This window comes from Caloenas nicobarica, chromosome 6 (assembly GCF_036013445.1).
Source record: "Caloenas nicobarica isolate bCalNic1 chromosome 6, bCalNic1.hap1, whole genome shotgun sequence".
In the NCBI taxonomy this organism is placed as follows: domain Eukaryota; kingdom Metazoa; phylum Chordata; class Aves; order Columbiformes; family Columbidae; genus Caloenas; species Caloenas nicobarica.
Window position 1 is genome coordinate 12,769,477 of NC_088250.1, and position 1,153,433 is coordinate 13,922,909.

Consider the following 1,153,433-nt stretch of genomic DNA (forward strand, 5'->3'; position numbering starts at 1 on the left):
ATCAGGAGAAATACACATAGAGTCACACACACTGAGGTCTCCCCTCCTCACATTTCTGAAAAATTAGTGTCCTAGCAGTGGAGGAGCAGAGACTGGAAATGCTCCTGATGGGCAACAGTGTCCTAAGCAGCCTGTCTAGTAGCAATCCTGAAGAAGTCAGAACTTTATCATGAGAGGGTATTCTGCAGAAAGAAGTGGATTACCTCCCACACAATCTGCTGGACTTTTTGCCCTTCATTAAGACTCCTCTAGGCTGACAAAGCCTTTGAAAAGGGCATAGGAGTGTTAAGGAAGTTTACAAGTTCTATAAGCAGCAGCATACCAAATAATTCAATAAGCTTCAGCAGTCTATTCCCTAACAGTAGGATTTCCTCATACTAAGACACTGGTGTAATCTACAGACATACTTGCTTTCTCTCTTTCTACTGGGCCTTGCTCCTTACATTTGATGTAAGCTTACACAAAATAATTTCAAATTCTGGCCATCTTACAGTGCAGTGAAGACTGCCACATCTGAACAGCAAACACTACACAGGAAGGTTAACATGACCTGTCCCCAGGCTACGCAGCTTTAAATAATTATTGACTATTCTTAATATGAATTTCTAGAATTGTAACTACTTTACTAACATAATTTAAAGTTTGGAGCATAAAATAAAACTTAAAGGGAAATACCAGCTACAATTCTTTTCCTAATTTCTTTCTCTAAATCCCACTATACTTTTCCGAGTAAAAATCTATTTGCAGAAAAATACAAGCAAATTGTCACTGATGTTTTGCCTGCCAGTAATTCAAAAGCTGCAATCAAGTCCCAAATGAAACCGGAAATAAAAATGATACAAGTAGGTTAATCTGAGGGCTCACCATTTTCATTTCAAAGGCTTTTTTTAACAATAATTCATCCTGAGGCAGAAATGAAATATAGACAAACTGTATTAGATTTTAATTTGCTAAAAGTAGATTACAGGTCTTCTCCACAGAGACAATGAACACTCATTTCTAACAGAAGTGAACTTTTTTGCTGAGCAAAGACGGTAACAGCAGGTGCCTACTGAGAACTGTAAAGGAGTTTTTTGCAAAGGGTTAACCATGTAAAGTCCAATCATTCTGATTCTGAGCCCACAAAATACAACCAGCACAGACAGGTAAGTTTAACAGAGCTGGACCTGAAATAAAAGTTAATTCTGTTTTCGATTAAATGTTTGAATTCAGAGGAAAACTACTTAGTCAATATTTAGGCTGAAAAGATCAAGCTCCCCCTGCCCCACAATCTTATTATTTTAGATGTTCTTCTTGTCCTATTGACTGAGATTTCTCAACTCTGACCAACATACATAAGAACAGAGGGAAGGGTCTCAAGGCCACTGTTGTCTGTCATTAATTAGATTAAAGGACATGCTATTTCCATACTAGGATTTTAAGGCTTGTAACAGATTAATGCTGCAGAAGCCTCTTTATGGAAGGAGGCTTTGAAACCAGAAATGGTAAATTAAACAACCCCAGCGAGAAATCTAGAAGAAAAATGACATATGAGACCTTCAAAGCTCTGCGCCCATGCTCTGTTTCCTGCTGTTCCTTTCAATTGCAAAGAGCTTGTTCCAACTGAAAGCAAAAGTGACACCCAAAACTCATCTCAGAATTGCCCCAGAGGCCAGTTTGCCTGGCGAAGGTTGGGTAGGAAGAAATTTCTTTGCCTTCAGGCTCCCTCCATGCAAGAGTCGTTTTCATGGGACCTTACTGCAAAGGACTCTTCTGTTAGCCTGTGTGGCTGGAAGCAGTTTCTCATGGAACCTTTCATGTGTTTGATTTGAAACAGTAAAGAGAGAAGGAAAGAAATGAATCAGCAGTCAGTCTGACACTGAATACCCATGGAGCAAGTTCATGTACATCATCCCATTATCATCTTCAGCCCTGTGAAGGCTTCCAGGGAATCTGATAAACAGTGGCAAGATTTTACACTACCACATGTCTTTTGCAGAGTTCTGAATGACTGCTGCTGAAAGAGGCCAGATTTATTATTAAACATCAAGAGATTTCAAAATCCTTCACTCAGAATCTGAAAGTGTTTGCTTTAGCTTACTTTCACTGGCAAGGCAATCTGAAAGAAAACAAGTTTCTCCTGGAAACAACACTATTTTTTTCTGAATCACAAATAAGAGGTATTTACGTTTATCTATTAAAAAAAAAAATCCCAAACCTTTTTCACATAATCATTGCATTCACTGCTCTTAGCCACAAAGCAGTGAGTTTTATAGTGATTCTTGCCTTTTCTCCCTTTTTCTTTTTCTGACTGATTTCTTGTGGCTTTTTTCCCTACTCGCTTTGAAATACAGGGCATAGAAACACAAGGCTGTGAAGCAAAAAGTAGAAGTTTTCTCCTTAAGAAAATGAGCTGTTTCCAATTTAGATAAATGAATCATATTACTGTACTATTCTCTCTGCTTCCCTGCAGTTATTATGGAGAACACCTGCTAGATACACTGTGGTCATTATTTGGAGATCCAAGGTAAATGACAGGTTGCTAAGGGCAACCACCTTACAATCAGTTTCTGGAATCACATGTGATTCATGTAAAGTCCTGATTAATAAAAAATTAAACAAGGAGCTGCTTCTATGTGTTCACACGAGAATCTTCAAAAATGTCACCCACAGGAGGGAACAGGAAGGAATCACCATTTTCTCTACAATTATTTGTCCACCTCTTTATGCTTCATAAGTGTTTTCAGATTTAAAAGCCTGCACTCTATCAGCTGCATCTGAAGTAATTCCTGTTGGAAGACTGCTCCTCACTGCCTTGCAGGAGGAGATTTCTAAAATGCTTGTTTTCCTCATCACTTGAGGAATCAATGCTAGACAAAGGCAAGATGCTAACCTGCATATCTGGTTAGTGGAAAAGTGCAATGGAATCACACAATAAAGCAATAAACAAGCTAACAAACAAGTTAAACTGAAAAAGTACAAAATCCAGTAACAGAACCCATTTTAGATACAAGGTAAACCAGAATTAAATAAGAGGGTAGCAGCCCTCCCTGCTCAGCATGTCCTCTCGAGCACATCCTTGATTTCAGTCTTGATTTTGGTCAACCAGTTCTTTCCTGCCTTGCAGCACCACTCTTGCTGGTTCCAAGCATCTCCACTCCTCATCTCTGAAGCCAGCCTGTCTGGTCTCTCTTCTGCTCAGTGGTTTCTCTTGAGCTGCTGTGACTTTCCTTCTCATTCTGCCAGTCCTATCATACACTCTGGACACCTCTTGTCCCTAAATATCCCTCCACCACCCCAAGTTTGCAAAAACACATGGAAAAAGGCAAGTTGTGCCTGAAGAATATGTATATTGAGAGGTGGGACAAAGAAAGTCTACAGTGAAGCAGCATGATAACATGTGACAGTCACTTTATATATAGGATGACATACAACCTCTCCCTAATATTTTATGTAAAAAAAAAACCCAACGTGTTCAGCTGCATCCTCTTTCTAGTATCTACATGCAAGTGAAACCCTGAAACCATACATACATAGTAGAACTGTGAAGAAATTTCTAAAACATTTATAAATTAAGTATAATTTAGATAGTCCGTCCAGGTTTTACTAATATAGGCATAAGACTACAAGCACATGTAGATCACAGGCATTCCGCAAAGAGCTCTGGGTAGGGCACAGTTAGCCCGAGGGCTGCTTCAAATGATACGGAGAAAGGCATTTTAGTGCCTCATCCTGAAACACAGAAGATTTGAGGATGGCATAAAGCCATTGTATCCTTGAGGTGTCACTGGGAAAAAAAATGTTGGAAATCAGGATGGTATCTCCTGTTTGTCCAGTGAATTCAATGCACTGGAGAGTTTTAAAAATCATGCTGTACACAATTCTGGTAGCAGAAGCACACTAGACCTGTCAGACAATGGAAATCTAGGAAACAAAACAAAACCACCCAGAAAAAGAAACCACTGTGCTAAAAGGGAGAGATTATCTCTGGCTTGCAGGACTGATAGGGAGCTGGAATAAGCACTGGCTCTAGGAAGGCCAGTTTTGGGAGACACAGAAAGCAAGAGTAACATCTGGATGGCAGTATTTGCATTTTCGCCTTCGAGGAAACACATGCTATCAAGTTTTCCAGAAGCATATTGGAGTGAAATACGTTCTCTTCAGTAGACCTTGAAGGTAATCTTTGTTCTTCTTTCTTAATATGAAATAGAATTCTGCTAGAAACTACATTTTATTCTTGAAGTATAGGAAACTCCAGCATCAATAAAGCATGCCCAACGAGCAAAGAAGAAATCACTCGGGGAAAAATACCTTTTTTGCTACCTCAGAAGCAAAGTGAGAAGTTATAACATTTGTGCTGGTATATTTATTTCTCAATCATACTACCATCATGCTCAGGGCTGGGTTCGTTATTACAATTCAGACATTTGCTTCAAACACCTGAGTTCCAAATCCAGTTACTAAAGAAACAACAACAAAAAAGGCACCCGCAGCAAATGCTTTGGATCTGAGGAAGACTGCATACCCAATCTTTTAAGTTACTGTATTTTAGCAAGATAAAAATCAGCAGCATGTTGCTGAGATTCCTCTAGTACATCCTATTCTACCTCCGTGTGTCATGGTTTAACACAAGCTAGCAATACAACCATGACAGCTGCTCACTCACACCCTCCCCCTTACCCCTCCCCAATAGGGGAGAGAATGAAAAGGCAAGGAAAAAACTTGGATTGAGATAAACACCGTTTAATAAAATAACAAAATACTAATACACTACTAGTAAGTATGTATATAAAATAGAAATAAAAGATACTCAAGGCAATTCCTTGTGAACTTTGTCCACGAGCAGCCAGTCCCAGGAAGAAACACCCTGGTCACCAACAGCAAAAAAAAGAGGGAAAAGGCAGAAAAGCCCAGAGGCCTCTGCAAAATGGCAAAAGCCGAACTAAATGTCCTGCACCAAAACTCCAGCTCCACGCGCACAAGAGAAAAAAAAATGCGCGAGAGCAAGAACGCTCCAGAGAGAGAGAGAAACTGGAAAGCCTCAACTCCTTAAATATGAAGCATGACACTAATGGGATGGAAAACTCTCATTGATCAGTCTGGCTGTCAGTCAAGCTCTGCCCCATCTCTGCCTCGCACCTGTGGGCAGAGCACTCACAATGTCCTTGGCTCTCAGACCAGAGCAATTAAAAACATTAACTCTGTGGTGGGGTGTTATTTCTTGTTCTCCAACTAAATCCAAATAATGACCATGTTAGCTATGAAAAAGAAAGGTTTCTAACTGCATGAAGAAAATTAACCCATTTTCAGTCAAACCAGCATACCATGTAAAGCTCCCTGATCTTATTTGAAAAAGTTTGTTCCAAAGCCCAGTAAAGCCAATGGAGATCACTCTATGATTTCATTTGTCTTACAGTACAAATGTGAAACTTCTACCACATTATTTCTAAACAAACAAACAAACAAACAAACGAAAAACCCCAAACAATTTAAACCCCAAATATTCGTCTGCGTAACTTGTCAGCCTCACTTCTGGACCTGTCAAAATCATGGAGAAGATTATTCTGGGAGTTACCAAAAAACACCTGAATGCCAACGCAGTCATTGGTCCCAGTCAGCACGAGTTCATGAGGGGAAAGCCTTGCTTAACAAACTTAATTTTGTTCTATGACAAGCTTACCCACCTAGTTGACCAAGGGAAGCCTGTCAATGTGATATTTTTGGATTTCAGTAAAGCCTTTGATACTGTCTTTCACGGTATCCTCCTGGACAAGATGTCCAGCATACAGCTGGGTAAACACACAATGCAGTGGGTGAACAATCGGCTGACAGGCTGGGCTCAAAGGGTTCTAGTAAATGGGGCTATGTCGGGCTGGCGACCAGTCACTAGAGGGTTCCGCAGGGATCCATCCTAGGGCCAACACTCTTCAATGTCTTTATTAATGACTTAAACTCAGGACTTGAGGGATTGCTTAGTAAGTTTGCTGACAACACGAAATTATGGGGAGCTGTCGACACTCTCGAGGGCAGAGAGGCCCTGCAGAGGGATCTGGACAAACTGGAGAACTGGGCAATCACCAACCACATTAAGTTCAACAAGAGCAAGTGACGGATTTTGCACCTGGGACACGGCAACCCTGGCTGTACATACAGACTGGGGGACAAGATGCTGGAAGGCACCTCTGCAGAGAGGGATCTGGGGGTTCTGGTCAATGGCAAGTGGAACATGAGCCAACAGTGTCACTGGCAGCCAAGAGGACCAACCGTGTCCTGGGTGCATCCAGCACAGCATCGCCAGCCGGTCAGGGAGGGGATTGTCCCGCTCTGTTCTGCACTGGTGCGGCCTCACGGGGAGCACTGGGTGCAGCTCTGGGTGCCACAGGATAAAAAGGATATAAAGCTACTAGAGAGTGTCCAGAGGAGGGCTATGAAGTTGGTGAAGGGTTTGGAGAGGAAGCCGTATGAGGAGCAGCTGAAGTCACTTGGTTTGTTCAGCCTGGAGAAGAGGAGACTGAGAGGAGATCTCATGATGGCTACAGCATCCTCACAAGGGGAGGAGGAAGGACAGGTGCTGAACTCTTCTCTTTAGCGACCTAATGACAGAACCTGAGGGAAGAGCAGGAAGATGTGCCAGGGGAGGTTGAGGTTGGATATTAGGAAAAGGCTCTTCACCCAGAGGGTGCTGGAGCACTGGAACAGGCTCCCCAGGGAGGTGTCACGGCCCCAAGCCTGGCAGTGTTCAGGAAGAGACTGGACAACACCCTCAGACACACGGTGTGAGCTGTGGGGTTGTCACATGCAGGGACAGGAGTTGGACTCAATGATCCTTGTGGGTCCCTTACAACTCAGGACATTCTATGATTTATGGAGAACATCAACAAATGGACTAAGGCTTTCAAAGCTATGTAAAAGAGGTGGATTCCTACTAACAATGACAATTTAATAGGAATTAGGTATTTCAATCCCAGAGGTCTCTGAAAATCCTGACCAAAATGCCCAATTCTCCAGTTTTCTCTTTTTATATTTATTATACTTTGTTCATGTTTGTGTATTTCCATCTACTCACAGCCATAATTACACAATAAAGCTAATAGAAATAATTTCTTATTAACAGTGTGCACTGCATTTTCTAACTCTTCACTGCAGATCCCCAGAACTCTCCTAGCTGTGCGTTTAATGTGAGTAAATTACTGAGCTCTGAAGTAACTGTTAAATTAATTTAGCACTGGAAAATGAAAATTGAGACAAGACAGCTATCACCATATAACAGCAGTAGGGCAAAGTTGTTTATTATTTACCTGTAATTATTTGAAAAATGCTTACTAGTTCTTTTTCAGTTTCACTACTTTGCCTGAACATAACACTGTTACCATTTCCTACTAAAGATAAGTTAAAACTTTAACAAGCACACCACTTTTAATTTAAAAACTTATTTCAATACAAGTAATGTAGCCACAAATATCATAATAGTGTAGATTAGCCAGAATATTAGAAGCATAAAGAGGAAATTATGCTAGAATTAAGCAAATGGACATTGGGAGACAGGACTGACACACTACTTATTCTCTAGGTATGGTCTTAGTTAGGCAAGTTCAACAAGAACTTGTTAGGCAAGTTAGGCAAGTTCAACAAGAAAAGAGTCCTCTGAAGTCCAGATTGACTATTTCAGTGAGACTTAGAAGAGACTCTTTGTCACTGAAAACTTGGGTGTCCTGCGGCCATACTTCAGCCATCCTTCCATCTAACAGCCTTTCTTGAACCTTAAAATAAAAAAATTAAAAAAAAAAAAAGACTACCAAAGGGCTTTAATGACATTTGTTGAGTCTTTCTCAGGTTTGCTCCACCCACAGGTAGTGTGTTCCCTGATGAGGACTCCCACAGTTCTTTCAGCTTTGAGGATCCATCTTTCAGCTACACGAGCTATAGCTGCCTGCAGGATGGCTCTAACAAGACACATGATAGCTGAGAGTGAAGTAACAGGACTTGAAGTAACTGCAGCTTCACATGCTACCTTTCCAAAACAATTGGACTTCAGTTAGTCATGTAGGACATATTAAGCCAAAACCAAGATTCTGCATAGTAAAACCAGAGACTTGTATATTCCATCTCATCTAGCAGAATGGGTTCTTGAACTGCAAGTCAGGATACTGGACTTAGGTTCTTGCCATGCCATGAGATCTTGGGCAAATCGCCTCAGTTGTCTGTGCTCTGTTCTTTCTCCAATCATGTTCTGCTTTAGCTATTTAGGTTATAAATTCTTTGGACAAAGAATCCCCTTCCCATGTCTTAAATAATTAACAGAGCCCTAACCTCAGATAGAGCTTACATACTTCATAGTAATAAAAACGATGCTAAGGATGGTTAAAAAAAAAAAGATAACGCACTTGCTTTTCCACAAATTTTCAGTGCTATAGCTTGTTTGCTTCTTTAGTGACTGGAATGATCTGGCAAAACTCTTCCAACCTGCACAGGCTGATTAGATTTAATAGAGCCTTGTGCTGCTGGTGTCTGCTTGTTTGCAGAAAGGGCAGTGGGAAGACAGTGGTCAGGAATTTAAAACAATGTAGAGAGACAAACCGGAATGTGTAGAATACACTCTGGATGTCAATATTTAACTGTCCACACTTTTAATAACCAGAAGAATATGTGCTATTTGAATATTAAATCAGATGGAATATTTCTAAAGAATAATATACTTTACACACCGGATAAGCTTACTGAGCCTTTTTAGATAGTCTGATGAACACTGAGGCTGGGACGGGTGTTGACAGCCTCTGAATAAATTGTCAAATGCTAAAAGCTATTTATTTACTTAATCAGTCACATTAATCCAATTTCTTAATTTATAAGTCAAGCTTGATTAAAATCCTGAGAAGATTTGCACTACAGAGTTCCGAGACAGCTTCAGAAGTCTGTTTTTCACCATTATGTTAGTGAGTATAAACATATTTGTTTGACTTTTTAAACCATTGGGTAATTTCAGTGCTTGTTACATTCTTTACCTTCTCATCTAGACAAATAATGAGATCACAGATGCAAGCAGTGTTTTCTTATGTGTTTCATTATTGGATTGGATAAAAATCAGTGAATAATGCTTAAAAAACGCCTTCCCCCTTCAGTACATTAATAATTCTTGCTGATTTATTATTGATTCAAAGAAAGCACTCCTCTTTGTTATGACAGGTGTCTTGGCTCTTTGGAGGAAAACAGCTGCAAATATTAGGAAACACAAAATTCAAGATAATCTTCCGTTTCCTTTCAGTGCATAGGAATCTGTCAGCTTATCAGAGATAAGAAAAAGTCTTTGATTTGTTGTTGTTGTTGTTGTTGTTTTGGAAACATTTAAGAGGAAATCTTGCGGGAAATAATGGAATCAAAAAAAAAGTCTTGAAGAGCATACTATAACAAAATAACCAAGACATATTGAGGAATAGTTACAGAATTCCACCCGATAACAGAGTACTAAATAGTCCCGTGAGGAGTGGGAAGCTGGACTCAATGATCTTTATGAGCCCCTTCCAACTCGAGATATTCTACAATTCCATGACACAAATTATTTAATAAGACCAAAACAAAACAAAACAAAAAAGCTCCAAAGTCCTATCACTTTCTGACATGACTTCTGTATCTGGTGCTGAAAAATGCAAGCTTACACTTGACAGCTCTGAAGAGGATAGATAGCATGCCACCTGTGATTACTCATCCTTCCCAAGTCCCCTGTCTGGCTTGAATACATCTGATCTTTTCTCCTAGGTGATTTTTTTTTTAATCCTTTAGAAGAGGCACATCTTTGTCTTGCGTTTGTAAAACACTCAGTATGCTGCTCCAGGACCTTCAGAAACATCTGCAGTGCACTTAAATGATTCTATATCCTACCACTGCTTTTACCTTCTATCACAGTACATCAGTTGCTGGTGCCTAAACACAGGACTGCCATCAGCCAGCACCTGGCAAGGCCATGGAAAACTGCCTCTAATGAAGGACCCACAGAGCATTTTGGAACGCAGCATAGCCCAGAGTGCAAGATGGTGTGCAGTGCAGAGTTCACAAGCCCACCACTGTTAGGAGATACTAAAATAAAGCTAATCATGTGGCTTGCAGTTTTGTCTGAGCGTATTCATTTATTGCTTCTGAGCATATGCCAGTTTGCAGCTATGAGGTTCTAAGGACTGGATTGACCGCAAGCATCCTGTTCCCTTGAAACAGGATATCAGGCAAGATAGGATCTGCCCTCTTAGATCAGGCTTAATTATTCCTACTTTTTTACTTCCATCTTCTGACTGGTTTTCCCCCCACTTCACCTCCCGCCTCTCATTTTTGGGTTTTACAGTTTCTTTGCTAATAAACCCCCAGAGCAGGAATACAAACCATGCTGAAGATTATTTGAACAGTTCAGGTAATTAGTCAGCCACCAGAATCAAGCACCTGGTTACTCAGATACACTTTAACTGAAACATAGAAGCAAGTATCTCTACTCTTTCATTGTATTGCTTCAATTCACAAAGGGCAACAAATAATATGATCACTTAAATTGTGGTTTTTAAATTTCCACTCATTTTCCCTGAAGAAAAAATAGAAATCAGAGTGCCTAATGCAGGACAGTGATTCATTCACATATACAAGGTATTTTAATAACAAAATGTATTTTTATCACCTTTGTAGTCTACAGTAAGTACTGCAAATTTTGAAGGAGTTTCTGATTCTTAAAAGTAACCCAAAAAAAAATTAAAAGAAAAAATACAGTGTACTTGGAAACTCTGGATTGATTTTTACTGGGTCACCAAGTTCAGGCTAATGAGGTGCTGCAAAGGAGGAGTTCTCTTCCCTGGTCTCAGATATTCTCTTGTAGGCTGGGGTATCTAACACAGCCTGGTCTAACCTGCTCCATTTCCCTGCATTGGCAATAGAGGAACAAACTGATCACATTGCTTTCCCCAACCGCCAATGAGAAATGCCCAAAACTAGGGATGCCACCCAGAAGTCAGATTCCCCCTCCGTTAGCCCTTCTCTTATGAAGCTCTTTTGACCTGCAAATATTATTGTTATGTTAGGATTGTCTCAAGTGAATAATTGTCAATATCATGTCAAATTACTACACCAGCCAGGGCTGCTCTTACAAGGTAAAAAAGAGTGAATTCTGTATTTTCACTGCAGAGGCCTTTGCTTCACATACAAAAAAAAGTGACAGAATGCTACTTTCTTACCACGAAAGGAATGACTGACTAACACCAGCTTGAGTCTCTTTATCAACTGAGTTTGGAGGTGGATCTGAAATCACACCACCAGCACCAAATACATTTAACCGAAGGCTCATTCAACTTGAAATAAGTCAAGTCATTGCACACAGTCTAGTTCCAAAAAGATTTTTAAAAAATAATCAAGCCTTTAATAGTTTTGTATGTTAGCACTGAGCTGTAATGTGAGTGTTAGCAAGCTTTGACAAGTGTTTCTTGGAGATAAAATTTGAATAATCTACGTGGTTTAATTTAAATAATTTATGCATAAAGCACTGCAGAGTTGTAATTGTAATGTTCAACTCAGTAGTAATGAGGTGCATTTGAAGTTGGATACTGATTGTACTGTATATCTTATGCTCTGAATTTCATTTTGTTTTGAACAAATCCTTTTGAGCACAAGGAGATGGCTCAGAACTTTGCTAAAGTTCCCAGGTGAAGTTTTAGAGTTTCTTTCCTATACTTTTTTATTACTATTATTATTATTTAAAGTCTGAAATCCAATCTTCCATGCTTCTGTGTCATGGCGATAAAGCAAAGGTGGCTGAAAAGTGCCCCTGGTTGGAGAGGAAGGACTTTTTTGCTCTTCTTGTGAAGGAGCAGCTGTTCCTATCAATAATTTCCTGAAGCAATAGGCCTGGAGTGTAAACAACATTTTATACAGATGGCAGTGGAACAGAATATCTTAATTCTGAAGTTTTTGCACTTCACTATGGAAAATGGATTAACCCTGTGTGACATAAGAAATTCAAGTGTTATTTGCTTGGTGTAAATTAAAAGGTTAAAGTATTCTAAAGAGAAAAAAATCGTCTACAACAAAATGGTGTCATCTTAGTAACTTGATCCGTAGAGGGGGAACATTGTGGCATTAGGAGCACTTCAGAAATAGCATGTTAAAGCATGAACAGACAAGGTTTGTTCCCACCATTCATGTTAATACTATTATTTTTCAGCTTGTTAAAATATGCCCATAAACAGATGCTAAGTGTAACAGGCAAATCCCTAACACAGCCCTTCAGGATGTTGGGCAAGTACGAGGGGAATGGACAACAGAAACTTGTGTGCTCTTCCCAGTTAAAATCTACTGCCAGCACTGAAGTTTGAAGGACCATTGTTCTAATTTGGTAGGGCATGGCTTCTTGTGTTGTTTCCAGTAAGATCTAAACAGGTAAGCAATGTTCAATTTCGAGCACTAACTATGGACTCAAAGATCACCACATGTTAAGTCCCTTGAGTAATACTCCCAGGGGCCAAGCTGGAGCAAGAGAACACACTTAGGGATTCTACTGCTTATGAGCTGGTCTTGTAAGAAGCACACAGATATTCAGACAGGCTTTGGGCAGAGACAGTGCGCTACAAAGGTTGGATAAACAACTGTAAAATTTTCATGGGTTAGTGGGGAATGTGCTCCTCAATATCAGGAAGAGGTAAAAGTTTACATCTGCATTCCTTTTCATGTGGAATATGCTGTTCCACACCATTTACTGATGCTTGAAAAGCAGCTCTGGAAGATAATGACATGAATCACTGGCTTACCCTCTGTGCAGGTACTGTATTTTGCTCTTTCCACTTTGTCCAGTGTTACATGTGATGATGGATATCGCATTCATCTCTTGCCTACCCACATCTATAGGAAGTGCAAGGTCAATACACCTTTCCAAAATATGGATTAATACGCAATCTCTTTAAGACATTGTATCTTAAGAATATTACATGTAAAAAAGGCAAGCTAAATTACCAAAGGAAAAAGGTTATGAGAGAAAGAAAGGCAGCTACATTTACTTCAGTATCTTCCTAACAAACTTATTTGAAAGTGTTATAACTACTTGTCGTGGTTTAACCTGAGCTAGCAATACAACCACGATAGCCACTTGCTCACGCCCTCCGCCACCTCCCCAACAGGGGAGAGAATCAAAAAGGAAGGCAGAAACTTGGATTGAGATAAACACAGTTTAATAAAATATCAAAATACTAATACACTACTAGTAAATATATATATATGAAATTAGAAATAAAAGATACTCAAGGCAATTCCAAACAAACTCCATCCACAACTGAGCAGTCAGTCCCATTAAGCTACACCTGGTCCCAAAGCCGATCCCAGAGAGAGAAAAGAGAGGAAAAAAAGGCAGAAAGGCTCAGAGGCCTCTGCAAAATGGCAAAAGGCCAAACTAAATGTCCTGCACCAAAAACTCCCCCAGCTGCACCCCAGAGAGAGAGCGGAAGAGGAGAGCAAGAAACAGGAAGACCACACACTTAAATCTGGAGCATGACACTAATGGGATGGAAAACTCTCATTGATCAGTCTGGATGTCAGTCAAGCTCTGCCCCATCTCTGCCCCCCTTCCTCGCTGCCTCACACCTGTGGGCAGAGTGCTCAGAATGTCCTTGGCGCTCAGACCAGAGCAATTAAAAACATGGACTCTGTGCTGGGGTGTTCTCTCTTGTTCTCAAGCTGAGTCCAAATAGTGAGCATGCTAGCTACAAAAATAAAGGTTTCTAACTGCATGAAGAAAATTAACCCATTTTCAGTCAAACCAGCACGCTACTTAAACCAGACAGCTCCAGAAGCTTAATGTTTCAGCTAAAGAATTACAGGTTAACATATCTTTTGAGGCAGGAAAACGAAGGAAGTACAAGTTTCTTCTACGCTGCTATCATAACATGCAGCCAGCATGTATTAATAAAGGAGCTGTCATTATTCGAGCTAAGCCCTAGAATAAGTTTCTGATCAGAAACTAAAAATAAACCCATTTTTCTCTTCTCTATAACAGCTATGCACTACTGTAATTTTGTTTTAAAACTGGAAGATAATCCATTCTTTGCATTAAATGAGTTCTTGCAACATTAAGTCTGAAACTCAGCTAGTAGGACCTTCCTGCTTCTCCTTTATTTTGAATGACAGTATTTTCCTGGGATGCTGTAGGAAAGGCATTTTAGGTGTTCAGAACAGAACAAAAACCCCAAAAGCCTCAATCTTCAATCAAAATCCTGAAACAACACTGAGATCAAATGATGCGATAAGACCATAAGCAGCACTTGCTCTTTTAGCACATCTTGGTTCTATTGTAAGGTCTCTCCCTTTACTGAATAGCTATACTTCCGAAGAGCAAAGTCTGAGCCAGAAGCCATTTCTAACATATGCAACTATAACAGACAGCCATTTAGGAAATAAATGAGTTTCCCTTCCCAGAATGCCTGTTTGTCACTTCAATTTCCTGGTCAAAGCTGCTGGAGCTGCAGAACCAATGTGTAGAAGAGCAGCCTACAGCCAACCAGCTGAGAAGGAAGGCAAAGGACTAAGGGAAGTGAGGTGCTACCACTACAAACACTGTGAAGACAGTATGGTGGGGTCACAGTGAAGCCATAAGCAATGAAAATGAAGTTGCCAAATCAGTATCATCTCTGTTGTCCGTTAACAGGTCATGCAAAAGACCCAGCTTGAGTTACTCAAGCTATGCAAAGGGTGATTCCACCCAGAAAGTATACTCCTAACTCGCACCAAGGCCAGTAAGTTGGATGTCACAGGGACCTATTGTGTTTAACATCTTTATCAATGACTGAGGTGACATAATGCTTTGTCAAGTTGGCAGATGACATCAAGCTTGGTGGCACGCTTTGACATACTTGAAGGCAGGGCTGCTATTTAGACAGACCTGTAAAAGTCTGGGGAATGGGACAAAAGGGACCTTGTGAAATTCAGCAAAGATGCAAGCAGAGTCATGCATCTGGGAAGGAATAGCTCCTTGCAACAACATAGGCTGGAAACTGAGGAGTAAAGACAGCTCACAGCATCCCAGGCTGTATAACAGGACCATAGCCAGTATATCAGGGGAGAAGATACTCTTTACCCAGTACTTGTTAGAGCATTAGACTGACTTTTGAGGAAAGAGAAACGTCACCAAATGGTAAATCAGCAATAATTTAAAAAAATGCCACATTTAAAAAGAAAGTAGGTGCTAAATGCAACCCATTCTTCCAAAATTAAAGTGCTATGAAGATCTAGATAACAAAACAGCTAGACTGTCATTCCTGGAATTTCATAAATCAAAGCTGATAGATACTGTGCTCTTGATCTCAGATAAGCAGCTTTACTTAAGTAGCCAGTTTGATATACAAGCAACCTGTGAGGAGTTAAAAAAAGAGATCAACCAAGCGAAATCTTCAAAATCATGCTTTGCTTCTTTAGTGGTCGAAGTTACAGCTGCTGTAAGTTTTATACCTTCAAGTTTCCTTCAAATTACTACAAACACACACAACATACATTAACCAGTCATTTAAAAAAAAATGCAGCTCAACTTACAGAGTAATTTTCAGTACAACTGCAATTTTATGTTCATTTTTGCTAAAGAAACATAGTACCAGTCTGCAAATGCTAGCAAGATGTGCCACACCTAAAAGTAAAGACTGTCAGAGAAAAAAAAATTCCTGCTGCTTCAGAAGCTGCAGTCCTTAGTTTTGGAGTTCAAACTCATTGGCACCATGTTTTTCTGGCAATAGTTCAAGACAAACTAGAGAATCTAGCAGTATCAAAATGGTGAGGAAAAAATATTTGATTTGTTTTCAGATGCCACAGTTTAAATGTACAATTATACTTCTCTATTTCCAAACAGATGAATAGTTAAGGTTTAAAATCTGAAGTTAAGGCAGAACAAGATAGTTTAAAAACTAACTGAAAGCAATTACATAGGATTTTGCACCACTTTAACGCATTGTAAGCTTATTTAAATTTTAATGAGTCTTAAAACCAGTGTCTGGCAAGTCCAAATTATTACCACTGATTAAAAAAAAAAAGAGTAGAGTACTCCCTCTCAAGACACACACATCATAGACCACTTGGGGGAAAAAAAGAAAACCAAAAACAACAAACAAACAAAACAAAACCAACCAAACAACAACAAAAAAAACACAACAAAAAACAAACCACCCCAACCTCCCACCCCACCTCCCTTCCTCCCCCAAAAAAACCCAACTCAGTAACATTAAGTAAAGCCTAAGACAACCTGGCCACCTTCCCTTCAACAAAATCCAAGATCATACTGTCCCACAGGAGACCTTGCATGCAGGGCAAAATATGCAAAATAAATCTCTAGAATGAGTTATCCTTGATACTGAACAAAACAATTTTAAACTCCACTCTTCTTTCACTGCTCCAGAAACAATACTGCTTTTGCAGTCCATGATGATGCAAGGCTTCAGCTGTGACTTAGTGATCCCTGCCAATCGAAGTACCCATGTACTTTAAGCAATTTCACTGTGCTTCTGTGAAACTGTCTGAAACACTCCTGCTGTAACAAAGAACCCAACAACTGGAAAGCCATACCAAACAACACAGCTTTAACTGGCTGCAGTAACCCTTGAACTTTAAATGGTCATGATCAAACACAATTACACTGACATATTGAAATGTGAAGTTAAAAAAAAAAAAAAAAAGGAAGAGCATGCATACAGGATTATGCTGGCAGGTCCATTACACATGACAGACTGTCTTAAGCTCTTCTCGCTCACCTGAATATTTCTGTCTACCTGAGCTAGTATATTACATATGTCAAAGATGTCATATTTACCCCCCTCCGACATGATTAAAAATATTGAAGAACCTGACACCTGCAAACAGGACATAAATTCAAGGGTTCAGATTACCTGTAGCACAACTCTCAGAAGAAAGACCTTGTTTTTATTAGTACATACAGCATGTTTGTCCCACAGCAGGCAGCTGTCTCATATCTGATGTCTAATGTAACACTGATTGATGCTGTTTCTCCAATCATTTTCCAAACTTTCCTGTTTAACAAGGTGAACTGCACAATAGCAGTTTATTTACCTGCTGGCAATCCTTTTCTTTGAAGGGTCACTGCTCTTAATTATAGTGGCACCTGCTTACTGCTTTGTTTTAGGTCTGTCAAGGTTTCCATCATAAACCCATTTTCAGATGTTTACTCTGTAATACCCTTCAAGTCCACTATGGATTGAAGCATGGCTCACAAGGTCTTGGCAAGTATTTTTTGTAAGTAATCATGGCTCTCTCGTTCCATCTCCAATAAATCAAGAATGTTCCTTTCTGCTGCTTCTTTGCAAGAAGGTTACACCTACTTTTTCATATGGAAACAAACATTTTGCAGGTAGGAAAAACTTAAACAGAAGGAGTAATCACATTAGAAAGTATGATAATCTTGCAACAAATACTGGCCTGCACTCAAAAAAACCCCAGAGGTTGGTATTCTGCTGTTCTCCTTGGTATTCTCAATTTCCTTGCATCGGTTGGAAGAAGTTCATTTTTGAAGAGCTCAGAAGTTGGTGATCAATGGTGTGAAGTCTGGTTGAAGGCCTGTAGTTAGTGGGGTTCCCCAGGGTAAGTGTTAGGTCCAGCCCTGTTCAACCTGTTCATCATTGACCTGGATGAAGAGACTGAGTGCATCCTCAACAAGTTTGCTGATGATACCAAACTGGGAGGAAGGGCTGATGCACCAGAAGGCTGTGCTGCCATTCAGCAAGACCTGGACAGGCTGGAGGGCTGGGCAGAGAAGAACCTGATGAAGTTTAACAAGGGCAAGCGCAGGATCCTGCACCTGGGGAGGAATAACCACAGTCACCAGTACAGGTTAGGGGAGGACCTGCTGGAAAGCAGCACTGCAGAGAAGGACTTGGGAGTTCTGGTCGACAACAGGTTGACCATGAGCCAGTAATGTGCCTTTGTGGCCAAGAAGGCCAATAGTATCCTGGGGTGCATTAGGAAAAGTGTGACCAGCACGTCAAGGGAGGTTTTCCTCTCCCTCTACTCTGCCCTGGTGAGGCCGCGTCTGGAGTTCTGTGTCCAGTTCTGGGCTCCCCAGTTTAAGAAGGACAAGGAATTACCGGAGGGAGCCCAGCAGCGGGCTACGAAGATTATTACAGGCCTATAGCACCTTTCTTATGAGGAGAGACTGAAAGAGCTGGGTCTGTTCAGCCTGGAGAAGAGAAGGATGAGAGGGGATTTATGCTGATAAGTATCTCAAGGGTAGGTGTCAAGAGGATGGACCAGACTCTCTTCAGTGGTGCCCAGCGATAGGATGATGGGAATGGGCACAGACTGAAGCACAGGAGGTTCCATCTGAATATGACAAGAAACTTCTTTACTGTGAGGCTGCCAGAGCCCTGGAACAGGCTGCCCAGAGAGGCTCTGGAGACATTCAGGACCCACCTGGACACATTCCTGTGTGATCTGCTCTGGTGAACCTGCTTTAGCAGGTGGATTGGACTGGATGATCTCCACAGGTCCCTTCCAACCCTAACCATTTTGTGATTCTGTGATTCTGAGTTGCTTCTCCAACTTGGCTCACCATATTCATTATATGATATTAACTTATTTTCTTCCTCACCTATCTTGCCTATTATTGCAGGCTTGTTGGCATTCCCTTTATCCTGAAGTCAGGAGACACTACTCTTACTGAAGAGATGCTGTCATTCAAGCATGTAGATTACCTACTTCATGTTTCAGATTACATGTGTCTTGTAACATCGAAGACAACAGAATGGAAGGTAGACTAGATATGCTTTCTCATCTGGAACAAGAAAAAATATCAAAGCTAATCACCTGTTGCTCAGTCATGGTAGTGTACACATAAGGAATAGACCATGACAGTGATGAGACTGATCAGATGGTGCAAGTAGGAGAAACCCAACAGATAAGCAGTGAACATAATCAGCTACTTAACAGTAAGCAGACACTGGAAAGTGAGTCATGTATGCAGCGTTACGTGTGATTGAGAAACAAGTGGCATGGAAAAGGTACTCACAATTTTTTGTGGGAATATAATCTAAGCTTCCAGTCTCGCAGCAGCTGCAAATTGCAGGGTCACAATTGCGTGTGCCCACGGCTCATTGGAATCTTGCAGGACAACAAGCAGTTAGACCACAAGCCCAACTAACTGACTGCCCCAACCTCTACCATAGACTGAAGCTCTTAAGATAATGCAAAAACCATACAATAGGACCATAGAAGAAACTATCACTTTGGCATGGAGTTCAGGGTTTCAGCTTTGTCATTAGGGTGGTAACTGCTGTGACAAGAGACAATCCAGCTGTGAGATCTCTTTTTGCAAGTATTTGCTGGGTAAGTTTTCAGAGGAAAAGTGGGAAGGAAAGAAAGTGTTTATACTAGCATTGATAGTTACAGCTTGTGTACACCGCTTTCCTTTCACACTATCATGCGTTTCTGAAATGCAGAAGTATTTTTGCATTTTCTAATCTACTGCTAGTCATGCACTTTCAAACCCCTAATGATTCAGATAAAGATAGCTAAGAGGACTGGGTTGTGGAAGACATAGTATATTCCTTAACATAAAACCTTTCCTGTTAACTCTGATGATGCTTGAAAGAGTTATCCATTAGCCAGGAACAAAAATATCCCATCTTCAAAGTTTTCATCCTCTCCTATATTCCTTTTGCTAAGCTCATCTGAATGACAGACTCTTGCTTCTGAGATGAAATGGGTAATTCAGTAAATCATCCCCATTCAAGTAAGTGGACCTACCACAACAGTTTTAGCATAACAATGACAAATATACAGGATTTCTGATCTTTGACTGTCGAAGAAATGTGCAAATCTACCTCTTCCTCTCACATAGCAAGAGCTCATTGTCTTCTCCTGCGTAAATAAGTTAAATTTCAGTACCATCCAGACTGCAGAAACTGTGAGTTGAGAAGTGACTTCCTAACTAATATAACTATAAATTAAGCAGAAATCTTATGATCTAATTACCACACAGACAGATATTAGCTTCTCTTGGGCATTAGAAGTGTGTTGTTCTTATCTGAATACTAAAACGTCAGAAGCCTGTGTTTCTACTACCATTTATTCTCCTCTATGCCTTATGAGCATTCGAAAAAGCACTGCAAACTGAAAAACACCAGGAAAACCCATGAGTACATATGGTGTAAAAAAAGGTAGACTTACTGGAGAGGTACTACACATACCCCTCAGAAGGGTACAGTCCTAGTCGTATTTCACGTTTCAGTGATGTTCTGTGTTAAAGGCACACCTGATAGATATTAGACTGTTAAGACACTTCCACTCATTTTGAGACATACACTGCATGGCCTGGTCTGCCTGGGGGTCTAAGCTATGGAGTTGCTTGGCAGTGGTGTGACACGTCATTTTCTACACACCCACATTCCACAATCTTCCAGTCCAGACAGCTCTTGTTCCAGGGCAAAACCTGCAAAAGATCTGTCCCACTGATTCATGTCATTCATTTAATCTGAGCTTTTAAAAATTGAGAATATGTAGGAAAGTTAAATAAAACCCTTTCTGTTTTATTGAAAAGCTCTCAAATTTTAAAAACTACAGAAATAGTTATGTAAAGGCTTTATTTTTGGTAGCCTAGCACCAATTATTGCCATCAGTCTGAATGCCTTCCATGTTTCCAGTTTTTTTATTTGTTTGGTTTTTTTAATACTTCCTCCACATGCATGCAGGAACTTACACATTGTAACCAGTTAACTGAACATGGGTTTGTACACAAATGAACTCATTTTACACAACCACAAAGATCAGGCCATGTAAAGAAGACGGGAAGTTTTTGCAGCTCTGATTAAAAGAGCATGTACAAGTGTGCGAACCCCTGTAAAGAGACAAAATGTCTTCCAGGCCTGAATTGCATCTGGTTTTCACTTTCAGCAGACCATCAAAAATTACAAAAAGGATTTTCACTATATTCAAAACAACACAGAAACTATTTAATGCACAGACAACTTTTTGGGAATAGAGAGTATCCTCTCCTTAAAAGTGACACTGAAATTAACATAGAATAAATAGCTTTTTGAGCTCATCATTTTAGGTTTGCAAGGAGGAAAAAAAAAGGAAAGCAGTGGCTTCTTTTGATCTGAATTTAGCATTGCAGTCCCTTGTTAATTCATCTCATCTCAAGAATGAGATGGGAAATGATTAATACCAAGTCTGAAATCTAGACAGGAAAAGTGGGGAAAAAAAACACCTGAAAGGACACATATATTGCAATAAATTTGTTTTGCTCTTAACTTTGAGGTGCTGCAAAGCAGAATTTCTGAGTGTGACAGGATAATGAAAAAAGTTATACATCACCCATTACCATACTTTAAGACATTTTTACTACTTCAGATAAATAACAGTCCTTTCTTTTCCCCCTAGGACTGCCTGAGATACAAGGTGCCTAGCTCTAATTTGGTGCCACTATCATCAGGCTTTCAATGGTCTCAATAGTCTCAGTGGCCCTCACATCGCTCTATATCTCTCTAGAAGTTACTCTAGTACCGTAAGCTACATATCACATTTGAAAGTGACCTTCAAAGGAAAGAAACAGGCTGATCTCCTTTCTTTATAAATTAAGAAGCAGAGAAAAAAAATCTGAAATATTTTGAATTAGATATTTTGGTTCTGCTGCTAAGTTTATTAAATAACTAACCTTATTTTCCCTAATTTTCCCATGTAACTCCCATATGTATTTTACCCAGCTTTAATCGCATTTAAGAGGCAAGTATTTTCCAGCAGGTAACTCAAATTTCTGAGACTAATTTGGGAGATGTGATGCAAGTGTGAGACACAGAAACCCATCGAGATTTTTTTTTCCACTCTTGCTTTTTTTAAGGTGAATTCAGACAACAACTAATCACCACCAAGCAAAAGTCCCCTCCTGCCCCGGCTCTTCTTCACTCAAGGTATCTCTAGATGAGACTGGGGATGCCTGGGACAATATGAAAGATTATTGCTCTCAGCTGTGCACATGCTAGGTTCTCAGTCAGTGAAATTCAGCACTTGCTGTAATTCTCTTGAACTGATATTAAGTGTAGGATAAAAAGGATTCTGAATCTGCCAATGTAGATTGGTTCTCCCAGCTCTCCCACACAACAGGGGACAAAGACCATCTCAAAGATTCTGTGAAGCTGGAGACACTGGATACAGCATTCTGCATATCCACAGACTAACCACTCATTGGCAGCATGGCCTTCACACCTGACACTGATAGGCCCATAAATTCATAATTGCAGTCAAGAATAAGAGTACAGTGAAGTCTTCCAGCTCCCTGGCAAGACAGAAGGAACCCTTAGTCTCTTCACATGTCACATTCTTCCACATGTCTATTTGAGTACATAGTCATAAGCAAACACTGGGATTTTACTATAAAATAAATATGCAAATGAGATTTTAAGTAGACAGACTAAAATACACACCATTCATCAGCATTCCATGTCTTGTTCAGAAGACGTAGGAATGACATTCAATGGTTAAAAAAATGCTCAACCTTTGTGCCAGGTACTATACTTCATTTCAACACTTCACAATCACTAATAAATTAATCCACACGGCACCTATTATTGGTTTATATATTCAACTGATTTTTGATATGTTATGTAACAAACCAGCAAATACCAATTATTTCTTTGAGAAAAATGTGAACTGTGACATCAGCCAACTTCCCAATCACCTTGTGAAATACTGGGCAAGCACATTTAGAAGCAGCAAGTGTTCCTTCTGCATTTTTTTAAACTACTGCTATTTCATACTTTTGCAAATCCTTTAGTGATGAAGAAAGTGATTACAAGGCCTTGTCTCTCACCCTACCACACCAAAAGCTATTCTGGTAAAGAACTTCATACTTTGCATATGCTGAAAATCAATACAGATTTGTTCATGTTACATGTAATGTGTGTTCAACCTTTGATTTACACATTGCAATATGTGAATACTATAATATTCCAACTGATTCTCTGGGTGCTGTTTTTCTGATGTTGGCACATACCGCTGTAATGCTGGAGTTAACTGTAACTGCCCACACGCTAGTGACAACTCTTGTCATTAAAGAGATGTAAAACACTCCAGAAATCAAAACAGAAAAACAGGGTAAGGTTCCTCGTTCTTTTATCCTGTAGTTAAAGCAAATAAATAACGACATACTGTCGAGACTGATGATTTAATCTCACCTTTCTGTCAAGGTTTGACTGCAGGGTGACAATAAACCGTGGCAGGTGTTTCGTTAACTCCCCCTCTCCCCCAGCCCGCCGCAGGCCCAGCCCCAGGACAGGTGATACGAAGGCAAAGAAGAACAAAAAGAGAGAGAGTTGGAAACATTAAAAATGCTTTACTAATGCTACTAATAAAATAGAGAAAATAATACAAAGTATACAAACCCAATCTTGAAAGTCCCGGCAAACCAACACCGGCTGCTCCGATAGCTGTAGAGCAGGCACCCGGAAGTCCTGGGCTGGACTCCGCAGCCAGCCGGAGCTGGATTCAGTCTGTCACTAGGCCTCAGTTCGCAGGGACGACTCGCAAGGTTCTCCCCAGACGCCGGCCGTGGTCGAAGAGGGAAAAAGGGACGAGATCCTCGTGATCTCCCACTTTTATATGAAGTATCACGTGGTTGGGATGGAATACTTAGTTGGTCATTTTTAGTCCCCAGTTCGCTCCTCCTTGCCCCTCTCACGGGACGTGCATCAGCGACCTTGCATCCCATTGCTGTGTCTACCAACACATGCATCCTACCTCAGAAAAGTGCGGTTACTAAGAAGACTTTAGCTGAAAGGAAAATTCACTAAAAGAGAAACTGGCCTTGTTTTTAACAAAACCAGGACAGTTTCATTACAGCTTTCAGAGAAGTGCCATTTTAAAGACAAGATTTTACATATACTTTACAATGTAATCAAATACTACTAGAAATCGACTGCACTTCTGCTATCTACTTCGAAAGTGGAGGAAGAAATTAATGTAATTAACAAAGACATTTCCCCAGGCCGTGATTCTTTCATCTAGCCCGTTACAGCGTGAGCACTGATAGAGGATCTCTCTGAAGATGAGAAGGGTTTTAGTCCATTTTGGCAGAGGGGCAACAGGGCTCCCTAACCTGCACATCACAAGTGTTATTTGTGGTGTTGATAGCTGTAAAGGCCCTCCCATTTCTGGGGAAGAAACAACTGGGGAAAAGGACTAGAAACCACATAAACCCCACTTTTGGTTTCCTGAGGAAATGCGCTGTCAGTCCCTGATAGGCCTCCCTTGCAAATCTTGGCTGATTTCGCACATCTGACAGAGGCAGAAACCTAAAAAAAATACTGCATTCCTGCAAGCATCATCGAAACTGGAATTTTTTTTTCCCTTTTGCCGTATATCAGTATGTTTATAACCCGAACCAGCCAAGTTGCGTGACTGCCCCTGAAAGAGTGAGGCCATACGCAGGGAAAGAGATGGAGTGTTGGCGCCATGGCTGTGGGAAGATCTGAGGACAAAGCTCACATCTTCGCCTAAAATAAGGGTAAGTAATTTTACAAGAGAAAAAACTTGTTCATTTATTCAGAATTAGAACATATATATATGTAACCACATTGAAAATAAGGTCTTAGGGAACTGGTGTGTTTGCATGGAAAGACGTTGTGGAAGGAGGACACTGTACAGTGTGGAAGCGAGGATTGTGCTGTTTCCTCAAGTGCCTGGCAGGCTTTCTGGAAGGAGAACCAAAATGTCTGCAAGACGGACGCTCTGTCAAGTCTGTTTTAACAGGGAGATGTCCAAAACCTACAGTTCCTTTATAGGGTGTCTTTGGTGGTAAATATTTGCCTTCAAGATTTAGAGTAAGTACCAGGACTCTGGTTAGCAGAGACTGAATGCTTTGCTGACTCATACTATATATAATGAAAGCCTAATAAAACAGAATATATCCAGTTCATGAAGTCTCTTGATACCATGTTGTAATTTAGTCCCCCAACAGCCTTTATTTAAAGTTGAATTCCACTAGTCTGTTATAATGAGCTAAAAAGTGCATGGATAAGCAGTTATTTCTGAAAATGTGGCTCCCTATTGATGTATATTTTGCACAGCCTGTATGTCTTAATTGAATTGAAATGAGCATGGGACACTAGGGTTTTTTAGGTCTACTGGGGCATTAAATACTCCAAAAGCACAATAAAACATTAAAAAAACAAACAAACAAACAAAAAAACCCCAAACAAACAAAAAAAAACCAACAAAAAACCAAAAAAAACCACCACAAAACACTTCTCTAAACTATTGAACCTTATGGCTTTAGCTCTGGACACCGCACTCCTACTACCCAGCAAAAATACACAAAAACATTGCTTACAGCCCTTCATAGTCTATACCTGTGGCTTTCATACCTTCATATGTACAATGTTTCTTATCTCCTGCACCTCTGATGCGTCCATCTTTCTGTCTTCAGTGCTCCTGTTGTCTCTTCAAGTTGCATCACATTCTTGCAAGTGCTCATACTTTTTTCATCTTTTCTTTTTGAAGCCTCTCACTCTTTGTCTATTCCTGTATTGACTGGAAACAAACAGTTTTGGCCATAGTGGACCATTGTCCTCTGTGTTCAGATGGGGCTCTGTTTTACTTATTTCCTGTATTGACTGGAAACAAACAGTTTGGCCATAGAGGACCATTGTCCTCTGTGTTCAGATGGGGCTCTGTTTTACTTATTTCCAGGGAAATCTGTCTCCATTGGAGTTTGATTAAGATCATGTAGACATGCCTTGTCAAATTTTTGAATAATTTCTGTTGTGTGCGTGGCTGTATATATCAACATGAATAACAACACTAGCTGTTCTGTGTATTAAATACACAACAAATTGAAGCTGATGCAGAAGAATGATCTAGCTCAAAGTAAATAGCAGGAGCTAAATTCCTTTTCCAAAGTGGATCTTTTAAAAGCTTAAGAGCTGTTTATTTCAAAAACTGTTTGTTTCATCATCATACTTCCTGCCTTGGGCTGATACCAAGTACCAGAGCAAGCCACTGATCAACATATTTTTGACTGAAATTTGGAGACCCCAATGGGTTAGGTAATTAGAACAAAAATCTGAAGTCTTGGACGCTTACCCAAACTGAGCTGAACCTCTGAATGTTTTTGTTCGCCAGTCGTTCTTGAATGATACTATTTACATTGTCACAAAGGGAGTATTATTGATCACCTTCCACTACCTTGGCTGTTATGGTGTCAATCAAAACCAAGCAGCTTGATAACATTTAGACTCCAGCTGTACAAATGTTCTCTTTTTGGGGCTCATTAGTTTGCTCCAGCTGGCATCTTTTCAGCCAGAAAAAAAAAAAACAACAAAAAAACACTGGTGTTTTCCTTCAGTACAAACAAAATTCTATGAAAATATTTTGCATAAACTTGAATCCCAGTTAACTAGATTTCTTTCTTAAAACATAATCAAAAGAACTCTTGTTTAGGCATTAGTACTACAAGTGATGCACTGTCAGGATGTATCTTTTTTATTCTGTATTTCGGTACCCCAACCGAAGATCATTTGCATTGGGTAAAGATGCTGACAAACTGTGGAATAGACTTGAAATCAAAGAATGAAAGATTTCATTATGCTAGAAGGAGTTGTTGCCCACAAATTAAGATATATTAATTCAAGTGCCAAGCAGAATACATTGATGGATTTTGGTGTAGAGCTGGACAAAGAAAGGAATGTCTACTACTATTATGCATTGCTAAATTATTTTCACCTGTAAGGAAAGGAATATTTATTTCATTCGTCTCAATCAGTTGCTAGTATGACTGAAGGCTAGTTCAAATTCAGTGACTTAAGCTGTACAGATGATGGTACAACAAAAGAAATAAGAAAAATATTGTTCTGTTCAAAGCACAAAATGTAGCTCTGATGGTTAGAGTTCCAATATTTAAGGTATAATAGCAGCTAGGAAATAGTTTAGGTGTTGTTAATATTTATAACCTCCAGTCTTTAATATTTTGTTATAAAACATTTAATTGCGTGATCTGGATCTACAATCAGTGACATTAAAACAAATAAACCCTGATTTTCAGGGAAATGTTTTACGGTTCTTCCTACATCATTAATCAAATTACAAGATAACTAGCTCAGCTTGATGTCAGAGCTGAAACCTTATCATTGTAACAGACTCAGATGTTAAATCTTATTTGCAAAAATGCAAAGTAATTTAAACAATTAACTTTATTGAATAAAATATACAGAGCATAGGAGGAATGAGGGAAAAGGAGAAAAAAAAAAAGAAAACAAAGAAGAATGAACAGGAGGGAGAGCCAAAGCTAAGGCAAAGAGCATTACTGGTGGATTTTGTCAAAGAGCAGAAAGGCAGTTTCCATCCAAAGTTCTGTTTTCCTATTATCGGAGCTATGAGTGGAGTTGCTCCCTGCTAAACCAGCGTGGCAGCTGTGCAAACTCCACTTTAAAACCTGATATTTCACATATTCACTTGGCATTTAAGCTTCATGAGGCTCCTCTTGAGTGGATTACTGCATACGCCAAGTAGTTTTCTCTGGAATGGTAAAAGTCCCATAAGGGCCAATACTTATCTTCCAAAGCTTGATTAGATCAGAATTAAAATCTGTAAGTTAAAGCTGATAAAAATGCCATTTGCTGCCATCTTTGTTCACCACATCTCTAGAAAGTATGAAGAGAGTATCTGCCAGAAGGGTCCTGATTATAACTCTGTTTGTGTCAAATTCCCCCCAGAAGTATCTTCACTCCTAGAAATACAAAGGGAAAAAAATAAAGGGAACAGCGTGACTTTAAAAATATTTTTTAGATCATAACTGCAAACATGTCAATTCTGGCCATTGCTTTGTTTTCCAAGTGCATCCCTAACACTTACAGCACATATTAAGAAATCAAATTATTTAAATCTGAAGATTTTTCCATTCCAGATATTTTATTAGGTGCCATCATTTGATCAGCCTCTCAAGTTATGGAAAGAACCAGAACAAATAATAGCTTTCAATGGTATTTATAATTCTGGTTTTGAAAGCGTCATTCTGTAGCTTACTGTCTGTGTCTTCCATTATACTGAAGTCGGTGTTGGCTTGTAGTTCATTGTCAGCTCAGCTGACTGGCTTTTGATGTTGATATCTGTGGTGTTGCATCCTTCTGGGAGTTGTGCTATAGAGAATGCCCATCTATATAGTGTGTAGATTATCTTACAGATGTCGCCAGCACTTCTGCCACAGTTTACTGAATTGCTTATCCTGGAAAAGCCAAAGTCACTGGGAGAAAGTATTTACTCAGACAATGCTTATTAAGTCAACAATGAAAGTCTCTGATTAACACCGCAGCACTGTGTTCTTTTGAATATTCTGCATTCTCAAATTCGGTTGTTGCTCATAGAGATTCCAGTTTTGATTAAACCACGAAAAAGGCCTCCGTTGCTTTGCTAAACAGGACCTGGGCAGTCAGCCTGCAGCTGTCATCCAGCTGAATTCGCTAGATGTTGGCAAAAGACCAAGCAGGCGAAAGAAAGTTTCTCAAGCCCATGCAAGAGTAATTTCCTTTCCATCTGCCATTGTGGAACATGGTTTGCTTTTCCCAGCCAGCAAGTTGTATCAGTCCCTGGAAAAATTAAGCCTTCCTAGTAGCACTTGGCCTATGGTTCTTCTGAGACCATTAGCAGCATGCTTGTCAGGAGCTTTTAGTCCAGCCAGTTCCTTCAGAAGTTCCACCATAATTTTTAGCGCTGCTGGTTGTCCAGTGTAGAATGAAAAAGCCAATGTAGTTATCTAAAGCAGTTGGCTGAGATGCTAATTTGAGATACTAGTTTGAGTTATAAAATTCATAGGTTCTTAGGACACCCAGTTTGGACAGCAGTATGACTTCTTCATCAGTATGAGCAGTTCTTTCTTACAGCTTTGTTTTGCCCTTCCTTTGCCTTCACACCCAAAAACCATGAGACGGCTGTATCAGCTGTTCAGTCAGTCCTCCAGTCTGACAAGGTTAAGACGATTTAACTCAATTGGCTCAGGAATGTGTGATCTGGCCTGAAGAGGAAGTTTACTTTTTTTTTTTTTTTGGTATTTTCATATGATCAGGTAATGGAGAACTAAAAAATATCTCTTTTAAAAACAGTCAAATGAAAACTGAGTGGAGAATTGTTTTGTTTGTAGCTACGCCAGGGAAACAGAATTGTGGCATTGGCCAAAGACCACCTTTATACTGGAGCAAATGGCCATGAATACATTTAGGAATATATTAAAAGAAGGTTTCTAATCTTCAGAAGGATCAGGTGTGAGAACAGCTTTCTAATAAAGCTTTATAATAAACCGAAGATATTAAGCTTGATGGGTTTATGATCATGGTTAGTTACAATAGCTGAGACTGACTTGATATTTAGGGGACACCTTCCAGAACAGAATCCTGTATTGCCATTTCTATATGATGAGGTCCTTGACAAAACAGAATTTCCAAGCAAAAAATTATACAGGAAATCACATATTAAATCTGATCTTTTGACTACGTGTTCTCCTTCGCAAACACAAATACGCAGCTGTCTGTGCATATGCAAGCCATATGTCACTGTTCACATTTATCTATCTATTCTAACAACAGAAATCAAGGCTAATTCTAGGCCTTCATGGCACCAGACATCTTCTGTCTCACACACAACATCCAACATGAAGTCTGAGTCCTGTTTAAACATATCAACAAAACATCTTGCAATTAAATGAAAGAGATCAATGCTGTGCACCTTGGGATGTGATTTCTGTGTTTCTGCAATGCAGCTGCAGCAGCCTTTCAGTTTAACACATTTAGTGTGGATTCCCGGGAAGAACAGCTGTGGTCCTTCTCTAGATATGTTCTTATTTCAACCGGAAACGTAAACAATTGCAGGAAGATTCAACACTAACAGATACATTATAACTAACAATGCCTTACTGTTAGAATTATTTATTGTGCTGATACAATGCCACTTTTTTGGATTATAGTCTTCATTGTTATTTAATTTTCTGTTCTGTACCTCTTTAGACAAGTATTTAGAAAAAAAAGTAGAGCATCGTAGACAGATATACCTCCTTTGATTACTTCTCATTTTTCTGTTGTAAAGGATTTGCTTAGGCAATGAGCAGTGCTTTCTTTTGTGTTATCCTCTTTGTATGCCATTGTGGCAGTGGCTATTTCTTATGATTAATTTCTACAGTACCTGGCACATCATCGGTGCTCTTGGAATCAAGTTAATGAACTGTCCAATGGTAGTAAGAAAAACAGTAATAATAATACTTAATAATTTTTTTGTTAGAAACAAGAAATATTTTGCAAAATTCATTGTACTCCATCTGTACAGTATACTCGACAGTAAGTTAGTTGAGTTTTAATCGCGTGTTCTTACTTTGTTCCATAGCTAACATATTTGAAAGTCCAGTCAATTTCTCAAGCTATATTAGTTTAATGAGGCATATATAGGCCCCCATAGTCTTTGCACTTATATGGCAATTTTGTGATTAATACTAATTAATGACACATCAGTGCATATTTGAAGTGAATGATGAAAATTATCATTCAACCCTGATTAATGAATATGCTGAAGTAACATTCAAGCAAAGCATCAGAGAGGAAGAATTTAGATAAACTTGCCTCCATTTTCTGCTGTGGTATGTTGAAATCAAATAATATTTGTTTTTCACATTGTAGAAGGCCCCAAACAGATTTTAAACCTCCCTCCTCAGTGATGTATAGAGTGAGTAAAGGTGTTAGAAAGATGGGAAATGCAGATAATCACAGTCCATCAGAAAAGGATATTCTACATCTGTCCATAGATCAGTGGTTTAAAGACCACATTAGAATATATTCAACCTTTCATCCTTCTCTTTTCTCAAACTGATGATAAAGGGATGGGACGACAGATTTGATGAGATTTGTTCAGAGGGAAGTGGTCAGGCATGGAGTCTGAGCCAGAAACCATAGCAGGATTTCAGAAATAAGAGCTCCTGTTCCTCTGCCTTCTCTTTAGATAATCTGTTGTTCCTATTCTTGTACTGTTGCTTTGAATTGTGTTCATGTAAAAATAATAGACACAGTAATGGTACATTGTACTTCTGTCAAACATTTCAGCCAAGGACCTCAAAGCACCTTCAAAATTACTAATTCTTGGCATGTTTCCAGCAGATGTGTTTACACAGGTATGTGGGAGTCTATCTTACACAGCTTATCCTTTGCTACAAGTGCCTGTTGTCATTATGGTGGAAAGATTGGGGAGCATTTGTCAGATGCTTTGTTCTCCCATGAAGAGGTGTGTTATGCACTTTGTAGCTCGGGGTATGGGCACCACTAGAGGATGTATGCCCAACCCTTGTGCCAGTAAGTGGACTTGCCTTCCTTCTCAGGTGGAAGAAGCCTATACTTCGTGGTACAGAAAACCTTAATTTTACTTCCTATTGAGTTATCAGTGGTAGAGAATGTTACATTACCTTCCCATTTCCTTTTGTGTGGTTCTGAGTGTCTGAGAAACGTCATGGGTTTAATAAACATAGAGGAGAGACAAATCCTGATGTCAGGGAGAGAGCCCGACTTTTTATATATCAGAAAGTGATGGGGAGAATGGGCTGAAAATGGGAAGGAATATGCACATTTTGACTGCATAGCTCTGCGGACAACAGAGTGAGAAGAAGCTATTGACAATGATAAACACAGTTATTTAGTTGGATAAATGGTCCCAAACCTGGGAAGCTCTTTAATGCTTTTTAATGGGGTTGCACGATAGCTATACATAAAAAATAAAATAGGCAAACCTTAAGGGGGAAATCATAGCTACTTTGAAGTCAGTAACAAAACTCTAACTTGGATAGGACAGGATTTCGCTTTGAAAAGATCGCAGAATTGTTGGATAAAAGAAGAGGGTAGATTTGGGAAAAGAAAAAATTCCTTACACTAAAATTGAACAGACTGCAAAATCATTTCCTGTGAGAAATATCTGAAGTGCTATTTCATGAGCCGATTAAAATTTTCTTGGACAAAGCAGTTGTGAATATACTGCTACATGTTGGATGAACTAATAGGCCTTCATCTTTTAAATTTTACTACATTGCCATAATAAAGGACACAAAAATCAATTCTTTCCAGTGGTTCAAGAAATTATTTCACTTCACAAAGCTAGAAATGTACCAATTCACTTGGCCATATCCTTTTAAGGCCACACTAATAAAGTGTGTTCAATTATTCCAAGTTTGAAAACTTGTACTATCTTTTTTCTGTATTTGAATGATTTCACACATTTTTGACACAGTTTATCTCATTTTGTATTTTAACTGGTACAGAGCCATGTTTTCTGGATTTCTTTCTGGCTTTCTTGCAATACAACCACAAAGCATGATTATCATGCACAAATTTATTTTTCTTTAATGGGATAATGATATAATGATTGAGACAGGAACCTTGCTTCTGTAGAAGTAATTCTTTTCTTATACACTGTAAATGGAGAATTATGCTGTCTTCTGCTTCTGGTGAATGGAAATTCAAAAGCAAACCTTTCAAAACCCCTTATAGAAAATGCCTGCAAGGCTCAACTTGCACAGCTTGGTGAAATCACAGCTGAGGAGATGTGAATGCTGTCTGCAAATTATAGAGGAGAACTATTAATTTAAGGGGAACCTTAGCACAAGAACTGGTACACACCCAAGCCAGACGACAACTGTGTTCTAAAAGGTAACAGGAGCATGAGCTCTAATAGACATATCTGGGAGAAACTGAGAGAAATACAGAAAGACAACTTTTATGATTGGACTTGATATGCCTAGGGAAGGGGGGAGTATTATATGTATTTATTTTTAGATTTTGTGACTGTGAGGTAAAGACTTTGTTACTCTTGAGGTCTTTTCTGACATTCTGATTTTAAAATACTGTAAACATGAAGGGGGAGGGTTGGACAACAATATGGGTGAAATCCTGGCCCAGTAAAATCAGTTCGAACTGCAGATTTGATGGGGCCAGGATTTTACCTTGAGTAAACTGCAGAGATTCTAAGTGTTCATTTTGCCTGGCAATGCAGAACATCTGGTAGCAGAAACACATATTAAAATATCAAAGCCTTTATTTGCTTTGTACCAGTTCAAAGTACATACTGTGGTTCTAAACACCTCAGTATCACTTTCCTCTGCCAGAGTCAGAGTAGTTTATTTTCTCCAGTAAAGAAGAACTAGTAGTATGCTATGAAGGTAGTGTCATGCTGTCCTAAGTTGCTTGTTCTAGCAAAACAGTAGGTTTTTTTCCTAGCACAAAGAAAATGACTAATTAAAATTTAATTCACATATTGAATGCCCTGGACATTTTTAAAAGAAGAAGTACTTGAAAAGGAATGGCTTTTACTCACAGTTTCTAGTTTTTCCTCCTTTACTGCCAATAAAGAATAATTAGGTAAGCTCAGTTAAAAAAAAAGATAATCCCCATTTTATATTTTATATATAAGAGAGAAAATGTAGTGAGAGGCAGTAAAAGAAAGAGCTGGAAGTAGAAATGCTGATAAAACTTAGAAGGCAATTTACTACAGTGTGAGGCCTGACTTCTGCATGGTTACATCCTTAGTTTTTATGCTCATTCATGCTGAATGACATGCAGAGCTGAAGTGTGTGCCTAAATTCTGATGGTTTCACTGGGACATACAGACAATCCTAAAACTAACAGGTGCCATCAGCAATAAGGATGGACTAAACTAATGTTTTTGAACATGTGTCAAGTCACGGATATTGATGTTCCCTGGAGGACGACATAACTATTCTCTCAGACCAGAGGGCTGAGGAGTGACAAGAAAGACTTTTGCCCACACCTACAGTTGTTCTAGGACTGCACAATTGCAGCAGTATAATTTAAATTCAAGAATGTATTCTAGGAATTTTATTTTTAATCTATTACAAAACCAGCCACATATGAAAACATACTGAACTTAATGGGAGAACAGCTACAGTCAAAAAGCCCTTTAACTTTTCTTCTCACCACCACTGAAAAAGAAATCCTTCCTCCTGTGCTTGTAGGTCACTGACGTATTTAACAGAGTTAAAGCCAATTTCTTCTTACCATTTAGTTCATTCTTATGAGATCTCCTGTACATACCTGTTTTTTATCTGAAGATGAGGTTCACATGCCATGGACCGACAAAGGCAAATATGACCAGTTCTCTGATGCTGTCTTAAGTGTCTCAGGCTCAATGTGGAAAGTCCATTACTGTGTCTTCAAAAGTAATTTCAAAATGCAAATGCACTGGCTAACAGATTCTTGTCTCAGAAAGACAGGCAATTTCCTTGCCCCATGCTCATTTATTTTCCATAAAGAATGAAATATAGGGCAGAGTTTTGTTTGTTGACAGTTATCAGCAGTAACTCAGACTCAACACTGACCTAAATTCTTCATGCTCAGAAGCACTGAAGTAGAAAATAATGAATGGGGTGTTGTTTCTCAAATGCAAAACTCGAAATTGCTGGAATGCCTACAGTTTTACTGTTCAATTTCTTACAGTAAGTTTTTATGTAGAAAAATTTACCTATTTGCTAGGTATTCCTGTACTGAACCAGATATCCTAACATAATAGTTTATCTCTTCCCCTCCCTCCCCCTAAGCCGTTTTTTATAAAAAGATTGTGAATATCATTTATGGAGGAGTGAAAATCCACAATTTGGTGCCCAGTTGTATATTTTTTATTTTTCAAGTGTATGTGGAATTTAGTGCTGAAGCACAACGTTATGGAATATCTGCAACGTGTTGGATGATGATGATGCTGTCTTGTGTGTTGCTCTTTGAAAGTAATCACTTGGCCAAAGTAAATGTTTGGAACTTAAATGTCTTGGTCCTCTGCTGCCTTCTTTACAGGGGGAATATTTTTATGACAGAAAGGATTCTTGTTTATGGCGTTTGGTAGCTTCCTAATGATGTATCATTTTAAGGAACATTTCTTTGAGAAACAACCAAATGACCTCATTAAAACCAGTGTTAGCATGTGTCAGTGCTCCTAACAATCATCACATCAGCAATAGCAGTCTTCATCGGTGACATTTTTATTTTCCTAGAATAAATTACTCCAGCTAATGGTAATTAAAGCTCTGTGCACAGCTTTGACATCTCAGCAGGAAATCCCACCTTTCATCGGAGAGGTTTCAGGGTAAGATATAGATAACAATATGGCAACCTCCCAGTACCCATTGTACCCTCAGGTAGATTGGTAGGCAGCCAGTTGTCTCATATACTGTCTCTGAATGCCAATTTATCTCAAACGTCTTTCTTTTGCTGTTTCTATTCCTTCGTTATATTTACTGTAGTTGGCCAACTACTGATTTCCCTCCAACATTAGGTTGGGGTTTTTTTTATACACAGGGAGCTGTCTACCTGTCAAAGATTTCCTTTCAGTCCCCAGGGGTGAGACAAGCTGAACAGAATGGTTGGAGAAAATAAATTGCTCAGGAGCATTCCCCACTGTGCTGAATCCAATACAGAAATACAAATGAGAGCAGATAGTGTGGCCAAAGACTGCCAGCACTGTGCTGCATGGGATGTCACTACACAGAAGCAGGGGGAAGCTTAATCTCCCTGGCATCCATAAAGGCCATGGACAACCTGTCCTGTCTAGTGTTGTTGCTGATTTAAGGTATGCTATTGCAATGTTCTTTGGCCTTCACCCTGAAAGCGAAAAACAAATGCTATACCTTTAGTTTTACTTCCTGATGTATCTGAAGAAAAATGGAATTTTGTCTTTTTTTTTCCTTTCAGCTTGGTGCTGGAGGATTTTGCAGAATGGGTAGATTTGTGTAGCTGAACCTACTATGGCTCTTAGAGGCAAAGACAGAGACAAAAATGCAGGATATATTAGGAAATAGTCTGTTATTGCTGGAGTTAGTGATGGCCCCTTTGATAGTGTGCAAGTGAGGGAGAAAGTCCATATTGCTTGGTCTAAATGTCCAGTGGTGTTATCCTGCTTCCCAGAGCAAAAGTTACATTTTCTCTGCTTGTTTGGTCTAAGAAATGGATGGTGAAAGCTATATATAATTTTGCTCCTGGTGAGTGCCCTGCTGTCAATAGCTGGGCTGGAGCTAGATGTGAACAATATATTTTATTTCCTCCAAACAGCTACCATATACGAGGAGGCGGCACATGGCTTATGTATGTCTCAGTGTGTGTATCACCAGTGGTAGCCTGTGCATGTTTCATTTCCCATTAAACTGTTGATGCCAACTTCAATAAGATGATGACCTAGCCCTAAGAGGTTCCTCGTGCTACTTCTTCCTTGAAAATAGCTGCTTTGCCATAAGATGTATTTTAGTATAGTTAAATTTGGGAAATATGAGCATTGGTATGTTGCATAAAGTAGGTGGTTTCATATACTGTAGGATATTCTACTAAGAGAAGATGTCACTTTACTAATGTAATTTTGTATTATTCATACTTGCATATTGAATTTTCACTTTTCATATTGCAATTTGTATTTGATCTCATTATAATACTTTCCTAGACTGTCATACCTCACTTGGGAATTGTTACATTGAGTATTTGGTCTAGTTTTATTTTTCTTGTTCCTGCTGTTCCCTTCAGAGGTGTTGTTAAACTGAGAATTTGATGTTCTATATTTTTAATAATTTGTGTACCTCGGAGGGCTCATTAGACCTTGTTATTTGAAAGCGTGTGTGTGTAGATAGATAGACAGATATACATGCATATATATTGTGGTTTATGTTTGCATGTTTGAAGGGGGAAGATAATGAAATTAAGTTCTGCATGTAAAGCAAGAAACTTAAATGTGTCATTGCTAATTAATTAATGTTGAAATTAGAAGGAGCTTATATCCTGAGTTCCTTTGAAAATCTGGCTACTCATATGCTTGCCTATGTTGGAATTAAGGTATTTAAATTCAGATTCTCATGCATGAGTGAACTTCTCTAAATGTAGGCGTGCGTGTATATTAAAAGTTGCATGAACGTATAAATATTTCCACTTCATAGTATATCCATAGTATACAATGTCTATTACAAGGTGCTATTGAATATTGGAAAAGGATGCTCCTGAAAATAATACAATTTATATTTTGAAAATTGTCAGAAATCAATATCCAGACTATAGCATTCTTCTTGGGTTATTATTATTATTATTATTATTATTATTATTATTATTTTATTTTTTATTATTAATTATATTAATAATTATTATATATAATAATATATAAATATATAATATATATAAATAATATATAAAATATATTAATTAATTATAATAATTAATAATAATAATAATAATAATAATAATAATAATAATAATAATAATAATAATAATGTGTCTGCAACACTGGGAAACCTGAACTTCATTTGCAACCCAGTTGAGCTGTCATCATTACAGTGACGAAATAAACAAAATGACTCTTTCATTTTTGTCCTCAACAAAGTTTCAATTTTCTTCTTATTCTCTGGGTAATAATTCTTGGCTGTTCTGTTCTTCTTTTCTTTCCTTGATGACACCTGGAGCATACTTTTAAAGATTGACATCTGCGCAGTAGTACCTGTCTGGTATATTCTCTGGTTTTTTTCTGCCATATTTTTTTTTAGTTTGATTTCCTTCCTCATGTCTGCCATTGCAGGGCCAAAAGTCTAGACCAGCCTTGGCAGAAGGTAACCTGACTTCGTTGAACCGTTCCTCATGGCTCTTCGTGCAGTCTGGTGGGTGGGTTGTTTGTAGTTCTGTTTCCTTCTCAGGAAAACTTCCTGGAAGCCTGAGGTGAGCCTGAGTTCTAATTACACATGAAAAGGCAGATTTTTAATAAGAAGACATTAATTCCATGGGAAATGATACATTAGTTTTCACTACAGGGCTTTCTAGTTACGATAAAAATGACCCTTAAATGGGATAATTCCCCTGTGAACAAAATGAGAAAGCTCTAAGGAGTAATGTTTATGAAAATAGACCATTCATTTTAGACACTTTGCAGGAGTGAAAGACACCATCCAGTCAGGGATGTAATCAATAAACCTCAAAATCTACATGGAAGACATTGTTCCCATTTCATGGATAAGTAAATGTGGGCATTCTGGTGCACTGTGAATTTCACTGAGATGGGTTCCAGCAGGGGAGAAGTCACCTGCTCCAGAGATTGCTATTTTGCTGCCCTGCTTTCCTACTGCAGAAGGAAACGAGCAGAGCAGGTGCCATGCATTTTTTGATCTTCTGCCATTGCATTTAGTATAGAAATGAAATTATGCACCTGGGAAAGAAAGTATAACCAACACTGATTACATTATAAAAGAGACATTTTCCTCCACCACTGCAAATATATTCCTTGTGCAAGAAACTCACTGGAACTCAAATGTAACCCTAGATCAATTTTGTGAACTTCATTGTCAGCCAGCCTGCAGCTTTCTGTCATCTTGGCTTGCTCTCTGTTGTAAAGATGCAGTTCTGTTCATTTGTGTCACAGAAGCAAACATGTTTTGTGTCCTTTGTAGACATTTTGTGATACGATTAGCATGAGTTTTCTTCTCTGGATTGCCTGTGGGCTTTTGATGAGTGCTCTCCAGCAGCCCTGAATGGCTGGATCTGTTGTAGCATGGTACGATGTTCAGGACAACAAAATCAGGAAATAGGTGATGTTTGGTGATAGTTTGAGATCAAAACAGGATGGCTGTTGCTTTCTGCATGGGAATGTTAGCTCTGCAGCACATCTAATACATGAGTGTTTGTGTCTCAGTATTGCCAGATGGGTATAAATCTGGGCTTTCAGGATGTGGAATGCTAAATTTGTCAAGATGGTATTGTGAGAATATTAGTTGCTAGCTGCTAAATTCTCTGTTCACCAAGAAGGCCATTCTTGATGCTTCCTGATAAGCTATGTGAAAAGTCTGTCATTTTTACTTTTTTTTTAAAAAAGTTTCTTGCCAGTGTTCGTCTTGCCTAGGATTTAAAATGACATTTGCTTTAAGCTATGGGAAATAACATGTAAAGAAACAACATAAAAATCAGCTCTGTGATCTAAACAACATTTTCACTAATTAAAACTGTCTCTGTGTTTTCCCATTGTTGTTATACATTTTTTAATGTCTATGGTCTCTTAAGAACAATTATATACATGTATTAATTGTTATTTCTGGTTCTTGAATAGAAGATTTAGCTATAAGCTTTCCACAAAGTCAAGCAAATACGCTTCTCTGTGCTGATTATGCCAGGATGTACAGTAACTACTATCAATTGGTTTATTACCGCTTGTTCTTTCCAAGCTTTTGATTGCAGTCTTAAACCCCAAAAGGACTCATTAAGCTTTTTTCACTTTTATTTCCATGTGCTTGGAGCACTCTTAAAAAAGGAAGGTTTTAACCTAGGTAAAACTTTTTTAACACATTTGGAAAATCAGGCCAGGTCCAAATTGAGCAGAAAGAACTTGTGGTCTTTCAAAAAGGGTACAGCACTCAGAAAACAAGTGAGGATAGCTCTTTGATTGGAGTAGCACTGACGCTGGCTGGTTTTGAATAGAAGCTTATGATGTTAGGTGTAGCTAGAAAGAAAAATTAAACCCAAAACCTAGATTAGAAGATGTGATGCACAGTCTGGAGAAGTTTTCTGACATAAAATAGTTTCTACAGGCAAGAATAATTGGTGGGAAAGGAGGAAAAAATATTATCTAACATGCATTTTGTAGGATGACAGGAATGTGTCTACGTACAATTGTGCTCTCCCTCTTTTTACATCCTCTCCTGAAGTATTTTGTGTTTCATAGTGTTTTCTTTCTCAGTAAACAATACATATTTGGTCAGGAAGTCAGCCAATGTAAACTAGAATAGCTCCATTGAAATGGATGCATTTATGATGATTTCTACCAGTTCAGGACTTTCCTCATGTACCAAGGCTATCCAGTCATTTTAAAAATGAGAGCAATTTTTATTATAGTAACAGAATGCTGTTCTTTGGGCTATGGAAAACAACTCAAGCTTCATACAACATTATGTTCTTCCAAAATATTTGGCACAGAGAGTACGGTGTTGATTTCTCCTACCATGAAAGCAGTCTGACTTCTATAACAGCTTAAATAAATTGCTTGTTAACATTTACAGCTGTTAACTTACTCATCACATCACAATAGATCAGTGCCAGTAGGAGTGAAAATTATGTTAAAGCAACTGGATTTAATAAGACAGAAAAAATTCGTTCAGGAAAGTCGAAACATTTAATTAGATACTGTTTCCTGGGAATGAACCACTTTCTTTGATGTAGCAGTCCAATGACGTTCCCTGGGCTCTGCATGGGCACAGAGATCTGCCTATACAACGTTGTTCTAACAGTAGGACTTTGGTTTAGAAGCAACTTGACCTTGGACATCAATGCCCTGTACAAAGAAGTGTGCAGACATCCTCATTTCAGAGGGACGTTTGAATGCCCATTCCTGTCTTTTGGCCCTGGCATAGAATAGGCTAATGCAGGTCTTAAACTTTGAATCCGGTTCGTTTTCTTGGAGTCTCTGCTTTGAACCTATATTTTATGTTAAAGTGGAAGAATTTCCCCTAGTAATGTATGCAAATTAGTCAAAATTCTTGCTTATTTTATGGCTAAAGTTTTACAGCGACATGAAGATTATTCCTTTTACTGACTATTTAGGAGATAGCATACTTAAAATCCATCATATTCAGCCACATTATATGTGTAATTTACTTCAGTAGGAATGGATTTCAAACGCTGCAGTGACTTCAGAAAGGTAAGGGCTTAATCTATGAAGGCTTCCCTAGTTTAATACATGGCACATAGTTTACTCATTTGGGGGTTTACCCCAAAACATTAACATGTCTTTCTTTTTCTGTGGAGGTAGTTTGATTGTTATGGTAGTTTAATGAAACAAAGAGAGTTTTTAAAAAATAATAATTCTGGAAACCTGTAGTGGCCAAGCAGGGAGCCTTGTAGACAAAATGGGGAACCAAAATTCTGGAAACCCACCATCATCCATTCTCTTGGGTCCAAGGCTTTCAGCTCAGACAGAATTCCCAGGTAACCTCTGCTTAAGCCAAGTCTATACCCCTCCACTATACATTACTGCCTGTTGGCTGACTAAGATACTTAAGAGAAAACACAAAGATCCACAGTTATTTTCAATCAAACAAACAAACAATCAATCAAACAAACAATCAATCAAACAAACAAAAACAACAACAAAACCCACACACACACAAAACCAACCCTGAAAATAATCCCTATTTTTCTATAGCTGAGGCAAACAAAAAAGATCTAGGCTTCTGCACTATGGAGAAATCCTGATGTTTAGAACTCTAGCCAAGTTCCTGGAAATACTGGCTTTTCTTCCCATTTCTTTGGATGAAACTAACCTTTTTTAAACTAAGGGTTCTAAAAAGCCCTCCTTTTTCTTTTCTATTAGAAGAGGTTCATACATATAGGTCTGATACTCGAATGTTAGGGTCTGGTAGAATGGCTCGGTATGATGGTGAGAATAGGCCAGTCTCTAAACAAAGCGTTGTAATATGACTTTTATTGGTGTGCTGTGTTTTAATTGCTATGAAATGCCTAGAATCTGATCAAAATAAATAAGTGAATATTTGATAGTAATGCCAATGTAGTACAGTGCATTCGTAATCTCAGATATAGTTAGCTGCTCAGAGAAAGACAGTATTCTCTATTGCTGATTCAGTATTGTTGCTTTTTTTCTGGATCCGCTTCTATTAACACCGGTCCAAATATAACAGGTGGTTCTACTGTATTTAACTAGAAACTGTTTGCAGGCTGCTCTATTAAAATAGAAAAAAAGGAAACATGGCTTGAATTTTGTCAATGCAAATTAAAAACATGTTAAGAAAAACTCTGATGTTGGTAATGGCCTAATATAACAAGGTTATAAATAAATTGCTTGCTGTTCGCATGTATTTTTAGTAAACAGATTTGGGAATAGCACAACAAATCCCCAATGCCCAATTAAAGTCTCTTAACTAATTTAACAAATGCATTGTAAATGGGTAGCTGGAGATACTTTAAATAAACATACATTTCACAGAGGAACTTTAATAGCCAAACAAATGGAAAATCAGTTCAAATGTTTTAGCTTTCTCAATTGTCCTTAATAAATTACTCATAAGATAAACAAATACAATTAACAAGCACAACCGTCATACTTTTTTTTTTTTAATTCAGATGGCAGCATTTTGCAGTGTCTTTTAAGAATGTCTTAACTGAGAAGCAATTTATAAAGTGTTCAAAGCCTCACTGGAGTCCTTTCTTTTTACCCAGAGTTAAAATTATTTTGATGGGTTTTGCTTGTTTTGCTTTCAAATTCATTCCAAATGGATGGTGAAAAAAACAATTCACCTCAAAATCTGAGGCTGCCAGCTTAGTAGTGAATTAACTCTGGGTCTGATTTAAGAAAAAGGCACAGATCTCTCCTTTCCTCCCTTGGTAAAACCTTGCCAGCCAGCCAACCGATGAAATGAAACATCTGGCTTTCCAGTGGAGATTGCTCTGGCATTTTGCCTGCACAAATTTTGTCCTTGTGGAATCCCTGTAAAGAGTGCAAAATGTGCTTCAATTAAAGAAGACTGAAGGGCACATCCAGCATCTGAGCAGCATGTGTGCTGAGACTGCATTTGATGGGCCGATATTAAGCAGGAAGATCAAGTACAAAGAGAGACAGCTATGGAAAATCTACTAAAAAGCAAATATTTAACAAAAAATTGAGAGGTAGAAAACATCAGTCCAATGTGTCTTGTTTTTCTGAAGCACTTAAGACTCATGGATGGTCACAAAGTCTTTCCCTCTCCTTTCCTCATGATTTAAAAAAAAATTATTTAAGAAAAATCATTATCAGTCAGGTGTCTTCCTTTCATGGTTAGCCACTGCAACTCTATCAATTAAAGAACAGGATTTTCTCCCTTCACTTTGAAAACTTTTCAAACTGGTTATTCCTAGGAACAACCAGGAACATTGTTTGATTATCCCGGTATCAAAATGTAGTAGTCAGGAGGGAATCACCTTGGTCTACAGAAGAATGTAGCATGTTCCTCTGAGTGATATTCTGACTTATACAGCATGTAAAAGAAAAGCAAAACATGACTTAATAATTTGGAAAAGATTGGTATGATATGGCATTTTTAACTCAAACCTTGGAATATTCTGTTGTGATCAAGACGCTAGACTCTCATAAATCATTGAAAAATTGGAGAAGGAGCAAAAAAGAACTGCAAAAATGGTCCTGAAAGCCATACAAAATGTCTTATGATGCCAAACACAAAAACTTGTAGAAATGACTTGATCAAAAGAATGAAAAATGACTTGATCAAGTTCAAAGACAGAATCTTCTGGATAATTTCACAGTCTAACCCAAAAGGATTAGAATTTATGTACATTATTCTCATAACTCAGAAACTGAGATTCGACAGAAAGTGTATGGAAAAAGGTAATTGTGAATACATTTGGGAATAGTGACATCTGAAAAGATTATACTCTGAGACCCCTACCACAACTCCAGCAGGCCACCTTCAGACATGGTTCTGTAGGCACTTCTTCACTTAAATAACATCAGTAATTACAGTGAAGGCTGGCAGGCCTAGTTTTCACATGCAGGTAAGATATAACAGCTTACTACTTCAGATTTATGCATATGCATTGGTGAACTTCCAATACCTATATGCCAATATTAAAAGAAAAAATACTAAAAATATTATTCAGTTGGTGAAGAAAATGTCACAATAACCTGACTATGTCCTAAAATTGGTGGGGTTTATGTATCTTGTGCCTATCTAGATGTGCTGAAAATGTTTCTTAATAGACATTGCTGAACTGGATTTGTTGATCACGTACTGAAGATATGATTCTTTTGGTTGAAACGGCAGCTGCAGCAACAGCAGCAGAATTTCGTTTATTTTCAATACTGCTTTGGGCAAGACACAGAGAACAAGAAAGAGACCAACAAGAAAGCTGAGCAGGTGGCTTGCTGCTCATTATCTAAAACAGTTCTCACATTGTTGTGCGAAATTCCAAGAATTTTTCCAAGGGAAGTTCTACACCTCTGACAATACTACTGAAGGAAAGCACAGTGCCTTCTGCAGAAATGGGAAAAATCTTCAATACTGAGAGGGAACAGTTAACAAATCAGTCGAGATTTTCAGCTTTCACCAAGTTTACATGTGAAAAATACATAGGATGGGCTTATGTCACAAGTCTGATCTGCAGTTCCTAATGCAACACGAAAGAGAGGCATTTGAATATTCAGGTTTAGAAATCCAAACACAGGAATGCAACCCGTCAGATCATTTCCTAATACTTCCTCTCCAGTGATGTCATGAAGTGTGTTTTCCCAAAACAACCTGAGAAGGTACCTCTGGGAACTGGTTTTACTCTTAGCTGTCAGGTCCCTAAACCTTCCAAGCTTAATCTGGTGAGTCTGTTGTTAATTTGTTTTATGTTCCTAATTAATGTCTAATTAAGAAAGCCACTAAAAGTCAATATCGTTAATGGGAAAATCTAAGAAAATGTAATCAAATTATTTCCATTAGGTTAATGTTTCGGACTTTTACTGGATCATCTTAATAAGGCAAACCTATTAAAGAGAGTTTTACACAATTGAAACCAGACCCTAAACCAGCACTGAATGCGATGTCCCCTTCCTCCACACAATCCTTTTCCGTTGCCATTTTTAACACTCTTGGTTTTCTGTGCAACTACAAGCAGCTCTGTGTGTGTAAATTTTGTCCTTCTTTTTTTTCCTCACATAACTTTTTCATTAAATAAAATGCATTGGCTGTGGAGAATGAATTAATATGAGCACGTCAGAAGGAAACAAAGCAATTTTTCCCCTGCCAGTTCTGTCATGACCTATAAGAATCAACATAAGAAAATTCCATCTCAGATTTTTCAGTCCTTTGCCCTTCCTAAGGCTGTCAGTATAGGTACAAATTTGTCCAGTTATTAAGGTGTTTTTGTATAATGGACCAGATTCAAACCTGACAGACTATACCCCAGCACACTGTGAAAATCATACCCCTCCAGAACATTTATCTTATATGACTGATTCTTTAAAATGTGCCCAACCGACCCGTGTAATGTGAGTCCATTGCAAACACCGTTCCGACACTGCTGAGCAGAGTTGGGTTTAAAGCAGAGCTGCTCTGTCTCCTGGTTGCTGTGCAGTGCTCAGATCAGGCTGTTCCTTTACCTGCCTCGCAGGACAAAGCTTAATAATGTTGGATGTCTGCTTAATTAGTTTGGGGAATTCCTCTGAATTTCCTTCACAGAAAATCCAGCCACTGAGGGAGGAATTAAAAGATTCACGTGCACAGTCCTCCTGTGGCCAACACCTTTGTGGTGTCTACCACATCTTCATGCAGCAAAGATTTGAATACTCCATTCTTTCAAAAGATTTCTTCTGGCACAACATTTCATAAAAATTAATAGATTAAGGTGTTTTATTTGCACCCCGGTTACTCTGGGGGCCAAAGTAAAGTAAAATGAATGAGTTGATTTAGGCCGAGCTTTTGGACTGCAGATTTTTATTAGGCATTTGGCATGCATTCAATTGTTCAAGTAGATACATCGTAGTGTTTTGGATACTACTTTAGATGTTAGAAAATGCATTCTGGATATCACAAATAAAGGAGCACAGTTCAGCTTTCACATTCTGTAGAACTAGGAAGTATATCATGCTTCCAAGAAGGCTGGGATGTGTAATTGCATGGAGCTGGCTTTAGTAACAACTACATTTCAAAGGAAATTATGACAGCAGACAGTCATGAAATATTTAGGAAAGCAAACTGCAGTTTATTTTGGTTTTCATTATGCTGAATAATGGAAAAGTTACCAATGTACATGGCATGTTTACCTTTTGTACACCTATTACACAAATTTTATGACTTTGTATTTTTTAATATATTTTATATTTTTTTAGAAGTGAAAAGTGATTTAGAGTAATATCTTTTCACTGGATAGAAATCAGATTTGACCTATCTGACTTATAGACAGCTCATTTATGGTTGAACTGTTTTACAGAGGGAAGAAGGACAAGATTTCTTGCTAATCTATCCAAACCATAACTACCCAGGACTGCTAAAACAGCAGATGATTTCTCATTTGTACTTGTGCTTGAATTTCATGTGGCTTTGTCTGGTCAGATGAGAAAAACTTGGGTTTTCTCTTTGTCATATAAGGCATCCTTTATGCATATTAAATAAATATAAGTTGACTTTATGAAGCTAACAAGATTTTAAAAGTGGCCTTGCATGTTTGTTGTAGTTTCAGAGCAGTAGAAGTATGGTGTCTCATGCAAACCTGCAGGCATTATGCATGCCATGACCTACTGAAGTGTATATATAAGAGGATAATTATATGTAGGGGAAAATATTGCACTGGCAAAGGGCAAACAGCACTAACATACATCCCTGCATGGAAGTATTACTTGGGAAAAAAGGAGGCCCATTAACTTGTCCAGTATTTCTGAATTAGCACTAGTGATTTTTTTTTTTTTTCATTTAAGTCCTTTCTCACAAAGGCAAGTAGTGAGCAGCCTTTACTTGGACATATAGGGAAGCAAATAATTTTAATGTATTGGAAGCCTATAAACAGAGAGGTTCATCATTGTGATCCACAAGATAAGTCTTTGCACGTCTTCTCCGGCTGCTATATTCAGCTACTGTTGCTCAAATTCACAGCCATTGACAGATACCTATTTCTCTCCCAGGCAGAATCCTAAATCTGAAATATGTGTTTTGCTGGGATGAATATGCTTGGGAATCATGCCATGCTTTTTAATACATCTTCAGAGTTATGTGCAAGCCATGATAATAGTAGATTCATGGTTAGTAGGAAGGAAGGAGTAAAGGGGGAAGAAAAAAGACAAACTCCTGACAACTAAGTTCAGCCATCTTTGGTGTTAATGATCTGGGTAGCTGAATGCTTTTTCCAAACTTAAGGTGGGACTCTCATGAAAAACGTGTGCCTGTATTTCCTACTTCTTTTTAGGATGAAAACGGCAGTTCATTTCTTTATTTCAGCTTTGATAAGGAGACATCTCTGCATGAAGACAGTTACTCTCTTTCTGCTCAGTTTCCGTATCTCTCCACTCCCATTCGGGAGAGAAGAGAAAATGAGGAAGAACTGGAAAAGACCTAACATATTTAAGGGAAAAAATCTCTATAGCTATCTGAAACATCATAGCGAATTAGAGGATTTTGGTCCTGGTTTAGAACTGCTGTTATAAAAACTGTTAGCTTTGGCTTTTGTCCATTTTAAACACGCTCTTTTCCTATGCTGTATAGTATTTCTCTATTAGTTAATCAATTAAAGATAAACTTATGTAAAAAGTGGTTTTTTGACCATATTATCAAAGTTCCCAGATGCACACAACAAAAGATTAATTTTGCTTTTTGCTCTCTGTAGGGAGGAGGATATGATTATTTGATATGATTCCAGTTCTGTTTCTCTCCCCTAATTTTCACATGCTAGCGCTTTTGTTTATGTTCTGTTCTTATGGAAGGTGCTACGGGAAATTTATAGTAATCAGCAAATGCAGGGTTTAGAAATAGAAGGATAATTGCCTAAATATGACGGGAAAAGAAACAACAAAATCATCTCAATGTTGTATTGATGAGGCGGGCCTGCCAAATTTCTACAACTGTAGCATCAGGCGCTGTGGAGAGGGTCAAATCTTCATGCATTACGATAATTCATAGTCAAAGGAAGATCATATCTTAATGATACCTCCATGAGTTCTCTCCATCATCTGGCCTGAAGCTTTATTTCAGGCAAGTTTTAAGGCTCCTGGCAGTATCTGCTTAGGGTTAGAATGCCATGTATTTGCTAAAGGCAGCGATCGTATCCCTGCCTCTGAGAACACTCACTGGGTCTGCACACAGTAGCTTTCTCAGTTTCTTCTTTCTTTCCCTGATCAACAAATCCCAGCCCCAAATAAACTTCTATTTCTGTTTTACTTACTCCTTTTCAAATACTTTTACTGTTTTTTCTTTCTTTTTTCCCTCCTTGCCCCCATGGTTCACAGTGTTTTTCTCTACATTCCTCTCCATTATTTAACTTTTCAACTTTTCTTCATGAATCCCTACCAGGACTTGTCATTGTCTTTCTCTTTTTTTCAGGTCTTCCCTTATTCCCTCGTTCCTGCCTTCACATTTGTCTCTTATCTCCTTTTCTTTATTTCTCTTTACAGTTCTGTACCGCATTCCACAAGAGGTAGCCTTACGTTGCTCTTCCCTGTCCCTCCTGACTAACTGCCAGTGTGAAGAGCTTCACAAAGAAATATGAATCTCCCAAAAAGCAGTGTTCTGGAGGCTCTGGCACATGTCTGCTCTTTATAAACCTAGAGAGAGAGAAAGCAACAGAGAAATGTAACGTAGGAAATTGTTAGTCATTTTCTCAGCAAGGGAAATTTCACAGCAGAGACTTAGACCTTTTATTTTGACATATCCCCCCCTAAGTAGACATTTTGTCAAGATATCAGAGCCTGGTATTACCATGTACACTCTTGCCTGTAAAAGAGGTGCTGGAATAAAGTGGGAACAACTCTGATTCAGCCAATGCCTTATACTATGTTAGAAGAAAATAACCTGTTCCGGACCTGCATTGCACAATTTCCCAAATGCATAAGAAAAGAATAAACTATTTTATATCTTCTTCTTTTCCCTTCTCTGCACCACACACCATGAAAATGGAACTTTAATTGGGGCTTGTCTGTTGATCTGAGATCTGCTGTGAATGCACGTGTCCAGGAACACAAGGTAATTGATCCTACAAGAGGGAAAGGATTTGGACGGGATTAAGTGACTGTAGATGGTCAAAGTCAGAGAGAACAAGCAGCAACAGCATGGTGTGAAGAACTGCTCAGCAGGCACCACAGTGAGCAGGGCTGGCATAAAAGCAGTATGCTCATCTGTTACAGGCACCTGCTGTTTTAATGTGTAAATATGCCACTTATGTCTCAACGGTTCTTGGTTTTGTTCACTATGCAGGTGTAAATCCATGCAAAAATAATGTAAGTACCACTGGCAACGCTGCCATCAAACATTCAGGAGGTGGCTGCTGTTTATCAGCACAGCCCACCTATGGGGCTCCTGGGGGTCTGTGAGGTGCTGAGCCTGATTGCAGCCTGTCTCAAAAAACCCCCAGAAAGGTAAAAGGGAGCCCCACCACTCAGACTGCATCTTCCTGTTCATATGATTATTGCTGTGTGCAGAGGCTGGTCAGGGAAAGCAGACAGTCCAAGGTGGCAATGGAAGCAAAGTGTGCTGCTTCCTTGCTTACACCCTATAAAATCCATAAAAATCTTTTATTTTCTAATACAGAACAACTGCTACATCTTCTGTTATTCAAGACTTACAAAAGTGGATCTATCTACTGATCTATAAATATTTCTGGATTTGACTTATATGTAATATAAGAATGGGCCATGATAAATAATTGCTAGACTTCGTTATATTTCTTGTACATAAGCCTCAAAGCATTTTACAAGAGGCCTGGATTAGTGTCCTTCTTTTGCAGATAGAGAAATGAAATGATACATAAATAAAACACCATGAAGAAGACCACATGAAAATCAACTCAGTGGCAGAATTAGACCAATGGCTGTTTTGGTGTATCTAATCACGTTGCCTTCTTCCCCAGATCTGTTGACTCCTACAGTTCAGTGGAAAGACTTATGAAGTGATATCTAGCTACGAAAGACTAAGATTTTAGCTTTACTAAATGAATTCTCAACTCTAAATTCTCAAGATATATTGTAGCTTGGTATATAAACTTCTGCTTAAACAATTGTCCCGGTAGTGAGAGTTATGAGAATTAATGTATCGGGACACACAGGTAATTATGAAGGCTAAAGCAATGAATATTTTTACTCTTATTTGACAGTTTACATCGTCTGTGAAGTGTTCTGTGATTTATTGTCCATACTGGTTGATGAGAGCTGAGTATTTAAACTAACATTTCGTGAGCAACATGTGGCACAGTTGATTTTCCTGCACTGAACTTCTATCACTAATGATTCATTTTCATTTCTATGTAATTGTTGATACTAGAATGAATCTGAGGCAGTCTGAAGAAAAATATTCAGAGTATGTCTTGAAAATAGGCCCTTACAGTTTTCTTTTTCCGTAATAAATATCACTATTGTATTAGCATCATGTTGAAGTTAATTGCTTGGGAAAGGTAATTGTAAACATTTTAGTGCTTTCATAGGCAGTAAGTATTACTGTCATTATATTTCATTACAACTCCATTAAAATCTAAGACATCTGAATATATATCTTGGCCAGGAATCTTGAGCTGAAGTATTGAAAATACTATTGCTAGGTAGCTGCTTTTCAGTAGTTTTATAATTGCTTCTACTTGTATTAGGAAAGGTTTTCAAAGGTGAACATTTATTTTGGGCCCTTTGATTTTTGGAAGGCAGATTTCTTTTGCTTTAGAGCACTTATTTTCAAAGGATGAGAACTCCGCATTTCTGAAGAATCATACATTAACAAAAAGGCACATGTACTGCATGAGCACCAAAAAAAATTATTTTGGTGATTTTCTAAAGAATGGCTTCCCTGTATCTCACTCTGGTTTCACATGACTTGTTCTAATGAACCTCTTTCTTTTACTGGTGAGACTCTTCCTCTAAATAATGAAAAAAAGGTAACTGAAACTAGCTAACAAGTAGTAGGTGGGCAGATATTTGGGGAAAGAAGCTGACTGAATACATGCCCCTGACACATCAGCTTGTGGCACTGGTGATCATTGTGCACTAGGTGTCCAGTGTGTTTTCTGACTCTGCAATAATACTCATTTTTGAATAACAGTACAATTAATACCCTGCTGGTTTATAATTTGGTTTGCAAAGGAGTCCTCTGCCTCATTAAAGTCAAATCACTTCCAATTTAGAGGGTAACAGAAACACAAAAATTTAGCAGTATTGATTATAAATCTTGCTAGACAAGTTATATTGCAAGGGAGGTTGTTTTGGTTTGTTTGGGGGTTTTTTTGTTTGTTTGTTGTTGTTTGGTGGGGTTTTTTGGTTTAGGTCTTTTGTTGTTGTTGTTTCTGTTTTGTTTGGGGTTTTCTGTGTTTTTGTGGTGTTTTTTGTTTGTTTGTTTTTGTTAAATGAAATCAGTACGTGAAAAAACCACAGGAGAGATGTACTTAGGTTTTAGCAAAACACTTGACAGTGATTCCCATGAAAATAGATATAGAATATTAATTTACTTTGTTTCAAATATGGACAATGCTGTGTGGAAAAAACCCATATAATACATCATAACTGAAGGACAATAAGGTGAGCAGTAGGTGTCCTTGCAGGAGCTGCATCTTAACTAACATTTTCATGAATTGTGTGGAAGGAGGAGTAGGCAACATAAAAATGGAGTAGTAAATAACACTAACTTATGAGTATTCAGGACGAGTAATCAAAAAGAAGAAACAAGCATACAATGAAAGAAATTGCAAAGAGGAGCAGAGGATAAGAAAATCAGGCCCAGAGTGGCAAATATAAACTGAGAAATTTGTGAAAAATGTGCATGGAAGAAGATGGCCAGCTAAGGGAAAACAAATGAAAGCTCCAATAAATGCAATATAGATTTTTAATGTCACAATGCAGTTGGAAAAATCAGACATTTTGGGAAGTTTGCACAAAACCATGATGTCACATGAAGGGCCATTGCTATATCCAGGGCTTTTCCTTCTATCTCAACTGTGCTAAACACTTAGTATTTAAGTACAGAGGCACTAGAAAGGTATAATTCAGGAAAATCAGAATCAGGTAGCTAGATAAATAAATTCATTAGAAAACTTTAGATGATCTAGCAAAATATGTCCAAAAAGTTACATCTGGGAATTTGTTGATAGTCTGGAAATATTTGAAGATATTCTGGGTGGAATGGAAATGACCAGTGTGTTACAATTTGATTTGCTGGTCTAGCAGTCAATAGATCCATGCAATTTGTGCACCATAACATTGCAAAATGAAGTGCTGGGGTCTGTATTTCCAAAAAAGGTGTTTTCAGTTGCCACAGATGTGCCCACCTAGCAGGAGGCTGCAGGAGTTAGTAGATATTTAGATGCGGTTGCTTGTGGCTCCATGTACAATTGTCCATTTTTCATGAGGTGCTGCAATAACTGTTCCTCAACTCCTGAAGGCATTCCTACAGTTAATTTTTCCTTTTTAAAATTGGGTTTGTTATGCTAGAAAATGTTGGGTTTCAACTCATAAAAAGCTTCTGTGATACATGGTCTTTTAAAATCCAGCCTTACTTGCTTTTTCAGTTATATCTCTCTTTCTGACAGGCTGCTGGCAATACAGTTATGATGGCACACAGTGTGTCCCATGACTAAAGCACCTGCAGAATTCAGAAACTAGGCTAAATTAGGCTCACAATTTTTAATGAATTTTGAATTATGCAGTTAATCTATTTCTGAGTTTTACAACTCTTTCATTCTGAAAGAAAAAGAAAAACCCAAGGAAAGAGATCCAAACAGACAGTCAAAAAATGATATCTAGTTATTGGGCCACATGTGGTAGAATGCTGAGATTTTATTTTCTTCTGGAACTACTACCTCTTATAAAGCCCATCCATCATATGTAATGAGGGCTGTCAGGAATATTTAGCTGAGAAATAGCTACTTGATATGCTAATGGTGGTCCCTTAGTGAATTCATTTGGTTCTGCTGCCTGACATTAATGGTTTTCATAATCTAATGAATGATGTGTGTAATAGAGGTAAGGCCACAGGGAATGACATTCTGAAACGAAGGGAAGTACTATATATGTATTTTATAAACATATGCATTTTTTATACATATGCACATACACATATATATACTCACAGAGAGAACACAAAGTTGCTTTTCCAAGCTAGATAAAATGAACACCAGCTAGGGAGAAGCTACATAGATGGAGCAAATCTTTGATATTGACATTTTCAACTCCAAATTCTAAAATATCTGTATTCCCAGGACTGCATGAAATATCTAGAAATGTAACAAGCAGGAAAACTCCGTTTGACTTTCACGGCTCTTCCTTGCTCTTATTTCAGAAACCGAGACCTTGTCCCCAGCTCCTGCCCAGGACAACAGCTCACCTTTCCCAGTGGGTCTGCGTGGCTGGGAAGAACCCAGAACCCCCAATAAACACCTGAATCAGGCCAGTCTCCCTCCTGCGAGGCTCCTAGTTGTACCCTCCATCTCTCCTGCTGAACTTACCGTGCTGATCAATGCTTACGACTTCCTAGTGCTGCCCTGTGTTTGCATCTGCCTGTTGTCTTTAACTTTTGGAGGAGACAGGAAATGCAACATCTGATGATCAAGAGCCAAAAACTTCCTTGTGTGCTTATCTTTTGTCTGATATTTGTAGTCACAAACTTTTGTGGCCATCTTTACTTTTCTAAAAAGACAGGGAAAGTAGGTTCTAAGATAATTCTTTAGTCCCTGCTCCTGAAAATCTGGATTGGAAACTTATTTGCTCCTTAGAGAGAAAAGTTTATCAGGTAGTGATGTTCCAAATGCCTGACAACCTCAGCTTTTAGATACAATGGTGCCTTTGCTGCTTTGTGTGTCCGTCCATTTTTTGCGTGTCACAGGTGTGGATGTTTGCAGGATTGATGCCATAATTTGCTCAACACTCTACCAATGCTTCCGTTTCTCTGCAGCTAAACTTTCTGCCTCTTAGGTCTGCAGAGCACCTGACTATGATCTTGATCTTGCAACTATTGATAGCTCCAAACATGACTAGTTACAATGAATTAAGTGGAACAGCAAAGATCTACACCAGGACAGCTTGTATGTGCAGTAGGTTATAGCAAACTCTCCCATACAAATATGTTTGTTCAAAGCATTTGTATAGTTGCAGGTCCAGAAATTCTACCTCTATGTTAGTGTGGGCCTGTCTTCCTCTCAAGCCCTGGTCTCTCCATGAGAGTCTGGGTGGCCTCAGGACGGTGTTTGAGCTGCAGCAGGTACAGGTGGCAGGGTCTCCTCTTGGTGATGGCAGAAAGAGACTACCAGTGTAATTCAACTGTGTAAAGGAGTTAGCCCCCCTCTCCTCCCACCCCAATTTACAAAGTGAGTACTGGTGAAAACCCTCACTGATCTACAGACATAAACAAGAAGTGATTTGGGTTCAGAGAGGATAGAGCCTGTCACTCAAACTCAAGTACTGTTCTTGCAAACAAATTACAGCTTAGGCACTGGGGAGAACATGATAGGTGCAATATGAATTATACGAATTCTTCATCTATCTAAAAATGTGCTCCTGAAGAAACTGGTTTGTGTACGGACATGCAATATACATCAAAATCTGGAAGAAGGATGAACCTCTAAATTATAAAGTAGCAGTGTACAGACTGCTACAAGAATGTTTCTGTGTTTAATTTCATAAGATACTTGTGATAGTTTTTCTAATTATAAAAAGGGCAGAAAAATAAAATTAATGAAATCATAGATGACATTAACTTCTGAAGAGCTGCAAATACCAGAGATCCAAACCAAAGAAAAAAGAGTTTAAAGTATAGACCAAAAATAACAGGCAAGCCTTAGAAGCCTTAGAGACATTGAAAATGAGAGGTGAGTATATCTAGAGGAAATTAATACAAAGGAGATTAAATGGGAAGGAAACACCTAGAACACCATAGCACTACCACAGTTCGGGGAGATAACAGATCAGAAATTAGAGACAATTTTGCAGCATAGCATGAAAAGTTAGGGAAGCATACAGAGTCATGCTGAGGAGCAGAAAAACAAGGTTCCCTTCTGTGGCTTTTTAGATGTAGAGTTGCCTTCCCTGGAGATAAAGATTTTGGAAAACTGAATGAGGTTCAAAGATGAGCAATGGAATCATTATTATAGTTGGAGGGATTTACTTAAGATGAAGACTGAAATTTTGTTTGTTTGGGAGTCAACAAAAGTTGTTAGAATCTAGTAATGCTGAATGTACATGAACAAAATGGAAATGGATTTTTTACAAAGGAATGTGAAGGCATGTGATGAAGAAAATGTTGTTGGGAAAATCTCTAGGATATTAAGATGTATCAGGAAGTAAAGGAATCAATGGAGACCTCATGTTAATGGACACTGCAGAAAATTTCAAACTAGATTATTCCTCATGGACTATTTTACACTGCTTTATACAATCTTGCTGAGGCAGGAAAGTGTCTGGGTTGGAAATGATCTAACTGGTCCTTCTGTCTCACCTTCTGCAAACAATTTTCTTGGTTTCTTCCCACAACTGTATTTTCAGGGAACTGTGCAGATGCGCAGCCCGACTGCATTGTTCATGTTGTCCGAGGATTACTTTATCAAAGAGATGGTACTTTGTGTTTTGAGCTATAGTGAACAGACCTGATTTTTATGAAGAGTTTTGTACAGCAAGATCCTACCTGCTTCCAAAGGTACTATGAGTCCTAGGAACACCCCAAAGAGCAGTCCTCATGACTTACGTGACTTACAACCTCCCTTTACCTTTAGGTTTTTACAGTTGAAGAGCACCTGTTTCACAGGACCTTCAAGGATTCCAGATCCTAAATTGTACTTGTGCTCCTATTTTCTCTTTCGATTGAAATTAAGAGAGTTAGGAACTTGGATAGCCTGTTCCCAGGCTTCTAAATTTACTAAATAAACTAGGAGGTTTCATAAAGTACTGTGGAATTACTTAAGTGTTGTTTAAGTTAATTAGGTGACATATTCCACATTAAGTCTGCTTCTTACACATAAATAATGGCAACAGTATGTTCTGGCTTAAAAAATGTAACGATCTCCATAAATCTAATTTATTTAAAATATTTAACTATTCCCTGAAAGATAATTAATGACTTCGATTTTTATCTGTCCTTCTATCTGACATATGGCACAGTACAGATGGTTCTGCATTGTACCATCAATATTTTTGTTAATTTGAATGAATGCTTTAAATTATACATCATTTCTACACCACATTTTGTCCCTGTTGAATTAATACTCAGGCTTATTATTTAATATATTGTGCAAAAGAAAGAAGCTGCAACAAGTGGAACATCTATTATTTTTCTGATAAAGCCAGTATCATAGCTAATTTCTTAAGGAAAGGTCTGATTTAAAGAGATCCTTCACCATTACAGTAGCCAGGACCCCCTGCTGCAGGATCTGATTTTTGTAATGAGTGGGAGTTTTTTACCAGATTTTGATCTCACAGATAAACAAGGATCCAGGCTTTTCTATAGGCTAGAATATATATTTCTATTTTAGCAGTGACTTAGGAGGAAGTCTTATGTGACAGTGGAAGCATATGATAAGGCTCTGTCACCCACGTGAAAAGACCTACATAGCTGATGAGAAAAAAGTATTCTGGAATAAAAAGTTCTGAACATGTCAGTAGGCAGATTCAAAGAAGAAGGTGCAGCAAAATCAGAAAACTTGAAAGGTAGATAGCAATCCTCATCAGAACAGCTAAGAAATACTAGACTTCCCCAGGGAGGGTGTTCTTTTTTATTTAAAAAGTAATAAATGTAATGGGGCAGTTCTTGCAGGCCGTGTGAAGGGTATGTAATCAGGCCACTTCAGGTCACTCAGTCTTGTGAATCCTCCTCATTAGGCTGGAGCTGAGCAGCCACCGAGATGGCCCTGGCACTACCTGCTGTGCTATAAATTGCTTGAGGGTCAGAACTGCAGCCTTTGATGCCCATATTGACTAATTATTTTGTTTGACTGATATTCTCCTTCTCAAGACAGGGTTTCACATTCTCTTTTGGTGTGACAGAAATGGTTTTAGCAGTAGGTCAGGGCTGGTGTTGATAAAAGTATACAGAGGTTTCTCCTCTGCTTTCTTCCTACAAGAAGGAAGAGGAGAAACCTTTTTGTCCCATCCCCTGATCCTTCCTGGTCATATTCCATCCACTTTTCCATATTCTTAACTGCTCACTCATTTCACCCTCTGCCTATAAATAATGCAAGTATGATTGTACTCTCATGTTCTTCTCCACGCAGCAAATCATTCTTCTGCTTGCCCGGATTTCCAGCTACTTCTCTTTCACATTTAATATCAGGAAACACATTAACTCCTGATTCATCCGTTGCAAGGTCCTTCAGCTGACTCAATTAATCTAAATTTTGCCAGCTCTTATTTACACAAATGCAGCTGCAAATATCTTCCCTACCTTGCCTCTTTTATAATGTCACTTTATTTTTCTTGTGTGTGTGTATGTGTGTGCGTGTGTGTCTTGCATTTACCTTTGTTCTAACTCCTTCCTTGACTAAAAAAAAAAGTGGTTTTATGTCTTTATCACTGGGCACTTTGTTACCTATCTCTATCCTGCCATTTCTTTTTGAGTACTTTAAAATGCTGTCTCCAGACTATGGCATCTATCTACTTTATCTTCTTGCTAAAATCTCAAACAAGCACATTAATGTTTTCTGCCATGCTATGCCCCCAACTTGGAATGAATTTGTCATGAACCATCAAAGATCTTATGTTTATTGGCTTTCCCCGTTCCACAATGCCTTCCAATATCTGACATTAATTTCCTCAGTTTGCAAAGACAGCTGCTTATCTTGCTCTTTAAAATATTACCATGATGTTCTCATGTTCTCCAAATAATTAATTCTCTTTTATGTTTTGATGATAAATGTTAGGGGCAATGTTTGTCTCTTTTTTTTGTGTTTGTACCAAGTCAGCATAATGAAGTAACAGTCCAGACCACTGACCCTGGCTGCTGTGAGAAATATCTGTGTTTAGTTCAACTGTGGTGTAAAATGAATGGCTGTCATTTGACTTCATGCAAAGCTGTAAGTGATAATTTTCCTTTGCCTGCACTGCACACATCTGAGCTATTTCTTCTGATAACCTCCAATATTTGCATGCTAATACTTCCTGACCTTTCAATCGCCAGGTATAATCTAAGCAAAATGACCTCCCAGTTCCATTATTTATTCTAGGATGTTGTTAACTGGTAAAATCCTTTTTCCCCAAACATGCATAAACTAGACTCAATTACGATGAAACTTAGCTGCAGTCAGGAAAGGCATAGCTGGTTCATGCTGTAAAGTATATTATGTGTCAGAGGGGAAAAATGTAAGTTGTGGCATTTGCTTTAAATTCAGATTATTATAAAAATACACAACAATTAATCATAGATGGGTTACATGGGCAAACAGCCCCTGTTGTCATATATACTTTACATTCGCAGAGCCAAAGTGTCACTTGTAAACAATTTAAACAGCAAGTCCCATATGCTGAATTCATGAAGTCATTCCCTAATGGAAGTTAAATGAAAAACCTCATTAATACCCAGTGAGGCAGAGGTGCAGATGAGAGACTCCCACTGCTTGATTTACTATGGCACCTGCCACGGGTATGGAAATTAATATGAGAGTTATTTTCAAGTATACGAGTAGGGAGTAGGTAAAAATTAGGGTAGTGTGCTATCCAGGGGAATTAATACCATCTGCATGCTATGAACAGTTGGGGAAGTTACCTGCATGATTGCAGGCTGGAAGGGATGCTGGGAGTTGACTCTTATAACTCGAAGACTCCCAGTCACTGGGTTGGAAATCTCATTCATAGGATCTGGATAATTTTTTTTGTTATTTGGTTCACATAATTGTAATTAAGAAAAGTCCTTGTCATGCTGTATACTTTGAAGTGTAGTAGGACAGAAAGAGCCATTTCAGTGATCTTATGTACGACAATGCATTTTAGGTTCAGGCCTTCCTAATGCTACACATGGCACCTGCCTGCTATGTGGTAAACACAGTGTTTTGTTAATAAGTAATCTGAAGTTATTCAGCCTCTCTTTGTGCTCACTTGAGTGTAATTGCATACATCTAGGAACTTCTTTAAATGTGACCCTCAGAGATGTAGCCAAGTGATGCTTACCAACAGTAGGTGAACCACCTATAAAATTCACATGCATTGATCTAAATTACACCCTTTGAGTAAAGGAGCTAGTGCTATTTCTTTTAAAGTAGGTTTAGCACTCCGCTGGCTCTTTAATTCACTGCTGGGTGTACTCAAGGAGTACGGCGTTCATCTCTAAAATATGTAGATTGCACTTGACCAGGCGAAAATCCCAAATTAATGTTAATCAGTGTGGCTACTCATTAACAAAGCTTTTTTGCTTTATATGGGTTCTAGATTTGGCTTGGTGACTTCAGGGAAAGCACTTGTGATTAACCTGGACTTAGCTCTCTAAAAGGAGTAAAGGACTGCTACTTCATGCTCAGTATGTTCCTTTACATACATGTTTTGTTTTCCTGGAAAATAAGGAGCATGTGAATGTCACAAGGTTCTAGAGAACTTCACAAAGGCTGCTGCAGCGCCAGCCCTCTCCCATCGCTCCCCAGGCTAAAATGTAAAGCTCCACCGAGGAGATGAAAAATAAGAGCTTTACCTGATAGTAATAAGAATGAGAGCCAGTCCAGACATGAACAAAGGTTGACACATGTAGTGTGAAGAAAATATACTATTACAAAAGAAGTGTCATATATGGTTTCAGAAAGCAAACAAGCAAACAAAACTAACAGCACAGGATATGAATTTGTTATTGCATTCACGGCATTATTGCATGGCTTCCTAAACTAATTTGTTGTTACTTGGTGAAGAGAGAGGGGAAAAAACCTCCTATCTCCAGCATGTCACCTTTCATTAAAATTGTGTGTGTGTGAGATTTCGTTATTTGCAGTTGCTCATCTGTTAAATTAGAAGTTTTAATTCTTCACAGTTTGTCACCTTTTTAATTCTGGTCTGTTGACACACACTTCTCTGCAATGCAGAAAGGGTTGAAAACGAAATTTAAAAGAAAATTAGCTGAGAAGAAGATAACGAAGTGAAGCATTAGTTCTTTGCTTTTTCTCACTAAATGTGAGATGGGTCTGGGAGTCTCAGGTAGATGGATACTGGTGAATGTTGCCACCATGACATTATAGATGTTTCTGGGTAATGAATGATTTCTGCTTTAGGAAAACCTGGTGTCTTACTTTTTGAAAGTTGAGAGTATCGTATCTAAAGCAATGGAGTTAATCTGAACTACACAGTGCTAAAATAAATTCATTCAAGATTATAGCCAGGCTTCCCAAAACAAGGGCATTGATTAGCTCTTGGCTGCAATTTTGGGTTTTGTGTATTTTTCAACTCTAGAGGGAATCAATACAAATTTCTCTGAAGGATAAAAAGCCTTCCTGTCAATTTCAAATGCTTTTCAGACTATGAAAAGGGTATGTCATGTTTTGAGATGTGTCATATTTAGAAAAGTAGGCCTGCTTAATGAGTTTGCATAAGGTAAACGTGTTTCCAATAGAATTATTCATGTAATAGATGTGAGTAAAAATATTACGTATCTGCTGAAAATCCCATCTGACCAAGAGGAACCCCCACCACCAAGAGGAACCCCCATCACCTTTTCCTTTGGCATGGGCCATCTGGCTGCATTGTAGCATCCCCTTTTCTTCAAACTTTAATGACCTTATTGACAAAATTCCACAGAACACTAATTTGTGATCAGAAAGATTCATTTCTGAAAGTCAAGCTAAAACTATTTCTTTATGTCTTTCCATTAAAGCCAGGGAAAGAAAAATAATCCCAATCAGAAATGGGTTTCAGCTAGCTAGATAACCATATGCATAGTTGTGTGAAGTACTTACTAAAAATGGAACTTCTGGGCATAATCGAAATTAATTGTAAGACTATTTCTGACTTAATTGTTGCTCTACTTTTTCTGTCATAATGAGGGATCAGATTACCTTCCTAAAATACATGCTTCTGACAAATACAGAATGGGTCATGCTCACCAGCTGCACTCAAAATGCCCGCGAGGTTTTCAAAATGTGTAAAATATGTGACGGTGGGTAGCCAGATGTTTACTACTGACATTTTAAAAATATGTATATTATATACTAATATGTATTTAGAGTAGTGGAAAAACAGTTATTGTTTCTCCACAAATTTAAAGTTAGAAAATGTGCAAAAATTAAAATATTGAGCTGGATTTATTTTTCTAGATTGATGGCAATTTTTTTCTTTTTACTACAGTTTAAAAGCTAGTATGCAGACAGTAGACTGAAGGAAGAGCTAGTGTAATGATTAAAATGTGTAAATAAAATAAGAATGGCATTACAGGTTTTGATGGCATTTGCTGTACAAACAAGATTCAAAATGTTCATTCAGTAGTTTATCTTGTAATCAAGGGAAAGTGATAGCTGCATGTCCCTTATGGTGGCCTGAATCCCATCTTTACTCTCTTAGTAAACTTGTAGAGGGCAATATACACTTTGCTGATAAATTTCGTCATCTTGATGTTTTTCTTAGTGTTTAAATAAAATCGGTTTCAATGTGTGTAGTTTCTTAAATGGGTGGAATATATACTCTATTTTAATTTTAATATGTCTGTGGTTATGCCACAGTGCTGATAAGATTAAGCAAGAAGCTTCTCCTATGACTCTTGTATTTATTTACTTATTTAGATTTAAAATAATAAATTATGCTTATCCAGGACCTTAGGGACCATAACACATCATTAATATTAAAATAAAATCTCAGCAGTATTAAACTAATCACTCAGTCCGACAGACTCCTACACAGATTCCTTCTCAATCCTTCCTTGTGGGAAGAAAACCCTCAACCCTGCCCCAAAACACTAACAAAAGTTTGAAGTCACCAAAATTGGAGGTAATTTAAAGTGTGGGAAAGAAGTAATTCCAGAAACTGGAAATTTTGTAAAAATTGCTTGCTTATACATTCCTCTGGTCTTTATGGTGAGGAATAGGGTGTGCTGGGACCCCAGTTGTCCACTCTTTAATACTTGCTTTTTCCTTTGAAGTGGGAACGTGAGTCTTTTCCAGGACAGCTTGCTGAGCTAACTGGTCCAACGGCGGGGTTTGCCATGGCTGTGATTGTCTGCTCATCTGTGAGCATCTGCTGCAAGTAGAGGTGTTGTTGGGATGCGTCTGCAGTGTTATTATGTTTCAGTCAACCAGTGTGGAGGTGGTAACAACACCCTGTACCACAGATGGGTACATGCATCCTAAAACTTAGCATGTATTTTGGATATATTTATTATTTTGATTTCATTATACAATTCAGTCAGCAGGAAAGGGTGAGTCATTTTGGGAGTGTTAAATTCCAGCTATTAGTTATGTATATGTCAATTTTTAATTTTCTGAAAAGATAGAAAACCACGGTCAAAGATTAACAGAATTTCATACACAAATCTGTCAAATCCTTGGAAGGCTTGCTAATGTGAAGAGAAAATGAAAGAACGTTTGCAGCTGTTTTAGTGTTCTATATATAGGGACTTTCCCTTTTTATCAGTAAAAAAGTTCAACATGGAAGCTCAGTCGGTATGCTGTTGATTGTTTTAACTATCAAACTGTGCAGGGCGAAGCACAGATAGCCTCACATCTGTTGATTCATCATAAGCATCTTCTTGAATGACGTTTATTGCTTTTATGTGAGTCCGCCAGTTTAGTTGAAATTACGCCAGTAGTTGCTGCAACAAAGAAAATTATACCATAAGGATATGAAGCTAGTATAATTTTTTTCTTCATTTGATACCTTAATGAAGTCTGGAAAAATAAGGATAGCATTTGTGTACTACTTTGCACAACCAAACCACTCTAATTATGACAGGAATTGTTGCATATGTTGATTTTCACAGGAGAGGCTTTCTTCCACACTCACACCCATCTTCCAGTTTAATTTTCTGAGTCAGAGACTAAAAGAATGGGAAAAATCTATAAAAACTATGACAGAACTACGTTTAGATCTCAGTTGTGTTTCCTTAAGCTTGCCATCAGATTGCATTGCCTTGTGGAAACAATTTCAAGAGCTGCAAACATGAAGAAGACAGGACAGAATGATGGCTGCAGATGAGCAGGGTATTCATTAGGGATTCCTTCGAGTCCCACAAAACCTTCTGTCTTTTGTGACAAGCTTTTTGGATTTTGTGCAGATGGGGAGGGTAGCAGGATGAGTTTTTAGTATTAGCCAAATGAAAGAGGATCAGAGAAAATCCAGAAAGAAACTATGCTCTTTCTTCTGAGCTTGCCTGACCATGTCCAGTCCCTTTGGACCCCCACAAGGAGGGACCAGATGGAGACAACCACAGGGTGGTGCTGGTATTTCATTCCTGATACTTGCAGTATTCGATTCCTTTGGAGGCTGTCTCCTCTCAGCATTGGCTAAGTCAGAGCTGTTTTGTTAATCATAATCATCACTAATTTCCTTTCCTGCTGATAGCTGCCTGGTGGTTTTGCTGCTGTCACTCCACAGTAATGAAATGTCATTGCAGGTGGTACAAAATGTGGCAAAGTTAAACAGTTGGGAACAAATGGTCTTCTCAGTTACAGCAGTTCGATGGCATGGATTAATCTGAGAGGAGATGCCTTCCTTTTCTTGGGAAAGTTCCCTTTTGCCCATATTCAAAGAGTGTCGCATAAACGGTTTGTTAATTCTCACCAGTTTGGTCTTTCTGTGGAGGATACGAATTTGTGCCATGCCTGGCTTATCATTCCTTGTTAACATGTTCTTTTCTAGTCACTGAAACCCTCTTCAAAGGAGATGAAAGCGACATGGTTTGCGGAGGCAGCCTGGGCCAGCTGCACCCTGAGAAGGGGTGAGAGAAGGCACTTGGCACCCCCAACTCTTCCTGACCATGTGCCAGGGAAGGGAGAACAGGAGGAGCTGTACCCCGAGTCACAGTCGCACCCCAAGTCACAGCTACTCCCCAAACTGTCTCCTTGTGTGCCAGAGCCTGGATCCGCGCTGCGTCCAACTGCTCCCTTCAGCGCTTGGAGGGTAACTTCAGTTAACAGATGAATTCCAGGCAACCACAATCTGCTCATGGAAAACTGGAGTCCAGGAAGAAAAAAAAGAAAGAAAAGGGAGAAAAAGGGAAAATAAATAAATAAAACTGTGCATTATGAAGATGAAAAACAACAACTGTAGTCCTAATATTAATTCTCTCATCTCAAGTGATTTCCCAAGGTATTTAATTTCTGAAGGAGTCATTCCTATGGCAAGCAATGTTTTAGGGGAGAAATTCACTACACTACCTTTATCATAGTCACCACAGCTCAGAATTATTTCAAGTGAAATTCAAGTGCTGGTTCATCATGGCAGCTGTGGGAATAATATACCAGGGGACTCCACTTCCTCAGCTATATTGCTCAGTAGCTTCTGAGCAGAGAGAATATGCTTCTAATGGTGCTGCAAAAGCCTCCTGGGCCGTTTTATAGAGCCATTGCACTCAATCTGTGCTCCGGAAAATATTGCTCTCTTGCAAAGCAAATAAAACCAGGAAAAAGCTTATAGTGAGACAATATATCTTTTTTTTTTTCCCCCCCAATCTTCTATGCAGATCAATACAAATAGTTCAAGTTGCTTGAATGTTATCACTCCTTGCCCAGTTCAGATGAAAACCATAAAAACTAATGCACTGAGTCACCCAATCTTGCTTTAAGTGTCAAAATTTTTCTCTCATAATGCATTAATTAATCATCCAATCTGGTTGGTAGATAGGAACCATAATTTACATTCCCATTTGCAAAATGTGTGAGAGCTCGCTAGACAAATTCATATCTGATCACTTTCTTGAAGTTTCAATTTGATGGCAGCAGAGCTTGATAGTTCACTTTCTATAGGCTTATGTCAGAGATTACAGCCTCTGTAGGAAATGCATTCTGCACTGTAGCTGGGTTCTACCTTATTGTAGAAGCACTACTGCATGTTCCACATAACCTAGCAAATACAGAACCTTGTCTTTAAAACATTGGTGAAAAGATTAAAAAAAAAAAAATAGATGTGGGCATGTTCAAGAAGTGTCCTGCTTCCTGAGAAAAGGTTCCATTAAAAATCCTAGTTAAAAGCATCTATTAAAAGCTTTCAGGAACAAATGTGCCTTATGTGGCTCCCTGAAGTCTGATGAAGCACACCCCAGTGTCATTTGTAGCTCAGGGCTTCAGAAGCACCACAGTGGATGTTAATTGCCATCATGGCAAAGTTTCTTCCTCTCCTACTTTTTTTTTCTTCATGGTGAACATTTTATGGGCAATGAACCACAGGAAATAACTGCTACTGATTATAATGAAAATGCTGAAACCTCTTAAGTTATGGCATCTGGGAGGAAAAGCACTGATGTAATTACTGTGTTAATGATCAAGTAATATTTAAGTACTCCTGTGTGCTTTTTCTAGTATTTTTTAGTACTCCTCTCTAACGTCCTGCAGCGGGTTTAAGAGCTGTTGCCATTCTCCTGCTGGGTTTCCATGCAGAGAGTTTGATAGCTGCCGCTGGCCCCACTTCGGTCTCGCAGCAGGGACCAGGACTCCTGTTGCTACACTGCTCTTCTTCTCCTACGCCGTGTCGAGGAGTTGCCCCTAATCACCTCGAAGAGCCCCTTGGATCCCTCTGTCGGGATCTGAAGTGGCACCAGCACGGTGATTAGGTTGGGTTTTTTATAGGAGACTGGAAGTCTCTTACTATTCCCTTCTCTGAGTCCTTTTGCACTGCAGGCAGAGTCAGGAGACAAAAGGCAAGGAACCAGGAAGGCCACTTTTGCAAAGGAAACATGGAATAGACATACCCATACTTCTGAACTTCTGCTATGCTACATGCTATTCTTGGCACACCTCTTTCAAAATAGCAGCCGATAGTTTTTACTGTAGAGTATTAATGTATCTAGATACTTTGGGGGAGAAGAAAATTGAATGCAACTGTGTTTCGAGTCTGACAGCTGATTCCCCACTGCCCCTGCTGTGGAGCTGCCTTAACACCAATTGCCCTTCACCTAGCTGACAACTTTGAGCTGGAGGCTAGTAATTATTTGCTGGGAAAGCAAGTGTTATAACACTGTTACTAAAAACTTGTAACGTTTTTATTCAAAGATATTGCCGAAAGTGTGAGGCTGCAGATGTTGTGTTTCTTGGTTCTGGTTTTTTTTTCCTGCTTTTCAGTTTTTATCTGTAGAAGCCATCTCCAGGTCTAGTGATACAGTAATAGCATTGCAACTCCCAAGAGTGAATCTACCACTAGACCACAAGTTAAGGAAGTTCACTTTTAAATTGATGCTGTAAGGTCCTAGACCTGATTTTATTTCAATATTTTTTTTTAGTGCTGGTGACCAGTGATGGATCCAGAACCTCTGTGCTAAGGACATCAAGGCTGTTGGACCACAGTGATGGCAAGAACCTCCTGCACTGGTCACAACTTTCGTTATTATTGGTCACTAGCAAAGCTTTTGCATTACTCCCTAGCACAGAAAATGATCTGTCTTTCCACTTATTTGACTGGAAAAATTAACCCTGAAATTTCCACATGTGATATTTATCCCTTATGTATTCCTTTGTTTTGTGACTATTCTACCTGGGGAACCCGTGCAAGTCGGAAATCTCGTGTGTGTGGAGCTGAGAGGTGTGTGTCACTTGAGGCTGGGCTTGAGGCTGAGGTGGTAGTGCCAGGCTCCTCTCCCTGCCTCCTACATGAATGTCCCCCAAACAAGTCCCATTTGTCTAGGCTTCTGAAGCCATTCAGAGCTTGGCTTGCTGTGACTGTCTCTACAAAGAGTGAAAATAAATTATGAGTGCTGTCCCCAGGCTGAGCAGTCTAGGGAGGTTTATGGCTAATTAACATTAACTGGAAGTACTCCTTGCAAGCTACCCTGCAGCTTTTCTGCCCTTCTTCCTTGGCTGCAACTCTTCTGTCCCTGTTTGCTACAACCACAGCATGTACTGACCTTGGAGGTTCCTAAGCCCTGAGCCCTGAAAAAGGAGTTCTGAGAAATAAGAAACAGAAGGCAGAGAAGAAGACAAAATGACAGGATTAAAGTGTGAGTCAGAAAGATCAATAACATTAACACCAACATGAAAAAGAAAGAAAGAAAGAATCAATAATAATATGTAGGCTTGAAGTTTAAGAGCGGAAAGAGGTTAACTGAGCAGTTTAGGGGCTTAGTGAGAAAAGGATCTAACAGGCTTTCTTAACGCCTTGCATCTGTGAAAGACTGAAAACCTGTACTTTAATAGTTCAGCAAGAACAGTTATTATGTGCCTAAGCCATAAGGCAGAGAATTTGTTCTGAGGCTGGAAAATGTCATTCACACTTCTACCATTCCCACTCAAGTTCAGCAGATGAACAACTCTACCACATCATGTTTTCTTTGTAGAATAAACTTGCTGGAAAAGTACCTGGCTCTTATCATCCATATGCCTGTTTATGGCTCTGCCTCCTTTTATCCAGATTCCTTACGTGTCTTTGACCAATTAGGATTTTGCTAAACCTTTGACATGCTCCATTATGCACCGAAGACACCTTCTCTGATTGTTCTCTTCACATGTGTCAGGTGTACAGAGCTTGGCAGGAATTTCTGAGGAGCGATATGCTCTGCTTATCTGTCCTCTGCAGACCGTTGGAAGCACATCATAGGAGAACAAGTATCCCCAAAAAACAGGTGACTAAAACACCAGACGACAACCAAGATATTTGCAATATTTTCTTACAGGCGAGTAGAAGTACTTTGAGGACAAATATATGAAGATGCTAAATGGCAAGCTGAATTAGTTAGACAACTACATGGCCAACTGCTTACACTAATAATAGATGCTTTCCCCATAAATGCCAATTCAGCAACAGGATTCTTAACTTCCTGTTTGTAACTGTGCATCACTAATTTTGATTTTGTATCAGTAATCTCAGCCTGACCATAGACATATGCATTCCACACACACAAATTCTTGAATCTTCTTGCTCTGTTTTGCAGGAAACAGTTCAGTCCTTTACAATAAACAGATTTTGTAAGGATTTGTTCGGTATTGAAAGGAAAACTATTCTAAGCACTAATCTGAAAACAGAATTTTGCATTTTAACAACACTACAGGAGGTCTATAAGCATATTTCAAATGACATTTTAATAACTGATGCTTAAATACTTTTAAAGCAACACTGTAATTACATGTGTCTCTTTGAACCTTTCAGTTAAATAATTGCATGCTAATGTAAAGAAAAACAGCTTTTCTCTAAACAGTTTTTACATTCATCAGCTGAGATTAATACACTTAATAAGCAGTTGTTATTCAAATAAACATTCAATAATGAGTCATTATAGCTATATTAAATTCTTAGGGCCAAGTGCTGCAGCTTGTGGGCAAAGTTCCCATTGACTGAGTGGAGCTTTGACTGTATATGAATTATTGTAGAACTTGTCTTAAAACTAGTTTGAAAAACTAATAAGGAAAAATTACACTGTACTGAAACTAACTGAATTTTAAAATAGACATTTCATTTCTTACCTATTTTTTTTCCTTAAGCCAGATACTTGCATTACATCTGCATATATTTCTTGCATAATTCATCATCTTCACAACAGCTAAAAAGGGAGCTCCAACTCAATGATGTTCCAAAAATGGTATTTAGATGCCTATTTCACATAAGTAATTCTAAAAGTACTAATGGAACTAAGATACCTCTGAAGATCTTGCTTACTATACTTTTTCCTAATATGATCTAGTTCTTCAATAAGAGTACCATTCTGGTCTAAAAGGATTTTTAAATCACTTTTGAATGAAAAAATCTTTTAAAATGGGCAAAATACTGAGCTCAGTTGACTTAAAAGAGAGACTTCTGTAAAATCTGTCCTCTTAGAGGAGACAGGATCCATTTCCAAAATATATCTATTTTATTCATTTTAAAGAAGTAAAATTAGCATCTTGCCTTTTTTGGTGAACAAAAAAATCTTTAAAACTGATGGTAATCAGGTGAAATAACTTAATTTCTAGCATGAACTTTTACAGTCTTATGGACAAATATTTTCATTCAAAATGCAAACTTGTTCTGCAAAAAACAGCAAATATTCTTCCATACTGTTGAAAACACATTGTTATTACAAAAACCTTTTTAAAAATGGAGAGGTGTCCAAACCGGCTGCAAACACTTCCACTGAATTTTAAGAACAGCATTTTACAATAGCCAAGCAAGTTTAAATGACTGGACAAATATAGAGGAATACCAGTGTGGCATTCCAGTTAACAGAGATCTGTACCAAAGGACTTCACTGGCCAGATGTGATATTTTTATTTAGTGGTTCATGTTGCATCTTCCTTCCATTAAATCTCTTACACTCTCCCATATATGTTTATTTGATCAGTATTAGACATAGGTGTTTCAGGTTTTCTTCTTGTGTATTATTTTTGAGCCATTAAGATGGTGTTTTGACATCCTCTACATCACTCATTAGCAAGCAGTAACTTTTCAGCTTTAAAGCACAAATGTTGTACTTTCTGCTAAAGTTGAAGTGACAAAAATATGCATAGATTTATTATCCTTGTGAGACTTGAAGCTAATAATTTAAATTTGAAAAAAGTGCTCTGTCCCTTTTAAAGTTTAATACTTGTAGTTAAGAACAATTTGGTATAGCAATAGTCCTTGAAATGATCAAATGCTTTGAGACTTGGTCCCTGAATTACCACTTTAAAAAAGGAATTACTCTTCTTTTTTCCTTCAAATAATGTTGTTTGGGAGTTCAGACTGCACTATCCACAAATGCCTCAGTGTGGATCCCAAGTGGAGTTTGTGCTTGTTATTTAAATCAGTGTTTTTGAGCTTGTTATGTAGAGTGGCATTTGAGCTCTCTCAGCCTAGAGCTCTACAAGGTGAATGACTTGCACAACGACTCTATGGCGTTCTTTTCAATTTACCTTCAATCTCCCTCAAGCCTTAAAAAAATCAGTTTCACTATAACAAGAGTTTAGCCTTTAACATGCAAAGCTCACAAGCCCTTAGTCTTCAAAAGGCCAATTTAACAGGAACAAGAAGGAAACTCACAACACAAACTTCTTGTGTTAAGCCTGCAGGCATACTGCATAGTTAGTGGAAATTCTTGATTGTCCCCAAATCTGACATTGGAAGTTTGCACCTAAAAAAGGAAAGGTTAGAGGTTGTTTAGCATCAATGGGTATATTTATATATGAGATTGAGTCATGTCGTGGTGCCCTACGTTCTAGGAATGCCTAATGAGAGAGATTTGACTTTCTAACCATGAAAAGACTTGGACGTCCCTTTTGGTGAAGAAAGGTGCCAAGCACACTGAGTGGATGCATGAAGGAGCGTGCTGTACGATCTCCTGTGGGATTTTGACTGGGTTCACTTAGCAAGGTTGTGGGAAATACCTGACCTCCGGTCCCTAGTAATAAATACTTAATAATAGTTTCTTTAATATGTAACATTAATGGATCTCAATGCACTTCTTGAAGAAAGCAGCTTGCATGTCCTCTGTTACAGAGCAATGGGGAAACTGAGGCCCCAGAGCTGTAGCATACCCAACTGTAGGAAACAATCTTCTTGCCAATATAATAGGCCCAGGCAGGATCTCTCAGCAAGGCATATTTTATTAACGATTTTGCGAGACTGGGTGTTCTACTTAAAGGTAGGCATGTGGAATAGGGCAAAAAGCCCCTGCTTATATCCCCCCAAATCCCGGCCGCAATTTCCCTCCCCTGTTCCCCATTGGTTGGGTACTGCAGGGTTTACAGACCACCCGACACCTGCCTCAGTTTACCTGTCTCATTCATCTAATTCTAACAACCCCCTCCGCTTATTGATTTGTTTAAAATATGGATTCCTGGCTCTTTGGTTACCCTTCCCCCTAGATTAACTTTTTAAATACAGTAATCCGTTTGCATTCCAGGATTAGTTCGAAGAGACTTTGTTTTACATTAAGGATTCATAGTCTGATGTTTCTCAGTCCCTCCCCCTCCCAGCTGCAGTCAGGCACCAGGTCCCCAGTTTTGTAAAAACAACATTCCTTCGTTAAACGTTCCTTACACAACGTAACACAGGCCTGCTATATTCTCATCCAGTGGGTTCCTTGTCAGTCACCCTGTCTTAGTCAAGTCCACTGCTTATTGCAACCATTACTGCTTCTTTGGTAAGGACATTATGCTGGTGTTCCTTAAAAAAGGTGCTCTGTCAGTGTGCTGAAGTACACTAAATTCAGGCTTAAAAGCAACAGCTAGTTCTAATAGTAGATGCTAATTCTCTCTAGTCTCTCTGGTCAAAACTCACAAGCTATTATTCTCGCAATGACTTTGTTAACATTAGGCACTGTAATTCAGAGATAATCTAAAAAAACAAGACACTGTAACTTAACTGTTCAAAGCTGAACACATATCTTCCTTTAGACAACAACTGTAGGACATGCCATAGCACAATAGCTGGAGTAACAGCCAAGTCTGGTTATGCAGTTAAGGTGCGAACTGGATTCAGTTGAGTCTGACTCAGTATCATATGAAGTTTAAAACAGTTTGAAAGAATTACTAGTTAAAATCACAGAAATATAATTAATAAAGTGCACCATTGATTCACCAAAGGCAGCGGTGGTAAAACATGCCTCTGCCTTTGATGAGAAGAATTGCTCTGTGGGATTAGGGAAAATGGTAGACCTAATTTTTCTATGTTCTACTAACACAACTGATACTTATCTCATGAGATTGCGTGGGTTAAGCTGAAGAACTTCACAAGGATAGTAATGAAGGCAAGCTTCTAGCTAATGATAAATCATAAAAAGTGTGAATAACTAGGTTGCAGAGAGGTTATTAGTGGAAGGGTTGACCTTGCATTAGATATCAGTCAATATTTTCATTAATTACATGACAGAAAATGAGAACATGCTATTGGAAGTGCTAATGGTGTGAAGCTGGAAATCTTGATCAACACAAGAAATAAACTTCAGGAGGCTAAGGAATGCACTTAGGAGTTTTTCTATTATGAGAAGCTTTTTCTTCCATCCTAGAGTAAGTTTAGCAAAATCATAGTCTCATTCTGGATTGCTCAGTTTGGTTTTGTATTTGAGATTCATTGCAACAAGGTTCCAGAATCATAAATACTTAAAAGGTCTTTGGCACTAGTATTTTGAAGTACCAGCTCATTTTAAAAGGTCACGATTGTAATGATCTCTGCAGATCTATAAGTACATGCTACCACTGTAAGAATTAGAACATACTTCCTAGGAACCAGGTACAACACTAGTAGCACATTACAGCAGTGAGGGAGGGCGAGCAGCTAAAGAACAGCTTACAGATTGCTTGGCTAAGCAGAAGCATTTTGGCTAGTCAGACTTAGTGTGTTTACAGGCATATTACACGTTTCAGATAATACTAATCCAGCCCAGCCTGCATTTTCTAAGGAGCATAACAGCCTGCAACAACACACAAAGCCTATGAGCAGCTGCACAGCTCAATCCTCCTTACGCTAACTTGAACCAGCAGACCCTCCTTCAACAAGAAGAGAGAACCAGCCTTCTGCTCTCCTGTTTAGGACATAAGCCTAATTAGGTACAGGTCCAGCTGATTGCATTCCTACGGGAAATCTCCAGCTGGAAATCTGAAACCTCTTGCAGTTCTCTAATGGCTGACCCAACAGGCAAAACAATACAGGCTGTGCAATAATTATCTTATAAAAATAATTATAAATTACAATCATACTATCGAAATTTTAAAAACCTTTACAGGTTGTGTAATAAACCTGACGTAGATTAACTGTAATGTTCTGTCACATTCACCTGTGCAAATTAGGGCTGAATGTGATCCATGCAGAGTGAGAGAGACAAATGCCTGGAGAAATATTAGGGTAGAATTACAAACTCACCTGAAAGAATTATTACGTGTTTGTGTGTTGTCAGAGTCTGAGCTTAAGGGCAGAGTTCATTAGAGTATTATCAGACTGCTGCAAGAAAAACACAGCTACTTGAAGCTTTCCACTCAAACCAATGCTTTGAAAATTATTCTTGGCTAGTTTTAAGTTACAACATCAGCCGTGTCTAATATATTGAAAGGTCGGTAAGGGAACTAATAAAAGCCTGTTATTGATCAGGCATGTACCTTGTAATAAGGATCTGCAATAATTTGAGTAGCAATAATAGTTTCTAAGAGAATTGCCACATACATAATGCCAGCGATTTCTAGTATATTCTGCTCCCTGTGGGAGGATGGACATATATTACTGGAATTTGCTGCATAATGATTCACAAGAAAGCCAGTTCATAGTCTCAAATCAATTCCTATCTGTCTTTTTAGGATTAAGACTACATGTGATTAAACTGAGATACGAGAGTATGCTACTCCTCTTAAAATAAAAATATTGCAAAGGCTCTTTAAAGTTATTTGTCAGTGGTTTTATTCTTTCCTTTTCATATTCCCCTTCATATTTTTTTCTTTCTTCTTTGTGTTTAACATGTTAAAGGTGTTCTTCAGTTCATAAAATTTAATAGGAGCTTCTGAAAGAGAAATGAGTGCAGCTTACTTTACTGAGCAGCGAAGTACATCTATACCAATTTATGGGTTAATGTCCGCTCTCACAGTGGGACAAATCTGGAACAAACTAGCTTAAATTGATGAGACTAATATCTGTTTACACTGGGATAACAAAACAGGACTTGGGTTCAACAGTTGCTGATAGCCAGACTGCAAATGAGATGGGGAGAGCGATGTGCACTTGGTGAAAAGGGCACTATGACAGTTACTTAAATTAGGTGCAGATCACAGCTACCACTCATTCCTAAAGAAATCACCATCCTGCATTATATGTTCTGTTTCTTTCATGACAGTTCTCTCTTGAATAGATTTAGACTTCCATGTGATCCTGTGAGCCTTCAAATGATGAAGAAATAAACCAAAAATAGCTAAGTTGTAAACTTAACTATTAGATTGACTATTCTTGCACTGGCAGTGCTGATAAAAAGCCTGCATCTAAAATGAAGTTTGTATATTAAATTAATGATCCAGCTACTGTTCAGCGGTAGCAATGTATTTTAGTTATGGTATTTTTGATTGGCTGAATAAAATAGCTTATTTACTTGTAAATACTTTAATAGAAGCAAAAACATTCTAAATGACTCGTATAATGATCTTTCTCAAGACATGATGGGATATTCACTTCTGAATCTATTCATGGAGAAAAATTAATACAAGTATGACAAGAATGGGTACATTTACCAACAAAATGACAGAAAAAGATTCTAATAAAATAACTAATATTCATAATACTGCTAATTTTCTTATTCTTTCAGAAATATTCCTGAAATACATTATTTGTAGTGTCTTTACTTTTATGGATGTTTTTGTGTCTGATGCACAGACAAAGTTCATTAACTTAACCTCACATTGTGACCGTGCAATGGTTCCAAACTGGCATCCTAACCTTGATTTATGTATTCCCTCATGTATTACATTCACTTGTTTATTCTACATTTATTACACCTGTCTGTATGGTATTTCTTCTGGCCAAGTTACATTTTGCCAAGTAGAAATCACATTTTAATATCTCTTTTTAAAATTGTATGTAGAATTATACATACATATATACATACATATTTTCATATATTAAAAAAAAATGAGAGGTTTCCACTTTGGCTGAGAAATTCCAATAGTTATTTTCTAGACAGTACTCTGACCCTCAAATGACAGTTTGTCGGTGTCTCACAACTGGAGAACCAAATAAATACATTAGAATGCATAAGTTTTATTCTGTTTTGCAAAGTGCTTTTGCATAATTGCAGTCTCCACCCTTCTCAAACCCTTGTGAGCAAGGCACTATGTCCAAATTCCCATGCTTTTCACTGAAAGCAGATCATACTATTTAAACATAGCCCGCAGTGAAGGAGCTGGGGAACAGACCCAGAGAGTCCAGAGTGACCCAGAAGTGTTTTGCAAAGTTGCGTTTCCCTGTCCACAGAGATTACTAACCTAAAACTGGACTTGCTGTGGGATGAGGAATCTTAAAATTGCCCCTGCAATAAAGTTTGGGTATCTATGTATAGATTTGGAGACACTTGGAAATTATTTTAGTTCTTTGACAACCGCCAGGAGATGGAGCTCCAGACTGCGCAGCATAATTTCTTGGTGTTAGAGAAATGAAACAAGTTATTTCTGCACGGTTAAATGCTTCTTTCTTTTCAGCTCATCATTTACAGGATTTCTTTGAATCAGGTCTGTACTTATGGGAATGCTGCTTCTTTGATGCACTATGTTAACCCTGAGGAGCAATTGCTTTCCTTGTTTTCCTTCCTGGATCTACAGTCTAAAGTTAAAAACAACAACAACGACAACAACAAACCAAAAAAACCCAACCCTGTTGGTTAGGGAGAGGTTAGGGAGAAATCAGAAGAGACATCAATTTAGAATAGTTTCTCGGGATAATTCTGGTAGTATACATTAACTATAAATCTATCATCCTCACGGTTTTAATCTGAGTATGTGGAAATGCTCAAAAAAGTAAAATTCCTTGGAAAATACCTGTGAAGATATGGTGTCAGGTACATCCTTACTACCTTTAGAAAAGGAAATCACAGAATTCTTTACATAAAAGCATAGTAGTTAGAAAAGAGAGAAGGAAACAACATGAAAATTCTCTATGATACAGTCTTAATATTCCTTCACAGGGGTTTCAAAAATGCCACATTTTGGGCATTTTAATAATTTAAGTTGTATTTAATCACTTCTGTGAAAAAAAAAGTAATTGATTTTTTTTCAAAGTAGTGAGCTTTCTGTGGAGCTGTCTGAAAAATGGCCAACTCTGGAAGTCTAACCAGACAACTACTCTCATATGTGACCTGAGAACACCGTTCTAATAAATCCCTTTAAAAGTGAACCCTCCACGAAACAAAAATGGTTGAGTTCTGGTTCAGCCTCCCACCTTGTGAGAAGCCTGATACAGTAATTAACTGTGTTTTTAACTGGTGTTTAAGCTTAATGTGTATGCACATGCTTTGATCTCTAATCAGGTTTTTGATACTAATCAGTGAAATTGTGTCCAGCATCCCAGAGCTGCAGGTTTCTCAGAGAGTGTATTGCTATTAATATTTTCCAAGTAAAACAGTTACATGTTGAGAATAAAACTTCTAAAAGATATAAAGAGGCTTAAGAAGAACATAATTCATGCTGACTTTTACTTTTTGTGTAGCTGTGAATATCTTTCCATTAGATCACATTAATTTAAACTGACTTTTTTTCCCTCTGTGCTATGTAAGAGGAGAACAAACAGTAAAAAAACAGATCTTGTATTTATGCTATTGTACTTCAAAACTGCAATATTAGTTCTGGCAAAAAATTTACTACAGAAGAGCTTTATGCTAGTCATAAACTTTCGACATAGGAAATACGTGAAAGACCAATTATGGGCTGCTCAGAAATATCTCATGACATTTTTAGAGTGCAATGTGAGAAGGGTTCACCTATTTAATTATGACTTTTTCAAATAGGGAGCTCCAACTCAATGGGAGTGATTGCACTTACTGTATTATAGTAAGGAAAGATAATATAAAATGTTTATGATGGAGGAAGGGGAAAGAACATATATTTGGGCTGAAATGGTTATCAGTTTTTAGGTCAATCACCCATACACAAGTTTTTCCATTGGTAGCAAGATATTAAGATATTTACAAGCAACATATATCACATTGAATGGATTGTATAGAAGGAAGAAGGAAAATTGGGACTATACTCCACATACAGACTATAGAAATTTTTTAAAAGTCTAAAGTAGGACAACTATTAAGTGATTTATCTCAGACTGTCTCACCAAATATTATAGCATGATGTCCTGCTGTAAGCTTAATATTTTTTTCTCATAGCTTTTAAACTGGACTTGCTAGTATAGTATCAACATTTTATTTTCCTAAAACCGCTCCTCTGTGCTTATGGTCAGATCACTTGCAAATACAAAACAAGAGCAAACAAAACATTAATATTCTCATTCTTGAAATTAATGGAATGAACTGGCTGACTCAGCTCCCAGAATTATGAAAATGAGCTTTATTGTGAAGATCACAGGTTGCTGTCACACCCTTGTTACTATAGCATCCCCTGAGACACATTTTGGTTAAAATTTTCACATGTGATATTGGATGACATTGTCACAAATTCTCTACCCTATTTTCCAGCCTAATAAATACAATATATGTTGCATAATAATAATAATAATAATAATAATAATAATAGTTGTTATTACATACAACATAGAAGCATAAACTTGTAAGTAAAACAGTAACCCCAAATAAGTAGTGAATCTCCTGAAGCATGGAGTCAGGAATCTGGAAACACCCTTAAAGTGCCCTGAGATGTTTCCTTACTGCGTTTTGCAGATAAAGAGCACCACTAGACACTGCATTTCATGTGAGTTTTGAGAAATGCATAGGATTTTTTTTTTTTTACTTGCTGGAAATTTCTAGTGGAAATTTTTTCCACAAAGATTAGCAAAGGCAACCAAATACAAAATTAATAACTGCAAGTATTTGCTCTGGAAATGCAAAGCTGACTGCAGCAATCTCATCTTCAAAGAACAGAAATATGCTCTGTGACCTATACCAGTAAGAAGACCAGACAATTTCAAATCCCTAATATGAAGTTCTTAAAGCAGTGACTAATGAGAGAACATTAAAATATTACTTGAAGTAACCACCCAAGGCTAAAAAAGATGAAATATAGGAAAACTCACTCCAGATGTTAATTCAGAGCCCTGCTCATGGTCTGACATCAACATAGGTAAGGCTTCAGTATACTGGTCTGACACCAGCATCGGTACTGCTTCTGTGTACTTGTCCTCTGGTTCTGCTGATGGGTACTTGCACCTCTGCAGAGCTCAGCTTCCTATTCATCATACTAAATTATGAAACTTCGGGGCTCAAGAAATGCCCCAATCACTATATTTTACTTTAAACGTGTGCAGAGATTCCCCAACTTTGTTCTGTTGTGGGTAAGTGGTCAAAGAAAGATCACTTCTCCCAGTCCTGGCTATTAAGAGGCGGTCAATAAAACATTGCCATAATGACACTACTTCAGATATATTATGCAGCCATGAACGGAAGAAGCCTCTTCTGGACTGCAGAATTGTAAATGCTCTGAATGTGAGAAAAATCTCCATACCAAAATACAGTTAACAATGCAAGACTCTGAGAATTCCTGTTTTGCTGTGATAACAGGATCACAGAAAGTGCTCTTGTTACTTCTAGAGAAGAGGGTGGATATTTATAGAATATGCCTGGTAGCAGCTTCTATAATTAATGTTGAAAAGTAGTTAGCATTGTAACTCCCTGTTTTAAATCACTTCATGAAACACCTCCCTTTTGTGCTGCAATTTTTGTCCTGGATTTATGCCAATGTCAACATTTTGAAGTATGAAGAAAAATTCTTCCATATTCTCAAGAAGACTGAAAATATACACTTACATGAGTGACTGCTCCATGCAGTTCTATGCTCCAGATTGAGCACAGAATGCTCAATTGTAGCTTGAATGCTACAATTTACCAAGGACAGGACAATGCCGAGGTCCATAACTTTGTTCTAGGATAGACTCTTACTGATTTGTTAATGTACATAAAGAACAGCATGTACTGAATGAACATATGCTCAGGGAATTGTTACAAGTGGTTTTTTTTCTCCCCCACATTCCCCACAGGAAGGTTTGTTAGCTAAGGAAGCACAGGTAAAATTTAGAGGCAGAAAGCTCTATGTTCAAGCTCCCAGCTTTCTCTCTTAACTAACCTTAACAGTTGCCTTACAGATCAAGAGTCTTAGTTGCTTATTAGCAGGATGTACTGACACTTAAAAAAAAAAAGCCACAGGCAAAGTTTTCATATCTAGAAAATGCCGCACTCCCACACACCCTTAAGCATTGTCCCCAGTTATAGCAGAAAGAAGAAAAACATTTTTTAGTGTGACCATGGTTTTAATAAAAACATATGAAGTGTAGAATTTTTGATGTGTGTGCAGTCACTAATATGTTTGTTAAGCGTACAGTTTTTGAAGATTGACTAGGATTTTTACATTTCTTGTAATTGCAATCTTTATTCTGCAAGGATAGTAACATTTGGTTTCCCTTAAAGTTAAGCCTTTTGTGGAATGTAGGGAGACAAAAAAATTCCCTCTGTGTCTAAAGCTACAGTTTAATCCATGATAAAATTAAAACTGTTTTGCTTAGTAGCCTGAGAGAACACACGTTGCTCCTTTTTTTTTTGTTAAATTGTTGTAAATGTTGAAAAGAATTTCACTTACCTAAGCACATACTCCCTCTCCCCTGCGCCCCTCCTACCCCACCCCCCCTTTTAAAAAAATTTTACAATCTTTTACCTAGTTCCGAATGTAATTTTCTGATGATCAGCTCAGTTGCTCAATTTTTATGTTAAATGTACCTGATTCCCTCTGCAGCTGCCTGTACTTGGGCATCTTGTAGACTATTCTGGGAGCTTAGACATCGGGCTCCTTCAGCAAAGTCTGAGACTTGCTATTGCAAGTCTGAGATCTAGTGGTTTACAACAATAAATGCCTCAAATAGAGTCTCGCTGACATTGATTATGGTTTCTCCTCTCTGGTTCCTCAGGCATCTCCTAATGATCTTTCCATGTTTAGGATTGGTACGTTTAGCCCAGAAGAACTGGTCAGGAGTCCTTTTGAGCCCACAGTGCAGTTTTCGCTTTGATAAAACAATTGCCAAGTGAAGCAAAACCCACTCGCTTGCCCTAATAAATGTTGTGAGTGGAAACCTGGTCAAATCATAAGACCAAAACCTCAGAACTAAATAGTGGATCCAAAAGGCCATTTGTTCGATAACCTATTGCCAGTCTCCAGGCGAAGAAAGATATCTTTGTCAACATCAGAAAACTTTTAAAGTCAGAACAACAGAGCTTCAGAAAGTGATATTTCCTGTAAATTATACAGCACATCCCCGATGATAGGAAATATGAATCTGTGGAATTAAGTGACAATGCTCAGGAAGATTGCATGTCAGCTGTCTGGGATTGATTTTAGTCAGAGGTTAAGCCAAAGGCTGAACTTGTCTCTACTGAGCAAGAAGCCATATGCATAAGGCTCACATCTGAAGTGTCTAATTACTGTGGTTAGATCAGGTTGAACACTGGACTCTGTGTGTGTTGGCTTTCTCTGACAGCTGTGAGAGAGTGCTAGTGTTAAATTATCCCTTTTAAAATCCTTTTATGGTTATTGATCAGCATTAGTTCAAGAACCTTTCAGGGAGTACTCAAGAGGTTGCATAAATAAGTGGTAAAAAAAACACAAGAGGGAGCCTGATGTGAGTGAGCATCAGCCATTCGGTGGGCTGTATCCTGATTCCACTACTCAAATTGGATAATGGTTCCTTACACAACTGAAGGTGGTGGCCATTGGAATAGGGGGCTTCTGAGCTGACCAAGGGATGAACCCAACAACTGTGTCTTCACACATCTTCAACCCAGTTTAAGGGTGTTGGCTAATATACTTAAACTTGTAAACCTTTCTGTTGCTTGAGGACAGTGGTGGGATTATTATTTGATACGCCATTAGGTCATTGCCTGACAGTTCTGCTTCAGTAGGACGTTTGACCTTTTTCTATTTTTTCTTGCTACCATCAGTAAACAAAGTCCAGCTGAACTCTCAAAGCTTCAACCATTTATTTTCCTCTAATGAATAAGCTACTTAGTTCATTAGAATGATAGCATACTTACACAAGTAGTTTCCACATGGAAGTTAAATGGCATGTGGGTAATTATAATGGTACCTCAAGTTATCCTTTTTGAATGAATTCATTTATTATTATTCTTTCAATTATATGCACAAGACAGGAGGTTAAATACTGTCAGTTTGTCATCACCTTTATATATCAGTATAAGACACTGGAGAATGCCTTATGATGGTGATATTTGCTTCCAAACAGTGATAATGGTTTGCTCTTGATATGGCTGTCATGATGAATGACTCAAGTCATGCTTCCAGCACTATGTTCTGTTACTCAGTGGTAGACATATTCTAGCTCAGGCCCAGTCAACATGGGTTTATGAAAGGCAGGTCCTGTTTGACCAACCTGATCTCCTTCTACGACAAGGTGACCCACCTTGTAGATGAGGGAAAGGCTGTGGATGTTGTGTACTTAGACTTCAGTAAAGCCTTTGACACCGTATCCCACAGCATCCTCCTGGAGAAGCTGCAGCTCATGGCCTGGGTGGGTGTACTCGGCGATGGATAAAGAACTGGCTGGAGGGCCGGGCCCAAAGAGTTGTGGTGAACGGAGCCAAAGCCAGGTGGCGGCTGGTCACGAGTGGTGTTCCCCAGGGCTCAGTATTGGGGCCAGCTCTGTTTAGTCTCTTTATCAATGATCTGGATGAGGGGATCGAGTGCACCCTCAGTAAGTTTGCAGACGACACCAAATTGGGTGGGAGTGTTGATCTGCTGGAGGGTAGGGTGGCCATACAGAGGGATCTGGACCGGCTGGGTCGTTGGGCTGAGGCCAACTGTATGAGGTTTAACAAGGCCAAGTGCAAGAATTTTGTGAGGGAGATACGCATTATAGCTTGCATTTCATGTGCATTTCCAAATTCATTTGTCTCACGTAAGTGTTTTCTAAAAGTCAAGAACTAAAATATAACTAGGAGCAGTTTTCAGAAGTTTTTTACCACAAGTTCTGCTACAGGGAAATGAATAAAATAAAATGTAAATGCTTCTTAATTGCCAATAGTCCCTGTTGATCCAGTTATAGCTTCTGTACCTAATATTACACAAGACTGGTTTAGAGATACCTGTCCAGATTGATCTGAGAAGAAATGCATTAAAATATTTATGTTATTACAATATACACAACATGCATTAAAGTAATGACAGCAGCCTGACAGAAAGCCACAAAATCAGAGACTTTCAGAGTGGAGGTTGAAATGCCATTTTTAACACACCCAACAGAGAGATTACAGCTTTCGTGGAAGATGAAATTACACGCTTTTTTGAGACTCCTGAATAAAGAATCACTTGGGCACATTGTAATGGCTTCAAAATTATATGGTATTATAATCCTTTGCATTTGTCTTTGTATTATGGAAGTTAGATTTCTATCAACATTTCAATATCCTATCTTAGGCAAATTACTATCCTTTCATTACTTTTTCTTTTTCCTAGGAGTAGCAGTATTTGGTATAAACCATCTCAGTTTTCTAGAAACCCTTCTTCTCTGTTTGAGGAAACTAATGGGATTTTTGGTTAAACTTTAGTTCTAGATCAGCACTGAAGTATCTTTTGATACATTATGAAAGGATTTTGAAAATTAGCTCTTGAAAAGTAAAGTCAGCTGAATGACTGTTGGTAACAGTATGAAATTCTAATTACTCCAGACAGAGGTAAGTGTAGATTAATGAGACAACTCCGACCAGGGCAATTCCACTCTCATTTATAATAGTTGATTGTCTTGTTAAAACTTCATAGGCCTGTGTTTCATACTACTTATTAACTTGGTGGAAAAATATAATCAGTATTGCACTTGTGCATGAAAATATATGTAGTAAAATACCTGGTAACAATTGATCACGCAAGGTGTTCATTGAAGCCAAGCCAACTTATGTCTCAGTGTTATCAAACATAATGCAATGTAAAATAGATGAGATCTATCACTTTCTTTGGTGAGGTTAGAAGTGAAAATGGTCACAGATCCTCACCGGTAGCAGTGCTAACATGCATCTAGAACTCCCGGTACAAAGCTTTGAAATTACTTTAATTCCACTAAATACAAGAACAATCTGTTATATGTTATATGGGCCTCTGCACCAATGACTTTATTCAAAACTTTGCACATTCTTCGCTCAGAAGCAGGGTCTCCAGCTGCAAAATCTGTGGTACGTTTAACAATTGCATCAGGAGTACTATTCAGTACTCAGCACAAGCAATCTTACCCCTCCATGTACTCAGAAGTTTTTACTGTCAAAGTAACGATGAGGGATAAGGTGAAGGTCTAATAAATACAGTGGATGAATTGAGAGATATGAGTATTAAATATCAAGGACAAATCTGAGCATTTACATTTTTCTCTAATGCATTTTTTATGTTCATAACCCTTCGCATTGTACTATATTTACTCTCTGAACTAAGAACTTCTGTGTGTCAGAGTAAATGTGAGGGATAAGGTGAAAGTCTAATAAATAAAGTAGATGAGCTGAAAGATATGAGTATTAAACACCAAGGACAAAGCAAACCATTTACATTTTGTACTGAAGCCTTTTTTATATTCAGTCTATTTCACTACTTTCTTATCCTGTCTTTTGGTAAACTATCCAGGCTGTCAATTGTCAATGAATGCTTGAAAGTTTCTAAAAATCATAAAAGAAATACAAACAATTTTTATGACTGAACAGATGTGCTAAAAAATTATTTTGAGATTAGTTCCAGGCTCATCTGGCATCATTTTTCTGGCATATAGATGGGCCTCAGCTCTGATCCAGGGTACGTTATCTACACAGTAGGACTAAGTTGCAGTTGAAGAGATACTAACCCCTTCCCATTTGCCCTACTATTAATTAGCAACCTGAAGAAAAGATTCCATTTTTAAGATCATCACTGTGCAACTTTAAGAAAGCACAAATGATCAGCTCCTTGTTCATGCCTCACATGCCAGGAATAATAAAGGTTTGGTTGTATCCTTTGGCCATTACAGCATGTTGTCTGTGAGAGCTGGCACAGACCTTTTGCCATTGTCACGGGAAGTCAAACACTTATGTGGGAGCTGTGCAACGCAGTTATTTCTGCCTAAGTGGCTGGTCAGAAATGGCAGGTGCTGCTTTCTAGGGAGGACACCACATTCTGATAATGCTCAATTACATCCGGTGCTAGTTCCTAGGAAAAACAGCATTATGCAGAGGCTACATCTATATTTCCATGCTAGTGTAGGTTTCAAATGGTGGCCTATAAAAATTACTACAAGGATAGCTCACTTTTTGGCTCTTGTTCTAGATGAGAGGCTCCAGATAGGGAAACTCAGGTTTGGGATTTCATGCTCTCCTCTGAGGGTGGATGCATCTAGCTTGCATGATTTGACACTGAAAACAGGCTTTGTCTTTAGTATCATCACTGAAAGCAACGCGAATGAAGAAAAGCTTGTGAAAAAAGTCACGCACAGCATGAGTTCAAGTATGGTTCAGAATGATGCATTTGAATTTTTAAAAGCTTTCCTAATGCTCACTTACTGCAAAGATTTTATTGCGGTTCCCCAAACCGAGACACGTTGTTGCCAAAACATACTCAGTTCTTGAGGACTGGTTCAGGATAGGAGCAGCATGGACTATGAAGGACTATAGTTTAAAATAACTGCTGATGAAGAAACTTCTGTGGGAAACTTGCCAGGCTTATAAAAGAAAAAGATACCATAGCAGAATATAAAAACAGATAAATAAATTGCAACTTCGTCTGGAGCTATGGACTGTGCTAGTATTTATAGTTTTGAAAGGTTTTATGGAGAAATGTTTTATTTTTTATGTCTTGAAATATATAGCAACATAAAAATGTAATGGTTGGCTTAACCTATAAAGAGTTTTCTAATCAGTAAGTTCCTGACAGAAGGTGGAATTTGTATCTCAGTGCAGATTTTTTTTTTCTTTTCCTTTTAATTTTCTAAGTCCAGGATGCCATGAAGTTGCTTGACATTATAGGATGAATTTTCAAAGCTCTGTGCAGGAGAGATGCCAACATCAAAAACATCAAGGAAACACTGAGTTATGTTTGTGCATCTCCTGTGTTGTGTTTTCATAATTTCTCCCATATATCTGCATAAAGTTTGAAAATTGAGTGAAATTATAGATCGAGCTGGTTATTGTCCTTCTTCCACGTTATGTGGAAATTAATAAAGTAATTAAATGTTACATTTACTGTTCATTGAATTACTTGTTTTTTTGGTAATTACTAGTGTGATTACAAAGTGACATAAACAACCGTGTGGCTCAAATGTGCAATTATGTTCAATCTATGCTAAGCTGACACACACAGAACATATTTCGCTGATTTTGCAGGCAATTAATAAATGCTCATGCAAAGCAGTTTGTGCAAAGAGCTGTAAATAATGCAACGGAGTCCTTTTTTTGTTCAGCTTGCACTTGTGCTTGCACTGAAGCACACTGCTAGTGAAGCCAAATAAAGACAATTTAACTTGTTCATTGCAAAATGTATTTTCAGTGAAAGATAAAGGCAGTTTTGCTTACTAGTAGCTTACTGTCTTGCTATTTTCTCTCTCCTGCTGGGCCACCTGGATATGTCACATTGTGCTAAGAAAGTGTTAATACTGGGTTGCTGCAGATTTTGAAGATTTATGTGATTATGGCATTTGGTCCTGATTTCTTTCGTAATGTTGCCATGGTTCTGACAAAAAGAAGTTACCTGTGTTTGCACATGGAAATATCCATGTTATTATTTCCTACCCTGTGCTCTTTCTGCTGTAAAATAGGACTATGTCTGACTGGCACTACTGTCTGCTTGTTCTGGTTATAAGAGAGACAGTGTTCTTCCATTTCCTGAAATAATTTTTGAGAAGACAGCAGTTGTTCATCAAAAATGAATGAAGTCATGACTCACAAGGTTGAACCACAGCTACCCCATAAACTATAGCCGTGTAGTATTTTGTAAGAGAGAGGTCAGCCACAACTAAATGCTTTTATGCCAGTCAGCTGGCATGTTATATCATTGCAAGGAACAAATAAACACTCCTACATCATCTTTAAGCATCCGACTGTGAACGTTGAGACTGACTTAACTCTGCTTCATTTTTTGAACTGCACTGTCATTCAGCTTGATTTTGCTAGCTGGGATACATATTAAAGAGCTACTCCAGGTAGCAAATGTGTCAGGAGGACACATTGCCTTCTTTTGAGGTCACTCTAATTATGCAGAGTAAAACAGGCCATCCTGATACTTCATTCCTTCTCCTGCTCCTTCTCCTTTTCCCTCCTACATCTATTCTGCACCGTGATGGGGTTTAATGCTTTTCATTGCAGTGAAGAGTTTGGCAGTTTAAAGCTGCATATAATCCATTCCTATGTCTTGACACAGCAGATATTCTTGCCAGGCTGGTACGGAGTCAAAGAAGAGCAGCATAACACTAGGATCGTACGTGTATGCTACAGACATTTTCTTCCTAAAACTCTGGAACCTTTGGGATCAACTGACCTTGAAGAAAAATCTTCCACCAGTGCCATAGCACAGCAAGCTTGCTTCACTCTAGGCTGATGACTTCAGCTCTGTTTTCTGCATTGGCTCAGTAACGTCTATAAATCTTGCACGTTTTGCTGCTACTGCAGGTCCAGGTGCTACTGCGGCTTTTGGTGTCACTATAGTTATTGCCGTTTCTTTGGTCCCTTTGGCACTTTGAGTTATTTCCTGAAGAGCTTGAGAAGGCTGATTTATGATGGTTCTTGGCTTATGCAGAGAAACAAAGGAGGAAGAAAGAAAGGAAGAAGCTGGGTTATGCGGCCCATGTAGTGAAAAGAATCAGTTCGATTCAATTCCAGGAAAAGCACCCTGATCCCGAGTCTTCCTTTTTAATGTGAATTAAACCACAGTCCATAAATTGCCAGGATTTTAATACTTTGTATGTACTTTAACCTACAGAATTGTGTATCTTTTTTTTTTTTTTTTTACTTATGGCAACAGAGGAGCCTGTGGCAGGTCCCACTCATGACCACAATTGCCCCAACCAGATGGCCTTGCTTTGTCTAGGAGACCATCGAGGAGCCATCATGTGAACACCCTTTCTGTTTGACAGTGGAAATGAGAAATAGAGTTGCTTGCTTGTGATAGAATCATATAGTAAGTCAAATGACTGAAGGAGGAGAATCTCTTCTATGGACAGGGTCTGTGTGGTGTGCTGCACAGAGATCAGAGACCCCTTCGATGCTACACCACTAGGGGTTCCCACCATCTAAAGGGACACAAGATTATTTATGCTAAACTCTATTTATAATGTTAGTTTTAATAAATATCAATAGCATTGTGAATTATACAAAGCCTCAGCGGGTTTCTTATTGCAGTGGTATTCGACCAGCACCTCCTGGTGCAAAACACCCTCATGTTGTGGGATGAAGAGTAAGAAAATGGTGTTCAAATGAGATAACTTGAAAATCCTATATAGTCTTGTATGAACTACTAATCTGCACCATGAATTGACACAATAAACCCTGGGTGAAGATATGCCCTGTGTATTATCGACAGGTACAAGTGAACAAGTATAATGGACTAAGCCAGGTTTTACTGAGTCCGGATTCATTAAGAGGCAGAGTCAGGTAGGATAAAGCAAGGAAGCAGGATAAGCCATGCAGGGCGCAATGCTCAAATTTACTGCCAGGAAGCAGCTTCTGTGAAGACGAAAAGACAACATTCATCCTGACATTTCTCATGCTTTCTGGAATTTTTTTAATATATTGGCAACCTGTGCTATTGGGGGCAGAAAATGGATGGTCTGAGCAGAAAGGGTCTAATAGAAAGGGCCTCTGCTACTGGCCTGTTCTGCCCTGCTGGGTGTGCACAATGTGGCATGGTATTAAATCCTCATGAAGTACCCCTCCTAGGTTCATGGCTTTTTTTGCATGGCTTTTTTTTATAAAATGGTGTGCACACTAACAGTATTTGAACAATACAATCATGCTACTTATCACAGTAGTTATGTAAAGTAGTTTGCAGTCAAGCAATTAGACCAGGGCTGTGGACGAGATTTAAAGAATCACAGTTTTGTCTCTGAATACTGAGAGGGACAGAGGAGAAACTTGTGAAGAAGGAAAATATTGTTAAACTAATATTAACCCAGTTTCTGTTTTCTTTTTCCAATTGCCAAGTTCTTGTTCGTAAAATGCTTAGAAAGGCAGAAACAAAATTCAGTGTTTGCTCTTCTTTCACCCCCTGCCTTGTTTATTTTCTCAGCACTATGGTGTGACACTTCCTGTCTGGTGGCCAGAGACAGGCATGAAAAGCCTCTGATCCAGCTGTTTCTCAAACATGGCAACCACATCCAGTGCTTGGAAGTGTTTGCACTCTGATTCTGACCTATACATCAGGAAATGGAGTCATCATATTGTTTTGCTCATGGGCACACTCTTTCAGCATTTTGGTGATATTGTGTGAACACTTTTCTTAGATCTTTTCTGTGGACCCTGACAAAGCAGTGCCTCGCACTCATAGAATTTCACATGCCTCATACTGAAGATGGGCCCCGTAGACCTTTACCTGCCATCCCAGGTGGGCTTTCTTTCAAGTCGTCTTTCTGTCTTTTTCCATTAGAGGGTCATTCTTCTCTACATTTTACTAAGGTATTTGCAAATATTGTGCCCCCACAGTGGGCTGGTAGAAAAGCAGGGCTTAGCACATGCTTTGAACACTGACCACATCTCTCTCTGGACACCTTTTTTAAAAAAATGCTAGTAAACAGATATGGAAAGGTCAGAGAATAAAATTGTCAGTGGCGTGATGATATCATTTCATGCTGTTGTTTTTTAGTAGATGAAACAATATGGTGTCAGTTTTAGGTGGTTCTTTGATGTACTAAACACCATTTTCTTCCATTAATTTCTGTGGGAATGAAGTGCACTCAGTATAATGTAGATTTGGCATTGGAGTCAATGGGAATGATTTTTTTGACCTCAGTTTGCTCTGGACCAGGTCCATGGTGTCCCTCAGTGAATTTATGGTGCCATCTAAGCCCTGCAGAGTATGCATGAGTCATCTCCATGGTACTGAGGCAATCTCAGTAAATAAGGAGAGACAGCTTCCTTCTCAACAGGTGAACCAAATCCCCAAAGTAAATTTTTTTTTTCCCAAGGAAGCAAAAGGTTAATTTGAAGTGCTCATGGCCTTCCATGAATCAAATGAAGTAATCCCATGCCTGAGTTTTAAAAGCATCCGTAAATTAGAAGTGTGTAGTGTGCAGATCAAAAAAGAGGGTTATCAAAGATTAATAAAAAGAGAGGAGAGAGAGGAAGAGAGACTCTGCTAGAAACTGTCTCATAACTCCAACTAACCTGGAGAGTACAATTCACTTATTGGGGGTCCAGTTAGCACACACTGTACCATAAACCCCAGGGCAACAATATAAAAAATATCACAAGGGAGATATAAAAATAAGATATTTTGAGAATGTGGATAATAAAGTCTGTGAAAAATAAAACGGGGAATGACTTGAATATAGGAGAATATGGAGGGGAAAAAGTAAAAAAATTAAGAAAAAAAACCTCTCAGCTATTTTATCGTGTTTGAACCCTGGTTATTTTTTAATGTCAGCTCTATCTGAAAGGCAGGTCATATAATGAAAAGAAGTACCAGTAGAAAACCAGGATTTTTCTGGAAAAGGTATTCATTAGGTGGAATGAAAAACCGATTTATCATGAAAAAAAATGGTCATGCAAAGGAAAGAGCTTGTATCAGAGAAGGAGTAGCCAAGACTCTGTGAAACCAACTCATTTTGTGTTTTCAAGTGTTGCTGGAATTTTTTCCAGGCCATATTAAATCACCATGCATATGCAGGGAACTGTTTATGCCTCCTAATTTTTAGCTGTTAACTGGTGTCCACTACACTCCCCTATGCTTAGTATTGAACTGTGTGAATTAGTTCATACCATACCATCCAGGGGACTGGATGGTATTTGGAGCTATTGAGTAAGGTGAAGAATGAATAGTGTCACAATGGAGATGTCACAACAGTCTCCAGACTGACAAGGCTTTATTTAATCTTCCAAATTCTTGCATATGCCTTGTTTGGTCCACTTTAGCAGGAGCCATGTTGTCTCATCAAGACAGAATCTTTCAGCCATAATAAGAAACAAAACCAAAACTACAATTATTCTATTGAAATACTGCATTGCAATTACATGGCATGCTTGCCTCTGGTTAAAATTTTATTGAACTGAGCAATCTTTGAGAGCTTATATTTTGCACAGTAATCTGTGTTGCCAAGCAGCAGTTGGAAGAGTAGGAGAAGACAGAGCAGAAAACTGAAAGACAATGTAAAAGCAATTTCAAAACACTGTAGCAAGGTGAGAGAAATGTGATACCTAACTCATTGGTTTTTCATGGATAATTATTTATGATTGGAAAGCGTGGGGAGAAAACATTAACATTTGATTTGGAACAAGCAGACTGAAACTTGCATCTCACAGTGCCTGTAAAAATGCCAACCTGCCAAGACTCCAGCTGCATCAGAGTCCTGGACAGATTGGGGGAGTGTCGGTGGCACTTTGCCCTCAGCTGCTCTGTGCAATGCCATGCCAAGGTGGAGCGGCTGCAGACCAAACACGAAATCTCTGTCTTTCACATCACCACAAACAGGAGCAGAACAGTTTCATAGGAGAGGGAATAGGTGGCAAGAGGGACAAACACACTGCAAAGCTCTGCATATTTCATGGAGTCTCATTTCCAGTGCTGACATTTTTGGGCAGAGGTTGCAAGGGATGCATTCAAGTTAGCAAATCTCCAGCCTAATAGTTTTGCTTTGTTTTCAGTGTATCTTGTAACTTATTACAGATGAAAATTATGCCATGATCCTTACCGTCCATCACTGGAAGTTCTTTCAGTGACCAAGAAAAGGATGGCTTCTCCCTCTTCCAAATCTATTAGTAAAGGCCTGATCTACTGCCTGTGAAAACACGAATGAAGTGTCCTCTTGCTGAAATGAGCATTGGACTGGATCTGAAAGGAGAACTGATCTCACCTCAGCAGCCTGTTTAGGCATCTTTGCTAGTGCCTGCAGGCTGCTGGAAAACCTGGACTGGATAGTTCAACAGTCATAATTGTGCAGATTGAAGTAATGTTGGTGAGTCATCAACTTGATCAGCGAATATGTTCAGATTGTTTCCCTATAATATGATGCTAATTTATTGCTGAAGCATCATATGTGATTGGTTTATGTGTTAATAATTAAAAATAATGATTTGAATAAGAGACCCAATGGTTCAATTAGAAAACTGTATTAGTAGCTGAGGAAACTATAAATATAATGCAGGACGACTGAGTTAACGGGTTATTACTTTTTAAAAATGCACTCGAATCTGTTATTCAGTTGTCCAAAACATGGCGAATAACAAATCAAAACAATTGTCCCTAATCATTACTGTCAAATTGAATTAAAGTCTAAACCAACTTTTTTCTCATCATGGCTATTCTGAAAGCTTTGAAAACTGCTGTATTTCAGCTTTCCCATTCATGTTCTTTGGCTTCTAGAAATTCTTTCATTTCAGAAAACAACCAAAACCTGGAATATAAACCACTATCAACTTTGTGTTCCAAGAAAAAGCCATTTCAAAGTTAATATCTACATTAATCACCAGCCATCAGTTAAATAGCTAAATAGGCCAACTCTAAATACACTGAGATTTCACTGCTGATATTTTGAATGTGCAGTTAAATCACCCTCCACTCCCATTCTATAAGCAAACATATATTATTCCTGTTTTCTGCAGTAAGATGTATTCTTAATTTCTTCTGAGCCTGCACTGAAGCTACGTCCAGCATGATATTCTAGGTCATGCTCTTACAGCCCAGAATCAGAGATGAAACAATTCCTGCTGTATTTTGGATATGATATCATAGCAAGATTCCACCTGCTGGAAGATATCTCTTAGTACAGCAATGGTTCTGTTTATTCTTAGCTCAGGTTTTTCATTGTTCCTAGGCTTTTATTGATTTTTTTTCTCTCAATGTTGTATTTTGATTGCATAAATACATGCTGACCTCAATATGCATCCAGATAGAAGTGTGTGTTATTTAGGCTGCATATGATCACCAATCTAATTATACAATCTCAGTCATCCAGCCAGGGAACAGAAACAGTCTCTCACTAGCTAGAAGCCCATTTATCCAACATGCTGCATTTGTGGGTAAAGCCAGGACCCTCTGAACGGGCACAGGCTGGATTATGCTTTAGGAGTACTTTGTACACCACGGAAGATGCATAAACCATAAGCATCAAGAGTTGCAAGGGGATTGCTCTCCAAAACAGACCCTTCACTCCACCCCACTCCCCTCACACCTGGATTTTTTAGCTGGCTAGTCCAACAGTTGCTGCTTGTACGGCTTTTGTCCTAGAGGCAGATTTGGCATGAGAAAGGCGTCAGCCAGTGCACGGGTTCTGTGGCACGTTTTGCAAATTAAAGAGTCCAATGTCAGTGACCTAAAAATATCCAGTGCGGAAGGCTGGGGTAATATTTTGAGGGAACGTTAATATCATGAGAGCAGAAATAACATTGACATGTAATAGGATTATGTCCTTTTGAAAAAGTGGCTTTTATTGTCAGACATTTAAACAATGTGTGTTTGATGCCAGGGTGCTTCTTAAAGATGTCATTTTACCTTAAATTTTGCCTACATGCCATGAAAAGTTTAGCTCTGAGGTGCCTATAATTATGTTTGAAAATTACATATAAGTACACTTGAAATTTTTACTCTGCAAATCAAGCAGTTTGCAAACGGAATTCTCATCTTTGGAAGTGTTAGTGGGGCCTTTTGTGCAGGAAGTGCTTATGTTTGTCACAGTTGTGGTAACAATGAAATAGAAATCGTCCAGGTGTGGTACAGCATAGAGAAAAACCTTGATTTGACATTCTTAAATATCTCCAATCAACGGGAACATTCAGCACCTTGCAGAATAATCTAATGCTTCATAGTGCGAGTATTGATGAATAACAGCTCACGAATTTGGAGTGACACATCTTCACTCTGATTATAATTGCCACCAACTACCTTTGCAAAGCGCAGACGGTGTGCCTGTGTGTTTGCACACCTGCTGAAGAAATCCAGTGTCTCCACATTGGTTTGCTTAATTGTCTGCACAGCTGAAGCTCATCTTTTACTAAGGAGGGTTTAAATAGTTCCCTGCTCCACAAACTGGGGAGTTGTGGGGTAGGACAGAGTTCATCTGTTTTTGTTGGCTGCCCTAATCCTCTCTGTCTTCACCTGTGAGTTGTGGCTGGTGAGTAACTTAGAGTTCTGCTTACTGCAGAACAATATTTAGATTTCTCAAAGAGAAGTGTGACTTAAAAGAGTTTGGTGGTGGGTTCACTCTGTTACTTACTGCATGGGGGAAATATCCCAAGCTGACCACTGCTTACCTTCTGTCCAGGAGCCTGTACATGTTCATGAAGCAAACTGTCAGGATTCTTCCCTCCCTGATAAGTATTCACTCTAGGGTCTATATTTTTGAACTGCAGTGGCAAACTTTCAGGCAAGGCCTGATAACTGTATGCAGAGCAGAGTTTCAGGAAACAAAATTCTCAGGAAAAAAAATTTAACAGACTAGAATAGCAGGAGGGCTGGCTCAAGCTGGGTACCTGTGTAGAAGTTCCACTCGAGCATAGGAAATCATAGACTTTTATATCTTTACAGACCATTCATACCGTGATTCAGTCTAATAGCAATATTTCACTTTGAGGTCGTCTTACTTGTCATTGGATCCTTTTCACTGATATCACATGTTCAGCTGCAGATGTTGTTTAGAGTCCAGAAATAATCTTGTAGGCAGAACAGCTTTGTCTGAATAAATCCTTTTCTTCTCAGCAAAGTACAAAACAGCCTTATAAGTGTTCAGTGTAGTTTGTAGTTTTGGTGAATATGAGCGGAACTTTACAGTTTAAAATTTCAGCAAATCCAGCTTACTAAGTAACATGAAGCAGTGAGTACATTAAATATCACACAACTTTACACTTCTAGATGATTCATTATATTCAGTATGCATTTACTTAAGCTAAATGATTAATATTAAACTTAAATTGGGCTCATCTGCTGCCCTGTGAGTAGTAAAACCACTGCCATACAGCCAGCTTATTTAGCAGGGAGAGCTCAAAGTGGGCTCATCCAGGCTGTTGTATTTATAGAATAAAGCGGTTGACTCGTAGTCAAGTTGCATTCAGTAGGAAAAGTTTGCAGGAGGGTCCCTGTACCCACAACTTATTGGTGTTTGGTGTGCTGTTGTGCTTCCCTGTGGGTCTCCTGGAAGGAGCTCTTGGCCTGGCTGCAGCTCAGGACTTTCCCTCCTTTGGAGCCTGAACCAAACTGCTGATGGTTTGGCTGGGGTTGGAGGGGGGATCAAGTGCATCTGCCACATAAGGATAATAGTAAGGGCGTACACATAATAATTTTCTAATATGGAATAATTTAAAAATGTATGTGAAAAACCTTAGAAACAGGCGGGGGCTGTTTGTGCCAATGTGTTGTTACCTCTGGAGTAGCTCTTTGTCTTTAGTTAACACGCATTGCATACTTTTGTGTAGATCAATTCTCTGTTTAATATATGGTGTCTAAGTTAATGGCACCTTTTTCCATGAATAAACTTAGCACAAAGAGTTGTGCTGTTCCTCTGTTCACCTCGTGAGCATATGTAGAATCCCAGGAGTCTCTATTGCCGAGTCAGCATTGGTTAATAGGAGTGGCTGTAAACTTTGTTTAGGTTTGGATGAAACATAGACAATTCGTCATGATCTTGGTCTAATGAATTACCATTGCAAATTTTATGTTTTCATCTGTGGATTGAAATCAAACCAGCTGGAATGTGGTTTATACTTAGAAAATGGTTATGTGAGGTAATAGCATGGGGGTTATCTTCTTGGAATTATTTTGATAATAAACCTGTGAAATTCACTTTTCTTTTTAATTACAAGCCCTGGAAAGTCTACATTGAATCCAAAACCATGCTTGCACATTATCATCAGCCACATTAATTCTATGTTTAGAGTTAAAACCTATTTTTTTATGATGAGCTGGAATAGAGTTCAGCATGTTCTTTCATATCATTAATAAATTTTCATTCTAACAGTTAAAAGTTTCTAGTTTTGCAAGAATTTAGGAATTTGCTTTGAGCTGAACATGAACAAAACCAGAATACTCTGAAGTGAACTAAAAAAAAAAAAAGTAACCGAATCTTCAAAATGCTTTATTGCTTTGCATCCTCAGGATTGGAATTTGTCTCCCTTTTTTAACCTTCTGCTACATTTTCTAACAGAGTAAAATACAGTGGTTTTTAAAAGGTTAAAAATAAAGGTGGTTGAAAACTAAACCATTTACTTCTTGTAAAGTTAAAACACTAGCATTCAAAAATGGTAAGAAGTTTATATCTGTCCTGGGCAAAGACGCTGGAAGGCAATTCATAGTGGGTGAATAATTTGAACCAGGTTACGTAGCAATCTTTTATTTTACCCGATGTGACCATTCTCTAGCCTGATTCAAAGGCTGTTCATTTAACCTGGAAAGCTTGCCATGGTTGAATATCTAAAGTGTGCTGGGTAAGTTATTAATTTTATTTGCTCTGGAAAAGAAAACAAGAGTGAATAAATAATCATTCTATCTTAATAAACCTAGCAATAAATCTATTAACTTCTGTTTAAAAGTATACCAACATCTTGAAAGTCCAAAGACAACCTTCTGTGAATTGTGCAAACATGATTCATCCCAAGGTATTGTGCAGCTGAAAGGCTGGGTCTGACCTTGCAACCATAAATCTAGAGATACCCCTTTTGTTATCATTTGCTCTTTTAACAGGAATAATTTGTGCATATGAAGTTCTAGCAAATTGCCTTGCTATCTTTGCTACAGGGAGCGTTCTTCTAAATTACATGCACATGTAGGTTTGGAAAGGTTTACAGTGATTGATGTGGTGCATTGTTTGTGCATCAATAACCCCAGATTGCTACATGTGATTGTTTTATAACAATTATCACAGATAATTTAAGGACAGCTTTTCTTTCTTTTGTGAAATCTAGGCTGGAAAGAGAAGCAGCAGACTTTTAAACAGACCTTATGATTATGAATAAATAATCTTTTCTGAGATGTTTATATTTCAGCTTGCACCTGTTTCTTTTGGGAGAAGCTGGTCTTTCTGTGCTCTGTTTTGGTTTTTGCTTTTCCAGCCTCTGGTCCCTCATTTATATTCACACCCCTCTTACAGGGCAGGGTTTCACCTCGAGCAGAGCGGCCACACAGACTTTCTGGGCTACAAAGGGGACCCATCCCCTGTTTACCTTCTGACACCCTGCAAGCTTTCATGTGGAATTGCTCTCTTGCATCTCCTAGTCGTGCCCTGCCAGAAATGAAATACTTAGCATTCACATTTGTTTCCTTTCTTCCAGGATACTTACTCCCTTGTCACAGAACTGTCACACCTCTCTCAAAGGAAAAGATAAGCCTTGGGGAGTAGAATGGTCTCTTGAGCAAGGAACCCAGGTTTTGAGAGGGTGAGCTGAGCCATTCCCATGCTGGCTCTGGCCACAGGATGCCAAGCTTGCTTTATCCTTTGCAGGAAAGGCAGGGTCTTGCATAGCACCAGGCTTCACTTGTTTTGTCTGTTTGTTGGTTTGTTTTTATTTTTTTTAAAAGTGGTCTTCATTTATTTTTTTTAATGGATTCTTCATGTTGTTTCTGTGATCCTCCAAGCTATTACAGTTTAGCTTAGACCCTACTTTGCTGCAGGTATCTTCTTCAAAGGCTCCTGGGCAGCACTGGCCCAGACACTGGTGACCCCTCAGTTCTCCTTGAATTCAGATCTGCACTAGTACCCCAATTGCTCAAAATCAGAGATAGATCAAAAGACTTACACATATAATTCTGCTTGAGCTTCAGAGGGAAAAGTGTCTATAGAGTTCAGTGAGGGCAGGATTAGGACTGAATATTTGACCATTCTGAAAACAAAATTAATTCCTGTAGAGCTGGCTAGAAAAATATCCCTACATCTTGAGTGACATTGATTTTTCTGCTGTGTGCACACGTATAACCTGCATCTCTTGAGTAAGGAAGAGAGCATCATATTTATTTTATGCCTGGAGAGCAAACCAACCCTGCTGGCTCCTTAAGATGTGTATTACATCTGTCTTCCTCTAGGAATTAATGAAATTCAGGAATTATGATGAATTAGATGGAGTGATTTATGAATGTCCATTGCAGTTAGTTGTTTTGCTTGTTGAGGAGGCTTCCAGGGTTTATGAAGGCTGCTTTTGCAGGTTCATTGCCCCTTATAGATGAACAATAAATGTCCTGTTTCATGCTAGAAAAATGACTTGATTTAAAAAAAAAAAAGGGGGCAATGTCATAAGGAACATTTATAAACAACTTCAGTGTAAAGTTGTGATCTGATAATAGTAATTCAGAAAAAAGAGAAACTGCCATGCTGGGGAGAGGATAGACATTCAGAGAAGAGCAGTGATACATGATAAAAAAAAAACAGTGCTCATGTTGTGGGTTGGAAACCTTCTGCTTGACCCTGCTTGCTATAAAGCTTGATCCTTCAGTCTCTGATCTCTAACAATTGAAGTCAGTGGGAGTTTTTTTGATCCTGTGGTTAAGGATATCACAGGACTTTGCTGGAACTAATCTTTGGCTCTGTGTGTCAAATTAAGCACACGTGTAAAGGGTTGTGAAGGAGTGACAACAGAGGGCACAGAGCCCGCCTGAATTCAAACATTCAGCAGTGAATCATGGAGTGGAACAGCCCTTGTGGTATTTGCTTTTGCTGAGAGATGGATGGCTTTTATAAGCTCTAACTGTTTTCATCCCCAGGTAGGCATTCAGGGATTGCAGTCACATTTGCAGTGTTACACAAGTCTCAAGAAATCCAACCACCCTTGCTTCCACACAATGGATTTTCCCCTGATTTAATGAATCTGGGATTTTAATCCTTTTCTGAGAACTAATCCCAGAAAAAAAGCCCTTGTTGACAAAGTTTCTAGTGATGATCCCTGCTCTATCTAATGATATATTCTGATATATACCTATATATAAAAAATATTTTCTATATATAAGCAAAATACCCTAAATGTCCTGGTTTTCCCTGTGCTGTTTGATGGGGATGTTGGTGTCATTTTTCATCACAGTGACCCTAAATCTTTTGTGGGAGTTACCACCTTCCCGTGACCCTGGTGTGCAGATTTCCATTGACTTGCTCTGCAGTCATTCTCATCTAGAAATAGGTTTCTGAACTGTTTGTCTCATTTACAATGTTCCCAAACTATACATGCTAAATGCACAAAGAGTATTATTGCCCTTATTCAGATTTGGACTGCAGACAGTATCACAAAACAAATACATGAAACAGTTGAACTGTAATGAAAACGCTGTTCTACCTTGCTCGCTTGCTTCCTTTTGATGTAATGGGGGATCATGGTCTGAGGTGCTCTGGGTAGCAGATGTCCCTAAGATATTGTACTGATTACCCTTGCAAGGGAACATGAGGCTTCCTGAGATACCGTTCTCATTTTTATCATAGAGCTTTTGGCACTGCATATTAATTGTTCAAAACATGAGGTTGCATAAAGGCAGATTTAGAAAGTAGCCCTTTTTAAAAAATATATATACACTTTTTTTTTGAGTTTCCTCTCAACCTAATGTCCTTGTGGAAATGAAATGAATTTTTAAATTGCTTGGGATTTGTCTAAGGAGGGATCTGGAGGCTTTGAAAAGATTTACCATTCAGAACACACATTCTCAAAGCCCTGCTCCTGGGAGAGGCAGAGTATGTGAGGACAGCTGATTCCTTCCCACTTTGGAGCCTCTTTTTACACAGTTTGTAGCATTTCTGATGCTTAAGTGGCCAAATCACCTACAGCCTGTGCACCTGCTTGATCTGACTCTGCAAGATTATGTTCTTTGCTTATGCAGTTAACTGTTGTCATCCAAGGAAAGTTAATAAATGCCTAGTGACTGCGTCTGCATCCTAGTTCCTTTAACTCGGTGATTTTTAAAATATATTTCTCTGAATTTTATATTACTTAATGAGAATTACTTTAATAAGGGCCTGCTTTCTAGCATATGGGTTTCTCAGTCCTAGGATCCATTGGAATAAGTAGAAGTGTATATTCATAAAAGCTTACTTTGATTAAAACATTGTGTGAAATTGAGATGCTGTGAGTGGGATCAAATTGGATAAAACCATCCAATAACTGTCTTTTTCTATCATCAAACTCTATGGCTTTGTGGTGTCTGGTTTTGCTCCAAGCTCTAGATTCTGTATAGGGCACTAAGTCAATGAGGCTTAGGAAGGATTTTTTAGATGAAAAAGTCATCTTTAATTCCAGTTATAGTGCCTGTTGATCTCCAGAACAAATATTACCTTCTCTAGAGATGCCATAGCTTTATGAGCAGAAAAGCTCTTCTAAATTACATTATATACTCACATAGTCCTTAATAAGATGGCGTGAAAAGTTAAATATGGATAGTAGCAGAGATCTAGACTCTAGTGTTCATAGCAGACCTATATCTTTTTAATTTTGGTAGTGTTTATGGCTATGTGGTATTCCATGAGCTGGAGGCCTGACAACCTGTGGGTGGAGGGAGCTGTGAATTTTGAAGCTGTGGGGTAGGATCTCTGCCTTTACAACCTAGAAAGAAGTTAAATGTGATTTTGGTCCGTTTTGGGGTTTAGGAATTCCTATGAAACAGGGACCTCATTTAGGAGTCCTAAGACTCAGCCCAGACACAGAGGGGGTGTGACTTGGTGTATATGGACTAAAGCAAACAAGAATGGATGTATTACTGATTTTGTAAGCAGAACACTTCTATTAGTAAGTTCACCAAGCATATTTTTCTACACATATTAAAATCTTGATTCTTCTTGATATCAAGTTTACTGTAATATTCCTGTCAATATTTCTATATTCTGCTGAACTTAAGCTGCAGCTCCTTTAAAAAGGACTTTGTATGTGGGACTATGTCATATTCACCAGAGCAAATTTGTAATGTCTGTATTTTGGGCATTTTCTGTTTTCTTCCATTTTGGTCGTGGTTCTTCATCTTTAAATGAAGAGAGATTTCCCTTACTGCTGTTGAGCAAGAGTGTGAATTATCGTGAGCTGTGTTTTGTAAACTGTAGAACAACATGAGGGGAAGCCTTATTTCTGTCTTAAAATCAGTTTTGGAGGTATAACAACTGCAGGTTGTGTTGTAGCGATGTACAACTGACTGACTAAAGCCCTTTTATTTTAACCTCTTCTGCCTTGCAATTTGTGATCTTTGTGAGCACAAGGTCACTGGAGCTGAAATTCAGACTTTGTTCAGATGGATAATAGTGTATGTGAATTTGTTACCTTCTCATTCACTCACATGCAAGCAGGAGATCCTATTATTGCCATTTCTATATAGTTTTTGATATTTGAAATAGATGTATTTCATGCTGTCAGATGCAGGCTTCTTTTAAGAGAGAAAAGTATAATCAAAGCTACTGTAACTGAAAAGCACAGGCACAAGCCAACCTGCTCAGTAGCAGAAGCAAATTAAAGATGTGGTTAGGTTGCCCTGTGCTGCTTTTGTGAATAGATGCCACTTGCTGAGGTTTCTCATGCAAAAGATTTACTAAACTATTTATTAACTATTGAATTAGTATTGAATTATTGAATAATTTTTCAAAGGAGAAGATCATATTGGTCTGAAAAGAAGTCCAAAGCTTAGAGTATCTGCAAGAAGTTTCAGTCTTAATTTATATATGTGATATAGCAAAAAGTAACCAGAAAATATAACCTTGATGTGTAAATTGGTATCATTTCACTGATGCTAAGAGATCTCTGTTAATTTGCTTTGGTCCTGAATTACAAATCTATATCTATATGCATAAAAGATCTACAGGATGTACAGCTGCTACCTGGTGGGGCCATTGCTGGGTGGACCTGGCTGAGGCTGGAGTATGCTTTCATTAAGCTTTCTAGCTGTTTACAACCAGGTGCTGGGAAAGCCCCTGGCGGGGATCACTGTCACCACTCTGTTCTTCCATTTTTTATGTCCACGCTAGGCAATCTGAAGTGTTCTCAGAAAAACCTTTTCCCAACAGCAGCAGGAAAAAAAGCCAAATCCTTTTAAGATGAGGTTCTGTTTTATTACACATCATCAAGTTGCTTAAAATTACATCTTTGTTTGCCCAGCATTAAGTAAAAGCAGGACTACAGAGCTGGCTTTGTTTGGGACTCTACTTTCTCAAGGCAGTTGTTTGCAATTGTGAAGACTTTAAAAAGTGAATGTAAAATGTTGTACTCTAATGATAAGTCTTGTTCTTTTAGTTTCCAAGTCCCTCATTCTTAGAGAGATGCCCCAAGGTCTGCAATCCTGTAAAATTCGTATCAGAGGTCTAGACTGCAAGTACGCATGGAGAAAGGAGATAAAATAGCATGCATGTGACCTACAGGCTATGCAAACTTGCTGTCAAGGGGCAGTGAGATTAAGCTGATTTAGTCACAAACGATCCGTTATGGTTGCTAATAGGTGTGTTTCTGGATTAATTGCGTATAACCCCCTCAAGGGTCAATAAGGCTCTCATTTGTGCAAAATGCAATTATTCATTATTAAATAACATATGTAAGAGGAGCAAGCTTTATCTGGGCCTCTGGAAATGACAGTAGCACTGTCCTCTCCCTCTATGGTATTTCTATTGCCCAGCAGGTTTATTTGAAAAGCCAAGTAAGGCCCTTCCTGTAGAGGCCAGAAGATGGTGAACCCTGCCCTGAAGGGTTCGTAATGATCTGAGTGACAAAGCATGAAAGGGCAAAGTATAAAATCTGTATTTTCCCATCCCATATTTGGGTCCTCTTTCAAAAAAGCTTGGGCTCCAAGCATGGCAGAAAACCAGTCCTGACTCGCAGGGCTGTCAACCTCAGGGAATTTATCTGTATTTCCACGACCACAATTTAATTGAGTCTAAGTGCAGACTGAAGGGATGGCTCTGTGTCCCTGACCTCTCCTTTGTGCTGCCATTAATGGTTGAAGGACTGTGTGGGGCACCACGTCATGGAGCCAATGCTGAAAACTATCTGGTAATTTTCTGTCAGGTCACTTTTTCATCCAGACTTCTTCCATGATTCAGCTTCCTCCATTATCACTGTGTCTGTTCTACAGAGTGGGCAGGAAACAGCAGGATGGAGTTTCCTTCTTAGTAGCAACCCATACTTAAATGAGATTAACCTGATCATGAGCACACAGCCCAAAACCCCACATCTTACATGTAGGCAGCATCCAGCATGCCTCAGGTACCAACACAGAGTAAATATTAACATGGAGATCACAGAATCACAGAATGGTTGGGGTTGGAAGGGACCTCTGGAGAGTCACCAGAGCAGATGACACAGGAATGCCTCCAGGTGGGTTTTGAGTGTCTCCAGAGAAGGAGACATGGAGGTGCTTTTGGGAGGGGTGCAGGGAGGAGTAGGCCTTGGCTAGTTTTGCAGCCCAGTGAAGGTTAGAGAAGCCCACAGACATCAAATAGCTATCTGGCTTTATCTGTGGTCCCTGGGTGTCTGGTTCAAGGCATTGAGTGATATTAGAAGTCCACTATGTGGAGAAGAGCAATAACACAAGTGTAGGGAAAAAAAAATTAATTCTGGTGAGGTCTGTAGCCGTTGCAGCTGTAGGAGTTCAGATGTGTAACACTGGTGTCCCTCAAAGCCTCAGAAACCTACTTGTAATGGTGTTCAGTGACAAAGATGGCTGATGCCTTTTAAAAAAAGTTTCTGCTTTTTAAAGTCAGATCTGTTGTGCCTGGGATTCCAGCTTATTATACAATTTTTGAACATTTAGGGTGGCAGCAGAGGGAAAAGACCATCTCTAATTTGATTTTTTTTTTTAAAACAAAGCTTGTATTTAGCCTCTGTAATTTGTATTCCTGCCTGAATATAGCTGCAGATCCTGAGCTACCTTCCCAATTCATTCTCCTCCTTGGCTCAGCTGTGTTGACAACTTCATGTTCCCACCCCTCCAGCAGGAGTTTCTTCAGGTTGAGGTCTGTGTCTCTGCCTCCATGGACTGACACCCACCTTGCTGAAGGGTGGGGGATCCTCATGGCCATCACCCCGTGGTTACCACCAGCCTCGCAAGCAGGTGGGAGGAGATCTGAGTTCTCTTAATCACTAGTCTGAGCTTCAGGATGTTTTCCATCATTCAGTATGATGAAAAAGGAGGAAAATATATCACTCTGCTTATTTTTTTTCCTCGACTGCTGTTACAGAATTTTTCTGTTGTCATTAAATAGGCAACTATTCGTTGGGCAAATCTGGTGCTTCTCAAAATACCATAAAAGCTAAATGAAAAAAGATGTAGGAAGATATATGTAACTGTTTGTTTAGTTTATCTTTATGTCCGGAATGACTAATTGATTTTAAGTTGTGTTTTATAGAAATAGTTGATATCCAAAGCAAAAACCTCATGTAACAAATTTCAGCACAGATGGTATTTTGGTTGCAATTAAAAAAAAAGTGGCGTATAGTAAATGAGAAGTAGAGAAGGTTTCAAATCCAATATAGTAAGCCTTGAAAGATGGTTGGGAAAAAACCCAACATTTTATATATTCAGAAATTAGAAAGTTGGCTTCTGGTAGAAATAACACAACTTGGCCTTAAATGTTTAAATCTGCCAAAATGAACTGGTGATACACAGGGTAGGTGTGGGAGTGAACCTTACACAGGCGAGGACAGATAGTAGGCTCTTTTCTGAGTAACAAAAGTAAACCCCTTATTCTATACCTAACAATATTCCTCTTATTTGCCATGTTATGGAACATTTCTGTTGATGAACAATAATGAGATGGTGACAGTGTTGATTTTCCTGGTAAAGGGATGTGGCCAGGCTGATTTTTTTAGGTCATGGAACAAAACATTTTCATGTGTTACAACCTGACTACTTCCAATAGCAATTCTGAATTAGTCTTTCAGGTATATACAGTCTTAGTTCATAAATGTTGAAATACAAAACCGGACCACAATAATAAAGCATAAATTTGTGAGTGCAAATATGCTATGTATAGAAAAATATATGACAAGGAAGAGCAGTACAGAATTAGAAATTAAGACATGGTTAAATAGGCACAACTGGAACATTTGCATAGACAGAACGTGATTACTGCCAACTCTCGTGCAGAGAGGCAGGACTGGTCTTTGTGTAATGTCCTGGGCTAAAAGTCATACTAAAAGCTGAAGGTTTCCATGGCTTAAGGGGAAGACTGGGCACGTTGTGGGAGGGGATGTCCAGCAGATGTGACTAAGCAAAGAAAGCCCACACAGCTCCAGCAGTCCCTGGCTGCAGATGAATGGCAGCCAAGGGACTGCTGGGGAAGTGTCTGACTTCATGCCATGGTCTTCAGCTTTCCCCTGGCCATCTGCCTCCAGCTGCTACTGGAGATAGGTTATTGGGTTGGACAGACCTTTGGTCTGACCCAGCTTGCATGGTCTCCTGTTCAGTGACAGGAGATAAGTGTTGTGAAAGAGCTTAATGGCAACAAGATGTTTAGTGAAAAGGTTTGGTGTCCTTCTGAGGTATGGGCAAGGTTGATGTTTGACAGAACGAGGCAGATGTGTGCAAACTTATCAGGAAATCAACTGAATAATAAATGTAATAAACAAATTCTACCCTTAATGAATAGAAGCATGTTCAGTTTTGGTCTTGGTAGGCATCTACTTTGCACGCAGATGTATGATTGAAAGGATTAGGTTTTGATGGAGAGAAATCAAATTCATTGACTCTAGGTTTAACAATTACATTCTATCATAATATATTCACATTTTATACTGAGTCTCCATTAATTCTATTTCTTTTACTCATTTTGCTGCTGCTGAGGGATATATTATTTTCTGCAAGACTTTGACAGGCACAGACAAGGATCTTGCAGTGGGAAATCCTTCACTCGTTATCTGTAGGTTTCGTTAGCTCTTCTAAACTAAATCTCAGGACAGTCTGAGATTCACATTGCATTCTTATTCTGTATGGATTCTGCAATGAGGCAACAACTAAAGTAGTGTCTGTAATGCTAAGGTTACTGATCTCAAGAAGACAGTTTTCATTTTGGTTTCAGGATCATTTACAACTTCCACGATAATGGATCTGACATCTAAAGTAATTATTCTTCAAATAAATAATTAAACTGACTAAAGCAGGGCAATTTTAAGTATTTATAGGAGGTGTCCCAAAAGACACTAATGGCAATGAATTTTTTCTTTAAGAAAATGGGTTTACAGACTTTCTGCAAGATATTACACAGGAGAAGACAGCAGGGGGTGTCCTGTGCTTTCAACTAGGAGTCCTGAAGAGGCAATAAGTCCTTTTTACTGCAGTTCATACAATCTCAGTGCTTTATGAAAAGGATTAAGGAAGTTGGCAATGTCCAAGCCTTTTCAAGTGACTTCTGCTACTTACACAGAAAATTTTCACCCCTTTCATTAAAGACTACAGATCACTAACAGGTAGCCAATTTGGGCCACTGTTTTACCTTCCACTAGCCTCTCTTTGTATCTATTCAAAGAAAAGGAAAATGTTTTACTTTTTATATCTATAAACTTCTGAGTCCAAAGTTCCATGCTTGACAGGTATATAGAGCTGTAAGAGGAACTCGGGGTCATGATATTCAGTATTTCTGCCTACATCTGAAGCAGTTCTCCAAGGATCTTTGGCATTGGATATCTACTTGTTATCAATTGGTAGAAGTCAGGATATATCTGAGCAAATGTAAACATCTATTTTATTGTAAGATTGCTTGTGCTCTAGACTAATTTACTAGATCTCCACTGAATATAAATGAAGCCCAGGATGAGGACCTTAGATGTAGATATGTATAACAAGAAAGCATAAAATACAGTGATCTGATTCACTGAAGTAAAACAAATATCAGCTTCTAGGAAGACCTGGTTATTTCTGTAAAAACAGCCACATGGATTTTGGCTTGTGTGTAGAAGAGATGTACAGACATCTTAGAATAAATGCAATATAAAATGCACCATTGTGTTCAAGGTTTGTGTAGTAAATTACTTATTTGGAATGCTGCAAGGTGTAATATTTGTATTCCTACCTTATTACATGAAAATTCCAGTTTCAGTCTCTGGGAAGGGGATTTTTGTTGTTGTTATAGACAGTATAGTGGTGCTCTGGGCACTGGTAAAAGGGCAGCCAAGAGTAAAGGCTCCATCATTATGATCTTTAACTTTTCTTGTCATTTACTAACATAGGGAACATTAGAGAAAGTCTGCTAGCTTTTGCTTTTTTTTTTAGGTAAACCATTACTCATTAAATATAATTAGTGTCAAGTAGAAGGAGAAAACTCTTAGTAAAACCAATGTCCTCTTGTTTAATCATGAACACTTTGCCAGGAGTTTCTTCTGAATTACAGCATCTCAGGTTTCAAATTAAATCTGACATCTAACCTAGCATTTGAGACACTAAATATACGACTTTCTCTAGAGAGAAACTGTCTGTTCAGTTAAAGTGCTGCTACACCAGCAGTGACCTACCAGGAGAAGGAAAACTCCTTGGCAGATAGCCACGTTTAAAAGCTGCTTTTTTTAGCATTCGAGAAACGGAAAGTTGTTGATCATGGGAAATGGTTTCAATCTGCTGTTAAAAATGATAAGAGCTGGCAGTGTGGCTCAAAGATTTCCTTGTCTGATATTACAGAGCCCATGTTATCTCTTGGCCATCGGAGTGAATGGTGAGAATGTAACCAGTGGTCGTATTCCAGATAATCCACCTCTGTGAAAGGGTCCAGTCCACTAACTTGTGGAATCATGAGATGCATCTCCTGTGTGCGTCGAACTGCTGCCTACAGTAGAGCCTGGCTTCAAGGCTAACTTGTGGAAAGGGAAAGAAGAGGAATAAGTCCTTTAGGATGCCTAAATATCTTAACTTTCATAGCAAAATTTATGCGAAGTAATAACTCTTACAGGCAACAAGCCTTGCTCCACAAGTTCCAGTAAAATGCTAAACATTGCAACATGCTGTCGAGTGTTTTGCATTTATTTGTTATGTGCCAGAGATGGTCTGAATCAAAGGGACATTTACTGTCTATAAATAGTGTTCACTGTGGTACCTCTCTTGACAGAGAGGTCACAGAGATGTAGAATGTGTTAGGATGGCAAGGAAACATGCAAAAAAAAAGAAGGCTTTTTAAAGACATGCAAGGAGAAATGTGTGTTCTCCTATTAGCCAGCTCACCCCCAGTGCCATGGGGCCATCCCAGACCTGCTCACATATGCTGCACATGGCAAGTACAAAATTAGGATGATAATGTGTGGACTCCCACATGCAGGGAGCCTGTGTGAGGTTGACCTGGCCTCCGACCCAAAGTTTTGCAAGTTAATTTGAAGCTGAAAGGCTTAACTTGCTTTTGAGGAACTACTGTAAAAAGCAGCAGCCATGCAGGTAGGCAGAGCTTTGCATTTCCAGCCTCTTTCACTCTCACAGATGATTTATAAGCAGTTTAACCATTAGAGGTCAGTTATTACTCCCAACTCAATTCTTTTGCAGGTAAGATCATAGTTTTGGGCTAGTAGTTTTCTCCTTTGACTTATTTTGTCAGAACTGGACTGTTAATGAGAGCCAAGGCTTGGCTCCCTTTACTGTGAAATACAATTCTGTTATCAGTGCAACCACATTCTGCACTAGGTGATTTCCACTTTGGCTTTAATTTTTTTTTAATCCCATGAAATAAAAATTGTTTCCTTGGGTAAGCTGGATAGCCCTTTGGTCTAAATAGAGTTCTTTCATTTTGAGATTTCTGATCTGCTAAACCTCTGTGAAAGTTTGATAAAAGGTAACTTTGAGGCTTTTAATTATGTACCAAAAAAGTTGACAGTACTCTACTGGGAGGTGTTCCTAATAATCCATGCATGTAATATAGTGGGAACATTGTTTATAAATATAAATGAATTGGAAGGTTTGTAACCTTGGAACAAAAGAAGATGAGAAATCAAATCACGGCTGGCGACCTCACAATTAAATGTTCTAAGATTAAATGACCTACTTGAAAGCTACAACTTTATCTTTGTTTGCCAGTAAGTAGAGGAAAAATAATCCTTGCAACAACTCCTCTAAGATCTTACTGAGAGCAAAGTGAGAAAATGTTGGTTTTAATATTTCATATCTCTCACAAATGAAAAGACACACTCCTATATTTCAGCTTAGTTGGGAAACCATAGCTTGTATTGGGCTGAAAGAGAGGGGAGAGAAGGGGAAAGAGAAATAAGGTGTTAGTAAACTGGCATGGAGCAGTGGCAAAAGGGAACTGAAAGTCAGATGTAAGCAAAGGAAAAGGGATCACAAAACTGGAAGAGGCTGTATCCAGGGAGAGGGTTAAGAATATTCGCATAGCAAAATGAGTCCAAAGGAAGAAAGGGAAGAACAATGCACAGACCGAATTAACTTCTGTCATCATTGCATTGGGTGGATTAAGAATCCTATTACCATTGGCCAGCATGGATTAAAAAGGAACCCCACCTTATCACCATCAGCATTGCACCCAGTTTTCTTGTGCTGAGCAGCTGCCTCCTGGGGAAGGTACAACAACAGCATGGGATCAGGTCCTGGACAACCAACCACTCCTTTGCAGCTACTGCTTCAGCTCTAACCTGCTGGCATCATTATAAGGAGCATCTGCAACCTGAAAATCACACTTTGTCTATACTTGTTAAGCTTAAAAAGCAGTGCCTTAAGGTTCTCAAAGTCAAACTGGGGAAAAAAATAAAATCTCCTCTTTAATTTCTTTCTCTCAACATCTGACTGCTGCAATGAGAGGCTCAGCTTCTTCACAAGGTTACTGCAGTAAGAAGGGACTTACACATAGCACAAAGTGCCTTGAGATCATTGTGGGGAGAAAACTGCACTAAGCAAACCCCACTTTTCTTCCTGCTGCCCTTTGTTGTGCAGAAATAATAATTTACAGCTGCTCTGCCCCAGCAGCAGAGGTTTGTTGGGCTGCTGGGAGCCAGCGGAGCCCAGCTGGCCCAGTGCCACCCCTACTGGGCACAGCCCCATCCTTCCACTCCTGCCTGGTTTCCTGGAAAGACCCTTAAGCAACTTTTCATCTTTTTAAAAGGCATTAATTTAAAAAGTCAGTGAGCTCCCTTGAGCACTTTCTAGTCTTTGTGACAGCACTGTAAAGCTTGGGAGCTCTGGGGTTACTTTTAAACATTACTTTCCATAGGAGAATCTAAAGAACCCTCCTAAGTTTTTTCAGACATAGAGAACAAAATACTCAACTAACACACTGCTGCCTCCTCTCTTCACTGGCGTGGGCAGCACAGCTGATATGATTTCAAAAGTTCTCCAGACAGCCAAATTCCCAGAAGTCATGTTGTAGTGTTTGCTGCTGCCATGGACTGATGGACTAGCAGAATGGGGAAAAAGCTGTCCTGCTCGGCAAGAACGCCAAATAAAGAACAAAAAATAACTTGTAGCTAACGCTTTAATATGTTCTCAGTGTTTCAGATGGAAATACTCAAGAAAGCTAAATAAAGAATGAAAAAATAACTCATAATTAACACTTTCAAATGTTTTCAGTATTTCAGGTGGAAATACTCATTTAATAAGCAGATGATTTCATGTTTGATTTTTAAAGTAAAGCTCTGTTTGGGATCCATCTCCTCATTTCCATATGAGTTGCAATAAGATGCAAAGCACCAGCAGCACACAGCAGGCTGGAAACGGCAGGTGCCAAGTTAATCTCCAACCCGTCATGATTCCTTTTGCTGCTATGCCTGTTGCTCCCAAGAGATTTTTAACAGGGCTGGCATTACAGCTCATGTTTCAGGGATATAGAGAAACATCTAGGGACAGTGGGCCTCGAAGCTCTTTATGTTTATTTAACAGCTGATTGTTATTTATTTGATTTATTTTTTTTAACGCAACTGTTTGAAGAAAAGTGCCTTGTTTGAGATTTCTGCTTTGGAAACCCAGAGAAAAATGTTTCATGACTATTTTTAACCTTCACATAGGAAAACTGAGAGGCAAATTCGCACTTCAAACTATAGCTGGAACAAAACCACCCACATACAGAGATAATAAAACATTAAAAGGCCTGTGAAATATGCTGGCGTGTGTGTATATATATATTTTAAAAGTGCACAAAATGAAGAAATCTGGAACACACGAAGTTCTTTTCTAGCTGGAGTATTAGTTACAGTGAGCAAAGCACACAATTTTGGTAGTCTCTACCCCAAGCCCAGCTGAAGCAACGTGGTAAAAATGAATGTTTTCTTTGTAATATTCAGATTGCCGAACATAAACATATCTTCTCACAGGAACAGGAATATTGAAAGATGCAAACATTACCCGGCCTCAGTAATTCTATTTGGCCTGAAAATTCCTGTCTTATGCTCTGGGGAAAATATTGAGATATTAGAGTGAAAGTTTTGAAAATGCCTAATGAAAACTTTAGAAACATATTACTCATCTCAAGGCTCAGCTCTGTTGTGTTGGACACAGCAGGAGCTTATTGTCAGCTTCTGCTGGGGTAATGTAGCTGCAGGAGTGGTCCCACAGACACAATTCCCTCTCATAATAACAGAGAAAATTAAACTTCTTCAGGGTGGGGGTGTAGGGAGATTGCCCAGTGCAGAGAGGACCACAGGGCTGGTGGAGACATCCCTGTGCTTCCTCATCTCCTTGGTCAACTATGAACATCTGACTTGCGTTTCTTTTCGACCTTTGCTTTTGATAGGGTTTTGTTTTATTTTACAGATGGCAGAAGTACAGGGTATTAAAGTAAAGGCTGGGAGTTTGGGCAAAATCCTGTACAGCGAGCTGTGCCCCAGCACCTGAGCTCTCATTTTGAGGCAGATCTGTTATCAGACGTGAAGCTGGAAATACCAGCCCCCACTTGAGGGGCTTTTCTTTGGTAGAGGAACAAAGGTACTGAACATGTGTAGCTGATATTCGTTGCTATTTTTATATCAAAGCCTCCTTATCTACTTGGCAAGTGATTCAGGGATTTTCTCTCTCTCCTAGGTGCCCCTGCAATGTGTTTGTTGTAATCTCTCGCATATCCTCATTACACTTTTTGCTCTACATTAATAAAAAATGAAGAAGTCAGGTTGCAATAGTTCTCTTATCTTTGCCAGCACTTTTTAGAATTCCTCTCAAAACCCCTCTTTTCACATGACTTTTTTGTTTCCCTTTTCTACGAGCTTTTCTCCTCCACTCTGTGCTCACTGAATCTCTGCTCTGTGACCTGCACTGACCTCCCCAAAACTTTTAACAAATGGATTAAATATGCTATTGTCAGTGTTCTTATGTGTATGCATGCATAAGCGTTATTCATATACATATACTTCTGCTTAGTTTTTAATCCTTTTATTACTGTTACTTCTTCCTTCCTCCCTGCCTTTTTGTGCCAATGGGTTTGTTTTATCTGTCCCAGCAGATGATGTGGGCTGTGATGGTCTCTCATTAGCACTACTGCCAATATCTACCGGCTGTAGTTGGATCCGTTCTGCTTTCCTGCAACGGCCAACTCTGATGCTTCATTGTGGCTCTGCTGTTGAAAATTATCTAATGCCGATGACTTCAAACGCACAAGAAACAGAGATAGACAGAAGCTGAGATATTTGGATTTGGACTCAGATTTTAAGTTCTACAGAGTTCGGGCTGCCTTGGATCTACCTAGTATGATGATGAAGGTTGCAAGTAAAATAGGAATTTAGGCAAGTCTCATTTCTAATGATCAGGAAACTCAGAAGCATTTAGTTTGGTGCCAGCTGCTTTTTTAAGACACAACTTTATTTCCAATTGACCATTTATCAGTCTTTGAGTCACTGATTAACAAACAGCTTTTGTAACGAGATGAGGAAGGAACACTGCTGAGAGCTGTGTGACTCCTTTGTGAAATTTTAAAATGAGCCCTTTTTGGTCTTCAAAGAGCAAAAAAAGTGATTATGTTTTTCTGTAATATACAACAGTATTTCCAGATGTCTCTGACATGACCCATCCTGGGAAACATTCAAGGCCAGGCTGGACGGGGCTCTGAGCAACCTTATCTGGTTGAAGATGTCCCTGCTCATGGCAGAGCTTGGACTGGATGAGCTTGGAAGGTCCCTTCCAGCCCAGACTATTCTATGATCCCAGAGAACATGTTACCAAAGGAGAAAATATCATCTTTGCTGAAACCCAATGGGCCGAGCACATCCCCTGCACACCAAGATCTTCTGTGGGAGGAAGCCAGGTCGTGTGGGCACAGAGAGAGCAGCGGTGGCCCTGCCTCGTCTGGATCCATGTCCGAAAAGGTCTCTGAAACACCTCAGGATTCATTGCTGTATCATGCCATGGATACCAGAGAGATTTGGTAAGGTGTTGATGCAAAATATCATGGGATAGCCATAACCCGCCATCCTGTAGGTGCCTGAGATGCCAAAAGACAACAGGGAGAGGCTGCAAAGCAGCTTGTCCAAGTGTGGGAGCTCCAGGAGACCCAGAGGAGATGGAGGTGCTGCTCAGAGCAAGAACTGAATATTTTTTCATCTGCTGGCATTGCAGAGACCTACCTGCAAGTGAAAAAGGCACCTTGACAGCCGTAAGCCTTTAAGTCAGGGCTTCCAATTTTCTGAAACAATTCCTCCAAAACTGAGGATTCCCATGTTCATTTTTATGAGCTCTGTTACCAGTTATTATGTGGGTATGTTCTCTGCTCTTTGTGAGCAGGAAAGGGCAAGAATATAAACCGAACTGCTGTTTCTGAGCCTATGCCCTTAGTGAATCAGGTTTTTACATCAGCTTTCTGCCTATTCACTTTTAGATCTTTAAAAAAAATAATATTTTGCTAGGGCTCACACTGAAAAGTTCTCTCCTCTGTTGCTGATGCTTTGGCATAGCCTCCAGCCTCTGCAGTGAATTGTATCTGATGTTGCTTTGATCCACAATATTTCTCCTATCTTGCTTCAGTTGTTCTGCATTTTCTTTTGAATGGCAAGTCAATAATCACCATTCCTGGAAGGTTTTCTTTTATACGTATGCTAAAAGTATGCTTTTAACCAGAGACTTCTGCCCACATGTGCTGTGAAAGACAGCGAAAAAGGGGACAGTCCTTGCAGTGGGGGGGAAATTTTCTCCTCCTTTTCAAGCCCTGCAGGAACATGCTGCCTTGGAGGGATAGTGCTGCCTAATGCTAAGTGGTATGTTGGGTTGGAGGGGTGTGCGCATATTCTTCTGTGTATGTATGTAAAGAAAGATGCTAACCTGACCTTAGCAGCTCTCTAGGAGGAAATCCAGCCACTGCCAATGAGCCTGAACTTCCATCAGTTCATTTTTATACAAAATAAGGTGCAGGTAGGGGAATGGCAAGAACACAGCCTGGTGCTTTGTCCCCTCAGTGCAAGGAGGGGCCAGAAAGGCTGAACAGGGACCGGAGCTGATGGTCGGAGAGCTGTGGCTCCCACCAGCCCTTCCCCCTGCTCCTTTCCTGGTCAGAGGGCTCTGCTCCATGGAGCTGCCAGCAGATCTTCTTCTCCTGGGAGGAATGGATCACTGGTCCTTGGTCTCCCCAAGCACCAGAACTGCAGGGTTTGGGTTTCTCTTCCTGACCCACCCCCTCCCTACTGCCCCCCGGCCCCATATGCAACTTTCAAGTTTGTGCATTAGCTGGGAGAAATTTGAATATGATTTTTCTCATCTTCCTGTTATGCTTATATATGTTATCTACATTCTGACCTTCATTTCTAAACATTATCTATGTAACTGTACCTCCATTACGGTTTTAGTAGTTGCTATAAATGCATAAGCATGTAATCTCATTTAAGTCTCCACTGCTTATCCATGTATACTGCTTCTAAAGACGCTGCTGCTGTCTTTTAATGTATCATAAAATTGCGTTTATATTAAAATAGAAATTTAAATTTTATTCTAAATACCTTTGCAGGTGTTTAAATTGATGTTTTAAATACCAATTCAGCAAGTACTGGAAAGTCTGCCATTCCAGAACAGCATGTTATGAGAACCATGAGCCCCATGCAGGGACTGATGGGAGGGATGTGTGGTGAATCTAAGTGTGTGTGAAATTATATGAGAGAAATTTGGGGTGGCTTTTCCTTTTTGCTGCATGGCCCCACACATACCTTGCTACCAGTTGGTCATCTTCAGCTCTTGCACCTTGCAACTCTCCGAGTGTAAGTTGCTGCTGTTAGGAGAGATAATAAGCTGAGGTATGGTTTATACTCATAGGTGTAAGGCTGCCTCCAGAGGATGGAGAATTTTTGTTTTCCAGGACTTTCCTGGATGGTTTCTCAACTAGGAACATGTGTGTTTAGCAATAAAGGCCCAATCTCCAGACAAAGGAGAGACTCACTCCCAGGGCTGATGTTCCCTCTGTTTGTACAAAAGGAATAGAATAGACAAAATAATTGATTTGAAGGATTTAGGACTACTAGTACCATGCTGAGGTTGCTGGACATTTCCTTTTCATGTAAATATAAACCCTGATGGGAAATGGAAATGTCTATAAGAATGACAGATCAAGAACTTAAACTGTTAACTTCTTTGGTTTACGCCCCCCTTCTCCAACAAGGAAGGGTCACATCATGGATGTGAACAAAGTAAATGTCAAGTAAAGGGAGAAAAATGAGTGAATATTTGTGTATGTACAGAAGAGGAAATCTTGTGCTGTTTTCTTATGGCATTTCTTTGCTCTTGAGATGAGTTTTACATAACAGGAAGTAATTCCTTCTTGGGCTTTCCATAAATGATGATTTATATCTTTTCACCTCAAGTCAATTCCTATGATATATAGTTGAACATGTATCAATATTTGTGCAGATATATCCACTATAGATGATTCATGGTTTATTTATTAAAAATGGATTCTTGGTGTAACCATTTTCTAAAAGTTGTCATGTCCCTCCATTCATCTCCTGCTGCTTCATCCAGTTTTTCCCACTTAACAAGCTGTTTTATTAAAAGAAAATATGTTAGCAAATGCTCTGGGGATTTTTGTTAAATAGTCGAGAGATGATAGTAATAGATTTATGTATTTTTTGTCATTTGAATGTCAACACAAGGATGCAGTTCTGTAGACTAAGTCAGTTCTCAATGAAGCAACAAGTCTAGCAGGAGATTTTAACTTACAAATAAATTGCACAAATAAATCAGACCCAGTAAGACACAGTTATACTGTCTTCTGGAATATACCAAGTCCCAAATGCAGACTTACTCAAGATCTGTACCCTTTCCCTCATTGGAGTGATTTGTGGCAAAGTAGAGTGAATAAAATTAGTTTCTCATACAAAGCTGGTTTTTGACCAGTTGGCAGTCTGGTTTTCAGTTTTCCTTCTCTTTTACATGGGTATTTATAGAAGATTTGCATATTATGCTTCTGTATGCAGTCAAAACTGGACAGTTAAGTGATAACTCTAACATTCAACATTTACTTCTCACTCTTGTGTGATACATAGAAGAGTTGGCTTCCCATTTTCATTAGTTCTGATTATCCAGTCATTTCCAACTGTTAATGAACTAGTGACATCAAATGATTTCTGTAACATTATTTTAAGGCATTGATCAGCATAATTTTAAACTTGGAAGTCATACCCACTTCTGCAGCAACCCCTCAGATGAATGCCGAAGTAATTGGCTCCCTCAGAGATAAACCACAGAAATCAATAACAACCTCATGAGTCCATGTCAGTAAGAACAGAGCACAATCAGCCAAGTTACCTCCTTGCTAGACTGAGATAGTAAAATAAATACCACCATGTAAAAAACTCCTTCTGAAACATGTTTCTGGAAGGCAAGGCCCGGGAATTTTTTGCCTCCCTCAGGTCCTGAGTACCTTTATCTTCAGGAAAAAAATGAAGCCTCACAGGCTGACTGATGTGCTCATAGCAGCGTTGTAGCTATTCCTTAGTGCAGAGCAATCTCCTGAGTAGCTCTGAGCAGATACGCTCTGCAGGGTGGTGAACCCACATTACTTAAGAGAGCGACGGGATATTCGCTGGCAGCCCAAGGAAAGAAGTATAGGCAAGAAAGGCTCCAGAGCAGCATCCTGTGGTTCAGAAAGCTCCTGCGAGTCCCGGGGCACATCTACACTGTGTGATGATGGGTGATGAGAAATGCCTGTGCTGGCATGTGGGTTTGCAGCTGGGAGGGTGGACATGCATGTCCAGATCTGCAAGAGATACTCCTCTTTCTTTTACAGGGTTTCTCTCAAGCTGAGTGTCTCCTGCAGTACATCTGGTGCAGGTGGTCCAAGCTGGGGAGAAGCCCTCCTCATTTGCTTCTCATCCTTCCCACCAGAAGTGGTCAGAATTTTGGCCAGTATTGCATATGTGGGTGATGTGGGGCTCTTCTTGGCTCTATAACACACCCTGGAGCTGTGTCCTTCTAAAAGACACAAGGCTTAGATCCCAGGAGGTCTGTGAACTTTTTTTTTTTTTTTTTTTTTTTTTAGTTTCACAACAAGGAAATGAGAAAATCAAATTTATTTCTAGAACATGAAAACTCAATATTCAGTAGAGGCTGGGCCATCATAATTTTTTTTAGAGAATGACCGATAAAAACTGAATACAATGGTAGAGATAACGCAACGCAACATAGAAGTGAGCAGGCTTGCAAATAGTTTTGTGAAGGAGTCATAGAAAGGAGCAGGAATTCAGTTTTCAAAGGACAGCTTTTGCAACTTGGGAAGTTTCTTACTACTTCTGATGATCAGGTCATGAAGTTTTAGCTGCTTTTCTTCTAAAGGTAACAGAGGAAGAGCTAAAATATACTCTAAATTGAAGCAGAGAACAGGTCTCTGGACTCTTTGTAGGATAGGTATTGCTGTTGTGCATGTGGTAGAACAAACTGTACTTCCATTTTTCTCATTACATGAGCTTTCAGTGATGAACAGACATATGTCTTAAAAACATTGCATTTGCTTCAGTAAAGCTGGATGTAGTGATACCAGAAATATATACTGCAGGCTGTTGAAAAGATGCTTCATTGAAACTGGCAGTCACATTGGGAACCAGCTGTTCGGCTGTAGGTAGATCATTTTAAAGTATTTTAAAATAAGCTAGAGGATAATTCTAAATTTCTATAGCACAAGCCAAGATAATTCCCTGAGTATTCTAACCAACAAAATTGCACAGGTTCTTGACACAGTACTACCAGATGTGATACAGCTTTTGCCTGTGATCCCTTGTATTAGAGAATTGAAGTGTAATGAATTCTGAGTGTGGCTATTGTAATCAGTACGCAGGGTGTGGAAGAAAAAGAAATACAGAATGTGTTTGGTTACACTCTCAGGAAACAGTAAAACCTCCCTGGTTTATGTGTGCCTATGAGGTTGCTCTATTCCAGCTGCCCATCGTAATGATAAAATACATTCTATGTGATCATGGGCAAGTTCTCCCGGTGTGTTGAGCAAATCCCTCTGAGCCTCTACTTTATAGATACAGTTGTATTTATCTACCTAAAAGGTTGTTTGGAGACTCCGAGGTCTTTGTATGAAACTCATTGTTGCAGAAAGCCAAAATATTATTATGCCATCTAAGAATAAAACCTAACTTCCAACTCCCTGGGTATTACTAGCTGAGAGAACTTTACCCAGCTGAATGACATTGAGATGAGTGAAGACAATTCAGCTGATAAGAGTATACAAGCTACCAGCTTTGTGGTCTGAGAAGGATTTAAACCAGTAAACTACCAGCTTTCCCTATTCCAGCCAGTTTAAAGTGAAAGCTGAAGCTGCTCTCTGCATTTCAGGTAAGCCAACAAATAGCGTATTGTGTGTTTCAAGTAACAACTGTTCACAGCTTTGGTAAATTAAATAGACTACCCCTGATTTTGTATGAAACATATTCCACAGGTTTTGGCTCACTAATTAGAAAAAAATGTCTTGATGAATAGCATGGTAGAATAGATAACAGTGAGACTCTATCCTGTTGATAACTATTTAGACACTGGATATGCAGTTATCACCGTCTGGTTTTGCACAAGAGGCTTGAATAGAACTGTAACTCTTCTGTTACACTGTCATGCCAAGAACCAGGGTTGGACTGTACAAGTGCTTTAGAATTAATATTATTTAAAATATCAGTAATAAAAATCAGCAGCAATTACAGATATTATAAAAAAGACTAAATAGAGTTGATGCAAAACAAAACACAATATGAGCTTGATTTTCCAGTTAGGGACTCTGATCTACTGCTTGCTCTGAGTAGGGCTTTTGATTTCTTGTGTTCTTGCATGCCTTGAGCAGGTGTGATGCAGCCAGGAGTGCTATTGTATATATGAAACTATATTTATGGATGCAGATAAATATAGGAAGTTCACATCTCCAACCGCTTTTACTTTTCAGTACAGTAAGCTGCAGCTTTGGCAGACAATCTGCAGCCATTTGTTTGTTCTTATTCACATTTCTGAAGAATTAAGTTCACTAATACAAGTATTAAAGACTTGACTTTTCCTTAAACAACACTTTGAATAGCTTCATAGCTTCCCCTTGCCCCCCAGTGCATCCATCGCAGCTCTTGGTGACTCTGTCCCTGTAACTGCCAAGTTGGTACCTCATGGAAATAAAATAGTGTGACTGTCTGGTACAAGTGGCTGGAGTTGCAGCTCTCTGTTGCATGCTGTGGCAGGGAGATGGATAGGTATGCTCCTGAAGGCCAGGTGTTCTCAAAATAGTACACCTGACAGTAAGCCTGGAGAGACTGATAAACACAAATTGGCAGATGGTGTTTGGTTCAAGAACTTCTGGGGCTTTACAGCATTGGCCACAGAATTCCCACTGTACTGAAACCAAGGATGCCAAGAGGATCTTTGGCACCAAGAGTTGCCTCTCGTTTTTGAGAGCATTCAAAGTGTGTACTAACAATGCTTCAGTAATGACAAAACCCAAAATAATTAACCGCCCTAGACTGTCCCACGCTAACTGTGAATTACAGAGCAGGAGAGCTGAGTGCAGTACTTCAGGGGGAAGGGAATTTTGCCTGCTTTTCTTGTTATTTGGACACAGGAATGTAAAAATACTTGTGGTCGCTGTTACGTACTCCCTACATCGGCCCCAACAAATCTCCAAAGCAAAACACTCATTTTCTTTCTTGTTCTATTCCAGGATCAATTCTGGTGCATAAGACTATCCTTGATGCATAAAAATATAGGCATCCATGTTACATACTTGAATGGCTTTCAAGGAATGAGGACAAATCAGCTATACAACTTTAAATATTTTATTAAGGTGTTGGGGGGCAGAAGAGCTTTTTTTACTTCAGAAGGCAATAGCCTTGGATAATCATTAGAAAAGCGCTAGTCTCACAGTGGGGACTGTGTTTGCTGCCTCCCCTGATTTACTGTGAGACAGGCAAGTCAGGGCAAGTTGCAGAGATTTTTTTTTTTTAATTACTTTCTTTTTTTGGCTGATCACCTATAAACTCACCTGTTCTCCTACCCGATGCCTGTAGGAGAGAGAGGAAATTAGGGCAGAACCATGTCCATGGGGCACTTTCTTTGTCCCTTCCCTTGTTCCCTGAGCATGGTGCTTCCTTTCACTGAGGAATCTTGAAGTTTTTTTAAGAAAGAATTTGGGGAAATGACATCTGAAGTGCACATATGTGAATGAAGATCAGCTGATGGGTATATCTGCACATGGGTCAGCAGATGTTAACAGATCATTCCTACTGCAGACTTGCATCTTTCTGGCAGTTTCTGCCCAAGCCGGACTTTCTTCACCTAGATCTGAACACCCTGTGTTTGCAATTCAGTTCTGTCAGTTTAAAATGGAAGTATAAAGCATAGAAAGTTTCAGCCACTTTTAGCAGACTTACAATGCTTTATCACTGCTCTTTTATCCCAGGACTGCAATCTCATTCTAACACAGGCAAGAGGCATTACACTGCAATCGAAAGAAATTTTTTTTTTTTTTTTTTTTTTAAATTATAGGTATGTGAATTTGGAGTACTTCCAGTGCTCTGTTTCCACTCTTCTCCCCAGCTTTATTCCTCTCAAAGTGAGTTTTAAAAAACAGTTATTAGTTTCAAGCTAAAATGTTTTGGATATGGGCAAGTATTATGGTTATTCTGCTACTCTTATACCAGTGGGAATTGAATATTCCCTTAGAAACCCCACAGGTCAGATGCAGTTAGGGGGAACACACCACTTTCCTGCCTCTTCTGCAGGAAAATAACCTCCTCCATCCCATTTTAGGAGCACTCTGCCACTTGCTGATTCAAAACACTGTGATGACATGTTTTACAAACCTCTTAGTCAAGTTTTTGAGAAGCGTGATAGCATTTGTTAGAGCAGGTGAGAAGGTTTTCCTTGCCCCCTCCCCTGAAAAGTGTCAAATGGCAGTGAGATAGGGATGACTGCCTCCATTCCCAGAAGCTAGTGGACAACCTATGTGAGACACCATCCTGGTTTCCAGCACAAGACTCATCTTCAAAGTCTTCTCAGGAAGTCACTCCAGCTGACAGCACTGGAAAATAAGATATTTTGAAATAGATGGTAGGCAGTGATTTGTATGCAGATGTAGAAGATCATTTCTCTGTAGATTTAATGAAATCCTGTTATTTTACTCAATCCTAAATCAAATGAATCATCTTTTTTATTTTTTAACTTGAGGGGAGATGACATAAACCTGAAAGAACTAAGTACTGCAAAATTTACTCCAACTAGGATCATTCACCAAAAGAGTTAGGGAATTGTTTCTTTGAAAGGTGTAGTCTAAGTAAATACTGATGTTCTTGCTAGAAAGCTCGTTTATTTAGATAGGCTTTCTCATAGAAGTCTAATGTTTGTACATGACCAAGAGATAGTATCCTCAGAATTTAATACAAAAATAGCTCTATGTTTTGAAAGAATAAATTAGGAACTATGGTACAGTAGTAGTCTTCATTTGCATGTGCTAATTAATTTCTACTTTATCCCATCAACATTTGGGAGTAGTGGCCTTATTAGCAGGAATGAATTTGCTTATAGTCTGAAACTAAACACTGAACAAACTCAGCGAAGGTCACCCTTTTTCCTTTCAATTATCAAGGTTAATTATAAAATTAATTAGGTCAATTTGTAACTTTGATTAGGAGAATTTACCTTCTTTCAGCTTTGACACAGAATCTGGATCTGCAGTGAAAGATTTTCCTTTCTGTACTAAGCTCAGTAGTTTTGTGACATCCTTCTTAAACACATTTCCAGGTGTTTGCTGCTCAGATGATGTCAGATGACTGAACTCGAAGTGGGGACTGTGTATTTTTTTTATATTGTCATTAGCCTTTTCCTGATCTAATTCAATGATGAGATCTGGTTTTATAAAATAGTTTAACAGTTTAAAAGGAAACAGATTAAAAATTAATTGGTTTGTGTTTTTTTCATGTACTGTCAGTTATAGTTACAATCATAATCTAAAGTATTTACACCAGTCATCAGGAGAACATTACCTTTGTTTCTGGTTATGTTCAATAGCCTTGCTTTTTCCCATAATTATCTTAAATTCTGTTCTTTGGCTCTTGCAAATAAAACGAGGAATAGCTGAGGACATTTATTTTCCTTAAATTTTCTGCTGCTGTCTGGCACATACTACAAGCGTTACTATGTTTTGATCCCAAATGACATTAAGGCCCTAGCATCATGGATGTGTGCAGTCTAAGCACAGCCATTCTCCTCAAGAACTTGCAATCGAAATAAACGTGGGTTAATTGGCAAATACAAAAAGGTCTGGAGAACAAATAATTATCCCATTTACTTATGGGTAACAGAAATTTTAATTGATTTGCCCCCTGTGACAAATCTGTGCCTGGATCAAGAATTTAATCTTAGTCTGAAATTTGCTGCCTTAATGAGAAGGACATCTTATTTCAGCTGTAATATGACCTTTTCCTGATTACACGGACTGAGACAGCATAAGTTGTTAACTTCTGCAACCTTCTGCCTCGTAGCAATTAACAGAGGGACTAATTCTGCAAGGTAGGGAAGGCTTTCTGGGTAGCAGCAAACATTTCTCTTGCCTTTCATGGCCAAGGAGTTTGAGGTCTTGTCAGGACAAAAAAACCCCCACAACAAGAACACAAACAATTTTGATGTATTGTAAGCTGAAATGTGAGAAATGAAAGTGCTAGGTCAGATAGGCAAGGATTGGTAGTGGTTTGCATCCAGATCATAAAAGATAATTAAGCTGTTGGACTCTACTTTGCCTTTGGGGGGTGTAAAGACATCCTGAAGTGACAGCTTCTAAAGGAAATTTCTGGTTGGTCTCCATTTACCCTGAGGATCTCACTTGACTGCTCCACTCGCACATTATTTAATTGCATTATCATTTCAGACATAGCCTTCTTTTCCTTCTCTGTATTTTCAAAACACTTTGTCTCTAACAGCAATACATCAGCAGGGCAGATGCTTACCCCAACTATCTGCCTCTTCTGTGCAGATCCAGTCTTCAGGACCTGACTGATGCTTTTCTGCAAGTCACGGTCATCAACCTGAACGGGGTGCATCCCACTTCTCCATGCTGTACGAACAAGTCACCTCTCAGCTGGACCTTATATAAGCATGCTTTTTAGCCCCCTCAATCAGAAACTAGTTCAGAGAAGAAAAATGGGCTCTGTTCTTCTCGCGTGATTGGGAGCTCCTAACCCACCAAAACCTGACTCATCATCTACAAAGGCCTTATCAGGTTGTACCTTGATGAACAGCTTCTCTTGTTTAATCTGTCATATCCATTGCAAGAGCACAATGTTTTGTTTTGGTTTTTTATTTAAGCCTGACTGACAGGCAGCTAGCATCCTCATCAACCTCCATCAACTCAGTGCTTCTATTTGAAGATCCATTTGACAGCAACCATGAACCCTTTCAGTGTAACAGAAGTCACTAAAATAGTTAGTATTTTCCCTTAAGCAAAAGAAGCAGTCTAGAAGGCATCAACATTTCTTCCTGGCTATTTGCTTAATAGAAGGTAGGTCCAACTAAATATAGTTGTTCTCCTTATCTTAAGGCTATCGGGGACAGGGACCTTCAGTTATCCTAAACACCGTATCAGTAGGTTTTGCATTTTAAAATAGGAGGTTTATATATATGATTAAAAAAAGCAAAATTACAAAGATACGTTTAAATAGAACTCTTAAAATTTCCTTTTCCCCTTTTCTTTTCTCATCAGCTTTTGCCATATGCAGACTTTTTTTTTTTAAATTAACAGATCATCAAAGTCTTCTTCCCCACTCAAATTATCGTATCTTAGCTAGTCTTTAGCTACTGCACATTCTGCTTTTCCTCTGCCTGCTAGCTTGCTCCTTCTCATTATTTGCTGCTTTCATGTCATTGCTTGATATTTGCACTCCTGTGCGTTCCTGTGGTTTCTCAACTGTCGTGGGTACAACACATGAAAATCCAGTGGCTTCGTCCTTGTCTATTAGAAACTATATACACTATTTCCTTTCAGTGTTAAAAGCAGGACTGTAACAGAATTCAAATGGTTGTTACTTCATCTGAGATGAAGACCAAATAAATACCTCCATAAGTCTGCCCTTATGTTTCATGGCCCATAGTTATAGGTAGTAATGAAAGACAGAGCAAGTTGTTTTGTGAGCAACAGTCAAGAATGTCACCGTCAGAAAAATGTAGCAAAGTGACAGGTACTTGCTTGAAGTTTTGTTGGGGATTATCTCAGATCTACCTTTCTTTATACTGTGACAACAGCCTGTATTATCTGTGCCTGAAGCTCAAGTGATCTGCAGGTGTCCCCCGAGGAATTCAAGCTGAGGAGGCCACACACCGCTTTGGTCCTAATTGTTCTGCTGACCTATTTCCTTTTGCTGGTGGAGATTAGAGTATGCTGGCACACCATGTAATCACAGGACTCTGTCTGTGCAGTACATGTCACAGAAAAGCAGCTTACATTTTCCTTTTATTAAATGAAACTTGTTTAAGCATGTACACTCCCAGCTTGTCAGCTCCCTGCTGCTGTGGCTTAGCTTTTGTGCCTTGCCTTGTTCTCAAATGAGTCCTGAAGGTCACTTACCTGCACACCAAGCAAATGTTTTAAGTATTTCTTAGCAGAATGGGAACCCTTCTGCTAAATCACTGTGTAAACCTTAGAAGTATAGCTAGAGGTGATTAAATAATAATAATTTCAGTCCTTGCTTTATCCTCATACCTGTTGGAGAGCGTCCAGAGGAGGCCACAAAGATGATCAGAGGGCTGGGACGCCTCTGCTGTGAAGACAGGCTGAGAGAGTTGGGATTCTTCGGCCTGGAGAAGGCTCCAGAGAGACCTTATTGTGGCCTTTCCATACTTAAAAGGGACCGATAAGATAGATGGCACGGACTTTTTAGCAGGGCCTGTTGTGATAGGACAAGGGGTGATGATTTTAAGCTACGGATGGGAGATTCAGGATAGACATGAGGAAACACTGGCCCAGGTTGCCCAGAGAGGTGGTGGATGCCCCATCCCTGGAGACATCCCAGGCCAGGCTGGACGGGGCTCTGAGCAACCTGATCTGGGTGAAGATGGCCCTGCTCATGGCAGGGGTGGGACTGGATGAGCTTGGAAGGTCCCTTCTGATGCAAACTGTTCTATGATTCTATTTAGCAAGGGCTTTGAGGCTTAGAAATACTCTTATAGACTCATGGAATTATAGATTCATTGTCTTTCATTGACTATGTCTTGCTGGGATAATCACTTAGAATAGAATCATAGAATCATTTCGGATGGAAGAGACCCTCGGGATCATAGAGTCCAACCATGACCTAACTCTAGCACTACACCATGTCCCTAAGAACCTCATCTAAATGCCTTTTAAACCCTCTCAGGGATGACGACTCCACCACTGCCCTGGGCATGTTCCCTTCTTGCCATGTTCAAAATGCTGGTGAATAGAGGAAGCAAAGCACTTCCAAAACCATAAAAAACAAAACAGCAAAAATGAGCATTTACTGTTATTTATGGAATTGCACTGGGTATATTCCATTTTCCCCATCTACAGATGTAGAGAGTCATGATCACAGTAATACTGCTATGGAGCAAATAGATGCCTATTGACAAGAGAACGGGCACCTCCAGCATCAACTTACAGTGACCAAAACTGGGAACAGATTGGGGTTTGACTGGGAGTGAAGATAAACCAGGTGACTTTGTGTAGCCCTTGCTGGTCACCACCCTATGCCTCTGTGGCATTGCTCACTCTGCAAACGTGACTGAATTTATGTGGGGGGGCAGGGTTGTATGACCAATAGTACATTGGATGACACTGTGAATGAAGTGTATAAACCTCCCAATCATAACCAACTTAGAGTTTTTTTCCTGTAATTATGCCTGTGCTTTATAGTTTATTAACTTGCTGTGCCCACAGAGAGGTGCATTTGAAGGGAAAGCCACAAAAAATTACAACTGTGCAGCTAGAGTGCATTTTTTTTTTAATGCAAATCAAGGTAACTGGATAGTGCATTCTCATTGAAAATTTAATCACCCTGTTCATGGGCTTGATAGCTTGAGCAGAGCTTGTTTCTCTGTTCTTTTATGCTTTCATCTTAGGATGTTGCAGCTTATTATGCAAGAACAGCAGAAATCAGTGCAATAACTTTGGCAATTATTCACAATATTTATTGCACTTCGTGTGAACAAGACAGATTTATATGGGCTGCAAGTAGCATATCCTGTACAGGAGCGGCCTACTAAATTTCATTTCCCCCATGCAAATTCTGGATCAATGCAGCAGACAGAAGGATCTCTACTACCCCAGTATCCTGCATTCGTTCTTTAGGCAGCTTGAAGCTCAAGTCTGCTTCCAGGTACCAAAGAGCTTGTAGCAGATACTGCCCTAGAACATCAGTCTTCCATAAATTCAGTCAGCTGTTTCCTCCTTTTCTGGCTTTCACTGCGAAATGATGACCCACAAGCTCAGAAGTAGCAATGAAGATTTAATCTGCACAGTGACTATTCCATGTTCTTTTGAATATGTATTTTAAAGACAGAAATTAATAGGAAACTTTACAGTGTTTTCCCTAAATTATCATGTCTTAAAACCCATAAGAATTTTTCTTCATGTGAGATACATTGCAAAAATACAGATATTTGCATGACATTCAGTGTCCTTTTTACTATTTCCTCTTGGCTGGCTGCCTTTAGCTGCTTTTCTTTATGACTACTAGAAGGTTCAGACCTTTTATCATTTCACGCCCAGTCTCAGAATTTTTTTTCTTCAGCTCAGAATATTTGTGTGAAAATGGCTTTCCATCTGCTTTTATCAAAAGACTGAGCCCCGCGTCTCCCTGGGACTGGGGTAGCAGCAGATCAGCAACACGAGCTCTCTCTCCTGGCTGGTAGGATGCACCCACCACTCTTCATGCCCTTACCCTTCAACTTGGTGAAAGGGAGACTGTAGAAAACTCCACTAATACACAATTACAGCTTGTTAGGTTTTTGTTGTTCTTGTTTAAAAACAAAAAAAAGGCAAACCAAAGCAACGCAACCTTGTTTGGGGAAACATCAGAAATCAAATGCAGAATGCTTGTCAATTAGCTTCCCTTGGAGCAATACACAGCGATTTGCTTGTTTATTGGTATCATGCTAGTTTTGAGGAATCTTACCCAAGATGATGGCCTTGTTTTTCTGTACAAACACATTAAACAAAGCAAGCTATATTGCAAATGGAGCCGACTGACGCAACATGAGTGCAAAGAAGCCCGGACAACATGGGTCTATGGACAGGAGAGGGGAAAGTAAAGCGACAAACCCAAAGTCACCCTGAGCCTGTGGAAAGGTGGCTACAAGCGTAACCTAGACGTGGTGGTCAAATCAGCCTGTGCATCTGTTGACAAGTTTGGGGGATAAAAATTAATGTACTTAATCTAAAGAGCATAAGCTTTCATCTGTTAGGGAGGACCAGATGTCTTCAATAGGAAAGAAAAACATACCCCAAAATTCTTAACGATCACATCAAGAGAAAAGAATTATAAGGTATTTCTCACTAACCAGTATATTGAGAAGAATTTGTTTTCTGCAACAGAGCCCAGGATGGCTTGTGCTACTTTCTTGTAATGAAATACCATAAAGAAACCAATGGTAATTATGTGTGCTTCCTTTATATGCAGCTGAGAGATACCTTTAAGTACTGCGACAGCTTGCTAATGTACCACTGTATTTGAATAAATACCTGAAGTAAATAGGTTTATGAAACCTCTCATAAACTGCCAGGTGGAGAAGGGACTATTATGAAAATATTGTAACTTGCTCACTTTTCTTTTTGTACAAGCCGTTCCTGACCAGATCTATAGGTGCCTGGATGCAGAGAACAGAGGCAGACACAGCATTCCAAGGAAAAGGGCACTTATTTTCATGAAGCAAATTCACCTACAGTGCACCAGAATATGAACACCAAATACCCCAAGGTAAATACCTGTGAATTGCAATTTAGTTTTCATTATTTATCTGGGACTACTAAAACTATAATCTTCCTCATCAGTTTCCTTGGAGGTCACTGGGAGGCCAGTCTTAAGCACTATCTGCTGCTAACTCAAACATCAACACCTGAAAGTCTTACCATTCAGTTTTAGATGATTATGTGTTTTAAAAGTTATTGCTACCAATTGCAGGCAAAATTCCATGATTTAAAAACCAACCAAACAATAACAACCAAAAAAACCAACAGTCCCAGGATTAAACCTATGCCTTTTAGTTTTAATGGTCTGTACTAATTATGTGGGCAAATAGCACACTACAGCCAGGCTATGCTGTATTTTTTCCTCTCTTCCTCTTAAAGGAACCGGCACTGAATCGAGCACCTTCTGCATTTTTGGGTTTCTCAGAAAATCAAGAATGATCTCAGTCTTCCACTGTCCACCTCCGATGTTGTAGGAATCTTAAAATTTGATGTCTCAAGTCTCATTATCCTTCTGAGAGAGTGACTATTTTTCCATTTTGTGGTAGCTTAAAAGGCAGATTTTTCTTTTTTTTTTTTAAATCCTTTTTTTTTTTGGCATGGACTGCGTGGGGCCAGGCACTCGGCCTCGGCAGGAGGACGTGGTTAGGTAGCTCTGTCAGTGACAGGGTGGCCGGTGGAGCGCGAGCCACGACGCAGCACCGCTTCTCCACCTCCTAATGTGCCATCTCCAAGGTCTCTTCCTATGGTGCCAGCCCTAGCACTCTAAAGCTGGTATAAAACTCAAAATTTTTAGGCAGGTTTTCCTTCAGTTATCTGTCTTCCATTCCTCATGTGCAGATTAGACTTTTTTATTTCTGTTAACATCTTGTATTTAAAACACTTTATCTTGGCATGAGATGTTTGCTTGTTATCTAAACGATCATGGGGCTATGAGTGCTTTCAAAAGAACACTGACCTTTAAGCATACGTACATCTGTAGGAAACAGCTGGAAAACGTATCGGGTGTTTCTTCAAGTAAAAGTGCAAAGTAGTGTTCCTGCAAAGCCTTTTCCAAACCTTTCCACATAATGCAGCACGCAGCAGTGCTATTCATTAAAAGCTGAAAAAAAAATCCTGTGTTGAGCTGAATATTCTAATAGAGGGAATATAAATTTGCACAGCTTCCCATAGGTGAAATTGATAGTGAAAAAAAAAAAAAAGACCAATGAACTTTTTACTACTGCTTTTAGCTTTCAAGCACTCATTTGCTAAATAGCCTCCTTTTTAACATCAATTTTTCTCCCTGCTATGTATGTGGTACTAAAATGGCACCTCCTGACTAATTCCTTGGGCATTTACACATGTTAGCAGGGGTTAAAGCAAGTGGCTGGTAAACTACAGATAATGCCGGCAAACATTCAGAGATTCAGCTGATTATCCAAAATTTAGCCAAACTCATCTCAGTCTCCTTTGGCTAAAACCTAAAAGACTGCACTTACAGTAAGGATTGGCATTTTTTCTTATTTCAGGTTGACCATAAAAGCAGTGGGTTTTTGCTTGTGCTGCTGCCTTTCAGTTTTTCCTTAAGTTACTTTCTATATAGACAAAGGCTTCTTATGTGCACTTTAGATTTTTATGGGCAAGCAGTCTCCCTAAGTAGATGGCAGATTGAGGAGGGACTTTGTTCCCAAGTTTAGGACATCATGTTCTGGATGGGAGCTGGGGCTGTTCAGCCTGGAGAGAAGGAGGCTGAGGGGAGACCTGATCGCTGTCTGCAACTGCCTGAAAGGAGGTTGGAGCATGGAGGGGGTTGGTCTCTTCTCCCAAGTAGCAAGTGATAGGACAAGAGGAAATGGCCTCAAGTTGTGCCAGGGGAGGTTTAGATTGGATATTAGGAAAAATTCCTCATGGAAAAGGTTGTCAGGCATTGGAACAGGCTGCCCAGGGCAGTGGTGGAGTCACCATCCCTGGAGGGGTTTAAAAGGTGTTTAGACGAGGTTCTTAGGGACATGGTTTAGTGCTAGAGTTAGGTTATGGTTGGACTCGATGATGCTGAGGGTCTCTTCCAACCAAAGCGATTCTATGACTTGCTCAGGCAGCTGTCTTAGTGGCCACTGCAAAGTGCCCATAGCTGGGGACACTCACTAGTTTCTCATCCCCTCTGTGCAGCCACTCCAAGAGAATCCACGTTATGCTGGTGCCTGGGCTTACAGCCTTTTTCTTGCAGGATACAGCTTGTAACATGTATGACCCCTGCATGGAGACTAAAACAAGCCAAGGGGAAAGGTCTATGGGTCTGGATGAAACAAGAAGCCTGACCCTCTCCAGCCCCCGTTTATTCTGGTACATTCTTTAGGCTGGGCTGAATAACCAGTAAGTTGTTCAAAATAATGCTTTGCTTTCTGAGGCAATCCTCTCATCTTGCCTTACAAGGTCTCTCTTTAACCTTGCCTAGTATTACACTAAAACTGAACCCCATTACCCAGCTGCAATGCCATTTCCCTGCCCTCCGAGGCTTTTTTGTGTTCCCTGCCCTTCTGTTTTGCTCAGTTGCTGGCACTGAGCAGCCACCTCTCCACCTTTCGATGCTGCTGGGGCGGTGACCAGGCTGCCTGGCTCCTGGGGGGACGTGTGGCTTTGGCTGGGGACCACCAAGCACCGATGTGTCCCTGAACCAGATCTGGCTCAGTGCATCCCCTGTTGCAGCAAGGGCAGGAGAAGCCAGAGCCTGTTTGCTCTGCTGTGAAACATGCCATAAAGCGGAGAGCCTGGGTCAGGTACTCAGTGTATCAGACACACCTTTGCTCCTGCAGCTACAGTGAGGGGAAAGGACAGTGAAGGGTCTGGCAGTCACCTTTAGAAATACACAAGCACTCTTCCTTCCTCCCTTGCCCCTGAACTCCAGGATTGTATTTCCATCACTGAGTGATTGTAGAAAGTTTAACCTGCAAAATTATGAGCTGTAAATGACAAGCATTTTCTTTTCAAGGTGAAAGACTTGGAGATGGAGACGAAAAGGGAGAAAGAGAGGCCCAGTTTCCATGGCAACCCTATGAAACTTACATGCCACAGGAAAATGTCATTTTCTGAAAAAGACAAAACTTCGTGGACAAGTGGTACAGTACATCAGAAAAGGAAAGCGCAGTTTTAAAATGAAAAGCTCATTTGCATTTATGGGTTCGAGTTTCATTTCCTAGTTACAAGACCCAATCGTGCACAATTTAGTGGAGAAAATTATATTCAACATTTCAGGTGAATAACGTAGATTAAGATCAAGTTCAGCGAGAAGTTCATTGTGACAGATTTGGGTTCAGAGAACACAGGGGTGGATGGATTCTGCTTGAGCTGGGTTAATGCTGCTGTGTCAGAGAAGTCGGCTGGCATTTTACACCCTATAATAGACCTTGCAAGGTCAGGATCTGTCCCTAACTGTTGAGATTCCTGCCGCAGCTTGCAATTTTAGCATGTAAAGTTAGACCTTCTAGATTCCATGTTACCTTTGATACCATCAATCACCATCTATTGCAATGCACGTTGCATTGAAGAGCATTTTATGATGAGCATTAGTGTTGTAATATAGCAAAGAGCATTGTTAATGAAGCATGGAAAAAGAATAAATTCAGCTAATGGGTATATGTGTCAAATTTCAATTAGGGCTATGTTGGAAAGTGAAAGAGAGAGATGAGCATACAAATTAAACCTTTGACCTTCAGAGCAAAGGGAGAAAAACCTGAGAGAAAAGGGAGACGTTCAGAGATATTTTCCTTGCTGAATGCCAAAAATTCTGAGCAGAAACTCTGAAGTACTGTTTTCTCTTTAATTACCACTGTGTAAGGAGTGAGTAAAAAAAAAAAAAAAAGCCTGGTTTCATTCAGCTGTTTATTGACAGCTATATTGCTGTTTGTGCTATTTACTGCATGGGGGAGATATAAAGATTGCGAGCATTTTATGGTGATGGAAGAGAAAAATCTCACCTACGTGAAGCGTAGGCAGAGGATATTAAAACTTATACTTCCCTGCATGTGAAATGCTACTGGGAACCACCTCCTTCTCACTCCTCTTAGGCTTTCAAACAGGCCTTAGTTGATTCAAAGCATACTTTAATGCATAATCTGATGATCATGGGTTTTGAATGCAAATAAAACAGTAACAGGAGCGGTTGCAGCAAGAGCACACCTAAGCAAGCTGCAAGGTCCAGTCATAGCCCAAGGCACCTGGGAATTGCTGGTTTACATTTGCTTTGATACTGAAGTGAGCGATGGTTCAGATATGCAGCAGTGGGTTCGTACAGGTGCTATTGCACCCCTGCATGCATGTGATTTAATATCAGTTGTTCTACTAAAACAACGTGGGTTGAATTCAGCTTGAGTTTAATAGGGCAAAATTGTCATTAAAGGTATATATATGTCAGGGTTTAGTTAAACTCATCTGTTTGCATGAGGAGTAAGGAGGTCTTTCCCAGAGCACTGTGGTTCATGGGGAGACTGGTAAGACCTGAACCCGGGAAGAATCAGCCTCCAAAGGAGAGCGGAGTCTTTAGCACTGTTGCCCTTGCAAAAGGTAATGTGCTGATGCCTTTCTGACTTGTTGGCTGCTAGAGAAAAGTGCTTCTCTGGATGTTTGTCCCAAGGAATTTGGCTGCTCCCCATACCCGTAGGTACCCATGGGTGTCTGCTCACTCCTTGCCCCCACCCCAAGGGGACACCTCCAAGTTCTTCATCCAGGGCAGGGCATGGGGATGCTTCCTGCCTCTCATAAGGCCACTGGGTCAAACACACCAAGAAGATGTTTCACACCACTTCTGTGACGGACGCAAGTTTGTATATTAGTTGTAGTCCTGGTCTTCTGCATGGTGCACACCTGAGGGCAGTGCTAGGACAGACACCCCTGCATATGCCCCATCAAATTCAAATGACAGGCAGCACATTGCCCCTCATTGCCAGCCTAGCAAGGAAACAAAATCCATTTGTATTATTTCCTCCCAATCAATTAATACCACTAAGTGCCAAAAATAACTGGAACATTTGGCCAGGAGATCAACCCTCTATAGATCTCAATAGTGCATTCTTGAGTTGTTGCCTTGGGTTTTCATTTCCCACAAAAGCTCATCATCATGAGGATCTCTCGTATCTTGATTTTGCCATCCCTGATCACAAAAGCCTCAGAGTCCTTGATGGTGCAAGGCTCTCCTCTCATCTCCAGACATCCCTCCTGTCATCCCAGGGAGGCCACCTGCTCTGTGGGTACGTGCAGCCAATTTCAGATTTAAACACAGTATGGTGCTCTGAGTCAAATTCAATGCAGGAGGCAAGATTATACTGTTTTCTGCTGTGCAGTAAAACCTTAAAAGGGAAAGAAATCTCTATGTTTTGGGGACATTTCTTTTCAGTGTCAAGCAACCCCAGGCTCACCTGGAGCCCATGTGGGCCTGGAAAGCCCTTGGTGCCCTCTGGCCAACTCTTTCACCCACAGGGTTTGGCTTCCATCTACAGACATAGATTTTTCAATCACAATCCCTGTATGCCAAATGCTGGATTTATAGTAAGTATACATAAATGACTGGTATCAAAAGGATATATTGCATGTAAAATCGTGTTCCTTTTCTTCAAAAGCTTATGAAAAGGCTAGGGAAATGTTGACTTCATCCTTCACTCAGAATTACTAACATTTTTCTTAGTAAATTTTTCCCTGCGACAGGTAGCTCAGAAATATTGGCATGATTATTCTTAGCATTTGATAATGGAAGTATGGAAAGCAAATTATCCTGTTAAGTCATATGATATCACTTCTGTTTCTTGACTGAATGATGTATGTCCCTGTAAGCAGGTAATACAGGAGTACTTTTAAATGATAAACTTTGCTTTGACAAATCCTGCAGCCTGAAAACTTAAATTCTCCTTCTTCCTCATGGCAGTGCATATACAAAACTCTTATTTCCTGCTTTTGTATTTACCTTTATACAATAGTTAGAAAGAAAATATTTTCAGTAGAGTGTCTTCTCTGGTATAATGAACATCTACATGTTTATTTCCAACCATATTGATCGGTTTTAATAGCATAAATAGGTCACATTATTGTTATGAGATAAATACTATACTGTGGAAGCATATTTCCAGTATTAATATTCTCATTTACAGGCTGGAGAAGAAGGAATCTTCTGTGAACCTCCTCCAATATTTACTTTCATCTTCTGTTTAAGTGAACATTCTTGTCAGAAAACTCGTTCAATAGCATATTTGGGGATTGGAAATACAACAAGCAAGCTACAACAGTGAGTAGAATTACATTTCTTTGTCAGGCAGAAATTCATCAGGCTCAGTGTGAAATGAAGAAAGTCAGAAACTGTCCGCGTAGCTGCTTTCAGGACATAGTCACAGTCAAAACAGTTTTATCAATCTCAAATATGAAAAATTAAAATAATTATATTTATTGGGTTTTCGTCCATCTTTTTAATAAATAAGTGTTTTATTTTTAAAGTCACAGTACATTTTAGAGTTTTTATAAGCAGCACCTGGGGTTTCTAGACAGCGATGCACTGACCCCTCCGCATCCGCTTTGTTCTGCCTCCATCTGTGTGCCCAGTGCGGAATTTACTCCTGTACAGGCAGATTCTTTCTCAACAGGCTCAAGCTTCAGATACCTCTTTTTCCTTTCCAGAAGCAGTGGAGATGATCAGCTGAGTGCTACAGGCATCGTCCTGCCAGGCAAAGTGTTCACAACTACAATACTTGCTAAAATGAGTGAGGGACATCTTGAGTCAAAGCTACATCTTATTTCTCACTTGCTAGTGAGGATGGAGATCCGCCCTCCTTGCCAGCTATGGATTTCCTGGCTGATTAGAAACAATATCTAGAGCAATATAAATTTGACATTGGGGTGGTGTCACCAGACACAGAAACATTCCTCAGTACATCAGAAGGAGGAGCTGGGTGAGTCAGAGAAGAAATGAGCCTGCTTTAATTTAGGCCTGGAAAAGCGCACCGCACCAAGAGTTCAGTTCACTCAGAGAGTCAGACAGATCAAACGCAGTAATTTTTCGCCAAGAGAAAGGATTTAAGCACAGTGGGAACATGTTTAAAATTTACATCCCTAACCTTGCCTCTGTTGTGCAGATTTTAAAATTACGTCAGTGAGAAAAGGATGAATATGGCTATCTTCAGGTATAAAATGGAGGGCGTAGGAAATTTAAAAGGTAGAAAAAATGAAAAGTATGAAGAGTCCTTTTATCACTCAAGGAATTTTTCAAGGTCTTCTTGCTATTTGATGCAATATGGATTTCTACCATACACTGTTAGGAGAATGTCATAAAACATAGATTAATGATTGTATTTTCATCCTTTTGATGTGCCATTTAATGAAGTGTATGCTGTTTCATACTTGACATCAAAAAGACAACCACTGGAATTCTTCACATTTACATCAAATGAATTTTTGTGTTAATAGGTATAATAATCTAGGCAAAAGAATGTTGCTTTTATATCAACTGATTTACAGCTGATTGATACAGACTCTCTAGGACTAGTGTTTACTCACTAGAGTAAAATGAAAATGTATATGGAAGTTCTGCAACCCCTGTCCATTCTGCTTCTCAATCCCAAAAGAAAGGGAGCAAGAATTCCCTTTCTGGAAATTAGATTAAGTTTTTAATTTAAAGAATAAATGCCTGGTTATCTAGTACCAGTGAAGATTATTAACTAAAGGTGGTGGAGTATGTTAAAGCTAATGGAAGCAGAGTTTGAGTCGGGCTCATCCATTCACTGCTCTGCCGATACTAGTTATTTCTGTAGCCCTGAAGCATGAGGGCCATGGCCTGTAGCCATGAAGCCCTGAGGACTTACATAGTCCACTGCTTCCACCCCTTTGAGCTTCTGTCGTTCCCTGTGACTTCCCAGGTGAGAATTAAGCATAGTTTATTGACGAGGCATGAAATAGTATGTGTCATCTTTGTCAACATGTGGACACAGCAATTTGACTTTCTTAAACACATCTCGTGTTTGAATATTCAGTAATCCTGCAGTTATTCCTATCCATTGTCCAGCTATTCTGCTGGTATTTAAAAAGAAAGACCATTTTCCCAACCTGTTCTGTGCAGGGAGTAGCACTGACTGGGAGAATGGCTGTGCCTTAAAATACTTCATGGCTAGTGGTCACCATCAGGTTGTTCACATCATAGACTGACATGTCTTCACCATACCAAAAGCATACTGGTTTTACTGACAATCGTAGCTACGGTTTCTTCAAGCCCATACACACACTTTTAAACATCTCCAGCTTACTTTTACTTACCAGCATTTGTAGCTTTCATTTTCATCAATGTCTTCCTCTTCAAAGGGTCCTACTTTTAACAGTCCCAGCTTTTATGATTGTGTCTATAAAGTGAATTGAATTACTCCGAAAGCACTTAGCAAAAAACTTGTTAGGTGGCATGTTGAAAAGGTGTTCAGCTTTTCGTAACAGCTGATTTGCTTCTGCAGGTAACTATCATTTTTAAATAACAGTCACACCACAGGTGTGCAAGTTCTGCAAGTTCTGACTTGCAGAACAAATGACCTCCTAGAAGGACCAGTACATTATCTGGCACTGCTGTTAAAATGGTTTCATTTCACTAGAAACACCATTAAAATACTGGTGTCTCAGTTCAGGCAAGTTTTGCAACTTTTCTCACTGATTATGCCCGTGTACTGGTGCAGACAGCTGTGAGTGTTGGGAGATCATCGAGAAACTTCCTTCCTTCAGGATCCATGTTCTCATTGCCTTCAAGCAGAGTGTTCAACTGTTGGTCACCTACAAGTGCAAGGTCACTGAGCTTCTCAGGTTTTTTTGCACAACTTCATGGTGGTGTTTCGTGGGATTAAGTTATTTACCATCTGGCCATTGTCTCTGGTTTCTTGCCAAGCTTGCTGCCATGGAGGTATTATTCTCTGCCATTTCCATGTGGTTTGAACAAGTGTCCCAGCAGATAGCAGTGTTGCCTAAAATTGTTGGGAATTTGTGTGAAGAAATCTTTCTACTATATATTCTTGAAATTCATGCTATGTTGTAAGACTGTTCATTCAAACACAATATGGGCAAATTGCAGTATGTCTCCCGAAATATAAGCTGTAACGAGTATGGATTTTGACGTTCACTCCTGCACATTTTTGTATTTTATCAACCTGTTCTTCTCTGGGCCACCCAGTCATTTATTGCTTAGAGTCTAAAGACATTTTAGAAGACTCGTGGAATTAGTTTGAAAAAAATAACTAATGAGAGCAAAAGCTCTTTTTTTTTTTTTCAGAAAAACAATTAAAATTATGATTTCCAGTCTCTTTGTAACGATTTGATATGCAAAAGCTCTTTTAAAATTCATTTTCTTTCTCATCCCCAGTGGCAGGCTCAGCTGAAGCAGTTCTCTAAAGAGACACGGGACAGTCCTATGTGCTGTTTTGCAGATACACCATTTTTCTGAACTAAGCTGAAGGTTGGCTTGTATAAAGCTGCATGTGGGTAAGCACAACCATTAGTGCTGGTATACAGTCTGTTCCTGCCATTGTTTCAGGAAACATCGCAAATAGGTTTTTTTGTGTTGTGGGGGTTTTTTTGTTTGTTTTGGTGGGGTTCGTTTTGGTTTGGTTTTTTGGTTGGTTTTTGTTCGTTTTTGGTGAGTTTTGGGTTGTTTTGGTTTTTGGTTTTTTTAGTATCGGGATTACATTAATATATGCCTATTTGTCACTGATTGATTGCTAATCTGTAACTACAGCTTCAGCTCCTACATTTAACTACTGTTTTCCCAAGGTGATAACAGCATGGGGTATATGGTAAAAAAATGCCTTTTGAAACACATTTGTAAATAAAATAAGGCAGATGATCGTTTAGTTATTGCTCAGATATACGTTGCCCCATTTTCTTAACTCTAATTTCAACAAGTCTTTTCACCATGACAGTGTACTTTATATTTTTATATTAATTTATATTTTGTACTTTATATTTTTATATTAATATATATTATATATTTTTATATTAATATATATTATATATTTTTATATTAATATATATTTTATATAATATATATTTATATATATTATATATAATATATATTTATATATATATTATCTATAATATATATATTTATATATAAAGTTTATTGTAAGAAATTTTGAATTAGCTGAAAGCTAATGCTAGTCACAATATTCAAAGCTTTCAGCTCAAAGCCCACTCTTCCCATGGACCTTAGACTGACAGGCGGCCTTGCAAGACTTTTAAAATATAAAATAGTTTTATACCAAAAGGCAAATATACAGTAGCTTCTTCTTTGAAGCTTATCTTTCAATTGCCAATAAATAGTGTATGGCTTGAGGATTTCGGATACAGTTTGGCCTATTTATTCTGTTATACCTGAATGGATTGCTTCAACACACTGTTGAGATGAGCTCCCAGTCTGGAAGATCATTATATGATAATGTATTATCATCTTTTCTTATCCCAGGTACTGAGGCAGAGCTTTCTCAGCCTGCGGGGCTACCAACAGGGGTCTGCAGTGGGAGGGCGGCAGGGAAACGCTTCAGGTGAGGGGCTGCAATCCATGAGGCTCGGGCAGCCAGCAGACCTGTCCTTCCATCAGCCAGGCAGCTGCCTCCTGGGAGGCTGCCATGTTTCTAAAACATATCTTTTCCCTGTGAATTCCGACGGCTGAGATCAACGGTGCGAAGTCCGGTTGGAGGCCTGTAGTCAGTGGGGTTCCCCAGGGGTCAGTGTTAGGTTGAGTCCTGTTCAATCTGTTCATCAGAGACCTGGATGAAGAGACTGAGTGCACCCTCAACAAGTTTGCTGATGATACCAAACTGGGAGGAAGGGCTGACACACCAGAAGGCTGTGCTGCCATCCAGTGAGACCTGGACAGGCTGGAGGGCTGGGCAGAGAAGAACCTGATGAAGTTCAACAAGGGCAAGTGTAGCATCCTGCACCTGGGGAGGAATAACCCCAGGCACCAGTACAGGTCAGGGGAGGACCTGCTGGAAAGCAGCACTGCAGAGAAGGACTTGGGAGTTCTGGTCGACAGCAGGCTGACCATAAGTGCCCTTGTGGCCAAGAAGGCCAACGGTATCCTGGGGTGCATTAAGAAGAGTGTGACCAGCAGGTCGAGGGAGGTTCTCCTCTCCCTCTACTCTGTCCTGGTGAGGCTGCATCTGGAATATTGTGTCCAGTTCTGGGCTCCCCAGTTTAAGAAGGACAAGAAATTGACGGAGTCCAGCAGTGGCCTACAAAGATGCTGAGGGGTCTGGAGCACCTTTCTTATGAGAAGACACTGAGAGAGCTGGGTCTGTTCACCCTGGAGAAGAGAAGCATAGAGGGGATCTCATCAATGTTTATGAATATCTTAAGAATGGATGTCAAGAGGATGGACCAGACTCCTTTCAATGGTATCCAATGATAGGATGAGGGGAATGGGCACAGACTGAAGCATGGGAGATTCCATCTAAATATGAGGAGAAACTTCTTTCCTTTGAGACTGCCAGAGCCCTGGAACAGGCTGCCCAGAGAGGTTGTGGAGTCTCCTTCTCTGGAAACATTCAAACCTGCCTGGACACATTCCTGTGTGATCTGCTCTGGTGAACCTGCTTTAGCAGGTGGGTTGGACTGGATGATCTCCAGAGGTCCCTTCCATCCCCAACATTCTGTGATTCTGTGAGTTTCTACTGCTAACTGCATTGGGAAAGGTGACATTTAAAGCTTCACATATTTTTCTATATTTTTGTTTGAGATATTTTTCTCCTCTTCTCCCCTCCTTTTTAATTTTTTTTTTTAATAAGCACTCTTTATGAATGTTCTCTGAGGCAAAGCAGATTTGAGAGAAAAGCACAGGTTTGGGCTTTGTTTTGTTTTGTGTTTTTGTTTGTTTGTGGGGGTTTTTTGGTTTGCTTGTTGATGTGGTGGGTTGGTTGGTTGGTTGTTTTTCGCTAGGAAGATTATATTGTATAACAACCATATAGAATAATGACTCTAATTCAAAACTTTACCCCATGTTTCACTTCCTAAGTATAAATGAATACTCGGTGAATAAGATGTCTAGCTTGAATTGAATTGAAAATCAGGGTGAATCTTAGGGAGCCAGGTCCTGGGGTTGTGTACTGGTTCAAGTCTGTCATTATTTGATGTCAGTAAAGGAGCTTTAATTCGATATGTGTCCTGAAGAAGACAGTCTGTGGTATTAAGAAATGCCAACTAATACACAGATAACTGAAGGTGACTTGTACATGAATTCCTCTTACACAAAACTCTTCAAACGCTGGCAATAACACAATAATTCTGATAAATAAGCCAAAGAGCAATTACTGAGTAGTGGGATGGTTAGCTACCCCCTGCAGGCATAATTCTAGAAGACAAATGCACATGGACTTTGACAACTGATAAGATGGCAATCTACACAGCAGAAAACTCTCCCCCCTTACCACTTTACAATAACGTTACTTGTTTGATTATTATCATTCATCTTTTGCATTATATGGAAAAAGTAGTTCTAGTGGAGGTAAAACACCTTAGAAATTACCTAACGTGGGTTTTTTTTTTCCTTATAGTACACTTTTGTACAAAATCCTTCTTCTCTGAGACATGAGCCACATCCCAGCTGATCCATAGGGCTCAATTTTCAAGGAGAAGGACAAAGAAAATTTCTGTGGGTGATCTGCCTGATGTTATTACAAGTCCGAAACTGAGCTGGCTGCAGAGGTCTTGCTGGAGCTGAAATTCATCAGGTTTCTTCTGTTTCAGGCTAAGCTGCTGTATCTGATTTAGGAAATAGATAGGCTGGAGGAAAAAAAAAAGTAATGTTCAGCTCGTTTAGATATCACCTATAAATATAGTTAATTTTATACAGGTTAAACATGGTTGTAAGGTGCCAGGAAAGTAGATGATGCATAAAACAGGCTTTACAGAAAACAATCCTACAGTAAATTGTCCTTTTGCTCATAATGAAGCTATATATTACTACACAATGAGGCAAGTCATGCCCACATTGAACCACCGAGTAATGCACCAAACTGGCTATTATTACTTTATTATTCTTGATTCCCTTCTTTCCTACATATTTCTATTGTTTGCCACTTTAAAAATAAGTTATCTTCTGTATTTTAAAAAATACTATGAAGGTCAAGAAAAGTATTATTATGAGTATATACTGCACATAAACGGTATTATTTGTAGTGTCCTTCTGGTCTTACAGAGTAACAGCAGGATCAAGTTTTTAAGATCCATAGATGATTCCCAGAGCGCACATTAGAGAACTGGTGCAACAAACAGAGAAAAGTATGTTGTCTACATCTTACCTTCTGCTTCCTCTTTGGTGGTGGTAAGTTTAAAAAAAAAAAAATATGGAATTTATTATGTAATCTAAGGAGCTGCGTGGATTGACATTCTCCATTTTTGTTCTGTCTCATTGCATGAGAATGAATGAGATCTTAAAGTCTGGCTGGAGAGGGGAAAGGGCTGATCAATGCAACCACTTTGCAATTATTCCTGGTAAGCTCTGTGCCTCCTCGTAGAGAGAAGCTTGATTTTCATAATGTCACGTGGCTACTTATATAACAAAGATTAAAGGCACGTTTTAACAGACATTTGGTTTCTAAACTTGCTTATTAAAAGGAAACAATGGTGCTTTTTCCCAGGTGATATTTTAATATAATGGAAATAATCAAAACGAGCAATCATTTTTTGAGCAGGTGCTTAGCATCATTACCCTTTATTAGGAAACGTAAAGACATGATATGTAAAAATGAATATCTGATGCCACGTACTCTCTAGTAAGTGAAAAATAATTTCAGTCCTGTCAGTTAAGCTTAACCAACATTAAATTAGTGCAAATGAGATCAGAATCAGGCCCTGAGACTATGCAACATATTGAAGAAGAGATGGTGAAGTGCATTATCTATTGTTAAATTAATTTTGTATTTCACTAAGATACTCTTATTGGCATCAAGTACACTGAATGTATTTTAAATATAAATATCAAATTACAAACCTGAGTACTCTTCATTTGTGTAAGCCGTAAGTTCGAACATGCTTTCACTGCTAGAAGTGGCATTAGCAAGGTATTTAAATAAAGGAAAAATGACGGTAAGATTACTAAGGAAAACAGTAGCAAAATATGCATAGCCAGAAGACCTTACATTAAAGAAATAATATACGATAGCAACATATAGTGAAAATGCTTGGTAATTGTTGTGCCTGGAACAATGTGCATTCTGTGAGGAGGCACCATAACTCTTGAAGGCCAAAACCAAATTGTTTTCTTGCTAAATGAAATTCAAACCCAACAATCCTTAAAATCATTTTGATGTAAAGAACATAGTCATACAGAAGTTTATACTCATTCCCAGTGTGTCTGTACGAATGTTCTTGATTTGTGCTTCCCAAGAAATTAATCTTAATAGAAAACAATCAAGTAAATGTCTGTGTGCTCTGAAATCCGTGAGGATTAGAAGTTAAGGTGCCTTTTCATGTGAAAAGCTGCACCCCAGATTACTTTGACACGTAAAAATGTTCCCTATCACATTCCTCATCCAGAACTACTTGGCCAAGACGGTCTTGACTGAAAAACTTTTCTCTCAGAACGGAGTTCTGACTGCGTAAGTACAAGTGCAGCCTCAAGGTTGTTTTTTCTTCGTACTCTTATGACAAGGTGCTAGATCAATTGTTGTAATTAGGAATTCAACACAGTCTAATTTTGGAAAGCAAATAGCATTCTTAGTGCAAACCTTTACTTGGCAAAAAAAGCAACAACAACAAAAACCCCAACAAATCAGCACACTAAGCTATAATTCCCAGAAGTCTTTGAGAGAACATTTTAAAGCTGGCACAGCAGAGATAAGTGCAAAGAAAACACTTTGAAAGCACGTTTCAAGCAAAACATTTCAAAGTGCTACCAATAAAAAGCCAATAATGACTTCCATTACCACATCACAACTGTAAACCTGTGCAAATACTTTTTCTTTAAAAAAAACCCCAAACACCTCCTCTGAGGAGTCACCACCCAAGCAGTCCTGATAGCAGCTCTCTGGGAGTTCACGACTTTAGGTGCAGAATTTAAGAAATCCTGCAACTGCAACTGCTGCCTCACGTCACGCCAAGGTAACTGCAGATGCCCTGAGCAAGGTCCTGCCCTGGACAAAATGGGGAAAAGTCACAGAAATGGGCTGAGGCAGGTTCTGTTTCCCAGTGTCACAGCTACTGGGACAAAATTAACTACCTGTTGGGTTTTAAGCCATTGGTGAAGGGGAAAAAAAACCCCAGCAAAATACACGTACCTCTTGCCAATCAGAGGAAGATGGTATCTGAAAATATGAGAAAGCAAGGCTAAAGAACAACCTGGAAGGCAGATGGAGGAAAGCCCTTTCATTTAGATAGATGCTCTGACTTTTGAAAAATCAGATCTTGTTTTGTCCTCAAATACTGAGGTAAATTTCCTCCCAGATTTACAACAAGCTTGATGAGGGGAGTTACTGATGAAATGCTAATACCAGGCTAAATGGAATTTGTTGAAGAGGTAGCTATGCCATTAATGAACAGAAGCATTACTACACCTTCAATTTACAGGAGAATGTAAAAACTAATGTTTACGGTCAGGATGGTTTTTATAAGGTATTCGACAACAATTTTTAGTCAAAATAGTAGATGAAAATTCTGAGATTCAGTTTTCAATATTATGTTGTTATGAAGTCTGTGTTTGGTCAGAATAAGGGAAAGGATTTGTACTACAGGTTATTTTCTGATCAGCCTGCCATGGGTGTGGGGCCAAGCAGGGCAGGGCCATGTGCAGGGCTTTGGGTTTGCTCCCCAGTTTGGCACCGGTGAGACGGGGTTGGAACTGGGAGCCCAAGAACAGCCCCTGAGATGTTAAGCTGGGGAGGGGGGAGTAAACCGGAGAGATTGAAGAGCAGAAGACTTGCTGGCAATGTGTTTCTTAAGGGAAATTTGCAGGTTTTGTGAGAATCACAACAGTTAAATGGAGCTCGAAAAGGTCACGGAAGTTGAGGCAGCAAAGACAATGCTTCTCTGTGGCACTAAAACTTAGTGTGGAAATTTTTGCAGATGTCTTTCACCTCTCTGAAAAGTAAGGCTGGTAATGAAACTGTGGACATGAGCTTAATGATCCCAGTGTGAAAGGGCTCCTGTAAAATGGTTTCTCCTTTTGTTGGCTGCTTCTAAGCAACACTTTAGAAACACATAAACAACTTACAGCAACAAAGGGCTTTTTTTTCCCCCATGACCCAAATATAATAATTGCTGCATTTAGTTTATGGTTCTCCTTTTGGCTGACCAGAGCAGAGGATACACAGAGCCAAAGGAGATGAGTGACAGATGGTCACGGAATGACCACACAAAGTCATAACATCAGAGATCCTGGAAAGGACTCTGGTCTGGGGAACAAGTAGCATTGCACTGTTTCCAAAAGTTAAGTAGCTACTTTTGCACCATAACTCTAACATCACTCTGAAGTATTTTTAGAACTCCTCAATATTGTGCCTGCGGGGGAAGCTATTTTTTTGTTGTGTTGGCGGCCATTTCAGGGATGAATTTTGGCAAACTCAGCTGAGTTCCCTCACTGCACAGTACATGGTAAAAGTTCATTATAATTATACCAAATACTATTCTATGCAGAATTAAATTTGATCTAATTTTGAGATGAATTCGAAGTCTTTAATTGACCAGGTGCATTCTGGAACCAGAATTTTCTTGGTAATTAGACCACCACTCATTGATGGTTAGTTTTTGAAATTTTGTACAAAACTCTTATTGCATTTTATGTTACTGCTGTTTGTACTGCTAAATATTTTCCATTCAATAGACGGGTCTTCTATTTTTTTTGTTGAAGGCTAAGAAACTGCAACAATGGACCACAAAGATCACTGAGTTTGCTCAGTGCTTTGTTCCTGAAGAAGCAGAAAACCTTTCCAATCTCCAGAGCTGAAGCTGAAGCTCTGGAGAGTTTTGAGCGTTGAAAGTTTCTAATCTTTTATTCTGCCTTACTTATCCGGCAATACATATTCATGAGGAAGGTCATTATAGCAGCACCCAGTAGTGTGGCTCCAGATTCGAGCAGTGGCACTCAGCACTTAACAGCCAAACTCAGAGACAAGCAACGCAGAACTGAACACGGAGGTGGTTAGAAGCAAGCAATTTTCTGAAACCTAATGAAACCAAAAAAGTTTTCACTTACATTATTGGGCTACCGGGGGAAGAAGAGATTTCTAACTTATTTGAGACTGTCTTCCTACAGATTTTAAAATGCCATTTTGCCTTGAGAGTGCTCTGGCAGGGTGCTGCATAATGTATTTTTCAGATTCGAGCGGAGAGCTGCACAGGGCGAGCGAGGACGGTGGGCTGACTGTCATGGATTCAAATAGCCTGGTCACTGAATTTCAGCGAAAAGTGGGCTGAAAAAACTGTGCAAGGATCAGGTTTGTTCTGCTACAGCTGGGCTCTGTGACTACTTGAGATCTTGATGAAAAAAACCACGCTTCTTTCTTGATGAAAAACTTTTGGTGTAAAACAAACTAATTGCCAAGTGAACTTTTGAGATGCAGAAGTGGGAATTTAGGGAAAGCTCCGGGAGTCTCCTTCAGAGCACTCGAGCTCAAAAGAGCTCTGCATGTCCCAGAGTTATCCCAAACCTGTCCGCTGATCCCAAAAGCGAGCACATGCAAATGCAATGTTAGGGCATCCCTTCTGTAACCCGCGTTTCTCAAATTCTTGAACACTCAGGCACTTCTGATATCCTGCCTCACATCAGTCTATTTGTACTCTCAGTATAGTATAAAACTATTTTTCAAGTGATTTACAGTTTCATGATAGTAAAACTGTATGCACATTACTTAAAGACCAGTATAGGCTAGCGAAAATGTTGCTAGCTTTCAAATATGTCCATTTGTTAATATTTCCCAAATCAAGAATGTAATTCAATTTGCTGCCTACATCAATGTCAAAATGCTTCAATGTATATAAGTGTGTGTGTGTTTGGATGAATGGGTGGCGGTAAATATAATACATAACCAATGTATTTCTATACCATGAACTGGATATTACTTTCTTATAAATTGTGTCTTGCCAGAGCATTGGACTCATTAGATTCAAGTACTTATGCACGTATGAGCAGCAAATGACATAGTGACAAAGTGAAGTGAACAAGTGACAAGACAAAGTGAAGGATCCCTGGCCCCCAGCTGTCTACTCCCCTTTCTCTCTAGTCTTCCCTCGCTGACTTTATCTCCTTTTCTCTTCCACGTTCTGCAGATGTGATCTTGATTGCAACATGCAGCATGGAGGAGGAAGGCTATTTCCACCATTTCTTACGGATTTATGCCTCAGCAGGAGGAACAGGCAATGCTAACGTGAGAAGCTGGTGCCATGATGCATTTTCTGCAGGTGACTACAGGAGGAGGTGAAAAGAAAAAAAAAAATCTCAAAGCGGCCCTCAGTCCCTTGTATGCAGCCTGGGGCCAAACAGAGATCTTGCTCCCACTGCCTTTCATTTTGGGATGGGGGGATCAAGTCTGGGTCCTGAGTGTTTTTCCCTTTCTTTAGTGTCAGCTTTTACCTTTGCTGTTGCGTGGGTCTGGCTGGCTCTGCACTGCAGTCACGCTCCTCCACGGTTTTATTTCAGTGATTACAAGGTAAGATTTTTGTTGTGTCCTTATTATTGCTGTGATCCTGGAGACTGCTTCTGTCCCTTGCTTGCACTTACCTGTATCCTGCCCATGATATAGATCTGAAAAATGGTTTCTTCTCCTCTGACCCTCACCTTCCCTCCTCTTGAGTCTGACACATCCCCTCTTGGCCTCCCTGCCTGTCCCTGGCAAACTTTGGGCTGGCAAACTCGGTGCCCCCGCTGCACCCAGCTCCGTGGGGCTGCCAGGCCAGGGATGTTCCTTCAGCTCCAGCTGACCCCATGCTGGCGCGACACGGAGTGTAATTTCACAGCATTGCTCTTTCTTCCTATTTGCAGCGCTTTTGTAGCCAGAAAATGGCCTTCTCTTTCCAGTCATTTTAAAATGGCAACTTTTAAAAATTAAGGTGGTTTTTTTTGAAGAAGTGATTTTCCACAGCTGAGATAACTTTTATCAGAATATTCTTAATATTAAACAACGATGCCATTCATGGAGTTAAAACCACCACCCTCTAGAGACTATTAAAAATTCAGTAACCTTGGCAACAAAATAAAAAGTGATACTGCTTTAGTTGTTTTAAAATGAGGAACATACACCCTTATGTATATGAACATATTGTTAACAGATTGGTTTGGGTTGTTTTTATTTTCCTAATCATATGGCTCAATCCTGCATTTCCTCTTCTTACTTCCTTAAACATTCCAGTTCAGAAAAATACCACTTTTTCTTCATAGAAAACCTGTCCTACATCACAGAGTGACATCTGGTCAGGGAAAAAATAATCTTCTCTCTGAAACAGAACAAGAAAGTTCCCAGAAAGTGGTGCAGGAGCTCACAGACATTCTTGTCAATTGACAATAAACAGAAAATAAAAGTATTCACTCGGGCAACCCGAGTAGCCAATCATTGAAAGATTTGATGTTAAAATAATAGAGAGTGTATAAACTTGCTCTGTTCCAGTTGGAGCGTTTCAGAAATATAGATTTGCGTTTTAAAAGGCTAAAAAGTGCAGAAAGACGTATAGTCTGTGTTTCAGGTTAGGCATCAAGAACAGAAATATTCCCTTCAAGGCCAAAGCCTGATATTGCTCTAGAAGCTGAGCTACAAGTTAAGAGACAAGCTGGTGAGTTTGGACATTGCTGCTGAAAGTGGAAATGACTGGGAATAGTGGGAAAAGAGAGGATGGCTGTGTGCCCCAGCACCCCACATCACCGAGGCTGCTGGTGCTCTGCACCTCTGAGAGGATTCACAGTTGGAAAGTTTTCTTATATTCGGCTGCCTGAGTTTATGTGTGTGCATTTTCTTTTGCGAATTACACCAAAATATCCCCCTCATTCATTTAAGGGGCTTGAGGCGGTGAGCTTAGGCCATCTAACAGCAAACTACAAAAAGTGCTGTATGGGGGTTTTTTTTAAGTTTGTGAAATAATTAGTTTCCCCAAGCTAGTGATAATATGGATTTGGAGCACAGCTTTCCCAGATTTATTTAATAAAAGGTTAGCATTTTTCTTCTAGCAGAAAGAGGCAGAGAAAAGAAACCTATTCTCTTCAACACAATGGAAGGTAGGATTATAGAATAAACACGAGAGAGATAAGGAAGGTGAATCAATTTAAATGACCTTTATTCAAGCTTCATTGAAACAAATGAATAAGAGGATTTATCCCCCAGAATATAAAGCAGAAATAAGAAAATAATTACTAAATAGCAAACTAAAGGAAAAATTCTAATTATATTGAAGGAGATTTGCCAGTGTTTCTTAGTTTAAAATTAAAAATAACTAAGAGCATGTTAAAGCATGTATAAATTAAAGCTGAACAAACATAATAAAACCACTGGGACAGCTAAGCTGGGAGCAAGATATAGTGCAGTGCTTGCAGCTGAGAAATGGCATTGCCTGTTTGCACCATTAACCTTCTAAAATTTAGTCCTCCTACCTTATGGATCAACTGTTTTAGAGATTAATTGGCTCTCTAATCCTGTGAAATCCTGGGTGTTTTTTTTTTATTTCCCACATAGGACAGGACCCTAAATACTCTGTTGAAGAGGTACGCAGAAAAAGCGAGTAAGAGTTTAATGGAGGCACCAAAAATAGGCATGGAGCTCGAAATTCGGCGGGTCAAGTAAACCCTCTCATGGTGAACAGGCTCAGTCTGACATCTGATTTCTCCATTGTGCAGAGCAGAGGCAACCCCAAGGTGAGTCTGAAAGGTAGAAACACCTGTCTTTTTTTTTTTTCCTTTGTTTAGCTTAAAAACTGATATTTTCGCCTCTTTTGGATATGGCAATCAACCAGCTAAAACCATCAATTGCATGGTGATAAACTTCTCTCAGCACACAGAGCCTAGGCTAATAGATTCATGCAAAGTGATGGAATTTGGCAGCTTTCCTTTCCTAGCAAGATTATGCAGTTGCTCCTAAATCCATTGATCCAGTGAGACAGTAATTAGTTAATTTAATGAGAAACAAAGGATTTTAGCCTGCAGAATTTATGGTACTAACAAGACAGGTTATTATTGGAAGCAATTTCCAATAAAAACACTTCAATCAACCAACAAGAATATTGCCCCTTGATTAAAAAAAAAGTGGAGCATCATTTATCGTTATCACCATACGGTTAGGCTAATGCTTAAAAATATCGTATGCTTACACTGGTGGAAATGTGAAGATTGAAATACTTTCTGGCAAAACTTTTCTTATAAATATTTAGAAGGGCATGAACTTCCTGAGGTGTTTATTTAAAAGAATCTTCAATTTACAGCCAGCTCCAGAATCACAGCATATTATCCCCATCGTACAAATAGTACGTCAGTTTACATGTAAATACAACAAGTTTGTCTTTTGTATTTCTCTTTGCTACATAAAATAGCCATTTTAGTATAAAAATATTGTGATCAATTTCAGGAATTAGTTGGCTGAGTACTTAAACAATTCCCCTACCAGAAGAACTATTTAACTGAAACGAGAGTCAATGTCTTCTCTGAGGATGCTTTAAAAGATTATTTAAATCTTGTAAATATTTAAAGGCCTGCATAGAAGCTAATGGATTTTTTAACAAAAACCAAAACAATGTGTTTATGAGAAACAGCATCTTATCTTCTTCTAAACCAATTAAATAAATGAGTAAATCCTAGGTTGTGACTGTGTTTTGAAAATTACCTCCAGTGACCTAGCTTGTATCTCTGTTGAGATACAGTGGGGATTTTGCTGAGAAAAACAAAAACCTATTTCAGTTTAAACAGGTAAAGCCAGCGCTATAGGAGCATCACGTGGCCTTAAAGAACTAATGCAAAGATGCATTTTTCTCATCATGCCCTTCCTTCTCTGCTGCACACAGGCCAGTATCTGATCCCCATGCTCGTTTTAAATTGCGGTTTGCCTGAAGAGTAGGCGTGATGTTTCCGAGGGGCTTAAAAGATAAATTTAAATCTAATTAACTTTGTTATTAAAACTACATGGGGTGCAATCATTCCTTTGTCCCCAACACTGGTGACAGTGCGTGCTCAAGCACATATTTACACAAACCCTTGTGCGTGTGAAGGTGAGAACACATCCTCAAGCATGAGGGGTGGTGTTTGGTTGGATACATCCTCACACTGTGTATCTTGGCCACTCATGAGGAAAGCTCTCTGATTACAGAGTTTTCACAGAAACAAAAATAATCCTTTTTGGGCAAACAAAACACCTGTTTCATTATGGCTCTGTGTGCTAAATGCACATTTTCCACTTGGTTATTAAGCTTGATCATGAAGACAAAAACATGATTTGCACATATTTTGAAGAGAAAATAGCAGTCTGATTTAATTTACTTCAATACAAAGCTGGTGTGCACCATACCCGAGAGGAGAAAAAAGTCTTTGTTAACCATAACTCTTGACTCTGTGGAATGTTTAAAGTGATGTGAGTGGTAGTTTTGTGTTGTTTGGTGGGGTTTTTGTTTGTTTTGGTTTCCTTTTTTTTTTTTTTAAAAAAAATGCTCTGCTTTATTCTCACTGAATGACTTGACAAATGTTAAGATGAACCCTCAGCTGAAGGAGCTCTGCAGAAACACTGTCCCCTTAACAACACCGTTACTAAGCACTAGGAGTACATCAAACCTTATTCCTGTAAAAGACTGTTTGAAAAGAAAACAAGATTTTTTTTTTTTTTAATAAAGATAAGGTGCTTGCAAATGTTTCATGTACCTCTAAATATACTATAAGCACAATTTGAATAGAAGCAGGATTCATAATATAGACTCAGGATAAAGACTGCGGAGCCAAAGCAGATAACTAGTAGAACCACAGATACCGATATTTTCTGTGAAAAGCGTGTTTCCATCGCTATGTACTGGGAGAAACAGAGCATTTGATTTTTATTCCAGAGAAACAGAAGAGGACAATAGCACCCACAAAGGGGAGCTGCTGAGTGGGGAAGACTTGCGGTGGCCTCGGTATCACCCAGACCCTGTAAAGAGAGGTGGGTCACAAAAAAGACAGTCCTGTAAGGAAGCAAAGTGAATAGGGGAAGAAAATTAATCTTTTCACTGGCCAGAGGAATGATGCACTCAGAATAATCTGCCTCTAGAAATAAATCCTCTATCTCCTTTCTCAGAAGCTTACTTAGGACACACAGCTTGCAGGGTATTAAGGACTACAGTGAGATAATGAATATGTGTTGTGTTGGTGCAGTTTACAATTGACTACTAAGCAGCATCCAGCATTTTTTAAAAAATTCTGCTGTATCCTCCAAACTGTTGCTAAGGAAGAATCATATCACCAGCAATCTCTAAGCAAATTATTTTATGACATTGCTTTTAGTGGTTGTATATTTTCCCTTTGTTGATCAAAGTGTGAATTGCTGTATGCTGCAGCGCCTGCCTGTCACCTTGCTTATAAAAACAGTTTCAGTAAGATGCATAGGGTTATATCCTTGTACATTTGGTCACCAGAAAAAAAGGGTTTGTTTCTGTTCTAACAGCACAAATGCATACAAAAAGCAGACTGGCCCGCTGAGAACATAACTAGGGGTCATCTATGCTGCGAAAACTTGGCTGATAACATGGGCAGCCTGTTCCAATGCCCGACAACCCTTTCTGGGAATAAATTTTTCCCAATATCCAATCTAAACCTCCCCTGGTGCAATTTGAGGCCACTTCCTCTCATCCTATCACTTGCTACTTGGGAGAAGAGACCAACCCCCTCCATGCCATAACCTCCTTTCAGGCAGTTGCAGACAGCGATCAGGTCTCTCCTCAGCCTCCTTTTCTCCAGGCTGAACCCCCCAGGTCCCTCAGTTGCTCCCCATCACACTTGTGCTCCAGACCCTTCACCAGCTTCTGCCACATCCCAGGAGCTCAGCCACACCACAGGCCCACAGAAGGAAGAAAAACAAGCCTTAGGGAAAATGTTTTAGGGGTTTTTTTCCCCTGTAAAAAAAGACACTTTCTCTGTAGTCTTTTTTACTCTCCCAGCTGAGCAGACCCAGTGCAGGTGCTGCCCAATGGAGATATTTTGATTTTGCACACCCACATTCACGACAAGTCTCTCTGAAACGACAATGCGCGCTTGCGACAGAGGCTACCAATTATACCGCGTGTCTTACATGGCAACTGTTTACAAGAAAACTAAGTTGTTTATATATTTTTGCTGCAGTTAACAAATTATCTTAAATGTCAAGCTGCTTGATACAGAAATAAGGGAGTTTACTGGATGCTTTAAAGCACTACAATTTTTGGTAAATTGCATTCAGCACAGAATTATAGACATTCAAACACCATTCAGAAGGAAAACACTTTCCCAAGGGATTCATCTGACATCATAAACTATGAAAGTGAAGGCTTAGCAATTTATAAATGTCAGCAGAATAAACCACCCCAACTTTGGAGCACAATTAGTCTCATGCAGTTAACAGTTTAACTAACACTTGCACTGTACTGCTATTGATTTCTTATTGCTTTCCTGAAATGAATTTGGTAGCTGTTCAAATTGTGCTGCGAGCCACAGAGGGGCATGGAGGAGGTCAGCGCATGGAATGGACCCAGGTCTGCAGCATAATGATTACAAGTGAGCTACATCCATCATTCTGCATCTACAAGCCCTCCATAACCATCATCCTTGTCCTCACTGCTGTCTTCTCTGCCACCTGGGCAGCACTTCTAATCAGCTTGGGGCCATTAGGCACTTAAGCCCCTCTCCCTCAGGTCCACTGGCAAGTTGGTGAATTCCAACAACTTCAGAGAACACCTCGGGAGTTTGTTGGTGGTAGGGCTGGCTCACACTGACCTTTTCTCCTCAAGGGTGATCTGCTTTTCAACATCCTTTTTTTTTTTGGTCCTCTTGAAGTCCCCTTTGCTCATGTAATGTCCATGAGGAGATACGGTCTCTCAGTCTGCCTGCAACCCCCACACAGCACCCAAACCCGAGTGCATCGTGGTGAACTGCCCATGGTCAACTGCTGCTTATTTGGGAAAGTGCCACCAGGACTTCACTTTGAATCAAAGATCTGGGTGAAGGAATGCGCCTTTTCTACAATGTGAAGACTGTTTTTGCTATACTTGTGATGAGTAATTAGCTCAGAACTTCAAAGAGCTTAAATAATAGAACTGCCATGTCAAGGATACATTGTTATGGAAAGAAAGAGAAGTCTCATGCATGAAAGACTTTAAAACAGGAAACCCATCATCGTAAAGTAATAGGATAAGGAAGGCTACTGTTTTCCAGCTTTTTTTCTCTGAGCTTTTTATATGGGATACTGTCACAGAAGCACCCCAAAAATCAATTTAGGTCAGCATTAAGGTCCAAACAGACTTTATTCTAATCAGAATTGTTTAGCAGAGTACCATCTAGAAACAGTGTTTATCCAAAATCATTCAGTGTTCTGACAACATTATGAAACACAGATTCAGATACCAGTTAGGAGTTGAACTACTACACAGCCAATTCAGACTCGAGGGATCCCAAAACTTTAGAATGATGATTCAAAATGCACATCTACCCAACTCACAAAAGAGTAAGGACCCAGAAGATACAACCACTCACCAATAAGGCAGGAGGGTGTCTCAGTCCTTGAGGAAACTTCCTTAGACAGCATCCCAGGTCTAAGGAGGAGCATCTTCCACTGCAGACCTGCTGCTCCAAGGACACCAACTCAATGCGGGTATCGGGTGGCTCCATTCTGTGGAATATGAACTTGAGATCATTTATGGTAGTGGTCTAGATACTTCTCTCAACCGAGGCATTTCACTGGTCAAGGGCCCTGTCTGTCAACGAAGGGGCATGTGTATTGCCATAGTGATCCATTGGCCTAGAAGTTTCAGGTGCTTTTAGGAAGGGGCAGGAGGTGCACCTGCCACAGATCCCATCTCATACATCAGATAGCATTTCATTATTTTCCATAGTAATGCCTGAGTCATGTAGCATAATATTTTCTAATAAATCTTAGATGTGCCAGCCTAGTGGAGCATCAATAACATTAACTTTCAAAATACTGCTTTCAGCATCAGATACATAGGGCTACATCTTTCCCTTTTAAAATTTTTTTTCAGTTTATCAAAATGAAACATGACATCCACTGTAAATTACATTCCCATTTAGTGCTTAATGATACATCTGCTTCCCATCATCCCCAAAGTCTGATGGTTTGCTAAACAGATATTTTGTTTAGTTACAACCTGTATGCCAAACTGGGGGTTCGTTAGCTTCAGCCTATCAGCATTGGAAACTGGTGTAATTATGAGTTGGGTCTACAAGCTAAAATGGCTTGATTATTACAATAGAAAAAAAGAGTTTACAGATAGTGGGTTTAACACTGTGCTGACTTCTGGAAAAAAAAAAAAAAAAATCAAGTTTTCAAGTTCGAACTGCCATCAAGTACTGTTATTGCTTTCCATGGTGCTCTGTCAGCAGCAGCTCAACCCAGAAGCTCCCACTACTGGGATGGAAAATATAAGAGGGAACATCATAATATCATTTTGTTAGCTGCTGGTGTACTTGATAAGCCATGTGGGCACATTCAGAATTTCACGGGATTCAGGGGCAAAAGAGCATAGAAAAGCCTATTGCTCCAGTCCCCCACATCGTGTCCTATTTGGCAGTCTTCAGGCTGGGGAGCACCCTCTGCTGCTCAATATGCAACTCAGCAGGGTTAAGTACTGGAGACTTAAGAGTTTCCAAGTATTTTTTGATGCCAGAACATGCAAATTACAGTGGACCTACAGCAAGGTAATTTTTGAAAGTTAAACCATGTGGAAAAAAAAGTTAATTGCAGTTTATTCATTTCTGTCTAGATTAACTTTACATTTTCTTCTTCCTTTTTTTCCCCTCTTTTTTTTTTTTTTCCCCTCCTCTTTTTTTTTTTTTTTTCCTTCCCTCTTAGACTCCAGGCTTCTTTAAAAGAAATTTTCTGAACTTTGACAGAATCAGAATCACATGCATACTTAGCAAAATAAACAAACAAACGCCACAAAAAACCATCACTACCACTACCACCAAACAAAAAGCAAAAATCCAAACACACAGTTAACTTGTGATTGGTATCCTGACTGTACACCCAAGACGCATTACTTATCTTGTTATATCTCATATGAGTGGCTATTGTACTGCTTTCAAAATTATTCTATGGACAATTACACTAAGTTGATTCTGAAAAAGGGGAGACCTGGATTTTTAAGAGTGAGGAAAAATAGTTCTTTTTCCAGATGAAATACTTTCTAAGGCAATCAAAACCTTGTTTGATCAAATAAGAACAGTACGTATTTAAAATATGCTTCTCATGCATCATACATATAATAAAGCTTCTCATAATGATAAATAGGGTGATTTCTATGAACTGATGAGATTTCTACATAATTAGTATAAATTGTTAGCATAGATAAATGGTGATTTCAAAAAGAATCTCAATGGTAGAAGTTCATGCCATGACCTAAAATGGAGCAAGTCCCATGGCCACAGTTACTTTGACCAGCCATAAATTAAAAAGCCAAGCTCTATCTGGTCTGGTTTTAGCACTGAGTCACTAAATCTGCTCAGTATGAGCATTTAAAAGATCAGCAACTAGAAGCCTCTTTCTCATGTTTGTTTCCAAACCATCTGTCCTCACCCTGAGCTTGTCCCTGGAGATTGCATGTCTCTAATTTCAGGACAGCACTCAAGCCAAGTTCCTCCTTTCCTGACATACGTTGCATCCCCGACAAAAATTTGCAAACCACAGATAAGCCAAAATTAACTTCAATTTCCGTTTTTAGCACCAAACCTCCCTCAGCCAGGCGTTGCTTGATATCACCAATTTTAGAGCTGCTTCAAATGGCAGCAAAGTATCCATACCATTATGCATTTGTATTTATTAAAAAGTTACGATTTCATATCCCCAAAGTGACTGTAAGTGATTATAACCATTTACAGGTCAAGAATGGAAGTGACCAATACTTTAACCATGCCTGAGGCCCCAGAACTTCTCGTATGCTCCAACAACGACAATTTATCTGCAGAGAATATGCATCTACAACTCTAGAAAAGAAGGTGTACTAAGGGAAATGAATGTGTACAGAACAGAAAAAAAATTTAAAAAAATTTTTTAAAAAATCTCAATTTTTCTCTCTGGATAGAAGTTCTCCTAAGCTTTTGGCCAGACTGGTGTGCAGGGAAGGGGCATTGCTTCCTTCCACCATTCCACTCACGCTGATGCTCAAACTTGGGAGCAGATGGCTCTCCAGCTGTCACTCAGAAACCTCACCTGTACATTTCTGACAATGCAGCGAGCTGTTCGAGGTTGACCGTGATCCCTAGCATCCCAGAGATGTGGCCTTGTCAAAATAAAGTTGACCTCTAAATGACACTTTAAACATTAAGACATCCGAGGTGCTACTGGGAGAAGGCAGAACGTTAACTCCATGTCAACCTGAGTTTTCAGCCTTTACCACACACACATCAGGTTAAAGGGAGGATATAAAGCAAATAATTATTTTTGATCTTACCTGTCACTCAGTATATTTCCTTCTAAGAAAGCTGATGGTTCAGGAGACATGCCCCAGGTAGCATTTTTTGGCACCTGTCCTAAAGGAGAAAGTAGCAATCCATTATTCTGAAAGACAGTTCAATATTTAATGAATTTGTGGTTTGTTTTTATTTTTTTTTAATATTACTCTTTTTCAAAGTGACAACTCTAGTCACTTGAGGAGACCGTATCTACACCCTTACCTAAAGTCTCTAGTCCTGCAGACTTCTCTTTCTGCCACAACGATCCCTTTTTTCTTGACACCCAGGGGAAAGCTGGGGATGAGGTGGCTGTGGTGAGTGCAGCCATTGCTACACATCCCATCCCAGACTTGAGGCTGAAAGCTGGCTCCTGCATTCCCTCCCACCTGAGCCACCAAACTGGTGCTTACTTCCTCAGACTGCTCCTGCCTTTGTCTCCATAATGACACTCTATTTTTTACAAGGAGGGAGGTGAGACCCTGGCCCAGGTTGTCCAGAGAGGGCCAGGCTGGACGGGGCTCTGAGCAACCTGATCTGGGTGAAGATGGCCCTGCTCATGGCAGGGGTGGGACTGGATGAGCTTGGAAGGTCCCTTCCAACCCAATTATTCTATGATTCTATGCCGCCTGAACATCATCCCTCAGCCCCTGCTCTCCTGCCACCATGCCAGGGTGCAGGGATGCTGCTTGGAACTGAACTACCACACTAACATCTCATTTGCCTTTGTTTTCCACTTGCTCTGCTCCAAACTGGTTTTACTTCATTGAAGGAAGAAAAAAAAAAAAAAAAAGGAAAAGTTCATTATCTTAGGAGTGTCCAACATGATTCCAGTTCTTCACTGCTCCTCTCAGACCCATCCTGGAATTGCACTCAACCCTCTGTGGTTATTAAAGGAAATTCACTTCACACAGACAAAAATCTCCAACTCGGGAGCAGAAGTTACATTAAAAACAGTTTGGCTGTGTAAAGCGCTTGATGAAAGGAAAATGCGATGGCCAAATTGCCTTTTCTCTCATCTGTCTCCCTCCTTGGCCTGGCACAGACTCCATCGAGATGAATGGAAAGACTCCCATTGATGTCAATGGGCTAGGGATCAGGCTGTTGATGTCCGTGCTTTGAGGGACTGAGCAAAAAGCATCTTTTTACCGCATCTGTCTAAGTAATTGTGGCAGTGGAGTGAAACAGCACCTATACCTAAAAGATGGAAAAGGGAAAGTTAACAATGGGCTGTGAAGTGCTGTGAGATATGGGGAACTGCCTTCCAGGGAAGATAATGAGGAGTCTAGGAGATGCGGGATTTTTTTTTTTTTTTTTTTTTTTTTTAAGAGGATATTTAAAAGTTTAGCTTCTGCCTTTTCTCTGTGTAAGTGCAGTGTTGACTTTTGTCAGTGCATGGCTCACTGGTCAGGTATGTCCTTCCTCACAGAGATGCAGTGGAGAACTGTGCTCCTCCCCAGCTCTCCCCATCCCCAGCCAGCAAACCAACCTCTGTTGGACACCACTCCCAACATCTCTGCTCCCAAGAGCAGGATTTGACCATGTCTATCTGCCAGATTTGTCCTCTGAAAGACCCTCTCTCCTGCCCTCTCTGTGCTGAGAGCTTCCCTAGGGATGCAGGGCAATTTCCTATATGAATTGCTCCCACATACATTATCTCCAAGACCGGTCTTGGAGTGCTGCAAGTAAGAAAAGCCTGACGATACAGGGAGCACGTGCCTGGAGGATTAGCAAGGATTTCACACTGTGGGGAGCTGTAACTACTGTAATTTTCCCTCAAGACGGGAGATCCAGTCTATCCTGCTGCTTGATCCTTAAAATAGCCTCTTTATTCTTCTGTTTGCAAACTAGTTCAATTTTCTGAAGATTAAATTCTGTCTACATTAATGATGGAGGCAATCAGCTTTCTTAAAAGAAGTTTCTTTAACATTTCCCTCAGTTACAAACAAATCTAAGCTTTGAGAAGTTGTGTTTTAGTGAGAATGCCTGGGAACTTGAAATGCTTATACTCTTGCTGATATTACAGGTCACTGCCCTTCTCAGCATTTACCAAAGCTGAACAACTAAATAGTTTGTTATTTCTGTTCAGAAATGTGTCTCTGCTTGCACCCACTAGTAACCCTAGTGGAGCAAAGAAAGATTAAACATTCCAGTAATTTAGCTTAGTTCCAGTTCATTTTCAATTAACAGGAGAAAATCCTCTCAGACATAATAAACCCAAACTGAAAATAGCCCATTTTGTTTGTCTGACAAAAGCAAGCATTTAGGCTTACAAGTTAAAAATCACTAATGCTGTTCAAAATATAGTTTATTAAATTTTTTAAAAGCTAAGAAAAAAAGCCAGAAAATTAAAATACTGATTTCAAGAGTATTTTCCCTGTTCAGGATGTTTTAAACACAGTAAATGCTCCAGAATGAATGCCACATAAAACATTTAAAGGAAGAAACTATTGTATTATTATATTTTATATATAAATATATATATATATATTTCCTCATCTTTAACCTTTCTATATGTTTCATTACTGTACTTAAGTGCAAAACCTGCTCCTGCCCAATTTACCACTGTCGGTTTGTCTTCTCTCACACCATTCTTGGCAGTCTTACCCATACCGAGCTGAGAAGTTTTACCCAAATACCTTTCTTCCCTCCCGTATTTGGCAAGAAGATGTCTTTTGAAGATAACTTCCTGACTTCACAGGCAAGGGGAATATGGGTCTGGGGAAATAAGGAGGTTTTCTGGCCAACATATTCCATTGAGGTTGAACACGGTGTGATCAAACAAAAAAAGAAAAAAAATAGCCTCTTCACAAACCGATGTTAATTGTGAGGAAAGTCAAAGTTTCCTCTTTGTGCAGCAAATGAGGTCCAGCAACTTCTATAAGCAGAAGATCAGAAAGTATAAGGGTGAAGAAGAGGATCCTGACTTCAGGATTCTTGGGTCAAATTCCATATATATGGATGCATTTGAAAACACATGCATCTTGGTTTTGCTTCATTCTGATTTTTCTTAAGGAACCATTCTTCTCAAATACTTTTGCCCAAAAAGACCTCAGACTAGAACCTCCTGCTCTCCTCACTCACGAGCTGCTAACTTTTATGCTTTTGGTTTTGTGTTTCTCTCTGTCTTTGAAAAGTTATAGACCCATCTTTTTTTTTTTCCTCAACCCCCCATGGAATCATTTTGTTTTCTGTAGTAGGACAGAAGCTATTGATGAGTGAGATGTATTTGGAAAATCAGAAGGGAAGAAAGCGGACAAGAAAAAAAATCATAAAAATACAGAAAATCCTAGAATATTTTTAAGCTCCCTCATTTGCTTTTGATGTAAACAACTGGCAAGAACTCTGGTAAGGAGTGATGAGAAACTTACAGAGGTACAAGGAATCAGCAGTGCAATGGACACTTGGCAGCTGGGAGAAATGCAGGAAAGTTATGCCATTCTCACTGGAATTGATTCAACAGAATTAAAAATAAATTCTTACACAAAATGAGGAAACATCACAGTCACCTGTCCTCCAGCAGTTCCCATTGAGCAAGCATCTCCTCTTGTCCTCACCCGGTAACAGAGGGAAAAGCTGTGTATCCAGCCCCTCAGAGACACCAACGCTTCAGTTCCAGAGGAACCTGCGTTTAGAAAACCAACTGAAGTGACAAGGAGACCAATAAACATTAGGAACAGTGGGGAGCTAATGATCCTTTTACAGACCAAAGGCACCACAATTACAGTCATCTTTACAGAAGACTGAGAACAGCAGCTCTTAGCCCAAGTGCACATGTGGGCAACCTCCCATGGGAGTGAGCGCTCCTGAGCACCCAAGGTGCCACCATGAAGATGCAGCAGAGAGAAATGTAGGACAGTCACTATATTTGGTGCCATGTTTAAGTTAAACCAACACATCTTCTTGTTTCCATAAAGTATTTTAGTCCTGAAAAGGATACTTTCTTTTCTGACTCACCTGGACATTATTGTGGTGTCTTTATACTTTGCCATCCCCCGCTACAAAATGGAAAGAAGACAAGCCAGAAAAGTGATCAATCTGGGACCTGGCTGGATACATCTAGGAAAAAAAACCCTGTAGCAGGGTGGTGTTTCCTACAGAAAGGTGCCTCGGTGCCCTGTAACCCAGCTCCTCTCTCATTGCCAGCCCAGTCTCTGATAAGGAGCACCGATAAGGTTCAGCTGTGGGGTCAGCAGCCATGGGTCCCAGCAATGCTCTGCTTTCCAAAAAGCTTCAGGAAACAAACATACTGAGATTTAAACAGTTTCCTGTGGCAGAAGTTTGATTTTTCTTTCTTTTAGCAAAGCTATTTAGTCCTTTTCTTCTTTCTTGGCTGTTCTGGATAGATAAACCCCAGCTTGCATCACAGACTTCAGGATTTGCACCTGAGTCAGAAATTTCCCTCCAGTTTTCTAATTTTATCCACATAGCTTTTTATTTTATCCACTTGTTTATCTCCTAAAATCTTCCAGCTCACTTCTGTTTGCTTCGTGATTTGTCTCTTAGCACATTGCTCTTCCACCTTCCTAAAAATAAAAAGTCTTAATTTTCTTAGGGATTGCTCTACCACCTACCACTGTGATTTAAAAAGACCTGTCAGCACATTCAAGCGCCAATCTTCCTCAGTGAACAAGTATCATTCCTTGGTGCTACATGACTTCCTGAAACCTGCAATTCTGCACTAGATCTGATGGACCTGGGCTGGTATATGAAAAATTTGAAGTCAAGACCAGACGGATTGGAAGTAGGCAGCATTTTCCTGGCACCACCTGTATGTCCCACAGACTGATTTTCCTCTCTGCTGTCCCACGATCCACACGCACTCTTTATACAAGACTGTGTCTTTTTTGCGGTTGCAGAAATTGAGTTCCGTAAATAAGTTACCACCTCCCATCTGCCTCTTTCCACAAGTTCATGCAAATAAGAGAAGTTTCTCAGGTTCTTGGCATCTGTTTTCCTCCTTATTCTACTTGCTCAGAGCCTGCCTCCTCCCCCTCAAGCAAAACAACAACAAAAAAACCCAGTGGCATACTTAGCCCAACAGGAAATTTGTATTATTGACTTCAAAGAGCATCAAATATTAATTCAAAGCTGAGTATTAAGCTGCCCCATTCGTGTTGAAAAAATTTCAATTTAGTAACTATTTTACAAAGTGATACTAATATAATTAGCTGGAGCTTTGCCCCCACAATGCTTATATGTAGAACCACAGTTTATGCAGGTACCATGCTAGTCTTCAAAATACAGAATTAAATAGGTAGGTAACCTGTCTTGATGCTGAAACGATCTTTTTTTTTTTTTTTCTTTTCTTATTGACTGAATAAAGACAGATTTGTAGAAATTGTTCACTGCAAAATAAGCAACTGCATTTAAGAATATTCGTCACTCTTTGAACATGTAGGTCATAGAAACTGGTTAAAATTATTATGTCATATCTCTTCTCTCCTTCTAAGACAAATTAAAGTTCAAATACTGGGTTATTTTAAGCAGTGATCAGACTTAACTAGAATTCAGACTGTTTGTCTTTCCTGATCGGGAAAAAAAAAACCCACCCAAACACAAAATCCTATGATAATCACCACTGCAAAGACCCAGTGTTCTGCTTTTGAAAGGAAACAAAATGACCTCTCAGAAAAGAAGATGGGCATCTCAGCAGAACCATTTTAATCTGCAAAATAGCAAGTTGTGTGATTGAGCGCTTATGGTCAAAGCAAAATTTAGGCAGTGAGGACTTCTGGGGACAGCTGGGTCACGCTCTGAATCCAGAGCCCAACTACTGGGACTATTTTCACTTAAATATTCTTTAAAAAAATGACAATCAAACAAACAAAAAACCCCCCTCAAATCTGAGACCAATACCCTAATTTTTCCTTTGTAGGAGGATTTTCTGTGATTGTCTGATTAGTTTTCTCACTTTAAACTTCCCACTGAGTTTCCATCCTTTGATGTCTATTAGACTTTGTACACGGATTACTTTTTCACCGAAATTTAACAATATCCAACTTCATTACAAGTTTTAGGAGAAGAGACTTGAGGTTTCCTTTCACACCTTAAAGAAAGTTCAAGAGGGAGTAAGTCTCAGTCAACCAGCACTCTTCTGTATATGAAGAATTTGAGTCTGATGTTACTCTCATGCTGGAAGAAATATAAAGTCTTTGAAGTCACTCCATCAAAGTCAACCACCACACAATAAAAAAGAAAAAAATGAGCTGTTTATGTCTTTTTGTTTGTTGTTTCTTGCCTTAATCTGAAAAAATAATTAAAATAATCTGATTTATGATTGTTCTTTGTGTATGTACGGCATGACAAATACATTCAAAAATACAGACCAAATACAGTTCTGATAAAAAATTCAGGATTCTTTCCTTTCATTTTCATGGATTGCGTTTCAGCTTTTCATTTTTATTTTCTTTAGAATTCACATTTTCCATTGTGCTGTCCTTTATTTCGTTTATTAATATTTCTCCTGTCAAGAACAGGAATGACAGGGGTTCTGCTGCACTTTTGACATTTAGAATCAAAACCATATATCGAGTCAAAATAAGTGAAGCTCAAAAGTTTCTCTCCACTTTGTTTTTTATGACATCACTGTGAGTTATAACTTCAAAGCAGTGGTGAATTATAACTTTGATGCAGTGGCTGTAAGAAACACATGAACAAAGGAGAAAAATCTCATGTAGGAAATTAAACTCAGAAGAGGACTGAACTAAAATTAATTAACTATTTTTCCTGAGATGAGATTAACTTAATTTTTACAGAAAGAAATGGCAAGTGATTTCAAGTGTATAAATACAATGGTAAAAGTGGAAAATTGGTGTTTTTCTCTAGGATGTTCATCCAAAAAGAAAAAAAAAATCAGGGTATTTAAAGCCTAAGGGTATCTTTTTTTTAATTATGCAAAATTAAATTACGATGATTATGTTGAGAAAAACAAAAGGATGAACAAGACGCACATTTTGGCAGGGGCGGAATGTAGCTGTGCCAAAATTTCTGCACATAAAGATCATGCAAGCAAATTTTTAACTGAGGAAAAATGTCCAAGGGGGCTCCTTTGGCATGTGGTACCAGGGCCGCCCAGCCCAGCACGGGGCAGAGCAGTTCGAAATACTCCAGCCATGCCCTTTCTGAGCTGGTAGAATCATAGAATCATTTTGGTAGGAAAATACCTTTAAGATCATCAAGTCCAACCATTAATCCAACACTGCCAAGTCCACCTCTAAACCATGTCCCTAAGAACCTCCTCCATGCGTCTTGTACACCCCTCCAGGGACGGTGACTCCACCACTGCCCTGGGCAGCCTGTTCCAATGCCCGACAACCCTTTCCAGGAAGAAATTGTTCCCAACATCCAATCTAAACCTCCCCTGGCGCAACTTGAGGCCGTTTCCTCTTGTCCTGTTGCTTGTTACTTGGGAGAAGAGACCAATCCCCTCCATGCCACAACCTCCTTTCAGGCAGTTGCAGAGAGCAAGAAGGTCTCTGCAAGGTTCATCACTAATTTGTTTTCTCCTCCAGTTTTGGTTTGACAGTGAGGCTATCCTTCCTTTCCTTGCTCTACTATTTACGTGTTTACAGTTGAGCATGGAAAAAGCACCTGGAATAGACTCTTCAGTATCTTCTGATGCCTCTGTGGAGGATTACACCCAACTTCCACTGGCTGAAACCTGGCTTTCACTGCCTGAACGCAAATTTCCTTCTCTATGTCATCATGGGGACACCCTTCCTACCTCACAGGGCTGGTATAATTTTTTAAAATCTACCACTAGCAGCAAATTCCCCCCACCATGATGTCTTCAAGGCTTCATGAATGAAGGTATGTGATTTTTTAATTAACAAGATGTCTTTCTCCTACAGAAGAGAGCTGTTCCAGGTATTCTGTGAATTCGAGTGGTTTCCTGCAGTCCCTCATAGCTTTTGACTCCGTCCTCTGTGCCAGGGAGCGCCAGGAGGAACTGTGCAGCCACTGTGGTGGAAGAGAGACTGAGAGACTTTCCCTGTTTCGACCACAGAAAATATTATTTCTCTGGATAAATCATAAATATAGTCTTAGAAACAGCATGAGGAAAACTACAGGTACCGTGGTAGGAAGAAGAGAAGCAACGGAAATGGCAGTGGGTGATGTAATGGCCTAAAATCATGAGGGACCAGACAGTGAGGTGCCAGCACATTTACATGGGACATATCTTCATTTCTGAGGAATCTGTCCCTCTTCAGGGCTCAGCAACACTTGTAGTGCTTGGCACGCTCACCTTAATCAAACTGACTGGAGAAGTCAATTTGCCTTAGCTTGGGTAGGGAAAAGGGACACGTTTTCATATCACAAGTCTCTTTGGGGATCTGAATTAACTTTCTTTCCTTGCAGTCCCAATAAATATGTGTTCATCTCCTACGCCTGTGCACGGCTAGTGGCCCCTGGGGGAAAGGAAAAGATGTTCTCCTCGCTGCCTGGCTGGCGTTTTAGGAGTCCCCAGAGGTGTGTCCCCTTCTGTGCACCCTCAGGAGGGCAACCACCTCGCCTGAGCACGAGTGCATCAGTCACAGGCAGCGCTCAAAAGGAGAGGAACATTGTAAATGATCCTGTCATCATCGCACACAGGTCCTAGAGCAGCTTTTGCCGGGAAGATGCAAACATTACAGCTTTTGGAAGGAAGGAAAGGCACAAAGCAGTCGCACTGAATACAAACATGACACTGGTTCTGCAAAGGGCCGATAGCATAGCAGGAGCAGAAGGAAAAGTGCAAATTTCAGTACTGCTTCTAAAGAAATATTTAATCTAAAGGAAAAAGAGGAGGCAGAAAGTCAAGGAAGTGTCTTAATTATGATAGGGAGAAAGACTATAGCTATATCTGCATGGAAGAAGTAAAACCTTTTTTTGCAAAAAGGATTATTAAAAATTTGAATTCCAAGAACAAAAATATTAAAGAGCCTCTATTTCAAGATTTTCTATAAATAAACTGAGAGGAAGTTTTGTTTAAAAGCATAACGTTTAAGTGCAATATAACTGATACCAGAGTTGATTTCCAAGAACACAAAGGTTAATAAAAAAATAAAAACCCCACAACAATCTCTTAATCCCAAATAGACCTAATGATTTCAAAATTTCCCACATCACCTTCCTGCCTCATCCTCCAGTTTTGATATCAGCAACATATTTGCAAAGGTTATTGAGACTTCAGTGAAATCACCTCCTCTGATCAAAACAAAGGCTTCCCAAGCTTGCCAGGTCTCACTCTATCCACGGTGGTAGCCGCACATTATAAACAGACTGCGCCCTTTAGCTCTCCCTCTCGCTAACTCAAATGCAATCGATACCTCATCATCCTTTCTTCTGTGCAGCAGCCCACAGGTTATTTAGCTTCAAAACATGGCTATTGAGGCTGTCGGTGTCAAAGGAAACAGCAGGATTGTCCTGTGCTAATGTGATTCTGTCCCCAATGTGATGGCCTGTGGAAACAGGTTGCCTTCATCTCGTGCGACGTTCAAACTGCATTTAAGGTGTTACCAATTCCTCCCTCCCTGTCCTGCAATTGTTTTCTTTTGTTTGTGGGAAGTGAAGAGGCTCAATACTCCTTTAATAATCCCTAACTGAAGATCTCCAAGAGTGATTTGGGCAGCTTACGGCTGAGAGAGCTCCTGGTGGGATCTACTCCGCGTGTCACTGCCGGAGCTGTGGCACAGGGAACAGGGATTTGGGGCTCACGTGTCTCCCCCGCTGTGCCCAGAGAAGGCACATGGGAGAGGAGGGTCTGGAGCTCAGACCATTCTTAGAGAGTTTTCTGTGATTTCCCTTCCCTGAAGACTCAGTGTTAATTTTTGTGGTGTGGGGATCGGCAGTACACAGATCATTGTGTGTTGGAAACAAGAGGAAATCTTGCCTTCCCAGTGGTCTGCCCTTGCCTTATTCTCAGTTTAGGGGTCAAGAAGGAATCTCACAGGTGCACTTTTGCTTAGTCTGATTCAAGCTCTTCAAGATTTTCACTAAAGACCAGCTTTGTTGTGCTTCATCTTCAAAAAGAGCTGGCATCTCTGATGTTCAGTGCTATTACACTTTCCTGCAGCTTCTATGTTCTCCAACACATCTGCAAAACAGGCTCTTCTGGTAGTGACCTCTGCAGGCCACATCTTCTTGTCCACAGTGCAGAATATACTTGTCCCCTACACAACTCATGCTCAGAGAATTTCAAAGTTTGCACGATGTCATTATCATACTCTGCAAAGCTGTCAGCAACTGCCAAATACATTTCATTTATATTGAAGTCTGAGAAAAACATAATTAGCACCTCATATTAAAAAGAAAGCAGCATGCTGTTGACAGCAAGCCAGGAAGTTGATAAACACAACTTCCTCAAATTAAATTTTCCTAAAAACCCTAGATGAGGACATAAATTCAGAACAGGCTGGTGTTAGCAGCTGTGCAGAACAGCCACAATTAAACTCCAAACCCTAATGGTATCACTTATTCTTATAATACATCTTGTCAGAAGATTTTCAGATTATATCAAGCAAATATAACATTTTGGGTTGGAGGGCCCCTGAGCAAGGGATGCTTTGCTAGGACAAACACCACTCGAAAAGCATGCAAGTTGCTGAAAAACTCTCACAATTCCAGAGTTGGTTGTCATTCGTATGTTACTGCTCAATTCCAAATGCAGTGCAACTTTCTTTTTGTAGCTATGTGCAAATGTAGATTTGCAAAATAAAAATTCCTTCACTGCCTCATTCCACCCGCTTGCACAGTAGAGGCATTCTTCCCATGCATACCTCTTCCTCCTGGTACAACTCAGTAATTGTTTTTTATCTAATTGTGTTCATTCTTTGGTGTTCATATCCTTCTACTTTATTAGTCCTTTTCTCATTGTGCAGACGTATGTTACACTATAGCAGCTTCTATAATAGCTAATTTTTATGTATTCTGTGCCAAGCTTGCCCTTAATAAATATTAAAAGACCACGCATATATGCTCATAAATCTGAGGGACGCTGAAGAGACTGATTTCTAGAAGCACATCAGAAAGCTGCCTGTTTTCGTTTGCTTGGTCTCAAGTGCTGCCCCCAATTATACCAGGTTATAGTGGGTACAACTGCCTTCACTGATGGCAACTGCCCTGGTAATAGCTGCATTTCTTCTGAAACCAACAGGTGAAAGGAGTGAAAGAAACACCAAGAACAGAAACTCCCATTACCATTCAATCTAGCAATCTTTGTGGGTATCTAGATACACCTGTGATCACGGTGCAGCTCAGCAGTGATTGCACAGAATTGTCTGCTGGCAGTCTGTGCAAAGGGTGAAGAAGGATTTTTCATTTCATGCATCATTTGCAGCTACCTTCAATAATTCAGCAAAGTCAATACACACCCTTGATGCAAAGTTAAGAGAAAAACCCTGAAGCAAACAGACAAAGGTAAGTAATCCAGAGAGTGATTGAGTACAGTTAATTCCTTTTTTGCTTTGTTTCTCCTCACTCCACCCCTTTTTGCTATATACTATATGAGGGCACATAATTTTTTGCACAAAGTTCATTACAGTCATGGAAACTCCTTGAAATAAATCCATGAGGATCCCCTCCCCACCCTGCACCCCGTAGTGATTTCAGGGATTTTGTAGTGTCTATTTTGCTCACACCATGAGAGACCAGAAAGTAGTCTTAGGAGAATATTTAGTCCCCAACAGTAAGAAGAAACTCATTTAGATGTGCTTCTTCACCCTCTCCTCTGCTTCCGCAAATGGAGAGCGAGCGGTCAGGGGTAACACAGAAACCAGAAATCACTGCAGAATGACACCACAACCCATAGTGAGAAGTCAAACAAGTCAGGACTGACGTCCTCAGGACGACCAAAAGCTCCAAATTTGATACCTATCCCACTCTTCACCAGATTCTGGCTACGAGGGGGACATGCCACATAGCCATCCCAGAGCAGACAAAGGGCTGAATCAACACACCCAGACCTCCTGTGAGACAAAGCACTGCTTTATCCTCTGTGGATTTTTTTTTTTTTTTTTTAAATTTAGGAATATGACCTTCAGTCTGCTGTAGCATCAAGTATTAAATAGATAAAATCTTGTGACCTCAACAGACTGCACGGCCCTGCTGGGAAAATGATTAATGTTTCCGACTTACAAAGGGAGACAATCATTCCAGGAACATGAGAAGTAACTCTAGAAACCCCACAAAACGTCTGTGGAGAAGAGGAGAAGCATGTCTGGGACACACATACGGCAGTGGGGTCATCCGGTTGATTAAGTTCGACTTTACCTGACAGCATTTTACCTAATAATGGGTATGGTTGTGGGGACTGGACAACAGGACTAGGACAATTGGTGCTGTGCTGTGTGATCTTTGTGTCTGCATTTATGTGATAAAGCATATTACTTGCCAAAGTAACTGTCTCTTTGGGCACACCATTCCTCTCAGACATGGCACTGGGATGGGAATGCTAGACAATGCTGGAGCTGTGTCCTGCTGCTCTTCAGCATTTGGAAGCCCAGGCTGCAAAAGGAATAGCTGCAAAAGCCACTTCTGTGTGGACAGAAGAGTAAATTTTCTTACTAATCACAGTCCTCCTTAATTATAAATGGCTTTATTCCCAACCTGCTTTCCAGACACTGCTCATAAACCAGTTTCACAGCAGCCTCATGTGTAAGGTAGCCAAGGCACTCACTGCTGGCGCAATAAAAGGGAAAGCTCCGGTGAATCAACTGCAAGCAAGAGGCTGCTGCACTCAAACACTGCTCAAGAACAGACTCTTGCAGAAAAGCATCAACAGTGTTCTGGGGGTTAATTTTTCTCAAAGTTTTCTTTTTGAGAGAAGTTTTGTTTTTGAGAGAGGTTTTCTTTCCTGCTAAGAATTCAGATTTCTTTCAGCTCCTGCTCTGCCTTGCTGCAGCAGAACAGAGCAAACACATTTCATTTCCTTTCCTGCCCAGTGGGACGCTGAGGAGATGTGATCTCCGAATTGGTATACGTTTCAGCTGGCCCATATTTGCAGCAAAATTTATGACACATGCCAGTGCTTCCACTAGCTGATTGGATATGGCCAGGGAAATGGAAAAAGCCTCAACTCGCTGAGCTTCAAAAAATGAACTTCACTTAAATGATGTATTGTTGTTTTGCAGCAAAAAGGAACACCTGGCTTGTACAGTGGGGAAAAAGAACAAAATGCAACATTCATAAAAATGACTGAAAAGCGATGGGAGAATATGGTTATTTTTGCTTTCACAAGACAGAACGTGCCACTAAACAGTGTTTGCAATTATAATCCGGCATATCTGTTGCTTTTGTTTGACTTGATTGCATTGGTATGTCCACTAATTCCGTTTTAATCTTCATTAACATCTCCTGTACTTTACAGAACAGACTCAGACTGTCTGATGCTTCCTATGTCACTTTAAAGAAGCATTAGGAAATTATTATTGCTTTTCTTATGACACTAGATAATTACTTCTTCAGACATAAAAGTCATTTGTACTGTATGAGTGAGATTTTCGTCTTGCTTATCCTATTGCACATCTTCAGAGCAGGTGTGTTGGATATATTCTGAAATAAGGGAGAGTAGAATTGACTCCAGAAAAAAAGATTTTTGTATACAGCTTCAGTGCAAAAAAAGATTTGCAAATATTTTCAAGTAGCTTAGGGTTTAGGATGCTGAATATGGAACACACATTTAAATTCAGCTAAAGTAAGAGCTGACCCCAGTTGTAACTGGGCAGAGGGAAGCAGAGAGGTGTGGGAGGAGAGACAATGACCACGGAGGACCCAAAGGTAATCCTTTAGCTATTGAGCTGCAACAGAGAATATAAAATGCTAAGTCTGCGTGTGGCTGTGTGTAACTGCAAGATAGATGACATCTCTATTTATGTATACATACATAGAAGAAATATATAAACCAAGGGATACATTTTTAGCAACAGGATATCCGACGCTACAACACCCACAAATATGCTTTTTCCTAAATGCTACAGAAAAGCAAATCCTGGAGCAGATTCAGCATGAAGATCTCGATGCCATATCATTCATTAAAGCCACACCAGCCCTTTTCTAATAAGTAAACAAACACAGCTGACTCTGACTCTTATCTACACACAGACTCTTGCACTCTGCACCAACCAGTAAAAATCTGGAGTAATTTTAATGCCTGATGAGTGTGTTAAGAGATCCGAGCACCAACACGAATGAGGTTCCTGTGAGAGCAGAGGTAAGGCATGGCAGTCCATTATAAGCATGTGAAGAAACGGTTCTGGCATGTCAGTGTGGATGCAGAGCTACTGCCTGGGAGCGTTAATAGAGTTAGTGCCTAGCAAGCCTAATTGCAAATGGGCAGCTCCGCCTAATTGGTCCAGCAGTATTAATATAATCAAAGTATCCTCATCTTTGCTGGGAAAACGTGATGCCCGTTTTGGTCTATATTGTTCTTAGAGATATCATCTGAGCCTTTGCTCTTGGGAAGCAGAATCCATTATGATGTATATATTTTAAAGAATAATTACTTGCCAGTAAGTGCTGGTCCCAGAAGAAATATAATCAGAATTGATTAGCGCTCAACCACCCATCCCTCCATAGAGTTAGGGAGTTCTGTAATACCTTCAGCAACTTTTCAATTAGCTTTTGAGTTGGGAGCCTTTTTGCCTCCTGCCATGGAGGGAATTGGCTGGCAGAGAGCAGTGAACAGCGTAAAGGTTCCACAAACCCTCCAAACCCACTGCTGGGGTTTTAAACCCACAGGTTTAAAAACTCCTAATGTGGTATTTTCAAAATAATATGGAAATTAAACAGTGCTGCTACATATACACCATTGCCTGTGTCCCTTGATTTCTAGTTTTAAACATCTGGTACATGGATACCTCAATATTCTGATGCTTGGGGAGGACATGGTCACTCTTGCTGAGATGATTCACTGATTGCAAATATCACCGTTCTCCTATTTGCATGCCTTCAGTTGAGCAATCTGCTAGATAACAATTCCAGAGGCAGCCATGGACAATCCCACGCTGTGCATTATTCTGCTGCTTGGTATAAAATCAGGAGGTGACCAAATTCCTGGCAGTCTGAGCTGCAGGGCCAGTTATTGCAGGGGGGTTATATATGAGCATATCATACTAGTACAGAAAACACACTCGGTTTCAAAGTGATCTCCCAACCACAAAAGGAAATAAATTGTCTAGATATTTATTCACAATAAGTATTACCACCAATTTTACCACTTAATCTCCTCTCTCTCAAAATGGAAGTCTGGAAGAACCAGTGTATCCATGTATATATATTTTTTGAGAAGTATTATACGAGAAATTATCACCATAACATACCGTCAACAAAGCTATGGAAGCTCCTTGCATTTGTATTTCATCTCATATGCAAATTACACAAAAATATAATAACAGTGATTTCTTAGTATTATAGAGAAAACCAAGACCATTTCAAGAGGCAATTTGAAAGTGGGATGCTAGGCACACTGCTTTCATAAAACCCAAAGACTAATTCTTTAACAAAGACCTAGTGGTCAGACCAACAATTGGCTGCTGTTTCATCGTAATAATTATAGTGAGCAACTAGAAAAAAAATCAATACAGGCAAAGAAAATTCCTGAACTGCTGATTCCACAACAGTAGCCTATTTCTGTCTTTTTGAAACAGCAATATGGTGTAGCAGCATTTTCAGGAGAAAAGCCTGTTTCTTTCAAAAGCAATAACAAATCTTCCATTAACTCTAGGAGACAATGAAAACGGACTACTATTTTACCTGTATTTCTATCTCTGTTTTGGTTACAAGAGTTTGTAAAGTCCCTTTCCAATGGGAATAAATGTGTCTAAGTATCATGATTTGTCCCATGATCTTCCTATGGTGTGGATGTATGCAATGATAATAAAGCACACGACACTGGAAAACATTGCCTATGAAACTATCTCCGGATGCTCTTTTATACAAACAGATTATGAGCAGACTATCTTGAAAAGCAGCTTCCTAATTTATTTTAAGTCAGGCTAATTTTGCCTCTGATGTTGTTTATTGATGAACTAGACGCCTGTTTGCATCAGAAGGCAACTCTCTCGAGCGAAACACGTAGAACCACAGTTTGGGCTCCAGGGAAAGCTTCAGTGCTTGCTGACGTTCAGGAGATACTGGACCTGATTTGCATTTCTCCTTGCTAACTCATAGCTCAGTTACACAAATTCTCTCATGTTCTTCAGAAGAAAATGATTTGTGAGAAAATAAATATGACCAAAGCAGCTATTGAATAAGTTGGTTGGTATGGAAGACTGAAAAAAAAAAAAAAATCATAGAATAGTTTGGGTTGGAAGAGACGTTCAAAGCTCACCCAGTGCCACCCCTGCCATGAGCAGGGCCATCTTCACCCAGCTCAGGTTGCTCAGAGCCCCGTCCAGCCTGGCCTGGGATGTCTCCAGGGATGGGGCATCCACCACCTCTCTGGGCAACCTGGGCCAGGGTCTCACCACCCTCAGTGCAAAAAATTCCTTCCTTATGTGTAGGAAGAAGAAAAGAGACACTGGGACTGAATCTCTCACATCCTTGCTCCTGAGAAAGAGCAACACCATGCTGCCTCCTCCTCCTCCAAGCCGTATCTCCAGCAGTGACTGGGGCTGTTTCAGAGGAAGGAACAGGGCAAGTCATGGGCGAGCATTGTCTGAGGAGCTGTGGCAACACCCGTGGGTGACAACGCTCTCAGGGCAGAGAAACTCGAGCAGGGGCAGCACACCATCCCCGTGGGGATGACTCATGTCTCTGTGCCACTGGATGCAAAATTAATGCTACCAGTGCACAGCCCAGGCTCTTACTTAAACATAATTCACATTTGATTTTCTCTGAAACTGAATGATCATTTCCAGGAACAAGCAAACTCGCCCAGGCTGCCCCCAGCAGCTCAGCGAAGCGGTCTCACTACGAGGACATCTCTCAGACCTCAAGCTGCCAGTGTGGGATGCCTTCTGAAGAAGGGCAGGGGAGTTGCTTTTGGCTTTTGTGAAGTGCTGCAGTGGTGATGAAACACAAACCACAGGACTGGGACTACATTCAGCAAATTTCAGTTGTGCGGACACGCAGAAAATAATTTTCTATGAAGCGGCAAACAGCACTTCTGACCCCTGCAAAAGGGCTGCAGTGGAAAGGTCTCTTTTTCACCTTATGGCCGTGGTATGTATGTTCATACGTTGCAAAGAGGGCTTGTTTTATAGGCCAAGGAAACTACAGAGTGGATGCGTGGTGATCACTGACAGCAGTTGTAAAGCAGTTCGTATCTTAATAGCAGGGTGGTGAAGATGTGTCTGGGGATGGTGTATGAGTTTTTTTACATTTGAGGAATGATGAACAACTTGCAAGGTGGTATCTCATGGTGGAATTAGAAAAACATTGAATGCAGATTTCACACAGAATACGAAAAACAACTGTTCCACTTCTGTCACTTAACTAAGAACCTAATCCTGGAATAAAGACATCTTCTTTCATTCCAAACATCAAAATCACAAGATTTGTGATCAGCATATTCTTGGGTTTTTTGGTGGTAGTTGTTCCCCACCAGCCCCTCCTGTGCCCTATGCAGTTGAATTGTTCCTTGGATTACCAAAGCTTTCCTAAGGAAAATATTAAAAGTGCAATAATCAAGATAACTTGTTCTACAAGCAGTGACACAAGGCTTTTTCTCTATTTAGCATTCAGCTTCACAGCCTAATTAATTAGCATTTGTACAGCACTTTGAAAATATGAAATGCAATTGAAGTGCTAAGTATTATTATTAATATGAGCAATAGCACCATTTTGCTCTACTGAATGAATTTTCCAACAGACTTGCTATAGAAAAAAACAGTTAAGCCAGCTGAACTGACGTGCTATAAACTTGAAATGCACTTAGAGCTTCTTCACCATATTTGATTACAGTAAGCCAAATGGCTGAAACATCTGCATAGCTGTGCGAATTTTTTTAGTCTATTAAAAAAAATTGAACCTCATATAGCACAATTTGCTCTCAATCTGTCAGTAAGGTAGATAGATATTGCTTTGCAGGACAATTTTGGGATTGTTTATGAAAAGGATTCTGAGATGCTGGAACGCTGTAGGCTACACCTCTCATTTGGATGTATCCAAATATGCCATCACGAGAAAAAAACACTTCATGAGCTCTTGTAATTGTATCTTTCTCATTTAGCACAGAAACTGCTGATAGTTAAAAGGCACAAACACTCCTAAATAGGCAACTGATCCCTGTTGCCCTCAATTTAAAATGTAGCTGTAACTTGTAAACGCAAGAGCTCCCGGGACATATCTTTCTCAATTTCCATTTTGGTAGATGCTGGGTTTGGCAGTGGCAAGAGGATATCTGGCCTTAACCTCCCGAATCGGTTTTATTTCAAAAATCAATGACTTTTACCCCATGCTGACTATTTGACACTCACATGCTTGCTAACACATGCATGGGTTAGTAGCTGCTTTCCACATTTCTTCACCTGGATGCTTATAACTAACAAATTTTTATTTCCAAGCAAGACAACTATTTCTGCCGGAGGTGGTACATAGTAGGCAAGAGATAAGTAGCACCTGACTGCCTTAGGCCAAAGTGAGACTGCAAATGACTGTGAGACTAAATCACCAACTTTTTGCGGTTTGCTTCTGGTGATGGCCCTGATGACTGTCAACAGAACAGGACACGGACCCGAGACGTCACTAAGTCAGAGCACAGGCTGACCCGGTGCAAACCTGACCACAGAGGAGGGGAGCTGAAGCTGCCAGGTCTTGTGCAGGAGCAGAGAGGGAACAATCTGGAAATCCTTCCTGACAGCCCAGCTAGAGGAGTGGTACCTCCCTCCCAGGGCAGAGCTGACCACTGGCAGCAGTAACTCACTTTGGGGTCAACTTTGGTATCGCAGTCTGTACCTACCTGGGTGTCACAGCGGGAAGCAGAACCCTTGGACTTTCAAGAGATGAACCTCCCAAAGCCCCAGCTAACGTATGCTACTGCAAGAGAAGGCATGAGGAGACAGCAGGGGTCTGAACTGACACCTTTTTGGACATCTAAGGCATGACCGTATCTAAATTGAGTACTGCATATAGCTCTGGAGCCCTCAGTACAGAAAACAATGGACCTGTTGGAGAGGGGCCAGAGGAGGCCACTGAGATGATCTGAGGGCTGAGACACCTCTGGTGTGAGAATAGGCTGAGAGAGTTGAGGTTGTTCAGCCTGGAGAAGAGAAGGCTCCGGGGAGACATTATTGTGGCCTTTTCATACTTAAAAGGGATCTAAAAGAAAGATGGGGACAGACATTTTCGCAGGACCTGTTGCGATAGCATAAGGGGTGATGGTTTTCTTTCAGGGAAGAACACAGGGATCTCATCACCAGGGGAGGTCTAGATTGGATATGAGGAAAAAATTCCTCATGGAAAGGGTTGTCAGGCATTGGAACAGGCTGCCCAGGGAGGCACCATCCCTGGAGGGGTTTAAAAGGCATTTAGACAAGGTTCTTAGGGACATGGTTTAGTGCTAGAGTTAGGTTAGGTTACAGTTGGACTCAATGATCCTGAGAGTCCCTTCCAACTGAAATAATTCTATGATTCTATAAAAGAGAGGAGATTCAGGCAAGACGTGAGGAAGAAATGTTTTACACTGAGGCTGATGAGACCCTGGCCCAGGTTGCCCAGAGAGGTGGTGGATGCCCCATCCCTGGAGACATCCCAGGCCAGGCTGGACGGGGCTCTGAGCAACCTGAGCTGGGTGAAGATGGCTCTGCTCATGGCGGGGGTGGCACTGGGTGAGCTTTGAACGTCTCTTCCAACCCAAACTATTCTGTGATTCTATGACTCTAAATATTTTGCTTATCGTGCTGCAAGAATTTCCCTGCGTATTGACCCCTACCTCATCGCGTATATCTGTTAATTAAAACAATCAAAGTTCAAGTTAATTCCTCTCAGTTCCCTCCTAACCCCAGTTGTTATTGCCATAGTGGTAGGAGAGGGACGTTTCATAGTTGCAAGGAAGTAATCACTGCTGTTTAGTTCAATAACAAAGAAAACAGTGCACCAAGGCAGAAAAACAGGTAATGAGGCTGGAAATCCTGACCCCATGGAAGTCATGGGGCCTGAGATTGCACTCCAGGCTGTAGGAACTGCCTGATGTGTGCACTGGGTGGGTACATGCTCCTGGGAGACGGGTCAAAGAAAAACCAGACTTTTGGGGATCAGTCAGTGAACAGGTACAAGTCCAGGAAGCAGGGAACCTGACCACAGCTGTTTCTCTGAAAGTCTTAAATAGTTGATGGATCACTACAGACAGATAATATCCCAAGAACAGCAATAGAAAACAAAGCAACCTTGAACTCTGAAGAGCTGACAATTTTCATTAAAAACACGGTATTCAGTCATAAAAATATTTTGTGCTTCCGTTTCTTGCAAGCACTTCACCCTCCCCTTCCAAATCCCCTGACAGTGAGATAACACATCCCTTCAAGATGCATAATAGCCGAATAGAAAGATTTTTCAAATTTCAAAGCTGTGTGCTGCAGCGTACAGCCAGCACTAAACTGCTGATGGAGATTTGTCTGATAGTTTCCTGAATGCTGGGGATATTTCCAGTGCCAGAAGACCTATTAGTGAGACTGATTCATAAAGCAAAACCAGCTCCTTTATTCATCTCATGTGCAGGGTTCAAAGGAAAGACCCCAACGAAATGTTGCAAAGTACTAATAATACAAACCTCATGAAAATGAAGTAAAAAGAGAGAATACCCAAGAAACAAAAAGCCTCCAGAAAAATCACATAATAGAACCCAAACCCCACAAAGCTGGCCTTTGAATACAAGATTGGCATAATACATTTCAAATCTTCAGTCATACAAAAATGTCTTTTTGCATATGAAAGGTCTTTGTAATTTTTGCTATCATCACTATAAGCCTCAGATGCATTTGCTTTGATTTAGTAAACAATAAAAAAGGAAGAAAAAATCCTAAGTGTTTTCTACAGATGTGTAAAGATGCTTTAAAAAAAAAATGTTATCGCTGCTTCCCTCATACCAGTTGCAGAGGGAACCGACATCCATGACTGCTTAGTTTTTTTGTTTGTTCTTTTTCCCCCTCTCTTTAAAAAAAAAAAAAAAGCAACACCAGACTCTTAGCCTGATTGACTCAGTCTTTCTTGGGAGGAGGGGAGGATGGAAGGAAAGAGGGACAGAAGAGAAAGGAAGGGTAAAAAAAACCCAGAGGCAGTGGGGTATACTTAATGGGAGCCTATGCATCAAACAAAATTTATAAATTCATTAAAAAAAGCATATGCCACTTCCAAATTCAGCCATGAAGAAGTATTAAGCACATTTTTCAAAGGTACAGTGTTTTGAAACAAGCAGATAAAGCAAGTTTTGTAGGCTCCAAGTTTTTTTCATGGATACGGTATTTTGAAATTACCGATATTTTTAGTTGTTCAATGCTTGTTTTCTGAGGAATTATGCTCCATCTGCTTCTATGCATTTATTGTTTGAAAGACGCATGAAAAGGTTGCCCAGAAGAAAGGCAGTTCAGTTTTGTATTCCTTTGCAGAAGAACCTATAAAGCCGGAGCCTGAACTTCAAGTCCCAGCACCACCGCGCGCCAGGTCCCGGCAACAGGGTCCAGTTGCCTGCGCGCCATGAGCTGCGGGATGCTCCGATCTGCACCCCAGGGCTTCTGCCCGCCTCTTGGCTGGGTAGCAAACGCCATGCTTGTGCAAGACACGAGGGAAGGACTGAAATTCAGATGAAGAGCAGCAAATGTGCCCCATCCTTTCATTCTGCCCAAATGCCATCACCCGGGAGGCCTTCCCTGCGGTATGACAGAAGCTGGACCATAAATACTTTATGGCCAACCACACAAAGTAACTATTATGCTTGTTTAATGTGTTTTTGTTCCTTGATATGATATCTTAAAGCCTACGCAGACTTCAAGAAGCTCATTTAATTTTAACGTATTTTATCCCTCTAACCAGAACATTTTTTTCTTCAATTACCTTTAGCAGAAATCTAATCTAGCAAACAAGAACAGCAACAAAATATGTCATTACAAATGATTTTTACAATTTTGTTGTTACTCTGATTTATTATGGTGTCAAGTTTTTCTAATTTTGTTTGTCGATTGCCCTTTTAGGAAAAAATATTTATTTGAATTTGCAACAATTGCCAGCAACGCCTATGTAAATATTCAGATGTAAAGAGGCAATTTCAATAGCCATTTAAACAGGGTAAAATACCTGCTCAGATACATCGAGTAATGAACTCAGGTCTGTTTACCAATGGTTTACAAAAAATAATACAATGCTCTACAAGACTATTACAATGTATAGCTGATAGCCAGAATTTAAAGTGGGATAAATACTTTCTGGCAAGGTCATAAAAGGAATCAATGCTGGAAATTTAGTCTTTCATCACAGAACTATACAGATTATTGCCAGGCAACAAACAATATGCTGGCAATGACCATTTTTTTCTTTCCTTAAGAGATACAGACGTATCTCCATTTGCAGACATTGCAGGGTAAGAGCAAAGGGTCCATGAAGTAAATAGCTCAAACTGTTTTATCAAACAGATTTATGTTTAGGCTGTGCACTTCTGCCTGGGTTTATCTGGACCTTGAATATGGATGGGTGCTCCTCAGGGACGGGAGGGCATTAGATGCCCTCCTGGACGTCACTTGGCTCTAAAGGGACTCAGGAGGTGCAGCCTCGGCTGTCTGGCAAGGTAACCCAGACTGGGGCAAGAGGGAATGATTTCATAATTTGTTTCAAAAGCACCATTTTGATCCAGAACTGAACATGAAGGAAAGTGCTCCTGCCTGTGGAGCTAACCCTGCCCAGCACAACGGTGCCCAGGTATGATGGGAGAACCACCTCCATGGGTGTCGGCAGCACCCATCTCCGTGGTCCTTCCCAACCCCACCAGCCCTGGGCTGTAAGCACTTTGCTCCCTCGATTGCTCCTTCCAGACATGAGCAGGGATGGAGGATCTCACAGGCATCTCCAACACGTGCCCCCATGCTCAGACACGCAGCCCCATGTGCCACCACCATACACTGAACTGTCTTGGGGACCACTTTGGGGCTCAGGGTGGATGGGTTAACCAGACTGGCACTAAGCTCCTATTGCCCCCAATGTGACCGACAGACTAGAAGCATCTCTCCTCAGGCCAAACACAAACATTTAATTAAAATGAAGACTCCGGTTGCTAGACAGCATCTACTAGAGGTATACATGCAGCTTTGAGGTTTTTTTCTGGCCTTGGTTTCTGTTATTGTATCTCAACACAACTGCACTAAAAATGATGCATTGACTTCCATTTCAGATCCAGAAGACATACAGAATGCAAAAACCTAGATACATCACTTTTTCTTGAGATATAAACTTTGGTTCAAAAATTGATATTGATAAATAGAAAATACTTCATTGTCTGATGGTGTCTGCTTTCACATTTTACACCATGGGAAAAGTTATTTTACATAGAGAACATACAGCAAGGAAGGGGCGAAGGGAAGAATGTGGAAAGCTGCAGGAACCAGTTGCTTCCTCTGAGGGCAGACACCACTTAGCCAGTGCTACCCCTGGACGACACGCAATGCTCACTGGAAAATGCTCTTCTAAAGGATATCCGTTCAATGCCCCAAATTATTTTGCCATTACAGTTGCCTTTTAGCCAGCTTTTGAATTCTTTCAGCTTTATGCTGCCATTCAGCTCAGCTTAACCATGGACAACAGGGGTTCCCAGCCTTTCCAGTATTCAGTTTCCAGTTCACTCCAGTTAACCGCTCAAGTAAAACACAATAAAACAAGAAAATCCTCCGTAGTTTCTTTAAAGTTATTTAATTTTCATGATGGCAAAAGCCAATGAAGAGCAATGCTGTGCCAATTGCTAAAATAAATGTGCAACACTTGCAGCAAATTGCCAGTAAAGAGCAACTCAATTCAATTAAACAAAATCTGGTAATCACTTTTTGGTGACTTTATTGAAGTCCCTTTGTATCAAATAGAAGATCTTTGCCTTGAAAGATTGAGGGAAATGATTAATAAAATCAGCTGGAGCTTGAATTTCTTTATTAAGAAGCTCTTTTGATTTTTATCAGGGCTAAAAAAATCAAAGTTGAAGTCCTATTTCAGAGGAGTCTTTGTGTTTCTGTTTTTAAAATTAAATTAAAATAATGCTTATCAAAATTTTACTTGAAGTGGTTGTCAGGAATTGTCTCTTTTCTTCCTCAGACCTCCAGAGGCAGTTTCTAGTTATCAAAGTTTGGTAAATAAGTTATATAAACAGTTCCAGATAATTTCCTGATGAATATAAATATTTTACATTCTGACAGCTGCTTTTATTTCTAGCCACGTATATCAAGGTCATTTTATTCTGTGCTTGTTCATAAAACATTTGTTACTAGTCACACGGGAGGAGCATTGGTAAGGTAATACCAGAGGCTTTCCAGCAGAAGGAAAAAACAAAAAACCCATAAAGCATCTTAAGCACTTGAGGGTTTCCCTTTTGTTTATTCTTTAAGTGAAAATGTGGGGTTGGAAGCCATGTTTCTTGACTATATACTTATTTTCCTTAAATCAAATGAACACAAAGGCTTGAGGAAATGTTCTTGTAGAAAACAATTTGTCTGCAGTCACCCTGCGCTGTCTGAAAGTTGAAACACATGAGAGAAGGAGGGTGACAGAAGGCCAGGGGATGCACATCGCTTCCCTTTCAGGTTCAGAAAAAGCCTAAACTCAGCTTCTCCAGGGAAAAACAGGAGAAGAGGGTGTTTATACATCACACAAGAGAAAAAGGTAATAGAGTTGTGTTTTCTACAGTCTCCACAATCACCTGGAAAAGTAAGCACACGTTTGGTAAAGTGAAAGAGCCTTTCATGTCCCACTTCTTGGCAATAAAACAGTTTTTCTGCCAAAGTCCTTTATTAGGGCAATTTTTTCACTTCATAAGCAGACGGCCTGAACACAAGGTACCATGTTCTCCAAGGTTCATACATGCACAAGCAATTTAGCAGCTCTCCATAATCAATAAAGACCATTTTAAAATACTTTTTCATGGATATGTGGATTTATTACTCACATGGGCACCTCCCAGGGATGATTTTTAAATCTTCATAGACTAAAAAATTAAAAAGCAACTAGGTGGATTATTTAGAAAACAACAAGAAAATCTAAAGAAATGGTAAGCTGTGGATTCTTACTGCTAGTCTGATGCTGAATTTAACTGCTAAGCAGCAGGAGGGTAGTTTCTGTTTGCAAACCAAGAGCTGGCCATCCTGCTTGGTCCTGCAAATGAGGGATCTGTAGACTTCTTAGCAAAGTAGAGAGTTTTGAGTTAGAGCATCATATCCTTTTTGCAACTAAAAATAATGACAATAAACAACACAGAACCAAGCTTCCAGGTACTCTTTTGTTTCAGCTCAAACGCCAGACAGTGGATGGAAATTTCTACCCACTTCTGAACCTGCTATTCAGCTTCCCAAAGCGAGGTTCAGCATCTCCAGCACTTACTGCCCTGCAGACAGAGAGGCCCCTCGGTGCCTTTTGTCTCTTCCAATTAAGTTACCTGCTGTGGTCCCCACATAAATGCAAGGAAATCAGTTAAAACCACCTCTCCGCTCTGCAGCTTTTCTGGTGCTCTCTGAGCAGCCCTCATGCAGAGAGGGCCATATGTTGGCCCTTTTTCACTAAGCTCAGTTTAATGCTCCCAGTCTTTTCTTAAAATATGCTGAAGAAAGATAGTACAGAGGACATTTGGAAATGCCTTATGGCAAAGTGGGAGTGTTCGATACCCTTCTGCTTCACATCGGGAGCATGTGTGGTATCGATGCCACTCCAAATTACAGATTTCTTTCAGGATGGTTTGTTGGAGGGGGGGAGGTCACATTTTCCTTCCCTGCGCAGTGGTGTTCTTATAAAACAAATACACATGACATGCATAGACTCCCAAATTTAGCAGCACTGCCTATGATCTGCTGTTTAAACAGAGGAAAACAGGCAGAGGCAATGAACATGGAAATATTTATATATTTTTCCTTTCTAAAAGTGATCCGACATTTGTGTAAAGTTTCCCTTGTCACATTTTCAACTATAGTTTGTAGCCTTTGGTGATAACCCTGGCTTCTCCATTTTGCCTAAAGAGAAACCAAATGTTCATGTGTATTTGAACATACTGCATGAAAACTACTAAGATGACCTGAAAGTATTGTGTTTCTTCTAACTAGAGGAACTAAGCCCTGGTGAACGTATATAATGCTAGACTTGATGGGCTGCTGATTTGGGCTTTTTAGTCACAATTCCACTACTCACAGCGAAATGAACTTTTAAGAAAATAATTTCCTTCCAAAACCATATTGAGAAATTGTGGTTTTGAGGGAGAAAAGGCAAAAGAAAGCATAATTGTTATGAGTACTATTATGACATAATGTGACCCAACACATCATAAATTACATAATCATGAAATAGAGTTATGAATTGGGCACTGCGTTTGACATGAGCAATCAATCAGACCTGCTCTGCGAGTACCACATTAGCAAGGCAAACATTCTGGATAAGCTGTGATTTAAATTTCCTGAGAAACAGTTGCAGCATGTCTCAGCCACTATTTTTTTTTTTAAAGATAGTCTACAGGCAGGCTGTAGTAGTGGGTTTTAATGCTATGATTTGAACTTGACAGCCAACTGCCAGGTAAAATGAGAGGAGATTACCTTTTGGCAACTGCCCTCTCCATTTCCTAAACTAAATGACCTTCAACCAGAGCAGCAGTGAGAATCACAGCAGTCTAATCTTAAATGTGAACCCCGTGGTGAAAGAACAGTGGTTCATATTATAAGTAGAACGCATAAATGCTTTGAATCCTCATCAGATTAGATGAAAAATGCCACCATGTTCAAAAAGAGCACCTATTACACCGAGCAATGTAATAGAAAAAGGCTTAACAATGTCACAGACACAGGCTAATGGGTTTCCCCGTTTCTTTCGGATTTGTGAAGATATTGTTTCCCTTGTTCACCTTCTCAATGCAGATAATTTTCTATGGATTATTTTTTCATCTGCTCTAATTAAAAAAAAAATGCATGCATTGACTGCTACTTAAAGGAAAAAGCAATCACTTTAATGCCTGTAAATCAGCTTTGCATCCCACCCCCAGTGATCACCTGTACCTCTCCCATGACATACATCACACGAGTGGAAATAATTTCTATGACATCCTTAAAATCATAGAATCATTTCAGTTGGAAGAGACCCTCAAGATCATCGAGTCCAACCATAACCTAATTCCAGCACTAAACCATGTCCCTAAGAACCTCATCAATGTGTCTTCTACACACCTCCAGGGACGGTGACTCCACCACTGCCCTGGACAGCCTGTTCCAATGCCTGACAACCCTTTCCATGAAGAATTTTTTCCTCATATCCAATCTAAACCTCCCCTGGCTCAACTTGAGGCCATTTCTTCTTGTCCTATCACTTGCTACTTGGGAGAAGAGACCAACCCCCTCCATGCTCCAACCTCCTTTCAGGTAGTTGTAGACAGTGATAAGGTCTCCCCTCAACCTCCTTTTCTCCAGGCTGAACAGCCCCAGTTCCCTCAGCCGCTCCTCATCAGACTTGTGCTCCAGGCCCCTCACCAGCTTCATCGCCTCCTCCACACTCTCTCTAGTATTTCAATGTCCTTATGATGAGGGGCCCAAAACTGAACACATGATTCCAGGTGGGGTCTCACCAGCACCAAGTACAGTGGCACAATCGCTTCTCTAGTCCTGCTGGCCACACTATTCCTGATACAAGCCAGGATGCTGTTGGCCTTTTTGGCCACCTGGGCACACTGCTGGCTCATGTTCAGCCAGCTCTCAGTTAACACCCACAGAATCCCCCTCTGCCAGGCACTTTCCAGCCACTCTTCCCCGAGCCTGTAGCGCTGCCTGGGGTTGTTGTGACCCAAGTGCAGGACCCAGCACTTGGCCTTGTTGGGCCTCATACAGTTGGCCTCAGCCCAACGACCCAGCCGGTCCAGATCCCTCTGTATGGCCATCCTACTCTCCAGCAGATCAACACTCCCACCCAATTTGGTGTCATCTGCAAATTTACTAAGGGTGCACTCGATCCCCTCATTCAGATCATTGATAAAGAGACTAAACAGAGCTGGCCCCAATACTGAGCCCTGGGGAACACCACTCGTGACCAGCCGCCACCTGGCTTTGGCTCCGTTCACCATAACTCTTTGGGCCCAGCCCTCCAGCCAGTTCTTTATCCACCCATCCTTCTTCCAGTTCTCCTGAGTGTCAGTCACAGACAACCACCACCCAGTTTTACCTGCTTGCAAATAAGTTTCAGGGCTTTCACCTGCCACCCTGCATCCATTGATTGTTTCAAGGTAGTAGGAATTTTTGGGTTACCTCTGATCAGTCTGGAAAACAGGAGGGCTCATCCTCCCAGTCTTCCAATCTTTGGGGCACCTAAGCTCTTTGTAGTTGCTGGAAAATTCCACAGTCAGTTGGAAATAGTTTCTCATTTCACTGACTTATAACCCATCCTGCTGTGCAAATGAGGCAGCAGTTCATTATGTTTGTTGCAGTAACTGCAAAAAGCTCCCACGTTACGTGTTTGTGGAGACTAAACCTCTGTGATTTTCTCTCTGCAACTACTGTTAATAAGGCTGGTAACTCTCTATCCCCTTCCCAGTGATAGGTGTGTTTTCCGTATAACAGCCTAAACTAGCAGACCTGATCCTAGTTGGCCAAGCAGAAGTCGTGATCCTACAGCCACCCTCAGGAATTACCAGGGACAGCCGCCTGCATCGTTGCTTTTAAAAGAACAGTTCATTCCTCTTCCAAGTTAAATGATCCCTGTACCTTTGGGGAAATTGGGTTTGAAAGGCAGAGAGCACAGAGTAGCGCTGGGTTCAAGGCCGCAGCCCAAAGCATCCCAGCAGCTGGTGGGTCACTCCTCGCAGCCCTCCCTCCTCAGATGTTTGCCTGCCCGCATCTGCCTCCTGCCTGCAAACTCTGCAGCAAGGGCAGCACTCACCCCTGGCATCCAGGGAACAAATGCCCTTGTCCTTGAGCGTCCCCCCAAACACACCCGCAACACGTCATCAGTCAGAGACTGAGCAAGTTTCTCATGTGAAGGGCAGCACTGGATACCTGAGCGGCTGTTCCTAAAATGAGAAACATGGGGTGGCTGCCTTCTGTTTCCAAATCTCCACTGAACACAAAATACAACAAAATTTTAAAAATGGAAAAGAGATTATTCCAAAGCTTAACTTACAACAGCACATCAAGACTGAACACAGAGAACATGGCAAATCGTTAAAATACTAATGACGCCACTGAAAGACATAAAAACCAAGGATGCCTGTTTTGTGTGTGGTTTAGTGACTGACACATTGATAGAAGTGATGCTGAGAGAAGACTGATGGTGTCTTTTAAATGCCTGGGTTTTTTTGGAGGAGTTTTCTGTTTCTGCTCTACGAAATACAATCTTTGTTGTTTCTGTGCCGTATAATTTCCTCTAAGTCCTCCAGCCCAGAAGACAAAACTTTGGTGAAGCCAAGCAAAGCCTAGCATGAGATGTCATTGGAAACTGAACCGTGCTGAGGATCTGCTGATACCAACTGTATCTCTGGGGAACAGCCATGGCCAGACGGCTGGTGGGACCTCGGAAGCTCCTTACGTTTCCCCACCACCACTCCTCAGAAAGACCAGTCACAAATCCATGCCAAGGCAGGTTGTAAACGGGATAAAAATTCCCATGCAGCCAAAGCGGCAGTGTGAATGCAATAAAAACTGGGAAAATCCCAGATACAAGGCCATTCAAAGCACACTGGCAGTTTGCTGTGAACCCCTGTCTATCAAGCTATTCTTCAACATTACAAAACCAACGCGCCGTTTCAATTTTGCACTGCAAGCAACAGAGAGCACAGCTACTTATCTCTGCACCATCAAGCATTTTTGACTTAATGGCATAGCACCTTCTGCTTGGCACCTGATCTGACGCCACGCTGGTTATACACTTGAGATGAAAGCTCCTTCTGCGAGACTGCCCATTTCTTTAATGCAGGTCACTATATCATGGTCAGCCAATGCATTACTGCCTAATCCATGAGATACACGAGCCTTCTGGCACCCAGAGCAGCCCTTGTCCAGGTGCTGCTGAATGCTTGGAGGAATTCAAGCTCCAATAGAGTCATGGAGAAGCACCAAACAACAGAAAAAGGTGGCAGTAATTCCTTATCCAGTACCTCTGCTACAGTAGACCAGTTGCAGCCCTATTTGCTTGGAAAGCGGTAAAGCAGTAGGGGAGGTCCACTGTGGAAAGGAATAAAAAGCCAGAGAAAAATGACTCAGTTTATTTGTGTACCTCTGGCTATCCTGCTTGCACGTGGGGTGATGGGCGATTAGGGGTGCTCAAGCCCCTGCCCCCTTACAGCAGCACCCACCTTCTCCAGACCTGCACCCGCCACAGTCCCTGCCACTTATGGTGACACCCATTAGATCACCTAATTAAGATGATGTCACCAATTTGTTTGACCCAGACTGAAGGAAGACAGGAATTTTGGTCTCTCTGACCCAGCTGGATTTAAAACAGCAACCTGGTGTCAGGCAAAAATCCTTTAGCTGCAGATAATTGTGGCACTACAGGACTCGCTTTGCACCAAGTCGCCTAAGTGCTTTATTTGTAGGACAAAGAATGAATGCAAAAAGCCTTACTTCCACATACTGATTCCCTGAGAAAATTGCCTCCTAATACTTCTTTATTTTCTTTGAAAGGAATTACATATATTTTTCTTCATTAAAAAGGACTAAATCTTTGTATCCTCCCAGCTTCAGTTAAACTCACTGTTGCGACAACAGATAAAGGATGTTCACAAATTAAAATATGTGGCTTGTATAACTACATAATGAAACAATTGGCAAAACGTTACAAAAATAATATCCCTACTGACAGAATACAGAATTTGAAGTCCCCTTAATAAAACTAAACATTTGGTTTCTACAGAAGAGAAAGCTCCTAAGAGGTTTAACGGCATTAAGAGAATAGACTATTGTTAACTTAATTTACTTTTAAAAAAAGTTAATCCTGCAACAGTCATTTATATTTTTCTGACTCAAAGGTGCTACTATGATTTGCTTTTGTTCCCAACTCCATTTCAGTATAATAGAGTTTAGATGCGCCTATGAGACTGTTGATTTATCAAGCTGTAAATTGCACAGTCTTCATTTTTACAAGCCAATCACTTAAAATCTTTGTGATGATGATCTGTGCTGGGAACGAGTCTAATTTTTTTTTTCCTCTTTTTGGAAAAGCAGAAGAAACCATATGGCAAAACTACACACAAGTCTACCATATCAGTTCCAAAAAGCACAGAGGACTTTTCTCTCACAATCCTTTTAGTTTTTTAGTAATTGTAAAAGAACTGTCAAATCCACTTTCTTAATGCTGTTGCTGAAAACATTACTAGCTTTTCCAAGGATACTTCAGCTGAGCAGCGATTTTTGGCTCCAATTAATTTGGCTTACGAAGACCCACAACCTCCCAAATGTCAATCTTTCTGCTTTTCACAGTCAGAAGTCACAACTAGTGATCATAGATTTTGTCATATTTCAAAGAATGAAATATCATTACAAGATGGATATTCAAACTTGGTGTGTGGCAACAGGCTTCAAAGAGGGGGGAAATATTTTTTGTACTGTTAGATTGACTGCTGCTCCTCACTTTCAGATCGGCTGGAATAAACATCTAGATTGCCCACAGCATGAACTGAAATCATAAATTAAATAGCTTCTATTTACTTCAGCTTAAGCTCCCCATATAGACTCAAAAAATTACCATATTTAAACACAAATTTCTCAAGCTATCCATAAACAGCTTTTAAGAGACACCAAAAGATGCTTTGCGAAAGTCACATGACTTTTCAGAGAAGAATGAAATCTATTCAGTAGAATATAGCTGTTACTACCACCCGACAGACATGCTGCAGCTAACCTAGTTTTGTGCATCTTTGGTAAATCTCTTTCTCTCATTCCCATGTTTTGGGTTGTTTTCCTTTTTTTTTTTTTCTTTTTTTTTTTCCTAATGTCTGCTCTGATTAAAGTGTTGGTAAAACTGTTAGTGCTTTGTTAGATATCCAGACACTAATCAGCATTAAAAGACCCTCAACATACCACATGGTAGATTGGAAAGATACCTCCTCATGAGAGTCTAACTTCCCATTCTCCTGTGCAGAACACCACACCTTGTTGCATGAAGGCACATGCTTCTATATTTTTTTTACCACCAAAACTGCTCGTGCATCTCAGGAGTGTGCAAATCCTGAGTTACTTCATGAATAACTCAGAAAAGCAAGTCACAAAAGAAATAAAATCACCCTTCTAGCACGCCATATGTGAGTATAAGGATCTATCGCCACTAACGATTGCTTCTTCAAGACAAGAGATAAAATACCTTAAAGACACTCGGAGGTTGATCTAAGCTAAAAACAACCCTTGGCTGGGATATGGGAGCTGTTACCACACAGACTGTGGCATTAGGGATCTCTTCTCAGGCTGCACATCTCAGGACCAACACTCAGGAGAAGTTAAGGGGTTTTCCGGGTGGTAGAATTAACAGGAATCCTATGTACATTGTAACACAGCAGGATGTGACACTGCATTCTTGAACTCTGGACAACCATCCCAGAGGTTCCTATTTGCTGATTTACCCTGTCCCACAGGGAAAATGCACTTGGCAATACATCTAGCTCTTACCTCACAATTTCTCTTCGTCCCTTTTTGTCTTACAGAAAGTGTCCTACAACTGAATGAAGTTTCAGAAATGCTGTGTTTGCCCTAACTCTGTTAGGAAGTCTGGGAGCAACATGCCAGCAGAGCAGTGGTCCATTTGTTTCAGTCCTGAATAATGTGTATATATATATTATTTTTTCATCTTTAATAATTTGCCTACAACAAAGAACCTGATATGCGACCTCCACGTGCGCACAGCACAGAGAAAGCGGGAAGACAAAATGATGGTGTGACTCTCATCTTTAAAGAAGAAAAATCAAAATCCCCATATTCAAAGAGCATCTTAAAAGAAGACACAACTCTATCATCACACTGAAAGTTACATGTGCTTTCCTGGAAGGTCTTCTGAACAAGAAGAAGCAGCAAAATGAAACAGTTCAGTGACGACTATGGAAATTAAAAGACTTATAGAAAAGATGGCTCATATATTGTCTTTTGTTTTTGGAAACCATATAACCCCCCCTTCATTTTCAAATGGAGTAGTTTTATACTTTGACAATTGTCGTGGTTTATTAGCCTATTGTGAAAGCAGAGAATGAATAAACGTATGTCACGTCATACCGCGGTTTTGAAGTTTCCAAGATCAGACTCTCCTGATGGACCCCACTTAGCCCCTTTTTGGGTACCCCAGTACTGTGTTCTTCTTCAGATGAGGCTCCCAGCAGAGTCTCTCCCCATGAGGACACTGTAGCTGGACAAGAGACCTGGTGACACTTCAGTGGTGGTCAGGGGAGGGGCACAAGCTGCAGAGGAAAAGCTAACACAGCTCAAACCCACTTGATGGGAGCTCAGATTAATTGCAGTTGAGCTTGTTTACATTATTGAGGACCTAATCCTACAACTTTTGCCAAAATCGACCCACAGCTGCATCAGAAATGGTTTCTTCAGCTGGGTGCATCCCAAGGCTCAGTCCTGGGGAGAGCTGGTCATGCTGCTGTGCTCATGCTCATCTGCCCCACCTGAGTAAAGCAGCAGGGCCTGAGGGACTGGAGTGGGTACCAAAAATCAGCACATCTCTGAGGGCGCTATGTTTATTCCAGGGATTTCAGGCAGCAGGGGATTAGGAAGCCCAAGGGAGGTACACACAGAGCTGTTAGAACTTCCTCTGTAACACCATCCACTTTGGTGACCTCCAAGAGTCTGTTCACAAGTGATTCTATACCTAGCTTGCCTGTATTAAGCAGTTTTTCCCTTTTAAATTACTTTTTAATTTTGATGGGCAGGACAGGCAATAAACTAAGTTGTGCTTAATTTTTACTTGATTTTTTCTGTTTTGTATTTTAATTTGGAATCATAGAATCATTTTGGTTGGAAGTCAAGATCACTGAGTACAACCATTAACCTGTTAGAATCTTCTTGCGGAAAGCACCTTTCTTCTTCCTCACTCCAGAAATGCATTTGTTATTTCAAATAGATAAGTGCTCTTCTGTTCTGGCTTTCTTGGCATGTTTGCTGAAAACTTCAGAATGAAGAATAAATGAATATGACATAGGGTAATGCAACATTTCTAACTCATTTCAGCAGTTCCCCCAGAAGCCCTCAAGTGCTGTCCCCAGGCTGAGGCCACACACTGTGCCAGGTGAAAGCCACCTCAATTCTTATTTCTTGGAACAGAGCTATCTTTACACACTGAAAATTTCATTTTGTTTTAAAGGCCCCTCCCCTGCACCAGCCTCCAGAGAAGATAAGTTTTATCAGTCCAGTGTCAGCAAAGTGATAAAGAAGCGTGCAGAACTGTTCCAGCATGAGCCAGACACCCAGGCTTGCTCAGCGGTGCAGCCAAGTGCTTCAGCAGCTGATGATTGAAAGCAGAAGCTTAGTGGGGTGAATGTGAACAAAGAATTAGAATAAATGCCACCTTTTGAAATAGAAAGCAAGCAACGGCTTGGGTGAGACAGGAAAGCAGATGTAGGGCAGAGAGGCAGTTCTGCAGAGCCAGTCTGGATTTCAGATTAGAGTTGAGTCATGTTTGTCAGGCAGTATGATGACAGCCTCTGTCTGGGTGGCCTCCTGCAGATCAGCAGGTGTGACAGGAAAAAAATAATGCTCGTCTTACAAGATCTGATTTATTTCAGAAAATGGTCACTTTCTGGTCTCTCGAGTAAAGCTTCTTCTAATTAAGCATTTCCCATTAGAACGTGCCACCCCAATTACCTGTACATCATCTACTAATCTTCAGCCTGATATAGATTTAGGCTTCAGTGAGATAAGCGTAATCATCTATGAAAGCTTGTGCCAGATAAAGGAGAAAGAAAGGATTTCATAATTCCACATTTAAACCAATTTCAATGTCTTGGAAGAGATTTTGTGCTGGAGGCAAGTCGAACCATGAGAGTACCACACCAACTCACATCACACGAAGTGGCACAAATATTATGGCATTTTAAGAGAACCGGCACACCGGGCTCTGTACCTCCTTCTGCAGGAGTCCTTACCTGCTGGGACTATCCCCTGACCACCACACCCTTCCTGGGAGAGGAATGAGTTTGATAGACTACCCCTTGAAGTATCCCAATCCAAAGCAAGCGCTGAGCTGGCTCCGAACATGAGGTTAGCACCGGGCTGGCTGCACAGGGCTCAGGAGTGGATGAATTCTCACTGTCTTTGTCAGAGAAGGCTGTAACTTGGCAGGAGGAATGATGGGTTACACTGCCAAGGGAAAGCCCAGGAGAAACCAGGCCCCTGGTGATGGCGGGGTGAGTGCGAGGAGCCTGACCAGCACGTGTCTCAGTGACCTTCATAGACCAGTCACCAGCGTTGGGACGTGACGTTGGGTTTGTGCGGGAGCCTGGAGCACAGGTTGTGGTGCTACCTGAGAAGATGAACCTCTGAACTCCGACCACACAGCAAGGATGAGGCACACAGGCTCTGGCTGTGTCTGGCCACGATGCAGCTGGGACTAACAGGACATAACTAGTGAACTGTCTTCTCTGCCATTTTTCTCCCAGTGGTCTTCTTGTAGAGTGAGTATGATGAATGCGAATAAAGATAAGCCAAGAAGTGAACAGGTCTTTGTGCAGCTTGAGGGCCATCCATGAAAATACTGGACCAAATTTTAGTATAGATGAATGCTTCAGTAGACTTCTTCGTACTTTGCCAACAGAAAATATTTGGCTGCTGTCTCTGGCAGTAAAGGTAGGGGTAGTGCCAGCTGCCATTTCGATAAGGCAGCTACTAATGGATTTCACCATCAAACAACCCTCACTGAAAGCTGTCCAGAGATGTCTGGGTAGACAACATTCATTAGGCAGAAAAGAGGAATTTCTTTGCTGTAAGAGGGGAATGGAAAGCACATCATTCCTACACAGCTGAAGGGAAACAGATACTGCCCTGCTCTGACTGCATCTTCCCTGTCCCCGACGCAGCAGCAGGGATGCTGTCTTGTCTTGGCAGCGTTGACAAGTGCTTGGTAATTATAAATATCTGTCAGACCTTTGGTGTCAATATTTGGAAGTAGCAACCTGACTGCATCTTGAAAACAACAGAGCATGTTCTGTACTTGCCACGTTTTAAAATGCGTTTAAAAAATTCATTTGGGAAACCAAATACGAGTCAAGAGACTGAAGTCAAGTCCAGTCCTTATTAATTATAACACCATTTGACTTGACACAGAGGTGAAATTGCATTCAAATAACTGCCAAATTTGTTTGCAGCATGCATGAATCTAACCAAAATTACTGACATGTGTTTGCATGTTTGAGGAGGGAATTACTGTGTACATACCAATGCCCAGCACAGGTAATATAAAGGCATTCTTTTTAATGGCCAAGTTTATGCAGCTAATTCCTCACATTCAGCACCGAATGTGCAATAATCCTTTTGACAAATGAGTCAAGAGGCAGGGTGCTGCTGAGCATAAAATGCATTATTGCCTTGCAGAGATCTAGGACATGTAGATGAGTGAGGATTAATAGTTACAATTAGAAACGTAAGAGCAGACTGTAGATTGTGAAAATAATTAGCAGATTCTGAAAAGAATTTCCAGCCCCACGAAAATGTTTTAGTGCAGAATACATTTCAAACGGAAACAATAAAAGAGACTTAGCCGTGCTGTTCTCATAATGATACAATTGGGAGTGTTAGGACAGGATTTGAAAGCTCACTGGCTCCTTAACAAGGATGGCTCAATGACCAGAGCCAGCAAGACACTGCTCTTGGACCAGGGCTGCCCTGGGCCTCAGGAAGACAGCGGCTGGAGAAAGCTCCTGTGCTTTGCTGAGTTTCCAGCATCCTAATCTGGTCCTATTGCTAATAAAAGAAAATGTGAACACTCCCCAGGAAATTTAAATAATCCTGAAAATGGATTATAAAGTTATGCTTTTAAAATATAATAATACTAGCTATGTTATCTTTGTTTGAATTTTGTCATTAAAGGAATGTGTTTTCTCCTCTTAACACAAACTCCGAGATGCCCCTATTTGTCAGGAGCGCTGGGTTTCAGCAGAGACTCCCTGGATTCCGAGACTTGCAGTAAGGTGGAGAAGTTAGCAAAATGAGCAATGCAGAAACGCCCAAACTTAATGGCCATGCTGGCAGAGAGGCTGAGCTGCAGGATGCCAGAGCCCACAGCTCAATGCCGAGGTGCCTCTGGAACAGACCCTGGAGCTGCTGATCCCTTCCAGATCCACCACTCTGCTTTAGCAGGTGGGTTGGACTGGATGATCTCCAGAGGTCCCTTCCCACTCCAACCATTCTGTGATTCCATAACATGCCATTAAGAAGATCATGAATCATGGTCACTCAGCAATAGAAAACAAGTCTGATTTGCCTTTCTTTTCCCTGTTTGAAGGTAATAGGTGTCTGGTGCCTATCAAATTCCTTACAAAACTGAAGTCCACAATTTATCTCTCCAGAAAACTGTCCTCTATGGCTATCCTTTCACAATTTCCAGAAGACTGAAATAACAAAGTACGCAGAGAAACCTAGTTAAGAAGATCCAGGTGGGTTTCAGACGGCAGATTTTAACAGCACAATGATGGCCCATTGCCAGTGATTTCACTCAGGTGGACCTTGCTTCTGGCCAGGAGACAACATCCTTCCCAGCTACACACTGAGCGGGGATGATGCCTTCACAAAGTTTGCAAGTCACTAACTTGGTGATGAATAAAAAATTCTGGCAGAAGAGAAGTGTATAATGGTCAAGTGTAATGAAATGGTAATGATACATCTCACCAATCAATAAGCACAGTCTTTGTAAGAACATATTCCTTATTTATAGATCAGCTAGCTTGTGCAGAAGAGGAGATTTAACAGCTTTCAGTCTGGTTTAGGAGAAAGACTAACTGATGATGTGAAATTACCTGAAATACTCAATCACGGAGATCAAGAGGTTGTTCTTTTTTTTTTTCTTTGTGTGTGTAAGTACAGCTTTAAAAATCATATTATTACAATATAATTCCTATTGTTGCTGTCAGTGCAGAGTGTCTAAGTGCCTAATATATCTAACACAGATATGCCAAAGGGCTACAATTAAATCACTCCGCTCTCATCTTCTGCTACCAATCAACTTTTTCTCCTCTTAATGAACAGACACATGCTGTTTTATACAGAGTTTGATTGACTGGTTGATATGAAAACATGAAGTGGTAGGAGCTGGTGAGAAGTATTTGTTATTCTCTCTGGAGCTGCAGTAAAAGTAATTTTTTCTGATCGTGGCAGCCACTCTCGTGCTGACTGATGAGCGCAACAGCACGGGGACAGAGGTTGTATTAGACAGGACGGTAACTCATTCAAGCGACCTTCACAGCAGTTGAAGCACCCCTAATATATTTTGTTTTAAATGGTGCACATGGCTTTGAATTGGTATTTTTCTATATTTTTGGTCCATAGAAGACATGTTCACACCTTTGGCAGACTTCAAAGGAGCTCTAATCCAATATTCTCGCTCAGGAAACAAAGCCTGAGAGAGGCAAAGCAGGTTTCTCAGCACCTTTAGGCAGCAGAGCCAAAATGACCTGTACACTGCAGGAGTCCCTGTCTGTCACACTTGGTACACCATTCACAAGACTCACACTCAAACTGAAGTCCACCCATTGATCTCAATGCTAGAAATAGATTATTTTTTCCAGAGCTCAAAGACGCTGCATCAAAGATGAAGGTTGGTGATAGGACCAGGTAAGGAGTGAACCTCTCATCTGATGAAAGACACCTCCTCAATATCTACATGCTCTAGACGAGATAGTAATGACCACACTGCTGTCCTACAGCTCTACAACCTTTGTGGTCCTCAAGGGCTGGATATACCCATCCTGTTTCTGCATTACTCTTATAATAAACAACACTCTACACTGGCAGAAAGCTGAGTTTGCCTGAGAAAAAGGTTCTATAGCCAGCTGAGGCAGTGCCCATCATCAAAATACCACTTACAGGGTAAAAAGCAGCAGGAAAACACGTTACTGGTGAAGCAAATGAAGACTGTTGACATAGGAGCATGATACTTACTTTGGAGGGAAGGTCAAATTAATTATGGTCCCCAAATGCTATCAAAACCAAAAGCATTCTTTGGAAATACCTGGGAGATTCAGTTGCTTTTTTAAGTTAACACCTCGAAGTGAAAAGTGAACGGGTTCTAATTTGGGCTGGGTCCGAAGGCAGGTGTATCCCAGTGCATACGGATGGGGTGACACGTGCCGACGCTCAACAGGCCTGTGGGAGGGCAGCACATCCCCACGGACACTGGGTTTCTCAACTACGCAAAAGGCAAAACTAAAAAACCAACAAAGCAAACCACACTTTTTCACCCTGAAGGAGCACGAAAGAAAACACTGAAATTGAATCTCAGTGTTGGCTGACCGTATACAATGTAGTTGCAAGTACTTGACTTTCTTTTCCTAAGCAATAATAATAAACTTTCCTTGAGCAAGGCACTCGGAGCAAGTGCTGGAATCAAATTATAAACCCCTGCCTTTCGTAAAAGAATTTAAAAAAATAAAATCCCACTTATAATTGTCATTTGACAACCAGTGGTTCCCATAAAGGCTGCTTTAATACTACGTTGGAATGACACAATTACATTAAATTCCTCAGTAGATAATCATAGTTTTAAATTCGTTTAAAATATTGTTATGTTCTTTGGAGGGCTCTGCAAGTTTAACAGCAATTTTTCAGTGTTGGGTTTTTTTTTTAATCTATTTTTGTTTGTTGATGGGGACTGCCAAAGTTTGTGTAGATATTTAAGCCCAATACGGCATCTTAGCTTAGCCATCTGTGAAAACAAAAACCGAGTAAAAATACAGCTTTGAATAAATGAAGCACTGAGGGAATTTCATACTCGCTATAAATAATTGCAGCTATAGCTTGTTGCTAAGCAGTTAAGAAAAATATTTCTCTTATCCTTGGTGAAGACCCATTTCTTTAAAAGGTTTCACTTTTAAACATGAAGACAAAGAAACATTAATATTTTTCCACCTTCCGCTTCAAGTGTACATGCGAGATCAATGTTTTGCTGCCTAGTTTGATAAAAGTGAGCGCGAAGACTCTGGAGAGAGGCAGCAGAGCCTCCGGCAGCCGATGCTCAGCAACACCAACATTTTCCATGGCCTCAGCCAAAGGCCAGGGGCTTTGGGGCCCCATCCAGTAGAGTTTAACACTAATTGCCCTATGGAAGGACCGAGGATGAGAAACTGAGGCTCCTTCTCTTTTAGATGGGGTAAAGAAAAGCTGTAAGGCATCAACTTCGAAAAAGTGGCACTCACTTCCCAAGTATGGCAAGCAAAGTCACTTTAGAATAAGCACATGGGAAAAACCCTGAGGGCACACAAGAGAAGTGAAAGCAAAGGCAGATCTGGCAGCAACAGTTCTCCTCTCCTTTTTTTTTTCTTTTCCCATTTCACCTCTTGGAAAGTTGCACATTTTGTTGCAGGGCAATACTTACAGACTCATAGAACCATAGTACAGTTTGGGTTGAAAGGGACCTTTAGAGCTCACCCAGTCCCACCCCTGCCATGAGCAGGGCCATCTTCACCCAGCTCAGGTTGCTCAGAGCCCCGTCCAGCCTGGCCTGGGATGTCTCCAGGGAAGGGGCATCCACCACCTCAGCTACTATGCTGCCACCCATTCTGTGTTTCTCGTGGGAATTTTCAGCCCTGATTTCTCCACTGCAGGTCCTCAAGAGCCTTTTCTGATCATTACTTTAGACCAGCTGCGTAACAGGGTTTCATGGCATGTCCATAGCTCTCTTTAGGCCAGAGCTCCCTGCTTGCATGCTTGGAGTGTATACGTGTGTGTGCGTTTATGTATATGTACAGGGGAAACAGCAAAAAAAAGCGATTTCTTCAGTCCCAAGAAAAACTCAACATTTTTTGCCTCCTGTTTATCTTGTTTCCCTAAGAAAAAACATTGGGCTATTTTGTTGAAAGCTGTCATCTTCAACGAAAAGCTGATTATACAGTGGAAGTAAATAATATAATAAAAGCATTATTCCATCTGGTTGCCTGGGCTAAATTCGTGAAAAAAACTCAGCTTGCACTCAATAATTTCCTCTAGAAAACAGTGTTTTCTTAAGGAAATAGTGACAATTTGCCTTGGACCAAATTAGTGAAGATATACTCTGTCTTCATATTGAAGATGTCAAATTTGCATGCAAATAATTATGGCATGAGAACTGGTGGTGTCACACAGTTTTTGTGATGGTTTGCAGTAAAATTCCAAGAGAACAAACACCTGCTCTACAGCTTCTATGGCTTGCCAGCATATTATTATTGGTTCTGACCTTCTAATTGCCTCTTTATTTTCTGCTCCTGGCAGCATGGTGAATAACACAAGTGCTCTTTCAATTCTTACGTGTCCCCCACACACTCCCCCCTTCCTCCTCTCTCTCTCTCAGAAAATAAATAAACTACCAATTTAATGACTAACTAGCTTGTACTCTCGGAAGAATTTCCTGAGCTTTTTGTAAAAGCATGGAGCTTTGAACATTTTTCAAACAGAAATCAGTATTTTCGCTCTTGCTCTTAACTTTCTGTACATGCCAGTAAGGAGCATTTTAATTAGAGTGCTGTCTGCACGACACTACAGCCCACCTGCCTCCTTCCTGCTGGCAGTGGGCAAAATGGAACAGTGGCTGCTAGAGCAGCAAACAGCTTCTCTAACAGGAGGAAGGGTGAAGAGCTGGGTGGCTGCTGGGTCACGCTGGGTACCAGGGATACTGGTGGGCGGGATGCGGGATGATGCTGCGCAGCGCCCAGGGCAGCAGGCACCGGGTCACCCCTCTGCTGAAGGGAGTTGGATGAACTCTTGGGACTGCAGGAAGCACTTCCAAAAAAAAATCGTTGTGTGTGGGAGGGAAGCGGTGGCAGCGGGTCAGTCCCCGGCGCCTGGACCTTGGGGTGTCTGCAACACTGCGGACAGCCATAAGATGTCACTGCTGCCCCAAGCAAAAGCACGTACCAGCTAATTTGTCAGACAGACCAGAAAGACTGAGTGCAGCCACTTCGTGCCCTGCTTTCCGCCCCCCCCCCCCCCCAAAAAAAAAAAACCCTCTCTTGCTTTAGCCCTGGCTCTCTCTCCGTCTCTCCCGCTCAGCCCCAGCAATGTTCCCCATACCCGGTTCTGGAGACATCTCTGCTGTCAATACCTGGGATGCCTTGGTGCAAGTCTGCACAGCAAGGGACATCGTTGAGCAGGTGATGCCTTTTGGTCAGCAAGAGGTGATACAGAAACGTAAGGCTTGCAGCATTGCTAAAGCTCCTATGCTGTCGCTGGCTCATATCACCTCTTTCTGAAAACAGACCACCAAGCTTCACCCGTTTTTCTGAGAGGCTCAAGTGAAAATTGTAGAGCCATTCCCTTCAGATATATAGCCTGACCTATAAATAATATTTAGAAATGTTTACAAGGGATTTTAAGCAGTAGTCTAAAGTACCTGCCATGCCCTGTTTGCTATAACATAGTTTTTATTCTCATCTCAAATCTTCTGACACAGAAAGTAGGTTTTGTAGGAAGAACAGGATCTTCAGCATTATTTTTTGACCTATCTACAGCTAGGCTTGATGCTGTTCAGCTCTTCAGTGTTCAAAATAAATGTAAATGCATGCTAGCAGGGAGAAGACTTAATTTTCTGGTAAGTTAAAAAACTCTGCTTTCCTGTCATATCCCATGTGCTATCCTGAATGAAAAGTTCCATCCGAAGTAACTCAGGGACAAGTGTACCTCGTTTGCACTTAGAAATCCCTCTCTCATCAAACTTTAAACACAATTGCACACTTTTCACCCTAGACAAGGCGGAAAGTAAACGAGGTTTACCCCTGCAGCAAATCCTTTAGCAGACTGGCACCGTCTGCCATGAGATGAGGACTGCAGAGAGACAGATAAGAAAAGCACATCTAGAAAGTAAAGTCTTACTGAGGCATAAAAATATGCCTTGTATTAATAGCTATTTATTAAAACATGTTATAAAATAAATTTTATAAGTTCAGATGAGTGACCACTTTAGCCATTAACATCCCTGGAATATACTTAGATCAAAGTTTTATGACCTCTATTTATTATGGCAGATAGCACTACCTGAAAATGCCCACTTTTAAAATCTTATTTACTGTCAAACTCCTTATACAGGCCAGTGACTTGACATTCTTGCATGAGCAAACATTAAAGTTTTTGCCTTTTTAACTTCCTAATCCTGGTACATAAATCATTTATAACCGATTCTAATCTGTGTGTCTTTTCGGTGGTATTGGATTCTTATCTTTCATTCCGGTCTAGGTTTCTGATTTAATATATTAAAAACTCCAGTTCAGCTGTGCTTTCTTTATTAAGATACAGAAGTAGAAGCTTATAGAGTGCTGAAAGAAAAGCACAATATATAATATTTTTTTAAAAAAAGAAAATTAAAAAGTTTTAGCTTAAAAGGAAGGAAGATTATGCCGTCCTCTCATGTGGCATCCCTTTATGATTGTCGTACAAATGCAGAGAACCACTTCCGATTTTGAGCAGGTACATTTGCGTGCTCTCCCTGCGAGGTCAAGCCCTGCAGCCCCAGTTCTGCTGGTGGGTCTCAGCGAGCTCTGGCTGCTCCAGGCTGCTGCTGCAAGGTCGCTCCCAGGGGACCTGCTGCCAGGATGGAAGGAAGTGGACATAAAATTCTCCATTGCTATCCTATGTTGCTGCCTTCTGCTAGCACTTACACTATAGCACTTTTACTTAAAAAGTAAAATCAGAGCCCATTCCACCAGCAGAAAAACAGCAAACCCAAATCCCTAACTCTAAGTATTCTTACGAGTACCAAAACCACGTAAGTCTCAGAAGTGGCCTACATTAAAGGTTTTCTTATGACAGAGAAGGGCTGACAGCTGGAAAGTTCAAAAGTGATGAGCAAACTGAGGGGACCAGCTTGGTTATAGAGCATTTGTATTCAGAAAAGCCCTGGCTATACCCACTCTAATAGTATGACAGACTAACAGCTACCAGATTAGCTTACAAAAGGCAGGTACAAGCAAAATGCCTAAGGGATGGCTGAACCTGCAACAATAGCAGGAGCACATTGCAAATTAAAAATTCAACCATACAGAATTAGATACTCAAGTCATCACTGGACGTAGAAAGAGGGGTGGTTAAATATACATATTTTTTTGAACAAAGATGAAAGGTATAGCATATAGAGATTTTTATCCACATTTAAATGAAATTGACCTGCTTTAAATCAAAAAAAATCTTGTTCATGCCTGAAGTATACCTGCAATAACATAAATTTGAACATCAGGTAGTCTTCTTTCCCTGTCCCACGGAAGCTGTTGACATTTTTTTTCTTACGTATAAACGCGCACCCTCCTTGTACCCTATATGTCTGTTATATGACTTGCCCACACCATGCTCAAGGACCCTGGCAGCAGACGGAAAGAGCAAGATTGGGCAAACTCATAGTTCATTTTCCACTTGGATGTATGAAGCATAAACCAGACGCAAACAGCAGTGAAGTATTAGTGGCTTACACTTAGACTTAAGTACTGATTTAGCTGAAAGTGATTTGTATTCAGGCTACAGAGAACAAGTAGGTAAATGCTCATTTTTTGTAGCAATAGCTGAAAGATCTGGCCGCTGAGACTGCCAGCGTAAGGTGAGGAGATGGCAGCCGGGTGCCTCTGGGTGTCAGGAAGAAAATCAGTGCATCGCATTGCAATGCCAGCCCCTGTGCTGGGACACAGCCATGCCAACGCTGCCTCATGTATTTTTCTAAGATGGCTTTTAAGAAACTCATGAAATCACTCTGGCAAACCTCCACCAGAACTTTTCAGGTTACCCAACTTATTTTCTGATTTGAGATTCAAGCAAATGAAAAATAAATTTGGAGCACAACTGGGTGACTCTGGGCAACTTCTGAGGGCCCAGGTCCTCTGAAAGGGCTACAGGGGGACACCCGTGTCCCGGGGTGCAGTTTTCCCAGAATGGGACGTGCCCTGAAACCCAACCGCGATCCAATGCAAAAAATGGAATTCTACCAGCTTTGTAGTGCGGCAGACCCAGGGTGGTAAAATCGTGACAGAGCTCACTGTCATTCAGTGTTGTGCTGCTATAATTAATCCCTGGTTCAGCTGCCAGTTATTGCAGATGCCCTTCTGCAGACAAAAGGGGACATCCCTGCCCCGTCCCATCCCATCCTCCCCATTTATTTTTCTGCAACTTCCCTGACCTGGAAACTTGACATTTTCTGGTTCACACTTCCGCACATTTCAGTTCTTCTCCTAGAGTCCTCTTTAGTACCTGTACTGACAGCAAAATGGCACAGACAGCGGAGTGTGCACCCACCCAGAGGAAATGCTAACAACACAACCTTGTCAGGATGCTCAGTATCAGTTTTTCCTCCTTTACTACCTAAATTCATTCATTCCAGCGTCCATTTCAAGTGATTGCTTTTCTATACAACATTTTCTATATGCTACCCAGATCAACAACTGGTCTCTCAGTACAGCAAATAGAAAGATTCCCCCCACTTTACCACCCCTCAAAACAGACACAGAATGCAGCATTAGTTTTCCCTTCCTTCTGCAAAGGGCAAAACATAGGAAGAACATAATCTACAAACTGACAAGCCTGCCTCTGTTCAGAGTGCTGTAGAAACTGCCAAAGAATACTGGATTTTTGGAAAATTGGTATTGCCATGCTGCTGCCAAGGTCAGTCAGCCTCGTGCCCTGGGCTAGCAAGTCAAAGTTACTTACAAAAGTCATGGCCATTGCCAGTCAACTTTAAATTTGGCACACGCTTCTCACCCTCGCCCCAATGTAAAGGGAGAAACATATTAAACTTGTTCTGCCTCAAGCAGGTTTTCCTCACTTGTTTATTTTCTACATCTCTTCCAGCTCGAGATACCCACAACTACTGCTACAAGCATGAAATTCAGCGTTCAGCGAGGGCCCGATGGTTTTCTCTGTTTTCTTTGCAGACCGCTGGGATTTCTATCTCAATGATGGCATAAGGATACCAATAGGAAAGAACATGAAAATAAGTTGCTGCACCACAATCTAATCCTCCAATTTCAATAAGCATGTGTTTCTTGTGTCCACAGAATCACAGAATGGTTTGGGCTGAAGGGACCTCCAAAGCTCATCCAGTGCCACCCCTGCCATGAGCAGGGCCATCTTCACCCAGATCAGGTTGCTCAGAGCCCCGTCCAGCCTGGCCTGGGATGTCTCCAGGGATGGGGCATCCACCACCTCTCTGGGCAACCTGGGCCAGGGTCTCACCCCTCTCAGTGTAAAAAAATTCTTCCTCATGCCAAAACCTGATATTTCATGTTGTTACCAACAGCAGCTGTTGCTTATGGTGGCTGTCACCATAGGGTGAGATGGATTTCTCACATCGTTATCTGGTCTAAACAGAAAGGCAGATAAAATACACGCACCTACCACTTGCAGGGTTACAGCACACGGGGGGGCTGTTGCAGAAAGCCCTGCACCCTCAGGGTGACTGGGGGTGCACTGGGCTGGGCTGGACTGGGGCTCCCAGCACAACGGCAGGTCCATGTGGGTCCCCATCAGGGCCTCCCATCATTGCCAACAATGATTTCCAAACTACAAATTCCCTCTGCCCGGAGATGGCAAGTGGCAAATGAAACAGCAGAGCCAGTGAAAAAGTGGTTAACAAGAGCTTTAGCAAAAGAATAGAAGAATGGGGAAATAAACCCCCGCCATTTCTTACATTATCTGGGAGCTGCTCAGCCATGAATTGTCTGTAATAATTAGCATGAGAATATCTCCTTGATGACATTCATACTGCATAAAAGGGTATGCATTTCCTCCATCAAAGTGCATATTTATGAACTGAATCTCCGAAAGATGGAGCCTTTGATAGTATTATTTTAATATTTTTTGCATATGATTCAGAAGTTTAAACTTCAAGAAGCCCTAATAATAAAAAAGACTATCACATTTCTGAGAGTCACCTCTATTTCTAGTAAACACAAACACATATACGGGAATCACTGTTTAAATATGAAGGTGATAAACTACACAAGACAGAATGACATGAATAAATTTAGTTTTGATCTTTAATGATCCTGGGAATAGTGACTTGAAAAATCCAACCCTGAATGCTGAAGCCATTACATGGCAGACGGTTTTCTCATTTCCCATTCATTCCTTGACCCTGGTGACAGCCTATGCTGAGGCACACTGGAAAAACTTGGTTTTCTGTGTATGTCAATGTGTGCCCATGCTTCTGCCTCTTCACTGTTCAATAACTCTTATTTTACACACCTGATAACTGCAATTCTTCGTAACTTAAGCTTGATCCAAAACTAGACTCATCAAGGGCAGGATTACAGGACTCACGACTCAGGCTGAAAGCGGACCCAGGCGGGGAGTACGTGTATGAAGCTGTGCAAGAGGAGGTGATGGGCCACCAAGGCTGGTGCCATGGGATGCCGGGCTCTTTTTCCCCCAAACCCAAGTCTTCCCCACCTTTTCTGCACTGCCCATTAGAAACGATTCCCCCCATGGCCTGCATCTGCTCCTCCTCTGGTTTGCAACACCTCAATGCCACTGGTGAAGACATTAACCCGCCCACAATGGCTTTGGAGCTGCAGCAGCCCCCCGCAGATCCAGGAATTGCAACGTAACACAGGTTTGTTTTTTCACTAGTTTTTAGAGGCTGCTAATGTAAAGTTTGGAAAGTTGAGGAGAAAATAAAAGGAAATATTAGCGAGGTGTGGTCTCTCTGGGAACAGAGAAGGAACTTTCTGAGTGATATTAAAAACAATGTTTTTCCTACTACACAGCACTGTCTAGAAATCCTTCTATAAGCTTTCCACATGGAGTTATGTTATTTTATTTCAAATTTGACAGTATTAGGCAATTACAATTCCTGTAGCCTTCTTCTTTTGTTAGAAAGCCAACAATTTTAAGTTGCATAATTTCAACATTTATATTATTCAGACAAATCCTTTGACATTTGGCATGCATCTCTAAGGCTCCATTTCTAATATAACTTGTATTATTTAACAATAAATAGTTTGTATTTCATTCATGAATGCAGGTGGCAGTACATTTTATGCACCAACAAAATAATGAGTAGCGCATTTCTTACTCTTAGGGATGAGAATGATCTGGAATGATACCAGGTAAATCTCCTTACTAAAGAAAATAACTAATATATTCTAAACAAATATTATAACTATTCAAGGCATGTCTCTTTTTCTGAAAATTGAACAGAATATTCTGAATAAAAAACAAAATCCAGGAAAAAAATCTCTTCACACTTTATAAAATTCTGCAAATGTTACCATTTTGCCTGGCATGCATATAACTGCTCAAAATAGTAATAACAGTGAATGATTGTATTTGCAGGAAGATGAATAAAATTATCTTCCTTATCTTTCAGCTCTTATTTATCTTCTTAAGATATAAGTAATTTGGTGTATGGATTGACCTTCAGTGGCCAAATATGCACTTGCTCAATATCTCTGAGTATTACGGGAATTAAATTAGTATACAAAAATCTAGTATATTTATACTTGTGCTTCTATAGAAGACAGTATTATAGAGCCCAGGTTCTCATCCCAATGAAGTTAGAAATATTTTTGAAATCTTCAGTGAAGAATGATTGATTTGTCCCAGTATCCCCCACTAGTTGACAGAAGATTTGGCAAAAACCAATTCATTCAATACCGACAGCTGTTCAGAGCTATTCTGATCTTCTGATAAAACACATAGTGAATCTAAGTAAGTATTTCTTAATTAACAAAATAAATAAATTTTATAAAGCATATTTATGATGGGCTTTACAGAATCTGGTCCAGAGACAAACTTAGGCCAATAACATACTATTTTCACGTATCTACTTTGAGGACCATTGAGAGGTTTAAAGACTATATTTCAATTCTGCCATGATTCCACCTTTTTATACACCATGCTACTGTTTTTTAGAAATAACTTTTACCACATCTTTTACATCATCATTCCTTGGTCGAAACCCTCCTGGGGCCCATGGAAGTGAGCCTAGGTGCTCCCAAACGTACCCACTGTGGGGTCCCAACCTGGCCCTCATCACACTAGTGCTGTTCAGATTGGGCATTACTTAGAATAATTTGAAAATGCAGAAATTAAGCACATCTCCATTTTTGTTGTTTTGTTGGGTTTTTGGTTTGTTTGTTTGTCTTTTCCCATGCTACAATAAAATAAGAAATGAATGGGAGGCATCAGTCAGAAAATCGATAAGAAAATGTTAATCTGTACATCCCAAACACAAACACTGTAAAATGTTTGTCTCAATCAGAAAACAACCATAGAATTCAGAATATGCAGAAGTGGCTGGGTATTTTCAAAAAAAGTTAATTAATCACCACCAGAAATTCTTCTGGGGACACACATACCAGTTCTGAAGGATGGTTTTTCTTGGATCTGAGACAAAAAGGGCACATGGGAATCCTCCCCACTCTATTCAAGTCTCCATTTTCCTTCTAAAAGGAAACATAAACATGAATCTCCCAGGTGAACATTTCACCCACTGTCTAATCTGAGATGGGTGAGATGTCACAAGAGAGCTTCGCAGGGTTTTAACTGCATCCTGACTTGCAAGAACATCTTTACTAGCACGAGTTGCCCAGAGAGGTGGTGGATGCCCCATCCCTAGAGACATCCCAGGCCAGGCTGGACGGGGCTCTGAGCAACCTGAGCTGGGTGAAGATGGCCCTGCTCATGGCAGGGCTTGGACTGGATGAGCTTGGAAGGTCCCTTCCAACCCAAACTATTCCATGATTCTATGATCTTTTGGATGCTTGAAAATGTTGCTGTGACATGAGAGGATGTTTTTGGATCCTGGTGCAAGATCCTGCTCCAGCCCACTCCTCTCCTTACCCCTCCTCCCTCTGCCAAGCATACGAGATCCAGGAGCAAGTTCGTAGTCTCATGCTTATAAGGTTATCAGAATGAAAATTCAGCCACACGAAAGGAGAAAAATAAATCCTATTACTCTTTAGGATTCATTTTTAAATCACCATTGGTTTACTCATCATTTTTATTCACAATTCACCTTATAACTAGAAAAGATGAAGGGGAATATGCCCTACTTTTCCCTTTGTGATTTGACAGCACTTCTGTTGAGTGCTTTGCCATGAAAACGGATGTTTGCTCGTTTTCCCCTGCTATGTTTTTGGGTCTTCCGCAACACAAAAGGAAAGAAGAAAATCTGGAAAGGGGGAGGGGGGTGAAGCACAAACAAAACGTCTCAAACAATTATACAGGCCTCAGACCGACTTGTACCAGCCCTTTTCTCACTGTTTGCCTGCAAACTGATCTGCTGACAGTGTCTTTTTCAACTAAAAGGAGGTGTTTGCTCTTATTAATGAGTGGAGGACAAATCTAACCTCTAATGGCTATGACTAATAGCCCAAAGTCCACAGTCTCCACTGAGCAGGAGCCTTCAGAGCACATCAAAAGGAAACAAATGTGAGTCAGAGCTGTGAAGCCAGAGAATGGGGGTGAACTCTTTACTGGCTCGTGTTCTTTCTAGGATCCATTTATCTCCACTAAAGGCATAATCTTTGGAGGTAGCTCTGATGCCTGGGAATGCCAATGTGATTACAGATGCAAACAAGCCATGCACACCCGTATTGCCTCTGCCATCACCACAATTAAATGTCACTCCATCTCCCTCCGCAAACCTTCCAACTCTCCAGCCTCTGCCACACGAGGTGTCTCTGCACAGAGGCAGAGGTCAAACAACAGCACATCGGCGATGGAGATAACCTGTCAAAAAGCCACATCTCTGTTGACTTATTTCTCAGGCAACGTATCAAACAGTGGCTGGGAAACCCTGTTGCCTCCTCAAAGCCTTCCCAGCTTTCTACACTATTGAATAATGCCTCCCGATGAGTTCTGTTTCTGGGGCTTTTGTGTTTGCATTTCCATAGAAATTTCTAAAGAAATTGCTGCTTCTAACAAGTGGGTCTGCTGTACCATTTTTCTGACCCATGAAGTTTTGCTGCTGCTGCTTAGGGCATTTGTGTGTTGGCAGATCCTTGCTGCCCTTGATTTCTTAGGACTTCGCCTGCCTCTTAAGCAGAGATACGATGTCACCTGGAAACCCTTTCCTCAAACCAGTTTATTTAGTCCTGTACTTTGGCAGCTGTGAATAAACATGCTCAGCTGAACAGATCCCACAGCCAGGAAATATCTCCTGACGTGCAGGGAACACCCTCTCTTCTTCTCAGATTATCTTCAGCAGCGAGGCTCAGCTCGTTCTCAACCACCTGTGATATTGTTGCCTGTTTTTCCTATTTGCTGAACCTTTATTTTGTACTTATTTCACTTACATTTTTCTTCAATTACTGAACCATTCCACCTGACAATACTGCTAGTTCAGTTTCTCCCTCTCTGTAATTTCACGTGAATGCTCGCCATACTAAGTAGGATCTATTTTTACAGGTCTTTTGCTCTCTGTTGTTTTCCATTAGCTTCTCTTGTGTATTCTGGTCAAGGGGAATCAAACAAAAAGGCAGATTCTGCTACTTCCTTTTTACTCATGCTGCAAAAGAGCTTATTCAGGGAAGAGCATGCTATAAGGATAAAAATACCAAAAATCTGTGCCTTATAAGGGAATGGTATTTGAACACATGGTACTGGAGCATTTCACACAGTCTGTGTGGTCTAAACCAAGACAACACAGTGAACTGTTAAAATGCAGTTAGTATTGCTGGTTCCTCCTCTTTAAAAAAAAAAAAAATTCCCACTTCTCTGTTGGTGCACAGCAATCGACTAACTCATTTTGATGTCTTGCAGCTAAACCCATCACTTTTATTTTGGTGACCAGTTTCCCAGGCAGGCAGAGTGAAGAATGCACCCAGGAACTCCTTCACCAAGAACTGCTCTCCAGCAGAAATATTTCATAGAATCACAGAATGGTTTGGGTTGAAGGGACCTCCAAAGCTCACCCAGTGCCACCCCTGCCATGAGCAGGGCCATCTTCACCCAGATCAGGTTGCTCAGAGCCCCGTCCAGCCTGGCCTGGGATGTCTCCAGGGATGGGGCATCCACCACCTCTCTGGGCAACCTGGACCAGGATCTCACCACCTTCAGGGTCAAAAAATTTCTTCTTCGTGTTTAGCCTGAATCTCCCCTCTTTTAGTTTAAAACCATTCCTCCTTGTCCTGTCGCAACAGGCCTCGCTAAAAAATCTGTCCCCATCTTTCTTATAGGCCCATTTTAAGCACAGAAATGCCACAATAAGGTCTCCCCAGAGCCTTCTCTTCTGGCTGAACAACCCCAACTCTCTCAGCCTGTCCTCATAGGAGAGGTGATTTTGTAGCACCCCAGTAACCTCAGCAGAAGGAGTATTCGGCAGGCGTGCTGCAAGACACATCTTTCAGCTAAGGTACCAACCAGGCGCTTGGGGCTGAAGATCAGCCCGGCATGGATTACAATCCTGGTGAAGGCCACAACCGCAGCAAGGGGTACAGCATGGTGCATCGTACTCTGTGTCTGCTTTAGCTGCCATGCACACAAATACCAGAGAGCTAAAGACAAGGAACCACAAAAGTTGCCGCTCGCCCACCCCTTAAGCTGTTCATTTGCTGGCCTGTGATCAGCAGCCAGTTTGCAACCATGGCCAGTGAATCGTCCCAACTACACTGAACAGCCAGTGCTGCATCTGCTCTCTGAGATCTCATTTCTCAGCTACTTTGGAAATGTGGCAGAAATAAATTGTCCCTCTGCATATGTGCAGTGACAGGTCCCCTCTCTCCTGCTGAAAGGGTGCTCATCAGCACTTACACAGGTCTGGCTGTAAAGTGCTCGGCAAAACAAGGACCATTGGCATGTAATGACCTATTTCTTTGGTAAATCTAAATCTTACTGTCCTCCTTGTCCTTCAGCTCTCTGAAGTGACGAATTTGGAATGCCCAGTGGCAAAGCAGCATTGCCAAAACTGACCTCAGCCCTGAAAATATTCCAGGCTATCTCCAGACATTGCTTTCCTGGGGCAGAAACGGGTGCTTCTCCACCCGTGCCATACACATTAGCACCACCTAGTCCTGCCAGCCCCTCGTCTGCAGGACTTCCCTCCTCCCACCGAGGGGACCACACTATGCCACGTGGCGTTTGTCCCCTCGGTTTTGGACGCTGCCACTGCGCGCCGCTCTGAGCCCTGCCCAGAGCACGCAGCTCTGCAGCATCACGGCGAGAGATCAGCTCGACGGCTGCTTTTTCCAAATCTTGGTGTATTATCGAAAATCTTTTGAGGAGATATGTACCTAGCTGGTACGTGGGTCTCTCCCACTCTCATCCAAATAACAGATGACACCATTTAACTGCAAGAGCACACAATCCATCATTCCTTGCAACAACCACAGGTCTACCGGCTACACCATATGGCAGCTTCTTATAGCTGAGCAGCCCTTTGCATGCGTTCACAGTAAAGACTATTTATTAATCTGGATTTGGTGTCACATGCTGATGTGCTTAAGACAGGTCAAGTTTTGTCAGCCTCTCCCCACCTGTCATTTTGAAGTCATGGTTTAGGCTTGGCTGATGATCAGCCGTCAGGGGTTTACAGCCTGCATACGCAAAGTTCTAAGCTTTTGTCTGAGCTGCAGCACTAACATTTTAAATGAAAATTAGTGGCAGTAATAAGACTTTTCTCCATTGACTCCAGAAGGTTTTGACACTTTTTCTTAGTGCAGGAACATTTACTCTAGTGATTTTCAGAGTTGGGGGGAGCCAGCTCCATCCTGACCTGTTTTGTGCCCTCACCGTTAATCTAGGTCCAGAGCAGAAGCGGCAGCACCGTGAGGGATGGCACGGTCCTGCACACGGGCTGGAACTAGACCACAACATCATAGAAACAATACTGGTAAAGGCAGCTCTTTATTGGCTGCAGCTTCTGTTCTTCTGGGTTTTATTTAGGACTTCGAAAGAAACTTTTAAACGCCTGCAAGAAGGCCTTGTCCTAGGAGATTGCTGCTCTGCTTTGGAAGTGTTAGGGGATTCAGAAAGCAGTGAGCTCCTGCTCGTCTAGAGCTCCATCCCTGCTACATTCAATTGGAAAAAGATACCTGTTAGATTCACTTTAAAAAAAAAAAACAACCAGACCTCAAAGCAATATTAGTAGATCTGATTTTTTTCCATGGAGACTTAGAATATTCAAGCTTTTAAAACTATTTCTATGTTTCTTTGTGCATTGTGAAATAAATAAGGAGATCGACATATTCCTTTCCTTTTGTCATTCATCTGTGGCCCGCCTCCTTCTTGAAATTTAAAATAAAATTGGGAACTGATCGTCATTTATCGTTTAAGAACAACTTATATTTCCATGATTTAAGCAGCAATCTTCTCTGTGGTTTAGGCACTGACCATAATTCTATGAAAGAATAAAGCAGAGGTGAGCTCTGCTAAAAACCTGAAGATATTTAAAACAAAAAAATTACTTTTCCATTTTGTGGGAGGTCTTTATTAAAGAGAGATTTCCCCTCGTCCTATCCTCTGAAACCTACCAGAATTTTAAACTTTATTTCCACTTTTTTATTTAAGGGACACCTACTTCAACATCTTCAAAGGTATTTGAAGTTCAGATATTAAACATGAATAATTGCCTCCTGGTTTCAGCACATGATGAAAAAAAACCTGACAATGCCTGTCTTCTCACAACATTCACACCCACATCTGCGACAGAGACCTGTAATTTGATGAAAATTAACTTTACTCGGGACTAGAAGGGCAAAGTTTTAAACAGCTTCAGTATCATATTCTGCATCACTTTTCTTCCTTCTGCCATATATGAGACATGGGGTGGTGGGGGAAAAGGAGTAGATGAATAGATGAAATCTAGATGCTTTTTAGTCCTTTATCAGCTTGAAGCATGTCACTGAGCGGAAAGAAAAAGCAAAAAAAGAAAAAAAAAAGAAAATGGATGTCTGAGCATCTTATCACAGAGATCTTTAGAGAAGACAGAAAGTTCTTTAGGAAGACAGAAAGAAGCTCCGTTGATCTTGATCATTCAAAAGTCCAAGTCACTCTGTTAGCTCCTGAAACAATTAGCAAATAAAGTGCAATAACCCTCCCTGAATCTGCCTTCTTCTCTTTCTTGCAGGTTAAGCACTGCTCCTTGAAGAGATGCAAAGCTTGTACTTGGGCAGAAGCACACCTGGGAAGTCCATGCTCTGTTCATGGACAGTGCATGCAACAGAAAAAAACAACAGTGACATTAACTGCATAAATGTCATGAATTATTCATGCCCTTTTGTGAAAATAGTTAAGACCTGTGGGAGTTAAAGGATAGCTACCAAAGTAAGAGTATATTTTAATGAAATATAAATATTAGATGGAATTTTACATCGAAATACTCTGGAGCCTTACACATCATTTCCAGGGAAGGAAAAGGCATATTTTTGAATCTCTTGAGGTGCCAACTCATTAATTAGTATGGATATGAAAGATATGTGCATGCTTACACGCGTCAGTCACGCAATTATTGAGGAAGCATAATTTGAGAGTATAGTCTGGCAACGATAAGTTATTTTTATGCTTATTTATATTCAGGATTTATATAGCAGGATCTAAACAAGTAGAAGCAAAACCTACTGGTGCCAAGAAGACCTGCTTTGGTGAGTGGCTTCCCACGCTTCAGTCCTTGACTGGAGGCACAGAAAGAGCAAGCGGCTCCTGAAGAAAGTCACTAAGGAGTTTGTTTTGGACTGTGGCACATTCTCTCTGCAGAGCCCTGGTGAGGCACGGGCCTTGCTGCACGACCTGCTGCTCCACCACTGTTGCCCAGTGTCCAGATCTCCGGGTGGGAGGCTGGTGGGGGCCAGCCTTTGATGTCCTCATTCCTTGTCTGCTGCTCAGCCAAGCTCTGCTCTCAGGCAGACTATGAGCAAAAAGGTGTTGAGGATGGTAGTGCTGCTGCCATGAGAAGAGTGCTCCTTTTCATGAAAATGTCTTCCTTTGAGATTTGGAGAACTGAGAGTTCCCACATCCTCTAACACCCTCTCTTGCTTCCAGAAAGTCCATATAATAGAGGCTGTGGAAGTCAGGTCAAGCCCTGCTCCCTAAACGCTCTCTACATAATAGCTGTGTAAAAGCAGTATGAGTGGGGGTCATGTCAAGGACTTAGTCTCTATTTCCATCCATGGTCTTCAATCTAAAGTAGCTACTTTAGCTAAAATCTGAATAGGAGAATTTTGATCTATGAAACCTGTTAAGGTCAGAACAGTTCATTTTTTCATTATGTTTGATACACATCATAAATGTCATGCCCACCTTACAGTTACACTTTGTACCAGCTCCTTAGAATTTAGAGTGGTTAATTTGACTGTTTTATTATTATTTCTTCACTGGACATGCTCCAATTTCCACCTAAATTGCTATTTCTTATATGACTGGAATTGAAGAACATTTGTTAAAACCTTTTCCTTGCAGAGGATAAGCCCTTTCCCTAAACGGACCTTTCAAGTGCCATCCATCGCAATGTGGATACGGGATGAAGACAGACATTCACTCCCATTCCCATCAGGATTAGGTCCCCAAGTAGAGACCCATGTGACAATGCCTACATTTTCAGCGTTGGTCAAGTGTGCTGTAAGCTCTGTCCCATCAGAGTGATTTTCCCTTTCAGTTTCTGAAGTGATTTTCCGGGACTTCACCCAACCACCCTTCAGAGCGAGACTGTGCAGTGAAGCGTAGGAATGGGCCTTCCTCGGAGCTCTTTATGTTTTTAGCATTTCATATCGCTTAAAACATGCAGGCTGAGGAGAGTCTGAAACCTCAAAGGCACCTTTTTAATTCAAAACCTTTTGGGGGGCTGTCTTTTTTTTCGTGTGGCTTTGCAAAGAATTCAAATGACTTCTCCCATCGCCTTTTTCCATTCACTGCACATTTCTCCACTCATTTGCTACACACTGATATCGTGATCTCCTTTTTTCTTTGGATACTGATAAACAAGGATCAAAAAGAGGCTTCACAGCAAAGCAGAGTCACGCAAAGCGTCCAACTCTTTGTCGCGTGGCACTTTATTTCATCACCCCTGGCAGGCCGTGGCATCACAGCCAAACGTGAGGCACCATTGTGCCTCGTAACAAATGCAGTAAATGGCTTAATTTTATCTTTAAGCCTCCTCACTGTAAAATGTGGTCGTGTCAGATAAATATCTTGCATTGATTTGTCACTTTCAAAGTCAAGACCACTTCCCAGCTTGTTGTTTTAATAACCTTTTTTAAAAATCTCTACATTTCACATATTCATTTGGAATTTGTCATGCTGTCTCCTCAAGGACCGAAAGTGAAGCATCTTTTGAAACCATACGGCCACTGTTTGCTCTATTTGTGGCTGAGGAGAAAGGTGCTAGAAAGGTGCTCTGGTAGTTTGCGCCTGTGAGCAGATGAGAGTGAATAACCTTAGTTCTGAGGAGGACATCCAACCATTTTCTGGTAAACTTATGGACTCTGAGGTCTGCACTCAGCCTTCTTGCAAAAACAGCTGAAAAGTCTGACAGCGTCACCATAAACCAACAGAATTAGGTCTGGCAATGTCATGAACTGAAACATAGCAAAAGGAAGTATTTTCCCCCCACTCTTCAGGAATATCACACTTGAGGTATGGACTAATTTGGGTCTTTTGTGTCAGACAACCTTTTGTAGTGCTGCACTCAATTTGTATGTGGCTTGTAAGTGCAAAAGGCAATTCAGCCTGCGAAAACTTGGGCAACAGCAGCAGAACACAGCAAGTCCTTCACAGAGGAGAAACTGGGCTCCCCAGGCCTCTCCTGTGCATCCATAACACAATTAAATCCCTATAATGACCTTCATTAGGCCCAGCATGCAAGCCAATACAAACAACTTTCAACTCGGCGGAACATTTTCCCTCTAAAAAGTAACCTTTTGGTTCTATTGCTTTTGTACTGTTTTAGCCATATGCTAAACATTATAATGCCTCATTCTCATTTACCCTTCACATATTAAGGTGAAAACTCTGACCTAGTGCATTCTAATTACTTGGCTTATTAGCTTCACATTATATCATTAATGGTGTGATGGCCAACATAATTAGTAGGACTTGAAAAATTATACTTTGCTGTACTATTTCATGAACTGTGAGACAGTTCTCTTTTCTTAATAACTTTCTTATATAAAGGGTCAACTAGATTTTTCATCTACCTAGACCATTGATCAAATGGATAAATTTTAGACTTCAGCTGCAATTGAGAAATTGCCCCGTACAACTCTGAGGGACACATTTTATATACGAAAATACAGACATCTATCATTCTTTTTTGTGTCTTACTGACAGGCCACCACAATTACATAATTATGACATGCTGTTTGAATGTCATTTTTAGCTTATAAAGCTTAATGAAATTTAGACACTTTCCTTAGGGAAATTATTTTAGACTACTATTTTTGTATTCACTAAAATTCTGGTTTATCTTTTTTGCTAAAAAGCTTCTTTCATTTTCTGGAAGAAAATAGAACCACACCTTTTTCTTGTTTAAGGAAAGGCCCTAATTTTCAATCAAAACCCAGTAGGGCTGGCAATTGTTCACCAGTTAAGTCCAGAAATTGAGTCTGAGAGTTGTTCTGATCCCAAATATATTTTGTTTACAGGATGAAAATACAAAAAAGTCCAGCTCAGGACTTCTGCCTACAGGGGAGAAGCCCCAGCCAGTCTCACCCACGTCCATGTGTCCCTGCAGAGCGGCAACTCTGAGGTTGCTCAAACCTCCTTGTTTCTGGAATATTTGTCCCCAGACTGTGGAAGCAGAGGGTCAGTCATTTTCACTGAAACCATCTCAGAAGTCCCTGGATTGAATTAACGAGCAAAGCATCCCTGGCCTGTTTGTTTGGAAGCAATCACAGAATAACCTCATGGCTTTTGGCAGATGAACTTATACTTTTGCAAAGCTGTGTCAGCTGGAACAGTTTGATGCTGTCTTGACTCAACACATCAGTCAGGAGCTTTCCCTGTCAGGAAATCTATGTGTGTTTTAGGCTTATTTAGTTAGAAAAAGAAATGAAGCTGACTCCCTTCTTGGTTTTTTGTTTGTTCCCCATCACCAATCTTTTTTTCTAAGCAGGAAAAGAAAATACATCATCTTCTTTCATAGCTGCCCAAATGAAATGGAGAGTTGTTGGGAGAGAGACTGCCACGGGACTTTAAGGTTCACTGTAAGAAATTTGCTGAAGGAATTAAACCCTTCAGAGCTCAGCCATTCAACCAGGAGCCAAAGTGGAGCTATGCATCATCACCCATTAATAAAACCCATTCTCCTTGTGCAGCTGTGCAATCAATACCATCTCCCAATTTCAAAACTGCATCTTTAAGCCAAGAGGAGATGGTGTAAAAGTGCCCAGTGATTATTTAATAAATAATAGAAAAATTTTTAACCTAGCAGAGAGCACATGAAAATGTATTCTTCCTGCAACACTTCATGGGGTGCTACTTAATTCTATTGTGCTTGGTGCAATCAGTTTAATAGTTCTGATTTTCCTTGACCTCTCTGCATGACAACATTATTATAAAAGGAAGCACACAAAAAACTTCTAAAGGTAATAGGACAGACAAAAAAAGGTAGGAAGCAGTTTGGGCTTGAATGTGAAGCACCAGAGTTAGTGCAGACCTAGTGCAGACCCACAGGCGGCTTGACACTTGCCTGCATGAGTGATCAGGGCTCAGTTCATGCTGCATTTGAGATTTGTGGAGATATCAAAGCTACAACCCTCGATATTAAGGAGAAGGAGGCGAAAGCAGAGAAATTTCAGTCTCAAATTGGATAAATTTGCCAAGTCTCTGACTGCAGTGCAACACTCATTTATTTGCAGGTGAATTTAATAGACAGGATGTTGAATGAGGAATTACTTCCCAGAGTGGTATATTGGGATTAGGTAGAATCTGCCTAAAGCCAGAACAATAGGTTGCTTTTGTGCTAATTTGTGCTTTAAAATGATTAAATGCACCTGAAATTTTTGGTAATCTTTTGTCTTTAATACGAAACTCAAACTGTGTTCTTGGTGTCCTTTCTTCACTAGCATATGCCTATGGTATAATACACATTGTATAATACATAACTATGTATCTTGTGGTTTCTTGATAATTTAAGCAAGAGAGGCTTTTAAATTAGCTATTAAATTACCATTCAGAGATCTGATCATCTTCTAATTTCCGTACAAAGTTCTCCACAGGGGATAAATCTAGTTTAAATGTTCTCTTCTTCCTATGATTTTCTACCCTGGCTGTAAGACGATATTAAATTTCTGCATTTCTAACTGAAGTACTTTATAACTGCATGAAAGGTTTTAGCTCGGTTTTGTCAAATAAGTCTCTATTTTGACTGTAAATGTATCCAGAACTATGAAGAAAAACATGATTTCTGGCTTTGTTCAGTTCTCTCACCGTAGCCACAGGTGTGATATCCGAGTAATTTAGAAGAACACAAATAGTGGTGGGTTGTGTCTGTCATGACAAATAATGCCGTGCCATCATGTGTGTCCACACTGCTGAAAACAGATAACCCGTGTCCACAGGAGCTATGGAAAAACCTGAAGAATAAAAATGAGCATAGCCCAATTCTTATCTGTTTTGTGAGTTTTGCCTCACGAGGTGCTCTCGATCAATGTTATTTGAGTCCTACTTGCTTCTGCAAAACATCTTCTAGTAATGTTATGTTGGTTACAGAGCCTTAGCCAGGAATTTTGTTTATTCCTCCTTGATAAAATGAATGTAAATAGAAAACAAAATATATCAGAATTGGCCTAGCCTTTAATATTTAAAGTAGTAATGATAAAATCTGAAATACTGTATCTGAAACCCAACTGAACTCAGGCCCTTCTTTTACAGCCTTGTTGAGTGCACTTAGTAAAAATAAATATTTACATTGCTACTAAGTTTTTGAGCCTACAATTGCACTCAACATGGAAGGCCAATATATGCTTTTTCTGGTTCTCATGGGTTTTCAAAACTTAATTCTTTTCATGACACACAAGCTATGCTCCAATACCTGCATTAGCCTAGCAGAACTCTCTCAAGTAATATGATAAAGTTATCATTTTAACTTCGTGTTCCATGGAGTACAAAACAGCATTCAAATACCAGTGGAACAAAACGCTTTTTAAACATGGTTCCTTTCTCGGGGTTTACTGCTCTGTGTTAACATGACCATTCACTGTAGGCATGTGGTCTATTCTTTTTTCATTCCAGCTGCATAAAAATACAATTCTGCAGACCGCAAGTTGGGATCCACTGCTCAAGCAGAAGGATAAGGATGCCTTTGTCTATCTCTATAATGGACTAATCTATTCCTGGGCAGGTTCCAGAGTGTATTTCCAATAAATTCTCACTATCACAAATTGCCCAGACATATGTAACCCCAAAGGATACCATTAATTTTGCTTTGATATAGATTATAGCAGACTAATTATTTGTTCCTCTTCAGGTTCCCACAGATCGGGCACAACTGTATCAATGCTTAAAGGCTGACGTGTGTCTCTCCAAGAAAAGTATTTACCTCTCAAGGCTTCCTTTCCTCCTTTGTTCTTCTGTTGTCCTCTAACACACTCAGAATTTATTGTTATTGGGTACTAATTTAATAAAAATGCAGGAGATTCTGACTGATATGATAACCGTGAAAGCTATTCAATTGTTTTTCTGTGTAACAACTCTGATTGAAATTCTGGTCACAGCAAAGTTGAAGGCAAAATTTCCTTGGCTTCTGTGGGGGATTGGAATTTCATCTAAGGTGAATATTGTTTTTGATTTAGACACAAATATAACAGTTTCTGATTCACAAGTCTCATCTAGCATAATACCACATTAAGCAAGCCAAGAAACCATAATCTAAAGATATTGTCAAGTGGAGGCTGAACATATATTCATTTCAGGTGCTGTACGCTAAATACAAATCTCTTTACCTGGCATGTGATGTCTACCAGGAGATAATGTTATCAGGTATGTCCTGTATGCTGTAGAGATCATCACTTTCCAGGTAGAGAAAGACACCAAAAGGAACAGCAGTGTAGCAGGAGTGAAAGAAGCAGTGAAAGAGGAGAAAAGCTGTGGCAGGAAACACCTTTTAAGTGATACAGAGATACTTCAAAAATACTTGAATACTTTTCTAAGACAGCCCTCCCCGGGAACAGGATCTGTCCTTGCTGACTGACTTTTCAAACAAAATATATGCAAATAATTCCCAGTTTTCCCAATGTGCTTCCCTATGTACCTATGTCAGAAAATGATTGAAATGCTCAAGTTGAACTCACCTAAGGCTAAACCAGCTAGTTAGCTCACAGTATTTCAAGAAACAGGTAACAGAAATCTCTTTTGAATCCACAATATCCTTATAGCAGGAAGAGCTACCTTAATACTACCTTTTAAAGAAAGACATAAAGCAAGATAATATATATACATACATATATATGTGCGTGTATATATGCATGTATCTGCCTACCTATTTATATATTTGGGTTATGTGTGGAGGAAGAGGAGGGCATTTTTCCTGTTCTAAGCAATTATGTACCCTATCAATATGTATGTATTTCGGCACTTGCTTTTTTCTCTCCATTAATTCAGACCTTGGATATACATGTTTATTTTTAAATAATCACAAATTATCCATGAAATGTTAAATAGGATAATGAACTCATTAAGCATTAATCACATCACATAGCTGAAGCATGAAAGAAGGCTATTCACACACATAATTCTGGAGAGTTCTCATGAAACGCACAGCGAATTTGTGGAAACCAGAAAGACCAGAGGTTCGGGTGGTAGCACAGTACCTGGGAGATGACAGTCCAGTTCATCACCCCACTGCAGACATTTCGGGTGCTGCCGCTAAAGGATCCTGCCTCCCTGCACACCATGAGAAGAGTGATAAAACATCTCAGTGGGAGGGGAGGACAATAAAGCGCATTACAGGGCTTGGGGCAACATAAGCTGACACATCTAAGGAAGGCCATTAACAGATCACAGTTAGACTCTCATAGAGCAAGAGAAAAGTCATTAGTCTTTTGGTGTGTCAGCTGGCAGAAAGAGCGTGGAACAAAGTCACTTTTCCTCCAGGATTTGGAATTCACACAGAGGAGAGAAATTAAAGTTCTTTTGTCACCTATCCACGACACGCGAGGGGAGCACTTACAGTCAGCTCTTTGAGAATATAGTCAAAATGCATACCCTTTCTGAAGTTAGGCATATCGGTTTAGGTTAAAATTGCTTAAGCTGAAAAGTCAGTGTAAATTTCTTAAATGTGTTCAGTTTTTCTTTTTTTTTAAAAACTTTAAATTTTGGATCCATAAATAGGTGTGGGAGAAAAATCTTGACAAAATAATGTTATTTCAGGTCAGGTGGGATGTTTTGTTTGATATAAAGCCTTTTTAGGTGAGAAGCATTAAGTGTGATTTTTTTAAAAGTTTTTTTAAAATGGTTAAGCTACATTGAAATTTTCTTTCCATAGTCCTATTAACAGAAAGTGTTTTAATTTCAGCAGAAAGCCCGCATATATTTGGGATCCTAGCATTGCAGACACTTGTGCCAATAGCAAATATTTTGTTAATTCTTGCTTCTTTTGCAAAACTTAGCAAGGTTTTACTTGGCAATTCACTTTTTACTTGGCAGTCTCTGTGAATAAAAATATTCTTTCAAACATTTGTAAAACCAAAAAGAATTATTTTATAATTTAGTTTCTTAACAACCATCTTAAAATAAATTATATTTTGAGTAGCTGTAAGGTAGTATCTTGCTACTAGATAAAACTTGGAGTTTTTTCCAGTATTTCACAAAACAAGGGAGCTAAATGGCCAGTCTCTTACCTTCACTTAAAATCTCCGATATCCTGAAGCCATATTTTCTGTTTTAAGAATGGTGATCTTGTTGCTGTATCCAACATCTCTGTCACAAAGTCGCATCACCCAGAGAAGACCCCTGACAACTTGGAAGGGTGCAAGGTTTGCACTTGTCCGTCGTCATTCAAACCATGACAAACTGGGTCAATCTGTGAACATGGAAATTGGACCCTTTTTGAACTAGGACAATATATTCAATCATATGCACATGAGCACATAGCATCCCACTGCCTAGAGAGGTACGCTGTAAATATAGCTTCTTTCATTTTCAGAAATAGTATGTATTCAGAAATACATGCAATTCATGGATATTTTCATGTTTGTAAAATAAGTAGCAGTGCCTGGGCATTATTTTTTGCAAGCAATAATAGCAGGCTAAATGGGCATTGCCATGGAATTCAGGTTGCTTAATCCTAATTTTACATCTGTCCAAATATCAGAGGTGGTAAAATACAAATCTCTGACGTATAAAAGAGAGCAGCAGGATTGAGTTGCACATCGCCTCCAGCCGGGGGGATAGCTTTAGGTGCCTCTTCTGTCCCAAACAGAAGTGCTGGCACCAGCCAACACTTCAGCTTTATGGATGCTTTACGCTAAGACACCTTGGGAGCGGAACACGAGAGCACTGTTGGACAAGCCCCAGGGCTCTCCTCTCACCGTGATATTCGTGCTCTCGTGCTCCTGTCCTCAGAATGTTTCAATTCAGTCCTGCGCATCAACACACACCTAATTTAAAATTCGTAATTAATAATTAATCCTATTGATCTCAACACTACTGCTCTCGCCCACAGAAAAATTCAGTACCTTGCTGAAATATGGACTTTGCGCCATGATGGCATTAATGATACTGGACCAAACTCTCTAGGGCATCAATCCAGCAGAGGTCAATGCAGTTACTGCAGCGCGCACTGAGCACTCCGCAGTGGACATGCAATGCTCCAAAACCCTCAAATCTCTATATGCAAAAATGTACTGCAACTATGGGGGAGGAAAGAGTGTCAAGCATCAGCAGAAATGTTCTTCATGTCAAGGATTCACAGGTTCCCTGTCGCACTGCACCATGACAGAGAGACGCAAGCTATGACAGGAACAATTATTCACCCTCATGTGGCCTGTAAGGACACTCATACCACAAATAACAAACAAGTCCGCTCCTTCCTCCTGAGGTTCAGCATACTTTCTGGCAATATATTTGGCACATACCCAACAGACTTTAGAATTAAAGATGCTTTTTGATGGTTCCCAGTAGTCAGCGTAAGAAAGGTATTCACTTACGATAAGCAGTGTCAATAACAATACATTTACATCCATAAGGCACCCACAGATTGGAGAATTACACGTTAACTCTTAGCATAAGTACAATTAGAATATAATTTTTAAAAAAATAAGGAACTGGAGTCCAATAAATTCTCTAAGTAGCCAGACACTCCTCCTCACCTCCCTCCAAAAAAAGCAAGCTTAATCATTTACACATAAACTCCCCCTCCCATTGTCCCTTTTCACTTATTCTGAAAAAGTCACCAAAAACATGCATCAAAAGGAATAAGAGATGGATTTTACGCCTAGGTACTTCTCCACAGATGACATTAAATAGTTGTTTGAAATGTTTATTAGGGAGTTTCAGAATAGAGCAACACTGCTTCGTGATTTTGGAGAAACAGACTCATTAAAGAACACTTCCATTAAAATGATTTCGTAATTCTTTCAACATGTCTTAAACCTTCAAAAGCTTCATCATTGAATGAATCACCTAGAGACAGAACATTAGGAAAGTAAATGGTCTATTTTTCTTATTTGCACCAGGGGGTAGAGCTGGAGGAAAGACTGTGGAGCAGAAGAGAACCTGTGTCACCAGAAATGCTGCTTTCTGACCCTTGTATATGCCCAGATGGGTATAAATAAGTGCGGTCAGGAATATCTACTGAGCTATTGAGGTTCCAAGAGCAAAGTAAAAATAGATAAAAACCATCCTTTTCTGTGCCAAAAAGCATAACTGCCTTTCAGTTGCTAAGTTACCCTTTTTACTATTTATCAATCAAATAGCATAGTCCTTCTAACCAGTAACAAGTCATGCCAATCCAGACTGGAGGAAAGTTCTTTAAAACATGTTTAAGTGGCAGGTAGTTCAGCATATTTGTCTTTCACTGAAGGCAAGAAAATATTGCTTCTCTTGTGCTGAGAGTGTGGAACAGTCCAGGTTCTCACTTTGCCTTCAGTTTGCCTCATACAAACATGAACAGGCAGATACTTTATTGACTTGTATCACTCATCTTTTATCTAACGCAAATTGACTAAAAGAGAATGGAATAATAATTTCTTCTAAGACTTGCTGAGACAAGTTGCTTATTTTCTAAAACCCCAAATGAGCCTATTCAAAACTGCACTCGGAATCTGGTGATGCAGATATGCAGATGGCAAATTATTAGTAGTTGTTGGATTGTCCAACCCAACAGTTATGGGGAGGAACTAATCACAAAGAACAGACAGCTTTTCTCAAGCAATTTCCTTCTTTCTTGCTTGCTTTCTCTCTTTCTTTCTTGCTCTCTCTCTGTCTCTCTCTGTTTCTTTCCCACTCCCTCGCCACCCAAGGAATTAATGCAATTCTTCAAAAATACTGAGAAACTGTGAAAACAGCAGTGGCCACAAAAAGATAAAACATACTGCATCTTTCACGATCACAGTGCAACCAAATGGCGATGTTACCAACTGCAACTACGACTAGCTTAATGTGACCTCAGTCACTCAACCTGCTCACTCAAAAATGACAGAACTGATTCCCTTCCGTCCTGCTGTCTTCCATTACTGTAGAACTGGAGCTGCACGTATCAAGTATGGGTCTCTAGTGACCGGTATAAAGAGTACTAGTATACCAGCTGAGACACGACTTGCTGGCATGGTCTTGTGTCCTTTGTAACAAGAGAACAGGCTACGACTGATAAAACACTTGCAAAGAAAGGCACAGCAGCCAGGTTGTCCCATTGTGTTCCCCATACGTTCTTGTAAATGTTCTACCCTCACTTGTAAGTGAATTTATTTCTGTCTACAAAGACAGCTCTCAGTCAGTCCCATCCTCACTGCCCATGGTGACTGAAGGGGCCAGAGAGAACAGGTCCTCTGGCCCCAGACACCCTCTAGGAAGAGATCCTTCGAGAAGAGGCCAGAAGGAAGTCACAGAGAGGTTTTCACTAGAAAGCATTAAAAATGTATCAATCCATCACACCTCCATCCTCTCCCCTCTACGAATCTCGGCCGTATCAAAGACCAGCTCTTAGCGCCTGCACTCAGCTTGCTCAGAAAACTGTCGACAAGAATCGGTTATACTGATAATAGCTCTGTCTGCCATCATCTCTAAAACTGACTGGGAAAAGAGATTACAGAGGCATCATTTAAATGATTGTTTCATGCAACAGATAGCCTATAATTTCTAAGAAAGGGTTGCCCTTGGGTAGCCCAATCTTTGAAGGAATGGATTTGAAACATAAATAGATTGACTAATGAATGTATAATCTTGCTTGAGAAGGAAAGTGGGAAGAGGAAGTCACAATCAACCCTAAAAGGAGTCTTAAACTGTTTGGAATAAAATTATTTTGAATGAAAGACTCAAGCTAGTAAACATACTGAAAGGGGCAGAGAGCAGAGCTCTCCCTCTTGTGGGAAGACAATTTAATGGGGGAGATGAAGACTGGCAGCTGGCTTAGTCCACTTAAGCTTTGCATACTTCAGTGGTTTCAAAATATAAGTATGATCTTAACAATATCAATCCTGTACAAGACATCAGCATACGAATGTATCCCAATAGGAGATTCACGGGTTTCAAAAGACAGCTCATCTTATTGGGGAGACATCATTCAAAACAGCACTTCAACTCGCTGCTGCATCCATTGGGTGGGAAATGGAATAAAAATTATTATTCTAGCTTTACCATTTGTATCTCTACAGTAAAGCTTGTATCAGGACTTATTCCGTAAAAGCAGTATTTTAAAGAGTTTTACTACCACAATGTCAAAAAGCTTTTTTCAGGGTTATATTTGGTTCATACAGCCTCTGCGTGAAAGCAATCCTTATTTCACAAGTTTCAAAGATGCAAAACTGACTTAAGTATAGGTTATGGATTTTAATATTAAATAATTTGACATTTACAGGTTTTGAAGATTGACATGTTACTTTAAATAAATACTGACTTAATAAATCAATTTGTACAATATTTAAGTTACTACCATGGTCTAAATCAGTGTTGATATAAATTAGATAGACCAATATTTATATTACTATGATGCTCTGATTTCTAGTATTACAGCCCAGAAATATGTCAGAAAAAACTCTACAGAAGAACGTAGCAATGACTTCTTAGTTGTCCCTTATTGTAGTCATTCATGCCATTTTCAGCTAAGATGCATCTTTGAGAATGTAGGCATTAATTTAAAAATACATCACACCATGACACTAGGTTCCAAAATGTAATTTTTCATTGAAAAATGTATTCACAATTGTTGACCACTTCAAATCACTATCAAATCCCTAATGTGATAAATTTAAAATAATGACAAAAGTATCTGCCAAAATTAGGGACTGGAGGCGAAACATATTTAGAATGTGTATGGAGCAGACATAATTTCCATGATTTATTTGCTCTGTAGCAGTACCTGTGAGTACCACGACAGTCCTTGCCCCAAGCACTGAACAATTACAGGGCTATTAATGCAAAATGCATCTAAGTAGATGACAGGTCAGGTCTGTGTGGGGCGGCGGGGGGAGTATACTGGATTGTAGCACCCCTCTTAAAAATACTGCTAAAATACTTCCCAGAACACCCTTTGAACCGCAAGGAAAAGCAATACAGTTCTCCCCCAAACCCTCCCCATTGACGGCACACAAACCTCGGAAGTGCACAAGAATAAAGGCCGATACTTGACGTGTTCAGCATTTTCCTAATGCTAATACTAAACTGTTGTATGCCTATGAGGAGACTGATTACTATTTTATCATTTTTTTAGCCACATACTCTTTTATTTATTAAACAACCACCACCTATATTCCCACTTTTTAATTTTCCCGTTGACACTAGACCTTCCTATCCTTGACCATTTATTTTCTGGAATGACCTTTCATAACTTTTATTACCTTGCTGAGAAAGGACATTCTTTCCCTTCAAATATTGTGCAGGCCATCTTCATCCACATTTTTCAAGCAGATTCATATAATCTTAGTAATTTATCAGTCATTCACTGGCAAGTCTGACGGCCTACGAATTTATTGGGCTCATAGCCTGGTCTATGAGTGGCAGAAAAAAAGATACAAGAACCATCTACACAATTTAATACATGGCACATTCAGTACTGCGTTCAATAGCAAGCAGTGGTTTCTAATATTCAACAGGGGGAAAGATGCCAAAATCTAGGAAAGCTTTTTTGGGCACGGTGAGGGACATTGAGCATTTTCCCCCAGTCCCGTACCCGTGTCAGGGATCGTTTGCATCTGCTGAACAAGCCTCTTGCATTGAAGAGTCACCTTAATCACACCTTCAGCTGGCTGGAGCCCTGAGGATATTTGGGAATTCACCGAAACATTTTCTATGGGCTCCCAGGGCTGCTACTAACGAGCTGCACTGCTGGCGGTGTCCAGCTAATGCTGCGTGCCGAGAGACACGCTCGCTCGCTGCCAAGGGTGAGCATTTCTTGGCCCACGCTCTCTGCAAAGATGTCTTTTCTTGTTACTTTTAATTTACTGCAGGAGTGTGAAGTCTTGCTTAATACTCACTTTTTTCATCTCCTTTATTGGCCTGATAAAAATGATTTTTGAAGAGATGCTTCTGTCATCCCAGCCACATCCCCTGCCAGCTTGTACAATTTAGAGTTACTATTTTTGGCTGTGTGTAGATGCCTCCATTCGGAATTAGATTTTTTTCTCCATTAAATATTTTCCAATACAAACTCAAAATTTACTTCAGTGCTTTATTTTTAAAAGTATTTAGTTGTTGTTCTTCCTTCGTGGTAATGCCCCTTATCACACTTCCATCTAAACCGGGTATGTTACAATACTCTTCTATATCTGAGCTGTGCTTGGAGCTTGAATACCATTGGTAATTAAGAGCCATAATTTTTGTATTGGGACAAACAACAGATTGACTTCGGGTATCTCAGCCTTCACTTTTTCCCTTTCAGTCTTTGACATATTTAACTGAAATGATTCACCTCTACCATGAACTGTCAGACACACTTGGCCATGACTTTCTCATTGTCCATAATTTTAGCTTTTTCTTACCATTTTCTCCAAGGGACTGTGTCTTGCTTATATAGCGTGTCCCTTGTGATAGTCAAGTTACTTGCTTATCCAGCAAGCTCGTATAAACTAAATTTATGTGCATACTGGACAGCAATCATACCACTTTTTCCAGGGCAATACTAAAAAACACTAGGAAAAGTACTCCCTCACCTTAATCTCCCACTTTTCACCCAGGACAATAAATTTCAATTGTATACAATATTTTTCAACAAAGTGCAGAACCACAATCTAAAGTAAGACACAGACCGGAATATGAGATTATCAGTCTGTCTAAAATAAATGTATATTTCACGGGTACTAAAAAGAAATCAGCAAAACTCTTTATGATTAAAAGCATTACTTAACATGAACATTTACCTGATATTTTGCTGGTTCCTACACCTGATAATATTAGCTTCAGAAAAGCATCTCCATAGTTACAATACATAACTTCTCATTAAAAAACTGGTAATAATAGGAACATCACAGGGGTATAGTCCTGATATTTTAACATCATTTTTTACTCTAGTTATATTCCTCAGATTTCTGGAAAACTCAAGACTAGACTTCATTGACTTGAACAAAAGCTTTCTAGAAAAAAATCTTCCCTATTTTTTTCATGCATGAAATAGGTTGTCTGATTTTCACTCCTGAAAAACTGAGAATCCATGAAAAGTGCAATTGCACAAAGGTGCAATAAACAAATAACTTCTATATTACTCCTGCATTAAATTGCTGTATTAATTAGTGCTGTCAGTCATTTTCCAGGGTAACTCCTATCAGATAGAAAACTGGCTTCTCTTATTCCATATATGCTGATGCGAACAGACCAAGTGTAATTAATATTCATAAAAAAGAAAAATAAGAGCCTCCTTCCAAGCCCTTGGACAAGATAATAATCTTCAACAAAGGTAATCAAAGGAGCATTTTGCAAATAAATGTATTTTCTATAGGAAAGCAGAAACTCTATAGATGCAGTGTCACTCACAGATAGCAGTATAATGTGTGCAATACTTCTGCAGCTTGTAACGCAGCTGGTAAAGCCTGGAGATACAGTTTCTAGAGAAAAGAAAACAGACTGGGAGTACTGGGTAAACTACCACCCATTAGTCAGTGAATAAACTGGCCAGCAACAGAAAGCAGAATAAGGAATAAGGGTTGAAATGAGATGGTTCAGGCACTTTGTACTTGGGAATAAGGCCGCCTGCTCTCCCAGCTGATGGATAAGCAATAACACAAAGAAGTCTAACGGAGTCTTGCCAAAACTCATCTTTCTAAATGGCAACCTGAAATCTCACTTCACATGAAAAATCAATATATCACTATCCAAGATGAAATACAGTCAACTACCAAACAAACAGAGGCTTTTTTTTTTTTTTAATGTGGGAGATTGTGGTTAAGGAAAATGAAAAGGGAAATAATCTTGCAATAATATATTCTAGGACTAAAGGAAGTTTAACCTTTGACAAAAATAATTATGTAACAGGACAAACCACCAGGACAAACCACCTTCTCTACTTCTTCAGAAAACTTCTTCCTCTGAGTACATTCATAAATATACCATGGTCCGCATTGTTTGCATTGTTTTGCACCTTAGTCCTATTAAGAGGCTGTTGAGACATTTTTTAATTGTGGAAACACTTTTCTAATTCCCAGCATATTTGCGACTGGTCTCTTGCCTGTGCTGCCTGTCACCACAAGAAGCTTCTGCAAGTACCTGATATTTTTATCTCTAAGAGAAGAATTACATCATCTATCAGACCTTTCACTGCCAGGCTAAAGCCCTTTTCTCTAAATCTTTCCACTTCCAGAAGAAGTGCTCCAGATGAACTCCCTGCAGGGTATCATATAGCGCCATCCATATTTTCAGATCTCTGTTGATAAAAATCTCACCCAGCCTATCCCAGTTAACTTGTCTCTTTTCTGAGTTTCATCCAGTCAGGTATGGTCCTGCTGTGATCAGCTTGTCCTGTCTTCTGTTGCTGTCACCAAAAGGCCTCCTGCTCACAGCAAAAACCTCCTACTACGTGTTACTTTGCACTGTGGTTTTTGATCTCACCTCAATAGCATGATCTTCAAAGCTATCTACCTCTTCCTCTACAATAATCTTGTCTCCCTTTCTACTGTCAACCCTCTTCCAGGTCTGGGACAAGAAGCAAGGAACAGAGCACACGAGGAGGTGGCCAGGAGCTCCTCACCACGTGCTTAAGCAGGGCTAGATGCAGGAGGAGCACAATGACCGAGCTTAAAGGAGAAGAGCACGGAGCACAGGCATCCTAGAATGCACAGTGGGCCCTTTGCCGATACGTTATATTGTTCTGGGAGATAAAGAGTTGCACCAATTTTTCTGAGCCAGTTCAATGTGAATCCTTGCCTTTATTGCTGGAAACACAAATTTGTGGGTGCTTTCTGGCCACGGGACTATTCTCAGCCCAACGCTTCAGTGAGTGTTTCCTTATTTTACCCCAGGGTTGGTTTTGCCAATGTCTGATTGCTTCGATGGACGTGACTTTGCAGTATGACCTCCTCTCCTGGAAAGCTGCCCTGGCACACAAGGGAGGGTCCCAGGGCCTCCAGAAGCGGGAGCAGCTCTGACACCAAACCTCCCGTCTCCCTTGGATGTCCTGAGCAAGACCCGGTGGGAACGGTGTCCTGTAAAGCCAGGAGGGTGGGAGCCAGCTCCCGTGGGCATCCGTATCTCCACACAAACCCCCGCTTTTATTTTTCCCCTGTTCTTATAAGGCAAGACCTATGGATGGATGTTTCTGCTTGGATTTGAGCAGGAAGTCCTCTGATGATACATGCTTACTTCTCCCAGACTCGAGATGTTTCTGATAAATACATTTTGGTTTTGTTTCTAATAGGAAAATCTAACCGCTCTTAAGGCTTTGAAGGCAGAGGTGAACTATGTCAAGCTTTATTGTGATTTATAGATAAGACTATTCGGTTTTATCACTGTCTGGTTAGATGGCACTGCAGTATGTGACAGCCTGGTTTGAAATTTTCCCTCACCTCCTAGACAAGCCCAAACTTCCTTTTTTTTTTTTTTTTCCTTGTAGATTGCAGGTGTGAAAGACAGAAAATATAAAATTACTGGGAGCTTGGCACTAAAAAATAACGATCCATTATAGTGACATCATTAACTACTTCTATCTGCCTGTTATGAAACTCCAAAATGCATTTGGACAAAGATGTCTGATATCATTCAGGGCATGTGGAGAGTCTGGAATAATGAGGAGCTGCAATATGAAAACACACAAAAGAGATTTCACCTTTCTTCCAGAGTTAATTATCTCTGACAGAGGAGATGAGCTCAGAAATGCTATTTGCTGTTGTACTCAAGTATTTAATATCTCCTTAAAGAGTCAGCTTTGGGGGGAAAAAAAAAAAGAAAAAGAAAAAAGAAAAAAGTAATTTAACAAAAATAATTATCAGCACTAACTTGGTCTGTAAAATTTCTTTTAAGACATCTAAGTTTATTTGAATTAATTGAGAATGAACATAACACCAGTGAGCGTCATAGGTCCATGGGGGACATCCCAGGTACTGCAGGGTCTGGGCCTTTCTTATCAAGATAATCCTACTGGAGAAGGTCCTACACACAGCTCTTGCAAAGAGGTTATTTGCCCTATTTATACACACTTCTAACCAAGGTAAAAGTCTGGCTATACTTCCTCAAATAGAAAGCAGTAAAATAAGCATGTAATGTCATTACTCAGCTTTCTAATTAATGACTGGCAAGTGTATTTTTAATAAATTTATTACTTTAAGCTGCAGAAACAGCAGGAAGAAATAGTGCCCTAGTTTTTAAACTGCTACCCACACTTTTCTGGTATGTTCATCCATTTATATTCCTGTACATTCCAGAACAGGAGTGTCAAACTCATTTTCACCAGGGGCCAAATCAGCCTCGTGACTGCCTTCAAAGGGCCAAATGTAACTTTAGGACTATTCATACAGTCCTAAAATTACATTTATACAGTCCTAAAATTACATTTGGCCCTTTGAAGGCAACCGTGAGACTGATGTCGCCCCTGGTGAAAAATGAGTTTGACAGCCTTGTTCTAAAAGCTAATCAAATTCTGCCAAAAATGCATTTGTCAGAAATTACTTACAATACTCCAATAAAACATATTAAGTGATGAAGTAATGTAGTCACCAAATACTGTTGGATCAACCTTGCTCAGGATATCTTATTCATTTTTGTCACCTTGGTATTTTGTTTTCTGCTTTCACTCTCACCTTTACTTTCCTGTAACAAAGCACAATGCACTGGAGTCAATAATCTCCTGCCGTATCCTTCCTTTTTTATTTTTTTTTTCCTCTTGCTTTACCACTTTTTTCATCTTTTTATTCTGTCTCTGCAGTGTTGTTTATCTCGCTTTGCTCTCCTTTCTCATCCCATTTCTTCTTTCAGAAGCTTCTCTCAAAATCCTTATTGTCTTTTTCACAACATATCAATCTTCCTTCTGCCTTCTCTTGTCCACATCTGTCCACATTCATGTGTCCCCTGTTAGTTTGTCTTGTTTGTTTTTTTTTTTTTAAGCATTCATACATGAGCTTCAGAAATGCTGGAGCCAGAGCAGCCCTGAGGGAGCATAATCGTTATATATGGTGTACTGCAATTTTCAGAATAACAAAGACCTGTATTTCAGGTCGGATTTTTATTCTTCCTGTATTTTAATTTTTAGGGTCAGAAACAACTGAATCAGCACAGAACAGTGATTTCAACTTTTTTTTTTCCACATCACACATTTGTTTTTATGGTCCTTTCTATTTGACTATGAGTCTGCTCACTGGCCATATGGCAGCCTCTGACTACCCCAGCAAGAGGCCAAAATGCTGTTCAACTCCCAACAGGATCTTTTTTGCACACTATTTATTTTTACCATTGCATTATTTTCTTTCTGCCTTTATTTACACTCCCTGAGCTTGCATAGGCACTTTACTGAGATGTGCTTTGACACTCTGACAGTCAACTTTCTCTGTTATGTCCATTTTTGTTTCGGTTTGTGTTGTTGTGCTGTTGTTGGTTTTGGGTGGTTTGCTTTTTTTTGTTTCTTTTTTTTTTCCCCTCTCCTAGAGCGATTATGGCAGCTTATGCCTGGAACTTGCCATCAATGACATGTCTAATTATTAGGTTGTTTTTCCATGCCCTGATATGACAGGAGGCATAGCTGTCTTTCTCCAGAGCAGATCAGTGACTCTTCCTATCATTTATTTATGCACAAACTGTTGAAGAATAACAATAAAATAGACCTAACAGAGCAGTTTCTGGAAAATGCCAGGATTTCTAGCCCAGTTCCATTCATAGATTCTCCTGTGTATTTTTTTTTCTCTAAATCCATACAGAACATCACCTAAACAAAGGAATATGATTTATTTTTGTATAAATGAATTCCCACCTCAATCAAGGTTAAGTTCCCTCTATGTTAGGCAACACATAGTCATATGGTAAGGACTTGTCTGTGCCTTGAAGATTTTTTTAAATGCAAATAGATTACACAAAGATAGTAGGAGGAGCAAAATATTATTGTCCCCACTATATCTCTCCCTGGGTGAGGAAAAGACCAGGTAGCATGACAGAAATTGTTAAAGGGTTTGGTGGCAGAGGTAAGACCTGCCCTTGGCACCACCAAAATCATCCCCCTCTACAGCTAAAGGAAAACCTATCAGTAATTACATTTGTTTTACCCCATGATAGGAAGCCACTGGCCTGAAATAGCTTTTTTGTCTTATTGTGCCTGCCCTTTCACAGCTGCCCATATTCATCATAAATCTGTCCCCACCGTCCTGACACTGACCTTCTTAAAGCAAATCATCAGCTCTCTAGCTTCTCCATTTTGTTTGATATCCGGCAAGACAATGAACCACTGTGACAAATTACTAACATCAGAAAAACCATCAAGGAATATTGTGACAAATAGAAACTCGGCAGTCACTTCTTTCATAGTCCTCGATATCGTGTCTGCAAGTAGCGCCAATCAGACCATCCCAGATATGACCAGACCGTCCCTGATACCACTTTGCACCCTCCAGATGTGCTTTACTTACGGGGAAGTGTTACTGATTTATATGTAGAACTTTTAATTTTGGATGATCTTTTATTTTTTTCCTGTTTTGTAATCGTGCTCTTTCTGTCATGACAAAATCAGAAAGGCTCTAAGGTGCATCATTTCCATAGGAGAAAAACAAAAGCCCTAAGGGTAGCCCCAAGTAATTTTACTGAACGATATAAAACCGCCCTTTATCATCAATATTATCTATACTTTATTTCCATTAACACTTCTATATCAATCGTGACAGCATATCTAAACAAGATTGCTTTACAAAATAATACACACAATGCTCAAAGAATAAGAAACTATTTGGTAAAATAGTCTACTGTGGTTACTGTATCTTGTGCCAAATATGTTCCATGAAAATTTCAGGAGAAATAATTTTAGATCAATTATAATATTTGAGATACTTATTATAATATCTGATCAAGCATTAAGTAGGTATTCAACTTTTTTAACAAACAACTGAACTATCCTGAAGACACTATATTTTTTAAGTAATGGTCTTATTGTTTATTCCTTCAGAATCCAAAAAACCGCACATTTTTTTGGAAACCATTCAGAGAGCCCTCCATGGAGTTATTTGGGAACTCCTGCATCATCTATGCCACTTTTAAAACATATTATTATTACATAGGAAAGCTGCCTTACTGTTTGTTATACATCCCCACTTGCATGGGACCCACCGTGCCAGACCTACAGATGATCCAAATAGGATCCTGACTTGTTTTATATTAACCTTAACAACAGCACTGAAAACTTTGCAGCTGCTTGTGAAGTCCTGACAGAGCTGCACACCTGCTTGAGAGGCAAGTATGAGCATCACAGCTCCTGCTTCCTCAAAGTGTTAATTTATAACATGAGAATTAAATAATGAAGCTTCAGGGATACAGATCAGGTTTTGTGATGGAACTGTATTAGTGCACAGAGAGGTAAATTTTTCTGCAGTTAGATGTAAAATGAAACAGTTTAAAACTAGTATATGCTGCTAAAATTTGCATAAAGAGAAACCATACTAGTTCTGAGGGTTATTTATTAGTTCAATTCATGTATTTTCTCAATGATCCTATCACACTTCTGGAAGTCAGAACTGTGTAATACTTTAAAAGATGTCAAGGAGTTAAAGCTGAGACAGGTTATCTAATTGATGCTTGGCCATCCCACACCTAGGGTCCATCCAAGACAGTAATTCTGGAATGTCAGGAATCTTCCTGATTTTAGTTTAATAAATAAGCCACACACACTCTGTGCAATGAAAATGAACTGTTGACAAGTGCTATGATGTCAGATGTTCGTTAATTCTCTCACTAAGAATCAACAATACTTTAGACCTCATGAGATGATTGCACCCGTTAATTTTCATCCATCTTATGCTTTGTAATAGAAAACACGCTACAAAAATAACTGGTGAGTTGCTAAAATTCTCTGTATCAAATACAGAAAATCATTTTATGTGAACAAGAACACAGGTTTGCTTCATGTATTTACACTGCATTTCCACTGAGCCAAAACCACTTCAGAGATTTCCAGCTATCAGCTTCTGTCCACCAGAGCTCCCCAGAAAGCTTCGCATGATCATGCCAGAAAGTCAGACCTGTGCTCCTCTACTTGTCAAGACCATCTAACAAAAAAGAAATAAGAAGTGCTAGGTGGTGGGCAATCAACTATGGTTCAAAGAGATTGATGATTTCAGAGCAAAAGTTCATGACATGTCTTTTCAAACCACTGCCACAGACTTGTGGCTAAAGCTCACTTCTGTTTGTGTTGTCCAGAATCATTATAGATTGTTGGCATTCAGTAAGAAACTGCAGTTATCATGAAGGGGGTTGTGCTATCTCACAGGAAAGAGCCCATTGATTATTTTCAGCCTGCTACAACAGCTGCTCTTGAAGTTGCAGAGATTCTTTAATGTGTAAAGATGTCACAGACAACCAGTAATAATTCAAGGAATAATACCTTATGCATTGAGTAACAGCTTACCCACAGCCTAAGATATTGAGGAACAAACCAAGTCAGTGGCTTAACTGAGTGTAACCATTGCATTCTCAGTACATTAAAGCACTTTGCTACAGATCAGGTAGAAGACGTTGGCTGAAAAGGATACGGGAGTATCACGGGATCATTACTTTCACTTGCACCTGGAAAATGAGGGTGTTCTGAACACTATAGGTGTTCAGGAGTAAAGAAACTGGATCGGAAGATTTTAGAAGATGATCCCACTCACAGAGTCACTGAAGCTAGAAGGATGAATCCAGAGCTAAGGGAACAACTCCATCAGTTGGTAGCACTGAAGATCTTTATCCTTCTTATGAGCTTTCAGCAAAGCATGAAAACCTGGTAACTTTTCTCAGGCTTTGTAAGAAAATAACTAGCGTGCAACCGAAACAATTCAAGTATCTTAGATTTATATGGTTATATTGTCAAAAGATTACAAATACTTCTTAATACTGGTAAATCCAAAGATATCTTGGCCTCTCATCACAGGCTGATTTTTCCTTCTCAGACAGAGGAAATTAAGAGGTAGAGGAACACAACAGACTAGAGAGATAAAGCCAAATGATCCAACAGATGACTCGTAAAGCACGATGGTTAGGTAAGAGAAAGATGTGTGGTAATTGCTGTAGTTTAACCCTGTAGGCAGCTAAACACCACACAGCCATTAGTTCACTCCCCCTGCCAGTGGGATGGGGGAGAGAATCAGGGAAAAAAGGCAAAACTCATGGGCTGAGATAAAGACAGTTTAATAGGACAGCAAAATAAAATAAAATAATAATAAAAGAATATACAAAACAAGGAATGCACAATGAAATTGCTCACCACCCGTCTGGTCCCCAAGCAGCTATAAGGCCCCCAGCCAGCTTCCCCTGCTAAGGGGAAAAAAAAAAAATACAAGAGGGATAAAAAAATTAATTCCGGTTCATGTTCTTTTGTGACTGCTCCTGCAGAGCACAATAAACTGACATGCTGCTTTTAATTAGCATTTAGTTAACTGCTCATTTTTGTGCAGAAACTACGCACCAACTCCAGTGAACACAGAGGTGCTGAACAGAGGGTGGGGGGAAGGTTGAGTAGAATTATTTGAAAAAGCAACCATTTAGATTCAGTGCTTGGGCTCTGTCTGATTTCAAACTGTGCAGATAGCAACACTGGAATTTGAACAGAAAGCTAATTATTATTGATAATTCACCTTAGGTAACAAACTTGGAGTCACAATGCATAAAACACAATGGGGTTCTACCACTATAACACCAGAACTACCCAAACCTGAGCTCAACAATCAGTGCTCAAAGTCATGACAAACAAACAGCATCTTCCATGGTAAAAGGACTGTATTTTGAAAGTTGTGATTTCATCAGCACAGTCATTGCTCTTAGTTTTTACTTTTGTCCTCCCTGCCACTCAATAGGATTATCTAGTACAGCCGCTGCACCTTTTTTCAGAAAGAACACAAGACCAGCTTTTGAAAATCAGCCTGTGTAGTTTCAGGAAAGCATTGGCCTCCTGTGAGCCCTAGTCCTTTCTCTACCGCTACTCAGCACCAGGAATCTTGCTATGACATGAGTTTGGAATGAAGAAAATTATTTATTTTGTTACCACAATTTGAGTGAGCTGCTTCTTGAAAAATTAAAGACCGTCTTGGCAAAAAAGGGAACTAATTGAGATGCTGGCTGAATTGATAAACAGGGTAACAGGCCTTCTCTGCAGGCTTGCACATGTGTATTACCACATACACAAATTTGCAAAATGAGCTACAGTGTGTGGAACCTGCACACATCTTCAACTGAGGAAACAAATACAGTTCTTGTCTTTTCTTTCCCAAGCTGGGAAATACTGACATATTTTCTTTTCCTTTCCAAGTTGAAGAAAACAGCGAATGTCACCCTTGTTTGTCCCACCTGCTGTTCTTGGTCAGTGTTCTCCAAACAGGCAACTTAACACAATGGTGAGCTGGATTAGTTGGAAGCCACTTGAATTTTTCCCATACTTTGTCTTGATATCTATCATGGGATATTCAACTACAGAAGCTGTCACATCTTTGAAAAAATGCTTAGGGAGTTCTTCAGGACAGAAACAAGGAATTTATGCTTTTCAACTCCTATGCGACACCAGGTAATTTTTACCATTATTTCATTATTAAAACTGCAGTAGGAACTTCAGTCATGGACCATGAGCCACTTGCATGGCCTTGTGTCTCATTTATGAAAGTCAGAATAACATGGGCCTGTCATAGGGGCGTCCCAGTCAAATTCCCTGTATTCTGTGTTGACCTGCATGGAACCTATTGCTGCAAGCCCAGGAGAGCAGCTTAATTCCTGTGCATAGTTTCAGATGTGTTTACATGGTTAGATATCTCTTTACCTAACAAATGTGCCTAAAGAGACACGAAATGTGCCCCCCAGAACACAATGCATCTAGAGAGGGGGGACTACTTTTTACTGGGCTACTGTAAGAACCGAAGTTTGGCATCACTGTTGTTGCCCCATCCATAGGTGCTGGTGAAGCATCAGCACAGAAGTTGTTAACCCTCTCTCCAGGTACTGCAACAAGACCCTGATAATACTGAATTTGCTAAGGACAGCTTGTTGTACGTGAGAAAGCATGAGCAACCATCATCACTGAATACTTTTCTTTTTTTTTTACATGCCTCGTAAAACCATGTCATTTTTGAGTACTGAAAGGTTGCTGGGAAGTCACTCTGCATTAGCAGGGTATCATTTCATTATCATAAGCTTGTGTTATTTTCATAAAGGAAACAAATGCCAAATGGGGAAAAAAAGGGATGCACTATTGCAGAACAGTAATCATCATAGTTCAAGATATTAATCACACTGAATCCTGTGAGTTTTTGGCAGATAATAAAACGGGTGATAGATTGATCTCTAAAATCACATGCAAATTATGAGCATAATCCTCATTCTAATGGAGGGCCATAGAATTTTACAGTCCCAGAAGCTTGCAAGGTTTCACCTGGAACATCAAAACAATTGCTAAAAGCGCAATAAATTCTACAGCCAGCCATCTGCTTACCCTCCTGACCTTTCAAATCTTATAAAAACCCAAGCTCGTAATTTTTCAGTTTATGAATTTCAACTTTTTTTAAATACAGTATATTCAGAAGTTTACTTCATCTTTTCCATATAATAAAAAAAAATCCATTCCATTTGATAATATTTGGTGGCAATAGAGATTTTTTTCTTGAAAGGACTCTGAGTACTATCACTCAAGCTAATGGTATTGTGAGGCATTGCCAGTTGTTTTATCTGGGTGGAAACGTTTATTTCGAGTCATGCCCTTCCTGTATGGGTTCATTTATCAGACCCTATTGGAAATTACATCCAGCAACTGGTTTGGCGGAAGGTTAAGCAGCACCAGGGCCTGTTTCCTAGGTTAATCTCTGGTATTGTGAATCAGTCTGCTTCGGGTTTCAGAAAGTTGTTAAGGTTTCCTATTTCTCAGCACTGAACTATCATATACTCCCCTGAAATTAATATTTCTTTTGAAGTTAAGAGAATTAGGAATATAAGACCTATCAGTACATCGCTTTAAAAATACTGTACTATGCCAATACTTTTACACGGCCAAAAACCTATACAGTACATGGGGAGTTTCTGAAAAGTAGATTCAGAAGTTCATAAGTAACATATTGCAAAAATGCTCCCTTGACCCAATTAATAGGGGTAAAAAGGAAAACAAACAAACCAACCAACCCTCATAAATACAAAGGAAAACTAAAAATCCTATCTGCAAAGGAAATGGATCAGGGCTTACACATATCAGAGTTGAAGGAAATAAAGCTTAGAAAATGACAGATAGAGCAGATAGAGAATGACAGAAAACCAAGGGACATCTTCGAAACAACCAAAAAGCAGGAGCCAAATCAGGGCAAGGGCGTCAGATCAATATTCTCTGTGTGAAATGCACCAGAAGACAGCACCCTGTCAGGGTAAAGCAGAGCAGTTCTCTGATCATTTCACTGGTAGGAAAATAATGTTCCACACCAGCTTCCTCTGACACCTTTAACAAGCTTAAAGAAGGATTTGTCTCTTTGCTATGGCATTAATTAAAAAAAGATGTCGCAGAAGAGAGACCTGCTGTCCCTCATGGTAGAGTGGCCAAAGCACTGGTTGAGATGGACTCAGATGCTGGAATTTTAAACCTTTCACTAAAAAGTGATCCTCTCATTTCTTTTAGGGGTTGTGTTGTGTTTTTTCCTCTATACCAGGAATAATGATATTATGCATTGCTTCTCATGGAGGTATTAAAGAGACACTAGTTAATATTCATAAATACAAGCAAGGTCAAAAATCTTAATTGTTATTCTCTCAAAATACATTCAATAGTTCTTTCATCAACAAAAGATTTTACATTTATCCTCACCAATGAAAAACTAAAAAAATTGTAATGTCCACACGCAATTCTAAAATCGGTTTGATTTTTCAAAACAGCAAAAAAAATATCTTAGATTAACATTACCAATTCTCCCTTGCCCCAAATTTATTTGGAGTCACATTATTTTCTCCAGTTTCCTGATAAGATGGAATCTATGCAATCTCTCCATATGGCTGTGTCCCCTAACAACCCTTGAACTTCTCGGTCACTTTTAAAAAGGCATGGCTGACAGAGGTGTGAAACTGCTGCAAATATCATGAAAACAGTTGACTACTGAAAAAAAGTTCCAAATTACTGCCTCAGTGGAGAGAAAGATCTTTGCTCATTCTCAGAGATAAGAGCCAACAAATCAGCACACGTGCTGTGAAGGAGCCACAGCAATTTGTCCAGCCAAATAAACTGGGGATGCCAGAGGGAGATAGGCTTGCTGCAAGCAGGAGATTGTCAAGGAATAACAAGAGAACTGGAGGAAACTGGTTGTAACTGGCAGTAGAAACGATTAGGGGACATAAGGCACAAATCATCCACGGGAAGAATGATTTTTAAAACCAGGTTCTGCTCAGAAAACAATGTTTCTTTTTAAAAAAATAATTAGAGTACAGTACATTAGTTCATCTATTTATAAGCTCTTCTTGAAAATACTTCGAAATAAAAGGCATGACTCACAGCGTTTCAAAGAAACGCCAGGAGAATACCTGCCTTTGCACCACACTTCAATGTGCACGAAGGACTGAATAAGAATCTGCTTATGGGAACCACATAGTCAGAATTCGTATCAGGAGAAAAAGCTCTCGTCAAATTACAATACTTGACATATTTGGTGAATTAAGGCAGCCTACGGTTCAGCCTGACAGCAAAAAACCTTTTTGCTAACAAATCTGTCGGTTGCGTTATGTTAGTAAAGTACTAAATACAAACTCTTTTATCTGTGTTTGTGTGTGCGCACTTCCAGGAGCTCTCCCAGTACGGGGGGAGATTGGCACCGGCAGCCGGGGAGATGAGCATGTGAAGAGAACCGGAGTACTCCGGAAGAAGAAACAATGAGTTAAATTAGCATAATTTCCTGTTCCCATTACAGTCAGGGAAACAAAAGACAAACCAGTGTAATGCCGTTTGTGACAAGGCTGAGGTACCCAGCTTCAGTTTATGCTGGTCTCAATGTGATGTGCTCTCAGTTCCTGCAGCCCTTTCATTTTTTATTATTATTTCAGCTGGGAACCTCACTCTTTCCTCACAGTCAATATGGCTGGCGTCAGTACTATTCTAGATATTTCTTACGCCATCTGGCCAAGTCAACACCGCCAAGATGATTTCAGAGCAGTTACATGTGCCATACATAAGGCCCATGCGCACGCAGTACCTGAAGTCACGTTGTGTTTTACCTGCCCCGTTCTTTACTCGTTGCTCTTCTGCAGCTGGAGCTGCATTAATTAGCAGGAGCTGAGATTTGGCCTTTCCTACAATGTCACCGTTCTAAAAACGACATTATTTGCCTCAGTTCAAAACTGATCTATTCGAAAGTTTATTTTCTGCTTGGCTTAAACCTAAGACAGAGGCACAGCATCCTTTCTTGTGTTTCTTTTACTATGCAAAATAAACAGTCAGCCAGTGAAAACTTATGTAGAAACCCTGTTCTCATTTTTGGGGTAAAATTGTGACATGGAAGAAAGTGTAACCAAGCCTAACTTGTACTCTACATTTCAACATGGACGGCTGCTCACGTACTGCGTGGAGGAGTCTGTGGTGACCTGCTTGGTTGAAAGTGAGTACAGCGAGTAGCTCCTACAGGGTACAGACAAAGGTTTTCATTGTCATTTCATTTTTCCATAGTTTAGATTTGCTTATCTCCAGAACATTCATAGGAACCGAACAGGCATTTCTTGGCTTTCTACAACTACCAACAGTTTTCCAGCGTAACTCATTCAGGGCAGAAGACAAATAGAAAAACACTTTTCTAACCTCTTCTCTTCGTGAGTAAAATGCAAAAATCTCATCCTGGGACAGATCCAGCTTGGGGAGAAGGGGTGAAGCCCTCCAGAGCAGGGCAGAAATGACATTTGAGAGGAAGAATCTTTCTTCGAGGAGAACCCAAAACGGATTTAAGGGCCGTATCTCTCACATTATGTCCTTTTTGGTCACACAGCCTTCAGCAAGGAAAAGTGGTGGTTGGGAAAGGACAAGTAGTCCTGGAAATTAATAAACATCTTAAGTATCAGCAGCAGTTGCCATAGCAAGTACAATATCATAAGTAGCATTGCAGGCCACTGTGCTCTTTTGATCTGATCATTACTGACAACGATTTCATCTGGTAATTCTGAAAGACATGGGAAATTGTGTTCTTGAAGAAATACCATTAAAAGTTTAGTAAGGAAGGTTATGAAACCAAGAAGAATGGATACTAATGGTACAGTAATTAAGTAAATCAGAGATGATCAGAGCTAAAGGGAAAATGACATGCTTAAATGAACAGAAAAGGAAACAAATTTCAAGGTATGATCGCCCACATTTTTAATCATTCAACTTTTCATTTGCTCACCTGGGGGCAATAGGTAGCAGTTGAAATTTATTTAATGCCATGAGGAGAAACTGGGCTTCATCTCTTCCTGCACAGCAGATGTGAGCCTGAGATTATTTCTAACATTTATTTCTAATAAAAGAAAACTTTATTCAGGATGCTAAACATAAAAAACACAGACTGGAGGTTCCACTAGCTTTCTAGTGGGAAAAATCCTCCACCAAAACCAAAGTGAGTCTGTCTAATTGAGGTTAAGATTGGGACAGTCACAGGATGGATTGCTGAGCAGAAAAATGATCTCACTGACACCGTGTCAGTGGCCCATTACAGTGGGAGACAGTGGGATAAGCTTGGTTTAACATGAGAATATATTCAGTGTTTGAGGGGCTCTAGTACAGTTTGCTTCAACATGTCTCCCTCACAGGCAGGGTCCCTTTCTGTCCCAGGGGAAAAACTACACTTTTCTCCAGATATATTAAGAACGAAACTTGTACTCACGAAGAAAACAGGGATGCTGCAGCTTTTAGGCATAAACTAACCATGAAAAAGGAGCTCATCAGAATTGCCTGTGTATTAAGTTCATCGTCACATTTAAGATCTGTGTGTACTGGCATTAAAAAGACTTCGGCAAAACATGCTCCATCTGCACCTTTTCATTCTGTGAGACACTCGTCAACCTTGGTAATTCAATCTCATTTGAATCATTCCTGTTCCTCCACACTGAGATCAGGTTTGCCTCATGGAAAAGTATTTTCAATGCAGAGGAGAGAATCATAACTGTTACTCAATCAGAATACAGTTGATTAAATGCAACAAAATAATACCTTGTTATATTGTGAATAAATGCACTATTGTAGCCACATCCCTCAAATCAAAAACGTGTTTTTATGCTTGCTCTATGTAGGCTTCACTATGTTTTCTATTCATATGGGCTTATCCCTCAGTAATGTAATACTTATATACATTGGAATTCATCCTGTAATGTAAGCCACCATATGTAACAAAATCTTGAAGATCGGATTCAGTATCAGAGCCTGACTTCAAGAAATTGTGTCCTTAAAGAGGAAGCAAAAATGAGAATGGAATAAACCATGACAGTGGATGATTATTATTGGAAAAAATAAACATTATTTTTTTCCTTTGGTCTGATTTCTGCTACAGTTGAGAAACTCACCAAAAATCAATACAAATTGTTACTGAATCTAAAGTTTGTGCTTGCAGACTTAACAATAGATGAGTATAGGGGAACAGGACAACAGTATTAATACTCATAGAATATCTTTACATCATCTATAATGACATTCATCCCAAAGGCCAGCAGCAAATTCGCTTTACTTTCTAAGTCCTTGCTCTGTAACCTGTTTCCCTGCACAAAACGATAGTTTGCGCCATCTGCTCCTCTCAACATTTCAAATGGTGTTTGTTCTCTAAGAAAAGAAATGTCAAAAAACAAAGAGAACCATCAAGTTAGGAAAAGATCAGTTTGGGATTGTGGTGGTGTGTTGCTTTTTGGTAGGTTGTGTTGGTTTGGTTTTTTTTTTGGGGGGGGGGGCAGGTTGAGTGACAGGGGAGGGCACAGAATGAGGAACAGGATGGGCTGGAAGTTTGGGGTTTCTTTTTTCGGAAACTTATATTGTTCTAATTTATTTGATTACTTAAACAATTAATGTAAATGAACTACGTACAGTAACAGATTATTACTTAAATGAATTATGGATAGAGAACTGCTATCACTTTTTAAAAAATCTACTTGCAGAATACAGACCTGTAACAAAATTATCAGAATATCTCAATATTTAATAATACATTCCATTCAAGATGTATGTTGCCCCTAGAATGCATATGTATGTGTGAATGAATAGTAGCACTTTTTCACTTTTTCTTTTTTTTTTTTTTTTTTTTTTACACGAACATTTAAGCTATAAAGCTAATATCCTAAGGGTACAGCTGGTGTCTATGCAAGGCAGCACTGCATGACTTTCCGATTTGTGAAAAAGTTGTAAAGGAGAACAAAAGACTTTAAATCTGCTTTAATTCTTGGATCTGTCAGTCTTTATTCAAAATATGTGGAAAAACCCCACACGCTTTGTAGACGATATAATGGTCCAGTCAGACCCAAGAAGAAAAAAGCAGCAGAGATGAACATCGTGATTTAGTGTGTGACAAGTAACATGATCTCCAGGCCAGAGATTTCACTACCTAGAGGTTATGGCACAGCAAGAAGAACCTTGCTCTTCACTTCATAGCTCACACGATTACACCATTTTTAATAGCCAGCAGCAATTAAATTTTCTTCTAAAAGAAATATTTTTCTTTTCCATTGGCTATATTGTCTTATAGTTATTCATTTTCTTTTAACTTGAAAACACATTTCCACTAATCATACAGTTACTCACTTCGAGAAAAGAAAATTCAGTTACAACATTTGCTTGTATTTATTGTTATGCCAAGAGTTTTATGATGACCACAGCGGTCTCCATACCCACCATCAGCCACATCATTACACTATAAATTCTTTCCTCAGTGCTTGACATCTCCGATTAATAAAGTTTAATGACTGTAGATGGCCTCTAATTTCCCAGCCCATGCCTGGTTTTCCTTTGCAAGGATCAAGGTTTTCTGGCTAAATCTTCATGCTCCTCATTTGGTTGTCTTTGGGAAACAGAAGCTGTGAACATCAGACAGCTCATGTTAACTGATAACTGCTTTTTGCAGCCAAAAACTGGCAGGGACTGAATATTCCTAAACTATCTTCCTAATACTATTGTGAAGGGTTTTCCTAGCAGATGTGCAACTATTGCTCTTGCACTTGGTCTTCTCTCAGGCAGCACAGGAGCCACTACTTTCAGTAGCTATTTCTTACCGACCAGCGTCACTAACTGGTAACATCTGCTTTTTCATCTAAAACTCACACTTTCCACCTGGAGTTTCACATGATGAAACCAAATATGTTCTCATCACTTCCTACCACAAGTTGATTACAAATCTCTAGTCAAATATCCTAAAGCAAATCACACTAAAGTCCCTTTTACTCTCATTTGGTCAGGTTTGGTCAATGATATCCTTTTGTACCATTCTAAAGGTTTTCTCTGCTTTTCACGCTTTTCTTTGCACTGCAATAACAACTTGGGTTCTGCTGACACACCTGAGGATGTCAGAGTTGTAAGTTTTCATAATGTGCTGCTAGACATAGAAGTGATGTCCTTGATTTCTGTTTGTCTAAAAGACCACTTTTGGATTATACATAAATGCTGAAGAAACCATTTGATTGCTGCTTTGCATTCACAGTCAGGTTAATTATGACCAAATTGCTTACATCCTTTTTGTTGCTCTAGAGAGCAGGAACGAATACACCATTTCTTCTCATTTAAAGATAAATGCTGAGCATTTTGGAGCTCATTACTTTACATGGACTCTAATTCAGTGTTATTATCCCACAACAAAAATAAGAACAAGGAGAGACAGAGGTGAAGTGGGGGAAATTCCAAGGCAGGACTGAAACATGTACTCGTGTGTGTGTGGAAGGGGCTCACCACATTTGCAGTCTATACAAGCGTTCATAGGACAGACGAGCCTGTGAAGGTTTGTGTGATACCGAGACTTTTAGACTGTTGGAGTCTCCAAAAACCAGTCCACTGTACATGCTGGTTTATTTTACTTGGAAGAAAACTTTGAGCACATCTACATAGCTGTGTGATCAAGCTCCAGGTTCAGCTACGTGTTCTCCCTTCCAACTGCTCTGAACTGTTCCATGCAGATTTTGTTCTGGCTGAGTAGTTCATGTTTTTATTTTGTTTAGAGGCAAGTTGTTGGTCACAATTCAGAGTCATTGCAGCCATTAATGACTCCCACAGGTCAGGAAAGCAAAGACACATTTTCCCCATCAGGTTCCTACTAGAAATTGTGTATGAGAATAACTGAGGCAAGAAGAGTTTGGCATCAACCTGAGTTGAAGCTAACAATCCATCTCAGGAAAGTTAATTTACAATCTTTGATTCAAGAAATTATATCATTAGATTGTTAATTATTTCCCTTCCTCTTCTCCTAAATTTAAACTTCAGAATAACAGTGCTACATCTGGCTTGGGAGTAGATAAATTGAAATTACAACAAATTTTCCAATCAGAGAAAGCAGGAAGTGAAGTTTAAATTCCAAACCAAATGAGAATCTCTTTTGGCTACAAAGATGCCCTCACAGAGAAGGGCAGGACAGCTTGAGCCTTTGTCCAAAATCTTTTAATGAACTGTATTAGCAGAGCTTAAAGTGGCATTACTAATACTGTATGTGTTTACAAATGTTAGAGCATTGACTTCGCTTCCACACTAGTAGCACACCATTCCTTTCTCCTCCCCACAGACAGAGACTACTTGGAATAAACAGTTGTGTGTCACCTTCTTGTGCTTCCCAATTCCCATTGAAAATCCCCGAGGTGAAGGATTTTTTTTTTTTAGGTTCTCTGGGTCAAGGCAGTGTGGGAAGCCTCTATTGTCACCAAATAAGGGTGTTATTTAATTAGAGTTTATTGCTTCTTGCTACAAGGACCCCAAGGGACTTCTTAAGGAGAGAAAAAAAATAATAATGAAAAAAAAAATCTAAAAGAAGAGATAGGTGATGGATTATTCTGAGTGTTTTGTATCCCAGGTATAGACTGCCAGGTTTCCCAGAGCACATTTGAAGCCGATGGGGATGGGTGGTAACAGGTTTTCCCTGCACAGGGATCCGGGAGGAGAAGTACCGCAAGTAGAAGCAGCTCTCTGCCACGACAAATGGCCCAATTTGTTCCTCCTCAGTAACTGCAACAAATTGGTACAGCTTGGCAAATCTGTGTCATTGCTGCTACGAATTGGTTAGTTTAAATGGATCCTCACTTTTCTTAGCGCAAGGCACGGTAAATTGCCTCTAAGTAATTTTGGGTCAGGTACGCCAATTTTTGGTTTAAAGTTGCAATTATTCTTTCCAATTTCCACTTACTCTCATACCGCCTTTGCTCAGTTTAAAGAGAGTCAGCATATGTAATACTTTGCATTGCAAGGAATGCGATACAGCAATTTGAGAGAGGATAAGCGTTTTGGATCAGATTCCTTCCAGTTCCATTCTCCACTGATACTTCTACTGTGGTTATCCCGATCAGACTCTCAACTTCTGCATTTTGCAGAACCCCGGCAGCTTTTCAATTGTCTGACCTTTCAGTAAGCCATGTTTGCTCCAGATGCTAAAATTGAATATAATTTCACTTTATTCAGTATTAATAAAGTGTAAACAACATCATTGCCTATTCTTGGCGAAGTGCCTGAACTAAATAGGTCTCTTAATGTATCTTCTATCTGTATTACAGAGCTATTTAAAAGCAATATGCCAAGTGTAGTGATGATAAAAAGAACCGTTTTCATTTGTTTGTTTTTAAGCCCCGTATATTCCCAGTGAATATTTTCCTTAGCATAAGCAGTTGCCAATATGAGCCTTTGTATTTACAATACATACATCGCTATCTAGGTTTACCAAGAAACTACCATTTTCCTAAGCAAGGTTGTCAACTGTATTTCTTTAGATGCTAGAAGTCCAGGATAAATATTTATGAAGGCAGTGTTTATCTCCATGCTCTAGTGACAAATACCCAATGGACAACTGATGCAACAGTTTTCCTCTGCACTGCTTCTACAGGTCTGATTGCTTTTGGAAAATATCAATCATTATTTATATAGTTGCCCAGGAGATTTTTTTTTTTTTTTTTAAAACTGAACAGCTGTTAGTTAGAAAACTTGGAAGACATTAATATCCAACATTTGTATTAAGTTAATGTTCACTCTAAAAGACGACAACAATAGTCAGCACGCATTCTCATTATTTTATACAGACCATCTATAATAACTGATTAAGTTCATTTATTACAGATTTGTAGTCAGCAGACAGATCTTAATACAGACAAATCCTCAATTCAACATCTTGTGGATATTTTAACTTGAACTCTGAACCTTCTGTTGCCAGTTTCTCCTGTTTGAATGAAGCAGCCACCACACCTTTTATTTCAATACTTAATTAAATTGACTCTAAGAACAAAAAATACTCAGGATTTACAAAATATGTCCCAAAGAATCCTACTTGGGCTATACCAAAAGTATTTTGCTATAGATATATGTGCTATACCATAATTATTTAATAACATTACTGCTATATGTATTTATGTAGAGTCTAAACCAAAGGATCTCCAAGTAACTGTGAATCCATATCAAGATAGTGTGTCATGGGTCAATTTTAGGGGATCTGTTCACTTTCCTTACTATGCTTAAGCTTGCCACTGATACATCCAGGGATGTGCTGAAATAACAAACCAGAGAGATTCAGGTCTGAAGCACAGAGAAGTCTCTTTTCCCACTCAGTTAATAGAATTATCTCAGCAGTGAATTCTCTATTATATATTTAACAGATATTGTGAGGAAAATTGCCAAGCTTGTATCTCGCTGTATCAGGGAGGAAGCAAGAACCACAAAAATTAAGGCTAAGCCCATAACTAGAAAATATTCTGTCTAAAGAGTAGCAGGTGTCTCCTTCTCAACATTAGACGGCTCTGCCAAAAAAAACAACCATGGACCAATCTGGAGTCCAAAGACGTCAACTCTGGAGACCAAAGATACCATTTCAACCCTCTTGTGTCAACAGAGGGGAAATCTTTCTGAAACACTGGGAGCACTTTGCTGCTTCAAAGCTGAGCTTTAACCACAGCTCATAGATTTTGAGTTTCCAGATGTCACCTTGGGAGGACACGAGGCTGGCGTACAACACGTGGAGCACGCCGAAGATTGCCGGGGCTCTTCCTGCAGTGCAGTCACGTCAGTAAGTAATGAAATACCCAGCTGCATCTTCACCCAATAGAATTCCGTACAAATATAGGTGCTGATAATGTAACATTATTTATGGATAGCGGCTGTCATGTTTCCCAGCTGTTTTCCTTGTTGCTTGCTATAACATATGTTAATTTAAACTTTCACCAAATGTCATGGATTGTTTGCAGTGCTCCAGCTGCAGCTTGGCAAATTTTTTCTTTAGGTTTCAGTTGGCTCTGGAAGCAATTACACAGACAGCCCTTAACAACACAAACAAGTCTTGTGTGGCTGCTGAGCTGGTTCCTTAATTCGGCTAAGTGAATGTTTGCTGGGAGAAGCAAAAAACGGATATGCAGTACCTCACTTCATTTTCTGAGGTATTTTTGGATGTTGTTAATAGGGAAACTGCAGGGGACACTGGAGTCAAAGAAATCTTCAAGGAAAAATGCATCATGCACAACATCTTTTCTTTCCTCAATGAGCACGAATTAAAATAAATGAAATCTACATTTCTAGATAAATCATTTTCCAAACAGCATCTCTAGTGAGGTCCTCACTTTGCAAAGGCAACCACAAAAATATTAATTGACTTAAAGCAGTAGGACTGGGTTTTGTGTGACAAACTTTACAACCAATAAAAGGTTGCCATGTAAGGAGGAGATAAGCAAAACCAGCACAAACTGAGTATCACAGTCCGTGCACAGCTTTCAATGCATTGCACAGCAGGAAAAATAATAATTTAAAAAAGCAGCAATGAATAGTATAAATTAGAAAACTGAAGATGGAGACGAAAACACCCTGGGTAGGATGGACAGGACTAGTCAGGCATGTTTGGTTTCTTTCTGATGGGAAACTTTCAGTCAGAATAAATGCCATCTACATGCTGAAGACGAAGGCTGATACGGAGGAACAGCTCTGATTTCTTGTACGCCAGCTCTTCTCTGCCGTGCTGCCTCCTCTGCAGTGGGACACTGGCATTTCTTTGAAACACACAAATGGTAAACACACCTCCTGCTTGCTTTTTCCCCTCTGTTGCCATCAGTTTTCAAAGATGATATTTAAATTACACTAAAGGTCAGCCTTGGCAGACAGAACAACTTATATCTACTTTTCAGAGGAGGGGAAGGATCAATAAACAGAAATAGAACATGCACTTGTGTAAGTGTACAAATGATAAGACGATGCCAACGAGCACAATACAGATATTGATCAATTTAAATATGTGAGTAAATGGAAAAGGAGAAAGCATCATCTGGGGTGACAAACTGACAAAGAGGCTGGCAGCAAATAAAATGGATGGTGAGATGGGAAATCGTTCTTTTTTTTCATTATTTATTTTTCCTTAAATTCATTTTGTATTACTTCTCTGACTTTTCATCCTGTTTTCAAATCACATTTTAAACTTATCACAGAAAAATTTCTCAATATACGGAATATAGTGTTTTAGATTATTATGATGTAGAACCTCTGTAGAAGTAAAGGATAGCAGAGAAACAGAATTCCTATGTTAATCACATTAGAATCAAGATATTTTCTGTAACAAAAGTTGAAGATCAAAGTTGTGTTGCGTTACACTGTGCTACGATTTGCCACAGCCTGGCATTACATATTTTAAGTGATACCTCTGGAAAAAACCAGCTACTCTAGGCATAAGAAGCTTCCATTTCAATTTGGGCAAAACGATGCTCTTGGAATATGCCACAGGCCTCCAACATCGTCCTGTGTAGGCGGCTTTGTGTCACTGACAGAGGTAGAGACCAGCCTGGGGGATTAGGCATGAGAAGTCACATCTGCCTGAGCTACGTCCAGGGACCAAACGTTCCCCGCTCCCTCACTTTGGATTAGGACATTCCTCCACTCACTAAAATATTCCATGACGTTTAATTTTTTTTTCATAAGGATGTTTGCCCTCAATAATTCAGTGTTGATCAATAAATGGAGGGTCAATATCTCTCCATACGGTTACAGACCTCTCTTACATGAACAAGTTCTATAAACGCTACTGAACTGCTCTCAAGTAAAACCTTTCCCTTCAGTGCCATATGCAGAGATCAGAGCACTTAATCCTTCCTTCTCAGCAGCACTTCTCTGCCAAAGTTGCTGAATTAGAGAAGGCTTCTAGCTTGTTGGTATTCTGCCAACTGACACAAAAATTAAATTTTCACCCAGTTGAATCAGCCTCGTTTAGTCAAGGGCCATTTAACAATTTTTTTTTAAAAGCTCTATTTCACCACCACAGTTAAATGCAAGAGCTTATCTCTAATAGAGTTACCATAGCCTTAGTATTGACTTAACCTCTGAGCACAAAGCTTAAGGAATGGATATTATGGAACAGTTACTATACAAAATAATGGTGCAGGAAACTCATTACAAAACTCCCCCCCTTCCCTTTTTTTTTTGTTTGTTTTGCTTTGTTTTTAAATCTTCCTGATTTTAAATCATCCTGAAGGCCAAGTCTGCTTAAATGCCATCTTCACCTTACCTTAGAAGCTTTAAATCTCATAAGATCTGGTTAAAAAAACCCCAAAAACCAAAAAACCAAAGCCAACTAGTTCTGCACTGTGGCACATACTGAATCATGTGATTTTACACACTGAAATTCCTCTCTGCAAGCACAATATACAAGTTCTTTGAAAGTCTACAGACCTTTTCTGAAACCTGGCTCTTGGTCTACATGTAGCTGCATAAATGGAAAGAACCCAAAAGACTTTGGATCAAATACAGAAAGTACGCAGCTCTACTGTGGTGAAAAGGGATAAAATATTTGGTAGTTGTTCTGAATTCACCACAGATTTTCAATAGCACAGCATTAGATAGATATTAAGTTGATGCCTACAGGAAGCAATGAGGTGATCCTTAATTACCTTTTCCACATAATCATGAGCTGCACTTTGAGGTACAGAGTCAAGCTATGAATTCCCTCCACTTTTCCCACTTTCAAGCTCTATCATCTGAATTTTCCACTAGTGAAAGCAGCTGGGGACAAAATTCTAGCAAAATTCAAGTGGTATTTAAAGTTTCTTCTCTTCTAGGTGTTGAGGCTTTCAAGCCAAATATCAAAACGAGGAGGCATACTGCCACCCATTTCACATGCATTTGTTTCTACTTCAGTGTTAAACTCTTTTTTTCATTATTTCTGGATTCATGCCCACGATAAAAATATTACAACTAGTAGAACAAATAATGTAACAGGAAATGACTTCTCCCTGTAGATGCAGTCAATTTAGACTGAATCTAAGCACCTTATTTGCTCCCAGATAAGCATCCCTTAAGAGGTAAAGGCTTCTTTCCAGATTATGCAGGTCCATTTACAAAACACCATGGAAAAGAGGTGAGATTTCATTGATACTATCACTAATGAGACCCAGATAAAGGACAAGAGAGTTTTTGCAACCAGTGTCCACAATAGAGGATTTAAAGAACTCTGTGCTACGCTCCCAGAATAAGCCAAACCTTCACAGTGCTCCTGCTACAGGTCAAGTGTATTTCATTAATTCGCAAAATCTTAATGAAATTTTTTAATATTCAGCTACTTCATCAGAATAGCTTATATAAAAGCACAACGCAAGCACACAAATGTTAATTCGATAAATTATTCCAAGAAAGTATTTATTTTAAAATAGTCTATGCTGAAAGCACTTAAGTAATCTCAGCATGTCTTTAAGGCTGCAGACTATCGTATGGGTTTCAGAAATATGCCATAATTACAGACTTACTCTAAAAAACACAATTTGGCACAACAATCGGGCACTGACACGTTAGTATAATGTAGACATCTTTATAAGAGAATCAATATTCAGTTGAAAAATGGACAAAAAAAAATTACTGACAGAGTTTAAAAAAAAGCATGCGAATGGGGAAGGAAGAACCTCTAAAGGAGTGTGTTATTTTAATTATAAAAAAATAAGAATGTTTGTGAAAGCAGCAGGTGAATTTGCTTGGGTGGGATTGTCAAGAACAGTTCCACCTAAAATCCATTTACTGAAAACCTTCAAGGTATTTCACAAAATACTGCTGGTTAGAGAGGTCTACCGTGGTTATGTTCAGAATACTTGTTATTAGCGTAATGGGAACAAAGAGAGAGACCATATCACTGGAGCTACTTCCATGGGATGATCTCCCACATCTGCCAAACCTTCTACACCTTGCCTGCGTTGCAGGTTATAAGCAATTTATTACTTCTGTCTGTGGAAACTGAGCCACGTTTACTGCTGAACAGGCTCAGGCAGTTAATGCTGGTGGCCAGCATCACTGTCATGAGTTCTCCACGTCTCTCCTAGCATGTGTCAAAGGTGGGGACAGGGACCTCCCTACGACATCCACCACCATCAGCTGGGGCCTTTCAATTCAGCCAAAGCTGCTTAATGATCCACCACTGACAACAGCCAGACTCCTTCAGCCAGTGGGCCCATTGGCCACATATTTACGCTGAAGTTGCTGGATATCTCAGTAGATTTCAGTATTAATTGTGGATGTGCCATCTGAAGAACACTTTGTCTCCCTTTCATTTTTTTAAGCAACCACCCAATGCCACCACTGGCTTGGTTCATTTAAAGCAAGGGCTTCACTTTTTGTGCTCAACTGTGTGATCGCTTTGGACTTGAAATGGAAGAAAAACATTAAGTGGGAAAAAAAAGTGCCATCAGTTTGCTGAGGATTCCTCATTCATTTTTTTTTTCTGCTTCATAAACAATCTGTGCTAAATGCTGGGTGAATATATGGACTTGAATCTCCAACATCTATTTGACCATCTGATAATTCAAGCGATAACCTGCGAGACCTCAAAGACTTCCGCGTCTGGCATTTTAGTCCTTGCAGCCTCAAAGGCACCAATGTGCCCACATATATTACAATAAAACTTCATTTGGTTCTTTGGCTCAGAGTATGCCCTGGGTACAAACCAGAACAGCCTCACTGTTGAACGTCGCAGCCCGGTGTAGAACATCACAGGTGCGCCATGACCATTAGGTTCTGGTAAGCAACAGCCAACGAAGAACACAAATGTCACAGCTCCAGCTAAATACAAGTCCTGATAACCTGCTGCACCAGTGGCCCTGGCCAGTTTGGCCAGTCAGCCCCACACCAAAGCTTACACCGGCTTTCACACTTGCTTGTTTGTTTTCTTCCTTTTCTGGGGAGGAGGCAAAAGGCAATGCTTCAATGATGCACTAAAAAGATGAAAGCAAGCTGAATCCTTACACTGAAGCTGTATCTCAAGTCACATGCTCAAATTCTGCAAAGCCATACCCTTTCCTTGGTAGGAAACCAATAATTAAAAAAAAAAATTAAAAAAAAATCAAACAGCCTTAAGGGTAAGAAAGAATAGAGAAAGACTTCAAAAATTCATATAGGACTCTTCTTTTTTGTGACCATAAAGATACAGATTACATTAAGTTATGCAAAATCATTTAAAAAACATTAAGATAGTCATGTTGGCTCAGCTCTAAGGATGTTTTTTTAAGTAACAGTTGTCTAGAAAAGAGTCAAACAAGAGACACTTCCCCTCTTTTAGTATCTGGAGATACTTAATACGGGCACTCCTGAGCCAAGCTTAGTGTCCTTGTATGATAGAACCACGACCATGTCTCTGCCTGATCACTCACCGAACGAAGGAATAAATTGAATTAATAATGAAACATGCTATACAGACTGCACTATGCAGCCAACAAGAATTTGGTACAGAACATCTGAACTGTTCTTTGGCTTTCTGCAGAAGGTATGAATACACCCTTTTAAGGTCCAAGTTGCAACACATTTATTTTTCAGCTTTCTTCACAGGAACGCACCTTCTCTACAGGTGAGAAATACTGTCGTTCCCAAAAATCCCTTTACATATATAAGTAAGTTTTCAGGACTAATACCTCAGCCCATTTTTCTAGAAAACTCTTGTGTTGAGTACATTATTCAACAAGCCTGACAGCTCCTTGAAGCAGCTTAGATTTTTCTTTTTCCTTCCTAAATAATTTGAAGTAAAATAATTTTAACATTTGTGAATCTTATCTAGGAACTGTTAATGACTAAACAAGTAATTGCTCTCAAGTTGTCCTGATTAAAAAAACCCCCACAAAACACCCCCCTAATCTCATGCAAATACACTAGATGATGAACAGATACAGCATAAATGCAAAAATGCACTGAAAGCCCACTGCATTCTCGATGGTCACTCCCTGTGAGCTCTGTAAAGTTTCCCGATGTTTGAAGATGCCTGAATAATTAATTAACTCCTCGAGCTCACAGTAAGGTGCACCTTATAAAAACATACGGGCTGACACAATCCTCCTCTGTGCCTCTGTAGGTGGTTTCTTATGTTGGCTGAAAGTCTATTTAATATTAAACTATACCCCAAGACTAGATTTTTCCATACTAAATAATTGAGGTTAAATCAAATCACTGCTCCTTTATAGCTCTTGGGATAGTCCAGTTTGTTTCTTCTAAGAGGATAGCAGCAATCTGTGTCAGCTCAGAAGTCAGAAGCAAGATGACAACTGCATCTGGCATCTAAAGAGACATTATACAGGTGAGCAGCAAGGTAAAGCAAATAAATTTAGTTCCGACTTCTGTATCAGTGTCCATGGGGATAAAGGCAGAAATCATGATCCACTGACTCATCAGAAAACACTGAATGGCTTAGATCTAGCGGAAGAAATAAATGGATAGCATCCCAAAAGGATAGAAGAAATAAGTGTAAAAGCTGGTCCAAGCTCCAAAGGTAACCTGATCTTTTGCCTAAAGAGAAAGGCCCCCAAAATGCTTGTGCAAATATCCAAACACTAACCATACTATGAAGTATGTTACTAAAACCCTGTGTGTAACTGCTTCTGAGGTTTTCCAGAGTAAATCTCCTCCTTTTGTTCCCCACAGCACTCTGAACAGAAGCTATAAAGGGTTAAATGCTGAAGCAATTATTCATATTCCTGTATAATTAATTACTCTAAACACTGAGTTTGGTTACTTCTAAAATGTTGTCCCTAGTTTAGCAGCACATTATGACTATTTATTTCAGTGTTCTTTTTGTGCTTTTCCTTTTAACACTGTACATAAAACAGAGGTTTTGAGGATGAATTATTTAGTGCTCTACAGAAAATGTGCTTTAAAATCTTCTTCTTAGGGACACTGAATACATTTATTATCCTGGAAAAATTCAGATCCAGCATCTGTTGTCCTGTGTGTTTTACTGTCTAATGATGAGAGCGCCTGTGGGATTTGTTTACAGCAGGGAGTTTTAGATTTTTTTGTTGTTGTTTATTTTGCTCAGAAAGAAAATAGGAAATTGAAAAACATTATTAATATTAAAATGGAACAACTTACGAGTTTTTGACAACTTATTGATTAATTCAGGTGGTTTGCAAATTGCCCTCCCTAGGAGAACTGCGGTATAAGAAAACTAAAGTTGAGGAAATAAAATATATATTGGTTCCCCAAGCTGCCTATAATCTTATTGTATAGTTTGACTGCTTTGGGACAGGAGTCCTGGCCCATTCTCATAAGCAACCTGATCTGGGTGAAGATGTCTCTGCTCATGGCAGGGGGGTTGGACTAGATGAGCTTTGAAGGTCCCTTACAACCCAAACTATTCTATGATCCTATGATAACTTTCTAGTTCTTGCCTAGGAAAATTTAGTAAAAACCCAATCCACAAAAGAAATAAATAGGTGCTCAGAAGAGTACTGGACACAGGGACATACCAAGTCCTTCTCTCCATGGAAGTGTTTCCACACCCACTTTTCTCTACGGGAGTCAAAATCAAAAGCAGACAGTGCTCAGGACATCACTGTGGATTTTTAAAGTAGCTAAAAGGGATATTGATATGTTTTTTTATTCTTATCATGTACTCCATGATTTTTCAATTTTGGTTCTCACGTTTTCAGATGACTTTGGCTCTTCTCACTGCCTCGTCAGCGGAATGTAACAAATTCTTATTTATTCTTGAAATGAATTCCTTACTCTCACTACAAAATGTTCGTGTTGATCATTTTCTCAATTGCAACTCAGACTACTAATTGTGTTCTAAGCAATATGCAGAAGAATGTGAAAACACTAGGAAAAAAAAATAATCAATGTTATGTCAGTCACATGCATGACATGTACAACCAATGGCTCCATCTAGACCACAGAGTGCAAAAACGCTCTGGAGCTCATCTGCAGATCTTGCCACGGGCAAGAACCTCAACCGCAGGTGCTGCAGTTGGGATCGGGGTCCCGGCAATAGGCACTTCACGATTTGGGAAATCCACTCTGGGGGCGCTGAAACACAGCAAGGTGACAGATTTTAGCATGGATATTTGCCAATTTGTTGCTCTGCTTCAGAAATGGTCTGTACTTCCCACTGAAATCAAAGTGGTGGGGTTTTTTGCTTTGGTTTGGTTTTTGGTTTGGTTGTTGTTTGCTTTTTCTTCTCTTTCTTCTTCTTGTCTCTCCGCTTTACTAGGAAGTAGTTGCAGTACAAATGTCTGAAACAGCACAGAAGAAAAACAGTGGGAAAAAAACCCTGTAAAATAACATAGATCACAGTATACTGTGGGAAAAGATACTAGAAAGAGGTGACCAAGAAGACCTTTCTCACACTACTCACTGCATTTGGAGAGTCCAAAGCCCAAAAACTGTGACTCCAAGATTAAGGAAAATAATTAGCCTTACACTTTCAGTTCACCAACTCTGCTAAATACAAAGATGCAGTCCTATTACTAGAAAGACAGCACAAGATAGACTATTTTATCTGTTAAGTTCATGTTTTTTCAGCAAGCCTACTTGAACAAAGGGAGGCTGTATGTATGCATGTGCGTATTTATGATGAGGTTGTATTTACTATTAAAAATGATCTCTTATACATTGGCTAGGAGCAAATTTTGATTTCTCATTGAAACCAAAAGGTCAGGCTTTCAGAAAATTACACTTTGCATCATTTCACCTCCTGACATAAAAAGGCAAGCAGGATGCTTTGTGTTTTCCAGAGGCTGAGGCACAAGTTTGTTAAAAGAGGTAGTTGCTTTTCTTTTTTCCACACTGGTGCAGCAACCACAGGGCACTGGAGGCAGGTGGGGAGAAGAGCACAGAATGGTCTCAGATCTGGTACCACAACAGTAGGATCCAGCCAGCTGCTGGCAAGCAAGAGGATGCTTGTGCCTCTGTGAAGCCCCATTGGCTTCATGTTTCATTTTTCAAGTTGTTTTGGGTTTTCTAAACCATATTGGACACCTTTCAGCAGTGTTTATGTGAAGAATACCACACTAATTCAGGGAGGAATTTGTTAAATATCCTGCAAATTGAGGCAAACATCTGCACAGCTGAAAACATTTGAATACTACAAATGAATCCAGACTCTAAGACACTCCAGGGCCTTCCAGCTGCTGTGATGATTTTGGTGAAGACGACAAGATCTGGAAATCAAACCACTAAAGTGTGTGTGTATATACATACACACACACACACACAGGGAAAAAGTTTTAAGAAGTTTTGCAGGTTACAGTTGCCAAGGAAACCACTTCGTAGCAGCCATATGGTCAGAAAATCTATTTTCTTTGTTTGGGGGGGGGGGGAGGCGGGAAGAGGTATTTTGGTGCAGAGTAGAAAAAAAACTCCACAAAACCTACAGAGCAAAATACTCACACAGATACACTTAATCACTAATGAGACAAGATAAATGACTTGCCAAACTGAGCTACCAAAATCCAGCACTACCTCAAATGTTAGAAAGGATGCAAGTTCCTTTCTGCTTTGTGTTAGTACCTTGAAATGAGCTGCTTCCCTTGGTATCAAAGCTCTGTGAACTCCACAGACTGAAAGATGATCCCAGCATTGGTTTTAGTTTTCTTTGCCACCGTTTTTCTTGTTTTTCAGGGTGGGCACTGCTCTTGTAGATATGCCTTTTTAAAACATCTGCCTTTCAACCTTTCCTGTCACCAGGTTTGAGCAGAAAACTGAGGGATGGGTGGGGGGGATTTGGCACAGAGAACCCCAATGACCAAAGGGAGACTATGTTTCAACTTAGAAAATTGCACCGCAAGGAACTTTTCCTGTGCAGTGATGCAGAGGAGTCCCAGAGTCCCTGACAGCTCTGCAGAAAGATGATGAACCTGTTCGGCTTGGTTCTTTGCTCATGAATAAAAATATTATTGGACTCGATCTCTTTTGGCTCACAAAAGGTTTCCTAGTGGAACTATCAATATTTTCAACGCTATCCAAAATAAGATGGTTGGAAGAGCTGTGTAGTTCCCCAATACTAACAGCTCAGGAAAAAAGTCTTTGAAAATAATCTGCAAAATGGCAAAGATGTAAATAATCTGTTTTTATTCTGACCATGACTATTCAGTCTCACATTTCAGAAACAGACTGTCCATCTCGTCAAACTATTTGCTTTACTCTCATAGCAATATCAACAGAACTGTTAATAATAACGAATAGTTTCTGCTCATTATTTATAATAGATATTTACCTGCTCTAAATGGTGCTATGTAAATGTTCTCCAAAAATTGGCTTAATTTCAATACATGCCATCACAACTCCTAGTTTAAAATCAGTCTATACTGACTGTGTTACAGATCTACCAAAGAGAAGTCTAAGGCGAAAACAAATGCATACTATACCCCAGATTTATTTCTGATTCTGTTTTCCCCTGTGCCAGGCAGCAATAAATGGCATCCTGACTTTCTTATAAAGATGACGACTATGGGATTTACTGTATCAGTAACATAACAGCAGTCTCTCCTTCTCAAACAGGGGTTTTGGTGTACTACTGTGACACAGTTTTCAGAGAAAGTGATAAAAGGTATGTGGGTACCAGGACACAGGGATTATTTCTATTCACATCTGTAAATGTTTGCAGGAATAGAACAAGTGATGTCAAGGCTTTCAACAAGAAAAGCATATTCCCTTTCCTCTTCTGCTTGTGCTGATATTTAATCCGAGCCCTGCACCAAGCAAACTGCAGTGCTGAGGGCCCAGTGAATTAATCATAGGATGTAAAAGCCTCACGATGCCCTGCTGCAAGACTCTGCTGTTACACCTTAGGAGGGATGCTCAGAGTAGGAAACTTGGGTTCATGATAGAGAGGTACATTCTATGAGCAGGAAAATATTTGTCCACGTTTTCAGAAAAAGGTGACTGGAAATCAGACTGCTTCAGAGACAAGGGATGAGTCTATATTTAATTGAAACTCTGAATTTCTATCTTTTTAAATAAAACATTGCTTTCTTTTTCATGCCATCTGATGTTCCTGGAAATACTCCATCTCAGGCACTGGCAATGTGGCCTTCACCCCAGGAGGTGAGCAGCTCCCAGCCATCCTCAGCACAGCCACTACCACCCATTACACTCTTAGAATAATGACACTAAGAATATTTTTGCTGTACATTCAGATTACAGCTTTGTAAGTAACAAAGCTTCTAGAGGTTATGGTTAGAAGTACTATGTGAAAAAACATCGCTATTTCAAAGAGTTCCCTGGTTAACACTGTCAAAAAGCTAAAGGGATAAGTGAGAATAAGTACCAACCAACAGCAGTGGCAAAATCTTCTAATAAACGATGACCTTGAGTGTCTCCATTATTCACCATACCAGTCACTTCAGTTTCAAAACAAACCTCTTCTACCTACTCAGCCCAGCCTGTTTGCCATGGTTGACCATTCTGCAGCTGAGAACATTAGTTTTCGAAGGGCACAGCTAAAGACCCAGTAGCTACAGTAGGTTTCACTGCCAAATGAGACCACGGATTAGCAAATTGTTGAAATGGTACAGGTACCAAATTTGTTCTTGTTTACTCAGACCTTTCCTCAGGCCTCCTGCCAACCTACCCATTTTGCCAAAGGAGAGGCTTGGCAGTAGGTTTTGGGGTTTTTTGTGGTTGGTTGTTTTTTGGTTTTGGTGGGGTTTTTTTGGTTGTTTTGTTGTTGGTTTGTGGTTTGTTTTTTTTTTTCCCCCACACACCCCTGGGCATTTATTCTGGCAAATTTAGCAACTGATCTCCTATTGCCTGGTGCTTTTGTAATAAAGTCCCAGTTGAGGCTTCCAACTGAGAGCAGTTTGCATAAGTTTCTGAATCTCTGCTTCGCAATCTCTGCATCTCGTTCCCTTTGATGAGCATGAAGAAGATTGCTCCTAGCGATACCTGAACCTAAAATGAACCGAAAAAGTATTACAGCTTTTAAGCTTGCCAGGCAGTGGAGGAGAAATTCACACCAAGCCCAGCTCTCAGAACAGCTGTTGTGACAAGGTGATATTGCTAAGGAGTCTCAAAATAGAAGTCAAGGCAAATACTCTCCCTGTAAGGGTTCTGCTGTGTTTTGCAGTCTCCAGCTGGAATCTAATTGCAATTTAAACCCAGAGCACAAAACCCACAGCATTTTCCAGTTTTAAAATTCTTTTAAGGAATTGGAGAAAATTAAATAGTAAATCATAATCTATATTTTCTTAGAATTAACATGGATTCTCCAGAGATGTGGTAATTCCTTTTTCTATTCAGTTGAAGTTAGTGAAACACTTGTTAAAATAACAAGGTGCCAAGGAAGATAATACATTATTTCATATATTTCCCATGATGCTTTTTTTCCCCCCCAAAAAGATAGTAGATGCCAGGTATAGATGAAAAGCTAACACACATTTTTCCACAGATATACGTTATTTAAAACCATTTCTTATTTCAACTGACAGAATTCCTCCACATCTCTCAGTCAATTATCTCAAATAACATTCTGATAAAGACAATTGACACAATTGTATTTATAGTTGCTGCCTGGCTACATTCCCCTATTAGGGAGTTGAAGGTTGCTGTTAGAGGTACTGTGTGTACAAACTGATTTATGCAAACAATATCCATTTGTCTAGCTTATCCATTTATTTTTAAACCAGGCTCTCTTATTTGCATTCCTCTGTGTTAACAAGGTAGCATCTACACATTTCATCAGGGCTGTTTGATGTTTGTTGAGGAAGGACTGCATGTTTCCCCTTCTTGATTATGTACTGGGGATCATCTGCTCATCCAAGACAAAAACAAAGCAGTTCATTTTTCCTGTCCCAATTCCCCATGCCAAACACAAAGTAAGAGCTACTGGTGGTAGGTGAGGTCTTTGGGTTGGGGAGTTCTTTGTGGACCAGACCACACTTCCCATGTCCATTTTTTAATCTTCTTCCAAGTAGGAATCCAAATGACGTGGCTTTCCCCTGTAAAACAGTATCTATGCAATCTAATATACACTAACATAGATGGTGGGGGAAAAAATAAGATTTTTTTTTTTTAAACATACACCTTTATCAGTATCCAGAAAGAAGACCATAAAATAATCATAAAACCATAACCAATCAGTTAGCATGAAATCTGTTACCCTTCCAGCCTTCCCAAACCATCAAGGTATATGACCCTCTAACATAAACCATCTTTTATTAAGAAAGACTTCAAACATGGGTGGCTAGTTTTTCAACTGTGCTTTTCAAGTACCCTCATCCACAGCACACAGAGTAATGATGGATTTTCAGCTTCCTCTCAACTGAGGCCTTTCTTCCTGCCATGTTGAGCAGGAGACTAAGCTATTTTGGAGACCAAGCTATTTCACAAGAGCAGAAAACATCTGAATAGGTGTGTGGCAGCAGCTGGAGCTGCAGGACAGCAAAGGAAGGCCACCTCAGCTCACTGCAACCTGGGTCTGCAAAAAGAAAATGTCACCACTGGGGAGCAGAGATTCACATGTTAATCTTGCTCAGAGTTTGTCTCAGGAGCACAGCTCAGGCTGCACAGAGGCTTTTCTACGCACACGTGCCCTGACAGGATGTCATTTGGTCTTGACTCATTTTAGCCGTGACAGCCTGACCTTCAGCAATGAGACTGTTAAGAGATCTGCCCATCAAAACGAGGCACAACTTGGAAGAGAAATAAGGCCTTGTATAAACATTTCCTCTTCCTTTGCACAGAATTACAGACATGAGATACTGCTGAGAGAAAGATCACTATCCAGCCTGAAACAGTACAATAAAATCTCTTTTCAGATGAGAGATATTCTGCACTATCTCCTTGAAAGTGTCTTTTGGGAATTTCACCTCTTAGATGTCAAAAAATGGTTTTATTTTAAAGCCCAAACAGTTCTTAAAAAATGATATCTGTAAGGAAACAGCAGCACACAGAGGAGGTTCCCCAGAACTTACCCAATTGTCTTATTTTCTGAGTTTTATCTCCTAGACACTCCTTACTAGGGATATTTACTATAATAGGTGATGACCAAGTCATACTATAAAAGGTGAATGACAACAAATAGTTATATGATCATGATATTATCTGAGGACACAGGAGATCCAGGTAAACTTGAGATCTGACTGTAAAAGTCTCTTCATTCCAGTTTACACTGAATCAAACAGATCTGGGAGTGAGACACTTTGATATTTCCCAGGCCATACACGCTAAACACATTTTCTCTCCTCTTTCCTCTGCAGGCAGAAATACCGAGGTCTGATCTGAAAACATGTATTTCACTATCATTCAGGTTTTGAAGACAGGTCTAAAAATCTCCACTGAAAAAGAACAGAAGTGACTGAAGTCTACAAATTGTTTTTGCTTCAGTGAAACAACATGATTGACAATTTGCTGCAACTAATCCAGCTCGTTCCAGCAACATTAAATATCTCAAAACAAGTTTCTGAAAGAAGGCTCGTTTTAGCTGAGTGAGCTTAATTACCTGTTCTGGATAAATTAAGTATTTAAAGACATCTCAGTTCCCTCTTTCACATAGCTATAGGCATAAAAAAAGTAGAATTCATAATAATGTTGATCCACAAAAGGGACATTTTGTGCTGTGATTATTTTTTTTACCGTTATTTGTAATGAAACATGAGTCTTGATCCCTTGCCTATTATCATGATTGTTATGTTACTTCTCAGAGCTTCACCTGTAACTCTGCTGTTGTACAAGTAACAAATATCACAGAGTGGTAGGAGCAGTAGTTTTGTCAAATACAAGCGCTGTGCTCACATCACAGATTCAGTGGCAGACTAACCTACTTCTGCAATGTAACTCTCCCTTTGATCATGATACATCCTCCAGAGCAGTAGACCACCACCTTTTGCTCTCTTTATGCTCTAATGAGTGCTAACCTCATTTGTATTATTGCATTAATATCATGTCAATGGTAATAGTTTAGTCAATCTGCACCTTTTCTTGACTGGTCACACTAATTCCTTCCCATTCAAATGGATTCTGGGAGTTTAATTAAATCATCAGTTTTTAATGAAGCTTATTAGCCATCTATTTTTACTTCTCCTATAGACTCCCTCCTGAAACTGCCTTTCCAAAAACACCACTGCAGGTAGAAGCAAGTAGAAACAGCGTTTTCAGATTAACAAAAAGATGAAGTTTTTGGAAAGTCAGCTGTGCTCACTTCCAAAGCAATAGGTGATATTGACAACACAAAACTGGGATGAGTTATGCAAACACTGCAACCGTTTCCTTCCCCGTACCCACTCAGTCAGGATTGTTGACTTGTCATATGGATTGAATAAGGAAGCAAACACAAGTGGTGAGGCGCTGACTTGACCCTGGATTTTTATCTGATCCTCAGGATCAGATAGAGACCACCACAGGTTTAGTTCCTCTGAAGAAAGACATATAGTGATAGACAGCTCCTGAGCCCTGACTCCAAATCTCTGCACTGGAGTGCAGAAAAATCAAAGTGTTCAGTGCAAACAAAGGCACTGAGAAGTGGCACGAGGCCAGAGTCCAGCTCGACTCCCCACATCCATTCAGCTAGGTAAGCCTGCACAGGTTTTTCTTTTAATCGAACACATCCCAGTTTTGCTTTAGCCTGTCCTTCAATATATATATTTTTTCCCCTTCAGGATTGTAGTTATTTTTAGCTAACTTGGAGACTGTAGAAATAGGAATAGAAATCCTGAAACACACTGGAGCTTTACGTGACAGGTTCAACAAAGGTTATGGCTCATCTGAACAATAATTACAGGAAAATATACAAATAGGCCTAGATGGGGCCTCAAAGCCACATGGTCCTTTCCTCTGTTTCAAGGCAGGAACATTTTAACCCAGACAAATGGTGACAGGCATTTGAAAGAGCCTCCTCAAAAAGCCTTCTGAACTGATAGCTATTCATATTACTATTCCATCACCTTTCAGATAGAGAGCTTTCCTTAAATCTCTGTAATTTAAACATATGAATGCTTATCCATTACAGACTGGACATAGAGAACACCAGGTTATCTACCTGTTTTTAGCCAGCCTTTAAGTGTTTTGAGAATTACACCTTATTCTTCCTGTCTCCTTTTAGATATTCTTACCTGACAGGAGGACTTATGGCAGAGCAATCAATACTCACATCAAAAACCAGCTATACTCTTGAAAATCCTGCTTTTTCCACCCCCATGCAGCTAATGTATCTCCAAATCCTGCAGTTACTAAAGCAAAGCTAATCTGTACAAAAGACAGTACGTACCGTTCATAAACACTGCATTTTGTAGGCAAAGGTAATATGCAGTGGGCATAAAAAAACCCCACACACAACACCAAAAAACCCCACAACTTCAAAACCAGCATGATCAAATAGATGCAAAGCCAGCAACCCGCACTGCTTTCTCCTTCCCTCAGTGTGTTACTCAAGTGCACACAAAAGGGAGGCTGGAGAGCTGGCAGGAGATAGGGTTTGCCTTAATTTGTGGAAGGAGTCACATCACTGCTTTGGTTACCAGCACAAACATTTAATTCTTAGAGCCTTGTTCAGAGTTTGAAATACAAGGCAGCTGAAGTTGAAGGCCATTTCATAGTCAGCATCAAACAATTTGCTGTGTATTTTTATATATATGCATATGAGGATAATAAGGTTTATTCCCATCACTTTGCATTGCCCATGATCTATCATTTTAATGTGATGGACTGTGACACACATCAAGCAAAAAAGTGCTTGACAGAGTGAACTAGATATTTTGAGATGCCTATAAGTAAAAAACCATGCATCTGACATTTCTAACAACAACATGAAGGTGCTGCTTTGAAAACTGCTCCAAGATTCTGGGACCTCTGGAGCTCAGGGAACTAGATCTGAGCCCTGGACCCATTTGGGGGCAGCAGAAGCCATGCACCTGCTCAGACACAGGACCTTTAACCTGTTCTCTCAAGATGCTGTAATTGATAGATCAAACCCTTTTATTCTGATGGACACACATCCTTGTACCTGGAACATTCCCAGAAGCATTGTCTGTGGCAAGACTTTATTATGATAATTGCAAAGTTACATTAGACTGTGTGGAGTCTGTGTAGCAACGTTAAATTAAATTTCTCATTGGCTTCAAGGCTTGCTATCTGTAATTAGTGGCTTCTGTTCTTTATTACACTGATCAGTAGTGCAGCGCTATTCATCACCACAGTCTTAGTTAATTATCCTTGCTAATGATTTTCACTGTGAAAATAATCTACAGGTCCCATTTGCAAAGATTGCTTTGCATTAAAATTATCTTCTGGTAAGGCACCATCGTGAGCTGACAAGCTGTGGGTAGGGAGCTACTTCTAAGATGGCAGCTTAGTTGACGCAGCCAAGAGAGGAAAGAATTATAATTTCACAACTTGGCATTAAGTTCGTGACTACTATCCGCCAGATGTGAGAGGGTGGGAGCGAGATGTCACAACAGCGTGCTGAGGGGAGCTCGGCTGGAGGCAACAAAAATAGAAAAAGGAAGATTTTAAGCATCTCTGCAGTTTCAAGAAAGCACTGCTAATGATTACTGCTGGTCTTCCCATAACAGCCAAAATGTACACTTACGACTAAATAACCAGACCTGTATGTGACAGAAAGAACAGCATACACTCTCAAGTTTAAAGCAGTGGTTTTCTCTCTGTGCTGAGAGGTTTTTGCTCTGCAGACGGGAAGTTCGGCCAAGGATGTGGTTTGGCAGGCGTGTCTCAGAAAACTCAGATGTGGCCACCCGTTCTCAGGCAATGGGCATGGAGAATAGAGCTGGCAGGGGACAGCCATGCTTTTCTCTTTATACAGATGTGGGTGACAGAAGATCCATGAGAAAAGTCATCTGTCAGAATCAAACAAGTTTTGTTTAACAATTGCTTTTGATTTACCTAAAACTCTTAATAGCTATAGAAATCCAAGGATGAAATATGAAGTTTCTTGTGCAATGCAAATACCAGACTGAAATTAAATGCCAGCACCCTGCCACCTGCCTTCAGCATTTGTGCTGCACTTGGAGATACAAACAGACACCACACACATTAATTTACAGCACACTCAGGACATGCAGCACCCTTAAATAATCAAACTGATGCAGTAAGGGAAGAGGTGAAAGGACTGGCACAGAGCTGATGTCATTTGTCTCTGGAAGATGTTAAAGGAGATACAAAATCATTACAACAGGCTATCAGGAATCATAAACATTGCACTAAGAAAACAATGGAAGAACCTGCTGAGAGGGGAGGAAAAAAAAAGAAAAAAAGGACAAGTCTCAGTGACAGATGCTTTTCAGAAAGAAGGTGTCCCTCCTGTGACTCCACTGAGTAAATGTGAAGTCAGCTGTAAAAATGTATGGATAGGAGCAAGAGGAGGGATAACAGTGGAGCAGAACGGCTCCAACCTCGCCAGCCTCTGTCAAACGAGAGCCCCACGTGGATATCGGATTCTCGTCACATCGCACTTCACAGGTGCTGCCGGGCTGTGGGATGCAGTGTGGATCTTTGTGGGGTGTCACATACTCATTCAATGGCAGGAATCCTACAGACTATAAAATTTGTATCCAGCAGAAATCCCCAGAGCAGCAGCTCTCAGCTCTTTATGGGCAAAAGCTTTTTTTTTTTTTTTTTAATGAAATTGAGTTGCACAAGGTGAATGGTTTAGAACTTGAAGCTGACATAACAATTAACATTTGTTAGTAAACATCATTAAACTCCTCTAAAACTAACCTTTAAAGTTAAAACTACACAGCAAACCTTTTCTATTTCTACTGAGTCCTGCTGCATACACTCATTTGCTTTTTTCTCCCATAAAATCCATTTTCATTCACATACCACATCCACTGCATACAAACTACAAATGCATCCACCATACTGTGGGGTGCCAGCAACCCTGGAGCCCTACCTGAAAATTTAGTGCTCCACAAATACAGGCAGTAAAGGAGCTACATTGCCAGCGAGGCTCTCACTAGCAGAGATGTGCTGAATTCCTGAAATTAGTTATTTTCTTTACTACAGAGCACATCACAGAAAAAATCTCCCTTTCTGCCTCTGAACCCTGAAAATCAGGGATTTTACAGGTTTGGGTGACCACACAACTGTAGTAGCCTCTTTATGGCAAGGAGTAGCTGCAATGGCCCTTTTTTAACTCCCAGGGGTGTTGAAGTCCTTAGAGGAGAGTAATTGCCCCATGCAACTCTGCAGTTTGAGCCTGGAATATGTAGTGACTTGTTCATCCTAGATCTATCTAGTGGCCAAACCAACAGCTTGGCTCAGGTGCTTGGTTTTTGCCTTTGAAAAAATATTCTGAAATAAATATGTTTCTAGTTCTATATGTTTTCTCTCTTCAACTGCTGGGAGCCAAATGAAGTGTGATGTTGATTTCAAACTGCTTTGCATAAAATACACAAAACAGACTTCTGCATTTGCAATGCTGGAAACAGCACCGAGTGAAAACTGCTTTCAGCAGAGTCTCAGAGTCTGCATCTCCCTGGTAACAGGTTTATTGTGTCTTTTTCATGGTAGCAAGCTGACAAGCTTCATTCTCCCTTCTGTGCCAGAGAGCAGCAGCTCAGTCCCTCCTTGCAGACGGCAAAGGTGGGTTGTGCTGCTGCAGCACCATCTGCTCAGGGGTTCTGTGGGTGGGTTAACTCACCCTCTAGTTAAGACAGGTGGATCATACAAACAATGCCAGGTACACCAGAGGTCATCTTCAGTTCAATCAGTCAAGCACACAAAGTGGATTTACACCTTGTTTTAATTATGCTAAACTATCAGTAAGTACTAGTCTGTGTTAGCCCTCTGTATAAGTCAGTCACAGCACCAATATATCACATAATTATTTCTCCATCCTAAAGAGTTAACTGGCGCTTTTTTTCCCCTACCCACAGGTGCTCCTGGAAGCTCCTCTAGAGCTTTTAGGAATGTACCGAGATCCAGCTAGTCCTGTATGTACCAGGATCACCCTAGAACATGCCCTGTCTTCACTCCCCTGGTACTTAACTCACCAGCTCACTTGTACGCAAGCATCACCTTCCCTCCCAGCCTTCTTTTAACTCAGACCTGAAGTTCAGGCTGCAGTAAGTGACCTCTAAAACAGACCCAATGCACAAGAACAACGTCTTCCTACATAGCGTACCTTGGGCAATGTTTGTTAGCAATTCGGAAGTATAGACAGTAAGTCATAGTAATGTGTAGGGGAAGATTTGGAAGTGTTGCAGGTGGCTTGCACAGAGGGGAAAAGGAGCAGTGATAGATGTACTGTAGCTCTAACAGTAATGAATTTCAAGCATGACTTGAGGATGAGCATTTTCAAAATGTTTCTGTTGTGAAGGTGGAAAGAGAGGAACTAGACAAACTATCCAGTGGCTCTATAGTTTGGCAAGAATAAGACAAATACATTATTTTGAGAGTCAAGTAAGACATTTCTGCTTATTACACAAGACATAAAGGCTAACTCCTGGATTATGAAGCTGGGAGTGATACTCTGCAACTGCTTCTGCTTGCAGTGCTATCTAATATCCAGCATATAAGCCTTTTCAACAGCCTTTCCCAAAAAAAGTTAAGGTGCAACATTAAGGAACACAAAAGAAAAAAGGCTCAACAATGCATTTAATAATGCTCAAGTAGTACAGTAGTTAAGTTTCAATATAGCAAGTCCTAAATTCCTGATTTCACTGGATTTGTATCTATACAGCCAAGCAAAAGTTTCACCCAAATCTTAGTATTGTTTCAAATGTTCCCTCCAATTCTTATTTTTCAAACCGAAAAATTGCCTTCTAGTTAAGGATAAGAAGTCCAAAAAGAATAATTATAGATTTCAGGCTGAGCTTACGCCTTCCTGAAGACTTTTATCATTAATAATCCTTTTTATTTCTTGTGTCTCAGGCAGTGTCAAAGATTACAGAGTGTAGTTAAGCCAGAACAACTCAATTCAAAAACTAGCGTAACACGTTCGGCTAGATACCAAAACCTGGATGGTTATGTTACTTGACTCCTTCATAACACGACAAAAACATGATGAATTTTCCTAGTGTCATCTATTTCGTTATTTATTTTGTTTTTCCCTTAGTCAAGATTTTAACTACTCTTTAATATTATACAGGACTAGTACATCTGCTGGAAAGTATACAAATTGCCAGAAGTAATAAAAGAAGGGAAAATGGTATTTAAAATGTTCCTGTTATTTATAGTTAGTTATCAATAAATGGCAGCTATGTATAAATAAAGTAGGTTTGAGCATTTCCAAAGACAACTGGTGGCTTCCATTACCGATAAGTGAAATGAAAGGGATTCTCAGATAGCTAAGATATATTGGGTGAGAAAGTTATTAGCCTTCCTTCCCCCAGTAAGTCACGGGAGGAGGCTGCCACTGACAATACAGCAGATGAAAACATATGAAAGGTGACAAGGTGGAAAAACAGCAAGCAGCCAATGGACAATCAATTCACTGCAGGGGGGCCAGTGACTGTGGCAGTGTTACACATCAAATCACCTAATAAAGTCAGCTTCCACCTACCCGCAGGGAAACGATAACCGTTTTGCCCCCTCCTCTGTTATATCTTTAAGTAGTTAATTTTAAGCTGCCTATAGCATGTAAGATTAAAAGGAGAACAATGGAAGGCAGTTCACATTTAAGCAGAACCAGGGCAATTACAGAATCACAGAATGGTGGAAGTTGGAAGGGACCTCTGGAGATCATCCAGTCCAACCCACCTGCTAAAGCAGGTTCACCAGAGCAGATCGCACAGGAAGGTGTCCAGGCAGGTTTTGAATGTCTCCAGAGAAGGAGACTCCACAGTCTCTCTGGGCAGCCTGTTCCAGGGCTCTGGCACCCACACAGTAAAGAAGTTTCTCTTCATATTCAGATGGAACCTCCTGTGCTTCAGTCTGTGCCCACTGTCCCTCATCCTATTGTTGGATATCAATGAAAGGAGTCTGGTCCATCCTCTTGACATCCACTCTTGAGATATTCATAAATATTGATGAGATCCCCTCTCAGTTTCTCTTCTCCAGGTTGAACAGACCCAGCTCTCTCAGTCTCTCCTCATAAGAAAGGTGCTCCAGACCCCTCAGCATCTTTGTAGCCTGCCACTGGACTTTCTCCAGTAATTCCTCGCCCTTCTTAAACTGGGGAGCCCAGAACTGGACACAATATTCCAGATGCAGCCTCACCAGGACAGAGTAGAGGGAGAGGAGAACCTCCCTCGACCTGCTGGTCACACTCTTCTTAATGCACCCCAGGATACCGTTGGCCTTCTTGGCCACAAGGGCACTCATGGTCAGCCTGCTGTCGACCAGAACTCCCAAGTCCTTCTCTGCAGTGCTGCTTTCCAGCAGGTCCTCCCCTAACCTGTACTGGTGCCTGGGGTTATTCCTCCCCAGGTGCAGGATGCTACACTTGCCCTTCTTGAACTTCATCAGATTCTTCTCTGCCCAGCCCTCCAGCCTGTCCAGGTCTTGCTGAATGGCAGCACAGCCTTCTGGTGTGTCAGCCCTTCCTCCCAGTTTGGTATCGTCAGCAATTAATTAATTTTACTCTGATCATTGCATTCAGCTTAGAAACTCTCTACCACTGCAGCACTCCAGGACTGTTCCAAAACTTGGAAAAAAAACCCCAAACAAACAAAAAACCCACACAAGTCAAAACCAAAGACCCCACCACACAGCAAAAAAATCTCACCACAACACAAACTTGGCAAAGCCAGGAGTTGGACTCAATGATCCTTGTGGGTCCCCCTCCCGACTCGGGACATTCCATGAAAGCAGATGTTCCCCAAGCCCAGTAGTCAGGCAAGACCATTGCTCACCCCCTGTACCCATCCCAGTACTAAGCCCTTCCAACCAGCAGCTCCCCATTTAGGCTGTTTGCTGTGTGAGGGTTCCAGGATGCTCCAGCTGTAGACCCCCACTGAGCTTTGTGACCTGCTGATGAGCCGAAGCAGCCAGACGAAGGGAAGACAATATATGGTAGCAAAGACATTGTGCTTTAAAGGTATCTGGTTTGAATGCTGAAACACATATGAAAATATTGCTAGAGCAAGAAGGGGGAGTCAGACAATGACAAAGTCAAAGTGGAATGTGAACAGGTCAAAGCAGAGTTCACCAAGCCTAAGCTACCTGCTAACTGATACGGCATCAACTCTGCCTAAGAATCGTTAGTGACTCTTGAACTTCTGGCTCAGGAAAAATTGTTAATGTACAGAAATAAGAAAACAAATTGGCATTTTAATCTACTCAACTTCAAAGGGGCAGGAAACCTTGTAGAAAGGAGAACAGACATTCCCACACTTTAACTTTCACTTGCAACTTGGAATTAGAATAAACTTCTGTACATGAAAAAGTACAAACTGGAAACCTGCTTTCATCCTCTGCTGCAGTAAATCTGCACATCCCTGCTGGAGTCAGGGAAACAACGCCAGCTCCCACCAGCTGGAGAGCTGTCCCAGACATTCGCACCCAGGGAAGAACATAGCATGCTGCACTTTAAATAGATTATGCTCCTAAATATTTTATTGGCCTTGAACAGTTCAGCCTCACATTATGTCTGTCTTTGATGCAGAGCTGGTGATGGCAATTATTTTTCCAGCTTCCCATGATACCATAAACTCCCAATTACAACTTCATTGCAAGACTGGCCCATAGGATTGAGATGGCTGTGGAGGGAAGAAGGCTTTACTCATGTCCACATGGGAGGAGATATGGCAAGTTGAATGACAAGACAAGGACACATTTATCATTGCATAAAAGTGTTCCCTGTATTAAGTTTTTTAGAGTACAATCCCCAGCTCAAGTTCTCTGTTCAACAGGAGGAGAGGGTTTCACCCTAGCATGATGAAGGGGTGATAAAGGACCATCTGAGCTCCTGTAAGTGCTGAGCGGTTGTGAGTAACTGAGTTTGGACACAAAGGGACCCGGCAGTGCAACACACCACAAGGTTCCCACACACCAGCCGCTGGGCTGCCACACCGCTCAGCCAGCTTATCAGATGACAGAAACCAAAAAGATTAGAGCATGCTTTTGTTTTGTGCTGCCGCCTGGCTTCCTGAACCTCACCTTCAACCTTTTGAAGGTTTTAGATAAGCATTTATTGGGAGTGTAATTGTTGTTACTGAAGAGCGGTTTAATGCACGTGGAGAAAAACACATGGTAGTCTTTGTAGTGATAAGGTAACAGCATATTTTAGGCAACATTACCAGTTATTAGCATCCCATTAGCTATCTTCTCTTCAAAAAACCTCCAATGCAAAACACTTGCCAACATTAATCCTTCTTATTGTAACATACATTACAAAGAGACATGGGTTCTGCTCTAGTAAATTGTGTTTTGTTACAATTTTCTACTGTGCATGTACCAAATCTATCTATTTTCAAAGTAAAGTATTTTCCTATATAATATTTTCAAAATACACCTTACTAGTGACATGCATCCTTTTAACATGTTACTGGGCTTTTCTGAAGTTACTGATTATAGTGACATTAAAACTTCAAAATGTCTTGACTTGCAAGTCAAGACATCTGGAACTAACATGAGCTTTACGATGGGAACTAATATGCCAGATCTCTTTGCTGGGGAGACAGACCACTCTCACTGCCTCTATGGAACAAGCACAACCATGAAAACTTCAGAGTGACCCACAATTGTATCTACTGGCCATTCAGTTAAAAACAACAGCTGTCTAGTAGATTGCTTAAATAGTTTATGCTTGGTTTCAGAACAAAGTGCTTAAAACGTACATAGAATTCTGTAAGTTAATGTATTTCAAAGTTCTTATCAGAAAAATCAAATTCTTTTTACAATGCTTTTGCCATTTGACTGTTGTACTTTGTTCCCTTGTTTTAGTAAGGCTAGAAAAAAAAAAGGCGAGAAAGGGTAGTAGAGGAAGCCAAGAAATAATTCCCCTCATATATTTAAGTTGAAAGATACAACCCAGTTCATGAGAGACTTTTTCATAGCCTGATTAGCAGGTTTCTCTGCTCTTCTAGGAAATGTGTGCTTCCTCAGTAAATAAAATTATAGGTAATTCTTTCGGATGAATTTGTCATTCTAACAGTGCCAGGAACATTAAAAATCTCTTTTCTCATAAATACCCACAAAAATTCAGAACGGCAGCACCAATAAGAACAACATAGATGTATCTTGCTAGTGAAGTATTTTACTGATCCTAAGATACAAACTTTAAGCAACAGTGATGCTTTCATATCAACATCTGAGAAATGGCATATAATGAGCTGTGCTTTCAGAGATGAAAGAAAAACAAATGTGAGAGGTACTAAATAAAAGGAGGATGACGTAGGAAACTTGTTAATTATTACTTAGCAAGGATGCATTTGTGGTACTTGTATGGATGACACACACATTATCTACTTTGATAGAAGACTCACGTTTATGTTTACCCTGAAAAATCTAAAGGCTTTACCATGTGAGGATACTGATGCACTGCTGACTGGTTTGTAAGAAACCGGTGCTCCTTGAATTCATTGGATACAGAGCAAGTACTAGCATATGTAATAAAAACAAACAAACCACCCACAAAAGAAACCCCACGCACCAAAAAACTCCACCCACCCCACAACTTTACTCAAAGCCCTAGTTTTATTTTCTTTCCTTTTTTATGAAATAGTGCAGGTGTTTGAAAGTGCATCTTATTCCCTTCTGCTTGTTCTTTAGTCAATACTTCCAACTTTCCCCTCCCCATCCTTCCCCAAACATTGATTTTTTGGCCAGGGAAGAAGCAAGCTGCTTTATACGTCCAGCTTTTGTTTTCTGCCCTTAAACTTTTAAGAAGTCTCTTGATTAAATTGGAGTTAAATCTCTAAACATTTGGAGGATCTGAACAACTTTCCAGAGCTGCTTAGAACCGGTACCTAAAGTCTATATATTGAGTGAAAATACAAACCAAAACACATACTAATCGAATACAACAGTGAGATTTTTCTCTCCCCATGGAAGCACAGCATAAACTAAGATAAACCCGAGACAGAGTTCACCACAGATTAAACTGATGTAAACGATCATTTATCTTCTTTAAGTTAGACTGGTGGCCTTTTTTTATCATTTTCCTTACAAGCTTTCTCTCTAGTAGGTTTCCTTGAAGCATTAAAAACCTCCAAAGAGGGCTCTGATCAGCAGCAACCCATAGGGCTCACTCCCATGCTAATTCAGCAAGAGTCGGAAAAACCTCGTGCGACTCCAGCAGCCTGTGACAGCGCAGGATGGGATCAGCCACCGCGTCACCGCTCTGCAGTAAAGCCGGTGAAAACCCACTCACCGGTACTAAAACCTGCCAAGGTCACAAGGCAAGATGGCAAAGTGCAGTTGGAGCTGTAACCCAGTGGCAGTGGTTTTGGAGAAAGCTGTTTCCATTGCCATTAGAGGCAGAGTTTGGAGCAATGGGCATGACATTACCTGTTCAGTGCAAACGTTTCACTGGCCGCAGGGCAAATACTTAATGATCAGGTCTGACAGCAAAGCTCAGATTTGCTCCCCAGACAGCAAGGGGCTGAGGCCGTGACACTGGATTTTTAGTCCTAGGTCATTCATGTCACTATAAACAACCTCCTCAGTGCCAACCTTAGATCAGTACAAGTTTACATACCAAAATAGCTCAATCAAGTCACTCACAGACAGACTTCACTTTTATGGACCAAAAAGAAACAGACTGATTCTCCACTAAGCACTTTGCACTAGCTGAATTTCTTCAGCACTTCAAACATACTGAAGTAGGTGAAGCTGAATAATATTCTATTCACAGACTAAAAATATCTTCATCTTCAATCATTAAGATAATGAAAATGTACCAATTTCCCCTCCCCCCCCCCCCATTAGAAACCATATTTAATACTTAGCAATCAGATACTTGTCTCCTACTGTCACCGTATACCAACAGCGTGCTTTCCTTCTCAGGAAGATGTGAGATTTGAGTGCACAGAGAGCACAAAACCCACACATTCCCAAAAGCAGGGTCCATGCAGCAGGGGCAAGGCTGGCCTCTTCCAAATCTCAATTTCAAAGGAACTAAAGTTCATCCTTTAAAACCAGTCACACCTTCCCTATAAAAACACCTCCCAGCATGGCTCCAGCAGCCTCCCATACATGCTGATCATCACCAATGTTCCTTGTTCACCGGTTTCCATTCTGTCTGCCATTAACTTTTTTTTTAAATTGCTGTGACAAAAAACCCCAAAAAAACCAAACTCAAAACACAAACTGCTTAGCCTGTGAGAGATACACCCACTGCATTGTTATTTGCACATTTTCTTCCATGTACATCTAAGAGAGCAATGTGTTTATTACAATCTTGCTGGATATTATATATTGTTGCCTGAGAGACTGCACTTCTAACTTCTATTAAATTAACAAACACAGCATTAACATGAGTAACCCCTGCCCTGCAAGGTAAAAAGAAATCAGAAGAACAAAAAAACCCATAGCATAGGGTCCTTCCACTCAAAAGCTCATCTTGTTCAGTAAATATAATTCATTTAGAAGTTAGAAATAATGCAACTGTAGAGATAAAAAAATATAGATAAAATATATATGGCATATAATTTGTTCCCCCAAACTCCACATATTTTGTCAGATGCTTAACATTTGGTTTCATAACACATGACAAACATTTGTCTACCTGTGCACATTGAATCGGTGCCACTTTATCATTAAATAAAACCTATTAAAAAAGTGTAGGGATGACAAGCTATCAAAAAAGTTATCATATACCTTTCTGCAATCTTCCGAAGACTTGAATATTACTTCTTCACTACAATAAATAGCTGTCAGATGCTAAATCCTTACTATCATGTGAAAAACGTGGACTACAAATGTATCCTATATGCTGAATTTTGACACAAGATCTGTAGTGTAGAGCAAAACACACAGCTGGCTTGCAGAGCTGGTTATGGTTGGAACATGATCTGTAACCACTGAATTGCTGTAATGAGACCTCAATTTCATTATTGCAAGAAAACCTTCAGCCATTTTAAAGACATAAAATATTGAAATAAAAACCAAAAACTCAAGAACTTTTTCCAGCTTGCTGCAATTGAAGGCTTTTGTGAAGATGAGGATGATCCCGTAACATTTCTTGAATCAATAGAACCTGTCTCCTTCTGAAGGCTTCATAATCCATTTTCACACCTAGAACTAACATGCTCCAGTTTGACACTTTGAAGTTCATTTGGAGAACAGATTTTGATCCAGATTTTAAGTGACTTCAAGTCTTGTTATAATGCATCCTTTTATTTTTCAGTCAATTCTGATTTTTCAACCCCTTTTGCAAAAAAAAAAAATATTCTGAGTTTAATTTTATTTTCCACAAATTCACAGGTGCAAAATATCTATGACTGCAAGCTAAAAAGCTGCAGTGAATAAAGCCAGGAGATGTGCAGAATTACACAACAAACTAAACATTACTGACCCTGCAAGGAAGTTATAATCATCAGGAGAGTTTAAAAGCTGCTGCATAAAGTCAATATGAGTTTTGAACTCTCCATCACAGCAGTATTGGGCAGTCCCAAAAAAAAAAGAGACAGACTTTGAACAAGCCCTTTTTGATAGTCAAATGTAAGAACTTAATAGTCATCTACCCAGCCATCAGTAGGCTTTAGCTCGAGGTTTAAATGCCTAATATGCACATAAAATCTGAATGTGCCATTACTTCACTGAAAGCATCCACTTCATGCAATTGTGCAAAATAGAATGACTTTCTCATGAAGTAACCTCAGATATGATGTTCTATCATTTTCATACATCCACTTGCTTAAAATTTTGCCAATTAAAGGGGTTAAGGGTAAGCCAAGACAAGTTTTGAAGACCAAAGAAAAGAACCGAAGGAGTAGTTGTTTATAAGCATGTCGAATAACAGGAATGTCAATACCCATACTGTGATGATAATGGATTGAGTACAATCTCAGTAAGCACAGTTAGAGCCAAACTTCATCGTGCCAAAATACAGCCTACACAGGGAGGGGAAAAAAAAAAAAAAAAAAAAAAAAAAAAATCAGCTGACTGTCCCATCCACCTGGAAGCAACTGCAGAGATGGCTTTTTAAGCTGGGACTAAGGGAGGCTCTGTTGAAAGCTCTATGTTACTGCCTCCAGCTACGGGTGACATTTTAACAGAACCTGCCCAGGCTTGGTTGATGGTAAGGCTGGGGGTGAAGTGCTCACAGTCAAAGGACGCAGCTCTTAGGCAGAGCTGGTAGATTCCATGTAGGCACTGAATTAAAGACAGCCAGAGCACAGCACAGTAAATACTTAAATTTGCATGAGTAGATTTATTACTAAGCTAGAACTGTTCAGGAAAATGAGCTGCTCTATCACTACTTCAGCTGCTTGAAGGCTGAAGTATCACTTTAAATTTAAACAAACGTGCATTTGTTACACAGGTAAATTCTCTTCCCTATTAAATGTAACGAGAGATGATCAGGACTCTTCATCCCATTAAGTTTTGAATCCCTTTAACCATCTAAAGATTGTATTCTAGCTTAGTTAGAAGTTATGGGCCTCACACAGGAGTCGCTAGGTAAAATTTCTGTGGCATATATACAGCAGAAAGCCTGAGTAGCTGATATGAACAGTCCCTCCTGGCCTCAAATCCCGTGGCATCTCTAAACTCCTGTAATGAGTGCTTGAGTCACGTGCATTTTGTTGTTAGGTTTAAGGGTTCAGTCCCAGGTGCATTCAGCAAGCCTTCCTCAATGTCCTTTATGTACAAATCAGGCGCTGTCAGGCTGGTGACGGGGTTAACGCCTGAGGTGGCACTGCACAACATCATGGCACGGGGCCCCACCCCTGGAGAACAGCCCAGATAACACAGAATTCCAAGACTAAAAGTTCCCATCATCCCTTGTCTTCAGGAGTTATTCTCAGAGCTTTATATACCGTTTGCTTGCTGTTTCTCTCAATCCCTTTGAGCAACTTGGGCCATGGGGAATTGCTACAAACACGTCCTAGCACTGGAGCAAGGCCACCAGGAGACTGTCTTGGCCAGCAACCCCCTCCAAGCAGAAGGTGGGACAGAACAGGACAGGCTGAAGCAGCCCCTTATCTGCAAAACGTGATTTAAGCCAGCAGTGGCTCACACAGAGCTTTTGTTCAGAAACCACTCTTGCCATTTATTTAGAGGCCAAAGCAAACAGAAATGGGATTCCCCCCCTCCCATTTCTTCCAAAAGCTCCCTGAGCCACACAACGCCCTTCTTTCTCTCCCCCAACCCCTCATCTTGATCAGCAACTTAGAATTTTAAGTATCTTTCTTTGTATTTTGATGATAGCGTTGGATTTGGCAAATGAGTACTTAAGTTAAAAACCACTTTTGTTGTGATTTTGATCACTTGCACCCCCAGCAAAGTGCAGTAAAGCAGTGCAGAGGGTTCTTACTCATACAAGCTGTATGTTCAAGTACACCGCCACCCCATGCTCAGGGGGAGCCTATAGGGACAAATCACAGGATTTGACATGTTTGCTACAAGTATAATACTTTGCTTGTGTAAATTGCTTCCTCCATCTCCGTGATACACCGTTTCAGAGCTAAAAACCAAAGATTTTAAAAAAATATTCACTTAGCACAGAATTAGAATCTGACCTTATCATACAGGACTTGATAATTTTATTTTGAACACACATGCATAAAAGATCATTACAAAAGTACTATTCGTGGTTTTCGCACCAACATGTGCTTCAGCTTAACTGCATTCAGACAAGACACTAGTACTTGGTAGATAACATGCTGTACCATGTTGCTAAAACAAATAAAAGCCCCAACATTCTTACAGATACTCCCCAAAAGAGCTAATGGAAAGAATTCCAGCACGTGGGGGAAGGTGAGGGTTCGCTCTTTAATGTGAAGCGTCCCAAAAGACAAAAGCAGTTATCTGTGAGGATAGTAGTTTTAATAACAGCACAGTTTTTCTTAATGTCACTTCTGCTGCATTACTTCCTTTTCATTGCACAAAAAGGTTGATTTTTAAAATTACACTCAGGAAAATAAAATAAGGTTAAAAGTTATGTCTAGCTTCTGATACTCTGTTTAACCACCAATACAAGCTGGTAGAGTTTCATTAAGCAAGAAATAAGAGAAAATGGGGAACAATGCCCAGGAAAGCCTGAGCATGGAAAAAAGATTCAAAAAAAAAATAAAACAAAACCAAAACACAATAAATTGGTCAAATCACATGTAATTAGCATTTAAAAAGGAGAGCATCACAGTAAGTTAAATACAGTGCTGACTTCTATGCAATTAAATGTAGAAATTGCTCAAAACCACTGTTTCCTATTTCTTTCAGTCCAACCGTGACATTAATAATCTTTACTTCTCTCTTGGTTTTGTTGAAGCCCACAAAGAAATTCTACTAGGAAAATAAGAGCTACAAAAATCAAATAGATTCATTATGTCAGGCTTGATTTTCTCCCTTGTGGCACTGGTGAAGGAGTTGTTTACTGGAGTTCTACTAATGCCAAGTGGTGCAAAGGAAAAAAAAGACTTGACCATTTCTGAGTCATCCCATGAAATAAATCAATGACAGAAGGTTTTATTTGATAGAACTTTTTATTTCTCTGTTTTCAACTTGCCTATCATCTGCCTCCACTATCCCTTCTCATTACTTTATAGTCCTGAGCTGCCTTCACTATCGGTTTTGTCATAGCAGTTTTTAGTTATGGCTCCATTTATTCCAATATTTGGAGTCCAATTCTCAGTACCATTTTACATTGCTATAGGCTCAAATTAAGACAGATTGTCACTCTTGCTATTCAGATGCGCTCCTACTCCAGCCTAGATTTGGTGATGTTCTGTAAACACCAAAGCACGTTTTCTTCCTTCTACCAGAATCTTTGGACTGCTCTGTCCTTACCCTGCATTTATCACCTTTATACTTTCTGAAGCTCACAAAAAAAGACAAAAGCCACCCACGGCACTGTATGAATTCCCTTTTTCTTCCTCTTCTGCTTCCCACAGCCTCCTTTCACTTTCATCATTAATATAGTTTCAAACTACTTATCTTGATGACACACTCTAAGATATTCATCCATGGAGAAAAATATTCCTGTTTCTACACATACTAGTTGCCATTATTCATTCAGATTCCCCAGCTTCTTTCATCAAAACAAGTTTCTTCCTTTATCATCTGCCAACCCTAAGAAACTAAGCCCCCGTGGGAGCTCATCTGTTCTGTGAACTGCTGTCTTGGATGTGCCTTTATTCTGTATTTCCACAAAAATAAAAAGTTGCAGGAGCCTTATCAGTGAAAACTCATGAACACTTTAAGCAAAGAGAAAGAAAAAAACCCCCACAAAACGAAACCACCAACTTCCTTGTTAAAATGTTGAAGATGCAACATATGGGCAGTTTTGTTTACAAGATTCTCTCACAGCCTCGCAACAGACTTGCATACAACATACATCTCAAGTTACAGTCCTTTTGTTTAACTAACTATAATCACTGCAGCCCTCACTTTTGCCTCACAAAACCAGGCTTCATTGGATGCTGTGCTTATGTAGCTACATGCAAAAAAACTGACAGAACTGAAAAACCACACACAAACCACAAAAAGATGTATTTAAAACATATTTTTCTTTGGAAGGAGAAATTTAATCTGAATTTCAAGGGTGGCAGAGATAATTAGCTTACAAAAACACATGCTTTCAATATTAAATTTAGCCACAGGATCTGTCAGCAGCATTACCCAAGTGATTTATATGCAGACAGGAACAGGAAAAAATGTCACAGCAAACATCAACAGATTCAACTTACGGATTTCATTCATATGAACAACTATGAGATAAAATATCGTATTCCACAGAAAGGAGCAGACAGGGGAATTGTACCATTTTACTACCTGGTGATGGTCATCTTTGAAGTTCGTGTCACCCCAGACCCCAATCCCAAGTTCATACCTCAGTTTCACCTTCGAAGTTGAATAAAATGCAACCCCCAGAGCCCCCCATGTGATCAGCCCCTTCCCAGAGCCCAGGTGGTGCCGTTAGAGCATGGAGATCACACAGGAAATTCTTCCTGCGCACATTCTACACCGCAAATTTACAGCTCCGCAGCGTTAATTTACTACTAATATTCAACCCTCAGAGGGGTGGGACAAAGTCGCCCAAGGAAGGAAGGGGCAGCAGCAAGGAGGCAGATGAGGAATTGCCATTACAGAGGTGACTTCAGCCAAAAAAAACCAAGATAAGCATATCTTATGTTATCTTCTCTGCAGTTCATTTGCCTGGCAGTCCAAGTTGTCTCCAGGGTGCACAACCACACTAGAGAACCTTTCTGGGTCACAATTGAAAATAAAACCAACAAAACTAGGACAAGAAAGCCCACATTTTCCTTAAAACTTAATACATCTCTATGATATTTTTTCAACATTATCCTGCAAAAGCTAGGAAGTACAAAAGGACTCATTAATGAAATAGCTGTATCAAACTCAAACCTCAGAATCCATAAAATAAAGTGTCAAACTTTAAAAAAACCCCAGCATATCTAAAATAACTGTGTAAAAATACCTTTAAGAAGGCCACAGGTGCTCTTTTCACTGAAAAGATACAGAAGACTTACTGGTTCCTAACTCTTCCATAAAATGCTGTGAGAGCTTTTATTGCTTGGGTGTGATTAGTGAAGTCCTACAGCTGAGGGATGCAGGGAAGGTTTTGGTCTTTGACAGCAGCTGTAGGTAATTGACCATCCACATTAAATGAGAAGCAGAACTGACTTCCCTGCAATCAGGAGAACCAACAAAGAAAGCAGTAAATAGGGTAAATGGTTGGTTGTGCATTTGGGAAAGAGAGCTGGGACTCCATAGCATGGCAGTCCCACAATCAGAGGCAGCCCACAGGTCACGGTCTCCCTTCCCTCCACTGACAAATTTGTTGAGTTTTAGCTATTTCATATGCATAAAGGTAAAAAGATGTTATTTCAACATCGGGATGGCTGCCTCTGGACTGTGAGAAGTGGATAACTATTAGCTTCATCTTTATATTTCTTCTCTATTGAAATTGTAAACTTTTCTCTGCCAGCTTCCCCGTTTGTGTTGTTATCTTCTGTTTCAGATTAGCACTGAGGGCAATAGGTGCCAAATGGAAATTTATATTTGTTGCTATTGGACCACTCACAGTCAGCAACTGCCCTTATTTTGTGGTGACAGCAATAAAATTTTGATGTGGATGCTCATAGCTGCTTTTCCAACTGGTTCTCAGAAGGCACCAGCTGCTCTGAAGGGGCTGGTGAAATATCTGAGGGTAATGATGACCACGATTTCACAGCTGAGATGTCTTCAGCTTTTGCAGCTTCAGGAATTTCAGTTCCTAGCTAGCATAGCAGCCCCAAAGCAGCCTGATCTGGATCATGTGAAAGCCAGCAGAAGATTTCTGCCCCTTATGACATTACAACTTTTTTCTCCCAATATCTATTTCTGTAATTATAAATCTAATTTCTCCACTACAGATTATTTATAAGGTGAGTTTTCCCTTGATTTTCTGTGGGACACAGTGGCAGCCAATTGCTAATTGAAGCACAGTTTCTCTGCTGTAGGAGACCCAGAACTTTTTGCCTTAAGTACAAAACCACTTTATAATTTTATTTTTCTAGAATAATTTATCTCTATCAGATCTACTGTCCTCCTTCACTCACACTGCAGATACATTTGAGCCTTTTGATTTCTTAATAAGTCTAAAAAGGAGACTATATACTGCAATTTTTGGATAGTGATGAATAGCACTAATTCAGCTTCTTAATACACTCTGAGGTGTCAAAAATATTTGGATGTGTGTTTCATTAATAGAGAAATTACGGTCCAGCTTGCAAAGAGACTACGACTAGCAAAGACTGGGATAAGAGTAGTATCTTGCTGTGATAGAAAAACTGTATACTCTGACTTTTATGTTAGACTGAATTGCATCTTCTTTCAAAATATTTTTAGATGTCCGTATTAAAATATATCTTGTGCTCTTCCTGCTCGCCCCCCCTCCTTTTTATTTACTGCTACCTTTTCCAGTATTTGGCTTTTTTCTGCTACATACATGTCTAATTTTTTAAAGGAAAAAATAATTATTTTCTTACTGATTCTAACACAGACAAATGCATTGCCGAACGAGAATCCATCTTTTTCGCAGCAGTTTGCTGGTTTAAATGGCTGTCCATAAGTTTATTTCATAATTTATATTGTAAATGAGCTGAAAACGCTCACATCTTTCTAACCCTGCCAGTTTCTGCTAAGGGATGTTTATTCAGCACCAAAGACCTCTACCAAAAGGCCTTTACTCTCCTTAAGCAGACCAAGTGCTGAAATAATGCTCGGTCTCGAAGGAGCAGATGCGGCTCTGCCTGCAGAAATGAACAGTTCTTTGCTTCCAAATAACTAATTATAACAGCACCTGGCAGCATCACTGGAGATACGGACCTGTCAGCATTTTCTCCAAGCCCTCTCATGGAGAAGTTTATATCTCAGTTTTTTTAAACTTGCTTCAGCCTAAAATTTAATATAAAATTTCTACTGGCACTTTTGTCGGATATGTTTTTTATGGCCAAATTCATTTGTTCTGGACAACTTTTAACAAATTCAGTCCATGCACTAGTGGTTTTGATAAAATTGCAGAGGTGGACTGCAACTGATTATTTTCCTCTTAGTATCTTTAAGGAATAAGAATTGATAATGAATTTGCTGGAGAATAACTGATTTTACATGTGTACCTTTGCTGATATATTCTCTGAAGCTTTTATGAGTTTGAAGGGTTATGAGAAACATCTTGCTCAAAATGACAGGATTATATTTAACATACGTATTTATAAATATTTGTATCAAATAAAACCAAACATAAAATTCCCCAGCAAACAACCCTACCCCATAATCTGACTATACACGTTTTTAGCTCGTGTTATATGAGAAACTACAGAGTAGATCTGACATTTTGCTGTAAAATGGTGCCATTCCAGTGAAGCCCGAGCAACTTTTTCTAACTGGAGGACTGAATCATGGCAGAATTACACATCTTCCCTCCCATATCTACCTTTTAATCTATTTTTTAAAGAAGAAATGGAATGAATTCAATTATCGGGACTATAATCTCTTCCAGACTGATACACTATAATCAATTCAGCCTTCGAGCTTGAAAAGAATTTATGTCATCCAACTTTGCTAAATCCAGCTGACCTCTTCATAACGAGAAAAGATTTTTAACACTACAGAAATGTTCTATAAAAGCTAGATAAGGAAATGCTCCTGACTGGCTTGTTCCTTGTGGTACACCTTGCTAGTTTTGTTTATGTAATTTCTGGTTGTCTTAAAAATAGACAGTATTTCATGTAATTTAGTTCAATGTGCTGATTTAATTGCTTACCAGAGGTTTTCTAATGCCCCACTAGAAAATTAAACAAAGCTGAGAAAAACATTTTTTTTTAAAAAAAGGAGAAATAACACTGTAAAGGTTAAAACTTTTGAACTTCTTCATAAGGTTAACTTTATGTCTAAGCCACTCCTCTAGTACTTCTCTGGCAGTTGTTATCTGTCTAACTCTTGCACCCAGCAATACGTAAACTGTGTGTCAACTATAGAGCTAGCAAATGTCAAAGCAACAACAGGCAAAAATCTCCACTGAAAATAACTCCACAGTTCCAAGCTATGAAAAACAAAAGCAGAGCTTGATTTAAAATTTTTTTTAAAAAGAAAAAAGAAGGGGGAAAAAAAAGAAAAAAAAGAAGAGAGTTGTTATTTTACATAGAAGTATTTGCTTAATTTTTTCTGTTGCCTCAGAATTTGGCAGAATTAGTTTCTTGTGTAATATGTGTGGCATTGCCTTTCAAAAGGAGGGAGAAAGAGGGAAAAATCTTACTGCAGTATGTTTGTGTGTTTTCTTATGAAAAAAGGATCAATGTGCAAAATGACGTAAACATGCAAATTATCCTATAACCTCCAGAAATTTTTAGTAGGCACACTTTAGTAACACTTCATTGCCTCAGTTTCTGGTATCTGAGGAATTAGAGCGAGATGTGGAGGTCAGGCTCACCTGGCTGAAAGGATTTCTTGTAATAGAAGTAAAAGAGACAAACCTGTGACACGAGATGGCCCCTGGAGGTGCCCCTGTCCCACGCTGGTACTGAGGAATGACTCCAGTACAGGTGAGTTTATCTATGAAAATAATGGGAGCCATACTATTTTCAGAGAGCAGTTAAAAGAATTAACCACTTCTGTAAGTAATAAATAAATGAGAAAGTTAGATTGGGTTCTCATGCTGCCAGATGATCAACAAGAAACTGTCTCCATCCCAAAAAGCATAAGTTATGTGGGTGATACTTGAATTATACTTGTTGGTACAAGCTTGATGCTCCTCCAAAGTGTAAAATCCCCTCCATAGGGAAAAGATTCACATTTCTGGAGACAGGGAGAGCTTGTTCCATGGTTTAAAACACGGTGCTCCTTGTAGTTAGGGATTACCCCTGGCTTTCGGGTCACCGCGGCGAGGCTGAGCCCGCCTGCAGCCAGGTGACAGCAGCAGCTCAGCTCCAGGGACCCAGATCCCTCCCAGCAGGATCCAGCACAACCTGGCTGAGCTTGCCCAGGTCTAGCTTAAGAGTCCTGGTGTGACCGGAGTGTACAGGGACAGCAGCCTCTGGAAGAGGATGGGAAGGACCACAGAGAGGGAGAACACATATCGAACGTCTAGTGACTGTTTCCAAGATGATATTGCTCAAGCTCCTCCTAACCCTTCTGGTAACCTCATAACTAACTCTGTATTCCCATTATATGTTTTTTAATTATTAATTCGTTAGGACAGAGGTTAGGGCATTGGAAGATACATCAAAGTCTTCAGCTAAATTGTGACAGAAAAATCACTAGAGTCGTATGTTGCAGCTGTGTGTTTGATTAATTTTTTTTTTTTTTTTTTTTTTTGCTTTTGCCCTGAGGCACAGTCAATTATTTCTCACTAGCAAGATTTTTCTGCTAACCCTGTGGATAAGATTTATTGGATTTGGACCACTGGTTGTTAAGCCCCTGGTCAAGAATCCATCTATCACATTGCTACAGCATGCCTTTCTTATCCCCTTTTAGGCCTCACTCCTTCCCATTGACATCTCTTATTGTCCAACTAAACTCTGCCTCCATCATATTTTTATTTATTCCTGAGTAACAAAATACATTGATTTGAAATTCTATTTCAAATAATATTCTTCTCCCAAACTGATAAACTGCTGGCATATGTCTACAAAGTGCACACTGTTGGTTCTTCCCCATGCAAAACCATGAGTGAGTCGATTAGCTGGATCCAGGGAAGGCATCCACGCTTTTGCATGAGTGCATGACTGGGAGGATGAAGGCTTATTTTTACAGGGAATCATCTTAATATGATTAATTAATATAATAATAACTTTTCATGCACGAACCCCAAATAAAAATGGTAGGAGATCCTGTTTTATAAGGTAACAAATATGAAAAAATGCAGTACATGAAGACCAAAATAAAATGAGCTGCCCGAGTGCTGGTGGGGAGCCCTGGCTGATCCCCGTGAGGAGACATACAGCCTGGGCTTGCCCAGCTCACCTGCCTGCGCTCTACCATCAAGAGATGTTCTCCAAGGCTTCCTTTGTATTTAAACAGCATCACATCCGTCACTTCCAAAGATCAGACTCCCTGTTCCCTCCCTCTGAAATCCAAGAGATCATGAACCAGTGTGGAGCTGCCCAGGAAAGGAGAACAAAAGCACAGACCTTCCAGCCTGGGCTCTGTTCTTTGGCATTCACAGGTACAGCGTTTAGACTCTTGGTGTTTGCATTTTTAAGTACCACTAAGTCCCATGCCTGGTGTTCATTTGCTTTTATCGGATGGTGTGGCTTCTCCAGGCTCCCAGCTCACACTCCGTGTAACGTCGGGTGTCCACAGGGAGGGAAATCTTCTGTGCCACATCTCCACAGATCTGGGTTGCTCAGAAAGCAGCCAGGCCCTTCAAGCACTAACGCATGATAATTAGCAACTCGACCTAGCCCACATGCCAAATTATGTTCCCAAATAATTTCCTAAACCATGTTATTCACGTTTTAGTGAGTCATTAGAAAAGTAAATTAAAACCTCCAGGTGTGAATTCCAAATGAAGGCAGTTAATAGAAAAAGATAGATACCAAGAAATTACCGTCTAATAATAATATTGAGAGAATTCAGTGGTGGAAATTCTTTGAAATCTAAGCCAGAGAACTAGGTGAATTGACATTACCTTTGGCAAGCTGAGCCAGAAGTATGTGTACTTAATAATCCATCTGAATGATGGACAGGACAGTAAATAAATCAGCAGCAGGTGAGCGGCGACAGGGGTGGCTAAGGGAAGGCAAGGGGCGAGGACACGGATCTCCATGGGCAGGAGACCCCAAGGAGCTGCTGCTTCCTATCCCCATGTCAGCACTTATCACAAATCATCCGTAAGTAATGGTGTGTCAAAGAGAGACCAGTGAGCGTAAGTGGAGAACATTGTGAGAAGGATGTAGTAATGTCTCTGTATAACCACTGTGGGAAATGTGTCAAAAGGTATATTTATAAATATATAATATATACGTGCTTATTTTTATGAGTGTTCCTGGCTAGATATTTACCGCCTCAGGTGCTATGTAAATCAGACAAGAAATACAAAGGATTCATGTTCAAGTATACACTTATGTCGACACATGCCAGCACACAAAACACATCTCCATATGGATATATGAGATGTAAAACAAACCAGAAGTGTCCTAGAGAACCAGCACACAAACACATCTCCATATGTATATATGAGATGTAAAACAAACCAGAAGTGTCCTAGAGAACCAGCACACAGTTATCTTCCTTCCTGGTTCATTCAGGAACCAACTGAGCACAGAGACTATATATACATAGGAAAACTGATATATTTTGTTCTGCAGAAAGTTAAAAAAAAAAAAAAAAAGGACATATCCAAGTAACTGCAAAGCAGTTTCTTAAACTCAGTTTAAGTTTTCTCATAGTGGATATTTATTACTCTGTGTCCTCCTGGGAGTATTTGAGTCTACTGCAGCTCTAGAGAGAGTTAACTCAGGGTAAAATGAATAGTGCTTTTAACTTGGGCATCCCCAGTTCAGTCTCCAGGAGGATGGGTATTGCAGATCAAAGGATATAAGTAAGATGGTGTGACTAATGAAGCCAGCGGTGCTGTCCAGATGGTGAGGAATGATTGGAAGTTTTGAGAAGAATCCACAGGCAATAATTTGTTCACTTAAGTGATCTGACAAACAATTATGAATAAGGAATGAAGTAATAAAAGTCACATTCTTCTTATAGATATTTTGTAGAACTGGAAAAAAGGCTAAATTTTTTCAAGAAATGATTTTTTTAGAGACAGTTTGACCAGATGCATATACAAAAAACGAGGTGATACATGACCCCACTGGGTGGCCATTACATGCTAGTGAAGAGCAAATAACACACGCTTACTAGTAAGGTTGGGATCACGTGACAAAAATCTTCATTAAAAATCAGTGCTTAAAGTAAGGAAAAAGTAATTTGCTACATTTAGGTTTAAATAATGGTCCAGTACCAAGCTATATATTGAGATAAAAGTTGTCTGTCTATTTGTTTGCCTTTTCTGGTCATGACCTGCTCTAATGTGTAGATTTCCAAAGTAAAGCATGAAATGCAGCCCTCCAAAACAACTTTTATCAAACTAAAAGCATCCTTCAGACTGGAAAACTACAATGCTGTGACTGGAATGTGAGCTAGAGACCTCAAGCTGACTTAGTCCCTATGCTGATCTGTCACCTTTCTGAGACTGTTTAACATAAAGATGTAACGAAATCTGAAGAGAAACAGTTGGTTAAATAGAATTGCAGGTTTCTAGCATCACTCAGCCCACACTAATAAAACAGAAGTTTACAACCAAAACTCACTTGGTATCATTTTGAAGATGGCTTTCAGGAGAAACCTGCAGCTTTAACATGGGCAGTTAGCCCACAGACACATGCTTGTTCCCCAAGCATTTCTTATCATTCTTTCTTTGAACAACACAAAATAAATCGAACAGCTAAACAAGCTGATAGCAGTGATATAAATGTCTTGCCTTCGCTGAGGGATGCTAAAATCCCCTGAAGAACCTTTATATTGAAAGGTTCGCTCTACCTCAGGTGCATATTTCCACAGCAAAAAGTTTGTTTGGCAAAAACGTTCGGGTTTTGTTTGGTTGTTGCTTTTGTTTGTTGTTGCGTTTGTTTTTACCTGCATCTGTAATGGCATAGAAGAGGCTTAGGAATTAAATTGTTTTCTTGTCTTAGAAAATTCTCCTGAGTATTACCAATGGTTGTTTTTATGCTTCCTGAGGAAGTGAATCTCTTCAACAGAAAACAAGAGAGAAGGTCTCTGTGATTTAGGCACATGCTTTGCCATGGATCCTCTGTTTCCCACATTCAGTCTGAAAGATCTATTCCACTTTGCGTGAATAATTCCGTATGTATGGGGAGAGAGCAATGGCTGCTGGACAGCCTGGTGACATACAGCTTGGGGTGAGGAGCACTATATTAGCTTCCACAGTGCTGCATCTTTGCTATGCCAGGAATTGCTCTAGTTATGAGATGCTTCTGCTGGTTTCTTTCTCCTTCTGTCTTATCTGAAACACCACTTAAGCCGATGGCCACTTTAGCAAGTCACTGTTTTTGGATAAAAGACCACTGACAAAACACCCAACAGCTTTTGCTGAAGATGTAAGTCCCTGTTACTGAGCAAGAATGCTCTGAAAGCCTCTTCTCAGATTCAGTACAAACATATGCTTGCTTTGGGAAGAACTCAGGGCACTCCAGGCGGTTGGAAAAGAAAGCCCTGTGGCCCTTCTTCACAGGGACTGATGAGCTATTAGAAATGGAGAACCCAAAGCAGAAATGCGGGATTGCTCTGACTTCTTTTGAGGACATCAGAAGTGCTACGTTTGCCCCTTAAGGGACTATGGGTAGGCTTGAGCCAAAACTCTAAGCACCAACTTCACAGCGATGCTTTCAAGGGTCACAAATTCCATGTTTCATAAAGGCTGCCTGAGACTTTAATTAACATAGTACAGTTGCCTCCATCAAACATGTTTACTGTCTTTTGCCTCTCAGATTTTTCTTCTAGAGGTTTGTTGAATCTTAAACTAAGGATATTTTTTGTCTTTGAGTCTATACTCTTCAATGAGACATGTTTATCGAATTAATGAGACCATCCTGAAAGTAAGGCCAAGCCCTTTCAGCTGTATAAATTAAATAGGGGTTTCTCTCCATTAGAATAGCAGAGCAGTGACTGTTCTAAAAAGAACGGTTGCAACAAGGGAGAAAAAACTTCAACTGCATCTAGAATCTAATCTAAAAGTTGTGATTAATACCCTTCTCTTCTCATAGCCAGCATGTGACACTTATCTACGTTATACGTTTTTTTAAAGCTATCAACTGCAGAGGTTTTTTCTTCTAGGAGAATTAATCATGTCCCTGAATGCATGGATATAGTTAGAAAAGAATCAGTCCTAACAAGCTCTGAGCATTGGAGTTGTTAGGCTTGGTGGAAGAAAGCCAATCCAGCAAATAAATTCTGTAAAAAAAAAATTAAAAAGCTTGTCATCTCTGCATCTATAGGAAAATTAATCAGAGGCAGAGCTAAATAGAAAACTACATCTAAAAGTAAATGATAAGGAGAAGATGAAGTAACGAATTAATGCAAAAAATTGTACTTTGAATCAATCCCAGAAGAAAAGTTAGGTGTCACTAAGCAATCCTTATTCACATTGTACTACTGCAATGCACCAGGACATATGTACTCTCTCTGTATAATACATAAAATATATATACATGCATGTATTCTCCCTACATATAATTACACAGGTATGTGTACATATTTACATAAAAAATGCAGATATATACACACGTATATCATGATACAGATAGTGTGTACGGTCTATACAGTATAGAGTCCAATTCAGCTCCATACTGAACTCCCCCTCACAGCTTTGTTCTTGTGACAATAAACATCCGAGACAAGGAATACAAGTGGGGTCACAGGATGAGAGAGACAATCCTGTCTTGAGGAGCAACAGCAGGGATTTCCTGCTCCCGCATGTCGCTGTAAACGCACTCCCTGGACTGAAGAGGTGAATTATTCCTTCCTCTGCAGTGACATTTTAGGGTTATTTATATATCCTTCCTCTCTGTGCCACTGTCTGTGTGTAGCCATGGCTCTGGCAGACAACGAAACTGCAGATGGGATCAGAAGCAGAGCACAGAGAACCTAAGAAATCACCTATTGCACTCCTCTGTCTGATGCTAGAGTGGACCAGAAAAAAGTTCACAAGTAATAAGGATGGTAAGGGTGGGTAAACATGTCTAGAAAGCTCTTAGAATATGAATAGGGGATAGTTTTATGAGTAAGGTTATGATATCAAATGATTAACACCTGATTTTGGAGTGACCACAGGCTGGGAGACCTCTGGGTCTCCAAGCGAATGTGCGGGATGAAGGAAACTGGGCAGATGGCAGCAGCAGGGGCAAGATAATAATAATAATAATAATAATGATAATTATTATAATAATAAAAGAAGGAGAAGGAGAAGAAGAAGAAGAAGAGGGAGAAGGAGGCAGCTCTGTGCTTTCATTGTTCCCCACTGTCACCCTCAACCCTCCCTCTGATGCAACTGATGCCTCGAAGATGCTCTGATAAGTAAAACAAGCTGCTAATCCTTTAGCAATGTACTACTGAAACATTCTCAAGAATGTCAGGCACAGCTGAAAAAAAAATTTGTTAATTACTGTCCCGACACCAAGGTACAACTGTGTTTGGACCTGTTGCTGGCTCTGCTGCATGTAAGAGGAACAGTGAAACTTGTTCAGATAAAGAGCTTGCGTTAGAGGCCTTACAGAGGCACAGCTGTCAATTAAATCAATGGCTTATCCCGGGACAGAATGATCTGGCTCTTAGCAAGTATCGACATGAAGAAAAAAAATTTTAGGTTACAATACAATAAACAGTTGGTTAATGAACCGTTTGTTAATTTTATTTGAGTGGGCGCATTTTATTCTATCTGGGAAAGACATGCAAGTACAAAAATACTACAGGAAAAAGTAATCGCACAAAAAAATTCATAAGAAGTATTTACTTCATCAAATTTCTGCATCTCCAATGTAAAGCATGGAGTCTTTAAATAGCGCCCATATTGTGCTTTTGGCTTGACCTCCGGTTAATTTGCTGAGCAGATCGTTCGATGTTGTAGCAGCTCTATAGCATGCTAAGAAGCTGTCTTCACTTAAATATCAAATTCTAGAGACCACTTTAGGATATAAAAGGCCCCAGTAAACAGGCGTTTATGGATCGCTTCCTTCTTCATACAACATACCATTGAGGCTCTTCATGCATCATTTAAACTCTCTCCAAGCTGGCAATGCTCTGTTAATTTCCCTAATTCAGCCGCGTACTCAGAAATGTTCATCTTTTTATTCTGTTTATAAAAACAGAAATGGTCTTCAAATCACCAGTGACTTTGGGGATAGGTGATTTTGGAGGTCTTTTTCCACGTTATCAGTAAATGTTTTGTCTACTGGTTTAACAAATGCTTTTAGTCTGCACAGCAAATTGTAGGGTTTTTTGTCCCCATTGCAATCAGGGAAAATACCACCTTTATCCAGTTAACAATTCTATTACAGGTGCTTCAGGAGTATACTATTGAACTACCAGGCAGGTTCACTTTCCCTCTACAAGAGGTATTTGTATTTTCATTACTGTTTTCTCCCCTTCTTTCAGTAGGATTTTCATTGGGTCTGTTGTGGCATTTGGGATTTATGCCCATTTATTGCCAAACATTCCAGCTTTTACTTCTTCTGGAACAAAGCCAGGACATAAAAACTATGCAGGCACTTTTAGATCCTAATTTTCTGTATATATTAAATGTCACGAAAGGCTAAATTGCATTCTTAGCACTGTGATCATTATTTTCTGATTCCTTCTAGAACACAGAATATGGTCAACACCTACTCGCATGGAAGAACTTCTCCTGTATTCTGTAGGAAATCTTTAACCTCCAATTTACAGAGGAAAGAACAAGTATGAATTAATCATGGAAGACTGGGTATTTGCTTGACTACTTATTGCCCCTGTATCTCATTATGAACACAGATTCAAAAGCATAACATTTAATAGATCAATGAATGAGTTATAAATGTGCTTTTTTGTTGATCTAAAGTTACTCTTCCTGTTCTCCTTATGTCTCCCATGCTCTAGTTTTCTCGCTGCTCAGATGAAGTAAAAGATGTACTAAAGACACTACGGCCTGACAAAAATAGTTAACATCGTTTAAATCTTTAAAAATGCTGCTTCTGTTAATTGATCACGACAGAGAAATATGTGGAAACAAATTAGTGGCATCAGTTCACAAACTAGAAAATGTTTCTTTCTCTAAGGCTCATCATTTTCATAAATGGGTATGTGTGCTGAAAGACTCCTTATTCTTTTCTTCTGAAAGTCACAGTGTGTCAGGGTACGGGGAACGGCAGCATTTAACCAGGACCGAACAAAAAAGAAGAATGACAAAAGGCACTTTATGATTCACTCCAAGCGAATCTCTGTATTTCTAATGCAAATGGAAGCCATTCAAGAAAGTACATTGTTAAAAAGCTTTTTTGAAAGCTTTCTTATCTGCAGAGATGGATCTTTTTTATTGTTGCTGCTTTGGTTTTTGGACTTTTTTTTTGGTAATTTCTAGTAGACTGGTAAGAAAGTTTATATTACTTACTAAAAGCCAAGCGCTGGTGAATTATGGGTGTAGTCACATCAAGTATCCATTTTTCTGTGCTGAGTCTTTGTCTTTAATATCTCACGTGAGTGCTCTTTGATTTGTAATGTGGAATTTTTCTTTGAAAAATAAATTATCCTTCAATTGTAAAGCTTAAGTTTCTCAAATTTACAAGCTCTACAAGAAGTGCCATCACTTCTCTACTAAGCTTTCATGACATGCAAAATTATTTCCAAATAAGCTTTTGCTGCCAGAAACAAAGAAAATAAAAAGTCACAAGTTCAAGGGCTATAATATATCAAAGCTTCATATTACAGGTAAGGTTGATAGATAACTCTCTCAAGCCCCGTCTCAAAGATGCTCCCCTCGTAGACGCTCAAAGGAAAGCTTCAGAAAGCGCCTTTTTAAACTTCAGAGATTTTGAGGAGAAAGTAGGGCTTGAAAGACAATGCCTGAGTACAAAAATTGTTTACAACTCAATCCTGTTCATATAATGCACCAGAATATTCTGACAGCCTTAAGGACTCGAGATCTTGTGGCGTGTTTTCTGTCACGAAGTCCGTGCCAATGACACGCAGCCAAGGCAGAGCTTCTCAAAAACCGGGATGAAACGGAGGGTGAAAATCAGGCGCAAGAAGTGGTGGGGAAAGAGGAGCAGCGAGCCACGCTGGCTTTGGAAGGTGGCCTTGCTTTCCAAGGGGACAGCATGGACAAACAGGCAGGACACCCGTGGTTGCTCCTCTTTCCTTGGTGCCAAGGCACTGGCAGTCTAGACCAGGGCTGTCAAACTCATTTTCACTGGGGGCCACATCACGCTCGCGGTTGCCTTCAAAGGGCCAAATTAGGACTATTTATACAGTCCAAAAATTACATTTATATAGTCCTGGTTTAAAAGGTCTATATAAACTAAATCAAACAGATTTAAGTCTTGCATTTCTGAACGCTAGATCTGGTTTTAATTAACAAAAGAAAATATCTGTAATAATCTACTAGATGTGAAATTGGTTTTGACAGCAACAGGAAAGTAAAAGGCTTTCAGAATAGAATCAGAAATGGTGTGTGGCTTCTTTCCACTCCATGGGAACTCAACAGCACTAGTTTCACCAGTTTCCGTAACACTCGTGGAAACTCAGTAGTTTCCACTCAATAACTGCAATTACATATTAACTAAAAAGGGATAAAACATTCAGGTACTCTTATGCAGTCTTTAGCTTTTTTGATACTTCCCTCCTCTCTGACCCTCCTCATCCTCCAAACTCTTACACATGAACACATCTTCTCATCAGAAATACCATAGAAATTACAGCATACTACTCCTCCACACTTCACCTGAGCAACTTGAAATATTCCTGTTAGCACAAGCAGAAGAGGGAAATGCTGGCATCACATAATAATGCAATATACAGCTGGTAAAATTATAAATACCTCCGAGAAAAACAAACAGAACAAAGTTATTTTAAAAACTATGCTGTGCTCTCTTCTGCAAGGCCCATTTGTTCTGTGCACAGAGAAATCCCAAAAGGTGTTTTCTCTAACCATAACTTCATTGCAATGATAATCCTGTAATGCAGGGGTGTCAAAATAATTCAAACATTTTTTGTTTAAGAACAAGCTCTTGTGCGGACACAAGATCTGTAGCTATGCCGAAAGAGAAGTGAAGTCAACATAAACTTTGGAGAGAATTTAAAACCAGATGGTGGAAGGACTGGTCCAGGACTGAAGAATACAATGCCATGTAGACCAAGTACAAATTAAAGCCACCACCTTTGCTAGTTACTTTTTTTAAAGGAACATATACTTTTGTGCCCTCCCTTGCAACAGTCATCGCAAATAACACTGTAGAGTTTTGTATGGAAATGTCTTTATATATGAGTATAGCACGTATCACATTATTTTATTTATGTGACGAAGACAGAAGATCTGTGATGGTTATATGGCTTAATGTGTTTCCAAAAGATGGCGAGATAACATAGTTGTTTTAGGAAGGCTATATAAGAAATTGAAGAGATTTAATTACAGCAGAATAATTTCTGATATTCCTAATTACTGACATCCTGAATTATTTTATTGTTAAAAATAGTAATTAAATAATAATAATAACACGATCCTGTATTCCCCTTTGTTTTTTATGGTTAGGATAATAATGTAGTTTAAAAAAAAATTTTAGACTGCCACTTACAAACAACTGTGGACAGTAAGCAGCCTGTAATAATAGCCTAGAGGTGTAAAGAAAAGATGAAATAAAAGAAACAAACAAACAAACAAAAACTCCCACAAAACTGGGAACAGTTAAAGTGCAGGAAATGGCATATCATTGTTTTACAGAGGTTTTTACTCATTATTCATTTTTTTGATTTTTTTAAAAATTTCAAATCTATTTTCTACCTCCTCTTTCTAAAGTTATGAATCCTTCCCTTGTTCATTTTGCAAGACTCGACAGAGCTGTCTGGAATTTTTTACTATGCAAGTCACCGTCTCTAGAAGAAGGTTCCTTCCCCATTGCTAAATTCTTATTAAGAAATTCTGGAATAGCACCATTTCTTGTTTTCACATCTCACACTTATCAAGATAAATGTTTTTGATTAGTGCTAGACAGGGCTTTGTTGCAACTGTTCGACATTTGCGTTATCGGTCATTTTACCATCAGTCTTTATACCTCATCAGTTAAAACACGTTTTGTCCCCATGGTGTAATTTCCTGGAGTTTCTTTGCAGCGTTTTTAAGGAACTAAATTAATGAGTTCTACTTGCTAAAAGAAAACACTATATCCACAGCTCCATTTATTTGATGAATCCAACTAAATACAACTCAGCAATTTCACTTGGCTAAATAGTTTCTGACAAGATGTTAGAGTTACAATGAAAGAGGCACGTAGCATGCTGTTGTATCTTCTACCCAGTGCCTGTACAGTGATGGCATCAGTTTGGTTTTTTAACACTGTGTTAATTTTAATAATTCCAACATGGTCAAGAACATTAAAAAGTCATTTTCTGCATATGCTTTTCACTTTCACTAGGCCTTTACAATCTCAAAAAAGGACATTCATATGTCAAGTGATAAAATATCTATACACATGGTGTATGTTTTTCTCAGCCTCACGGTTCTTCTCATTAATTCTTACATAAAACTTCAGAACATTACGTCATTTAAATACCTTGAGTATACTGGTCTCCAATCACCTGCCAAATGGATTATATTAACATGTAAATTTACAGCCTGTGTACAGGTTGTATTATTTATCATACTAATGGAGAGGATTATGATGATATATATGCCTACACAAAGTTTCTCAGTTTAAGTGGCACTATACTGATAAGTAATGTCTCTATCAGCATTGTGTATCTTCCTGTATTTCAAATTTCTGGGGGTTTTGGGGGGTTTGGTTTGTGTGTGTGTGTGTTTGTTTGAGGGACTTTGGGGGTTGTTTGGGGCGTTTTTGTTTGGTGTCTTTTTTTTGTTAGTTTTATTTGTTTGTTTCTTTTTTTCCCAGCAATGGGAATTAGCCTTCTGTATAAATCTGACTTCTTCCTTCTAGTACATCACTCCTGAAGGACAGAAGAATCTTTGGGAGACCTACTGCTTTCAAAAAGTGATGCTCTGAAGGAAGCTCATCTCCTAAAATTGCTCTTCTGTTCCTTTTCCGTGATATTCAGTTCTCATTGAGGGACTGCAAGCTGAGCTAGCTCACCCCAGGCAGCTTTGGATACATTTATACAAATGATCAAATCTGTGAAGTCTTTTAATGAAAAGGCTTTTGAGAATAATCCAGTGTAATGAAAATGGTGCTCTTTACATAATACAGAGTTTGCTATATGATCAAGCAATTATTTTGCTTCAGACTTTGCAGGTGATTTCCAAGAAACTCCTGCTGCCACACTTCGACAAGGTTTTATTTAAAGATTTGCGGAAGATTTTTTTTTCCTTCATAAAATCGGAGTTGGAGATATCCTGCCTGCTTTCACATGGATGGATCAAAGGCGGGTAGGCAAATGACTGAACAGAAGCACGTTGCCACTTTATTTGGCGCAAACACGTAAAAATTTCTAAATAAATGGAAAGATGGCTCTGCAGACTTAGTGCATCACGTGGAAACTTTCTGCCTTGCAAGAGGCATCATGACAGCCTGCGAGAGAACACTTCGGAGAGCTTTGGATTTGAAAAAAAATGACAACGCAGCTTCTTAATGAACCTTCTCAGTCCTTGGTGCTTTCATACCAACCATTATACACAGATTTCTGTTCCCATTTTCCCCACCTTCCAGCTCACTAAAATTCACCCATCACCTTTCCTCAGTTCATTCTTTGTTTTTCATGTGGGTACATACGGCTATTTCAAATATATATTTTAATTCCATAAAGTTCTTTATCCCCTTCATAGCAGCTTATATCTATGGAAGGAACGACTCAGTGATATACCCTCCATACTCACTAGTACAGACACCGCGGTGATGACTTAGTGCTCTCCAAGCAAAAAGACAAAATGTCATATACTCATTCCTGGGCTGTATATTGAGGCTGGAGGGGCCACAAAACTTTCCATTTCAGACCAGGGAAGTGGAGTACATCGAGTTTTCGGGCAGCTGCCATTGCAGGAAGCGATAGCGCTTGCTGTCAGCTGGAGTACTTACACTTAACACAAGGGATGGTGCAAACTCTGTGATTAAATTACCTATTCTGGAAATAGGCTCCTTCGCGGAAACAAAAAGATTTTGTGGAGACTTGTTGCTTTCAGACAAGTGTTTTGGGGAAATAAGACAGAATTAATCCAAATCCAAATCTCAGGCATCCCTTCCCTTTTTCCTGCCCGCTTAGGTGCTTGTTTTGCTACTGTTGACTTTTCATCCTCTGCTGCACAAACCCTTCTGGGGTCTCAGTCTCTTGCCTTCCTGGTACCACCCCTGCCCTTGCAGGCTTCCCTGGGGAAGCAGCAAGTCTCCTCGGTAAAATGTTGAAGTACTCCAAGACTTTCCCATTAATTTTAATTCCCTACATACAGGTCAGATCTCTCTTTGCACAGAACCGCTAATGAACTAAGAAAATATTTTACCTTTTAGGTCCACTGAGAATTCATCACTTGTGATCAGTCCCTCTTGTTCAGGCATTACTATTACGAAGTGATGTGCCACAGGCCAGTAGTAAAAGAAAAGAGCTTCATTAGTACTCACTACAGGCCTTGATAAAAATCCTCTTGATTTATGCAGAAAGCATGCAGAGTTTCCTAAAACCTTTGGGGTCTTTTATTTGTCTTTTTAAGAACACTGAAACTGTAATGCTGGAAAAGGGCAGCCTTTGCTGGTTTTACTGTGTGTACTTTACACCACTGACATTAAGAGTTATGAATAAATGGTAGAGAGGAAATACATATGAATCCAGGATTTAGATGCATCCCTACATACAGCAAAATATGATCTCTCCAGTGGCTGCAGTCATCTAGGTGTTATTTAGTTTCATTTCTCTCACTGATTTTATCCAAAACATGCAGTACGGGATTTCCTACCATGAAATGGCAGCAATGTTTTTTCATTCCATCTTACCTTGTGCTTAAATCACTTGATTTAATAGATGCTATACTAATATTTCTAATTTTCTGCAGCAAATCAGATTAGATTGAATTTGAGGCAAGTATATTTACTTATTCTGCAATAAGACCATACAAAAATCTCTCTCTGCCAGTGTAATATAGCCCACTAAATCATCCCTATGACAACCCTGGCTTTGTTTCTGTGGAGCAGACAGTGTTTCAGGGCTTTCTGTCAATCACAAGAGCATCTGCTTTTCCTTGTGGATATTTTCATCCGCAATTCAGAGGGTGTGTGTTCAGAGATAACGGCTGATCTAATTTCATACAGGAAAATAAATGTATTCAGATAAGGTGAGAGGGGAGTAATTGAGTTAAAGTCTGTCTGGTGTGTGACAGCAGAGATCAGATATACTCTGCATACATTCTGCTAAAATTGTCATTAGTAACTAGGGATGAGTGAGAAATGGACTTTATCTTATTCTTCTCTGAATGGTTCTCCAAGCCCATGAGTTTCACTGCTATTACCTGCCCGGAGCAGGTGTAAGTTCCTTTGTGGTACAGTGGCACCCTCCACAGAAAATAACCTAACTGCGCTTCTGTGAGGTCTAATAAATTGTTCAAATGAAAAAGATGCTGTGGGTTTCTGAAGTGTTGTTTTGCTGCGATACAGGGGTGGACGGAACTTGTTTTGAGCTTTTTCTCACTGATACCAACACATCTAGGTGAGGAACATTCTAGGTTTCCTTTTTTTTTTTCCCCTCAAGATCCTGAGGAAGACAATATGCAATTTACACTTTTTACATTAGTTATTTGAATCTTCCCAACTCTTTGCATTTTATATCCCTTTGCTTCAACCAATGGATTGCAAAATTCTGCAGGTTGTAACACTGGTCTATACCTAGTGATTTATTTCTGTTACCAACTCCAGTAGCCGCAGGGTAGCAGCCAGGTGTGCCTGTCTGGATACCACTGTGCTAGCAACTTTGCCTTATTGCAAAACAGAACTCAAGAGCCGTTGCTGTTCTAACTGGACCGGCTAAGACATCTGTGGTTGTCTGACCACTCTTTTTCAGGTAGGAGGCCAGCACAATGCACAACCACTTTAAAAATGCCAGCCCCCAATGGAGAGGGTGCGCTTGAAGCAGCGGTAGAGCAGAGGAGCAAGAGGCTGTTGTCTGAACCTGCCTGTGCCACCCTGCACAGATGGTGCGATGGAGAGGAGTAATGGGGCAAAACCAGTGCACAGAACATTATGGAATGTGCAGCAATTGTAGAACCATTTTGGTTGGAAGAGAGCCTCAAGATCACTGAGTCCAACCCTTAACCCAACACTGGCATTAAACCATGTCCCTAAGAACCTCATCCACGCGTCTTTTAAACCTCTCCAGGGATGGTGATTCAACCACTTCCCTGGGCAGCCTGTTCCAATGCCCAACGACCCTTTCTGTTAATAAATTTTTCCTAATATCCAATCTAAAATAAGATTCTGCTGGACTGGGACCTCTGAGCGAGGGATAAGCCTCTAGTCAGAAAGTAAAGTCTCATTAAACCTTACAGATCTAACCTGCTCCCATGTATGTTGTTCTGAATCCAAGAAATTCTACACCTAGAATCCTTCTTTAGCATCTACCTCTGGGGGAAAAAACAAACAAGCAAAAACCCAGCCAATCAACAAAAAAACCCCCACCAAAACACTCAGTGCATCTTCTCTCTGTTTTCTGCAACATATACAGGCTGTGGTGTAATTGATTGGAACTAACCTGAACTAACCTTAAGCAAGTTAACTTAGAGCTGACTTCTCGGCAGGGCAAATTCCCACAGATTTCCAAGGACACTTAGCAGGTTCATTTTGGTACCACTGTTATTGTTATTTGCATATAACTCTTGTTTTCCCATGGGATGCAATCCGGTATAAATTCCTAAACTGCAGATTTCAGGAAGCTGCAGAGGACTCAAGACAGAAGTGTGCTGTATACTTGATGTGCTCTTTTGCCCTTTTTGAGGCACCCACCGATTCTTCTCTAGGGCCACTTAAAAGAAAAGATACTGGGCCAGATGGGGCAGGACGGCCATTCCTATGTCAGGTGGAGTGCCGATCTGTTCTTCATCACAGTGTCAATGATCCTGCTCCTTCTGCTTCCCAGGCTCCCTTGAAATCATTTGTCAGAGGTCATACCCTGAGTCAAAGTACAGCTGAGAATAGATACAAAGTCTTGGAACTTCAGTGTCTACCTAATAACAGACTTCTTTTCTTGAAATAATCTCACATTTGAGACTTGGAGGAAATTTTCCTTCTTTGTATTTGGCACACAAAATATTCCTGCCCATTCAGTTTCTGTTATTTTTCTTAAGATAAAATTATTATTACTTTCAAATGCAGCTTTATAAATTTGTTCCATTTGTTAAGTTCTATGAGAACCTGCAAGGGATGATAGAAATATTAATATACGCTAGGAATATTTAAATGTACCTGCAGGTCTAACGATAAGTGCATTTGCATTATCCTGTTTCTTTTCTAACAATACAAAAATTTTATCACCAAAACCTTCACTTGGCAGAGTCTGATTACGGATTCTTTATCTGTGAATATTAGCCCGAACAGCCTCAAACAAACCCAAGAAACATTTGGACCACAGTAAATGTTGACTTCCTTCACTCATCTCTACATCCATCTTTATATGCTTTGGCACATGGCAGACAGCCTGTATAAAAATAACCATCGACATTTTTTAGGTTTACTTCTATGTTTTTCACTGGTGATTAAAAAAAAAAAATCAAAAATTTAGGTTTCCTGGTGGGGTGGTTGTTTCTTTGTTTCTGGAAAGTTAAAGTGGAATCTATTTCTACTTAAGGGTTCAATTTTTTAAGCTGCTTTGTTCCCATTTCACCCTAAATAAGGGAGAGTTCTGCCACATATTTTCCTGAGTTTTGTTTTCATTAATATGTTTGAACAGTAAGATTTTCAGAAACACTTCACGCTGTCCTGACATTGCTACTATAGAGTTCTGATATTTAGACTTTTTAAAAAAATGCACACACGTATTACTTTTGGCTGCAATGTTGGAATATTTAAGAAAAACATTTTACTCTAATATTTTGCACTTCTACAAGTGAATGTAGTTTCTTTCTAATAATAATAATAACTCCATCACTAGTTTAGTGATCTCATAGCAGTTTATGCTATGAATGGGCTAAATCTGTTAAATCCATACCTAGCGAGTATTAGCAATAAACGAAGTAATGATCGTATAATGATACATATATTACACAATAACAGCTTCTTGAATCTTCTTGGATTACATACCCTTTCCTCCTTTCCCAGCCCACACTGAACATTTAATTGTATTTTCCAAAGGCTCCTTACTATTTTACCTTGCTGCTTCTACTTAACTATTCTGTGATAAAACACTTGGCACCAGGTGAATTTTAATTCTTTCTTTGACAGCTTATCTACTCAGGAGCCATTTCAAAGCCTTTTAACACTGCCTCTGCGTTTCACTCCCTGTCCCCGCCACCAGCCCCTCTAATAATCTGTCCCCGAGTCACGACCCCTTCAGCTTCTTCCATGAAGTATGAAACAAAGAAATGAACCCAGGCTCCCAGTGATATCAACCTTATCTCTGTCATTAATGTGTTTTTCAGGACCTCTTGGCCCCCAGTCCTCACAGATGTTGGCCTGGATCTTTGCTACTCATGCTGCTAACATGCTCCTTGTTGCTCACCTTTTGTACTTCCTTTGCTGAATTTATGCACCTTTTCTACCTTAGTTCCTTATCAGGTTTTTACACGGGTTTAGCTTCTATCTTTGTATACCTTTTCTACTCTGCTTCCCATTTTTAATTTCCTCTAAGCTGCTCTCTCCTCTTATAAATCAGCTCACTAAGCTCTTTACTGAGCCGCATAAATCTTTCCGTAGTCATCTTCTCTCTCGTGTGGACTCCTATCCAAACAGCAGCTCCTCAGTGGTGATGGCCACAAGCAGAGGAGTGAAAAGTCCTTGCACATAAATCTGGAGAGGTGGGATTTACAAAGTACATGCATGTGGTTTATCGTACCCGGCTGCAGCGTGACTGTGCAGACTGGTTTTGCAGGCGAGCTTTGTCCTGAGGAATTACATTATGTGACTACAAAGGTTCGTCTGCGTTGAGAAGCTTGGCGCCTTATTATGAAGCAGAGAAGATAAACCTGCCTCCCATGAAGTTTAGCAGGCAAGAGGAACAATTCCAATTCAGAGGCGGTTTAATTCTACGTTTATGGGTTAAAAATGGATGAGAATGGGGAACTTGAATTCCCATGGCATCTGCAAACAGCTCATCTCCAACATGGCTTTTCTGCAGGACGTGGTAGGTGGGTTGGAACAAGACGCAAATGCTGTTGTGGGGTTTCCACTGTTTTGACAGGGAAGGCTGAAACCAAAAATTCCCTCAGGAGGGGCTGGGGAGAGAAGGGCAGGACCTGTTTAGCTACACCTTCTGTAGCTGGCATTACTTTCACCTATGCAATAAAGCTTCTGGTTTTACACCAACTTACTAGAAGTTTCCTCCTCAGCTTCAACCTGCTGTGCAGGCTTGGAAAACCCAGCTTCTAGTATAAGTGGCATAATGAGCAGATCTCAACAGATCTGTATTTTTTACCTTTAATTACCAGATATTTCGCTTGGTATTTTCTCCTGCATCTTCTCCTGTTAGGGAGATTTCTGTTTAAAATAAAAGCTGATGCCAGCCTGACAGGAGAGAAGCCAAATGAATTCATAAAATCCCAGATATCCTGCTGAACGGATTCCAGTGCTGTTCAGCTCCTGCAATCTGTATCACTTACCAACACACTTTAAAGACCAGCAGGTAACTTTTCAACATCGTTGACAAGTCTCAGTTTTGGAAAAATCTTGGCTCCTGCTGGATTGAGAAGTTCTTTTTGATAAATCTAGAATTTCCCTACACTTCATATATGACAAATTTAGAGCAAGCCTAAAAAGTGGGTGGTAAGGTGCTATTTTACTTCCTTGGTTAGACTCAGTGTATTGGGTCTTCTCCCACCTCCGGGTCATGCTGCCTATGCAAGTACAGTCAGTCACCACAGCCTTCTTTAATATTCACAGAACTAAGATTATTAATCTTAATAATCTGTAAACTGAAGTATTGCTGTAGTGCAGTTCAATGCACTGTGAAAATAAATGGGACAAAGCTTTCAATAAACGAAAAGGACTAATTGTGAAAATAGGAAGAGAGGAAGAGAGAACGGAGACTGAATGGAGGAAGAAGTACAGAAAGGGGAAAAAATATACATCAGTAGGGAATGTGACTCTTCCTGGGTGTTTTTTTTCTCCCCCTGTGTTTTAGACCCATGGCAAGAACCCTGTATTTTGATCAGTAAGAAGGCTAGAACTTCTAAAAACTAGAATATATGTAGCACACTGCCCCTTCCTGGTGGTTGCCCTTTTTTTTTCCTTTTATTTTTCCTTTCTTTTTTTAAAAAAAATTTGTACACATCCGGGCAATTAAAGCTCCATTACATGAGTATATTATCTCTTGGGTTGTTAGTGCTTCAGCATGGGAGGAAGTACATATCTGTGTTTCTTTACTGACTTATAGAAGGACTTCCATCCATGGGGATGACCCTTCTATTCTCTCTTTCCCATCTGTTCCTTCTTCATCTTTCCTTTGCTTTTCTCTAGTGCTGATGCTGGCAGACACAGCGGGATGGAAATAAATTAATCTTCACACACTAAAATATGTTTTCGCAGAGTGAAATCTGTGACTTGAAAACCAACTTGACTTAAAAAAGAAAGAAGAACCAAACCCACATACCCAGGAGGTTTTCACAGTTGTCTGATATATTTTTCAAATATTTACTAACCCTTCCTTTCTCCCCATCTTTCTAACAAAATGGACCCCTGTCAGCAGGTAGGCACTAATGAATGGGTCTGGGTGAAAACAAACCTCTCTAAAACGTGGTCCTCTGACAACCAGGTATCTTTTCTAGGCACAACTGTGTGGGTTAACATCCACCTTGGTTAACTGAGCACCTTGTCTGGATCACAGGTTTTGCATTCATTTATAAATAACATTCCTCCTAAAAATACGCGAGGTTTAATTTTTTAGTATTGTTTAAATTTCAGTTGATTTCTTACTTGAAATGGTTGGGTGTTTGTGCCACGACTGCGTAGCCACTGTGTTCCTCTAAGTCTCCCTTGGCTTGGACATCTTTTTTTTTTTTTTAGTTGCCAATATAATGGCACCATTATTTGATTTTATTTTTCTGTGCTGCTAATTTTCAGTTTCCTAAGACGATTATGATATATGCAGAAAGATTATGATTTTTCCATTTTGTTGATACTGATCACTATAGAGTTTTTCCAGAACACTCACTCTCTGTGACTGTGGACTTCTTTTTTTTTTTAATAAACATTTGCACATTGTGTGTTCTGCCCTAATGACTTTTGAACTACTTGGATAATTTCAGTTAAATTTGGCAAAGAGAGAGCATTTTCAAGCATATCAAATTCCTATTAGTTTAATGAAAATAGAGTAGCCAGAACCTATTAGTACTGCTGTTGAGGAAGAGTGAATTAATTCAAGTTAGAGAGAGATTATAGAAGCCTTATGACTTCAGGAAAAATATAATACCAATCCATAGGAAATAAGCTATTCACTGAGCTACCCGTTTTTCTCATGATAGCCAACATTGTTAGGCATTGTTATTTTTTTTGCACTTCTCATGGTTCACACAATAACTCTTATCTACCAAGTAGGATATAAAAATGCATCTGTAGACAAAAAAGAGAACTTTTTTATCCTCCAGACTCTACAACATGCCACCACTGGACAATATAATATCTGTAATGGTTGCATCTGTAAAAAGGGCCAATTTAATCTCCTTTCATGTACTGGCCTTGGGATAACATTTATTCTTAAAAGCTGCTGAAGCCCTTAGTTAGCTGCAGACAGACAGTGTTGCAGCTGGATTGAAATGGAATATCAGCGTGCGGGACACGGTCCTGCTGAGCAGTGCATTAACAGCTGTATCCCAAAAAGCGCCACACGCCCCTCCTTGACTGGCCGCCCCATGGGGGAGCAAGGACAGCAGCTCCTTAACATTGGATGTTCTGAGCATGCACTTTTTCTTTCACATAGTTACCTCAGTATTCACTCTGCAACCACCTTCCCTAGCAGTATTTGCCATAATAGATGCATTAAACCAGCAACAATACCACCTTATCTATTTCTTTTTAATTGACTTTTTCCAACAGTTTTTAGTTTCCCATAGGGGAAGTCCCTTATTCAGCTGCCTACGAAATCACATTTTGTTATTAGCATGCTATTTGTAAGCATGTACTGAGGAATACTTGAAAACCATTGGGTTATGTGTTCAGTATTGCCTTGGATCTTGTAGGTACATCATTGTTTTAGAGTGCCTGATGGTGAGCCAGCACTTCCTCCACAGTTAGTTGGAGTTCGCGTGTCCAGGGACTGCCTAATTGGTATTCAGCTGCAAGCAAATGCCATCATTACAAAAATACAACTGTTTTTTTGTGTATCTTTTCTTATATTTTTACTGCTTTAAATGCTAGAGAATATTAAAATATATATCTGATATAACAAAAAGCTGAGCCAGTACATTTTTCTATTAACTTCTCATCTAAGGGGATATGTGAATGAAATACTTATGGGTTAATGGGAGTGATTTTAAATGTTGAAAACAATGATTCAAATAATCTTTTCAATCATCTGTTATTTATCTGACAATTTCACTGTGAGCACAAAAATGTGTGCACAAACACTACACTGATACACTTCTGATTACTGTCTTCTTTTAAACATACACAGATGCATGTATTTTTAAGGAGGCAGATACATTTATTCTGCATTTTGAATTTCACTTGTGGAGCACTTCAGGTGTACAGATTGCAAGCACATAGTAGTTTTCTGCCTTAGAGCTCCTAAACAAACACAACTGGGAACAGTAACGCACCACAGGGGTGGACCAGGATTTAAAAAGAAAAAAAGAAAAGTTGGAAGAAGAGAGAGCAGATATGAAGACGGGGTGAATTTGATCAGGATTTTGAAGGCAAGGCTACAAAGGTGTCTGTTAGGAAAACCCCTGTATGATACCAAGGCTTGAATTTACTGCTTATTCACAGAAATGGGTTGCTTGCTTTTCTGCTTAGATAAAAGGGAGGTTGATGCACCTTGATAGATACAAAAGATTTAAGTTTCCCAAATTAGAGAACAGAGAAGCAACCGGGTCAGGGGAGAAAGCAGCAGATGAACATTGTATTCGGTCTCTGCTAACAAAATCACATCTCTGAAAGACGGTTTATTCTTTCCTTGTTGTTGCTTTTAACTAGGATTTGTTGTAACATTGGATGAAGAGTACTCATCTATTCGCTAGGATATTAAGGGGATGAAAACAGAGAGGATAAAGACTTGAAGAAATTATTCCTTTACTGATGTCTTTTACTTGCCGTCATTGTCTCCACTCCTTCCTATTTTAATTTCCTGTTACACCTGTTTAACTCACTATGCCACCCACAAAAAGAGACAATAATTTTCTGAGCCTACCCAAACAAAAACCGTGAGGTGTCTGCCTAAAGCTGCATGAAGCTCTTGTGAAAGATGCAAGAACACAGACACAGTGCACAGCATACAACTCAGCTCTGTTACCCAGTTATTTCCCAACACGGGTGTAAATAAAGCAGGGTCTTTAAGTATATCTGAACTGAAAAACCTGAAAGCCAGTAAAAGTCAGAAAAAGTGTTTGTGGTGTAGAATATTGCCTAGACACAACTTTTAGCAGACGTACTGAACATCACTAGGACTAGGTTATGATGAGCTGCAAACACTTCAACTTTTCAAAATAAAAACATCACGGCTAGTGTTATGCAAATTACAACAATGCTGAGGCACTTTCAGCACCATCAAGGGCTTCTGCTTGTAAATGGAAACATCTGCGAAACTAAATTGACAGAATTGTGTGTTTTCTGGTTTTTGGGTGGGTTTTTTTTCAGAAAGCAAACTTGTTCCACTTGCATTAGAAGGTAGCAAAAAAAATGTTACTAACACAGAAAACCAAAAAATAAGCTAAACTATGAATACCTGGCAGCACTCCCCCATGCGGAGTTCAGCTAGACCCAGACTCGCATTTTTGGAGTAAGAAATCCTGAAAGAACTTTACAAAGGTTCAGTGGTTTGGATGTTTTTGGATGTTTTTCCATTCAGTTACAGTCCAAAGGCATCAGCTCATATAACTGTCTTTTCTGACCTGGGCTCATTCAGGGTAATGTTTTCATTAAGAGGGTTTCCCCTCTTTCGTCCACCTGTGCCATTCCGATGGACTTTGGCCATTGACTGAAATGGTGCCAAACAGTGTAAGGTCAAGCATTTTTAAGAATTTTTAAGGGGAGTTTGCAAATATATCAAGAAAGGATTTTCATGCTTTACAGGTTCTCTTTTTTTTTTCACTTCTACTCTCTGATGATGTGAAAAAGAGACACTGAAGGCAGACATATTTTTAAACTCTGATTTCATGCTGTCCTCTGTATTTTGTGGCTCAGACCAATTATTGTTTTATCTTGCTGTATATTTTAATCCCAAACTGGCTTCCATCTACATTTTCTTGTGCTTTTTTTTTAATTTGTGTATTGTGAGTGAATGGAAAAAGCTCACAGAGATGGACATGCAGAAACTTGGGCTGAGCGCTGAGAGTGTGTGGGAAACAGTTATGAGGTCCCTTAAAAAGGTAACGACCTATTTTTTTTTCTGGTTTCCACCATATTATCCTGATAATGAGTAACCTACACTTGTCTTGCTTTGTATAATATTGTTCCCTTAAAGACACAAACACACACACACACGTCTACTGCAAAATTTTCTGTTGAAATCTCCATGAGCTCTTCTTTGCTCTTTCTGCATTTCCATAAATTGGCTTATTTTCCCCAAATAAATTGTCTCAATTATAATGTATGGAAAATAGTTGTCTGGTGTTAGCTTTGTCCTAACAGTATATTGGGTCAGACTGATGGAACCCATGACATTTATTCAGTGTTTTGTTCTTACACATCCCCTCAAGTGTCCCGAAATCATCAGTTTAAACAACTTCTGTCTGGATCATCAGTTGAAACAGATCTCAATGGAGCTGTCCTCCATGAATTTGTTTCATTTGCCTTTTTGTAGAAATTTTCAGCTTCTGTCACTTAAGATAAAAAGTTCTGGAGTTTATCTGCATGTTGCATGCAAATCATAGAATCATATAATTATCATAATTTTATATACAATTGTATAACCATATAATTATAATTTTATTATTATTCTATTAACTGTTTCCATTTCAGCGCAGGAGTCTTTCCTCCTTTTCCCTTCCTCCCTGCTGAGGAAAGGTGACAGAGAGCGGCTCTCTACTGTTTAGCTGCTGCCAAGGGCTAAATGATAACAACATTTAGAATAACATTTTACACAGAAAGTGTGAAACATATAGTTGGATAAAAAAGATGAACCTATAAAATCCTCTTTCTAAAGCAATGGCACATTACACACCACTTAATACTTTTCATAGTGGTGTGTGAGAACCTGACTTGCTGACACCAATGGCATTTCTCCGACTGGCTTTGGAAACATCCAGCATTTTTGGCAAGTGTTAATTTAAGATCATTTGTACCATTAAGTGAAAACTGGGATTGGCTATCATGACTCCATGTTTATTATTATTAAAAAGAAAATCAATGACAAGACTTCTTACTAAAAATGCAAAATAAAATATCCTAATTCTGGAAAGAGTTGAAGTATATTGCGCAAAAGCAAGTAATTATTTAGCTGCTGGCTATTTGATTGTAAGATAATAATTCTGCACTTGTTAATCACATACTTTGTTGTTAATGCCAGATCTACATCGGTCTTGCATGGCAGAGTGCTGACTGATAATTTTTGTCATTTACTTGATTGGAGTCATCAGTGTAGATTGTTACTATATCAAACTGTTATCACTTTTTTTGTTTCTAATGCATTTGTGGTTTATATTTGAAATGGTACAAGAGTTTCATGGTAGTTTCACTGTTTCTCTTTTTTTAAAGAAACCCTGAGGAATTGTTACAAATCTTCAGTCAGACAGATCTGGGTTTATATCTGGTTATGAAATAAATCAGTAACAATCACTTGATATACTAGTCCCAGCCTTTAGCTAGATGTTCATTATTGTACGGATCCACACTCAATTATTTTTAATTTCTTGTAAAACATGAATCCTAAATAAGAAACCACAAAGAATACTTTTAAATGTGAATAATGTCTTGGCCCTGCAAATCCCATTGAACCACTAGGACATGCATTAATGCCTGCAAGTGAAAGCAGAACTGGGCAGTGAATAGCCCTACAAGTCATGGCTATAGCAACGGTCTCTGGATTGTGCCGCTAAGTAGCAGCAACACGAGGTTGCAGCTGGTGGTTCAGTATTCACTTCACACTAACCCTGACAGGTCTGCACTTAAGGCACATTCTTGGCTTGTTGAATAGACGGTAAACACCTCTGAGACTCACAAACATTCAAGTCGTTGGGTAAAATCATTAGGTAATGGAGACTGGCTATCGGATCCTTCAGAGAAAATAAATTCAAACAGAATGAACAGAGCAAATAATAACCGAAGATCTGATGTTCAAATTATTGTTGGTATTTCTAGTTTCTTTTCATTCCAAATTCACCTTAGTTTTGAGTGTAATGTTGGCTCATTTTCCCTAAGAAACAGGTAAAGACAGTAGATAGAAATGTCCTCATACCGAATGTCATGTTTCTGTCTTCCTTGAACTATTGTTTCCACGGCAAACAGTAAAATAATCCTTGTAAGCTTGTTCCACTGTTTTGCAAGCAAACAACTAAATTATTGTACTAAATAATCCAAACCCAAAGTAGAAGGAAGAAGTGCATGGAGTCGCTAAAGAGTGGCACACACACGCACACACACTGTTTTCATATAAACCAGTATTATTTAATGGCTTATTATTGTAGCTAATCCCTTCAAAGCGAATTAACATTAAAAATGCATCAAGTACTATATAAACCAGCAATAAAATGAAGACTCCATAAAGAACAATAACAAACCTTCATAAATAAAAGTGCTCTTTGAATAAACTATAACTAAACATCAATTCTACTGTATTTACTCATACATGTGCGTATATGCATGTAGGTTTGTGTGTGTATATATATACATACGCAATCATATATTTTCCCTGATTAAACTAATCTTGGTGCCCAGTTTTCTGTGCCCACGGAAGTATCTTTTGTACATTTTTGGTATCTTTCTGTGTATTTTAGTAAGCATTGGGAGAAAAGAAATTAATTAAGCAACAAAAGAGTTACTGTGAGGAACAAGCTGAATGCTGCAATGTGATGATTTTGGTGTTATGCTTATCATATTCCTAGAGAGACACTCGATTACTGAATTTCGAGAACATCCAGCAAATACCATGTTGTGAATAAACATTAGCTTTCTTCTTTTTTTTTCCCCGCACAAATGTTATGTTGCGCTTTGTTGAAAAGGTTATAATAGAAACATGTTCTACTGATGTTGAAATCACATTTCTCAAACTGACTATATTAAACCCTTTGCTGGAGAAGAGTTGTACAAATGCAACATGATTAAAGTCATGATAAACAAAAATCAGAACGTGAGGGAATGTACGCAGTATTTATGTACAAGCATTAAACAAGATGCACACACACAAAAAAAAGAATATACTTTTCTTTCCAGCACCATTTCTTGTTTTTTTAAATGCATGAAACCATATACTTGTTTTACACACAGTACTGACTGAGGTATGTCCTTGGATCCTTGGCTCTAGGAATACAGCTTTTACAATTTCTTTCTCAAATACTCTGTGAAAGAGGTAAATATGTGAAAGAGGTAAATACTGCTGTTCCCACTTATAACAGGAATATATTATGTAATATCATTCTGAAGTCTAGATCTAGATCATCATGAAGTCTAGAGCAGACAAAGACTTGAAACTGATTATCAAGACTAATCTTAAGACTTCTGTGGAAATGAACTTTTCTTCTGTCATCCCACTCTGGAGCTTTTAGATGAAAAGTCTCCACATTGTCCTGTGGAAATTCTTCAGAAGGACAAATGGATGGAAACTCTGACAAAAGACCTTTTAGAAAGTGCAAATGACTGAAATGAGGTTGGGCACTGATTTCATCACTCTCCAGTGTAGGATCTGAACGTATGAGGCTGTTTTAAAACCTCTCAGGTCTGTTTCAGAGACGAAGGAGAGAAAAGAACTTGTTTGGCTGTGGGGGGTGGACTGGCCCCAGCCAAGGCTTTGGGGTGGTTTATTTGCCCTTTTCTAGCTCCTTTGCCCCAGGCAGAATTGTGCTAGAGGGAGGGTTACAGAGCCCACTGCGGAGCCAGGGCTCTTGCATCCTGGGGAAGATGACTTCTTGCCTCTCTCCTGTCAGCTGAGGTCTCTTTCCTCAGCACCCTTCATCGTTAATGAGGCTGCTAATGACAACACATGCACTTTTCAGCCATAAGGTACATACGCATACATATGCATATGGTACATCCGCATACATATGCGTACATGGACTCCATGCTACCAACTAATCCCCTATCTCTCCTTTTCTGTACACTTCCATGAAGCGAGTGAGGCAAATCAAGCCTACTGTGCTACTTTATGCTACGGGGACAATAATGAGCAAGGACCTATCTGACACGACCTGAGCCTTTGGGCCCAGCTGACACAACCTCCAGGCCCTGGGTACTTTGGATGGGCACCTGATGAGATTTCCTTGCGGAAAGAGCTGGACAGTGCCTCTCTTGGTGCTCTCCTGACGAGTGCTCTTGCTCTGCTCTCCCCAAGCATCTCCTCCAGGGGAGTAATTACCTCCTGCATCCCTGCTATGAGTATTTAAACACCCATGGTCGGAGCTGAGCGGAGAGATGTAGTAAAATGGCTGGTTTGCTTTTCCAAAGATGTTTTACACATTGATTTGTTCAGACACCCCGCTGTCCCCAAGGACTGTTGGCCCCAGAGAGACTTTGGAATAGATTTCTGGTTAGAATGGGTAGATGAGCTCACTTTTAGGTTTTTTCAGCTTCAGACTGAATGACCGGGGGGAGCCAGGGAGGGAGGAGATAATTTTAGAGGAGAAGTGCAGGCTGTTACCTTGATTGATTGCTAACATGCCTTTGGCTCCCAGAGCTAGGGAAAAACTTGTGGTCTGTGCAGATGGTTCAATTCACAGAATAGATTAGCAGGTGAGGAAAATATCATGTGTTTGTGTTGTATATTACACTTTAAAATGTAGGGCAGTCTCATTCACTCTCAAATGCATGTAGAATCTGCAACATCATCTACAATGTATTACTTTTGTAGGAAGAGAAATGTATTAAGCAGACGTAGAATGGGAGCACCAGAACTGTCTAAAACCACATTTCTGCAACGCTTTTATCTTACAGTACTTTGGCTCAAGTAGACGATCGGCACTTAAAGACATGCAAGAAGAAGTGGCAGTTGATTTCTTAACAAGTTTTGATGCTTTTCTAGTATATTTTAAGTTGACTTTTTTCCTCATAGAATTTATTACTAATGATCACATTGTGTAAAACACGGTCTTAGGGCATTGCCTGGATACCAATGACCATATGACCTTCACTTGTTTTGACACTCTTTAGTTTAGCTGTCTAGCTCCTGAGTGACAGCAACCACTTAGAAATCGGTGCAAACGAGGTGAAAAATAAACTGTTTACACTCTGAGAATGTTCTGTCCTTGCAGAACAAAAGTGCCCCTTAAAGAGAACATTGGACTTGTACAGTAAAAGCCAGTGAAGCGTGGCTCACTGATGTGGTAGATGTTTTTGACTGGGCTATGAATAGGCAATGACCACTGCCCTTTTTGCCCTTTGGTGCTATAAAATAGATTAATTGTAAGGCCGAAGATGATAGAAATCTGAATTAGATCAATTACATGCACACTTTATAAGAATCCTGAACTTAAGGATTCTCCTTAGTACCTACTACATATGAATGAAGCAGTCTTTTCCATTGTAAATTAATCTGATTTCTGTTTGATTCAAGCATTAGAAACAGGACAGTAAGGAGCCTAGAAACGTATAGTCTTCCTAGTCAAAATCAAAGCTCATAATCCTGGGTCAAAATTAAAATATGCACGTATTTTCTAAGGAAAATTTGCTAAGATTTTATTTAGAATTGTTTTTTGGTTGGTTAAACAAGAAGGAAAGAAGCTTCGAGATTTCTTCAGTATTTCCAGAATAATGTATAAGATCTACAGGGTTGCTTCAGGGTTGGATAATGGCTTCAGGTGTTTTGACCTCCCCAGACCTTAGGCCGGGTGAACATACTGCAAATTTTTTATTGCTATTTATTGTTAGTAGGCAACAGACAACCCGTAATTAAGGTGTACTGCAGTGAAGCTGAGGGAATGCTCTCTGCTGCCTGAAGATCTCATGTACAAGAGATCAGATTTTACAGCTTAACGTGGATATGAGTGATAATCAACGTCTGACTTCAGGCTTGGCAAACTCCTGAATCCTGCCCATTAACGTCAGTGGCCATTCACAGATCTGGCACCACACTTCATTTGCTCATTGAGCGCCCAGCACCAGTGTCACTGGAAACATCCTTCTCTATACTTCTACGGATCACATCCTCTTCCATTGCCATTTTACAACTCTGAGAAGTAGTTATAAATGAATACTTCTGGGTACAGCTGTAGGATACGGATGGATATGTAGGCTAGAGATTGATGGCAACCAATGAATTAACGCACTCACAATTTCAGCATCTGTCTGTAGATGCACTAAACGAGAATGCTCTGTGAAAAAAAGGTTTTGCGATACATATGACCTAGGCATGAATTAAGAAAGCACTGTGATTGTTCCTGGCGCTCATATCTGTAAGAATTTATAGATCTTTCTTTATCATGCTAGGTTGCAGGACATGCAAAATCAGACTGCCTAAACTGGCTTAAGCAGCTAACACAGTTTAAGGGTCTGATACCTGCCTCACCTCCCCTCATCCTCATCCTCATTCAGGCTTTCTGGCACCACGCTAGTAAAAACATTTGTATGGCCATGGGAACTTATCCATCAACACAGAAAACTTTCTTTTTCAAAATTATTTTTTAACCTCAAGTATCCCTTGATCTGCTTCACAGCACCACTCAAAGTCACAGCACATGGGCAGAATTGAGTGAGCAGGGGCTTCTGGCACCAAGGTGAGATACGAGTCAAACATCTGCCACTACCACACAGCCTTGATCAGTCTTCTGGCTCAGGATATATGAAAATAGAATCACAGAATATCTCAAGTTGGAAGGGGACACATAAGGATCACCAAGCCCAACTCCCTGCTTCTCGCAGGACTGCCTAAAACTAAGCCATATGACTACGAGCATTGTGCAGATGCTTCTTGAACTTTGTCAGGCTTGGTGCCGGGACCATTCTCCTGGGGAGCCTGTCCAGTGACCTCAGAACCTTCTCCTTATGTCCATTCTGAACATCCCTGACACAGCTTCGTACTATTTCCTCATGTCCTGTCACTGGTCACCAGACAGAGGAGACCAGCACCTCCCGATCCGCTGCCCCCCAAATGTTGTATAGGTATCACTTAAAAGAACTTAAATGAACTTAAATTTACGTGTCCTTTTTTACATCAGTCTCAAACTGTATATTCTGCTTTTTTAACTAATGAAATCCAACTGAACAAAGCTTTAAAAGATCTGAATTTAATCTGGAAAAGTTAACATTAAAAAAACCTTAACATCGCTTCCCTTAGCATGCGGCCCACAACTCAGCTTCTAGAAGTTCATTTTAGTTGCACTTTTTTAAACTTAGTATTTTAGTTGATAGTGAAAGCTTGTCCTAGTTCTTTCTGGGTTGCTCTCCCATAACTAGTCTTGGGAAAGGGAGACAGAAGAGGCAGTGAAGTGTGATGCAGATTACCTGTTTTGGTGAGGAAACCAGAGTCTGGCACAGAAGCAAGGTCAGTTCCAAAGCCCCCTGAAACCAATGAGAATCTCAGAGCAGATTTCAGAGGCTTTGGTCTCAGCCCAGCAGCTGGATGGCCCTGTTTCCTCACAAAACACTGCTGGAGAAGACTTGTCTAGAGGAAGGCAGCCAGAGCTCAAACACTACAAACGAGGACTCCAAGGTGTCCAAGGAAGAGGCAACATAGCTCTTATGGAAAGAACATTTCTGCAGCGCATGGGACCGGCTGTGCTTGCTTGCTTCCTGTGAACGCCGGTGCCAGAAGAGTGATTTATGCGTTTGTTGTGTGAAACTCAAACAATGAGTGCAGGAGACTCAGTCTTTTTCCGTAGGAATTGTTCTAACGACAATCCTTCATGACATGGGAGGATAGCATAGGAGTCGGGAAGACAGCATCCTTTTTAAACAATTCAGACATGAGATGACTGATTTTTTTTTCGTGACACTGTTTTGGAAACATAAACTCGAGTCAGTTTTCTGACATACTGCCAAGCCAACTACAGGCTTAGAAAAGTTTTTGGGAGTTAAGGATGTCTTTTCCCTGCTCTTCATTATATAACTTGCTTTTAGATAAGTATCACAGAATGCCATACAGCAAGAGAGCCAATTATAAGTTAAGGAGAAAAGCAAGATTTTTATGGAGAGAGTTTAAGAGAAGAGGTGATTTATTGTCTCAGAGTGAATAAAGAAAAAGGGAGTTCCAGATAAATGGGGAGAAAAAACCCCAACCACAAATTAAAAAGTGACTTCTGACCTCAGACGCAGGCAAAGGGACAGAACGAGACTGGAGGAAAGATCTCGACTGGATAGGTTCTACTGACTGGTGCTTTTTATTTTAACTATGACCAAAAAACACACCCTAGCCCTCATTATAGGTAAGAAAAGATCTATTATTCTATACATGCTATGTTTCCTAAAGGTAGCAAGTTGCAGAGGGTAAGCTAAATCAACAGTTTCTTTATTTCACGTGTACTACAACGGGTGAGCTACTGTATGTTTTCATCTCTTTGATTGCAAGACTGTATCTGAGTAGCAATGCCCTTTCTTCTAATGCTAACACATTTTGAGAGACTGTCCTGAGCTTTGATTGAATGCTGGGAAGTGTTTGCACTGAGACCTCTTTAAGTGAATGAAAAAAGCAGTTGTAAAGCACTGAATATCAAGTTCTCCTTTGGAGCTTTTTTATTTGAAGTTGTCATGGACATCAAAGATGCTGATAAATCAGTTCTTCAAACACCTTTTCCTTCCATAGGATGTGATTTATGTAGAAAGTAGGAATATGCACAAGAGATATTATTTTTTTCAGACAGCTCATTTATTTAGCGTGGTCACTGAGACATGATGTCTTCAGGTTGTTCAGAAAGAAAAGTTCGTTTTCTTTAGGACTTAAAATGAATAAGGTTTCTTAGGGTTACAGAATCAGACAAAAGTACAGACCTCCAATAAGGTTTATGTTGGGTCAATCTTTGGAAATAGATTTCCAAGAATCCTGAAATCCTGTCACAGTTAGGGACTCACATTTCTGAGGTGCAGCTTTAACCTGATAACTCTTTAGGGAAAAAACCTGGAGAACCTGTAAAAATTCTCACTACACATCCTTTCTTTTTAGAAAAGACATAAGTCATATTTTATAATTTCTTTGATCTCTACCTCCAGTAGTGATCCTTCAGTACTGGGGAGCTCCTAGTATGCTGTTCCTTCATGTTAACATTTGGAATGACTTAACTTTTGCCTTCTGGAATACAATCTTTTAGATGATGCCAGGAGAGGGACTGACGTTATGATAATCGCCCGTGTTTCTGAAAGACGCATTTTTACGTGCTACTGCTATCCTGATGCTATCAGTGCTTCGCTCTGTAAGTCTTATCTCTGTGAAAAGTATATAAAAATCAGGAAAAAAAACCCTTTTTTTTCTAAGAAAAAAAAAAGGGGGGAGGGGGAGAAGAAGCTAGGGAGGCCTGTTGTTTGAAGAAGATCTGTAACTTACTTATATTTACTTATCAGCTTCTTTATTTAATAAAGGACTGGCCACCTGGGACCATAAAAAAGAATAAAAAAATATGGAACAAGAACTGCAAGAAGGGGCAATACAACACAAGGAGAAGTCCTCTTAGTGAAACATGGTTTGAATGAAGTGCTGCTGCAAGAAACTACTTCCAGACATATCTCTCTCATATAAGTTTCCATATGCTATCTCACCCAACGTTTTCTAAAATACTCTCTTAACGGCTCTGAGTCAGAACAGCTTTAATAATCATAAACCAGGGAAGGACAAGTAAGGAAAAAACCCATGTATTTGATCCTTTCACATTTAGCTGCACAGAATGTCTAGTTTGTAGTGTGCGTTTGCACACTATAAAAAGGAAAAAGACTAGAAACACAGAAAGGTGGAAATATGAGAGGTCTCTGAGAGGTTTTATTCTAGTAAAACTCTGAGGGGCTAGCAGTGATGAAAGTTGAAAAAAAGAGCTGAGCATGGCTAGAGTCCAGCACAGCAAATTAGTTTATGTGTAGCATTTCAAAAAGATTGAAGTCTGCAAATCCTACATCGTCAGAATGACAATCCCATCCTGAAATCGTCACACATTTCAGACAGCGGAGCAGGTAACTAACCATAATCAGTCACAAACAGTTAGGGAATTCAGCATGGTCTTTCTGTGAGGTGAGATTCCTTCTTCTGTTGCCAAGACAACTCAATAAATGCTAATAATGTAAGTTTATTTGGCAGCCCTGCTCTACACCACACTGTGGATGTTAATAGGGGGCCTTCAGGCATTCATAAAACATTTAAAATTTTTATTTTTGCCATTTTTTAAAGCAGGCATAATATACACATAGGTATAAAATGAACACTGCTGTCCGTGGAAAATTAATAGTACTGTAAAAGAAAGAAAATGATGGTAATACAAATAAGTCTATAGATCAGGTGAAGGATGGAGTCTGGACCAGAGTGTCTCAGAAAGGCAAGAAAGTGCTCTGTCCTCACGCTTTTTCTCTTTGTAGACTCTCAGTTGCTGGGACACTGACTTTGGTATGCAACCTCAGGATTGTCCTAACACAGTTGTTTCCTCCCCTAGCAATATCCTGGAATTATTCAACCACTGAACAGAGAACAGAAATTCAATGCTGATATTGATAATAGATTGCAAAAAATCAGAGTCATCAGGACAGTAAGCAGCCCAGTCTCACAAATGCTTTTAAGATTTCAAGTGCTTAAGTCCACTTCTCATGTTTACCAAACTCAAAATAAGCCAGCTAAAACACAGCAACATCATATCACAGAATCACGGAATCACAGAATGTTAGGGATTGGAAGGGACCTCAAAGATCATCTAGTCCAATCCCCCTGCCAGAGCAGGAACACCCAGATGAGGTTACGCAGGAAGGCGTCCAGGCAGGTTTTGAATGTCTCCAGAGAAGGAGACTCCACAACCTCCCTGGGCAGCCTGTTCCAGGCTCTGTCACCCTGACTGAGAAGAAGTTTCTTCTCAAATTTAAGTGGAACCTCTTGTGTTCCAGCTTGAACCCATTACCCCTTGTCCTATCACCGGTTGTCACCGAGAAGAGCCTGGCTCCATCCTCGTGACACCCACCCTTTATATATTTATAAACATTAATGAGGTCACCCCTCAGTCTCCTCTTCTCCAAGCTAAAGAGACCCAGCTCCCTCAGCCTTTCCTCATAAGGGAGATGCTCCACTCCCTTCAGCATCTTCATTGCCCTGCGCTGGACTCTCTCCAGCAGTTCCCTGTCCTGCTGGAACTGAGGGGCCCAGAACTGGACACAATATTCCAGATGAGGTCTCACCAGGGCAGAGTAGAGGGGAAGGAGAACCTCTCTCGACCTACTAACCACCCCCCTTCTAATACACCCCAGGATGCCATTGGCCTTCTTGGCCACAAGGGCACAGTGCTGGCTCATGGTCATCCTGCTGTCCACCAGGACCCCCAGGTCCCTTTCCCCTACACTGCTCTCTAATAGGTCATTCCCCAACCTGTACTGGACCCTGGGGTTGTTCCTGCCCAGATGTAAGACTCTACATTTTCCCTTGTTATATTTCATTAAATTTTTCCCCGCCCAACTCTCTAGCCTGTCCAGATCTCGCTGGATGGCAGCACAGCCCTCTGGCGTGTCAGCCACTCCTCCCAGCTTGGTGTCATCAGTAAACTTGCTGATAGTACACTCAATTCCCTCATCCAAGTCATTGATGAATATATTGAATAATACTGGTCCCAGTACCGACCCTTGAGGGTCCACAGTAACGGATTAAAGAAACACGTTCTAGAAAAGAAGAGGTAAGTCATGCTGTGGAGGCAAAGAATATATCCTACAAGAACTGATAGCACCAGCGCACTACAGCACTTTCTTACAATAAACAGAGTGAAAGCTGAAATATATAAAATAAAATCAAATGTAACACTTTCTTTTTTTTCTGAAGGGAAATCTAAAGCAAGGACTACAAATGCATCAGAGAATACATGTTTTAACTATACTTCTTTTAAAACAAGCTTTCAGCTGCCACCAGATACTAAGGTTGGAAACATTTGAAGGATAATGGTTCTGTCCATATGTATTCCTTATTGTTACAGACAAGTATATGTTTCCAGTAGCTAAGTAACCAGACGTACATCCATTTAGCACGTTAGCCTTTGAACCTTTCCTTTCTTTTAAGCAAAGAAGTGGTAAGCAAGAAGAAATTGGGTTAATAGGCAGCCATGGCAAAAAGACATGTGCACGACTTTTTCTCTTGGCTGGTGAGCGTGGCCCTGTGACACAGCCACAGCGTCTGGTGGCCAGGGAAAATCTCTTTGTTCTAGTGTCGGACTGCTTTGGAAGTCTGCTCAGGAAAGTCCTTCACCAAGATTTTCAAAGGCAACAAGTGGGTTCAGCTGCTTGTTTAGTCATTGAAGCATACAGGGAAATGCAACCAGATCCTCAATTTGACCTTGAAAAATGAAATGCTTTGAAGTATACGATTCGTTTCACATCAGAAAAGTAAAAACTGTGTATGCTGGGCTTTAATTTGGTATTGTCTGGAGCTCTTTTATCTTGCCGGATTTCCAAACCACATTTATTTTCAAATCTCTGGGGAAAAGCAACATTATCAATAACATTAGACACCAACAGAAAGATTGTTTTGGAAATAAATCACTAGAAAAAAATTACTTCAAATATACACATCATCTTAAAAAATTCACAGGTATGTCAGTCTATCCTGAAAAAGAAAAAAAGGACATAATTCCCATAGAAACTGGATATCAAATGCACGGGTGACTTTTAATGGTGCATACTGCTTTTCCTTTTTCTGACATTTTTAGGCTGGCCCTATAGGTCCTGTAAGAGGCACTGAAGTAGTTTCTGACCAGAAGCTCAGCAGACATTCTTAGGAGAGCTTTTATCACAGACATACAAAGCTTTTCTTCCCAGACATGGTTTCCAGATCAATGTTGCCAAGCGATCTGTTCAGAGCCCGTAAGTGCCAGTCCTGCCTAGGACTGGAGGAGAGGCAAAGCAGGAGGAGAGGGCTGGTGCAGAGAAGCGAGTGGAGCAGGGAGAGCAGCTGGGCACACGCAGGGGGGCAAGGATTTTTGGAGGTGTGTGTCTGAGAAGGGTAAGGATCCCAGTTATCAAAGGAGTCACGGTCACTGCCTTGACATGTGCCTATGGCCCAACACAAACCCATATGCAGAGACATCGTTGCTGCTGGCAGCCAAATGCTGCCGCACCACCTGCAAGGAGGCATCTTGTGAAGCAATGGGTGCGACAGCCTATCCAAACCTCAACCCGCATGGATTATTTGGACTGTGGGACCTCAGAAGGCTTTGGAGTCTATCTACATAAAACATGAGAACAGCTACCATCATTCCTGCTACAGTAACCTTAGAAACACGGATCTGCTGTATCTCTCTTGTCATGCTGCTGCCTGCCCCTTCGCTGGCCGCAGAGACTCCCAACATCCACTAACGTGTGATAACCTGGTATTTGAGTTTATCAATAATAGGAAACACTGAAAATCTGTTATGCTTTTCTAGAGTGAACTTCTGAAGCCTCAAAACCCTTATTTAAAGGATCTTCATTTTTATCAAATAAATTCAGTTCGTCTGTTTTGTTGCCAGAAGTTAAGAGGAATTCCTCTTGTACAGCACTTAAGGAGTTTGCACATCTCCACATGGTTCTGGCTACTGAAGATGGGAATCTATGCCCCCCTTCCTTATTTTATAATACGCCCTACAAAACATACTGATTTATTTACTTACTGATTATTTTCTTTGGCCTGTGGAGCAAGCAGGCTGAGAAAATTCTGCCTTGGACCAAGAAATGTGCGGTGGACATATGAACTGAAAGAAACGCTGTCTTTAAAACTTCAGGCTGAATGCAAAACTAAAACTCTATCTTGGTCCCTTGGGGTGTGGGTGAAACCACTGATATCCTCGTGCGTGTGTGGAATGATAGAGCCACCAAAAATTATGCTTTTGCAACCCATTTTCTAAGCAGCACTTGAGTCATAAGCAACAAGTAACAAACAGCAGCAAGTAAAAGCCCCATATAATCTGACAGACTCTTTTTCACTGGGAGCACACCAATAGCTCAAGTCTTGCGATGGTCCGCTACAAATAAATAAACAACGAAATTGCATAAAAGACAGCTCAGCTGTTTGAGAAAAGATGGGTCAAATTAGAACGAGGTCTAAATGGAGACTTTCATAACAACTGTGCATGGCATCTCTCACAACTACTGTAAAAAACAGTGTGACAGTAAACGGCTTAACTTCTGTGTGGTCTTGTATTCCAGAGCTACTGCTCTGATCTTTGCACAAATGAATGTGTTGTAATCTATATTATCATCTTTAATTTAAAAAAAAATAACAAAACAAAGGATTCACACTTACACATTTATCACTGGAAGCAGGTAAGGAAATACATACAGGAATTATTTATGCCTATAAAACAATGGATAACATATCTCTCATTTTCAAAAATAGATCCTTTTGTATTGCCTTTCCCCTGAACTAAACTGAAGTGATAAAGAAGTCTGGAATGGTCAATTAAAATGCTCCATTTTTAGTAGTATCTTCTTTCTGTTCAGTACTGGTTTTTATAATTCATTTTTCCTATAAATCATTTTCTCTGTGGTTCTCTAGCTGAACTTTCTAAGGATAAAATATTAATATATTACTAGATTAATATATCATTTTAATGTAATTTCTTGTACATACATGCTCACAAGCACTAGCAAGCAGCCAAACCAAACGGGTAGTAAGTTCTTTAGAATCTCCTCAGAGAACAGAGGTCAGGCTGTAAACTACGTTGCTAGCGGGCTTATTGCTACAACATGCAGAAGTTCCACTTTCTAATTAATCAGGGGTTGTATTTGCCACTAATAGCACAAGGACAGGGGAAGGAAGCAGAGACGTCACCCTTTAGGAGCCTGGCGCTAGCAGCACAAAGTTGTCGTCCGTGTAGTGGGTGGCAAGACGCAATTTAAATGGCAATTAGTATAACACAGCCAGTGATCTTGGCATTGAGAAGTCAAGCTTAGGGGACATGGATTTCCCCTTTGCTGAATTGAGGTCAGGATAACCCCATTCTCATCCCCGCCCAGGCTGCACTTCCAGACAGTCACTCCTTCCCTTTTTCATTTAATTGCACACAGAATAGAAAAGACAAAACAAAATAGTCTGCCTAGTACTTTGTTCCCAGTCCAGCTGTCTTCAAATCAGCATTTCCCAAGGGATCAAAAGATTAAATATCTTTTCCTTGTAACTGAACAGATAAACAACACATCTGACACTCACTGTTATGCTATTAACCACCATCTACATGATACACAGTTTATTTATGTTATATATATTACATATTCTTAACTGTTATCATCAATTGGTTTCTAACTGAAAAGTCCCTTTTTCTGGCACATTTTTTCCATTGTGTTGTCACTAATACTTTCTTGTTTGCTTATTGTTTTGTACTTTATTGAGCAAACCACTCCGAATCCCAGAGGCATTCGATACGCTCTCACTTCCACTGGCACTGATCCTATAGATCCTGTATGGCCCTGAAGCCCAAGAGATGAACGTGGAAAGCGAGTGGGGCTGCGGGGCGCGTCTCGCCGGCACAGACACAGAGAACTGAGCTATATCAGTGCACAGAGTGCTGTGGAAATGCCAGCACGTCAGCCACTGCTGGCTGAAAATTAGTATAATCAACTACAGAGTGCACTTCTGTGCATCTAATATACACAGCTAATTACATTGAGCTATAGTTGCCTAATGCTAATTTGAATGTCATATGGTGAATGAAGCTACGCAGCATGCTAGTGCTGGCTCAAGGTACTCAGAAGATATTATTTCCTTGGGAATCAATAAGAAGTAAAAGCATTGACTCCAGCAATATGTATTAAAAAAAGCAAAGCAAACCAAAACCAAAACCAACAAGCAGCTCATTCTTTCATGCTTTAAGCTGGTACAGATCTCACCAACGTCAGCTGCATATTAGTGCCCAAACTGTTGCAGTAGTACCTATGTCCTTTGTGTGTTTTATAGGTCCTATTTATTTCTTTGATAACTGCAAAAAATATGAATCCCTTAGTTACCGTCAGATATGTTAACTGGAACGCATTGTTCGCGCACATAATTGCTCTATGTATCTTTTCAAAGTAGCAATACAATAGGATATTGACGGTATATGAACTGATGGAAAGAATAAAGGCCGGTTCTGACCAAATCATTGAACTTTGCCGATTCAAGTTTTGATCAACAATGTATTAATTTTGACCCCTGAGCAGAAACCTTTTACCTTTTTTCCATCTCATACTTTCTACCTGTTTTTCTCTTTTCTTTTTTCGGTCTCGTATCTCTCAGCATTTCAAAGGGACCCCGTCATGGTCCTACGCAATGAAATGGAGGCAGTGAAACTGTGAATGGTTACCAAATTGTAACTTTTATATAAAATATGTCATTGTGTTGCTGTGAAAAGACTTTTTAGTTATTGCAAGATATTGGAGAATTGTATGTGAACTTTGGAGCACTCAGCCTCTTATTATCAAACTAACAGCAAACACTATCTTTTCATCTGTTGCCGCCTGCCTTCCCTGACATCCTTCATGTCCCAGTCAGGCTGTAAGATTCTCAGCTCCGGGCGTCCTCTCAGAAATGCTCAGCTATATATTTTTGGACTACTGGATTCTGGAAAATATAATTTCCATCTGATAGCAGCAAATAAAATGTAAGGGAATATGTTAGAGACCATTTTACATGTAACTATGTAATGACTTATTATGGAAATTAACATGAGTCTGTAGTATCTAAAACCACTATTTTTCAATTGTTTTCATGGAAGACGGAGAGATTTTAGAGCGGATATACTTCACTGGGACTTAAGAAATCCTGTATCCTGTATGTCACAAATTCTGTGTGTGACTACATACAAGTCAGTTTGGTTGCCAATTAAGAATGGCCTGGAGAACACGCTTAATCTTAAAAGTATGTCCTTGTTTATTCAAAAGGAGTAATGTGTGCTTAATATCAAACTGCAGCTTCTATACTTCCTGACCAGGAAGGACCCCTACAGTTAGTTATACCGCTTCAGTTCTGGAGTTCATATTATCAATCAGGTCTTTTGTTTTTCTTGCCACTGGAAACGAGGAACTCTGAGTAATTCCCTGCTATGTCTTTCCATTTTGGACTGTAATCTACCTAAGGTTTACAATGTGTTACTATATAATGGAAATGTCATCTAATGTGAGGCAGCCTGGTGCCACTGTAACGCAAGTAATAAACAGCAATAACTCATAATATAATCTAACAGCTTTTTTCTTCTACAAATAAAATCGGTGGCGAGGTCCTATATTAAGGTTCAAAAAGAGAAAAAAATACATCACGGTTCATGTATTTTAATGATTAGTCTCACAATGAACTGCAAACTTGGCCTAATTTATGTGATTACCTGATCAAGTGAAATAGATCTCTTTAAAACCTGTGATCTGTAATTGCTGGAGACAAAGCTACAGTACACTTGCTATACCTACTTTGGCTTGCCAGGCAAGCTCTTACTCATTTTGCACAGAATTAATTATGGTTAGAACAAAATTGGACAAGTGGAAAGGATTCTTTCACACTAAATACCCCATAGCATATGTGTATTTTTAATTAATATTATATTCTTGTAAATACAGTTACAGGTGCAGTTCACTTTGAAGCTAATGGATCTGATCGCAACACACAGCCAGACAAGGCATGTATTTATGTACAAATATCCATATGTGAGATTTTCCTGATCTGGTAGTTATCTTCTCTTTATCATATTTATCTAAAACAGTTTCCAATCTCTAAGTGCAAGAATGAGTCACATTGAGGGCACGGAGAGATGCCTGAAGTATTTTGGTGTTCTGTTTCTGGTCAGAAATACAATTTAAAGTCGATTTTATGAAACATTATGCCAACCACATGCTGGAAGTGGCATTTTCCAGTGAACGCAGTACCCCATGTGTCTGTGTTTGGGAGGAGGTGAAAGCAATTAGTGCAGTTTAAATCCCAAGCCAGACGCTCCAACGTGCCTTGCCACGTTCCAGTGATGTTGGGAATTCACGAACAGGGAGTTGCGTTCATGGAGAGTTGTTTAGTGAAGCTGAGGAGAGGACAAAGCTCATCTATTGACATGACTTCAGAGCACTGATTTCATATATACAATTCCCCCTTTAAAAATAAGAGACTGCTATTTGATTTGAATATAAAATACACAAATTGAAGGAACTGAAAGGGGAGATGGACCTAATCTTAACAACAAAATTTAATGAAGATTTCTCCTGCTGTGGACAGCTGATGGAGGCAGGGGCGGCAGTCAGAGATCCCTCTAGGAAACACCTAACGCTTGGTGTACACTATGCAGTTTGTCGTCCTGGGCTTTTTTTACACCTAACAGCATTTCTACAGAGTGATTCACATGATCTGATTTATAGAGCTCTATTAGGGTGATATGTATCAGGACTATTTCTCTCCACTTTGAGTAAAGTTTGGATATCTCTTTCAATATAAACATAGAAGATGTTGTGCTTGGTCAGATGAACCCAATTTTCCTCTGTGGAAGAGCAGGTATCATTTTTGCTATATCACAAAAGAAAATGAATCACAAGAAAGACCTCCGTAGAGCATTTCATTATCACCTTAGAGCATAATTTACAGAGGTCTGTGTAAGTATTTTAGAAATGTTTTCAAACGCTTTTACTAACTTATGACAGGGTCAACATTCCTGTCTTTGCAATCAAGGCTTCACGCTAATATTAATTCACTCCTGTTTTGCTCTGTTTTGCACTTTATGCCATGCTGAATGTAACATCAGCTGGGTGTTTAGTGCCTTTTGTTTCACCCTGATGGAAATTACAGCTGCCGGGAGGGCTCCTGCAAGCAGAGGGATCTGCTGGACCAGCCTGGGCTTCTGCTGTCCTTCTTTTGGGAGGGAGAAACTGCTCCACGCCATCAGCTTCAGGACCGCCTGCTACGGCCAGTCTTTATTCTCCTGGCCTCTCTGCACTGCTTTAGCTCTGGGCATCAATGCATGAGCCCATCAAAATCCAGCCCTCGCTTTTTACAAGGTATTTTGAGAGCCTAGTACTGAAAGCGTAAAAGAAAAACAGAACATTGCTGCAAAAAAAGCTTGCTATGGGTAAAATTCCACATGGATTGCATGTCGCAAGTATGTAGGAAAAAAAGGTGAAAATGGGTTTTTTTCACCTGTGTGATTTGGTAAATAGGATGCAGTTTGTAACACCTGATAGTGAGTCTGGCTGATACAGAGGGAATGCTGGACAAAGAGATCGCTCGAGAAGTTCAGCTGGCACGCTAATCCCTACATAAAAATCCTTTATTTATTCCATCGCTATTGATTCTATGAAATGCAGAGCACTAGAAAAAATGAGACATACTAAGAAACAAAAAGAGACTGAACGCAAAAGCAAGAAGAGAAATTCAGAGCATGAGAAAAACACTGAAAGATAATAAGATCATTCAATTATATTTTCTTATTATCAGTTGATGTAAATCTACATCTTCTCAGGGTGGGAAGAGGAGGAACAGCCACTGCAAAAACATAATGAAAGCAGAGTTTTTGTGTGAGGTCGACCAGCAGAAAGGCAAAAGTCATCAGAACAAGAGAGGAATCCTTCTTCCTTGTTTTACTGTAAACTATATGATGCCAAGAGGAAGATGACTTACAAACACAAACGTTTTCACCTCTAAAACCAGTGTTCTACTGTAACACCTTGAATTTGGCTTATTCAAGCTCCTAGGAGGCAGTGCGGGATTTACTGAGAAAAACAAACAAACAAAACCAAAACAACAAAAAAACCCCACAGGTGATCAAAACCATTTGCTATTTCAAATAAGAAGTTGTGATCCAGCAAAATGTCACTCCTGCCATCTTAGTTGTTCCTCATCTCTTAATCCTCAGGTCAGCCTTATCTTTTAAGTCATCATGTCAAGTAGATTGGGAAATATTTACTAGCCTTGCCCATTCGAGGAGTACAATTGTAGGGTGAATGCACATCAGACAACTAAGAAACAGAAAAAAACCCCAAAGTATGGCCGGGTAAAAGCTAGGCAAAATTCCAAGATATTTTCTTCCGAAACAACACTGTCCTTAGTCCTCAATTCTGTGAAATGTAGCAGATATACTGCTTTGAATAGTTGTTATTTTACACCTCCAGACATAATCTTGAAAATTGAGTTATTCCTGATTCTTCTGGGTTTTTTTAAAATAATTGGAATCGTAGAGAAGACATGAATATGCTACTGGTATGCAATGAAATCTGAGATTTGAGATAGATTATATATTCCCAGTAGAGAACATTGATTTATTCAAAATGCAACCTATCATTATAAGTCAAGGACTCTTAGAAACATAAGAGTTCTGAATTAAAATGTCAATTTTTTCCTTTAAAAGTAGAAATTAGCCGTCCTTCTTTTCCTATATATGATCAGGATTAATTTCCACAAGATTTATATTAAATAACATACTTTAATGAAGACAGTCACTTGGTAGGATTGTTGTTAACTCATTTTGCCACTGCCCTAGGCAACATTGGCTGTCTCCATTGTTAAAAAAGGCTCTATTTTCTAAGGCAAGAAACTGGCATATTTTATTTTACCTGCAATGATTCTATATACAGAGAATAACTTTTAGAGCAGTCTATGCTTAAATATATATTTATCCCATTTGTATGAGGGGAAGAGTGGACCCATGACAATGGTACTAATTCAAGACTTTTAGAGCCATAGGTTCAGTTTGTTGACTTCTTCGGCTTTACTTACATCACGATTTACAAAAGGGATTGGTGCCCAAAGTGTGACATGGGTACAATTTAGGTGTTGACATCCAGAACAACAATTCTCAAAGTCTTGGCTTCATCTCTGGAGGATCTTCATGTCATTGTTTCAGAAGAAATATTGGGCAAAGGCTACTTTCACCTCTAAGGTTTGTGTCAAATGGTGAATATAGAGAAGTTGGTAATGATCAGAATGCAAGTCCTAGAAAGGAACACACTTTTGGGAGGACTTTCACTGGGAGGTCTAGTAGCATTTTTTAAACAACCAGATAAGAAGATAATTATCTATTTTTGGAATTTGATTTAATTTCAAGTATTTTTTACCCTCTACTAGCATAGCTATTACTTTTCATAAATGAGTATTGTACATTAAATCTTACTTTCAATTATATTTTAGAGATTAATTAGGTTTTTGCACTGATTTTATTTACCACATCTGATTTACTTTTGTAAAAAGTTTTGTTTGGTTTCCTTTGTTAGATATGTTAACATTATTAAGAGATCTTCAATGTATTTCAGTTTTGTGCACCAGAAATGTTATTACTTTAAAAAATTATATTATAAATATTCAGCATCTCCCTCAAATGCTAAGTACTTAGGAGGCTGGATTTGCTTTTCCAAGTACATTATTATGAGACATAATAAATCATAATGAGAATTTTAGTCTAATATATTATTAAAGTACTGCTGCTTAACTGTTCTGGCAAATGCCATTGCTGTTGTCTTGGGTCTTCAATGGGCAGTATCTCAATCTAACGGGCTCCTCATAAACCAGTTAGGAATTTACAATTTATTTCCTTTTGCATTTCCTAAGTAATTTTAAGCTTCTGGTTCTGTGAAGTCAAAGTCTTTTTTACTTTGGTTTTCAGCAAGACACAGTATCCTAACTTGGTTAGGTTATTTTGAACATCCTATCTATGTAGTGTATTTTCCAGAGATTTTTGGTAATAAAGAGTGACGTATACTGAACCAGACATCCATTTTCTCTTGGCTGCTATTCAGAAGTGTAATTGTTTATACAAAATATTTATTTTTCTTTTTTTACTGTGAAGTTTTTAAGGATTTCTTTCACCATATGTAGAGACAAGGAAAGCAAGTAATGCTGACAACTATTGGCCTGTAGAGGTTTATCTCTTTTAGATAAAATGTAAAGCCAGATCTTTCATGCTAACTACAAAGTCCTATTCCCACAGATTTGCCTATTTTCAGTCTTAAATATCAGGTTTTCACTTAAATGCTTGAGCATTTATGCTGAAAAGAAGAAACGTTATGCATACCTCTTGTTGCATTGCATAGGCTGATCTCTCGTTATACACCTCGTTCATTCAGAGCTGATAACACTTCAAGCAAATTCCTATGAAAGATTTTGTACTGCAAGGTCCAAAGAGATTTTTTGTACATTTTGTTTCATGTTCTTACCAATTTCATGTTCCTAAATAATCCTAAAACCCGTGTTGGGATTCCTGTGCTTATTTAATTATACATAAAGTTTTGAGGAATTACGCTCAGATTTTAAACAGAGATCATTATATACCATGTGTTTTGTTTCTCCTTTTGAGATAGCAAATGTCCTGAGGACAAGATGTGAACATACTGCAAATCAAAAGAATTTAAATAGTGATCATGTGTAAAATAGAAGAAAGTTGGGCTGTGTGACATAGAGAAACTGATGGTATTGCAGTCAGGCGGTGAGTATGCATGCGCTTTAGGGAGACAACCAAAATGCAGTCCAAAAAAGGGTATTTCCATTCTAAATTACTTATGCTTCCCTTTACATACATTCTCACACAGTATGCACGACCCCACTGCAAATTCTTTCCACTGCTTTTATTTGTTTTTTATTCACTCTCTTTAATACAGAAAATTCCTCATAGCTGCAAGAAGGAATCGGCACAGATGGCCTCCCCAGGTTGGAGCACGCAGAGCTCAACGAGCTGGGAGAGAGAAGTCCCTTTCATGGGAAGATATAAAATAATAACTAAATAACCAAAAGACATACAGTGTCAGAAAGTATTTAGCATCTCAACAGTGTAGATCTTACACTTCATCTGCACAGATTCTCTTTTAATACTTAACTTTGCATTTTAACCTGTCCTGGTAATTATGTCTCATTATGAATAGTCCACCTTTGATTGATAGGTGGAGCTGACAGTGTTAATTAGGATTTTGACCCCACTTCTTTTAAAGCCAATGACAAAACTCCTATTGACTTCGAATAGCACAGGATAAAGCTTTAAAGAACAAGTCTTCATTGCAGTCATATCAAATAAATTACTAATACCGAGACACTGCTGAAAGTATTTGTGGGGAGATACTGGAAGTCAAACATGCCATGCATTTCAAACTTTTTTCAGTATAGTATACTGAAAAGACACTGCTTTCATAACGCATAGGTTTGTCATTTGAAATAATTGTCAAGTGAAATTAAACAATTTTACAGAGGTATGTTCATTTTCTACTACTATGCATTCCAAAATATCATGGGAATTTTGCTACTGGCTTCAGCACGTCCCCGAATTCATTCCAGAAAAGTGACAGATTTATTGAAAGTAGGTTTCAGTACATCGTTCCCACCCCTACTTCATAGAACAATAATATTGTATTTATAACATCTTGCTTTCTGTATGCACATATTTCCTTTTCCACAGAAGGAAAAAGTCTACAAACAATGCCCTTACTGTGATGTGGATAAGGAAGAACATCAGCACGACAATTAATTCTTCCATGGCAGACATGAAAAAGGAAAAGATGTAAGACTGACGCATAGAGTGCACACTTCCCATCAGGGCAAAACTGCTGGGGGATGTTCAATGGGACTGGGGTGGAAAATACGTTAGTAGGTGCTTTAAAGAGCAGAAAAACTGCAGCCTGGGGTTGCAATAACTTTTTTTTTTCCCCACAACAAAATGGGTACCAAGTCCTAACCCTGTTTTGGCCCATGTCACCATCTTTCCCTCAGTTGTGCTGGTACACTTTTTTGTGGGGTTGTTACGGCACAGTGTCACTCAGAGGTGGGAACAAACAGGGAACTTCTGAGATACCGGAGGAGACAGAGAAAATCTAAAGCAGATTTATTCATGGCAGCATACTTTATAAAGTTCAGAAAAAGAATCATTTCTGCGTAAATCATTGACTCATATAGTTTGCTTATATGAGTTGTATTAAGTGTAATGAATCATGAGTCCTGAAGTGTGAGTCCCCTCACACTCAGAATAGCAACTCTCAGCATCCCAGTCCTAGAATTAATATGCCACCGGTTTTTATGCAAGAGTTACCTTTAAAAGATCAGAATGCTGTGCAAAGTGTTTTAACCCCTTTGGGGTTTGGACCCCTGTTAAATCATGCCTGAAACGAGCCTGGGGGGAAGCATACCTTCAAAAGGGCAGAGAGCTGAGCTGCAGGAGCCAGCAGATAATCCCTTTTCCATGTTGTAGATTTAGCACAGTGGTTTAGCACCTTCACATTTTGCATTCCTCTGTATTTCTCCATTTTTCTCTCTGGCACTGACCACCACACACCTTGTCCAGGGCTGTCAGACCCTTTAGCACCCCACGCATTTAAGAAGAGCATCGACTTCTGCTACGGTTCACATTTCTCTTCTGCAAACAGGCACAGGACCAGCTGCAGAGGGGAGATAGTCGTTACCTCCCACCAGGTGGAAATGATTAAAGAAATAATCATGATCTGCACTGGCCAAGTTATGGCCCTACGCTGCCCAGATGAGTTAAATTAGTACAACTGCAGCCTGACTAAACCATCTCTCTTGCATTTTAATTTTTTTCTGGTGTATCTGGTTCAACCAGGCTCCTTCCAATGGATTCCCATTTCCATTTAGAGTATCACACCAGCCTTGCAGATCAAAGTGGACATTCATCAGAGTCCTTTTAAATGAATAGTTATATTATAATGGGGCTCTCAAAAGCTAATTTAGAATACACCAGCCTACATAGATCCTGTTTGCATAGCAAGTTGCTTTTAAATAAATGTCTGATAATGCCAAGAAAATGAAAAAATTAATCTGCATAAAATGATTTTTTTTAAGTCTGCAAAATCCATACAGAAACATATTTATCTGATGAGATACATGAGAGAACTGGACAAACAAAAAGGTCTCTTCTGTCTGTAAAGATGTATGGTGGTAACCAATTTATGAGAAATTACATATAATGTTACATATATATATTTAGCGATGAGAACATAAGTCAATGATAAAATTACAGTTAAATCTGCATAGATTATTTTTTAGGGACATGTATTGTTGAGTAGGTTTCCACACTACGTAAGCCCATAATGACAACAACGAAGTTGATGAAAATACATATGAAAGGATGTAAAATTACCTTAGAAGGGTGTATGAATGCTTTATTAGGGTCCTGGCCACTTTATTTTAATGGGCTGTTAACCAGTTTTCTAAAAAAAATTAAGCCACACAGGTCAGATTTGAGGGAGTTTTTGTTAGTTTGAAGAAATACACAGCACCAATTATTTACATGTTTAATAGCATGTATAAAAATAAGACAAAAACTATAGCCATAATTCAACGATCATTAGCTTGTTTCTCAAATAGGATAGGGGTTCACCTGAGCTTTGCATGAAGTATGAATCTACTGTAAAAATCTTGGTAAATATGATAAATCACCAATAGGAAGAATATTCAAATGCTACTATGATTAGTTTAGGTCTAAAATAAGCTGAAAAGCGTGCTCCAAGAAAACAAGAGCATCTATTTAAATCGCCCAGATTTAACATATTAACTACAAGCTAATCATAATAGTTTGCCAGAGATGTTAGAAAATACTTTGTTATTGTTATTAATACTACCAAAAATTCAGAAATATTCTCTATTTGCTGTTGTAGAGTTCTGAGTTTTCTATTACATTTCTGTTTCATATCTCAAAACAGGGATAGATTTTCAAAACCAAAAAAATGTAAATTTTTCACAGTTGGCAGATTAACAATAGGTTAGAAATAGTCATGCATGGCTGATTTTAAAATTTATTTTTACCAGTATCGTATTACTACTGCACCCATCTGATGTCTGTTTGCCCTGTGTACTGTCTATAGAGCACCGACAGCTGCTGGGTCTAACCTGGTGGGACTCACCTCCTTGGCTTTTGTAGTCTACAAACCTACTTCTCATGTTATTGTAATCTCTCTATTGAGTCTAACGAAGGAAACAAATGGTTTGCACTTTTTGTCTTACATTTGTTAAGATTAAAGATCACACAGCTTTTTACCATGAGGCTGAAAATCAATTGCACATCTAATAAATCGGTTCAAGCAATTAAAGACAGTCACCTTGACCCAGTCATCCCTCCAACAGAACTGTCACGCACAATAATTTAAAAAATCTACCAAATTCAGCAGAAAAATCCCTTGAAAGGCAGTTTGTGCCATTGTGTTTCTGCCTTGTGTCTGACCAGCAACGCTCGGAGCCATTCAGAATTTATTAGAAACAGAGGATATTCCCAAAAGTATCTGACATAATATTTTCAGACCAGTTGTTTCAAAACAGAGGAAAGTTGTTTTTTTTTTTTCTCCGGTGAGTCACAGATTTAAAAGCTGACTAATGTGTCAGAGAGGATGTGTGAGGTCTGCCTCCTCTGAAGAAGCATCATTTCAGAATAGAAGCATTTGTTGGGTGTTATGGTCAGGCAGCGAACATTACTGAGATAATCTTAAGATCCCCTTGGCCTCTGGCTGAAGTTCACACCTTCCTTCTCACGAATAATACCACACTTTAAAATAACTAGACCTGGCAAGAATCTTATAATAAATTCTTTATCATTTTTGAAATGGCCTCTGGTGCAATATCCTCCAAGACACAGACACATCAATAAATATCTCTCCAACACAACCGCAAGTTTTAAGGGATAATTACATTTGATGACAACTAACTATGCCATATTTGATAAGGACTGCCTTAGGTTAAGCTCTTTGCCTATGAAATGTATAGCACTGAATAATTTGGCTAATTATACTCATACCTTTATATCCAAATTCTCAAGTAATTAAGTCATCCTGTCCTCAACTAATTGAATTGCCACTGGACCGTTCTTCAAATAAGAACAGTTTTCAGAATAAAAATGGAAGATACATCTTTTATGAACCCCAGTAACTTCCTTTTAAGAGAAAGAAAATGAACTACTGGTGAGTTACTTTTTGTTTGCCGGTAGTTACACCCATGAGATCAATTTGGTCTGAGCTAGTTGCACTTATTAGTGCTGGGTACCAGAGCATGTTTCTGTTAGTGAGCTTATAAAGTATGTGTTTCAGGGATACTGAAAAAAATCTATTGCTTGCCTACAATGAATTAGAAGATTTGACTCACAGATACATTCCAAATACACCAGGGAGACTACTAGACATTAGGAAGCAGCTGCTGAAAGTATTTTGAAGCACTCCGCTATACAGATTAATTTCTAATCACATATCTATGCTGTCAGCATAATTTTCCCCTGACCTTTGCCTCTTATGTATACATAAATTAATAATTTAATGTTACTGATATTAGCATCGATGGCATCACTATAACAGTTATACCTGTTACTTCTTCTGCAATTAGGGGATAAACCAAGGTCTTCCAAAGTGACTGGTAAAGCATATTTTGTGATTTTAAGAAGCTTTAAAGAGGTCAGTCCATCAGAGGGTTAATGTTTAACTCTTGAGAAACAGGGCTGTATGAAAGATTACTAAATTAAGCATCCAAAGGAGCACTTGTAATTGTTACTTTTTTTTTTTTCTTCTGCACCCCCCCAAAAAAATATCTTGACCCACATGAAACTGCAGAGTAGATATCATCACAGCTGACAATGCACTATAAATGTGAAGTTCCTGAGCCTCTTGAAAAGTCTGCAAGAGCAGTCACACTTTGTATATTTTACTGGGCAACTTTGCTGTGTACATAGTGATGTACAATACTGAATTGATAATGACATGTTTTTTGCATCTCATTAGTCATGATGCAAAAATAGAGGGAAAAATATATAGTCATAAGAATGAAGTTCCCAACACTAGTTGTATTTCTGTAGATTCAAATTCGATTATTCTTATTTCACATGCAGCAGGAGCATTAAAGCTGAGCTTCCAACAGAAACAAAAGCTGTAAAGGTACATTCCCTCAATATTTACACAAACTTTATCCTAAATTCAGCTTTAATTACAAAGTATTTAATGATAAACTGGTCTTTCTACACGTGTCCAAGCTTACATACACTGAGGTCTAATTTACTCTTTCCTAAGAGCAGTATCTAACCCCGTCAGAACATCTGAGCTGTGCAAGAAATCAGAACTTCTGTTTTCAGACATTATGAGCTGGCATAAAACACTAAGTTAATATTCAGACACTATATTTATTATACATGACAAGAGCTAATAAGGTGTTATTAATACATAATAAGTATCATAGATTAGGAATGTAATGAAGATACAGTCTCTGACTTTAAACCAATTATATCATTCCACTGTTTTATGCTGAAAAATTTGCCTGAATTTTGTTACGAGTTCAAAAGGCATAGAATCAATACTTCCTGAATATTTTCTTTTGTAGTTCTAACCATACTGTTACCAATCTTTCTTGTGAGTCTCAGTAGTATTTTCTAACTGAACTCCTAGAGACACACGAATATATGACAAACCCATCTTTGTCTTTAACAGAAGGATATTTTTGCAAAAGGAAAATGGAATGTGGGACTGTACCTGCAGCCTGGGAGGTCTGAAAGCCAAAAGGTGAATTCAAAGCTACACACACTGCGTACAGATCAGCCTCACAGAAGCCGGATTCATGCAATTTCTGTGCTTGGGAATGGCAATACTGTGGATGAGTTAGAATGCCCCGTTTCCTTACTTCTTATTCCTTGAGTAGATTTTTCAATATTTTCTTTCATTAACCTTTTAATTAAGATTTTAAGACTCCGTAGCTCATTGGAGCAGCTCCAGATTCCAATAGCAGGTAAATATTAATATTATTCATCATTGTCATTCAAGCCCAATATTTTCTCCTACCTCTGTTGTGTGTTCGTATCAAAAAAAGCATCCAATTGAAAGTGTTATATTTAATTAACTAACAAATTTGCTTGTGATAGTTCAAGCTAAATATTGAGAGGAGGATTTATCAAGTCTACTATATTGAAAAGCTGCTGAAAAAGTAGATGCTGCTTGAAGTAAGACCAATAACAAAAACTTGCGATGGGCTAGACTTTGTTGTCAATAATAATTGTTATGACTACACATTAGTATAGCACACAATTTTAAGAACAATTACAACTCCATGACAGGTGTAAAAAGTAGTTTTAGAAAACATGCCACTTCTTTCCAGGGCATACAGATGTGAAATTTAACACACCACAATGAATTTTTCAAAGGTACAATTATTGGACCAATGCAATGTTGTTTTTACACATACTGAGTTCTTTGAGTTTGTCTCTCTCACATAGACAAAGTATTTCCTAACAGTTCCCAGTCCCATAAACATTCCCTAATATCAGGACAGAGAAGCACACATTATTGACCAAAATAAAGGAGGATATCACTTGGTCTGAATAACTTTTAGGCTTTTCCAAACTAATATGATTTTTTTTTTGTTATTTTCATGATGTGGTTTTGCTTCCTTTGGACAAGCAGCACATACTTTGCTGAAAACTACTTTAATCAAATGCAATTGCAGTCTTACAATATATTTCAATAAGAGCTACTCTTTCCTTTGGCATGTTAGATACCCATTGAAAGCCTCTGGACCAATGGTTATTCTTGAAGAGCAAATAAGAAAAGGATGCACAACCTTCGTACACCAGCTTGTTTTTAATATGGATTTATTTTGGTAAATACATCATCTGTACTGATGACAGTGATGTCCTATATTGTGAATTCAAAGCACTTCACCAATGTCAATGAATTAAGGTTCTGAGATACCTGAGTGACAGAAGGCTCTTCAGTTTCAAACAGCTGGGGAGCCACAGAAAAGTTTTACAGACGAAACACTCAAGTGCAACGTGCTGCAACTTGAAAGGTGGTTTAACACTTTCGATCTCTATAGGTGAGTTCTTGTCCCTGCCTTTGCACTGCAGTTCTCCTGACCCTGACAGGATATTTCAGGAGAGGAAGGAACTTGCAGATCTGTCTCAGCCTCAGAGAAACCCTGACATGGGCACGAGAGAAAAAGGTGGCTGAGGCTGTGGGAGCTGGAGCATCTATTCTGGCAACTGGCAGCCAGGCAATCGTTCCACTAATCTGCTCTGACTACGATATCAAACCAAACGCTTGTCCAGTGGCAACTCATCCATTTTGTGTGTTGACCAAGAAATTATAAGACAACTCCAGTCATACCATAGCCACAGTTGAATCCAAACATTACATGAAGACAGAAATCTTGAAAAACCCCAATAATAACAGCAGACTTAAACCCGACCCATCTTCTTTGTTATACATGAGCAGAAACATCTGGATGTGGGGTTCTGTGCATTGGAAAAATCTGTTGGGGCCCCCAAAAGAGTAACTGTCTTATTTCAATTTATACATAGAAACGGAGATGAAGGCAGCCAAAAATGCATCAAATGCCTCAATCCCTCTTTTTTTTCTTTTTTTTTTTTTTTTTCTTTCCTTTCTTTGGGTAGTGGGGGAGGCATTTTCCTTGAGCCATGGGCTGCAGCAGCAGCTCCTCGAACAGACTGGCACTGGTGGGAGGTGAGAGGGGAAAAACAAGAAAACACTGCAAAGCTGCTCCATACCTATGGCAAAGAATCCCATGGCATTTTCTGCCACTGTACCCAACTTCTGTACCTCCTCCTGTACCTACTGCCTAAGATTCTGAAAAAAAAAAGTTAGAAATAAAAACCTGCACTGAGCACAGGCATCTTCAACCCATACTGAAAATGTCCGAGATGTTGCAAAGCTACAGAAAAAGAAATGTGGTAAACAAGCTACGAAAGGAGTACGGAGGGTTTCAAAAGCCTCTCGCAAATCAAAGGTCTCACTCTTCTGAATAGGCTGCTTCCATCAATTTTTTTTCCTACATGATTTTAAAATGAATGAGTCAGCCTATTAAGATCAAACAAGGGAAAGGAGGTACTTAGGTTTAACTTTCTCTGCTGTTTATGTAATTATTAAGCCAGTGAAGAAAATAAAATCTTCACATAACCTACCTGAGGCATACACCAGTCATTAGGCAACAGTATGTTTCAAATTTTTTTTCTTTACCTTTGATTAAAGCTTTTAGCAGAAACATTTTGAATAACTGAATAAATGAAAATTTAACTAATTCCTGAAAGCCATTGTCTTGCATAGACATGGAAAAAGTTTTAAAAGCATGTTAGTGTCTGGATTCTCTAAAACTTCTCTTTTCATGAAAACTGCAATGGCTCTCAGTTGAGTCTATCCACTGAATAGAGTCAAACAGTTCCAGTATCTGCTTTTTCTTCTATTTGTGGAAATAGATGCCTGGGGACAGGTTCTGTCAAGAGAAATAAACCTCACCAGTCAGATAAAACTGGGCAAGCAGGAAGAACATTAAAACCAGCTCCTTGCAGTGTGAAAAGCAAGTGATATGAGCTGATCCTCGCTTTCTATGGCAGACGATATGCCTGGAAACGAGCGTTTGTTAATAACACCTTATCTCATCTCGAGAGAACCTGTCTGGACAATATGACTGGGGTTTTTTTGCTTCATAGCACTGTTATTTTATGTTGTAAAGAAAAAAACAGTTTTCTGCATTGCCAGAGCTTGGGCTCCTCTTGAGATGGAGGTTTGCATCATTGTATTTAAGTAGCAGTTTCATTTCAAAGGGCTTGCATCCATGGGAGGTCCTGCTCCTTCAGGCAAACTCACCCAACCTGGATGGGTACTTGCTGGCTGAAGGCACCGGCCACTGGTACGCTGCTCTGGAAACCCAGCTGTGCTGTTCAGCAAAGGATGCAGGCCACAGCAGTGATTTCTGGATGGCCACCAGTGTTTAAATGGGAAGAAAATCTTAACACCACTTGCACACGGTCAAAGAGCCACCTATCTCCCTGCCACTTACACAGTTATTTTTAAATTGGCACCTTTTGAATACAAAGCCATGGAAATGACATCCAAAGAAACATGGACCGCTGGCTTTGTGTGCCACTGCCAATTTTGAGAGGAATATTTAACATGTTTCAGTTTGAACTGCTGAGACTCTGTACCCTGAGCCAGGGCAGAGGCCCTCCTGCCAGCCTCTTGTGGGAGCCCCATCCACAGACTGCTGCTCCCACACTCTGTGGAGTTTATTCTGGAGTTTCTGAATGATTGGGCTCATAACCCCACTGAAAACATCCTGGAATAACATTATCTCATTTTATAGCACATAGTATATCTAAGAAACAGGCTGCTAGGAACACAGTTTATGTTTTTAACATTGGAAACTGAAGTGGGTTTGCAGTGTTGTCAATAATAACACGTGAAGTATTTTAAAACCATGTCTGGCTTACGTTTGCTTGAGTTTTCCTCTTAGCCCTTTGAAAGAAGCTCCTAGTTGGCAGGCAATGAATGGTGAAGTCGGATGATCAACAGCAACCTTCTCCGGCGCTGAAGTGAACCAAAAGTATATAATGTATGACTAGTCAGGGTGTCTGGCTTTTAAACGGTACCAACTTGAATTATTCCTGCCCCTTTGGAGGGACAGATAACATCATAGCTGAGATCTGTAAATCTATCCCCTGCTCACCCCTCACTGCAATTTGCAGTCTAGACCCTTCTGAGCACAGAGTCCAGCTGGTTGAGCATTAGTCAGCTAATGTCATCCTTGGCTCTGGGGACTGTGTTTTATCTTGAAATGTGTGTGAAAAAGCAGACAGTGTGAGCTAACCTATACTTATCAAGGCTGACAGGACAAGAGGAAATTCTGTTGAAGGAAAACATAGAAATTTAGCATGCAGATGACAGACAAAAGATCTAATAAATTCCTAGGGTTGCGTGGCCAGCGATGTCTCTCTTTCTCTGACAGATTCTCATTTGTTGTTTTGCTTGTTGCCCTTTTGATGGTAATTTGCTGCTTCACGTCGGTCATTCTCAGGCTTTCTGCTGACAGGCACATAAGAAGAAGGGTGCAGAATATTTTTCTTAGCATTTCTAGACTCCTAGGCGCTTCCAAGGAGAAAAGAGTAATGAGAATTCAGCCCTTGGCTTTTTTTCTTCTGAAAGTAGTCCTTGAAACACGAGGTGGAAAAACAACTGACTTTTTTTTTTTTAATTTCACACGCTCTCATATGTGCACACAGACTCACACACACAAAACATATAGAAGGAAGACAGACATGCCTGCAGGGTTCAGGCTGAGTTGAAGAACAAACTATTTTAATGAATATTTTGATCAATCTTGCCAAATTGATTTAGAGTGTGAGTGCAGTCTGGGAATTTTTCTCATTAGTACTGAACTCTATGATAGAGGAACATGGAGTGGTGAGCTCATTAGTACCAGCCTGCCTGTGTCTGAAGGCGTACAGGATGACAGGATGACACAAGTGACAAGAGACAGGGGCTGTGATGCTGCATGTTAAAAATAACCCTCGCAGTGCTGCTCTAAAATATTAATTTTACTAACATAGTTCTTACAATCAGTTATGTCGAATTAAGAGAAGAATGAGGTGATTTTGAAGTATATCCCTAAAAAGCACTATGCCGGCTCCTTCAGCAAAGAGCGAAACAAACACTCTAACATTTGCCTTGCACTAACAGCTCCTCACTTTGAAAAGCGGAATGTGCGCCAGATGTGTTGCATTGGAAATCACAGTTCTTTACTGAGCAGAAAGATACACAGATAGGCTTCACCTCTAATAAATCAGCATTCGCAGGGAAATATTATTGCAGAGAAGTAAATGAACAAGATAATAGCAAGAGCAAAGATGACAGAGGCAGTCCTATGATGTCACAAGCAGACCTACAACGTCACGAGGGACTGGCAGCCCATGTTACTGTCCTTTGCCTGCAGCGAAGGCACAGCAGCAGCTCCAACGAGCCCCAGAGTGGCTGTGACAGAATAACCTGTCAGCCAAAACCATCCCCTCCTCACCTCTGTGCGCCAGTGGTTACCTTATAGCCTGAAGTGTTGGACTTTATGTCCTCTATAAAAGCACTTTCTGCTCTCTACTGTAACATCGTAACTTTGGATTCTACATAAAAAAGTCCACTCTTGCTAAATCCCGCTACATGCTTGGCCTCAATGCCACCCTATGGCAACAAGTCCCACAGGTTAACTATATGCTTTGTAAAAATGTCTTAATACATTTCAAATCTGTGGCTTTTTAATACTTTTGAATATCTTTTTCTTCTTCCATTGTAGGAAAATTTATACAGAAGCATGGCTCTACAATACGCAATACATACATTTATCTCAGCTTTTTCATTTTTCGGTATGCTTGAAATAGCCTCAAACTCATCATGATTTTAATATTTTTAACACGAGTTTCTTAATCGCACTGCTTCTGTCCTGTCTTTGAAACAGGTAGATCACAAATGAGTGTGTCATGCCATGGAAAGCTGTTTATGATAGTCATTTTCATTACAGATATTTTCTAGGTTGTTCCTTGTTTGCTATATCCTAACATTTTTATTTCTTTGTCTTCTCTTACACTGACTATAATACTCACAGCGATCATGAGGATTTTTTTTCCTAAGTAGTTATTTTGAGGTGTGGCTTTATAAAAGGGTATTGAAAAGTGATTTTACCAAGGTTAATGAAGTATATTGTAAATATCTGATCTTTGTGCTACAAGATCAGGAGACACAGGTCTGCAAGATCTGGCTGCTAGTTCTGACATTTTATTTTTCACATAGACAACTGAAAAGCTATAATATTTCTTCTTTTTTTCTGCAATCCAGTTGGCCCAGTAGCAAAGAACAAGGTCTCCTCTGAAGTGCTTTGTTGGGCTTGTGGTCTATTCTGAGGAAATCTATAGAATCACAATGAGATGTGTATGTGTTTGCAACAGAGAAAAATCTCTCCCCAGTTACTTTATGAGATCTTTATATAAAGTATAAATACATATAAACTTTAAAGAGCTATTTAAAATTAAAATTCCAGGTTTTGTTGAAGATATTACATTTTTCTTTATACATTATTGTTTTGCAAAATAGTGTGTCTTTTAGAAAATTATCACATTTCATAAAAACAACCTATCAGTTCAAGGAAGACTGAATGTTTGTTCCAAGTCACAAGAATTGTATTTTTAAACACAGCTCCAGTGTCTGATGAGATTTGCCTTCTCCTCTCATCCTACTCTAGTTCTGCAGCCAGAGCAAGTGATACAGCGATAAATCTCGGCCAAAGAGCCAGGGAAAGGAAGGGATACCTGGAGGTATTATGGGATGGCAGCTTGTGGGTCTCAGCCTGCCTCTGAAGAGAGATTGGGAAATAAGCCCCTGTATTTTCCAATTGGCTGCAACTGAAAAGAAGCTCTTCACCAAGTTTAATTACATTGTTTGGTGGGTAGTGACTTCACACCTGAATGAAATGTCTCCTGCTCTTCCTAAAATAATATTTTTTTACATTCTTAATAATAAAAATTAATTATTGCTACTGAGAGTTCCTTGGAAATTATTCTGATTATATATATAAATATACACATATATATATATAGTTTTCTCACAATTTTCTGTTTTCTCACTGTAATGTTAACAGTTGCCTTCCAAGACCACTGTTTCTGGTGGCTGCAATTCTTGGCAACTGTGAGGACTGGTATCTTACTAGGACTACATTAACAGTAAATGACCTAAAACAAAGAGTGGGAAAACTTAAGAATCACATAAGTGGCAGTACACATAAACTGAAGGTAAACATTTTAAGCAAGAAAAGAGACAGTGGTGAATAATGCTGCATTTACAGATGCTATAGAAAACTTGGCTTCGATTATACATCTGGAACTATTACTCTTTCTGGGGTAAAGTAAATGAACTTCAGAAAAGCAAAATGTTTGGTAATCTCTGTTACATGTCCCTTGCCCAGCCAACTGCACCTCAGCTTGGGCCTTCCAGAAAAGAAGAATGCTTTGCTTTGTAACAAGGAACAAAGAAGGATGTAAATAAATACTGAGCAGACAAGGTCCTGGGCCTTAGATCAAGTAGATCCCTCACACAGTCTGCTCTACCAGCCTGACTCAGAAAAGCACAAGTATTCTACATGTCAGCACCTCACAGCAGAGACAAAATTCAAAGATTTGTTAAACTAAACTATCAAGATTTTTTTTTGTTTCCAGAAGTTGCTGCTGTTAAAGTTATCAACTTCTAAGAAAATGAAGGAGCAGATGCTCACCTAGTATAAATGGCATTAGCTCCGCTGTGGAAGGTCTGAGGCATACAGGTGTTTTCTTCTGCTACCAGGTTTAACAAAACAAAAACGCAGTCTGAGCAAAGGCATGAAATTTAGCCCTTGCAGTCCTGGAGGCTAGCAAAGGCAATTTAAAAAGACACCAGGCCAGGGGAATAAATTCATACATTTTAATTGATTTGTTTACACATCTACATTTGAATTGCTGTACGGCATTAACCTTCTGATCACCCACTGCAAATTATCGATATTACAATTTTTATACTGCTTAGCTGAAAAGCCTGATATTTAACCTCATCTTAGTCAGAATAGTATATGCTATCCAAGCATTTTCTAATATGTGTCCCCTTTGGTGCTCACCTTTGTCTTTAGAACCTAAAAGGAAAGATTTATTTGAGAATCTTAGCTGTTATTTTGCAACTGCGGATTTTGCCCACCCTGCCGAGTTTCAGATGCGGTGACACAGAAGCGAAAGCACTGGTTTGGAGAACCCTCCTGAATTTTTGCAGGTGCTCAGCAGTGCCATTGAGCCACGAGCAGACAAAAGTCAGGATAAATCCACGTATTTTGTTGTAGCGATGTTGCCGCATTGTAACGTGCTGCAGTTTTGCGCTGTTTCACTACTGACACTATTTGTAATTGTTCGTCTCTCAGCAGGTTCTGGTGCGACACCATTTCTACTCCTCTTTGTGACAGACAGCTTTTCCCCCACAGACAAGGTTTTTTTGTGTCTTATTAACTTTGCATTAGACCTGTTTTAAGAGCACCATAAAAAGTTACGTGCTACAGTTTTCAACAGTAAAATATTTATGCACGCTAGAATTATTTATGTGCTGTTAATTGAAGCAAAACAATTTGCAATTCTTTTTTTCATAGGCAAATCGGTAATTATGTTGTAAACAACCAAAATATCTGCACTAATAACTTAAACTTAACTGTACATACTTTTAATGATCAAAGATTTTTTTCATCTGATTTTATTCCCTGTGATTTTAGACACTTGCTTTCAAATACAACCAGGCACAAAAGAACGCACCAATAATTAACTTTGAGGCAGAATACAAAGTGCTCATTAACTTTGATTTATAACTAAAACTATCTGGGTTTAAGAATGTGATATACAGAATGAATCGCTGTTTAATAGAGTATTTCTTTTCCATAAGAAGGTATATTGGATGCATTTTTGCCTACATACTACATCATGTGAAACTATCAGAACAATTTCAGACATGCCGTGCAATCTCCTTTCATCCTGTCAACAGACTAGTCGGTGTGTTTGCTAAATACAGCTGTATCTTTAATCAGGGTAAAAGATGTAACTTGACAGAGTACAATTATTTTAATTGCTGTAGAAAGACAGAGAACTAAGTAAGAGAAATTTGATTTTTCAAACTTAGGTCTGTTCTAGAACTGAAATAAGATTTCAGGCACCTAACAAAATTTTGCACTTTGAGGTTTGTCCTTTCAGAGCTGCAATAACTTTTTTCTGAAAGGACGGATCCAATGAAAAAAGAAATGTTTTTATCTATGTCAACACTGTTAACTTTGAAAAGACTTAGTTTTGAAGCACTTTTAGGGTTTCTGTTGTACAAAATAAATGCCAAGCAGCTTGTTCAGCAACCGTGCAATCTTTTCACTCTTCTTTCTTTACCCTTAAACAGCTTTTGTCATCTATGTTCATTTGACACAAAAATAATTTTCATTGCTGACATTCCTCCCTCCACCCCTCCAAGCTGTCTGAAATTGTCAGAAACAAAACAGAAAATAGAGTCTTTGGGCTTCAGGTTGCAAACAAGCATTATGGCATGGTGGGATTTCTATAATATATAAAATTTACGCCTACTGTAGACTCAGACATGCTGGAGCTTCTGTCAGATAGTCATTGAAAATACATCAAGCTGCCAGTTCATAGATCTTAGCCTAGAAGCATTAATGCCATATCAAAAATGTGGGTCACTTTCTTGTGTTTAATAGGAGCAAACTCATAGTCTCAGAGCCCCTAACTCAAGAGATTTCTCAGGTGTGACTGTTTCTGGCTTGAGTGCCAGCATGTCAAAGCTGAACAAGGCGAGTATTTATACATTTATATACAAATTTATATATAAAATCGCAGCAGTTACCTGCAATTTGCTGGCGGCCAGGCGGCTTCGACACGGCTCTGCCATGCTGATTTGATGACTGATTTTCATGCAGGTATCTCCAAACTTGCGAGCCAGCTACAGTCTTATAAGGACATTTGTGTCATGTTTATGTTCTTATACCGTAAATGAATATGTATTGCTTTCGTTTCTTGACAGCTTAGAAAATCCACAATACAAACTGAAAGACATCCAAACATTCTCAAGACCTTGGAGACTTCTTCCTGAGCACAAATATTTGCTGTGACCTCCTGCTCTCCCCCTGCCCACAGAGGCCCAGATCCTCAGCTTTGGAGCTCGATTTGTTGTCACCATCAGAGGACACAAACAGGGTTTTTTTGTCTTTTCCACACTGTTATAACGTGAAAAGAGAAGCCCTGGGAATATCGTTTGACACGACCAGAAAGGCAGGGGAGGAAGCACTTTGAGGCTCTGCAGCTCATAGTTTAGGCTGTCACTTAGGTCACACAGCTTAGCATCTTTATAGTCTTTTCCTCTGAGGGAATCCTTTATTTGAAAACTCTGCGCTCAGAAATATAAAACAGAAAGAGAAATATACAGGAATCTATCCCAAAGAGCCTATGCCACTCAGTGAAATGGAGTAGACGAGAAATTTTTGCAGTTCTCTTTGACATATTCCCACCTAATTTCATTGATTTATCACCTGTTAATGAGAAGGCTGGGCCTGATATCGCATTATGGCAGGCTGCACAGAATGGAGGTTTACTTGTAAGTAAAGCTGTTACAAATAACCACAGCTAGGAAAACAAAATAAAACAAACAAACAAACAAACCCACGCACACAGACAAAAAAGAAACAGTTTTTTAGATACAATATTCTGTTTTGTTTTGGTTTTTTCCAGCTATAGCTATATCCCTTATCAAGGGCATATACAGAAGAACTGTAATGACTTTACATATTACTCCAGGTAGATAAGCTCCACAAAAGTTCTCACTCTTTCCACAATGCCTAGGACAGAGATGGGCTGCACAAGTAACTTAAAGCCACTTGTGCAGCTGGAGCAGTTTTGCAGCTGTTTGATGATGACTTGGCACAAAGGCTGAGGGAAAAGATGGCACTTTAGTTCAAGTTGCCAAGTGACAGCTGGAATTCTTCGAGAACTAGTTAAAATTAGTTCCACTGCAGATGCCTCCATATGAAAGTGGTTGTTAGAAAAATGGATCATAAACATTGTACATCTTATCCATGCACAGAAAGAGTAACTCTTACAATCATTAGCCCTTAGTTTTTCCCTGCATGCAGACAGCACGGTGACACGGTATCAAACACTGTTAGAGGCCTGAGAACTGTCAAGTCTGTGCCTTGGTGGGAGACAGGAAACATAAATGAGTCAAAATCAGCAGATGGGGGTCCCTATTATTTCTTTAAATCCTCTGTAACATTGATCACCAGCTGGCAAAGAGAAGGCAACTGCTTCCTGAAGGTGACTTTCCAAACTAAGATGCAACAAGCAGACAGGTGGGGGGTTTTAATACTCTGGTATCTTTCATGGAAATAACGATCTTAGATCCTGTGACGGTCTCAATCCCTGGGTGAGGCGTTCCCCTAATTGCTAGGAAAAGCCTCTGTGGAAGAAATTAAACATTAAACACCATCTGTTCAGACCTTAGCAGGGGTGAGTCAGCGTAACTCCCATGAAATGGAGAATTTGCCCTATGACTAATGTTATAGTACAAAAACGTTCCCTTTCTTTACTTTTCCCTGGGCAGTCTTGCACACGCTTTTCTACAGGTCCTCGGCCACCTCCAGCTGAAGCTTAACAAGAATTACAAACGATTTGGGCTGTGATAAAACTTGGTGAAAATGCATCCGTCAGTGAGCACGACAGATTGATGTCAGGACATGACACCCACTTGGGCACCGTCCCGTGACGGCCTGAAACAGCCAATACACTTACATTGCTGCCCCTGCAAGCAGTTTAAAATGGTTCCATTTCTTTCACATATTAACACTGCATTTAAAGCTGCTCAAGCTTACATCATCTTTTATTGAAAGGTTAAATGAGTGACGTGGAAAGATCCCAAGAAATTGTTTATTTCTCTGTATAGTTATGGCATATGAGTTTGCGTTCTTCTCGGTGACAAACAGTGATAAGACAAGGGGTAATGGGTACAAACTGGAACGCAAGAGGTTCCACTTAAATATGAGAAAAAACTTCTTCACAGTGAGAGTGACGGAACACTGGAACAGGCTGCCCAGGGAGGTTGTGGAGCCTCCTTCTCTGGAGACATTCAAACCCCCCTGGACGCCTTCCTGTGTAACCTCATCTGGGTGTTCCTGCTCCTGCAGGGGGATTGGACTGGATGAGCTTTTGAGGTCCCTTTCCATCCCTAACATTCTGTGATTCTGTGTTACCCGACTGTAAGTCTTTCTAAATGTAATTTATTCACAGTGAGTACTCAATGCTTATTGTAACCATTTTTCTCTTTCATTTATGCAAGTCTGCTCAATACTACATCTGCATACATCCTTCCTAATAGCTACTGATCTGTGTGGTGTGCTAGCATTGTAAGACACACAACAGATTTGTTGTTGATTATTCATATAATCTCTTTAAGTCAACTCTTCTGTTGTAAAGATATTCTATAGCAAAACATGTTTTGAACTTTTTTTCAGGCATTAATTTTCCTTTCAGTTTGTGACAAGGCTTTTTAAAATTATGTTGTATCAACCACTTATTTTTCTCTTTCTTGTTTTTGGTGGGGTTTTTGGTGGGGTTTTTTTGTTTGGTTGGTTGGGTTTTTTTGGTTTGCTCTTTTTCCAAATTGTTTCTCCTCTCCAAACAGAGTCTTTTAATTTTAATGACTAACTAAACAATATAGGCCAGGTGAGGAGCTGAAACACATTTTAAAGAAAAGTGCTTTTCTCTCTATCCAGAATGAGAGCAGCTATCTGAGGCCATTCCTTTTTGCCATGCAAAAACTACAAAAGTTGAAGAAACCTGGGAAATAAAGAAAAAACCAGTACAAATTATGAATTAGAGCAAGCTAAAACTCATTATTAAAAAAAAATCCTTCAGTTTTAAAATTCTGAAAAATTATGCTAGGGCTTATTTTTGGGGTAGGTCTCATTTTGGGGGAAAAAGGGTAGATGTATTATTATATTATTAGGTATGTTTTTGAATATATGAGCATGGCTTTCATTTTGAAAGCCTGATTTATCAGATGACAGGAAACAACAGCGCATAAGGGGAAAAATACCAGTTTCTACTTCAATATATCTCATATTGCTGAATTAATTACCCACCACTTGTAACCGGAGAATTTAGAAAAACTCTGAGTATCACTAAAAAAGTCTTGCAGCATGAGGAAGTCATGATTATAAGAATATTCTAGGTAGCAGGGAACTTTTACTTACGTACCAAAATAAGGTGCAAGTTTGAAAGAGATGGTAAATTCAACTAGGACTAGATGAGTGCAGCCTCTGCAAAAGATGCTGTTGCATTTTTATGAGATCTACTGCTGATTTTTTAAAACGAGTGAAACAGAAAGATCTCTTTAAATAAGAGTGGAATTAAATGATGCATATTCATGGCATTGTTTTAAAAACGTGGTCCTCAGCTGCCATTTGAGAAACCCTGGGCAACCCAGGATGCTTGCTCTGTGCTGCAGCAAAAGGCTTGGGCTTAACACCGAGTTCTGGGTTCCCAGTCTGCACTGACTGCTGATGGACGGATATTTGCCAAGTTTTATAAATTAAATTCTCAACAAAAATGTGATGTTTAATCTTTGTGGATTCTTGAACTTGGAATTAAAATTCTCATGTCATTTCTACTCGTAGAGATTCTACTTGTCCCACAGTCAGTGATGTTGTATCACCACATAAAGACATCTTTTACAATTGTATTTTACAAGGCAACTGAGCGCTGGTCTTAACGTGCAGAGCCCCTTGACAATTGTAGAGACATTTTCCTCCAGAATATTGAAATATTCTCTTGTACACGTGCATTTTCCTGGAAAAATCTCCCCAAGAACTTTTAAATCAATGCTCTATTCTGATACCCAAGTGCATGGTTTTGTCATGTGCTATTGTACAGAGTAAGTTCAAAGACACGTGAAAATGTAAATCCTCATCCTGTGAACAAGTGTTCTGTGTGCAGTACGCTAGGACTTGAACTAGTCTACACCGAGACACAACTGAAACCTGTCAGAAAACGGAACAGAACAGATTCTGCAGAGTGGAGTCATTTCCACCCAATCTGCTGCAACATCTTTTTTATACTACATCACTTATAGCTATACACCACCCAATAAATCCCTCATTGTGAGAAGAACTGTGTCATTCCAGAAGATTCCAACACATTAAAAAATTGAACTTAAACTTCACTGCAGATGCCTCTAAATTTGCTTTTTTATTCCGTTGCTTCACCATGATGTTTTCCTAACGATTGCTATATTTTCTTTTACAGCATGTAAAGTAAAGCAGTTTCACTAATCCTATCTCGCGGATTTAGACAAGTATTCTTTTCTTCGCTGAGCAGTTAAATAGGGCGTTAGTTTTCTGCAGGCAGTTCATAATGTATTGGCATTGGAACGATAAGCATTCACTAGATTAGATATTCATAACAATAGTGGATAAATATTAGTAGATACTGGATCAAACTAGGGGTTTATAGGACCTGAGATTCTGTTTCAGATGACTCCACAGAACACTTGGAAAGAAGATAAGAAATAAGCAAGTACAGAACGACAGGAACTCAAACTAGGGGTCACATTCAGACCATTCTGCTACTAGTTAAAAGATGAACAATTTAAAACTGGGCTTCAATAATACCTGACAACAATGAGTTCCACAGTTTAATCACGCTTCAGGATGTAGGGAAACTACTACCTTTCTTTTAATTTGCAGCATGCTAATTTCATGTTCATGCTAATTTCATGTTCTGATGCAAATTTTGAGAAATAATTAAAAAATCTAATTTTTACTGAACTATCAGTTAGTCTATAGCAACAAATCAATACCCACAATTGCAAATACTGCAGGTGTTCAGGAGAGGTTTTTTGTGCAGTCTACAACGCTCTAAGGTTATCTATGTCACTTTCTCCTTTGTGGTACCATAATATTTGCTCCAAATTGAGCAGGATGTATCTCAGAAACTGCAGACGGATAAACAGCAAAATGGATACACAGCAAAAATTCAAGAATAAGGCTTCTCCCCCAACTGTGAAACCACCACACACGTTGTAGATGGTCCAGCCTTTTGAAAGGAACGGGCAGGTTGCCACTCCACTGTAACCAAGACGCAACTGTGACATGAATGGCCAGGATGAAGGCACTGAAGTGCCCTAAGGGCCGCTCAGAAGTAAAAGAGAAAAGTAAACTGTGAATCATCAGGAAAAGAGAAAAAAATACCCAGGTACGTTCATGCACAGGCACACACACTGATATTTCTCAAGGTGGATTGGTTTGATAAAAAATATGACCTTTTTTTCCTTTATCCGATTTTATTTTCCAGTACTAAAAATACTGCGAGTGCCTGAGGCGTAAGTCAGAGCAAAGCTTCATTATCACTCCAGAGACTTGGCACTTGGCTCATTAGGCTCCTTAGGCTCTAACTGAGTGACCTTGTTTGGTGGGAAGGCACAGATGGAGTCTGTCAGTAAATCTTGTTAATGTAACAAGTATTCCTACTGTTAGATGAGGTTTGCACCTCCTAGAAGCATTTCTAGCCCGAGTAAACAACCACCATTCCCTCCTACCAATGTCAGCCCTCTTATTTCATGCCACCAGGTACTTCTGCTTTTGTTTTTACTGTGAATTACCAAAAAAGAACATCTTGCTGTGAGTGTAGGATGATCTTTCTCTCAAAGGCAGTCGTGCACCTTGCTTCTAGACAAAGTGATGTTTGCTTTTAAATGTGGCAGTGTTACCTGCTAAACACCACAGTTTTCTTCTGCTGTAAATCTTTTCCTGAGCTCAAAATGTATTTTTTGGACACGAATGAAGATTTTTCCTAGATTGATTCTCACTCAGTTCTACTACATGATGTGCATACCGAATAATGTAAGATAATAAATAAGTGGTTTATTTATGAAATAATTTAAAGTGGTTTAAAATTTTAGGATATAGCCACTATTTTCTTTCTGTGAGACAATTAATAGCTGGTTTCAAAGTACATTCAGCTTCTAAAAGGCAATGCTACCAAAGTGACACCACTTTAGTTCAATGGACCCCTTTGGGTAAATAAGAGGGATACAACATTAACTGAAATATTTAAGTAAAATTCAATGTTGTGGAAAAACACCACAACCCTGAACACCAGGATAAATCGCATGCTGAAGAAGCAGTCATATTTCCTAAGTGTTTTGCACTGTTAAATCACAGCACCAAAGATAAAAGTGGTTGAATTAGAGACCTCCATTTTTCATTTCTCTTGTCATATTTGTTTGCTAGGTTTCTCAGGCTCTGTACCACCACCTGATGGCTTGGATTGCTGGAAAAGAGAGCGGACAGCCAGAAGAAACCACAATGCTTTTGCTTCTGCCTTTCCACCCCTCATCCCTCTCCTAAAAGTCCCCAAGGTTCCATGTTATAAAGCCAGCACTGTTTACAAATTTACTAAGGGCTATGGTTTATAGCGTCTGTTTCTTCGGTTTTAAATATGTTAATTTACTTTCTTCCACATATATTTTTGCCAAGTTCTCCTTACTTCCTATGTTCAAACACTTTTTGATTAGTTAAAACTTCTCTATGCTACTTGCTACTGTAGAGATTATAAGAAGAAATTAAATTTAGGGCACCAAAGATCATCACAGGCAGAGGAATAAAACCTCCCTGCAAGCTTAATTAAAACAAGATGACAGCCTGATAACAGATAATATGTTGTTAACTACGCACCAAAGGTAGGAACAGGCCTGCAGAAAAGGACAGACTATCATTATTAAAATCTTTTAAGTTGCATGGGAACTGATGTCCAGACCCTGCTGCCACAAGAATGGTAAAGGCTCCTCGAGATCTGATGTGAAAGAAATTATGTTAAGAGTAAGTTAGACATAAAGGGGATAAATACAGATAAATGGGATGGAGGAAGCTATGCTAGGCAGAAATATAATGGAAACACTTGTTTTGAAGCACAGTCCTGGCAAACCATTCTCAACATTGTTATGGATAAGGTTCGAATAACACTGGTTTATCTTGATCTTGGCTTTGCGGTTTTTAACAGAAAACATTCTGCCAAGTACAAGTTCTGTAAATAAAATATTAATTAAAAAAAAAAATTGAAGAAAGCTTCTCTTGAGTGAGCTCTAATTAGGACTTGCAGAACACGTGAAGACCTTCCAAAGCTGTAAGCTGTTACCTGTGGCACTTCTGCATGATGTAGTAAAACGGAAACAATGCAGTTTGCATAAATTAGCTTTATTATTTCTAATATCAATAGGTCAGGATTATCAAGGCCTTCGTTCCACTTGTTCCTGTTCACTCAAGCTATTTTCTTGTTACAGTGGCTCTGTATTGTAGTGATCAGTGCATTCCAGGTCTCCTGTCCTACATTGCTATTACTGTCAGTGCCCGCAGTAATGAAATAGCAAGCCTTAGCAATTCTGTCTTGTAATGGTTTGTTCTCATAGTTAATTGACACAGCCATGGAATTAGAGCCTTAGATTGCCTCTGCCTCACTGCAGACACACTTTCAGAAAAAATATTCCGGTCCTAGGAAAATACCATTCCCCTCAACCAAGAGGCCCTGCAATGAAAGCCTGAGGCAGCTGGAAGAAGTGGAGCCTGAAATTCAGATTGCCCTCATTTTATTAAAGCAAAATTACCTTTTTCCCCAGGTAATTCATAATATATTTCCATTGCTAGCTGATTTTCGCCAATTTGTGGTAAACATTCCAGATTTTTTGGTGAGGTGTTGCCTTTCATTACATTCAAATGCAGTTTGCCCTCATACAAATTCTCTATTTGTACCATCATATTATTGCATTTCTAGTTAACTTGCTAAATTTAGAAATGAAAATATATTCAGCAATGAGTAAACTATTCTGAGACTGAAAACTTTAATGCAAGGACTATATTTTTCTCTCCATGTTGAGTTTCTATGTTGACCTACACTTGGCAAATACTTTAATAATTGAGATGTTGGTTTCACAAACACCAGAGCAAGTTCGCATTGATCACAGTCACCTGCAATTGTCCTGGAGTAATAATTCACCTCACAAGGCTGGGTTTTCTGCTAACAATATAAACTTATTTGCCGTTGGTTTGTTTAAATAACAGTGCTTCCTTCTACAGTTTGGGATTATGACTATTCTATTTCACATCAATATTCTGTGGCTGAAGAAATACCCATAAGGTGATTTCAGATCATTAAAAATACTGCACAAGAAGAACACAGTTATCATGGCTTCATTAACTTAACAGTCATTGTTTTCCTTCCTACATGCCATCGGCAACACCCTTAAAGCAAGATCTGAAAGCAAAGTCTAAGGGTTATTATTTTGGCAATTTTCTGATTTTATTTAAATCCATGCAAATCAACCATTAAAGTGTATGGATAACTGAAAACTTTCCACTGAAACTATTTATCTAAGTGGGAAAAAATAACTTTGACAAAACTTGTTCTCTTACTTAAAAAAAAAAAAGTTCTGATTTCAATGCAAATTTCAACAGAAGTATTTTTCCCATTTAAAAGGCAGAAAAGGATCATTCAGGCAAATTCTAATTTGTACTGGACTCCTGAGACTGGCTTCAGGAGTCCTTCGTCATGCTTTTTATCTGGAGGGATCCAAATGAAGCACTTGCACCTGCTTGTCAGTCTCTGCAGTGTGCATGTGTGTGCCTTTTATACACACATAAATACACAGGATGACATATTTCAGTTTATCACCTCAGGAGAAGAGAGAATTACGTGTGATAGTCTCACAAAAGAACTCAGTTGATAATTAAACTCCATGAATCTCAAGGAGAACTAATATTATTTTTCTGTATTCTCACGATATACAAAATAATCTTACCATGAATCTGGAGCTTAATAGTGATTGGCATCAGCTCCAATGACCTTGGTCTGTGTCATGGCATGGATTATTGCTCCAATCAATACAAAGCAATTTCCAATCAAGGAGAACAACTGTACATTGCTTTGTTCTGATCCTTTTTCAGATAGGGTTTCTACAGCCTCCCATGGATTTGCAGCTGCTCAATTACAGTCTAATTGTGTGACCCCTGTAGATCAAAGCCCAAGGAGTGTTAGTGGTACATGGTGACATTCAGAACAAAGCAAATACGGTGAAGCCTGCAGTTCACACAGGAAGGGAAAACGTACCACATTAAAATAAAGACGGCACATCAAGATGCAGGTGCCTTGCATGTTCTTGTTTACAAAAACTCTATAGAGTATTTGTCTGGCTCTAAAATGCCCACCCCTACCTCCCCATCAACTTATTGTAAGCGATATAGAAATACTCATGCAAAATTGTGTGTTTCTTATTTACAGAAGAAATAATAAAACAAAGGAAAATATCCAGGTGTGGTAGCTTATATATACAGCAATATTCCTGGAGAATTTCCTTGTTACAACTAAGCAGACATGTTTTAGCAATGTTAGCCTACTAGACAGGATCACAAGTCATTGGGGAGACTGGAAGGCACCTTCAGTCTTCTAGATATTGCAGGTCTTGCTCTCAGCCTGTGCTTTTGGGCATCTTGTCTTTCCAGTAGTCATTTTTTTAGTGCTAGAACCTCCACTTCTGCTGATGCATCAGGGAACAAATGTGTTATATCAATGCAACAGTTTATATCAGGACTGTTCAGAAAAGAAAGATATTGTTTCTCTCCAAAGGAGCAGGGGGAAGATAGGTGGGCTAAAGTCATTTCCCAGGGTGAAATTTTCTGTAAGTCTGGAGATTGCTGTCCTAATCCCATGAAAAGTGCGATAATGAACCTGGGTGCCAGGAGAGCTGCTTCAAGTCTCAGCTTAAAAGAGGTCACCCAGTTCTGTGTCAGGACACAAACAAATTCACATGCTCGGGATGTGTTGAGCACTAGCTGGATGTATCAGTCAGACAAATCTCCTCACCCCTGCAAAGAGGCCACAAATTTTGCAATTAATTCTGAGGATTTTTATGGTGAAAAAACTTTTCCTACCATTTTCTTAGAGATGTTTAAACAGTCTCATTTTTTACTATTAGTTAGAATTCCTGAAATTTGGAATAAACTGGAAGGAGTACTGGGTAAACTTAAAGCCATTGTTTGCAGGCTTGCTGGGGATGATGCTCCTGGACTTTGCAACTATCTAGGTGTCAGTAAATCACAATTTGTAAGCCCTCAGTGAAAAGCCAAAATAGCTTCTTCCCAAAGGCCCTTGTTTTATACACTGAAACTTTAACTCTATAAAACCAACCCTTAAATAGGACAGTAAATAGTTAGCATAGAATAATATTGCAATACAGGGATGCAAAGGCCAAACAATTAGCAGGTATATTCAAACCATTTCCACTGAGAACTGAAGAGTCTCTGAGCATTCAGCCCTCAGGGATAATTACAGGCTGGCTACATCACCCCAAGAGTGAACATTCGCTCTTGCTGCTCTGAGGTGCCCTGGCCACAAAGGGAGGTGATGGGCTCCAAAGAAACAATCAGCAATTGACAATTCTAAACCAACTTTTGTAGTGATAAAAGTAGAACATTTTTGTCTGGCCAAGGTTTCACAGGCATTTTCTTAAATAAAATAGTAATAATTAAAGAAAACCCTAAATGTTGGTTGGGTGTATTTGACATCTTGACTTTTAGAACCTGGATGGAATCTGAGAACAGACTTCTAAAGCTTCATGCCAGGAAGAGGCTGAGAGAGGATGCCAGAAGAGATCAGCTAGATTATGGGAATATTCCAACCTAACTGTGGGAAGCTGTCAGGAAAATCATTTCAATAAGGCTAATACCAGAGAAAACTTTATTCATACAGTGGATATGATATATTCATGATGTAATAAATCTGTAGCTCTGATTCACAAAACCCTTGGCTTTTAAACTCATATTTTAACAGAGCATTTGTAATTTAGGACAAAGACCCCCACAGGGTGACACAGAAAACTGCTTTCATTTTAAATCACAGTAAGCCAATTTCTAATAAAGAATTTGCCAATAGTGCCAAATGTAAACCTAGTAATGAAAGTAGCTGGCCAACTAACAGTTACAGTCTTAATTCCCATTTTATACATTCTAATCCATAGCCCATAGCCTTGCAATATTTCCTTAATCTTGGTCAGACCTTATTCTAAGTTTTGTTCTGTTATGGTTTTGTTTTCTCATCATCAAGTTGTATTTAACTGCTGAAATAAAAACATTTCTTTGCTGAACTTTCACTGCTGCGTTTTTGGGAATGAAGGATGGATTTAAATATTTCATTTATTCCGGATATACTTTTTGGGCAAATGAATAACAGCTTATTGTCATGCATATTACTGCTCTTCCTCATGGAGCTACTTTCTCACATTGTAAGGGGTGGACGAAGAGATTCTAATTCTTGGTATGCAGTTTTGAATGGTTTCTAGAAATTTTGATGAAAAGGGCAGCAACTTGCTAAGGCACGACAGCATCATCTAAATTCTCATTATGCCTGTTTAATTTCAGACTTTTTTTTGTGAGAAGATACTATTGTGACAGGTTTTATTATCAATAACGCTGCACTGAGGTGAAAGGCAGTTGTTTTTGCAAGAGCGCAATGCCTCAAAAAAGATCTTTGATAAAATCCTAATTCTGCTGAAACATCAGTGCTGTCCTGAGTTGGCCTCAGAAGTTTTTAATGTTAGGTTTGCATATGCACTAGAACTGTTGTTTTCCTACAAAAGCAACCTTTAATTTTCATGAGTTTGAATTGAAAACTTCAGCTATTGATAATATTCTCCATCTGACACACACCCATTCCTCTAACTCAGAATATTTGATTAAGCATACGTATTAGATGGGATAAGACATAATGTCAGTGACAGCAGATGCCAGCGGGAGCTCTAAGTACAGGGCAAGCCTGGGGTCTGACCAAGCACTCCTCCTTCAAAGTCTTGTCTTTGTTTCTGAATTACTTTATCTTAATTACTTCTCCCAGAGTTCTAACAAACACTATCATATGAATGATGTTTATTTGAGAATACAGTTAAGACTCAATACATGCTTTTCCTTTAATAAGTAAAATTGTTTCTAAGATAAAAATATTAGTAATCTGAATGCAAACAGATGCTTTTTTTTTCCCCAAAGTCATCTGCGCAAAGGATATTAAGGGAAACGTTGGTAAAGCTACTACAACAGATTAAATAAATTCACATTGATATTAGAGTTATTTTTTCCTTAAGGATTAGTTCTCTTTAATAACATTTAGTAAACTAGAAACTGGCAAAAAGCTGCAATTTTATGGCACCTGACCTTTAGACCTCATCATACGCTACCAAATACATCTTGTCCAGGGAACACTCCTTTTTGTCACATGTAATTGTATAGTGGAATTACACGAAATTGGTTGGAGAAAAAACTTCTACCCAGTTCCCAGGTTTGTTTCCTATGACGTTTCAAGTTCAGAGTAAAAATTCCATTTTTTTCCTAGAAAGATGTTGTGACGGCGTCAAAAGGTTTGAAGAATCACGTGAAGAGACTATTTGAATAATTTGCCATTCACTTCTGAACAACTTTTTAATGTACATTTCTTACTACATCCATTTTAAGGAATGTCTAAAAGCAATTATTGTAGCCTACGTATCCAACAAATAATATATAAAAAAGTAATCTATATATAAATAAAAGAAGCCATTAAAGAGTTAAGAATATCATTCCACCAGACTATATCATCCTTTTTCCAGACTAACATCTTAAAAGAGCAACACATGCTTCTTTACGACGATGTTTTTCTACTTGACCAATAAGATCCACCTACATCCTTGGGGCCATTCATGCAATTAGAAGAAACAGGTGAAACACAGAAAGATAGTAGGTAGGGAACAGTCATAGACTGACAGGGAAAGAAGCCGTAAAATGCGGTTGTCAGTCCTCATTACTATCATACTTTCTAACACTGGTCTAATATAGACCATGATTCTTCAAAACATTAACCATAAGCCACATTTTAAGTACGAGCCAATCCTTCTTACTTAGAAAATGAATGTTTATTGCTTTTGGAGTTACTAAAATTCAAGTACACACTTCAGATGCTTTCCTAAGTGAGATTACAGTGGGAAACAGTACATTCTAGAGCTCTTGCTTCAAGTATTTCCACTTCTGATTGTGTTTCCAGTCTCTCTCTTACACAGCCATTATTATTCAGAAATAAATCCCTCCAGAGGGATCGTCGTCACTAGCTCAAGTGAAAAACAAGGACTATATTCTCAGCACAAAAGGCAACCATTTTCTTGGTATTTGGGTATAGTGCAGTTTAAAACTAATGAAGTTATTTATGTAAAAAGCACTAAAATTACATAACTGGAAAAAAATAAAAAGCATACTTTCTCATATGATACTTCCTGAGTAAAACTGGAATTTAAACAAAAATTTAAATTATCTCTATATGGAATATGACCATCCCCAGTGGTGCTGACTACTTCCAGTCAACTAAGTGGTATGGAAAATACAGATAGGATCATGACATCTGCTGCAAAACTGATAAAATATATATAGCATGATTTCTTTTTCCCACATCCTCAGCTTGCAAAAGCTTCAAAACTTCTTAAAACCAGAAATTATGATATGTCTTATTTCCTTCTCAATGTGCAATTAAGCCAGTTTTATTAGCTTATGTGCTTTTGCTTCTTTTCTCCTTGTTTGCAGTGAGGAAGAACGAGGTGTGGCTTACTTGTGGCATGGAAAGAGTTCACAGAAATGTTTTTTCTCCACCTTGACCTTGTTTCTAGAAACAGCCTGTTCCACAGTCACACAGGGAACAAGCCCAGGGTCTCCTTCAGCCCCCAGTGTTTCTGTCTCTTGCCAAGAACTGTGATCACAGCTGAAAGGTTGTAGCACAAGCAGCGAGAGACACTCCCGAACTACAGGTGGAATGTGGGTGCACATTCCTTGTGCAGGATTTTTTACTAGAAGACCTGGTGCAGGGAGCCAAAGACAGATTTGATGTGATGAGACCAAGCTGCTTTGCTAAGCAGCCACTGACTTTTCATGAGGTGCATTGTTGTATTCCTAGTTAGATGAAATTACAATATCTGTGTCTGGAATACCAATGTTTTAACAGACGTACTTCTATCTCATCAGGTTCTGGGGGGCTTTCCCCAAATCACTTGACATTTGCTTTACTCATTCCCATGTAAATGTCCAGGTTAAACCCAGAAAGCGTGAACTTTCAATATCTACCCTGGGAGTACATACAACCCATGGAGATAAGGATCTCTCTTTAAAATTGTACCATGGGTGGGTCAAATGATACACTCCAGATTAATCTTCCTCTATTCATGGGTTAGAGGAGATGTAATTTGACTACTTCCAATTTCAGAAACTTAGCTGGGATCCTAAGTTAGGAGTCCTGAAGCCAGTCCTGAACACTGCTACTGATGAAAACATAAAAATCATGCTGTGTGTCCACGCTGAGAAGAAACTTTGCAGTTCTGTCCAGTGACAGGGAACCCACGGGAGCAGTTCTATCAACTGCATTTGGATGAAGCAGAGGAGCACGACTTCCTGGTGATACACAAGTCATTTATAGCATCCATCTGCTGCTGAACACAGAAACTGGGCTTTAAGCCTTTTGCTCTCTGTAGGGAGCTGGTTCGAATCAGTAGCTTAGGCTCAGATCAAAGGTGTCAAAGTCTGCAGTCCTTTCCACCACTCTTAAGAAACTAGCACCCTGAACCAGCACAGATTTAACATACAGTGCTTCAAGCATGTGTGCAATTCCAGTAATTCCTGTTATTTTGTATAAACACACACTTCCATACCTGTATAAGTCTGGCCTTGACACATCCATTCAGCACTCTGCCTCGTGTTTCCCTAGGCTCTCCCTCCAGCTTTCATAGGCAACACCCGGTCAGACTCCCTGGCATTTCGCACACCCGCGCTCATCGATTGCTGAGTATGTTAGAGTGAGTCTTTTGTTGCTGTAGCTCAGAATAGGCTTTTTTGTTTCCATAATGAAAGTCTCAAAGACAAAAGTTGATTTCTGAGTTTGAAATTGCACTAGATACAGTAGGTATCACAGAAGGTCACCCACTACTGATTAAAGAGCATAGCTTTTCTTCTATGGTATAATTTAATCCATTGTTACTTGCCAGTTCCGTAGCTCTGGTTGCTAAGCCTGCTATAACCTTTTTTCCAACCCTTTTCTACAACCTGGAAGATATCCTTCTGTCTACAGATAGGAATGCAAATACCTCTGCTAATGCCATTGTAAAATTTTCTTATGAATGGGGAAAACATTAAGAACCTTGACATTAGATTTTGAATAATCTACCCACCAATTGCCCAGATGACAGGCTGATAGAAGGCAGAATGTACCTAAATAGTTTAAAATAATACACCTGTCTTAATTAATGCATGAAGACCTAGTCACACAATTCACTATTTTCATAAGCTATTGACAGTTGACCTCCTTTCTCCATGGCATTTTTAAAATGCACCTATTGCATTGCATCCGGTGTGCAACCTTACATTCAATAAATTTTCTATTGCAGATGAAACTCACAAATTTTAATATTTCTTCCAAATAATTAGTCTCGAGGTGTTCTGAGAGAGAGAAAGCACAGGAATAGAATGAGAGACCATTAAGATAACAAATGACTGTGGTACAGAAAGTTATGCTAGTACTAGCTATTATACTTTCCACCAATAAAAAGGATATAAAGGTATTGTACATCTACCACCCCCATTACTACTCCTTTTCATTTATTTGTTTTCCTTTGGCCAGTGGTTTCAGTTTGCTGAGAATAGAGGTAAACTGTATACAGACTGTTTCTGCTTTTTACTAATCCAAATTTTCTAGTGCGAAGTCCATAGCATTTTCTGACTAAGCTGGGTACATGCTTTTAATTACATGAGCAGTAAGAACACAATAGTGTGGACACTGGCAACCCATTTAATTTCAGGTTTGTAAAAAAATACTTGAACATCAGAAGAAAATAGTCTTGCAATCATTTATTGATTTGAACAGGGTAAGTCAGCAGTGATTTCTGCTTCAAAATGGCCATTCCATTAGCGAAACAAAGTACTCATCTGACGGTCAACCAAAGCAAACACAAAAAGATGTTTCGGTATCGGTAAGATGGTCTTTGATTTGTTTTGTTGAGGGTTTTTTTACCTTATCCAATTTACATATGACCACAAAAAGTCCCATATCTATTAAAAATAGTTATGTCTTCCACATGGACCTTGGAAAAATCTTCTAATTACTCTCTGGTACTAATAATAGTAAAGACTTGAGGGATTTTGCCACTCTACCTAGCCTTTTTTCATCTGAAACAAAAAATTTGATGTCAAAAAGGCCGGCATGTACACAGACAATGTGCATGAATCAATCCCACTCATGAAGCTACTTGTGAGGCACAGGTGGGAGCTGAACCTGCTCCTACACGGTCAGTCCAGGCTCTGCCTTGACTTCACAGTCACCTTCAGCCTGTGGGTCTCACCATTATTTTTAAAGCTTTCCTGAGCTGTTATTTGCTGGACATGTTGAGTTTATTTCTATGAGGTGGGCCGACTCATGGCCTGGCTGCTAATCAGGTTTCTGATTTTCAAAAAGTCAGCTTCTTTCCCATCTGTCTCTAGGGGCTGCATTGGTGCTTTGTATTGCCTTTCATGCTTCACAGAGGGATGTTTTTTAACGTGGCCATTAACCCCAAGGCTGGCTTAACATTTGTGGTTTTCTGTGAGGCATGAAGAGCAGCAGGGAAGAGCGAAGCACCTACAGTACCTGGGGACAACCTGGCAGGTGGTGGTAAGACAAATCCTCTGTACACTGAAGTTAAATATCTCAGCTGGAGCAAAAGGACAGATGGAATAAGACAGAAAAGTGGCAGTAATGTTATATAGGATTGAAGGTTGGAAAATAGTGACACAACTTAGCGAGCAGCAATGTCACTGGAGAAAACAGGAGGGACACATGGCAACATTTTAAAGCTATATCCTTGCTCAAACAAAAAAGGTGGTGCAAGTATCTTGAAGCCAGTATTTTTGTGAATTACAACAGTTTTTAAACCTAGCATAGTGAGTTAAACTTAGCTGAAGCAATCAATGGTCAATTTAATCTAATTACATGAATCAAAAATGCTTAATCTACTAGGCATCAGGATTTTATTCTGAGGTGTTTATTTTGATATTAAAATCGAGTGTAATTTTTTATATTAAAAATGACAACACCGAAATTGGGAAGAAAGGCAGCTGGAATTAAACACTGAGTTGTACTTTGCTTCTGAGGAGCGATCCCTAAAGACTAAACATACTGTGCTAGAAACACGTACAGGGTGACGAACCATACCCTGTTATGGCCTGTCAATTGTAGATGATAGGAAACCCATCACCTGCTCCTCACACTGATACCACATTAAGCCATATTATTATGTACAGTGCCACCTGAGAATGAGGGGGGGTCAAAAACCACAGAAAGACCCTCACTGATCTACTCATTGGCAATATGGTATTGGCCGCTGTAGGTAAGCAAGTCTGATTATAAATCAGTATAAATGTCATGAGTCAGCTGTGTCTACAGGAGACAGAAAGGGCTAATATGCAAAACCATAAGCCATTAGAAAAACAGACAGTAATGACTGAAATGTGAAGTATTAGTTAGCAGCAACCCAAGGTGTGATGGAGAAGTGAGATCTGGTTCCCAGCCAGCAACAGCTCTGGAGACTGATAAACTGACATATGGAGACTATGCACTATTTCATAGCCTGAGACTATCTAAGAGACACCAAAAAGGCTCTTTTACCAGGGAATACTGCTGATCACTTTGATCACCTGTTAACTTCTGACAGGTTCTACCAGTGTTCAAGAGGATTTAGAGACCTGTCACACATGGAAACAGAAATGCCTGGAAGAGAGAAAACAGGAAAACTCTCTTCTGCTTACAAAAATCACATGTGCATATTGTACGGACTGCTTCCAAGGTGGGGAAATGAGGCAGTTAAGGTGTCTGGAAAAAATAGTGGTGAAGGACATTCACACAAAGCAAGACCTGGTTACACATATGTGTATGTCCTCCTTTAATTGGACTCCTTTGTGGCTTCAAAATGCATGTCTATGGTGAAGATTATATGTGGCTGCAGTTCAGTGGCGTAGGAGGTGTTACAGGTGAAAGAGAGAGACACTAAAATTCTGTGAAAAAGCCAGACCTTCTCCACGACCCTTCTACAGTGTAAGATGCTGGACAATGGAGAGGGTTGTCATACTAGGGAGAAGTCTGTAGGCTTGTGCGATTGCAACCACGTATGGACAGAAACAAAAAATAAGATTTTCTTGCACCTTGCAATGTTTCACATGATTCAGCAATGATGTGCTACACAAGGGAAAATGAAGAGAATAGGTATTTTGGCCAACACTTTGCCCTCCACATTAATTTTAACTCAGCCTCTCCCACAAGATTTGCTCTTAAAAGCGTATTCATATTGTCATGCAAGTTACCACACACTCTTCATATTGCCCTCCCTGCTCTCTTCTTCGACAGCTTCCTGAACACTTAATAATCCTGACTCTGGACATTTAAGAATCTGTTTTGCTTCAGAAACATGCTAAATCCGCCACACTAATCTCCATCTTACCCACCTCACTGCTCCGTCTCCCACTTACTCTCCAGATGGGTCCTAGAAATGTTTTTTTTGTATTGCCTTTTTTCTTTTTTAGGCTTCCCTCTCTAAGAGAAAAGCAACCATTTTTTTGCCAGGAAAAACTACCCTTTTTTTCCCCAATTTCCAAGTCCCAAACAGTGCCAGATATGATTTTTTAGAAGTACACTGATTTTGCACCATCATGAAGCTATTCTCCAAAGCTGCTGTTCACTTGCTTCTCAAACCTCTACACTTTTTATGGCTTTTCCTCTCAGCTTTTAAAAGTCTGGATGCTTTTTCATAATGTCCTCATTATTATCTAAATTTCTCAGAGACATTCTACGATTCCTCCTCCAGCAAGCACTGGAAGTGGGAAGAGAGAAAAAGCAAAGGCCAGTGCAGCTGTTCCAGCCTCCTGCTGCTCCCTCCCCCGGTGATATTCACACATCCCTCTCTTCAGAGAGGAGACTTTCAAGTCTTTTTTTTCCCAAAATATCATCAGATGGTTGCTTATCCCCAAAAATGCTCTGTGGAGAATCCTATGAGATACACTACAATAACAAATTTATCTATTCTGGGATCTAGAAAGTTTTCCCTGCCTTTAAACACTGTTGAAGCCATGCATCATTTTTGGGTCTATTATAAAAACATCTATGAAAAATATGTGTAATCTCCCGTTACTGAAGACTTGTCTCCTGACTTTCAGATAGCAGGAATCAAGACCAAGATGAATTTTTGCACCATCGCCTTTCAGGATATTTTGTTTTCAATCCATGTCTAAATCCAAACTTGGACTTGTTGAATTTCTATTTTCAAACAGTAAACTCTCATGACTCATTTCAGCATTTTCGTCAGGGAAAAAAAAAAAAAAAAAAAAAAAAAAAAAAAAAAAAAAAAAAAAAAAAGTGAAAAATATTACCTTTCAAAACATTCACACATTAAGATGCCTACTACTTAAGCTGATGTTTTTAATGCTAAAGTGTTATATTTATCTACATGTACATGTCTATGTGTCCATATGTCCATCTACACAGATATGTTTGTGTAAATATAACTATACATGCAGGCACATAGTACAATAGGAGTACTCATTAGGAACTTCTTATTTACTGCTCTTTCCCCAGCAATACCTGGTTAAAGTAGAATATTACAGTGTGCTAGAGTCACCAGACAGGGAGCAGGAGAAGCTGTGTTTTCTGTTGAGGAAGGATTTGTTCCTCTCTTGTTCCTGTTTATTTGGCTTCTCATGTGAGCTGTTATTATTTGGCAGCTTATCTTGATCCTGCCTGAAAACAAGCAAAACTTGTGAAAATGAAAACACAAAAAATTCTCCACAAGTTTCAACATGTTTGCTTATTTGTGCCGCATTGGCTGAGCCAAGTAATTTTTAATTTTGCCAGTGTTTGCAGGCCTACTTCTATATTCGTGTTTTGAAAATACTATTATGAAAAACAATTCACTGGCGATGAACATTTCATCAAAATCTTGCTTTTCAGAAGCAGTTAGTGCATGCCCAGAACTTTATTCCATCCAGCAGGAGCTGGGAAAGGATCAGATTCCAGATTACCAGCTGAAAAACTAAAATATGAACTAGGTACCCATACCATATTTTCAAAGCAATATCAGCGTTTAATTTTTCTCACTGTCCACATCAACTGATTTTATTTTGCTAATATTGTGGACGAATAAAAGCAGTTAACATTGTGTTTTGTACATAGGTCCCTGTCTACTGGACACACACACGGGAAAAGGGCAAATACTGGGGTGATATTTCTGACATTCACTTTGGACCTGCTGTGACTAGTGCGAGGAAGGAAGTGTTCTCACCACACAGTTTAGGAAAAAACAGGAAGGTCACTTTTTATAGGAAAACTCTCGGAGAACAGATGCATGCCCTTCTGTAACTCTTCTAGTTTGGATAATGAAGTTTGTTACCATGTTAAGTGTTCCACTGCCAGTGAGCCCGAAACAAAGGGACTCCTTCCACTAACTTTTCTGGTTAAGCAGCAGTACCATCGCACTAGAAAACTACGTGCCCAGAGCCAGAGAATCCCCTCAGGGTACATCCTAGGCTTCAAAATGTAACTTTGGACTGAGCATATGCTATGGTATAAATATATTATCCTGCTCTTTAAGATACAGAAAAACTTAACTGCTTGTGAGCAGCAACCACTGTTGTGATTTTTTCCCATTGCTTTATATGATTTAACAACCTGGGATTAGCCCCTGCAAATTGCTGCAAGGCAGGCAGGAAAGCTCCTTGCCCTCTGCAGAGTAGTCAGTAGCTGCGAGAGTTGTGCCTCTTCAGCTGTGTGCAGCATAACCAAATCCTCTCTAAACAGCAGTTATTACTTCTTTTAAAATAGGCATGAAATACAGGCTGACATCAGCTCGAGAGAGCTGGCTGCTCTGCATGCCCGCAGTCGCTCTTCTGCTCACATCTCCGATGACGGTCACTCAGGACGGAGCCGCAGCTAGAACAATAAGCCTTAACAGTCTGTCTGTGTAGTGGATATTTGTCTCAATCTGTCTCTGAAATGCAGCTAATATCCAGCTACCTGCCAGGGCTCCAGCGGAGCACAAACAACATAACCACTGTGTTTGTTTTTACACAACTGCACTTATTGTATTCCCAATATAAGGAAGAGGAGCTCAATAAAACCTTTTGGGATGCTCCTCATCTTCATGAACCAATTTTATAGAGATACACAGGCAGTGTGGTGCTGGGACAGCCACTTCAGGTTTGGGAAATATACAGTTGAAAGTTTAAGAAAGGGAAGCCGAACATCATCTTGCATTTAACTATGAAGCATTTGCTAAAAGGTTACCAGGAGATAAGGCTCCATCAAAGTTCTGCATCTACTTTCCTACAGTATATGGAAATTAGTTAAAGATATGTTATCATTTAAGGTAACAAAAAGACTCCTGAATTTCCCATTCTCCCTGACACCAACTAAAGCATTAATAAAAACAGCTTGCTACTGGCACAGCTGAAATCTGCCCTCCTACTGCTGAGTAAATATAAAATATTGCCTGTTTCCTGAGATCAGAGCCTGCTGTAGGCCGCCCTCCCTACACTGCCTGTGTGAAAGCCCACAAGTAAATACAATGAGTAGCCATGTTAGTCTGCCAGCATCAAACCCTTCCCACCAAACCCTCTCAAATGGCAGAAACGGAAGAACGTGGCATACCCTCATTAAATAAAGTCGCAAAGCTCAGGGATTGACTCAAATCTTCCTTTTCCTCCTTGTATTGCATCTACCACAGCAGCTTTCTTCCAAGTAAAAAGGCAAGCAAACAATCCCAGCTGTTGTCAGTGCTCTTTCTGAGTCAGTGAGCAGCAGATGCTGAAAGAGCTGTGTTTCTAAATGCAACGCCTGCTGCTGAGCCTGAATTTCTAAGCTGTAGCATTATACACATATAGAAAGATCAACTGAGTAGGTATGTACCACTAATAGCCACTCTTAGAGTAAAAGCAATGAGAGACAGTCAGCAGGTAATTGTAACTGAAAGCTCTGGAGCCACCAAAAAGATCGCAGTAGTCCAATGGCACGGGAGTTCTTAAAAAAGCATAAGAATTGCAATTATTTCACTTTATTTATTTTATACATTGCTAAACAAGCACTTTGAAGACCACTCTTTTTCTGTGGTGTACCTGTATTTGGATGCTGCTGTGACAGACTCCAAATCCAGTGCTGAGGCAGACATTTCAGAAAAGACTTCTTTTTTGGTTGCAAAAGCAGCATATAAAATAATTAATTCCCTCCTTTATATACATAATTGTTTACACGACAATTATGTAGAGCTGCTCACTGCATAGATTCAGGTATAAAACCAATATTTCTCTACCTTTCTTTTTGGAAGGAGAGGAGGAAATGAAAGATTATTTCTGAAGCGGAATCAATCGATTTGTCTGGCATCCAGTGCAATATCCCAAATTATTGTATTAAATAATGTAGAAGTCAATACTGGCAGAAGAAGGGAACAGCCAGCACAGGCACTGCTTAAAGGGGCTCAGGTTCAAAGCAGACATTTGTAAATCAATGGCCCCAGCTGTACATACTCACGAGGGTCCCACTGCCACCTATATTTGTATGGTGATCACCTGGCACACAGCCTGGGCAGACTTTTCAAGGTGGCTTCTTGTTTCTACTTTTCCAAGTCTTTGTTGGGTTGCGGGATTTTTTTGGTTACAAACCACCACTGCAACCTAATCCTGGCAGCTGTACACATCCAGTGGCTGCTGAACAGAAAGTATTACACAGTACCCAACACAATGTGTCACTACAGCTCAGGAAACAGGGGTGGCTCAAACAAAATACTCCTAATCCTTGGAAAAACGGCTCCTTGTGATCAAAACAGAGGCCAGTGCAGGGACACAGCTATATCTGCTCACCACCTCTCAATACCATGGTCAGCACGCATCTCCTTTTTTTTCTCAACATATTTTCTTCCCAAAATTTATTCCTCATTTTCACTTCTGTCAGGATTTACAAAACCAAGCAGTTCCTAATCTCTGCTTTGATTCTGAATTTCTGTGAGAATGACCATTGATCTTCATTGATGCTCACAGCTTCTCCAAGGAGCACGCTCTCCTCCTTTACCAGTGGCAGCCCGTGGATAGCATGTTCCCACTGTGCTCTCATATATGGCCCATGCTGGATTTACCAGTGGTGGTCTATACGATCGACCCCTCTGCATCTCCCTGCCTTCTGCCAAAACTGAGCTTAAGCTACTGGTGAGCAGGATACACACAGCCAAAGCATTTAAAATTACTCCTATGACTATGGTTTGGGGCCAAACCACTACTTGTTCATAGTCCTTGGAAACCTGATGGAAACATGATTATTTACCAGAATATTCAGTTTCGCTATTTGAATCGTCTCGTTTTCACCTAAATCATATATGTGACAAACTGAAATGCTGCATACCAGTTTCTGCCCAGAGTAGAGTGGAGTATACTTGCTAGCGATTTTGGTAGAAACTGAGCAGAAAAAAAGTGATAAATCCCTAGTCTGTATTGTTTCAGTGTATTTCATAGCTTTTTACACCTGTGTGATATATATGGCAAACAATGCCAAAGGTAAGAAGCTATTTGTGCAAGTGATAACTTTCCACATTCAACATCAGTTCTGATCTGTCTCTGCTAGCGGGGGGGGACTGGGTGTTACAGGTGTAACGAGAACATATATATATACTTGTACTCATGCATACATGCATCTGCAAGAAAACTAATAGAAAAAACAAAACCAAAAAGATAAACATTTTTATCGTGCCTGAATATACTGCATTAACTATTCAAACCCAGATTCCCAGCCAGTGTTAAGGTGGCATCGTAAAACTAAAGTCAAGCAGAATATGCAGAATTTAGCAAAACTTGACATATTTTCCCACTTCTGCACACTGAGGAAACCCCTAACTAACACTCAGCAGGTTTGTCTCCCAGGTGAGTGGTGCGTTTCACCTTTTAATGTCACACAATGCAGAGACATGCCGAAAATTGTAGTGTATCCACGCTTAGTTTTACACTGTCTGAAATACTTTTTGTATGCATCCTGACACAATAACTGTACCAGTTGCTCACACCCGTGGTCTCAAAAAAGAGTGTAGTTTTCTTCTGGGTTTGTTTTTCATGACTGGTTTTCTTTTGGAGTTGGGGTGGGAGGATCTGCTGGCAAGCTAAATAGTGAGTTGATTTCTCCTTTTCACAAAAATTATCACTATAAGCGCATATGAGTTTTTACCAGATTCCTTTCATGCTGTAGCTCAGCTATGTATTCCTAAAACCTGTACCTGGGTTTTTCATTCCATATGCAGCATTAAGTGCAACTAAGGAGTTATGGGGAGAGTTTAAAGATCAAAGCCATACGTTGTAAGACCAATGTAATGAATCTAACTCAAATATTTTAGTGGAAATAAGTCCTTAGTTCTGAGTGCATTTCTCATAGTGATTTCCTTCAGACCGATTTATTAATTCAATTAAAGCAGCCTATATTGTTATTGCCTAAATTCATTTTACTAGTTTCTTTTAGCAGGTTTTTATTGTGTTGCCTACTTACCTTGCAGTAACAAAACCCAGTACTAAGATCACCTGAGGTACCAATTAAAGCTTTATGAAAAGCTAAAGTATGACAGGGCTCATGGGGAAATGTTACTGAATAGAAGACTGGTAATTAATATGCTAACAGTTCAGCTCTCCTGTGAACCTTGAACTTTTGACGGTCTACTGATTCTAAGAAATTATAATACAGCTTAGGAAGCATACCAGGACCAGTCATAATTTAATACAATCTGTGATACGCTCTTGTCTTAGGATATTTTAATGCACTAGATGGTCTCTATGGTAACCAAACCCACAAGGCGTATCCACCAGTACCTGTGGTCCATTACAGTCAGTGTCTATTAAGGCACCTACACTTGCAAACTGAAAAAAGTTGTTTCTATGTGAAAATTACAGCAACAACCCCCCTGCTTCATTGCTGTGCAGCTGTGTTCTCCAATTCCCTTCAAAAATCATGTTCTCTGTACGTTTGAGAAATTATTCCTTCATTGCTTGAGTCAACCTTTATAAAACACATGGAACAATTAATTTGCTAAAAACAAACATACATTATCTTTTCTGCTTCTGCAAGCAGAGAAAAATCAGATGTCATGGATCTGATCTGGAGGCAGCTGGGGAGACAGCAGTTTTAAGCACTTAATCTGACTCTGGCCTTTGAAAAGACATTTTTGAAAGCTGGGCAGAATGTTTATGGCATATCCATAAGCACGGATGTCTATTAAAGCCTTAAGTCTTGCAAAATAGTTAAAAAAGGAGACTAAATTGGGCCTTTTTCATGTATACATGCTAAAGGGAAAAGATAGGAATTTTAGGTGAAGAGACTGGTTTACACAAAAGGTTTAGTAACTGAACAGACCCTCTTTTTCAGTTTTTGCCCAGAGGATCTCAAGTTACACGAAAGCTCCAGTGACCCAAGATGACTTCTACGCTCTCAAGTTCAGGTGCATTTCTCCCCATGCCCCTTCGTGTATCAGCTCCCTTCCCCTGTGCCCTGATTTCCACACTGAAGACTCTCAAACCCATGGGCTGGGGAAGAACAATTTAAAATGGCAGCAAAGTCAGTATTTCCTCCCTGACTTTGCGATGGCTTTGCTGCTATTAGAAGAGAACTTTATGAGCTAAAACTTGCATGTACTGTCTCTTTTAGCCTTCTCTCCTGGGTATGTATGGGTGACTTCTACTGCTGCTGGGAAAGATTTCCTTTTTAGTGAAAAGTCTTCTGATACTTCCACGAAAATCAGTGGTAAATTCAACAGCAGCAGATGAATGTGTCTATATTCTGCAGGCATCAGTAAACCCCACACATTCACAGCTTCAGGTCTGGACACATGAAGATGCAGTGCATTATGTTTCATGGTTTGAAGGTCACTGTGGCTGTGACTATTCCATTTTTTTGGGGTGTTTGTTCCAAACAAATTGTACATTCAATAATTTGCCTTTTTCAAGCCTGGCCAGTGCAACTCTCTAAATGATAATGCAGTAAGAAGACACTTTTTAAGGTAAATTCATTGGCTGTCTTGGGCGAATTCATTACCTTTTAGTTTTAAGAGCACTTTGGGGTTTCTAAACACAACTAAGCCTAAAATCTTTGGCAAATGCAATGATCCAAAACAATCATTTCTACAGACTTTTCATGAACTCCCATACTTCTAACATGTCTCAGCTTATAGAGACATTGCACATTGTTACAAAGGTGACAGTGCCAGTGTGGCTTTTCCCTAAGCATTCTGTCACCCTTTTTGTCAGTTTTAAGGACGTACGGACCTTGGAGTGGCTGCATATGTCTGAATAGGAATGTGCATCTCCACTGGGGCAGCTATAAGGATATCTGATAGATTTTGTTCTGAGTTGCTTAAAAATATGCGTACACAAACAGAAGTTCACAGTGGCGAGCTGTTAGCATCTCTGGTGAGAGCCTCAAGAGAACCACTGGCAGTAAGATTTGTGGAAAAGGGATTTTCTGACATTGGTCCATGACAGCTTACTAATGCTCAGCCTTCTTCTGCACATGAATTTGTGATCAGAGAACACGGGTAATGGAAAGCAATGATACAAATGTTGGATAGGACTGCGCTCATTTTAAAATGGAATGTAATGTTCTTGAAAGGGTCCCTTGGACCACAGCAGAATTGATTCCGCATTAGTGTTTTCCCGTGGTGGGCACAGCTGACAGATCTGTCCAAGAAGGCATATTTCCAATCCTTATGTGTGAAGCAGTTGACATGCAGAGCAGTGACTCTGAAGGGGCAGTGCCATTTGTTCAGACGTGCTTTCTGTGAACACAGTCTGAAGATCCTAGACTAACATCCTAGCAACCAATTCTATTTTTCATCTTTTGGGAAGACACTCTCAATAGTAAAAGCAAAGAACTTGGTATTTATGCCCTTTCCTTGCTCTTCACAAGTAAACAATATTGTGTGATACTGATTATCTCTCTAGAGAGCTTTTGTCATACTGCATATTTTTCATTCTCCAAACCAACTGTCCTACTCTAAGTTGCTTCTGTGTTGTATTTCTCACCAGTACAGCCACAGAGCTTCTTACAAACTTATTCTATGCAGCCCTGTCTCCTCAGCTGTGCGAAGAATCTCAACATGTGCAGAAGGGAAGGCACCTCAGAAGTTACAACAATAAATATCTAGAAAAGAATGTTATTGCAGGAGGTAGTGGCAAAGCTGATGAGAATACGAGAGCCAGGGACTCAGTTCTAAGGATTTGTCTGCAACCATATATTCACAATTTAAAATTCTTAACTGTGTGGCTTCCTTGAGTTTTCTGAGTTTGTTTTGTAGAAACTATGGAGAATTCAGGCTTTTCTGGTCAGGACAAAAATATATTCTTAGGAAACTCTTCTGAGAAAGTTAGGACTTCTTTACACAAGAAAACCTAACAGTTATACTTGAATCTGGTCTGCAAAGTGTCACAATGAAACCAGCTCAAAATCTGCCCATTTTTATTTGGACTCAGCTCATAAGAGATGGAATGAGTTAATCTGCTGCTGCAAGAAAACAAGTAGGTTGGGCTGCTTTAATCACACAAATTCAAGTCTCAAATTACTTCGTACCAAAACATCATTTTATGTAAGACATTAAGTTTTTGTACTTCCCTTTGCAGTTGCACAAAAATTCAAGAAAAAGGCATATTTTTGAATCTTCACATATACAAAAATTTATCCTAAGAGGGCTTCCACACACAAGGTGCGTGATGATGTATGATCTGACTTCTGTCACTTCGGTATTTACAATTCCATGTCTATCCACAGATGTAGAATTTCCAGTAAAGTTTTTAGCAGAAATTTTTAGCAATAAACTAATCTGAGCAACCACTGTCAACACTGAACAGAAAGGTTGATTAAATCTACAAAACTATAGTGCTTTTTTAATTGTACACATTGCTTTTTCAAGTGAATGCAAGTTGGCATGTATCTCTGGATATATAATTTTAGATAAGGAAAATCTATTCCAAAGGAAAGAAAAGCTATAGCCTACCTGAATAACTTGAGGGCTGACATGTGAATAACTTGGTCCTGACTAAGGAGCATAATGAAAAAACAGGACAGATGCAACAGCTTCTGGAACCCATGAAGTCTAGAGACACCATTGCTGTTATAAGAGCTCACAATTGAAGTACTGCACCTTCCAAAGAACTCGAATAAGCTACCTAAAACTCCAGACAGTTGAGACAAAGCTATAAATAAAAATATTGGTATGATTTAGTAGTTATCGTGGGCTCACTTGATTTATTATAATTGGTGCTGTGTTTACAATGACATCTTCTTTCCTAACATAAATCAGCATAGTTATAGTTTATATACTGAGTATCTACCTCACACCATGTGCAACTTCATAAAATTTACTTTTTTTTTTTACACCTTTTCTGATTTTCCCTAATTACTCTGGTCTCCTCCTCCATTTGTAGTAATGTTAGCCATATTATTTCTTCTCTCCTAGCTAGGAACTATGAAGTCACAGTGTATTATGCTGTCAGTAAAACCGTAAATTGTTGTAGAAAGATACAACGTCTTTTGCTAGTTATCAGCCAAAAGATGCCCTTGCAACTATTTGTTTCTTTAATGCTTTTATATACATTATTGCCAGGCTGACTGACAGTAACAAAGATAAAACAACAAAGAAAAGATAAATGACAAGAAACAGAAAATAAAGGAAATTGTTCAAACTCTACTAGGAGCTGCAGTGGACCACAGACTCCCAATGAGGATGATGAATATGATAACCTGAATACAAATGAGTTCCAAAGAATGCTTCCTTGTTGTTCACACTTGCATTTATCTACTTGATTTCAGTAATTTGCATAACTGGAAGGTAATTTCCTGTTAAAAAAAAACATTATAAAATGCTTTGATTGCAGTGTGTGCATCTCCATGCATATGCTGTTCTGGAAAAGTTAGAAGTATGATAATGAAGTAACATTTTGAAGTCTGTGTACCAATAATGAATAAATACAATAATGGAGAAAAAGCACGTGTGAGCACCCCTTTTCAGGAGTCATCCTCTTTAAGAATCCTTGACGAAGTCTACCAGGGTAATGAGTGTAAGTGTGCAAAAAGTGATAGTTCCTGCATCGCAGTGCAACACTTCCTGTAGTTTTGTTACCACAAAACAGGTTTAAAAATCTGCGCAATGTTATCATGTTGTACAGTAATCATTTGATGTGTATAGTTAACATAATTTCTCCTTATTAAGTAAACCTTCCCATGAGTTAGCTTTTAGCACATTAGATTTTGATAGAAAATTCAACAGCATTATATTGTTTTGGAGGAGAGGTAAATCTCCAGTATTTACTCTTCTGTTGAAGTTTGAAAACCATGAGAACTGCTTCTCATCACACCTCAGCACCATTCTTTTTTAAGCTTGAAGCAGGGAGTCTGAAGAATGAGGTGAGTTATAAGTGAGAAAGGAGGAGAAAGAGAATGAATTTATCAGACTGCCTCAGGGCTTAGGAAACATTAGATGGGATTCACTGTGAGGACAAGCTAAGATACTTATTTTATTTCCTGTGAAACTGTACCTGATTTTATTTTATTTACCTGGTTTTTCACGTAAGAAAAATCACTCAAGCACACCTCGCCTCACAGCCACCTGAGTTCACCAGAATCAAAGCAGACTGTTGACTCCATCAGCTACACAGTCATGATAAATAAACAGGATTGCTGCCCACACACTGATGCATTATTCTTACATGCAGTGCAATGAGGTATCACATTGCACATATACAAATAATTTTTTTGCTTCACATTCTTCTGAAATCCCTTACTCAATTGCTCCCTTCTCCTGGGAAGAACAGGGGTTTGAAAACATATCCAACATACTTTTGAGGCCATCCAATGAAGGTAAACAATTATTTTGATATTTCACTTCATTTCTTTGTAAATGAAATGCTATGCTACAACTCACATGAGCACGCTGAGTACACACTGGAGAGCAGAAAGGAAATGTTGCCCTCTTTATTCTTCATAAAAGACTGAATATGATATTTCATGTACGTTACCTTACATTTTTCTCTTTGAAAGACAATCTAGCTAGCCATGCTGTAACACACATTTGAAAGGCCACTATTGCTTCATTTTTATTATACAGACCTACTGGCACCAAACCATCTGTCGGCAACTGGGCTTAAGCTTGGCAGTCTAAGACACAGTTAACATTGCTTAGAAGAAGAAAGAAAATTCTGGAAGAATGCATGCAATAAAGCATATTACTCTACAGTTTAGCTGACGCTAAACAAAATTCCTAATGTTTCATAGGGAGGGCTGTAAACCTGATAGTGCTGCTATTCTATTGCTCAGACAAGTTATACTTTCACCAGTGCTATTTAGGATTGTCTAAAGGGCTGTGACTAGGAGACATGGCCTTGAAAAAAAAAAAGGGAAATTTATAGAAGGCTATTAGGAAACTCCACTGACAGCCAAATCAATTGTTTTGTAAATATGCTGCTGCAGACGCCTTTTCAGATATGTAAAGGAGGAACAGAAAAAAGGATTTGGATTCTAACGAAAGATGCGTTGGCAGAAGGAGAGCCAGTAAGATGAACAGCCTTCAGTTTCTGTGATTCGGAACGAACTGGTTTGCATTTTCTCCTGCACTCAAACACTCGGAAACAAAGGGAGATATCATGGGAAGTTAGGACTCTTCAGTGCACATTTTGCAGGGTTCTGCATATATTAAAATATTCCACTAGTCACCTACATAACTACACAATAGCCATTACATGATACGCTGTAAGTAAAGTATCAACTCTTTTAAGACAAAGTCTGTCTTTGCCACTGACAGTCCCATAGCAGTTGTGAAATGATCGTCTAACAGCTTTTGTGTCCTAGCCAGATTCCAATGGAGGTGATTAACTCTTCACTACCCTAAAATCATTGTGATTTCAATTTGACATGCTCTCACTCAATTCCTTTCAGTGGTGGGTGAAACCATCCCTGCATACGGAGGTTAGAGAGATCTGTGAAAGTGGAAGTACGTTCTGTTATTAGGTTATTTCACCTTAATTTCTTTTTAGTTTTGTTTTGATTTGTTTTGGTTTGTTTGTGTGTTTGTCTGTTTTTGCACAGCACAATACAGTTGAAAACGCTCCTGAAGCAAACTAGGCCTGCAGTATAACTCTAGGAGGAAAATAAAAATTCTAAATAAACTTCTACATCCAGCTATTGAGTTAGAAAACGCTAGGATTACACCTTCTCAGATTTCAGGAAAATGTCTGTTCTGCTTTTCAGGTTCTTATTCCTTCATCATCTAAAACCCCATGCCATTCAAGTACCATTCAATAGCTTTACTCTGTTTTTTTTTTTTTCTCTATTCTCTCCGCATTTTTTGCAGGCTTTTTTTTTGAACCTGATTTTGAAACACTGGTTACGTTGCATAGTCCTTTCTTTTTCTTGTACTTTTCTGAGAAATAAGCAGACAGGATGGAAGTTTCCTTGCGTAAAGACTTCAAAGTAAGCACACAGAACTCTCTTGCAAACAAATAGTATTTAAACCCTATTTTAGAGAGCATACCAAGGGCAACAAATAGAGGAAGGGGGCATGCCCCAAATATTGCTCTCAGTCAATGATTTCTTGCCATCGAGGTTGTAGTGAGACACAATATAAAGCAAACCTGAGGCTATTTCAAATTATATCAATGGCTGGGTTTTAGATGCTTTAGGATCAATGAAGAATAAAGATTAATTCAGATTGCCCTCAAGGACAACCCAGACTCGCTTTAGTATTACATCAGAAAGCAAGGTTCAGCTTTCTGCTGAGGGTCTGGAACTTAAATTGTGTTTAGTTTTAGTTTTCTCTTCCTTCCACAAACTTCTTGGACCACTTTCAGCACATCACCATCTTGCCCCACCTTTCCTCCGTAAACTCAATCTTTTTCAACCTGATCTTGCCCCACACAGCAGTACTTTAATAAAGAAAGGAATGTATGGGTCATTACCACTTGATATTATCTTAAGTTTAGGCCGTTCTTTTTCCCTACTATTTCCGTGCTTGTGTCTTTATTTATTATTAGTCATGGTGTTTTACTTCATTTCATATTATGCAGCTAAATGCTTTTTGCTACCCTAATTGATACCAAACACAGCTAACGAACAGAAATGTGAACTTCTGCAGACTTACTTGTAATTCTTGTAATTTTTGTCATTGCTATTAGCTGAGACATTTTTAACCAGCATTGAAAAGTAGTAACTGGTGTTCAACACTCAGCTCCAGCTCTCACTCCCAGTATGATTGGAGAATGTTTCCACGGACTTATCAAGCTTAATGTGTGCTCATAGAGACTTAGTCCAACTGTAAGATTTGAAAAATCTGAAATAGTTTAATGCAACCTTGGAATTTCTTTAGATCCTTTGTACCTTTTCAAGCCCTATTAAATGTAAGTGATTTCATAATTGTCTTTATAAGGACGTACACAGACGAGGAACATTCAAAACTATGTAATGATTGCTTACTTTAGAGGGAATACACATATATAGAAAGAACAATAGGCAGTGGTTGTGTCAGAATGGAACAATGCTTATACCTAACAGCAAAATGTAATCAAAAGGAACATTTGGTCTTGAGACATTTAGTACATTCTACTGCTAGTGTAAATTAGCATAACTTCATTAAAACCAGTGGAGCTATGTTGATTTAAACTCACTAAGACTCTTGGAGTACTTCAGCTCTTTATGTATCTCGGAAAGAAAGGCAGACCTGGAACCAGCATATCAGTAGCTTGCATGTTAGTATGTTAATATTTGGAAAGCACAAGTGTAGAAAAATGAGCAAATGTTTTATGCTGAATTATATGTCCTTTATAGGAATGTCAGAAAGAAAAGAAAAACATATTTTTAATGCTGGCATTGACAAATAAAAAAAAAAGTTAAAACAGATTAATTTGATTGCAAGCTATATAGCACAAACATTCAACAGTCAAATTACTGGGCGATCTCTGGACAGTTGATACACATTCAGATAACATGGCCATTTCATTTATCCATTTGTTTCTTAATAATCTGTATAATTCTTCAAAAATAGAACATTTAAGAACAAGCGTAACACTTCTGACGGGTTATCTGATCTAGAATCTCCTTCACAGCTTCATTTCTTTCCATCTCTTTCCATCTGCAGTCCCTAAGACTACATGGCGGGGTTGAAGGGGATGGCTTCACCCTTCCAGCTAATGCTGAACCAACCACCCAGGCAAGACAGTCACATAATAACTTCAAAGGTGCAAAAGACTATCGCCATTATCTCACAGATACCTGTCAGGTTAAAGATATTGAGAGAGAGAGAGAGAGAAACGTGGAGAAGGAACTTAAGTAAACACTGGCAAATTCCACCAAAAGCAATACTAAAGTTGTGATTTAATCCTTTTAATAATTTGACCTTTTTACTTTCTTGAGATAAGAGCAACTTTACCATTAGCTCCTGCTGAAGGCTGTGCTTGAAGTCACTGTCTTGCCTTCAACACTTTTTTCTTGTTTCAGTCATTTAAAGCCAGTTAAACAGAGCTTTCAGAGAAACCTGGTTTTATTCATTGCTCAGCGACCGTGTGAAAATTTGCAAACTCTTCTTATAGAGCTGGACATGCTAGTCAGTAAAGCATAGCAAGGGCTTACATGGGGAAGGGTGCAGTTGTACGTGGAAGACCTCTGGAGTCAGGTTAAGTGTGAGGAAGAAAGCAAAATTAAATTATTAAATTAACATCTTCATAGCAGCTTTAGTAACATCAGTAACTTTGGCCTTATTTTTAGCTCTTGAGATACCAGGGGATAAGAAACTATGAGACTTTTTCCACCAGAACAACTTGTAAATCTCCCTTCCCAAATCTTTGTGTGCTTAGGGTCAAATCAGAAGACAAAGAGACCTCTGCTTCATACTTGGAAAGAGCTTGTTCCTCAGTTTACCAGGTTCCTTTCATTCCTATTCATTGCTCAGGAGAACTCTAAATCCAGCAGGCTTTATGGATGCCTTTGCAGTAGGGCTGATATTGTCATCTATGTCCAGATGTTGTCTCAAGCTTACTAAGTGGTCAGTCATTTTCTAAATTCCTCCTTCCAAAATTCTCCTTATTGATTTGGTAAGCCTTCTACCTGGACACTTTTTTCAGCTCCTTGTTTTTTGTGATATCCGCTACCAGGTTTCTGAAAGATGAAGGCAGTTATCCCTTTCTTTGATAGAGTGGATCCCACTGAGTAGAAAAGGTTGAACAGCCAATTTAGATTCTTTTTAAATTCTGCTAGCCCTTTCATCTACAAAACTGTCTGTGACTTAACTCCAGTTTTCCTTTTTACTTGCAGAATCAGCCAAACCGTTTGTCTAAATACTATGAGTCACCTGGGACCTGTTCTCTTTGACCATTCACTGCGAGCTATTTGTACTGTCACATTAGATGACAAGTTTTTATTAAAAGTGAAATAAGATCAACTCCTTTGTTTCATCATAACAGAAGCTTGCCAAGGAGCTGTGTGACATTTGTTCTCATGCTCTTTGAGCACTAAGGGGTTTTTTATGCTTATATGCTTAATGATTTTTTACCAGAAACATTTAAGTGTTTAGTGATAATCCGTAGACCTTTGCTGCAGACCTGCACACAGCCACAGAGTGCTTAAAGAACTCCATGGGCTATCAAACCATGCAAAGGGAGATAGTGACATAACTACTGAGACTTGCAATTGATATAACAGAGTTGGATTTGACTGGGCTTGACTGCAGAGGTTTGGGAAAGGTGGGGTTAGCATTGGGAAGAGAGTTGGATGGAGACCTTTATTTCACTGCTGGCACCATGACAACTATTACAGTGAAGGGATAGCTTCTGGAACTATGCCTGAAACAGGTAACTCTGATTTCTTCCATGCTTTGCTATAATGTTTGGTAATACATTCAACTATGCTGTTTCAGAAGCTGTCACCATCTTAATCTTATCCAAAAAGAAAATCTCCACGTGAGAGGAGTATCCCATGAAAAGCAGTTACCTATGCGCATCAGACAGCACCAGAAGACCTCAGCTGGAATACTGTGGTTGATCTGGGACACTGTAATTTAGATACATGGATCAAAAGGCAAGTTCAAAAGAGAGGCATGAGAAGTCATCAGCAGCCTAGAAACTTTCACTTACGGAGATTAAAAGCCATGAGATTGATCAATATATATATAAAAAAATGAACGGATATGTAACCTGCTGCTGCTAAGAAAAAGTGGAATATTCAACTCTTCATAGCATGTCAGGCAAGAAATAAAAGTACAGACTGGACTTTGGGAAACTCCTCTTGTAAGGATATCTGCGAAGCAGATAGAAAGAGCTCAAAATTTTAATCACAGGAAATTTCAAATTACAAGTAAAACCTGTCAGGATTCACATTCCTTATGTTAACCTGGGGAGGATTGTGTAGCTTATTTCCTGAGACTTTCAACCTTACTTTTGATAATATTTGCAGTATGGTACTGCTAATCATTCCACACTCAGATTCATGACTTTGAGAAAGAGTATGCTCCTATTTTTTAGTTTATTCTGAGAACACTTAGAAGATGGAGAATACAGAAGTTTGTAATTCTTTAGCAAAACAAAAAAGTACTCTTCTACCGCAATGAATAAGAAACATATAGGCAGCATGTATTTCTTCTTTGGCCTTACGTCCTTGTCATTCAGCAGAAAAGCAGAATGAAAACGAGCTGAACACGAGAAAAATTGAAGGACAGAACTAATAAGGAAATTATCTCATGTTTTACTTAGGTCTCAGTGTTTTCTTTGACCTGCTGGAAGCTTTAGTAACAGCAACAGTGCATTTCCTTCTAAGGAAAGTTTTCTTCATAAAACTGCTGAAAAAGAAATTTTCAAAAACTGCTGTAACTTATTTAACGAAATTTTCTTTTCAGAAGACAGAACTAGGCCATTTCTACTCCCAGTTTTGAATCTGCTCTTTTCAATGACATCATTAAATTACTTCCCTTACGTGCGCATCAGTTTCCACATTGTTTGTGCGCTGTATGGAATGCCACAACAATAAATACTGCAAAGACCACAGGATATCCTGCTGAAAGCCAAAAAAAAACTTAGAAAAGCTGTAAGAGTGTGCTGCTACCACAGATAACCAAAGCTTTGCTCATGTATTTCAAGCATGATCTTTTCATCTCTAAGAGAATGCTGTGCTCTGGGAAACTGCAAGGTTTCTCAAGGGCACGAGAAAGCAGCCACCTTAGCTGAATGAAGAAATCCACGAGAACTGTAATCTGGACCATTAACTATTTCTAATACATTAGCAATGTTTCATTGATGCATTTGGGTTTTCCGTTATAAGAGTATCCTCTCCTTACCCCCTCCCCAGGATGTGAAAAATATGTCCTCTTCTGCAGTGATGCGGCTGAGAGGAATAAAAGATGGCTTCAATGATATATACTCTCAATTGCACTAATAACATCTCATTTTTTCCCACCTCACCCTGTTGCCGCTGATAGAAGTGTTTCTGCTACTGCTATGAGGCGTCACTGTGATTATTACTGTTCCCTTAGTGTCTTTTATGCTCTGGGATCCAATCCAGAAAAGCATTCTGTTTCAGGAGATTTACGTGGCCAGATTGCACAAAGAAACATGAGAACATGAACAGCAGCCATTTTTTTTTTTTTTTTTTTTTTTACAAGGACATTTTTACAAGTAAGTCTAAAATATCATGCCAGAAATATCCTTCCTTGTCATACATAGTTCACTACCTCTAGAGCTAGCCCAGCCTTTGGGTTTTCTTAACCCAGAAATCAAAAAGTCCAAATTTGGGTCATAGCTTGAATAACCTATTAGCTACCAAGAAGCTGAAGAACTTTCCAACCAAAAAAAAAAAAAATTTGTTCCATTTATAGAAGTTTTGACCCATTTAAGCTCTCTGCCTCAGCTGGCATAAAAGCCAGTGACCTCCTAGATACACATGATATTTGCTGGAGCACTATTATCACATTTTCTGTGAAGTTACCAGTACAGTTATTATTTTGTGTATTGTGGCCAGTGTCTTAGTAGGAAACAGATAATTTTTAATATCTTTTTTCAAACTTCTAATATTTTTGAGATGTTTTTAAATATTCCCTGACAGTCCTTGTGATTTCATAGTTTGACAGTCTTAAGGGCACATATGGCATTCACCTATATATGTCATTCCACACCTGGCTTCCATTTTTGATCCACATTTTAACTACTGCAGACTGTTTTGCTAAATAATTAAGAGAAATTTCATTCTTCATAAAATGGATGTTCCTTCCTTAAGCACGCACATTACTATTCTTTCTCTAGCCCTTCAGTATTTTTAAGAACTTTCTCTTACCAGTGGGTTGCTACTGGATACCATTTTGTCCTTCAAAAATAATAAACCTCAGTCTTTTTTCATTATTTAATCTGAGACGAAAATATTATCTTGACCAGAATTAGACTATGATCTATATTACAGCTATCAGTGAATAAACACACCTGTAAACCATTTGCTTCTTGCAACTATATTATATATTCCAAGTTCTCATTTTAGTCAAATTGGTCTAAATTACTGTGAACTAAATTGACTGCACCATTCATCATCATTGCCCAATTAATGTCTTTCACTATTGTAAAACAAAAGCAATGACAATAGTCCTTCAGCATTTTATAATTTTGCATAATGGAATAGAAAAGAGAGAGTGCAGCTAGTGTGAATTATGTACTTTATACAATATTGCTTCATCGGATCACCAGTCATACTTTCATGTGTTGTTTTCCCAGGAAATACTAAACTGATACTGGCAAAATCTGGCTACAAAACTGCCGTGATAGCAGTTGGGGTAAAAGAAGGAACAGCTTGTTCATCTAATAGAGTCTTAGTAAATGCAACTAAAGCTGAGGAGCTTAGGAGAGCAAGACCCATATTAAAGCACATAACCATCTGTGGGATTGTTTTCTTCTTTGTCTTCTGCCCTTGTGATACATTAATTGTGCATCTGTATCCTGGCCTCAAGGAAAGATTTTAAATGTTCTGATAAATGCCTGATGACATCCCATTTTTATCACCAATTTTAAATCAGGAGCCTGAAAATGCCCATGATCCTTAACTCACTTTAATATCAAAGCACGTGTTTTACAAAGGTACTAAGGGAGTATATCCTGAAGGACAACAGAATCACAGAATGTCAGGGATTGGAAGGGACCTCGAAAGATCATCCAGTCCAATCCCCCTGCCGGAGCAGGAGCACCTAGGTGAGGTTACACAGGAAGGCGTTCAGGCGGGTTTTGAATGTCTCCAGAGATGGAGAATCCACAACCTCCCTGGGCAGCCTGCTCCAGTGTTCCATCACCCTCACTGAGAAGAAGTTTCTTCTCAAATTTAAGTGGAACCTCTTGTGTTCCAGCTGGAACCCATTACCCCTTGTCCTATCACCGGTTGTCACCGAGAAGAGCCTGGCTCCATCCTCGTGACACCCACCCTTTATATATTTATAAACATTAATGAGGTCCCCCCTCAGTCTCCTCTTCTCCAAGCTCAAGAGACCCAGCTCCCTCAGCCTTTCCTCATAAGGGAGATGCTCCACTCCCTTCAGCATCTTCATTGCCCTGCGCTGGACTCTCTCCAGCAGTTCCCTGTCCTGCTGGAACTGAGGGGCCCAGAACTGGACACAATATTCCAAATGAGGTCTCACCAGGGCAGAGAAGAGGGGAAGGAGAACCTCTCTCGACCTACTAACCACCCCCCTTCTAATACACCCCAGGATGCCATTGGCCTTCTTGGCCACAAGGGCACAGTGCTGGCTCATGGTCATCCTGCTGTCCACCAGGACCCCCAGGTCCCTTTCCCCTACACTGCTCTCTAATAGGTCATTCCCCAACCTGTACTGGACCCTGGGGTTGTTCCTGCCCAGATGCAAGACTCTACATTTTCCCTTGTTATATGTCATTAAATTTTTCCCCGCCCAACTCTCTAGCCTGTCCAGATCTCGCTGGATGGCAGCACAGCCCTCTGGCGTGTCAGCCACTCCTCCCAGCTTGGTGTCATCAGCAAACTTGCTGATAGTACACTCAATTCCCTCATCCAAGTCATTGATGAATATATTGAATAGTATTGGTCCCAGAACTGACCCTTGAGGCACTCCACTAGATACAGGACTCCAACCAGACTCAGCCCCATTGACCACGACAACATGCTTCTTTAATTCGGAAATAGTTTCCAAACTCAGGCAACTGTTGTTTAACTGAGGAATGAAGATGTTTGAAAAGAACGCATCCTGCCCACCAAGCTGACCCGGTGTTTGGCCCAAGCTCTGCTCTGGGGCAGTGAGGCTCCTTCCCACAGTGGGTACCACAGGAGCCATCGGACTCACAAGTTAGCTCTAATTTATAATAAAAGATCTAGGAATTTATGGTAATTAACATTATGTTCACACTCCTGGGAATTGTTATTGCTAATACTGACACAGTTGGAGATCTTTTTTTTCCTGTCCCTAAGTACATGTATTGAATAACTCCTATGACTTACACTGTGACTATAGGTATATACAGAAGCAAATAAAAAAAAAAAATCTAATCATAGAAATCTCTCCCTTCATTCTTCAGGAAGAGACTACATTAACGAATAATTATTCCCCGCTTCCTTTTCCAGAACTAATTCAAATGAAAGCTAATGTGACTAATAAAGTAATTGTAATTGAATGATACATTTCAGGTGTGTCAGTCTTCCCAGAAACTCAGACAATGAGTTCACATTTACGTCTCCACATTTTGAATTACTTCTTTAATTGGATGTGCTACAGCATATCCGATTTGCGGCATATCATTCAGAATGTAATGGGGATGCAGAAACATGTGTGATGGAATTTAAGAGAGCCCTAGAGAAGTGTTCTGCAAAGGGTAGATCAGTGAAGCAGTATAGCACAAATTTATTGCTGTCATACCAGCCTACTCCTCACTCTACCAGCTCCAAGATGCCTAGGGAGCTGTTTCTGAAAGGCAGTACATACCTCCTCAGCTTGTTGGCTAAAGGGCAAATTAAACCGCAACAAAAAAAGTCAAAACCTATTTGTCTTCTAATAGACCAATATCTATATCCTAAATAAAACAATGCAGCTTACCAAAAGGTAGCTAAAGGTTACAGATTTGGAAACCCCCTCCATGGGTACCTATCCTCCGGGATGTTTATTTATACACTTTATCTAGTGACTACATGTGTCCAAAGCACATGAAGCAGTCCACTGAGTAGGAGCAGAACCTGGGACCTTCTCTTGCTTGGAGATCAATCAATTGAAGGTTTCTCACAAGCTCTCCACGAACTTCTCCTGAGACGCCAGAAGGTCTGGGGAGAAAAGGCTCCTTTCTCCAGAGCCTGGAATCATCTGGAGGTTAAAAGTCCTGCTACAGGTGAAGAACTTACTGTGATTCTCCTCAAAGAGAGAATAAGTAATTAATTAAATTCCACACATCCTGGGGAAGTGCTCAGCCAATGCGTTACTGTACAAAACCACAGCAGCAGCAATGCTTCCTCTGGCTGCATTTCAGAGGGGAAAAAGCAGCAACTTCCCACTTCTCCAGTGCTCCTCCCAGCTTTGTTCTCAAAATAAAACCTAATCCCAGTGTTCCTGGAGTCCTAAAATTCCTGGATTAAATTTTATTTGGAGCTTGAAAGTTTTATACTAAACATTGCAGTGCTTAAGTCCCTTATTGGGTCTAATCCTTCATATACCAGCCTTTAGAAAAATAGAAATAATATGTAATATGCTACACAAATGAGAAACTTCTGTAAGCAAAGTCTGACCGGGATGAGCGTAAATCCCAAATTGGTCCAGAAAGGAAGACAAAACAGGTAGTCTAATTCAGTGCTCAGGACTAGTTACCTTTTACTGTTTAATTATACATTTGATTCTGGACCTAATGTAAGATACTGAATGATAAACTTCACTGAAGACACAAGGAAGAAGGGCATGAGAACCTTTACCAAGGTACCAGATAACTTGGGGACCAGGACAAAAGTCTGACAAATGGGACTGGCTATTTCAGGATGATCTACTTAATGGAGCAGAACTATAGGAAATAAATGAAGATGGAGGCCTGAGGGTAAAAATGAGTGATATCAGGAAAATGGAGATAAAATGTGAATTTGGCATGCTCTTACAGGATTAGACTTCAAATGTTAGGGGATCATCTGTTAATCCCTAATTATTCCAGTATGTACATTACCATTTATGCATTAGTTACTGTTGCTATCATTATCTTTTCCATCTGAGTGATTATTTGGACTATCAAGATAACTATTGAAACTGCAGCATCAAATGCAATTTAAAATGGAAGGGCTAAATGAGCAGGTGCTTCAAGTCTTTCTTTCACAGTAACACCTTCATTCCTTACAGGAGGTTTAAAGGAATTAAGATCAATAGCTCAATCTAGAAGATATCATTCAGCCTTGAAAAGTAATGAGCATTTACATCAAGGGAATTCTAGTTACCAGTCTAACATCTCAATTTTACAAACCTTTAAGAATCCACCATTTTCTAGCTGAAAAAATCCAAATAGATGTTCCCTCCTTCTATTTGAAAACATATTATTAACAATCCTGAGATTTTAAGTATTAAAGACATATTCCCTTACTGAAAAAGGAAATGCATGTCACTACAAAACCCATAAAACCAGGCACTTGTTCCTTGTCTTTTATAGATAGGTTGAAGCTAAAATACTTTTGGTTTCAGAAACTAATTTTAAGCCATTTGTAGACATTTCCAAAATGCATTACTTAAAGTGGGTTTCCTGTGCCAGCTTGTATATAGTTACCTACTAAGTAGGAAATTTAAAAAAAAAAAAGTTCACTCCTTTTTATTAATGACCAGTGAACAAAAAAAAAAAAAAAAAAAGATGGCATTAATAATTAAAACTGTTTTCCGTATGTCTCCAAGCAATTACAATAGACTAATTCAAGCATATATATTTTAATATATGTTTGTTATGGTTAGAAGTATGCCACTGTTCATTTTATCGTGTATATGCTTACTGAAATACACAAAAATATGTGCACTTCTATATGCATTGTATAGAATAGCTTATATATTATCCTCAGGAGAATATATTGCTCCAATTAATCTACCTTGGAAGGACTCAATTTATGCATGTATTCCAAGTGCAAAGAAGTATACACTGAACTTGTATATGGTACTAAAGTCCACTAAGGTAGCACAGAATAAATATATAAATGTTATATTTATTTATTTATATATCTATAAATACCATTTCTTTTCATTCCTGTTGCTGAGCCTTACTAGCTATGCAAGCTGGAATGAAAGATACTTCGGGAAAATTGGAGAAAGAATATGACTGTGCAGTCCTTTCTAGCAGGTAGGACCCTAACCTAGAAAAAGAGTCATTCAGGGCTCATATTTTGCTACCTATATCTCATGTCAAATAGTTCCTGGGTAAAATGCAAAATCATGGACTTTGCTGCAGAGTAAAACACTCTTTGGCATGTTTTGAGTTTCTTCTTTTTAAAGACATTGTCACTTCCATCTACTCAATATTATCTATAACTATTAATCTTCTATGTACTGGAGAAGAGATAAAACAAAATATCACAGAGTTCCCTATGTTCCTTCATAGCAAAACATCTCATGACTTTTTTTTTGTTGTTTGTTTTCCCCTCTCGAATTAGCACGTAGCCCTTGGCACACAGAACAAGCTGTAGCTTCTCGGCGCTCTGCTTTGTGCAGGAAAATGGATCCAGAGGCTTTAACACTGTGAAAAAGCCTGTTATAAGAATGCTAAGCTGGGCTTGGTATAAGTTTATTTGCTGTGATCTCATGGGGCAATTGTAGAGAGTATGGTTCCCCTGCAATCTGTGAGGGTCTCTTTCAAACACAAAGAAGGGTAAAAAACTGACCTTTTTTTGTGGAATCAAAATGAAGAAAAGTCAATAGGAAGCTCTTACATACCCTTGAAAGGATGAGGTTTTCCTTTTAAATGTCACAAATTACCTATTCCTTTGAAGTTACTTTAAAAAGAAACCAATGTTTTCTTGAGAAAGTGCTAAGACGTCCTAAGTGTTTGAGCAGTAGAATTGTTAGGAAGCTCACCCTTACACAATGTCTGCAATACAAACTTCTGTTAGTCTAGATATCCAAGTCAGAGCTACAAAAGGGTACGCTCTGAATGATATTATTCTGCAGGCAGAAAGAACCCTGTAGCTACATTTCTTGCTTCTTTATAGCCCTCTTGGAAGGCTGGAAGAAACAGATGGTATTAGTTATACACGATAAAGTAGTTTTGCTAAAATACTCTATGCTAGGAGTGTTTTGCCTAGTTCAGCTAGGGTTGGCTGGATATTAATGTAGATGGTACGTTAAGCCAGTTCAAGGTAATCCTCTAATTTGGTTTAAGGCTTCCAAGTACCGAGCTGGGTGAATACCACAGAAAACTTCTTGTATGTATTTAGTTCATTTAAAACAAAACAAAACCACACCACTTCTGCTCACCTCCCTTTTGCATTGCTTCTCCAGAAAAAGATGTTATTTTTAGTTCCTTGTTGGCCATACGCAACGATTATTTGGAACAGAGATCCTTACAGCTTGATTTGTGCATTCCCACAGTGCAGCGATAACAGTGGTACTGGTACAGATTGAAGCAATTTCTGGCAATTTCAGAGAGGTACCACTTAGGAATTCAAAATAACCTTTATGTATAAGATGATTGATGGATAAACTGCACCTTGTGTCAGGGATAATATGGATACAAGAAGTCTGTACCGAAGTCTGTACTGGAAATATCTAAGCAGCAATGGGTTTGTTTAGGATTAATTAATTAGATCAGAATATGGAGGTACTAGAAAAGGAGAAATTTAGAGTATCTAAACTCAATATTTCTTACAGGTCTATTCCTCTGTACTTTAATGTGTAGCCTCTGTGAGGTACCTCAAGTTTCTTTAAAGCCTCTGATTGAGAATTGTTGCATTTATCTTGCTAGCAAAAAGAAACAAACCTGTTTCATAGCTCATAAAATACGTTTTACCAAAACAGCTCAGGCTTCGACAAGAGTCAGTAGAGCTCTAAGATCTGTTAGTATGTACAACAGGAATAATTGGTCATTATTTTTCAGAAATTATTTTTTTTTCCTTTTGATTAGATCTGAATTTGGACTATCTTCTATTTTGAGTGTGCAGTATGCCTCGCCTAAAGATACCATGGTTACTAAGCAGGACTTCTAGCCACTATCATAATACAAATACTAGCGATACTAATAAGAATGAGAAAAGGTTTTACCTATATTAATTAATTTAATACTCTTACATTAAGACATTAGTAAAAGACTTTAAAAGCATAAGATCTATCTGAAGTTTTAAAGATGAAGCAAGGAGAAAAACTTGACATTATAGTTTAAAAACTAGAGCTTCTCAAATTGATACACTTTTGCCTATCCTCTATGCATTCACAGGTGGGTGTATATACAAACAAACAAAAAACCTCATATATGCAAGATGTGTAGGGAAACCGACAGAACAGAGGTATGTATCTTCTATATTTGGATTCAGTTGTCATTTCTAGACTACTTGCTTGTCCAATCTAGTCCCAGATGACACAAAGAATGACAAATATCTCTCACTGTCAGCAGCAGGACACAAATCTGAATCTTGCAAGTTGCGTGGATGGGTGCATATGTGTCTGCATGGCGGTATGTAATTAAAGGCAATAGTGACTTCCTTGGCAGACTGGCTCCTTAACTCATCCTAAGAGCATGAATCAGGGGCTTTGATTTAATGTAAAGCAGCTTTATACAGAATGCTTTACTTCTAAGACTTCACGTTGTGCTGCTGTCAAAAAAATGCAGAGGAAGATATGCAAGTCCTGAACCAAAGGCGAGATGCTAAGCAGCTGTGTAATCCATCACTTCTGAGATCTCTTCTTGTTAGACTCAATCATAGATGTACTCCTTTGATTTATGACATCCATGGCAGAAGTCTTGCAAAAAAGCCCGATGCAGTGGAGTGGGGTCATCCCTCATGAATTGCATTCTGGTTTCTTAGTAGGCAAATCTGTTCTTTTCCTATGGCCCAATGCTGCCCAAAGGACGCAACTGTTACATCCCCTTTCACTGTTACTGCACAATAACATGACCTGCAGTCTGGAACTATGTTTTTCATTTATCCATAGCAGCTAGACCCTGAACTCACCAAACCAAGTGCCACCAGGCAGGCCTGACACAGACTTAGATTCAAGAAATAGGCTGCTGGCAACTTCTTTGAACCTTTCCTGTTCAAGCTCACCGGTTAGCAGGTACACCAGTAAAGGTATCTGCATTTTTATGACAGAAAACAGGTCATTTTTCATGTCAGTATGGCGCTTTTAAGAAATGAAAGAAGGGCAGAACCGACCTAATCTAAATACTACATTGTTGGTTTAGACTCTGAACCATACAACCATTAGTAAGAAAATATGAAAATTTACTGAGATGATACTTTTCTCAGTTTACATATTATTTCCCATGTCCTCAAATTTATGAAGAAAACCTTGAAAAAGTTGATCTGCATGTACGCCTTGTAGTGTTGTCTGTCTACTGTGCAGACAGAAGCCTGAGTTATGAACTACCTTATTTATTCCAATGGGTGGGTTTTTTGGTTTGGCTGGTTTTGCTTTTTTTTTTTTTTTCCCCACCCAGTTTGAGACCACTAACTTAGAATGTCTGTGTTAGAAACATCAAGTGCTCCTGGTTGATTACTTAAACGGGAAAAAGATAAAATAGTTTTGCCTTGTGATTTAAATTATCTTTCTATTGCTCTAAATACTTCATTATACTTATGCAGAAAAGGCACTTTTAAAAAAGAGAAACTGCACTTTATTTCTGAAGATGAACAAAGCCTTTAGGAGAACTTGTACACGATTTAGTTCAAGCTTGACCATAGGTGATGGCTCATTATCACCCTGAAATACTGATCCTAGGCTTTTAGCCAATGGAGTCCTCCAGGCCTTTAGAAGAAGAAACTGAGACATGAATAAAAAGCAAGTAAAGTGCTTTCAGGTTTCAAAAAGAACAAAAGGAACAATAGTTGTAAAGGCAAAGAGTTTAACTTGCAAAATAAACTTACAGCTTGGAAATGTTTTAGTATCAGTCTAAGTAAGTAGTAGTCGATAGCCTGCTTTGTTTGGTAATGATGAACAACACTAAGCCCCTTTGCCCTTACAGGATTTGAAGCTTCATTTCTGGACTGAACCAACAGACAAAAATCTCAAATCTGCACAAACCCCTGTCCAGTATGCATTACAGTTCAAATACAGCAGGTTTTTCTCTTAGTCATCAACCACATGTTTACACCAGGAACTGCAGACAAAATTGAGAACCATTCCATTCCCAAGCGTAAATCAGGATGGTTGGGCATCTTTCCTCTGCCCCTCCCTGGATCAGAGCAGCTCACGAGATACTGACATTTTTCATCACCCAAACCCAGCTAAAATAGGCAGGTCGAGCCCATGTGATCCTGCCACTCCAGCTACACAAAGCAGAATATATTTTCTGTCCTGTAACTAGAGGACTGGAACAAAAGTTGTAATAATTTGTGGCAACTTTAAATTAAGAACAATGTGAGTTCCCTTTTTTACGTCTACTGTGATTACTTCTCAGATCTCTAGTGTTTATAGTAGAATATAAAGAAATATCAGTCTAGACAGTGCTTAGTGACAGTATATGTAATTGTCTTGAGATCTGAGGAGTTTTAATCTGATCTTTCACTGCTTATAGCATCTGTTGTTATTCTTTTTATTGAATATTATATGGACTCCACAATATAGTTAAATGATCTCAGTCCTCAGCATGATACAGAAGAATTGCAATGAAGAGTTCCTAATCAGAGTTAGGTTCTTCACAGATGCAAAATGAAAGCATTCATATTCAAACAGTAAAATTAAATTGCAGGTTACCAGGGGAATTAATCCTGATTTGCAGCTATTTTTGATAAATAGGATTCAGGATGCTGGTGTCAATGAACTGCTCTTTACTGAAGGGAGAGATAAATATCAGCAGCAGGACTTCAGGAAAATTAGCTACCAGATTTGTTAAAATAACTGAATGATGAGATGCACCAATTAAAAACCATTTAGGAAGTTTGCATACAGGTAACTCACTAGAAGATCAGAGATACTTCAGCTTCACAGGAGCATTTTATCTCTTTGAGGCATATAATAACTAAAATGGCCATTAGTGATAACGGAAATTATTCATACAAATCCTCCCATTCATTTATTTGACATAAATAGATCCCAAAGTCTACATATGTTGTATTTTTTCCTTATTATAACCAACTCTATAAACCTACAAATTATGAAAATATAATTCTTTGAGTTCTGAAAAAGTCAAAGAAAAGCGTTATTTATGTATCATGCCTTTCCATCTTTACAAAAAATTAGGAAGAAAACAGTTTCCAAAATGGAACACAGGACCGCATGGGGATGTGGATATGTGTATGCGTGCCTGTACGTATCTGTGTGCGTATAAATGTACCCGGCTCTTAAAGAAAAGACAGAGGACAGGGAAGTTATATCTAGAGTATGCCTGTAAGATATACCAGCCTGGAAAACAGTACCATATTCTCTAATATGCATGTCTGTTATGTAAGTTAATGGAATGGCTTAATTAAGAGATTCTTACAGGAGATCTATTTATTGTTAACCACAGAGTACTGATATTTTAGACAAATGTATATTAATGAAAAGACGTCTTAAAACATGAAACAATAACAAAACAGATTGGAATATTTTTTAAAAGCTCTTGGTATAGAACAGAGGCTTGAAACCTTAGCCATCTATTGTTCTCATACCTGAAAACATGACAACTTCCATGCCTGAATAAAAAATGTATTTGCCTTCCTTTTATGTCAGGCATTTTTGACACCTAGAATGCTTCTGCTACAACCTATGATAGTATTTGCTTACGACTAGGGGCAGTATTTTACTAGAACACCAAAGCTCAGGGATTTAACAGCCATAAAACTGTTCACCAGATTTTCTCCCATTTGTCTCTGAATTTTTCATGGAACAATAAGTTACAAGTTGATGAACATACCCTTACTAAACAAGCATCTTTAATTTTAAAGAACAATTTTAAGGCAAAACGCAAGGGCTAGATTAACAAATTACCAGGCATCTGGTAAATGACAGTCACAGTACTTCCAGAATGGAGTTCTGTTGGGCAAACACTTGGAAAACTAAGTTTGAATGAGATGAGACTAGAACCAAAATTTTCCACAGCAATCTACACTCAGAGAAGAACTTCTTTCCTCATTAACAGAGTTAAATCAGAGCTGAAAGAACAGCAAAAATGAATGTGTGTGCATGTGTGTATATATGCTCTGGGACATTCCCATAAAAGGCTGTATTTTAAAACATTACCTTATTCAGGTATTTAAGTGAGTTCCTAATTCAAAGCATTGACTACTCCCCTTGAAATAGTATTTTTATTATTGTATCTCTAATTTAATTCTGAGCCCTTCTGTCTTGGGTAGATTGTTTGCAGGTATGCTTAGAAGAAAGAGAATTGCCTGTACAGAGACTTCCATGCCAGAGCTCAACCTGTGAACGCTGTGGCCTTTGGAACACTCACTAATTGCATGACAAAACTTGAAATCTTTCTTCACAGGAGAACGGCTGACAGTTGCTTAAAGGCTACTTGAAAATTCTGGTGGAAGGTTTGCAACTGAGTTAGCAAAGAAACACCCTTTACTGCCTTTGTGAGGAGTAAGAAAAGTCTTAATTGGCAGTCTTTCCCACTTCAAAATAACCTTTGAAACACAGTTAAAACAGAACTTAAAATTATGCAAGCGGTAACAAAATTCAGAGCCAAACCAAACCGTGTTTGTTTAAAATGTGAAAGACCAAGGGGGAAAAGCTGGGGCTACAGTCAAATCTTCTGCTCATAATACAGTAATATTTAATAAACATGAATGAGTTGAAGAAAATATATTATTTGTAATAATATAATATCATATCATTCTTGGGGCTTTGGAGCATTATACACAAAAAATATCCACTAAAGTAAGTGTAAAGCTCATGTAGTGCAGGATTCAGAATAACTTTCCTGTGGGAGAAATTATTGTCCTAAGTTCTGCATGTACATTGAAAGCCATAAACTGAAATTTTCCAACTTGACGATTTCAGTCTTTTTTTTTTTAAATAAAACTTGCCTTTGTTAAGCTTGTCACACGAACAAGATGTTACAAAGAACAAAGCACAGCCTGACAATTTGCAAAAATATCTGTCAGGATTCTGCATATCTCTTCTGCATTAGTCTCTCTTGTTTTGAGCCCCGTTAGGGTCAGGTGAAACTGAAGAAAAACTTGTGCCAGTTCTTTGCCTCAAATAAGACAGAACAAGGTTAAAGAGAATGACAACATCATTTGTTAGCAGAGTGTGTGTACATGCAGGGGTGTGGGCACGAAGAGCAGTTAAAGCTTTTTTAAAGGAAATCTATGGATTGGGTGATGACAGACCTTCTACAAACACAACTAGTTGTCCTATATAAACGTATGTCTATATATACACAAACATATCATATACCCTGATTACAGAAAGATGTAAGTGAAAGGCCTCAGAATGTAGGTGGTGCTGTGCAGATGTCTGTACTGACAAAGCTGCCACTCAAGGGAAATTCTCTGTCCTATGACGACATTTTGACTTTGTTGTGTGTATATAAAATATATATAAACCCCTATATTTTCTGGCAGAAAGACTTTAAAGAATAAACCTGTTTCTCCGGGTGGAGAATACTGATGCCTGATCTCACAAATCATACCCTCTTAGCACAAATCTGCTCTTCCTTTAAAAGCGTGTATCCCAAATAAGATTTTTCGTAAGACCAATACTCTTCTCAGCTCATCAGCAACGAGAACAACACGTCTTCTGTATTCCCTTGCCAAAAAAACAGGACAGGAAGTTCATGGGATTCTGTTGATTACAGGTCATTATTAGATTTGTTTATGTCAATTCCTCTGCCCACTACTTTGCACATTTAATGAGGCTGAAATATTTCTTATTAAAAACTGAATGGGGATTATTTGTTTACAGACTCCTGAGTATTTAAAACTGTCAGACTGACAATTATAATTTCTTTGTACGCTCCAACTTCACCAGTAAAACTAACATTACTTAGAAACCACCTCTAATTTTTCAATTGCACTAGAAAGCTTTTACCTACCCCAGTCCATGCCACAGAATTTTGATGCTGTTCGCAACCAGTACGCAAAGGAAGATTCCAAATTATGATTTATCCTAGTGATCTCTCCCAGTGATATGAAGTAAATACAAGAGATTATATAAAAGAACATAATAATCCTAACAATGCTTTTGTTTCTTTTTTTTTTATTTCACTTCTCATATGACAAAAATACTGGAAGTATCATTATCCTTTTGTACAGTTTCTGCAAGGCTCCTGTGTGTTTGCACACAGTGTAGTAAGTTTATAACTTAGCTTACAGAGTTCAGTTTATCAAATCTCTGCCAGTCCTCATAAACGTTTGGTCAAGGTATTAACTTTCAAAAAATGTTTCTGGTGAGCACAGTTACTAAACCAGAAACTCACATTGCAGCAGTGGCAAAAACATGAAGAAAAACCTAAGTGTTCTGAAAATTTACCATGTAAATATGTTCTCTAAGATTACCAGAGGTTGTCTGGGACTTTGGTTTGGTATTTCCCCTCTTCTGCAAATTATATTATTTTTTATTCATTCCTTGTGTATGAGTTCAGTTTTGCATCACATCTTTCCATAAAACCATATTCAGGTATGGCACTTGCACCATTTTGAGGAACAAAATTAAAATATTGTATCCATACTTCGATTAGCAATTGGCAGAACCACCAACTGTACCAAGGTGCTACCCTTGCTATTGGAGTTACATATACACAGCCAAGAGAACACCTATAGGGCTAGGAGAGTCAAAACAAATAATTTAGTATAGGCGTGGTGTTGAACTTTGACAGGAAGTTGCTAAACACTGCAAAAAGTTAAGTACAGTTAATAATACAAGATTCAGTAGAGTTGGTTTTCTTTTTTTCTTAGGCAAGAGCTGATTAAAAGGAAAGCCTCATCTCTATTGCTCATTAAAGGTTTAATCTTAGCAAAAAGTTCTATCTTTGGCCGGGAGCAGTTTGTCATCTGTTTTGCAATAACAGTTGTGTTTGAAGACCAAGGAACAAAGAACTCTCCCAGAGAAATGTCCTACCTTTTCCAGAAACTTCTATATGGAGTTCACCTAGCAACATTACAGAAATGGCTTGCAAGGGCACCAGATCATGTAAGCATGTTATTTCTGCACACTCACATAAACCAGTTACTGCAAAATTATTTGTATTTCTGTTAAGTATCTACTGAAAATAGATGGGATTTACTATCGGGATTAAACTGCAATGAATACTAGCATAAATACATAATGCAGATACTCACAGAATAGCAAAGGCAAAGTTAAGAATATATGTAGAGATTATTTTCTTTAGTACTACTAACGTACACTTAGAAATAGAAAGGGGAAACAATTCTGTACGCACAGACAGTTGCATTTGAATGACTTCATCAATATTGCAATGTCATATCCATAATGGGTACATATTTTAAAGATATTAATCATTAGTTCTTCATCTCTAAGAAAGAAGAAATAATTCCTTTTAAAACAACAGAAATATATAGTCTAAGGAAACCACATGAGGAAACCTGGACATATTCTGTGTTCAGCTATACTGTCACAAACACACGACAAAATTTTAGTGACCATAAGTTCACGTAATAGAAGCCGAATCTTTATCATATAGATGTGCTGGTTTGACTGAAAATGGGTTAATTCTCTTCATGCAGTTAGAAACCTTTCTTTTTCATAGCTAGCACGCTCATTTGGACTTGGTTGAGAACAGGCAGGTAACACGCTAGCACAGAGTCGATGTTTTTAATTGCTCTGCTCTGACAGCCAAGGACACTCTGAATGCTCTGCCCAAAGAGATGGGGCAGAGCTTGACTGACATCCAGACTGATCAATAAGAGTATTCCATCCCACTAGCATCATGCTAATTATTTAAGGAGAAGTTGGGAACTTCCAATTTTGCTTCTTCCGCTATTCCTTGCTCTTGCTAACAAGCTGTGGGAGTTTCAGTCAGGACATTTAGCTCGGCCTTTTGCCATTTTGCAGAGACCTCTGGGCTTTTCTGCCTTTTTTTTCCTCTCTTTTCTCTCTCTGGGATCGACTGTGGGACCAGGTGCTGATTCCTAGGACTGGCTGCTCAGCATGTTTGTGAGGAATTGCCTTGAGTATCTTTTATTTCTATTTTTTTAATATATATATATATATATATACACACACACACACTAGTAGTGTGTTAGTATTTTGTTATTTTATTAAACTGTGTTTATCTCAATCCAAGTTTCTCCCTTCCCTTTTGATTCTCTCCCCTGCTGGGGGGGGATGGAGGAGGGTGTGAGCAAGTGGCTGTCGTGGTTGTGTTGCTAGCTCGGCTTAAACCGCAACAATAGACTAATAAGGACTTTATAGATACAGTTTATACACATGTGTGGTATATACAAACATATATACATTACACATACATTAATATATAAAACTTTTAAGGAGTGAAGTCCTGTAAGGGAAATTCAAATGTATTTTGTTCATAACTAAAAGAAGATCTAATCCCAGGAGAAACAAGCCTAGGGAGCAACTCAGGAATAGAATGAGGTGTGCTTTGGATAAATTAACTTCATAGTAAAGCAAACTAAGGAAAGTTCAGGAAGAGGCATATGACATTCTAAGATAGCATTGCCACAGATTTTTCTAGTTGAATTCATCACTGATGACTAGCAAAGTGCACTCTCTCTTCTAATATATTCTCCTTAAACTCAAGAATGCCCCACTTTATTTAATGTAATTTTATACATTTGCTTTAGGAATGTGTTTGTCATAAGCAGGAGCTTACCTACACTGCCCATATCTCTAAATCCATAATACTAGGTCTCAGCTACAATGAGTCTGGCAACACTAGAGCTCAAAAGATCCAATGTAGAGCTCCAGGAAAAAAAGAGCCATATTTATGTCTTAATCATGGTCTCATCTACATGGTAAGAAAATTTAATGTTTCCAAGGAATCCTAATCTTTTGCCAAAAAAAGCTACATAAAATATAACATACACTGCATCATGCTATATGAAGACACATGCGAGCTAAAAGTTTATGTGTAGTCACATGAAAGTTTCACAAACCATTTTAGAGCAGTTTTGGTATAACACTGGAACTGGTGTGACAAGACTGGTGAGAGCGCTGAATAAAGTACTATCGATCCTGGGGAAAGAAAACAGAGAATCTTTTACCAAGCAGCTCAGCTCTTGCTCTACGTAGCAGCTAAGAGTGAGATCATGATGTTATATTATTGTGGTGGAAATGAAAGTTCAGGTATGCATGCTGCATGTTAAATTGGCCAGTTATAGCCAGATTTCAGAGCCACAAGTAGCATATGAAAATTTTAAAACAAACCTGCATCTGAATAAGCCCAAATCAAAATGAAATGCTACGCATATTTAGCCTTTAAAATTACATGTTATATTATTTCTCAGATGCACTCAAGGATAAGTTGTAGCTAATGGTCAGGCAGCATTGATTTTACTGATCTATTCCTATCCTGCATTCCCTCGTTGGAATTTTGAAGCAAGAAGAAGGTAATGCAATGTAACTTTAAGCTTTGGATGTGCCTCTACAATAGACACTCAGTTAAGGCCAATTCCAAATGACCATTAATTCAGGAAGGATGTAAACCAAAGGGCTGCTAGTCCTTGTGGTTTTACTACATCAGTGAGAAGCCCATCCTGAAAATGAATTAATATGGATTGGTGATCACATTAACTGCTACCTTGTCTTGCCTTCTGTATTTAGAGATGATTTCTTTAGCAAGAAGTTAAAAAGACTGTATTTTGCTATTGATAGGGAGGCAACTGAGAAGAACTTGCACAAAGTCAGGTAAGTAAGCAGTTCTTTTCCTGAACTAGATTTGCAAAGGTGGACTCACACTCACAGCTGGGATGAATCCTTCTACCCTGGTCAGACCCTGGCTGTGGCTCTTTGCTACTAACAGCACCTGTTTGAGCTCTGTCCCAGATCATTTCATTGAATTTGCAGAAGAAAGTGCTCTATTTCTTCCCTGTCTGCCTTGTTTGATGGGGGAAAGGTCTTGCATAGATTCCCTGGAGATAAATTATCTTTTAGGGAACCAAGATTTTTTTTTTTTTTTTTAAACAGAGAGAAATACCAGACAGGAATAATCTGTCATGTAAAGTGGCTGTCTGTGGGAGGGCTACTTTCATTACAGGTGAGATACAGGATTGGGTCATCCTCTTTCGTGGCAGCAACACTGTTAGTTTACATGTGATCATGTTTATAATTGTCAGTATTCAAGATTCTTTCAATCCTGTTGTGAAGGGGAAGAATCAAACAGCCATAATCCCATCATCGTATAATATGTAATCCCTCAAGAAGGGTCAGAGAGGATAGTGAATTCCTCTGTGTGGAGGTAGACTCTTAACTTGACCAGAAGTTACAGATTGATTAAAAATATGTTTTAATATATGATGGGTGGTAGGCTCTGTGACCTTGAACCTATAGTTAAAACGTAAACCCACAGATTAAATGGCCTGGTGAAGACAGCAGCAGAAAAAAAAAAAAAAAAAGAAAAAACCCCATATATTCATATTCTTACAATCATCCTCAGAGGCAACTTGCATCAGTAATGGCAAAGCAACAGGTACAGAGTGCTGAAGTGGCAGAGACAGTGTATTCAAATACAGACCGTATGCTTATATTTAATAAGCACGGCAGGTGAACAATTGGATTTGAAAGGGAAATTAAATGGGCTGACCTAAGAGCAGAGGCATTTATTGTCTAGCTCTGTGCTTTCTATTCCATGATTACTGCAAAGCTCTTCTGTAAACCAGTATGAAGGAACACATTACTGTGATTGTGCATCAGCTAAGCACGGTAGCCACAGCAGGGAATACAAAAACATTTTAAAAAGTCAAATTCAATCAGCTTTTACCTCCAAGCTTTTATATTTCCTTTTCTTTTAATCTCTTTTCCTGCATGATGCCTGCTTTAAGCCTAACATTTTTTTCATTAGTGCTATTTCTAGATGCCTAATAACACAATAAGGTAGAAAAATTAGCAAAGCGTAAGAGAGAGACAGAACTCATATTCTAACCCTCTCTAAGCTAAACCAGAAATAACTGTTTAGCTGGACCACAAACAGCCAATTAGTCTCAGATTGCAATATTAACTCAAAGGGAAATGCAAGGAACAAGAGTCTTCACAAGTGCTACAATTTGTAACTGATTACAGATTAAAATTAGCTTTATGAGTTGAGACCATCATCATCATACTGAATGTGAAAAAGAGGTGAACAAACTCCAGAAACGAAGCAAATAAATACTTAAACTAAGAAAATATTTATAAAAGTTCTTATGAAAGTGCAAGTGAGTAATTTCATCTTCTCTCCTGAATAAACTATTTGTAGCATTTAGCCTGTGAACCTCACAAATTTTACTGTCCCTAATGCAATTGTTAGAGACTTTCTTGAGAAGCTTCCCAGACGTAAGCCCATGTTTCAAAATGGAATGCAAATCACCGAAACCACAGGTAAAATAAAACAGATTATCTAAGTGAGGAACAGAGGATATGAAAGCAGGACAATGGGTGTCACAGGTAATTATAAAGATGCATCTGGTCCCTAGTTACTTTTGACAAAGCCGTTTTTGTGATTTATGGCAGGTGCTTGTTTATAAACCTATTTCAGCACAGCCACACTGAAGCACATTCATCATTCTGCCTGGTCTTCATTATTGGATAAGCGTCACTTAAACAACTTGAATCCAGACTTCTGCTACCTTGACACAAAAATCAGGATCTCCTATTTGCCTGCATTTATTTATTTATTTCCATTGACCTATGGAGCTGGGTTGTGTTTGACAAAGAGTCTACACTTACCACTCACTTAATTCAACACAGAAAGCAAATGTAAGTGTACTGAAGTTCAGCAAAAAATGCTAGCAAGCAGTACCTCTTTTAATATCAATATCTTTTTGTGTGTGTTTTGCGGAAATGTGGGCTAACCAACGTGCAAGTCTGAAAAACTACAGCTCTGGCAAACAACAAGTATCAGCTGCAGCCTGTCCTTACCCTCAAATTCTGTCCACTGAATAAAACAGGCATCCACCTGGCAACCTGGTCAAGAGAAAAGGAGATAGTTTGGCAGTTGTGGATTTTTTTTTTCTTTGTAGATTGCTAAAGCAAATTCTTAGAGCCCACCTCGCTAGGAAACGTAAAGCTATGTAACGATATTACCTGGGGTTTTTTTAAGTTTGAACTGTCAATAAACAGCTTGACATAGAAAAAGGAAGTTGAACAATTCAGAAATTGTGCACAACACAAACGATATATTGAGGTTTTTTAGGAAAAAGTATGGTGGTAGAGAACATTATTTTTATTGTAGGTTAACTACAGCAACTCTGAGGCAGCATATTTACATGCAAGGAGTGAAAATCTAAGGGAATATAGTTGAATGCCTAAAACTCAACTGCATTTTATTCCTACTGCTGCTCGGCACATCAAATTATAGGTCCAAGTATCTGCCCAACTCTCAACCATTACAGAAATTAAATAAACTTATTAGAGGAAAAAAGATACTAAGGATTCTTTTTGGAAAAGAACAAACAAAAAAGAATTTTGATTACAATTAAGTCTTCAGAAATATTTCATTGTGGAAGTCAAGCCATGCCAATAGTCGCAATCAGATAAAACATACCACAACATTCTTCAAATCAGAGCACCAATTTCAATAAGCAGACTCAAGACACATTTTCTCAAAGGAAACAAAGCTTACCCTAATTACTGTCTGTTATGAACAGAGTTCAGTCATTGAGTGTTTAAAAATCAAAACATTAAGAGAATTTTTAGAAATAGTTACACATTTACAGACCATCCTAAATATGGACTGAACCATCCTAATTATTGACTGGCTGTGGAGCTATTTCACTTGATGCTAACAAATTGTCAAAATGACTACTAGAAACTGACAGAAAATACAAAGAAACTTAAAGAAAATATAAAATAAAAATGAAGGACTTGGTCTTTCATCTCAAAGTAACTCCATGTATTGGACTAATTAAAAAAACAACTAATCCTCTAAGGCTTTACAGAATATGTTATTGGCAACAGTGATGCTAGCTATTTTAAGATGAATTTTTAATCCACCTGGGTCACTTCTTCGTTTCCTATTAAAAACCATACATACAGGTTCAACTGTTACCTCCTTCCTGTAATTCAGTTGCTGAATGCAAGTCAGCTGGAATACTGCTTAACTGTAAATAAGGACATGTAATAATTTCTTGTTTTAGCATCATGAAGTTATTTAGAACATTTGTTAATCATGAAATTGCATATTCAGCACACATATGTATATTTCTAACACTGATCTAATGACAACCCATGCATTTCTCCATAATTTCAAATGTATTTAAAAGGATATTATGTGCTAGCATATATGAACAATTAATTCTTTGCCTATAAGTTGTTATTGTTCAACTTATTATGCATGTTTCGTTTCTGAATTTCACACTAAATCAATATAATTTTGAAGGAACTCAAGGAACTCTCTGCCCCAGCACAGGATTAACTCTATTTATATTGTTCCAGATAGACATTTATTCCACCTGCTTGTAAAGATCTCTAGTGTTGATGTGAAGTGGCCCCAAGCCAAAATTAGTCTCTTCAGGTCAGGCTGCCTTGGCTTTTCATTAAAGAGAGCACACCATCTAGAAGATTATTTCCAATTTCTACTTAAAGGGTTTTTGGTCATTACTATGATTGTCTGGAACAATGTAACCCTTCAGACAGAGAAAACTTAAAAGAAGAGGCTTGAAACAAATCTTTAAGTCCTTTATATCTTTACAAGGTAGGTCTCTCCCTTCAGGTTTGCTTTTAATCCAACAGCCCAATCCTTTCTTGAGCTGTATAGCCTGAAATTAAACTGAGCAGTACACAACTGCTCACCTTGTCCTTCTTCCCCTGTTTAGAGGCAAACATCACAGATGTATATTTTCATTTTTTCACCCCATGCCAATCCTCCACGTGTTCTCAAAAACCACAACTGCAGATCAGAAGTATCCACAGATGAAGTCCATCGGGTTCACCCAATGTAAGAGCAGTTTGTTTTCTGTTTTCTCTTCTTTCCTTAATGAAGACTGAAAGGTTTTCTGGTGGTTGGTTTAGTTGTGGGTTGTTTTTTTGTTTTTGTTTTTCTCCTCTACTTCTGTTCAGTTTACTTTTCAGTAAAGGTTGATTAAAAAAAAAAAAAGAGGCACTGAACACTTTTACTTTCTTACCATCATCTGTCAACAGCCTTCATTCACTGCCAGACGAGTGCACAGATTGCAAATTTGAGTTGGCCACTCCACATGCTGTGCATGGGAAAGGAGGGTTTCTTACTTCGTTACATCCTTCAAAGTGCCAGATAGTCCAGCCAAATTTTACTGACAAATTCTACATGCCAAACTCCCTTTGGCATTACTGGAAGCACAGGAAGGGATGATCTGATTTTTAAATTGCTAACTAAAATTGTATGTGCTCTATAACATTTTAGATAAAGAACAGTAGCAAGATGACCTATTTTCTAACATACAGAAAACCACAGAATGACACAGTTAGAATTCTTACCATGAAATTCTGGTACACAAGCAATTTAGTTGTACATTAAGCATTTATAGATCCTGTTCCTTATATTTTTTCAGAGAGACAGCTATTTTCAGTTATGAAAAAATTGTCTCCAAACAGAATGCCTCACTGCAAAGGACCACATGAATAAAAGCTATAGACCAAAGTCACTACCTGTGATTACCACTTCATTTATCATGACTTTTTTTTTTTTTTTTTTAAGATTTATTCTGCTTGTTTCACTGGATTTTTAAAATTCTCTTTCTTTTCAGATCTTGCTGTAGTGGATACTTCTTCAGGGATTTGAGTTTCTAGGTTACAGAGCAAGCACTCCCCTTTCCTTAAGGTCTCATGTCTATTTTTAAGCCTAACCTCTTTCCAAATATCACATTTTTCACTTTCTGATGTAAGAACCACCTTCTTTCTTTCAGCTTCAGCAATGAAAAACCATTCAAAAGAAAATTCTCTCATCTTTTAGTCATATTTCTGTCCAGAAACAAAGGTTATCTGAATTTTCAACCTATCTTTGACAGCATTCTACTTAGTTTTTAATGAACAAGCTCACCTATTTATTTCTTTGAACACATTAATTTATGGACAAATTCACAAGTGAGTAATAGGGTAGGGAATTACAGTATATCTTCAATGAAGGAAACTACTTAAAAACAATAATGCAATACAGAATATCAGTTCTAAGCTTGACTCCTTGGTTTATTGGGAACTTGTTTAATATTTGAAAGAGCACACAGGCACAAAGAGTTTTCAAATGTCCCTTTACAAATAAACTGCCAGAATTTCCTTTCATTTTCTTTACCCTAAAAAGAAGACTATGAATTCTGAGCTGTCATTAGGATAAGAGTTTTACTTAGTGGGAATGAGGAACACTCAACAGGTTGATTTTAGTTTTCCTGTAGCTTGTGGTATGGAAAAGATACCATTTCCATTGCTAGTAGAACTCAGAATTTATCAGCACAGATCTGATAAACTAGAGAGAGCAGACATGAAACACAGAACAAGGAAAGGATTCACTGTGAATAATATTTATACTAATGAAGGATTTAGGAACTACTGTTTTTCAAGAGATGACTTACATCCCACAGTAATGAACTTTATTCTTTGTGGGTTTTTTATATGAAAGAGTAACAAGATCTCTCCTGATGCATTTTCCATTTCCATGCTGGGCAAAGGACCTTCTGAACATGCTGGGTCTCAACAACATTTCCATGAAAGAGAAATGCCTCTGTGAGGATTCTCTTTAAAAGAATTCTTAAAAAGGTGCTGCTGAACAGAAACTGTTCCCCTGGGCGTGTAAAACACTTGGAAGTTAAATAAAGGAAATGATTTTTATTTTTTGCACTATTCTCAAAGATGAAGATGTTTCTAACAGCCTATTTGATGTTGGCTGACAGAATCCATACTCATACACAACTACATTTTAATAAAAGGGTAATATATGACAACTAAGTTACCAATGACCTATCACAAGCTACTCACAGACCAGTCCGGCCTGTTGACTATTGACTTTGATGTAAATTCTGAGCTGCCCTCTGTTATCTCTAGAATACCTGTAACTCTAAAAAAATAATTAAAAAGAAAAAAGTATCATTAAATATAATTTAAAAAAACCTCAGACCTGAGCACTATGATTTTGGCTTCTGTGATTTCCACAAGGTAAGCTACCTTGCATGGAGAAATAGAAAACGAAAGCTGGGTGCAGCACTGTAACTTTGATGTTTGTAACATAATGGTTTTATTGTACTTTTCAGAACATTCTGCAACACAGAAATACTGTACAATACAGCCAAATTCACCCCAGATGTCTACTTAAACCAAGAATTATCTTTCTTGCACGAATAGTTTGACAGCTATCCATAAAGGAATTTTAAAAAGAAAAAAGGTGCCATTGATTTAATTTCACATTTAATAAAAATGTGAGAATCCATTCTCTTAGGATTATGAAAACAACATTGCTGCGTTACAACATGGCATAGCATTAAGAGGTAGAATTGAAAATAGCCTCGAGTGTCTGATAAGAATAATGTTAAAGTAGAAACAAACCTCTGCTTTCATGTGGTAAACGCAATATTTACTGATCTTTTCCTGTCTTTTCCCACCTTCTTCACTTTGTGTTCATAATAAACCCTTCATCTTTGAAGTCAATTTAACATCCTCCACACAATCAGGAGGGCTGCAGGTAAGAAGTCGAAAGAAGACAGTTGGTCTGTGCTAAACGAGCCTTACATTGATTTAAAAATTGCTGGCTCAAAGACTTTTCTCTAGTTTGTGAGGTTTCAGCTGCACATGCTTTACACTGATCCTGAGGACTGTCCTCCTGCTGCTTATTTGAATTCTGATATAAGGTGCTTCAACACAGATATAAGCTGGATATACTACACTGAAAAGAACGCGAAAATGCATTCTTCTGTGAATGGTTTGTTTGTAAGCATTTTGGTAATGATGGGGTTGCATATTTTCTACACTCGGAAGACCAGAGAAGGAATTGGAGAAGCCTCTGTGGCCTGGGGAACTTTAGAGTATATATAGAAGGATTAGAAGGAGCTGAGAAAAATCTTCATCTATTGACTTAAAATATGAAGATAATAGCTGAGGAATAGCATTACTCAGAACAGTACAATTTATTTGGGGAAGAAAGGGACTAAGTCATTATGAGGACATTACAACTATGGATTTGTTTTTCAAGGTAAGACAGAAGACTGTGCCCATGGATCTTTAGATCCAGGCTGCTCTTATTTGATAAAGTTAGAATTCACAAGACCAAATTTAAATATCTCTAAAAGAGGAAAGTAGACTTTTTATATAGTGTTATCTCAAATCCGTTATGCATTTCCTCTATTTCTGTGTTTTAGATGGTGAGACCAGAAATAGTAATTAAAACACACGTAGCTCAATATTATGACGTGCGTTTCTTTGTATTTAACTTTGCTTTTGTTATTTGTTTCCAAGATTTTACATAGGTTTCTGATGGTCTTAAATAGGATCCTTCTTTAAAACATTAAGAACAGCAAATAAATTATCAGCGTTTTTAAACGCTGATTTAATTTTTTATTTATTTTTTAATTTATTTAATTAATTTAATAAATTAATTTATTAATTATTAATATTTTATTATTAATAAATTAATAATTGATAAATTAATAATTAATGAATTTAATTTATTAACTTAATTTAATTATTTAAATAAAAATAAAAAAACTAAAGCTCAACAGGAAGCAACTCACGGAAAACAGCCTTGGTATTTGGTGATGTCTTAATCCTCCTGTTTAAAACAGGATCACCCAGAAAGCTATGGAGATTCAGCTCGCCTCAGTATGAAGGCATTCGATTTCTAGAAATCCTTTGATTGCATTTTAAGGTCTGAATACTAAAAACCCACCAACCTTGAATTTTTATGATAATTGTTCCTCCTATCCATAGGCAAAGGTCAGGTGCTGTGCAAATTATTTTACTGTAAGCACAAGTTTTCTCACTCAATCAATGCAATTTTAATGATATCCAGTATAGACGATGCGATAATCAGCATGTTTTCACATTTTTGCCTCCATGCTTGACCGTTCAACACAAAGCTAGAAGACAAAGTTCAAGATGTAGTGCACCAATGAACTTTCAATTTTATATCACAATGATTGAACAACTAGTTACATCTACAATTTACCTGCCTTATAGATGCAACTTAAACCTTTTAAGATGGCCAAAAGAGGATGGGTAATTTTATGCAGAAATAATAGAAAATATTTATTACATTTGTGAAATATACCTTTGTAAAATTGCACACACAAGTATACAAATCAGAGTAAATCTGCTCAATATGTGACCTATGAGAACACACTACCATAGCTTAACATACTCTGGCTTTCCCAGAAGTTTCTAAAACCTCTTATACTTCTGCAACAGCAATCATTTTTGTAAGACTCAAACTATTTACAGACCTTCAAGGAGAATGGATCTATCAACTCTAAATCTCAGATACTGGTTTTTACAGAAAACTGCTTTCTGCTGTAACTTGCATTTCAGCAGTGAATGTACATTATCTTAATGGAGAGACCAAATTAGGAAAACAAAAGATACTAACTCAATCTGTTTAAACACATAGAAAGACCTGATTACAAAGGCTTACAAGAAAAGTTTTTTTGTGAAATATCTCTAGATATTTTAGAAGGTTGCTTCTCTTTTCCCCCACCCCAAAAAACCACTGAACCAATCTGAGAAAATTAAAATTAGAATCCTCAGCTGCTGTGTTGATACTCTCATCTTTTTATGAAGAATAATTTGCAAAACTTTTGCAGTTAGCATACACTGATATTTGCAGTCACACTTGTATTTCAAACTAGAATGTCCAGATATAACTCACTTTAACAAATATTCATGTATTGCCAGTCAATGAAGAAAAAAAAAGAGGGTAGAGAGGAGTAGCTGAACCATTAGAAATCTTTTCCCTAAAACAAGCTGTCACCATCTCTTCTTTTGTTTGTTAAGATGTACTACGGAGACATATCTTAAAAATTAGTTTAAAATGTTAATGGAAGTGAAATTGCAAGATAATCTCTGTTGGCCACACCAATTCCTGCCAGCCCCATTGGCAGGATCAGCAACTGAGGATCAAACTGCCTCTGATAACAAAATTAATTTATTTTGAAAATTAGGCTGAATGAACTTTGTGAACTTCAGAATACAGTCCAAATCCTAGCTCCTTTTACGAGCTATCCTGGATGCCCAACCTTAGAATCTAAATAGATACACCTAGAAGGGAGGTTCAAAAGAGAAAGGAAGAGTCAGCTGATAGAAATCTCAATAAAATATACAGTAACTGTAGCTAGACTCATATTATTACAATGGTGTATATTTAGGAGGTTCATTTAAATTTGAGAAGACACTTCTTCACGGTGAGGGTGACAGAGCCTGGAGCAGGCTGCCCAGGGAGGTTGTGGAGTCTCCTTCTCTGGAGACATTCAAACCCACCTGGACACATTCCTGTGTAGCCTCATCTGGGTGTTCCTGCTCTGGTGGGAGGATTGGACTAAATGATCTTTCAAGGCCCCTTCCAATTCCTAACATTCTGTAATTCTGTGAAAACCTTCTGTATTTATAAACCATAGCTTGCAATCAGACATTTTTAAGCTCCATAAATGAGCTATATTGCTAGGAAGCCCCATACAAACTAACAGACTGTGCAAACAGAGCCATGATGCCTTGTGTGCTTCCTTTACAGAAAATTGTTAGAAAATACAGCAAGCTCAGCCTCAAAAACTTTAATAAATGTAACTCCATGGCACCTTAAATAGCCTATTAACAGAAGTAGATCAGAGAAAGCCTTCATGCCAAACGGCCTGTGTGACAGCAACAATACATGCACATGTTCTGAATGCTCATTCGGCTTTGTCATAAACAGCTTGAGGAGGAAAGGGAAGAAAGGTGGTGGGTGAAATCTGCTTATTCCAAGCAGGCACAGCACTAAAACCACATGAAAAACCTGCCTCCAGTAAAACAGCTCACGGAAAACATCATCCACAAGTCAGGGCACGGGATGGAATTTGTATGAAATGCAGTTCGTGCGTGTATACGTGTATTTTACATGGTATTAATAATCGATGTAATATAAAAAATAACTCCAAACTAGCTGTCTAGATTACTATCCCTAAAAGCAATCACAATAAAATAAAATCAGATAATCTTAACTATTCTTGGGCTGCCAGAGAGCTTTATAATTGCTCTATTTAAATGGTTCCATTTCAATTAAATTGAAAAAAAAATAGAATTAAGTGCTTCACCATTTACAGTACTTGAGTGAATACAATTTATGTAATCTGTGTAGGATCCCTATTAGTAGGGTTCATGGTAAGAAACCATAGTGATTAAATCATATCCAGGAAGAGGGAACATTCCCATTGATACAGGAAGCCTTGATGAGTTTTTAAACATCAAGTGCTTTTATGAATAGCAAGGATTCTGAAGGCAGAAAAGGTTTTAAAAATAGGGGGGGGGTTTGTTTGTTGGTTGTAGGTTTTTTGGTTGGTTGGTTGGTTTGCTTTGGTTTTTTGTTTTTGTTTTAAATGATACACTATTTTTACTCTGATATGTTTCACTTTCTCTTTGGTTCATTAACACTGATACAATTGACATCCACTTTCAGTCATTAGGTAGCAGTTCAGCATTTCAAGCTCTGGTCATTAATCTGAATTCATACTGCCTATTCCCTCTGCCCCTCCCTATCTTTTCCTCAAAGAGAGCACCCATTTCAGTAAATGATTCCCAAATCGCTGTTTGGATAACAATTTCTAATTTCCGTGATTACATTCCCCAAAAGAGCTGCTGATGATATAAAAAACACACTCAAGAATCAGTATAGTGTAGCTGCCTCTTATCTTTGATGCTGGTGGGTTTGTGGTTAGAATTTTATTTTTTAAGAGTTTAGTACATCAAACTCAGGGACAGTAAATGCATCCATCAAAATGCAGATCTTATCCAACAGATCTTGAAGACAGTACCTTGTTTCTTTCAACTGGTTTGGAACTATTAGAATACATGGTCAAACGGAAGCTTATCAATAAAACCATATTCCCCAGTGCCTGGCCAATACAAGGGTATCACTGCAAGACTGGGTTGTGGTGTCACTCCAGAAATGAGAATGGCCCCAGCTACAAGAACAGCCATGGTCGCCTTACAGACATGAGGTTATAAAGCAACCTACAGAGTTGTTACTTTTGCAGGATATATTTTATAACACATTAACATATCAGACAGGTATCACACATTTTGATTCAGACTTGACACTACAACTTTCGTTCAAATCAAAAATAGAGGAGTACAACTGATCAAACTAAAGATAAAAGTACATAATAATTTTGTGTAGAGATTTGGTCTTGCATTTTAACATGCTGATTTTATTTAGGATCTTAAATTGTTCCTGCAAAAGTCTGTCTAATTTAACTTTGAGCTTCACCTTTGCCTTTGAAGCTGGGCAGCTGAGGCTTTTGGTCAGCCAGAGTAGAAAGTAAAATATTGCTTAAGCTATCCTTGTAAAAGATCAGGTCAACTCCAGGTTTGCCACAAAAATCATGCAGCTCAATACGATGCATCATATTGAAAACTGCAACATTATTCCAGATGTGCTTGTTGACACAAGAGACAAAAAGCCCCTTTGAAGTGCTCATTGGCTTATGAGGAAATCCTTCCTACTTCATGGATCCTTGACCTGAAAGATAGGTTTATCAGAGAAATACTGAGAAAATCTTTTCCCAGTAGCATAAAAACTCTGCTATAGTTCTAGAGGTACTCTTCAGTCGTCTTGACAAATTCATGGCATTTGAACTTTTAGCTGTTAATAAATAAAAATCTAACAGTGTCACTGATGATTTTTTGCAGAGAAGAATGATATTGTGATTATGTAAAATAAACCTGTAGGAAAGATGCATATAAGAAAATATTTTATTGATGTTTTATAAGAAATTTATTTCCAGCATAGCTGAAGAAGATTCACACCTCCAGCTTCATTAGGAATGGTTCTTCTACTAGAATGAATTAAATCTGATCAGCATTTCCTTTTGCTTAGCAGGAGAGGACTAAGGAAATTATGAAATTTTATGATGTTTTCTTGATTTTCTGTGGCATTGTCTTTTTAAAAATGAGTAGAGAAAAAGGTGATGATATTTTCTCATTAAAACTGCAGATGGCTAGCTGTGGACATCTGTCTGTCTCACGTTGCTCTTCTCCACTTTTCATAATATCCAAGTGACCCTTTTCCAAATATTTAAAAGTTAAGCTCTGAAGATTACTCATCTTTCATGGTTTCAGTCATGGTGAAGACTTGCCGTGCACAAGATGGTAATTCTGAAGCTTCAATTCTCACTATTTTTCTAAAGGCTCTGAAAGCCTCTCCATCTGCAAACTTTGCCTGAACAACATGCTCGACTATCCAGGTGATCTCAGTTGAGGCTCATCTGCTATTTTTTTCTATATTTCAGACAGCATTTTGAAGGACTGGAACTGTCTGACTGCCTCTAATGTATGAACATAAATAAATAATTGTAGACTCTGTCTTATCTCTTCCCAAACAGCCTCACCTAACTGAAATGCTGACATCTTAGTAACCAGGTCTTTCCACCCCTATCCACACCATGAGACTGAGAACTTTGAAAGGACAGATCAAAAAGTAACCGTACCTGTTCTTTGCCCTTGCTTCTACTTCGTGTTCCAAAACCAGATTTATAAGCCACTGTTATATTTTACTATCAGGTCCTCCCCTCCTTTTTTTTTTTTTTATTCCTGTGACAGTCACTGTTCTGGCCTGGTGCTCCCACACATTCCTGTCTTCAACACATGCCCCATTAAGTCATACTGCACTGACTTCATTCTGAACTGCACCTTGGCCAGCAGCAGAATTTAGAAGTTTAACTACAGACAATGCTCTGAAGTCCAAGTGTTGGGATTTCAGCATGCATTTTCTGCATCTATTTGCTCTTCAGAATAAGCCCATAGAGTTCATTATGACTTGCAAAAGTAAAACCTGTCTTGTAACATTGGCAAGTGTCAGCCAGCTTAAGAGCTAGAAAAATCTTGTCCCTTTGATCAGCTCCAACAATAAACTTTCCTCAGTTCTTTTGAAAGAAAAAAAAAAAAAGAAAAAAAGAGGTTTGCACTCCATTGTAAATATTTTCTTTAGAGCATTAAACTACCTAAATTGTTCAAAGCATTTGTCTTTCAAGAGGAGTTTCACAGAGACAGATCTAGGCAGAAAAATATATAAATGGCAACAGAATAACTGCAAATATTGGGAGAAGGGTAAGTTATTTTGCTACAGTTTTGGGAAATCATTCTTAAATCCCTTTATTTAGGAGAAATTAGCTATATTGATGAGACGATTGGCTCCGGTACAAGATTTCAGTATTAGCTAATTAAAGCCTTAGTAGGTTCCATGTATTAGGTAAAAAAAATAAAACCTCTGAGCATTTCCACAGCTGCTTCAATGAAACCAATGCATGTGGAAATGTTCCGGGTGACTCTTTGTAGCAGCTTTGTACAGGTTATGTCACTGCATTCAATAATGCAGGCCTGCGCACTGCAGTGCCCCAGCTGGAAACTTGAGAAATCCCCGTGAATTCAGCCAGACCAGACTGCAAGACTTTTCACAAAGAACAGTGGGATTCTAGCTAAACTACCGCACAAAAGCATATGACAATGTTTAAAAGGTACTCTCCAAAATCTCTGCGCCGATATAGGTATTACGTAGGGTTTGCAGCACTCATTTTCAAATTTATTGGATATTTTTTCTATCAGTTGTCTATACATATTACATATATTTTCCACCTATTACTATCAACTACTGCAGTTTCAAAATATTGTCTCTTCTAAAAAATTTAAGATAGAAAGTTCAGAAAAGTAAAATTAACTTAAGCATTTAATTATTTTGCCGTAACCTCTTTGTCCTATGCATTAACATCTTAAAAAACATTAATGATTTTGTAAATATAGATATTACTAACCTAGTAAAAAAGGCTGTCCCAAATAGAAAATAAAGCCTGTATAAAAATGTAGACAGGTACTCAGGAGAGGTGATACTCACTGATCTCCCAAAAATATGCTCGCCTGTATAAAACACAGCATGGAACACTGCTTTATATGATTCATAAGAGACTACGTGGCCATGAAAATAATGCTTGTAAATGATGCTTTTAGGGAACAGTAAGTTGAAGGTATAATGGTTCCTGCTCGTTTAGAGGTCAGTAAAACAAATACTATCATATTTGCCACATTTGACATAGGGACACCTCGAAAATTCATCCAAATTAACAAGAGGTATCAATTTAAAGTACAATCATTAAACAGTATTAAATCTTGATATTGACACTCTAAGGATTAGAAATATGGTCATGTTACTGCAGCTTAACAAGCTAAACCACAGTAACAAGCTTTGTATGTACTCATGCATTATAAAATATGAGGCAAAATGAATTAATTTAAGCCTCTTAGGTGAATATATTTAATATCACATTTGCTGTGTCCTAAGAGCATATCCACAAATATATATTGCAGCTAAGCTCATGCCTAGGAACTAATTAGTAACTGCCTATCTACAGACTCACTCTGCCCATTGCAATTAACTCTTCTCATACCTCACCTCTAAAATACCTTCCATGTATGAGGATTCCAAGGGCGTAACTTCATATTCCTTACCCTAAAGCTTCTTTCATCTATAAAATTTGTGTTCTCGTGTTGTTTAATAATTGTATATACATGAAATGGATAAACAACCTCACCCCCTCTGCTTTCCAGCATCCACATTTTGATGCTCCTTGAGTCTACTGGTCTCAGGACCAGTGTGCCCTGGTAGAAAGATATGTGGAGTTACCCAATGCCTAATTCAGTTGATTCTGGAATAGTTTTAAATAGTTCATCATTACTTAACATCGCTCCTTGTAAAGTAAGCTGCCTTATAATACAATACTTAAGCTTTAAAAAGAACAAAAAGAATAGTGTGATGATTAACAGTAGAACCAGCAATCAGTTCTGAGCAAATCTATTTTTTAAAATGATTGCACATACAGTATCTCTCAAATGCAATGAAAAGTGAACAAACTGGCACTATGAGCCAAGAGCTATACTCCACTTACAGCAAATCTGAGTCTTTAGTGGGAAAAAGGTAATGTATTAGGGATGAACACCCATCTAAAATAAATCTAAGCAATAAGTTCACAATTCCTTTCTTCAAAAGTAATGGGTTATTTTCATTAAGACCCATCTAGAGGAAAGGAAATATCTTTTTAGAAGTTCTCAGATTTGCTCTTAGGCACACAAAGTTCTAAACATTAAGGGGAAAAAGCAGTTCTAAGCGACTGTTTTGGTTTGTACTGATATGGGCTGATAGCTCTAAGCCTTCCTCAGCCTTTGGTCGTAAAAGGGGGTGAACTGGGCAGATCACAGAATTAAGCCCTTTCCTGGAAACCAACTCAGAGTGGTGAGGCATGCAATCCCTGTGTAGAAGCTCATTGACTTCAACTGGATACAAGATCAGCCCCACAGACTCCATAAGCGATGTTAAGTCAGAGTTTAAGAAGCTTCTGGGAAGACCTAAATCCCGCAGACTGATAAGCATTCTCCTACATCAAAGTTTTTAACCTTTTGTTCTTCTGAGGCTAGTGACACTGCTTAGACCTAAACATCCATCGTGTGCTTGTTGAGGACCAAGAAGTTCAGTAACTTCTGAAGCCATGTTATCACAGATAAAGTTCTGCAGTAAGATTATTTTATTAATTGCTTCTCTTTACGTCATCACACACTGTGCACTGACGAAACAGAAGGTTTTTCTCTTTCATTCAGTATATCCTGGAGGATCTCACCTTCATAGACACACTAAAACCAGATAAAATCAGTTCAAATACCATTATTTGGAAGAAGCAACATCTACTATTTGAATGTAAAATGTTTAATCAAGAGAAACAAGTTTCATTTCAAAGGCTTTCTAATCCATGCTATCACTATATTAGATAAATCAAAACATATCCTATGTAGAATTCATACTATTTGTGTCCTGAAATATTATATCTGTTTCAATTTAATTTGCCATCCTGGCTAAATGGCATGTGTATAACACATTAGACAGATTTGTATAACAGACTACACTAAAAAGCATCCTGGTCACAGAAGATTAACCTAAGCCATTATTTAAAGATTTGAAATGCTTTTCAAAAAAATCTTCTGTAGCCTTCCCATCCTTCGAAATGAAAGTAGAAATTAAGAATTTACTGAGTGAAAAGCAAAAAATATTACAAAGTTTAGTACATTTCACTGGTTGTGTATTTTCAATAGAAATTACTGATACAAGGTCATTCCTAAATTTCTTTCCCATTGCTGGTTATTTACTGAATCAAAATCTTCAAAAATGTCTAAGTGTGATAACTGCTATAGAGTATTCGAGGATTTTTACTGTACTTCCATGATACAAGTAGTCATTTCATCCCAAATCAATACATTTGTTCCCTAACTAGATGACTCACCTCTGCAGACAAAAAGAACCTGGCAAGACCACTGAGAATTGATTCACTCAAGGAGAAAATGAGACTATCAAAGGAAGCTTGAGGGGGGCATGTAAACACAAACAATTAAAAGCAAACAAGTGTTCACATCTTATCAGCATGGGTTTTTCACTCCACATGTAAATCTGCGCTTTCTCCAATAACTACGTTATTTCATAATTCATACAGTGAAATTTCATTAACTGCCAAGAGTAGTCAGCTTCAGAAGACAACACTTTTGCATAGGTTTTCTTAAATTTTGAATTACAATCAAGTGATAAAAGTAACTGATTTATGCTTTTTGATATTAATGTCCAAAACTAATTAAGCAAAAGAAACCTAAGGAAATCAGTATGCTTTACTTACTTCCACACACAAAGCACAACTGACCATCAAACTAATCTGTGCATTTAAAAAAAAAAACCCAACACACCAAAAAACCAACCAAACCAACCCAAAAAACACAGCTTGGGAAGAAATAGGAAGCACTAGTAGAATCACTGTTAAAGAACTACAGAGTCACTTTTAAAGTGCATTGAATTTCTGAACAGCCAGTAACTTTGCTCCATATATAAACAAAATTGGGTTTTGTATACTTTGGAAATTCCACACTTAAGGCAATCTACTTTTCTAATTTAGTTTTATCAAATAAAGAGGTTTAGTTCTAATAGATTCAAATGAAGCCTGAAAATGCTGAGCAATTTGCTTGTCTGAACATTGAGATGATTTCTTCAAAAGAGTAAAAATTAAAACCATGGGAAGTAAAGAGCAGAAAGTAAATCTCAAAATGCAGTCCATTAGCAGAAAATACTAAGAGAAATGAAATTTATAGCTTAAATAGAGCTTTGCCTGAAGATAAGAAACCTGAATTCCACTAGAAATAGGCAGTAGACTAGATATAGACTGAGAAGAAATTAAAGTGAAATATCACCAAAGTAACAGGAAAGGAGTCCACAAGGACAGGCACAGTATAGCACAGAAGAGAGGTCAGACCATAATGTAAAGGCAGAAATGAAAGATCAAGTGTTAAAACAGCACGCACAGAAAAACACAAGCTGTTCCTTTGTACAGAGCAGAGCCCTGGACAGAAGTGCCATTTTGTGAAATTTCAGTGGTAACAGGTTTAACTATGGAAGAAAAGTAATAAAGACGGCAAACGCTTTCACCTGGAAGCCTTAACTAAGAACCACTAAGTTGTAAGGAGTAGGTCACTGGAAAGCACGACAACATCCAACACAGCAAAGGATTGCTTTGTTCAGCTGAGGCTGCTGATCTTCACAGGTACAGATGCCAACGCCAGTTTAGAGTTACCAGCAAAAGGTCAAGTTTCCATACAAGCAGCTGTTCTGGAACACGACATACGGAAAAGCAGGCTCACATTTGCTGACCCAGGCTCTCAAAGCGACCAAACCAAACTCAGCATTTTGTAGCTCCTTTCCATGACCACCACTCCAAGTACACAGCAAAAGACTGACGGTGAACCTGACAGTGTCCATCACTTCTCAATAAACCGGACCAATATTGGAGCAACTGTAGACCTAAACCAGGAACACTTAGACAAACTGTAAGCCTGTAGAAATAGCAGTCTCTGTAGTCATGAAGTAGCCTCACCATAAGCAATCCTCCAAATATAAATGTTTACATACTAACGAGTAATAACCAGTCTAATAAGTATTTTCAAATTGTTCAGAAAAAAAGAACCTTGTTCCACCAAACAAATGGATTTCCCATAGCAAATATAACCAAAGGGATCCTTGCAGCTGGCATTTATCATTACATTTCCATTAACTTCAATGGAGGAACTTCAACTTCCATTACCAGGATCAAATACAGTTAATATACTTGTCATGTCTGATATGTCTCCTATATACCTTTCAGGTAAAAATATTCAGCCCAGACTTCACGTAAAACATGAAAATATCCAGTCTGCAATTATAAAATCAAAACGTAACACTGCAAACGTAACATACAAAAAAATCAAAATAGCTTTAAAAAGGGAAAAACTCTTATAACACAACGTGTAATTAATTAATGTCATGTTTATGAATATAACAAGCAGCAAGAGTAGAAAACATATGGCAGTCTCTTATTTGATAGATGAGAACAGAGAAACAAGCCTGAGCCTTGTTCTTCTGCTGTCATCTTCTCTCATCCAAGGTAAGTCTTGACTTGCTTATCTTTAATTACCATGATGCCAGACAAAAAAAAACCCAACAAAAACCAAAACAACTCAAGACAAGAACAGAGCAAAAGGCAAAGGCAGCAAACCTGTCAAAGCGGCGCCAGAACCCCCAGAAAAGAGAAAAACTCCGCAGAACTCACCCTGGAGATGATCAGCCTTGGGGTGCTTGGGACAGGCACGTAACGCTGTGTCACCTGGAGGAATAAACAAAAAACAAACAGAAAATATGGGCATGCTAAATTAAACTTTATTTTTGTGATAAAACAAACCAGTATTCTAAATGGCTTTGCTATTACTAATCAAAGCAATGTAAAATCTTTCTGCCCACAAAGCAAAGAACTTACTTTTGTTTCTCAGTTCCTTTCCAACAGTTTTTGTTTTAACTTTGGAAAGAACTTAAGATGTTATTCTAAGAAGAACAGGAAGGTGCAGCAGCAAGGCAAGCCCTGTCAGGGCTGAGAGGGGAGCGGGATGCAGGACATGGCGGCCGGGCAGGGCCTGCCCCACAGTACCTGAGTGAGGGAGCAGGGTCCCCGCAGGATAATGGCGGCTGAGGGTGGCCCAGAGTTACGATCCCATCAGCTCCTTGGGTCACAATCAGAGGGGCTGGGGACCAGCACCCTACGGCATGGCTGGGGACAGAGGGCCCCGGGCTGTGCTGAAACAGGGTCCTGTGCGGCGGGCAGGCGGGTCGGGTCAGGGACAGCCAGGCCCAGCGGTGCCCCTGCGCCCCGACACCCCCGCAGCGTGAGGGGAGGGCGAGGCGGGAGGCAGGGCTGTGGGAAACCCCTCAGTGCGGGGCCTGTTTTAAAAACATGCCGTACAGCAAAACCTATTCTGTGGAAAACAGAGAATCTATTATAGAGCCACAGAGTCATTTTGGTTGGAAAAGACCCTCAAGATCATCAAGTCCAACCATTAACCTCACTGGCACTAAACTATGTCCCTAAAAACCTCATCTATACGTCTTTTAAACCCCTCCAGGGATGGTGACTCCACCACTGCCCTGGGCAGCCTGTTCCGATGCCTGACAACCCTTTCCAGGAAGAATTTTTTCCTCATATCCAATCTGAACCTCCCGTGGCACAACTTGAGGCCATTTCCTCTCATCCTGTTCACTTGTCACTTGGGAGAAGAGACCAACCCCCTCCATGCTCCAACCTCCTTTCAGGCAGTTGCAGACAGCGATAAGGTCTCCCCTCAGCCTCCTGTTCTCCAGGCTGAACCCCCAGGTCCCTCGGCTGCTCCCCATCACACTTGTGTTTGCGCCACTCAGGAAACGGAGAAGAACCACGGCCAGGCCAAGCCAAACCAGCGCAGTCGGGGTGTGCCCAGCGCGGGGCTGCCAGCCCTGCCGCGGCCAAGTCCTGTCACACACCGACCCCGCAGCTAAACCCCACAGAGGGCATGGATCATGCTAATAAAAAGAAGTTTCTGAAAACTGTTTCTGAAAGCACTTCAAAAGAATGCAAGAGAAAAAACCACGATTTGTTAGACGCTAACTTCCATTTTATAAGAGGAACAGATGTTTTACTGCAATTAAAACTCATCTTTTTTGTACAAGGTGACTCTTGGAGCATGAATATACTCCAAGTAAACAAATCTACTGTATTGCTTTCATACGAATGTTGATGATCCACAGTTTTCTTGTAAATCTAGCTTATACTCGAAGAATTACTTAAAAAAAAAAAAAAATCTATTTCGGCTCATTTGGCTTTTCATTCTACTGCTTACTCTCCCAGCTAAGCCCTAAATAATTACTTTTACTTAGTATGTCTTGAATATTTATGGAAATTTCCTTCCCATCATACAAAAATGAAGCACAGACATCTGAGATTAGTAAGAAATGAACCCAACGTTGAGTTGATTAAAACCTGCTTAGCAGCAGTGTACCGCATTGTCACACTCATATAAGCAATTTTACATAGTTAGAACCATCCAATTACTATTTCAAATATATTAGTGAAGCGTTGTAAACAGCGCAATGTGCTAGTTTAAACAACACATTGTAAAACATGTATAAAGGTAAGTAAATCACTGTGTCAAGCTCTAGCTCCCTTCTAACAATTATGTCAAAGTCAGCTCGAGGTCAAGTTCAAGTGGGGACTGCAGGTTGTTTCCAAGTGGGAACCCATTGGGTCATGTGCATGAACACAGAAACCTTGTGCAGATGTAGTACAAGAAAGAAACAAAGAATACCACCTCGGAGGGCAACGCTTCTGTCCTACCAGAGAATTTAACAAGAAAAAGAAGGTGCACATTTCTGAATGCTTTATTTCCTCTGAATGTTGAGGCATAGTCTTCTATGTAGACTTTAGATTAACAACTCAACAGGAATTTACGTGCTAACAGAAAAAAAAAAGTAGCAGTACCCTTAATACAGCTCATGTACTGGTGGCAAACTAGCAAGACCTGTTAGGCAAGCTATAAACAACCACACCTGTAGACTAAATGTAACCATCTAACCGGAGCCTATACAGCAAGATAAAGATGCTACTATAATGACACCTGCATGAGAGACAGTAGGAAAAGGAGGCTGATAGGCTTATCACTGAAACTACTAGCAGAATCCCACAAATATACAAATTTCTGGAGCTGTGGCATGCTGACATGGCTTTCCCCGGTTTAGGACAGCCCTGATTATAAGCAATTTTCTGTAGACAGTGTCAATCTGTTGATTAAAACCTACATGTCAGAGAAAGTACAAACTTGACTGTGCACATGTGAGTGATTCATTATCCAGATGAAAGAAGAGCTGCGCTTGACTGGGTACAAACATCACCGACTTGTTTTTTTCAGTCATGACTATCTGACATTCATTTTAGCAAGAAGAGCATAACAAAAACAAGTGGCGTTCTTTCTTTTTCCCCTTTCCTTTTCAGCTGGAAGATGCTGTACATAGCTGACAGTTTTCAAAAGAAGCATTTGTCATGTTTAAGTCAGAGGAACAATGAAGTCAGAACCCAACTTGCTTTTGTGGTAAGTCTTTTACTGATGGGAAAGGAATGGCACTCATTTTATTTGATGGCTTATCTAGAAGAAAAAAAATGCAACAGACCATTACTGTCCAGAAGTCTGTGTCTTAAAACCTTCCTTCTAGTTCTGAATTAGTTGTCAGTCGGAATTTTAGACATCTGAAATTACTTAAATGCTAAAAGACAAAGATACGTTAAATCATAAATATTCCAAGTCAAGCCTTTTTTGTGTGCCTCAGCCTTCTTTCTTCTCATGGACACTGGCTTGATGCAGCCAACTTCAAGACAGTCAGGGTCTTGGCTTTGGCCTCAGTGAATGCTAAGTAAGCTCAGACCAATGCTGCTGCAACTGAAGTGATTTCAAGTGGCTTTACTAATTACTTCTTAATCTAGTTTGGTGGAAGTGTGCATTAAAATAATATTCAGTTCTGGAATTAACATTTCAGAAAGAAATAAATAAAACGTTTAAGTTCAGAGCACAGTAACAAAGGTGACCAACATTTTTACTTATAATGAAAAATTAAAAGAACTAATGAACACAGAGCTCAACTGAGCAATAATTCAGGGGTTATAATGGTAGTATAACTTTTCAATAGCAGTCCTTGGAGAGTGTAAGACAGCAAGGAGGTAATGAAGTATTTAAAGCAGCCAAATCCAGTAGTAATGAGAAAAATCTAACAAAAAGAAATTCAGAGAGAATGCTGTGAAAAAAAAATACTGGTGGTCTCACTCATGCAATAATCTTCTAGGGGAAGGAAGGGGAAAGTGATGGAAACCCCACAGCAATGAAGCTTCTAAAAGTAGGTCTGCAAATAAAGTATAATGAAAAATTCCCTCTCAGTGACATCACCTATTATATCACATCCATATCTAAGTTCCATTGCTAAATACTTAGCTCCACTGTTATTTTAATACCATTAGTCACTGGTATCATAGAGCGTTATGTTGTGGTGTCATTTTTTTAAAACATAACTTTTACAAGTACCTCTGGGAACAACCACCACCAAAATGTTTGCAATTTGCAGTTTAGTGTAAATAGACACCATGAAAAAAAAATAAAAGTCCTTTATTCAAAAATATGAAAAAAAAAAAAAGGTTATCTTCCACTTAAAACTCCAAGCTTTTCTTACTCTCTCAAAATATCTCATTTTTCAACTGCAAAGGAAGGTCAGGACAGGTTGCGTAAAAAGGACAGTAATTTGCTGTATCTTTTAGTGAAACAGAAATTTTAACCACTTCTATGTTGGGCATCTTGTTATTAGTGACTGTGTAAGCACATCTTAATTATAATTATTCTGATCAACGTCATATAGATAACCGCTTTTAGCTTCCAGAACAGCTCACTGAACTACAGAATAATCTCCTAAAATCTCAAGCATTCCAATTCTGATTTTATGCAAGTAGCATAATGCATGCTGTAGGCTGACATATAAGAGCCAGTGTAGGCAAAAAATTTTACAATCAAGATGCACTATACAGAAGCAGGTCTCAGATGAAAGTGTTTTAGAGGTAACGGCTTATTACAAGTCCTCATTAATGCTGAACTCTAATGGAATCCTTATGGAAACTTGTAAAAAAACATTTTAAAATAATTGAATTCAAAGTTATGGGGCACTTAAAGTGTTCTCTAGTAAACCAGGAAACAAGACTATAAGGAAGAATAAAGATCAAACAAGTAGCTTTTTCGCTGCCTTAAGAAGCCATCACCTCTGAACTGGCTTGATCCACTTAAGAATGCTTTTAGCTTGAGAACTGTAAATTGCCAATAATTGCACTAATCCCACCATTTACTGTTAGGAATTTAGTGACAAATGGCAGGCTCAGTGACAAACACACTGCAGCCTTCAAACTGCGTTCAGCTTCACATATTCACGTTAGAATAAAGATTTGGGACAATACTTTTAATATTACTAAAATATAAATGTTAACAGCTATAGCAGATATATGCTCTTCAGACTTTACTCTTCTACAAACGGTGTTACAAAGATTAATGAAATGAAAAGGATTTGACCTGTCTACTTGGAACTTAACTCAAAAATGAACTTTTTCCATATTCTGGTTCTCTTAATTACAAATAAGATAGAGATGATCTGTTAATAACTCCTGGTTATAGTGGAAGGTCTTATATAGGCCTCAAACACATAGGAGTAATAATTCTAATCAAGTTGCTCTGTTCATGGTAAGAGGGACCCATAATAATTTGTGGCTGATGAGAACATGAAGGTACAAAGATGCAAAAGCAAACTCTGCCTTACAGAAGGAAAAAAACTTTTCAGAACCGAAGCTGCCATGTCTCCTCACAAGTGTCTTCAGAAGTCAGATCTGCCAGGGAGAACAGATTTTCGAATTTGTGTCTATGCATTTTGACTTTGGAAAGCAGTATTAAATCATTACTAAATAGTAAGTTTTTCCTATGTAGTTGCATGTCCAGTCACATCACAAACAGAACATTCTGCCTAGTTTATGTGTGGCATGATTAGAGGTGGTCAGGAGACGAGGAGAAGGCTCAAAAATAGGTAGGTTCATAGGGAAACGCACATTCAATAGTAATCCTGTGTTTTATTGTTATTCCAGCACATGGCGGGGGTGTCAGAGACCAGCACGTGCTCTGCAATTTAGCGTTCGGCTGCAGAATAATGGCCCCTGCGGTCAGCAGCTTCACCGCCGGATCATAATAATGGATGATGTCTAACGATCGTCTCCTACCCACTACCCGAATGGCAATTACAGCCATTTCCTCACTGGAAACTGCAATCTCTTCTTTATTTGGCACTAAAATTATTAGCTCTTTTAAAGAGTTGTAACACGGATTAATCAATACAAATGCTGTTTATATAGTCCCGATAATGATCCATTATCTCTTAATCTGATTCTTGAGCTTCCTCAGGGTATGAAGATTTTTTTTTCTTTTTAAATGAATATCATATCTTTAGTAATGGGTACATGGAAAGCCTAAGTAGGCTCTCTCCCCAAGCTATATTACCCAATTCATTTTGTCTTTCAAGACAAGATTCATTTATGGAAAATAATTATATTCAGGAAAGGGAAGTAATAACATAATAGTGTATCTACCTAATACAAACAAGTTTAAAGTGAAATCTGACCTAAGTGTTTGCTGAAACACTAGGATTAAAAAAAAAAAAAACACCACAAAAAAAAGTCTGTTGGGGCATAATAAATCATTCAATTTACTAATATGCCTAAAATAACCTGGGGAGTGTTAGAATCTATTTTTCCTAGGCATAAATGTGTAGAGCATGGCTTGAAATCAATATTATATATGTACTTTGTGATAACTTGAAAATGGTGGTCAACGCCTGGCAGAGTTTGGCTTTTGAGTTCGACTTGATGTTTATTTTATCTTTGCAATTCTATGATTAGTAGTGCCATATGAAATAATAAAATAAACTAAGGAACCACACCCAACCCTCAACACAGCAGGAAAGGAAGAACAAGATGATTAACGAAATAACTACGTGACAGGAATCACACAGAGTGACCTGAGCACACGGTGAGTTCCTGAAGAGCTGCACTGAGCATCTGCAGCTTGGATATCTAGAGATGGCTGTGCAAAGCAAAAAATGTATTGTCATTTAAATTAATGTTGTCATTTCTTTGAGATCCTTCTCATTCCAGTGATACTGTTCTGCTAATTGGAGAAACTACTCAGAGTTTTAGAGGTCTTTGAGCAAAGAAGAACCAGACTTATGTGAACATAACCCTCACTATGATTAAACATTAGAGAAGAGGGGAAGCAGAATGTGAACTATCAATTCTTTCCAGAAACTCAGATCCAAATGACTGCTCAAATCATAAAGAACAGTTTAGTCTTTAAGAACTAACCCAAACAGGAAATGAAAGTACCAGAGCAAATTTTCTTTGTGCTCAGATTCTCACACTTCAAGATTCAGTGCCTCTATATAAAAGCGTAAATATCTCAGACTGAACATTGCTTTGATAAAGAGCATTGGAGGTTACGCATCATAATGTAATGCATGACATAGCCTTGATTTCCCTATTAAAACTCTTTAATTTTTTTTTTTTCTTCACCCCTTCTGTATTTAGCAAAATCAGGCAGGGAGAGGGAAGGAGGAAAGAAACAAATACAATATAGTACAAAACCAAAATGCACCTGAAACCTCACACAGGTAATTTTCAAATAATTTGTTGGCTTAAATATCTTTAATATTTACAGGCTTAATGCTGATGAGATGTGTAATTATCTCTACCTAGTTAATCATAATTTCTTAGAAGAGTCATCTGTTCATTGGAAAGAGCTGCTGTGGGTTTTTGTATGAAGCTGAGTACGAATTGGTAAGTCTCAGAAAAAGCTGTTCAATTCTTGCATTGAGAATGATGAAGGGAACAGGTAGAATAAGCCTTACTTGTGAGAAGCACTTTCTGAATTATCAGCATTTTTTTCAAACACGTAACATTAAAAGCATTTTAATCACAATTTCACAAAATCATCGAATGCTTGAGGTCAGAAGGGACCCTCTGGAGGTCATCTTGTCAGGTCCACCTGAGACAGCACAGCCCCCTAAAGCCAGTTTCTCAGGACCACGTCTAGATGGCTTTTGAGTATCTCCAAGGATGGAGACTCTACAACCTCTGTGAACAACCTGATTCATTGTGCATTTTTTGTTGGTTTGTTTGTTTTTCTAGATCTTTTCTCGTACTATCTACATAGCTTAATTAGAACAAGTGCTTTTTCAGAGGTAGAGAATAAACCCAGGGTTACTAGGGTTCCTATTATCTGTCGATATAGAAAGTGGAGTTAAACCATTTTAACATTAAATATGTAAACATCTGTAACATCATCTGATAAAATCCCCTCTCTTGCCGCACTAAGTAATGTCTTGCAAAACGTGATTCGATGCCTTGTTGTTTTAGGCAACGGCACCAGTACGAAGCGGACAGTATTCCAGAAGCATATTTCTCTGCATTCACATAAGCAGGGTCTAAGCAACTTGCCCACACGCATACATTTACACTCCAAATACCTAAAATTAGGTCAGCTGCATACACTGCAACGGTCAAACGAGACTGAAATAAAATAGCCATACACCTATAGCCTTGCTAAACAACTCCAACATTCACTATAAAACTATTATGGAGACTATATATGTTTACAGGGTTTTATCCACATGAAATTAAGAGACAAGATTAACATGCTTCGATGACTAGAATTAATAAAACATTTCTTATTACGAAGTTTTTACTCTCTACATACTAATACCTTCCTCGCCTGAGAATAAGACAATGGCTGCTGTTACGGGTACCACTTCGGGGAAAGTTATGAAGCACATTTCTCTATTAAGGCAAAAAAGCAAGTTTTTTAAGATTTTACATATTTATTTACTTGCATGTCACATATAAAACAGCAGCCACATTATTATTATTATTATCAGAAGCCAAATAATCCAACATTGAGCACATTCCTTAAAAAACATTTCAGTGATGTAATACACAGCGTTTATTGTTATGGTCACTTATAGAACCTTGCTTCTTTCATCTTAGTTTGACATCCGTTTTCTACCCAAATTCTACCAAGAGTCTGTTCAATGATTTATACACTAGATGAATTAACAATGTATAATTATTTTTAGTGATTATAATCAGCTGTGACTACTGACCAACTCTAGGCATGACTGTATGTCAATAACAAACATGGCGAGACAAAGCCAGAATAATATACTTTGCAGCAAGCAAGATAATAAGAGTTGAGTATCTCAAATCAATTTCTACTAATAGCCACTTTAACAAAAAAATCAAAACTGCTTTGCTTATATTTGGGATTCTATTCTATTAATTTATCACAGATACTGTTGTTTCATAAGCAATGCTTAAGGCTGCCTTCAAAAGGAATGATTTTCAGTGTTCATTTATGCAGTCAGTGTCCATAAAAGTTCACCCACAAACTTCAAAAGACATCTTGAGTTAATTGGTCATGAATTAGACAAAAGGATAGTTCGCTTGCGTAGGGCTTTTCCTAGAAAAAAGAAAAAAGTAGTCAAGGGTAAGAAAATACATCTTCTAAAATCAAGGAAATTCAGCGAGAAGAAACCCTGACTCTGCCAAGACAGTCAAATTCCAAGCATTTGATTTTTGTCTTTCTGATGAAAAAAAAGATTCAGGTGTCCTAAGCATGTTTATACGAGCATAAATGAAATATCCCCTCATTTCTTCCATGAACTACCAATATACGGACCTTAAATATGCAAAAGCCCCACTGGAATCTAAGTCTTGTCTTCTGCTCTCTCTTCATGTCACCATACTCTGGTGGGGCCTTCGTTCAGCGGGGCACAACAGTTTGGGTGGGTTTTCTTCGTAACTGGAGTATTATCGTGTTGTTCTGATTTCCAGTAAGGTACACAAAGATAAGAGATGATTCATGGCAACATATTAAAAGTTTCTCAGTCAGTCCTTGCATCTGAAATTCAGTGATTTTTTTTTTTAAGTTTGGAACTCGGTTGTCCCTCTCTGCTTCACCACGGCAGCATGAAGGAAAACCACACATTAGACACACTGCGGCTGCAGTTCACAGGAAGGGAGATACAGCAAGAGCAAGCGGGAGCAACCGGAAAATAGAATTTTACTTCTGTTTTTAACTGTTGTGCCTCCATGGATACTGCCCAGAGCAAACAAACAAAAGCCAACCTATTTACAGGGGACTCAACAGTTTAGTCTTAAGAGACAAATGATCATTTGCAAGCGTGCCTACTTTTCCAACACTGATGAATCATTAATTATTGTTCCTGGGCCTCTCTGATCTGTCAGTGATTAAGCAGCCAATCCTATTTGCACTATAGAGTGTTTACACTCCTTGGAATGAACAAAATGGTAAATGGTAAAAATGGTGCCGTGCATATTTTATATACATTGTGTCGAGATTATATACGGATTCCCAATAAACGTGGGATGAGATAACTGCTAAACTCGTGCTTTAAAAGTCTAAAGCAACATTTCTTATTGAGGATTCCAAATCAGCAGCATTTATCAAATGGCCACGACAGGATGGCATGAATGTGGGAAGCACTAATTACAATAACTCTAAGCTGGCAATTTTGCAGTTAAGATCTTTCCAGGATCTTTTCTCTATGCAAATAGAGACCATTTCCCTCCAATTCCTACAAAAAATGAATTATTTGGAAAGAAATAAAATATTCCTTCCAAAGTACCTTTCCCAACACCATGGAGATAATTACTTTTCAGAATCAGAAATTTTCTTATTTTATTTATACTGCATCTAAAGAAAACAAGAAAAGATGTTTTTACCCTCAGGTAAGTGAAATAATATTTCGCTTATCCTAAATTCTCAGTCTAATTGCTTGGTGATTTCTGAGGAAGATAAAATTGATATCAGTAAAAATTTGACTTTCCAGTCAATCGTTTCTGCATTTAAAAAAAATTATATATATGTATATATATACAGCCAAAGATTCCAAACTGAATGCACATACATAATCCCTAGGCACGCTATCATCTAGCAGGTAGTATACACTGGGTGAGGTCTGCAGCACTCTCACTATAAATTTAAATTTCACCGAAGTATTTTATTAGGAAATGATCAGCAAAGACTGGAATCGAACAGGACAGAAGGGAAGGAAAAATGAAAGGTTAAAAGAACAATCTAATTGATAAAGTCTGGGAAAAACCACCCAGAAGTGGGATGTAATTTTAGAGAAACATAAGTGGTGGAGATAATGTCAAAGCTTGTTATTGCTTTTTGCACAGCACAGGCGATAGGACAGAAGGCGCACACAGAAAATGGAACTTGGAGCTAGTCAAATTCCAGGGAGAGGAGGCTTTTCATCACTGCGTGTTAATCCGTTTCTGGAAGGTGGAGGTCGCTCTTTTCATTGATTCCCATTTGTTTTTCCTGTTTTTCTCATCAACAATGAGATGCTCTTTGGCAAAAGCAGGCTGCAAACACCAGCTGAAGCGCTCATGAAATCACAATATTGCAGAATTAGGCTCGTCTTAAAACAGAGCACTTTAATGCAACTTGCATCTAGAATCACAGTTCATTTGGAAAACCATTTCCTAAAATTTGCAAATTATTACAGTGGCATTTTGGACACAAGCTACTAGGTTAGGCTTGTTCTGAAACATCACCATTGGGAAAAAAAATACTTAAATATTTGTATGAATTACTTTGTATTTTTGTCCAGGTTTTGGCTGGGACAGGGTTAATTTCCTTCATAGTAGCTGGTGTACTGCTGTGGTTTGCATTTAGTACAACAAGAGTGGTGATAACACACTGATATTTTAGTTGTTGCTGAGCAGTCAAGGACTTTTCAGCTTCTCATACTGACCTGCCAGCAAGGAGGTGGGGGCTGCACAAAAGCAAATGAAGAAGGAGATCAGTTATTCCTTGAAATGCCTTTAGCTCCTCTCCCAGCTCAGCAGCATGTGTTTGGAATGGACATCACAGAAAACCCCCACCGTTTGGAAGAGGCAGCGATGGTCTCATTGAATCAGCTTCTGGCAAAAGCAGGAATAAAATTCTTTTCCAGAAATTACTCTACTGTTTTCTCAGAATATCCAATAGTTCTAACTCATACCCTAAAGCAATTAAAATCTAATTTTATTTCAAAAGTCCTGTTTAGTGTTTTAATATTTACCATTGTAACTGAGTTTTCTTAACATCAACTTGTAAGCTGCTGGGGTTGGGCCTGTACAAACTCTGCTCCGGGTCTCCTTTTCTACTTTTCACCTTGTGCCTTTCTATACGAACTCTGCGTATAGGCTCAATATGTAAAATCCTGCCATGGATCACACCTGTTGAAGCCAATGATACCAGTTAGGATGTATTTGCCTGACAGCAAGCATCTGCCATAAGATCTAAAAGATGCACAGTCTTTGGATATTGCATGCTGGTTTTGTAGAAAGTGCTACAGTAATAACCACAAGACAGAAAACTACCACGTGTTACGATTGACCTTGCTCTTCATTCATCTTTGCCAGTATGTAGGAAAAAAAGTAAAGTATCCAAAGAAAAGGACACTCTGCTAGTTTGATGTACCTGCAACTCTTGATTACATTCCTCTTTAGCTTACAATAATATTTAGATATTATTGGCAGTAACTTTGGGATGAATTTGTAAAGATGAGCTTCATATTTTGTACTTTCAATCTGTTAAGAGTGTTCCTAGAAGAAAAGTTGCCAGAGAAAAAGCCAAGATAAATCTTTATTTAGGACAGAGGTTTTCCAAGTTAAATCAGACAATAATCTACTTTTTAAATTCAATCCTCACTAACAAGCATTTTATTTTAAGCAACATTGTGTTGAGCTTCACACAATGGAAGGTGAAACACTGGATGATGCTGTGATTTATGGTGTAAAGATCAAAGATTAGAACCAGTGATGTTTTTGACACACTGTACAACTCGTGATTCTTTTTTTTAAACCTCTTTAGGAAGTTGAGAATTCTATCTTTATTAGCATTTTAACACACATAGGTGTAGCTCTGTTTTTTTTCCCCAGTGATTTTACTGGAAATACTCCAACTTGATCCACCTCAGAAGATTATTATCAGCAGCTTGATTGATACAGAAGTTGTCTCTAAAGTTTCACCTATTTGTCTTGCTCACAGTGCTGAAAAATCTTTTATTCTAAAAACTGATATACGTAAGATTTTATTTTATAGATAATCTTAGGAAGAAAAATTACATATAGTGAAAGACAATGGAGACTAAGGAGGAACAATTGCGGATTATTCTTTTGCCTTCAACTTTTCCTTTGTGTACCCTAAATATTACTATACCAAGTAGAACTAAACTGAGGAGAATTTAATCCATCAAGTTATTGTTAAACTTGCAGAATCAAACAAGGCATTCTACAAAACAAAGACAGTTCTTGCTCTTTTAAAACAATTTTCTGCTATTCTAGATTTCATTGGTTTTCATAAACTACTTTGATCTCTAAAAATGTAGCCTGCTACATCACATTACCCTGAACAAAAGATATTTAAGAGGCTTGCTTTCTAGTACTTGCTTGGATTATATAGACACATTTTAATTGTATCCCTATCTAAATAAATATAGCTCTAAAACCACAATAATAAAAAAAAAATCTAATACTTATGCCATGTAACCTTCTTATAGGGAAAAAGACCAAACTGTTCTATGATAAACTACCTCTTCTTTAGAAATACATCTGTAAAACCAGAGCTAAACCTGCAGGTCTTCCTACTTGTGGCAGGTAGTCCAATGATATGTTGACATTTTAGGAAAGGTGTTGGTAAAACTTCTGAGTCATTGCTCCTATTTCTTGCAAGTAGGCAATAGGACTTTCTACGACTTATGCATTAAAAACACCACTAAGTTTCTAGAGTTTTCTGCAATTTGAATTGAGGGCGCTGACTCAGCTGTGCCTGAGATGGTGGTATTTCAGGTTTACTGCCCCATGGCAGAAGGCAAAATAGAAACAGGAGTTAAAGTTATGGATTTTTCCTAATGATGGAAAAGATTTGTAGTTATCAAAGAGCTGTCTCTAGTAAAAAGTTCTGTCCTGTATTGATTACTAAAAACAAACAAACAAGACTAATGCAAGACTGAATGTTTACATCCAAAGCAAAAAATTATTTAAGTCCTTAACTGGCCAAACATAATTTTCAATTTACAGAGACATTACTTTAGGGTAATAACAGTGAGTTCTCTAAATAGTTCACTGGGCCTCAGCTGATCAAATTCCTTTTTAACAATTTACTTGGGGTAGGCTGGATCTTTAAAATGAAATAACCAAGCTCTGAGAAGCACAGAAGAGCAACATCTGCTCCAAGAACCTGAGCAGAAGTGTCGCAGCTGCGCTGGTGGCACATGATCCCCTCTGAAAATGGGTTCCACCAGTGACAGCAAAAAGCTTAAACAGCGACAGAAGCATTTTTATAAATCAGATTTCGACAGGCGTATTAAGAGTGAGGTAGATAGCTATATTTCTATATAAACAGAAATATAGGAGAGCGCCTTCTGGCTTGATGTTCCGACAAAGAAGCTCAGAGATCCCATGCTAGGCACTCATTTGAGGGAGATTAAGCCACAGTGTTTGATTAGACAGTAAAACAGGATTCCTAAATTTATCCTGGCACATACAATTACAGTGCTAGCTAGGGCCTAGTTCTGAGTGCTACCAAGCTTTTATCCCCAGTCCAATGCGGTGTCCTCATTGATAACACTGGAGAACCTCAGATGAGGGCTAACCTCAGTATTAGTAGATTTAATATCTTAATAGCAATTAGTGACTACTTTCTCTATCGTCCTGAAAGTGAAAATGCCCAAGTATTTAACTGTAACTGAGATTGTGCTAAATACCTGCACTGTAACTTAATATACAAAGGGTTGCATGAAAGTGCACTTATTCATCGTATACACAGGGCAGCTATGGACTGGAATTTCACTGTGGCATTTGCAGCACAAAATGCATTAAAAAAAAATAGTGACATGTTGGTAACCTGAGGATCAGAGAGACTCGCTAATACCTGTGCATATGGCTGATGTCTGGGTCTGTCTCCTGAGGATCAAGCGCCTCATTGTTGCATGATTAAATGTGACATACAACTAAGCAGTCAGGTACTGTGCTCTGCCTGGGCATTCAGATGCTAGTCAGCAAGACTTCTGTGCTAAAGTTCGATAAAATGAACTTTTATTCTACTTCTATAAATTCCCGAATTGAATATATTTTTTTACAAAACAAAGGTGTGTTGTTTTGGTTTTTTCTTTTGTTTTGTTGGTGGGTTTGGGCTACTAGTCTTCCATTTGCATTTTAAGATAAGCATATGGGGGAAAAGTTTTGATGACTTTAGTGGCAGTGCTCTATTTACATTAGAAACAACTCTTTCCGAGCTCTGAAACACAGAAAAATGTCAACAAATCATAGCTTTTCCATATAACTGAAGGGCAGCAGAACAGGGAGGACCTCAAGGAAGTAATTCACATGGAGGAGGCATTCATCTTAATAGCGCTTAATCAGGAAAACCAGGACAAGCTAAGATTATGCTGCTTTACAAGGTCCTTTTTTAATTTCCTTTGATCTGGTTCACCAGGATAGGGTAATTTAATTTTAAAGGATCAGAGGTTTGGTGAGATAAGTACACTCCTAGATATTTAATAGAAGTAAAAAAACCCAGGTGTATGGAAATTTCTTCCTAGTTCATTCAAAGCGTCTGTAGAAAGTCAGGATGGAAATGTCCAAGTTGGATTTCAATTTATTCTGAAACCACAGAGACTACCAAAATGATTAGGATTAGTGTTCTTGCTCATGAGGAGGGCAGGACAGCCACGCGGCAGATGGCAATGATGCCAATAATTGTCCACAGTGGCCAGAACAGCAAAATTCTAGTGTGAGTACAGAGCAAACCTGGGTTTCACTTGATCAAGCCATTCTTGATGAAGGCACTTTGTACAAAAAGGAGCCACACGTGGGTTTACAAAGGTGGCCACGTTCCTGAAACAGCTCAGAGGTGATGCTGGCAGTTGGCTGTACACGCAGGTTTTTCAGAATTTGCTTGCCAATACAATTTGTGGCCAGGTACTTGCTTCACAGAGCATTGCTACATGCAGTAAAACAGCAAAAAAAACCCACTCAAAAAATACTTCGAGTTCCGAAACAAAGCCCCTAAGTTATACCTGGAGCTTAATTTAGATTAGAAGCTCAGTGTAAGCAGTAAGACTGGGTTCACCGTGGACACAGAGCCCAGCAAAGCACCATGAAGATAGTTAAGGGATTAATTAAAGCACATGTCACATGAGCTGGGGACCCAAGACTTTAGCGTGGCCAAAGGGTCGAAGAAGCAAGAACGAGACGACAGAGCCAGGCTCTTCTCAGCGGTGTCCAGTGACAGGACAAGAGACAATGGGTAGAAACTTGAATACAGTAAGTTTGCTTTAAACATAATCATAGAACCATCTGGAAGGGACCCTCAAGATCGTTGAGTCTGACCATTAACCCAACACTGGCACTAAACCATGTCCTTGAGAACCTCATCTACGCTGGAAGAAGCTTTTCTACTCCAAGGGTGGCCAAGCACAGAGAGACTCTGAAGTTGAGTCTCCATCTCTGGGGATATTCAGACGCCAACTGGAGACAGCCCTGACCCCCCTGCTACAGCTGACCCTGCTCCCAGCGAGGGTGTGGGACAGGGCACGAGGCTCCCAAAAACCTGTTGTGGTTTAAGCCGAGCTAGCAATACAACCACGCCAGCCACTTGCTCACACCCTCCTCCATCCCCCCCTCAACAGGGGAGAGAATGAAAAGGGAAGGGAGAAACTTGGATTGAGATAAACACAGTTTAATAAAATAACAAAATACTAACACACTACTAATAAATATATATATATAATAGAAATAAAAGGTACTCAAGGCAATTCCTCACAAACACGCTGAGCAGCCAGTCCCAGGAAACGGCACCTGGTCCCACAGCCGATCCCAGAGAGAGGAAAAAAAGGAAAAAGGCAGAAAAGCCCAGAGGCCTCTGCGAAATGGCAAAAGGCCGAGCTAAACGTCCTGACTGAAACTCTCCTGGCTCTGAGAAAAAAGAGCAAAGAAAAAAAAATAACATGCATGAGAGAAAGCGCCCGAGGGAGAGAACAAGTGGAAGGCCCAATTCTTCTTATATCTGAAGCATGATGCTAACGGGATGGAAAACTCTTATTGATCAGTCTGGCTGTCAGTCAAGCTCTGCCCCATCTCTGCCCCCCTTCCTCGCTGCCTCACACCTGTGGGCAGAGCACTCACAGTGTCCTTGGCTCTCAGACCAGAGCAATTAAAAACATTAACTCTGTGCCAGGGTGTTCTCTCTTGTTCTCAAACTAAGTCCAAATAATGAGCGTGCTAGCTATGAAAAAGAAAGGTTTCTAACTGCATGAAGGAAATTAACTCATTCTCAGTCAAACCAGCACACCAGCCCAGGGATTCTGATGCTCTGGGAAACTCAAGTGATAGTGCTTTGAAATTCAGGGGAAATAATTTTGAATGCTGAATTAAAAGATACTTTGACATGAGTATGAATCAGACGTTTTCTTTTGGATCTCCCTCAGATAGTCTGATTTTTGTCAAGTTGACCAATCTTATTGAAAACAATCCATGCTGTAGTGTTACCTAAGGTTGTCATGCATGAGACTATTTCCTTCAGACTGATCTACATTAAGCATTAAACGATGCTGTTTCTGTTCTGTTCAAATCTTCCCCATACCTCATTTTTGTTCCTGTGTAAGCTCTACCACAGCTTTTTTTTTTTAAAACCAATATTAGTTTCTCAGTTTGCCCCAAGCCATGAAAAACAAACAACTTCTTACTTTGCCTCTGTTTTCAGGCAGCATCATTTGTATTACAACACAGTTTCTGAATGCTAAGAACTGTTGGACTGCTGTCATAAATCTGGTAGTTTCATGTATATAGCAGTGGGTTAGAGAAGCAACTGCCTGTGAAAAAAGCTAAGTTCTAAATGACACTAGAACAAAGCAGAGTAAGATGAAGTCGGGACTTCAAGGAATTTTGAAAAGGATTACAAGGAGCATTGCCAGAGCGACAATAAACCTTTTTCACAGGCTTCTCACCCAGATCCTCGGCTACATCACTTCAGCTCTCAAATGAAGAAACTCCTGTCTATACCCATTCCCTGCCTCATTTTAGGATGAGAGAAGAGATTTGATTCCAGTACCATCTACTCAGGAATAAGGAAATTACAACAGTCTTACCTGTAAAGAATCTATTTTTTCTGTAAAAGTCAGTTTCTTAACACAAATTCAGCCAAATAAATTATTCTCAAGGGTCTGGCTAGCCATGTCTAATATAAATAGTAGATACACAGAACAAACGTGAAGGCATGAAACAAGACTAAGCTAGTGAGCAAAAACTCTAGTCACTAAGTCTGTGTTTGCTATTTAAATCCTTATTGAAGGCAGGTCTTCAAGATATCTTGAGAAGTAAACATCCAATGAAAAACCCTTTGAACGAAATCCGAAAGAAATATATTGATTCATGAAAATAGAAACTGTGTCAAATTTTAAAATATTTTCATTAAATATGATGATTTTTTAATGCATTTGATGTCATACTGAAGCAAGCATTTTGTTTTTCAGTCCAAATTTTAATTAATCTCATTTATCTTTAGTCATTTCTAAGCAAGACAACATGGCAAAGGGTACAAAAAACTGAGACAAGTTAACATAGGGGAAAAACAAAATGAACGGAAAAAACGAATAAACAGAAAAAAAACCCTGTAATTCTCTCCTTAGAAGCTCTTCCCTACAAATCTCTTCACAGCTGTGGAACTTTTGTTTTCCATTAAGTATTTTTGGCTTTAGGTTAGTTTTTGGGGTGGGTTCTTTTGGTGTGGGTTCTTTTGGTGTTTTTGTTTTGCTGGGTGAGGAAGGTGGCAGGGGTGGGTGTGTTTGCTTTTCTTTCTGGGGGTGAAACAACAGAAAAGAACTTTACAAGCCTCAATTATTTTGTTTTCCTTGTCCATTCGCCCCTTCGATTCAGCAGTAATATTTAGAATTAACACAGGGCTGTCCACACGAACCAGCTTCTTTCTCTTCCCACACCACAGAGTGCTGCTTCCTGGCAAACTGAAGGCACCTGAGCTATATGGTTCCCCCCTCCCCAGGTCTTGCTTCACCTGTGATCAGAGAGCACAGACCAAAAGTCAAAGAAGTTCTACATTCAGACTTTCTGAGCTTGATAAAATACATTTTTCCCGCATCTAACAGCAAAATAATTGTGATTTCCAACTCAAGCAATTGGGTCAAAAGAGAAAACAAAAATATATAAATATGCGAGTCAGAGAATATTTTATTGCTAAAAACTCCCCTCCCCAACTCGGGGGGGGGGAAATCAGACCTTCACCTAGAGTTATATGTGTAGTTGCAGAAAAACCAGTAAACATTAGATTACTACTTCCTAGCAATAATCAACAACAAATATAAGTAATGAATATATTTTATGACATTGCTGCTGTTGCATTCATCTTGGGAGCATTAGAATGTCTACATGAATTTTGCAGTCACGTCTTCATATGAAGAAGTAATTTATGGCCTAGAGAAGAACGTTGAAGAGTATAAAAAGGATCTGGAACCCGTTTAAACTTCATCAGAAGAAACCGCAAGTATTTAGTAGTGCTTAATCTACCACTTTGTGGGTACGCATATGCATTGTTCATTATAGTGGATTAGGATGGAGTTTTACTTTCATATTATCTGTACATACATGTTTTTCCTCCTACATAGTACAGAAGACTTAATTTTGTTGGTGAAGCAGTAATGTTGAAATATATGATTTGGGAATGAATATGTGAACACATCCAATTTATTTTTAGGGAAAGAAATTCAAATGTATTTTCTGTCGTCTTATTGTTAGTGACTTTCACATTCTCTGACAACTACACACAAAGAAAACGCTTTTAGAGGCTATTCTGTGCTCTCATTTTCTCACTCCTATCACTTTGGACAAATAGTGCAAGAGAGATTTGGCTCAGCTTGAGCCACAAACTAACAACAACTGGTTTTGCTGTGTAAATATAATTAAAGCCTTCCAAAGTGACTATTGCGACTTTGTTCTATTTCTTCTGGTTTAGATTCTGCATAGTTCACTCGCATAATTCCTATTTACAGCAGCTTTTGCAGGATAGAATCCCATTTCCCAGCTGCACATAATCCCTATTAACTGGGGTTTTCTCGGGATGGAAATCAAAATACAAAAATTCACTCAATAAAAAAGAGCACAACAGTTAATAGAATATTTGTTTCTCCAGATATCAGGATATAAGGACAGGCTGAGAGAGCTGGGTTTGTTTAGCCTGGAGAAGGCCCCAGTGAGACCTTATTGCAGCCTTTCTGTACTTAAAAGGGGCCAATAAGAACTGGCATTTTAGCAGGACCCGTTGCAATAGGACAAGGGGTGATGGTTTTAAACTAAAGGCTGGACAGGAGCAAGAAATGTTTCACGCTGAGGGTGGTGAGACCCTGGCCCAGGTTGCCCAGAGAGGTGGTGGATGCCCCATCCCTGGAGACATCCCAGGCCAGGCTGGACGGGGCTCTGAGCAACCTGATCTGGGTGAAGATGGCTCTGCTCATGGCAGGGGTGGCACTGGGTGAGCTTTGAAGGTCCTTTCCAACCCAAACTATTCTATGATACATGTATATGCATGTATTTAAGCAAACCATCAGTACCTCCTTGGATAATCATTTGAGCAATAACATGAATATTTTCCACATACACAACATGCTGTCCCTGAGCTTTACCAGGTTCTTACTGATAACATGCATGAATATCCAGCTGCTACTACTCAATTGATGCGTCAGATACCGTACAGCCAGCATACCAGTTATTTCCGAGCAAGCCATCAAAACAGGTTTACTACAGCATTGCTCAGGCTGCCGAGCCCATTCTCCCCCTGCATCACACTGCAATGCACCCTTGCACAGCACAAAACATCTGAGCACCCTCCCCAGAAGGGGCTGCAGTCACTCCCGCCAGAAAGAGCCAGCACTATCAGGAACACTGAACTGCTATTGAGATGGAAATAGTGGAAAATTTTCCTGCCAAATCCTGTGCAGAGCACTGACAGGTCAGTAAAGTCACCAGGAAAATTAACAAGGATTTCTATCTGCCCCAAATGAAACATTAAAAATAGCCCCTCTGCAAATCAGTAAAAAGTAAATTTGGTCTGTACTACTCCATAAACTGTATTATTATTTCATTGCAGCCAGCATTTCTCAGGTTTCTCCATCTTGTACATACTTCAAGTGTGGCAAAAGACACAAATCCGTAACTTTGCATACATTGCCTGAAAAGGCATAAGGTGACAACAGGGCAGTTCTCCTTGTCCCACCCTGCCAGCACAAAGAACCAACCCCACCTCCTCCCTGAAATCCCGGCAGCACAAGGCTCCCCCAAAGCACTGAGAAGGTGAACAGTTGGTTTCGGGCCACAGGTGTCCAGCATTTATACCAGCCACTAAAACACAGGAGTAAAAACCACAGTGCGGAGCCCCAAGCACAGCGATGAACTAACCAGAGATGACATGAAATGGTTGCAGCACTGTTCTGTCCCGAAACATGCCATTCCTGCAAGTGCTACTATTTTTCTCAGAGCCAGCTCGTGTATCTCTGCATGGGGTTTTGTACCGTCATGCAGACACCGGAGCTATCTCAGGACAGATGTGGATGTCTCTAACTCATGTCCTCCCGAGTGACTTCAAGCTGGGCGATGGTGTAGCTGTCCCTGAAGCCAGGGAGTTGTTCTCCACTCAGGGAAAGACCAGTCTGCCCACAGAAGTGCTTTCTCAAAAGCCTTACCTCTCTGTTCCTACCTCCAAATAACCTCCACGGGAGATTCTGGTGTGTAGCAGCAGTAGCCTTCTAATAACCAGTTTTCTCTAGTTTTGTTTCACTGGCTGGTGAACATCAAACCACTCAGCTCATGCTTCTGTTATTTTAGGAATACAACTGCAACTTTGCTTTTTGTCATCCAGGAATTTCACAGTATAGAAAATGGTGAAGGTAGTGGGCCAATAAAGTCAGATGTTACATGAGGCTTGAGGGTTCTCTCATCATCATGGTGAGTTATTATTTTTAAGCATGTTTCATTATTGCCATCACCTCCTGGGGAGTATGCTGGGAAAGAAAAAGAGAATCTGTAGTAATGACCTGCCACTAGTTTTGTTTTCTTTATTGTCTGTTGCCTATCAATATAATTCCTGACCATGACATTTCTTGAAGAGACCCTATTCATTTATGAAGATCTCTGGTGATGGACCCAAAGGACTAAAAAGATTTCTTCTTCCCCTTGGCTACAACACAAAGAGGTAACAGGGGAAATCTACAGCTAATGACATTTGCAGAAAATTAGATTTGAGAGGTACGAGATGATTTTTTTTCTCTAGTTGCAGAAAATGTGGTGGTTTAGCAACTAAAAAAGTAGTAAAGTTTCAGCAACAGCAGCAAATATTACCGATAGCAACAGAAATTTGGACTCTACAGTCAGTCCCGTTTTATCACAGCTACGCTCAACAGGGAGGAAGGGGATTTCATCTCCCCACGCCTGCTGTTGTTGAAGATTTGCTTCATCCTGTCACCAGTTCAGGGGGGAATTCCATCAAATAGCAACAGGCTCCACCGTCAGCACGGACACTGAGGAGTCAGGTTTAGTTCAAGCTTTTCATGAGGCAGATGGTTCCTGTGCTCTCTCCATTTTATTATCTGCTTTAATATGATATAACGCTAGCATTTTACTAACTTTTATAAACTGATTTTATAATAGCACAGTTTTGTAACAATGAAATAGTCGAAAAGGTCTTAACGATGATTCCCTTTTGGAGCCAGGGGAATTGGGTGCTAATTACTTTAGTCACCTTAGGAAATCCCAGTATCAAATGTAACAGCTTGCATCATTTTTTAAAGAGATAAACTAGGGCATTAAAACACTTAAGCCTTCCATCTTCACAGGTTAATGGTTAAGAGTGTCCATGAAACCCTGTGAAAACATACTTCAGATAACCGTATTTATTTTAAATTATAACTCATTATTCATGTATATGAAAAGGAACAAGAAATCAAGTAATCCCATTGTGTTACAATACCAATTCAAGCATTTAACAGGTTAAAGTTCATGGAAGGAAAGCTGTGATTCTCAACATTTAGTTGGCAGTAAGAATTGTGGGAGCAATGAGTGTAATATAACACGGTTTGGGGGTTTGGGATGAGCTGCATCAGGTAACAGAAAATAAGGAGAGATCGAATGATGTCACTGTTGAATCTGTGTTTAGAGAGAAGAGGCAAGAACATACATTACAGGGGCATGGACTGCATAGTAGGAAGCATATATACATATATCGTATCCATATAGAAAAGATTTTATAGTGCTTTGTCTTTCCCTCTGACAGTTCAGTGAAGTTCTATTAATTCACAACAAATTGGCTGACAACCCTGCGCTTTAGGTTTTGTGCCTACTTTTACAGTAGCTATGAATTATATAACAACAATGAACCATAGGCCCTGTCATACCATATTACTTAAGCCTGACATCTAAATCATAAATAAGATATTATTTTTTTGTTGCCCATTGCCACATCCATGGCATACATATTTTGTATTTTTACTTGGCCCTTCACAGCTGGCAAGCAAGTTCAGAGACAATTAACTCTTATCCTGCGGTTAATTCCTCCAGGTTAGTGAAAGGCTTCCTCACTAAGCTGTACCGGAGCTTTTCCTGGGGATATTCCAGCTCATCTCCTGAATGAGCAGTAAAATATATAAACAAGACAAAGTGATACAAAGCTTAGACACCACTTACAGGTCGATGCATACCTTTCAGGCCTCTTCCAAAGTTCCCTTTTATGTCACCTAGCTTCTAATACACAATGATTTTTACAGGTAGTAGGAACAATAGGCCACAATATAAAAATTGTAGCTTTCAAATAAGGAGACTTCAGTGAGTACTCAGAGCAAAAGAAAATGCAGAAGGTTTGAGGATTTATCTGTTGTCTCCATGACAGTTTGGAATCCTGCATTAAGGTTCATCCTTGAAGAATGAAACCACTACTATCGATGTCAAAGCAACTCATGATACAGCTTGGAGAAGTCTACATGAACACAAGCTGCTCTTCTGATAGCAGATTCATGCTGTCATGGAAGTTTACTCTCAAATAATTGACTTTACAGATTTCTTTCAAACATCTTTAAATAAAATCCTAAACAAGACAAAATGAAGCCCCCAAAAATCACGTATGGCAAGAACTAAATTTGCACTAATTAGTATAATCAGCAACTGTCTCTCCCACAGAGATTGTAGAGTCGCCTGCTAATATTATAATACCATAAAGAGCAAGGCCTGTGGTCTTATGGCTATAATACCAATTAATCTAGATGTGTGCCCTGATAGCATGCTGACAGGGGGTGGGCATAGAAGACAGACAACTAAAACAACAGACCACTCCAGTAATGACAATTACTGTGTCACCAGTACATGAACTATGACTGCAGAGCATCTTCAGCTGAGCCTTTTCCAGCTCCACTACAAATGGAGGCTAAACAGAAGAGACGAAAATGGCATTAAAGGTAGACAAATATGATGATAAAAGAGATGAGGAAAAAGGCAAAATGTGAAAAGGAATACAAAAGCATTCTGATAGCAAGAACAGAATCTGTTTCCAGGTAGCTTATTTTGTAATTTTTATTTCCCACCTGATTCACATCTACAGTACACAGATAAAGCTTATCTTGCACCCAGCATCCCTAGAGAACAAACAGTTAGTTAGGGAGGGGAAGGTACAATAACTCATTTGAAATCCTGCTCTCAGATTTATGTCACAAGAAAATGTGTTTACTACCCCCATCATTCCCAGTTTTGAGAACATGATTCAGCCAGGTCTACAAGTAACCCGGCGAGCCCTGCAGGAACTTTCACAGGGTATTGCTGGATTTCTACTACTAAATGGCAAAAAGCAATCCTGACATTAGCAGAACGAATTGTGTGCATCTGGACCCTCCTTTTCAAACAGCTTTTTGGAAGCACAGAGAGATCACATGGATAGCACTAGGGTACACAGACTTTGTCAAAACAGACCTGCCTTCTAAAACATCTTTTCTCTTAGCATAACTTGTCTGAAAATTGTTGTAAGGACTACTCTCTCCCTGTGCCCCACTCAAAAACTCTTACAGCAGTCTGTGACAAATAGCTAAGCTCTTCTTTTATTCTCTGTAGCAGCAACACAAATCTTCTGGTATGCATCACCTAAAATTTGCCTACATTATTCTGCACAGTCTGTATCTAACCCTCCTTTTTATGACAGCCCTGAGAAATTAGCAAAGGAAAATCCATTTAATGTATCACTGAAGGATCCCATGGGTCCAAACAGTAAAGACCTTGTGCACTGAAATTAGGAAGCACTGCCTTTAGAATGGGAGTGCCTCAAGTTTAAGGACAGAACAGAAAGAGCAAAAGAGAAAATTGCCCAGTGCAATCTTGTGATAACGAATAAATAAGTATTGTGGTTGAGAAGTTGAACAAAACAGAGTAAAGCACAGTAAAATGTCTGTGTGCAGTCTGGGGGAAACAGCATTTTTAGAAAAAAACCTGAAAACTTCAGATGTTTTCTCCTGTCAACATTTCTCTAATCCATATGATACTTATTACATTTTCCTATACATGATGCTACATGGTACTTCCTATATGCTAAGAGAATACATGGAATTAGAGTGGTAATCAGACTCCCAGACTACTGTCTGTCACAGAGGAAGAAACTGTGTTGGTCATCTGTGGGAATAACTGCCCTATACTAACTTTCTAATGCCTTTTTACTAGTTGTTGTTTGTCAAAAAAAGAAAAAAGGCAGCTTCTCCAGGTTAAACAGAACAGTGATTCTTTCTCCCACTGTTCACAAGGTAGTACTTAAACTGCGAGGAATGACAGATGTTATTTTGAAGGAAGTATACAGAGAAAAACAAAGGCTTCTTTTAATTTCTTCCACACAATTAAAAAAAAAAAAATAAAAAATTCAAACCCTTTTGCCTTCCAACTGAACAGGTAAATGCCTGTAACTGCAGCCTGTGCCTTAATCATACAATAACAACTGCTCAATACGTTTGAGCTTCAGAAATCAACATATTTTCACCTACTCAAAACACAATTGCTTGTGCATTTATAGTGTTCCTGAGCAAGTATTTCATCATGTTCCTTTCCGTTGGAAAAGGCTGTCCAAAATCTATATTTAGCCATCACAAACACACTAGTCTTAATCTTCTTGGCATAAACGTGGAAGGCTGCCATCTCCTGAGAATCTGCTGGGGTTTTGTCTCAATGTTTTTTCAAGCGATAAAGCAAAACGGTGGCGCCTTATCTAGCACTGAACTAACAGAGCGTTAGCCGCATGGGGAAGAGACTTTAAACATTCATTAATGTTTTAAAAAAGGGTCATGAAATGCAGTCAAATAACTGTGCCTGGGGTTAATTTATGTTTTCACAAGTATATACAGCAGGGTGACTTGATAGTTTGTCTTCACGTCCCGGCTGTGAACACAAATCTGGTGTTTCAGTCTGAAAACGAAGTGCTAGAGTACAACTAAACCACCCAGGCAAAACACAGTATTGAGTACTTCGTGTGCTCAATTAGTACCACTGTCCCCAAAATAAGAAAATTTGAATATGTTGTGCATATTTTCTGCATTTACTGTTCTATTGTATAGTTTTAAGAAAATAATATAGAAAAGCCTGGATTCTCAGTGGAGATAAACTGGCACAGATCCCTTGAGATCACAATTCCACTGTGTTCAGTTGTGCAACACCTATATGACAGCCCACAGCCTCCACGTCCATCAGGTGTAGGTAGGACAACACTTTTGGCCCAAACCTGAAGTGATCAGTAAGAAATACCTGCTGCTGTCTTGAAAACGCACTCTATTTGTGGAAGCAATGTCTAGGAAGAAGTGGTTACATGGGACCTTGTCCATCAGACAGCAGATCTGACAGTGGTGACCAAGCTGAGGGAAGCACACCTTGAGAGCCAGTTCTCTGTTTCTTGGGAGTGGGGAGAGCAGCCAATTTCCTGGCTTACCACACAAGTCTGAGAACACTTACAGCTTTTCTTAACTGCTCTGGTTGCTTTAACTCTCCTTCCTCAGCCCTGTACATTAAAATGTTTCCCTTTCATATTGCTTGTTAGATGCAGAAATACATTCAAAGATTCCCACACTTACCATCTACATCTTTACAAATTGTATCAATATTTATGAATAGGAAACCTCCTTTCCCAAATCATGCACTGCATTATGTCCACCTCAGCACCTGGCTGTCTTTTTCCAGATACCACAAAGCACCCAAAGTTTGCTGAGGCATGATATATCCTGGAGCTACAAGATCTTAAAATCTGTGTAAGAAAGTTGTTTTTCTTAAAAGACACATTTCCGATGCACAGAATACTTTCTGAGGACATTTGTTTTTCAGAGAAAGAGTAGCCTCCTTCAGTTTATCTGAAACTTGATCCTGATCAGCTTAAGGTAAGTCATTCCTAAGATCACGCACAAGTGCAAGCTGGCCTTGCCAACACCAAACTCTGCATGTTTGCCAACACCCCGGCAGATGATCAGCAAGGCAACATAGTCCCCTTCGAGTCATTGACTGCATTCTGGGGACAAGCACTTCTACAGCTGTCAGCATGACCCAGGTGACAATGACAGTGTCCATATGTATCAAACTGTGGGGTGTGCTCTTTCCGAAATGCGATAACCTGCAATGAGCAAAGCCAATCATGAAATGGCAACTAAAATGGCAATGTTTTAATGTCCCTTTACATGAAAGACTAATTTCATTTTCCTCCCAGAAGTTTTCCATTTTTTTGATGCACTTTAAAAAAAAAAAAAAAAAAACACACAAACCCAGCTTCAGAAAAATGTAATCCTTTACAGTATATTGCCCCTGAACTAAGACATGATAATTTATATAGAACATTAAGCAATACAGAAGTTATAATGGGAACTTCTCTTGTCATCTGTTCTATGAAGCTAGAAGACAGTAATTTTAAAAACCCATGAAAGGAAATACTTTTTCTAAAGTGTAATAAGTCTATGAGATCTTACAGAATGAGTATCATTGAGGCCAAAAATCAGTACAATTTTCTAAAAGGGAACAGATGTTAATTTCAATAAAAAGAACTTCTAGAGGTGCTATGAAAAGATTCGTAAAGTAAAATTTTGGAAAGGATTTAATGCATTGTATTGCAAGATATGGTGGCCACAAATATAAAGAGAAGCAGCAGAAAGAAATATTTCCTGTGAAAGCAATTATCACAGTGCTTCTCATATCTTCTCCTAAAGTGCACAGCACTGGCCACTGGCAGAGAAAGATATTAAATTAGATTGATTTTTGTTCTGCTTTAGTACAGCAATTTCTTCATTTTATCTCCCTTCACCTTGTTCAGTACTGTGGATTTACTTTAAAAACCATCTTACTTGCGATAGCTAAATATAACATTAAGCTCCTGTTACTCCTAGTCAAAGGATGTCACAGCTTTGCTAGGGTAGAACACAAATGAACTTTGAGTTTCAAAGAAAAGCATTAAAAAAATAAATCAGATATTAAGAATGATAAATACCAGTGCAGTTTGGCATATTTTTTCTTTTCTGATTTTCCATATGATTAAGGGCTCGTGTGGATTCTGAATTTATCCCTGTGTTATTTTCTGAGATCTTGAATGTTATCCTTCACAACCCAGCATTTCTGGCAAAAGCATTTGTACAGCAGTGCAATAAATTGGACTGGGGCACTGAGTTTATTGTTTTTTGCATTTTTTTTGTTCTGATCACCTTGCTCACCTGGGCCCTGTGCATGGCACCCATGTGGCATTGCTCTGGCAGGCACAGGCAAGGACAGGACCAAGCCTTTCCAGAGCAGCTTTTTCTGGTGGTAGAACATCAGCCACAATGTTACCTTCATATCTTGGTCACATTTAAAAAAAATGTTGGGTTCAGTGGATATTGACGTGCAGCGGCAAATGCATTTATCAGTGCTGCGTGCTGCCTGGTCAACATATTAACACAGGAAGAGCTGAAAGATTGTGGTCAGAAAAGGGAGAGAACTGACCAAAAAAAAAAAAAAAAAAAAATTGATGCTGGTAACAAAAGTTTCCTTCCTTCCCTTCTCCACCCTGAACACAAGATAGCAGCTGTGTACTTCACCTGGCACCTGAGCTCCAGCTGTGCAGCAGCCATGGGAGCCGCTGCCCCGCGGGTACCACAGGCACAGTGCACAGCAGGGAAACCAGGGCTCCCTTCACATCCTACTCGTTCTCTACTGATCCTGCAGAAAAGGGCTGGAAATCACAGGTAACAACACTACTACTCTTCCACAGTTTTGATCCTCAAGTTGTGTTTGCCAGCCAGGGCTTTGAAAACTTTTTTTTTTTTTAAAAACAAAAATGTAATAAAAATATGCCACTTGAGCTTGGACAAAATAAACAACCCTTTTACTTCTGCACCTTTACAACTCAGGGTTATAATGATCAGACCTTAAACTCTTAGAAATTTCTTCAACCCTGTATCCCCTTGGGGCTTCTTTTACATGGAGCCTTTGTGTGGTTGAATACAGTAGCTGAAATCACTCAGACCACAGAGAATAAATATTTTTATTTCAATCTTTCAAAAGGTCAGTAAAACTGATCAGGAGTAAATTACATTGCTAAAAATGCATTGTCTGTCAACACAGCACACCTTCACATCTCCTTTCCTCAGCCTTTGTTATTCAAGACCAGGAATTTTGCTGGGTGGGACACAGAATCACAGAATGTTAGGGATTGGAAGGGACCTCAAAAGCTCATCCAGTCCAATCCCCCTGCCGGAGCAGGAACACCCAGATGAGGTTACACAGGAAGGCGTCCAGGGGGGTTTGAATGTCTCCAGAGAAGGAGAATCCACAACCTCCCCGGGCAGCCTTGTTCCAGTGTTCCGTCACCCTAACTGAGAAGAAGTTTCTTCTCAAATTTAAGTGGAACCTCTTGTGTTCCAGCTTGAACCCATTACCCCTTGTCTTACTGTTGGTTGTCACCGAGAAGAGCCTGGCTCCATCCTCGTGACACCCACCCTTTATATATTTATAAACATTGGTGAGGTCACCCCTCAGTCTCCTCTTCTCCAAGCTAAAGAGCCCCAGCTCCCTCAGCCTTTCCTCACACGGGAGATGCTCCACTCCCTTCAGCATCTTTGTGGCCCTGTGCTGGACTCTCTCCAGCAGTTCCCTGTCCTTCTTGAACTGAGGGGCCCAGAACTGGACACTGGACATTCTTAGGTTTACTTTTTTTTAAACCTTTTCAGGATTTGTGGGAAGCAATGGTGCCTCTCTGGAAAGGGAGACTTCCCCCCTCCTTCAATAATACATAAATATTCTTATATACGGTAATTCTAGTAAAATATTCTATTTCCATTCTGCCTCTCCACCAAATAACAATGTTAAGCAGAGGACCACACCAGTATGGGAAAACCTCTGCAATCAAAACAGAATATAAATCAGCTCCTAGTTCAGTCGGCTCTTAAATACCTGAGAAAGAGCAGAGAGATTGGACTTCCAAGTATTTTCTTTGCAGGGAGATGTTTTCACTCCAAACAGCTGGCTAGCATTGCTATTAAATGTCATCAGTAATGAAAATCAGAGAATTTTTGTTCATCAGTGGAGATCAACCCTTGTTAAAGGGGCTATTTCTGCATGAAAGTGCCTGCGAAGTTGTTGTTTAAAAAAGGCTTTGTTTTGATAGGTCTCTATCTGATAATATATTATTATATATGAGAATTTCTACATTGTCTTACACAAATATATATTGCTAAGGTATGCAGTAACTTACCTTTTAAAGAAAACTAATCAATTATCTATATTGAAACATGAAATTATAAAATTTAAACTTTGTCTCTATGCAAACTTGTACAGAACACTGCAGAAGCAGAGGTTTGAAAAAGGCCCTCAAAAGACCAAAGTGAGCATGTGAATTTTGTCCTCAGATTTATACGGCTATCGCCACATAAACCAGCCACAATAACGTGCATACAAATGCATTTGCTAATTAGCTGCTTCTTTTCCTCCCTAAGCTGCTCTGCTTAAAGGCTGGTACATCCTTTAGACACAGGCAAATTAGAGGATTCACATTCTCACAAAAAAGTGTCTTTGTGTTCATAATACCAAGGCAGTAGATCTGGTCTCCTGCTGCTTCTGCAATATAAAAGGAGTCTAAACCCTCAGTTCGAAAATATCATTCTATTTGCTGTTGTTACAGATATTACTTGAATAAGTAGAAAACCATGAAAAACACCCCAGAGAATTCAACTGTGACCCTTTTATTCATCAGATACCACACAATCTTAGAAATTCATCAGTGGTTGTCGATTCAATATTATATTTTTCTATATAACGCAGGTGCTCGTCATTGCTGGAAGCAGCATACAGAAGAAGCAATACGTGTGTCTAATCTGAGTTCACATCCCTTGGAACACAGTATGCAATATTCGTATGAGAATTCAGGTTGAGAACATGAACATGAGGTCCAGCAGCTCACCTGCAGTCCTAGCATGGAATTTGCATCCCATCCTAGTGGGAAATCACTGCCACCTGGATTCCCAATTCCAAAGTGCCTACTTGCTTTCATCAGTAATAATGTCATTTTACCAACACAAAGAAGAATTTCCTATACCTCAGTCTTGGCATGAGAAAGCAAAACTTCATGGAATCCATGAGCCTATTTGGTTAAAAAAAAAAAAAAGCCTGTGAATATCTGCTGTTTCTACAGATACACATATTTCAAGTTAAATAGGTGGATAAAGTACTTAGTGATAAGCAAAGGCCAAAGGGAGCACCTGACTAGCACTTGAAGTGAAACTTCCTCATTTAATAGCTTAAATAGAACAGAACTCTCCAAAAATGGATCCTCTCTTAGCTATAAATATTTTTATGACATTCCATATTTTGTATTACACAAAGAATTTACATTGTCATCAAGGATATGTGTAGGCTGTCTAGATAAAAGTCCTCTTCTATGCAGGTATTTATTTTGCACAGTAAATTAAGTTAATATACTTTTCCGTTGCTATGCATTACAGAAGAAAAGCTTTTAAGACATGCAAAGGTTTGAGATTTTTTTTTTTTGGTATGTTTGCCCTCTAATGTTTTTAGTAGTGGAGAAATGTGACTTGAAGAATAACATTAAAATATCACTAATCTAATGCTCACATTAATAATGTTTTGTAAATTTATGTTGTCATAAATACTTCAGTATCTCTTTGGCTTTACATGAAAAAAAAAAAAAACAACCCAAAACCACAAACCTTGACATTTTCTGGTGCTATTTCTGAACAAACAGCTCAGCAGCGAGACAGCAGAGTGCCATAGCAAGCAGTAACTAAAGCACATCATCTCCTTCATGATAAAAACAGTAATTGTGGAAAAGCAGTTAATATGTTTTGTAATTCTCACAGCAATAGGATTCGTATAACCCAAATGAATGGGATTGTCAGTGGAAAAGCGAAGCTTAGTGAAAAGCTTTGCTCGGAAGGCAGGTCAGCGGAGGGAAAAGCCCCGTCCTCCAGCAGTGTTTGCTGAGGGCTGTGCAAATGCAGTTAAATTTGTCTATAAGGTCGGTTTGCTGCAGTTGCAGACTGCAGAAATAGCCCACTGACAGTCATCCTTTGAAAGCTGATGTTTGCAGTTTAAACTGAACAAGCAAATCAACTTCTGAAAGTTTTATTCATCTTTGCTTAAGACTATAAAGTGAAAAGAAAAATATATTTCTTTCTAAAGTTTGCTGAGATTTTCTGTTTACGTATAATATTTAGTTCTTATCTGTTCAGTAAACTAATAAGATTCTCTTAAATAAGGATTTAATTGTTTTTACTAGTGCTAGGATGTTTCAACATTCAATAATTTTAAAAGTGCCTTTCACAATAGTTCACAGAATTCCTTAAAATTAATATCACTACTCTCTGGTGAATTGGTGCTGTTAAATTAAAAACTCTTCTGACAATTGCATGCCAGCCCTAGAAACTTGCCTCCTACTTACATGAGAGTAGATAAGGAATAACTTCATTTAATCAAGTTACAGTGGTGTGAAAGAAAAGAGAAATGAGTTCTAAATATTGCTAAAAATGCACCAAGTTTCCATTCTCCAATAGACAGAGAGGCAAAAGTCTTTTTATTACTGCAGATGTAACTGGCTTTTTCACCATCACACCCACTCAAACACTGACATGCTTTGGAAGCTATGACAGACTGTAACAAACACTAAATATATATATTACATACAGACAGCCGAGAAAGGCATCTCAGTTCACAAGTAGGGGACAGATATCTAACACCATTCATCCAAATGTGCCGCAGAACCGGAATAAGGAGCAGATGTTCCAGAGACTAAGGAGGTCCCACACATAACAAAGAGGTTAAAATGGCAGAAGATTTTGACATGTCAGCATTCGCTACTGAAAATGATGTATTGGAACACTGCATCTACACCCATTCTGATGTTTTAGAATGGCTTTTTTCCTGTTTTTAAATGTTTAAGTCATTTTAGCTAATGCATCTATCCCCAGTGCATCAATGTATCTTGCAGCCCAGACACAGCTCCCAGGAAAGACACTGTGATATCTGTCTCTATCTACCTATCTCTCTCTCTCTCTACCTAGCTATATCTCTCTCTCTACCTACCTATCTATATATCTTAATATCTAGTGCAATTCTGGTTCTAGCTAGTGTTCCACAATCTGCATGCTGGCCTTTAATGAAGAACAACACTGGGAAGTGTTTCTACTAGTTTGTCTTCCAGGTGAGCTGCATGAACAGGATGACTGCCCATTTCTCACAAAAGTTTCTCATAACTTTAATATCCTTTCAGGATTTTTTTTAATAAAAAGGTTTCCATTTTATTCAATCTTCTTTTCCATTGTGACCTTCAGAGCTCTTCTTTTTTTCCAGTTCTTTTTTATCTATTCCTAAATATAGCATTTTAAAATGCAAGTCTAATATATGGCTATCTGTGCAAGTCTAATTCAGGCTGCCAAAAGTGTAATAAAAGCCAATTTTAAAAGTTCGGTTTTCATAGCTCCGATATCTTCACATAGCACTTTTTCATTTAGGTGAAATCATGACAAACTACAGAACTCATCATCGGTACGCAGCCTCAGTGGTGACTGGTATTAGAGATGGGCTATACTGATTTTCCCAGCATTGGAATATAAACTTTTTTTTTTAAATTGGAAGAGCAGCATCTTTTATTTAATGTCAGTGGACTTCCACTGTCTCACAAGAACCTAGGCCAGACACAGATTCACATGTGGTTTCTTAGGGATGGAAGAGCACAGTTTAAAGTGTCTGAGCAATGTCTAACTCCAAGGTGTGGGGTTTTTCTTCTGTCTGTAGTTTTTTTAACTGAAGAGCAAGTCAAAAACACATACGTATTTTGGTCATCAACTCATTCTGTAATGCGAGTTTTGTTGTTTCACAGAATAACAGGGACTACGGGTCATTCCAGCAGTTTTTAAGGCTTTCAAAAAGCAACATCTCCACCCACAAGAGCAATTCATCTTGCGTTCCCCTCCTTCCAAAAGAGCCGCCTCATCCTCCCCGATTCCTGGGATTTCTGTCTCTAAAAACCAGATAGGACTGGTGCCGGAGGCAAGTCCAGCAGCCCTTTCTCTCAAACATACGCCCTTCCTGCAAGCCCCAAGCAAGTCCCTTTCTTTCACACCTACAGAAAGAAAATTTGCTACCAATGACATTGGCATCATTTTCGTCTTCAAAGACGCAGTTTCCGATAATTCTAATTGATTACCCACCTGCCTCTTCCTGTTTTCTTTACATCAAGAGAAGTTTTTCAATGCTTCACCTGGTGTCAGCAGCTTCCTACCTACTGCACAGGTAGGTAGGAACAGCAGCTCAGCACAGGCACTGTTTGGTAATACTCCCTTAAATATACATTTATAGGATGGATAAGGAGGCTGGGGCTGATTTAGTGTTCCTACACCCCTTTACACAACCAGAAACTTGGCTCTTGTTGTCTAAACCCATCTACACGTCTCTTAAGGTGGTCTCGGCATTGCCTATGGAGGCCACAGCCTTGCAGCGTCACCCAGCCATGGCTGTGCACAGCACCCCACGAATGTCACCAAAACAGCCCAGCGTGCAGGGTTCTCGCCGCTTCCCAAGCTCTCTTCCATGGGAGCAGACGTGAGGGACCCTCTCTGCTCCAAACTCACACACAGGAATGTGAACAGAGTATAAACATCCAAACTCAATCTGCCCAAGCAAAAGCTAATACAAAGATGAGAGTATTTTTCTAGTTCAAAACTATAGGAAAACAAGAACAGAAGAGTCACCTTGCTCACTATAGTATACCTTATTGTCACTCCATATGGCATACTTCTACTCAGAAAAAAATGTCATTCCCCAGCAAATGGTTGTTCTTTAAGAACAACCATTCAAAGGACTACTGATTAAGCCTGACATCCAATTGCTATGCTCTTTCTTTATCTACCAGCTACATCTTTCCTGGGCCAAAAAACCCCCTTTTCTAATGTACAGTATATGGGTAAAATTTTACATAAGCATTCCTATCATCCCCAATGAATTATCTCTGTATCCATGTGCTGCTATAGTTTCGATCTCCTTGGGGCTGATTAACAGGCTCAGGAGTTTTCCAAAGTATTGCTGTGATTCCGAGTCGCTCCATCAGCCGGATTTGCATACTTACACAGATGTGAGCGTTTTTTCTGCTTTCTTGCTCCTCTTTATAGCTTTCTCACTTCCAGATTGCAGGCAATTGCCCTGTTGTGTGCCAAGCGTTCAATCTCTATAGATACCAATTTTGTGTAATATACACAGAGGGCATCCGTCATGGCTCCTCCATATAAATTACATCTAAATTGTTTGTAGATAGCACATAAATCATTCATGCAAAGAGTCATAGGTGGATAACGGCATAGTACTTGACAGTAATATTTTATTTTTGCTGAAAATTAAGAATATATATTTATATAGTCACCTACCCACAAATGTTTACATCCAAGCCCAGAGTGCAACATTTATTTGGAAACAAAGTAATGTTTGATGTAAATTTAACGCAATGGAACATCAATTTAGTTGTAAGTGCTGTGGATTTTACTGACTGTCACTGCATAAAGGAACTTTTGGGAGCAGTGCATCACTAGGAGAAAGGCAGAAAGCAGTATTCAGAAACAAACGTCATTCCAGACACAGGTAACCAGACTGCTACCAAAGGCAGTGGAACACAAGCTTGGTAAAAAAAACAATTGTATGCTGTAGGAGCATGCGGCAAGACTCTGACCCATGTAGCTGCAATGACATACTGTGGGCAGCGATCTATCAAGGGCAGCAAAGGAGCGCAGTGCTGTGGTGGCGCATCCTTCAGCATCCCAGCAGTCCCCTCCTTGCTGGCCCCTCCTTTCCTGTCCTCCTCGGTCCCCAGATCTGCCATCCCGCTCAGCACTGGCCCAAGCATTTACATGAAAAGAATCTGGATTTCGTCTGCACAGAACCTCCGTGCAAACATTCTGTAGTGGTGAACCTATCCTATTCTTCAGAAGGAATTAAACTCATCCTGTATTTCTTTGGTTTTTTCTTCCATTGGTTGGTTTTGGGTTTTTGTGCCTTTTTTTTTTTTTATTGTTAGGCATCTACTCTTTAAGGTTTGAGCCATAATTAACAGAAGCCTCTCTGATCACCAGTCATATTACCTTTAAAAACCCCATTGGTCAATTGATGTAATCAGAAATCATGTTTAAATATGAAGCACCACTTTGAAACACAGACATTACAAGTGAACACCTGAAGAGACACCATGGCCAACATGATTACCAAATACCTGACACCGCATTTGGCCAAAATCCTTAAGAGAGATGCTGGTTACTTACAACACTCAAGTCATCTGGATTTAATTTCCTAAATAGGTATGAAGATGCCAGCTGATGACTAGCCAAATCTGGCTTGAAAGTCTAAAAACGTTTTCATTACAAGCCATAAATTAGTTCTAAAATTCTTGAGCTAATTATTGAACAATGAGACAAGTTTTCTGCTCCTTTTTTTTCCACATTCATGACCAAACACAAACAGCATTTCAGACAGTGCATTCTAAACAAGCAGCCTGTTTTTCCTTTCATCCTTCACCTTTAACAAAAGAAAAATCCAAAACCCCCAAACCTTTACACATACATAGGCTTCTCTAAATCATCTCATTACTGAGGAACCACACCAATATCCATTACGATTATCAGATCAGGCTTTAATGCTGAAAAACTAGATGTAGCCACCTAGTGCTTAGATTTCTGTGATGTAATCTAATATTATTAGTGCTTGCATTCTCCCTTTCATTCCCTTTCTTCTTTCTTCACTCTTTCTTCTTCTAAAAGTGCCACTTCAAACAAAGATTTAAAATTATAAAAATGCATGTTTGATCTGATTTCCAAAATGAAAAACTTGTGCATATTTAACTGTCCTCATTGTTAAATATGCATCCCTGTTTAATAAAAAAAATAAAGCTACTTTGCTATAAAAAGCATTGTTGTTTGGGTTTTTTTTTTTTTTCCTTTTTTTAATTAACATTTTCCATTCAAGACATGCATCGTCTCCAGTTTTAGAAGCGCTGTGCCACTTCACTGAGCTTACATTCTGCAGGAGCATACACTGTTCATGAGTTAAGTGCTACTTTTTTATTTCTAAAGCCATCAATAATTATTAAACTCTATGAGAATAAATGTCCTTATTAGCATGAAGATTAGAACATCTTAGGTGCAAAAAAAATGTCAGCTGCTTGTCAGAAGTCATTTCGAGTGTGCTCTCTTGACCTATTCCCAATTTAAAGTCTGTTCCTGTGGAACAAGACAGATAATGAGTGCAGCATGGAAACAGCCAGTAAATGAGCAATACAAGAAATTTGTCTTACTAATTGAAAGAGCAGAAGCTAAAATTATAGTACATTAGCTAAGTATCCAAAGTGTTAGAAAATGTCATGAGAAATAAATAAGTTCAACTCAGGCTGTCTTTCTCAGACATACAGAGAACACAGCACTGCAGAAGAAGCAAGGGGAAAAAAGAAGAGTGAAGCTACAGTGAGTTAAGGTCACTTTATTTCTAAGAGAGATGCTAATCTGGTTTGATTTGTTTTAAGGTTTCCCGAATCCTCATGCAGACCAAGTCTTAATTGTTCTTTTATCCAAACAGATTTAGAAATACCAATTTTAAATCAGTCCTCCATAATGGAACTCTGTCATGCTGCCATTTTCAAAGTACTGAGGACCCAACCACTTGAAATGGCATTAAGGAACTTATTTGCTTTGACTTTGTTTTTAAGCTTCAGGAAGGTGTAAAAGTCACAGTATGATGTTTTGTTTTCCTAACAGAACTTTAGTAATAGCAATTCTACTAATGAGGACAGAGCATACACATACTCATTAAATATGACAGGGTTGCATAAGTTAGTGTAGCCGAGGGCAGCTGTAAGATTTGGTGAATATATTACTGTACTATATGACTTTGTTGGAAGAATTAGGCTGCCATTCACTAAAAACAAGTATATGGCCTCCAATAACAGCACTTAAGTACACATTTGAGATTAAAAACAAATAAAAACACTGGTTACATTCTGTGTATTATTTGGGCTTTTACTTTTTAGGATACCCATATAGAAACAAGTGTGGTTGATACTGTAAGAGAAAAAAAACATACCACACATACCTTTTTGAAATGTTATAAATAAATAGGGGAAACACTATTAGAATGACCTCATAATTTGATTTTGTAAATGGAGAAGATTTTGACTAGGACTGCACTGTGGCCACAACAGTTGCAATAAGATACTGCTGTCAGGGAGACATACTGATACAATTATCTTTAAAGTCCTCATCTGTTTCACAGATCTTAAAACTGGGAGGCTCATTGTTCTCTGACACAGATTACAAGGGAGCCTCATCACTTCAGGCTTAGGGAGAACCCTCTGGTCTTGTCCTTACAAACTTCAAATAGTCTTGCATTTTATATTTTTGACATCTGCTTTCTGAAATCGGTCTGAAATAGTTTCCCAGGTGTTTTGAGCATCGCTTCCACAAGATTGTGAAACCTGAAAAGGCGGATGTGTTATTTTCATATGTATTCATACCAGCACCTTATATAAACGTTATTCTGGGATTGAACAAAACACTTCTTCAGTTATGTTGCACAATGTTATGTTTACTTTTAATCTGCCAGCAAACCTGGAAAATCGTTCACTCACCCAGCAGTATCGCTTCAGTGCCCTACCTCATCCCTGCAGCCCATTCATCTTGCGCGAGGCTGACGACATGTCTGCTTTCACTGATACTATCAGATACCGCCTAAAAACACTCCAAGATTCAGCCCAAACAGAGAACACCAGGCAAAAAGTTCTGGGGAAAAAAAAAAAAAAAAAAAATCAATTAAAACCATCACTATCTCTAGCTGACATTCTGAGCAGACAGAGCTGAAAAGACACCGGAAAGAATTGTGTCAAACTCTTTTCTGACAGCTCTGACAAGACTGCCCTGGATACAGGAACTTTTCTAAACTTATTGAGCAATAACTTACTACTTTGACTACAGTATCTGAAAATGCTCAGAGGGGTTCCCAGGGTTGACAAGCTCAGAAGTTCTGCCATCCTTTCTGTAACACAGCTCCTGCTCAGGAGAACATGAGACCTGAATTCACCATTAACATCCAGAAGGCACAGAAGGGAAAGTGCCATGCTTTAATAAAGATAGCTCTTTGCATTGACTCTGCCACAAAGACCACGTAATTTTGTTAGGAATGACTGTCTTCATATCTGACGGCCTCCTCCCCTGCAAGCATGTTTACTCTCAAGCCTCTGTGATAATAACATAGGACTAATGCAAAAAGGTGACCAAGAACTCCAAAGTAATTGAGGAGGTTGTGCTGATGCACAGAAATCTGCATAAATCCCCTTCAAATATGACCACATACAGCTGTTCTACATTTGTTGGTATCTCACTCAGCAAAAGATGTAAGATTCTTTCCCCTAATACTTGGAAATTAGGAAAATATTACAAAATATTTAGGATTAGAGATAGCATTGCTAAAACTTCCTTACCCCTAGCAAAGTCAAAGCTTTCAGAGACATCTGAGATGGCTACTGTTAGATTTACATTTTTAACAGGTCCTTCTTTCATCTCCAGCAACGGCTTCTCAGAAAAAGTGTGACAAGCTACTTGTATGTAACCTCCAGAGCTTCTGTTGCTATTTCAGTCTGTAAAATTACCATTATCCCTGCCAAAATACTACTTTGTTTTACTACTTATTTGTGACTCTTATAATTGCGGTTTTATACCATTGTACCTTCAGACATTTCAGAAGCAACGCCCAAGCCCTTCTCTCGGTACCTGTGTAGGGTACATGCCAGTTTTTTACATGGAGAAATCACTACAAGTACATACTGCCTCAGTAGACTGAAAATACCAGATAAATACCTCTATCCTATTTTTAATTATTTACTGACAGTGGTGCTGTCATTCTGATTTTTTTTCTGTAGGAAGTCCTTTACATTCTTTGAAACTACGTAGCTTTTTTAAGTAGTAAAACTGCCTCTTCCGCGCTGAAGCAATATCATTACACTGACTTTAACAACGCCAAAGAGTAGTGCCTGGCCCAAGCCCACTTCCCTAGTTATTACAAGAGTACATGATATTAATGTGACTGAAACAGACAAGTGTCATGGGTGGATGTGGATGCAGTTTAGTAGAGGACAATAGAATCGTACCAGAGACTCTGGGAACTCACCCTCCAGCAACCAAAGCTAAAGCAGCACTTTGCCAAGCACTCCCTCTGGGGAAAACCCATGCTCACTTATTAGTTCCTTTGCTCTGCACAATAGCATAATCACTTCTCCTCTTGACCTACTTAATATCGCTCCCATATTAGGAACTTATTAATTGTTGATCTAATTTTCAGTAACATCTTCCTCCTCTTTACGAGTGAAGGCAATCACTTCTTAGTCCTGGCTGAATACCTGTGAACTATCACCCTATCATTCCCAGGGTTTTCCCTTCTCTTCCCAGTGTAGATATTCATTAAATGATTGACTCGGACACGAGATAGAATCACAAAATAATTCGGGTTGAAAAGGCCTTTCAAAGGTCACTTAGTCCAATCCCCCAGTTTAGCTGGAAAAGACTTTTAAGACCATCAAGTCCAAGCAGTAACCCAGCACTGCCAAGGCCACCTCTAAACCACATCCCTAAGAATCTCATCTATACGTCTTTTAAACCCTTCCAGGGATGGTGACTCCACCACTGCCCTCGGCAGCCTGTTCCAATGCCTGACAACCCTTGCCGGGAAGAATTTTTTCTTAATATCCAATCTAAACGTCCTCTGGCACAACTTGAGGCCATTTCCTCTTGTCCTATCGCTTGTCACTTGGGAGAAGAAACCAACCCCGTCCATGCTCCATCCTCCTTTCAGGCAGTTGCAGACAGCGATAAGGCCTCCCCTCAGCCTCCTGTTCTCCAGGCTGAACCCCACCTGGTCTCTCAGCCGCTCTCAGACTTGTGCTCCAGACCCTTCATCAGCTCCGTTCCCTTCTCCGAACTTGCTCTAGCACCTCAAGGGCTTTCTTATCTTGAGGGGCCCAAAACAGACCCCAGGATTTGAGGTGCAGCCCCACCATGGGGACAATCACTGCCCTGGTCCTGCATCCTGTATCTTAACAGCAGCTTTTAATGCATTCTTTACTTTCCCACAGGTTATTTTACCTCTTCGGAAATATTAACTACCACGTTCCTGTTGGCAAACACTACCCTCGGTCAAAGTGTCCCACGGCGGGGTCTGTGCTGCCCTGTATTGCCCCAATCCCAACAAGTCTAAGGGACCCCCCGCACCCCTGGGGGCTGCATAGCGAGCAGCGCAAGATTAACGTGTCACTGAGTACATTTCTCTGTATTAAACGTCCAGTTAACAACCAAATGGTTCACTTGCTTTTGTCAGAAAAGCACTTGAAATGGATGATTATCACTAGCATATGAATATCTGAGGATCATTTAAATTGTTACTATTTTTTCCTGGATATGTTTGTTTCTGGAGCTACTGTTTTCCAATGCGATGTGAAACTCAGGACTTCAGCTTAGAGATGCTCGATTTCCTTCAGTTACTTTTAAAATGGATATATCCTAGCCGTAAACTAAGCACATTTCTTTGTAGTAGTTCACCTTAGATTAAGGTGTATTTGTTTGAGGAAACGCCATTCCAAATACATCAAAAGCAACAATAAATTTTATTATATTTTCCTTTAACCATAAGCCTTTATTGTTTTCACATTGTACGTATGTATTCAATAATGGAAATGTTAAATTGCCAAACATTAATTGAACAAGTACTGCATTATATTAAAGAACATTAGTAAATGCCAAAAATCCCAAGGAAATAGTAAGAAATGAATAACTAATGATAATAACAGTACTCACACCACCATTAAGCAGAAACACATCAAAAATAAACCGCAACATAATTACTCATTCATGAAATACTGTCAGTATTTTGGTGTCATAGTAACCATATAGTAATTATCTTAACATTTAAGGTGAATTTCAGTTATTGCATATCTGTTAAAACTGATCCAATCACAATTTTTAAAGCATACACAATTAATATATCACCTAAACCTCTGTTAAAGGGTTGTTAGGAGAGGGAAGTCCATGTCCTTTCAGATAACACCGGCAGTTTTAAAGTAATAACTAAGCCATTTTACAGAGGCTAGCACTTCACATTTACAGAATGCATTATATTCAATCATGCTGGAACTATATAATTACAGGTGATTTTGCAGTTGTTTGTTTCATTTCTCAGACCATGACAGCACTTAGAATAATGTAATTAGTCACCTAATTATATAACATGGTTGTAATAAAGCATTTGGACTGCTCAGCAATGACAGCTGAGAACACCGTTTGAACACGTGTCTATACAACTATGTCATTCTAAAATAAGGAATATTTTTCTCTTAAAGTTATCCACATTTTAATCATCATTAGACATTTGACAAAGACTTAAGAGTGTCATTGACTTAAGTAAAAGCTCAAATCAGACTTTTCCATTTAAAAATATTAATTTTCTATTTTGCTCTATTTGCATTTTCCCCACCCTGACTGATGTTGGGGTTAAACCCTTATAGCTATATACCTGCATCCCCCGTTGGGGCTTACTGATGGCAGAACTCCACCTAGACCTAGGAAAAATTTCAACAAGCTACAGAGGTCTACAAAGGCTCAACTTGGAGAGTTTTGAACTGTGTCATATAGTTATTTTCCTCTAGCATCCCACAAACGCTAATTCTCAGCTCTGCTCAGAAAGGAGATGTTAGACTGGGCAGAATGCCATCATAATGTGCCTATATTGCTTCCACTATCTGCACTAATGTGTTTATTGCACGTTATTCATCCTTAGACAGCCTCGCAACAGTCTGTAGGAGTGGGATTAGAGAATGTGTGTGTTTCCACTTAGCAGGAAGCTTGCTGGTCATACAAAAGGTTTTTTATTCAAAGCTCTTCAATAAATACGAGCACTCTGATCCACCCAGCTACACAAACGGGCCGCATTAATTTGCTTCAACTGCGCAAAGCAGCCTTCAGGGGAAGGCCATGATTGTTATCAGCTCTACAGTTTTCCTTTGGTCCTTCCCTTGACTGCAGAATCTGCAACTATAACCCACGCTTTTCTCAACACACCCTTACAAAAAATACAGGACATGTACCACAATGTTCATCCAACTATATTAATGTATTCATTTTCTGGTTTAAGAGATTGATTATAACCACAGCACCGACCAGGTTCTGTTGGTTAAGCAGGACTTAGAACTTTGAGAGCTTCCTGTACCACACAGTTTGTCCTTGATACACTTAAGTTCATTTTTGAGCAACTAAAACAGCTTTCCGGATCCCCCTTTCTGCTTTCTTACCCATCTTGCTCCCCTTAAAAGTTAACATATATTATGCTAACAAGGGATGAGAAGCTGTGGCTTTGTACACTACAGAGTCCTTTGGGTGGGTTAATCAAGAGTGTAAACAGCATGTAGGACTCGTGTGGTTACTTCATGCATTCCAAAATTTACTAAGCATTTTTAATATGGTTAAACCACAACATGAGAATCCTGTATGTGGTCCCAGTAGACTGAAACCAGTTTAGTCTTGTGTTCAGATTGAAGCTGACCTTGCTGGTTTGCCTCTAGCTCGGTATTTTCTTGTACCGCCTGCTGTGAGTCTTTTGTTTCTTACACTTCTTCGTTTAATGCGAACATCCAAAAAGAGGATTTACACATCTTTTCTGCCAGTTCTCATCAGAACTTTCTATTTTGAAATTTTCATTGATCACAGGAAAAAAAAGAGTCTCCTCAGCCTTCCAGTCTGCTTCTCTACAAAGTATACCTTTGTACTCCTGCCACTGAAATTCGAGACTGCAGTCTGACTAGGAAGTGAAGGCCAAGAAGGGCTTGGTGCAGCATCCTAAACCAACGCAACTCACATGACTCTTCACTACAAAAGGGTATATCAACGATCAGATAATTCTCAGTGATCTCAGGAGAGCAGTATGTGTAACAGGGTTGAGGTGCAAACCATTTCACCTGACAAAGGGCAAGAATATATAGAGCAATATAAGCCATGCGCTGGAAGTTTCAAGTTATCGTATCTGAAGCCTGAGCATCAAGAACATCTTCTGACACCAGGAAAGTAAACATTTTCCTGTAAGTGAACATCAAAATACACTTAGTTCCAAGGACTTGTTTGTGGTTAACAAATTTCCTTCCTCACAGAACCATTCAGTTTGTAAGGATAAGCAACTGTGAGATATTGTCCAGCAGTGAATTATTCTGCAAGAAAAAATGACTACTGGTTGGAAATGTGAGATAACTCATGGAAATTCAAATAAAACTAATTCCTAACAGAGCTCTGAGCTCTTGGATCAGCTCAATTATTTGGGGCAAAAATAATCTGGAAGCAGAAAGAGAATACACATTTGGAACACGACACAATTGACTTATCCTGTGTCTTACTTCTTTCAAGAATTATTTAATTCAAAATCAAACTCTTATATTTTGGTTGTCTGATGAGACTGTATTAAAAATTCCTGTAAGGGGTAAGTGCATAGTGGCTTTCCATTCTGAAAACAAAGAGAACTGAGACATTTACAACCTCATCTGTGATGGGGAATTGCCAGCTGGGGAAAAGTATTTGAAACTTCATGCAATAGCATCCAAGCAGAAGGAAAAACAGAGCTCCCACCTCTGTAGATGATTTCATAGGGTTTTCTGAATCCAAGCAAGAAAGGATCCCTCTAATTAAAAATATGCTCTGCATGATTACGATAAATGGGAAACAAAGTGAGATGAAATGTATTTAATCAAGTTAATCATTCACAAGAGAAATATAAAGCTTCATACCAAGATGAAGAACTCAGTGCTATAAAGGAAATCATATCAACTACATCTAATGAAGATAAAATATTCCATGGAATAAACTAACTATTCTTATACTCAGGAATAGAAAAGGAGGCATCCATTCACCCAAAAGCACACCAAAGGATAGAGAGAAAAAAAATAGTTTCTTGTCTTAAGGATGGGAACCTTTCTGGCTGGACACATTTTCCAGCATTCTTTGGCCCTAACCTGGTAAACACAATTTGCTTTATCAGTTGAGAATTGTTTCTGTTCCTGAGCTCCAGCTCAGGTCCATGTTAGAAAGCAGAAGATGAGCACATGCTTCACATTCTCTAAGACATTGCTGGACAAAGCTGCCTTACAAGCAGGAAAAGAAAATGTGTATATATACGTACGCATGCATGCACACACACAGTAAGGTCCTTGAGGACATTCTTATTTTGGGGAAAAATGCAAACGTAAGACAATAACTTTTAATTCAACAATCTTTTGCAAAATGCAGTAGGAATCCAATAATTAGAAGAATAAGGAGCATTACTTTTATCTTGAACTGTAAACCACAAGCATTCAATCAGATACTAGGCAGGCAATCCATATCATATTGTTCTTTTCAGAAGTAGGAAGAAACCTGAAAACAAAATGAAAGTGGCAGATGTATTTGTAAATAACCAAGTAATTCTTACAGGACTCTCACAGAAGGGCAGTGGAAAAACTGCATAGCAGAGACTTGAACCAGAGCCTCCTGCATACCAGATGTCTGGTTTGCTCCAATGTGAATCTTCACCCTCTCTCATGTTTTAGCTAGAAGTTCTATTTTAAAAAAAAAGTATAGAGAGACTTTGAAAACTGTTTTCCTGAAGAAAGAATTCCACTGGGAGACTTCCAAGAAAACCGCACTAGAAATTAAACTGATGTCCAGCTATATACACACACAAGCACAGGGGAGTAGTGTCTGTAAGACCATGACCTTGAGCAGAACCTTCTGCCACGGGTATAACCTGCACTGACAATTCTCCAAAGCATTTGACATGGATGACAAACCGCTGTCAACTCCAAATGTGATACCAACAGTTTGTGAAACGGGAACAAGTCACCAGGATTCTCAAACTTGTCATTGATTAAAGGGAGCCAAATGTCTGACCTACCAAATTGTTTTCCTGGGGTTCATTAGTGCCAGAGAAATAGTCCCAGTTTAAGACTACTTGGAATCGCCTGTAACACGAAAGGAAGCCTTAAGGTTTAATTTAGGGAAAATAAAACGTTAGTGTCTTGTTTGCTGTGTATTTTGGTGTAAGTTTGTGTAGTTCAAATGGTATGTCCATCCGGACCCAACTTTATTACTCCAGGACACCAATTTTAGTACAAATATCACAGAGGAAAAGTCGAAGAAACATGGTGAATTACTGTTCAGCAAGAACTGGCCCATCTGCTCTTCTCATGATAAGATGACGCCATTTGCGCACAGCGGCACATGGACAGAAGGTACTAAGAAATACACAAAGTAATTTCTTAATCACCTTTCACTGTATGTAAATATGCACAGAAAAGCTGGAATCTGAAACCTCTGATTCTGCCATAGGCAGGATGAGATCGACGACAACACTGAGATGAGTATTTCATGTGGTCCATGGTCGTTCTGTCTTCCAGTTCAGTAAGACAGGAACCACTTCAGAAGAGACACTGGCATGCGTCTTCATGGAATAACAAGGTTTTCACTGTTTTCATCTATACATTTCCTTAAATATATGTATGTATTTTTGATTAGAAAGAAACTAAGATATTTCAGCTATTATCTAGAGCATTTTCTGCAAACTTCATGACTTGGCTCATGTGTATAGCTTCAGATGTGAAAAAAGCTCAATTCCAATTGCATGTGAGCTCAGGAAATACAAGCTTCAGTGCACGTTGTGTTCATACAGATAAAGAAAAAATCCTTGACAAGAGGAATGGAACATAAACAATACTTGCTGTTCGACTGGGACACAATGGGTAGGTTAAATGCCAGAATGGAATTTCATTTGCATAACAGGAAATTTTTCTTGCACAAAATTCAATTCACATTTCACCAATCCACATTTCTAATATACTCTGGCCATAGTAGTAAAGAAAGTTTGATTGTTCCCAACTCAATATAGTCCAAATAAGATGATTTCACATAGAGAAATATCATTTTAAGAAACTTTTTCATTGCTGAATTACTTACAAAAGTTGTTTTTTGAGAGGTTTAGGATGTTGTTGGTACCTTAATGTGGGAAGAAACCAAATCTTATTCTCAAGCTGAGTAACGTAAAGTTTCTACTAGAGATTTTTCTGTTAGCAGAAATCAAAAATCCATGCTGCCAATATTACAAAAGTTTAAAAAGGCAGATTCCAGAAAATTTCCAGTTCACAGCAAAGCAAGACTGAGTGTCCTTTTAAAGATATGCATTGACTTTTATCACCTGCAGAACAACTGCACCAAGTGACACTGCAGTCACACTGAAATGCCTCTAAATTTTAATTTGCTGAATGGCTTAAAAGCACCTGGCAAACAACAAGGTAAAAAAGAGCCAACAGATTCACAGAGAACAGATCACATGGAGTTACTCTGAGCTTCCTCAGCAAGGTAATGGGACAGCAGCAGTTCTGATGTGTCCTGAATTCAGAGGGTTTTCTGGCATTGCCTCGGTGACAGTCCCCTAAGCAAGCTCATGAAATGGGGCACAGCTCTTTAAAAATTCTACTTTAAAAGTATTTGCCAATAGTTTGCTGTCAAGCTGGAAGACCTAGAAGTAGTCTTAAATAAGATTCGGCCTCAGGCCCAACTCTATGCAATAATTTCTTTATCAACTGGGATGTTAGAATCAGACAATTATAAAAATTAGAAGGGTCAAAGAACTGGGAGTGGCTGCAAGAAATTTCAAGGACAAGCCTAGACTTCAAACTGATTTGGACAAATTAGGAAAAAAAGACCATGACACACTTCAAAACAATCCAAAGTTGAATGAATACAAAGTACAATTCTTTGAAAACAAAAGGTCTGTACACAAAGTGAAAAACAATAATACTAACCAACAGGGAGAAACTATTATCATTGATCAGTGACCAACTGTGGGAAAGAGTGCCTGCTAAAAGTCACAGATGGCTGTGCCCAGTTTTCAGCATGAGTTTCTACACAGATTTTTTTGTTAAGTTCAGAGGAGGTGAAAAAGAAGGATAGGAAGCTGAAAAACACCATTTCAAGAACAGCTGAAGTAAAGCAGTTTTCTGTCCAAGAGAGGATAAGGTAAATGTTATATGGTCTTCCAAGAAAAAAAAAAAGCTGCTATGAGGACAGCAATTAATTGTTTTCCATTTCCACTGGAAGAATGCACTAATTAGCTCAATTTGGACAAAAGAGATCCACATAAAACATCAGGAACTGTGCCAAAATGGAGGGACTTAAAACACCACTTCAGTTACTTGCAGAGACTTGGAGAATTCCCTTCAGACTCCTCCAAAGCCCACCGCTATCAGAAATGCCAAGGCACATCTAAACGGATTATGAGATTCTCCTGGTTGACCCCTTAAAGTGATTTCTAGGAAGTCCAGGGCAGACTTTGGTACCGTGATTGATTTTATGTGGAAGGTGCAAAGATACTGATTAATTCATATTCCATACCTGAAGGGCTGTTTAGCTTGCTCAAATCATCTGCACAGTGACATTTCTAGTGTAAATTAATCCAGATGATATGTGAAAGAAACAATTAGCAAATCATGCAACAGGTTCATGTCTTTTTCTGAGTCTATTGCAACTACTCAAGTATAGGTATGAAGCCAGATTATTTTCCTCCAGGATGTTACAGCTCGATCTCATAACCTCTTCTTGTGGTGCTGGGTATCCTGCCTTGAAAACTAATGAATTAAAACCAACCAAGGAAAATCCCACATGAATACTCTAGGGAATGAACAGATTAAATCATTAGCATTGAGGGGAAAAGCTACAAACAAGGCAATGGGCTTGCAGTTCTGCGATTGATACAAAACAACTTATAAAGTAAGTCGTGCAAGCTGCAGCATAAGAACAGATAGGAGAAAATTTGTGCTAAACAAACATAATGCCAAGAAACAGCTGGTTTAAAATAGTCTTTCTGATAAGTATCGGGGAAGCAGCTTATCAAAACAACCTGTTTGAAGTTGCTGCAGAATAACAGAATAAATGAAAGAAAAAGAGTAAATGGCACAGGGTTCTCTGAGGAAATCCCACACTTCCCCTCCATCTAAAAAGTACAATAAAAAATTTCTTTAAAATTTGTTAAAACTTCTAATCGACACTGTAGAGTACCCATCTTATTCTAAATTAAACATTAGGATACATGGATTAAAGTGCTCATAACTTATTTTACTAGGCAGACTGCTGGTATTACTTCATGTTTATTAACCACTATTACTTAAAGTAACAAGGCTAGACTGTGCCTATAAATCTGTTATTGGATTCATGCCAGCAGGTGTGCTGTAAACACCTTACGCAGGAAATACTGCGGTTCCAAAACAGCTGAAAGCAAATAATTAACACACTTCAGGTTGTGCTTCTTTTAGATCCTATGGCATCGCTGCATGCATGCGCCAATATCTTTCTCCTTATTCAGTTAAATGCAAATTAGTCATGATTTATAATAATCTAAACCATTACAGTGAGGAGTACAAAAAAACAAAAAGCCTGTGTTCAGTATCAGACATGAAGGCCTTAATGCTGGGACCATTCATACAAACAAACATTTGAAAGCTAATTTGTGAGGTTCTCTTAAGAGGACGTGAGGTTCTTCCTTTAAAATAAAATTGATTAAAACATGATTTTTGGAATCGATTACTATGTAAAGGTAATTGAGTACAACAGATGCATAGAATGCTAAAAAAAGCGTGATAAATCTTCAGACTATATCAAAGCAGGAAAGAGGGCAAAGAGGTTTTTTTCAGCTCTTCACTGAAAAACTGCAAGCCCAGTGAATCAGACCCAGGAATCACATTCTTGATCCACATCAAAGCATCATAGTTCAGTCAGGGGACAGACCCATGACATTGTTGGCTTAAATCAACATCACTGTTACCTTTGGTAGAGCTGAGCAGATGAGTAGGAACTGGCCTACAGTAATCAGTCATGCAGCAATAGAGGATATTTATCACCTAACTGGAACCTCCCAGACAAAGCACATCCTGGTTGTGCTAATTCCAACAGCAAACAAATCAGAAGAAATAATTAACTGGCATGCACTCCTAAAAAGTAAATTTTATTTAATTTGTATTAATCATAGAATCCCAGATTGGAAAGGAGCACAAGGACCATCTCATTCAACCTTTCCTGGCTGTCCAGCTGAACCTTAAAAGTGTCCAGTGTTGAGGAATCCACCACTTCCCTCGGGAGATTATTTATTGCCTTCACCTGCCTTTATTGTATACTAACCTACTAGTATAGTATGTAGTTAGTTCCAAACCACGCTTGAAGGTATCCAACCATCATTTAGAGCTGTTATGCAGATCAAAAGTTAAGTCAATATTGAGCTCCCTCTGTACTCCAGTGACAGAAAAATAAGTCACCAGCCATGCAAGCCTTGAGTATGTCTTGTTTCTCTAACTTGGCAAGATGATTTCAGTGAGGAGGTGGTGGTTTGGGCATGTTGGACATCTTTTTGGTGTACTGTAAATAATTGCTGGAAATAGTCACAACAATAGGCGAGACATTAACAGTGAATCAATCTGCTGCTGAGCACCAGTGAACTAGAATTTGTAAGACTGCCCAGAGCAGTATGTTTTCATTTAATATTTAGTTGTCTGAAGACAACACATTTTTCTTACAAAATCTTGGCTACTTTAGCAAGAGTTAAGATATCACAGGAACAACATTCCTGTGCAGGTACTAGTGGGAATATGCTGACTTGTGCTAACACATGTTTTATGCAAGGCTTGAACCCCAAATCAATGTTTTCCACGACAAGAGCTGAATTTCAAATCAAATTTCTTACTTGGAGCCTCAACATGCAAGTAGTGATGTTTGTACACAAAAGGTTTAATATTAACCCTGAACTATGCCATGAACACCTGTATCGGAGTGCTAACACAAAAACACTGCAAAAGTTGAAGAAAAGTTTTCCTTGTGCATTCTTGCTGAAACACAAGGAAGTGTGCTTACAAGGCTATAAATACCTGTGGTCTGGAGAGTTCACTGTAAAGTTTAAATAATTACAGGATAGGAATGTAATGGGAAAAGCGTATTTCCCAAAACAGATGGCAAAGTAATGTATTCTATACAGTTAGCACATTTGAAGGCTCTCTGGGAATTAATTCAAACAAACTTGGAAAACAAGAAGGTAAGCACAGCCAGGGAGAGAAGTTATAGTGTTGCCCTAATTTGGGAAAAAGGATTGATTGGATAAGAGATCTGGGTCAGAATTACCTGCTGGAAAGACCAGAGAAAGTGAAATAAATTAAAAACTCAAAGAGAACTTTGCTAACTCATATCCATAGTACCCACACTAGTGTAATAGGCAGAGGCAGGAAGGGTTGATATTTAGCAATTAAACTGGAGCCAGTATTTTGTTCTAAATGCCATCTTCCCTCCCTCCTTGGTGAAGGAAGTTTATAAAAGGTTCAAGTAGAGGTATAAATATTTTGATTTGCATTTGAAATCCATTTTGAGGCCTCCCGCAAAACTAAGATGCAAAAAGGGATTAATCTTGTCGTAAACATTTTTTTCATACATATTTATATAGCATATAAAGAGCTGCTTCAAAGCTGCTCTGCTATGTGTAGGCAAAAATGATCTTCCTGCATGAAAATGAGAGGAAAATAATTTCACATCCAACTTTGACTCTGTCAAAGCATTTCCAGCATCGTGGCAATTATTCACTCACAAACTCCACTTCTCCCTTTGCTTCTCTTCCTTAGGTAGCGGTGGTCTGCTGGAACCTGTCCACGTAGAGTGGTGTGTTCCGTACCATGCTCAAGTACTGACAAGTAGGTAGGTTACTCAAGTTTCAGCTTATTTAACAGCTAAAGGACTAGAAGTCGAGCCCTTCTCAGACATAGTAATTCACCCTGAATGGATTGTTATTCAGGAGAACAAAAAGTTCTGAATGAAGACCAAAATGTCCTCAAAAAGTGAAGAGCTGACTGAGAGGAGAAGGCAGGCAGGGTTTTTGCATCTTTGCTTTCTTTTTCCCTTACCATTTAAATTTGAGACATCTGGTAAGCTCTGGTGCAACTGGATCTTTCAGCCTTCTATTTCTAACAGTTTGTATTTCTAGCTCAGCTTCCACTTGTTCTCTTCTTCCTGCAGTTCCCTGCCAGTTAGCACAGCAAATGCTCTTTTAACTCTCAGAAGCAGTGTATGTCTCCCCACCGGCAGCACAACTTTGCTATGCCTTCTTGTTTTGAAAGCACAATCATGTCTGTATACTTCAGACTCAGAACAAGCAGCTCCACAAGCTCAGTTTCAGCTCTCTCATCTCCAAATCCACAGAAGTAAAAGCATTTTTCTTTCTTTTTTTTTCTTTTTTTTTTTTTTTTAATGGAAGCTTGGCCTTGTTACCAAGAATGTCCCAGAAGACCTATTTTACTGATTTTGCCTTATGCTCAAAATCCTTTTTCTTGACAAGTTAAAACATGTCATTCGAGTTGTGTACACAGCACATGAGACATGTTCCCTTACTTCCAGAACTGTGTTATAGCTGCAGCTAACCAAACATCTGCAGAATAACCGTCTAGTTCGACAACTAGCTGGATTTTCCTTTAGGAAAGAAAACTCAGAAATATGAGCAATCCTGCTCCAGGGCCACATTTGCAAGTTTTATGCTTCCTGAAGTAGGATGCTATGACTTACAAACTAGTCTTTTTTTTCTCCCCTCACATGGCAGTCGTGGCACAATTACTGGCATTCCTTTGTGATCTGTCTCCAAGCCTGAAGTCAAAATTAAGTTGTCAAAGAGCAGTGGATTTGACTTACCAGTTCAGCTCTGGGCAGAAAAGCAGCTCTATCAAGCTTGACCTACTATTAAATATTTGTGGCCAAGAGCCAAAACACCATCATCCTCTGAAAGTTAATTGTGAGGTTTTGTCTTTCCTCCCAACAAATTGCTCACTGGCTCTTCCCCCACAGGGTCACTTAACGAGCAAGCTCAGTTCATCCAGAGAGATGAAGTTTTATTTCCCTGTGCAAGAACTGCTACTTTGGAAAACGAGAGTCACGCTATTCCTGTCTAAAAGCAGCACTAAAGGTTTGTATCATCAGCAACCCAGGGATTACAGAAGCATGTGGTAGGTTGCTAATCCTTCACCGTAGATAGTGGCACAGAAAAGTCACAGAAAACAGCAAAGTCCAATTTTGCCTCCCTGTCCAGTGGCAGGCTTAACCACTTTTTCCTCTAGAGTTTCAGAGAAAAATCAAAGCCAAAACAAAACCACAGCTGATCAAGATGTGGCTTCCTCTAATAACTTGGTTATCACTGGAAGAAGGGTGCTCTCCTCTTCCCTTTCTGCCAGGCCCCGGATCGCACTGTACTGACCCTGCCACCTGCAGAGACCGTTCAATCCATTAATTTCACTGCACTATTGCTAAGCCTGGCAACAGGGATGGTGGAAATAAAAAGCCAGAAGCAAGAGAAAGAGGGAAACAAAGTCCAGCCTCCAGCACAAGAGACACGTTAACTTAGGTCCCCAGCCATCTCATACGTATTCCTAGGTGGTCATTGTGAAGTTTGCTCAAAAACTGTAGACAGGCTGCCTCAGTTTTTTGCCAGGGAGCCTCAGATATCACTATGAAGCAAGAAAGGAAAAGCCACTGCACAGTAAATGCATGTTGGCACGGGACACACAACACACGTGCCTTGAATTCACCCCAGCAGAGCATCTTCTTGTACATGCAGTGAAGTCGGCCTGACATTTCAAGAGCATTGTGGAGAACCTGCTAATCATTTTGTTTATACTTAGCACTGAAATAAAATATTTTTTTCCTCCCTGTCAGAAAAGCCAGCTTTCCTTAAAACACTTGAAATAAGACTCCAAGTGGCCAGGTAATACAGAACAAAATAAAAAGGGTTTATAAACCACCCTGCCCTGCCAGTTGTGTCCTCACAAGGCAGACCCTTTCAGCTTGGCCAGGCTGCAGGGACCTTCTCCCAGCCAGGAGCCCAGGCTCTGCGCCGGCTCCTGCCCACCAGCCTCTTCTGGTCCCCATGATGCTGCCAAGTCCCTGCACATGAACCCTCACCCCAAGCTGCCTTCCCACCCCACAAGCAAGGAGCTTCTCCGCCCTCAACATATCTGCATATTTTCAATGAAGCATCCATCTCCCTCCCTTCCATCCACAGGGCCTCCATTCAAGAACATCCAACAAAGAACTAACTGATCACAGAATCGCTTTGGTTGGAAGAGATCCTCAGGATCATCAAGTCCAACCACAACCTAACTCTGGCACTAAACCATGTCCCTAAGAACCTCATCTACACATCTTTTAAACCCCTCCAGGGATGGTGACTCCACCACTTCCCTGGGCAGCCTGTTCCAATGCCTGATAACCCTTTCCAGAAAGAAATTTTTCCCCAATATCCAATCTAAACCTCCTCTGGAACAACCTGAGGCCATTTCCTCTTGTCCTATCACTTGCTACCTGGGAGAAGAGACCAACACCCTCTGTGCAATGAAACAAGTATTTGTCTCATGACAAGAGAAATCACTTCTAACTCAGTTTAGGAATTTTCCTTAAAAGCAAAGTCAAGGAAATATTTTCCTCTTATTCAGTGTGAAATGTCTAGTAGTGCTTCCTTTGAAAGCTGTAATGAAATTAAACAGATGCAGGCAGCAGTACAAACCACAGCAAGCTGCTTCAGTGTGTTCATAACAGCCCCAAACTGGCTTGCAGATCACTGAAGATTCACAGAGAGCAATCACTGAACTATCTCAGGCTTGCTGATACTTCGAGCTATGAATAAATTTTTTTTCCCTCCCCCTCTGCCAATTCCCAACTCATTCAATCTTCCTGGACCCCATCTTGCTCTGCAAGTTCCTGTAACATGTGGCAGCACATTATCTTTGTTTGAGAAGAGATCTGCTCAGCAGGTCTTTCAGGTCTGCCTTTTTTTCCTGGAGATGGTGAAAGGTAGATTGATTTGCATGGGTACTTTGGCCAGTCCCCGGCTTCCCATTTGCTTCTTCACAGATTTTATGAAGGACATGAACTGCATGGCTGCCAGACTTTTATGACTTCATCTGCAACACTTACCATGTGCTTTTCCCAGTTTGAACTTGTTTACTGCAGTGTCAGTCTCCGCCAGAAAAGGCAAAGGTTATTTTATGGCTACGCAGATGATTACCTTGCACTCTGTACTGCCAATAATGTCCCCAATTTGCCAGGCAGCTTCCCAAAATACACTTCCCAGGGATTCCTAATGACTTTCCACGCTGTTTGCGCTTCGCCGTCTGCTGCCTTGATACCACTGTCACAAGGCATGGGTCTTTGGGTGAGATGGAGCGATAAAGTTCTTTTTTGCATTCAATGTCTCTTTTGTTTCTGTCTGCCTCCAAAGCCCTAATTTTTCACATTTTGGAGCCTTTCAGCGAGTGTGATATAAAAAAGAGCTCCTGTGTCTACAGTGGATGCTGCCTACATTGCAATGTCATGACCAGCACACACACAAAAAAGCAGGACAATAGCCCAGGCAAGAACAGGAGATAAATAATGAAGAAAGTAGCATCCTCCTGTAAGGTCCATCATAACAAACCCGATTTGCTAATAGAAACTCCTGTAAATAGTGGAAAGTAGCGATATTCGTAGCAGAAGAGAGACTTGGGTCCTTTTTACAGCTTAATGTCCGATTCGGAGCTGTGTTTCACAGCTGCAGATTGAAAGGAAGCCACAGTTCCTCAAAATTTCTTTGGTATAATAATTAATCTGACTGCGACAGATCCCTCCCAACACCTTGTCCGAGCTGCTTTTTCAGAAAAAAACCAATTCTTCAGTACTTCAGAGAAATGAACTGCGGGTCCCAAAGACATTCCCTGAACAGCTTAAAATTCTTCTGAAAATAAATATGGCCTCCAGATCCTAAGTAGCACATTAAGCAAAAATGTATTTAAATTTGTTCATTGAGTCATTGAAACACTTGAGAGAACACTGGAGTTTTCCAGTAGATATTTAAGTCTGCATCCCCACTGTTCTTTGAAAGTGATTATCAACTGATTTCTCCCCAAACTGTTATCACAGTGAAAGTTTCCTTGTCACACACTGCTCAGATAAATCTGACACATGAATGGAAAGATATTCATCATCTACAAAGCGGAACATTTCAACCTCAGAATAGCGTGCATGCACATATCTATTCTAGAGGTATATCAGAGAAACTGAGGCACCATATGTTACCTTATTTCCTATGCCCATTCTTTTTAATTCAGTAGAATAATTATGTCCAAATCTCATATTTTGGGTGTTAAAAGGAAAGGTGAAAAACACAGAGCACTTACAACCATTCTCAGAAACAGTTCAAATAAAATAATCGTCAACGTGTACGAACCAAGCATTTGCTGATGTACTATCCTGCCTGCTTTCAAATATATTCTGCTTCCTCCCTCACCTGCCGCTTGGCTGCACATTCATCATGCCACATTTTCATCTCAACTGTTTTATTTCATGACTTATAAACAGCAACTTAAGAGTTGAGTAGTGCCTGAGAGCAGATTACAGCTGCTTCGCAAAATATTGTCTTTCTGATTAAGATTAGTACAATTGCTGTGTAAAAACATAAGCTAACAGAAGAACACCTTTGCTCATGAGCACATTGATGCAAACAGCCTTTGGGTGAGGGTAATCAGGTATATGACACTTTTAATTTTATAATTAGAATGGTTTTTCCAGCAGTATTTCAATATTCATTAAAATGCACCAATTTTCAGGGCTTTTTTGTCATCCCTGCAACAAGCCCCAGAACACAAACCTGTGAAAGAAACCCCAGTGTGTTCTGTGCACCCCGTATCATCACTCCTTCCATTCCCATGACAATGACAGAGGAATGATGAGCTTTTCCCACTTCTCCTGCTACAGGCATCAATCCCACAGCTACCAAACTAGAAACATGATTTTTAAGTTTTATTATTATGTGGGAAAATTTAATAAACCCATAGTTAAACCAAGTGAACATCACATTTTTCATATAACAATTTGATTTTGTGTCTAACAGGATGCTTTTTGTCTCCTTTCCAGGTTTTCCATCATTTTCCAAAGGAGATGTTACTGTTTAACCTATAGATTTTTTTTTTTTTTTAAATTGAGGACCGTGAGGTACAGGATACACCTCTCTTTTTTTTTTAAAAATAGGTGGAAATTATGTGAAATTTCAAAATAAAAATAAATCCTTACAACTCCACCACAAATTTAATATTACTGTACATCAATGAATATATACATAATTTTACAATATATCTTTCTCCCTACCATCCAGAAACAAGCATTTCAAGATCAAGTGGGGAAGAATCCTGAGCTGAGCTATCAAGAAATAGTAAGTAACTTCCCCTATCATGGCTGAACATGAAAAGCATGTTAATCTTCTCCTTTGCAAGCACTCAGAATAATGGACAGACTGTTTTCCTCTTCTCTAAAAAGTAGCCCATTAAGTGAGACTCTTGATAGGAAACATTTTTAAGTAACACGGCTTTATCCATGGAGCTAAGATAAGGATGAAAATTTAAAAGACCAAAAGTACAGCTCACATCTAACCCTGACCATCCACCTCCTATTCTCATTTTAAGAGGAAACCTGAAGCAGACGGAGTTTTTCTCCTGGACATCCCTGACGGTGCTGCAGAAGCACACAGGCAGCCTCAGGACCTGCCCGAGGTGGCAGAAGATGAAAGAAGTGTGATGCTGGATAAAAAGCAAGAAAACATGAAAGTCTGCAGGATTTCTCAGCTTCTTCTCCCCAGTGGGGCTGCTGAGGGCTTCAGCCACCTGCAGGATCACGATGCAGCTGAGAAGGTACACAGGGAACATCAGAGCTACACAAATCTGTTGTTAAGTTTTGCCCAGACCCTGTTGGAGAATAAGTTGTGGCAGTCCCTGTAAGCAAGTCTCAGGTTTTTCAGGTAAATGATCAAGCCAAATACTTCTGGTAGAAGCCACAGTAATTAACTGTTAGTCTTACATCTCAGGAGGGACTTCAGACCTTACCGCCATCGCTATATTGAACACATTTTTCAGAGGTATCTCAAGCCTCTATGGCTTTTGTGGCCAAAATGTACTTAAGCATTTAACATAGAGGAAAAATTTATAGTAATGACTTTGATGGGATGCAGGTAAGACTTCGCAGGATTGGCTAGAATTAATTGCCTGTCACTGTCAGCAAGAATCACTTAGCATCAGCTGTCCTACAAGAACAGTACAATTTGTAAAAGCTATAAAAACCCCCTTTCTCCCTATTGTTCAGTTCCCTCACCCCGTAGAACGAGATTTTAGCTTTTTTGTGAAGTCATTGCTAGGAAAAGGATATATAACACCTTCTCTTCAAATAATTGATAGCATAATAACTGTCATTGCTGTGAATGGCAGAAACAGGAGTGACAGACAAATGGGATTTGCACCTGGAAATTCTCTCTTGAACATGTTAGAGCTACTCCTTTCCTCACAACAGGGGTGAAAAGCATTGTGTAAAAAAAAATGTAGCTGTATGTGTACATACTGAATAAATCCCAATGCTGAGGATCTTCTCATACTGCAAAGCACAAGGATTCTTACATAACCTCAACAAAAGTGGCCAATATCAGAACTGTTTATCAGAAAGCTGAAGAGAAAAGGTTTATTTTGCACTGGAAAACATGAAATCAGAGATATATTCCCAAGTTACATGTTTCCTGTGTCATTCTGGAAACATACCATTTAATGTGCATCTCATTTCCTAGCCTGTGAAACAGATAGTGATATTTTTGGCTAAAACTATGGTTTGGATGTGCCCAAGAGTGCATTTCAGTTCACTTATGAAATACATAGTTACTACAAGATCACTGAATAAAAGCTCAGATATTTTAAAAAAAAAAGTCAAGCTTTTCTAGCACAGGAATTGTGAATATATGACATGACCTAGGAGAAAACAAACACACACAAACAAACATCTGGAAGTCTAAAATGTTGCTTCTACTGAGAACAACCAGGTTTTCCCCACTGCTTTCGCCTTGTGATGGACCTCTCCTTAGGATCATAGATCCCCTCATAATTTCAATACATGTATACTTCCCTTCTCACCTCTGTCATTTTCAGAGACGCCACGAATACTTCAATTAAGTATTCAGGTACTTTAACTCTTCTCTGAAGCCTGAGAGAACTAGAGAAAATTAAAAACTAAATGCAAGAAAGGTCCATTGATAAACATACATTGTGATTATTCTAGTTTACATTGCCTGACATTATCACCTGAGGAAGCAATATTTTTAAATCATGCTGCTTGCAGAGTTTGGAAATACTTCAGAACAACAACAAAAAAAGCTTACTTACACTACTCTGCTCTGAAATTTTAGCTTAGAAATAGAAGAGTAAGTTCTTGCAGTTGCTAATAAGTCCTTGAACTCATGCATAAGCATTTAGCTAATTCCTGGAGTCACATATATGGAGAGGATAGTTTGCAGCTGTGAATTGTGAATGCTTTAGGAAAAAAAAACACAATCAGACCAAAACACGACACCACCACACTCTGTGTTTCCTGAAACCAAACCCTAAATTGACTTGTTATGCTCCACTATGATGCATATATGGCTGTTAAATTCATTACTACATCTGGCGCAGTTTCATTATAGCAGAAACAATTTAACACCCTGTAGTGACAATTCTAAATAGAAAATTAAATTACATATTTGCTTTAGTTCAAGCTAGGAAAACTATCTATATACACACAACATAAAATCTCTTTGAATAATAGGTTTACATGGATATGATTTTCTTCACAGGTATTAAAACAGGTCAACTTCAGCAAGGTAGGAGAGAGAAAGAAAAATAATATAGATATTGAACCTAGTAAAATACTGTTCAAGGGCAATTGTATGAGCAACAAGAGTGATTAAGGAAATGGAGATCCATAGTGGAAAGACTCAAAATGGTTATGGATTGATTACTTCAGAGACGAGATTGATTACCTTCCACAGGAGATTTGAGAGCTGTGTTGAAAACATACAAGATAATGAGTGGTGTGCGGAGAACAGATTGTGAACCTTCATCCTCTTCATCTCACCAAGCCGAGAGCAGGGGGATGAGCAAAGGCACAGGGCTGGGGCACACACCAGCACCCCGCTGCACCTACTGGGCCCTCAGCTCTACAGCCACGGGATTGGGAACCCCCAAAAATGTGCCGCCTGAAGGACACGGCCTCTGCATGCTGCATGGTTTCTGACACCTTCCTCATAAATTTGAATCTGCTGGAAGCATCCTTGTGGAGACAAAATACCACACTTGGTGAGAAGAAGTTTGATTCAGTATAATTATCCCCATCTAATGACAGATAAAAGCACAGAATCACAGAATTGTTTGGCTGGGAAAGATCATCGAGCCAGCCCAACACTGCCAAGTCCACCTCTAAAGCATGTCCTTAAGAACCTCATCTAACACATCATCTACACACCCCTCCAGGGATGGTGACTCCACCACTGCCCTGGGCAGCCAGTTCCAATGCCCGACAACCCTTTCCAGGAAGAAATTTCTCCTATGTTCTATATGAAGAACTGGAACAGCCTTTAAACACGGCACAGCATGGAGTGATACAGGTACCACAGCCAGGCAGTGCTCAGGCTCTCCCAAACCTTGCTGTGGAGGGGCCACCCCCTACTCCCAAGTGACACAACTGCTTTCCATGTCACCACAGCCTTAGTTACACTCACATTTTCAGGGTGGTGGCAGGGACTTCAGGGTCCATCTCCACGGAACCATTTCCACAGACACCAGCATTTACACTAACACCACTAGTGCCCAGATATTTTAAAAATATGAGATGCCATCAAAAGGCAGGATTTTATTTTAGGAAAAAAAAACCCAACAACTTTCAGGTGGCTTTTAACTCTCAGAATGAGGTAAAACTCAAATTCTGCAGTTGCAGCCTTTATCCAGCCTAACAGAAATTATCAACAGCATATCGCAGGGAGGCAAAAAATGTTGTTATTCAACTTGGTAGGATTTCTAATGCAAAAATGTAAACAAAGCGACCTTTTTAACAATTGATCACACAATAAAAGCAGCAAGCATGCTCATGGTAATACTTCCCTGCCATCATGCTATGATGTTGGCAATGATCTTCTCCAAGCTCTTCCAAATCACTCTCAAAAATGAGGCTTCAAGGTGCCCCAGCAGGTTAACAGGACAACTCTTCCTTCAGAGGCTCATGCCAAACAGGTCATCCCTGGACATTAACAGCTAAGAACGGTGCTATTAGATCAGACTGCTTATTTACTAGAAACCCATTAAACATGTTGTCCTTAGTACCAGTTTTTTCTCTTCTAAATACAAATATTTTGTAAACTATTTATGAGAACTTGGAGACTAAAGTCAAAGAGGCTGTTAGGCTGATTGTGAGCTTGTCTTTTGCCTGTGTTTTGTTCCAAGAATTTGATTAAGGACAGTTACTAAAATTACAGGAATAAGACACTGACTAGATCTACACATTTTTAAAGCCAGAAGGCAGCATGATATTATCTCATCTGACCTCCTCTTAAACACAACTTAAAGAACACTGGTCTGAACCTTACTTTTGAACAAAAAAAGTCACCTCCTGTCAATCAGGCTAGAAATCATGGGAGAAATTACCCTGCTGTGCACAAGCAGGGGGATTACCCGGTGGAGTGAGAGATGCAGCAATGGTCCTCACCTCGGCAGGACGGAGCACCCCGCTTCTCTAGTAGATACAGGGAGACCAAGGGAGATCACATCACGTACCTTAACGCTGCAGGGTGTTGCAGAGTTGTGACAGAGCATTGCAGGGTACCAAGATTAAAATAACAAGGCAGAGAAACAGCTTGCTTTCTCTGCAAGTCCAAAACAGACACCAGCCACGTCTGTCAGAACATGGCATCTTGAGTTTTGAATGAATCAAGTGCTTTTCACACCATTTTAATTGAATGGCTGTTTCTGATGAAACAAGTTCATTGCAAAACAGAGAAGGAAGACAGAGCTAAAAATAAAATCAATATTTAGTGGCCTGAAGACCTGCTAACTAGTCTATATCAGACATCCAGCCCAACTTATATCTGGCAAATATGAAGCATATAAACTATATAAAATATAAAACAAATTGAGTAGTGAGATTGATATGCTTCTCCCAAATATTTTTTCCCCTCAATACTGCTACTGTAAAATAGCTATTGAGGTAAAGAGGTAAGGGCAATTCTCTGCCTACGGAGCCTCATCCTGCCCTGAGCTCCATGTAAATGCACAATGCACATCTGCAGAACTGCATCGATTTCTGCAGGACATGCACCTTGCATGGGGATGCAGGACAGTAAAGGTCTGAACACATATTGAAGATAGGACTAGGCAGCAAAGCCTCACTATTTGGAGACCAGAATTTAGGTTTTGTTTTTTGGTTTTTTTTTTAAATCACAAGACATCTCTCCTCTTTCAAATGCACTAGAGAGTGCATATAAGCAATGTTGTTTGTTGTTGGTGTGGTGGTTTTTTTTTCCTTCTTCTCTTTAATAGCAAAGATCCCTTGTCCACAAGCTGGTAGGGTGCTGATGTGCAGAAGAAATAGTTCCAGGAACCCTGAGAGAAGGAGGGAGAGTCTCCCCAAGCTTTTCACACACCATCTCAGAATCAGCGAGTCAGAGTCAGAAGTGATGAAAAATCTAGGTACCAACTCCAATAACAACCTGCCTATTTTCACACCTTAGATCTCTTCAAGACAATGCTGAAGAACTTAGAATAACTCAACCATCTGCCTAAGTGCTGTTCTACGTAACAGTCATTCTGGTCAACGTGGGCAGCAGTTCACAAAGTAAAGTAATGCTTTGGTGTCCACAAATACAGAGAGTTGATGCTATTATTTCAGAAGCCCTTGCATCCCCATGCCCACCACAGTGTGAAACATCACCAATAAAAGCCATTTTGCCCTCAAGAAGCAAACAAAAAAAACACCCCTGAATTTGTCACAGGCAATTTATTTAGAACAGCTGAAAGAAAAGCTATGTGGGAAAGACAGTGAATGATCTTGTTAAGAGCCTCTGGAAAAGTACTGCAAGACACTCTTGTCTGCTCAAAAGAAAATTCTCATCAGGTGCAAGTTTACTTCCCCAAAAGTCAAGCTGAAAGCTTATCGGATTGGCAACGGATTACCTTACTTACAGCCATGTAAGTAATTTAGTGACACAGTGTTGAAATAAGATAAGACTGGGAGTAATTAGATACTTATTTAACAGACAAAACAGCAGAATACTGTACAGAACACAGACTTTCCACCATCTGCTGCAGGCCCTTTAAAGGTCGTCTGGATCACCTGAAGTGCACTGGTGCCTGGTAAGCTTAATTAAGAGCTCAGTGTAGAGTTCCACAAAGAAACAAATCACTAATCCTCCAGTCAAAAATAGGCAAATACATATGTGTTTAGCTTAATGCTTTGCAAAGCTATCCTTGACTGGAGGATTTTTACCTTATTATGGTTGTAGGGTCTCAGTAGAAGATACCAGCCTATTATCTCAGTGTTCAGATATTAAAGAAAAAAAAAAAAAAATCAAATCAGCACTACAAGGTCTCAGTTAATATTTCTGGAAAGCTCTTTAGGAGAAAGAGTTTGCTTATTTCTAATAGCATTTCCTTGAATCCTGTATAATCTGGACTGACACTAGAAGAAAGAAAACATGTTCCCATTCTGTGTTTTTAATACCATTTAATGCCATCTTTTGCTAATTCCACTGCCTCTGACCTCCAGCAGCCCTTCCTTCCTACATCAAGAACCATGCACAGACTATCAAATACAACCAATAAACCAATAAAACACCTTCTTCCATCTTGACAGCTTTGTAGTAAAGTCCAGAAATATTTGCCAGCTTTGGGAAGTGGAGTCAAATTCTTGCATGCAAAACATAAGAGAACCCAGAAAATACTGATGTTCTGGCAAGTGTGTTTTATTCTTACCAAAGACAGTATTATAATCTGTCATCATCTCATACTTCCTCCACTTCTTTTTCCATTTATCTTTCCACTGGTATTGCCAAGCAGACATAACTTTATTTTCTACTAGTGCCAGTGAAGCTTTTCTCAAGTCCTTCCCTTCAATACACCTGATAAAGGAATTATTTGCCAGTTTTTTCAGCGGATGTGGAGCTCAGGACCTCATATATTCTATGAAACATGAATGCATTGACACTGGTTGTTATCACTTCAATCACTAACAAAAGAAAAAAAAAAAACATGTCCAGTTAAAACAAAGTGTCACCATTTACTGCGGGGTAACACACTGTAGACAGTAACTGATACAACTTATGCCACAGCATCTTTAAACCAATGTAATTCAATCTGCTTTAATACTACTAGACTATGTCCAAAGCACACAGACCTGAGTATCTCAATCCTATGGAATCTGCATCACAGCAGTAAGAACACCAAAACTTCCAAATTTTACCTCTTTTTAGTGCCAAATTTTAGCGTTTGAGCCCCACATTGGGTGCTAATAAATCTGTCACCATTTACCATGGGGCAACAATAAATCATGGCAGACGCTCTCTGTTAACCCCCACCCTCCCCACTAAGGAAAGGTAATAGGAGGAAAAGGGAGAGAGACTTGCAAGTTGGAAAAGTTAAAAATGCTTTACTAATGCTACTAATAAGTAGAGAAAATAATACAAAATATACAAAACCAATCTTGAATTTCCCAGGGCAGCGCGGGGTTGCGCACTGCGGAGCTGGCATTGCTCCCGTGGCTGCAGGGCAGGCACTCGGAAGTCCTGGGCTGGACTCCACAGTAAACCGGAACTGGATTCAGGGATGCAGGGTCTGGAACCAGACCTTGGATTGCAGGGACAACGGGCAGGGTCCTCTTCAGATGCCGGCCGTGGTTGAAGAGAGTGAGACCCTCGTGATCTCCCACTTTGATAGGGTGTATGACATGTATGGGATGAAACACTCAGTTGGCCAACTTTAGTCACCTGTTCTGTCTGCCCCTCCTTGCAAATATGCCCCTCTCACTTATGGGATGTGCAAAATTGATCAGTAACCTTGGCTGCCATAGCAATAAGTCTAAACCTGGGTCTCTTCTGCATACTATTGCTACCATTATCAGCTTCAGAGTGAACAGTGTCTGAAAAAATATGTAGCCAAATTCAGAAAAGTGCAGTTACTTACAAGAACTTAGCTGAAAGAAAAATTCACTCAAAGAGAACTGGTCTTATTTTTAAGAAAACCAGGACAGTGATTTATTATTCAAAATAGTCCAATTTCTGTAAAGTACTCTGTGATGGTTCAGATATCACTTGCCCAAAAATCACAAGCGGCATTAAGAACACATATATTGTGTGCAGCCAGCCAGAGTAACATACCTAGAAGCAAAAAAATCCTCATGCGTCTGCCTCAAACAGGAGGGAAAAACCACTTTAAATGGCCTCCAATCATTTTTCTGCTTTGTTCAGTCATAAGAAAGTTTTTCCAACTTCTCTCCATACAGAGCATCAGAAGTATTCGAAGTACCCTTCTTAAAACTGAGAAGTATTTTCAAGAATCTTGCTTGAATGTATGACATTTTTAAAGTACTCAAGTTTTTCAAAGTTACAACGTGGAAATATCAGAATATAAGCCAGTAAAAATGTAAAAGCAAGCGAAAGGAATCAGTATGATGTTTTGAGTAGAGATTAATATCCTTAATCAATTTAAATCTAACTTTATTCCTTTAGATCTTTCTTGACTTTAAAGCAAACATGAAGTTATGTTTGGGATTGAGCCTGATATAGCTCGAGATATGTCATAACAACAGGAAAAGTAGCTGATAAATTAAGAAAACACAGTTTTGCTGTTGAAGGAGGTGTTTTGTATCTGAGGTTTTACAGCTACAAAATGAACGTATTACATGCATTATATACACTGACTTTTAGACAGAGGTAACTGTATTTTATTCTTTGCTGCAGTGTAACACTGAAGCCTCCTCTCCAGAAGAGTGTTCCACACCACAGAGAGGTATTAATACCTGAAGTAGGAGTTCATTAAATTACCGCTTACATTCACAGTATTAGATAAATGTGACTTACCTATAATTTTACCAGGTTTTAAAGTGACACTTGGAAATGCTTTCATATGCAGGCTTGCGGTAGACTTCAATACTGCTTATGGTTTTAGATGCTTTTTTTAAATTAATGGAAATATTCAGGCTAATAAAGTCGAAAAGATTTCTGGCTTCCTACAGTTCAGGACAGGTTAAGCATCATAGAAATACAAACTTCCAGGTTTTTTTAAGCCTGCTTTTAGAGCCAGATATTTCTCTTTACAACCTGTCTTTATGCCATGTTGCTCCAAAAGATGCAGAAAAGCATTGACTCATGTTTTAGAATAAAAACGATGCAAGCTGTAAATATAGAGCAAATGAGAAACCAAAAATACAAAACCTGTTGTCAAAATGAAAGTCAAACTGAGGGATCTTAAGAGACAAAATTAATCTCTTGCATTAGATGCGTTCAGGGCACGTGAGCATGCAAGAGTCTGTACTTCCAGTGTCTTCTGGCAGAAAGAAACCCTCTCACAGAGCTCAGGGAATAACCACCATCTGTGTACAGGACAGCCTAAGTGAGCTGAGACCTGAAGAGCTCTGACACCCAAACTTGGCATTTTATGAAATGGCTTAGCTTTGCAAGAAAGGAAACAAGGCATTCACAGTTGTAGGTTAAGAACAGTTTGTGGGCCTGACAAGACTCCATTCCCCTTTTCAAAAAAATCTCCAAATATTCAAGTCATTGCCCTTAAACTACAAATACTGATAGCTATGAAACAGATGCAAACGGATGTTTACAACACATTCCTCAAAGTAACGAATTAGTGTCTATATGATATTTTGGAATATACCCCATCTCCTTCAGAGAGGCTTGCCAAGTTCTTCCCTAGTGTTGCTGATAAGTAAAGGTCATCAAATGCTTCATACACCAACATAAGTTTATTTTCTAAATAAAATGGGGAAAGTCTTCTACAAATATTTAGAAAAATCTTCAGCATAACAAACGATATCCTTGCTACATTTGGAAAGTTGGAAGCCAGCACCTTTAAAAGCTTTTAAGGTTTTCTCAAATACCTTGAGAATGAGCTGTAAAGAGACTCTTCATAAAAAAAAAAAAGACTTTAATCTCTCAAGCAGCGACACAGAGGTATTCAAAGCAAATTACGGTTCACATTAAACTGAAACAAGCTTTACTAGGGCAAACAACCAAAAAGATTACTAATTAAAGCCAACATTGAGACCTTCCTCACAGCTCTCAAAGTCAAAGCAATGTATCCATAAAGGCGCGATGAAATTCCAGCCCTCTGCACGCAGAACAGACTGGCTGTTCACAGGCCAAGGCTGCCAACAAGCCAGCAGCAGCACCACGAAGGTGCGAGACAAAGAAAGCAAGGCAGCAGCTAATTCTAAGTCTAGACAAGCTTGAAAGATACGCTTTTCCCTCCCTCTAAGAAACGATGGAAAGAGGGCTTAATGAAAGCACTTGGAATTGTTCAAGGCATCTCTCTCCGCTCCCTTCAGTTTTATGGCACTCATCACAGCTCATCCTTCCCACCCTCGCATGCACGATTTGCCACAAACAGCTATGAAGGAACAGATCAGCGCTTCCGCAAAACTGAAACCACCACTAAAATGTTGCAGGTCAAAGGAATTAGAGGAGCTCTTTCCTTCGGCTATTTTGAGGATATTGAAATACTATCACAGTGTAAGGTAACACCTTCACATATAACTGCCAGACTGTTTAACCTACGTATTCTTGCAGAAGGTTATGTAGGTTTAGACTGGGATAGAGATAGTTTTTTTCCATAGTAGCTAGTATGGGGCTGCATTTTGGATTTGTGCTGGCAACACCACTGATAATTTTGGGATGTTTTAGTTACTGCTCAGCAGCGCTTACACAGAGATCAAGGCCTTTTCTGCTTCTCACCCACCAGTGAGTGGGCTGGGGGATGCACAAGAAGTTGGGAGGAGACAAGGCTGGGACAGCTGACCCAAACTAACCCAGGGGATGTTCCACACCATCTGACATCATGCTCAGTATCTGTTTTGGAGGAAGAAAAAGAAAGTGGGAGGACATTCGGAGTGATGGCACTTGTCTTCTCGGTTAACCGCTACACATGATGGAGCCCAGCCTTCCTGGAGATGGCTGAACACCCACCTACTGATGGGAAGTGAATTAATCCCTTGTTTTGCTTTGCTTACGCACAGCTTCTGTTTTACTTATTAAACTGTCTTTATCTCAACCCACCAGTTTTCTCACTTTTACTCCAATTCTCTCCCCCATCCCACCAGGGATGAGGGAGTGAGCAGCTGTGTGGGGCTTGGGTACTGGCTGGGATTAAACCACAACACAGAAACGGAACACTTAAATTTTGATTTGAGACAAACTGAAGAATTAGTTACCCCTTGACAATTTCTGGAAGAATTTTTGGTACACCCTCTTTTTCCAAAGAGGTATCTTTCTGAAGGCAGGCTCGCACAGTGTTGTATTGCCATCGAGAACTGCAAACAAACACCAGAGGAATCAGATTTGAAGGAAAGTTCGTCTGTTCTGTTTTTCTCTCCAAGTGGTTCTCAAAAGAAAGGAGAAACCACATGGAAGGCAAGTATTAAAGTGCTGGCCTCTGCCTCCATTTAGGAAGCTCCAAGAGCTGCTATTTGATGGTGGCTGAAGGGACACCAAGCAGGTGGGAGGAGAGGAAATCCCGGTACAGTGAGGCACCCCCAAACAATGGGTGACCAGAATGTCTGTATATCACTTAGAAGGCTACAATAGAAATGGCTAAATAATGATGTTTTAAAGCATCAGTTTATGTGTATGAACAGGAACAACTGTCTTCAAAGCTCCAGAACATGCAAAGCCCCTTTGTAATGGCACAGAGCAGTGCACACACCACCTGCAACAGGTTTGACCTGCCAGAGCACTAAGCAGTCCTCAAACTGTGCAAAGCATTCCATGACATTCTGTCTTTTTCTATATCTAACAAGCGATGGTGGAAAGTTGTAGTAAGGCCATCTCAATATTTATAGCTTGTAGCTTTCTAAAACTAACATCCTCTGAAACGCCAAGGAAGGATTTCTAATACAGCTGTACATAACAAATACATCACATCATTACAGCCCTCCAAATTTACAAAGTTATTTTTCACATCTATTGCCTCTGTGGATGGTAAATACAATTTTTGCTTACAAAGAATGCCTGCAACAAATCATAGTCCTTCCCTCCCCACATTAATTACAATTAAAACATTCCTACAAAAGTGCTTCTTCAACAAATAAAGCAATTTATCATTTGTGCATGTTTAGAAATTCAGATTCAAACACGTTTGTTCCAGCAGGCGACACTTAGTCAAGGAAAAAAACAAAGAAAGGGGTGCAAACATGAGCAGGTCAGTCTCCAGGCACTCAGCTGGAAAGATAAATGGAGCTCACTCATTTCACACTTGGACTATTTGGAAAACAAAATTACCTGCTGGCACTTGTTTCTTTTTCAGGCCTGCTGTCCATAAAACAGAAAACCCCAGTGCAAGTCTCACAAAACTCTTGACAGCATTACATGCATTTTGCAAAGACTTATTTGCTCCACAAAGCCATTGTGAGCTTTTTCAGCTCCTACCATGGACCAGACCAGGAGGAGAATTGAGATGTAAACCATTGAGAAGGACCCAGCCACAAAGCAGCTATTCTAGCCCTGCCAAATCCCATTTGTGGGCAGTGACAGTGATTCATTTCCCCTGTTGTCACTCATAGTAGCTGAAATGCCACTCATGGGCAAGACACTTCTCCTCAGCATCTCCTCCTCCAATGGTGGTCCAGCTTGGGAGGAAGGGCAGGACTTCAGCAGAGAAAAGAGAGACAGATGAGGGCAAAGGATAGTAAAAAGCTGGTGGTAGAAAAAAATTTAAAATGTGCAGGAGGAAGGCAATCAACCAGCAAAACTGGGAAAGATGGGTGGCTGAAACCAGCTGTGGTTTAGATCTGAATAGTGGGGAGATTCCTCGATTTTCAAACTAGTCTTCCTCCACACTTCCCTACATACACTTGAATAACATACAATCTCGCCACTGATCCTCTTAAAAGAAGATTAATAACATTGTCTGAGGAAGGGGAAGAGATCTGAGGCAAGACAAAATTAAAACAAAAAAATCTTATGAAACTGGTGACATTTTATGGATGCAAAACGGTACTATTTTCATGTACTTAACCCTACACACCATTTTTTGACAGAAGTATAAATCAGTTCTTTTTAATTTTTTAAAAGCACATTAAAAAGGAGGTATAAAAGCCAAGAAATGTCTTTCCCCAGCATTTATTGTTCTCAAATTTACAAAGCGATATATAGGGAAGTATTTTGGGTCACAGATTAACTCTTCCAGCTTTGAGGTCAACATGGTGGTGCAACTGCGAGAGTTTTCTTCTCAAAGTAACCCAGTGACCAAAGCAGGTCATCACTACAGACTGGTTAGGACCCTCTCGGCTCATCCCTGGTGCTGAGGGAACTCTGGTGAGACCTCTGCTCCTTCATTTCTGGAACCCATCTGTAGCACTCGACACCACAAAACAACTTTTATGTGGCTTCTGCTACCTCCATAAATCTCTCTTATAGTTTACTGTGTAAGATATCAGCCCCAGTAAACGTCAGTTCTGTTTTATGATACAAGAAGAAAAAAAAACTCTGTAATGATCTGCCTAATGATAGAGTCTCATGAGAAATTTTATATTACAACAATAAAGCGCCTGTTTGTTTTAATCTTCTATTACTCTCTGGGGACTCGTTCACAATGTATTGCATAGAATTCACATGTACCCTGTGAAGGTTTTGTATTTGTTGCTCCCATATATTATTTAATAGTAGGGTTTTTTTAAAGTACTTTTTTTTCCCATGATACTGTGCAGCAGTGCTGAAAACTGCAGGCAAAAGCAGAGAGACAACTTTTACACTAAAATATCAAGGGGATAAAGTTCCAAGCAGCAGCAGCATCCATTATCTGAAAATAAGATGCTTTTCAGTCCCAGCTAACGCAGGTACTGGAAGTGGTTACTTGTACCTCAATCTGAAACAATCAAAGCAAGGAAAAAGGATTAGATGTCAAAATACTTGAAGCGTATCCCTTTGATCAGGATCAAAATCAACACTGAACTTTGAATATAATGTGCTACTGTATTTCAGTAGGCCTTTGAAGAAGAAAAAACTGAAATTTCGTGAGCATGAAATACTGTTGCTGTGAATGAGACAGTAAAGCTGACATCTTATTCTCTTTTCCTAATCTGGTAAAAACGCCATGCTTAGAACTTTCGGTTCCTGCCTAAGAAACTGAATTCCCGCGTTTTAATAGGGCTGCATGACTCACGCCATCCTCATAAGCTGCGTGGCTGGGATTGACACCTTACTCCTGTTTTCTGTACAGACCACAAACAAATTCAGTTACACACAACCAGGTACAAAAGTCATTTTTATCCATTGTCCAAAGTAGACTCTGTTCTATATCACGGCCCATAGTCTCACATGTTATAAAAACATATAAAGCAGCGTTGTCCCTTCCCCTATGGGTGCATACAGGACCTTGGGAGAAAAAAACCAAAACCACACAAACATACCAAACAAACACACCCCCCAAACAAAGTGTAATGTTAGAGGACCAAGACAATGGGATCATATAGTTTGTCATAGACGAGTTGACTATGATGAAAAAGCTTTCAAAACAGTGATAAAAAAACCCCTGAGTAATCTCCACCACTTCTGAGTTATCAGGTCACTAATACTTTGAAAAATGCAGAAGAGAAATCTGAAATTCAAGAGGAAGAAGCAGAAGGGAAGCATTCCTGAAGGTCATTCCCCATGCAAAAAGTCTGGTACAGAAACCCTTAGTGGATTAAAATTGCTACTCAAGCCTGAGATGTAGAAATCATGCTGAGGTAAATAAGGTAAGAAGAGGTCTGAGGGTATCCAAGTGGTTCCCAGACTTTAAGAACAAAGAGACAACAAATGCAACTGCAAAACACAGATTAATGTATTGATACAAGGTCACATCAGACTAAGCCAAATCTAAGCATCGAGGTGGCTACACAGACTCCCGAGAGACGTAAAAATTAATAAACTAGTAGCACAAAGGGACTTCTGTAAAGATGACTGTAAAGTCAGTACAGAGTAATAAACAGGACTAGGGCTGCTTTTAGTCCTGCATCAGCTCTGTTACAAAGCAAACTTGCCAAGGAAAATTACAAGTTCAAGTTGTCAGCAGTAACTTCACAGTAACTTCAGTTCAAAGCCTGGATTGAAGCTCACTATTTAAACAAAAGAAACTTCTTTGTAGTCAATAAAGATTTTTCAAGGAGCTCAGTCTGAATATGCACAAATTATCTTTAGACGTCCCGAGATAGCCATGTGAGAAAAAAAAAAAAAGGTAAATGACTGGACTATTAAGTGAAATTACTGTATTGGCTAAAAGATAAGAGAACAGGCCAAGAACTGAGACACCAGTAATGATTATAAAAATTAAACTGCTATAGTTTAAAAGCAAAACCGTGTGAAAGATCATTATAGCATCCCTGAGTCAAAAATAATGCAGACAGTCAGCAATACGTTGTCTGATTTCTGTTACTATTTAGTTCCTTCTACAATTAGGCACTGGTTTGTTTGCTTGCTTCAGTACTCGGCAATGAAAGCATTTGTGGACTTTTTTAAACAATTTTTATTTTCTGCATGGTAGGAGCTTGCATTCTGTCATTATGTCACCAAGCTGGTTTTTTGACCAGGAAGATAAAATGCAGCTAATCCTCTCACATTAAGAGACAGTGTCCAAAATAAGGCCAGATACTGAAGCTGCCTCATGTCCACTTTTCATTAAAAGTTATTTTTAATCTCTACTCTTGTGGTATAAAAATGATACAGACTCAAACTCTGGAGAAAGCTACCAACGCTAACTGCTGCCAATTTATTTTTTTTTATTTCTCCAAACAAAGAAAACAAGGTTTAAGAATTCTTAGCTAATACAAGTTTTCTTAGGCTAAAATACATTTCCAACAAGCATATTAGTTCAGAAAGAGCTTGCATGTGCCTTGATGGCCATTGCCCTCCCTCCGCCCCCCAAAATACAACCCAGATTAAAAAAAAAGTTATTGATTCTAGTGCCCTTTGCACTTGTAATTAAAAGATGAAGCGCACAATAACTCACAAGCTAAAAGCCTAAAAGCCACTGAAAAGCTCCACCTTGAAGTGACAAACCCGCATCACAACTAGAATTTCCTTATGAAGTCACCCAGTTGGTCCTGGAATGGTCCTGCTCATTAACATTTTGAAAGGATTAAAACTTCACAGCATATTAAACCCTTCCAGTTGTTCTTTTTCTTTATTCCGACAACAACAACCGAAGAAAATTTAATATAAAACGTTTTTCATGTAGCTTATAATTGTATTGTTTTTCTATGACATACTGAAGATACTGTTATATCTAAACAACTTCTGTCCTGCTTATCTCCCTAAAGGTCCATTTCTCAAACAGTGGTGATTTGGGAAATCATTATGATGGACATTCAATCCATTCAGTTTTGAAGTAATGACACCAAGAGATAAGTGCTTCAGGACCGAAGAGCTGCTTTCACCAGCTTGAATTATCATACAGCAAAGCTTCAGCCAAAATTAGCCTCCAATATAATCCAAATTTATTTAATGAAAAGTACTATGTATCTCGCTCACACGTAAGTATATTTAACAGTTTCACATGTTCTTCTAGGAAGAACTTTCTTCCCATAACCACTGAAAGTTTCAAGCTGGTGAAAGCAGCAATTTGTTCCCCATCTGCCATCAATAGTTCTTTGCTATTATACATGCAAAAAAAGGACTTTGGTGTATGACAAAGACTCAGACAATGAAGTCAGCAGCTAAAGAAATGACTGTGTTCTGCATTGTTACATTCCGTAATTGTATAAATTTAATCCTCAGAGTTTGCTTTAGTCATAGCATTTTGCTTCACAATGTTAAAATTGGCTTTTGATGGAAACTGCAACTCTTCTCCTTCCTGTCCATAGCACTATTTGTAACACCTTTCTCATCAAGTTTTGAATAACCAGAAAAAAATGCTATCAATAGTGAGATTAGGTCACATTCAGAGATCAAATTAAGCCTTTCTGAAGGAAAATCCGCTGCAGCTACCTTTACTCTCTTCCCATCCTTCTTCACTCTCTTCCATGTAGATCTTAACCTAGAACCCCCTTCTATTCCTTCCTTTAAACTTCAGCAAAAATCCAGCTGAGCATCTCTAGTACCCAGAATTTATCTACACAGCCAAACAGAACTTCTCCAGAAGCTCCATTTTTTTAAGCCATCTCATTAGCAAACAACTCAAATATTAGCTATTGCAGAGGCAAAATATGTGAGGGAAAGATACATCAGCTGCCTGATTTATTTTTATTTTATTTTTTTTTTAAACAACCCCTATGTTCTTACACAGACAGCACAACTGAACTGCAACAAAGACATTCTTCACCAGGCAGGCAACTTCAAAAATTCATATCACAGCCAGAAATCCTCACCATAGATTTAAAAAACAACAAGAACAGTCTTTGTTTGGAGCAACTTATTATTTGGCTGAATTCTTCTCACTTTATTCATCAAGCTGAGAACAACCATACAACCATGGGATACTGATATTTGATATATATGCAAGGCTCAGTTCAATTTTCACAGATTTATGTAAAGTTTATGTAAAGTTTTAGTACTACAGATTTAAGAAGTGTAAAAAGTGAAGGAAAAGTATCACTGCTATTGGTGTTGCTACCACAAATGACCCAAATCGAAATGGTTTGACCTGGAATCACCACAATGTATTAAACCAGGAATTTTACAGTTCTTTCTCACCTTTTCTGCTCTCCACCTCCACAAGGTGACATCATCCCAGAGCTGCCACAGAGTTCCGCTCTGTTAACACCATTTTATTTTAGCAGATATTCTAGCAAACCAAGTTTATTTTCCAGATACACTTTCTACAGAATAAGATCTGTTTCCAAACAGTTTCTATTGAAGAAGCTGCAAGAAGAATTTAAGGCTTTCTAAACTGAAAAATGTACCATCTTGCTGAGTGACATCTCAGGACAAGTCCAGATATTACTGAAAATACCAAGCTGATACCTGCATGCATCCAACAAGACATTCACATGGCAGGTATCTGACAAAAGCAGCAAATATATCAAACGGAAACACTTTCCTGGGAACGCATTTGTGGCAGTTGCACATTCCCCTGAGACGTGGAGCCTTCAATGGGGCAGTTGATGGCTCTTAACACCTGTTGTGCCCCACTGCGCCTGTCCCCACGTACGCACCCAGGGCGGTACCAAGGCGCTGACAGTCACATCCTCCCCTGCCCCAGGGTAGGGTGAGCGTGCCCTCTAAGAGCAAGTGTCCCTTATACTATGCCCCCAAACCATAGAAGCCGCTGTTTCTTTTACAGGGTTGGAAGAGAAAAAAAGAGTTCAATAAAAATGTTACTGAACAGGAAAGTTCTCTGAAAATTAGAGCTCTCTCTTTAAACTCTACCTTGAGAAGAACCACTCTAGGGGCATCCTGCTCAGAAATGAAAATATGAATTAAGCCAGGCTGTCCTACAAATACATGCTAGAGCTGAAACAACATTAACACGCTTTAATCCTGCTACAGATATTGGGCTCACCAAGCAGCAGTAAGGGCTGCGCAGAAGAGATTCAAGCTTCAGACCTCACCAACGTACAGAGCGAATAGCAATGCTTAAGTACTTTGCATGCTTAAGTGGTAAGAATACATGACAAAGTTACAAAAAGGTGGCCATACTCAATATTCTTCCTTTCAACAGTACCACGAAAGCACCCCAAAAGTCAATTTTAGGCAGGCAACTAGTTCCAAAACAGACTTTATTCTATCTGGAAAAGTGTAGGAAATAAACCAACTAGAAACTGGGTTTATGCACTCCAACAACATAAAATACGGGTTCAGATACCAGTTGAGATTATTTGGTACAACAACATAAGAATAATGAGGATCCACAACGTTCAAGCATACAGTCACAAGAAAAAAACAAACAAACAAACAAACAACCCAAGCACAACAATAAACAAAAAAACCAGAGGCCTCTTACTCAAGGGCACCCAGGAGAAACAACCACTCACCTGGATTAGTTGAGGGCTCACTCCAGGATATATCCAGCAGAGAAAAACAACCACTCACCACAGGAGGAGATGAGGCGCTCTCAACCTCAGGAAGTTTCCTCAGATGGCATCCCAGTCTAAGGGGAGAGCTCCAGTTCACAGATCTGCTGCTCCAAAAAGAGGTCTTTGCCAGGACCCTGTTTTACAGCCTGGTCAGATCTGGCTGTGGCCATTACAACATGGTCCAGAAGCTCCTCAGCTTTTCAGGGCACCTCCTTTGTTGAGGACCCTGTCAATTGACTGAGGGTCCCACCTGCACCCAAAGGAATGCACATCAGCTGTGGCATCTACCACAATCACACTCACCTAATGGGTATTTCAGAATCAACTAAGCATGGCTTATCAGCAGGTTTTAGGTGAAGAAACGCATAGTAAGACAAACTATCAATAAATCTGCTTTCAAATAAAGTATCTTAATTAAAACACTTCATTGTTTGCTTTTTTCCAGGTGAAATTAATTGCCTAGCGACAGTTAGTGACCTACCCCAATGCTAACCTTTCATTGATGGCCAATTCTCAAAAGCAAAGGCGTCAATAAAACATTAACCACACAAATTTCTAAGACATAATCAAACCCCCTGATTATTCCTGTTCATTGAAATCTTCATCCATATAATTTTGCTGGTTTTGACCTCACAAAGTCATAAAAGAGCACAAATGAGCAAAGTTTCATAAGCTGGTTTTGTAAAATGAAGTAAAAAGCACTTAGACAATTAAGCAAAAAGATTGTTTAGATAGTTACAAGAAGCTTAGATTTCTCTTTAAACATGGAAGGCAAGTCTAAACCTGTAGTTTTCATTATTTGTTCAAATGCAGTTCACCCAGCTGGGAAAACTAATAAACAACCCAAGACCAACATTCTCCTAAGTGCTGCAACAGGACAGACTGCAGATCCTCCAGAAGCACAACTCCCTCCATCTCCAGACCTTCTCCTACAACTCTTGAGATACTGTTAAGATCTTTTCTTGAGTCTTTTTGTTGTTTCTTGATTTTGTTAGATAAGGACCTTCTGTTTCTGCTTTTGTTTTAAATATATATATCACATCTCATCATTTTCATACACCATAACTACAGCAGAATCTTAAGGATGGAGTCCCACACCAGACCTCATTGCACCGACCACATCTGCGCCTGATGTCTCCTGTTCACTGAAACCCGAGAGTATTGGAGTGGCCTTGATACTTATCATGTAGAATTAACATCCTAAAATGTAACGCATAAACATTCAAATCATACTAAATAAAAAAATAGTCTCTGCTCCTAGTACTTAAAGCAAAGGAAGAAGAATAGAGAATAACTGATTAATGTTTTCCTCCTCTGCAGTGCTTGCTTTCACAAGAGTCCACAACAAAACATAATTGCCCAGCTTAGCACCTCTTCAACACCTTTTCAAAACTGTGTAATTAAAAAAAATAAGGAGGGCAAACTATGGGAGAATGTTTTTTTCTCACGATTTAATATTCGGTATGTGTCAGCAGACAAGAGATTACAGGATTCAGGAAAGGGAGTTGGCTGTGTTGAACATTTATTTATGCATCATGTTTACAACCCAAGGGCCTCCGTAGGGTTTTGGTTGGGAATGGCTGGAACTGATCAGCTCCGGACCAGAGCAGGTGGGACGGCCTGGATGAACAGGCATTACCCACTTCAATGTGGACCTGATTATCAGAGCTTGGAGTGTCAACAGAAGTCATTCAAAGGAAGTAGGTTGATGCTATGATGACCAGCCAAGGACACGGATGCTGTAAGAGGGGTGCTGGGTTGGTGATGAGGGACAGTGGGATATAGCATCATCCTTGGCCACTCTGAGAGGATCTGGGAAAGCATCTGTGTGCCCAGATATACGCACTATCTATTTTCCAGCAAATTCACAGATGCCTTTGAGACTGCTGTAAGAAATCCTGGGGACAATTCTTGTCTGCTGGGCTGTTTACGGCATCAGGGCAGCAGCCTATATAGAGGGCATCTGCGTTGTGTTCTCAACCATCTTAAAATGTTTATGGTTTTGTTTTAGTTGTAGAATGACACTTTATTAGTTTTTCTTCCGCTGCACCGGTCAGAGCATTTTAAAATGCTTTCTAAAGCAGGGATATGTGATGACTGTGTTGGGTTATGGAGTCTGCAAGCATTCATTACGATAAGGTGTATTTTATAATAGTGTAATTCCTGTTTGTTTTGAGAGTTTTTCTCACTGTCTGGATAAATACAACCCAAAGCAGCATGTTTCAAAGCTGCTCTTTTTTGGACTTACTGATAGATTTTAAAGTAACGACTTTATGAGTAAATATTTTCCATTTATATTTATTTTTTGTTACTTTTATAGAGGGTATACTATTGGTGTTGGAATTATGAATCAAAAAAAGAAGGAGAGTTGAAACATTGGCTTTTAGCTATTTTCTGTAAGTGTGAATATGGATCTGTTTTTATAATCTGTTTTGATCTATCTATATCTTCACGTACACACACACATAAATATGCAAATATTTAACTATTTATCTCTTTAATTCGCCTTATCCAAAATGCAAACGTTTGTTACCAGACCCTTAAATATTACAAAGTATCTTCACTGTGTTTTCTTCAGTGAAATTCTATTAATTTATAGCAACTGAATGTCTGATGGATTTCATGATTGTGCCTCCAAACTGCCTAATGAAAAACAAGCTCATTCCAAACTCCATAAACTAAGGCTTCACTTTTGCAATCATTTTTTCCTGATGTTTAATACTCATCCCTGGACGTAAAATCAGGGATGAACACCTTTAATTTAAAGTTCCGGTCACAGTCAGTAAAGGCGATAGACTTAAGTAAATCTGAGGATTAATTGAGGATTAACTACTAATCTGAGGATCATATTAACAAAGATGCATCGGCCGTATCTCATATTTAAACCAGTAGGCATTTTCTGTTTAGATACCTTTATGGGCCAGACATACATCTTGACAGTCCTGCTTGCAAAGTCCATAAAAGCCTTTTTAAAACCCTCTGGCACCTGTGCTTATGGGAAGAGCTGAACCTTGAAAATGGAAACTCATTCTGCCCGAAGTTGTTGGATATCATGCCTCAGTCTGGCTGCCAGACCAAGCAATCAGTAATTCAAATAAGGTTCATATGGTATTTGGCATTGACAGACACCTGAAGCAATGCGGGACATCAGGAGTTCAGAGAAAGAGCTGATCTGCAGTTGTGTGTCTGTGACGCAGCAGCGGCCACGTCCCTTTACCATGAGCTGTAAAGTTAAGATAACTTGGGACAAAAAAAAACACCAAAAAAACCCCAAGCACCACACAAAACTCAAACCATGTTTCAACTGAATTAAAATGAATGTTCATTTTGATAGGCTTTGATTTATGAAGAAAAGAGTATTTTATTTGCTATGAACATAAATCATACGTGTTTGCAAGACTGAGGTCTTTCTCTCAGTAAAAATAGAATTACTGCAGTTAAATCTATAAATCATGTTCAAATTGTATTGCGTACATGTGCAAATGATCAAAGGATGTAAAAATAATTTGTGAAAATTTAATTACTTTGAAAAGCAATCCAAAAAGTAAAAAAAACCATCAGGCATATTCTTTCCTTCTTTTTTTCTTCGCAAAAATATGTTCATTTATATTTGTGAATATTTTTCATTTTATAACATTTCGCTTTAGTAACGGATTTCAAGTCAATCACAATATTTTTTCATTAGTGAAAATCTTTCTTAATCCTCTTAGGTTCCGCTTTAAAGCAGTCCATTTCACAGTAATGCCTATAGGTGAAAAATGTTTTTATTACAAAGCAGAGTACTCTTCTTTCTCAAGAGGAAGCCACAATGAAGTTTTAAAACAAATTTCATTTCTATCACAGGGCTCAATTAAGTCCCATAGATTACATCTACCACTGATTATTTATGCAAATTATATTGATAAAATAGTTCTGTAGCTGCATAACAAATAACCTGACAACCAATGTTAGGGAGCCTTACTTTCCAGAGCAGTAAATCTTCTTTCACTCACAAAAGCATGTCCTATTATATATGGTTTATATCTACACAAAAATCTCCAGCTAGTGTAATTTCAGCTTACAGGGTGAAAAACTTCACTATTTATTGAATAAATGGTTCGTCTTAAAAATTACCAACTGACATTCATATTCACAACGTAAAAAGTAGGCGAGTCTGTGCAGTTACAGCTGTAATGGGAAAATACATTCAGATTCACGGGATATTAATGAGCTCAAAACTTACTCATAGATCAAATTTTCGAAAATCCTATTAAGGGTAGCACCTTGAGATGTCATGATTAATCCATACTAGTCCTTCAGGAAATCTCTGTGTAGTCACTTTGAATGCCTCAGTAATTAACTCCTCAATGTCATTTGCCTTGACTCAGGAACATAATGTAGGCTATGCTAGAAATAACGCTGACATATGACAATAGGGATCATTTCTGCTTTTTAATGCTACAGGTAATTCTATATTTTTATTAAAACATTATTCAGAGTTTGATACTTTATTGCATAGTTACATACACAGAAATACCAATATTTAAAAAAAATTTTGGCTGTGGGATAACATGGCAAAAATGTCTATTATACATCTATCAGGGTGGGGCAAATGGTTAATTTCTTTGTCCCAGAAGATGATATCCCTCTGATCAGATATATAGAATAGTGAGAAATCTGAGAATAGTTTTTTAGTTTTGTTTCCACTTCCTTAACCAAAAATAAATCCAGTTTCCTACCACATTAAAAACCATTACAGCCTATATATAAAAACGGGCAAATTACTGTATTGATAATGATTGTCAGGCATTTTGACTGAGCTTTTACATCCTACTCTCATACATTTTTGCATGCACACATCTGTATGCCTGGTGTACCTCCAGACTTCCGCGCATTAAAACTCTCCAAATTTCATTAATTCCTGAAAGCTTGCTCTGTCTGTGCATCCCTGAACCTTCCTTGGGTTGATCTCACCTGGTTTGGGTAGGTGCCTGCCCTGATGCCGCATCCCTCTGGTTGTGCCTCAAGCTCCTGCAATGGCCACCAGACCAGACCTGCCACGTGCCCTCCATCCCAAGCTGTGGTGGGGTTTTGGGGTCAGGGACTGGGAGCCTGGAGAAGAATAGGGGTGGTGTTGGGGTTCTCAGACCCCCGAAACTGGAAAATAGTGATTTGATGGGAAATCAAAAAAGCAGCTAAATGACATCTGTATCTGAAATAGATGCCTGACTGCAAAAAAGGGAAACCATCCAGTGCTAAAGGCTTTAGGGTTTTGCCACTGATCTAAGATAAAACTTGAGATTTTATGCAGCTATTTGGGGAAAAAGGACATCTTTTGAGGAAATCAAGCCAAGATTTCTTAGAAATTTACCACAAGCTTGAGATATTTGTTTGTATATAGTTTGCATACAGTATAAAATATGTATTTAATTAAATATCCATTTTAAGTCTGAACATCCCAAAACCATCCATTGGCTTCAGTTAGCCACATTTTATTGCATTTAAAAGGCAAGTTGGACATTCTAGTCTGCTAGATCAGAGTTAAATCTTTTAACGCTGTGGATCTCTTAGATACAAATCCCTTAGGAGGTGAACGATTTAACTTGTAAAATTTATTCAGACTTAAAATAATACTTGAAGAGCTTTAACTGCTATCATGCACAAAACTAGAGAATGCTCAAAACCAAGAGTATGGGACATAAATGGGCAAAAAAACAACTGCTAAGCATAGGATCCAGAGTTTTAAATAGCAATATGGCTGAAATTCACAGTGTATACATATGTGCACACATTATACGCATATCTATATAATATACAGAAATAGATACATGTTCTGTGTATATATACTCACATGCAAATACATAAATATGTACATATTTAGTTTGAATATTTACACACATTATATCTATACATAAATAGATATGAAGTGTGTATAAATATTCAAACCAAATATGTGTATTTATGCATTTGTATGTGAGTGTTTGTGTGTGTTTGTAAGGAGAGAGCAAGAAGTCAGGGACCCCGAGTAGCACAGATTATTAAACTGTCTTTACTTCTGACAGGAGTCAAAAGAGAACAAACATAGTGTATGAGAATTGCTATTTACTCAAACACAGAAACCAGTGGTACTACCTGGTGGGATCTAATCCTTCTGCTATGAGAGCTGCGAGGAGAAAAATAAGCTGCTTTAGGATGCTGCTAAACAGAGTTGGAAGGTGCCACATGGAAGCTCTGCGCCAAGGTGCTGCACACTCTGCTTGAAAAATTACAGGTGTGGGCTGCTGTGCTGTGCCCTGTGGTGGGAGGGCTTGTGCTGTCCTTGCAGAGGAATCCATTCCTCCTAATTTCAGTATAAGTTAATTTTTAAATGTTGATTTCTTAATGAGCCTAAAGATGCAAAAGAAAATATTCTGCAATGAGCAAAAAGGGGCAGAACCCCCAAAGAAACGGATTTATTACACACATACTCCTATTTTAGATATAGTGACAGGTTTTCTAGCACATTTCCTTCCTGAGGTGCAATCCCTGGCTTTATTACTCAAAAACTGACTGCTTTCAGATGTGTTTTGAGAAGACTGTATGAGCAGATGGCTTTCCAAGGACTGTGATAGCCTGATCCATGCTTGATGTACTTTTGCTTCACTTATAAACTTAGAGAAAAGCAGATGCTGATGCTCATTGTCAGACTGGAAAATGAAGAACTGAACTTCAGAAGGCAGCAGACACCTCTGCTGCAAGATTTTGTGCTATAACAATGATTTCAGTACCTGTTCCAATACTGTTGCTGTTCTTTTTGTGAGATCCTTTCACCCCTTCTAACTCAGACTTCTGTTCGTGTCTTACAATAAGGAGGTATCAACCCACATGAAGGGTACTTAAGGAAGGACACCCTATCCTTCATAGGAACAAAGTATTCTTAATGTAAGAAAAAAAATAACCAAGACGGCTATTGTTCCTTAACTGAAAGAATTTATTGCACGGGTCACCGGTCATTGGAAGCCACACATGTACCCAGGGGCTTGACCTACATTTGAAAAAGAAAAATAATAAAAATAGGTGTGATTTGAACGGTAAGGACAACCTCATCTGAAGTGACTAGGTAACTATCACTTCTTTAATAACAGCAGTGGAAAAACTGAGGGGAGCCAAATGGTGACACACTGCTGACTTTGCACAAACAGCCTATATCCATGTTTATTTGCTTTTCCTCCAGACTTCTATTACATTTTAAAATGTATCCATTTCTATTATATTGATTTTCCATAGTAGTGAAGGCTGAATGAATTTTGTTGCGTGGGTCACTTGATGTATCAGGAGACAAATTTTGCCTGTTAGACAGGGTTTAGAGGAGACAATGCAAGTCTAAATGTCTGAGGTTTGGCAGTTTACAAATCAATTATTTCTGCTAGATAGCCAACTGCTGCACCAACTGGGAAACAGATTATATCAGATTACTGCACTTTTAATTAGCTGATCGTGACAGGCAAGGTTTGAAGAGGAAAAGAAATCAATCACAAGCTGCCAAACTTGGTCAGCGGAGTACACAGTGCCATTATTGAATTTTAGATGTTGTTCTGAAGCAGAACTTGATCTCCTGAGCTCTGCCGGGGGACGTGCCTCACGCGAGTGATCCATCTTAGAGCCAAAGGTTATTCTGGAGCAAGTATTTCCAAACATTTGTTATAATTAGCCTCTGACAAGATCTGTCACAAAGCAGAATCTCATCAGAGAGGAGGGAGGAACGGGGCACATTGCACCAGAGCTATTCCCCCCAGTGATACAGTAGGGCAACAAATGCCTCAGCACATGTTAAATATTTGGGGGGGATGGGGGGCCATGCATGTGGGGTGCACTTCTGTGCATAGAGGAATGCATCTTCGCTGGCAGATTTTAGAAAAGATTCTTTCACCTGTTCAAGGGACTGGAGTGCTTCAAAACTGAGTCACTATTTGCTTTTCTATCTCATTGGCTGTATAACAAGATAATTCTAGCGACCCAGAGTATCCTGTCCTATAAAGCAAGATTTATGGCACGCTGTCTTAGAACCTAATTCTCTCATGCCTTCACCTCACACAGTCATTTGCTCTGTAAACTACATACACAATGGCCTTTACAGCAAGCTGGTCCCACCTTGCACATGCAAAGGGAATTCAAGGTTAGCAGCTCAGCTGAATTATGGTAAAAAATCAAAACAACAAACCATCAGAGGACACAGAACAAGTTTCTACATTTTTGCAGGAGTAAAGAAAGCAGTGTGTCAAACTCTCCCAGAGCATCAATCCGAGGTTAAATTTTGGGAAGTCTTGTTGAGCTTTAAATTGTGCACGGGCACAACATTTTCCAAAAATTCATCCCTGAACTGACAGACCCCAGATGTATCCTTGCAAGTGCCTCTGCTGCCTTCACTGCTTTCATTTTAGATCCTGATGTGCATCTCTCTCTAGTAAATAAGTAAGACGCTTCTAAAGTAAGTTGACGCCATTGTATCATACTTGTGCAGATACCTGGGTGCCAAGGACCTAGCAAAGTCCTCTCAGTTTCTCCTGTGGCTTGATTCTGCCAGATGAGGACATTCAGTCTCAGTCTAACAAAACATTTATTGATGTTCAATGCTAATTATCTGGCTTGTCCCAAGGACTGGAGTGTTGACACACTCCAATTAAATACACAAGTCAGAAAATTCTTGGATCAGAATGAGATTGCTCAGTCCTTTTCAGCTTTAAAATATATTTTATAAAACATGGAGAAAACATCTAACTGTTGCTTCTTCTAGTACATTAATATATGCTGCCTTTAATGTTCCATTTGCTAAACTTTGAGTCCATTTCCACACATTGATCTGTGCTTATATATATGCTCTTCTTTTACTCTGTTCCTTAAAGTAAAGATTCTTACCTTAGAAATACAAAAAAAGGGTATATTGTATGATAACCAAACCTGCTGCATGCCACTTTTGTGGATTTTGCAAACTGTGCTTGTGATGGCACCCCAGAGCTCCAGGTGGGGGTTCTGTTTTGTCTGGTCTTTCTTTGCGTTTCATTGATTAGGTGGGTGCGGAAGCAGAACTTCTTTGTCACTTCACTGGAAGCTGTCTGGATGGCTGCAAAGTGTATCATAAATCAATTCTGCTCAGAGGACTCCTTGCAACAAAGTCAATAACAGAGCAGGAAAGCACACATGCTATCAGAGGAGCCAGAATGAAAGAAGGAAAAAAACCCCAGTACTCGACTTAAAAAAAATAACTGAGCTGCAGCCAAGTTTTGTCAAATATACAGTACAAGGCCAGATGCCTTACTCTTCTGCATCATCTTTTTAATGCTCTGCCAGTTCACACACCACCGTCATGAGGATACATACCCAAGCACGGATCTCTCGTGAGCAGCTGAAACATAAAGGGTGCTACCTCACCTTTCAAAGATCATTTTCTAATTTCATCCTACTGCAGACTACCCCCAAACTTGAAGGATTTATAACTGCATCTTACATCTGTGCTAAATTTTGTGCTTCTCATTCCTTTTGAGGCCTTTTTTTTTCCCACTCAATATTTATGCATTGACATCTGCCAAAATTTCCCGTACAATACTAGTGTATGTATTACAGCTGGAATAAAATTATATCTGTGCAAAACCTACTTTTGACAATACTACAATATATCCTATTTTTCTTGTTTCTGGCACTTCAACCTATCTGTCATACCTGGTTTTCTTCTACCCAGAGTGCCCTGATCCTGGCAAACCATCCTGACATCCATTAACCTGACCAGAGACAATGATGGGGAGGAAGGAAAAGAAATCTGCACAAATGGACTATATTCTGTTAAAGTCATCGTGAACAATCATTTAGCTGTACTAAAACAAGTAAGTAACATTAAACAAAGTACATTATACTTCACAGAAACTCTTGATTTAAATACCCATAATTTCCTTCCAGTTTAGAGACCAAGTACTGAAATCATTAGTGTAATTTGCCAATCTGTGTGAAACCGCTACCAAAAATCCTCTAGGGTAAACACAGATTTAAATTTTCTTTCAGTTTGTTTTCATGATGAATATTAGTACTCTGTGTTTCCCCGTTTCAAGTCAGTTATTTTTTTCTCTAATAGAAAGGTTGGTTTTCAAGTGAGCTTGGTGCTTTTTCTCTCATCTCTTTGTTCAAAAGTTTAAGGATTTGTAGGCAATTCCTTTGAGAGTCATTAGTCTTTACTTAAGACAAATATGAAAGTTAATTAAAAGTTTAGTTCATTGACAGATAAAATAAAAATTTAGACTTACTCACTCTGGAAAATAATGAGGACAAGCTACCAGCTAAGTAAGCAAAGACCATGGTAAAAAATACCATCTAACTTTTCATCACTGAGGTCAGAGATAGTACATTTCAGGTTTTGTTTTGATCTTTGTCTTTGCTTATTAGTTGTCCTCTCTTGATAGCCATTTCCACACCTCCCTATTTGATTACCAAGTCCAAACATATTTCTCAAAGTAGCTAGAAAACAGCAGGAGCTTCTATCATTAATGATAATTTTCTATTACAAGCAAAAATGGAGATGAGGCCTGCGAAGGTGTAACCTTCCCCTCCTGCAGCAGCCAGAGAAAGAGAATTTGCTTTTCACTCTCTGTAGAGAGCTCTTCTGCCCATCTCCCAACATGGCCTGGAGGGAATTTAATTTTTTGCCTAACAAGCACAGCACTCCGCAGACTGATTTTTCTGCCTGTGCAATTCTACCAGTTCTGCCTTTAAGAATTAACTCTGGAATTCGATAACTGCACCAAAGATGTTCTAACCAACAGGTTACACCAAACCATCTTTGCCAGTACTTTGACTTCTAGGACAAACAACGAAGGACAGAGACATAGACTGTTGCTTTTCTTTCTAACTCTGGCATCTCTTTCCCGAGAGCAGGACTTCAGCTTCTTATTAAAAACAACCACTGGAAAACCACAAACAGTGTTTTACTTTCCCCTGCACTGTTCGCCTCAGCAATAGATTCTGCCATCCTTTCTGTCTCAGTTGAGTGGTACCCAGCATATCTGTTCTTTTCCAAACACTCTCTGCTTTCTCATCTTATTGCTAATGTGTGATGAAGAGAGCATGAATTTTGAACGCAGCAATTATCATTCAATAGATAGGTTTAAATGCTCTAAATGCTACTTGAATTCACAGTGGAAAACTTCTTTTTCATCCTGGTGGGTAAAAAGCCATTGAAATAAAGTGGAATCAGTTTTTACAGAATTATGTCTCTTGAATTGCTGTTGGGGTTTGAACTCACTACTTCTGTTATTATAATTCAAGATAAAATCCCTTAAAGTTGAAGAGGTCTCTCCTTTAATTGTTTCAGCTAAAAATGGGTGTCCCATCTATCATCCTACATCTGATGTTGACCAATGGACAGAATCAGACAGAAATACACAGATATGCAGTAAGGACTCAAAAAGTCCCTGCCTTTGCTTTAAATATGTAGCTCAAACCACAGACTGGATTGTCAAGAGATTTTACTAGGCTACAGAATGGAATTAATTTCTTAAAATACGTAATTCTTTCTGAACTTATAATGAGTTAGGAAATATCATCTGAGAGCTAGTTCTCCTCATCAGTGTGCTGCTGAATACATGCTATGATATGAAGGACATTTTGAATTGTGGCTTTGAATGCAATGACAAGTTTTGCAAGTGACTGAGAAATCACTGAGTGTTTATCACATCACATGAAGCCGGGATAACTTACTAAACCTTATGACTACTGTTACACAGTGAGAATTCTTGCAGAGCTTGCAGATGTTTACCAATCAAAATATTATTTGGTTGTCATTTCATATAGAAGAAAACAAAACTTTCTAAAGCCTTTTCTTATATAGTCAAGTGTCCTGGAAGAAAGTGATGCTGTGACCCCACAAGAGACATAGTCCTCTGCTGTATTTTTACGACATGACTGACAGGTACACTGGAGACCACGATGCTTTCATCCATAGGCGCCAGGACTGTTTAACGCAGAGAAAAGGTGAATACCAGCCAATTACCAACCTAAATGTGTGCTCAGGAGAGTCTCCTGCCTGCACAATGATTCTCAAAACACCCATTGATGTTCATATTTAGAGACAGTAATGTTTTTAGTGGGGAAAAAAACACCTTCTGTCATAACAAGCAATAGAAAAGCTTCAGGCCAATTAGAGAAAATGGACTACAGTGAGTCAACATTCAATAGCTCATGATTTAGAAAAGTATTCACCTTGAAACAGTCAATATGTGCACTACACATGGATGTATAACAGAATACCTCACCCATAGTTTAATTAACTGTGCAAACAATTAACAGTGTTCAACCACAAAGGCTGAAAATTCTCTGCACAGCTTAAGTTAAAATGTTGTCATTCTCCACAAGTGAACCCTGTGACATGGCTGGCCCCACAGATTGTGAAGAGATCCTTACAGATGTCCAGGGACTCCTGCTCTGATGATGCTTATTTATCCATCTGTGAAAACTTTCCAAAGGAATGAAAGTATAACAAGCTGCAATAGCGACCAGTGCTCAGTGGCTGCTCAAGCACAAAAGCTTTAGATGCATGCTGACCAACTATTACAGTATCCTACTCATTTTCTGGAAGGCAAATGAGGTGCAAATTAAAGATACGAGTCTTCTGTACATCACACTAAGATAACAGCTCTATGGCCATTTCTGCAAAAAGTGGAACATCTGTTTCACTGCTCTCTGAAAACTGCAATATTGACTTTTATTTTCTAATTCTCTTTCGGAGGCTAATAGGTATATTTTGCTACCTTTCCAGCCCCTGTGCTTGGCTTCCCAAGGAAGGTGTGCAAGGTGACAGCTTCCCCAGAGCCGGTGGATGCCAATGAGAGGACAGTGCTCCTTCAGGGCTCTGCTCTTCCGCCTGCCCACCCACCTGCAGCCCTGGGCTCCAAGGCATGAAGCTGATCTTCCTTCAGGAGCCATATGCCATCCAGGGATGATCCCATAGAAGGGAATTCCCAGGTAACTGGCTGGGAAGCTGCTGCACACTTTGGGATTAATGTCACCATTAGACACTGTTCTGAAAACAACACTAACGACAGAACAGGTAGTTGAATGGGTCCAGAATGATGCAAGACAAATACTTGTGGCAAGTGGCAACATTTTTGCACTTTCTTTGTATTACAAAAGGCTCTGGGTACAGCATGTTACCAGTCAGATCAGCAGATCTAAAGCAAACATTGAAATATCACCTTGCATCAGCGGTTTTCAATTTGTATTTTCATTTAAGGGTCTTTAACTGTTTTCCTGGGGAGGTACATACAGTAAATGTAAGCCCCCTGTCAGTCAGCTTTAGTGGACCTGGTGGTCCATAGTCAATTTAGTCTCCAGGATCTGTGGATCAAAGCCCTGCCCTTGCACCCTTTTGAAAAAACGATTTGGTAAAGCTTGTCACTTTAAGGGGCGGACTGGCTGACACAACTGTAAGGGTGCCTTTTGATTTCATTACACTTCTCTTTCTATTTACATCTGTGGTTAGACTGGATGAGCAGAATTCAAGCTATAAAATCCCAGGTGGGGTTGGCAAGGCCATAATAAGAGTATCCCAGCAGGCAACAATGGTTCTCTGACAAGGTAAATGCTGCATATCAGGGGGTTCAAATACTGCTGGTAAAGAACACAGAAAGGGAAAAATTAGGAAATATAAATAAAAAAACATTCTCAGTCACTGTAAAGCCTAAGTAATTACTTTCGTAGTGGCTGATCTATAGGAAAATGAACAGACCCTTGGCTGCGATGCAATAGCAAACCTGGTTCAATCTGCTTCACCTTTGGTAATCGGTTTATACAAGTTTAACTGCAACTGTCTGTCTCCTGTGGACATATGAAGAAGACACATCAAATGCTGACACAGGTACCATGCAGGGCAATAACGCAAGGAGGAGGTTTCCAAAGTCAGTCACAGGGATGTGCAATATTTTCTTTGCTATCCCTGGTCCCTGAGGAAATTTTTTTTTAAAAAAAGGATATTTTATACTAGAAATGACTTCCCTGTGGTAACCTCATTTGCACAGAAATATCAGGATCTGCTGAAAGAAGCTGTGGTAGCTAATTACAAAGGTGGATGGCCTTTAAATTTATCTTAGCAAAGCAGGTAAAGAGGGACGCTGACCAAGAGCATCCTGAGCCCCCGGATGCCTGTGCTGTCCTGCCACCCTGCTGAGTTCCCCCTCCTGCCTGTCACTGCTGAAAACACAAAGGTGGCATTGCTAGAACACAATAAAGTGAAAATGGTCAACATCTGAGAGAAAAAGAAAACAACAAGCTTCTTAGTGCTATGAAAGTAACTGATAAGGTGTTTTCTTTTGTCTAAGAAACTTAAGCCTTCTTTCAGAATACCATACCCATGTTACGAATAGGACCTTGACACAAGCTGAGTAAAGTTATCCAACCTGAATGCCACTGAATTACTCCTCTTCTTCCTGAGTGGTTCTGAAGCTGACAGTAACCTGAACTTTAGTAAATTTGTGGCTGTATTTTAAAATGTATTTAGACAAAGACCAAACCATCTTTGAAAATAAGTCTCTCCCACTAAAGCTCTGAAGTATGTGAGCTTATTGTTTGCACCCTTTTTATGACCAGAAAAGAACTGTGTTTATTTAATGTTACAGTTCATTAACTGACTTTTATTTATTTGTAACAGCCTGTTGAATTTTGTTGGTGACTGTGCTTTGTCCTCTTTCAGTTATAGTGAGCAGTATAATGATACATGATCTGAAAAAGTCACAGACAATAACAACAGAACTGTCTTTCTAGGCACATCAGTGTCAAAAGGTATGTGAGAGCATGGCAGATCTAACATTCATCTTTGCAGGCGACTCAGTTTGCCCTTCGGCCATAAAAACGTATAAAAAAAATATTAACACTTCATGACACTCCTCAAACAATTATTTCTTTCTGTTCCACTAGGTGAATGACGATGTTGAAAACAAAACAAAACCAAACCAAATTCCGCAGGAAAAAATTATCTAGGAGATATAAATTTATAAATAAAATAGTATTTTATTGGAATGCACAGATTTCATGGCTGCTGCTACCGCTAAGACTGTCATTTTGTTGGGAATGGCTCCCATTCTCCCAGTGGCCATTTACTGCTCTGGCAGGGAGTGATTCAGCGTCAGCAAACAAAATTCACAGTAAGTGGGATGGCCGGAGACTGCTCTGGAGTGGGAGCCCTTTGGTGCTTGCCTCTTTGCTCAGTTATCTCAAACCTTCTGGAATATGCCGTATTTCTGACAACTGTACTGAGTGTTCTTTGTACTGAAAGAGATTTTAAGTAACTGGGGAAAAAATATATCAAACCCAACACATTGCTGATCTCTTTGCTGTCGAATGGAAACCTCCCACTTCTGTCATATCCATGGCAGAAATTAAAAAGAGCATTCGTGCTGTTCTGTGATACTCCTCTGCCTGCTAAAGGTGCTAGCAGAATTGCTCCTATATAGGGTACTGAATGGTCAAGAAGCTCATCACAATAATTAGTCTTATAAATACTCATAAAATCCTAGTGATCCCAAACTTTTATTTCAAAAGTACTAAGGAGCTAAGATAGATCACGGATGTTGAGATCCAACCTAAAGCATAGTTTAGGGAGGTGGTTTTCTATGCCAAACTAAATTATCTGAACAGATCTCTCATATATACGCGCTCGTAACTAACTATATACCTCTACATCAACCAACCAGAAATGCACAGCCTTGAGAAGGCTTTTAAATCAGTTACTTGCTTTCTTTGTACAGACTTTTTAGGCTATGATACATCAAGTAGATTGGCTGGTCTCCACATGAGAGCCCTATCTTTCAAAAAAATAATATTTTTATTTTTCCTTTTTCCATTTCCAAAGGTACAGAAAGAATGCCGGTACCATCATTACCAAGAGCAATCATGTATTTGGGATGTTCTCAAAGGTGAGGCAGCCTCTTGAGCAAGACACCTTTCCTCCTGAGGTTCCCTGCTCATGCCTTGTGGGGTTCTTCATCATGGATTCCTGGTATCCCAAAGGGAGGAACACACCACATATAGTACAGGTACTGTTTGAGAAAGAGAGAAAGGAGGGAAAGAAAGAGAGGGAAAACGGAAGGAAAGACTGGAGCAGGGGGAGAGGAAGGACTGAATATACTGAACAGCTTCATACTGAAAACCTTTCATTTACTGAGTTTGGGGAGTACAAAATTCAAATTTGGAGTTTGATTGCCATTATTACTTTGTAGCTCAGGTCACTTCAGCATTACGTGGTGCTGGTGTGTTTTGCCATGTTGTCTCAGAGAGGTGATGAGGGTGAGGACTCGGTGCATCTCAGGAAAAAGTGTAGCAGAGTAGCCCTGGCCACCTGCTCAACCACCAACTGTTCACACTTTTCTTTTTTTTTTCCTTTTTTAAGCAAATGTGCCAAAGGATATCAAAACACATTTATCAGAACACTAAAGTAACGAGCTACAACAAGGTGTCAGTTTAAATAGGAAACGTAGTGGAAAGATATATTAAAAAGGTTTGAAAAACACTCCTCTCTTGATGTTGTCCTTGAAGGGTGAGTTAGACCCTCCAGTATTATTATATTTTGTTGTTCAGCAGCTTCCTGGGTTGTACAGCAACAGACCCCCATGGCAAAGGCTCCCTCCTCCTGCCACGCCGAGACTCCAGCTCCTGGTCCTGCTCTTTTCTCTCATGCTCGCATCCCCAACACTTTCTTCATCCTGGGCACCCTCACCAGCCAGAAACTATTAATACTTCCCTGCACAACAACCACCCCAACACATCAACCAGGCTGTTTCCTTTCCCTCTGTTACCCCAGCTCAGAAGTCATTTTATGGGCCATACAGACTCTTTGTATACAAATGGGAACAAAGCAACTTAAATCCATGTCCTTTTTCTCACTCTGTTGTCAAGGGAGGCAGCTTCATTTGTGCAGACCTACAGGTTGTACGTATCTGAAACGGACTTTTCTGTTCTACGGAAATGATTTCTTTCCTGCTATTTTTACCATTTTAATTCAGGATGAAAATCAGAAAAAAAGACAATTTCTAACCTGATAGAAATTCCAGCTTTTACCTACTGATAATAACTCAGGAAATTTTGCAACATATTTTCTGCATGGAATAAATCAACACATTGGGTATTTTAAACACTGTGCTGGTTTGACTGAAAATGGGTTAATTTTCTTCATGCAGTTAGAAACCTTTCTTTTTCATAGCTAGCACGCTCATTATTTGGACTTAGTTTCAGAACAAGAGAGAACACCCCGGCACAGAGTCCATGTTTTTAATTGCAATGTCTGAGAGCCAAGGACATTGTGAGTGCTCTGCCCACAGGTGTGAGGCAGCGAGGAAGCGGGGCAGAGATGGGGCAGAGCTTGACTGACAGCCAGACTGATCAATAAGAATATTCCATCTCATTAGCGTCATGCTAATTATTTAAGAAGTCAGGGCCTTCCGGTTGGCCCTTCTTCCATTTTCTCTTGCTTGCTGGGACTGGCTGCTCAGTTGTAGATGGAGTTCGTGATGAATTGCCTTGAGTATCTTTTACTTCTATTTTATATATATATATTTACTAGTAGTGTATCAGTATTTTGTTACTTTATTAAACTGTGTTTATCTCAATCCAAGTTTCTCCTTTCCCTTTTCATTCTCTCCCGTTGGAGGGGTGGGGATGGGGGAGGGGGCGAGCGAGCGGCTATTGTGGTTGTATTGCTAGTCTGGCTTAAACCACGACAAACACATTTTGATTTTTTTAAAATTAAAATATAGATGATTTCCAACGAAGACCCAAATATCCTATTTTGAAAATGTCTTTCATTTTGGTTTAATCAATTTCTGTTACAGCTATCCTTGTAAGAGTGCATTTAATTTAAATTCAGTTCAAGAGAGACACAAACCAGAATGCTTTCAACAAGATCGACTCCAATTGTTCGTTATGTTAAAAAGCAAAAACACTATCATAAACTCTGCATCTAATACTCATGAGGAAATAATTAAACTTCTACAGTAGGTTAAGATTTTCAGAAATGTTATCTGTGTTTGGTCATCTGTTTTTTCACTATGAATAATCAGCATTTCCAAAAATTAGTCCTTCTTAAATTGGACAGCTGAAACCACTAGGTATCCTGGTCCTTCTTTTCCTTTCCACCGCAACCACCCCCCGCCCACCCCCCCACATACACACACACACACACGCACACACATATACTCCTTTTTAGCACTTTTTTCATTTTCAAGGTAAAACACCTTCTTTTATCCAAGCCATCTTTAGATACCCAACACTTCTAGGAGGGGAGATTAAACTAAACAAAAGCTGCATGTTTAATATAGTGCCATGGAGTGTAGCATTCCTATCTTGGTATGTTATCAAAGACTTAACAGGAGTGGGAAAAACATTCTTACAAATTTTCAGCAGGGAAATGCAACTTCTTCTTGTAAACACTCAAATAAAATCAGCATGTGACAGAATCACAAAAACTTCTTGCATTTCTGAGTGTTAGAGGAAGGTCCCCCCTGCTGCATTCTCTGCCAAAGGCCACCAGTAATCCCCAAACTGGCTGATGCTGGAACAATAGGAACCTTTAGGAGATGGTATGGTCTGAAGCTCAGCAATTGTCTAGTTTTAAATTCTAAGTACAGAAATCAGAGCCTGAGGCTGTCCATGCTGTACTCCAGCTGATACCAGACTAGTGATGGCTTTAATTATTTGTTTCTGGAGAAGTAAAATTCACTTGCAGAGAACCTTCAAGTGTGTTAAAATCTCTTTCTGGGGGAACGTGCAATCTATGTCTGGCCCATTCAGGTAAAACATTTTGTGGATATGCAAACAGCCACTTTCCCAATGGGCACACGCAGGCCACGGTCAGCAATAGCACTAATATCCCTAGTTTTAAAAGGAGCCTGTGAGACGTTGTTGAAGAACAGTTTTGGGGTTTTTTTTTATATTGATGTAAGTGAAAATGCCCTTGCAGTTATATGCCACTGTTCCCATCACTTCCTCCAACCTAGCAAGCTGCTTATGTGGATGCCTCCTAATCTGCTTTGGAGTTTAGAGTTTACTGTAATCAAGTCAAAGTAAATTGTGTTAACAAAGGCCTATTTATTAGATTCCTAAGCAAACCTGTTTGATCTTGAACCTGGTAGCCAAAGAGCTGAGTGGGAGGACAGAAAGAGCAATATCTAGCAGAGGGAAAGAAAATGTCAGACAGCTAAAGGAAGACGAAGGAGCAGAACCTCCCCGTCTGGCACGGAGGAAGATCCCTGTGTCAGGGATGGATGCTCTCACATAATTATCCTCTCCCTTCTCCTTCCAGGAAATTACAGATGTGCTTGCAGGTAAATAATTGTTGTTCTTCCCTCCCTTTCATCCTCGCATCATGCTTTTTGGTGATACAAGTATGTTTTCTTGCACCTATTATCTAGGTGCTTCATTGTACATGACAAAAAAGAGGCCAAGAGGAAGAAAAGAGAGAAGATGCTCCAAGAAATCTCAGGGCTCCTTGAAGAAATCCAGAGTTTGCAATCCCTGAATTCTCTCTCCATGCCAACCATGATTATTTGCTTGAATAAAGGTGGTAAAACAGGATGCTAAACTTGGGAACAGTTCTGTGCACAAGCTACAGCAACAGTCCAGCTCTTGCTTTTACATGAAAAATTGTCCAATTATTTCCTTGAAATCGTGCAAATTCTATCATGGTCCCTGACTTTTCTGGCATTCCTTCGTCACACTGTCTGTCATATAAGTGTCTGCCCAAAGTTAAAATCCATATCCCTGTAGCATCTTGGCAAAGAGGTGTCGGCCAGGGCTCTTGTTCTGATGGATGATACTAGTGACAGCTGCCAGAAAACACAGCTAAATTGCTTAACCAATACCTTGAAGGCATATATAGCAATACATATTACCTAAAAAGACCCAAGATCTATCTTTCTGTTCATCAGTTTGTGCTTGTACACTTTATTCTTTAACACGAACCTTCTAAATTCAATTCTTCTGGAGTTAGTTATTCAGATATCACTGAATGATGAATAAAAATAGAACTGGAATTGACAATGGCTAGATTAAAACATCAAGCTCAACCATCAGAAGATATATATTGGTATAGATCTATTGACAGAAGCATGCCAAGGGTTTGGTCACTTCCATATAGTACCATTATTTCATTATCATCTATTTACTGTCAGAATAGCACACCTCCTAAACCTGACTACTGAAGTAAGCCCAGAATTTTTTAAACTGTGAGATTACTTTATGTGTCTCATTTTCTTTCCCCCCTTTTTCATTATTTTGCTAGTCAAAGGAATGTATTTGATTTGTAGTGAGACTGATTTGTCTTCGACTTCTAAATCAGACCCAGCCTGCAAAGAGCTTAAATGGATCTATAAGTCTTTCTGCCAAGTAGATCCCTTATCTAGACATGGTCTATCAGGAATAAGTAGATCTGGGAAACGCAGCTTCCAGTTTGCTGGAATTTTGTATTTTTCATTTCAAAACCAGACCAATTGCTTATTTTTATCGTATCCAGATAATTTAGCATGAAATTATTCTGACTAGATTATTTTTCAATAAAAAATGCTCTGTCAAAATATTTCTAACCAGCTTTAATAGAAACAATCAAATCGGTGTCTCTCAAAATTTGAGGTTAAGCTCTGCATAAGTTCTGAAGTACTGACAGTCCAAAAAAGAATGGAAGAAAGGAGCATTAAAGAAGTAGAAACATCAGGGTGAAATAGTTGAGGTCAAACTTTAGGTCAGCAGAAGGAGCCCAAAGAGATCATAGGTCTCCTGACTCCTCGTCTGGGGCCAGACACTGGTTAGCAATGTCTCTAATTAGCAGTGGAGATATCCACTTTATTCATGTCAATGAGATTTACCTACTTAAAGCTGTGACCACGGTTAAAGAGTCACATTGAAGTTCCCTTGAAAATCCAGGTTGTTATTTTATAATTAGCATAGTATATATACATACAGCACAAGGATGTCTCAGCAATAGATTTAATTCAGCAGCTAAGCCTTGGCAGTCAGGGTACATCTTAAATACTCTAAAGCTGGTTATTTAGTGCCTGTTAATTTTAGCTGACCACACATTTGTTTCATGGCACTGCTATATCCACAGCAGGTTCAGCTCTGTCTTATTGATAAATATATTTGCTGTCAATTAATTTTAAGTGGTTTGTTTATTTTTGTTTGTTTTTCCACATCAATGAATAAACCAGAAATAACATCTTCAATCAGTTCAGTGTACGTATCAAAAATGAAATTGCTCCCATTTCAAGGTTTCTGACGAAAATATGGAGGTGAAAAGCTATTTCAACCTAAACTATTGCAGAAGTAGACACATAAGTGTATCTGTTTAAGTTTTTTCCCCACATGAATTATTGCGTATTGGATTGCTATTTCTGTTAAACAACCAGAGAGCAATCAGGATATGCAATGAGACAAAAATACTCTTAGTATTTTAAACACTTTACAGACTATAGCTTAAAAGTAACATTCAAACATTAATTTTCTGAGGAAACATAGAAAAGATGAAGTTCTCAAAAATTATGATTTCACTACCAAATGATTCAAAAACCATAAATGATTCAGGGGAAACTGAGAGTACAGATTTGGTGCAAATGGAGACAGGTACCACACACACGCGCACAGCTCCACTTGCAGCCTGTAGGTATCACCAAGTGACGCTTCCACAACAGTCCTGTATCGTCCTGGTTCCTCGTACACAAAGCTCAAAAGTGTTAAACACCTGCCTATCTGGTGTTAAAATATGGGTAAAGCAAACCCAGGTGAACGGAACTACAAAATCAGATAAAGGAGAGAAAGAACCTGCTCATATATAAATATATATACATATACACATACTTTTTTAATGGTAGCACAGATAAAACAAGATTGGTTTAGGACAAATCTCTGTCAGGTAATGGTTTGTGGTAGGGACCCTATTCTGGGTCTCCACATTTGGTTCTAGATATAGATGAAGAACTTTGTCAAAAATAACCTTATGACAGAGAAGGTAAGGTGAATTACGTCATACTGAGAATGTACAATCTCCCTAACACAAATTAATCTGGACTGGATATACCTGACATAAAAATGCCTTGCTGGAAGACACAAAAATTTGCTCTGCTCTTCCTTTTTTATAATTATAATGGCTGGCTTAAACTTTGGGCAAGAGTCTAGACTAATTCACATTTCTGTCTGATAAAATTAAAGCATAGGCTTTTGGCAACAAATTAATATCTAGTGATTTTTGAAAAGTTTATTAAGATAAATTGAATATTATGAAGTGACAGAAGAGTAATTTTGAACTCAGCTTGTTTGATACCACCACAACAGAAGATTGCTTTAAATGGTAGAAAAACAACTCTTACTGTGAGAGGTGGACTCAGTTGCTTTGCAAAAATCTGTATCTTACATCACCTATTCATAAACTACTTATAAACAGATGCATCCAATATTTTTCAGAAGCTTGTTTTAATAATTGTGTATCTTGACTTTTATTGTTTCAATATGAAATTGTGAGCTTTAAGGATAGTTTAGCCTACCTTTCATTTCTTTCCTAGACAAGGCCAAGAACTCAGTCTAATATTTGATGTTTATTTCCTTTGCATACAATATTCATACACATAGAGCATGTTTCTGCATGGAAACTAAGGGCACTGGTGTTTACACTAGGGCGAGCATATGCATATGAGAGTAACAAAGAAAGTTGCCTGGGTAATTTCCAAGTGAGACCAGCTGAGGCATTTCTTGTAATATATTTAACTATTTTTCTTAAATTACACAGTAGGTTAAAATACAAAGTTAAAAAAACTTCCTTAACCTTTTAGTTAACTTGTTGACAATCAAATACTACTGTAAACAGTTGGGCTTAGGTTTGGATTCTACTCAAATTAGTCAATGAAAGATATTAAAGAGCACTGGCAAGAAAAGCTGCAACATTTTGTGTTTGATAATTAGCTTTTGTCAGTTGTGTCATAGGAAAAGGCAGCATATATCAAAAAGTATCACTTCCTTGTTCGAGATAATTAAAAACTACGCGGTATGTTCTAAACACCCTCTACCACCGCCCGCTATTTTATTTATTTGTATGTGGACCATTGTGAAGTTTTCTCTTGTTAAACAGTTTTAAAAATTTTCATTTTAAATTATGGCAGACTGAAATACACTTATTACAGTTCTTGGTATGAGTATTACTGATACAGATTGTCAACTTTTGTTCGTAATGCTCACTAAGAATTGTATTGATAAAAGAAAGGTTTCTGGCCAAGTATGGACTGGATTTATGGCCATGTCACACAACTATTAAAACCAGTGAATTTGGTTTTGTCAACAGTGCTTCAGAAGCTTGAAACTCAAATCTACATTCCAAGTCAACAGGAAAGGGAAATATTACATTAATTATCCAATAAAACAACTTTGGGTAATGAATTAAGCTATATAAACCACTAAACAAAGGACCAAGGTGAAATTTTGGCCTTTTCTTTCCCCAGTGACCAAACTCAGTGAGGTCTAGGGAGAAGTGATTTATTTGATATGACTCACTCAAGCAGATTGACACATTTCCTAAGATTCCTCTCCGAAGCTCTGTTGGAAAGACAATTAAATGCACCAGTGATTATATATATCATAGATAGGACCCTGCAGAAAGAAACATTTACATTCCTGAACATGATATAAGAAAACTAAAATTAATTTCCTTGCCCAGGGAGTCTGACTATGGAAGCCTGAAATGTAGATTAAGCACCTGGAGAAAAAAGCAACTCAATTTTTCCCCAGTAAATACTATTCCTACCTCTGTCTTTGAAGCCCAGAGCTGGGTGATGCCATGTTTGACACTGCTGGGTGGAGACACCTGAAGTAGTTCTGGAAGAGAACAAGCTTGCTCAAGATGATGCTGCATCTGCTCTACCCACCTAACCCCCAAAAGGTAGAGTCCCTTCCCCCAGGTGTGCACAGCTGGCACGCGAGCAGCTAGTCTGGGTGGTGACAGACATATTTGCAGAAAGGTGTATTTTGCTGTTTGTGTGCTTTCCATAGTCAGGACTTTTAAGATGGGGCTTTTGTTAGCTTTGAAAAGGAGATATAGAAACAGAGAGACAGAATCCAGTACCTAGACCAGTCCCTAGCCCCAAAGTCACATCATCTGTTCCCAAGTCTCTATTGGCAGGTGTTGGTCAAGAGTCTTCTTGAAAACCTGCAATGAGGGAGACTTCACAGCATCCCCAGGCAATCTATTACTTATTACAAACCATCTGAAAACAAGCTCAAAGGTACAGAAGGTAAATTAAAAAATCCGCTTAGAAACCTCAAACAGGTGCTGTGGGGAAATCACAATCTGCTTCAACACTTGGAGAATACTGTTTATCTTATTTGTGAAATCTGTAAATATTGTATATAATTGTGTAAAGCAGTAATATGCTAAGTATCATTAACTGGTACTACAGATTACTTAACAATCAGTCTCAGTCTTGGGCTGTCTATTGTATCCAGTCTACAAACACAGACAGACTGTCTTTGTCCCTGGAAAATCATACTCAACATATAAAAGAAGAGGCAGCCCATGGGCAGACGAATCAAAAAGTGCAAGGCAGCACTCGAGAGCAGGTAGGCAGCGTTAAGTACTTCAAACTTTCATGAAGTTTTTTGTAAGCCTTCAATGGAATCATGGAACTGAAGGAAGAAAGAGAGATAACTTTGCACTTCTTTATAGATAATGCCTCACAGGTATGAGAAGCAGCACAGAAAAAGCAGAGAGATTGTTTTAATGTGAATCCAGCAATACAAGAGGTTGATGGCACGGACTAGTCAAGGGCCAGACAAGTGGCTTCCCTGTAATGAATGGGAGATTATTTAAAAAATGATAGGGCAATAGTAAGAAAATGGGAATAGACTGTGAGCAGCTTAGAAATTGATGGTGAGCAGCTTGTATTCGATTAGATTAACAGAAAGAGAACCACGGAGAACTGCTTATAGAAGACTTATAAATGAAGAAGTAGTACTGGAGATAAATCTTCTCCTCAATATTTTTCTGGAAGATTAGGGGGGAAATAAGAAAGATTACATTTGTCAAGGTTCGGCAAAAAAATACTTTAAGTGAGCTAAGTACAAAAAAAGGCTAGATGAAAATTTCATCTGTGTGCTTTGATATAAAATCCATGTTTTACTTATGTTATTCAGGAAAAAACTTGTACGTTGGAAACAAAGGGGTCTGAACTGAGGTTATTACTTGTAGAAGACTGGTATGATGATAGTGAGATTTTCTGCAATGATTAGGAAAGCAGGTAGTAGGATGACTTGCGGGAATTAAAAAGTTCCATTTATCAGCCGTTTGTTACTAGAGGCAATTGCTTGTAAAGCAAAGGAAGATACCTGAGGCACAGGAGAAGATTTTAGGGTTGGGGGGTAAGAAATTAATCTAGATTATGGTTGCAGGTCTGTGAGTAAACCAACTAGGGGAAAAGTTTGTACTTGCTGATGAGGCTTATAGGTGGAAACTACTTCAGGAAAATAAACTTTAACTAGTTTTAGTGTGTGGTACTTTTGCACTTTGCAATGCCAAGCTCTTCTGTTGTGACATGTATAATGACACTGCCTTGGATCACTATTACGCTCACACATTGCAAGTATATAGGAGGAGTCATTATCAAAGGGAAAAATAACTTTTTGAAGCTTCATCAACCTTTATGATATGCTGATTTCCCATTCATCTAAAGGGAAATGTTGCTAGCACAAATTGCATTTTAAAGTACTTGCGAAGCAACAAGTTGAAAGTGCTAAATATTCAAAATAAATATTAAAATTATGGTTAGCTGAATAGATTTTGTGATTATATTGGCTTAATGTCACTATGTTGTTAATTCCAACTCAAAAGAAACTAGCCATGAAAGAAACTCCAATAATATGAAGAGGTGACATTAATAAAGCATTGATCTTGTACTTCTCTGATGCAAGTGAAGCAATTTAGTCTGTAGGCAGAGAATTCTAAACTGTACTGAGGAAGTTTTCACCAAATATTTCCATGGCAAGAAAGTGGAGACAAAGTATCCACAGGAGGGACTAGTGCTGGAGCGGTTTCATTGAAGCAAGGAACCCTGTAACTTCTAAATGGTCATGAAGACCATAAGAGCTTAGTCAGTACCAGACCATTATCACAACCCCAATATTTTTACCCCCCTGCTATTCCTCCCATCCAGCAAAACTGCAGTAGACCTAGAAGGAAAAAGACCAAGATGTTTTCAGAGGCCGCACAGGCTCCAGCCCTCCTCCAGATAGAGAGGGATCCTTGAGCCCTCAAGTTGTTACAAGAGAGTCTCCGCCCTGGATTCTGATCTGCATTTGTTTATACACAAAATCACAAACTTGAAGGCTTTGGGTGTTTTGTGTTTGCTTATGGCCAGTTAAATCTTCTTCATTTTAACAGAAAATGGGCTATTTCAATTTAATTGCTTTAGTCTGTAGAATTATTTGCAAGTATAAAATTCTAACATCACTTGCAGCTTAGAGAAACTTCGCACTGATAAACTGTTTTGATCCCCGCATAAAACAAGTAGTTAATCCTCTGAAGGCTAATGGAGTGAGAAATTTTCCCAGACATCTTACAAGCTGACCCATAAAAGTTCAGCTTTCTGTAGGATAACTACCTGAGCAGTTGCCTGTTGAAATGCCAACACCTTTACATCATGAAACAACGTTACTGTGTCCTCACCCTTTCATATTTCATGAGGTTACTGCCGTGCCCTGTAAAATCAACAGAGGTATTACATAAAGTTGTGTTCCTACTCTGTGTATAGGCTCTTGGTGGAACTGAGCCATCAGAAAATGAGTCTTTTGAGGAATTTAATCAAGTTTAATTAGGCTTGATAACCTTTTACAAAGAAGTTTTTTGCAGTAGGACCCTGACAGAGGTATCTTAGTGAAACCTGTAGTTGTTTTAGCTCCAAGATACATGAGAATCAATTCTTTTACTATGCATAAAAACCCTGCATATTTATTTTCAAAGCGCAACTCTCACCATTTTGGCTTCCCATTGTATCATAGGTTGAAAGAGTGCATATAAACACTGCAATCCATATCACCTCCTGAGTTGTTAAATGAATTGCATGGTCAGCAGTTCCAAGATCCCACTTTGTGCATAATTAACATCAGCAGAGGTTAATTACAGCTACCCATAAAGCTCCATTACAATCAAGTAGAGTAAAACTAATCTGAACAGTTTGATAATTAAAAAAATTATATTATGTAGCCCTTGTGATAATCACTGTACAATAGAGTTTACACCAAATACTTCGTAAATACATATGTAAATACTCATCACCACTAACAGGAACACAAGCAGCTGCACAAATAATGCATACATATTTATGTGTATCTCAGTGAATTTTGTTTTCCGAACTAATTGAAGCAGAGAACAAAAAAAACCGAAGAGTTTTCTTTGTGAAACACTGAAGCAGATATACAAAATATGAAAATTCAGTCAACATCCACATACGTCTTATGCGCAGTACACAAAGTACACATATATTATAGCAGCGTATGGCTCCATGGCTGCTGGAAGGATTGTGCAATACCCTTGTATTATGTACATCTGGTAAAACTTTCCAGAAATCAGAACACGTCGGAAGGATGTTAAAGAAATGACCCATAGAATTCCTAAGGAAACACAACTGATTTGTCTGTGTATATTAGATGTTTGATATACCTACTTCATATTTGGAAAAGTTGTCTAAGAATACAGCGCTTATTTTGCTGACAATGAGATTTATTGCAAAATAATAAACGTGATTCTGCAAGAAAGATTTGCAAAGTTGTTTCAGTACTTTAAAAATGCTTAATGGCATGCATTAACAATTACTCCCCTATCTGGAATCTCGCTTTTTCCATGATGGGAAAAATAATGGGCTCCTTGTTCGCCAGTCAACATCTTCTACCCTTCCTGCATTCTTCCAATTCATTGGAGCTTATTTGCAGGGGAGAGCAGATTTATTCTACAGCATTTGGAATTTAACAGGTAATTAACTGACAAAATTGCCACATGGTATAGGGCACAGAAGCAACTAACAAAACTGCTAACAATGGCTAAGAAAATTCATAACGTACGCAAGGCATACTGCTACTTCTTTTTTGTCCCATCAAGATAAAGTAAGCTTAGTTTTACAACGTACCATTTGTTATTTTGTTTTCTGCATTTTATTTATTTGTTGTATGTTATGGTCATATAGCAGGTCTATTTCTCTGTCCTTTTGCTTATTATGTTCCTTTCTTAGAAAATATTACAAAACCTTATTTCAAATAATAACTTTGCACCGTGAGAATGATGCTTCTTGCTGACACTCATCAATTCAGCTATCACTTGCTAATAAAAAAAGTAAATCAGTAAGAAGTAAAACAAAAGAACAGTAAAACCCCATACTCCACAGAAAGTTTTGACAGCAAAAGATAAGTAGTAGAGCTCCAAGACATTTGCTGGGGACTTTAATATTGCTTTTGGCTAAATGAAGGAATCCAGATAACAAGGTAAATAGAGGCAACCTAAAATACTAAAGTAATTTAGGGAAGATCAGCTCGGAAGGCTCCAAATTATTTCTGCTAAAAATCAAAAAAGGAACTGTAGCATTGATTCTTTCTGCAGGGAAATAAAGAACTGTGTATATTTTAAAAATAAATAAAATTAGTCTGTCAAATTGTTCAAACACACTCAACTCTAACCCCAAATTTAAATTATGTCACCTGAAGCATTCAAGCACTGAAAAGAGCATGTTGTGGTTACAAGCACAGATAGTGCCAGTCCCTTTAATGGGTTTTAAAGGTACACTTGGCTTAGACATCTGCTTGGCTTAGCTTGGCTGCATCCCTATCGAGTTAGTTAAGCAATTAGTGGTGGATGCAGTTCAAAAAAGGACAAAAGTGGGTATTAAACCTTTTAGCATCTCTGACGCATTTATTTCTGTCTACCACGTCCCCATTCATGCAGCTTTGACTGTTTTCTATGATGTATTTTTTATAATATTGTATTTTAAAAAATAGCTTTTTCTTACCAAACTCACACACAAAAGGCAAACCCTATGGGCATCGTGGTAATAAAATTAAAAGGAATCTTAGTAGAACTTAGTTCTCTGAAATCAGTTTTGTTCCACTGTATTTAACAATATGAAATAAACCATGTTTTATAATAAAAAAGGAGATCTAATGGAAATTGAAAAACAACCTAAATTTCCATCAAAAGGAGTCAAACCAGTTTCAGATGTGAACATTTACCTTTTGTTTTTATCACTAAATAGCAAGCATCTAACGGGATGGTTTGTGGAAAGACCAAAGTAATTTGGGACGCAAATAATACATTAAAACCACACATGACGTGCCACGAAGAACATGATAACATTCTTTTCAGTGCTTATCAGAATGTAGCTGTCTCTAAATAAGCAATATTTTGTTTAAAATATTTTGTGATGGGTCATGACATTAGGAAAAAAGTCAACATAAACAACTAAAAACTTTCAAAATTTTATAGGAGTGTTTGGTAAAAAGTACATTTCTAGAATGTACCCAGGATGTGAACCTGACGGAAAGAAAACACCACAGATTATGTACGTGAAATGACATGAAAGTCATAGAAATGGATACGAGATGTTTTAACACTCGAGTCATTTCAGACTTCCCAACAATTAGTTCTACCTGTGTTTCAGGGACGCTGCCAAAAAGCTTTTCCTTCTTCTGTCTCGGAGTACAGGTGACTGTAATTTGGTCCACGCTCCGAACAGGTGTATTAGCTACAGCTAGCAAATCTCTGGGTAATGGGGCAGGGGAAAGAGATGAGGTGCTCAGAAAGAAAAAGGGAATGCTATATTGAAAAACAGTTTCCAAACACTTAGGGTTGTTACCCGGGGTACAAAACCACAAGATTTTCTCACAGCACAGTGACAGGATCCCATCCAGAGGGAGCGGAGGACCTCAGTCCCTGGAGTACGAATTCTCAGAGGACTGAAACGGTTCATTTCAGTTTAAACTGTGTTAACTTTTTCTTTTCCCATCATAATGATGATGTTTGCTGCTTCACCTCTCCTGTCCTGGTTTAACTGGAGAGAATCCCTCCCTGCTGAAAGACTGGCTTGAGACATCTCCTCACTGGTGACTGGACAGTGTGACACTATCCACATTTTGTGAAGTATAATAATGAGCATGACCTTTGACCCTTGAATTGGATTCTACGTAGCTGATTACAAATATTTCTTTCAGGTGAATTTCTTGTGGTCTTGCACAACATGTATAAACCAAGTTTTTTAGTGACATAGCACTCCCTGCCCACTGCGGGTGTTTCAAGCCTGATCCAAAACTACTGATATTGGGAGAAACATTCCCCTTGTATCCATGGAATTTTGGATCTGGTTCTCTTTCCTGTTCATCACTTATCTGTAAAAAATAGTAGTACTTTACTCCTTTTGAAAACAATATTGACCTTTCTTTGGCTTTTCATCCAAAACATTGTTCCTTTATGAAGTCATGTCACAGGAAGAGCTATTATTTTTCCTGCAGGGTATGCAGCACACATTTTGCAGATGAGCCTGATTACATAGAGGAAGAAGCCTTCAGTTTTAGATAAACAGTAATAAATTCCAGCAGAATGATTTAAAACACAATTGTTATAATTTTTCACTTTTTGCTGGCAGCCACAGTGGTTTAGCCCATTACTGGACTGGCTACGATGCTTGCCAGCTCCCAACCACAGGATTCACAGGAACGAAAACTCTTTGTATTTAGCTACAAAATTCAGAAATGTTCATTTCTAGTTTCAGAGCTGCTCCTCCCCCCTGTGCCACCCCCCTAAATTTCCTACATGCCCTCCAGAGTACAAGCCAAATGACCTATGAACTTCTTATTCCTATGAATTAAGCTGTTAGGATTCGGCAAAATAAACCTTATGACAAAAATTACGAAACAGCAAGACTGTGTAGCTCTTTTCTGTGCCTCTTAACAGCCCCACAGGAGGTCACTAAGATCATACCCTACAGCTTCAGCACCATCTCCATTCATTTACATTTTATCTAATTTTCTCTCGTCTGTCTTGGTACTTATCACCATAATTGCCTTGCAATGAGCTTTGACAACTACTGCGAAGGCGGGGAATACAGGCAGGAGAGTGGCTGCTACAAGCCTGAAATCTCAGAGGCTGCCACCAAGAAATATTGTGTAAAATGAGAGTGGAAACCCCCAGGTCTGCAGAGGAGAAACTCAAGTTAGCATGTGGCTTATCTATCAGCAGGTTTTTTTTGGTTTTACTCTTGCATTTTTGGATGCACACGTTTGTCATGCCACCATTCAGTCTGATGCACTGTGCAGAATTATAGTGCAGATTTGCCTGCTGGAAAACGTTAAGGTGTGTGGTCTGTGACATCTTCCTGGGGAAACAGCAGATTAAATAAATGAAAAGCAATGCAAGCCTTTTAATAGCATTTAATTGGTAATTGGATGCTTTAGGAGTAAACAACTGTTAAATAATATTGATAAAAGGTCTGTCAAAAGATGAATACACTGCCTGATAAGCAACTGTGTGGGCAAATATTTCAATTGCTCCAGTCTAGCCAGACACACTGTGTCTGAGTAATTCCTGAACCTGGCCTTTTAGATTGAGCTGGGCTGGTTTCCAGACAAGAGCAAATCTATCCTCTGGGTTGTACAGCTAAAGAACTCAGCGCAGAGCTATGATCATTGTTCCTTCTGTGATTTCCCATTCTTTCAAATCCTGGCATTTTACGTTACAACATTGGTTTTGTTGCTGTTGTTTTAATCCCCTAGATACGAGATTTAGAAAGCGGTAGAATAACTAAACTACCATTCAACGGTTTGCTTCATCATTACAGATTAGCATTCCAGTTCTCCAAAACTTCATATACATGGGATAAGTCTTTGCAGGACTTACTCAGGAGTTGCCCTTCAAATATTTCCAGGACTTTGTCACATATAAAGTTTTGATTTAACTGAAATTTTCTTAGTCTGCTGGTAAAATAAAATAGTTGTGATGCTCTGTGCATTTAATGGATATCAAAAAAGGGTGAAAACTTTCCATAACAACCATTTCAATTCCAAATTTGTTACAGACATTATCATACTACGTGCATGGTCTTAGCCGTATGCACAAAGAGAAGTCCTGCTAGCTCAGACTCAGTGGGACCGAAAACATCTCACTGGAATCCTTAAGTAGAATTGATCGTATAGTCTCTATGTAAAAGATACATCCCCAAACATAGAAAGATTTTAATGACGATCATTTAAATATATTCAGTGTTGTTTTATTTTAAGAGCTCACACTCATGCTTACACTTATAGTATCTTTGCATCATTAAGACCAAAACTTCCTTTTTCCTGCAAGGCTACTAACCACAAAAAAATACAATAACATAATACTTGAGCCTCCCTTGTTACTGTTTATATATGGGGAATGTCAAACACAACTGTTGCTCACCTTGAAAGCTACAGGAGCCATGCCTTTAAATTTATCATCGTTACAGACAAATCTCTTTCAAAAATCTAATGTTGTAAGACATAAAACAGCAGGAATGATATAACACATTTTTTTCACTTAAACCAACATGCTATTACTTCAGTAAACACACAGAGCTATCCATTACAATTTAAAAATACTTATTAATATTGCTGATAGTACTTTTTGTTAGATTTTTGAATATAATGGAAACATTAATACACTCACATTCTCTATAAGTACTAATTTTAGTATGCCTTTTTCTTGACAAAGTTACCACAACTAGAAAGTAAGAACGTAAGAATAAAAACATGTTTAGTCCAGATTTTAAAATATATATATCATTGAGAAGTTTTGCAGGACCCGAGTGGCTTAGGTTCCACTGTTAGATGTCACTTAGACATTTAGGGGTCTGCATGCCACCGACTTTCAGGAAGACTTAATATACTACCAAAAAGCTACATGATATTCAAATATTTCCTTTATCACAAAGAAGTAAAACTCCGCATTGTAGTAACATGCCAGTAAGACAGCATCCAGCTGGGATGCAAAATAATATTTTCTTCTCTTTATTTCCAAGACTGGAATTAATCCCTGCATTAGATACTGACAGAATTTATTTTGGGGATTAAATTTGCTCAAAGCCGTTGTTCATAGGAAATGCAGCATGTGATACAGAGATGACTCTAAGTATTAACATAAGCTAATAAAAAGACAGAGATAATAAGGACCAAACTCAGTAGAAACAAAATTTCAAAGGAAAAATTCCCTCTGCCCACAAATTTTCTTTCCTTTTCTCTCCCCTTTTCCCTTGTACCCTTTCAATTCCACTTTTGGATTCAAACTCATTTCTTTGCTATGTTATTTTATGGAGTCGATGAAAACCTGATAACCCCCCTTTGCTAAGGAGGCAGAAGAACTAATTGCTTTTTGCTCACTATCTTGGCTGATGGGTGAGAAGCTAAAACCCAATTTATCCAGTAATTGCTACGTTCATGAAAAACAGCATCAAAGCCTTGATGCGTTTTACTGTTGTCTCTTGGGAAGGCTCATGTCTAATTCTTATGCTGATATGGCTCATAATATAGTCCTCTGACTCTTCTATTTGCTCTTGCAATTACAAGGTTTCTTATTCCATTGTGCATATTCCTCTGAACTAAGATTAGCTTAACTGAGCTTCCTTTGAAAACCTGCCTACCCATCAAATGCATCAGGCCTAATGCATTCTGTAGCCACGCAAAAATCAATGAACAGCACATTTTCTGCTTCCTGCAATGATCAATAGGATTCACATAATGGGTGGAAAATTTTTAATCATGACAGCCCAGCATCTAGCGGGCATAAATCTTCCTCGCATTATAACCTCTCCATTTCCCACTAGTGCAAATTTGCAGGTATTGAATAATATTTATGTAGCAGATACATTATGAAAAGCAATACAATTAGAACTTCACACTTCAGTGATGATAGGTTGAGATCCCAGAGGCCTGTTTCCTAGACAATGTACTGGCTTCCATACTCCAAAATGCAAAAATCCTTTTTTTCTCCTGAAACTATGATTTTTGCTGAAACTGTGCTTCCCTGGATCAGATCTGACACGGCTCAGGATAACATGAATTCAGGTGAACCATAGCTAAGAATAAGTACATTGTGACAAGAAAATAACCTGCTACCCAACAAACAATTCCTCTCTTTGACAGAGCTTGCCTTTCCACCACTGTCCTGGCTCAAGATCACAGAGATGCAAAAATCTCCCCCTGGACCTTTCCTCCTCCGAAAAGCCCCAAGGGAAGAGAAGCACCAAGCAGTGCCCTGGCTAGACAGCGTGACCTGAGGCACGACTTGCCTTTGCAGGCTGAGCTTCCCAAAATGAGTGTGGGACACAGTTGCCAGGTCAAACCAAGTTGCATTTCGCATTTTATTTTTGGTTTTAATGAAAGCCGACCATGCCTTCAATGTGTGGTTGGGGAAACGAACAGAATTGGGATGCTCATTTTTTTCCCCCGACTGTAAAGTATACAAGATTAACACTGCAAAATGAAATCCGAGAGTAATATAAAAATCCAGGCACACTGTATTATTACTCAGTGAATTTTAATCAAAGAAACTTGAACATCTTAAAATGTAATTAGTCATTACAATCATAAATTTGTAGGTTTGACCAGCTTGAGTGTCTATCTTTGCAAAACATATATTTTCAATTAGGAGTACTTCTGGAAACATTTGTTTCTATTTTTCTTTTATATTTTTCATACGATTGAGAATTTACACTTGTGTTATTTAGGCTTTTTAAAAATGTTCCTAGTTCCAAGAGAGTTCTGCTGTCCAAGTAGATACTAAAAAGTATTCGAGAAAACCTGGCTTTCTCATTGTAATTTGGATTATATATATTTATATAAACCCACGCCTTACGTTATTTTAACGGTATGTCTTCTATACTGTTCTTACAGATGTACACAGTATTGTATCAAATATGGCAAACCTTTCTGGAGAAACAACCATTATTTGACAAATGCTTTTCTAATGTTTAGCTTCTATTTTGTGTAAGAGACAGGAAGGGATTTGGTGTAGGAAATTCAGTCGGAATATCAAGTTTTAATATTGGTACAAACATCATGATCATCCCAAAATTGTATGTACAGTAGTGCGTGTTTCTCTGATTTACTGTTTTCCCAGGAAAAGTACAAAAAAACCTTTCTCTGCAAAAGTACAAAGGAAGAATTATGTGCCTAAGTTTTTTAAGGTTGAGCAGCTCGACTACCCCTGTGTTAGTGTATACCAGTGCCTTTTATTGCTCTTTGTGTCTACAAATCTCAGGGTCTGGTCTTAACTGGGGAAAAGAAAAAAGGAAGGTTTGTGGTGCAAAGGCTTAAACGGATGAAAGAGCAGCTCAACTTCGGCAAGTGCCTGAGACACAACCCACCTCTCTCTGCCTGGCTGTGTCCCCCACGGGCCCTATCGCCAAATGAGAGAAGCAAATTACCTGTTACATACTACAGCTATAGAAATATTTGCAGTCATGTTGTAGGAATAGATGTAATTTTCGTCTTCTGTCATTATGCTATAATCACAACCTTGAACATCATTTTGTGATGAGCCAATTTTTCTGGCCTTGCCAGACCGTCACAGGAATGTCTTTACAACTCCTTACGCTCAGCGATAGTATGCCTTTGATCTTAGCGCAGAGCAGGTTTCACTGGGTAGGAACAGAAGTGCCAAATGTGAACCCCTGAAAACTTACAAGTTGAAGCATCGTGTCACTGCTCAAGTGTGATACTTGCTTCTGTAATAAAAATGAGAATTTTGCAGGGGACAGCACAGTTTTAGACCATTCTTGTAGTAATCACCAAAATACAACTGGGAAAGGGTATGTGCTAAGCACTACATTACCACACTATCACAACCATAAATGTCTACATATTTAGAGAGGTTTAGAAAGAAAGATTATTCTCTCATTCTCCCTAATTTTTGCAAGAATTTTATAAAGGTGAAAGTATTTACTTACCAATTGCAGTGAAGACACATGAATGTAATCGCTCAATACAGATATAAGACTATAGTATGAGCCCATCGAATACCTACAGAGAGCATAAGGCTTTTTTCTTACTATTTTTTAACATCAGTATGGGGAAAAAAGAGAGACGAACACAGTGAACATTTAGTGGTGGGTTCTGCTGTTACTTCTCAATTTCTCAGCTGGCATTTGGAATGAGACATGAAAAACCTCAAAGCCTTTTTAATCAGAACATTGATTTGCAACTTCACAATCTCAAAATCTTTCCTGTGAGCAAATGTACTTCCTAGCCAATAGTCTATATTTGAAACTGATAATTCAGTGCTAACTGATGGCAGATATTATTGGAAAGAGAATTTGATCAAGGCATGTCTACAGACTGGATACAGCTAAGTGTTATGTGGCTTGTGGAATCCACAAGGAATTAAATATGCATGTTTTATACAAAAATATAATAAAGGAATTATATATTCCTGTAGACTGCCTTGCCAGTAGATATCATTTATACGTCAGTATCTCCTTTCTTTACATTAGGAGGAAGATACATTTTGACTTTTTGTGCCCAGCCTGCAGGAATCTGTGTGGTGTGATTTAGCCTTAATCTATGACAAGGTCTCAGGTTGCTAGTATAGCTCTCAATTTTAAAAAGTAGCATCTAATTAATTTCTCCTCTTCACTTGATCAGTGTTTCTATTTTGACCACTTTGTGATACAGTATCACAATGAGCTTCTAAAGATTCAAACTACGAAACAACCCCAGAAGATGTGCAGATTAGTAATTCAGCAATGTACACATACCCCTTTTCCCTCAACCCATCATACACACACGTACCTGGGTAGTGCCTTTCAGTTCCTCTTCATATAAGACATTCTACACCAACTTTCCTCAGGAAAGAAATTCACCTATTCAAATATGTTAAAAACTGAAGTCATGGTTTATTACCAAATTAGTCTCTAGAATATAGAGTTAGAAGTTCATTCAATTGTAACGATGAGAAGTGAAATCATAGAGAAGACATCATGTTATGAGTTAAAATATCATAGATTAAACAAGTCCTTCACTGGTCATGCTCCTCAAAAAATGTGGCATCAAGGAGATCAAAGGTTAAGAAATGTGTAAATTACTAACTTTATTATTAGTGTTAATACAAAAGGTGCAAAATGCCATTCCATTAGCAGACAGCAGCATTCCCACTCAACTTAAAACTCAGGATTAAGTGGCCTCTCCCAGGTAGGACACACTGGTTCAAATCTTCTTTATCTGCCTCTCAATTCTTACGTTCTCCACATGTATTAACAAAAGAGACAATGTTTACCTGTTAAAGACATCCTCTAGTAAATAATATCTAGAATTGCTAAATAGCAACAAATTATAGTCATCCTTTTTATTAAAAAAAAAAAAAGTTCAGCAGAAATAAGTTCATCACAGCCCTTGTTTCTCTTTTGAGGTCAGAGCACTGCCTGCTTGTTTTTCTTCAAAGGCTCCTTTCTGGCAGCCAGACTAACTTTAAGCATAAAAAATGAAATATCCATGATGGCAACAAAAAGAAATACAGCCGATTGCCAATGCAAAGATCCTCCTGACCACTTACTGCAAATATTTAAGCCAATGTGGTGGTCATTTTATAATGTCATTAAATGATTGACCCTTCTTGATCTTACGAACTTTGCAAATTAACAACTCTAGATGGGCCCAAGGTGACAAAATACAGACACATGTTGACAATGACAAAAGTTTTCCACAATTTTCAACTAATAAATAATATAAGAAATGGGCAAGATTAACACCATTTAAATTAAAGGTCTTAAATTCTGATAGTTGTCAATTATCATGCTGTGTAGATATGGCGCTAAGTACTAATAGCACTTGGAAAATTTTATGTCCTTTGTAGCAATCTCTCATTTCAACATCACATCCTGTTATTATTTAGCTCACTAAATTATTCATGCACACATGAACATGCACAAATACAGACACACAGACATATATATAGTTGCCTGGGCTACAAACATCTTAAAAATGACACGTCTGTCTTCTTCCTGTTTAATTTGCTGAGTAAGTTTTGTAATAAACTAGTTTCCTCTTAACATCAACAAAAAAAAATAATTGCAACACTATTTTTAAAAAGGCTAGAATACGTTAAAATATATTGCTGGCATCACTTCTTGTCTCCTTGCTCAAAGTAATCAAAATGTTTTACCCTCTTTTATGTTGCACATTAATTGAGGTTCCATGGGAGCTGGGGAGCCACAGTCTAGACAGTATAAAACACCACGCAGAAGTGACAGTGCCTGCTGAAAAGACTTTATGTTCTGGTAGTCCTTTTTGTCATTATAACTAATTATGTAGGACCAAATAAGCCTGCAATATTAACTCAGCACTCAGGGGTTCCTGGAAATGGATGCTCCCTGTGATGCTATGGATATTAGAAAATGCAGTTTCACGGTTTTGTTGTCAGCGGGGTCATGTGATGTATTAAGTACTGTCAAGTAGGAGAAAAGAAGGGAAAAAGAGCAAGTATTTGGTGATACAGCTTCATTCTTACTGGCTCTTTCCACTGCTCTTTCATTTTATTAGTTTATTCTTATGGCAGGAAGAAATTCTACTCTGTAGCCAGCTAGCTCAGTGAGATGTTTACAGCCAATCTCAATACACTGGGGCGAAAAAAAAAGTTCTTTCAAGGAGGATAAAATTTCCTGTGATTACTATTTAATATGAAATTCTAAAACATATTAGTAGTTTTTAAAAACTTTTGGAGGAAAAAAGAAAAAAGAGAAAATTTTAAAATTTCTGTCTTTCAGACTGCAACAATAAATCTTTGAATCCAATTTTTTTTTTTTTCCAGGAATCCTATTTTTTTAAAATAAATATCAGGTTCTGGTTTGCCAGAAACATTATTTTCTTTATTGAAGATGTTTTTTAAGGAAAACTCACTTTTATCGATAACACAAAGACATAAGAGATTCTGCCAAGTACTAAGAAATATAATTGCTTTCTCTTTCTTAGATGTTTTGCCTTTGACAGAGGTTAAGCTGTACCTTCAGTAGCTTCCAAGTAAGTACTGGGTTTCTGTTGTAACAGTATTACCAGGAGTGCTATTTTCTAATCCATGATACTTTCTATTAAATGTCGAAAATTATGTTCATTCTCATTGAGCATGTGATTCACTTATAATCTGGAAGAAAATCTATTTCTCCTGATGGCGTATCTGTAAAGTAATTGTAATTATACTTAGCGTTAAATCCTCACATTTCCTTGATTATAGTGTGACATACTGTGTTGCCAATTTCCCGATTTCCTTTTTCTGTTCCATTTCAGTAAAGGAAGCCAGGCTTTCACTTGCTTTGTGAACTTGGGAAAAGTGAGATGCTATGAAACAGATCCAAAGCTACATGAGAGCACCATTTGGTGTATAATACAAGGATACTTTTGTAAACCAGATCAGTTTGCTATAGAAATTACTAATAGTAAACTAAAGATTCTGTTAGTTCATTTTTTCAAGGCCACTTTCAAGGAAGAAGAGATCATTGCTACCATGAGTGAAAAAACATCTAAACCTACTGATGTGGGCAGGCTTTGTTCGGTCAACTGGTTGAGGCCTTTTTAACCCTGCTTCAATGTACTTGTAATCAAGGAGGCAAAGATATTTGTTCAAAGTTCAAGAACTCGTGCGCCACATTTCTGAGACAAGAATATGACAGTACACATCCTCATTCCTCTGTAAGTACCATTTTCTGGCAGATTTACTGTTTATTTGATTCCAGCTTGGCTTTGTCCCCATGACTTACATCCACACGCCATTCTCTTGTACATCTGCAATAATTATACCTCTTCTCCTTGCTGACCATACATACCTCTTTCCTCTGGCATCTACCACAACTCAACAAGCCAGTCATAAATGTTTACAGCAAATCACGCTAATGCTGAAAGTAATACTGTTCCTGTGCCTCGCCTGACTGAATAAAGAAGCCGAGGTTCAGACTGGCAAGCAGAGCCAGGAGATGATTGTTCAGCTCTGGCGTTTTACATTTTCATACACTAGCAAGGCATCTATAAATAGCCTTTGAGAAACATAAACGTTTTAGTATAATGGGATTCATGTTTAATATGGGCAATGACTTCCCTTCCCTTAGGATCGCAATTAAAATGTTTAGACAAAATTAAACCGCTTCTTGGGAAGATACTATGATGCAGAGCACAATATTTAAACTCCCAGTGCCTGATAGAAAATGGTTCTTTGCAATCCAGCTCTAAAAGAGGAGACAACATAGCTGTTTATTATTGCTACATATGTTGATAAAAATAGGGCCACTTGAAGCACCAGTATCATAGAAGCCTATAGAAAAGCTGGATTTCTGAAAGAAATAGACATACCTGTTTTCTGAAAAAGAAATTAGTAGTTGTCTGTGGCATGTTTGGGACATGTTTTCATTATTAATCATCATGTTATTAGCCAACTCCTGCTTTGGCAAGACAGATTTTCATGTACAGAATAGTCTGATAGAAATTGCTGTCTGCCTGTTACTTGAAAGAAAACAGCTTTTAATCACAGTGTTCTCTATCCCTGCGAGATCCTCGGCTCTGGCTGCAAAGCACTTGTGCAGAGCTCAAGCAGGGACGAAAGATAATTGTACGATGCTTTCATGAGGCTCCAGTTCACCCAGCAGCTCATCAGGGATTCTTTAGCCCTTGGCATAAACTGGGATAATCCCTCAGCAGCTCTCACCTGTGCCCTATTCCAGTCCTCTACAGCAGTTTATTATGGCAGACCGGCAACATCCTAAATCAGACAATTTTTTGAGGAAGACAACCAGGAGTTTTTGTCTCTTCGCTACCCCTGCCCCCTGCATTTAGGAAATTCAGGAGACAGTGTTATGACATGGATTTCTTCAGAACCCCTTTTATTCCAGGAGATGTGTGGCAGTTGATAGCAACTAAAAAAACCCACTAACTCCAATGATTCCATCAGATATTCAAGACAAAATGAGCTATGTTGGACCTATTTAAACAGGACTAGTCTATGGTTTCCAAATCTTATTTGGAAGTATATGTTACTTAGTCACAAAAGAGATTTACTACTCAACTTTTACTTTTTACTTGTTTTAGGCTTCCTATTCTGGTCACTCTGGCTAAAGTAAACATTTTTTACAGCTATAAGGATTAAATTTTACACTTCCTTGTTATTATTAGGTCCAGATGCACACAAAACGATTGTCGAGAACATAACCGTGCTAAGGATTTATATGTCAGATGCACTGAGAAATTCTCGCCCTTCTTGATTCTGAGTTTTGCCTATACTACCGCCAAGAGGACAATGCACAGAATCATGGAATGGATCTCGAAAAGTCATCTGGTCCAACCCTTCCTGGGAAAGGGAGCCTACATGAAATTATTCATTCTGCACTTAATTTCAGTTTCAAATTTTCTTTTACTTCAAGACCTTCCTAGTTCCATGTGTACAATCTGAATACTCATCCACATATACAACAAGGAATTTCCCTCAAAGATAGTATTTTAGAGTCTTTCATTTTAGCACGTACCTTTTTTGGTTTCTGTTTCAACTTGCAACCCTATCTAACACTATATCTACTAGTTCTCATCCTCTTCATCACATAAATCGAATATGGGTGGAAAATATGTTTCTGTTGAACATAATTCATTAGAAGTTTTCAAGAGCTTCTGATGTAATACCATAACGAGAAGAGGAAACAGATGCAAATGGAGACACTTCTGGCTTACCAGTGATATTTACTCTAAGTGCTATGTTGAAGAACTGTAGTCGTTGCATTGCAAACAGAGGACTTGGCGAACTGTTGGTTTCTTCTGTTAATGTTGCTATTCTCTGTCACAATCTATACTGCCCTGGAGATATATACTAAATGCTTAATAAAAATCTGTGATTCTATAATGCTTTTCTACTTCCACATCATTTCTAATATTGGTTTGAGTTGTTCCATGCTGTGTGCAACCTGTGGCTGAGGTTTCTGGCATTACATATCCTTCTTTAATTGATGTGTCTGGCCATGGTGAGATCCATTCCCAATGCCAGCTTCTGACTGACTGCGATGTGCATTTACAATGTTGACCTTGGCCAAATTTCCTTTCCACCTCTTAACACACCAGAGTGCTCGTAACATACAGGAGCTTTTGAAGTACAATGACATTTGTTTTTACAATTTTAGTTATCTTGGTTCTGTTGAAGCTAGAAACTGCTATTTCGCTCTTGCACGTGTCAGTTGTGTTAGCTTCTTGCAGAGCTATTGTGAAAGCATGCTGCATGGAAGACTGGCACAGCTTGAAACCAGGATAAAACACAGCTTCACAGTCCATGTGCCTGCAGAGGTGTATCGATCTTCCAAACCCCCCTCTGCACCCTGCTTTGGGGTGTGATCACCATTGATAAGATCAATAGAAACAGAGCCTGTGTCAAGCTAGGCCGTGTCCAGTCTGGTACAAATACTCTGCTTGTTATAATTTATCATGATACTTCATGTCTGATTTATGTTGGCATCATCCCCCGTGTAGCCAGAGGGGAATTCCTGCACTGCCATCTAGAAAGCGCTCTGTGATCTCAGGGTGCTCAATCCAGCATATCAAACCTTCTCATGTTCTATCATTAAATCTTCAAAAGGGCAGCATTTTAAACAATGATATTATGGAGACACTTGAATATTTTTTCATTCTGATAATGTATGCAGATTGTACTACCAAAACTTTTACAAACTGAGTCTTGAAATGCCTTGCATTTTTTCCTGAATAAATGCATATAAAAATATCACAATTAATTACAAGAACAAGAGATCATCTGTTAAAACTACATACACACTCACAAGCGTAATAATTAAAAGATTACACAATTTCAAGTATTCTCCAGTCTTAAGAAAAAAAAAACCACACCACCACATTGGTCCTATTTAAAATATAAAGGCCACACAAGATAGTTGATCAGTTGGCTGACTGGTCAACAAAATTCTGTGTGAATACTGGCCACAGCCTGAATTGTGAATTCAAAAAAGAAAATCATGTAACCAAAGGAACTCTGCAGCTTGTCACCGGTGGTCACTGGGTCCCCAGCGGTCACTGGGTCCCCAGCTTACTTAGGTTTTTTGAATACCCCTGGAGTTCTGCACCCATCCAAGTTTCAGGGTCTAAGACACAGGGATTTTGGAAAGCAGATCTGGTAAATTTAAGGTCAGAATAATTCCAAGTTGTGGCTGTCACCTGCCTGATCCGACCACTGTATACAAAACACACAGATGAGCACTGACACTATGAGTTCCATCCAAAATAATCCCATATATACTCACACTGACACATCCATTCTGAGGCTGCTTTGTGAGGTATAATGTAAATACTTCCATAGGTTGTAAAGACAGGATTCTCTCATCTTACTGTGACTTTTCTTTAGAATTTCTTTATGCAAGCCTTGTAGCAGGAAATTAGTATTTACAAGACGTCTAAACATGCTATGAAAACAACACAGCTTGTTTACTATAAAAAACATAAAATACAAAATTGTGGGGGATCTTCCAGAAACCATAGCTTCCATGGTATTTCCATTTTTATGATACTTTAAAAATAATTTAGGTGTTCCTCAATGAACCTTTTATGAAGAGACAGAAATGATTTTGTAAAGCTATTACAAGATAGGTTGGACAGTTCTCTATTTAAAGAGATGCTATTTTGGAAAACAATAGAGCTAAAAATTTATATAAGTATATTCCACTTCACTTCTTTTAAAAATGTAATTTTATTTGCTAAATAAAATATGCTAAATAAGCTAAATACACAAAATAAAGGAACATGGAATTTGCATGCATATAAAATTAAATTGAAAGTATTACTGTAACGTAATTTTTACTTTGTTCAAACAATGTCTACAAAAAAGAACGCTATCTCTTGACAAGCTCCTCAATACTTTAGAGATTGTCTGTCTTTGGTCATCTAATGATCAATGATCTAAACATGCACATTGGTCTTTACTGTATACTTTCTTAAATAAAACACATATAGGTCTACTTATGAACATCTTGGATCCTTTATAAACAGGGGGCAATACACTATTAAAATTTGAATGAAAAAGTCCCATACTATAAAGACAGCATTTTTCCATATTGCAAAGAGCTTTTTCCATATTACTTTCAAATTTAAGATGAAAGTAAAATTTGGTCAGGCTAAGGCTGGTACTGATCACAACATGTGACTCAGAGCCAGACAGAGATCTGCTAAACACTGTCTGTCCCCCAGTCCATGGGTCACATTTGACTCATTGCATCATCCACCTTGTTTTCAACAGGAACAGATGGGAGGGAAAAAACTGAAAAGCAGTGCAGAGTGGAAACTGTTTTTCTAAAAGGAGTAAAGCGTGACTGTCAAATGCATTAATATTTCCTAACATTGCTTCTCCCAATTAGCAACTGTGTGTGGTTGCTATAGGGATAATATGTGCTCCTGAATACACGAGAATGCAAGACACACAAAGGGAAGGGAGTTATTGCAGCACTGAAGAGTCCAGGCGTGTCAAAGTTGTATGGGAGAATGGAAGGGAGTCACCTAAAATTTCTTGAGAGAGCTAAGTGCAGTACTATGTCAGTAGTCGCAAACAGTTGTGTTAAAACTTTTTTCTTTTCTTTTTTTTTTTTTTTTTACAAGCTGGGCCTCACACACTTCATTGCATCAGGACCATTGCATCAGGACCAGAGCTCTCAGTGCTTGGAAAACTGAGCTTGCAGTGACCTGTAACATCACTTAATTCCTGTCAAACCTACACCTATCAAGTTAAAAACAAAAACAAGAAAAAACCCCCCCAAAAAACAGTGCTTCAGAAAGGACTATTACAAATGCATTTTTAAAAAAAAGCTACAGAGTTTTAGAGGAAATGCTGGCCGAATGGTTTGAAATGAGTCATGGTGGCCTGCTGCATAACTAAAGCACATTTTCATAATGGCCCCTAGACAAAATACTGATTCTTAGAGTCTGTGTGTATATTTGGGCGAAAAGCAATTACAGCTGCAGAGGATATATTGTTTCCTGAGGAAGCAGAAATTTCATCATTTTTTCTTCAATCTTATGTTCTTCAGCAAGAATAACTCTCCTTTCAACAGCCTGATTTCAAATGAAAAGGAACTTTCTTTGGTTTGTTGGGTTCCAGCCCCCTCACAAACAGTAGGCAAGTCTACTTCATTTTGAGTCAGTAAATTGTGGTTTTAACTTTTTCTGATGGACACGCCACACTTAAAAGAAGCTATGCATCTGATTAGGGTCTTTACCTACTACTTTGCAAAAATTATGTCACAATTATCTCTTTCCTAAAAACTGTAGTGCTAATCTACATCCTGTGATCACATTATCTACCTTGAAGGTAGGTGAGGAAACTGGAAATTGTCTTCAGATGGTCAGCAGAAATACCTCCTATTAGAGTAAAGGATTAATGCAGATATTCAAACCCTGGGTTGTCACTTTGGCAGACAGTGATACCGGTGACGGAATCAATCTATTCCTGTAGCCAGGTATGATTTCAAAATTCAAACTGTTTGTGCTAGCTAGTGAGTGAAGAATCAACTCTGATTCTGGGGAGGTCTGACTCTGTGGGAAGGTCTTAGTTGCGAGCCATGACTCTCCTGCTTCCTTTGTCCTTGTCAAGAGTCAAACTCTGATACAAGGTACAGTCTAAACCTGTCTCACCCTCCAGATGCAAAGGAAATGAAATTAACACTAGATCAGCTGTAACAAAGGTCATAAATATAATCCCCTCAATACAATTTTAAGAAGTGCAGAATAACACTACCAGAGGGGACCAAAGAAAAGAAAAAATTAAACTATATAGAGAAGGAATAATAGACTGTGGAAAAAATGCTAGAATTGTAGTACATAGGAAAAGTTGCTATGTGTTTACAGGAACAGTTGTCTCTAAAGGACGGAGGTGTCACAAGTCAGACAGAAGAATCCTTCCAATGTGTGAATATTATGAAATTAAATAATTACTTTTTAAAGGTAGGAATGATTTAATTCTATCATTAAAGCATTCACAGTACTGTTTACTCAATGTATACATGCTGGTCTGTTTGCACTAGCATAGCGTTCATATGCATACTAGCTCTCAGCTGAAAAGGCAGTCTGCCCAGAGCTTTCTTAGTTGCTTTTCAGTCCCAAATCTAGCAATGCAGATATGGAATGGAATCTCAGTTGAAAAATAAAAAAATCAAAACAACAAACTAAAAACTACAAAATATAGTAAGTGTAATTTTCAGACAGCTGTTAACCCTATGTTTTCTTCTCATTCTTCAGGTACAAATGTGTCTCAGCTTCAAATCAGCCTGAAAGTACTTCTGTTACTTGAGCAGTACTCTGAATGCTGCATTTTGCCCGTCACACCTTGAGCTCGGACCCTGACCAGCCCGAGCACCTGACTGGCCCATTGTTTCAACTGATGAAATTCACACGGATGAAGTGTAATTGACATTTGATCTGTTTTCTAACTTACAGAAAAGTGTAAATGTTGCCCACTGAGGTGAATTCAGGCTTTCTGTAAGCAAGCACCACCCCAAAGAAATTCGTAGGACAGACTGCGTGTTGATATAAGCAAAGGTGGGGATTGATTAGAAAAATTAGCTGCAAATGTTGGGACTATTCAAGGTTCCCTAGAAAGGGAATGAGAGAATGATAGCTGTATCCAAAACACTTTCAAGCTGCCTGTGCTGTTTGTCCTGCAGCAGTTCCGGGAACATTTGTGTCCAAAGGCCCATCCAAGGACCTGGCTCTTGCCTTTTTTTTTTTCCTGATAATTCCTCTTCTGGCAGCCTCGCAACAGGTTAGTGAATTTAGGCTCACAACAGATCCTTTCCTTTCTAACTGGTATATTATAGATTTCCTAGCAAGGACAGTCCTAGAAGGGAAAGAGATGGAGGGAGGTGGTATCATAACTGGTTAAATAGGACCAAGGATTTAGGCTGAAATAATAGGTGTTTTTCAAGAACCCATCACTGACATCCTGAGCAACCTTAGACAAGGCAGTTAAGTCATGTGCACACCACAGAGCCAAGAAAGGATGCAAGTCCCATCAACCATGCATTTCCCTTCCATGGTATTGACTTTCATCCACCCTCTGTACCAAGAGTGCCATGTAGTGATGAAATCTCTCTCCATCACTTGCTACAGTGAGTCTAATGTCTTCCTGCCTCTGCAGGAAAGGTTATTAGATATTCTGCTACATTTGTTGGCAAATTAGATGCAAGTACATCCTGGTCTTTTAGTCCTCAGTCTATCTAGATGGTCACAAATATGGAGCAAGTGAAGGTGGCCCAGGCTTTGCTCCTTGCAAGTCCCATATCCCAGATGGGGCTTTTTTTCTTTTTTTTTTTTTAATTTCCAATACAGGCCTTCATGTTAGAAAAGGAGACTCATCCATCCCTTCTTGTGTCCCCCTTCCCCACCCGTGGGAATCAGGGAGAATCACTCTGTCATAAGTTTTTACAGACTCGAGACTCTCTGTGTAACTGCAGTATCTAATGGCAGCAGGACACTGCTTTTGATTCAGACTTTAAGGCTTTATATAGTATAAATAAAATTGGGAAGATTAATATACTTTACACAGGAGCATGGAACTGAAGATGGGAAAGCTGTAGCAGAAGTATGCAGGAAGAATATGCTGGTTTATTTTATTGTTTCCTGAGGCTTGCTACTCTCCTCCCTTCCACTCCATCAGTACATAAATTATGCTCGTGGTTCCTTACACCCATTGAATACCAAATCTCCTGCCGCCTTCCATCTTATGAAGATCATGAGTTAGGGGAACAATAATAGCCACATTCTTAAGCTATAATAGCAACATTTAGAGGTATTTGTCTTTTCCGTTTTCTGACAGATCCATTACTAGTTCATTAGCCTTTAGTGGGTAGAGACGTTCAGTAAACAAATGAAAGTAACTCCATTTAAGAGCTAGTGAGCTAAATACAGCTCTACTGCCTAGCCTGCTAATTACACGGAGCATTGCAAGTGCACACTGAGACAGAGCCATCCTTTTGCTGCAATTTTAGAATGCCTCACCTTAATTTCTAAAAGCTAAGGCACACCGAGATTGGCTTTCTTTGTCAGACTGTCAGTGGCTACAAAGATGTGAAATGAAAAACCAGTCAGGGAGAATTTGTGCTACTTTATCTTGACATAGTTCAATAAGCGTGGAGAATATGTATTTTAATTTCAAAAGATCATTATCTTCCTCTTAAACTGTATTTCCTTGTTAAGGTGACAGACTACTCCAAGGATTAAAAAAGTATAGTAGTTTGAAGGCCAATCTCCTTCTAGTTTTTAAACATAAGATTTTAAAAAGGAAAAAAGAAGGAGTGGCACACGAAAGTCCAGTATTGATATTTGTGATGCAAGCTGTTCTGGAATTAAATAATCCAGTATAAAATAACATTCACCACACCAAGCACCAGGATATAGTATTACTTCTCTTCCCTCTCCACATCCTTTTCTCCACCCTACCTTCAGGTTCCTATAGAAAAACCAGGGAGCTGATTGTCTTCCAATACTTGGATGGTAATCTCTTTGGGGTAGGCATGTATTAAGTAAATTGAAGTTCATCAACACAATGGGACTTTATCTTAGATGGAATGGGAACTTTACCTTTTCCAGCTACTACAGAGGTCAACAGAAATGCAGTTTCCATAATAGGAATGTAAATGGTGCACCCGATCTAACTCCTTATTACTAAAGACGGCCACATGCTATTCATTTTTAAACATTTTTCTTAGGAGTAGTAAGATTCTGTGCTCCATCTGGACAATAAGCCAGACTCCTCCTCAGAGATTTAACAGGGAGGCAGAAGTTTCACATTCTGTTTCCCCGGTAAATCACTGAGAAGAGGCTACTTCCTATCCAGAGCTTACCTAAAACTGACTCGGAATTAAATTAATGGCAAGAAATTGCAACCACTATTTTAACATAACCATTTCTGTTGAGGGAGAAGTTGGAGGCAAGAATGATGATTCAACATGATGAAACCTAAGCTTTTTTACTTGTTTCAGAAGACTGGATTATTGGTGGTGCAAATGCTTGCTGTACTTTGACAAGGTATGATGTAGATGTCAGAGGACACACATTTAGGGGAGATATGTTATCTCAGGGTCCTGTTGTAAAGATGCTTTTAAGAAGCTGTTGCCTCTTTTTCTAATTGATCACAGGAAGTGGATCGCTTTGAGAAGCAGTGAGAGCCGGGATCAATGACAGGCAAGTTTAATGCAGCTCTTAATAACAACCTGCAGAGATTAGGAGGCTGTCAGAAAGATAACACCGGAGATTTATAGATTGTTTTCTGAAGCCATCCTCAGCTCTCGTGGGTGCCCTGTTATGTTTCTGTATGCTTGGATATGCAATATGTACTCCCCTTATAGATCCAAACTGTACTTCTCATTTATGAAGAAAATAGCATTGCACCTTTATGTGTTGCTCAACTTATAAAAACCTGGGAAGGTGGCGAGGGGGGCGTCTGGAAGCCAAGTGGGTTAAGTAGTTAAAACAGCTCAGGGATAAAGGGGAAATCTGAGTTATAGCTGTAATTTCTTGTGTCACTTGAGTAGGGCATAAAGGGCCTAATTCAGCTACTGTAATGCCACTGGATCAATGGAGAAGCATTATCAACAAACGAGCCCCGCTGTGTGCTGAGCTGGGGCTCAGGTGCTGCAGTGTTTGGGTTTGAAGGTCCAGCTTTGGAAAAGCAGCTCAAGTCCTTAGGGAAAGGCTCCAGTCCATCAGAGGAAGGAGAGGGCCCCTTTTCTCACCTTCATGGCTTGGCAAGGAGCCAGACTGACATGTGCCAAACACAGAAGGGAAAATAAAAGGTGCTGTGCCGACACAAGAGGGGAGCAGCACTATAGATTTTCTTGGAATTCAGCTACCTTGCACCAGCTGAGGATCTGGTCCCCTTCCTTCTGACTGAATGAACCAACAATTCTGTTAGTATCGCACTGAGCTTTCCATACCCTCTTTGACTTCTATATAGCACACCTTCAGAGGAGTTTTTATATTATGAGATTTGCCTATTGTACCTTTAAAGACATAGGGCTATCCACGGTAATTATTCCTGAAGATCATGTCGCTTGTCACTACTCAGAACAAAGTAAAAATGAATTGCCTGAACAGTCACGATTCGGACACAGAGGGCACCCTGGTCAAAGGAGAAAAGAAATTCAGGATGTGCATGGAAAGGTTACTCCCTCAAAAGCATATAAATTGTAAAGGTAAAACCAGTTAACCACTCCTTTAAGGAGTATTAGGAAGACTTTCCTGTGACTTTTGCTTTGTTTTATTATTGTAAGTCAGGAATAGAGAGACCTTAAAGACAGAAGTATAATGTATTGGGTAGTCTCAGCCCACAGATTAATCTACACTTCTCTTCCAGCTCTGCAGAGGACATGCCATCATTTTCATAAATAGATGACAAGGACAAAGATGGACAAAGACAATTAACTTAGTTTCCCATGAGCTCTGTACAATGTAAAAGGTGATGATTTGAAACTAAACCCCAGAAGCTCGAGATATATAGCAATTAAAGTGGGTTGATGTGATTTCTTATCTACAGTGAAGCATCAGGCAGCACCACACTGGCCAGCAGCAAAAAGTTACCTGTTTTCCACTGGAACTGAGAAAGGGAAGGTTTCCTTCTTAGTGGGTAGGTGTGGAGGTTGTGTTTATGGCCCGTATGTTACTAGCTAGTTTTTAAAATATTTCTTTAGGAAAAAATACTTTAAGTCTTCAATGGCAATCAATAAATGAGGTGGTTAATATTCTATGATTCTGTTCATTACCAATTTGGATATGTTGACTATTGTTTTTTTGTCAATGCGCCTAGTATGAAAAATGCAACAGTGTCACCATTTAAAGAAGTCTGAGAACTCAACATGACCATTTCAAAAGTCAAAAAAACCCCTAAGGAATCACTACAAACTTAGCATGAAATTTGGAGTCTATTTCAACTAGAGAGTAGAGAAAAAGGGAGAACAAGATTTTTTTTTTTTTTTTTAATGAGAAGTGATGGACTGAGTAGGGGCACCCACACTGAAGTGCATCTTTAGTTAAACTAGCACTGAAAGGTCAGCTGTAGGAAAGCGGTGAGCTGGTGAGATTCTAACTTACAGCAACAAAGGAATTTCATTATGTGGAATAAATGTGCAAGGCAGTTGTTCCCCGCACTGCTATTTGGATTAATTTCAAGGTATCCGCCTTACAAAGGTGACATTTTGATCTGTGAAAGGAGCAACACTACAAAGTACTGGAGGACCTAAATCTCAAGTTATAGCTTATAATATTATGTGTATGTACCATAATGTGCTTGATAGAAAATGTAACAAAGCAGGGTGGAACCAGTGGCCCACAGAAATATCTTCTTATCCTCATACTTGCCAGTGTGATTTCTCCAGACCACTAGAAGAGAATAAAAAGGCACTTTGAATTGTGAACAAAACTGGAAAAATCCTACCGTATGTGTGCAAGTACACAAAGATGTCCAGACACACAAACGTCTAATAAGTGTTGAATACTGTTCCCTCACAGCTTGATCACTAACTACAAAGAACTAGGAGAAAAGATGCTACAGTAATAAGTATACAACCAGTAGTACATAAGCAATAGATACCATCAAACAAAACACTGGGGAGATGCCCGCTTGTTTCAGACTGGTAAGAGGATGGAATGGAATATGGAAGATGGACAATAAAAAAACCTAAACCTGTTTTCTTTGTGTAAACAGTTGCATTTTAAAAGGAGTAGTCAGTAAAATTGAATATAAAATCATTAAGCCTCTGATAAAACCTATGTGGCAGACAGATCTGATTTTTTTTTTCCCCTCCACCTTTAAAATTATATCTGGAAAGCAAAGATTAGGGAAGATAGTGTTAGCAGAAATTCCCTAGAGCAGCTGAGAAGTGCAGTGGAAAAAAAATCCACATTTACACAATATTCATATGAATTTGGTGCGAAACTATTCTCCAAGACTAGATGAAATGTGGATTGTGATTGTCAGAGCATCTGCCTAGGATGAGGCCCTTCACAACTGAATTAAAGCAGCAAGGAGTACTCTGCTAGAAATTTAAGTGGCGATTTCAATACTAAATGCAGTTTTATTTTAAGATGGCAGGATGATTATTTCTAAACTGTTACAGAAGATGGGGCATGGATGAGATCAATCATCCACAAGAAGTTTAGAGATTTTTTTATATTGAACACAAATGAACAGTAAAATTGAGGGGTTGTTAAGGGTCATTGTATGTGGAAAAAAAAAAACAGGCCTGCATAACTTGAAGGAGTTCATGTTGGTACCACAAAAGATCTGTGGCTTAGAGCAGCAAGTATAAACAGGAAAAAATACGTACTTCTAATGCATTAGTTTCTTGAAATTGCTTTACCAGTGGATACTATTTCATCATACTTGTCAAGTAGATTTTAACTGGCATGTTATACCTGTCAGTAATGACTGACAATCAACCAATGGTAATAATTTAGAGTAAAACTATTTTTGCAGTTCAGTATAGATTAGATATATTATCCTTCATTTTATTCATCGCATTCGTCCCTGGACATAGAAAAACAAACAAATCAAATCAAACCAAACCAAACCAACAACAACAAACAAAAAACAAAAACAACAACAAGAACAAAAACCAACAAAAACAACAACAAAAAACCCCCCACAAAACCACAGAATGTTTTGAATGGGGATGAAGGGGATGTAGACTCCAAATCTCATCAAGATATAATTTTGTTAAGTTCAAGACAGCACCAATGGTGGTACTTACTGACATTTTCCACAACAAAAAACCTTATAGTCCTCTCAGCACCTCTGATGACTGAAGACACACAGAAAAAACCACTGAAATAAAACAAATCCTAAGGTGATGGGCTAAATATGTTCAAAGATGCTATGCATTTCCCTGTGACAAACTGTCCGAGCATGGCGAGGAGCAGCTATACCATGAGCTGTTTTGCACCTGTGCCAGGTAAACACATAAGCAGCCCTAGACTACACCTTTTTCAAAGCCCTGAAGCAATCATCTGCAAAGTCTGGAGGCCTTGGACAGAAAACAGCCAGAGGAGGCTGCATTTTTTGACACAAACAGAAATAATGGGACTTAGACAACAGCCATAGTATGAATGTCTTGATGGCATCTCAAGGATACCCTGGACACTATGGAGGTTTTTTAAATTCTGCATTAGGGAGGAATGTTGTAAGAAAAATAGGGGTTGCTGTAGCTCTGTAAGGTTTTCTAAGAGACTCTTAAGTGAGTAGCTACAATTAAAACTGATGTTGCTGTCCCCAAGGTTCTATGGTACAACACGGATCAGCCTAGCTAATGCACAGCTTTGACATCTCTTGGCTCTGAGTGATAACCAAACTACACGTTCTGCATGGGTTGGATAGCTTTTATGTCGGATGTGTGCAGATGTACTTGTTTAGATATACCATTTACATAGGTCTGTATTGACAGTGTAAAATGTGCCTGTATGGTCATTCCATTGGTAATTAGAGCAGCAGCAAGACACAGAAAAAAAAAATGCTGGCAAATTGCTGTTCAGTTCCCGGAGTACGGAAACAAAGATAAGCGTGATTCTATCTGTGGCCTTGCTGGATACTTCAGAGTTGCCTAGCTCACCTGGAAGCCCACCTTGTGCTATCACAAAGCTTTTTGCCAAGAGCTGCCTGTGACTAACACTGATCATCAAATTGATCCTTACTGTGTTTCACTCTGGTATGCCACTTTCTTGTGCACTTGCTCATTTGCCTCTGCTGTTACAGACAATGATTAAATTGCACTACTTGATTCTATAACTACTTTGCATGTTTGTTACAGAATTTTGGGGGCTGAATGCAACTGTTCAGTAATATTTCCTTCCAGATGGGACTGTATGGAAGTTGCAAACAACTGATATGCCACGGAAAAAAGGTGATTTTCTCATTACTAGTTTTTTATTTTCATAATAAAGAAAAAAATTGAATAAATGACTCCACTTAAATGAACACCTGTGCCTGCACAGAACCCTGTAGGCATCAGCAAGGCATTTCTTAAGACCTGACCCTCCCAAAGTTAGCTGCAGGATCAGGTCTATATTTCAAAAAAAACCTGAAAACAGCCATCGTTGTCTTGCTTTCAGTTTGTGTGACTCAACTGGGCTATCCAGAATTAGAAATGCTTACCATAGACAGTAAGCTGAGATGCCATTGCACAATAATAAATACATTTGGCCATCTGATGGCAGTGTTAAGTTGTGCATCACAACATCTTTGTTAGGTTCAGATTTTGCTCTTAGGACCACACACATCTCTCGCACCTCTCCTTCTAAGGCTTTTGCTTCACATCTCAAGCCTCTATTGTTTTTATCATGAAAAAAATCCAAAGAAAATGTTAGGAATAAGCACATTATGAATTAATTTATCTGCAAGAAAGGTGCTGAAATCATAGTGCTTGTAGACACCTTGTTGGCTTGGGTGACTTGAGGTTCCTACTGCAATATTCTGGATCACTCCATCAAATAAAAACTAAAAAAAAAAATAAATACACACACAAAACCACAAAAAACCAAAACAAAACAAAACAAAAAACCAAACAAAACACAAAACCAAAAAAACCAACACTGAGTCATTTGTAGCCAGATAAGTCCTTATAAAAAACCAACAGTAACCTTAATGGAACCCTTTTTCTCCCTATCTCCAACAATCCACATATCAACGTGTAGCAAGAAGTCTAGTAGAAGGATTTGCATGTCACTCTTGTACAGCTCCAAGATGCCCAGCATCCAGGACTAAGAACTAGTTACTATCTCTGAACACATCATGCTAGATAACAAAATAGCAATCTTTCACTTCTAGACAGCGTCTGTAGCTATAGTTACAGCTCCAACCACCTATCAGCACCTCCTTCAGTTGAGGAAATGATTTCAAGTTAACAACTTGGTTGCATGCTTTACCTTTTTTCTGTATTTGTTTTTTTTCACTTTTGCAACAGACAGGGTGTGTTTCTTTCAGATTTATTAATTGCACAGAATTACTAGATGAATCAAGTCAGGAAGTGATTCACATAGAGCCCGCAACATCGAAGAGAGAAGCTATCACATTCATAGCCCATATTTACATGGGTTTCACTCTGCGTGACAGCTCCTGGGATTTTCCCAGCACACAGGTGAATGTAAAAGGCCTTGAAACAGCAGGGATAATTCTTACCCCAGGCTATTCTTCAGTTGTAATTAATGCAAGCAACTGAAATTATTCTACAAACATCTTAAATCTTAAAGGTTAGAGCATGCTTACTTTGAGCAGCTTGTTCCAACATTCTCACTTATCTGTAAATAAGTGATATTAAATCTGCTGGTCTTTAGCTACTGAACAGCAAAAAGTAGATGTCCCAGACTTTCCCGTTTGGCCAATGAATAAGAGTGTAATGACGCAAATACATATTTAAAGTACATGATTTTGTACAAATTCAGACACGTGGTGGGTTGACCTTGTCTGGCTGCCAGACCCCCAACCAGCCACTCCTTGCAGTCTTTAGGGAGACCAAACCAGGAGACCAGAAGAATTGCCAAAGGCCTGAGCAGATGCTCTTCAGCAGAGTGAGGGTTTGTTTCAGGTACAGCAAAGAAAGTAGGTCCTTGAGGTGGCAAATAGTGTCTGTGGAGAAACAGTGATTCTACTGTTTAGTTCTGCCTGGGCTGCTCCCTGGCTCCACTCCATGGCCTGGGGGTCAGAGGAAGCCACCACCATCAGTGATCTTTTCTCTCTGCTCTTCTCTTCCAAAGTGGAAGGACTAGTCCTAAGTGTGTAGGGATAACTAGCTTTTTCTTCCTTTAGTTTGAACTAGGGAAATTATACCTCCTAAGTTGCTAAAGACATTTACAGTTGCTTTGTTATCACAATCTCAACTGAAAGGCTGAGGTGCCTATTGAAAGAGATAGTTTGAAAACATCTGCAGAGTCCAACCTTTCTTACCTATTTTCTACATTCATTTCTTTGAAGAAGACTTAAAGTCAGCAACTCTCCCATCTTCCCATCCCTGCCAACTCAACTGTGGATGATTCAGAGGCAATGTGAACCAGACTTCATTTTGAGTAGAAATCATCAATACTACTTAGGTACAAAATGCTGAATCGAAAACCTGAGTGTTTTATGCCCTCTGTGGATCTTGACTTCCTCTAGTTTACCTTAGCTCCCACAGATAAACAGCACTGTAGATGAAGCAAAATGTGTAACATTATCCTCATTTAATATCTGTCTAATTGTAAGTAAATAAATTGAGACAGAATCTCAGAACACGAGTATTTCAGACATGTGCTCTTATTTCCTTGATTGGTACACAGTTAATTGGGTTAGTAGTAGCAGAGTACTAGCATTGCTGCTAATAATATGATATTTTTAAGGGGAAGGCTAGGTGCAACTCTCTGCCCTCCCCCCTTTTTTTTAATGTATTTCTGGAGGAAGACGAGAAACTTTTTGTATAGTGCTCTCTGCTATTTGTAACTTTGAAAGTGGCTGATCTTTCAATTTAAACACTTTATTTGAGGGAAAAAGAAGAGACTTGAGATCCATGGTTGAGTAGGGTACCATGCTGCAGAGTGCTATATTATTAGTGAGAAGGTGGCTTTATAACTTAATGTTTTTAATAGCTTATGTTGATTGACTTAAGCAACAACTCTTAGCTCACTAACATGAAACATGGGTAGGGGGAATCTAATAATTTTTTTTTTTTTTTTTTTTAATTAAGATAAACCTCTGAAACCACCATATTTCTGAATATCATCCCAATATTTGCCTCTTCTTACCGTCCACCTTAAGTGGCCTGTAATATCCAACTGGAATGATCTTTCTATTTGCTAGGCTGCCTTCAGTTTTAGAGCTTCGTTTTTCCTCAGGCATCAAATATAACCAGATAGCATAGTGACCTCAAGCAATTGTGGTGAACATCAGAAGACACTGCAATCATATCAGCAACCCCTAAATTATTCAGAGCACTTCCTGGTAAAATGGTGCTGCAGGACAATGAAAGCAAAGAACAAATCCCAGCAGATTAGATTTTTTTTCCTGTTGGTGTCTGTAATTATTTCTATCAGATAAGTTATTTGCTATGCAAGCTTACCTTCAAAATCATGTTTGTTAAAAAGAGAAAGGGGAAGAAATCCTTTGTAGGACCTGCACGTGATTAAATGGCTTTAACAAAGCATAATGAATAATAATGACAAAGACCCATCAGTTGGAATTTTAAGCATTTTGGCTTGTGAATTAGAAGAGCAAACGATATCAAAAATGATTACATGTAGCAAATAAGTGGGTATTTGCCAGTGCTTCCTATTGGTGAGTATTACAGATGAGCTGTAGCTAGTTTTTGTATTTTTGTAAATAACATTTCTTCTGCAGTTTTAGTGTACTTACAGTACAGGGAAAATCAGTACAGAACTATTGTCTTTATTAGCATGTTCTTGCTCTTCTGCTCTTGGACAGCCCAAAAAAATGATTGAGGTTTTTTTAATCTTTCTTTTTTAAAAAGGACCTTGGTCAGAAATAGCCAGACAAGACTGTAGTATCCAGACAAAAGTACACAAGTTCCCGCACTGCTACAGGAAGGATGACTAAAGGAGGGAGATCTGGGTTTCTCTGAGGGATGGGTGGTGATTATTGTCATGTCCTGTTCTCAAAACCGTGTGCAAGAAGGTGGATATTTGCATAAAATTGCATTGAATGAAATACCTTTTTCCCCCCCATTGTATTGTTATCAATTATCTGGTAAGCAGAATTTGATATAAGAAATACATTAAACTATTACATTGTAAACACTGTTTTCTGGCAGATGTCTTTTTGTATGAAAACTTTATTTCATTCCAGAAATTAGTTGGAGGGGGGCTGGTTTTTTTTGGTTTTGTTTGGTTTTTTTCCTAATGTATTCTTCTATATGCAGATTCCTAGGGTAATATAACCTTTCTACATATTGTGCTTTAATTTTTCTCATTTCATTGACAGAGATAGGGCAATACAGGTGAAATGAATTTGAGTGGGGGAGAGTTTTCTAAGGTATGCTTATACCTTTCATCACTATATGCTTCAAAATTAAATACAAACACTTAGATATACTACTATAGTAGACAGGAGCTGAAGAAAAGACAATAAATGTCATATACGCTTAGTTTTCCATCCAATTTTCCTTAACAAATACCCCTTTCTTTTATACAGCCCCTCTGTTCAGGAAGGTCTGTAGAGAGGAATGACTAGGCGTCTATCACTTTATCACTCTGATGACATTCGTTAACAATGTCACCTTTCATTTAAACCTAGAGTTTCCTCTAAGAAATCTATTTTTTGATAATATACTATGTGGTCCAGGCAATTTTTAACATCTATTACTCTTGTGTATTGTGTTTGAAATTGATAGTGCTGAATGTGTTACATTTCTACTATCAGATACTCGTCGTGGATTATAGAAATGTGTTGAAGGCCACTAACACATCACTGAAGAAAAAGAAAGAAATCTGATGGCTTTCCATTGAGGGACAGCTGATCAAAAGGCAGGTTAAGTAAGTAGAATATCTTGGATACTGTTTTTTCCCCCCTGGAGAAAAGTGTACCGAAGCACATCAGACCAGTGTGCTGGAAGTGGTGCTGGAAACAATTTAAATAGGATGCTGGCTGGGAGAAGTGGAGAGAGAACAGAAAAGAACTGGAGGAAAACAAAAGGTGGGGGCAGGAAGGATAGCGTAGTGGATCTTTTAAAGAAAGTTACGGTTTTTTCAGAATCATGAACAAGCTTAGATATTCCTTTTGAATACAAATATTTAGCTCTGTATAGGCAGCTTTTCATTAATAACAAAGAGCAATGAAGCAACTGAATGTGTCAAAATTCTGCCCTGTATTTTAGTAAACTTGGAGCAGACTCCCTGAGTTTAAGCAATAATCCTGTCCTGACGTAGTTTATTTTCCGGTGAGGAAAATCAGCACTACTTCAGCATGTACATCAGTTGTTGCAGATGCCAAATCAATCAGACAGTCAAGGTGGATCTGCCTAGACCTCCACCTAACAGCAAATTCCCAAAGCAGTCTTGAGCCTGGTTGGATGAGCTCCTCTCATAATCAGAGGATAGCAGAGGAACTAGAGCTCCTCTCTTTGCAATTAGAGGACACTTAGTTGCCTGAGGACACAGTGTCCTGCTGTGATTCCTTGTCTCTTGCCTCACCCTGAAGCCTTTGGCAGCACCTCACTGTGCTTAGGTGCTCCCCACAGAAATAGCCATCTCGTCTTCTTCCAGTCATCCCCTTTTTGAAGCAAAAATGCATGCAAACCAAGAACAAACCAAGCAGGAATCATACTTCACAAAGACTGATTAATGCTTGTATAGGCTTCTTAGGGGATAAGTACTATTTTATTAAATTCTCACTCTACTAATATCAGTAGATTTTATAAGTTAAGCACTGGTCCATGCAGGTTGAGTACTTGCTGCATGCCTCAAAAATTTTATTTTTTCCCTAGAATTTGTTTAGCTTCTTACGTTTGTGTTAACGTAGAAACTTTTTAAGATAAAGTGGAGGGGGAAGACTTAAAAATCTTGACATATACCTTTAAATACCAATGTAAGCCTATAATCTACCACTGGGTTTTAGAGCAATCAGTATATAATGAAGCACTATGATATATATCATACGGGCCTGCGAGACAGGAAGAATACAAGCAGTATTCATGAGATGTGTTGATTTTTAGTTTTCTTCTGTTGACAGTAGAAAATACAATAGTTTTTTCCAAGGTAAAGGCAAATACATTCTAGAATCTGGCTTCTAAATACTGTTCTTCTGTTCATGTTTCTAAGATATATAAAATATTGCTGAGTTGGAAACACTCTGAAAATGAGTGGTGATGGGCATCCTGTGGTACCAAGGGAGACCTTGTTTCTGGTGAGCTGATAGGGTACCACTGACTTCCCCTGGATCACAGAGCGACAATGGATCTTTCCTTATGACAGCACTGACAGCTTCATGTAGCTGAGTTAATTTAAAGCGATGTTGATTTAATTCATTGAAATGAGAGCCTGATAACTGTCTCCTGTCTCCATGTAGAAAACAACATGCATCCCTGCTGCTATATATAAATGTTAACGACAACATGTTGAAATACAAGCTTGACAAATCATTTAAGCATTTACTTTAGCCTGCCCCACTGCAGCAAAACACTTAAGCACATGCCTAAAGGTACAGACATGCTCAAGTGCTTTTCTGATTAATGATGGACCGGAGCCCAAGTGTCTAATTTCAAGACTAACATTGTGTCTTCTTGTTAGTTTGGAAGAATTACTCATTCCAGTACTATCCAGGGAGATTAACATCACATTTCACTGCCCCTTCTCCACGGATGCTGCTGGAACACATTGGATGGGCTTGAACCCATGGGCTGAAGGAGCTCTGTAATATTCACGTACAATCACACTTACCACCAAGTGATGCTCTGAGTTCCTCAAGAGGCAACCAGAACGACCCCACAAAATGAAGGTTTATAAACTGTTACTTCATCACTTGGATGAATGAATCCTAAAAATCAGTTTTCAGGAAATGGTAGGGAGTAAACGGTTAAAGTGCTTTAACATCCTGTCAAAACATCACTGATGTGCAGGAATGGAGTGTCTTCATTTTTAAAAGAGATAATTGCAGAAAAACACATCACAATCAGTCCCAAGATGGAAAAAACCCAAAGGATAAGAGCATCGTCCTTACTGTGAACCCTCATTTCAGTCTCCAGACAGTGACAGCAACAAGGTCAAGGGCTGAGTTTAAAGAAAAATGCAGCTCTCCCATTGCCAAGACACCAGAGACAATGTCAGACTTAATTGTCAGATTACTGTCTAATCAATGACTTCTCTGATTAGTGACCTACTGACAATACAACGAAATCAATGCGTTTATTCCAACCGTTGGTCCTGATGCTCTAAAAGAGTGAAAATCAGGAAAAAATTACAACCTTAAGTAACCAAAATCCCCTGCATAGCAACTGAAACTGTAATTTGGCTTGAGTATTTACAGAGTTTGAAAGGTTTATTTGACAACAGAAGGTCTAATAAAAGGAATCCAAGTCATGTTTAATTACATCAGTTTTATTATCTTAATTAATCAGTCCACTGCTGTATGCTCTAATATCATAATGTTGTATTTTTGCATAATGGAGTACAAAAGATTTCTTTATTTCTTTTTATATAATTTTTGGCCCATATCTGCTATGGCATTCTTGTTGGGTTCACACTCATAGACATGGGTGCGGTGTATTAAATCTTCACAGAACCACTGTTTTGGTGGAGAACAAAAACACCCCGAAAGCTGAATGGAATAGCAAAAAGACAATAAAGTCTGTACTTTAATTAATCTTAGATGAAAAGGGAAAATTAGAAAAGGCAATAAAGGATTTAAAGCCCAGAGGTATCTGGACAGGAACTTGGAAAAGATTGTGTAACTGTGGAATTGATGACAATAGTCGATATACCAGTGCTTGATTACAACCACAGATTATATTAAAAAAAATTGCAAGTTATGACTTAATCTATGGCAAGAGTAGATAGATATGCAGTATCCTGATAGTTGAGATGAATGTGGAAGGAGAGAACTGTATAATACTGATTTCAATTTTAATTTACATTTCAAATGCAAACTGTTTTAATTATGTCTAATTGAAATGATTTATTGCCTTAAGCGGTAAGGAAAAAGGCCTGCCTAGAAACAGAATTTCTTAATCTTCGTACTGCATGTTGCTCCTGTTCTTGCCTTGTTTATTCTGTTGAACGTAGAAATGGGAGATATGTCTGTGTCATGCCTTTGCACATCTAACTTCTCGAGCTGAGCTGAATCATGGTATGAAGAGAGAAGAAATACTTTCTGTAGTGGAGAACCAATGATGTGAAAAGGTGAACTTTTAAAAGCTGACCTGACAGCTTCCTTTTACAACCAACCCTCACCACAAACATCCTGGAAGAAGAGACCGATGGATCCATCATTGCAGAGAAGAACTGACTACAAATCTGCCCTAATTCCAAGTGTCTTCTCATTTTTCCAGCCAAATGAAACTCTGAATTTTTATTACAGCTTCAATGGATGGGATTGAGTGGGATACTCTGGGTAAAGCAGCCTCCAGCTCAGTGTTTAGAGCTGACTGAGATGTGGCTGTCAGTATGAAGATAAGCAAACAGAATCAGTATTTCTCCTTCCCCTGGGGGACTTTCAGCCCAACTGAGCAGCTGTAGGGCTTTTGGGGACTGTAGAAATTCTTTCAGAGTACAGTCAGTGTTCGGAAATCACAGAAGGGACCTCTGAAGGTCATCTGGACAAATCCTCAGCTCAAAGCTGGGCCTAATGAAATTCCTCTTGTGAGGGGTAAACCATCACTTTACCGAACAGCTGTCTGAGCCCCTGGCTGTCTATCACAGCAGCATCAGGCCTCTGTGTCCCAGCAGTGTGGTGATGCAGCTCCAAAAGCATTCCCAGCTCTCCAAGAGCAAGTGAGTCTGTCCCCCTGCCCTCCCTGTCACACCATCTCCTTGGCTGACCTGGAGGAAGGTGACAGCCAGACCCCCAGGGCTCGGGGGGGATTTCTTCCTGGTCTTCAAAGGGTATTTGCCCTACAAACCCCTTTTCAAAGTCAAAAGCTGGTGTTGGATAAACATATTGCACATTAAGTATTATTCTATTTAACTCTTACTGTACATCTGCCTATAAAATAAAAACTAGAGATTATTTCTGTAAGAATATCCATTGATTTTAGTGTCACTAAATTTGCTTCGAGAGCGCTACTAAAATATATCTTTAAACCATAGAAATAGTTTTTCTGTGTGTTTTTAATCTTCTGTAATAGGGATAATTCCCTGTTTGAGTGGTTTAGAAAAAGCTGAAGAGGAATTATTTTCTAGTACACCCTGTAATACTTTTCATAAAGGAATGGAAGTGAAAAAGTAGTTGCAGTACCTTCTTATGCCATATGTAAGCAACCTGAGGGAAAGCAGCCTGCCAGAAACATCTCACAAGGACTACGGAGTCATATAAATACCTGTGTTTGAGTTGATGCTTGCAGACAAGCAAAACCTGATGTCAAAGTTCTGAAGGCCAAATTAAGACGAAGTTTTTCTAGGTTTCTTTGAAGTGAAAAGCATTTCAGACTATCTTTCGGCTCCTGTAACTCAAGTCTCCTTGACAGCCTATTATTTGTTCAGTCATTAAATTCTGTTGATTCTTTCTGACAAAGTTATCAAACACCCCACTGGGACCAGAGCCAAGGAAGCAGTCACCTTTATACAAAGGGCCAAATCCTGATAAAGAATGCACAGCTGGAGTAAATGGACTGTGTAGTCAGAAAATAGAGCTAAATGGAGATTTCTGCTGCACCTTGTCACAGCTGGTGTAAATCCAGGCCACAGGAACTACAGGGTATGGGGAGAAATAAAATATACAGCTCAGCAGTGCAGGTTTCTCCCCACATGAACACTCCTGTGCAAATACCCCCCAGCAGAGCTTAGATTCATTATACAGAAATGTGTTTTTATTCTCCCTTTATCGGGTCTCTATTGTCTAGTCCTCCATCCGTAAGGAAGGTGGTATTTCTTTATTTTTATCTTGTTCACAGCTGCAATGGGAGCAGTGATTAATCCTTAATCAACAACAGCTGCGGTATAGTCAGCCATAGTACCAAAAAAAAAAGAATCTATATGCTTACTGCTCATTTCTTTTGATATGCTTTCTATTTTATTGCACCACTTGCTCAGTTTTTCACAGTTTTTTATTTTAATCATATGAGGTCTAATCTTTTGCCTGTCTAAAATGGTAAGTTTCCCACCGCCCTTCATTCTGCAGTATATTCAGCCCTGTTAAAGCATATCGAAACAGATACCACCAGGCTACATCCTCTTATCCATTTCTGAAGAATTCAGAGTAGCTCCTGGAGGTGAACGTGGTGATCTTTAATATCTATCCCATATTCAGATGAAAGGATTATATGTGCCTTGCCATTGCATTGGTAGCTACCATGGATGCACAGATACGCTACATACTACACAAACACAACAGAACTCTTGCTAAATTTCAGCAGAAGAGTTGTCCTGAAAGAAAACCAAGCTCTTCTGTCTACCTCTGTGTCCTATTTGCTATAGCACACTTGTACTTCTTAAGCAATTGCAGTCCAGCCATCACATAGCAGTTCTCTAACTGGTTTATCTACATGCATAGATACTTTTGTACGTTACATGCATATGGGCAAACACACACTCCCACAGACAAAGGAACAACCAAAGATGGCAAGTCCCTTAAGAGGCACCTACTGAGTGTGAAGGAGGAGAGAGAAGAAAGAAAATGAATGTGTGTAGGAATATATTTTGTTTTACTGGTACATTTGGATCCTTGTTTTACAAGCCCCCATAACAACACGGGAACATTCCCTATGATTCACACAAAAGTCGTAGTTCTAGTCAGTGCAAGTTCCTGGCTTCCCACCACTACAACAGACCTCCACAACTGGCACTTGCCTTTTCACAGGGTAAAACTCTTCCGCTGTACATTCTAAGAAATAGGATTCACCTTGTAAAAGGCAACCATCTGTCAGCTGTGGGTTGAGGTACCTGCTTATCGGAACTGCTAGCAATTTTCTCCAAGTGCAGGAGTGCAGACAGATAAGGAGGAGTGTCAGCATTCTGCAAATACACCATCACCTTCTGCTGCAAAAGACAAACCTGCGCCCTTTTAACCTGAAGAGAGCATTACATCAGCCATTAGGAAAACAGGTTTATAAATTGAAGGATTACTGTTGATTACTGAATACTTTGTGAACGAGATTATTTAATGAACATTAATTTCCTGTAACTAATTAATTCTTTGTGATCCACAAGTCACTTTGGAACAATGCAACAGGTGATGTTTATAAATATCTGAAGCATCTTCTATCTCTATAAGGTCCAGCTAAATCAAGAAATATATTCTTCTCTTTTTGTCTTTCCCGGCACTTCATCCCTAAAGTACTTTGCAAAATCAGGTAATACAGTTACAGAAATAAAATAGCAGGAGATGGAAATAAATTGAAATGCAGAATAAACAATGGCTGAAATGTGTTTTTTTCTTTCTGTGCCATGTTCCAATGTGCTGTCAAGTACTGCAACTTTGCCAACACGGTTCCCTTGTTCATGCTTGGATTTAAGACAGCAGAGGTGCAGTTCATTTGAGAGCACATGTGTTCGTGAACTCCGGCTGTTTATAATTCCTTTTCCAAGATCTCCTTTCTGGGAGTCCCTCATCTGTATGTGCCAAGTAACAAAATTCTCTACTCTTCTCTGTATAAAAACTGCTACTTCATGTTTCTAGGTCAATTCAGATATTTTTATTGATTATATCTGTGACCCTTTAGGAATGACACTATTTGCAGAAATCAAAATGGAACACCTGCAAATAAAATTAATCTTTTAAACTAATTCTAAAGAAAAAGGTACATGCTGTTCGATTTACTGAAGCTTTATTTTTGATGCGGCTCATTGGTATTTATTTGAATTAGACTGATGTGGAAAAATCTAGACAAAATGTGAAATATGATAACTATTACAGTCCTTATTAATATTTCATATTTTAATGTGTAGCTACAGTCACTAATAAACAACAAAAAATATAATTCCCTCATTCAGCTCTCACAGCTTGTATTATTTTTATGAAAACTAAATTCTCATTACATTTGCTGCTTTTAATCAGTAATGTGATTTCCCTCTCTGTGCCAGGCAGTTTGTTAAAAACGAGGCATTTCCTGAAGAACTCTCTGTTATAGTGTTTTAGAATCAAACCCCCTTATTTTCATAGAGGAGGATCACTCAAACTTATTCCTAAAAAGAGTCTGGCAAAAGTCTGTCTTTTCATATGTCAGTATCAGCGAGAAATGACCTTTCCACATCAACTCCATATCTCAGTTTGTAACTTAATGTTTGAACTGAAAGGTATCAAAGTTTGTGTAACAAGGAAAACATGCAAAGGCACCTATAGGAAGAATATAGTGACGGGCAAAGATTTGCCTAAAGACTAAACTGAAATTTGAATGTTGCTGAAGTAACATTGTACCACTAAAATAAAATGCAAAACTATCTTATTTTGCAATTTTTAAGCATATGTCCAACTCCTACCCAGGGAATGTGTGTTAAAACTGTGCGCGATCCCCCACTCTCACTTTCCTGCGGGGGAGCTGCTTTTCCTCTGGTGTGCTTCGGTTTGCAGCCAGCCACAAAAAATGCACCTTTCCTCACACACCATGAGGCGGTGTGACAGTGCCCGTTTATGAAGAGGAACTCATGAATTTGTCTAACTCCTGTTTGGACTCTGATGACATTTGTCTGCCTACACAGCAAATCTATATGGTAAAGAAGTCCAGAAGTTTGCCATCTACTCTGCCTGCCCTTATGTTTTTTAAAACCATTTCTGCTGGTTTGATTGGTTTGTCCTCAAATTCTCAGATTGTGGGATTTAGCGCATAACAGCTCTGAAAGCATGTCATCCACTGCCTTCATGATTTTGTACATCTCTGATATATAATATCCCAACTCAAAACTGTTTGAACTGTGCAGTTCAAAGCTGAAGCAAATACAAATGTTTTTAATTAGGATTTTGAATGCTTTAATAAAAGATAATAAGGTTTTTTGCCTTTTTTTTTCTTCCCCAAAATTATTCTCTCTTTCCTACAGTATTTTCAAAACTGGAAGAAACTGAAGCCCACTAGAAGTATTTACATTGCAAAGGAGAGGACATTCCACAAAAGACATTTGTGAACAATGACAACGGGAGGAGAGTATGTGTGCGAGTGGCACACAATCTTCATTGATATTGAAGCAAATATTTGTTTGCAGAAACCAGAAATAAAATAAATACTATGTGGTTTGGATAACAGCCAAGATCTGGGACTGTGAGGGCCATAGGTTATCAAAGCTCTGACACCATTACCACCTTCAGAAACAGGACATAAATCAAGATGTATTCAGATGGCAACATTTTCTGCAAAGCAGTACTTTTAATAACTACTTCATAGTCATTTATCGTAATACTGCACGGAATACAAACAGGTAAAATAATCACTCTCTACAGATTAAAAAAAAATGGAAGACTATGCTAGTTCAAGTTAATTTTTCCTCTTCACTTGATGTTGCTACTCCTGTTAAGTTTGTTTCAGGCAGATGTGAAGCAGATCACCTGAATAACTACTGCGTTTCCAAGAGAACTCTGCATGCAACAGGTACTGTCGTAGGGGGTAATTTAGGGTCCTGCTCACTGCAGAACAACGTTGGGATTTCTCGAAGTTAAAAATGTTTGGTGGTGGGTCCACTATTATTTACTACGTGGGGGAAATATCTCAAGCCAAACGCTACTTACCTTCTCTCCAGGAGCCTGTCCCCATTCACAAAGCAAACTTTCAGGTGTCTTCCCTCCCTGATAACCGTTCACTCTGGAGTCTGTGTCCTGGAGCTCCAGAGACAAACTTTCAGGTGAGGGCTGTATCCATCACAGTGCAAACTGTGTGGATTCTTCTCCCCCGATAACCATTCACTCTGGAGTCTGTATTTAGAGCTCCGAAGGGAAACTTTTAGGGTACACCTGTACCCATTCACAAAAAAACTTTCAGGCATTCTCTCCCTGATAATCATTCGCTCTGGAGTCTATATTTTTGAACAACAGAGGCAAACGTGCAGGCAAGGCCTGATAACAGTATGCAGAGCAGACTTTCAGGAAACGAAATTCTCCGGAAAAAAAAAAAAAATGGAGCAGAATAGCAGGAGGGCTGGTTCAAGCTGGGTACCTGCACAGAGGTCCAACCTGAGCATAGAAAGCCACAGACTTTTCAGTCTTTACAGACTTTACCAAGATTCAGTCCAATAGCAATTATTTCACTTTGGGGTCTTCTTGCTTCTCATTGGATCCTTTTCACTGATCTCACATGTGCCTTTGTTTTGTTCAGCTGCAGATATTGTTTAGAGTCCAGAATCTTGCAGGTGCTGTTTTGTCTGAATAAATCCTTTTCTTCTCAGCAAAGATGAGATATCTGTAACGTTTCCACGTTAGCCTTAATTTGTTTTTTCTTCCCCATTCAGTTCGGTTCTTCCCAGCAGAGTGCAAAGTGGACCTTATCTTGCATGTGTTCAGTGTAGTTTGTAGTCGCTTTTGGTAAATATGAGCTTAAGATTTTAGCAAATCCAGCTTACTAAGTAACATGAAGCAGAGACTGTATTTAAAATCATACATCCTTATACTTCTCTGAGATTCATGGTATTTAGTGTGCATTTACTTCAGCTAAATGGTCGATACGAAACTTAAACTGGGCTCATCCACTGCCCTGTGAGTAGTAAAACCACTGCCATACAGCCAGCTTATTTAGCAAGGAGAGCTCAAAGTGGGCTCATCCAGGCTGTCGTATTTATAGAATAAAGTGGTTGACTCGTAGTCAAGTTGCATACGGTGGGAAAGGTCTGCACGAGGGTCCCTGTATCCACAACTTATCAGTGTTCACCATTCTGTTTCCCTGTGGGTCTCCTGGAAGGAGCTCTTGGCCTGGCTGCAGCTCAGGCCTTCACCTCCTCTGGAGCCTGGACCAAACTGCTGATGGTTTGGCTAGGGGGGAAGCTGAGTGCATCTACCCCAGATACACATGAAGATCTAGGCCTAGTTCTGAATTGTATGCATCTAGAAATTTAGTAGTGACCAGCTCAAAGAATATACCTTTCAACAGTAATGAAGATAGTAATGCAGATTGTAACAAAAAGTGGGAAAATAGTGTGCATGTGCCTGTTTCCCAAAGTGCATAATCAGCATTTGCCAACTATTTCATTTCAGATGTTAGATATCTCCTAAGGATAGCATAAAAAAAAACCACACCCACCCAAACAAACCCTGGGAACAGATGATCACTTTAGTGACTGCTGGGAAATGAAAGCCATTTCATGGCAACTGCTATAGCTGCTCCAATACACTCTAATCTCTACTGACCTGAAATACATCTGGTACTTCAGAGCAAACCAAAGAGGCTTATGGAGGACCAAGGATCAAATTTCTTGCTGTTTTGTATCGTGTATCTTCATTTACCATTCTGAAAAGAGGAATAAATCAGCTGCTTTTCAGATCTGATTGTACTATCTACCCACTTTACAAAAAGGATGACATGGGTAGGAGACAATGGGGAATATGCCCATGGGGATTTATGTTTGTACTGTTATGCATTTGGGTTTTTGAGCACTCATGTTTTTCTCTTTGGACAGAACGGTGCTTAGGGAAAACACTTTATGTGCAGTGTAAGGGAAACCAATACATTATTTAACAATTCTGTGTTGGCATGTGCTGATTCTTGCTTGTAAAAATATGCCATATACTGGGAAACTAAATAATTTAGGATGGCTATCCTGTTCCCATATACACATGTAATATATGAAATAGGAAATCTGTGTTTTCTGTCCTTGTCAGTAAAAATCAATAAACGAGATTTTCAGTGATGTGTAGAGGCAATGTGGTGGAAAAATAAACAGAGTTATGAACACTTAAGTAACAAAAGTTTTGCAAAGTATATCATATGGTAGTTGGTAGATTAATAGATAAGTAATACTACTGATACCACTGGATCCTTACCCTGAATTTTTTAAATGTGCTACATGTGAATGTATACCTTAAGTGGTTATGGGAGGGAAGGGGGGGAAAAAAAAAATCTATATTAGCTATACCATTCTGGGTTTCTATAACAAATGACAGAATGTTCAAACTCCCAATATTGCTTGTATATTAGCTGCTAGAAACTGATATTACCATTTCAGCTGCTGCAAATTTAAATTATTAAATGTCAGCCCTGTATTGGTACACAAAACAAAATACAACAGACATTAAGTGTCAAACAGGATTTGTGTAGTCTATGGGTACTCTGTTTTGAGGTACAGTAGCACGTTTCACTTGTAGCTGTGAGTCACACTGTAAGCCAGACTGTAAAACACCAGCATTTAAATGTGTTCTGCATTTCAGGGGGTTGTTGTGGTTCATAATATTTATGATTCAATACACTCAGTGCCTGTGTACTCCAAGAGGGCTGCTGCTTGCTGTGAGATAAGATAAATTTTCAAGACACTGCTTGCAGATTCATAAACTCCCATTGCTGTCACCCCCTCCTGGGCCAGGTTGTCTGGGCATCTTCAAGGCTGCACAAAGAGCCTCTGCAAGCAGGAATGAAAAAGTACAGAATCATAGAATGTCCTCAGTTGGGAGGGACCCACAAGGATCATCGAGTCCAGCTCCTGTCCCTGCATATGACAACCCCACAGTTCACACCATGAGCCTGAGGGCATTGTCCAGTCTCTTCTTGAACACTGTCAGACTTGGGGCCATGAAAACCCCCTGTTCCAGTGCTCCACCATCCTCCAGGTAAAGAATCTTTTCCTGATGTCCAACTTAAACCTCCACCGGCACATTTTCCTGCCATTCCCTCAAGTTCTATCATTGGTCACTAAAGAAAAGAGTTCAGCGCCTGCCCTTCCTCCTGCCCTTGGAAGGAAGCTGTAGACCATGATGAGGTCTCCTCCTAGTCTCCTGTTCTCCAAGTTGAACAAACCCAGAGACTTTTAGCTGCTCCTCAAACCCAGCTTGAGCCAGCCCTTCTGCTATTCTACTCGATTTTTTTTTTTTCCTGAGAATTTTGTCTCCTGAAAGTCTGCTCTGCATATAGTTATCAAGCCTCACCTGAAAGTTTGCTGCTGGAGTTCTAAAACACAAACTCCAGAGCTAATGGTTATCAGGAAGAGAAGAATCCAGACAGTTTGCACTGTGACAGATACAGCCCTCACCTGAAAGTTTGTCTCTGGAGCTCCAGGACACAGACTCCTGAGTGAATGGCTATCAGGGAGTGAAGACACCTGAAAGTTTGCTTTGTGAGCAGGTACAGGCTTCTGGAGAGAAGGTAAGCAGCCTTTGGCTTGGGATATTTCCCCCATGCAGTAAATAAGAGTGAACCCACCATCGAACTCTTTGAAGTCGCACTTCTCTTTAAGAAATCTAAACATTTTTCTGCAGCAAGCAGAACTCTAAATTACTGCTCCTCTCCAAACCCTTCACCAACTTTGTAGCCCTCTTCTGGACACTTTCTAGTAGCTTAATATCTTTTTCATTCTGTGGCACCCAGCCCTGCACCCAGTGCTCCAGGTGAGGCCACACCAGTGCCGAGCAGAGCAGGACAATCACCTCCCTGCCCAGCTGGCGATGCTGTGCTTGATGCACCCAGTACACGGTTGCCCTCTTGGCTGCCAGTGACACTGTTGGCTCATGTTCAACTTGCTGTTGACCAGAACACCCAGATCCTTCTCTGCAGAGCTGCTTTCCAGAATCTCATTCCCCAGTTTGTATGTACAGCCAGGGTTGCCATGTCCCAGGTGCAAAACCCGGCACTTGCTCTTGTTGATCTTCGTGCAGTTGGTGATAAAATTACTTTTTCCTGGCCAACACACTCGAAAGACAGCTCAGATCTAACCAAACATCTGGGCTGAACACCAGTGCTGCCTCAATCCTGCAACAGGTGGAGGAAAGGCTGCTGGCTTCTGCTGACACGCACATGCCAGTTCCACCAGTGACCCGGCCAACAGACTGCTCAACCCAACCATCCTACAGCTCTGGACTCACCACCTTTTTTTGCTGTTAGGGTTTTGTATCTTTCCATGTCTTCTTCCTCTTGCATCCCTGAGCCACCAATGACCCAGTCTCAAAAACCTACATCTCCCCATCATTTTACCTTTCTTATTTCTCTGTGAACTTTGCTGCAGCTCTTTAACAACGCCGAGATTTTCTCAGGCATCTTAGGCAAGCTCCTGGCCCTATGAGAGAGCATGGCAGGGCTGGATGAGCAGGGACTGCAGCTGGGGACTGTGCCCTGGGGGAGCAGGGTCTTGTTTCAGAAGGAAAGAGCTTCTACAGTTCAGGTGGTTGTTGGATGGTGTTGAGATACTGCAGAGAGCTGGGGCTCACAGAAGTTGCTATTTCTCATGTCCAGCTGAGTGTTTAACACAGCAGTTCCAAGACAAATATTTCCAGGTTAATGGCAGAATTGATTTACTCTCATATTTTCATATTGGACTAGAAAGGTGAACATTTTTAACCAGCAAAGGTCTTTTCATTATTAGATGAACAGATGACATTTCTAGTGCTTTTAATGGAGGAATAGTAGCAGGACTAGCGAAATCTTTCAAACCAGTAGAGCTGTGTGTTGATGATACTGCATCATGTTTTTCTGGAGGCAGTATTTTGGTAGGAGAACAGACAGGCTTTTAAATGAATGTATATATTGCTAAATATGTTAAAGAATTAAAATATAATATCTGTTTAGAATTAAAGACAAGCATGCTTAATTTACCTAATGAATGAAGCAATATGAATCAGCCTGCCAACAATTCCTGATTTTTTGTTTTGTTTCAGAAACTCTTCAGTCTGATTGTAAGGATATTAAATCCCTTCTCCCTGCAAATGAAGAGCATGTAGACCTTTGAGAGAGCCTGTACAGCTTTCCGCCTCACAGTCAGTATTTCCACTCTGTACTGCAGTGGGGGTTTCCAAACACGATGAAGAGTAAACTTCAAGTGAAGATTCAAATGCAAATAATATTAAGCTATTGTTATTCTCAAGTCATTGAGAAAACATTCAAATCTCTGTTTTCTTAAATGAAGTAGATGTTTGCACTGTTTGAACTGTATTCACCTCTTTATCATGCTCAATGGCTGGAGTCCGGCAGACAAGGTCTCCTTTATAACTTGCTTCAAGATAATAAATATTCCACTTCGCAGTGTAAAACTGGAAATAAAATAAAACTTGAAACAGGCGATTTTGAGGTCGCAATTGTCAAACTGAAAAATGTCTGACATATTTGTTGGGTAGCAGGAACGATGGAGAGAAGGTACAGTTTTCTTGCCAAACAGAAAAGATAATGAATAGTGAAACAGTGATGATTGTCACTCAAATAGTTTTCAATGAGATTCAGTCTGTGTGTTCCTAGCAACAGATGCTCTCAAAGCCCCTGTCATGAATGACCTTTAAGTACAGTATTTGCTGCAAAGAACCACAATATTAACTGTCTCTTCACAGATTCAGATATCCCTCATGATGCTTATGTTCTGCAAAACTCGAGGTTTCATTTCTACAAATCTCCCCCACTGCTACTGGCCCCCTAAGAATTGTAAGAAAATAAACAGGATGTAGCATGAGAAAAGGTTTGCTGTTATGGTGGGATACAAGCACTAATGTTCATCCCATTATCTGGAGAAGCAAAACATTATGGGCAGCTACTGTAGCAGGTGTGGCTCTGAAGATTTTATTTTGCCATTAGCATCATTCAGCCACTTAAGTGTGAAAAGGGCTCCTGTTTAACCCTTAAGCCTACAGATCCTTTCCTGCTACAACCAGGCCAACCGAACAGATGAAAAATACAATGGAAATAATAGAAACTACTTCTTCTCTGACAGACCTCCCTCTAGAAATTTAAGGTAATTAACAAAGGAACAGAGAAAGGCTCTTTCTGTTCATCTTCTTCCTACCCACTCATGCTCTTCCTTCTTAGAGAGGGGAAGGTGCCATAAAATAAGGACAGAGGAAACCACACCAAATTCAAAGCCCGCTCTTGAGTTTCTGGCCCCCACAAACACTATTGGAGGCTAAACTGAGGCCCAAACATCCCTAATTTTCTGATTTAAATTTCCAATAAAAGTTTAATGTGCTGACTGCTGATGTGACATCCCTTGCAGAGACGAAATAGGTCAAAGTGCTGTCAAGGCAGTTGTGCTGTCTGTTTTGAGTTAAAGAAATTCCTTGAATCCAGTGCAGTGTCTGCTCTGCCCAGAAACCCCACGTCAGGTTTGCAGCCTGTCCTCCCCCTGCCCACAGTGCCTGGGCCATGACACACAGAATCACAGAATGGTTGGGGTTTGAAGGGACCTCTGGAGATCACCCAGTCCAACTCACCTGCTAAAGCAGGCTCACCAGAGCAGATGGCACAGGAATGTGTCCAGGCAGGTTCTGAATGTCTCCAGAGAAGGAGCCTGTTCCAGGGCTCTGGCACCCTCAAAGTGAAGAAGTTTCTCCTCATACTCAGATGGAACCTCCTGTGCTTCAGTCTGTGCCCGTTGCCCCTCATCCTGTCATCAGGCACCACTGAGAAGAGTCTGGTCCATCTTCTTGACACCCACCCTTGAGATATTTATAAACATTGATGAGATCTCCCCTCAGCCTTCTCTTCTCCAGGCTGAACAGACCCAGTTCTCTCAGTCTCTCCCCATCGGAAAGATGCTCCAGACCCTTCATCATCTTCATAGCCCTCTGCTGGACTTCCTCCAGTAATTCCCTGTCTTTCTTAAACTGGGGACTCCCAGGGGACACACAGGGCTGAGCCACTGCTGGTCGCCAGCAGGAGTTCCACCACCCATCACCCACAGGAGTCCCACTGTCCTGGTTACCTGTGGCAGTCCTGTCCCACCACCCATCACTGAGGGGCTCCACTGCCTCCTCCCACCACAAGCTGGCCCAGCACCCAGCAGCTCCCCCTCACAAGCACCAACAGACTCCCTTGTGTGAAACCAGTGTCTCACAGGAAAAAGGCAGGAGGAGGAGGAGGAAGAAGTGCCCAATTTGAGTTTTCCCCATGTGGTTCAGCCCCCCACCTGTATAGACAGTGCCAAATGAGAGTGTTGTCCCCTGCTAAAAATTTATTTAAATGGATACTGAAACTCCTCGTACTGTTCCTGCTCTTTCCCTATCTTAGAAAAATAAGGAAATTAAGTACATAAAATTAAGTAAATAAATATACTTCAATTTAAAGCAACATTTTTTTAACTTTATGAAGTTCCAGATATTTTAGACAACCCCAATTTCCAGACACATTCACTTATTTTTCACATTCTTCATCCTACTAAGGATCTAGGTTGAGAGCGTTTCTGAACAAAGCTATAGTATTTATGCTCATTTTCAACTATATAATTTCCTTTCCTTTTTCCCTCTAGGAAAACTTCACCATAAAATACAATCAAACTTCAGAATTATTTTCATCTCCTTTCCAAAACTTCTCCTTCCTTCATGTGCCCTGAACAGTATAATGAACTTCTATGGATTTGCCTGGAATTAATGGTATATATTATATCACAGAAACAATTTCTGCACTGGATAAAGTCCTCTAACTAGGAGTGCTACTATTTATTACTGCATTTTTTTTATCCTGAGGAGTTACTGTCATGTATATGATTGCACTCTGTTGCCACAGCTAGTATTCCATATATTACAAAACTCTAATTGGACACAAAGAACTGTGTTATATATGAAAACGAAAATAGCACTATCAAGGAAACAATGAAGAGACAGACAGATAACTGAATGAAAAAAAAAATACCCAACAAGTCTTTTTAATCTCTCCACCTGCTTTTGTCTGGGTGGTGGCCAAATGGAAAACTAAAACAAGCTTTATGATTTATTGTTTTGGATTCTTGTATAGGGGTTGTAGAAGTTACGAGAATATTTATTAGTTTGAAGGAGTGTAATTTATTATTGATTTTTTTTTCTAAACCTTGTTTAGCTACTAGAATGTGGAGACTATGAAAATGCAAGAAATATTTATAATATTTATTACTTCAACAGCTACAACTATAACATTCTTTTGGCATACATATTCTACTGAATTAATTCTTTCTTTGGTTGTTAATTTGAATTTATGTTCTTGTCATGAAACCTCACATATTCTTATTTTATCAGCAGCAACTCAGATTAATACTACAAAAACTCAGATACTCTGTGCAAAGATCCATGCTTGACAAATTAATCAAGAAAAGTTCTCTTATTAGCATTCTGTATTTTGAACAGGCATTAGCTAAACATACATTGTATTTACATATCTGAAATAAAGAGCCAAAGGATAAACTCATGAAATTTATTTCAGTTGCTAAAGTTATGAAGGAAGTAGTTGAAAAAGAATATGTGTTAAAAAAATGTGTTCAAAAATAATACAAATAGCCAGGACATCTCAAGCTTAAGAGGACTGAAAAAATAGAAAGAAGCAACAGAATTAACATCTGCACAGACGTGGATTCATAACATACAATCTCATGCATAATATCAGAGGGCGAATGCTCTGCCCAAAGAGAGCTTTTTTAATTTTTTTTTTTTCCTTTTTCCTCTCTGATTTTAGCTTTGCGGCCCTCAGCCTATGGAAGATCCCTTCTTTGCACCAGGAAGGACCACCTGGATTTATGTTCTTAAGTTTCCCACTTTCCATATCATTAATCAGCTTATTGTTTTCTCTCAACTTTGGGGTGTTAATAAATCGAAAACAGCTCTGCAGCTATGGGAACAATGGAAGAAACAGAAAAGATGTTTAACAGAAATAATCAGGGTGCTCGAGTGGCTTTGTAATCAAAGAGACTGTTACAGAATTATGATCTTGACAGTGGGAATAAGTAACCATAATGTGATTTAAAATAGACTGCATTGGATTTTTCCCTTAATGTTAATAAAAGCGTTTTAAAAAGTGCTTTTCATCAAAGTCTCTACCTGAAAGAAGGAAACATAATTTGGGGAAGTTCTATGTCCTGTGCCATAGAAGATCATCACAACTGCTTTACGTTATCTGCCCTTTATACATTATGAATCACCATAATGTTTGAATACTTTATTTCCCTCATGGTTTGGGAACTGCCAGGATGTACACATTTGCCTTTAGGTTTGTTATTTCATACTTTTGCCCACCGTCTGCATGTATGCACTTTATTTCCTCCTGTCAGTTCTTCACACAGAAAACAAGACTATTTAAAGGAATGCAAAATGGTGGCATGGCCAATTCTAAAGCGAAGTGTGTCGTGATAGCAGTTAAATAATGCATGGATGGATCCCTGCTAGCCATAATTCACTGACAGCGCTATTTATTTCTTTATCTTGTGTCAGTTCCCTTTCCTGTCAGGATATCAAATGGCTACAAAGTGCAGCATGCTGTTTTCCTTATCTTTGCACTAAATGTTCCATTATATCACATTTTAGGCTTTTAAGATCACATAATGAGGTACACATAAAATTTAAAGTGATCTTGAGTAGTATATCCATGATGCAATATGTTCAAAAGTGATACAGTGACAGGATGGAGTGTCACGCTGCTGGCTGCTAGAAAGGAGCACAACTTAAATCATTCAGTCATTAGAACAGCAGATATTTTGCTGTTGGTTTACTACAGGATTTCAGAGAGATTTATATACATCCATTTAGAGACATCTAGAGTTCGAGGAACTTAATTGGGCTGAGATAACTGTCTTTGCAACTCTGGGATTCACCGCTAAAAAACTATTTTCTGGCTTAAACTACTGGGTGTGCTTGCTTTAAATCCTTTGGGCTTAACCTTTGAATTTTTACAGCATGAGCAGGTTAATCTTTCTAATATTCTTCCTAAAATGGGAACATGTGGCATACTTTTAATCTCATTGTTCTTTTGGACATCAGCATCAGATCTGAAACCGCATTTTTGAATCAGAATGGCTCGTGTGGCATTAAAGTAGCTATCAAAGAACCTACTTTTGTTCCTCTGTGGAACATGCAGAGTAAGAAATGGATTCACTGTTTAAGATGCCTCCCAGAAACATTTATTTGCCAGCTTTATATCCTATTTTTTATATTTTGTATTTCAACTAATAATGACATATCTATTATATCATTGTTCTTATAATAAAAAAAAAATCTAAGTGTTCCTCCACAGAATGCCACCAAACAAATGCTTGAAAGAACAGCAGCAATTCAAATAAAAACAAAATAGAAATCTTAAAAGGTCACATTGCTTCCTGATATTGTAGGTGCCAAAATTCAACTGAGCATAAATATTAAAACTTTAATGTGTCAGTTGTTAAAAAAAACTCCCAGAACCTGCAAAAATATCTGAGTCACTTAACCATTTCTGACTATGCGATGAACTACAGTATGCATCAAAAAGTGTATTGAAAATTATTATTAGCTTTGAATTGAATTTAACCTAGAGTACAGAGATTCATTCTGACACAAACACAGCGATGGAAAAAAAACTCCAACTTGTTTAAGAAGTGACTTTTTAAGATATATTGTTCTTTACAAATCCTAAGGCTACACCAGTGTACCATGCAGATACCTACAGGCACCGCAGATGTTACGTGGGGCTCTGGTTCCAGTGTGGGCCTCTGAGGTGCCACCATAATTTCCTATGAAACATTTATTTCTTCTGCGCTGTCCCCCCTAAATCCATGAAATCTGCCTTTTTTTTTTCTCTGATTATTTCCCTCCTAACACAGTTGAAAGGCATACTAAGGCACAGCTGAATTGGTTTTTATTTGCTTTCTTAGATTTTTATTTCTTGTTTGGAAGTACAGCCCACTTAGTCTCAAGGTAGCAGAGGTTTGCAGTATCCTGATAAAGCAAATCTCAGAAAATTCAAAACATATGGACAGTTGGACTATAATACTTGCTAGATTTGCACTCAAAAAAACCCACACAGCCACAGATTTCTGAAATTGAGGCAAATTTAAATGATGGCAGACAAAGTAGCAATCTCATTTTCAACTTCTTTCCTATCTATGCAGCTACAAAATTAAAAAAAATAAAGCAACTCCATATCCCTGTTACATTGACCGGGCGAGTGCTGTGGATTCGTCTGTGCCTGCAGACTCAGAGGACCAAAATTTTAGCTTTAATGTACACAGATAACATCGCAGACCCTTTACATGAGTGCCATTTGAGCTAACCCACTAGTTTTGCCCAAATTAGCCCAGCTGTTTATAAGGTGTTAAATACACAACAAAGCCTGACATGTTTGTTATGCTCCATAACCAGAGCACCTGTTTAAAAGCCCACTGCAGCTGTACTTCCAGATTACATGCCATTAGGAAAGTTATGCAGTACCTTATTTTTATAATCTAATCTCTCTTCCGCTTTCACATTTGAATTTTAGAACCATAAAAATGAGATTCCCTTTCCATACACCTTCCCCAAGTCCTTTAGTGATTGAAATGAGGAGAGTAATATTAATATTTATACAACATTCGGATCTAACTTCCAGTTGCTATAGTGAAATACTGTCATAAAACATTTCATTAACTTTTAATCCTGTTTAACACTGTTCTTCCCTCTTGAGATTACACTGAAACTTTGGATACTCGTGGGACACAATTTTGATGAGAGATTCTAAAATATTTGTCTTTTTTTTGGTCTTTTTTTCTCTTAAATTCTTAGAAAACTGAACAGAAAGACCTGGAATTGCATGGAGTTCCCAAAATATAAGTTTATGGTACCATTCTGGCAGGCATAAAGCCATGTGTTAGCTATCTGAAGGGTCACCAGAGAGATTTGCGCTCCCCTGGGGCAGCGGCAGGAGGGCAAGGGGATGTCCTGATGGCTCCAAAAGGCTTTGCTGTGCCACAACTCAGCAACCAGACCCTTGCTCCAGCTGCTGATTCATCTCAAAAAACTTTAAAAAGACAGTATTTCATAGGGAGAGTTACTATAACCTTCATTTAGTCTGAATCAGTATTTTCCTTACACCTAAACAGAAGTCCATATCAAATAGACTATTGCAGGATAGTTAAAATAATTCAGGGCTGCTAAAAGTCATCTGTGGCCCATGAGAGAACAGAAAAGCCATATCACCCGTAGTGACATGGGAGAAGATTATGATGCACACGGTGACATGACACTGAAATGGCTTCTCCCAGCTCAGATGTTGCTTTTTAAAAGATTTATATGAATTACAGCAATAGTGGCAGGTCAAGATTCTTGTGTTACCAGAGTTGCAATCCATTTCCGCAACTGATGCATGTCATCTCAAAGTACTGACATGGAGCACCTCTTTGTGAAGAAAAACACTACAATCACAGAAGAACATCATAATCCAAGTTGCAAATAACTCTAAAATAAGTACTATAAAGCACAAAGCCCAGTCAGGGCTATTTGTGGGATCCTCCTCAGACAGAGGGGTGGGTATGAGGCAGGTTCAGTAACTCAGTTTTCCCAAAGAGACCAGCATGCAGCTGATGCTCTTTCCTGCTGTCCAGGTAAATGCCCACCATTTCAGACAGTAACCAACTCCATAAAGTATCAAGAAGCAGCAGCCACCCTAAAGAGAGTTATTTTAAAACCTAGTATGTCTCCACACTCTCATTCTCCCCAGAAATCTGAAGAAACACCTAAATCTGGTGCATCTCAGACAGCAGTGTGTGCATTTATGATGCTTCAAACAGTAGTTACGTAGGATTTCCCAGCAACTCCAAGGCAATTTCCAAAGTACCAGAAAACATTTATTTACTTCACTTCTTTAGGAGATCTGGTGACCTAGACTAAAGTTCATATATAACTACATTTTACTATTGAGTTTTGGGGTTTTTTTTCTGTTTTTAAATGAAAAATAAAAGCAAACTAGAGTCACCGTTTCATTTTACTTAAAGGCCTAGAAGGTCTAACAGTGGTATCTAGAGGCCTTTCTCAGTTGTAATTATCCCTGTGCGTTCATTGTAGTGTTGCTCCTCAAAGCCAGACTTCCAAACCAGAAAAAAAATCTGTCAGAAATCTCTTTTTAGGCTACAGACCATGAGTATTTGAAGCCACAAAGGCCAATCCCTCTCTCCTATGTCTCAGGACAAGAACAGAATAGACTCCTCTGTTTTAATTTAGTGGTTATCTGCATGAACACAAACTTCTATCAAGCTGTTAATATATGTCTATCTATTAAGAAAAGGTTTTAGTACGTGCTATTGGAATTGGCTATATTACTCTTCTTGTGCTAGTGATAAGAGTTCTAAATTTTGCTTTTGATGGGAAAGAGCAGTTGTAAGAGTCATAAACTCTATAACTTTGGGTAGCAATCTCTACTCTCACAGATGACGTATTATGTATTTCCTACTTTCCATCACGTATCCTACACATTATAATCAATGAAGAAGCAGCCATTTTAAAATGAGGTCTAGAACAAGCTTTTCTGAGAAAACTAAGGAGAGAGCACACTTAATTCCTTCTTTACTGTGTTTTTGGGAAGATATATGTAAACAAAACCTTTAATAAGCTTTACGGTTTATTTTTTATATTTGCAGCAGTCTTGAGTGTTATGTAAATTTCTGCTGAGTGGGACAGTGTACAAGTAATCCAATTACAACACATTATCTACTTATTATGTCAGAATTTAGATTTATTATGCCCTGCTTGGCAACCGTTTCAATACTACATAAACAGAAACAACAACCAAACCCAAACTCAATCACTCCAGGTTTTTTTAGACAGCAGAAAGATCATTAAGTGATAATAAGATAGCTATAATAGAAATGCACAGCACAAATACAACAGCCATTAAAAAAATTCTCTGTGTAAGACTGAAAACAACATTCCTGCTTTATTGCTGTTGTGCATAAGCCACACAGTTCATGAGACAAATTAGGTGTCTGTGTCCTGTTTGATGATTTTGGCGGCTTTGTACCATCTACCCTAGGTCAGGGGGTGGAAGGAGCAAATGAGATCTTGGACAGTGCAAGAAGGCTTCAGATGCTGTACAACTTCATTTTTCCTCTTATTTCATGAGCCTTACTAGCACACATTACTGATTACAGCACACCAGGACTAACCTTAAATCCCCTCCTTAGAAAGAACACAATATTCCTTCCTTGCATGTTGTGGTCATACAATAAATTTGACTGCAATTTACCTATTCTGACAATAGTTCTTTGACAAATGACTAATGTAACCTTTCCTAGAACACATCTCGCTAGCACCTTTCAGCTGGATGTGTCCCAGCCAGAAGCACCGCACATTTGCTCCTCAGACACCACCTTCACCTCCCAAACACCAAACTCCACTCCTCCCCCATTTTCGAATCTCTCAGTGATCAAAAATAAAGAAAGGGCACTAACCATGTCACAAGAAGACAGCCCGAGATCGGTTCAGTCCCGAGAGCCGTGACCCGGTTGTCACGCTGTGGCCGGGGCCCTTCTCCCCGCTGAGGAACAGGCAGCCATTAGCCAGGGCAGGCCGGCCACGTACCCGCTGCCTCTTTAAAGGACTTCCGGGCGCCCGGGCCAATCAGAACGACGGACGCTGCGGCCGCGGGAGCGTTAAAGCGCGTGGCGCGGCACGTGCGCCTGCTGGCTGCCGGGCGGGCCGGGCCCGGCGCGGCCGCGGGGGCCGCAGTGCGGGTTAAATCGGACCGGTTTGCGCTGAAATACCGCGGTTCGCTTGTACTTTGTTGTGCTGGTGTCCTGTGGGGGATCCCTGAGATTCCTGCCTGTCCTCGAAGGGCTGAGTGGTGTGTGCTTGAAGAGAGGTCACTCCGGGAGCTGCTGAGGAGATACTTTGGTCCTCCAGTCAGGTGCATTTTAATTTCTGTTCCTTCCCTTCCTTCCTTTTCTACCTTTTCTCTGTTTTTTCATAACAATAGCATAATGTGTGAGGTCATACATGAGTCCAGCTTCTGTAAAAGTGTCTCAAACAAAGTCTGGGGGGGGTGTCTAGTGTTTTAAAGGTTTTTTGAGAGTTTGTTATTCTTATAAACGCTATCATTTACATGGAGCTTGCTGTTATGCCTCTAGTTTCATGTTTAATGCGTACCATTAATCTAGTAATTAGAAAAGCTCAGTTTATCTCCATCACTCTCTTCATGACACTTTTGTTGCTCATTAAAAGGTTATCTTTGTACTTTTCTGCCAAGCTCTGTGCACCGGTGTCAGGCGTGATGCACAAGTAGCCATGTCATTTGATGTAAAATGGCAGTAAGCTGCAATGCTGGTTGTCAGTCAGATTCCCGTTATGCACAGTGCGCACAGTAGTGCCTGGATCCTGTTGCACAGCATCCGTCACATTGCCTGAACTCATCCTCATTTTGGTTTTTGTGTCCTACCTAGAGGTCAGGTCATCTCGGTGCTCGCTGGAGACCCTTCTGGACTGGGAATGTCAGCCTGGCGTTACATTGCGTGGCCATCATTAAAATTCCTGTGTTGCATCAAGTCATGAGAAATGTAAGTAGGAAAGTGAAATCTTGACAAGCTTAATGGTCATCTGAAGCTACTGTGATTTATGAGTTTGTCCCCTGAAATAAAAGGTTTAAGTTGATTGTACTATTCAATAACAGACCAGGTGACATGATCTGTCTTAACTTTACTCAAGTGGCAGTCAGAGCAGGACCTTCCCAAGACCCCAAATATGTGCTGTCTCCTGAGTGTGGTGGTGAAGACCTTTGGACCAATGTTTTCTGGTCTCAGGAAGAAATACCAGGCAATACCTGTCTACATAGGGCAAGCTTGAGCCAGTGCATGGCTTTCTGCTGAGGGACCTCTGTGTAATCATCTAGTTAGGCTCAGTAGAAACTAAGTAGCTTTTATAAAAAGGAAAAAGAGTTTTATTGCCAGTTACGCAAAAGCAAAGATGAATTTTTGAAAACTGTCAATCTGTCTTATTCCAGAGTTATCTGTAAATAGATCTTAATTTGGTGTTACTTTTATTTGATTTTTTTTTTTTAAGTTTTAGGCTACAGAAAGAGTGAAGGGATTATTACATATTGTTCTCATTATTTTCAATTTGGCATTTGCTTTGTGAACATAGCTAAGTGATATTTCTGTTTGTGGATTGGATGAGTATCTCAGAAGTTTTCAGGAAATACTTGTGAACATTAATGTGTGTTACATATTCATCAGAGCATTTGCCACTGTGTATTTGCATGAGTATTCATTAAGTTATCTTTACCTAGAAATAGTTCAGAAATAACTGATTGCTTGGCTATTCACTTAAAGATAAAATGTATCAAATGGGGTATGGATTCACTTAGTCACGAGGTATTTACATACATTTGTCAAAACAGATTAAGAAATGTGCTAGAGATGCAACCTATACCTGGGTATTTCATGTTGCAGTCCCAGTTGATGGGCTGATTTCAATGTGTCCTTTGCAGTGTTGCTAAGCGTTCTAGTAAACTCACTTTCAGAATTGTTTCCTAAAATTCAACCTCCCTTATTCCGATTTTATTTCATTATTTTTCTTGTACCGTGGTAAATAATTATTATTTCCTGAATTAACATTTTTTACTATTTTCTGGGTTATTGTCATGCTTTTGCTTGGTAGTTGCTTTATTTAATCTTTTTTGGTGAATTTCAAGATGTTCTTCTTTCAGTGTAGTTTTTGTGTGGTGTGTTTTGTTGTGGTTTTTTTGTGATTTTTTTTTTGTATGTGTGTGTTTTGTTGTTTTGTTAAACTCCATTTTGTAACTTACTTTCTGTTCTAAAGTGAAAATAGGATTTCACCAGGGCATTGCCATATCCTGCTTTGTCTGTTCTGCACCTTAGAAGGTGTCTAAAACACGTTTTATTTTTTTCTGACTATATCATTAATTCATGTCTGCATATACTATTCCTTTCTATCTTCAATATTACACCTTGGATTTTCATCTTTCAGAGTTTTCCCTCCCATGGTTTGTTTGCATTCTTTGATGTCCTTCCTTTAATTATTTTTTGAAAATTGCGATCTTGGGTACCCTTTGTGTTGTCTTTTTACTCTCGTGGTGTTCAGAATTTGTAATTTAGTATCACCTGCGAATTGCATTAGCGCACTGAGAGGTTTATGTTTGTTATATAATGCTATTATGAGAGGTTTATACTTCCAGTGACTAGTGCATTTAAGTTTTTGCTTGAAACTGTATTTCACTGGAGTCACTGCAGCTGAACTCTGGCAGCTGTAATATAACACACTCTCCTGACCATAAAAATCTAGTACTGGGCATAGCTAGGTGTAGAGTCTCATGCCTTTTGTATGGATGTAGAGCATGGGATGGGTCTCCCTTGGCAGATTAAGGAATACAGATGCATGGCCAAGCCAAGTGGATTCCGACAGGGAGCCTCTGAGACTGGCAATTGTTGTCACTCCCTTTGGTTGATCTCATTAAGACACTCAGAAGTTCCTGGTTTTGTAATGGGAGCTGGACCCCTGAACAGAAAAAGAGGCTTGATGAAGATAATCAGGCAGATACACAACCCAGTTATTCCATGTCATGGTGGTGGCATCACATTTTCAGGCTAAGATGACACGTGCTGGGCTTGCTGCATGAGGGATGAAAAGGGTATAGATCTTCAAACCCTTCACCTGACCTCCAGACCAAGGTGACAGAACTAAACCGCACTTGGTTTGAAGCTCTTCTATCACATTAAGGACTGCCTGCATGTGCCATTGCTTCCCTGGGTTTTTGTAGCAGTTACTCAGAAATTGGTAACACTTGCAGGGGAATTTATTGAATGCTGAAACTTAAGTTGTCCTCCCCTTTTGCAGAGGGGTACTGCAGGATCAGTGCAATGAAAATTACCTCTAAGCAGCCATGTCCATTGGAGAGAGAACTCTGATGGACAAGAGCTCAGGAAATATTTCATCTATTATTAAAAAAAAATAACAGGCTTTCTGATATATCTCAATGCTAGTTGGATTCCTCTCTGAATTAAAATGATGACAGGAACCTTAATTCTCTCACAGCATTTGTGTCCTGAATAGAAAGTGGAAATGTGGGATTTTGAAATATGCTTTTTTGGTTGATGGATTCTGTTTTGCGTTCATTTACTGGGCAAGAGTGTTAAAGATTAGCCATTAAAGATGTTGTGGTACAGTGCTGTGTTAGTTGGGAGTAACTGAATCAGCTTAAATGTCAAAAGCTGTTTGCAGGATTTTTTGAATATTAGTTTGTTATCAGTCAGTCTATTTTTTTTAAAAATAAACCACACACCTAAAAATAGCTGTCCTCTCATTGAAAACCAAAATGCTGAAGATTAAGGCAGTTTAAGGCTTCCACTGAAAAAAGCAAACACTCTGAAAACATTGCTCAGCATACTGCTCTCCATGTGAATAGAGAATAAAGCAATAAAAATGGTTCCTTATTCTGAATTATTACTGCTAATTCTGTTTGATACTTTATAGCTAAGGAAGTATTTTTTGAGACTGTCAGGCTTCAAGATGTGAGTGAAGTCATACTGACAGTCATTCAAAATTTCCACTCTGGCATTTCGAATTTGATTAAAGGTTTGAGCTTTTAAAGCTAAAGTGCATGTTTTATATAACACAGTAGGGGCTCTATTGTCAAATGGTCTGAGGAACCATGAATCGACAGCTATCATCAAAATAGCACAAATCCACCAGCAAGATCTCCTAAAAGTCTGTGGGGTGTTATTATAGCACCTAGTGGAGTATAACATGTTATTTATTCTGCAGACATTTTTCTTACAGCCGTCAGTCCCTTTGTGACAAAGGCTCTATCTAAAGGAAATGCGTAGTTTCTCTCGGGCGTGTGAGTCCTTGTCGAAGAAAGTTCTTCAGTGTTTCTTGTGCGACGTAACAGCAAAGACAAATTTATACTTTTGTTGTACCAATAGCTTGCACATGGTATTTTTTTAGTGCATATACGATTATCAAGTACTGGCACGGGAAGACAATCTTTATGATGGGACTATTGTTGCAGTATTGGGTGAAGCCTCCCCACTTAGTATTGATGAGGGGGCAGAGGTTTCAGTCGTATGGAAAAAGGGGTATCAGGGAAGGAGGAAAAAACAAATGTCTAAAGGCCCCAGACTTCCACATGTCCTGGTCAGGTAAGTTGAAGGCTAGAAAGCAGAATCTAGTGCTCACTGTGGTCAGTTCTTTTAATTTGAAAAGAGGGGTGAAACAGCAAGGTAGTGAAGCAGTTATTTTCTCAGTCTGTTACTTGGCCCATATAAGAAAGTGGAAAATATGTGAGAACTTGGCCCCTCATTTCAAATAAAGCCAAACCAGATGTATAAGATGAAGCTGGCTCTGCTTAAGTTTAATGAGCGGGTAATTGGGTACCTCCTCCTTGCTGGCACCCCAGTTTACAGTCCCTTGTCTTCTGAAGGAAGATAACTGAAGTTAACATGACAAGCACATCTCGCGCCCAGCAAACAAAATGATTCACAAAGCAATCTTTTGCTGGGTTTTCTTTGTCTCTACTTTCTAGCCTTCTTCAGCAGTCTTGGTAATTAGGAAATATTTCCTGCTTTGTCAGTTCAGATTTATTTGTTCTCAGCTAGTATCCCCCACATGGCTGGAATATAAATTGTTTGCTGGAAAAAATGAAAAGTGATGAAGAAGAGGGTGATTAATGACATAACATTTTACTTTACCAGATAAAACGAGGGGTTTCACTCCGTTTGCCTCCAGATAGTGTTTTGTATTCATTTTGCAACACAGTTAGAACTCAATTGTATCAAAAGTGAAAATTCATAAACCTACAGCAGTTTGTATGACTTATGATGAATGATTGATTGCATACAGCCAGAAAACTCTTGAAAAGATAAACTAATTCTGTGATGAACAACGCATTTCATACTCAATTAATTATACAGTACATTTTGTTTCAAAATATTAAATGCCTAGAACCATCTTCTGCCTGAAAGCATCTGGGCTTTGTAATGAGACAAAAGTCTTGGGTTCAATCAGCTGTCTGTATGGGAGTTTAGAATGACTTATGTCTGAATTAAAGAGAGGTTTAGGGCAGTGATTTCCTGGCAGGAAATTAATAATGAGCTAAATTAGAACATGCCTAGAGATGATTTAAACAACTTAGCTAGCATTGTCTGTGACAGGCTGTCAATTTTTTTTCCCCAGTCCTGCTGTTGTCTAGTAAATAATTGAAATCATTAAGATGTTGGTAGTGTACTGTGACTCATTTTGCAAAACCAGACTCATTCATATCATTTTGCAAGAAAATTTTTATGGAAAAGCAAAAAAATCCAAAAGGAAGTAGACAGTCTACTGTATTTGAACAGAAGATGGGAGATCTGAAAAGCATATTCTTGCAATGCACAAAGTGTTGTGGTTGAACATGGCAAAACACAGGCCTGGTGTTTCCAATTGAGACAGCTTTTAGTGTTGCACTGTATACTGTCAAATAACATCAGAGCAGATTTGAGTCCTCTTCACAGTGCAAAGGATGAGAAGATTGAACCAGAGGGAAATAGCTGATGTTTCTGGCTCCTTCAAAAGTGGTATTGTATGCAATCACCTTTTACTCCCTTTAAGTCAGTGTACACCAAAGAGAATTAAAAAAGACAAAGAGCTGGGGAGAGCACTTCAGGGTTAAACATTCAGATGTTTGAGCTGGTGGCAAGAACAAGCACTTTCCCTAAGCAAATTATCAGGAAGTTCTGTCTGCCTGGTCAGGCTGTGTCATGCCAAGATAAATTATTCCTGACCTTTTTCTTATTTGGAGGTAAAACGAAACCAAAATCATTTATCTTACTGTCCAATTCTTAAGAAATTAATATCAATTCTACAACTTCAGGGAACGAATCAGAGAGGGCATGAGTAGTTGAATGATGGCCAGTGACACTAAACTGCCTGCTGTGTGCTGAGAGATCTCGTTCAACAAAGTGGCAAAACAATACGAGCTCATATTGTTCAAGTGGCTTCTGAAAATGCAGGGCTAATTATGATTGCCAGTCATTTCGGGGAGGGGTAGAAACAAAAAAACCCCACCAACCCACTATGAACAATTTTACCAGGGAGGCAGAAAGAAAAGGGAGATTATTCATATCACCTTCACAGCAGAACAGGAGCTGTGGATAGCTCTGCCTTGGCAGTTCCTAAGACCATAAAACATCCTATTTTCTGTTTCCAAAGACCGAGCGAACTTCTGACTGGAACAGCTTCACATAACATGGAGTCTTTAGAAGTGCTGCAGCATTTCCCTGCTCTGCTGTGTCCTTGCAGGTGTTGGAGTAGAAATAATTCCCAGGAGAAAACCAGAACTGTAGCAGCATGCAAGAGCATCCCCAAAGAAGAAAGGTTGGCAGGTAGTGCTCACAACCCATTTACTTTACAATTGATTTTAAATCCCGAGGGCTGCTTATTTTTTGTACATGAACGGATCCCATAGGACGTAAGTAAGAATCTTTTGCATCTCAGAGGAATACACAAAATACTGTAATACTAGTCACTTCCCTCCAAGAAAAAGATAGTGACTAAACATTTATCAATATTAAAACTCAGCAAAAAAGTAGTTTTGCTTTCAAGATATTCTGGTAGAACATTTTCCACTGAAATAGCCTAAGCAGCATAGTTCCATTAATTTAAGTGGATTTAGATCAAAACAGATCATGTATAGTGTGGATTTTTTTAGACTTGCTTGTAGTGGCTTAGATAGTAGGAGCTAATTTTCCAAGCATCAGCATCTTTCTGAGTATGAGAAAGACAAGTACATATTGGAGGAAAGTTACAGCAAGGGGACAAAACAACATTTCAGTATTACTACTGTTTTCTTTGTGGTCCAGACTTCTATTTAGTGGTATAATAAATGCACATTGTTTCATGGAGAACTAATAGAACAGTAGATGAAAGCAATGGATCTGTAAGCATTGAAGTTCCCTTACTTGAAAACTGAGGTGGAAATTATAATGGAGAATTTGAACCAAAGTATTGGAGTGTTTACATTGTCTAGTTTACTGATGTTCAGTTGTATCTTAATGGGATTGTTGCACTTAGGGTATTATTTACAGGCACTGTATTTTTAAGTTAAGTGAGGTTACTTAAAATATGACTGTCTATTGTCTAGGAATACAAATAAGTAAATGCTACTTGTTTGTTTTTTTTCTTCTCACATTAATGCAGAGTTGTTTTCATACTTAATCTTTCTCAGACATTTGCTTTATCTTAGCAGATAATTAAAAGTATTTCTACTCAGTTTTCTTTTTCCTTATGGGAGAAAACAACAATAAATATCTTTTATAAAGTGCTATGAAGTCAGGAAGTAGCACAGCAGTTTTGTGGTGAATACAATGGCAATTACTAGATCCAAAGCTCCAAAACTATTTGCTGTTACATTCCTACTTGTTTTTTAAGGGTAAGGAAACTAAATGCATACACTGCATCATATTGGAACAAAGGCATGCAGAGCAACATTGAGATTAAAGGCCACTTTGCTGTGTAAAGTGGATCCAGTAGGTTTTGGGTACTATCTTTGTGTGAAGACCGCATTGTCTGGGGCCAAAGACTAACAATAGTTCAGCTGTGGGTTTTCCTAAACCCGCCATACTGTGTGGTTTCATCACGACTGTTTCAGACATTACAAGTCTAAAAGGGAGTGAGATGTAACTATAGCAATTGCATAATCCTCCAGCAATTACACATTACAATTTACAACAGTCCCAATTTCCAAGTACATTTGATATGGAATAAAAAGTCATGTTAGAAAGCAATTAACTCAACAAGTTGTTAGAACATGGGCATATCTACTATAAAAATGAAATTCTTAAAAATTTCAAGGCACAAAGGAATGACAGGGGAAGAGTTCAGGAATCGTGTACAAAAAATAATTTGATACCATGAGATTTGAAAGAAACTAAAGCATTCTGGGCACTTTCAGAGCCACATTTGCAGGTAGATGTATAAAAGAATGCAGCTGGCCCTGGTCTCATTTGCTTTGGCTCCCTTTCTGTTCTGACCCAATGAAGTTTGGCAGAGCATGATAGCTTTCTGCTGAACATTGTCAGTTTAGTTCCTTTATGTTAATATAAGGACTTGGGTTTTATGTTGCCTGTTTGTTTACAATGTTTGTTTGGTATAATATAAAACCCCACAAACAAGAAGATTATTTCTTTTATAATACTCAATTTCATAGGCAAACGAAAGCATTTAAGACTTGAAACTCCGATAACATTTAATTTGTTACAGAAATTTTGAAATTACAAATGTTTAATAGGATTAATTATTCCCCAAATAATTCTGGGGTTTTTTTTCCCAAACTAAAGTAATTAATCTTTACTGCCCATGCATAAAAAGCTACCCCAGTCACAGTGATACAGTTTACCTGAAACAAAATTTTTCAGCTTAAGGTCTTAATTTTAAACTGCTGTAATCTTGCAGACAGTGTTCTGTGATTTTAGCAGATTGGCATCAGATTTGCGATGTGAGTAGTAACTCAGACGCGCACACGTTCAGGGCACCTCAGTGACAGCTCAGACATCAATCCTGCCCCCAGTCCTGCAGTACCTGTTTGTAGCTGTTTCTGTCCCCTTTTGTAAGCACTGTAATCTTGCCTATTTAAGGCAGTCTGCATGTTTATTACAAGGCTGGTTTTCAATTACCTTCCAAATACTGCCATAGATTGAGAACACGGATTAGCTAGACAAATGATTCAAAGCTAACTAGTTAAAAATAGATTCCTTTTTTCCGAATACTCTTTCAGTCCCCTTCAGCTATTTAGCACTTTATAATGAGCAGAATTACACTAGTGGGCCACCTTTCAAATACATTTTCTCCTTAAAAATCAATGAAGACCTTTTAAAAAATTCAATAGTCAACACCCATGACTTATACAGGTGACTAATTCAATAGAATCAACATATCAAGTGATTTTAATTCTACAAGTGAACGCAAATTGTCACTGTTTACTAGAGCACTTATATTAAAAGTTCATCCATGAAAATTACAGACTGTCATTATAACTTTTATTTTTGCTTACGTAAACCTTTCAGAGAATGCTTTCTGCATTTACTAGAACAGGGTCTATTGGCATGCAAATTACTCTTGAAAACAAAATAAATCATTCCCAAAGTAAATTTTAAGCAGAAACATACATTTCAGTTGACACAGCAGCATAGTTACAAGAACATCAGCTGTGTAACAAGATACATACAGAACTGGCTTGCAAGCCAAGCGATACTATATAATCCGATCAAGCAAGGATTCCTTAAATGAGCCCTCCTATGCATGATTTGAAGCCTGGGTTAGGAGCACCACTAACCCAGCCTTGACACAATTGCCCAGAAAGTAAGAAAACAATAGAATTAAACCAGAAAGTAACACTGAAATTACAGTGGAGCAAAGGCAGAATATCTCGGAAGTGTCCCTTGGATTTAAATTCAGATATTTGAGAGTGGTTTGAGAAAGTTTAGACCTGGTGCGTTGTATGAGTGTCATCAGTGGTAGACAGAGGGAATGACAGAAGCTCTTAGCAAGCAAGGATATGGTTCTGGTCCCAGCAAGGTCACTCAGTCTAATTTTTGCAAGAGACTCCTGTGGCACCAATATTTAATTCTGAGCATTAAAATCAGATGGTAGGGTGCTGGGCAGGGCTGGGGAGCCCTTAAATTTTGGGTAGAAACTGTAATATCTTGGCACAAGCAAATATTGTGCCTCCTGTTTCTAGTAAAACTGTGGGGACAGAAACTATTGGCTGTGAAATCACAGGAAGTGTCCTGCTGTGGCTTTGACTGGAACAACGCCTGTTTCCCCCATGAACCAAAGAAAAAGGTTCTGAACTCTGTAAAGCAACTAAGACTTGTTTTTGGTAGTAGAGGTTTATTAAATGCAATACGTCACTATGTCCTATTATCTTACATATGGAACATTATTATTGGAATAACTCAAATTTTTCCAATTCTTTTCTTTATCCTCTCAATGCGTGATTTGGAGTTGATGACCTTTAAAGTTCTCTTACTAAATTATAACATACTATGCTGAAAATAAAGGAAAATCTAAGTTTCCGTATAATTAAAGGATAGCTTTTTGTATAAGATTTACACATATCACAAAACTTCCCAATAAATATGTCATATCTGGGAAATATATTTTTTGCTGCTTAATTGTATTTAGTTTTATTTTAGAAAGTGTCTGAAAAATACCCCAGGATTGCAATCAGATTAGTTTTTAAATTGTCATGAAGATGGATTAGATTTGTTGTACCATTCACTATTCTCATTACAATTATCAGCACAAGAATGAATTCATAATATGTCATTTCCTATTCATTACAGACATTGTCATTGCAGAATGTGAAATGAGCATTAAAATGCCTCGCACACCCTATACAACATGACAGTACTGTAAATCAGACCAGTTTGACCTTTCCAGTGTTCAGTTATTTGATATGTTGGTCAGTCCTATTGCCTGTTTACTTGAAATTGTTTGAACATGCTGTTGGAAAACTTTGCCTTCATTTAGGATATTAAGCTTACAATAGGCCTAACGTGGAATTAGTATGTCAAGATTTGGCAGACTGTGTTAAAGTCTTTATCAAGTCATGTGTTCCCATTAGCATATATATTTGAAAATATTAAGCAAGAGACAATGTCTGGCTGAAAAGGATAGAGACTCAAGAGTAACTTGCCAGAAAGAACTTCAGAATATGGCAAATTCCTGTAAAAACCCACTCTGATACTCTACTTTTAAAACATGAGTCACATTCACCTTACAAAACTAATGAAACCATAGAAGAGAAAACAGTCAAGATGATATAAAGAATAGCCACAACATTAAAATATTATGTTAATCTACTGTTAGATTTTGGCGACTATCTTACCACACGAAGCAAATGCATCCTCATTAACAAATATAAGTTATTAACACCATTACTCTTTCTTTTTCTTTTCTCCTCCTATTCCTTCCTGCCCCAAATATAGCCACATGTTTTCACCTGTAATGTCAGTAATAAACCAGCTTTGCCAGGTGTACTGCACACAAGATTTTGTTATATGGAAGGTGGTATGGGACATAAGTCATCTTCTCTTATGGGCACCTCCTTTACTGTGGCTTGGTATATAATAATCTGTCAATAAGATGATTAACCAGTGGAGGGAGCAGTGTAGTAGATGATTAAATGTTGATTCCTCTGTTTGGGAAATAAGTTAAATATTAAAAGTGCTATTTTTAAGATGGTCCATTATAGTAACTGAATAAATGTCAAATACTCCCTACAGCTTAGCCAAAATTTTCAAAAGTAATAAGAAATGTGGGGGTTTGCCTGGAAGGGGAAGTTATTTTCAAGAATTAATTGGCTTACCCTTTCTAAAAATCTCACTTAACACATCTAAACTTAAGCATCTTACGTTTTTTTTTCACATCTATGTTAACTATATTAAATCTTAGGTCCATTAACACTATTTCAATACTTTTGATTTAAAAGCTGAAAATAAAGTATCAAAAATTATGAAAGTTAAAACAGGGTTAGAATAAAGGTACTCTTGCTATTCATGACGGTTGAGAAAATGAAGGGTTGGCAGTGAAAGAGGGAACAAGAAAATATATAGGTGCATAAAATATATATTGGTGAAACCCTTGATAGGTTTTTGTCTAGTACAGAAGCTCTTTCAGTAGAGTGTTACTCATTCAACTAAACAGGATTAAGAAAAATATCAGTAGATTTGTGCAATTACAGTATGCATCAAAAGCCTTTGAGGGCAAATATCTGGAAACATGAATACTAAAAGGAACTAGAAAATCATTAAAAAGACTTTCATTAAATACAGTCTTATGCAGGAATATGTATTGGAAAAGCAGGCAAATTAATTGAAGATTTTGAATTTGATACGAAATTAAAATCCTTCTAAATATAAACCATTGGTCACTTTGCATACTCTCAGGCCTTCCACCTGCTTCACTTTGTTCCAGGATTATAAAAGCTGCTTTAGAAAAACAATATTTATCTCCAAAACCCACCAAATCGGGTCAGTTTTGGGAGAAACGTTCTGAACAGCTCTGCTGTTATTTTAGTGTTTCTAACTCATTTTGAATCCATGAAGAATACATGTGACTTGCGTTGGTATGTGGACATGTATGATGTTTGTTCAACTAACTTCAAAGCACTAGAAGGAATTAAAGACACTGAGCAGAAAAAGATGAAATTTCTGAGTTACTAAATCTTCCCTAGCTTTTTGTCTCACATGGATTTTAAAAGCGTTTGAAATAAAGAACAGAGTGTCTCCAGATCAACCTATCTAATATAAAAATATAGAAAACACGTCTCATGTCTTTTAATAGCTTTGAAATGAGTCTCAGTAAAGGAATTTCAAATACTTTCTGTCTTTTTCAGGAAATATGTTAATTTATTATATTTTCCCATTTTTGCTATAAAGCACTCAGACTGCTAAAGGGTCTACTTCTGAAATTTTTCCTATACCTTCAGAAAAGGTATCGTTTGCTCCTGCTTAGTTTGACTTAGGATGTTTTTTGCTTTTCTTTTTGTTCTTCAAGAATCCAGGACAACTTGCTGGGATTTACCCTAGCTGCAGGAAACATGTGGAAATGTGAAATGCCAAGTTTCCGTTTGCATTTCTAAAAAGTCTTTCTGGCCATAATTTTTTTTCCTTGCTCTGAAGCAACTAATTTTTTTTTGTTGTCACTTGAAATTGCATCTCATGTAGTAATACATTAAAAGTCTCTCACTCGGCGTCACTCTGGCCAAGTCCTGGCTGGCAAAGGAAGAATTCAAAGGGAGGATATTTAGAGTAGCAGATAGCCAGGCTCATTTATAGGGAAAGTTTAATGCTTTTGAAGCTAGGAAGCTCTTAAAACTGTCGTGTTCAGGGACTTAATATACTTGAATATAATCTGAATTAAGTCTATATGTCTTACTGTGTATTTATATCTTCTGCAGCAAGCTTGTAGCATCTAGAAATTATTCTGACAATTAGAAGAAAATATTTAGTTTCTAGGTCCCCTCCTCCTCATGATGACTTCAAAACAACCCCTTGGTTATATTGTACTTTCTCCTCCTCCTTCTTTGTCGAGTTCTGGCTATTATTTTTTTTTACCCCGAAAGCTGATTTTGAGAAGAAGATGGGTGAAAATATGGGAAGGGGTAAAAACCAAACCAAAACAGCAACAACAAAACCACAAAACTGGTTTAGATAGTTTCCATTTTTTTTTGGCTACAGAAAGAGTTAGGTTTGGTCTAGGTGAAGTTGCTCTGATGGAAACAAGTAATTCCTGGTAACTTTAACTTTGCCCAGAATAACAACTTGATGAAGTAGGTGTTACGGTTTAGAATTGCCCTGGCTGTTGGGTGGTGATAAAAGTCTCTGTGGCAAAAACAGTGAGTGAGCTGATTTTTAAGGTACTCTAAGAAAATAAATGCTGAAAGTTTGGCTTTTCAACCTATCATGCAGAACAGTCTTGTTTTTTCAAAAGGAGGGAGCAATAATTAACTTAAGATCTATTTCCTCATATTGACTGTTAATTTTATAATAGAAAGTGAGAAGCGGATGCAAACTGTCTCCTTGATCTATGACATTTCTTGATTTCTCTAAAAGTAGGGCCCTGATCTTGCAAATTGTTATGGCCCACATTTTCCACAATTATTTTTATCCTTTCGGTCTTAGAAAGACATCTTGGAGGTTCTCACTGTTTTAATTTCTATTGGGAGAATAGGGGCTGTGTGTATGGAGAAGGATCTTAGGCTGCAAATTGCAGATGTTTATTAAAGCTGACAGATTTGGATACTCTTCTCACCTAGTCAAAATTCTCAGTTTTGTCACATCAACATCAAAACACAGAGTGGTTTGAGTTGGAAGGGACCTTTATAGATAACCTAGTCCAGTCCCCCAAAGTCACATACCAAACACCCAAAATCACCGTGTTATATCCAAGTGTATAGCGGAGGGCTGAAGACGACCTTCTTGAGGCCAATCACTTGTTATGATGTACTGTGTTATAATCGGCTTTTTACTGTGCTATCTAACAATTTCTAAAAGTATGTTCTTACACAAATTATTTCACTGTTATTGGCATGCAGGGCCTAGTAATTAATTGTCCTAAAGAAATTCATTTCTCACTGACCTGTCATTGTTTTCTGCCTTTGCTTTAGAACAAAGCTGATGTGCTGTAAGTCATTATCAGTCTGCAGATTGCTCACATCCTTAATTACAGTTATTTGAAGACCAGTCTCTCTCTTGCAGGAAAAAAAGAAAGCTAAAAACTTTCACTGTATGCAAGTACGAATTAGACTAAAAAAGAAACCTTTCACATAGTTTAGGTTCAGCTGTCTAATTTGTAAATGTTGGCTGTAAATTATCTAATCAGATGGTTTTCAATTAAAATGATGCACTACGTTTGTTGTACAGAAATTCTACTTGTGGGCTCACTCACTGGGCAACTGATTAAATTGCTGTTCTTAAAACCAGTCCTTCCATTTTGTGGTTATAGAATGTGAATCAATCCTGTTGGAGTAATGGGCCTTGAAGATAAAAATGCCTTAAGAGTAATAGATGAGTTCAGAATATTTGTAAGAGATCAAAATAAACATTCTGGTTTTGATCGAAGTGAGACCCTGCATTTGCCTTCCAAGAATTACGTATGGCCTCCATTATAACAGTAACTGGGGCAAATGCAAATGAAACCTCTTTGGTTTTGTCTGACCTGAAGAACAGGAAAGCTCAAAAAAACGCTCCTAAAGTGACTTAAAGCGGTTGTTCCTGGAGTTCCAAGAATACAATTCAGGAGTTAATTCTGGTAGCAGGGCCATTGTATTGAGTAACAAGGGACATGGTGCATTATTCTAGCCTACGTTCTGTAGTCTATGCTGTCTTTTGTAGGTGCTCCAGTGGAAATAGTTTCCTATTTATCCTGCTTATCACTGTGTGCTGAAAGCATTATCCTAAACCAAGTTGGTACTCCCTGTAATCCAATTGGTCCTGATCTTCCATAGCCTTGAAAGGAAGGAAGAGTGTATATTGACACTTCAGATTATTCTGTGTTACTGTACTCAAAGTCAAAGGGAGGAACCTCTCACTTTTTGTTGAGCGATGAGATTACTGTCTTGTCCCTGGTTCCAAAGTCATGGTTCAGGAGAGGAAAATTCTCTGTGCTTCTCCTACACCAGTTATCTTCCTGTTAGAGTTCTGAGAAGCATAACTCAAGCTGGGCCAGTGGTGAATATTCAAGGCTGACGATTTGAATGTGATCAATAAAAAAAGTAACTGAAATGGTTGTGCACTCCTGCTAGAAACTTGTACCTCAAAATGGATGAAGTAAGTTTAGTGATGAATGCAGCAAACTACTAATTCTAGGAATAACAGGGACACAGGGATTGTCAGCCATACAACTGTTGTTCAGCTATAAAGAGCATTACCTACCTGGAAACTTACTGACAGCTACCTTGTTAGCACTGGAAAAAATAATTTAGAAGGTTGCATTTCATTATACGAAAAGATCACTAACATAGCAAAATCATTTATTTGATAGGATGACAAGTGGAAATAGAAAAGAAGTATTGAGAACAGCTTTGTTTTACAGCAAGCTATGGAGCTGTTAGGTCCCTAGATAAGAAATGCAGATGAATCTGAAACATATGAAACATCTCTAAGGAGGAAGTTTCACCTTGATAGTGATGTTAGAGAAACTGCCCTAAATGATATCGTGTGTAGTGAGAGGCTGCTCAGCCATGTCAGAGAGATGCAGACAAAGAGGTGTTGGAGCAGAAAGGAACTTTTTAAGTGAGAAGGCACAGGGGATTCAGAAACAAATGACTCTGAAACACAGGTTTGTCAGAATAATTTTCTTTGAGTTTTAGTATGCCTTCTCCATTCTTTTGGCTTTCCCTGTGTGGTACTGCTGAGAGCACTTCATTCCCATTGCAAGCCATGATGAAAGGGCAGAGGATCAAACTGAGGAGGTGACAAGTCATTACCCTTATTCTGGAAGAGAATTCATTTCAGAAGTGGCAGGATTAGCATACGCAAAGATGCAGAAAGACTTTTTTTCCTACTTAAACAATATTTCCCTCTTAAGTAGTGACATATTTCTACCATTCAAAGAATAAAGAGATACCTACCTGCCAAAAACAAATCATAGCTGCTGTCAGAGGCTTCTTCCTCAGATGCCTTCAGATCAAGTACATTCTGCACTCAAACGCCTGACATGGCATGAACCTGCGATGTGCATCGAATTGCACTGGAGTGAGAAGGCCCTGTGCTGGAAAGGGAATCTGGGGCTGTGCTTCTTGGCTGCTCTTCTGTCTATACCTTAGAGAAATAATGACCTGAGAACGTACATTTTTATATTTGTAGTGTCAATGTACGCTATTTAAACAGACAGTTTAGATTTTAATGTTAGATTAACATTTAGATATTATTGCATGGATCGTTATCCAAGTCTGAAAAATAAACTGCCAACAGAAGAAACATTCAGTAAACTGGAATGTAATAAAATAGCAAAGATGTGAAAAAAAAATCATAAGAAGCTACTTTGTTTGTGATGTTAGTAACATTTGCTTCAACAAAATGCAGCATTTCCAACACCTCACTTGAAGATAATCTTTTGGTTTAATGTGCTTCCTCCTGCGTAGAGTTGAGGGCAGTCAGAGAACATTGGGATTTCCTTTGCCATCAGTAGCTCAGTGCCTCCCACCCCTCTTGCCCTCTCAGGCGCAGGCTTAGGTATGGCAGAGGGTATTTTTGAGATTACCTTGTCTGACTCAAGTTTTTCTTATGATGTAAAATAATATCAGTCAATTATTTCTTCTTGCTCCCTTCTTTTCCTGGAACCCCCAACCTTTGTTGCAGGGTACCACAATTTTCCAGGCAAGCAATATGAACATTATGGCCGAGCATACTTTTGTATGTCTTGAGAATATGCGGCGTCCTGAGGTGAATTTGCACCTACATACAAAATGGACCTGCAACTTATATGGACAAGTCATTTAGAAAAGCAGGCTAAGGATCCAACATATCCTTTTATTTTATTTATAACTTAGAAGCCTTCAGTCAAGCTAGGTTAATTATGTAAATGGTACAACAAAATGATTTTGCTTCTGCTGGTTAATCTTCCTCAGTGTTACAGGTCACTGAACAGTTTTGGTTTTGCTTTTTTTGATTTCAATGAATTAATATCTTTGATTTAGTCATTGTTTCCTGAGGTCTGACAGATACTCTAGAGGGTCTTAACATACTGCACCTATGCTGTTATTTTTTTCAGCTAAATTGCTGTATTACAGCAAGCTGCTAATAAAATAATTTCTTAATTCTCCTTGTCCAGCCAGAAAATCAGTGGGCCGTGGCTGCTAATTTAAAAATTCAGTACTTATAAAGGTTTTCTTTGCATTATTTAGAAATATTTTGCTAAACCAAACTTAAGTAATTAAAAAAGTAACCAAGTTCAGTACCTATCCTTTTGTATTTTATTCCTAGAAAATTTTTGACATGACTGTCTTGGGATAACAATAGTCACATTTTTATAAGTGTCATGTATTAACCAAAACTTTAAAGAGGGCTGAAAAGACAGAAGAAGCTTATATTGCTGTTTGTTTCTAATTATTCTTGAAGTGGGACTTCCTCTTTAATGGATGCAGAGCTGTGAATAGATCTTTCCCAAAAGACTCTCAAAAAAACCCAACAACCCCAAAACCTCATGGGGGAAATGTTGATGTTTGGAGTATGTGCCCTACCTTTCCCAGCACATTTTGGCCAGGTGCCCTTGTGCAGACTGTCAGCACGTGTGATCGAGCAGGTGTGACACAAACCAGAGTGGTGCTGGCTCATTTATTTTGACTCCATCACCTGAGGACATGCTGGTGCAGGGAAGGGAGGATTTCTCACTGCCTCCCGTCCAGGATGGTGCAGATTCTGCTTCTCTTTATGTCACACCACTTCAGTGAGGTATGTAACATGAAATAATACAGCAAGACGTAGCAGTAACAGCAAGTACTTGAGGAAGGGCCACGTTGCCCTAGATCATGTTCTGTCTGCTTCAACAGCAGTTACTGCATTGGCAAGAGGATGCAGAGAGGTGAATGCTCATGTACTAACCAACTGCAGTTGCTGAAAGGTGAAAGTACAATAGATACTAAAGAACACCTGGATTTTTTTTTCCCCCCTTTGTTTTGCAAGACACTAAGTTTTCTTCCCTCAGTTTTGCAACTAAGAAAGTGACAATTGAGGATTACCGTCTTTGTCAGCTGGACTATTTCAAAATGTTGATGAAAGCTCATTTAATGCATCTTCCTGAGTTCAGAAAAGCAATTCTCCTTAGAGAATCTCCACTGCTGCTTAGCAGTGTCAGTGCTAAATGGGAGCAGACTGTTCACTGGTCTGTGAACACTGAGCAGCACAGCCCTGTGAATACTCGTGTGTTTGTAACTGCAAATATACCTATGTACTCCATGATAGGTAGCGGGATAAAATAACTCCACGTTAACATGGAATGGGTACATTTATTTACGTGGCACAATGAAACACTGCTTGGGTGTGCTAAGGTGTGCCAGCTTTCCGCTATGCCTGCAGCAAAAAGCCTGTTAGAAAATGAGTTGAGGACAGAAGCTTCATTTACAGGTATTTCTATATGAACACGAACCTATGCCTGCATTAAATATCACAGATACATTTTGAGCTTGCTGACCACTTTAGGAAGAAGATTGATGATGATGATGTTCTTGAGGCCACAGGATTAAATTGTAGGCACATGTGCATTGAAACATTCCCAATGCTGTTTTATAGTGAGCTTTGTGACCGTGTGTAGGACAACTTGAGAGTTGAAAAATACCGTACTGAATATTTAGGATTCTGGACACATTTGGTATATTTCGTTTTGACTCTTTGTTCAACCACACTGATAAACCAAGTTCATATCAACCTTTATGAAAAGTTAGTATGTTTTGTAAGCTTTTAACATCACCTAAAGGTATACTTGAAGCTTATTGTAGCTTTTTTTCCAGGGGAAGACAAGTTAACAATGGCTGAAACTTTCTATGTTGCTGACGGTAGGCTGAAAAAAAGTACATTTAAGCAAAAAGCTTTGGACAGTTTTTAGTCTTAATTCTTTTGCTAGAAGCTGAACAATATGAACCGTCTCAGGCTTAGAGAGGCAAAACAAAATATCCTCCCAGCAGTTTCAAATTGTCTTAAATCTTTGCCCTATGAATCAGTAGGTTTTCAAAAGAGGTTTTTACTGAAGATATCATATTCTAAAAATAAGGATTTGTTTCCTTTTCCTCTTCTGTAGGACTGTGATTAGGGCTCAAACCCTTTGTACACAGGACAGCTCGTTGCAGGGTGGTGTTGCCTCAGATGGCCGACCTGGTTTTGCACTGTGTTTCTGATACAAAAATGGCACCCCAAAGCCATCTTGTAATGTGCAGTCATATTTGCTTTATCTTAATTTCCTAGCCCCAGGCTGTGGACAAGAACTTACTCATTGCTGCCTTAACTGCTGTGATTCCTCAGGCATAACCTGGACATCTACATACAGCCAGGACATGGATCATTAGCTATAGGAAAGCTATATGGCTTGGATTTTTCTCTGGTATTGTTGCTTATCTATGTAAACGTATCACAAAAGGGACTGTGGTGTCACTATGACCCAGCAGACTAACAGCACCTGGAAGCAGCCAAGGGAAAACCTGCAAGCTGAAGGTTCTAAAGAATCTTTGTCCCCTCACAGATTGCTTCTTGTGTCACGCTCAAATGATGTATGAAAATGAAATAAGAACAATAGGTGCTGAATGCCAGCTAACACTAGTGCTTTAACAGATGATGCTCAAAAAGCTCTGTCTAGAAAGGAAATACCCAGTGCTTTCAATGGCCTTCAGCACTGTTCGAAAGACAATTTGCTGGCATTGGTGGATGAATGTCACATTCCTTTAGGCCAAAAAGGCACCTGGGACAAAACAGGATCTGGGACCTGCACCCAACGCAGCTTTCTTGCCCAATGCTCTTTATAGTTTCCCACCCTGAAAAAATGGATTTGGTATAAGATTCCTAAAGCTCAGTTTGAACTGTCATAAGAGCGCTGTGATACTTAATCTGGCCTGGCAGAGCAGCAGGGATCTATCAGTGATTAAAATCCCATCTCATAATTTCAAGCTGAGAAAGGAAGTTCTTGAACTTTATTGAAAATCTTTTCCTCTTTATTACCCAAACCATTTGGGATAGCTTACTACCTTAAAAAAAAAAAACCAAACCTCATTTTAGATTGCTATGAGACCCCCTTCAAGACTTCTGAGGCTGCAGCTTGGAGGTGGAGAGCTAGAGTGTTATCTGTTATAATGAATATGAAGATTTATGAGATTAAATTATAGAAGAAATAAAAATGATGAGTTCCCTGATTTGTAGGGAGTAATCTATTTCTGCCAATTATACAATCTCTTACAGAACATGGATGTTTAAATTTTAAGAGTTTGAGAAATCAAGCTAAAACTGGTAATAGTGGCAGGTTTCTACACATAGTGTGTGGACATTCCTACATTTTTCCCTTAATAAATATCATATTAAATCAGATTAATGTTGATTTGGTTTATTCTGTGGAACTCTTCATTTGACAGTTTAAGTCAGCATATTTTGAAGCACTTTAGGGAATTTTACAATTATCTATTTTCAGTATACAAAAATGCATTTTTAAGAATCATTGATCAGAATTGAGACTTTTGGGTTGTGATTTAGGGGACTTTTGATCAGCACCTTTCTTTTCAAAGAACAACATCTAAGTGTCAAATTAGTGATAAAAAATTAAACCCACTAGGCTTCCAGAGCCTTCTTTATTAGTTGTTACCTACCCATCAGTGAGCTGCTGCAGAAACAGAGGCTGTGACTATGTTAATCTGCTATCAAATTATGTCATTCACTGTTGTCATAATTGCCTGAGTAAAAAGCTATTGTAATGAAAGCAAATACTTGGTTTGGGCAGAATTTTTACACCTTTCTTTAATCTCTTTATTGTGGCCTATTGATGCATCTTCTTACTAAGCAAGGCGTAAAATACCAATGGAAATGCTAAATGAGAATCTTTTAATAACTAAATTTTTAAAACTATTGAATTAAACATGGCAACATTTCTTTCCCGGATGAATTAATGTTCATCTGTGCAGAAAATTGTGAATGTAACATTATTTAAGCAATTTAAAAGTGAATTAAAGATTCATCCATTGTATCAGGTATCTGACTTCAGGCTAACATTTTAATCTCCATCATTGTTACAGTGTTTGCCATTCAAAAACTCTGAGAGATAAAGATGAAGGTTAATTCATGCAGAACGAAGGCTCAGTTCCCTGTTGGTAAGAATGGTTGGGTATCAGGGAACTGCAAAATATGCTAATGGAGTTATTGTTTACCTTAGTATATTAGGCAACAGTTTATCACTTGTTTGAATTAATCGTTTTTAGCTTTTGCATTTCAGATTTATTTTTGTGTTTGCTGCTTTCATAGCTGCTATACTGACCACGGAAGGACTGAATTGTTTTCTGTTGTAAGGAGACCCCCAGATTTTAGAACTATTTGTAAATATTTTTGCAACAGTTGATTGACAAACAGCTTTCTGGGAGGACTTTGTTTAAAAACAATAGCTGTCACTCTTTAGCATTTTTCAATTTGCTGAGTTATTGTCCTTCTCTGACAGCTTTTCATCAGCAGACCTGATTCATCTCCTGGTTAAACAAGTTCAATTTTTTCATCTAAGCTACTCTTGAATTTTAACTAGGAACAGTGAACTCATGATCAGATTTGTTACATCACATTCAGACATGCTGAATCATACTGAGAAATACTTTTCATGGGGGTCCAACTTGGTCAAAAACATGTTCCTTCTTGGAACAGGCTAACAAAAATTGTCCATAGCATGGGCAGAGCATTCACTCTACATTAAATATGCAAAGAATATGTAATTAGCCTATATGTATAAGAATATGCAGTGTGTAACTCTGCACCCGAAGGAAGTCCCTACAGCTACAGAGCTTGTCCCAATGGGTTGGAAGCCAAGGGCAAGAAACTGCTTCTTACAGGACAGGGCTTCCCCAGGGAGAAGGATTTTCTTCTTAGTTCTCATCCCTGAGGTCAGGTGCTGTTTGTAACACAAAGGTTAAGCTTACACTGCAAACATGAATTTTACAGCTGTGGACATTGATGAAGTCCCCACAAATGATGGATCTTTTTGAACTCTGCTCAGGCCTGGGACATCCCAGGGCAGTGTGATCCATGAATTAGCTGCAGTGTAGTTATTTTGTTCTATCTCAGCAATACTTCATGCCAGCTGTTTACTTCTCCCAAGTTTCCTCTTATTTGGATGCCTCTTCCTAAATAAAACAATGCATTTTTGAAGGAGCGAAGAAATAGTATGGGTATAAATCATACAGTTCAAAATTAAATCTCACCACATATTTGTGATGATCTTTTCCCTTGCCTAATGCAGAACTGAAATATTCTTTCCCTTACACAAGTACCAGCAAGCCTGTTTCTCTATCTCTACTATTCTTCTGTAATTATCAACAGAAAGTAACCGTCTCTCCTAAGAACTGAATGGAAATTACTATAGTTCTGCTTACTTTAATTAGATGACCAGGTTAGGAAGACAATTAGTCGTTCCCTTAGTGATAATGACAGGCAAATGTTACTGTATAAATGCATATTAATACACAGCTAAGTATGTTCCACCATGTTTTGTCAGAGTCTGAACTATCAGATCCTGCTTATAAAAGTCCAGGTGTAGCAATTAAGTCTGTTTTCTTTTCTCATGAGGGAGAAAGAGCAAGGATTATGTATTCGTCCACAATATGAGAAACAAGCAATTAAGTTAACAAAACTTCACAGAACTGTCTTGATTCCCCACCAACACCAGTTTTATGTAAGTAATTCTGCCTTTAATATGCAGATATTGATGAAATCAGAATCAGATGATGCAGATACTGTTTAGCAGAAAAACCAGGCTACAGTATTGTGAGCTTCTTAAATCAATCTAATGAAGTCAAGCTATTAAGATGTGTGGTAATCAGAAAAACATTTCATAATCAAATGTTCTTTTTTTATAAATATGCTAAAAATATATTTTTTTAAAGAAACATATTAGAAACTAGCTGAATTTCAATGGTTGGAGAATTACACAGAGCAGAAGCTACAAGGATGATTGATTGTTATCGGTAATTACGTGTTCTGACTAAACACTTTCGGAATCTTAGTGCTACAGTTTCTTGTATCCAAGTAATGTTATTTTCATCTCCTTGAACAAAAAATGGAAAATAATAAAGGAACAAAACCCCAAAACCTTCTTACAAAGGCCCAAGCTTTTTTTTTTTTAATGTTTGGCTATAGAGAAGATGTAATTACTGATTGCTCATACTACATAGAACTGGCAAGAAGAAAGGTCATTGAAGTTTCCCTACTCTCTCTTGAGTGCTTCTCTATAATAGTCCGTCCTTACAGAGGGGAATGTAAGCAGTTGTTCTCAATATTTACTGTTCTGACCTCACTCAAAATGAGTTCTGTATGCTTTTCACATGACTGAAAGTAGACTTACAAATGAAGATGCTGTCTCCTTTATTTTCAGCATGGAGAGGCCATGCTCCAGGTAATCTTTTCTGGGAAGCTAGAGGGTATCACCATGTCAGTTCTTTTCCTTCTCCCAGATACTAGATGAACCCTTCATTAAGAATATAGGAGAGAAACGTAGAACTATTAAAAACAGAGTAAGGTGTGTCATTCACAGTTATGATAGCACAGGCAGTCTCAGTCCACATTCAGAACACAAGAAAACTCCTAATCCAAAGAGGTGGAAACTACCAGCAGCAGAAAGACATGGTAACACACCTGTATGTTACCAGCAGCTCCTGTAGATTTTTGTGGTTTTATTTTATGATAAATATAAATATTTTAGAGATACCTAAACGTGTGGTTAGACAATGGCACCAATAAAGGTGATGCATGCTAGGAATAGTTACTTAGAACAGAAAATATATCTAATGCGGAAACTGCGTGGAATTTTTTCCTCCCTCAACCTAGAGAATCTTGCAAATTAATAACTTGCATGGGAGTTAAGGATCAGCACATAGACATATAATATGAATACACTATGTGAATAACTGACTCTGGCCACTGAACTCAAAATAAAAGTGCACAAATAAATTGGAATGGACTCAAAGTACTGATTTTTTTAAAGTCTTGGAAGTGAAGAAAATTTAAAACTAAATAAACTGGTTTAGGATTAAACCTTTATTAAGGCCTGTTAAAGGCAAAATAAAATAAAGGACTAGATTCATTGACTGTCTGGAGAAGAGATGGTGTTCGCCTGCCAACACTGCCTGACCTAGTTCATGCAAACAATTACATTTTTGTAGATGAAGATGAACTAGTGGGGAATGCAAATGGTTTCTTGTCTCTTAGTGTCTTAAAACAAGTTGTACACTCAGTGCTCACCACATATCTTGCATTGGATTGTGCTGTTTTTGCAGCTCTACCTCTACCCTGCTGAACAAGATTTACCACTATCACAGGCCTTTAGAAGTATTTCACAACTGAATATTTAGTTATCTTGGATTTTTGGATGTTTCTTTTTCATTTGGTTAAACAAAAATGGATTAGTATCTGCTACCAGACTTTCCAGGGCTATCTAGAAGGACTTTACTCTAAATCTGAGTCTTAGGCATCTACCATGAATTTAAAGTGATCCTTAAAGAAGATTAAATTCATTTTTATTTCAAATATGGCTTTTTCCAACACCTTTGGGAGCAGAAAGGTGGATGAAAAAGATAATATGACGTGCACACGGAAAAGATGAGAGGCACACAAAAAATGTGAACTGCTGAATTTACTGTCTAGCTATAATGAGGTATTGCTTAACAATTAAGTTAAATTATGCAGCTGTTTCCTAGTATATTGTGCTAATGCATCTGAGAAATTATAATTTTCTGATTGGAGAATGTTATGTGGAGGAAACTGTAGCTTTCCCGACTCCTGCAACAATTCATTTCATGATTAAAAAAGGAAGCCAGTATTTTTGCAGCTGGCAGGAACAGACAATAAAGGATGACAATCCAAGGAGGCCTGTTAGTCACTGACACAATAAAATAATCCCAAACAAAAGCTGCAGAAGGAAAAAAGCTTGAAATGACACACAGCCACAGCTTATGGGGTTCTGTGGTGAAGTGACTATATGGCCCACTAGTAGCAGAAAGAGATTTGAATGTTTCAAAGAGAAATGTTGTCACATGTGTTAGTTCAAAGACACATGCTCAAAAATTTCAGGGACCACTTAACACTTGAAAATTGTATGTACATCAGGGAAATACATCAGCTTTAAAAAACAAAACCCAACTTTGCTAACTAGTAAGTCTTAATAATCTTTAACTTTATTAAAAAAAAAATGTATGAATGAGGTTTAACTGAAAATTGAAGATTTGGAAAAACAAAATGGTATTGAAAAAGTACATGAAAAGAAATATGCTGGTGTTCCAAATCTTGCATGTGGAATGTACTCATGCAAAAAATGGCTACAAAAAGCAGAGAAGAAATTTGGAGCAGGTGGCTTATTTTTTTTATTATTTCATTTTTGACCAGCTTGAATTCTTGAGACTATTTAAAATTCCAGTCAGACAAATTCATAAATAAATCTGTATTACCCGTTGTTTAAACTTATTTGTGCAAAAAAATCACAAACCCAAAATCTCTAGATGAAAACACATAATAGCTTTTGAGAAGAAGTGAAAGCTTTTCAATTAGCATCCATGCTTCAGATGATGCTTTTATTCTAATCATCTGTTTTGCATGTTTCTTTTGTTTTAGTCAGCATTTCCTTTTAAAAAAGGTTGAATTGGGGGAAAATATAATTTTTTTTCACATTTTGTGCATCTGAATAACATAAAATGAGGTTGTGTCATGCTTCATGACCATGCATATTTAAGCATTTTCTATAAATACAGTTACTTTTGTTTTAATCTTGTGACAAAGCACTGCCTGGAAATTATGATGAAGGAACCTAAGAAGAAAAATTTGGAATAATTTTTGCTTTTGTTTCTACTGGTAGTTCCCTAAAGGCAAACCAGATTTGGCCTTTTAATTTCTTTGGGTGATCTGATCTAATTCTTTAAGCTACTTCTATACTGGTTTTTTATATTGAATTACAGTATTATTAATCAGAAAAAAAACAGTCAACGATAAAGTGAGTTCAAGAACTTTTTTCAATCTTGTCCACTGTGTATCTAAGCTAAAGATTCCCCTAAGAGGAGGGAAAGACTTTGATGAAATAATTATTTGTTTCCCCATTTCTCATGCAATTATTAAAGTTTTGTGGGTTTTTTTTGTTTTGGTTTTTTACCCATAGAACAAAATAGTATTTTTTTTCTGTTTCAAAATGACAAAAATTTGGGAAATCCTCCAAAATATGGAAGCTATTCTTCAGAAACAACCTTGAAGGAACTTAAAAAAAATCTTTAAAACAGGATGCATTACTCCATACTCAGTTCACTAGTTAATTTGGCAGCAGGTTTGAATTAGTTAATAACTAGTTAGTAATGTGCATAGCTGCTCAGCCACCTTACCCTTGCTGTGCCGTGCTCACTTAGGTCTGGTCTTGCCCCTTACAAAGTAACTGATAAGTTTTGACATGCTCAGATATTGTGGACCCTTCCTTGTGTCTGTCTCACGTTCATGAGGTTGTGAAGAGCCGTGGGCTTTTGAGGGAATTGGAAACTTAAGCTTGAGCGCCAAAACTGTGCTGCAGTGTAAAGCATTTGTTTTGGATGTCTGTTCACTTTGTACATTTTTTGAGCTGTACCTTCATTTTGTGCATTCTTTCATGAGCACACATGCCAGCCTTGCTCTTTTGTTCATGTCCACTTGGGCTGCTGCAGGGATGGAAGAGGCTTGGGCTTTGCAAGAGCCAAACAGGGAAGAGCTGAGCCAAAAGATACTGTATGAAGCCAGGTACCGTTGCTCTTTGGCCTATCATGTGGACTCTAATTAAAAAAAAAAATTAAGGCAGGAACAATTTAAAAAAAAATAGCAATTACTACAGGAGCTAACCAGGGAAATGTTACATTAGCGTGCAATTTCTGAGGTTGCCTTTCTTGTCAAAACTTTCTCTTCTACTAAACAGGGAATTTAGAGTTAATTTGGTGAGAATAGCATGAGAATGCTAAATTAGGGAAATAAACCACCATCTTTGCTGCCACAGCTCTTACCTAAATAAATATACTTCCAGTGACATCATTTACTCTGAGTTACCTGATTGCTCCTGACCGGTGTTCAGACCATCACTCGTATGCTAAAGTCTCCTGACTTCAGCTGCTTGTTTGCTGTAAAAACGTCTTTTGTCTGTGAGGAAGGTGCGTCGCCTCTGGGAAGCCAAGTCCTTTGAAATGACGGCTTTGACTGAAATGAACAATTACCTTAGGTGAAATGACAGCTTTGACTGAAATGAATAATTACCTTAGGTGCACTTGACCCTAGAAAGCGACTAGAACAATACTGTTATCACTGCACTGCTATGCCCATAAATACAACGATAAAGCTATGTATACAACCATATATATGTGCCATGTGGTGTCTCTAGTATGAATGTACCTTTATTAAGATACATGAATAGCTATGAACATCTATAGCGTGTTCATAATCAGTTTCTGAAAACAATGCAGTTTGTGTGTTGATAGTATGAAAAGTATAAATAAAGAAAACTGATTCAATGTGCTAAGTTCAATGCTGAGTCTCACCAATACTGTAAATTTTACAAATTACTTGTGTTGTGGCCATATAATTTACACTTCTTAAAATGGGAGGTTAGCACAAAAGTTGTCGCAGACTCTTAACTAGTGTCATAAATATTCCACTGTAATCCATACAATATCAAATCCTGCACTGCCTCTCCCCTGAAGGTATATTGTTCAATTTTCATAGTTACAGCACAATGATAAATTAGAGCTTAACGCTGTTGTGCCACTAAGCTACCTAAGGCTTTTTATAAGCAACTATCCAAATGTTAAAAAATATAAAAAGCAGTCACGCACTAGTGTGGAGCACAACAGTGGTGTGGGTTTGTTTTTTCCCTTTTCCAGAAGTATGAAAATTCTTGACCCTTTCTTCTAGTAAATCACTGGGAAGAAAAAAAAAATAAATTACTTCATTCTTCCTTGCATTACATTGGTTGTTCCTCTTCTTTCAAACAGACCAATTAAAAGTTTTTATACCTAATACAATTTATTAGCCTCACATGAGTTTCTCAAGCAGTTTTTGTGGAAATTTCCTGTGCCTTAGGCTCTAAGGCTCTGTGCAGTTTTACAGCGAACACAATATCCTAAGGAAACTCACAATACGTAACAGCTTTTTGAAAGATTAGTGTGTAAGTGATGTTGTGCCACAATCTAGGAAACAAAGCCCTTGAAATAGGTTTCATTTTAAGTCAAGTAGGCAAAGCATCAACCTGAGAAACAGCGATGTTAATAACGGGGATAAAAGTCAGTATTGAAAAAAGAGACTGTACCAGAAAGGGATACATAGAAACTATAGACATTCAGTACTTACCTATAGCTATAGAGGTAAACCCAATTTAGCCATTTTTTGTGAGGGACTAATTAATTTTATTAGAGAGTAAGTAAATTCAGCTGTGAGTGTTTGAGAATCTAATGACTTCCAGAGATTCAGAATGAATTCAGCAATAAAAGCTAATTAGAAGGGAAATGGATGCCTAAAATATCCCTGGTGTGCATAAAGAAAGAGTATAAAGACCATTAATTGAAATTAAAATTTAACAGTAGCCTAATGCTGCATGACATAAAATTCCATCTGTTGTGCAGAGCCACTAAACAAAGATACATGGGTGTGAGGCGTCTCAGCTTTGCAGCCAGTCAATGAATGTATTTTAATGTCAAACACTCCACACAATGAGAAGTTTGATATTCAGAAGAGTCAGCTCAGGGTGTGATGATTCCTGTAATTACTAAATTAGAGAGAAAAAAATAAAAGTGGTGCTGCTTTAGTGAGACATTATATTTTTTAATTAAGTAGGCGGGGTTACTTTCTGCCTTTTTTTTTTTAATCCTTACAAGTGTAGAACAGGTACCCATGCGTTTTAGCACATACAGGATGTAAAATCAGTGTCCCATCCCATTCCTAGAGGTGCCTGCGTGGCACAGGTGTCCGTGCATCTTGCAGGCTTCAAACAGAATTCAGGAACAAAGTCGGTGTCCTTTCTCACAATGTCTCTTCTGAAATGCCGTGGAAGTTTCTGGAGAATATGTGTAAGGAAGTAAATGACATCTCTGAATAATTTATCCTAGAATGTCTGGCTTCTTGTGCTGTTCACAAAATGTCTGTGAATGTGTGGTTGGTTTTGTTTTTTTTTTTTTTTAATGGGTGATTAACAATGATTGCTGTAAATCAGTTTCAGTTCACATATCTCTGGCATTAATTCCCCTGAAACAGTTCTCAAGATATGGCCTGATGTATTGATGAAAGGTGGTTATATTGTACTCGCATTTCCATATTAGATGAACACAGCTATAATAATTCTATTTTGATGACTAGAGACATGCAGCAATCAAAAATGGCCTTGTTTGTTAAATGACATATCTATTAGCTTCTTTCCAGAGGATTTATAATTATTGGGAAATTTCCAACACGATGATTTTCCTTTCAGGATTATGTGTTAGATTGAAACAACAGCTTTTCAGAAAGTGAATCTAACAAAGCAATTGTGTGATTCTTAGCACAACACAACTGTGGACTGTGATTGTTACCTAAGGCTAACCGCATGCTGAATAGGCCATAATGTCAAATTAGTTGTTATTCGAGATGCATATAGTACATTTTCTGAGTGCCTACAAGTGCATTAGTAATTCAGCACCTCCATTCTGGGACATCTCTCAATGCAGAGTTAATGGCTACTACAGAACACATACAGTGAAAGAAAATAACGGGTTGAGCCGAGGAGAGGAACCATCATGTCTTTTAGAGAAAGTCTTTTAGAGAAAAAAGTTATCTAAACAGAGATCAAAACAAAGATGTGACTTGTTTACAATAGAACATTCTGTGAGTGAGTAGGAAGAGGGCAGAACTAGAACCAAACATAAAGGCAAAGATAAAAACAAATTCATACTCAGCAGTTGTATGGGTATTTAGCTGAAGGTAATTAACCATTGGAAGAAGCACAGCAGAATATATGGGGATGACCTCTTTTTAGTCTAAGACCAAGGTTCAGTGCCTTTCTGGACAATTCTTTCAGTCATCAAGACTCTGCAAAATATAAATGTAAATGGATTGGTAATGAGGATATTTCTAACTTTGGTTTTACCCAAAGTTTACCCAAAAGAAGCAGGGAGATTTTACACAGAATAGAAAAACACTAATACAGCTCTAACTGTTTCTGCGTGTTTCTTGAGGGAGCCAGTAGTAAATGCAACAGTAATGGTAAACAGTGGCATTAAAATGTAGAGAAACAACAGGTGTAATGAGCTATTGCCAGATTTCCAGCCACTCCCTTTGGCAAGCAGAAAGCAGGTAATTTACCTGCAGCACATTCTGTGAGTGACAGAAGAGCTGGCAGATGGGGCAGCTGTGGCAGGAGGGGTGACAAAATGACCTTTCTTGCATCTCCTTGCTCCATGTCTTGCCATCCATTCTGTAGACTTGGTTCTTGCCAAGTCACCAGCTGGCTAATCTCCTCTCATTTATCTCTCTCTGTGAGCTACAAAGTACTACAGTAACTTTACAATTAATTAATGAATAAGAAATGGTGCATCTCTTAGGTAGCTCAGTGCTTCAGCCCAGATCTTTCACTAAGCACACCTGTAAGAACAATTCTCTTGATGGGCAGCTGCTCCCAATATTTCCTAAAGTTCTTGTCATGGCAGGCCTTAGACTTGGCATTTGCTGAAATATTTACTTTATTTTTACTGTTTTGATATCAGTATTTGATGCAAAGTACCTATCATAGTACTTTTATTATTCTGAAAACATTGATTTGGCATGAAAGAAAAAAGTGATTTGATATGTATTCATAGCAGCAAAGTACATATTCGAATGATATTTAACATGTTTTCAAATCGTGCTTTGGTAGTTCAATGAATCTATATGAAGCCTGTCAGACTGTGGTGGACCAACTGTCTTTACTTCCTCTCCCAGTAGTAATCTTTGCTTACAATTCATTGTGAAGTGTGTGTGTGTGTATATTGTCCATTAGAGAGATACCTGACAGCTTCTATATGCAAATGTCCCTCTCTTTCAGCCAAGATGTAATAATTGTGTACATAACATTTATAAACATATGGTAAACCATTTTATAGAACGGATTTTGGTATTGCAGCATACTCATGGAAAATATTATGAAAGCCATCTGTACGCAAGTAAGATAATGAGGGGTGTGACAGGCAGGCTGCTAGCCGTGAAAGTCCTAATACCTGCTGTATTGTTATTGCACTTGTCCTTTTTCATGATGCAGACAAGGAAAAATGTGAACTTAATAGAATGAACATGAGTAACACAGTATTTTACTCAAGAAAAGTTGTGAACATGATCTGTGCATGCTTATTGAGATGTTGGGAAATTGGTGTCTGTGGTAACCTAGGCACAACAGTCTTGTTTATCAAATAGTTTTATCTTCCAAATAGGTGTTGGGTACTTCATGCCCAATTTAAGTTTGTAATATCTGGAATGATGGCAACAGTCCAAGTTTGACATCGCATCTAAACTTCCAGCATCCATCAGAGCACCACCTCAAGGACAATTTTGTTCAACTTCTCATTGAAGTGGATCCCACCATCTTCAAATCATGTTTTTTGCCTTTTTTGTATACATTGTCCTGATGAGAGAGCACTATTGCCTGTGGGAGTAAAATGAAAACAGTGAGATATTTCACCCAAAAAACCCAAATATCCAAAGCACAGGGGAGAGTTAACATATTTTTTTACCCAGAAAAAGTAGTCTTTAAAAAGTCAGTTGGCTAGATTGTTCTGAAAATTTATTCCAAACAAAATCTCCCTTTCTAATTTTTTTTTTTCTCCAGCAACGTCTATGGCTAAATTTGGTATACACCTAAAGAGATTTAGATTTTATGCCCGTGTTTTAAGGCAACTGAGAGACCCGTGGTTTAATATTTTTTAATGTTATTTCCTGAAGCTGCTGTGTTTGACTATTCTTCGAGGAATCAATTTTTGGGGATATGCAGTCAACTCATTTTTATTGCAACCCATTCCAGCCATTAAGCAGCATAATTTCAGCTACCATGGAAATGCTGATTAAATCTACAGGTTTTATTTTGCCATTTTAGCTGCGCCTTGACAACTAATTGCTAGTTTGATTAGGCATCAAAGGGACACTGAATTTTTTGAATAAAACTGCAATGAGATGGCATCCCAGAAAGGCATGAATTGCTCTCATCTGCACTTATCACTTGCTAAAAGGTACATTGATATTCACAGCCCCTTCCTCCTCTGAGCACTGTGGTCACCAGGAACTTTGGGATCATGTCTGGGGCTTCAGTTTGAAGTGAGGAAGGAGAAGCACCCTAATTCATAAAATCATTTTGGTTGGAAAAGATCTTTAAGATCATCAAGTCCAACCGGTAACTCAGCATTGCCAAGTCCACCTCTAACCCACATCCCCAAGAACCTCATCTACATGTCTTTTAAACCCCTCCAGGGATGGTGACTCCACCACTGCCCTGGGCAGCCTGTTCCAATGCTCGAGAACCCTTTCTGGGAAGAAATTTTTCCTCATATCCCATCTAAACCTCCCCTGGCTCTTTCCTTTTGTCCTATTGCTTGTTACTTGGGAGAAGAGACCAACCCCCTCCATGCTCCAACCTCCTTTCAGGCAGTTGCAGACAGTGATAAGGTCTCCCCTCAGCCTCCTTTTCTCCAGGCTGAATGCCCAGGTCCCTCAGCTGCTCCTCATCAGACTTGTGCTCCAGACCCTTCACCAGCCTCATTGCCCTTCTTTCTAATTACGCGAGAAGTGTCAATGCCAGGATTTAGGAGCGGCTTCTGTCTCAGCACAGCTGAGGCTGGGGGCTGCTTGCAGGTGCCGTGCAAGGGCAGGAGAGGGAATTTCCCGCCTTCTCCGAGTGCCCTGGAAAACGCCACTGCCTGGGGCCAGTTGGTCAGGTGTGGTTCCCAGTTTTAACTGAACCCCTCAGCCACACCTGTGGTGCCTCAGGAAATACCTATTTAAGTGGTGGCAAAAACCACTCTGGGCAGTGGGAATGGCAGATGAAAGTGTGAGGAGCAGCTCTGGGAGCACTGAGCTGAGAGAAGCAGCAGGTGCTGTAGCAGAGGTGGTGAGGAGTCCATGCAGGAGCAGGTTCCCGACAGGACCTGGCCCATGGAGAGGAGCCCATGCTGGAGCAGGTTTATCCTGATGGAGCGGTGGCCTCTTTCTAGAGTCTGCGTTGGAGCAGGAGAAAACTGTGAGGAGAAAGGGGCTGCGGAGAGGCAGTGCTGTGTGCTGACCCCCCCCCGTGCCCCTGCACCTTGTGGGGAGGGAGAGGATTTAGGAATGAGGGAGTGAAGTTGAGCCTTGGATGAAGGGGGAAAGAAAGGTGTTTTAAATTTTGTTTATGCTTCTTACTATCCAACTCAATTTTAATTGGCAATAAATTCAGTTGATCTTCGCCAATTTTGGTATGTTTTGCCCGTGACAGTAGTACATAAGTATTTTCCCTGTCTTTATCTTCACCCGTAAGCCTTTTTTATCGTTTTCTTCCTCCTGCCTTGTTGAGGGAGGAGGTGAATGGGTGGGCGGCCAGCCAAGGTGCACCCACCCCAGGCTGGTATAACACAAGTGCCAAGGGGATGTCACCCCTTCAGCTCTGCCAGCCCCTTGGCTGGAGCCCTGTGACCTGAGTATCCCTCAGGAGAGGAGCTGACAGTGCCAATTAAATGCAACTAATACTGTTTTAAGTACTTTTTTTTTTTTTTGTCCCTGCACAGTTACTGTGTTTTCTGTAAGTTCTGAAGCAAGTGCTCTTTTTTTCTTCTTGAAGAGGAAAAAAAAATGTGTATGTTTTGTCTCCCAGATACTGTCATGAAGCCATCTCTTGTATTTCAAAAGTAAAAATGTCCCCTGAGGGTTTTGGGGTTTTCTTCTATATGTTTTTGTTTGTTACTACATTTGGGTGGGATGCAAAACTAGGTCAGTAATAATTTCTCTAATGTGGTGGTAGTAGGGTATCTTTAAAATTATTCAGAAAAGTTTTCTGCTTAGCCCTACCTTTCACTTTTCCTTCTGAAAATGTGAGTTATTCAGCTCAACAAGATTTCTGAGAACAGTGTGGCTCTATCAAATACTCCATATTCCTCTAAACTTTTATCACTTCTGTACCAGATTATAATCTCAGGTAAGTGTAACATACTGCATCATTACTAATGCAATAAGAGATGAGGAGGCATGACGTTTGTTTGGGTTTGCCTCTTTTTTTTTCTCTTTTTTTCTTTTTGCTTTAAGTGGACCTCTTCAGAACTTCTCTTAGCATAGTGTCAGGCATTTGAATGGATCCAATGTGAAGAAATAATGTAGCAATACTGGCTTCCTGTCATAATTTAATTCTTCAGAGCAAGATGTAAACACTATGTATTTAATGCAATGACTTTGGTGTTTTAAAACACAGAGATGTTGCTGATGTCATTTATTTCTTTGTATTGCATGACTTCTGGCAAGTCATAACACGGGAGAATGACTTAGCCCTGACACGTGGAATAAAACATACTGTCTCTTAGTTGAACACAGCAAACGCAAGTAAGAACAAACATTTTGATCACCTTACAAATGGTATCTGATAGAGACTGCTGCTGACTTAAATCTCTTTCAGCCAGCCTTCGACCCCTCATGGCATGGTATGGTCATATTATTTGTATTATTAGGTAATCTTAAGTACTGTGCACAGTGCTCTTCTATTTAGCACCCAGTCTTTTTTTTTTTTTTTTTTTAAATGGAACCTGCCTATTGCAGTAAAGTGGAAAGGCATACAGTCTGTTCTGAAACATGCCAATAATACCCTTTAGTGCTGAGAGGAATTAAGCACATGTATCAAGAAGAGAATATGTCCTGAAGTCTAATCTCTGTCTAGCTGTTTTCTCAACAATAAATTACATTTTATCTGAATCAAGGTTGTTATTTTTGCCAATAGGTATCCTGAAATTTGATACTATGAAAGCTCAGAGCAACAGAAATTACCACTTCTTTTTGCAGAATGAAATTTTGATTTTCTGAAAGCCTTACAGATTTTAAATAACACCACGTGGTAGAACTATTCCTTAAGCCAACACATTTATAGATTAACTAAGTATTGATTGCTGTGTTTACACATACAAATTCCCTTCAGGAATTTAATTTACAAAACATTATAGCCAAGAAAATATTATGAAGATTGGTAGCTGACTGCCTGGCATTATCTTTGTTGAGTTGTAGATACATTTTCTTTTTCTTGTCCCATTTGCTGTATGTATGAGCCCTTTGACCACTTCAAGTGGTGATTTTTTTTTTTTTTTTTCCTTAAAAGATCCTCAGTATGTTTAGATCAAAGAAGGTAATTTAGATGATGGGAAAGATTAGATTCAAAACAATAATATAGGCAGGTTTTTTAATTGTGATAGCAAATCACAGACCATCTGTGCACAACAAGCCCTTACTATTGAAATGCATCTCTGTGTATTTCTGGTTTATAAATAAATGTAACTCCAACTTAATTTGATGTTATCTCTAAATGCTTGTTTATGTTTGGTGTCAGTTGCTGTGTTTGCCCCTGAGAGATTATTTTGGCTCTAGAATGGTCCTTTCATGAGGCAGCTAAAACCCTTTTCTAGATGGCTTATATATTACAAAAAAAAAGACCTGAGTCTTTGGATTTTACGTGTTTCTTAAACTTTTGGGTCTTTCTGGCTTCTGTGTTTAGTACCTGCTGTAGTCTTAGAAAGCAACCACTTTTCTTGAAACATGGAATGGCACAACTCTACCATTTATTCCCTGAATTTACTGTCTTCCACTGCTGATACCATCTCTACAGAGTTTCTGCCTTGCAGGAGAATATCTGATTTGTAACTTAATCCACTGAATTGTGTGGTGTGGTGGGTCTACAAACTTCTAGAGACTGTATTCGCCTTGTTTAAAACAAACAATGATAACTAAAAAAACCCTCTTCCCCACTCCCTCGAAAGAAAAAATTTTTGGAAAAAAAAAAGAAAAAAGAAAAAAGGAGAATATATTGTAAAGCAAATCTGGAGAAACTTTTCTGTTCCGGTCTCATTCCTTTTCATCAGTTTGAAGCCATTGCAGGTTTACTGAAGATTTCTCTTTCTTGTAACTAATTACTGGAAACGGTAATGAGTTGCTCGCTTAGTAGAGGAATATCCATTAAAAGCACCACTTCTGTTCCATTCTCCAAAGGCACATGCCTGCCTTATTCAGGAGAAGGCATGCTAAACACTGCTCCAGGGAATAAAACAGTAGCTAATTGATAAGAATGAGCAGTGTCAAGTTATTGCTTTGACTAAATTGTTAGATGTAATTTTTTCAGTCTTCTTTTGAAGGTGGAAGAACCAACTGTAGTACATCAACTCAAACTGGCAGAGTTAGGCACATGTTCTTCCTCTAATATTATTTATTATTTATTCCTCTAATACCAACCAGTAGTTAGAAGCTTGAGCCAGTTATATCCTTCCTGCATGCTTCTGCCACAATTAAGGAAAACTGGTAAAAAGTTAAAGGAGAAGAGACTTCTCAATGTGTTTTCATTGCCATTACTCTCTACTAAAGTATAAATGTGTACTTGCTAATTTTTTAATAGATACAATACTGGAAGCAACTTCAAGAAGTACTATGGCAGGATCTGTTACACCTTCTTTAGTCGTAACAGCGTTTCCTTGTTCTTAAAGTTTTCATGTTAGACATGGTGTGCATATTAGTCCTGTTGGTAAGGGAAGGGTTGAAATAGAGGTTTGTTTTTTGGAGAAGAAACTGGATCCTTATTATTGCAGTTTAAGTTTTTCTTATCCAGTAAACGAGTTAATCACTTTTGGTTTACAAAATACTTTTGCATACTTGTAGACTACCATACTAGTTTTCCTTATTCTCTTCTTTTGAGCTAAACAGTTCCAAACATTTCTGTCTTCGCAGATATTAAACCCTGGCTGTTTCATTGCCCTTGTTTTATTCTATCCAGTCCAATTTATCCATGTTTCCTGGAAATCAAGCCAAAGCTTTATCAGTTCTGTCTGCAGGGAATGGATCTTGACTCTCTTTCATTTTCAGATGTCTGGGGGGTGTTTGGCTTTTACTCAACCGTGTAATACTGTTGACTCATGTTCATCATTCATGCATAACAAGCCTCACATCCTTTTCTATAAAACTGCTAACTACTTGTTCCACATCCTACATTTGCATAACTAATTAATATTCATGCTTAGGTGCAGAACCTTACCTGTGTCCCCACTGTCTAAACATCCTATGCTTTTCATCTATTGTCCCATTTGTCAAGTTCATTTGAATTCCTAGCTTGTCTTCCAGTTTATTTGTAGTCCCTACAAACTTTGTTATCTGCAGATTTAAAAACTCATTGAGACTTCACAGTTCTATACTGAAGACAAAGGTCTTAATACTTGGTACCCATCCAAATCCTGAAATGCAGCATAATCAAGAAATGCACGCAATCCTTAAACAATGGACTTTCTCACTGTGAATTTTTGAGTTGTCTATTCCCATGTGATGTGAGCATTCGTGAACTCTGTTAGTTTAAGAAGATGAAGAAGAATGCCCACTGTGCTCTATAATTTACATTAAAAGACATCTGCATGAAATAATTGGTGACTTGGGACCGGTTTCTTGAAAGAGCAAGAAAAATGATAACAAATTTTACCAAAGTAAGAGGTTACATTTTAGGAAATCTCTGTTGATTAATTTTCAAAATTACATGCATTTGATTATTTGACTGTAAATACAATTTTAGGATGTTTCTGTAATTCAAAATTTCAGGTTGGCTTGCTGTCTCTGTACAATGAATCTATGTTACTAATGGCAAAGACAAGCTCTTGAGGATACCTTTTAAAAAGCTTATGCCTTCAAAGATTTGTTACCATACCCTATTGGAATTTACTTCTCCAAGCCCAAGGAATGTTATTATACTAGAGTATCTCTGCTGTCTCAGTGCTGCGTCAGCTGAGGTAGCTTTTTGAGAGACTTTTTTTGAATTATACAAGGTCTGGTACCAGGCTGGCCACTGTTTTCAGATGGCCTTAAATGAAAAGGCACGATTGATGCTTGTTTGTGGTTTGTTTCGTGTTTTATTTTTGTTGGTGTTTTTGTTTTGTTTTGTTTTTTTTTTCAGACCCTGGCAGCTTTTGGTGAATTTTTGTTTGTATTTTTGAAGAAGCCTTAGTCAGAATTTTTCAGAGTTCTGTTTTGCCTCTGTGTGTTGTAGTTCAGTACTTCTCTAACGTTTAGAGTGAATTTCCAGGACCCCAGGCCAGGATACAACCAAAATCCTCTGAAGAGAGTCCTGTCCCTGTGACTTGGGACCCTTACACCCTTTACTTACAGGGATTTAGTTTTCTGTGGCTTGAATTTTAGCACTCAGCAGAAGTACATATGCAACAAATTGGGAAAAGGCTAATGCAGAATATCCTCAGCACTGTAAGAGTTAAAGATCTGCCATGCCATTAGTCAGAAAAATCTACATTTTGTATACAGCAACTTTTTTTTTTTTTTTTCCACCACTGTCAGTAAGGTCACCATGGGGGACAGCCTGTAGTGCTCCTGAGATGACAGTTAAAAGATATTGCATTGAGCAATCCTCCCAGCACTCATGTGACAAACTGATAGGGATGGGTTCATCACAAGATTTAATAAACTTCAAAGTCATTGTCACTGGTAGTAATGTTTTTTAATTATTCTGAGACACAGTGAATAAGGACATTAACTAGACTTTATATTGCAGGAATTTTGTATCATTTAGTAAACTGCTTTGTGGTATTTTTGCTTTGAAAAATATCTGTTTGTGCTGAGGGGAAGGAAATTAAATTCCAAATCGTATGTTCTGTCCCATTCTAGATTCTCAAATGTCAGCGTGTTCCCTAGTTTTGAAAGCTTTTGAAAAGGTGGATTGCAATTTAGCGCCAGTGTGTCTCTATACCATCATACAGAATGATGACTGTACTTTCAGAACATTGTAAGGAGGGAGAAACTGTGGCCCCAAGGAACTCCGTTTATTCATGTGAATGTTAATATGTTTATGGACCACATCAGTTGCAAAGTTATCATGGTTCCTCCACTCAATCCACTGCACTAACTCAACATTCCTGGTGTACCCAGGATATACATCAAAGCCACTCGATACACCCTTATTTCAAAGTGTTTGTGCTGCCTTAAAACAGAGTACAGACAATACTGGGAGGAAGGTCAGACCTGTCATGAATGCTGCTGCACTTTGTTTTCCTCGTTTTGTTAAACCTTAAAAATGTTATTTATGCTTTTGTAGAAGGGTTCTTCAAAGGAAAATGAATTGTCACTTAAAATGAAATAATAACTTTCAGCATCTATTATACAAATATAAGCAGAGTTAAAATAGTATTTGTTTCAAGTCTTTAGTAATATCATTAAATGCAGTGAGAAAAGTTTACAAGACTTAAAACTGATAGTGCACAGATAAATATGTAAGAATAGTAGGATCGTCTCTCTTTGTCTTGACTAAATGTATTTAAAGCTTCATTACCAAGGAGGGTTAAAGATTGGTCTCTTAGAACTGTTCTCAATACAACCAGGCTGGATATCTCAGAGGAGGCTCAATAAAGCTGGAAAATGATCTTGGCCTTCTGTAAGGACACCAGAAAGCAAGAAAGCTGTCATGGCTGTTTCTGTTACTTGGGTGTTTTCATTGCTTCTGTTGGATATGCAGAAGATCTTTTCAAAAGGCAGGAAAAAAAAAAAGCCCCACACCCATAATCAAGAAAGTATTCACTTCATTTTTCTATTGGTCATTGGAAACACGTTTTTCTCACTTGGTTCTGTCTCTTTGCAAGTAGATGAAAGAAACTTTTTTTAGCAGTATTTGCATTCTATAATACGAAGCAGGCCACTTCAAACTTTAACAGCTTTTTCCTGCTTGATACTCTTCTAAAGACTCATTCAGCTACCTTAATAAGATGATCTTATTATGCCCTCAGTTCAATTGTGAATTGCTGTTGGTCACCCAACCCATTAGCAAAGGCAAAACACACAGCAATTCAGCTTGACACACTTAATGAGAATTCTGAGGCTGCTTAATTCATCAGCCTTTAACATCAGGATACTTCAGCAAAGCTTCAGTGTTATGAATGTTATGTGCTGAATCTTTTGACAATACATAATGATCCTCATCATTGTGAAGCCTGTGAATAGAATAATCTGATCAGTTCATTAAGACCAGAGAGGTCTGAACACACTAATAATGCCATTGTTTATGCTCCGAACACAGAAGACCAAATTAATTTCTGAAGTAATTCCATAAGCTTTAATATAGTGTCTCCATGGAGACTTTTGACCTAAGGAAAACAAGTCTTTTATTTCTGTGAATGCCGAAACTCCACCATGACAGCGCATTTTGTATAGTTAACCTCTTTGAGATGTATATTATTGGGCATTTGTCTAGAATGAGTTGTACATGCAATTTTGCTGATTTTGAACCACTTAAGTACTAATAGGGAAAAGTATGTAGTTCATCTCTGCTGAGCTTGTTGGAGTTACACAGGTGGCTTTACCATGGTCATTTTTGATAAATCATATTTTCTGGAATTATATATGTGATGAAACTGTAGTAAGTCTAAAGATGTTCTTTGAAACTAAAGCACATGACTAGATCTGTTTATCTATGATTTCTCTGCTGTCAGAAATGAAATGGCAAGACAGTCAGAAAATCTGTTCTGACCTAGTGAATCTAACCTCCTTCAGGATGTGCTCCTGTGTGAGACTAATCAGAACAGCTAAATTAAGTTCCTGCTCTTAATTTCTGTATAAGGACCATGGCTCTCCCCAGTGATTCTAGGCGAGGTATACTACAACTAATTTAGATATAGTCAACATACTTCTGTCACTTCAGACTTGATGATTTCCCACCTTGAGCTACAGTTGCAATTTGAGGCACAGGAGCTGGCAGAGACCTACATCGGTTTCACAGACCAGGATAGCATTTTAATCGCTTGAGGATGCTAATTGCTTTATGAAGATTTATTTGTAAAATTTTTTTTGGAGGCCACTGTATAGCTCTTCTGCCAAACTGTACAGCTGTTCACAGCAATAGTAACAAAACTCTGATCTTTTGCATAACTTGCAGCATTACCCTGTGAGTGATACAACTGATTACCTGGCTAAGCACCTTGTAATATTTTAGGGAAATTACCATCCTGATCAATGTCACTGGAGTAATTATCAAGAGGTAAATGAAATATGAGTGATGAGTAAATTAGCTTGATTTGAAGATCTTAAATCCTTTAATATAGCATCTGGAATTGCAGTTTGTCCACTTCTGTGAGTTGTGGGGGGTCTTTTATCTTATCAAAAGGGTCACAAAATGTGAAAGGCTCTGCTTAACTTAGAAAAATATTAGGAGTTATTCATATTGTTCAAAGAAACAGAACTCTTTTCTTTAAGGCTATTTCACAGAAGAGTTTTAGACAGAAACTTCTCCATTTCTCTACAAACAGAGGTCGGTGGAGCCCTGTGAATTTCTGTGCCAGTGGAGAGCAATAAAGTACTGAAGTGTGGTGGTCTTTGGTGGAGGGAATTTCCTTTTGGCACTTCTGCCAATCATAGTAAGAGTCCAGGACTATGAACTTCCATGGCCATTCAGACAGAATTGACTTTATGATTACAGAGCTGGAGCCATGCCCATGGTAACTCCTTTCTCTCCTCTGGTAATCAGAAACACAATTTAGAAAGGGTTTGTAAACCTTTCATTTTGGAGGAATAACTATTTGTCTGCCTGTCCATGCCTACATGAACAAGCAACGTCTTCATCAAATGAGTGAATTTGCAGCTTAACTGAGTTTCTTAAGCAAATCACTAAACTTTTCCAATAAACTGATACAAAATCTCTCCCATTTCCCAGTGTGGAAATACATCTGGGGTAGACTGCACTTGACAGTTATAAATGTACAATTAGGAGTGTGATTTTATGCAAGGATATACAGCAATGGATTCATGATTATATTGCTCACCTGTTGTCACTAACTCTTCCAGAAATAATTGACATGAGCAGTACTTCTTTATCTGCAAAGAATCAAAATTTTCAATGAATTTTCTTCCAAAAGCACTGATTGTAGTACTCCCTAGAAATCTGCAGACTTAAGGTGAGGAATGGTTTGTTTTCATAGCATTTACAATTAGTTTTTATTGTTCCTAGTACATTACCTCTGTGTTCTAGCTGGTGATTGTGAGGAATCAACACATGGTAGATCAACTATTACCATGTTTTAGAAGTACTTTCCTTTGCCAAGTTTTATAGAAAATGTTTGTTGTAGAAGTGAGATATAGGCAATCGATGTATCAAAATGCAACTTTCTTGAATATCCCTGCCATCAGTCATTTCTCATCAACTTGGTTCTGACATTGGTAAACTTAGTTCTTTTAAAACTATTTTCTATAGTGTTCACTTGTAAATGAAATACACAAAACATTTATAATATCGTAGTCCAGTTTCTCTATGCACACATTTTGTTTATTGGTCACACCTGATCCTGAAATACCTTTGGAACCATGTCAAACTTAGAGCTAGAACCTTTGGAGCAAGTTATTGCTTCACAAAGTTTTTTCATGACACACAGCAACTCTTTTTTTCTCTTTTAATAATTTTCCCAAAAATAAGACAGGGTCTTATATTAATTTTTGCTCCAAAATGTATTACTTTTTTACATGTATAGATGCCTGGACACTACTTAAATTTACCTTTTTAATGAACTGTAGCTAGGACTTATTTTTGGAGTAGGGCTTATATTTCAAACATCTTCCAAAATTCTGAAAAATCATACTAGGACTTATTTTTGAGGTAGGTCTTATTTTTGGGGAAACAGGGTAGCACATGAAAGTCAATATCCTCATTCTTCCTCTCTAGTCGTAAGAGAGACAAAGGTTCTGGATACTTGCATTACAGCCTAAAGTATGCATTCTCACTCTATATAGAAACAATAGGATGTGTCTCCTTGACTTATAGCTTGACTTTATTCATAAATGTACATTTTTGTAGTATTTTTGAAGAGCATTTGAGGAGTATTTTTGAGGAGATATTGCAGATCTATGGAGAAATAAAGGTTTAACTGATTTTGGGAAAACCTGCCTTGATCTTGGCATAATCAGCAAAGTAGCACAGGATTAATTTCGTTCTTACTTAGACTTTCAAATTTACTAATTTTATGCAAAAATAAGACGCCTATCCAAACTAAGTAAAATATCATTTTTCCTCAGTGTGGGTCATTAGAGACATTTCCTAATTCCTCTTTCCTCACCTGAATCTAGTCTCAGTCAAGTTTCCCCTGCCCTGTTAGAGTGTGTGCTCATTCAGATATTTCATTCTTGACAGATAGAAATTAAAATGTCAATCGCTACAGTTATTTTCCTCTTTCCCAAAAAAAGTGACAGAGATGGAAGGGTAACCATGATCTGAATGAAATATGTAAGGGGTTTCTTTAGTGAAACAAAAAAAAAGAAATAGCTCAGACAAGATTTTTGAAGAGGTAAGGCATGAGATTGTTTAGATCTCTTTTTCTTACTGGGCTTTTTCCCCTCAGAAATAGTGTTGTAGCAGGCTTTGTCCAAGACACTATGACTACCGCCCACAAGCAAAATGGGAATATTAAAACAAAGAAGCTGACATGCTGCTTCCTCATCACAAAAGGTTGAAAATAAAGATAAAAGCTGTTACCTGAAATTTAATCCTTTGCATGAGAGGTCCTTGCTTTCATACTAAGGCTGCAATCAAATCATATATTCAAAAGCCAAGTGTTAAATCATCTGTGTAAATTAGCACTTTCCCCTATTTTTATTAGTGTTTTTGTTAAAAGGCACATGCTCTTTCCAGTGAAGCAGCATTCTAGCAGTGTATAAACATTTTCATTCCTAATTAAATTGATTGATTTTCTGAAAAAATATAGTTTTCCTGCACTATGCAATCTCTGCTTCTTTTCAGCAGGCTTTCTCCCTGATAAATGTATTTTAGACATTAATATGTTACAGTTTTCTTTTTAAACACACCATATGAGGTTTTTCCAGTGCAATATGCTAGATGAATGCATATTTAATTTATATAATACCCAGAAAAGATTATGATAAAATATTTCGTGTAAGATGTGATAAAGATGTCACCCATTGCTCATTTATAATGTTTTTCGTTGTAGGCTACATATTTAGGTCAGATTAAATTGCAAGGAAAATAATTACTCAAATATTAGTAAGCACAGTGTTTGTTCTACACCAAATGAAAGACTTCTGTACCTAACTAGAAAAAGTTTTAAATGCAGGATGGATTTGAAGTTACAATTATTCCTTAAATAGTTTTTCTCATTTGTAGAATTTGCAGGATAATTCTTAAGAACACCAAGATTAAATGTTCCCCTAGGGTGGCTCTCATGCTCCCTAACACATTGACATGAGTGAAAAAAAGAAAACTTGCAGTACTTTGGAGAACAGTTAATCCCAACTGCTGAGTCTTGTGATGACAAAATGAAATTAATAGCCTTTTCTCCCCTTGAAACAGCCAAAATAGGGAGAATTCATTTCAACTGAGCACTGTGAGTTATATATACCAGATAATATTTCATTTTTTATGTTCGGTTACACCAGTGGAATCTCCAGGAGTTACAAAGGATAAATAAATTAAGGCAAATATTTGGCCTATTGGCTTCACGTTTTCAATGAAGATGAAGATTTATTTTCCTTCAATGTAACTATTGACTCCCTCTTTGTTTTGGTCAATACTTAGTTCTTGACTCAATTAATCTTAATAGGTACCCAAACAAAGATCAATATTTATTTATTGAAATCAGTGGGAATTATGCATATGTGGGGAGCAAATAATGGATTTCCAAGAATTTTGTTTTACCGGCTTACTTAAATTTCTGAAAAACACCACTTGTCAGAATTAAGTAGCATCTTTAACCATGTCAGGGATATTAAAGCACATGAAATTGTCCATATTATTTTTTTAAAAGTTTGACCTTTGTGTATTCTAAGAAATAGGGTATGAAGATTTGTTAGGAAGAGAGAATAACAGGTCTTTGCAAGATATTCTGATTGCCTGCTTTGAGACTTGAAATTAATGTGTTCCCAGCGTAGTCGTGATTTTCCGTTGTAGTCCTTGGCCCTCATTTACCAAGTGTGGGAAAGAGAAGTTGTTGTACTGTGCAAGTTTGTAGCTTTTTTCGATTTGATGTTCCTAAGAATCCTTTTTCATTACAGAATTGTTTGCACTGTTTTCCAGGTTGACTTTTAAGGCACTTCTTCAGCTGCACATTGTTATGTGCTTTCTCTTCATAGCTCTTTGGCCTACTTACAGGGGCAGGGAGGAACGAAAAAATACCCCGAACCCCACCACCCCACAACAGAAAACAGTTGAGGCTGCAGTCATCTTCAGAAGACAGTTAAATGCAGTTGCAGAGACCCATCACTTGCTTGAGCTGCAAGTAATACATATTGAATGAAAGCTGAAAGCGAACTGCCTGTGGAAAAGTTCACCAACTAAATTTATTCAAAATATGCGCAAATGCCTAAAAAGTGTATTTTTCCTGCTAACAGACTGAATTCATTGGTTGAATTATTTGTTGCCAGATAAATGTGTTACTTAGTGATCTGCAGAGCAATTAACCTGTCACTTCACATACTAGTTAACTAAATTCTTTCTAATTTCCCTTCATATTAAGCCCCCGTTATTAATTTTCAGATATTTGATATTAAATATTTCCTGATAAAATATTTAAAACATATCTTCTTCAGAAACTCACTAATACCAGAGAAACTCTGATATTACTATCAAAAAATATTCTTAGAATATAAGGAATCTATGGAGATGATCTGGTCCTACCTCTGCTCAGAGCTGGAGCATGTCCAGCTGGGTCTTGAATATCTCCAAGGATGGAGACTCCACAACCTTTATGGGTATTTTCCTCAACTTTAGTACAGAGCCTACAACATTAGATAAATATAAAGGGAACACAGTTTTCTCACCAGAGAACAGACAGAACACTGTCAAGCAGGGAATCTCTTACTGCTTTTCAGGCAGAACTAAATTTCTGTGAAGTGTCCAGTATGCTTGCTTATTTTAGCTCAGCCATTAGCTGCAGTTTAAATATCATATTTAAAAGAAACAAGACTTGGCATTTTAATAAAGAGATAGAAATTGATAGGAAGAAAAACAAATATTTGTGTAGCCTTGCTTTATCTTTCACACAAAATTTGGGACCTTTAGAAACAGTGGTAATGCCTGCTTGTTAAAGAACACACACAAGCCGGAATTTCAAGTGACATTCCAGATAAAAATAATAAAAACCTTCTGATGTGATAAAGGTGCCTATTCTTTAAATAGAGATATCCTTTCTGAAAGCTGGATGATAAAAGGTTTAAGATAAGATTCTGTCGTTTCTGTTTACCCAACTAACCAGTCAGGCTTTAGTATTACTGCTCCTAAACAGCAGTGCAGCACCATGAGGGCATCTCTGCCTTCATGTGGATGATGGTTGTGCTTTTGAAGCAAATCTCTGTATCATCCCCACTTACTGTTCCCGGGTCCACATTACAGAAAACTTTCAGAGTATGACCCGAATTCCTTTCAGCTGAAATGAAGCTGGAAAATACACCCTAAGAGAATGCTTTATGCACTCCAGCTCTAAAAGATATTCAGTCCATGGGATCAAAAGTCATCCAGAGTTTTAAGGAACAAACAGACTGTCACTGGGACAAGGACAGGTTGTCAGGAATTTGTTGCTAGATAGTGGAAATCCTGTTTGGAAATTGGAAATCCTTGTACTCTCTGCTTTGCTCCAAAACAGGGAAATTAACAGCAGCATTACAAACCCCAAAGAACTAAAAGATTTAACAATTAGTAAATTATCTCTTTTTAGATAATGCACTTTGGTTTTATTCTTTTAAGGAGCTACCATATAATAGAGCTATTCAAATAAAATACAGAAACTTTGCAGTCCCAAATAAATACATGTTAAGTATGTTACCTTTCTGTAGACAGTTGATTTTGACTTGATCTGTTTAAATTCTCTTCAGAAAGCAATTAGTCATAGACTGTCAACAGGTAAAAACAAGACTGTAATTATTAACTCATAGGAATATGTTGCTGTTCATAATCAGATATAGATATCATATCCAATTTTATAATTTCATAAAAATGCTCAAGCAAATTACAGCCTTGTAATAACTCAATAGCAGTTTTATCTCTGATATTATCTTTGTTGCTAGTTAATATTGTCATAACATCTTCTTGTAAAAATGGTTGCCTTTCTAATCAAATCTAGTACATGGCTGGGAGAAAATGTGTGCTAATGAAGAAGCAATGCATACTGGAAGTGTTTGAACAGTTTTACTTTCGATTTAAAAAAAAAAAAAAAGAAAAAGAAAAACACCCACTAGACCCATTATTAATCCAAAGCTATTTATGGACAAGTGTCTGGCCACCTACATACCAGTCATCTTTTGGCATTTATTTCTGATGCTGAATAAGTACAGTTACAATGGGATATTTTTTTTTTTAATCCAAGCTGCTGGTATCGCAGGTACTGAATGTTCCCATAGCACTATGACTTGCAAGCAGATAGTGTGAGTACAGCAGGAGAAAGTAGGATGAATATCCCATTCAGACACTGGGCTGGGACACTGGTGAAAGCAAGTGCCAGGCTTGTATGTTTTAGAAGAGATCTTGGGACTGTCCAGAGATACTCACCAGTTGTTTTGGTTTTTTGGGGTGTTTTTTGTCTGGCCTTTTTTTCTGTGGCACCCAGATTCTGGCACAATATTTACTATTACGCACTTTGCTCAGTATCCTTGTTTGCCCGGTCCTAATTTTCATTTCAGTAATTTAAATAACTACTTTCAAGCAGCAAGTCTGATGGAAAGGTTTAGGCAACTCTCAATAGATGGTGTCTGGTATGTCTCTGCTGTTGTTTTTCTGGTTTCACTTCAGTAGGTTGCTTTGGAGTTGTATCAGAAAGGAAAAAAAAACGGGCAGGTTGTTCCAAATCTTCACCAGTTATACCAAACACGAAGCATGTGATATTAAGGATACCCTTACAAGTTCTTTTTAAGTCATTTCTTGCCCCAGTTAAAGTATTTTGAGATACGCTGCAAGTGACACATATTCAGTAGGTCCACGGGAGGATGATGTTAGATGATGGTAGAAGAACATGAGCCTAGTGAGAGTACCAAGGACAATAGTCCTACTAACAGTCCAGAAGAGCAAAGCAGATCACAGCGAGAACACAGCAATTTAAAAGTTAAAAAATACCCATTAAATATCAGGTGTGATTGCACCACTAACTTTTCCCTCATTCATGTGATTATTCAATATTCTGCAACCTTCTCTTCCCAAATCCCAGCAGTAGTGGGGCTAAGAGGATCTCTTAAGTCATATCTCTGGTTCAAAATTTACCACATGTGTTTGCATCTGAACTCCAATAACTTGGTCTTTCAGCTGGCCTTCCAACCAAGCTGCTCATGGCCTCAGCTTCTAGAACTGGGTAGGACGAGGTATGTACAGCACAGCTGTGTCAGACAACGCATATGTTTTTTATTCTAAAACTGGTTGTGATGGCAAAGGATAAGTGGTAACATCTCCAACTGTTGATCATTGACATATCTGTTTAACTGTCATTACTGCTGTACTGTAGCCGTGATCTTCAATGTCTGATGCATTGGTAAGAATAGAAATATGGAAAAAAATTAGTCTGGGAAGAAGCCAGCTGAATTAAATTTACTGGCATGATTATATCAGATAATGACTTAGAATTGTATAACCTGTGACTGACTAAGAGAAGGTAATTACTGTTCCAGCCAGGAAAAATAAATAAGTATTCAGCAATATTTTTTTCAGACCCTCGCGCTGAAAGACCCATTGTATGGCCACCACAGAAAAATCTGAATAAATATTGTCCCATTCTGTTAAAAATGAAAGAGGGTAATATACTGTAAAACATGGAAACAACACAGTATTGAGAGAAGGAAAGAAAGAGACAGCAGATGCTGTTTTCCAGACTAAATCTCCTCTGATGCACTCCAGGGACCTCATTTAATCAAGCATCATTCTCACACTTCATCACGTATATTATTCAGAAATGATGAAGAATTCTGGGAATAAATTAGTTATTTATTTCAGGATAAATGGTTTTTAAAATTTATTATTATTCAGGCTATTTTGAAAGATTTAGTTTTCCCTTTATTTCTCCCAGAGGGTTCCCAGCTCAGCTTAATCAGAAACTGCCACTTGCAGGGTCCTGAAGATCAGGACCCTGACTCTCTTTCTGAAAGTCTTTTTTCTGGGACATACTTTCTTCTGTTATTGCATTCTATCTACCTCTGATTATCAGATTTAAAGTGCTTCTTTTGGTGCACTCTGACTTAGGGGAATGTCTATACTGATCCTATGATAAAAAAGAAAATTTTTTTTGCTGCGTCTCTGTGCATTAAAGTAACTTAAGAAGGACTCTTCTACCAAAATAATTTCCTTTTTTCCCCTCACATCTTGTTGACGGTTGGTTTTCACTACCCTTTTACATTATCCACTGCTGTTTACCTTTAGCACTTTACTTGTCAGTTTTATAATAATGGCGCAACATAACTTGACGCTGTCCGGGTAAATATATTCAACACTTTCTTTAAGACCTTATACAAGCTGATACTTCTCCAGGATGGATTCTGTCATATTTAATCACCCAGAGTGTTGTCTTATCTCCCTTGTTAAGGGGACAACCAGGAGCTGCTACCCAGCTGCTGTAAAGTATCAGAGTATAGCTTTTGTGGAAAGATCACATTTTTGTAAATAGTAGCTCTATTGTTCAATTATTTTTGATAGAAGGATTTTGATTAGGTTAACATAATTTATACACCCTCCATACATGGCGATGTCTGGGTGAGAAATGGGACAGCCATGTGATAAACTGCATTTATCCTGTATAGTGTCTCTTCACTCTGCACCTGATCTACCGGTGGGCCGGATCTACAGGCCTCTGCTAAGTGTTATATAGTCAGAGAGGAAAGTATGCATTGTAAGTACTAAATGATATTAGATTTAGCGTGAAAATTCAGGGAGTGAAGAAAGGTTATTACAGAAAGATTCACCCTTTTGTATGTGTATGTATATTATCCATATCTGTATACATTTACTTTCATTCAGATGTCAATATTTGTTTGCCAAAATTGTCTAGCCTTTACCAGAAATCAAGAAGTATTGTTACTAAACTTTTTCTATTTTTAGTAAGGCAAATAAATGCTGACTTTTGGAAAGAAAAAGATTAAGAAAAATTTCTATGGATTTCCTATTAACAGTAGAATCATAGAATCATTTCAGTTGTAAGAGACTCTCAGGATCATTGAGTCCAACCATAACCTAATTCCAGCACTAAACCATGTCCCTAAGAACCTCGTCTAAATGCCTTTTAAACCCCTTCAGGGATGGTGACTCCACCACCGCCCTGGGCAGCCTGTTCCAATGCCTGACAACCCTTTCCGGGAAGAATTTTTTCTTAATATCCAATCTAAACCTCCCCTGGCACAACTTGAGGCCATTTCCTCTTGTCCTATCACTTGCTACTTGGGAGAAGAGACCAACCCCCTCCATGCTCCAACCTCCTTTCAGATAGTTGTAGACAGCGATAAGGTCTCCTCCTCTCAGCCTCCTTTTCTCCAGGCTGAACAGCCCCAGTTCCCTCAACTGCTTCTCATCAGACTTGTGCTCCAGGCCCCTCACCAGCTTCATCGCCTCCTCCACACTCTCTCTAGTATTTCAATGTCCTTCTTATGATGAGGGGCCCAAAACTGAACACAGGATTCAAGGCGGGGTCTCACCAGCACCAAGTACAGTGGCACAATCGCTTCTCTAGTCCTGCTGGCCACACTATTCCTGACACAAGCCAGGATGCTGTTGGCCTGTTTGGCCACCTGGGCACACTGCTGGCTCATATTCAGAAACCATTCTTCCACAGAACTTAAAACAGGAAAATATATGGATAATTTTTAGTCAAGTCATTGAACCTTGATGGAAGTTGAAGTGATGTATTACAAGTTCGTAGTGAGCAACAGGCATTAACTCTGGGACACTTCTGTAGACTGTGAAGGTGCTTTGCAGTCCACCTTCCGTGTCATTCAGACATTTAGCTGAATGTATAGTTGAATATAGATGAATGTTCAGCTATTTGTCTGGGAGCAGCCCAGCCTGTCAGCCCTGGTTTCCTTCCTGCAGAAAGGGAGGAGCAGGAATGAGTAATTATTTGTTTTCAGGCTTTTGCCTGGCAGCACTGGGGGACGATGTGGCTAAAGCAGGCATCTGACCCTGCGAGCAAAGATTCCAAAGACTGGATGGAAAAATTCTTAATCATTAATAGTTGCAATGCCAGGTCAGTTTGTGCATATTAATAATAAACTTCAAAGTGTCCTGCCCCTCTTATGTGCTTAGGATGCTCATCCTTCATTTAGCAACCTTAGGAATTAACAGAACAACCAGAAATTTTAAGATCCCAGTGAAAATTAAAAAAAAAAAGGGGGAAGAAAAACTAAAAATTAAAAGCTGTATTGAAAATCCATGTAGAATTGAATAACTAGTTGCTGCTTCCAAATGCTCAACTATTGTAAAAATCATGGCCTATTCCTGGAAAGCCATGGAAGGGACCAGTAGAGCAGTTTTGAGTTCCATTTCATATAGGTTTTCTCTATCTTGTCACGTCTGTTTTCCCATTCTTTCATTCCCTGTCCTCTTTTTTTTTAGATGACAGAAAACTCTCAGCATGTCAAACATTGACCAAAAGCAATAATTTTTGTTGTTTGCAGTAGTGGATGAACAGGAACTTTAAAGCAGAATTATGAACTTCACATGCTGTAGTGTGATGACTCACCATAAACCCAGTTCCATTCCTTACAATAAAAATGGATCTTTTTAATGGGCTTTCTCATTATTATTTCAGGACAGCAGTCTTTAAAAAGCCCTCAGTGGGAGAACCCAATGGGGACTGCACCAGAAAGATGTAGGAAAACAGTATTACTTTGCAGTTACTCATGTGTGCTGTGATTCACTGCAATGAACCTCACGAATGAGAGATTTGTGTAGGTGATACGGTGTTTTAATGAAATAAGTGATCACATTAAAAGATCACAGTTCAAATCCTCATTAAACCTACATTCTATGAGCAAAATGAGAAGATATTTAACAGTATGTGCTGTGATATTGTAAAGGTTCAATCCAACTGCACGGTGTAGGCTTAGAAAATATTAATGCCAATTTGTGGCGTGTATTATAGGATATTTAATACCTTTGTATAGCATATTTCTCTAGCAAACATCTAGTATCTCATGAAATGCAAAATGGAGGAATCTGAAAGCCTTCCAGCTGTCAGACTTTCCATGCTTGGAATCCAAAGCACAAAGAGAGGAGAGGTGCAACATGGCCTTCTTTAAACAATAAAGTGCTTCTAGGCAAAAAGAGTAATTTTCTTCCCTTTCCAGACCCAAGAGATTAAAATCTTCATTTTTCAAGCAATAAGCCAACTGCTTAGTCATAGTGCAAGGCTCTAAAGAAGTATTGCCCATTCCTCTTGTGACAGTGTGCCACTAGGAAGGGACAGTTCAAATATCATGGAGCAGGGAAAAAAAATCCCAGGCAGGGACACAGTTACAACACCTACTGAATAGAGAGGACATCAGGCTCCAAACACTCTGCACGTATGTGTGCATTTAAACCTATGTTTAAGTGATAAATTGATATGCAACTTTTAGGTTAGGAGTCCAAAGCAAGAGCATTGTATTCTGAACACTGCTCATCAGTATAGGAGTTAGTATCTAACAGACAAATATTACTGTCAAAAACAGTGAGGACATCCTGGGTTAAATTACTTAAATGAGTACATCTCACATAAATACATCTTTTCCTCTTGTCTGTGATTTTCCTCTTCATCTTTCCCTCAACACAGCACTTATCAAAGTTATTTTTCTTAGTTTTACAGCATTTTTCATGATTAAAGCATTTATATTTCTGAACTTTGTCCTCTCTAAAAAAAACCCAACAAGTGATTAAATTAGAAAGCGTAAATTCTAAAAGTAGCAAGCTAAATTTAATATGAATGTTTCATTAAACTAAAACTAGTGTTAAATTATATCTCTTAAGAGGTATTTGTAACACCATTTTGGTGAATTGTGGGATTTCACAAATATAACATCTTGCTACTGTGTGCAGTGGCTATAAAAAGGAGGAAAATAAGCAAAAATCACACTTGAACCAAATTAAACCTAAATCCTTCCTGTGCTGGGATGAAAGGCAAACTACATTTTGTTTTTATTGCGCTTCACCTGATTTAATTCCCATTCTCAGTTCGCAAAATACCCCCTAAAATATGGCCAGTCCTCTTTGCTCTTGCCTAGATAGATTTTGATCTTGTGACATTACAGCTCCATATTAAGATCAAAAGGGATACAGGTGTCAGAAACTGAAGCACCGTTGTTAACTCCACTGGAAAATTTAAGCCAGCACAGGCAGATGAAACATGTTATTTCTACACTCCATCTCTTCAAGCACACAATGGGAGTTACAACTACTTGTAGCCTCCCCTCACCAATGTTGTGCCTTTCTTCACCATCATCTTATCCTCATATCATAACATTTTTAGTTGTAGTCCTCAGTCTTACTACTCTCAGCAGTGGGACTCCTCAGGGAAGTGGCTTTGGGGACGCAGGGGGCAAAAAAGGAACTGACCAGGATTTGTAAAGTCACAGATTGTCACTGGCATCAACTGCTTTAGATGCACTGGTGGCTTTGGGAGGTCGCAAGGACTGCAAACATTTTTCAGGACTGAATGTCTTACTCCTGGCTTCCTCAAGATGTGAACAGTGGCTTACAGCTGAAAATTCCCATTTGCTAATATTTATTCCTGAGCCTTCTATTTGCATTCCCGAGAAGAGATGGGGAAGGGAGGGAGGAATTTAAAGCTGCCTCTTTAGCTAAGTTAGTCTGGTGGTGAAAAGTTCACTGCATCTTTGGATATTCTGAGTTTCCCTGCGTTCAGAAAAAATCATTTTGAGAAAGAACCAATTTATTTTCTCATGGAAAGGAAAAAATGTTAGGTTACTAAGGTTTTATACAAGTTTATGCAAGTACAGTATCACAAGTACTGGATCCATACAACTCAAGAGCTTTTTTTTTTTTGATTGGAAATAAGCCTTTGGCTCCCCTAAAGGTTTTTCAGGTTTCCCAGAAATATGATAAAACAAAAATGTATTGCAACATAGCAAAAGAATGTAAATATGAAGAGAGGTAATGATGGTTAGCGTTGGGTAAATATGAGCTGAATGGTCAGTTTAAGAAGTCATATGCTTTGGTTATGTCTAGTGGATTTGACCACAAAACAAAAACACTTCACACTGACACATTAAAACGGTGGTTGTAATGCTGAAATTTCTTAGACTTTGTGCTTGTGATTTGCAATAGGATTAGGTCACCATTTTGCTTCATAAACTAAGCAGTTTACGTACAATTCATCACTTTGATTTTGTTAGTTTGAAAAAAAATGAATAATATCATCCCTCTGATAAGTGCATATTTATTTACATGTTTATGAATAATTTATCTAGTTCTTTCTGAATTAATGAACACCAGGCAGCTCTACCATGAAAGACAGAGAACAGTTATTGAAGCCAACCTTATAGCAAGTGCACATTTGGTTTTTTGGCATACCTTCAGTGGGTTGCATCATTCAAGGAGGGAAACAACTTTCCTGTCCTGCTGCAATGGTTTTACCTGCATCTCTTTGTGAGCTGCCGGTTTTATTAATACAGTCACTTTCTATGGGAGTGCGATGGAGTACCACGGATGGAAGCCACATCATTGCATCTCTACCAAATATCGGCCTGACACGTGATTGTATCCTGGACTCAGAAGGTATATTCCTTACTGAGATGGTGTCCTTTCTTTTCTGCCTTTAAGAAATTTCAGTTTACAGTAGCCTAAACTTCCACTAATCTTAAGGATAAAGATGACACTATTTCTTCTGTGGTCAAGGCAGGAGGAAAGAATGTGGCCATCAGGATATTATTTGCTCAGGATATTGTTGCCATAGTCCAGTCAAGGCTGATCTGGAATTTGTCCACTAGAATTTATAATGGAAAATTATATATGAGAGAGAACCACAATACATTAATCTGGAGTCAAAACACACTGAGCCTGTCAAAATATTAGCATTCTATGCATTTTGCTTTTCTCTTAGACTTTTATTTCTGAGAATCTTTTGGCCAGCTCCAAAGAAAACATACAACCTTGCTGACAAAATTAATATTTGGAATTTGTGAGAAAATAAAACAAGCACGTCCTCCAAGCAGACCCCTTATGTGCAAAGCTCCTCTTGCTTATCGCTGCCCACTCAAACATACCAACACCTACTGTATTTAAAATCCCGTATGACAGGTTTGTGGGTATCCAAATTGTTCCCAATGATATATCATGCTGAGTGTAATTATTAAACGTAAGGATTACTAGCACTGTGTACACCTAATGCTCTTTCACTTAACAGATGGCTTATGAATATCTGGGATGACTTGGTAGCCCTGAGATGATTCAGACCTCAGCTATCTGAACACATGGCTACCTGTCATCACCTGTGCTGAGTCAGAGAGCTGCTTTAATAACCCAGCTTTAAAAATATTTTCTGTCCTTTAAACAGCATATGCCACCAGCATATTTTTAGTAAAGTATGAAGACCACAGATGTAAACTGTACTCTGAGCTTGCAGTGGCCAGTCTTTCTTTCTTTTAATGTTATTACCTCAAACCTTTGTATAACTTCAGTTACATTGCTTGTTGGATCAATATGATCTGTCTGATAAAGAATGACATCCTATCATAAGTACATAAATCTGTTAGAAAATCCAAAATGTGAATCCATTTTGTGCCCAGCATTCCCATGCTCATCTCTTTATTTGCATGTTTAGAATGGATTACTTACCACTTTCTATTTCTTGCTTTCTCACTCATTTTCTCACCTTCTCTCACTTTCTTTTGCTTTCCTGTTCTTTCTCTCTCCTTCTCAGCTCCTCTCCTGTTCTTGAATAGTCAAACAACCTGCTGCTCTGTCATTTTCTTGCTTTACCATCCCTCACACAGTACTAAATTCTACACCTATTTGTTTCTTTTCAGTAAATTTTATCTTCTGTGGCTTGCTTCATAATAATACCTTTATCAGAGAGCGTGTAAGTTCTGTAAGTTTTAAAATCTGTGGCGTATCGATCCATTATCCCAAACAGTTCTGGCCACAAATGAAGCAGTTATGTGTTTTGTACAAAGAAAGTCACAACCAAATTAGGTTTTCTAAAGGTGAATGTATTCCAAGTCATCAACACCAATTTTTTTGCATGTGCAGGAACAACAGAGATGGTCAGTAAATTAAAAAAAATATTTCTTACATCATAGCAACACTTTCCATGGAATTTAAGTGCATACTACTGATCCCTAATTAGGTATAAAGCAATGATGAGTTCTATTTTGTTGTATCATTTAGAAACTCAGCTGCAACTCATTGTAAAAGGGCAGTATACTGAACATAAAAATTTCAAAAAGAAATCCAAACAAACAAAAAGCCCACCAAAACCAAACCAACCAAACAAAAAAACCCAACCGTGCTTGCAAACTGCAGGAATTGGGATTCAAATTTTCTTGCACTATTTACATTTGTTCAAGAATTTACATATTGACAGACATATCCTTTATTGAGCACAAACATATACTGAAGTGTGAACAGAGAAAAAATTTTAAAAAGTGAAACAGTTCATGGAAAGACACTTGAGCAAGGGAGTTGGTAGCAAAGCCAAGAACTAGCTCGGACTTTCATTTCCTAAAGTTTCCGTGAAGTTCTGTGTGAGTGTCTTATTGGCAGTTTGTCATTAAATTTAATTAGACCTAACTGGATTGTTTTTATGCAGCATTTTTGTGTCACTGTGGTAGTGTAATATTGTTACAATCAGGGAACACTGCGTGTTCCCATGCTACATGGGATTGCGCAGAAAATAAAAATGCTTTGAAAATGCTGAAGAAGTTTCTCTCCATTAGCTAGCGCTAGATACACATGGATTTTTCATTAATTAGCAATATTTAACACAGTTGGGCGACTAAAAATGGAAGTGAAGCAAAGCATATGGGGGTCAATCTTGAGCTGGTGTAAACTTGCACAGTTTAATAGGAAATTCAATTGAATTGCCCACATTTACAGTGGCCAAAGGTCTGACTCCCTATTTATGATGTCATAGATTGCTGCTTATGCCAAAAGAGTTTCCAAGAACTCAGCAATGAGGGCACAGGAGCTCCATAAATGCTTGGTTAGTCAGGATGTAATTTTGGTTTTGAATTCCACACAGAAATTTCTGGGGGTTTTTTGCCATCTTCCTTCTCACGATGATCATGTAAGAGGCCAGGAAAGAAATTTTACTGTGCGTTTTTCTTTGGAAGGAGAATGCATTATCCACAGAGCAAGGAGGAATAAATACATCTTAGAAGCAACTTGCTGAGCTAGTTGTGGGTTTTAATAATTATTAGAGACAGCACTGATTGTGTTATTTTAATGCTCTGTGTATTCACCAGTCATAAACACCAGTATTTGCTCCCATGTGCCTTGATGGTTTCAGGGTTTATACACCTTCTCAAATGATGTTTTTTGTGCAGTTGCTACATTTTTCTACACCTTCCCTCTTCCAAGGCTGCTTCCTCTGAGCCTTCAACACCCACCTGTGTCTGCAGAAGTCAGGGATGCTATTACTCCATCTGGTCTTACTTTGCCCTTGGCTTTAAAAAAAACCCAAAAAACAACCCAAAAAAATCCACTTGATCCATACAATGTTTTGTATGGAGAGCAAAACCCACAGTAATTAATATGGTTCTTGGCAGAGATGTAGTATCATAAGAACACTCAAAAAGCTCCCCGGTGTTTGACCCAAACACATTGCATGTGCTGAGCTCTGCATGCAGCTCTGCAGGGTCTTGGTCACAGCCAGGCCCACATCACCATGGTCACAGTGACACTGCTTTGCACCTGGCTCTACATTGAGGACTACACTCCCATTTCTACAGGGGTACTATTTCCCTACTGTCCTGCATAAAGTACCCCACTTACGGGTTCATTCCTGCTCTTTCACTGAGAAAAACACCCCACGTGCTATGGCATAGACTAATAATCTTTTTTTTTTTTTCCTTCAAAAAAACGCCCACATGTAATTCCATAGATGTCTTGTAAACTGCTTTTGGTAAGCTGTTTTTTTCATTTTACATATTAAAGGCCTATCATATTATCATTAGTGCAAGAACAGCAACCCAGGAGTAGGACACTAGAAGGAAAGTAATTTTGGCTTATCTGTAGGTAAGAAAAAAGAAAAACAGTTGAGGTATGTATGTTTCTTAATAGCGATTTGCGCACATGTGCCAGAGATCTCTGCTGTTACAGTGGGTTCTAATGTTTCTCTGGAGAAATCAATTATTTCCTCTACTTACCTATGTTAATGGTGTGTCAATGTAATTTATGACATCCAAGCACCAAATTGCAGGAAAGTGTGGTAATGCACTGTAAGTTGTCTGGAATTGTCAAGTGATACCGGAGATATTATCCACATTTCAGTTGTAATCCCGGTTCCCCCTTCTGAGGCCTGAAAGCTCGTGGGAATCTCCAGCTTCATCAGTCAGATGTTTCTGGCTACAATCAAGAGTGGTAAATTAAGTTTCTGCAATCTATGCTTTAGAAACATAAAGGAGCAGATCCTTAGCTGGTGTAAATTGTTATACATCTACTCACTTCTACAAACCTATTCTATGTGATATCGACCACAACATCCTCTTAAAGGCAAATCATGGCTGAGTATTAAGGAGTTGGCCTGGTAACTGAAAATCTGAATTTAAACATTCAAAATTTGAGGAGAGCTTAGATCTGCACGGAACCTGTCTCCTTCAGACCTCTCTCTATCCAATTTCAACCCTTATTTGCATTTAGCACAATTTTTATTCCAGGATCATTCAGATTACAAGTGTTTAGGAGACAATCTCATTAGAATCTTGTCTGGCTTGAAATTGTTTTTGCTTTTCTCAGCTCTGAGTTTTCTATTGCTCTTAAGTTTAGCAGACTTTTGTTTATGCCTTTCTTAGTGTGAAAATGCCATGTGTTGGATTTTGGCCAGGCTAGTGACAGTCAGAAGTGGGTTTAGTTCATTGTTTATCATCCCGCATTATACTTACAAAATCTTTGTCCAATTCTTAGTAGACACGTGCGTCTCTTCATAAAATGTTACAGTACATTTAGCATTCATTGATGATTGCAATGATGGTGGAGCAAAATCAAAGTTTCAGCAACCACCTTTTCCTTCACTATAAATATGTTTTTTGTAGGATTTATTCTTGGCACTACTATTTACATATTTACTCTTTTTGTAACTGCAGTGCTTAGGAACTTTTGTCGGAAAGAGGTTTTTTGGCAGCTCTCCCAGAATTTACCAAGAAAAAATGATTACTCATGCAAGTTTTTACAATTTCTTAACATAACTTCTTTCTATTTAATGGATCATATCAGAACATTTGGTGAACCACGTGGTGGACAGCAGGATGACCATGAGCCAGCACTGTGCCCTTGCGGCCAAGAAGGCCAATGGCATCCTGGGGTGTATTAGAAGGGGGGTGGTTAGCACGTCAAGAGAGGTTCTCCTTCCCCTCTACTCTGCCCTGGTGAGACCGCATCTGGAATATTGTGTCCAGTTCTGGGCCCCTCAGTTCGAGAAGGACAGGGAACTGCTGGAGAGAGTCCAGCGCAGGGCCACGAAGATGCTGAAGGGAGTGGAGCATCTCCCTTATGAGGAAAGGCTGAGGGAGCTGGGGCTCTTTAGCTTGGAGAAGAGGAGACTGAGGGGTGACCTCATCAATGTTTATAAATATATAAAGGGTGGGTATCACAAGGATGGAGCCAGGCTCTTCTCGGTGACAACCAGTGGTAAGACAAGCGCAATGGGTGCAAACTGGAACACAAGAGGTTCCACTTAAATTTGAGAAGAAACTTCTTCACAGTCAGGGTGACAGACACTGGAACAGGCTGCCCAGGGAGGTTGTGGAGTCTCCTTCTCTGGAGACATTCAAAACCCACCTGGACACATTCATGTGTAACCTCATCTGGGTGTTCCTGCTCCTGCAGGGGGATTGGACTAGATGAGCTTTCGAGGTCCCTTCCAATCCCTAACATTCTGTGATTCTGTGATTCAAACTGATCACACAATCCCAATGATTTTTTAACTCATTGTATACAAAAAGGACATTAAAATTCTAGGGTTTTCAAAATAAGAAAGAAAAAGAAGAAAAAATTGCTGGCTTAAAAGAAAATGTAGAGTTTGAAAACCAAATTTGAGGAATTTTACCAAAAGTAAAAATGAAAAGCCATAGATGCTGATTTTCCTTTTGTCTTTTCAAAGGGTGTATCTTGTTCCTAGAAAGCATTTATTCACATTTAAAAGTCAGACTATATAATAATACTTCACTGAAAGCCCATAACATTTATTTAGAAAAATATTAAAAAGCAGAATATCACAGAATCTGAGACAAGATCATGTTTTGCATGTAAACTTTGTCTTGGGCCCATACTGCTTTTCCATTAACTCATCAGTGAACTTAACTGATTCACATCCCCAGTCTCCCTAAGTTGAACACCACAATTACTTGAATATGAAATGTCTATTTGATTTAATGATTAAAAACTTTACTAATTTTCTTCATTACAAAATACACTTAGGCAAAATATCAATTCTGAATTTAAAGTATCCAGCAGCTAGGAAATTCAGTTATCTGTGTTTTAGGCAAGATATTCAGTGTGTTGCAATATCATCAGCATGGAACCAGGCAAGTCTAGCAGGTTAAGTAAGAAACCATGAGAAACTCATTGACTCTGAAGAGGTTACAAGCATGATCTCTTCAGGAACAATGCAAAACAAATCTTCTGTCACTTGACACCTTGACACTATTACTATATTTATACAATTGTATTTATAATATTATAAAAAGATTGTTTATATAGCTATATTGATATACTTGGGGTTGTCTGTCTTTTAACATTAGTAAGAAAGCTTCTTACGCTTTCTTCGTATTTCCATTCTCAAAGATCATAATGGATAAATATCAACTATAGCTCAGTGTCTTCATCAACTTTCATTGCTAAAAAGATAGGAGGAAATTTGGCAACACTGAGACAGCTGTCTCATAATTCATAGCTCTTATTATTCACCAATTCCAAGTCAAATTTTAAGTAATTAGTTTTGTCTGTTTGTTTACCCTTCGCATACATGCTTGACGCCCCATTTAATTGCTGCGTTTGCCCATATCTCAGCATAGTACTTCTGTAGATTTTCTGTTCTGAAAGGACCTGCCTGCTTCATCCTCATCACATCACTAACACAAAGTGCTAAAAAAGATGCTAAAAAAGCATCTGCATTGTGCCCGTGTTGCGGATGTGTAATTCCCAAGTGGGAGCTGCATCCCTGTTTCCAAAAATCTCATTCTATTGTGTGCCGTAAGATCGGTAGACAGTAATTAAAAACTTGTGACAAGAAAAATCAAATATCCACTGATGTACCTTTTTCAAATCCATGCAGAATACAAGGTGGTCCAGATAAATGAAAAATGAAAAGGATCAGGAATAATTTGCCTGGGATGAAAGTGGCATGAGAAGTGAGATTAGCAAAGATGTGTGAAAGAAAAGTAAGTAACAACAGCACTCCAATAAAATATTTTATTCTTAATACCTATTGTGAGCTGTGGGCATTCTAGTAAAGCGCAGATCCACACTTTTCTTTTTGCATGTGCCTACGCTGTGTATCAGAGCATGTGTTGTCCCTGGGGGAGCAGAGGTACAGCTGGAGCAGGTTTAGCTGCCTCCTCTCTCTCCCTGTTCTTCAGAGGTAAAATCATATTTGCTTGAAATGGATGGGAGGGACAGTCACTCGCTGTCATGTTTCATACAGTACATAACAAGCCTGGATCTCTTGTCAAGAAAATGAAATGAACTTACTATGTCTGGATGACCTTCAGGAAAATGAATAACTGTTTTGTAAGCTTTTCATGACATATACCTAATATTGAAGAATAGTGGATATTCTATTAAAAAAACCCAAACAAATGAACAAAAAAACCCCAAACAAACAAAAAAACCCAAAAGAAACCCCCAAAACAAAAACCCCTGCTGTTATCCTTCCGTTTTACTTCAAATTCTGCTTAGCATTTGAATCATTTGAAACACATCTGCCTAAATATTCCCCTGACTTCCTGTTTCAATTCTGCAACTCACATTTGTGGGATAATTGGTGAAATTACAGATTCTACTGGACAGAAATTAAGATTGATGTTTGTAGTAGTTGAACCAAGTGGAATATAGTGTACACAGTTCACTGTTGTACAACAAACATGCCTTATAGCATGATTTACAGGAAAATATGTTTTTTTAAAATAAGAATGTTTTATCATCACTAGCGCCTCGTGTTCTGAAGAAATTGTTACAATGTTGCTGATAGTAATACTAAAATTAGATGAATCAGACCTGACAAAGAACTGCTGTGCAGGGAGTGCTACATTAATTTCAACTATTCCTTTGCTGTCTTGTCTACCACAAAAAAACCAACATAAAAACGACTCCACCCTCCCTGAATGTTTCAGAGAGGGAGAGGGAGAAGTGGGAGGAGGGCAGCAGAAAGCAAGAGAACAATGAAACAATAAAAATTCAATACTAACAGGATCTGTCAACCTTAAAACAATGAAAAGATTCAGAGTTCGGAAAGCCATTGTCTGCCATTCGTACAGAAGGAAAGAGGGAAATCAATATTTATTTCTTGGATATTGCCAGCCCCAGCATGTGGTATTGGTATTTTCAACAGGACAGAAAGGCTTTTCACAACAAACCTTTCACTTTTCCACTATTAGAGAAGGTCTGTGCGTTAGTCCGAATATTACCTGGTAACATCGCTCTTGTTTAAGGTTTTCTTTTGGGGAGTTTTACATTATTTTTATTGGTATTATCAGTAAGACGTTTTGCATTGCTATTGCTGTTTTAATATAAATTAACACATAAATAAAAGGCTCCCAGTGCTGCACTACACAGGTGATTGCCTGTGAACAAATTTGCAGCCAAAAGGTGATAAAGCACCATCCTGCAGGCCATGGGTGACAGGAGCTGCTTTAGTCTACACCAAAAGTTTGAGGCATTTGCTGACTGCAGCACTTTCTGGTGGGCCCTTTTTATAATTTTCTCATCGCTGCCCTGCAACCCCCAGAGACACATCTGTGGATTAAAGAGGAAGGGCCAGGGAGGACTTCTGGTTGTTATTCAACCTTGACACAGCTGGGACCTCTCTAGTGGCAGCTTGTTTTCTCAGCTCCAACTCTGTACGGAAAGAATTAATCAAAAAATTAAATGTATCCTGAACTGCCTTTGAAAAACTTTTATCTGTGTTTCATTGACCGCTGTTTTCGATGTACCATATGACCTGATTGCTGTTGTACAGCTTCTGTATCATCACTCAATCACTGCAATGTTGAGAGAGGAGGGAAACAAAAGGCTAGTTACCTCTGTTCGCAGGAGGAAAAATAACTGACCTCTATTAGAGTGGAGTGAACAGCAAAGACTATGCTGATATAAACTGCTAGAAATAAACTCCTACGTATTAGCACTAAACTCTTATCCACCTTTCTGGATTAAAATTTACAAAAATCAGCAAGGTCTTGGGGGTGGTTTTCAGCCAGGGAGGCTCTGGCAGCCTCTCTGGCAGGTATGAGCCCTGCTAATCGCTCTGTGCCTCTCTTGTCCTCCTTGTAAATTGGGCTACTGGAGCACACAGCACATTTCAGGATCTGGTGGCAAGGCAAATCTCCTCACTGTCCTCCTCCCACAGCTTCAAGCATTCTGGTTTTATATACTATTGTTTTATTGGATTTGTGCCTCCCAGTGTGCTTCAGGCACTCTTGAACATCCTCTGATTCAGGAAGATTTTCTTTCCATTGCTGCAGGCTTGCAAGATCAACTGTGAGTTATTTTATCTTTTCTCTGGAGAGCTGGGACTGCTCTGGGTTGGATTGGCAAAATCTCACTGTTTAAAGTCCAAAGACTGTATTCCAGCTCTTGTCATTGCAGTCAGTGCCAGGTAACTCTAGGTGAATTAGCAGAATTTAAGCATGTATCTTGCCTGCAAAAGATTCAGATCAACCAGAAATAAACATCCCTTTTCTTTCAGAGAAGCAAACAAACAAGAAAATTTAAAGGTAGTCTTGCTGTGGCACCACGTTTGACCTGCATTAGATTGTTTTCATGTCAGGGAGAGAAAGATAAACAAAGAAGCAGACTTTTATTACAAGTCTTCCAAAATGTTTACTTTTGCTTCAGCAGAAATTATTCAATGAATACAGCTAGAATTAAAAAATAATTCCAACCACCCCAGCATGGAATTATTAACGGATAAATGATCTTCTGAAAGTAAAATTAATTCCTCCTTCCCTGTCAAATATTTAAGCTACAGGAGTTTTTGGCTGAAAAATGACTGTCCTAGGACATTTCATATGCATCTCAAGTGTAGGCACAGAACTGTGTGAATTCAGAACATGTGAGTAACACTGAAACCAAGGGTGTTTGAAAAGTGACCTAGAGAAAGTGATTAGATTTGTGTGAATTAAATGGTCAGCGTAATCACTAGAACTTAACATCTGTCTTAGTGCCTAAAGTTCGATTCCCTGGTCAGAGAGACATAAAAATAAATCCCCTAAGTGCTAGGGACGGTATCGTTAACACCTTCACCCAAGAGTGAGTGGTTCTAGTCTGAAAAGACTGATCGTTGGCATTTTGAGATTAGAATTAGGTGCCAGAAAGAGATTTCTGACCTAAATTAAACTAATATAGCAAAAATTATTGAATGTTTTAGCCCAGAAATAAAGGAGAAAGTAAAATCACCCAAAGGAAGAGTGTGACACACTCTCCAACCATCCGTGGGCCATCCACATGAAACTGGTGGGAAATGCTCCAGCAGCCCTGGGGTGTTATTCTCGGATTCATGTACCATAATATGTTTGTGGGGATGAGCTGTAGGATTTTGATTGTCTTTTCTCTTTTTGGAAAACAAATGCCCTAAGATGTCTGGAAATCTTGCCCTCAAAACTTGAGAGGTTCGAAGTCACTATGAAAAATGTTGGTTGTTATCTTGTTGAAGTTCACATCAATATTTCAAACCCAAATGTTGCATTCATGTTTTCATTTGCCCTGCTAGAAATATTAGTTTAATTTCGTGATACCGCGTGTCTATTGATTATATACAGAACTGATTACATGCACGCTCAGCTCCCATCCCTAGGGTTCCCTACTGCCAGTTCAAGGTGAGGAGGAAAAAAAAAACCAAAACAAAAGTGAAAGCAGCTTTGTAGGAAATCCATCCATGTTCAACAGTTTCCTTCACAGATCTCCAAAGAAAAAATGCCTTAGGAAGTACTCCCTCATTGTCTCGGATCAAAATGCATCTGCTGGCAGCTGATCTTCAAAGACTTTGCACAAGAGACGCAGGTTGCTTGTTGGTTTTACGCTACTTCCTACAAGTAGCAGCCACAGGACACCGACCGCGGTCTGTTCTCTCATCAAAGGACACAAGAATCACCACCTGCAGTGTCTTCAGAGGCAAAACTAGCTGGAATGAAAGCATGACCACATTTGCATGAAAAGCTTCCCAATAACCATAGAAAGACAGTCTTTAGGGGAACAGGCGTAATTCTTCCAGGCTTGCTTTACTAAAATACTGAAGATGGAGGAAACCCCCTCTGTTTTGCTGACGTAACTGAGATTTTCCACTGCCGGAATCTCCAGGTTTAATCTGACTACAGATGGGAAAATGCTGCCACACCTCACAGGTCTGGTGGTTATGTGAGGTCCTACCTCGGCACAGGAAAAGTGGTTTCTGCCCTGCCCCAGGCACTTGGAGAACCAGCTCCCTGATTGTAAGTTCATGCCTTGATCTGGTGACATTTTAAAACTGCCTTCAAAACAGCAGTTTGTCAGAATGAATATTCACCTCACGAAGTCCCCAGTGGGTGACCCAGCCAAAAAAGGAGAGTAATTCATGAGTGTGGTTCTGGCCGCTGCCCTTGTTGAGGTCGCCAGGGTGATTGTTTGTGTCTGCAAGGTCAGAAGAGGATCAGAAGAGGGTTAGTGGCAATCTGGACCTGTGAACTTATATCACCCTAGAAGGTTTGCAGGACATTAGAATTAACACATAATGGTTTTATGCAGATCCTGGGCTCCAGAAGACCCATTTGTACAGGTCGGCTGCTAAAAGTCACACTTCAGAGCATGTGGAAACACACCCAAACTCCAGGATGGTGTATTTTTTTTTTTTTTTCCGTTCCTCTCGACTGTTTTGGAAATGTGGCTGGTTGTCTGAAATGCAATCAATGCACACTTGACTTTTGAGAATGATACATATAAAAGTGCTATAGAACGTAATTCACGGCAGTCAAGTATTCTTGAATCACATTTTAGATAATTGGTGGGATTAAATAAAAACTGACTGTAATTACAAAAGTATGGTTTAATTTTTATTCTGCTCTGCAACTTATCCAGTTTTTGAGCTTGATTCTTTGTGGCCCACCTCACTGAGGTGCTTTTATTTCTGTTTGCTTTTTTTGTTTGCTTCCATTCAGGAAACCTTTTTCTTCAGTTTTCAGCATGTTATTAGTAAGTTCTCTCTCTTCCCAGCTTGCTTTCCCTCAGTACATTCTTCTCTTGCCTATTACTTTTGGTTTTATTTATTCTTAATGGCCCCAATTAGAAAACAGGAATCATCAATGCTTATTGAAGCCTGGCTTAACAATATATCCAGTCATTGCCTGATTCAACATGCTTAAACTTATTAATTTACTTGAAGAATTGGGACAACAGTGATTTGTGCAAGGACTCTGTTATGCTCTCCAAATTAACTGCATTTTTGTTTGCCATAAATGGTTTATTTTCAACAGTGGAAAAGTTGCCAGGTGAAATTTAGACATAGTATAAGGCACTGCGGCTGAGTGGGAAAGAAAAATATGAATGACAGGAGAGTTTACAGCTAGCCCATGCAACTGAAATGGCATGTTAGCAGCTCAGTGTCACAACACCCACTTAGTGAAGGAAAATGGAGGGGAAGCAAAGGCAAAAGAAGGAAAAAAAAACCCAACAGCTGTTGCAGATATTTGAACCAGCACATTAGATACTCACTCATCGTACCATCTTCCATATGCCAGATTACCAAGGAGTATGCACAATGTGGACTTTATATATTTGTGGTATGTCCCAGTAGCATTATAAGGTTCTGAATGAGGTCCCAGCAGAGGTGTCGTCATTACCTGTTTGAGTGTCTTACTGTTACATTTATCTGCCTCACATCTTTAAACACTTCTGAGGCCTCAGTATCATAATTAGATGCCACTCAAAGATCTGTCTGAGGTGGAGGACTTGGAATGACCAAAGATCTATTTTCTGATTTCATCTTATGACTAACTGTAGTTCAGAATCTTTATTCTTAATACTTTGGATATGAATAATTAAATATTCAAATGTACACTTCTGCATACAATTGCTTGGGGGTTCTGTTACAGTGTATTTGTAGTCATGATCAGTAGCTGTGTTACTGAAATCATTTTGGTAGTATGAAATTTTTTCCAAAGTCTTTCAACGGCCTCAAGTATTCTATTCACATAATTCTCACACATATTATGTGCTCATCAAAGCAACCTCAAGCAAGGAAAGCTAATGTTTAAAACACATGGCAATATTAAAATACTTTAGGATAAATACAAGCGCTCCTTGCCCGGCAAACGGCTTGGCTAAGGCAACGTGGGTACACAATTTCCCTTATGGGTAGATTTGGTTAACAAACCATTTGATCCAGAGCAATTGGAAGGATTGGGTGCTATAATAAATGTTACAGTCAATAAGAAACACTAACATGTGTAAGTGCATTAGCATAAAATTTAGGACCAGCTTCTCAGTGGAAACTTAAACTAGATGATGCTTTCCTCCTACATATTGACTCTGACATTCCGATTCAAAAAATTGTTGAGCTACACTTAGGGGTTTCTGAATATTTCTTGATTTTAAATGGTATCTATCAGGATAATTCTGTCATTTGACATTTAAGCAAATGAAGTGTTATACGTTTTCTGATGTAATTTGGAAGCATCTATGAATGGGTGTAGAATACTCATTCATTGACTAGAATTTAGATAGCAATTAACTAAACTAACATTTTTTTTTAGGTGCCTACCTTCTAATAGGATGCTTCACATATAAGTAATTAAACTTAACATTATGTCACAGGGACAAATGCAAATATATGTGATTCATTTCTTGCCACACAGATTTTTTTCTCGTGCAAAAAATATGGTTTGTCTCTGCCTGTCTCTATTAGCGTTTCCATTTTCTTTACTCTGCTTACAGTTTGTTGCAAATTAAACAATGTCATACTGACAAGTTGCAGGTTTTTTCCTAAATTTACTGTCTTGTTAAGGGTGAAAAAACTTCTTTTGGGAAAAAAAAAAATGAATGTGCTTTTTCTGCAGCAAGACTTAAATGAAATCAATTCTCCATGCCGTTAGCATAAATGAATTTGTCTCAAGTGAAATGCAAATTAAAGCTATTCTATGCACTTTTTTTATTAAAGGCAAAATCTTTATTTCTATAAGTTGTTGATGGTGTTTCCACACATTTATGTTTATTTTGCTCTCTGACAGATTAAGTTGAGTTCAATGATCTAACTCTGACCCCTCTTGCATCAGTTCTGTATTAATACAAACCTATTGGGTCAGGTATTAGCTTACAGTAACATGCACTGAAGCTTCTTTCATCAGCCTAAAATCCCAGGGATGGGACAGCACAGAGAAGCCACTCCTCTTCCGTTTAAGGCTTATATTTTTGGATCCCAGTGGTATGTTAATGCTGCATTTTGGGGATACCTTTACAAATCTGTTTTTTCCAATATTCGGACTTGAAAATAAAAATACGCAACTGTGTTAATGAGGTGTAACCTGTGTGAGCCATGGGAAGAGAGAGAGCATAAAGTGTTCATTGCTGTTGCCATTGGGACTTTTAATGCTTTAGGAGCTGATTCAGGATAATTTGAGTTGCTTTGCTAATAAATCTCACATGAAGCTACAGATATTTGAAAACACTTGAACTGCTACTTCCAGCAGCATCAGGAGCACTAATGTGAACCTTTTCCTATGTAAAATGCACTGAGAGGTGACTGTTGGGGGCTGGGTGCTGCTTCCTTGATGCTTTAGTCCCAGTTCATTTTATTGAGAAACTTAATTGGATTGAGGCAGTAAAAGCATTTTGTAGATGCTACAAAATAGAAACTGCAACACACATGTTGTCAAGTGGATGTGAGCTGTTGTTAGTTCCTTCCTTCCCAAACTAAAAAGGCCAGTTTACTAACACCCTCTAGAAAACGACTGTTCCATACTAAAATTTCTCAGTGTTAAAAAATTGTATTGACATCTATATAAAATACTTTTTCTGAATTTTCTTTTCCCTCAAACAATCATTAAAATTCTCATTGTGATCTAGATGAGAACCAATGTAGAAATGACACAATTTGTCTGCCAGTCCAAATGAAAGGATTTGTGTAAGTGACTTAAGTTTGGTGCAAAGCTAGACAGGTCTGTGTAGAAAAGGAAAACATGAAAATGCATTATTCCTATGCAGTATTGAGAAAAAATAGTATATGACCAAATCACATAATGTGACATATTATGTTTATTAAACTGTAGTGTTAAACAATGTTTTATTGTTTTCCTGTTAAAATGTTATTGACAGATACCTGAAAGGAAATGCATAATGTTAATGAGTCAAAATAAGAAAGCTAAACAAAATATTTGGATATTTTCTGACAAGAGTTTTTAAGATTCAGAGGTACACAAAATCATCCTGTAGAAGCAGCTGATGAAACAGCATTTTGCTACAGGGAGCTGTTCAGTCAGAATATCTGACTAGCTCTATCCAGTGATTTCTAGATCATTATTACTGGTTCAAATAGAGTAGCTTTTCCCTGACATAGTATATGGAACCTATGAGAGAGAGATAAAAAGTGAAAAGGCATTTACATATCCCGAAATCTGATTTACTGGGGTATTTAGCCATGTGCAGAAGCACATGAACTGCGGTGATCTGTGGCGGTATTCATTTGACTAAAGGATCTGGCTTAAATGGGAATATAAACTTGGAAAAAATTGCAGGAACACAGATAATTGAAGTAAGCTTTAAAAATGTGACAACTGCAGAGAAGAACTGGTGATAAAGTTTATTCATAAACCAGTACAGAATTTGCTTTTTTCCCTAAAATTATAAAAGCTTATTTGTTTGTACCTAACCTCTGCCTTAGGCTTTGTGAGGTGCAGCCTGGGGAATCATCCTCAGTCAAATCCAGGTGCGGATGCATCGTTCAGATAGTCACACCTCATCCCCCCAACTCCTCCGACTCTGGGAGCCAAGAAAAGGAGTTGTTCCAACCTGACTTGCTTTCCTTTGGGAAACCATGCCAGATTCTGAATCCTGTGGCTATGTTTGGCAAAGGCCATGTGCTTGGTGACATGCTGTCGTTTCTGTGACATGGCCACGCTCAGGATCCATCTTCTTTTTCCTCTCTCTTTTGTCTTACTCAGCTGTGACGAAGTAAATGCACACGTGTGCAGATGTTTGGGTGTGCAGGCATGTGAGCAGATGATTCATCTGGCTCACTGTGAAGGCAGGTGTGAAAAAAATGGAAGCAAAAGACTGCTTCTATACAAGAATTCAATACTAATTTCATAGAAAATCACTAAAGAGCTGATTAATGAGGAAGCTCACTTAATGCTTCCTAATTAGATTGATGGAATTTACTCTGTGCCCTTAATCCATTGTGTATTAAGGAGAAATAGCTAAGGTTTTTGTTTGAATGCTCTGTTTATTCCCACTCCTTAATTTCAAGGTTGTCATTTGTGCAGTGTAATTTCTTTTTGTTTCTTTGCATTAATAGTTCAGTGTAAATAACTTGTCCAGTTGAAAGCAAAATAGATAGAAGTCTCCAATGGTATTATGGTAGAAATCTACAGGCAGAAATGTATTATAATTAGGCATGCAGGAAAAAACCATCATCATTTAATGGTTGCAGTGTTGTAAATCTGAAAACAGAGGAATGAGAATGATGGCATCAAAAAGTGGCCAATACAATTTGATGATTATGTGGTTGCTGGAATCTACACAGACATTACAAGAGGTAACAAAAATCTCAAAGAGATAGATTAAACACTCCTGGATCTGAATCCTGATTTCCCCAACGTATAGCTGCTTACAGCCTCTTGTCTAATTCCTATCCATCTACAACAAAAGATGAAATTACCAGAATGGCTTTCCTTCCAGCCTGATTAAATGGAGCAGGAAAATAGACAACATAAATGGTAATACATTATAATTAGAAACTTGTTTCAATGTAATAATCTAAGGCACAATTTGTGGCATAAATCCTATTTCAAGAAAGCACTGAAACATATATTTAAGTCCATCTATATTGACACAAGGTACTTAAACATATGCTTCAGTTGAAATGTGGGATTAAAGTCACATTAAAAATAATATTGAAGTATATACGCAAACTCACAGTAATTTTTTAGGAAGGTTTTCCTGAGTGAGGATAACTTTGAGAGCTTTTTATCATGAATTAACATTGATTTCCTGAGCAAGAATAAGCATAGACAGTTATCTATGGTATTTCATTTCCATCTTTCTGGAAAACTGTTTGGATGGACCAGTGTAGTGTTTCTTTCCTTTGCTTTCAATGTTGTAGCATATTATAGTCTCTTCTTTTCTAAAAAGAAGAGCTGCTTTGCTCCTTGCTGATCTCAGTGTACAAGAGTCACACATTAGTAAGCTGATAATAGGAGAAAAAACACTTTTCATAAGGTTAATATTATTGTATTTCAAAACAAATAATTTACACCTTTGTGTATTTGGTAAATTCCTTTTTTTTTCTTTTTTTTCTTTTTCTGTTGATTTCAACACATCTTCACTGTAATTGGACATGAGTTTTGAAGGTATGTGTTGCTGAAAAGTAATGATTCCAGATAGGTGCTTTGAGGTGTCAGGTTAAGGGAGAAAACATTTTGGTGGTGTTTGTCAAATGGCTTCCTCCGAAAGGGCAGAAGAAAGCATAAGACATATGTGTTATTTAGAAATCAGTGCTAAAGATTCTGACACAGGTTAGTTTGTGGACATACCCATGGAAGAAACATCCAGTTTCTATTTTTTTAGCTGTACATAAAATAAGCATTTGCAGGGCACACTGCCAATAGCACCTTGTGTTTCCACGTCCATATCAAAGAGCTCCAGGTGCAGGTCCTTCCCATCGTCCTTGTTCCTATGAGCAGCGGATGCTACAGTGCTCTCCTCACCCCTCCTTCTGTCAGAACTTTCTTCTGTAAATGCATTTCACCAAGTTTTCCTTCCTGTAAAAATGTTTTAGAAGACAATTGCTTGAATGAATAAGGCACCTAGTAATCAAAACCATGCCCCCAATCAGAGTTGTTTTTCTTTCAAGAGACTGATAATTTATGTTCTTTTCAAATCAAATCACAGCTCAAATCACATCATAAGAAAAGTCATGAAGCATATTCTCCTATGCCACTAGAACTTACTATAATTTGTATATAATTCTCTGGAAGATGTGATATTTTATAAATCTGTGTCTTGACACATTATTCTGTCTAATTCACTTATCTGTCTCATACTTGGTTCCTTTCTCCGCTCCTCCAAGTAGAAATGAGAGAGTAACAACCCCTGATGACAAAAAGGAAAAGAAACCGAATTTAATAATCAAGCTAGCATAAAATAGAATGAATATTATAAATATTGATTATTTTAATTTGCAACAAATATTCTGCTTGTAAATAAAGACACTACTTGCCAAATGGAAATGTATGAAAATATTGCTCATATATAGAAGAGCTAAACAAAGCCATTAATTTTGTAATTATGCAGGTGCTTTTGATTTTATTTTCTTTCTTTACCATTTTCATGTGCTAGTTTTTTTATTTGTTATTTTTTCCTTTTCCTCCTTTTGATATTATTTTCCATTTGAAGTGTTGGGAAAAGTAACCGAAAAAGATAAGAAACTAAACCACTACTGATAACCACCCCTTTAAAAATAGTTATAGAGGAGCATGAACTGAGCATCCAAAATGTTACTTTGAAATGTTTTTTACTAATGCAGTAGCCAGTGGTTATGACAGGAAAAGAATGAACAGCTTACATACAGAACTTTAAAATTTTCCCGCTCATTTTAATTGAACTTCTCTATGACTTTTGTGGTATTAGAACTTGGAAAAAACCTTTTGTCTGTCCAAAAGCAGAGCCTTTATTCTGCATGTATAAACCTGCATATGTCTGAAGGGTTTTTCATATAGAAAAAATATGTATACGTAGACATATGCATATAGATATACATATGTAATATGATTACATATACACTCACGCATATGTGTATTTTTATATATATAAAACTATAGACATTTAATGTTTCTCTCTGCATTCCATTTATGAGGAATTTAATAGGTGTTGATTGTGGCAGGGTAAATATTATGGACCAACCAGTTCTATCAGATTCGACATAAAAGGATCCCAGTTTGTGCCAGCACTGAGCCATCCCCTTATCTGGTCCTAATTGTTGTAGATGATCTGAAGTTACCGAACCTGAGCTTTACTCAGCTAAGGAACTAGTGCCTGGTTTCAGAAATGGTTTGTTCTTCTGACTTTTGATACAGTTTGTGAACCTCCTTCCTTAGTGGAAATGCAGGTTAAGGATTGGGGAGCATTAAACAAAAGCTACTAATAAATTTGCATTTTTACTCATAAATAATGTGCTTTTAAAACACTCTCTAAGAGCAAGCAGTGTGAAGGACACATTGAGAGAACAAGTAATTTCTGTTAGGAAGTAATCTAAAAGACCTAACAGAACTTGTTTTTTTCTGTTTTGTTTTTTGGTTTGTTGGTTGGTTGTTTTTGTTGTTGTTCTGGTTTGGTTTTAAAATGGTCATAAATAATTTAACTTTTAAAAATTATTCTCATGAAATAATTTGAAAGTCTCTACTATGAAGATGACACATACAGGACTTTTGTTTTAAAATATCCAACAGATTTAAAGTGATAACTTGAAAAGTCCTGTATTCAGCAGCAATCAACGTAATGTGAACTCAGTAGTCCAATGGTATTCCTGTGAACATAAAAGCAAACGGTTTGTAAGCCTGTCTCACAGCAGCAGCTAAACATCAAAACAATATAGCAATTAAAAAAAATTATGAATTATGAAAAATTATCTGTTCTTTATCAGATACCAAAAATATCTCAAAGTTTTCTTTAAATACTTTTGCTTTCCTAGAAACATACGTGCAATGTGTGCATATAAGGCAAAGAACAAGGACACTCGAAATGCAACAAATGTATGTTTTATGGCTGCTAGAGTCTAGCTGTGCTAAATTGGAGTGAGTCGCACCATTGATTTCAGTAGTACCTGGCTTAGATACTATTGAATTTAGGTCTTTCATAAAATTCAGACTTTAATAACTTTAATTCCCTGATGGCTGCAGAGTTGCTAAGGAAGCAGCATTTGACTTTATGCTACGAACTGCATCAGCCACGGAGCATGAAGGGTTCTGCACCCTGAGCACAGGGGCTGCCTCCCTATATACATTCACCCCATCTTGTGTCGTGTCAGCTAGCATCGTATACAATGGTTCACAAATTTCAGGAGTAAATGTTTTCTTGCCCACGCTCCAACAAAAACAACTTTGTGAGAAAATGGTAATATTAATAATGAAGGCCTTTAATCACTATTCAAATTTCTAGTTCTCTTTGAGAGAAAGAGGCTAACATGCCAAGTGGTTCATTTATTACTTGGCACATATAAATATATATAGAAAGGCTCTAATCTTCTGTCTGGAGGCTAAAGAGTCAGTCTTGTCCTTGCACTGACTTCTCTTGGAGCTCTTTAAGTTTCTGTAAATAATTCTGCATTCTGAATAGAAGAGAAAGGATTTGAGGGTGCTGTGATTAGGAAACTTGCCTGGCATGTAGATGGCAGACTGAAGTTCACATCATTGCTCTAATGGGAAAGAAATTGCTTATAGAGCCTGGAACAGCTCCAGGATAGATGAGGTGGTTTGTGAATAGAGCAGTTACCTGGAATGTGGAAGGTACAGCTTAAAACTTAAATGGATGTGAGGGGCTCGTTTCTTCCTCTGAGCCACAGTGAGCCACAGCCACTGATCTCCAATGTTCTTGGATGAGGATCAGTCTCTTGCTGTCTCAGTTCCAAAACTGTAGAAGCTTTTCATTCCAAAATGGAAAACAAAGAGGTTTTTTTGATATAACATTTTTTCCCCCCAGTATTTCCCTCCCACCTGTTGTAATGATCCCACTGAGAAACTGCTAACTCTGTGCCTCTGTAATCCTTGGCCTTTCTGAAACACGTAAGGCAAGACCCATATCGGAGTCAGACTGGCCGTCTCTAATCACACCACTATAAGAAAAACTTACTGTGATCTGGAGTGACATTGTAACACTCGTGCTCTGCTTGAGGTGCTGTATGATTAGTTTTCTATCTGGGCTATAATAATTTGGCAGACACCTCTAACACTGTAATCAGTCCAAAACTTAATGCTGTATTAGCTAAAACTTACAGCAACCAACCCCAAACCGAAAATGCTCAGAAATCAAGAAAAAGAAAATTAATGAGGTGTTTCTGTGTTTCAGAAAGTAATGTTATTAGAAGTCAAAACAGCAGGGAAGATGCACTGTGGAAAGAGACTGTTCACAGGATAGATCAGGAACTTTTCTCATCCTGTTTCTATTGACTCTTCTCATTTGGGTTTCACCGCTTCTCAGGGTCCATGTTTCCAGTCTTAGTTTCTCATACAATAAGTAGTCCTAAGAGCATAATGTAGACTTTGTTTAAAATCCTGATGTGTCACTGGGCTATTTGGATTCAGAACAAAGCAGAATCCACAGTTTCTTTTCCGTGTGATTTTTCTGAAGTGGCTAAAAGCAGGGAATTGAAACACTTCAGAATGCATAGCTAGGTAAATATACACATGCACACTTTCAGCAAGTATGAAATTCTTATTTGCAACCAGAAGATGGCTCTGCAATCAAGCTGGGCAAGCTGAAACCATAGAGATGCAGCATTCAAATGTTTTTCTTTTATCCTTTCAGTTTCCTTCTTCCTCAGAGGAAACATTCTAGTTCCTGTACACAGTGTTGTCACAAAAACTTTTATTTTTTTCCCATGGCAAAGACTCACTTTCCCCAAAGTTTTCTATTTTTTATTAGGAGAGGACTCAAAGACAGAGGAAGTCTGATGGCTTTAACCAGCTTCCACTGAAGTCAGTTGGTATCTCACTGTGGGTTTCAGTGGGAACTGATGAAAGCCAAATATAAGTTGCCTGGAAGATCTTTTCCGTAAATCCCTGCAGGTGGTTTGGATGGCAGGTTCCCACACACGCACGTCTGTTGTGAGCTGATTTTAATGATTTTAAAAAGCTCTCAGTGACTGGTCTTTGACGTCACACAGGGATGTTGTTCAGAAATGGTGCTGAAGATGACATGGCATAATTTTCTTGTTTAGAAGAGAATACCTGGCTGTTGGTGTTTTGATGTTTTGTAATACTATGAAGAGCTTAAGTTACAGAACGTGTCTTTTGTCTGTCTTTGTCCCTTTGCTATGTTACCAACAGCTGTAGCATTATCTGAAAAGGCTGCACAGAGTAACATCTCAGTCACATCTTTGACATCAACTTCTGAACAAAGCCCACATTTGGAAAAGCTAACAGTGTTTTCCTAAACAGAGATGTTAATTGGCAAGAAATTCAGTTAAATCAACAAAGTAACTCCATTGTGAGCCTCAGGTTAAATCAAAGCAAGGTCTACCATACCTTTTCTTGGCATTTGCTTTGAATTACTACTGTAACACAAAAAGAAGGAAATTATAGGTGCTGTCTACTTTGGGAGAATTTTAACATGTGGAAACGCACTGCTTGTTGTGTACATTCTCCAGCTGCACTAATTGTTTTAAAGTTTCCAAGTGCTCTTTATGGGGAACTGCTGAGTGTTTTTCTTCCTGTAGGAGAAGGCTATACAGGCAAGAGAAAAAACCCTTAGCAATTGTTGGGGTTTACATTAATGTAATAATCCACTCTTACCTAGTTTTGTCCATTTACCTTGTTTTTAAATATCAAGATATGGGCCTAGTTAAACACTGTCACTCTATTTTTCTGCTAGTTGAAATCTATTTCAGTGTCACTTCTGTGGAGTTCTAATGTAATGAAGTAATGCAGCAGCAAATGAGGTCAATTCACTTTTATACACATGGAGACTCAGACAGAAAGATAATGCTTTTATTTTTATTTTTTTTAAACCTGTGCTCAGTGTAATTAAATGGAATTTATGCTGACATGCTTGTCCTAAAGGACAGGTGGAATTTTCAGGATCTCAGACTGCTTCCTTGTAATTTATTCATTTTGTTATGAACCTGCAACCCTCCAGGGGGTGTGACATAGTATTATAATACATAATGTTCCTGAGTACTAGATTTTCTTTTGGCTCTCTGATTTATCTGACAGATGCGGGGTGGGGGGGTGGTGCGCAGGGTGGGAAACACATGTAGCTGGAAAAATCTCCACGGACTACACATACGCAACTGCTAAAATGCACAGGTTATTTCAGTTAACACTGACATTAACTTCTGTTGGAAATGTTCCCTTCTGATTTTACTTCCTCTGGTGAAATAAGATGGTTTAGTGTTTTATTTCTGAGTTCGCTTCCTGTAATTGTGCTCTCCCAAAACAAATGTATCTCAGATGTCACTATCAACTGCTTTCACGAAAGTGCAGTAACTCTTTCATGAAGCTGTGGGTTGCCTTTGCTCTCACAGAAGTTATGGAAACATAGATAGTCTCTACAAAAGATATCATTTATTTGCAATCCCAGAATAGATGCAAGATAATAGATGCTTTCCCCCAAATAACTAGAATTGAATTTAAACCTCTAGTACTGTTAGGGCAATGCTTTTCAAAATCCCTTAAGGTTAAACCTCCTTTCAGACAAAATTGGATGAAGACAATGAGGCCTCTTCATTCTACACTTCCTCAAGCATCAATGGAAAGCTCATATTAATGGAGCTAGTTATTTTGTCAGTCTTTTACTAGAGGAAAGCAGGAACCAGTTCACCTATTGTCTTTTTCACTAATACTTACATATAATAATAATAATAATAATAATTCACTGATACATAAAGAGTAATTGCTGCAAGTCTTTGTCCATTAAAATGTGCATCAGCAATTCACCCTTTTGGTTACTTCTTTACCTTGGGTGGTGGTGTAGTCTAAACTGCCCTCAGTAAGATTCTTTGTCATAAAGTGCCACTGAATATCAGTGTATTTTTTCACAGTATAAAATCAAACTGTGGGTACTAGGTTGAGAGAACGGCATTTTCTGTTCCTCCTTGTTCCCTTTGTCATTTATATTGCGCCCTTTTCTGGTGACAGAAAACAGCCGATTGTAAAACTAGAAGAATACAGGAAAATCAGTTCTCCACTCATGCCAGAGTTACTTTTATATAGGTCTAGCAAATTCAGTGGTCTTAGTCTTAATTTGCATTACAAGTTGCTTATATGTCACTTGGTTTATAAAGGTACAGAGTATAAATGAATGGACATGAGCCACACTTCAGCCAGTCAGAGCACAGAACAATGCCATCTTAGCCACTCAAAAATTCCCTCAAATCCTCACTAATGGCACTCGACGTGTTTAGTCCAATCCATGGAAGACAACAGCCTTACAGGACACATGAATTTCTTCCCTAAAAGGACCAAGTTAATTTTTGGTCAAGTGGAACACAGTTCAGGTGGGATATTACACCTGCTGCCAGAGTCCAATGGGATGGCTTAAGCTTCATGAGCTACTAAGTAGTTTTTTTACTCAGACTGCAGGTAAGCAGTTTGTTGATGGCTCTTTTCATTCTTAATGCAGAAGGGAAAAGTGCTTCCGTAGAGCAGAGAAAATTGCAAAAAGCAGCTGTTACAGTTACTGAACACCTTCAATTCAATTCAAATTAATATGGACTATACTACCAACTGCAAAAGCTGAGGCCTCTGCAAAGAAAATATGCTGTAGGAACATGTACAGCAACTGCTAATACTTGTTTTCTTCCTGAAACACCTGCTCAGAAATCTATCAGATAGCTAATTTGTATCAGGAATAGCAATTGCCTTTTTTCTCCGTGTTTATGCAGCTTTATAGCCTAATTGGAAGCATTTAGGTTCTAAAGTTGTTGCCATTACTACGAAATCATTCTGGAAGCTTTGCCATCCCCATGGCAACTGGCCTACATATATTAAGCATTTTGATACAACACCAATGTTTGATGGTGTTCTTAATTTGAGATATTAATTTAATATATTGCTGCTTAACACCGGAGTTCACATGTTTTATCTTTTTTGCCATAACCATGAGAAAACCTTGATGCTGAACAACAGCTCGCTAAAGCGCAGCCACACGGTGAAGCAAACATCCACAGGATCAGTTAGCATGGACTAAGGAACACACAGTCTCGCGTTAAACAAACAGGATACGAAAGCACTAACTTACTTAACTCATGTGGTGTAATGTGTTTGTGGGTCTAGGTAAGCTCTTTTTTAAGAGAAATCACTAGAATCTTTTCCAGTTTTATAAATGTTGCAAGGAGAACTTACGCTGTTCAGGCAGACCCTACAAAAATCAGCAGCTGGGATCACTTCAGCCAGAGGTGGTTTTTTCCTAGCAAAATATTCAGAGAAGGGTTTGAGGCAGGTTCAAACCCTGCTACCAGTGTTAAATGTGGAGTGCAATACTGTGGACTATACTCTGTGTTGGATCTGGTGAGCAGTACCCAGGCAGTGCTCTGACCCTTGTGGTGGGACAGAGAGGTGGCACTCCGGTGAGCATTCCTCATGTTTCATGTTGTCTTTCCAACAATCCCCAGAAAAAAAGCCAGATCTAATGGACTGCCACAAAGATGTTCCTCGGGCTAGAAATGAGGAAGAAATTTTTGCCCCTGAGGGTAGTGAGACCCTGGTCCAGGTCGCCCAGAGAGGTGGTGGATGCCCCATCCCTGGAGACATCCCAGGCCAGGCTGGACGGGGCTCTGAGCAACCTGACCTGGGTGAAGATGGCCCTGCTCATGGCGGGGGTGGCACTGGGTGAGCTTTGGAGGTCCCTTCAACCCAAACTGTTCTGTGATTCTGTGATTCTATGGCTGCTGTTCCTAGGAAAACTGATTTCAACCACACACACCTGTGGGTGAAGTAGGGCCTGTGTTACATCCATGGAGATAAGGTGAAGAAATGAATGGCACCAGGTAATAGCCCAAAAAAGATTAATTTTCCAATGGCAGGGAGAGCCTGAAAGCCAACTACAGCCACCAGGCTTTTCCTGGAACAAAACCACTGTGCTCTTGCATGGGGCTACGAAAAAGCCCCATTGATCACAGAATTCCAAATACTTATTTTATCCATATCTTTGTGAATGAACTTGAAAATAATGTGCAGTGTAGTGGAAATATGAAATATTACCCTGCTTCAAAACAAGTTAATCTTTCCTGAACTTTTCAGTATTATGTGTTATTCATGCCATTGTAGAGCATTGTGCTGGGATAGGGGTGGAGATGAGAAGAAAACGCAGCAGTATTTACAAATAGATTCTGCAAACTGTAGTTCAAAAGAGATGACATCTTCTGTAATTGCAGATGAGTATTTTCTTATTTGTTTTCTGCCAGAAATATATTAAATTATACTCACTGCCCCTAGCTAGTCTGCAAGCTTTTTTTTTACTGGCCAGAGTCCCATTCCCAGCAATCCTTTAAATTCCTCATTTTTCATGCAACTACCTTGATTTTCTGTGCTGTTAGTGTGCTCAGTGGCTTTTCGTTGGTAGAATGGATCCCAAGGGTATAATTCTTTTTATTACATTTCACTGATGTGTGGATAGAATAGTTCTTCCTCTTTGGAGGTCAGAGAAAAATGATCTATTTACTTCCTTCTAAATGGAGGATAATTCTGTTTTTGCTTGGCACTGAAACTTTTCTATCAGACACCTTCCTGGAGACAATACTATAAAAGCCAGATTTTTAGCAGATTTGAACACTTTCTGCAGTTCCCCATTGAAATATCGAATTAGATCCGAAATGATTTTCTTCTGCACTAGTGTCATTTTAAAAGTGCTTTATGGCAGGGCCTTTGATGCCAAATTTCATCCCACGGTGAATTCTTTACATGTAAACTCTCAAAAGCAAATTTTACAATAGACTTACTAACTGGCCCTTGGCTCCAGTGGTGCTGCTTGCAGGCTCAGTTGAAAGGCAGGCTCAATGGGTATAAGACCATAAGCACATACTCTTTTTAGAACACAAACCTTAAAGCTCCTCTGTAATTTCTACTCCCCCAAAGCTGCATTTTGCTCTTGCCAAACGTATATATTAAGAGGATGAGTACACCTCAACGTGACTGAAATGAGGAGTGGATTGTGCTGATTAAAACACAGGCATACATTTCTGTATACTGCGGCTGATAAACTAAAATTACTCAGTGAGCTGGGGATTCGGAATGGATGAATACAACTGCCTAATTGAGTTTGTTTGGGTTTTTTTTAATTGCTTTGAAAATAGTTGTGACTCCCTCCTTTTGCCTCCTCTGAGCTTTCATGCTTTTAAATGGTAACCAGTTTTGACTTGATACAATCTCATGGAAATCAGTGGAGAATTTTAATTAAATAGAATAGTGTTTAGAACAGGATTCAAATGCTTAGTATTGGGGGAAAATTAGAAATCTTTGTGTAGTTTTCAAATGGATTTTCATTCCAGAAATGCACAGAAACTCTGACACCGACACTGTAGGTGTTCTCCTGATAGATACACAAATGGCATCATATGACCTCGGTGACCAACCTCAGGCAATGAAGAGCTTGTTTTGAACAGTGAGCAATGAAGGCAAGAGCTGATCCAGTTGGTAGTTCCTGAGCTTCCTATGACCTAAAGCAGATTTGAATAAACCATTCATTCAAGGGTTTCATTTTCCTTTAAAAAATACAATAATATTTCACGAAGTTTTAAAAATCTAGAGTTCTTTATGAAAAATTCATAGTTAATAAAAAGGTGTAACTTCACAACGTATGTTGTTTGTCTTCAGTTCATTCTTTCAAGTATGAGAAAATAAAAAATAAAAATCTTTTACTTCTTTATCTAACATACACTCTCCAAGATTTATTTCTTCTCTCCTGGTAGATAGGTGTATATAAAGTTTAAGATAAAACCTTTGAAATTCAATACCAAATTTTTAGATCCAGTGAGCCAGAAACATACTAAATAAATAATGTCTTAAAAAAATGCCGTGTATTTATCATGGGATTGTGAGGCAGGTTAATCTATAAGATGAAAGATGGGTCTCTTGTCCAGTTCCAGTAAGGCCAAACTAACTGCCCTTGCTTACAGTAACCAGTAAAGAGTAGGATACAAATGGTTAGGGCACATCAGGATGATGTACGGTATAGCTATGCAGCAGCTTATAGTATTGCAGCCTTTATCTCTGCTGCATACATTCTGTGGCTTAAAAATTATGCTTAATATTAATACAACTTCCATGGGGAATAGAAATAGAATGCTATAACTAAGTAATGCAAATATATTTATGAACTCATTTTCTTTCCAACATGTCATATTAATAATGGCCATCTTTCTTTCATTTAATATTTAAAAACCACAAAGAAGTATGAGTAGAATATACACCTATTGAAAATTACTTTTAGCTAAACCCAAAAATAGTCTGCAGTGTTTCTACATTGGGGTTTTTTTCTGTTGAAAAGACACAAATCTGAAACCTCGCAAGATCATTTCTTAACTGTTTAATAGTGACTTGAAAGTCCTAAAAGGAGATGTGGTGAGAGAAAGAGGAGGCCTTATTCACATTTCATACCAGTATCACAAAATCGTACTGTTTGTGTATATCTGATGTTTAGAATTTACATGTTATTCTCCTTAGGGGTAAAGGTACGGCAGCAATGTCACACTTCATCTGTGCCACCGTGGGATGCCACTGATAGATGTCATCCTGCTCCACCGGCTCCCACTTCTGACATTTACTTTCAGAAGGATTAGCAGAAATGCAACCACAAGAACTGTTTGGTTCAGCTAACTGAACTGTTGGAAAAAATACTTTCTTTTGAAAAAATGGTAGTTTTTTGATAGATAGGCAAGGCAGGGGAAGAGAAGGGAAGAGCAGGACACCTTTGGTGTTTGACTGCTGTTGCACCAAATTGGGTGAGTGTAAAACCACATCCCAAGATGAAAACAAAATGACCCAGTGTTGTGAAACCATATATTTCACTTCCAAAAGAGTGCTTCTACAGCTTTTTTTTTTCTATTAAATTGATGACTAATCTTCCTCTTAAGTGAGTTATTGTTATCCTGTCTTTCCAGTATGGTTCTTTTTAATACCTAGTGAAACAAAGCAGGAAACTTCATCAGTCTTTCAAACTTAGTATTTTGTCCCATGTGTAAGAACTTCCAGATATTTGACAGAAAACAAGAGAGCAGCCAATAGCTCAGAGTTAGAGAGACAGAGGGAGAGACAGTGGACTTTGTTATGTTTGATTCTGCCATAACAATTCATTATCAAATTGCAAAGCTATCTTCTTCAACATGATTTTCTAATATGGAGGATGAAAGACTCTGAAAAACAGAATGAGGAAAAGACCAGCAAGTCCTGGTATGAAAAAAGAGGAGGATTTTTATAGATGTTTGGCACTACAGCTGCTCTTGTTTGGCACAAAATACTGGTCTTTTACAATAATTTTATGCCATAGAAAGCCAAATTTAGACATGTCGATATTAGCAACATACACAAAGTGCATATAGGCAAAGAATGCATGATATCCAAGAATCCACAAAATAAATGAAAAAGTGTTTGTGGAAAAGCTGTTAAAAAGTTAGGAAAATCACATAGGACAATTTATAGGAATGTTTACTTTAGAACTGATCCCTGAAGGTGGTTATCCTAACAACTGCTGTTAAGTACAGCAGTGCTCAGGGCTATTTGTTGTTTATGCTGAATATTGGTATTCATTGTGCATGTTTTTCTAAAGTGCCAAAGAGACTCAGAACCCTGTTTTCCAAGGTACTGAACAAGCATGTAGAGAATTTCCAGCCCTGAGTACGTGTTAATAATTATATATATTTTTTTTTAAAAAAAAGATCCTAAACCCAAACTTGTGCTAGTGCAGTACTTGGAAGTGTTACTTCGAAGTGTTCAGGAGCTTTTGTAATGTCAGGTAGCACATCCGAGTGGAGAGTTTGTTCATTTACTTCTGTTTTCAGGCCCAGGTGGTGAAAGGTCTTGTGAAAGCTGATGAGTTTACTGCTCATCAAGAGACCACCTCTTATCTGGTTCTCGGAGTGTGAAGAGGTGTTAGAAAATGCCTAAATATGTCACTTTGCCGGCATTGCTTGCATACCTAACTGCTAGATGGACTGAAATAAGGAAAATTAAGCTTTCAAAGGAGAAAATAACTAGGAATATATAGTAAGAATCCCAGTAAGAGCACCAATTTGCAAGAATGCTATTAATACCATCTGTAAAAGGACAACAGGTTTCTCTATCCTGGATTTGATTAGTAACTGCCAGTAGCAGTGTGACCACAGTTGCTACTATGACCTTCTACACAATTTAGCTACTCCCTTCTTTGAAGTATTGGATAGCTTGTTTCTGCTTGTGGCTCAGGAAATCTTAGAAAATGTATTAGAGGTTGAAGAAAAAAGCAATGATGACAAACCTAAGAGTAAATCATAATTCTGACAGTGAGCTTCCTTTGGAAAATCGCATATCATTTCATTTTATGACTTGTTCCATCAAATAACATGGAAGGCATTAATACAAGGTGATATTTGTCACAGTACATCATCCTGGAGATTGACAAGAATCAGAAAGGAAAACAGCAAAGCAAACTAAGCCCCTGAAATTAGAAGGGGATCTGCATGGGCAGGGAGAGAATGATGTCAGGGTACAAAAACATACATGAACAACAGCATCAAACCTTTTGCAAGACTGGGACAAAAACATATTGAAATGACAACAACTTAAGGAACTAAATGTAAAAAGGCATGCGTACAGTAAAGTGTGAACTATTTCTCTTGGTCACCCTGAAAACAATGGGTCCTTTGTCAATTCTTTTGTATAAGTAGCCTGCAAAACATTAATACTTTCTAGCTATCTAGCTAATACTATAAATATTTATATTCAGAATGAATTTCGCAAGAGAGGGAGAAAATACATTATAAAATATGAATACCAGTTTCATTTTTTTCCTGGTAATAATGGATGAAAAATTCCATCATAAAAAAGAGAATTGATCAATGAAACTGCATATTCTTGAACAGAATTCTTTGGAGATGCAAAGTCAATGAAGATTCCCTTTATTTCTTTGTCTTTTTACTCCGTGATGCCTCTTGTTTAATCAATGGTCATGGTGACACACAGCTGTAGCAGATTTTTGTTATAAAGAGCTGACTGTGAAGCAGAAGCTTGGTGAGTATATCTACTATGAGAGAGCTGTGGTGGCTGCTGGAGAGTTGGTGAAACCAGGAGCAATTATATTTACTGGGGTTAGAGGGGCCTGTCCTCTTGTCATTTTTGATCCCTTTGAACTTTGATCCTTCCCAGGGAATTACAGAGTTCAGATATTTGATAAATGAAAAAATTATCTATTTCTTTAAGCTGGCAACCCAAGCATTTCCTTTGAGTCAGATCTTGGGGATGTTGTTAGATGTTGTACTGTGAGATACTGTTGGTCTTTTTGTACCATTCTGGCAACCTTCCTTCATTGTGAATATTGATGACCTATTACTTGTTTACTGTTTTTTACAACTATTTATTTTGCTAGAGGATCCTCTCTTCTATTGCTTGTAAGGAGGGGGTTGCCAGAAAAGGCAAGAATTGACTGAATCAACTTTATTCATGCCTTTGTGGACTCCTTCAAAATTTGTAAGCACTCACTTGGAGAAGAGAGAAGAAAGTAATGTAAACTGTTTTGCTATGTGATATGGGCTTACACAGGATTTTTCTATTCTGCGTTGTAGGATTTTTTTATCTGATAGTCTGGTATTTATATAAGATTTCTCTCAATTTATAGTAATAGGGATCCATGCTGGAGCCCTTTTGCTTAGACCAGTTCCACAATTTCCAGTTGTTTTCACATTAAAGCAGATTTTAAGCAAGAGTTTAAGAGATCCGCAATAGAACTGCTGGCTGTTTGTTACTATTCAAATTATTGAGTTGCTTTGGAGTATCTTCTGTTGACCTTCCAACAGTTTCATCTCTGAAGATTGTGCAGTGTGGGAACCTTCCTAATTGCCTCCTTAGAGAAAAAATGCAAATAATTAATTCTTCTGCAATGGCCTTTGGTTCTTGCTGCGGGAGGGGGGGCTTGTTCAGTCAATATGGCTGTGATGCTCAGCTCTTGGCACGCCTTTTATGAATTGAGCAAGGTCTTCCTCAAAATATTTGTTCAGACCTTTTTTTCCTTCTAACAATTCCCCGTGCTCTGCTGTTGACATATGCAGCATTTGAGGGGAATGTTTTGTAGACCTGGCTTTGTGAATGCTCTGTGATTCCTTTCATGCACCTTCTTTACTGAAGACCGACACAGAGACTTTAAGTTACATTAAAATCTTATAAGTAAGCGCATGTGTATGTATATAAAAATGTAACTTGTCCATAGTAACATGATTATACTTTATTTGTAATACAGATTTAGTGCAATGCACTATATTCTATACTATGTATTTTAAGTATATTTGACGATTAACACAAATACTATAATTACACATAGCGAAGATATAGATTACTGCCATAAAATTGGTTTATTCTGTTTTGATACTATGAATCATACCATATGTGGGACTTCAAAATGAATCTTGAGGAACCACCTCATTGCTTATGATTATTTGTCCAATAATTACATTTCTCTTCTAGTTTCCAGATCGAAGGACAAATTCCAGCCTGTTTCATTTCCAAGACATTTCCTTGAAGAAAGAATTTTAAAAACCCGGAGCAAAATTGTTATTGTTTTACAGAGCCAGGTCTGTTTCTGCCATTCACACTCACATGGATAGCAGCTAACTCTGCAGGTAGGTCCATTTTTAATGACACTATAAATGTTTTAAAATATTTATTAGTTTGCTATCTCATAAAACTTGAGTTTTGGACATATTAGCCTATAAATATTCCAGTAATAATAATAAATCCCCCACATTTATTTAGCACCTTTCATCCTAATGCAAAATGCATTAAAATTTAGTCCTTAATGATATAACACATTATTTATTGCTTCTTGAGTTTCTGTGGTAATTCTGAAATGCCTTAAGTCACTACTAGATTTTGAATTAAATTACCCAGTTAATACTTTTATGTTGTTCTAAGGTAAGTGTCCAGTCAGAGTAATTCCCTCACAATGTCTGTAGTGGAAAAAACATCATCCTATTCAAGTCCACTCTTTGGTAAATTCTTAAACTTTGATTAAAACTGAAATATGTTTCTTAATAAGGTAACTTCAGAATCTAAGTATTTCAAGTTGTAATGTGGGGGAACAATGTCTTTTTTCTTTAAAAAGTAGTTTAGTGAAGAGACATGAATCAGTCACAAGTTGCATATTGAAAATAGAAAAGCAGACATTAAATATAGAAGTTCATACAAAATATTGTATTTTAATCAAGTGCCTTATGAATAATTTCACTTGTGCACACTTACATGCTCAGTGCTTAGTGGCTGGGATGGTTTTACTACCTGTGGAATTTCTGGTCCCTGGGGAGTGGGAGTGCTCCAAACATGGCTATCTGCAGGTAGATCTGTGAGTCTTTGGTGTGCCGTATCTTATGAACAGGGCCTAGACACTTCTGTCATTGCACAGTACTTCCTGCTGCTCCTGCTTTGGGGTGGATTCATTTGATTTCAGACCCTGAAAGTGCATGTGCAGATGGTTCTGGAGGAGGTTTGTGCCAAGCTTAAAGTTAGTGCCAGGTTACATGGGAAATTCTGGTGCGAGTGCCATATGTGTCCATGCATTTGTGATTGAAGAGGTGAGTTTGATGTTTCATGTAGCTCTTGTAAGATTGTTCTTTTAGGACATTCAGGAAAGGTCTGTTTCTTCTGCTATAAAAATCTGATCCATTGGGCAGAACAAGCAGGCTTTAGGTGGTTGGATTTTTTTTTTTTTTTTTTTTTTTTTTTTAAATTCAAAACTGTTGAAGACCTGCCTCCTGAGTCCCCCTTTACCCCTCCCTGGTATTCTGCAATTTGATAGGTGAAAGAGATCAGGTAATTATAGGATATACTTATATTGTTGTCTACAACTATCTGAAAGGAGGTTGTAGCATGGAGGGCATTGGTCTCTTCTCTCAAGTAGCAAGTGATAGGACAAGAGGAAATGGCCTCAAGTTGTGCCAGGGGAGGTTTAGATTGGATATGAGGAAAAAATTCTTAATGGAAAGGGTTATCGGGCATTGGAACAGGCTGCCCAGGGAAGTGGTGGAGTCACCATCCCTGGAAGTGTTTAAAAGATATTTAGATGAGGTTCTTAAGGACATGGTTTGATGTTGGAGTTATGTTATGTTTGGACTCGGTGATCTTGAGGGTCTCTTCCAGCCAAAATGATTCTGTGATTCTATAATATCACATCCTTCCCCACCTTCCTCCACACTTATTCTCTTCTAGAAGATGTTCTCACAGAGTGTGGTTATGCTTCCATTTGGCTGTGTGGTGTCTATGGATTTTTTTTAATATATGGCAGTGGGTCAAAATAGCCAGGTATACATTTTCAGAGGACACGAGTTGATGTGTCGTCAGTTTGATGACAGTGCTTGGATCAGGGTGACCTAATACTTTCCTGTTGCAGCCATGTGGGAGCAAGGTTAGAAAACTGCAAGCTGCAGACCTGGGAAAAAGCAGCATTGAAATATTGCAATAAACTTCAGTGTCCTTGAACTGTTAAGTTACCGTGTTTGAGGCTGTCTGAAGTTCATGATAAGGATATATGAAAAGGTTAATTACTGTATATCAAGAACGGTAATTTGGATAGGGATATAAGACTACGCACTGTCCATCAGAAGAGCTGCTTCAAGGTGATGTATGTGTCTATTGGACATAGGGGCCAATGATAAATAAAGCACAATTTAAGATTAAAAAAGCAATGAGAAACTCACACAGTGTGGGTCATATGGAGAGGTGTGCCAGATTCCCTAGTCATAGGGTTAGTGTAGCCAGAGGACAAAGGATAACAATAAATAAAGAAATTTGAGGAGTGAGAGGCTGACCTTTTAGCTCAGGACCAACCAGTAGATTTTGAGCTTCTGGAAACAGGGACAGATCTTCCACTTTCACGGACCCTGTTTTCCAACACTTCATCCGAGGCCGTTCTTACTCAGACAGAGGGGTCTGGATATGACCTTGTTGTCATGGTACAGATGGAAATCACATACCTATGCATTGAGAGTACTTAAAGCCTGCACACCACTTTTGCAGAGGATACTAATAAATGTTTAGTCTTACACAGCTTTACAAATAAAAGTGTCATTTGAGATTTTATCCCATCACCATGTCTGTGACTCTAATCTGTGTGACAGCTGCTGAAATGCTGATCTCACTGCAACAACAGAACTCAACCTTTGCTCTGTGGCAGGGCACTTTGAAACATTTTTCTTATTATGAGTAATGAACAAAAAGTAGAAAAGTTTAAATCCCAGTTCTCAAACAATTCTGCTTCAGTTTAAACCAGAAAAATCAACTCAAATAATTACCTGAATGTGACGGAGACCGTTGTCTTCACATGTTAGATCTTGTGCAGTGTTAAAACAATGGGGAGAACACATTAATACCAAACCAAGAGAGCGATTGTTGTGATTAATTGTCTTCCAGAGCAGAATGATCATCTGAAAAGTCAAATACGGTGAAAACTGTCTGGTTTTGATGCTGCATAAAGGCTGGAGTTTTTTCACTGATAATGTATTCCTGATCTTTGAATGCTGGACTTCAGCCTGTGATAATTATTTTTAAACCTACCAGGTCAAAATGCTGATGTATATTTTGATAGTAGTTGCAGACAAAATAACAAAGAATTGCTTTTGTTTTCAAATGAGTTAGTGTATTTTGCAAAAGAAGAATGTTATACTATAACTGTTCATTTGAGAAGTAATTCACCTTCTTATGCTATTTGCATTATTAATGTACTAGAGTTATCATCATTTCCTAATGTATTTGAATTTCTATTAATGTTTTCTTCACTAAACAAATAGAAGTGAATCCAGTAAATAGATGACATTTGTTTAATTGTTTATCAGGATTCTTTTTTTCCTCTCGTCCGAAGACCTGATAGTTTGTTAAATAGAAGCCCTTAAATGGGTGGCATTTCATGATAGGTTTTGAACCTAATTATATCAAATGTCATAGCACTATTTATTTGAAAGGATTTTCAAGATTACTGTACAAGGGGAAAAATGTGTTTTCTTCCTTTTAAAGTTCTTAAAATTTTCTATTAAGTTCTTCTAATTTGTTTAGCACTTTCACAAATGCTGTCAGTCAAGTTTACTTTTAGAATCCTTTAAAATTATTTCCTTTAAAGGAATGTAATGCTCTTTACTTCTACTACTTTTTTGCTTTATGAAAAGATCTCCTAGAACTGGGATCAGGATAATGCTATGCTTGCTCAGAAAACCTTCACATGGTTTGCAAGTATCAGAGAGAATAAACATTGTTGCATAAAAGAAGTGATGACCATAGAAATCTATGTAATTTAATAGGTTTCTTTTTAATTCAAAGACACTAGGTAAATAGAAAAAAATAAACTCTGTTTAAAGCATGTAAATTCAGTGAAGGAACAAACTCATTCTTTGTATATTAGTATGTGCATTGGCCATAACCTGGGGCTTCTACAGCTTTGCAGTTAACCAAGGGAGAAAGAAGGGCCTGAGGACTACTGAGCATGTAGAAATAGCAAGGCTGCTGCATTAACAGAGCTGTAGAAGGAGCTCCGATTTAATTGTTGTATTCCCCGGCATTTGAATTACTCTAGCAAGAAATCAGATATTCAGCTATGTCTTAATAAAAACTAGGGGAAAAAAAGAGTAAAATTATAATGAAAAATTTTAAATAATTTTTATCGAAAGAGAAGTACTCTTTTATTTTGAGAAGTTTAAACTAATCATTAAAACAACTATTGAAAAATAGAATGTAAATGTGTTTTCAACAACATACACATGCTACCCCCAAATAATTATTTAACTTTTTCTACAAAAACGGGTTAGTGATACAGCCACTCTCCATTGGCTGGAGACTTCACCCAGCTCTGCTGGCATTGCACAACATTAAATTTCTTATGAATCCCTAGGGTTTCCACAGGAGGTAAGCAAAGAGAATTCAGGTGTCTTTAATCGTTCTATAATGTCCTGCTTCAAATTTCCCCTTGGAAAAGCTCAATTAACTCTAAAACATAGACTCTAAAACATAGAAGTATAGTGCTGCTTTTTTTTGCTTTTTTTTTTCTTTCTTTTTTTTTTTTTTTTTTTTTCTTCTCTTAAATAGGCTTTTTCTGCCATTACAGAAATGGGTTTATGCATGCCCAGCCTTCTCTTTGGGACACTATAGCATTTAATGAACCTTGGTCAATATGCCTGACTTAAACAAAAGCCCCCAAAATTTGTGAGGCTTCCAACTTCAGATCATCAGGTCACTATTACAGTTTAATCCAGGCCATTTCTTAGTTATTGCTTTATCCCCAGAGTGTCTTTGGAGAGCTTGTCTCTAACTGATTTTTCTGATTCTTCCTCTAAGCTTATATATATTCCATACATTGAAATCAGAGCAGCTTTGCTGGTTTTTACCTGTTAAGTCATCCCTTCAGAACGATACCCATCATGCCGCAGTGGATCAACACTGTGTGGTAAGCTACAAACATAATGGTGAAAGCTGGATGAAGTCGTGTATTTTTTTCTTAATATTTTGAGTCCTTGCTTGTGAATACTCGGACTAGTGCTTGTAAAAAGCACATTTAAAGTGACTTTTTTAATCACTCCTAGTTTGTGCAAAATCTCTTATTTATAACTATGAAATGCAGCTCAGGAAAGCTCCCAACTGTAGGACCCCAACACAGATATGAATGTGTCTGTGTGGGTTTTTTAAAGCATTTTAACAGTAATGATAAGAAATAGGTCAAATAGAATCTAAATGCCCAAAACTATCTGTTAAATTGTCCAAAGTATTTTAACTGTAGTGGTTGTGTGATTCAGAATATTTTATTTTTAGAGTCTCAATTTTTAGTTGCCATATTGCATACAAAGTTAGGTTTATTTTGTTATGATTCTCTAGTCCTTCCAGATTTGAGCAAATGCCACCCCTCAAAAGATTTGAACTAGAAGCTGATTCTCTATTTTGCCATGTTTGAATGCTGCCCTGTTGGGGAAAAGACAGCAGGTTTCTTAAATAACCTTAGCTACCCTCTACCTTTCAGCTTTAAACACTTACATAGAAAAGTGTTGAACTCTTCACCAGGGGAAGGATTCTCTTTCCAGCCTTGTCTCACATTAATCTGCTTGTCAGCTGATATTAGAAATATGCCAGTATGAAAATACTGTTGAAAAACTACATGTTGAGAACCATTATAACAGTAGCAGTTTAAATCTCTGTAGCAAGGAATGATGAAATCATTTGGGAGGAGGTGTCATTTGAATTCTTGCTAATTATTGCTTTAAAGGTTCTGCAGTGATCAGTGATTGTTTCCCTGCTTTTCTTCCCAACCTTCTTCAATTTTCTTTTAGTTTCACCCTTTTCCAGATCATGCCAGAATAAAAAAATCTGTTACATCATTAGAACATCTATTCTTGTAGTATTTTTTACCTGGACTGTAAGATTGCAATTATCGTCTGAAACAGCCATTAATTTATCCTGCGTATGTTGCAAATATCATAAAGATATTTTAAAATATATTACTAGATTTGCAGGCATACTTCAGTGTCTGGGTTTAAAAATAATTTAAGTATCATAGTAGCCTGAAGGGATCTAAATTCCATTTAGCCAGTTACTGGCACATTCCTCTCTTGTAGGTTAGTATTGAGACAATATAGAGAATTAACAGCATTTTACAATTTCCCCAAATCTTTGTAGAAGAAATCCTGCCTGCAGGACAGAAAGCAATGGCTGGGGTATCCTAAAGCCTGCTGATATCAAGGGATATACCAGAAATTTGTTAGAGGACACAGGCTTTGGTAACAAACACTTGGTCCTAAATAATTGATTTTTAATTTTGGTGGCAGTTGTCATAAGTATGAAAGGCTGGAATATTACATTAAATAGAGAACTGAAGAACTGACAGTGGCCTGAGTTTAAAAGCACACTGATATTGCTTAGTTTCTATGAAAACTTTTCAGACCTTTCCAACACATTCATAAATCCTGACATCTCAGCTTAACCACACCATAAATGAAACTGCTTCTTAACTCACCTTATCACATAATTTCCTTTCCCTGAAATCCAATCATTTTCAGATTTACAACTGGCAAAATATCTGTGTATCATCTGAAATATTACAAGCATTTCTATGTAACAATTTTCTTGGGGTTGTAGGTGACAATGTTATTCCTTACTCACCAGAACTGAGATGCAAGTTCGAAGAATTCATTTCCAAATACTTCTAGATCAACATTTTTAATTCTGAATCTCATCTGCCGATATTCTGTCTTCCAGAATCAGCACCTTTAAGAATAATAGTAAGAGGGATAACACAAATGCCAAACCACTAGCACCACTGCAGAATAAAACCAAACCATCTGTATTTGGTTGGACTATTTCTTCCATTGTACAAAAATCTCTGGGATCTGAGACACCTGTTGGTAATGGTAGAACTGAGGTAGATGATTTTTTTGAAGTACTTAAGTAGCAGGACACTCAGTCAAAACACAACATCTTTTGAATTTGTGAGGACTTTTTTACCATGCAGATTATCATCACAGCAGGAGCATCAGATTTATACTATGAAGGCCCAGGCATCTAATGAAATGTTGATACCTACTTTTGATCTGAAATAATTTCATGTTGCCTTCTTCCATTTTCATGTGTCCAAATAAATTTCATCAAAGATAGCAGCAGGGCAAAGAAGAAATAGAAATTCAGTTGAATCCTAAGCTTTGTACATGAAGATTCAAATGAAAAATCATTGCTTTAGGAGCATTGTAAATGTTGTTTAGTCAAATTGAGATAAAAGACGTGCATGGTATTATCTCTCAATCTAATATTATTGAATCTGATACGATTTAGGAATAGATACAATACTGAAGAAAGAAAAGGACATCTGCATTGATTCTGAATTTCCAGAAAGCATTGATTTAGAAAAGTATGTGATTTTTCTGGGGATAAAGGTCTGAACCATTCTCTGTAAATCACTGTAGGTATATTACTTTATGAATTGCAATTGTTTGCTTAAAAACAGAAGGTGCTCTGAGAATTCCAGAAGGTGTAACATGGATCTAAAAAATTTATTTTCTTTGTACAGATAAACTAGCCTAGCTTATCCAAAAGGCACTCTTTGTATTCCAGTTTCATAAATGAGAACATCACATATTTGCTCCGGGTTTGTGCAGACGTATTGTTCAGAGACAGAGGTGTGTGGGCTTTACTCCCTCAAAATAAAGATAGCGAGAGCAGAAAACTGTAGAAAGATATTTTTTCCACCCCGTAGCAGGTCCATATATTTCAAGATACCTGCTTCTTGACATGAAGATTGGTAGATTTGGCATATTTATGGTCCAGGACTGTGAAACAAATGTTGTTCTCTGCCATGCTCAGAGGTTTTCTTCAGCCCCTGGGGGAATAAAAAAAATAAAATAACCACACATGCATAAGACCAAACCAAACAACACCACCACCACACTTCTCCTCCCCAAACAAACATTATGCTGGTCTATGAATAATGTAATGTAATTCAAAAAACATCCGAACCACAACACCTATTTTCTTTATCTTATGGACATGAGCCACATTTAGGAATTGATTTTGGAATTTATGGTACTGGAATTAAAGCTGTCATCTTTAAAATGTTTGCAGATCTTTCAGAGTTGATGGATTGCTAAAGTGTTTCCATATAATGAATATGAGATTATATCAATAATGCAAAGCATTCTAGGATGATGCGCCCCCTCCCATCCTTCATGTTTCTTATCTTTCAACGAAGAATAAAAATAAACAGAATGCATACCTATATATATATATATATAAAAAAAAGCTCAAATTTCCAGGTGATGATTCAGAATGAAAGGAGCAGTTAACTTCTAAATCTTATTTTTAAAATATTTTCAGTTTTCCTTAAAGTGAAGAATTCTTCAATGGCATAATATATTTTCTACCTTGTATGCAATGGGAGAACAAATGGTGCAGTAGTCATCGAACTTTCTGTTTTCCCTTGACAGCCTGTTATCCAATAACAAAAGTTTGTTGTACATTTTTGCTTCCTATTTGAAGACTTGGTTAACTGCGCAATAAAAATAAAAAGCAAGGTAAACTGAAGTTTTAGATTATGACACGCTAAAGCAGCATTAGACAGTATTTCTTAGTACCTTTCATACTTTTAATATGGCATGGTTTGCAATACCAGTCATGCTTCTATATGGAAAAAAAATGGCCAAAACTGCCTTGATTTTTGACGCGACAGAGTATATCAAGCCTGCCAGGAGAATATTTTGATCCCTTTGAATAAGTGTAGACTATTGGTTTCCTATTTTCTTCTAGTCCCCAGTTTGTGATCAGTTTTTTGTGATGCTCAGCAGCATCCCACTGGCGAGGATGGCACCAGTCTTCCTCAGCAATGCTTTTGTTGTTTTACTGCTGCGCTGTAATTTGCTTCCATATGACGACAAATACTTTTAGGTCAGATACAACGCTGAGTCAGAGCGATCTTGTGCAGATCTGTACCTGATTTATAGATCACCACCTCAGGAAATTCTGACTGGAAAGCCGTTTTGATGGATGGCATTTCAAGAGAAAACAGACATAAGCACATGCATTAGAAGAAGAAAAGTGAAGAGCTGACTGCTCTTAATGTGCCTTTTTGTTAAATGATCTTTTGCTAAACTGAACCATCCACAAGAGTATTGCTTCAATTTCTCTCCATGTTAGACTTTGTGCACATAAGCTACTTGCAAATTATAATGAGGCTATCTGTTAATTTTAGTTCTTATACTATAGTGAACTGTTATCGCATTACATACTTGCATTGCTTCCAAATGGTGCTTGTTGCAAGCCCTCAAGCGTGTTAAACGTTCTTCTGACATGTTATAACACAGCTGCCCTCAAGAGCTGTGACAATCTGAGCATTTCAGTAGCTCGTACGATCAGAACCTTTATTTTGAAGAGTGCTTCAGTCTCAGCAGTGTTGAAAATCACCCATCCTTCGCAGAGTGACAGCATTGCACTAGCAGCCTATAAACAGGCACAGCACGGGCCGAAGCCCTGCTGAACATAAGCATGGTCTGAATGTTTGAGCTTGGAGGTTTATCAGTAATGAGGCACTTCAGAGAGGAGGGGCAAACACACATGCTACATGTGTTTGTTCTTCCCCAGCTGTTCATCATGTGGGTTTTTCAAGTGTTTGCTGGAAAATATTTTCTGCTGAATCATAACTGCTGTCACATAACGTTAACTGGCCAAATCTAGTAAACAAATACCATACTGAGGGAGGCTGGAAATAAATTTATACCAGCTATATCAGAAGAATTCTTTGCACATATACCACAATGCTTATTTTTCAACCAAGCCAGGCTGCCGCAAAAGGGAAAGAATAGAAGTCAAGTGCTTCTCTTTTTTTGGCTACCTTCTTCCTTTTCTTTTTGCTTTCTTCTGGTCCTTTTGTCTCACCACAAATCAATATGGAATGAGATTGACTTGCTGGACAGCAAGCTGGTACCTGATGAAGACAAATTGGATGAAAGTGGAAAGCAACAAATTTCTTACATGGTGAAAATAATTCAACCATATTAGTGCTATTAGACCTCCTCAAAGAAAACAGTTGAAAAAGCCATCACAGCTTTCAGAATCCATCATGTTACTCAGTAGAATACATAGGATTATTTTTAAAAACAAATAACATCAAAAATGTTGTGGGGTTTTTTTTTTTCTTTTTTTCCCTTGACTACATTAAACAAATGCGTGCGATTGTTGGTGGTGGAACAGCATTTACTGCATTCAGCTACTACATTAAAAGAGTTATCATATTCATGTCATAAATAAAACACCCACCCACTCAGCCTTAAATACCCACAGGCCCACTTTTCAGCAAGGTGACATGTGCTCTGCATGACTACGCCAAAGTTAGGTTTATTGTGTGCCATATTAAAGATGTATATTATAAAAGGATAAAGGGGTCTGTGGTGTGTATTGTTTTCTACAGTATTCTCAAAGCCTGAGGGACTAGTTGATGTAAACTATATAGGATGTCCGCATTTCATAGATGAGTTAGTGAAAAGAAAACACAAATGAGAGCATCCAATGTGAAACTCAAAACAACTGAAGGCTGTGCTGACTTGCAAAATGAATGGTGCTGCTTCACACTGTTATAAACTCTTATTTCTTTCATGGAATCTCCTTCTTCCCTGACAATTAAGTTTGTCTTTTCTGCGTAACAGCAGGCTTATGCTTCCAGGCCTGTACTATTTGTTTAAATAATTTAAGTTTGGAGACAGGAAGATTAAGAAGTGAGCATCATAGCTGATGTTCTTTGGGGTGCTTGGAACCAGTTACGGCATGAAGCAAGCTGCTGAGCTGGATGTCAAGCCCCAACATCCCCAAACAGTAGTAGGTGAGCTGGGTCCCAAGCAGAAGATAAGCATTCCGAATGTTCATATATTATTTAAAGCATCAGAACATTCCAAGTATGAAAATTCATGCTTAGCTGCTTCTCACAAAAAGAGTTTCCTATCTTACGAGCTGGAGGTGATTGAAACAGTTTAGAGGTGATTTATACATCACTTAGGGTGATTTAAACAGAACTCTCCACAGCTCTCCCACAGCTTCCTGAAATATAAAAACAATGTTTAATCTGTGATGCCATTTGTAAAGAGAAAATCATTTATCTTCAATAAACAAAAATTCATTTGTTCATTATTGATAAAATTCATCCTAATTTCACAGAACAATGGCAGTAAAATCAGAACAATATGCTCCTATTTACAATGGAATGTTTATAAATCCTTTCCCTGCTAAGTCATATTTGATGAGATTTTTAGCTGTTTCACCAATACTTGCAGAATGCAGTGTGCTCAGAATAGTGAATGACTTTATCCCAGTTCAATAAGCTGTCCAACCACAGAGCATTGACAATTGCCTTTGTGAAATCCAGTATGAATTGACTTGTGCGAGTCAATTAGAATTCAGTATTTGGTTAGAGATTCTTATGCACACAACATCCAGACACCTAGGCAGTCAGATTCTCTCAGCACGGATGTGTGTAGATTTATTTTACCTGTAATTTGTTTATTTACCCTATCACAGAATGGAATCCTTACAATGTCTAATGCATTGTCCTTCAGCACTAAGAGGTCATGCATTCAGCCCCCACTGCCCTTTTTTACCAGTGTGCTGAATTCCTGCTTGTACATGTTTGTATTACAATAATATGCATTAAATCCGTAGTGGCAGAAGTAGTCTAAGCCCAGCTCAGTAGTGCCATTTTCCTTCTCACTGAGCAACGAAGAATTGATTCCTCCACCCCTCATTACCACAAGTCCTTCCAAGTCAGTTACAGCCATTCCTTGTCAGACTGGCTGGAGGCTTTGATGGGCGCATAACAGCCACAGCATGGCTGGCACAGGTTCCACCAGAGCAAACATAAAGTGTTTGGGCATTTTAGCTGTGTGATGAGTAATTTTCTATTGCAGACATGATGTGGACCCCTAAAAAAATTGAAGTGAGATTCTACATTTTCTTAGATAAGAAGAAAAAAAGAAGATTGGAACTTTTTGTTATCAAGAGACCAGAAAATTAAAAATAAACAATAAAACAAATTGATTCCAAGTACATATTTTCAGGATATCTGCTTGAGAAGCTGTGAGACCATATGTTTTCAGGCCATCCAAGCCTTGTTTTGTTTCTAGGACTGCTCTATAAAATGCTGCTATGTTTCCCTACTCTTTCTTCACCCCCATTTTCCCCTTCAGTGTGGCAGATGAAATTGCAGTGTAATTTGAAGTCATCACTGTCACTAACCTTATTTCTTTTGCTTTTGGATTTGGGGCACAGAAACGTAGCCCTTCTGAGCACTATTATAAAACAAAATGAGGTGGTATTTCAGAAAGCCCTGCTCGCTGTCAGGGTGCAGGGAAGTGACCTCGCACCGGCCACCCCACCACCCCAGCCCTGGCCATCAGGCATCTCTGCAAGGAACGGGGATGGGTCCAGGTTTGGATCATACTACCAGACTTCTTCCAGGGCCATAGAGGTTCTTCTGGAAGAACACCACAGCAAAATGTTTGCTAAATATAGGGTTACTATCTTCAGTGATGTATTAATAATGTTTTTAAAGATACATCTATCTTCCTCTGGTGTCTCTGTGTCCTTTTGAGTCCGACTGAGCATGTCATCTGAAATGCTGTATTAGGTATTTTAGTAAGATCTGAATACATGGTATCTACCTGCAGAAATAGGAATTACGTTCTCTTGATACACAGCCTGATTTCATATAGCCTCTATTATGGTGCAGATACTCTTCATTTCTACCATGTTCAATATCTCTTTTAATTTGCTCTGGCATTCTTCACAGAAAAAAAAGCTTTTCTCGTGTCTTTAATTTACCACTGCAAACTTTAATATGTAACTTCTGATGGTGGAATTTATCGCATTTCTCCTCTCATTTTCTCACCAGAAAACATCAGAATTACAAGTATACACTCTAAAGAATCCAAGTTTTCCATGCAACAGATATATGAGTAAGCAATGGTACAGCCCAGTCTACTACTGTTACCGAAAACACTAGGTATTTTTAAAAGTGCATCTTCGCTTGGCAATATTACAATAGATGGGCATATTTCCAGCCAGTATATTCTTGCTCTCAGGGCAGCAATATTGTGCTTTGTTGAACTAACAAAAAAATTTATTCACTTAACTGTACAACAGTGCCAGTTTATTACTTTCTTTTACAATGGAAAAAGCAAAATCTAACACAGACAGTGAAGAAATCTGCATATATGTACCATGCATACATCTGATTGTGTCTCTGCTGTCTTGTAACTACACCACCTCCAATAATATGCAACAGATAAATTTTACGATGGTAGTCAATAGTGTTTATGTAGCTTATCAAGGATCTTCATGGGGAATTTGGCTTCTTTTTTTTCTTTTTTTTTAATCTTCCCCAAGTGTATAGGAACCACATAAATTTATAGATAAAAATCTTCTTGGTAGCAAGCTGTCCAGAGGCAGAATTTCAGTTATATCCTCTAGCAAGCATTTGTGTTTCTAAGTTGCTTCAGTGCAGCTCTGTGTCTTGTGGCAAGAAGTATTATTTTAAATGTATGGGTGCTATAATACAGAAGCAGACCTGGTGGAAGAGAAATGTTTATGTCTTGTGTGTTTCTGTCTGGCAAATGCACAGACTCAAGGTCACAGGCTTCAGCTGGTTAAGTGGAACTCTGACTAGTCAACCTGGGCAAGCAGGACTAGGACGAGGACAAGGGCTCTTGTCAGGAGTTCAGAGGGGACTGGGGTGTTGCTGCAGCTGACAGGCCTGCGGGGCTTTTCAAACGGGTTCTGGACTGAGCAGAGAGTTATGTGTAAAATTTGCACTGCCCAGCACACCTAGGCTTTTGATGCTAAAAAACCACATCCAGTTTCTGTTCTAATAAAACCTTGCTTTTGCAATACATTTTTTTTTTTTTCAGAGAAGGTGCAGGCAAATCCCCATCAAAACTCCATCTGTCCCACCATGTGCTCTGAGATTTCGGAGCACCTTCCCGATCCAGCTCCCCTTCGCTTCAGCTTTCTGCCATCCTGGAAAGAGGGTTAAAAGTTCATTTTGTCATCTCAGACTTAAGAAAGCAGAGCTGCAGAGAATCAGAGACACCACCACAAAACCATTCGATGTTCCCCACGGTGAGAAGAGGTTTCCAGAGAACGCATCCCGCAACTCCTGTTTCAGAGCTGTGGTTTGGGGTGCTCACAGCACCAGGCAGTGGCAGGGCAGGAAATGCTTTCCTTCAGCGATGGCACAAACCCTGCCTGACCAAAGCATGTAGCTAATTCAACTCAGCTGCAACTCAGTTGAGCTTAATTAGCAGCACTTTTCATTACTTGAACCTGGGCCACTCTCGCCTTGGGAATTGCCCTTGTAAATGGGGGTGTGTCAGCTAGAGTTGATAAGGAGAGAGCAGGGGCTACAAGCTGACTCTGCTAATCTGATAGATGAAAGTTATGATAGGTGTAGATTTTAGTAGTTGTGGGTGGGATGATCTGCTTACATCCTCCCCACAGAAGTTGAGGAAGATGGTGGAGCTGCCTGCGCTGGGGGACACTGTGCTGCCCAGCCTAGGGACTGGCTGGGGTAGCTGGAGTCACCACAGTGCAGAGTGAGCAGCCCCAGGAGAACCAAGCTGGAGTTCGTATGGGAATTGCACAAGAATGGTGAGGAGACTAATTGTAAATATGCTCAAGTGACTGCAGCTGGGGTATAGGAAAAGCGCATACATCACACTAATTGTTTTACTCACCTTGTGTGCTTGATGAGTAGAATCTCTGTGTTAGATAACATAGGCCTGTGAGAAACTCTAAGGCACCTTATCATTCTGCCTGAGATTCCTGCTTTGTTGTGAGAAAGAAGCGAAGGCTGTGCCTGCCTGAAGCTTTGAAATACAGGTGAGCGCAGCAGGCCCAGCGATATTCTACCAGGGCTGAATTCTGCAGTGCCTGTGTCCCTGCTTGTGTCACCGCTGCCCCGGAGATTAGGTGCAACTTTGCAGATCCCCTGGTAGAGAGGTAACTAAAATAAAATTTGCTCTTTGCAGTTGCGTTCCTGGCCTCTGGCTCTTCTCGCAACCTGCCTGCATTGGTTCACACAAGTTCCTTTGCCTTTTCCTATGGATGGAAAGTAGAAGGTAGGAGCATCAGTGATCTGTTGGGTTTGATTTTATTTTTATGTAAGGTTATAGCAAATACTGGGCATGTGCTGAGGTGCAAATTGTTGGTGCTTATCTTCCCCAAAATATACATATAAAAATCTCATTAACCTGTGCCCTGTTTAATTTTTCTAACTCTCTGATATACCGCAGTGGTTTTATAGTGCCTCTTTTTTGTGATAGTGTCCAAGTGTAGTGAGAGAACATATATCTTGGATTTTTGATAATGAAACCACTCTCCCTAGCCTGGTGATGATGGAACCTGCTTTTCTCCTTTTATAGAACCATGTTTTTGTTTGTATAGCTCCTTTCCTCCCTCTGTTTTCTACCTAGACTTTCTCACCTGCTGCTTTTAGTAGGAAGGCAATGTACAGCTGGAAGGCTAAAACCCAGCATAGTTGTGACCCTTAATCAATATTTCCTTTTTTCCTGGACACTGTGTGCTGCCTCTTTCTTGAAGCTATGGCTGTCTTGAATGCTTACGGCTGAAATGGCAATCCCTGATGTATCTGCAGCTCTCTGCCCAGGTGGGGATTGCTGGAGAGGAGGTAGGACTGGCACTGGAGTCTTGGAAGCTCTTCCAAAAAGTGGATCTTATTTTCATGATAATAAGGACAAGGCATGCAAGTCAGGTGGTGAGCTCTAATGTGTAAGTAGTTGCAGTTTTCCCTCAGCAGCTTTGCAGTCAAAGGATAACAGTCCCTTTTTATTTCTGTCTCTAAATCCTCTGTCCTTGCCACGCTCCTCCAGCATGTTTCCTGTTGTAATCCTCCATATTTTCTTTATCTCTTCCATATTCATGATCATTCTGTGACTTTCTGTGCATAATAACCCTTCATATACTCTGTCAGATTGCTCTGTCATCCAAATAGTCATAATGATCATGTTGAAATAGTAGGTGCACAGTAGGCAAACGTGGCATGCTTACACCTGCACTCTGTGGGCAAACCTGCTCAACAAACCTTCCATCAAACTTGGAAAAAAGACCTGTCATCAATAGTTTGTTGTTGTTTATATATTGATAAGCAACACTTCCATCTCGGCAGACTGAAGCTGCTGCAGAGCTGGAGCAGTTGCTTTAACAGCAGATGTGCTGGCAGGGTACTTTCAGCTACAGAAAGTATGCCTGTTCTAGAACAGATTCCTACATCATCATGCAGAAAAAGCTATGCTTTAAGCTGCTTCTGCAAGTCGTGCATTCACTGAGATATGTTTTCAAAGAGATATTTATATAAATACTGAGAGGTGTCCTGTGGGACAAGGTGTAGGGAAACACTGAAGGAGACTGATCTAATAATGCACTGTAGCTTCTGCTTAATCTGCTGGGCAAGGGCTGAACAAAACCTGTCTGCTCTTTGTTGAGAAGGATATAATGTTTTTTTTTCAAGTAGCTTAAAGGGGATAAACAAGTCTCTCAATATCTTAATACCTCTTTTAGCAGTCTCAAATTATTTAGAAAAGTTGTAATACTTCTCTTCCTATTTGTCATCTGCACTTCTGAACTGTTCTGCAGGCTGTTGAGAGCCTGCACAGCTGCCATGGATAAGGCAGGTGCCCACCTGTGAATTTAACAGCAGCATCTCATTTTGTGTGAGTTGTTAGTGCCTGTGGAGGTGGGAAGTCAGCTGGTGGCTGGCTGAGGGCTTGAGGACACAAAACTCAGAGGTGCTGTGATGGGAGAAAGGATGGAGTAGAAGGGCTTTCAGGTACACGCACAGGTGTGCGTAGGTGTCTAGGCATATAGGTGGGTATTTAACTGGTTTAGGTACTAGTGGAACCATCAAGAACTCCTGCCTCTGCCTTGGCGTGTGCTTCTCTGGACCAACATCAGGTAACTATCCCCATCTGCAGGAGCCCATATAAGTGAAAAATTTAGGCCTGAGCTGCTGATGTGCAGCTTTGTGACACCTCTCAAATGTAAGTTTTCACCTTTCCAAGTTGCATGTGAGGATCTTATGCTACAGCAAACATTGTCCCTTCTAATTAAAATTAAATCCTGTTGGATTTTTTCTGTTTTGCTTTTGAGTGTACATGTGCTACTTTAAGAAAAATATTATCTGAATAACCTGATTTTCATTTTAAAACTAGCAATAACTTGAATTTAAAAAAATACAATGTCCCTTTCAGGTTGAAATCTGTGTTCCTTTGGGAGCAAGTCTCTGGAGCGGTTACATACCTCTTCTGTTGGGAAATGCTGCACTTAGTACAGCAATTTACTAGTCCTGTTTCATAGTTAAGTGTTCAATTTTTCATAAATCATGTGATCAAGTGCATGTGATGCTGTCTCCCCATATTCTGCTCAGGAGCTGTCTCAAAAACATCAAGTACCGTCTTCATGAAAGCAAGTTAATGTGCCTTTTTGTTTGTTTTGTTAAAAACAGAAGCCCAAGGATGCCACAGTGGCCAATAGATCTTGCTCTCAGTCATGTACACCCACAGTAAAATAAGTGGTTGTCTCTTCCTCACATGGCCAGCTTGTCTCTCTTCTTCAGGCTACCAAACATTTCCAGGAACGTTTCCCTGGTGCTCCTATATCTCTGTCACCTTGAGAAACACAGTAAGCATCTGTTCTGACAAGAAATGATCTCTCGTGTTTTTGAATCTGATGTTAATACAGTATTTTTCTAAAATTAGGTCTAAAAAATTCTCTAGTCATTTTAATTCTGTACTTTACACTTGCCACTTGAAAAAAAGAGGTTGGCTAAGGTTTATTTTCTTGTAGGCCTCTTAAATTGCAGCCTTTCATATTTGAGACTGCAGAATTCTAAATCACACTAACAGGATGCCCAAAATGGACACTGGTGGAGAGAGGGGAAAAAAATGCAGCTGATACGGATAGTATCTACTATTTTTAGTTCCTGACAGCCCAGGATTGCTCTTATCCAATGACCATTCACGCTTCTTTCTCTTCTTGCAGCCATCAGATTTATGATGACTTGGAAACAAAAAAATACAAAATAAGAGTATCCAGATGAGATGGACATCACTCAAATTAGATAGCAATTTGTCAGGAAACTGATCTGCATGATTGCCCTCCTCTGCGGAAGATTGTAGTAGCGTGATTGCAATCATTTTTGCTGGTCAGTGTTTCTAGCATTAACGTAGCTACCTGGGGAGCTAGCCAGAAAACCTTTATGTAAGGTTTTCTTTGGAACTAAAAGAAAAAGAGAAGAAGTTGTCTCTGATATTTTACTATAGCAGTTTCACATGCTATTGGTCGCATGCAGCACAACCAGATTGCATATTTAGTATTTATTGTGGTGTCATCTTCAATGTGCTTGTTGTGAGAGCTGCCTCTGTAGAAAGGTGATTTCTATTTCTGCCTGGTTAATCCTTCCTCTAAAATAAAAAAATTAAACCTCCCTGTTGGTGTTAAGCAATACTAAACAGATATTAGCTGGTTTAGTTCCATAGTCAAGAAACCCAAATGGTACAATAGCTGTATACAAAAGAGGGTATGTTTGGGTGATGCTCTGGGACAAAGAGGGTTTTCTTCTCTTTTTAGTGAGGATAGCTAAAACTGGCCAAGTTTTAACTTTTTGACAGGGATTTTTTTTAACTGGAAAAATACAATTTACAGTTTTGCTTTTTAAATCTTGTAAGTACATAATGTAAACATTCAGCTTATTTTGCAAGGTCACTTTAGGGAAATGGTTGCAATTAAATGCTGCCTCCTGAGGAGAAGAGGAGGGGTTGTCTTCCTCTCAAGTTGTACATCTTGGTGGGGGGGGGGCGCGGGAAGAGAAATCATAGAATGTCCTGAGCTGGAAGGGGCCCACAAGGATCATCAAGTCCAATTCCTGTCCCTGCATATGACAACCCCACAGTTCACACCATGTGTCTGAGGGTGTTGTCCAGTCTCTTCTTAAATACTGCCAGGCTATGGATTTAAGTGAGAGAAAACTGAGAACTCGAGATGCTTTTACTTCAGTAAGTCCTGTACTGAAGTGGCTGTTGTGTAAAATACAGCCAGGACTGCAAAAGTTAGAAGTCCGAAGAACCTGCTATACAGCAATAGCATAATTTTATTAACAGCCTCCAGCTTGCTCCCTGTCCTCTTACAGAGCAGGAGCTTCTTGTACTGAGAGCCTGTTCCTGGCCACAGTGTCCCAAGGGATCTGGCTGAGGAGTGTCTTTGGGATGCTGGGTCGGTGCATGACAGCTGATGTGGAGCTGTGGGCACAGCCTGGATCTCTTTGCATGTCTTAGAACTGGAGAGAGGTCAGTGTTCACCCTCCCTGTCATTAAATTAAACCACCTGATGGAAGGTCCCTGTTGAGGAGTCGCGATGCTGTGCATGTGTCTGCCCTTGGCTGGGTACCCTCAGTGAGCTGCTTGCTTGAGCTAGAATTTGTGAAATCATCAAAGCTCTTTTTTTCTATTAAGAGAAATGAGTTGCTGAAGTCCCTGAAATGTTTAGTTTTTCATCCGTATGCAAGATACCAGTATATGCTCTTTTCATCCCTTAGGTAATTATTTGCTTTGTTATTGCACTGTAGTGAGATAGGATTAATGTAAGTTACAAGTAGTAACAGAATATGAAATAAGACAACAATAAGCACAAGAGCAAAAGATAAAAATAGACTTGGGAATTAACCTAGTAGTTTGTGAGAATTGTATGTGTTTATAAAATGCTCACAACTATGCTTAAATATATTTTTCTTTCTGATTAAGAATGTGTTTTCAAATATTACTCAGACAAGCTTCATCTGGGATATAAGAACTTGCGGTGTTTCAAGTGCTCAGTGACACGAATGAAAAACTTTTTACTTTAAGCCATCAACCTGAACAGACTATTAGTTACATCTTGTAATAACCATGGGATAGCTAATAAGGGTGCGATAAAAATGCAAATCCGATTGCTTTCCCTGCCCTCTCCCCTTCCCCCTTAAACTTTTCCCACTGTTTCTGCCATTTGTTTTTCTGTCTGGGTCTTTGCTTTCCAAACTGTTCCATGTCCTCAGTAAATCTTAAGACCGTTCTCTTGAGTACATTTGAATTATCATTTTGTTTGTAGGAAATATCATGAAGTGTCACACTTCATGAACTTGGCTTTTTGGATTGAAAGCTTTAGATGACTTAAGTAGACACCAGTGAATGTTCAACCTGATCTCTGGCAGCCTCCAGCCTCTCAACCCGCAACATTTGCTCTTGAAAGGCAAGTTACAGGAGGATGAGGAACTGGCCCTGGCAAGCTTCTTCCATGGGTGTCATCTCTAATAGTTGTTTTCTTCTAGTATTAGTGGTAATCAGACCAATGACCTTTATTTTTTTTTGTTTGGTGAGTTGGGTGGGTGGTTGTTTTTTAATTGTATTTCTGGCCAGTTGTGCTGGCAGATGGCTGTGACTGCACTGTGGTACCCCCAGCTCCTGCCAAGCTCTGCTTTATGGAAGCTTGGCTGTATGTGAATGCTACTGTATATTGAAAACAATGTTAACATGAAAAGAAAATGATCACAAATGCAAGCCAGATATATTGTGACATACAAGTGTTTATATAGCACACTAAAGTCAAATATAACATCATCATTTAACCACATGCCAGGGAGAATGTTCTGCTTCGGCTATATAAAAGCTTTGGGTTTAAATTGATTTGAATAAACTAAGGACAAATACAACCTGGGGTGATGTTACACTGAAATGCCCAGGATGCGTTCTGCAGCAGATACTGTGGTGTTCACTGATAATTCTAGGAAAAGTTCATTGATTAAGCACTTCTTGGAATTTTGGCTGTATCTGTTGATCAGGGATTAAATGTAAGCAAAGTGTATTAACAAGAGGATTAGAATTATTTGATACCGAAACTTTTTTCACTGAACTGTTAAAGATTATTATGTTTGCACTTAAATTATACGATTAAACAATAGAAATTTGGAAGAGCTGGAATTGAAATCCATTTATTTAAATGGCCTATTTTGGGACAAAATGCAACATCAGAGGGGCTTAATGTTGAAACGAATTCTGAAAGTCTGAATTTTCTATGTAGCATGGTCAATTTTAAATTTCCAATCTAAAACTTCTTCACACAGCCCTCTGAACTGTTAAACTGGCTGCATCACTAAATTCTTATCTGTAACTGTTTCTGCTTTCTCATTGGGAAAAGCTCAGGACATGGGAAGTGAAGGTTTTCATTGACTTCTCTATCCCTCTGCACAGAGGTTGCTTTCTGCGTTGAGATTGTTTCTGTAATAATTAGCTGACTATCACAGCTGACCATGAGTAACTAGCAGGAAAGGAGAACTAGAAAGCCTAAACTGTGAATCGACCTCTATCAATATTATTGTTACTGTTTCAAGGGAAGAGAGAATTTCAGTCAAAACGCTGATCCTACCCCGTTTCCCCAAAAATAAGACAGGGTCTTATACGATTTGTGCTCCAAAAGGTGCATACTTTTTTACACGTATAGCTGCCTGCACACTATTTAAATGGACTTTTAAAATGAACTGTAACTAGGGCTTATTTTTGGAGCAGGACTTATATTTTGAGCATCCTCAAAAATTCTGAAAAATCATGCTAGGGCTTATTTTTGAAGTAGGGCTTATTTTGGGGGAAACAGGGCATTCACTTTTTAGTCAAACACTGAGCTGAGTTGCTGTTCTGTTTGTAAATAAATTACATTTTTGTTGCAGTAAATGCTCAGTGTTGTTTGATAGTTCAAAAATGGCTGTAACATACAGCCTCCAGTAGAATACTGATTCTTTGAAACTTTTATCTTATTCTTTCCAGGTAAATTCTGTACAAATTTACTGGGAAAGCTAAGCAAACCTGTAAAAATCCAGTTCCTAGAATGATGGGGCTTTTTGATGGTATGTGGGTTTTTGTGGTTTGTTGTTGTTTGTGTTTTGTTTTGTGGTTTTTTTGTGGTGTGTGTGTGTTTGGTGGTTTGGGTTTTTTTTTTTTTTGCATGTGTGGTGTTTGTGGTGTTGTTTTTTTTTTTCCTCCCCTAGCTCTTGACCACTGGAGTCTTGACTCTGCTGAGAAGAATATAAAGCAGCAGCTCTTTCATGTCTGGTAAGAGAAGAGCTTCCTCTTTAGACTAAGTGCACATCTGAGTAGTGGCAGATTGAGGTCTGTTTGCTATTGCTGACAATGTCAAGGGTGTGAGTTGCTCCTTTCATCTTCAATAAGACTTATAAAGAGTTATATCCTTTGGGGGAGGAACAGTTGGTGAACGTTACAGCTGGATGACAAAGACTTTGAAATTGAGCTCATAGGGCTTAAGTTGCCAAGCCTGATGTACTTTTCTGGTTTTAGTGGGTTTTTTTTCTTTTTGGTTTCGTGATCTTTAGTTGAACTTTTTATCATTAAAAATATGTGACTTCAATTTGGTCAGCTCTGCATCTGGACTAGGAACATACCGGGAGTCTCTACAATGGTGGCTGAGGCTTTAAAATCTGATTTATAAATCCAAAAGTAAAATCACTGACTTAATATCTTCCATGTTTTCTTTTGAAATGTGAATTTAACTGATTTTTTTTTTTAAAACACCCCTGTTTTCACCAAGGATGAAAATAAGCATATCACTGATCAGTGGCAGATTATAAAAGGGTAGTGTTAATGTTTCATTTTAAAACAGTTAAAAATATTACAAGGCCAAGTATCACTATTGTAGTTTGAAGCAATGCCTGCTCCCTTGTGGCTTTTAACCAGTTAGTGCTTGTTTGCTCCTTGGAGCACACCACTTAAAAATACCACAGAGTGAAATAGCCCCTTATCCTTGTCACAGTCCTCATGATTTTCCAGCTTGCAGCAAACAAAAGCAACTTGAGGCAAGTGAAATGCGTGTGTGAATGTATATGGTAGAGGTAGCTCAGGAGCTGCTCCTGTACAAGTAAGGACACTGAGATCACTGATGCTGAGGCATTGTTCTGTTCTTCTCGGGTTTGTTTTGTTTTAATAGCTCTTGCAAGTGAAATTTTTAATGAATTATGAATTTTGGAAACTAGTACATCCTGACCTCTTCCTTCCTGTCTCCTTCAGTATTGCCCTCATACAAAGACATCTGACTGCAATCTGTAGGCTGGTTATTAGTAATCACCTTTCTTGCTCCATGCTGTTCTACTTCTCAGTGTTCTCAAGTCTGGAAAAAGCTTTCAGTTGCTTATGTGCCACTTCAGATTGTTTTCTTGGACTTGGAAGCCTTGCTTACATTGGGTTAGTCTTTGGTTTTACTAGGATCACTTGAATACTGGCTAGGAATAGTGATCTTTTCTTTTTTTTTTTGCTTTTTAATTTTTCTGTACTGTAAGGTTCACACTAATTCCTGTCTAAATTGTTTTTAAAAATGCTTTCTTCCATCTTGACAGCTAATTAGTATATTGTGGTGCCTTGTTTTGTAAATGGAAGAAAATGCTTCTCATCATATTCTTTCTCTGCCTGACAGACCATGTTTCTTTCAAAAGTATCCATTGATTCCTTTATCTTTTTATATCTCAGGCTTGGTCTCATTTTGCATAAGATAATACCTAGCATAAGACTGCAGGATTTAAATAATTGTTGTAGAAATTAAGTCATCCAATTTCTATGTAATGAGATAAGGAATAATTAATGTGAACAGGCAAAAAAATAATTTGTGACCAGCAATAATCTTTCTCAATGTTGTATTTGGCAGGCCTAAACACCTTGATGGACAGTTAAAAGTGCAAGGCAACAGGCAAGGGTGGGAAACTGGGCTCTTAAAATCAATCCTGAGTAAACAACAAAGCCTTCAGGAAGGCAAATAGGTCAGGCTTGCGCTACCACACTAACTGCGCTTGGTTCCTATAACAAGCTGGTTTTTGGCCTATGCCCCAAGAAATAAATAATTAGTGAATTAATCCCCTGCACCAAATAGTCCCCTAACATGATGTGCTACTAATGCTTTCCCAGGTACGCTTATTGACCACTGCTAGTCATTATCATTAATTGAATGGCTGCTCCCTTCTGCTGTTGTCTGAATCTATTGTTAGTAATTTAGCCTACACAGTACTTCCAGCCAAAACAGTGAAATAATGATGGTCTAAGGTTAGTTTAATCATCAATTAAGCCTGGAAAGCTGAAACACTGTTCCAAGTGGTATACACAGGTGCTTAGAGCCATGTAGCTGTGATGTGGCTTTGCTGAGCTGTGAATGAGACCTCTTCTGGGCCACTTTGTTGAAGCTCTGGAAATGTCCACCTGGCAGAGGATTATAAACCCTCTCTAATGTCTATGACTGGACAGGTATATGGAAGCAGATGGGGTGGAGGGATAAATACTTCATGTTTCGGAAGGGCTTCTATTATATCAAACTGGATACTTTCACTGTTTTTTCCCAAACTCTCAGAGAGGCAAGTGATGCGTCTCCAACATGACATTTTTACATTTAGATGTAAAAGGTCATTTATCTATTTTTCTCTCAGTAAGTGAAAATATATTCACATGTCAAGTCTTTCATGTCAGGGAGAACCCAGATTGTGGGCTCAAAAGCTTTTCATGTCATGTTTCTAATTAGGTCTGTGACTCATTCTCATGAATAATATATCAGGCTGCATATTAACATCTAATCCAGCTAAATCATCAATTTACAGTAAACTTTGTCTGCAGCAACTTCAGTAAAAAAAAAAAGTCAGGCTGCAACATTTTTCTAACAGCTGTTAAAACTTCTGTAGTGTCTCTAGGTACTGAACTTGCAAAGCAAGTGATTAGATTCACGTTGCAGTATTTGGGGGTGAAGATCTTGATTAAAATCATAACAGTAGATTTCTAAAAAGGACTTTGCAGTTAAGGCCAAAAAAAAAAATCGCTTGGGTACAAATTGTCCTTTATGATCTGAGAAGGAGGCTGTTTGTCCAGATTCAGGCTGAAGTGCTGTGTGTGGTTAGAAGAGATTGTTGTTTTGTGGTTTTGGTTTGTTTTTTGGTTTTTTTTTTAGTAAGAAACTGATTTGTTTGATAATATTTGTTTTTTGATAAACAAAAAGGTGTCAGAGAATAAATTATTACAAAGATTTTTAACCTGAAGTGAGATCACTTGTCACTTGACCTCAGTGTTGCTGAATATACTGAAGGATTGTCCCAGCTCCCTGGTTAATATCCTAGGTGGGACAGCTGTGGATGTAGCTGGTGTTTTTTGTCTGTGATGGTGCTGACAGGTGATGTCAAACAGCTTCACTCTATCATGTGGTGTTCATCACCAATTAGTCATTTGACAGGTATAATTTCTCAATGCTGTGGATCACTATTGTAACTGTAAATTATCTTTGGAAGTGTCTTTAAAATGCTGTCTATGCCCACTGTCTGTTTCCCATCACCTAGTTCCCTTTCTGTCTTCTCCCTTCTTTTCCAAAGAACTGGGCTTTACAGGTGGCTCCACTTCGTGACGACTGTGTGTCTGAGCAGGGAGAGAAAAATGGTCCATGCTTGGTTTTTTGGTCTTTCCAAATGCTTCATTGCTGCATCTGTTGATTTTTTTTTTTTTTTTTATGCAGTGAGAGAGCATTTGAAAAGGATACAGCTTAGATGTAGCTTCTGTCAGACCACATCAGAATTATCAGCTTTGAAAAAGACAGGTACCATGTGCTCAACTCTTCATGCATGTGTATTCTCTCTCCTGCATACGTGTTGCTTCTGAGGCTGATCTGCTCTATTGTAAAATACCTTGCAAACTACAGCAACTTTTAAGTATCTTTTAAGCATTTTAGTTTTGTGGGTGGTTGTGTGGTTTTGGGGGGTTTTTTTGCCTTAAACTTTCTGACCAATAGTGTGGATCTCAGGGTGTACTAAAATGGGAAAGAGACTACTTTGTAACATTCTGAAAGATCCCCTTAAAACAACATTTTTATATTTCTAATGCGAGATTAGGAGGAGAAAGAAAAGGATTGAGTAAATATCATGGGCTATTCATTTAGGATCAGAGCCTCAGCCATGAAAGAGGAAAGATGAGGCACTGCTAAATAGTTCATGTGCTTTTTGTAAGTGTTAAAAATTAGAATATACCGGTTGTCTATGGCTACCCTAGTCTGTGTGGGTTGATGTTTGACCTCTGTCATATTGCACTTCTTCCTGTTCTGTCAATATTATTTGAAAACCTGGCTTAGTGATGATTTTTTAATAAGAATCTGAGTGCTTTATACCCCTGACAATGGCATTGTACCTCAGCATCCCTGAAAAGCTGTAGTTAACTGAAAGTGGTTGCTCTTAAGGATCAAACATGGATAATGAAAAAGGGCTAAAAAAGGATTTCTTGAGTGTGTGGAGAAAGCACCACAATTTTACTGCTTGCGTGCACACCTGTACAGACTTGATACAACTTTAAAATTTGCCTATAATAAACCCTGCGCGTTAAGACCTTAAGCAGTCTGATTTGAGCTAATTAGCAACCTGAAAGATTTAGATTATTCTAGCAATTAGAGACTTGCACATTGATTTATGCTCCATTCAACCTGCAGAGCGTGATGCTGTAGTTCTTCAGCAGGTATAATTTTCTCCAGTGGAAGTTTTGCATGAGTAGGAGCTGTTTTTTGAGCCTTACTATATACTAATAATGAAAACATTCACATTGCTAGCTCATTGTGCTCTTAAACAAATGGGTGAATCAAGTTCATGGAGCTTAGGAAGACAAATGGCAATCCAAGGTTGCCAACAATTCTGCATAAACAGCTGGTGATTTAGTTGTTTTTAAAAAAAGTAGATCTGTGCTTGACTCCTATGACAGGATACACTGTAACATCCACTATGTAAATTTGACTGTGTGGCAGTTGATTTTTCTATTGCAATTGCACCTTGAACTGCATCACGTTATGAACTACACAGAAATTAGCAACTACATTAGACTAATGTGGTACTGAACACAAAGGCTAGCATCAGTTTATTTTGACACAGTGATGATGACAAATAAGTACTTTCCTTGGAACACTTAAGTTGCTTTGAATATACAGATTTAGAACTCCATCTTGCATAGTTTGTTCTCACGTTTTTGTCTGCTGTTTGCTGATTTCTGCTGGTTTTGTAGACAGAGTTGTTTTGGTTTTTTTTTTTTGACTTAGCAATACATTTTCTTTGCACCTTTGTTATATGTGTGCTGGGCTTTTTGGTTTTTTTTCTTCTTCTCTTTCTGGAAGCCAATTTAGTCTATTTGCTCTGAGTGGCTGATTTAAGGAAATTGAGAGATTAGGATAGTGGACAACTGAGATGAATTGAAGTAGTTCATCTTTGTCACAAAAATCGTATCTCTCACAGCTGTCCTTCTTGCAAGAAAGAGGAGAAACTGGGCAGAGAGCTAAACATAGAGGCATAGAATAATTAGGAAGAAGCACAGTGAGAACAAAGCTGGAAAAAAATGGGTACCCTTTGAACTGAAGTAGGTGCATGGAAACACCTAATTCCATATGGATCTGTAGCAGATTATGAATTTACGCTGAATCCATTAGCATACATAGCAGGTCTTGAACAAGAGAAAGTTCTTAGGAGTATGCTTTCTAAAGAGTAGGTATTCCAACTTTTTTCAATTGATAAGGATGAGAGAGGGATCTCTCTTCCCAAGAGTTTTTGGCAGAAGAATGTGCAGAGAATAGTCTGTATTGTAGCTCAAATGTTTCTTTTTGCTAAGCTGGAATGAAAGAAAGATTTAAGCTCAGCTTTGTAGGTATTAAAAAAAAAAGTAGTTAAATACAAGTAAACTGCCTTGGGGGGAAATGGTGCTATTAATATTTTAAAAGAGAAAGAGAATACCAAGTATGATAAAGAGATGGACATCAGTGTTAGTAGCTACTAAGTAACATAGCTACGAACGTATTTCAAAGAAATATTGAGCTGGCTAGGATCAAAATCACCTGTGCATGCAGAGTTTCCAGCTAAAAAGCTATGGGAGGATGTGGGTCTGATACAGTCGGAAAGTCTCAGAAGCTGTTCGTTATCTGCACACAGCAGAATAGCCAGCATTGATCACTCTTCAGCAGAAGTGGAGGGAATCAAGGTCAGAACAAGGTACGTTCACTTGATCTGCTGAAAACCTCAGACTGGAAGAAATGATTGGTAACATAAAAGCAAAGAGTCTCTTGATAGCTTGCTCCAGGAAGACAGAAGGCCTGCAAGCTTCTAAGGATAGGAAAACTTTGATCACCTGAATCACTTAGATACTTTTTTTGGAGGAATTAGGTGAGGCTCTCTCCTGGCCCCATGCAGCCGAGGTACCTCCTGGCTTGCCTCTTGTCAGACTTCCTACCATCTGATTCAGGGACAGCCGTTCAGCTGAATTTAGTGCCTAAAGAGAGATTTTTCAGTTTCCTGGATGAAGTCTGTATGGGAATGTAGCGAAGATTCGGTGAGGTGGTTAGTTAAATGTAAATACGCTCAAGTGGCTTGCACCTGTCTGTAGAAAAAGCACATACATCACACTAATTGTTTTACTCACCTTGTGTGCTTGATGAGTAGAACCTCTGTGTTATATAACATAGGCCTATGAGAAACTCTAGACCCTTATCACTGTGTCTGAGATTCCTGCTTTGTTGTGAGAAAGAGCGGGAGGCTGTGCCTGCCTGAAGCCTTGAAATGCAGGCGAGTTCAGCAGGCCCAGCGATCTTCCAGCAGGGCTGAACTGGCCCAGTGCCTGCGTCCCTGCTTGTGTCACCGCTGCCCCGGAGCTCAGGTGCGACTTTGCAGATCCTGTGGTAGAGAGGTAACTAAAATAAAATTTGCTCTTTGCAGTTGCGTTCCTGGCCTCTGGCTCTTCTTGCAACGTGCCTGCGTACGTGCACACAAAGGCGATGCGCTTTGGGGCATGTTCAGTTGTGCCAGATGCTGCTCCCAGCCTGTCCTGCGATCAGCAGGAAAAGGTCCCCCCTGCTCAGGGGATGCACTTGCGCAAGGTAGCTATAGTGATGAAATTTAAGGAATAAATTAAAAGCAATTGATGATGTTTCTTAAATACAGCTAATCAATTTCCCCAAGCTTTGAACAATAGAGACTTGATTTTTTTTTTTTAATGCTGAACACCCCATAATTTCTATAATACAATGGGCATTGTAAAGCCCTTGGTTTCAGAGGTTACACATTGCTCAGTGAGTAGTGTCTTAGCTACTAAGCCTTAACGTGAACTTTTTTTTTTTTGCTACTGTTGCACTGTTTTGCTATGCAAGACTTGCAAGTCTGCAACATATGGCATGGCTATATTGTCCTATAAAAAAGGAAATAACTGTGTATGACTTTTATTTGGATGGTGAAAGCTGAAAAAAAAAAGTCCCAAGAGTTACTCTTCTAAAACTAAAAGCCAAGGTGTTTGATGTGATGTCAAGGGCTGTTGAAATATGTAATTCATTCCATCTGCTGCCCTTGGTGCATGAGAACAAGGCATTGGCGCCAGCTGCATATGCCTAAAACGGAGAGAGGAAAAACCTTGGCTATCATTCTGTTTACTCTGCTACTTGTACAGTGCCAGTGAGCCACAATTTGTTTTATTTTTAGCTCGTGTGTCCTGGTTTGCCTGATGGGCTAAGCTTAGGGGGATGTAGGCTGCATGCACTCGAGCTTAGGAGGCTTTCCCGGTATTGCCAATATTGGAGTTCTAAAAATTCATACCCATTCACCAACTTTCTATTGCCATCTGTCTAGGAACTAGGTAGCTCTGGCTCTCTTATTCTAGGCTCAGTATTACAGACTTCATGCTGTTCATTGCTCCTTGGCTGCTCCAACCAAGCTCAGCTATCAGTTATTTAGAAGCTGTAGTTAACAGTGAGTTTAGTGACCTAAACAAATATTTATGAAATAATTGGGGTTTTAACAATAAAAATCTTCTAATGCTGCATTACTAAATAAAATACAAAGTTTGCAAGCATAACTGTCTAATCAACAAGCTCTAGGAGATCAATCAAGGCCAGGATGGACAGGGCTCTGAGCAACCTAAGCTGGGTGAAGATGTCCCTGCAGGGGTTGGACTGGATGAGCTTGGAAGGTCCCTTCTGAGCCAAACCATTCTATGATTTTGTGATGATTTTTTTTTTTTTAAAATCTCAGCATTTCTAGTCAAGGATTAATAGTTGCTTTCTCAATCTTTCTTGTTCTTAAGAAACTATCCTTTCTCCTTCCTTTGTCTCCCAGAATTTCTAAAATACCCCATTATATCCCCTAGTATTTGAACTGTGCATGGAGGGCAAATTCAGTAAATGAAATAGTTATTAAATCATTCTTGCAGCCTTTAGTGAGGCTCACTCTCAGTTGCTTTAGTGCTTTTTCTTGTGTTACAGTGGTCCAAGAAGAGTCAAATGGAAGTGGAACTTAAAATTTTCCTTGAATATTTTACTTAGTGTAAGTAGTAGCGCTTGCCTGAGGATTTTTAGATATGAAACTTTCAAGTTACTCTATAATAGAAGGATGAAACAATTGACTATCAATAAAACCTTCCTTTCTTATTTGTCAACCAATTATTAAGGAAATAGAAAGTTCATCTCTTAATAAACTATATTTAACCCTCTCCTTTTCCTGTTATTTATGAAACAGTGGTGTTTCGAAGCTGTGCTGGCTATAACCTGTAGACAAATGGATTTGTATGTACAGTGAAAGACCAAGTGGTGAGAGAGAATAAAATAATTGTGAAAAAACATCACAGGATTTAAAAAATATATATGCCAAAGCTCATGGGCAGCAAGGTGTTTTAGTGTAATGCAGAACACAGTAATACAGGTGGCTGATGGGTCTAAACCCCTTTTTTTTTCTTCCCATGGTTGCACTCTGCAGAGGAGAAATAAGAATTACAATCCTAAACAACTTTTGTGGATGTGCGTCTTTGCACCCAAATATAAGCTTGCAAGTAGTCTCAAATCAGTGTGCCATTTACAGGATTCAAGCTTGCTGCACCCTTAACCACAAAAACTGAAGCCAAATCCACCATGTTACGTGAATCCAAATTGGGGAAGGAGAGTTTCATAGCACTTCCTGGGTAATTGGGAGTTTTTTAATCTGAAGCTTTCAAAGCTCTTTTGCATTTTGCTTTTGAGGGCACAGCCTCTAATTTCATCTGCTTCATGCATCCAGTGTTGCTCAGTGTATTTCGGGACTATGTATTGCTAATAAAATTATAATAAAGCCAAAAGCACATATGTATAAAATCTTAATCTTCTACTATATCTTTTGCGTGGTATGATCAGAGTTTATGGAGATCCTTGTAACTGTAAACTCTTTGACAAGATACTTGTATAATAGTGTAATGGGTTTCTGCTCTGTACATGGATTTGTACTTGGAACAAACAAATCCCACTGCACATCTGACACTGAGCAACTAATACGCAGTTATCTCTGCCACTGTGACACTGTACCAGGGTTCTTCTGGAGACAAGCGAGGATGGATTTGTCTGATGGCAGATTTGTGGGAAGTTGAATCACTTACCTAAGTTGGAACTTAACCAGAAAATCAAAGTTAACATTCTCTCTTTTGCAAATATACCACAGGGTCTTTAAATAACTGTGAGTAATCAGCACATCTGCTGAATCACAACCCTCTTGCAGTGATTCAAAGGCACATTTTTCAAATTTTTTTTGCAATTAAAATTTCTATAATAAATATGACAGGTAAAGTCCATTACTCTTCAAAGATTATTGTTTTGTGTGTCAGAATGTTATTGTCAAAAAAAGTTTTCTTTATGTGCATGTTTTTGTTTGTCAGCGATACACCATGTAGCTTGAGTACTAGTTTACAAGCAGCAAAGTGAAATTCCTGGTTATTAAATCCCGTAGATGATTTGGGTAGTAGGTAGCATATTTGATTGTGCTTAACGCGCGAGGTGAGTAGTTACTAGTCCTGCAAGCAAGGCACTTGGAACAGAAAATGCCAATTTTAGGGCTGCCATAACTGCCTTGGGTAGCATCCTTTTGTTTATTTAGGGTGACTATTGATTAAATTCACTGAATACTCATGTTTTCTATGTCCATGAGAATAATACTGCCTGGGTTTTTAATGTACTTCAAACCTATACTTTGTGTATGTTGTTTTACTAGAGGTTATTTGAATTAGACAGTGTTCTGTTGCACAGTACTGCTGCATTTAGAATTTTATTATTCATTCAAGTATTGAACATATTTACATTAATGAAACTATTGAAGTTTGAAAAGCGAGGAATTTAAACAAAAAAAGTTAGTAAGGCTTTTTCAGGAAAGGTCTCAAAGCTTCTCTTAAGTAAGCCTCTGTAATGGAGAACCTTGCCAAGAAACCAGATTTTTGTACAATATTTTTTTTAGTGGTCTTCATTTTGAGGTGTACTTTGTGGGAGAATAATTTTTCATCTCTTGGTCTGCATAAAAGCTAGAAGCCCAAGGGTGATGTGGAAAAGGAAGGAAGACTTTTAACCGTTAATGCTTATTTCATTGTTCAAATCTAGAGAGATTTGGTTTGCACATCCTATTGTCTATAGTGTAGAATCAATTTTAATAAATTAGTAAACTATAATAGGTAAAGAGGTGAAGTTGTGCATGAGTAGGGAACAAAGATGTTGAAGGCATTTGCAGGTTAGTTTCCTCTGTTTTTTCCTCACTTTTAGAAAGCCTTAGTTATCCATAGGCATGGAGTAGGAGGTACCTGAAAACACCCCTTCCCAATACATGAATTTGAAATTTGATTCTTATAATTTTGAAAATACATAGATTGTTTCATAAAATAAGGAAATTAAAGTTATAGGTAGGTGCTTTGAAGATATTACTCTTCTTGGAGCCCGTGTCATTCAGAAAGAACACCTTTATTGTCCACCTGAATTAATCTGTATTACTCTTGTATTTGATATATATTTCTTTTCATTAGTATAATTGGTATAATGTTGACATGTGAAATTAATTCATACTGTAGTAAAGGATTGGCTAGAGTAAAAAAATCCAACAAAACAACAACACTACCACAAACAAACCAACAACAAAACAATAAAAACAACACAACAACTCTTTGCCCCTTTAGCTTTGGACTTTATACATGTAAAAAGATCTAACACAAAATATCTTGTTTGGGATTCTGGTGGCAAAATTTTATCTATTGTTCCTATAAATAGTTAGGTTTGCTTGGGTATCTTGTTGCAGCATGCTAATTCCTCTAAAAGAATAAGAATCCATTTCAGAATGGGACAAGAAAGTCTTGTGGTGAAAATACTGCCTTTGAGGAGGGGCACGCTTTCCTCTGAGTTGGTTTATTTGTGCCAAGCTGCTTAGAAATAAGGATGTTTTTAATATTTTTAGCTAACCCCCAATTTACAAAAAATCTACTGGAGTTAGATATTCAGTGAATTTAAGGAAATACTAAAATTGCCTGCATGGACAATACGTAATTTACCTGTAAAGACTGCAAACCAGATCACCTCATTTAATTGCTAAGGTAGCACAGGAGTAAAAGAAACTCCAAATAAACAAAAACAACAACAAACACACACCCCCCAACAAACCAAACAAACAAAACCCCACAAACAAACAAAACCCACTACCACCAAAAAACAAACAACAGCAACAAAAACCCCACACAAAACAAAAAACCCACAACCAACCACCTCCCCACCTCCCCTCAAAAAAAAAAACCCAAAAAAAACCCCACAAAAAAACCCCCACAAACAACCCAGAATACACCACCAAAACAAAACCGTCTTTGGGAGGAAATCTCCTAATTCAGATTTGTCCAGAATGGTGTGCACATTATGGAGACACTAAAAGTGGCTTCAAAGGATCAGTGAGAATCTTTCCTTTGTTAAGGGGGGGATCAGTTCCTCTTTGTCACATGCAAAAATGATATGTATCCATGTATGTTTTTACTATTAGCTATTGATTGAGTTTTGTGCCCCAATTTTCTATCTGTGAGCAGGTGACACCACGTGAATCACCAGAAAACTGTCCTACCCATGCAGCGACCTATGAGGTTATATTATTGAAGCTAAACGTAAGCAAATGATGCAAATAGCATTTGCTTTAAAATTTGTTTGTGCGTGCTTTTTTTTTTAAAAATTTTATCCTTATGGGAATATACACAATCTTTTAAAGTAGCACATCAACCTAGCAGCTGCAGATTTTGCTATTCACTGTTTTGGTGCAATGCTTACCAAATTATTTTCAGATCTTAGAAATAATCTACACAAAATGTCAATGTCTTCCAATATTTATCTAGCCTTACTCTTGCTAGAGCTATTTCTTGTGAAATAATAGACTACAAATATAAATCCCAGATGTACTCTCTGAATCTATAAATTGCTCATTTGGAAGAAAATATTTTTTTTTTCTATAAAAGTGATGGATTGGTGAAACATAATGGCTTGCTGCTGCTGTTATAGTTAATTTTTCTTTGAAATTATTAAATTTCATACTGTTTAAAGTACGTACAGCCTCCATAAGGCTACATAGACAAGAAAAGTGCACATCCACACCTGAAATAGGGCAGCTATAAAGAATTCTGATGTTAGGTAGCTCTTATATTTACTTTTATTCTTTTTACTCTGAAATGGAGTGGAAAATGCTGAATGCTCTTGCTTTGCAGAGTATTACACATAGACATGACTTACATTTACTTGAGCATTAACACTCTTTGCAGTTAACTGTTCACATGAGTGAAAAATAACCAAAGTGCAGATGCTATTTTGTTTTCCTCCTACAATGAATACTTAAAAATAGGATTGAATATAATTATCATCTGCAATGACACATGTGATGGAACACATTTGTTTTGAACGAGACACTGAAAAGCCTGATTTTTACAAGAATGACAGTTGTGACAATTGTAATTTGCAGAGACATTGCCTACATTCTTTTCGCAGGTAACATAGACTTGTTTTCCTTTATTAAGAAATTAGATGGTTGCTCAGCTGAACTGCCCCTGGCTCTTCCAAAGAAATTACTTGTTAATGGCCAAAGAGGGATTTTGCTGTCAGGCCAATGAGCAGGAAGCAACATTCCACGACAACTCACAAGATCTCTGATTTCATACCCAACGTGTGGATTGGTAAAAGCTGAAGTACCACCACACCTCTTGAACAGTGAGAGGAAGGAATTTGGATTATTCATATATCATGTGATTGTTTAAATAACTTCTATCACACTCTGCAATTACCATGCTACCTTGTACTGGTGCTTTGCAGAGTCATTTGTAGGGAGCTCTACACTGACTGCAGCTTCATCACCTTATCCAAAAATACCAGTGAAACTCAAGTTGTCTTGATGTCTCTTCTAGGGCAAAGTCTGATCTGAAGAGGTCATAATAGAGTTAATGGACACTGAACTGATCATTAACTTTTGAAGTGTCTTAAGGTGATGACAATTAGCATATGCTCTTGGAGCACTCATGCCATTATGGATTTTTGCCTCAAATGGTGAGAAGTGTTATATTGATGAGTGTTACACATCAAAGAGCAAAACAAGAGATGTGCATAGTCAAGAGGGAAGGTGACTTTCAAGCCTAAGCCTTTTATGGATGTGATACTTTGTTTCAGATCCTGACAGCTGTGGTTCATTTGGGGTAAAGGTTCTGTAGACTGATGGAGCATGTACTGTAAGGGAGGTCTCCAATTGGACTTTAAATCGACCTCTTCCCTAGTAGAGGTGAAAGTGTCATTTGTATGAGCCACGCGATACAGTGCAGGAATGCATCACCTTGCTGTAACTTCTGAGGTCTGTTACTGTATGTAGCTTGGAGGATGAATTGTTAAAATTAATTTCAGATTTCAGGCATGTTTCATTAGGGAATGAAAATGGTTAATTACTTCAAGGAGAACTGAATTGAAAGGAAAAGGATCTGGCTTTTCTTTTAGATTCCTGTAAGACTGCAAATCTGTGGTGATAGTGTGGATTTAACATATAATGACATACTACTTGGATGTGGTTTTTTTTCTTGGAATAGCTTGTGTAGTTTATGTGGTACTACCTGCAGAGTATGTTGCACTTCAGATTCTGTGAATGCTGTTCGAAGTGCACTGACTCTGATATGTGTATAAGAAACTTATTGAAAATTTTCTTTTAACCAGACGTTTTCTTATAACCAGTCAGCTATGTCCTTTTTTTTGACCAGAGTATTTACTTTGATATCTAATTGATTAAGAATGAGAATCCAAAATGCTTGAAGCACTACTGTCATTCTGATGTTTAAAACAAGCAAGCTGGATGCCCAGGGCAGCTGCAGTCTAGTTAGTTGGTATTAGGGTTAAGTGAAATAATAAAGAAGGCAGTATGGATTAATGATGTCTGTGGATTTATGGAAAATGCCCTCTGAAATAAGCTAAGGTGAAGGAGATACAGGGTTAGCAAAGGTGAGTGAGTGAATAGTGAGGTGTAAGTAATTCTGGGGAGCCAGCCAGGTTGTGCAGTTTTGATTGCTCTGAGAAAGTGGACCCAGTTCAAACAATTCATGTTGGTAAAACCCAGCATGGGGTTATGGATGTAAAACCCCCCACCATAGACCGAAGATACCTGGTCACATCTTGGAAATGGGAGAGGGCTCAGGGCTCCATAAGTAACCATCATCTTGGTTTGAATATCACTCAAAGTTTGCTGTTATCCTACAACATACAATCAAATGTGAGTACAAATACAGAGGTAACTTACCTTAGTGACACTAATGAAATCAGTAATGATCTAATGAGAGTTTTGGTGTCTGTACTTCAAAACGAATGGTAGACTTGAGCAAGGCAGATAAAGCATCTTCCTTCTGGAACCTCTGGATAGAGAAAATATTCCTATAGAGAATAATATTTAAGCTATTACCTATCTATTTATCTAATTATATTGCTGTGTATATAATTAATCTAATATACGAAAAATCACAAGTGATTTTTCCAGTGTATCCTGACAAAGAAAGCAGTCAGTATTGAAGAATTTTAAAAGAGAAGCACTTGCCAATGGAACTGAACCAAATCAGCATTTGGACTTTTTCCATACCTGAGGGAGTAATCTTTGGAACACATTGTCAAAAGTAATTGGTTGCCTTTCTGGTTTTTTAATGTGTTCACAATAAGTATCAACACCTTGAGGAGGATAATCTTGATAACTGTAAGTTACTGGATCTAGTGAGGGACAGGGAGCCCAGTAAAACTGCAGTGGTTTGTAATACATGGGAAATCAGGTTATGTAATCTGATCAAATCATCTCACCGCAAATGCCCTGCATTTGTACAGCTCTGAAGTCAAACCCTTTTAGCTCAGGAAAAAAATAGAAAATAATATACAAACATCTTTTTTATATGAACTCTGCCACATATTTTCTGATGTGTTTTCTTTATCTTTAATATTTAAATGTTTGAAGTGTTGCTACATTGTTGGCATTTGTGTTTTGGTATGGCAGTGGTGGCTGTTTTGTAAGACACATGGAAACGAAGGAGGATTTGGTAAGTCTGTTCTACACATTCTGCTGGGGTGGGGAGGGAGGGTGGTGCTCCATGACCATTTGGCCCTTGAAAAGGCATTTTTAATGTGTTAGGAGAACCAAAAATCACACTTTGGATTGTTGTGCTGAGCATTGCTTTGTCTTTTAAAAGGTTTGTTGGTCTCCTTTCATATAACAAGTTTGCCCTTTAGATCCTTTTGCAATTAGAGTTAATCGCTACACTTAGCGGTGTATCCGTCCTTTACATATGTTCTCATAAGATTAAATTAGTAATTCTATGGACAAACTATGCAAAGTCAGGTATATGTGCCTTTGGAGTGTTGAAAAAACACTAAGTAGGTAGAACGAACAAAGAAACTATCTCTGGTGGCGCCATGCTTGTTTGGCTTTGTACTTTCATCATTTCTGTTGAAGTGCAATATCCTGGAGCAGTTTCAGGGCAACTTATGCATGAGTATCTCTTCCCTTCAGTGTATCGTTCTTGCTGCGGTTTAGCACCTGGCTTTGTATTCCTTTCAGATTTTATTGTATAATCACAGTTCTTCCCTCCCCCTCTGCAGTCTTTCACAAATAATTGAAGCCAACGTGAGAGGGTTTTGGCGGACCATCTGTTATGTGTGGTATCGCATCCCCAACAAAGACAGAATGGTCTCATGATAAACAAGTAGACAGATTAAGGACTTTATGTTCCTAAACGTTGGAAAAACCAGCTTTTTCCTTTCTTTCATTCCAACCATGTTGGCTGGATAACATAATCACTTTTAGCATTTCAGGATTGGTGACAGTTTTGTCAGAAGTTCTGAGCAAATAAAATAATTGATCAAAAAACTTCAGCCTCATGATATTAGATGCTCATACTTCAAGTCCTCGTGGTTTAGTGACTTTTCTGGGTAAAGTGAATCGTGTTTGAAGTGAAACAGGGAAGTTGTCACAGTAAACAACTCTCTTCTGCAACTAGCTTTATGCTTTTAAGAAACTTTATTGGTTATATGCAAGAGTAAGTGTACTTCGCAATCACTATCAGAAAAAATACTTTGTTATCAGTGCAAATGGTACTCCAGGGGATTTTGTATTTCAGTCTTTCATTATTGTTAAATAAGGATTAAGCTCAGCAATGTAAATGAACACTATTAAATCTGTACTTAGTGGTAAGACAAAAATGTTTGCATTTGTCAAAAAGGAAAGTTCGTGTACTTTGAAATTGCTGCGGCAGGCTTCCAAGTTCATTTTGAAATGGTGAGTTTACATCATTCACCTAGTCTTTCTTCTCAGAATCATTACATTACATACAGGGTGGTTTACCCTCAGCCTGATGGGATGATTGTTCATGGCAAGGAAAAAAAAATGCTCGTAGCCAAACTGGGAATACAGCTTTAATCTACCTGTTCACCTTCTTAAAATTGTGCAGCTAAACTAAAGGCTGCTTTATTTTGCCACAGAGGTAAAGATAGCTTTGAAATTTAAAGTCATCTTTATATTCTTCGTCCTGAGTTTGTCTGTGCCAAAGGAAGAACTTAATTTTACAGTCTGTAGAGAACCATGACGTTCTCCACAAGTCACTACCAGAGCCCAAAGGTGACAAATGGGAAAATCCCCACACGTTTTCACTCCAAATCTTCCAGCTCTGATTACTCTGCCTCTTCTGAAACACATTTCATATATCAAGGAAATGGAATTGGATACCTGGAACTGGAGAAAATTACTGAATGGGTTCTGTGTTATAAAAAACATGTGTTTTGATATTATGGCATAAAACACAAACTTGTCAACCAGCCACAGATTAGAAAAACTAAAAAATGTTCATTCGTTAATGAAAGGTAAAGATCTCTTTATATTTGATATCCTCTGTAAAAAGGGTAGGTCATACTTAGGAATGTTACTGTAATTTAGGTGTTGGAGGAGAAAGTTTTCACGTGTGACCTACGGAGCATAATGTCTGCTTTAGTTTTACGTTCATGTTTGTGACAATGCAGCATTTACTTCCCTTCTCGTAAAACGAGTTCTATTCCTGGGGTCTGTTCTCCTTGTATTATTCTTAGTACACACAGTTTTCTGTTGAATTGTGGTGACCATTTCTCGAAGGTATTTGGAACATGTTCATCATTGAGGCATATGTGAGATTTCATACTTGGAGTATGCGTGAAAATCAGAGTGCTCTATCTCATTTCTCCAGTAGAAGTTCAACCCTGGCGTGCATTCCCTTTAGTAATAACATCGCTTGTAGATGAGCTATCCTGTTGGTTCAAATAAGTTTTGAAAGGCCATATGAGCCCTTGTTTTACAACTCCAGGTTCTCTTAGCTTTATTTATAAGCCCTTGGTACTTGGTCACTTCATATGTTTCCGTACAATCCTCAGTTGCGTTTCTGTCACTTTGCATCTTCATCAGTGCAAAGCAATTCTCTAACTGGTCTATCCAGCCACCCAAACCAGAATGACTCATTTTAACTCTTTCTGACAAACTGCAGATGTAGAACAGAGATTTTTACAGGGTTGAAGCTTCTCTTAGCCTCTCTAAAATCTTCATGGAGCCTTTTATTTGCTCTGCTGAATACTGCTGTTCTGCTGCAGTTTAATACATAGGCCTGGGACACAAACAGTCCCAGGTTAGGGAGAGTGTGTCACTACAGCAACATCTTTTTTTTACTGATACTTGGCATTGCTAAGTAACGTACAAGTTAGAGTCTAAATCATTTAACCACAATAGAAAATGGATGCCATAAGACTTGCTGCGGTTTTTTTCAAATCCATTTGTAGAACTGTTGTGTGTCACCTTAACACTTTTTTTTTTTTTTTGTTAAAACAATGTTATATTTAAACTGTGCCCTAGACTAGGCAAGCTAATGTGCTTCTCTTGTTTCTTCAGGGAGCAGGTCAAACCAACACTTGCAGGAAAGTCTCTTGATTTGTCAAAGTACTCAGCAATCAGCTTTACTTTCCAGCCGATTTCTTATATTGATTGTATTATTTCAGTATAACACTACAAATGTACCATTTTGTGCTCCTTTCCAGAGTGCTGTTTTCTTCTTAGAAGCTCCTTTTGTTTCCTTCCAAGTCTAGTGAACTACAATATCTTTAAAACTTCTGAACGCTTGGAAAACTATGCCGAGAGTTATACTAAGAGGGCAGAAGAATTTATCTTTTGTGTTATTCAATAGTAATTCAAATGACTTTGAAGGGAAGACTTTGATAGTACCAAACAGAGAATCATGTACTTACTGACATAAAACTTATAAATTGGCTTTAGACTTTTACATGTATATCTCAATCTGAGAAAAGCTGCATTTTTTTTTCCCTTTTATTTTTGGGTCTGACCAGCTCTTCTGTTTCGTAGCATGTTTATGGCCAGTATTTACAAGAATTTATCTATAACAGAGACTTGGAGAATTCTTTTCTTATTTAGTCAAAGTTAATTAGGATCTGACTGAAGCTGTTTGCTATTGCGTGAAATGTGCCTGTTGTAATCTCTAAGGCACATGTACATAAATTAATACATAAAAATGACCTCATTGTCAAATAAAGAGGACTTGCCAACCTTCGCTTTGCTTCTGCAGCCAGTCCCTCAGGTGAAAGCCGGAATAAATAGATAAGCCCTGCAGCATGCCCTGAAGGCTGGGAGAGAATCCTGCCATGGGGCAATAAAACATACACATTCAGAGGTGTTGGTGAGAGCAGATCAGCTGACTGCAACTTCAGGAATAGGACAGAGACTGATTTAATATTTCAGGAGTTTCTAACTCCAGGCAGCACCTTGGAAGTTGATGATTTACACTGCTATAATGTGATGCTGCTTTACTTTTTTTTTTCTTCTGCTAAAGGCATGGCTCTCAGAGGACACAGTATTTTTCAAACTTTTTCCACCTAGAATAGCAATTTAGTATTTTGGGAATAAGTCATCCACCCCAAGCATAGGGAAGTGGTGACTACTTACTCTGGAAAATTTACATATTTTTAAAATTCAAGCCTACATGGAAGATTTATTAGTATAAAAAGGAGACAAAGCAAAGCCCTTCTGCTTGTTTCCCCAGTCAGGATAGAGTATAGTGCTAAAGCAAAAAAACCCAAACTAAAACACAACAAAAAAACAACCACAAAAACCCCCTACAAACAACAACAAAAAACCAACCAAACAAAACCCACCACAACAGCCCACCAACATAGAGCTCTTTATTTATGTTGTTATTAACATGCAAATTATTAACTTGCAAGTTTGTTTTTATTTTGGCTTGATAACTTATTAAAGAAAAAAATATAGCTGCACTCTAACAAATAATTATAATAGCAGAAAACCAACTTTCCTATGCTTATTATAAGCTAATATTGTAGATTATATTATTATTATAGATTTTTCAGTTTTAATTAGGGTTTTTTTTAATGGGGTTTATTAGATATATGGCAAAGGGGAAGGAAGGAATGTGATATTGAAGACCCTTGCTCTCCTAATTAAAAAGTCTCTCAAGTAAAATTTTTATTTGAATAAGAAATAGGATGGCAATATTATGGAACTTGTGCTGAACAAGAAAACTAAAATTTGCTGATCACTCATTAGTATAAATGTGCTTTTAATGAACTGGGGAGACAGCTCTAAAGTTAAAGTGGAAGGAAAGGAAGAAACCTCAGTGGAAAACAATCCTTGATTATGGGGAACAGGATCTGCTGGACATGTCTAATGTGGTAAACACTCTCTGGTGCTTCTGAGGCTAATTATAAGTCATCTGTTGATTGCCAGGGAAAGCTTATCAACTAAACTTAATTCCATTAATTTTTTTCAGTTACTTTAGAGGTTCATACAATTTACCATCCTCCAAATATGTATACAAATACTTACTGGAATTCTATCTGGTGATGGACAAAATAGGAATAAATAGAATAATAGTCAGGTGTTCATAAAGAAAAGGTAAATCAAAACCTAGCCAAAGTGACAGGAGTCTTACTGGTTTCACTCATCTAGGAATAAGTTCTATGTGGAGGGTTTTGGTGCCTTTTTAATGATCTTTATGCTAATGGGACTTTATTTGGTTATTTGGGGCCAAATATTTGGTACATAAGTATAAAAAATGGAGACTTCAAAGATTTCTTGAAGTGCTTGTCATGGTGGAGTGCATAGTATTTGGATTAGCTTTTTGAAACAAAATATTATTTTTTCCAGTTTATTGCTATTGGAAAAAAAAAATTTAGTAAGCGATATTTCCCTTTTGCACATAGATAGTATAGTGGCTTTTTGATTACCAGAACCTGACCACAGTAAGACAAGTACCGATGGGCTTAGAAAGAGCAGAGCTCTTACAAGGCATTGACAAAAGGCCATTTCTTCCAAAGCCTTAAGATGAAAACAAGAGGTGAATATCAAGATGTAAAAAGCATATCTTGAAGATCAACCTCATTTTTAAGATTAGGGAATGAGTAAATCATTGGTGGTAGAAAGAGATCAGCCCTTAGTGCTTCAAAAGTAAGCAATGCACTTTTCTTAATTGGTGTAAAATCTAATGTGAAGTGGCATGTAGTGCTTACTTGGCATGGAGAAATAGCAAAGTACTGTCTTGGCATTTTTGAGCCAGTTGAAAGCTGGAAAGCAATTTATCCCATTTCCCAAGGAAGTAGATAGTTTGATTTTTGAAGTGACTTCTGCATAGGTCAATATCTAACTATTATTCTGTCAAATAACAGGCTTCAGTTGCTTTCTTTGAAACTTAGTGTATTTCAAAAACGGTGCTAGAAGATTTGTAATAGGAGGTTGAATCCCATTATTAAAAAAAAGACAAAACCCTAGACATAGGAGCAGTAAAGAAATCGATGATTATTTTTTTTTCTGCAGTTCTAATTTTAAATAGGCAACAGATTATAGTGTAGATTTTTTTTTCTTTTCTAAAAATCTATTTTCCAGGAAAACTTATTTCAATGCAGTACAGCAGTGCAGAAGAATGTATTTTCCTAGTGGTCAAGACTTGGATAGAATTCCCTGAGAAATATCAGAAAAAAGTCTATTTAGAGTTCTAGCTACTAGATTTACTTGAAGTAATTTGCAACCTTTATTGAAGTAATTCTATTTTAAAAAGCTATTTCTCATTATTAATTCTATTTTAATCAATATATTCAAAATAACATACAGTTGGAAAGCTATTGGCCTGTTTCTTCAAGCACAATTAGCAGGATCAATCTAAACAATTGAAGAAAAAAACGTAGAAAAACCTGCTACATATGTTCTTGGGCTTGATGCTCTCTTTGGTTTACAATAACATGCTTTCTAATAATGTTGCACATAAATGTAACTTTAGAAGTGTGTTTAAGTTTAAAATGGAAGGCAACTTTTATTAAAGCATCACATTTTTTTTTCATTTAAACATGACATAAGCAGAAATATATTTTAAAAAAAGAAACCTTTGGAATTTCGGCCATAAGCCAATGTTTCATGTGTTCATCTGGGGCACTTCTCACTCAAATACTGAAAGCTGATTGTCTAGGTAGAAAAAAAAATCCCAAATTCCTGGGATAAGGATTCCCTGTGAGAGAGAACTTTCTCCTAATCAAAGTTAGCAGATGTAGATAAGATACAGGAATCTGTGTCATCTGTATGCATTTTCTTTTTTTCTTTTTTTTTTTTTTCTGAAAAATTAAATGTGTATTTGCCTCTTTGGAATCTCCAGAGGTTTTCTTATATTATGTGACTGTTGTTGCAAAGAGCCCTGATTGGCTTCTGAGTGAATGAACTGTTGCGAATACTTGTATGGGAATCAACTATATTACTATTGGATTCAGAAGGGGGCTCTGATCAGTACAGAGGTAGTAATGATGTGCAGATTCTTTTAAGGATTTGCCATATTAATTTTTTATGGAAGTTGCATTTGGATGTCCCAAATGAGAGAAATATACTGCACACACCAAAAAAATCAAGTCATGGATTTTTGTGCCTCCTGTGTTCCCTACTTGGCTTCTTTGTGATCTGCAATTCAATTTGGAGGGTTTTCCTTCCTACATCTCAATCTTTTTTTCAGTCCTGTCAGTTTTTGTTGGAGCAAATGAAACTTAATCTGAGGTGAATTAATTTTATTGCTGTTTTTAAAGTGTCTCTTAGTCCATCTGCTGGAAGTATCTGCAGCGTGTTTCATTGAAACACAAGTTATGCGTGCAAACATGATATATAGTTGTATTTTGGTATTTTTTTAATCATTAATCAACAGAGTAGACCTCGAATGCTATCTATAGTACCAAGGGATTTTTTTATTTATGTTAAATACTTCCACTTCAAAGCATACGGATTTTTTTTTATGACCTTAGGAGCATGGAACTGATTCCATGACATTTCTTACCTTCCAAGTATAAAAGTTTTCCAATGTCCTCTAAAATGGGTGGCACGATTTGGTATCATGCTGTGAAGAAGGATAGTTGTACAGTGGTTCATATATTAATGACTTTCATACTTACCTGTCAAATAGAAAAATAATTCATGAATACATGTCTTCAGGTTCATTTTGAGAATATAGCACTTTTCAGAACACATTCTGATTTGCTTTCACAAGTAGCATTGAATATGGTGAGTACATACAGCTTCTACAACACACCAATATTTTGAAATACAGTCAATATTTATTCTAATATTCAGAACTCAATATTCAGTATTCAGTAATCCAAAACAAAATGCTAGCATAGTTTTACTCTGCCATCTATTTTGAAAGCTTATGTTGATTCTATTTTCTCATTATTCTACAGAGGATTGTTTTAAAATCTTCCCCTGAAAGTCTACTTTCCATTTTCCTATGCTAAAAAACAAAACAAAACACTTTCTGCTTCATACTGTGCCTCAAATATATTTATATATATATATATATACATACATATTCATGATACTTGATTTACAATATATGGTAGAGTATTGCCATGCCCGACGGTGTTTGGTGTTGGTGTTGTGTTGGGTTTTTGGTGGTGGTGGTTGTTTTGTTTGTGGGTTTAGTTGTTGGTTTGTTTGTTTGTCTTTGTGGAAATTAGTGCTCATCTTCTGCAGATTGTTCCTTACTTTGGAAGAACTCGCTGCTGAGGAAGGGTGGATGCTGTGGGTTTGCATCGCTGTTGCTGTGCCCCACAGATGACTTCTGTAAGTGCAGATTACCAGGTGATGAGCAACTTTCTAGTGGAAGCCCTGAGGCAGGTAATGTGCAGTCCTCTGAAGCTCACATCCCTAACTCTGGTGAGACAGGCCCAGCTCTTTAATAGTAGGAAATCAGACTAGGCAGAACACTTTGTTCAATGTAATACTTCATGTACAGAGTTGTTTTGCCTTAAAAGAAGGATGAGTGAGCTGCCATCGTCTTTGCCATCAGCCTTTGATTCTGTTGACTCATAAGTTTGTGGACTGGAGCATTTCATTAATACATTACTATTAATTAAAATACATTTTCTTCAGTTATGTATCCCTTTCCGTGTGCTGTTGTGTTATACTGTATGTTCATTCTGTCAGTTGATAATTTTGCAGAAGATTGCCTGATCCCAGATTGTGTCTCTAACAATAATGATAATGATATATGTAAATGAAGTAAAAGATACAATTCACTTTGTTCTCACTGTTATTGAAGTATGGTACTAATTCAGTCCCAGAAGGCTATACAGTAGTGAATGAGGCTTTTCCAAATTTTGTTGATTGTTTTACAAGCAGAATTTAAAAGAGACTCTGACAATCAAGGAGAAAACTCGTTAATGCATTTTACTCTTACTCTTCCCTGCTACTGCTGCCCCTCTGCCAAAAACAAACCAACCAAACAAAAATCCCACCACAAACCAAAAAGAACAAACAAAAAAACTCACCACACCCCAAGAACTCTCACCACAACTATGTGGAAAAGCATCTTTAAAGTTTTGTTGTCTCCAAATTTAAATAATGTTAAACAGCCTGAAAGGAGAGAGAATGAACACACACGTCAACTGCACTGAGAGAATATGTCCATGTAACTAATTTAGTTTGTAGTATGGAATAAAAAAAGTGACTGAACATTATTAGAAACAATGCAATAAACTAATTAATGTTGTATGATTAACAGGGCATAAATGGAAGAAGATGAGTGAGGGATTTAGCAATAGTGCTATGGATTGCCTCAGCCTTGATATAAACATGAGAGGATTATCTCTTTATTAACATGCCTGTTGGTAAAAGATGAAATATTCCTGATGTTGCTCTGTATAACATCCAGTTTTCCAAATGAGGAAATGAAATACACTTTTTTCCAAGGGCCAAAGTTAGCAAAGGAAGAACAGAAATCCACTTTGCCGGGCAATGACGCTTGGGTCTATGGCAAGGGAGGAATACTGCAGATGGGTTTATTTTTAGGTAGTGGCCAGGCTGCTGGTCAGCCTAGGAGAATGGTGATGATATTTTGATATTTTAGGAAGATTCAAGTGCTGTGGTAAGTTGCACTAGGTAAGTAGACAGAAAAACTTTCTGAGTATTAGGCAATGCCCTTTCCGCATAGGATGTTAAAATGTGTGGATGCTCTAAAGTTTTTGGAAGAGGTTTAAAGTTGAAATTAAAAACTGAAAACTCAGATTTTTGGAGCTTGTAATGTTTGACTGTTTCTATTTCTTATTTTACAGTAGCAAAGATGAGGAGGGTAAGAATAATTCAGTTTGTGTAACTTGTTTATTGTTGAAATTTTCTACGGAAATATGCTTACAGTCAAAGCTATTTTTTACTGTAAGCTTGTCAAATAAAAAAATTGGTTTCCAACTAGAATATTATGTTCTGCATCTCGTAGAGCAGACTGTTACTGAATGGTGAGGAAACTGGCAACCTAAACCAGTGAAGTGGTTTTGTAAACTCTCAGCTGAAGAGCCAATAGAGGCGACATTCCCAAAATCATTTGGGCTGAAAAGGACCTTGGAGGTTTCTCGCCCAACCTGCTGCTCAAAGTAGGTCAGCTCAGGAACATCAGGACTTAGTCCAGTTGGGTTTTTGAAAGCCTCCAAAGATGGAGCTTGCATGACATATCTGGGCCCCTGCTACTCTGCTTAATTATTTTCATAGTAACTCTTTTCCCCTTGTACCCAGCCAGAATAATTTGTTTCAGTTTATGCCTGCTGTTTCTCATTTTCCTGTTGTGTACCACAATGAAGAAATTGGATTTATCTTCTTGATAACCCGATAGTACTAGAAGGCTACTATGAGGTCCCTCCCAATGCCCTCTGTTTTTTTCCAAGCCAAACAAGCCCCATTGCCTCAATATCTCTTCAAAGGACATCTGCTTCTGTGGCCCTCTGAACTGGCTTGAATTTATTGCTATCGTTCCTGCACTAGAGGGTTCAGAATTGGGTGTGGTAAGTGCAGGCAGCCTGACAAGAGCAGAGTGAAGAAAAACTGCTTTCTGTTGATACAGCCTATGATGCTGCCTGCCTTTGCTGCTGCCAGGACACGCTGTGCATGTGTGTATCATGCTGAACCACCAGACTCCTCAAATCCTTTTCTTTTTGGTAGAACGTTCTCCAGCTAGTCTGCCCCCAGCCTGTACTGTTTGGCCTAGTCCTTCCTAAGGGAAGGACTTAGCGTTTGTTCTTGAATTTCATGAGGCTGTTCCATTCTTCCAGCTTGCCTAGGTCCCCATGAATTTACTGTTTCTGTGTGTCCAAGATCAGCATTTGCAAAGATTCTCTGTCTCAGCCTTTCTGTATGTGTGTGAGAGAGAAGCAGTTGCATGTTAGTGCCTCTGGTCACTTGGAAACCACCAAGAGTGGGCGATGCAGAAAGAACCACCATTGCTCGATAGATGCTAATAGATGGTTTGTAGTGCTTCTCTGCATCAAATATTTCTGAACATCTTGCTGGTGGTGGGATTTCATGGTAGAGTGGATGATAACAGTACTCCTGCCCTGATGACTTTCTATCTGCAGAAGGTGGTGGCTCATGAAGAACAGGTGTTCTTTGCATTCATATCAGATGCATTTCTTCCCAGAAGGGAAGTAGCTCCAGGGTTAGTCTCTGAATACTCGTGTGAGATGTCCGCTACCTTTTCTCTTCCCAAAGAAGAAATAAAGAAAAAAAAAAGTCTGCTAACAATGAGTTTTCATATTGGTTGAAAAGTATAACAAATCGCCCAGATACAGCAAACATGCTCAATTACCCTGAATAGTGAGGGGAAATTTCTCTTCAGGGAAATGGCAATACCACATTTTGAGGACAGGAGAGAGTAATGGATATCTTGAGACTGTATAAATTAGTAGTCTTGCATAGGGCAAGATAACATACTAGTTATTTATAGTTCTAACAATAACTCAATAGTTATACCTCTCCTATGCATTTAAACTGTGAGATAAGTAAGAGTTCTTCTGCACCAGATGGTCTAAACTACTTAACATACCACGTTAGAGGAAAAAGTCAATCCATGTACTTGCTTTTAACCTCTGACATAGTAGGTGTTGTGCTTTGGAATATACCACTAAACACTGCTCTATAATGCCACTTTACGGTGAATCAGCTCACTTGGTGGGTTTTGTTTATTCTCCTTGCTCTCTTTTGTGATTTCTGAACTGCAAGCTACTCTGTGAGATCTTTCTAGAACTTTAACGGCAACTTGTAGATAATTACCCTCAGAGGTAACTGCAGAGTTCAACACGTTTGGTTGCATTTCTGAAATCTCCACAATTATGACATGGGATAAGACTAGTTCTGTACACATCCAATACATAGAACATGGCTCATTTACTGAAACAACTGCAGTATAATACATATTGAAGAATATTTCTCGTAATTCTTTTAGGAACTACTTTTAAGGTGTTTAAAGGGTCAAGGATAGTTTTATCTATTTACTGGATGAAAGTATTACAATGTTGCACAGAAAAGTGGTTAGCCTTCCAAAAAAATCTTGTCACAGATTAATGCCTGTAACATGTAAGTTGTGACCGTTCAGATTCTGATTTCTTTTGACTCTCCTACACGATGTCACTAAAACTAATTTTTCCCTGATAGTCTTACTTTCCTTTAAAACTGAAGAACAGTCTTTTACCGGGCCGTCAAAGCTGTATTTTTTTGTAGTGGAGAGGGTAATATCGTGTTTCTGTCTTCTCTCTTTATATGGAAGGGAGTCACTTTGCAGGGATATGTAAAAGACTTCACAAATCTTTGGGCTTGGATATATTAAGTGCGGTTGACATTCTTGAGCTACCGGAGGATGTGCGTGAGAAATGCCAATACCCACAGTTTAGAGAATATCTTACCTTCAGTTACCAACTGAGATCCCCATGCAATTTCTTACTGGGGTCAGTATATGAAAACAAGGTTTGCAAAGCTTGAGACAGAGGTGGGATATTTCCATCTCCAAAAGCTGGAGGTGATTGAAACGAACTAGAGTTGGGTAGATACTCAGTATGCCAAAATCCCTTGTAAAGACTAAGCTTTTCCCTTTAATTGATAGTCTAGATCCCCAAAAGGAGGTGTTCTGCCAAAATGGGGAGTTGGGTAAGGAGTGGGTAGGGTTTTGTTGGCACAATTGCCTCAAATCTGCACTGTCAGATCTATTGCTCAGCTTCAGTCTAAATCTGACTTCTCATTTAAGACTTACTTAATCCTTGGTGTCTTTCATGAGCTGTTAAAGTGTCTTCCACTCACCTGACTGAATTTCATGTGCTGTCAACTTAGACAAGTCCCATGTCTTTCAGGAGGAGCTGAAGCATCTGCTTCTTTTGAGGGTGTTGTAAGTTCCAGTAGGGAAAGAGCATCCTGACTCCAGTTCCATAATAGTTTACATGGCCAGGTAATTTTAAATAGATTGTGCAGAGATAGAAGAGCTAACTTACTTCTGGAGTAAAATGCATGAAGTGGAATGGACAGAACCTGTTGGATTAGGTGGGGAAAAGCATTAATGCCTGCTTTAAATATGTGCTAGTGAGGGTGAGGATTTTTTATTTTCCTTTGGCTACTTAGACATTTTTGCTGAACGTAATTGTATGTTGTTGCCTTTGTGAAGGGTTGGCAAATGCTGGATTACCTTGAGGAAGCAGAAAAAGCAACACAAAAGTCAAAGTGGGCAGACCCCTTCCAGAGAGGTAAGGTAGTCTCTAGGGAGGAATGAACTGGGTGCTAGGCTGAAGTAGGAAATCTCAGTGCCTTTTTTTAGGCTGGAGTCCCATTGCCAAGAAATATGTAAATAATTATGCTGCTTTGGGGTGTATAGCTCCACTGTTTTGTGTGAATACACAGCATTAACCATGCAGCTCCATGCTTGGCACAATGCATCGTGTCCATCAGCTTTTGCTGCCCATCTGCAGGACTTGCAGATGCTGAGGTGCTCGGGTACCTCCACTGACTCTTCTCTCTTGTTCACATATGTGCTCAGTCCCATCTTCCTTCTCTAATGACAAAATGTGTTTGTTATACCTATTTACTCAGTTTACCTGCAGTACAAGGCTATGACCAAACTTCAGGCTTTTTACTTGGGCATCTTTCATATCGTTGTCTATTTGTGCAGCTCTTGCTTAGAGACAGGAAATCTATGGAAATCCAAAGGAACTAATGAGAGGGCTTGTGTTTTAAGGCAAAGCTGAGTGGCTATGTGTAATTAGCTCAATGCAATAGTTGGCTTGTAAAACACCTGGTAATGATGACTCCAATTTGAAGGAATCATTTGCTACCAGACGTCTTCTGAGACAGAATAATGAGAAAATGTAGGGTTTTTCTGTGCTTGTTTAAAGTTTATTGAACGCTTTACTACCTCTCTCTTGAGAAAGCTGTTTTTAACTGCATGGTTTTTGCCATGTCAAATCCAGGTTGATGGAATATTGAGTTGCAACAGGAATACTATTATAAGTTTCTGAGCAGAAATATCCTCATGTCTGCTCCATATTTGAGTGAACTGTTCCACGTTTTTATTTCTTATAACTGAACAAATTTGTTTAATTTTGGTTATCTTTCCTGAATTTGAATACAGACGCGGTTCCTGAAGGTGTTTCCTCATTCACCAGGGCTGTGTCAAGGGCCACCACTTCTGTGTGTCAAGTGGCTAATTCACGTTTCTTATATAAAACATGATTATTCTTGGTAACATTGCTTTGGGAGTTGGGTGTTGATTTTTTTGATCTTTAATATTGTTTATTTCTTTGTGGTATGGCACACTTGAGAGTAGAAACCAAAAAATAAAGTTTTACATATTTACATAAATTCTCTGTTAAATGTCTAAGAGTCTATCCAAGTGGATATGAAATTTCTAAATCAATTTAATATTTCTTTCTGATGAAATAGTGTCCAAAAAAGTCTACAAAATCAAATACAAACAGCTTACCAGTCCTATGTGTCTACTGCAAGTTGTCCCTTACTTTTCAAATTATACACCTCATTATAGCTACAATTAAACTTTAGTGTAAGCTGTTATAGGTAAAGGTTTATTGTCATTGCTAGTAATTTATAATACCAGACCCCTTCAGGTGTGTTTTTCTTATAGGTAAAATATGCCTCATCTACTGTTCCGTGATCACTTGTGACAGATCTGCACAGACACTTAAAATAACTGATGCTCTTGATTATAAGAACCGACCACTTTGAGTTTTGTCTTTGTTATACAACATAAACTTTGAGATGAATTGGCAGTTTACTTACAGTTCTGGAGACAAGTATTTAGTAATTGTCAGCTTGTGATGATGTAACATGAAAAGACAATCTCTTATTTGATCAAGTAAGTATTGCTAGGTGGGTTTATTTATGTATTTTAAAGATTTATATTGCTAGTGGTATGTTTTCAGGGTAGTGTTTTGACATAGTATATCAGGGACAAATGCATTTCTATTTTGTAAGCCTTGCAAATTCCATGGGTGAAATGATAATTGTCAAAGCACCAGTCAGTGGAGAACAATATAGGCAACAGCAAAAGTACAAGGTATGTCCCTTCCTGCACACCTTAGAACCAACTGTAAATGTGCTGGTTTTCCACTCATTCCTTTGCTTTTCCATGCAGGCAAAGCTGGTTGTGCTGCTTGGGGTTGGGAGCAGCAGGTTCTCTGCTCAGGATGCTGAGGGTCCAGGGAGTGCAGAGGCACCTCCCTGAAGCTCAGATGTAGGCTAAACTGTCTGTGTGTTTTGGTATCTGGTCTTGATGGGTCACATCTTGATCAAAGCAAGAAAGGACAGTGAGCTGGCTTACCTATTAGGAAATGTCTGGGGACAGAAAAGGACACTTTGCTGTATTTCAAGCCTTAATTCAGTGACATGCAAAAGTGCATTTTGCTTCAGCTTTCAGCTGCTGCCCTGGTCCGAAGTTGAGCAGTCTTGAGATTTTTAGTTTGATCTAAAATCTGAGTATTTCTTCCCACTGTCTCACTGCTGTTGGCAAATGTAAAACTGTAGCCTATATTAAAAAGCTCGTGTCTGTAGCGGATGATGAGAAAGGAACAAGGAAAGGATACAGCTGTCCTCACACTGCTCTTTCAACTTCAATATATGTCACGAAAGTGAAATGTGATGGGTTGTTTGTGTCAATGCCGTAAAGAAACAAAAGGAAGATGTATTTCTATGCTAATTTTAAAATATAAGGAAATATAATGCAATGTGGGAGGTAGTATGGTATAGGTTTTGGATGACCGTATGTGTAAACAGCCCTTCCTTTCTATGTCCTTGACCTTGTCTGTTTTGATATAGGTATTGGTAGCCCTTTCGGCTCTCCGCCAGTCAGTTCCCGGTGCGTACTGTTGCTTGGGTTGTACTAATTACTGGTAATAACCACCATTATCTGTGGTGTTTCCTGTGCCATTATCCTTATGACGGGATCAGCATCACGATGTCTGAATAAGTTCCTGTGCTCATACTGTCTTTCCCTTGTATGTATTTGCTGTTTTGGTCCAGAAGATGCTAACCTGGAGCATTTCGCTTTTTGATGGCCAAAGAAGTTTGGAGAGTGATCAGAATGGAGACATCTTTTTCCTTTTCCTTGCCTCTAGTCCAATGTTGGGGCGGCGGTGGGGGAATAGTGTTGGTGGGGTTTTTTTTAATAGTCTGCACTTTTGGTAACACAGTTAGCAACCCTCTGATTTGAAGTAAGCACTGGATTGTGTGTAGTTCCTTAGGTGCAATTTGAACGACCATGTAGCTTACTTTAGACATTGTTTTGTCAGTAAGCAGGTGACTTCAGTGACAGATTTGTTTGTGTAGATGCAATCAGGCCCAAAGGAATGTGGGAAAGCCACAAGAGAAGATTTCTTGTCATCTATCTAGGCTTGTCAAAGTAAAATTAGCAAGTGGAGAAAAATGACATATTTAGCCAAAAGAACGAAATACAAAAAAATATAGCAATACATATTGATATATATAGATGCAGAAATATATAAAGATATATATTTCTGCAAAACATCGGGGGAAGGAAGATGTGAACTAAAGCTTGCAACTGGTTCATAAAACCATCAGATTAAATGGAAGTCTTTGAAGGCTGACTTTTTTTGATCAGGATTTTTCGAAATTGGTTAGTGCCAATTATCTTTGCCCTTCATAACATCTATGTATTGACTTCATGGATTGAGGGTGAAGCAAAAGGCGTTTGTTTGAAAATGACGCAAACTAACGTACCAAAGTAATAGGATTAGAGATTCTTCAATGATGCCAATACTAAAGTGAGAGGTGCTCCATGGGCTTCTGTCTAGGCAAATCTGCTCGATATAAAATCAAGGGAGAATAAGATAAGGAGTCCAGGTTATTGCTGCTGTCTTCTTTTTAATATTTAGAAGGGATGATATTAATGGGAATCTAAATTAGGAATGGTAAAGAAGTGAAACCATGATACAAAAAAAAGGGCACTACCAGGAGTACTGAGGTGTGCTTGAGCCCAATACAAGATAATGTGTGAAGTCTGAACCATTAAAAAGATTGGGAAGCAGAATGAAAGCTTTACATCCTTGCAGGTTTTTAAATTAAAACTAATTTTCATGGAATTACTTAATGTGCTGAGATAAAATATTGAAGTTTAGCATATAACCGGAGCCCAGACAGTGTGACACTTTTGGCTGTCCTCTTGAATTGCTGTGATACCTGTAAAGAATTGAGTGAACGCTGCCAGCTATTGGTAGATAAATTCGAAAGTATTACTCCCCAAACATGCGTATTAACATGCCATATGCTGGCAGCTAACATATCTAAGCTTCTAAAATTGCCATGGAGGATAAAATATAGTAAGGAGTGTTACCAACTGCATTATTGCTTAAGCCTCACAAATCTTAGAAATCAATATTTTATTCAGTATAATTCCACATGACGCAATTAAAAGTAACGAGAGAGAGAATATTTCTATATGCAGGAAGCTTCTAGATGAGACTGGTGGCACAGGACACCTGCACAGCAGTTTGGAAATGACACTGCACTTTAAATGGAATAACTGCGGGAACAGATGCTTGTACATTAAGTTCTCAGCCTTACCTCCAGCTGAAGTTTACTTTCAGGCCTGGGAAGTTTATTTCCAGGCTTATAGGGAATCTCAATGGGATGTGTGAGAAGTGGTCACCTTGCAGGAAGGAGGAGAAATTTACATTTTACTTCTATTAATTGCAGGTGATTTTTTTTTTCTTTTTATCTTTTTTCTTTTTTTTTTTTCCATTTGAATGTGAGATGGAAGTTGATTTAGTGATCATAGAGAGTACCAGGCTGACAGCTCTGAAAACAGAACCCTTTTGTTTATCAAAAGCATTAATGTTCCTCATTTGCAAACTGGAGAAGATCCCATCTTCTGTGGGAAGCGGCTTTCTCTGTAGCTTTCTTTCCTCCTCTGGGTTTTCTGTTTGTGACTGACCAGAAATGCACCCTGGATATGTCCATCTGCTCTTTTGCTTATTAGGATTTTAAAAAGAGTCTAAAAGCTAATCTCATGGATGTTCCCATCCATGTATATGGTATTTGAGTTGTTTTAGGTCTGAACCATTGTTTTCAGACACAGTGAAAGTCCAACTTTTATATACTGTTCTTTGAGTTGTTTTAGATCAGTCTGATGGAGTTCAAAGTGATTTAGGAATGAGTTATGTAGCTCTGCTGGTAGCTTAAGAAATCGTACTTTTTCTTGAAACGGGCAGGACAACGCAAGCCCCACAATGACTTCCACACTGAGTGAGAAGTGTTTGATACTTACTTTGCTTACTATGAAGTGTTTGGAAACAAGAAACTGTAGGAGTATTTGGTATGAAAATGAACCAGTACCAAATATCCTGAATTACTAGCACAGTAATAAGGCAATCAGTGGAGCAAACTTTTAATTCAAGTTGGGCTGGTAGTAAATTAATATTTTTCCAAAGGAATTCATAGCGATCCTGGTAAATCCAACTACACCCTGAGCACAATGCTTTGCTGTAAGATCTTACCATATATAGGTAGAGGGATTGCAGAATAGTTGTCCAAAGAGCTGTGTTTTGACCCATGCACTGGAGCAATTAATAAAACCTGCACCCTCTTCATTGTTGCCATTATGGAGCTGTATGTTTGTGTTCTCATTTGTCTTGTTACCTCTAGTGTTGTCCAACCTTATTGCAATTAATAGCAAAGAAGGGAGAGATTTTAACTACATGTAGCCTAAGTGTTTCCTTTAAGCTGATATACTGCCCTCAGGAAAAGGGACATGAAATAACTGGAAAAGTCTCGAGCAAAAGAAATATCTTTCGTTGAAGGAAAAAACCCAACAGCAAACTACAAAAGCAAGAGATCAATTCTGAAACTAAAGGTACCAAAATGTCATTTGAAAAACTAAAATCTGTGTACATTTATAACACCTCTACACTTTACGATATCTTTATAATTACAAATATAAAGTACCATTGAGATGAAGCAGTGGAGGCAGAATTCAGAAACACTGCAAAGTAAAAACAGTCACAATCTCTTGATTTCCACGCCCTGCCCGCCCCCCACCCCGGATCGTGTGTATTGCTTCAAACTGTTGCTGTACCAATTAATGTATTTTGTAAAACATTCTGACATATTCTGAAAATCTGGAAGTCCGAAGGGTTATACATATATTAAAACATTTTGCAGATGTTACTGACAAAATTAAATATTCTCTCCCATTTCTGAAATGTGTTTCTAGGCGTTTTAATTAGATCATATTTTTCCCTGAGTATTTCATTTCCTTTAAGGCTTTTCTACATAGCTAGATATATTCTGCAGGCCATTAAAATAGCTAGCAGTGAAGACAGATTATGAGCTTCTATTCTTAGAATGACTAGACGAAATGTACTCTTCGCCATCTTTTCTTAACCTGAATAATGGCAAGTACTTTTTTTGTTCTGGGTTTTTTCTTTTCTTCACTCCCCACCCCTGTGAGATCATATATATTTAATCAAATAATAAATAACAAGTGTATATATAATTAATGCTTCATCTCCTATAGTCACGCAACCAATCCTGCAGCTCAACTTCAGTTGTTTGTTTGTTTTTATAGTGAGCTCTAGCAGAGCTTTCAGCTCATTCAGCTTTTTTTTTTTTGTCTTCAGTTTCTTTGAATGAGAATACTTAACTCATTGCAGAACACATAGAGAAGAGTTAAACTGCTGTGATGTTCACGACCAGTTTATTTCCAGAGTTTTAAGTCCACTTGCTGAAATGACTTGGGTAACTAAGTTTTGAATAGCATTTAGAAATCATGCAGTTAAGACACTTTTTTCTTTTCATACTTTTTTATTAATACCCTGTAACGTGCTCAACAATGTTTGTTCTATAAGACCCCTCGCACTTTTGCAGAATGCCACTTAAAGTTCAGTACTGCTTGTGTTCTGTAAGACCCACAAAAAATGCTGGAGGACCTACCTACACTCTACCTATTACACTCTGTACCTGCATTTAATGTCGTGGAATTGTGTTTATTTCCTTTTGTAAGTAGTTTGCCTGCCTTAGAGCTCCTTCCCGAAATAGATCTGTATGAGTCTTTAACCACCAGAAGTATAGATTGGTGTTGATGAAAATAATAACAAGTATTAAAAAGGACCAAGTGCCTAGATTGAAATACAGGTTCTGCACTACAAATTCAATTTATTGAAAAGGCATAGCGACAGTGTTTTTTAGCCCAGTTTACTAGTACATCTTGCTTAGACATTCAAGCAGTGTTATTTCTCCATTTAGAATGTAGCTTCTTCGGACAAACTGCCATAAAGTAGTGTCCCTGTATACTGCAGGGTGACAAACCATGGCAGATGCTCTCTGTTAACCCCTTGCCAAACAAAACCAATCTTGAATTTCCCGGTGTAGCGCAGCGTTGCCGCGGCGGAGCTGATGTTCTATGGAGACTGCAGGGCAGGCACCCAGAAGTCCTGGGCTGGACTCCACAGTAAACCGGAACTGGATTCAGGGATGCAGGGTCTGGACCAGACCTTGGATCGCAGGCACAATGGGCAGGGTCCTCTTCAGATGCCGGCCGTGGTTGAAGAGAGTGAGACCCTCGTGATCTCCCACTTTGATAGGGTGTATGACATGTATGGGATGAAATACTCTGTCAACTTTAGTCACCTGTTCTGTCTGCCCCTCCTTGCAAATACGCCCCTCTCACTTATGGGACGTGCAAAATTCATCAGTAACCTTGGCTGCCATAGCAATAAGTCTAAACCTGAGTCTCTTCTGCATGCTATTGCTACCGTTATCAGCTCCAGAGCGAACAGTGTCTGAAAAACATGCAGCTAAATTCAGAAAAGTGCAGTTACTTAAAAGAACTTAGCTGAAAGGAAAATTCACTAATAGAGAATTGGTCTTATTTTTAACAAAACCAGGACAAGTAGATTTTATAGGATAATTCAGTCCAGCTGTTTTTTTCAGTAGTCATTAAAGTTATCACACTCCCAGAACTTATTTTAAACATAATGTGAGGAGTATTTGTGGCTATTTTGTTAAATTAGGTTGTTTTGTCACAGTCTCTTCTAACATTTATTTTCTACTTTAGTTTTTATTTAGTTGGACTTCAAGTATGTAGCAGAGGGACTCATGGTGTTGTGTTTTCTTCTTCTTCTAAAGAGTTACTATGAAACAATCACCTCAAGTATTTCTAAGCTGTATTGTAGCATCACATTGATAACTAACATTTCTTCCTTAATATGGAATTTTCTTCAATCAAAATGGGCAGAATGAAGACAGTTGTAAATAAAACCTAAGACAGAAACAGCAGCCATGGAAATATGACTTTGCAAAAGTTCATTATTATGTTGCAACTTTTTCTCAAGAGGGAGAGGCAAAACATAATGCGATATCAAAACTGGATATAGCCCAAAGTCCGTGAGTTCAAAGTCTTCTACTTCTCCCAGTTTGATTACTGGCACTGAAAATACTTCGTGCATGGGTGGCACCTGGTGTGGAGAACATCTTTGACAATGAACCTTCCTGTAAGGAATTTGTGTCCTTTTGTAAAACACATGTATCCAAAGCTGTTTTGAGTGTCTCAGTTCACCGCATCTTTATAATGATTTCATATGTCCAGCAGTGTCACTGGAGTCATATCTTGCATCCGCAGACTTAACTTTAAGTGAGCAGGATACTTATTGCTATGACTTCCAGCAACATAAGGTTTTTTCTTTAATATTATGTGAGAAAGTGTGATGATTTAAAAAATTCTGTAACTAATAATAACTTGAAAAATTCATATTACTTAAAGGCGAGTAGACTGTCCTTATGTAAGTCTGTGATTATGAATTTTCTCAAAAAATTGATTTATTGCCAATGTTCAATGTTCAAAATCAATTTCAACAAAGATAAACTAAATTCTAGCTATTTTTGCTTGACACGCCACTGTCATTGTGCTAAGCATATAGGTCATCATTCATCAAAGCAACAAAGATTATATTTGGCTTCACACTCTGTGATGGCCTAATTTAGCATGGGGGCAGCTAACTGGTCTGCTTATGCTGAAAGACTGGGAAATACCATTTTTCTGTGGATTGTATAGGAGTTGATGAGCTCACAGATAACTTAATCTGAAGTGAAAGCAATTTACAGAGATCAGAAAGGATAGATGGCTCAAATGGTTAAAAAACAAAACAAAACACCAAAACACAACCAAAAAAACCAACCAAACAAAACCAAAAAAGACAACCCCCCAAAAACCTCAAACCAAAACAAAAAAATAACCCAAACAAACCAACCCCAACAACAACAACAAAACCAAACCCAAAACCCCAAAGCGCACCACTATCAAACAAACCCAGCTAACAGTAAGGGAGAGAATAGATGCGACTTGAATACCTTAGTTTTCCATACGAAATCTAATATTTACTCATGATCTTGAAAAGGAGAAAGCAGAAATTAGAGTAAAGTTGGGAAGATTACTGTTTGATTATTCCTAGCTGGCCAAAACGATGAGATATTTAAGAGAGATCCGTGTGAGAAAGGATGTTCAGTATTCATAAATGCCATGTCAAGCAGGGGAGGGGAACCTTTACATTGTGTGGTTTAAATGATGTATAGTTGGGATATCTGAGTAGCCAGATAAGTGGAAACCTCTGCTCAAGTCACGATTACGATTTGCAAGTTTAGAAAGATACGCATAGTGACACTCAGTTTCCTAATGTCTGTCATGTAAAACAATCTGGAAAAGTAGCTAGTACTAATTGCCTTTAACAAAGAAATATATATCAAAGAATTTGAGGTTATTCGGAGGATGAGAATAGCAACTTTTTATCGTTAAGGTATTCAATGCAGTATATGGAAACTTATAAAGTGGAGAATAGTGTGAAAAAGATTAATCAGGTGTTTTTCATGCAAGAACAAGAGGGTGGATAACAATTACATTTTAAGTGTAATAAATATCAGAGGTATAGGAGGAAATATTTTCAGACACAATGTCATTTTACAGGAAGAAACAGTGATGTTTAGGCCAAAAAAATACAATAAATGTCTTACATGGTCAGTGCTGATCATCTGACCCACTCTTGTGTTGCAATAAGATGCTGCTAAGGGAGAGAATGCATCAAAGGGCTAATTTTTGGTGTCTGTATCCTCATAGTTTACACATCCAAAACTGTTGTTGGGGATGTTAGAGGATACTATGTATGTGCGAGTGGATCTGTTATTCCTGAATAATTAATTTTGAGCATGCTGACACTGTTTACCTCTTAATCTACCTCTCGAATTTCAGGAGGGCACTACCTGCTGGGTAGACATGGACTTTCTTTACTTGCTTTAACCAGCCTCCTATTGGTTTTAACAAGTGCCTTCTAGTCTAAGTATGGTAGGACTTGGTGAACAAATTCCATGTCCACTGCCTTCCCCATCTCGGAAACCTGAAGCACCCCCTGTGCAGCATTCTTCCTGCAGAGCAGCTTCAGCTCTTTAGTCTCTCCTTGTACGGCACATGTTTATCTCCGCTGAAGCTCCTTTGTCACCTTTTTGCCTGCTTTCTCCGCTTCGAGAGATCCTCCTGGAGTTCCTTGTTGTTTGCTGATTAGGAAAGGCTTGGACTCCCCTCCCCATTCCCTTTTTGAGGTCATTGATGAAGGTGTTGAGCAAGACCAGTGTCTGGGGGATGCTGCTGACTTACCTTCACCCTGTACAGCAGTGGTTAAGCCTTAGTATTTGCTTTTGATCAGCATTCAGTCCAGAAGTGGGTGTTTCCCCCAGTGTACTGGATTTTTTTTGTTTTAATAATTTTGAAGGTCTTTTGGAAATCCCACTGTTCTACATTTATCAGAACTCTCTTCAAGTTAAACTTCCTTGTTTAGTGTCAGTTTTCAGGAGTGGCAGGATTGCCTTACAAAACCATCCTGACACTTCTGTAACAAACTTTATTTATCCACTTGATCAGTTATTGTCATTGTTATCATAGGTGGAACCATCTTACCAGACATGACATTCAAACTCACCAGTCTCAATCCCTTCTAGACCATTTTTTGTGAAAGTAAGTTTCTTGGGAAAAGACCAGTCCTCTGGCATGGTGACTGTGATAAGAGTGTATATAACAAGGGGAAAGGCACAAAATGATGCACTGTAGGGTGTTATGTTGCAAGAGCAGTAGGTCCTAATTGTTTTGGAAGAGCGGTCAGCTATGTATTTACTTCTATTTTTTTTCAATGACTTCAGTGACACTGAATTCCAAGAAGCTTCATGTGCCTCCTCTCCGGACTTGGTGGTCCCTTGATCTGATCTGAGCCACTCATATCTGTATTTGTTCTGCAGAGCAGTTGGAGGAGAAGGGGGTAACGTGCAAGTCTAATGTGATTGTTAGTCCTTGTATTTAAGAGAAATTCCTCTTCGGAACAAGAAAATCAAGTATAACTTGCATTTGAGTGTAGATGTATGTATTTTACTGCTTTTGAGTGTCTGCAAGGTTTTGTTCCCCTTTTTCGTATTGTTTTTATCATTTCAGGAAAGTACCCAGTTTCTCATGTTTTCCTCTGTCTTGTTGACTACAAAGAAACTCCTCAACAGCTCTCCTTAAAGACCTGCTGTTGTTGCGTCTGTACACGAGGCAGTGGAAGCTTAGTTGGGATTACATTCTTTTTCCACTCTGTTCACCTGAGAGTTTGCTCCCTGAGGAAGCTCAGCCTCAGGTTTTTATGATACTGATACAATATTACATGAGATAAAGGGAATTTTTCACCTTAACATTAATCCAGCTGTAATGAGAGAGCTCAGTCTGTTAGAATCAAATGCATCTTTGGTCATTGTCCTCTTTGTAATTCTTTGTTGGAGGAATGGTTTTAACATACTAAATGGTAACTTCTGTTTGTTCTCATCCTTCCATCACACACCTACATAAATAATAAAATCAGTTAAAATATCCAAAAGTTAACCGAACTTGTTTTAGAGCATCCTTGTATTGAAAAGGAAAAAATGATGAAATTTCTGTATTAAAAAATATAAACTATAATGAAGTGTTGTATAAGTAGATTTTTTTTTCTTAGCTTTTCCAAATGATAATTGAATATCTTTAAATGTACATTTGGCAGAAGACCTTTGGTTAAAAGTCAGTCTCCAAGTATGATGGATATTTATATATTGCTTCCGAAACAGAACCATTTCTATTTATATGGTCAAACTGTGTGTGATGGCCATTCTGTTCAAGTGCACTGCCTCAGAAATATTCAGCTAAATTTGCTGTCAGTTACATCAGTGCAATATAGAAACAACAACAACAAAATCACTGTACATACTTGAGTTTTCCACTGGTGTAAGTTAAATGAAAAATCTGTCCCTGGAAGGCTTTGACGTTCAAAATGAGCGCTCGGTGAATATTGAGCACGTAATTAAATTCCACGCTTGTATCAGTGCTCCAGATTTTAATTCATTCAGGCAAGCTATCACCTGCTGATGTCAGAAGTGGATTCAAACATAAAAATATTTTCTTGGACCGTTGAGACAATAGCCTGATCTCAAGTCTCTTGACAGAAATGCAGACATACGTGTTGTCCTTTCATGATGTACAATGCTCTAAAAGGAAAGAAATAATGCTTGGATATTTCACTATAAACAACACCCTTAGAGCAGTTTCTCAGGAGTGGTTAGCAATGTTCAAGTGTTGGTCCAGTTGGTGAGCCTTCAAAACCACTCCTAAATATTATTTTATTTCATATTTTATAGTTAACTTTGAAAAATCTGAGCTTTTCCTCAAAGATAACTTCAAAAGGCTTTCTGGTTTAAATCCCCATTGAAGTCGATGCAAGTTTTACTGGTCTATATAGCAATGAAGACTTGCAGCTTAAACATTTAGTTTAGGCCTAGCTGGTCTTGACAGTTCTGCTGTATTTCACAGAAGCACACTAAAATGGAAAAGCAAACAATACTGGGGCTGTGCACTGAATCGTGTTGTTTTCAGACATATTACATAGAATCTTGATACTCCATGGAGAAGTCAGTCTGGGTTTCCCGTTATGCTTCAGAACTTTATTTACAAATTTCAGAAGTCCTTCAATTCAGTGTGGTTTGTGTGTATTTGTTGGTTTTTTTCTTCCCTCTCATGGCAGATGCAGGAAAGAAAAGCCCACCATGTCTTTGAAACTTTTTCTCCTCCTTCCTAAAAGCTCACAGAGCCATTATCATGGCATTTGAACACAGAATTATGAGTAATAGACTCAGTAAAAATCATGGGGCTTTCCCTTTGTAACTGGTACTTTCAGTATTGATGCAGGTGACTGAAGTAAGAACATCCAAAGCAGTATTAGGTCAAGGATGATCTTTCATTTTTTACTTCCTCCCATCTCCCAGGAATTCCATAAATCTCAGAAAACCTCTAGGATTTGGAGGCCAAATTACTTTGGCTGAAGCAAGGCCTTTGAAATAACTTGGACTGATTATGTAGTAGTAATTTGTGTCAATCTGCTCGTACATATTTGAGTTATAACTATTTCTCCAATTTTTTAATTTATGCAAATGTGACATGGTGAGCAATTCAGACTGGAAAAGTATGTTTGATTAAAGTAATCATTTTTGGTCTGAGTGTGTTATCCAGTGACAGAGTCGCAGATATAAATTTGCAACTTACTGCTTCATCACAGATACTCGTATTCAAATTTGCTATTTGCACTTGTTCTGCATGATTCATCTATAATCTGCTGTGGCTTTGCAGAGAATAGATGCTTCCTTCTGTGTGTGCAGAATTGAGGCTGGTATAAAACTTTATGTGAAGGGGCTCAGGCTGGTGAGTATGCACCCTGAGTTGACCGATGGTCAGTCCTTTCAATGAACTCAATATAAATCTGTGTTAAGAATTGTATCAAATTTTTTTTTCTGAATATCGTAAGAAGTTTTCATTAATGGTCTGAAAGCCATACTGGCAACTGGAAGAAGACAAGTCTTTTTGGTGAGGACCAGGTTACTTGCTTGCAGGATTAAAAAAAGTGAGCTTTCCCATAAAATACTGTCAATATGACTTTTGAAATAGTAGTTCTTGAACTGGTTGCCTAGGGTGTTTTCCTACCAGGACTAATACTTGTGCCTGTTATTTTAATTGTATATTTTAGTAATTGAAACTAAGCAGTTGCTATAGCTGCTCAGAAAATTGTGTCCTTTCTGTAGATGGGCCACTCAGGTATTCCTGTGACTACCACTGAAACCATAAATCTGATGGTACCATCAACAAGTCAGCTCTCAGTATGAGAACAAAATAATCCCTCCTTCCAATGGTATAAACTCTATGCATGCAGTCTTAACTGACAAAGTTAAAACAAATTTCTCAATTTACTATGTTACCATTTAACCTGTTGCTAGCATGCGAGCAACACCTGTCATTCCACATGAGCTACGTTAAGAGGTGACAAAACTCTGTGTCATAATTCTACTGAGTACACAAACCATGGAAAAGCATCATAAAAGCACAAATCCGTGTTTCTAATGTTGCAGCTCAATCAAAATCTGTGGTAGCAGTTAAAAATTGCAACTTTTCTTTAAATACTGGTTGTGCCTAAGGCTCCTTAATTCTTTGATTACAGAATTTTCTCTCATTTGTTTACTATGCCTTTTAGTTCTTCATCATATTCCTCAAAGGGGAAGGTATGTAAGTACCTAAGCACAATAATAACTTTTTTCATATATTTGAAGTGGCTATGGGTAATTCATTGCATTCAGTTATATCCTGAAACATAAATGCCTTTTTTAAGGTCTGTAAAAAGCAATTATAAAGCTGGTAACTTTGAACTATTGAACTGCATGCCCCAGTGCTGCTGGCAATGCTAAAAATGGGAATATTAGATTAAATTTTTTCAAGCAGAAAGTTCTAATAAATTGAGTAATAATATTCATTAACTTCTATTTACACCATTTTAATCTGAATCCATGTTGTATATTTTTTTTCAGAAAACCATGAACGCCTTAGCCAAATGTGTATTTCACAGTATGTGCTAACTCAGATTTAGAGATAAAATCAGTAGATAAAATAGTAGTAATATCAGTAGATAAGATCAGAGGCAAAACCAGGAGGAGAGGCTATTCAAAGCAACAGTTTGAGATCAATTTCAGTAAGTTCTGCTGAACTTCTCAAGTTGTTGGATTCTGTGGTGGATCTTGTTTCTTTCAGTGCAAAATGCTCAAATCTGTCCTGGAAGGAGTGAAAACCTTTCTGACTGCCAAGGCTGTGGCACAGTGTTTGCTTGGGAACGGGTAACAGGGCAGGATTTGCAAAAGAGAAGACAAAAGACTTAAGTGTTGTTTTCTTGGCATCCTTTAGGAGAAAACAGCAGGGTAAGAAGAGCAGCGCTGCAGATGTGCACAGAGATAAGGGTATCCAGGTTAAACCTGCAGCTTCTTTATTAGCGCTGGAATGCAGAAGCTGGTATGTATATGTTGTACAGCTTCATGAAAACAGTGAGTACTGCAGTACTGAGACATGATCTTGCTGATTTTCCTTTCTTAATAGGTTTGTTAGAACACAGCTCATGCTTTTGCTTGGCTACTTGCCACTAGTGTTGTCATGGCTTAGGTTGTTCACAGTAATGGAGATTCATGTAGGATAAAGTAAATGAAGCTGCTTTTTATTGCCATTATCATTATTATAAAGGCTTCTCAAAGTCAGGTCTTGCTATTGGTGCCACAGATCAACACACCCCTAAAAAGTGATCAAAGAGCAGTGTCCTGGAGAATGTTTTCATCCCTTATGGTGCTTGACCAAAGTACTGTTCTATTAACTGCTAATAAAAAAATAAACGTGGGGAATTGTCACTCGCAAGACTCCTGATTAATAATAGCATTAGAACATACTGAGACTTGTTTGTTTGTTTGGTTGGGGTCTTTTTGTTTGTGTGGTGTGTGTGTGTTCGTTTTTTTGTGTGTGTGTTTTGTTGTTGTTGTTTTTGTTTGTTTTGTTGTTGGAACACCACTCTTTTGAAACTTTAGTGGATATGGCTGCTGCGATTACAGCCACAGCCATATCCACTGGTCACCATGCTTGTTCTGAGTGTGACAGGCTCACAGATTTCTTGCGCACAAGGAGCAGCTTGAAGGATTCTTTCAGATTGCAGGCGATACCTTCATCTTGCTTTTTTACATCACAGGCTGTATTTTTATCAGGCATTATTGCACTAATGGGAGCAGTTTTTTGATTTAGGCAGTGCCATTTAAAAAAAAAAAAAAGGCATATATTAATAGCTAGGGCCTGGCTAGTTTTTTGTACTACATGTCTGATCACCCTGCCTCTGGATTACGGTGTCCCTCTTAATGTGAAAGATTTCAGAGTTGTGCCACTCATTTATTTTTTGGGGTTGTTTTGCTTCATTTATTAGGTGTTGTGGCAAAGACTTGGTGCTTCCATTTCATAGTGTACAACACTCTTTTTGTGTCATGTAGTCTACAGTTTCTGAGCAACTGCTGTATGGGTGGCTTTGCTACCTTGGACTCTGGTTCTAATACTTTGTGTGTGTAGTGTGTTATGTTTCTGTGTGCGCGAGAGCGCTTTCTGGTCACTTGTCTAATTAATCTCTGCTCATCGAGGGCTAGCGAATACTTTGTTCTTCGATGCCTGTTCGTTTCTTATTTTGGGTTCAGCACCATTGAGATTGCATCCTTCAGGATGTCATCTCCGTCTGTGAACACAGTCTTGCCGTCAAATATGCCCAGGTTACTCGCCCATTAATTGCCTCAGTGGCTCCCTGATTTCTTTTATAGATTTTCTTCATGAGGAGGCACTTTGCTTTCAGAAACAATAGGTTTCAAACAGCTGTGCAGCTGACTGCTTTTTTGCCCAGGAAAATAAGCAGCCTGCTTGCTTGCATCTGCACTGCCAGTCACCAACTCTCTTGTCTCAAACTTGATGTATAGCAGGTTTCTGGAGTTATTACTCAAGCCATCAATGGATTTTCTGTTTGACCAGTTGCTTTTTTTCTTTAACACCATGTATTATCATAAACTAGACAGCAGTAACAGAAATAGACACAAAAGAGGAGGAATCCCAGACCTTCTATTTTGAAGCCCAAGACATCTCTAACTGGCTTTGCTAAGGAGGAGCAATCATTTACTTTTATATCTGTCTCTTAGAGACAATGCATTTCACTGTGCATAGCTATTATATGGTAGTCACAAAAAATAAACATAAGATTCTTGCAGGCTAGATTAAACCTTATTTTTGTTTAAAATTATAAGTAGAAGGGTTATGTGATGATGTGACTGTCAAAGTGATGTCTGTAAATTGTCATAGAAGATATAGGAGAAACAATGGCTGAGTAATAGACAAAACTGTTGACCTAGAATCCCCCAGAAGTAGCTTTTTAGATTCAAATATATTGGTGAAAAGCGGAGGCCAGTAGGTCAGTGTTTAATATTCTGTGGAAATGGAGCTGGTGTCTCAATTTGTCAAAAACATTGATCTAAGAAAAAAATATATTGGCTATGACTTGATGTCTTACTAAAAATCTCAGAAGATAAAATGAAGGATTTAAATATGTGGATTTTTATATGCACAAGCGTTTTCACTAGTTTCTGTAGGATTCATTTGACTTATCTTTGAAGTTAATAGGTTGTTCCTGTGGAATAAGAGCATGCAGAACAGCATTTGGGAAAAGATGAGAGAATGGATAGAAAACAAATTATATACCCCAAACAGGCCTGGAAAGAGAACTGGCACAGACAGTAGTACAACTATTGCCCAGTTTCTCCATCCTATGATTCGAAGATTTGGGTTCCAATGCTATCAGCTGTCTCTCTTTCATGAGCAGTATAGTCATTTTCAAACAATGATAATACCATCTGTGAAACCAACCTGGAACTTAGAGTTCAATTGGGGAAGATAGGAAAAGAAAAAAAAAAAATCTGACCTAGAAATGGAAGCTCAAATCCAAACATCAAGTAGAGAAGGTGTTTAGGAGCTGGATGAAGAAGTAAAAATTGCATTTCTAATAATAAATTAATTTTTATCAGTTTTACCAAACTGATAGTCGATGTTATTTTGGCTTGCGAGTTTGGACTATAGCAGCAGAAATCTGATTTAAATGTTGTACAAGTGGACAATAGCTGACATTCTGTGTTTAGTCTTACTAAGCATTATGTTACATTTTTATAAGCTTCCATTAAATTTAGTTCAAATTTAAACTCCTATGCATAACGTGTCTTCTACCCTGTGGGTTTTCACAGTGGCCAGTTTGCTGCCTCTCACTCTTTTTCATTCCACCATTTGAGTATGGTGACACATATGCCCAGATTTGAGCTAGTTTTCACCGGGAAATCATAAAATAAATGGCAGACCCACAACAGTGCCTTTGTTTCTTTCTCCCATTACTCTTTATAATTAAATCCCTAGATACTCTTGTGGCTGTGAGCCACAAATATTTAAAGGATGTTTCCTCCATACATACAAACATCTTCCTCACGGATTGCAGAATCATAGTTTTATAGTAAGGAAGGAAAAATCTGTCTTCTAGACCAATAATGTTTATTGGTACAGGGATGCTCATGTAGCTCAACAGTACACTTGATTCCATATACTGCTAAGCTGCTAAATTCAAGAATTTAGGATTTAAGGCTGGAGCTTAAACTCGCCATGGTCCTATTGTGTTCAGTTCTAGTGTTTTTCTGTCTTGCCTTTTTTTGAATTGAATTTCACAGTTTTTTATGTTTCATTTCTTAAATCTTTGAAGTTAGTTGCCAACAGTTCAGCTTTATTTCATTTCTACTATCTACTATTCTACTGCCTTGAAACTGTACTGGCACGTATTCATAACTGAAGGCTCCCCAGCTTTGGTCACATCTCATTAAATCTGTGGTTGTGCAATAAAGTTGCATTATACTCTAGTAAGTGGCAGGGATGTTGCTTTGCAAAATATTCTTATCAGAGCTCTTCACTGTCACTCCCATCTCCATCATTGCAAAGGGCCTGGCTTTTCCCCTAGAGAGAGTTGGAGGGGAAACTTGGCAGCATAATCCATTAATATATTGTATTTTTGTAACAAAGAGTTCCTGATAACTTGTTTCAGGGAACAAAATACTTAGCTTCTAGTTTCTAAACTTCAGATGACAATCAACTATCTTTATAAGCAGCAACATAGTTTCCATTTTGAAGAAGCTGAATTTGTTATGCAGTTGGAAGCTTTGCAGCCAACAAGATGCCTCCGTTTCAAATAGTGTTTTGGTTTTTGTTTAGTTTGTTCGGTTTTTTTTAACACAAAATACTGTTTCTGTGGCTTTATCTTCATAGTATTTATAAGCTGAATAGCTATGTTTTGAAAAATGATGTCTTTGAGATGAATTCCACTGATGCAGGAGAGAGTAGTAACAGTAAGTGTTCTATGCTTTTAACCAACAAGCTTTCTCTTTTGATGAAGGCCATGGTTCAGCCGAGCAGCTGAGGTAAAGCACACCTCATAGTTTGAATGATGGATTTTAGACTTCTACGTGTGCCTGAATAGTTTATGACAAGGTGTTAAATTTGTTTTGTACTATGTAGCTCCAGTGACCTCAAGGATAACAGAATAGCTATGTTAAGTACATGTCGAAAATGCGTTAAGCATGATCTTAAGAATTTGCTAGACAACAGTATAGGAGTAAACAAGGTCTGTGGTGCTGTGGTTCATTAAGTCCTAATTGCTTTGGTTCTGTTAATATTGGAGACTGTGGGTTTGGTTGTTAAACAAGCTCTTGAAATGATTCTTGTTAAGTTATGATAGAGCAAAGGGTAGGGAAGAAGTTAGGCTGAACGCAGCTAAGAGAACTGAATAATTTCCAGGCATGATGGCAAAAGAAAGCAGCGTATTGGGGACCCTAGAAGAGGGATGACACTGGGAATCTGACCTTTTGGAGGAATGTATCAGCATCACTCTGGTGATTTCAATGATGCTGAACCCATTTTCTATCAGTTACAGGTAGAGATTTATCAGCAATTGCCAAAATAGTTCAGTTTGCTAAACTGCTTGCTTTCTTTCCCATATTATTTATTTGTCTCTGTGTGCTGCTATAAATCACTCCAGGTTAAGTGTAACTTGCCTTTGACTCTTTAGGTTTGTGTGTCAGGGTTATACTTTCCTGGTATTAATGGTTTTTCATGTTAATGAACCTTATTTATTGGATAACTATTTCTTATCGGAAACATTCTGTCATATTCTTTGTTGGATAATGAATTAGTTCTGCAATATTTTTGTGTTGATACCTGACCAAAAATAGCCTGCTGCTTCAGCCTGAAAAGACTAGGACAGTTTATTAGGAATATTGTGGGGTGGCGGAAATACCGTCCAATATTACCAGTAAGCAGGCATTTACTGTGAGATATAACACTGATATTTCTGTGGGGGCTTCTTCAGGTGCCCACCTCTGAAGTACCTCATAGAACTCATCAATTCAGAAGCCTTGTACATTTTAGAATCTCCTTCCTTGGAGATATTCCACTAGATGTGATTCTTGGCAGTCTGCTCTAGTTGGACCTTACCACAGAAGACCATTGGACATCTCTTGTAAACTAAACGTTCTGTGGTTCTGCGGTATGCAGTGGCATGGACGAATAAAGCTTCACTATCGAACTTTTTCTTTCCTAAGTCGTTGCTCTCACACACAATCTTTTGAACAACAGTATTTATGTTTCATTCTTGTTGAATCAAAAGGATTAATGTTTGGGGATTTAATAGTCTCCAGTTTAGCTGAAGTCAGTAAATCTGTCTCTGGGCTGATGAAGTGTTGGAGTGCTAACTATTTTGTGATGGATAGAATGATGACAGCATCGAATCTATTTTTCTTTAATAGTAAGTATTGAAGACATTAAATAGACAATGCAAAATTATAACTAGATTATTAAAATAATGCACTGTTGATATGCACAACAACAGTCACCCTAATGAAGTCTGGACATGACTGTAATGGAGGAAAAATGAACTAATGCCAGTAAGCTTTTTGATCTAGCAGTTATTTTACAAACAACATGGCATGAACTTAATTAGAGAGAGAACTAGCATAGAAAAGGTTTTATGCACATAAAATTCCCCACATAGCAGTTAGAATCAAAAGCCAAAAATGCAGCAATTCACAAGTTACATTATCTCACAAAGCAGTTCTATCAGCATGCCAGGTCCTCCAGCCGTTACTGAGTAAGGGATTAAAATGGCAAATTTTAGAGTGACATAATTTTAATAAGAGGGAAATCAAGTAAGGCTGAGGGAACAAATGCAGAATCAAGAAGACCAAGCACAACTGCACATATGGTCAGCTGTCTTCTGACCATTCTTTAAAAAATATTCTATTTTGGATGGAGTTTTTTTGTAAACTCACTACCAGAATGTTGGGATTAGTCAAAAAGCGAATCCTCAATGGTAACTGTGATACATTAATGGATCCTTTGTTGGCTAAAATAGATTTAGAATGAAGCATTGTCATTGCATATATTTATAGAACAAAAGGAATGTATGAAGGTGTTGGATATTCTTTACAGATGCAATGGTGTTAGAAAAAAGCACGTTTTATTTTTGTGATTAGTTTTTTTTTTTTTTAAAGTTTACTTGACTTGTTGCCTAAGTTGCCTGGTGCATAATTGTGGAGTGCAGATGAAGTGAATATGTTCATGATGTAAAGACTACAAACTCATACCAATGTAAGGCTTGCATTGGTTTAAATTTAGAGGAAAAGCTATTTTAAGTTTTTCTGTATTAGAGCTTTTTTGTTTATTTTGGCATGGTTTGAATAGCTAGTCTTTGAAACAGCAGTTGTTGCTGATTACTGACATTAAATGCTACGTTCAGAAAATGTGTCCTTTTTTTTGTGCAAAGTACAAGTAGATGCATAAAAATAATAATTACATAGATCAAAAAGAAAAGTGCATATTTTTCTCCCAATGTAAAGCCATAGGAAAATAATGGCTTTGTACTCTGAACTCAAGAATCAGTACTCAAATGGGCAGGCAACTTTCCCATTAATTCATAATCGACTGGTGCCAAACTCATCTAATTTTAAAGGATTATTCAACAGACAACAAAACTAACACTTTCTTAGGTATTTTGATTTTTTTTTTTTCCAGGAGATGGCAACTTTATCTCATTATCTCTGTGTTGAAGTAATGTAAGGCTGTATGAACTTGCTTGATTGGATTCTGCAGTAGCTATATATCCCAAAGTAGTTTTTGCTTCACAGAGACTTGAGAATTCATGAGGGTGGATTTTGAATTCTGGCCATTGCATCTACTTTTAAAAAATGGTTGGTCTTCTAGCAGACTATTAGAAATTTGTAGCTAAGGAAAGTCAAAACCCTGTGTTTCCCAGCAAACTTGTTTTCCTCGTCCATTTAAATCAGTAGTAACAGTTAAATCTCCAGAATAAGTATCTTGCAGCATTATGAAGCTAATGACATCTAATGTTGCTAAACACATATTGAAGTTCTAGAAATAAAGGGATAATTTACACAACTGTGAAGTGCCTCATAAAATGGATAGTAGTGAAGCTGTGTGGAAGACAAAATAAATGTCATCTGCCACACAAAAGGGTGGAACACTGAATCTTTTGAGTGAGAATTGATGGGAGCAGTTCTCAGTCTTTTCCATATTCTTTACTCCTTGTGACTCTTGAAATTCTGCTAAAAAGAAAAATAGTGTGATAGTAGGCAAGTAACTTGAGTGGTTTTACCTGCTCTTCCACTGAATAAACTATTTTTAATAGTTTAATTTAAAGACTTTGTGTAATTGTGATAGCTGGTCTCATAAAACGTCATATGATTGAATTTGGAAGATCCATAAGTTGATTTTGTTTGTTTGTCTTAAGACTGAGTTGAAAAGAGAAGATTCAGTAGCATCAGTGCGATGTATCTGCAGAGATTTAAATAGAACTTTCATTATACTTATTTTTATTGCCCATGGATGCTGCAACATCATTTTTCAGAGATATGAGCTTTTTGCAAAGCCCCTTCCTTTCATCCACTGTTTCACTAATTGTGACCAGGCTGAATAAGCTGATTGCTTTTCTTGAATTAAGGTTGAAGTTAATATCCTTTACTTGGTCTATTTTGACTACCTATATTTTCATTTCCCAGCTGTTTAATTCCAGAAACTGATTATACAAAGAGGCAGATTAAAAAAAAAAAAAAAAAAAAAAAATTCTTCTTAGAATGAATGAGTCTGAAGTCAAATACACAAGCTTGGAGTTCCACCTGACCTAGCTTTAGGAGTTTATGCTATAGATATCTTTATGTACTAGCTGGTTACAAGAAACAGGCAATTTTAGAGCATAGGTTACTTTAAATGTCTATTTTCCATCGGTTTCTTGTTTATTTTCCTCTTCTAATGTGTTCAAAATAGTTACTATTCACTTAGAGAACATTTAAATAATACAGCTTTGGGTGCATTATCTGTAAAGTGAAAGTACGCATAAGAGCTAGATGAAAAGAAAAATGAGAATTATGATGAAAACTAGAACAAAATATTTTGAGCAAGGCTGTGTATCTTGACTTGAAACACTTTGAAACAGAATAAAGCACTGAATGGCAGTAAAACCCTGTCACTGTGGTGAATTTGTTCAGAAATTCCATTAACTAGGGAAATTTTAAAGAAAAAGATAAAGCTAAAAACTGGAAGGAAACTTTTAAAGACAGTTTGCGGGTTTATTAAAGTTCAATCATGAACCAATTAATGTAAGAAAGGTACAAACTGTTTTTATTTTATTTGATAAAGCATCTAGCATTATGTTCACCCTCGGGGCGCAGTAGTGTGGCAGGCTGCTTTGTTCACGCAAAGCTTGCTTTTTCTCTCTGCTTTTGCAACCTGCGATTAAAATACCTGCAGCTCCAGCCCGTTTTTAACAAAATCAGTTTACAAACAGTGAGCAGTACAATTCAATGGCTGTGAAGCAGAAATAGAAACACCACACTCTTAACATCAGAACTTTGTAGTTAAAATAACTGTTTATTTGTACCAGTAGAGTTCATAAGGGGATAGTTTAATTAGACTGAATGAGGAAATCGTTAAAGTTTTAGATTTAGACTTGAATTAGATATTTCAAATGTCCATCTGTCCTGGTTTTGGCTGAGAGTGAGTTAATTTTCTTCCTAGCAGCTGCCGTAGTGCCGTTTTAGGTTTAGTATGAGAATAACATTGGTAACACACTTGGTGTTTTATTCGTTGTCAGCCGCTGTTTATACCAGGTCAAGGACTTTTCATCCAGGTGGCTTCAGATGCACAAGAAGTTGGGAGGGGACAAAGCTGGGACAGCTGACCCCAACCAGCCAAAGGGATATTCCACATGCTCAGTATATATTTTGAAGAAGGGAGGGAGGACATTAGGAGGGATGGCATTTGTCTTCCCAAGTAACAGTTACTCCATCCTGGAGATGGCTGAACACCTGTCTGCCCATGGGAAGCAGTGAATGAATCCCGTGTTTGCTTTGCTTGTGCGCTGCTTTTGCTTTACCTATTAAACTGTCTTTATCTCAACCCACCAGCTTTCTCACTCTTACCCTTCAGATACTCTCCCCCATCCCGCTGTGGGGGAATGAGTGAGCAGCTGCGTGGGGCTGAGCTGCTGGCTGGGGTTGAACTGCGACACCATCCTACCATAATTTTTCATTTCTCTGGAAGAAAAATCATTAAGGACTCTATCCTCACACACCTACTATTAATTTTTGCTATTAATTGTTTGCAGAGCTATGTTCATAGCACACAATTGTGTTTCATTTACCTCTAGAAATAGAATAATTTTGTTACATAGTCCTTTATGAAACTTAAGCAAAAACAAAGATGTAATTCTTATACGAAAACGAGGGTGGGCGAGGGAGAGTAAATGTTTTATCAACTGTAATTGCCAAATTATACTCTTTCTACAACAAATGTGGTTTTTCTAGACTGGAAAGTTGTTTCATTTATGGGAACTTAAAATTTCCCATGGAAAGCAGATTTTGGTAACAACTTTGACAGACTTAGCAAATGAAGAATTGATGAAAAGCCAATTTTGTTGGCATTTTAATGCTCAGTAGAAACTATTTTCCTTGGTAGCTAAAAAAGGTTTCCATTGATGGCAGTTTGACCTGTAAATGTGTGCAAGTAGTGGAGAACACTGCTTCTCTCCGCTTTCAGCTGCCTATTTCCCTGGTGTAAGGAAGTCGGAATTTTTCATCTGAAGGGTAACACAGCTCAGATCTTGGTAATATCAAGATTTTCTTTGTCCCAGGATATGTCCACTGGTGAGCTGCCTATCTTGAGGTACCTATTTTTTGTGTTTGAGATCTGTCTTTAAAATGAGTGTCCTCAAAGTAAACATCTTAATTCGCTGTGTACAATGCTCTTACTGTCTGTTTCTCATCTGCTTCCTCATGGCGCAATTACTGTATTCTCATAGTGGAGGATACAAAACAGATTTAGTTTCTTCCTTGGTCTGTAAATAGAACTGGGATGTATTGCTGAACTGCAGAAGAAAGATACATAAGAGAAGGATATATGCATTCATTTAATATCTGAAGGACAGAGATGGTTTACATGTGAGAATTGTAACTGTAGAAAAACAAAGAGTCATGATGATGTGTTCAGCCTTTAGGTTTGAATTTTTACTTTGCTGTTTAGTGTGTTGAAATAGTATAAAATATTATGAGATTTATTGTGAAGAAATTTGAGGTTTTTAATGAATAGAACATGCTGTTCCTAGACTACCAATGAGTTTTACATGTGTTAGGGACTTGTTAATAAGGTGTATAAACCACCACTTTTCATGTGACATAGTGAATCCTTTTGTCATTCATACTTTGATACAATCAGCAAATCAATGTATAGTTCAGAATTATAGTTTGTTTGAAAAATCAGAACAACTATGTGAAGCAGCTATTTCAGACTGTGAAGGAGCCAACAGCAAACATATGTATTAAAATAATCTGATTAGAATGATACTGCAGACAGCTAATTTAGCAAATGATAGTTTGAGTGTATAGGGTCAAAGATTAATAAGTGAGATTGTTACAGAGTAGGAAAAAGTTGGTTTAAATTAAAACCTTGTATTTCTAAAAGAGATGTGGAATGCATGGAGAATTTGAGTACCCACCGTGCTTTGTGTCTATGGAATTCTTGGTAAAGGCTGCAGACTACAGTGCATACAATGAAGTTTTAAATATTATCAGTTTTCTGATAATAGTACAAAAGTATAATTATTAGTTTCAAAAATTACATGGCAAAAAGACAGCAGAAAATGTCAAGCTGAGAAAGAGTGGATTGCTTTCTGATTAAGGCAGACTTATTCATTATTGCTTTACATACCTTCAGACCTTGATAAACTGGAGGTTTTGGACATTTAAATTATATGATTTAAATATTTTAGTTAGGCCTCTAATTTCTTTACCTGTTAGTAGAGATGAGCAAGTAGAAATGTGTTATCTGAGATCAAGAAGGAAGGAGAAACTGGGCACTTTAGGTTTAAAATGTAATTTCTGCTCTAGAAGAGCACTATTGATAATATACCCACATGTGTTTCAAAGGAAGAAGCGCAGAATTTTCTCTCTAGCTCTGCACAGATCAACTCTGATACCTGATAATATATATCAATCAATAAACATTCCCAGTACTCTGATCTTTGCGTAGTTTTAGAAGTAATTTGTGTATGTTCCCAAGCAGAGCTTGACTGATAGGAAGTTCATTGATAGTAGTTTAGGATACAATGCAATTAATGGGTAATGTAACAATCTCCAGGCCAGTTACTGTACATCTAAGGAGTTTAGATTTAAAAGAAATGCAATCATGTGAAAGACTGAAAAAGCAAATATTATGATACATGATGACCAGTTAATCTTTACAGGAATGTCCTTTATTTTAATGGCATCATGAGTGCAAAATATGCCAGATTCAATACAATTATTTTCTGAAGATAATTGGATTATTTTTTTAATTGGTTTCATTATATCTCTGGCTTGTTTTTCCTTCAATCAGAGGGCATGTGGACAAGAGTGAGGTTTCTCTTCTTCCCTATATCTTCTGCAAGAAACGTGAAGTACTTTGCCAAATGCATATTGTTGTCCTTCTGAAGTATTTTTCCCCTTACCCATCTTTTCCTTTGTACAAGAACAAATGCTTGCTTTTCCACAAAGACTTTGTTGCAAATATTTTCCAATCACTTTAGCTGGTTTCTTGATAATCTCAACTCCAGAAGAGTAGTAAGAAATATATCAAATACGGTCCTTTTTAACTTGCACAAAGAAAATATTAAAGATTAACGGGAAAATAATTAAATAAATCCCCACAAACACCCAACAGCCCCACAAACAAACCCTGTTCTTAAAATAAGTCTTGAAATGTTTTCGCATATGTCTGTATGCATATTACACAATGTGTACATACTGTCTGCTATATTGGCTGTCTTCTCTTAAGAGCTACCTGACCATGAATGGAGTTTGACCATTGAACTTCTCACTTTGCCAGTATGTTTGTTAAGCAATCCTTTCTAAAAAGGAATGAATACTGAAAGGGAATTTCTGATGAAGACTTGATGCTTGATTAGGTAAATATGAAAAAATGCCTGAAAAATACTAGTTTATATAACTGGAATCGGCCACAACTTTTATTTCTCTCAGTTAAAGGCAATATAAAAGCTGTCAGGATTCCTATTTTTGTGCTGTATTTGTGTCTTAATTGTTCTCAAATAATCTGTGTGTTAAAGGAGATTTATTCATCAGCTCTGAGAATGGATGTTTTGCAGCACTTGTATCTGCACAACATGCAGCCAAAAAGTAACTTTTATATAGTTCTGTGAGTGGTGTTGCCAGCTGGCCCAACTGACCCCCCCTGAGCCTGGGTGGGAAAGATCCACTGATGCGTTACCCTCAAAGGCAACAGAGTGAGATGAAGGATTTAATCAGTATCTGAGCCTTGGGTCATTTCTCAGTCTGCACCTGGACTTGAACTGTGCTTGCTAAGCAGAGTTTCAGAAGGATGGAAGAAGAAATGCTACAAGTGTCATCCAAGGGCTGGACACCCCGTGCCTCGGAAGTTTCTCTGACAACTCACATTCTTGAGCCAATCACTTTGGAAACCATCCAAAGAAATAATCCTTTTATGTAATTCAGGTGCTAGCTCTTGCATTTCCTTCCACTTTCTGCTTCAGCAGAAAAATGGTGCTAATGTGTCCAATACATGCATATGTTTTTAAGAAAAGCCACAGTAATAAAACTGAGCAAATACATCTCCTAGAATCCCACAATTTCTTGGGAATCAAATAATAATTTATTAGGATGCAAATGAACAAGTCCAGCTTCTAGTTCTTTGGCACTGTCTTCTGACAGAAGATTCTCTTGTACTGGTCGTAGATTTGTTTTGGTCTATACTGGTTTCATGTATTTGTCGGTCTTAAAGATGTTTTTAGTGGCAGGATGTTTTCCCATGCATAACAGGAAAAGGTTACAGGTTTTTGGATGGAGCTGGAATGCAAACACTGAGTGGCAGCTGTAATAGTTATTTATATTCTTTATTTTTTTTTTCCTCGGAGTATCCATTTCCTGCACAATTCTCTTCCTTCACAAATAAGTCTAGAATGATGAAAAAATTCCCGTGTTTATTGTGAGGTTGCAAATATTTTCATGAGATGTTTTCCTGTGCAATGAAGTAGGCTGGCACTCCAACTAGAAGCTGGTTTTTGTTTGCTTGTTTTAGGAACTCTAATACCTGCCTTAAACATGGCCCCTGAGCGATGCTGTGTTGTGCTTTAAGCAATGTGGATTAGCTCTTCTGGAAAAGGAACAGTCCTTCTCTGTGTCCTGCCCCTTATTCTTTAGCCTTCAGGGCTTTGTGTGCCTGCTGGGCTTGGACTTTGTCCTGGTGCTAATATATCTCCTCAGCAGGGACCCAGAAGGTTGCCCAAGGCCTTGTGTGTGGAAAGAACAACAGATTTGATTATTTTATGGACTGATTTTGCTGCTGGTTCTCAAATTTTAGTGCACTAGATAAGGAAAGGACTTGACTAACTACAGCCGAGTGAAGGAACAGCTCGTAATAAATAATGTTCTGCACTCCCAGGATTGCTTGTTGTGAGCGGAGGGTGAAATGGAGGGAAACACTCAGATGAGACTCTGAATTGCTCGTCCTGCTGGAAACAATTAGGACAGTCGGTGGCTTGTTCTGGCTGGCTCAGCTGGCTGTTTGCCCCAAAAGGCCACGCGGGAGGAAAGGGTAACAAGACTGCCTGGCACTCTACCTGCTTGCCTGACGAGACCTGGACTTTGTGGCAAAGGGAACCTGAGCAGAGATAAGATCTGCTCTTTATAGCTTGCAGTAGGATGTATTTATCTCTGGCTGATACAGGGAATGGGGGAGGCTGAAACTCTGTAACTTGAGGGGTCACAATGTCAGGTTCTGAAAAGATTCTACCATTTGTGAGGTTATTTCAGGGAAAAACTGCACAGCTCGGCAGCAAACAGCCTGCATCTCGATTAGCATGTTGGCAGCACTTGGGATGCTCTAGCAAGTATATTATTCTTACTTGTGCATTTTGTTCTGTGGGGTCTTTTTTTAGTGCAAAATGTTCCTTCCATGTAAGCTAGTTTGTGCCTTGAACTTGTATTTTGTTGCTAATGTTATAACAGACAACTGCATATCATTATTCATCTATTTTATTTAATTATAGATCCTTTCAACTTTACAGGACTTAATTAAAATTTGCTGTATTGAACGAAACAAAAAAATTAAATTTGTTGAATTAGTAAATAACAGAGAATTAGTGGTAGTTTCGTGATTTAATTAACACAGCTTTATCCCAGCTCACTAGTTAATGAAAGGCAAGCATTGGGCCATCTGGTACAGTTTCAGGACATGTGGAAACAGAACTGCCTTACTTTGTACCTTCCTCTCATTTGTTATTTGCATTTTGATGAGTCCACTGGTTCTTCTCTTTCAGATGATTATTTACTTTCCCTGAGAAGTCTCTAAAACGCTATAGGAACCTTCAGGATAAAATGCTTTTTATAATGGATTTTAGAACCTATTCTGTTTCACAAAACTGTTCAATATTCTAAAGGTTGAATAGAACAATAAATATGATGTATCCAGAAGGCCTGTAGCCATCACCCCCACGCTACCTAATTAAAAGCTGCCCATCTTTGCTCAGCAACAGTCAAGCTTAATTTGCTCAGTGTGGTTATTGTTGCAGGGTGCCAGGGGACTGGGAACTGTGAAATCTTTTTTTCTAAAACCGGCACATTTATCTTGAAAGCAAAAACTTCCAGGTTCCTGATGAGCGTAACAATGCAAGACACTGCATAATCTCAGGGAGGTCTTTCCATGAGCTTGCATCGTTCTGTATTCCTCTAGTTACAAAGTTAATAAAAGAAGCAGCAGCTTTTGTGCAATTTTTTAAAAAATAGATTAGTGAAAAAAAAGTTTAAAAAATATTTTAAAATAACACAGGGTAAATAATTTGGTGTTGAAATGCGTGTCTAAGGAATTGAGTTTTCTGAATTAAGGATGTTTGTTTTTCACTTAAGTACTCCAGAACGTCACGAAAGACGTACTGTCTGCCAAGAATTAACCAGTGACATTTGAAGTTATCTAAGCAAAAAGCAAACAACAAAACAACCAGAATACCCACCCCCACACCTCCCCCCCCCAAAAAAAAAAAAAAAAAAAGTTCAGTAGAACACAGGAACAGACCCACTTAAAAGAAGCAAAGGAAACAGCCCCCAAGGATTCACTTCTCCCAGCTTGTATTTCTTAAGATCCATGACTGTGCTACCTACTTTATCAACTGACAAAGGTAGTTCTTTGTCACCATTTTAACAGCATCAGGATGTGAATAGAACTCAAGGACAGTAAAAGAACTGAAATATACTGATTCTTGTTCTTTATAAGGGTTTGTTTTGGCCATCGAAAACTTTCCATTTGTATCAATATACTCCTTTTATCAATGTACTACTTGTGGATATTCAAATACCCATACGTTTTCTTGAAGACCTGAGCAGAGGAAGAATTGGGACGGATGTAGTGAAGTCAGTAACTTAAATGATTTTGTAAGATCTTAACTTGATTCTAAGTGGTCAGTGATTTTTAGTCTTTGTTATCACTTTGGCTTGGAAAACTGTATACGACTCAGAAATTGTAGCTGGTAGTAATTACAACATTGTTGTGTCCTCTGAAGAAGACGACCTTTTGCTCCCCAGTTGACTTGGTGACATAGCGGCAGAGGAGGTGATGACAGCTGTTTTGCCCAGCATCAATGCTAATTAAGCTTCTGACACTAAAATGCGATTACGAGAGACAGCTCTTGCTTCAAAAATGGGGGTTCTATTTGTTTGGTATGGTTGGGTTTACATCTGTTACCTCAAAAGTGAGAAGAGCTTAATAAATAATAGGAATTTTTTTTTGAAAAGCACACAGGCGCCATTTTCAGGGTTGGGGGGTGGTCTTCTCACACATTTTAGCACAGTTTTGGAAAAGATGAATGGAAGTTGGGGAGGAACCTGAAGAAATGGGACTGGCAACTGTGAAAACAGAATTGAACATCTCATAGAGGGAGCCTGTTAGATCCAAACAGATGTTTTGCATGTGTTCAAGACCATATTATTCCTTAAATTCAATTTCACTGGTGGTTTTTTTCACTATAAATTTGGATTGGGAAATGGCTTTATTAAAGACTTTTGAGTCGGTGTTATTTATATTTTCCATTGCGAACCTTTGCTGTCAACTTGATTCTGCAATTAAACAGTGCAGCTGAAAAATGTCTGCTTTCTAACCCAGAAGTTGTTAACTAAAAAAGTGGTGGTGGTGTGTTTGGTTTGGGTTTTTGAATTTGTTTTAAGTTGTTAATCATACCCACATTCTTCCCCAGAGGCTGTGTCTCTCTTGCATGTAGCAAGTTTTGTTTTAAAAATCAGAATGGCTGTAACCTGCAGAAATGACTTTTCATCCAGAAACAGCGAGGGTTGCTTGATGTCTGCCGCCGTTCAGTTTTTATTCCTCTTGATTTCATCTATTCTTTTATAACTCTTAGTGCCACTTAGATGAAGCAGCATTAGCCAAAGGCAAGCACGTTGACTGTGACCAGATTAACCAAGTAGTGAGGCCCAGTGAGAGCAGTGGATCTTCATAGCAGGGCAGTTGGTGGTGAGGATCAAGCTTAACTAATTGTTTCAGTCATTAGCTCTTAACTGTGCCTGTAGACTGAATATCGGTGTTTGAGGCTCACCAGATACCCTCCTGGACTGTTTGATAAGTTTAATTTGATAGGAATCCATGTTCCATGTCCTGTGGCCATTTGCAGGGTGAACTGAAGCATGGCAGGAGGAGGTGATTGGAAAACTTGCTTTCAGTCTGGACTGAAAGGCAAATAGGCTCAAAGAACAGATCTGTTCCATGAGTCCATCTTGTGCATCCAACCACTAATGACCATTCAGTCAGTTGTGTTGAGTAGAGAATTTGAAGTAAAATATCTCAAGGTGTGTTGTCTTAGTACTGAGCCCTCAGCACCTGGTGTTTTTCTTGACAGTTCTGCTCCCACTGTACTGTCTGCTCTCATCTGAACAGGAAAATAACACTTCATTTGGCTCAAGAGAGGAAATTAGAGTCACTGTACGTAATTTTGTGTAAACGCATAGTCTGATGGAGGAAAGGCTCAAGCTTCTGTTGCATTTCACTCTCTGTAATCTGCTTATTCTAGCAGGATGTGTGGGCCATGGTATGGTAAGGGCTGTACCTCTTCTCTCACTGAGGACAAAGTAATACTCTGTGGAACTATAAAACGTGCACAGTCTTTTACCCATGAATGGTAAGTTATTTGGGATCAATGCTTTTGGTACTTCCCAGAAGCCACATAATTTTCTTTGATAATCACTGTTTAACTGCCATGCTTCCCTACACAAAATTAATTTCAATTTTTCCCCCACAGTTGTTGTAGTTTTACATGTGTGACTGCAATTAGCTAAAATGTGAACTGTGAATTGAGTTTGACACTCTTCTTTCAGCACCATTTTAATGAAGAATTAAATATTCTTCATCCTTTCTGAAGTCTGAATTTAGTGTTTTAGCTAACCATCAATCAGAGGTTCATGTCTGCTTTCTATCACCTTTCCAGTTACATTCTGTTCAGCTTCTTTCACAATTTTAGAATCCAGGAGCCTGGCAGTGAGGCACTAAGTGATGCAGCTCACATCTGTCGTGTCTGGCTCATTCTTTCTCCTGTCCCCAAGGTGATAATTGTATCATCTTTGTGATATTTTGTTTTGTTACCCTTTTAATTATTATTTTTATGTATATGTTCCTATCAGAGCAAATGAAAAATTGCTGGAAAGACTTTTCTTTTGGAGATGGACATTTTACCCATGCTGCGGCCAAGGAAAAACAGAGTAGCAGGCAGTGTTAGTCTCCCTAGGTCCTGTATGCACTCAGGAAAGAGGCAGAATCCACAGTATAACTCAAAGCAGAAATAACTTACTCTGTGCATAAACTGTACTTCCAGAGTCAGCTTAAATTGGAAAGAGAAAATAAGTTAAGCGTGCTGGTAAGTTATATATTTTGAATCAGCTTTGGAGAAATGTCTCAGTCTGATATTGATATGGCTTTCTGGGGCTGCTGAGATAACTGCATTGGCTGCATAGTCAGACAATGTGAGTGCACTCCCTTTTCCTGCTCATTTTAAAAAAAAAAACCACACCTCCATACTTTCATCTTCTAGGTTGTTTTCATTTCCTTACTACTTATTGGTAGCTTTCTTTTGTATTCACAACATACAGACTTAATCTCACAGGGAAAAAAAAAATCTGAGCTGATCGACTTGTTGCTGATATATTTTTTTTCTCCATTATGAGTATTTGCAAATCTATATTTCTAACCATAAGGAAAAAAACCTGCTCTGTTCTGATGAATAATATCACATAAATGAACATTATTATTCACTTCAAGAACTTCAGCAGTTGCGATGCCTTGTTTCCTGGTGAGGTTATTTGGTTTATTGCTGTTGAAATCAGGGGATATAAGCCAAGAGGTATAAGTAAATTCTGGAATTTAAAAATCTTGTTATATTTTAAAATCTTGTACCGTAGGTCTTTAGCTTCTAGGAAGTTGTGAGAGGAAAAGTAATTGAACTTGGAAGATTTACAAGGTCTAATAACTGCATACAGTTTTGATGGAGAGGGAGGTCTTAGAAGGACAAGTTATTTGTAGTATATGAATAAGACAAACCAGACACAAGTGGTGTAGAAAGTACTTTCTATGTGAATCCAACAAACAAACAAACCTCAAACAAATGAAAAAGGAAAAAGCAAAACACAAACACACAAACCAAAAAGACATGCACGAACCCCACAAACAACCAAAATCATACCAAACAAACTACAACCAAACAAAAAACCAAATCAAAACCACAAACCAAACTCTCAAACAATGAGAGCTGAGGGTTTCTTTGTGCTAAAGCTATGGCTGCTCTCCAATGGTAATGGATTATCCACACACGTTTTTTATTTCTATGAGTATGTGAATAGAAAAAGAGAGTGTCAAAAGTTCCAAGCAGGGAGTAGAAGACATTTTTTATTTGTTAAGGTAGATAATTCTGTTCTTAGCATTAGATTTCTCTCTACTAATCTTGTATGGTTAGGGTATTATTTTAGCCTGCAATTCTATGGGTGTATGCAGAATACACCTTCGGTTTTTCTTTTCGTGGTTTTATGTGTCCTCTGAGATCACATTTCGCTACACTCAGGTAAATTAAGGTAGAACTGAGAAGGTGCCTGTGATCTATCTTTGATTATTAAGTATTAGAACTGGAATAAAATAAAACGGTTAAGTTTTTCTTAAGAAAAATTATTTATTACCAGAATGGCAGGGAACACTATTTGCAGTTCTGTGGTGTAGAGCACCACAGAATTCATGGCCAAGTTGAGGCTCCTGGGAGCTGTGATAGCTCATACAGAGCTCAAAACATCTCCAAGCAAACTGTAGAGCATCTTGTTGTTATTAGAAATCATGTAAAATAACTTGTAGTAGCATCCTGTTTTGGAGGACTTGAAGATGTGGTGCACACACTCTCATGTACATGAGATGGCAAATTGTGGGAAAATTGCAGTTTATTTGCAGCAGTTTTTCCTAAGCCTCTCTGAACTGAACACTCAGAATATCTGCCTGCAAGGAAATACGTTTGAAAGGAAATGTACTGTTCACCCAATACCCTGCCACTTTTTTCCTCATCTTTACTGTGTTTTAACTTTCCAAATATTTACACATGCATATACCAGCATATGCGCTAAGAATTTTTTGATTAACAATATTTAGCCTTTTCATCCATAGTAATTTTTATCTGTTTGTAGAATTTTATTATATATATTAAAAAAGCAGTGAGTAAAAACCTTAACATTTTTTGGTTTTTCCATCCATGCTTATCTGAGCAATATTTCATTGATTTCTTCCCCCTCCTCCTTTTTTTTTTTTTTTTTTCCTTTTTTTTTTTTTTTTTTTTTTTTTCTCCTGGAGAAAACTCGAATTCCTGAAGCTGAATTTCATGGAAGCTCATACACACTGTGGAGCATAATGGAAACAAATTGGTGCAGTAATTGGCTTTGGTATTTCTTTGAGCACAATTTGAACCAAAACCTTCAGTTTGGCAAACTTCCACTTGTCCTGTGGGAGTTCTATCCCTGACAATACTATCTCTATCTAAGAATTAGCTTCGTTCCTTGCTAAGGAAGAATATGTATCTCTAGGGGAATGACCTCTTTTTCAAATGCTACTGCATGTTATGGGTTTGCTCCTGTGCTCTCAATGCTTTTTGTTGTTGTTGTTTATATGTTAAGTATTAAATGGAATTAAAAAAACCCCAAAACACTGTAAAAGGGAAATTCTGCATCCACCTAAGGGAAACTGTATCCAAGGCTGCCATATGGATGAGTTCTTGGTACTCAGTACTAATAACTGGTGTCTCTTCTAACTTAAACCTACACTCTAGAGGAATTGGTATTGTCTGATGTTTTGGCCAATCTCAAGACTTGTCAATATTTTTCTGTCAGTAAGAAATACTTGAGATATATTTGAGTTAATTTCTATTTTTTTCTCCATCTTCCTTGTGTGCATATGACTCTATCTCCCAGCAAAGCTTGCTCCAGGGAGGAATTAATTTACTTCATATCTCCTAATGGAGCATCTTGTCCAGACAGTTGCTCTTTCAGCATGGGTTGCACAGTGATTCTTTGTTCTCTCCTCCTGTAGTTGGCGCTTTAACTTTAGCAGGAAAGAGGATAATTTTCCTTATGTTGCCAAGAAAAGGCTGTGACAAGTTAGCTACATTTAAGAAATATGATGATACTTGGGGACGCTAATGTTAAATATTCATTAAGCTGGGAGGTTGATTGTCATTATATTGTAATTTTTTACCTTGATTTACTAGGATTTAGTATTCTGGTTCAGTTTGTTGTGACAACATTTACTTTAATGATTTGAAATCCATTTCATTGTTTTGCAAAAATGGAATGGAAGACCAGTGCCATTGTTACCTTCCTTGTTCCATTTATTCCAAACTTCAAGCTTTATAATTGTTTTCCATGGTTGGTTGTACCAGCTCACTGTTGACATAGTACATCCTGTGGAGTCAGAACTATTTCAATATTGTTGTTACACAGTATATGAACAATAACTTCCTTTTATAGATCTAGACAACAAATCCAAATGTAAATGTTAGGTTTAATATCCTTTTTAATGGTTCTCATTGTATGTTGTTATTTTATACACATGGATTGAAAAAACTCTAAAATATGTGTATCCAGCTATCCTTCTTCAGAAGTACAAGTTCTAAATTGTATGTACCTCAGATGCTTAGCTGCTCTGAGAATGAAAAAGGATTCCAAGAGATCTTGAATGCAAATGTGCTTTGCAATGCCTCCTGAGAAACGAGGCATCAGTATGAGTTCAAAAATCCTGCCAAATAATCTGGGCTAAACCATGGCTTAAGATTTTCCTTCCCTGAAGGGAATCGATTTTTGTCATTTTTGAGAGGTGTGTTGTTGAATGAAAACCTATATCACCTGAAATAGTTGTATTTTTATATATATATATATATATCCGGGTCTCTCCCTTGCTGTGTCACTCAAGAGCACGGCATGAGACCTTGTTTGCCAGGTCATGCTGTAGTGAAGTGTTTTAGGTGCTGCTGTGTCAGAGGAAACCTAAGCTGAAAAAGCACACAGATTTAAATTAAATCCCTCAGTATTCTGCACTATGTTAAAATAGGCAGGTAAAGCAAATCACTTGGAAGACACAAAGCCTATTAACCTCAGATGATATAAAGTAAACGTTTGAGAAATTAGTTTTAGATCAATTATTACTCTTTTTTTTTTTGAACTAACATCACAGGAAATGGAGGAATAATTTCCTATTAGTAAAGTAATTTAAAAAAATCTTGGAAGATGCTATGAAATGTATGTAGTGTGACTAATTGAAATTATAAGAAATCTTAAAACTGAACCACGGTTTTCCCATGTACGTTTTGGAACATAGAAAAATAACAATACTTCAATTAGATATTGAGTTGTTTTTATATCTGAAAATGAATGCTGTATCTCAGCAGCCCAGCAAAATTCTCTGCAGTCAGAGGATGTGATCGGACTCTATTTACAAAGAGGAAACTGTTGAGCAGCCCACAGCTCGCTCGGGAGTCCTGACGTGATTGCCCAGGTTGGCTGGGGAGGACTTTTGGCAGCTGGAGAGTTTTTAGTTACTCTGTTCACAGTGCTGTTTGTCTCAACCTTTTGGTAGACAGAAATCCATAAGATTTTGAGGAGTTCCTCTGAGGCTTATTTGCCAAAGATGAAGAGAGTTTAATTTTTTGCTTGTGTAACCATCCTAATAAAATATAATTTTTCATTTAGAGTCATAAAATAGCTTTAGAGACAAGGGAAGCCAAAACCTGAAGTGCTGTAACATGAAAAGTAGAAATAATCTCATACATAGTCCCAAGAAGGTTCATTATTTGCTTCATGATTTTTCTTCAGTGCTACATGCCCCTGCATACAGACATAGCAGAACACTTTCCGCCTCTGTTTGCAGAACTTTTCGGTTAAATGTTCTTCTGTATTTCTAATTTCTCACCTTCCTTACCTGAGAAATAATGAAGGCAAACATGTTTTAACTATTTTCCCAACCATTTCCTTAAAACTCCATGTCTTTCTGGAGGGAGTCTTTCTGCTGTTTTTAACAGCTGCTCATTCCCAAAGTCCTCCAGTTCCAAGGAGGTGAATATAATTCCCCATTCTTGATCTGTTGCAAGCACCTGTTTCTCATGATATTTTGTGTTGATCTAAGACTGAGTCTTTGAACTTCATTTCACTTCCATGGTTACTCCAATGCAAAATTGGACTGGTATTATTTAACTCTAGGCGGGTGTGGTTTTTGGAAAAAAGGATTATTTAGAGCTAACAGAATACAAGGCTGACTTTCTGCAAACCTGACCCTCTCCTAAGAGCTGTACTACTTTACTCTTGTGCTCTGACAATTGTCATGTTGCCAGGTCGAGACATTTCAGGGCTGCAGCAGAAATAGTAGTAGTTTGGAGCATCCAATACTGCTGATAAGAGGTGTGTTAGCAAGGCACCTTCCTTGTGCTCTAATTTCTTCCTGGAAAGGATTGTTGGGCATTGGAACAGGCTGTCCAGGGAAGTGGTGGAGTCACCATCCCTGGAGGGGTTTAAAAGATGCAGAGATGAGGTTCTTGGGAACATGGTTTAGTGCCAGAGTTAGGTTAATGGTTGGACTCTATTATCTTGAGGGTCTTTTCCAACCAAAATGATTCATGATCTACCATGCATAGTTATAGGCACATACATATAATGCACATATGTATTTTATTACTTTAGTTACATTATAGCACGTATTTTTGGAGAAAGGAGGAGAAGGAAAGTACACTTTTTTTAACATAGGTCCAGTCCTGAGGGTATTTGTGTTTGGCTGGAGAGATTTGCGATAGAAATCACAGAGAATGAGAGGGAACGTGGGCCTGGTGAAGACCACCTGGGACATCACGGGATACGTTCCCTCTTGCCACCAGTGAGCGTTCACAAGCAGCTCAGCATAGAAAGAAAACAAGTCTGTTGCACATATTGCAAGTGAAAAACCCAAAATGATGCGGAGAGTTGTAATATGCTGAGTTGGAATCCCAGCCTTCACAACCTTGTCAGGAATTTAACTACAACTTGTGGATGTTTCTAGGAAGTGGACTATACCCCAATTTACAACATAGGTTGGATTTCTCCTCATGTTTCAAGCTGCCTGTTGAGCTCTTCTGAATAATGCCGAGATCTACAAGTTACGTGCTAATGTGCTTTTTTTTTAAAAAAAAAAAAAAAAAAATTAACATGAAAGTTTAAGATGAAAGCTTCTGATTTTGGTAGGGAATGAGTCACAAAAAATTGCCAGCAGCAAAGTGTCTGTTTAGATATAGCGGAAACTGCTATTCCAGCAGCAGGAATGTTGTAAAGCCTTGTGCAAATCTACTGGAGCGCTAAAGGTTGTGTCATCTTTAACTTGCAGTAGATTTTTGGACTATTTGCATGTTCTGAAGTACTTATCCAAAATTATTTACAGTATATATGCAATTAAGTCACTATGACTCATGAAAGGTTTTTTTGCTGATTTTAATAGTAGGAATTTAAAGATATGGGTTACATGCTGTTTTCTTTTCCATTGACAGGTCTAAATTAACCTCAAGAATTAGATTGCCGCTGGCTGTAACCACATCTGTAAATTCAAAGGGCACTTCCAGTAAATATTTTGTAGCATTTGCTTAAAATCTACAGCTTCAGCAGCATTTCCGCTCATGATTGATTTATTAGAGCATGCCAAAAGTAAACACAAAAGGGGTGCAAAATTAAAGTTGTGTTTTAAAATTCAAATGAATATTCATAGACAATATTTTGCAGCAATTTTAGTGGCAGTTCACTGGGGACATACTGTCTTCTCCTTCCTTAGACTACTAGAAGTGTAAATTGTGTTTATAATGCTCAAGAAAAACAAGTGCCCTTTACCTGTGTTCAAGGAGAAGCCGAGTTCTGATCTAGCTTAGACTCAACCAAAGTATTTCCCTGGTCTTCAGTAATGCCTGCTGCATTGAGAGAAAATAAAAACACGTCTCCTGAGGATTGCTACAGAAACAGCAAAAAAATTTGCTAGTGTAAAATCATTTCTGCCAGCGGAGAGACTTGAACTAGGACAGCTTTGATCTTTGAATAAATTATGTCTCAAATTGCTTAGATCTCCTGCAGATAGTACAGGAGCAAAGAAAATGTACCTTCATCTCTGTTTTCATTACTTTTTAAAAATTTTTTGAGGTACATTGAACCTGATTCTTTCCTTCCTGTTATGCCATAATAACAGGTAGCATTTCAGTAAAGGGATCTTTCCTCTGCCACTGAGCCCGCAGACATCATAGTTAATCCGTTACTGATATAATCTGTAGTTGCATTCTTAGAAATGATTAATAATTAGACAAGCACTTACTGCATTTGAGTCTTACAGGTATTCGGGTTTCTGAGGGTAGAAATAAATTGATTAAATAAATGTCAATTCGATAAATAAAGCGTAGTATGTTAAATTATTATGGCCAGTGAACCTTTCCTAGTTGGTTTTCAGGAAGAGATTCTGTATAAATTCTCCTCTGGTTTCCATTCTCTTTTTATTGTCTCTTGTGCTGAATGATTTGTTTTGATGATTATAGATACTTTGTATTGCTTAGACTACAGATTTATTTTACATGCAAATATTATCCAACTTCATGTCTTCATTAAACTTTAATAAGGCTTTACGAACATAGTGCATAAAAGACAATATTGAATCAACAAAGCCTGTATAATGATGATTGAAATACAAGATCCAGGAAGAGCGATAGTGAAAGGAGCTCAAGTACTAGCAATGCTGGTAAGCCTGCAGATCCATTAAGTTTGTTTTTAAGTTCTAATAGTTACTAAAGTATGAAGCAAGAGTCTGAAGAAAGGAAAAAAAGAAGTGTGAGGGAGATGACAATACTACTTTTGCTGTCAGTGGCATACTTGAAAGTAAATGCTAATGGAGTTCGGTTATATGCAGTGTATGTCACTTCCTTTAGTGTTTTTAAGATGGTAAAATAATCATAAAAAGATAGTTTGTGGGTTATGGCATATGATGAAAAACAGGAGTAAAAAAATGCTGTGTTGTTACAAAAAGGCAAAGATAATGATTGTTAAATAAGCCCTAAATAGAAGGTATTGGGTGAAAGAATCTGGCCCTAAAGATTCGCATTAAATACCCAGGCATAAAAGTAAACCAACTGCTCTGTTCAATGCCGTATTCTGACTTCACTGCAGTGGAAATAAGATGTTTCTCCTGCCTTCTCTGCTTTGGTCAGCATCTCTTCAGCTCCTTCTGAGGGAGAGTGGTTTACTTGCCTACAGCTAAAAAAAAAAAAAGTTAGTGAAGAGCTGCAATACCCACTGAACTGTAATATTAACATGCCTCTCCTCCTGGTTGTGCATCCATGGTACCAGGATCTTCAGACTCCTCAGGTACGCTGGTAGTCAACCAACAGCTGGAAACCGTGTCACTTCTTTCCTCTTAACATGTGTGCAGGGAACCAACGTCCCACCTGGGCAGGCAAGAGTGAGTGTCCCCTCGAGGCTGCTCCTCACGCGCGGCTGGAGGGGGTGCAGGCCAGGGGGACTGTGTGTGGAGTACCATCTCCAGTTCTGGGCTCTCCGGTTTAAGAAGGACAAGGAATTACTGGAGGAAGTCCAACAGAGAGCTACAAAGATGCTGAGGGGTATGGAGCATCTTTCTTATGAGGAGAGGCTGAGAGCTGGGTCTGTTCAGCCTGGAGAAGAGAAGGCTGAGGGGAGATCTCATCAATGTTTATAAATATCTTAAGGGTGGGTGTCAAGAAGATGGACCAGACTCTTCTCAGTGGTGCCTGATGATGGGATGAGGGGCAACGGGCACAGACTGAAGCACAGGAGGTTCCATCTGAGTATGAGGAGAAACTTCTTTACCTTGAGGGTACTAGAGCCCTGGAACAGGCTGCCCAGAGAGGTTGTGGAGTCTCCTTCTCTGGAGACATTCAAACCCGCCTGGACACATTCCTGTGTGATCTGCTCTGGTGAACCTGCTTTAGCAGGTGGGTTGGACTGGATGGTCTCCAGAGGTCCCTTCCAACCCCAAGCACTCTGTGATTCTATGGGACATCTGGAGTGGGCACCTGTCCAAGTCCAGGAGAGGACAAGAAGGACAGGGATCTTTGGCTCAGCTTGCTGCTTTGGTTTTTGTTTTTCTCTATACTCTGTTTTTCTCTCTGTACAGGTGTACCTATTGCTGCTACAATAGCTTTACCCAGCAACCAGGGCAGCTTAGCATAAGGAGTGCATACTCTGACTGAAGAAGTGAACCTACAAGTTGTCAAAACCCAAGCAGCTTTCTGCTTCTGGTGCCATAGGGCCCACCAAGAGTGAGAGCTGAGGGCTGCCCAGAACACCCTGCTATGTGCAGGTTGTCCAAATACCTATCTGGATGGGTTTTCTGTGTATATGCAATGCAAGAGGCTCCTAGGGTTGAGAAAATGCATATGTTCTCTGGTGGTGACAGTGGCTCGCCTGGGGCAGTGAGGAGAATCAAAGGTGTCCCTAGAGTAAGAGGGGATGCACAAGTTTCCCAACGGGCTTATCTTGCACTAAGAATGTTCTGCAACAGAAGAGACTTTTAGGGACATGAGCTTGTGGTGGTGGTAGATTTGATTCTTAGCTGTTTCTTGGACGTCTGAGGGGGCCACAGGCTGATGTGCCTGGCAAGTGTAAAGGTAGCAGACCTGACAGAAGTTACTGGGAGATGGAGGGAGAGCTGGTGACCATTTGTTGTGTTGGTATTAGAAAAATGTGGTTTTTTCTGGGAGGGATGTTCTAGGGGGCAAACCCATGGATCATAGAGCAGAATCATAGAATCTTGGTTGGAAAAGACCATTAAGAGTGAGTCCAACCATTAAGCTAACAATGAATACTTTAACAAGAAACCCAGGAAAACAGCGTGCAGGGAAGCACACGCATCTTTTGGTGATGCACCTACAGGGTGGGTGTGGCTAACGCTCACTTTATTTCTGAGAAGGCCAAGAAGAGGGGCACGGAAGGGAGGGGAAAAAACCAAAGTACCAGTAACAGAGAAGGGCCCTCAATTAACTGACATGCGCATTATTAAAATGGCAGGAGAAAGATGGAACCTGCAAGTGCTTCTGTGCCAGTGCTGAAAGCCTGAGAAGTGCGATGGAGAGGAGCAATGCTGACTGTCAGATGACAGCTGGGTAGGATATACATCTCAGATGCAGTGCAAGGAGGGTTATCAATGGGATGGTGATCAATGGGGTGTAGAGTTGCCAGGCTACCAGCTCTGCAGGGATGAGAAAATAATGCATACAGGCAGTGGAGTGTCACAGCATGAAAAGTGTAACGCTTTAAAAATATTGCAGCACTGCAAAGGCCTTGCACAGGATTCCTGCCTGCTCAAGTGATAAAAATTAACTAATAAAATTAACTAGGATTGTATTGCAAACTCTTGTTCAGAACCACAACAGTGATCGGGGAATATGAAGTAAAATCAGAAGTCGTGAATTTAGGACACTTGGTAATAGCAACAGATTTTATCTACATGTGTACAGAACAGGTCAGTGTTTCACCAGGATGAGATGTAGAGATAAAATTTGTGGATGCTGTAAAGGACTGAATCATAATGTTAAGATCTAACAAAAAAAAGAAAAAGCACCATTCTTAATTTTGTCTTAAGAGATACAGAAGACTTACTTCAAAGTGAATTAAAGTAATTCCTCCATAGCAGTGTTCCCAGTACAATGAAGATTCATGTTGTAGTGGGAGAGAGCAAGCTGAATAAATCCAGTGTGCAAATACTTAATGTGAAGAAGCAGAACTATGTTTAAAATTTAAAAAACAAAACAAAATAAAAACAAAAAACAATTGGGGAAAATAAATACACTAGTAGTCTAAAAAGCAAGGTGTCTGCAAATAGCCTTCAGTGTTCAAGTGTGTTGTATTAGAAGTCCAGACAAACCACCACATTTCAAAAAAAAAAAAAAAAAAAGGCACAAACTAAAACAAAAATGCATCAAAGTGATCCAGCTCCTGGGAGCTTGACTGCAAGGAGGCTATGATAGGGGAAGGCTTAAAAAGTTCCTCTAAAAAGTACAAAGCTTGTTCAAATGAGAACTAGAAAGCCCATAAATCACGGCAGGTCAAATGAAGACAGAAAATGGAGGACTAAGAATTTGAAGAGCACCTTACAAGGGGCGCTCAAGCTTCTAGTCAAAGGTTCTTAAATCAAAAGCAGCAGTCAGGTAGGGCATAAGTGGGACCACTTAATGACCAAACAGTAAGGAAGGACTCAGGAATCATAAAGCCATAGCAGAGAAGTTCAGTTAATTCCTCTCATTGCTCTTTGCTGTTGAAGTCATTGAGGAGGTTTCTACACCTGAACCTGTTATTTGTAGTAAATAGGGTGTAGGGGTCAGCTGAACTAGATGGGTTTGTGTAAATATAGAGTCTTGGCACTGTATTGTTCAGAAATATGATATTCTTAAAGACGTCATTTCCCAAGAGATGGCAAAATTATTATGTGCTGTAGGTAGCAATGGCATGTGTCATAGCTCAACTTTACATGATGTAATCCAATCTGCAGAGTAAACAGGGCATCCATTACAGTCGTCGTAATCGCTTTCTCTTTTATGACTTCACGTTTTTATTATGTCTTCATTACACAGCAATATATATTTCAACTTTGACCTTCATCTGCAGAGGGAGTGAAAAATAGGGTTTCAATAGACAAAAGCAATTTTTCACTTGCAAAAGCTGCCTTTTGGTGATAATAGCTAAAAGGCTTTGGATGAAATTTTTCTGTCCACTCGTACCGTGTAGTGAGAAACCACTTTGGCTGTCCTTTTCTGTAAACACAAAGTACCCCTCTGGAATTGTCGCATTCTGTATGCATCAGGAGTGTTTGTTGCATGTAGAAATCTGCCATCAATTTAAAACAAAAACCTGGTCATACAGAAGTGATTAAGCACTTAAAAACTAGTGAGAATATACATATGTAAAACATGATTTGAAGTGAAATAATAATTCCAGGAGCTTGTTGTTTTGTCAGTTATATTGCACTGGCTATATAAATATGACAGAACTAAGCAAAGCTAAAAAATATTGAACAATTTGGTTTTAAGCCTTCATTTGGATAAAGGAGAAATACTACTGAACAAAAGCTCTGGAAGCATTATTACTTGAGACATTGCTTAGGTATTTATTTGGTTTATGTATTTACTAGTAATTTACTTTTTAAAAATGACTTGGCCTTTTTTCATCTCAGGTGTATCCCTGTCTAACTTTTATACATTGTAGAGATGTATCTTGTGAACTGTCTCTGACCTCTCATCTTTAGAAGTTTGATTTAGCAGGAAAACTGTCAGCATCTTCAGAAGTGATCTCAAAAGTATCTGTATTTCAGGGGAATTATTGAGTTTAAAAATCTACGTTGTGTCTTGGGAGGTTTCTTATTTATCAAAATCTTAGAATGTATGAAATGTGAAATCGGGTGGTCCAGAGAAGGCCAGTGAAAGATTTGCATGGTATTTAAGACGTACCTGATAATTCTTGGTAGTGATGTCTTGAAAAATGAGAATAAGTAGACAAAAAGGGAAAACATGAAAGAAAGTGAAAATGCCATGAGTCCAAGCTGCTGGATTCAGTGCTCCTTGTTCTTGGAAGCAGAAGGGATATTTGGGGGACTGGGCAAGAGAAAGATTCTAAGGATGTGTAATGAATTTAAGAGAAAAATCTAGCACTAAAGCATATGACAAAAAAGTTTAGAATAAATGTAGGAGATTGTACACGTACAATGACTGTTTGCAATCACATTTTTGCTTTAACAGAATTGCTTTTATTGCTGCCATTCTCAGCATTATTATTGATCATGGCAAAAATCAAGTGCCTGAAGGTAGAGACACCTTATACTTGTTCATCTTTGATATCTTCATTGAATTATATGCTTTATTTTATAAAAGAAAATATCAATTTTTTAGGAAATAAATAGCAAAGCATGTTTTTTTTTTTTTTCCTTTGGGGAAATCTGAATGAGAGCTTCACAATTGCTGGCCTGGAAAGCGCTTTTTGATTATTATCCTACAAGGGAGATTTCCCTGAAAACACCAGTCTTTCATACATCCTCAGTTGATTTTTGCATGTGATTTTTCTTGCTGTTTTTTCCCTTCTTTCAAATTATTAGTTTTCCTTTGTTCTAGATTCAGGAAGGAATTCATAATGTCATTTATTTGATATCATCCAATATGCATTACCTTGATTTTAAGTAACAGCAAATTCAATCCATTATCCTCTTGAATAATTTTATTAATGCAAGATACTATTGAAATTATCTTGAAGACTTCTGAAAGTCTTATAAACTGGAATTAATCAATGTACTTGATGTTTGTGTGTCTATATATAAAAAAAAGAACAGAAGATGCAGAAATAATACAAGATCACTTCTCATCTCTAATGGAGTTTTATTTAGTCCTTCTGGTGAAATTATTAATAACAAACTAGTGAAACTGGTAACTGTGGTGCAGGAGCCCATATCTACATTTTGTGGCTTCTCCATTAGCTGTATGACTATACCACTTTTCTCTTTCTTATATATAAGGAAATTATTTAACTCCTTCCTAAACCCTTTTGAGATATTCTGGTGTAGCAAGAATCTATATTCACGTGACATAAATTGCACAGCCAAAGTTTCAGTATTTGCTGGTTTAAAACCATAAACTTAGTTGGGCTACTGTGCAATGCACTTGGCTTATTGTAAAATCTAAGACTGTGAGTGGAATGTTTGTATCGGAGCTGTAAATGTCACCATGTGGCCAAGTCTGCCTTGAGCTGTAAAATTCTGCCATTTTTTGTGATGTTAATCTCATAGTGTAGCCTCCATTTTCGCTATATCTGAGAATCCTTCTGTGCTGATTATCTCTCCATGACTTGCTGGCTTGATGGACCATTTATCTTGTTCCTGGTTGAGAGAAAGAAGATGAAATTTTAAGTAACAGCAAAAATATATCTACCCTATACATATATACTTTGGAAGTGGGGAATATATCTGAGAAGAGGTGTGGATGTGCCTCACATCAGGCGTAACTAAACAGAGATGCTGATTGTCCTTTTAGCTTGTTCTTATCTGCACTGTTAAGAATAAAATATTCTGTAATAGGCTTTATACACTGCCTCTGAAGGGATTAAATACAAAGCGCGGACTGTCCAAAAGCTGGGCAGTCTTTGGAAAAATGGGTATGTAAACAACAGGGAGGATGCAGAGAGCAACTGGGCCATGAAGCTCCATATCCAGAAGTCCAGAACTCGTATGGGGTCTCACCGTGAGAAGCTGACATGGAGATTGGTGCCAGTTCGGCAGCTCTTACAGAGCTCAAGGGCTGGGAACATTTGGATAATTTGGATAAATTCTGAGCAGACTGGTGTCCTTCCAGAGGACTGGGTCGTATCAGCCAGCTGAGGTGTTTGGTTTGGGGAATTCTTTTGTAATGAAATAATGGTGGTAAAGCCTTGCAGTGCTAAAACTCAGATTTAGTTTTATCTCCGTGTAAAATATCTAATTTATCTTTGCATGAAATTTAACAGTACAGTGGCTTATACATGTAAGTCTTCCAATTTCAGTGTCTTGTACAACCTGTCAGCAGTCAGAATAATTTGAGGGGACATACATTGGGACATTCCTTGTAATATCAGCTCTCCGCACATGGAAGAGAAAATAAATTAACAAATTATCAGGACTGCTTTAAGGTCATTCTCATGATCTTGGTGACGAAAATATTTAGGGGAAAGGATAACTTCCTCATAGTCTTTCAAATAAGTAAAAAAAAGTACAAAAGGAATATTCCAATTTATTAATAACTTTAACCTTAAAATTATTATTAAAAATCTTCAGAATACTGGTTAATTTTTAAAGCATCAAGGTTATCAGTACATCTGTTCAAGGCAATTGGAGATTTTTTACAACTCATTAGCTTATAAGGACAAAGATTTGGAAAAGAAGCAGCACTATGTAGTGCTTATTCTTTTAATCCACATTGTTCCTAAAAACACCAGGCTACAGCAGTGTGGCAACCAAAATGCTTTGGTTCTTTTTCTCCCTCTCACGTGTGACCTGAGGTGGTCACCAAATCTACCTTTGAATTAATCCATTTTTGGAGCAGCTCTTCTCAAGATACAGGCAGTACAAGAGTTGTAAACACAGGTAGTAACAGTGCAAATATGCAGGTCACCGTCCACAGAGATGCTATAAAGCAAATTCCAAGCTCCCTTGGGTGTTCTAAACTGCTAAAAATACCCTGCTTACTGCCAGATTGAAGTATAAATATTGCCTAGAAGGGAATAAATTAACCTGATTGCTTATAGAAGTGAATTCTAATTCTGTACCTAACATTTCATTTGGTCGTTGTGCATGGTGAATAGAAAAAAATCAGAATCAAAATACAAGATGCATGTTCTTCTGAGACCGAAGTTTGAACACATGTGTTTGTGTATTCAGAAAACATTTGAATAGGTCTCAGAAGAAATAATGTGAAATTCTTTCCCATTGAAGGCAATGACAGAGTTGCTGTTGAATACAGCCTTGAGCTTGCCTGATTCAGTAAGGCCTTTAAACACATGTAATCACAGAAAAAGTGATCTGATGAATCATGGCCTTATCTGTGAAAATTTGCCTAATGAAATAGTGTGAAATTAACTTTATTCACAAAGCACACCTGTTCTGCTGGGGAGATGGCTATAAATATCTTTGTGCCGCCTGCCCCAGCTATGAAAGCTCCTATAAATCACCTAATTTCCTCTGACAACTGATACCGCCTCGAGGGCACCTTTTTCTTTCTTAGTGCTCTTTCTGAAACTGTGGATTTGCATAAATACAAATTTTTATGCCACTAAGTTTTCTACCAGGTTTCCTTTTTCTCCCTCAAAATTGAATAAAGTCAAGTTTTTCGCTTTCAGTGTTAGAGCTACATGTATGTCCAGGTTCTATTTGTCAGAAATTGCCCTTTCTTCTGTCGGAGGTTGAATTTAAAATGAAACCCTTAACATTATATCTGTGCTTCCCCCCAATGTGAGGTTTGGGCGAATGAGCCCGTACCCCATGGGTCAGAACTGCAATTCTTGCTCTACAAGCAGAATGTGAGTGAGCAGTGTCGAGCTGCTGAGAGAAGGGTAAATACCCGATCGGGCTGTATAAACAGTGTAGACTGCAAAAATGCATGAAGCGATCTCGTGTAAAAATACAATGATTTTCCTTCAGGAAGGATATGGATTTATTGGTTGGTATCCAGGGAAGAACAACCCAGGCTGGAAGTTGAAAGAACTGCAGTTGTATAACCATTAGAAAGGAAAATTATGGGGAGACAGCGGAATGGTTTTCAAGGATTTGGAAGGCTATGGCAAAGAGGAAGAAAGTAATTTGATTCTGTGTTTAGGGCTCATAAGACAGGTAATAATGGATTTAAGCTGAACAGGAAAAATAGTATCACTAAGAAAAAAAACCAAACAAACAGACAACCCACAACAACAAACCTGACCTTCCACACACAGCCTAGGAGGGCTGTGGAGATCAAGAACAGGTTGAATAAACACCAGTGAGGAATGACAAGGGAGTAGCAGACGGCTCCGCTTGCTTCTGATCTCAATACCTAGTGCACTTTTAGAATAATTGCAATCAGTGCTTCATATGCATAATCTGTCTAAACAGTATCTTGTTGGTTCTGAAAAACTTGAGCTATGTAAAGTAGCACATGTGAAAAATACAGATTTGAATAACATAGTAAGTTTTCCTTGTAGTACATCTATTACTCTATTTTGACTGAGTAATAATATGGTTAAATGTATTCCTCCTGTGTTTAAAATATATGTTTCTACTAGCACTTGAAAACAAAGGAATAGGTTTTAAAAATTGATATCACCTACAATTAATATGCAATGACTTTAGACTGATCTCATTTTTTATTCTAGAGCAGTGGAATTTTTTTTTTTAATTTGCCATGGTGTGGTTTTACTTTATGTATTTACTGATACATTGATTGTATTGACAGAGATACAATTGTATAAAATGGTTGCATAGTGGAGAGTGTACAACAGTCTATCTCTGTGTGAAAGGAGAACTCCTGACATCTCTAGTGTTAAGTCATTAGTTAAGCTTAGTTTTATTTAACACCTCGTCATGTGGAAGGAGTAAATGAGGCATTTAAATCAATGATAATAGTGATTGCTCTGTGCTGCCGTTCTTTCCGCGGACCTGGGAAGTCCTGGTTGGACTTCAAATCATGTATTTAATCCTTCATAGACTGAGTTCAAAACTCCCTTTGAAAGTGAAGGACCCACCAATTTCAGACTGACTAAACTCTTGCTCGACTGAGGAATTTTTTTTATTGAAGTAGAAAAAGCCTGTGTACTCTCTCCTAGATAGTGTGCCCATTAGTTCATTTCCAAGATTCTCATCTATGTAGAAGATTTTTAAAGGCTTAACTGGAAACTGCGACTTACACCAGTTTGCTCACCCAGGCTGACCTGTGTTCAGCAGGGAGTTGGGGCTGAAGGACACAGTCGCTGCGGGGGTGAAGAACAGCCAGCTGCGTGCATCACCAGATGTGTGTGCATCCAGCATTGCCAGATGTGAGGTTTTGTACTGAGGCTGAAGAAGGCAGAGCGCTGTGAGATGCAGGATTGATTCTCTTCTAATTCCAGACTACATGCTGTGAATACAAGGTGCAGTTCAATGTTGGGTTTAATGTTATTAAAGGAAGAGCAAATACTGCCCTTCTCCCTTTTTACTTTATTTCTGGGACCAGGTAAGGGAGCACTCAAAGTACGTGTTAATACCTGTCCTGTTACCAGCAACGCTCTGGGCAGTAGTGCTTCTCAGGAGCTCCAACATTCACTTTGAAAAATCCACGGTATCTATAGTCTTCCAGTCTCACAAGTATTTTTCTTGCGGCAACGCTTCCAGACTGATACCTTGACTTATGGGCTGTCACTTCTGTTTGCTTTCTGGAGCTAAACCTGCTAATATTTACAACGTGCCTAACTGAACTTGGAACTTGTGTTCTCCCTTGGTTACACATCAAAGAGAGTATTTTTAAAAGATATTGTCTGGTACAGCGGCGTGAAGGCGCTGCTGCTGGGATATCTGCCCCGGAGGAGAGCTGATGTGAAATTTGAGCGAGCCAGTGGAGCCCACAGCTCATCCTGTTTGACCGAGTCTGAGGGTGCTGCTGAGAATCCTGAACTTGGCCAGTTGTGGTGTTGCCGTTACATCTTCCAAAGTTTAAAAACTTGATCAGCAAATACATCAAGTATATAATATAGAAAAGCACTGAAAATGCAGATAGAAATGGAAAAGGAGAAGATCAGAAGAAACAGACTGATGGTGCATTTTTACCCTGTTTCTTTAGAGAGAAAAACAAGACACAGCAATGGCTCAGATCCGTTAGTGTACCTACTGCAGGTCATACAACCATAAAATGGTCCTCAAAACTTTTAGAGGCAATATACGTGCTGTGAAGAATCGCACTATGACTGTGTACTACATTCCTGCTTGCACACAGTTTCTATTGGGCTGGAGATGGGCGTATGGTCCCTGTGCTCCACCATTAAAGTAGTATAGCAGCCGTAGGATCAGGGCAGCAGGTGGGTCCTTCAGTCTTCAGTTCTGAGCTGGATTTGAAGATTTAACCCTGTGTATTAATATTACATTACAGTATTTTGGTAACTGAGAGTACTGTAACTATGAAATACATATGTAAAGTTTCCCTAGATTCTGGTGAGGTTAAAATATTTGAGAATCAAATGCGTCATCCACTAGCCTATAGAAATTTCAAAACATAGTGCAGATTAGCAGAATCCCCCTGAAATGCACTTGTTTGTTCCATCTCAACTTGGATGAAACCATTGAACAGAGTTTGGAGTAGAAAGAATCTCCTCCATGTTCTCTCTTACCCCAGAAGTATGAAACTATCTCCACCTTGTTGGTCGACTCCTCAAGAAAAATATCATCATAAACTGGTTATTCCTTGTGCACATGATGCTTTTAGTAAGCAAACGAGAGGTGCCTCTAGAACCACGAGACCCGCATGCCTCCATCAGGGCTTTCAGCTTGTGTCTGGCACCCACAAATTGGGCAATGTTTTCAAATTACTTGCTTTTCCTTTATTTTCCCTGAAATGCCTCACTTCACACCATTATAGATCTCAATTTATTTCTCCATAAACTATCATTATTCTTTTTAGCATTTATGGCGCTCACCCACCATAGTTGTCATTGTTACAAATTGTTTGTCGTTGTTGCCTCTGTGGTTGCTCAGGACACTGATTGCAAATGCCAGCTGCTCGCAGTTACCCCAAGAAACAAAGGAACTGAGGAGAGGAAAGTCGTAAAGATATCATCCCCTTCTTATCAAGAATATTTTTTTTCCCTAATTCCCTCTCCAGTTTGGGCTTTCTGTTGTTTACTTTTCTTCAGTTTGTGCCTGATCCCATTGGCAATGCACATGGCAGTGTTTAGTTATCATAGTTGTGTTGGCTTGAGAGGACCATATACTGTCATTGCAACTTTCAAAACTTTCATGCTTTAATTCCTCTGTCAACTGTGATATATAAGAGGTTATGAGGAGGACTTACAGCAAAATACAAATAGTTGGAGAAATGAGAACGTATTTATATGTATCGTATATTCTGAATCTCTTTCAATTGTCTCAGTAGAATCTGTTTTCAGATTCTGGAGAAACTGCAGAAAATCTTTGTGTTGACCTCAGTGGACTTTGGGTTGGAATCTAGACAAAAAATCCCTCACCCTACTCTAAAGAGCTTCCTCTGCCTTGTACCACACTCTGTCTTTCACAGTTTGTTTAGCTGAATGTGTTGGAAGAAACCCCCAAATTTTGCAGTATTTAGGCAACTCATTTTAGATCGCACAATGTTTAATGCTCTTCAGAAACTTTCGTGTTCCGGAGTCAGGTTATAATGTAAGAACTTTAGTTGTCGTTTGAAAAAAATATTGCTTGACTTTGAGACTACCTGAAGGAGCTGGTGTATATGAACAGTAAATGACTTTTAAAAAATGCCATCAAACAAGTGAAATAATTAACAATCCTTAAGTGAATCTTGCATCCTTTGGGAGAGAGTACTCAGGATGCTGAATGCTTATATGTCATTCTGGAAAAAGCTGGGAATTGCCAGGCTGTGCCCCGCTTCTGTGTCCTGTACCTTCTCTGTGCTGTTACTTTCCCTGATGAAGTTACAGCCGACTGGAACCATTTCTGCTTCTCTGCAAAGCTAAATTCATTTGTGTCAAGTGCTTTAGTCTGGATGAAGTTTTCTCTTCACTTGGTGCTAAAATATGCCCAAAAACTTCGAAAAGGTCAAGTAAGAAATAGCGTGTATTTTAAATGCGTCATGCAAACCCCAGATTTCTTGACTTTGGGCTATTTCTCCTTTACTTTCTCTGCCACCTTTTTGTCACAGAACTTGCCTTTCTCTTGACGAAACTGGGATTTTATACTGACCGAAGTGTCGTCGTAGCATTTTCCAAGTTCCTGCAACTGGAGCCTTTTCAACAAAATGTTAATAGATCTTTAGAAGTGTATCTAAGTCATCGGTTTGTAAGCAAAGATCAACTTCAAGCAAAGGTGATCTTGAGTACCTCTGAGATTCAATTTGAATTTCGTACCGATACATATTACTTAATTGTATTTATTTGCTTAGATTATAAATAATTAAAGAATGTCTGTTCAAATCTCCTGGTGCCCCAACACATCGATAACAAAACCATCCCAGCAGTGTTAAATTAATTATTTTAACAGGAACTCAGCCAGACAACCTCCAGTGGAGGCTTTTCAATTTTGTCGTTACTGAGAGGAAACAAATCTATAGCTTTCTCCAGAAACCTTATCAAACAGTATCTTCTGTGTACTGCTGTTTTTTCTCTTTCTCTGTTCTGAAGCTGAGAAGTCATACAGTTCAGTCCTTATTTGCTATGGTTTGTTTTGCTTTAAGCTGGCTAGGACTTTGGGAATCTTTTTCAAAGAAAATTGCCAGTTCTCTGAAACCACGCCTCATTAAAGATCAATTTTGATGTTTTCCTCTAGTTGACAAATTCTGTAGTAGTCCGCATTGCATCTCATGCTTTTGGGTGAAATCCTTTTCCTGTTGTTTGAAAAAAATTATAGAAAAAAAAAAATCTCATTTTGGAATGCAAGCCAATCGGAAAACAAAGTTAAACTAAAAGAAATATTTAAATTATTAGATGGCAATTATTTGATAAACTGTCTTTACTTGAAAAACACTTCTGAGATCTTCATTTTCTGGTCCAAATCAGGACAAAGTGGTGGAAAAGAAGTTTAGTTGTCTCCTTATTTTGATACATTGCTGTTTGTTTCATTACGAAAAATGGAATGTTATCAGAGTTCAGTGTGTGTGTATGTGTGTGTGTGTATATATATACACACACATATATATACATTGTCTTCTTGATTAATGGTAATGTGATGAAAGGAGCCTCTGAGAATATGTAACATTGCCCAGAAGGTTTATGGGAATGATGAAATGTGGTGTTCTGTTCACCAGCTTGTGTTTTGTGCTGTGTTTGTATGCAGGACTTGCCAGAAAACCAAGGAGATTTTTTTTACATTGTGCCTTTTGGTTTTTTGCTATTTCAAGACAGATTTATAATATTTGGTAGTTTTGCTCTGTGATGAATACTGTACAAGTGATAACATCTATTCTGCTTTCTCAATTCCTCCAACTATTTAAAAAAAAAAAAGGGAAAAAAAAAAGGAAAGGACTTAAAGGACTTTTGCATGGCTGGGAACATGAGCATGTACATGTAATTAAACATCTGTTGCTCATAGTTGTCTGATAAGATTGATGTGTTATATATATATATATTTTTTTTTTTAAAGTAGTTGATACTACTTTGTCAATTTTTCATACCACTTCAAGGGTGAAGGTGGAGGTATAATAATGTGACAACTAGTGTGTTGCTGGTACTTCTCTTGGCAATTTTGCAGCGGTTTTCAGAGGTGCTTGGTCTGACAGATGAGAGCTCTGCTGGATTGCCAGCCCTCACTTGTAGTGATGGGCTGTTCCTTGAATCCATTTCTAAAATACATCTCCAGTACTGTTGTATTTGCTCATCTGCAAAACAGCTTTGCAAGTTATAAGCACCTACCCTCTGTGCTGAGATGTGAATACAAGCTCAGTTTTGTTTTTGTCCATTCTATTTAAGCATCGTAATGTTATTCCTCTCAGGAATTAGCCGACATTTAAACAACTCACAAAGGTATCTTATATTGTGTGAAATGGAATTCACACAGGCTTTCTAAAATAGGCCTTTTTGAAAGCATATTTAATTCTCATACTTTAATTTCCTTCTTTAGGCTAAATTCTAATGCACATACACTCAACAGACAAACGTACCTGAAGACTTCTTTTTTTTATTCGTATGCATTCACAAATCAAAGTAGTAGCACAGAGTCCCAAGAAATATTAATCTCGTTCCTCTCTCCCCCCCCCTTTTTTTTTATTGTAACATGCAAGCAATATTTCTTTAGAAAGGAGCTAAATAAAAAGTGGAATACAGAATGCACAAAGATTAAATACCAAGAATTCAATAATAGTAATCATATAATAAATGGCATCCTCGTAATATCTGCTGTTGGTTTTGAACATAATGAATCATACAGCAATCATGCAGTTGAAGAACGTGTAATTCTTATGGAAGCCTTTCATTATGGATGTGCTTTTTGTACTTCAAACCGAACTGTTCTATGACTGTAGGGGGAAAAATAAGGCTGAAGCTTTTATGAATCTAAAAGTTCAGGACGAGAATAAAAATTAGCACAGTGTTTTAAAGCGAGACAGAGAACTTTTATATTATTCTGTCTTACAGGGCTACTGAACCCCTCCCCCCTGCCGAAGTACACCGAGAATTTCTGAAACTTTGACAATTATAGGCTCTGTATAATTATTAATGTCATCTGAATAAATAAAGCCTAATTAATTCAACACTAATGAGATGAAGTAGGTTCAGACAGTTTTCATCACTGAAGACTGTATTTCCTCGCAGTTCTGTTAGAGCAATTGTTCATTGCTGTCATGTTATATGAGTTATTTTTTAACCCTGTAGAGGTCTATTAATAGCATAGAGTAGCAAGACTTGGTGAAATTCTCAAAAAATAATATGCAATTTATAATATATAAACTTGATGTGCTTTTGGCTGGCAATTATTATTTTAGCATATTTTAAATATAACTTTAGTGGCAATCAGGAACAGAATTTTAGGTGTATTTGATACATATGGATTTAACCAAAATAACAGGATAGCGAAGGGATTATGGAGATCTCTGTTAGAAAGACAAGTGCGTATTTATGGAAGGAAGACTAAATTGAGCAGTGCTCACATCCAAGATGATGTTTAAATAATCCTGAAAGACTTAAATCACTTCAAAGCATTTTTATCTTTTATTAAGTTCTTTTTCAAGAACTTTGAGTTTGCTTTAGTCTCCTGTTCACTTCTGCCCATAATGGATGCAACAGATTGGCTTCTCTGTCAAGTTCTTGAATATTTTAATGTATTCTTGTTATATTTTTCTGCAGCCTGTGCACGTTACAGTGACGGAATTCATGGTTTTGGTCACTACTCTAAACTGTTGGCTAATCTTCCCTGTTCTAATGTCAGCAGTTATATTTAGGCAAATTAGCATGTTCCAAAGGTTGTGTCAATCATTTATGGTTCAAAACTCAATTTGCTCAGAAAAAGTTCTTGTGAATTAAACACTCCTGAAACAAAGGAGAAGCAGCTGTTAAACCCAGACTACACCTACTTATATTAAGTACAAAATAAAAATTGTTAATATATCTAAATACCGGTATATTCTTCAGGTAAATTGATAAAAATATGTCTGTGATAACTAGACTGAACTGTGAGAAGGTATGAGAAGGAAAAAAGTAGAACTTCAAAAGTTCATTTTGGAGGAGATATTAATAAAAACCGGATGACATGCAGCAAAGGAAATTAGCTTCGAGTCTATATGGACATGAATAATGCTAGAGGATGTATCGCATAACTTAATCAGATAGACCATAACAGGAAGATGCAACTGTGGTTTCCTTAATGACCAGTGGGGGATGTAATCAAATGCTAAATGCATATTGTCAGGTTCTGACAAGTTCCTATCGAAGCAAAGATGGAATTTCACTTACCGGGAGTTGAGGCTGATAACACGTCTTCGAGTGAGCAGAAGGAGTTGGGAGCAGACAGGTCTCTATAATGTTGTTGTGACATAAAGTAATCTTCCTTTGTCATTGTCTAATGTAAATATTACATTCCATGAAGGTATATAGACTTCTGCTGCATTTGGTAAGGTATGAAGTTGTTAGTCTTGCTTGCTCAGATATTGGCAGAGTACACACTTGGTAGTCTTGTTGGCTCAGGAATGGATAGCATCATAGAATAGTTTGGGTTGAAGGGACCTTGCAAGCTCACCCAGTGCCACCCCCGCCATGAGCAGGGCCATCTTCACCCAGATCAGGTTGCTCAGAGCCCCGTCCAGCCTGGCCTGGGATGTCTCTAGGGATGGGGCATCCACCACCTCTCTGGGCAACCTGGGACAGGGTCTCACCACCCTTAGTGTCAAAAATTTCTTCCTCGTGTCCAGCCTCGATGGGGTACTGAGTTGTTAATCTTGCTGGCTTTGGCATGAGGCACAGCCAAAGCTCCTGCAGCTGGGATCCAGCAGAGCTGCAAGAAGCTTTTGGGTGGTTCTGGCTTCTGCCAGCAGCTGCAGGCTCTGCCCCTGCAACTCTGTCCGTGCTGGGACATGAATTAACTAATATAAAGCACTATGGGAATGACTCAAGATGCACTCACAAGGCTGAGTGAAGGACAGCTCTCCTTCAGTAAAGTAGACTGAATAGTGCTGCTCATGTTGTGTTTGTAGGACTTGGTAACTTCTGTTTCTCTCACTATTCCAGTGAGTGTTTTCATTTGAACAAACCCAACTGTTAAAGCTAATAGAGCAATGACCTTTGTAGCAGCAGATTCAGATCCCAATTGAGTAACGTTATGTGGTGCTGGATGCACTTGTCCAGGTTGACTCTGGTGGCAGGAGAGTCTTTTCTGTGCTCAGGAGTGGGGATTTGGTCCTTGCTGGCTTCATTGCACAGCGTAGGTATGAGATCTTTGTTCACCAAACCTGAGTGGTTTAGCAGCAGATTCGTAGCAGGGCATTGCTGTGGATATAAGAACCAAACAGAGTCAAAATTAAGACTGAGCTCACTGATAATCCTGGGCTTTGCATTTTAATGCATATTACTAGTTGAGTGCTAGATTGTGTTTTTATGACGGAGCAGATTAGGAAATAATTTGCATGTGAATCTCTCCAAGTCAGTGCAGTTTCCCTGGTAACAAATGGGGAGCTGAGTTCCAAAATCTGCTTGTTGCCATTAAAATGTGTGTGTATGTGAGGAGGGGGTGTTCTTTTTATAAGTTTTTATTGAAGAAAAGTAGAACTGCAAAACTTAGCAAGATTCCTGATTTGCATAAAATTGCGGGGTTGAGGGAATGAAATTGGCTCTTCACTCACCAGCACTTAACTCATACAAAAATCTCATTTCTACTCAAACAACACCAGGGTATTTTGCAATCAGAGTTTTCCTTTCTGGCTATTGAAAATGGAATTTGCTATTGCTTATTATTTTCAGAGAAGGTGCCAAGAATTGGCTTTTCCATCAGTAGCTGCCTTTGTGTGAGACTGATAAGGGCTTCCCGAGTCCCTGAGGTGGGATCCTCGCCCTGGTTCAGTTCAGCCCGACAGGGGTTCTTATGGGTCCCTTGTCGCTCCCAGCAAGTGACTGGCTTGGACCAGACCAGTTTGCCTGCCACATCTTGCGTTTTAAGTGATGGTTAACGAGAGGTCTGAGCTGAAGCTTTAATTAGGCGACTCTTTAATGTAGCAGCAGGAGAACTTCGTGTTGGAGGAGGGAGAGAGTGCCAACCTGTTTGTGGTTGCTGGAAGACTAAATCATCCTAGCAGCAACTGGAACAACAAAAACAAAAAGGTGACCAACTTATTGGGAAGGACTGGTTATCCTCAAACTTTGCATCTTGGAGCTGTGGAATTAGAAAAAACCAAAAAAACCACAAAACAAAATCAAACAAACAAAAACAAACAAAAAAAACACCCCAACCCACACAAGAACTCTTGAAGCATCCCCAGTGCTCTCTGCACACTATCAGATGATTTTTTTCAGTTATTTCCTGAAACTTAATACATAGCCTCGGTATTTTTGATGCTGAGTTTTTCAGTGACTTTTCAGGAAGAGATCTAATATGAAATCTGCCTAGTTAAAAATTAGCTCCAGAAATATAGCTGAAAACATGTAAGCAACTAAATATTTGAAATAAAGGATTTTTCTTTTCTCCTCCCCATCTCTGTTTTGTTTGCTGGTTCCCAGTTCAATAACTTCTAGTTTGCAGGTATTATATTTAGACTTAAGTTTTAAACATGGAGGATGTTGAAACTTTAGTTACCCTAACATTTCTGCAATGTATGTATGAAAGAAAATTCTAAATTAAAAAAAAAGCTTAATCTCAGTAGGAAAGTGTCTCTCTTGTTCACAGGTGTAATTTTTGAAAAAAAAATCATAAACCAGGTTTTGTAATAAAGGTAATTACCGTTCAGCTTCTCACTTAGAAGCAAGCTAAGCTATTTCAGCTGCTGAATACAGCCTTACTTCATTTTATCAGACTAAAGTGATTTTTCATGTTATGCTGGGTTTTGTTTCCATTAATGAGCCATACAATAATTGGGATTAAAAAGGGAAAAATTATATTTGAATACAGGGGAACCGAGTTACTGCAAGTTCATATCATCAAAATGAACAAGCTTACTGTGGGAGATGGGTAGTGGACTCACAAATGTAACTCCAAGTCAAGCACACCTTTATTCAAAACTTATGTTCCTCCCCCCCCGCCCCATTTCACAAGCTTGTGGATTTATTAGGTGGTTAATGTGAAAACATGCAAGAATGGTGATCCTGTGTCTTTTGTTGGTAGGAGAGACATCACACAAATGATGGGAGTTTGCTTCATTTTGAAGGATAGAGTGAATTTTTCTCTTCTCAGATTGTAATTACATTTCCAGTTCCCTGCCAGCATATCCTGATTGCCTTTTGCAGCTTCCTTGGGGCCTTGTCAATCCATTGATTAAAGAAACATTCTTTAAGTGGATTTGTACTGCATTTGAATAACTGATACTGTTTGATTAGGGCCGAATGCTAATATGACCCTTGGTAAATAGCTATTTCTAACTCTTGTAATTTTTTATGATGGATCTTGTGACATCAACAATTTCTCCTAAGTTCTGGACTTTCAAATGATTACCCGAGAGGGTCAATTGACACTCAGGAATGAAAACTTCTGACTCTTGTGGTTGCAGAAAAAAACCTGAGAATGTTGCCAGTGCATACGAGAGGTCCAGATGCATTCCTAAAAGGCAACAAAATAATGATTATTTCTTTAAAAGAACAGTCCAATTATAAATGTCATGCTAGTTGTTCCTCCATCTTGCTGGATCTAGACCAACCAAGTGTTTTATGCTTAGTTATTTTTGACAATGTGTACTCATGCTTAATTTTTATATGCTTATGAGGCTCCAGGATTACCTCGTCATTTGGTCCAAAAGACAGAAGCAGATTTACTCAGCAGGGTCCAGGAAGCTTTTGGCCCTCACCAAGGGCAGTGGGATAATGCCAGTTCTTTAGAGGTTTTGCTGAATTGTGCCCAAAGTTCATGCAGAGGAACATTAAGTGAAAATCTGGTTTGGAAGCACTAAGTAATGAGTCCTCCTGAGAGCGACCTTTGGGAACTTCAGATGATTTCAGTCAAAGCGCTGTGTGCCTGCTGCCATGCAAAATTTAGTCACAGGACAGTAAAACAGAAGCTTGATGTATGGTAAATATAGGTGATCTTTTACATTCTTGTTTAGAAAAAAAACATAATGTCTGTTAAATTTAATGGAATTTCAAGGCTGTTTGTTGCTGCAAAAGGATGTATCCACATTCTTTAAAAAACCCACTATGATATTTTAAAGATTATTTTAAAATGTGCTTTAATTTCTTAATACAGTATCCTAGTGAATAGTTATTATTTCATTATTGTTATAGTAGGTGAAATATTCATCAGGTTAACTATTCTAATATGTTCATAATTAGAATAGACTCTCAAGGTCTGTCTATTTTTAAGAAAATTGTTAAAGCTCTTTTCCCCAGGTTTCGTTGTGGGTTTTTTTTTTTTTTTTTTCTCTTTACCCAGATTTTTTTTCCAGTAACTCAACTTTTTAATTGAAAAATCTCGGCAGGCGATAAAGAGGAGAAAGATTTTTAGATTACAGAAAATATCATGAACATGGAGATTTATACAGATCAAAGGAGCAATTTCCCGGTGTAGCATATACTGCCGCATTATGAGAATCTTTTGTTAAGAACTATTTTCCATAAACAAATAAATGTGTACATGCTCACATGAATAAAAGGTGGCACTGACTTATGGTACGCTACGTAAATTTGAGATTATTCACAGTCATTCCTGCCGATAGTCAAAACAGTTTTATTCATTACATTTATAATCCAAGCCACAGCTAATGTAGATTCTGATTTGGTTTTGGTGGGGTTTTTTTGGTTTTGGAGTTTATTTTTGTTTGTTTGGTTTTTGTTTTGTTTGTTGTTGGTTTTGTTGTTGTTTTTGGGGGGGTTTCCTGATTTTGTTTTCGAGGGTTTTTTTGTTGTTGTTTGGGTTTGGGTTTTTTTGTGTTTTGGTTTGGTTTTTTTTTAACTATGATTGGGCATGTAACAAAAATCCAGGCTGGAATTTCTTAAAATAATGTGTCAAGCCCTTCTGAATTAATACTATCTCTGTATGACTTACAGATATTTTGAAGAAAGAGTTGTGAATGCACAAAGGAAAAAAACCTTCTAAATATGTACAATATTTGTAGGAAGATATGGACAATCTGTAAGGAGTGTTTGCTAAAGGATTCGAATTTGTTCGGCTGAAATATATTTGAAGGTGAACATTTCCCAAGGAAATAACAGCTAAATATCACAATAATATAATGCCTTTAAAACTGAGTGAACCATTTTTATGAAAGGAAAAAAAAAAGTTTCTGCTACTATAATATTTACATACCTGGCCTTTTGCAAGGTAGCAAAAAATAAAAAGCCCAAACCAAAAAGCTGGAGAAGAGACCAACTACATCAATCTAAGCCCCTTTGACCCAGGCCTGAATTTGATCTTGAAAATTGTGGAAGCTCTATAAGCAGAGGTGTTACATCTGAGATTTAAAAATGTTAATTTATACCAGGAGTTGCTCTAGGTATGCACACAAAATGGTCTTTCAGAGCAACCCATAATTTCTATATACAAAGCCTAGATCATTAGCTATACATTTCAGAAAAAAAATAAATGCATGTACATTTAAATGGTTAGTGTATATGCGAGTCAGGGGAGGGCTTAGTACAAAATTGATTTCTAGTTTTGGGAGAATCTTTTATTAATCTAGAGAGTTAGAGCTGACATTTGGCTTCACTTATTTATCATTTGATTAGAAAATCAGATCTTGTTCTTAAAAACAGCATAAGATTTCAGGTGAAAAAAATATACCTGGAAAAATGTGTTGGTTTTTTTTTTTTTGTGGATCACATGCATTTCTTATTAAAAGTACAAAATCTGAATAGTTACTGGGGTAAAAATCCCCTCTTCATTTAAAACAGCTCCTCAGGGCATGGCAGTCTTCGTGCACAAACAAACACCGAAAATGAATAAGCAGTGTCAGAAGGTTATTGTAGGAAACTTGCTCTTAGAGTTATGGCAAGATATGCCATGGCCTCTGTTTACCCTGTATTTGTGCAGGATGCTCTTCAGGCAAAAGTTTCCAACACAGATCTTGTCTAAATGTCTTTGCTGTCACACCTCTCATCAATTGTGCTTGCTGACTACTTTTTACATATTTATTTTGATAATGAAGCTACAAGAAATACGGACTCTTGAAACCTCTCTAGTAATTTTTTGAAACATTTTCTCTTTTTGTGTTCATGCATCAAAATCTGAAAAATTGAAGTGATAACTATCATTACAAAAAAAGTTGTTATAATGAAAAAAAGCACATAAGCGCCTTGATATCTGCCCTCGGATTCATTGTATGTTCTAGTTCAATTACCTTCTTGTCTGTGGGCCTTTGCAAGTGTGGATGACAGAATGTTGGTTGGAAACTGGGTAGAAGCCTGTGTGTGTTTCTAGTAAAGCATTCCTACAGCTGAAGAAAGGACTTCCATTCCTTTGGCCTGTCCTGCATCTGAAAATTTAATGGTTAATACATTACACCTACCAAAATAGAGGAGTTACATAAGCGTGCGCATTTACAATTTAATGCTTAAATATCTGAAACACTCTATTTTTTTAGCCTAATGGTACTTCTGTCAGAGTTAGAACACCAAGTGGTAGTAATTCAAGATGAAAGTACTTCGTGTTTGTCAGTGTCTCTTTTAATAGAAAAGGTCAATAGAAATTGTTTTAATGCTGTTTTCCTTCTTAAAAGAAGACATTATGAGCGTTAACAAAATGGGTTTTGTTCTGTTTCTGGTGATGCAAACTTAATTGATTTTTTTTTTTTTAACTACTGAAAATAAGTCATTGAAATCCAATATTCTGAATTCTGTGTCCCCAAGTAAAGGGATAAAGAGTTTAGTTGCACAAAAGCAAATGATACGTTTGTGACTAAAATTAGTCCGAAAAGCCAGCTGGCCTACAGAGGTAGATCTGCGCACAGAATTTATTTTACTGGGTGGTTGTTCTGTATTTATACTGGACTTGTATTTATAACTGATAGTTCTGCAGATGAAGGAACATCCAGCTACTCTTTTAGATAACTTAGTGCAGAAACAGCTTGACAGGTGTTTATCCTTTGTTGTCATTGCTTCATTTTAGCCATAAATATTATTTAATGTGATTCTCACTGCTATATTTAGAATGTTATATATGATATATAGTACTACAGTTATTGTTGTGTTTATGTACCTATTATATACTCAGTAATGTGTTTATTTTTCTTTGAATCAAATGCTTACTTCTTTCAATTTCAAAGAAGTCGTGAATCACACAAACTGAATTAGTGCTGTAGTTATCCTCCAAGTTTTTCAGTGCGGATTTAGCTTATCCTCGCAAAGAAAGTCGCTTTCGCAGAAGCATTATGCTGCCTTTCCAAAAAAACAAAGTATAGAAGCAAAGAGCTCGTCCAAGAGTAAGTGGAATAAGATCAGAGGGTTTTCCTGAGGAAGGACTGGGTTGGTATAAGCCTGTTTAAATAGAAATACTGATAATTACTCAGGCTGTTTATTAAAAACAGCAACAAAAAAGACATTCCATGCAGATTTTGTCTGTATAATCACTCATGTCGTGCCCCACAAGGAGATGACTGACCTAGGCTGGTTTTGCTTGCTGAAGTCATCCTGTGCTACCAGCACGTATTTGGGAGCGACTGTCATTCTCCTGCCTTTGATTGAATTGAAATAACGAGCTTTCAGAGAGCTTGGATTTAAGGAGGACTGCATGTTGATACAAGCAGTTTGACCAAGATTGTGAAGAATTTGAAGATGTGGGGGAGGATGTCAGAATGACGTGTCTTCTGCGCTGTTCTTGGGCCCCTTTGTCTCCTGAAGGTCCCTGCTGGGCTGCACCATGGTCCGCAGCAGCTGGGTAGCTTCACAGAACAAATCTCTGGCCCTTCTGATTTTGATTTTTTATTCTATTTTTTTTTTTTCCCCCCGCGGTGATGAGGATGGCATTCACCAGTAGCTCAGCTGAAGCAACTGTAGAAACAGTCTCTTGATTCAATTTTTCATGCTTTGTGCTTGGCTAAACCTGTTGGATAGCAGCCCACAGATCTGATCAGCTCATGGAAAGCATCAGCAATCCGTACATTTGAGTACAGTCCATCTGCAGTTCTTTGAGCTACATTTCACATCAGCGTGAAGTTTAGTCCGTGGGCAATGAAATGCAGCGTATACAGTGCTGATGGAGCGCTCTTTGGCGCAGGTTTAGGCTCTAAACTTACTGTGTGTTTACTGGCAGAGTTCAGTGTTAGATTTTAGCTCATGCGTCAACATTTTTTAGGAGAGCAGCTTGTCCTAGGCAGTCACAGGAACACTTTTGGGGAAGTTTTGGAGTATAAGCTGTGGGAAGAGCTCTTCAACAGAACATTCATTGATGGATCCACACAGGCAAAAAAATCTATGCATGTGATATGTGCGTTTTATTGCTGAAAGTTGTTGGGAATTAAATTGTTACTGTGCTTCAGCTATTTAGTTTTGGATCATGGAACTTGCCTACTTTGCTTTACAACCAGCTGATTCCAAATTTTCAGTGTGTAACTGGTCCTGGCACATGAGCGTGTTACAGAAATTGCTGTTGCTCTTCTCTGCATCACCATCAACTGCAGGGGTAGATTTTCTGTTTTGTCTAAAAGCAAGAAGCCACCTGTCTCTCACTTGACAAATGGCCTCATTTTGTTGAGTTTAATGACATCTTGCATCATTATCTGGTTGCTTTTGACTGAATTTTATTTTCCAAATGCCAGTTGACAGAGACTCCTTTCAAATTGTCCACTAAATTCGGGAATTTTATTAAATGTTGAAGAGTTTGACTGTGTCTGGCTTGTGGGAAAGATGGCAGCTCACATCTGCCCTATCTTGCATTTCCTCAGTCCCTGGGCACAAACAAGGGACAACAGTGGCATGTTGCTTCCAGCAGCCTTTTTTGAACAAAAAAAAATTGCAGACATTTTAGGGAAATGACAAAACTTGCTCTAGCTCATACATTCTCTGAAACGGGTAACTTCGCTTCACTATTTATCGTTGTTTATTTAGTGTCCGATATAATTCAGATGATTGAAAGTGTGGCAAAGTATATTAACTGACTGCTCCACTTGTAAATATTTTGGGAACTGCTGCCTCCATACGTGAGATCATACAGTCTTTTTCTCCCGTATTTCAAAACGGAACAGTTTGGCATGTTTAAATTATGGGTCAAAAACCAAATAAATGAAGAAGCTGACTAGTCTGTCGGGCTTCCTAATGAGCATTTGCTACAACAGAAGCAGAGCTGCCAATTACTGGCCACTTGTTCTGGCTACTCATTAAGTATATTCCAGTATGAACCTCTTATGATTTGGCACATGGCCAGATGAAATTCAGGTTTTCTCAATGTCCAGAATAATACTGTCACTGTTTTGATAAGCAAGTAAACTGCAAAGTTTCATGTATCCACAGCAAATGCTAATTTGGACATGACAAAAGTGCATCTACTCTTATTGCCAAGAAATTATTGCAGAAGTGACTGTATTTGACAGTAATAGATGAATTTCACTTTATTTAGCTTGAATTATGACACTGAATAAAATATTTACTAGATATCGAACATCATTTACAACATTTACTGGATAGAAAACGTCATTCTACCCCTCAGAGCAGTTTTAGAGAAGGAACATGTGCAGAGGCTATAGCCCAATATTGCCTCTGTAATTTGCTTTCAAGAGTTCATTGCAGTCTGCAGAAACTGTCTCTTTAAGTACTTTAGAAAGGCAGAGGAGAACAGATTGCCCTGTATGTGTGTCCATTAGGATTGTGATTCTTGGGGATTTTTTTTTTTTTTTTTTTTTTAAAGTCTTAATACCGCTTCACCAGCAGAACTTTGTGATATAGACCTGATTTCAATTTGGTATTTAGGTTATTAGGCTGTTGCATGGTACAGAAAGATGAAACTCATTTTAGAGTTAGGTATTGCAGAAAACTACCCTGAAGTTGTTTCACATTTGTCATAGCTGTCATCTGAAGCACACTGTTCCTTAAAAGATTAGCTCTTATGAATTCATGTTAGAGTATGAAAATGTCATCTGAGAATCCAAAATATTGTTCAGAAATATTTCCTCCCTTATAGCATTATTATTTTTGAAAAAAGTGTTGTTGAGTTTAGGCAGACAAGAAATCAGACTTTAAGAAAGCCTATGTAAGCGTAATAAATATATAGGCTTTCCTATGTTGGAACTAATATTTATCCACTGTAGATACGTACCAACTAAGGATGTGTTTTACTTTGTTGGTGTTACTGGTCTCCATAGTAGAAATGTTATATATTTTGAGGAAATATGCGATATTTTGAGTTCACAGAGTGTATTTTAGACATGGTAGTGATATTGGGAATTACATAAGCTTCAGTTGGTGAATTGGTTTCATATTCCTTTTGTTTTATGGAATCTGGCAGAGAGATGTTGTGGTCTCTGTATTGCCAGTGGTTCCTCGCAGAATGCCAGAATTTTGTATTCAGTAGAATAACTGGAACAAGAGATCACCTCTTGTTAGACACAGTATATCCAACTCCTTATCTAAATGGTGCCTTTATATGAAGTGTTTACGTAGGCAATCATGCCCACCATTGGTCTTTAATAAAGTCTCATGTCGTATTATGATAATGATTTGTTAGATTAATTATTTGTGGTTTTAGGTGTTTGGTTTTTGTGTTTTTTTTTTTTTGAGTGTATCTTAAGGAACAATTTTTTTGGTAGATGTGAGAATTACTTTAGAAAAACGTTTTGAAAAGTTTTTGAATTTGTCCAATGAAATGGGCAAAATTCCTGTTTCTGGTCATTCTGTTGAAAACCCAGAGGCTGACAGATTGCTGGTGGGAGATTCCTTTCCCTTTTTCTATTTTCTGACCAGATCTGATAACTTTTACTATGTCTATTTGGTAGAAACTTATGCTAGTGGTATTTTCTTGTATTAAAGTTTTGAGTTGGCAACTTTTTGAAAACTAAAGAGATTCTGTATATGAGAACCTCTGCTGTCGCTTATGTCATGCACCATGTCCTAGTCCTCACTTTATTCACGAGTCCTTCCACAGTTATGCTAAGCCTGTATTCTTCCAGCTACCATTTTGACATATCTAAAATAAGGCAAGACATTTGTGCAAGGAATAAAAAGATCATAAGGCATTCTGTCAGTTTTATTGGTTTCTCCCATGAGTTTCACTGCTCTCCAGACCTCAGAAGCCCTTATTTATCCCAGAAACCTTGGAATTTACAGACTGACTTTGCTAAAGCACTGCTGAACTTTAGAATCCTCATAAGAATGCTGGAAATCTTCAGAAAAGCCTTCTATGATATCAGCAAATATCTCCCATGAGAAGCCTTCCAGCACGTTGGAAAGTGTTCCGCAGTGATAAAAGAGTATGTGATTCTCATTTTGAATTCTTGCTTGGAAAACGTGAAGTCAATGAAACTTTTTAATTTGCCCTGGTGTGACACATTATTGTTCCATTTTCAGATCCTGTCAGCCAGAATGTGTGGGGTTTGAAGGTTATTTTTAATATTTGATTATGGTTTTAAGGTAAAAGATGGTAGAGTTAGATAAAAGGATGGCATTTTTTTACTATGAGACCCTGGCCCAGGTTGCCCAGAGAGGTGGTGGATGCCCCATCCCTGGAGACATCCCAGGCCAGGCTGGACGGGGCTCTGAGCAACCTGACCTGGGTGAAGATGGCCCTGCTCATGGCAGGGGTGGCACTGGGTGAGCTTGGAAGGTCCCTTCAACCCAAACCATTCTACAATTCTGTGATCTTCAAGACTGTGCTGTTGGTAGTTACTACTTTTTCTTTGGGGAGGGGAGATGGGGGGGGAAAGGGTGTCTGAAGTAATTCCCTCCTATGGAAGTTCTCAGCAACACTCAGCCCAGAAATATCTCTCTGCTTAAGGCATTTTTGTTAGAACAATCTTTCCAGCTACGTTTGGTTACTACTTTGGATTTTATACTCTGTTTTTCTGGTCCTGTGAGTAGTTTCTTACACCAGTTCAGTGCTGCCTTGAGTTTAGCAGTTAATAAAAAGTCTTCTGGACTTCCTGGCTTATTTACTATTTTGTTTTGAACAGTCCAGTTCTGCTAGAACAAGAAATGCTAGATGACAAATGAAAGGCAGATGTTAACACCAGTTTCAAGAAGGTTTAATGGATACGATGGAGGCAAAGATGACAGGCTGATTTTGTCTTGTCTCCAGTTGTAAATCAAGTTGAGAAAGGCAGATATATGTACAAAGCCAGAGTCAGAAGTGGAAAATATTTCATCCTTAATTAAGCTTTTAATCGCTTACTATTTCTGTGTCTATGAATGACAGCATTGTTGGCAATAACTTTATATATGTGGCATTGAAATTCACGTTTCATTTGTCCCATTAATTTTTCATAAGACTATAGCTTTCTGTTTTCAAATAAGTTTATTGATATATTAAATATTTTTAAATGTAATGGAAAAATATTGAATACATTTCCTTTTACCATTGTTTCTCATGTTGTTTTGATCCATAACTTTCCATAAACATTTTAATTCTAAAATTTCAGTTTGACGTGTTACGCACAGAATCACAGAATCACAAAATGTTAGGGACTGGAAGGGACCTCGAAAGATCATCCAGTCCAATCCCCCTGCCAGAGCAGGAACACCTAGCTGAGGTTACACAGGAAGGCGTCCAGGCTGGTTTTGAATGTCTCCAGAGAAGGAGACTCCACAACCTCCCTGGGCAGCCTGTTCCAGTGTTCCATCACCCTGACTGAGAAGAAGTTTCTTCTCAAATTTAAGTGGAACCTCTTGTGTTCCAGCTGGAACCCATTACCCCTTGTCCTATCATTGGTTGTCACTGAGAAGAGCCTGGCTCCATCCTCGTGACACCCACCCTTTATATATTTATAAACATTCATGAGGTCACCCCTCAGTCTCCTCTTCTCCAAGCTAAAGAGCCCCAGCTCCCTCAGCCTTTCCTCACACAGGAGATGCTCCACTCCCTTCAGCATCTTTGTGGCCCTGCGCTGGACTCTCTCCAGCAGTTCCCTGTCCTTCTTGAACTGAGGGGCCCAGAACTGGACACAATATTCCAGATGAGGTCTCACCAGGGCAGAGTAGAGGGGGAGGAGAACCTCTCTTGACCTACTAACCACCCCCCTTCTAATACACCCCAGGATGCCACTGGCCTTCTTGGCCACAAGGGCACAGTGCTGGCTCATGGTCATCCTGCTGTCCACCAGGACCCCCAGGTCCCTTTCCCCTACACTGCTCTCTAATAGGTCATTCCCCAACCTGTACTGGAACCTGGGGTTGTTCCTGCCCAGATGCAAGACTCTACATTTTCCCTCGTTATATGTCATTAAATTTTTCCCCGCCCAACTCTCTAGCCTGTCCAGATCTCGCTGGATGGCAGCACAGCCCTCTGGCGTGTCAGCCACTCCTCCCAGCTTGGTGTCATCAGCAAACTTGCTGATAGTACACTCAATTCCCTCATCCAAGTCGTTGATGAATATATTGAACAGTATTGGTCCCAGTACTGACCCTTGAGGCACTCCACTAGATACAGGTCTCCAACCAGACTCCGCCCCATTGACCACAACTCTCTGGCTTCTCTCCTTCAGCCAGTTTGCAGTCCACCTCACTACCCGATCGTCCAGTCCACACTTCCTCAGTTTTGCCATGAGGATGCTGTGGGAGACGGTGTCAAATGCTTTGCTGAAGTCAAGGTACTCCCTCACCTCTTATGTAATTTTTAAAAATTCCCTATCAACCATGGCCTAAGCAGGTTCTGGCTCACTCTAGGAACTGAGGAGAGAGAAGAACTGGAAGGAGGAGAGGAACTGAGGGGAAATAAACTGAGCCCGAGAGATGTAGGAGTTGGCAAGTAATTTAACCATCAGGGGCCATTGCAGAGCATAGTTCAACCAGCAAGTCCTAGTCTTCTAAGAGAAATACCTGATTCTGAACAATTTGGTAAGAAAAGTATAAAATTAGGGTACTTTGCAAGTCACTTTTAAATAAAGCGAGGTAGAAACCACATTTGGCTGAGTGTGATAAGGAAAGTGCAGCGATGAACAGAATACTGTAATAGACCAGCATTTCAAAAAGGAAGCAGAATGTAAACTTAACCTCTGAGTTAAAAAAATTACTATACCTAACAAAAGAGTTAACAAAGATTTCAACTTAAATTGAGGCAACGCTGCAGGGAAAATGAATTCACTTCATGATTTAATTTTGGTTCACCTACTGTTATTTTCACTATGTGAATACATTGAACAAGGAGGTAAATGAGAGCTGAGGCAATGGTAGGTGAGGAACCCTTCATTTGTGAAATTTTCTTCTGAGAGTTTTGTCATTAATTATATTGGAAGAATACACAGGCTTCAAAATCATGCTTTCTGGATGATGAATTTCTTTATTTTATAGGAACAATACTTGTGCTTTCCACATATTGTAAAACGCAAATGATTCTGCATATTGGTGTGAAATAATATAGGTCCTCAGCTGTGTTCTCCATGTTTGTGAAGCAAAAATCTCAAAACCTTTCAGATTTCTATTTAAACACCATGTTTCTAAGCACTTATTCTCTTTCAGCTTTGTCAAATGCGTTTTTCTAGGTCTTATTTAGTCTTCTCATTCTCAGTGGCATGTTTCTAAAGCACACCATAACTTAAAAAATAAAAGTAAGATAAAACAGAAATGCATCGTTTTTAAACACCTATTAATTTGCATTTGTTGCAGAGGTAAATTACACCTAAAACTATTTTTAGGACAAAAGGACATAGGTGATCACAACTTTGGAAAGAAATGATTATTGTGGCGTGAAACACATTTCTTCATATAAAAGCAATCTTCATATTAGATGTGAAGTGGAGTGGTTAGGACTTTTCCTTCCAGCCTTCTACTCTCGGCACTACAGAATTGTTCTTTAAAACTCACAGTTTATTTTTCCAAATCCTAAGTGACACACCTTCCCCTTGTTTTGGGGAAATTCATATCCCTGTTCAATATGTGCTGTGAGGTATTCAGAGCTCTAACTAGCTGTGATCCATTTTCCACAGCTTTCTCTTTAGGTTTGAGCTTTCTGTTGAGTATAATTACGCTTCCTTAAGTTTCAGCTGCCTGGAAGACCTTTTATATTAAAAATAGAAGGGGAAAATAAAAGCTACACTTTCTCTTTAGATGTCTTCTCTAAAACAGAATTTCAGATACAGTTTCTATTCCCTCATATTAGTCTTTTTTTCTCTGGGATTGTGTTGATAGTCTAGGAGACCAAAGCCAAAGAGATTCCCTTGAGTGCAGAATTATTAAAACGGGATGGGGGGGAAGGAGGGAGTTGTCACATCAGAGCTCGAAGCTTGGACCTGCTCACAGTTGTTCATGGTACCAGAGAATTTTACCAGCTGTTTTCACAAATACCTGCATAATTGAACCAGGGCTCTGTTCTGCTCTATTTAGCTCACAGAGACGCCATCGTTGAGGTAGTAACCCAAGAACAGAGCATAAAGCTGCTGCGCCATTGCCGTTGGACAGTATTACAGCATCCTGAGATGGCTTTCTGCATGTCATCAATTTATTTCTCTATTATGCGATGTTCAGAAATTATCCCAGTTTCTCCTGGTATATCTGCCAGGAAGTGTTCAACACAATATTAGTATAATTTCCTAACTAAATTTTATTTCTGCGTGATTACAAGTTATAATATCCTGTACAAACTATTACTGATTTTTTCCTAAAAACTTGAGACGTAAATGCCATGACTGAGAGGAGGTTTTTGCCAGCTGTGGCTAAATCCCCGTGTCGCGATCCATCACTCACACCATTAACACAGGCACTATTTGCATTAGAGAGCAAACAGCGCCAGGATGTTTGTCCAAAGAGATGCTTGTCAGTACTGTAATTTAATAGCAGGAGTAAGATGGCTGTTTCAGCCTTTTTCCACCACTTCCCCATATGAAACCACAGAATTGGAGAGCACTAATATGATAACCACACTTTTTTTTTTTGCTGCAGCCATAATACAGTGGTTTAACTTATAGAAATGTATGGACCCTTTCTAGTCTCTTTAGTGTCTCCAGTCAGACCAGTAAGAAAAAGAGGTATTTAAAAGCAGCTGAAATGTTCTCATAATGATGATTTGAGAGCCCATGAAATAAGAAATTCCTGCAAAGCTACCAAGAGCTGAAACAGGGCTCTTAATTGAATAGATTAAATTTGATTCAGACATTTTTACTTACTAGCACCTCCAGAGCTAAGAAAGGCAGGGGTGCAGTATGTTGAGTATATATCTTACTGCTGCTTTTTTGGCTGCTATTATCTGTTAAGTTACCGTTGTGTTTTTTAAACTAAACAAGATTTTCAAAAGGCCTGATTCAATCTACAGTAATATGAAATGGAAGTTAGAGCAGGTCTTAATGAGCTTGAGGAAGTGTCAACAGCTCCTACTTGAAAGGACTGAGCGTTGATGCAGTAAAAACATCTCTTCCTTCCACAGCAAAAGTTATTATAAAGGACGTATTTAATAGTTTAGAAGCCTGGTGACTTTTTAGGTTGCTGACCATGTAGTATGAGAAAGAAGAGAAAAAGGTAGGTAAAACAAAAACCTCAGTGAAGCAGAAATACATATTACATTTCTGTGTTGACCACAAGTATTGTGAGGGCTGGTGTGGGAACAGGATGCATCACTAGATAGCATGGTAGGTTTGGGGACAATTTGTAATAGCTCAGCTTGTTATGTATAAAGGAAAATAAAGCAGCCGTTGAGCGTTAGAACTTAAGAGAAAAAGGTTTCATGTTACTAGAGGTATGAATGCTCAGAATTCATGTTGTAGGAAGAACTGTGTCAAAGTAGACTTGGTTGTTGTGAGTATGAGTCACTGTGCACGATGAATACTTTGGAAATTAGAGTTGATTTGTAATATACAGAACTTTTTTCCATTTCATATATTACATAATTAGTGATGACATTCATGTTCCTTTCATTGTTGCAAAGCAGGAGTTGTGGATATGTGCGTCTTCTGGTTTCACAATGGAAATGGAGGTTGTTAATAGTAACAACTAGTTTACAACTGTGTTGTTCATCTGTGTTATTTAACTGATGAAATAGAAACATTTTTAAAGGTTTTGATGAGTGGTGTGTTTTACTAGGAATTCTCTGAAAGTTCTTAAATAAGACAGTGATTTATCGCACCTGGTTTTGTGTTCAGAGGATGACATGCCTAGACAACTCTCCCAACCCCAATTAAATGGGTGTGTGCTTTTAAGAAGCTCAGATTCACTTATTTTTACATACACTAACATATTTTGTCAGATATAAACTGTTAAAGAAATGTCGCTGTCTGCCAGGATAGGAAAAAGAGATTGATGGCTGACATCCTGGAAGTACAATTGGAATCTTAATTCATCAAGAGCAGCACATTAGCTTTCTTAATTATGGGCAAAGCGAATAGCTCAACCTATTCTGACCCATTACACCCATGGGAGACTAAGCCTTTCTTTGGGGGAATCTCTTTGAGGGTTTCAGAAGCACCTTTTCCTCTGCCCTTTTCTTTATGATCCAGTAAAATCTGACCCTTTCTCATCTTGTTTTCTCTTAATTATGTCACATGCTTTCATGTTGCTGAATGTGAAAAATATCACCATTTTTCTAATTGCCTGTATGTATATTTTTAGCCTTTTGAGGAGCTCAGCCAGTTTTCCCAGGTAATTACTAAGGAATATTTAAAATCTGAAGTATTTACTTCATTTTTAAAAGTAGGAAATTTACTGGGGGAAAGGAAAGAGGTTTTCCTCTATTTCTTTATCCATGGAATTAGCTGCCTGTAGTTAATACAAACTGGGTTTATTCACATGTATGCTTTCCTTCTCCTGTTATGCAAACTTTATATATTGACAGAAAAACCTATTAACTACACTTAGGTGTATTTAAATGAGTAAACATCTGGAAAACCCTAAGACACATCTATAATTCTATAATACTGATTTGTAGAAGCTTGCTAGCTAAGATTATATCATAAAGGTATCACATGCGATCTCAATAGTTTATAATTTCTCTATAACCTGTTAAACCTTATGTAGATTTTCTACTAATTGTCTTCTGGGTATTCCAAATATAGATACTTTCTATTTTATTACAACATTAATAGAATTTTAAAAGATAGCTAAAGTAATTAGAGGTACATCTGGCCTTTACTTGATCACATTTAAAAATATTATTTTAAACTCCTGAATGCAGTAAGGATTCTTCCAGCAGACTCATCATAGATTAATAATCATCTGGTTGGAGTAGAGTGCGACAAGAATTCTCATTTTAGGTGTCAGTCCAATCTGTACCTTTGAATTTGGATTATACTCTTGATTTAGCTCCCAAAGTTGAATGGTGTTTTAAGGCCGTCTTAGTTTGGAGGGTTTATAGTTGTTTTTATTTGTGTATTTACAAGTGTGCGGCATGATTTCAATTATTAAAATGCTCTAAGCACCTTCCCACAATTCAAAATTTTCAAATGAGTTTTCTGCTGCAGATGAACCTGTGGCAAGAGTTTCCTGCCCTGCCCATCTTCTTGTTTTCACTTCTTGGACCATTTCATGATTCTTTCCTATGATTTATTGAATTTTCTTTAATGCTAAAAGAATTTTTCTGGCTAATAAAATAATAAGTTATGCTGATTGAGGAAAGTTTTCACTCATGTCTGCAATTCTTGGCCATATGCATAGCTCCTGAATACCAGCTCTACATTTGCTATTGAATTAAAAGTTTACCACAGGAGAAGTGTGAGCTTTCTTTGAAAATAAGGTTCTTTGTTGTAATAGGAATGTGATTGGTAACCCTTATTTATAGAGAATAATAGTGCAAGCGAAACACACCTTATGAACCAACAAAAATCTACAATGATAAAAGTTTGTCTGAATTCATATTTCTGCTCATTTTCCAAGTGAGATGTCAAAACAGAAATAAATCAATGTAGATTGTTAAACATAAATTACATTTATGTTTTTTGCTTTATCTAGTTATGCTAGGAGTGTCGGAGAATTTAAAATTTAAAATTTGAAGCTTTGGTATTCTACAAAATGCAGCAAGCTGATAACTAATCTGTTTTATTGTTCATTCTGGGTTAATCAAAAATGTAATTATGACTTTTAATAAGAGCAGAAGAAGTGTCTGCTACTAGCTCATAAAAAATTGCTTTTTTCTGCCTTGTCATCACAGGTTATGAAAGACAAAGAAAGCTTTTGAAGTAATAACAAGAAGACAATCTATCCTCAAATTACTCATAATTGAACTTAATATTTGAAACCACATCTAAATATATTGGAAGCTGAAAGCTGTGAATTTATATTCTAATTTAATTTTAAAGCATGAAATTTAGTGATACCTAGAAAAACACATTTTTTCCCGTCATTTTTTCAAGCTGTTTCATGGTTCTGGTTCTGAATTCCATCCTACTTAAAAAAACTTTTTAAAGACAAGTCAACAAGGCTTATACACACCTAACAAACCAAGTTTAGCAGTAGGGAACCCTATAAGCTTGAGAAAAATACAAAAATGTTTTTCATTATACCCAGGGTTTGGGTAGATGGGTGTGATAAATATGTACCTGCATGCACACATATATATGTAAAATAAATGTAGAGAAAGTGTTAATTTTAAGAAACAAAACTCCCATTTGGATTTATTTTATATATATATATTTTTAATATAGCACATAAGGTGAAATAAGTGAATGTAAACCAGAAGTGGGTGATTATAATAAGTTGGCAGGGGAAAACAAACGGTACAGGGAGAAATCTATGGCTGTCGTAGGAATCAGAGCCTGAGATTTATTTCTAAAAAATATTCTGACATGATCTGAGAACAATCATTGCAATTTCTCTACAATTATTTCTATTCTGTATCTTGGAAGTACTTCTATGAATATAACATACTTTTCATTTCCGTAGTACTTCAAGAAGATGCTAAACAAACCTGCGCATTAAGAGTGTTAAGAGCACAAGTTTTGATTGAAGAGTTTAGGAAGAGCTGAATTAGGATCTCTCCAGGCCGCTAGTGATGATTTTTAGTAAATCTGGGGGCATCAGCAGTGACAATTTTTTGGTATTGTGTAAGCAGAATGACCCAGGTAACTTGGAGGTCTCAGCCTTGCATTGCTCGTTGAGGGAAAGGGTGAAATTGTAAATATGGAACTAGAAACATATGAATAAAAGATTTTTTTTGGTGGTGTTCAAACAGACAAAATAACTTCATTTTTTCTCTTCGATAATATACTTCGAGTCAAATTAATTATTAAATATAGGGCATTGAGATGAATTAGCGTATTTCTAAAATGTCGCTTTGCTGTGGTTTGAGTATTATTAAACTTGAAAAAGTCAGAATATGCAAAATGACCACCCAGTGACTAAAAGAAATAAAAACTGATTAATTCATTAGTGTTCATTACATAAGAGAGGATATTTCCAGTAAAGTCCCTAGAATGTGATCTCAAGAATGAATTTTTATAATTTCGCTGAGTGATCCGGAAATATTGAAGAATTATTACTGTAATTGTGCAGACATTTTGAGTGAAAAATAACGAAGGGAACAGTTTTGATGTAGACCTCTTGATAATCTGGGCATAAGCAAACAAACCGTAGCTGAGCATGGCCAGGAAGGTGCAGAGATCTCTGTAACCAAAGTGCTGAGAGAGGGATTCCAGAAAGAGGGTGACCCCCACCTTTTTAAACTGAAAGATGCTGTCACTCTGAAAATCCTCTCATGTATCTTATACTCTCATTAATTTCAAATATTAAGGCTTTTCATTTCCAAGATAATGTGATTCCATCATTTGGATAGCATTGTACAAAAGCAGTTTATTTGTAATATCTTTGTTATTATATTTGATGACTTTTGATATATCAGAGAACTTCTATGGGTAAGCTCTTCTAGACTTGGCTGAAATACAATATGTTGTGGATTTAAAATGTACTAGTGTGGCATCACTTAGAAACTAAAGAGTAACTGCGGAGCTCTCACAGGTGACTCGGAAATACCTTCCAGGGTAACTGCAAGGAAGTGTTGTTTCAGGTTTTATCCTCAGTGTCAAGTCTGTGCTTGTATCTTGATACCTGGTCTAATTATTTATGTATGTGTTTAAAAAAAATCCATTATAACACTAATTAGCACATTAGTCCTTAATTAGCCTTTAGATAGTCAAATATTTATCTCTGTCTCAAAGTGTAGAGATTCCACTGAGGACTAGCCAAACTTTATAATTTATGAATAGATTTCTATCCTGTCCTCTGAAGAGATGATTGCAAAACTCTCACAGATTTTGGAGAGCATCAAATTGTGCCAGGGAAGGTTCACATTAGATACAAAGAAAAATTTATTCCTGGAAAGGGTTGTCAGGCATTGGAACAGGCTGCCCAGGGCAGTGGTGGAGTCACCATCCCTGGAGGGGTTTAACAGACACGTAGGTGTGGTTCTTAGGGATGTGGGTTAGAGGTGGACTTGGCAGTGCCAAGTTAACGATTGGACCTGATGATCTTAAAGGTTTTTTCCAACCGAAATGTTTTTATGATTCTGTGGTTTTATAAATCAAGTTCCCAGGTTGTGGAGTGAGTGTGTCTCTGCTGTGTATCCTTAAATTTTGGCGTGGAAGAAAGATAAGCCTCAGTCTCATTCACAGGTTGTTTCCAAGGAAATGCTCACAGCCAGGGGAAGCAAATTTGCCTGCAGTGTTTAGAGTCAGGTTTCCCAGATGAAGAGGAGATCAAAGCTGAGAGATTAGGACATGCTGGTTAGAGGGGAAAATTGCAGTTTAACTGTGCTGCTATTTTTAAAACATCATATTTCCCTTCTGTCAGGTGAGCCGAACTCTGATTTGTTGTGAAACATGGACGGATGAGTTAGAGCTCTGTACATGGACCGGACAGCATCATGCAACAAAAAGAACTTGTAGAATGGCTGCTAAAGAAATGCCTTAGCCTCGTTTCCTACTGGGTCCTGGTTAAAACAAGGAATTTAAGATTTTTTTTTAATGCAAAAGTATCCATTATATATTCCACGCGAAAAATGCCACAGACAGCAAGTGGTGTCGTCTTTATATTTTGTAATAACAATAATAATTTTGGCTGCAGACACTTGCAGTTCTGTCACAAATACCACTAAGGTCATTTTGACCTTCCAGAAACACCCTTACATACAGTATTTTTTTCTTCCCTGCCTTCCTATATGTTCTTTCCTTCTCTCACTGAGTTTCCACTCCATGGATTCCTTCACCAACTTATTCTTCAAGCAGTAGACTTGTCCCATAACATCTCTAACCTTCAGTCTGTATTTAGCTGCTGTACCTGCTCTCCTTGCTTTCCAAGTGCTTCTAAAATTTGTTTTCAAACCTTCCTCTCATTATTGTAAAAGCTGAATTTATCCAAACCCAATTGTCCATAGGTATTGTAAATATTTTATACATCGAAGTGGTGAGGAACTTACTTAGCACTTGTATTTCTATACTCAGTAGTTAAGGTTTTCTTCTTTGGCTGTGATTAGAAATCGGTTTGCCAAAAGCAATAAAACCTAAAGATGTCTCTTTGTTGTCAAAATCCCATTGCAGAAGTTATTTGGTGAAACAGAGAGGTAGTTCTGTCCTGAACAAGTTACAAAACGAAGTGTGTGTGTGTGTATATATATATATATTTAAATACAGGATCTGATTGTATGTATAAATTTTTTTAGTTTGAATTTCAGGACTATTTCTTCATGTATGACTGGAATATTCATTTTCCACTATACATTATATATTCACTGTCTCCAAACATTCGCTTCAATGTGTAAATAGCAACAGATACAAACACTAAGTGTTGGTAAATTAGTCCTGTGCATATCGGTCATTCCCTAGCTTTTATTTTTACATACATCTGCATGTGGTTTTTCTTCTTCATTTAAAGAAAACATGTATTCCATAAACTGGTAAGAAAAGGTGGATTTGTTTTATCAGATTTTTCGGTTTTCACTTAAAACATCAGGGGAAGAAAAAGGAAGTTTTTTTTCTGAAAATAGGAATAAGCTTGAGATGGATCAAACTTTACAGGACTCGAACTCTGATTTCATTAGACTCAAATCTGATATAAACTTTGAGGTAAGATTCCCAATGTCTGTAATTACAGCTAATGAGCACACACATATTATGTGTACTGTAGAACCAGATCTATGTCTCTTTATTTCCCTTTCCGTATTTTTATCTGCCTGTAACAAAGGCTGGCATGTGGTTCACAAAAAGTTCTCATTATTAAAGCCAGAAGTCTGTTGCTGCTTAGGAAATGGGCATATACTTCCCTGAAATAAAATATGGGCCCTGTTCATTAAATATTACCATGTAGACCTGAAATTGCTGGCAGAAAACCTTATTTGGTATTGATGTATTATTCTTACTCGCAACACAAATGACCTGTGGAAAAAGAGAACTCTTGAGAAATTATTTCATTCTGTAAATTAGTTTAAATTAGCATGGTTCTGATTAGAGGCAGAAGCTCTGGATGTTAAAGGATCAGATGCAGAGTATATCTCACAGTGCAACAAATAAACCTTTACTTCTGGAGTTCGAGTGCCTGAAAGCTTAGGTTCAAAACGGAAAAACAATAAAAGTTATTTATATATACTCTTGAGGTCTAATTAGGCTTAGGATTTCACATGCACGTGTATACTATCAAGCCGGATATTGTAATGTTTATGGAAATTGACACTTAACTTTGAATTGCCTCTATTTGCATATGCAGATTAGCAAAGCAATTCAATGCAAACAGATTTGAGAGACCTGCCAGCACTTTATGGAGAAAGGCAAGGAAACCTGGAAACAAATCTGTGGGAATTAATGGCTTAGTTTGGCAGAAAATATTTTACATGTTCATGACCTGGGAACATTTCAGGTTCCCACCGCGTTACAGCTCGAAGTGTAGCCCAAGGTGGAGATTTAATCGTGCCCCATGAGCTGCTTTATGGACAACAGGCACCTGTAAAATCAAGCTGGTTTCTAGTGTCTGTGTGTCCTTCTGAAAACCAGCCACCACCCCTGTGCTGGCGAGGTTCAAAAATCAAAATTTCTTCTGATAAGCAGAAGACAGAGTTATCCCTGCTAGAAATTAATGCCAAAGAGGAAACGGAGGCACAACATGCTCTAATAGGACATTAAATGGTTTTAGGCGCCTAGTACAAAATAGGAAATGAGCAGGTTTCATCCAGCCAATTGTTTTCTATTTACTTTTGTGCAAGGAATCTCACATTCACGTTTTTCATGAACTGCGACACCGCAGCATAAATCAGCGTTTGACAGAGCTGTCGTGGATACTGTTCAGTCTCCGTTCTCTTTGTTAGAGAAGTTAATGAGAATAAGCTGTTCTAATTTGTGTCAGTATATTCCGCTGTTATTGTTCTCTTCATAACAAAAGAAGAACAAAAGGCATAGAAGAGTCAGGAATGATGAAGTGCATAAATTTGAGGGATGCTACAAAGAGATCATTCCATAACAGAGCCATCAAAATGTTCTAATTGAGATTGTTATAATTATATCAAGATGAGATGCTGAAGACAAAATAGTGCATATTTTCTCGTTAGTGTCTCAGGTGTGTGCAAAACATGATTTCAGGAGGAAGAGCATAGCTATATTAAAAATGAGCGCTCTCAGTTACCTTTGGAGATGCTGGAGTGGATTCTGAAATGCACACATGAAATTCCATGCACCGAGAAACCCAGGGATCACATCTTTGGGTGCAGAAAACCCTGCTTTGTATGTCACAGCCCTGTTGCGCTTTCCTCCAAGAATGCAGTGGAAAATATCTTTGTGTGTCAGTATTTAGCTAGTTAACAGCTAGCGGGTCAGTTTTCAGGGTTGCAAGGAATGGGGCCGCAGTTCTGTGGGACACCCACAGGTCTGTTCTTCTGCATTATAAAGTGTGTCTGGTGCCAGCCTTGTAGGACATGACGCTATCTTTTAGGACACAGAACTCTAGTGCAAGCCCTTTTGTGACCTGTGGGGGAAAAAAGGGAATTTACACCATATTTTTCATGCGTCGGGCACATCCATGTGAGAGTCAGAAAGTATTTGTGCTTTATATTCGAAACAATTGACTTGTGATTTTTCTTTTTTAAAATTGTTTATTCTCCCCAGGTTTCACTTTGTTATGGTACAAAGCTGACTGTGCTAATATTTTCTTTGGCTAGTGGTACTAACAGTGTAAATAGGACAATACCAACTGGAAAACCAAAGCCTGGCACTAACATCCAGAAATGCTGCTCCATTGAATACCCTTACTTTTTGAAATTTGAAAACCGTATGGTAGCTTGTTTTATGCTGCTGCAGACAGGTCATTAGTATTACAGAGAACTTGGTAAAAAGACAGAAGATGCGTGACTACTTAATGCTTTCTGTCTCGGATTCGGGCTAATTTTATATAGCACGTGGTAAGTTACTTTTAGTTATAATGAGGACTGCCAAAGTTAAACGAAACACTAAAAGACTGTATTGTCTGAATTAATCTAAATCAGATTCCTGAGAGCTCAGTATACCTTAATCATTAGTTCTGCTATCCACTGCTGTGGAACATTTAAAGAGGTGGTTTATTTCATTTTTTTAAAGGAATTTGGGTTTTGCTGATTGTATTTGTTACCAGACTAGCCTATGCACACATCTGAATGAGTTAGCATGCCAGATATACAGACACAGAACCACAGATACATACACATGTTTATACATGCATTTGTGCTTCTGTGTGTGTGTGGCATCGCTTGAATACATGAATATTCAGGACTTGAGATTTAGTCAGACTGCAAGTGGACATTTGTGAGAGAAGCAACTTACTTCAGTTTAACATTAATGATCAGTTTTAAGACCACCCCTCTTGCTTTTAAGTATCTGCCAAATGAAAAATTTGCCTTCAGTAAATATATTTGTGTTTATGAAAACATGCTGAGTGGTTTTGGGAAATGGATACTGATCGGAGATTGAAATGCATCCTTGATGGTGGAGCGGTTATCTGATTAGGAGAAACAAGTGACCGCACAACTGCTCACGAGCTTGGTCTGCAAACAAGATCAGCAGCACTTTATCCAATACTTTAGGACCTTATCTCTGAATGAACAGTAATGATAGCACTGAGAGTAAGAAAAATTAACAACTTAATTTTCTGTGTCAGATAATCTCAGCTGTATTTATGGAGGCTTAGTATTTTGCACAAAATGTACTGTGAAGCTGTTCAGTTCTCTGAAACGTGCGCAGGCAGGATGCACAATGCTCTCAGCTAAATCTTATTTGATATTTTATATCCGTTAAAGCAGAGTGTGGCCTTTCCCCACCCTATCAAATTCAGTGGTGAGCATTTTATTGCCATGAGAGTTTCTAGATTATGTTTGCACAGTATTCTTTTTAACGTCGATTTTGTCCCCACCCTGAAGACAGGAGGAGGGGTTGTGTCTGAACCAATAAAATGGGTTGGGTTAGATATGCCAAACTTACTGGAGATAGTTAACGGCTCAAAAAATAAAGAAGAATATATATCTCCCTTATTTCCTCTTGTAACCTGAGGATTGACATGAGTTCATGATGAGTCCTGCCCTCATGGGGATGTTTTTGGAGCTTTCCTTCAGCCCACTTTTCCACCCCTACATCTGCTAAATGGGTTGGGGTTTGCTAAATGCAAGATAAGCTAAAAACTGAGCCTTCTGTTGTGCATGAAATTCCTTCTTCTTTTTTTTTTTTTTTTTTTTTTTTTTTTCCCAGGACTTGACAGTGTTCGTGAGGGTTCAGAAGGGTAACTTGTATCTTATTTGCCTGGTCTTAACTTTAATCCCGTGAGTCAACTTGCCACATCTAAACTAGGACCTTTTTCCAGTATGTAGGTGATGATATCACTTCTCCTGTGGAAAGCAGTTGCAAGGCTGAATTAATTCAGCTGAGCACAGGCAGCACTGAAGAGGCATGTCTGGGGCTTTAAGGTGTGAATTTGAGTTGGCAGCTTTTTCATTTCTCCAGATGCTCTTTCACTTCTCCAGGAGGTGCTGTGTAATTTGAAATAGGACTCTTGCCTTCAAAGCAGCACACAGTGAAGTGGGAAAAAAAAATATCATTAATGCTGTGTAGTAGGAGGGGCAATCTAGTAGTTCTTTCATTTTGATTTTTTTCTTCCCTGAATGAAGAATATTGAAGAACTGAATTCATCCTGTTATGTTGATCTGCATGAAAAGAAATGTAAATGGGATCCAGATGTGTTTTTTCCTCTAATAGTTTCATTCACTATGCTTTAGATATGAGAAAATGAAATGTATTCTGTAATAGGTTGGAGGAGAATAGACCAAAATGATAATTTTATAATATTCCCTGGGAATTCATAGAGGCCTAACGAATTAAACTCTGATGTCTAATGAACTCTGCATGGGGAAATATTTAATTTTGTACTGACTGCCATTAAGGCAACTGCATGGTGGGTTATTTAATCATCAGCTGTAGAAATAAAACAGCAGCAGAGAATGGACCTGTCGGTAGCATTGTAGAGAAAGGTTTAACGGAGAGGTGGTAAGATCCTCTTCTAGAGAGGTACAAAAGAGTTGGCAAACACTGTTGGGACACTCTAAACTATGCAACTAGTTACGTTAAAAGAGCACTGTGACTTTTATTTTTTGTTTGCTTTGTTTACTTGTTGTAAATATAATTTGCAGTCAATAGAAACCAAGGCCATGGCCGGTCTTGCAGCTGTAGTGAAATAGATAAATACACTGTGCGCTTTGTTTCTTACATGCAAACACTGTTAAATGTTTCTTCTGTTCAGGATGGGACTCTTACTCTCTTCAGCTTGCTTTGTATATCCCTTTACACTGCTCCCCAAGTAATCTGTACTGTACAGGAGAGCACACTCCCAAGTGAACCGCTCTGACCTGGTTCCCCCAGTACAGCAGAGATTTACTATATTAGTCCATGGCATCGACATTCCTCTCATTAAGACCATATTTATGCCTTTAGTGCATGCATTCCCGACTGGTGTTCCCTAATAATAAACATTTTCTAGGCCTCTTTAAAGCAAATTTTGTTAGTAGGTAAGATAAACAGCCAAAGGTGGTGACTTGCAAGGCACAATCCAAGTGGCAATGCAGTGATTGTATGCCAAGGCTCGGAGAAATGCAGGATTTCATTGTCACAATCACATAAGCAAAAATGGCTTAATACTCCATAATGCCTCTTTCATTTATGGCAATTTTCTTATAACTGTCAATCCTCTCCAGAGCCCGGTAACAGATGTCCCTCCCTGCCCCAGCACTGCCTGGCCGCAGCTGCCCTGGAGCAGCTCGTCTCTTCTTACAGACAGAAAATTACCCTTTCGTGAGCGCAAATGTCTTCTGGACACCGTGTGATAGAAGACGATGTCAAATTGTAACCCATGATCCCTCTGTCTTCTCCCAGGCTTCGTCAGCCAAAATGCTGTTTTTCAGCTCCCCATATTTCTCTTTGTCCCATCGCTTTTCTTATCTGCTTGTTTGGTTTGTACTGAGTAAGTTTGTTTCATTAGTAGTGAAACCAGATTGAAACCCTGTTATTTACCAGGTCTAGACTCTTGCAAAGTTTCTGTTTTGCTTAATAAAATGGACTAAATAGTGATTGGGCCAAGGAAAGGTTGATACTGTAGCTCCAAACTCTGAAACCTACTGCAAGGTAGATGTATGAAACCAGATTTAGCCTCTTGCCTAAAGCAGGGCGAATTCACGATTGTGTCCCTTACCTTGCAGGAGAACCCATAAGTCTCTGGGCTCACTATACAAAAAGAAGGGTTTGGTGGTTTTTTTAATCCTTCTTCCCCAAGCTCCATCTTCGCTGAGATAACTGCAATGAAAAAACATCTGAAAAAAATCTCTATTGCAGAGTAGGAGGGAAAAATGCTGAAACATATTTTGAAAAATAGGATTCTTACTTTTCGGGTAGCCTGTCTATTAAAATATAGTATCTAGCAGTGAATGCTGTACAACATAGTGTTATACTCTCATTTGGAGCAGTCTTCCAGTACATTGGATTTCTGGTAATGTGTTTATTCACTCTATCCTCGTTATAGAAATAATCAACAAAATAGATCTGTGCTCTTTCAAATCCCTGCAGAAGTCAGTCATCTCTCCAAACATATGGTCTGTTTACCTTCCCAAAAGCAAAATGTCTTCATAATACCAAAACCCAAAGACCCCTCTCTGTTCCAGTGCAACAGACCTGGAAATTCATGGAGGTTTTGCTGTGCCTTTTGATCCCCAGCTGGTATTTGAGAGCAGAAGGCCAGAGCACTAACCAGGATACATGAGGCTGTTGAGCCACCATGCTACAGTGGTTCTGACATTATTTTTTAATGAGAGAAAAAATAACTGACCTTGTAGGGACTTGCACCCAGAAACCTCTGGCTGCTTTCCAGCCAGAAGAGCACTTCAGGAGCAAGTGTGCCAGGCTTAGGACTAGTCAACAAGACTGATTTTAATTTGCTGCTGTGACTACTTGTTCCCCAGAGATTTCTCCTTTCGCTATGCGAAGTTCTGTCCTTGAATGAAACATTCTGCACCTCTGGTAGGAGAACTGATGCTGAAGTACCTGGAAAAAAAAAAAAAAACCAAACACAAAAAATCTCTCTTTCCCCCAAAACCCATATTTTATACATGTCATTAATCAGAGCAGGGTCGTTGCTATAAGCATACTTTCTGATGTTGCAGATGCTGCACTGGTAGTCTACGTAACGTGAAGGAAAGGGGTGATATGTCATAACTTTGCTCAGCAAATCCCCCATTGTAGTTAGAACTATAGTAAGGGGAGTGAAACAACATCTGTAAAAAATACTGCAGAGGTTATAATAAGGGAAAATACATTTAGTTTGCATACAAAAATCTGTTCTCTGATGCAGACTTTTACCACAGCTTACATAAAACCTGTAACAAAGTATGCTTCTCAGCACAAATGAATCTCTGCCGTATTATCAGAACCCTGATAAAATTCTGTTTATTTGGTCTGTGATAATTAAAGTGTTCTTACTTTCCCTCCTCTCTTTATGTTCCTCACTAGCATAAAAGCAGAATTAGCTCTTTTTGATGTGGCCGCTTCTTTCTTTACGTGAGAGTGTGCAATGGTCATAGAAAATCCATTGTGCGTGTGGTTCACTCCTAGAAGGTGTTAATCTCTCAAGCAGCTGTTTGTGTTTTGTTTAGCAAGTTCTTTCAATCTAAATAATGTGTGCTGCAAGTGAAATGGCACATACTCCCAGTGCCCAAATAATGAAGCATGTAGGGATTCTGACACTGGAAAGTCACAGAATGAGGTTGTTACACTTCCATATTTATTAAAATCTTGCAGAGTTTATAAAGTTTTTGTGTTACTAATCTTTCAATACGGTTTGCTTTTCTAAAAATACCCTTCTTTTCTGCTTGAAGGCCCATTTTCTTTTTATTTCTTTGGCTAAATTAACCTCAAAATGTAATTCAGCTCCTAATAAACTTCTTAAAGTGTAATTTCTCCCAGTTTTCATACACTTTTTGTCCGTAATACTACTAAAAAGAACTAACATTGTCAAGTATTTACTTTTTTTTTTGCATCCCACATGCACATATACCCCATGAAACCCTACCCACAGTACTGACAATCAACCTGACAACATAATCAGTCAAATTTTACCCTGAGACTGTTTCTTAGGTAACCACACACAGTGGCAGAAACGAGTTGCACAATACAGAAATAAATCCCAAATTGACGTGTGGCACTTCCATTATTTCTTGGTGAAGTCTGGAAATGTTCTGAAGGCTCAGGGCAAAGGCTGAAGCATGTCTGGTGCACAGATGGTGAGTGTGCTGCTTCTGGTGGGAGTGAAACTCAACCCAGGACCAACAGACGGTCTGATGCGAGTCCCTAAAATAGGGCTCTGCCATTGGAGGTGTAGGGGATGCGTAAGCTCTGTGTAAGCTTTGGAGTAGGACTGATTTGACTGGTGAGGTGGTAAGACCAGAAGAAACATATCCATTCTGAAGCTTTGTTTTTTTTCTTGTTGGTTTTATTACTCCTTCCTACTCACATTCTAAAAATGTTTTCCTAAGTAATAAATTTTTAGGAGACAAGAAAAAATAAGTGAGGCATTACTTAACAGAGTAAATAGATTCTCTTTAAAGCGTCTGTTTAGAAAAACCTCTGTACCAAATGGCTTCTTTGATTTCTTTGTTTTTTTGGGTTCGTTTTTGGGTTTTTTTTCCCCATGTAAGAAGTTGTTGCTGATATAACAAACTTTCCTCTGGGGAAGACCTTCCTCTTCTAGAGCTCTACACACTCGTTGTCACCACTGAAATCAGGGGTAGAAGATAAGTTATCATCGTGCTAAAATCAGTGGGAATACATCATCAGTGCCATGTTTTGTTGCTGTAGTTACAGCCTATCTAATTCTTTTGTCACTGTCTTAGTAGAGTGGATGTCTTCTCTTATAATTGGAGGTTTTAAGTTGATAATACTGCTTCAGGCAGGGTAAATATACTGCCTGCAAACACAATACAGACTGTATTTGTCAAGATACTGTTCTGGAGGTCAACCAGCATAAGCTGGCTCTTGCTGCCAGCCACAAATGCAACTGCTTTTTTTCTAAATTACTGACAAGCAAATCTATGTTTTAAACTAATTAGTTATTTGCCTAAGGGAATATGCAGATTAATGACTGGTGAAGCAGATCAGTAACTGTTCTAATGGACACGAGCATTTTTGGTGGTAGAGACCTACCGGAAAGGTAGGACTGGGTGGCCGCTTATGGAGATTCAATAAAATTGACTGGATGGAGTGTGAGAAGGTGCGTTTGGACAGCAAGGAATAAAACTGAGAGTATCTGAGAGTGTCAGGGCATCCAAAATGTTAATAAGTGTCTATGGATACCGAAGAACAGAGCAACTCAAATGGCTGTAGAGAGTGGGAGGGTAATTGGGTTAAGGCCTTGGATGCATCAGCTTGGGTTACCCTCTTCTTCCTGCCTGGTGTGGTAGGCGATACTCCAGCTGCAGAGGAAAGGTGACTGGGAGGAGGTGTGACACACACCAGCTTTCTCCTTGGCAATCTGGAAAAATATAACAGCCCCCTCAAAAACTTTGGCCAATGCTGTGTTGCCATATCAAGAAAAAATAAAAAAAGAAAATATGTGTATGCAGAAGCCTGCACTTGAGAAATCATTCTGGAAAGACAACGCTACCAACTGGAATAAAATATCCAGCTATTGCTGAGATTTTATAGGTTCATTTCCTTTTGTTTATTTTCATGGCAAGAGACTCTTACTTTTCTTTCTATCATCTTGGCTCAATATCCACAGCATTCTGATGGCTACTTTCTATTCAACCAAAACTTTTTTTTTTCTCTTTTTTTTGGGTTTCTTATTGTTCCCCAGCTGGCCTTCTTGACCTATCTTCTTATTTTCCTTTTTGGTGGTTATATTTCTAAATAATTTCAGTTTGTCCTGAACCATGCTGTGAGCATTCAGCTTGACTGATACCCAAATTGGAGTATTCACAGCAAAAATATAAAGGTGCTATAAACATCTTAAATTAATTCTGACTTCAAAACTTTTTATGCATACTTTATTCTGAACCCTCTTAGAAAGGTTATTGGACTCTAACATACAGATTTCTATAAGGCTGCTTCTGTGACACTATAAACTCTTTAGGTAGTTTTAGTTTCTAAATAGTAATGAAAATCATAGAAGAAGTTAATACATAAAAATAGCTCGAACAGTTTCAGAGCAAAGTAAAAGGATGGACTCGATGATCCTGAGTGTCTCTTCTAACTGAAATTATTGTATGATTCTGTGATCAATGTAATATCTTGACAGGAGATTAACACCTTGGTCCAGAAGCACTGCAAAATTATTCCCTGGAGGAAATGTGTTGATATTAGTGGAAGAACACACCCTTTTGTTCCTGAACCTCACAGTATTGACACTTGCCTTGTCTTCTCTAAGAATTTTTTTTTATTATTAATAGAGAGCCAGAAATTATGTGAAGGCAGAAAGAATTTTGCAGCTGGTTTGATTTTAATTCATTAATTATCAGTCTGGCATAAGTCCTTTAAAAATATACCTGTCCATAACTTTCTGAGGTCTATAGCATTGCTTTGTTACCTGAAAAAAGCTCTTGCGGACTTGGTGGCCAAAAAAATTCTAACTGTGAAGCATAAGTACTGTTGTAGGACAATCGGTGGATCCAAAGGCTGTAATGAGGAATAAAGAAAGAACAGGAGAACAAAGGAATGTGTGCATGTAGGTCTCCATCACGGACAACTTTGAATAAATCTCCATTTTACCGTTGCTTCTGCTGTGACTAAGACTGACAGCAGAAGAGTTTTGTGCAAGTGAGAGACTCAACCCAAGTGTGTGCAAGGGAGAGGCAAATCTGAATTAAAACCGAAACACATTTGGGACATTTTCGTCAGATGATTTACTTCCCTAACTGGCAAGGAAATAAGCAGGATAAATACCATGTAGAGGCTAATTAAGCTGTGTTCTCCCCGGGAAAACAATTTCATCTTATGTACCAGGTGGTTAGCACAGTTATAAACTCGAAAGAGCAGAAGAACAAAATGTAATGTTAGGGAGAAAAGACAGTGGAAAACGTGATTCATGTTTACAAAGTAAGTCCAGGGATCTGTACCAGGACGTGCTGTGCCATTTTAGAATTATTTGGTCCTTGTGTGTTTTGTTGCTATGGTGCACCTTGGCTGCTGGCTTAGCTCTAAATAGTATCTACTATTTCTCTTGCATGAAAATAATGTGTGCTTCTCATTCTGAACCTTATTTCCTAATCCTGTTTTGGTTTTTTTCCTCTATTTTCTGATTGTTAAGATAGAGACTTGAGGTAAGAAGGAGAGGAAGTGATGAGAGAACTGGCAAAAAGCTCTCTTGTTGCAGCGTGAGGAGTAGGAGCCTGCCAAAGGGATGTGGCTACAAGAAACCCCCAACACGTTAGCTCATCAGATATGCTATGTATTTTAAATACGTACATGTTTTGTCAGTGCTCCGAGAAATACTTCATTGTAGGAGTCCATCCCCAAGAAAACTTCGAGAGACGTCTGAGTTTATTCTTAACTAGTCTTGAAGAACTATGAAGAAAAATCCCTTTTCCTAACAAAGTTGGCAGAAGCGTGAGATAGGAAAACGCGTTGGCTTATGTCTAAAATAATGGGTTTGTATCCCTTAAAGGAACAAATATTGCACTAAAACATATTGCCATCTCAGAAATGGACAAAGCGACTCCTGAGTGAAAAAGCTTGGGTGGTGCTGTGGTCACCTTTACAGTGGGATGACAAAAAGCCTCGATCTGCTGAGTGAATACATTAATATTGATAGTTGAAACCAGAAGCTGCATACGCAGATTTGGAGATCTGTTGCTATTTCTGCCGTTATAAAGCAAGGTTCTGCCTGCTGTAAGCACACACAAGTAAATAGCACTTTACTGTAATAGCAAAGTTATAGACCAAGATTTCCCTTTTTGTTATACTTAATAAAATCTAGTAAGATAATTAATGGTCTAACACTAGTTAATAAAAAGGCCGAATGCTTGGAATTGCAGCGGGAACAATCCTACCACGTTCTTGTTGCAGTCTTGTAGTGTATTTAGGTTAAAATGCAGTCTTTGCTCAAAAGCTCTCTGCTATCCTAGCATGAGTTTCCAAGTTCCAAGTAAATCAGGGCACATTTCCCATAGCTCTCATTTAAAACAAAAATAAAATATGTTGTGTGATTCTTTGACATAAAAATCAAATGTAACACTTTGGAAAAATTATAAGGCAAAAAATGTGCTATGTCAAAATGAAGCAGTTAATTTGGGCAGAAACAGCACTTAAAAAAATATAGCCTTCCTTTTTGTTGTCCTAATTGGATGGTTTTATAATGACAGATTAAAGCCACTGCAAAACTAAAACACAAATGGTGTTTTATAACCTGCTTAGTATTTCAGCAAAAGATTTTCTCTGTGCCAACCAATGAATCACAGACTGCTGCACATAGGAAATAGCAGTAACTTTTTTTTTTTTTAAGATGCACTGACATTCTCGTTGTTATTACTTTTAAATTAATATGGGGTACTGAAAGGCATTTCAGGTATTACTGAGCATTGCTGCTTGGGTTAATTGTTTATTTTCTCCTTTTGATTTGAGTATAAGGGGTTGTAAGAGAGAAACGCTGTGAGAAATGAATGGTAAATGAATGTACAACACAACAATACATTTGCAGAAAACCAAGTCATAATAATTAGAGATATGTAGAAAAGGTCTGTAGTTTAGTGTTTGAACACTTAAAAATAGTTTATATGAAAAACTGAAAACTGGCCTGATCTGGAATGTAATATTCTTTGCTTAATCTTTCTTCTGAAAGTAATGCAGCTAAATATAGTCTCAAAACACTGTTTCAAAACAAGAAAATGGAAATTCTACATTTAAAATAAGTCAAATATTTTGTTTTCCCTTATCCTCTTTCCCCCCTCTCAGTAAAAACTCTGCCAAATTTAAGCTGCTTTCACAGTGCTAGACATCCTGTATTTTTTTCAGCAGATGAATTTTTTATCTTGGAGATTTTCATCCAGTTAATAATACAAATGACCAGAACAGACCATTTGCATTAGAGCTTCTACCTGTAGGAGTCACATTTCTGATGATGCTTCTGACTAGAGAGTAAGAAGCTTTGGACCTTGGTTTTTTTTTATTCTACCCCTACCTATTCTTATCCCTTTAATTCAGAGGAATGAGGAATTAATTCTTTTTTGTGACATATTAAATGGATTAGCAGAAAAATTTTGTTGTAGCTCCAGATATCTCCCAAGCTTACTGGAGCTCAGATTGTAGTGGGTTACTGTGAGATATTGCACTCAAGTCCCTCTCTAGTGATGTACCACTGTAGTGGTGACCTTGGCTTTGCCCCATTTCTCTCAGGACAACCAGCTGTGGAAAAATTTCAGAATTCCATGCTGTATCATTGCGACATGAAATATTACACTCTAGTTTGGTTAGCAAGTGGAAGGGTGAGGGTTTCTCTGGATTGTATTTGCTACCCGTGTGCCGCTCTGCAGCTCAGGATGGGACAGGCCACATATCGCTTCAACCTCTATCTTCCACATATATTCCTTTCAACTGTTCTAGAGGTTTTGTTCTAGCCATATAGGAGAAAAATCCTGCGTTGGTCCTGGCAGGCATCACCAGTTTCAAGCCTGCTTTCCACCAGTCTAGCATGAAAAGGTGGCTGGAAGACATCCAAAAATCTGAACACTTGTTTCCATGGAAGGCTTGTAATATCCAGCTGCTTTTGACTCTGAATTTAATGGTATATTGGAAAAAAAATCTATGAAGTTTATGAACTGAAAAGAGAGATCCGCTGCAACCACTTCAGTCACTTTTAAGGGCATCTTATGCAATTCTTCGTGACACAAGAAATCAGACTGTAGAAACCATCCTACGCATTCCTGCAAAACAAGATTTAGCATTGTAAACCTCACTGGAGCAGCTGAAGGAGAGGTACAATGATGGAGAACAAAGGAGAGTTCTAAGAAACAACCCACCACTAATCAGCCTAGAAGGCCAATAAGATCCGAGAGGTTTCTGCAATAAAACTCCCCTAAACCTCCCGGTGGATTTTCATGCAGTAGAAATCAAAAGGGCACATTAGTCATACAGCAAGAGAGACGCTAAGGGAAAACGTCCTGCTCTCATGCTTTAAACAGCTTTCTTCAGATAAAATAGCCATCAGACAAGGTTCATAAAGAATAAAACTTTTCACTCTTTGTTGAGGGCCAGTCCAAGGTCTGTGCAGCATTTAAGTCCTACTATTATGAGGCCATAAACGGAGCACTAGTTGTAAATTATTTCTTATTGCCATTAGTACCTTTGAGACACCATAATACATACTGATCTATCACCCACATTTATAAAATGCTTCTACTGGAATAGGCAGACCTTGGTTCCTTTTTGGAATAGTCCTGCTGTAGCTATATGGAATTATATCAAGGGTACTTAAGCTTTTGTTAGGTGCATGCAAAATATTATTTATTCCTCCAAGAAAGAAAGTCATACTGTATTAATAATTCCGAGCAAGTCCTGTGATTACTTGAATCCTGTTTTAAATCTGAAATTCAAAACTTCTCAGATATCTGCTACGATTATTAATATGAAACTACACAAAATCTTTTCTTTCATTTCATATGAGAAGCATCAAAGCTTATTTAGGGACTGTTATTCTGTAGAGCAAAATTTTCATTTTGTAGAACTAAGTACAGCGTGACATATTTAAGATTGTAACTGCTGTCCTCAAAACTTCCAAAAGAGAACAGTCTATTTTTACATTTAGTTCTATTAAAAAAAACCAAACCCTAATCTTTATCCTGCTGAAATTAGTGAGTTTTTCAGTGCCTTTTGTGAAGATAAAACATAACCATTATCTGCTTTGTTCAGCTGACAATAAACTGGCACTAAATTCCTGAAAAAATGGGATTGTATCTATATGTCCAATAATGGTAAATTAAGGTTAATATTTTTTCTTTTGGATGCGGGACTGTAAGTACTAAAGACTGTGCTGAATCACAGCCCTTATTTAGAAATGTTGTCTTTTTTCCCTAAATACAAGCATCTAAAGTCTGTTTCCACCAAGCAACCTTGACTTCCAAGACACTGAAGGCATATACTGTCTCTATATAAGTTTAATTGCATGTTTCATTTATATATTCTATTAAAGGAGCCTCATGACATTTATAAAGATGAATGTCTAGCAAGTGCTACCTGTACCTTGACAGCCAATTAATGATTAACAATGAGTGGCCCTTTCCTAGTAACTTCCCAACAACAAAAGTTTCGTTTCCAATCTGCAGCATTACCAAATGTATGGCTCATGATAAGAGTTTCTTTGGTGAGCAGTGAAGAGTGGACAGCAAAAGCATCGCCAGACTCTCTGCAAAAGCATCGCCAGACTCTGGGTAGCTGATTTCTTTTCTGGAGTCTGGGATGCCTGGAAAAAAGTGGATGAGCTTTCAGGTTCACCAGATTCATGTGAAACAGGAGGAGCAAACTTCAAAGCTAAATAGAAGTTGAGAATGAATTGCATGTGATTTTCAGTAGGTATGTTAGAGAGAAAAAAAAAAGATGCTGCTAACTGAATAATGAAGTAAATGAGGGTGAGGTTACAGGGAAATCACTTCCTTGTACAGGAGAAAGAAAAAGGTAGATTGTTTTCTAAGGAACAGCAAAGGTATTGTGGGGAAAGGACCAAGATAAGGGAGATTATAAATTTCCATAAGAATAATATCTCTTCTGAGTCTGTGATTTTGGTATCCAGCAGAAACTGAAAGATTCTTGTGTATCTGATAGCTTGTCTATTCTTCAGTTGCATGAGTTGATCCAAGAAAAGCTATTTCCTGCCCGTGCAACCTGGGCTCAATCCTGTCCCAAGGCTGTGACGGCTGCAGGACCGTTCTCGACAGGAGCAGACGCATCACTCTGCCCAGCTGGCAGCTCAGCACGTTCTTCTCCTGCCTCTCTCTAAATGCTGCCCCAACCAAAAAAGCAAGAAAAAAACCCCAAAACTCAAACCCAACCAACCAACAGAAAAGATAAACAAAACTAAAACTGAAGAAAACCCCACAAAACAAACAACAGCAAAACAAACCCAATCCCACCCAAAACAAAAACCCCAAACAAAGTTAAAAACAACCCAAACCAAAACCCAAGACATTGACTTTGATGCATGTTTTTCTCCTAGAGAAGAGCTCAGCCTGTTTTTTAAGTACTTTTCCATTTTATTCCATATTGTATATAAAACTAGAAATGTATATTTTTCAGTCAGTCCTTCACAACATGTCATTAATTGTTGGAAGTAAACTAGCATTTTCTTTTGTTGAGTGAAGAAGGTAAATGTCACTTAGCCCCGGGATGCTTGTGCTAAGTGCAAGATGTAGAACAAAAATGTGATCTCTGCTGCCAGGAGCTCACTGCGAAGTGTTGTATTTTCAAAAATTGTATTGTGCTGGTATAGACATTACGTGAATATCATTGCATATGTGTGAGACTGGATAGAGTAAGAGATAAGACTGTCTTAGCCATATCTATGTTTTAGCTTAAAAATAAAATTATTGTATTGATCTGTTCCCACAGGAAAAACGTACATAATTTTTGAAGTATTCCTAGTGAATACTCTAGAAATCTCATTCTTTTGTTCTTTCTGTCTGCCTTTAAGCAGACCCAGAAATCAACGGTTTTCAGCATTCCAATATTGTATACTTTCATGATTCATGATGTATGCTTTATTCAAATACACGTGTAACTTTTTGCTTATCAACTTGAATGCAAACAAAACTAACCAACTTCTATGGCTTTTATCTTGATTGTAAACTGGTTGAGCCATTCACAGAAAGGCATTTAGAAATAACACAGGTGTTCTTAATGTGTTGAATTCTTAGATGTACCAAGTTCTAAATTAACTCTCCTGTGCTGTCCAGTCCTGCTGTACCAATCCCTCTTGACCAAAAATCCCAATACACACTGAGTGTTCAGTTCATATGTTTTGCCAAGGTGAAGGTAACATAACCTTGTTTGAGTAAAAGCTTTTATTACTCTGTGGCAACATGCTAAATAGCCTTGTGGGGGTTTTTTTTAGGATACAATTTCTGATCAGATGAGTTCAGGGCATTTTTGTATCTCAGAATACCTATTTGTCTGTTACTTAGCTGGAAAACTGAAAGGTCTCATTTTCATTTGTTAGCAGAAAAAAAGCAAATTTTGATGTCTACTCTTCACTCTCTTAGACACTCCTTTGCAGAGTCTGTTTTCCCTCCAGCATTAGCAATATCTTACTATATATCAGATATACTTGCTTCAGGCTTCTGGGAATGTAAAGTAATTTTTACCTAATCACCAAATATCCATTACTGGCGTACTGTGGTATATTTACTTTGAACATCTGTCATAGATACAGATAAGCAACTATCTTTGGTAAGATAATCATAGTTCTTAAGTATTTTTTTATACAGTATTTTAATAAGGTATGTTAATTGCCAGTAGGACTGATCCCCTCGGGAGGCCCATTGCAGCCAAAGGTTTTGGGGAGCTCCTCGGGAGCCCCGCTGCTGCACCCCCAAGCTCCAGGCACTGAGGAGGGCGGTGGATGGAGGAGAAACCTGAGTGTCTTTGTGTCAGCCCTTTCTCTCCACAGCTTCCCGCTCAGCTTTGCTCATCACGGCACATTTGCAATTCTACCGGATGCTCCGGTTCCGGTCGCAGCGTCAGATTTTTGAAATGTGATAGTGTTTCAGGTCATTGAATGCGCAGTAACAGAAATGTTGCTTTTTATAATGCAGTTTTTGACCAGCAACAGTTTCTTTCAGGCTTACAAATTAACTAAACGCTTGGTAAAATTAAATATATTTATGAGAGAAAATAACATGTCTAATGCAAACATTGTACCAATTTTGCCACAAACAAAATAGAAATATTTTATTACTGTGGCTAGAGAAAATATTATATTTGCTCCATTTGTTTTCAAATCCTTGGCAAAATAGAAAGGGAAACAGAAGACAAAACTGAGAATGAACTGGTGCTGTATGCTCCCCTTAACCATCTTAAAATCAATTACATGATGTATTTCAGTATGTAGCAACCATAGTCACTACTGAAAACGAATGTGCATTGTGTTCATGTCTGTGGTACCAAGAACAGCAGATGAAGGCTGATTTTGTGACTTGACTGTAATACCTATGTGATAATCCCTTGACCATTTAGAGGTAATAATAGTTTTAGAGACCTTTCAGATTAGGGGCAAAATTTGTAGCTAGTGGAATCCCATGAAATACGTCTTCAGGTCTTTGTGTCTGAGGTTGGGTATACAGCATGTGCTGCCGTGGGATAGTAGGTGCACTAATAAATAGGTGTTATCATGCTGCTTTTGTTCGTTGCAACTTTTTTTTCTTTTTTGTCATCTCTCTTACTTATTTGTAGGAAAGGTGATCTGTAGGGCTTCCTTCTGTTTGTTGCTGAATATTGAGTAATCAAATGTGTGATCATTGCGCTTGTGTTGGCTGTGGCAGTTTCACTTGTTGGTAGAGCGACAGGGAACTTTCTGTGCTCTTCATTTTCTAATGCTCTAGGGAGGGCTTCACCTTCAACCAGACTCTAAATTTTGGTAAACAAATATAACTACCTGACTTTTGTAATATGACATAAAATTTTAAACAGGGTCTGTTTATTGTTATACTCTCTTTAAAATCAGTGTGCTTTTTTTTTTTTTAATTTTGCATCTTCCTCGTTATAAACTCTGAAAAGTAGGTAGTTTTCTAGTAATAGGTTTTTCTTTGTCTATTTCAATTTCAGGATATAGAAAGAGGCACAGTAAGGAACAAACTGAAGGGAAAATTTCTGAATTTCCTGTTCGAAAATGTTATTGTGTAGTAGAATACCTGAGTTTTTCTTTTCAATAGCACAGGCTAAAATTAATATTTGCATAGCCTTTCATTTCCCCTGTACTAAACATATTGCTTGTTCTATACACTGCAGGTTTTGTGAGTGTGCGTGTTTATATGAATGTGCCCGGCACAACCCTGCCACATGTCCAGCTTCTCCTGAGCCACCTCACTGGGGTTTATCACACTCTGTGGGTACAGGAGAGACCTGCCCACCTCTAAGTGCATTAAGTCAGTCTGAGTTTTGTCATTTAAGTGGAAGAAGAATCGTGGCCGTTCAGAAGATGGGTTAATGCACAGGAACTGAAACCAGAGCTCTTGAATTACCGTAAGATGTAAGTCTGGGCTTTAGAAGATTTGGTTTCAGCACGTGTATCTTCATATGTTGCCTTAGGCAATTTATTTCAGTGCTTGGCATCCCATCTCCCACTTTTGTCAAATGGAAATAACACATCTTTTCATGTTTGCGTGTCATCCTTTGCTTTGTCACAATAGTCGTGGGGACTTTCTCATAATATGTTAAAGAATAATCTCTACAGCATAATATGATTCTCATCTTTTTGTTCAGCCTGTGATAATTGTTGTGGTACTTTGGTAATAATTTCTGTCTTTGGAGTTTTGGTATTTGCATGTGACTCCTGTAACTTTCCTTATAAAATCTCAGAAATAAATTTCATAACACTATTAACTCCGTAAAGCAAATAAGTAAATTTTTTGGAAGTCTAAACAAATTAAATGTTATGACTTTCTGAATTGTGACATTAGCTTTTTTTTCCCTACTTCATTTTATTTTTCTTCTGTTGACTAGTTCAGTGGACATTTGTTCTTTAGTGCTGTTTCCCAAAGTGAAAATGAAATGGTTTCTAATGCTACATCAAAATTGTTTAGTAAGAGTGCCACACATACATCCCTCTGGAAAACAGTTCAGTTTTGCTTGCCTAGTGTTCTTGGTGGTGTATAGCAAAGATTTAACTGTTTTAATAAAATGCTGCATTTATGGGGTCTGTAATACAAAGTCTGTTTTCTAAAAATAGATCATACCATGACTTCACTATAAATATTGTAAATGTAACTATAAATTTTAAATACAACATGGTAAACATAAATACATTAGATCTATAAAAATAGAAGTAACGTGACTGTAGCACTTCATTAGCACATAGGACATGACTCCCATTGGGAGTGCTGCGTCCTGTTTTGGGCTGCCCAGCAGAAGGAGGATTTTGATTTAAGTGAGTCCAGCTGAGGGTCACCAAGGGGTGACAGGGACCTGAAAGATGTGATGCTTGAGGAGAACCTTGTTCAGCCTTGAGAACACAAGTGAAGGGAGGATATATCGCTGTCTTCAGCTGCCTAACAGTGTAGAGAAGACAGAGCCAAGGTCTTCCCAGAAATGCTCAATGGTAGGAAAAAAGGCAATGGGCCTGCGAAATTCTGATTAGATTTAAGAAAAAATATTTTCAGTATGAGGCTGACCACGTACTGGAAGAGGTTTACCAGAGACGTTATGGTATTTCTGTCCTTCAAGGGTTTCAAAACTTTCCTGGACACGTCCCTGAGCTACGTGGTTTAAGTGGCCCTGCTTTCAGTGTGAGGTTGGACTAAATGACCTCTGGAGGTCCTTCCAGACTCTCCGATTCTGTGATACATATATAAAACATCAAATATAAAATGAAATTATTTGAATTTACTAATGTAATAAAACAAATGTTTTACAAAACTTGATTGAAAGCAGAATAAAACTAACAGGGAAGAAATTTGTTATACACATTGTTTTAAGTAGGTCATAGAATCAGAGTTAATTATCAGGCAAAGGAGAGCTTATCCTCAGATACCAACATTTACTGACAAGAGTAGCTGAAACATCTGGAATTCTTCCTGGGACTCCAGACATTGTGTCTTACCCATCATGTCCAGCATCACTGGTTAATAAAGAATGATGTATATCTGGGCACTTAAACCCTGCATTTAAGCATATAATTTTGAAAACCTCAGTCAGAGATTGCTGTTCATTTTTTAAATGAGTTTCCTGGCAGACTAATCTTTCTTCTTCAGAAAGCTGTTTCTTGAATGTAAAATGCTGTCTTTGATACAGTGGGATGGTATAGGACTGTTGACTGAAAAATATCAGAACTCTTTATAAGTTCTTCAGATTTTCATAGCCCTTATATGTTCAAAATATTCTTTTATCAGCTACCCATGTAATGGTATGAGTTATCTGTACAGTGGTAGACAGATAGATAGATGTGCAAATCTGTATTTTAAGTATCCTTAAGAAATTTCGTTTTGAGAAAAGTATTTGTAGAATACTCAACATAGAAATAATGTTATTTAGAAAAGATGAATGCACAAAGGAGCTATCTTTTATATGAGTAAAACTGCATCCTCAATGTGCTTTACAATAACCCAATTTTAACTCTTTCAGTATTTTTCATTTTGATTGAAATATAAAATATAAACTGGAAACTAAACAGATTTTATTGCCCAGTTCCATTATTTAAATCACTCTGGGCTCTGACGTTGAAAGCTACAATTCCGTCTGGAATCAAATTGTAAGGATGAGTTACAATTCCCTAATGGAAACACTGATTAGCCTCAGAGTATATAGATGCTGGCGATGCCATGTAATGCATTAACGAACATGTTACTGATAAATAGCAATGAAATATTGTTGGGCAGTCTAAGAGAGCAGCTCAGAAAAGATCTTGGTTATAAAGTGTCACAGAAATAGCTAATTAGGTATTTCTATCACAAAGGCTGAGCCACGTGCAAGCCTGTTGTACCAGGAAAGAGGGAAAGGGCTATGAGCATTTTACTCCTGAAGCAACCAACCCAAACAGGGTCTCTGCATGAAAGTTCAGAAATCCAAAGGCAGACTTCCCAAACTTTATAATCTTGCAAGCAAAAATGCAAATATTGTTGTGCCTCTCTCTGAAAAATGCAATTATAATGACAGCTCTCGTACTACCTACACATACAAATGGCATAAACATGGTTGCTGATGCACAACAAACAGATGACAGAGCTGGAAAAATGTGCTTCGCACACAAAGTGTCTCTTCATGGGATGTGTAATGCTATGGGCAAAGCATGGTGGCTTGCCATGGATTTAGACTGATCACGTTTATTATTCTGCTTAAAACAGATTTTAAAAAACTTTTTTTTTTTAAGATTAAAAAATATGAAGCAAGGGTGTTCAGTGATCACACTGTGTCATGGCCTTGGGAAAAGCTGTTAAGCTCAAGATTAAATTATTTAACTAAGATGCTACATGCTCCTGGCTGGTTATTACTTGAGATATAATTCTTTATTTTCAGATTGACTTTTTGATACCTGTGTCCTGAAAAACAGGAACACCTGTTTTCTTGGTCCTGTCGGTCACTTGGTTTTACAAAACCAGAATTTTGCTCTAGTCTTTTGCAAATACCTCCAACTTTTTAAAGCTTGTAGTTGCGCGAGAGTTTTGCAAGTGAGTAAATGTTCTCATTGAGAGAGAACTATCGCAGCTTCTTTTTAAAATTGCTGTTCTGCATTAGAATTGACCCAGAAGTGACTTAATGAAGTTAATGCTGAAGAGATTCATTGTTCCTGTTACAATTAACTATATGTTATGTTGCTGCTGACATTTACTAAATTTTTTTGTGTATAAGCCAGTTTCAGATCTAGAAAAACAATTTCAGTTTGGCTTGAAGATAAAATATTGAACGCGAAAATTTTGTTGTAGTAGGTGTATTATTGTGGTAGGTGAAAGAGCAGTATTTGATGAATCTGGCAAAAAGTTCCTGTAAACATCCTGATTTTCAATTGTTCTTCCAGCATGGAGCTGGAGAATTTGTATGAACAGGAGAGAAGAAGGAGATGTATGACCTTCTTTTTATTTTTTTTTTTAAATCTTTGTGTATACGACCATTTTGTAAGTACTTCACTGAACGGTCTGACTGTTGTCTGTCTTGCAGCAAATATATAATTAATATACATCTGTGTTAGATCTAAACAGTGACAAATATCATTATGTAGCATTAATCTGCACGTTGCTACCACCCACATGCCAGTTGTTCTACTTCCAGCTGCTTGGGATGGACATCTATTAAATAAATCAACTTTGCGATTTTATTTTTCCATATAAATATAATCTGCTCTATCTGATAGTTTGAGTGTAATCTTTCTGCCATTGAACCTGTCTATTTGCATCCTCATTTGGAGAAGGAGAATGGCAGCTGAGAAGAGAATGGCAAATCGCACTCCTCAGATGCTGAAGATATTGAAAATACGAAGAAAAAAAATAAATAAAGGGCTGGCCAAAGGAGATATACCCATTAATCTGCATCAGTTCTGATGAGCTGGCATAAAAAGGAGATGAAAGTTAAAGAAATCCAGACTATGCAAGTAAATAATAAATTTGATAATTTCTTTCAAATTAGTGTTGTTAGGACTTTTAAGGTCAGTGCTAGACTTGCAAGTGCTTGTACTGATCAAGAAAGATATATAGAGAAGACTGTTAGTTTTTCTGATTAAATTTTAATAAGAGCTTGAACAGTGGAGCTTGTGCATGGTGGCAGGTAAGAGGGAGCTGTAGTTCTAACAAGGGCTGACAGCAGAAGGATCAATCTGGCGCATTTCAAAAGAAAAAGGATGAAGATGAGAAAAGGGAGAATCGATGCAAAGCACAGGAAACCAGCAAAATCAGAGTGTTTTCTCCCACACGCTTCAGCAGCATGTGAGGAGCAGCAGGAGGAGAATCAGACCTCAGGATGCGATGGTGCCATGATGTCAATAACAGAAAGGACGGGTTGTCAGAGGTGACAGGAGAAACGGCATGGTTTTTAAAAGGGGGAGACGATTGTGAAAGATGGATGTGGAAAGTGTCTGACAGGGTGAAAAGAGAAAGCTGGTGAAGCTGAATTAAAATAGATAATGAGTAAAGGGAAATAATTCAAAGAGCAAAAGGGATTTGGAGGTATCCATAGCAAGAGAGTAATGATACGCTGAACAGTTGGAAATCTTGAAAAAGTTCTAAGAAGGTGTGAAAGTGAGGTCAGAATCACTGACTTTCCAGGATCACTATAGAAAATAAAGTATCCTGGTAAGACTGGAAGTGCAGAGATCTGCAAAGGGTGAGAATTATTCCGGTTGGAAGAGACCCTCAAGATCATTGAGTCCAACCATCAGATGGTATGGAAAGAAGGTACCTCCGTGGAGGGAAACCAAGAGGAAAGGATGGGCGCAGGATGGGTGCTGAACTGTCCCAAAGCCACCAAAACATGAAGGTCCTGCAATGGCAGAAAGAACCAGCTGGGTGCAAGTGGCAGGAGGGAACCGCACCGGTGGCTTTAGAGGTTGTCTGTTTGGATCAGACATTGACTACCAACTTGAATGAGGTTCTAGAGACATCTTTCCAGAAAAATGTTCCTGAGGGTATATTTATAGAGCAGAAGTGGAGTACAATTGGTGTGTGTTAGACTGAAGATAGTAGTCCTACGCGTTTTCTAGTTATTTCCATTGGACTTTCCTTCTCCCCTCTAATACTGGTTTTGTGTTGTATTCTTGACTCCTGACATCCAATCATTATCAGATAGGCAAAAATCAGTTTTAAAATACGAATTTCTCTATGCATAGGATGTATTCAGCTAATAAACACTGCCTTAAATTTGTTCCATTTTGCTTCTTTCTTTAGTTCATTTTAAGTGTCACTTCTTTACTACATCTTGACATTTAATATGAAGCATTTCATCTACCAGAAATACATCTGAGTCTTCAGCTCAAGAGTCCAATTAAGAAAATGCTCCCATGTGCATGCATTTTCCTTTATTGAACTTCAAGTTCTCTGCAATGTCATGTACAATACAAGTTTAAAATCAAGGCTTTTTTGGAAAAAAGTAGTTCTAAAATATCATCTTGCCTCCTCACTGCTCTGCCCCAGCCTCAAAAAAATATGGTGAAACAAGCTGTCTTTCAGTTACTCTATTGTCCAATTTTTGCTTAGTGCCTTTTTTTTTTTTTGTTATAGGTATTTGTATAGGCATCACAAATGTCTGTGTCTTGATAAAGGTGTTGATATCCTTCTGTTTTAATGCTTAATGGATTAAATAGGGTAAAGGCAATTGAAAATTTGGATTTGTAAAAAAATGTTTTTCCTTCTACTGTTTGAAATTAATTTGGTACTGGTGTAAATGACTGATGATGAGCCATACTGAACAAAGATCAGGCTTCCTCCTCTAGATGCTGTAGTACAAATTAAAGATAAACAGCAAGAAAGAAATAATCTATGTTTTGCAAACATCTATGTCACAAACTGCTGGTTTCTCTAAAGCTGTTCAGGTCTTTTCTCAGTAGCTGGTGGTCCCATCCGTAGGGCCCTGCTTGAGATAACGTGGCTTTGTGCTGTTGTGGCTTTTCAGTGCAAAGTCATGAGGGCTGAGAATGAAAATGCTCAGATCTTTTAATTTGAGAAGTCTAATTGTAGAGAGATTGCTTATTGTATTTGATTAGAGAACAGCTCCGTGCCAGCATAGAGGGGAACCCATCAGTTGTCTCACTGTGGACATGCCAGCACTGCCTGTGGCAGAGGAAACATAAGTCTGATTACTCCCATTGAACAGCACAGTGTAAACCAGTAAGGATTCCCAACTTTTGTAAAAGGTTTTGGTTAAAACACTTTCACATAGGGAAGACTTTTGCATAGTCTGGTATCTTAATTCCTTAATGTTATTTGTTGACTATTCTTCTGTTGGGATTATTATGCTTTCTATTGATGAAATATATGTGTGTGTGACTTTTGATGGATGGATTAATGCAAAAATTTTTCAGTAGAGGAATCTTTGTTTTCGGACACATAAGCCAGAAAGCATCCTGTAGTCTCACTGACATTGCCCTGACCCGTGTGAGGTATAGAAAAGGGAAACAATAACAAGCAAGCCTACCTTCCCAAAGAGAGGCTGTGCTGATTTTATGTAATAATATCTTGGGGTTTCTAAAGCTTTTGCAGTGGTTCCCAGTCATTTAGGGCTTTTAGCAATTTGGCTGAAGGTAGACAACTTCACAGCACCAGAAGTTCAGAGTGTGTTTGAACAGTCTGAAATTGCGGTGATGGAGATAAAGGAACAATGTAGGGACCACTCTAGAGTATTCAAACCCAGACAGCAATGAGTGCCAAATGAATCAGAATGGGGTTTGATGTTACTTACTACTCCATGTAGCTGAATAAAAAGCAGTTTTCTTTGCACAGACTAACTCTGATTAGTATACCTGTGTTGGTTATATTTTCACACACACAACCCAATGGCCACTCTGTTGCAAGTACATAATGGGAAGGACACTCTTTGACTTTCCTCTGTGGTTTGCTGCCATCAGGGTCCGTACTTTGCTACCTGCTGGGACACTTCACGTAAAGCTTGTGTTCGAGACCTGTCTTAACAGTTGTTCCAGCCATAATGATTAATCTGACTTGCACGAACTGTGCTTACAGCATTCTCCCTGTTGTATTTTGCAATGAGGAAAATGTCTGATCTGGCATATTGGCTGCTTTTTGTGGCTGTGCTCTGTCACTTTCCCGCTGGCTCTTGCCCATATTCAGTGCATGGTGCAGCTCTTGGGAGGCTCCGGTCTCCGCTCTCCCAAGTGAGATGGAAAATTTCCATCCACGTTAGGTATCTGGAATTTTCATTAGAGTGGGAGATCGCTTTAGCTTCTGAGTATCTGTTCACTCACAGGTCTGTCTGCTGAGACTGTAGACAAAGATGTCTTTTACTGCAATTTGTGTAGAACTGTGAAAGCTGGGTATTTGAAGCAGGGGAAAAAGAGAAAAGTGAAATAAGTGTAAGTAAAGTCTATTGTATGCTTGGGAGCCTTAGCTGATGCCTGTGAGAACAGAAGGTGAGGAAGCAGATGAACTTGCCTTCCTGAGACGGAGCCCTCTCTCCCCCTCCGAAAGGAATGGGAGGCAGAGATGGAAGGTGGGATTTCTCTGGGAAGTGGCCGGGTAAGAGCTGGGACGGGCAGACACAGCTTGATTTTTTCAGTGAGCCTACAGGGATCATTGTCTTTTTAAGCACTGTGAATAAGGCTGCAGAGCTGGTGTTGGGTTTGAGGTTTTTCCTATCTTTGACGTGCAGGCAGATACATCAAACATTTTTTCCTCTGATCCCACGCAGCTTTGTTAGTATTTATTTGCAGTATTATACCTGTACTGAACCTTTTTTTTACTGAAATGAACATCAGTTGGAAATATTGCAGCATCATGGTTAATTTGTACCCTGAACTACCTATCTTACTGGTGTTAGTGGTGCCACATAAGATGCAAGTCAAGCAGCACTTCCTAACATTAGGTGCGTGGCCACAATATTTGTATTGGTACCAACATAGTGTTTTCAGGTATGTGCACCACTTACGCATTAAAAAAAACCAGGAACACTGAGACGTGATTTTTTTTTTTTTCCCCCCTAGCATGCAGCACAAGATGGCTGATGGTAGGTAGTTATTTTTAAGGTACAATGTAACTCCTTAAATACCTACATGAAAAAAAAATAGATTAAAAAGATCTATAAGAAAAACTACATGAATGATTCTAACTTGGCAACAATGCAAGGGTTGATAAAGTGTCTTGATTCTCATCCCTGCAGCTGTTTCTTTCTCTTCGTTCAGCAATACATTGTGTAGTGGGCATCAATTGACAAAATAGATGATGCTCGCTTGTGATTAATTTGAATCAGATTTACATTTGAAAGACACCAAAATCTTGCTGAAACTGGGTGAAAGCTTCAAGATCTAGACAGGCTTGAACTTTAAATAGAAGAAAAAAGTAAATCTGTAAGTACTGGAATGTGACACTATAAAAAGCCGTCAATAAACTCCCATTGTATGAAAGACGAGTGATTCAGATATTCAGCAGAACTGTTTGAATTACTTTTCTTGTGAGTTTCTTAATACCTACCCTTTTCATTCTTTTAAATTGACTTTCAGTGAATTTATCCAAACTGAAGTTCTACTCTGCCAAATTTCTTGGGAATTCTGCTGTTGGTTTCTGTGGGTCAGGATTATAGGATTTCTGATTTTGGTTTAAAGATAAAACTATCAGAGAAAACTCACTCTCTTCATTTTTGTCTCCTTAACATTCCTTATCGGTTTTAACAGCCCAAATCCATCTATAAGCTTATAGAAATTGTTTCTAAAGCAAACTAGTTTGCCTTGAAGGTTCTCTCAGTTCGTTCCACTTTCATTTGAACAATTTATTTACCTTGACCTAAGGTACCTGTCATTTCTGCAAGATTCTGCTCTTGATGCTTCAAAGAAAGGACTCTAGTAAATCTCTAAGAAAATAATTGTTTTTTGGAGTTTCATTTGTGGCTAAATACATAAAGTTGAAATTTATTTCTGCCCAGGCATCCCTTTTTCACTAGTACAGTACAATGCAGTGATTTCTCTCTGAGTGGAATACACTTGCCTTTGCATAAATTTAATTCACATTGTGATGCTGAAGCTTCTAATATGAAAACTTAGCTTTCTGTAGCTATGAATATATTGTATTAAACAGAAAGAGCCTATTTATGGCCTCATTCACATTTTATAGATGTCTGATGTCAGATGACCTTGAGTAGGTAACTTGTGAAAGAACTGGCTCATAGTGAAAGGCGAAATAGAAATATTGCTTTTGGGTTCTTAATGGAGCTAGCAGACACGACGGAAATGGTGCTACAGTAAATATACTCTGGTAGAGACATCCTGTGATACCATTAACATTTAAGTTCAGGATCTCCCCTCCCAAGGAAGATTTTTTTTTTTTAAAAGTAAAAGCCCTGTCATGATAGAGTTGATGTGCAAGACTCACCTCATCTGCAAACCTTTCCCCAGTAACTAGAGCAGAAGAATAACCCTGCAGGGCACTCAGGGCTTCAGACAGATGACTAAACCACAGAATAAGACACAGATTTGATTGTCCCTCTTGGACAGGTTTCACAATTGTGCGTATCAGACTGTAACAGCAACTGCATTCAACAGCCATAGGAAGTAAGAGGATTGATAATAAAATAGTGAAAGAGATTGCAAAAGTGTGCAGAGATTTAATATCACTGCCATTATGTGCAAAAATACCAAATGATCTGCATAAAGCACAGGTTTAACACCCAAGAAATAATTGCCATGATTTTCTCGAACAGTGATTTAAGAGATATTTTCTATCTATAAGCTTCAGCTCTCACAATGTTTGCAATATGAAATAACTTCTGTGACAAATGTAGGTAAATAGCCTCTTTGCTGTTGTCTGTAATATTTGAAAATCATAATGTCCTGAGTTCAAAATGGGCTGTCATTTACAGGTTAATTAATCTATATTTCACATACAGAGCTTGCTGTAATATCTGCTTTTCAGACTAAAATTTTCAGGCACTGGCTGCCTACCTTTATGTTATTTTGTAGTTGCTGTATGTTGTGTAGTTTGAAATCCACATGGGTCTTGGTTGGGTTTTTTTGTTTTCTAAGTGAAGTGGATAATTAAGAGACCAATAGCAGACATCAGTACGGTTAAGGAAAATGGGCTGTTATGACTAAGTATGGGACTGTAGTTGGAAATAACCAGGTGTATGTCCTCAGTGTTATCTTCTTTTCTATTGCTGTTGTGAAGTCACATCAAAGAGTGACCTTTTTACTTTTATCTGGTGCACATTTGGGAAAAAGCCATCTCTCATGCTGCTGTAAAGTAGGGAAGCTCGTGATCCTGAGAGATACACACAAGGAAATGTGCGACTTTCCTCTCGAGCCCCATCCCTACCCCACTGCTTTCCAGTGGATGTCATTGCGCGACAAAATGAATCATTTGGGTCAAAAATAAAGCAGTGAGAAGCTGGCAGTGCCGGAGCACAGCTTCCGATGTGTTCATTTGTGCTGAATCTGTTCAGTAAACTGACAGGCTGAATCAATCGCCTCCCAGATTAGCGGCACAGCTCTGGCAGGACTGACAGCACTATGACTCCAAAGAAACTTCCAAAATAGGAGTGAAAATAATGTTAGGAATATATCTACACCCCATGGAAAATAACATTAATGAACAGCAAGTTTGGGCTTTGAGCAGCGGGGGCGACTCCTGCCCCTTTGCTGTTTGCCAGGAGCATTTTGGGCAGTTCAAGGAGGTTTGCTAAAAACCCAAATCTGTGCAGGGCTGCAGTGCAGCACTGAGTCACAGCAAGGGGACAGGTCTGGTTTTGCTCTTGATAGACAATGCGAGGCCTACTCGCCTTTTATATCTCATTTCTAGGATGTAGAGAGATAGAGACCTTTTATTGGCCATCTGGCATGGAGAATAATTTCCTTCCTTGTCTGCATAAACTGTAGTCTATTTTAAATTTATCTATGAAGTTCTGAGTATGGTAGTGTCTTTCCTTTTTTTTTTTCCCTCCTAATTTTGAACAAAAGTTGATCTACTCATCTTCAGCAATTTCTTTTTATTTTTTAAATTTCACCTTAGTTCCTGCTGTTCCTTCCTTTCAAGTCATTATGCTCTTGAGTAACTTAGACCTTTCTCATCTAGCCTTTTTCCATCTGGTAGCTTTTTATAATTCAGTGAAGATTTTTATAGCTGTTTGATGAATTTTGTGCATTGTCGGACTTATGTGGCAGAACACATTCCTCAGAGTGTACCTTCTGAAATCTTCTGTATGATGCAGCTTACCATCTTCTTCTTCCTTCCGTTGCATCTTTCCTCTAAATTAGCCACGGATTTTATTATCTGCATACTTCTATAAAGGTGTCTCACTCCAGCACTGGATTCTTTTTTACCTCTACTGAAGTCCTGAGACAGGCTACAATGAGAGTTCCTTGTTGAATTAACACGTTCATATCTAGTTTAGCCAAAATAATTGTCATGTCAGTTAAAACATGAAACATAATCAAAAGGCCATACTACTGTATGCAAGTTACTGGTCCTGCAGTTCCTAGCCCGGATGTATTCGTAGTTTTAGAAGATGATGAAAATGGCAACCACCTAACTGAGCAGCAGGCGGTTTCCTTTCTGTTTGGGTATGGTTTTGCTGAACAATGAGAAGTGCCTTTGAAACATATTGTAACAGGAGTTTCCTTCCGTCCTTGAAGCAATAAAGCTTCTAATAAAGTGAAACATGCATCCATGGACGGTAAATTTTTCTTCCCATTAAAGTATTTAGGACCTTGTATTAATAACACTATCCATTTCTCACGCTATTTCATGCACTGACACCTAGGTGCACTCTATTTCCTTCCCTGAAAGCTATCTCAAAGGTGTAGTCATAGCTGTCATTTCAGATATAAATTTCCTCTGTAGAGAGACACAGAACTTTTACGCCTGGCTTCAAAATTTCCCAGCAGGGAGGGGCTTTTCTTGTGGCACCGTACGCTATTATTCAACAGCAAGCGGAATTTCTGAGTGTGGCACCCTCCAGAATAAAGGTGTTTCTGCACGCAGCACACTTGTCATCAATCATTTCCACAATCTACAGATTATTATTTTTTTCGTACCCTGCTTCCTTTTTGTTATTTGAGCAAAGCTAAGTGTTTAGCAAAAAGAAAATGACTAGATTCTGTTCTTTGTGCCTTGGCAGAAACAAGTTTTACTGTATATTGATTCATAAAAATAAAGCCAAACAGAAGGTTGAAAATTCTACCACCAGAATGCTCAGAAATCATTTTCCCTGGAGGAGCCACACCTAAGGATAAAAATGGCTTTTTTCTTCCTTTCCTAGACATTTTTTGAATAGTAATTTGACAGCTATATTCTCTGTTTAAACTAGAATAGCTATTAAAGATATGGAATACATCACAGACTGTAAAATAAAGTGGAAAGCATTGCTCAGAGGCACAGCAGCTCTAGAAAAAAAAAATGAACCACATGCATTTCTTTGTATTGGCAGAATTATAGATACAGAAACGTTGAATCTAAAGCCCACTGAAGGGGCGCTTGGGTCCGCCCTGGAGTTTGAGACTGGTTCAGTTTCACAGAGTTCTCTCCGTCAGGGACACAGTCGGTTCCCATGCGCCTTTAACTGTCTATTTTTGTTTTCTTCAAAACATTTCGTAACTTATTCCACTCAAACCTGCCGTGCTTTTCTTCCAGTGAGTACCAGAACATATTTAGCTCCATTTCCATTAGTCCTTTCATTTAAATCTTGAAAATTATATTTATTTCCTGCAGCCGTCAGTGGCATATTCAGGGATGGCATTCTGCCCTGTGTGCGGCTGATAGTTCCATAGACAGTTCTGTTGCTTATAATGCTCAAAACATCCTAAATTCATTTGGCTTTTTATTGACGCGCTGTGTTAAACCAGCTGCGGATCCTTACCTTGCTGCTTTCTACTAAGAAAAAAAAACCCGTATACCTTTCGTATATATTATTCTTGTTTGAATGCATAGTCTGTTTTCAGAGAAACCAGCCTACTGGAGTATTTTTATTTGTTTTATTGGCTTTTATATCAGCATTAAGAAAACTGGAGATTTTTTCAACATCCAAGAAGTGCTTCCTTCTATATCTGTTTCCTTGAATGTGGGCTTCAGTTGTGATGCTGTAAAACAAGCAGGTACAGCCCACAAATGTAATTTCTGTCAGGCTTCAGCCAAATAAGACACAGCAATGGCTCCCAGATGATCAGGCAATTAGCCCACACATTGCAGGCTTTACTCTTCATTTAACAATTAAACTAATTGCTCATGTTATCTGTTCATGATGACTTGGGAAGCACATCTGATCAAAATGTGCTTTTGTGTTAATATGTATTCATTGAAGGCTAACATGACAAATTTTTACAACTTAGATCTTGTATTTTTAAAGTATTATTGACTTGATTCTTTGAAGGTAATTAATTAAATATGCTGCTGAACTGCTCTAAAGTCTGTTTATTCCTGTGCACCATCAACAGAATCATTGAAAAACTTCATGGTAGTAGCAAAGGGTTGGGCAGGAGAGATTTATTTTAAAATCTTTGTTTCTTCCTTTTCATATAAAAGAAGGAACTAATGTAGAATATGAACAAGTGGTACTTTCTAATAAATATGTAGAAATGATTTCACAGTTATGTCAATCAGAATTTGCCTGCACAAAGACAGGAAGAGAACATTTCAGCAATTTCAGGGATTGGCCATAGTTGTGGCTATAGCAGTGTTTCTAAATGGCACAAGTCATCTATTTCTGGCATATCTGTATCTAATATCTATGTGTCTGTATGATAAGCATTCCTCGAAAAGGAAGTAACTGTGGATTTAATTGCAGAAATTATAAGCCTAATTAAAACCACAAATCCCGAAAGAGTAGGTAGTTGCTCTAGTCTTTGACTTTCTCTTGAAAATGAATTTTAATTTGTTTCTTTTTATTACTAGTATGTAAAAAGCATCATTCAAAAAAAAAAAAACCAACCTAAAGTCAGGTTTAAGAATTTCATAATACTAGCAATAGGTTTGTTGATCCAAATAAAGATTGTTGTTGTTGTTGTTGTTTTGATGTGATTAATTTTGCCCCAAGCAGTCTTGTTATTAATATCTCAGTGTTAGGAGTTAGAATAAAAGTTGTTTTCTTTCTGGAGTGTATGAGCATTGAATATATTTTTTCTGTGTGTATTTTCATTTGGAGATAATTTATAGCAGTTTTAAGCCCGTCAGGGACCCAGTGGTGATCACGATGTTAATACACCAAGTCAGTGACACACTAACCTGGAAGATGACATCACCAGATGTGGAACTTGTACCGTTATTTCTGGGGAGATTCCAATTGGATACAAAAGGGAGATTTTTCATGATAACAACGATGACCCATTGGGATAATCTCCCCAGGAAGTGGTGGATTCCTCAACATTGTACACATTTAAGATTCAACTGGACAGCATGCTGGGCCAGCTCACCTAGGCTGAGCTTTTGCCAAGACAGGTTGGACCAGATGATCCTTGTGCTCCCTTCCAACCTGGGATTCCATGATTCTAAGATCTGCAAGGAGTTGCAATAGTGGATATATAGGTGAAAAGGGAAAATCAGAGCAGCAGTCAGGTAATGAATCTCGTATGCTCTCCACTATGAGAAGCTATGAAAGTAATAGGAATAACTATGGGAATGTGTCAGAATGAAGAACAAATATGTAGGGCTGGTTTTCATGATCCTAAATGTCCAGAAAAATTGTTCCACGGGAGAAGGCTGAGATGCTACAACTGACCAAGCTCTTTTTTTGGCAGAGTTGTTGTTAGAGATCAATCTGTCTTACTTTGTTGTAATACGTCATTTATCCATCAAACCATAAAGAAGGAATAGGAAAGCAGTGAAGCATTTTCTCCTACTTCACAAAAGGATTAGTTTTGTTAAGGGTATTTTTACTCTTATACAAATACCAGGAGCTGTGTGCAATTGTTTGACTAGCCTCAAAACTCTTTAATGAGACTCCGTTCCTGCTATTTGAAAGGAGAAAGTTCTTGGATCTTTCTCCCTCCTAAGAAAATCTACCCATCCTGTAAATAGTGACCATCTCAGTCAAGTCCCATTTACGAGGAGCTGGGAAGTACACCCTCTGTTTCTGTGGCTTTGGCAGTTTTAAGCACTTTCCTTTAGAAATTGTATCAATCAGTAAAATTGTTTGTAATACCTGGTTTTGGAGACAAGGCTTAAAGTAATTGTAGTACTTGCTGCTTCTGCTAATGATACCATCAGAGCAAACTAAATTTTAGAACCCTTGAAGTAAGGCGTTAACTTAATATGTGTTACTTCTTTTTAAGATGAGAGGAAAAAATTAGAAGTTCAGCGAGTACCTGACCTTTGTGAACTTTATCTGCTTGAAATTATCTATATATAAATAGAATGTCTTTGGTTGCATTTCCATGAAGAAGCATTATGTGGCTTAGCTGAGGGAAATGTAATGAAATAGTAGTCCTGCTTAGAAGAGTTCTTCCATTAAGACAGCTGGGGAAAAGAGAAAACCAACCACTACTGAAGAAAATGAATTTATTGATTATTCAGTAGTGCAACAAAGAGAATATTATTAAAAATCAGATGACAGCAACCAGTACAAGCTGCTGAGATGTGTTCTTATCACTCATTCAAAGGCCTAGAGAGATGCACTTAATGTTTACTCTCCTGATTTTATTTCTATCTTGAAGCATTCTCGTAATCATTTATTGGTGGGGCTTTTCCACATTTTCATGTCTTCCCATAAACTGCCGGTAGTCTCTTAATTATAAACACCTTGCATTTAATACTCAATAAAAAGAGGCATAATGGATGCATGAGTACTACTGTTATTGGAAAGAGAGAGAGGGAGAGGTGAGATTGCTAAACTGAACCCCTCTGCTGTACTTTACAAACCCATAAAGAAAAAAGGTTCTTCCTTAAAAGAAGAGCTTAAAGTCTAATGCTAATAGCAATAAGATTGTCTTCCCATTTGACATGCTGTGCATGTGTTGGTTTTCTTTTTTTGGTGAGAAGGGATAGCTACTTTGAAGTCTGTAACTCCTTTGGAAATAGGTCGATACATAATTTATTTGGAACATTTCCTCTGTGTTGTGTTTGTGTTTCCTCATACAGTGGAAAATCATAGCTGGATAAGACAACTCAAAGCATCAGTTCCATATGAATTGGCTGTGAACTCCAACTACCTGTCATTTAAGTCACTGGTGTTTAGAAGCTGAGTATTCTCATTTTGATTCCAGGCAAGATCAATCATTTTTTTGACTGTTTGTAATAAAGAAGTGGGCAAAGTGACATTTTTTGTGCCAGAAGGCCAACAATTGTCCTTATTTCTACCAGTTGAGAATCCTGTACCTATTGCCTCGATAAGCTGCAGGAAAATCTTTTTTAAAGAACTGGTGGTTAAAGTGCATTAAGTATTTTAATGATCTGGGGAGATAATTTAATAGCATACTAAATGCAAAGTTGTATAGCTTGTCCCATAGATCTAAACATATTTCAAAGGCAGGAAATACATTAATTGATGCAATAAATGAATATGCTTCTGGAGACATGGAGAGCACAGCATGTTGGTGTTGAAGGATATTCATTCTCTTGTTCTATCTTCGACAATTATTTTAAGAACTGGTAGTTTCTTTAGTTTCTTTAGATTTAATATACTTGAAATCCAAGAGATGGAATCTCTTACTGGAATTCTCACCACCAGTGCTGACCTCCATGGATCATTTCTCCTTTGTGTGTCTTTGAATTAGTATCTTAATTATGGCAGCAAAAAAATAGAGAGGTTTGAAATTGACCTATCGGGACATGTAACATTCAGAAATTATATCTCCTCTTTAGTAACTTATTTTTGAATAAAATTCATCTTAGGGGGTGTAACAGGAAGACTTCAAGTCTTGTATTTGAGAAATGGTAATTACTTGTGGCACAGGTTAAAAAAAAAAGTGAAAAAGAGAGAAACCCTCTACAATAGCTAAATTAGTAGAGCTGGAAACAGATCAGAGGGAGGAAATGAAAGCATAAAGTTAATGAATGAGCAGCTAATCTAAACAAAAAAATAAAACTAAAAGAAGCTTTGTAAATCTAAAGCATGAAAAAATCTATGAAAGCAAAATACTGCCTTAGACCAAAGGAAAAACATGATGCATAAGCAAACAGACCAGGGACATGACGGTTTCAAACTGTTTCTTTTGGAGGGGGGAGAAGATATATTTCTAATCGCTGCATATGCTCAAAATGAGATTTAGTCTATGGAGCAGATGGAAGCTGTGTCTGTAAAATATAAAAAGGAGAAATATGGAGGGTTTGGACCAAAAACAATTATCCCACTGAGAGGAAGATAAGTGTGTGCATTGTCATTGGATGTCACTTCCATAGAGATCTTGCATCTGTTATCTCTGGGTAGAACAAGCATCCATGTAGACAACTGATAACGTATATTTCACTTCCCATTTCAACAAATAGGGGAGAGAGTAGCATTGGTTTTTTTCTGCCCAAAGTATTGCATTGGTTTTTTAACATTTGTTTTATTTGTTGATTTTGATGCATGTTTCAAATTGCAAGGGGCTGCAAACAATTCTGTTTGAGACTCTGCTTATCAAAATGATCGGTCAGAGGAGTTGTTTCTTGAGAGAAAAGCCTCTGTGGCTGTGCATCTAAGACCACACAGTAATGCGTAAAAAGTTTTCCTTGTGAGCTCCTCATTGCATTTCATTTTCGTGGGCATATATGTGGCCCACAGTGCTTGCAACTCATGTGAGGCTGTGCTGGAGTGGCTGTTTCATCCTGGGTGTTCCTGGGATACTATCAGATTACAAGAGTGCTTTGTTCAAAAGAAAATACACATCTTTCTTTTGATAATTCAGGTTAAGTGCTTGTACTTATCAATGTTAGTTTTATTAAACAACTGAATTACCTAACCAAACTTGTCATATTGTTAATTCAGTATTGCTTGGGCACTTCCTGTAGATTAATTCCCTTCTGTACTAATGCTAGCATACCCTTTGGGCATATTCTGCTCATCTGTTGTCACTAAAATTAAAATGACAGACTCACCTTTTCGAAAAGTATGATCTTTTTGCAGTGTGGTAAATAAAGGGTTAAGAATTTCACTTGGGTTGGGTGAAATGTTCTGATTGACAAGTGAGGTGAGTTACCTAAAGCGATATATTAATCCACGTGAAACATGCTGCTTGGCTGCAACTGCAGTTTGGAATTTAAAATTCCAGAACAAAATACACTTTTCCTCTCAACAGTAATGAACCCTGAGCCTTGCAATGTCCCAGGGGTGTGATTAGCTCAGAAAAACTGTTTTCCCAGTTACGTCTTGTTGCATAAATAATCATCTCTTTGATGCAAAGGATAACTGTGGGAATGATGTAAGTTAAATATGTTCTCCAGCAGTCTGACTTGCAAGGGAATTCACGATTTGTTGATACTTAAAGTGCTTAAACCACTTCCTCTGGTTTCCAGGAAGCTTTAAGCATTCTAACCATACAAAAATAATCTAAATTTCATCAATAATAAGTTCTCCTCCTTCATTTTATAGTTTCTTATATATTTTTCTGCTAAATGTGTGCAACTAAAGCACTAGTTAATACTGCACCATATAGCTCCATAGCTTCACTTCAGCTATCACAGTCCTGGAGGAAAATAATACCCTGAATATATTCAAGCCAAACATGATGAAAACATTAGTGCTATCAGTATTGTTCTGAAATAAAGTATATTCCTGGGGTGCAAGGTGTCTCAGTAAGGAGACAGGAGAGAAGGAAAGTCTGTGCATCAGGGTAGTGCTTGGAGAAAGCTTCGCACAGCAGCTCAGTGATGCACGTCCGAGTTACATACAAACTGCAACCCACTTACTTCAAGCTCTTTTGCTGCCATGGCTAATTTTTACTGTATTTCCAAGCCAATTATTAATAGTTTAAGGTAGGATTGGTTCTGCATTGGCTGCAGTTGCTCTGTTTGCTGCGGTGGAGACCTGTCCTTAGTGAAGTGCAAGAGGTGTCCAAGCCTCTTGCTGCCCCATTTCACAGAGATGAATTTCAGCTCTTCGGGACTTGGAGAGAAATAGCTGCAGTAGATCAGTTGTGCGCCCTAGAGGTCAGAGGTTAACCATGGTGAGAAGAAATTTAGGTGTGAAAGGATGTAGCCTTTAAATAGTCTGCACTTTGCAATTTTAGAAATTAATCCTCAAATCAATTGCAACGATGTTTGAGCTCATAATCAAATCATGTCCCTGCTAGCAAGTATCTCCTCACCTCTTTGACTCCTTTAGTTGCAATAATTATTTACAGTTTCAAATTTCTCTGCTCTGGGTTTCCAGGACAGTTTGAATACCAAATTAAAAGTGACAAGAAATATAGTGGCTTCACATTGTCTCTGAGCTGTAGAGATTTTGGTTCTGTCATTAATGCAAAAATGGAAGGCACCCTGGGCCCCCTTGCCCAACTCTTCTGACATCCAGGAGCACTTTCACAGGAGCTGCCGTGTTGTCTTCAAGCTGTTCCTGTCTCTAACTGCATAGTGGCCAACATGAATCGTGCCAAGAGAAGCCAACCTTGGCTATTTCTCACCTGCTGTATTCTCTGAGTGCCCTTTGTTCTTTGACCTCCAAAACCAAGACATTCTTTCTGTAATTTGATAGTAAAATCAAAGCTAGTTACATCCCAGTAACACAAACAGGGCTTAAGGAGACTTTGAAATAAGCTGTTCACAGAAATGTAAATCAGCAGCTTATTCTTAGGAAAATGAGCCATTTTGGGGAGAAAAATAAAAGGCTTAAAGATAAATACTGGACAGTGACAATTTTCTGTATAAATGTGTATTGTGTCCAACGAAAGATAGGGGAACAGTGTACTGATATCAGGAGAGTAAAAATTTTATATAAATTGTAATTCAATATCTATCCTTGTTATATTCTAGAATGCCATTTGCATTTGTGATGCTGCAGTATCCATGGTTTTGCAAGTAACAAAAAATGCTAGTATTATTATGATGTTATCAAGCATGTTTTCCAAGTGACAGCATAAATAGCTATCTGTAGTATCCCTGTTTGTTTAAAAATTAATGTTCAAACTTGGTTACAAAATGGAAGAAAAAAATATGCCTGTGGAAAGAAAAGGTGTGGCTTCACCTGAATTGAAACATTAAAAGCAAAGTCTTACAGTGGTGTCTATGTCTCACTACACAGGTGACCCTGTTCTAGCTAGCAGGTGATAAGGGGCAGGGAGCTGTGGAGGAGAAATTAAAATCTCAAGGCTTGAAAATTAAAGGGAGCTTTAGAAACAGCCAAAAGGACCAGGAGGTCTGTAGATATGAAACAGCCAAAAAGGAGGCTACAAAATTACCCAGAAAGAATAATGATGGCAGGTATGTGGAGAGTTTACAGAACATGGGAAGTTCTAGGCTAAGGAAGAGCTGAGTGGTTGTAGTAGGACAGCTGGAGCTCCCATGTTCCAGGGGTGGAGGAAGGAGTTTGGAAGGACGGTGGTGCCTTGGAGAGGTCCAGTTCAGCAGCTTCAAAAGCCAAGATCCATTGGAAAGAGCCTTGGCAAATTTTACATAGCGGAGAGGTGGGAGAAGCATACAGGAGGGATGCTGAGTGTACGCATAAAGTCAAGAGAGTATTTAGCAGTGGCAGGAGGGGCAGATGGGGAGGCTGAAAGAGCAGATGGTGGCAGCGAGGGAGAGCAGAGCAAGTTCCAAGTCTGAAACTGCAGCCTCACACAACACATTATCCGTTGTTCTCGCTGCTGCTGCTGCTTCTTCCTCCTTTTTTTTTCCTTCGTATTTAAAAAATGAAAAATTCAACTCCTACACTCTCTCCAGAGAGGAAAGCATCACCCTACATGGTAAAAATGCAGTGTGCAAAGAGCTGGGTCTGTCTGGCCAGTTGGGAATCGCATGTGCCCTTCCAATGCACTGCTCACCAGCAAGCTAGAAGAGAGGGGTATGGGCATGAGAGACGTGCTCAGGTCTACAAAATAGAAAGTGCATTTCCAAAGCCCTCTCCAAAATATTGCAAGTTGACCCAATCCAGGCCTGGAAGTCTGAAGAGAGAATGAAGCTGACTGGCCTTTCTACATACCAGCTTAAATATTTTCCGTCCCAGCGTTTGGTTCTTTATACCTTCCAGATGTATTTTTCATTCAACTGTATAAATCAGCGGTGGTATTTCAAAGAGACATTGAAAGATCTTAGAGTAATAATGTTCCCTAGCTAAATTAATTCTTCTCACTAGTAAAGGTAGCCATGATGTATTCAGGGGGAAGCACTTGGACATCCATGCTAAACCAAACCAACAGCCACCATGCGTGCAAAGTGTTCTTTTTTTTCTTGTTGATGCCAGCAAAACTCATTGTTTGTGTTGCTTTTTCCTCTCCCCAAAACTCCTTGACTCCCATACACGTCATTGTAAATAACTAAAAAAAATACATGCATAATTCCTTCATTATTTTGGAATAATTCAGAAGTATGTTTAAAGGATCATCAGTCATACTGGTAAATAACAATAGGCTTACAGCATTTCTTGGAGGAGTTCCTTTTTCCAGCATAAATTCACTGAAAATTTTAGCATCACTTTCCATTTTACAGCATATATGTCGAACCATTTCATAATTAGGGGCCACTTGGGGGCCAGTGACTGCTAAAGGTAAATAAATATGATCCAGCTCTGATCCAGAGGCTGAAAGCATTCACATGCACAGCGTTGTCAAACTATTCAGTGGATATAAGTGTTTATTTTCTGAATTATATGTCAATTAGCACATGGGTTTTTTTTTAAATAAGAGCTCTCTGCTCTTAGAGTTTATTGCAGTATAACTTTGATCCAGATTAGGCATGAGAAACAACATGCTTTTTTATGCCAGCTTCACTCTTCATATTTACATTTTGCACATCAAGGGATACGCGATCCAGTGTTAAGCTTGCACAAACCTGCTAGAATAAATGTGTTGTAACCAATTTGGAGTCTCACAGTCAATTTGCACTTTTTAGAATTTTATTGCCATGTGTCCAAGTGTTTTCGATCCATCGTGAGGCATCTACTAATTCATCATCTCACAGAGTCACAACTGTTGTATGTCAACAGAGCTTCAGAAATTCTGTGTTCATAGACTTTGAAAGAATTCCCAGGCAGGATCAGAGTTTCCTACAGTATGCATTCTCTTGTATTTGACATTAAAAGTGTAGTTGTCTCTTTGTATCTGCACCTGGTAAACTCATGTTCTTCTGTTCAGTGAAAAAAAAATTCAGATAAATCCACCTTTTAGCCTTTGGGAAATAGGATTTAAGCTACTCAGTCTTCTTTTACCAATATGTCACCAATATTTGCTAAAGGATGTAGGACATCCATTACAGAAGATGAAAGATACTGTCATATATTTGAAGTAGTTATTTTTATCTTTGTCCAATAAAAATATACATGTTTCTAAGCAAGGTGAGTTTGTAAAAGGGAAGACAGTATCTGTTGTGTTCTTCATAAATCTGGCGTGACCAAGCACAATCTGCTCTAGAAAAAACATTCCTTCTCTTCCTCCAAAATAAGAACACTTGATTTCAAGCTATTTGTCTTTAAAGATTTGCTTCATGGATTACGTACAAAGTGATACCAGAAGAGGAGTCCCTCTTTTAAAGAATATACCAGCTCTTTTTTTTTTTTTTTTTTTTTTTTTTTTTTTTTTTAAAGAGGACTATTCTGCAGGTGTGTATCTTTTTGCAGCCTTTTGCATACAATTGTCTTCGTGGTACCTCCTCTGAACTCTCTGTTCCTGCAGTCTGTGTTTCTGCCTCTATGATCCGCACAGATCTTGTTTATCATGAGTAGTTGCTTTTGCTGTTCACAAAGGCAGCGTTTTTCAAGTGTTAGTGGTAGAGTTACTATTTTGGATGTACGTAGCCTGTTCTGTATAATAATATGATCGCTAAAATTGAAACCTTTCACATGGAAGGCCCTGGGGTATGAAGTGAAAGGGTTTGGAAAAGGGAGTAAAATCAACAAAAAGTGAGGAAAGTTATTCTGACAGCGAGACATTTCGTATGTCAGCAAAGCAGAAGGAAAGGAAGGTGTGACTCTGAGAAGCCAAGGGAGCAGCAGGGTTCCCCATTTGGTGTGTGAGATGACAGAGTTTAGCAGGAGGGGTGCTGAGGAAGATGGTTGGACTTGGAGATGCTGTATAGAAAGAATTGTCTGAATTTTGCTAACAGCTTGTATGTTATGACAGAAATAAACTGTTGTAATATTTTTTTCTTTTTTTTTCTTTTTTTTTTACTATTCGAGTGGGCACATGCACATTTCATCTGGTGTTTGCTGTCAACTTCATTTTCTCAGCTAGCACCTTCAGATGTAAGCAATGACTTCTTCACCATTTAAAATCCTCTTCTCTTAAGTATCCTCCATTTATTCTTGCCTTAGAAGGTGAAAGAAAGCAAGATCAACCTCACTTCTTTGTTTCAAATTCTCCATGTAAGTACGTGCAAAACTACAGAAAGTGGGAGGCAATGGAAGAATAATCATTTACGGTGAAGAAACGAGACAATGTGAACACACCTTGATATCTTTCAGGCGAGCTGGCAATTTGACAAACAGATACATCACACAAACTGTACAAACATTAAAAATGCAGCTCTTTACTTAGAAATAAGTCTGCCCTATGGGGTTGGTTTTTTGTCATTTTTGCTTTTAAGATTATCTATTCTTTTAGAAAGATAAGACAAAAAAAATCAGAGTTTTTGTATTAATTTTTCTCTTAGTTTGCATTTCTCTCTGAGAAACCTATTTGACTGCATTCTGGTTCAGAAATAAATAACTGTTTCAAAAAGCTGTTTATCATGCTTATGATTAGAATTACTCAAGTATATCACAGGAATTTCTATCAGAAAATGCCTGACAACAAGCATTTTCCAAAAACTTCAGGGAAGGATTATAAGTATCAATTCTCATTCCTCGAAAAGTTAATAAAGCGGTTATCGATTTGTTTAAAACACCCCACACCAACCCTCCCTTGTATGTAATGTAAAATTATGAGCTAATTTGCAAATGGCCAGTGATATATGCTGTAAGGCAATTACTAAACATTAGCACATGTCTCTTCTGCAGGTTTGAAGATCTGGTTACTGCTGTTGCCTCTAGTAATTTTTTTCCTTAATTCTGTTTCTTAAATATTTGGCGTGATTTTTAGAAGTATGTCCACTAGATTTTAAACCACTCTAGTAATTTGATTTATTCTAGTAACGTCAGTGCTGGAGAAGTAATATCTCCTTATTTACCAAATAATTGCTTTATCACTGTAGGTGCTACTCTCTGTGTGAAGGGTTAGTATTAAACTGATGACAGGCTGTCGTAGATGGAAATTTGTGTGTACACACCAGGAGTGCCTTAGCAAGTCTTCATTGGTGCTGATCTGTGGTAGTGATGATTTAGGAGAAATTGATGGACTTGCAGAATAATTAGCTGCTGTAGCTGAGGCAATGGCATAAAAAAAAAGTTAAATGAGTTCCATCTCTCTTGTTAAAGGTTATCATATTAATCCATAAAATTTTGCAACATATGCCATTTGAATTTGACCTTGCATAAATATTATAAAAAAAGTTTTCCACACAAAACACCCCTTGAATCTTCATTTATAGTAAGTACATTTAATAGAGGGAAAAATTAGGCTTCCTTTGCTTATTTATCAGAGCACACAACAGTCTTTGAAAATAGGGAAATAGGCTTCCAGTTGACAAAAAGGGCGGAAAAAGATACAAAGCCTAATTTTCCATCTAGTATAATATATTTGCAGGTTTTAAAAAATCAATTCTTTCCTTCTGATTAAGATGATTTGGGTAAGTTTGCAGTTATTCTCAGAGAAAGAAATTTTAAGGGAAAGGTAAGAGGTGTTTCATGTGTAAGAATAACTTCTGGAGAATTTGTTTACAGTGGGAAATAGCTTGTCATCCCCTGCAGTGGGATGAGCTTCCACAAGCCCTCTCCTGGCAGCTCCAGGGTCACGCAATACTTAGTGTGACCTATAGTGAAAAAATCAGGAAAAAAATTTCCATTTTCCAGCCTTGTTCATCCCAAAGGAGAGCGGTGTTCCCTGCTGCTTGGAAGGTCTGGGCTTTGCTACGCCTCTAAGGTTGCTGAGAACAGGCTCTTCTGAAGTTCTGCTCCTTCCCTGCTGTGACCTGGTTACTGTCTGGCACAACATGGCATCGTGTCACAACAGTGGCATATGCTAGAAGATATCCATAATTCATCCTGTGCCTCTGCAGTCAGGCATTTTGTGCTTGCTCATTTGGTTTTTAACAGCATATGCCATTTAGAAACATCATGGGCTGTGAAATTCAGGATCCCTGTTTGGACAAGTTTAGTTCACTGTTTCGAAGACATGTAATCTGGTAGAAGTTGACTTTTTTTAAGCGTATCCTTTGGGCGATAGAAATGGGAAATTAATTTTTCCACCGCATTCTCAAGACAGCAGGCTCAAGACTTGGTTCATCTGTGTTCCCAAATCCTCAGAGCTCCACACCATGAGCACTGTCGCCTGCGATGACTCATGACTTTGCCTCTGCAGCCACGCAGCCCGTCCTGTCCTGTGCCTCTTACCCCAGCTGTCCCCACATTTTTTTTTTAAGGAAGGACAATTGAAAAATATTTAAACTGAAGTATTCGTTCACTCAGGACAAGTAGTAATGTATACTATAGTTGGCTGAGACGAGCTGTCTTGGTCTTCACAAGGCAGGCAGGCTGGTCCCAGTACTATTTTCTTGTGAGCACTGAGCTCTTCAGATACTGTCAGCAAACCCTGTGGCACACAGTGCTCATAATTCAATGTACGTAAAATGGTACATGACTTTTTATCATCAGACTTCTTTTCGTTCTCATTTATTTTGTAGCTCCAAGTAGTGAAAAGGCAGGATTTAGGCAAAAGGTTGTCTTGGGAGACCTTTAGGATGTCACTTGGGAGAAGGTGCTGAATTGCAGCTCTGAAAACTCCCACTCAGGCTCTGCCTGACAAGGGAAGTGTCAGGGCTTTTATAGGTACTGGATATTGATACAACTTCTCAGATTTGGGAATTTAATATATTTTCTACTGCATATATCTGCTTGAGCTCAGTCCTTCCCCTGCCTGAATACCTTGGCAAATATTTCATGTGTAAGTCAGCCAGGTCCTGAGGGGTTTGAGCTGATGACTTTCAAAGCAGTGTTACAGTGGCCTGGTTTAAGCACTGTGTTGAACAGCTGGGACAAAGCTGGAAGCACAGACACCCAACTTCTGCCTTTGCTTTTCACATGAAACAGTCACTGAATGACACTGAATAAAAAATGAGATCCTCCCAGACATGAGACTAAACCTTGGATTACAGATTTATACTTGCCCTTGTGCTCTCTTTCACTGGTCAAAAAGTTTTCTGCACAATGAAGTCACTTCAGCAGGTTGATGGAAATCAGTCCCTTCCTTTTCCCAGCTGCAGTCTATGATCTGTAGGTTAGATGGGTTTTTTGTTCAGAACACCTGTGCTCAAATCTTTTTTTGGCAGAAGAGGGGAGGGTTTTGTTCCCAGGCACTGCATTCTGAGCGGGGACTGTCATCACTCAGCTCTTGCTTAAAAAAGGGAATCAGGCAGCAGTTATGAGTAACCACTTCTTCCAGGTGTTTCGAAGTCTTAGTTTCTCCCAAGAAAAGTCCATCAGGCTTCCAGGGGCATCCATGGTGTTAACTGGTGACTGGCCAAGGAAAGCCCTGGCTTTCAATTTATCATAGAATCATTCCAGTTGGAAAAGACCCTCAGGATCATAATTTGTCCCTCTCCAGGGAGGTCCCTGCCAGCAACGCCTGACTGAAATAGCAGAAGTCCCATGGTCTGACATACCCGGGTGTCCCGGGATGCTCTCTGGGGGGACAGCTTGACCAGAGCTGGAGTGGCACAGACCAAAAAGCAAATTATTCAATTGTTGGGCAGTGCAGCTTCTTCTGTGCTCCAAGCCTTCATATCTCCCATCTGCAACATGATATTATCTGTCTGCTTATGGTGTTTATCTAAACTGGTTTTATTAGACTGGGAGTTTTTCAGGGTCAGGGCTTTATTATGTATACATACAGTTTCTGTGTTCCAGGGAGGGCCTCTGGGTGTTTCCATATTATGTGTGAGAATAAATACGAGAAAGGTAAAAGCTTTGTCTTCTCAGACTGATGAATATCTGTATACTAAGAAATTGCAAAGTTACCATAGTATTATTCACTTATTGTGCATTCAACAAAGTCAAAAGTGATCTGCAGTCTTGTGTTCTTACATATCAAGTAGGTTACACAAAAATATCATGTAAAAAAAATGTTTTATATAAATTGTTTATGAAAGAGCTCCATAGAGGAAAAAGAACCTTCCAGTTTGAAGATTCCAGTTTGAGAGATCTCTTTATGATCCTTGATTTTGCAGTAATAAAACCTGAGAGCTGTTTTCTATCCTTTCATTTACACGCTTTTATCATGCACAGCGTGATGCTTATAAACTGGACCATAGCCACAGTCAGAACTCCTGTGGGGAGGATAAGTGCCCATTTTCCTAATAATAATAATGCCTTTTTTGGCTTCCACAAAATTCATCTCCCAGCAACTATGCCCTTTCCTATTAGCTGGGTAACTGCTTATGCTTTTTCAGCTAAACATGTAGGGTTTCTGGAGAAATGGGAAGACCCACACTAGTTCATTAGTGCTCATATGCTAACGTTCTCTGTGACTTCCTGGGCAGATCTTCCTTGTCAATAGGCCCATGAAGTAACTAGCAAATTATGTATTTGATTTCTTTCAACAGTGAATGGGGTTTGAGAAGTGTGGGGGTTTTGGAAATAGTATGAAGACATATTACATGTGCCAACTGAATGGAGCAGAACACAGCCCTGTGGTGTCAGGCGTCAGAGTGTATCTGCCTCTGAGCTCTGGAAAGCACCCAGAGACAGGTCTGAAAAAGCTACCTCCTCCTCCTGGAGGCTGTAACATTTCCTGATTGAAGAGGCTGCTAAATACTGAACTGAAAGTCATGTAAAGACACTAGCTTGTTAAAAGACAGAATAAGATCAGTCGTAGCCCAGAACGAGCCAGGAGGTTGTGATAGAAGATACTGTGCAGAACTAATACAGGGGTTTTTACAGCTACTGGGATGCCATGAGGTGGACTAATGCAGTCTAATGTTCAATTCAATGCTTTTAACAAGCAAACAACAAACAAATATGTATTATGCTTTGGGAAGGTCACAATAATTAAAATGTAATCTCTGAAAGAGCAGAATCTCAGGTATTCAATAAGGTAAGATGTCCTAATGCATCCCAGTATTCAGAAACAGAACTGCCCATTATGACTGTCACTTAGAAGCTACTCTTATTTTGTACATAGGTTGAAATATATAGAATCTGATTTACACTCTGCTTTTACATTCACCTTTTTTCCTAAGGTGCTCTTACTCTTTAAAATCTTCTGGCATGCAGAAGATGGTGAGTGAGCCCAACTGGTCTTTGTATTAGAGTCCATGTCCCACGTTATGGCTGGATTCTACCAGATGTAACCAAGATGAGTTGTATTGTGCAGTTGTGGTTACATCTCCCTTTTAATGTTAGAACAACAGTCAGTCCAGAAATCTCCATGAAAGAAAAATAATCCCAGTTAAAGTATGGCACTTTAATATAAAAATGAGACCATGGAGATGAAAAAGTGATGGAAGTATGACCTAGTCATAACTGGGTACTTCTGATATAAATCTGTCTCTACAAGAAATGAGAAATATGAGTAATTACTTTGTCCTATGGGTGTTCAGTTCTATAGTAAGTTGACAAATGTGTTCAAGATACGCTAATAATTGTTGATTCTTTTACAGAATGTGTCTTTCCAGGGACGTAAACTCCCTTCATAGTAAATGTGTTTTTACTGCAAATTATGTATAGGAATACATAAGCTTTCTTTTTTTTAAAACCAAGTGAGTGTGTTAGCTGTTCTATTTTTTTTTTTTTTAAATATTCTTCATTATGTACAGGAGTCTGGAAGTGCTCAAGTAACCAGACAAAAAGTATTCTTTTATTTCTGTGTACGTATGCAGAATAGAATGAGTGAAATCTGGCTTAATTGGCTCTTTTGTTATGTTTGTGAAACACAAATGTTGATTCTCAGATACTGTACTGCAGATCAAATCTTGTGTTTAAAAGCCAGTATAAAAAGATGCCAGAGGAAGTAGTTTCAAGCCACAGGAATACCTCAGCCAAGTATTTCCTTATCTGTTGGTTCAGTTGTCATTTGAAAGGAGTGCATGTGGACTTCACAGGAAAGAACAGTCCAGATCCCTGGGTGGACTCCCATCAAAATGTAGGTTCAGTGCCACTTTGTACCCAGCCAGTTTGATCTTTTCCCTCGTAACCACGGAGCACGATCTGTTTTCCAAAACCTGCTGTACAGATCAGAACTGGCAGACATCAGGCTGGTGTCTGGTTTTGTCATGCCCAAGAATTTTTAGCTATGCTCATTAAAATTCCTGGTGTTCCTCAGATGTTGGGCATGGAGTGATGAGGTGTTACTGGAGAAAGCTCCATGAAAGGCTTTGAACAAGAGGTACCATAGAGGGCTATGGATCTTGCTGCCACTTGCTGTGCTGTGAGTGGCTGTTGCCCTATTTCTTGGTCATATTCTCTTTTATTCCACAGTTTATTTTTAATGGAACCTACTTATCCTTTCCTAACCCGCCAGGCATCAAACCTTGCCCTTCTTACACACTCACGTGGGACTAGAATTGCAATACAGAGAGGTAACATTTAGTTGAAGCTGTTCTTGTGCACCAGAATGCGGTGAGGGAACCCATAAAACACGGAGGCTTTGTATACATAGCACATATCAGCAATATATTTTTAATTTCTCTCTTATGTTAAAAATGGGATTTTATTTTTTCATTTCTAAATTCATAGCATTATAAACTAATTAAGCTTGCTTTCCTAATATTATTATTGGATGCACATGCATTAATCTGTTTTAATTTTTTAAGTGATGCTGACCCTAGCAAGCATAAAAATACTATAAATACTAGGAAACTGCTAAAACTCATCAATATTCAGTTTTCACTAAAATCTACACACTTCTGTCTTAGCATTTGCACATTGACTGTTCAAAGAGCCAATTCAAAATTTTATCTGGATAAATATTTTCAAGGGACAGAAACACGTTGGGCAAATAACAAACATATGTTAGCACTGAGAATAACCAGTTCAGCAATGTTTTCTTGTGTGCATTTTGGTGCCTATGTAGGCTATTGCAATGTTAATTTTAGAAATTCTAGCCCAGCAACAGACTCTTAGGAACAGAATGATGCACTGCAAGCAGCAAGATTTTTAACTGCAGACTATAGCTTTATTTTCTTATTTATAGCTCCCTTCATTTTGTTGTTTTATGAAAGATGTTTGATCTTTGAGAGTGCCCTGGCTCTGTGCTCTCCTGACCAAAATACTGAATTTGTAAAAAGGCAAATCATAAAACCTTGACTTTAGGTTTTAAATGCCATGCAAATATTATTAAGAAATAATTACAATTTTATTTAACTGCTGACTATGTTGACTTTGTGTTTACTTTTTAATAAATGTGCAATTGATCTAGGAGAAAGCTTGAGGTAAACACAAAGAAATACAAACATTTATGTTGTATCTTAGAGGGAAAGGACAAAGCCAAAGTTCAAAGATTTAATAGTACTACACATGTTAATAAGGAAAATCTGATAGTATTTTAGTTGTTTGCTGAGGTTGAAGATCAGGTGGACAGATTTACAACAGGTATAAGTTGCTGCAGTTCTATTGGTTTTGACTGATTTCCCCAAAATGGGAAGATTAATTTTAGAGGTGTAGTAGTCTGATGTTAACAATAACATTTTGTCCAATAGTTAGCTGAACTAAAACAAAAAACTCAACAACATAATGAATGAAATAAATAATAAAAGGCCAGAGTTATTAACTTCCACCTGTTTCCACTGAGCTTATAATGTCTATTTAAATTCAGTTTATTATATTCTCCCAATATTTCATCTTTCCCCTCCCCCCCTTTTTTTGAGTGGAAAATGTCTTAATAAGACAAAAACATTTACAGAAGAGGAAAAAAATCCCTATTCACCTATATTTTCTCTCTTGCCTTAAAGATCGAAGTCCCATAAGAAAGCCAAACTCGCAGAAGAAATAATGGACATATGTGGAATTCAAACTTGTATGTCTACCCCAGGATGCACTGTGTTTAGTGCAAAATGAAATTAGGGAATTGAAAAGTATTTCTAGGTGGCTTTTTTATTTGAGTATTGATTCTTTAGGCAGAAAGCCCTTCCATTTACATCTTTTTTATTTAGACTAATAACAAAGAGGTGAGAACGAAGAGAGATTTCTTTCTCTTCTACTCTGCTTTATACAAAGCCTCCTTTACTTTTCCGCTTCGTCTCCTTCACAGTCTCCTTAACTCTTTATTGCTTTTAATGCCATTATTATGAACCACTCTTTTCATGTTCAGTGTGCTCAGACATTTTAATACAGATATAATTGTAAGGTGCAAAATGTAAATCCCCATAATGTGTTGGAAGACAAATGTGTCAAAGTCCCTTTGTCATACTGACAGGTTATAAAACCAGACTGGCTCAGTTTAATCAGGTTTAAATTTTAATGACATAAGCAAAACTCAGACTAAAATAGCTATCTTTTGGTTATTATTTCAGATCACTGCCACAAACAAGAAACATTTTATCATTTATTCATTGATTATATCATTCAGAGCTATCTTGAATCCTAACATCAGTTCTGGAGAATGTGTTTTAAATCGGTAAATATTTTTCAGACACGATATCACTGTTTGGTGGCTAGTTGTCATCTTTTGTCATGGTACCTCTGCCTCTTCACCCTTATCTTCCTCAGGTGAATTCTTATCCCTAGATATGCCCACTGTGTGTCCAGGTCCAGGGAAACATTTCATTTTTGTACTGGTCTTGCTTAGCTGTCTAGCTTGGCAGTTGAGAGTCTTCCCTTTCAGAACTTGCAACCAGTGGCTAATAAGGTTAATAATTGGTCATGGCTTCACTTTTGGGGTACGGGGAAATCAGGAATCCTAAACCTATCCCAATAGGTGGCCCACATGCTGTAATCTTAAATTTTTCTAAGTCATTTCCACATCCTGCACTTGGGGCTTCTTATCAGTAAAGTTAATTAAATCAAAGTCTTTTGGAGATGTTACTTACATTAACTTGATGCCGGCTGCCTTGAGGAGCAGAGTTGTTCTCTGTCGACCCGACGAGCACCCACATAGCCAACGGCGAGGCCAGACCCTCTGCTGCGGTTCACATAACGTGGAGGATTTCTGCCACCTATCTCAGAAAACTCCAGCCACTTCAGTATGAAGCTGTCAACAGGGGAGAAAACTATGATTTTAAAAGTACAGGTGAGAGGATAGCGATTTCTGACTTAATTTAGTAGTAGCTTTTGGTGACTATCATTTTCATTTGACTTTGTATCACTATCCTAGAGGCTAGGCTTGTATCCTAACCTTGTATCATATGCTCAGTGTTCTGAATCACCACTGCATTAATATCACCAGCCATTCAAATAATCAGAGTGATGGAAATGAAAAAGGATAACACCTCTCCAAAGTTGTGTGCAGGCATTACTGTTAAACAGCGTCAACAGCTTCATTAAAGCTTTTTTCTTTATTAAGGGGCATTTTATAAACAGAATGGCCTGCCTGAAGTCAGAAGTTGTTTTCTAGAACAAGAAATAAGCTGCACCCAAGTAACAGTCTCAGAAAAAATAAGGACTAAAGAAAGATATGTCAAACTGTCTTTCTGTTACATCAAAGTGACAGTCATCGCTTTTTTTCCAAGGTGCGGTTGACAGGAAATAGGAAGAAAAATATGGACTTTTGCTTATATTCTGGTAATACATTGTTTGTTTTGTCAGATGCATGCACCTGACTTCTTGCTGATCATTGGGATATGCAGCAAAATTCATATCTTGCTCATGTTCTTCAGAGGTGTGATTCTACCCTCACATAGATCTTTATAAATCACAAATGACTAAGTAAAAGCATCAAAGATGAGATAAAATTGCTTAAGAGCCAAAACAGGTTTAACATGTTAATGTGAAGATAAATCTGCTAAGCAATATGAAGGCATGTTTTTAAAATGAAATTAGGTGGAAAGCAAGCAGAAAGAAAGACAATTTTGTGCCCTTGTTATAAGCATCACTGACCTGGTGATCAGAAATTTATTGCTGTTTTGCTTTTATTTTGAATGGATTATATACGTAATTAAAAGATTGTGAGTGTCTTCTGCAACAGTAAACTATTCATAAAAGAGAATGCCACCCCTTAGACTGTTTGATTTCTAAATTTGAGCTCAATTCTAACATGACATGGCAACTTGGTCTTTGCCCAAAATTGAAAATTTAAAAATTTTCCTCTTATTTTGTGAGAGAACTGCAAATTTAACATGGAAGGAGGTGGGGAGAGGAAAGGATGAGCTGTCCTTTTCAACATATTGAAAGGGGGCTGAAATCTCTGTGGGGAGTGTGTATGTAGCATATGCCTATCACAAATACTCACTGTGGTGCCTACTTATCAGGAGAGGGTGAGTCAGATTTAGCATTAGGAAAACATCTTTGTACATCTTTGCATGAAGTGACAGCACATTTGACATATTAAAGAGGTATTAAAACACAGATATTTATAATTGCTTTCTAAGATGTGCTGGTAATAGGTGAGATTCATAATCTACTTGAATTTGCAAGATTTGAATCTGCAAAAGTGAAGGAAACTCCAAGAGAAAAACCAGCAATGTTAAGCTTCCATGGCACGGCAATTTAGCAATTTCTCAGAAAACTGGGTTTAAAGCATAGGCAGGTGCAGGAGAGAACCATATGTATGGAAGGGTGTAGCCTCCAAGAGCCTGTGGGATGTGGGCATAAGTAGAGCCACAGTTCTCAAGCAAGTTACATCTTTCTGCAGCCAGAGGGTATAAAGACATTGGCTTTGCCTTCCTGCTCCTCTTTGCAAAGAGAGATTGGACATCTCTTAAACCAGAGGTGGAGCCAAATAAATACAAGAGAATTAAAATGTTCAGTAGTGAGTGCAGTGCAATAAATCCTTGTGTCCTAATGTTGAGTCACCTTCTGTCATTTATGCAAATTAAATCCATCCTGGCCAAAGATGCAAACCTAGTTTGCAGATCATCTGTATAAAATTTGCAAATGTTTGAACCTTAGCTTTATTAGAACTAGAAGTTACCTTCATTGCAGGATACACAGTATTTTTTGCAAGGTTAGCAATGCTGCGAGAACAAGTGCTGAACCCTGCTACCTGAGGGCTCCCCGAGGTGCTTGTTGGGAAGGTTGTGAGGTTAAGAGTTTACACATGAAAAATATTGTTTTGTAGAAAAGGCAATTGATCTTTTTCAGACTTTGAAAATTAATGGCTCAGGATTTATTTGGGTTTTAGATAATGGGCACAGGCATCTCTTGATTCTTGTTAATTATTTCATAAATTTCTGTGGGTTACAAAACGTTTTTCCCTCTGTTTATGTGGAGCGGTGTTTCTAGATCCAAAGCTATGAACTGCAAATGTTTAACTCAGTAGGTAATGTTATTTTCTTCTCGGATTTTAAGCTGGTATCAACTTCACTGTAGCATATAGCATAGTTTAGAAAATGTGGATCGATGTTCTGTTTTCAATCAGGCATGTTTTCAAGAAGATGTTTGATCTTGACAAATGTAGGCAGTGTGAATCACTCTTATGTGTGTAAATGTATGTGTGTGTGTATATTTTTACCATTTGTCCCTCTCTTTTCCCAAGGCGTATTCTCTGCCAATTATAAGAGCTCCAAAAACATAGCTTGACAGAGGGAATTGCTTGAAGCACACAACAAAGAGAAACTGTATTGATCCAATAAAATCCAAGATCAATGATGTAAATTTTTGACTGGCATCTATCAGCAACACATCTCTCTACGTGCATGACAACTAATCAACTAATACATTTTCAGGGATACTCTGGGAAAATACAATAATTAATTAAAATAGCCAGCCACTCAGTTCCTCATAGACTTTGTCATTTTATTGCAGATTTCATTGTAATTGCAGCAATTTTTAAAGCAGCACATTTCTCAAAATTAGCAAGCTGAGATATTGGTGCCAGAGCCTATGTTAATGTGCTGTAGTAGAGTGTCAGTCAGTGAACATTAGACTGAGGGAGTGCCAACCAAAAAAAAAAACCACAAAACCACACCCCAAGATCCAAATCACCATTTCTGCCTTCAGATAGTGGCTTCCAAACAGGTTTGAATTTCATTCTTTGTATCCACCAAGTCAAAGGCTGTATTTTCCAGCTGGGAAGCGTCAAATTAGGGCAATTGCTAAATGTTGCTTTGCACTCCACACAGTGTGCCGGGCCTTGCAGGTTTTCCATAGCAGCTGTTATGATTTATGAACTATTCAAGAATCTGTTTCTATACTCAAATAATTTCCTCGGTCTCCATTTCATTAATTATTAACATGCATCTAATATTATTCTCTGTGAGGCCTTGTATCTACAGTTATATTAAGAATCGTAATGTATCACATTTTAAATAATTGGTAGTTTTCCAAATGCTGTGATGACTGGAGAATCTTCACATAGAAAAAAATAAACTAAGAACAGATGTAGCACGTTACTTGTGACAACTTGGATTGAAAGCTTATTTCAGGACCCTGTATGACATTCTCATCCTCTCTAGCTGTTCTAGACCTATTGTGCAGACAGATACATTTCACCTTACAAAGTGGAGGAAAGGACCACAGAAAAAGTAGGAACCATTGCCAGTAGGGAGAAGGTGAATTAAAATTAGTCCTTGCTTTTGATTACAGTAACGTGCTTGCCAAATATGGCATATTTTTTATAGAAGTTGTGCATAAACCTTTGAATATTTGTTTGGTTTTTGTGGGGGTTTGGTTTGGTTTTGTGTGTGGCTTGTTGTTTTGTTTTTTGTGTTTTACTTTTTTTTAATCAATCTACATATGTGCTGTCCTTTCTCTTTGTACTCTTCATAAATGCTCAGCAATGATCTGGTCATTATGCTCATAAAGTTGCCTCCATAACAACTTTGTTCCTTCTAAATGTCTGAAATGTGACACGGTAGAAATCCAAAGTTTTCTCTCCATGCTCAAGACCTGAGATCGTGTTCCCTTCTCTCCTCTTTGCAGATAGTGTTGTAAGCAAGAATTTGTCACAAGTGTGAAATAGAGTGACAGATTTGCTACGCGTTATTGGGTATGATGAGTATGTACAACTTGAAGTCTCAGTGCAGCCTATTAGGAAAAGAGCTTTATTATGAATTTGTCTCTAGCTGTGTTTCTTCATCTTAGCAGCATACATACGTACATTCATCTTCAGAAGGATGGGAGAATCCAGTTTGATTTATTTTACCTAGCACAGCAACCTCAATGCCCTGAAAATATTACTTTTGTCTTTTTGTCGTGAAAATAACTGAAAAATATTTGAAAATATATGTTTTAACGAAATGAAGAGAGCATATACAATGTTCTTGACTGGATTAAGCTGACATTCTAGTCTCCCATCATCACCCAAAACCAAAGCATTTTATTTTTCCTGACTTTTTCTAAGCAAGCAGTATTTAAATGAAATTTTCATTTAAAAAATAATATTTACATCACTGGTATAAAATGAAGTTTATGGAACCATCATGGAGCATTTACACATTTCCTCTTTTAATTCCCACCTAGTGATGCCTTCATTATATATAAACATATATAGTTAGTTTGTTTAATTTGATCGAGTGGAAAAAAATGGAAACAAATTGTGTGTTTACTGTGCAAAAATCCAAAAAAGCAATAGCAATTATCTTGCATATATATTTTTTTAAATTGATATTTACTATGATTTTCTTTTTTCGAAACTGAATTTTCACATCAGTACTGGGAATAGCAAAGGTAACCGTTAAGCTGGTTTTCACCACTGCAAACCAGTGTGAATAATCAGTGGCAGGATACTAGAAATTGTTAATTTACTGTTATTCCAAAGGTGAAATTAAATACATTTTGCCATTTTTTGCTGAAAACTTTCTGAGCTTAGCAGATGTTCCTGCAAACAGAAAGCCTCTTGTGGTTTGGTATCACAGTACCTGGGCTCATTTGATCCTGAGTTCTGCATTGGGCAGCCAAGAAAAAGTGCATTAGAACCCCTATTCTCTTAAATTGAATTACATTTCATCCTAAGGATGAGGAAGGCCATGCATTTTCCATTTATTAAGAGAAACTTTGTCTATGCAGCATATCTGATTTTATTATCAAAGGTGATCAGATCCTGCCTTGTCTCATTTAATTTCTTCTTATTTGTGACCAAGAATTTGGGCAATCAATTCCTGTCAAGTGGGATAGCATCTGAGATGTACCACCTGGGAGGTAATTACTTGGAAGTTACTGCTTTGGTTTTGTTTGCCTTGTTTGAATCCCCATGGGAAAAAAAAAAAAAAATCATTACAAAGTTCCTGGAAAATGAGTGCAATTAACTTTCAGGATTTACTTGCAAAATTTCAATTTAATTTCTTGGGCTTACAGTTCTAGCTCACAATGATGTCATGGTAATGTATTTAGTTTGAGAGACTGATTTGTGATTTTGACGGCTCTTGAGGGAGAAAAAAAATCCATAAAATTCAAGTTATATATGTTTTGAGGGTTATGTGTGTCCAAAAGAACAAGGATTAGTTACCACTTAGCTACTCGCTGGCCAGAATTGCTGTAATAGCCTCTATGGGAAGTGTTTTTAGGCAAGAAGTTAGGCTCCAGCATGGGATCATTTAATCATTTGGCCATGCAAGGTAGGGTAGGAGAATCACTCTTTTTTTTGTGTGATTTTGCCAAGTGTTAATTTCCTTTGTGCAGAACAAGGTTTGAAAATCTTTTACTCATGTGTTATTTACATAATAAAACACAAGCAGTCTTCTGGAGGGGAGATGATTTATATAAACGGAATGTGATCTGTGTGCCAGTGCTCATAGGAGTTTTGGGGGATTTTTTGATTAAAAACCCTAATCCTAGCAGTCTAAAGTCTTCATACATCACAAAGACTTGGAAATTATTTGTGTATATGCTTTTTTATGAAAGGAAAGGGTAAATAAATATCACATTATGCTGTTCTAGGATATCCTTCATAGCAGCATTAATTAACGGTGAAACATCTGCTATAAATTTGAACACTGTCTCTTTTGCTGCATCACTGCCTTTAAGTTTTGAATCTTTGGAGAGGTTCCATTTGCAATTTTTTTTAAAAAAAGAAACAGATATGTCATTTCTTTGAAATGGTGTAACTCTGCGCTATGGATATATAGGGATATAGGGATTTTATTTTGAGAGCACAGAATATTAGATGCCATTTGAACACCTTCTTGAACTCTCTGTGAGAAATGTATAGATACCTACACTTTATTTATTACAGCTGACCAAACAGAAATTGCGGCTTCAGGCTCTCCTGGCATCCCAGCTACTTGCATAGCATTAGGAAGCAGAATCCTTCAGTACAGCATTACTTTCACTCACTGGATATCTTTGGTGCTACAAGAACTGCCACAACCCAAGGTAACGCAGGTGAAAATGATGCTGTTGTGCCTTTATGAATGACTGCCCAATTCGGACATGTAATTTCCAGAGCTTCCCAGCAACCAGGGCGCCTCCGAATGTTCAGCTGTTCAAGCAGGTGTCAAACAAATTGCATTTTGGTGGCTTCCAGGAAGGGTAACACCATTTTAAAAAATATGAAGCTGCTCAACTTTTATTTCTGTTCAGGTCACTTAAGAAGAAACTAGTTCTTTATAAGTGTCTAGACCTAATAATTTGTGTTCTGCAGAGAAGCTTATGTATCGAGGCTGCAGGGGAAAGAAATACCATCAGGAAGAACTTTCTTTACATGTTTTCAGACAAAGGTGAAGGTTGGATTTGCCCTGGTAGATCGATGCTCAGAGGCATTCCCAGTTCCCCTATCAATGGTTTCATAAGAAGATCCCAGATGTTTTCCCACATTCCCACTCTGAAATGCTGGAACTCTTATTCTCCCATACACTTTGCCTGTAGCTCAAACCATCAGGACTTTCTCAGCTAAGGGCAACCCTTGTAGATCCATCAGTGGAGATACCCATCAAAAAAAGGACAAAGGAGAAGGAAAGGCACTTGGAAATGTAGTTTTTAACTTCATTAGTTTTGCTGACTGATGGAAGTGGAGGGGGAGAGAGTCTCATGCTGTCTTTATCCAGATCTCTGTGTGCTTTGTTCATTTATGAAGATGTCCTGTGTGAAGGGAAAATCTTACTTGAGGACTCTCAGAACAGAGATACTAATCTTCTTTTCTCATTATTCTTGTAAGAAAGAATAATTTCCTTCCTCCCTCAGGGTGGAGTCAGGAAAAATCAGAGAACCAGCTTCCAGTTTTTTACTGTTTTGTATCATGCAGTCTCGTATTTCAGAATTCAGTAAAAATCCTTTTACCTTATTAGCAGCAGCATCTTGGGTACATCCAATCCCAACAACTACCCCCTTCCTAGTCTAATAATTATCTTCAGATATGCTGGGACTTTTACTGAGACTATTCTCAAATGGGAAAGGTTTCATTTGATTCAAAGTTTCACACAGACTTTGAAAATGTCTCAGTTCTTAATTATTCTGAAACAACAAGGTTTTTTTTCCAAGTAGTTCAATTTTGTTTCTACAAATATACGCAATGGTTAAGGGAGAATGATTGCAACAAAACAACATAAAGTATTCAGCATAAATTTATCCGCTTACAGAGATGTATAACAAAAATGTTTATTTGTATTTCCTGTACTTGCATTCCTTCAGGAAACAATTTTCTCAAATTTGGTGAGACTAAGTGGAAAAGAAACAAGTAGGTAGGTAAATGTTTATGTGCTGATGATGCAGGTAAACAGATATTTAGAATAGGTGCAAATGTTCATGAAGGATTAAGGAAGCTCAAGATAACTGTTAACAGTGGCATTAGAATTTAATCTCAGCTCTACAAAGTCAACAAAAGGCCCTTGTTGATCTGTAATGGGACAGCACGGCTCTCCTTTACCTACCTGTGGCCCCATAACTAGTTCAAACAAGTCTTCTAAATTTTGATCAATGACACAACCTTGAAAATAAGCTTGTGACAAATGACTTGTAAAAGAACAGCCTGCAAGTTATCCTCTGAATGTTCACTCTGAATGTTCACTTTTTTGTGCCCGCTGATGTCTTGGCTATTCAAAGTCTATAAAAATTATGGATGTTTTAAAGTTATTTAAACACACTAGTATTAGTCTGCTGTCATTGCGAAAAAATGAGTGTACTCATTAGCAAGAGCTAAAACCTTTTTACAGCCCTAGTATTTAATTTTATCCTGAACAATACCTTCCAATATGTGTCATGCGCTTGATGCAAGCAAGAGTTGTGGGAACATTCCTCCTGGGACTAAAGTGCTCTAGACAGAATATTGGTCTTTGTGAGTAATAAAGGAACACAATGCCTAATCAAGCATTTACTTGGAATTTCTAATAGATTTCCAACCTAATTAAAAACCCTTTCATGGCTTTTTGGGTTTGATAGGAGCTAAATATAGATAACCATGATAATAATGGCCTTAATAGCACTGCAGACCAACTCTACTACCCCTCCAGTGCATTATAAAAGGGTTAAAAATGTAGCAGCACCAGAGAGATTAATTCTCAAATAATTCAGAGAGAAATTGTAATGCTTCTATATTGAAATCGCTCAGTCCTCAGCACTTCAGGGACTCTTTGGAGCATATAAACAGGTTTAGCTTATCTGCTTTAATTTTACAGTATATAGACATGGATTCAGGGAAGGACCTGTGTCCTCCTACAGCACATTTCTCTGGTGTGTAGCAGATAAGGGTTTGCCTCATTGTTGTGTTTGAGCTGTGTCAGGGAGGTGACCTGCCCAGTGCAAGCGTCAGGAGATGCTGGTTTTAGGAGACCAAGGCTCTGGTGCAATATGGAGATGTTTGACGAGCTCTATTGACCAGGTTTTAACAGAATTGCAACCATTAGTAGAAGAAAAGAAGATGGAAACCAAACAAACCTTAAGCATCCTGCTGTGGCTCCGGTTCCAGCAAAAATCCCAGTGGCTTCAGTAGGAATTTCAGGTGCAGAATGACTGCAAGATAGGTCTGGGGGAAAAAAATTAAAATAAAAATATTTAGAACTATTAAAAGATCAAATATGTCTTATAACCCTATAATGAATTGCTGAGCTGACTTTGACTATTGCTTTTAGTTAAGCAATCCGAAAATCAAGTCAGAAATGTTCTGTATGTTCTATGGCATTCATAATATATTTGTATTAATTGGAGGGTACTATATGTGGCATCTTCAAATTTCTGAATTTCTTTCACCCTCTCTATTTTACTTAAAATTGTGTTGGATTGGAACATAACCGTTCTGATTCAGATTGGGAAGAATACGCTTAGAAATACATATATATAAAATTAAATAAGTATAAATAATATAATTATAATAAATGTATAAGCTTATTTCTTTGCATTACTTAAAATCATATTATACATTCATAATTTGTTACATTTTCAGTGTTTATAATTTAGCAAGTAAATATAGTTATAAATATGTAAGATATGAATCTTTACATACAGATAGAGCCAGTTACCAGTGGCTTGACAGACATTCATATGTAATGCTCAGTTCTAATGGACACATCTATGTTTTTTCAAAAGGCTAGCTCTGTTTCTTGATTAATAGCATTTGAGAAATAAATAATGAAAGAAAATGGTTTCTCTTTCTTTCACACAGGGAAATACTATCTTGAAATAGAATTGTTACTTTAGCATAAACTGCTGAAGTCAACAATGAAAGCAGAATAATGCTCTTTCCTGACCGCCTAACTAATTCTGCTCTTATAGAGGTTTTTGTCTCATTCTTAAAATATAAGAAATCTGAATAAAGGATTTAGGTAGTCCTAACTCACCTGGATTTGAGCAGATTGTCACTCTGCTTAGATTTTATACGTATTTTTTCAATTAAAATAAATTACATTAAAGATTATTGATTAGTAGATTACAAGGAATTTATCATTTTTAAACATCTTGAATCTGTAGATGGATAGGTAAGTTATAAAAGGTAAACTAAGAAAATAAGGAAGGGGAAATAATTTACCTTGTCATGTACCTAATAATGCCACTTTTATACCAACTGTGATTTTTCCAGAATAGGTAATACATGAAAGCTTTTATTACTTTTATGCAGTAATGCAATAAAGCTCATACTTCTCTAAGAAATATCTGAACATAATTGAAATAATAAGAAAAAAAATAATGTTGGAGAATGGAGTAAAATATGTAGGGTAAGAATAAAACTTTTGGTAAATCCAGGCAATCGTAAGTAATATAAGATTTTCCATTTGAAGGATCCCGTTGTTTGTTCTGTGTTTTCTTAAACAACAATATAGACTAGGGAAAAATAAGGTTACCTACTTCTTGGTAGCAATTAGAAGGCCAATATGGAGAGTGTTGGCCTGAGCAGTGCAGTTATGGCGCTCGGTGACCCTGTGGAGGGAGGGGAGAGGCCTCAGGGCTGAGGGAGGAGCCGAGCAGCACGGGCCTGCGTTGGCTCAGGGCTGGCAAATCCCACACTCATCTCCAGAAACAGTCGGAAGGGTGATCCGGCAAATTAAACCTCACTTTGCTCCCTGGGGAAATCGTGGAGCGAGCAGAAGGCGGTGACGGGGAGCGGCGGGCAGCGGCTGAGGAGAGCTGGGCGGGAGACGCTTCTAGAAGCAGCTGGTGCAGCCCGCAAGTGCGTTGGGCGGGAAGAGCGGGTAATGAGGAGGTGGAAAAATGACGAGTTCTGCTGGTGTTGCCTCGCTCTAACCCACTCCGTGAGGAGAAAGAGCTTGCAAGGTGCAACCTGTGAGCTACTTCTGGTAGGATTTCTGATTTTTTTTTTTTTTTTCCCCAGTTGCTTCTAAAGTGGGTATGCTTAATTCAGCTGTAATTTCTGAGCAAAGACTTTCTCTGTGGGTAGTCAAGCTGGTGTATTAGTCACCTCAAAAGGTTTTTAAAAAAGCCTTAAATCTTTTGCAGAGTGGAGATTTTGTCTCTGTGTTATTATTACTGTTATTACGACATACTTAAAAACAATTGGAGTGATTTTTAAGAAGGGCAGGGAGCTCCGAGTGAGGAGGGCTGGCTGTGGCGAGTGGGCCTCAAGGGGACGGGATGTCCCTGCGAGACCACCCGCTGTGAGCAGCCGGGCCGTGTTCCACTTCTGTGAGACTTTTGCAAAGTTGGGATGGTAAAAGATGGCTGAAGAGATGAGAATACCCCTTTGCTACCATCTTTAATTACAGTTTTTCATATGTTTTTCTTTAATAGAATGCTTAGGGACATAAAAAGCAATAGGATTTGGGGTATCTCTGGCCCTGTGTGAACAGAAGCCATGAGGCTGCAGATAGCATAGCAACAAACAGGGGTAATAACTTCTGTCAAGAGAGAAAACATACTGCAACGGCAGGCAAATTTATGGCTCCTAAGTAGTCTCATTGCATCTCCTTTCACATTTCTTGGGGTAAAGAGCAATACATGGATGCTTACATTTAATTGGATATATAATAGTGCAGGAGGTATATGGCTTTTCTCTATGAGTTTAAACTCATCTATCATGCCTTGCGGGATTTGTTTTCTTGTTTGTTTTCTGCCCTTGGTATTGCGGCTGTTCTGTCTGCCTTGTTTTAAGTGAGGGGCTGAGCTGAATTTCCTCCAGGGGCCTCTTACCACCTGAATTATTCTGTGATTCTTCACAATGTTTGGTGGTTGGTCACTCAGGTTTCAAAGCCTGCAGAAGGAGACCTGCTTTATTGTATTGCTACCTGGGTTGGGATAGGCTGGGTACGACATGGAATAACTTTCTTTGGAGTAAGGAAGGTACGAACAAGTTGTAAAAGTGTGCTGGGTTATTATTGTTAATCTATGGGCAGCGTGTGTCTTGGTGGCAGAGACTGAGATATCTGTGAAAGCATTGGGAAAATTATCGAAATCAAAATGACTGACTCATAGGCAAGGTACAAACACATCAGAGTTAATCAAACTATATCTCATTTTTTAAATAAAAACTGGTTTGCAGTACAACTGATGTTGTAAAGATAAATAGATTTGTGTTTATGAAGTACTGAGGTCCTATATGTGTCAAATACTGAGATTGGTATGAAAAATGACCACAGTAAAAAACCACCAATGATGGTCATTATGTGGAAAGAATATTTATATTCCTGTTTCATCTTTCAAGAACAAAATTGGTTTTACGAGCCCCCAGCAACTGTATGGTCCTAACCAACTCTGAGTTTTTTCACTGTCCTAATCTAGTATGCTTTTACAAGATTTTAATATCTCCTTTGCCTTTCATGAAACTCTCTGCTCTGGAGTGTCCCAAAATAGTGAATCCCAAACTTGCATTCCTCTATTTTTGACTTGAGAGAAAAATCTCCTCAGGAAATATATAATCTATTCTTTACTGAGTAAAAGCGTTGAAGAAGTTATTTGCTTGATGGACAGCTACATTTTACTGACCATCAGTAAAAAAGAATTTTGCAAGCTATTTTAACTGTTACTGCATATTTTATAAGGGTTTTTTTTTTTTTAATTTATATTGATTTAATTTTGTAGGAGGTACATATATCCATGAGCACTGCTTAGGTTTTCGCCACATAATTTTTTACAATGTTCTTACAGTTTGTCTATTTTAATGTTAATATCATACCTATTAAGTCAGTCCCCAGGCAAAGTGTTGATGATGATTGCTTGCCCTCACAAAATCGTTAATAGGTTCCACTTAGAATACATACGGCCCATTTCAAGTCTCCTGTTGCAAGGTCACACTCATCTCTGATTTTTGCCTACAATTTGGAGGTACAATTAATGGGGAAGAAAATTTTACCTAATCAGTGAAAAATGTAAAGCACAGAATTTAGAAATCTACCTGCAAAACTCAGGGTGTTACACATATAAATTCATCCTTTGTGTTCCTGAGTGGTTATGCCCATTAAATTGCAGATGCTAGTCTAAAGATTATAATTACACAAGACGTGGTTCAAAGTAGCAGTGAATCTACTGGTGTTTCATCCTGATGCTTGAAAAGTCCTGAATGCCATAATGTCAGCTTGGAGCAAAAAAGGAAAAAAATATATAAGTATAAAATAAAATACGTTAAAAAGCAGATAACAAGAATGACATTTTCCCATATTTCCAGCCTTTTGTATGTGCCATGATTTGTGGTAAAAAAACCTGCAGTCTCCTGAGGTGCCTTGAAACATGTTAAACTTATTTTGACTTATCTGCTACATATTCCAAGATCAGTGACAGCTAGATTTTTATAACTCAGCATAGAAAAACAAGGATAATGGGTTCCAAACCTAACAGCTTTGTTAAGAAACACCCCGTGCCTCCGATTAGTAGAAGTATGTGCTATGGTTCATTATGGCAGGAAGAAAAGAAAACTGAGAACATTTAGAAAATAAATCATTTTTTCCTTCAGTGCCTTCGTGTGTCAGTAAGAACAGAAATACTATTTATGTAAGGCTAACAGGTATTGCACACTTCTTTTAGATATTTTCTTAGGTAATTTAAGCAGCAGTCATTGCTACCTTATAGAACAATGCATGTCAAATAAGATTTTATAATATACTTTCCAAAAAGGAGTGAGGACTTTTTTCCTTTTTAATAAGGAAATTGTGTGTTTCAAAAGAAGCATTGCATTGTGACACATAAAATATCTGAACGTGAGTTCAACACCATTTCCTGATGCAGACATGGCATCTGATTGAAAAGAAAAAAAGAAGACAGGCTGTTGACTGCAGGGTGCACCAAGTTGAGTCCACACCCCACTGTTATTTCTGTGCTTTTGCAGACAGTTTCATGTTAATGCAGTAATCTAACCCGTCTTATTTTTTGCTTTCTCCTCCCAAATATGTGGTGGCCCTTGGTTATCCCCAAATGACGTTTATGATCACTCACATCCATAAAATGTTGAAGGAGGCTGTAGTTCCACAGGGTGAGGTCTGCAATGGTTGTTGCTGATGAGAATGCCATTAAAAGAAAACAGCAGAAAAATATGAATCCAAGAAATCTGGAGAGATGGCAGGACTGACACATGGTAGGATTTTCTCCCTCAAATTGTAATTAATGACTATATTTTTAAAAAAGTGGTTTTATCTGTAGTATCATTACAGTCTGCAGCACAGCCATAGAGAAAAGCAATCTCTTCCCCTCGGAGCTTAGATGTTGTTTTTTGGTTTAAATGAAATGCTCGTGATTGTATGGATGGTTGAAATTTGGTTGCCTCTAGCAAACGTTTATTTATTAGAGATCCAGCCCATCCTAATTTGTGTATCTTCATGTGTGATAAAAGGAAGTCTTAAAGCACTCTCTCATTACTGCTCTTCCTCTGGTATATGAGATAATTCTGACAATAACTGCCTTGTGCACAAGGGCATTATGAAATTTATTCTCTTAAGACGTATTTCTGATTTCACATCTGTGAAATTAGATCAGATATATCTCTGTGGAAATTGGAGTAGTTATGCCTTCCCCAAACCATCTTCATGATTTAGGAATCGATTCCATAAGGTATCTGATGCACAGAAATCATGCTAATTATTACTGTATTCATGTCCATATAGACATAAATTAACTTTTTTTTTACTTAAAAAAAACCTAGTGAAATTTTAATAGGTGGATAATGTCATCTTCTACTAAGTGAAAAAGTAAGCAAATCTAATATTTTACATGTAAATAAATCACACATGCTTTAAGTCCCACCTTTATGTCAGACAATATCAGTTTACACATCCAAAATTCATGGATAAGTGCTGCTTAGAATATTGAATGAGAATGGAAGAAACCCAGTATATCTGTCCCTATTAAAGGCTGGTCTCCCTTCTCTCTTCACTTTCATGTGATTGTTTTTCCATCGGTAAACCACAATAATGATACTTGCATCTTTTATCAAAAAAAAAAAAAAAAAAGAAAAAAAAATCAGACCTGAAATCATAAGAGTAAGCTGTTAGCATACTAGTGGTAGTATTGTAGTTCATTTTCAATAAGATGAGGAATCAATCTAACAGTCAACTTCATTTCAGGTTCTGAGAGCCTCAGTATTCAGAAAAGCTTTCAGATACTTTTCAGGTTCACCATGTTGCTATTATAGTTGGCCAAAAATGTAGAAATCTTTGATTATTGTGCTATTATTAACTGAAGTTTAAGGACTAGCAAGGTCCAGTGGAGTAAAGGTATATCATTATCTTGCTGGAAGACTGCTTTAATTAAATTCTCCCAACTGAGACCTGTCCCCGTTTTTTAAGTGAGGCATACACTATAATCAGTTACATTAACATTCAATTTGCTCCTCGGCAGATGACCATGGAAGTGAGTGCATCTCAGTTAAGCTGCGCTTCATGTGGGACAGTTCATCCTGAAACCAGTACAGCCACAAATTCTCCACTTTCCCAGACCTGTTTAGATGTCAGCCAATGCACCAAATAGGAAGAGAAGACATTGTGCATTGTAGGTGATTGTCAATACCCACTTGGGTGCATACATAAAATGACATTCTTAGCCTCTTTTTAATTGCTTACCCGGTGGAGTGCTACAATACCAGAGCGCACATAACAGAGAGCAGCTCCAGCGAATCCTGCTTAATGGTACATAATCTTTTTATTCATTTGATGAAACTCTGTAGATAGAGAGAGAGAGAGGGACTTGAGCCACTCTGAAACTTTACAAACTCAAGATCTGTGTGATGCAAAGCATTTGTACTGAGGAATGAAGAGTTGATTATCACCCTCTATACTGCAAGGCCTGACAGTCATACCAGGGCTGCTAGCTTTACTCTCAGCTGTTTTCACATATAACTAACATTTTAAAGGTAGGAAGGAAGATCAAGACAAGATAGTGAAGACTGAAACACATGCACCCCTGCATTTTTGCTTTGATTTTTTTGCACATTCACAGTCTCCTAAAAGCATCTGAAATTCACAGTACCTAGAAGTAATAGGGGGTCACTGAACTAAGTGCAGAAATAATTCTGTGTATTTCTTGGTGATATTGCGATCAGGTGGGTTTGCAGCTCCTGGGCTGTTAGGTGAATGTTCTAGCATAGCTCCAAAACCAGCATTTTTCAAAACTCAGCCTGAAGATACCATTCTAAGACAAAAAGTTGCACGTTCTCAGCAACCTTGGAAAAAGGTGTTCTTCATAAAGCTGTTACGAGAGATTATGTACAAAAAAAATTCAAGCCAGACAACAAACACTCTCAAGAATAAGAAACAGTCCACTATTATGATCATTTTTATACGCTACAGTCTAGTTTTTCTTGGTCATGGATGAAAAGTTAGATTCCTATTACTTCGGACGGTGAGTTAGAAATGAGCCAAAGCACTTCAGGCTGATGATTACAAGGCACATCTTTAACAATCATTTTTACCAACATTCCTGAGCACAACATTGTATATACCCACTACAGATAAATATTAGGGTTTTGGAGGAGGAACATCACGCACATATCAATTAATTATTATATTCTGCTTACACGGTCTTTATGCAACTAAGCAAAATTGTTTCATCTTTGTGGCAAACTGGAAATAATGAGAATTACTTGCAATCCTGCACTTATAAGGACCTAAAATAGGAAAGGAAGCTCCGCAGTGTTTCCATGTACTCAGTAGAGAGAACGTATTTTTAAAATAATTCACTCTGAATCACTCTCTGTATATTGAATTTTAGGAATCAATTAAGGATTGTTTAAGTATTCCAATGATTCAGGCTCTGGAAATAACTAGATACTATGCAGAAACACGTTCTAGTGTTAATTATGACAAATCTTTCAGGATGCGAGAAGGATTACTTGTTGATAATTTTGCAGATCTAGCTAGAGGACAGATATTGGTAGAAATGCCATTTTTTAAACACAGCAAAGAATAGGAATGGAAATGGAAATTGATTGGAAAGGAATGGGAAATTGAATTCACACTTACTGTTTCTTAACTACTAGGAAATGACCTTAGTTCCAAATTAATTAGGCAAAATAAACTCCTCCAAAGCTGTGTACTGACAAAACTGAACTTCCCTTGGGTATACTAGGAGCATATCTGCCCCAAATTACACTCATCTGAGAAAAGTGCATTGATTTTACCATTTGCCAAACTCAAGCTGGTAGATACAAAGCCACATCTTAAAATCCAGTGAAAGTCACAATTCAGTTCGAGAAAACAAAGGATCATTCTGCAGAACAGATGGTGAATTATTTGGTTGTACACGAGGATGTGCAGTATATGGACCACTTTAACCTCCAGTGTCAGCCTAACTCCACCCTTGCCTCAGTAGTCATGGTTCTGTGTCTCAGCTCATGTGTTTGTGCTAAGGGAGTTTTAGATTCGCCTAATTGAGATCAGAGCCTGGATTTGCCTAAAAAAAAAAAAAAGGCTTGTAATGCATTGACTATTGAAGTACAGTTCTTGTTCAACCATCAATCTTTATCTGTTTTGAAGGACACCTTATGGATATAAATTATGAGGTCTGTCAGGGGAAGGTTCATAGATAAATGGGTTTAGTCACCAGAATATTACTTCCTACAGGACTGACTGCTGAGTAACAGTAAATTGTGGGGTCTAAGGAAGTTTATAAAAGCCAGATCAACTCAGTTGCCTCACTCCTGAATCAACAGCAGCATATGCAAAGCCAAGGTTATGGTGTCACATGGCAGGTTCAACAATATAATTTTGACAATTACAATATATTTGCAGATTGACAATGTGATAAAATACAGCATGAGTATAAAACTGATTGGCTTTAGAACTTTAGATTTTTTTTTTCAAGTGTTATGTAGCTTCATCAAACATAACACATTAAAAAAACCCACCCTTCAGATGAAGTAAACATCTTTTCTACCTTGATATCATCTAATGTCTGTACAGTGAGAGCCCCCAGCTATGACAGCTCCACCATTTGTGTGATCTCTTGCTTTAAATTCTTATGTTGTAAAGAGTGTACTAGAAAAAATCCATTTTTTTTATTTTCTGAGGCCCTTGATCAGTCTGCTTTGAAATGCACAATATAAGAAATATTCAATGGCTCAATGTTTTTTATACAGTTGGCACCTCTACTAATGACCATTAAGTTTGATTCTTCCCAGCCCAATTTTAAAAGCTTGGGAAACATATTTGTATTGCCTTTTAACTGTATATCTGCTGTTACATGGGTAATAGTGCTGAATGATGAAGGAAACAAGACCCTTAATGCATGACGCTCTTCCCTTACAGAAAGAATTTGATATAGTTTCCTTGGATACTATCCAGCATGTATCTCAGACAGTGTTTTTATTTTCAGTTTGGTGTTTTGTTTTCAGAAGCAGGTGGTGAATTGCATTATTTGTTAAGAATAACAGAGTTATTATGTATGTATTCTGAATTTCTATCATCTACCATTCAGAAAGACTGAGGTACATCTGAAGTCTCACAAGGATGAAATACAGTAACAAAAATATCAGTAATTATCTCTGCATCTCACTAAAGGGTCATAGATTTGTTTTTCCCTTAAAATGGCTGGGCTAAGTTAACCTGGATCGTAATGCCAAGGGCAAAAATGAAATCTTTATAAAATAAATTCCATCATTACATGTTTACAGAAGAGTTTTGCTGACATGAAACTTGTTTCTATCTTTTTTTGGAGAAGCTTGAGCAAATCATCACCTACCAGCTATGGATGGTTTACAAAGAACAGCTGGAAGAAGACAAATAGAAGGAGAACAGAGAAAATTTAAGGGAAATGTCTATCTGATAATTTTGTTAAATCTAACAGAGAAATAGCATTTTTTCTTTTTATTTTGCAACCATTTCTAAAAGGAAGGAACGCAGTCCATCCATAAAGACATAGCTTTCTATTTTGCTGATACTCAGTGTAGCAGAGTATTCTGAAATGAGTGTCTTGGTTCTACGTTGCCTCTAGAACTCTCCATCATCATTTGCTTGTTAATAGAGATGTTGTGTTTTATGTAAGGATGATTCTTGTTTCGTGTTCTTTTGCTTTTCCATTGTTTCTGTTACTCCTGTTGTTTGTGTTTTTACATCAGACAGGTGGGTGTAGGTAATATATTCTTGAAGTGTATTACAAATTTGCTGACTTACACACATCTGGATTTCCCCCGTATTTCCTATCCCTATAGGCAAAGGTTTATTCTCTAGAATCTGATGCATACAGAAAATGCTAACATAGAGGCCCCATTTTGATCAAAGATACCAGATGTGCAGGGAAAGAAAACGAGCATATGTCCAAAACTGTTTTGCAAGACCAATGTTCTTGTATTTATATGGTTGATCTTTGATCTATTGATGTGGTTTGTGGCCAAAAGAAGAGCAACCCAAATCCTGTCAGTGGAAAACTGTGCAGAATTTCTAAATAAAAAATCATTTTTGTATAATCAGCTAAATCAGGAAGCCAGCCAAATTTTTGTTGTTATTGTTGTTACCTGCAGGTTTGGATATTTTTGCAATTCAGTAGTTTCATACTGAAAACAATGTTAATGAAATATTTTCAATCAGATCTGTCTTTTTCCTTTAAAGTCTGAAGCATACTGATTATAAAAAGTGTATAAGCACATGCATACAAGCACTCAGGCAGATAGAAGGCAGAGAGAGATGTATCTTCACTCCACTTCAAATTCCTTTTAAAAATCACATCAGAATGAACAGGTACTGCTACTAGTTTCCCCATTACTTTCACAATCAGCTTTTATAGTTTCTTCTTCTTCAATGTGGCCGGAGGTATGGAATTATGTCTCATCCTTTTGTTTCAGGAAATATTCCTTCTTCTGTAGTAGCTTATAATAACCATTCTGATGTTATTTTATAAAGGGATACTTTCTTTTGCAGATACCAGTTGTTCTTGTTACCTATCTTCCATACAAGATTCATGGGGTTTGCTCTCTTTCTTTTCTCTCTCCTACCTCACATAAGACATTTCGTCCCTGAACTGTGTCCTAATTCCATAAAACCAGGAAAATAAAAAATGTTCACAGGGAGCCCACAACATAATACATGTTTTCAAAATTACATTGAATCGCCCACCTCAAATGACTCAGCCAGTGGGCAGCAGCAGAGACATTTCAAGTGGCTGTTTCCCAGATCAGTGATTATTTTACTGCATTTCATGTGAGCTGACTTTCTTCTCCTGAAAGGTATGTTTTAGAGCCTAGAAACAAAAAAGTACCCTCAGTCTCAGTCTTGACTCAGAAATTCTGTTGCATTCATACTGCTAAGTCCTGAATGGTGCTATAGACACAACAAACATTACTCCTTCCCTGGAAAAGCCACCTGTTTCACAGGCGGAAGACCTGGAAATGACAATAAACATCCTTCTGCATGGATTTATATATTTTGATAATTGGCCTAAACCAATGTGAAAATAGTAGAAAAAGCCAGACACCCATTGAATCCACTTCAATTGTATATTTTGGGTATTAATATATATTTATATATCCATATATGTACTTTTGTTTATTTTGGCTGGCAGAAGTTGTCGCTCTAAGAAGAGAAAGGAAAACCTGGTGATAAGAGTTTGTTTGCAAAGGGCTTGTATTAGCAGATGGCAGGCTTTTTAAGTGTTTCCCAGGCCTTTAAATATATAAAAACACAGAGTTCTGTTTAATACACCCATCTTTCAGGGTAACTAGTCCCTTTTAAGGTGTATCAGTATAATATGGAATAATCTTCCTGGAGCTGTAGAAGCTGCTCTACTTTGAAGCCATTAACCATGGAAGTAAGTACACTGCTGGTAGGACTAACAACAGGTTCCAAATTGTCTACAACAGATGCTGTGTTTATGTAGGAATTACTTGAAATGCAGCACCTCATCGTACAGCCTCCTCAGGATGCTGCTCGAAGATTTTAGTCATTTTTACGTCATGATAATTTCTTTTTTGACAAAATATTTTTGGTGAGGAATATTAGCACAGCAGGGCGGGCAGCTGCCTCTGCTGCACTTATACCAGGGCTGATTTTAGGCAGGCCACAAGTTGGCTGTAAAATTACAGCTCCATGTACCTGTGGGTGGAATTATTGTCTCTTGTATGATGAGATCTCCCATATGTAGGTGTAATCATATAACTGCATAGTAATCTTATTCACAGCTATGCACATGTACAGAAGGAAAAGTGTTAATTCCAGACTGACCTTTTTAAAGAAATGCCTTCCACTTTCATTCCAACATTGAACTCACCTCTGCTAGAGCCAAGTTCCACAAAAAATTACCTGTGTTCAACTTTTATATAAGGGTATTATCACATTTTTAGAGTAAAGGATTTTTCAGGAAACATTTAAGTCTGTTATTCCACAGGTCCCTAAATTATCTGTAAAGCAGGAGTTTTAGCCTACTTTCCAGCCTAGTAACCAGGATGTTGTTTTCTAGGAGTCACAAGGTATTAACAGAAACTTCTATCAGCCTCAGGAGAGATGGACAGGAGCACATTCATAATATTCGGTTTTAGTTGTACCTGGGTATGATACTGAAAGTGTGGAAAGAAATTTTAAGATATCTTCAAGTGTTATTTTAAATTAATCAGCTTAAACAATGATTTCTTTTTTCTTTTTTTGTGTGTGTGATTAAAATATTTGTCCTTTTGTGGATATCATAAGCCACAGGGAATGATTCTTTCCATATATGATCTTTTCTTTTAACTGAATTCATTGAGTTGCTAGCACCTGATCCTAAGATGACTGTAATGATTCTGTAATGTATCGTCTCTGAATAACTTAAATATGATCTCATTTTTCACTTATTTTCTAATGTTGTTTTGACAAGTCACTGTTAAGGCTGCCTGACACACCTGATGATAAGATGATGATTCACTTGCTAATTATTTTGCCAAATATTAATCATTTGTACTGAAATGTTATATTCCAGATGTCTATTTGAGGACTTTTAAAAAAATTTTTTAGTTCAGTTGAAATGGTCTATTTCTGACAATGAGGTAGAAAAGGTCTTCACTTTTGATGTTATGAAAATGTGGTGATCATTTGTTTGGGAAATTTTAAATCTTTAATGGCTTGGAGCAATTTACATTTTCCAGGCGGTGTGCACAAGTCTTTTGTCAGAGATGTTGCTCTTAGTCACATGCTCCATTTTTCTTATAGAATCTGAGAGTTTATCAGACCAAGGCTGCTGGTTTATGGAACCAGTGAGTTTAGGAAAATGGGAGGGTAGCTCAGAGCGTGCCATGGGTGAAGGACCCTGGTGGAGGATGATAGTAGGTACAGCATTCCTGCACAGAGCATTAGTCTCCCCTCTTTGGAGGATATTAATTGTACTAATTTTTGCTGAATGCATGTTTACAATATGGCTAGAGACTTACCTAATGCCCACAGATGTCAGTGGAAATGCTTAGATAAAGCAGGGCATGCACAGCGGGCATGTATCACTCTTCTGGTTTTGAAAATGTTAATAATATTATGTTGATGATGTAATATGTGCTTTTGCAAATATAACTTTTAGCTGACTTTTTGCAAACAGCAAAAGTCCAGCAACATTAGAGAAGCTGTAAATTTATTTTGGTTTGAAGGCAATGTATGAATTCAGTAATGTTAATTAAAGAATAAGTATTAGCAGATTTTAACATTCCTAGCATGCTTTGAGGATTGATTAATAAGGGTAATACTTAGCTGGCACAATGGAATCATTTTCAACATCATTACCTTGTCCCTTGAACAAGTCAAGCTTGAACCCTCGGGATTTGGCAACACTTCGTAAAATAAACATTACAAAACACATCTGACTTTCTGAAGGACAAAACTTATACTAATCAAAACATTTGAATGTACTAAATTGGGAAGTGATGCAAACCAAAAGGAGTGACTTGAGGAGATTAGAATTAGAAGAACTATTTGAAGGAGTTAAGAAAATGTTCTTCAGCTTAGGAAAATTACATAGAAACTGAAGTTAAGCCTACATACATACTGGGAAGATTGACATGGCAGGACTGAAGTCACAGCAGCCAGCAAATCAGATACTAGGTAAGGTCACTGTAGCTATTGATGAAGTTACTTGCTTATCAGATCTTTATATGGATTAAGGAAGAAGAAAATAAGAATATAACATATGTACTATAAATAAAAATACATGTAATATATAGAAGATAACATAAAAATAGACATTCAGAGGGAGTTGCAAGGCAACTAAGGACAATCTATGTGGCTTGATGCCATAAAATCATTACATGTACATCCCACAGGCACCTTACAAGATGCACTGTTATCACAAAATAAGAGCAGCAATTTCTAGTTGTCTCCCCAAAGACATCAAAACCAAGCAAGTTTATGTTTTCTGTAAAATAGGCTTGGTAAACTTTCATACAGGAACTTTACACAAGAATATTCCCAGAGATCTGACCCTGAGGAGGATTTAGCCTTGAAGTCAATCTTCAGATTGTCTGGGGGGAAGCCTGAGGTGGAGCTGAGCTTCTCCATGGCCTTTCACGATTGAGGAGCTTCTACACATCCTCAGGTGCAGAATAATGTGCAGATAGGTGTCTTTAATACTGAAAACTGAAGATGAGGGGTGATTCCCTTTACAGCCAGCCCAGCAGGGTTTACAGTTTTGGAATTGACTCCCAAATGTTGTGTTTGATTTTGTAGTGTGGTGGTTTTACGTTTGTTTGTTTGTGTTGTTTTTTAACTGAATCTCAATACATAATGATTGTAACATTTAGATGTCTAACTCAGTTTCAGCAGTGTCTCTCTACATATTCGTGAAGACATCGCCTATAAAACACTCTCTAATGTCAAGACTTCATTTGATAGATGCTCTTACAATCATAGTGTCCTCAAAGCAGCAAAATAACTGCAAGAAAAGCACGGAAGAAGCCTCATCCAAGAAAGTGAATTGCACAAATTAAGCTGGCTCTTTTAGTGTAGGTACTTAGCAAGAACCGCTCTGAGTAGGAAAGAAGTCTTTGATTTAGGAAGAGTATCTTTTGACCGACTGGAAAATATACAGACCTGTTCCATTTGGGGGCTTAGGCCTACGAAAGGGGAAATGAGATCTTGAAAAAAATGTGGGCTTTTATTTTTCTCTTTTTCTTTTTCTCTCCTTCCCTTTTTTTTTAATGTTTCCTAAGCTAAGTAGCTGTCTAAGGTCAGGTTTCACTAGCTTATAGGGCAGATTTTAATTTTTTTTTTAGAGGCTGTGAAGTGAATCATTTCAACCTGGATAGGTTCATCTCACCTCTGCTGAATATGCTGCATTCTTCTGCTTTATTCTTACTTATGTGGCTTTCCTGAAGAGAGTAATTCAACAGATTAACTAGAACAAAAAAAGTTAGTGTTTTACTACTGGAAGAAAGAGGCAGTTTGCAAAATAAGCTGGCAGGTGGGTAGATAACACCAGAAAAAAGCATTCACAAACTGCCATCATAAATAAAGGCTTAAATAAATACTGTATAAAAGAGGTAAATAGAGTTATTCAGATAGTAGTTTAGTTTTGATTTGTTACATTAAAGCTATGTTAAAGAAACAGCTTGAATTCTTTCCTACTTGCCCAAACTCCTGTCTTTCACATTTATAAGGTTGTAAAATGGCTCGCAGGCAAGTTGTCACCCAGAATGAGACCTTGCTTGACACTGGGGGAGAGAGGGAGCTTTTGAGAATGCAGAGAACAAGTAACCTCGTTGTTGAGGCTCCATCATCCTCAGTAGAGTGTATCATATCCCTGAAAATGTCAGAAGGTTTCATTTTTCAGTGTTGTTATCGAGCACTTCGAGCACTTGATTCTGGCAAACTAGTAGCTATGGCTGTGTTCAAAATCAGCCGTCAGGCTGCACGGGTGAAAGATCAGTTGTCCTGAATGTGGCGTTGGCCCAACTATTAAAATAATGAAACTTGACGAAGGATTTTTTTTTTCTTCTTTTTAATTATAGGAAAAGTTCTGCTATCTTAAATATTACATGGTATGCTACCTCTCAACTGCTATATAAAATAATATTTTAAAATATTTTTGTTATTCCTTTAACATTTCTGTGATTAGGCTGTCTGCCGTTGGCTACTTATAAGCCTGGTAAGTCCTGCCTATTCTGTGTACCTACATAAGCACTGATGTGTCTGCCTAGTGTCTTATTTAAGCCCACATATGATTTGTGTAGATCGAGTGGATAAATCTTCTAAAACAGTTTTCCTGCCACCTTAGCTGTATTAAAGCTGACCCATCTGTGTATCACGAAGTTCTTTTGTTTAAGGTAATCACAGTAGGCCTATGACACCTCCTGTTGTAGAAACTGCATCTGCGACATGGCCCAGGTTATCCTAAAAATCACCCATCCTTGACATTCAAAAAGCGTGTCACAGCAATGACAAACTGGAGTAAAATGCAATGGCCCTTGAGGCATCACCCAGCAGTTCTGCTAACCTGGCAGTCTCAGGAGCAGGAAGGCTGAAAAGCAGCCTGGCGTCTTTCCGAAGCTGTTTTAATGTCGCTGATTTATAGATCTGTTATTTTGTTTAGAAGATGGGAAAGAATAGCAAAGTAAACATGATGGAGAGGGCATCCACTTAAGGCTAAGGTCAATCACTCAAGGGAATAAATGTGCGTAATTGTACACCTGATAACTAACAGCATAAATAGACTGTTGATTTATATCATGAGTCTTAAACTGCAACCCTTTTATACAAACAATTATAATAATAGGAGGTTGATTATTTGTATTTGTTCCAAGTACTTGTGATGATCGTCTTTGCAAAGACACGGGAGAAAAATATGCTAGTGTTCTCTTTGGCAGATATCCTTTCTCATTAGATGATAACTGGCATTGTGGATAAACCTTTTATAGGTTAGGGTAGACAAGCACTTTAATTTTGCTTGGGAAGATTTCAATTCCCAAATGGCTAGATCAGAGAATCTTCTGGCATCTCAAGTTGGTGAATAAAAAGCATCTATCTGTCTTGCTAGTTCAATGACTTTTCATTAGCAATGATATTTTGCCACTCTGCTCTATTCTTAGCATCACTGCAGTAATTAAGAGGCAATTTTTAAAATTCTTTGTTGAAACTCTACTTGATTCAGAGTTTGCCGAGCTCAGGAAATCAGCGTCTCTCAGACAGATTGGAGGCCCAGTATCTAAGTTCCAGGCAAAATTGTCGCTACTAGATGGTGTTGGCATCCCCAAGCAGCATAAGTCCAATCCTCAAATTAGCTGCTTCACCAGACAGGGGTTTTTTTAATTGTGTGTTTCAGGTGTTGCGGGGTGAGGGCTTGGCCAGGGGGTGTTGGCAGAGAATGAGGACTGCGTGAAACGAAAGCATTTTTCAAAACTCAGTACAGTCAGACATTTTTCATTTTCCAAAGAAGATACATCTTCTCTCAATCCAGACTTTTTCAAGTCTCTTGGCTGCCTCTAAGTCTAAATCAAGGTCCAAATCTGAAAACTCTCGTGCATTTGAGTAAGCTTATAGATAGGCTGCACAAAAAAATGGCAAGATAGCTAGATTGTTTAGAAATAATCACATTTTATGTATAAGTAAACTTTGTCTAAATTAATTTTCTATTTCTGTTTCGTTGTAAGTTGCTATTATCCTGTGCAGATAAATACAGGCATATATTTCACTGGTCTCTAATTTTCCTGCTACACCACTGACTAGTCTGCCTGAATTTTGTGCACTTTCCCACGCACTCCTCTTGTCTGATTTTGGTTCCTGTGAGCTGTAATTCTGAGTTGTATACACGAAAGTCTCTACATGGGTTTTTCTCTTCTCCAGAACTGAGGAACTTTCCAGTAGTTATTAGCTAAGCCCATAACACAATAACAAAACCTAGTTAAGCTTCATAACAGATCTTGGCTTTATCAAAAAACTGCTGTGACCTCAATAAACCCACAGTACCCAGACTTTTCAAGAAACCATAAAGGTTATAATTTTTTCTATATTCAGTATTTACTTTGGCAGCTAATCCTCTGAATTCTGCAAAAGTACCTACAAAAATTTTTTTCATTCTGCAAAACAAATCATTCATGGATGTGGAAGTATTTAGAGACTTCAGTCCAAAAGTATCTTCTTAACTAGCAAACCTTTCCTAATCTTCTTTCCCTTAGCAATCACAGAAATTATATACCTGGTGGGTCAAATGATGCATGCCATAGGGAGGTACAGCAAGGAATTGCAAAGTTCTTGCTTCTGTTTCTCCTTTCAAAAGCTGCCACACATTCAACTCTCTTATTTTTACCCCGTGTCCCCTCTTTATGGAGCTGATGACCAGCAGAGCACAAGTATGTATTTTTTTTTTTTCCCCCTTTAGTTTCCCCTTAGTCTCTACTGTCCTAAAACCCTGTGAATTACTATGAAACTACTTCTTGGTCACTGAATATCTAACCGGGATGCATCCTAACAGGACACATCATTCACTGGGAAATTGTGATATGACATTGTTTGAGGACTTTTTTCCAGGCCAGGAAAAAAAAAAAAAAAGTTTTGCTTTTCTTGGAAGCACCTTTTCACTTGGGAAGAGTGGAAATATTCTGCCCTCCCAAACAGGAGTAGTGCTGTTATATGAGTTATATTCTGACCTTTTCAAGTGTGTCTCCAGTCTTATACGTAAAGTCCCGCTCAAGACACAGGAACATTATTTACACTTGATCTATTAAATGAGTTAGTGGTTTGAATGTGTATAGCTTTGTGAATTACTAAATTACTGTTAGTAAAATGTGGGTTTGGACAATATTTTTCAAAGGGCTCTAATTTAATATTGACCGTTGTAAGATTTATAAGATTTAGACATGTATTTGTCTGTGAGAACAAATTAGAGAAATAGGTGGCTAAATAATGCCATTTTAACCATTCAAGTACAAAATTATGCCTGTGAAAGTATAAACCATGTTGAGTCCTGTTTATACATTTTGAAAATCAAAAGCCTTTTGTATCCCATTGTTAAACATATGTTTTGTATGTTCAGCAGATATTTATTCTAATACAAGCAGGAGGTCATAATTTCTGAACAGACTGTAGATGTTATTTTAATAGCAGATTAGCACATTAATACGTGTTAAAAGGCTGTCCCTTGCTTCGGCAGATTACACTCAGCTATAAAGATAAAATACATTTTCAGGGCTCTACTTTAATTAAATTTGGCATGAACTGTGTCACCTTCCACCTTGCCCATGATACCTTACCTTCCTTGGTGTGAGTACATTCCCTCATTCATAAAAGCATTGGAATATGTCTAGTGATGAAGGACTGAGGAAAGCTGCAGAATGTTACTAGCCAGAGGGTGAACATAAACAGCCTTATTTGAAATTCAGAAAACAGCTGTTAATGACCTTCACCCCCTAAGGAAAGGGAATTACTTGCATACTTTGTTCTTTTTTCCCTTAATACAAGAGTAAGATCTTGTCATTACTAAATGAAACTTCACATCCACTTCTTGTCTCTCAGCCGCAGCTGACGTGTGGCTTTGGCAAAGCCCAGCATGTCTCTTTGCTCACCCCATTCATCATCTATGAAGAATCTGGCATATGCCAGGAGCTCAGCCCAAAGCCTGTGGAGGCAGGTCAGAGTTAAAATACAGTAACGCAAACTAACAGGCTGCTGGATATGCAGGCTTGAATTCCTCCCCAGAACACAAAGAGGGAAGTGTTGCAGTTTGCAGCCTGTGAATAGGAGAGTGTTAAGCTAACACTTCACAAGTCACTGAAGATGGAAAACATCTGTGTCTCTTACTCTTTCTGAGGGTGTCTCCTGGGACGTGTGAGTCAACCTCTCTCAGCTGAGTGATTCCAAAGCCCATGCTCACCCCACTGAAGTAGTATTTGGGGAAAAACGTAAGGAACGTGTTGCTCAGTCTCCAGAGAGCAAGATCAAGGAAAGGATCTTGGCTATGTAATTCACTGACACACTAGATTTAGTTTCAGGGAGGCTAAACATTGACAAAGAAGAACGAGAGAGAGAGAGAACTGGGACTGTTTTCTCTGTATTTTATACCCAAGCAACATCCTTTTAGTATTAAAATGGTGGCAGATGATCAGGATAGGGACCACAAAAGCATTGCTTACCATTCCTGTGGACTACCTTAGAGTAAAAATTTTGCTTCTGTAATCAAAGTACTAGTTGTAATCAAAGTCAGACATGCCTTGAAAATTCTCTTCCAGTTTCTAGTCATGCCACAGATTTTTTCAACAAGAAGAAAAAACTCGTCTTTTGAAGAAGGCTTTGAGGTGAAGTTAATGGAGTCAGTTTATTTCAGCCGAGTCAGAATCATGGAGTTAATCTCAGTATCTGATTTTAGGAGCAGTTCTTTTCTATCCTCTCCATAATGTTTTGTATTATGAAATATTTTGATAGAAGTTCTCAGGCTGACTGTGCACACAATATTTGAGGCAATATTATCAATTATTATTTCTTTCTTGACACCACTAGGCAATGAATAAGACAGAGATGTGCCACATTCTCCTTGGAAATCGGAAGTTTTCTCACTAGTGAAAAAGATGGGTTTAAAGGGCTTCACTTAAAGGGGCCTCAAGGGCCTTAATAGGGCCCCACTTCTAAACCAATGGTCTTGGTGAAATGAATAAAAATAGTTGGACATTTATCTTAGAACAGCTATAACTCAGTTATAGCTTCAGAGCTGTTATTTTGTGTCATTCTAGGCTGCCTGGAGTATCTCACTCACAACAATGTTTACAATACTGTCAGCACAGAAGAATGGATTTAGAGCGAAAAACAAGAGTTGAAATTCAGTTTTTCTGAAAAAATGATAATGCTGTTGATGTTCTCTTTGGAAGGGAAAAAATTAATCAGAGTGTGTAATACGCTTTCAAGGTAGAGTTGTTTGTTACTTGTGTCATACCACTGCAGCACCTCTGGTTTTACTGAGTACGTTAGGAAGCTGGAGCATAGAAATGTACATGTACGGTGAAGGTCTAGGATAATTTTGCACTTAGCTTCACACTGCTGACCCATTCTTCAAGTCTCTTATTTATGCAGTTAATACAGTTCAACATTATTACGTGATGCTGTTGACCTGAGTGCAGCCAATGGCTGTAACCAGGCTGAGAAAACTTGTATAAATATGCGGTGAGTAATGGAAGTATGCCTTAAGCCTGTGCCTTCACAAATTCTATGAATTTTCAATGTGCTAAGTACAGTACAATTTATTTGTTCACAGACCAAGGCAAAGCATTGGAATCTAAAGCTGTTGCTATCCTTAGTTTGAAATAAGAAAGCACAGTCAAAGTAGACAACTAGCATTTTAAGGGAAATGCACAGTAGAGCAGTCACATATAATCAAAGTCACCAGGGTTTTTACTTCTCACACACTATTATATCATCCTCACCTTACAGAGGCATGGAAATGCAGTAGTTGCGGCATCGGGCTCTGCCTTTCGCAGTGTAAAGCTCTTCTGCGAGATTGGGTCATGGGAAGAGAGGGTGTTGTTCACATCTCTACCTCATTTTTTAATATGTAAAGTGACAGTACTTTCCTCCTTTGTAGAGTAATGTCAAATCCTTGAATGACAGGGCTTTTTATAGAGGAATATTTTTCCTACCTTTTCATCACTTGGTATTTCCATTCTTGCCATGATGTGGGGTATGTTCTCAAACACCTTGAAATCTCAGCATTATTTTAGAGTTCTGCCTCTCATGAGGGGTTTTAGAGGTTTCTTAGATATCTTCTCGTCTTTGAAATAGTTTAACAGGAAGAATCAACTGAACTCACTCTAGAGCCAGGATTCCAGAGCAAGAACTAATAATCCTGATTTTACAGTTTAACTTCCTTGATCAATTTGTGACCTTTATTCCCCAAATAAATAATTTTGGCTTTGGGTGGTATTAGTAGCAGAAAACCGCACGACGTTGTTGTTTCTAGTAGTTCTTCACATGTACCAAATCTCTGTCTAATTATATCAGCAGTTTTCTGGAAAAATAATCTTGCCCATCTATAGCGGTTCTGTTCATTTTTCTCCACTCATTGTTAATGAGAGAAAAGGGATAAAATAGTTTCTTTCTTAATAAGGCCAAGACATGTTAAGTATGGTAAAACATTTCTACTGCAGGGACCACGAAGTGCTTACATCCAGCAGAAACACAGACGCATGGAGACACACTTTGAACACCACCAGGAACACAAGGAAGAGAGGAGTAACTAGGCTCTTGACAATTGCAGAAATTTCTGCTGACAATAGAGAGATGAAAATACTTCAGAGAGAAATCTGACTATAATTCACAGAAGGTGGGGAAGAGGTAAAATAAGGAAAAACAAAGATAAGAGAGGACTCTTTGCCTAGAGCTTTTGCCTTTGCTAATGCTCACCAAGGTTCTGCCTGTATCTGCATATCTGTTTGTGTTCATTTACCTTTTATTTTCCATCACTTGCAATCAACCTGGTGATGTTCTGGTGATAAAGAGCTATGTTGCTTCACATCTGCTGAGGATCTGTCTCTTAAACAGTGAAGTGATTCAGTCATGTTAAAAATAAATGAAGGTAATGTGCAGTTTCTATGGGTATATCTTTTTAGTTTCTTTCTAAATGTCCCTCCCTTTTAGATTTCTTTCCTTTTCTTTGTTCTGTGTTAGTTCTCATTTGACTTCCCCAGTAAGGAATAGAGATCACATGCTATAAGCAAAAGCAACTTGTGACTTGTCTCTTTGTCTTGATGATTTTGCTTTAACTCAGGCAATAAATAGGGTACTACAGGCTTTAAATCACATAAGAAAAGCTCTAGATGAGAGCTGTGACTAGCAACAGTGTGCTCAGAGCTCTCATTTAAATCTGCCATCTGAGAGATGTCTAGAACAACTGCTGTTAAAAAGCAACACCTTCAGGAACAAAAAGAAATGAGTTGGTAGGCATATGCCCAGCTAACTTCAACATCATAAAAGGAATAATTATAAATCATTATTCGCTAAATAGAAGGAAAGTTAAGCTTGCCATAATACCTTTCATCTATCCGAACATGTAGTATATAATGGATTCCGTGCTGAACGGAGCCTGAGAGATACCCCAGGAAGCAGAGCAATAGCTTACAAAACAACTATGAAATCAATCTGTAACCTGGGGGGAGTTTAGATTTTTTTCCCAATATAATTGCATGTTACAGTAATACATACTATTCTAGAACAAGGCATAAATTCAATTCACTTAATTTTAAATACTGTTTTTACAATGCTCCTCTGCTATTTTCCAATTATTTCAGGTGAGACTATTAAAAAAATGAAAGAGAAACTCTTGGAAAAAGGTAAATAATTCAGTCTTGCCTAGCATGAATAAATAAGCTGCAAATGACTGTAAACTGAGAATATAAAAGCTTTAGGAGAAATGGGGTTTTTCTGCTTGAAGTCAGGAAATAGAAACCATAGTGGATGTTTTGGTTGTATTATTCTGCAGACTTTACCTGGCATGAGGATTAGGATGTACTGTATTTGAATAGAAGGAAATCCTGATGATACTGTATTGTCTTCTAAATGATTGTCACGTCTGACCACAAATAGACCAAAAGAGAGAGTGCAACCAGAGTACAGTTCCCTCCAAGATTTCCCAGTCCAGGGACTGTGGAGGTCCCTGCTGCCTCGGTTACCTGTGTACCTGGAGAGCCCCCGGCTGAAATTGGCATTCATGGCTGTGAAAAGTCAAAGGGATACAAATTCCAAAATGACTGGCGGCTCAGACATAGGGACACCATCTGCAGCTTGTCTGCTTAGTGTGCTCCAGGCAACTCTACCTGCCCTTCCCCTTCGTAAAAAAACATTTTGAAATGCATCTGTCAGGAATGGAGACCCTCCTCTTGTCCATGCCAAGGGAAAGCAGCAAAATTGCCCTGAAGAATTGTGCAACTTCTGTATTCTTCTACCTGTTTCACATCATCTTTCAAACTGAAATATCTTTTTTGGGTTTTTCCTCAATCTTCGGGTCCTTTCTGTCCCAGCCAGTCCCACTGGTTTTCAGTGAAAGCATTTTCTAGAGTAGTACAAAGGTCATAATACATAAATAAGGGATAAATCCCATGTCAATAAACAACTAGATGATCCACTAAAACAATAAGAAATATCATCACTGTTAAGGAATTAATGTGATAAGGCAACAGTGAAGTATTTATTTTATATTTGCTATTTGTCAATGGTTGCCTGGCTTTACAAGGTTTTCTGCCTTCAGAAGGGTCAAATATAAATAAACAGTTTTCATAGTGATGGAGTTAAGCAAAGATTCATCTAATAAACATTCAATTATTCCAGACAGTAGTTAGTAAGGGATGAACTTTTGAACAATGTAATCAAACTAAAAAAAAAGTCAAATTTACTGTAAATGGCAAAAAAAGCCTCTTGCACAGAATCACGAGAACCATTGAAAGTCTGAATTTATTATCAGAGATGTAAACCCTTCAGGCAAAGACAGGTCACTTACTAGAACAATTTGTTTTTCATTAGCCTAAACCTGCCTGACCCATTCATCTGTTTGTGTCCTATAAAATATCCTGTTAGTACATGCAGATGCAGTATTAGCAGAGGAAATTATATTGCCTCTTTGAACTTAAGAATTCTTGGTACACGTAGTGAAAATTATCATATTCCCCAGAAGCCTACCTGGCAAGCCTGCCACTTGTCTTGAGTGGGCTTCCAGGAAATAAACTGCATAAGGTACCACAGAATAGGGTTAAAATTGGAAAATTTTACTCTGAGGTAGCCAGGAGTGCTTTGAAAACAAGGAATTACTTGATTTTATGAGGAATGACTGCTGAAATAGCTTAGAAAAATTACTAAAGATGTGAAGAGATCTCAAAACAACAGCAGTAACTTTGACTTTCTTACAAAATCTGCAAGTGGAGCTGGTCTGTCTGCACCTTAAGGCTCACACAACAGCAAGTTGCTGTGAACATCTGTTCAAGAGGGTGACACCCATCTGTTCTCATTTTCCTTGTCTAGGGAAGATCAGGATGGTGACTTTGTACTTTATGAATATCCCTAACCTGTATATACAGGTGTTGGTAATGAAAAAAAAGTGAAATTACTTTTCTTTCAAAATTAAACAGGTCCTTTCTAGGGGAAGTATTTGCAGAGACGTTTCAGCTCTCCAAAAGCAAACTCACATTCCCTTCAAGTTCTATATAAATAGCCAGGCAAATAACACCCAGATTCTCAATCAGTAAATCTCAAATAAAATTGTTCTTTAAGTGTCCATCCTATTCCAAAGCTTCCTGTATATTTTGAGAGTCCTGCATACAGAAGGTATTCATAATTCAATGTAAAACTACTTATATTATCTACACCTAAAATTTAGGCATAAATCTAAAATTCATTGTCTCATCTTAAGCTGTTGTAAATTATCATCACTCCATTTTCGTGGTTGGGAATATGTCAGTTGTAATGACTAAGGATTTGTCCATAGTGCATTAAACACTGAATACTATTCAGGTAAGCAGTAGATATTTATTCTTTAGAACACATAGAAAATATATCATTGCAGAAAGTGCTGAAAGGATGCTCCAAAGCTGGTGAAATTTCTAGTATGTTATGCAGGCCTATTTATAGCACACACTTTTAGTGTCAGTAAGAACTGCTAAACAGAAGACATACACTAAACCAAAAATATTTTCATGGAAATTCCTAGTAATTCTGTTAATGGGAAACACATCTTTATCCTACTTGTTTTATAAATATGTGTCTTGTAATTAAACCTCAAAACATTTAGACTGTTTGTGAGACCACGCAGCCCAGAGCATTACAGCAAGGTCAGGACTTCACTAACATTTGTCATGAGACTTTATAAATGTGATGGCAAAGCATACTAGTTTTGGTGCTAGTGTCATCTTCCTCATGGGCTGTCTGAGCAGTTCCCTGGGGCCGCTTGCTGTCTAGTGTCTCCCTAGATGTCGTTCCCTTCTTCCTTTCCTCCCAGCCTCAAAACTGAAAAGATATTTCTTCTCTCTCCTTAAGGGCATCAATGATTTTGTCAAGAGTCCTTTTCATATTGCTGGTGTTTGGGATCTGTTCCCTTCCATATACCTGATGTCTCATGTCACCCTCTCCTCAGTGCTTGCTGACTCACCTCCTGGGCTCACCGTTGCCCACAAGCTGAGGCAAGAAGCCTGATGGCTGCTTCGCAAAAAGGAAAGGAGTCTCCAGAACATGCAGGGGGGGGAGAAAAAAAAAACCAAAACAAACCTCAGAAAAATAAAGAGATCCTGGTAAAATTTGATCATAGAATCATTTAAGAAAAGACTCTTAAATCATCAAGGCCAACTGTGAACTTAACACTATCAAGTCACCACTAGAACATGTCCCTAAGTGTCACATCTACACGTCTTTTAAACCCTTCCAGGGATGGTGACTGCACCGTTTCCCTGGGCAGCCTTTTCCAGTGCTTGACAACCCTTTCGGTGAAGAAGTTTTTCCTCATATTCAGTCCTAACCTTCCCTGGTGCAACTTGAGGCCATTTCCTCTCATCCTATCACTTGTTACTTGATTTGTTTTTTCTTATCAAAATATTTGTTAAAAAAAGGAAGTGGTGGGGGAAAGCGTTTTCCTTTAGTATTTCTTCCATAAGACTGAAATGCTACATCATGCAGAAAGACTATGAGTATAAATGATGGGAACCTAAAAGACTAAGGGCAGGAAGATTTGTATTATCTCCAAACCAGTATTCCCTCTTAGGCAATATAAAACCAGAGCTGAAAGTTAAAAGTTTAAAATTCATCCATCAACACAGTAAGGTCCATTTTTTTTTACATGAAACTACACTACTAGCATTCTTCCCACTCATAATTCTGCAGGAATACTGGGAACTGAAAAACTCCAGGTGGTGAGTATGATCCTGAAAACTTGAAACTGAGAAAGAGCTTTCCTCCCAAGCTTGAAGTGGCAGGCTAAAAGAATTTCCTTTCCCAAAAGCAAATATGAAGTTGCCAGAGAGATACTGTGAACAGTTTTATTACCCATCTGCTTTGCAATAATGTACCCATTGACAACCTGATTGCTGTATACAAAGGCAAGATAAAGGCTAATACTATATGGGCTCAAAAAAAGGACAGCTTTTGGTTTTACATCTGCACTCTAGTGAAACTCCACCAATACCATAGACTTATTTGTTATTATGCTGGTGAGAAATCACATTCTTAATCCTGAAATTGAACAAAGGAATATATTGCACTGTAAAGGCAAAGTGGGGGCATGGTGGGGGGTGAAAAGAATACTCAGTGCATGAAGTTCACAGAATAATCCCCCATGTGCTTTCACATTAAAGCGTAACTTGCCAGGTTGCAGGGGAGGGAATCCACTTCTGAGGATAAACATTTGTCTCCTAATTAACAGTTTCTGCTGTTAAGCATTTCACATACTTGCAAAGCAGAAATGCTTTAGGTGGAATTTGCATATGTACTTGTGCAACACACTTCTGCATATTTTGTTCCTTCAGATGTTTTCAAAAGCTCTAAGTTATGATTTTGAATTTCCAGGCATCTCTGCCAATGCTTAAGAGCTATTCACCAACTTTACAAGAACTCTCCTGCAGTCTCTTTGTAGGAGAACAGTGTGCTGCTTCCTTCGAACTTAATGAGTTGAATAACTTGGCATCTAATTGGACTTTAGATCACTGCTTGTCTTGTTAATGCAGTGTTAAAACTGAAGGTGACCAGATGTAATCGCAGTAAAGACTATTTTAGTATGCTTGGTATGCTACAAGAGATCATATTTTAGTTCCTATTAAACAGACTTCATTTAGTGATATGAAATCCCAAGTATCTCTCTGTGCAGGTACCTGTTGAGCACTCCCCCCATACTAATTTGTGATACAATACTAAATAATAATGAACTTAAGAGTACTAAAAGTGCCAGAAATACCCCTGGAAAGATACTTCCAGCCGATAAAACTACAAGCTTTTTATTTTCTCCAAATTTCCAACCTATTAACCTGTGGTACAAGTTGGGCTTCCTTCCATCTTACCGTTCTGGGAATGAAGTAGGATGGCTGGATGGTCTGTAGTTATTAGAGGCAGCTTTTTATCACATTAATATGCTTTGGGGCTATGTAAAGATCTCAAAAAGATATTCCAGAAAAGTAATGAGGATGAAAGACCAAACCATGACCCTGAATGGTAATGTGTGACACGGAGGAGTGGGAGGTGAATTCAAAAGCAGTGCCAGTTTGTATGGAGAGCGCATGAATGTGGAAGTACTGAAGGCCTCTGTTCTGCAGTACTGAAACGTGTCTATTTTGAAGCATGTGACTCTCTCTTATCCAAAACCAAAACCACATATAGTCTTGTGTCTTTCATCAAACTTAGGTCTCACTTAACAATTTTGGCTTTACCCCAAGGCCTAAAAAGTTTCCTTCGCCTGCTCCCAGAGCGCTCACTATGCCATTTTTTGAACACTTGCCAAACCGCATGCCCTTGCATTGGGCAGCCCTTGCATTGTGCAGTCCATGCAATGCAATTTAAGAAGGAATATAAGGGGAATAGACATGACTTGAACTATGCCTGAAAGACTGATCCAGATTTGATTGACACCTTATCTTTTAAAGCCTTATAATCTGCTGGACAGAATATTGTAGTTGCTCATCTGCCTTGAGAGTTACATTTTGTACCATACCATTTTATAACTAGAGTCTAGTGATTTATTCATTGGAGGAAGCTATCAAATATTAACCATTTCAAGGAAAAAAAAAAGTTTATGTAAGTAAGGCAGGCTTTTGGAACAGGAAGCCTGATGAGTGAACTCTTAACTACATGCTCTGTCCTTAATCTTGGTTAAGTAGTACACCATATTTGTGTCATGGAAAAATCTGAAATACTTTAGCACACTGCCAGTGATTTTCGTGCTTTATGAACTGTACCACAGGTAATATGTACAATCTGAAATGTTTGTGAAGCCTTAAGATTTAGGCTACCTAGATCTAGTGGTACTAAAAGTGAAATGTGGTCAAAGCGGGACCATTCCTTTTGCCTTCAGACAGCAAGAATTCAGTCAGATACAGTCTGCTTGAAATAAAAGAAAAACTACTGGGGCATACCAAGCAGGCTTGCATTTTTTGCACTTTTTCTTCATTCTTCTAATATTCCATGCATATTTTAAGGTGCTTGTCACTTCCAACATCACAGAAAGTTATTATGCAGGTACTTGATCTGCCCCAAAAGGAATTCAGTGTTTCAAGAAAGCCATTAAATTATGCACAGTGTTAGCCTATGACCATCTATTCTTATCTCTATTACAGTTGCTGCCTATCTTCTATTTCTGCTCCCATTTCACTGCTTTCTTCCCCCCACTGCTTGGTTGTGTCCTAGTTAAAATTCAATAGCAAGACCTTCGGGAGAAGTATCAGGTCCTCCATTGATACTGATCTGTGATCTATGAGAATGGCACTGAAAATAAGTTTGAATAAGAAAAGTACCAATGATTTTATACATTCTGTATCATATTGCTGTTAAATGTTTTATTTCATGATTGGAGGTGGAAAAAAATACTTTATCTCTAAAACTATTTGGAACATGTAGAAGAAAAATATGTTCGATATTAAGATTTTCAAGTTCATCCAGCAGGTTTTTAGCTGGAAGACACTTGTATCCAAAAAGATACAGTAGTTTCAAAAGAGAGATTGCTTATTTTACTTCCATTAATCTTTTTTGCTCATCCTGATTTGAATGTGAGCTTTCCTCAATTACCCAGACTTCTGTATGTGCTTGGTAAGTCTCCTTCTAATAATACTCTCAAATCAGAAACTCCGCTTGGGACCTGAAATATTTTTTATCACAGCTTTTGTTCGTCATGTCATTTCACTATTGTATTTCAGAAGAAACGTGGTGGTGTTCATATGTTCATTGGTATCTTACCAAGTATTTAACCTAGCTCCTGTTCAGTATGGTAATAGATGTAAAGACAGGTATTTATTGGAACCTTTTCCATTTGCCTGAATATTTTAAATTGTCAGGTAATAGACTTGTGCGATTATCAGGAACATCAGGTTTTTTATAAGCTAAAAATACAACTGGAATGGGTCTCCTTCTGAACTTGGATGCTTCTGTTCTCCATGATCAACTGGGAAAGGTGGAGAGACTCTGCAAGAGACTTTTTCACTTCAGAAGGGATATGTGGGAGATGTATGCAGACACCTTTGTGATTTCTTTGGCAAGGATAGGTCCAAGTGACATTAGGGAAGCATTTTTGAGCTTATTTGGAGTCTTTGAAAATTAAGAGGCTCGTTATTTTCAAATGATCCTGGTCTGATGTGATGCAGCATTTGTCTCTTAGATGGTGGTTTTTATTCGATTTTTGTCACCTTCACAGGGAAAATGAAGTATGTGTACATTTCAGATTTTGAACTACACACACAATGTGTGTCCTTTCATCACACAGGAGCTCTTTATCCATCTTTTGACCTGATAATCTCTCTTTCAGGGCACTGCTGAGCCTAGTCTATGACAGGGGAACCACAATAGTGTGTTTATCAGTGGCTAATACTCTCCTGCGTAGCTAACCTGAGGAATCAAGGATTTAAAATTCCAGCCTTGTGTAGCCCAACCACAGAGCCTTTGTGTAAAGAGGGAGATGTCTAAAAGGTCAGCTAGAGAGTCAAGTGGTCTGAGAAGCCCTGTGGACAGGCAAGCTTTGTGGGCAACAGCTACTCTCTGTAGACATCGCTTGGGTGCTGCTTGCAGAGTTACCTGTTTAGAGGAATTAATAATAACCTGTTACTGTGGCGCACTGAGAGCTCTCAAGTAATACTTATGTTTTGATACAGTGCATTTCACAGGATCAGATCCAAGAGCAGGAAATAACCTTCAGAGCTCTTTCACTTCAAAATAGAGCTGAATTTTTTTAATCCTTAAGTTTCCATGAGGAACTGTACTGTATGTTCTCTTTAGATTGAAAAATCTGGTTTCTATTAGTGAGTATATGAGCTCTAGCTCTATTAAACAGAATATATTGGTGGAAAGGGGAATGTAGTTTGTACAGTAAATGTATGGCTGTGAGACTGTGAAGAAGTGAATTTTTAAAATGGCTCCAACATGTAAAGGATGCATAAAAATCTCACAAAAGCCTGAGATGCAAAGTTAGTGCTGACAGTGTATAGTGCGGTAAGCTGATAGTGCCTTTATTGTAGACATCTGCAGTGAAGGATCCTCTTGGGATCACCCTTTGCTTGCCCAGGGAATTTGTTGACATGTTAGATGTCAGCATCCACAAGTTTTATGGACTGGAACAGAAGGGTGTTCCCTGATCTAAGTTTTTTATAAGCAAACTCTTTGCTTAGTGATATAGCATTTGATAGTACTGTTGGGCTGGGGAGGGAGACAATTTGTCAGGTCACAGCTGGAGATTGGATTTCTCTCTATGTGCTGGGTACGAGTGGTGCAGAATACTCCTGACGTCACATGAAGTGCTAAATGTTAGCTTAGAATCATCAGTACTAGTCTCAGACTTCAGTAAATATTCTTAAGCAGTCGTTAAATTACAGAGAAATTCCAATAGTATTACATTCTATGTCAAATATCAAATGAGAGCAGCATCATTAATGACACACTAATGAATACCACATGAATTAATAATAATCGGCTACTTTTTGAAGTCTCCCTGGCTTCCATCTGTCTCTTAAATCACTTCAAATAATTAATTGCTTAATGCTTTTCACCTTTGACAGACAGAAATAAATTGCAGATTAAAAATACCTGTGTTGGCAGTGGGCAGAGTGAAGTAGTGTGGCTGTTTGCTGCCAATATAGAGGAATGATGCATTTTATCCTGCTGAGCCTGTCTTGCCCAGGTTGTACTGTACAGATACAGAAGGCTGATATTACTCATTTTAGTCAAAAATTCACCCAGACTCACAGGGGTTTTGCCATCTTTTCTCCTTATCAGAGTCTTCTTTTGTGGCACCGCTGCAGGACAATTGGTGGCAATAACTTCCCCCTTTAGCTTGTCTGTGTCAGTAGGTGACAAGGCAGAGCAGCGGAGCTTCAGTCCCTTCTGCTGAGAAGAGTCAGGGTGTCAGAGGTCATTTTTAGGGTCACCTCTCTGTTGAGAACTGCCTTATCACCTTGGTTGATAAGTGACCTGCCAATTGCAAGAAATTCCAGTCCAATGGACCTGGGATAAATATAAATGACAGCCTTATGTAAATGCAAACAACTTAATGTAATACTGTTTATTCTGGAAACTGCCTAGCCCTGAGGATTTAAATATTTTTTTTTATTTATAGGTACTAACTAAGGAACTCAGTTGCTTGGAGACCTGCATCTTTTTATCTGTGCTCGAAGCCAGGTAAGGTCAGTTATTCAAATAATGTTGTAGTGACTATAGAATGCATGAGAAGCATGTTAATTTTTAATCAGTCTGAAAATGGGGAAGTCAGTCATGATTCCTTCTTCTCAAAAGATTTGAAGTTGTAGATTGTGCAATCTTGCCATTTCAAAAAGTACAGGAAAGTGCCTGAGAAAGGTTGCGGCAGGAGTTCTGCCCCGTTGTGTATTCTGCTTTATTCCAGGAGTGACAACCTCATGACAGTGCTGGATGAAAGAGTATTGCTTTTGTAAATCTTATAACTGGCAATATTGATATATGTTGTACTGTCTAGGCAATGTATAAGTTTCATACCTCAATTTATTTTTTTTTAGTCATTTTTAAAAACATTTTTGGTGGCTTTGCAATAAAGTGTGCAAGAAAGAGGGAAGGCATGGATGCTCTGTGATTCAAAGTGAAAGAAAGCCCAAATTCCTGTCTCAACCTCTGATGAATGCAGCTCACAGCATTCAGCTGCTAATGCAGAATTTAATCCTATTTCCACATTTTCCCTTCCTCAACCTTTTAAATGTGATACAGAATGGCACCTCCTACTTTCTTCTAAATGTTTTTTAAATGCACTTTTTTCAAGCTCTAAAGTTACTGGAGTTCTTTGCATAAAATGACATTACCCTGTGTATGCAGAGAAAAATGGAAGGTAACAGGAATTTGTTGTGCTGGAGAGTGATAGCTGCTAGACTTTCAGATATTTAAAACTCTGGGAAAGCTATTACCATTTAAAAAAAAGAAGTGGGGGAGAAAGGCAGGCGGAGGGGCAAACAAGCTGTAAGAAAGCAATAAGAACATAAGCTCAGAAGTGTTTTGCTCTGGTATTACAAAACAAAAATTCCACTGGGAAAGGAGGCCAAGCACTGAGTTAAGACAACATTTCACTGTGCCTGAAAGCATCTTGTTTTGATGAATTTTCTTTATGCATCTGTACCCTTTACCTAAGCACAGTAAGAATAGTTTGGGGCTTGTTGGGTATTAAATGTATTTATGATTTTCTGCTCTCAAAGTGTTCAATTTTGTTCAAATATTGTTTTCCTTATTTACTTAGGGCATGTGCTTATACTGCCAAAGCTAAATGTCACTTCTATCTGCTAGAAATGTTTTGTTCTGGGTAATAGCCCAATGCCTTTAAAATTCAGTGTATTTATGCTTTAGTTAAAAACAATGAGCAATATAGCTATATTTCACAATGAATAACTGTATTAATTATGAAACAAATCACACTAGATACTGTTTGCTGCTCAATTCCCTTTGAATTTCAGTGAATAAAAGCTTGCTTTAAAATAAAGGACATTTTTAATGCATCCAACAATGATGAAGTAGACTAATTACAGGTAATAAATATGGTTTAATTGAAACCTGAATGACTACACTTGTCATTCGCTCTCAGAAGTATGCCATACTCATTTGAATTATATACCTTTATATATATATCGACTAATGATGTGCTTGTTGCATTCCTAATTAAAAAATGAAAACAAGAAGAAAAAAACCAACACCAAACAAGTTAGAATTTCATCAGATCCAATTTTGAAGTCACAGAGGTAAAGCTAGTCTTGACCTAAATGGAAGCTGTGTTCATTCTGCATTTTAAGGCGGGAGCAGTCTGCTTACCTTATGACTTTTGCAAAATGGAATATACAGCACTAGAAACTAAGTGCTAGTTTAGAAGCCTAGGAGAAAGCTGGGAAAAGAAAAACAATTTTAACCCAGGGCAGCACTAACCCAGGCAAAGTTTGGCTTCTTGTGATCTACTGGCTTACAAGCTTCCCCCCAGGTGAGCTGTCAGGCTTTAGGTTGCCCTTACCCCAAAGTTAAAATCCAGACCCTCTTCAGACCAATCCTTTCCCTTATCAGTAGAGAAAAACTACAGGCTCCATGGAGTTCTGGGGGACTTTGTCCTCCTGATTCAATAGAAGTCATATAAGCATCTTTAACCTCCTGATGCCCAAGGCACCAAGCAGTACCCTTGCCTCACTGTTATGAACAAGAGTTTCAGAAGTGCTGAAAAATCCTTTTCCTTAATGTCACAAACATATGCTCATTTATTTAATGGCTACAGAGAAGAGTCCCCAGTTCAGCTTCAAGGCGACAATTTATAGTCCAAAAAGTTACTTCCTGACTTAAAACATAGAGACAGAGTTGCTCTGTACCTTCTGAGATTCCCTGAGGTGACAGGAATTACAGCCCCAAAGACTTCAAAATAAATTCTGCTGCCCCAGCCCTGGCAGCTGTCTGGTCCAGCCTTGGGGTGAGGTATCACTTACTGGCACCATGGGTGTCACCTGCAGGATAAAAAGGCTGTACCATGGTGCTACAGACCCAAGACCAGGAAAAAAATTCAGATTCTGTCATCTTCAGTTTTAATTTTTGCTTTGTGTAAGCCTCAGTACTGTTCAGTAAACTTAGCTGTTTAAGCACTTATACCTGCTAGTAAATTAATGTGGTGGAATATTAATGGAAAGGGAGCACAAAGGGTACGGTCAGTTTAAGTTAATTTCAAAATTCAAATAAATGATAATGCATAGGTTGTTTTTCTCCAGTATTCACGATTTCTAATTAGGATGCAATATGACGTGTCCTGTTTTCACATTTCATATGCTGCATATTTCAAGTAGCAAATCTAAACTCTTGAGATGATGGCTGGCAACTCGAGAGAAAGAAAAACATAAACAACTTGGAGAAAAAATTGAATATAATAAAAATAATCTTGAAAATATTCCAAGGCTAAGTCAATTCAGAAATATGTTCAAAATATGGAGTGTGAACATTGGTTTTCTGTAATACAGATGGAATCGATGCAAGTGGAATATTGACTAAAGATTAAGCTCACCTTATCAATAAAGATGAACTTTTGCAATATCCACCTTCTGAGGGATCCATCATGTGGTTTCTATAAATCCTGGGGGGGGGGGGGGGGGGGGGGAAATCTTTCCATCGTTAGCAGGGTGCCATTTTTCACTTTAACAGTGTCTGAAAATAGTTTCTCATCAACTCAGTTCCTAAAGAAACTTAGCTACTCAGTTTTTTTTCTATTTCTTCATCTGTAACAGTATTCTGTTTTTTAGAGATTAATATAAGTTTATTAAGCACTATTGAAGAAAAAATTTATTTAATAAATAATAGAGTTATACTGAAGCTAAAATTTAAAGGGCACAATGGACTCTGCAAGAAAATATTAAATTACATATCAAAACATAAATACACTAAAAACATTGAAACAAGTATGGTCTACTAAGGTTATGCAGTACACATTCCAAAACATGTATCTATAATTGGAATAAAGATTGTGAAGCTAACGTGGTCTTCAGATCTTACTCTGTTCCTACAATTAACTCGTTAATCTAACACACATTTAAAAAATTATATTTCCATTTGGCAGCAAACAGCTGCCAGTGGAATGAACATCGCCAAACAGTGAGTTTGTGGTTATTTAAAATGAGCATTGAACTATTTTGGTTTTAGGTGGGTCATAAGAGTTAGAACAAAGCATGTGTCTTACAAACTGGTGGAGATGGCAATTAGATCACAAACTGGCACAACTCCAACATATTTTGCCTTCCAAGTAAAGCAGTAGATGAACTTGCCTTTCAGAGTTCAAGTTCAAACTCAGTCTGTGTCCCAAGCAGATATGAAAAATCCTGTCATTTAAATAACATAGCACCTCCAATTATGGCTCCATAAGTGATATTCTTTAGTCCTGTAATTGCAAGTACAGAAATTGTGTTCGATTTTTACCAAATATAATAACAGCATAGACCTTGATCATTAGTCCTTAAGAAGGCATCACGAGCTTCAGTAGTAGTAAGTGTGTTATCAAGGCTAATGGCTCATTTCATTAGCTTGTGCTCAAAGCTGTACAATTCTTATTTGACTGAATAGTAATACTGCTTTTTTCAAGTTTATTGATAGTTTCACAAATTGACCAAGAAATTATGTCTTTCCCTGGAGAGAAAGAAAAAACAAAAGGTTGGAAAAAATGTAAGAATGGAGAAATTATTAACAAAACTTGATTAGTTGTGCAGTAGTGAAGTATTACAGAGATTTCCCTTTGCTATTAGGATTAGTCTCTCCAAAATATCCTGGAGAATAAGATCCTTTAAGAAAGTAAACATGTATTCTTGAGTTGTGTGGACTAGGAAATCACAAGAGACTCCTTCCTCTGACATTCAATTTAAAAGGACTTTTGAGCCTTGTTTTGCTGTTGTCTTAGTGGCAATTCAGAAATATTTGTTATCTTCAGAAAGTGCTTCCACTGAGTCCAGAACTCTTTCTAGAAACATTTGTCTACTTGAGTCTCTCTCTCCCTTCCAAACTTCCCTGCTACTAAGGATGCCTATGCAGATGCTAAATGTGAAGAGGTTCTAGTTCAGACTTTTTGTAGTATACTTTAAAAAACTTCAGCTTTAAATCTCATCTGGTAATGGAATATGCTATTAACAAGACAACAGAAGGCTTCGTATACTGTAGACTTGTGCTTCACTGTGATTATTTAGAAATACAATATGCCTATAAGTGCATTTAAATTACAGTAAGCAAATCAGCACTTTGTGAAGAGTTGGGTGGTGTTGGGTTTTGGGTGATTTTTCTTTTTAATGGACTTGAACCACCCACTAAAAGATTTCTGGTTTCTTGGGTGATTCATTAATGCTTCCTTCATTTTCCAATTTCTATGGGACCATCTGGCCCATCTTTGTAGAAAGGCATTTAGCTGTAGATATATTTTACAGTCTTTCTCAATTTAAAAGTAGTTGCCCAGCTGCTTCACAGAAACTGTCAGCAATTGGTAAACTCCTCAGAATTGCCAGCCTTCATTAGTAATCCAATCAGGATGTAGTTTAAAATACTGCAAATCAGATTATGCTCCATTGGACAGGAATTGGAGCGACATGATGTGCTGGGTTATCTTATTTTGCGTCTGTGGTGGCCTTTAATCCAGGAGATGCAGGCACTTTCTTTTGTGGGGAGGGCACTTAAGCTGAGATTGGCTGTCTCTAATATGTATACGGTTGTGTGCATGTTCCCCCCAAAAAGAGAACCGTTGCGGTTTTTATGTGTTTCATAGAATCAAATTCAGTGTCAGGTGTTGGTAGCAAGAGTTATGCAGTATTGGGTATGCATTTGAGTTCCTGTTTTGTCTGGTTTATATTAATTAAATCTGTAAATTTGTGGTTTCTGATTTGAGTGGATTTTAGATCAGTCCCTTTCTCTCTCCCTATTATTTTCTGTACTATCAAACCCATATTTCTTTAACAGCTGGCAGTGCTTGCTGGTAATAAGATAAAAATGTGGAGGTAAGGCAATAAGGCTAGCACTTGGCTGCATTAAACAATTACATTGGTACATAATTTCTATAGTTGCGAGACTCTCTGGTATAATATACAGGTGGGAATATTTATAAGAACAGTCTAATTAAAATTAATTTCTACACATGAAGAATCTTACACATTAGAAATAAAGCTGTACAAGGATTTGGACAGATACAGAATTCCATATCTATTTATAAGGCATCTATATTGCTCAAATAAAATTGTGCATAGAAAAATTGCCATTCTACACTAGACTGTACATTCTTTAGACTGTTATTAATGTATTTTCTGATGGGACAACTCAGGTAAGTCATTAGTGAGGGAGTAAAGTTTACCTTGTCTAGCCAGCTTGTGTTTCCTACAAGACATTTCACTATGCTACACTCAGAAGTAACTCTGAACTTCATGCTTTATACAGGTATTCTGAGTTATTCATTGCTACAATAAGAGAAAACAGGGCACCCAAAAGCTGCTACTCAGCTGCTGGAATCTCATCGTTTGTTAAAGACTGAAAAGTCTGTTCATTTTTATCAGTTGGATGCAATCAGAGTTGTATTATAGAGCTTTTATCAGTTGTACTTTATATGCCTCTAATTAGATGGGGCTTCAGGAACAGCTTTGAAACTATGAAGAGGACATGAAAACTTTATGTAAAAAAATCTGTGAGACATTAATACACTGCTTCCAGTTGAACCAAAGATTTTCTAGGTGTGACATATAAAGGGAAATGTTAACAGAATAATGTGATGTCAGAGAAGTTTGTCTAGTCCTTATTTTCAAGAGAAATTTAGAAATAGGTAATAGTGTGAAGACAGACCTTTCTGTCAGAATCTATACAGAGTAGATGAAGGAAGATAAATTTCTGGACAATCAGGTCTTGGGTTTTTTTCAGTTAACAGGACAGAGGGAGAACATTTGAGTGGAGGAGAAGCAAGACAGAAATGGTGTTAGGAGTTCAAAATCATTAAAATTGCATTTCACTATTTTTGTCAAATCTGTAATTGAATAGTAATAAACAAATACTAAGTCTAGATCTCTTAGTGGTATTAAAAGAATAAAGTTTAGCAAGTAAATTCTACTTTTTGACAATATGATGATAATAAATCTACTTTCTGACACAAAAGAAAATCATCTTACAGTTCATTGTGTAATGCATTCACATCCTCCAAGCAATATTTTTGTTAGCTTTAGGGAGGAAATTATGGAGTGACAAGTATCCATTATCAGATGTTTGGTAGGGGTAATTTTCCTTAATTAAATCTGTTGTTTATGGAGTCATTGGCACTCAGCTAGTAGAAAGTTTCAAGATAACCACTTTTCTCGTAGGCAGTTGCATGGAATTATTTGAGTGTGTTTGGTTACTTTAATAAATGCAGAGAGCTCTGCTGATTCTGAATTTTGTCTATCTTTTCATTTTTGTCTACTATCAATGTGATCTGTGAAGACTTTGGTTTTTCAGCTAAATCCCCCAGTTCAGTTCATTCCAGGCATTGTTTGAAGACTCATCCTAGTGGATAATTACACATTTCATGGCATTTTTATGAGCCTTTGCTTCATAGCTGGTGGATGTCTGTATTTCATAAGCTTTATAGTCCTTGAAATAAAGAGGTTGTGTTGCAGTACGTTCAACAGCTTATACATATAACCTGCATGCTAATTTTTAGGAACTGAGGTTTTAGGCAAGTGGCATCATTTTCCTCCTGCAGCTGGGGGTCAGGAATCACTCTACTGAAGTGAATGGAGCTCAGCTAAGAAAAAGCCTTTGGAAAATCCTGTTGATTCCTAAATACAGTATGGCTTCCAGGGGAATTTTCTGATCTCCATGGAATTAGGAAGGAACTCAGTATATCTTCATACACTTTTGTTGACTATGAGACTGCTAAATACAGACTATTCAAGCAAAATAAACAGTAATGTACAACACTTTTTCCACAGCTGAAAAACTGATATGTGAAGTAGCAATTGTATCACTGTACACTCAGCTATGAGAAAAATAAGCAAAAGGGAAATGAAAAACGGTACATGAAGGGGGGAATGAAATAAAAAAGGAGGAAAGTGCAATCCGGCTGTCATCTCAAAAAAAAAATGATCCAAAGGAACAGCTGCTGTCAGTTCTCAAGTGTGAGAAAGCAACTTCCATGTACATGTGAAGGCTGCTATTGTTCTGTCCTTGTCAGGTTTAAATATTAGCCTTACTTTTGTTTAACTATTCAGTAAAGAGCAGTTATGAAATTTCTTTCCTACTGGATTTGGTGATTGATCCTTTATTCAGATCTTCATAAAATATCCACCAAGATCTACCAGTGAGTTACCTCTTTTGACTGGTAATACTGATGATTTTATTAACATAAGTGCAAAAGAGAATGAATATTTATATTCAGAAAGCCATAGTTTAAACCCCATATTTTATATGTTATTAAATGATATTGTTATGGCTAAAGCAGCGGATGCATTGGATACATAGGATATACTCCATAGGTCTGGCTTAGACTTCCTTTGTGATTTTACTGTCATAAATGATTGCACAGTATACTAGGGTAAACTGCAGAGATTTCATAATTTCTTCCCTTTTTCTTTTTTGGTATGTTCCTTGTTTCTATTCTCTCTGTCACTCCACCTACACTAGCAGTAGGAAAATAAGATAAAAAGATGAAAGACATGATACTTATTCTTCCACACCACAGTCTATTCCAGTTGCCAATGTTTAACTCATGGGTTAGGCATTATTTAGCCTTAAGAGTTCTCCATACTATTTAAGAGCAAAATACATGCATACATACAAAACACAGATGCTTATATTTATAGATTTATATACTATTTGTATAGCAGTCAATTTTCAGCAAAGCCCTGGTGGTTATTAGAAAACCCAAGGACATTTATTTGACAAAATGAGAGAAAGGGAAACTGATAAAATATGAAAAATATAATTCTCTTAAAGAATGCTAAAAAATTGAAATGCATATTTCTATTGCAATCCAGAAGTTATTCTCAGAGAGAGATCTCACAGAGAAATGCCTGTTCCAATATTAATTTCAAAAGATTAAGAGTAACTAATTAGATCTGATTTGATCCACTTTGGGGGGGTTTAGCTCTCTCATGTGAGAACCTCAGTCATTCTGGTACTTGGTAAAAACAGTACTGAAATGCTTTGTCTAAATATTGTACAAAAGCTTATAGACTTCATAATATTTTCAGTAGACCTTATAAGAAAATGTGCAGTATTTTGGCACCTCTTTCCCTAGTCCCAGCCATGAGCGAGAATCACAGAAAATGAAAAGGAAAATAATCCGACAATAAGTTATGCAAAACTTGCTTGAAATTAAAATATTTTACTTGGTAAAGATTCAAATCAGTGACTGTTTTAAATTATTCCTCAGTGGTTTGCTGGTCAAATAGGATGAAACTACTACAAAATTTGAGGTAGGCTGCATTTCAATGACTAAAGTAATAAACTGGTGCATTCTGGAGGAGGATATGAGCTCTGTAACTTGACCAAAAGTTCAGTCGAAGAGGTGAAATATTATATTTCAACATCACTACCTCTTTGATTATGGATCATTTAAAAAAAGGGTTCTAATCCCATGTGACTTCTAGAGGTAAAAAATATATCAAAGACGATGAAAAGGATGCACATTGTATCACTTGCATCTGCAAAGGTCTTGGAAACCATATGTAAGAAATAAAAGCATAGTTATTGAATGACCGAAAGCATGTCACGGGACAGACAGTGACTTTGATCATGATGTGTAAGTGGGGAAGACAAAGTAGCTTTAGAATTTGGGACGTGGGCTGTATAACTTTTTTACTGGAATAATAAATTAAATCCCAGCATCATAATGCTTTTTTCCAACCTAACCCTTAAGTTGCCTTGGCTTTAGTTTTGGATGGTTTATGTTGTATTTATGAGCCTATTGTACAAAACCACTTTTTTTCTGGTCTGTATTTTTAAAGCAATATATTAATAATAAAGAAAAAACTGCAGGAGAACCATAAGTTACAAGTAAATCAAACATCTAAAGTTAATTCAGTATTCAAGGTTTGGTTTGAACCTGTGACACTTTGAAAAAAATCTGAATCTAAACCATACACAACAGGACATGCATTGATTTTTGTGTTTTCCATTTTACATAGTGGACATTGATTTGCATTCCTAATAAGGCCATTAATAACAGAGTGAAAGGAAGCGTAATAGTCATCCGGTATATCTGTAATAAGTAGGAATATCGGTTGTTAACCACTGCGCCTGTAGTCACTTAGTACAAAATTGTCTATAGGTGCCCTCTTACTATATACAAACTGAGAGAGTATACCACAGAAGAGATTTTTTAGAAAGTTTTTACTGGTCTCAATAAAAGTCAATATTTACTTCAGATATTACTTAATTGTGCCCAAACAAAGATGAGAATCAAGAAACTTTAATTTATACATTTTTATTTAGAACGTTCTTAACTGTGGGAAAGAGGAGATGGTTCAAACATGGTGGAATTTCAATGGTGAAGTGCATTGCAATTTTATTGGCTAGAGTAAGTGCATGAGACAGCAAATGTGAGTTACAAAAGGAGAAAATAGCAGGTCAGAACCTCTATATACTCAGTGTACTTTAATATAAATAGTAATAGTGGCACTACCACCTGGAAGGCAGGAAGAATCCACCTGAACAATATTTGAGCTTTGGGATTCCAGGAAGTTTTATGGAAAATGGATTAGTAGATGAGAACAAATAGTATGAAAAGGTGTGTTGTCACATCCTGAGCCATCACAGCGTAGCTGGGAACTTAATTTAGGTCTAGAAAGCACAGCTACTAATGATGGAAGTGTAGGCATCATCAAACTTAACACATTCAGATTTATAAGAACTCATGCATATGTTACCAGTCTCTCAGTTGTCTGTCCACTCATATCTTTTGAGACACAAAGATAAACCTAAGAAACGCTAAAATATAACTTAAACTCTAAGTAGCGGGTTTATAAATTCAGAATAATGGAATCACCTACCTACCTGTTTCATATAAATATTGAATAGATTAAATGTTACATAGATGAAATTATAAATCTACCCTAACAAAATTATTAACTTGTATAGACTCCATGATTTCATTAATTTATCCAAAAACTTAAATTTTCTTTAGTCTTTCTCTCCGCAGAGGTTTAAGGGTAGAAGGTGGCAAAGAAACAGTCCAGAAAACCTCTTGTTCTCTTCCTAAGGATGAGGTCTACCAGTTAAAATATTATGTCTCATTCCTTATTTACTATTTTTATCTGTGTTGGACATAGTACTGAAACTGGCTTCCTTACAGTGCCACAAACTCCCATCAGTCTCTTACATAATTTATTTTCAATTTATTCTTTGTGGTCCCTTAACTAATGCTTTCATTCCGTGTTGGACACACCATTTCATTTCTCCTGAAAAGCTGTGACTGGCTGCGTTGGGAAAACAGTAACTCCCTCCCATGGTGAACAACGGTGCTGCCTTGTGCTTCCTAATCCCCTCAACGCCATCCTTTCAGCTGGCTCAAGGGTTCCCTTTCACGCACTTCCATAAGTATTTAAAATCAAAGTGATGCTGATTTTTTATCAGTGTTTGTTGATCCTTTTGTATCACTGTGAGTTGCAATTCTCACAGTCATCCAAGTATATAATCTCTGGTTTATTTTGCCCATCCAGTCATTGCGTACTTCCCAACAGTAAGTATGGAAGATCATACATTAAACTGCTTTCGTAAAATGATAACCACAGAACTTAGTCTGTGTTTTATCTACCTAGTTTAATAATGTGTTTTATCTATCTGTTTAAATGTTTGTGGAAAACAAATCCTGATATTAGCCAAAGTATGCGTAACCAAAGAGGGAGAAATTTTCTAGCAGTCATAGACTTCCTCAAGACCCTCATGATGAGATGAACAGGAGCAGACAATAAATCCCACTTCTTGCGTAAGATCTTCCTGACACTATGGAAGGTCAATCTTTGCTTAAGATCTTACCAAGTTAGTTCTATTTTGCTGTTGTAGCAAAAAAATATGAGGTTAGACAGTTGCCATGTGCCCACCTCCTAATTCTTCACAATGAGAAAAAATTTTAGACAGTTTCGTCAGCTACCTGAGTTTTCATTCCTCCTGGGCCTTCTCACAGTCTGAACAACTTCAGGATAATTCAATGTCAAGGACGTTGCTTCGTCTGAAAACTGCACATCTGCCATTTTCAGAGTACGCGGGGAGTTGTCTCCTGCCAGCCGCAGTAAAAGTTCATTAATTTTGAAAGCATCAAAAAGGCCACCATACACGATTGCTTAAATACAAGTACCTCTTTGCCACACCTGCAAACATTAGTGCAGACCCTCTGTCCTGTCAGATCTGACAGCCACCACCACCTTCTGAGTCTCTTACCTACCCACTATCATTTCAAAAACCCTTTTAAAAGGAATTATTTCCGAGGGTCATAGCTTAAAGATGTTTTGCAACAAAACGAAGTGCTAGGTTAGTAACAAAGCTGATAGGCAGTACCTAAACTTGTCACTTGCTCCAAGGTTGGCATTTGCGCTAATCTTCCTCTCAGGTCTTAACTCTGTAAACTGGACAAGACTAGGCCAATAAACATTGTGGAATATCCTGTAGCATTCTGTCATTTTCTGGGTAGCCACTGGTGAAGTTTGAAGATGCAAAGGAAGGGCAAGAAGGCTGATCTGTGTGATAAACGATTGGTTTGCTCCAGGGGAAGTAGAGAGAGAAAAGTCTGGGATCTTGCTGGACCCAGCCATCCCTTCCTGTTCATCAGGGAAGCTGAGATGTTGTTTTTTCCTCTATTTTCTCATGAGCACAATGATCCTTCTTTGCCTTCAACCCCAGCACCTCCCACAGATGTAATGAGAAAGGCATTTTTGGGCAATGATCACTTTCTTTCCCTACGTCCACTCCTAATTTCCCTTTTCAGGGAACATATTCTGTCTCTAGTCTTTCTTAATTCTTTTCTCCTAAGATTGTTTTAATTTCTGATCAGTAATTCCTCTCTATGTATCTCATGTCAATCAAGCACAGTGAGTAAACCTATTTTTGTACAGGATTACTGCTGTACTTTGAGTAATGTTTGTCTCTCTTTTAGCAGAGTTTGCATGAATTATTAGTTTGAGAAACTGGTGAAATTTACTGAGATGTGATCAGCATATGCTCAAAAAATAATTGGCTTATGCATTTCTTCAGTACCCTCTCATCTTTGAGGAAATCAGTGAAGGATCACATTTAGGGTGTATGTGTGGACATGAACTTAGGTTACTTACACCCTAGAAAAATTTCAATCAATTTAATTTTTGCTTCCACGTTTTAAAAGATTACACATTATACTGGCATACATGCTTGGGAAAATAGTTCACTTGTAAGGTAAGTGTCCAGGCATAAATCAGTTTGACATATTCGGTCTCCATGGTTAGGAATGGCATTGAAAAGAAGGTAACATAATTTCAAAGTTAAAGAATAATATGGGCCACAGCAACTGAGACAGTAATGAATAAAAATTGCTATTCATTGTGCAGACTTGAATATAAAAGAAGCCATATCTGAGAAAAGAATCTGAGAAAAAAGTTAAAATCCAGCATCTGTTCATATTTGCTCTTTGAAGTCTGATTGTGTCCACAGAAAACGAATAAAAGAAACCGGGAGTGCTTTTTTCTGATGATCAGGTTTTTCAGCTGTTGACAATCCCAGGTTTTTTCCTGTTAATACAGTGTGTCAAGTGTATATTTAAATATATGTAATTGGAGATCAGGAAGATTCCTTTTAATCTTTCTTAAATTCATGCCAAGTGTGATGCTTCGGCATTGGAATGACATGCATATTGCTGTTGAAATCAGCAGCGTAGGAAAAAATTAAACCAAGGAAACACCACTCTTCACATCCCAGGATGTTCTGCTTTATTAAAAGAGACTCTTGGAGAAACAGATATATCTGAGAATTGACAGTGCTGTAGGAAAACTGGCAAAACTTTAGTTTTACGCAACCTTTAACATGACCTTTTTGAAATCATATGGTAGAGGAGTTGATATCTGATATGGTATATACCGACCTCCTTCACTTTTAGGTAAGAGATTTCCATCTTCTTCCAGGTGTTGTCTCTACTCTTAGGTCATGAACACCAGTGTTACAGTGGTTTGGTTGAGTTACAAGTAAGTCAATACTCATCGTGACTGACTGAAGTAAATAAGGAATCAGATGTGGGATTGAAGTGAGTAGATTTAGATTGTCTCTCTTCTCGGATATCTTTTGTGTGGCATTTAGCACAAGGCAGCTGCTAATGATTGAAATATTTTGGCTCTTTCGTAATCAAAAATAATAATTACGAGATTATCAAGTGTAAAAATAAAATAATTTTTTTTAAAAAAAGAAAGCATTTTTCTTTTTCCTGATAAATATTGGTTGGATTAAATGTTTGCAGGGCAGCAGAAGCTTTGCCAGTTGGGGCAAACAGTTTATTTCAGAGGTTGCAGCTGTGTTTGCCTGGAGCTCTGACTCTCACAGCTTTCTACAAGCTTATAGCAGGAGCTACGCAGGGAGAAAAGGCCACAGTAAATATTAGGTGAACCTACAACCGCTGTGCACGTATCTGGCATGTCACAGGAGACTGTCACCATCCCCATCAGCTGCATTTGATGTATGCTTAGTGCAGGATTGTGGACATGCCGGGGAAGGCGTTTGCCTCTGGCCTCCCCTCACCTTCCAGATTGGACACAGACGTTCAGAATTCGTGCTTTTGTGCAGTTTAATGGTTATGTGTCATGGAATATTGTGCTGGCTGCTGTTACCAAGGAAACTTGTGATACAGATTTTTAGAAAGTGTCTGGGAAAGAATTAATGAGCAGTTAACTTGGTTTCAGATCTATTTGTGTGAAAAAGGAGGGTTCATTCACACCAAAAACCTTCGGTGAAACCTTGATTAGGGTTCTTTTGTCTGAATTATTTTGAATTTTTTTTTAAATTAGAATATTTCATATTTTTCTAACACATTGAACATTACAAATATTTTTTTAAAAAATATTTTCGTATCAGGAAGACTGTGAAAGGGAGAATAAGGCTGAAAAGGACCTTATCTTCTATTCTGGGGTATTTCTTGGCTGATGCTACCCTTGAAAATCTGGATTCTTCCACTTTCTTAGCCAATTTGATTCCTTCTTTATCCTCTCAGTGAAGAGTTTCCGATAACATATAGCTTAAACCTCCATTGCTGCATTTTATGCACATCACTTTCATCGTACTGCCCAATGGATATAGAAGGCAGTTTATAGCCAGCTTTGCCAGAGTAACCTTTTGTGTGTGTGACTAGTACTCCCTTGTCTTCAAGGACTGAACAAACCAATTCTTTTCACATTTCCTTCGATTTCAATTCAAACTAACCTCACAGACAAAAATCACTATTAAAAATCTGCTAACAAATAAAACAGTCCCCCACTTTATTCTTGGAGCAAACTTTGCTGAGAGCTGAGACAGCATGGAAAGGAAAAGCCAAGCATCCAGTCTAATAGTGTGCATTATAAATAAAATGAAAATTTGAGAAAATTCCGTAACTGAGTGATTTTTTTAAACATTGTGATGAAAAGTAGTCTGTAACATAATCACAGGCAAATATTATTCTTTCTGGTTCTTGTATCTACATTTACTGGGTTATTTTTATTTGCTCTTCATCTTTATAGCCAATTGCTTTCATTCATGTTGTTACCTGCTTGCTGTTAGAATTTTATTTTTTAAATTTATGTTTGTACATCAGAGTATAATTGCATGGACGTGTCTCTTCATCATTACAGCTCAATTATAGGTAGGATGTTTTTTCTTGAAGAAATCAGACTGAAGAAAATATTACTAGGAATTAAATCGTGTAACCAAGCATATTTGCACTTAGGTACGGTACATGGCTATTTTTTTTTCCAGAATAAAAGGTGGCCTTCATTTTCAAATATTGCTATTAAAAATAATTGTATGAAGTTGCCATGAAAAATATTTTGTGAACTTCTTGACAGGAAAGACTTCATAGCAAATCAAGGAAACCCCAAGAGAAGTCATTTTTTGCATTCCAACTATACATGAAACAATGTCAGGCTTGCAAGCCACAGCTTTGTTTCCCCATGTAGTTTCTGAGGCATATATTGTGTTGCATGTATAGGTACATGGCTCTTGCTGTGTAATTTATAGCTGGGGATGCCAAAAGCCCTCAGTCTAATCAGGAACTAAGCTCAGTAAGTAGGCGATAGATGCAATTCAATAGAGATTCTCCAAATGCCTCTCCTTGTTCCCAAGACTTAAGGTCACCAGCCTGCTACCTGTTAATTACTGAGAACTGATCCTTTTCCATCACAGAACTGCACGTGTAGGCGCTCCTGTTCTCCACTTGCTCTATTTGATGAGGGAAGGATTTGTTCAGCTATTGCCACGGAGACCACATCAGAGGGAGAAACCCTTTTTATTTGTGTTAGTCCAGAGAGGCAAATGGCATTTTGTCCTTCTGCCCATTATCAGTTCAGTACAAGGTCGCCTTCACCCAAAAGGAATTTAGTTTGCTCATCTAGGATGCAAGAGTACATAAAACTTCTATCCTAGTCCCTCAAATGGAAGGAACAGAGCTGAGAACAGCAGTATAGCGGGAATATTGTCCTTTCCTCGAATTGTCTCTGCTGTCTGTCGTAGGTTATGGCTTCCTGTGAGAAAATTGTAAGGTGGGCACTTCAAAGTCTTGGAATGTTCTGGTATCTGCTTGAGTTGTAGTGATACTCAAGCACAGTTTAACAATCTAAAAGAAACTACATTTTTAGTTACAATACTAAAAAGTGGATAATTTTCTGAAAAATTGAAACAAAAAAAAAGACTGGGAAAATATATTTATGCTCTAGAAACCATTCCTTCTGTTTGGCAAAGCTGATGTGACTGGGGTTTATTACTCATGTTCTCGAATGTCTGCACTGCCCAGGGATTTTTGGTTCACTTGCTGCTTCTTGAATTGGCACACATCACCTGCTTCTAGCAGCTATTTTAAAGCAAACAAAACCTGTAACACTTAAAAACAATAAGAATTTGTTCTCAGGGTGGAGGAAGTAGGCAAAAAAGGCAATTTCTTTAGTCTTCCGGGACCCTCACCCTTTTCAACTGATAAGTCTGAGGGCATTGCTTTTTCCAAGGATTTCATTTTAACTAAATTCCTTTTCAATATGATAGCAAGAAAAATGAAAAAGGATGTGAGGCAAAAGTGAGAAACATAATTTTCACATGTTGATGTCACTGTGCATTTTTGGCTATTAAGCATCATTTTAATTTTGATTGGTCAATGAAACTGTGAGAATGTGCTGAATGAAATTAATTGGCTGTACTCCAGTAATGACATCCTTTTACTTTAGATTTGTATACAGTGAGACAGAATGCTAGTTTCTAGTGTGTAAATACTTATTTCACCTATTTATTGGCCTAATCTGTAAATTAGAGTGAATATATCTTTTCACCTCTGTGCTATAGTCAACTTCTGTGTGCTGTTCTATACTGTGAACATCTTCCATTGGTCATTTATCTAATTCATTTAGATTAAAATAATGGAAAAATTAATAATAGCTGACTGTCTATTGATCAAAATGTGCAGTCATGTAGCCACATACCCGGCCGCTCATACATGACATATACACCTCATCCATTAAAAAAAAAAAAAAAAAAGGCGTGCAATGAACTACAATTATACCTTGTTCTTAAATATTTTTTCACATCATTCCCTTTCCTGTGAAGGAAGAATGAGCTGGTACAATAGTATTCATACACATGTACTTATGGTTTTATGGACAGTCCCCTTTTCGCATTTCTTACCAGAATAAAGTAAATATCTCTGTGCATTAGAGGGAAATACTCCAGGTATGAGAGTGAAACGGAAGGAGCAAGAGTTACGAAATATCCCCCCAAATAAAAGGGCCTGTAGATTTCTAGGGCCCAAAATGTACATACGGTAATCTCCAAATAGAATTACAGTCTTTGCCTCTGAAACTGGGAGAGAAACTTTCTTCATCTTTGAAAGCCGAACAGTGGTTTTCACCATAAATTTCTGAAACATATACATGCATATTGTTAATATCGTGTGGCTAGATTGTGTTCAACAATAGTGCGTTCTTCTTTACTGCTTAATAAATTTAAGGCAAGCTAACCTGCGTAGAACTTGCAGTGCAAAAATTCTATAATTCTTTACATTCCTCATTTGCAGTCCTTTTAAGTACAAGTTGATCCTAATGATGTAACTGGTTAGTTACACAGTTGTGCATACCCTGTTACAGACCCACTTTAACAACAAAGTGTCACATGAATATGTATCATTGTTCTACTTGTAATTTTATAAATCATAATGAAAATATTACACTGTAATGGTTTATCCATAGTTATTATAATTACTATATATTTATTTACATAGTTGTTTTGTCTGTACATAACATAGAAACACAAAAATTCCAAGTAAAAAAGGAATGAAAGGAGGTAGTCCTTGAATCTTTCCTAAGTAGAGAACTCTTTCCCCCTTGCCCTTCAAAATAAAAGGTAGTAAAAACATTTTCTCTTTTATGTGAGCAGCAAGAAAAGCAAACTCAAAACTCATTTTCTTATATCTGCATCTGCAGTGTACACTGTGGAGGACACTAATGACTTTTATAAACGTTGGTTAGCAGGTGAAAGCATTTTAAAATCTTGAAAAACCAACAGAAATCTGACAACCAGTCACCCTGTGTCCTGATATGTGAATGAAAAGATTATTATTTTCTTAACACAAGCGGCAGTTTCAGTATTCACTCTCCATATGTAAAGTAAACCAATTTAAAATTTCATCATGACTATCAAGAATGACTATGACCAGGAAGATAGAAAAATCTTGAAGGTATAAAATTCACCAATAAAAAAAAAGACAGGAAAATGTAGAATATAATAGCATGGGAGAGATTTGAGTCTCATTCCTATTAGTAAACTTTTATCCTTAAGCACATTTTTACAATAGGCATAAAAGAAGTGGGTAATTTTTCTGGCTACAATAACTTTACACTTAATGTGTAGGGAGAAGGAAAACAAAGGAATCGAGTGCCTGAGTGGCTTCTTAAAAGGTAAGTCTTAAAAGCCAAGTTACAATGCATAGCACTGAAGGTAATGGCAGCAAAAGCTATTTTTATTGTTATTATTAATTTTTTTTTAGCAGTTCCATTAAACGCTAGTCAAGCACTTGCCTGTCCAATTGAAGAGACTGGTACTTAGGTATTTTTCCCATCTTTGTGCCTATCATGCCAGGGTATCAGTTGTCAAAGCCAGTCAAAGTGTGAGGCTCTTGGTGCAAAATACTTGCTCCAGAAGCCAGAGGAAGGGAAAGAACAAAGCCAAATCAGGCTTCAGGGGTTTATTCTGTCAGTGGACTGTGACATCGTATGAGTTTAATAAGAGCTTAACTGAGCCCTTCGCAGGGAAAGGGAATTCTGGTGAAAGCCCAGGATTTTAAGCAGTTATCAAGGGACACAGATTTAGTTGATGAAATGTCATGTCATGAACCTTGCTCATTGCTAACAACATAAAACAAAGAATGTGCTGTCAGAACAAGCAAAGAAGTGTTCTCATTACTGATTTTATTCTGACTGAATGGCTTGATATCCATCAGTTACAAAGTGCTGATCCCTTCTAAATTAAAACTGCTATAGGTGTTGCGTGCTGTTCATAGACTTCCACAAAAAGACATGTTACTGTACACGTAGAAGAACATTTGAAAAAGTATTATGCTCCTAGCAGTCAGCAGGGTATCTTTACACTAAGAATACTTCTAATAGTAATGATATCTGTAGGACCGAAAGTCATTTATTGTCCTAAAACCCAGACATTACTGGTACTTCTGCAACAAGAAAGCTCCTTCCCCAAAGAGGTGTGCAGGTACAGGAAAGGCATAATATCGGGGTGATAAAAATCTTGAGGTGATACAATTCAGTGAGGAAGTTAGAACAGTTTGTCTTAGTTCTGTCATCCCAACAATACTTCATAACCCAAAGGACATGGTTTTAATCAGCGGGTCTGAAATGTAAATGAAGCAAACTCTGACAGCCTTTGATCAAAGGCAAGGAGAAGGATGGAAAGCTTCTCAGATAAGTCTCTAAGGGAGCAGTCAGACTTAGTCAGATAAACAGAACAAAAGTAAAATATATTCACATCCCAAATTTTGCTAAATTTAGCTTTGACAAAAGAACCCAGAGGTAGCCTTAAGCCACTGTAATTAACTGGTTAAGAAAGTAGCAGTGGGCTAATACTTTTTGGTGTCGGACTTTATGCCCACTGAAAACCTGATAAGGTGTGGGCTACAGAGATGACATCATCAAAGCGATTTGGAACCCTTTGATGGGCACCGAGAGACACAGTTTCTAAATGGGGATTCAGTTACTTACTGCTTGGTAATTCAGAAGAATCCGGTTAATACTTCGAGCTTTAAAAACTCTGAATTAGAGATGGCTGACTTAAGATTCATTAAAAAAGGAGTCAGACTTTAGAGCAATGGACACCAATTCATTATTATCATTAAGTGTCAGAATAAATACGTCAGGATCTTACACTTACAGGAAGTATCCCACAAAGTAATCTGTTTCTCATGTTTGAAACAAACAAACAAACAAAAGAGTTTGTTATTTCATTAATTTTGAATTATTTACTGTGGGAAATGGATTTCATTGAATTGACTTCATGATGATCAAAGTCATTGCTCCTTATTTAGACTGTAAGTTTGGACAAAAGGGAAATAGGATTCAGTGGGTGTTTAACTGAAGCACAGTTTTGAAATTTCAACGGTTTTAAAATAATTTATTTAAATGATATTGGAAACAATATGTTATGAATAGAACATTTTAAACAATGTATTTTTAAAAGTCGCCATTAGAATCAACCGGTATTGTTATGGAGTGTATTCTGTATGTTCTAGGTCTGGTCAGGCATTTGCCTATTTGTGGAACTCTCACTATTGCAGAGACTCAGTTTGATTTCAAAATGTTCTAGTGAGCTATGATGAGGATTTTCACAAAAATTGATTGGAGTGTCTTCCAAAGCTCTCAACAGCTTCCTACGCCAGAAAACAGGCTGCAGAGGCAGGTGTGTGAGGATTCCCAGGTTCCTGTTGGACCCACTGGCCAAGCTGCTGAAAATCTGGGGCTTCTTCCAGCTCCTTGAGTTCATTAATGCCTGTTAGACAACCACTAGCATGAGAAACCTTAGGAAGTGAAAGACGATACATTCTTTTTCTTAGTTTTCTTGCTGGCCATCAGTGAGCAGTAGAAATAAAACCTGACCATACACTTCTGGTCAGATTAACAGAAACACGGTCACATTTTTCCCTCTCGGGTCTCTGGTGGGCAGCAGGGAAGCTGAGTTACACGTCACTTTGAATCAGCAGTTGCCAGGACTGGGTTACCAGCTGGCAGACAAAGGCTGCAGCTTGCATGTATGATTTTGATAACTTTAAATTTCAGTGTTTCTCAGGCAAAATATTTTCATTAAGGTTTTTATGAGTTTATGAGATAAATGAGCTCTCCATCTCCCCATGTCCAGGCATCCTAACATTTGACTTTATGAAAAGCTACACAGGTTGTGTTTTTTTTCTAGAAGCAGTACTGTTGTGCCTTTCAAAACACAGTAAATCTTAAATTATTTTGATAATTATTTTCACTTAGGAGAGAATATACAGTGGCTGGATTAATTAGAAAACATTTCTTTAAGGATGAAAGAACTATGGAAAATACATTATTAACATTTCTCAAATATTCATTAAGGAATCTTCCAGCATGCATTTAATAATAAAAGGGCAGTAACTAAGAAAAGTTTGCATCTGCTTTTTGAAGAAGTCTTCATAAGAGAAAGCGTAAGAACAACACTATGATTCAAAAAGTAATAATCTACTATCATCTTCTTTATGCTAGAAAAATGCTTTTGCATCATGCCTCAGTATAAGAACAGAATGTATTTGAAAAGCGTGAAGCAATCTGTGTAGTGTACTGTTAACATTAAAATAGATTATTGATGTGTAGACAAATCAAAATAACTGTTCCTGAGTTCTGAATTTTATGCCCCAATCCTGAGGGCAGTGGAACCCCCACTTATTTCACTAATTGTTATATCCTGACTTTGCATACACTTCAAGGATTTGAACAACTCAGAACTGTAAAACCAGTATAAACGTAAAGCATATATACATTCACAATATAATTTTATTGACTTCAAAAATTATTTTCACAGTTTGGAATACGTCCTACTGAGGACAATGAAAGTTGTAAAAACCTCTTCTACATAAGTGTCAAAAAGTAGATGTAGAGCCTGTCCTGCAAACAATACAATTATTCTTACTCTGTGTATTTAACTGCACTAAAAATATGCAGTTTTGCAGGTTCATAGATGTTTTGCAAGGTCAAGTACAACATTTTAGTCACCAAATAAATATAAGTCCTGAAGATACTTCTGTCTTTTGCGTTAAAGAAAAACAAAAAATCATGGCATGCAATTTGAAGAAAACAAGCATGATGTGATTTTAACTGTCTGGCTCAGAATCTTCAGATTACCTTTCTCTATACAATAATTTTTCCATGGCAGCTGGATCATAAATTACATGTATTTTCCTTTTTGTGTTTTACTCTCCATTTACTTGAGTATTTCATAACTGATTGTATATTTGTCTTGTGGAAGACACGTCATCAACATGTGAGAGCTCACCCTTGGGAATATTGCATATATATTTAATGTTTCTATCTAAATCCCCAAATCCCAAGCTCACTGTGTTTTTTCCTTGTTTTATAAATTCACTGATCCTTCTGTAAGTACTTTTGCATACTACTAAGACACTGGATTTTTGTTTAGATGATCTACTGTGTGTCCTTTCTATAGAGAATATCTTTGATATTCTTTTAGGCTTCAACTAGAACACTATTTTTTAACAAAGACCATTTATAGAATGGAGCTTCAGAAAATTGGAAATAGATTATCTTTAAAAAAAAAATGATCCATCTTGATTATAGGAAAAAAAAGGCAAAGCTCAAGACAAACGGATAACCTGCCATGTCTGGTTTCTGGAATACGTGAACAAACAATTTGGAATGAGCAGGGACTACATCTACTCCTTTTTGTAGCCCTTTGAAGAGCTCAGTATATATGTTAGGATCATTTATCGTTACTTCCTACAGACAAGTAATTGTTTGACTGCAGTTTTATCATAATTTACAATATGTTGACTTTAGCTTGTTTAGTACTAAACATCAGAGCTAGAAGAAATTTTAAAAAAAATCATAGGCGAAGATTAAACTGGGGGATTTATTCCCTGATTTTATGTCATAGAGAGTTAAGAGCAGTAAACAGAAGTGAGATAAAAATAATAAAAAAATCTGTACCATAAAGCACACTTGCCGCTTTTTTACCACTTAGGAACATCTTTTCACTTGGTTCATAAAACTAAAGTGATACAAGAACTATACAATATCAAAGTAGTGGAAATGGTGGATGTAACTGATTATTTTCAGCTACTACTTTCATTAAACTTTATATTCGTATCCATGATTAGAATATCAAGCTCCGTTCCACAAAATCCTTGGAGGAGGGAAGGCCCTGCAAATACATTCTAAAGGGCCACAAAAGAAAAGCAAGGCTATTATTAGTAATCTTAAATTCTCAATATAGGCTATCATATCTCCAGTGGAAAATTGTCAGGGTGGTACCTAAAAAAAAAATGTTGAAAATCAGCATGGTTAGGATATATTAGGATCACAGAAGCTTAAGGTCATGCAAAATTTTAGTGTAGAAACTATTTTTTTTCCTCATATTCTCAGACTGTGTTTTAATTTTTAATTGAGCACAATATCCAGCTGTCATCCTCAGCATTCCTCCATTCTCAGCTGTCGTCTCATAAATGGCTAGAGAATGCTCTTTCACCATTTAGCACTAATTAATCTGGTTAATTAAATGTCACCCTGCTTTTTTCCTTATTAGAGTTTTTGTACCAAAATGGTTCCCAGGACATGGCTGCTAAAATCACTAAAGATTAAAAAGAAAGGATGGAAATTGAATGTGCAAGCACTAGAGAATTCATTAAGCACATTGTAAGGTTTGCAAATGCCTCTTGACAAGCAGGATGGGAACTGGAAGGCACTTTCCTCCGAGGGTGAGTTAATAGACTAACCATTTATGTCAAATGTTTTGTTGGTGGGCAGTACTACCACAAACTGCTGAACTCAAGAACCAGTGTCAACACGTAATCGTGTTCTGAAATTTCTCATTATGGCAATTACATTGTCTGGGAATTTCCTTGTATTAATTACATAAAGACAGTCGACAAATATCTTGTTATTTCTGGTTTCCTTTTTAGATCTAAAGTAGCAAGTGCATGTGGGAAGGAAATGAGAAAGGCAAACTTTGTGTTCCTCCAATTTATTAGCAGCTCATCCATCCACTAAAAAAAATTTTTAAAAAAAGAAAAAAAGAGAAAAAAAAAGGCTCGGATTGCTTTCGGGGGTGTGCTGATATGCAAATGTGGGAGCTGGCAAGCAGCCACATAAAGATAAATACTGCTTTTTGAACCCCTGTAGTCTATGGCAGAGCATAATGCATGAGTTAATATGCTCTCTTGTCGCGTTGAGGTGTTCCACTATTTTTTGCTGGCACGATACCCAAGTACAGACCAATTGTATTAAGTAACACAGAAAGCTGCCAGTGAGGAATGTAGTCTGGGCTATTATCAGGAGAAACATGCAATCTTCATTGATTTCTTGACACTGTCATTAATAACAAAGCCAGGGTTTTCTGTAAGTCCCTGAAGTTTTTAGTCAGCATGTTCAGTTAGTTCTTCTTCTTGTCATTTATCCTTCTCTGAAGGCTTTTGGGGGAGTAGGGAGAGAGACAGAGCAAATGCACCTGGTTATGTTACTATGGAGCAGTCATGTGAACAGCGAGTGCTGTGTGTTGTGCAGGAGACAGTGACCTGGGAGAAACATCTGGGCTTTGTGTCAAGCTTCAGATGATACCAGAATTAAGCCTGGTATTTCCATCAGCTTTCAGGGATGGAGGCAGCAGCGAAGGGTGTTCTACTCAGTGCCCTTTGCTTGTGCATATGCTTGAAATGCACAGGGATGGCCTGGCTTGTCAAAGGCGAAATGGCGAGGAGTTACCCTGTGTACAAATAAATTAAACATGTGATACTTACCTAAATATCAGGTTCAGCCTGAGCTAACTGTTTCCAGACAGCACCTGGAAATATTTAGAAAGGGCTATTTGTGAAATTGACGTTTACATATAGTTCAGCTCTTTAAGACATTGTAATACAACATAAAGCCTCTCTTTCTCTACAGACTCTTCTCCTCCACCCCCCCCCACAATAGATCAAGGGGGAAGAGAATCTGTTGTGCAGATAAATACAATAGAGAGCCAACCCATAGTCTATTGCAAGCCAGGATTTCATTTAAATTTGTTTCTTGAACTTTCTAACATTTAAATACCCATTCAGAGAGACACAGGGTCCTGCGATTGCTAATCTTATGTTGGTTTATTAGTTAATTTAGTTAGTATATTATTTTATACAATTTATGTAAGACTTCTCTTGCTTGTCTCTATATGAGTAAAAAGTTCACAGTTACTATTTAGGGGGATATAAACATTGGATTGCTGAAGGAGTGACCAGAGTGTTTTCTAATTCCAATGACAAACTAAGACAAATAAAAGAGAAAGTAAGTCTCTCCAGTAAAGCTGTAATGTAAATAGTATATTGCAATATATATGTTGATCTTAAGTAAAAAAGCATAATCCTTGGTTTATAATAGATATATCAAAGGGATTCTTTTGCCTGCTGCTGCGTATTCAGTTCCTTAACTATTAGTTATTGAGTCTTTAAGCTCCATTAGTGGCCCACATGCGCATTTACATAGGACTGTCCAAAGTGATCTTCATGGTAAATGAAGAGGATGGTGTAGGTCAGCCACTACTAGCTCGTTTATCTCCTTGGTATGCCAACACTATATGGAATGCATATATTTTGCATATTTATACTGACACCTTAGAGATGCTGAAACAGGTGTCTCAAATTTTCAGACTCAGGTAAATCACTCCCTAACTTTCTTCATATGTTCTATAAAATTCTTACTCAGCAAAGATCTCTTCCTTTGATTGTCTTGAGAAATTCAAGCAGCCTGTAGGCAGAAATATATTGAGCTGATCTATTTTGTAAACATTTCAAAATAAGGAATGCCTTCTGAGTGTTTTGGACAGATTACCCACAAACAAACAAATATACAAGCACAAACTCTTCTTTCAAAACCAGTTCTTTACAACCTATACTTCAGCCGGTCCTGGAGATGTGACAGCATTATTAGAGTGATCAGGAGAGTAAAAATAATTGTGAGGAGAAACTTCAAGAATATGGCAACATTGCATGAATTAAATAGAAGAAAAATTGAAAAGAAAAAGATAAAATTATAGAACAGATTTTTTAAAAGTAATAAGAACTATAAGTATATTGGCATCCCTAAAAGAAATGGAGGAAAAAAAAAAGTCCAACTAAATCATAGAACAGCTGGCTAATGTATACGTATTACCAGATCTCAGTCATGCACGATTATAGGACAAAAGCTAATATATTGTTCATATCCTAAACTTGTGTCTGGTTTAGACTTACAACATCATTGGGAAATTGCTTAGAAATAAACTAAAGAATGGGGACTATTAAGATCATCTTCCTGCACTGCCAAAACTGTACAGTCGATACTGTAATAGTAATAATAATACTACTAATAATACCTTTTATCCTTGACATTGACGTGCTAGGAATATTGAACAATGCTATGTCCAAAGAGCTCACATGACAAGCTAATCGGTGAATGCAGGTGTTTGAGATGAACTGGTTCCTAGACACAGGAGAAAATGAGGTTGCTTGTGTGGAGGGACAACAGGAGTGTTATAACCTGCTCTTGGTAACAGGCTGTCATCAATTACCTCTCTCCTGTACAGGCCGGCGGGGGAGCAGAGAAGTCAAAGCCACTGCTGTAGCAAACAAGATCTAAACCTCTATCATGTCATTGATCTACCCCCAAATGCCCTTTCCTGCGAGTTCCTCGTGGCAAGGTAAATACAGTTATTTTTCTGACTTCTCACTGTTAAATCCTGTACATGGTCTCATAGAGACAGAGTCAGCATCTCTGGTGCAATGTATGCTGTACCCATGCTATTGACTGATACTCAGCAAGTTTAAGTTAATTCTGATCATGTTCTAGCTTAAGTGCCAGGCAATATTTGGTGCCTTACATCCTAATGCCAATCCAAAGAGGGTTGTAACTCTTGTAGGAACATCATCCTAACTGTAAGAGCAGAAAAATAAGAGGGAAATCAAAGCAAGTCTGAAGATTAAAATATAAACATCAGGAGATCATTTTAGAGTTTACTGGAGACTGGCCAAAGTGCAGAAACATGAAACAGACCATAAAAATAATCACTGGGGTGATGTGGGAAAATATTACACACATTACGGTCGTGTCTGAAAATGCAATTCTCTGTCTGCAGAGATATGAGGGAAGAAAGGAAACATGAACCCCTTGGGTTGTGATGTTCCGCTATAGCCAAAATCTGGGAGATGTGAGGGGTCTCATAAATTGAACAGAGCACTGAAAAAAATCATTTTAACAGCTTCTGCAAATAGCAGCATTTTTATACTAAAACTGGGACTCGGCTATAAAACTCTTGTGTCTGAATATGAGAGATACTTCGAGGAAAAGGCTTGTGGATCTAAAAAGACCATAAAAGAAAAAGAAAAATATGGGGTTAAATGAGAATAGAAAAAACTGTGCATAGACAATAAATGATCTATTAATTCTACAATCACTCTCAGAAAGGTTAAATCTTTCCAAGTCCCAGTGACACCAGTAGTGGTGCATGGCAGCACTCTTACATATATGTAACAACTCTATAAATTAATAGATCTATATACACAGCATTACCAAATCTGAATGACATTGGTGGTTGGCAGTTGGATAGTTGGTAGTAAAAATTAAGAGATGGGTAGTTTCAGTTAAAGGTGGAGGACGTGATCTCTACAGGGTTAGTAAAGAGCAATTGCCTTAGCACATGGGAGCTAATTTTGAAATGAGAGAGAAGATAAAGCGCTCCCATGCCAGAGCTGGAAAGTCTTGGAGCAGCAGAGAAATTAGTTAGTATAAGCAAAACCCATGCAGTTTTGCTTATATTTGCCAGGAATACATAATGGCTAAAGCAGGTAAATTTAGTTATTGTGTCTCTGGCCATATTGCTGTTGACAGCATAAGAGTCTTTAGCTCTACAAGGCCAAAGATTTAGAGTGATTTACAGTGGATTGTTACAGGTGAGTCAGATCCATGTTACACTCAGGCCTATCTGCAATACAGGGAAAAAAAATCCGTTGGCAATTACACGTGGGTATGAGGGTTTGACTGTTTGGCGCTAACACATGAACAGCACAGGAGCAGAGGGATTTTTGGCCACTGACCACCGTCCTTTCTTCTCTTTAAAATCCTTGGTAATTCCAGGAGTTTGGGTAATTCCAGGAGTTTGAGCAATTCCCGCTGCCCCATTGACTTCTGGTTTACCTGTATACAGCAGCATTATTGCTGTTTTCTTCTACAGGCATTTTTGCGGGGCTAATACAATCTATGTAGTTATGGTTAAGAAATTAAGTTAGCAAATAACATGATTTGCAATCAGATATGATTTTCTTTTCTAAGAAATTAAAAGACTTAATGAAACCCCATAATTTAACAAGGAGTTAAAAGCCCAAAACAAATATGGAATAATGTATTTACTTCAGGCATTTAGCAATTCTGAGCTACATGTCTGAGTATCTGGGTGACTTTCAAAGTCACGGTTGCTGGAACAAGATCATCTTGTGCTCCCTTTCTCTGACTTGCATGCCACATTTATGCTTGAAAAGCATACTAAATTAATATTTTGGAGAGTTTACTATTTTAGATTATATACCATTTAAATCTGTAAGTTTCTTGTGATACTGGTGAGATTTTTTTTGTACCATCTGGTTTCTCAGAGATAAGGTCCTCCTTTTTGCTAAAGCTGGCAAACAATCCACTTGCCATACCTATCATTGCATGACGTATCTGTGACTTTGAATGTGGGGAGTGCAGTTATAAGAAGAAAATGTTTGGTGAATTTGTATTTTTTTTCCTGTTATTTTATGCTGAAATATTAATACATTATTTTTCATCCATACCTTTAATGTTTCCTCTATGTTATTTATTTTGGTATACAACATCTATCACTTCTGCAAATAGGCATGTATGACTATAAGATCAAGGGTAATATCTATGTGCATTGAATCATATGTAGTAATTTTGATATTGAAGCCTATATTTAGTTTCTTAGAAAGATTTCCAGAGAAACAAGCACAGGCAGTGTTATTCATGGTGAAAGCTATTGGTATGAAATTTTAAAAGTTATAAAAAAGTAAAACATATTTAATGGGGTGTTTCTCTAAGATCACAGAACTGGTTTGGTGCAGTGCAGTTCTATAGGTAAAACAGGTAAACCGTGCAATGAGAATAAAAAATAAACTCATGATAGATGAGACAGTTGAGCTGTGCCATGTTTTATATGACTTGCAATCCATCATCCTTGGTTTTAAAATATTTAAATTATTTAGAACAGTTTGGTTAACATTCTTCAGGAGGGAAGGAAAACTAAGCTGTTGACATTCAGGTCTTCAGTTTCACTCCGTGGTTCTTTGGATGTGAGAATGAAATCGGTGTATGACTTCGATGTAGGTGTGAGGTGCTTGTGCTTGAAGCATTTAAAGAGCTTTTTGTTTTCTGTCTTCTTTTGCTCCACTAAGGTGGAGAGGTATACGCATATATACAGTACACGTGTGTGTCTATACTACCAAAAAAGAGCATCTCTTGATCATTGAAATGCTAAATATAGTCTGTCTATATTTCTTTTTACCTATAAGTGGATCATAAACACTTACCTGTGTGAATATAAATTAATTTTTTTTATTCTTCCTTGTCATTTTCAGTCACATAGTTTTAAACATATTCTCTTATATCCTGTTACTTTCAGTGAAATCGTAATTATTATAGCATAATAAAGTATAGTAATTTTTGTAATCTACCAGACTGTAATTAATACGTTTGAATACCTAGCAACAGAAAAATAAAAAGATGCTCAGGTGGAATGGGAGTTAGGTATTTTAAAATCATGCATTTCAAAAGAATGAATCAGCAGAACCATGTGCAAATCACGCTACATATCAGCTGAAAAGGCCCAAAGTATGTTTTCTTGTGGGAAATTTAAAATATCTGTATTAATGGAAGTAGGATGCACAGATAGACTGCTCTTAGGAATGTTTTTCCTCTTCTTACAAGTGTTTTTAAGTTACTCCATTCTCCTGATTTAAATAAAGACCAGTGACCAAAAAAAGGTAGCTTAAGACAGGAAAATTCGGTGTGAAATCCTGACCTAGAGCAATCGGTGTAAGTTTTCCCTTTCATTCCAGTGTGGGCAACTTTGTCCCAACATCCTTCCACTAGGAACTTCCAGACCTAATCCTGTCAGTCTCTTCCACAATCACCATATGCAAGGGTTCTCAGTTGCATTATCCATTTCCTTTTTTAAAACAAAGATACCTGGGAGAAAAGAGAAAGTTGTTCTTTTTCTCTAACAGCAAAGATCAATAATAATAAATCTCAGTGCTTGAAATGTAGTATATAGAACTGACAGTATCTTCGTGGGGTTTCTGTTTAAATCATTAAACTGAACCACTTCTGCAGAGTCTAATCCTCAGCGTACACTGTTGCATACAAAGCATTTTCTACTACAAACTTCTGCTCATGTTATTAAAGCTCATCAAAACAAATTATGCCTTTTCAAATGTTACTGAAAAGTCAATTCTCCTTCTGGCATCCAGTAAACTTTTATGGCTGGGATATTTTCTATTTAGGATGCCTATGCTGGGTCAGGGAGATTTGAGGGATAACAGTAGATGTATTGTTCTTTCCCAGTACCCATTTAAATTAAATATTAAGGTTTACCTAGAGAGAGGTAATAGAAATGAAGAAGTGGCAAAAAGCACAAGAAGTCTAGTGTTAGGATAGTGTCTAGGATAATAATCATAACAATGAAGAAATAAAGATTTCTTTTAAAGGCTTTTTAAAAGTAATCCTTTACTCTTAGGCCTACTACTTTGGTCCTTCAGTGTCATAAAAGTTTCTTCATATAAATGATCATAAATGAATCTGGATTATAGCTATGGTTTAATTATCTGGAGAAGTTTGGTTTATGTTTAAAGCATTTATGTAAGAAATTAGTAGTTTCTAAAGAAACTATTATTTCAAACAACAGAAATAACAATGTATTGATGCCCACTCTTACAAACTACTGGCAGTGATTATTCACAGGGATTTTTGAGGAAAGCACACAGTAAAAATAAATGGGCTGAAACATACCTTTCCCCAAAAATGAACACATCATATTATAAATACATACAGAACTAATCATCATCATCATCAGAATAATGATGACTACTGGCATGGCTATTGATATATGAAATGTACAAATAAAAAAAAAAACAAACACAAAATGTTTGACCTAAGGGTTCCTTAAGCCAATTTCAGAAAGCATAAAATTTTACGGATTTTTTTCCACATTCTTTTTTTAGCAAAACTCTGTATGGAAATATTTTCCATTTTCATCCAGCTGTTACAAGGCCTTTCTGTGTTTCTTGTTAGCTGTACCACAACACTCTCATACCAGTCAGAATAAGGTACAAATTCAAAGCACAAAAATGAAGATAATTAATAGTGAACAATATCCATTCTGGATAATAAAGAAAATAATAGCTGACAAACTACACAAAAATCTGAGAAAAAAAATCCATAAATCAAGAATGTTAATTGTTATTTCCACAACTTGTTAAGATGAAAGATGACACTACATAGGCATTTTCTCAGCATGATCTCTCATAAACAGATGTCCAATGCCTTGGGTAAACCTGTACAAACTGAGAAGTATCTCCTGACTGCATCATTAGTCTTCTTCTGATTTCAAGCCAGGGATGCTGAAGAACAAATTAGTCAACTGATCCTTGCCAAAGTCAAGTTTTATTAAGGAAAATCATTTGTCGCAGGGTAGAGAGGAATGCTGGGTGTGTGCTGAACTTTATATAACAAAATCCCACTGAGAAAATATTTTTGTAATTTCACATTTGAATAATTATTTGCAAACGTTACATTCTTCCTGTGTCCTATTCATACCGTACATTCATTTTTCCTCCAGAAGATGCACTTTAAATATGTTAAAAATATGAATATGCTCGAGGATACAACAGTTGATATTCAAGTAAAATACCACGTTTTCCCAGCATCATTATTCACATGTACTCCGTTAAGCACTGTTTTCTTGCCTACACCTAATAAAAGAAGTGAATCCCCAGGCCACCCATATGGGAATTCTCAGCTCTAATAAACCCACTTTTGATTTCTCAAGCCAGTATTGCCTGAAAAGAGACTGATGCAGATCATGACATTTTTCTCTGAAAACTGTATAGAATTAACATGTTCTTCAGTATGTTTCATTTCTACTGAAGCTGGTTTTTCTACAATATTTGAAAAGTGCCATTTAGATATCATAAAGAAAAAAATAATTATTTAGGGATATACCTATCTGAAAAGTGAGGAATGATAGAATGAAATCAAGAAAAGAATAATTTAAAATTATATCAGGAAAAAAACTACTCCAGTGAACGATTATGTCACAGAAAAACACTGCAAAAGACTTGGCAGAAGATAGACATTTTAAGCTCTTATCTATATTTCTAATAAAAATAATGTGTAGAAAATTAAATTCAGGAAATAATTATGTGTTAAAGGATTAGAAGGTCTGGATTAGATAAATTTGGCATTTCTTCTTATCTCTACTATCTATAATTCCATGCCTGCTTTGTATAAGCACAAAAAACCAATAAATTGTCTGAAACTAATTATCAAGGAAGTAAGTGGCTTTAAGAGAAAAATTTATAGTTATATTGAGAAGAGGCTTAAAGTAAGGCTGGTCATTGTTTTATTGTCATTGTTTAGCTTTTTCTGTTAGTTGAGACAACATAAAAAATTAGGGACTAAAATAAAACACTTGTATATACAAAATCTCAGAGACAATTTCTCCCAGTAGTCCCTATTGCAAAAAATCACATGTAATGCAATGCAGTTGCAAAGATTCCAGTGGCCAAATAAGTCACTCGGATACAATGGCAGCATCTTTTTACCGCTGCTTCAGAAATTAAACTACATAGGAGCTGGATGTACCTGGAGAGATCTGACCTTAGTGGCTTTAATAGGCATTTGCTTGAGTAGAGGCTGCATAAAACCAGAGTACAAGCCCAGAAATACGGCCCTTTAATGAGGAATATCCTCACGACATAGAAAGATTAAGGGACTTCTTCCTGCTCCTAATGAGTTCAACAGGAGTTTGGCCATTGGCTTGTTTTCTTTCTAGATAATATCCTTAACTATGCAGTCTATGACTCTTGCTTATGTTAGGATAGCACATTAGAGATATTCTGATTTTTCCAAACAGTAGTTCCTTCTTAAACTCCTTGGCATTATAAATATTAATGATGCATGGTTAGAAGCAGGTTTGATTAGCAATTTCATTAGCTGTGAGTAGACAGCAGAATAGCTAAATGTCAACGTTTAACTTTATCTCCCAAGGTATGATAGCTAAAAATAACATTAAAAAACCTCACAATTACAAAAATGCTAATGCTTATTAATTGAAAATAAAAATATTGGTTGTTTCCATCTCTTTGGCCTATTTCACATTTCATAGTACCAAATTGATATGAATTGGATAACAAGACTAAATATCTTGCTGGAAGCGTTTGAAAAATTCAGTATGAAATTACTATATCTAAGTGCAAGGAGTTTACAAGTGAAATATGAGAAATCTCTGTCATCTTGAGTGCTTTACCAGCAGCATTAAAAAAATACATATTTTTTTAGTTGTCTTCATCACATCTGGGAATGAATTGCAATGCATCCATCATATACTGCAGGTGATGTGACAAATCATATAGAATGATATGTAGAGTTATATTATTTGATACCACATTGCTCACTGTTTGACACTAGGATCACAGAATCATAGAATGTCCTGAGTTGTAAGGGACCCACAAGGATCATTGAGTCCAACTCCTGTCCCTGCATGTGACAACCCCACAGCTCACACCATGTGTCTGAGGGTGTTGTCCAGTCTCTTCCTGAACACTGTCAAGCCTGGGGCCGTGACACCTCCCTGGGGAGCCTGTTCCAGTGTCCAGCACCCTCTGGGTGAAGAACCTTTTCCTAATGTCCAACCTCAACCTCCCCAGCACATCTTCCTGCCATTCCCTCGGGTTCTGTCATTGGTCACTAAAGAGAAGAGTTCGGTGCCTGCCCCTCGTCCTCCCCTTGTGAGGAAGCTGTAACCACAATGAGGTCCCCCCTCAGTCTCCTCTTCTCCAGGCTGAACAAACCAAGTGACTTTAGCTGCTCCTCATATGGCTTCCTCTCCAAACCCTTCACCAACTTCATAGCCCTCTTCTGGACACTCTCTAGCAGCTTGCTTTTTATTATTATCCTGTGGCACCCAGCCCTGTACCCAGTGCTCCAGGTGAGGCCGCACCAGTGCAGAGCAGAGCGGGACAATCCCCTCCCTGCCCGGCTGGCGATGCTGTGCTGGATGCACCAGGACACGGTTGCCCTCTTGCCTGCCAGTGACACTGTTGGCTCATGTTCAACTTGCTGTCAACCAGAATCCCCAGATCCTTCTCCACAGAGCTGCTTTCCAGCATCTCGTCCCCAGTCTGTATGTATGGCCAGGGTTGCCGTGTCCCAGGTGCAAAATCCGGCACTCACCCATGTTGAACTTCACGTGGTTGGTGATTGCCCAGTTCTCCAATTTGTCCAGGTCCATCTGCGGGGCCTCTCTGCCCTCGAGAGTGTCGACAGCTCCCCCCAATTTTGTGTCATCGGCAAACTTACTAAGCCATCCCTCAAGTCCTGAGTCTAAGTCATTTATAAAGACATCGAAGAGCGCTGGCCCTAAGATGGATCCCTGCAGAACCCCCTAGTGACTGGTCGCCAGCCCGACATAGCCCCATTTACTAGAACCCTTTGAGCCCAGCCCATCAGCCAATTGTTCACGTACTGCTGTGCGTTTACCCAGCTGTGTGCTGGACATCTTGTCCAGGAGAATACTGTGAGAGACAGTATTAAAGGCTTTGCTGAAATCCAAAAAGATCACGTCAACAGGCTTCCCTTGGTCGACTAGGTGGGTGACCTTGTCATAGAATGAAATTAAGTTGGTCAGGCAACACTTCCCCTCATGGACCTGTCCTGGCTGGGACCAATGACTGCGTTGTCATTCAGATGTTTTTCAATAACTCCCAGAACAGTCTTCTCCATGATTTTGCCAGGCACAGAAGTGAAACTGACGGGCCTGTAGTTGCCGGGGTCGTTCCTGTTGCCCTTCTTGTAGATTGGGATGTTTTCCAGCTTCCAGTCTTCCGGGACCTCTCCAGATTCCCAAGAGCATTGAAAAATCACGGAGAGAGGTCTCGCTATGACATCAACCAGCTCTTTAAGCACCCTTGGATTAATCCCATCAGGCCTCATCAACTCGTAGGGATCTAGCTGGAACAGCAAATCCTGTACAAGTTCCGGATTGATTGGGAGTTTATCATTCTCACAGCCACGGTTTTCCAGCCCAGGGTTATGGGGGTCCCCAAGTCCATCTTCAGTGTTGAAGACTGAGGCGAAGAAAACATTGAACGTCTCAGCTTTGCCTGTGTCCCTGTTAATAAGGTGTCCATCAAGTAATGGGCCAATGTTATTTCTAGCTCGCCTTTTGCATTAATATATTTTAAAAAGCCTTTTTTATTGTCCTTCACAGTAGTGGCCAGCTTCAATTCTAGTTGAACTTTGGCAGCACGCGTTTCCTCCCTACATTGGTGAGCAGCATCTCTGTAGTCCTACCACGTTGCCTGCCGTTGCTTCCACTGACAACGCAATTTCTTTTTCACCGTATTTCAGGAAGAAGATCCCTTTGTCTTTGCTTAGCACTGTCAACGTGAAGCAATGATTGGAACCTTTTATGTACCACTAGTTGCCTTTTTTTTTTGGTGATAAAACACCTACCTCCTGTTAAGTCACATTCTCTTCCAGAACCAAGTATTAAGTGTAGGCAATTTGGATTTGAGCTTATCTGAATTTGTGAATACAATTTGTCTACACTAGCTATAAGGATATGTATTAAGGCACCATAGGTTCTCAAATACAATTACCAGATATACTAGAAATATAACCTGGCAGAAAATGTGTTAAAGTTTGCCATCAGAGGATAAATAATTATTTTAAAATACCTTGAGAATGTGAATGTTTGCTAAATAAAAATCCTACAGTTTACCAAACTGAGATTAATGTATAAAAATATTCACATACAAAGCATTTCTTTAGTATTTTAGTTATTACTGTTATTATTATCTGCAAGGCTTGGATGTTTCGTGTTTCTATGTCAATTATGTTTTTGAAAGAGTTAGAAACTAATTATTTCAAATTGTGCTGCATATTGCCGAACAAACTGGAGCTGAATAAAGAGCACATTTAGATAGAGCTATGTATTTTTTCATACAGTGTAAATTTAGCAATTCTAAATTTCACATGATTTTTCCTCTGTTTCCCGACCAGAACTGTGCTAGAGGACCTCCTCTGACAATATGACCCTCCCAAGAGGAATGGAAATGTCTGATGCCAAAAAACTGCACACAATAATGCAAGAAAAGCTTGTACATCTAATTTCATATGCAAGTTCTTGCTGCACATGAAAGTACCTGGTTACCATGCCTCTGGGCAGCCCAACACAACTCTCAGCACAGCACTATGCTGGAAATGGCTCTTGCAATAACTTGACCAAATATTTAACTCCAGAAAAACTTAACAGAGGCACCACACTCCTCATTTTCCATGGATTAACACAGACTGTGTGTAAACATGGATGGCTAGTGTGACCAGACGTTTTGCCATGGGGTCCGCATGACAAATCTTGTGGCCTTTTCAGTTACTGAATCATTTTTACTAGGGTGTCTCATCGTGTTAGAAATGAGCGTGCAGGTTCTAATGAATTTGGCTTAGGGACTCAAATCTCAGCCTGGTTATTGCTTTTCTGGGGGGTGATTTCCCTGCAACTCTGGGTGTTGCAATGCTTTTCTAGGAGGAGAGGTGGCTTTTTCTGTCTCTCTTTCTGTCTCTTTTGCAAGTTGTGTGTTCTGAAGAAGATTTTTTTAAAGATTATTTTTAAAATACTAATTAAAAATGTTAATATTGTTTTCTCAGAAAAGGACATTGACTGTAGCTCATTGATACAGATAGTTGCTTCAGGTGGAGGAAGGTCAGGTTAAATCATGAGATTTATGGGCATGCTATTCTTAAGCAGTTTTATTGTTCATTTCTTTTCATGAAACGTAGGTAACAAATAGCTAGTTATAGCAGGAGTTTCCTCCATAGATTAAGCACAGTTTCAATTTAAATGTCTCAGATTTCAAAAAACAATATAGAAGACCTAGTTTTTGTGTGCTTTTACTCTACAATGGGGAAAAATGGAAGAAAAAGTACAGAAAGATCATTTTAAAAACCCAAGAAAACAGAAGATGTTAGGTAGAAGAACCTGAAAGTTCTGAGTGTTCAAATCTTGTAAACTCGCCCACATTCCTCCTTATTGCTTACAAAGCTGGGAAGAACATGCGACAGCTGCTTAGAGTCGGGGCGGAAAATGATGAGTCGGGTAGAAAAGAAAAGGAAGTAGTAAAAGACATCTTATTCTCAAAGTACCTACCGAAACGCGGAGGAGTCTGTCATCTGGCACCCATCAGCATATAAGCCCTGGCAACAAACATAAATAAATCCCAGAGGGAAGTTCGCAATACTTCAAAGACACCAAAGTAAGTTCACAGTTAGCTAGCAGTAGGCAGACCTCAAAATTTGATCATTACAGGAATATGAAATGTATTTTCTGTGAATAAACAATCCAAAGATTTAACCCTTTTGCTGCTGCTTTTTAGAATGGTTGATTTGTTGTTAGGAAGTCTTTGATGAAAAGCTTATGCTAATAAATTTTAGCCTACATGATATCCATGAACCTTTCATTAACTATTTGCTTTTATACGGCATGCTTAGCCATTCAAATCATGTGCTGTTATTTTTGCTTCCCAGTTGGACATGTAAAATATTTAATAAAATATCACCGTAAGTGCTTAAAAATTCTAGTTTTCTGTGAATGCTCAGCTCTTCATGAGGGCTACACAGGTATTAATATAGAGAACAGCAATTCTTCAACCATTTATGCAAACTTAATCTTAATAGTCCAGATGTTCATGAATAGTAAATAAAAAGCAACAAAAACATGAATGAATAGAGCAGCTGCTCAGAATGCAGAAGAATGTTTGCAAACACCATTTTGAAGTATGCAATCAGTCCTGGTTCAGAGGGAAAACTTGGGTAACCAACAAAAGTTTGAATAAGCAACTGAATGTGTCAACAGTGTTATCTTGTCTATCCCAACTTTGAAACTATTCAGCTGAAAGTTTCTTGTTCTTTTTGTGATTAATTCTTATTCCAAAATGGATCAAAACTAGAGCAAGAAAAATGCTGTCAGGTTTAGGTTAATGTGTCTGTAGGGGGGCACAGAGTTCTACACATACATGTACAAACCTTTGCTTATTAATGTGACTGCCTTACTTTTTGGTTCTTTAGGTATGTAGGTCCTAAATTTTTAATTAAAGAACCATCACCTCTCAGAAATTAGTTTTAATTGGTGGGCAAAATATCAGGATATTCCACCCATCCCTCTCTTCTGGAATTCTTAAAAATAAGCTATTTACAGGCTTAGTAAATGGGCTGGAATAAACTTTATTATTTTAATAGCTGTGACCTGTCCTTTATGAAAGGTCTGGAACAAGCAGCTCTACTTTCTGTCTTTCCAATTTTACCATTCTTTTCATTTATTGTGAGTCTGAGCTAACAAAGAATGACTGTTCCAATCCATTTCAATGGAGTTTTTCAACTTTCCCTCTCCAATTCCATTGCTGTTGAATTAAGCATGTATAGTCTTCATTTTCAAAATCTTTAGAGTTTAATCTTTGCGTAGAGTTGCACGCTGAAAGAGTGATATTAACACCTGGGACATCTCTGTCGTGTACATCTCTTGTTTGCTCATGGTGCCAGCTACGTCTCAAGGTGCTTGTGAAGCTTGCAGGAAGAAGCAGGAAAACAGAGAGAACCTAAAGGACAGTGAAAAGTAGCAAGAAGACCATTGAGGAAAAAAAAGGTACGGGCGTTTAGCTGGCTTTAGAGGTGACAGAAAGAAGAAAATCTTTCTTGGGGACACAGAGGGGCTTTTGTAGGGCTCATTGCAATCCAAGAAGTCAGTACAAGATACTTAATTGCAAAACAAGTATCAAGGACATACCTTGTAAACTTCATCGGAGGAAAGAGATTTCTTCAACATGGGCTTTAATCTTAATTTATCTCACTCTTTGTTTAAAAATTCTGTTGTAATTTTGTGCTCTGGTAAAAAAATGATGTAGACTTTAAAGCCCCTGTTGTGTTTTTGCTGTGTTTACTCTAAAGATACAGCTAGATGTACCTAAAACCTCTGGATAGCCATCTGGTCAATGCTGTCTGGCCCATTTATTCATCAAAATTAACTCAGTGGTGGTTCTAAGCTGAGCACCTGCAAACTGCAGCAGATAACGGACTTCTTCACTTCCTTTACCTCCCGTCTGCAGGTTTGTGCTCTGCTGCTGTATGAGCAACTGATATCAACAAACTGATGGTGCAGAATGAATTAAAATTTGGAAGGAAGAGTAACAAAATTAGCAAAAAGGTTATTGGATGACTTATATTATTTTTCATGAATAATTTCTGAAATGATTCCTTTTCCATCCATTATTTGTTTCAAATTTTGGCAATAACATTAATGCAAGGAAACAGAAGACCCACTTCTTTGTGTATACACACACAAACTGGTTTCAACCATCAAGTATCAGAAATTGAAGATATGAGAGGTTAATCTGCTTGAGATCAGCCCAGCTCTTTTGACTGCACACAGGCAATGGGTAGCAGAATGTTTGTCTCCAAACAGTGAGGAGTGTTTTAATCTTTGTTCAAATTCTGCTGGTGATTCAGGTTTCCTTTCTGATGTACCTTGTCCAAAGTGCAACGAAGCCAATGCAGAGATCCATTAAGCTTTTTATAAACCCCAGTTTAGGCCCATAGCAGAATGGATATACATATGAGCCTAGACATGTAGCAAAATTACAACTTTACTGGCTAACAGGCCAAGTAACTACCTGTATAAATGCCTGGATTTGTCTCAGCAATTATGTAGTTTGATAATTTTAAATTCATATTGTCAGACTAAAATCAACTCCCATTGAAACGACAAGGAAAACTCATACCCCTGTGGCCTGGAGTTCATCCTCATGGCTTTTATGTTTTATGGCAATACCTTGAGTCTAGAATATCAGGGGCATTATTCTATGCAGACATACAAATATCACCACACTTGCTGTCATTTTTTTATTAGTTTGAAGATATGTAGTTCCATTCCTGTTTTGAGTAAGTATGCTCTAAAATTTCCAGCTGTCTATGGAATATAAGCTGACTTGTATGTCATCCTCCTTGTTTTTTTTTTTAAATTAGCATTTGCTACCTTTTCAAACTTTCTCTGTCAAAATATAAATATACAAAATGTTCATTTTGGCTTTACGTTATCTGCAGTTCTCTTAGCGTAAAATGTTCTGGCGGGTACCTCATTTGCTTGCAGTGATTTCACATCATCTATCTCATTCATCTTCTCTTTCAAATTTGGTGGACCACTTTAGAGTTTTCCAGCAGAGAGAGCCAAAACAAGAACAAACATCTTACGGGTGGTTTTGAAACCATTTCACAAGATTATGCTAATGAAATGAATGGGAAGGGTGGGGTTTTACCCTGGCAAGAGCAAGGGCACCCAGAAGATGGGCAGAATTTCCTCCAAATCTGTGGAGTTTGGGCTGTGGCTTGAATGAGGTGGGTGAAATTGGGGAGCTAAAGCTACTTCTTTGGTAATGCCACCCAAGCAAGACTCCCTCGCTTTGGGGGCTTGCAAAGGGAGACACAGGGCAGGATTTGGCTCTGCAGTGTTAAGAGGTGTTGGTTTAGTTCCAGCATCTTCAATTAGACCAGTCTAAAAGTTTCCAGGTGGAAGTGAAATGCTGGGCAGCATCGTTTTTTATGATTCTACTTTAAGTGCCTATGAGGACAGGCAGCTTTGCTAATATTCTAAGAGCTTATTAGAGATATTCTCATAGATAATGCAACAAAAGTAGGTTATTAAGTAATATAAGATTAATCATCTCACATAGGGGCAACATATGCAAAATCAGGGTGAAAGTTTAGGTCTGATGTTGCATATTTGGTCTTTGTGCTTAACACAGGATTGTCATTTTTTGTGAATATACCTTGCACATTTTTAAAAACAGTTAACACAAAAGGATGAACACAATTTCACTTAAAATGGCTTACACTTTTTCAGCTCTTCCCTTTGATTTCGTGTTTTGTACATCTAATGCTTGGTTACTGTAGCTTAATTAGAAGATGCTAAGTATTGTAACAATGAATAGTCATTTTTTAGCTTGCCTTCTCATTTGAAATCCCTCGTGCTGTATTTTTAAATGAAAATCAATGATTATAGTATGGTCAGTCATAAAGCATGTTTTCCCACCGTACCATGTCATGAAAGGGCATATGCGCAGAGCTGAGTGTCTAAAATGAGATCTTTATAGCCAGCTTAGACACAGAGAACGATGGACTGAAAGTGGTCACTAATGATATTGTTAATGATAGATACCATTACCTTAGAACAGATGTCAAAGTGAAATAGTATTATAGCCTTCAAGATGGACTGCCTTGTCCTTCTCAGTGAATCTATTAAGCTGGCTTGCAACAACACAACACTGTCGTGTGGGGCTTTTTTTCTCTCTTTTTTCTGACATTCTGTGCTAGGGATGTAACTCATTTATCTGCAAAAGGCTCAAGTAAGAACAAATTTTGTGAGTGGAACAAGTATGTGGGGGAGTAAACAGAAAAGATCAGACAGAAAAACAGGAAGATCCTATGTATTTAGAAAAATATTCTGAATAGACAGAGGCAAAAATATACTTAATCTAGACTAAGACCAAACACTAAAATGTTGTTAGCACAAACCAGGGAGAACAGGAACTTTGGATTGCTGTAGCTATACCTGAAAAATCAGAGAAGTCTACATGGTGATAGGGCTTAATTTTAAGAAACTATATTTATTTCTAATCTGGGAAATATGAATTCCCATGTCCGCTTGCCCAGAAATCTCTATAAGGATGATTGCATGTGTGTAGGCATAAATACAGCCATGAAGTTCCTTGTTAAGGTAGGGATATGTGGTAGGGCAGGAGTAAAAATATTAACAGAGAACAAGTTACTTGTGACTCTCCTTTTATGTAATTATTTCTTTTTAGATATGTTAATATGTAAGCTAAAGTTGATTTTAAAAATGTAAATTACGTTATGTATGTGTGTAAACACCAGTGTATGAAACCAGTTAAACATATGAAGGTCAAAAAATCATGTTGAAATGTATCTGAGAACACCAAAAAAAAAAGCAAGCTGTGATTTTTTTATTTTATTCATTTACCATTCAGTAAGTGCACTGCTGCCATGGAACAGATCAATGAACACGTGCATCAAATTAAACACATTACTGCAGTATGTATTGTAGTTTTAAAGTATAATAAGTACAGGGTATATAAAGTCAGTTCAGATGCCTGTTATTTGGAATATCAGATTGAATATTGGTTGCAAATACTTGTCATACAAACTATAGGAGTTTTATTTTCTACAGTATTCCCTGTATCTGTAGGTTTTATCCACGACAGTATTTATTTCTACATGTGTTTAAATCTCTGGTTTGATAATGAAAAAAAAAAAAGAATGGACGTAGTCTTTTTGCTAAAACTGTAGCTTAAATTGAGATATCCACCAAACATATACGTGAGTACATGGAATACTTGTGCATTATTCACCAGTTTTATCTTGATGATGTTCAGGGTCTCCGGCTCATCATCTGCTGTTATGGCTCTTGCAAAGCTCTTAGCAAGGTAACAGGTGTGGTACCTACATGAGGAGGGTGGTTCAGGCAAAGGTAGACACTTTAATGCTCTCAGAATGGTTCAATTCAGTTAAATCTGCAGTTTTTAATGGGGTTTGAAGCATGTCCTGGAACAGGAATAATTTTGATTTAGTAGGGCTAGGAATAGTAGAGAGAATGTGGATCATAAAAACTTGGTCCAAATTTCAGTGAGTGCAACAGGATTGTTTCCATGTCTACTGATTTCAGTGTGCTCTGGAGCAAGTTCAGGGAATTGGTCTCAGACCAAATTTCGACATGCTTACAAACACATTTCCTCACACAGACAGAGGAAATTTAGGTCCAAATTTTGCAGCACTCCTGCCATACAAATCAAGGGAACTTGCTATTATGCTCAGTTATTTCATATCCTCAGTAATAAACAGAGAAAGTGTCTCACTTCACATTTTGCTTCACGTGCTGTTACGTTATCTTTAGGGGCAGATTTTTTATCATTTTGCTGTTGCACTAAACCTTGCCAAAAGCATCAGCAAAGGAGAGGTAAATGGAAATCGCTGTCCTTGCACTCAGCAGTGCCTGGTCTGCAACAGCACCAGATCCAGCTGAGGGAACATGAAGAATTTATGCAGACACACCCTTCTGAGCCTTTTTTTCCAGGCTCCCAAATCTGCTTTCAAGACAAGCAGCAATGTTTGGTACAGGAGTGAGATCAACAGCGTTTGCAGTATCATGGAGACAGGTGCTATTTTGTGAAGTGACACCAAGAAAAAGTAAGTTGAGTGTGAGCCTAATGAGCAAATAGAGGGACAGGACAGTGATTTTCATGAAGCCCAGTGAGGTCTGTTTATTTGTGTCAGGAGCTTTAATGAGCAGCTTGCTGCAGCTATGGTTATTGTCAGCACCTGTATCAGTTGCTGCTTGTTGGGATTTCAGTTCAAACTGCTGCAGGAAATGAGATTGGGCTTTAGATTCAGGGTTTAAATTTTTTCTTACATGTTGCGATGTTGTACCACATTTTCAGAGCCTCAGCACTAGCAAGGTGACACTAACAAGAGTTAGAGTTCCTACTGACAGAGGATTTATGACCTCAAACATGCTTGTGGCTTCTAGACACACAGCAAGTCATAGAATAGATGCCAGATTAGCAGACTGTGTTATATATATATATTTTTCAAATTTAAAACCAAAAATAAACCCCAAACAAATTGAAATGAAAACCCTCGGTGCTAGAGAGCAGCCGACTTTAAGCATTTCTGCTTCTGGGCTCTAAATGTGTGACCCAGCTGAATACTTCCTTCTATAAACAGGGATGTGGATGAACAAATGCAGGGTTTTTTTCTGTTTTCCTGAGTCTGAGAGATTCAGGGAGAGCAGCCATGTGGGCTATAAACATGTGCAAACAAGCAAAAAAGAGTTTACAAAAGAGCCTCCACATCAGGAGTGCCCTGCCTTTAGCAATTCTTTTCCTAAAGCTTCATTCCCTCAAAAACTCTCTTCTGATTCCAACAATGAGCTGCTTCTCTCTTCCAAAATCACCTCTGCCTCCAACTTGCACTTGCTTCTGATTTTGATCAGGTCATCTGAGCATGTGAGCTATCTAAGGATGGGTGTTGTCTGAGGAGGCATTTCATGAAGTGGGATTTTTAAGAAAGTTGGGGTTGTCAGAGATGGAGAGTACTATGCATGAGAAAATATGGCCTTGAAGTCCTCAGAATCTGTCTTTTATTACATTTCCTGGAAGAAACATTGTTTCTTCACTGGATCTCTGTAAATTGTTAGTATAAAACTGCAAATCAGCCTGTTATTAGTCCGCAAATTCCTAGGGATGATTTTAAAAATTCTCTGATTTTCCTGGCTAAAAATACAAGTGGAGTGGCATTAAGTTGATCTGGGTTCTGAGACAGTGGTTCTGAGTCAGTTTTATGTCTAATCTTTCATAACTTCACTCTGAGAATGATAAATTTTCTTTCTTGGCTGTTGGAAGTTAAAACAAGTGGCTGACAGACCACATTTTACTATTCCTGTAAAACAGACTGTCATAATCATGGACGTAACTGTTAACGTACCTCAGTCAGAAGCATGGAAGCTTGCACACTGTCTTGCAAATGCTGATAAATCCTGCTCCTTCCAGTAAAGGGCTCCTGCATCCTCTGGAAGAGGTCCTGTTGTTGCTGAGTTGCTTATTTCTGGACCAAAATGTGTCTCTCTGATTTTTTTATTTCACAGGAAGACCACTTTATCCAACCAGTTATACTATTGAAAATTATATGCCAGTCTGAGCTGTTCTGACCAGGAAGGTAATCAACATATTTGCCTTCTTAGAGAACTGCAGCTAAGTTACAAATAAAATTATCTCATCCAAATATTCATAAATGTGTGTGCTTTTGTCTTTCTCTGCTGAAGGAAGAATAAATGAAGATGTTACCTTCAAGTCTCAGACATTTCTTGAGCTCTTAAAATAATGAGAAAGTCCAAGGTCAACAACCTTATTTCTGAAGTATGTCTTTTCTTGTTCTCCTACTTTCCTGAACTTTAATGAGAAGACATATTTTAACAAAAATAACCTACTCCTGTCCTAATGCTGAAGAGAAACAGAGGTCTTCCCCATAGCCTCTGATCTTTAACCCCAAGAGTTTTTCTAGGAAGCTAGGTTATCAGGTGTTAAAGTTAAATCTCTACTTTTCACCAGCCATTTGTTTCTTTTTCCTTACGACTGTACTATGTCAGCTGAAGGTACCAGATGGATGTATTCTAAAAGCTTCACACTCAGTGCCTATTTCTGAGAGATTTATGAGAGACCAGAAGAGGCCCACAACTACAAACAGGTGTGAGTGAACTTGGATGAAATGTTGAGATCGGTCCTAATTCAATTTTATCTTTAATACTTTATCATCGGTCTTTTAAGTCTGAGGACTTAGATGTCCCAAAGTCTTTCATATAAACTTTGGAATGTATCAGTTCCATCTCTTTGTCTTAGGTAAGATGTACTTTTCTTATTTCAATTGAAATAATGCAAGGAGCTTATTGTCTCCAAAGATGTATTTTATTTCTCTTCACATCTGGCAAAGCAATCTGTATCTTCTATCTGAAACCATATCATTGTAAAATGAGATAAAGCAAAACAAAGAAGAATCCTCTGACCTGCAGTGGTCTTCAGATATTGAGCAAAACCAGCTATTTTTTCCAATTGGGTAAAAGCTTTTTTCCTGTTTTTCTCCATTTGGCAGTTTAAGCACTTGGACTCACAAAGATTTGTACTCGGTGGAAGTGTCAGTAAGAAGCTGTCAGAATAGGGGGATATTGACATTTTTCAGTCAAGCTGTGGATGAAAACAGAAAAGATAAAACTGACACCATAAAACAACGTGTAGAATCCTGTTCACATTGCAGTCAATAGCAGATTTCCTAAGATTTCACCCAAGGGATTTTTAAAAGCATGTGGGTGACCTGAGAGCCCTTATAATGGGGTTTTATGGTACAAAGCCATGCAAACACTTTTTGAAGTTTCTGACTTTGACCCAAATTGAAGTATTAACTGGTACAGGACATGGTGATTTTCTCTTCTGGGTGTCTACACTGTAACTAGGAAACAATTCAAACAACCCACAACACTAAGGATCAAAATCTTGAGGTTTATTCAAACAAAGGAGGCAGGATAGCCAACAACTGTAAAAAGTTTTGTGCTTCTTTATTAACACTTCTCACTTGCAAGAAGCTCTTTTAAAACTTGGGGAAATTCAGGCTCTTCACTGAATTCCTGCAAGTTGTCTAATAGGAGTTGTGTTTTGGGTTCTCCTTTGTGGTCCAGGCTTCCCTGCTGTGGGGAACTATACACCACAAACTGCAGAGAAAGTTGGGCTTAGCTGCAATGTGTTGAGAAAATTTTCTTCCTTTCTGTTACTGTTATTGAGAACCTAAATCATGATGGGTAAACTAAATGATAAACGGTCATTGGTTATTTACTACATGCAGCACTTTATGCAGAATACTCACAAAATAGTAAAAAGAAAGAAACATCTATATGAAGTTTTCCCTTCACTTTGAAATATCCACTTTTTACGTGCATGGCCAAAATTCATCTGTATTGCAGTCAGCAAGGTTGCATTAGTTTCATCTGGTTCCCTTTGTGTAGCTTCAGTCCTTTACTATTTCATATTGTCTGACCAAAGCATGGAATGATTTAGTCAGCTAATTAACTCGAAGAAATGAAATAACTAACAGCATATATAACATTCATGAAAAATAAAGATACCAGGAGTCTGCAATATATATGTCTTACAGATTTAAGCATATGTTTTGATTTTTATTTTTTTGAGTAATTCTTCAGTAATAATACTCAGTTTATTTAGGATGAGAGACTGTGGAAAGGGTTTTATTTGAGCATAAAGAGGACATTTCCAATGACATGTTTTTTCATTTATGTGAGAGGAAATTATGTTTCTGTCTTACGTGTTTGGTTTTTTTAAAGTCCAAACAGTTCATCCTATGGATTCAGACTCTGGCTTCCAGAGCTGAGAATAATTTTATGTGCTCTAAATATTACTTGTGGCTTTCTCTTGTACTATATTGAAAATAATAACTCTCAAGCTCACTACCTTTCTTACCTTTCTTTCCTCATGCAGTTTTGAGCTTGGCTACAAGACAGGCAGCTGGATACAAAGGCTTCTTCATATTGTCTTATATCTTTTTTTTCAAACCTACATGTCTTCTGTCTTTACCAAGTGAACGTGCTATTTGCACACTGTTTATGAGCAAAAGTAAATTTTAATGCTGTATTGCCTATCCTTCCCTGTTGAACATCTCGCTGCTGTAATAATAATCTTCACCATCTTCAGCTAAAGCAAACGGCCAACAGGAGGAAAAAGAGAGAATAATTCTTCAGCCAGACACGGCAGGAACAATTAAAGTCAATATTTTCCTGTTGCAAAAGTTTGCAAATCCAAATTTCAAGGCACTAATTATGTCCAAAGGCTCCAGAGTACCTTTGAATCCCTTGGTGGGAGCAAATCTCTCAGGGGTGCAGGTTTCTTGTAGCAGAACCCGGAGATGAACCCACCGCAGCTGTGACACAAGTGCTAAACCCACATTGCGTTGGGTTCTGCATGGATGTTGGAGAGATCAGAATGTGGACCAATGTACACGCATCTCATTTATCAGAGGCTGAATGTATTTAAAGAGACAATAAGGACAACTTTAAGCTGTAAGAATGTAATATAGAGGAGATAGTGCTCCTTTAATCCCACAAGTAAAAATACTCTTTATGAAGAGGAAAGTTTAATGAAGTCATAGGAAGCTCAATGAAGGCTGACAGTAATCAAGTATATATGTATATATGTGGTAAATGACTTCACTTTCTTGTATCTTTATCATAGGAGGCAGTGTCAACCCTTGCCTAAGTATTTTACATACCCAGCCCTTAGACACACCGTGCTTTGAACTATTTTGTGTATAAATATTAATGTTTGCAGCACGCAGGGGGAGACGAACATCAGACTGAAGCCCTCAAGCTTTGGCTAGGTGGCCACGTGAAGGATAGGCGAGGTCATAATGGATCAAATGGATCATAATAATATAATTATTCATTTTTAATTCATTTGAATCATGGATAATCATGTTGGGGCAAATTCTTGTTAAGGGCAGCTCTTTCTCCCTTTTCCCTGTCTATTTTGCAAACTAATACTTCTATTAAAATGTCAGTAATTTGTATGTGTACTGTCAGCTTACTACAGTGGCGTAAACATCTCTCGATCCACTCTGTACATGTAAGTTGTCCAGGCACTAGTCGGAAAATCACTACAAAAAAAGGTGAAGTTGATCTTCCAGTATAACTGTACAGCACCAAATGCAAGCAAGCACAAATGAAGTGAGCAGACATTTCAATTTATTTCCAAATTGCAAGTATTATTTTCTTGCAAGGGAAAGGAATATTTTAATAGGATGTTTACAGTGGCTCCAAATATAAAACCTGATGGCAGCACACAGGAGGCTGTAGGGCTGCCAGTGGTAGGTGTGGAAGATTATTTACCCACTTGGCACCCTTTGAACAACCCATAACTGAACAAGTGAGATATAAACATAGTATAAACCGTATCTAGAGTCGTGTCAGCTGTAGAGGAGCAGGAGCTATTCCCACATTGTCATGCATTGTATAGTAATTTGTGTGAGTGTTTGGGGAGCAGAATTAAGTGCTTTCTTCCTGTGTTTGGCCTCCTTAACTCGTACAAAGTGGTTTTGACTGGGAGACTCTCCTTTCCCCACTCACATCTCCAGCATCCATCACACTGCTATGTAAGAAGCAAGCAGAATCTGGCGCTGAGAGACTTGAATGAAGTGCCGGACTGGGAGCAGTACCAAATCCCACCATCCCACTGCAGTTATGAGCTTTTAGTAAATAAATGGGAAACATTTCACATAATTAAATACCATCTTAGGAAACTGGAAAAATATGCCCTAATTTAGAAAATCATTCAGGATGGCATATAAAACATGCTGCTTAAATGTATTTTGTAGTGATTTTGCAGCAGAAGCACACATCTGAATACGTTCCTGAAAGATCACAATTAATCAGCATATGATCTTTCAATCTGTCAGGATTTTTCTAGGGCATGTTGTTGCTAGCATTGCTTTAATAGCTTTACCACATCCAAACTCCACCTGCCCACCTCCCTGCCCCCCTCAAAATTCCCATTTAACCAGGGTTCTCATTTTATCAATTGCATTTTGTAATAGAAGTCAGTTTTGTGTGTCCCAAGTGGCTAAGTATTTCTATCCTTATATCAAGAATTAAGCACCTCCCGAGAAGCAAGAGAGGTCAAGTGCTGTAATAAACCAGATTCCATCAAGGATGTGAAAAAATGCTGCCCTGACCAGAGCTGGATGGAAGTATCGCTGGTTTGAGATGTGATGTGAAAGCGTAATGAATAAGCCTAAGCTATTTCTAGACTTTATGTCCACCGTAGTTGATTCCTTCTCATTCTTTCTGACACTGTTATTTACTCTGAATCGCGCTGAAAACTCTTTATACATCCATGATGTTTTCGGAAGACCAGGCCCACAGCCAGTTTCAAGCACCAGAATTTCACAACCCTTATCTATGCCTTTTGACTATGGACCTTAAAACCAGAATAAACCCTTGGGAATGAAATCTGAATGAGGAATAAGCATAAAATAAGTATAAGCAGGCAGATATTGAAGAAGAAAATGATTTGACTGTACTTCTAGTTCAGAAAGTAAAGCAACTCTGAGAAATCTGTCAGCCTGTCCCTGTGTTTCAATAGGCGAAATGTTTGCCACATTAGTAGCGCTGGAAAATGTCTTATTGATTTCAGCGGAAATGGTATTATTTTCCACTGAAATTTTCTACTTGATAGCATAACACGATATTTTTTCCATTTTATATATTAAATTACCAGAGGAGTAAAATACAGGCTTCAGTATTTAGCAGAAACACAATGCTGTATTTATTAGCTTGCTGCAATATTTCTTTTGGGCAATAAATCTGGTAATTTTTTTTAAATGAAAAATTTAAAAACCTGCAATTTCCTGCTCCCCAAGTATTCTGGGTATTCAACTAACTGACTGAGATGAAATAAACTTTTGATGTTTATTTTGAACAGAACACATATTGTTTGAAGCAAAACTTAATTTTGTTTTGAATCCAATGAAATACAACGTATTGCTTTTTAAAAATGTGTTTTATCTCTTTATTCTCATTTGTGATGGAATAATGCTGACAATCACTATTAAAATCTAATCTTACTACAAATATTGCTTCATATGCAAACCGCAGCAGTTGTGGCTGAGGAGAAAACAGGTTTATATCACTAATGCTTACGTTATAGGTAGTTGGTAAAAGATGACATATGGAATTCTCTGTAAATTAACATCCTTGAATTGTGAAGGGGACGGCACATCAGTTATAAAGAATGATGACAAATTCCTCGAATTTCTGAAAAAATACTTGAAAAACTTTAATTCTTACTGTTTACTATGAAGTCTAAGTCTGAAAAAATATTATTTGTAAATCAATTATTACTCCTAATCTGGTTTTATTGAAGGTTGTTATTTCTGTACTGAGAGGACTTTACTATAATTGCCATTCACCTTAGATTTCCAAAAGTACTGGATATGATTGTTGCGTGTTACTGTTGTCCTCTCAAATAATACTGATCAATATACCACGAACATTTGAAAGTACCCATCAGCTTTTTTGTCTCTGTGGTGCTCCATGTACCTGCGTTATTAAATAAAAATAAATATTTGGAAGTTTCCTTTTTTAGAAGAAAACATATTTCATTGCACAGTACTCAGCTAAACTACCTTATATATCTGTGCAAAAGAGGAAAATGATCAGCAGCATTGGATAATTCTCTGTGTTGTGCTTTGAGTTCCCTGAATCAGGCCAGGTGAAGCTTCAATACTTTTTTTTTTCTCACTGATTATGGATATCAGTTTCTCAAAATGCTTCATTATTGCTGAAATAAACATTTTCTAGTGAAAAATATTCTCATTTCTTTTCATATCTTCCAGGCAGCACAGTTTCATCACTTTTACTTCTTGCTTTTATGCAAAAAATATTGAATCTTAGGTCTCAGGTTTTACTTTTTTCTTCCTGAACATACTAGATGAAAAACCTCAGGAATAATACTTTCACCTTAAAGATTAACCGATTTACATTGTTATTAGAAAGAATGCCAAGACAGAAGCATTTTCATTTTCATCATTCAATTTGATTTTCATAATGTTTCCATTGAAGCAGATAAGGACATTTTTCAGCTTTTTTTTTTTTTTTTTTCAATTTGAAAATAGCAAAAATGTAGTTGTAAAAGGTTTATTCTGAGATTTCTGGACAGAACAACATTTGAACAGTAAAATCTAGTAGCATGAATTTTTGGTTGTTCTGCGCAGGCATGCTTTCATTTCCATAACTCATATGCTAGTGTCTACTTAAGAGTCTATGTGTGGTGTTAATTCTAAGTGTGAATAGCTATAAATAGCTATAAACCACTTCTAAATGAAGTGGTTTGAGAAAATTCACAACTTGGATTCACTAAGAAGAAAGATGGAATAATTCTTCAGAAGACTTGTGACATTCAGTTTTCTAGAAAGCTTCAGAAACTGCTTTCCTAAAAGTTTTATTTTCCTGTTTGTCTTATTCTTGGACAAAGTCCCTCTTGCCTACAACAGTTCTCATGCTGCTGCTAAGACTGATGAGTCAGCTCAGGTGCATAATGTTAATTAACAGATCTCAAATCACAAAAGAGATCAGTGTCATTCCAGTAAGGGGCAATGTAGGAAAGTGACTTTTTGAAAGTCATCGACATGAAGTTGTCATGATGAGTTCATGAGTTTAAATCCACGTTGTCCATGTTCTGGAACAGTACGTGAGACATGAGTATTTGATGTGATGGAGACATTGGAGACAAATATGGAGATCTTACTGTGGATTTGCCTTCACAAAACTGCCATTAAACAGAAAAGTAACTTACATGCTGTAGGTGGGTTTATATTGTCTTAGCTCCAATTGCTCATGTGGAATATGCTCTCTACAATAGTGGAAAAATTATTGAAATCAAAAGTCTACAAATACAATACTGCATGTAGGTTTGGGAGCCAAATGGGAGGTTCTCACCACAACGGTGTGATGTGAACAAGGGCTTGGGGAGAAAGGCAGCACATCTGGATCACCAGACCTCTCAGTCTGCACATCTGTGAACAGTCGGTGTTGTGACTCCTCCTCCCCATTTACTGCTCATGGGCAGTAATTTTTTGTGCGTGGGCATCTGTGTTGTGATAGAAATAAGGACAGGGAAGAGGAGAATGTGCCAGAGCTCTCAGCGCACACTTGGGACACCAAAATATCTCCCTGCTGCTACATCATGATTTAGATGTTTGTTCTTGGACTGATTCCTGCTGTTATTCACTGGAAGTGCAATCATCTTCTCAGAATTTCGTCTAGGCTTCCTTTAAATGTCCAAGTGATATAATGAAGACGTAAAATAAGTCTTAAATGCAGTTTTCGTGGCACTTGGAAAAGAAATTTCTGAAATCTCTTTTTAGAGCTTTAAAACTAATCTCTCCATTGCAAACTCATGCAGGCATGATCTCACCTTTTGGCTTAAAAATCATTTCATCTTGCCAAACAGTGTTGCTATTCCTCACCTTTTAAATGCAGTTTGATCTTCTCATGCACCTCTAACAATAAGATTTTTTGATAGGTTGAAGGCAATTGCAGAAAATAACAACTTGGCACAAGGGAATGTAGAATGACTGATAATTTTGCAGAAAAAAATAGAAATACTTGACTTCTGAGGCTGTAGGGCAGCAAATGTCCTTGCCTAAAGCATATAAGCAAAACTGAAACTTTCTAAAAGGTTTTTGTTTTCCCTCCCTGTTGCTTAATCTTCCAAAGTACACACTTTTCTTGTCTTTGCTGATAATTTTATCCTCATGAAAGGATGTTGTTGTCATGAGAGATTTTCATATGGCAGGCTTACTTTTCAATATTTGTTAAAGGGGTACAAAACTCCCTTCTGGACCTCCCCCTTGTTTGACTAATGCTTCCCTGCACAGCTGAGAACAACCCAGGAGCTACACCAAATGCTGGATCCATTACCATATCCCTCCTTCTGCTTTTTCCCAGGAAGCCTCTCACTTTTTACCAACAGGTATTTCCAAGTGGAGGGCATAAATCTGTGCTGATTATATTGATCATATTGATCGTATTTAAACCAACTACTTTGGGTATCTCAGCTTCAAGAAATATAATTTTGTTAAGTATAAATCAATGCAAAATTTGCCTTTGCAATCTGGAGCTCAGAATGGAATTTATAATGTTCCAACTTTCAGCCTGCATGACTATTAGCATTAATTGCTTCCTAAGAATACTGCAAACAAAGCATATTAAGATTTCATTTCTCCTTAGTACAACTCTAACACCATCATTATGGAGAGTTTATATAAATTCTGTTGTTCTATAGGCAGAATTTTAAAACACTTGAATTTGAGTGAGCATATTACGGAGAATGCTCAGAGTGCTAAACACCTTTAATATTCTATGCATGTACAAATAATTTTCCCTGTTCTTTCCCCAAGTACTATAATGCTTAAAACCAATCTGTACGATAAAAGTTGTCATATAACCCTTCCACACAAAAGATGTTAACTATACAAAATTGTGAGGATGTGCTTAAATTTTCATCTAAAATTGTTACATAAAATTGAATCAAAATATTATCACCCAATAAAATATCTTTTGCATTACACTGTATAGATACTGCTGAGAACAAAATTTCATTGCTTTGGCAAAAAAAAGAAATAGCTATTGTAATGCTGTGGTATTTTATATAGATCAGTTTCTGTGATCAAATATGAAATAAGAGATTCATGCAAGATCCCAAGCACTCCATGATTTAAAAAACAACAAAACTAATGAAAAAGCAGCAAAAATCACATTCGTAAGGTGGCGCTTCCAAACCCCTCCGAACTGCTAATCTCATCCTGAACAAGAAATGTCAGTTCACTGTCTAAAACTTCACCCTCCCCTGCTAATTCTGCCTCAAATAAATGAGATTTGCAGCAGGTTTTAAAAGTGAACACATTTCTTAAGAAGGACTGGAGAGAATTCCGAAGTGGAAATTCTTCCAACAGAAAGACATGTGGGCAAATGGTTCATATGCCAAGAAAACTACAGCGTGTTTCAAAACGACGGACCCAATTTCAAAACAGTATATTTCACGATAGCAACATGTTACAATTACAAAAAAATTTACAAAGGGTTTAATGAGTTATATGGCAGTAATTATTTGAAACTCTATGCCCTGCCCTTTCCAGTGATAAGACTTTCGTTCGTGGTTGCTTTTCATTAAATGATCAAGCACAATTTCCGAGCTTCTGAAACTTACTTTCCCCGTCGCTCCCTCTGAATTACTGTCTCATTTGGCAAACTGAGTCCCACAGTCTTTGAGATTTACCAGTTGTTCTTCCAGGTCTACCAATATCCCTTCCAATTTCTCAGTGTCAGTGCTTAACTTGCTCTTCTCCCTGTCCAGTTCTTGGTCCGAATGGTGATAATGAAGGAAGGGGAAGGAAGGAGAATATTATCAGCAGTTTGTGAACGCTCTTCTGCTGCTTTCTTTTCCCTTAAGCATCCATGTGCTCCTCCATGTGGGAGATTAGGTAGGACTTCGTGGCCCAAGACTGACATTCCCTTTAGCAGAGAAATTACTACTTTTTTTTTTTTTTTGCCCTCGTGGCTCTCTGCAAGAAATGACTAAAAATGTAGACATTCCTGGCTACTTCCGTACCCATGTAGGGTCTGAAGTTCAATGCTGATGATAAAAGTGGTCATTAATCATACTACTGTAATCATTACAATGTTAGTTTTTTACAAATTCATTTGTTCCTTTAGGAAATTTGAAGGAATATTTACAGGCACTCTTATATACATGGGTGCTTTAAGAAAAACGCTCCCGAATATTTGATTCTTGTTTTATTAAATGAAAAGTTCAGGCTAATTAAAGAAACTTAAAAGAATTTTTATTTCTGCTTACCTTTAAGACGTGTTCAAGACAAAGAACTGTTTCTTGTCCCCAAAATCTATGCTTAGAATTTCCATAACCAGACATATCTTCTGGAGTTGTATAGCTGCTATATTGTTTTTCTATTCAGTATGCTATAATTCACATAATGTTTAGGAGAGAATGAAAATATTAGTAACTGTGACTGAGATGTTGTTTTGCAAGTTTGGCAGGAGTTTTAATTGTGTATTGCTGAGGATCTACTCTAGATGGTACTCTTAAGGAAGTTAACAAATTAATAAGTTGCATATCCAGAAGCTAAGGGGAGGTATGGGAAGAACCATTCTGGGGAGAAGGAGCAATAGCAGGTAATTCTAAATGTAGCCTCCTCCCCAAATCCATCTTTCTCCATTGGTGGCTTCCTGTAGAGGTTCAGTGATCGAAAAACAAAACTGCTTGTTAGGGCTTGAACATTGCAGGGAATAATCAAAACAAGACTATTTCAGCATTTCATTAGGAAGGGATGGGTCCATCAGACTTTTAAAAGAATTTTTAGATCCTTATCTGTAAATAGATTAACTCAAACTCATAGACATGGATTCAGATAGGGTGTTATCAATCCAATTTTAAAAGGCTTTAGCTAACAATATTTTGACGTTATTTTGGCAGAGGAAGTTAGAATGGGTCTTTTCTAGGTTTGGGAGTGGATGAAATAACAGTTTTCTCTGAAGAGCAAAATGTCTCAAGCAACTTTGGAAGTAAGCAGTCCTGAATTCTGAATGTAGAATATTATTTATTAAAACAAAAGTCAGTGACAAATCCATCTGGGCCTGGTGCTTTTCTAGGTTTAACTTCTGTGTCTTTTGTGTTAGGTTTTTGCCTTCCAAGGACTTCTTTCTGTAAAAAAGTGAAATAATAAAATTGAAAACATCTGCACTGATTCAGCTGAGTGTGGCATAAAACTCCTGAAGTTGGTCATTCATTGCCAATTGCAGTGTTATTCCTATCCAAAATAGCAATCATTTTTATTTAATAGTTTTTTTGGATGAGCATCCAACACAGCAACTTACTAGGCCCTGCACCACCCTGCCCCAAAAACTCTTGGAAGAAAACTGGGGTGAATTTTGGTCTGTGCTTTTCTATCTTATTGATTTCAGACTTGCATTAATAAAGGTCCGTAGTTCCCACAAGGAAGAGAGTAATGTATATCATAATCAAAAGCTTTGATTTTTATTACTTTAGCATTTTACCACTCCCATGTAATAAAAAGATACATGCAAAAGGATACCCATGAGTAAAAAAATATGTTGCTTGCCTACAAAATATCAAAGAAAGGTCTGTCAAAGCACTAGTTAATAAACCCTCTGAAATTCCAGGTGTCTGCTACAAAAGCAGAGATTGAGGGGATGTTAGGTTAAGTGGGAACAAACAGGGTATGTCTAATGGGCCAAACCCCACTGCAGAACAGGGTCTTTGAAAGTAAATTGCTCTCATGAAACAGTTATCCTCGCTTTCAGTTAATTCGTGGTGGACTACAAAGTAGTTTGGATCACAGTATATAGGCTGCATTCCAAGAAAGGAAGAGATCCTTGGCTGTAGGGCTACACACCTTCAAATAAGAGGTGGGCTCAGACCTGCCATAGCAGAGAGACTTTTGTTTCTTGTGTGAATCCAACATGGGAAGAGGAACTGGCATTTCAGTTACATCACCTGCAGGGGAGAAATGCCGTGTGGCATCAGATTTGCAAAAAAGGTGCAAGTAATTTGGGTCAGCCACAATTGCTGGAAAACAGAAGCTTATCAAATCCAGCCTAGATGGACCCATAGATGAGGTTCTTAGGGACATGGTTTAGTGCCAGCGTGAGGTTAATGGCTGGACTTGATGATCCTGAGGGTCCCTTCCAATCCAAATGATTCTGTGATTCTGTCTTTCTATGCTACAGGTTCCTTTGGTTGCTGGGGGCTTTTTCTCTTTTTTTATTTAGAAGAGAGTCCTGCTCCGCTTGCCTGGGCATGATAAGCGCCTGTGCCATAGCTTCAGCTCAGGTCCTTTGCAACACCTTTCTCGCTCACACCTAAGTCTGGAAGCGCCACTTCAACCATCTAAAGGCTGATCAATTTTTTTCTCCCTCTTAATTGGATTATTTAGACTCTTTTCATTCCAGAAGGCACACTGACTTGTTTGGATCATTGATCACTACCAAAGGCACGGACTACATGCAGTTACAGAGCATTGAGCAGCTAAAAAGCCAACGTAATTCAGGGCAGGGTTTTCAGTGCACAGACTGAGCGGGTGCCTGGAGCAGTAACATGGAAGGGACGGTGTTTGCAGAGCTCTGGGGACAGCAGTGCCACACCGAGTGGCTCAGCTACACCGAAATAAGGATGTGCTCCGCAAATCATATGCTGCCCGAAGCAATGGCTGGTGTAACTTCTGCTTTTGCTCTGCTCCCCCGCCTTGCCCAACAGTGAGTTTTGACAATTCCATGCATTTAAGAATTGTGATTCTTGCTTTATCCGATTGCACAGCTACCGAGACGCTTCTCTCCTTGTAGAGTACCTGGAGTAGAGAAGAGGACTGGGAAAAACATGATTGAGATAAGAGAAGGATAAGGGGAGTTGAACATGACTTACTCTGAGGATAAAGGGGTGATAACAAAAGAAGTAGAAATTGACACCTGTAATTCTTAGACTGCCTCAGATGTACAAGGAAGTCGCATTCAGCTTTCAGTCCCAGCATCTTACAATGTACTCAAAGTTGAGTTTACACAGAAAAAGAAGGCAAAAATAAGTCTTTACAATTATATCCAAAATCACAATAGAAAATGTAAATACTATTCCCAGAGAAAGGGTCCATAATAGTGACCCTTGAGTGTTGTTCCTGCTCAGTCCATTGATGCAACCAGTCTGGTCAGAATCAGGCTGCGTCACTAGACATGAGCAAGTCATATATCACACAGTATATAATAAATCCATTAACACAGAGGCCTGGAGGAAGTATGTATTGTGTTACAGGAAGAGAAAGAACTCCACATCCCCTTTCAACTCCAGAGATCCAGCTGGAGAACATGATCAAGTGAAGACAGTTCCAGTAAATGTGCTGCAAGCTTACCAGCAGCATGCCTTTTACACTTACTGTGGGACAAGAGGCAGCATCTTCAAAAACATGTAAATCTTTCAAACAGCACTGAAAAGAAAAAAGCCACTCTGGCAATATCAGAGCTAGCTGTTGTAGAGCTTAATCCAAAAAATATTCATTCAGAACAGGAAAGAGCTAAGTCTATTAGGAGACTGTTAGTGATTTATTTGCTTTTTTTACAGAGTCATGTAGTGGGTAAAGGCAGCTAATCTTGTTGGACTCCATTAAGGAAGTCTCTTCAGGCTTCAGACAGCCACGCATCCTCCACCTGGGCTTCGCCAGCAGCATGACTAGAAATTTTGTCTTAATGTTCAGGGCCTGTTTGCATAGGCATGGCAGCAGACTTGCATTAATAATACCTGTATTAAGGGCCTAAAAAATCCTGGTCATGTCATTAGACGTGCTTCCTGGACATTTTTTCTGCATCAGAAATATCTCCTGACCACCTCCTTTATTTCTGTGACATCCATGATACTAACAATTTTATAGTACTGCTGAAGTCAGAGTGAGAAGACATAGTTTTTAATTGATTTTTCTCTTTTTAAAGAGAAGAAGGAAGAGTTTTAAATATATCTCATAGTATCTGACTTCCAGAGGTATTACTCTTAAACCTTTAGGGTTCAAGATACAGAAAGGAAACTGGGAAGATCAGAGGCAGGATTTGCATAGGAGAGTAAGTGAAGTCTGGGTTCATTTTGTCGTCTATTTAAGGAACCCAGAATTATAATTATTTCGTTCTCACAACCCAGGATTTCAATTGGAAGTGTTTTCTATATCCAAAAAATCACACCACCAAACAAGTAAGTAGAAGCAATGGACTTGCAGGACAGGTGTGTCCACTCCAATCGAGGTCCTTTCAGGTTTTGAGGGAAAGGCTTATTTTGTGAGAGTTGGAAGTTTTTCTGAGTTTGCTTTTCTTTTTCCAGCCTAGAGAGAGACTGGTTTAAAATGTGAAAACACTTTGTGAGATTTTTGAGGGGAGGATGGCTGTGTGCCAACAAGTCCATTTCTACCTCTGAAAGATAAAAGCAGGGCTCTTTCCTTAGCCGATTTGCTCGAACAAGCGAGATCACACAAAAGCGAGAGCTGATTTCTACCCCCTACTCCCGACCCCGCACCAGACTCAGTGAGTCCCGTGAGCCCCCTCCCCAGTGGCCTGGGCCAGGCTGGAGGCTGCCAGCTGCTTTGATAGTGTAAAAAAATCCCATTGACCTTTCCTAATAATAAAAAAACTAATGAAAATCGTTATCAGTTAGATGCCAGTAAGAAATCAACATTCACTGATAGTTATGGTGCAGTGGTTTGCCTTTTAAAAAATGTCATCAGTTTTCTATTTGTAGCTTTTAATCAGATCCCACTTAACCTGCTTTTTAATTCCACGAACTCTTCAGTGAAATCCAGCCATCCCGACAGTGTTTGGGATCCAGCAATGCATATGTAGCCTCACAGGAGCTCAGTTCCCCTTAAAGTCTGGATGAACGAAAAAATTGGTTTGGCAGCATTCAAGCAACACATTCATGAAGTCCTTTGAAATGGGGATTCCAGTATAATTCAGCATGATTGTAAATGCTCTAAAATATGTAAGCCTAAACGGCAAAGGGATTTGTATACTGTAGTTAGTGATAAATGTTCCATGCAAGATACTAGTGTTAGCTGCCGCACTTACCCAACGCTCAGTGGAACTAAGTAGTTAAATTTAGGTGCGTAGTACTGAAACTGTAATGCCAAGTGTCAACCTCAGACCTGTTTTTCTCCTAAAGCATAATAAAAATACCAGTGGAAAAACTGTCCCAAACTTCAGCCTAGTGAAAAGACTGCAAGCCCAGCAGAAAATGTAAAACATCTCTGGTTTTCCTGACCAGCCTGTCACAGCCCAATCTGTTGTGACAGCAGAGGAGCCACAGTCTGTAAGCACATTGGGATGAGGTCACGGCTTAGGCTCCTTTCTTTTTGACAGAGGTGAAAGTCTAGGCACACAGTGCCAGGCCTGCCTGTGCTAACAAGGTGGCTTTTTTGCAAACCATCAAACACGGAGGGTTTTCTGTCTCCTGGGATGTCCCAGGTTGGCCACTGTCCTTCTTTCTGGTCTGGAAGTTCTCTTAATTTTCTATTAAAACTCTGGATGTACTTGTTTGTCCTTAGTGTGAAAAAGACAGTACTAACTATGGAGCACAGCTCTCCCTCAGTTCTCAATTTACTGTTTCTGAAGGAGAAAGTAAAGAAGGTTGTGTAACTGCCCACTTCTACACGCAGATATGAGCAGCTGGCTGCCCACAGGAGAGCAGTGGTTGATCTCACCTTCCCCAGCCAAAGCCCGTGAATTTGCTGTGTGTCCCGAACAACACACTCAGCAGGTGACACATAGATCCTTCCTGCAAAAGCCACTACAGCAAAGATAACCTGGAAACCCCCCCACTCTGAAACAGAAAGGCTCGCTAATTTCTAATGTAAAAAAGGAAAGAGCCACACCTGTGGGGGTGAGGGCGGAGGGGCCATCTCAGATGTTGGCCATCTCTTGTGATGAGGTGGGCTGGGAGCACCTTTAATTTGCACACTGCTGACCAATTTTTTTTTTTTTTCCTCAGAAAGGTGCCAGCTTGGGGAGAAGGAGTTGTATATGAAGTTGGGAACAATCCTTTGTGCTGCCCTGTCAGCCAGGTCGAGACTGTGAGAGTAAGTAACTGTTTTTGGAATTATTCTGCTTTTTCTGTGATGTACATTATATGAAGAGAGTATGTCATTCCTGAGCCAGGGACTTAAGGAGATGAAAGGCTGGAGAATGCAAAGATGAAGTGAGTTGTCCTGGCTACTTTGGGGTTTCTGTGATATGGGAGATTAAGGAGAAAATAAAGTTACTGGTTATATACAGTGGGCATATATTCTATGGCATTACAAGGTGATAATTCTTGTGCACGTGCCAATTTCTCTGCCTGTATTTGTGTTTGAAAAAATGAGTTTTCTCACTATACCTGGAAAAGTTCTGGAAGTTCTCTGTAAAACATAACATACACATCCATGCATGGTGTATCGGTGCATATATCTTGAGTGGAAATAACTGCAGCTGTATGCAGGGCAAATAGTCCTTTATATAACCTATTTATCTGGCACCACCATTTGGCTTGAGTTTGCTCCTGTAGCTGAGGAACTGTCTTGAGCTTCAACACTTAACAAATCTAGTTCAATACAAATAGACCTCAGTTTTCATAGGAACAGCATTGCAAAAAGTGGTAGTTGTGTACTGATTACTGTAAGACTTAATATAAAATATGGGGAAAGGGAGGTAGTTGTGTTGCTTAACTGAAGCTTCTTCTAATAGAGTCTCATGATTGCGTTTGTGTGGGGGGCCCTTGGGATGCCCCGGCCTCAGGCAAGGAGCCTGAGAGACACCAACACATCAAAATAGGAACACGTTTTCCTTTCCCTACTGACTCCCTTTCTTCTTTTTTCTCAGAAACTGTGACTGCTGAGTTCTGCTATTGCTGTATTATGCTCTTTGCTTTTTACTACTTCAGCTGGGTCATAGGGATCTCCTTTCCCCCTGCCCCCCTTAAAAAAAAAAAAAAGAAGGAAAATCTCATAATATTTTCAAGTTATTAACAAACCTTTTTGTTCTTGTTTGACTAGGGCTGTGGCAGTTGCACATTCCCCTGAGATGTGGAGCCTCCAATGGGGCAGTTGATGGCTCTTTTAGCACCTTTTGTGCCCCTCTGCACCTGTCCCCACGTACGCACCCAGGGCGGTACCAAGGCGCTGACAGTCACATCCCCCCCTGCCCTGGGGCAGGGTGACTTCACCTCCACCAGCTGGTGGGGCAGGAGGGCTGGGACCTTCAGTCAGTCGACAGGATCCTTAACAGGACCCTGAGTCAATTGACAGGGTCATTAGCAGAAGAGGTGCCCAGGGTAGCTGCGAAGCTTCTGGACTGTGTTGTAATGCCCACAGCCAGATCTGACCAGGCTGTAAAACAGGGTCCCCCTTGAAAATGCCCTTTGAGTGGTCTTCTCGTTTGGATGAGTGGTTATTTACTAGATATATCCTCGAGTGAGCCCTTGCCTAACCCAGGCGAGTGTGAGCCATTGCCTAACCCAGGCGAGTGATTATTTCTTGTGGTTACCCTGGAGTGAGAGGCCTCTGGTTTTGTTTCTTCTGAGTGTATGTGTGCATGTTGTGGATCCTCATTATTCTTATATTGTCATACCCAATAATCTCCTCAACTGATATCTGAACCTGCATTTTATGTTGTCGGAGTGCTAAATAATTGTATAAACCCTGTTTCTAGTCAGTTTATTTGCTACACTTTTGTGGCTAGAGTAAACTGTGTTTTGGAACTTGTCTGCCTAAAATAGACTTTTCAGCTGCCTCCATGACATGGGCAGTCCCAAGCTGCCTTTATTTTGCATTCTTAACTCCTATATGTGATGAAGAGTCTTTAAGTTGTATATTCCTTCTCAGCCTGAAACTAAAGTTTACATTGAAGGTGCTCTAAAAGCAGAAAATGCTGTTTTTCTGTTTGATAAGCTAAACGAGGAATTAAATCAAAATGTGTATCAAGAGCTACTAACTCAAGTAGGCTCCAGATTTTTCTGGAAGTACATTAAATTTTTTTCTACTGTCTCAGGAGATAAATAAGTTCGTGCAGAATCTGAAATGTAAGAAGTATTAGTATTTTAATGTGTGTGGGTTTTTTGTTGTTGTTCGGTGTTAGTGGGGGTTTTGTGGGGGGGTTTTTGTTTGTTTTTTGTTTTCCCCACGTTTGAAGCAGAAGTTGAAATACTCAGCCCACTGAAAAAATTCCTGAATTTTAAAATGTAGTGTAATATATTTTGGATTTTGAGTACTTGATTGAAACAGAAATACTTTGTTTCAATTTTAAACGTTCTTTATTTCCAGCCTTAAAAACCTCAAAAAATATGTATCGTATGTCCATGTTAAGTCTTTCAATGTGAAGCTTATTGCAATGGTTTGAATTTCTGAATTTAAATGTGAGATTTCTGGTGATTTGCAGCCAAACTGAGAACCGAGGGCATTCTGAATAAAATAGAAAATGTTTTATGCTGTCAGAATACAGATACTTAAACTTTGAGATAGCACAGCAACTTAGTGACAATGCACAGTGAATGAGCCACGATCAACAGGAAAAAACTATTAATAAATTGCTTTAAAAAAAGTGGGGGCAGATATAACTGTAGCAATATTGAGGGGAAGAAGAGAGGAGGGCGTCACGTAAATGAGCAAAGTGGTGGATTCTGAGATGCATCCGGAGTGCAAAGCACCTCCTGGAAGGCAAGTTTTCTCTCATTCCTTCTCCCTGTCTCATTTGTGTTGTGTGGTTTGTTTTTTTTTTTTTCTTGCCAAGTTTCCACGGGGATGTTTCAGATGAGTTGTGCATACTTGAAGAGATTAGAAAAAGTGAGGCAAATTCTACACTGACGTGCGCCTCCCCTGACATCAAAAGGGGTGACGTACCTCATATCTCTCCTGTTCTAAGTTTATGAAAAAAAGGCACAAACTGAAAAGACATGTCCACTGCTTGAAGAAATGTTACCGTTGATGCCAGAGCGAGCAGACAGACACTATCCAAAGAAAAAATAATGATGAATTTAAAAGACAGCCATGATCTCCTTTGCTCTGACCTATCGGATGCTAGTTCTGACCTACCAGACCAAGTCTTGACCTCAGTCCCACAGCTGCATCCCTCAGTGAAGGCAGGTCCCACCTCCTGCCACCTCTAAGCCCTTTGTATAAGGGAGGCCCTTATGCAGTAAAGCTTCTGGAGTCCTTTAGCAAATCCTCTGGTCGCATTGCAGTCACACACCTCGTTCAAGCCTCAGGAATTATGGATTTCCAACAGGAAGGGCAGCCCCTCCTTCAAACTGAAAACATTTCAGTGAACAAACTTGTTTTTCATTTTGCATTTGACACTATTTCTGAATACTAGGTATGTGGGTGGTACTTTCACACCAACAGTCTCAGAAAAAGTAAATATGTATGTCAAATACCATATGCCATTAGGTTTTTCTTCCCCCTCTTTGCCTCCCCTCCCACTCCCCCTCCTGAGAATAATTGCAAGTAGAAAAAAAATGCTGAGATGTTTTCAGAGGAAACCCCTATATTTTGGATATGGATATCTACCTAACTGTTCTGCCAGCAATTATGGTTTAACCATACCCAAACTACTTTTCCAAAGCATGATTATGGTTTTGTTTAGGTTTTAGCTTAATAGAAATTCTTGGTGACAAGTACACCTGCACACTATTTTGGTTAATGCCATTAGATGTAGCAGTGACAAGTTAGCAAGCATGTAATATCCTAAGGCAAATAGATTTGTATGTTCTTTTTCAGACTGGATGATTGTCACACTCTCTAAAGACATTTTAGATCAGTGAGAATGTCTCCTCAGGGAATCATAGTGATAACTACTTTTGACAAGTAGTAATAACAGAAGTTTAGTCCAACCATGAAATGAAAGACTTGTGCTGAAGCTGGGATTACAGGTAGTGGACTGCAGGGGCAGTGTAATTGCACATCACTTGTTTTAGTGGTGGCACATCTGCCTTCACTCCATCTATACTTGCGAGTTCAGAATTGTCTGTTTCATACTATCAAGCAAAAAGCATAGTATTGATTCAAAGGGATCGATGGTAAGAAGCATCGTTTTATTAATAACTTACTAGTAGGTAAGATCAACTGCTTCCACAGAAAGCCATTGTGTTTTATGTTACAGTTCTAAATATAGGGAAAAATCCCAAATTCTGTGTGACTATTGATTGCCCTCACCCTTGGCTAATTAGAAACAACTTACTGATCCTTTCAGTAGCTCAGTTAGGTGGCAAGGTCCCCCAAGGAGATTTATCATGATACTTCTGAGTGAACATTTGCAATGATCATGACTCTTTCTTAGCTCTTAGTTGTTACTTTACTGAAACATCAAAGGCTATCGTTATTTCATATTGACACAGAGCTACAGAATGGTTGATAAATCTATATTCAAGTTGTGTTTAAAATCAATATTATAGCAGTTACTGTGCCAAATCAATATTTACCAAGTTGCTAGCTCCCTGTGCCTGGCGTGCTGTAATTATTCCTCAAGTAGAACATGGGGACCTAATCCAACACCAACTGAAGAGAGACTCTCATTGATCTCGGGCTTTGGATCAACCCTTGCTTGCTTTTATTTACTCATATTTGTCATAGGATTGTACAAAAAATTGCACACAACAGAAGGCCTGTTTACTTGGTCTCTACATCTTCTTGTAATGCATGTACTATCAGCTTCTGCTATTATTAAAACAGGAAGCAAATGTGAACTTGCCACTGTTGGATTTTTGGACTATTTTGGTAGTGATATACAGACAGTGCCTGCTTAATACAGATAAAAAAACACTTGCTTTGAAAATAATCCGTAAGTTTTGATGATGCAGCAATTCAGAAACACCACATTTGAGACAGATCAAGTAAGACTAATTATCAAAATAGACTTGTGTAATCATCTATGCTTCCATGTTTTAATTGAACACTACGATATTTCTTTCAAAAAAAAGTGTGTTAATTGGGGTCTGCTCATGGGAAGGAGTGACTAATTGAACTGGCATGAGCCTGATAGCAGGTTTTTCATTAAAATGTTAACTTTTAAAGTCAGTGTTACACTGCAAATATTGTCTTTCTTTCAATTGGACTAGTCTATCTGGCACATGCCAGCTCAATTAGGAACTTGCTTTCATGAGCAGACCCCAATTAACACACATGTTTCTTAAAGAAGTATTCCGCAATTTAAATTAGCACATTTACATTAGAAGTAATTATACTGCTTTTTCGTTGTTAGTTGTTCCTAATTTTTGTGACGATTAAATATGCTTTAATGGAAAATGACATTTGTTGATTAATTACTCAAGTTGTAGTGGATGTTTGTAGAAAATATTCAAATATGGAAGGGAGAGAAACTAAGCTAAGACCAAAATTTATCGATCTATAGGTATGCAAGGTGGAGGTTCTGTCACTGTATGACATTTCCACACACGTTATGCCACTATCTGCTCACCCCTACAAGGAACTGAACTTATTTTTTTTAATTAATTGTTTCCGTGTATTTGGCTTATGTATGACCTTTGAAGCAGAACCATGTGAGTTAACAACTAGTTAGGACACTCTAGCTGTAAGACAGGTGAACCCCTTATCTTCTGTGAGTGAAAATATGTGGAAAAGCATCCTTGGCATAATATAGATATGATGGGGAAGGTCTAATCCAGAACTTCACGTTTGAAGAAAGAACAGGAAATCCTTCAGTTTTGCAAGTGTAAATATTATTAGCAAAAGCATCTAAGCTCAACACTCCTGCTCATGAAGGAAACAACTCTCAGGTGACTGTTCGGGGGGGATGTTGAAACGGCTTTAAACTCTCTAAGCATATATTTAAGAAATACATGAATAATCTATAGTGTGGACTCTGTACCATCAACTGAGTTCACACATGACATGAAGTAAACTATGTTTAAAATTTTGCTATATGTGAGCAATATTGCTGCTGCATAACAGGGGTTTTTTTGCTTTAGAATACAGGCAGAAAGGTTTCGGGTGAAAATGGATGTGTTATCATAATCCATATGAACTGTATGAAAGATACTTTACAGTTTGCATTTAAATTTGGAAGGGATCATTAAATTTAATCCAGTACCTGTATGAGGAGAGTCATTAAATCTTCTTACATCTCTGTAACTTGCCTTTAAGACATAACTTGTGGTTAGCCAAAGCATTCCTTCCCGAAATGCATCCAGTCTTCAAGAGATATAATCTACCATTTTGCTTACAAGTGTATTGAAATGATTAATTGTTCTCATTGTTACAAAACTGTCTAATTATTCAACTGGACTTTGTATGACTTCAATTTTTGGCTTTTGAATCTTGGTAGTATTTCTCTCTACTACACCCCCTGACCCCAACTATTAAAAACCAAAAAAACAGCAACAAAAAAACCCCATCACCAACAACCAAATGCTTTTTATTACTGGTTATTTTTCCTCTTTTGAAGAGGTGATACACTCTCGATGTTCTTTCGTGACAATGTCTCCAGTATACAGACATAAACATCGTCGTTCTGAGAGCTGCTTCTCTTATAGCTGTGCATCTTCAACCACTGAGGTGTTCTTGTTTAAAGTCTATGTATGCAGTGTAGTCATGGTCTTGTGTGAGTCAATCCTTCTCTAAAAATGCCATTCTCCAGAGTTCCTATGCATCTGATATTTGGTTGGTTGGTTTGTTTGTTTTTAAAAAACCCTACCTTGTCATAACATTACCACCTATGTTATAATAAGTGGCTTATATAAACTACAAGGTTTGCCAAAAATTAGTTGAAAGATGAAAGGTTTGGTGGGAGCAAATGCAGTCAGGTTATGGTTAGAAGTGGTTTTGGTTTTTTTAACTCTATGTAATGGACATGAAAACCGAGACAATGCTTTTTCCAAGTGAAGTGCCTGTTAGGAGCAGGCGTCTGTGCTGTGTAGTATAACATCTGTCAGGAAGCCTTGCTTCAGAAATAACGCAAACCTCTGGAGGCTTGTCCAGCAGAAGTATCATCCAAGGTTGCTGTGATTATACCTGCATGGCAACACATGTGGAGCAGGAGCTGCTTGGAGCTGAGCCTTCAGAGCAAAGCTGGGGCTCACAGGAGAGCTGTGGTGCCTGGAAAAAGCAGGATAACATCTAGCACAAGGTACATAACAGCAGTGGAAAAAATTGAAAGCCAAACAAAGTCCCTTCCCAAAGAACTAACAACTGCTTCTGGAAAGAAATAGAAATAGCTCTCTGTTCTACAGTGGGGGAGTCAAACTCATTTTCACCAGGGGCCCACATCAGCCTCGCAGTTGCCTTCAAAGGGCCGAATGTAACTTTAGGACTGTGTAAATATAACTACTCCTACATTTATACAATCCTAAAATTACATTGGGCCCTTCAGAGGCAACTGTGAGGCTGATGTGGGCCCTGGTGAAAATGAGTTTGGTGCCCCTGCTATACAGGATGAATAATGAAACTAGAACAGTTTATTCAAAGATATATAGAACATGGTCTGTGGTTTTATGTGTCTGTATACAGTGTCCAGCTGTAAACATTTATCCAGAGATAAATGGAGGGTTTCCAGAGTTGCAGGTGCATATCTGAGTCAAATTATCATCCATTAATGAAAGTAGTGATACCATTAATACAGTGCCAAATGTGCCTTAAGTCCTTCATAGACAACAAAGAAGCCTGTTCTCAGAGACTCTGTGGAGTTCAGCTCAGGCGACCCTTTAAAACAAAGTAAGTTTTTTTTAGGTAAAGGGGAGAAGTGGGGATTCAGCATGATAGGGAGGCATATTTTGAAGAATGATTTTTCTTTTGAGAAAATACCCATGTATTTCTTCAACTGTGTGCTCACCTGCTGCTCGGGAGAGACTGGCTCCTGGGTTTACTCAGCCAGCAGCTGAGTGTGCTTGGGGTGTAGTATCAGATATTTCTGTGCCATTGTGGGCAAGAAAAGAGTGCCCACAGAAAAAGAGGAAAAATGATAGATTGAGAGTGGTGCTGAAGGAAGCAGTTGTGCATGTTATTAAGACGAGGTTACCGCTCTCAGCAAAGTCATAATTAAGTGTGCAATGGTGGGGGAAATGGTGCTGACCTGCAGAGCTTTGGGGATCCGGGACACACAGGTAGAAGTCTTGTGTAATGTTACTCAAGTTTCTTAAATTCACTGGTTTCCTTTCCCACATTCTACCCATCAACAGTAGAAATAATATCACACTTTGAGAAATGACAAAATTAAAACTTGCACCCTGCCTTCCGTTTCTCCAGGAGCAATTCTTTGGTTTTGCAAGTGTAAATATTATTTTATGTTTTAAACTGGAGCTTATTGTTCTACTGGAAAAAAATATGCTATTGCTCAACCTAAGCAAGAAAGTTTTAAATTCAGTTGAAATGTGGGAAGTTTATATATGGTTATGTATATTGGCAAGAAGCTATATTGTTACATCAGTGAAGGTGAATTTGTGGCCGAAAACAGCACAGACAACAATCTACTACTCAGTAGCAGGCGTTAACAAGGACACTGCTTAGATGGCTGATCCCATCTGTATAATCTGTGATTCTGTATAATTCCTTTGTTCAATTCAATGATAAATTAAGAAATGAATGCCAGTGCCATCTTTTAAAGACCATAACCAGAGAAGGAAGAATAGCTATGACATTAACAAAGATCTTAATGTTTTACTCCGGTATTAAATATTTTATATCTTTATCTCAGCTTAATTAGTTGATTAAGATTCACTTGATATCAATCTTTGAAAAGGCTTAGTGAGGGGGGAGAATAAAAATAAAAAATGGAAGCTTGGGGCTTTTAACGACTTTGTTGAGGACAAGCAATGCTGCAATGTAGCTTTTTCTGCCTCCCATGTATGAAAAGTCTGCTGCTGTTTGGACGTATCCAAAAGTACATGAAAGCCAAAGGTGGGGAGGAGTCCTTCCAAAAAGACTGAACAGTTTTTGTCTCTGATTAGTTGGTAGTTTTAGTGTCTTGAGTAACAGTGAGGTACCCAGGCTGCAGCAAAAAGAAGAAACATGTAACCACAGTCCTGAGATATGAGGCCTGATAACCTTCTGTGATCTTGTTCAAAAGATGTGTTTGTTTTCCAGTTTAAGTTGCATCTCCTTGCAGTACATGACTGTAATCCCTTGAAGTCACCATGGTGTAAGAAATCTACTTGGAGTAGGGTGCAATATTTTGTCCTAATAATGTCAACAGCTGTATTCTAACATTTAACCATGCAATAAGGCGGGGGGGGGAGCGGGAAGTAACTCCACATATGCAGACAACAAATGCAGCGTGGCCATCAGGCAATCCATTAGATAGCCATAATCCTCACAGCTGGAGATTTTTTTGAGATGGCATTTGATATCATCATTGTTAGCCTTCATATAATGCAATATTTATTACAGTAAGGGAAGAAGGGAGTATTTTTAGCTGCATCTTGAGTAACTTATCTCCATGGCAACCCCTTACTTGCCTGCACTGTTGCTGCTATATAGAATGTTGTCACATTAATAATAAATGGAACACATCTAACACATTTGGCTGACGATTGGCTTCTAGCCACATATTTCTCTTGTTGTAGTTGAAGGGTTTGTGAAGCTTAGGGTCCATAAGCAAATTTCATTCATTTTGTTTCTTAGAGAAAATTGCCTTGGATTATATTAAAGCACTCAGGAGGTTTCATCAATGCATGCATTGTGTTTGTTGGGTTGGATTTTTTTTGTTTGCTTTTGTTTCTACTTCCACTTTAAAATGCCAAGGAAAACCATGAACAAATATAATTAGAAAAGCTGGAAACCCAGCAGCTGTGGAGTAATTTTATTTGACTTACATTTGTATGGATAACAAAATGACATTTTTAAAAATTGCTTATGAGGAACCCCTGTAAAATGTTTTTGAAGAACAATACTTTCATTAATGGAAACTTGAAGTAAGCAGGTCTCCAAGTGAGATCTGTACTTGCTGATCCTTTCTACACGCATACAAAAAAAGCAGCTGCAAGCAGTCAGCCCTTATTTTCTAGTCTAAATATATGGATTTCAAATTTGGCAAATGCTTCTTAAAAAGGTGAAAAAAAAAGACAAAAGAACATTAGATTTCAGCTTAAGTGTGTCATTTTTTTGCTATAGATTCTAACACTAGTGAACAGTACAGTGCAAGTGGCTTCTAAGTTGGTTTATTAAGGCTCAAATACTACCTGCATGGCATGAGAAACCACTGGGAGCCTGTTTACATGGCACCAGACAAGTAGTAACACAAATATTAAGTATTCACATCTAGCCTTAATACTATTTTTATTGGGAGAGTCCTGCTTTTACCAAGTAACAGCTAATTTGGGATGGGCTGTATTGAGCTGGTGGCTTCTTGGCGATAGTGCCTGCAGGACCCACTACTTCTCAATCCTATATGGAACCTGTTTAATATAAAGCCCCATTTCTAGGGTTTCAGACATTCATACTTACTTATCTTGATCTGGAACTCACTTGCCATCTTCTGAAAGGCCGAGAGATGAATGAATGTGGGGAAAGGTGATTTTTCTCCCTGTTGTAGCAGGTGCTTTACAGGATGGGTGTGCTTCTGGACTTTAAAGAAGGGACTTTGGGCCAGGCATTGTAGTGGATGAAAGAGGAAAAAAATTGCAGGATGTTCATCCCTCCCAAGCAGCTGGAATCCAGATGACTGAGTTGCTATATTTAACATAGCAGAAAGGCATGTTATTAATTAGGGAAATTTTCTAAAGTGCTACAAAGATTAAACTTACATATATAATTGTTATTAAGGTACTTTAATGCATGGTTCATCTCTGCTTGAGACAAACCTACAGTAAAAAAAAAAGTTTCTATAATTAATCTGCAAGGGATTGTTTTCAAAATGAACCATGATTCTCTTATCTAGGATTTGGTGAATAAAAGAAAAAAATATGGCAACTTCTGCATTTAAGGTTTGTTTGTGATAATTAGTGGAAAGTACAGGAATTAAAGCCTGTTTCACACCTGACTTCAGTGAAGTGAGAAACTGGTCCTTGGAAAAACAAGCACTCTGACCTTGGTGTGTAGTTTTTGATGCAGGTTGTGTTTCTGTCTCACTTGTACCACTCTCCCTCAGCTTTTATGGACACACGTTCTTTATGCCTGGTTTGAAATCAGTTATAGTGTCTAGCCGCGTTGTTGCGTTCGCTGTTTGACTACCCTGAATGATGGCAAAAAAAATATGTATATTATTTTGACAATTTCATTAAATATTTGATATTCAACTCTACCCTTTCTGAGAATTCTAGAAGTTTAAAGCACTTGAAGTGTAGCTGTTCCTTTCATCTATGATGCTATCTATTTCCCTGATTTTACTTGCTGATGCTTCTTTGCTTTTGTTTGTTTGGTTTGGTTGGTGGCTTTTTTTGGTTTTGTTTTGGTTTTTTTTCCTCTCCAAAGTGTTATTTAGCTAAAAATGCGGACTGCAAGTCAGAACCCAAATGTAAGCACAGGAGCTATAAAACTGAGATTACTGTGTCCTTTGCCCTAAGCAAATCCTCTATTACCTATGTAATGCTGCAGTTTTGGAGAAATAATACCACAGATTCTTCCTATCGTACACACATTCCCATCCTTTCTTAGCTGTAGGAACACGGTACTATAGAGCAAGTTAAACCCCAAAGACTTTGAGCCTTTCCAGGCTTGGATTCTCTCTTACTGGTCCAGGTCTTACTTGAGAGCAAGATCTGCATGAGCAGCATCTTTATTTTAACTCTATTTCACTAAATATGTTGTTCCACTGGCTCAAGGGGACAATTTTTGCTCTTGTAAATTTTATTTTTGGAATTACTTTTAATCAGAAATCTGATGAGCTGCTTAAGATTTAGAAGGAAGAAACAGCTCTGCCACAAAAATGGGCGTTAATTTGAAAACCCGGGGAGGGCTCCTAGGTTGCCTTTGCATGATCTCCCATTTTCCTGGGGTGTCTTCCAGCACAAACTTAATCCCTATAAAAACAGACAGTGAAAACTGAACGAACACAAGAGACACATTCATTCTTTGTGATAAGCACTCTTGAGCTTTTCACAATTGTATTTATTTTTCACCTGCTCATTTACTGTACACCTGTCCCAGGCTGGCACTGCTCTTGGCTGCACTGTGGATGATTCTCAGTTTCAGAGCCAGATTTGTTCTTACGATTATTTCACTGGCACATAATAAAAACTGTTTCTTGCACTCAGCAAAACGCGGCTAAATAAAGAGTCCAGGTGTGCCGTGTTTATTAGCCCTTCTACAGTGTAATACTAATCTTTGCTCTAAATAAGTAGCTTTAAGAGACTATAATAATAACCACTTGGCTTGCACGCCCCAGGCGAGAAACAGAAGATGCTCCAGTCCTCTGAACGCAGATTTCATGGTGGGTCTAGATGAAGTTCGTGGCACAGGTGTTGATGTAATTGCAATAATGATACCTGGGGAGTGCACACGTGGTTCAACCCGCCTTCAGATAAATGTTTCCCCTGGAGTGGCGTGGCAGCTTGCCATCAGGTGGGGGGCGGGGGTGGCAGTTAGACCCATGTGGGAGATTGGTGGAGGGGAAAAGGAAAAAAAAAAAAAAAAAAAAGGAGGAAAAAAAAGTGGAAAAAAGAATTTAAAAAATCCCCAACACCACAAAGGGAAAAAAAAAAAAAAGGAAAAAATACAAAGCAAAAACCCCCACAAAACCACAATGTGAAGTAAAAAGAAAAAATCACAAAGTGGGGGGCGGGGACGGGGGGAAGAAAAAAATAAAACAAGACACAACCCCACACCACAAAACCAAACAGCAAACAAACAAAACCTCCACACCAAAAGAAAACGGAAACAACGCCCCCACACACAAACACCACCATACCTTCAAGCATTGCAATTGCTAACACAAGGGTTTAGGGTTTTTTTCCTGTATTATATCTGTGTATTTGCACTACACTGATCATGCCAATATTTTTATCTTGCTCCCTCTGCATGTATTTTGATATGTCTGTATGCACATATTTATGTATATTACACTTCATAAAAATATATAAGTAGTGATTATGAGTTGCCTCATGATCAATTGATGTTTTAATGAGGAGTTGCAAATCCATATAATTAATGGGGGTTGAATATTTTATTAATGTATAGTAGGTACTGATACATCTAGACTTTTTAAAATTAGAATGGCTGATACATACATGCCCAACCACTTTAAACACAAATCTGTGGCAGGTACAAGCATGTACCCTTGGCATATGAAAACTTGTGCACCTGGAATGTCTTAACCCTGAGAATGTGTTGTTGTGTCCTAGTGAAAGCGTTAATTCTGCACTGTCTAAAATACTTGTTTAGGGTGTGAGCTGGAAAAAAATACTTAGCTACATGATTAATTGCAAGGATGTGGTTACAGCTTTTGTGGGACTATTCACGTTACTAAAATAATACTTCTACATCTTTCTGTGATTTTTCACACTTGGAGCAAATTGGTGTTTTCCTGCAGCAATTTAACCAGACAGCGTGACAAAACCGTAACTCAGATTTCAATCTTAATTCATTCAAAATATTCATTTCCTCAGTTGTTGCAAGTTTTCTTCTTTTCATTGTTGTTTGTCTGTAAAATACGTAGAGACAAATACAGTCATGTGTTGTAGTCTTTAACTGCTCTAAAGAAAACAAATGAAATAAATATATACTCAACTGCGCCAGTACTTGTTCATTTGAACATGTGCTGTAACCAATGAACTTCTTGCTAATTATCTTTGTCTTGAACTGTGTGACTGAGGAAGACCAAGCACAGGCTGAGAATTGTGTTGCTTTCCAAAAGGCTTAGCTCACTAAAGCTGCTGCTTTATGCTTTGATATGGCTTTAAAAATCCAGATATTTCCTAGAACTTGCTATTAGTTTGATTCACAAGAGCCTTTCAAACTGATTCTTTGTCTGGACTTGTTCCCAGTGTCATCAACATCTCTTCTGTAAGCAATGAAGCTGGAGAAGCACCTCAAAGGAATCTTATCTCTCATCTTGGAAACATATTTCAGGATGTAATGAATCTTCCTGTGGAGCAGTGAGTGTGAACTCTTGCTCGCTCTTGTCTTTATGAACTCTAACCAGAATTTAGGTGCCTTGCTTTTAGATCTCAGGTGCTCTCCTAGGACCTGTCTCCTCTTTGGAGGTCTCTCTTTCCTTTAATCTCACTCTCCCCAACCCCAGTAGATAACCAATTTCTAATTCACCATCATGTGTCTTATGGAATAATTGTATTGGTCAAATTGATAAATTATTAATTATTCAAACTTTGTTATAAGTGCTATAAATCCTCAGTGTATGGATATATTTGTCTGGTAGAGACATTGAAAAACGTTGGCCAATTCTAGAACTGGCTTTTCCAAACCTTAGCTTGACCTGGTGAATATCAGCAAAATCTTTTAGGTCTCCCACTCTTCACAACAATACTGAATAAGTCTGTTCCATGGCAGTCTTTACTGAACTTTCCACTGGGAATGGTTCTACATGGCATGACTCCCTGCAATATTGGAGTGCACAAATTGCATCACTGAGGATGCAGCAGTACAGAAGCAATTAAAAGAACAAACATGGAATCATTGGACAACTTAATTTATGCTCTTAACAGGCTACAAATGAAGCAACTGTGACGCACAATCAGAGAACCTCTAAGGAAAAACATTCATAGGCTATTTCCATGGTTCCAGATTTATCACATAGGTGCTAGAAAAGTAAATCCCTACCTAAACACAGCGTGCAGAAAGAGGTACTTATCTCCTGCTTTTGCTAAGTCCTTGCATTCTACAGCTTTGTTACAATTGTGATTTTATTGAATTCCACCAAACATACTTTTTATGAATGGGAGTTTTCTGTTTGTGTGAATCTAGTGGCCTCAACAAAGTAAAATTTTGGCAGTTTCGCATCTTATATACTTGGCTGCATACACACTCTCAACACTATTCTCGTTCCTTATGTCACATCCAGTTTTCACATTTCAGCCCTTGGGATATTGAGGATGGCTACAGGTTTCTCCAACATACTTGACAGACTGTCAAAGGGAAATACAGCTGTGGATCATTGGTTAAGTACTCCAAGAAAGACCTTTGGCTGTTTTTCAGATGACACTGTATAATTACAACCACATCAGTACAGGGAGGTCAGATCTATCTTTCAGCCATGCATTATTATGATGGAAAGACCCTGGAATATAATTTATGTGGATACAATACCCAGTTACTGGTTATTGATCTGGCATTGTTCCATATCAATTCCCAACCTGATTCTTTGCAGCATGATCTGTGTCAACAGAGTATCTCTCTTAATATTTCTTTCATTCTTAGGAAGTTGAAGAGAAGGAATAAATATATTCTCATTTCTGAATGCATCCATCAAGCATTTTCTGTTTTTACCACTCCCAAAGATACAAGAGGCACATGTGTGGTCATTGGTACTTGAAGTGTAAAATAGCATGGCCTCACGTGGGGCTGCTGTGGTGGTAAACAATAGGAAGTACAAATTTCTTTTTTCATTTGAGGTTTATTGCAACTGACATCTTATGGCCAACGTTTTCCAAAGCATTTAGTGTTATTAGAGGTTGTAGTTTGACAAAGCTTATAAACAGCTCATCTCAGCAGGTCAGATCAAGTTTTCTAAAACGCTTGCCTTTCAAGGCATCTCCTTTGCAACACTCCAAATGCAGCCAAAATACTTCAAAATGTTGGTGTTCTCTGTATTTTCAGGTGAATGTGTTGTTAGCATTGTTGCAACATTCCATTTTCTGTAAGTATAAACTTGCATAAACTTTCCAGAAAATTCAGTGCTGAGAACTCCAAATGGTTAGCAGAATTTGATTTCGTATGTGGGCTGTTTTATCATATTATTCTGGAAGTAGTTCCATGGGTGGTGTGGTAGGAGGATGTTTGGAAAGAAAAAGAGCTGAGAGTTTTCACTAATCTATTTATAGTATTCATTAATTGATTTTATTCTTGTGGTTACCCTCCCATTAAAATCCATTTGAAGCTAGAGTGCTCTTGTCTATTAAGCCACTCACCAAGGGTTTTAAATTACTTTGATATAGTTGAAGAGAAAAATTACACTTATTTCATAGTATGTATTATTGTTATAAAATTTAGCATTCACTTTTTCCTCAGTCTGTAATATTCTTTCCAGAATTGCAGAGATTCTGAACTAATTTTGAATAGGGCAAGAAGGTTAAAATCAAAATTAGTTCTCGCTATTGATCTCAAGCAGTTTTTGGCACTCCAAACAAACCAGCCGTGCTTAGTTTGTGTCCTGCCCAGCACGCAAGCTCATTGTTATATAAAGATGACTGAAAAAAGGCATTCAGGTGGAGATGAACAAGCAGTATAAATTGTACAAAACCAGTGGATGCATAGTAATGGATATGCCTGTGCTCTCTGCATTCCAGCATATGAGTTGGGAAAGTATCTTCAGTGTCCTTTAATGAAATATCTTTTTATGAAGATATCAAGGTTTGTGATCGTATAAATTCACATGTTTTTCATGCTTCGTTGGACTTATTCTGCAAGATCAGTGTAAAGCCATCTAGAAGAATATGTACCTTTAGCATACTGATAATATCCAACAACTAGGTAATAACAGTGGTGACATTTGCGAAGCCTGAGAGACTTTAGGCCTCTCTGTGTTGACATTAATAGAAATGAGACATCTCTATTCTTGGGCAGTAGTGGTTCAATGGCCTTTTTCTTTCTCAATCTTCTGTTATTTTCACATGTTCTTTGTGACCAGTGTAAGGAAATGGCAAAACACTTGATTTTTCTACTCTCTTCTCCTGTTTGTGTTAAAATAGTCTTCCCTTTTTAAATGGCTGTCAAAGGCCTTCTCCATAGACTTTTATCTTGGGTTGTTAAACATTTTGGGTATTTAAGAGATGGTTTCTGATTAGAGCTGACCAAAGAAGCAGCAGTGGCATCTGGAAGTGACGGGGTTGTGATGGTTATTTATCCCTGCCTCACAAAACTGAATATATGACATTGCACTGCTAATGGAAGTCAGCAGAATTGGCCTTTAGACTTCTCCGCAAACTTTCCCCGTAATCTGGGAGTACTCCCATCCACTGCAAAAGCCTATTTCTGTTTCATTTTTCACTATAAAGAAAGGTAGAGGATTGACAGCCGCACACTGCTCTTTTGTAGTAACTGATCTTTTTCAAAGCACTTTGGGTTTCTCTGAAGATCTGTCATGTGATTCTTACCTTGTTCTTGCTATAGGTGCCTTTTGCTGTTGTTTTCAGAGAAGTGGGGATCAAAGTATCATGTTTTTAACCACAGAATTACCTTTATTTTGCATGTATTCCGATACTCGATGTAATGTTAATGGAGAAGTACCCTTCTGGCAGGGTGAGGCATGTTATCAAGAAATGTATAATTAACTTTTGTACTGAGTCTGAGGGAACAAAGGGAACTTGGAGATCAAGAGCCCTTTGCCTCCCTGCCAGAGTGGCGCGATCATTCTCAGCCTCTGATCGTTGCTTACACTGTGTAGTACTGTGTGTAGTTATCACTTGAGGGCTAGGAGTACTGATTGTGGTTTGGTCAGTGTAAGTGGTAAATGACAGTGCAATTGTATTCTATGCTGTTAATCAGCCTACCTGAATATCTACAAAAAAAAAAAGGGGGCAAGGAATGGCACTCTGGTACTCAGTGTTGTAGATATATGTAAGTGTGAGCTTGAGAGATGGGGAATGGGCAAGAAGAGAGGAATATTCAAAGTTCAGTGTGTTGCAACCGGTGTCAGATACTAACACTGAGGAAGGACTGTGAAATCAAGATTAAAACACTTTAAGTTTTGTGTTTAGTCATTTTTAGTTGTTGAGGAGAAAATGTTTCTGGTCTTTTCCTTGCTGTGAAAAAAAGTGTGGGTTTTTTTAAACTGTATTTGTAAAGCAGATCGAGCAAGCGTATGAACATAGTGTGTCGGAAAGGATGTTTTTGATGCTTTTAAATAGGAACCTCTCGATTGTTCAGATAATTTAAAGATTTAAATTACTGGGGCTTCATAACATTAAACCCACATTATGATCTCTCATATTCCGAATCAAAAGACAGAAGGGAAAAATACAAATTTTACATAATACTATTCATCATGACAAATGATCTGCATCAAAGAACATAACATCCTGGCAAAGCTTCAAGATTACCCAGAGGAGAGGTAACGGACAGGCTGTCGAGCCAAAGTAATTTCAGAAACAATTCCACACCTTCCTTATCCCTGGCGTGGCTCAGAAAAGCCATGAAACCCTCTAGTACATCGCTTTGTGCATTTGTTTAACCTACTAACCTTAACTCTTACCCTCCCTGGCAGTCTCGTGTTTCTCCACATGGTGGGGGAAGGATTTCTGTGCAATTCTAAACAATATGGTTTAGAATTTCTCTATCAGAGGTTATTTCTTTGACAGCTCTTGAGCAAAGATACTTGTTGCAAATACCTTTGCTGGCTTGCCTTGTAGCATCAGAGGAAAAATATCTCCCTTTATACTAAGCATACCTTTATACAAGACTGAGATTATACTCAGTCTAAACTTCTGGCTCAGAATTGAGAAAATAAACACTATTTGTTTTTGTGAGCCCTAAATTTATTCCTTAGTAAGTGTGTGTTTGTTTGTTTCAACTTGGCCAGAGAACTCATACTTTCATATATTAACTCCATTTATTCAGTAGTATTAGCACTAAATACTGCAACTGATCTACAGGAATACTGAAAACTGGAAATCCTGGTTATGTAAGTCAGTGTACTACAGATTGAATCATCTATGTAATTTATCCAAATTACATATATTTCACTTGTTGCTAACAGAATTTGGCATTGTACTGAGGATCACAGAAGAAATCCTCATGTTCTTAACTTACTGCCCGTCCAGGCAATAGTCACAGTATTTAAATGAACTAGTGCTGCATTGTTTAATAGATGCCAAAATTGAATCTTAAGTGTATTTAAATTACCTCTTTGGACCTTCATGCCTTGACTATATGCTTTAACAGATGTGACCAGAAAGGAGAGATTTGGTCTTGAAACAAAGAAAATAAACCCAACCAAAACCAACACCACCCCACCACTGTTAACTCTTAAGTTGGATGCGTGAGACAGGAGCTGTATTTTGTGAGGGAGATTTATGGCTTAGTGTGGGAGGACAAGACATCTTAGGTTTTCTTGCAACACAAAGCCACTAGCAGCTGTTGTGTTAAAAGAGGCTGGAATTAAATTGGGATGTATTCTGGAAGGCCATAGCGGGCAAGTGAAAGGTTTGTGGTTGCTGCCTTGTTTTGTTCAACACCTTCTGTTCTAACAAAAGGCAGCTTTAGAAATTGAAGCTTTTAGTCACTTTTAGCGTGTTTTCTTCAAGACCAAAGTTGCCAGAGCCCCCAGTCACAGCCCCAAGCTGTTCCAAACTTGTTCTGGTGCTACAGCGGTGGGCTGAAATCTGCTGCTCTTTTCCACCCGTTTCCCACTGTTCTTATGAAAGATCTCTAACGTTTTACAGATCTTTAGCTCTCGAGTTGCCTTGTGAGATTTAATTACAAATTTGTCGAATCCATCAGAAAATTGCCTAAGTTGTTTTTTAATAATCTCTCCTGATGGAAGCCCAACCTTTCCAGGGAGCCTTTCAGGCTGTCTCCTCAGGCAGTGGTTCACTCCTCTTGCACTTAATGTTCAGCTTGATGTTAGGAATCATCTGCTGCAACCGAATTGTTACCAGTCTTATTCATTCTGGAAATAGAGAATAAATTGCTGTCTTCAAACTACACTAAAGTTTCTGCAGACACGGAGTTATCTCTTCCATTTTCATTTATTTACTAAATTAAACAATTAAGTACTTCCATATTTTTCTGAGACATGAGGAGTAGTGACAGCGATTGGAGAACTCACCTCTGGGTGTTTTCCAGTTGTCTGAAAATGTAGTATCCAAAATTGGATATAATAGTTTAGGTGAGGACTCATCAGTCTCTTAATGTGTCCTGTAGGTTAAACATGGACTACTTGCCCTTTTCCCAGTGCTGACTTTGTTAGCTCCTGTTTAGTTTGCAATATTGGCTGAATCCTTTTCTACAGTACCTGGTCAATTATTTTCAAGTATGTGTTTTTGTAGGCGGTTATTCCTGTCTCCTTAGAGCAACACATGTCACTTACCTCTATTGAGTTGCAGCTTTTTTCTTTCTTTTGAAGTTTTTCTTCCAGTTCACTTGGGAATCCCCCCGCTTGGTATCATTTGTAATTAAGTAAGCAAACATTCTAATAATTGTGCGTGTGTGGTTTCCATCTCCATTTTTTGCCACCTAGAGTATTAGATCTTTAGCTATTTGTTAAAAAGTGAAAAATACAGAGAATTTTATTTACTTAATTGGGATCAAAGTTTGGTTGATGCCATTCATGTAAGTTGACAACATTGTATGACAAAAACTGGTTCTCTGCACAGAGTATAATTCTGACCAGCCTCATTTTCTGTAGGGGAGGTATTCAGTATATTATTTTTCTAGATAAACTATTCAGATTTTTTGCTTATAGCAAATCTGAGGTCATCCATAACCCTTAAAAATCCGATTCTCTGACACTCAAATATCTAATTTTAATATAATGATAAGCATAATGACTTTCAGGGTACACTGTACATTTTAGGTCATTCTTGATATTTAATTTTGGAAGATGACAAGCTTCATATTTGCATTTCAGATTGCATCCTGTCATGGTTATTTTTTTTAAAGTTCACCTTATGACTAAAACTGTAACTTGTTTTTCTTGTGAAATATAAAGCCACTTTTGCTTATTAGTATTTCACTGCAAACTGCAATTCACTCAGTTCATGGAGCTCAAAAGGGGCCCTGTGAGGCCTCATCTTGGTCCAGCTGGCACTGATTTAAAGCTGTGACGTGATGATAATGATAATGTCTCAATTAAGTGTTGCTTTGAGATATTGAGCTTGCTTGAACATGAAGCTCTTGAGGTACAAGCCCACGTGACTAAAATCCAGAAGTGGTTCACCTAACCATTCTTATAACTAAGTTTCTGAAATTATGCAGTTTCTGTAAGAGTAAAGAAAAAGAATAACTCAAATATTGCACTGGAGAAAAAAGGGAAGCTCTCCTTCTTTCAGTGTGTTTTAATGAAAGATGAATCTATAAAGACAATATCATACTTAAAGTAAGATCTGAGATAGGTGGGATCTTAGGTAGACAGAGAAGGTCCTGGTTCATCTCTGTGACCTTCCTATTTTGCATGTTTGCGTTTGACAAGACTGCGCCCTCGGAGTGTGCCATGCAGAATGGGCAAGGAAATGCCCAAACCGGTGCAGAAAATGCATTTAAACCCAGATTATCCAAGATGCTCCTTGTGCCTTAAGAACAGAAATGCCCTTTCTCTACTTTTCAACTACCGATATAAATGATACACTGTGGGAAGAGGATGGATTTGTAACTTCAACACACAGCATAGAGAAACTTGGTAAACAAAAGAGCATTGCTGGTGGCAGCGAAGAGAGGAAGCAAGAGGAAAGCCTCATTAACTCTGATTGTTATGGCACACAGTGATAATGGTCCTGTACATCAGATAATGATTTACTTAGTGTCTCCAGTACACATTAGATTACATAATCACATTATTTCTTATTGAAAGAACAGCTATCATTAATGGCCAGTGAAATAGTTGAGTAAATCTTTGTGCTGCACAGAGAAAAAAAAAGTTAACAACATTAAAATAATGCAGTTTCATCCCAAAGTGAATCATTATTACTAATGTTGAACATATGACCTTCACATTACAAAACTTTCAGAGAACAGTGTTTCATTTTTGTGGTTTTGCAACTACCAGTAACGCAAAATGATGATAACGTTTAGCAACTAGAGTTTAATTCATGCTAATACAGAGCTTACAAAACTGAAATAATTTCTTAATAAAATTGTAGGTTTTGAGTCGCAAAGTAAAGAAGCAGGCGCAAGTCGATTACAGTCATCCTCCAATTGTATACCTGAATTTAGTGAAGAACGAAGCATGCAGGCTGCTGAGTCTAGTTTCATGTGCTTGATCTTCTCTTAGACTGGGGACTGCAGAATTCCTGGCTTCAGCAACTTGACCCCATGTCCATTTATTTCCCTCTCTACATCATCATTCCAGAGCCCAAATGTGCAAGCTGTCACATTTGCCACTCTTCTCAACCTACTAAAGGCAATCCCCTCAGCAGCAAATTAAAGATCTTTTTGAAGCCTGCAGACAAGCTAATATATTTTTTATATGTTCTGTACACATACATGCACTCGCATATCCTTCAAAGTTGAAAGGGACCCATTTGAGTTAAAGAGAAGTGAAAATCTATGCAGATCAAAAGAAGAGATTAAACTCTTGTTTCTGGTTTTAAGGGTGATTTTTTTAAAGAAATAGCAAATCTTTTAAGGTCTTTAAAGTTTTTTTTCAAAATTGCTGACAGCTTATCTGTGAAGTCCAGCTCTAAGAATTGGATATGAAATTCACTCACTAGTCATATTCTCACTTCATCTGTTTGAAGATGCTGCAATTGTAATGAAACAATTGTTACAAATAACTCATCTACAATGTGTTATCAACATGTTTTGGCTTTTCAAATTGCTTTTGGATCATGCAATCATTTAAATCTGTAAGTGCCAACGGAAGTATTACTCAAACTACCATAAATTGCATTGTATGGCTCTCGTTATGCTTATTAATTTATCAGCCATACCTCCACTAACCACATTATGTGGTCAACTTGAGACATTTAAGTTCCAAGTATATTGAGAAACAAATTGAACATGTTGGAAGTAATTAAAAAAAAAAAAAGGGGGGGGGGCATGTAAGCATTTCTGAACTGCTAGTGACAGAGTCTGGGCCTGACACTAAAACTCAGTCTTTGCTATCAGACTGTTACCTACTAGAATATGCGAGGAGATACAGAAGACCTTCCCATGCTAAAAAAGCAGCCAAGGGGAAAAAAAAATCAGTTTTGGTTTGGCTTGGTTTTTTTTTTCCCCATAATAAAAAGTGGAAAGAAACATTGCTGTAAAGGTAAAATCTATAATGGATCCATAAAATAAAACATAAGCCTCTGAGTATCCAGAAGAAAAAAAGCATTTGCAATGATCTCAGACTGAGGGAATGAAAGGAAAAAACTGAATTCTTTGTAGTCAACCTGTCATAAAGCTGAGGAATTTAGCAAATTGGATGTTGTGGAAGAAATTTTAATTTTGGGGGGGGATATTGTAAGAACCATCTTAACATGAAAGTGTTTGGAATTTTTCTTCCACTTGTAAGAGATTTCCCTCCTCCTACTTAAAACAAAAACAAAGGAACAAACTATAAAACTTCTGTCTTCTCTAAACCTGAGCAGTGGTTTTTCTTGTTAGTTGTGTGGCATGATAATAGTATCTGAAATTTTAATTAAAGCTTGCAGTTAACATTGAAAAGATCAATACTTTGCTGTAGAAAATGTGTCCTTTTCATTCTCTTTCAGTATGGCATTATGTCCTATGGAGGGGTTTGATCTATATCTAGGTGTTCTCAATTTTCTTTTTTGGCTCTTATGCTAACAGATGCTAATCAGGAGGATTTTGCATGTGCTTGGATCAAAAAATGTCTGTCAACCTTTCTAAATCCAGTTTGTGTGCTACATGCTGTATTTCTAGGTTCAATGGAAAGGGTTTCAATGCCATTTATATGCAAAGAAAACCTCATTATCTGATGTAAATTGGTAGTTGAGCTACTGTGAGCACAGAATCAATGCTGATAATACAGATGCTGAGGATTGCTTTGGCAGCGGCTGGGGGTCTGTGCTGTTTGGAGTCCATCATTGAGCCAACTGGTTTTGACACAGCCGAGGTGAAATTGGTGCTAACAAGCAAAGACTTACATTGGCTTCTGCAGAACAGGAGCTAATTGCTCATGTGTCTGCACTGTAGACATTGCTGTGGTGTCACAGATGCCTCTGCACTGCCCTTACCAGTGGTGGGGTTAATGGGAGGTTTATTTGCGTGTGTTGGGGCTGTCCCAGTTCAGCATGCTTGTACTGGTACGACTGGGGTGGTGAATCTTTTCAAACTCCAGGATACTGCAGGGCAGAGCACAGAAATGGGGAGGGACACCCAGCAGAGACCAGACATTGTGAGAAATGAACCTGTTTGGCACCACCGCCTCTGAACATGATCTCTCTCAACATGGTTTTGCAAAAAAGCAAAGTTAAATAGAAAGCACTGTTGTTGCCCAAATGATGGAAGTATTCTTTACTCATCTCTCCTACAACAGGGGGTTGTAATAGACATACAAGTACTGAGAAGTCTTTGGAGTAGTATTTGGTGGTCATAAAAATGAACATGAAAGAGAATGAAGAAAGCCACAGCTTAGCTCAAAATTAACTACAATTTGGTGCAAGATTCACTTCTGTGGAATTAAGTTCTCCCCTACCAAAGCCATATAGATAGATGTAAGTGTGTGTGTGTGTGCGCTTTCACTCAAATGTTTTCTGTTTGACAATATACTGAGTAAGAAACACTGTTAAAATTATACCAATGTTGTTGAAAGTTCCTTCCAGATGTCACAAGACAACTTTTTTTGATAGAGGTTTTGGGATAAACTTGTACAGAGTCCTATACCTCCAAAGTATAGGTGTTCTGCAGTACCACACTGCTGTACTTAGTTCTTTTTGGTTTTATACAATAATGTAAACATACTTTAAAAATATATTGAGAATGTAACCCCCAGGCTATCCATTCCCCTGAATCTTACAACCAATCAGTCTACTTGGAGTGTCTTTCAAGTGGACACAGTATCAGCAGAAGGTTTAATTAAAAAAATAAATGTGTTTTTGGGGTCGTGCCAACCCAGAATGAAGAACACACGTGGCTGATAAAAGTAGTAAAACTGAAAATGAAGTCTAACAAAAATCCATTCAGGCGAGAGTTGCAGGCAGTGGTACTTGTGTCCACATCAAAGTGATCTGCGCATCCTCTGTTCCCCCTGCTGACTGAAATTCTGGTGAAGCCTTGATGAGTTTGAAAAATGGTCTGGGAGATCAGGAGGAGTCCTCTGAACTCAGGGGAGGCGTGAGTGAAGTTTGAGTCCTCACTATTATCACAGCTGGCTAATAATAATAGCAGAAGGTCAGAGTAATGTAGTAATTACTCAAACTTAGATTCGCTTTTTCCCTTTGGAAAATCACATCAGCTTTAAAGAAGTCATGAATAAAACATACTGGCCCAAATCTATTACCTTGAGCATCTCCAGACAGGTTTCCTAAGAACTAGGAACATAATGTATATTTATTTGCCTGATGAAAACCTACTCATCACTGGTAAATCCTCATGGCCTAATTAGGATGCCTGATGCGTTTTGATGCTTCATGTATTTCCTCTTGCATTCACTTAAATGGGTCAAATCTTGAACTCAGTTACACCAATATATAAATGCACAATGAAATGGATGATTCTGATTGCTTATTCTAATCTATGGCAATGTAGGAAACCAAACAATACAGTCGGAAGCTTTTATTTTCTTAATGAAGTAAAATAATAAAAGGAAACATCTACAGAAAACTTGCTGAAAGTTTTTCAGTTCTCTTCTGCCAATAATCTTAAAAATCCTTAAAACTTCCTTTCCAATGTAACAGTAAGGTGAATTTGACTTTTGTATTGATTATATAGCTATCTGTTCAGATTTTTGATTACTGAAATTCCTACGTAATGTCTATTCAGCAGTTCTAGCAAATTAACGTAATCTGAATTTGACTTGCAGCAGTTAGAAAGTCTGCTTGCTACACATTCATTCTTAATTTTGTGAATGAAGTGTAGCTACTTGCCCTGCATTCAAATACTGTATGTGTCTCTGTGCACAGAGTATATATAAAATGAAATGGCATTAGACTGAATTAATGCAAATATTAGAATGAAGATTATGATTTGGTTGAACATTGCGTGTGAATTAACGTGATAGATCTTTTCCTAATCTGCATTTAGTAAACAATTTCAAGTGTCTGCTTTCTGAGAGTCATCTGTTTTTAATTATTAATGAATGCTTCGTTCTGCCACTGTATCTTATTCAAAAACAGGAAACTTAAATATTTGTTGGTGATGCTAAAATGCTAAATTTTTGTTAGAGCTGGCAGTGGTGATGGTTGGTGGTCAAAGATGGTTCTCAAAATGCCTGCCTTAAATATGCCTGCAATCTCTACAGGAACTGCAAACTTCTCAACAAATACAAGTATCTATATGCAACAAAAGATAATTGTGCATATGCCTTATTGGTGTAGTTTCTCATCTTTAACTAGTACATTTGAGTTGATGCACTTTGTTCATGGTAATTCAGTCATACTAGTATTAGAATAACACACTAAGTTGCAAATATGTTGTATAGAACTTTAAGACAAAGTGTTAATTTTGACGGGATTAAGAAAATCATTAAAATTAATGAAATGGTTGCATATCAATCTGCATATGTAAATTAGGATAAATGCTATGCCCAACAATAGTATAAGCAAAAGATTATGATAATAAATTGTGTTATCTGAATTAATGACTGGCTAACCCCACTCGATAAGGTCATAGTAAGTCCCAGTGCACTTACTACTAAGATTTATCATTCAAGCATGTGTATGCATTTAATTATTACAGCTTATTTTAACAAGCAGATAAACTTTGAGAGCAATGGAAAGTTTTCCTCTCCAACTCAAGTCTGTGAAAGAACACTTTCATTTGTTCAGAACACTTCAGCTCTAAAGATATGTAGAAAGGCAAATAGATATATCCTTATAATTTGACTTAAGGATTAATAAATAAAGTTAACCCTATCTTCTTACTACTTTATAGGGTTAAAGTTTTATGGATCCTTTGGAACACATGAGAGAGTTGGAGCTAGAAGAGCCCTGATGAAAGAAGTAATGATGTTTGTTTTATCCTTCTATCTGTATTTGTTGAGTTCCCAGCAGCTCAGTCTAGCGACAGGTTTTCTCAAGGCAAAGGAGGTTTCTAGCTCTGTGCTAATACAGTGCCTGGTACAGTAAATAATAAATTTCAGCAAGGGCCTTTGAGAAATATTGCATTATAGCTTATATTTAGTATTTTTTATCTAGAGATCTTGGAAGGTATAAGAAGACATTATTCCAAGATTGCTTTCAGGAAGGAGTATTATAATCTTGTTTGAGGTGGACAGTAAAGTTACTTTCTTCCCTTCTGTGAAAGGTAATTTCATGGCCTCTCATTTGTGTGAATCGTAAGTACCCAGTGTCTGTAAGCACTCACACAGCTGGTAAGCAGCTAATTCCTCATATATGGCCACTGCAGCAGTATTTACTGATGACAATTCTGCTAGGAATAAAAATACATGTATGACACCACGTTCCTGAAAGCCTGTAGATGGATTCACTAGCAGGTGAGGGAGACTCAGAGTGGAAGATCAGTTGCTATCCAACTGGAACCAAATGAGCACAAAAGTATCAGTGAAAAAACGCTGCTGGAATGTCTCAACTGGAATTTTGCCTGGACTTGTGAAGCAGTTGCATTCTTTAGTAGCTACTGACTAGATGGAGGCTAGTGTCACCATTTCTGTAAGCCTTTCAGGTAGAAGAAATAGAGAGGAAAGCTCATCCACTGCTTGGGAAGACATAAAGGGATCTGGAAAAACGTCACACATCATTTTAGATATGCCGGGTGTTCCCACTGCCTCAGAAAACTGCTATAGATAAACAGCCACTGCCCTTGTTCAGAGCCCTGAGGAGCGATGCCTGCACTGGCCACAAGCTGTACCAGCAACATCTATGTTACATCCCAAGGAACAGATAATTTGAGTTAACTTTAGCAAGGCAGAAAGGTTGAAATGCTTTAGTACATCATTTCTGCAGAAGCACAATAGCCATCCAACAATGTGATGCCTCGATTCAGAACTATCAAATTATCTTCAGTAAAAACACACTCTAATGAATTAATCAGAGGAATACACATCTTACTCCTGGAACAAAATGTGGATGATCCAATTAACCAATTTCTACTAAGGCCTACAATTACTTTATTAGGGCTTTAAAAAATGTTTCTGCAAAGCAGTATTTATTCCCAGTTTGCTGCAGTTATCAGACGGTGCTGTCTCTAAGACCTGCTGTCAAGGCCTCCGCTGTCCCTTATCTCATTAAGTGTGACATAAACACCTTTGATGAAATGGGGAAGTGCAGTAAATGGAGTCACCTCTTTCCCCACACAGCAATGCCCTGCTACATGCTTGCAATCTGGTTTGCTGACCTTTATTGACAGATGATAACATGTTTTGTACGCGTGCCAGCCAAAGATAGCCATTTAGAGCTTTTAAATAATTAAGTATTGATTAATCAACCTAGAAGGATATAGAATATTTTCTTTTTTTTCAAGCTTTTGTCCACTCTTAAAGGTCTTACTCTTTCTGCCAGAGGAAGCAAGGGAAGCATAGACCTTCTGTAGCTGTCAGGGGCTTTAAAAAAATTGCAGGTCTGTGCTGCTGTCTCCGGAGAAAATAGCATGGGTGATGGGCTGCCATTGAACAAGTGCACGTGCTCTTTGCTTGTCCGCTGTGTCAGCTGTTGGTGAAGAGAAGTGCCTAAATTTCCTAAGTCGCAAAGCAGTTAGTAAGAGCCTGAAACTATGAATATTTTAAGGACTGACTGACTTGACTCTGTGAACAGAAATTTGTGGTGGCTTATCTGACTTATGTCTCTCTTGACACAATTGGATTGAAAAAGTCTTGACAAGTTTGGGGCAGAGTTATTCAGGTAACAAGTCATCCTGCTTTTTTGATTTTTTTTTTTTTCCTAATGTCTAAAATGTGTGGCACATGCATGTGAAAAACAAAACCTACATGATATAATGGAGACTCCAGTGAAGATAATGATGATCATTAAGTTATTATTGATGTGTGATCTCAATGAGCTACTTGATTCTCCCCATCTGGGAGGTTTTCAATAGTATTGAGCTAGTTCATTTCTCTTACCCTGAAAACAGCAATTGCCCTATAGATGGTAAATAATTTAAATGTATTGGTTGGTGAGATTCCTCATGTATCACCAATGACTGAAACTGCATTTACAGCAGGTGGATGGCTTCTAAAAAGATGAGAAAGGAATCCTTTTAGTGTGAAAAATGCATTTTTCTTGATATTTCCATATAGTTGGAAAAACTGAGGGTTTATTTGGCTGGAAAGAGTTGTCACATCATGGTTGGGAAGACAGAACTTCATGGACCTGGAAATGATTAAGGGTATTCTCCATCAAGAGCAGGCAGGAAGCGGATGTGCTGGGGGTGCCGGATGTAGCTCATTATAAAAACTGGGTGGTGGGTGATTTTCTATTAAGAGGAAGATTAGGTAGGATGCTTTTTTCTTCCCTGTTTCTCAGGTAAGAGGAGTTAAGGGTAATAAGTTTGCAGGAATTAACACCATTTAGGGAACTCTTGTCATATCTAGTATTACAGATTCTTAATTTCCTAGTTCACTGAACCTTTCCGTCATGTAAGGGTTGAGTTACTATCAGTGAATGCAGGTAGGAGTTTCCATAAGGTATCTGCAAGAATTTCGAAGCACTAATATAGCTTGAATCAAAATGATGATGATAGAAGCATTGAAAGATGCCTCCTTATTTCCATGCTGTCGTTGTTTAACCTGATCTAGCAATACAACCACGATAGCCGCTTACTCACCTACTTCCCCTCCAATAGGAGAGAAAATTGAAAAGGGAAGGGAGAAACTTAGATTGAGATAAATACAATTTAATAAAATAACAAAATACTAATACACTACTAGTAAATATATATATTAAAAAATAGAAATAAAAGATACTCAAGGCAATTCCTCATGAACTCTGTCCACAACTGAGCAGCCAGTCGCACCAAGCCACACCTGGTCCTAAAGCCGATTCCAGAGAAAGAAAAAGAGAGGAAAAATGCAGAAAAGCCCAGAGGCCTTTGCAGGATGGCAAAAGGCCAAGCTAAATGTCCTGACCGAACTCCCCCTGTTCGATAGCAAGAGCAAGCGGAAGAGCAGAACCGGAAGATCCCTTTGCTCCCAACTCTCCTTAAATAATTAGCATGATGCTAATGGGATAGAATACTCTCATTGATCAGTCTGGATGTCAGTCAAGCTCTGCCCCATCTCTGCCTTGTTGCCTCACACCTGTGGGCAGATTATTCAAAGTGTCCTTGGCTCTCAGACCAGAGCAATTAAAAACATTGTGCTGGGGTGTTCTCTCTTGTTCTCAAACTAAGTCCAAATAAGGAGCGTGCTAGCTATGAAAAAGAAAGGTTTCTAACTGCATGAAGGAAATGAACCCATTTTCAGTCAAACCTGCACACATGCTTAGTGAATCTGCCTGTTAGTCATACTGAAAATATTCCTTAAGGAATACCCAGAGCATGCTTCTGTTTGGGCAGTTACTGGTATCTGTTTTCTGGTATTAAAACAAAGGCAACTTCTTGCTCCTATGGTATTGTGACATGCTCTCAAGGACTCTGCATGAGTAAATAGGTGGCAGGTTTATGGTTGCAAAGTGCCTGTGCCATTTGTGCTGCGCGAGGAGGGAAGAAAAGAAAAAAACCAACACACAAAACAAACAATCACACTTATGTTTGCATTAAAATACAGTTTAACTTGCAAGCTCATAAACAGAATGCAAGTGTCTTGTGTGTGGTAGCAGTTCCAAGTGCCATGTGGCATGGCAGCCGCCTTCCCCCCGCCGGCAAAAACAGGCAAGATCACGGTTCTCCTGGTACGTGCAAGCCCCTCAGCAAAGTGAAAGCTGAGCATGTCTGTGCTGCAAGCAACAACCATGCAATTTTTGTTGCTACCACTTCTGTGAGGCAAAAGGCAAAACAGTTTTTCTGTGATACTGTGTGCAGAGACAGCCTTTTGTTAGCCACAAATGCCAGCTGAAAGTGTCTTTCTCTTAAAACCACAGGTCATCCTGTCTTGAGTTTAAGAGAATACTTGAAGATGTGCCAGGGTATAAAGCAGCTCTGATAGTGAAATGGTCCAGCTTTTTCCTACCTAGATGTCTGTCATTGATGGGAAAGCAATTGCTGCAGGTCAGATCAAGATTTTGAATTTTCTTAATACCTTTGGTAGTCAAGGAGAAGAAGGAAGCCAAGATTCTCTATTATTAACCTCGAACGTATATAGGATTTGTTGTTATGCTATTTATTTTCTATTCTAGTTCAGTCTATTTGATACTAATATTGGCTAATTAGTTGTCCAAGTTGTCTGAATACAAGACAGGTAGCAGATTGTAGAATAAGTCTTGATAATCAGGCTTCTAGTCCGCCTCCTATAAAATGTAATGGTAAACATGCAACCGCCTAACAGTCTGAATTCAACTTGGTTGCATGCTGGCTGCTTAGTCAAAAATCAAATATACTCAAAAGTCACAAATAGCTGCCAAATCCTTTTAAAAAAGTGATTATTAATTCCAGTAATAAGTGAAGTATTGTGAGGAGTGAGGAGCAATTGAATGACAAAGCCCTTCAGATAAGCGAAGATCTTAATGGCCAGTAACATCTGCCAAGGAAATTGGCAGTGTATTAGAAATAAATTGAGATTTGCTGTTAGGTGGGTGAAACAGCAGGTATATCAAAGGCTACATACTTTTTTTTTTTTCTCTCTTCAGGAGTTTTGTCATTCTTTAGGGACAGCGTTGGCTCATTTTGCTTTGCAAGGGTCATATGTGTTAGAATTATGATTGATTACGTAGGAAGCTGGGAAGACTTCCCCTTGAATTATGTTATAAGATTGTTACTTAACGAGTCTTCCTTACTTAAAGCATCACAGTAACGAGAAAAAAAACATATTCAATGTCTTAAGATCATACTTTTTATAGGTTGTATGACTTATAGGAAGAATGATTGAATGGCATGAAAAATGTAACTAAAGCTGATGTCTGTCTTCTGTCTGGTCAGTTTGTTGTCCATAATGCTACTAAACTGATCATAAATCAAGTTCTTCACAGAAATCTGAACTCGCTTTTCAACGTATCTGTAGCACAAATGCTTTACTCCTCTGAGGTGAATTTTCCCTTCATCATTTTAGGCTCAGTTTTTTTTCTCTACTGCCAACAGCTCTGTTTTCATTGTTATTGACTCTATTTCTGTATTTCTGTTGTGTGTGTGATTTTTGTGTAGTTGTTGTTGTTCTCCTTTTAGTTCATTTTATTTGTTTTCCTGATCACTCTCACTTGGTTCCCTCTCAACAACTGGATTTGTTTGGTGATACTCAAGATGAAGGTTGTTTAGAAAATAAAGCATTAGAGAAATTGTAGGGTTATAACTTTGCATGAAGAGGTTGATGCTACTCAGATAATGCTGTATTTAAGCAAAACTATCTTCTGTTCCATCTTATGATGAAGATCGCACTACTTTCTATGGTTTCTTACCTTCTGGACCCTTCACTCACCATTTGAGGGTAGTTGAGAAAAAAAGATGCTCAGAGTAAATTTGCTGTCATCACCCTCTGTTTTCTGGTACCACAAGAGGGGCTTCTGGGACCTGTGAGAACTAACAATTTCTGTCTACACATCTAAAATCTGTCAGTGCTGCTTGATGAACAGGAAGAATTTGAAAGCCACGTTACTTTTTTATAATGTGAGTGGAAAGTAAGTGTGAGAAAGCAACCTTGCTTAAGATCTCAAACTGATTTGAATTTAGAACAGTGCAAGGATAGAAGAGTAGTCCTCTTTGTGCTGAGGCACATTTTTGGTTTTAATATCTTATTTTTTACTTATATAATTTTAATTACTCCTTGGTGTTAAGGAACTTTATGGGAGAGGGTAACTGAGGAAGGCTACCAATGAAGAAGAATGAGGAGGGAAAAGCAGCATCGAGCTTCAGATAAATACTGCAGAATATGTATAAACAAATCAAACCCATCTTCTTTTGTTGTGACTTTTCCTTCTATGTTTGGGAAAAAAATTTTTGAGCGCTATTCATTGCAGCTTACATTTTTAATTCACAGTGATGAAACTTGGGGTGGTACAGTCAATTTTTTGTGCCAGGTGAGAAACCCTTTAAAACCAGGAAAATCAACAATAGTAATACTTTAAGAAAACTCAATATATCTGGGAGTCATTCCCAAAATCCTAGGAAGCTTCATTTTGGACCAGTAGTGAGAAACAGAGACCAGTTCCTGGAGAGTATTTGCTGACAAACTTTTTCCTTCTGTATTTTGTACCATGAAGAAAAAAATACTGGCTTGTGTGATGAAAAGACAAGTTATATGGATCTGCATTACCTCTTTTTCCAACACTGTTCTTCGGTGATTGCCTGGAAAGTTGTTGTCACGAGTCCATATCCAGGCTTGAGTTTTCAAAGCAGGCTGTGCTACTGATCTTGAGCTCAATGAAAGGGTTTTCATTAATAAGAATGGGATAAATGCTGAGGTATTAGTATTTTTTTTGGTGATCACAGATATTTGATAGAACAGGGAATGTACCACTCTAAATAGAACAACAACAAAAAAATACCCACATTGTTGTCTGACAGCTCTTTATAACTTTCTCAACCACTGCATGATTTATTTGTGCTAAACTAAGGAATGTGCCATTTTATTTGGTTATAAAAATGAAATATGCAGCTTTGATCTGTTACCTGGATATAGATTTTTTTATAATATGTTAAAATATGCAATACTTTTTAAAGTATTTCAGATACAAAAGCCAATAATGGCATTATATCTATTGCCTAAAGAAAATAAATTTAGGATTAATAGAGAAATCCGAAGGAAAACTGAATAACATAAATGTATAAAAAATAATTGTGTATTGATTTTTTTTAACCTCTGATTTAAATACACCGTCTTACTACCATAAAGCTTCAGCAGAACTATGCATGTGTTGAATTTGGTTCTTTATAGGAAATAAATTATTTTACAAATAATATTGAGGATGTAGATAGGATTAGGAAAATAATTTTTTTTTTAAATCAACTCTATCGTACCCTAAGACTGAGTTTTTTATGAACTTTAACATACAGGGGATGGTGGGGGAGGGACACCTAACAAAAAGTTATTAATCTACTACTCTATTTTAAAGTTTTGGAGAGAAACAAACCCACCTTCAGACTGTTCTTAGTGTCACTTCCAACTTATTCAGAATGAGTTTGTGTTGAAGTTCTGGTTGTGCCACTAGATAAGGGCCATTTGAGAGCTACCTGGCTTTTCATGTGTCTTCCACAATGGTTTCAATAGTTAAAACTCAGTAAGAAAAGCTGTTAGAGATGATACATGCAGAATACAAAGGGATTTGCTCTCATCTCGGCATTGGGTCAGCCAGAATAAAAGTATGAGAAATGTTGGAAGTTGGCAGTTGTGCAAGTAATAAAGATGGTTTCCAAACAAGAAACCGCACCTTCAAGAAGAAAAGTACCTAGGGAGTTAGGTATATCTCGCACAGACACAGTTGGCGTCTTTCCTACCCTGGTTTCTTTTTCCAAATACAAGCAGACTATACAGTAGCGAAGATAATGCATTTCTGTGACAGTCTTAAAAGATTATAATGTAAAGAGATTATACATTTACAAGTTTCATACTGTTACAAACAGGCTCTATTCATAGAGATGACTCAAATCAATACTGAGTACTGAGTCTCTGCTCTCTGATGCTAATTTTGTATCAGTGTGAGAATATAGATTTCTGGAAAAGTTGGAAGGCTGTGTCACTGTAGCACTGGAGAATTTGTTGTAGCCTGTTATCTTTGATTCTGAATTTTTTTTTTCAAATCTAGAGTGTGAACATTGGTCTTGAACAGATACCCTTGTGCCCGCTCAGTCTGATGCTTTCTGTAGATATGTAACAGTGAAATTCAGGTATCATTTCTGAAAGATCAGTGGATCTGCTCCCCAAAGTGGCCAGAAAACGTATTGCCCTTTTCAGTGGGCACAGACCAATCAAGGACTCCTTTCTAACTGAAAAACAGTTATTTTGGTGCCTCTTTGCTTCCTTCTGCAATGATGCTGCAGCTGCTTCTCTTTCAGGTACAAGTCCAGTCAAATTACTGTAGGTCTACAGAGATGGTCCATTGTATTTTTCAAATGTGGTTACGTTTAAACATAAGCTAGTGGTTTGGTGGTCTGTTTCTTGTATTATACCTTCTTTTAACAATATCTCTTATAATTTCAAGATGCCTGTAAATTCCTAATGTGAATTCAGTTTTATAAAAATACTTTCATCATGCAACTCAGATGCTAGTTTTTAATTTGATGTTTAGAAAACACTTAGAACCAATGTGGTTGCCCTTGTTAGTCAACTGAGGCAAAACTGTAGCTAAAGAATGTCTATACACGTTGTGGTGTGTGGTTTAGTGTGTGTTTTATTTCCCCTCCTGTGTGCGGTTAGATGTGAAGACTCTGGTAACAGTTCTAAACAGTTCCACAGAATCGATTTAGTTTTCTTTAGCTTCACTTTCCTTCTGCTTAGTCTTCACTTCTCTTAACATCTTAGCAGGTATTTCATATTTACAGGCCAACCAAACAACGGGATTTATTCAAATCTTTCTACATAGCAGACATAAACCAAAATTATTTTCATCCTTCAGCAGTTCCAGCCTTTCAGTAGTGCCATGGCAGTAGAAATGGGGCACTTGCACTTTACTATTCAGTAAAGGCTAACCGAGTGTGTTTGAAGTACTCTAAGGTTGAGTGACCTTCAATGACTTGTGCATATAGATTATCAAACATCATAGCTGAATTAACAGACCGTGAACAGTGTCCGATTCCTTTCAGGCTAAATAGTGCAGATAATCATAATTATTCTGAGTGTCAGGGTCAAAAGAACTGCTCATCACTTTTCTGCCTTACTGAAGAATCTTTTAAAGTACTAAATGATACATCATCCCTGTCAGTGTGTTATAAAGGAATTAAGTGAAGCAAGTTCTAGAAGAGATTTTTGACAGCACATATCTGATATGTCTGTCCTTTCATTCATTGCTCCTCCATTTTTTTAAATGCAGCTTACAGGTCTGTCACTCAGAGCTTTATTTTGTAGTCAGCTGGTTTTCATCTCCAGTGGAATTTTCTCCATTAATCTGAATGGACAGTTTAAGAAGTGGTTAATTAACACATGAGATCTGTTCACTATAGGTGAACAACACTGCATCATTTTTCCAGGTTATGGAAAAAATAGGTGCTACATGTTAATTATATATTTTTATATTAGATTCTAGTTTCTGAAAGTGTTACTAAGCAGCTTGTGTCTGGAGAGTCTTTATCTATAGCCTGCTTTACATGCAATTTCATATTAGCTTATGGTAGCAAGGACGAATTGATATAATGTATGATAACACACCTGGCAGACGTTTTCTGATGGATCAATATTAATTGGAGTACCCCACGAAAATAATACAACCTAACCTCTTAATTAGTGTTTCTAACTTCTCATTAGTTTGTTACCAAGATTCTTCAAAAGAATGTATATATAGTTTTATATACATATGTATATACATATATATACACACAAATATATAAACACATAAGACTGTCAGAAGGACTGAAGGAATCAACATTTTTAATGGGTTCCGAAGTCTAATATAGCAAATTTAGAATAGGGGCCATAGTTAAGTGTACTACAGCAATGGTTTGGAAGAAGAGGGATGGTTATAAAAGAGAAGAAAGACGGATATAGTCTAGAGCAGCAGTGAAATGTTCACCCCTGCCAAATGAAGATGTGAAAGCACGGGTGAGCTCACAAACTGACTGGCTAATTCCTTTTGTGTGTATCCTCTGCCTCCTGAGTTGTGGCACGAGTACAATGGAATCAACGTGTGTGAAACTGAGCAAAAATCTCTCTGGTAAGCTTCAAGTAAACACTTAAATAAAGCTTTAGGTGAATATACATGTACTTAAATTCATAGAACTAAGAGCATTGAATTTGTAGGAGCTAGAAGTATAAAGGGTAGTAATCATGAGTTTAAAGGCAAAGGTAGAGCAGAGGATATCAACGGTGTGTACAGAGGGAATCAGTAGGTATTTCCTTGCGCATCTGGGTAACGCATGCAACAATCCTCGATTAAACTGCAAAAATATTATTGTTCTTTTGAATGAATAGAACATATCATGTTATGTTTACAGCTCTTTGATGGCATGTCATGTTCTAAAAAACAGTTTTTGATGCAATGCTCAAATGCTCTGATGGCATGAAGTGCATCCCATATAAACTGTGAACTCTATTTGGAAATAAAGTTTATAATTAAAATTGGCATTTGTGGGCCTCCAGCTGGTGGATGCTGTTTTGCTAACATGTGACATCGCTCCTGACACCCACAGTATGGTTGTTCATTGTCAGATGTTCTGCCAGGTCCTTGCAATGCCAATGCCTCACACGTTGCAAGTCTCTGCAAAATGATGCCCGACAGCAGGAGGCTTGCAAAGACTTTATTTCACCGGTTATGTGCAGGAAAGGCTTTTCTTCTCTTTGGGAACAATCTTATTATTGTATTAATCAATGATCTTGACTTTCGGTTCTGTACAGAAGTTAACCAGTCTCCTGTAGCAACAGTGGTAGTTGCTTTTCTAGAAGGGGCTGTTTGTCTTTGCAGGGGAAAGTCATTAGACCCTGTAGCATAATGATGCTGCATGAGACTTCTCCATCGACACCACGATATTAATGCCAGCGGGTCAGGTTCTTTTGTATGATCCAGCTTGCTGATGGTTCTACTTTGTCATAAAGGGACCAGATTATTTTGACATTACATTTCATGCAAGGAAACACTGTGAGAAAGAGAGGATTTGGTTCTGCGTGTGTGTTCAGCTGATAGTGGACATGTGAAAAGTTTCTTATAGAAATGAGGTGAGAATCTAAAAATGAGACTAAAGCTTCCCAAGAAATTGCATTTTTGTTCAGTCTTACATAGAAGAAAAACATGTTAATGCTGTACTTTTTGGCAGTTTCAAGTGACTTAATATTATGTTATAACGTCAGCTTTGCTTCAAGAAAATTTCAGAACAAATTTTAAAGGTTCTATTTCAAACACTATTAATAACTAAGCATTAAGATTATTTGTTCAGTGGGTGACAGTGGTACGGCTCCTCTGTATTACCTATTAAATTAGCATGAAGACAAGTTTGTGCACCATAGTTCTTATAGTATCAGTTGTTATTCTTCAGCTCTGAACACAGAGGGTCATTTTGCTCTTCACAAAATAGCTTTACACTAATCTTTTCTAGCTTATATCAACAAACATTAAGTAAAAATATGAAATAGCAAGCTTGGCATCATTATTATGTTGCTGTTTAAATAGTATGTGTGCACCCTTAGTGAACTCTTTGGGATATAGAGTTTTTCACCTTCATAAAGCTGTCCTTGAAGCGGGTAATAACAAAATTACCCCCCCACACACACTGTAATATTATTAAGTGATGATGTAAGTCTCACTGGAAGGGGGGATAAAAATAATAGAAAAGACCACTTATTATTGCAAGTTCTAACCTCTAACCTTTAGTGATGCCCTGATACAAATCTGAAGAATGAGATAATTACACCAGCTTGAAGGTTCACAGTGTAAATAAATCTGTAACGATTAGCTTCATTCTTAGAAAGAACAATGACGAGTTATTTTATAGGCTAATATTTTTAAAGTAACTTATTTATGTAAAGCAAGTGCACAACAGAAATCAATTCTGGCGCATTAACTGTTTCGAAATATTGTATTTATGATGATGGGGAGCAAAATGAAAACTACTGAACTTTAGTTTGAGGGAATCAAAAATTTTTAGATGGAAAGTGATGAAGCATCCCTACTGCTGCAGGCACCTCACATACCTGAAGATGGTCAGATCGTCGGGTACTGTGCTGGTTTGACTGAAAATGGGTTCATTTTAGAAACATTAGAAACATTAGAAACCTTTCTTTTTCATAGCTAGCATGCTCATTATTTGGACTTAGTTTGAGAACAAGAGAGAACACTCCGGCACAGAGTTAATGTTTTTAATTGCTCTGATCTGAGAGCCAAGGACACTGTGAGCGCTCTGCCCACAGGTGTGAGGCAGTGAGGAAGGGGGGCAGAGATGGGGCAGAGCTTGACTGACAGCCAGACTGATCAATGAGAGCATTCCAAGCCATTAGTGTCATGTTTCATATTTAAGGAGAGTCGGGACTTTCCAGGTTTCTCTCTCTTGCTCAGGTGCCCCCATTCTTACTCTTGCCCTGGGGTGTAGCCAGGGGAGTTTGGTTCAGGACGTTTATTTCAGCCTTTTGCCATTTTGCAGAGGCCTCTGAGCCTTTCCGCATTTTTTTTTTCCCTCTTTTCAGGACCAGGGTGTGGCTTCCTGGGACTGGCTGCTCAGTTCTGGATGGAGTTTGTTTGGAATTGCCTTGAATATCTTTTATTTCTAGTGTGTGTGTATATATATGTACTAGTAGTGTATTGGTATTTTTTTAGTTTATTAAACTGTATTTATCTCAATCCAAGTTTCTCCCTTCCCTTTTCAATTTTCTCCCCTGTTGGAGGGGGAGGAGGTTAGCGAGTGGCTGTCATGGTTGTATTGCTAGATCAGGTTAAACCATGACAGGTACCCAAGCTAGTTAGGTGCAGTTGTCACCTCCCTCAGGTGACTCGACTCTGACAACCTGCAAATGCACCAGGGGCTTAGGAATATATAACGCTATCCTTGCTGAAGCAACTAGAAGAGGAAAGAAATGAAAAGCAATGCTCTGCAATTGTTTTCTTATTTATGTCACATTAATTAAGTCAGGTTAGAAGTATATATGAGGGAAGATGGAGAATTTGAGGTTATAGCTAAGTGTCCTAAACACATTCCTATTCAAGTGAAGGACCAAGAAAAAAAAAATTGCAATCTATTGAGGTTTTTCCCCTAGCCATAGAAATAAATGACTACTTTGGTCCATGCTTTGTACTGCAGAGTTAAATCATGGGACTAAAGTGGAGGACATCTAGTAACAATTAATAAAACAACACTAGGGCAGAAGAAAGAGACACAAAGGCCTGAAGAGAGGCTGAGCTTGTCTTTTGGAATAGTTAATGTGTTTGTTTATCACTGCCAGTCATGGCTCCTGGTGGTTTGAGGATGTTGAGGAGATTCCTCAAGTCCTGTGGACAATCCTGCAGCCAGGTACAAACTGGGTAAGGTCCACTCCTTCAGCAAGCAGCAGGAGCAGTTGAGGTTCACGGATTCAATATACAGGTTAACACACACACACACACTTTAAAAAAAAAAAAAAAAAAATCCCCCTTTCCTTGGCCCGAGGAAAAAGTATGACATTAATCTTTCCTCTCCCTTCCCTCTTTCAAATCAAACTGTATTACAGTCAGAGTACATTTGAAAAGGTGAAGCATTTACCAGAACAAAGAAAAGTAAAACAGCATGCATTTCTCTTTATTTTTAAGATAAATAAGTAAATAAATAAATTTCTCCTTCCACTACTACTTCTCTGGGACACTTAATCTTATAGATGTCGGCATAAACCTTTTAAAAATGAAAATTAGTGACCCTGTTAGAATTAAAACAGCTATATTCATTAGAATCTGTATGTGTCAAATAAAAATGAGGCTTTCTCTGTGGACTGTTGTTTGTTTTCCCTGACTATAAACAAAGAACAGCATAAGGCCCTCTGCCTTTCATTGATTTTTAGGAAAACTTACCCCAGTGACTATATTCATTAATTGGACTCCAATAAAAGGTGCTTAAATTCTTTTAAAAAAAAGAAGCTGCATTTTTTTTACTTTAGTTAAGCTTACATAAGCTTGTACACATGGGAAATTTGGAGAGAAAAGTGAATTTGCTAACCTGGCAATTTTTCCTCAAATTCACAGAGCACTAATCAAAATGGCATTGATTTGCTTAGATTAGCAGCTGACACCTGAAACTTCCTTACTTGAACTACTTGGGAGTGGGAAGTTTTGATACAGAACCAGCAACTGGCTTTTCATAGCCAAGGGGCAGCATCACAAGTACAAACTCCTTTCCAAACCAGGTAATCCTTTAACTACTACCCTGTTTTCCTGAAAATTAGACAGGGTCTTATATTAATTTTTGCTCCAAAAGATGCCTTTTTTTACATGTATAGCTGCTTGGACACTTTTTAAATTGACTTTTTAAATGAACTGTGACTGGGGCTTATTTTTGGAATAGGGCTTATATTTCGAGCATCCTCAAAAATCCTGAAAAATCATGCTAGGGCTTATTTTCAGGGTAGGTCTTATTTTTGGAGAAACAGGGTAATCTGGCCACCAGCAGTAATGTTTATTTTCCAGAACCTGCTGCAGGATAGAGAAACATCTGCTGAATTGTTGGACTTTAGGAATCAGTCCTTTGTCTTTAATTTGTGCTACACTTTTTTTTAATTTCAGCTTCTTCCTCTGTATTCCAAGTACTGTTACATGCTTGAAAAGAATATGGGCTACAATAGAACTGGATTTCATCCTTTTCTGAGAGTAGCAGGGAAACAGAAATCTAGAAATGTAAAGCTTTTATTTGCAGAAAAGAATATTCTGTGAAATGGATTCCAACCTAAGGACCCTGTGGCACATCCATTTCATGTCATGGAAAAAGACTGATTTTTAAGTATATGTAGAGAACTTTTGCTACTAAAATAGCCACTTTTAGTCATGCGTTGTAGAAAGTTGTCAGTAACAGAGGCTGAGCTAGAAGAAATGGAAGTGTAAAATAGGCTAAACAAGCCTTTTTCTGCTCTTGCTAGCCAGATCAGAAAATCTCGTGTAAATATTATGTTCTATACCCAGGATGCAGAAATACTCCCTTTGGACAGTAAACTGCAAAATGAGAGAACTAGAAAACATGGGAAGAAGAGGAGGCCTTAGCAGAGTACAGAGCTAATTTGCTGGTATTGCTTGGTTTGCACCAAGAGAAATAGCAGTACAAAGGGTAAATAACATAGGTAAGAAACTGGCATCGCTTGAGCTCAGTGAGAACTCAAAGAGCTGGTAAAGTATTCTTGAAACTTAGGAGCTTTCTGTAAGACCACAGCCTGTCAAAACACTTGTACCTTTAATCTTTAAAAAAAAAAAAGTGCACAAAAAACCCAAGGTGCTACAAGCTGATTCTTTTTTTTGTCTGAAAGGGCTTTATCTTGTTCAGTGACTGGCCTGGCACAGCATTAGAAGCAATCTTCTCTTGGCATCTCATCAGCATATAATTTCAGTTGTCTGTCTGCTCTTCTTCCGCTCGGCTTTGTGTGATGGTGTCGCATGCTGGGAAGTTTGGGTTATCCGAATGCAGCAGGCAGCTTCTGCAGGACAAATCTGTGGCAATTGCAGGGCTTTCCATTGGGTAAGTTTAAAATCTGCCATGTGCCTCATTTAATTAAATGAGAAACTTTCAGAAAACACATGGCTAGTGCCCCCAGAGGTGCCTTTTCAACTTCCCGATCAAAGCTGATGAAATTAGAATTGGCTATCAAATCCTTCTAGCAAACTTGCATCATTCTTTGCTAATTTCCTTCTAGTGGCCCCTTGAGAGTTGCTTATAGTCTCGATGCTGCATATTAAACTTTAATTACTGATTACTGTTATGAGGGTGAGATAACACTCGGACAGAGATAGCTGCATCATAGCTTGCAAGCTCCCCATGCTCAAAAGCATCCATAAAGTAAATGAAAAATGAGTCAGCAACCTATCACCAGTCCGTCAGTGCATGCTGCACCTTCAGCTCCACAGTAGGATGCCAGCTGGTCTTCTGTTAACTGTAAATTTTAGATTTCTACTTATTTATAAGTGTTATTAATCTGGTAGGTTAAATGCAATCTGCTTTCCAAAAAAAAAAGCATACAGGGTTTAGCATCGTCCATGCAGACACAATGGGTAGTTTATGAAAAATATCATAATGTGTAACTCACAGCAGCAGTGCTGTTACATGGAGTTTGAAGCATTTTACTTATATTGCATAAAGCAGGAATTCCTAAATCAACATTGCTTGACGTATTTATTTACTTAAGGAAAAATCCTATGGTTTCAGGTAAACTGCTTATACCACTGCATGGCTGACTTGGAACCGTTTTCCCTTCTATGCAAAATTATCACACAGGATTTTAGGACTATGAGAACCTTGCTAAATTGAGTGAGACTAGAGATTTTACTTGATGTGGCCATATATCGGTGAGACTGGAGCAGGTATAGGGCAGTTTACAGAAATAAGGCAGCATGTCCAAAGTAGCAGATGAATGTAGGGGGGAAACAGCAATGTTTATGCCAGTGTTGTAGAAGTTTGTGCTAGAATTCTGGAAGTATTCTAACAGGGTGCAGGCAAGAGATTTGCACCTTTAGAGATTAGGATGGTACAATATTTTTCTTATTATACCTTCCTGTTGCTGTTCCTGTTGTCTGTCTCCTCTGAATGGGTTTAGCTGTGCTACTGCCTCCTCTGTTCTCCATTCTTTCTACTAGACCTGCCTGGACTGTCAGCATGTTGCGTTTGAATACTCTACGGTATATTTTGGCACTTGAACAAGTGCTCTGAGATTATAGTCTTCCAGTTCTCACTCAGATTGGAGATTTTTCCATATACCCGATTAACATAGTTTTTCTTCTCTTCGCGCCGCTATGTCACTTTTTCTGCTTATCTAAATAAATGGGATTTCATAGGAAAATCCTGTTCTAACAGAGAAACTCTGACAGTCTGGCTCTTGCTTTGTGTTGTGGGGAAATGAAGGGAAATAACTTTTGATTGCTAAGCTGCTTTGGGCTGCTAAAGGCTGTGGTGGGCTGTGGAAACCGTCGGGTATTTTAAAGACATGTATTGTATGGTGCACTTGGCTGCTGTGGAAAACCAGAAAGAACGATACAGGACTGAGACTGTGTCAATGTTCTCTGTTCTAATATTACCCACTTCATTTTCATGGCCCAGTCCGCAACAAACTTACAACCTGCTGGCCATCGATTTTGAAATTCCTTTGTTCTAACTTTTTATGTTGCTTTCTGTTTAATGGGATAATTAGATTGTGTGGGATTTTTGTTTGTTTGTTTCTGGACATCTGAATAAGGCTTGAGTGTTTTTCGAAACTGCTCTTTATTTAGACTATATCATAAATTGTTTCATATCTTTAACATCTACATTTTTGGTGCAAAAGGTCCTTGTTCAACTTAATAAAATCAAGTTTAGACTTTTAATTAAAAGTAGATGTGGATGCATAGTTTTTGAAATGACAAAATACTGCTAAAACAAATGTGTATTTTATACGTCAAACCTAGTAGGTTTTTAATTTGCTAAACGCACTATGTTTGCTTTTAATTGTATCACCCCAAATATCACACTTGTCTTCATTAAAATTTATTAGTTTCCCTCACTCCAAGAAATTCTTTTAAGTATCCCCAGTAAATATTCACTGTTGTGGACTGTGAAACTAATTATCTCCTTAAAGCTAATGCTTTTATCATTCATTATATACTAAGCAGGCAAAGTGAATTTCAATGTATTTCCTGGACTGCCTCTCAATTTTTTTTCTTTTAAGCCAATTCAGGTTTACCCAATTAAAGCATAACAGACAAGTCACCAAGATGTATGGAGTGTTGTATAATGGGCTGGTTTTATTTATGTAGTGGGTTGGAGAAAAGAAGCATTTCAAACCAGTGAAATAGTTGTGAAGTTGAACAGCAGACTGTTCATAACTGAATCGTACCACACCATAGAAGTTAAAAAAGAGAACCTGACGAGGAGCAGCTTGAATTGCACACTTGCTCTGTTTGTGTGCTATTGCAAGGCAGGTTCCATTTTAATGCAAAAAAATGTGCTAATGTGCTATTTTCTCCAGTTTTGCTGAATTTGCTTTTTTTACTACAGTTGATAGCCATCTGGTTAGATTAGTTTGGTATTTTGCTCTGAGTTTAGACCAGTTTCAAATCTACTTCAGAGGTTTTTTTTGTTCTGCTCAACAGTGAAGAATGTACCTGTGCTTGAAAAGCTTCACCAGTAGCACGGATTCCTTTTAAAGCAAACAGGTTTTTTTCAAGCATTTTTAATGTGTTTGTGATACCTAGAGGTCATGTTATGTTTATGCTAAAGGAAATGATGAGGACACAATAGTATTACATTAAGTATATTTCACAAATATATGATTATTACTCTTGTTTCATGTTTTCTGAAACTTCCCTTTTTAAATTGGCTTCCATTTTCAAATTCTGGAGGCTTGGGCAACTTGTTTGTGCATTCTCGTTGTGGTCAAGTGTGAATTTGCTGTTTCTTGGCATGTCTAAGTCTTGACAGGTCGAAGTAGAGATTTATTTTTGGGGGGGTTACTTTATGTGAGTCAGAGTCAGTGAAACTCATAACCGTTCGCTTTGTCAACTTTTAGATCTTTTCTAATAAGATGGATGGGTGTAATCTACATTTTTTTGGAATAATTTAGAATTTTAGTCAACTTAATATGCAACAATTTGATACATTTTCATAAACTGGGCATCCTAAACAGAACTTTGGGTGTTACAGTTAACCATAATTGTATTTTCACTTCAGAGGAAATCTTGCTGTAATGTAGAAACCAGGCTCATCTCACTGATCTTTTACTAGTAGTATTCACCTCTTGCAACCTAACTTGCTCATCTCTTTATCAAAAGTAGGGTTTGGTGATTACTTTGTGCCTCATTTACAGTCACAGCCAAAAGGAGAAAATCCATTGAAACTCTAGTTTTCCATTATGGATTCAAGAATAGATTATAAAAGTGAGAGCTTTATTAGTATATTAGTATTAGCAGTAGTAGTCAGCCATAATGGATCTAACATTCTCCTTACTCATCTGTTCGGTGCTTACATCTTCAGTGGACAATCCACTTTGGGGAGTGTGGTGAAATACTTCATGATCCAAACAGTTCCACTGTTTTTGCTACTTAAAATTGATGAAGTAATCACAGCCAACATAACATAACCACAGTATTATGACACCATGTGGTGTTATAAAAACAGCAACAAAAATCTTATGGATGGGTTTAAAGAGGTTGAATTAAAATAAAACCAACTATTGCATTCAGTCAGTGTTAGGTATTCATTGAATATTCCCATTTAATAGACAATCTAGCCATGTTTATATACCACAAGATACTACACACAATTCTTGCAGTTATTAGATTTGTATGTTCAAGGAACATCCAAGAAGCAGAGCACAGCTCTTCTTCTCTGGGATCTCTTATGTGAAAGAAAAGACTTCATCATGAGGCAGGCCAAGCCCAACCAACATTTACTCAATGAGTCTTGCACTATGCCCTGAAGTTGATGAGACTATTAACATTAATTATTCATGTGCTGACAAAGGCCGCTGCAGGAGACACCGAATGAAGACTAATAGGCTGAAACAGAGAAAACTGGATGCACAAGAGAGCCTGGAGAATGGAATATCTTTCAATATTTCTCCTCCTTAGTTTGGCTTATTTCCCACCGGGGCAGCAGCACAAATCTTTGACATGAGAACTTTTCCTCAACTGTGTCTGCAAATGCAGAGCCACATTCCCTTTGTGAGAAGTGCTCTGCTCCTGAGCCTTGACCTCTTTTGGGCTCAAATGTACTTGCAGATTGCAAGTGTCTTTGAGTCTGACAGATGGACCTCATCTGCCTAGGGCATGGTATAGGACAGGGAAGAACTCAATTTTGAGTTTCATGCTTAAACAAATGAAAAAAGAAACACTAGTAGAAATCAGTGACTTCCCAGTGAGCTTTGGACTCCAGACTTCTCACAAACATGCTATGACAAGTACGACCTTAATAGGAGGTCCCCTCTGTAAACAGAAATGCTATTTTGTTTGAAGCTCAGTGAATATTGGGGCAGGTAGAGCAACAGATGGGATGCTCATAGGCAATGCTTGCTTATGAGCTCTCTTATAAAATGCTGATATTTATATTTTTAAGTTATTGGAGCCGTGAAACTGAAATACACCTTTAGCTGTAAATGTAGCTCATGTTTATGGCTATCAGCTAATGAAACGAGTGTCTCCTTTTCATAGGGTATCTTTAATTTGCATTGGCTTTTTTTATTTTTAGGTATGCAGTTCTACAGAAAATTTAATTTGAATTTGATTGGTGTAATGCTAGTAAGAGCCTGAACTCTTGCATTACTCCAGCTTACATTATACTTCCCAAAGACAGGCACACGCAAGACCAGGAATTGTTTTGTGCCTTTTTTTTTTTTTAAGTTTTTGGCAATTTTTGTCTTACATAGTACTGGAAAGCTTCAGAAACCAGAACCCTTCATTGAGCAAGCTGGTTGACATTCTACATTTATAAAGATTGTAGAAAGTGAACCAAAATGCTATTAGTGGTGTCAGAAAACTGTTACTCATTTCTCCAGTACAGGAAAAACCCCACAATCTTTGCTAATCCTTATACGTGTTCTGGTAGTCACCTGATTTGACCAGTAGTCTAAAAGGAAAAAGCCCTTTGTATCATTAGAGCCGCTTATGGCATGTGGTCATCTGAGGTTTTGCCATGAATACATGTACATTAGTTTTCGAAGTGCATCCTTATGTGTTGTGGAACATTTACTTTTAAAACAGTCTTTTCTGAGCAAATGTGTATTAAAAGGCCACTTGATGTTACTCAAGTGCAAGTTACAAGTACAGTTTTTCCTCTTAGTGAGCTTAATCTGTAAAATTTTGCTTTTTAAAAAAAACTTTGTGTTTCCTACTGTCTGAGGACAAACTTCTGCCCAAAGTATAGGGCTGTAGTTGTCATAGAAGAAAGTAAATTTTTACTAAATTATTACTTAAAACAGCTTATTATAGATGGTATTCTCCCTCCACATATACATCTCTTCCACCAATTTCAATAATATCCTGGGGTTTTTTGTTTGTGTTTGTTTTTTCTCACATAAAGCTTATGGTATGGTCTACAGATACTGAGCTAAAAAAAAAGAAGGGAAAAACAGAGGTGGGGGGACATGCATCAAAACATCCCTTTGTAAAGAAATCACAGAAACATTTGTTATGAACAGAAATCACTGTTGCTTTGCACTATGTCCTATAGTAGGAGATGTTAATCTGGGAAATAAGCTTAAACTGGAGATTATTTTGCTGGTTACTAGTACTGCATTTCTTGAAGCTTGCTGTGGCCATTTGAAAATGTTAATGGCGTGAAACAAGACTAAAGTCTTACTAATGAGTGGAGGATAATTAATGCCTCCAGAAAAGTTGTAGTGTGAAGTGCCTTTTTTCCCCAAACATTTATAAGCCACGTTATTCTGACCTCTGTTTGTATCATTCTATTGCATGGGCAAGTTGCTTAACTTCTGCTGGTGCTTCTCTTTCTCTACATGGAAACAATGACAGTTGACTTTTTAAAAATGTGTTATAATCAGCTCTTGTGGCACTGTGAGCCATAGATTCAAATTATTAATAATTTACGGTTCTCCAAAGTTTAGTGGCAAGTGCATTTATTTTGTTTATAGTGGAGAATTGGCGAAATGACCTTTTTTTTCTAATTAACAGAAGAATGAATCGAGTATCTTTCTTTTCCCCTCCCTTCTTTTGCCTTTTGAATCGCTGCTGATAGAAACATGGCACTCCAGGGAGAGCTGTAGTGAGCTAACCTAGCTTGGCTGTGACCTCATCCATGACATCACCCAAGTCTAAAGGTGTCCACTTTCTTCATATTCTGTAAACCGATAGTGTAGATAAGAAGGGAATCTTGCATTCTTAAAAGGGGGGTGGGTAGACACATGCAATAGTAACATAAGGAGAGAAACAGATTTTTGCTGCTTCAGGCAAAAACTTGGTGAAATAATTACTTTGTAGGGCTAAGCATTTATTTTTATATTAGGCATCTTAGCACCTTGTATATATTGGTTTTGTTAAAAATAAAATGACAAACTTATGTGACCTGTGTTCCCAAACCATGTTAGTTAATAATTAAAATGTGTGTTGAAACGTGAACTATTGAGCTGGTTCTAGAAAAACACAATTTTCTTACAGTGTACGGCTAAGCAATATTGTTGAAGCCAGACATTAAAAATGCTGAGACTTGCTTAAAAATGCTGATTTTAAAGAAATTCCTTTGACACATTTTTGTAATTGTCCTTTGAGATTTTTTTAAAGGTAATTTCTCAAACTTTTCCATGCAACTAAATTCCTAATTTTAAAGAGAAACCTAAGGCTTATACAATCATAGGAACACTGGGACAGAAACTTTGAGATGTTGTGGCACTCCAGAATTTTAATAGTTGGTAGCAAAGAGATAAGAAAGTCACGGTTTGAAAAGATCTTACATGCAGAAGTCTAAGCACCAGATTATTCACAATAACAGTATTTAGTGGAGAAAAAAGTAAATAATGCTGGTTGCCACAGCTGAGAACAGGGTAAATCTTATTTGTCTGTATTTAGTTAACTATGTTAACTATAGTTAAATTGTTGTTACTATCCTAGTTTCTGTCCACTCAACCAATGTTCACTGTCATTAATTTGGCAGAAGAGCACAACTTTATCCTTTAAAAATTATTTATTTTTATCTGAGCAAAGGTTCCATTCTCTTCCCTAGAAATGTTTGGTCAGGCAGGAATTGGAAGTAAGTAGGCATAAGTTTGAATTTTAGCATGGCAATTTTCTACCTCTTTTTATTGTGGATATCCTCAACTTCCAGAGCTCCATCTGGAGATAGACCAGAGCAGCCAAATTCGGCTTAGAAGGTTTTCTGCTTAAAAAGCTGATGTGCCAAGGATGAAGTTCTGTGAGAACCTTTGTAAATTTGTACATAGATGTTCAGAGAAATTACTGCAAATACAGAGAATCTCGCAATAAAGTAGAAAGCTGCCTTTGTCTGTGACAGAAGAATATTACTGTGGTGAAAATCTATCTATTGCCACAGGGAACCTGAGGTTTAGCTGCCACTCCCCAGCACAATAAATGAACGATTCAATTTCTCCAGGGACATGTATTCATACGAAGTAGTAGTAAGTACTCATGCCATACTAAGTAATACGACACATTAATACTTGGAGGCTACTTTAAACTCCTTTACAGGTTTTTTCTTTTTTTAAAAAAAGTTCATTTCAAATCCCGTCAGACCTAACATTTAGCTCTTTCTATCGTACAAAGATGCTTTTGTGGCTTTCTCCTAGCTAGTTTGAGACGTGAAAGTGGATTCGTTAGAGCTGAAAGATTTCAATTAACTCAAGTGAATGCCAGAGCTCAGAGATAAAGTTTCCTGATTTGCTTCTCACCAGTCAGCCTAGGTAGGTCCTAAAGAAGATTTTTCAGGAAAGAAAACAGATAAAAGACTAGAGGAGAGAGAGGGGGATGGAATTATGAACACAAAATGAGTGCATGGATTAACATTTTTATGGGAGGACACAAAGAGAAGGGAGAAGAAAACACCCTTGGCTTTTTTATTGTTTGTTGGGGTTTTTTTTTCCTTGTTCTTTTGGCATTCAGATATAGTAAATTCATTTTGCCTTTAACCAGGCAGTGCCATTTCACAGTAAAATTTCATAGCAAAAACTCTAACATATGTGTGTATGTCCATATGCTTTACTGTAGAGACCTTCTAATCTTTAGTTTCTTCTATTTTGCAAAGAAATCTATGATTTAGAGATTAAAATTTAGGTAGTTTTCATCTCAAGCTTGTAATTTAAACACGTTCCAACAAAAGGAACTACTGTGTTTATTAATATCATGTGGTGGAAACCAAAACAAATTGTGTCCCAGATTCCTAGAATGTTTGAGATGTGCATGGACCTCTGGAGATGATCTGGTTCAGCCTCTGGTTCAAGCATGGGCAGCTAGACCTCAGGACTTTGTCCAATTGGGTTTTGAACACCCCCAGGATGAGGACTCCAGGACCTCTGTGGATAATCTGCACCATCGTTCCACCACCCTTACAGCAAATAAGTTTTTTTTCTTATTGTTTGAATGGAACATCTTGTATTTCTACATGTGCCAGTTGCTTCTTTTTCTGTCATTGGATACCACTGAGAATAGTCTGGCTCTGTTGTATTTACTCTCTTAGGTATTTATACACATTATTGAGCTCTCCACTGAGCCATATCTTCTCCAGGCTGATTAGTCGTGGCTTTCTTGGCCACCCATCGTATGTCAGATGCTCAGATTCCTTCATCTTCATGGCCCTTTGGACTCACTGCAGCACATATCCATGTCTCTCTTACAGAATCATTTTGGTTGGAAGAGACCCTCTAGATCGTAGAGTCCAACCATAATCTAACTCCAGTACTAAACCATGTCTCTAAGAACCTCATCTAAATGCATTTTAAACCCTTCCAGGGATGGTGACTCCACCACTGCCCTGGGCAGCCTGTTCCAATGCCTGACAACGCTTTCTGGGAAGAATTTTTTCCTAATATCCAATCTGAACTGGGAAGATCAGAACTGGACACAGCACTCCAGATGTGTCTCACCAAGGCAGAGGGGAATGATCACCTCCCTTGACCTGTTGGCAATGCTCTGCAACACAGACCAGGCTGCTTTTGACCTCCTTTGCCACAGGGATGCATCACTGGCTCATGGTCGGCTTGCTGACCACCAGGACCTCCAGGTCTTTTTCTACAAAGCTCTTTTCAAGATGGTTAGTCTCCAGCCTGTACTGCTGCACAGGGTTATTCCTTCTCAGGTGCAGGGATTTGCGTTTCCCTTTTAACTTCATGATATTCCTGCCTGCCCATTTCTGTTGAGGTCCTTCTGAATAGCACCTCAATCATCCACTGTATTAAGAATTTCTCCAAATAATGTTTCTGCAAATTTGCTGAGAGTACATGCTGTCTCATCATCCATATCATTAGTGGAGATGTTAATCTGGATTTGATATCATCCCCTGGGGCACAACACTGACTACCCTCCAGCTGGAATTTGTGCTGCTGGTTGCTACACTTGGTACCCAGTAGTTCCGGCGATTTTTTTTTTTTTTTTTTTTTTTTTTTTTTTTCTCTGATCTACATTACTGTCCTTGCTCTCAGTAGTTGAATCAATAGTAAGTCTGAGTAACGCAATGTTGGTCCTGAGAAACAGAAACCTGCTGAGTATCAGCGATGGTTTTAGCCCACTCCCCCTGGGGATACTTGAGGGGAAACATTTAACTGTGTTGAATATAATTGTATAGATCACTTGAAACACTCAGAGCTTCTTTGCTTTGCAAAATTTAAGTAATATCTGCTACTTCTGAATAGGGTAAACCCCAAAGTGAAAGGTATAGAACTGTAGACTGTTTCAGAATGTGAAAATTGTGTGCAGCTTTGTAAGTGTAGGAAGGTTCAGCTGAGCTTTTGTAGATTAACCCTAATGCAAATGACCTCAGAATCATGAAATATTTGCGCACAAGTTATGGTCATAAATGGTTACGTCCTTTTACTGTTTTTATTTGGGAAGGTAATATCTTTTATATCTGCAGAAATGTTCCTACTATAGGGCATATCAGAAAAGAACCAGAGAAAATCACTAGCCAGAGAGAAAAACAATGATGCTATTAACAATGGATGTTAATAAATGGTATTGTGCTCATTCAGGGCTACAACTAAATCCACTAAATCCAGTGGGAGCTGTTGCTTTTGATGATCATGGGAGCTTTATAGCAAATCTTATGAGCTTCCACCTGCAATGCAATTTGGAAAACACTACTCTGCGCTGCTGCCTTTGGTACAGAATCTCAAAAAGCTTTACATGTTAATCAAACCTCCCAGTACGCTGAGGGATATTATCCAGAAGTAAGGATGCAGAAACTGAAACAGAAAGTGGTTTTGCTTCACGAAGAAAAAACGGCAACTCTAAATGGTCAGAGTAGTTACATTATTTCAGCTGTTGAGCAGCTGGTCACCATCCCATGTACTCTTGGTAAGATTTGGTCAGTCAGAAAGAGCAAAATGATTAAGAAGCAAGAAGAAATGGTAGAGGAGGTGACCTTATTCTAATTTGGATTAGTCTATTCACTTAAGTTTAGGCAGTGCTATTGTAAATTAGTAAAATCAGTCAGAATACTTTTGTGTTGCTGTGCCTTAACATGCTGAAAAATCAAAGATGTTAAAACAAATACTGTTCATTTTAAAGCGATTAGATGAAAAAGATAACATTGCAGGTAATATTTTTAATTTACATTTTTAATATTTTACTTTTATGTAAACCGTAGTCTTGCAGTGCTACTCATGAAAGATTGTGCATCAGTGTTGGTCTTAACTGGAAGGTTCAGTTATGGGTTTGGGCTACACAGGGCAGGGAAGGCGGTGAACAAATACATCAGAAACCCTTGTTTCTCACTTTAAATTTTTTAAAAAGTTTGATTTTTAAAGCTTATTTAATTTTACAACAAATAAAGGAAAAACAAACAAAATAACAAAAAAAAGCCCACATAACTTGACTCTTCAGATCTATAAAATATGAAGAATACCTGTAGGCTTCACAGGATATCAAGATGTGAAGTTCATAAGTGTCCGCGTAACATTGTGGGTCACAGAAGGAAAGGGGCACTGGAGTGATGTTTACCTTTTTTCATTAGTAGTCTACTTAAAACTTGCATTGGAAAAAGCCATAGGTTTCTTCTATTATATTCACTCTGTAGAAAACAGCTAATTTTGAAAAGGAATTTTTGATTTAATAAATTGTAGTTTGGAAGAGAGAAGAGAAAATATTGTAATTTTAAGTGAACTTTCTCTACATAATTTGATACTCTGGGTTCCACTAAGACTTAAAAAATAAATAAGTGATGCTATATGCTATAGTCTTTTGAATCTGGTACAAGGACTCTTCTTGGCTCTTTCAGTGCCAGTAATTAGGCCATCTGGTTGGTGAGGGAAATTAATTCAAGACCATAGTAATTCCTACTTTTAAATTGCTTTGTGGGTAACATTTAAGGAGAAAATTATTCTTGCTGGATAATCAGATTTAAAATTAAGAGAATGTGTTGTTGATCATCCTATAATGCTGGCTACAAAATTAATCACAGATACTTAACAACTATTGTGATAAATCTGATGTCAACATCTAGATAGAAAAAAATAATGGAGTAGAAAGCATGAAGTTCTCACAGATTTGTTTGGGTTGGTGCATAGAATGAGAACAAGTGTCCAATTTGTTGAAAAATTCAGGCTGGGCCTTTTAGAAGACATGGATAAAGTACAATAGTTTGGCTCTGTAGAGCTTTCAATTGCATGTTGTGCTCTTCAGTATAGAACACTGGGTTATTACGGTGCAAGAATGATAGTGAAAGTCAGGAACATAAATTCAAGTGTTACTCGGACTACTTTTACAGTTGTTGTTCTTGTTTCTAAATAACAGTGGAGGTTTTATTTTTATATTGTTGCTGAGAAAAAAATAGTCACTTGATATTCCAGTTCTTCACTAAAAGAGGCTGTGGCTGAGTAAATGGATTTTTCTGCGGGCTTGGTGCTGTTACAGGTATTAAAATGGCTTCTACTGGTTATGGAACACTCCAAATTCTTTAGTCAACCCCAAAGTATGTGGACAGTTTGAATCTGTCTGCGTGTTTTGAAGTTGTGATAAGCACTGCTGAGACTCGTAACACCTTGTTTAGCTGTCTCTGTTCCAGTTGCCTATGGGAATTTCTCTTTCCCAGGAAGCACAGCCAGTCTGTAACAAACTTTTTGGGGAAAAATGTTACAAAACAAAATACGAGAGCAACTATTTGGGGTGTAGCATTTTGTTTGGGACATACGGCATAAAATAGTGCAGAAATAGCGATATTGTTAGAGCAAGGATGATATAAAGCAAAATCTCCCAAATGCACTACTAATGGCTGACACAGATTTTTGTGCTGTCATGTGGCTTTTCTCTCTGTTACATTATTTTTTAGTACAAAATAAGTTTGATCTTGAATTAATCTTGCAATCTCAGTATTTGAGAAGTTGTTCTAACAGTCTCTTGGCTCTGGAAGCTTTCAGAGGCAGAAATGAGCAGAAATATAAATCTAGTACACAGAAAGTGAAGGGAATAGTTGTGTGTTCTAGTATTATGCAGCTATTTTGAGCTCTAGTGGAGCATGTTAGGGAGACAACTTAATGGCCAGTCATTTTCATATATTTCCAACGAAGATCTGTATTTTCAAAGTTCAGGAGGCCTCTTCTGTCTCATTACAAGCATCTTGCTTTAGAGTAATATTCAAGACAAAAAAAAGCCTCTCCTCATATCAAACTTTATTACTGTCCTTGTTCTGTAAGCTTGTACCTTAACTACTTTCATTACATTTTTCCTATCCCTTAAAAACCAATCCATTTGCTAAGAACTTAGCTACTATGACAGCTTTCTTTGTAAATGAAAAAAACTTTTTGATCACAAATTAAGCTATCAAACACACATTTTAAGTTTTTTTTTTTCTAGTTATGTGGAAGTGATCTTCCACATGTTGCTTTATCCCAGTTTTGGGAAATTAAACAGAATTAAAAGCATTGGCTATTCTCACAACTACAGTGTGAGATCTATGTGGATAGCAATATTTTTTTTCCCTGTATTCAGATTACCCCTCTCACTTCTTCAATGTCACCCGTACCTTACTGAGTTCTCCGTGCTGAAGGACACCTTGCTATCTTCTTACAAAAAGGGCCTTGATTCACCCTTGATGGCATTTTGCTAATTGAACGGAGGTAGCTGGTTTTGAAGAAGCCAATGCATGTGCCAGCATAGCCAGCATCTCATAGCCAATGCTTTACCACCTCAATTATTTGGGCTGTGAGGAGCAGGCAGCGATGGTGTGTTTATCCATCCCTGATTCAACCAATATGGGCTTTTCTTCAAAGTCTTACACATCTTAGTCTTCTAGTGCCAGAGATTTCACTGTGCAGTTTACACTGTCACAACATACCTGTCGGAGCAGCAGGTGTTAACAGACAAAGTGTCTGTTTAATGAAACACTGATTTCTCGATGGTAAATAACGTGTTTAGGAGCATGGACTGTGTTTTAGAAAGCAAAGGAAGGCGATTAGGCTCAGTTCGTGCCTTGCCCACGCAGGCGACCAGGTAATGATGTGTGCCAGATAGCGCTGCCTCCATTTGTTTTCTTACACACCAAAAATTTGAAAATCTTTATGTTAAGTTTTCTCAAAGAAGGAAAGCATTTGACCAAAGAGCGAGATATTATTCACGTATTCTGGTTGTCTAGCATTGTGAGTTACTATCTGGTGTTTCACTTCTGGGGAAGAAAAGCCTGACTCCGCAGTCCTCTGCATTATACAGTCACTTATTTCAAGTTCTGCCAGGTTAGAGTGAAAATTAGCTAACGCACAATTTTGCTCTTCATGTTGAATGGGGCTTGGATCAGATTTTAATAGTCAGACCTGTGCAAAGTGTTCTGGCACAAAACTGAGTATCAAAGACTGTATTATTGTGCGTAACCGATCCTTTTCTGATCATCTCATCCCCATTAAACTGCTTTTAAAGGGATTAATCCTTGAGGCACGGAAGTGCCATCATCCTCACTGTGGAGATGGAGATGACTTTTGTTCAGCACTGTCCTAGAGATACTCAAGTTTTTGTTTACAAAGACACCAAGTGGCACTACCAAGTGCCAAAATTCCTATTTTTTGTAATAATTAGGCCTTGAGGATGGGATCGGGCAGTCTATTTTGGCTAATTACATTAGAGAGAGCCCTTTGCTACATGCCTGGGACTCAGGATGCAAAAACTAGTTGCTGTGAAGCTATTGTTACTTCAGGGTTGTAGCGTGCTGTTCTTCTAGAGAGAAGATGTCTAACTGTGTAGAAAAGCTAGTAAAACCCACAAATTCTATGGATTCCTCTAGATTTCATGCGTATGAGAGGAATCCAGTCAACCTTCTTGGTTTAGCATGCATAGAGCGTGAACGATCAGCAGTAGTTTTTACACCACAGGTGAAAACTGCAAACTCAACCAAAAACTTTGCAGGTAAATTGTCAATATTTGGGAGGCAGTAGTGAATTATGACACCCAGTAGTGTCAAGATAAGTACCAAATGTGCAGCACGATGCCGTGCCCTCCTACACCCACAGTACTGCCTCATCCTGCTCAACCTATTAACAGTAATTAGATAATTGCAGTCCATAAATGTCTTTGAAAGATGAACGTCTTGCTGCTTGGGACTCATTAGCCCTTTTTAACATCTTTATTACACTTTTTATTTCTGACCACAGAGGGGAAAAACTTAAAATATTCTCTGTTATTTGCCACGTTCTGCTCATGAAGCAAAGCCTGCAAAAGGACCCTTTCTCCCAGATGTCCAATATTAGCTCTGTTTTGACTGAAAATGACAGATAATGATAAAGGAAGCTTCCATAAAACACCTTGCATTTGATCACAAATTTTTTACTAGCATTTTAAAGCAAATGTCGCGTTATTTTTATATTGCTGGTAAAAATCTAGCCACTCGTTCTCTACGATTAAAAAATGGTAAGCTTTAATTGTGTATGCAGCTCATAACATGCAAAACCAAATGGTTGGAATAGATTTTTCATGCAAGGCAGCCAGAACTTGTATGGATTGTGGAACTGGCTGCCTTTGTTGTAGTATGGTGAGATTTTTTTTTGTTGTTGTGTGTGTGTTTGTGGGGGTTTTTGTTGGTCAGTTGGGTTTTTTAAAATTTAACACTCTTTTTACCTAAAAACTTTCCTTCAGGTTTGTTCATGGAGGATGCTCTGGTTTTCCTCTTGACCCTTTATACTGAATGACACTCAGGAATTTACACATCACCAAATATTAGGCAACTAAACAAAGAAGTTAATGTCTTTACAGTCCTGATAACAATGAGATAAGATCTAGAAGGTAAACCAGAGCCAAGGAGTTTTCCTTTTGGGCGAGAAGAAGAACATATGTCGAATTGCCTAAATTTCTTGTGGATGAGAGCATTAGTCAAGGGGTAGTGCAGCTCTCTGCACACTTTAAAAACTTGTTGACTGTTTGAAGCAGGTGCCTTATCCCAGCCCTTGAACTCCCAGGTACACTAAGAGGTTTAATGAGAATATTGTCAATACAGCAACAGCCTCGGTTGTCATTGGAGCTGGGGGGGTAAGGATCTAGTGAGAGGTTGGTGCTAAAGTGGGGGGGATTAGATTAACAAAAATCAATAGAACAGTTTGGTTTGAAATTTTGTTTATTGTGCTCTCTGCTGCTTGGACTGAAAGGTTGATTTTGATTGATTCATTAGACCACCGCATGCTCAAACATAGGTCACTTTGCACTATGAGACAACAGACTAAATATTTTATTTTGTGTGAGATTTGTTCAAATAATTTTGCCTCCATGAGCTATTGTAACCTAACAAATGAATCCTGTGGGTGTTTTGTTTTTGTTATGGATTTTTTTTTTTTCATAGCCAACAGCAGTTGTGAATTCTGTAATTCCTCATGTTGTTTATATTTCAGGTTTGATAAGTAGTGCTGAGATAAATCAGACTTGGTTGGGAGGATGTGGAAGCCAAAGAATCATGATGGTTTTGCAGAGGTGTGTTTAGAAAGTGACTTTGTGCTATAGAAACAGCAAGAGTAATGATGGAAAATAAAAATAGTACCCAAGGTGGGAACTTCCCAAGATGAATTGTCATGTTGTTTTATTGCATGTTTATTTCCCTGACTGTACATGTACATAGAGGCGACAGAAGTAGATCTACATTTGTGCCCCGTTTCCCAAAAAAAGACACAGTTTTATAATAATTTTTGTTCCAAAAGACACATTAGGGCTTATTTTCAGGGAATGCCTTATTTTTCCATGAACAATAATCTACATTTATTCTTGAACAAAAAATCAACATTTATTCCAATATAGTCATGTTATCACATTCTGTCACGTCTGTCACATCTGTCCTGCTGCATTCTATTGCCAGTTAATTTTACTTTTTTACATGTATAGCTGCCTGGACACTATTTAAATTGACTTTTTTATGAACTGTAACTAGGGTTTATATTTTGAGCATCCTGAAAAGTCAAGCCAGGGCTTATTTTGGGGGAAACAGGACAGCAATGACTGCTACTTCATCTCTCTCCTAACCCTTCTCTTTGAGTCTGCTTTAATCCAAGCCTTTAACAAATTGAGGTTTGTAAGTATGACTACGCTAAGGTTTCTTTCCCTAGCCCTCTCAAAACTAATGTGAGGAGGCTTTAAGATTTCTGGTTTTTTCTGTTGGCTGGGACAGTACCACTGCATTGTGAGACACCACCAGTATGATGGTGTGTCAAAGATTTTGCTGGGACCTCTGCATCAGCTATTTAAAAACATCTGTCTTGTAACCCACCCCTCCAGAGGGTTAATTGACTTGTGACTTTGGACATGTTGTCACCCCCCATTTGCCAGTGGGGCACATGGGAACATCTGGCACAGCTGTGGTTGTGCTCAGGGTCTCCTTGCTGTTTGAAGTTACAGTGGAACCAAGTTGGGAATCATTTCTGAACTTCTCGGCTCATTTTTTGGTAGGTACTTGGAGACCTCGAGAGATCACAATGGGGTCAGACTGGGCATTTTATTAAAATAGGCCTATTTCAAGCAAATGTAGTAAATGTTGCTGCTGAGAAGTTAGGACAGCTCAGATAATTTCTTCTCTTGTGATGATGGTGTTCATAAGGTGGTGGCGTTCTCCCTCACTTGTAAGCAAGTCCAGAGGTGCCTGTTAAACCAGAATGATCATCCTGGTGTTTCATGCAGATAGTGTCTTGTATTAAGATCTGCCTGCCTGTTTTGAATGAGAGCTAGAAGCCAATATATTTATGTATCATTGCAAATCCCACTGTTGCAAAATGCAGAGCAACAAAAATTGTGTGCAGGTCTTTGACCATGAGACTTAGCTCAATTTTGCAGTTTTGCGGGTTAAGAAATCCCCATATTTCTGTGAATAGTAACTTGCTCTATTTTGATGTCTGTCCAGTAGTCAGTCCATAATCCATTTAAAATGTGTTCTGCTGAGATGGCACAGTGCTAATCTTTTAATCAGAATATCACGGTATGCTCACTCAAGTGACTTAAAGTCTATATTACATCTACATACTGAAGTTCGTCAAATGAACATAATCTAAAAAAAAGGATAAATCATGATTATGTTCAAGTACTCTCATAGTTTGTGTTTAAATGAAGATACTAACATTAGGTGAACTTTAAAACTTTTATTTTTTTAATTCAATTTTTTGATGGCTCAGTTTGTGTTAGTGTAGCTTTCAAAAAAAACCAAACATGTGGCCTTCCTTCAAATTGTGTTTGGGAAATTGCTGGCATGTTTCCTTTTTACTTTTATAAAAAAGCTAGCCTCGACAAAATGTTTCTGGCTTATCAAGATGGAGGATTTGAATAAGATCAAAACAATATTCTTGGAAGCGATAATATCATAAAAAATCACATTTCTCTGCTTCATTTGGCTTCAAGACTAAATAATTGAAATGGAACTAGATTCTAAATTATAACCATGAAACTGTCTAACTCTTTCCTGTACTAAAGACTATTTATATGACCCTTGTGCTCTGCAAGATAAAACAGTCTCCTTTACATGTGAGAGGATAATTAAAAGGAAGGAAGCCAATCTCTAGACCTCTTAGCTCTGTATGCAGCAGCCAGCTCAGCATTCCCAGCAGAGGTGTACAAAGCATTACCTTCAACAAACTAAGCAAAAGCAGTTCTTGAAGATTATCTAATGGTAAAAACACACTCATATGCTCTGTAGCACAGCATAAGGCTGTCAAGTACAAGAGAAAACACAGTCAACTCATTAAGAGGTTGTTGCAAATCATAAATATGTAGTAATATGACACCTTTTTTCCAGCTGTGTTTATTTTTCATGTGGAATATAGACATAATCTAGTGGAAATAGGAAGATTATGACAGATTTAATTTTTTCTCTAGAGCTCAGCACCTCAAGTATGAATAACATCATCTGGAGGACACTATTTATCCTGAGTTAGCAAACCGTATTGCGGAGGACATCCAACTCTAGCACTAAACCATGTCCCTAAGAACCTCGTCTAAACACCTTTTGAACCCCTCCAGGGATGGTGACTCCACCACTGCCCTTGGCAGCCTGTTCCAATGCCTCACAAAACCTGCTTGGTTTTGCACCAGAACTCCTACACAAAAATATCTTGGTATCTGTTATGGTTCCAAGAAAGAGAAAGCTGATAGCTTAGTCATGTGCTAAGTGTGGTTTAAGGGGGAGGGCAAAGTGATTTGAGGGCTGCTGGAGGAATTCACTCCCTTGACATTAGTTAGTTTGGGGCGTGTGGTTGAGCTCCTGCCCTAGGACTTGCCTGGAGGCAAGTCAAGACTAAGGTTAGAGCTCTGAGAATGAGAAATCCAGGACACCTGGTGGGAACAGGGATCAGGGAGCTTGCCAAAGGAGAGGACAGCCAACTATGAGAATTATCCCCTGTGTAGTCTTTAGCCTTGGATTTTGGGGTGTGCTAAGGCATAATTTGCAGTCTGGAGTTAGGGTGAGGTGGTGTTGGTGACAGTGGGGACTGTCCCTACCAGAATTTATATAGTAACTCAGGATCAGTCTCGCTTACCTGTCATGCCACGTGTGCAGCACCGAGCCTGGCTCTGCATGACAGGGGCAGAAAGAATGAATGAGAGCCTGATAAATATGCTGTGCCTCCGCTGTTGTCTTCAATGCTGGGGGAAGGTTTCTGCCTGTTAAAAAACATTAAAGCTGCCATTAATCCCAACTAGTCCCCCAACACCTACTGACTGCAGACCTGTCAGTGCAGACTGAGGTCATAAAGGAAACAGAAAAAGGTGTGTTTGCGGAGAAGAATCATAGCATTTAAGATGCAATTGGTTTTTGTTAAGAATTATGTACGTATGACTTCATGATAACAAGAAGTGTACTGAAGTCAGCAGCGTTAGTTGTACAGTTTTCCCAAAGCAAAAAATAAATACAGTAGCCCTGTAGTATCACAGCAGAATTTTGGGTTCTGACTAACAATCTATATTCTTAAAAAGCAGTAACCCCTACTTAGAATAATTCCCAGTGTATGTAATTACAGCACCAGATAGCTTGTGAGAATAGTAAATTTGATTTAATATTAGCAATAAAAAAGTATGCATTGCAAGTTTATTGAACTATTTCCCTGCATTGATCAGAATAGAGCTGTGTACCTATAAAGAAACTCCAAGTAAATTATGACATCATGTTGCAATTATGTCTGAGATGGCTGTGAATGTGTTTGAGGTGGCTGGTATGAAGATGATATAGAAGCTACAGACACTCAAACCTCTCTGTCGACGCATGTACACCCTCTCCTGTTGTCAGTCCAGTCCGGATCAGTACGCAGGTTGTCAGCACAGAGACGTTTATAACAACAGGAGCTGTAAGTGACTATGTTTGGGAAGAAGATAAAATCTGGATCGCTACAACAAAATTGAGGGGTTTTATCAAGTTCAGTAGAGATGTTAAAACTTGTGATTTTTCAATATTACATGGGCTAGGTAAGAAATGTACTGTATCTCTACCTTTCTGTAACTGCCTTTGTACTCTACTTTTCTTAAAACAAATGGTAAAGCACTTATTTCCATAATGATTATGCAGGGAACTACATAAAACCCTAGAGTTACAGCAAAATAGAAAGACATTATAAAAGAGAAGAAAAATCTGAGTCTTTATTAAGAGAAGACAATGGACTCTTGTTTCCTCCTCTGTAAAGTTTCAATGCTGCTTTGAAACAAAGCTTAATTGTACAAGATCAATGTTATTTATTGAGCATCATATAAAAAATGCTTGTACCTTTGAGATTATGTTGTGATATCATCATAGGAAGAGTCCCCTCCAAGATGCTCTAGAAATGGAGAGTATAGTGAGAGGTGAGAAGACTTCACTGAATTATTCACAGTCAAGAGCAGCAATATATGCAGGTGTATAATGTTTAACCTTGAGTTTGTTTGATTTCTCTTTCTCAAGTAAAGAGAAAGGATCACTTATGTAGTAACTAATCACTTAGACATGAGTGTTTCCTGTTTATGGAAGTTTTACATAAAAATGAAAGTACTCTATCCTGCGTTTCTTTGCAGAGCCATCATCATCTTTACTGAATACCCAATAAAACATTTTACAAAAAATGTTCACATTTCACATATATTATAAAATAAATGTTTAAAACCTGTGATTGGGACTTTGGAAAAAGAGAGAGCTAGTCTTTAAGACGTTTCATAGAATCATAATCATAGAATGTCCTGAGTTGGAAGGGACCCACAAGGATCATCAAATCCCACTCCTGTCCCTGCATATGACAACCCCAAAATTCACAGCACGTCTATGAGCTTCTGAAGATTTATATTTATCCCGGATGGAGCTGCATCTGCAGCTACAGCACAGCTTACAAAATTCTTTGCTTATAGCCTCTGTTTTCACAACAGGGTCCTTATTTTCTGCAGCCTCGGGACTATTTTACAAAGACTGTTCCTTTCTGTGTCAAAAATATTTTTTGATTGTTTACATCCAAAAATGTGTTTCCTCTTCTTCCTGTGTAGTATGAAACAAAAATGGTGGAAGAGAAAGCAAGAATTCAAGGGGGTAAATATGAGCATTACCAGAAGCCACTACATTGTTTTTCCATTCATGTCTAGTCAAGTATCTACCAGTTTATAAACTCACTGATGGCAAGATTGCCTGTATATTTCTTTGACCAAACACAATTTTGTGGACTTTCACTTGCACAGTGATGCAACTGCTGGTGAAGTGTTCCTGACGTGAGAACACCTTGGCTTCTGCAGAAGGTCTCTGCCCGAGACCTGGGTGCCACGGACACTCATGGTTCATGTCTAGACCCTTCACTAGCACCCTCCACCTCTGCTCGCAAAAGGACGGCTTGTGCTGACATTAATGACTCTGTGTGTGTGATTAGTCATTAACGGAGCACTGTTAGGGTAGGCAGGCATGAAGAGAAGCCAGAGAAACTGTTTGCTGTCAGCAGATCCATGCTTTTCCTAGTGATGGACACCCCTTCCCAGCCTAGCCAAGCTTCCCTAGCTGTCCCTGCTTGTCCCACCATAGGGCTGGGAGCCAGACCTGTGGAGGTGAGTCCTTCTGCCCTCTACTGCTGGAGGAAGAAAATAACACAAACAGCATAGGGATGAGCAACTTGACTCTTTGCAGGGATTTCATTCCAAAAAGAAGCTGAGAAACCTGTGCAAATGGGAAAAATATTGTAAGTTATCAAATGTATCCTTTACGCAATGCTGAGTGAGATTTACCCATGAGCCTCGCTATTAAAATTAGTAAAATTAAAATACTCTTCCTGTTTGCAACCCTGTAGAATTAATACACATTCATTGAAACTGTCTGTGGTGGGAAAAGCTAAGCAAGCTCATATAAAGTTAAGTGAAACCATATCTGGAAATTCGGTTGCATGGCAGAGAGAATTGATTCATAGCTGTAATTTAATCAGATGAGAGGAGTATGGTAAGCACTTAACCTAAAAATGACATCCAAAGTTAAGCCAGTTACGAAGGAATCAGAATAGTCAATCTAGCCAAATCAGTAAGGAATAAATCAATTCATAGCCATGTGAATTAATCTCTACAACTTTGTAAATGCTAGTGTGTTTAGAATTGTTGATTCAAAGGTTTTATTCAAGTATAAGAAATCCCCTGGAATTACCTAGATTCACGTATATTTTTATCCCACAAGTGCTGAGTAATTGTCATTTTTAGGTTTCCAATTTATCTAAACAAAAAAGACCAAAGGGAGCAAGAGGAAGATGAGCCTGTGACCTACTGACCATTCTCATTCTCCTCTGACAAAGGAATGTGTTTTATTTGGGGCAATTAAAGGATTCTGTTAAAATTGCTGATACTTAGACTAAGTACTGAGTAAGTAGCTGAATTTTATCCAGTATTTTCTAAATTACAAGCTTGTAATAAACACTTTCAAATTGGAATACTGTGCCATTCTATTCTGTTGGTTAACTAGTTGCTTTCTGGAATCTATATTTATGCAAAAAAAAAAATCTATGACAAAAAAGGCATTAATATGTAATTTAACTTTTGCATCTGTATCATACTAAGTTTCTAGCCTGCTGCAAGAGGATCCCCAAAAGTCCAGAACTATCAATAGCAAAATACTTCCATGTTGTTTATGACTGATGCATGAAGACACCTTAGCTCCTTGCTAATTAGAGAAACCTTGTAAGTCAGTGAAAAGTGGCTGGAAAGCCTATGTAAGTTAAGAAAGAGAAGTTCACATAGTCTATGTAAATCAAACAGATTTTTTGCTAGAAGTTGTTAGCAGACATAAAAATAACAACCTGGAAGCTTTGAGGCTGCCCTGGTTGGCTATATAAATAATGCAGCTTATAGCTGTGTTCAAAGAATGATGGACATGAAACTAAACAGCGTGCACAAAAAGCAAATAATTGGCACTGGAATTTGGTAACTGAATTGTGTGTAAATTCCTGTTACACCTGAGCTAAGGGAAAGCTCTCAAATTGGACCTTGTAACAGATGGATGCTGTGTATGCTGCTACCCATCATTGACAAAGTTTTTGAAGGTGAGTTTGGTCCATGGCTTTCAGTGCTCTTAGCCTAATTTCCTGCATAAACCAAAAATTATTTCTAAAAGTGATTCTCTTGTGATACCTACAGACATTTTTACAACACTTGGATATTATACAAGAAACAGCCAATAACATTAAAAGGTTGCAGTGCTGCGGGTTCCTGTCACTTTGTGTTATCTCCCTGGCAAAGCTGGCTTGCCATTTTTTTAGCTGTTTAAATCATCTGATCTCATTTCTATTTTGGATACACTTGAGTGCCCTAAAGACGACATTTCTGAGGAGCGACTGGCTTGGTTAATAACTCTGCTAGAATATAGGCGTAGGATGTGGTAGATGAGTGCAAACTATCCAAAAAGTGATAGCCAAGTGTTGCAAGGAATTGCCACTGTGTGACGGTTGCACTCTGTGGTAAACTGTCCAAATATTTCAATAGTTCGATTATTTAAAAGGTAACCCTTTTCAATGTTTAAAAGCACCTCATAAGTTCTAGCTACGGCAAATTAAAAACTGCTAAGTTAATGAAGATATGGGAGGGTAACTGAATTAACAACTACATAAGACTAATTTCTGACTGTAGCCATTGATTATGATGTTGATATTGAATTATCTGTCTCTCTGCTTCTGTGCTGGGCAGTCACTCCTATCTCTTTCTCCTTCATGCAGAATACTTATATTTCTAGCTTTTTTTCCAGCTTTACAAGGTTGAGCAGCAGCAGTTTAAGCATTCCAATACCTGAAGTCAGAGCTTGTTTTTCAGCATACTGATGAACTGATTCCGAGAAATGAGGTTATTGGATGTAGGCAAATGAAAGTTAAAAAAACCCCCAAACAAACAACAAAAAACCCACAAAAACCCCCAAAAAAACCCACCTTTTGTTGGTCAACTAATAGCCATCGTTTCTAAGTGCTTGATCAACACAGAAGGGGAAACACTGCTGATGTTAATTTGGACAGATCAGAGCATCTTTCTGTGCTTTTCACAAGTATTAATGAAACTAGAGAAGAGCTATGTTATGTTCTGGGGCACCCCCACTTCAGACAAATGAATAAAGCTTGCTGTCATGTTTGTAATCAGGTAGTGTAATCTAAGAATATTTAGATTGTTTGGTTTTTTTAGAGTTGCAAACTCAGTATTGCTTTATAGCTCAACATGCTGTATAATGAACCATTATAGATAGAGTGCTGTTTTCTGCAGGCACATCATCCCTCTTGTTTGAGCAATGCCACGGACAGAGCCACACAGGTTATTTTTGTATTGGCTCACCGCTCAGTCCGGGTCTGGCAGGTGTGACATGATACAAATACAGTTAAGTGGCTTTCAGATCGAACTGAGGCCCAGAAGCCAGCCGTGCATTTGCCCAAGCAAGCCTGGCATTGTGCAGAGCCTGCTCAGGTGGGTCTGGGCTGCCTTCCCAGAACCAGGAGCGAGGGGAGCGTGGTGCAGAGATGGAGAGTTGGCCTCTCCACCGAGCTCGCCCAGGTTCAACAGGGCTCGTTGGCCTCAATTTGGTGCCAGCCTTCCTGAATGTGCACCAAGTCGTGCTTTTGTGCCTCTGCGAATAAAGCTTCCTGGAGCAGTGAGCGTAAGCTGGAAGCTTCTGGGTTGGCTGAAGCCCAGCTGGGTAGTCTATGAATTACCTGCCATTACTCAGTGTTCCAGTCCCTTATGCTGTTGGATGACAGAGCTGACTGTATTTTCTAGTAAGCAAAAGAACTACAGGAAGGTAACACTGGCAATCCTTCTGCAAGGATATGAAATGTTAATAATATAAGGAGATAAATCTGGGTATAAGAGAGACAGTAGCAAAAATTCCTAATATCGAGGTGGTTTGTGATAATAGTTTTGCAGTGCATCATCTGTGTGGGCTTTGAAACCTTCATAAGAGGACTCTGCGCTAGAACAGAATAATTACTTAGTTTTTCTTTACTGAGGCAGAAGAGCGTACACTGGCAAGACTGGAAGACTGCTGGTTGGTGATAATACTATAAATGAGGCCCTGAGCAATCTCTTCTAACTGGACATGCTTGCACCAAGAGGTTAAACTAGACAGCTTCTGGAGGGTTGCTTTATCCTACATGATTTTATAGCCAAAACACAAAGACCGATGGCAATGTCTCTATTCATATATGACACATATTTTACATATTTCATATCCAGTATATTCTACCAATTTCTTGCACCAACTGTTGTTCTCATGTTTCAGAATAGGTGGCTACTAGTGCAGTGGATGTTACCAACACACTGTTTTTATCAAATTCTGTCTTTTACTCAGGTGTATCAATATGGTTAGTGTTTAGATAACAGGAAATTTCTGTAAACATCTTATAGAACTTTTCTGATTGTCACCAGTTAGCACTGGCAAACCATGTTCTGTAATTCTGATTCAAGCTCATAGATGGCATGTGAACACCTAGTTAACTGTGATGTGGTGACTTGGTTTGGCATGAGACAAAGTTTCTCTCTCAGGAAGTGAATGAAGGATGTTTTAAGTAGTCCCTAGCAGAAAAAGCAAAATACTGATTGGTCACAAGTTCTCTATGACAGCTGACAGGCAAAAGTAGTGTGCCAGAGTAGAAGTGATGTATTTTGAACAGTGATGATATGTTGAGTTAGAACATAAGGCAAACAGAATAACAACAGATTGATTGAGAGGGTGAGTGGAAATGTGAAATTTGTGAGAGAGGATGAGTGTTGTGAAGTGGCCTTGATCGCATGCCCGATATGTTTGATTGCTGTCTCTGCAGGCCCGGTGCCGTTATCTTCAGGTAGAAAAAAATCTGCATAAAAGAAATTCAGCTTTTACTTTTAGCAGTCATGTAATACTGCCGTAGCATCCCTAACAAGTAAAGAACCAAAATGTTTGAAAATGTGAAACTTCCTGTAAGAAGTGTAATGGGGCAGGCGAGGGAAGCATTCCTTAATCAGAGATTCAGAAAGAAATTAATCCAAAGTCAAGTATTTGCTTGCAAGCAAGCCCATCTGGGTCAAAGCAATGCAATGTATCTGTGTTTTATATTGCTATGAAGCAGAACTTCCCACTGGAGAAGATTTTCCCTCTATATCTAACAGTTTGCATGACATCAATTGTTTGAGCTGGGTTGCAGTTCAAATGAATAATAATCATTGTGATATAATGATGGGGCAGAAGGCTCGTGACCTCCCAGGATTAATGTGACTTTGATAACCTAGCGTAAATATTACCAGAATTAGTCAGGCATTTCCCAAGCATTTATCTGCCTTTAGGTAACGAATTTACTGATTTATATGTTTCCAGGTTGGACTTGCTTTTCAAAGGTTTATTCTTCTTTATGTTCAAGGTCAGGTGAAAACCTTGATGGGCCATGAGAGGTTGGCTTTGGTGACACCTTTGATTTAAATGAAAGGTTAAGTATGATTGCTTTTGATCCAAAGACTTGCTGACTCCGTAGTACATGTGCAGTGTCAGTAGCTACTTAGAGTATGCACACACGTCAGAATTAAGCACTGGTAGTTTGTTGGAGAAATTTGGGAACTTATTATACTCTGAAATGAGAGGTTTATGTAGAAATGTCTCCTGCTGGTTTTTGTTCCTGCCTTTTGTGTGGAACTCTAAACAAAACAAATAGTGCTCCTTTAGTATGGTCTTCCACTGATTTTTTTTTTCTTTCCTTTTTTTTTTAATTAGGCTGTTTCCCTAATGGCTCTCAGTCTCTTGGCTATTTGCTTTTGACAGACCCTGTCGTAAGCTGCCATCGCAGAATACTGTTCTCAATATCATGCAATTAGCAGTGGTTTTTGCATGTAAAATGTTGAAAGCCAAGACACAGACAACTGCCCTTTCCTTGCTGCCTAACAGGCAAGTCATAGTAGAGAATCAAGAGTCCCAGTTTGATCTCTTTTCAAGGGATTACCAGTGTTAAGATCTTGCGTCTGTGCCTAGGTATGCCTGTATATCTCTCTATATATATACAAGGATGTTATGGTACGTCCTTTAGTTTTCACGGGAAGAAATCCCTGTTGCAATGACCTGGCTCTGGGTCAGGTTCCAAACGAGCCAGCAAAGAAAACAGTGGTGTCGACGACGGAAAACATTTCATATGTAATAAGTGCTTAGTACAGAACTTTGTATTAATCATGTTACAGCAAAACCTACTGTGTGCCGTAGTGTCCCGGATAGATCTCGTGAAAAATTAATCTGCAAACGTTCTTGGGCTCTGCAGAAAAAAGTAGCCCAAATCATGTTTCTCATGAGAAAATTACCTAGTTTGAGAATTTAAAAAAACTTAACCCGCTACTGTTACCTGATTCCGTGATGACTGTGAAACAAATGAAGACTAGTTGTGAAGCAAAGTAAGTGTTGAGTATCCAAAATCCAATTTTCCATGGGAAATATAGTTTCTGTGCAGAGCAATTGTGACAAAGGTACCTGCTATGCTGCAACTGCAAATGCTGTTTCCAGTGTGCTTAAGATGCAAATATGTTAAAGCTGGGTGCTATGTGCTTCAGAGTGACTTCTTATTTTATCACATATTGTATAATAACTTTAATTTTGTCTAACTGAAAGCATCAATTTACTACAAACTGAAGTATGTTTCTTATTACAGTTTTGCTGCTTTCATAACTCCAGAGTATAAATAGAGTGAAATGTTTCATATTGAATGCTATGAGAATGTCTTGGTTCTGGTTTTGAAAACTGATTAACAAGCATTTTAATTAAGAAAAAGGGGGGAAAAATACAATTAAAATTGAGGCACTCCATAAATTATGCCTTTTTTTGCTTTTCAAATAATATATACAGTTCTGCAATATAGCAGGACAATGTAATGAAACTCTGAAAATATAGCATGCCAGAAGCAGATTCTAAAACCCATCTAAAAATTTATAAACATGTAGTTTAATTAAGAAACTGGAAAAATTAACTATTGGTGGACTTTAGTCATAAAATAACTATATAAAATTTAATTTAAAAATTCTGTGATATTCTCTCTGTTTCATGGAATTTCATTTTTTATTAATTCAGTTAGCTGTCCAAGCTTACTGATTTTTACTATAACCTGGTATCAAATTCAGCAAGGAAAACTGAATATAGTCTTTGCAAACCAAGAAGAGAATTTGGTACATTGTGTAAGAAAGAACACTTTTGGACAGAGAATATTTTTAAGCTTTTCGAGCAGTACATACTGACCTAGATCAAATTAGTGGTGCTAGGACTTGAACAGTCCAGCATCTAAGGAGGAAATATCCACAAATTTATTTTTTTGTTTTTAAATTGGAAGATAGGAACATTTTTAGTCTGCTGTATGAGCTCTTCATCAGGCCCAAGATTTCTAGCAAGAGATATACTTGAAGAAAGCCATCTCCACAACAGGAGACTCGGTTTAAATGTTGTTTTGAATTAGATAAGAAGCCTGAAACTCAGTGCACATCCTTAATGTGCTAATCATCACTTCTTGTTTATTTTAGGATCTATTTCCCTCAGGCCCTTTCCTTGTAGATGTCCCATTTTCAATAAACTGCATTATGTTAGGAAGGCCTTATGGGTTGAACTCCCTCAGTTAATAAGTTTCACTAAGAAACAACTGCCTGCAACTCAGGCTTGTTGTCATTCAGATATTAACAGGACAGCAAAAATTAACTTCTACTGCAAAGGGGTGATTTCTCCTGAGTATGTAAAATAAGTAATTACCCTGGTGAAGAGCTTCCGAACTCTGTTCATTAAAGAGTAAAACCAACTCTTCCATGCCAAAGAAAAAAGCCTTTGAAGAAGTTTGGGAGTGTCCCAATACAGATCAGAATAGATCATTTTCTTTATAAATCGAAATGTTTATAACTTGAGAGAGATGTTTCTGACCAGGTCCACTCTGGATCAGTATTTTCTCCAGCTCTTCACTGTCTTCTCCCTTCTCTCCATGCACAATTTAACTTACACTGAGCTCCATCAGTCTCTCCCTGTGCTGTTCATAGATAACCTACATCTGTGTCTGTCCCCAGCTTGGTTTTAGTTATCTTTATATTAATATTATGTGCGTGTATGTAAATCTTGCACCATTTTCCAAGCAGTTATTCAGCTTAGTAGGAGGAGCTTAAATAAGGGAGGCTCTAAAATTGATTTGTGACCAGGACACCTCTGCGTCTTCAGAAGGTGTTTTAAAGTGTACAGCTCATGAAAATAAAGCAATTCTGTAGTCACAGAAGGAAATTAAAGGAGAGGGATGCAACAAGATTATCTAGATTTAAAAAAAAAAAAAGCAAGAAAACTTAGTTGTTTTATAACAAGTATAGATGCAAAGACCCAGATCAACTAAGGAAGGGTGAAGAAGAGAAAAGTGGTTGGGAAGAGATTAAGAGATGTGGGTCAGAAGGCAGGAAAAAGAAACTTCTGAACTGGAGGTGGAAACAAAGAAGGAAAAGAAAGTGTTAAACCTGCAGTTGAAGAGGCAACAAAACTGAAGGGGGATGAAATGCAGTTGTGCAAGGGAATTTGGGAGAGAATGATATATTGCAGGGGTGAGACAAAATATTTTAATGGAAAAGCCAGAGAAGGGGCTGAAATGGGACTAAGAACAACTCATTGAATAATTCCCCTTGCTCTCCTTTCATAGGAATCTGGGAAACATGCTGCTCATTCTGCTCTAGTGCTGCCCTTGGTTCATGAACGGGTGAGACCAAATGAAGGCAGTGCCTTGCCTAATAATGCTGCTTTTTATTCTTTTGAGCATCAGATGTGGCTTGGCTTTAGTCTATTTGTGTCTGAGTGTTTCAGGAAATATATGGTTACAGATTAAAGGTAACTCCATACCAGAAAAAGAGAGGCTCCTCAGTTCACCCTACCAAAATATTGCACCAAGCGCTTGGACAAATCCTGTTGTTTTGTGGGAGTCCACAGTCTGTTAGTGCTGCAGAGGATGTGAACAGGTGGTGGGGTGGGTTTGTTTTGTTTTGGGTTTTTTGTTTTGTTTTTTGTTAGTTTGTTTTTTTCTTCCTTCTGTGGATTATTATGTACCCTGTGAAAACTTCTTTGCTTCCATAGTGAGGAAGGTCGAAGTAGAAGAGATGGAGCAAAGGGTTATGGATTTTAATTAATTTGAGGTGGACTCCTGGAAAGTGATGGGGGAGGTACAGTAAGATCTGGAAATGTCAGAACTGAAAAGCAAAAGGAAAGGAGAAAAATCATGCAATAATGACATTTCAGAAGCATAATGGATACTGGTAAAAAGATGGTACAGCACAGACTTGAAGCCATGTGTAGTTGTTTTAGGGGAGGGAAATGAAAGCACAACAAGATGGTAATAAGCAATTACTGGGAATTTAATTCCATTCTGTGTTTCTTCTACACTTTAAAACGATAAAACACACAAGGCAAATCAGTGGAGGAGAAAGTCAATTACAGTAGCAAATCAATTAGGGTAAAGAGTCAAACCAATCAAAACTGCAAGGTAACTAATGAAGGACAATTAACAACAATAAGTGAATCCAGCACTGCTCAGATTCAAAAATGAAAGACAGACACAGAAGTGGCATCAAGCTTTAGAGACTGCAGAAGGTGCTCTATTCAAGAGAAAATACACTCTTTGTATTCCGTGAACTTTAATAGCCAACTTTAGGAGTACCAGGGTGAGGGAAAATGATTTTCTAAGCTTCAATTTTTGTACTGATATTTACCGTTAGTATAGTAGTGAGAGTCTAGTGTCCCATTTTATTGTCTGTTACCAATCTGATGGCTGATAAAAACCTGCTCGGTATGCCCCGCTGACATCTGTGGGCTTTGGTTAGACCCCTAACCTCTTTGAACCAGCTGTATTAAAGTATTTAAGACTAGATGTCCACACTGGAAGTTACTTTACCTCAGAAGATGAAGGACATAAGAGATACATAACATCATAACAAGGCAGCTGTGTACCTAAAATTACACATTGCAAACACTTCACAGGAAGGAGAGCATCTGTGTGCCACGGTCAGTCTTAAAAGTTAGCTAATCGTGTCTTGGCTCATATATGAATGACTTGTGCCTGCCTGTGGTGGTTCTTATCTAAACATTTTTACATCACAGATCCTTCCTAACACATGTGAAGGACCAATGACCTTTTGGGGGGGGGAAGGAAAAAAAAAAAGTTTGCTGCGAAAGAGTGGAGATTAGTAATCCAAACTGTTCTGCTAATGGTGTTGACATATTTTATAGATTTCTATTCAGTCTCACCTAGTACTTGACATTCTTCCTTATACCAAAGCACGCTTTAAGTTGTCCCCACAGAGAACAGCACTGCTTGATATATTCAGAACTAGATTGGCTTGATGATCTTAATTCAAGAAAGTACTGAATTTGTCTATGGTTCATCTATAATGCACTAAAAGGAAAATTCCCCAGCTAGACAAGTAAATTATTAACTCGTAAGTCTGTGTTGTAATTTGTGTATAGTAATAACTTATCTTTAAGTAGGATTTAAAATGTGTATGGAGAACATGAATCGAGTTAGAAATAATTGGTTATTTTCAAACAGAGGGACAAATTGCAAAGCTGGACTTAACGGGAGAGGCCAGACTTTTGCCCACGCGAAGGGCGCTATGCCCGTCATCGACACACTGAAGCTGTAAGTGCTGCTGCAGCAGCTGCTAGGAAACAAATTTTGAGGTTAATGCTTAGGATAAGATAAATCCAGATGTCTTTCTCCCAGCAGATACAATCGAAAAGGGAGACAAGGTAATGGACACTGTAAAGCAAATATTTTTTTCATGTTTGAGTTTCCAGTGATACCAATAACTGTATTTTGGCTTCAGAAAATTTTGAATTTTGACACGTAGCTGTTTCATTAGTTGATCTGTCCATGTGCCTGGTGTGGAAATACTCAGAAGTGTTTGAGTAGGAGCTAGTTATTTTTACCTGTAACCCAATTTACTTCTCAGAAACCCTAAACTTTTTTGACTGAAGAATACCTATTTTATCCTTAAGCCTCAAAACAAATCAGTTAAAGCTATAATAAATAGTTATACTCTATGATTATATATCTGTACATAACACGCATCATAAGCGTGTTCAAGTAGTTACTGTGCTGTAATAAGCCTGGTAGCTCTGGTCTCTGCAGTTCTTTGTTGTATTATTTTGGTGTCTCAAAAATGCTTTGCTCTTGTGAAGTAGATGCTATTTATTCAGAGTGTTTTACCTGTCTAAAGCAGCCAGCAACCTGCTTTTTTAGTACAGAAGTTGTGATGTGTTGAGGTTCTTTTCCCTCCTGGCCCTGCTGAACAGAGTCTGCTGTGGTGAATCAGGACTGTTCTCGATTTTCCTGTCTGCTCACTTAGCTAATTAAAATAACAAATCTTCACAGCTGTCTGCTTTAGATTCAGTCTTATCACCATAAACTAATTAAAATAATGCAACTGGTTGCAACTCATTAAATATCAACTATACTTTTCATATAATTACAAACCTTAAAAAAATAAAACAAAAACTGGGTTCCTCTGCTCTCTCTTCCTTAGCTAATTGCAACTGTTTTCTTAAGATGCCTACACGTTAACTTAGGTTTTCATCTGTGTTGTGGTGTGTTTTTTTTTTTTTTTCCCTCTGTGTTCTTTCAGTTGTATTTTTGTAGCCTCTCACTCCATCTTGTCTCAAGTCACTCTTAAGTTTTCTGAAGAGTGAACATCAAAATACTCAGGGTTTCTACTCACTTTAGTTGGGCACCCTACAGAATGAATGCTTGTTCAAAGCTTTTAAGTCAACTTAGTGGGCTGGGGAAATTGCAATTCAAGAAAATATTTAAGTGGTGGCTAAATTTTGTTTCCCAGCGGCACGTTTATTCATGTGTTTTAATATGATACTGAATTGAGATTGTAGTCTGTATGTAAAATTATTTCTGAAATGAAAGAGATGGAGTTTTCTTGCTGTACAGAGAGATGCCTGAAATGGAAATAATAAACTTAGTTTTATTGGAATTTTTTTGCATCCAAACTAATGTGTGTCACCTAAAAGCCATGGGGATGCTAATGTAACTGATTAGGCATATCTGTGCTTTGATGCTCTGCTTATAAAACAGCAAGAACTCAGTGCTACTATTTAAAAAAAAATTCTCTCCACCAATTTTACTGGGGATTTTTCTATACTGTAACTTAGTATTCTTCTCAGGGAATAATGTTTCTACACACTTTAGAAGCAAGTTTAATCATTTATTTACTGCAAGACCTTCACTTTTAATTAGGTCTTTCCTGTCTTTCTTTTCTTTCTTTTTCCCCAGGAGAAATATTCCTTACACTGTTCTGTGCTGAACTCTACTTCAGTTTTGGCAGACCTACTTTTAACGGGCTTTCTTACCTCTTCAACACCTGACAGACATTTCTCCAGGAGAAACAATTAATAACCTTTCTATTTTCTTTGTTCTATTTTTGCCCATTCACTGTTATCCAATTCTAAAACAGAGCCTGGGCAAAAAATATGGACAATAAACCTAAAGTAAATCCAGGGTTCTATTTGTTCATCCCTGGTGTTTGTCTATCTTCAGATCTGAAATTCCTCTGAAAGCCTGAGGCAGAAACTTCTCACACCTCTGCGCAGCAAAAGCAGTAAGAATTGATCATTTTGCTTATCTCTGCACATCCCTCACTGCAGCTAACACCACCTAATAATTGTATACAGGGTTATTCCATAATGTTCTAAAATGCTTCCTCAAGGAAGATACCTTAACGTGGATCCCAGTTGTCCTTCTGAACAAGGATCTCTCTCTGAATCGAGTTCTGCGGCTTGTGGTTGCATTTCTTTGCTCTGTGCTTCATAAATGGCACGTAGGCTGGTGAGATGGGAGCTGCACTTGCAAACAGCCGGTTACACAGCTCCCTGCCTGTTCGTTAGCATAAATACCTGCTTTGTGTCCTCAATTAAGGCAATTTTGCAGGGAAGTTTGGCATGTGCTTTCCTCTTTACAGGCATAATTCATGTTGCTGATTATGTAAACATCTTGCTATTTTGACACCCTTGTGTATGTGCATTATTGGAATCCAGTGCTTTTAGCCAGACACAGTTGGAAGTGCAAGATAAAATTAGGTATTCTGCCTCTTTCCCTTCTAGTATTGAATGTGCGATGAAGGAGCTGAAGTGAGTCATAGAGGACAAGGAATATCTTCTAAAGGAGCCGTTCCCAAACTTTCTTGCTTTGTTCTACATTCTTAAAGCTAGTCTCTCATTTCATTCCACTTTTGTCTTTAGCAGACTTGTGGTTTTGTGCTCTCTACTCAAATAAGTGCTAGAGAAAGCCTAAACTGTTCAAATTATAACATCCTTTTTAAACGTTGCAGGTACAAAGACAATATATCAAAGGAAAACACAATAAAGCAGGCATTCTTATTAATGTTTTCCATGTTGCCTAAATTATAAGAAACAATCAAAATGCTGTAAGTGACTTGCTCTCTTGCATTATGCTGCTGAGCTACAATAATGGTTTGCTTTTTTAAGTTATTTAATTTATTTGAGCTTCCTGCTCATTCTTCAGTACAATATCAGTGAGCGGACATCAAAGTTCACCTTGCTTATTCTTGACAAAATTCAAATGAAGAGAAAAACAATGATTTAGAGTAGCACCCAGGGAAATCAAAGCCTGCTACTAGCAGGAGGTGTGTGCTTGTTCCACAGTTGCTTTTTGTCAGTTGGGATATTGGTAAGCTTGAGTTAAAAGTCTGGTTTACTTCAGTTGTGAATAGGGCAGAGAAAAGCCAGTCTCAAAGAGAAATGTGGAGCTTAAGGGTTCAGTCAGACACCAGGCTGAACTCATTCCTTCACCACAAAAAGTTGCTAAGCTGCGCCTTGTTGGATTTGAACTGGAGTTCATCATCGCATGACAGTTCAATCAGAAGCTTTCTTCCCTTTGTTGTGAAGTCAGGTGGCAAAATGTCTTCTGTGAAATCTAGACCTCTGATCCAACTTTGATTTTTTTTTTTTTTCTTCTCCCACTGTCAGTACAGTATTCATTGAATTCTGTGCCCAAATTCAGGCAGCGCTTTTATTTGTTGGCACACATAGGTATAAACCTGATATACCCAACATAACTATTTATATTGATGTGTTTTCCCTATTTCCTTTGTGTTTTATAAATCACGTTATCTTGAACACAGCCCTTGTTTTGTCCCAAATATTAAAAGGTGCAGCTTTCAGTCTGGTTTTCTGGCGTACTCAGTTCAAACAAGCCATTCTCAAAGCAATCTGCACGTTCAAAGCTGAAATCACCATGAAAAGCTTTACCTTGGAAAAAGATAAAGCAGACCTGTCAGAGCCAAGTTACTGCCTTTCCACGTGAGAGCGATCTCTCTTGTGCTTGGAGATGGCCATGACTGAAAACAGAAGTGAGCGTGTCACTTGTGGTTTAATTACATTTTCTGCCTTTTCACCCTGATCTGGAATGACTTTCAGATTGATGGGCAACTTGGTGCAACCTGCAGTTTCTGAAGGATGCTATAGAGGAGGACTGAACTTGGCACTGGCACTGGCAGTTGAGTTTTTGTCAGAAATTCCCTGTTTCCCAAGCGTTGTTCACGCTCTATCACAGGAGGCACCTCTCCATCTGTGCCATTCACCAAATGCTCCACTAAACTAATGAACTTTGCTTTTTTCTTCCCCTATCATTGTACATCTTAATACACCTTCAAAAATCAGAAAGTCTCCAACTCCAAATGCAAGAGGCAGAAAATTAGTGCTATCAGTATTTGTGTATCATTATGATGAGTAGTTATTCTGTCTCATATGTCCCATGTGGCTTCATTTGAGAAGCTACATTTTGGTATCTCCTTCATGAACAGTTTAAGGAATAATGGAAGAAATAATTTAAGGAATAGCAACTGCATCTCAGGAGCTGACAACACGGTGTCCTTTTGTGCAACTCTTCCAATTTGTTAGCTTTGGCAATTTCAGCAATATCAAGCTTGTGTTATAGGTTGCTTCAAAGAGGTTTTAAATAATGTGACCAAGACCTAATTTTTGCATTTTGTTCCATTTGCTTCTCAAAGCATTCCTCTCAATGTGTTTTTTATTTATTCTTTTAAAGACCTTTACTCTGTATGAAGATGCTCCTGAAGCAGGAAATGCTTCTTTAGATAACAGTTCGTGCAAATGATGCCCCAAGGCACTGGTTTGCTTTCTTCGCCACTGCAAGGAAATCCAGATGATAGGGTTGGGAACATATTTTCTTACAATCTCCTGCTATCTCTCTTGTAGCAAGAAGCTAGAGACAGCACCAGATCTCCTCGGCTTTCTCATGAAGGCTGCGATTCACACAATCACCTCTTTCATCAAAATCCTTTGCATTTTCTTTCTACTTCTCCATTTAAGGTATTGCTACCAGTTGCAAATTACAATTACGTATACCAATATGAAATTTCATCATATGAAATTTTCATTTGGATCATGTTTAGATCAATGCAATCTTTTGAGTAAAAGACTTGAAGATGAAAAATACATAAATGTGTATGAATTCAGTGTCTTGAGCTGAGGCTTCAGAATCAACCTGGAACTGACCTTAAGGAGCTAAGTACTTCACCTTTTAATTTGAGCGATGAACCTTTCAATGAATAATGAGCCTGGAGAAGACACAGAATGCTCAAGTTTACTGGAATATTTTTTGTGTTCTGTGACTTTTGAAATATGGATTTAAAATAATAGTACCTCTAACGTTATATTAAGTTTTGAACACAAGTCACATCAAAATCAATTGAGTTTTTGCTTGATCCAGTACTGTAGTACATATATCACTTCCTTTTAAAAAAAAAAAAATACTGCAAACACCTCTGACATAGTTTACCCTCTCAATGATTTGTGCTAGGGGAAGAATGTGCAGGGTTAAGAAAATGATAGCATCAGTGAGGTGATTCTTTATAACAGTTATGTTTAATGCTACTAAAGCTTACTGGTTTACCTAACTTTGTGTATTGTAGTAGTTTGACACTTCAAATGGAAGATTATCTCTAGAAATAGATTATGTCATTAAAATGCTTTATTTATCTACATAGTGGAGGGGACAGATTTCTTTGGGAACCGGGCGATATTCAAGTACTCTGAGTCCAAAATTTCTCTGTCTGATGGTCCCACAGCTCTTTTTAGGACCCTCCCTTGGATGTCCCAGCTGTTGTGACAACTGTTGTGGCCGACTGTCCTTCAGATCAACACGTGATTTCCCAAATATGGTATTTGCTTAAAACTTGATAGGAGCAGGACTACCCACAGCATTATATTTTGCCATCCAGGATTTCTGCATGGTGGTGTTTCAAGTGCTTTTAACTAATTGTAGAAGAGAGATTGACAGTATATTACATTTCTTGATAAATAGGTATATTTTTCACAACAGGCAGAGTTTATCTCTAAGCCCTGATTTACTACTCCAAAGTTACTGCTGCTGGAAACTACATCAATGGCAATGCACTTCTACATCCTATAGGTATGTGCTAGGAAGAAATTGGGCCCTTCGTAAACATTATTTTTTTTTTTTTCTTCATAACTTTTCTTCCAACTTATTTTTTGTAAATAAGCTTTGTCTGCACAGGAGATGAGGTGTGCATCCCTGTACAAAGTCTTACAGAAGGGATGACCTGGGGTTGAGGCAGTGGTTTTGAAAATCAGTTTCACATACAAAGTCAAGGTGCCTAAGGTAGAAAACCAATAAATAGGTTTATATACTGTTCGTGGAAAAAACCAAACGACTTAAGGGGCAGTTCCGCAATAACAGTCAGTTGTACGGTGCATTTTCCCTGGGCCATGTTGCTGTGTGAACACATTGTTGACAAGAGGGAGGTGACAGCAAGGCAACGTGAGGGATGTGCTGTGTCACATGTCCTTGGCTTTGTCCAAAATAGAGGTGCTGGCGCTACCTCCCACTGATCCTGTTGAAAGCTCATTCTGACAGATGCCAGGCCTAAACCCTCCACCGTATATCCCCAAAGAGTCAATCAATAGGCTGCTGAGACATAATTATTTACCGACTGTTCTTAAATTGCTAACAAATCACGCAATTGTTCATTTCCACCTGATGCAAAAAGGGGAATAAAAGCCTTGTTGGGCTGATACTAGTAACTCATAATGCCCAATTATGATTTATGATTGCAGAAAATTTCATAGAAAAACAGATTTTTCACAGCTCCGAACTCTCAGTACACTAAGCTTTGTGTACAGACATTGAATATTCCTGCTTGCTAAGGTTATTTCCATTTTTCTGCTCAATTTATATAAATATTTTATATCTACTATTGCAAATGTATTCTTGGTTTTCTTTCACAATTCCAGTGATGTATTTGACATGTAGGAGCATTTTCAGTGTGAAAAACTTACAGCTCTAATCCTTTTCTCCTAATGTGCAGAATTTCATGTGACAATTTTTGCCGGTGCACATGCAAGTCAATCAGGTGATTTGAGCCAGCTGGATTCTATCCTAGCAGATCCAGGCACCATATCTTCCTTTTATTGTGGGTTGATCACAAAACTGATTAGCAACAGATCTATGAGAAGTATTAAATTGTCATACTCATGTACAAGAATAAATTAAATTAATTTTTTAAAAAAGAGGGGGTAGCGCAGGGCGGGTAATACTTTGTGGCTGTGCAAGGGAAACTTCAGGTTGCCAGAGCCCCGAGGTAAAATTATTGCGCTTCCCTTTTCTTGAAGAGAACAAACCAGAAGACATCAGATGCCTCCAATTAATAAAACTAAAAATCTAAAATTGAACAACATAACTAAAAGATGGTAAATAAATAGAGAAAATCCAGATACTTTGCTCTGCAGATTGAATAAGTCTTAAAAATGAACACATTCTCTCCTGATTGTGTCATAGCTAGTCCTCTCCTCTAGCCCCGTTTTCTAGCCAAGCAACTTTCTAAGGGTTCAAATCACTTTAGGCAACCTTGACCATAAGCAAAGGTAAGCAATGTAGTAGTTAAAAATACAAAGGAAGCATTTGTTGGCTGTTACACACAGTGGGCAGCTAGTAGGCAGGCATTAATTTGCTCACCACCTTTGACGCGGTTGTTAGGCAAGAAATGGCGAAGCTCCATGGTTGCCTGCAAGGGGCTGATCTTCAGGCATCTGTAAATTGCCATCCTTCAACTGTTTTTTCTATAGGAGTTTATACTTTTCACAGTGTTTTTTCTGTCTTGAACCGAGATTTATCCCCCTCTCAACAATTTAATCTCTGTCTGAAATTCTACCTTTTACCTGATTTTTTTGCTGGTTCATATCTGCCCACTTCATAACAGCTGGTTCCTTGAGTCATAGAATAGTGTGGGTTGGAAGGGACCTTCCAAGCTCACCCAGTCCCACCCCTGCCATGAGCAGGGCCATCTTCACCCAGATCAGGTTGCTCAGAGCCCCGTCCAGCCTGGCCTGGGATGTCTCCAGGGATGGGGCATCCACCACCTCTCTGGGCAACCTGGGCCAGGGTCTCACCACCCTCAGTGTAAAACATTTCTTGCTCATGTCCAGCCTGAATCTCCCCTCTTTTAGTTTAAAACCATCACCCCTTGTCCTATCACAACAGACCCTGCTAAAAAGTCTGTCCCCATCTTTCTTACAGGCCCCTTTTAAGTACGGAAAGGCTGAACAACCCCAACTGTCTCAGCCTGTCCTCATAGCTGAGGTGTTCCAGCCCTCTGATCATTTTTGTGGCCCTAAGCGTTTGAGCCAAGGTTATGCAAGTTGTATCACATGCAGCTGCGGGGAAGGCCACAGTTTCCTGGATGCTAAGCAAGTGTCTTCCCGTTGCGTCTTGGGGAGGCTTTGGCATGTTTCTGACTTTCCCCAGAGCAAAACCTGTTCTGCAGTGTCATTGCAAGTCATTTGGCTCATCCCTTGGCGTTCCTGTGCTGCTTTCAGGAGAGACCAAACTCTCTCTTCCCTCTGGAAATCCCTGCGTGGCCCAGTGAAGACTCAGGTTTTCTCTCTACTGCCTAGCTCTATGTTACAGCAGTACATGCAGTATTTGCCATTAACTCTGAACACATGAATCAAACTGTTCTGCAATCTGCCAGGGGTAATAAGATTTTTTGACTGAGTTGTCTGCAAATGGATCTTAAAGTTAGATATATGCTTGGCTTCCTTGATGTTGCACTGCCAGGCACCCCGGCAGCCATCCAGTAGGAGGTTGTATTACAGCTACATACAAAATGTCTTCATCGTCGGCGGGTTTTTTTCATGGCTGTTGAGATCTTTGAGCAAATCAGTAGGGAGCAGAGACCCTGTTGGCAATTCTGATTCACAGGCGGGATGGCTGCACGAAGAGGAGTGCTGAAATCTCCACTGATAAAAGAAGATGTAGTAAGTTAAAAAAAGATGTTTTAGTGACCCTGTGTAGACAAGAATACATTTGACTTGCTAGTGTCAAGAACAGGTGTATTTGAAAAAAAGGTTTTCCTTCTGAGTGGAAAATCTTAGGGAGGAACATTCTAGCAAAGAAAAGCTCAAACTTTCGCTTGGCAGAAATCGATGCTAAAAGTGTTGATTTCAGTTGACTGTAATAAGATAAAATTTGGAGCCAATGAGGGGTTGTTTGTTAACAAGCAGGTGTGGGTCTGACCAGGAGCATCCTGCTGGGAACGTGTTCCACAGATGGTCACGTCTGATGATATTCCAAAGGCTCATTTGAGGAATAACACCGAGGTGATCAAAGCTCAGCAAAGGAATTTCTGGGCTTGTGGCTTTAGGTATGGCAAAATAGATTAAGGGACAATAGATACCACATTTACCTGGTCTTTAAGGTAGATGAGCTTGTAGGAGTTTAAAACAAATAAATAAAACATAAATTTAGAGGCTCATCTTTTTGGTGAGTGTTCTACCCTGTTTACCTGCAAATAAGACAGGGTCTTAAATTAATTTTTGCTCTAAAACTCATTACTTTTTTACATGTATAGCTGCCTGGACACTACTTTAATTGACTTTTTTTGGCTTACTTTTGGGGTAGGGCTTATATTTTGAGCATCCTCAAAAATCCTGAAAAATCATGCTAGGGCTTATTTTGGGGGTAGGTCTTATTTTTGGGCAAACAGGCTAAGAGTTGATATCAAGGAATAAGGCTTTCATAGCTTGCTACATGGCATAGTCAGCAGAAACCAATAAGAACAGGCAAGTGTTCCACATGTAGGCAGGGAAATATTAGTGATTTGGTTAATATTTAAGCCAGGTAATTTTATTCTAACATTTTGTTTTTCCATAGTGAGGAAACAACTTTCAGCTGGTTTTGTTTTCTAATAATGTAGCTCCTATGGCATTGTTTGATGGGCTTCATTCATGTGTGTTGAAAGTTCCTGGAGAGAAGTCTAAGCATTCAAAAATGAGCTTTCCCTGCCTCCAGGTTTTTCTGGTTATTTGGCTTTATTTTTTTTTTTTTCCTGTTTGATAATTGAGCTGGCCGAACATATTCAGGAAAAAAATCATCTAAAAAAATCCATTTTGTTGAGCCCCAAATGTTTCATTCATGATGTCCCTGGTCCAGGTGCTAAGTGCCTGAATTCCACCTGGGTTGTCCTGGGGGACATGCATGGAGAGACCTGCCAGGGCTTCAGACTTGGGTCAATCTTCAGCTGTCTGAGCCCAAGAGCCAGCGTTTCCCGTGGCTCCTCACTGAAATTGTCATCTTTGCTCTGGTCATGAAAGCTGACAGGAACATCAATATTGCTAAGTGTTTGCGGGGCCTGGGGAATTTAGCACATGTTAGTTTTGGGGGCTGATTTGGACTGTAACTTAGAAGAGTAAAACAAAATCAGCCATGTATGGAAACTTAGCTTTCTAGCCAACTTGTCTGCAGCCTTCACTTGGTGCTAATGAGGAAAAGAAAATTGGAGTTTCTTGTGCTGGAGGCATTTATACCCACTTCTATTTTATTTTCTGTTAGGCCACTTTCAGTTTCTTCACTGTTAATGCATTTAAGACTGAGTGCAAATAGTTACTAATGTTTATGACTGGCATCCACCAAAAAAAAAAATCCCACAGAAAACCGATGACCAGAAGATTCAACTCAATCATGTAAATGTACAGAGATCAATGTGGTAAAAATTATGTATTTCTTCTACTTTACCTGAGTACAGACTTTCAGGCTCTTCACACTTCCAGCTTTTAACCATCTAAACTCTTCTGTCCCACTCAGTGACCAGCCGTACAAACCAGCATAAATATCACAGTGTTATTGGTCTTTTGCAGTTGATATGGCGAGTATTAGAAATGCTGCCTTTTCCAAGCACAGAAAGATGTGATTCCTTCCCCTAGGACATGGAAAAAAAAATATTTCTGTTTCAGTGCTGAACAGCTTATGTTCCTCCTGTCCCAAACAGGCATGAGTTTATTTTATCTTGCATTTATATTCTTAATTTGCTCATAATTGCTTTCAGGCATCACATCTGAGGCCAGCCTTCATTAATATGTTAATTGTGCAGTCCCTCCCAGTGGATTTTTCCAAAGCTAAGAGTAAACAGAAAGGTTTATTCCCCTGTCCTTCCCCCAAGTCCTCTAAACAGAAAAATATTATTTAGATGAGATGCTTGACTAGGCTTGGATCTCCGTGATGATGAAGCACATCTATTTCACATTTCTGGATCTGCCCAACACAGCTGATCAGATTCCCTCTGTTGGGACAGATCAGAGGCTCATAAGGTTATAACAAAACTGCATTAATTTTAGGTGCAGTTTACAACCACTATACACATTTCCCTGGTCTGATTCTGCATGGATATGCTAAAGGGATAGAAAAAAAAACCCCACCAACCTGACATTATCGAAGTACTACAGGGAGTTACCCACACACTTGCTGTTAATTAATGTGAGATGTGCAGAAGATTTGCCCACACTGCTTTGAAAATCTCAACTGAAACCTTTTAATGGTATTTTCAGAGAAGGAAAAATACAAGGTGCCCTGTAAAACAGGCTCCTTAACTATTGATTGACTCTCTCAGCTCTTGATTTGGATTTATAGTAAGGTCATTTACAGAGAAATCTTACAGAGTTCATTTTAGAGTTGTTCTAAAGACAGCCCTCAAATCTTTCCAGCTAGGAAGGAGGGAGGATAACATGAGTAAAATAACTTTCTAAAAAAATAATTTGAATTATTAGTTGGAATTAGAATTCTTCCAGCAGCCTCTGTTTCTCTGTTAGGACTGATGATAAACTGTGCAAGGGAAGGCCAGCAGCAATAAGGTGCAAAAATAATTCAGTGCTTGTTCTGTTATTTCTCTCATCCTTTTCTCATGCCACAGGTGGGGGCAGCTTGTGAAATTCCTGTAGGTTGGCTGGCTGAGTAGGGGTGGTAATTGTCACCTGTAATTGATAAGCTAAAGGCTTCCTGAGAAAAATTTGTGCTTCTGTATCCATTGATACCCTTCTCATCTTTTCTATAAAGTTTAACCCTTTTGGTTCCCCTTGTTGCTGACTGTCATCTTTCCCAGTCCTGCCCAAAGTCAGTAACTGTCCTTGTCACCTGATATACCATGTGTTATTAATTTTGTAGATACAGAAAACACAGACTAAATCACACCAGGTTGGTTTAGGACCCAGTCTAGTAGAGCCTGAGATGCACATATGAGCAGGAAAAAAAAAAAACCAACCTGTGCAGATATTTGTGACAGATATAGAGGACAGATACAGAGGAAGGCAAATGGCATCCTGGGGTGTATTAAAAGGGGAGTGGTTAGTAGGTTGAGAGAGGTTCTCCTTCCCCTCTACTCTGCCCTGGTGAGACCACATCTGGAATATTGTGTCCAGTTCTGGGCCCCTCAGTTCCAGCAGGACAGGGAACTGCTGGAGAGAGTCCAGCGCAGGGCAATGAAGATGCTGAAGGGAGTGGAGCATCTCCCTTATGAGGAAAGGCTGAGGGAGCTGGGGCTCTTGAGCTTGGAGAAGAGGAGACTGAGGGGGGACCTCATTAATGGTTATAACTATGTAAAGGGTGGGTGTCATGAGGATGGAGCCAGGCTCTTCTCAGTGACAAACAATGATAGGACAAGGGACAATGGGTACAAACTGGAACATAGGAGGCTCCACTTAAATATGAGAGGGAACTTCTTCACAGTGAGAGTGATGGAACACTGGAACAGGCTGCCCAGGGAGGTTGTGGAGTCTCCTTCTCTGGAGACATTCAAAACCCGCCTGGACGCCTTCCTGTGTAACCTCATCTGGGTGTTCCTGCTCCTGCAGGGCGATTGGACTGGATGATCTTTTGAGGTACCTTCTAATCCCTGACATTCTGTGATTCTGTGACTCATACCTAGCTGCTTTTCCTTCTGTTTAAACACAACTTTAAATGTATCCTCATCCCCAGCCCCTTAGGTATTCAATCTTACTGCTCATCCTTACAGGTTACATGGATGCAGGATGGTCACAACAGGCATATGAGAAAATCATTCTGGCAGCCAGAAAACAAACAAAACAGATGCTGACCTCTGCTCATTCCCTAAGCTCTTGCAGACTCACTCAGGCCATCAGATTCTTTATTAGAAGTCAGAATTCATTCAATTGCTGAATTGTGACTTAGATACCTCGTCTTTCCTTCTCTGAAAATTGCTGACTTGTGCTCTCTGTCAACCTGGCTTTTTCGATCCATATACTTTTTACCCTGCACACGATGAGTATCTGCTCCTTAAACATAATGGCACGTGCATTCAGCGCTGCCTGCCTCTGTATTTCGGGCCGTGCCAATGAGATGCAATGCCTTGATCGTTCATCTAAATACTTCTCTGGCTTCTGGTTACCTGGATCTTTCATGTGCCTGTATTATCTCCTTTCCAGCCCATGTACCCGTTTGCAAAGTATTGATAAAAATTGATTCTTGTTCTCTGAGTAAATTGTACTCAGATGAAAGGAATTGCTCCTGCAGGATCTATGAAGGATTTTTGTGGAAAGCACCAGAGGACCGTTGAGAAGTATTTTTCATAGCTCTGAAGACTTTCATATATGTTTGCTGAAGGTAAGAAGGTGCTGTGGACTTCATTAATAGGGACTTCACAGCAGTGTGGCGGAACTTCTCTAAGCTGGCATGGCGCTTACAGAGGTGTGCTTGGTCTGCAGCTACATCCTTGTTTGAGGTAGTCTTTGATTCTCAGTCTTGTCCCCACTCCATAAATTACCTTCAGGGACCTGGAGTGATTCTTTGATCAAAGCTTTATGGAACAGATATCTTTCTGCTTCAATCCACCCTTCACACAGAGTAATAAATTTACTTTTAGTAGTGGGGCAATGAGTGTAACTCTTCATGTTTTTATGAATGCATATAATACAGAGTCCGTTTTTAATGAAGTTAATGTTACTATGCTTTTCCTGTTTACATTTTCAAGCATACCGAGTCACACACTAAAACCTGTTACAGTAAATAGAGGTGAAGTTGCACAGAGGACCTCAAACATGGTGTCTGTGAAGCCTGTTGGGCAAGGCAGTCTTTTCCACCAGGAACCATTTAATTCCCAGCTTTCCCATACATAATGATGTATGCCATATAACTGGCCCAATTTAACAGTTTGTGTTCCTGGAATCAGTAAAAATATCTCTGGGTGGTTTCCAGCATTGCCCATCTGTGTCATGTTTAGGCGTTCATCTGCAAAATAGCTATTCAAATAGAAAAATTACAAATGTGTTGGATTTGAGAAGGGGGTAGTCCTGTAGCTGGTCATCCTACTCTGTGATAAAATGCCATGGTCAAGGCACACATGGCCCTTGTGTCCCAGTGCTCAGAGAAAGGGCCGTCATGCCCTGACATGGCAATAATGGCTTCAAAGAAAGGTTAATTTCTTAATTTTTATTCAGTGCATTGATCTTTTTCAGTTTTAAAGAAAACAATTTTAAACAATCTGGAAGGCACATAGAAAGAATTTTAAATATCTGGTATTTATAGCTACTTCACTTTTTTTTCTTAAGTCCCTATTCTTAACAACCAATAACAGCAATTCAGTGGCAATAGTTCCTGCCAGTAACCTTCTCCTGGGAAAAAGGATTTCAGTAAGCTTTATCTTTCAGTGTAGTCAACAAAAATATTTGATACTAGGAGCAGTAGAACCAGAAATCCACTTCAGATGTCCTTCAAACAGCTACATGAGGAATTCAAGGGGATGTGGAATAGGAAACTCAGAAAATGGAGCTTGACTTTGATACTTACTTGGTGTGATAGAGTAATTTACTCTCCGTATAGATCTTACTGTATGAGAAAAAGGAGGAAAAGGGAAGAAGTAATGTGTCACCTTATCTAAATAAGGTACCTGTCATCCCTGAAATCCTGTTTAAACTATGATGGATGTTCTTATTCAACAAGAGAGATTTTTCCCCACAGTGAAAGCCAATCCTTTCAAACAGAAAAGGACTATGATGAGACTGAATTTCCTGCTTATGGATGAGCCTGAAACAAAGCAGAAATAGCTGCAGAGCAGATGCCCTGGGATTCCCTTCTGACCACTTGCAATGTGTATCTCTGTAGAAAAGGACAGTGATTTGAATAGAAAAACAGCTGTGCTAATTGTCTCGCTAGAAACATCTGTATTCTTTGAAGTGGTAACATACTCTCATGATGCAATGTGTTTATTTCCTGAGAAAATTTTGTTTTCAGTTAATTTTGATTGACTGGTCTACCATTCCAGAACTTAATCTTTTTGCTACTTATCCATGGTTCTGCTGTTAATGTTTTGCTAATTTAACTAAAGACATTGGCTGGAAATAGATCTGTGGTATTTACTTTTTTTTTCTTCCCAAAGCATTTTTTTTCCCTATAGCTTCTTTCTGAACACTATTTTAAAACCAATCAGGCCAGTACATTGACCTGTTCCCAATAATCTTGAGGACAACTCGCCAAAATGTGTGGTGAACCTCTTCAGCATTAAAATCATGTTCTACACCATGCATATTAGATAGTAAAGTCAGTGCTTTCTACCCTAGACTAATATAAGTAGGTATAGTAACCAAAAAAAAAGCTTGTGCTGTGGTAGTGTCAATTAAAACGAGCTTCAGCCCAGTAAACAATGTAAATTAGGCCACTTGATGCAAATAGGGCTGTCTGAGAAGGTCTGATGTTACGGTGGTATGCATGGGTGTTTTGGGAAGATGGGAGGAAACAGGAATGAACACTGCCTGGATCACAAATTGCTATTATTTTCTGTGTTGTTTGTAACTTCAGCTGGAAAGCCAGGGACTAACCCAGCCACTGTAAAGCTGCAAAATAACTTGAAATCCATAACTCATCAGATTCCGTAAGTCACTGAAGCCAGGAGGGATGCTCTTGTGAACACTACTATAACAGCTGATCAACCTGTCATTATTCTCGAATGTATAACCTTTCCAATAGCTGTGAGATTCCCTTCTCTGATGCTTGGAAACATGTGTGCCACAGATATCCATCAGTGGTGATTTTTAGGAATGGAGATGTAGAAGATGACTATGTCCATGCACAAAATACTTTTTTATGGTCTTTGTGTATTCTTTTGTCCGAAGTAGTTGAGTACTGTACCTACAGTGACATGGTGTTACATATAGGAAATAAAAATGTGCAAAGGTTCAGGCAACTCTTTTGTACAGCCCACCCACTGGAACTGCAGGCTTCATGTAAAAATGAATGAGTTGCATTTATAGAAAGCTTATTGAAAGACTTTCATAAATTGCTTTACTGTGCCTAATATACACTGTTGCTCTCTGGAGCCAATTATGTTCTAAGGACACAGCAGAGTTTTGCAGGCCTGACTAAGAGTCCTAAACCCTGCTCTGACTGAAAATACTGTGGAAACAAGTTCATTTACACCTCTTCCATGTGCTGTTTCATTGTTTACACAGTATTTTCATCAAAGAGTGTGCTGCTCATTAAGCACAGGAGAACCTGACAGACGGGACCTGGAACACTTGCCATCAAATTTAGCCCAAGTCTCTCTGACATCTCAGCAGGGGAAGCAGAGAGCTGTGATTCTGAAAGAGGCTGTTTGCAGGCTCTAATTTCGAGTACACAGAGCTGAAAAGAGCTGTTCCTGCATAATGCAATTCGTGCCGTCAGGTATTGTACATTTTGAGTCACAGATCTGTACTTCCCGAACACCCACACCCTTTTTTTTTTTTTTAAGTCATTTTCTTTGCTCACTGACATTGTAAGTGTTCTGTGTTTGGTGCCACTAGATTATGACATTTTGATGTTCAGTTAGAAATCCAAAATAGCAATTAGGGAATTACAAATTGCAGAAATCTTGCCATGTAACTATTAATTAGACTTCTTATTGTCTCAACTAGTAAATGATTATACAAAATGTCTCTCAAATATAACATGCAAAACCTTGTTATAATTAGGGTATTCCTGAGATGTCAGTCCCTACTTGATGGAACTGACTTCTCTCTAGAGCCTGCTGAAGATGACAGTGTTTCTGTGTGAAGAACAGTGCTCAAGAGAAATAGGAGTATGTGTGTGTGATTATAACCTGGAGTCTTAAATACTGACTTGAGCTCTGGGAGATGTTGAAATCCTTGCCTGATCCAGGGCATCATGTGTCATCATGGATTGCTGCAGGTCAAGCAAGTCTTCTTCATATTACCTTTTGTGAAGAGATTTGTGAAAATGGAAATATTTTGGCTTTCATAGAATGGGATATTTCAGCAAACACTTCCAAAGATGCCGTGGAATGGTGCAGTTATCGAGGCTCCTTGAGCGTTCGGAAGTTTTAGTTACATAAAAAATATAAATATTTCTATTTCTTCCTTGTATTCCAAGGCCTGTAATTCTCTCTTTCTCATGAGGGAAAAAAAATAATTAAGAAATAAAAATCAAACCCCTGACAATACACATCCATATCAAAAGCTGTCAGGGTTTTCAAGTTAGTCCTGCATTGCTGCATTCCCTTGGTATTTTCCAATGTACTTGCTTTTCAGCAGTCTGTTTTGCATCTTGGAATTCAGAATATTTCATACGTTTTTATTTCACAAAAGTGGGAAAAAAAATTGTCTCCTAACTTTTAAAGGCATATCTTTGATTAGTAATTGTCTGAATGACACTGCTGTGGTAACATAGCTGTTTCACTCCTTTTTCTGCAGTTGCCTGTGTATAAATTGTCATGTGGCTGCAAGGTTGAGTAAAAAATTCTAAACTTACTATTAAACGAGGTTTCACATCTGACAGCTCTAGTTGTGAGGATGGTGCCTGCCTTTATAATCGCATCGCATGGAGATCTGGCATTGATTCTCCAAGTTTCTAAAAGCATTTTTCAACCATTTTTAACCATTATTTTGCCATAGGCTGAAGCTGTGGATACTCTGGACTTAAGATAACATACCATAATTTGACTGTTAAAAAGGTAAAATATGAACAGGAGAGAATGATTTTAAAGGTTATCTGCCTTTATCTCCACTGGTATGTTATATCTTGCGAACAGAGATTTTTATATCTGAAATCACATATTCAGCAACTTTACTCTCTAATAAAGCTGTAATAATAGACATTGGAACTGTTATTTTGAACTACAATTAAACTTGTTTTCTAGTATTTAAGAATAAATCTGCATTATTTGGGGGGTCTTCAAGCCGAAGTTTCTTCAGCTGTATTTTAAAGCACAGTATCGGACACCAGTCATAATTCTTATTCTCAGTTCTGGTTTTGTACACAGATCAGAAGTCAATATCGTAATTTTTACGTCAGATATTAACTCACTGGGAATTTTGTTCTTCCTTTTTTACTTTTTTGTGGATGGTGCACATGTCCTATTAGTTCACTCTCTGCTGTGTGTTACAGTCTGTTATATTTCTTAAAATATGTGAGTGCAGAGCTGAGAAGGACGCCAACTGTTTGCCTGCTTCTGGGTTGTGCAGCCCTTCTGGAGAGAGCGCTCGGTTGTTCTCAGCAAAGGCAAAGCTCAGCCAGGAGAGGCTTTTCTAGACTGCGTTGGGGGGAAGAGAGACAGGAGTGCATCTGCGGCACCACCAAAGGTTTGGAAACTGTGAAGAACAGGGAGCAGAAATATCCCATATCCCAGTAGGCTTCAGAGCTGGCGAAGGAAAGTCCTTTTCACTGTGCACAACAGGCATATATCTCTTTACTTTTAAAACGTTCTGCTGGTCTTGTAGGCTTTTGCAAAACTGTTTTGCTGCTTGCAGCTACAGCAAGTGTCCAAAGACAGGACACTTCTTAGGTCTTCATTTTTTTTCTGTTAGTCTTGCCCCAAATTCAGTCTGGTTTGATGCAGATTTCTCCCCAGTGTTTTGTTTTTTTTTTTCCCTTCATCTGTGCAACCCTGTGTTTCTGTTCTTTGGTAACCCAGACTAATGTTACATTCTGTTGTTTAATTTTCAAAATTTACAATCTGGCCCAGTTTCATTCTGGGTGTTTTAATTCACATTTTAATAGCTTTCTCTAAGTTTAAGCTGTCTAGTGATCTTTTTCAGTTACGAGTCTTTGATCCCCTTTACCATCTGGCCTTGGATGAGCAATTCAACAAATGGTTTAAAACGACATGTTTACTTCAGCATAATCAAATCTATTAAATCTCCTTGTTCTTCCTTTTTCATGTGCAGCAGATAACATCCAGAGGATCGATTCTATTTAGGAGTATAACATACTACAAATTTCTGTAACTGGTAACTCATAATTCAGTCTTCACTGATAACTGGATTGATCTTCCTCATGTTTTTAAACATAGATTGTTCAAAGGAAAGTCAGTGCCCCTAAATTGCAATATTAAAATAAACTGGGAGATGGGGAGGGTGTCTCATCTTCCATTTGAGGAACTCTATTTGCCTTTGTATAAAATTCTTGTTTGAACTTCTTTCAGTGTTTCTGGAGAGTTTATATTTCTTGGAGTTCTCCATTCACCTTTACTTCTAACTTGGTGTTTCTGTCCCAGTTCTCCTACCAGCTGCAGTTCAAGATCTCAATTAATGAAAAACATGAGTTTTAGCCACTATAATTTTGATGGATCTTTACTATAACTGATAGATTAACCAACAGAGAAAAGTTCTGATGAAGAGAAAAGGTTCATGCCTCCTCTAGTTTGCTGAGACTGATCTCTAGTAAACAAGTGGTTTCAACCAAGACTCACATTGTCTTTTCCAAAAATGTGCTCGTCCTGCTCCTATTAAAGAGAACTGTCATGATTTATTTTAACTCTTTGATCACTTGGAATTTTTAAAATTCTCCTTTAGTTTTGATATTTGGGAATGGTTAATGTCATCTGTAGATCTCAGATTGTTTTCTTTGAAAATCCAACACAGAGTATATGGGGTTTTGCATGTAACGGCTCTTTTTCTGAGAGATCGCAACTATCTGCTGAGTAAGCAAATGACTGGCATGCGGTTAAAATGTTCCTTATTTGTGGCCTCATAAATTTCAGTCTGCCCATGAATTATGACAGCACATCCAGCTCAATGATGTTACGGTTGGACATTTAGCCTTCCTGTTGAAAATGCAAAAATGTCATCAGAAATCAGACACCATTCACATGCACAGATATTTAGGTAGAAAGCAAAGTGTTTTTATTTTATAGATAGAAAACAGTGCTGAAACATTTTCTGTCTATCCTTACAGAAGCCTGAGGCCAAACTCTAGGAGGAGGGAACTGTATTCTTTTTTTTTTTTTTTTTTCCAATTTGAGCTGTTTACCAAGCATATTGGTGCCTCTTAAGAGTTCTACAGCAGTGAGTGTGCAGTTGGCAGTTATGTCTCTCGGTCTCCAACTCCCATTGATGTGATCACACAGGAGAACAGGAGGCAAAAAACCTGTTGCCCTGCTGGGTCCGTCTGGGAAATAACATGTCTTTAGATTTCTAGGCTATGGCAGGCATAAATTAGATATAGAATGCGTGCTGAAGGAAGGATAATTAAATTGCACTCTTACGTGAGGGAGAGCATGTACATATTGGAATATAGCAATGGTCTTCAATTCAGGGACTATTCATGGAAGAATTTATTCTGTATGCTGAAGATTTCCAGCTAGATGTCCTTGCCTGCTGCTCATTGTCTTAATAACATCTTCTCAGCCCTTAATCCTTCGGGGGGGTCTTTTTTGTTTTCTTTTTTCCTCAGTTTACACACAAATACATGGTACGTCTTTCACGCCTGTATTTCTCTACTTCCTTGACTCTCTCTCTGCATCTCACTGAACACTTTGCGCATTTTTTTTTCTTTATCTCTGATCCCTCAGCAATGTGCAACAGCCTGAGATTTTGTTATTCTCTTTCATTTCCCTGATCGGTTCCCTATGGAGTTTAGGTTTTCCTCATCTCCACCCCTTTCCGTTCTACTGCTTTTGGTTTTGGTTTGTTTGTTTGTTTTTTCAGCAGACTCCTCTTATATTGCTATGTGTCCCATGAGACTGCGTCCCTGTGTTGGAAGGTTTCAGTAAGCTTGGTATTGTTTCCTTTGAACCATGTTAGATGATGACCTCTAAGCTGCAGCTTTCTTTTTTTCCTCCTTTCTAAGCATCGCTAGGCACCCCCAGCAGTATTACTGACTACTAGAGGTGAAGCTGTTTCTGAATTCTGAGTAACCTGCTTTCCTTTCCTCCTCCTCTCCTACTGACATGGTCTACAGGAGATGCACGAAATATTGGGGTGTTATTCTCTCCTCCTGGTTCCTGCTTGGATAGCGCTAAAAGTTCACCAATCATTAGTATTCCACAAGCTATACCTATTTATGGAGAAAAAATGGAGATTAACACTTTACCTTTCCAGTCACATATATTTTCTGTATTAGAAGTTGTCTTTTTCTATAGCTCAAGACAGAACAATAAACTTTGACTGTCTTGATTTGGTACTTGTTCCTGGCACACCTGGGAACATCAACACTCACTGTGTAGTCATAAAAAAATGTCTTCAGGTTTTGTTGATCACATCATCTTTCTAAACAGTCAGTGGGAGTTAGTGTACTACAGATATATTAATATTTTGCAATGCGGACTGTTCAGAGATATTTAGGAAATGGGACATTTGTTTCTCCAAAAACATTCATCCACTGTATCAAGTCACTTAATCCACAGTTTTAAAAGATGCAAAAGCTAGCATTTTCATATTTTAGTATCTAATGCATCTATGTTGTTGTGGCTTGAGTTTCTCTACATATTACAAATGTTTTAGTAGCAGATTCCACCAAAGAATCCAAGCATTGAAAGCCGAGCTTCAATTTATTCATGTGTGATCAAGGTCAAAGCTAAAGTTCGATGATACAAGCTTCATGTCTTCCCTTTCTAGCCCCAGCTGTCTGCTCCGAGAGATGTTATGAGTGTGCAGATATTGCTGTGAATGTTGCTAATCATTTACTAGTATCCAATAAATGTACTGTTACCAAACAGGTGTTTGCTTAACTGCTGCTCTTTTCTTCTCCATTAATTACTACGTAAACAGGGAGCTAACGTAGTGGGAAGGTCTATTGACTGTGCAAGTTGTTAGCTGCTGTAAAAGTAGGAGAGAAGGCAGCTAGTGGGTTATCAGACAGTTTTCCTTACTAAAATGTTCTTTCAGATTGTCTTTTGCGTGAAGGACAGGCATCTTACTGATTCAGATTAAAACTCTGCAGAGATTGCAGGGCAGTGGAGTGTGCGCCTAATTATTTGACAGCTAGTGAAGTGGCAGATGTATGCAGGTAAAAGTTAACAACAAAAGGGTTGTTTGAAGGTTTCCTTTTAAAAAAAAAAAATTTAACACGGGTCATTTCACACCTTGTGTTTGCAGTGAAGCCCACAGATAATCAAATTATCACAGATTATCTCAGCTTCTTGAGAGAGACAAAAATGAGCAGCTTGGTGTGGCAGAAGAACCTTTTAAACCCATATTTCTCTTATTCTGTTGGCAAAGGAAAGATGTGTCCTCACTGCAGGAAGAGCTGAGAACAGCGGTGCCTTTTGAGCTCTTAGGGTTAGGAGAGCTTATATCAGCATTCACTCACATTTTAAGTGTTAGCTACAAAGGTCTTTCAAATTTTCTGATGCAGTGGAGTATAGCATTTTCCAAATTCTATATCATAGACAATTTTAGCTATACACCAGTCTCTATAAAATATGACACATTTAGCTTATCTATTTTAAAAGCTTTTACACTACAGGTAGCCACCCTACCTGTTTAAATGGGCGCTTGTCACACCAGTTTAATGAATTAAATGTGAAAGCCATTTCTTCTTACTTTTGGCTGTGACAGGGCTGGCACCGGTTCTGTTCCGCCAAAGTAATGGAATGGTAGGATCTGTGTCATGTAATTTTATATGCATAATACTCATCAGTATGTCTGCTAATATGAAAAGCAGAAAAAGGAGTTACAAATTAAGATCAGAAGCCAAATATCATCATTCTAATTCCTTGTGGAAATATACCACTTTAATTGAAAGATATGATAATAAAAATGAAAAATATTAAATAATTTCATCAAAAATCGTGTGATTCAGATGTATCCTTCGTCCTCTGTTCTTTGCTTGAACAGAGTAACACAGATTGATTACTGACCTAATTTTCTAGAGAATTTTGTTATTTAACATCTATTTTAAGCCCTTAAAGATGTTTTATCCTTGCTAAGGTAAGAAGAAAGCATTGTCTTGGCTTTCAGGGAAAAAACCTGTAAAGTTATAGAAGATGCTGGACTAAAGGGAAGCAACCATTTCCTTCCTTTCTCTGTTGCTGACTACAAAGCAGTTTTATCCTCAGCCCAGCAAAAAGCACCCAGTTTTGGAAGGTTAGTCTGTACCACCCCAATTTTTATGTTCCCTCACACAAAAATCAGTGCCCAACCCACTGATGAAAGAAATTGTTATTTGTCCCTTTGCGGTGTTACTCTGGCTGTAATTCTAGGCAGGTTTAATCCCTTTAAAATACAAAGAAGAAATCTTCACAGTTGGACTTGTAGTGAATGTTAATAATTGGGAGAGAATATACTTTTGACTAACAAGTTGTCTCTGTCAGGTTCTCTAAGCTGTAGAAACCCTGGTTTTTATTGCTACTGATAATTACATTGTGCCATGGAAGAGGCACATATATAGAAACACTTTTCAATATACCTCTAAATCAGTAAGATACTCCCAGTTACATAATTAACTAAATGCAACTTTCTATGTAGTCATTGTAGTCCTGTTATTTCTAAAATTTGCATTTACATGATCTCATATACAATTTAATTTCCCATACAAAAAAAAAAAAAAAGCTAGAATATTACGTGGAGTTCCCGGTGTTAATAATTAAAAGAAAATTGCAGTGAGGTAGAAAAATATGTTCTAACAACCGTATCTCCTTACAAAGAAAAGCAAACCAGAAAATCGTAGAATCGTTTAGGTTGGAAAAGACCTTGAGTCCAACTATCCAAATGTTTTAAAGCATATGATACATAATAAAATAATTAACAGCCAGGCATGAGAGTGCTACCTCAATCTCACAAGAGTGTTTAAGTACCAAAAAAAGAAAAAAATCTTGGTAAGCTTTGGAAATCTTAATGAATTAAGCTTTTCTAGCAAAAGCTTACATTCTAAATGTCTTGTATAAAGTGATTATTTTAAAGATTTTTCCACCAGTTATTCAGGGACCAAAATTGGTAAGTATTCTTTAAAACTAATGTTTTATCACTCCCAATCTATATTGACTGTTTTATACAATGAAGGTTGTTCATCTGAATTCTAGAATCAGGTCTTTGTTGTCACATCTCTCTTTTTGGACACTTTTCAGGATCAGCTTTTAGAATATATCTGGTACAATAGGTTCTAACAAGATATTTCCCCTGCTTCTCCAAGTCTCTTCCCCTACTACTGTGAAGTGGGATTTTTGCCATTAAGTTGGTTCTTGTTATTCTTATCCAGTGAATAGAGACCCTGGGATCAAGAGAGCTATACTGTATCATTGAACTCATTATTTAGTATTTTTTTCCTCTTTCGTTGTCTAGAGAGTTGAGCACTGCAGGCTTATATGTTTCTGAAAATTACTTGCGACCGTTTCTCCCTGAGAGGACATCAATTGTAGTGCAACTTTTTGCTACCTGGAGTTGTATAGGAACTCTAAACATGAAGGAATGGCTGTTACCAATTTGATGGCCACAAGGCCAAGCATGTGGCTTAACTCATAAGCAAAGGCAAGATTGCCAAGTACCTGTTGTCCTCTGCCAGATTTTCAGTGGGTGGCAATATTTGACAGTAGTAACCCAAATACCAGGTGTCAGACTTCTATAGCAAAGCCCCAACTTCTAGGTGTTTGGTATCCTAGGTACTTAAGGAGCTTATGAAAGGTTAAATGGTGTTAAGTTATGAGTAACCGTGAGCTACATGTGCTGCTTATGCAAGGCAGGATAGTTCAATGAAAATAGAGTAGTTTCAAAATGAAAACCCCAATTTACTCAGTCATCAATTAGTTTTAATTGAAATTTGTCAGAAAAATAGAAATGCATGTGTAAGAAGTGGATCTGGCCAGAGTTCATCTGTTTTTATCTGGTAACCTAAGACCAGATGTGATGGGGATTCCTTAGGACCAAGGCCGTATCTGTGTGGCCTACTCTCTTTCCAGAGTCTGTCTCCCAAGATGCATTGAAGTTGTGATACCCATGTGAAAACAGAGGGAGTAAGACCTGCAATGGTATTGCAAATAACCATAAGTTATTGTAAATCACAGTAACCAGTCATGTGGCTGAAGAGAAGAATTACCTGAAATCAACAGTCTAAACAAAACCTGTATATTCTTCATCAGTATTTTCTTGAAAACCTTTGTCCAGTACTCCAAATATGCGAATCCTTCTTTTAGGATGGGACTATCAGAGTATTCCCACTGTAGCAAGCATAGAATTTAGATCCTCTGTCTTCACTACACACACTGTAAAAGGTTCCTTTTATGTTTCTGGTGTGTAGTGATTGTAATTGCGACTTATTAATTAGGATTGCCTTCTTTTCCTTCTGGTTCTAGCACTGACTTAATGAATCAATTCATACAAATCATTCACTCTTCACCTCCATCTAGAGATTTTAAAGTAAGTCAAAAAGCACCTCTTAAGTAGTATAGTGTTGTATTAGTGGAAAGATGTATGTTGTTTAGTTATACTTTTTTGAGTTTCTGTGTGTAACTGATGCATTCACGGTACTTTGGATTAAATGTCTCTCACATAGTGTGGTGAAGAATAAATAAAATAGAGTCACCCAATGGTCCTTACTACGGTCCTTCTTATCTTCTTGTCTTATCCTGCTGAGCCAAATCATCTGCAAATCACGAGTCTTATAGTGCTACCATCAAAAAAACCACCCAGTGCAGGTGCATGAGCATGTAAGAGTACAGATCATAATCAGTCAGGAGGCAGACAGATCTGACATTTGCTGAGAGCATCCCTATATTTTATTGAGTTGTCATGCCTTGTTGCATACTTAATGAGGATGAGCCCCTTTACATGCGATTTCACATTACAGATGTTGTTTTGCTGGGACTGTCAGCTGCAAATAGCTTGTGGCGATACATCTTCCGTGCAGCGAATAAACATATATAACATTATAGCGCACTTGTGTTATTGCCACAACTGTAAACAACTAATAAAAGGAATGTATTTACTATGCCTTAGTCATTCACTCCAGTAATATTTTTTCCATTTTCAAGCCTATTGACTTTATGGAGCATTTGGTATTATTTCATTGTACCATCATTGCTTATTGTGTCATCATTTAAACAAAAAGCAGGTTATATATCTGCATATATAGCAGGCCACGCGGAACAGGTATTTCTTTGACCAGTGGGTGTGCTGTGTATAATCTCAAAGACTGGGGAAGTATTTTGTGTGCTAGGAATAGTCACTGACCTCAAGACAGCTGGTGAAATCCTGGTAGTGGGACACTGATGGCATCGAGTTGCTTCTGGTAGCATCTGGCCATGGGCAGAACCGGTGTTCTATTCTGCAAAAACAAGCAGCATCGCTGGGTCCGCATGGAAATCCGTGTCCCTGCTGACAGTGGTGGTGGGACCAAGAGCTTGATTACACCCAAGATGGTTTTGGTGTTGCTTTTAGTGGTATTTTGCTAGTTTTGAGGGTAGATAAACATGTGATTATTGAAATCTATTATCTTCTGGATGTTACTGGACTATTGGCACCTGCAAAAATTAATTCATGCTTTCAAGAAATTTCTCAATAATTCAGCTGAACTATATATCCCCCTTTAAAGTTTTAAGAACTAGATCCAGCAATGACCTCCTGTATCAGTGAACCCCTGCTGCTGTAACTTTGTGGACATATTCCCTTTCAAAACCATACTTTCGTGGTGGTTCTTTAGCACTAATTTCTAACTTTATGTTCTTTGTGGTCTGTTTTAATAATTTGTTCCCCAGCTACCACTATCTTTCTAGATGCAATAACTCCTCTTGCTCCCTTGGTTTTACCCCCTTGATTCATTCAGAAAGTGCCACTGTGGCCTTCTCAACTTTCTGCTTGGCTAAACGTGGAAAGCTCTTTTAGTCCATTCTCATAAAATAGCTTCTTCATTCACTTTTTGTTCTGGAGACCATTCTGTATTTTTCCCAGTTTGAACTGATCTAGTCTAGGGTGACAATAACTGCACACATGACTCCAGAGGAAACTTTGTATGCAGTAGGGAAGCGTGAATACTCCTCTATGTCCATCACCTACATGTCGACAGAGTAATTTCAGGAGTGAATTTCCCGGTTTTGAGAGCCATCGTGTTTATGTGTAATTTACTAAATAGAAATCCATATCTTTGTACTGCAACTTCTAATTGATGAGCCCACACCTTCCAGAAGAAATGTACTTTTTGAGTTAAGTACTGAGCTTCATTTCCCCTTATTTTTCTGCAGTACTGCAAACTTGTTCACCCCCTGGAAGATCTCTTCTTTTTTTTTGCCCTGGTTTCTCATATCGCATCTTTGACCCTCCATCTGATTTTCCTTCCCAAGAATTTTATTCAATGTTACGCAGGTAAATAGCTCCTGTAGTATATTCAGGGGGGTAGTGAACATGCCTCAATTTCTGAATCTCCGTGTTGTTGCCTCAACCATTGTCTTAGTAGCCATCCTTGCCTTCTCCCTCTTGATTACTGTCAAAGAATAAAGGAACAACATACCATAAATTCATCCCCTTACTGGCTCCCACTCCACCCCTTGGCACAGGTTAAATGTACTGATAATAACCTCTCCTTGATTTTCAGTTCAGTGTCTGAGTTGGGGGTAAATTCCTGCTGCCTTTCCTGACCGGTACGTACTGCAAATTGGTTAAAACCTGATGAAGCTGGGTTTGCATCATGTTTTTTCTTCACACATCGCTTACAACACTATTTTATAATGCAGAAGCATTACCTGCTGCTGAGGAATTTTAACTGCATCTCCTAACTAAGCTAGTGGCAAATTGAAAACTAATAAGATATATTTTGCATATCAAATACTGCTCTGGGGACAAGCTAGCCTAGGTACCTACTAGATTGCAACTTCCTGCTCAGTAAAAAAGAAGCAATAAAGAAAATCATGACAGCTCATTACACGAAAGAAGAAAATCATCACCCAAAGCAGAAGAAATGCTATTTTATTATACAGTAATTGTGAAAGCATCTTAACATTTTTGTTCATGAAAATATTAAATGTTTTCCAATGTTATCTGTAATAAGTGTTATTCTGAAGGCAGCAAAATGATTGAATATGTTTTAGCATTCAACAATACCTACAAAACTGAAGCTATCAATGCAGTCAGTTGAGCCATCTTAGTGCAGAGAAAAGCCAGGCAGCTTCTTTTACTGTCAAAGAAACACATAATGTTCCCAGATTTCTGTGGTTCTACCGTCAGTGTCTCTTTGAAATGATATCTCTTTACCTTCTGGGTTTATGTTAAAAACAATACTGACAATGTCATTGAGTATGGTGATAGGCAGTGTTTGTCCTTTAGGACAGATATGCTTCAGAGCATATATTTTCTCATTCCCATGTTACACACATTTTGCATTTAATCTTTTATTAGTCACAAGATATTGCACTTCAACCCTGTCATTGGTGGACAAAAGAATATGGCCAACTGGTACTTCAACCCAGGAAGGGAGAGTAAATAGGGAGAGCTAAAGAAATGAAGTTCAGTACTCGAAATTTTTAAGTTATATGTTATGTATCATTGAAAACTAACCCATTTTGTTGTAATTTAAGAAGCATTTATATAAATTAGGCACATGTGACATTTCTGATTAGGTATACTTTAATGGTTAAATCATGAGTTTTTAAAAAGATAATTGGGATAGTTGTAAAATTTCAAGGTCTGTGATTTTAAAATTGAATTGCTCTTTGACTTATGTAAAAGAATAGATTGTTAAGCGAGTGCCTCACAGGAGAGAAGCAGTCTAGGATATTATGATCTGAATTAGTTTTTCAAAGGAATTTAGTAGGCAATCTGTCCTCTGATCTTTCTTTGCACACTAAAAGTAGGAGTCAGTTATGCTAAGATAGCTTAAATTGAGAATACAGTGACTTAGTTAACAGCTGGAATTGTGGAATTCCACATGTGAGGAAAGTGATGCATCAATAGCGCCCTGTACAGATACTCTAATGAATCCAAGGTATCCTCCAGTGGAAGCTATTTTTTAGAGTATATAGCTGCTTGTGGCAGCCTTTATGGGTTCAGAACAAGAAATTGGGAAGTTAAGGAAAATTACGTCATCACCTGGAATATTTATAGTCAACATATGGATTTGTTCCAAAAGCCCCAATATTGGTTCACATCACTCAGAAGGGCAGTAGGCAAAGACAGGACAAGTGTACCTTCTAGCAGTGCTTTTGAGTGAAAACCCATGGTTCCAATGTTTTTATTTCCCCTCTGTGCTGGTCCCAACAGTGGATCAGAGCCCAGTTCCACTGTCCGAGTCTCCGTTGGGATTGTGGACAGAGGCAAAAGCGAGAGCTGGGTGTTATATTGCCAATATTACCCTGTTGGAGCGCACACCCTGTGAGAGCAGGAGTCAAAAATCCGTGAATGTGCTGATGTTGCTGCTCCGTTGGCTGACGATCTTTGTGCAGAAATATTCAGCTCCGCGCAATGCAGAAATACGTTCTGCAATCTAACAGCGAAGACATTTGTCACAACCTGATAATACAGCAAACAAGGCTAGTTTGCAAACCATTTCTGCTACTGCAAATGATATATTGGTGGTTTTGAGAGTTACATGGGAGTCACTCTCTTCGTGGTTTCAGTAGGTATTAGGACTGCATGCTTTGAATCATGTAAAAGGATAGCTTGTTAAGTGGGCGCCTCACAGGAGTTAAGCAGCTTAGGGTATAATGATTCAAACTAGTTTTTCTGAGGAATTTAGAATAGGCAAACTGTCCTCTGATCTTTCTTTGCACATCAGAAGTGTGAGTCAGTTGTATGAGGAAGTGTGGCTGCCTTCTAAAGAATTACTTGATTAGACAAAATTTTTTCAGTCTGGGAAAGAAACAACTGGAGAAGTGAGAGAAGTTTCTGGAACGGCAGCCCATTTGGAGAAGTAAGATAGGACAATTCCCGCTTCCGATACAGAAATGGAGCCATTGGTGAACCTGAGGAAGGGGGACATGAGCTCAGAACAACTGAGGATGATTCTTCCTGCAAAAAGCAGCTGAGCTTAGGAAGCCACTGCTAAAGGATACCCAGGAGTGCTAGAAGTTTATGTAGTTTAGAAACAATTCAGGGAAGGTAAACCCCCTGAGGATTACTCAATACCTAGAAACTATATCCAGCCAAGGAAGCTCCTGAACCAAAAGTCTTTGGATGCTAGGGGAAAGGTGGTGGTGTGTGCTCTTTTTTTTTAATTTTTTTTTTTTTTTTTTTTTTTTTTTTTTTTTTTTACCCCTTGGTATCTGCTTTTGGATACTGTTGTAGACAGAGTAAACTGTGCTAGTTGGACCTTTGGCCTTGAATTGTTTTAGCTGGTTTGGGGTTTTTCTGTATTTTAGAGTAGTCTCTCCTTGCAATTTCCAGTTTTGGCTGTTTCTCTGATGGTCAGTCAAATCAATTAAAAGATGTAACTGTCTCCACTGAGGAAGCAAAATGTGAACCCTCATTGGAGATTATGTGACACAAATACCCATTTCTTTCTTCTTTATTCTTCATTATCATTCAAACTTTTTGAGCTCTGTTTTAAATAATTTTATTTTGATTGCCAAACCAGGAAATATTTCTCACAGCTTCAATTAGAAGTCTGTTGGACCTTCCAGCACAGGTTCAGTGAAATGTGTAGCTTGGGAAATGTAGCTCAGTAAAGCTAACCCCAAGTCGTGATAGAATCTACCTCGCTTTGAACCTCGATTCCACCTTCTTCATCATCTCAGGTCACTGTCTCCCAGTCTCCTGGACTAACATTGCTTTAATTTCACCAAATAATTTATACCAACGTCTGTTTAGTATGCAAATGCTAAAACTGTGCTGTCCTCAGACTGCCATTTTGATCTGGGAAAAATCATGCTACGGTTTACCTCCAGATATTCAGTTCAAGCTTGTTTCGATGTGGGTTTTCTGCTTGATACCTCTAAAAAGGGAGATGGCAGCCACCTTGGTGCAATCAAGCACTGGCTCCCAGCCTTAAAAGCTGGAGTACATCCTGTAGCTTCTTTTTCAGGGAAGGGAAAGTTATTTTAGATTATTATAAAATAGGTTTTGTTGTTTTCCCCTATATAATGCACAAAGAGAATAAAAGAGTTCCTCTTCATATTGCAGCCATCAGACTCACAGAGATGAATACTTTATGTACAACACCATCACATATATAAGCATGAATGTGTGTGGTCTGCATGATAAATCCCTGTTCAAAGTATGCTGTAGAAATTGTTGAAAATTTACAATTACAGTTATAGTCCAGAATTGCCAGGGGTTACACTGCAGCAGTCACACAGGGGAGAAGAGTGGCACCAGCATTTTATAAATAGGAGATAACTATTCTATTGCTGTGGCAAAACTTGAATTTTTAATATATGCCTCTGTGATGCCTGAGTGATTTATGTGCATGTTCTGTTCTTTAGTTCTAAGCATGGGAAGCACTATGGCAATGGTACATAACAAAGTAGAATGCACATCTCAATACTGACATGTTACACATAGTGAAAACACTTATCACTTGAGAAAATTTGTTGTTGTACAACTACAGTATCATAACATCTTACATGTGCGGAATCTTTGACAAAGGGTCTCAAAGTTCTCATATACACATGAAACCTAACTTATGCTTTCTTTACAATGGATGAAAAAGATACTATGAGCCTTTTACTTTCCCAGTAGTGTGAAAGACACTGATGAAACTGTCTGCAATATTTGCTAAAACTGTAAGGGTGAGATTCTGCAGCGCTCAGGAGTTTCTTACATTTTGTTTTGAGATCGTAGAATGAGAAACTACAACATGTTAAAGGGACTGTCAAAATGCTGTCAGATTGTCTTCAAAACAAATATTTAACTCCAAAACCAGTGTGGCTTCTATTGCAAGAATCACGCAGCTTTGTTTGAGAACACGGTCCACTTTTGCTTGAAAGTTTGAACCGTGAGCTTTTTCTAGTAATCTTATTGCAATCGAAGACTTGTAATGTGTCAGAAAAAGGAAAAACAAACCAACAAAAAAACCCCTCCAACTTGCTTGACTTGAATAGTCAGGATTTTTTGTTATAGGTGGTTAGTAATGCTTTGGTAGGGCAGTTCCCACTGGAAAATTCAGATTTATTCTAATAGTAATGGAGACATATCAATAGTAATGAAAGTCCAAGGGAGCCTGGAAAACTACCTTATTTTTTAGCACAGTGGGCTCATGGTTCCTCTACAATATAAAGAAAAAGCTCTAAAGAAAACTTACAAACCATTTTTAATGTAGTCATAAAAACCAGTTATAGTTAAAACTGCAGGGCTGATCAGGAATATCTAGGAACAGTTTGCATCTAAGCAATGGAGGATGAATTTAGAAAAAAACCCAGTCCCTCTGAAAGCCTTTTTTTTTTTTTTGAAAATTTATATGAGAAATTAATAACTGACTCAAACATAATGAAGGAGGTTTGAAATGAAAAGGAACTAGAACTCGTTACATGAGTAATAAGGTCACGTCATCGATTTGTTACAGGTCGAAGTCCGAGCTAGGATGTTGCCTGTAATAGCTGCAGCCGTAGCTGCTCCAGCCGTGCTCTTCGTTTAAGGGTAGTAGTAGAGTTAGAAGGAATTTGGGGAGCTCTGCTGTCGGAGATTGTTTAATGTTACTTATGTCTGCAGAAAAATGTATCCGGAAAACTGAAGACTCATTTTCATCTAATATTTGTACTAAGAATATTTGAGGAGGATAAGAATCCTAAAACTACATTTTTCAGTCTTCGGGTTTCTCTGTACCAGGAAAGAGTGTCGTCTGAGATGATTCTAATATATGAGGTTAAATATTACTTTGGTTTTAGTATACGCTACGAAAGTAACGTTTAATATGTATTAACGGATTGAAGTTAACTGTGTTATCGTTATATGGTTAGTCCTAATTCTAAAATAAACTTAACAGCATTTATTTAATGCGTTTTATTATATTTGGCCTGTCCAGCTGATGAGCTCACTGGAAGAATATGACTAAATTTTTGCTTGTAATTCTAAGGTTGCATTTATCATTAATTTTTGCTCAGAATAAGGACAATATTTATCATTCTTTTTCTACAGTACTAAGAACTATATGTCATCTTCTAAGATAATTCAGGTAAAGGTACTTTCCTGTTCTATACCCTCACATAAGAAGAGTGGGAAGTAATATACAGAACAGTCTACAATTCCAAAAAAAGTATGTTACTGGGGGGACTTTATTAACAGTTACTGTAAACCAAGGCTTGGTAGCAAATATTTGAATAAGGCAGTCAGGTGGGAAGAGACCAGGCAACTGATAAGACATAACGCAGCATTTTTGCTCTAATTGGATGACCTCCGTGGAAGGAACTACCCATCAGTGTTTATCAGATAAAACCTTCCTATTTTGTTCCAAAAGCAGATCTCTTCAATATCTGCTGGACTGCTACTTCCAGGTTCTTATCGCTTGCTTCCTTCCAGATACGTTTTGGTGTATTTGCTGTTTCCTATTTTTCTTTTTTTTTTTTTTTTTTTTGCTTAACTACTTGGAAAGAGTGTCTAATCAAAACATCCAAAAATGCACTGTACTTGTAATCAGAAGAACAGCTTGTGTATGTCATTTTCCAAAAATGTAGGAAGGTTTCACCATTTCTGTAGAAGCTTCTCTAAGGTCGGGTCAGATTCATCTTACACCCTATGATTGAAGGACTATTGTTCTATCCCATGGACTTGGCATTTTCTACTGAAAGTATTGGAATTTAGATATATAGAGAGAGAAATACGCTTTTATTGCAAATATTTTAACACATCAGGCTGTTTTCTCTAGTATCTGAAAGTGACTGCTGCATACATCAGCATTTGATCAAGATATTGCCCTAAGTAGATCACTCTTATATACCAAATGATCTATACATAGAAAATAAAACTTTCCTAATAACCTTTTGGTATTTTAGCATCAGCTAATTTTCTGCTGAGAAGAGCAGAATGTGATTAAGGCAATGGAAAATATTTTATGGAGTGACAGGTGGTCATGAAATTATATTAGCATTTAAATGACTAAAATGGAACCTTTTGTTTCGTGGCCTGAGAATGTCAGAAAGCGAAGAGTCAGGATTCATCCTCTCCTCCCGTTCCCCATGGGTTATATTTTACTTTAAAACCAGCTGTTAATTCTGTGTCAAAAATTACGAAGGATTTAAAAGAGGGTGTCATGGCTTGCTGCAGATACTGCTAGAAAACATTTTCCATCTGTGTGACATATTTAAAGAAAGCCCTCAGTCACTGGGAGACCCAGCTTTGTGAACTTAATCAGATGTTTTTCTTCTCTTGTTACCTCAGAATCAACTCTAGGGAGTGTTAAGATCACCCTGGTATTTATTTTAAATGAGTGATCGAATGATTCCTGAGCCGCTCTTCTGGAAAATGAGGCAAACCCCTGCCTTAGAGGTCACCTCTCATTAGGGATCAAAAAGAACTGCAGATAACTTCACCAAAAATATAAATAACTAATCAGTACCAGTCCGGTGGCTTTGTTTTATAATTAGTCCTGTACAAAGGCTCCTTGAAGTCAGATGACAGTCGGGTCTCCTGCCTCAAACTTCACAAACGAACCAATAGTTTCAAGCTGATGCTCCCTTTGAACTGCTCTCCCAGGATAAATTACTGATGGCCTAAATGTTACATTTACATTTATTATTCTCCATTACCAAGAACATGTGAAGCTGCAAAAGATTAAAGCGGCAATTACTGAAGTTAGAACATTGGAAATGAAGTTCAAACACCAGAAATGAATGTTTAGGAAAACAGGAAAGACAATTACTTGAGGCCAGTTTTAACTAAATAAAAGCAGTGGCTTCTGGATCAGAGAGGACGTTTACAGATGATTGTTTCTGTGCTCATGGATCTTTGAATGAATCACTGGCAGCCCATGCAGTTGGGTTCAAATCCAGCCTGGATAAGACCTTGGTGGTCAGAAAGTTGACCGTGAAGTCTGGGTCTTGATAATCTTAGATTTAAGGAAGGTAACAGCATGGGAGGGAATAAACTTGTCCTAGCAGTTGCGCTTCAGAAAAAAATTCATAGGTATTACTGAAGTACTTGATTACTTTTTGTTGGTGCTGTATGGTTTGTTTGGGTTTTTTTTATCTTGGTTATGATTCTGGTTTGCTTTTTGTTTTCTCCATTTCATAAAGTGGTTTTGTTCAGTTTGAATTGTTGCCCTCAATAGAGCAAATGCTGTTCATTGAGTCCCATCCAGTTGAATTGAGTTTTCTCAAATTTGGAAGGCGAGGATGAAATCAGGAGGAGATGTTCAGAGAAAAATCAGGGAAGAGTTCGGAGCAGGGATTGGTGTCTTTGCACTGTAACCTATTCCTGTGTCGTCGTGTCTGCAACTATGCCAAGAAGAAATTAATCTGGGCTCTGTGTCTTGAATGGAAGGTGTTAGGGCAGGAGCTGAGCCTCGCCTGCCTCACGTGGTAAAATATGCTCCATCATGATGGGTGTAAATCTCTGCTCAAAACCTTTGGAGATTGTTTTTTGAACACTTCACCTTTAAAATAAGCTCCTGTAGTTACTAAGAGCCAAAAATTAATGATTTGATTGTCCTCTGCATTGTAGTAGCAGACACAGCAGTATATTGATCTGCACTCAGTCATGTTATATTTACAATGCCGCCTGATCAATATGCTGAACCTGTAGCTTGTGTATGTATGAAATTGGGATACTTTATTGTAAGACTTATGCACATGAGCGAGTCACAGCAATGTAGTCTAGGGTACTGTACACAAGCTAGATGAGGTAATGAAAAGGTCAGCTTTGTACCTTTTCTCTATTTTTTTGAGTCTTGCAATTTTTTTTAATGTCAAGTAAAGCAGAAACACTAGCATGACAGGCACTGTATAAATGCATGGTTGAAGACAGCCCTTATCACAAACACATTGCAGCATGTGCTGACAGACAGACAAAAGCAGGAGGAGGAAAGAGATGACAGCAATGAAGTGACCTTGCTCAGGTCACCAAAAAGGTCAACTCCAGCTTTGAGGACAGAACACCTTCCTAATTCAGAATATTGGTCTATCTTATTATTTAATCATCCAATGATGTAAGTGGAAGGTCTTGTTTTTTGCTAATACACATCAAGAGAATAATTTGAGAATATCAGCAGAGTTAAAATGATGTGAAAAGAAATTCAGGGTGTCATATACAAGCAATTGTGTAGTTTATCTTGGAATTTTTAGTGGGTGTTTTCTCTCTGAGGGAATGAGGTGTTATCATTCCAACTCCTGAGCCAGCAAGAGCAGCTGCTTGAGAAACTCAGTCTCCAAAGGACTGCCAAGGCAGGCCAGAAATAAGAATTTAACAAAGAGAATATATTGCTATTGAGGGTCACGGCTGCAACTAGCGTGGTGTGTAGATCTGAGTGCTCCCCAAAAGAGGGAACAGTGATTGAACGGGGTGCTTCATTTGGTCTCACTCCAGTTCTAATAGGTAGGAAAAGAGATTGAGGCTAACAGTGATGCACTGGAGGAAAGTCTTTTGGGGACTCTTCTAAAAATTGATATTGAAAGTAAGTCCCCATGTGTGTATAAATACGTCTGTCTTCTATTAGTTTAGCTCGTATGAGTTTCAGTCAGTCTGTTGTATTGTTATGTTGAAGAAATAATAATAGTATTAAGGTGTCAGTTTGGGTTTATAAATTTGCTGTAACTTTTGAGACATATCTTAATTTTCTGAATAGCTGAAGCCATCTTTCGTGACTCTCTAGCTGTAAGCATATTTTCTTATTAAAAATCTCCACCTACTCCTTATGTACTCACTTAAAATTGCAATTCCAGGAGGTAATCAAGACATTAACATGATAAAATATAATGCGCTTAAAACACTTTGCATCAGCTTCAGTAGTCAGTTCAGACCCTCCCACTTTATAATAGAGTAATAATTTTCATCATTCAGTACACAAAATGAGAGTCATGCTTTGTACATGGCGTAAACGTGGAAAAGAGCATTAAGGAATCTAGCTATGATAGTGAAGAAACTATCTGAGATTGGTTGTAGATCTCCTAGAAGTCATTGTGAGGAAGGTTTTTGTTTGGTTTAAGCTCTGCAGAGCACTGTGCTGTTGTTAATTACCTGTAACTTTGCATGCTGTGATTGCAATAATGTATTTTTAAAAATCAAGTTCCCATAGAAGTTAAAGTTTGCTGTTTTCATTGACGGAGGTTTGCATCAAGCTGGAGAGAAAAAGCACTGGAAACTCAGACCTTGGAAACAGGGCCAGGTCTTCCTCTTGAAAACAGGCTTCTGAATTTCAGAGGGGCAACAGATTTTGTGATCTTGAGTGAAATCCTGCTGACCATCCAAACTGCATGTGACAAACCTGAGCTGGGTCAGCTGCTCTGCTGGGGTTCTCTGATTTAGCAGGTAACTCTACCAAATGTGTGAAGAATTCCAGATGTTTGCGTGGGAATAGTGGGGTTGGGGAGGTATTTGAGGGAAAGTGTGCCAGTTCTATGCTGCTTGAAGCTGGCAACTAAATTCTAATTTCTTATTAACTATGTCAAAGTCTAAAAAAAAAATAAGCATTCACTATGTGCTCCTATTTTGGTCCACGCATACAATTCGAGGCTAACATCCCAAGAATATAAATGCGTAATGCAATTAAAATTTGGAAGCAACTGAAAAACAAGAGTGGTGTGTATTTAAAAGAAGATTTAAACTATCAACCAGCAACTGCAGATGCTGTTGGGAAACAGTCTCTCTCCGAGTAGGAAGTTCTTATTTCAGTGTGGCTAATGAGCCTTTTTCTGAAATAAGAATGTAAAGCTTCAGAAGCAACGTAGCTGTGAGAACTCAATGCTGCTATAGAAATGTGCAGAAGCTAAATGGGTTTAGAAAAGTAGGCATGAATCATTTCAGAAGAAAACACGTAGGAATGAAGAGAAATTGTGGATGTTTGTATTCTTAAACAGTCTCTTTCCTAAATCACTCCAGTTACTCTCTTAGACATTAACAGAGGTTTATATAAACAGAAGTGCTATCATATAAGCTACAAACTACAGGTAATGTATATGCTATCAAATACCTTGCTCCAAAATTAAACAAATAGATGTTTCTGTTCCTGTTGATCAGTGTTTATTTGGTATTTGCAGAATTATAAGTCATTATGATACAGTCATTATGTCATAAGTCATACAGCAAGAAGACAGGCTGCTGATTTTACGGAACTGGTTCAATTAAAATTAGCAGGAATGCTTGAGCAAATAAACCTGTACAGTGTTTGGCACTAGAAATCTTCACAAACAATTCTAAATGAAATGGGGTAGAACCTCAGCTGGTATAAATCACTATTTCCATTAGCACCATCTTCAATAGAGTTATGCTGATTTATGCTTAGAGGATCTGACTCTCTGCATCTGTAGTTACTGTAGTAAAATGAGTTATTTTTTCTGAGTATTTCATTTTTTTCCTCAGTAAATGTATCAGAATTTGGACAAATCTGTGGAACCCGAAGTATTCTAAGATATTTTATTTCCATGCAAGTATAAGGAGATTAGGAACTTTGGTACCTAGGCCATAGATATATACATTTGTGTGTATATATCTATGCATATATATGTGTTGAATTTACCATTTTCACAGCTGCAAAGAGGTCAGACACCTGCTTCTAAAGGTCTAGCCAAAGGTTTTAATTAAAATAACTATATTTATAACCATCTTCTATCATTAATCAAATGTAGACTGAAATCACCCTGTATAAATGATGTAGTGTTCTGAATTATTGAAACTGCAGAATATGTAATATTCTGAGTACAGAGTGTCTTGTAGCCTCGAAATTAAAACACTGTGTGTGGGTGCTTTTTTCTACCTTACCATGCCTCAATTTGAGTTGTGGTGAGTGTTTGGAACTGCTTGGCATCAAACATAATGCAACTTAAATGAAGTGTGGGGACTTTTTCCACCATGCATATTGGGTTTTCTAGAGCATTGGCATTCTCTGGAGCACAGTCCCAACAGCTTCCCTAGTTCTCTGGGGAAAAAAATCTCTTACACTGTACAGAAATACTCAGCGCAGAATAGTCTCTTTATAGCCGTAAAGAAAGTCTGTCAGATCTAAGACATTAATTCTGGTTTGAGTTTTCTACCTGGTGTTGTAAATCTGTATCTTGTGCTTGTTCCTCTCCTTGAAGATCCAAAGAGTTGATTGTAAAGTGCTTGGAAGGTGCATGTTAACTTTTCTACTTGTACACAAGATACTGGTCTCTGAATTCAGGTACTTTGTTGCAGGAAAGGTCAAAAGCGAAGTAAAACCAATTTAGATTCAACAGCTTTCAAGAACCATCTTCTAAAAGAGAAAGTAATTTATATTTTTCCACTTTGATTAAATCTTTCCCTGATAGCATGTATTTTTCTGTATCTTTTTAACTGAAAATATTGTCTGCGGCAGAAGAGGGGCCCTTAATTTTATTGAGGTTAAACATGCATAGCTCATCTCAGTGGTTTCGAACTCTGGAAAAGGGCAGATCTGAAGAGGCAGGTTCTGGGGAAGAAACAGTACTTGTCTATAAGGGCTGGCAACAGATCAGGCTCTATAATATCCTATTTCTTTCCTCTCACTGAAGGGTGATTGTGTAGGGAGGAGAAATATTTCAAGAGAGTTAAGCTGTTCCAGAGAGCGAAGATGACCGTAAGGTTTCTGATGAAAACAGAAGAGTTGATGCATCATTCTTGCGCTGTGTTACAAAAGAAATTAAGAGTGGTTGAGCAGATATAACTCAGTGTGCTGGGTTTGAGTGTTCGTGGGGTGTGGAGGGAGGTTGGACAAAGGCAGCTCTTTCCTTGGGTTGCCCTGTGATGAGATGAGGAGGGAGAGCCTGACAGCACTGGTCAAAATGTACTTTAGAAAGGCAGATGTGAAAAAGAGCCCCAGGCAAAGGCTGACCTGGAAGACAGAATGGCTGAGCTGAGAAGCCCCCATTGCAAATCCCTCAGAAATTGCTCTGGTTTCGTATTTTTAACATCAAGTTTCCAGCCCTGAAGACTACAACTGAAATACGCTTGAAATCTGAAAAGTCTTATGAACGCTACCGACAAAAAAAACATGTTGTATCATCAGTGCTATAATATTTACCAGCTAAACAGACCAGTTAAGCAGGCGGGGGGTGGAAATCATTTACAAGTCCTTGTCTACATCCTGGCATATGTCTAAAGCTACTTGTTTAGAAGGGGAACTCTCAGGAAATCTCATTAGGTTAATGTTGATGCTTCTCAGCAAACCTGTGGTCCCACTACTGGCATTAATTTTCCCAAAGTGAGTTTTTGCAAGGAGCAACAGTTAAGACTTTATCTACCTTCTGGGCAGCAGTGGGATGCTGGGCAAAGGAAAGGAACAACCCAGCTGTGATGGCAATCTTAATAGTGGCCAGAAAGCTCCAAGAGAGAAAAGCTTATTGTCCTTTTAGAAGATGCAGGAGGACTTTCAGCTTATTTGACATCTCTTACCTTCAGACTAAATACCGCACCGCATCCTTCTCACTGAAACATCTTGGAAGAGTCCTGTGCTGCAAAGCTCTTTTCCTCTCATCTCTAAGATTAACAGCAGTTTTTGTCCCTCCAGGTGGGGCAGGGGAAGGACTTGGGAGCGGGTAGGGCACCACTGGCACAACCTTGTGCTTTGCTGCAGGCGGTTGTAATCAAACCCCTCACTTGGAAAGCTTCAGCTTGGCCTAAATGCTTTGTTGAATTGTTCTGGTTTTTGAGAAGTGTGTCCAAAAAGGGGAATGGTATCTGAGCAGCCTCCATGTGCATCAGTATCTATGTTTGTTGTTAAATGTTTCATGAGTGGTATTAACATCCACTTTTCTTTCATTCTTGGGATTTTGCCATGTTCCTTTAACACAACTGGTGATGACATTCTTACATCGGGTGATGTTGTTCTAGATAGCTGCAGCTGCGACATTCAGTAGCAATTTGTGTGATCCCTGTATCAAGCAAACATTATATTCCCCTGTTGTGATACTAAAAATCAAGTGTGATGTGACCGTTTCTGGAAAGAGCAATATGTTCTGACCATCCTGTTGACAGTTTTGTCTTGGATTTAATGTTAAAACACTGCAGAATGCTTGTTCAGGCCCAGATGACTAATAGGAGTTGGGAGATTATAAACCAGACATGGGCTGTGCGTAGATTTAAAAAAAAAACTTGACCAGAACGTTGATCTTTGTATGTTGTATGGAAGCAGGGAATGTTTTCTTTCAGCTAGAAAAGGCTAGACTCGACAGCCCCTGTAACAGAGAGACATCAAATAACCTCTCTAATTACTGTAATTACATCCCTGATACTTACCTTATTAAAAAAATAGACTGAAGGCAAGTAACTACACTATATCCTGCATGGAAAATACAACACTAGTCTTTTCAGGTTACAGCTGAAGTTGTAATCAGAAGTAACAATTTGAGCTGTGATAGGCCAAGTAAAGTCTGCAGGTAGAGGAAGTACCTTTTAATACTTTAGTTAATTTATTAATATCCACTGGATATAACCTATAGGTAAGATGTATTAGCTCCGAGTTTGTTTTATCTGTAAGATTATTTTTTTAATTCATTTATCACTAGCAAAACTGAAACGTGTCTGTGCAGTTAACTTGGTGGTGACATCCTGCCATTGCCTGGAAAAAAAGAGAAAGGGACAGGAAATGGTTCCTCTAAAGCAACCAATAGGATGTTTTTGACAATTCAGTATTTTATTATATTTATAATATTTATTTTTAGCTGTAGTTAAAGCTAGTATTGCTCAGAAGCAGACCCACTTAGGGTAACCTTGTTCCTGGAGCACTTAGTAGGTTAATGGAGGAGCAGGTTCAAGCCTTTGGTCCATCTCAGAGAAAAGATTAATTTATACCTCTGACTTGTCACTTGAGTGGACTGTTTGCCGAACTATTGTTACCTTGGGAGAAAGTCCCTCTATCCACAAGTGCAGTGAAACAAATGAAGATTCTGCTGATCCAGATTATTTGTTCCCAATATGACATAATTTGACATAGTGATGGAATTGCTGTACTGCAAATACACATTTATAGACAAAAGCGTCAGAATAGTGCCAGTAGTGCCATTTTGGGCAAAAAGTCACCTGCATGTATATACATTATTAATGTTAATTTAGTGATCTAGGAGGAAGTCAAATATCAGGACAGTAAATAATAATTCATGATGCAAACTTTTGTGCATTTTAAAATGGAATGTTACTACAAAGCAGAAATATAGAGCAAAAATCTCTTGTGTCTTCTTCCCTCACTCCCACCCAGTTTATACAGTGATTTTTGTCCACACGACATAGGAGGGAGAAGACAGAATGCTTTGAGAACAGTGATCTTGTTGACCTCTGTGTGGCCCAGGACAGACACTGGGCATATTTCAGTGGAAGCATCTTGTCTTCTGAGGAACCCCAGCATTAATATAATAGATTGTGGTGTTCAACTTGCAGCATGTTTATGTGCTGCCTAGGCTGGGGGAGAGAGAGAAAGAAACAGTATTTTGGCAGTATTTTTTTTTTTTAAATCTCTCATTAATGCCAGTGCAAATATAGACATGGATATAAATATCACTTTAAGTAATGGGATATTTGCAAGTATGAAGTATAGACACGTACCATGCATTAGGTCTTCACCAAGAATTCGAATGGCAGATGGCGGTGGAGGTGTGTAGTCCTACTAAAGCAGCCTGATGTCTGGGTTTTTCTGGCTCACTGGTAATCAGGGACGTAGCTGATGCTGGAAGCTTCTCTCTTAATACCACACTGAGATGTTTTCTGACTACTTATTGATTAAATCACTTTATTTCACTGGCCTGTCTCCAGGGCATTGAGTGTTTCCCAGAATCTGAAGACTATCTTTGGAATATCTAAAATTTGTCAAAACATCAGTGATATGATCATGTATTTTTCAACTAACAAAGCTTTAAAACACTTTTTCCCTACCCTGAGATCCCACCTGATAACATTATCCAGTTTCACATCATAAAAACCTGATAAAAACTTGGCAGCAACTGGTTTTTGCGCTCAATTTTTGCAACAGCCAAAACCAAGCTTTAGTGGACCAAGGAAGAAAGTTGATTTCCGAGTCATGAAAATACTCTTTTCTTTTGAAGTTAGACCACTTATTTCAGTGGGAAGTTGCACCTGCTGCTCCCAAATACAAAATTGCACACAGGACTTCTGATTGTCTCTTAGTGCCCACTGACTATTGAGATCAAACTCCAGGAAAACAAGTTCATCTCTTGAAGTACAAGTTCTACATGTTCTTTGTCAAGTGTAAAGTGCAACAACGGGCCTGCTTGAGATGAACCTGGAAGATCAGTCTAATGAGGAATCCCATTTGAAGAATGTGGTGTTGATACCCTCATCAGTGCAGGTAGTGCGCAAGGAAGAAAGATTAAATTATTGAAACCTCAAACTGATGGAAAGAACTTGATATTCTTGGTAGGCTTGATAGGTTGGTGTTTTATGGTACTTGTATGTCTGAATTGAGTAACATATTTTGTCCTTCTTTTTGCCATACTGAACTTCTACATAGAATACTCCAGCTAGATAGTAAAACTGCTGCAGGACATGTATGGTAGTGCTGCCTACATTGAAAGTGACTGAGGGAGAAGAACAGGAGGATTTCTTTGAGCACTAACGTTATTTTTCATCCTGCTGGCTATGCCAGCTTCTACAGCTAATTAAGCACAGGAAAAGACAATATTCACCAGATGCCTGCAGAGCCAGTCAGCAGATGGGATGCTTTCTCCCTAGCCCATGTGTGTATTAGGGGGATTTTTCTTGGAAAAAAAATGGTCAAAAGCTGCCAATTATGCATGATTTGAACGTGAACAGATATGTTCCTGCAGCAGTGGAAGCTGGTTGTGGCACAAATATTCTTCTAAATATGCACATGCCTTTTCTTTAAAGTAAACTGTTTAAAAGATTAGAGTTTAGTTCTATGTTGTCAGTCCATGGTTCCTTTCAGAAGCTGAAGGCAGACAGTCTTTATCCACAAATGAATGAAAGGCACTCAAGTCTGGGACTTTCTAGTCCTGAAATGTGTGCTGCTGGAAGTCGCTTCTTCAAAGGTTTGTCTTTAAAACAGAGAAGGACATCACAATTGCAGAAACTTCTCCCTCTGGGAGTGGAAAAATGCTCTGAGGTGCTGTAAAATGTCTTTCTCCTTGTTCCCATATAACAAAGAGATTGTTGGAGTCTTTTATACTGTCTAACAAATCCCAAAGTTTGAGTTAGGCTCATTCTCATTCAAACCCTAGCTGGTCCTTAAGGTGTAATCCTGGGCACAATTATAATTCTTTTATATCCTTGTAATTGGACTTATGGCAGGTGCAAGGCCCGGTTCTATACCTGTGTAAGCAGGGCTAAGTTTACAGCCACATTTTAACAATAACCAGCCATATAGTTATTATATAAAGTGTATTTGTTTGCAGAGAATAAACTCTATTTGTATTTATCATACACAGTCACATGGCATAAATATATTTTTTAACTGGTTATTTGTATTCTAACTAGTTAGGTTCATTATTAATTTATAACAAAGCTGGTTTTGTTTAGGAAATAATTAGAAATTTCCTGATTAGCTTTTGATAAAGAAGTCTGATTTGACTCTAGTTACCGGATTGAGTTCGGGCTGGCAGTAGAAATTAATTGGTATGCAATTTAAGCTGTGATTATTATGGTGTCAATGGTGATGAATCTTCCTGGATAAAATAAGTGTTGTATTGCATAATGTAATATGAAGACAGGTGGATAATAGATTGATATATCCACTCCCCTTCCCCTGGAGCCACGGAAGGGGATTCCGGGCTGTTAATCAGAAACTGGGGAGATTTATGGTAACTTGAAGCATTTCAAGATTCAATACAGATTTTTTTTCATATTTTGTTACTGCGTTTAATCTTTTTTTCATATTTTGTTACTGCATTTAATCTTTTTAGCAAACAGTTCTTCAGCATCATCAGGTAAATTATTTAAGGTTTTTGAGATCCAGGACTGGCAGGTACAGTTCCAGAAGTTTGCCTTTGGCTCTGATTTTTATGTACAAAGTTGAATTCAGCAGCAGCAGAGTCTGAGAGATATGAAAGTGCCACTGCATGTTCAGATAACGTAAAAAAGACATATTCCATCTTGATGTACCTTAGATGTAATGTGCATCGGTTGGGGAGGAATGGTTTAGAGATGTCTTTGGTGGTTTTTTAGTTTTGGGGGTGTTTGGTTTTTTTGTTGTTTTTGTGTGTGTGTTTTTGTTTGTTTGTTTTAAATCTTCACTCTTCCTTTATTGTGCAGTGTTACCTTTTGTATACCAAGATTGTTAGTACTTCCCTGCCTTAAAAGATAATGCTGGTCTTCCCAGTCCTGTGTTTCTGTGATTAATAGTTGCACCGAGGCCTTTGAGATCTTTGGTCAAGAATGACAATATCAGTACAAAACTGTTGACCAAGATGCTGACAATTACCTAGGGGTGCAATATTCTATCACCTCTCTTTAATTTTATTGCAGTTCTTCAAATAAAATACTTAATTTGGTACCAATTTTTATTGAATCTTTTTTTTCCCTAGGAAATGGTCATCACCTTTTAGTATTTTAAGTATTTAAACTATGAATGTTTACATGACGTAGAATATATCATATTCTTTGTACGTTGTATGTATTATGATGTTATTCAAGGCATGTTTGCAGGCTTATGGGTAGAATTATAAAATCATTTTGGTTGGAAGAGACCCTCAAGATCATTGAGTCCAACCATATTGGACTTCATCCTACTTTGATTATTCAGGATGTTAGAGAGAAAAAATAGTTTAAGATAGCATGAGGACTCAAGTTTGGTGCGTGGGGCACTCAAGTTTGGCGCGTGGGGCACTCAAGTTTGGCATCTTCAGGTGAGTGTGCTGCTAATTAAAGAAATTAGGCAGTTGTAGAGAGTGAGTAGTTCTTTCTCCTTTTTAACTTAACGAGCGATTCACATTACATGGCAGTGACTTGAGGTGATTAGGGATTCATTGGCAGCAGCAGTTCCCTTTATAACTGCCTGCCAATGCCTCTTGCTTTTTAAGCAGCCCTCCCATAGATCCACTTGCTAGCAGCTCTTTGCAACCACACCAGCTACCGCTACTTACTTCTTACTCAGGACTTTGTATTTATCATACCCATATCATGTTTATGGCAGCAGTGTCATCCAAGCCGATGGGAACAACCCAAATCTGGACTCAGGGTGAAAGGCTCGATGCAGCAATTGAATACAGCTGTTCCACAAATGAAACACTTTTTTTGTTTATGGGGAGCTCTGTGGGGAGCAACAAGGAATTGGCAACACGGTTCTCAGTTGCTTTTTTTTCTTCCACATACCTGTGTGAGCTTGAGGCTCCTGCTGAGTTTCTTTTGGCAATCAAGGGAACCTATAAACATGCTATTGCTTATTGGGCCTGTCTGGGAGCAGTGCAGACCTCTTTTGTCCAAAAAGCTGAGAAAGAAGTGTTAGGAAGTGGCCACTGGAAAATTCCAGAAATCTCTGTCCCTAGTAAAAGCAGAAATACAGGCAGTGTCTCCTGCTGTTTTGTACTTTTTGTTTCCATTCCCCATCAGGACTGGAATACAGAAGCAAGCAATAATTAAAAATTTGCAGATTAAAAGTGATTTTAGCCATTAGTCATTAAAAAAAATTGTTCATTTTAGTTTGGGGTAAATGTCAGCATCAGTTTTCACTTAATTTTTCTCCTCCATTTCTTGTTTACAGCTGAACAAAGTACTGTCATCTGCAAGCTGGAGGAATAGTAGAATACTGTCTCCTCTGTAGTATTGCCACAGCAGTCAAACATTATCAGGCAATTATTCTGGAATATTTGCTTTGACAGAAGTTCAGTATAATAAACTAGTACAAGGTTAAAGACATCAAAGGTGTAATGGACTTGTCAAACCCTATAAGCAATTTGTATAATTCTGTACCTCACCTGTGTCATGAGGTTGGAACAAACGTGCCAGTTCCACAGTGGGGAGTGAGTGGACTGGAATCTACCCTGTAATAAATGTTAAATTCTTATTGTACTTTTGCTTGTTTTGTCTGTTTTGGCTATTGCTGACCACTCAGTGAAGACTAACTTTGAATAATGTTATGTACATTGGCTTGGACGCCAAATTCTGGCTCTGTTACATTCTGAGTTTGCAGCACCTGAATTGCAGCTTTGTCTCCAGCCAAAGTCCTCTCAAGTTGAAAAGTCAGCGCCATCACTTCCTTCACAGAATTTAGATAGTCAGAGGAAGAGTATAAGTCAAAATGGAGGCTACCGGAGGTGGTTGAAATTGCCTTACAAAACCAAGGGACATATAAGTCATTTGTAGGGGGGTGGGTTCAGTGGTATGTGTTTTTAATTAGGATTAAAAAGTAGATAGCTAACTACAGAGTCAATCTCCAAACCAGACAGATATTGAACTGTAGTAGATGCAGAGCAGCTGTAGGCATTTTCAGTAATCTAACTCTCAAAATGCTGGAATTAAACATCAATTGCTATGGCAAGAAACATAGTAAAGATCTACTATTGTTGCGAAAATTTCACTGTGTCTTCTTTCTGCATGACATGAAGCCTAGAGGGGGATTTGAGGGTGGAAATGTGGCATTCCCCACCCCTACTATTCTTGGCTGTATTTATATCTGAATGCCTTTGCTCTTATAGCTTTCATTTAAGGAAGAAAGGTGCTTTTTCTGGTACAGGTTACATTTTTAAAAATGAAACTATTAAAACGCCCTAGATGGTAAGTTACAGTTTCACATGGCTGACATCCAGAGATGCTTAAAAGACTTACAGGGTCTTCAAAGCTGAAGATGCCCCTGATGTAGACATAAAGTCTCCATTTCTCCATTTTGCTGTGTAAAACAGCTCATTTAAGTGAGAACAGATACTCCTTAATGCAGCACTGCTAGAGATGCTGGCAGCTGAAATGAAGAAGCTGCCCAAGAAATAAGGTTGAGATCTATTTTCCTGCTGTTGTGTAATCCCTTCAGGTGGCGGAAGAGTGGAATGAGGCAACCACAGTGACAGGGTCAGGCCATGACCATGCTGGGCAAAGGGACCTGAGTCTTGGGATGTCAGTCAAGTCACTTGGGGGACTTTGCTTCATTTTGGGGAGTGGAAATGGACTTGAAAGAGTAAATCACCTCCTGTGTTGCTGAGCTGTCCCTAACAGCAACAACTGCTGCCCAAGCAAGCTGAGATGTTTCCAGAAGATGGGGTATTTTGTCCTGTTTTGAAAATTATTTGATGATCTGTATAAACAGAGCAATACTTTTTCCCACCTGAAGTTTCTTGAGACACCAGCTGCGCTTAGAGCTGTTTCTTGTAATGCTTGATGTAAAAAAAAAAAAAAGTAAATCAAGTTCGAAAACATAGCTATTTTGCAATTTTATGTAGAATTTGATTTGTGATTTGTTTGGAGTAGAAATCATTACTAAAGGGCATTCTTTCCTTTGGCCACCTGCTTCTGTTCAGAGCTATGAAATCTGGAGAGTTCAGTCGTCTTTGTTAATGCTTTCTAAACCACGTTGGAAGATGTTCTCATACTCAGAATATCACCAAGCTGTGTCCTGCCCTGTTCCAGCTGTTCGCCTAACAATACTTTGGGTTAGTAAAAACTTCTGTTTCAAGAACTAATGCCATCTAGATTGTTGTGACAGTGTGGAAAGGGAAGGGGAGCAGTAACAAGCCTGGTAGGCTGTAAGCTCTGCTGGGGCAATGATGAATAGCTAGAGGCATTTGTCTCTTGGTATTATTCAGCTGAAACCAAGTGATGGGACCATAGTCTGAGGCACCCTGTGATATATTTTAATGTCTGTCAGCCTTTAAGTTTTCCCCTGAAGGTTGGGGATCGTACCAGTTTCTCTTACAGCTAAGAGGAATTTTGACCTTTATAATAAGAATTGCCTTAGATGCTTTGTACATCAATGAGCAGTTGCATGTGCGTATCCAGAAGACTGTTGCAATTGCATTGTAAATGTAAATGCCTCCTAGATATATCCCGTATATTTTCAAAACTGGAGAGGACAAAAATACAGCCCAGAGGATTCTGTTCTCTTCCTCATTCATGGATGCAGATTTTTCTTTGGCTATGTTAAAGTCTTTAACCCTTCCAGCTGGCTTCTGCTCATCGCTTTCCTGCTGCCTGTCTTACTGTAAATGTTCTTCTGCTCCTTCTTCCTGGCACACGCTTTCTCTTAGGCTGAGTTTTCATTCTTAATCATATGTCTTGTACCTTAATTATAGTAGGGGAAATCATGTCTCCAGATCAATACCCAGAAGGAATCTTCCACACACCAGTGATCTCTTCTTCTGTGCGTGCCTCAGTTGTCCCCCCAACACTGTCCCTGCGCCACACACACTCATCACTGCCAAGATCTTCACTTCGTGCTGATGCACGGGAGCATTTGTGTTGGGAAGGTGGTGACAAAACTGAGGAGACAGCAAGCTTGAGAAGCAAAGAAAGTGAAACCTCTCTGATAGTCAGAATTTTGCTAAAATAAGAATAGATTCTATTTAATTACTAAATACGGCTGTGCATTTGTATATATTTCAATATATATGCGTACATACATAAATGCGTACATACTCTCACACATGTTTATGTGTGTGTATCTATATTTGTGTGCATATATGAGAGCCCTCCTGTAGACTTCATGTTGCTTCCCATCCATAGTTCTCATCTTCCTGCAGAAAAACTGCAAATAACAGCTGAGAAAGTCTGTAGTTAGAAGCATCTTCTTTGGAAAAACAGCTGTATTACACGAGGTGGTGTAATATAAAGATCTGTAAAACAATGATCTGTGAGCTTTGTGTTGAAAGGTGGTTGAAAACAGCTCTTGTTGACATCTAGAAGTCTTGAATTAACCCTTTTTTGGGGGGGAGGGCAGGGGAGATGAATCTCTGCCCTCTTTCCTTCTGGGCCATGTACTTGTTTCTTTTTTTCTTCCATCCATGCTTATGCTTTTGAAGCAAATCTGCCTGTCAGTGCCTTAAATCAATACTATTAAAGCTTTATTTGAAGGTAAACTATTTCAAGAGGCTGGCCTGCTCTACCCTGCAATTATATCATGTGCTAAGTGAGTGAAACTTTCCAAGGTATTGAAGGCTTCTGGGTTTGTTTTTTTTCTTTTCCATTTCACTAGATGACATCCAATGATAATGGCCTTAACATGATGGGAAATTAATTGAGAGAGCACTTCTACACTGCCATAATTTTATCATCCATCCTATTGCTGCTATTAGCAGGAATCCATAACCCCACGGGTGTTTTGAGAGAAGCTCTTTTAGCAGAACTTACGGTGTCGAGGTTACACGCTTAGCTCCTTCCGTCAGCTGGGTGTCAAATCACTGTCGAAAAGAAATTACTGATGTGTTCATTTTTTTTAGCTTCTACTCTTGTGGTGCAGGAGATGATTTGTAGGAAGCCATTGGGGAGAGAAGAGTGCTGCTGGCTGTCGAAGGCTTCTCTTGCAAAGGTACTTAGCAGCATCATCACACGTTAACACGGGTGCAGGCAGCAGCATTTTTGATCTAATGTCCCTTATAAAGTGGTGTATAGAAATTATGCCTTCTGACTCATCATGTCATAGCAGGACAGTAAAATAATCCTGTTTATTAAATTGGGTTTGCTGAATTTCCCAATGCTGACTACTACAAAGTTTTCTTAAACTCCTAGTAATAAACTAGCCTTCCTAATTCATATCACTGACAGCATAAAATAATTAAATTTTCTTCAAAAACGTATTGTTTCCTCTTTCACGTTCTTGAATGACTTTAGTAAATCTTAAGATGATTTATACAGCATACTGTAACTTCAAATAAAGGTTTTGGAAATGGTTGACATGGGTTCTATAACTTCTCTACTTATCTCGAGACTTCCAAGGTATTTTCAGTTTCCTGAATTATGTGCCCCTTTTCCTGCTCTCCTTTTCCAGTAGTCCAGTAAACTGAGATAAAACAGAGGTTTGCTCTTTTTTCCTCTGCCACCTGTAGCAAAGCACTAATAACTTCATGAGACAGATTATGGATGTGATTGTGGCACGTTCCTCAGCAGCTACACATGCTGGAACTTAAATATATGCTTGCTGAAATGCTATAGTTAAAATAATGTGATCTTAGAGGAGAGATGAACTTTTGTAAAAATTCTCCCTTTTTTCACTTGAAACTTACTACTTTTTAATACATACTGTAGAATCTCAAGCTTTGAATTCTCTTTCCTTTTTCCATTGTTTTCTCCCTTTTTCTACTTTGCCATTAATTGAGAAAAAGAAGAAGTGAGACAACTGCAAAAATTCACTAAATGTTTCAGCTATCTCAAATGCTCCTATTTCTCTTTTTAGATTTATTTTTCCCTTAAAATAATTCATAACCCTTTAATCCTTAACTAGCATTTTTGATGCATCAGGGACATGGTTTAGTGCTAGATCTAGGTTATGGTTGGGCTCTATGATCTAAAGGGTCTTTTCCAACCAAAATGATTCTGATTATTGCTGATCTTTGGCTGTGCAGATCTCATGATAATTAAGCAATAATCATGCCCAGTTTTTCCTGTGCAGGCAGCTGACATGACTGAGTGCATGTAGGATGCAAATTCCTTGTGTGAAAGTGAGATTTTGCCAGGTGTCATCTTCAAAGTGGGAATCACAGTTTAAATACAACCCTGAAGATGCCGTTTCCTCCTCTCCTCTTCCTTCTGTGTGATATTTTCTTTCTAGAAAACACTTTCCTCTGTTCGGATTCCCCTGTGGGATTCCTTCTATTTGCTGCTGTAGTGCTGTGATTGACTATGTATGCAGTGGGGTGGCCCTGTGACCAGAGTCCCTTACTGGGGCTGGCCAAAATTTGAAGAACAATCGTAGGGCTAGCATAAATGTAAGTAAAAGAGAAGAATCAGTGGCCCAGTCCTAGCTAAAAATATAATTATTTGAACCACATTTTGCAGTGATATTTTTATCAAAGGGAAAATGATCCTGCAAAATGTTGGAGTGTGTCTTTTTTGAAGAAAAAAAAAAAAAAGGGCATCAAAAAACACAGAGATGAATCATCCCTACTGTTATTTTCCCCATAAGGTTATCAGATCTTCTGGGATTTTGATTTTTTTTTTTTTTTTTTTTTTGAGGGAAATTTTAGGAAGCTTTTTCTGATGTCACCTCTGCCACAGGCTAAATGTGGTACACGAGAAGAGCAACATCTTGACTGAAATAAAGGAGCGGGGCGGAAATGAATGCTTGCAGGAGAAGAGGGAACATCTGTCTGACATCTGTCTGTTGGGATGTGTACTTCCCTATGGGTTCATTTACAAGAACATAGTGTAACCATTATATAGATTTGGTTAAGAGCCCCTGGCCCGTCGCAGCTACCAAAGTTATAATTCCTCAGCATGTCTCTAACTGCTGCTTTGCATCTGTGCAAGGACATCAGAGCTGTTACTGGGCTCGGACCCACAAACATTTCATCATGTGAGTAGATTTAACTGATAAAACATTCGCGGGCCTAACAGGGGACTGCAGCCTCCCAGGACATGAACTTTTGCAAGGTATCAGCATGGTGGTGCTCTCTTCACTACTGAAATACTGTAGTACCTTTCCCTTAAGAGATCTCTGAAAGGAAAGCAAACTTGCATTTTGTTTTAGGCATTAAAAAACCTCCTAAATTCCCATGTTCTTTATCTGCATCATATTTATTAGATTTTTAATTTGTTACTTTCAAAATTGTGTGTTGCTCTGTCAACTGTTTGTTACAAGATTTCCCTTAGGGGAAACCGGAGCTTCATATCCATGCTCGCGTATCGCAGTATGAATAAGGCTTGTTACACTCCATTTGGCAGACAGGGAATATTAGTCAATAATGCTGGAATATAATTGGCTTTAGCTTCTCATGTTGTGTCACTAGATGCAGCTTTGTTCTTAGGGAACCTGACCTGAGAAACAAGGACATACTTCAAATTCCAGCAGGATTAAGTTACTGCATTAAGAGGCTTTGATAGAGTTCAATTGTTGCTATTAAAGTAAAACTGCCTTTTTTTTTTTTCTCTCCATAATAATCAGTGGTTTCAGTGGTGATGCTTATTTTTGTTGCTGATTGTCTTAAGACATTTACATGCTGACAGTTTTGATGGGGACAGCTGGCTTACAAATATTACCCATTAAGTTTTATGCCAAACTCTATCTGAACTACAAGGGATACTTACTGCAGTTCTTAAAAAAAAAAAAAAAAAGAAGAAGAAATGCACTTTTAGTCCTTTTTTTCATAGCAGGAGCTATTATTGCCTTTATTGTTGCTGCATTAAACGTATGTTTGAATATGATCTTGGAGCTTTCATTGCTGTTGGGTTAAGAACACAAAGAGCATGCCCCCATCCTGATTAGCTAGTCTTGTGCAGCAGGACAAAAAAAAGCAGCGATGGTAATTTCTCAGCTCATTAGGTGCATATTCATCTTAATGGGGCATCAAAGTTTAAAACTATAATGCTTTCCTCTCATTTAATACTCCAGAGAACATTCACAGTAACCACATGAAAGCAAAAAGGATTTCAACATCGGAGCTGCAAAAGTAGGTGTATTCATTCCCTCCAGGCAAATAGAGAAGAGAGAAGAATTACTTTTTATCTACTTTTTATCCTTATCGCTGCCGAACTTGCCTTGCTGTGCTAGCCACTGGTCACTATAGTTGTATGAATCAAAATGTTGACCTCTCCTGGTTTTTTTTCTGATGCGTTAAATTTAGATCCATAGTCTGCAAATGTTTGGCATCAGTCGAAGAGCACAGTGTACCAAAATAACATTATTTTATTGTTTATGGGTGTGTGGACCCTGATACAGAGACCCTTCATTACAATGAAAAACTCACAGTGACTTGAAACACTTAGGTAAGCAACCTCCATCCTTAGAAATACTATTTTTGTGTAAAGTAGTTGCACCAGCTTAAGCTCCGAGCTTTGCAGAGGCACCGTTTCCTGTGGTTTAGGTAATAACAGTGCCCAATTCATGCTATTTACTGAAACAACAGTATTTCCAGAAACTGCTCCTGAAAGTATTTCAGAGCTAGCACCCAGCACGAGTTTTTGGGACACTTTTAAAGATGTAGGAGGAAGCCGCATGTGAACGCTATGCTCCCTGACCTGACTCTGCGTGTGTGGTGGGGGATGCTCTGTTGGCTTTGAGGTCTTGGCTTTCTATCTCTGCCAGAGCCATAGAAGAGAGTATAGTTTGTATTATATGGTCAGTTATGTAGAGTGCAGCATATTGAAACATTATACTATGCAGCCACTGCCTCCCCAAAAAACTCAACATTCTCAGTTGATTTTGTTAGCCTCTCCTAACTATAAAATGATGGGCTAGGTAAAAATAACTGCTGGTAGCATGTATGTTCATTCAGGATGGCAAACAAGTTTTTCTTCCAGATCTGTGAAGTTCTCATTTTCTTTCAGTTCTACCACCCACATTAAGGATGGGAAAAGGCTGCTTCTTTCTCCAATACTGCTTTTCTTAGGAAATAAAAGGGAAAATCAGTATAGGACTATATTCCATAAGTGTATTTTTTTTAAAAGGTAACTTTCATATATATAATTCCTACAAGGCATTTTTGTAATGATATAAGTTTAGTGAAATAAAAAATTAGGTTAATCGATCACACAATTCAGAATATTTTTGGGGGGGTATTAGTAGAATTGAAGGAAATGAAGAGATGTAGGAGAAAAGGTTTTGAGGTAGATGAATAACTGCCAGTGAAGCAGAAATACTGGGAAGCTCCTTCAGAAATAGGAAGCGAGAAGAGAGGGTGGATCCGCCAATTCAAAAAGCATGAATCAACAGGGCAAGACAGAAGAAGCAGACAGAAAGCTTAAGTTCCTCATCTGATTAAACTCATTAAGGTTCTCTGTATGAAGCAACCTCCTGCTCCTATATGCAGAGGTTGGACCTCAATGGATTAGGTGCTGTTCTGTGGTCTTGCCGTCTTAATTTTCTCTATAGTATTTGGTTATGGCGGCCTTCTGAATAAAACATTTATTGAGAAAGCAAGCTCTTGGCTCCAAATTACTGGAGGAGGGAGGATTGCTGTGTGCAGGTAGTGGAACTCCATTGCTGGGAACAGCAGCAGTGTACATACAGCCAATTATATAGCACGTCCTGTATTTTTCTTTTCTCTTGGCAGCTCAGTTTATTGTCTAGTTTATTTTTTTTTCTGTATTGCTTGTGCACTAAATATTTTATTAGGAAAAGTGCAAAATAACCTATTGATTTGTTGCATCAATATGTGTTAGAGAAATCCAATGATCCAGTAGCTATATTCTGCCTTTGATCATCATGCATGCTCGTTATATTAGCAAGTTCTGCCACATTTCAAGGTTCTATACTGGCTTTCAGAAAAAAGATTGGTCTGTGTGAAAGCAGTTGACATTTGAGCAGGATTTGGATTGATCACTAGGACTGGGATGCTTTAGTTTTCATGAAGGAGTTTTTCAAGCTGCACTGAAACAAATTCTGCTAGATTTCTTTCATTCCTGGTGGAGGGATTCCAGGGGAAAATTCAGCCAGCTCTGTTACAGAAGTGGTAAGACTAGACCTACACATTCATTCCTTCTGGCATCAAAATGATAAAAATTTCGACTACTGGCAATAGAAGTTGTTCTGCTCAAGTTATGAGCGCTGTACTGATAGTAACACTAATAAGGAATTAGTCTGTGTACTTGAGGTTGTAGATTAATTTTGAGGTCCAATTAGAAAAGACTTTGGCTCAGATATGTAGACCTACTGTTTAGAATAGCTCGGCTTCTAGCGATGGATGTGTGTGGACATATCAGACCTGTAGACTTGGAACTCACAGGCCTTTGTTTTAAGACATCTCTTGAGGAATATGGAAGCTTGAAAGAAAAATTTCCTATCTAAAACCCCAGCCACAGGTGCCTCTATGAAACTTAATAGAGGAGATAATAAGGGGTTCCAGTCCTCCTTTATGGTAAATAGAGGATATTCCATAATTCATATTACAAAATATATTTTTTCTCCTGAAAACAGGAGTCTATAAACAAGCAGCCACCTGCTCTGTATGACCTCATAGAGGCTCTGTCCTTTCCCATCTGCTTGCCCGTCTGAGTAGTGGTTACAGCCCTTTCCTTTCTCTGCAACAATTTTTTTAACATTGAGCTGCAATTCAGCAAGAACTGCGCCTCACCATGCAGAGCTACTGGAATGTTCTCCCTTTTGCAGCATCAACTCTGACGTAGGATACTGGAACTTGTGTTGTTCTTAATGTCATGGGCATGGATGGCAAACGCTTGCACCTCATTCATGGGCCATGTATAAGCTAATGTCAATCCCAGTTATATTTTTCAGCTGGAACATAATAAGTGCAGCTCTTTTTTTAATGGAAAGGGAGCACTAGTGGTGAGACACACTGAAGATTGTAGCATCACAGAATGGTTTGGGTTGAAGGGACTTTCCAAGCTCACCCAGTGCCACCCCCGCCATGAGCAGGGCCATCTTCACCCAGATCAGGTTGCTCAGAGCCCCGTCCAGCCTGGCCTGGGATGTCTCCAGGGATGGGGCATCCACCACCTCTCTGGGCAACCTGGGCCAGGGTCTCACCACCCTCAGGGGCAAAAATTTCTTGCTCATGTACAGCCTGAATCTCCCCTCCTTTAGTTTGAAATCATCTCCTCTTGTCGTGCCGCAACAGGCCCTGCTGAAAGGTCTGTCCCCATCTGTCTTATAGGCCTCTTTTAAGTAGAATTTGCTGGCTTAGCAAAGCTTCGAAACCAGCAGGTTTTTTGGCCGTGTTCAGCACACCAGTGTCCCTGAGCTGTACCTTATAAACCCTATACATTGTGCGAGTTTGCACTGAAGCCTCTTCCTGAATGTCTGACGAAGAAGTTAAATGGAAGACTGCTGTCTGGATCGCTACCAGCGTAAATGTATTCCCTTCCTTCTAAGTAGTGTGCTTATTATTTTCACCAATTAGCACATTTTTGTGTTTCGTTAATGTTTCTCAAGTATCCCGAAGCCAATGTGATGACAAATCACTGACGAGCAATCAGAACTGCGCAAATTAAAACCAGCTGACTTGTAATGGGGAGAAAGCAGAAAACCATTTATACACTTCAACTGGGAAAACAATAAAATACTGACTGCAAAAATACGCCGGTGCTGGTACCGTGGGCAAGGCTGCTAGCTGAGCTCGTGGCACCAGCAGCTTAGCAGGCCAGGATGCTGTGCTAAGTACTTGTCGTTCCTGCTAGAAGGTGTCATTTTTGAGGCTGGTCTTCATTTTTGTGGAGGGTTTTTCTTCTGGCCAGTGTTTGTGTTCGATGGCAGAAATCATCCAGGCAAGAATGTTACAAGTGACAGTGACTGCTGTTTTCGGGGGAGCCCTGTTTCATGAAGTCTTTGCATTGTAGCAGAAACAAAACTAAAGGGCACATATAATCCTGTCAGTGTGGCAACGGAGAAGCAGATCACAGGACTGGGCCCTCAGAAAAATGCCTATTACTTGTCAATAGGCATTCATGGTAAAATATTGAAGTCAGCAAATGCTTAAGTGCGGAGCCTCCATCCATGCAAGCAGGACAAAAGGCACTTCTAGCTCTGGTATGGGGTTTTTTGGTGTGTGTTTTGGTTTTCTTTTAAAGAAATCAAAACATGTAAGAAACTGTAACTCCATATTTTTAGTTGCAGATGTGAGTGTAAATGTGACTTTTGCTTCCATTTGATTGTCTGACTAAGCAGTTCTGGAGCATTAAGGGTAAATAGTCCTTGCTCTAAGGACCTTTCTCTAAAACAACCTAAATCAATCAATTCTGAGCTAATGTATATTTCTGAAAATTACTCTCGACAGTATCAGGTGCCCAAATGAGTAAGGTCTTTACTTCAGGTTCATGCTTGTTTCTCACAGAACCGTGAAGCTTCCATAAATAGTTGCAGAATTTTTTTTCTATTTTTACGTTGCTACAAGACAAAGCGTGAGGGTCTTCAGTTTGCCTTTGTGTCATGAGATGAAAAACACAAGGGTTTTTTTTGAGACCGTATTTAACTGGAGTCAGCACTAATTAGGTGTTGTCTGAATCAATACCATCTGGAGAGAGTATGGTGAGAAAGAGCAGGACACATTGTTTAATGGAAGAGGAGCTTGTCCCCTGGCTTTGTAAATCTGCAAATATTTAGGTTTAGAGTCTGAATATCCACGAGTTGGTGCCTGCTGGAGATGATGTGCTCAGCTTCTCTTTGGAGAGATTTATTTCTCTGGTTTCCTTATCTCCTCCACAAAGTTTATCAGACAGGAGCACAGAATCGGGAAAGGATGAGTGAGTGGACTGCACACCCTCAGCCTGGTAAGCCCAAAACGATGTCCCCCCGTCTTCCCTTTCCCCTTATGCCTGGCTTGTTAAAGCATTTGTGAATTAAGACATTGGAGAACCTGCATTTGTGGCTAATGAAAGTATTCAAACTGAAAAAGAGGAGGTCTGATGGCCAGGTGTACAATACCTGTGGTCCACAATTTTTGTTGTAGGGGAAGAAGTGACACAGAATTAGACAAATTGCATCTCAGCAAGGAGTCTTCCTTCTTTCTAGCCAGAAATGTTTCTGCTCCATGTTGCTTTTTCCTTTATGTGATCAAGGCACTAGTGTTAGCAGAAATGCTGTTGGGGGAAGAGGCTGAGGTTTCCTCTACACGAATTTGTGATTTTTTTTGGGCATGCATTTGTGCATGCACAAACCAGCATGTCTGTCTGGCTGCCACCCTCCTTTAGCAGCCTGTCACTGTGACCACTCTTAGTGGCTTTCTTATATAATAACTGTGGGCTCCTTAAGTCAATTTACAATTAAAAAAAAGAAGAGTGGAAACACCTTTTTTTTTTTTTTTAAAGAACACTCATCAACTCATTTTGTTAAAGCATCATTCTTTCTTTAGCTTTAATTTCATCATACTTCTTTCCTAATTAAAATCCACTTTACTTTCCCCAAGTTGTTCAAAAAGAAAGATGACTTTTCTCACTCTCTAGCCTAAATTGGATTTTAAAAACAGAACACCCTGACTTTTTTGTCTAATAGGATTTATTACACCATTTTGTATAATCATTGTACTTAGGAATTGCGTATCACTGTTTTAACAAAGCTTCCAGTCAGAAACACTGGAAATCTTACTATTCTTATTCATTTTGAATGGATCCTGCTCTGAGCCCCTGTCTTTACTTACACACAGCAAATCTTTCATGCTGCCTTTTTTTTTCAGTTATGTGCAAGCAATTTATTGGGCAGCCCCTACTAAAGGAAGATTTTATCACTTTTTATTATGATTTAAACCAAAGGTGTCAATCTTTTCATCCCGCAATCTTTACTGATATTGGGGATTGTCTCCAATGCAGGACCCAGACGCAGGACCTTGCATTTGTCCTTGCTGAACTCCAGGAGGTTTGCACAGGCCTACTCCTCAGGCCTGTCCAGGTCCCTCTGGATGGTCATCCCTTCCCTCTGGAGAATCTACTGCACCACTTGGCTTGACTGGGAGGATAGAGGAGACCACCGCCAGTGCTCCTGATCCTTTTAACATTGCTCTGAGGGACACATAGTCTGTTTTGGTGGTTCTGAGTTGCCCTGTCACAGTATCACTAGACCCTACATGGCACAGCGGGAGCAGATGATGCTCTGTAGGGTTCACCAGGCTCGGCAGCCTCTCGGTGATGCTGCAGATGAGAGCTCCTACCAGGCAGCAAACTTCTCTAGAAGTTTCTGACCCGGGCAGAAACAAGGGTCCAGACTCCTCCATCTCCTGAGGTCTTTGTGTCAGCCAGCTCCAGGCTGAACTCAGGCTTATGTTCCCCTTGTGCAGCCTTAAGGCAGGGCTGGGACAGTGCGCAGTATCACATTATCGATCTCCCGCTCACATTCCAGATCCGGCACTGCCTGATGAGCCCCTTTCACAACATTGCTACTGGTTCGAAGAGTTGTTCCAGCTGGGCACACTTGCAGCTATGATATCCACCATAGTCTTTGAGTGATAGAGGGACCTCCAGATGCTGGAGGTCTGTGGAGCCCAGGGTCTGGACAACCATTTCAGTCCATGGGAGGTCTGTTTGGGTGGAGGTGTCAGCACAGCAAGAGGTGAGGTGGAGGCTCAGACCCTGCACAAACCCAGACTTTTTGGTCTTTTGCCCTCTTCACATAATGTGTAATCACCTCAAGTTTCCAGCGTAAGCCATGACACCGGTCCACACGCAGTGCATGCTGCGGTGACATGCTCAGGGTTTGAACACCAAAGCTGATGTGGAAACGCTCCCTGATTTTTAAAGTAACCAGAAGCATGATTAAAAATGTTGAGTTCCTCTGTAAAACTACTATGAAGCTTTTTATTGAATAGGCAGTTAAATGCATTACAGTGAGCATACCAGCTTATTATCTGCTATGTGATGATAAGCTGTCCACAATTCAGTCTTGTCTTTTTTTTTTGGTCCATCAAACTTTGAATGCAGTCTGTATGCATACTATATAGATTTACAGACTCACCGTGCTCCAGAACTTCCATAGCTGAAATGAGAGTCTAGACACCCTATTACTACATGAAAAGACACTTACTCATGCAGGTCAAATTGATTTGAAGTGTCCACTTCTAATTTCAAAGGCATTATTTCCGAAGTGATAGTTGGGGTTATTTTCGTGTGCTGTGTCATGATTGACTTTGGTTCGCTGTTGCATTGTCTTCGGGTTTGCTCAGTACCAGGAGCAGCGGTTGGGAAGTCGGCGCAGAATCCTCATCTCCGTTTCTCAGCAAGGATTAATGCTTTTGTTTAATACCCAGCTTCCACTAATAATGAATGGTGAAACGTTTTCTAAAACCTTCTTTATGAGTGACTGCAACTGGGGTTTTGTCATAGGACCTCAGCAGGCATAGTTAGTAATTAGTATCTTTATATATAATCCTTAACGATTTCCATATACTGTTTGTAGCAGCTGTGTGTTGGAGGCTTGTGAATAATCCATGGTATTGAAGATATATATGTACTATAATTACACTATTCTTTCCAATGCTGCAGTCAGAAAAACAGAGCAGGTAATGACATACATGGAGCCCGGTTTCAGGTTGAAAATGAACAGTTAGTCTGTTGTATATCCTGCTTGAGACAGGTTTTCCAAATTGTTAAGTGTGCTGGTGACTTCCTTCTTTCAAGGATCTAATGCTGTATCTTTGTAAACTGTATCTTTTGAATACTGGACATTTTTGAGATTCTCGCTCCTGCTGAGGAACACGCTTGGGAAAGGTTATCTGAATGCTGGAAGTCAGAATTTCAGAGCTCTAAATGCCCAAGAAAAAGGCTCATAAAAGTTGTCTTTGCTTCAGCTGTCCATATCTCAACATATCCTTAAGGAGAAAATATATTCTAATTAGTTTAGTTTGTATGGTTTTAGAAGATGAAATGCATCAATAAGAGATGTTTCGAAGTCATGCTGTTTCTCTTACTGGCCTGATTTTTGGCTAAAAGCAGGAAGCTATCTAATTGAATTTGAAGCTTCTGTCATTTCATTAAGCAATAAGATAACATGAAATCATCCTCTTTCTAAAATTTTATGTTTTTCAGGAGTTTAGCATTGCATATTAATACATAGAGTAAGTTAAGAACTTTTAAATAATTATAAGGTGGTGAGTCATAAGACCGAAGACCTGCTCCACCTTCTCACACTAATTTTAAGCTGCCTCTGAGATCACTTTGTTGCCTTGCAAACCAAATAGCAAAACATTATTAGAAAACAAAATTATGAGATGGCGGTTGTGGTAGAACCCACTCAGATAAAAAGTTTATTCAATTCTTATAAAAATAAGAGTGTGCAAGAGTGGATGCTTGAAATTGTGGAGAAGAGCAGAATCCAGTGATGGATTAGAGGCACAGAGTCCAAGTCTACCCTTGGTGTAAGTTGTGCAGTAGAAATGAATGGGTTTGAGTTTGTTCTGTGAATAAAATTCAATGTCAGTTAATGTATGTGATGGGAGGGAGAGCTGGTGGATGTTTTGTCACTCTGCTAAGGAAATCCTCTTTATTGTTCCCCTTATTCTCACACCAAAGGCTCTGAAGTCTCTGTCACCACTCATGAGAGCACCTGGGTGACGTTTTGGACACTCTGGTGGTGTTTTCCTTGTCATGGTGGTTTGTCTGAAGGAGCATGAGCTGCACTGACATGAGTGGTGACTGCTGAGAGATCTGATCCCGCTTCATACAGTAACATTCTTGTAATGAGACAGATAAAAGTGCAGAATAAAATAGCTCCAACTTTTTAAATGAAGTGAGTGCATATAAGAGTCGTGACCACAATTCATTTGGTTCTGGGAACGTGTTCACCAGACAGCTGGGAGTAAAAAAATGGAGACATGTCAGAGGGGAGCAACAGGAAAACAAACAACAACAATAAAACCCCAACAAAACCAAACAAACAAAAAAAACCCCACCAAACTGGAAGAGCTGAAGGGAAAAAAAAAAGAGTTTATATATCTAGCCAAATAGATGTCCCTTAGAGAGTGACAATTTTGGTTCTGATTCAAGAAAGCACTTAAACATTTACTTAAGTGCTGCTCTGAATAAGAATGCTTTCCTGAGCTGACAGGCAAAGGAACTGGTAGCAGTTTATCTCGCATCTTGTCCCTGATGTAGGGAAGGAACGACCGGGGAAGATGTAAATATTAAAAGGCTCCATTTCATCTGTTCAGAATAGGATTTTTGCTATTCCAAGTGAAACTTTTCTTGGAACATTCAAAGGTAACAAAATATGATAGTAGTAAATATTTTATTGGGAATCATTCAAGCCTGGCAGGGAAATCGATTCATTGACCCCAGAGATTTTTTTTCTATTGTTTGCTCCACCGGTACACTTAAAAAATAAAACTGGGAAAGCAAACTGGAATTTGCAGAAATGGGAACTCACTGCTAATTCAGTGTTAACTTTCCACTAATGATCTTTGAAGGCTGTTGAGTGAAACCCTCCCTCTTCTCTTCCACCTTCCTATTACCCTTAATATATTATTATCCAATTTAGCTCCCCTGCTAAGGGAATCTTTTGCTCTCTGATCTCTGCTGTAAAAGGAATGAAAAAGCACAAGTAAGCTGACAAAGTCTGAAGGAGCAAACTACACCAGGTTCATGCATAATGTAACCGTCACATATTCTCTTTTAATATTACAGAATTCATATGATATTCAGCGTTCACAATCAGAAGAGATAGAGACATATCTGTTCCTTACTTATGGATATTATTTCTATATTAATGAATTCTCTTTCCGTCAACAGATAAAAATGCAGGAGACAGGGAATTCCTCTTCTCTCAAGTGCTCTTGCTTACAAAACATTTTACATAATTACCAATAAATTATAAGAATTTAGTTTTCTTAGAAAATAAACATACTATATTGTAATGCTCTTTAACACTTCAGCTTCCAAATGCAAATGTAAGCTAAGTAGCATTCTGGATTACCCCCTCCCTCCCCCCTCAAAAAAAGACAACTGAAAATGAAACTAAGTACAAAGCAAATTCACTTCAATGGCATAAAAAAATTAATCTTATGTAACTTTAAAATGTATGTCTGCTGCACCAAGTCCCAAGGCAGTACAGTATTGAAAAGTATGAAGTGGGCTTATTTCAGCCGTGAGGGAACAGCGCATACAAACTTCCTGGAGCACTTACTGCTAGAAGTAATATGAAATGTTTGCTGAAATATCACTGTGTTTCCTTCAGATAGATGCATTATAAACAATTAATATCAGGGAGTCTGCAAGGAGAGTCATTATGTTTCTTTAAAAGTGAAGAGTACTGAGCAGCCTGTTATATATATCAATATATATTTTTTTAAAAAAACTGAAGCAGAGCAATGAAGGAGAAAAATACTTCTGTTTCTCGCTTCTGTTAGAGTCCGTGTTCAGAAGAATGTAGCGAATCTTTGCCATTGCCAAGTGACGTGGTATCAGATCGTGAATTCTTATTAATCAGTATCGTTTAAAACGAAACAAATCGCCGTGTACGATCTAATTCAGTTTGATGAGAAACCTAGAATGACAGACACGTTACAGAATTTATTTCCGAGTGACAATTAGGTTTAGTGCTCAGGGTAGCAAAATGCAGCCTGGTCATCAGCTGATGTGCTGCAAAGTGAGACGGCTGAAAACATTAAGCAGAAATTTGCTTTTATAGAAAAATCAGCAGAAAGTGTCTGCAGCTTTGTTTTTAAATACCTGAATGAATGAGGTGTGCAGATAATAACACAGTGTGCAGTGGCTGGAAAAGGTCTGGAGAGCTCCTTGCACAGGTATTAGTGGTTTAGTGTCAGGGACAACCTACAAAATAATTTTTTTTTTTAAAGATGATACTTAATGCATAACTCTTGGCCAATAACTCCTTGTTCTGGAAAGTGTAAATTAACACTTTTTCTTCCCTTTAGCTTGGCTAGAAATCCCGAATTTGATGTATTGAAATTGTCATAGAAATTATGAGGAAGCCTAGAATGGGGTGAAAATCCTCCCACACGATGCAATACGCTCCAGGCTCAGCAGCGACTCTCTTGTGAGCCAGGAAAAAAAGCCTTCGGAGGGATTGCGTGTGTGTGAGAGGACTTGCTCTGAAGGGAGATTCTTTGCTGTAACTACTTCATACAGCCAGGTGTTGAGAAATGTAGCAACCAAGTTTTCCAAACCCTCAGATCCTGTTTCCCAGCACATGGAAAAGACAGGTGGGAGCTGGGCACGGCTGCCCAACGAGAGAAGCTGGACATGTTTCCATGTCCCAGGGATTGCTGCTCTAAAAACAAGGTCTCAGGCACTTTGTCTTTGAAGGCTTTTGAGAACAGGTCAGACAAACATGCTGCAGATGGTCCTTTGGAGATGGGGTAGATTAGATGACCTCTCAAACTTCTTTTCACCTCGTTTTCTGCAGCTCTGCCATCTATCTTTTGAGGAATGGCTGCTGCCACTTTCAAATCCGAAGTAGCCTACAATGAATGAATCTTCATGATGAAATGTTATTCCTCAGTCCTGCTCCGTGTCTTCCAGCCTGTTTTGTGAACATGGCATATTCCTAGCTTGGCAGGCAAAGCACAGGGACCAGAGGGGCAGCTGGTCAAAGACAACTATGTGTAGCTTCTTATGGGAAGTGATATATGGCAAAAAAGTGGATTTGGTGTTTGCCGCTACAAAGTGAGGGGATTAACTGTTCCCTTCTCAGCAGCTGAAATCCCCTTTTGCACGCAAAAGAAGACTGGGAGTTGCAAGAAAGGGAGACAGAATTTGAGAGGCTCTTTTCTCGCATCTGCTCGCCACAACAGTTATCTTGATCAGAGGAAAATGATCAGTCGCATGTGATATCACACAATCCTGTTATTACGACAGCAAATACAGCGGTTCTTATGAACTGCAATCTCTCTTGGCAGTCCACAAGATATTCTCAAAGGGAGGACCTGCTGGCAGGGAGGATTTAGGCCTGGCATGTGCATAGATGTCTGTGCACATCTGGACCACGATGCTTGTGTGCTGCCTCTCCCCAGCTGGTGAGGCAGCCCAAGGCCTCAGCAGGGGCCAGGTGGAGGTATAAGGGCTAAATAAACCCTCCAGCTGTGCTTGGTCGGCCTGCAGGTTCGTGGCAGTGTGAGTTGAAAGAGGCAGGACTGAGCTCTGCAACAACACTTGCAAGAGAAGGTGACATATAGTCACAGAGTCCAACAAGGAGCGGAGACACCAATGGAGCAAAGAGGTTCATACATGACCATTATGTAGCTAAACATGGTCTGGAAATTATGCATCTGACTAGGATAGGGGCAAAATGGAGATTTGACAGTTACATGGTTGTGACAAGCTGCTGGTTGTGAATTCAGATCGCTTTGTATCCAACAACTAGTTTACACTGCCCGTATGTTTTCAGGCATTAAAAAAAACTATTTTCCATCTCCTGACCTAACTACAGAAACAGTTTCACATTATATCAATAGTGCATCCTGAATAAATATTACTCATTTCTAAACTGAGTCATATAGAGTTCTTATCAGCTGTCATGGAACATCAACCAGGGCACTCAACCCATCTTATCAGACAATCCATTATTGCTTTCTTTTTTTCTCAGTTCCCCAGTATGTCCTGAGAGGTAGGATGTGCTTTTTGTACACCCACTTTGTGCATGTGAATTAGATATCAAAATCATGTGTCTTATTTCTCACTATAGTGAACGGAGAGAGCCCATTTCACAGCAGAATACAGAAGAGGGACCTCGTTGTGAGGGGACTCCCCAGAGCAACTGCCCTGTCCTCCGTTGCAAGCCATGATTGACAGGCAGAGTGAGTTGACAATAAGTGATTGATAAGGGCTTAGGGAAAACTGTGGCCCTCTGGTTGGAAAAACAAGATTTCTGGTTTGAGTGGAAGTTGGTACAGGGCAGCACAGACAGGGACCGACTTCAGGGCTTGCCTAGAGAGGAGCAGGTGAATGCAAACAGCTCAAGTCAATGGCCATAAATAAAAGCCTTTAAACTAGAGGTGTTTGGGATAAAGCACTCTTAGGTTAATGCAGTTTGAAAGTTGCCTTACTCCCAGAGGAGAAGCATGTACATGGTGGTTTAACAGGCCTCGATATATGCTCGTTAACTTTATACTCTTAGTTGGCTCTTCATAAATTTCTGATGTATTGACTCTATTGGGAGTTCTGTGGGATTTATTTTAGTTCTTTGTTGTATTAAGATTTTTACCAGAAAAATAACAATCTCTGTGATTTCTCAGCAAATAAACAACCCTCATTCCCATTCCAAAAAAAAACCATCATCAAAATAGATTTTTTTTTTTTTTTTAAAGGCAGAACAGTTAGAAATGGTAGCAGAGACAGCTGTTCACCGGGGACCCAGTGTACCTGTCATGAGAAATGCTGATAGCTCCAAAAAAGCAAGGCAGGGTCAGTGACTAGAATGTGATTTTGTATGAAAATATGTTGTGTAGTTTAAAGGTCCAGTTTTGACAATCTTTATTATTACTTTATGGGGTTTTGTATAAAATGTTGAGCTTAGTATTGTGCTAGTAATATTTATGAAATGGTATTAGAAAATGTGATAAAAGTTTATAGGGAAGTTATTACTGTAACCATAAAGCAATGGCTCAGCCAACATATCACTGTCTGCATCTGATGGGCCTTCAGGGGATTGATGCCAACCCAGACACCCCACCTGGGAAAATGGGGCTCTGTGGGGCTGGGAGAAATAAAAAAAAAAACCAGTGGCTTAATGGGGATTCATTCTGAAACATCTTCTCCTGCCCTTGTCCGTGGTGGTCGCAGAACAGTTGATGCTGGAAAGAAATAGGGATGCAGAGCCCGGGCCTGGGCAGGGGGGGCCTAGCCCGCCCTGAAGCCGGGTGTCAGTAATTATTAACTGCTAATGGCGAGAAAAACCATTATGGTACACAATAGGCTTTCCTTTCACACCGCTAATTGCGTGATGAACTTACTTTGGCAGTAAATTGTCACATCTGCTGTAGAGAGAGATTACACTTAGGGAAATAAAATAAATACAGTTGTCGTTCCTTTATCCCTGGATGATTGAGGCATTTAAAAAAAAGAAAGAGGACTTGGCAGATGGAACATATCATTTGTTAGACAAGGCATAGGGGGAGGTAAAAACTTTTTTGTTGTTTTTTGGGGTTTTTTAGACAAAAGATATAGTAGAAATAACAGGCAAGCTTTCACAAGCTCTCCTCAATTTGTTCTTTCTGCTCTGGTGGCACTTTGGAGAGCACAACCCCGAGGACCCCGGTGAAGGCCCATGGCTGGTGGCAGCTCTGGATGGAGGTCTCTCCTGTTTGTGTCCTTCCACTGGCTCCAGCTGGGTCTGGAATAATAAGTACATTCAGTATGTGCAATAAGAAAATGGCTAGTAGTTTGAGGTAGGTTTGTTGGTTGGTTGGTTGGTTTTTTTCTCCTCAGGAAGGGAGGTAGCTGTGGGACACTGAGGGTCATTAGACAGAGCCTGGGGGCAAAATGTGTCACCAAACTAATATCTTTGTGGACCCTGTGACTTTTAGTTTCCATTTCAAGCATCTAGTTGGTATTTCTGAAACAGCTGCAGGCTTTTTTATCCTGAAATGTTCTAGAATTTAACAGCTCTAGTCTTTTTATCAGTGAAACAACGTTTGGAAAGCAGAGCAATGCTTATTAGAGACATTGCAATATGATATTTTCTTTTCAGTCTTAAATCTGTCACTGGTCTTCAGCTCTTCTAAATACTAGTTCTAAATATCAGTGTCCTAGTAGATATGCTGCAGATTTTTTTCTGAGCTCCAGAAAATGTTGTCTATTTTTCTTCACTTTCAGAAGCTGATCTGTAATTATTTATTATTTACATTGCAAGATGGATGACACTTCAACAGACCAAAATCTGTTAAAAATGCAGCAGAAATTTGCATTCCATGTGTACTTCAATGAATTAGGAATAAAAAGGAAGGAAAGAAGAAGAAAAATTTGCAGAGGGAAATGTAATTATCATTTCCTTGGGCTTGAATAATCTGTACACAAGAATTGGATATTAACATCTTTATTTAGATATAGAAAGAAGATAATGTTATAATAGCAGCTGTTGTACCTTTGGAGATTGAGTTATATGGTAAAGATGTATCATATCTTAAAGAAAAGAGACAACACACATAGAAATCACACTTTTATCTTTTATAAATAAATATGAAAGGGAAGGATGGTTCTGATCTATACAGCCATATTCAACCAAGTCTTACAGTCTTCAGTCCACCAGAATTTCAGTTAATGGAAATAGAAATTTTGGCTGAAATGTGGGCAATAGTATTACCAAAACATTTTTCCTAACAGTCCTGAACAGTATTTCTAGAACTGTCAGTGCAGTGGCAATATTTTCAGATATGCCTGCTGATAACTGGATGTCTCTATTTTAGAAAGATGAGACCTTAGCGTAACTTTTTTCTGATGCTTGGTGTGATGTTCTGTATAATATGTGCAAGCTGATTGTCAAAAAATCACAGCGATCTTTGAGATGTCTTAGCAATAATCTCAAATTGCTTGAGAGGAATGACAAATCTTTTATTTAAATGTCCTCTAGCAAGAGTCCTGCTTTCAAACATATGTCTGTGTCACGTCAGTCCCTCTTTTCAATGCCAACTGCCTTTTTAGATGTCAGATCCATAACATGGGGTTTGCGTTGCTCAAAGTCACATTTACATGATCCTTTTGTCAGTTTGATTGAGACAAATGTGGAAAGTGACAGACAGGTTAATGGTCCTACCACAGTGTCATCACATCACTTCAGGGAATGGCATCAACACGCAATCATGGCCTGATGTACTATTACAGTTCATTTGTCTTTAGAACAGTTTTGGAGAATCAGTGGGTGTCCCACGGTTCAAAGTCAGACATAAAACTGCACATCTTGCTCCTCCCAGTTGCTGATACATTATTCCGTGCTTTAGTTCCTGCGATTGATTCTGAACCCCAACACCACCTCTGCTTCTGCAGCTCAGACTAAAGTCAGAGCTTTGGTTTTGCAGAAAACTTTTTGTTTCAGTTCAGGGAGAAGAAAAAAAAAAAATTCACCCTGAATCCCAAATTGGTTTTTTCTTTGCAATTACCATTGCCAGGCGCTTAGGGAAATAAATATTTTTGGAACTTCCAGTGCCCAGGGGTTCAGTGAGCATCCACCAGCCTGCAACTTGTGTTTTCTTGTGGGGCATCGTGACTGTAAAGTCTTTAGCAACAGTACTACACACCAGGCCAAACAACCATGGTCCTGTAAGGCTCACCCGTTTATTCGCATTCTGAATTTTGCTAGTTATAAAGCAAACCCCTCATCTTAAAGACTTTTCTCATCCTACACAGTGCTCTGCTGTCTCTCTGTATCATTTATAGTGTCCTAATTACAGCCTCCCATCGGTCCAGCATTGTTTCCTCTTCCATTTCCAATCTGTGCAGTGGTTCTTCTCCTCACCTCACCTGGCTCTGTGCATCTCTGCCTCCCCTCCGTCTTCACGATTTTTTAGGAAAGTTGAGATTTCTCATGCTGTCTACAACAGGCAAGTTTCTCTTCATTGCCAACTCCCTACTTGACACGAGTACCCTCAATACTAATGCACAAACTTTTTTAGCTCAGTTTTTCCTTTGCATTTACACCGCTTCCTTCTCATTGAAGCACTCCACAATAGGATGCTTCAGTATTATATAACTTCTGCGAATAGCAAGGTATTTCTGTGAAAATGCATTATGAAATAAATTGTATTGCATTGTATAGGAGACATAATATGACATTCTCTGGAGGAAGCAATTATTTGCTCAACGATGTCTACCATATTCAGCTCTTCAGGTTATGGGACATTCTTCTAAGGGCAGAAGAGTATGTTTTTTGGGAAAATAATTGTGTTTTAATCTAGAATATCCTCTTTCACTAAACATGAAAACTATATAAAACTGCATAAAAGCAGTCTCATCATGGTCATAAGAGAAGTGGACTTTCCTCATTTAATTTATTAGGAGAAAATGTGTTTTCTGCTTCTTTTCAAAATTGTTATTTATAGATGTGGATGCCCATATAAATTAGACTTCTTCCTGTCTGAATCACAGATGTAATGTGTTTGGAGAACGCAAATTGCAGAAGTTATTTTTGTGGAAAGCTGTGACACGTCATTCTTTAAAAGGTTTTTTAGAATTCTTTTTTCAGGTCTTTTATGGATTGACTTATAAACAAAAGTCTGAGTTTGCTTGTATTTGATGTAATAAAATTTAGACATCCTTTTTCTTCAAAGGACAAGTGTTCGCAAAATGACAAGATTTAAATGGTAACCAGTATGAGTTTTGTGTTTCCGTGATAATTTTGGTTAGCTGGTCTCATTCAAAAAAAAGCTGCAAAATATTAGAAGGTGTTCAATAAAAGGCTTCTTGGTTTTGACCTCTTTGTTAATAGCCTTGAACTTTTCCTTAACGTTAATTTTGATCATTGACTGTGTGTAATCACCTGCCTATTTAGCGGGGGGCACAGCAGGGTCTTATCTTTGTGCAATGCGGCTAGGGCCAAGTCAGCCAATAAATAAAAGCAAATCGAAACTGGATTGTGGTCTTCTATCAAAATGCATAGTTGTGTTTAGACTTTTAAGGATAAAGTGCACTATGTGCCATCAAAAGGAGATTTATATAAACGTAAAGTCTCCATTAAGTGCCATGTATTTCCAAGTAAAAAAAAAAAAAGCCCTTAGGGGCTTTACTTTGGCACATTCATATGTGCAATAACACCTTCTGTGTAGAACTGGGTAGGTTTGGGTTGGTGGGGGTTTTTTTCCCCCTTTCTTCCTTTTTTTAAGTCAGTTTGGACATCCAAAATGGGTCCTATCAAATCTGGTTATGAGCCATCTCATGCACCTTTTCTCCTGCTTCTGTAGGATGGATTCAGGTAAACATGATTCAACTTGTGGTTTTTCTTCTGTCAGAAGTGGAAGGAAGGTAAAATCAGTTATAAAAATATTTCCCCTTCAGTAAAGTGATGGCAATCTGACAGGGTCTGCACGGAGCTTTCCTTTGGCAGAGTCGGTTTGATGTTCTAAGAGTTTGTCGGATAATCTCTGGTTAACCTAGACAAAAAAACCCCCAAAATTTATGCTAAGTAAATGGTGGTGGGCAAGTAGATGGGAAAATGTCCGAAGTTTAATGTAATTGACCCATATAACATATAAATTAAAAAAAAATATATAAAACCCACAAACAATGAAAAAACCTGTAAAAACTATTTTTCAGGGTCTCAAAGTACAAGCAAGGAGTAGCTTGCTGCGGGCCATACAAATGTCTTTCTGAATACCTCTCACCTTTCCTGATGAACCGTCCGGCCACTGTTTTGCATTTGTCAAATTCAAACCACATGAGAGCCCCCCCACTTCAGCACTGAGTGCTTTTCGCTTCCACGTTAATGCGTTGCCTATCGCAGAACAACATCTCTTTGAAATACTTTTTTTACTTTAGATTATCTCAAGTACCCTCAGGAATGTACTTTTTCCATCCTCTCTTATAAAGAATTTTCATCTAGACTAATCTAGTCCAAAGCAGTAAATATGTATATATTTATGTATTTCATATGCGTATATTTGATCTGTATCTTCTTATCCAGAACTGCCCTGCAGTTAAAAGCCCTGATTTACAAAAATTGGTTCCATTAAAATTTTAGCTGTATGATTTTCCATTCTTAAGAATGTTCATTGTTACTTGTTAACTGTGAGATGGGATAAAGTCTTTGTTTAGATATTTGTTTGTCATAGGCATCCCTGGCATAGAAATCATGAGAGATCCAGGAAGAATGGTGTCAGGTTAAAAAGAGCAAAATTTTTACTGCAGATTTTTCAATTGGTGTGTGTTAACAGTAAATACTGGAGGACACAAAAGAATCACATTGCTGGAAGACTCAGCTCCCTGACCTCCTCCTGACTCTTAGGGACACATCCCCTGAAAAGAAGTATAACAAAATATTTAAGATCAAACTATTCAAAACCAGGGCTGGAAAATGGTTTGGTGGCTGAAACTTCACTGGATGTGATCTTCTGCTAAGAGCACTCAAAGCGTATACACCACTAGATCTAAAAATAAATGATAGACAGAAAATCGGCAGGATGCTCCTCAGGTCTAAACAGTGTAATGCAGTTTGTAACTGCATGGATATTTGTCACCGCAATCCTGCATGAAGGCCACGCACTGTGCAAACTCTTATTAACGTCTTACATTGCTTTCCAGTTGTGCTTGGTGAATTGAGTCTGATATTCTCCCTCTCTCTTCCCTGAATTCATTGTGGGAAGCTATCTGATACTTCATGAATTGCATAATAGTGTCTGCTGTGAACTGTGCGAGTACCTGATTATAGCACACACCTGAACTTGACAGCTCCATTGACAAATTTGTTACAACTATTTTCTCTCTGTGTCTCCTCCAGGATATTATAAGCTGCTGGTGCTGCAGGAGGTCACCCAGGAAGACCTGTGTGCTGAAGAGGAGCACCTTGTTTGCCGGCTCATTCATACCTCTCAAGATTTTTAAGATGAATTATTTATCAAAGATGCTTCTGTCAGAAGTTTGGACAGCAGATGTCTTCTTTAATTATTCCTGACTTTTTTTTCTCCAGCGCAGCACACGGTGAGTTTCTTGAAGAGAAAGTAAAGATGCTTCGTCTTCAGGATACTAAAGAATAGACTGAAGAGAAATGTTTCTCTACTCGCTTGCATGCCAGCAGTGACTAAAAGCAATATTGTCCTGATATCCACACCACAGATCCTTGCCCAAATACTCAGCTCCCTTCATACAGGAGGCTCTCACTGGTGTCAGCGGGAGCTGAAATGTGCTGGACTGACAATTCAGGATGCTCAAGGCCTTTTTGTCATGTAATATGCATTTAATAGACCAGAAAAGAAGCTCTCCAGTATGATCACAATCTTGGTAATGAGAAAGAAGATGTGTGAGAGGACATGAGAATTAATTACACCCACTGTTGAGATCAGGAGAGGGGAAGATGCTGGTGGGAAGGCTTCTTGTGCACCCAGGCTGTGGACTGAGCTCGCCTGTTTGAAAATCAGCCTCAGAATTTCCTGTTACTCCAGTATTCAAAAGAAGACTTCAGTGATGCATCAGCTATGGTCTGCTCCTCTGCAGTGTAGTCAAACAGCCTGCATTTACAAAGCAACAGCATGCAGAAATACCAAAACACAAGATTTTTTTTTTAAATTTGAATTTACATTACTTACAATTTTATGTGAACATTTGCATAAGAAATATACTGTTTGCAGGGATGTTTCTTTTAGGACGTAAACATATGTGAAAACTCAAACCCATATCTGAAGAAGCCCTGGCATTCAAAGGCTCCCACAAACCTCCTAAAATACCACCCCTATGGTACATGCTCTTCTAACAGGTGAGGATAGCAAACCAATAAGTAGGGAAAGTCACACTGACAAGAACAATTTCCCATCAGCTCCTAAGCAAATACTTACTGCAGTGACTGTTTTGTGAAAGGCAATTGCAAAAATACTCCCTGGTGGAACATCAACAGTTCCTGGATATGGGTTTTAATTTATCAGAATAAAGTGTGCATTTTTCAGTGAGGTCAAAAATATGCTTTCAGGTTTTCATTTAAGTTTAATTCTTTTCAGGAAATTGAAGCCATATGAATGCTTGATGTAAAAAAAAGAAAAAAAAAGAAGGCAGGTGAAGAGGTGAAGGAAGTTAGAAGGGGAGAACCGTAAAGAAAGGAACAAGAGTGAGGGGAAGGAAAAAGAAACAGCTAAATGAAGAGAGAATTATTTCCCCCTCCCACCCTGAAATGAGCACTGAAGTTTTTGCCAGCAGTTTCCTTTCAGAACTGAGTTACCAATGCTGCCACCTCCCTTGCCGTTTGCTTTCTGCCATGGTCAAGGCTATAATTAGCTGCAAGTGGGCTAGTGAGCCCCAGGTGGGCTGGGTGGCCCCTCCCAGCAGGCAGCTCTTGGGGAGCAGCTGGAAGGCTTGGTTGCTCCTTTCTGCAAGACAGTGAACAAGAGCGAAGAAGAGCTCCTTCTTTTCCACCTGTGGACAGGTAAGAAACTTTTTGCTTTATGAAATGGCTGAAGTAAATCACTGATGTTTCTGTTTTAGTGGGGAGTGTGTCTCCCCTCCTGGATTGAGCTGAGGTCCTGCTGCTCACACTCACCTGTGTTTGCAGCATCACACATTTAGACAATGGGAAGAGGAGCAAGTGGAGATCTTGTGCTGTCTGTGTGATAGGTTTTTGGTGAAGATGGTGCTTCTGGTGTAAAGAATGAGCTCTGTCAGGGTGGAATGGTTGGATCTGCTTTTGAAGGTCCTGTTTGATGTGAGCTTTTGAGCGTAGCGTATGGTCTTAGGTAGCAGGTCAGTGTCTGGTTATTTGTACAGTGTCTGGCTTGGGTATGTTAGTTAGTGGGCCTGCGTGAGCTACAGGTGAGGTGAGGATGTCGTGTTTTCTATCTGCTATAAAAAGAAATGTGTTTCCATACTCTTAGTTTATGGTGTTTGTAGGCTGTTGGCTTATCTTGTTTCTTCTGGTGGTCTGTGGTCATTTAAAAAAATAGGTTTTGGAACAGGATTTTGTTCTCAACAGACTTATTCCCTAGGAATGAAGTATTGATAAAGATGCTTCATAAACATTGAAACTACCTTATTTTTAAGAGTCCTGTTACTTGTGATGCAAAGCACAAGCACTGATTGCCCTGTAAAAGTTAGGATTTTTTTTTTTTTTCATTTTTCAGGTTTATTCTGTATTTCTCCTCACTTAATGATACAAGTAGACCTTTTTCTTTGATTTCTTCCTCCTCTCATGTTTCTCTGCTTGTGACTAACAGACTCTTTTAATCTGTATGTTTCCTTCCATATAGGTTGTGTCTATGTCACACCACATGTTTCCATCTGGGCCTTCTTTAGTACTTTTCTTTGTCACCTCTCTGATATCCTTATTTATTGCTTCCTGTTTCAGGGCACTGTTGTGACTTCTTGATGAGTTAAAAATTTGGAAACTCTCAATACAGGGATGTTTGAATGTGGTTTCAAAATCTCCTTAATGTGTGTGAGCAGAAAAAGGAAACCTGTTTCTTACAGACTTTTTTCTTTCAAATTACCGATAGAAAAAAACCCACGTGGTACTCTGCTTCTGCTGAAACTTGCTGTGATGTGAGATGGGGGAGCAAATACACTTTATCCATTTTAATAGCAAAAATCTCACCTTTTATTTTTCTTGTGGGTTTTGTGCCATTTCTACATATGTGTTCTGCTTTTTTATGATCTTGTGGTGTTTCATGTACTGCTTTTTTTTCATATTGTATTTCTCTGCATAGAGTACCTGAATTTAAGTTTTATGCCAACAGAACTCGGTTACCTATACCAATAGAGCCCCTTAACAGGCCTTTCCTACTAAACCATATTTACTGTACATACTGGATTTTTCAGCAGCAAAATACTTATTTTGAGCTTAAAAAAAAAACCTTCATTCTATTAATTAACTTTTTATTGAGGGTTTAATGCTTGTTCATTACAGAAATTGCAGCTCTCCTCTGAAAATTAACTGGAAAAAAACAAAAACAAAAACCAAAAACCAAAAAAAACCCAAAAAGTCATCTTTGTGGGGTATTTATTGTGCCATAGTGATTTTTCAGATCAAATACGTGTGGTTTGGTATTAAAAAGATGTGTTTATTTTTCTAGCTGGCAGCCTTGTGCATTCAATGGGGCTGTAGCTCCAGCTGGGTTTTTCACCTTCTCATGCATCAGCAACAGCAGGGCAAATCACAGCTTCTGTTTCCACCTGCCTTTGCAGGGGGGTTTTGCAGGTGTGACAAAATACAGCTTAGCAACCAGTTCCCCTTGTTAGAAAAGGGAACTCAAATCTGGTTTGCCTGCTGTCATGTTGGCGCTGAAAAACAAACAGGACTTATGAGGGGAAAATGAACTTTTTGTCGTGGTCACAAGTACGTTTACACTTGCGGAACAGGTCTGGTAGACAGATAAACAGATGGCTGACGTCTTCACCTAGTCATATCCTGAAAAACACCTGTGCTTCCAGCCAGGAAAGGAAGTCCTTTTAAATGAGAGAGCTGGTTGTGTTCTTAGGAGCTTCTGTAGGTAAAGTTGAGGATAAAATCTTTCCCTGTTTTGGAGAGGCTGTAGTATGGAGTCGGTCCCTGATCCCCAAACAAAAGGAAGGGTTTTGCATTGCAGAACATGGAACATGTTTACAGACAAGGGCTGTTGTGTTTGCTGAGTATTGTGTAGATAGGCATGGTGAACACCAAAATTCCTGCAGTGGGGCAGGGGAAGAAATCCTTTACCTAAGAATTCTGGTGGGTTCTAGTGTGAGATGTGTGTCATGGAGGCAAACAAGTCTGAGAAGATATGCTCCCTGGAGGACAATTGGTCATCTGCGTGTCTGCAAAGGTTGTGGTGAGTGGTCTTCTGGACACAGTTCCCTACTTTGTGGATTACAGTTGATCCAAAGTGGAGATGGGTAAAAGCAAATCTATCCCAGGGTACAAACTTGAACCCGTGTTCACTAAAGTTTTGGTAAACTGAGCAGAGCTTCTCCTCTGCAGCCACCGAGACCTTCATGTATGTGGCTCCAGAGCTGCCACTTGCACCAGCAGACATTGCATCCTAAACCAGTGTATTCAGAGGCTGGACCAGCCTCTGTCATGCTGAAGTGTCTGAAGATTTTTGCTGCTGCTTTGCCATCAACTATCTGGAAAGTGAAATCTGGTGGAAAATAGAAAAAATTCTGCCGGTTGCACTGTTTGTTTTTTAAGAAATCTCGATGGTTATTAAAGTAGTTGCATCTCCCTCCACTTCACTCCCTTGAAAATACTACTGAATCCAGCAGGAGGAGGGACAAGTGGATTACTTGAATTATTTCCATATAAAACTTGCTATGCTTAAATGGAAGACAAGTGTACTGATCATTTGATGATAAGATCCCATGTGGCTGCTGTATTTCAGGTTACTGTAGAATCCCAATGTGTGGCAACAATTGTTTCATCCCTGTGCTTTTCTTTTCCTACCACACACTTTTTGCTTAATTTCCTTCTTATAACATCTTCGTGTGTTTGCTCTACTTGAGCTTGCAACTTTATTAAACCTTATTGTAGTCCATCTTGTCACAACATCAATGCATTGCTACTTTTAGTGAAAAGGCTTTGCATACATATTTTTTTAATTAAAGATGATGTATTTTATTCCTTGGAACTGTAAAACTATATGTAGAAAGACCAGCATAAAAACACTGAGAAGTAATTAATTACAAGCGGGCTTCTCGGCACATAGCGAAAGGTTTTCATTTTAATGTTAATATACTGAGGATATGATTAAAATGCATCAGGGAAAAAAAGCTTATGCAGTTAATTTGAACTGTATTGGGTGTGAACAGCAGCTTCACACTTCTGTGGAAGATGTTTACCTGGAATTTAAAATGTGTGCACCTTAACACATGGCTCTGAAGTGGTTTCCGTAGGGTCCTCTGAAGTAAACATACAAAAGAGAGACATACAAAATAGAGGGTCTGGTTTAAGAGTTGTGATATATTTGTCTTAAGCGGATGTCTAATTTGGAAATCCCTCTGTGTATTTGAGCTTCATACCACTTTAGGGGCAGCAGGTTCCTCGGGGACCATTGTGTTAATTATCCGTGTTTCCCTCTTTATTCCTTTGAAACTTGGGGGAAGGGGGAAAAAAAGCTCTTTGCTTTCGTCCTTGTCCTCCAAGTTTTCCCTGAGCCCTGCCTCTGTAGAGGCATTTGTAAGGTCAAGACCTCTGTTGTGACTTGATGCTGACAATAGGGCAACAGTATCAGAAGCTTTTTTTAATGACTGTTAACTGAGATGGTGTGTTCTGCCTTTCAGGGAGCAGATTAATAGTCACCTTGTTTTCCTCCTTTCATGTTGCCAAACTACTGTTTTCATGGGCTAATTATCTGCATGTAGCAAGGAGCAAAAGTCAGGGATCTGTGTTGGTATTCTGAATAAAAGTTAATTTTCTAAGTAATTGCTGAGCAAAACCAAGAGTTAAGAAAACAAACTGGACTTGGGCTCATGCAGACCGTAATCGCTCATCTCTTGTCTTCTGAGATGCTATTTGTCTAAAGGTCGTAAAAAAATAAGCTAATATTAATAAGCACAGCCTCCTTGATGTCAGGAGACGTGGAAAGGCCATAGGACATGAAGAACATCATGTTTCCCTTCCTTTTGTTTGAGCTGCATTTGTTTGTTGTGGCTATGAGTGAGCAGATCTCTCAGAAAACGAATGAGCTACTGTCTTGTTAAGCGTGGTAGAATTTAATGCAAATGTGTTCTTAATTTCTGGGACCCCATTTTTTTAATTTCCTCTCTTATACTTGCTAAGGAATTGTTCGTTAACTTGCTAGTCACACAGGGATGGATCATAGGAGGAGTGAGATGGCCAATGAAGGACACGGATCTGATGTCTCCATGTTTATAATGGGGGTTATTTTCCATGCCTAGTATCCTGTTCCATCATATTTGCTACGTAGAAGCAAGTATACAACTTGTTTTAGTTTTTTACATTGTTGTGCACAACTCTGAGTGTCAGAGAACATAGATAAGTCTTCATAAAATTGGCTTGTTCACTAGCAATTAGAACCAGAAATGATAGTGCTTTTGCTCCGTTTCAAGGTGGCATCTCTGAGAAGTGACTTTCCAAAGACTGTCTTAAACAGGTCAATCTTTTGATTAAAACTCTAAGGCTGAAAGCAGTATGTTAATTAGTACAGCAGCAAATCAATAGATGTATCAATGTTGCCTCATCTACTGTCCAAATAAATGAGTTCAGTATTTTACGTGGACATTTTCCTTCTTTTACCCCTCCCTCCCCCAAGATAAAGAATTTAAGATTTTTGCTTCACTTGCTGCCGTGCAGACAAATTAGAAACTGCTACTTTCTGTGAATACAACAGACTGATGTATTAAGAATTTATTTCTGAATATGGCTTTCATTGGTACAGGCAGATAAAGTAATTTATTTTAGATCCATCTTTGCAAATAGGTCTTGTTGAAAAGGCTGACTGCTAAGACTGTTTGGCTCTCAGAATGAATCTTGCTTTTGAAAAGTGTTTAAAGATTTAAGCTTAGCCCTAGACATCAATTTCCAAAAGCTTTTGGACTTCAAACAATGAGCTTAACTAGCCTCTAGAATAACATGAAAGGTAGTACAATGTCCAGAACATCTATTGAAGAAGCCTTTAATATCTCTAAGTGCCAAATTTATCTCTGGATTTAACTTGAAAACTGATGGAATTTTTAAATGAGGAAAAAGTTCTCCTAAAATATAATCATAAGCTGCTCTAAAACACTTTTCTGAACTGACTGGGACAGGTTTAGTTCCTGACAGACCTATGTGTGGTAAGATATGCTGCTTAAGGAGATGATTTACTGTTTCTGTCAAAAGGAGCTGCAGTTCCTCTTGCAAAATAGTTAGAGGCTGAGTCTAAAGGGATTAGCAGATTCTAAGTTTAAGCTCTTTAGTGTGTCATTTGGTTAATTTATGTTACCTCTTTTAATGGCCGTGGAAATGGTCTGCTTTCTAATATGGTATCACTGATAGAGAATTTTAATTGCTTTACAGTTCGCATTTTTAACTCTCTTCTGATTCCCTTTGTCGTTCTTTCCAGAAGTGAGGGCTCCAGCTTTTTGACTCTGGTATATCTATTTTCTCCTTCTGTTCTTCATTGTAACACACGTACATTTTAGATGTGGATGGGAACAAGCAGGTTTGTCAGAGTAATGACATGCCTTCCTCAAATGTCTCCAGTACCATAATGATCAGGAGGCCACAGAGGATTTGCCAAGACATGGCCATGTCCACGCAGCCACAGCAGTTGTGAGGTTTTCATACCATTTTAATTTGCATTAAGAGAAAAAGGAAAGAAACAAGCTTTTCTTCATTTATCACAACAGCTCTTCAGTCAAATTTCCTCCTCTGTGATGACTGCTTAAGATGTGGTTTAAATGGTTTTCAGTTTCTGGGTGTCTTTTGAATTAGTTATTCCATGAATATAACCTGGCACGAGACACGGGAAGATATCAAAATCCTCAACTGTCTTCCTTTCCCTGTAGTTTCTCCAAACGGGTGCTCAGCTCTTCCCATAGGGAGTTCTGGCTTTATAAATGGGGCCACATGTGCGAAAGTCCTTGCAGGGGCACAACGTCTGGAACTTCATGTCCATTGAGAACCTGGGTTTAGGAGACCAAAACCTAAACTTCAATAGAATTATGGCATTGGTCACTTCTAAAACAGTCATAAATGTCTAAACCCACCTGTCTTTGCTCAGCAGGGTCTCTTCAAGGGCCATTATGGTGGCCTGGTTGTTTTTTGTGGGTTGGGGCAGGAGGAGTCCTGTAAATAATTTGACCCATGTTCCTTCTGTTTCTTAGTGTAAAATGCCAATCTTCCAGCATTGGTTTGTTTTCACAAACCATTTCAACTTTTAAAGACAAGGGAGTGATGTATTTAGCCTGCCACTGGCTTTCATTCAGCTCTTGGCTTGTGTGCTTTCTAGGTTTTTTTTTTTTTTTAAACTCTACTAAGACATGAATGTTACATCTACATACAAACATTGAAAGAAAAAATTTTGAAAAATGAACAGATTTTTTTCAAGTAGGCAGTTTAAAATAGATTTTTTTTTTCCTCCCCACTACTTTTTCATCTGTCATGATCTACTTTGGTAGATAAAATCTGGATCTGTCACCTTCCCATCTCAGGCATCCACATACAAATGTATCTACCCACGATGTCTCTAAATGAGATTCTTCCAATATCTATTTGACAGTGTCCATCATAAATTTTGTTGTCAGCTGTGCATCAGTTGCTGAACAGAAATTGGAGCTGCCTGTTACAAACCCTTGTCCTTCCCAGGCCTTTGGGCTAGTGATCATTGCCAGAGAGGTGATATTCTGAGGTGTTCATTTTGCACACTTGTAACATATTTCTTAGGCCTGCCCTTCCTAGCCTCTTCCTGGGATTAAAAAGATCGAGTTCTGAATCCCAGTTTTCTTTGGGAATGTTACAGAGTTTTTTCCAAGCCCATGCTAGCATCAGATATCTGTGTCTCTCCTTATCACAGAAGGCAGTTGGTGAAATTAATTTCCTTCTCATAGTCTCCAATTAAAATATAATTTGTCACGATATATTTTATTATGACTGACGTGAAAAGACTTTAATGCATTATTTTTCAGCAGTGAAAATACTGTTCGTAAGGATTTGGGTAATTTCACATGGCATTGCTTATACATACAGGAGGAGAAAGAAAATTCTTGATCAGTTGATGGATTATTTCTAAATTGTCTTTATTAGCAACTGTAACATGAAGGACAATGATTTATAATGCTTGACCATTTGCCTCTCCTTTAGGAACAGATTTTAAAAATTGCTGTATTTAAATCTTTGTTCCCAAAACTGGTTTGGTTTTCTTTTTTTTTTTTTTTTTTTGGTTTTGTTGTTTGTGTTGTGTGGGGGTTTTTTTTGGGGGGGGGATGTGAGGGGGGTAATTTATTTGTTTTGTTGGTTTTGGGGTTTTGGGGTTGGTTTTTTTTAAGCGTTTTTGTCTCATTCTGTTCTACAGATAGACACAGTATTATCATATGATGGATAACCTTGATTGCTCCAGACACACTGGTCACCATGATTATTATTTGTATAACCTGAAGAAACCTCAGTGTAATTATTAGCTATCAGGGAGCGTTACTCTGATACTCACAACAATTTCATAAATAATGAAGTTTCAAAGGATAATAGGGGATGTTTTCTATTGGGATTTTTAATCTGCTAAAACAATAATCAAGTGTGCCCTTCCAGAGCACTTAAATGCATGATCGAACCCATTCTTTCAAGAAAAATAGCTGAATAATTCCCTATTTTTAAGAATATTCTCTAGTATTGTAGATATTGGATATCTAAGTTTTAATAATAGGAGCATCACTGAGGTTTTGAAGCCTTTGGTACTAGTTTGACAAAGGCATCTGATAATCCCAAATCGATTTCTGTCAGATTAGAATAATTCGACAGGTTTAGGTGTTGATGAGGGGGGTGGGACCATTTTGCTTCAGTTATTCTGCCCAGCTATTCTAATTAAACTCCACTTAATTTAAAAAAATTACTTACTGTATCTGATAATGAGTTAATTTGTAATTCAATTAGCAGCACCATTTGCAAGCCTTTAATGTGAACAAAAAAGCACCTGCTGAACTGCTCAGCCTGCGTTATACCTGAGAGAAGGGAAGATGGATCTCCATCCCCCGGCACGCCAGGACGGGCAAGGCCGGGTTGTGCCACTGCCCGCAAAGAGGGATTGGTATTACCTGTCTGAAATACTGGTAACATTTTACTCCTTATAAGTAGCTAGGATGCGCTTTTTCCTGTAGTGTTTTCTGATTTTGGTTCATTATGTGAATATTGAGATTTCAGTTGCTATATGAGAGAAGTAAACTCTATAGGTGAGGGTGGTGAGACCCTGGCCCAGGTTGCCCAGAGAGGTGGTGGATGCCCCATCCCTGGAGACATCCCAGGTCAGGCTGGACGGGGCTCTGAGCAACCTGAGCTGGGTGAAGATGGCCCTGCTCATGGCGGGGGTGACACTGGGTGAGCTTGGAAGGTCCCTTCCGACCCACACTATTCTATGACTCAAGGAACCAGCTGTTATGAAGTGGGCAGATATGAACCAGCAAAAAAATCAGGTAAAAGGTAGAATTTCAGACAGAGATTAAGTTGTTGAGAGGGGGATAAATCTCTGTTCAAGACAGAAAAAACACTGTGAAAAGTATAAACTCCTGTAGAAAAAACACTTGAAGGATGGCAATTTACAGATGCCTGAAGATCAGCCCCTTGCAGGCAACCATGGAGCTTCGCCATTTCTTGCCTAACAACCGCATCAAAGGTGGTGAGCAAATTAATGCCTGCCTACTAGCTGCCCACTGTGTGTAACAGCCAACAAATGCTTCCTTTGTATTTTTAACTACTGCATTGCTTACCTTTGCTTATGGTCAAAGTTGCCTAAAGTGATTTGAACCCTTAGAAAGTTGCTTGGCTAGAAAACGGGGCTAGAGGAGAGGACTAGCTATGACACAATCAGGAGAGAATGTGTTCATTTTTAAGACTTATTCAATCTGCAGAGCAAAGTATCTGGATTTTCTCTATTTATTTACCATCTTTTAGTTACGTTGTTCAATTTTAGATTTTTAGTTTTATTAACTGGAGGCATCTGATGTCTTCTAGTTTGTTCTCTTCAAGAAAAGGGAAGCGCAATAATTTTACCTCGGGGCTCTGGAGATCCCTTCCAACCCAAAAATTTCTATGATTCCATAGAACAACCTGTGCAGCCTCTTGCAATCAAGCAGTGTCCTTATGGATGGGTTGTTTTGGCCCAGCTGTTAGCAAGGAGGTGCTCTCCTTCTCCCGCAATACTAAAATAACATCCTGTCATCCGTCCCATTCATACGTTGTGTCATTATCATTCCCTTCACTCCAGTTCTGTGGAGATTTCTGGTAGTAGCCATTTAGCAAAAAAGTTAGGCCTATGTTTAATTTTGTTGTCAATAGTGCCACTGAAAGGGAAAGGATGCATCGTAGAGTTTTGATTGTTAGCAGTAGCCTGAAAGTTCTTTTTCTGGAAAAAAATTAAATAAGGTGAGTTTGGACAAATAGATCTTTTCAACTCTAATCTTGGCTAAACTGGAAGAGAAATTGTGTTGTACTATGTGCCCTCCCTGATATATAACTTATATAGTATGTATTACTAATATTTTTCCTACTTTAAACAGAAAAGAAAGGTTTTGTTTTGAAAAGTTTGTAATGACCATTACTGACAAAGAGCAGCTCCATCTTAAAACAACAAAACCTAAAAAACCCCAAACAAAAAAAAAAACCCACCAAAAAACCAAACCAAACCCACACCAAGTTGCTTTTGTTATGGAGCAAATATTCTGCAGATCAGTCACTTTCTAAAGCCTTTTTTACACCTGGTTGCTCCAATTAATTGAAAATAGGAAGCAAAATAAGAAGCATGCTCCTTAGCTGTGTTAAGCTACAATGGAGCAAAGAAGGTAGATGTAAACAAATCGATTCGAAATGCCTTTACAAAAGGCAAGTCCCTTGGTAAATAGAATTTTTTTTCTATTAGGTATGATAGTATGATTTAAAATTGGAATAATGACATAACTAGAGTAGAAAAAGCAGGTCTGGATAAAAGTGGCATGACAGGAAGGGTGACATGGGGTATCACAACATTTAATTCACTGGAAAAAGAAAGGACAGAGATCGAGTGTCTATATTTCCTACTAGACTGTGACTCAGGATGGGTTTTAAGCCAAATGCCAGATTTAGCATTTCTAATAATTTTTTTCTTCTAAGGTTCTGTTTTTGTTTTTTTTTTTTTCCCCTTCATGACTAGTACCATTTAAAAAAAATATCTAACAGGCCAACGTTCATCTTAATTATTCTCTTTCATGTTTGTGCACGCTCACAATGCCAAGTATTCAAAGCAATCCAAATTTTTTCTGCCTTTGGCAAAAGGGATTACATGCTTGCCCCGACACTTCCATCCTGTGTGCTGTATGTCCACAGCCCCATTGCAGTAACAGTGACAGTGTTAACCTGAGGTTAGAGCTGCTGAGGTTTTTGGATATTTAGGATCATGAATAGATGACAGTAGAGGCTAGCAGGAGAAAGGTAGAGAAGAGCTCGACAGCCAGTTGAAGACTGGTAATATATTTATCACTTTAAATATAAGAGTTGCTGGTTCATGTAGTAGTGGGTACACCACTGTAGTGAGTCCTAAACACCTTTGGTATGTTTAGGAATTATACCAGTTGCTTCTTAGAAATTTATATTCGAATGAGCATCAATGTAAAATGGCAGGGGTTTTGTTCGTTTTTGGAGTGTTCTAGGGACTTGGATGTTTTTTTGTAATGTGGTTCCCAGGAATTGAAGCTGTTCAGCTGATCTCTGGAAGGACATGACTCTGTGTTGTGCTTTAAGAACTCTTTGTTTGTGGCTTTTGGGTACAGCAAACGTAAAACCACTATAATTTTACTTCTAAAATTTACATTGGATTAATTGAATAGACTGGGTAATGTAATTAGAATATCAGTCACATCTTTTTTTGCCACTGGCTTTTATGACTTACCATATTCCTAAAAATATGGGTTCCTGAACTGGGATGCAATATTTAGAAATGTATTTCCCTTGGTATACAACTTAGGATGACATTAGCTTTGCTAACTTAATGTTAACTAAGAGCTGCTCTTGAACAACTTGACTCTGATCCTTAAATACTCTGACTTTCCAAGATTTTCTGATTTTATAGATACGACCAGTGTCTTTTTCCATTATGGCTGGATTAAACACATAGTCTTGGCTTTTTGCCAGTTTCCCAGGTCACTGAACTATCACCAGTTTACCTACTCACCTTTTCATCTTACTACGAAAATAATTTTTGTGCCCTCTGCACTTCCACAAGTTTTTCTCGCTATATGTGCTTTGTTATTGAATTACATCAAACCCGATCCCTTCAAGACTCAACATCTGGTTTGCTAATGTCAACTGTATCTGGTAGTAGCTGTACAACTCTGAGTCTTGAAATTTAGCAAGGAACTATTTAGCTTGTCGTGTAGTTCATTAATATCTGCATTATAAAGATTTTTAATTATATTGTGAGCATCTAAGTCACAGTAATACTAGGGTAAAATGTGAGCTTGTACCATCACTGTTGTCTGTATCAGTCAGGTCTTTGGCCTTCTGTGCTTGAAAAGCAGAGGGGGAATTTTCCAACTCAAATGCATTTGTTATCAAATACTTTGATAATCCAATACTAACTTTGAAGTTATTTGGTCTAGTGTTTATGTTAGCTAATTACGTTCACAGGATCGTGGGATAATTCAGGTTCAAAGGGACCTCTCCTCTACTCCAGCCTCCTCCAAGCAGTGGTGGTTGTGAGACAAGGCTGCTCAGGGCATTAACCAGTCGGACCTTGAAAATTTTTCACGTGTGGAGACAGCACAGCCTGTGTGGGTCCCCGTTCCTCTGCTGAACTGTCTTCATGGTGAAAAGATTTCTCCTCTCTCTTTCACCTTCACACAGTTTGTATGAATTACTGTAGTGTTTGAAGTTAAGGGAGCCTTTTCATCCTCTCTATTGAGCTGGCCTAGCTTATTAGTTTATAAAAGTGAAGAAGCGATGGGACAACAAAAAGTTATTAAAGCAGTGCAGGATACTATTGCAAACCTGAACTGGAAGGGTTTCGTCTAAGCTTTCTGCTTTGACACAGAAAGTGGTTTTGTTAGTGGTTTTGTTGTGAAAAGAGTTTTAATTCAAAACTGAAAAACTGTGACATTGCAGAGCAAGGCAATGGAGCTGGTGAAGGGTCTGGAGCACAAGTCTGATGGGGAGCGACTGAGGGACCTGGAGGATTCAGCCTGGAGAAAAGGAGGCTGAGGAGAGACCTGATCGCTGTCTGCAACTGCCTGAAAGGAGGTTATGGCATGGAGGGGGTTGGTCTCTTCTCCCAAGTGACAAGCAACAGAATGAGAGGAAAGAGCCAGGGGAGGTTTAGATTTGATATTGGGAAAAATTTCTTCATGGAAAGGCTTGGAACAGGCTGCCCAGGGCAGTAGTGGAGTCACCATCCCTGGAGGGGTTTAGAAGACATGTAGATGAGGTTCTTAGGGACATGGTTTAGAGGTGGACTTGGCAGTGTAAAGTTAACAGTTGGACACAATGATCTTAAAGGTCTTTTCCAACCAAAATGATTTTATGAATCCATAACATTTCTTTTGTCTGAAAAGCCATAATACATTGTTCTGTTACAATATAATGCTTTATATCTTCAGAACAGACATCTGAATGGCCTAAGGTTGCTACTGCTAAACATAGCTGTCACTGTGCAGTAAGTAGATGCTCGAAGTCTAGTTATTGCAAAAAATGCGCTGGGGTAGATAGCATGTGTTTGTGCTTCAGTTGGCAGAAAAAACGTGCTGTCCCTGGGGAGCCTGGTCCCAGGCAGAAGGAAAGCTTTTCCAGAGACGAGCTCTTTCCAGTAGAGGAAATGACATTTGCTTGTCTTGTTTTATACCTGTTCTGAGTGTCTCTGCTGGATAGTCTGCTGCCTTGGGAATTGAGAGACACTGTGCGAATCACTGGGAAGGAAGATGGGAATCGTGTTGTTCTAGTGGAAGGACTTTAGGAGCAGATACTGAGTGTTGGAGATGATACCCACACTGATCATAACACCCGCGCTGTTCTAAAGTGGTGTCCCCTTGTCTCCCACCGCAGATTGCAGTGAGTGCTTTGTTTGATTATTAAACTTCATTTATTCCCCAGCTTTTTCTTCAGTTCTTCTCAGTCTAGTGCTGAGGAAAACAGAAGCCCACATGGGAAAATACTTGGTGGCTTATTTACCCAGCAAAAGTCCAACAATGTTGCTAAGAGAAGGGGACCCAAATTCAAACCAGCATCTGTATTCATAATGATGTTCTTCAAGCTGCTGTGATTACAAAATTACAGTTGCTTTTTATTGCAACTTTAGAATACTGGTGTCCACATTTAAAATATCAGCCCCACTTTAGAGTAGAAAAAAAGGTATTTTGATGTTAGCTTTTCAGTTTAGGCCTTTGTTAGGATGTATGAAGTCATAGACGATAGCTGAAATGGGTCTATAAGTTTGCTAGGTTGAACACTTTAAAAGTCTTGGTATAAAGCCCAAAGCCTATGTTCTAAAAAGTGTGATTAAAAGTACCATTGTTGCATGAGGTCAGGTGAAATGTCCAGCCAACTTCTGTCTTATTTCTAACAGTAGCCACTTGAGGATACTTAAGGAAAGAGCATTAAAAAAGATGTGAGGCAGAGGATGATCCTTCTCGCTGGTAATCTCCAATTTAAGGACTTCCTGGGGCAGGAAATACATTTTTCAGTGCTCTGAGAAGCGTCAAGATGGCATACTGATGTGTATAGGCTTGTTTTGATCACTAGTTAGATAAATATGGTGTTCAAATAAAACTAGTATTTGTCATCTCTTCTACCCTAATAATTTCTTTCAAAGTTTATCAGATAAACTGTATTCAATCTTGGAAATTCAGGCTGATAGTTCAAGTGTAAAAATCTCAATAATGGAATGTTCAGCTAAGACATTCACTAACCTAAACCCAGTCCTTTATGAACAGTACACATTAATTACGATTTAATTATTTTGATACAGTCTTAGTTTGAATTAGCTGCAAAAAATGCAGCTTCTTTTGGAAGACTCATCCAATTGTTCTTTTATTTATTGTTTCCATCACTGCGGGGCAGAGTTAAGGCTGTTTGGATGCCCTCAACTGTAATTATGCAATTGCAAGCAATTTATCCAGTGTTTACATGCATATAATACATTGCATATTAACTTCATTGACCCTAATGTGCTTTGGATCAGGTCCAACATACATGTGCTGCTGAATTTGTAAAATGCTTTGGGATACTTCAGATGAAAGGCACTGTGATAAAGTGGGAGTTAGTAATTACAGTAAGCACAAGGAAGTGGTTATACTTGACTCTAGCCATTGACCCATAACTCTTGGAAAGAAATTGAAAGCTAAATGATAGATACTGCAGAGTAGCATCCCATCAGAACAGCTATGCAATTTCATAGTCTCTAATCTAACTACACGGTTCTGAAGGCAGAAGGTGAGACATTTTTGTCTAGTTACAGTTAAACAAAAGCCAAGTATTTATTTTTTCATCTTTCCATGCTGAAGCATGAAAATTTCTTCCCAGAAGGGGTTGTCAGGCATTGGAACAGGCTGCCGAGGACAGTGGTTGAATCACCATCCCTGGAAGGGTTTAAAAGACATAGATGAGGTTCTTAGGGATGTGGTTTAGTACTAGAGTTAGGTTATGGTTGGACTTGATGATCTTGAGGGTCTTTTCCAACCCAAATGATTCTATGATTCTATGTTGCAGCCTCCAAAGTGTCAATACGACCAACTACGTGATTTTAAAGACAATTCAATTCTTTTGATGAATAACAGTCTCTGTCATCCTTCTAGTAATTTGGTATCGGTATTTACCTTCATGAAACTACTCAGCTCAGTGTCAAGAAGGCTGCAGATTGACATGGTCAGATACCCAGCAGAAGAGGAATTTGCGATGCCTCAAATCTGGGCATCATCCATTTGGCTGCCAGCAATTAAATCTGATTAGCAAGAGACAAACAGAATGTATCCGAGAAGTTGTAGCACACTGTGTCTCACTAAAACCAAATTAAGAGGAATGTGAGTGTTTTTGCTAAGTGTGTGCTTGTGTGTCAGTGTTAGGAAGGTAAGCGTGTTGCTTCTGCGGCGAGGAAGGGAGAAAAAACTTGTCAGTATGGTTTGTATATGCAGCAAACTACTAAGTACATCTTGTCATTTTCTTGGGATTTGTATTTCTTTTTTATAGTCTTTTTTGCCTGATTGTTCAACCCATGTATCTTTGTGTAGAAAACTATTGAAGGTGATCACAATGGTAACTCTCAATAACTGCATGTTGTGGTAGCATAGCCGAGAGCTTTCTGGACAGTTAAACAAACATGAAAACACTTCCAGGGTCTTACATTAAAAAAATAAATAGCTTTAAAACAACCAGTGACTCTTCTATCAAAACCAGATAGTGGTTAAAGGAACCCGGGGACAAGGGCATGTCTTCCAAAGACTTGGCATTTGGAAGAGCATCCCCTCCCCACAAAGTGAAGCAAGTGACTGAAATCAGCCTATCTTTGAAAATAAGGTCCTGAGGTGATGGATTAATTCCCATCTCTCTTGAAAGGATCACAATGCAGAGCAGCGGCAGATGCCCTTTGGATTGTTGTTTGGCTGTGGGGGTGTGGAGCGGTCTGGAGGCACCACAGACCAAAGGGCTGAACAACTTCTCCATTTCCTGGTGCTTAAGGACTTCACCATTGCATTGGAAATCTGAATTGTTATATTTCCTATATTATAAAGGAAATATTTGTCATGGTGAGTAGTTAGCATGTATGTCATAACAGAGGCCACAACAAATGCATCTTTAGAAAACAGATATAAGCCATCTCTTTCCTGGAGTGCCAGTTTTTGTGTACAAAAGCTACTCCTCAGTGATGCAGGGATACCAGTGGAAGTCCCTAAAATGCAAATATCCTTAATAAGAAGGTAGGTGTCAGAACCATCCACATCACTTACAGGGAAGCTCTGTTTCTGGACAGAAAACATGCTTGATGTATTTAAAAACAAAACAAAAAAACCCTTCACAGCAAGGAGTTCAAACATTCCTTTCCCAATGAGGAAGAAGTTAAGTGTGCTGTGTGGCAGTAAATATGATCTGCTTACAAAGAGGGCATATTTTTGCCAGTGAAGCAATTTATTTAGAAAAACAGACATATCAATCTAAGGTAATTACAAATTGCAACAGGAAAATTAAAGTAAGTACCTCAGAGGCACTTGTTGTGGAAGGAATTTTCAAATAGAAACATACAGGGTGGAAAAATACAATACATATTGTTTCTGTCCACAGTCTAGATTAGTTGCTGCATTAATGTGCACTAATGTACATTTATGCACTCGTAATCATATCCAGAGTCCTTCTGAAGTAAATAAAGACTCCTTGTGTTCCAGCTAGTCCTGTTACACAAAGCATAGCACTAATCAAGCGAGTTATCAGTGTAATTAGGGAATAGAAATCACTAGGGCCATCATGCATTATGATTTGTCTGCTCTATTTTAAGATCCCAAAATGCAAATAGGTAATAAATTGCATTAGCGATAAATTGTTTTTACTTTATTTTGAGATTAGGATGAGCCAGGCACCCAAATGGCATGTCTTGACAGAAACTGCTGGCTTCTTGCATCCCTTCCCCCCGTCCTGCTGCCCATGCACGATGTGTTAGGGAAGCACCTAAACCCGATTTCCTTGCCAGAAAGACAAGAATGGGGCTTCTGTTGGTACCCAAGCTGTCCCCAAGGCAGATGCTTTTCTCTGCCTTGCAGGGAAGGGAAGGGAGGGGCAGAGGGGAGAAATAGGAGGGGGTCGGGAAAGCAGGTGCAGTGATCCATGCAAAACACCCTGCGATGCCCGCTCTGCCGGGGGACATCTACAGGGCGGGGGGGGACAGTGACCTCAGGCTGGTACCAGGAAATGAGAATTTGCTCATTTTACTTGACAAATTACCAATAGGAAATGTGCATCAGGAGCTGGAGCCTGAGCACCGTCTTCCCTTTTTGGAGCTCTAGAAGTGGCGTAGAATAAAGCGTGCGATGGTGGAGGCTGTCAGCGCAAGCTAAATAGCTACGTGCCTTGGCTTGGATGGGCTTAGGAGAGTGACAGTGCCTAAACTAATTGATTTTAAGATCAGGAAGGTCATTGCATATGGGTAACAATCATCTCTTCCACGTCTGCTTTCCTGAGCCATTCATGTTTTAGCTAGAACACAGGCTTAAATCCCCAAAATGACTTATTGTGGCTTCTTCTGTGTTTCCATTAATAATCTTAGAAAACTCTTTTTACAAAACCACTTCTATGTCGTTTGGGAGGATGTAGAACCACATCTTCTGGCAATTGGTAACCAAAAATGATCTGTGCACATAGGAACAGAGAAGATGTGGTCTGAACCAAGAGGAAAACTCACGTAGCTGCTTGAAAAAAAAACCAAAAACCTGTTACTTAATGGAGAAATTTAATCAAATATCCTTAGTCCCTCAGACAAGTCTGTGCAAAGCCATGATGGAAACATGCCACACAAGAGAATAGGAGGTCTCTTACCAGAGTCCTAGAGGAAGGTAGTTGTAAAAGCAGAGAAGGATCTGGCCTGTAGCACTTGTGATTTCAAATATTTATCATAACCTAGCATTGTTTTTCCATAAAGTAATGAAATGGTGATAGATGATAAATAATAGTTTTTAATCCAAATGTTGGTATTGAGGGTGCAAAATGAACAGAGTGAACAGCTTCATCCTTGTGGAGAGTGGAGGAAATTTCTTTTTGAAACACAAATTTCAAAGACTGAATGCATCCCACATGCTTTTACAAGTAGTAAAATAACCCAAATATATTTGAATGCACTTCAGTTTCTCTGAATTGTTTGCTTATCTCCAAATGGTATAAGCCAAGCCCATGTGGGTCTTTCTGGGTGATGAAGGGTTGGTGTCTCTGTGTCATAAATAGCTCTCCCCAAATACCCAGGCCTAACAGCTCTGAATAAAAAATAGTTGTTAAAGGGTACACAGGTGGATGCAGGCAGCAGGATTTCCACATTTATCTCAGAGGAAAACTGTCTTTCCACATGTGTATTGACCAGAGCATCCCAGGAGTATCTGCTGTCAGGTAATCTATTGATTGCAGATTGTTGCAGAAAACAGGAGAAGTTATCAGTCAAAATATGGTGCTCTTAAGAAGATAACAGTGACCAGAGCTGATCAAAATTATTATCTGCTAATACATTAGCTGACATGTTTGATCATTTCCCTCCCCACTTTCTTCTGACAGCCCGATTCCTGAAAATATGTGGTGTTCATATCTATTATTTTCAGAGCACTTGAATGAAGTGGGTGGCATGGTTTGGTTTGGGTTTTGGGGAGGGGGATTTTTTGCTTTGTTTGTGATTTTTTGGGGGGCATTTTTTTTTTGGTTGGGGTTTTTTAGCCTTTCACTAGTAGATAAATCAATAATTGTGATCCTGAGGGAAAGGAGGTAACACCACCAGCTAGCCATGGGTCTTGAGCCACAGCTTGTGGGAATCACCTGCTGAGAAAGGGGATGCAGGTAAAAAATATTCAGGCTGCCATGAAAGTGAAATGTGAGCAAAGAAACTAAACTTTGCAAAGTTGTTAGTGGAAACCAGAAAGGAGAAAGGGCTGCAGATGCTGGGCAGACCGCATGAGCCAAAGGATGTTGTCTGTCCATGGCTGCTATCCCTCCACATTTATTGTGTCTGCTAGTTTTGGACATATGTATTTTTACAGAGGTTTTGTGTTCATTTTCTTTTAAAGGTGTTTTATGAATGAAAAGCCTGGAATTTCTTAAAATGAAAGGAAATACAAATATTATTGGGCTTTTCGGTATTGCAGTGTTGTTTTGCGAAATGAACATACACCTGAAAAAACAAACATATGCTAAAATAATACCTCAAATGGGTATTTCTTGCAGTAGATGTTCAGTTCCATATAACCTGTCGGTGAATTATCGGTGTATTGAGACTATTAATGTATGCAGAGGAAGGTTTTTATTCTAAACCAAGTTGTGATTCGTCGAGAACCGGGGAAACAACCCCGTTAGATCTGGTTAGCATGATAGCCGTGTTTTTGCTGCATCGCACATCTGCCTCCGCGCTTTGTCTCTATTCCACAAGGCTTGTTTTGGGGGCTTATTGGCAAAGTGCCTACCTAAATGCATTGCTGAATCGGAATTAAGATCTTGTAGGTGCCTTAAGACCCTGATTTAGAAGTTTCCACCAGCAGTACACCTTCAGCATCAATAACAAAGCACTTAGAGCACTGATTAAGCAACTCGCGCATCAAAGGCAAGATTAGCTTCAGCTGATTATATCTTTAGCAGCTTCTCTCTCCTTTATACCTTTCTCTGCTCCTTTAAACAGTAAACAAAAAGAATGTGTTTTTACACCTCTGAGAGAACTGGATTTGGGTTTCTCTGGAAATGTTACCTTCCCATTTAGACAGGAAACTGGAATAATCATCAGTTTATTCGTGTGTGCTATTCTAGTCATCAGTGCCAGAAGGTCGTATACTTATTTCTCTTTTATTAAAACGGAGGGGAGGTGGAATTTTATGTCTTAAAAAAACCCCCTCTAGATAACTTAAAAAAAAAAAAATCTACTTTATGAAACATCTACCAGTCAGTGCTTTATTCTACAATCTAGTATACCGCTATGAAACTCCAGTGCCAAAGCAAAAAATGAGATTAACTTCTCTTCACCTTTTGTCATCTTCGCACATCCCCTTCAGTTATCAGGTGAAAAGCAAAGACCAGGCTACCAGGCTCATGTAGCAGCTCTTGTCATGCTGGACCTCACTGGTTTCTGTAGATTGCAGCTTTAATGGGTGCAGGGATAGAGACCAGAGGCAGGATTCAGTGCCTGTGTTTGCCCCAGGATCACCATCAGTCCATCATTTTCACTCATGGTGTACTCTAGTTCAAAAAAATTAAATCTAAATGGGAGAAAGGGAGGGGTGATTTTTTTTTTTTTCTTTTGGGAGGGGGAGCTGAGAGCAGCCTTTGTGTACCCCCCAAAAAATTTCAGTTCAGCCAGTGTACCCAGATGAAGAAAATCAAAGTCTGCAGGTGCCATGGGTGAGTAGTTGTTCTTTTCCACCCGCATCCAAAGTATGTGGAGCTCCATGGCCACAGGCTTGAAAAACAGTTGCAGTTAATATTTACACAATATCTTGAATGCAGAAGGACAGAAGTCTTTAGGTTTCGGGACACTTAAAGAGAGACTCTTGTCCCTGTGGTCTGTGAACTTGTCTGCCTTATTTCTTGGGTCCTCCCAGTGTGGTATTTCTGAGCAGACGCTGCAGGATTTGCAAGGCAATGCAAAATGACATCGGAGATGCTAGTCCCAAACAGAGACAGGTGAATGTATGATAGATAATACCAAAAGGTCAGATTGTTCACTGACATTTACAAAGATGTCTCTGTAGGTCTTGATATTTTTTCTATTATCCCTATGCTTAAATTTTATATTCATGTTGTCTAGATCCTACAGTTCTCGCCTCCAAGCACACCTCTTATTTTAATCATCTCTTTATACTTGTACTCCCCCAGTGTGTGTCTATATATTCAAATAATTAGTATACACCCAGCTATACATTTATATGAAGTTATTTATGGATGGTCAGTTGGACCACCACAAAAGCAAGAATATGTTTATAGGTTGTTGCAGGGCTTATTTTACTTAAAGGCAAAGAACAGAGACAGATGTAATTTTGTAAGTCTCAAGTTCTGGAGCTTTGTGGATACCATGGAGTTAAAAGAAGACTTGTCCCGTTTCCTACTGCTAACTAGTTAAAACTAAGACTATTAACTGCAAAATAACCAGAAGACCAAGGTTGTCCTTAAGCAAAGAATTTCTAAAGGCCAGGAAATAGTTGATCTGAAATTTTAAAGTCTCTGTGGTCTTAGGTTGTCGTCTTTAAGTTCTTCAAACATCACCTTCTGTGTTACAAAGTCAAGGTCTAATTTATTTGGACATGCTGAAGGTCTGTGTGCTCCCTCAGTTCACTGCCCTCATTCATGCTCTAAAATACACTGTTTTAAAGTACCTGATAACATGCATTAATGTGCTGCTTCTCTGTCTTCCTGAATTTGAATCCCTGCCCTGGGTTGTAAGAGGATTTTGCAAAGCAGGAGGAGTTTAAGACTTAGAACTTAGCGCTGGTTTAGGCTGTGGAGGGGCACTTGACTTGTTACAGTTTCCTGATGGGCAATTGCTTAACAGGGTCACTTCATGTATCTTCCTTTAAGTGAAATCAGAGGGACATCTATGGCTATTAAAATCTAACATCTAAAAAATGGTGCAAACTGCTAGTGAAGTTGCGTGTGAAACAACTTCCGTTAAAGGTATTTCTGTGCTTTTTTTTTTCCTTCTATTGTAAGGCAGAACCTCCTTGCCCTCAACACGAATGTGATAGTAAATTAAATGCATTCATAGGCACTGCAGGACAAGATAATGTACCTGAAGTGGGAATAATCCTGTCGTGATTGCAGTGCTCACATCAAGAAACTCAGATTTTTTTTTCCTTTTCTTTTCGACCCTTTTATGGTTTAGTTGCTCTGTCAGCAAATCTAACTCACATGGAGTGTTAATTTGTTTTTCAAAACATTCTGGAGTTAACAGTGCCATAGAAACTCAAAGCATTCTTATTGTAGTAATATCGCTAATCGTAAAGTGATATGTGACTAAGTGCAGATTAAGTAGTAAAACTAAATAATTGAGTGAATAAAAAAAAATAACTGAGCAGAAGGTGATATTAGGAGCATTAAACCAGTGAGAAACAATTTTTGTGTCAGAGTAACAAATAGGGTCTCTAATCTGAGATCTGTATCTCGTAGCTTGTACTCAAAAACCTTCTTCACTTGTAAGGGAAGCAGATCTTTAGAATCAGATCTTTACATACTGACAGTGTAGTAGCAAGTTTCTCTTCTTGTCTGTCTGTGCACAAAGAACACAATTGGGAAAGAGATTACAGATAAATAAAGGGATATTGAAGTGTCAGTGATGACAAAGTATGACCCGATTCTGCCGTTGGGCTTTCTAAGTAGGACGGTAAAACTGAATTCATATGTAAAGTGACTTTCCCTTTTTTGTTCCTCTCCCTTTTTAAAATACATATGGAGAATAACTTGCTCTGCTGGTGTTGTCTCCTTTCACAGTTGAGTTTTGCTCAGAACTAAACTACTGATGTCAGATAACATTTATTCTATTTCATTCAAGCAAATGACCACAGAAAGCTTTCCAAGTGTGGAAATAGCTACATGATTTTTGTGTTTGCTTACCTTAGATCTGTAACCTTACTTTTAGAATTAGCCCCAGGTGCTCACGAATCAGATCTCTGAACTGGTGCATCCAGTGTGCAAGTGCAATTTTTTGTGTATGTGGAGCAGTTTTGTAGTTTTTTGTCTCTTACATCACTGGATTATTTTTGCCATTCCCATGCTGCCCGCCTTTTTTACTCTTGGGGATAACATAGCTTGCTTCGCTTCTAAAGTACTGGAGTTTCTGTGTGTTTGCTGCTGCATGAGAGATTCGGTATTTCACAGATTTTAGTTTTCCATGACAAATTAATGACTCTAGGTCATTCTTAAATGAGACTTTATTTGGTATGACACTGCATTTACTGTAAAAGGAAGAATAGGACAGGTATCAATTTTTTACTTGAAATAACAAAGTATAATATAGAAATGAAAAAATGCTTGTGCAAATATTTCAGTGAAGCCAGCAGTAGTCTAGTTAGTTACCTGAACTGGAGGAAACTTCTCCATGATAACATCAAACGTAGAATTTATGGACCAATGTTTTACAGCAGGGGTGTCAAACTCATTTTCACCAGGGGCCACATCAGCCTCATGGTTGCCTTCGAAGGGCCAAATGTAATTTTAGGACTTAGTAAATGTAGGAGTAGTTTTAGAGGGTTTCAAGAAAAAATTTTTTCTTTTTTTAGATTTGAGGATTATATTTGCAATGAAAAGATGCTATAGTCTTGATGATGAAAAATAAAACATTAGACAATTTTATAAAGCTCAAGCAGCTGTGCACAACTGCAAACCAGATGTTGATCTAGCTGCTAAGCCAATATCCACATTGGGGGTGAAAACCTCCTGAAAATAGTTTTCAGGAGGAGAATATGAGGTTCATCCATTCTCTCTGAATAAATACAGCTGTCTTTGCTTGTCTCTCCCTCATTGTTCTCATCCTGTGAACCAAGGTATGAGGGCCAGCTCTTTTTCTATGCAGAGAAGCAAGGCTTGTTGCTGGCCTCACTAGCTAAGACGCGTCTGTCTGTAACAATTTCACCAGCACTGAGGATGTTTATTGAGTAGATACCCACTAGAGGTTGGGCATTTCAATTACAGAACATAGCTCCTTGCCAGAGCCTACCCTAACAGATGTTTCATTTCCTAATACAGTAGTGAATTCTCCCTGACGTCTGAATTTTCATCATGGAAATGCTCTTCTGCAGATATAAAGGCAAACTCAATTAATGTGCTGTTCTCTGAGTGGAAGAAAAAGGGTCTGAGCCTTTTATTTTTTTTTTGTCATGTATAAAACATAGCAAATAGCAAAACTCTTGATGGCTTTGTTATATCTGTTGTTTGTTTTTTAAGTAGTAGAAAAGTATTCTGAAGACATATGGAAATGCAAAACAGGCTAAGCCATGAGAACTATCTGATGGGATATGTGATGAAAAGCAGGTGTACTGTGTAGGAGGACAATGGAATAGCCTCCAGCACTTTATTTATGAGAACATCCTTTATCTCCATCTCTCTACAGCAGACATGTAGCAAAACTGTCTTTTCAAAAGTGGATCAAACAATGCTACCAACACATTCTTCTCATCTCCCACTTATCCTTCCATGTCCATCATACAATACATTTATTTTAGGCTTGGAGGAAAGTTGAGAAATTAAATTTCTTGATTTCAATGGTACTGTCTTTTGCTTCAGATGAATTGTTGGGCAATGTGATATTTTAAAATAAGCTGTTTTCTAATGCAGTGAAAGCAGTGGAGAGGCAAGGGATACTCTTTAGTGACATTACAGCTGCTACCATACATGAATGCTATGGATTATCAAATGTGACTTCTGGTCTTGTAGTTCTTTTCAGTCCAGATCAATTGGCGACAGTCCCAAGAGCAACTAGATTAAATAGATGTGGGTACAGGAACATAATGTGTTGCTGTACTAAAATACTCTGTCTAAAGTCATCAGAAAGACTAGTTTGGCAAGTACTGCTTCAGTGCCCTGAGCACCCATCAGGGTATTTTCTCATGTCATGGGCATGCCGAGATGCATCTAGAATCTGAACTGAGACCTGGGTTGTCCTTTGCTGAAGACATTTAAACATCCTCCTACATTTTCCCTGTCCTACCCTGTTTTGAATAGAAGCATATTACAGAGAAGCATCAGCTTCTGTTTACCCGGTGGTGAAGAGAAACAGCCACTAATCGGACATTTTCCCTCAAAAAAAGAACCAATCTCTTGTTTAACATACCAATGAGACCAGCCTTGTTGTTATTATTATTAGCCTTTTGTCAAAGGCTCACTTATCATGTCTCTAGGAAAGAAAATCTGGGGGAGTGGGAGTGGAGAAGGGGGTAAGTAATGAGAGAATAGCTGGAAATTAGAGTCCACGGAAATGTGGCAGCTTTGGTTCATCCAGCTCTGCATTTGGGTCCATCTCTGTTCTCACTGAAATTGGTGGCACAGCTCCCACGTCCTACAAAAGGATGAGAACAAATCCTGAACGTACAGAGCTGGCTGTTTTCTGAGGATGCATGTTTTGGAGATGAAAGAGAAATGGAAAATTGTCGAACATGCTGTCAGCAATTGTATAATTGACTATCTGACCACTGCTGCACGATAGCTGCGGGCAGGAGCATTGGGCCTTCATCTTGCTGTAGGTCAAATGTTGCTCTTCTGCCAACAGTTTCGCGAAGATGCGGAACGGACTTTCCAAGACAAACGTGCGAAAAGGAACAGAGTAACAGGGGTCAGCTGTGGCCATGAATTTTATGAATGGTTTGTTGGAAAGAGCATCAAATGGTAACGTCAGTCCAAATACGAGGTCTGCATTGTTTCTGTTCCAAGCCTGCAGATGGGTAATTCACTATGCGAGAGGGTTTCATGGCCAACATTTCAAGCTGTCCTGTTTGCCTTGGACCAGCTTTCTTTAAAAGGAGAACTTTTTGTATCGGGAAGTTTTTTGTTTCTGTTGGATATAGCGTCAAGAGAGGAACCAAGGAGAAAAACTGCCTATTTTTGTTGTTGGTTTTTTCCTCCTCACGTGAGGTAACACAGGAATCTTTGGTTAAACAGGAAAGTGGCACCTGAAGGTTGGATGGGAACACTTCTCTCATAAAATATGCACTGAGCTATGGGAGTCAATGCCACAAGATGTCATCCTAGCTAGAAGTATAGTAAGAGTGAGGAAAATGGCTGAAGTATTAGTAAATTTTGAAATATTTAAGAAAGAAGATTTTTAAAGGCCTTTTAAGGCCTTTAAGGCATAAGCTCATTCCTCGACCATAGTGAGAGAACTTCTCCTTGTATCATCCTTGCTTTTCCCTTCCATCAGTGGCCATTGCCCAGCTCACATACTGAAAAACAAAACTAAATTAAAATACTCTGATTTTCCCCATTTCAGACAAACCGAGCTTGCTTGTCATGAACAACAGTCTCAAACACATTGCTCATGAGATGATGTTAAATTATTGATATTACTCCACATTTTCTATACAAGGAGGTATGAGTTTATGTTCCTAGGTGTCCACCTTTCTATTTTCTTCCAGTTTCTGTTTGTGTTTAGCAGACAACGAAAGTTGGTGAGGATCCTTTTGGCAAAATCCATCACACCGACTTGCAGCAGCTGTCTTGCTAGAAGTATTCTACCTTGGTATTCTTGGCGATGCTTCCCTCATTTTATTCTGGCCTTTCTTGTAATTGGCCAAATGAGCCTTCCTAAAGAGGAAGATGCTTCACCTGGTGCTTAAATGACTGTGAAGCTGCCGAGGACTTCTCATGCGTACGTTCAATATGCATGTGTACTGCTTTTTACATCCTAAAATGCTATCCCACTCTAGGGAATGTTTGCCTTTCTCCCAGAGGGAAGCTTTTAAATATCTATATGTAAATAAATGTAAAAACCTCTGCTAATTAATTCATTATAAAAAATGTATGTTAATTTTCTCACCCATGTCCACTTAACATTGTGGATAATGAAGACGGGTGATGTGAGCAGCACTAAAATTTCTGTCTAATCAACATCAAGTTGTATACTTATAAGAGTGAGGTGACACAACAGTGTAACCATGCACATGATACTCTAAGGATTTTTGCCCCAAAACAGCAATTTTTTTTTTCTTCTCCAACAGAAAGGCCAATATTTTTGCTTTCTCTTTTGTCGCACAAGCATCACTAGTAAAGTTTAGAGGTTGCTTGCCCCTTTCAACTGTAGCCTTGAAATGCGAAAATGCGACATTGCCATGGTAACAAGCTGCTTCTACCATCCATAAAAATAAAGGGCCGGCTATTTGTTTCCAATGATAACATCTTATGTTTAACTGCCTTGAGCAGTGCTGACAGGGTCAATCCTTGTTACAATAGTCAGTTCTTCTTGGTCAAACAAAGAAAAACACTACCTGGTAAAACTGTGATGGACGCAACCATAAATCCTTAACATTAATAGATTTTTTTTTTAATGTTGTAAACAATTAAATGGGTGAAGTACGCTTCTGTCCTAATCCCATGCGAGGTGCTCAGCACTCATGTTGGTTTCTTATTTCGAGAAAATATGATGGTGAATTTTTTTTTTTTTTCCTTCTTTTTAAAATAAAGTTTCACTCCAAAGTGCTTTACTGTCTAAGGTGAAAATGTCCTGGTGAGACAGAGTCTAGTGAGAAATACCAGCGATTGCCATCGAAGGCACTTCATAGCAGCAGAAGTAAAATATTGTCATTATGAAAATGTACACAGCCCTCTGGTCTAAAAGATCATTGCGTTGTGTCCTCTGCTTGGATTTCTGGCAGCCTTCTTGTTGACCTTCTGCTGCTGTGCCCAAATGCCTCACACATTGAAGGACAACATTGTTCTGCTTAATATACAGTTGAAAAATGAAACGAAACACAGAATGGTGAATGGGGGTATTTTCACATGAATGTGTTTTCATGTATTTAGAGCAGATTGTCTCAGAAATTACAGGGAAATACCTACCTGGGTTGTGGAGTTTAGTCAAACGTGTGGAGCTGAAAATCCGAATGTCTCTCATCCTACCTCTAAGTACCTAAATATCTCTTCAGGGTGATGATATTAAGATTTGCTTTCATAATAAAAGGAAATCAACAGTTGAGAGGGCCTGAACAGCCTGTGCTCGCGGTGTTGTTTTGAGGATGAACACCACCAGCTCACTGTACTGCTGTCTGACTTTAGGAACATTTCCATATGAGCTCGCTGGTGGTAAAACTGAGTCTAGCTGCCATGTAAGGACTTGTCCTCCTAGAGTCAGTAAATGCCATCTTCTGGTTAGTGCAAGGAATTATATCCAGGGATTATATTTTGCTATTTTAAAATAATTCTTATTTTCCGTTTGTTTTGAACTAATTTCGAGGCATCTTAGTGTTCAAGTTTTCCATATTCTGAAATGCTTGATAGTTATTCTGTCTGTAATTGAGGTGAACTTGGGTACATCAGGCTTAAAACTTGGTCCTCCCCAGCAGAGACACTGTTTGGGATGTGGATGCTTTGGAAAGGTTGTCTGGAACGAGAATGCTTTAGGACTTGAGTGTACATCAATACCTGTTGGAATATGTATGTATTGTTCTTAAAACATAAATAATGTACAGATATCTAGAGCTTGGGACAGACTCAATGAATCAAAACAATTACACTTAATGCTGAATATTCATTACAGGACCTGGCATTGTGGCAAAATGTAAAGAATCTGTACTTTTGAAGTGTACCGGATGTTCCACTAATATTCCAAAATGTATGTGTTGCCAATATGTCTGTATTTCACAGTGAAAGTTAAGCTTTGCTTAAGGTCTGAGGGACGTGAAACCACGTTACTTGTTGGCTAATAGCAGGCTTCATCCTCTGGCAAGTCAGCCCACTGATACACAGCATGCAGCGATAGCTGTTACTGCAAATGGACAAAAAATATAGGTTTACATAACTTATATGGCTTTCTGCGCTCTTGGCGTACGAGCATTCTCTTGTGCAAAGGTTATTCAGGGCCATTTCATCCGTTTCTGTACTTTGCTTAATTGGACTCCAGAAGCATTTGATAGATAAAAAGATGCTTCTGCAAGCGCATTTGAATTGAAGTCTCTGAGATTTCAGAGAATTTTCTCCTCCCTTCACCAGTTTATAATCGAAGTCACCTAAGGAGCATTTTTCATTCCTCTGGCCATAACTCGTGGGCTTCATCGGTGACAGGAGGAGAAGAAAGACAGCTTCATGTTCACGAGCAGTTCCCTTGGAAGCAACGGTGCTGTGCTGGGTGACGGGAGCCCTTAGGAAACCCATCTTTTCAACAGACTGAAGGAAATAACTGGTTTGCAGTGGTTGCCAACAGTGCAGATGCCATGAGAGGGCTCTTGTGTGGTTCTCAGCTCAGTGGTGACTCCATGAAACCACCTTGAATGATTCTGAATGCACCCAGGGCAGCTTCGTGCTCCTTCACAGCACCTCCTCTGCACGTGCTCCATCCAAGTGAGGTGGGACTGTATCACTCCTAGAAAAAACATCGTCATTTCTTAAGCAGCACTGCAGATACGTGATGTAGGTCCACACTTGTGCACCTGATCTGTGCATCTCTTCTGCACTGACTGAGGGATTCTGAATTGGTAATATTGTTGGATGTTTTCTTCAATGAGTGTTCAAATGGACAAGTCTACCAACCGTCACCTTTTCTCAATGTGAATGTTTTAAATAATGGTGGTTACCTTCTGCCTCCTTGCTTTCTTACCTTACTAAGTATGTCTTTTCCACAGTACTCAACATTGAAGTGACGTACCGAGATACAGTATTTACCTTTGAACGTAGCAGCTATTTAAAGAAAACTGGTCACTGCTGTGTATGCCACCTCCTAGGACTTTACCATCATTATCATGGTGGAATCTGTTTCTTTCTGGGGAGAAATGGAGGAGGAGGCATGGAGAAGTTTGATCAAAAGTAGCGTAAGCTTTGAGGGCTTGTTCTTGGTGTCCTCAATTTCTTCTCCACTCAGCAGTAACAGGACAAATGACTCCAACACTGATGTTCTCAGTTGATCAACTTTCTAGTGGTGAAATACTTAGTGAGCTTACTTAGAAAGCAGCATGTGTGACATACAAGGCTCCTTCCTGTGGCACTCAGACTTTGAGTCCTGCTTATTTCAAAAATCAAGTTTTGGCCTTGGAGAATTTGTCCTCCTCTGCCCTCTACCATTTTTCCTCCTTTTCTTTTTTTTTAAGGCAGTGGCAAAATTTGAAAAAGACCGAAGAGCAGAAACTACATGAAGCAAGCTGCTAATCTGTATAGATCAGTCCTGAGAATTTGAGATAGACTTAACCAGCCTTTAAATGAAAATGTTCTGCACTTTTGTGTGATTCCTGCTTTTGTTCGAGTTTTAGTACGAAACTCCAACTTTAATGGGCAAAGGTCAGACTGGCTACAATAGGTCGAGGGGTGGGTTTATCGTGGAAGATTTTTCACTGTGAAGAAGAGAAAGGAAAAGGGAGAATGACCTTTCTAATTGTGTCTTGGGCTTGACTTCTTGGAGACAAAACACACACACACCAAAAAAAAAAAAAAATCTAGGTTTGCCAAAGAGCATTATTAGAATTAAAACAGGCAAAACTCAACAGACAAATTATCTTCGTGTAACTAGTCAGCTACAGGTGTAAATGTAGATCACATTGTGCTTTTCTCAGGGCAGCACCATAGTATGCGACAGTATAAAATAATTTTGCTCTTGAGATAATTTTACTGAAAATAAAGAGGTTTTTGAGGTTACGATTAAGCAAAGCCTTGGGAGGGTCCATTTGTGCTTCTGAGGCATGGTGGCTTTTTGCCTGGAGGGTCCCGTTCCTCTGCTTTAGAAGCCCAGAGCTGTGCAGATTCCTGCTCCCTGCCTGGCATTGCTGCACTAAAACAAAAGAAGGAAAAAAGGTAATGAAAGATAGAGAGAGAGAGAGAGAGAGAATTTTGTTTGGTTTGGTTTTTTTGTGGAGATGGGGGTGGTGCTAAATGAAAAATGGGCTTTCTGTCCATGTAAAATGAGTAATAATTTATGGACTTTTAACTGCGCTGGGCCTCATTATATAGTAGTAAATGTTGATGCTCGTGTCTTACAGTCGGTGTATGTTTTAAAGCCATGCACATTTAATTGTAGGGTGCCATTTAGAAGGGAAACTCTCTTCAAAGACCACACATGCATTACTGGAAAGGATATTGTGGTGTGAGAGAGATCCAGTGGTAGGCATCCTATGGTTTGCTTCTACCTGAACTTAATGGATGATAATGTATCTTTTGTGTCATGTATAATGATAAATTTACTATACTAATAGGTCCATATGCCATAACAATAGACCACTGCTCCAGTAAGTTCTTCTTTTACATGAAAAATTGCTTCTTTATTGAGAAGAGGTTGACAGGTAAATTGCTGGTTGCTACCATCTTGGGTAGAGTGATGAACTACATCTCCAACAAAAACTATTAAATCAGTCTGTTAATGAAAGCAGGAGGGAAAAACAAGAAATTAAGAAGAGAATCACTTCAATTCTCTTAAAAGTAAATACAAAGAAAATAGGGACTGCTGTAAAGAATTGCTCTGCTGGACTGCCGATCTGCAAAAGAATGTTTAAACTCTTTTGCAAAAGATAAATATTCAAATATTTATTTCAAATAACTTGTGTGCAGGTAATACACCTCCCAGACATTCTGTCAGTAGTAGGCAGCTGCGGATGCTTTAGTTCTTCTTAATACTTCAGCATTCAAAATACGTGTGCAACTATATATTCAAAATATATTGAACTATGATCAAACAAGATATTCAAACTCTCATCCTTCCTCTTATTTCCATCCCCCATGTCCAGCGTGGCCCCAATCTGCTGTCAGCAACAAAATATGTTCCGGAAGAAGCTAAAACCACCTCTTTACACCCTAGCTGCAGATGGCCTTCCGTGCTTTTTTAAAAGAAACTATTATTTTACAATAGAAATTTCATGGTTCTGTTGTTTTACAGCATGTTAGAGATTGTTTTTCTGCATGCAGGTTTAGAGGGATTGTTTTATTTTTTAATCATAAACATCACCTGTGCTATATCAGCAGAACTGAAAGCAATGCAGTTTTCAGGGATGCTGGAAAAATAAACTCACTGAATATTTGCATTGCATTTTGTCCAGGTAATTTGTCTGGCAAGCAGTGGAGATAGTAGATAGAAAGTGATGGTTGGACTCTTCAGTTGTGTTAAAAACAATTGGTAGAAGAATCCACCTTTATTTAAAAAAAAAAAAAAATCTAAGCTTTTGTGTGTGTTTTGAAAGGAAGAATTTTTCTTCTCAGTGGGAACAGAAATTGGTTTGGGTTCATTATGGCAAAGGAGGAGCTGAAATTAATTGTCAGATTCCTGCTACGTCAGCCCAGTGTGCTCTTCCTGAGAAGAAATTTCATGGCAATAGTGACCAAAATGGATTTTAAGTCAGCTGATGAGGTCTTGATGTTTTCCCTGAGTCTAGCACTTAATCACACTAATATATTTATTTGAAATGTGAATGTGACATCCACAGGACCATGTCAGTCAGAGGTAATAGCACGTATTTATCTCAAAAGAAAACAGTGTTTATGATGATAATCACTGCGCACTATTTGAGAATATATTGTGAGAGCAAATCCTGTGAAACCTTCTGTTAGTGAAGCTAAAGTGACCACAGGCGGGGTATTGTAGGGGCAGGAGAATGAGCGTGGGGTAATATGGAGTATTTTAAAATCCCCATTTCTGAATATATATCTATTGCTTGGTTTTCTCCTGTGCCTGTAAATTATCGTTATAACCTATACCTAGATGCTGCAGTTCATATACAATGCATATATACATAGCTCTTCCAGAAACTTTTTTTTTCCTTTGGTATTATAATGGTGTAAAATTCCCAGAACATTTTTGGAATAGATGTCAGATTTCTCAAAGCAGTGATAAGAAAATCATCTCCTTAAACTGATTTATTTTGTGTTCTTGAGCCAGGCATAAAATAGTGGCCGTCTGCAGTTTGCAAGAAGTTGAAAATAAATAATAATTTAAGAATCCTCTTCTCTCACTGCTAAATATTTGTCATTGTCTTCTGAGATAAATTGCTCATCGACACGTCATCTGGCATGTTCCTAAGTAACATTTCTAACCTAATTCATTGGTTACAATGAAATTCAGTTGCAAAACCTTCTGAAAATGAGGAATTCACTGAATTTCTGTAGCAGGACACTGGCATATAGAGTGTTGGCATACACATATCCCCAGCCAGTTCTGGGGATCCACTTTTTTTACCATATATTTACAGAGGAGACAGCATACAAATCCTGATCTGAATGTCAGACTTTTCTTGAGTGAACCAGAGGGATTAAGTGATGTGATGGAAATTGATCCTCAATATTTTGAGCTTAAATCAATGTTTATCAAAAATAGACAACAGGTCACTATTAGTGACCATTTTAGGCAGAAGGAGCTCACAAACCTTGACATAACTTCCCACATAGGGTTAATTATAGAAGAACAAAGCTTTTTGAAGGAGAATCATAAAGGGATGTTCATGTGTGCTGCCGAACTGCGAAATGCAAGCTCTTACAAGTTACTATTAAAGCAAAACCATCTTCTAAACACACGACAGTTAAAGATAAAATCTGACTTCATTAACAAGACTTGCATGGGGTATTCCCTTAAAATGGGGCAGTGGGGCGGCTGGAGGGAGGGGAAGGTGCTAGCAAACAATGGCATGTTTAATTTTTGAAATGAATTCTCCGTTAAGTAGGTGAAGGAGCTCTGGAAGAGACACAAAGTAAATCCTCTGCAGCAGGACGATCTTAAATGCATCATTAGCACCCATTATTTCAGCTGATCTTTAGCTGAAATAGTTTAACATAAATTAAAGGTAATGGTGTTCTTACAGGAGATCTATTCAGCAATGAGAAAAACAGGGGGAAAAAAAATTGCTGTATTTCAGCAGATTGTTGTGAATTTGGGCCGGCTGATCCTTGTGGAGGCCATGGCACAGGCCCACTGCACAATGGGACTGGATGGAGAATGGGTGACATTTGTCCAGAAGCAAAAATAAACACAATGATTATCATCATTACAGTCTCATTGTTTGCTGCACCAAAGAATGAATGTCACAACTGGTTTTTTTTGTACTGGCTGTGATGAGAAGTTGACCCTGAAAATGCGTGCCAGAACTCAGCTAAAAAGAGCATTTTATTTGAAAGAAATTTGTTCTCTTTAAGCAAAATAAAAGCATGAATTTAAAACTCACCTATTATCTTTGAAAAGGTGCAGGAGAATTTCATTTCTGTGAATGACAAAGGAAATGGACTTGCAAGCCAACTTCTGCTCTAGGGGCTAGCGTAATGAAAAAATTCTGATTAACATCAGCAAGTGCTGGGTCAGACCCATATTTTGTAGGGTATCTTACTGGTAGAGTCTGTCCCAACACTTCTAAGCACATGGGGCAAAGTTTATTACTCCTTATAAGTAACAGGGAAAAAGTTGCAGACAGAACTGTATGGATCTTGGTTTTGCTCTCAGAGCAACTTCAGATGATGCTGTTGCACTGCATTAGGACTGATTTATTCACTTCTAGGGCCAAGGAATTGAAACCCTAAATCAGCTCAAGGACTGGGAAACCAGTAACCCAAATGTCTTCATTGACTGAAAACCCCTGTAAGCACAGTGACTAGATTTATTTTTTTTTTTATTGCTATTGATATTACGGCAGTACCCTGTTCCCCTCAAAATAATACAGGGTCGGTATTAATTTTTGCTTCAAAAGATGCTCACTTTTTCACTTGTATAGCTGCCTGGACACTATTTAAATTGACTTTTTTTGTGAACTGTAACTAGGGCTTATTTTTGGAGAAGTGCTTATATTTTGAATGTTCTCAAAAATCCTGAAAAACCATGGTAGGTCTTATTTGTGGAGTAGGTCTTATTTTGAGGGAAACAGGGTAATATAGCTACAATACGTCAGATCTCATGCAAACAGGTGCTTGGAGGCAGAACCAGCTCACAGTGACGATGAGTAAAGGCCTTTTCTTTTGCAGAGCGTGCTGAAGTGTTGAGATTCCTGAGTAAGCTCTAAGCTAGACAACCTGGGTACTAAAAAAAATGTTTTAGTGACTAGTGTGAAGTCACCTGGTGTCTTCTGTGTGGGTTGGAAGATTATTTTACTAGCTGATTTTCTAGTGACTTTGACAGTAGAATAAACATGTAAGGAAGAAAGCAAATACAAAAATGAATATAAGGCCTCGCGAGACAGAGGTTGCACTGAGATTAGGAGCAGTTGAGACCTGCTGGAGGCTCCTGAAGCACTTGGACATCTTCTGGGTCCACTTCTGGTTTATTAGCCAGTTCTTGTAGTGCTCAGGCTGTCTCACTCATCACTACGTTTACTCTTTGCTTACTCTATCTATTGCCCCAACCTTGTGATGACCAAGATGGCTAGCACCCCACCCTTCATGATCTGGGCAAATTTACCCATTTCACCTGTCATTGGGTTCTCAGTCTGATATGGTATTTATTATTTGGGATAATAGAAAAGCCAGGCATTCATCTCTTGTTTTTACATTGTGTTTGCATAACGGGGCCACAGTTTCCAAATGTAAATAATGTTTTACGCTTATTGTGGCTACCCACTCTTACGGAGTGCTGGAGCAGTAGCCAATGCACATATTATTGAATGCACAGCCATTTTCCAGACATTTTTTGGCAAATCCCACTGAAACACTCTTGAGAATAAAAAGCTTAATTAATTACACTGAGTTTTCAGGCACTGGATCCAAAATACCACAATAGAGAATTTAAGGGAGGAAAAATATTTGAGAAGAAATCTTGTCATGTTCTTGTTTATGCCAAAAGCCATATAATTGTTCAGCTTTATTTGTGAATTTAAAAATGGAAGTTTTATCCCTATGATCGTTTTTGCAAAGAAAATACAGATAATATTTGTCAACCGTAAACAACTAATTCTAGTGGGAAGTAAAGGCTCTAAATTGATGAAGACATGAGCATGAGATAGGAGTTTATCAAGGAATTGCAGGGGATTCTGCCTGGGACAACAATTAAAAATAATTAGTTTCACAGAGTGTCATTGCCAGCTAGAACAAACTGATGATTTAAAGAAAGCTGTCTTGCTTTCAAGTGAATGCTGTCCCCTTTTTGCTTGCACTCAGTTTCAGGACTTTTTCTCGTGAGCCTCTCCAAGTTGTCTGCCTGTGGCCTGATGCTAATGGACCTGGTGCTCCGCAATATTCAGAATGTCCTGACAAGTTCTGGGGTTCCGATGTCCATTACCTCTGCAATCCTTCCCTCTAAAAACCTGCTTTTCATGTAAGAAAATAAATGCAATAAGGGTACAGGAGATCCCATTTTGTGCTACTTTCCTATTTATCCGGAAGAAGTTTTACAAGCTGCTTGGGAAACTTTATAGTCACTTAGTAGCTGTTCAGATTCTATTTTAAAATATTTAAATATTATACCAGAACAGAAACTTATGTATCCATTGGTTTGGCTCTGGTGTGAATAATATCAATTTCTAGTGTTTCCCATTGGTTTTCTTTGGAAAGAAATCAGGTTGGATGCAGCTGCTACAATGAGAGATGCTACACTGCATCTAGAGCAGACATGGGGGCTACATTTACTTCTGTGATCCAGGTGTCCAATCTTGGAGATGTGGAGGAAAAAACCCACTAAAACTTACTATTATTTTGTATTCTTTATATTTTATATAATATATATATATTATATAATTATACAAAATATTATATAATAATATTTTGTATTTCTTGCCCCTCGCTAGGGAACAGAGATGCTATGGAACCGCAGAATTGCGAGACCCAATTTTTGTGTGAGTTGAAGTTCAAAACCGTTTTTGAAAACAAACAGCTTCTAAATTTAACAAGCTTTATGTAATATTTCTCAAGCTCCCTCGTCACCACTTTTCACCTATTAGGCTGTGACATCCATCATACCCTCAGCCCAAAGAAGCAAGAGGTGAGGAGGGAGAGCCTGATACCCTCAATGAGTGCCCACCCAGGCAGAGGGCTCTGATCTCACACCGCTTTGAAATATTCAATTAAAATAGGTGTAAAGGATTGACAAGACCCACTGAAAGTGACTGAATATTTCAAAGAAAAGAACGTGTCATGCTGGGCTGCAAGGTGTGGGAATCTACATAGGAGGGCAAAGAGAAAAAGATTTTTACTTATAAAATATTCAGGAATATCTTGGCTCAGCTGGGGAAGGAGGATAGGAATCTGCTACTACTGGAAGAGAAAGCTCACAAGAAGAATATTTCAAATTTAAACATATCTGTATTATTCATCCTAGCTTGAAAGAGATCAGACAGATCCTGTGCTTGGAGAAGGTGATTTTTTTGTTTGTTTGTTTTTGAAAATCCTGGGTTTAAATTGTGGCCCCTGTGACCAGCTCGGCCCCATGGGGTGGGCTGTTGTGAAGTGGCTGCAAAGCCTCATCAGTTAAAAAGATTGAATTTGCAACCACAGGTCCAGAAACCACAACCAGCCTTTGTGCTGTTTGTTTGGGCTAGTGTCTGGATTTTCAACTGTGTGGTTTTTTCCACTATCTAGCTGGAGATTTGCTTTATTCAAGTTGCTTTTGAAGGCTGGTCTGCTAAGGCCAAAGGAGGAATATTTCCTCCTCCCTTCTGGTTCCTTTTGTCTTCCCCTGGCTCCTTCCACTAGGATGATAGCCGGCCTTTAGTAACAGAATTATGGTTTGTAATTCCCTCTGTGCCCACTAAAAAAGCATTGAGATATTTTTGAGCTTTTGGAGACATTTAAGTTTCATTTTCTCCACCCTGCTGTATTTCAGGCCCCACCTCAAATGCCAGCCCAGGGATGTGAAATGCCGTTTCCTGATTAATTGCTCACAGCCAGCATGTACAAATGATTTGCAGGAATTTTTTGAAAGGGACTTGTACACATAAATCTTGAGATGATTCCTACTCATGCTGGTTTGTGGGGGCTTGTCTTTGTGAATTTATAGTTTACAGGAAACTAAGTGTGCACCCCACTAGAAATTACTGGAAGAAAATGCTAGTCTGATTTAACTGGAATGAGGAAAGCAGTTTTTCTAGCACCTTTGCAGATTTCCTAAAAAAGGGGGGGGGCAGTAGAAAAATTATTAATACTGAATTTCTCTTTTCCTCCCTCTGTATGTGGAGCACACAGCCTGCAGCCTCTATGTGGCTGGATGTCTCTCATTTCTGACTTCTCCTGTAACTAGTGCTAGTCATCTCCAGCTTGAGTATCTTTCTCTAGGCTTGCATTTTAGGGTCTCTAGTCTTCTACAATGGGGATTCAGGCACCTTCCTTGCTCCTGTGGTGGGAATTGCCAGGAAATCCCACACCACACTGGGCATTCTCACCCCTTCTCGAGGTCTTTGTGGCTGTCCAGGGGCAGCTCTTGCAGGCATCTTCTCCTGAGCTGCCCATCAGGTTCTGTATGTGGGGCAGAAAGCAGCACTGCTGAGAGGGATCTGGGATTTCTGGTTGACAACAGGTTGATCACGAGTCAGCAGTGTGCCCTTGTGGCCAAGAAGGCCAATGGTATCCTGGAGTGCATTAAGAAGGGTGTGACCAGCAGGTTGAGGGAGGTTCTCCTCCCCCTCTACTCTGCCCTGGTGAGGCCGCATCTGGAGTTCTGCGTTCAGTTCTGGGCTCCCCAGGAGGACAAGGAATTACTGGAGGGAGTCCAGCAGCAGGACATAGAGATGCTGAGGGGTCTGGAGCATCTTTCTAATGAGGAGAGGCTGAGAGAACCGGGTCTGTTCAGCCTGGAGAAGAGAAGGCTGAGAGGGGACCTTATTTATACTGATAAATCTCTCAAGGGTGGGTGTCAAGAGGATGGAACAGACTCTTCTCAGTGGTGCCCGATGACAGGAGGAGGGGCAACGGGCACAAGCTGAAACATAGGAGGTTCCATGTGAACGTGAGGAGAAACTAGTTTGAGGGTACCAGAGCCCTGGAACAGGCTGCTCAGAGAGGTTGTGGAGTCTCCTTCTCTGGAGACATTCCAAACCCACCTGGATGCAATACTGTGTGATCTGCTCTGGCGAACCTGCTTTAGCAGGTGGGTTGGTTGGACTAGATGATCTCCAGAGGTCCCTTCCGACCCCAACCATTCTGTGATTTTGTGGTGGGACAGACAAGCTCCTGGCACCTGGTTATGTGCAGAGTGTGGCCTCCAGCCTCGCCAGTACAGCCTGGAAGAGGGAAGAGGTTTCTCTTACCCAGTGCCTGCTCTGCTGGGTCAGAGCCTGTATGGTGGGGAGGAGAGGGGAGTCAGGGAGGAGTGCCACCAGTGAGCAGGGCTGAGCCCTACCTGTGGAGATGAGGTTCTTAGGGACATGATTTAGTGACAGTGGTAGGTTAACAGTTGGACTCGATGACCTCGAGGGTCTTTTTCAACTAAAATGATTCCATGTTAAGAGGACAGGAGCTCATCCAGTCCCATGCCATGCCAGAGGCCTGGCAAGCAGGCAGGAGCTCACGCTGGGAGGTTGCATCGTAGCCCTGGCCGTAATTGTCAAAGCTTTGTGTAATTCTGAGGTTTCTCAGTAAATTCTCATTAGCAGGGAAGAGCATGGTGATTCATTGTGTTACCGTACGCAGCAAGAGCAGTTTGCCAAAACCACACTGGCTGTGAGCCTGGCCGGGGAGGGGCTGTGGTGCTCCTGTATTTCCATTGATGGCTCCAGCTCCAGAAAGCGTCTCAAGGCTGGGCAGTTCAAGCTTCAATGTAGGAACAAGGGGAGGATCTGCTGGACACATTGACTTAAGAGGACCCTTAGGGATGCACCGGTCTGAGCTTTCTCCCCATCTGGTTGTGCTCCATCTTACGCTGAGCTTGACGGAGTCGTTTGTGATAGCTCTCCAGAGCTCTCCTTCCTTTTATCCTGGCATGAAGGTCACAAGTGGTTCTCTGCCCTGTGTTGAGAACAGGCTAAGAGATCAGTTGGTAAAATCCTGCAGCCTCTTCAACTCTGGGAACAGGTAACAGTGCATGGAAGGGTTGGGAGAAGAGCTGAGGGGACTGTAAGGTCAGACAAAGTCAATGGATATTGTCTCCCTCTATTAATCTTAGCCTATGTTTGTATGCAAATCACAAACCATCAACTGTGTCCTTCCTTCAAATAAATGCTTTTTTCCTTCAAAAATACATAGTGTTTTCCCATTGAAATATTCACTTTAAGAATGAGTTCCTGCTGTTTCTACAGCACTTGGGTTCTGGCACCCCAACAGTCTTTAGGACTTCGCTGCCACTATGTTGGGCAGGACTGAGCAGTTTGGTGTTTATACGCGGATCTGCGCCTGGTTTCCTCCCTCCGGTTCATTCATGTAGTGGATACAAAGCAGATCCAAAGCTCTTGTTTTCCATGATATTTCAGCATAACTTTATTGTTGACTATGCAGTGGAAGTTGCAAATAAAGGAGTCATGTCCAGCTTTACAATCAAAACCTGCTGTACCTTCCAACATTAAGTGGAGAGGTTTGTTTTGTTATTTAAACAACAAAAGGGGTCTGGCACTCTGCTGAGTGACAGCTGAAGTCATCCCGGACACATTTCCTTGTGTTTCGCAATGGAAGACAAGCAGCATGAATTGAACCGTGCGCTCATCCCCTCTCATGTACATGTGCAGTGCCAGTATAATCTTTTCCAGCATGGCAATAGGGTTGCAGCTACCGCAGGCGTTCAGGCCTAGACCTTCAGGTCTAGACCGTCGTAATTGTGAGGGAACACAGATCCTGATATTCTGAAATGTTGGTAAAACCTGACATAAGGGGAGAAGCAATTGTGTCATGGCAGCTTCCTTGTAAATAATTAAGAGTGGGAGTTACACTCCTTGGCTTCTCCCTGTCTCCCAGCGTGGACGGGAGAAGATGACAGCTGGGCATGTTCTGAAGTTCAAGTTGGAATTTGTTAGAGACTGCCGTTATTAGCTCTGGTATTTCTGTTGACAAACAAGCATCGGAAAGTGTCACCTCACTCTGTCACAGGAGAGCGTTAAGCATAATTAAGCCATGGAGAAGATTGTCATTAAATACAGTTCTGCCGTATCTCGGAAACTCCTGGTTACTCATCTGCCATGGAGCTGGTCTGTGACTTGAACATGCTGCCCTGTTCCCTGAGCTGCTATATTCTATATGCTGTGTAAGGCTATATTTTGAGCTGATGTAGCTGGCTTAGCTCCACCAAAGCATGTAGAATATGGTGATACACATCCAAACAAGTTGTGACTTTTAGACAGGTCATTATGAGTCTGCTTCCAAATCCGCCAGCTTCAGTGGACTTTTGCTTAGGCCATATGTCTACAAGAACATGGTTCTATAACACATAGTAATTTCCATAACAGCAGATTCCTGGGGAGGAAACAAGTTGTTCTGTTTTCATTACATCTACTGTTGTGTTTCAGCAAACTAAAAAAGGGTTCTGAAATATTCCAGTCAATCTCATAACATCTTAAAATATCTCTCCCTAATTAAACAATATCCAGTTTGCTCCTTGGATAGAAATAGAATGAAGCAATTAATCTGTGTCATGGTTTTGAGCCCACTCTAGACAGTGTTTTTTACCGTGTGGTTGAATAAAGACATTCCAAATAAATTATTTCAAATTCTTCAAGCTTAACCCTTGCCTGCCTCTCCAAATACAAAAGATGCCTTTGAAAAACAGTATCAAATATCAGAGAGTTGTCTAAACTGTTGTATTTGCTATGGATGCCAGTTTCTTTTCATAGCTTTTGATGGAATTCTGTGTAACTTTGTCAGAAGTTTTAATATTGTCTTACATGTGATCTAATGTCACCCAGCAGATACATGTTCAACAATATAAATTCCACCAGGACAGTATCTCGGTACCAAATAGGGTTTGATCAGTGTATTGCTGTCAAATCTATGGATGTTCTCGAGAATTAAATGAAGCTGGCAACTCCACAGAATATTCATGGTGTAACATTCTGTGTTGTAATATTAATTATTTAGCTTATTTCCCAGTTGTTGGAAAGGATCATAAATGAGAAAACTGTGAGCAAAAATAGTGGAATTCCACATAACTGCCTAACTTTCCTAACTTTTCTTTGAGATCTTTCTCCATCCTACTTGTTTCTGCAAGCAGTGTCTTAAAATGAGTTCAGATCACTACTAAACTCTCAGCACTCCCCAGCTCTTATTGAAGACAAATTTATAATCTTATTTTTAAAATGTGTTCTGTAGTGTGCAATTACTTCAGGACAATATTGTTAAATTAAGCAATACATAATATTTGGAAAGGTTTATTAGGTAGGTACAACTGCTCAAAGAAATGACAGGTGTGAAGATGCAGCCTGCAGAAGTTGCCACCTAAATTCAAATGTGATGTGAGCAGCAAAGGTCAGGAACAGAGTAGGGAAAAGAACTAAAGTTCCAGTTACTCCATAACTCTATGATCCTTCAAAACTTCAGCTCTCCAGCAACATTCAGTTGTGCAGTTCTGTTAAATATAGCTCTGCGCTTTCTCCTTGGATGGTGAAAAGAGCAGCTATTTTGCAGCTTATTTCATAGCTTTGGGAAAGAGATCAGAGAATGATAAGGCCTGCTCTCCTTTTTTTTTTTTTTTTTTTTCATCTCAATGCATCCACCTCCTATTTTTTTAAATCTGCAGCAAGAGACTGGAAAAGAAGAAGTTTTAAAACTATAACAATAACAGGTTTCCAAGAAAAGGGCAAGTTTTGCCTGCTTTCAGCTGAGGCAGCCTGTGAGTTGAATTCTGCCAAATTCTTTGTTCGTCTCACTTGCCAGCAATGCCCTTGTCTGGCCTGAGCATGATCCTCGCCTTCTTTTTCTTTGACTATCCCCACGTGTTGGAAGAATTCAGGTTCTCATTTAAAATGCTGGTATTGCTGGCTCTGACTTCTCATATTTTCTCTTCTTCAGACACTTTCAATACTTGGATGTCTTTTTCTAGAATCCCAGGATTGTATGAAAAGCTGGTTTTATTTAAAGACAGTATTTTTCCAGACTTTTTGAGTATGAAGAAAAGTTTGCAAAGTAATGTAAATTTTATCTACAGGCTCAAAAGGCAGCAAGGATGCAATTCTTTGCTTATTAGTATCCTGGGGGTTGACCAGCCTCATGGTTTTAGGCAACGTGACACAGACTAGTAAAGCTGAGTGTGGGGGATGTTTTCTACATCTACAAAGAACAAAATCAAGACGATTCATCCAAACACCCTGAAGTTAGATGCGGATTCGCTTTCCTGGGCAGAGGCAGCTCGGGACCTGTGGGATCTGAGGTACCACGCTCATGGGAGGAACTCTTTGCCCGGAGTCTCATCCGGCCCAGGTGAACTGGGGGACAGCACGTGTTCACTTAAAACCCAGAAGCCAAAAATAAGATATTCCGATTAGCAATATTTCCTTCCCATAGCAATGCATTAAGTCTCTAGTAACAAGGACTGAGAGAAGGTAACCATACTAGTATAATAATTTTCTTTCTCTGGTAACAAACAAAAGCTCTGCTCACCTAGAACAACCACCTTTCTGCTGTTTAAGAGAGAAGCAGGAATGTGGTGGGTCATGACACTTGTGCTGGGGAAACTTTGCAAAGAGTAAAGACAGTATTCTTATTTTTATTGCCCTGACAGTTCTCTGTCAGTGGACTACATCAGTACATATTAAGCAGTGTTGTTATATACTCCGGCAGTTTCTCTCCAAAGAGACCTCACTGCTGGTGCTGTGCGTATAGATTCTAACCCATATTCCTTCAGAGGTCACGTAACATCATCCGGAAGCTTTGGGTGTCTCTGCCTTGTTTGCAGTGGGTGAGAAATGGAAGTATCTAGGCTGTTCTGTGCACTTATGCTCAGGGGGAAAAATAAATAAATAAATAAATAAAAAATCTGGATTTACTTTCCTACCGCACCGAGAGACCAGAGTCACCAGGCTCTGCCTGAGCAGTGACTGCTGGTGCACAGACTCAGTCCACTCGTAGATAAAATACAGTTTGTTCCCAGATCATTCGGGTGGAGGGGGGACACACAGAGTATTTTACTCTCATGTGCTCCCGCAGTTTCTTGCAGAATGGTAAAAGCACAGTGTGCTAGACCTGCACGGGGATCTTCACCCTAGAAGTGAAGCTCAGTGACAATGCAGCCAGTACTGTGGAAAAAAAGCCTGTTTTATTCTGCTTTATATGGTTTATGCTGTTCTTGGACCTATAATACGGAGCACCTTCCACCAACTTATCAGGCAATCTAACTAACAATTGGGGTTGAAACAGTTACCCAATATTTTTGCCTGAAATCATAGGCCGTATACCTTTTTTTTGCATAGTCCCTAGAAAATGAAGCCCAAATCCTTAGATGCACTAATTCAATGAGTGACATGATTAGTTTCTTTTAAATTATGAGGACTCACATGGTGGTTTGATGTACTCAGACCTACGTTTATTAATAGCTTTCATTTTATATTTGCTTCCTTATCTTTTTAATAAAGTGAGCATATTACTGAATAAATGTGGTACGGTTTCCCTGATACCACCAAAAACGGCCGTGATGACTGAATCATAGCCACAATTAAAATAGAACAGATAAAACCGGAGACTCAACTGAGCAAATCGCAAGATTAATATGGCAGATAACTTGTGAAGGGTTATGCAAAAGGTATTTGCTTTGTGGTGCTTTGGCATGAGGGAAAGTTGAAGGAGAATTTTGTTTCTGTCCAGGGTTTGACCATGTAGGCAGCATGGTGCGGTGACCCAGACAGCAAAGATAGACCAGTCCCTTCTGGTCTTCGACCCATCCCTTCTGGTCTTAGACCCTTGCCAAGCGAGGCTGCCCAAAGCAGATGGTCGCCCATCCTGTTAGTTAATTTGCCCTCATCAGCTCTATGTGAGTGCTCTCACCTTAAGTCTCACTCTTGTCTCACGTTTCTAATTTATTGGGGGTTTTTTGTTACTTCCCCCTTCCGCACAGTAAACGCAGAATCTGTCAACACAAAGATGCTATTTAAATCCTACACATTGTCAGGTTTTAAATAATGTCCCTTGTGAACTGCAAACTATAGGCAGCTGATGGTGGCAGACGCAGAAAGGGGGGAAGGGATGGAGGGGCACACTTTTGAGAAAAAGAGAACAGCTCAGAAGTAACCAATATTGAAAGTTCCCTAAAATCCATGTGTTTGCATTCACTGCAGAGACATGAAGACCTTTTTTCATAGTGATTTAAAAAAAAAAAAAAAAAAGCCTTTGAACTTCCTTTCCCTTTTTTTTTTTAAAAAAAAAGTATTCTTTTTATTTTTTGGCTCATTCCGCTATCACCAGGTGTTCTTCCAGCAGTGCAGATCACAGGGAGGTGGTGGGTCTGTGCCAGGAGGAGGAGTGTTAATGCCACCACTTAGGTTAATGGGCATTAGTTCTGCTGACTGTGGGTCTAATGATCTAATCTGCACAGTCACTGCCTTCTCCTTACAGTTGTTATTCCTCCATCTAAATTAGGAAACTAATAGTTGTAAGATCATAACTTGCTCTAATGACTTTTAACCTAGAATCAGAAGCTGCTTTTTGCATATCTCAGAATAGATTGCTCTTCTAACTAAACAATTAAACTTTTCCCAGCTCAGCTGGAAGCTGAGCCTGTCTCCCTCATGTGTGGTCTAAACTGTATGTAATTATTTTTTAAATTTCTATTAGAATATGAAATGGCAGCCTAAGATTCATCAAAGACAAGACAAACCCTGTAACCTTTACAGGAGTGGTGGTAGTTCAGGGTTTGTGTGATATCAGATTGTGGGCACAGTGACAATTTATTCAAAAATTGTGGTCACAGTGGCAATCTATTAAAAAATAACTCCAGCTTCTGGTTTTCCCCTAAAATAATCCCTGTTTAGGAGAGCTGATCCTTGGTGATGATGTAGAGAAAAAACCCCAGTATGTGTCAGAGAGCAGAAATCAAACTCTCCTTCAAAGAGGGGATTGTGGAATGGTACATGTGTTGGCTTCTGTATTCAACTTCTTATTGCAATTAAGCATTTAAAATATCTTCTAAGGCCTTGGTACCGTAAATATTTAGATCACTTATTGTGTTATTATATTTTTGCATGCATCTTATGCAATAGGCTGACAAGGATTTTGAAAAAAATCTATAATGTCAAGAAATTGAGGAGAACCGAAGAGGTCCATGGGGTTTTGTACACATATTTGTGTTGTGTGTAGCACACTATGGCATTCACTATACAGCTGGACCATTTCAAAATTTTCTCTTCCTGCAACAGTTACCTTACTAATTGTAATTTTTCATTATTTTTCATTACTTAGACTGCAGTAACCCACTTGTGCTATCTACCTTCCAGAGACAGCAGCTTAGTCTCTGAGCCAGATAAAATCTAGAAACGATGTAGAGACAGAAACACAGGGAGCATGTAGAACCAAATGATCACACTAAAGGCTGGGACAAATCTCATCATTTTAGATGTGTGCTTGTTTTTCTGTGTTAAATACATTTATTTCCCTTTGTTCCATCATATAAAATCAAATCAGATAAATATACTGCTAATGTATATTATGCCAATTCATGTGGATTTATTAAACGGTCTTCAACTAAACTAATGTGAGCAAGGATACCTCTTCATCTGTCATAGGAAAAAGAAATCCTTCTAAAATTTTAGTTTAAAAAATACCAATTTTATTTTTTTTTAGCGAACAGTGAATGCTGTTGTAGGGCCAAGACCTAAGTCACCCCTTCCACTTCACAGTAAGTCAGGAAAGGTAAATAGCATCCTTATTTTTCTTGAAAAATGTCCTTTATTAGTAAACATTGATAGTGTATATTTTGTATATTTTTAAAAGATCCATCCCAATAGCCCATGTTATGCTGTTTCAAGATGTTTGCCTTTGTTTTGTCCCCATTCTTCAGGGTAAATCCAGAGCCATTTGACTGAGATCAGGGGAGTTTTACTGATATCGGGACAGTCTAAATGACAGATGAATCAAACCACATAGCTAACTGAGATGAAGCTTCTGCATTGCTTGAGTTGGATATGGATTTTTTTCCGATCTCGCTGCACACAGATGAATTTCGTTTCCAACAGTCATCTGCTGGGAAAATAGAGATGCTGTATTTAGCACAATCTCACTCAAAGTGCAATGAAGTGTGTAGAGACATTCCTGTTGATAACTGTGAGCTTTAGGTTGGACCCATACAGTTTTGAACAAAATTCACATTATATTGATTAATCAAACTCTCAAAAGCAGGAACACTGTGACACCTTCCAAAATCGCATGACAGCTGCTTTCAGAGGTGGCCTTCCAGCATATGGGAAAAGCAAGATCTGCCCAGCAATCTCCTGCAAATTGAACCCGTATCACACAGCCAAGAATTGCCTCCAGTGAGCACCCTCTGACCAAGGCGAAGGTAGCGAAACAACAGCTGTTTTCCAGCTGACTCAGAGAAAACAGCTGCTACCAAAACAGTCGCGTAGCGCTCAGCAGAACTGCAGCCAGGTTTTTTGAAGTGCCTTCTAGGTACAAAGCCAGAAACTTAGCAACACGGCATCTGTAATAGGTTTATATGTAAGGAAACGGAGCCAGCAGGAAAGGAAAAGAGGGAAAAAAAATCACCACCATCAAAAAAAAGTCAAACTCTGCTTGCACAGTAGGTGCAAAGAAGTGAGTCTATGTTCCAAGATGGGGGAGAAACAGAATGTCACTTCTCGCTTTTGGGTGACTATATATCCGACAGCTGTTGTGTCCGCAAAACTTTGTGAAAGATGTGGCTACCTTTCAGAAAGCAGCTTAACACCAGATGTCCTCGAGGAATGAGCAATTCAGAGGTGTCATTGGAACCAAACTTTGTGAGCAGATGAATGGTAATTCAGTGGTCCATCTAGAGCTGGCAGATAGACCTTGTTTTGCTACCCAGATTTTTTTTGGCTGGTTTGGGCTTCATTAGTTTGGCACTTTAGCAGACAGTGTTGCCCAGGTATAACACCAGGAGTGTTCTGCTCTTTTCAGATCCACTTAGCTGATAGCAAGCTGTGTAATCTGTTGATCTGCTTAGATATGAAAAATCAGAGATTGTTAAATCATTAAGTATGCTTTTTAAGGGGAAGACAAGCAATCCCGCAATATGGGAGTGCCCTTGTTACTTTTCATTCTCCTCTGCACAACGGTAAGGTGATCTATGACTAGATATAAAGGAATCTGTGGGGAGCCACTTAGTTTCTGTCTTTGTCCTGGGCTGCCTACTGTATATGAAATGGGTAATTCTTTCATTTCATCTAGATGAAATAAGCAGAAGTCACCTTACTTAAGCATTTGACATTTCAGATTTTTTTTTTTTTTTTTAAAAAGGACGTGGTTTGAGAATAGCAGAAGTTGAAGAGAAAATTATAAAGATGGTCCCACATAGAATTTCCACCAATTAACAACTATTTAACTTGAAAGAAAAATTACTTGGGAGGAGGAGAAAAGAAAAAACTGTGCACTATACATTTGAGGATATATTTGTAGTGCATATACCTGGCCGGAGAAGCTACCTCTGTTCTGCTACTGCATCCCATTGTTGAAAACATAGGACATTAAAAGTGAGTGTAGCTATGAAAGGATACTGCGGCTTAGGAAGATCTGTGCTTGTCTACATGTAATGACTTTTCTCCAGCTGTTGGGGATTAGTGGATTAGATGCCATGCCCTGTGTCTATAGCTCTTAATAGGCGATTGCCACATATATGTATTTTTTTTCCTACTTGTGATGCTTTTGTTTAGAGACCTGAATTTTGGGTAGTTAATCTTATAATTAGTAAGTCTCAAGAGACTTTTATATCCATCAACAGCAGATATAAATCAAATTGTAGGCTGATCAGTGGTTCTCTGAAATCCAGGTTGCCCCCACAAGTGTATCAGCCATCCTGGGATGCCACCTCTTTAGATACTTTGGGCTCTTTTCCTAAAGTCTCATTCTGCAGCTACAAGCCTGTTCCTCTAGTGCTTCCCAGGCTGAGTACGTGTATTGAATCACCTCAAAGGAAATAATTCATGACAGAGGATATTTGGTCAAAAAAACCCAAAACAAAACAAAACCCCCAAAACAAAACAAAAAAAGTGAAATGTAAAAAATAATGCAGCTAAAATCTGGAAGACAAAGTATGCAAAAGTGGGAGAAAAAGAGGCCTGTATGATAATTTCCTGCTCAGCTTTCGAGGACTTTCTGTGTACAAGGAGCTCTAAGAGCATCAGTATTAGATTTGTGTCTACTGGTGTCTAATGGCCTTTGACAAAGGTCAAAGTTTTACATGGATTTTACCTGTAGCTGGGAGCATTCAGGGATCTCCTCCTGAGGTCTTTTGGTATCTATTAAAAATGAGCTTGGTTCAGAGCATGTCCAGGGTCTCTGTCCTTTTCCTGTTTGTCTACTTCAATGAAACATGTAGGAACTTAATTACTTTTGAGAAATCTGTGATTCTCAAGAACTTAATGCCTGTAGTTCCTTTGAAGTCCTGTATGAAGCTTTTTCCCCTGAAGTTTTTTCACAGTGCGCTTTTATGAAATTATTTAGCCCAAATGGGCACATATGCTCAAAGCAGCATAAGGTTGCAGATGCTGTAATAAGATTAAATAATTTCTCATGACAAGTTAGTTTTCTTGTGGTTAGTCCTCCAGTTAGATGTGAGTTAACAATGCTTTTATTAATAGCTTGCAGCTTTCTAGTACTAGTGGGAGTCCTGGTGTGACTTAGCTTTTCTAGCAATAGAGATGATCTCATTATCATTCAAGGAGCCCAGCGACTTCTGCTGGTTTGAACTGCTCAAATTGATGGGACAATGATTGTCATCGGTTTGAGTGCTCCTGTGATTACTTCCTGAGGGTATTACCTGGGAAGACGCTCTCAACATCAAACACCAGTTACTATTTCGTCCACAGTTGAATGATAAATAACAACAAAGAAAAGTCTGTAATCTTGCTAATCTACTCTTTGCCAAGCTGCACATTTTATAAATAGGGCAAGGGGAAAGCAAACCACTCCTTCCCATTTCTCAGCATAGATCAAGTGACACAGGGTAAAGTGATTTCTTCTGTATTCCTAAGGTTTCATTACTTTTTATAAAATACAATGTAGCCTGTTAAGAAGAATGATAAATTATTAAACCTACATTACAGTACTCTAAATCAATATACAATATATATTTTGGTCACGGTATTTTTTCTTTCTTTCTTCAGTTAGTAATTAACAAAATTCTGTCACGTGCTATGGGTCTCCTAGGTATTACAAACAGAGAGAGTATGTGGTAATTGCAATTGAAAACCCCAAACTAGCTGTTTACTTAATGCTGATGTATCTTCATGCTTTGTCACTATCTACAGCAGTGCTGTAATTTTGCTTTCATTTTATACATTTTCCAGAAATCTTACTTCTGAGCTGTTTGATGGGCTTTAACAAACATCGTGTTTACAGAAAATGCAATAGAGCGTCTGCCTCTGGAGCACTACCTCTCACGGGTAGAGGTGGTTTAGATATGTAGTCTTGGCTCTGTCGCTCTTCCATGGGCTCATACGTGCCCTTGATCACTGCTGAGCTGGTCAAACAAAAAAAATAGTTAATTTTACTTCAGCAAAACAACCCAAATGTGCTTATAACAATAATAAAGAGGATCTGGCCAGGCAATCCAGACCTCACTCCCTGCATCTTTTGGGCCATTTTATGTTCTCTGAATGATACATACAAAAGTCATGGGTATATATGTAGAACAGATGAATATGACTGGGAGAAGGGAGTGGATATTAGGAAAAATTTCTTCCCGGAAAGGGTTTTCGGGCATTGGAACAGGCTGCCCAGGGCAGTGGTGGAGTCACCATCCATGGAGGCGTTTAAAAGACACAGAGATGAGGTTCTTAGTGATATGATACGGTTTAGTGGTGACTGGGCAGCGTTGCGTTAATGGTTGGACTCAACGATCTTGAGGGTCTTTTCCAACCAAAATGATTCTGTGATTCTAGGGTTTCCCATTGCTATTACAAAACAATACAATGTTACGGCAAAGCAAACTCTTCACAATGGTTAAGCCTAAAAAAAATAAACAAGTATGTTATTATATTTACATAATCATTTACTTGAAATAAGTATTATTGACACAAAAAAGGGAAACTTTTTTACTCCATGAATAAATTTTTTAAAAAGCGAATAATTCTAAATAAAACTTGCTGCCTGAGGTGTAGAAAAGCCTCAATGCTGTCAGAGGCCTGTGGTACAACAGCTAGTACAGGAGGGATCTGTCCCTGTATAGGGTCGGTGTCTATTACTGCAGGACTACAGAAAAAAATACTCCATCTGAGCTCAGGAGCTCTTGAGAATTTGCGTTATGACACCGCATTTAACGATTGGTGTAAGAGCAGTGCCACTGCTACCAAATAGCTCTGCCTTTCATGCGCTGAAACCCTTGAATCTGTGATTATTTTGCTTCATTTGCTGAAGCCACTGGCACTAACCTCAGCTTTGATGACATGTGATGCTCTAGAATTGTGTATGCAATGTTCAGATCCAATCCGGATTGTTTTAGCTTTCTTCTTGGATAGAAATTAGAAGGTGCTAATCACCTGTCTAATCTCACAAACACGCTTTGTGCCAGCGCACGGCGTTAACGGGCCCCTTACATTTGATTGTGCACAGTTGGAAAGCGTCACGCCTCGGTATCAAAGAACATTTCAGGCAGTAAGTTATTAAGACAACTATCGTTTAAATTTAAAAAGATCTTTTGGCTTAAGTGTAGGAAATAGGCACTGTTCTCAAAACAAGGGATGTAGGTCCCTAATGCTGCCATGCAACAGAGGCTGAGATGTGAGCTGAAACAAGGAGCGTTTCCTATGGTTTACATTTCCCTCGTGTGAATTCGGTGTGGGATGTAACTGGGATGCACTGACTTCGGGAGGGTCAGCAGACTGCAGAGGGCAGGCACTGAACGATGTCGGGGAGATCAAACCACTCTGATCCCTAAACGTTGCTCGAACAATCTTTTTTAAGTAGTCTGGTGTGCAGAATTTCTGCCTTCTGGTCACTCAGAAAGTACTTTTTTTTTTTCCCCCTTGCCTTGTGGTCCCATATCTGTTCGGAGATGAATTCAGGAAGTACCAAGATAAATGAAAGGGTTTTACTTGACTGCTAAGTAGGCTTTTCTAAATCTCCTATGCTGTACAGTTTGCATTAGTTTTAGATTAAGTTTATTTTATAGATTACCCACACTGGTTCAGCAATCCCTTCTAAAGCCCAAATGATGCAATAAATAATAGCTGAGGAAATCAGGAACCTGGCACCTTGTGGAAGAATCTTCTTCATAAGGCACACCACGTGTTCAGAATGGGAGACTGATTCAGGGTGCACGGATCCATAAAATGGGAAGCATAATAAGTGAAACTCTGGGTTTCCTTTTTGTCAAGTTTCTGTTCAAAAACTCCCATCATCCCTCACCACTGCCAGAACAGTTCTGTAGCAGAAGCCGTGAATTCATTAGATAGCCCATATTTGCAGAACCACCACCTTGTCTTCTACACTTCAAGGTGAGCTTTTCTTTAATAGTTTCTAGTGCTGCAATAAAAAGAAATGAGCATGAGATTCTCCAAAGTTCATTGGGAGATAATGGTATGTCAATCAAAGAGTAACCATATTAGTCATGAAAGCTGATGGAAAAAAAATCCCGGCTAACTAAAATAACTTAACTTGCATTTATTTCAATGGGATCAGAATGTCATCCTGATTTCTACCAATGCTAATACCAGTCTCCGCCTCCTGTATGGGAGGAATTTTGGAAAAAAAGAGGAAATTATGACCTCGTGGAAGAATGGAAGCTTTTTTATATGATTCCCAAAGCTTATGGTACCCCATTAATATGTTAAAAGCTGCAGTTCAGGGTTGTAATTTACATTGTTGTAGTTTAAGTTCAACAGTTCGTTCTTAAACCTGAGAGGAGAGTTTCATACAAGGTTTTGAAGCGTATCCGTATCATGGGTTGAGTGATACTCATCTTCTGTAAAAACACTGGATGGGGTCAGTATTTGCCCTGTGCCTTCACCCTTATTTTGCTTATGGCTGTGTACCTTGTTTTGGCACACTGCATATATCATAGTATATTACTATATTATTCTGCTATATGCTATAATACTGTAGTAGTCTATGTAGTTCCACTATTACTTTATCGGGGGTTAAAATACTACAAGCCTGCATTTCTCCTTCCTATGATAATGGGAAGCAGCAGCTCTACAGCTTCACTTCTGTAGCTGCATTTATCAGGCAAGACTGAGAGAAAAAGGTATCATTAGTCTAATAATGAGTATGTGAGCTTTTAGCAATTACATTTTCTCCCTACTTTGCTCCCAGAAAGTGCCAGGTACCTATAGGGAAAGAGATTATGAAAGTAAGTTACATTTTCTCACTAGCCTAATGAGTACAGATACATACAGAGAAAGTGTTCCCTCAGCTAATTATTTAGTCAGCAATCACTCCAGTTGTCCCTGCCATGAAACCAAGAAACAGAAGGAGTATAATAAATATAGGCTGGGGTCGCTGACCAGGAAAATATATCACAGTTGGGTGGTATAGGCCTCAGGACATGTTTGTGGAAAAACTGCATTCAAAGCATAGATAGAAACAAATTTAATTAAAACTTGAATAAATTTTCAAGTGGAATTTCTAGTTCATCTGCTACCTCGCCAGCTGTCTGAATAAAGTTATGTTGTACAAATCCTCTCCCTTGCTTTAGGAGTGATTAAATAGCTGGAAGAATTTGATTGCTTTTCCTTTTGTTATCTGTATTTGCTCAATTCACAAAATTTAGGCCTGGGATATAAATCATTGCCCAGATTGAGAATGAAAACTCCTCTCCTTTTCTTTTAAAAGAAAGCAAAAATGGCAATTAAATGTTATCTACTGCACTCATACAGTACTAAAATTCATTTCAATCCTCTGTAGAATTGCTAACTGTGAGCTTCCCTCCTGGACCCCCTTCCCCTTAGGGGTGTTAGTTCATATGCTTGCGAAAATCAATTCTAAATAGACATAGCTCAACTGTTTAGTTAAGAAAAATCTAACTTATTAACTACATAACCCTGCTGGGACTGGGGCACAGAAACGGGTACTGCAGAAGTATTCCCTCAGCTTTTTCCAGTCTGCTTAAACAGCCCTTAAATCTCACTGAAAGAATTAAAGGGGAATTTCAAACATGCTTTACTGAAAGGGGATTGCATTTTTGCCTTGAGTTATCAAAAAAAACTAAGCTAAGAACTTTGATATTTTGGGGCAGGTCTGGAGAGAAGATGCTGCAGTTTCATGCAAGCTCTGTCCTCTCACCTTCCCAAAATACAGTCCGAGTGGTTGTTTTCTTCCCAGCATGCAGCAAAAGCAGCTATTACTCAATAACCAGGAAGTTGTCGCAGTCCTATGAAAGCCATAGGCCTCATATCTTGAGAGCCATCTACTGGCACCTTATCTATTATCCACATATTCTACATCCACACACTCTTCTCAGTTACAGAGCTGACATGTAGCAGATTTTACATCTTCCTGCTATGATGGAAATAAGCACTATTTAGAGCAGTCTAAGCTCGTAAATCATCATAAATCAGCCTGGAGAAGGCTCCAGGGAGACCTTATTGCGGCCTTTCCCTACTCAAATGGGGCCTGTAAGAAAGATGGGGACAGAATTTTTAGCAGGGCCTGTTGTGGTAGCACAAGGGCTAACGATTTTAAACTATTTCTATAAATTGAAGATATTAAACTTTCTATTTAAGGTGACAAGGTTCTCTTTACTATTACAGAGCTTTGCTTGATGTACTTTACAAGTATTTTTTTTTTAAGTTCCATTTATATGTATCATTTGACATCAATGTTTTATCTAGCGAAGCATCTTCATTTGCATATTTTACGGTTTTGAGTTGCTATGCCTTCAAATAATTTCTAAATAATAGTTACTTTTGCCTGACTGATCATAAAAATGTTTCTATCGCACACAAGCAATGACATTTTAAATAAGAAATTAATTACATGATAGGGATTGATAATGTTTTCAGGTTTCAACTATGCTTCTCTGTACTGCTGGTTTATTTCATTTAAGGTAAAGTTAAATATATATGTGATAGCTTGCAAATCAGATAGATTAGTGTGGCTTGACAAAATACTATACCTGTCTAAGTATTGGTGCTATACGTTAAATGGGAAACAATATTAGTTTTCCGTAGAACATCATCTCTGTGCTAGCTGTTGGTTGTCTATTCTGTACAATGTCAGTCTTGACAAAATGCCCCTTTCACATCCCTAGAAAGAAAATGCCAAATGACCTGTTTTTCACAACTATAGCTCTTCTGGGCCTTTCCCTTCTCAGATATGGAATCTGGTTTTATAGTGAATTTTTATACACGTATGTGGGTGTGTGTATAAAAAGTTCTAAGGATATTGACTTCTGATCCTTGTAAGAATCCTTCTTATGCAAATCCTTCAAGACTTTTAGCATGGACCTTGTTGGAGAGGGTTCAGAGGAGCCCACAAAAATGATCAGGGGGCTGGAGCATCTCCTGTACGAGGACAGGCTGAGAGTTGGGGTTGTTCAGCTGGGAGAAGAGAAGGTTCCAGGGAGACCTTATTGTGGCCTTTCCGTACTTAAAAGGGGCCGATAAGAAAGATGGGGACAGATTTTTTAGCAGGGCCTGTTGCGATAGGACAAGGAGTGATGGTTTTAAACTAAAGGAGGGGAGATTCAGGCTGGACAGGAGCAGGAAATGTTTCACACTGAGGGTGGTGAGACCCTGGCCCAGGTTGCTCAGAGAGGTGGTGGATGCCCCATCCCTGGAGACATCCCAGACCAGGCTGGACGAGGCTCTGACCAACCTGATCTGGGTGAAGATGGCCCTGCTCATGGCAGGGGTGGGACTGGGTGAGTTTCGAAGGTCCTTTCCAACCCAAACTATTCTATGATTCTGTGATTATTTTTTTTTCCTGTTATACTTAATTGTCACTGATGCCCCATTCCCAAGAATAGTCAGAAACACTCCCTTGACCCCTCGTTCTCTGACCTGAGACAGGCCAGATGAAGGCTGCCCATCAGTCTTCCACTACTTAGTTCATGGGACTTCACCAGTGCTCTGACAAGCTCACTTGGGCACGATACCATGACAGAGTAGCTGAAGCGAAGTCCACATTCCTGCATATCTTGATATGTGCCTGGGGCTTACAAGTGCCCGTTGTTCCCAGAAGCCTCATGTGTGACAGGGAACAGTCTCTTTGGGTGCACGCTCTGGTACCCATGCCATATGCTCGGTTACTGTGGCAGGGACACTCGTACTGGTAGTGCACAAAATGGTCAGACATTGCCTATCCATGCTTCTCATAAGTAGGGACACTGATGCTAGATCTCCATCCATATGCAAAAGGAAAGCGTGGGCAGGCTGTTATCTGTTAGAATGATTTAGCAATACATCAGGAGACACAGAGCAGGGCTTACAGATATGGGCTGGCACAAGGTGCTGAATACAAAACGATTGTTTATTGTTTCATAATGCATGAAGGAGGAGTATCAAATGGTGTTAGCAGGTGCCAAGCTTAAGAAAGTTATCTTCTCATACAGTACGTGAAGTTCGTGACCACAGGTCCTCCTGGCTGCCATATGTTTGCATGGTTCATGGGAAATTCATGGAAAGAAAATCTATCGGGAGCTATTAACTGCAGAGACAGTAGGTCTGTTCCCTGAGCAGTCCCAGCCTCCAGCTGCCTGTGAGAGCACAAGGAAAACACTACCGTAACCCCGCTCTGATCTCCTACTCGTAGCTACACGTCAGAGGACCCATATGAGATATTTCAGGTAGTTTCCGTTGTCAGCATTGCCATGCAGAGACAGGAACGGTTAAGTCAGACTGCTTGGTATTTGTTCAGTTAAACTATAGTTCCCCTTGGTGGTTTGCAGGAATTGTCTCTAGGTAGAAGGTCTATGTGGTCATTTGGGGTGAGCTGAACATACCTTCTGCAAGATCCACCTTTGTAGAAGGTGAACCTAAAAGCTGACTGAGAAATGTCATTTGAAAATGCTGGTTTGTGTCACCAGGTTGTTTTTCTTTTTCATTGAAATAGTTTTATTGCCTGCTAGGAGAAAAAGCAACTCCTACAATTCCAATGCAGTAGAGCAGCTA